This window comes from Lissotriton helveticus, chromosome 4_2 (genome assembly GCF_964261635.1).
Source record: "Lissotriton helveticus chromosome 4_2, aLisHel1.1, whole genome shotgun sequence".
Lineage (NCBI taxonomy): Eukaryota > Metazoa > Chordata > Amphibia > Caudata > Salamandridae > Lissotriton > Lissotriton helveticus.
The window spans coordinates 3,918,788-5,072,220 of record NC_136064.1 but is presented as its reverse complement, the minus strand read 5'-3'; the positions used below and the strand labels follow the sequence as shown (position 1 = coordinate 5,072,220).

The following is a 1,153,433-nucleotide window of genomic DNA, read 5'->3' as shown; positions in this document are numbered from 1 at the left end:
TTGTGTGGAGTTCCTTTTGTGGTGTGCCTAGGATATTGTTGCTGTTGTGTGCTGGCGCAAATGCTTTACACATTGCCTCCGAGTTTAGTCTTCCTTCTCGTGCCAAGCTACCAAGGGGGTGAGAAGGGGTTATCTTGGCGTGTGACTTCCTTGCCCTGACTAGAATGGTGGTTTCTGCCTGGCTTTGGCGTCAGCCTTAGCCTACCAGAAATAGCCAGTTCTAACAGTACCTTTAAAACCGATGATGTATTTGTGTGAAAATGTCACTTGAGATACAGGTAAACCATATTTCCTTCCATTTGGTTAATTTTCGTGGCATTTTAGGATATTTTACAAAAAAGTCAGAATTAACAATCTAAAAATCCTACTTATTGCATTTGTCAGAGTGTTAATGATCAAAAGCCCCTTCCTACTGTACTTGTCACATGGTCACACCACTCAGAGCCCTTTCCCAGCATATTTGAGTCATTGTGTGCATAGACAATGTACCAGTTATGAGCATGGCACTATTTTATAGGTGAGCAATCACAAGTGCTGCCCAATCAAATGCCTTAAAAGAAGAATATCAACAAAGGAGTGTAGTCACAGCCCTAGGAGAACGTTATTGTCCAAAACTGAGCAAGGGGCATTTGAAACATTACTAAAGTGACTGACCTTTCCATGTTAGCTTATACGTCCTGAGGCTGTCAAGTGTGTGCTCCTCGTATAGGCGATGTTTGCCTTATGTCTTCTCATGAAGGACATTATTTTCTATCCTTTCCTTTAAGAATAAATCCCCAGATTAGAGGGGAAATGAATCATAGGTCCTGGTTTGTGCTCCTACGAAGAGCCTGCTTTCTTGGGTTCCCTTGTTGACACTTAGGCTGTGGATTGAGGTGTCACATGTGTTTTGTTAATATATATGACCCAACCCTTTTTGCAATTTACCAAAAACCTTGGGCCTCATTTATGAGAAATGACGCATCGCTGCGTGAAAGCAGCGATGCGTCACTTCTCAGTGCGCACTCCTTTGCGACATACCTGATGCGTCATATTTAATGTATGACGCATCATGTCGCAAGGAGTTACAGATACGTCAGTATTTCTGACGTATCTGTAAGCACAAAAGTGACGCATTGGAGTGTGTCGCAAAAGTGACGCAACTCCAGCAATGCTTCCTTTCACATGGGGCAAGCCCCATGTGAAAGGGCTTGCGTCAGTCTTACGCCTGCTGTGAGGCAGGCGCAAGATTTTGACGCAGCAGTGTCCAAGAAGTGATGCAGTGAAATCTCATAGATTTCACTGCGTCACTTCTACGAAGCTTTTTGAGGGGAAACGCCCCCCCCTGCATACATTATACCTGGCGCAGGTATAATGTAGCGCAGGGTTTTACAAAGTGACGCATCTGCTTAGATGGGTCACTTTGTAAATAGAGCGCAACAGGAGGCATGTTTTACGCCGCCGAAAAAATTGACGCATCGGAAGCGCAAAACTGACGCAAGGCCTCATAAATGAGGCCCCTTGAGTTTAAGAGGGGAACAGTGGTGCTGTGAACATCGGGTATTGAAAACAAATGTTTCTGTTTTTCAGAGTTATTCAGAAAATGATCATATAGAGGCTATTCACAAAGATAAACTTACCCATGAGTAAATCTACTTGTGTAGGTTTACTCTTATATCTTGTAGTAAATGTACTACTTTTAGCTAATCACAGTAAATGTACTACAAAGGCCTGATTACAGGGCTAAATTCCAATGCCTGTGCAAACATGTTTGCAACAGAATTGGAATTACGAGTTGTGTGATACTTATCACACTTCCCAACTTCAACACCTGTGGTGCAGTGGATAGCATTTTACCCTACATTGGATTGTATAATATAGGATTGTCCGTATAGGATTTGTAACAGTCCACAATAGTTAGTCTTAGATCTAGCATACCTGTGATTTTGCCCGTGTGGGTAAATCATGCACCGATCGTAACTATATGGCCACTCCTTAGGCATACATTGAATATGAGGAGAGAACACTATGGGAGGACTACTTAGCAGCAAATCTGTGTTCTAAACACCGTCGCCCGGCTTCAGGTTTGCTTCCTGCAGCAGAGCTAAAGTTACATGGTATCTATCCAGATAGACCAGAACTTGACGCATTGAATGCAGGTTGTCAAGGGGTATGACGTTCCACCTAACAATTGTATTAAGGCTTGCATTATGCATATCTGTGTTACAGAACATCTTATACTCCGTAGAAGTTTGAGGGGACATAATGAGAATGTAATGCCTTCCAGGAGTTTCCAGGTCTACATAAACTATGTGTTGTATTGTATTGTATGTAGTGATTGAAAGTAAATCATAATGTTTGCATAGAGAGTAATGTCAGTAATATCAGTCATGTTTGTATGTGTTTGCAGTCCTGAAGAAGGTCATAACTGGGCGAAGTGTATTGGCTGAGCGGAACTGTTCTTTTCAGTCAGAAGACTTTGAATAAAGAATCACAAAAATCAAGGAAAAGACCTCTCGATTCATCCATTCTTGTCGATAATGTAGCAATTTTCTTTTACTGATGTATTCTCTGCTGTTGCCTCTCTACTATTTGTATAAGACTACATAAATATCCATGCTGTTTGAGACAAAGGTAAAACAAAAACTCTACCTGCCCTATCCCACCTGCACTGTTGGCCCAATCCCATCAGGACACACAACCCCTTGAAAAATCACCTTGACACAAAGTAATAAAAAACAGAGCAAAACGCTATTTGTGTTACTTTTATTCAACTTTCTAAAAGTAAGTCGTTTATCAAGACTTTGCACCACTTTGCCTCACTTCTTGTAACTTTGCACTGGTACAAAGCCATGATAAATCTACCCTTTGGTGTATTGTAAATAAATCTAAACTGACTCATTTCATTTGTACTTATTCCCACACATTTTTAAAAGTGTTTTCTCTTTTTCTTAATTCGGGCAGCTTTACAAAAAGATTCCGCTTCTGTCCAAAGAGTAATTGTGATTTCTTGGGTGAACGCGGTGTAATGGTCCATTTTTGATTCTGGTGAGGTAGCTTAGTGACGGGACTTAGGACGGTGACCGTCCTGACGCTTGCTGAAGGCGGCCGCTCCCCTCGCCCCCTGCTCCTGATTGGTATCGTTATCTGTGCCGCTGCTCAAGCCTGTATTGCCTCTGCTGCCTCCTTCACAGCATAGCGCTGTAGTGCGAGCATATCGCTGTATAGCGCTGTAGTGCGAGTGACTTATAAAACATCCAAATATTTGTATTTGATTCTGTTAGCGCTTTTGGGGTCATTGAATAGAGCGCTTGAGTCGCGCTTTTCATAACTGCAGCGCGATTTTACAGCTAGGCTGACTGTGCATTACATAGACCGCTGAAAAGTAAACTATAGCCATTGCTGATTGCCTGTGCCCCAGCCTACCTCCAGTTTCGTTTCATTTCACTGCCGCCATCTTCCTTGTTGTTGTGGTGCCTCAGAGACCGTCCCCCACAGCCCGGCCCGCCTCCCAGCTGACCCTCCCTCCCACGGATTACATAGCCCGCTCCCACACCCATATTCTCTGTGACCGTCCTGACGCTTGCTGAAGGCGGCCGCTCCCCTCGCCCCCTGCTCCTGATTGGTATCGTTATCTGTGCCGCTGCTCAAGCCTGTATTGCCTCTGCTGCCTCCTTCACAGCATAGCGCTGTAGTGCGAGCATAGCGCTGTATAGCGCTGTAGTGCGAGTGACTTATAAAACATCCAAATATTTGTATTTGATTCTGTTAGCGCTTTTGGGGTCATTGAATAGAGCGCTTGAGTCGCGCTTTTCATAACTGCAGCGCGATTTTACAGCTAGGCTGACTGTGCATTACATAGACCGCTGGAAAGTAAACTATAGCCATTGCTGATTGCCTGTGCCCCAGCCTACCTCCAGTTTCGTTTCATTTCACTGCCGCCATCTTCCTTGTTGTTGTGGTGCCTCAGAGACCGTCCCCCACAGCCCGGCCCGCCTCCCAGCTGACCCTCCCTCGCTCCTCCCCCTCCACTATCCACTTATGACCAATACCTCTGCGCGCAGCGTTCACGCGCAGCGATCGCGCCCCATGCGCGCCGAAGGTGCGCCAAAGGTAAGCCCGTCTACGCCCGTCCGCGCCTGGACTGCGCCCAGCGCCAGACCCCCTGGCCCCCGCACCACCATCACCACCCGCATCACTTACGACGCCTCCACCCTCTTAGCCCTTAACCCAGGCCGAATCCCCAACTGCGCCCAAGCCGCTCCTGGACACACCCATGGACCCTTCACATGCATCTCCTGCAAGCATGACGGCACCAAGACCAACTCCTCATCCACGTACACCAAACAGAGATCTGACCCCAACCACCTAAAATGCATCCTGCTCAACACCCGATCGGTCCACAGACACGCCATCGACCTTTGAAATCTATTAGACACCATCTCTCCGGACGTGGCCTTCCTAACAGAAACATGGATGAACGCATCCTCAGCCCCAGACATCACCATTGCCATCCCGGAAGGCTACAAGATCACCCGTAAAGACCGCATCAAACAAACAGGAGGAGGCATCGCAATCGTCCATAAGAATTCCATCCGCATTTCAACCAGTTCAGTCGCCAACCTCGCTAGCGCCGAACACCTTCACTTCCAGATCCACACCGACCCCAAGACCACACTCAGAGGCACCCTCCTCTACAGACCACCAGGACCCCGTGCACAATTCAGTGAAGACATCACTGACTTTATCACCCCACATGCCCTACCCTCCGAGGACTACATACTACTGGGAGACCTCAATTTTCACCTGGAAAAGAACAACGACAACAACACCACCACCCTTCTGGACAATCTGGCCAACCTCAGACTCAAACAACTTGTTAACACCCCCACTCACTACGCAGGCCACACACTCGACCCCATCTTCACCTCCAGCAAACACATCTCCTTCAGTCACACCACAGCTCTCCATTGGACAGACCACAGCTGTGTTCACTTTGTCTACAAAAAGACCACAACCCACAACGTTCCTCAACCCACTTTGCAAAGAAACTGGAACAAAATCACCATCGACCAGATCTCCTCATCGCTTCTTCAAAATCCCCCGACCCACTCTTCGAACGCCAACCAGGCAGCCACTAACCTCACTCAATGGCTAACGAATAGCGTCGACAACCTAGCACCCTTGAAAAAACGTCAAATCAAACGAGGCAGCAAAAACGCCCCCTGGTTCAACGATGATCTTAAGACATCCAAGAAACTCTGTCGCTCCCTTGTGAAGGCATGGAAACAAGACCCAAACTCCAACACCAAGGACGCCCTCAAAAACGCCACCCGCACACACCACCAACTGATCCGGACTGCCAAGAAAGCTGCACTTAAAAACCGTCTAGACAACAACGCCCACAACAGCAAGGAATTATTCAACATCGTCAAAGAATTTACCAACCCCTCAGCCAACTCCAACGACATCACTCCCTCTCAAACCCTCTGCGACTCCCTTGCCTCGTTCTTCCACAACAAAATCGGAGACATACACAACAGCTTCGACAACGAACACGGAGACCAACCCACCCAACCTTCTGCTGTACCCTCACCCCCCTTGAACATCCTTACTGATTGGAACACAATCTCTACTGAAGACACCATCCGCCTGATGAACTCCATCCACTCAGGATCCCCCACAGACCCATGCCCTCACCATATCTTCAACAAAGCCGACTCCATCATAGCACCACACCTCCGAGACGTCATCAACTGCTCCCTCAACTCTGCCACCTTCCCGGAAAGTTGGAAACACGCCGAACTCAGCGCCCTTCTGAAAAAACCCACAGCTGACCCCACCGAACTCAAAAACTACAGCCCCATCTCGCTCCTACCATTCCCGGCCAAAGTCATTGAGAAAGCCGTCAACAGCCAGCTCGCCGCCTTCCTCGAAACCAACAAATGCCTCGACTCCTCACAATCTGGCTTCCGAGCAAAACACAGCACTGAGACCGCACTCATCGCAGCAACAGACGACATCCGAACACTACTGGACAATGGAGACACAGTCGCCCTCATTCTCCTTAACCTCTCTGCAGCCTTCGACACAGTCTGTCATAGCACCCTGTTACAACGCCTCAGAAACATCGGTATCCAAGGAAAAGCACTGGATTGGATCACCTCGTTCCTTACCAGAAGAACTCAGAGAGTCCGCCTTCCACCATTCAAGTCAGAAGCCACTGAAGTAATTTGCGGTGTGCCTCAAGGATCTTCACTCAGCCCCACTCTCTTCAACGTATACATGAGCCCCCTCGCGGCCATCGCACGCCAACACAACCTCAACATCATCTCCTACGCTGATGACACCCAACTGATGCTCTCACTCACCAAAGACCCGAACACCGCCAAAACCAACCTACATGAAGGAATGAAAGAAGTAGCCGAGTGGATGAAACACAGCCGTCTGAAACTGAACTCAGACAAAACAGAAGTCCTCATCTTAGGCACCTCCCCTTCCGCCTGGGATGACTCTTTGTGGCCAAAGGCCCTTGGAAAAGCACCCACCCCGACGGACCACGCACGAAACCTGGGCATCATCCTGGACTCCGCACTCTCGATGAACAGACAAGTCAACGCCGTTTCATCATCGTGCTTCAACATTCTTCGCATGCTCAAAAAAACATTTCGCTGGATCCCCACCGAAACTAGAAAAACTGTCACCCACGCACTAGTCACGAGCCGCCTGGATTACGGCAACACCCTATACGCCGGTACCACCGCAAAACTTCAGAAAAAACTCCAACGCATCCAGAACGCTTCAGCCAGACTCATACTAAACATCCCGCGTAAAGACCACATTTCTAGTCACCTGAAAGACCTCCACTGGCTCCCCGTCAATAAGAGAATAACATTCCGACTCTTAACCCACGCACACAAAGCACTTTACGAACTCGGACCCGAATGCCTCAACACACGACTTTCCTTCTACACCCCCTCCCGCCAGCTATGCTCCTCCAACCAAGCCCTTGCTGCCGTACCCCGCATCAACAAAACCACCATGGGAGGCAGATCCTTCTCCTACCTGGCAGCTAAAACCTGGAACTCATTCCCCATTCACCTTCGCCTCACTCAGAACCACCTAGCATTCAGAAAGCAACTTAAAACTTGGATATTCGACAAGTAATTCCCCACCCTTCCTCAAGCGCCTTGAGACCCTCTGGGTATGTAGCGCGCTATATAAATTATTTGACTTGACTTGACTTGACTTAGGGCCATATGTATCAAGCTAATTAGCATTCGCAAAGGCCGAAATTCTGCGAATTTCGGCCTTTGCGAATGCTAATTAGATAAATGGTATGTATCAAACATGTTTGATGCAAAATAAGGAATTGCAAAATTTGCTATTCCTTATTTTGCGATTGCACTTAAGGAATCGCAAATTTTGCGATTCCTTAAATGCAATGTATCAAACAAAAAATATTCAAAAATTGCCATTAAGGATTCGCAAATTACCACCAACTTCTAGTTGGTGGTAAGTTGCGAATTCTTTTCAAAAAGCTTTTTTACAAAAAAACAAAGGTGCCATATGACGCCCATACATGCCCTTAGGGCATGTATGTGCGCCATATGCCCCCAAATGTCTTTTTCAGGGGTGCAGCAGGGTGTTCTTGAGACACCCCTGCACCCTTGAAAAAATTCCTAATTTGCGATTAGCAAATTGCTAATCGCAAATTGCACTTTCATTCCTATGGGCCTCCTGGCCCATGGAAATGAATGGGTAATTTGCGATTAGCAATTTGCTAATCGCAAATTAGGAATGCTAAGGAATCGCTATTGAAAAGTGATTTTGTACATACATACCGTTTTGCGAATTCCAAATAGCGATTCCTTAAAATTCGCTATTTGGAATTCGCTAAACGGAAGTATGATACATATGGCCCTTAGGGAGGTAAGCACGTGATGCTGACATGTACTTACTTATTCGAATTCTGGCAGGGCAGACTCACAATTTCATCATTCTGGGAATGATAAACTGAATAGCATAGAGCAAGACTGGAAGACATGGGAATGTGTCAAAATGCTAAGCCTTCCTAGGGGAGGCGCCATGAGGAGGAATGTTGTTATTTCTCCTTGTTGTTTCCTGTTTCTACGTGAGAGAGCACAAGTTTGAAAAAAATGTATAAGTACGCCATATTTACAAGCACGTAGTTAGTTTAAACATGTTTTGCACACGAGTGTTTTATATCTAGGAGTGAAAATATACAGAGTGTTTTATATTCAGTAGTGAAATGTATAGAATGTTAAGTGGAGTAACTATAATTATAACGGTGTGAGATTAATGTAGAAATGTTGGAATATATGTGAAAACCTCATGTTCTCATGTTAAAAGAATCATGTCCGAATTAAATGTAACTTTGAAAATCCAGTATTATGTGTAGGCCTTAGGGCAATTCACAGCAAACCTGAACGTGCTGCTAAATTAATGTGAGATAAGGTTGACATGGTTCTTCCAAATGTACTATTGAACTTAGGGTTAAAAGTATATGCTTTATAGATGTGTTATTTTAGAAACGTATGCTAGTTAAGAATGTTTGCTGTTTAAATCAAGTTAACGTTTTAAGAGTGCAGGGACCTGCTGCATGTAAATCAAGTAGGCCAGAGGAGATAATGTCATGTCGTTTAAATCGTCATGTGCTCGTTAGAGAAGAGGTCGCGAGGTGTCCAGCACAGAGCTTTGAGAGTGTTTTACGACTAAAGATATGGTGGAGTCTGGAATTTGAGGCCCACTGCAGGACGAGCTGTATGCAGGTGCGAGGGTCCTAATCAGCTCGAATGAAAGGGACTTTGTTCAGTGGCGCCTTGCGCAGGCCTGTAGGAGTTTCCAGGAATTTCAGGGGGTATCAGCGCACTGGAGAAGAAGCCTGGGAACCAAGGTCAACTATAACGAGGGTCTTCAAGAGTACCATCATGGAGTTTGCCGCGCAAAGATGTACCACGTGAGGGGCGTCCCAAGGGGCGTTTCTATTGAAAATGTGATTTGGTATTAGGGAAAGAGACCCGGGAGGAGAGCAGAGCAGATGATTTTGGGAGCCTGAGGAAGCGGATGGGTAGGCAGATAGGCTGATCAGGAGAGACCCATTATCAGAGAAGAGACAAAGAGAAGTGCGTGATCTTCTTAGGAAGTCACCACGGCTGACACCTAGAGGGTTAAGATCTTGCTAAGTAGGGATGTCACTTAGTGTAGTGTAGGGACAGACTAACCTTAATTTTCTTTTCTGTAATGACTTTGAGATTGCAACTTATATCTATTTTGACAACCCTTATGGTTTTTGAGCTTGTACTTATTATTTTGTTCTTCAGACTTAGATTATTCAAGAAGTTCATGTTTATAGTGATACCAATTTATCTTTTGAATCTCATTTTGAGAAGTTTGTATCTTCAGTTATCTTTGACTTTATATTAAATCTTTGAAACTTAAAATTTGGTCAGTGGTCATTTAGAGTGGTGTAAGTTCTTAAATTGATTGACTTATTGCGAGATTACCTTTTACTCAACGACAGGTACCAACGATTCAGTCGACATAGTTTGGGATTTGGTAAGATAATTAGTAACCAGTAATCCCGCGTTAGCAGTTGGTAGCAGAGTGAGGATGGTTATCTTCTTGAGGAAGGTAATCTAGAGAGGTTAGTTTACCCCAAGGCCCGAGACGTCGAGAGACGAGCAGCGGAAGAATCGTGTGCCGAAAGGTGCAGACGGTGCGAGAAAAGCAGCAGTATCGGAGAGTGAGTATAAAAAGGGTCATGCGTGAACAGATTGCGGTGTTTTGCGTTGTATTTGTATTGTAATGTCTTGCGGAGTTGAATGCCTGTAATGTGAATGAGAGAAGGTTGTGAGCGCGCGCAACCTGGTAAGCTGGTAACCTGGTAAACGGGTGAACTGGTGAAATCTTAAGTTCAGGCCAGAGCTTAAGTGGTTTTGGGTGTATCGAACATCCAGGGTAGTTGTCGACCATAGTACGGAGGTCACGAGGTACCATTGACCGCCGTGGATACAAGATAGGGGGAGTGTAAGAGTGAGTGTATGAGTAACGGACGCTGGTCGAAAGTTACTGTGTGTGAGTAACCTATCGGAGAAGGCGATTGTCTGGAAGTAAACGGAAAGACATTTCGCCAAGTTAAGGTGACAACTACAGAAAGACTGTGGGCGTACAGTCAAAGAAAGGTGATCGCTTGGACGGAAGTAATCATTTTTCGGAGTATGAATGGGACGCGTGCATGACCGAGGAGACGAGCTGAGAAAGGAGGGGAACTGCTGCGAAGGGGGACGGGTGACGTCGGCTAGAGCCGCGCTGTGATTGAGCGGTTGGTGTGACGTTAGCTAGAGCCGCGCTCTGGTTGGGCGACTAGAGTGACGTCGGAGGAAAGTCGCGTACGGATAGGCCAGTTAGTGAGAACGGCGCTGAGATTGGTGGAGTGTCATCAGGAAGTAAATAAACGCGGAGAAAAGAGAAATCATGAAGTGTTTTAAGTGTTTGAAAGGGATTTTTAAACGTAAACGAAGTGAACATTATTATGGGGAGGAGGCTCCGCCGGAGGGTACGCCAGCTCATTATATGGCAACGAATGTGGGGCTGCATACCATATTGTGGATTGGGGCTTGGAATAAGCTTACGGAAGGGAATGAGGAAATGCAGTTCCCGAGGTACGGGACGTTTAAATTAGAGGTGTAACATCGGCTAAAAGCAACCATGTCCTCATTGAAACCCTCGCCCAGACCAACACAGTTTGAGGCTCTTAATGCATGGATTAAGGCTGCACACGACCGAAATTTGAACAGGCGTCAACAAAGACTGACGCGATCGGTATGGGCAGTGCGAGATTCCAAATGGGATGAGGAGGAAAAGCGTTGGAGGGTACAGACTATTGAGGTGGAGAAAATGTATCCGATGAGGGAGGTGTCAGGAGGAGGAAACCTCATGGAAGAAGACGAGGAAAGCGAGTCGGAGGACAATCTGATAAACAGATTGTTAATGGATAGACCACCTCCGAGAGTTGAGGAAATTGAAGATAGAGGGCTTGCAAGGGATGATGGGAATGACATAGAGGGATATACATCACTCCCTATATCGGAATGGACACCTATCAAAAGTGGAGAAACACCTCCAAACAACACTGTACAGAGTGTAGTGGGAAGGTTTGTGGTGCAGAAAACGCCAACCACCGAAAGGGCTGAGTCTGTGGGATTACCAGACGCTCTTCAAGTGCCTGTGACCATAGGACCCATAGTTTCGATCTATAACCCTGAGAGAGATAGGGGGGAACAACAAAGGCAATTGGATAGAGAAAGGATCGAGATGGAAAGGAGGAATAATGTGACAAATGCATGGAAACAATTGCCAGGATCAGTAACATGGAACACCCCATTAGACACAACTGTCGGTCCCAATTCAGAACAGGGAGGTCCGAGAGGACCAATGGATCTAAGGGGACCACGGCCAAGATCCTATTCAGAGTTAAGAGCTGATTTGAGGGAATGGGACGGGTCCATAGTATCTCCAAGTAACAGGACAAGAACAGAACCAGAGTGGGAAAGCAGGGGTAACGGGACTGTATCTCATTGCGGGGCCAGCGAAAGCAGTCAGGGCCGGGAAGGCCAAAGTCAAGAGAATAGAGGGGATGCATGTCCTACAAATCAGAGAGAACAGCCGGAACAAAATACTAGGATTGTAGAATGTGAGGAAATGTCCCGTCTCTGGGGGAAAGGAGGAGATGAGGCGGTACAGGCTTTTCAGAATAGGTTTAGGTGCCTTCATCATACACTCGGGGAAGACGTTCAACATTGGAGAAAGGAGAACAGCGATAGGTCCCGCCACGCCTCGAATAATCAGGAATCACAGGGAAGTAGGGAGGAAAGAGGGAGTAATGGAACATCTTACCCTGCATCCCGTGAAATTAGCCAGGATGGGGAGAGAGGGGCTATGAGGCATGAAGGAGTGTTTCACCACCCACCCCGAGAAGATGGAAAGGCATGGGACCTAGAGAGATGGGAACAGGGGAGGACTCCCTATAATTCACCAATACCTAAACGTAGATCTCGGAGCTGGGATGGGAGAGATGCGGATGGAGGAGCTAAATTGAGTGTCTTAAAAGCTGAAATTAAGGCAAAAAGGCTTGATGTTACTAGTTTAAAATCAGATGTTGATGAGATAATAGATGGAACATTGCCTTTGGAAAGGATAGAATTGTATGAACAGGATGAGTTATTGTTCATGGCAAAGGATATTACTAGGAAAGCTAGAGCGTTTCATGAGAAACTGACTGATTTGGCAGATAGATATGCCGTGGATTTATCTAGGACAAGGGCATTACAGAGTAACCACAGATTACAGTACGCAGACCAGGATCTAGATGAGAAGAGAACTACTGGATTAAAAACACACATAAGAGAGCTGGTATCAGGGATAAGAGTGTGGAGGGAACTGGATAAATGGGAAGAAAGGTGGTCGAAAAAGGGCACGGTTAGACGAAGTACAAATGTGATGACCCCCGAGGGAAGGGTAATGCATATGGAGGCATTCCCTTTGCGAGAAATATCAAACGGAAATTATGTACATGTACCCTGGAGTAGAGGAGATTTAGCTGCATTTACCAACTCATTTCCGAAGTTGCGGGACAATCCAGTAGAGTGGTATAAGCAGGTAGAAAGGTTTGTTAAAATTTCGAAGGTATTGTGGATTGATTTGAACACGTTGTTTGACATCGTGGTCCCATCTGATCTGTGGACCCCTTGTAAGACTAGTGTTGAATGGCCAAATACTGAACCAGTGAGGGATCTTCGGACTAATGGACCGTCCGAGATTGTCATGCAAAAGTATGAAAGGGTAATAGCATGGCTGAAAGATAAGGTACCACCACAGGACATAGATTGGGTAAAAATAGACCGAACAAGGCAGGAACCCAAGGAGACAGTTCACGAGTTTTATGAAAGATTATTGAAAACATTCAAGCAATACAGTGGACTAGATGTAATGGATCCCAAAGATATAGGGCAGTTTGTGTCAAAGTTTGTCTTGGGGTTGAGACCTGATATTTGTTTGATGATACAGCAACATTTAATCTGTTGGCAGAACAAACCACTAGATGAGATTTTACGTTATGCGAGGTACTGCAGTGACGAGATAGATTCTAAAGCCAAGAATCTAAAGGAGAAATTGATGGTGGTGCAAATGCAGTCCGCTGGGAAGGGTGGCCAGCAGAAACAGGGGATGGGACGAAAGCCAAACGGTCAGAATAAGGACAATGAGGAAGGGCAGAGACCTAGGATAGACTTTGCCACTCTAAAGAAAACGACAAAGTGTCATCAGTGTCACCAGGTGGGGCATTGGCGACGCGAGTGTCCCTTTAACCCTGAAAATGGAGAGTTGGAAGTAGAAGAGCAGGTCCAAGAAGTCCCAGTGCAAAAGGTGACAGTCCCAAGTAGTAAGGTGGCCAAAGGGGGGACTTCGGCTCCACGGGCCCAATTCCCACAGCCACCGAAGATAGCAGCAGGGGGAAAGGTCTTTAAACAAATGCCTCTGTTTATCGAGGAAGAAAAGTGTTATTACATTGATCCATTGACAGGACAACGGGTGAGCAGTGAAGAGGATTGTACCCTCGGGGCAGTCCTAGAAGTGGATCAAAGAGGGCCATTTGTTGAGGCAGAAGTGGCAGGGTGTCCCACTACGTTCTTAGTGGACACTGGGGCTACTCGTTCGACTCTGAGATCAGCGGTGGTTCCAGACTTGCCAATGTCAGGGGAAACAATTCAGGTGGTAGGAGTCGCAAATAAAAGAATGACCAGTCCCTTGACCGAACCAGTGTCTGTGAAGATAGGAAACCATATGAACGAACATCAGTTTGTGGTTTGTGACTCAAGTCCGGTATGTCTGTTGGGAAGGGATTTGTTATGCAAATTGAATTGCACCATATACTGCACCCCGCAAGGAGTGGAGGTACAGACTACCGACGATGATGCTACCTTTAAGGTGGCCAATTCAAAATTCTGTGTAGAACTATATCCTACTCTGACTGTAGAAGATCTTCCCCAAGATTTAAGAGATGCAGTGGCGTCAGAGGTGTGGGATTTCACAGGAGAAGATATAGGATTGATTAAAGGGGTAGAACCGGTAAAAATTCTGGTAAAACCAAATGTTGAGTTTCCAAGAACGCCTCAATACAAATTGTCCCAGGAAACGATTGCGGGAATAAAACCTGTGATCGAGTCAATGATACAACAGGGAATACTGAAAGAAATCGTGGGCAGTCCTTGTAACTCCCCGATTATGGGTTTGCAGAAACCTAGCGGGAAATTCAGGATAGTGCAGGATTTACGAAAAATTAACAACATAGTCGTTTCATGTTGTCCCGTGGTACCGAATCCATCAGTGATACTGTTTCAAATACCATGTCAAGCAGAATGGTTCACAGTGATAGATCTTTGTCAGGCTTTCTTTTCAATCCCATTGGATGAAGAGAGCAGGTATCTTTTTGCTTTTAAAATGGAAGATCGCGTTTTAACATGGTGTCGAATCCCACAAGGATTCACAGATAGCCCATCCATCTTTAATCAGTTGCTGAAAAAGAATCTTGAGAATCTAGTACTGCCACAGAATTCGGTTCTGGTACAGTACATAGATGACCTACTTGTTGCGTCAGAAACAGAGGAAGCTTGTAAAGCAGATTCAATTGCCTTACTGAATCATTTAGCTGAAAATGGACATAAGGTATCTCCGAGCAAGTTGCAGTATTGTCTGACAGAAGTACAGTATTTAGGGCACCGGTTAGAGAAAGGAAAACGTAAGGTGTCACCAGAGAGGATTGAGGCGATAATGAAAATGAATGCACCTACAACACAGAGAGAAGTTAGAATGTTCCTAGGAATGGTGGGTTACTGCCGACAGTGGATAGTTAACTTTTCACTGAAAGCAAAGCCCTTACAGAAACTGACGCACAAGGAGGTGAGTGATCCGGTACCATGGGATGAAGAATGTCTAGTGGCGTTTTTACAGCTGAGAGACGATTTATGTCGTGCTCCGGCCCTGGGAATGCCCGATTACGAGAAATCCTTTTCACTCTATTGCTGTGAGAGAGAGGGATGTGCTTTGTCAGTCTTGGCACAGACCCACGGAAATGCCCGTAGACCAGTTGCATATTTTTCGGCTACATTAGATCCAGTAGCCGCAGCGTTGCCCGGATGTCTCAAATCCGTTGCTGCAACGGGTGTCAGCATTGAAAGGAGCGAGAGTATTGTGATGGGACATCCAGTGGTGGTGTATGTACCACATTCAGTTGAATTGCTAATGACCAGGACGAAGACGCAGCATCTGACCAATAGTAGACTCACGCGCTACGAGCAAGTTATACTTGCCGCAGAGAACGTGACTCTCAGGAGATGCTCTGTCTTGAATCCTGCTACTTTGATGCCATTACCTACTGTAATAGAAGGCGAAGGATGTGAAGACCACGATTGCCTTGATGTGACTGAACTATGCACGAAACCCAGACCAGATATTGTGGATGAGCCATTGTCTGACCCCGATGAAATTTATTTTGTTGATGGCTCATGTTTAAGAGACGATACTGGTCGGTTGAGAGCAGCTTATGCTGTTTGTACTATTACTGGAGTTGTGGAAGCCGCTTGCCTGGAAGGAGTACATTCCGCACAGGTAGCAGAAATTATTGCCCTAACTCGTGCCTGCATAGCAGGAAACGGAAAGAGAGTCACCATCTACACGGACAGCCAATATGGTTTCGGTGTGGTTCATGATTTCGGGCAGTTGTGGTCTCAGAGGGGTTACATGACCTCCTCTGGTTCGCCCATTCGAAATGGAGAATTTGTGCGGCTGTTGTTAGAAGCATTGCAAGGTCCAGTTGATATCGCAATAGTAAAATGTGTAGCTCATACTAAGAATACAGATTTTGTGTCACAAGGCAACAGATACGCTGATGAAGTCGCACGCTATTGTGCGGAACAAAATTATTCTTTCTCAAAGGTGGAAATAGAAGGTGCAGAAGAAAAGACTGAATTAAGTATGATGTTAGAAACTGTAGACACTTGGGAGGATTTAAGAATAATGCAGGAGAACGCACCTGAAACAGAGAAAAAGGCATGGGAAATAGCAGGTTGCGTGCGAAGTGAAATGGATTTTTGGGTTTCAGCAGATGGGAGAGCTGTGTTACCTGAAGAATTAGCTAATCCCATGGCGAGAGAAATACATGGTCCAGTACATCTAGGAAGGGATGCTATGATGAGAGTGTTTAGGCAAACTTGGTATTGCCCTAAATTTAGAATAGCAGCAGAATCAGTATGTAAACGATGTGTTACCTGCCAACAACTGAACGTAGGCAAACGAACACCAGTCACACTGAGTCACATTCGGAGGTCGGGGGGGCCTTTCAATAGAATGCAATTAGATTTCATCGAAATGCCAAGAGTCAATCGCCTTAGGTATGTGTTGGTGATTGTATGCGTATTTTCCAGATGGGTTGAAGCGTACCCTACACGTAGGTGCGATACACTCACAGTGGCAAAGTTGTTGCTCAGGGAGTTGATACCGCGCTTCGGGGTGCCTGCCTCTTTGGAATCTGACAGAGGAAAACATTTTAACAGCGAAATAGTGAAGATGTTGTGCTCCACACTGAATATCGATCAAAAGCTGCATTGTAGTTATCGACCAGAAGCTTCAGGAATTGTGGAACAAGTGAACGGCACGTTGAAGAATAGATTGGCTAAAGTAGTGGCATCCACATCTTTGAGTTGGCCAGATGCTCTTCCTTTAGTGCTCATGAGCATGCGCAGCACACCTGATAGGAGGACAGGTCTCTCTCCCCACGAGATCCTGATGGGGAGGGCCATGAGACTTCCTACAGTTCCAACTACTGCTCTATTGAATATTACAGATGATCTGATCTTGGATTATTGTAAAGGACTGTCTGACGCCATCCATTCTGTGTCCCTTCAGGTGCATGCGGCTGAAGTTCCAGCATCGAGGAACCTGTGTCATGATCTGAACCCAGGGGACTGGGTCTTAGTTAAAAAACACGTCCGGAAGAACTGCCTAGATGTTCGCTGGCGTGGGCCCTTTCAGGTAATCCTGATAACGAACACCGCGGTGAAGTGCGGGGGGCTGCCAAATTGGATCCATGCTTCCCATACTCGAAGAGTTCCAGCACCTCTAGAGGGAACAGCTCCCATCCCAGACGAAAGCCCGGAAGTGGAAGAAGAGTTGCAAGAAGGGATTGAGGCAGCTGAGGGGGTGTCAGAAGAAGTTGGGAACGCAACGGATTCAGAAGAAGAGCGAAGGCAGGACGGCAGTGAGACAGAAGACGCAACTGAAGGAGAGAGCAGAAGTGAATACGACTCAGACTCAGATCCGTATCAGAGCGACCAAGAACCAAGTGAGAGGACAAGGAATAGGAGAATAAGGCTTGGAGCTGCCACTTGGCCAACAAGGAGAAGAAGGCTAAGTTTGAGGTCGGCCCAGGAAGAAACGCTTACTCCTATATCCGAAGACTCAGATCCAGAAGAAGATATCCAGGATCAAGCCGAGGAGGGTCTTAGAAGATCAAGGAGGGTGCGAGTGCCTAGTAGAAGATACTCTACTCCCGACTGGACCTACCTTGTTGCAGATGTCTGGGAGACACAGAACAGGGAGGATCAGGGAAGTGGAACTGATCAGAACTGACCCGATCATCACAGTGCAAATAAGGTTTCTACTGCCAGGAGCGGAGACCGAAAGGTTGCTGACACTCAACATCGTTCATCCTGCTCTCCTGAGTGGAATAAGAAAATTGATTTTAGAGACAGTTGAGTTTCCAGTTTGCTGTTCACGATATCCAATATTGGAGGGAACTCTTCTTCGTTTGGAAATGCTTGAGCGAGTAGTAGAAATGCTAGGAGCGCTTATTGTTGTGGATTAATACCATATTGTGAATGTCTTCAAAGGGGCGCAGAACTGGAAAGGTGAAGAAAGTGATCTTGATTAGAACGGACCCCTTTGTAATTGTGGATGTAGAACTGATAGTACCAGGAGTAGAAATTGAAAAAACGCTAACTCTCAATTTCGTCCGTCCACTTGTCCTGAGCGAAATAAGGAGAATAATCCTAGAAAAAGTTGACTTTCCATGTTGTGGTACGAACTGCCCAGAACCTGAGGGAATGATACTTCGGATGGACATTTATGAAGACGTAGTGTCCCTCCTTGAGCCATACATAACTTTAGATGAAAATAAGACTCTTGAAAAGAAATTGTAAACTTGTTGCAAGATAACCTAGCGCCGAGTGGAAGAAGAAAAGTGATAGGGGTTTCCTTTTAGTGGATGGAGAAGGGCTAGGGTTGTCTAATTTCTACGGAACTTTGAACTGTTTTGCGGAAACAAATTGTCAAGCTTCCAAGTGTTCAAAAGAGAGACATTGCAAGAGAGAAAGACTTTGTTTGAAAACGGGGAAGAAGTTGATGCGAGAAGAACGTCCAAAGAGACACTGTTTGAGAACATGGAGGCTGGCAACCCGAACCGCAGGGCAAAATGTATAGCTGTTACACTTTTAGGAGTAGTGGTTTCTCTTATAATTTTAGTGGTAACTGTTTCATTCCTAGTGGGACACGAAGGGGATGAAACCGCAGTCAAGGAGGATAAGGGAGTATCAACACCGAAAACTACCATTATTAAGGAGAAGGGAAACATCAATGAGAAAGACAAAGCGTTGTTAGATGCAGAAATAAAAAGGCTTCACACAGATGAGTCACAGGGAAATTACAAGTCAAATGCTTATGCTAAATTGCTTTATGAATATGTTGATGCCATGGAAGTGAAGGATTGTTACGTTTGTATGCAATTACCAGCTTCAGTGGAGGAGGGTATCAGATACCATCATCTTCCGTTGACATATGGAATAACGTGCAGTTTATTGTTGAGCATGTTTTATGGACGAGAAGGATTCGAGTATTATTTCTCGAATTTCGACTCGACATTGCCAGAGGTTCCGAATTTCAAGCATTTGAACAAATGGGACTACTACAAAAGCGAAGACAGATTACACAAATGGTTTATTCCATGGAAAACGTTAGATACTTCACATGCTCGAAGGAACAATCTGACTTGTCAAATATCAGAAGTTGAGAAAAAGTTTATAGCACAGGTAGATACTAGATACAGGAGGCAGAAGATTTTGAAGGCATCAGGACAATGGGAAACAGATTGGACCAAGGAGGAAAGGGCACATCAAAGAAAAGGTAGTATTGGTCCAATTGCTTTGGATAAGGATAAACGGGGAAAACTGTGCATTCACAGGAGTTACTCCTATTATGAAAACTTTTATGTAGGTCAAGTCCATTGTGAACATGCCTTTCAATTGGAGTATTACTCTAAGAACTTTTTGAAAGGGATGCAAGCAATACCAAATGTATATTTTGTATGTGGAAGAAATGCCTATGTGAAGTTACCAGATAATTGGTACGGATCATGCTATCTGGCGGTTGTCTTCCCTAAAATATATCATGTTGAGAATTTAGACACGCCTAAGAAAGAAATATCAACTAGATGGAAGCGAGGGCTGGGTGCAGCAGAAGTAGTTGGAGATGTACTCGGTGCTGCATTCCCTTTCTTAGGATTGATAATGAATGACATCAAAATTAGGAGGTTAGCTACAGTCGTAGATAGGCTATCTGCCAGTACTGCAAGATCATTGATGCTGATAGAAGGTGAGATGCAATCGATTAGGGCAATGGTTCTTCAGAACCGACTTGCTTTAGATGTTCTGTTAGCAAAAGAGGGAGGAGTCTGTAAGGCTTTGAAGGTCCAGGAATGCTGTACTTACATTCCAGACAATTCAAAACCTTTAGAGAAGTATATACAAAACATCACTGCCATACACTACGAAATTGAGGACCTAGCAAAGGTAAATGTGTGGGAAAAAGTAGGTCATGGAATGGGTAAAGTTGGAAGTTGGTTTGCCAACTTAGGAAAGGGTATCGTTTGGTACATACTGAAACCCATCATCATAATTGTGATTTGTGTAATCACTTTGTGGGGATTGGTGCGTTTGTATCAATGTTATAGAGCAAATAGGTTACAGAGAGCTATGAAGAAACAGGAAGAAGAGTTGACAGCGATGCAGGACACTCAATATAAGAGTCTGAAAGCATTAGAGAGTATGAAAAGAGGTGGAACTGCCCTGTCTTCACTTTGAAGGGTTCTACATTTTTTTGGTGTCTTGGTGATGATGACCCCTGAAGGTCATCAAAGGGGGGACTGAGAGAGCACAAGTTTGAAAAAAATGTATAAGTACCCCATATTTACAAGCACGTAGTTAGTTTAAACATGTTTTGCACACAAGTGTTTTATATCTAGGAGTGAAAATATACAGAGTGTTTTATATTCAGTAGTGAAATGTATAGAATGTTAAGTGGAGTAACTATAATTATAACGGTGTGAGATTAATGTAGAAATGTTGGAATATATGTGAAAACCTCATGTTCTCATGTTAAAAGAATCATGTCCGAATTAAATGTAACTTTGAAAATCCAGTATTATGTGTAGGCCTTAGGGCAATTCACAGCAAACCTGAACGTGCTGCTAAATTAATGTGAGATAAGGTTGACATGGTTCTTCCAAATGTACTATTGAACTTAGGGTTAAAAGTATATGCTTTATAGATGTGTTATTTTAGAAACGTATGCTAGTTAAGAATGTTTGCTGTTTAAATCAAGTTAACGTTTTAAGAGTGCAGGGACCTGCTGCATGTAAATCAAGTAGGCCAGAGGAGATAATGTCATGTCGTTTAAATCGTCATGTGCTCGTTAGAGAAGAGGTCGCGAGGTGTCCAGCACAGAGCTTTGAGAGTGTTTTACGACTAAAGATATGGTGGAGTCTGGAATTTGAGGCCCACTGCAGGACGAGCTGTATGCAGGTGCGAGGGTCCTAATCAGCTCGAATGAAAGGGACTTTGTTCAGTGGCGCCTTGCGCAGGCCTGTAGGAGTTTCCAGGAATTTCAGGGGGTATCAGCGCACTGGAGAAGAAGCCTGGGAACCAAGGTCAACTATAACGAGGGTCTTCAAGAGTACCATCATGGAGTTTGCCGCGCAAAGATGTACCACGTGAGGGGCGTCCCAAGGGGCGTTTCTATTGAAAATGTGATTTGGTATTAGGGAAAGAGACCCGGGAGGAGAGCAGAGCAGATGATTTTGGGAGCCTGAGGAAGCGGATGGGTAGGCAGATAGGCTGATCAGGAGAGACCCATTATCAGAGAAGAGACAAAGAGAAGTGCGTGATCTTCTTAGGAAGTCACCACGGCTGACACCTAGAGGGTTAAGATCTTGCTAAGTAGGGATGTCACTTAGTGTAGTGTAGGGACAGACTAACCTTAATTTTCTTTTCTGTAATGACTTTGAGATTGCAACTTATATCTATTTTGACAACCCTTATGGTTTTTGAGCTTGTACTTATTATTTTGTTCTTCAGACTTAGATTATTCAAGAAGTTCATGTTTATAGTGATACCAATTTATCTTTTGAATCTCATTTTGAGAAGTTTGTATCTTCAGTTATCTTTGACTTTATATTAAATCTTTGAAACTTAAAATTTGGTCAGTGGTCATTTAGAGTGGTGTAAGTTCTTAAATTGATTGACTTATTGCGAGATTACCTTTTACTCAACGACAGGTACCAACGATTCAGTCGACATAGTTTGGGATTTGGTAAGATAATTAGTAACCAGTAATCCCGCGTTAGCATACGTGTCCCGCACCAAAGTGCAAGTATGTCTGCATTAGCCCTAGTTAGCAGATTGACCACCAGCGCAGCAGAGAGCAGGAATGCTGGTAAAGGTGGCACATTCCTACCCTCTCCCTTTCATGCAGTGGAATGACGCTAGTTGTCTTACGGCATTGCGCTGTGTGAAATAATGATGCCGGGGCTCTAATATCCTGTTTTGAATTTGCTTCTTTTTGTTTCAATGAGTCTTTCACACACTTCAATAATTAATTTTATCCATTTCGTATGACCTTTCTCAAAATCTTTCTCTTTACCATAAATTGTCATTTCCTTGCAAGTGCAGTTTTCTGACATTGCTCAGGTTCAATGCCAACAGGGCCAAATTTGCTACTAATTGGCTGAGTCTTTCCTATAATTGAAAAGGCTAACTCCTTAGGTCAAGACCGTGAGCTTAGAGGTCTTTCTCTGTGAGCATCTTCATATTTCAAACCTGGGAATGGACGTCACAGCCCCCCACCTGCTTCAGTTTGAGAGCCATAATGTTCTACCAGTTCAATCCAAGCTGGTTATTATCTCCAGCTGTCAGCCTCCTGGTCTCTAATGCTTACATATTATTCCAAATGTACAAACCATAGTGCACATCTTAACATTGTGCTTGGAATATAAACACAGCAGTGACACATTGAAATTCTCAAATCTGTTCATCCCCATGAGATGGCACAATAATCTAGTTTATTGTCCATACCCCAGGAAATCTTTGTATTTCCATTGTAATACTTCCACATTGCTTAAGCCATTTAGGACTAAATTCACAAATCTTTTTCTGTGACTTATTTTTTATTACTTCTGGCAAACTGTTGAAATTTAGTAGAAAGTTGGGAGTAATATGAAATAAATCTCACCTATTCATAACAACTCCATCTTTGTGAATCAGCTCAAAATTCTGCAATTTAGCCTCGATGGTGTTATTTCTGTATCACATGATTTTGAGTTTTCTGTAATAATACCCTCTAACTTTTCTGCCTATAACTCAGTCATTGAAAGATACCAGTTACTTATTTTGCTACTCTGCTAAACTGATCTAGGGAAGGCTGCCTTTTTACACAAGCTCATCCTGCAGCAAAGCCGTCTGAGGGACAGTTTGGGGTGATCTAAATTTTGAGGTGTCTTATTTATTGGGGTACAGTGTTCTGTTTCCACACTCCACTATCTAGCCTCCTTCATTGTCTCTTCTTTTTCCATACAAGCATCACACTGCTTAACCTACTACCAATTGTGTCCCGTTCATAACGGAAGCTGCACTATGGAAGTATGATAGCTAAATACATACAGGCATGCAAGATGCTAATAACTTGTACTTAATACCTAATAGGTCAAGTAGTTTAGCTAGACATATAGGGCCTCATTTATGAAAAGGGACGCATTGCTGCGTGAAAACAGCGATGCGTCCCTTTTCATTGCGCCCTCCTTGCGACATGCTGGATGCATCACATTTACAGTATGAAGCATCATGTAGCAAGGAGTTACAGATACGTCAGTATTTCTGACGCATCTGTAGGCGCAAAAATGACGCATTGCTGGAGTGTGTCATGAAAGTGACGCAACTCCATCAATGGTTCATTTCAAATGGGCAAGTCCCATTTCAAACGTGCCTTTCCAGTCTTCCTTCAGGTTCTTCAAACAGCAGGGCAGTCCTTCTGATTCCTCACAGGTGCATGAGTGTTCTGAGTAGATATCTGAGGGGACCACTTTTATGCATAGTGACGGCCTGTGGGTGGAGGGCAAGCCTTTGTTCCCATCCCAAACCAGTTCTAGTCAGTCCCTCTACTCCCACTGTATGTGGGGCCACCCAGACTAGAGAAGCAAAGGGGAGGCCTGCCTAGGTATGAGCTTCATCAGCCAGTGACAAGGTAGGCATCCTTTGAAGTTCAGGAAGGGGCTGGGTACAGCCCCACTGGCCACCCTGTCAAAAAAGGAGCCCCCTACCCATGTCCAAAGCCCTTTGACCACTGTCTGAGAGTAATACCCATCTCATCCCAGGTGAGCCCCCCTAGGTCAGCTGGACACTGGCAGGAAAGCCTAGTCGTTTTAGGCAGAAAAAGGACAACTTTCAAAAAGTATAATTTTCAAAATAGTAATATAAAATCAAACATGGGCATTAAGTTGGATTATAAATTATTATTAAAATGAATCCTTTAACCATTTTTCTAGCAATTGCCTAACTGACTTTAGTACTTAATAAAGGTAATGGGGTAAACCACTAAAGACAGTATTTCCACTGTGACTTTGGAGGTTGTTCACTGCTAGGACATGTAAAACATTAAACGTGCATGTCTTATACCATTGCCCTAAATATTTTGAGGTCTACCTTAGGAGTGACTTGTAAGTATTAACAAGCATTTGCAAGGCAATGGGTCTCGCATTAGGAAAGTTTGAGCTATTGGTATTGTAAATGGAAAAGTTTTTATTTATGTTTTTTTTTTAAATAGCTAAATTAATAGCTTTATCATTTACAATGCCAATAGTTATAACTTTTGCAAATGTGATACCTATAGCATTTGTAATGCAATATGTTTTGTATTTACATGACTTAGATGGCATCCCAGAAGCGCAACCACGCAACGCCGCCGGCCTGCGACCAGGAAGTCAGGCGGGACAACCGGAAACAGGAAGTAGGAGGGCGGGAGCCTACCCCGCCTCCCACGGAAGAGCCGCGATTGTTTGGAGCACCGGAGCAGGCAGGAGCCTACCCTGCGCCCCGGTGCCGAAGAAGGGAGGAAGAGTCCTGCTGCCGGTGAGTGGGGCTTCGCTTTGTTGCTGGCCTGCGAGGGCGGGGGTGGGGGGGGCATGTGTGTGCGTGCGCACGGCGGCGGGCTGTGTATGTGTGTGAGCGTGCGTGTGTGTATGTGTCTTGGCGTCTGTGTGTATGCGTGTGTGACTGTGGGGGAGGAGGAGGGGGTTGCCTGTCTGGGTGCCTGCGTGTCTGTGTAAGTGTAAGTGTGTGTGTCTGTGTGCATGCATGCGCGTTAGGCTGGGAGTATGGGAGGGCGGCGCAGGACGGAACGTGCGCGTTCGCGCACACGAATCCAGGAAGAAAAGCTCGTACACCCTCTTGTCCTCCTTCCCCCCAGACTGATCACTATACGTCTCCAGCTGGACAAATGCATCCTTGCGGATGCATTGCCAGCGAGACCCAAAAAGGAAGGTTTAGGCCTTGCAAAAAGGCATATTTTGATCGATCGAGTGGCAGTTTAAAACTGCACACCAAGGCTGCAGTGGCAGGCCTAGAGACATGTTTAACAGTGCTACAATAGTGGGTGGCCCAATGAGTGGTGTAGCTCACTAGCAGCATTGAATTTATTTACAGACCTTGGGTACATGTGGTACCACTTACTAGGGTCTTAATAGTAAAGTAAATGTGCCAAATGGTGATATGACAGTTCTAACATGTTTAAAAAGGAGAGCACAGGCATGTCACCACTGGGTAACAGGAGTAAAATTCACAGAGTGCTATGGCAACCAAAAATGGATTCAGCATGAGAAGCCAAAAACCAGGGGGAATATCACCCAAAAGATGGTCATTTCCAAGAAAGAATGTCAAAGGTTGTCCATCCTGCCTGAATAGAATATGGTAACTTGACTTTATGTGTATGTGCTTCCCCCACCTTACACTATTCTCCCACCAAAAACACCTCAATTGGTTTTCAGTTCTTCATAGGTAATTATGAGAGATCAGCTCGTACTCGCCGGACCCGGCCTCGTTGTGAACTTACTCGCAGTGGCTGACTGCGGCAGACAGTCAAGACATTGATAATGGAAAAGCCCGCTGCTTGCATGTTTACCGGATCCAACCACACCAGCACCACAGCTAGCGTGTGTGCAGCTCATGGTCATCAGTGCCGGGGCAGAATCATGATTGCAGCGGGTGATGGAGTTAGACTGGTCGGTGACGGTCCACAGCTTGGGTCCTGTGGCCACAGTGGGCCCGCCAAATGCTATGCGCCAGCTCGCCGCCTCCCTCGAAAGTCAAGTAAGCGTGCTTTGCTAAGATTGAGGCAATATGTAGTGCAGTTTCATTCTTACAGTTTCTCGTTGCTCAGATGGGTGTAATTCCTGGTATTATTTATATGTTTCCCTCGTCTTCATTGCTTGATTTATGGCTTGATTTATGCTCCAGAGAAAGTGTCACTCATAGTAGTTGCAATGTCACTAAAATTAAAATGAAATTATGAAAATGTCACACATTGGAATCTGTAACCTTGCCAGCTTTGAAAGCCATGGACGATCCGTGGACCTGGGCCTGTCCTGATCAGGTGTATCATGATACACATGGCACAAGTGCACCAGGTCAATGTCACTCAAAGACATACAGCAAACCAGGGCTCGAGTCGGGGTACCACGCGGGTGGACGGTGTCCCCCCACTTATTTTACTGGGTAGACGCCGTCCCCCCCCTGCCAAACAGCTGGACTTCACTCTTTGGCCTCTCTGAAGCCAGATCGGAGCCACCTTTCGTGACGCCACTTCCAGGGCCGGACTGGGAACCAAAACCGGCCCTGGCAAAGTGCTCGGCCGGCCGCGCCCCCCTCCCCCCCACCCCCACCCCCACCCCCACCCAATGCTGCAAAAACGGCCCTGCAACAAAAACGGCCCCCAGGGCCCAAAACCGGCCCCCACCCTTGCGGCCGACCGGGGGATTGCCCGGTGCCCACAACGGCCAGTCTGGGCCTGGCCACTTCCTGTCGTGACGTCACTTCCGGTGACAACGTCCCCCCACTTCTTTTTTTAGGACTCGTGCCCTGCAGCAAACATAGAAATGTTTTTTTATTTTTCAATTTGTCAATAAAAGCCCCTCTTTAGTTGTTGGTGATGACTGTGAGCTCTTGCATTCTTTCTTCTATTTCTTTCCCTGGTCTAAGTGTCACTAACGTTCTCTTCCTCTTCCTGATTCTCTCGACATTGCACGTGCTCCTTCTCATGAGGTGCTATGGATGGTGACTCGACAACAGATGGCCCAGCATGCGTTTTGACTTAATGATGTTGTGACTGAAAGCTTTAGTGACTCGCAGACCTGTATGATGGTGTGACATACACATTGCATGTAGTCGGTCTGTCAGCAGATTTCTGGCAGGCATCCACGTCAATGTTGTTATACATTGGAGTCTGTGAAAATGCATTTGCATATTTACCGTAGGTATATCCGTTCACAACTCAAATGTTATGCCGTTGTAACCCGTTGAAATTCAGTAGCAAATCAAGCTTTGGGAACTGGCTGCAGTGGAGTCTGGAACTGTTTTCCTGGCCCCGTCCAACTCTCAGCCTTGGTCCACAGGGAGCCTGTAATACTCACCTCCTCGCAAATATCTTTCCCCACTGGAAAAAGTTAGTAATTTACTCCTGACAAAGGCAGGAGTAAACGTTTTTCATGGCGGTAAAAAGGGGTTGAGTGTACTGAGAGTGAATTTGCAGGTGGACAGCAGATTTTCACGAGTAAATGTATGAGCGCACATATGCCCATGAGAAAATGAATGTCAAAAAGTTTGCGAGGATTACATTTTTCACGACTACTTCTATACATTCTTGTAAACTCATGAAAGTAGAGAATCTATTCTAATGCAATGATGTATGCTTGTGGGTCTAGTAGGTAGTATTTATTTCCAGAAATTGGCATTCAACAGTTTTTCTTCAGATAAATTAAAAGTTGCCCAGAACTTTAGCAAAACTTTTTTCAGTTAAACTTATTTTGTGTAAATTTGATTTTTTAAGCAATCACCAATCTTGCTTTCATGCTTCTGTATGCATTTGCATATACTCGTGGAGCAATTTGGCAGCATTATAAGTTTCCTAAAATTGATAAAGTTTGTAAACACGTGTTTCTATTTTTATACTCAAACCACTATCAGTGATGATGCAAGGTAAGAACACGGCTTGCTGAATTTCCTTTAAGTACTCGCCTTAATAGTGAAGGCTTTTGATATATACATCTTTGAATCACTTATACTTAAGGATACACATCTTGCCTGAATGCACACAGTCATCTTTTGCAGAATCATATGGTAGTGTAAACTGGTAGTCAAAGGGTTCATGCTACGGTGGATTGGGCCTACTTGTCCATTGTGCAACAGTGGCATAACGAAACTTGAGGGGACCCTCTACAAAGGACTTGGAGGCCCCCCTCAAACCCAGTCATTAGTGCTCAGGTCAGGGGCCAGCGGGCAGTGCACAGTGATGAAGTGAGGTCCCCACTGTCCCTGCTGGGGATTATGTTACGCCACTGTTGGACAATATAAACATGAAAACCTGCTGTCCTTGACCCCAAACAATATGTCCTGGGCATTGGCTGATACGAATTCCACACCTGTGCACTCTGCACCGAAGTCACATAGGCAAACTATTTTGGGCCCTATCATAAGTTGCACAGTACGCAGGTCATGATAAAATTGCATGCGATTTACTGTTACATTGCAGTAAATCTACAACAGTATAAAGACTTCTTTTGACTTGACTACAACAGTACCATGCAATTTAGGGTAAAACCCCAGGGAATTGGGAATTAATGTGCAGGACCCATTTGTCATGAAACCAAGCGAATTTCGGAATTTCATGGGATTTTTAACACATACATTTGCCAACTGCTTTAAGCAGGTGGTGGATGTATGTGGGGACTAATGAATGGTACGGTGAGTGATGAGAGGTTGGTGGGAGTAGGGAAGGGAAGGTTTTTCATTGCAGAGGGTCACTCCCTCTAAAACAAAAACACACGGAATGCATTTTGGATTCCTCTGCAGCCAGCGCTCATGGGATATTTCCAGCCGGAATTACCAGCTTGAAAAACAGGTATGGCTCTCCCATGCGTGGAAAAACCTACCTTTTATGAATCAGGCAAACAGAAATTCTGTAAGGTAATTTTGCTGGAGTAATCAGATAGAACAAATGGTGAAAAGGACTAAAAAGGTGTACAGAGAGAAAGTAAGGGTGTGACAGCAAAAGAAAGCAACCAAGAAGTAAAAAGAAAATAGACAACAAATGTGAGGTCAAAGTAAAAAAAAAAAGCGGGATGAAACATAGAAGGGATAGTACACAAAGGAAATAAGAAAAACAAAACACAAGAAGTTGGTAGAAAAGATGTAGAGGGGTGAATGGTTGGAGGAAAGAGGAGGTTGGAAAGAATGGTGCAGATAAAAACTGAAACACAACAGTAACAAAAAAGAGTGGAAGAATTATCAAAGGGATAAAGAAAGAAATAATGAAGAAATATAGGTTGAAGGTGAAAAAATACACAAAGAATAAAGAGAGAAATAAAGAAGCAACGAAAGGGGAGACAAATGTGTTAATAGAAAATTGGTGTAATAGGAAAATAAATCAAGGCAGGAAGATAGGGTGACAAGGGTTGACTGAGACTTGATTAGATGAGTGGACAGGTGTGACGAGGGAGCTAGATGAGAAGGAGACCATGCGAAAGAAAATAGGAAGAACAAGGAAATGTGGAAGATTGAAATTGCAGTGTAATGAGACACATAGAGAAAGGAAGGCAATTAGTGGGATAGCAAAATTCATTTGGAAGCAATACGAGGGAAACATATGTGGTGGCACATGCATAAGGAAACCTACCTTGACTTACTGGTGCCCATAGAAAATGGCAGCCATCATTAATCTGTTGTGAACATTCTTGACATTGTGGTAGTGGCACAATTGGAAACTTGGTATAAGGTGACTATCTTCATCATGTTATAATCACCCTTGACATTACTATGGACATTCCAGGCGTTGTGGTGTACCTGACTCTAAAAATGTGGGTGTCCATGACTTCTAAGCAAAATGTGGATCTTTGTGAAATTTGGTGGTTATCAGTGGCATTTCACTGGCATCTACCTGATGTGCCTGTGATGCATGGGCATGTGAGGCCCATCCGGTCTCTGTGGGCCAGAAAATACAGAGTAATTGATGAATATAGCAAGTTGGTATGTGAGGGTAGGCGGTCAAACTCATGGATTCACTAAAAATTGGGTTTGTCAAGACAAAAAGTTTGCATTGAAGAACAAGGCAAGACATTTCTATCAAGCTGATGACTGGAGATGAAAATATTGCATTTTTCTAATATACGTTGAACTAAACTTTGAGTGATAATTCATGCTCAGGTTTGTGTTGCTGTTACTGTTTCCTCGATGCCTGAGGGCACCTGCTGGATTGCTGGTATTTATAATTCACATAGAGGCACTTGAGCATCTGTATTGCTGAAGGTTTCTATAGAATCCTCATCTGTAATGCTGTGGGAGACCAGAATCCCAAACACAAGTACAACCTTGAGCATCCTGTTAGATCTCACAGCTTCGTTTGATACCCTGTCTCCCTTCGTCTTAACATCTCGACTGAGGGAGATAGGGGTGGAGGGGCCTGCTTTAAGCTTGTTGGCCTCCTTCTTGGACCAGAGGGAACAGAGAGTAAAGCTGGGGGAGTTTCTATCTCCATCCCTGCCGGTGAATTGTGGGGTCCCACAGGGGTCGGCGTTAAGCCCGACCCTGTTTAACATCTATGTGACCCCCCTGGCCAGGCTTATTAGATCTTTTGGGATGGAGGTAGTTTCCTACGCCGATGACACTCAGATCCTGCTGTCTCTCGCCCAGCCTATCAGCTCTTCTGCCTCCAAATTTAGACACTGTATGGAGGCAGTCGCGCAATGGATGATTGACAAATCATTGAGGCGAAATGGCGAAAAGACGGAGATCCTTGTGTTCGGCGAGAAGGAAGATATCTGGTCGCCGGAATGGTGGCCCGTATCCCTGGGGACCTGCCCGGTTCCAACCCTTGTAGCACAAAACCTGGGGGTCATGATCGATCCAGCCCTTGACATGGGTCATCAAGTTAATAGGACCATCTCCACTTGTTGGGCCATTATTAAGATCTTGCGGAAAATTAAGCACTATCTGTCCGTTCAAGCCAGGCAACGAACTGTGGTAGCACTGATAGGCTCTCGGCTTGATTATTGCAATGCCCTATACGCTGGAGTTAATAAATGCTTGTTGCAAAGACTTCAAACCGTGCAAAACGCCGTGGCGAAGTTTGTACTCGACCTACCCAGGAGGTCATCAGCAACTCTCGCCAGGAAATCCTTGCACTGGCTTCCAATTGATGCCAGGATTTCCTTTAAAGTCCTTTGTTTGGTCTATGGAGCTTTGAACAGAAAAGAGACTGGAGGAGTAAAAGATCTCTTGATTCCCTATGCCCCCTCTAGAAATCTTCGCTCGTCAAAGAAGCTTTTTCTATCAGTCCCCCGAGTTCGAAGGGCCAAGTGGGGAGGTAGAGCTTTTTCCAGCCTTGCTCCTAGATGGTGGAATATTGTTCCCCAAGAAATTAGGACTCTGCCCTCATTGCAAACTTTCAGAAAGGCCCTGAAGACATGGCTCTTTGTCAAAGCTTACCCCTAGATCTTTGGTTTTGCCTTTATGATTCCTTTTGTAGGCGCCTTGACGCCTTCGGGCAAAGTATGCGCGTTATAAGTTTTATTTCATTCATTCATTCATTCAACTGTCTAAACCTTTCCATTGAGCCATCACGCCTATAGAAAGTTTGCATAAATGAGTTCAATTAGCTCTCCCCTCACCATGAATCATTTCATCCCAGGGTGCCAACTGTTAGGAGGAGGCAATGTGCTGCAATGAAGATGTTTTCAAACCCAAAGAGATGGACTGGCGCCCTTTTTATTTGTTTGTCCCCACTATGATGCATCCCGGCGGTCCTTTTTAAAACCTCTTTTAAAAAAACAGAATTTTACCCAGGTCTGCCCTGCCATCTGCTATTTACAATGTTAAAACCTGAAAGCACTTTATTTGTGATTGGTTTCTTGAAATCAGCCAATAAATCCAGAAATTGTAGGGAGAACTAGCAGTCCCAAAAATTATTAACATTGTATTTGCAGTCTACTCTCAAATGCCTACTTGTATCCTACGGGTGATTGTTAATATATTGCACTTTCTTTTTTAAATGGAATTAATTTTTATAACGATTGGGATCATGGATATATTTCATGTTTTATATTAATTGTGGTATTGTTGCTTTTATGGTTTTTACTTCTGAAAAATCGAATAAAGTATCAGTTTATCATGTTGTTTTATTTTGAATCTGTGGCACAAACGGCAGCGGAAAGCTTGAGCTTCGAAAACGTGAACTACAATCTAAAGAATATAGGCAGTCAGGGCTGGCTCTAGAACGGTGCGACTGGTGCCAACACACCGGCTGCTGACTTTTGGGGGCGCTTTGTTTGGAAGTTTATTTAGGTTATAAAAAAAACTGCTGCCTCGTTCCTGGCCTCCAGAAATTTGCAGGCAACAATAAAAATGTTCAAGATAAAACTGGTGATTAATGTGCTTCCTGGAGAGAGATCAGAGTTTTGTCTAGTTGAAGTTTTGAGTGATCATAAAATAGAACAGAGGATTAATTTGCCTGCTGCAAATAGCTTGTACCATGCTGATCACAAAGTGCATATAATGTAAATAGCTCAGTGGGGCACTGCTTTTCTAAGTGACATCCTCTTTTACTTGCAGTTAATAAGTTAAAATCAAAATATAGAACAGTGAGTTATTAACTGTCATCAAAGAACTACATGCACACAGCAACATATAGATTACAGCATAGACAGATTCTTTTTGCAAAAAGGGTTCATTTGGGTAGATATTGATTCTTATTATTAACCGCATCGATGCGGTGCATTTTCCCGCTGTACGCAGCAATTTGAAAATTACCGCGTTACATGACGAGCTCAACTCGTCATGAGCGTACGGCAGGTTACGCTCATGACGAGCTGAGCTCGTCATCAGCCCGGAAGGGGTTAAAGAGACCCTCAAACTATGATACCCCGTTTTCAATTCAGATGTTTTGCTTCTCCAGACCAAGCACTCGAACTATACTGCCTACCAGTATGGATGACGTAAATCCTACACCTTGTAGTCCTTTGGCGTATGTAACCTTTTCCTTTACGCTGATTTACACATGTGTGATTGATTGTCTGTGTAATGTGATGAAATAATAATAATAATGATCAGTATTTGATCTCTGATCCACCTTTGTATTTTCTCCCTTTACCAATAGGAATCAATTTCTCCTTATTTTCTGTCCCGAGATCTGTTTTTTAACCCTTTTTTAGGTCTCGCCTGTCGATGCGCATGCGCATCGAGCTTGCGAGCCTATTGCGGCTTATACAAGCTTTAACTAAGAAGCAAGGAATCGTGGCGATTCCTTGCAGTGCCCGTGACTTTTAAGCTCAATGCGCATGTGCATTGAGCTTAAAAGCGCGTGCACAGCCGCCCGCATTCCTCCGACACCTTTGAAGTGAAGCTTAGCTTCACTTCAAAGGCCCGGCTTCTTCACACCCACATGCCGCTCTCGCTCTCCCCGCTCCGCCCCCTCCCCTGCCCGCCGTGTGTTCAGCCGTCCAGCCAACCCGCAGTGCACACCGGCAGAAAGTCTGAGTTAATTGTGTGTGCCGCCTCCCTCACCCTCCCAGCTGCGGATACTTTGTTGCAGCTTTTTCCTTTCCCCACTTCCCCTGAACCCAACCCCCCCCCCCCAATGGTTACAGAGTACATAGTTCTTTTTTTCAGTCTCCGTTGCCTCAAACTTTTTTTTATCGGAGGAGTCCGACAGGCTCAAGTACCCCTTTTACGTACAACCTGTTACCCCCCTCCCCCCAAACACACTTTTGAAGCTCGGGGTACTGCCATCTCCCGATCTGCTGAACCCCAATGCCCTGCAGAGCCACATTTACCCTCTCGCAGCATGCCTACCTGGCCCAGAGAAGCTGCCCCCCAACTCTACTATTCCAGAAAGAAACATGTTAGCTGCAAGAATCATGTTTTTTTCTTGCGAGTCTCTGTATCTGTACCCTGCCTTCCGCGTCACGCTGCCTACGGGACCAGTCTCCTACAAGCTTCCTTTTGCGTGTTAGCATTAACTAGGGCGCTCCTACCTTGCACGCTCCTTAGTGAATATTCGCACCTGCGAGCTCCCCTTCTCCTGCACTCTATATGCAAACACGTTGCTATTGCAAGCTTCCTTTTGCTGGCACTCGCTGGTTGAAAGCTTTCCTGTTGCAAGCGTCATATTCCTTACACTCTGGTTGGCTGTTGCAAGTTTCACTTTGCTTGCCATCGCTGATTAAAAGCCTGGCTGCTGCAAGGTTGCATGCACCCTCTGGTCGAAAGCTTATGTGGGGCAGGTTTGCTTGCACTCTCCGATTGAAAGCGTGTCTGGTGCAAGCACTCTTGTTGAAAGCTTAGCTACTGGAAACTTCATTACTCCTGCGCTCTACCACTCACGTCCCTAATCTCGCTGCACAGTGGTGCCAGACTACTGCAAGCTTCCATCCACACGCAGGCTCTCCTGCACACCACTGTCCACCCCAACCCCTTGGTCGCAACACCCGATACTCCACTCGGGAGGATGGTGCTTTAAACGGACTCGGGGCGGCGACGAGCGCCTGCTCTGCCAGAGCCCTAGGACGCAGGCTGGCTGATGCTGAAGGTGGTGGGGGAAGAGCGGCGGGGAGGTGCCCCAGCCCCCACTAGTTTGAATGTGCACTGATATCGCCCTGGTTACTGCAGGCATCCAGAGAAGGGGGGTGTCACTCACAGCTCAGATTGCATCTGAGCTCGGAGGGCTGGCAGCCAGCCAGGGCCAGTGTATTTAAGAAAGACAGCCCAGGCTCTGCAGCCAGCAGTCTCTGCAGGAACTTTTCCAGGGGGAAGAGCGCCTCCGAGCACCTCGCTCCGCACTAGACACGTCCTGCTCTTATTTTCACAACAGCGATTTTTGCAAAGACGAGTGAATTTTTTTTCAACGACAAATTTTCATTTTCGACTTATTTTTATTGGCCATTAACTCTGTGGTTTGCGCACTCTGTCAATTTCTTATATTCTCCAATTAGGCAAAGTAACATGTGCTGTGGGCTTACTTTTTTTTATCACTTGTGTTTTTTGTTTCTCTCTCTCTCTCTCTCTCTCTCTCTCCTTCCCTTCCCTTCCCTTCCCTTCATTTACTCTCTCTCTCTCTCTCTCTCTCTCTCTCTCCTTCCCTTCCCTTCCCTTCCCTTCCCTTCCCTTCATTTACTCTATCTCCCCTTATTTCTCTCTCTCTTTGACTCCCCTTCATTCACTCTCTATCACCTTTATTCTTTTTCCTCTTGCTCTCTTTTCTCTCACTCATTCCCACACTTGACAGGACCAACAGTGGGCGCTTCTTACATACAGGTACAACAGAGCGCGCATCTCACACAGACAGGAACAGAGGATGCTTCTCACACAGACAGGAGCAACAGAGGGAGCATCTCACAGACAGGAACAACAGGGGGCGCATCTCACACAGGCAGGAACAGGGGGCACACACGCAACGCCACTCTCACACGCCACTCATCCACGCAACGCCACTCATCCACGCAACGCCACTCATCCATTTGCAAAACGAAAAAAGTTAAACTCTTCTATTGCGAGACCTATTGCATTTTCAATGCTTGTTGATTAATTGTTAATGATTATGTTTTTTATTTATATGTATGTGTATAGATGCTTCTGTTAGGTCTGTTGATTAAAGCCTAAGTTGGTTTTAACTTGTCTTAATAAATTCTGTATCTTTCTTATACATTCATTTTTTCTGCATTTCCTCAGGTGTCGTTATATGTGATGTATTAAGTGTTGATGTTGATATTGGTGAGCTGAATGGTTGCCTAGGCTGAATACTGCCCAAGGTGGAATTATTTTCTGACATGGTTAGTTCTACCAACTTGGCATGGATCCCTAATATCAATGCAGAGTATCCTAGGTAGCATTATATCAAGCTACGGAATATCGTTGGTTAGTGTACCATTTAAACATGTAACATTAATATCAAATTTATAAATATCTAAAACGTTAATTAATATAGTTGTGTATCTTTTTGGGTGTTTTTTCATGTATTATTTAAATGTGTTTTTATAATTTGTTTTTATTTGTTTATTGAATGTTTACAACTATAGCTCTTACGTAGCAACCAGTTGAATAATGTTATCTGCACATCCAGCAGTTATATTCTTTGGTGCTATGTTGTGAGCAGAGGTTTTCCTTACTCTGACTCTGTAAAAGTGGCTTTATTGGACATGTTCATATTTGTTTCAATTTAAAATATAAAAGAGGCATTAAAGAGACTATGGGGTTCATTACAATGTCACCGTTGCGGATTGGAACCATCCGTCCATACACGCGATACACGATACACGCGCACTCCTGAGGCGGAAGACGGGAGTTTTTAAAACTGCTCATTTTGTTAAATTGTCACTTGTTTACTTGTTGCTTTTAAAAACTCACCACGCCCCCCTGTCGCAGTACTTAAGCGCTGATTACAAGCACCTAGGTCAGATACACGCGCACTCCTGAGGCGGAAGCCGGGAGTTTTTAAAACTGCTCATTTTGTTAAATTGTCACTTGTTTACTTGTTGCTTTTAAAAAATTCACCACGCGCTAGCAAAGCACCAGGGCACCCACATCTACCAACAGCACAGCGAGGAGCGGATCTAGCGCTCACTCGTGGACCAACAATTTCCTGCAAAAACGCCAACTCGGCGAGGACTGAGGCCACGCCGCCTGTAGGCCACGCCCCCCTGTCGCAGTACTTAAGCGCTGATTACAAGCGCCTAGGTCAGATACACGCGCACTCCTGAGGCGGAAGCCGGGAGTTTTTAAAACTGCTCATTTTGTTAAATTGTCACTTGTTTACTTGTTGCTTTTAAAAAACTCACCACGCGCTAGCAAAGCACCAGGGCACCCACCTCTACCAACAGCACAGCGAGGAGCGGATCTAGCGCTCACTCGTGGACCAACAATTTCCTGCAAAAACGGCAACTCGGCGAGGACTGAGGCCACGCCCCCTGTAGGCCACGCCCCCCTACCCCCTACATTATGTGCTGCCACCAGAGGCGCAGCGGACGAGCGCAGCAGAAGCGCCGTTTGCGCGCCAAAGGCGCGCCTAAGGCAAGCCCGTCTGCGCCCGTCCGCGCTCGGACGGGCTCAGGGCCAGAATCCCTGCCGGGCCCAGCTCCCACTAGGGTAATATACTCGCGTCGAGACCTTCTTAGTCTCAGACCCACCATTGACAGCACCTGCAACTATGCTCACGACTTAGACGGTCAATTTACTGGCTGCACAATCTGCCACCCAGCCCAGCTACAACTACCCATTCCACGCGTCTTTCACCCAAGTCTTAAACTTGCCTCACTGAACTGCAGGTCACTCCCCATGCACGCTCTGCTCATTAATCACCTTATAGAAGACCACGAACTAGACATTCTATTCCTTACGGAAACGTGGATCACCGACCACTCTGATTCGGATGTAGTCTTAGCCCTTCCCCCGGACTTTAATATCCAGTCCCAACCACGTCCATCTGGCAGAGGAGGTGGACTGGCCATCCTCTACCGGAATCATTTTTCCTGTAGAACCCTCGATGCTCACATCTTGGACTCGGAAAGCCTCCATTTCACCATCCAGCTAGCACCAACTAGCACACTGTCAGGCCTCCTAGTATACCGCTCCCCTGGCCATTATGGCCCGTTTTCCTGCGCCCTCCTAGAATCAATAGCATCTCTGGCCCATTCCACCTCCAATTTCACTATACTAGGAGACCTTAACATCCATTTCGATGACCCCCTTGACACTGGGGCAACAGATTTGATCGCCGACCTGGCGGCCTATGGCCTTTTACTTACCAACTCCGGAGCCACACACATTAAGGGCCATTTATTAGACCCTGTGTTCACCAACCTCCATACCCTACAAACCAAAGAGTCCCTCCCCCTCCCATGGACGGACCATTTTCTGGTCCCCTTCCGTCTACCAGGGGATTTCAGGAAACCTCATAAACCTGCCACCTTTACTACGGACAGAGCATGGTCCAGACTCTCGGCTGAGGATTGGGCCAAAGCCCTGGACCATACAACCCCTAGCCCCTCGGATGACCCAGACACCGCGGACAGAAAGTTCAGGGAGTGGATCTCCACCTCCCTCGACTCCATCCTCCCCACAAAAACCCGTGAGGACAAAAACGGGAAAACCAGATCAGCCCCATGGTATAGTCCGGAACTAAGAACTCTCCGCAAAGAGTGTAAAAAAGCGGAGCGACTATGGAGAAAGGTCTGGCTCCATACTAGCAAGGACGCATACCGTAGCTCGGTGAGATCTTATAAAGCCACCTTGAAGCTCACTAAAGCCGCATACTACGACACCAGAATAAGTAATTCCACCAACTCGGCGAGAGAATCCTACCTCATCGCTAAAGAACTTCTGAAAACACCTGCGCCTCCTTCTTCCAACCCATCTTCGCCAGATAGAAGCGATGAACTGGCAACCTACTTCGACTCCAAAATCATCCGTATCATAGTCTCCCTCCCGCCTCCCAGTCTGCCTAACCCCAAGGACTTTGAGGCACTTACCAACCAGACAGGAAACATTTTGCACCCACAATTGACCACCTTTAGGGCAGTCTCACTGGACGAAGTAGGATCAGCCCTGGCCAAACTGAAAAGCGGCTCTCCTCTTGACCCCGCACCTATCAGATTCCTGAAAGCAGTTGTCCCCACCATCCTGCCCACCATCACGGAACTGATTAACATCTCGCTATCCCAGGGCTCTGTCCCACCGAGCTGGAAGAGCGCTGTAGTTAAGGCTCTTCTCAAAAAGCCCCAACTGGACTCTTCCGACCTGTCCAACTATCGGCCAATTTCGCTCCTTCCTAGTATCAGCAAAATAGCCGAGAAACTGGTAAACGCTCAACTGTCCCAGTTTTTTGAGTCAAATAATCTTCTACGTCGGTCCCAAACTGGGTTCCGCCCGGGCCACGGTACAGACACCGCCCTCCTCGCTGTCATCGAGGAGGCTAGGTGCATTTTGGATTCAGGAGGATCAGTGGCAGTGATCCTCCTGGACCTCAGTGCAGCATTTGACACGGTGAATCACCGTGTCCTACTCCACCGGCTGGCCGTGGCGGGACTCGCGGACACGGCACTTGCGTGGATTGAATCTTTTCTATCAGGTCGCTCCTTCCAGGTTTGGGACGGTAATTCCCGATCAGCCCCTCTCCCCCTCACTAGTGGAGTCCCCCAGGGGTCGTCATTAAGCCCTACCTTGTTTAACGCCTACATGGCCCCACTCGAGGATGTCGTCTCCCCCTTAGGAATCAAGATAGTGAGCTATGCGGACGACACGCAACTGGTCGTCTCACTTTCTCATCTTGACAATCACCCGGACAATCTGTTGAACTGCCTCCAGGAAATCCACCACTGGATGTGCGAGTCATCTCTGAAGCTCAACGGATCGAAAACCGAAGTTATGCTCATGGGCAAGAAATAGACCACCATCCCCCCACCGGTCTGGCCAGACGTTTTCGGTGAGGTGCCCACCCCGAAACCAGAAATCAAGACTTTGGGAATCTGGCTTGAGCCAGAGCTGTCCATGAAGACCCAGGCAGCCAAAACAGCAGGCACCTGCTTCGGACTCATGCGTTCCATCCGCAAAATCCTCCCAATACTTCCGCCCCTATCTAGGAAACTCTTGATTCAAGGTTTGATCCTCGCTCGGCTAGACTATAGCAACGCTGTCTACCTGGGAGCCCCTGAATCCACCCTGGCCAAACTCCAGCGAACTCAAAACGCAGCAGCCCGGCTCCTTATGGGCCTTCCTTCAAGAACCTCGGCCAGACCAGCGCTCAAGGCCCTACACTGGCTTCCAGTGCGTCAGAGGGTAGAATTCAAAGTGATGTGTACTGCCCACAAACTCCTCAATGGGCTTGGCCCCTCTATCCTGAGAGACATGGTCACCCCTTACAAGGCCCCTAGACTTCTACGCTCGGACAACGAACGTTTGGCCATCGTTCCGAGATTTAGGAAGGCGCGCACCGGCGGTAGACGGTTCGCAGTAAAAGCTTCCGCAGGATGGAACTCACTCCCCCGCTGCCTGCGACTGGAACCCTGCCACCTCCTCTTCCGTAAAAAATTAAAAACTCTGCTTTTCCCCAAATAAGCTCCCTTTTCCCCTCTGGCCTTCACATGTATCATTAGCGCGGGGATGCCTCCGGGTCACCAGGCGCTTTATAAATCGCTAAATAAATAAACTAAATAAGTGTGTGATGCAAAGGGCTCTGACACACTACACTGGCATAAGTGGTGCTAAATAACTAATTAAATGCATCTGAAAGAGTGGCTATGGAGACTTGAGGGGCACTGTCAGAAGGTGGTGGTGAGGGGATCTGTGGTAGAGGTGGTCCCCACCTCCACCACTGATGGGGGGGCACCAACAAACATTTTTGCAACTTGATGCCACCAGCGCTAAAGCCGGCCCTGTAGGCAGTGTAAGAAGTTACAAGGTTATTAATAATATTATGCATTCTTGCATAAAATACATGTTGGTTGCATAATGCTGCAGAACATGTATCATGTAGTGCAGTCAATCAGAGCAGTGCTGATTCGTTAAAGGGAAATTACCATATCATATTCATTTTGGCTCAATGCCTCTCCAGCAAATATTCCTAGGAACTGAGATTGATATGAAACCATTGTGTAACTGGCATCAGTTGGCAAACAAAATTATAGCTGCTGACTGGATTCGTGCCAGGGCACTGTACTACTATCCACCCAAGAATATGACCCTGCCCTTTTTCCTAGGAGCTGTTAATGTTTCTGAAATATGTTGTTTCTTTTTTTATCACTTGGCTACCAAAGTGAATGGTTTACTAGTACATTCTGAACACTCTTTTCATGAGATGTGGTTGTGGATATGTGTTTTTCTTGGTTTAACTCTTGTCAATGTACTCTGACTTCACAGTTGCCTATTATGCTGCTTTGTAGAGATGAAATTAATATTAGTAAAACCGGATTAGTTATACAAATCTGCCTGGTACATTACATGAATGGGTGGGCGAGTTTGCAAAGCTTTTGCTCTTCAAAGGTTAATTGTGAGAAAAAAAATCTGTAAAAGGAGTCGTTTTTCCGAAAACATCTTAGCAGTTTTAAGCCCCTTTGCAAAAACCTGTTTGTGCATGAATTGTAATATTTATACACGGAGGGTAGACCACGTGGAAGTTATACTCCATTTATTAGTGCTAAACTCAAAGTGGTTGAATTTAAATTTCATCCACCCCCTCATTGAACTACATACCAATTAAAGATATAAAGGGCACAATTGTGTTGACCACTGTTGTAGGGTGACAAGATTTTGAAAATCAAAAACTGGGACATTTAGCAAACAAAGAAGAAGAACTAGACTCTTACAGAGGCTGAGGGGCACACAATGTCCTTAAATGACAACCCACATCAACATATAAACTTAGACAACAAGCTACTAACAATCTCATTTAAAATCAGCTTCTAAACTCAGTCTCATGGCTGACAATTAAATTGTGTTCTGATGATAGCTGCTAACTCGTCCTGACTTTGAGCCTCTCCCTGTTTTCAGTTGATCTTCTCTAAAAACCGAGTCATGAGCTAAATTTGTCAAAATCTGAAGGGACAGATGGTGAAAAAACAGGACTATCCTGGCATATCCAGTACAACTAGTCCCCCTACACTGTTTACATTAGTGAATTTTACCCAAGAGGTAGTGCTCCATTAGCCAAGTTGCCTGGAACCATGGGCAGCATGCTGGATAACTCGATGGATCTGATTCACATGTGTTATTCTACTCCTGCACCCAGGAGCAACTTACCACTTTTTTGCTGTTCACCACTTCTGAGTGTAAAGTAGGTTATAGATGCATTCTTAAGTTTCTCTATCCCCTGGCAGAGCCTCCCCGAGCAGGATTTACAAGTGTAATGTTACTACTTATAATTTTTCAAACATAAGCAGAGGTCTCTGCCATATGGACAGAGATTTTCTTATAGGAAAGTATAGGAAAAAGTATTAAACATAAATAAAATAATAAAAATATTCTATTATCTATTATTAATGTAAAATAATTATTTAGATTTACTTATAATCAATCAATCAGCAATGTGTATAGCGCGCTACTCACCCAGAAGGGTCTCAAGGCGCTGGGAGGGGGTGAGAGGGGGAGGGTTCGTTACTGCTCGAAAAGCCAGGTTTTGACTTGAGTTGTTTCCTGAAGGAGAGGTGGTCCTGGGTCAGCCGTAGGTGGATGGGGAGGGAGTTCCATGTCTTGGCCGCCAGGTAGGAGAAGGATCTTCCTCCAGTGGTGGCACTGCGAATGCGTGGTACGGCGGCGAGGGCGAGGCTGGCGGATCGGAGCTGGCGGGTGGGTGTGTAGAAAGTGAGGCGGTTGTTGAGGAACTTCGGGCCCATGTCATGGAGAGCCTTGTGTGTGTGGGTGAGGAGTCTGAACGTGACCCTCTTGTTGACGGGGAGCCAGTGCAGGTCTTTCAGGTGGGTCGAGATGTGGCTGCGGCGAGGGATGTCCAGGATGAGTCGTGCGGATGCGTTCTGTATGCGCTGGAGTTTTTTCTGTAATTTGGCAGTGGTTCCTGCGTAGAGGGTGTTCCCGTAGTCCAGTCGGCTGGTTAGGAGTGCCTGGGTGACTGTCTTCCTGGTTTCGGTGGGGATCCATCGGAAGATCTTACGGAGCATGCGCAGGGTGTTGAAGCACGATGACAAAACGGCGTTGACTTGTCTGGTCATCGAGAGGGAGGAGTCCAGGATGAAGTCCAGGTTTCGTGCGTGGTCCGTTGGCTTGGGGGTGGTGCCCAGGGCAGGGGGCCACCAGGAGTCGTCCCAGGCGGAGGGCGATGATCCCAGGATGAGGACTTCCATCTTTTCTGAGTTCAGTTTCAAGCGGCTGTTCTTCATCCAGTCGGAGACGTCTTTCATCCCGTCATGTAGGCGAGCTCTGGCGGTGGCGGGGTCGTTGGTGAGGGAGAGGATCAGCTGGGTGTCGTTGGTGAGGGAGAGGATCAGCTGGGTGTCGTCGGCGTAGGAGATGATGTTAAGGTTGTGTCGGCGTGCGATGGCTGCGAGGGGGCTCAGGTAGATGTTGAAGAGGGTGGGGCTGAGTGAGGATCCTTGTGGTACGCCGCAGATGACTTCGGTGGCCTCGGATCTGAACGGGGGGGGCGGACTCTCTGGGTTCTTCCGGTGAGAAACGAGATAATCCACTCCAGTGCATTCTCTTGGATTCCTATGTTGCTGAGACATTGTACTAGGGTGCAGTGGCAGACAGTGTCGAATGCTGCGGAGAGGTCCAGGAGGATGAGGGCCGCTGTTTCCCCGTTGTCGAGCAGGGATCTGATGTCGTCGGTGGCTGCGATGAGGGCGGTCTCGGTGCTGTGGTTGGCTCGAAAGCCGGACTGCGAAGGGTCGAGTGATCCGTTTGTCTCGAGGAAGGCGGTGAGCTGTGTGTTGATGGTCTTCTAGATGACTTTGGCAGGAAAAGGGAGGAGCGAGATGGGGCGGAAGTTCTTGAGGTCGGTGGGGTCCGCTGTTGGTTTCTTCAGGAGGGCACTGAGCTCGGCATGCTTCCAGCTCTCCGGGAAGGTGGCGGTGTTGAAGGAGATGTTGATGATGTCCCGGAGTTGGGGTGCGATGATGGAGTCGGCCTTGTTAAAGATGTGGTAGGGGAAGGGGTCGGTTGGTGATCCGGAGTGGATGGTGTTCATCGTGCTGGTGGTGTCTTTGGTGCTACCGGGGTCCAGTTGCAGAGGGTGGTGGTGGGGGGCGTTGGTTCAGTGGTTGGGTGCGTGGTCTGTGCGCCGAAGCTGTTGTGTATGTTGGCGATCTTGCGGTGGAAGAAGGTGGCGAGTGAGTCGCAGAGGTCTTGCGAGGGTGTGATGTTGTTGTTTCCAGCGTTGGGGTTGGAGAACTCCTTGACGATGCTGAAGAGTTCCTTGCTGTTGTGGGTGTTGTTGTCCAGTCGTTCCTTGAATGTTGTCCTTTTGGTGGTGCGGATCAGCTGGTGGTGTTTGCGGGTGGCGTTCTTGAGGGCAGTCATGTTTTCTGTGGTTTGGTCGTGGCGCCAGGCTTTTTCAAGGGTGCGGCAGTTTTTCTTGGATGTTTTGAGTTCATCGGTGAACCAGGAGGCTTTCTTGCTGCCGGGTCTGCTGGGAGGGTTCTTCAGTGGTGCGAGGTCATCGGCGCAGTTGGTGAGCCACTGTGTGAAGGTGCGGGCTGCTTCGTTGGGGTCCGTTGCGCTGGCTGGACGGTTCTGGCTGAGGGAGGTAGTGAGCTGGTCGACGGTGATCTTGCTCCAGCTCCTGCGAGGAACCTGTTGCGGGTGGTGGTGGGTCGTGGTTCTTCTGAAGCTGAAGTGGACGCATCTGTGATCCATCCAATGGAGTCCGGTGGAGTGGCTGAAGGACATGTGCTTGCTGGAGGAGAAGACGGGGTCAAGCGTGTGGCCGGCGTAGTGGTTGGGGGTGTCCACCAGTTGCTTGAGTCCGAGGTTGGCGAGGTTATCCAGCAGGGCGGTGGTGTTGCAGTCCTTGTTGTTCTCCAGGTGGAAGTTGAGGTCCCCTAGGAGGATGTAGTCAGCGGAGGGGAGGGCGTGCGGGCTGATGAAGTCTGCGATGTCTTCGCTGAATTGTGTGCGTGGTCCCCGCGGTCTGTAGATGAGGGTGCCTCAGAGGGTGGTTTTGGGGTCGGTGTGTATCTAGAAGTGGAGGTGCTCGGCGGCAGTGAAGGTGTCGTTGGAGTTGGTCGTGATGCGGATGGTGTTCCTGTGGACGATGGCGATGCCTCCTCCGGTCTGGTTGACGCGGTCCCTCCGGGTGATCTTATATCCGTCCGGGATGGCTATGGCGATGTCGGGCACTGAGGAGGCGTTCATCCAGGTTTCCGTGAGGAAGGCTACGTCTGGTGCTGTTGTGTCGAGCAGGTTCTAGAGTTTGACGGCGTGTCTGTGGACGGAGCGGGTGTTGAGCAGGATGCACTTGAGGTGGGTGTTGCTGGTGCCCGGTCTTTTGGGTGCGGTGCAGGTCTGGAGGCAGGTGAACTTGCAGGCTTGGCAGCTGAAGGGTTTGTGGGTGCGTTTCGAGGTGGCTCTGTAGCAGGTGGGGTTCCGGCCGGCATTGAGTGCGTTGAGGGTGGCAGCATCGTAGGTCCTTCGTGTGGTCTGGCATCGTCGGGGGCCAGGGGTCCTGCCGCTGGGCGCGATCCAGGCGTGGACGGGCGCAGACGGATTTGCCTTTGGCGCGCCTTCGGCGCACAATAGGCGCACTCGCTGCGCGCATCTGCTGTGCGGTCGCTCTGAGGTCATCATAAGTAAGGAGCCGGGAGGGAGGAGCAGCTGGGTGGCGGGAGCGGGGCGGCGAATGGGCTGGAGGGGGGCGGGGCCGCAGGGAGGCAGCGGCGGGAAGAGTCTGGAGGTGGGCGGCTCAGCGGCGGCTGGGTCGTCCGAGAAAAAAACGGCAGCAGGAAGCGGCAATCAGCAGGCAGGCTTGCTGGCAGGCAGCCTGAGGGCGACCTAGCCTGGTGACAGGCTCAGCGGTTCAGCGGTTACTTTAAATCGGGAATTAATCAAATAAAATGTCACACCACATTAATTTATATTTGTATTAACTAATTAAAAATTTAAATAAATATGTATTTTATTTTATTTTAAACCCTGAAGAATAATTTTTAAAAACCTATATTAAATGTTTATGTAATTTAATGTTATGTTATGTTATTTTACAGAATTTTTTAAGCACAGCGCTTACCCAAAGGTGTCCTGGCGCTAGTTACCTATCCTTTTTGCAGAGCAGCAGATGCAAAGTTACTTATCAAAAAGCCGTCTTTAAAACCCTCCTAAAGGCTAGGAGGTCAGTGGCATTTCTCAGGTAAAACAGGAGGTCATTCCAGGCTTTGGCTGCCCCAAAGACAAAACTTCAGCCTCCCCATGTCGCCCTTTTTATAACTGGGACTGTAACCAGCTTGGCTCTTAAGGAGCGAAGATTTCTTTTTGGTATGTACCAATTAAATTGTTTTAGTAGATAGTCGGGACCTATTCCTTGGAGTGCCTTAAAGACGGTACACAAAGATTTATATCGCACCCAATTCCTCACCGAGAGCCAGTGTACTTTTTTGATTCCTTTGAAGATTTAGTCAAACTTGGGTGTGCCCATGAGAAGCCTGGCTGCCACATTTTGCAACCTTTGGAGCTTGTTTGTCAGACGTTCCTGAAGATTCAAATATAGACCGTTACAGTAATCCAGTCTGGATAAGACTAGCGCAGTAACCACTGTTTGCTGCCTGTCAGATGGTATAAATGGTAATATTTTTTTCACAGTTTTGAGAACATACGCTGTAGAAGATGAGACTGCATTGACTTGATCGCCAAAGGTCAGTCTATCATCTACACTTACTCCCAGGTTTTTCACTTTTTTCATAGGAGTAGGAAGAGAGCCCATGGATGACGGCCACCCGTTTGGGTTCCAGAAAATGGCGTCATTTCCAAAAAGTATGACCAAATAAGCATTAACATGTATGATTAGTTAAGTTTAAAATTAATTATTACATTAATTAATTAATGTAATAATTTAACAAAAATTGTAAAGTTTATTGTAGTTTTAGTATTAAAATAATTTACATTACATTTTTAAATAACATAATAATTACAAATATACATATTACCTGCGTCCCCACATATACAAATTTGTTTTCCACTTAGTATCTCCAAAACTACTGAACGGATTTACACCCAATCACAAAAAGCGCGATGTGCGTACCAAGATCCTGCCAAATTTGATGTAATTCTGTTCAGCGGTTCGGGCGGTAGGCTTATTCAAACGTCCAATGGAAAATAGCTTTGGGAATTATCATGGGGGGAAGCTTTTTGGAACCCCCCCCTTTTTTCTCGGCCCCCGCTTGATGGATCACCCCAAAATTTTCCAGACTCCATCTGAAGTACAGGGCAAATTGTTTTGGAAAATGTCATGGAGATTCATCAAGCTATAGGCACCTGAAAATGACCTCTTCCTATGGAAACTAGGTTGTAACTATAACTACCTACTGGCGACAGCCATATATATATATATATATATATATATACATATATATATATATATATATATATATAGATATAGATATAGATATATATAGATATAGATATATATATATATATATCTATATATATAGATATATATATATATATATATATATATCTATATCTATATATATAGATATAGATATATATATATATATATTCCAACGAAAAGAGTTGCCCCCAAGAAGAGCCTCCAGGTAGATTAATGTTGCACTACTTTTATTGATGTAAATGCAGCAGCAGCAGTCAATAAAGAACTTGCTTCCTTTTCATACGCCATACGCGTTTCAGGTTCTCCCTTCCTCAGTGGCGTTTTAGCAATAGCAAAGTTGAGGCAGAACATGCAGTTGCTCATTTTTATCGACATGCCTCCGTGGGCGTAGCCCCCATGGCCTTCTGGTCGATGTAGTATATTTCGTGATTTACCTCCAGTGAGGCTGCCAAAAGTTTGCGATTTTTGCTTTGAATAAAACCCATGTGGGTGAAAACAACAGTTCCATCTGAAAAGCGTAGCTTTCTTATGCATAAACATTTGCAAAACTACCTCCACGAAGGCAGGTCGATATATATATATATATATATATATATATATATACATATACATATACATATATATATATATATATATATATATATGTATATATGTATATATATATATATATATATATATATATATATATATATATATATATATATATATATATATATATATATATATATATATATATATATATATATATATATATATATATATATTGTATATATTACCTACTGGTATACCAGTAGGTATATATAGTTAGGATTTTTTCTCTATGGGATTTTTGAAAATTCTATGTCTAATAACTTTGGCGTTTGTGGACGGAATTGGCTGAAATTTTCAGGAAAATGGAACATTTTGTTTCTGAGCAGCCACTGAAAATTTGGGGGGGTTTGTCAAGGGGGGGCTAAGAAAAAAGGGGGGTCCCAAAACGTGTTTTTAACATTGAGTTTTCCTTAGGGCGGTTGGCCTCACTTTTAGCCCGAACGGCTGGATGGATTTGCACGAAACTTGGCAAAATTGAAGGGACTGGTAGCCCGATGTGCCTTTGCTAGGTCTCAATATATGTGCTGCAGTGGATTTTGAGAAATTAACGTTCAAAAAAAGATATATATCTGTAACAGCGGACCGGGCAGCGCTCCAGTTCGCGTACTTTTCGCGTTACGGAGCTTTGTGAAGCGAAGCTGATTGGTTCTCCGGCGTCTGTAAACATTCCAAACAGTCCGTAGCGGCCGCCATCTTGTCTCTCGGTAGGATCGAGAGACAAGAGGAGGGCAAAGCGAAGGGGCAAATGACCATAAGGGGGCATAGTAGATCCTCCCTGACCCCCTAGGTTTGATGTGGAGGTTTTAAAAGGGCCCCGCGGGGCAAAAAAAAAAAATAATAATAATAATCGAACGGCTGAATGGATTTGCATGAAACTTGGCAAAATATTAGGGACTGTTAGCCCGATGTGCCTTTGATAGGTCTCAATATATGTGCTCCAGTGGATTTTGAGAAATTAACGTTCAAAAAAAGATATATATCTGTAACAGCGCTCCGCTTCGCGTACTTTTCGCGTTACGGAGCTTTGCGAAGCTGATTGGTTCTCCGGCGTCTGTAAACATTCCAAACAGTCCGTAGCGGCCGCCATCTTGTCTCTCGGTAGGATCGAGAGACAAGAGGAGGCCAAAGCGAAGGGGCAAATGACCATAAGGGGGCATAGTAGATCCTCCCTGACCTCTTAGGTTTGATGTACCATTTTGCCAAGTTTGGTGTAATTCCGTTCAGCCATTCAGGCTGTAGACGTATCTAAATGTCCTATGGAAAATTGCATGGGGAAAACACATTTGAAAGTGTTGAAATTTAGAACCAATTAAAATGTTACTTTGGTTTTGTATTTGTGTGTGATGAAAGTTAATTGGTTATGTATATATCTAAAATGAGAGGAAACCACAGCCATTTTGTGATACTACTGTCTGAGGTACATTTGTGAGGAATTTTTGGTGCTCAATTTCTGGTGTTTGATTTACACAGTACTAACACTTCTCCTACTTTTAAAAAGGTGAGTTGTTAATTTGTAAGGGGAACTATGTTGTACACTTTAAGATAATTTGAAAAATGTTTTCTGTTATTTATTTACAGTCCTTCTGTTATACTAAATACTTGATAAAGTTAGTTTTATATTATGTATTACTAAAAACGATAAATGAAAGTGATTATTTTTTTCTGCAATTTACAGCAAGCCATTTCAAAATAAAATGGCTCACAATGAAGAGACCGTGGCAATTTCTTTTGAATTATCCACTACATTTAATGAAATTGACAGCACCAATAATGAAATATTCTCACAAGGAGGAGATGACTTGAATGATTTTTTGATCAATCTCTTGATGGCGAATTTATCGAATGTTTGGAGACCATAGAGTTACAAGAATCATCATTGCAGACTTTTCATGAGGAGATTCCTGATGAGATGATTGAAGAGGAAATTCCTGATGAGGACATGTTACTAGTTCTTTCAAATTATGAAAATTCAGAAGATGTTGCCTGGGTGCCGCACTGATTTGGGTATCCGGCGTGGGGCGTCCCGGGGGGTGGGTTGTCAGTAGCGGTCTGTTGTGCGAATAGTTCCAAGGCAGCAGAACGCGCTGAAATCTGGATGGCACGAAGGTGATGTCTAGTAAGTTGCCGCCCAGCAAATAACGGCGTGGGGCGCCCCGGGGGGGGAGGCAGTCCAAAGTTCCGTTAAAAGGGCAAAGGAAAGGATCGGTGGTTTGAACCATCAGTCAAAAAGGGGAGGGGGTGCAACAATTTTTCCTACCGGGTCACACTGTGCTTTCACCGGAACTGAGGTCTGCAGGATTCTAGTCATTCAAACTGAGGCTGGCGCCAGCATGGGAGCGCCGACGTCCCGCGGCTACAGTTTTGTCACTCCACGGGCAATCATGGCAGTCATTCCCCATCGGGGGTGTCTGCGGGGGTCGGGGACTCCCGCGGCTCCTCTAGAATCTTCAAGGTCGTGGAGGACTACGGTGGTGGAGTCAACCAGTGACCGGGCCATTTCTTTATGCTGGGCCCGCTCTTGCCAGGTCGACCGCCATTTTGAGAGTTCGGTAGCTACTGGCGATCGCAGGCTCAAATGAGCGGACGGGCTCCACCCTGCCGGGCGAGACGTTGCAGCATCGCCACAGTGGAAGAACCCTTTTCCGGGTGCCTGGAGCGCTGAGGGTGCAGCTGGGAAGCCTCCACCTGGGGAGGCGGGAGAGGCTTGTTCGCACCGTCTCTCCCACCCAGTGCACCCCACGGCGTCTCGCTTGACATTTGTTATGGCCGGACCAGGCGATGAGGACGAGGGGGGGGGTCGGAGGCATGTGCAAGACATCCCCCCCCAGTGTTGTCGCAGCCATTATAAAAGAAAGAAGAAATGTCCCGTCCGTCTTTGGGCCGGACCTCCGGTGGATGGCGGCCGGACGCCGTTTGCTCTGGCCCCATGAACGGGTTCCTTGGCTCATCCGGTGGGGCAGGCCTTGGCGTGTGGTGCCTCTCCTGGGCCTTTCGTGCAGTGGCCTCTCCACTCCCAGGCCCTCCATGGATGCTGGCCCAGACTGGGAGAGAGAGGGTCTAACCTGCAATTCTCCAGGGTTACCGCCACCGCGGCCGGATCCCGTCGGCCTCGGCCTCTGGTTGATGGTGGCCGGACTGGGAGAGAGAGGGGAGGGTCGAGGACACGGACATTCCCCCCCCTGCAACTCTCCAGTGTTGTCAATCCCCCTGGTCGGGTCCCGCTGGCCTCGGCCTCTCCTCCGGCTACACCCTACGTGATGATCTCCTGGCCGACGGTTGGCAGCAGGACCCGCCTTATATGTGTTGCTTCCGGCTGGGCGTAGCCGCAAACCTGTTGCACTTTGGAAGTTTCCAGAATGGGGCGGATGTCTGCTGACTTGTATCTTTCCCAGTTTGCCGTTATTTGGGCGTGGCAGGCGGTGGGACAGACACGTTTTGGGGCAGTGAGGGGCGATGAAGCCTCGTTGCCTTGTGGCCGTTGCAATGTCACACTTGGTTTCTCTTACTGTTTTCAGGTTTCTTATTACGGGCTTACTTCTAACGTTTCTTGTTTCTAGGACAATAATAGGTTTTATCATTACGTATTGTTATCGTTTCTTTGTTTGTTATTTAATAAAAAGTTCATCAGTGGCCTACTGATTTTCGTTTTCCTATTCCTTTCTTTCCAGGTTGTTTCATGCTAAAGTTTCTGTTAACAGGATACAGTGATCACTTCGTTATTATTGCATATGTCCTTTTCACTAGGGGTGCTCTCTGGTCAGGCCAGATGACCTATCTCTAGTAAATGGTCCGGGTGAAACAGGTGCATCAATCAGTGGGGAGTAGATAGGCATGACAGATTACAACGGGGGACAAAGGTCCGCATTACCTACCCTTTCACTACTTGCAAAGATTTTCCTACGTTTATTTGCAAACAGGGAATACCTCCAAAAAGAACCAATTCCCAAACAGTCAATGTTCGGGCAAACAATCAATCAATGAGGAACGAAATAGGCACGACGTGTTAAAGGTTTGCGTTACCTACCCTTCACTATCTGCAAAGGGAGAGAGAATATTCCTATTCTTCCTCGTTTGCAGGCAGAGAAGATCCTTAAGAGAACCAACTTCGAACAATTCAATGCTCGATTCAATCAATCAACAAGGGGTACTGTGAACAGAAATGAACGCCGCTTATGTACATACACATTGCTATTTTCAACAGGTTGTTCCTAATGTTTCTATTTTAGCGAGGTCAAAAAGAGATCCCATTAGTGGCCTACTGATTTTGCTCGATTCCTTTTGTTTTTTTACACGATTTTTCGCTATCTGCAAAGACTAAACAGAGTATTGCGACTCTGTGCTTGTTTGTAAATAGAGAATGAACCAAAGAGAACAATCAATCACATGGAGAGAGAAGCAGGCACAACGGATTACAACGGGGGCAAAGGCCTGCGTTAACTACCCTTCACTATCTGCAAAGAGAGAGTACTCCTAATAGAAATGAGGGGGGCGGGACAGCATTCAAAGCAGATCAGTGTGCATAAACACGAAAATGTTTTTACTTACCACGTACTTGACATTCGACAGCTTATGATATTTGCTATTAAAAAAACATTGAAATTCACTGAAAAAACCATAGGTTATAGACCATATATAGTTAGGAATTAGCATTTACAAAACCTTGAAAATTCACTGAAAAAACCATAGGTTATAGACCATATATAGTTAGGAATTAGCATTTACAAAACCTTGAAAATTCACTGAAAAAAACATAGGTTATAGACCATATATCGTTAGGAATTAGCATTTAAAAAACCTTATTTTACTCACACAAAACCATTGAAATTCCATATATAGTTAGTTGCACTAACTATATATCGCGCACCCGCTATCCACTGCTGATGATGTCACATATTACATCATTCATGACATGGTCAGTGACATCACTGATGACATCACTGATAACATCTCAAATGACATCACTGATGACATCACTGATGACATCTCATTTGACATCAATGACCACATCACTGATGATATCATTCATGTGACAATACAATGCATCTCCTCACATTTTAATATAACCTCTGTTTCACCCAGTGTTAAATACAGAGTATAATTTTTGAAACCATTGACACACCAATACTAGTTACTACATACGCACTCACTGATTCCTACGTCTACACACACATTCACTCATTCACCCATACAATCATTCATACATACAATCACTCATCTTTACAACACTATCATATGCACTCATACACCTATACAGACACTCACACTCTGCCACTCATCCATGGAGTTACTCACACACCTAGTCAGTCCTTTAAAGAATCAATGACACTTCCATTTTCTTGTCTATACAGTTAAACATAGAGCACCTTACATTTTCAAACATATACTAACACATACTTACCTTCTTATACAATCATTGATACAAGTACACATTGATCTGCACAGAGTCACACACCTCCCAGCCAGCCACACACACACTCAGTCTCCCATACAAATACTTGGACAATCAATCAGTAACCCATATAGTTAATCATATAGCTACTGATCAACACATGCAGCAGTTTACAGAACAACAGACATAATGATGCACAAATTAAGACAGTTTAGTCACTAACCCATGCACTCAGTGAGACACATTTAATCACTCACTCATACATTCAGTCATGCACCTACTAAATCCTTTGTCCAGACACTTATACTTCCACTCATTCTTCAATATGTAAGACACATTTTAACTTTACAGAAACATACAGTCACTGGATGTTGTCATCAGTGATGTCATTTGAGATGTCATCAGTGATGTCATCAGTGATGTCACTGACCATGTCATGAATGATGTAATATGTGACATCATCAGCAGTGGATTGCGGGTGCGCGATATATAGTTAGTGCAACTAACTATATATGCAATTTCAATGGTTTTGTGTGAGTAAAATAAGGTTTTTTAAATGCTAATTCCTAACGATATATGGTCTATAACCTATGGTTTTTTCAGTGAATTTTCAAGGTTTTGTAAATGCTAATTCCTAACTATATATGGTCTATAACCTATGGTTTTTTCAGTGAATATATAGAGAGAGAGAGAGAAAGAGACAGAGACAGAGAGTTAGGACCCAGGTTCCATAAGAGAAGCGTTTTTTGATTTGCCAATAACTTTGGCGCCGTTTGACGAATCTTCACAAAATTTCCAAAATTAGTGGGGCTTTCCGGTCAGCTCCTGTCTTGAAAGTTTCAGGGTGATTCGTCAAGCGAGGGCCGAGAAAAAAGGGGAGTCCCAAAACGCATTCTCCTCATGTAATTTTCTATAGGAATCTTTAGACAAAGCTACATCCTGAACTGCTGAACGGAATTACACTAAATTTGTCAAAAAGGTAGCTCTTGGTTCAGAAAGAGACCTTTTTTTTTTAAATGATGCAAATCTGTTTAGTAGTTGCTGAGAAATTAGAATAAGAACAAGTTTCGATATCTAGGGCAGCGTGTGGTTCGCGAACCCTCCCTAGCACGAGCTTCATTCTAATTGGCTGCTAACACTCCAAACCAGGAAGTGTTAGCAGCCATCTTGTGACTCAAGAGAACCGAGTCACAAGAAAACAGAAAAATGAGATTATAAACAAGAAAAGGGAGCAGGGTATAAACACCCTGACCCCCTAGGCCTGCCCAGGGGGTCCCAGAAGGACCCCCAGGGCCCAAAAAGCTTTTTTTTTAAAATAATTTTGGCAAAAAATCGCATCCTTCCGAAATTATAAAAAAAGTGTAGGCTTTCGTTGTTTTTTTTGCAAAAAGTGCTCGAGTGGGCCACGTCCCGGGGGCACTGGCAATTAATTAGCGGGGTCCCTGGGGGCCCCCGCAGCCCCGGGGACCGCTACCTCTCCGGGGCTTATTTTATTGTATGCGGGGGTACTGCGGCCCCCCGCAGCCCCGGGGACCGCCACCTCCCCAGGGCTGAAAAACAAATACGTGGGGGGTCCCAATCACCCCCACGCTGCTACGGGGAACGCTTCCCCGGGCACTCTATGTTTAAATTCAGGGGTCATTAGTGGACCCTCAGCCCTGGAGACCACCACCTCCCAGGGTTATTTTGACAAAGGGAGGGGGGCCGCACGGGGCCAACTAGCCCATTAGCTACCTCCAGTAAGCTCCACAAGCGCTGCTTTGCATAGGGGTGATCTGGGGATATGCCCCTTTTTACACCTCTCTGCAACACAGCTCTGTAGCGCCCACTGGAGGTACCTGGTGAGCTAGTTGGTCCGAAGGGACCCTCAGGACTCAAGGGGAATTAATCCCCCAATTTACAACGTGCCAGGGGATGCGTTTGAACAGTGGTGCAGGGAGGGGGCTGACATAGCAAGTGTGCAAACGCGTCCCCTGGCACATTGTAAATTGGTGGATTAAGTCCTCTTCAATCTTGAGGGCCCCTGGGGGGCAACTAGCCCACCATGTACCTCCAGTAAGCGCCACAGAGCTGTGTTGCAGAGAGGTGGTCTGAGGCCATGCCCCTTTTTATACCTCACTGCAATGCAGCTCTGTGGCTCTTACTGGAGGTACTTGGTGGGCTAGATGGCCCCCAGGCACCTCAGGATTCAAGGGGACTTAATTCCCCAACTTACAACGTGCCAGGGGGTGCGTTTGAACAGTGCTGCAGGGAGGGTGGGGCCTAACATAACAAGTGTGCTAACGTGCCCCCTGGAACGTTGTAAATTGTGTGATTAAGTCCTCTTCAATCCTGAGGGTCCCTGGGGGCCAATAGGCCACCACGTACCTCCAGTGAGCACCACAGAGATGCGTTGCAGAGAGGTGGTCTGAGGCTACAACCCTTTTTACACCTCTCGGCAACACAGCTCTGCGAACTTAATGGAGGTACCTGGTGGCCTAGTTGGCCCCCAGGGACCGTCAGGATTCAAGGGGACTTAATCCCCCAACTTAGAACGCGCCAGGGGGTGTGTTTGCAGAGTGCTGCAGGGAGGGGGTGAGGTCTGATATAACAAGTTAGCAATCCTGCTGTGTGGGACTTACTGGAGGTAATAAAAGGGGTAGTTGGCCCACAAGATTGACGTTGGGGGCTAACTATCCCTCCTGTTGCTTCTGCTAAACCCCACACAGTGGGATTGTTAAAAGGTGTTTGAAGCCCACGCTCACCTTTCTCCACCACTCTGCAAAGGTGACTTCTATTGTATAGTGAGAAATTAGCATTTAAAAAACCTTTGAAATTCACTGAAAAAACCATAGGTTGCAGGGACATTATAGTTAGAAATTAGCATTTAAAAAACGATTGAAATTCACTGAAAAAACCATAGGTTTCAGGCACCTTATAGTTAATATGTAAATCTGTATTTGTAAAGTGTGAACTACTCACCCTTACGGGTCACAAGGTGCTAGGGGCCGTCGTGGAAATTAAGTGAGCTATTGGCCAGAGTCACATTGTACTGAGCTGAGCTGCCGCCGGAGCCGGGGATTAACCCGTGAACCCTGTCCTCCGAAGTCAGCTGCACTGGCCGTTGCACCACACCTCTCTACGAGTTCGAAATTAGCATTTAAAAAACCATAGAAATTCACTGAAAAAACAATAGGTTTTAGGAATGTTTTGGTTAGTTGGACATTTCACTCGTACAAAGCCAGAGAAATTCTGCTGGTATAATTAATTCAGCTAACTATAACTCGCGCCTCCGCAATGCACTGCTGATGACGTCACATATTACATCATTCATGACATGGTCAGTGACATCACTGATGACATCACTGATGACATCTCAAATGGCATCACTGATGACATCATCTACATGAAAATCTGATGCACCTCCTCACACTCTAATATAACCTTTGATATACCCACTGTAAAATACAGACTACCATTTTCGAAACCATAGACACACCAATACCACTTACTACATAAGCACTCACTGATTCCTAGGTCTACACACACAACCACTAATTCACCCATACAGTCACTCATCAATACAACACTATCATATGCACTCATACACCTATACAGATACTCACACACCACCACTCATCCAGAGTTACTCACACATAGTCAGTCATGCAAAGAATCAATCACACTTCCGTTTACTGACCTACACAGTTATACACACACATATCATTTATTCAAACAGAAACAAGCGCATAATTTTTCTCTTATACAATCACTGATACAAGTACACACTCATCCATACAGCCACTCTCACAATCACTACCTCTCACGTATAGTCATTTATATACTCTAACTCTCACCTACACTGCCTTTTACATATGTAGTTACTTGTTCATGTACCACTGACATACATCCATTCACTCACCAACACACCATACACACACTCACCAACCTATACAGCTGTTTCCACATGCACTCTTGAATTCATACACCCAGTGAAACCAACACTCAAATATCTTTCCACAGTCACACACCTCTCACCCACCCACACCTTCACTCAGGCACCCATACAAATACTCAGGCAACCAATCGATAACCCATATAGACACTCATGTTGCTACTGACCAACCCATGCAGCAGCTTATACAACAACAGACAGACTGATACAGACATTCACACAGTTTAGTAACTAACCCATGCATTCAGTGAGACACATATAATCACTCACTCATTCTTCAATACACCTTGGCATATATATAATACATATTTAAACTTTAAAGAAACTCGCAGTCACCGAATGATGTCATCAGTGATGTCATTTGAGATGTCATCAGTGATGTCAGTTACCATGTCATGAATGAAGTAATATGTGACGTCATCAGCAGTGCATTGTGGAGGCGCGAGTTATAGTTAGCGCAATTTCTCTGGTTTTGTATAAGTGAAATGTCCAACTAACTATAACGTCCCTGAAACCTATGCTTTTTTCAGTGAATTTCTAAGGTTTTCTAAATGCTATTTTCTAACTATACCATGCCTGAAACCTATGATTTTTTCAGTGAATTTTAATATATATATACATATATATATATATATATATATATATATATATATATATATATATATATATATATATTACCTACTGGCGGTCGCCAGTAGGTATATATAGTTAGGATTTTTTCTCTATGGGATTTTTGAAAATTCTATGTCTAATAACTTTGGCGTTTGTGGACGGAATTGGCTGAAATTTTCAGGAAAATGGAAAATTTTGTTTCTGAGCAGCTCCTGAAAATTTGGGGGGGGTTCGTCAAGGGGGGGCCGAGAAAAAAGGGGGGTCCCAAAACGCGTTTTTCCAATGTTAATTTCCATAGGGCGGTTGGCCTCACTTTTAGCCCGAACGGCTGAATGGATTTGCACGAAACTTGGCAACATTGTAGGGACTGGTAGCCCGATGTGCCTTTGCTAGGTCTCAATATATGTGCTCCAGTGGATTTTGAGAAATTAACGTTCAAAAAAAGATATATATCTGTAACAGCGCACCGGGCAGCGCTCCGCTTCGCGTACTTTTCGCGTTACGGAGCTTTGTGAAGCGAAGCTGATTGGTTCTCCGGCGTCTGTAAACATTCCAAACAGTCCGTAGCGGCCGCCATCTTGTCTCTCGGTAGGATCGAGAGACAAGAGGAGGGCAAAGCGAAGGGGCAAATGACCATAAGGGGGCATAGTAGATCCTCCCTGACCCCCTAGGTTTGATGTGGAGGTTTTAAAAGGGCCCCGCGGGGCAAAAAAAAATAAAATAATAATAATCGAACGGCTGAATGGATTTGTACGAAACTTGGCAAAATTGTAGGGACTGGTAGCCCGATGTGCCTTTGCTAGGTCTCAATATATGTGCTCCAGTGGATTTTGAGAAATTAACGTTCAAAAAAAGATATACATCTGTAACAGCGCTCCGGGCAGCGCTCCGCTTCGCGTACTTTTCGCGTTACGGAGCTTTGTGAAGCGAAGCTGATTGGTTCTCCGGCGTCTGTAAACATTCCAAACAGTCCGTAGCGGCCGCCATCTTGTCTCTCGGTAGGATCGAGAGACAAGAGGAGGCCAAAGCGAAGGGGCAAATGACCATAAGGGGGCATAGTAGATCCTCCCTGACCCCATAGGTTTGATGTGGAGGCTTTAAAAGGGCTCCGCGGGGCAAAAAAAAAAAAAAAAAATCGTTTTTTTGGTGGGGTGCGCCCGGTTAGCGTAACGGGAAGCGGACTGGGGAGCGTACTACAAGGAAAGAAGAATGATTGACTTTTAACTTATTGTATGTTTATAGAATTTTTTTTTTCTTTTTTTTCTGCTGAGTGACGTCTCGGCCTATCTCCACGGGATGCAGTCCCTACCATCTCGGCGTTTAAGCCCAGGGGGACCGGTAGTGTGGGAGAGATAACGTCTGTTAACGTTCGATTCGAAGGAAATCAGGTAGTGTTGAAAAACATTGTCTGCGCCATCTTGCCTTTTTTCAAATGCCACACTTTTGTCGTGCACGGCAGCCATTTTAGATGCCTTGACCAGACCTACTCTCTGCACGCTGTCGATCCTTAGCATGGCTCCCCACCCTCGCAAGCATCTCCCCCAGGCACTGGTCACCCCCGCTCTCTGTCTTATGCATGGGCAATAAACCTCCCCCCATCTGCGCTGCTCTTCCCTGAGAATCACACCCTGTGCCCGCCTGACACCTCCCTTTCGCCCTATTCACTACCGCACCCTCTGACACTCATCTTCCTCTGTGTCCGATTGTCCAGGCCGGTCCCAGGCTATCAGCTAGCCCTGCAGATGTAGTTTATGGCCCCAGCTGTAAAAAATCACCCCTCTTCAAAGGAGTTACAGTAGATCAAGGCCCACACCCGATGAGATCCGTCACACCACACGCGTTCCTACTATCTGAAAACCATCCTGTATTGTGATTGGGGAGGGGACCGAGCCTGAAGCGGAAGATTCCAGTGATGACTCTTTGTACATCAAAGTTTTTACAATTATGTGTCACATTAAAAATATATAGCACTCCAACAAAGTAGTAGGATTATAAAACTTTAATAACTTATAAATATATACAACAAAACAAAAACAGTAAAAACATTTAAACATTTTTAGGGAAAAAGAAGGAACAATGGTCAGTAGCGGTCGGTTGTGCGAATAGTCCCAAGGCAGCACAACATCCAGATTTCTGGACGGCACCCAGGTGATGTTGCCTGGGTGCCGCACTGATTTGGGTATCCGGCGTGGGGCGTCCCGGGGGGTGAGTCGTCAGTAGCGGTCTGTTGTGCGAATAGTTCCAAGGCAGCAGAACGCGCTGAAATGTGAATGGCACCAAGGTGATGTCCAGTATGTTGCCGCCCTCCGAATAACGGCGTGGGGTGCCCCGGGGGGTGGGGGGGAGGCTGCGTGAACGGGCCTCCCCAGGTGGAGTCTCGTCTGCTGTAGTGGGGTGCCCCTTTACCGTTTCAGTTGCCATTCCGTCCGCTTTTGGTCCACTGTGTCAAAATCCGCCATTCAGCTGAGTTGCGCCCACTGTTGCGGTGCAGCGATAGGCGGCTGCCACAGTACTCTCAAAATGGCGGCAGGCTCTTTCCTTTTTGGGCCTGGTCCACTGAAATGGCCCTGGGACACCTTGGAAATCGGACGCTTGTCTGCTAGGTCTTGGACCCCATTCTCGAAAGCGTCCCCTCAGCCTTGAGGATTCTACAAAAGTCTTGGGGCCCCCCGACTCCTGCAGGCTTCCGGTGGGGAGCGGCTGCCATGATTGCTCACGGAATGACCACGACGGAGCCACGAGATGGTGGTGCTTTCATGCTGACGCCAGCTTCAGTCTGAAACATCCAGAAACAAGGTGGGGCTTTCATCGTTTGGGGAAAATCCAATGAAAAGTGTTATTTTTAGGTCATATGATCAAGCCTTCCATCATTAGGAAACCAAAAGTAAAATGAACCAATGAAAAGTTTTATAAACAAGTCACATGACCTGTTATGCGGCATAGGGTATAAAAAGCGTAGAAAATCCGTTGGCACGTGAGGCGGCGTCAGTAGCGGACCGATGTGCGAATAGGCCGAAGGCAGCACAACGCGCCAAGATCCGGATGGCACCGAGGTGGTGTCTAGCAAGTTGCCGCACTGGTGTGGCCATCCTACAATGCTGAAAGTCGGCGTGGGGCGCCCCGTTGGCCTGTGAAATGGCGGCAGTAGCGGACCGATGTGCGAATGGGGCCAAAGGCAGCGCAACAATATTTTCTGAATAGAAGACACCACAAGGCGCTGAGATGCCAAGATCCGGACGGCACCGAGGTGGTGTCTAGCAAGTTGCCGCACTGGTGTGGCCATCCTACAATGCTGAAAGTCGGCGTGGGGCGCCCCGTTGGCCTGTGAGATGGCGTCAGTAGCGGACCGATGTGCGAATGGGGCCAAAGGCAGCGCAACAATATTTTCTGAATAGAAGACACCACAAGGCGCTGAGATGCCAAGATCCGGATGGCACCGAGGTGGTGTCTAGCAAGTTGCCGCACTGGTGTGGCCATCCTACAATGCTGAAAGTCGGTGTGGGGCGCCCCGTTGGCCTGTGAGGTGGCGTCAGTAGCGGACCGATGTGCGAATAGGGCCAAAGGCAGCGCAACAATATTTTCTGAATAGAAGACACCACAAGGCGCTGAGATTCGGTTGGCACCGAGGTGGTGTCTAGCAAGTTGCCGCACTGGTGTGGCCATCCTACAATCCTGCTCCGAATAACGGCGTGGGGTGCCCGAAGGGGGGGGGGGAGGCGGCGTGAACGGGCCTTCCCAGGTGGAGGCTCGTCTGCTGTAGTGGGGCACCCCTTTACCGTTTCAGTTGCCATTCAGCTGAGTTTCGGCCGCTCTTGATGCTACAGCGACAGGCGGCTGCAACAGGACTCTCAAAATGGCGTCCTGTTCTTTGGATTTGGGCCTGGTCCACTAAAATGGTCCTGGGACACCTTAGAACTCGGACGCTCGAATTTTTTTTCCTTTCCTCTACATGCAAAAAAAGGTAAATGCCCGGTACGTTACACGCTTCATCTGCCACGATGTACTCTCCAGAGGAACCGAAAAAAATATAGTTATGGTAACTATACCATGCATCGTCATATGGAGAGGTGGCACCGATTAATTATAGTGCTGCATAAAAGAGAGATTTGGAGGAGAACCCCCGACCTGCCAGTACATTCATCAAAGAAGTGGCACTTACAGCATCAGAGGCAAGGGAAACGGTCCCAAATATTTAGAAGAACTTTGGAAAGATTAAAATGACATGTTTAGATTGTGGCAAATTAATTTCATGTGGACAGATGAGTGTTACTCTAATAAATACAGCATATGAACATCATCATAGTCGATGGTTGGTAGAGACATTTTGACTATATCCTAGACCTGCCCGCCCTCGCCCAAAATGGTGCCGGAATAAATGGGACTCGTAACTCCTTGTTGTGTACTGGTTGCACAACCTTGATATCACGAGATACGTATGCAGTTTTGAAGCACATGGTGGGCGGGGACGAGAATAGATTGAATATTTCGACATCCCTATTGATATTAAGTTCTGATGTGTTATTGATTACTGTACTATTGAAAGTTCGAATTAACGTCACCCATGGTACTTGCCCGCAAATGTATATCTAGATAATTTTATTGTAACTGGCCCTGTCGTATTTTAATTATAAAATGTACGTCCACCGATTCCGCAACTGTTAGACACCTTAGTTCTTGCAACCTAATGGCCCGCCCGTTACGTTCCTCTACAGTGTAAATGTCTACTCATCATATACGATTACAGTTTGCTCCGTGGCCGGCCCACGTGGTTATAGGCCCGTATTTGTATACTGACATTTTCACAATAAAGGTTTTTAAAAGAAAACATGGTAGTAGTATTTACATTGGTAAAGTTTTTAATAATAGTCACTGTTTTAGAATCAGTAAAAGGCAAGTGAAATAAAGCAGACCAATTACATGAAGGGTAAAAGGTATAATACGCAGGAACGCAGTAAAGATAAATGGTCAAGGGCTGTTGTGTTTTCTACTCCTGCAACATAAAGTGATCGATAAGAATCTCATATTCAGGCGTATCGGCGACTAAGACAGCAGGCCGACCCTCTTTTGCTCAACGGCTCCGTCATGGGACGAAGAAACACCCTTTTTCTCAAAAAAGGAATATATTTTACTTGCAGGACAGTTGTAAATTTTCCGGGAAAGTACATTAGCCTGGAACATTATAACATATATTTAAGAAAAAATAATGTTCGAAAGTAATAAAAAGCGTAATTTTTAGGTCATATGACCAAGCCTTTCATCATTAGAATAAGAAAAGTAAAATGAACCAATGAAAAGTTTTATTAACAAGTCACATGACCTGTTATGCTTACGTTACGCGCTGCGCGCCGCGCCCCGGATCGCGCCCCGCATCACTTCCGGATGCGCTAACGCGGCGCGTCATATGACGCATTACACGACAACGCAGGTCCAGAATATAGTCAAAATGTCTCCACCAACCAGCGGTCGGAACACAACCCCTTTCAGCAGGCTAAATAGTTCTGTTAAATGACAACAGAAGGGACAGGCAACAAGAACCATCAGTCAAAGAGGGGAGGGCTAGTTCTTCTCTACCGGGTCACGTTGGGGCGCTACCGGAACTGATCGAATTGGTAGTCTACAGTGTTTCTGGATGTTTCAGACTGAAGCTGGCGTTAGCATGAGAGCACCACCATTTCGTAGCTCCGTCGTGGCCATTCCACGAGCAATCATGCTAGCCGCTCCCCACCAGAAGCCTGCGGGAGTCGGGGGCCCCCAAGACTTTTGTAGAATCTTCAAGGCTGAGGGGACGCTTTCGAGAATGGAGCCCAAGCTCTAGCAGACAAGCGTCTGAGTTCCAAGGTGTCGCAGGGCCATTTTAGTGGACCACGCCCAAATCTGAAGAGCCGGCCGCCATTTTGAGAGTCCTGTGGCAGCCGCCTATCGCTGCACCGCAAGAGCGGGAGCAACTCAACTACATGGTGAGTGAGACGCTGTAGTCGAAAGAGCGGGCGGTAAACAGCTGAATAGCGGAAGAGGCACAGTGTAGCAAAAGCGGGCGGAATGGCAACTGAAATGGTAAAGGGGCGCCCCACTACAGCGTGTCTTTAGGTGAAACGGATTGTGGGACAAGGTCAAGAATGGAAGAGTTACCAAAAGGCAAAAAGTTCCGCTTGATCCCGGGAGCCGGCCACCTATGTCGGGGGCGATCTCAGGCTACACCAGGAGAACACGACTTGGGGAGGGGGCCGGGGCCAAGCGCCCCCTCCGAGTCCGCGCCATCACACCGTCCCTCGGGGGCCTCCGTCAAGCGGTTCAGGGTGGCACCGCATCACATTGTTCACAAATGCAGTCACGTCCTCAAACAGCCCCCACTTACTTTGAGAATAGTGAAGCTGAAGCAAGTGCAAATAGGCTTCAGACAGTGTTACAAGCACTCCTCAAAACTTTGAACCATCAGAGTGCATGAGTTTCATGCTCGATCGATTGAGTTAGCCGGATCGGGCAACAAAAAGTATAAAATAGTTATGTAAATAGTTGTTTAATAAAATGTTTTACCCTGTTACTTTGCTGGTGTGTTGTATATATTTGTAATATTTGCATAGAGTTTATCGTTATTTTGGGCGGGGTGGGTGGCGGAGCCGAGCTGTATTGCAGCCATCATGGTGTGGAGTTCAGTTCATCTCACTAGTTTCGTATTTGTCATGAGGGGTTGTTCCTAATGTTTCTATTTTAGCGAGGTCAAAAAGAGATCCCATTAGTGGCCTACTGATTTTGCTCGATTCCTTTTGTTTTTTTACACGATTTTTCGCTATCTGCAAAGACTAAACAGAGTATTGCGACTCTGTGCTTGTTTGTAAATAGAGAATGAACCAAAGAGAACCAATTCTAAAACAGTAAATGCTTGGATAACAATCAATCAAATGGAGAGAGAAGCAGGCACGACGGATTACAACGGGGGCAAAGGCCTGCGTTAACTACCCTTCACTATCTGCAAAGAGAGAGTACTCCTAATAGAAATGAGGGGGGGGCAGCATTCAAAGCAGATCAGTGTGCATAAACAGGAAAATGTTTTTTCTTACCACGTACTTGACATTCGACAGCTTATGATATTTGCTATTAAAAAACCATTGAAATTCACTGAAAAAACCATAGGTTATAGACCATATATAGTTAGGAATTAGCATTTACAAAACCTTGAAAATTCACTGAAAAAAACATAGGTTATAGACCATATATAGTTAGGAATTAGCATTTACAAAACCTTGAAAATTCACTGAAAAAACCATAGGTTATAGACCATACATAGTTAGGAATTAGCATTTAAAAAACCTTTTTTTACTCACACAAAACCATTGAAATTCCATATATAGTTAGTAGTACTAACTATATATCGCGCACCCGCAATCCACTGCTGATCATGTCACATATTACATCATTCATGACATGGTCAGTGACATCACTGATGACATCACTGATGACATCTCAAATGACATCATGATGACATCACTGATGACATCTCAAATGACATCACTGATGACATCACTGATGACATCTCAAATGACATCACTGATGACATCTCATTTGACATTACTGATCACATCACTGATGACATCATTCATGTGATAATACGATGAACCTTTTCAGACTCTAATATAACCTTAGATACACTCAGTGTAAACAGACACTCACAGACTGTCACTCATCCATGAAGTTACTTACACACCTAGTCAGTCATACAAAGAATCAATTACACCTCCATTTCCTCAACTATACAGTTATACACACCTTACTTATTCAAACATATACTAACACATATTTACTCTCTTTTACAATCCCTGATACAAGTTCACAATCATCCATACAGTCACTCACACATTCACTGGCTCTTATGCACAGTTATTTATATATGCCAACTCTCACATGTACTATGTTTTACATATGTACTTACTTTGACATGTAGCACTGAGATATCCATTCACTCACCAATGCACTGATGCACACAGTCAACCACCCATACAGCTGTTTCCACATGCACTTTTGAACCCATACATCTAGTGAATCAACTGCTCACACATCTATGCACAGAGTCATACACCTCCCAGCCACCCACACACACACTCAGTCTCCCATACAAATACTTGAGCAACCAATCAATAACCCATATACTTACTCATATAGCTACTGATCAACACATGCAGCAGTTTACAGAACAACAAACATAATGATGCACAAATTAACACAGTTCAGTCACTAAAACATGCACTCAGTGAGACACATTTAACCACTCACTCATACAGTCAGTCATGCACCTACTAAATCCTTCATCCAGACACTTATACATCCACTCAAGACATATTTTAACTTTACAGAAAAATACAGTCACTGGATGTTGTCATCAGTGATGTCATCAGTGATGTCATTTGAGATGTCATCAGTGATGTCATCAGTGATGTCATTTGAGATGTCATCAGTGATGTCATCAGTGATGTCACTGACCATGTCATGAATTATGTAATATGTGACATGATCAGCAGTGGATTGCGGGTGCGCGATATATAGTTAGTACTACTAACTATATATGGAATTTCAATGGTTTTGTGTGAGTAAAAAAAGGTTTTTTAAATGCTAATTCCTAACTATATATGGTCTATAACCTATGGTTTTTTCAGTGAATATATATATATATATATGTATATATAATACACATATGTTATAAATGTATTTTAAAAGTAAAAAAATGTGTGTTGTATAATATTACCTCCTACGGGGTTTTAATTTAAGAACCTTTCTATATTAGTTTCTATGGGAGTGTGTTCAAGAACCTGTGAGTGGTTATATGTGGTGCTGGTTTACTCAAAGGCTGGGTTGGAGTACATTTATGACTGTTTTGGGACCTTTTTAGTTGCAGTAACTTTGGAACTACAGTTTGCCGGTAGCAATGAGTTTGTGTGGGTGGGTGTTTTATATTTGAATGCCCCTCCTTAAACCCCCTTTGCCCTCCCTAGATCCTTACCATATATCTTCCCCTTTTTCCAGCCACTCATATTATCCCTTCCACATTTACTACTAAAACATAGACCTACGTGCGCAGTGCTCTCTGCACTTGTGGTGGAGCTCTCTACATAGAAAGGGTAGAAAAGGTGCAGTTGGAGATCTACACACTAACAGCCTGATTCATCATTCTCCCGTTTTGCGAGCCCCTAATAGCGATTCATAACGAATCGCTATTAAGGACTTGCAAAACGGGATTCATGTAGGAATTGCAATAAATATTGCGATTCCTACATGTTCCTTATTTGCGAGTAGCAAATTGCTAATCGCAAATAAGGAATAACTCCCCATTCATTCCTATGGGCCAAAAGGCCCATAGGAATGAATGGGGAGTATTCCTTATTTGCGATTAGCAATTAGCTAATCGCAAATAAGATTGCGATTTAAAGGGTGCCAGGGGTGTCCAAAGGACACCCTGTAGCACCCCTTAAATGCAAATTGAAACAGGTGTTGCGCACACACATGTCCAAAGGACATGTGTGTGTGCAACATGCAACTTAGAAAAATGCTTTTAAAAGCATTTTTCTAAGTTTTCGCTATTTACCACGAGGTTTGACCTCGCGGTAAATAGCGGGCCGAAATTGCGAATTCGCAATTTTTAAATGGATGATGAATTGCATTTAAGGAATCTCAAATAGAGATTCCTTAAATGTAATTCCTCGCAAAATAGCAAAATCGCTATTACCGATTTTTGCATTTGGGATGATGAATCCCAAATGCAAAAATAGCTCTCGCAAAGGGCCAGATTCTCAGAATCTGGCCCTTTGCGAGCTGATTTCGGCTTGATGAATCAGGCTGATAGTTTTTTTAACTGCATACTACTATAGTACTGATTAAGACAAATGTTGGCAGCCATGGAATCTACCACTACACCACCTGAAGTAATCACCAATTTGTTATGACAAATTGCTCACCTCAAGATAGCCAGCTACCAATTGGCCACACTATAAATACTTTAGAACATCGAAGGAGAGACAACTATAGTCCAAAGTGTAACAAGCAACAATTAAAGCCCAGTACTACAGGAAACACGACAAGTCAATCACTGTTGGTGGTCTTTTCTCTTTTATGTCATTTCTTTTCAGATTGCACAGTCAACACATTGTGCCTAAGTATAGGCTTCCTCAGGGCGAAATTGTGCAAATTATGGCCTATTTTTATTAGCTGTACCACACCGTCACCCAGCAACATACATGCTACATAAATATCAAGAAATGTTTATCCTTGACTGCGCGTCCAGTTCAGATGTGCATATTCTTAATCTGTTTCTTGCGTTCATTATAATCCCAAACCCCATCCCTTACAAGCACATCGCCATCATATATTCATAGCATCTCATTAACTAGTAAAATAGCCAATAGGAAGAGCCCATGAAATATTTCCATCCTCTGCATGAACTAGAGATTAGGTTTACAGTGTTTGATAAAACAACTTACTGCCATCATTAAGAACTTTTACACGACAACCTGAATGATATTGCTATGACAAAAAAAGAACATTTTCACTTTGGTGGCAAAGTTTTACAAATACCATAGAGTCATAGTTTATATGATGCTTAGTAACATCTTGGTGTTTTTGCATATTAACTAAAATTAAGTAGGAAGGAATGCTGATTACTGTTTATCTAGGTATTCATGTGTTTGTAATAAATGTTTTATATGTTATGCAAAACGCTTTACATTTGATGTATGGTTTTAAGGAGAAAACCGCAATAAATCATTGAATGTTACTAGTAGGTTGATATATAACTGGACAAATAAACCATATATATTCCACACAACAAAAATCATTCCTATCCGTGGCTTTTAGCACATAAGCAATTGAGTTCAATTTAAGCATCTGCTAAAGATTTCCACTCATCAAAAAAAAGAAATCAACCTAAATAGCAGGTACAATTATTAAAGCTAACTTATCTATTTTCTGCATCCAAATTCATTAGTAAATTGGTGCCTGTAGTGATAATGCATTCATCTATACTAGTATGCTAGTAAAATAACTGCTTAGTTAAATATTTTGGCCTAAGTATCAGAATGTCATGATAACAAGTGTAGTATTTACCCAAAACAACTATACTCATTAACTTGGCTTTGATATAATGAGCTGCTGGGTGTTTCCAGCAGTAGCTGAACCCTTAACAAGCGGGTTAAAAACAGACCTCTGGAATCAAAGTACTGGTTCATTTAGATATCTTTGCAGTACTGCGAACTCCTCAAGACAATATTAGAAATGTGATGATGCAGCAGAAACAACATTAAGGGGCCTATTAGGATTGCGTTTTTTCCGCATCCTCCGGGCCGGCGGAAGCCACCGCCGGCCCAGAGGATGCGGAAAAACCGCAGCGGACCCACCAGAGACCCACCGCCACATTAGGATGACTGGTGGGTCCTGGTTTCAGTCCGCAGCTATTCCGCCGCGGTTGGCTTACAACCGCGGTGGAAAAGCTCTAATATGGTGGCGGTGTCTCTCAGACATCGTCCACCATATTAGGAAATGCTTGAAAATATGCTTTTCCGCGGCGGATTTTCCGCCGTGGAAAAGCATGCGGTACTTCACTGTGGGGGCCCGTTGCGGGCCCCCTAGGTGAAGGGGGGGCGGGGGGTGCACATGGGGGGTACCTATGGTACCCCCTGCATTTGTATGCAGAGATCGGCAGGCACCGCGCGGTGCCTGACGCTTTCTGCATACAAATGCAAAGTATGCTTTTTTAACATTGCGGCGGGTGCAGCTTGAAGCTGCACCCGCCGCAATGTTAAGGATAGAGGATGTGACCGCCACCCTGGCGGGCACATCCTAATCTTCACGAGGGGAACGCCGCTGCCCATGCGGACGTTCCCCCCTACTCTATGGTGGCGGACGGACTCAGGTCCGTCTGCCATCATAATCGGCCCCTAAATGTTTGCTGGTAACTCGTTAGAATGACCACTGGCATCTGCCAGACCTTCTGAATCCTGCTGTGACATATGCAAAAGGGCCAATCTTTTGTATCAATAATTGGGATAAGAAATCATTGAAAAAAGTCAGTGAGAGATTGGTCTTAGGCTTTAAATCATCTCATGCCAAATATTATTCAACGACCTATTCGAAAAAATGTTAGAGACCAAACCAGGGTATAAATAAAAAAATTATTTATTTGCAGGACGACCAAAATTTTCATGGAGTTGGAAATCAAAAAGTCATTTATTGAATCAATAATGCAATGATGAATGGAACAAATAAGTCTCTGTGGCGCCGATCAGTTACCAAATTACAAATGACATCTGTAAAAACAGGGAATGCATTTATATGCTAATTTAGTGATTAGAAACCAACATACTTATAAAGTGTGGAGTTTACTTTGGCCAATTCCAAAACTTCTGTTTTTTAAACTTGCCAACTTAAGGAGATTCGCGATACCCAGAAAGCTTTTTTTTTTTTAAAACGGTAAAAAAAAAAATCACACAAAAAAGTAAAATTTGGCAAGAAAAAACTATTGGAACCTTGTTTTTGGGGAGAAGAAAAGTTTTCCACAAAAAAAATCTTTGTTTTTTGGAATTGGTATCACTTGGTGAAGTTGACAAACTTTACAACTTCACAAAGAGGGAGTGAGACATTTTATTTACAAAGACCATATGGGCTTCCAATAAGAAGTTTTCTTCTTGACTGGACATTACACCGGATTTGGAGTGAAGGTTCCTGGTTGCAAACACTCAGCTAAACCTGGATCCACTTCAACCGAAGAACGCCCCAAGATCTTAGACTCATGACATCCTTTCCCATGTCTGCCTGGGACTGTCTCTGCCATTAGTGACAAGTCTGCTGCAGGATGTGATGTCATGGTGGGAGACTGCAATAGATTAGACCTTTAAAAGAGCACTACATTGCCCTGGCCTGTCTGACTCCAAAATTGTGCAACATTTTCCTCTTTTGAATCATTTAAAATCAATTCTGAGTCACACGTCCAATTTTCAAGTACCCTCCCTACAAAACCGTGTTTATTTTATCCTGTTTTAGATGTTTAGTACAGAGCACAATTCTATAAACAAACCCAGTAACTTCACTTCCTTCCCATCCCTCCCTATTGACTGTCCTATCCAAAAACATATTGGTGTCTTCCTGCTGTAGGTCTTCCTTAGTCTAAAAGTAGCAAAGATAGCTATTTATGTACCAACTTCCTGTTTCTGTCTCTACTGAACTTTACCCTTTAGTTCTGTGCCGAGTTGGAAGCAACCTATTTTACTCATTATTTAGAACTTTTAATGAACCAATGTAGGGTCAGATTTTTTGGAAGCGGGGTGGTGATAGTAAATATTCCAGTTGCTGGAGGATTTGCGTGACCTGGAGAACACACTGAGGGATTTTAACAAACCTGGTCATGGATTGGTAAAGAATATGTTGCCAATGATTTCTCCTCCCGATGACGGAAACTGGGTGAGTTTGCTTTATCGCTCCTCTGTAAATCAGCCGCTTAAGGCCCCATTCTGAATCCAAGGAAACTTTGCACCAAGACAGGGATTCCAGAATGTGTAATAATTAGTGCATCCCTTGTGGATTTCCCCACATGATTTTCACCTTATCTCCAATTATGCAGTACAGAAGTCCAATACCCAAAGGTATTGGTTCTTGCCAGGTGTGGCATTACTGCAGCAAATCGCAAGGTACTTGTATTGAATCCTTAGTCTCTAGTAAATTCGATTTGACACCAAATGTGGCCTACCCAAATGCTATGATTGACCCATTCCTTTAGGGTACAAGAATGGAGAGGTAGCTTGCACTGCCATGGAGGATTTGCCACCATTTCACTCAGCCATTACCTTTTTTGGTCACTCGTCCCCAGTGGCACAGAGGCCGTCCAGGTAAAAACATGTCGTTTGGTAGAAGCATGGCTCACTTTTGGTGCGGTGTCACCACGAGTGTGCAACATTCACATCATAAAACAGTGGTTCAAAACAACTAATTAACATACTTAATTTCATCCACCCTCCTTACTGCCTATCTGCTAGATGTCTTTGCAAATTCCCAATTAATCATGAAGGAGAATGGACACTTGTAACTACTTCACCATAGGTGAGATTGAATCACCCTCATAAACGCTATGTAAAATGTGCGGTGTATATCTATTTTCCGCCCCACATTAGCATTACGGCATTGTCATTGGGTGTCCAAATACGTGCTATATGCCTGCCTCATCCAGAGGCAACCTCTGGTTATGGTAGTTGTGTCCAGAGATAGGAGGGCACCCCCAAAAAAGGAAAAATAAGGGAAGGATAGTGAGTCTAAAAAACAACTTCACCGTCAGTGAACTTTAATGTAAAAAGTGAGGTTTTGTTGTTAAAAATTAGTAAGTATTAACTTGAGATCGAGTTATTGGATCTCTTTATACCACATTGTTAACAAGGTCAACATGTTTCTGCTCCATTCCGCCCAGCCGGTTCTACGGAGCATTCGTCAGGACAAACAAGACAATTAACAAATTAGTTACTTACACAATTTGTGAAGTAATTCAAAAAGTGTTGGTTTTAACACTTTGTTTCTAGCTTGTTCAGGATTCCTTATTATCGGAAGCCTTTCGCTTCAACAGGGGGCGTTGGGACTCTCTGGACCCGAGCAACACGTCGGAAGGTCTCCGCGTCTTGTGCTGACACTGCCCCTGGACCGCAAATTCCCATCATTCTAAGCATGACCAGATGTGAGCATCATTTATCTGATCAATTTCTTGTTCACTCACTCACTCATTCACTCACTCACTCACCCACTCAGGCACTCATTCTCACACTCTGAACCTCTCACTTGATCACTCACTCACTGAATCACTTAAACACTTAACCTGACTCACTACCTGACTCATCTGCACTCCCTCACTCAGCCATTCAATCCCTGGGGAACTCACCCAGTCATTCACGCGCTACCTCAACCATTCTCTTTCTCACTACAACCCTCGATCACTGTGTCAATCGGCCACTGTCTCATTGAGCTGCCCAGCCACATCCTCACTGACTAAGCCACACACTTACTATTTCTCATAGTTAATCACTCACCCACTGGCTCGGTGGCTCACTTTCCCACTTAATCACTCCTCACTCACAAGCCTAGTCTATCGCCCACTCACTGATTTAATGAATAAGTCACTCACACATTCACTCAATCAATCATTAATTCAATCACTCACTCAGTAATTCAATCACTCACTCTGTATTCATCCACTCACTTACTCTTTCAGTCATCCATACCACACCCTCAAAACTACATGCTTATCACACCCTGAACATAAGAAAGCTGTTTGTTAATTTTGCTCACTTTCTTGGTAGAACCGTTTTATCGTACCTGGTCGTGAGTTTTAACTTCCGGTGTCCTGTCATTATTCTCCTGACATATGAAGCAATCCTGTGCTGAGAGCCTGCCTTCTCAGAGACCGCTTTGCACCCTGAAGTCTCGGTTACTGACACGGAGCACTGTATGAACCGTGCTAAAAATGAATATCTTCTGGCCGAGGAAAAATTAGAATTTTCGGAGAATTAGAGCCCTGGAGAAAAGTGAGTGTTTGCTATTGATGACGCACCATCCTATTGGGTGAGTACTAGAAATAAGCGCTCTTATATCTCCCATTGTTCGGGCAGCCAGAACTCACTCAGATGATGGCTCAGTGTGCACGTAGATCACATCCTACGTCACACCTGACTGCTCCACGCTAGCACCGCGCACAATCACGCCATCTTCAGCGCCCTTCATCAGACGTGCCCCACTTTTTAAACTCATGAAGTTCTGACCTGACAGGGTTGTCATCTTTGCAGAACTTTACGCTCCACCCCCAAAAGTTATTTTTGCGGAGAAACTTTCATGGAGAAACATTTTTTTTTACCAGAGTAATGTCCAACTAACAGTTTGCTTTTGCATGCATTTTATCCTAAAAAAGCTACTTTTATGAGCTCTTTTTTCCCTCAATTGGTGTTTTTTCAAAATGTGAAAACTTCTCATGTCTAAATACACAGCTGATACTGATGGAAGTAATCCTGTCCTTTAACTCAGAGCAGAGAAAAGGAAAAACGCAAAATCGCACCATCCCCCCTCCGTAAAAAGCTTTGGAATACATAGATTTCCAAGTACAAATGCAGCTCCAAACAACGAGCTGCAATACTCTAAAAACGGGTTCATCCAAGAATTAAGGCAGGATATAATATGCGTAAAAGCAACTTGTTAGTTTCAGTGAGTCATAGAAATGCCCACTAGAAAAGTGCAAAGTGAAAAATGTAGGATGCACACTTTAGACTTTGACAATAATAGTCGATTTGGAATAGTGGAACAATGTTTAGTTAACTTTTCTACTATGTGGTGCCAAACTTCTGGAAATTCAATTTCCTCATATGTGACATGTATTGGTTTATATCAACTATTGTGGTTCACATGGCAACTGCAGTGGTTTATCTATGAAAAAAAACTGGATGCACACTGAATTGGTTTTCCACAAGGCATATTGCTTTTGCTGTTTTGTATAAAATAATATATTTTTTTGGGAAGGGGGAAACTATTGGTAGACATATGAAGCCCATTTGTTTATGTGAGAAAGCATATGGTGTAAGGTGTGTCGTTTCTAATCACATTAAATCGCTTTATGTTCCCAGAATGTGTGTATATCAGCAGACCAGTACTGTGTCCGTTAAGTGCGAAGGTGAGTATAAGGTAAATACTGGTGTGCGTGTGCCACATAAAGCTGTGCTAGCACAGATGAATTGTCTTGTAAGCATACTTGTTTGGTTTGTTTAATAAGGTGCTGCTTCACTGATTTGACAGCTCAATTTAAGGCATAGGAAATATGTTTAGGTATTACCAAACAAAACACAAAGCCACATCAGAACTTTCTCCCACCAGAGCCATACATGTCTAGGTGGAACCTACTACTCCGGGTAGTGGATCCCAGATTGTGTGGACCAAGCGGTGTGGTGTGGATTGCAGTTTATCTAATCTGTCCTCTCTGAGGGAAAGGCCAAGAGTTATTGGGGTTTGGAAGAAGTTGAGCCTTGTGCCATGTGCTAGACTCCCTGCATTTAATACCCCCTGCAGTCCGCTGGCCTATCCTTACCACTGGGGTGGTCGATCATTAGTAACCCCCTATAGTTGATGGGATGTCTTGGGGTAATTTTGCCATAAAGAGAGTCTCCTCCTATGACAGGGTGGTCATTCACCCCATTTATTTTGTCATTAAGCCCAGTTGTTTATCTCCACCCTTGTGAGGCTGATCAGGGTATCCACATCTGAGTGACGCAGTGTACCTGCACATTGCCTGAGGGAGAGCGGGGGACACAGCTAAGCATGGGCGGATTTTGCGGATCCACGATTCACGAATTTGCGTATTCACGGATCGTGGATCCGCAAAATCCGCGGATTTAGCGGATCGGCGGATTTGGGGGCGGGGCTTCCATGCCAGGACCATCGTGCCAGATTGAACCCTGCCCTTCGTATTTATTCAAGAAGACGCCACCGTTTTGTGCCATACCTCTACTCAACTGGAGTACTTTCTACTGGATAATCAGTAAGTGCTACCTCGTTGGGTAAATGTATAGTGCTTTTACTACACTACAGCTACCTAAAGTGCCAGAGAGTTGTCAACAGCGACCAGGTGTGTGTTACTATGCAATCGCGCCGAAGGGCGCAGGGGTCCCTTGAGTGACCTATCATAGTGGGTAAATGGCTGGAAGACGGTGCACACCTCGAGTGTGTGGGCGGGGCCAAACGGACGGGGCTTCCATGCGAGTGCACATGCCTCTTGTGTGCATTAAAGGTCAGAGACTGATCAGAGCAGCAGATGAAAATACAGAAGCTCCCGGCCACAGGAACGTCACGAGGATTGCGCTCGTGAAAGTCGAGGATGCAAAGGCCTATGTCCAGCATCACAGCTGATTTTCGATGGTATATCTGGGAAGAAGGCACATCTGCCCAGCCCTGACAACGCTCACGATTGTTTTTGGGGCCGATGAATGCGTCACTGAATTTAAGCTTCAACTAGGGCACATGCTTAACTGCTATCTGTAAGTGCTTGCGGATGAGGTTTAATTTTTGTGCCAGGACCGTCGTGCCAGAATGAACCCTGCCCTTCATGTTTATTCAAGAAGACACCAACGTTTTGTGCCTGTTGTAACTAATTTACGATGGCGCCGGCAAGCTGCCAGCACCATCCTAAAATAGTTACTAAATTAGCTTCAACAGGAAGCTCTAATTGGTAAAATAAAGCAGGCGCTCGAGCCCCTGCTTTATCTTATCTATCTTATCTATTAGAGCTTTCTGCTGAAGCTAATTAAGTAACCGCGATCGGAGCGGATTTTTCGCTCATGCTTAGACACAGCGCTCAGGACTCTCTGTCCCAGGAGGCTGTGGGAGAAGCAGCTGAACGCCAGCCCCTCCCCCTGACACCGGGGGCTTTAAAACGACCTCGCACCTCCTGCTTCGCGGGAGACGCAGCGTACCTGCACATTGCCTGAGGGAGAGCGGGGCACAGCGCTCAGGACTCTCTGTCCCAGGAGGCTGCGGGAGAAGCAGTGGAACGCCAGCCCCTCCCCCTGATACCGGGGGCTTTAAAATGACCTTGCGCCTCCCGCTTCGCGGGAGATGCAGCGTACCTGCACCTTGCCTGAGGGAGAGCGGGGGACACAGCTCTCAGAACTCTCTGTCCCAGGAGGCTGCAGGAGAAGCAGCGGAACGCCAGCCCCTCCCCTGACACCGGGGGCTTTAAAACGACCTCGCGCCTCCCGCTTCGCGGGTGATGCAGCGTACCTGCACATTGCCTAAGGGAGAGCGGGGGACACAGTGCTCAGGACTCTCTGTACCAGGAAGCTGCGGGAGAAGCAGCGGCACGCCAACCCCTCCCCATGATACCGGGGGCTTTAAAACGACCTTGCCCCTCCCGCGCCGCGGGAGACGCAGCGTACCTGCATATTGCCTGAGGGAGAGCGGGGGAAACATCACTCAGGACTCTCTGTCCCAGGAGGCTGCGGGAGAAGCAGCGGAACGCCAGCCCCTCCCCTTGCCTCCGGATATAGCCAGCAACTCTTTTCTGCCTCGCAGACGCGCGCGGGCGGCGCCGGGCTAAGCCCTGGCAAAGGGCGGGCCGTCTGTGGCTGTCAGGGTCCGAAGGAGGCGGGCTGGGCCACGGCATTAACATCTTTTTCCTGGACAATGTAAGTCTGTGCCCGTACTTCGCACAACTGGAACTGGAAAAACTTGGTACATTACTTGATATTATTGAGTGACATACATGCCCATATTATTATTGTAGGGCTTAAAATTGTCTGGTGCTAACTCACATTGGAAAAAAACTGTTGATTTGCGGGGCATATTGGGAATGGCAAAACAAAAGGATGGCAAGGGGAAGGGGGTAATTGGCACTTTAGATGACTATTTATTAAGAGCTGAAACTGCCATAATTCATAAAATAAAGCAAACAGAGCGTAGATTGTCTCTGGATTCGCAAATCCTCATATCACTGATGGCTCTGCTAATGGAGGTCCACAAATTAATGGGTGTATCTTATTATCGCCAAATTCACCAAGTAGTGAGTGAGTCAAAGTCTGAATGGATCATGTCTGTACTAAGATTTGGCTGAAGGGTGTTAGGAATGGGGTTTCAGCTACTCAAGAACCGTCATCAGCTTTTCCCTGCCAAGTTCAAGTTGTCACCAGAAATTCTGATTTGCCAGCCTGTTGGAGGGAATTGGTTGCGAAGTTCCGCTCCAAGATGTCCGAAGCTATTCCTAGGTCTTTGGAAAGTTTGATCGGGTAGCGCATTAGTGTTTCGTTCCTCGCGCTCCTTGGGTATTTGGAGCGCGAGTGAACGTTCTACTGAGCACTTCAACCGGCATTCCTGAGAGACGGTAGTTCCGTGCTCTCGCTCTCCCGTCAGAGAAGTTTCTTCCCTCATAGAAACCTTGAGTCAGATAATTTGCCCCCCTTTCCTTCCTCCTTCACCTTTGGTCTTCCGCAGTCCCAATGGAGTTAGGTCCATAGTTCTCGAGTCCTGAACTAGCCTCTGTATTTCAGCGGCAGCGGTAGCGGCTCTTTCCTCAGCAAGTCTGTGGCAGCGAGTGCAGTTCCTTTCTCAGCCTGTCATCTGCATTTCGGCGGAATTCACCCTTCAAGTCTGCGGCAGTTTGATAACAGGAGTTCCGTTATCAGAAGTTATCTAGTGGGCTCCTGTCTCCTCTTGCCCTCCCTTCCTGGTAAGAACATTCAAATTCAGTTATCACAGCAGCGAGTGTATTTCAGCATCATGTTGCCTCCAGTGTTTCTTGGAATTCTCTGTCAGCAAATTCTGAAGAGACTTAGTTCAAAACTTTGTGTTAAAGACAGTATTTAAAGACTATTCTTGGTGCAATTCTACCAGTCTCAGTTCCTTGGCGCCTACCTGGATTTGACAGCAAAATATTTCTTGACATTAGAAAGCCAGCCTTTTCCCAGTGAACTACAGCTTGCAGTTACAGATGTAGATAGAAATATATATATATATATTTTTGCTTACCAACTTTAGCCATCTGGATTAAAAAACTGTTCATATTTACAACAAACCCTTTTGAGAGCAAGACTCATATATACATGTCAATCCGGAATATCTAGAGAGAGGCTATTGCCCACACTAATACAGGTAATGGAAGGGGTTGGTAAAGGTATTTACTTGTAAAACTCGATGACCCAATTGTAAGAATGTACTAATGGTTTGCTAACTATTGTAGGTGATCCCTTCCTCTCTGAAGAAGAAGTGAAGACACCAGTGTGGCAGTCTCTCTGTTTTTTCTTCCACTTCCCCTTTCCCCCTCGCCTCTGACACCAGAGAAATCGGGTTCAGGGGAGTTGGGGAGTTGGGAGCTAGCTTCGAACCTTCAGTCAGACGTCCCCACGGATCTCTGGAATTTCAGGTACTGAGTCTTGACAGATTGAAGTGCCCGCAGTTGCCTTCCGTCTGGGCGTCATGGCTGAAGGTCTAGATTTAAAGGCTTTGGGTTCAGTCCTGGAAGGTCTACAGAAACAGTTGAGTGAGACTAGGGAGGAGGTTAGAAAATCCAATCAAGAAACTAGTTATTTGCGCCAACGCCTTAATGAACTTTCCATTAGTCTTAGTCCTAATTTTGGGGGTCAGAGATCCCAAACCTTTAGTCCTTCCCCGTCCTCCTCAGAACTTACCACTCAGGTAGTGCATGCCATGTCTCCTACCATTCCGTTGGCCCCCCCCCGAGAGGTTCCTGGGAGACCCGAATAAAGCTCAAGTATTTGTCACACAATGTTCCTTACACTTCTTGTGCAAGCCCATCATTTTTAAAGAGGACCAATCAAAAGTGGCGTTCATGCTGTCTTACTTGAGTGGGGATGCTGCGGCGTGGTCCATGCCTTTGGTGTCCACCAATGATCCAGTGTTATATAATTTAGAAAATTTCAAAGCTGAATTTTTGCGAATTTTTGACCGAAGAGCAATTTCTCAGTCAACAGACAACGAACTGTTGGATTTGAAGCAAGGAAACAGGGAGTTAGCGGCCTATCTAGCTCAGTATAATAAATGGATTGTGGAAACGAAGTGGCCAGAGGCCAAAAGAGCCGCCATATTCTATCGAGGTTTGAGGGACGAATTGAAGGATGGTTTGGCTCAGATTCCCAAGAGGCCAACTGAAGTATCAGAATTGATTGATTTAGTTCTTCAAATTGATCAGAGACTAACTGAAAGACGTTCTGAGCGTCGGCAGGAAACCCGACCAATCCCACCTAGGTTTGATCGAATGCGTTCAGATTTTGGAAAGAATAAGGAAGAGGTTTCAGTAGAAGAACCAATGCAGATTGGCACCGTTCGAGGACCACTCAGCAAAGAAGAAAGAGAAAAAAGACGTGTAGGGAAGTTGTGCATGTATTGTGGTGGATCCGCCCATTTTTTGAAAGAGTGTCCACCCCCACCCACCTCGCCGGACACACACTCGACGCAGTCTTCTCCTCCAGCACAGACATCGACTTCAGCCACGCCACAGAGCTGCAATGGACGGACCACAGCTGCGTCCACTTCACCTTCAAGAGAACGACGACCCACCACCACCAGCAACAGGCCGCCCGCAGAAGCTGGAACAAGATCACAGCAGACCAGCTCGCCACCTCCCTGAGCCAGCACCCTCCTGCCAGGCCGCCAACAACCTCACGAAGTGGATCAGCACCTGCGCGGACGAGCTCGCCCCGATGAGGACCCCGCCCAGCAGACCCGGCAGCAAGAAAGCCCCGTGGTTCACCGACGAACTCAAGAGCTCCAAGAAGAACTGCAGAGCCCTCGAGAAAGTCTGGAAAAGGGATCCTACACCAGACAACAGGACCACCTTCAAGCTGGCCACCCGGAAGCACCACCAGCTGATCCGCGCCGCCAAGAAAACTGCATTCAAGGACCGGCTGGACAACAACGCACACAACTGCAAGGAACTCTTCAACATCGTGAAAGAGCTATCCAACCCCAGCGCAGGAAACAACGACATCACCCCATCGCAAGACCTCTGCAACTCCCTCGCCTCATACTTCCACAACAAGATCAAGGACATACACAACAGCTTCAACACCCAAACAACGCACACCAAGACCGAACAACCACCCCCCACCACCACCCTGCACGCCTGGACCCCGATCAGCACCGAAGACACCGTCCGCACGATGAACTCCATCCACTCCGGATCACCGACCGACCCCTGCCCCCACCACGTCTTCAACAAGGCCGACGCCGTCATCGCACCCCACCTGCGAGACATCATCAACACATCCTTCGACACCGCCACCTTCCCCGAGAGCTGGAAGCACGCCGAACTCACCGCTCTACTCAAGAAACCCACAGCGGACCCCACCGAACTCAAGAATTACCGCCCCATTTCGCTCCTCCCGTTTCCCGCCAAAGTCATCGAGAAGACCGTCAACAAGCAGATGACCGCCTTCCTCGAGACGAATGGATCCCTCGACCCCTCACAGTCCGGCTTCCGAGCCAACCACAGCACCGAGACCGCCCTCCTCGCCGCCACCGATGACATCCGAGCCCTGATGGACAACGGAGAAACAGCGGCCCTCATCCTCCTAGACCTCTCCGCAGCATTCGACACTGTCTGCCACCGCACCCTAGTGCAACGCCTCAGGAACGTCGGAATCCAGGAGAAGGCACTGGAATGGATCATCTCCTTCCTCGCTGGAAGAACACAGAGAGTCCGCCTACCACCGTACAAGTCAGAGGCCTCCGAAGTCATCTGCGGCGTCCCCCAAGGATCCTCGCTGAGCCCCACCCTCTTCAACGTCTACATGAGCCCCCTCGCGGCCATCGCACGCCAACACAACCTCAGCATAATCTCCTACGCCGACGACACCCAGCTGATCCTCTCCCTGACCAACGACCCCGCCGCCGCCAGAGCCAACCTGCACGAAGGGATGAAAGAAGTAGCCGAGTGGATGACGACCAGCCGCCTGAAACTGAACTCTGACAAGACGGAGGTCCTCATCCTGGGCTCTTCACCCTCCGCCTGGGACGACTCCTGGTGGCCTCCCGCCCTGGGCACCGCACCCAAACCGACAGACCATGCACGCAACCTGGGCTTCATCCTGGACTCCTCCCTCTCCATGACCAGACAAGTCAACGCCGTCTCCTCGTCATGCTTCAACATCCTGCGCATGCTACGGAAGATCTTCTGGTGGATCCCCACCGAGACCAGGAAGACCGTCACCCAGGCCCTCGTCACCAGCCGACTGGACTACGGCAACGCCCTCTACGCCGGTACCACCGCCAAGCTCCAGAAGAGACTCCAGCGGATCCAGAACGCCTCAGCCAGACTCATCCTCGACATCCCACGAACCAGCCACATCTCCGGACACCTGAGAGACCTCCACTGGCTCCCCGTCAACAAAAGAACCACCTTCCGCCTCCTCACCCACGCACACAAAGCCCTACACGACCAAGGCCCGAGCTACCTCAACAACCGGATCAACTTCTACGCTCCCAAACGCCACCTCCGATCAGCCAACCACGCCCTCGCCGCCGTCCCCCGCATCCGAAGAGCGACCACAGGAGGAAGGTCCTTCTCCTACCTGGCCGCCAAGACCTGGAACTCCCTCCCGACCGACCTGCGCCTGACCCGAGACCACCTCTCCTTCAGGAAGAAGCTGAAGACCTGGCTGTTCGAGCAGTAGCGGCACCCCCCCTCCCCCAGCGCCTTGAGACCCTACGGGTATGTAGCGCGCTATATAAATGTCATTGATTGATTGATTGACGTCCAAAGACAGCGCCATGGGTAAAAGACAGGCTCCACCAGTAGACGGGGTTGCTCTGGTGGAAGCTGAATCGAAGACAACTCCCAACATGCAAAGTCTAGCCAATACCTTGCAGCCCTCTGCTCCTCATCTCATTATCTCGTGTCAAATTTCTTTTGGAGAAGCAAAACCTGCTACTGTGGCTATCATGATTGATTCTGGAGCCACGGGTAATTTTTGTGATCTTTTGTTTGCTAGAAGATTGGGTATCCAGTTCATTAACCCCTTCCACGCTGATGACGAGCTGGGCTCGTCATGAGGTAGCCTCCTGCTACGCTGATGACGAGCCCAGCTCGTCACGTAACATACGCTTTCGGAAAACTCCGCGTACGAGCGGAATTCCGCCCGCACGCATGCGGTTAAGAAGGCCAAACCGGAACCAGTACGGCCCTTTCTTCAGGCCCGATTTCTTTTGATACCGAGGAAATCACCGTTATGGGACCAGGAGAACATCGGAGTAGCATCAGTTTCAACCTAATCGATGGTCCGCAATTTCAGCTGATCTTGGGGCTGCCCTGGCTCACTGAGCACAATCCTAGGATTGATTGGGCTAAACGCACGGTGGAGTTAAGTTCAGATTATTGTCTTGAACATTGTTTTCATGCAGCCTCAAAGGAGAAAAGATCGTTGAATTCTTATTGTTTGGCAAATCAACCTCAGGTGGTTTGTACTGTGGAAATTCCTGAAATTCTGAATGAATATCAAGATTTGAAATCGGTTTTTGATGAAAAAGAAGCACAAAAACTTCCTCCTCATCGGGAGTATGATTGCAGGATTGAGTTAGAGCCAGGAGCGTCGTTGCCTTGTAGTCGGATCTATGCTCTATCTGAGTCAGAGAATTTACATTTGAAGGAATATTTAGATCAGAATTTGGCTAATGGATTCATCAGACCATCTCAGTCTCCAGTCTCCTCTCCTCTATTTTTTATTCCAAAGAAGGATAAGAGTCTGAGAACTTGTATAGACTATAGAGCTTTAAATCTGGTTACTAAGAAGAATCGTTACCCATTACCGCTCATTTCCGAGCTTCTGGATCAGGTGAAGGATGCCCATATCTACACCAAACTAGACTTAAGAGGGGCTTATCACTTGGTTCGGATGGCAGAAGGAGATGAGTGGAAAACAGCTTTTCGAACCAGATTTGGACTATTCGAGTACCAGGTGATGCCTTTTGGTCTGTGCAATGCTCCTGCTGCCTTCCAGCATTTTGTAAACGACATTCTTTGGGAGTTTTTGGATCGCTTCGCTGTTGTCTATATAGACGATATTTTGATTTTCTCCAAAGATGTTGAAGAACATGTTTCTCATGTACGATCCATCCTGAAATGTTTGATGGAGAATCAACTGTTTGTCAAGTTAGAGAAATGTGTATTTCACTCCTCCAGAGTAGAGTTTTTAGGGTTCATCCTTTCTCCTCAAGGAGTGTACATGGACGATTCAAAATTAAAGGCAATCAAGGATTGGCCCACACCAAAATCTGTGAAAGAAGTTCAAAGCTTTTTGGGGTTTGCTAACTTTTATCGGCGCTTCATCCAGAACTTTTCAGAAAAAGTGAGCCCAATCACACGTTTGCTCAGAAAGAATGAAAGTTTTGTCTGGGGGCCACTTACTGAGGAAGCATTTCAATTCCTAAAAAGATCCTTTGTCACCGCTCCTATTCTTCAGCATCCAGACCCTAAGGAACCCTTTTTTGTTGAAGCGGATGCATCAAATTGGGCCATTGGAGGTGTACTCTCACAGCGTCACAAGAGCACAGGACAGCTTCATCCAGTGGCTTATCACTCCCGGAAGTTATCTCGAGCCGAGGTCAATTATTCCATCGCAGATAGAGAATTGTTAGCAGTGAAAGAAGCGTTTCAAGAATGGCGACATTATTTACTGGGAGCAAGACACGTGGTCACGGTCTTTACTGATCATCGAAATTTGCAGTTTTTGAAGTCAGCCCGAACCTTGACCCCACGGCAACTTAGATGGTCACTTTTCTTTGCAGATTTTGACTTTGTTTTAACTTACAAGCCAGGAGTGGTGAATGGAAAGGCAGATGCACTTTCTCGTTTGAATTCGGAAGAAGATGTAGAAATAAAACCAGAGTCTAAGCCTGAGGAGTTTATTATTCCTAAAGAAAAGATTGTGGCAGTTTCAGTGGTTGGAGAGTTGGAAGGCAGGATCAAGGAAGAATTTCAGAAAGAGGACTACTTGAATTGGGAATCCGAGGGACCAGATCGAGTTGTGAAGGACGGAAAACCGTTTATTCTTGGGAAAATATTTGTCCCTGGAGCAAAGTTGCAAGAAGAGACAATCGGTTTGTTTCATAATCAGCCATTGGCTGGGCATAAGGGAATAACCAAGACCTTGGAGCTTTTGAAACGAAATTTTGACTGGCCGGGCGTGGACGCTCAGGTAAGACAGTATGTTGCCACTTGCGAACAATGTTTAAAAGGGAAAAGTCTTAGACAACCATTCCATGGTCTTCTCATGCCTCTGCCAGTACCCCCTTATCCCTGGCATACTGTGTCCATGGATTTTATTGTGGAGTTGCCATCCAGTCAAGGGAGTTCAGTCATTTGGGTGGTGGTCGATCACTTCACTAAGATGAGTCATTTTGTTCCCCTTAAGGGTCTACCTAATGCCACACAATTGGCCACCTTGTTCATCCAGCATGTGGTAAAATTACACGGAATTCCTAAGGTGGTCATCTCAGATCGAGGATCTCAATTTGTGTCACTTTTTTGGAGATCCTTCTTGAGGGGGTTAGGAATTGATTCTCGTCTGTCCACCAGTTATCACCCAGAAACTGATGGGCAGACTGAGAGAGTAAATCAAGACCTAGAGCAATATTGTACCTATTGGAACAAGCTGGAGAGTGGCCTTCTTTGCTTAGCACTGCTGAGTTTGCTTACAACAACTCTGTACACTCAGCTACTGGTTTCTCCCCCTTCTTTTTGAATTATGGCAGGCCTCCCAATATGTTGGTGGGTCAAATTGAGGTGGAGGTTCCAGCAGCAGGAGAAATAGTCCAGAAATTACAACAAGCGTATCAATTAGCTTCTGAGAATCTAGCAAAGACTAAGGCAGTGTACAAAAGTCAGGCTGACAAGAGTCGTAAGGTGGGACCAGTTTTTGAACCTGGGGATCAAGTTTGGGTCTCAACTCGTCATATGCGATTGAGAGGAAACCGAAAGTTTCAACCAAGATTTGTGGGTCCATTTCCAGTGGTTCGAATGATAAATCCAGTGTGTGTTAGATTAAGTTTGCCAAAAACCTTAAAGATCCACCCAACCTTTCATGTATCTTTGATTCGACGAAATCCACCAAATCTGCGTAAGGTCCTTCCTCCAGCCCCAATTCAGATTCAATCAGCTGAAGAATTTGAAGTTAAGAGAATACTAGACTCCAAGATTAAGAGAGGACAGGTGTTTTATTTGGTTGATTGGAAAGGTTATGGTCCTGAGGAAAGGTCTTGGGAACCCAGTTCAAACGTCCATGCCCCGAGATTGGTGAGGGAATTCCACAAAACTCACCCACAGAAACCTAAGGAGGGGGTTTTGGTGGGGGGTACTGTTAGGAATGGGGTTTCAGCTACTCAAGAACCGTCATCAGCTTTTCGCTGCCAAGTTCAAGTTGTCACCAGAAATTCTGATTTGCCAGCCTGTTGGAGGGAATTGGTTGCGAAGTTCCGCTCCAAGATGTCCGAAGCTATTCCTAGGTCTTTGGAAAGTTTGATCGGTGAGCGCATTAGTGTTTCGTTCCTCGCGCTCCTTGGGTATTTGGAGCGCGAGTGAACGTTCTACTGCCCACTTCAACCGGCATTCCTGAGAGACGGTAGTTCCGTGCTCTCGCTCTCCCGTCAGAGAAGTTTCTTCCCTCATAGAAACCTTGAGTCAGATAATTTGCCCCCCTTTCCTTCCTCCTTCACCTTTGGTCTTCCGCAGTCCCAATGGAGTTAGGTCCATAGTTCTCGAGTCCTGAACTAGCCTTTGTATTTCAGCGGCAGCGGTAGCGGCTCTTTCCTCAGCAAGTCTGTGGCAGCGAGTGCAGTTCCTTTCTCAGCCTGTCATCTGCATTTCGGCAGAATTCACCCTTCAAGTCTGCGGCAGTTTGATAACAGGAGTTCCGTTATCAGAAGTTATCTAGTGGGCTCCTGTCTCCTCTTGCACTCCCTTCCTGGTAAGAACATTCAAATTCAGTTATCACAGCAGCGAGTGTATTTCAGCATCCTGTTGCCTCCAGTGTTTCTTGGAATTCTCTGTCAGCAAATTCTGAAGAGACTTAGTTCAAAACTTTGTGTTAAAGACAGTATTTAAAGACTATTCTTGGCGCAATTCTACCAGTCTCAGTTCCTTGGCGCCTACCTGGATTTGACAGCAAAATATTTCTTGACATTAGAAAGCCAGCCTTTTCCCAGTGAACTACAGCTTGCAGTTACAGATGTAGATAGAAATATATATATATATTTTTGCTTACCAACTTTAGCCATCTGGATTAAAAAACTGTTCATATTTACAACAAACCCTTTTGAGAGCAAGACTCATATATACATGTCAATCCGGAATATCTAGAGAGAGGCTATTGCCCACACTAATACAGGTAATGGAAGGGGTTGGTAAAGGTATTTACTTGTAAAACTCGATGACCCAATTGTAAGAATGTACTAATGGTTTGCTAACTATTGTAGGTGATCCCTTCCTCTCTGAAGAAGAAGTGAAGACACCAGTGTGGCAGTCTCTCTGTTTTTTCTTCCACTTCCCATTTCCCCCTCGCTTCTGACACCAGAGAAATCGGGTTCAGGGGAGTGGGGGAGTTGGGAGCTAGCTTCGAACCTTCAGTCAGACGTCCCCACGGATCTCTGGAATTTCAGGTACTGAGTCTTGACAAAGGGGAGGAACATGGTGGCAGGTTGAAGCCGGCCGCGGAGGCTCCGCTCCAACTTGGACTCATCTCGCTGTAATGCTGTGTTAACATAGATATTTTCAACTATTTACAATGGTGAGGATACAGTGATTTTTTCTCTTTGGTTTGTGCACATTGTGCTCATTCGACTTCCTTTGTTTTTTCCTGACCACGTATGCTGGAGATCTTCCCAGTGCTCCGTTGAGCACTTGAACCCCGAGACCAGCGGATGAGTGCACGCCAGCTGACGCTTTCGACACCGCTAGAGCAGAATGCGAGAGAGGCACTCGGTAGCGTCGGAAGAAACGTCGGACCAAATAGCTGCAGGAGCCCGGCAGTACAGTGGAAAAGAATAAGGGCGGCATCTGCAAGGGTGTACCCCCGTTCTGTAAACTGCAAGTTACACTCTTTATATATTCAAGTAGGATTGGAGCCTCGGCATGTATGTTCAGTAAGGTGGAGGGGAGAGGGTTTCAATGCGCCGTGGGATAACAGTATCTTTGACACACCTGGAAGCTTTTGGTCTGGGAGTGGTTATGGTGTGAAGCCTAAATGTGGATTTGGGAAACTGGGTAATGCTCAAATAATCGCAGGACTGAACAGGTTTGACTCTGTGGTAAGAGTAGGGATGGACTCTGTAGCCTTCGAATTCCCCCTTACTACTTTGGAAGATTCCTCTAATAAGTCGAAGGCACAAAAGGGGGCTAAAACAGTCAATCAAGCTAATAAGGGTGGAACGGAGAGTGGTACTGATAAGGAGGGCCGGGGTAAGGCAGCGGGCATACGTCAGGTTGCTAGGAATAGGTATTTATTATGCTCACTGCCAGAAAAAGAGTTGTTTGCAGCAGACTTAGCGGTGAGTGTAGTCCCTAAGTCCCCGCGACAGAAGAAGAAGGAGTAGAGGGAGAGGAGCAAGAGCGGAGGGGTTAGAAAAGGTGGGCATAACACTCTAAAAACTACCCCCTCATTGAGGTCTTATTTTAAGATAATGGAGAAGGTGGCGGACCCAAAAAACCCTCTTTCTAATGGTACTCCCGCAAGCTCTGCTCCACATAAATTGCCTAAACAAGCAGAGGCACTTACCGACCCACAAGTCCACCCGGTTATACGCCCTAAGGAGCTGGTAAAATGTGTGAATAGGTATACCCCTTTATTATCAGAGCCAGAGACAGATTTGGGTACGGAGGTGTGTGAGTCATTATCAGGTTCAGAGGTTCAGCAAAACATGGAGGGGACCCTGATCTCTGCCCCACAGCAACTGTCAGAGTCTGGACTTCTGGCCTCGGTGCACCCTGGACCTGACATTGTCATTGATAATGAAAACAGAGGGGGAAGTTCCCTGGAGGAGCAACTGAGGGGGGTCGAGAAGAATCAGTTGGAGAGTCTTCTCTGCTCTCAACGTGAGGATCTATTTGCGAAATTGCTCCCCCGGTTTGAAATCTCAGAAGGGAATCAAAAGGAAATCGCTGAGAAATGCACTAGCCTGGAGAACAAGCTGGATAATATTTGTGCCAGGACGGAGGTGTTGGAAATCGAAGTTGCTAACCTTGCGAGGGTCTCTCAAGGTCACTCAAAAATAATTTCCGAGCTTAAAGCTCAGAACAGGACTCTTCAATTGGATATGGCGCGATTAGAGATCCATGCAAGGAGAAATAATTTGAAATTTTTGAAAATACCAGAAGGGGCAGAAAATGGAGATGTGAAGTCCCTGGTATGTAAACTGTTGAGAGAGGGGAGTTCTGAAAGACAGACTGGATATCGACCTTGAAAGCGAGATTCAGCGGGCACACAGAGATCCGTTTAGACAGCACCCAGACAGAAAGGCCCTGAGAAAGATCTTGGTGAATTTCCATACATTCACAATTAAGGAGTTAATTTTAGCTAGGGCCTTAGTGGATACATCACTACATATAGATTCTACTAAATATCTCATCCGCTCAGATGTAGGAAGAGTGACTGCACAAAGACAATAGGAGCTGGGGTCTCGGATGTCTGATTTAAGAAGTCTAGGTGCATAGGTAATGATGAAATTCCCCGCAGCTCTTAGAGTGATTTGGAGAAATAAAACATATAACTTTTCCTCCACTCAGGAGGTTGATACTTTTTTATCCCAGATGAAGGAGGCACAACACCAAGTACCACACTGAATTGATGATAAATTAGGAGAATAATGTATTAGTGTATAGCAGATCAAATGGGTGTACAGGTGGATGTATAATAACAACTCAAAAAAAAAAATGTGTGATTACAGGTGAAAAAAAATAAAATCCCTCTATATGTTAGGAATTCACGACTTTAATTGCTAAGTTAGTACTCACCATAGATAGTGGCACAGGGTACATAAAGTATTCACAATAGTTAGAGGTGGAGTCCAGGTAGGGGGTTAGGGCTTTCATAGGGCGATTAATATCGCCAAGGCTGATAAGGGGGGGTTCCTCAGGATGGGTGGAGGGGGGTGGTTGGGTGTGGGGCAGAAAAAGAAAAAAATTATTCCTCAAAGGGCCAAATGTGTAAACAAGACCATGATCATGAAGCAATTCTTTAGTGTCGACTGGGTCAAGACTCTCAATGTGCTTAGCATGCTCGGCTCATTCACATGACGACTATTTCAAATAAAATCAAAATAGTGAGCTGGAACGTTAATGGTTTAAGGGAAGGTAGGAAACTAAACAGAATATGCGAGGTTTTGAGGAAATCAGGGGCCCACATCTGTCTCTTAGAGGAGACTCATCTTGAGCCACAAGAATGCAAGACAGCCTTTAGAAAACTAAGTTGGGTTCAGGATCTTCTTTGCTCTAATCAAAGTGGAAGTACCAAAGGAGTGGCAATGATAATCCGGGCAAATAGCAGGATTAGAGTTGAGAAGTACGACACGGATACCTCAGGTAGATGGTTGATAGCCTCTTTAGTTGTGGACAGCTTCCGCTTGGCTTGTGTGCAGCATATTATGGCCCCAACCAAGATTGTCCAGAAAATTTGATTAACTTAAAAGCAAGTCTTTCCAACTTAAATGTTCCTGTCATTCTGGGGGGTGATTTCAATTTGGTTTTCGACCAAACCCTGGACCGGACTTCTAGGGCTACTACTACTTCCTCACACAAAATGAAATCTGAGCTTAAAAATCTTATGAAAGATTTCAACTTGTTAGATGTTTGGAGGGTCAGAAACGCCAAGAGTAGAGATTATTCTTTTTATAGCCACAGATATAGACACCACTCCCGGATTGATTTCTTTCTTATCAATCAAATGTTATTTCCGCATATATTCCAGCTTTGTTATCAGACCACTCCATGGTTGAGTTAACAATTAAAATCGCAAAGGGAGAGCAAACAAGAATTTGACCCTTGACAGGTCAATATTACAAAGTGACGAAGTAAAGGCTGGTTTAGCATCACAGATAGAAGAGTATTTCAGGTTCAGTAGTGGTTCCGCGTGTGATCAAATTGTTTGGGAAGCCTTCAAGTCTTTCGTGAGGGGGATACTAACCACTATCACGATCAAGAGAAATTATGATAGCAGGAAAGTTGAAGCAAATTTTCTCATCAAAATAAAGCATAAAGAGCAACAAATACAATTAGCTTCTTTAGAGCAGCACTCGAGTCTTGAGACTCTACGGTATGAGCTGAATTGTTTAAAGGCAGACTATCAGGCAATTCTGGATAAAACAATTAAAGATAGGTGGGATGCGAGCAGACTCCGAAATTTTGCATATGGAGAGAAATGTGGGCGTCTTCTGACATGGAAGGCTAGATCGGACAGAGCCAGAAATCAGATTACAAGCCTAACTATACAGGATACAGGGGCTTTGACATATGATAAGGATCAGATTGCGGAGGAAGACAAAACGTATATGTCAAAGCTGTATGCAGAGAGTGGTGACGTCTCCCCTGATAGAGCACAAAATTGGCTATAACAATTAGATTCACCAAACCTCATGGAAACAGATAGGGTTTTTTTTAAGCTCAGCCATTAAAGAGGGAGAAGTGTATAATCAATTAAAAAGAATGGCGAAGGGTAAAGCAGCGGGGCCGGACGGGCTCCCACTAGAACTATATCAAATCAGTTCAGAAACTATTGTTCCGGTCCTCACAACTTTATTTAATAAAATACATCTTGCAGGTGAGACTGCTCCACAAACCTGGTCGGAAGCCACAGTAGCATTAATACTAAAGCCCAATAAGGACCCTCTGGTAGTTGAGTCCTACAGGCCAATCACGCTGTTGAATACTGACTACAAAATCTTTGCGGGGGTGCTGGCAGCGAGATTGGCTAAAGTTATCAAATCAGAGGTGCACGAGGATCAGAGGGGCTTTATGCCGGGTAGGCAGCTGAATGAACTTACATTTCAGGCTATAGCTGCCATAGATGTTGTTATCAGTGAGAAATCTCCCCTGACTATAGTGGCCATCGACGCCGCGAAGGCTTTTGATCATGTTAACTGGCATTATTTATGGGAGGTATTAGCTGCATTTGGTATGCCAATGAATTTTATATCATCAATCCAATCACTATACTCTAGTCCCAAGGCTAAAATTCTTGTGAATGGACTTCTTACGGAGTGGGTCCAAATATCTCGTGGAACCAGGCAGGGGTGTCCTCTTTCCCCCCTTTTGTTTAATTTATATATCGAACCTTTTTTGATTCCGTTGAGATCAGATCCCTTGTTTAAACACTTTAAGATTGCAAAGTTTGCCCTTTATTCTGACAATCTTTTAATGTTCACTTCAAATCCGGAGGAGGCTATCCCCCGACTTTTCGACCAGGCAGAAGATTTTGGGGTGATCTCAGGATATAAAATAACTAAAGAAAAGACCGAGCTCATGCAGTGGAATCAGGAGGTGGGGTTTTCGGGGGCTAAGACGCGGATGAGATAACTGGGAATCCATCTAGTCCAGGATATTAAACAGCTATCGAAAATAAATCTAGATAGAGTATATAAGGAGGTCTGTGGCTTATTACAACGCTGGTCGGGTCTCCCACTGAACATATTTGGGAGAGTAAACCTAACAAAAATGGTTATCCTACCTAAAATCACCTTCCTGTTTAACTCAATTCCACTAACTTTTAGTTCGAAAGATATTGCTAAAATACAGGGGAAAATAGGTTCATTCATTTGGAACTCAAAGTCACCAAGAATATCTTGGAAGAAACTGAGGAGGAAACTAAAATCAGGAGGCTCAGCCTTGCCAGACATACTCATTTATTGCCATTCGTTCCAGCTAAAAAACGTTAGGCTATTGGCCGATAAGGCGGACACATCTACCCTGGGCCGTCTGTTTCAGGCACTATTACATGGCATACCCCAAAGGCATGAATATTTTCTGTTTAAGTTCGGGGACCCCAAGTTTTATAAAAAAAAGTGAGGCTAAAGATTTTAGGGGCGGCTCTAAAAAACTGGGTATTTTTCAGGAAAAAACTGGGAATTCCCTACTACGCCCCCCAGGCCCCGGTCTGGGATTCCCCGGGGACACCTGAGTGCCTTAGAGACCAATTAGCACGACCCTTGAGGTTAGCTGGCATAACGCATTGGAGAGATATACTACATGTTTCACAGCTCATGGATTGGGAATCACTTTCTAGACTGACAGGGAGAACACTCGCTAGGTTTAAGCATTATCAACTATCGGGCTGGTGGGCAACTAGGGCATGGGAGCCTAGTTCATTAAATTCAAAGTTTGATTTAGTAAATAGAAAGGGCCCATGGAAAAAAGAACTAGCTTTCTGGTGTTGGGCTATGATGGAGGCAGAGGGAGTGGCAGAATTTGAACTTAAAAAGATATGGTGTGACGATGTTGATTTAGAATACAACAATCTCCAAGATCTGTGGGTGGATTCCTTTACAATGTTGCATACAGTGGTTAAGTCAGCTCCACATAAAAGGAATCACCTGTTCACTCTATATAGGGTATACATCTCGCCCAAGAAATTAGTAAGAATTACCAACATAGAACATCGCTGCCCGCGGTGCAGACTCCCTGCTGCAGAGGATTTACACATGTTTGTAGATTGCCCAATGCTTATAAATTACTGGTCTAGAATAGGTGAGTTTATCACTGCAGTATTGAATACACAATTTGTGACTACTCCGAGGATAATTTTGTTTGGACTGATTAAGGAATACCATTGTGGTAAATGACCTTTGCATACTTGATACCCCGACTGATGTGTCAATGGTGCCCATTCCAACTTTTCAAGGGTTCAGAGGGTCTATGAGTATAATAGACTTTATGCTACTTTCTAGCAGATATGCCCACTTAGTTGATGATTTTAGGGTGGAACCGAATCCTGCCAGTGATCATAATCCCCTCACTTTATCACTGAATACAGTGATACCAAGGATAAGGCCCGTAGAACGACCAATAATATATAATCACAACCAAGGGATTAGAATGAAATGGGATAAGATTGATCCCAAAAAGATGGAGGAATGTATCCTTAAAGCTAACTCACTAGAAATAACGACTTGTTTAATGGCCACCTCTGATCCAGCGCTCATAGTGCAAAATTTTGAAGCCCTCAAACCGGCCGAAAAAGGTGTTACCAAGGATAAGAAATGGTTTAATGGGGAATGTTCCAAAGCGCAAACAGCGTTGAGGACGGCTCTCCGTGTGGTACCTCGGGATAAAGAAATGGTCAGGAACGCAAGACAAATGTACAGAAATGCAGTTGAGAAGAGAAAAATAGAACTGAAGAAGAAGGCCTGGGACGATTTGGAAAAAGCCAGTGACCTTCAAGATAGCAGGTTGTTCTGGGAGGTCATAAATCGTCCACTTTTTTCCAGTGAAGAGAGGTCCATGGTATCTCATATAACGGAGGAGGTTTGGGAGGCCCACTATTTAAAGATCTTCAACCCGAAGGGTATTTTATTATTAAATGATTGTGATTGTCAGAATCCTCCGTTGCTAATCCCCAGGATTGTATTGATGCTGTAAAGGGGCCCTCCTCTAGATCATCCCAAGTCTGGCTATGAATGTTCTCAGACTGTTAAGGAGATCAAGCGGGGGAAAAAATCCGGAGGGGAACGGCTGGGCTGCAGGAACTGGAGACCTGTAAATATACAAAGCACGAAATAAGGGGCACTGTCACCCTATTACTAACATACCACTCTACCCAAGAAAGCTAATTATCTCTCACCTGTCAGAGCTAAGCAGGAATGCTGAATAAATCGGGAAATAGAATGGGCATCTTCTCATCCCCCAGGTTTCCTACTGTAAAATAAGTAACAATCTCAATTTTACTTGACTTTCAAGAAACGAGCAGTGAGCTATTAGGTAGAGAGAGAAAATACACCTACCCTATTCGGAATGAGGAAGACCTGACTGCCCTCTTGACTGCTGATTCCTTCTTTCTATTACCCTTCTCCAATATTGAAAACGAACACAAACGCTCTGGTTCTTTTCACAGGATATTAACATTCATCCCCTCCAATGTTGTTCCATTATACATTACTTCATGTATAAGCAGTGAAAGTTGCATAAACTATTTCAGTCGCAATGACATATGCAAACACCACAGTCTCTCGTAAATAGTTACTGCAGTTCAGCGTGAACAAAACACAAAAGGCAGCCTAGCCCAACTGAAAGTTATAATCCGTCCCTGCTGCAGACAGCCCGTCTGCCACAGGAAAAAGTAAATGTATAAAGCCTACGAAAATGAACACCCCGTCTCCTGGTGCAAAAGCAACCCGAAGACCTATGCCAGCAAATGTTACTGTACTAGTTAGCCGGGGAATCGGCACAGAAGTACCCCAGCCTCTGTAACCAGAACGAACCCCCAGAACCAAAACCTGAAGTGAGGGTTCCAACGATGTGGGCGCTTCCTAAGCCCCAGCCAATAATCCACTGGAGGACCACACGGCAAGTTCACGGTCCCAACGATGCGGGCGCTTCCTAAGCCCCTGCCAATATTCCACAGGAGGACCACACGGCAAGCACAAGGTCCCAACGATGCGGGCGCTTCCTAAGCCCCTGCCGATAATCCACAGCATAGAAGTACCAAGAGCACAACACCTCACCCACAACGAGACAGTCGACACCAAAACAGAACGCCAAGCCACCAAGCAAGAATAATCGGCAGCGCGTCTTCCTGCTTGTTCCCAGATATGCGTTTTCCTGTCGCATAGCGTCATATCGACGCGCAAAGGATCATGGGATTTGTAGTTTGAATCCCGTAACTCGCTCATGCTGCAGGCAGTGATTTACCAGCGGCCGGGAATCCTGACAGTGATGATGGTGTTCCCTTGAATGTTGAGACCTCGCGGCAGCTTAGCCTAGCGCTTTCCTTGGAGGAAGTGGAGGAGGCTTTGAGAAAAGGCATCGCTTTGAAGGCCCCAGGGCCAGATGCCGTACCACTGGATCTGTTTAAAAACAACCCTCAATGTTGGGCACCCCTCCTGTTAAATGTTTTCAAGGCAATTATTGTGGGACGAACTCCATCATCTTGGAAATAGGCGGTAATCGTCCCCATTTTTAAAAAGGGAGATAAAAATGACCCCCGTTGCTATAGACCGATCTCCCTAATAGATGCTTCTTGTAAACTACTGGGGAGAGTACAATTGGTGTGTCTGGAGACATGGGCGGATACCTCTGGCATCATTGTGGACTCCCAATATGGTTTTAGGAGAGGCAGGGGGACCACAGAACAGTGTCTAAATTTGGTCATGATTATGGGTAAGAACATGAAGTCTAAGGGTGTTTCAATCCACTTGGCCTTCATGGACTTATCCAGTGCATTCGACACTGTATGCAGGGGAAAGCTCTGGTCGTCAATGGAGTCTATGGGATTTGAGGAGCCATTGGTTACCCTGTTGTGTAGATTGCATGCTGCAACTTCTGTCAATGTACGATATGGCCCAGGCGGCGAAAAAAACGAGAAAATTGCCTCATCTGAAGGCGTCCGCCAGGGCTGTATCTTGGCACCTTTTCTGTTTTTAATCTACACAGATGGTCTGGAACAGTTTTTTATTGCAAAAATCTTTAGACTTTCCTAAGATAAACGGCAATTATGTGCCGTTACTGTCATACGCGGATGATACCGTGCTGATGACCCTTACGGCAAATAGCATGCAGAAATGCCTTTATGCTTTTAATGAATTCATGTTGGGTCTAGATCTTAGGGTCAATTTTAATAGATCCTACGCTATGGCCTGTGGTCCAGGTAGACTTAAGACCTGTAAATACATTGTGGATAACATGGTCATTGAAAAAGTCACACATTTTAATTATTTAGGAAATCTCTTTAATAGAACATTGAACTGGGACCACCTGATAACGACTCGGATTCAAAAAACAACTAGATCTGTAGAGGCCCTTTTCCGCTTTGCTAGCAAATTGGGGCAAAAACCAATAGGGGATTTGATGACCTTGTATAAATCTAAGTGTCTGCCTGTGGCGACTTACGTGGCAGGGGTATGGGGATGTCATAAAAGTGAACAGATTCAAATAATGAGAATACATTTTTAAAGCAATTACTATCAATCCCCAGTAGTTCTCCAAATATTTTCTGCCACACAGAGGTGGGCTTGCAGCCCGTGAAGGACAGAATTTATATGTCCCCTTTGCTCCTTAAGGGAAAAATATGGACCTCTGAGGATCTGTCTTTCTCAAAATAAATTTTAAAGGATTGTATGAATCTTGACAAGGCCATGATGGTACCCTGGTTACGCTATGTGAAGGAAACTTTCCATAAAATAGGGCTAGAAAGTTTTTATGATAATCCAGCCTCTATTAATTTGAACATGAAGAAGGCCATTAAGGATGCCTACTATACTGTTGTAGATCGCATAGGCAAGAAGCAATATCAACATCTAATCATGTGGTTATATTACAACAACAGTTTTATTTGACCTTCACCATACATACACAATGGTGATTTTATCTGACCAGATTTCGGTAGAAAATATTGCACTTTTTGGCTGCTTTTGCTAAGCAAGGGGGTTGGTGTGAGAGGCTGCCCTCTCGTCCATGTAATAATGTAGCCCAACAATGCACAGTGCACTTTGTACTCTTCTGTTCACTTTACAAAGCCCCAAGAGATTGTTTTATTAAACCCCTGTTGAGGGATATTAGACCTTGCACATATATGGAAGGCTTTGAGTATCTGAGATCATTGTCAACCGCTGCTATATGCAGCTCTATGCTTAGTTTTATTAGATCTGCACTTTTGATTAGGAAACGTTATGAATTATGAACTTTTATTGATTTTATGTCTTTTTAACATGACTCTTTGTATACTGTGTCCAATGGCGCTTCTATTTGATTAGATTCCGGTTGAAAATATTGCACTTTTTGGCAGCTTTCCCTAAACAAGGGGGCTGGTGTGAGAGGCTGACCCCCTTGCCCATGTAATAATGTAGCCTAATTAATTTACAGTGCACTTTGTATTCTACTGTTCACTTTACAAAGCCCCAAGAGATCGTTTTATTAAATCCCTTTTGAGGGATATTAGATCTTGTACATATATGGAAGGCTTTGAGTGTTCAAGATTATAGTTAACTGCTGCTATATCTAGCTCTACGCCTTGTTTTATTAAATTTGCACTTTAGATCAGGAAATGTTATGAATTACGAACTTTTTAACTATTTTTTGTCTTTTTAACATGATCTTTGGTATACTGTGTACCTTTTCTATGATCTCCTTGTGTGAATATGAAATATTATCAGTGACCTGGCGATGAGAAACCTATTTTAATGCACTTCACTTTTTGGACTTTTTCAACGACCATGGGGGGTTAGTGTGAGAGATTAGAACCAGGACTATTTATCGATCTAGCCCATCAATGTATAGCGTTTTCTTGTTTATTGCCCGCCAATTTTGGATTTGTGAATGTGCTCTGTGAAAAACCATTTGTGATTTGAATGTACAATGTTTGTCATTTGACAATTTTATTAGTATGCTTTTATGATTCGTTTTTTTTTTTTTTCAAAACCGTAATTTATGATTCGTTTTTGAATCGAATAAAGTTATTTGAACTGAACTGAACTGATTGCCCCAATGAAGGAAAAGTCAGAAGGTAATTCTTTCTCTGCCAGAAGAGTTAGCCCACATGCCTGGTGCCCAGTGAGCTTTCCCCTCTTCTGAGCCACGTCCTGTGCACTGAGGTAACACCTTTAGCATCAGAAAAATTATTTTGGCAAATAATTCAAATTGCCACTGGGGGGGTGCCTTGCAGATAAACTTTAAAGGCTCCACGGGGAAGATCTAACTAGATCAGAACTGCCTCGGGAATCCCAAAAGGCTGTTGGGATAAAGTAGTGTTTGGTGTTAATAATACATCCACATATTTGTGGATGATATGATATATCTTGCTTTGAAAGTTTTTCAACTGGTGGAGATTCTGCAAGCTACAGCTCCATCAAACTTGTGATTCTCCTGCTCTATCCATAGTGATGGCGGTCTAACAGTTTTAAGGGGGTGAGTTGCTCCCTGTGGTATGATTTACTGATCCACCTCATAATACAAAATGACTCTCTTAAGTTCAGAGAGTCCTTAAATACTTACCTCTTATAGCTCATGTTCGAATATCAACTCTCCCCATGATTACTCGTGACCACCACCATCCCACCATGTTGTCCTTCTGATCAGATGCCTAACATCAGTTATTGTATCAACACCCCATGACCAAACGCCATTGCTGAAATATGTAAGGCTTAAACATCATATTCCGGCATATTGGATCACAGCTCCTAATGACTACAGACTTCAGACATTATGAGGTCCCTGGTAATTTCAGTGTGGCTGGTATAAATATCCGATGTGGCTTGTATACAATGTGACCAGCCATATCGAAATAACAAGGTTTGCGGTCACGCTGCTAACCTGTTGTTTTTCATCTAGTGATATGTTAAAAAATACCAGCAGAACCGGACCCAGAATTGCAGATCCCTCAGTAATTCCTCTTTTGTAAGGGGACCTTCTGGCTTCAATTTGTAATCGCCATTGGTGTGTCCCCCCCGAGGTACTGAGGGTGGAGTTACTGGGCCTTACAATAGGGACACGCATTATGAGTTGCTCTTTGCTGGTTAACTGATTGCCTTCTTCCACTTGAACATATTTTCTCCCTTCTTGCCTACCTTTCTAATCACCATGAGGATAGCAAATGCCGGCATGCGGTCCTTAATAATTCCAAAAAATATATTCCAATTTACAGAAAATTTTTAGATTTTTGCAATCTCAGATGGCATTTATCACTGAGGTATAGCTGTGACGGAACTACATTTCTGTATTTTGCACAATCACATCCTGGCTACTAACTTGCAACCTTCATGCACTCACTTTCCATGGTCAGATCTTGATTCCTATCTTGCAGCCTTCACACACTCGCTTTCCATGGTCAGATCTTGATTCCTATCTTACAGCCTTCACACACTCACTTTCCATGGTCACATCTTGATTCCTTTCTTGCAGCCTTCACAAACTCACTTTCAGTCTTCTCCCGCTCAGCATTCTTTGATGCCATCACACAGTGCCTCAGCTGTGATTGGCATTGTTACATTCTTAGTTGCAAAGTGTCCTATCACACATGCTTACAAACAGAAAGACACTTAGCAGCCTCATTACATGAACTCCCAATAGGGACACAATCAAATGATGACTTAGCAATGTACTAAGACTAAGTAACATCTGACAAGGTGCCCAATGGCAATGGACTAATCTTGCTTCTGATAAGCAAGTATCCTACCATGCACTTAGACCATAAACCTAATGTCTGTTACACACTGGATTTGTTTGGTTGTTGCCTGTGGCACATTGTGACAGTGTGTGGAAAACGTAGTACGATCTCAATATATAAGGGAGAGGAAGAGTAGATGAGGGTGTATTGTTCTGATTAAACCCTTTGCACTCCTACTATTCAAATGCTCTGAGGGTGGGTATTGACTCCTTATAGACACTACTCTGTTATGTAACATAATAGGTCATAAGGAACACACCACATGTGGCTAAACAATTTCTTTAAATTATTGTAATTGTCGACAAACTCCAGACTACAAATACCTTGTTTGACATGTTTTGTTAAATTACCCTGACAAGCGAATAACTCATATCACCCCATTCTCGCCCTCCTCCCAAGCCTGGACCCAGCATTATCCTCCTTTTATCATTACCCTCGTCTACCTTTTCTGCTATTTTCTGGGTTTTTTTCTTCTTCCTAATCCTAATCCTCCTTCACCACTACCTCCTCTGATTTCTTTTCAGGTCCTCCAACTGATTCCTTCAGCTTTCTTACAATAGTGTAGTGTTTCTCCCCTTTTCAAATGTTTTTTTTCTCCATCCCCTTCTTGACATTGCCCTACCTCAGTAATAACTTTTTTGTTTCTCCATAGCCTTAGGCATGTCACAGCAAATTGTGGATTTTCCTCTCTTATTCTACCTTACTTATCCACTGGTGGTGGTGCAAAAATTACCACCATGAAACAATTTTCTTCACTGTGTTTCCCATGCCCCTGTTTTGCTGCCAGTGTTTCTATTTGCTAACCATCCAAACGCTTCTTTTTAGGTTTTGCCTGCACCGCACTTGTGCTGACCTGGCGAAGTCTTTTGTATTTAAAAAAAAATAATCTTAAAATGGGCTTTAAGCCCACCCTTACTTTCCATCGGTTCGTTTGCTTGTCACTCTGTTTCCTTGTTTTCTGTTGGTTGCAGCATGCTATTTTCTGTTGTGTTCATCTTTCTCTTTGTGTATTTTCTTATCAGTGGAGCTTCAACCAAGTACTCCCTTTGAACTTCTCCACCTTCTTCATGGCACTACATTTTTCTTTGTGCTCAAGCATGTTTGGCGACTGCATGTTATTTATGTAGTGTGATCCCTATTGGAGCACTTTACACCAGTACCAGTTAAAAATTGGCCGTTTTAACCCTTATCCTCCATAAGGCTCCCTGGAGCCTGCGCTCAAGTGCTCGGCTAACTGCGGGCGGTTACTACTGCCAGCACTGCTGCTCCACTCCTGTCCGGTTACGTTAAGGGTCACATGACTATCGGCAGTGTGTCCCTATTGTGCCTTTATCCATTTTCTCTTTCCACTACCTTTGCTGCGCGAGCTGTCCCCAGCGCGTAATTGGTAAAGCCAGCTGGAATGTTGACAGCTGAGGTTGTTTTGACAGTTGTGACGATCAGTTGGTGCCTGGCTGCGATCCTCATGTATGCTGCGGTGTGTTGTCTTATGAAATAAATTACTACAACTTCCATAGGTTCCAGAGAGTTAATACTTAAAAATTTGATGACGAGGACAAAGACTTCACACCACGAACCCACTATAAGCAACTCCGGTAAGAAAGGAGTGTAAATAAGTAACGGAACGAAAAAGGGAAAAGATCCTTATTGTGACAGCATGCGAAATAATAATGGAAGGCAGCCAGACTAAATAATATAAAATATAAAATTAGCAGACTTGTGAAAGAATCTGAGAAAGAAAATCTAAGAGAAGATTTATTAACTGCAGTACGTGATGAGTCTAACTTAGAGTGAATCTGAAGCAGCGAGTGATAATTTAGCTGTGGAACCTTACTTGTGACAAGTAACTGAGGAGAAATTAACTCGAATGTAGAGCATCGGTTTAGGAACTGAATGGAAAAAAAACGGAACTGCTGCGTTGGCTCCGGCTGTGTTAGAGCAGTGTAGAACTATCCTCAGCGCTGTGGCGTGAACGACTGTGCAACGTCTAATGACGTAGTTGGCGCCATCTTGTGAGTGAATACCGGAGAAGCAAATGTGCACAGGACTTTCGCGCGCGAGTGAAATCGACTAGAAAAACAGGAAGCTTCACTTTTATTGCAAACTAAAGGGAAAATAAAAGTTTATAAGCAAAGTACCCCCCCTAGTGGAATTTAATCGCTGGACCATAGCAACTGTTGAGTGAATATAAAAAAAAAAAAGGAAAGCAGATTTTGGGAGAAATCTTTGGTACTAGGAAAAAATATGGCAAACAGCAGCAACTACAATTTGCAACCACCAGAACCTTTTTTTAAAGGAACAGGTGCACCTCCAGTAAAATGGCAAACATGGAAAGAGTACTTTTGCAATGACATATCCACATTTGAGAAAGAAGATGAACCAATGAAACCTGAAGAAAAGAAAAAAATACTGTTACATTGTTTAGGTGCAGGAGGTTTGGATGTTTACAAACATATAAATAAGAAAGCACGCGGTGGTGGTGACAGGAATGTGCATGATGAAGCCCTTGAAGATTTAGATGGTTACTACAAACCCATGATTTGCGTGGGAGTTCACAGGTATAAGTTTTACAGAAGAAAACAAGGGAAAGAAGAAAGTGTTGACGACATACAAGATGCGCTATGGGCTAAAGGATAGAAACCACTACAACAAGTCATTGAGATAGTAAAGAAAGCAGAATTGACAGGAAGATGTGCTAAGGAAGTAATAAACGAAAACAAAAGCAAAGAAGATATTTCCACTGTTGTAGCGAAAGTAATTGGAACAAGGAAAAAGAAAACAGACTACAGAAGTCAAAGCAAATAGAAACCCAAACAAAGCAGCTATGGGAAAAAATATGAGGAATTACGAAGCTATCATTGCGGTAGCAGTAAACACCTTGCAAACGATTGGAATTGTCCAGCAAAAAATAACAGGTGTGGAAAGTGTGGTCTCATTGGACATTTCCAAAAAGCATGTACAAGAAGAGAGAGAACAAAAGTCAAGTTTGTTCATGAGGAAGAAAGTGAAGATGCAAGCGAGTCATCTGAGGACTCGGAATACAATCTATGTGTACTTAATATCACGGATGTAACTGAAGAAAATTAAGATGATGATAACAAAATTAAGAAAAAACCTAAGTGCAAAATGACAATTGGTGGTGTAGAGATGGAGATAATAGCCGATTCTGGTTCTCCATGTACTATTGTGAACAAAGAGGTGTGGAAAAACAAATTTCAAGGAGTTCTAGGGAACAAAATGGAAAAACTAGATATAACATTGAAAACATTCACGAACCAACCTATAGAACTCGTGGGTTATAGGAAATTAAACTTTGTGTTCAAAGAAAGAACCATGGACAGCAAACTGTACGTGGCAGTGACTGGCCCCTCTATTTTAGGGTGGAGGGACCAAGGGAAACTTGGCATTACTCTCAACCCTAACAGTTCAGAACCTGTGTTGGTCATGCAACAGGTCGCGGCAATGAGTGTGGAAATTGTGGAAAGGTTTACTAAGGTGTTCAACAGAAAAATAGGGAAATTGAAGGGTTTCCAGCACAAAATCAAGTTAAAGGATAATGCTAACCCATGTGTACATAAAGTAAGGCATGTACCTTTAACACTGAGAGAATAAGTCAGAAAAGAAATTGATAAACTACTGGAAGCAGACATTATAGAGCCCACTGAATCGGCGAGTGGGTCACGCCCTTAGTGGTCGCGAGAAAATCTAACGGTAAATTGAGATTATGTATGGACCTGAGGGACCTCAATAAAAATATTCTCATCGACCAGTACCCTCTGCCAAGAATTGGAGAAATGCTGTCCCTCACCAAAGGCATGAAAGTATTCTCTACTATCAACCTGGTGGCGGCATACCACCAGGTACCACTGCACCCCGATAGCAAACACCTCACCACTTTCATCTCACCATTCGGGTGTTTCAGGTTCAAGAGAGTACCCTTTGGCGTAGCGTCTGCAGCTGCGTTATTCCAAAGACTAATGCAAGAAAACTTTAAGGGTGTGAAAAACATACTCATCTTTCAGGATGACATCCTGGTCATGGGTAAAGATCAAAGTGAACATGACAGCAGATTAATACAAGTAATGAAGAAATTGGAGAAATGTGGATTGACATCTGAATTCAAGAAATGCAAATTCAGTAAAGATCGAGTCAACTATCTTTGACATGAAATCTCAAGTGATGGAATAAGACCAAAAAAAGATCTCATCAGAGCAATTAAAGAGGCGCAGGTACCCACCAACAAAGACGCACTAAGGTCATTCTTAGCATTGGTGGAATACTATTTTAAATTCGTAAAAGACTTTTCAACAAAAACGTACAACATCTGGACACTTCTTAAAACAAGAGCAAATATGAGTGGACCAGTGCATGTGAAGAGAGCATCAAGCAACTGAAGAAGGAAATTTGTGAAGCACCGGCTCTGCAAAGATTTGATGGAAAACTGGAGTGCGTGATAACTACAGACGCAAGCGGAAAAGGGCTCGGTGCTGTACTCACACAGATTGAGAGCAATGGTAGTGAGGTAACTATCACATTTGCCTCGCGCTCACTAACAGCAACAGAGGAAAGGTACTCATTAATCGAAAGAGAAGCATTGGCGTGCGTTTGGGGAATGGAGCACTTCCGCCAGTATATCTGGGGAAAGAAGTTAATTTTGAGGTGTGTTCACAAACGTTTAACCAAGGTATTAACAGTGAAAGGGCTGTACAATGCTTCACCACGCTTGGCACAAATGTCCATCAGACAGTTGGATTATAATTATGATGTACAGTACCTACCTGGAGTGAAAAATGTAGTAGCAGATTTTTTGAGCAGGCTTCCTTTGAAAAACACGGGTACAGTAGCACAAGAAGAGGATCTTTGTCTTGCAAGCATCAGTGAAGAATTCCCTACCATAAAAAGGAGCGAATGGATAGAGGAATGTTCCAACGATAAAGGAATTCAAGTTGTCAAGGATCACATTGTAAAAGGATGGCCACAGAAAAAATGCTTGGAAAATGAACTACGGATATTTTGGGAACTGAGAAATGAGCTGTCGGTGGAAGACAATATCATCCTAAGACAAGGTAAAGTGGTACCTCCAAGAGGCCTCAGGGAAAGGATAATTAACATATGCCACGAAGGACATTTGGGTATGAACAAAACCAAACAAAGAATAAAATGTTGGTATTGGTGGCCAGGTTGTGACATGCAGGTGGAGAGAGCCATAAGAAAATGCATAGAATGTGAAAATTCAGACAAAACTAAGACGACCCTGCGACCCACGCTCCAGCCATTGCAATGCCCGTACGTACCATAGGAAAGAGTTGGCATAGACGTCATGGGACCCGTGAAATGGCAGGATGAAGGGGTGTATGTCCTAGTGCTAGTGGACCACCTTTCAAAGTGGCCAGAGGTGAAGGTTTGTGGAAAAGTAGAAACTAGTGACGTGCTTAAGTTCATGGAGGAAGTATCATCAGTGAAGGGATCCCAAAGACAATTGTCAGCGATAACGGAAGCCAATTCACTTCAGATGCTTTCAAGAAATTTGTAGAAAGGAATGGCATCAGCCATAAAACCACATCAGTATACCACCCTGTGGGAAATGGAGCGGTAGAAAGATTCAATAGAGTTATTAAAGGGACCATCCAACTTGCGAATAACAACGGTAAATGCTGGAGGAAAGAAGTGAACAAGATGGTTTGGGGATACAGAATCACCCCTGGTGAGAAAACGTTGGTGAGTCCTTTCGAAGTTATGAGGGGTAGGACCCCCATCTCCAAGGACAATATTGGATGGATCAAACCTGCGTTGAGAAAGGAATGGTCAGTAGATGCCATCAAAGAAAAGATCAAGAAAGCACAAAATGCTTATAAAGAAAAATATGACAAGAGCAGGAATTGCAAGGAGTTCAACATCAAAGTGGGAGACAGTGTCAGAGTGAGGAAAAGCGGACGCATTGCCAAAGGTGATAACAAATTCTCTGCGCCTCTGGAAGTCGTGAAGGTCTTCTGCAATTCCGCCTTGCTCAGTGATGGAAGAGTATGGCATGCCTCTGCAATGTCTGTCTGTCATAGACCTGAAATTAACCAACGGGATGGCAGAGAACAATGCCCCATGCAACAAGGTAACTGCTGCAGAGGATCACAATTTGAGGGAGAAGAGTCCGAACAAGAGGAGGATTGTGATGGTAAATCACCTGTAACACGTGGTAACCGGGTTAGACAAGACTGTGGGAACATCGAGTCTATTGGTGAACGTGAGGACTTCAGCACGGATGCCTCGGTAGTATCCCAGGACACGTGTGAGATCTACGCTTCTGGAAATAGACAAGAGGAGAATGAGTTTGAGAAAGCAGAGTGTAATCGTATGTACAAAGAGACTGGGGAATCCTTACTTAGCAAGGAGGGAACTTCTACAGCACCTGCCGGTGCACCTATGAGTGAAGCAGGCTGGCCTAAAGCCAGCACCAGCAGTTTTGGCAGGGTTCTGAGTAAACCCAGTAGATTTGATGGCTTTGTTTGCAAATAGCACCACGTTGTGAATTACTTTAACTTTGCAGCGCGTTCCAAATGCCTTCTCTTTAGGGAAGGAGATGTGTTGTGCCTTTATCCTTTTTCTCTTTCCACTTCCTTTGCTGCGCGAGCTGTCCCCAGCGCATAATTGGTTAAGCCAGCTGGAATGTTGACAGCTGAGGTTGTTTTGACAATTGTGATGATCAGTTGGTGCCTGGCTGCGATCCTCACGCATGCTGCGGTGTGTTGTCTTATGAAATAAATTACTACAACTTCCACAGGTTCCAGAGAGATAATACTTAACAATTTGGCGACGAGGACAAAGACTTCACACCACGAACCCACTAGAAGCAACTCCGGTAAGAAAGGAGTGTAAATAAGTAACGGAACGAAAAAGGGAAAAGATCCTTAATGTGACAGCATGCGGAATAATAATGGAAGGCAGCCAGACTAAATAATATAAAATATAAAATTAGCAGATTTGTGAAAGAATCTGAGAAAGAAAAGCTAAGAGAAGATTTATTAACTGCAGTACGTGATGAGTCTAACTTAGAGTGAATCTGAAGCAGTGAGTGATAATTTAGCTGTGGAACCTTACTTGTGACAAGTTACTGAGGAGAAATTAACTCGCATGTAGAGCAGCGGTTTAGGAACTGAATGGAAAAAAAATGGAACTGCTGAGTTGACTCCGGCTGTGTTAGAGCAGTGGGGAACTCTCCTCAGCGCTGTGGCGCGAACGGCTGCGCAACGTCTAATGGCGTAGTTGGCGCCATCTTGTGAGTGAATACCGAGAAGCCAATGCGCAAAGGACTTTCGCGCACGAGTGAAATCGACTAGAAAGACAGGAAGCTTCACTTTTATTGCAAACTAAAAGGAAAATAAAAGTTTATAAGGAAAGTACCCCCCTAGTGGAATTTAATCGCAGGACCATAGCAACTGTTGAGTGAATATAAAAAAAAAAGGGAAAGCAGATTTTGGGAGAAATCTTTGGTACTAGGAAAAAACATGGCAAACAGCAGCAACTACCAGAACCTTTTTTAAAAGGAACAGGTGCACCTCCAGTAAAATGGGAAACATGGAAAGAGAACTTTTGCAATTACATATCCACCTTTAAGAAAGAAGTTGAACCAATGAAACCTGAAGAAAATAAAAAAATACTGTTACATTGTTTAGGTGCAGGAGGTTTGGATGTTTACAAAAATATAAATAAGAAAGCACGCGGTGGTGGTGACAGGAATTTGTATGATGAAGCCCTTGAAGATTTAGATGGTTACTACAAACCCATGATTTGCGTGGCAGTTCTCAGGTATAAGTTCTACAGAAGAAAACAAGGGAAAGACGAAAGTGTTGACGACTATGTTGCTGCATTAAAAAACTTAGCATTGACTTGTAAATTTGAGACCATGCATGATGATTTAATAAGGGATCAAATAGTTATGTGTGCAGCAAATCCCAACATACAAGATGCGCTATGGGCTAAAGGATAGAAACCACTACAACAAGTTATTGAGATAGTAAAGAAAGCAGAATTGACAGGAAGATGTGCTAAGGAAGTAATAAACGAAAACAAAAGCAACGAAGATATTTCCACTGTTGTAGCGAAAGTAAGTGGAACAAGGAAAAAGAAAACAGACTACAGAAGACAAAGCAATGAGAAACCCAAACAAAGCAGCTACGGGAAAAAATATGAGGAATTAAGATGCTATTGTTGCGGTAGCAGTAAACACCTTGCAAACAATTGGAATTGTCCAGCAAATAATAACAGGTGTGGAAAGTGTGGTCTCATTGGACATTTCCAAAAAGCAAGAAGAGAGAGAACAAAAGTCAAGTTTGTTCATGAGGAAGAAAGTGAAGATGCAAGCGAGTCATCTGAGGACTCGGAATACAATCTATGTGTACTTAATATCACGGATGTAACTGAAGAAAATGAAGATGATGATAACAAAATTAAGAAAAAACCTAAGTGCAAAATGACAATTGGTGGTGTAGAGATGGAGATAATAGCCGATTCTGGTTCTCCGTGTACTATTGTGAACAAAGAGGTGTGCAAAAACAAATTTCAAGGAGTTCTAGGGAAAAAAATGGAAAAACCAGATATAACATTGAAAACATTCACGAACCAACCTATAGAACTCGTGGGTTATAGGAAATTAAATTTCGTTTTCAAAGAAAGAACCATGGACAGCAAACTGTACGTGGGAGTGACTGGCCCCTCTGTTTTAGGGTAGAGGGACCAGGGGAAACTTGGCATTACACTCAACCCTAACAGTTCAGAACCTGTGTTGGTCATGCAACAGGGCCCGGCAACGAGTGAGGAACTTGTGGAAAGGTTTCCTAAGGTGTTCAATGGAAAAATAGGGAAATTGAAGGGTTTCCATCACAAAATCAAGTTAAAGGATAACGCTAACCCATGTGTACATAAAGTAAGGCATGTACCTTTAACACTGAGAGAAGAGGTCAGAAAAGAAATTGATAAACTACTGGAAGCAGACATTATAGAGCCCACTGAATCGGCAGAGTGGGTCGCGCCCTTGGTAGTCGCGAGAAAATCTAACGGTAAATTGAGATTATGTATGGACCTGAAGGACCTCGATAAAAATATTTTCATCGACCAGTACCCTCTGCCAAGAATTGGAGAAATGCTGTCCCTCACCAAAGGCATGAAAGTATTCTCTACTATCGACCTGGCGGCGGCACACCACCAGGTACCACTACACCCCGATAGCAAACACCTCACCACTTTCTTCTCACCATTCGGGTGTTTCAGGTTCAAGAGAGTACCCTTTGGCATAGCGTCTGCAGCTGCGGTATTCCAAAGACTATTGCAAGATATCTTTAAGGGTGTGAAAAACATACTTGGTATGGTATGGTATGGTAAATGGTATTTATCAAGCGCACGTTCACCTACGGTATCTTGGCGCTGATGAAATCCTGGTCATGGGTAAAGATCAAATTGAACACGACAGCAGATTAATACAAATACTGATGAAATTGGAGTAATGTGGATTGACAGCTGAATTCAAGAAATGCAAATTCAGTAAAGATCGAGTCAACTATCTTGGACATGAAATCTCAAGTGATGGAATAAGTCCAAAAAAAGATCTCATCAGAGCAATTAAAGAGGCGCCGGTACCCACAAACAAAGACGAACTATGGGCATTCATAGGATTGGTGGAGTACTATTTTAAATTCGTAAAAGACTTTTCAACAAAAACGTACATCAGGACACTTCTTAAAAACAAGAGCAAATATGAGTGGAGCAGTGCATGTCAAGAGAGCTTCAAGCAACTGAAGAAGGAAATTTGTGAAGCACCGGCTCTGCAAGGATTTGATGGAAAACTGGAGTGCGTGATAACTACAGACGCAAGCGGAAAAGGGCTCGGTGCTGTACTCACACAGATTGAGAGCAATGGTAGTGAGGTAACTATCGCATTTGCCTCACGCTCACTAAGAGCAACAGAGGAAAGGTACTCTGTAATCGAAAGAGAAGCGTTGGCGTGCGTTTGGGGAATGGAGCACTTCCGCCAGTATATCTGGGGAAAGAAGATAATTTTGAGGTGTGATCACAAACCTTTAACCAAGGTATTAACAGTGAAAGGGCTGTACAATGCTTCACCACGCTTGGTACGAATGTCCATCAGACTGTTGGATTATAATTATGATGTACAGTACCTACCTGGAGCGAAAAATGTAGTAGCAGATTTTTTGAGCAGGCTTCCTTTGAAAAACACGGGTACAGTAGCACAAGAAGAGGATCTTTGTGTTGCAAGCATCAATGAAGAATTCCCTACCATAAAAAGGAGCGAATGGATAGAGGAATGTTCCAACGATAAGCAAATTCAAGTTATTAAGGATCACATTGTAAAAGGATGGCCACAGAAAAAATGCTTGGAAAATGAACTACGGATATTTTGGGAACTGAGAAATGAGCTGTCGGTGGTAGACAATCTCATCCTAAGACAAGGTAAAGTGGTACCTTCTAGATACCTCAGGGAAAGGATAATTAACATATGCCACGAAGGACATTTGGGTATGAACAAAACCAAACAAAGAATAAAATGTTGGTATTGGTGGCCAGGTTGTGACATGCAGGTGGAGTGAGCCATAAGAAAATGCATAGAATGCGAAAATTCAGACAAAACTAAGACGACCCTGTGACCCACAGCCATTGCAATGCCCGGACGTACCATAGGAAAGAGTTGGCATAGACGTCATGGGACCCATGAAATGGTAGGATGAAGGGGTGTATGTCCTAATGCTAGTGGACCACCTTTTAAAGTGGCCAGAGGTGAAGGTTTGTGGAAAAGTAGAAACTAGTGACGTGCTTAAGTTCATGGAGGAAGTATTCATCAGTAAAGGGATCCCAAAGACAATTGTCAGCGATAACGGAAGCCAATTCACTTCAGATGCTTTCAAGAAATTTATAGAAAGGAATGGCATCAGCCATAAAACCACATCAGTATACCACCCTGCGGGAAATGGAGCGGTGGAAAGATTCAATAGAGTGATAAAAAGGGACCATCCAACTTGCGTTTAACAACGGTAAATGCTGGAGGAAAGAAGTGAACAAGATGGTTTGTGGATACAGAATCACCCCAGGTGAGAAAACGTTTGTGAGTCCTTTCGAAGTTATGAGGGGTAGGACCCCCATCTCCAAGGACAATATTGGATGGATCAAACCTACGGTGAGAAAGGAATGGTTAGTAGATGCCATCAGAGAAAAGATCAAGAAAGCACAAAATGCTTATAAAGAAAAATACGACAAGAGCAGGAATTGCAAGGAGTTCAACATCAAAGTGGGAGACAGTGTCAGAGTGAAGAAAAGCGGACGCATTGCCAAAGGTGATAACAAATTCTCAGCGCCTCTGGAAGTCGTGAAGGTCTTCTGCAATTCCGCCTTGCTCAGTGATGGAAGAGTATGGCATGCCTCTGCAATGTTTGTCTGTCATAGACCTGAAATTAACCAACGGGATGGCAGAGAACAATGCCCCGTACAAGAAGATAACTGCTGCGGAGGATTACAATTTGAGGGAGAAGAGTCCGAACAAGAGGAGGATTGTGATGGTGAATCACCTGTAACACGTGGTAACCAGGTTAGACAAGACTGTGGGAACATCGAGTCTATTGGTGAACGCGAGGACTTCAGCACGGATGCCTCAGTAGTATCCCAGGACACGTGGGAGATCTACGCTTCTGGAAATAGACAAGAGGAGAATGAGTTTGAGAAAGCAGAGTGTAATCGTATGTACAAAGAGACTGGGGAATCCTTGCTTAGCAAGGAAGGAACTTCTACAGCACCTGCCGGTGCACCTATGAGTGAAGCAGACCGGCCTAAAGTCAGCACCAGCAGTTTTGGCAGGGTTCTGAGTAAACCCAGTAGATTCGATGACTTTGTTTGCGAATAGCACCACGTTGTGAATTACTTAAACTTTGCAGCGTGTTCCAAATGCCTTCTCTTTAGGGAAGGAGATGTGTTGTGCCTTTATCCTTTTTCTCTTTCCACTACCTTTGCTGTGCGAGCTGTCCCCAGCGCGTAATTGGTTAAGCCAGCTGGAATGTTGACAGCTGAGGTTGTTTTGACAGTTGTGATGATCAGTTGATGCCTGGCTGTGATCCTCACGCATGCTGCGGTGTGTTGTCTTATGACATAAATTACTACAACTTCCACAGGTTCCAGAGAGTTAATACTTAACAGGCCCCTTCTGCTCCTCTCCCGCTAGGATAGAGAGCAGTTTTTTTATTTATTTGCAATTTTAACGTCAACTCGACACAAAGGTATTGGAGCGCTTTGATCAAGTAAAGAGTATTGCAAGTGATAAAGGTTTGCTGTGGGATGCATTACCCAATGTCACATGTTCTCCAGGATCCTTCATTTCCTTTAAAGAAGGGTCACCTGTGCCATTGAAGTTGCTTAAGGAAGACTCTATTGGACATTTGCTTAGACTGGTCATGTGCGGAGGAAAAGAACGAGATGGCCGATGCTGCTTTAGAACGCATAATGGGAATGCATTTTAATTATGCGTTCCAAAGGAGTGCCAGCCATCTTGTTTTATTTTGTAGTGTCGCAGTCCCTTAGTGTGCATCGTTTTGCAGACTGTCTCAGTAGCAACCTAGATCTTGAAGCCATGCCCTCTGTTTCTGAGCTATCCTGTATTTACGCTGCTCTCATCCCTCATGATAACGACATGCCAGCCACAGTGAGCCTCCAGGAACCGCAGTGTACAACATGGCAGCACACACTTTGTGGATCTCTCAGGGGTAGTTTCAGCGCAAAATGATAAACCTAAAGCGAAAATTCCGTGTTCGGTGTGGTTTTCGCTTACACTGAGACTATGGTGAGTCGTGAAAGTGCAGTCTGGCTGGGCTACTGACTATATGTCAGTAATTCATTTAGCCACTTTGGAGCTGGGCACGCTAGTGTTGTGTTGTATTTCAGAAATGCTTCATGATAAGCCAACGCGAAAATCCCATTACTTCTTTACGAATTTGGTCCCTTAAAGTCCATGCGAGAGCTCTAGTCCAGTTTATTTGTTTTATGCCACTTCCTATGATTTTTCAACACGATTGTTGGACTTCAAGTCCCAGAATGCAAAGATAAATACGTGGCGGGGATGGTTTTCTCACATACACTTGCCGAGTTTTGGAAATCTATGCTTCAGGTTGAGCTCCAGGTTACTACAGGCTTCCATGTTGTGGATTCAAACTGTTATATATGATCTACAGTCTACACTTTTCAGCGGGTGGTTGTAATAAGCTGTGGGTGCTTTCCATTGTGGTTACTGGTGCTGTTGTGTGACAGAAGCACTGTGACAGTCAACCCTGCTTAAACACACGTGTTTGTGTGTGTAGAGGTGCTGTCAATTAAGCACCACATGATGGTGTTTCAAGTTGTGAGTCAATTTTAATGTGTCCGCAGTGTCATCACTGGCCCTCATGCATACAAATATAGGCAATACAATATTTAACTGTGTTTAAAATAGATATTTTTGTTTGTGCCTTATGTTATGTTTCTTTTAGTCTATTTTCCTATTAATAGAAATCGCTGTGACTAAAGCATGATTGCCTTTGAGTTGTAAGATTAGTAGGGACAGTGGCATAACAAAATCTTTTAGCTGGGGTAGGCCACCACACACCGGGGCTGTGGGACTATTTTGATGTCACTGATTAGAGGTGATATGTTCAGGGGCAGGGGTTTCTGTTGAAAGCTTGGTAGTAAAATAATGCAGTGGGCATCATTGAAACCTAAGTCTTAACAAGCCTCGGCTGGGGACCACAGCTGGTGGGCAGCAGAACTCTGACCAACTCCAACAGACCACGCACGTCAACCTTGACATCATCTTCGACTGCAAACTAACCATGAAACGATGAGTCAACGCAGCCGACTCCTCCTGCTTCCAAGCCCTTTACTTACTTTGCAGAATCTTCAAATGGATCCCAGTCAACACCAGAAAAAACATCCCCCAGGCCCTTGTCAGCAGCCACCTCGATTACGGCAATTTTCTCCACACAGGCATCTCCTCCGAGCTCCTCAAAAGACTCCAGACCATACAGAATGCAGCAGCCAGACTCATTCTGGACCTCCCCAAATGGACCCACATCACCCTCACCTCAGACACCTCCACTGGCTCCCCATCCAGAAGAGATGCCAGTTCAAGATCCTTCAGCACCCCTAAAAAGCTCTACACAAACAAGGACCGTCCTGCATCAACCATCAAATGAACTTCCACCTACCCGCAAGAGACCTATGCTCCTCCTCTCTTGCCCTCACACACCCCTCCAGCAACCATCGTGATCGCATCGGGGGCCACTAATTCTCCTATATCGCCACCAAGACCTGGAACACCCTTCCCCTTCACCTCCAAACAGTACTCTCCCTGTCTGACTTCAGAATGAAACTCAAGACCAGGCTTTTCGACAGAGACCTGGCACCCTCAGTGCCCAGATAGCCCTAAGGGGTGACAGGGCTGCGCTATACACATTCTGATTGATTGAGTTTCATTTATTGTTTAGCATTTACTACCCCTGGAGAGGCACTGAAGCGCTTTCCTTACCATGTGACTCTTTGGATTCTGGTAGTTTCTCTTTGACGTCTTCAGACCCTGGGACGAGGGAGTAGATGAGGAGATACTTACCAATAATCCCAATACTCGAATTCTATTTTCCGCATTCCAGTCCTTACATAGGGTAGCTTTATGGCTTTGATAACGATGAAACTCAACTCCTAACTTTGGCGATGGTTCTTGTTAAGCAGTATGAGAGTTAAGGAACACTTCAATTCACCAACCCCAGGAGGGGAAATTCCCAGGAACTCAGGTCCACAACCTGGTTGTTGTTAGTCAATTGTATTGTAAGTTTTGAAATAGGTTCAAATATATCAATCTTAGCATGATAGTGTAAATATACAACGAAAATAGGATGAAGCGAAAACCCCAAAACCGATTCACCCTATATAACAAAAAGAAACCGACTAACTTGGCTATTGCTACGTATGTAATTAAAAGACATAAATGCAAATTTGATTGCTCCTCTAAGAAACCCTTCAGTTTCCCTAACTATCCCTACACTACAGAAAGGGGACTACTAATCAAAGCAAGTTCAATGGAAAGCTTAAAGGTGTCCGCCGACAGAGTCATCCAAAGAAGTAACTCCAACTAGGGTCATGCAGCCTATGCCACAATCGCCAAGCGAGGTCTACCTCAAGGTGTCTCTAAAGGAAGTGTCAGCTGTCCTTAACCTTGTTCATACAAAAGCAATTGTCAAATACAAGCACCTCCTGCAAGTGTTGGGTAACTTTCCCAGGAGAACTTATCTTTCCTTCGTTATCGCATTCCTTCCCAGGCCTCTCTGCCGACTAAACAATAGACCCTTTTTCTTACTAAGGATGCCTTGTCCACCTGCAATGGGAACACAAAATGCATACAACACTTCACAGTACAAGCAAGGCAAGAATTTAAACTTATTCAGGCCTACAATCAGCTAACTTAGCAGCACACAGGTTGTAATTCAGTTTCTCTGTGACTAGTGAAACACGTTGTTAGAACTGTCTATTTCTGGTAGGCTAAGGCTGACGCCAAAGCCAGGCAGAAACCACCATTCTAGTCAGGGCAAGGAAGTCACACGCCAAGATAACCCCTGCTCACCCCCTTGGTAGCTTGGCACGAGCAGCAAGGCTAAACTCAGAGGCGATGTGTAAAGCATTTGCGCCAGGACACAACAGCAACCACATCCTAGGCACACCACAAAAGGAACTCCACACAAGGTTATATTAAAATAACTTTTGTATTGTCAAAACACATCAGATAAAAATCACACATGTACATTGTGCCAACTGGCACGGGCAACATTCATAAGGGATTATGTACAGGACAGGGCCACATGGGCCACTGTCAGAATCAACACTTTTAGAAATTAGAATTACTCTCAGAAATTTAGAATAAAAGGATATAAAATCACTGTAGCACAAAGTAACAGTTAGAAATCACAACCAGTATCTACTGGTAACAAGTAAGTACCACCTACGCAACCCTAAACCTTAGGAGAATGTCACGCTGGGGACCAGGACCTCACTAGGCCAACTGTCCTAAAAAGAACAACCACCTAAGTATCACACAGCATTTAGGGGTCTAGGAAAGAATACATTACCCATGATGCCTAAATATACATTCAGAGGAGTAGTAAAGGGAAACACATGATGCATAAACCTACACATTCAGCGGTGTTAAGAACAGAGCACATGATGCATCACAAACACATTCAGAGGTGCAGCGCTAGAAGACACATGACGCCTAAACATTCAGAGGTGCAGCGCAGGGAAAGAAAGACACATGATGCCGAAAAACATTCAGAGGTGCCAGGACAATACAATAGCGCAAAAACAAACAGTAGGCAATTACCATCCTAAACATAGCAGGTAACCACATTGCGCAAAACTAAACATAAGCCACCACCTGTGGCAGTCCCTAGGCCGACTGGCCTTGTTGGGGCTAGAACGCCCTGAGTCTCAATGTCAGGGGCCTAAACGGTGCAGGTGCCCACTACTTGCTGGGCACCTGGGAACATCTCAGACCTAAATGGTGCAGCTGCCCACTAATTGCTGGGCAGCTGGGGAACTTCAAAACTGCGCCAGGGCCCTCACTGACCCTTAGGCGCAAACTGCGCCCACTGCTGGAGCCACACAGGCTCTGTCACACTGCGCAGACCGTTGGAGCCACACAGGCTCTGGACATCGCACATGCCCCAAACGTTGGAGCCACACAGGCTCTGAAACTAGATATGGCAGTTGGAGCCCTCAGGCTCTGCACACAATGGCCCCTCAAGCCTCGCTGGGCTCGTAAATCAAATGTGCCCCCCTAGAGCCTCCTTGGCTCTAAACACAAAATGGCCCTTGAGCCTCGCTGGGCTCGTAAATCAAATGTAGGGGCGGGAGCCTCTCGGGGCTACAATGAACAAAGCATGCCCCCAGAGCCTCTCTCAGGCTCTCCTTCCACGTTGGGGCGACCCACTGCCAACCGGGGCCGCCCTTGAAGCCCTCGTGGCTTCCTACTGACAACAAGCGCGAGATCGCGCTACTGGGGGGGGCGGACACCGATAATGTGTCCCGGGGCCCCTCCCTTCTCTTCTGCATCACTCACCAGTGGCTCCTCGGTGCAGGCGGGCCGTCCGGCAGACATCTCTCTTCGGCGGGGCTCTCTCTCCTTATGGGAGCCTCGCCTTTATGAACGCCCGCTCCGCTCCACAACCGGTCCCCCATCTCGGGACCGGGCCTTCACTGGCTCGCGCTCTCCTCACTCGGGGCTCCCTCAGCACACGGGAGCCCCAGCCGCAGGCCACGCTTCTCCTCTCGGGGCTCCCTCTCAATCCTGGGAGCCCCGCAACGGCCGCCATCTTCTTCCCGCATCATCGGGCGCTGGCCAATCCCAGCGCGGCTAGTCGGTGTAGCCTCCAGCGCTGCACCAACCACAGCGTGGCCTTCAGGGCGAGCCTCCCGCGGCCTGCCAATCACAGCGTGGCATTTGCTGAGGGGGCTCGTCTGTTTCGACCAATCAGGGCTCCGCTCCTTCGGTTCTCGGCGATCTCCAGCCCCGGGCAGCGGCGGTGAAGGGGAATCAAATGCCGGGTGGGCTCCGGCTCTAAATAATTAAATAAAAACGGGGTGGCACCCGTAAATTAATTAAATAGACAAAAATAACAGCGCTACCCAGCGCTAGAGGTCCAACAAGGTCCCAGTGGAAATGAAAGCGCTCCCAGGCGCTTAGTGCAGGGATAAAGCGCTCCCAGCGCTAAAGGCAACAATAAAGCAAATAAGAAGTCCTTCAGCAGTCCAGGACCTCAGCAGTCCAGGAGTAAGGGAGGGAGCAGCATAGCCCCCAGCAGGAAAAGTCCATCAGGTGTCCAGGGGCTGGGCAGGGCTCAGGGATTCCCCTGAGCCCAAGCAGCAGCACGCCCCTGGCAGATTGTTATGTTATGTTATGTTATTTACATTTTTAATGCGCGCAGCTGCTCCAGCGAAGGAGCGTCCTGGCGCAGGGAAAGGTGGACATAACACAACACTAAAACCAGCAACAAAAAAGCAGGGACACTTAAAACAGGGAAGAATTAAAACAAGAAAGTTTTCAGGGCCCTACGAAAGGATATTAGATCATCCAAGAGGCGGATTTCCAAGGGAAGCGCATTCCAGAGAGTTGCAGCTTTCACTCGAAAGGAGCGTCCCCCCATCCGGCTGAGTCTAAAGCGGGGAACAACCACAAGGGATTGGCCGAGAGATCTAAGTGAACGAGTTGGAACGTAGGGAGAGATAAGTTTGTTAAGTATCTCAGGGGCCGACTCTTGCAGAATTTTAAAGACCAGGCTAAGAGCCTTAAAGTGTATTCGCTTTTTAATCGGTAGCCAGTGCAAGGACGGCAGAGTATTAGAGGTAGGACAGGTCCGTGGCAATCCGACCACCGCCCTAGCCGCTGCGTTCTGTACCCGTTGTAAACAAAGAATCTCGGCTTGGTTCACTCCTAAAAGGAGTGAGCTGGCGTAGTCCAACCGGGAAATAATCATTGCTTGGATGACCAGCTGTCACCTCTCTCAGTCCGTTTGGGAACCTGGGGGCATCCTGCTCGGCATCCCCGCTGATCGTAACCGCTAGCTGAGTGTCGTCGGCATAGGAGACCATGGTTAGGCCCCACTGCCTGGCGACCTCAGCCAGCGGCTGCACGTACAGATTAAAAAGCGTGGGACTCAGCGAGGAGCCCTGGGGCACCCCCAGGTCCAAAGGATGGTACTTGGACTGAAAAGGAGGGGTGGCAACGCAGAAGGAGCGATCACTAAGGAAGGAGCGGAACCATTGCAGAGCCGAACCACAGATGCCAATGTCCTGTAGGCGGTGTAGAAGGATGCGATGGGAGACAGTGTCAAAGGCAGCGCTCAGGTCTAATAAAATAAGCGCTGCCGTTTGACCTGCATCCAGCACAGTCCGCAAATACTCAACCATTGCCAGAAGGGCCGTCTCCGTGCTGTGGCCAGCACGGAACCCATTCTGCATGGGATCCAGGACATTAGCTCGGGTCATATGCTCCGCGAGGGCCAGATTTACATGGGCCTCCATAACTTTGGCCGGCCAAGGAAGCAGAGAGATAGGGCGGTAGTTTTCTGGTTTTAACGGATCCAAGGATGGTTTTTTTAGGATCGGGGAAACCACCGCTTGCTTCCACTTGGCAGGGACAAGGCCCGAGGTCAGGGAGAGGTTAATCAGTGAACACACTATTGTGCGTCCCTGGAAAGCAACATCCCTGAAAAGGGCAGATCTTAGCGGGTCTGCAGGCGAGCCAGATTTGACTCGCAGAGCCCATTTGGCAAACTCCTCATCAGAAAGAATGGGAAGAGAGTGCAGCGACGGGCAGCTACTGGAGCCCCTCCAGGGGATCACAGGTGACGTTGTGCTTGGAAACACCTGGTAAATGTTCTTAACTTTGTCCAAGAAAAAAGTAGCTAGGGCTTCGCAGTGGGAGATGGAACTATCCAACTGCGGGGCAGCTCTCTTTGCCATCAGATCTTTTATGGTTTTAAAAATGGTCTTAGTAGGATTGAGGCTGTTCCGAAATTCGGCTGCGTAAAACGCCGCCCGTGTCCTGCATATAGCTCGATGGTAGAGCTTAACAGAGGCCAGGTAAGCGGTTTTTCTAACGGCGTCATACGTCTTACGCCACTCCCTTTCTGCCCGTCTACAGGAGGACTTCAAGGCGCGCAGCGCACTGTCGTACCAGGGGCTAGCCTGCCGGGAACTGGACTTACTGGAGATGATAGGTACCAGGGCGTCAAGCGCCTTAGTAATCCAATTACAGAACAGGTCGTAGCCCGAAGTAACATTCAGCAGAGGACCTAAAGGCTCAACAGCCATGATGTAATGAAGGTCCTCTAGCCTAAGTTTGTTCCAGTGGCGCCGAGGAATCCGCCTAGAAGGTGGAATAGTAGGAATGGCAGGAAGGGGAAACCAGGCAGACACCAGAAAGTGGGCAGACCATGCCACAGGATCAACCGCCACAATTTGGACATCCGAAAGGTTCGTAAAGAACGGATCCAAAGTGTGGCCGGCCACGTGTGTAGGCTGAGAGACCAGCTGGGTCAGCTAAAGGGCCTCTAAGTCGGCCAGAAAACCACTGATGGCCAAAGTCTCTAGCCTGTCAAAATGGAGGTTGAGGTCACCTAGGATCGAAAAATTAGCGCAACCACTAGCCAGTGTGCTCACTGCCTCCGGAAAGGCACCTCTAAAAGCAACATCGCTGCCTGGGGGCGGTAAACGACCATCCCGGACAGCGAGAACTGGGGGCTGATGGTAACCTTAAACAGCGCGCTTTCACATCCAGCAATCTGCAAGACCGTCCAGGTACATGCGAAAGTGGATTTGATAAATAAGGCGATGCCTCCACCTCTAGACCGACGATTAGATGTAAAACATAAATAGCCCGGAGGGCAGGCGAGATTGACTATGGCATCATCGGTGTCCTGAAGCCAAGTTTCAGTTAAGATTCAAGTTAGAAACAAGAACATTTTGGAAGGGGACACAGCCCCTTCTTATACACAGAAAAGTCTTTGAAGTCTTTGTGCAGGCAGTGTGAGAAACAGCTAGAACTGGTTATAGGGAAGTCCTGTCAGTATCAGGGACAGAGGTGACAGTCGCCCAGCGGGGAGGTGGAGCCAGCATTGTGGCAGGCAGGCACAGCCTCATTCACTCCAAGGTGCTATCTCCTCCCACTTCCCTGGCAGCAGATGCTGCCTTTCATCCACGGGCTGACTCAGACAACCTCCTGGGGCTCCCCAGCCCCTGTCATCCTCAAACCAGACAGTCAATCCACAAGCAGGCCCAGGCACTCCTGGGCCAGGCTCACCAGCCAATCACACGCCAGCCACAGACTACACAAATATGCCAACTTCTAAAAGTGGCACTTCTAGACTAGACACAATCATGCTGCATACACCATTACGTAGCATTCAATCTCACGAGTTCGCACATATCAAACTCGACCCTGCACTCCCCACACATCAGGAACTACCATGGGCATACATATTCCCCATTCATTCCTATGGGAGGGCAGGTCACTCACCATACATACACAGAGAGCACACGCACTTTACACTGTACCACAGTGAAAAAGTGCGCAGAGGCCTAAAATCACTACCACCAGGGTCCAGAAACAGGCTAGGGAAAAGCAAAAAGTTTCGGGGTGAACCTGCCAAAAGGGCCAGGTCCAACACATGTTATTTAGAATTTTCAACATCACGAATAAACAATTTCTACTACTTTTTTATTACAGTGGTATGGTCAGACCATTTCACAAACACATTAACCCGTTCGCTGTGGGTGTCGGGCAAAGGCCGTCGTGAGCACTACCTCTGTAGTGCTGCACACGTCCGTTGGCCGATGCGGCCCTGCCCACCTAATAGAACGTTCCGCACTGGCGTGGAACGTTCGAAGCAGTTAAGGTGTTAAGGTACGGTATAGGTGGGTGCCAGAATGAGGCACAAGGTTGTCAGTTACATTTCTAATACACGTGGTATCTTAAACAATAACCCTTTTAGTCCTAAATTAGTCACTCAGAATAGACGTGAGTGCGGCCTACTCAGGATTATAATACACTCTTATAGAAACCTTTTAAGGGGAAGATGAAAGTAAAACATCATTTGTGAACTATGCTTCTCCAGTTTCATCTTAGTAAGCTTGGGTATGACACTCAGGAGTTGGGAAGGTATAACCCTCGTTTATAATGCCTCTGGGTGGTATCAAGGTAGATTATCCTTGTACGTGGACCTCAGGGTGCCTATCAAGGAGGTGTCTACAACTCTCTTCTATAAGCACTGAGATGAAGAAGATGGAATCAGTGTAACAGGATTTAAGAAATCAAGACAAAGCATCCTTGTATTGGGCAACCCCAATATTCAGTAGTGCGGAGACGGACTCCCACGACAAATTGCCCCCCTCAATGTTTGTTTTGTACAATCTGCACTGCGCTGTGCAAAGCTACTTTATAGGTGCTAAATCGAGTTGATTTGCAACATAAAGTATCACACACATTACAATTTCCATACGAAAGAAAAGCTTTGCAACCTTCAGGAATTTGAGACGTTTTCCATACACCTTGACAAAGGTTATTTAAAAAATGTGCATACCCCTGTAATAATGAATGGATTTTGTGGGATGGACTGCAGAGATAGGAGCTTGGAGACCAGCAGAACAAACAAAGCTTCCCCAATTGAGTACATTTTATGTAAATGTACAGGAATTTATATAGCGCAAATCACCAAGCGGTTTCTAAGCGCTTGCTTAGGGAACCCGTCCTGGTATTCCCCTGTGAGATAACCCCGGCAGGGTATCCGCAAGGTGAAAGCCAGGCATCCCGCCGCGAGGGGGCGTTGTGGAGATTAAGCAAGCTATTGCCCAGAGTCGCAGAGTGTGAACCCGTGAATCAAGTAGGCACCGGAGCGAGAATTGTCGAGTCCATGGACATTTTAGGACTCAAGACCCTGCAGAGCAGGGAATTGAACCCTGGTCCCAGGCTGACCTCTGCTTCCAGGTCTGCCTCCTCTAACCAGTGAGCCAAGTAGGCACCGGAGCGAGAATTGTCGAGTCCATGGACATTTTAGGACTCAAGACCCTGCCGAGCAGGGAATTGAACCCTGGTCCCGGGCTGACCTCTGCTTCCAGGTCTGCCTCCTCTAACCAGAGCCACACTTCTCCACTTATTTATGATCCCATGCAACTCACTTTATATCCCTGCACCTGACTTCACTTACCAAGATTTGTATATATAGATTTGTTTATCTTTGTATTTGTTTACTGCATACGCATGTAGGCACGCGCTATTTATATAACAAGGCTTAAGATGTCTACCTATTTTAATCAAAGTATGTGACAAGTTAGTAACTGTTCCCGAGAGGCCATTTTTGCGAAACATCTCTTTCTTAACTTCTTTTAGGCACGATACCATATTAAAGATAATAGTTTTAGTTCTAAAATAATAATGATTTCAGTTTCCTGCATGGTCGAGGCATCTTTTTCATGAATCAGAAATACTTCCCTTTTGAGCTAAATGTCCCTTTTATTAACTTTAATGTTTGTTTGCTTCTTCGACCACAGCATGCTGACATCAAAGGGCCCTTATCCTAGCATCTTGCACGCCTGGTTTACAGGATGCTGTCTTTCTGTGGTTGCCGCCATTGTTTAGTTGTTCTTGTTTTTCTATGGTCCGAGTGGAGTTATTTCATTTTGCACGAGTCACGAAGCTAAATTGGCGAGAATAATATTTTTTTTATGGGAGTTTTTTTAGAACGAACTGGATCCGAAGATATCAGAGCGCTTTACATGAGCACAACTTGCAGTTACAGGCAGACATATACATTTTATTAGGCACGGGGAGATTAAGTGATCTGCCCAGAATCACAGGATGTTGAGCATCTCTGCCAAGATTGGAACCCGGCTTTCTAGCTTAGAGGCACAGGGCTCTAGCCATTAGGCCACATCACCTCCTCGTCTATCTTTCTCCTCTACCTTCCTCATCCCAGTCTTCACATTATGAAGTGTCACTCTTCATACAGACAGGAGTTACCTACCTTATCCCTAAAAGAAATGTCAACAAATGCTTATACCTAGCCTGTAGGCTCCATCTCCACCAGGGCGCAGGGGCATATGGACACCCCCGCAGCTGCTTCCGTGCGGGGGGCCCCAGGCTTCTATCAATCAATCAATCAACAAATTTGTAGAGCGCGCTACTCACCCGCTAGGGTCTCGAGGCGCTTGCAGGGGAGGGGGGGGGGATTCGCTACTGCTCGAACAGCCAGGTCTTGAGTTGCTTTCTGAAGGAGAGATGGTCCTGGGTCATCCGAAGGTGGGTGGGGAGGGAGTTCCATGTCTTGGCCGCCAGGTAGGAGAAGGATCTTCCTCTGGCGGTGGATTTGCGGATTCGTGGGACGGAGGCAAGGACGAGGCTGGCAGAGCGGAGCTGGTGGGTGGGTGTGTAGAATGTGAGGCGGCTGTTGAGGTATTTCGGGCCCATGTCATGGAGAGGCTTGTGTGCGTGGGTGAGAAGTCTGAATGTGATCATCTTGGTCCTATGCATAACAACCCCCTTCTCCCCCCCACCTCGACTCATCAGATCGAGTGTATGGGTATTGCTAGAGGTCCTCTCACCATCCCTTGAAGGCAGCCCCCAAAGGTTTCCTTATGCACTGCCTGGGATTCATAAAGATGGGCTCAAGGTGCTGTACTTCTTGTTTGCTTATGTTTCGCAAAACAGGATTCTGACCTTCCTTCTACTTTTTAAAATTTTATTTTTATATTCTCACCGTTCATATTCAGGGTACCAGAGGCAATGGACCCCGAATCACTTGCGGAACCCTGTCCTCTGGTTTGGTAGTAAAGTGCAACCACAATTGCGGGCTGTGGGACCCTATATCCCTGGGTTCTGATGCCACTGCACCTGCTGCACTCTTTATATCTTTTACCCTGTTCTGCCCCATGGCGGTGCCCCTTAGGGTTACAGCATTTGAGTTTATTCAATTGAATGGGTCCTGCTCTAGGGTACTCTCTGCCTCCCCCATGCTCCTGCGCCTTCCCACCTCCTACAGCTCCTGCCCTGCTGTTTTTCATCTCATCTGCTGAGGCTCTGTGGCTGCTGGTGGCAAAGTGAGGGTGTGGGGAGTGCACTCTGGGCGAGCCCTGCCCATGAGTGGGGGAATCTACTGGGCTGGGGAATCTACTCCTCTCTCTTCCATGCGGTGAGTGTCCCACTCTCTACTGAGCTGTCTCCCTGGCTGTAGTATGGCCTTCAGTTCCTCAGTGCAGGAACAAAGTGGGGGGCACTGGGACATTCAACAAGGCCTCCCTTAACAGGTGAGCATTATACCATAATGGGGTAACCCAATATTTGTCCGCGGACCTGGGTATCAATTGGTACAGAAAACAGTTGGTCCTGGACTTTATTCCAGCAAGCAATAGAGCCTAAAAAATTTTAAGATTTATTTACAAACTTATGCCTGCATCCAGTAAGCAAAGAAGTATCAAATACAAAAAGATTTTAATCTCTTTGCATCCGGCATTGAAGGCATAGGCACCTATTGATTTAGTAAGAACTTTTCTGTTTATTTTTCATACACATAATTCAAAAACTGGTAGGAACACTACCATACTTGATAAGAGTTGGTAGGTTGCTCCACAGTCACTCAGGCACCCATACAGAAACTGAGACAACCAATCAAACCTTTGCTTCCGGTATTTTTGTTTTGCCTAGGGTATGCATGTATCCATATTGGTGGCTTACAGAGTTATAGTGTACATCATTAAAGATCATTCATGACAATCTGAAGAATGCAGAGTTTTGTTTGTTTGTGCGTGTGCTTCGGTTATCTCACCTGAAATGTACGCAACAATGTTCAGGTGATGTATGTGAGTCATGAAACTATGATCTTTGTGTCAGACTTCCACGACCAGATGTTTCCCCTTGGTGTCAGACCAGCATGCATTCATTTTACCTAGAATATCCTGCTCACTGTCCAATAATGAGTGATCTTCAAAAAACAGTCAATCTCATCCTCCACTGAGTCTCAAACCTGGTGTGCCTATGTTAACAAGAGTAGGTGGAAACATCAAGCCAGCAGGATAGTGCAAGTGATGCTTATCCAAGAATTTGTATTCTAGACTTCAGCCTTAGCAAAGTCTAGAGTTTACGAAGTCTAGAACCCTCCAATATTGAGTTACAGCTGGGACTGTGTCTGGGCGCAATGCCGGCATGCCGGGTCACATTGACATTACTGCTTTATGGCCATCTTTTCACCCGTAACCCCTTGCATACGGCGGACGTCCCCCGGCTGTCCGATGTCATAGTGGGCGTGTGCGGAGGACGGCCGGGGGCCCTCTGAACTCCACCCACTCTTTATTTTCCCAGCACCGCGGCGGAATTTGCGCCGCTGCCAAGGGGTTAATATTAATGAGGAAGCTTATATAAAACATTTTAGCTGGACCCCAGGACAGGTCTAAGAGGCCCGGGTCAAGATCTGGCATGGAAGAACAGCACTAGAGACAGGGAAAGTGAAATGATGAGATTTGGAGTGAGAGAGAAAGAAAAGCAAACAAAGAGAGCAAGGGAGAGATAGAAGAAAAGCGAACATATAAAGGTGAGATAAAGAAAACAGGAGGAAAGAGAATCCTAACTGCCTAAGTGAAGGTCAGCCTCAGCACATTGGAAATAAATGTTTTGGGTCAATTCCTGAGAGCTCCTTTAGAACCACCTGGAAGACATTTTGCTTTTTGGCAAAGTCTTTCAAAAATGGTGCTGTAAAATGTACTAATTGGCCCTTTTTAGAAGAAAGAAGCTTAGGGCCTGATTGCAACTATAGGTGCTATTTATTGCACCTGATACATAACTATATGGGTGTGATAAATAGCGCCTATTAAGAGTTTGTGGGGAACACCACACGGATTTTAGTGATTAACGCATCAAAATCCGTATGATGCAGTAAATACCATACGCTTTTCTCACGTCAAATTTCGCCAGGTTTGACCTCCTGAAATTTAATGAAGGTTGAGTTATTTCACACATAAAATAATTATTGGATGTGTTAAATACCTTCAAACTCATAATTGCGACCCATGCATAAACAGGGGGTTACGCACAGGTAGGAATTAACCGACTCACTTGTAATCAGGCACGAGAAGCAGAACACCCATTCACCACCAACACCCGTTCCTGAAAACTCATAGGGACGGGTAAACTCAATTGCTGCACTCACTCAGTGGGTGCCTTTGAGGTATGGTGGAGGTTGGGCTGTATTGATTTGGTCGAGGTAGTCAAAGCTGTATCACTGGACTATTTGGAGCATCTAACAAATGTTTTTACTGTTAAAAGAAGACTTGTTTACATTGTCCGACAGTACGTGCCTAATCTGCGTCTGCAATAATATTAAAAATTTAACAGGAAACACCACCACCCAAGGCAGCTTGGACAGAGCTTGCACAGAGGCCAGCCTCCGATCGCCCCGCCCACTTCCTCTTCGTGCAGTTAGAGCTTCCTGAACCCAGACAGAGGAAGTTATAAGCGAACCTAGTGCTACTGTGGGAACCAGGGAGGAAGGGGTCTTTTGAAAACGAGTGGAAACTGGCAGCAATGCTATGGCCATGCAGCATCACAGAGTCACAGGTCTCTGATCCTAGCTCCCGGGTCCTTTGTTTACTCTGTCTGCTATGGTCATGCACCATCACAGAGCCACAGGTCTCTGATCCTAGCTCCCGGGTCCCTTGTTTACTCTCTCTGCTATGGTCATGCAGCATCACAGAGCCACAGGTCACTGATCTTAGCTCCGGGGAACCTTTGTTTACTCTGTCTGCTATGGTCATGCACCATCACAGAGCCACAGGTCACTGATCCTAGCTCCTGGGTCCCATGTTTACTCTGTCTGCTATGGTCATGCACCATCACAGAGCCACAGGTCTCTGATCCTAGCTCCCGGGTTCCTTGTTTACTCTTTCTGCTATGGTCATGCAGCATCACAGAGCCACAAGCCACTGATTCTATCCCCCGGGTCCTTTGTTTACTCTGGCTGCTATGGTCATGCACCATCACAGAGCCACAGGCCACTGATCCTAGCTCCCGGGTCCCTTGTTTACTCTTTCTGCTAGGGTCATGCACCATCACAGAGCCACAGGTCACTGATCCTAGCTCCCAGGTCCCTTGTTTACTCTGTCTGCTATGGCCATGGAGCATCACAGAGCCACAGGTCACTGATCCTAGTTCCCGGGTCCCTTGTTTACTCTGTCTGCTATGGTCATGCACCATCACAAAGCCACAGGTCACGGATCTTAGCTCCGGGGTCCCTTGTTTACTCTGTCTGCTATGGTCATGCACCATCACAGAGCCACGGGTCACGGATCTTAGCTCCGGGGTCCCTTGTTTACTCTGTCTGCTATGGTCATGCACCATCACAGAATCACGGGTCAATTATCCTAGCTCCCGGGTCCCTTGTTTACTCTGTCTGCTATGGCCATGCAGCATCACAGAGCCACAGACGACTGATCCTGGCTCCCGGGTCCCTTGTTTACTCTGTCTGCTATGGTCATGCAGCATCACAGAGCCACAGGTCACTGATCCTAGCTCCCGGGTCCCTTGTTTACTCTGTCTGCTATGGTCATGCAGCATCACAGAGCCACAGGTCACTGATCCTAGCTCCCGGGTCCCTTGTTTACTCTGTCTGCTATGGTCATGCAGCATCACAGAACCACAGGCCACTGATCCTGGCTCCCGGGTCCCTTGTTTACCCTGTCTGCTATGGCCATGCACCATCACAGAGCCACAGGCCACTGATCCTAGCTCCCCGGGTCCCTTGTTTACTCTGTCTGGATAACACTGACGCACAGAAGCTGATGAGGTGAACATAGAGGACAGCTCGGCAGGTAGCGCCCAGATTTCCCAAGCCTTCAATCAATCAGGGGTTTGTAAAGCGTGGTTACTCACCCGTGAGGGTCTCTAGGTGCTGGGGGGGAGGGGAGGCTGCTGACCCGTCTTGGTGTGGAGGTTCAGTCGAAGAGCCAGGTCTTGAGGTCCTTCCTGAACTGGGTCAATGACGCGGATTGCCTTTGATACTTCTTAGGGGTGAGGACTAATTAGCATGTTAGATGATGTCACAGGAAATGCTGTCACAGAAAAACCACGAAGAGAAATATCGACACAAATGGCAAATTAATGCAATACTACACCTTCACTGTAGTAGACACATAGATTAAAGAAGCAGTTGAAGAACATTATGAAGTATCCAAAGCGCTTTTTCCCTTTAACTAAGGGGGTCTGCAGATGACCTCCCCTGTGGGGGTACAGCTCCTAGAAACCTCTTCTACCCCCAGGAACTGCACACAGCAGAGCTTCAAAGAGAGTCCCATTTGGAATGCAGGTTCCAGCTCTCCTCCCCGGGTGTGACGTTAGCCTTCTGGGGGTGAGATCTGAACTTAGATTACAAATGTGAGACCCCACCTGGCAGCAAGACAGGCTTGATGCTTCTGGGGGCATCTGTCCTGCTCCATGACCTCAATGCTGCTGTGTTCCCTCCTCCTGCCACCAGACGTCGCTCAAAGCAGGGACACGTGTCACAAATGATGCTGCCAGGATGCATTGGTGGGATAACACTTCTCTTGTAAGTAAAAAAAGTTTCCTGCTGGGGATGTATGTTGGAGTTCGGTTGACTTGGCAGATAACAAAGCTCTGGACTACCTTAAGCAGGGGTGCACTGTCAAGCTGGATCGGAGTACTAGGACTTTTCGGTTAGTTAAGGCATCTTAGTACCATGGGTTGTTTGTCAGGGTCCACTGGCAATGCAGGAGCTTTACAGAATCATTTTTAACACTCTAAGCAGAGAGGCCATGGGCAACATTTGAGACACTCACCTCGAGAAGGGTGGAGACACACTGATAGGCACTGGGGCGGAGGTGCGCCACCAGATGGTGAGGTGCATCTGTTGGGAAACAACCTTTACAACGCAACTTTTACAACGCACTACCATTACAATGAAATTTTTACAACGCAAAAACCAATACAACGCATGTATTTACAACGCATGTTTTTACAACGCAGGTACCTTTACAATGCATACCATTACAACGTAAGTATTGGTAAGTATATAATTATATTTAAAATGTTATATGTTTGGTTTTTTTTAGGGGTATTTTTATATTTATATTTAAAATGTTATATGTTTTTTTTTAATAAGGGTATTTTTAGGGTTCAGGGTCAGTTTTGAGTTTTTGAGTAAAGGGGTATTTTTAAGGGTTCAGGGTCAGTTTTCAGTTTTTGGGTAAAGGGGTATTTTTAGGGTTCAGGGTCAGTTTTCAGTTTTTGGGTAAAGGGGTATTTTTAGGGTTCAGGGTCAGTTTTCAGTTTTTGGGTAAAGGGGTATTTTTAGGGTTCAGGGTCAGTTTTCAGTTTTTGGGTAAAGGTATTTTTAAGGGTTCAGGGTCAGTTTTCAGTTTTTGAGTAAAGGGGTATTTTTAGGGTTCAGGGTCTGTTTTCAGTTTTTAGGTAAATGGGTATTTTTAGGGTTCAGGGTCAGTTTTGGGTTTTTGGGTAAAGGGGTATTTTTAGGGTTCAGGGCCAGTTTTGGGTTTTTGGGTAAAGGGGTATTTTTAGGGTTCAGGGTCAGTTTTCAGTTTTTGGGTATTTTTAGGGTTCAGGGTCAGTTTTGGGTTTTTGGGTAAAGGGGTACTTTTAGGGTTCAGGATCAGTTTTGGGTTTTTGGGGTACAGGGGTATTTTTAGAGATCAGGGTCAATTTTGGGTTTTTGGGGTACAGGGATACAGGGTAAAAATTAAATTAAATTAAATTAAATTTAAATTAAATAATTAAATAAATTAAATTTAAATTAAATAATTAAATACATTAAATTTAAATTAAATCAATTAAATGAAATGAAATTAAATATTATTAAATTTAATTAATTTAAATTAAAAAAAATTATATATACTAAATTAAATGAAATAATATATTTAATTAATATAAATAAATATAAATAATTCAAATTAAATGAAATTAAATTAAATTAAATTAAATTACATTAAATTAAATTAAATATTTTTAATTTTAATTAATTTATATTAAAAAAATTAATATATACTAAATTAAATTAAATAATATATGTAATTAATATAATTAAATATAAATAATTTAAATGAAATGAAATGAAATGAAATGAAATTAAATTACATTAAATTAAATTAAATAATATTAATTTTAATTAATTTAAATTAAAAAAATTATTATATACTTACCAATACTTACGTTGTAATGGTATGCGTTGTAAAGGTACCTGCGTTGTAAAAACATGCGTTGTAAATACATGCGTTGTAATGGTTTTTGCGTTGTAAAAATTTCGTTGTAACGGTATACGTTGTAAAAGTATGCGTTGTAACGTCATACATCCGCATCTGTTAGCCCAAAAGTCACGTTTTGCTGGAGTCGGTTCGCAAGCACGACGCAACTCCAGCAATGATTGGGGTGGCCTATACTCATTTTACTGTGCCACTCCCTATGCCTGTGTCAAGCAGGCCTAAGGTTTTGACGCAGTGGCATCCTAGAACTGGCACAGTGAAATCTGCGTGGGAACACCCACCCTGACGCAGGTATAATGTGACACACGGCTTTACAGCGTGATGCATCTCCCTAGAAGCATCACGTTGTAAATTGGCCGCATTGTAAATTGGCCACATTGTTTATGCCGCCACTGCGTCATAAAAGTGGTGCAACATCTGCGCAATGGTGTTGCAAGGGGCTTGTAAATCTCCCCCCCTAGGTTTGCGAAACTCCTTCAAGTTGCCCGAGATCAGCAGCCTCTGGAGGCTCCTTTATTCTTCGTTGCGGAGAGCAGAGCCCATGACCAGTGTCCATCGCTGGAGAGAGGACTTCCACTACACTACTATACTGCGATTGGATATAATAAGGACCAGATGCACAAACCGCATTGTAACCCTCTTCGTTTCTGGTCTGGGGAAAAGACCAAGGAGGCTATAATGTAGTGAATATATATGGGCATTCTGCAATGTATAAATCTTATGTTTTATTATTCTATGGCTTTATTGCAAAGCTTAATCAAGAAAAACAACTTGACCAAGGAGGCAACCTTGGAGGTTGTCAATGCCTGTTCTTTCTGTGATTAGTGTGATGTCGTTGAGAACATCTGCCCAGAAGGACCTCACGGAGGGCAGGCCCTAACTGTGTACAATGCCTGCCAGGGTGCCTCAGCATCTGGGAGAAGCGTCTGATATTGCGAGATCTATGGCGTGGAGCATATGAGGTGTACATTTTGGCCTATGTAGGATTTGAAACTGTATACATGTGACTTTGGCGTTCCAGATGACCCTGTTCGGGGAGCTCCAGGGTTCAACGCCAGTCTGTTGTGAAACAGGAGCTCAATCAATCAATCAATCATAGCATTTGTAAAGCGCACTACGTACCCGTTGGGTCTCAAGGCGCTAAGGGTGGGGTGGGAATGCTGCTACTGTTCGAAGAGCCAGGTCTTAAGAAGTCTTCTGAAGGTCAGAAGGTCTTGGGTCTGCCGTAGGCGGATGGGGAGGATGTTCCATATCTCTTTTAAAGCGGGGACGCTCATGCCAGTGTGATGACTTTGTAAAGCATGGTGAATTGTCTCCTATCATGTTGGATGGTGTATAAAGTTTGGAGTACTGTGTTCGTATCGGGTTCAGTGTGCTGTAGATCTCCCCGCAAAGTGCCAGCAAGGGGGAAGCCATATTACAGGTTTTTGAAAACATCAATGGAGTGCCTCAAGCTTTATCGCTCAGCCCCACCAAGTACGGCCCTTGTAGGTAAAAGCAGTGAGGTCTTTGGGCCGGGTTGGGAGGGATTCGACAGATGACCTCAAGGGAAAATTGAATAAATAAATAATTTTCCCTCATCGTCCCCTGTCACAATTGCCCCCCCCCCCCCACACAGCCCCACCGCCTCACAGATCTTACCGGCACGGGCCGCTGCTGAGCCCCACCCTCTTCACATGGTCCCTCTGGCCAAAGTTATCCATGCACACAACATCAACATATTCTCTTACGCTGATGGCATGCTACTTTGCCTCTCAGACAAGACCCAACACAAGAAACCCGTTCACTGCCTGAATGACTAAAGTTGCTCACTGGATGAGAGCCAACTATCTGAAGCGCAACAGGTAAAAGACAGAAGTAGTGGTATTGGCCATGAACACCTTGCCATGTTTTGGGATATGAGCTGGGGCAGTGCACGCTGATGGAATGATGGGGTTTGGACTGTTGAGGGAGTTCCCTGCATGGAATACGAGTGGGTTAGGTTCTTGTGGAAGTTGCTGCAGGGGCATTGGAGTTGACCTCTCCTGGGGGGATGCCTCTTTCTCTGACTCCTGAAGGTTCCTGCTCTCTGCCTTTGTGACAATTTTCCATGATTCTTTTCCTCTGAATTTCTGATTTGTTTGTTTTTCCTATTTTGCTCTCAGTAAATATCTGATGCGGAAAAATAAGCGCTGGTCCCCAAAAATAAGTGCTGGTGTCCCCCACCAGCAACCACCGGCTAAAATTAAGCACTGGATCTATAGCACATACAGTGGCAAAACCACTAAAATATCAAAGTTAAAACTCAGATTGGCAATGTGCTTTATAAATACATAACCTGTTCCCAATTTCTTCAGGATGCCTTCTTTTTTTGCAAAAAAAAAGAAGCAAAGGTGGTTACAAAGGAGCACCCATGTACCCCCATGGAGTGCCCCTTGACGTAAAGTAACGCAAGCAGTGCTTTCAGCTACATTTGTAAGGCAAAACAAGTGTCAATTAAAAAAAACAATTTGCATAAGGTTGTGTCACTTTTGTGATGCAAACTCAGCACAAAATGTTTGTAAATCTTTCCCTTAGTCTGAGGGGCTGGCACCACACGATTGTGACCCTGGTATCCAATGGCAATTCTGCTGATGCTGGTACTTGTTGCACGAGGCAAGTGCCACCAGCTTGTGAACGTTTGTTCTGTCTGTGAGTAATGCCAGTAAATGAGGTATTGATGGTGAGGCACAGGCACAAGGCTTCTTGCTAAGGGACACTGCTTTCTCCAGTTACACATGCAATTGTAAAGAAGGCTCACTGTAAGAGCACACATTCAGCTTGATTCCTCCTTCTCCTCCGGGGGGTGAAGACATTTGTGTGCAGATCCCATTATGCCCTGTTGCCACTCCTACCTAAGAACAATCTCTGCAAGTTTATTTGCAACTAACTTACAGTGGAAACAGTTTCTCCTGCACTGGTGAAAGTAATCTGCTTTTTGAACAGTGTGTACAAAGCAAAACCAAAGGGGATGGTGGAGTGAGTGTTGAACAATGCAAGCACTCACCCCAGTCAACTGATCTGGGTTTAATCCATCATCATTCTTTATTTAGCTCATTCCGCCAACCCAGTTCAGACATGGCCATATACAAATCAGTCTGACCCTGTGCCTCATGGGAACAGTCCAGCCGAACTGCCAAGCCATGTCTTCCCTGGACCAAAAAGAAGTATCCTGGGACCGGTGTCTGGCTAATCAGCTGTCATCAGCCAGGCTAACTTGAATCCAGTGTGAAAGTGAGCAAGGGACCCACGTCTGGGCATACCCTGCCTACTTAGGGTGAACAATGCAAAACCAAAGAGGATGATAGATGGAGTGTTGAACAATGCAAGCACTCACCCCCAGTCAACTGATCTGGGTTTAATCCATCATCATTCTTTAGCTCACTTCGCCACCCCAGTTCAGACATGGCCATATTCAAATCAGTCTGACCCTGTGCCTCTTGGGAACAGTCCAGCCCGCATGTGGCATTTAATTTCCTTATCAGAATGTTTAATTACCCATAAATACGTGGCCTAAATACGTGGCACCCCATCTCTTCAGAAAAGTAACAACAGGCTTTAAATATTTAAGTCAATACCTCCTCTCCATTACCTCCTTGTTTAAATTTATTTTTCCATTGACTAACAACATGGCGAACTTACCTACATTTGGATTTTCTGATGAACAATTTGCAGATATGGTGGGCAGCACAGTAACATTTGGTAATCAAGCTACGAATGCCACAGATAACAAGAATTTGCAATGCAATAGGCTCGCATTAGTAAAGTTTGAGGGATTATTATTGTAATTGACAAAGTTTTTTTTTTTATTTTAACTTGTGGAAAATTCTAACTTTGGCATTTACAATGCTAATAGTGTTAAATAGTGGAAATGTGACACCTTCTGTTTGGACTTGAGCACGTATTGCTTCCTATTAAAGATGGCAGTAAATGCACTGTTTTTTATTTAGCTATCTTTGAACAGTACACCGAAGGCTGCAAAAACTTGCACTTATGGTGGAGCGCTACATTTGTGCGTTTCCTGCCTTTTCATTTTTTTGAAGTGGTTTCTGTTCACTGAAACCATATCCTGTTTGCGAGTATACAGGGCAGCTTCCTTTCCCTAGTTTTTCGAATACCTTAAATTATGTTGAAGTACAGTACTTGAACGTATTGTGATATTGTTTTGTACTTTTTATCTTTAGGCTGACCACTGTGCATGTCGTTAACCTTTGATAGATAACAGGTCATTGTAATACAGCATGTACATTGTATGACTTTGATGTACACTTGTGTGCATTGTCGTCCGGTGGTGTGTATGCCTGGTGAAAGTGTGCACTGATGGCTGTTGATGTGTGTGTGTGCCTGTTGTGGGTGAGAGTTGCGCTGTATGAGTTGCATTGCGTGAGTGAGTGGCGTTTTGTGAATGAGTGGTGTTGCGTGGCTGAGTGGCGTTGCGTGGATGAGTGGGGTTGCAAATTTGCATGTGTGTGTGATTGTTAAAGAGTACACGGATATGCTGGGGTCCAGCTGGAGGGAGTACACAGACATGCTTGTGGTTAAGAGTGGCACTGCGTGGCTGAGTGGCGCTGCGTGGGTGAGTAGAGCTGCGTGGGTGAGATTGGCGTTGCGTGGCTGAGTGGACTTGCGTGGCTGAGTGGACTTGCGTGGGTGTGATTCGCGCTGCGTAGGTGAGAATTGTGCTGCGTGGGTGAGAGTTGCGCTGTATGAGTTAGGTTGTGTGAGTGACTGGCGTTTTGTGAATGAGTGGCGTTGCGTGGCTGAGTGGGGTTGCGTGGGTGAGAGTGAAGCTGCATGGGTGAGTAGCGCTTCATGGGTGAGTGTGGCGCTGCGTGGGTGAGTAGAGCTGCGTGGGTGAGATTGGCGTTGCATGGCTGAGTGGCGTTTGTTCATTATAGCCGTTTTTGAACAAGAAATACTTTATTTAGGTGCTTGAAGCAAATGGAGGACAAAGAACTAACTGTGACTCACGAGGTGCATTTCATTAGTGCGCACTGTGATTACAGCAGAGCCGGGAAGCGAGGCACGGCCTGAGGCCCTGAATAAGTGACGGGAGTCCAGTAGCATGTGGTTACAGCAGAGCCGGGAAGCGAGGCAGGGCCTGCGGCCCTGAATAAGTGACGGCGGAGGGCGGGGCAGCGGAAGTCTTTGATCGTAGCTTCAATTGTGGATGTACTTTATAAACAACAATGGTCCCAAAGAGTATGTAAATACAGAATAACAGATAAAACATAGTCCACAATGGGAGCTATATTGGCCACTGTCCAGCCGGACAGGGTATTTTTTATTTTTTCAATGAAATATATTAGTGGGATAAGGAAAAGGCACAGTCCTGTACCGTTTTGTGAACAAACAGAAAGGGTTTTAGGCAAGAAAGAGCATAGTTGGCCACTTGTAATTCAGTAGGGTTTGTAAGTAGTGCCAAACGAGTGCTAGACACAGCATAAATCAAACAAAATAGTTAGGCTGTGAAAACACTTCAAACAAGTCGACGTTTCGATCCCTTATGCTCAATAATACGGGATCATCATCAGGACTAACAATACATACATTTGCTTGCCTGGTATATACATTTTAACACACAACCGCCCATAGGGGTCGGAGGGGTTCAGGGAAAATTTTATTAGAGTGGACACTGAAAAAATAAAAAATACCCTGTCCGGCTGGACAGTGGCCAATATAGCTCCCATTGTGGACTATGTTTTATCTGTTATTCTGTATTTGCATACTCTTTGGGACCATTGTTGTTTATAAAGTACAGCTACCCACGGTCCCTGGATAACCGAATGGGTTCCCTTGTTATTTAAAACAGTCAATTGTGGATGTGGCAGCGAAGCCTTTGATGTGCCAAATGCTGCTGGCAGGGGGAAGGATCCTGCAAGCTCGTCCACGAGGAGCTTGTCAGGTGATTCTATTTCTCAAGAACTCTTGGGAATCCGGCTTGAAGAGAGCCAATCAGCTGCCTGAATAGAGCCTTTGGAAAAAGAAGAAGACCAGCGACATAAGGGCTCACCCCTGTTTTCTATTTCTGCGAAATAGAAAAGGGGCGAGCCCTAAAAATGAGGATGTTACAGCATTGTTAGCTTTGAAAAAGAAAATGAAATGAATAGAACTTCATGGGTTCTATATGTTAGAATATCTAAAGGGAGGGGTAATCCCTCAAGGTTTACGTGTAAGAAACATACCTGGCCTGTTTGTACAAATTAAAGAATTTCTAGAACGGTGGGAAATGATCTCTAACCGTTGCTCAAGAGACTACATTATGCTAATTGTCGAAACATCGAAAGAAATGCTTGAACAATTAGCAGCTGAAATCCTAGATTTAGAAAATAAAATTAAATCTTCTGGAATAGTAGAAGAGACCAAAAAAAGTTAGAGGATATTGAAAAAGATCTCAACTCCTATACTGACTATTTAACCAAACGAAAAGTGGAGAAACTAAAAAAGGATGTCAAATTTTTCAGCAAGGAAAACACTTACCCCTATTTGGCAGACCAATATTACAATCAAACAGAGGGAGGACAATTTGGTCAGCAATATAATTACGAAGGAAAGTGACTACCTTTTCTGATTCTTCAGATTCCAATAGTGAGACAAACCACACAGGTAACGGCTATTAGGGATTTAGATATAATGGTAGACAGCGGTATACACAGCCTTTTTTAGGGAGACGCCCAGTGAGACGAGGAAACTGGAGACCTCAATACCAGCCGAGATTTCAATCAAATCAACACCTGGCTTTCAATCAATTTCAGACAAATCCGCCTATGAATTTCAACCAATTCCAGGCCAATCCACCGATGGGTTACAATCAATATCTGGAAACCAGAAACAAACGGTATTGGAGGGAATAGATACTATACCTATTTTCAATCTTAGTAGTTCACAATTATCTATTACCACCATGGCTGTATTATCCAGGGGGCTCACATTTGCCCCTCATTCTGGGCTAAATAAGTTTGAACAATTTAGAGATTTGCAGGCATTCCTTAGAAAGATCCGACTTCGAGTTTTCTTTTCAAATCAGGAGAGTTCAGGTGAAACTTTGAATCTATCTGGTCTAGCACCGAAATCTATTTTCACCCCAACTATGGAACAGCTGCAAGTAGCTGTGTTTGAGGAAAAGGTTTATAAGAAATTTGTAAACATGACAAAATATGTCCAGCAGACACCGTTCAACTTAAGTAGAAATGAATATAAAGCTCTAGAAGATTTAAAACATAGTCCAGATAAAACGATCAAGGCATGTGACAAAGGGTGGGGGGGATTGTAGTGTACGACACCCCCTCATATGTGACAAAAATGGAGGACATGCTAGGCGACACACGGTTTTATGCGCCAATCGCAAAAGATCCTATGGCTAACACAGTAAAGCAGATCAAAAAGCTCACTAACCGAGCCTTGAGGAACGGAGAAATCTGCGAGAAGGAATGGGAGTTCCTAAATGGCAATAAACCCAGGATGGCCAGTATCTATGGAATACCGAAGGTACACAAAAGTGTAACAGATCCACCTTTAAGACCCATAGTTACCACAATAGGTTCTGCTACTGAACCACTGGCTAAATACATCGATGCTATTCTGTGCACCCAAGTGTCACATACATGGCATTCGTACAAGATATAAGAAAATATCTCGTTTTGCCCAGACACCCAAACTTTGGTAACCATGGATATAGAAGCTTTATATAGCAATATACCTATTGAAGGAGCTATAACAGTGGTCCATTGGTTTATTCAAACATACAATATTAATTGTCCATCCCTGTTTCTTTTGGAGTGTCTCAGAATAGTGCTATGTGACAATATCTTTGAAGTCAAAAAACAGTTGTATAAACAAAACCAGGGAGTAAGTATGGGTGCTTCGTGTGCACCAACTGTGGCAAATATATATATGTCACTCTTTGAACAGAAATATGTTTTCAACGAGATAGCACCCTTTCATGAATCTGTGACCAAATGGTCACGATTCATAGATGATGTGTTTTTCATCTGGAACGATACGGATGAAAACCTTCAGCAATTCTTAGACTGGATTAACCTCTGTGACATTAACATCCATTTCACTAACCATACAAGTCAAGAACAGGTTGAATATCTAGATGTTTTAATTAAACAGGATGCCGGTATCCTGGTAGTGGATTTATTTGTTAAGCCCACTGCCCTTTTACATTACGACAGTTTCCACCCTTCCATGCAAAAAAATAGCATTCCGTTCGGAGAGTTTCTTCGTCTCCGACGGAATTGCACCAACATTAAAGACTTTGATGATAAAGCTGAAATGATGAAAAAGAAATTTCAATATAGGAGATATCCTAAAAAGATCATAAGGGACTCATATAAACGAGCCCGTTTTTTTGATCGACAACATCTACTTAAGACTACAACTGAAAAGAAAACTCCTGCTTTAGTCTTTGTAACCAGACATTCCATGTTGAATGATAGAATAAGGCAGGCAGTTTTTTTAAGTTGGAATATATTAAATGTTGATGAATTGAAAGAGCAAATTCCGAAGCACATCTTTGCCTAAAGACGCAACAAATCTATCAAGGATCACGTAGTTCATTCTCGTATGAGACAAATGAATAACACCCAACAAATGAGTATCACAGGCAACAACACAGTGGTAGGTACATTCAAATGTACTACTTGCAAATCATGCTCTATGGCTATAGAAGCAAGTAAGTTGTCCTTCAATAAGGTTGAGATTATATCAAAAAATTTGAATAATTGCAAAATGACAAATGTAATCTACCTAATAATTTGCCCATGTACATTGTGCTATGTGGGTGAGACAGGCAAAACGTTGAATGTACGCCTCACAGAGCATAGATCTACAATCAGGACTAAAAAATTATCAGCACCTATGGTGAAACCTCACCTAGAGAACGACCATAGCCCTGAGGACATGAAATGGTATATTTTAGAAAAGATATGCCCCAAAGAAGGCATAAATATGGATAAAATAAGGAAGCTCAGAGAGGTTTACTGGATATTTATCCTGGGAACATCTACAAAAGGATTAAATCTAGAGATACCCTGGGATCAGGCTATTAGGTAAGATACCAGAGGCAGGATTAGTTCACATTATTTAGACCCTCTTTATGACAAGGTTTGCACCATTTAGGTCTGGTGGACAGTTATTCTTAACTATTTTTCAAGGGATGTCAATTTACACCCATATTTGACCTCATGGTCTAATATACTATATATATATTTTTTGTATTAATTTTCCACGTTTTTATTTATTTTTTGTATTTTTTGAGTAGCAATCATTGGAGCAAGATAAATACCCCATGTTTCCATGCAATATCGCGAATCACTCGCTAATAATTAGAACATGGGGATATAGAACGTCAATTCCACAATAAAGACATTTGACCTAGAGCAAATAAGGCATGGCAGATAAAGGGTAGGACATGCTTTACTATGCACAAAGTTTGGGCTAGGTTGCATATTCAAACAGGGCCACCAAATTTACACCTAATCTACCCTATAGAATATATATTAGTTGGATTTTGTTTCTACAGAGAATTCCAACTTCGTAGGTGTTATCCGCCCTCCGAGAGAAGTACAAATATAGATATAGATTTATATGAATTGGGAAAGATATAGGTACGAGTGAAACCGATAATATGTCAGCATTTTGCCCATTACATCATGGCCACTATCTCAACACATAGTCCGTCCTCCATGCCATGCGAAAAACGTGACGTCATCGGAGAGAGAGGAGGAGGTCGATAGGTGTATTTAATGGCTGTTGGCGCTACCAGACATCGTTTGCCGGTGAGCCTGAGTGATTTGAGGGACTGCGGGTCAGCAGCGTTAAGTAAGTGTTTACCGATAGCCTTGCTAAATTTATTATACTGGCGCATTATAGGTCGGTTCAGGGGATATCAATATTTCGATCGCATATATCGTTGTGAGCAGGATGCTCTGCATAGGTTAAGATTGCCTAAGTATCAGATGCAATTGGTCGACGGGGAAAGGGGCTGTGAGTGTAATGTCGTATCTAGGACAGTTTCCTATGTATTGGTCAGTAACCGAGGGTCAGATACATCAGACTCAATGTAGCGAGTATGATGCTGGTGATTTTTCTGTTTATTTATACCCGAATCAGGCCACAGTTTAGGAACAGTGGTGCTAATGAAGTGTACTTGCAATTCTCTTTAGTCTTGCATGATTTAAAGGTCAAGGGTGACAATATAATCTGGGTTTTGTCCATTTTGTCGTTCTAGAGGAAGAAATATAGACTTCATATCAAACTGAGCCCTTAATCATTCGAGGAAATCATTAACTGGTCACCATGAGCAGATCGGTTAGTTAAGTTAAGGTCAGAATCGAATCACCTCTCATAAAAGAACAAACATACAGAGAAAAAGCTACAAAGGAAGTAAGTGCACATTGTTATACTAGGGATCATGATAAGGACAGGCAATATGAAACTGTGCCACCCTTTAGATCAGGGGTATAGACAGGAGTCTCTACTTTATTCGTCATAACACATAGAGATAAAGCTATAAATGGAAGAAAGTGCTCATTGTTATGATTGGGATCTTGATAAGGACAGGTAACAAGAAACTGTGCCATCTTTAGATTAGGGGTACAGGCAGAAGTTGCTACTTTATTTCTCTTTTTAAATACTTTTAACTTTATGCACTGTACAGATATAAGAGTGAAAGGACCACACTACTTTACCACGGAGTGAATGTTGAGTATCACTATACTGTGTATGTCTCATGGTTCAAACCAGGTTTATCAAGATACTGTCAAATTATACCATAGTAATATGGCATATATATAGAATTGTGAATTGTTGTTCATGTTAAACTCTAGATTATAATTTTTTGATTGTATACGTTTGTTTATTTTAGTAAACCACTGGTAAAGAAATCCTGAGGAAGGCAACTTGCCGAAACGCGTTGGTGGTAGTCAACAAACATCATTACCAGTGATGACAGCAATGAATTTAAGATTTGTGTTACAGTCTTTATGCAATAGCCGCTGTAACTTGTGTATAGAACCTATACCAGATATGTTGGCATCAGTCAGGATAATCTCCATATGAAGTATAGTGGTGGTTTTTGAACAAGGCATGTCTATGATAAATAACAAATGTGTGTCTGAACTGGAGAAAATAGATTGTGTAAATAGATGTGAAATTATGTTTTTTATTAATATATTTAAAAAAATCTTTTTCTATAAAAAAATGATAAAGAGAATAATAAAATAACAATAACTATCTAAATTACTGTTTTCCTATGTGTGTGGCATAATCCTGTATCTAGAGTTTTTTCATGAACCTATCGTTTAGATAACAACACTGAGTCCGGTGTAACACACCCCTTTTTTCCAAGAGTTGTACTCCCTGATAGGGTTCATCAATTTTTCAGGGGCCGGGCGTTTACAAGATATATTACCTAGCAGCCTGTCTGTGAGGGGTTGACCATTTGTTTGTATCCAATTTGGTGATTTAATAGACACACAGATCAATGCCTGGTTGAATGACAGACAGAGACAGTAGTGAGTTTATTGGTTTGCATGTTGATGTGTTAGGTTAATTGCATGTCGAGCACAAGGTGGAGGTAAATAGGTGCTTTTTCTTTATTTAATAATTATTCTTCATTTATTCAAATTTTTGTCACTTCACCATATTATTTGTTTAAAATTATTTTTCCATTGACTAACAACATGGCAAACTTACCTACATTTGCATTTTCTGATGAACAATTTGCAGATATGGTGGGCAGCACAGTAACATTTGGTAATAAAGCTACGAATGCCACAGATAAAAATGAGGATGTTACAGCATTGTTAGCTTTGAAAAAGAAAATGAAATGAATAGAACTTCATGGGTTCTATATGTTACAATATCTAAAGGAAGGGGTAATCCCTCAAGGTTTACGTGTAAGAAACATACCTGGCCTGTTTGTACAAATTAAAGAATTTCTAGAACGGTGGGAAATGATCTCTAACCGTTGCACAAGAGACTACATGATGCTAATTGTCGAAACATCGAAAGAAATGCTTGAACAATTAGCAGCTGAAATCCAAGATTTAGAAAATAAAATTAAATCTTAGGGAATAGTAGAAGAGACCAAAAAAAAGTTAGAGGATATTGAAAAAGATCTCAACTCCTATACTGACTATTTAACCAAACGAAAAGTGGAGAAACTAAAAAAGGATGTCAAATTTTTCAGCAAGGAAAGCACTTACCCCTATTTGGCAGACCAATATTACAATCAAACAGAGGGAGGACAATTTGGTCAGCAATATAATTACGAAGGAAAGTGACTACCTTTTCTGATTCTTCAGATTCCGATAGCGAGACAAACCACACAGGTAACGGCTATCAGGGATTTAGATATAATGGTAGACAGCGGTATACACAGCCTTTTTTAGGGAGACGCCCTGTGAGATGAGGAAACTGGAGACCTCAATACCAGCCGAGATTTCAATCCAATCTACACCTGGCTTTCAATCAATTTCAGACAAATCCGCCTATGAATTTCAACCAATTCCAGGCCAATCCACCGATGGGTTACAATCTATATCTGGAAACCAGAATTAAACGGTATTGGAGGGAATAGATACTATACCTATTTTCAATCTTAGTAGTTCACAATTATCTATTACCACCATGCTGTATTATCCAGGGGGATCACATTTGCCCCTCATTCTGGGCTAAATAAGTTTGAACTATTTAGAGATTTGCAGGCATTCCTTAGTTAGATCCGACTTCGAGTTTTCTTTTCAAATCAGGAGCGTTCAGGTGAAACTTTGAATCTATCTGGTCTAGCCCCGAAATCTATTTTCACCCCAACTATGGAACAGCTGCCGCCACAAGTAGCTGTGTTTGAGCAAGTGGTTTATAAGAAATTTGTAAACATGACAAAATATGTCCAGCAGACACCGTTCAACTTAAGTAGAAATGAATATAAAGCTCTGGAAGATTTAAAACATAGTCCAGATAAACTGATCAAGGCATGTGACAAAGGGGGGGGATTGTAGTGTACGACACCCCCTCATATGTGACACAAAGGGAGGACATGCTAGGCGACACACGGTTTTATGCGTCAATCACAAAAGATCCTACGGCTAACACAGTAAACCAGATCAGAAAGCTCACTAACCAAGCCTTGAGGAACGGGGAAATCTGCAAGAAGGAATGGGAGTTCCTAAATGTCAATAAACCCAGGATGGCCAGTATCTATGGAATACCAAAGGTACACAAAAGTGTAACAGATCCACCTTTAAGACCCATAGTTACCACAATAGGTTCTGCTACTGAACCACTGGCTAAATACATCGATGCTATTCTGTGCACCCATGTGTCACATACATGGCATTCGTACAAGATACAAGAAAATATCTCGTTTTGCCCAGACACCCAAACTTTGGTAACCAAGGATATAGAAGCTTTATATAGCAATATACCTATTGAAGGAGCTATAACAGTGGTCCATTGGTTTATTCAAACATACAATATTAAGTGTCCACCCCTGTTTCTTTTGGAGTGTCTCAGAATAGTGCTATGTGACAATATCTTTGAAGTCAATAAACAGTTGTATAAACAAAACCAGGGAGTAAGTATGGGTGCTTCGTGTGCACCAACTGTGGCAAATATATATATGTCACTCTTTGAACAGAAATATGTTTTCAACGAGATAGCACCCTTCTATGAATCTGTGACCAAATGGTCACAATTCATATATGATGTGTTTTTCATCTGGAACGATACGGATGAAAACCTTCAGCAATTCTTAGACTGGATTAACCTCTGTGACATTAACATTCCTTTTACTAACCATACAAGTCAAGAACAGGTTGAATATCTAGATGTTTTAATTAAACATGATGCCAGTATCCTGGTAGTGGATTTATTTGTTAAGCCCACTGCCAGGAATACCCTTTTACATTACGACAGTTTCCACCCCTCCATGTAGAAAAATAGCATTCCGTTCGGAGAGTTTCTTCGTCTCCGACGGAATTGCACCAACATTAAAGACTTTGATGATAAAGGTGAAATGATGAAAAAGAAATTTCAATATAGGAGATATCCTAAAAAGATCAAAAGGGACTCATATAAACGAGCCCGTTTTTTTGATCGACAACATCTACTTAAGACTACAACTGAAAAGAAAACTCCTGCTTTAGTCTTTGTAACCAGACATTCCATGTTGAATGATAGAATAAGGCAGGCATTTTATTCAAGTTGGAATATATTAAATGTTGATGAAGTGAAAGAGCAAATTCCGAAGCACATCTTTGCCTAAAGACGCAACAAATCTATCAAGGATCACGTAGTTCATTCTCGTATGAGACAAATGAATAACACCCAACAAATGAGTATCACAGGCAACAACACAGTGGTAGGTACATTCAAATGTACTACTTGCAAATCATGCTCTATGGCTATAGAAGCAAGTAAGTTGTCCTTCAATAAGGTTGAGATTATATCAAAAAATTTGAATAATTGCAAAATGACAAATGTAGTCCACCTAATAATTTGCCCGTGTACATTGTGCTATGTGGGTGAGACAGGCAAAACGTTGAATGTACACCTCACAGAGCATAGATCTACAATCAGGACTAAAAAATTATCAGCACCTATGGTGAAACCTCACGTAGAGAACAACCATAGCCCTGAGGACATGAAATGGTATATTTTAGAAAAGATATGCCCCAAAGAAGGCATAAATATGGATAAAATAAGGAAGCTCAGAGAGGTTTACTGGATATTTATCCTGGGAATATCTACAAAAGGATTAAATCTAGAGATACCCTGGGATCAGGCTATTAGGTAAGATACCAGAGGCAGGATTAGTTCACATTATTTAGACCCTCTTTATGACAAGGTTTGCTCCATTTAGGTCTGGTGGACAGTTATTTTTAACTATTTTTCAAGGGATGTCAATTTACACCGATATTTGACCTCATGGTCTAATATACTATATATATATTTTTTGTATTCATTTTCCACGTTTTTATTTATTTTTTGTATTTTGAGTAGCAATCATTAGAGCAAGATAAATACCCCATGTTTCCATGCAATATCGCAAATCACTCGCTAATATTTAGAACATGGGGATATAGAACGTCAATTCCACAATAAAGACATTCGACCTAGAGCAAATAAGGCATGGCAGATAAAGGGTAGGACATGCTTTACTATGCACAAAGTTTGGGCTAGGTTGCATATTCAAACAGGGCCACCAAATTTACACCTAATCTACCCTATAGAATCTATATTAGTTGGATTTTGTTTCTACAGAGAATTCCAACTTCGTAGGTGTTATCCGCCCTCCGAGAGAAGTACAAATATAGATATAGATTTATATCAATTGGGAAAGATATAGGTACGAGTGAAACCGATACTATGTCAGCATTTTGCCCATTACATCATGGCCACTATCTCAACACATAGTCCGTCCTCCATGCCATGCAAAAAACGTGACGTCATCGGAGAGAAAGGAGGAGGTCAATAGGTGTATTTAATGGCTTTTGGCGCTACCAGACATCGTTTGCCGGTGAGCCTGAGTGATTTGAGGGACTGCGGGTCAGCAGCGTTAAGTAAGTATTTACCGATAGCCTTGCTAAATTTATTATACTGGCGCATTATAGGTCGGTTCAGGGGATATCAATATTTCTATCGCATATATCGTTGTGAGCAGGATGCTCTTCATAGGTTAAGATTGCCTTAGTATCAGATGCAATTGGTCGACGGGGAAAGGGGCTGCGAGTGTAATGTCGTATCTAGGACAGTTTCCTATGTATTGGTCAGTAACCGAGGGTCAGATACATCAGACTCAATGTAGCGAGTATGATGCTGGTGATTTTTCTGTTTATTTATACCCGAATCAGGCCACAGTTTAGGAACAGTGGTGCTAATGAAGTGTACTTACAATTCTCTTTAGTCTTGCATGATTTAAAGGTCAAGGGTGACAATATAATCTGGGTTTTGTCCATTTTGTCGTTCTAGTGGAAGAAATGTAGACTTCATATCAAACAGAGTCCTTAATCATTCGAGGAAATCATTAACTGGTCACCATGAGCAGATCGGTTAGTTAAGTTAAGGTCAGAATCGAATCACCTCTCATAAAAGAACAAACATACAGAGAAAAAGCTACAAAGGAAGTAAGTGCACATTGTTATACTAGGGATCATGATAAGGACAGGCAATATGAAACTGTGCCACCCTTTATATCAGGGGTATAGACAGGAGTCTCTACTTTATTCGTCATAACACATAGAGAGAAAGCTATAAATGGAAGAAAGTGCTCATTGTTATGATTGGGATCTTGATAAGGACAGGTAACAAGAAACTGTGCCATCTTTTAGATCAGGGGTACAGACAGAAGTTGCTACTTTATTTCTCTTTTTAAATACTTTTAACTTTATGCACTGTACAGATATAAGAGTGAAAGGACCACACTACTTTACCACGGAGTGAATGTTGAGTATCACTATACTGTGTATGTCTCATGGTTCAAACCAGGTTTATCAAGATACTGTCAAATTATACCATAGTAATATGGCATATATATAGAATTGTGAATTGTTGTTCATGTTAAACTCTAGATTATAATTTTTTGATTGTATACGTTTGTTTATTTTAGTAAACCACTGGTAAAGAAATCCTGAGGAAGGCAACTTGCCGAAACGCGTTGGTGGTAGTCAACAAACATCATTACCAGTGATGACAGCAATGAATTTAAGATTTGTGTTACAGTCTTTACGCAATAGCCGCTGTAACTAGTGTATAGAACCTATACCAGATATGTTGGCATCAGTCAGGATAATCTCCATATGAAGTATAGTGGTGGTTTTTGAACAAGGCATGTCATTGGTAAAAAACAAATGTGTATCTGAACTGGAGAAAATAGATTGTGTAGATAGATGTGAAATTATGTTTTTTATTAATATATTTAAAAAAATCTTTTTCTATAAAAAATGATAAAGAGAATAATAAAATAACAATATTTATCTAAATTACTGTTTTCCTCTGTGTGTGGTATAATCCTGTATCTAGAGTTTTTTCATGAACCTATCGTTTAGATAACAACACTGAGTCCGGTGTAACACACCCCTTTTTTCCAAGAGTTGTACTCCCTGATAGGGTTTATCCATTTTTCAGGGGCCCGGGCGTTTACAAGATATATTACCTAGCAGCCAGTCTGTGAGGGGTTGACCATTTCTTTGTATCCAATTTGGGGATTTAATAGACACACAGATCAATGCCTGGTTGAATGACAGACAGAGACAGTAGTGAGTTTATTGGTTTGTATGTTGATGTGTTAGGTTAATTGCATGTCGAGCACAAGGTGGGGATAAATAGGTGCTTTTTCTTTATTTAATAATTATTCTTCATTTATTCAAATTTTTGTCACTTCACCATATTATTCGTTTAAAATTATTTTTCCATTGACTAACAACATGGCAAACTTACCTACATTTGCATTTTCTGATGAACAATTTGCAGATATGGTGGGCAGCACAGTAACATTTGGTAATAAAGCTACGAATGCCACAGATAAAAATGAGGATGTTACAGCATTGTTAGCTTTGAAAAAGAAAATGAAATGAATAGAACTTCATGGGTTCTATATGTTACAATATCTAAAGGAAGGGGTAATCCCTCAAGGTTTACGTGTAAGAAACATACCTGGCCTGTTTGTACAAATTAAAGAATTTCTAGAACGGTGGGAAATGATCTCTAACAGTTGCTCAAGAGACTACATGATGCTAATTGTCGAAACATCGAAAGAAATGCTTGAACAATTAGCAGCTGAAATCCTAGATTTAGAAAATAAAATTAAATCTTAGGGAATAGTAGAAGAGACTAAAAAAATGTTAGAGGATATTGAAAAAGATCTCAACTCCTATACTGACTATTTAACCAAACGAAAAGTGGAGAAACTAAAAAAGGATGTCAAATTTTTCAGCAAGGAAAGCACTTACCCCTATTTGGCAGACCAATATTACAATCAAACAGAGGGAGGACAATTTGGTCAGAAATATAATTACGAAGGAAAGTGACTACCTTTTCTGATTCTTCAGATTCCGATAGTGAGACAAACCACACAGGTAACGGCTGTCAGGGGTTTAGATATAATGGTAGACAGTGGTATACACAGCCTTTTTTAGGGAGACGCCCTGTGAGACGAGGAAACTGGAGACCTCAATACCAGCCGAGATTTCAATCCAATCTACACCTGGCTTTCAATCAATTTCAGACAAATCCGCCTATGAATTTCAACGAATTCCAGGCCAATCCACCGATGGGTTACAATCTATATCTGGAAACCAGAATTAAACGGTATTGGAGGGAATAGATACAATACCTATTTTCAATCTTAGTAGTTCACAATTATCTATTACCACCATGCTGTATTATCCAGGGGGATCACATTTGCCCCTCATTCTGGGCTAAATAAGTTTGAACTATTTAGAGATTTGCAGGCATTCCTTAGACAGATCCGACTTCGAGTTTTCTTTTCAAATCAGGAGCGTTCAGGTGAAACTTTGAATCTATCTGGTCTAGCCCCGAAATCTATTTTACCCCAACTATGGAACAGCTGCCGCCACAAGTAGCTGTGTTTGAGCAAGTGGTTTATAAGAAATTTGTAAACATGACAAAATATGTCCAGCAGACACCGTTCAACTTAAGTAGAAATGAATATAAAGCTCTGGAAGATTTAAAACATAGTCCAGATAAACTGATCAAGGCATGTGACAAAGGAGGGGGGATTGTTGTGTATGACACCCCCTCATATGTGACAAAAATGGAGGACATGCTGGGCGACACACGGTTTTACGCGTCAATCACAAAAGATCCTACGGCTAACACAGTAAACCAGATCAGAAAGCTCACTAACCGAGCCTTGAGGAACGGGGAAATCTGCAAGAAGGAATGGGAGTTCCCAAATGTCAATAAACCCAGGATGGCCAGTATCTATGGAATACCGAAGGTACACAAAAGTGTAACAGATCCACCTTTAAGACCCATAGTTACCACAATAAGTTCTGCTACTGAACCACTGGCTAAATACATAGATGCTATTCTGTGCACCCATGTGTCACATACATGGCATTCGTACAAGATACAAGAAAATATCTCGTTTTGCCCAGACACCCAAACTTTGGTAACCAAGGATATAGAAGCTTTATATAGCAATATACCTATTGAAGGAGCTATAACAGTGGTCCATTGGTTTATTCAAACATACAATATTAAGTGTCCACCCCTGTTTCTTTTGGAGTGTCTCAGAATAGTGCTATGTGACAATATCTTTGAATTCAATAAACAGTTGTATAAACAAAACCAGGGAGTAAGTATGGGTGCTTCGTGTGCACCAACTGTGGCAAATATATATATATGTCACTCTTTGAACAGAAATATGTTTTCAACGAGATAGCACCCTTCTATGAATCTGTGACCAAATGGTCACAATTCATATATGATGTGTTTTTCATCTGGAACGATACGGATGAAAACCTTCAGCAATTCTTAGACTGGATTAACCTCTGTGACATTAACATCCCTTTCACTAACCATACAAGTCAAGAACAGGTTGAATATCTAGATGTTTTAATTAAACATGATGCCGGTATCCTGGTAGTGGATTTATTTGTTAAGCCCACTGCCAGGAATACCCTTTTACATTACGACAGTTTCCACCCCTCCATGTAGAAAAATAGCATTCCGTTCGGAGAGTTTCTTCGTCTCCGACGGAATTGCACCAACATTAAAGACTTTGATGATAAAGGTGGAATGATGAAAAAGAAATTTCAATATAGGAGATATCCTAAAAAGATCATAAGGGACTCATATAAACGAGCCCGTTTTTTTGATCGACAACATCTACTTAAGACTACAACTGAAAAGAAAACTCCTGCTTTAGTCTTTGTAACCAGACATTCCATGTTGAATGATAGAATAAGGCAGGCAGTTTATTCAAGTTGGAATATATTAAATGTTGATGAATTGAAAGAGCAAATTCCGAAGCACATCTTTGCCTAAAGACGCAATAAATCTATCAAGGATCACGTAGTTCATTCTCGTATGAGACAAATGAATACCACCCAACAAATGAGAGTCACAGCCAACAACACAGTGGTAGGTACATTCAAATGTACTACTTGCAAATCATGCTCTATGGCTATAGAAGCAAGTAAGTTGTCCTTCAATAAGGTTGAGATTATATAAAAAAAAATGGAATAATTGCAAAATGACAAATGTAATCTACCTAATAATTTGCCCGTGTACATTGTGCTATGTGGGTGAGACAGGCAAAACGTTGAATGTACACCTCACAGAGCATATATCTACAATCAGGACTAAAAAATTATCAGCACCTTTGGTGAAACCTCACGTAGAGAACGACCATAGCCCTGAGGACATGAAATGGTATATTTTAGAAAAGATATGCCCCAAAGAAGGCATAAATATGGATAAAATAAGGAAGCTCAGAGAGGTTTACTGGATATTTATCCTGGGAACATTTACAAAAGGATTAAATCTAGAGATATCCTGGGATCAGGCTATTAGGTAAGATACCAGAGGCAGGATTAGTTCACATTATTTAGACCCTCTTTATGACAAGGTTTGCACCATTTAGGTCTGGTGGACAGTTATTTTTAACTATTTTTCAAGGGATGTCAATTTACACCCATATTTGACCTCATGGTCTAATATACTATATATATATATTTTGTATTCATTTTTCACGTTTTTATTTATTTTTTGTATTTTGAGTAGCAATCATTAGAGCAAGATAAATACCCCATGTTTCCATGCAATATCGCAAATCACTCGCTAATAATTAGAACATGGGGATATAGAACGTCAATTCCACAATAAAGACATGCGACCTAGAGCAAATAAGGCATGGCAGATAAAGGGTAGGACATGCTTTACTATGCACAAAGTTTGGGCTAGGTTGCATATTCAAACAGGGCCACCAAATTTACACCTAATCTACCCTATAGAATATATATTAGTTGGATTTTGTTTCTACAGAGAATTCCAACTTCGTAGGTGTTATCCGCCCTCCGAGAGAAGTACAAATATAGATATAGATTTATATGAATTGGGAAAGATATAGGTACGAGTGAAACCGATAATATGTCAGCATTTTGCCCATTACATCATGGCCACTATCTCAACAAATAGTCCGTCCTCCATGCCATGCGAAAAACGTGACGTCATCGGAGAGAGAGGAGGAGGTCGATAGGTGTATTTAATGGCTGTTGGCGCTACCAGACATCGTTTGCCGGTGAGCCTGAGTGATTTGAGGGACTGCGGGTCAGCAGCGTTAAGTAAGTGTTTACCGATAGCCTTGCTAAATTTATTATACTGGCGCATTATAGGTCGGTTCAGGGGATATCAATATTTCGATCGCATATATCGTTGTGAGCAGGATGCTCTGCATAGGTTAAGATTGCCTTAGTATCAGATGCAATTGGTCGACGGGGAAAGGGGCTGCGAGTGTAATGTCGTATCTAGGACAGTTTCCTATGTATTGGTCAGTAACCGAGGGTCAGATACATCAGTCTCAATGTAGCGAGTATGATGCTGGTGATTTTTCTGTTTATTTATACCCGAATCAGGCCACAGTTTAGGAACAGTGGTGCTAATGAAGTGTACTTACAATTCTCTTTAGTCTTGCATGATTTAAAGGTCAAAGGTGACAATATAATCTGGGTTTTGTCCATTTTGTCGTTCTAGAGGAAGAAATATAGACTTCATATCAAACAGAGTCCTTAATCATTCGAGGAAATCATTAACTGGTCACCATGAGCAGATCGGTTAGTTAAGTTAAGGTCAGAATCGAATCACCTCTCATAAAAGAACAAACATACAGAGAAAAAGCTACAAAGGAAGTAAGTGCACATTGTTATACTAGGGATCATGATAAGGACAGGCAATATGAAACTGTGCCACCCTTTAGATCAGGGGTATAGACAGGAGTCTCTACTTTATTCGTCATAACACATAGAGATAAAGCTATAAATGGAAGAAAGTGCTCATTGTTATGATTGGGATCTTGATAAGGACAGGTAACAAGAAACTGTGCCATCTTTTAGATCAGGGGTACAGACAGAAGTTGCTACTTTATTTCTCTTTTTAAATACTTTTAACTTTATGCACTGTACAGATATAAGAGTGAAAGGACCACACTACTTTACCACAGAGTGAATGTTGAGTATCACTATACTGTGTATGTCTCATGGTTCAAACCAGGTTTATCAAGATACTGTCAAATTATACCAAAGTAATATGGCATATATATAGAATTGTCAATTGTTGTTCATGTTAAACTCTAGATTATAATTTTTTGATTGTATACGTTTGTTTATTTTAGTAAACCACTGGTAAAGAAATCCTGAGGAAGGCAACTTGCCGATACGCGTTGGTGGTAGTCAACAAACATCATTACCAGTGATGACAGCAATGAATTTAAGATTTGTGTTACAGTCTTTACGCAATAGCCCTGTAACTAGTGTATAGAACCTATACCAGATATGTTGGCATCAGTCAGGATAATCTCCATATGAAGTATAGTGGTGGTTTTTGAACAAGGCATGTCTATGATAAATAACAAATGTGTATCTGAACTGGAGAAAATAGATTGTGTAAATAGATGTGAAATTATGTTTTTTATTAATATATTTTAAAAAATCTTTTTCTATAAAAAAATGATAAAGAGAATAATAAAATAACAATATTTATCTAAATTACTGTTTTCCTATGTGTGTGGTATAATCCTGTATCTAGAGTTTTTTCATGAACCTATCGTTTAGATAACAACACTGAGTCCGGTGTAACACACCCCTTTTTTCCAAGAGTTGTACTCCCTGATAGGGTTTATCCATTTTTCAGGGGCCCGGGCGTTTACAAGATATATTACCTTGCGAGGGGTCTGTGAGGGGTTGACCATTTCTTTGTATCCAATTTGGTGATTTAATAGACACATAGATCAATGCCTGGTTGAATGACAGACAGAGACAGTAGTGAGTTTATTGGTTTGTATGGTGATGTGTTAGGTTAATTGCATGTCGAGCACAAGGTGGAGGTAAATAGGTGCTTTTTCTTTATTTAATAATTATTCTTCATTTATTCAAATTTTTGTCACTTCACCATATTATTTGTTTAAAATTATTTTTCCATTGACTAACAACATGGCAAACTTACCTACATTTGCATTTTCTGATGAACAATTTGCAGATATGGTGGGCAGCACAGTAACATTTGGTAATAAAGCTACGAATGCCACAGATAAAAATGAGGATGTTACAGCATTGTTAGCTTTGAAAAAGAAAATGAAATGAATAGAACTTCATGGGTTCTATATGTTACAATATCTAAAGGAAGGGGTAATCCCTCAAGGTTTACGTGTAAGAAACATACCTGGCCTGTTTGTACAAATTAAAGAATTTCTAGAACGGTGGGAAAAGATCTCTAACAGTTGCTCAAGAGACTACATGATGCTAATTGTCGAAACATCGAAAGAAATGCTTGAACAATTGCCAGCTGAAATCCTAGATTTAGAAAATAAAATTAAATCTTCGGGAATAGTAGAAGAGACCAAAAAAAAGTTAGAGGATATTGAAAAAGATCTCAACTCCTATACTGACTTTTTAACCAAACGAAAAGTGGAGAAATTAAATAAAGGATGTCAAATTTTTCAGCAAGGAAAGCACTTACCCCTATTTGGCAGACCAATATTACAATCAAACAGAGGGAGGACAATTTGGTCAGCAATATAATTACGAAGGAAAGTGACTACCTTTTCTGATTCTTCAGATTCCGATAGTGAGACAAACCACACAGGTAACGGCTATCAGGGATTTAGATATAATGGTAGACAGCGGTATACACAGCCTTTTTTAGGGAGACGCCCTGTCAGACGAGGAAACTGGAGACCTCAATACCAGCCGAGATTTCAATCCAATCTACACCTGGCTTTCAATCAATTTCAGACAAATCCGCCTATGAATTTCAACGAATTCCAGGCCAATCCACCGATGGGTTACAATCTATATCTGGAAACCAGAATTAAACGGTATTGGAGGGAATAGATACTATACCTATTTTCAATCTTAGTAGTTCACAATTATCTATTACCACCATGCTGTATTATCCAGGGGGATCACATTTGCCCCTCATTCTGGGCTAAATAAGTTTGAACTATTTAGAGATTTGCAGGCATTCCTTAGACAGATCCGACTTCGAGTTTTCTTTTCAAATCAGGAGCGTTCAGGTGAAACTTTGAATCTATCTGGTCTAGCCCCGAAATCTATTTTACCCCAACTATGGAACAGCTGCCGCCACAAGTAGCTGTGTTTGAGCAAGTGGTTTATAAGAAATTTGTAAACATGACAAAATATGTCCAGCAGACACCGTTCAACTTAAGTAGAAATGAATATAAAGCTCTGGAAGATTTAAAACATAGTCCAGATAAACTGATCAAGGCATGTGACAAAGGGGGGGGGGATTGTAGTGTACGACACCCCCTCATATGTGACAAAAATGGAGGACATGCTGGGCGACACACGGTTTTACGCGTCAATCACAAAAGATCCTACGGCTAACACAGTAAACCAGATCAGAAAGCTCACTAACCGAGCCTTGAGGAACGGGGAAATCTGCAAGAAGGAATGGGAGTTCCTAAATGTCAATAAACCCAGGATGGCCAGTATCTATGGAATACCGAAGGTACACAAAAGTGTAACAGATCCACCTTTAAGACCCATAGTTACCACAATAAGTTCTGCTACTGAACCACTGGCTAAATACATGGATGCTATTCTGTGCACCCATGTGTCACATACATGGCATTCGTACAAGATACAAGAAAATATCTCGTTTTGCCCAGACACCCAAACTTTGTTATCCAAGGATATAGAAGCTTTATATAGCAATATACCTCTTGAAGGAGCTATAACAGTGGTCCATTGGTTTATTCAAACATACAATATTAAGTGTCCACCCCTGTTTCTTTTGGAGTGTCTCAGAATAGTGCTATGTGACAATATCTTTGAATTCAATAAACAGTTGTATAAACAAAACCAGGGAGTAAGTATGGGTGCTTCGTGTGCACCAACTGTGGCAAATATATATATATATGTCACTCTTTTAACAGAAATATGTTTTCAACGAGATAGCACCCTTCTATGAATCTGTGACCAAATGGTCACAATTCATATATGATGTGTTTTTCATCTGGAACGATACGGATGAAAACCTTCAGCAATTCTTAGACTGGATTAACCTCTGTGACATTAACATCCCTTTCACTAACCATACAAGTCAAGAACAGGTTGAATATTTAGATGTTTTAATTAAACATGATGCCGGTATCCTGGTAGTGGATTTATTTGTTAAGCCCACTGCCAGGAATACCCTTTTACATTACGACAGTTTCCACCCCTCCATGTAGAAAAATAGCATTCCGTTCGGAGAGTTTCTTCGTCTCCGACGGAATTGCACCAACATTGAAGACTTTGATGATAAAGGTGGAATGATGAAAAAGAAATTTCAATATAGGAGATATCCTAAAAAGATCATAAGGGACTCATATAAACGAGCCCGTTTTTTTGATCGACAACATCTACTTAAGACTACAACTGAAAAGAAAACTCCTGCTTTAGTCTTTGTAACCAGACATTCCATGTTGAATGATAGAATAAGGCAGGCAGTTTATTCGAGTTGGAATATATTAAATGTTGATGAATTGAAAGAGCAAATTCCGAAGCACATCTTTGCCTAAAGACGCAACAAATCTATCAAGGATCACGTAGTTCATTCTCGTATGAGACAAATTAATACCACCCAACAAATGAGAGTCACAGCCAACAACACAGTGGTAGGTACATTCAAATGTACTACTTGCAAATCATGCTCTATGGCTATAGAAGCAAGTAAGTTGTCCTTCAATAAGGTTGAGATTATATATAAAAAAATTGAATAATTGCAAAATGACAAATGTAATCTACCTAATAATTTGCCCGTGTACATTGTGCTATGTGGGTGAGACAGGCAAAACGTTGAATGTACACCTCACAGAGCATAGATCTACAATCAGAACTAAAAAATTATCAGCACCTTTGGTGAAACCTCACGTAGAGAACGACCATAGCCCTGAGGACATGAAATGGTATATTTTAGAAAAGATATGCCCCAAAGAAGGCATAAATATGGATAAAATAAGGAAGCTCAGAGAGGTTTACTGGATATTTATCCTGGGAACATTTACAAAAGGATTAAATCTAGAGATACCCTGGGATCAGGCTATTAGGTAAGATACCAGAGGCAGGATTAGTTCACATTATTTAGACCCTCTTTATGACAAGGTTTGCACCATTTAGGTCTGGTGGACAGTTATTTTTAACTATTTTTCAAGGGATGTCAATTTACACCCATATTTGACCTCATGGTCTAATATACTATATATATATATATTTTGTATTCATTGTTCACGTTTTTATTTATTTTTTGTATTTTGAGTAGCAATCATTAGAGCAAGATAAATACCCCATGTTTCCATGCAATATCGCAAATCACTCGCTAATAATTAGAACATGGGGATATAGAACGTCAATTCCACAATAAAGACATGCGACCTAGAGCAAATAAGGCATGGCAGATAAAGGGTAGGACATGCTTTACTATGCACAAAGTTTGGGCTAGGTTGCATATTCAAACAGGGCCACCAAATTTACACCTAATCTACCCTATAGAATATATATTAGTTGGATTTTGTTTCTACAGAGAATTCCAACTTCGTAGGTGTTATCCGCCCTCCGAGAGAAGTACAAATATAGATATAGATTTATATGAATTGGGAAAGATATAGGTACGAGTGAAACCGATAATATGTCAGCATTTTGCCCATTACATCATGGCCACTATCTCAACAAATAGTCCGTCCTCCATGCCATGCGAAAAACATGACGTCATCGGAGAGAGAGGAGGAGGTCGATAGGTGTATTTAATGGCTGTTGGCGCTACCAGACATCGTTTGCCGGTGAGCCTGAGTGATTTGAGGGACTGCGGGTCAGCAGCGTTAAGTAAGTGTTTACCGATAGCCTTGCTAAATTTATTATACTGGCGCATTATAGGTCGGTTCAGGGGATATCAATATTTCGATCGCATATATCGTTGTGAGCAGGATGCTCTGCATAGGTTAAGATTGCCTTAGTATCAGATGCAATTGGTCGACGGGGAAAGGGGCTGCGAGTGTAATGTCGTATCTAGGACAGTTTCCTATGTATTGGTCAGTAACCGAGGGTCAGATACATCAGTCTCAATGTAGCGAGTATGATGCTGGTGATTTTTCTGTTTATTTATACCCGAATCAGGCCACAGTTTAGGAACAGTGGTGCTAATGAAGTGTACTTACAATTCTCTTTAGTCTTGCATGATTTAAAGGTCAAGGATGACAATATAATCTGGGTTTTGTCCATTTTGTCGTTCTAGAGGAAGAAATATAGACTTCATATCAAACAGAGTCCTTAATCATTCGAGGAAATCATTAACTGGTCACCATGAGCAGATCGGTTAGTTAAGTTAAGGTCAGAATCGAATCACCTCTCATAAAAGAACAAACATACAGAGAAAAAGCTACAAAGGAAGTAAGTGCACATTGTTATACTAGGGATCATGATAAGGACAGGCAATATGAAACTGTGCCACCCTTTAGATCAGGGGTATAGACAGAAGTCTCTACTTTATTCGTCATAACACATAGAGATAAAGCTATAAATGGAAGAAAGTGCTCATTGTTATGATTGGGATCTTGATAAGGACAGGTAACAAGAAACTGTGCCATCTTTTAGATCAGGGGTACAGACAGAAGTTGCTACTTTATTTCTCTTTTTAAATACTTTTAACTTTATGCACTGTACAGATATAAGAGTGAAAGGACCACACTACTTTACCACGGAGTGAATGTTGAGTATCACTATACTGTGTATGTCTCATGGTTCAAACCAGGTTTATCAAGATACTGTCAAATTATACCAAAGTAATATGTGGAGAAGTGTGGCTCACTGGTTAGAGGCAGCAGACCCGTAAGCAGAGAACGGCCCGGGACCAGGGTTCGATTCCCGACGCGACAGGGTCGTGGACCAGGGTCAGCGGACTCGATAATTCTCACCTCGGTGCCTACTCTAGTCAGAAACCACACTCGGCAACTCTGGGCATCAGCTTGCCTCATCTTCACAACGGCCCCCCCAGACTGCCAGGGATGCTTGGTCGCACCTTAGAGATACCCATCAGGGACCATCTCTCAGGGTGAGCCAGGACGGGTTCCCCAGCGGTCGAAGCGTGGAGATACTCCTCCGGGAGTCGATTCCTAGCGCTATATAAACCCGCAATTAATATGGCATATATATAGAATTGTCAATTGTTGTTCATGTTAAACTCTAGATTATAATTTTTTGATTGTATACGTTTGTTTATTTTAGTAAACCACTGGTAAAGAAATCCTGAGGAAGGCAACTTGCTGATACGCGTTGGTGGTAGTCAACAAACATCATTACCAGTGATGACAGCAATGAATTTAAGATTTGTGTTACAGTCTTTACGCAATAGCCCTGTAACTAGTGTATAGAACCTATACCAGATATGTTGGCATCAGTCAGGATAATCTCCATATGAAGTATAGTGGTGGTTTTTGAACAAGGCATGTCTATGATAAATAACAAATGTGTATCTGAACTGGAGAAAATAGATTGTGTAAATAGATGTGAAATTATGTTTTTTATTAATATATTTAAAAAAATCTTTTTCTATAAAAAAATGATAAAGAGAATAATAAAATAACAATATTTATCTAAATTACTGTTTTCCTATGTGTGTGGTATAATCCTGTATCTAGAGTTTTTTCATGAACCTATCGTTTAGATAACAACACTGAGTCCGGTGTAACACACCCCTTTTTTCCAAGAGTTGTACTCCCTGATAGGGTTTATCCATTTTTCAGGGGCCCGGGCGTTTACAAGATATATTACCTTGCGAGGGGTCTGTGAGGGGTTGACCATTTCTTTGTATCCAATTTGGTGATTTAATAGACACATAGATCAATGCCTGGTTGAATGACAGACAGAGACAGTAGTGAGTTTATTGGTTTGTATGTTGATGTGTTAGGTTAATTGCATGTCGAGCACAAGGTGGAGGTAAATAGGTGCTTTTTCTTTATTTAATAATTATTCTTCATTTATTCAAATTTTTGTCACTTCACCATATTATTTGTTTAAAATTATTTTTCCATTGACTAACAACATGGCAAACTTACCTACATTTGCATTTTCTGATGAACAATTTGCAGATATGGTGGGCAGCACAGTAACATTTGGTAATAAAGCTACGAATGCCACAGATAAAAATGAGGATGTTACAGCATTGTTAGCTTTGAAAAAGAAAATGAAATGAATAGAACTTCATGGGTTCTATATGTTACAATATCTAAAGGAAGGGGTAATCCCTCAAGGTTTACGTGTAAGAAACATACCTGGCCTGTTTGTACAAATTAAAGAATTTCTAGAACGGTGGGAAATGATCTCTAACAGTTGCTCAAGAGACTACATGATGCTAATTGTGGAAACATCGAAAGAAATGCTTGAACAATTGCCAGCTGAAATCCTAGATTTAGAAAATAAAATTAAATCTTCGGGAATAGTAGAAGAGACCAAAAAAAAGTTAGAGGATATTGAAAAAGATCTCAACTCCTATACTGACTTTTTAACCAAACGAAAAGTGGAGAAATTAAATAAAGGATGTCAAATTTCTCAGCAAGGAAAGCACTTACCCCTATTTGGCAGACCAATATTACAATCAAACAGAGGGAGGACAATTTGGTCAGCAATATAATTACGAAGGAAAGTGACTACCTTTTCTGATTCTTCAGATTCCGATAGTGAGACAAACCACACAGGTAACGGCTATCAGGGATTTAGATATAATGGTAGACAGCGGTATACACAGCCTTTTTTAGGGAGACGCCCTGTCAGACGAGGAAACTGGAGACCTCAATACCAGCCGAGATTTCAATCCAATCTACACCTGGCTTTCAATCAATTTCAGACAAATCCGCCTATGAATTTCAACGAATTCCAGGCCAATCCACCGATGGGTTACAATCTATATCTGGAAACCAGAAATAAACGGTATAGGAGGGAATAGATACTAACTATTTTCAATCTTAGTAGTTCACAATTATCTATTACCACCATGGCTGTATTATCCAGGGGGATCACATTTGCCACTCATTCTGGGCTAAATAAGTTTGAACTATTTAGAGATTTGCAGGCATTCCTTAGACAGATCCGACTTCGAGTTTTCTTTTCAAATCAGGAGCGTTCAGGTGAAACTTTGAATCTATCTGGTCTAGCCCCGAAATCTATTTTCACCCCAACTATGGAACAGCTGCCACCACAAGTAGCTGTGTTTGAGCAAGTGGTTTATAAGAAATTTGTAAACATGACAAAATATGTCCAGCAGACACCGTTCAACTTAAGTAGAAATTAATATAAAGCTCTGGAAGATTTAAAACATAGTCCAGATAAACCGATCAAGGCATGTGACAAAGGGGGGGGGGGATTGTAGTGTACGACACCCCCTCATATGTGACAAAAATGGAGGACATGCTAGGCGGCACACGGTTTTATGCGCCAATCACAAAAGATCCTACGGCTAACACAGTAAACCAGATCAGAAAGCTCACTAACCGAGCCTTGAGGAACGGGAAGATCTGCAAGAAGGAATGGGAGTTCCTAAATGTCAATAAACCCAGGATGGCCAGTATCTATGGAATACCGAAGGTACACAAAAGTGTAACAGATCCACCTTTAAGACCCATAGTTACCAAAATAGGTTCTGCTACTGAATCACTGGCTAAATACATCGATGCTATTCTGTGCACCCATGTGTCACATACAAGGCATTCGTACAAGACACAAGAAAATATCTCGTTTTGTCCAGACACCCAAACTTTGGTAACCAAGGATATAGAAGCTTTATATAGCAATATACCTATTGAAGGAGCTATAACAGTGGTCCATTGGTTTATTCAAACATACAATATTAAGTGTCCACCCCTGTTTCTTTTGGAGTGTCTCAGAATAGTGCTATGTGACAATATCTTTGAATTCAATAAACAGTTGTATAAACAAAACCAGGGTGTAAGTATGGGTGCTTCGTGTGCACCAACTGTGGCAAATATATATATGTCACTCTTTGAACAGAAATATGTTTTCAACGAGATAGCACCCTTCTATGAATCTGTGACCAAATGGTCACAATTCATATATGATGTGTTTTTCATCTGGAACGATACAGATGAAAACCTTCAGCAATTCTTAGACTGGATTAACCTCTGTGACATTAACATCCATTTCACTAACCATACAAGTCAAGAACAGGTTGAATATCTAGATGTTTTCATTAAACATGATGCCGGTATCCTGGTACTGGATTTATTTGTTAAGCCCACTGCCAGGAATACCCTTTTACATTACGACAGTTTCCACCCCTCCATGTAGAAAAATAGCATTCCGTTCGGAGAGTTTCTTCGTCTCCGACGGAATTGCACCAACATTAAAGACTTTGATGATAAAGGTGAAATGATGAAAAAGAAATTTCAATATAGGAGATATCCTAAAAAGATCATAAGGGACTCAAATAAACGAGCCCTTTTTTTTGATCGACAACATCTACTTAAGACTACAACTGAAAAGAAAACTCCTGCTTTAGTCTTTGTAACCAGACATTCCATGTTGAATGATAGAATAAGGCAGGCAGTTTATTCGAGTTGGAATATATTAAATGTTGATGAATTGAAAGAGCAAATTCCGAAGCACATCTTTGCCTAAAGACTCAACAAATCTATCAAGGATCACGTAGTTCATTCTCGTATGAGACAAATGAATAACACCCAACAAATGAGTATCACAGGCAACAACACAGTGGTAGGTACATTCAAATGTACTACTTGCAAATCATGCTCTATGGCTATAGAAGCAAGTAAGTTGTCCTTCAATAAGGTTGAGATTATATCAAAAAATTTGAATAATTGCAAAATGACAAATGTAATCTACCTAATAATTTGCCCGTGTACATTGTGCTATGTGGGTGAGACAGGCAAAACGTTGAATGTACACCTCACAGAGCATAGATCTACAATCAGGACTAAAAAATTATCAGCACCTATGGTGAAACCTCACGTAGAGAATGACCATAGCCCTGAGGACATGAAATGGTATATTTTAGAAAAGATATGCCCCAAAGAAGGCATAAATATGGATAAAATAAGGAAGCTCAGAGAGGTTTACTGGATATTTATCCTGGGAATATCGACAAAAGGATTAAATCTAGAGATACCCTGGGATCAGGCTATTAGGTAAGATACCAGAGGCAGGATTAGTTCACATTATTTAGACCCTCTTTATGACAAGGTTTGCACCATTTAGGTCTGGTGGACAGTTATTTTTAACTAATTTTCAAGGGATGTCAATTTACACCCATATTTGACCTCATGGTCTAATATACTATATATATATTTTTTGTATTCATTTTTCACGTTTTTATTTATTTTTTGTATTTTGAGTAGCAATCATTAGAGCAAGATAAATACCCCATGTTTCCATGCAATATCGCAAATCACTCGCTAATAATTAGAACATGGGGATATAGATTGTCAATTCCACAATAAAGACATGCGACCTAGAGCAAATAAGGCATGGCAGATAAAGGGTAGGACATGCTTTACTATGCACAAAGTTTGGGCTAGGTTGCATATTCAAACAGGGCCACCAAATTTACACCTAATCTACCCTATAGAATATATATTAGTTGGATTTTGTTTCTACAGAGAATTCCAACTTCGTAGGTGTTATCCGCCCTCCGAGAGAAGTACAAATATAGATATAGATTTATATCAATTGGGAAAGATATAGGTACGAGTGAAACCGATAATATGTCAGCATTTTGCCCATTACATCATGGCCACTATCTCAACACATAGTCCGTCCTCCATGCCATGCGAAAAACGTGACGTCATTGGAGAGAGAGGAGGAGGTCAATAGGTGTATTTAATGGCTGTTGGCGCTACCAGACATCGTTTGCCGGTGAGCATGAGTGATTTGAGGGACTGCGGGTCAGCAGCGTTAAGTAAGTGTTTACCGATAGCCTTGCTAAATTTATTATACTGGCGCATTATAGGTCGGTTCAGGGGATATCAATATTTCGATCGCAGATATCGTTGTGAGCAGGATGCTCTGCATAGGTTAAGATTGCCTTAGTATCAGATGCAATTGGTCGACGGGGAAAGGAGCTGCGAGTGTAATGTCGTATCTAGGACAGTTTCCTATGTATTGGTCAGTAACCGAGGGTCAGATACATCAGACTCAATGTAGCGAGTATGATGCTAGTGATTGTTCTGTTTATTTATACCCGAATCAGGCCACAGTTTAGGAACAGTGGTGCTAATGAAGTGTACTTACAATTCTCTTTAGTCTTGCATGATTTAAAGGTCAAGGGTGACAATATAATCTGGGTTTTGTCCATTTTGTCGTTCTAGAGGAAGAAATATAGACTTCATATCAAACAGAGTCCTTAATCATTCGAGGAAATCATTAACTGGTCACCATGAGCAGATCGGTTAGTTAAGTTAAGGTCTGAATCGAATCACCTCTCATAAAAGAACAAACATACAGAGAAAAAGCTACAAAGGAAGTAAGTGCACATTGTTATACTAGGGATCATGATAAGGACAGGCAATATGAAACTGTGCCACCCTTTATATAAGGGGTATAGACAGGAGTCTCTACTTTATTCGTCATAACACATAGAGATAAAGCTATAAATGGAAGAAAGTGCTCATTGTTATGATTGGGATCTTGATAAGGACAGGTAACAAGAAACTGTGCCATCTTTTAGATCAGGGGTACAGACAGAAGTTGCTACTTTATTTCTCTTTTTAAATACTTTTAACTTTATGCACTGTACAGATATAAGAGTGAAAGGACCACACTACTTTACCACGGAGTGAATGTTGAGTATCACTATACTGTGTATGTCTCATGGTTCAAACCAGGTTTATCAAGATACTGTCAAATTATACCATAGTAATATGGCATATATATAGAATTGTGAATTGTTGTTCATGTTAAACTCTAGATTATAATTTTTTGATTGTATACGTTTGTTTATTTTAGTAAACCACTGGTAAAGAAATCCTGAGGAAGGCAACTTGCCGAAACGCGTTGGTGGTAGTCAACAAACATCATTACCAGTGATGACAGCAATGAATTTAAGATTTTTGTTACAGTCTTTACGCAATAGCCGCTGTAACTAGTGTATAGAACCTATACCAGATATGGTGGCATCAGTCAGGATAATCTCCATATGAAGTATAGTGGTGGTTTTTGAACAAGGCATGTCTATGATAAATAACAAATGTGTATCTGAACTGGAGAAAATAGATTGTGTAAATAGATGTGAAATTATGTTTTTTATTAATATATTTAAAAAAATCTTTTTCTATAAAAAAATGATAAAGAGAATAATAAAATAACAATATTTATCTAAATTACTGTTTTCCTATGTGTGTGGTATAATCCTGTATCTAGAGTTTTTTCATGAACCTATCGTTTAGATAACAACACTGAGTCCGGTGTAACACACCCCTTTTTTCCAAGAGTTGTACTCCCTGATAGGGTTTATCCATTTTTCAGGGGCCCGGGCGTTTACAAGATATATTACCTTGCAGCCTTGCGAGGGGTCTGTGAGGGGTTGACCATTTCTTTGTATCCAATTTGGTGATTTAATAGACACACAGATCAATGCCTGGTTAAATGACAGACAGAGACAGTAGTGAGTTTATTGGTTTGTATGTTGATGTGTTAGGTTAATTGCATGTCGAGCACAAGGTGGAGGTAAATAGGTGTTTTTTCTTTATTTAATAATTATTCTTCATTTATTCAAATTTTTGTCACTTCACCATATTATTTGTTAAAAATGATTTTTCCATTGACTAACAACATGGCAAACTTACCTACATTTGCATTTTCTGATGAACAATTTGCAGATATGGTGGGCAGCACAGTAACATTTGGTAATAAAGCTACGAATGCCACAGATAAAAATGAGGATGTTACAGCATTGTTAGCTTTGAAAAAGAAAATAAAATGAATAGAACTTCATGGGTTCTATATGTTACAATATCTAAAAGAATGGGTAATCCCTCAAGGTTTACGTGTAAGAAACATACCTGGCCTGTTTGTACAAATTAAAGAATTTCTAGAACGGTGGGAAATGGTCTCTAACCGTTGCTCAAGAGACTACATGATGCTAATTGTCGAAACATCGAAAGAAATGCTTGAACAATTAGCAGCTGAAATCCTAGATTTAGAAAATAAAATTAAATCTTCGGGAATAGTAGAAGAGACCAAAAAAAAGTTAGAGGATATTGAAAAAGATCTCAACTCCTATACTGACTTTTTAACCAAACGAAAAGTGGAGAAACTAAAAAAGGGTGTCAAATTTTTCAGCAAGGAAAGCACTTACCCCTATTTGGCAGACCAATATTACAATCAAACTGAGGGAGGACAATTTGGTCAGCAATATAATTACGAAGGAAAGTGACTACCTTTTCTGATTCTTCAGATTCCGATAGTGAGACAAACCACACAGGTAACGGCTATTAGGGATTTAGATATAATGGTAGACAGCGGTATACACAGCCTTGTTTAGGGAGATGCCCTGTCAGACGAGGAAACTGGAGACCTCAATACCAGCCGAGATTTCAATCCAATCTACACCTGGCTTTCAATCAATTTCAGACAAATCCGCCTATGAATTTCAACCAATTCCAGGCCAATCCACCGATGGGTTTTAATCAATATCTGGAAACCAGAAACAAACGGTATTGGAGGGAATAGATACTATACCTATTTTCAATCTTAGTAGTTCACAATTATCTATTACCACCATGGCTGTATTATCCAAGGGGCTCACATTTGCCCCTCATTCTGGGCTAAATAAGTTTGAACTATTTAGAGATTTGCAGGCATTTCTTAGAAAGATCCGACATTGAGTTTTCTTTTCAAATCAGGAGCATTCAGGTGAAACTTTGAATCTATCTGGTCTAGCACCGAAATCTATTTGCACCCCAACTATGGAACAGCTGCCGCCACAAGTAGCTGTGTTTGAGCAAGTGGTTTATAAGAATGTCAGAGGGTCGGGAGCACGCCTGAGGGTAGCCCCGTAACAGACTTTCCCTCTTCCCTGCAGGACTGGGCTGGCCCCTTTAAGAACTGTTTAAGCTACGGTGAGGCCAGCTCCGCCCCTCTGACTCAGCGTCCAGTGCACCAATCCGGAGTGTCCTTCTCCGAGAGAAAGGCGGACGCGGAAGACGCCAGGTTGTTCGTATCCTGGGACTCGTGGAAGACGGACGGAGCAGCAGACCCGGAGGACGAAACACCGCGAAACGGGGTCCAAGACAACGTCATGGGAGCAGACGCGGCATGGCCGAGTGAAGACCCGGAGGTCGAGAGGAAGCACGCCGGGACGGACCAGGAGGAAGCAGCCGGCGAGGAAGCAGAACGGGAGCAGAAGGACGACCAGGAGAAGCCAGGAGGCCACCGGCATCGCTCTTCGCCCAGCCACGCGCAGGAGGACGTGTGGCTAAACCAGGTGCGTGATCGTTTCCGTGCCTTGCTAAGGTTTAAGAGGGGAGGGACCGGATAGAAGGGAGGGGAGGACCAGGTTACCCACTGAATCGCACTGCACTTTCGGGCTACAGTCTTTCAACGGTGGTGGTAGCTGTGTTCCACGAACGTACTCCTCACAACCCCCCTTCCCATATCATGTGCTACTAAGTGCTGTGCCCTAACAGCCACGTTTGTTTTCTTTTGTTTTACGGTGGCAAGCGGAAGCAGAACCCGGAACGACCAGGAAGGAGACGTCCTGGAAGAGGCACTTCCCAGAGCAGCCACTGTCTTGACTTTTGTTGAAACTGTCCTGTTTACAATAAACAACCCTAGTCCACAAAGTTCAGTCTTGGCTCTGTCCCTCCTTGTACCTAAAGGTGACAAGTGGCGAGCCAGATAGGAGTCATCCGTCTGAACAGATGGAGGCCATTCTCAACCAGATGTCTGAGGGGCACGCCAAGCTAGAATGGGCTATTGGACACTCAACAGAGCAGGCCGACCATGATAGGGCCGCTTTCACCGCCGCCATACAACAACAAGCTGACCACATCAGTAAGCTCTCGGAAGGACAGTCCCAACTCCTCACTGTTCTAGGACAGCAGAGATCTGCTGCACCCCCAGGAGCAGTGGTACCCCTGCAAAAGTACGTGGCTGGAGATGATCCCATTTCATTTTTTTTTAACTTTGAAAGAGCAGCCCGTGTTAGCGCCTGGCCAGGTGAAAGGTGGCCTTTCTATTTGGCGCCCCTTTTGACTGGTGAAGCTCAGGCGGCTTACCAACTTGCTAATAAGGACGGCACTGCTGCCTATGGACATGTAAAGCAAATAGTCCTAGACAGACTAGGGGTAGACGACGAAAGTCATAGAATAAGGTTTCGACAAGAGAGAGGAAAACCCAACGATACACCAAAGACGCTCTTTTATAAATTAAAAGAAGCCGCTGACCGGTGGTTGAAACCGCAAGACGGCAATTTAGATGAAGTTATGAACAAAATCTATCTTGAGCAGTTCATAGATGCGTTACCCTATGGGACACAGAGGTGGCTCAGGCAACACGCAGGTTTGACGCTTGAACATGCCATTGAAATGGCCAACTTATATGCCCGGGCTCAAATCCGTCCAACGTTCCGAGAAACAGAGAAACCTCTTCCTAACAAAGCCCTCACTAAATTCGACAAGAAAACCACCAAGAGCTCTACTGATCCTCCACCACCCTCAAAACTTAGACCGTTAAGACCTGAACCCCCTGTCTTCAGTGGACCTCAATGCTACGAATGCGGGGAATGGGGTCACATCGCAAGACATTGCCGAAAAAGGAAGAAGAGCCGATGGAGGTGGGATACGTTCCACGTGCCATCCTCTATGCCCAGGAAACAGGACCGACCTATTACGTAAGTGTCCTCCTTGATGACCGCCCAATCCGGGCTTTGTTAGATTCCGGGTGCCGTCACTCTGTTGTGAAAAGTAGTTCCCTGACTGACTCATCTGTGTTTTTGAATCGTACTGTTAGGATAAAATGTGTGCATTGAGACGTTCGCACCTATCCCCTAGCTAGGGTACGACTAGTTACAGAAAAAGGGACTCAGGTTCAGTGTGAGGTAGGAGTTCTTTCAAACCTGCCCGAACCCCTTATAATAGGGACAGACAACAAGTGTTTCCCCACTCTAATGGCCGAAGCTTTAAACCAGTGTAAATCACCTGTGATTGTTCCTGGCTTACTCACTACCGAACCGTGGGCTAATGATTGTAACTTTAGGGCGGCTCAGTTGAATGATGCGACTTTAGCTTCAGCCTGGCAAAGTGCACAGGACGCTCAAGGGCAGGGTCAGCGTACGTACCCCTGTTTCCAAAAGAGGGACGGTCTCTTGTATAGGGTGAGCCATGAGAAAGTCACTCCTCAGTTACTTGTACCAACGGAGTTCCGGGACCAGGTATTGTTCTACGCCCATGCCCACTTATTGGCCGGTCACTCCGGGGCTGAGAAAACAACCGAGGCTATTGTGCAACACTTTTATTGGCCTGGAGTGTATGCACAAATAAAGAAATACTGCCAGGAGTGCCAAATTTGTCAGAAACGCAATCCCTATATTCCGCCCAAAGTTCCCCTTGTCCCTCTTCCCATCATTGGGAAACCATTTGAAAGAATAGGAGTTGATATCATAGGGCCCCTACCTAAATCCCATAGGGGTTACCAGTACGTGATGGTAGTGGTAGATTATGCTACCCGCTATCCGGAAGCGTTTCCATTAAGGGCTGCCACCACTAACGCCATTGCGCAAAACTTGGTGGAGCTTTTTTCTAGAATGGGATTCCCCAAAGACCTTATCACCGATCAGGGCACGCCATTCGTCTCCAGGCTCATGAAACAGGTCTGCGCCCTTTTACGGTTAAAACACCTGCGCACGTCTGTTTACCACCCGCAAACCGACGGGCTGGTCGAACGCTACAATGGCCTGATTAAAACCACATTAAAAAAACTTCTATCAGGAGATGGGAAGCAGTGGGATCAACTACTTCCGCTGGCCCTTTTCGTGTTACGGAGTCAACACCAGAGCAGTCTAGGAGCCTCCCCTTTTGAGCTGTTGTTTGGAAGGAAGCCACGCACCTTGTTGGAAATAACAAAAGACAGTTGGGAAAAGGAAGGAGCACAGGACGCCCAAGAACTAATGGACTATGCCCAACAGTTGAAAAATAGACTACATAAACTAAGGACATTGGCCTATGACACCTTATAAAAAGCCCAGGCCAAACAGAAGTACTTTTATGACAAAGGAAAGAAGTGGAGAGAATTAGACATTGGAGATTGGGCTCTTGTCCTCCTTCTCACGTCTTCTCACAAATTACGTAAGGAGTGGCAGGGACCCTTCCCGATAGTAAGGAAAATAGGTAGAACCACCTATGCACTACAGATAACACCTTCCCGAACTCAAATTTATCACATCAATATTCTGAAGAAGTGGTTAGGTCCCCCTCCCCGAACCCCAGTGTCTGTATCCATCGCCATGGCCTCTCCACATACAATCGAACAAGCAGTGATAAATCCTGAATTGTCGGAGACACAAAGGAAAGAAGTTCTGGAAGGGTTGGACAAACATCCGTCCATATTCTCCGATCAACCAGGCAGAACCACACTGACAGAACATCACATACCTACACCACCGGGAATTACTGTCAAACAAAGACCCTATCGAGTTCCAGAGGCGCGACGGTTGTTGTTACAAACCGAAGTTAATAACATGCTCAAAGCTGGAATAATAGTGCCATCAAAAAGTAATTGGTCCTCCCCAGTGGTACTCGTACCAAAACCTGACGGTAGCACTCGCTTTTGCATTGACTTCCGTGGGGTCAATAAAGTGTCAAAACTGGACGGGTACCCGCTACCACGGGTCGACGAACTGATAGAGCGCCTTGGTGAGGCCCAGTATATAACAACTATTGACCTCACCAAGGGTTATTGGCAGGTGCCTCTGTCCCCTCAAGACCAGGAAAAAAACGCTTTCACCACACCAGACGGATTGTTCCACTTCACTGTGTTACCCTTTGGGTTGCACGGCGCTCCAACGACCTTCCAGCGCCTCATGGACACAGTTCTCGCTCCATATACTCAGTTTGCAGCTGCGTATTTGGACGACATAGTCATCCACAGTCCTGACTGGGAGACCCATCTAGGGGTGTAGCACGGTTACAACGAATTTTTTACAACGCACTACCATTACATCGCAACTTTTACCACGCAAACCATTACAACGCAATGCGCTGGGGGGCGCTCTAGGATAGGGAATGTATTTAATATACTATCCAACACCTTCCCTGCTATCCACGGGGACTGGAGTTGGAATAGTAAATTAAATAATTCACTATCCAGCGCCCCAAAGCACTATGCGTTGTAATGGACTGCGTGGTAAAAACCGCGTTGTAAAGGCATGCGTGGTAAAAGCATGCGTTGTAGTGACACCAATCCCCATCTAGGACATCTCGACCAGATCCTAGGTGCCTTGGAAAAAGCAGGACTACACATCAACTCGAAAAAGTCGAGGATAGCTTTCACTCGAGTCAAGCATCTAGGGTATGTCCTCGGAAGCGGTCAGCTGTACCCACAAGAGGAGAAGGTAAAGGCGATACAGTCACAAACCTTCCCAGAAAGCCGAAGAGACCTAAGGGCATTTCTTGGTTTGGTTGGGTACTATCGTCGCTTCATACCACACTTTGCCTCTGTATCAGCCCCCCTGACGGATATGCTCAAGAAAACAGCCACTTCTGTACTGTTCAAACAGCCCTCCCCTCAAGCCACAGCTGCTTTCAGGGACCTGAAAAACATACTCTCCTCAGCCACAGTGTTGGCGACCCCAGACTTCACCAAACCTTTTTATCTACAAACGGATGCCTCAGGGGTTGGTTTAGGTGCGGTCTTGTCTCAGCATGACAGAGAGGGGAGGGAAAGACCCATTTTGTACTTAAGCCGCAAGTTGTTCCCCCGAGAGGCTGTTTACCCAACCATAGAGAAAGAATGCTTGGCTGTGAAGTGGAGTATCGAGAAACTCCGATATTACTTGGAAGGCCGACACTTCACGTTGATCACTGACCATGCCCCCTTGACTTGGCTCTATCAGAACAAAGGCCGGAACGATCGCATTCTGCGATGGTTCCTTTCTCTGCAGCCATATCAATTCGAGGTGTGCCATCGAAAGGGTACGCGGCACACGAATGCAGACTTTTTTTCACGTTACCCTCTTTCCCCCGAACGGGAAAAGCCAGGGGGGGAGGTTTGTCAGAGGGTCGGGAGCACGCCTGAGGGTAGGCCCGTAACAGACTTTCCCTCTTCCCTGCAGGACTGGGCTGGCCCCTTTAAGAACTGTTTAAGCTACGGTGAGGTCAGCTCCGCCCCTCTGACTCAGCGTCCAGTGCACCAATCCGGAGTGTCCTTCTCCGAGAGAAAGGCGGACGCGGAAGACGCCAGGTTGTTCGTATCCTGGGACTCGGGGAAGACGGACGGAGCAGCAGACCCGGAGGACGAAACACCGCGAAACGGGGTCCAAGGCAACGTCACGGGAGCAGACGCGGCATGGCCGAGTGAAGACGCGGAGGTCGAGAGTAAGCACGCCGGGACGGACCAGGAGGAAGCAGCCGGCGAGGAAGCAGAATGGGAGCAGAAGGACGACCAGGAGAAGCCAGGAGGCCACCGGCATCGCTCTTCGCCCAGCCACGCGCAGGAGGACGCGTGGCTAAACCAGGTGCGTGATCGTTTCCGTGCCTTGCTAAGGTTTAAGAGGGGAGGGACCGGATAGAAGGGAGGGGAGGACCAGGTTACCGACTGAATCGCACTGCACTTTCGGGCTACAGTCTTTCAACGGTGGTGGTAGCTGTGTTCCACGAACGTACTCCTCACAACCCCCCTTCCCATATCATGTGCTACTAAGTGCTGTGCCCTAACAGCCATGTTTGTTTTCTTTTGTTTTACGGTGGCAAGCGGAAGCAGAACCCGGAACGACCAGGAAGGAGACGTCCTGGAAGAGGCACTTCCCAGAGCAGCCACTGTCTTGACTTTTGTTGAAACTGTCCTGTTTACAATAAACAACCCTAGTCCACAAAGTTCAGTCTTGGCGCTGTCCCTCCTTGTACCTAAAGGTGACAAAGAAATTTGTAAACATGACAAAATATGTCCAGCAGACACCGTTCAACTTAAGTAGAAATGAATATAAAGTTCTGGAAGATTTAAAACATAGTCCAGATAAACTGATCAAGGCATGTGACAAAGGGGGGGGTTGTAGTGTACGACACCCCCTCATATGTGACAAAAATGAAGGACATGCTAGGCGACACACGGTTTTATGCGCCAATCGCAAAAGATCTAACGGCTAACACAGTAAACCAGATCAGAAAGCTCACTAACCGAGCCTTGAGGAACGGGGAAATCTGCGAGAAGGAATGGGAGTTCCTAATTGTCAATAAACCCAGGATGGCCAGTATCTATGGAATACCGAAGGTACACAAAAGTGTAACAGATCCACCTTTAAGACCCATAGTTACCACAATAGGTTCTGCTACTGAACCACTGGCTAAATACATCGATGCTATTCTGTGCACCCATGTGTCACATACACGGCATTCGTACAAGATACAAGAAAATATCTCGTTTTGCCCAGACACCCAAACTTTGGTAACCATGGATATAGAAGCTTTATATAACAATATACCTATTGAAGGAGCTATAACAGTGGTCCATTGGTTTATTCAAACAAACAATATTAAGTGTCCATCCCTGTTTCTTTTGGAGTGTCTCAGAATAGTGCTATGTGACAATATCTTTGAATTCAATAAACAGTTGTACAAACAAAACCAGGGAGTAAGTATGGGTGCTTCGTGTGCACCAACTGTGGCAAATATATATATGTCACTCTTTGAACAGAAATATGTTTTCAATGAGATAGCACCCTTCTAGGAATCTGTTACCAAATGGTCACGATTCATAGATGATGTGTTTTTCATCTGGAACGATACGGATGAAAACCTTCAGCAATTCTTAGACTAGATTAACCTCTGTGACATTAACATCCATTTCACTAACCATACAAGTCAAGAACAGGTTGAATATCTAGATGTTTTAATTAAACATGATGCCGGTATCTTGGTAGTGGATTTATTTGTTAAGCCCACTGCCAGGAATACCCTTTTACATTACGACAGTTTCCACCCCTCTATGCAGAAAAATAGCATTCCGTTCGGAGAGTTTCTTCGTCTCCGACGGAATTGCACCAACATTAAAGACTTTGATGATAAAGCTGAAATGATGAAAAAGAAATTTCAATATAGGAGATATCCTAAAAAGATCATAAGGGACTCATGTAAACGAGCCCTTTTTTTGATCGACAACATCTACTTAAGACTACAACTGAAAAGAAAACTCCTGCTTTAGTCTTTGTAACCAGACATTCCATGTTGAATGATAGAATAAGGCAGGCAGTTTATTTAAGTTGGAATATATTAAAGGTTGATGAATTGAAAGAGCAAATTCCGAAGCACATCTTTGCCTAAAGACGCAACAAATCTATCAAGGATCACGTAGTTCATTCTCGTATGAGACAAATGAATAACACCCAACAAATGAGTATCACAGGCAACAACACAGTGGTAGGTACATTCAAATGTACTACTTGCAAATCATGCTCTATGGCTATAGAAGCAAGTAAGTTGTCCTTCAATAAGGTTGAGATTATATCAAAAAATTTGAATAATTGCAAAATGACAAATGTAATCTACCTAATAATTTGCCCATGTACATTGTGCTATGTGGGTGAGACAGGCAAAACGTTGAATGTACGCCTCACAGAGCATAGATCTACAATCAGGACTAAAAAATTATCAGCACCTATGGTGAAACATTACGTAGAGAACGACCATAGCCCTGAGGACATGAAATGGTATATTTTAGAAAAGATATGCCCCAAAGAAGGCATAAATATGGATAAAATAAGGAAGCTCAGAGAGGTTTACTGGATATTTATCCTGGGAACATCTACAAAAGGATTAAATCTAGAGATACCCTGGGATCAGGCTATTAGGTAAGATACCAGAGGCAGGATTAGTTCACATTATTTAGACCCTCTTTATGACAAGGTTTGCACCATTTAGTCTGGTGGACAGTTTTTTTGAACTATTTTTCAAGGGATGTCAATTTACACCCATATTGGACGTCATGGTCTAATATACTATATATATATTTTTTTAATTCATTTTTCAAGTTTTTATTTATTTTTTGTATTTTGAGTAGCAATCATTAGAGCAAGATAAACACCCCATGTTTCCATGCAATATCGCAAATTACTCGCTAATAATTAGAACATGGGGATATAGAACGTCAATTCCACAATAAAGACATGCGACCAAGAGCAAATAAGGCATGGCAGATAAAGGGTAGGACATGCTTTACTATGCACCAAGTTTGGGCTAGGTTGCATATTCAAACAGGGCCACCAAATTTACACCTAATCTACCCTATAGAATATATATTAGTTGGATTTTGTTTCTACAGAGAATTCCAACTATAGATATAGATTTATATCAATTGGGAAAGATATAGGTACGAGTGAAACCGATAATATGTCAGCATTTTGCCCATTACATCATGGCCACTATCTCAACACATAGTCCGTCCTCCATGCCATGCGAAAAACGTGACGTCATCGGAGAGAGATGAGGAGGTCGATAGGTGTATTTAATGGCTGTTGGCGCTACCAGAGATCGTTTGCCGGTGAGCCTGAGTGATTTGAGGGACTGCGGGTCAGCAGCGTTAAGTAAGTGTTTACCGATAGCCTTGCTAAATTTATTATACTGGCGCATTATAGGTCGGTTCAGAGGATATCATTATTTCGATCGCATATATCGTTGTGAGCAGGACGCTCTGCATAGGTTAAGATTGCCTTAGTATCAGATGCAATTGGTCGACGGGGAAAGGGGCTGCGAGTGCAATGTCATATCTAGGACAGTTTCCTATGTATTGGTCAGTAACCGAGGGTCAGATACATCAGACTCAATGTAGCGAGTATGATGCTGGTGATTTTTCTGTTTATTTATACCCGAATCAAGCCACAGTATAATAACAGTGGTGCTAATGAAGTGTACATACAATTCTCTTTAGTCTTGTATGATTTAAAGGTCAAGGGTGACAATATAATCTGGGTTTTGTCCATTTTGTCATTCTAGAGGAAGAAATATAGACTTGATATCATACAGAGTCCTTAATCATTCGAGGAAATCATTAACCGGTCACCATGAGCAGATCAGTTAGTTAAGTTAAGGTTAGTATTGAATCACCTCCATCTATCAGTAATGGCAATTAAAGTTATCCCTATTAGGACTTTTTTCATCAATGTTTTTTAATTTCGCCCTGCTTAGATTAAGAGAAACAGAGCCATCGGGTCAACTGGTCATCCTTAGATATATAGAACCAGTCAGTATATTATCCAGTCAAGAACAAGCACATCTAAAAGTAAGTGGTGTTGGGATAGGTTACTTAGATTGGTAGTTTGTACATAAATAAGCCTGCCATCCATGACCTAAACATTTAGAATCCTGCCATATTTTGTCTATAGAGAGAAGAAGAGCATCTTACCTACCAGACAGTAATAATCTCATAAATGCTCTCATAAAGGAACAAACATACAGAGACAAAGCTACAAAGGAAGTAAGTGCACATTGTTATAATGGGGATCATGATAAGGACAGGCAATATGAAACTGTGCCATCCTTTAGATCAGGAGTATAGACAGGAGTCTCTACTTTATTCGTCATAACACATAGAGATAAAGCTATAAATGGAAGAAAGGGATCATTGTTATGATTGGGATCTTGATAAGGACAGGTAACAAGAAACTGTGCCATCGTTTAGATCAGGGGTACAGACAGGAGTTGCTACTTTATTTCTCTTTTTTAAATACTTTTAACGTTATGCGCTGTACAGATATAAGAGTGAAAGGACCACACTACTTTACCACGGAGTGAATGTTGAGTATCACTATACTGTGTATGTCTCATGGTTCAAACCAGGTTTATCAAGATAGTATCAAATTATACCATAGTAATATGGACATATATATAACATTGTGAATTGTTGTTCATGTTAAACTCTAGATTATAATTTTTTGATTGTATATGTTTGTTTATTTTAGTAAAGCACTGGTAAAGAAAATCCTGTGGAAGGCAACTTGTCGAAACACATTGGTGGTAGTCAACAAACATCATTACCACCAGTGATGACAGCAATGAATTTAAGATTTGTATTACAGTCTTTACTCAATAGCCACTGTAACTAGTGCATAGAACCTATACCAGATATGTTGGCATCTGTCAGGATAATCTCCATATGAAGTATAGTGGTGGTTTTTGAACAATGCATGTCTATGATGAATAACAAATGTGTATCTGAACTGGAGAAAATAGATTGCGTATATAGATATGAAATTATGTTTTTTATTAATATATTTAAAAAAATCTTTTTCTATAGAAAAGAATGATAAAGAGAATAATAAAATAACAATATTTTTCTAAATTACTGTTTTCCTACGTGAGTGATATAATCCTGTATCTAGAGTTTTTTCATGAACCTATCGTTTAGATAACAACACTGAGCCCGGTGTAACCCATCCCTTTTTTCCAAGAATTACCTCCTCTCCAGTCTTCCTTACCACCTTCATTAGATGATGAGCTTTAGCTCTCCTCATAGTACCCTCCATGCAGATTCAACATTCTAGACACTCCCATCCCTCCCCAATATGGCTCACTCCATATTCCTTTGTCTCAGCAAATAAAAGGAATCCCCACCCACCCTGCTTCCTGTTTTTTTTTTGTTCTGTAATGAAGACTCTTCAAGCAAGTTACAGGTAAGAGGGTTGAGGTCGCACTGTAGCAGACCGAGACCCTGTGTGAGGTCCAGCTCTAGTGGGCTCATTATGAAGAGTAATGGGCTTTGATAGTAGAGGCCCTGCTGTAGCGGGCTCATGCTGGGCAGTCAGGCATGTCACTTGACTCTTCATTGGCCCAATCCTGCTCCTCGCTCATCTTAAAGGACCCATTATATAGGAGTGCCCTATAGTGGCGGACTCTCACGAGGCTCTTAGTAGGGAGGTGGGTAGGGTGCTCGACTCTTTTATTGCCTCAGGTCTGCTTTGGGGAGACCCTGTTGTGGCCCTTGCCGAGGATTATGGCATGTTGCTCAGGCCAACGTAGAGCTGTTGGTGGCAGGCACACGCTTCCTGAGTCCTTTTGAGGTTGCTGGGCAACAGAACCAACCGCTGGATTTTCGCTGGCCTTCTTGTTTAGCAACTATAAATAATTGCTCAACTTGACCTGCTGTTTGCCACCACTGCCTTGCCGCAAGCATTTTTTCCCGGTCCCCCGAGTCTCCGAGGAGGGAGCTCTCAACAGGGGGCACTTAAACTACCACTCCCAGCATTCCAAGCAGCACCTTCCCCGCCAACGCCACTCCAACGCACCAGGAGGCGCTTAAACTGCGGCCAGGGCTCCCGCAACGTGAGAGCTCAACTTGACCTGCTGTTTGCCACCACTGCCCTGTCGCCAGCATTGTTTCCCAGTCCCGCGAGTCTGCGAGGAGGGAGCACTCAACCGGGGGCACTTAAACTGCCACTCCCAGCATTCCAAGCGGTGCTTTCACCGCCAACGCCACTCCAATGTGCCAGGAGGTGCTTAAAATGCGGCCAGGCCTCCCACAAAGCGGGACGTGTGCGGGCGTGCCCGGGCAAAAGGCAGGCCCATCCGCGCCCGTCAGAGCCCGGAAGAGGCTGGGCTGGGCCACCCCTGTTCAAGTGTGATCTACCAAGTTTGATGAGGTGAGCCACATCTAATTAATATTTTAAGCCCTGAGACATATATAAAACTTGGGGAAATGTACTGGAGCATCAAGCTCAAGCTCCTGAACCACCGCAAGCATAAACAGTATGCTGGAAAGAGCAGTTAATTTTGTCGCTAACGAAATTGAGTTAATAGAGAGGCATCTGTCCCTGGGATTGGTGGCACCACAGTCTGGCCTTATGGCAGGGATAGACCTAGATGATCAAGTTGGCTCCCCGTGGCACCCAATATGCAGACAAGCATCCCCAGTATTCAGTCACCCTTAAGATCCAGCAACTGTAATAAAGAGGATAATGAGGGTGTACCCGTGGTACCCTGCAACGGCTCACTGGATAGAGTCGTACCTCAACAGGGGCCAAACGGAAAAGAAAGCGGGGGAAACCTACTGGCTCCAAGAGAAAAGAACCAGCATGTTAATCATCCTCGTACCACCATTTGATCATGGAAACAGGCTTCTGCAGCCCCCCTGAATGTTGTGACTGTCGACCCTACAGCTGAGCCCATATCAATTAAGGCAACAAATTGTTCTATTTATTCACAAACTGATGCCGCTGAAACTTCTACTACTTGCTGCAGACTATGCGAGACCTCCATTAATTTTATTGTGGACACTGTATGTGAGCGTATTAAAGAACTTGTGGACAAGAACTTTATCACCCTTTGGAAGCGCCTAGACCGTCTGGAGACACTGTCAAATAGGCTAACTTCACAAATCAATACCCCTAAGCCCGTTACATAACATGGGGCAAATTCTAATCTTATTAGTGCATCTAACCTGGGTTAGCAGTCACAGGCACTTGCACCAACATTTAATTTCTCCGTCAGGAGCTTGTGATACCTGCAATAAAGTTAAGGAATGTTTTTCATCTAAACCCACTGATGCCCAGGATAAGCCACCTAATTCTGGCCAAACACGCACTCTACCTACTACATCTTTATATATGTCATCAGCTTCATGTAGTGTCCTCACGAGCACCATAGATCAAGCAAACTCCGGGGGTAGTGTACAAAGTGAGGGCGGCTCAAATTCTACAAGTATGGTAACAACTGGGGGCAGTAGGGAAGTCCTTAGCCTTCCTCCCGCATCATGTCCCTATGTATTGGTTCTAGCAGGAGTACCTCCTCTCAACAAAGACCAGGCAGAGACTTGGTACCAGCTGTGAAATAAAGGTGCCGATTGGATTGTAAAACATAAAGGGTTTTGGGTGGCAAACATAAGTGACATTTTTATAGTATGCAGGGTGGGTTGGGTTGGCACTTCTTCGAAGAATATTAGGGGTGATTGTATAGTTATCAGTTTCCAACCACGGTTGGTAAAATTATTATTGATGTCAGAAGAGTCCAACACTGTGTACCCTACCCTTATTTCGTCACTACCCTTGGGCTATTATACAAGCCAGCCCCAGGGATGAAAACCCACAATGCTTTTTCTCTGACTATGCATAATAGGTTTTCCTCTTTGTCTGGCTTAGACGACACAAAAGCGACTATTTCTATACCACCCACACCTATGCCTCCTGGTCATGACACCTTAATCACCTTTGAAACTGATTTAAATATAAATATAAATATATTGAGCTGGAACGTCGCCGGCTTGGCATTTAAAATCAACTCTGAGGATTGGATAAAAACAGTCCAAATATATGACATACTCATGCTGCAAGAAATTTGGCCAACAGGGGAATTACATCTAGAAGGGTTTGAATGCTTTAATACTATCGTCCCTTCTCCCAAGATCGCCGTCCATATAGTGGACTCTCAATTTGAGTCAATATTTCAGCAGGTGAAAGTGCTAAGGCTCTAACCACAGATAATGATCATTTTCAGGCTCTGATTTATACACGGGGGGGCTTCCATCTTCTTTATTAACTTTTATAATAATGATTTCCACACTGCCGCAAATATGAATGTCATTAATTTGTTTAATTTTATCTCCAACTTACAAAGCCAAAAGATGTTTGACAAACTAGCTGGTATCTGTTTAGGTGGTGATTTTAATGCTAGGATTTCTAGTAATAACAAACTATCTATGGATCCGTTTGCCAACATGAGCTCTTGTTATAGGAGGGTAGAACTGCTGGACCAGCTGTCCAACTATAATTTAATAAATATAATGGAAATTGCGACCTTACCTCATCAAGATAATTATATCGTACCAACATATAGAGGGCGAGGTTGTGCCTCCATTATTGATTATGTATTTATATCTGCTGTACTTGAATATTGTCTGTTAAAGACTGAGGTTATACCAACTTTCCTGGGCGACCATAATCCCATCGTAACAACAATAAGATTTGCCTCTAAGCCGGAAATTGTTAAAGAGTGTTGTGCTAGTGACTTAGTGCCCTCTACTGACAATCTAAGCTTGGTTTGGCGAGGTGTTGACAATAACGACTTATTTTTTTTGAATGATAAAATCACATCTGACACTTTTCTATACTTCTTTGTCACCATGTGATTATAACCCTGAGGTAATTAATGCTTTTAACCAACTTTGTGGGGGCATCAAACAAATGATATCTAGGCCGATAGTGGAATTTAATCAGGGACCACGTTGGTTCAACACAGCTTGTTCCCGAGCAAACAGAGAGCTTCGTGAGGCACTTGTGATGAGTCCAAAGGTTCAGCCCTCGTAAAGTCTGTAAGGCACCGATATCAATGTATTACGAAGCAGCGGAAAGATGAGGTTTTAAAAAATTGATGGGATAATCTTGCTTGCGCCGCCTGACTTAACAACAGGAATGTTTTTTGGGTAGCAGTCAAGGACAAGAGATCTGTGGGTCTTACCCTAACTCCCATAAGCTGTAATATTACTAGTGAAGCATGGGAATCCCACTTTTCTAAGATCTACCAAGCTACATCATGTGATGAGGATTTATATAACTACCAAACAGCGTCAGGAATCGAGATATCCATGTCAGAAGTTGAGGATGCTATTCATCAAAGTTTCGGCAATAAAGCTCCTTGTGGGCTACCCATTGATTTTATTAAATACAAACCTGAATTTTGGGCGCCCCTATTACTCAATGTTTTTAATAATTTGACTGTTGCCTCGATTCCTAGCACATGGTCTACCAGCATTATTGTCCCCATTTTTAGAAAAGGTGATCGTTCCAACTCTAGCTGCTATAGACCCATCTCCCTGATTGATAATACACTGAAAATTCTCGGGAGGATCCTGTTTAACAAGACCAGGTCCTGGGACGAGGATGAACATATTTTTAAATTTGTGTCAGTTAGGTTTTAGAAGTAAAGTAGGCACAGTAGAACAGTGCCTAAACCTTAACTTGATTATTGGTATATATACTGTAGCACGGAAATCTCCTATTTATTTGGCTTTTATGGATCTTACTTCAGCTTTTGATTTTGTTACATTTATGGTTGATTCTTTTAAAATATGGGTTGGACGAGGTTTTAGTAAATTTTTTGGAGTATCTACATAGGGACCTGAAAGCCCGGGTGCGGATCAGTAAAGGCGGAGAGGTCTCACAGGACATTATTATTGATAGGGGGGTCAGGCAGGGGTGCGTACCGGCCCCCTCCTAGTTATTTTATATATTAATGATTTACATGACTCCTTGACCAAGCTTACTAATGATGTTCCTAGTATGAATGGTATTACTCTCCCCCGCCATACTATATGCAGATGATGCAGTCCTAATGGGCTGCTCACCAAACGCACTGCGCACTGTAGTCTGGGTCTTTGTTGATTTTATGGCCAGTCTAGATCTTTGCACAAATTTAAAAAAATCTTTTTTAATGGCCTGTTGCCCAAAAAAGCCTCCTATTAACACAATTTCTATAGGCAGTGAAAGCTTACATCTCACTTGCACTTTCCCCTACTTGGGACTGGTATTTGCATTCAACGGTTCTTGGGCTGACCATGTGCCACATAGCAGGGATGAGTTTGTAAAAGTAATCAACTCTATCCTGTCCCTTCCCCAACTGAAAAAGGCTGAGGTGGTATTATCTTTCATTAAAATTTTCAAATTACACTGTATCCCCGCCGTAAATTATGGTGCAGAAGTTTGGGGTTTTACAAAGTGCAGCAGTATGCAAGGTGAGGAAAACAGATTTTGCAGGAAACTATTAGGGTCCCTGATGTCTTAGTCACAGTATATGTGTCATAAGGAATTAAAACTGATATATATTGAAGATTACATAAGGGCTCGACCAGCCATATTTGGCTTAAAATTTGGCAAAACCCGCGGCGACCCTCACCAGAAATATAAATATTGATTGCCCTAAATGTGAAAAGGGCAGGGATATACCATGGCTTGCTGCTGTAAGGGAAAGCCTAAACAGCGTGAATCTTGAACACACTTTTTTAAATCCAAGTGACATGGGGGATTAAACAAAAAAATCCTTCAGGAGACGCTATACGATAAGTAAAATATGAAAAAGAGCGCTTGAAAATCCTCTGTAGCAAGGTATATGTCTCTAAAAGATGCACGCTGTTCATTATCTTACCTGCCATCTAGTTATCTCTTAAAGAATATTGGCCGCTGGAAAAGAGGTTTGTTTTTTCGCCTAAGGGCAAGCACCATGAAATTAGTGCTCTGTGTTCCCTTAGGATTCAATGTTAAGCTTGACCAAACGCTATGCCCGAGCGACAATCGTAGCAACCAATCGTTGTTACATTTTTTATTTTTCTGCAATTTTTATCAAATATGTACAAAAATGTTTTTGATTCCTTTTTTCAGGAAAACTGCCATTACTGATTATAAAGTAGCCTCTACAGAAATTCTTAAGTTGGAGGAGGATGCTCTGGTTTTCTGAGTGGGATCATTTTTGAAAGCGGCAGTTCGCTCACTCGCCTCACTGAGCATTCATTGAAGGCTGACTTTTACTGTGCTTTAATTTATAATCTTGATAAGTAGTAAAACGTCCGTATTTATCTATTCATCTACCTCCATACCTACTTTGGTAGTTGTTATGCACATTGTATATATTTATCCTGTGGAAATAAACCTTTTTAAGGGGTAAACTGGTGCAGGGTCACCCTTTTGTCCACAGGTTTAAAGACCAACAAAATTGAGATCAGCACTGGAGTTGGAAATAAATAACAAGTTTATTAATCACTTATGAGTAGAACCACATCCACACAGCACTCTCAAGTGCTGCCTGATGTAGTACACTGGCTTCACAAACCAGTGCCCTTTTATACAGGTGTTATGCAGTGTAAGCATGTGCACAGAAATAGGAAGAGCAAGTTTTGGAAATAGTTTTCAGCAAGCAAGGGCAGATGAATAACCACTTGGTCAGCAAAGTGGGAGGGGGAGCTGGAGAGCTTATGGCAGCAGTAAATGATTGACAGTTAACAGGTGTACTGGCAGCTACAAACTCTCAGCACGTACATTGCTTTTAGCTGAGTCTGGAAGTCAACAAAAATAGATAGCACAAGCAGAGTGAAAAGACGAAAGAATTACGAAGGAAACTTAAATGGACACCACAGCCAAAATGTCTGCAGGTTATGCCAAGTAAAATATTAAAAGTTTTCCACAATCCTTCTGGAATTATACAAAACTGATGTATTGTTATTTATTCGATTGCACTTTATAGTTAAATTGTACTACTATGCTGCTATTGACTTGTGTTCATAGGTCACTGATTGGACATTGTTTTATGATGCTGCTGTTTTTATATTTCTGTATTTTAACATTCTCATGTACTTTAATTCTGGCTTTTTGATCTGTGCTTTTATGGATACATGGGTATCTGAATAAAGATTAATTGAATTGAATTGAATTGAATAGGACAACTGAAGTGTTCCTGTCTTGAAAGGACCGTCCATTGTGCAAAAGAATTGGCACAATGGAGGATCCAGGCAAAGTGGTGTAAAAGACCCACAATATCGAGCCTGAGCCACATGCTCTTCTTAGATGCTATTCAGCAGAAGGTTCAAGCTGCTGTGGCTGCATTGTTTAAGGAGAGAGAAAGTCCATCCTCTCCTAAGATACAATGCATGGAGCCCTCTACCAGTGCTGCTCCAGAGGGGGAGGAGGAGGATGTACGCAGTTGATATTTGCAGGGTCAGGAGTTGAAGGATGTCCTGCAGAATTATAAAACATGGTATTTACTATACTCCTTTGGCAGAGGAATCTGAGGATTATTTTCTGCAGTATCAAAAGGAGCCTGAGTCACTACCTATGCACACACCCACTTAGATAGTAGTTGACAATGAGTGGCAAGACATTGATAAAACAATGTTTCCTAGAAATCTGGGAAAGAGATATCCTATGCAGGAATAACGTTCTGCTGTCAGTCAAGGTAGATTCTTAGATGGTGGAGTTGTCGTCTGAAGGTACCATTATTTCAAAGAATGCATCCCGGCAGATAATGTGGACAAAAGAGTGGCTACTGCAGTCAATCTGTCATATTCAGCTGCTAGTTTTTCGATTAGTGTGTCCGCATATTTGTCATATACCATTCAGTCTCTTCGTAAAGACTTTCATGGTCTGGTGAAATTGAGGGAACAGGGGGCAGATATTACTCTGACTTTATCAAGCATGGAACAACCGATCAAGATTTTGCCTGGCAAGAGGCGTGGGGGGCATCTACCCAGCAAAGGCTGGATGAGTGAAGGAGGGGTATGGACCTATACATGGCTGCAGAGAGAGCCACGTGCAAGGCAAGGGGGTGCCCTAAAAAGTTCAATAGAGTGTGGGGGAAATGACGCCTATAGCATGGCTTGGATGGAGGACTGTGAACCAAGGAGGGAGGGGTGCTCGGCGGCTTTGGTTGGGAGGCGGGTTTAATTGGTACTGTGTTTTTAGTATTCTGGGGCCCTTGGAGAAGCAATGTACAGCCCGACAGAGAGGAGGATGGAGGTATGCTTTTGTGGGAGGGGGAGGATGGAGGAGGGAGGAAGGGTGGTGGTTGATGGTCTTTTGTGACATGCCTGTTGTGTTTATGCACTGAAAAAAGCAAATAAAAATCTTTCCAAAAAAAAGATTTTGCCTGACAACATCCTATGATACTTTAAATGCAGCAGCGGCAGCAACAGATGCTGTTCAAGCCAGAAGGCAAGTCTGGTTAAGGAATTGGAAGGTAGACACCATACAGAAGGCCCTGTTTATGAAACGTCCCTTTTCAGACATGAAATGGTTTGGTTCGCCCTTAGAAGAGATGATTAAACAAATCAGTGGAGGATAGGAAGCTTCTAGCCCCAACAAGACCATCTAAAGAAGGTTTTTGGGTGGTAAAATAATTTTTTGTTCATGCAGTCCAAGCGAAGAGCAACCAGCCCTTTTGAGGTAAGGGATGAACGCAGCCAGTGTATTCCTTCCTAAGACAAATCCTAGTTCCAGCAGTCAGATGGATGTGCTCAGCAGCAGGATAAGTCTTGACTACCAGTGCAACAACAGTAGGAAGATTAAACTGGGGGACGCTTGTAATTGTTTATAAAGAATTGGAATGCTTCACTATCTGGCTAGTCGGTACTTAGGATCATAGTGGAAGGTTACACAGATACTTTGACTCTACACCCCCAGAGCATTTTTGGCACACTCATCTTCCATTGGTTTGAGTAAAACGAGCTGCTCTGCTGAATGGTATTCAAAACCTGCTTTCCAAAAAGGCAATAAGGGTTGTTCCTCATCATCAGAGAGGTCAAGGAGTGTACTCTCTTCACTTAATGGTCAGGAAGGCATCAGGTGACTTCAGACCAGCAGTTGCAGACAAGGTTTGGTGTTCGACAGTGGGATTTTTTGCATCCAGGGACAATGCTCTTCTTTCAGGCTTCTGCTTTATTATTCTATGCGGAGTGACACGGAGGACATATGCAATGTTGTTTAGATGACCAGAGGATCTGGTATATTCATTTTCTCCAATTCCTATGCCTGCCAGAGTTCTACTCAAGATCAGAGAGGACAAAGCTTGGGTGCTCTTAATAGTGCCATGTTGGGAGGGACACCCATACTGATGTATTTTCCAGTTCAACCACATTAGGACACTCCAGTGTACCCCTGTCCTCCGATAGGATCGCCTCTTTCATCAGGCAATGTTAAAGAGGTTGCACTTTTCGGCCTGGCTGTTGGGCGGGTATATCTCCTGGTTATGGGTTGTTCTGCCAGAGTAATGGAGTTAATTCAGAATTTCATTCACCGTGCAACCTTGAAATCGTATTCTAGGTATTGGAATTCTTGCCCACGCTGGTGAAGGGAAAGAGGTCTGAAGTCTGTTTTGAAACAGAGAGTGCGCTGGATTTTGTATCTGATGGTTTCACATTGGGTTTGGCTCCATATACTATAGGAGTGCAGTGGGCAGCTTTAAAGGCGTTCAGAAGCCCACACTTAGGCTACATGAATCCCTTTGTTTCCAGGCTTCTAAAAAGCTTGTTCCTGCAAAGGCCAAGAATGGTATGTCAGGCTCCAGCTTGGGTCCTTTCTCTAGTGGTACAAGCTCTTCCTTTTGAGCCTTTAGTTGAGGTGAAACTTACAATTCTAGCATTGAATGTGTTTTTTCTGGTGGGTATTGTGTCAGCACAAAGAATAGGAGAGCTGGGGTCTTTTCTTGAGACCGAGCTATTTCTGAGATGCCAGGTTCTGGGGGGTGCTGGGTGGCCCCCTGCCCCTCCTCCGTCAACAGTCCGGAGGCCTGCTGGAGCCAGCCGGACACGGGCCGCATCACTGCTCCAGCGAGCAGGAGGTGAGTGTGGCCTTGCGGCAGAGGCCGGCCTGCCCAGCGATTTGCAATATCCCCCCCCCCATGCTGTGTACCGGGGCTGGTGCCTCCCACTCACCCGTAACCCAGGGGCCCTCGGCTGAGACTGGCTGCTGTGCATCCTGAAGCTGACCCATTTTTGAATGCTGGATCCTGTGAGCCCTACTACATACGTTGGCTGCATTGCTTGTGATGGTGAAGGCGGTGAGCCCGGACAGTTGATTTTGCTCCAGATGCCTGCTTGATGCCTACTTGTGCCCCCAATCCTTGCCACCATGACCGAGCATGGCTGGGCCTATGATTTAGCTGCCGGTTTTGCTCTATGGGGCTGCATCCTCCCACCCCCTTCGAGACAGGGGATGCAGTCCTCTACCCCAAGCAACTTTCCAACTAGCCTTGGGCTCACCTCACGGGCTGGATGGACTCGAACCCTCAACACCGGGATTACCAGACAGGTGGGGTTGGAACCTGATGGGTGAAGAGATCTCATGAATATATACCTGTCCTGCTGACATCTGATCTGCCCACAATGTCTCTAATATACTGCACTCCTGCGGGGGCCTATGGCTCCGACTGCGTCCCCACCTCAAGCACTCACAGGCCCCTGGTGAGAGGATGGGTAAACACGACTTGAAGCAGTCCAAGCTCCCATTTGAGAGCAGGAAACACACGCTAGGCCGACATGGAGCCAATCCGAGAGCTGCGCTCTGCTCCTTCCATGGAAGATGTTAGTCAAGAAGATAATCCCCCAAAAAAACTTGGTTGATGTTAAATCTAGTCCAAGACCAATAGATGTTAAAGTTGACCTCATGGCTAGCCGCCTGGACAGGATGAAAGAACGAGAAGACAAACATGCTGTCCGCCTTGACCACATTGAGGCCCGAATCTCTTAAATTGACGACTCGCACGCCGCAACTGGGGAACATTTGTGCGCATGGACAAGGTCCTCGAACTGATCAAAGCTAAGAATGAGGACTTGTAGGCGCGCTCAAGACGCAATCATGTACGTGTTATTGGTGCCCCAGAATCCACTGCCATGGATAAAATGGAGGGCTATGTGGAAACTATGCTACAAGATCTGTTCAAAGTTGGCCTGCCCCCAGTCTTCATTGTGGAGCATGCTCATCAATCTCTTGCACCGTGGCCGCCTCCAGGTGCACCGGCTCGTCCTCTAGTAGTGCGCCTTCTAAATTACAAAGATCTGGATGTGATCTTATGCCTATCTGTAGTATTCTCTTTTCTCATTATGCTTTGCATGCTTAACAAAGTAGAATGCAAGACTTAGTAGAATGTCATTAGGTCATTAGATTGACATTAGGTCATAGTGTTATGAGTTGAACTAGGACAGTTGCTAGTATTGGCAGCATCCTGACCGGCGCCGGGAGCGGGCCGCACCAGCAACAAAGAGCAGAGGGGTGCAATTACCTTTTGGGAGCCTGTTTCTGAGGCTGCACGAAGGGGCTGGAGACCGCCCACGAGGAAGGAGATGTGGCCACGGGGCTCTGCAGGCGACCCGATACCAGTGCGACAGACTCCTGGCATTAGTGCGTGGAGCACGGACCGGGCTGCCTGAAGGGGACAGTCCCAACAATGTCAGTGCATGCATCTACTCTGGCCTCCTCCCCCGGGGTACTAAGAAGGCAACACTGTTTTGGGGCCTTGCCTGACCTTAAGATGGCGGCCGGCAGGCAAGAATGCTACAGAGCAGTCTGCTGCTGGGCACTGGGGACTCTCAGATGGCCTTAGGAGGCAACCAGGAAAGACGCCTACACAAACTTCTTTCTGCCTGAAGGGAGACGAGATAGCGCAGCAGGGGCATTCAGCTGACCCGCTGAGGACGCCTGACCTTAACATGGCCGACGCCTAAACTGCTCCAGGTTCGTCAACTGACGCCCGAGCAGACCCCCGCGGCAGAAGAAGACGCAAAGGACTGGATCACTGCTGCTTCACCCGAGTCCCTACATCTTTGGGGTGTTGGTCGCAGCGCATATGCCGCCCAAGAAAAAAATTAACAAAGTATCGCGCTACTTCCCGGCGGCTGATAAAGATCCCCCACTTCAGGATTCCTCCTAAAAGCAGAGCATGGCGCTTACGTGGGAAGAGTTGGTGGCTACACTGTGAGACTTTAAAGATGATCTCTGCACAGAGATCAAACAAGATCTGCGGACCTCTATAGATCAGCTCAAGGCAAACCTCTCCGAGAAGATGGTGTCTCTGCGCCAAGACGTTGAGGCGATGGGCACCAAAGTGCTTGAAGTGAAGGAGCGGACACAGGATCTGGAGACCAAAACCACCACACTACTTGACACCCAACGAGATCTAAGGACTCAACTCCAACAAGCCCTACTCGAAGTGGAGGACTTGGAGAATAGATCCCGGTGGGAGAATGTTCGCATCCATGACGTGAAGGAGGGCGCAGAAGGGTCGGATTTGGAAGCATTCATAACTGGCCTCTTTCGGGAGATCTTATCACCCCACCAGCTAAAGATTAAAATCGATCAAGCCCATTGAGTGGGGACTGCACTGCCGGGGGCTCAAAGACGAACACGAGACATCCTGGTCAAGCTGCACGCCTTCAAGATGAAAGAGGCCATCCTGAGTGCAGCGAGGAAGAAGGCGGACAACTCCTTCCAGAACTTCAAGTGCTCCATATTCCAAGTTTTGGCGCCTGCCACCCTCGCACGACGACAACTCCTGAGACCCATCACCGCCAAGCTGAGAGATGAAAAAATCTGCTTTTGCTGGTCGATCCCCTTCGGCTTGGCCTTTGAATACAAGAGTAAAATGACCAGAGAGGCAGCAATGGAGCTAAGGTGAACAAGGGGTGGCAGTGACCACTACCTAATCAACACACAATTTATTTATTTATTTATAGTGTTTTATATAGCGCGGACAAGACCCGTGGGTATCAGAGCGCTTAACATACAAAGATTATAGATTACAGATTGACATTATAGTAGCTATTATAACAACAAACATATATGAGGTAGTAGGCGATGTGCTATAAGGGGTGATTAGATAAATATATATATTCGTAACGCCTGTGTCATTAGCATTAGGAGGTGCATAGGCTTGATCAGCAAACAACATCAAACATATATGAGGTAGTAGGCGATGTGCTATCAGGGGTGATTAGATAAATATATATATTCCTGACGCCTGTGTCATTAGCATTAAGAGGTGCATAGGCCTGGCCACTGTCATAGTCATATTGTCAGGCTCGGTGAGGTAGGGTTGCATAGTAATATCCGTACAATTCCATGAGTAATTAGCGATAAGAGTTAACTAGGTTTAGCTGTGGCAAGGATTAAGTAGATAAACCCAGTAGGGTAGAGAATTATGTCATTCTGGGTGTGAGATACATTGTAGAGATCACATATAAATGAGGTAGCCTTAAAGTGTATAGCTGTGGTTAGATCAGGAATCAGTCATTTGTCTAATTGATCTACAAATTATTCATGATGAGTCCGATCTTCTTTGTCTTGAGTGTTCATACTAAAGGTCGGTAGGTATCTCTATGTAGGGTATTTACTCATCAAGTGGTTCTTCAGTTCCCGTTTGAATGTTACAGTGTTTTGAATCACCCTGATGTTAGGAGGGAGTGAATTCCAGACTCTGGGGGCGGCTCCAGAAAATGCTCGATCATAGGTCTTTTTCTTCCGGAAGAAGGCAGGTCGTAATAGCAACTCATTAGCGCTTCTAGTTGGTCTGTTGCCTCCCGATATCTTAATTTTCTTGGCTAGATATGTAGGCGTGTTGTAGTGAACCGCTTTGTGGGTAATGCAGGTCATCTTCATTTTAATTCTAGCTTCGTAGGGTAGCCAGTTTAGTGCCTTTAGGTGGGGAGATATGTGATCGAATTTCCTTGTTCCCGTGATGAGTCTTGCCGCAGCGTTGAGACAGGCTTTTAATGGTGCAGTGGATGTTTTCGGTAGGCCAGCTAACGTGGTGCAGCCATATTCCATTCTCGAGATCACTAGTGATTGGATAGCCAGTTTTAGATCTGCTTCTGAAATAAAGGGTTTCAGTTTTCTTAGATAGTTCAGGTGGAAACGGGCGCTCTTGGCCATTGTGTTGATGTGGTCTTTCATGTCGAGGTTCTTATCTAACGTAATTCCTAGTGATTTAGCTGAGTTAATTAGGGTCGGAGTACAGTTTAGCGCAGTCACCAGTTTAGTCCATTCTTTTACCTCTGGTTGACTCCTTGCTGGTGATATTAGTAGGAATTCTGTTTTATCGGCATTAAGTTTCAGATGATTAGCTGTTAGCCATTGTAACGCTTGCTTTAATGTTTCGTTCATTAGGTCAATGTCATCCCGACAGGTGATCTTCATATATATTTGCGTGTCGTCTGCGTACATGTGATAGGAGATCTGTGATTTTCGAAGAATCTCCGTGAGAGGTTCTACATACAAGTTGAATAGATCAGGGGATAACGTTGAGCCTTGCGGGACCCCTATTGCGTTAGGGCATGGGGAGGAGATTGCTTGGTTGACCAGGAATAGTTGTGTCCTGTTCTGTAGGAAGGAGTTAAACCATTTCAGTACGTTTCCAGATAAGCCCATCCTGTCTCGTAGCCTGGTCATCAATAATTCGTGATTTACAGTGTCAAATGCTGATGACAAGTCTAGTAGGATCAGTAGGCACGCATGATTTTGGTCTAAGGCTTGTAAGGCGTCATCCACAATATGCAGGATCGCCGTTTCAGTACTATGTCCAGTTCTGAAACCTGATTGGCAGTCATCTAGTAATGAGAACTTAGCGATGTGTTGACTCAGTTGGCCCTGCACGCATTTCTCAATAAGTTTGGCAAGTAAAGGGATGTTGGTCACTGGTCAATAGTTCTTCGGGTCTTTTACATCCGCTGTCGGTTTTTTGATGATGGGAACTACCTGCCCAGTTTTTAGGCAGTCAGGGAGGGTCCCTTGTGCAAGTGAAGCATTTATTATCTCAGTCCAGATCGGAACTAGGGTGTGGCTGATTTCTCTTATACACTTTGCCGGTAACGGGTCATGATAGTGGTTGTTCGGTCTGAGTTCTGCTAGCGTTTTGGCGATCTTTCCCTGGTCATACAGTTCAAATGTGTCCCAATTTGCCTTATTTTTTGTTTGAGGACGTTCAGTTGTCGCATTAGCTTTATTAATAGGTGAGGGAAGTGTCATGAGGTCAGCTGCTGCACTTGTGAGCTCAGCTTCTAGTAGTTTGTTTTTTTCGGTGAAAAATGAAGAGAATTCCTCGCAGCTTATGGGAGTTTTTGAATTCTCATGAGTCGTTTTGGCTAGTTTATTTGACTGTTGCTTTAAGATCTCGAAGAGTTTTTTTGGTCTGTTTGAGGCATTGTCGAGTTCAGCCCTTATAAATTCTTTTTTGGTGTTGATTATCTTTTTGTTATATTGTTTTCTGGTTTTTCTGAGGGCTGTCAGCTCAGGGGAGGAGGGATGTTGTCTCCATTTCCTTACAGCCATTCTCAGTTTCCGCCTGTCCTCGTTCAATGCCTCATTAAACCAGGGATTTTTTGGCTTTTCTGAGACATTTTTCAGTTTTTGAGGCAACGTGTCATTCACTATATTACCGATCGAGGTTATGTAGTGATCCGTCAGCTCGTTGACATTGACATTCTGCCTGTTACTAGGCTTCAGGTCTTTCTCACATCTTTCAACAAGTAGTTCAATATTAGCTTCTTTTGTATCTCGAATCAGTTTTTTGCATTTGCGTGGTTGCACTGTCCTGCCCTTTTTCATTGTGGGTATTGTGAATGTTATGGCGTGATGATCAGACCAATCACACGGGTCTATAGCAAGGATTGAAGTCTCTTTGTTTCTTGAAATAATCCAGTCTAGAGTCGCTCCTTGTGAGTGAGTGGGCTGGGTGCATGCTTGCGTAAGGTTTAGCTCATTGAGGAAGTCTTTAATTGAGTTAACCATTTTGTCATTACCGTCGTCCCAGTGGAGGTTAAAGTCGCCTAGGAATATGTTGTTGGCATCCGAGTTAGAGTTGGCAGTTATGATCTCTATTAGGTGCTCTGTGAACTTTGCGTTATCTCCCGGTGGGTGGTAGAACGCATGCAGGTTATAGCTTTGATTATTTAGTGATCTTATGTTAAGACCAAGGTATTCACAGGATTCTATGGGGTCAGATTGGAATTGGTTGACCTTAATCTCCGACCGGTGAATGAACGCTATACCTCCTCCCACTTTCCTTGGTCTGTCTAACCTGACAATGTTATATTGCGGTGGTACTAGGAGATCAATGGTAGGGGATGATGATTCACTGAGCCATGTTTCCGTGAGGATGGCCAAGTCGATTTCCTTGTTGATGATGAGGGCGGCTATATCTGACGCATGTTTAGTTGTCGAACGACAGTTAAGAAGTAGGCCTTTCAAGGCTTTCTGTGAGTTAACGGGGTTTTCATTTTCAGTTTCGGTTGTGGTTATCTGAATATGTTGTAGGTTGTGGTGGATTGCTTTCCTGTCATTCTTTCTGGACGTTCTATTAGAGTCAATAGGTACAATTTCGATATGCTCCTCCTTTCCCCGAGTCGGTTGTTCATAGGAACGAAGTAAGGCCAGGGCTTCTTCATTTGATAAGGGATTGGTCCTGTTTGGTCTGTTGGGTCGTAGTACAAGATTCTGGATGTGTGAGACCTTCATGTGCGTATTTATCGTCATTTCCCAGATTTTCTCAATTGTCTTTGCGACATTCATTGAGTCTTGTGCCAGGTTGCCTATTAGATTCTTGAGCTCCTTAACTACTTTCTGTGTTCGGGTAGATTTCTTGTGTGAGACGGACCTGGCTGTATGCGTTCTACAATTTGCTCTCCTCCATGAAAGTTCTGTTCTCATAGCCACCGATCTTACCGCTGTATCCTTAGTTTTGTTATGATTCTTGATTTTATTAGGGGTGTCTCCATTATTTCCTATGTTATTAGGTGTAGTGGGTGTTTTTGTGGATAAGGATCCATGTGACTCCAGACTCGCATTCGAGGTAGGTTGGGGAAGGTCGATACCCTCTACCTTGTTCTTTTTGTAGTTATCTTCATAGGCGGACTCGTTCGGAGCTGAGCCACCCTCTTCAGGTGTTGTGGCGTCGTGTGGTCTCGGCAATGGATCTTCCATTGGTGCCTGGTTCTTCACTTTGTTTCGAGGGTTAGGAGATACCGCTATTCTTTCACTCTCCTTCTCCGGTACGGCCATCGCCGTTTCAAGTAAATCTCCAGAGTTAGGGATAAGATCATTCTGGCAATCCGTTTGGTTGGCTTCTCTGGAGATAGAGATGTTTATGTCATTTGTGATATCTGGTGGGGTCATGTTTTGTTGATGGTTAGGTCTTTCTATGGATTCCTTTAACGTTTGGAAAGTTGTCTCAAATTTCTCGAGTTCTTTGTTCGTTGCTTGTATCAGCACAATTCCTGTTTTATACATAGTAATGCATACTTCTGTATTACCTCTTTTAGTTATTGCGGTTGTTATTTTTGTGCCATGTGGTATGTTTTTTACAGTTTTAGTGAACATCATTTTTGTAAGGGCATTGTGCCATTTAGCTGTTTTGTCTGTGTAGAATATCAAGTCATTCATCATGACACCCTTGACTCTATTGAAGTATGGGTCAGCGAACAGAGTGTCCGGGTTTTTTCTCAAAGTGTTATGTTTGAATTTTTTGGCAGCATTTTTGGATAGAGTGGGAGGGTATTCTATCCTCCTTGCATGTGACCCGGTCGACCCTCGGTATCTTTCCTCCATTTCCTCTTCACCTTCACGTTGTGGGTCTTCGGGAGCCTTTAACTATTAGTACTGTGTAGTTCCCTGTTGGTGCTTCGTACTGTGTAGTTCTCTGCTGGTATATCGGGGAGGATATAGGAATCTAGGTAACTGCAGTACTACTGTTTCATAGTGGTAGATGTACTTTCTTAGTAGTTAGGTTAGCCCTTATTATATATTTGTAGTTGTGGAAGATATAGAGGTTGGAGTGACTACTGCGGTATTGTTCCGTAGTTCTATGTAGTTAGTATCCTCTAGTTAGTCCTTTGTAATTATATTACCTTCTTGTAGTCAATCCTTTGAAATTATGGTGCCATCCACCGTAATTAATTACATCCTTTCCTGTCCTTATTTGTGAAGAGAATTGTCTTAGGAGTCTCTAGTTAATCCTTTGAAGTTATGTTGTTTTATTCTAATCACTCAATTGTAGTTTAAGGTGCTATCATCAGTAAATTAATTAATTATTACTTCCTGAGGGGAAAGGTCTTTCTCTCTTTCCCACTTGTAGTAGATTTAGTCCCTTATCACTTTTCATTGTCCCTTCTCTCTTTCTAGTCAATCTTGGTTTGTCCCTCGTCGCTGTTCCTTGTTGTTGCTTCCATTAGTCAGTCCTCTTTCTCTGTCTGTGCCCCTGTGTTGTTGTTCTGCAGGTACTCAGAGTCAGCCTCAGGTTCATCAGACGTCTCGCGCGGCCGCCATTTTAGGGTCAGGCGGGCCGTTTTTCATTGCTCTTCTCGCGTTTTCCCTTTTTTGCGAGTCTAGGGATATTGTGAGCGGTTGTTGGGGCTGCGCAGGGGAGAGGGTGACCATACCTTTTCCGAAGGTCAGCGCAGTCTCCCAACTCCGTCTTCCGTGATGGCCAGTCTGTGAGTCTACCGGCACCGGAGCTGCAGCTGATGGCTCCTCCGAGATCCCCCGCCAAGCGCAAACCAGGGAGGCATCGGGTGGTTCCCTTCTCATTAGAGGTCCGCTAAGGGTCTTCTCCGCTCGCTCCACATCAGACCTGGTGTGTTCCAGACGCCGTTCGTGTCACATGGGGTCCGACGTCCTAGGAGTCTGAGGAGAGGGGGCAGCCTTGACCATCGACCAGGTACTGCAATCTTCCTGCGTCTTGTTTCTCCTAGGTTCCTTTCGTTTCCTATTAGTTCCAAAACGTGCAGCAGTTGTTCCGCTTCGTCTTGGGCTGAGTTAGGGGTTGTTCTGGGGTTGTGCAGGGATTTAGTCCATATTTGGAGATCCCCTAGCCCCAGCGCTCCTCACTAGAGCTCCCCCTCAGCCGCCATCTTGGATCAAAACTCACAATGACAATCTCTGAGCATACTCCTGATCCCCATCCTGACAGCGGAGTCCGAGCACTATGTCTGATGCCCGGTGGAGCTGCTCTGTTCAGCTATTGAGGAGATCGGCCTTGGCTCATCCCCTGACAGTCACCTACCCAGCCGGACTTTGGGCACAGTTTTTCTCCCCATCTCCCTGCCTTGCCCACCCCCCATCGTGTTTCTGTGACTCTGCTTTTTACTTGTCTCCTATCTATCTGTTCCTATTCAGCATTCTTTCTGTCATTCTTTGTCTACTTCCTTGCTCCTATCCCCTCTCACCTGAATCTTTCCCCTTGCCCGCTTCACCGCCTAGTCCCCTGTCCTTTGTGCCCTTTGACTAAGCACTCCTACTCCCCTTTTTGGGGAAAGAGCCAAGATATATGGGCTGGAGTCTCAGCATCCCTGCTGAGAGAGTCTACAGCGCCAAGGGAGCCACTCACGATTGAGATATTGCATGGCACCCCTTGCCAAAGCACTCCCTCGCCCCTTTTTTGGGGAAGGAGCCAGTAAAGTAGGCCTTGGAGTCTCAGAGGCCCCTCTGAGAGAGTCCACTGCACTTAGGGAGCCTCTCGCAACAGAGATGGGAAAATGATACCACTCCCCCTGGGTTCACAGCTCACTGGACTTTGGGCGCAGCTTTGACTCGCCTACCGGTTTGTGTCCCTGTCACCCTCACCCTCCTCTTGCCTTGCCGTGTCTCTAATCCTCCCCTCCTCTTTCCCTCCTCCACTCTCTGTTTACTTCCCCTGCTCCTACCCACCACTCCCCGGAATATCTCCCCTTGCCTGCTTTCACCACCTAGACCCCTGTCCTTTTGTGCCCTTTGACTAAGCACTCCTTCTCCCCTTTTTGGGGAAAGATCCAAGTTATATACGCTTGAGTCTCAGCATACCCCCTGAGAGAGTCCACAGCGCCAAGGGAGCCACTCACAATTGAGGTATGGTATGGCACCCCTTGCCAAAGCACTCCCTCTCCCCTTTTTGGGGAAGGATCCAATATATAGGCCTTGGAGTCTCAGAGACCCCTCTGAGAGTGTCCACTGCGCTTAGGGAGCCTCTTGAAACAGAGATGGGGAAACGTTACCACTCCCCCTGGGATCACAGCTTCTGGACTTTGGGCGCAGCTTTGACTGGTTTACCGGTTTGTGTCCCTGTCACCCTCCCCCTCCTCTTGCCAAGCCGTGTCTCTAACCCTCTCCTCCTCTTTCCCTCCTCCACTCTCTGTCTACTTCCCCTGCTCTTACCCTCCACCCCCCGGATTATCCCCCCTTGCCATCTTTTTCCCCTACCTATATGTTCATCTTTGTTTGTCTCAACCTTACTTGTAACTAAAATTGCCATGCTCTAATAACTATGTAACCTTTGTAAAGCTGTAACCTGCAATTTATTGTCTGATACACATGTAAAGCGCTCTGATACCTACAGGTCTAGCCAGCGCTATATCAAACCTTTTTAAATAAAAAAATAAAAAGAAAAGAAAATCACGTTGCCTGAAGCCTGCATCTTAAATTCCACACTGGCGTAGTCGGCAGCCTTTATTTCTCCAAAAAGATCCTAACACCTTTTTTCTACTTAAGCTTTATTGGTGAGACTTTTCTGATTTATTATTATGGAGCCTGGATATATTCAAGCTTAAACTTTTAACTTTTAAATGAGCAATTCGCAAATATACACATTTAAACTTTAATGCTCAAATCTTGAGAACTGTTCCACTTTCCCAACCACCCGACTTGTGAGTGCTTTGGAATCGACACATATGCACTCGCTTTTAAAGTATCTAGAAATTAAAGCTGGGAGCTATTGATGTGTTTCACTCTCAGCATGGGTTGTTGAGATATTTGGGGAGAAGTTAACATTGTCTTGGTGGAGTCTCTGTGAGTTTGCATGCGCAAAGCAGTTATATTTGAAAGTAAACATTTAGCAGTTGGAGAATTCTTACTCACGCGTCTTCTGAAGGCGCTTTCTCCAAGGTTCCATGCTTCGTCCAGATTGATGTCATAAGGAGGCGTGCTCATGTAGGCCTCGTGTGACGTCTTCACGCTGCGGTGCATCGTATGACTTGTTTACGTGGAAGTCTTTTGCACGGAAGCGCGTGCGTTCCTCACCAAGCGGCTCCCAGCAGTCTTTGCGCGTTGTGTCTGACTCAAGTGTCTCCCAGCAGTCTTGGCGTGTTGTTTCCGATGCAGCGACATGCATGCCTTACCTTGAAGTCTATTCTTCAAAACGACAACTCTGTTGAGGTTCCACACACAATGGTCTTGTGTCTTCACCGGATTTCCTAAAAACCTTAATGACTAACATCAAATCTCCAATAATAACTTTTAACATTTTAACAGATTTTCTCTTATCAAAATGAAATTTTATTTGCAGAGCCTTATGATCTTCTTTTTTCTTGACATCATCATCATTACACACACATTCTTTACCCTTACTTAGACAATAATTGTTGACCCAACAAGGTTCAAGATGCCTGTTTGGTATTCTTTTTTTTCGAAAAAGAAAATTGACTATTTCCAGTGGTAGAATGAGGCGTTTTCCTATACTCCTCAATTGTTTTGAGAACTTCACATTTCCAATCTAAAGACAGGGATTTTGCAAGAATAATGGTTTCTTTTTAGAACCCTATTAAACCTCTCTACCATCCCATTGGCCTAGGGATGATAGAGAGAAATTTTTTTGTGTAAAATACCACATGAAGTTAAAAATTCTTTCATTTCCTTAGAGGTAAATTGTACGCCATTGTCGGATAAGATAGACTTCTGCATTCCTTTCCTGGAAAACAATGTCCTCAAACATCTGATGATATTTGCTGAATCAGTATTGAACAAGAAAAATACCTCAGGCCATCGAGAGTACATGTCAATAATGACTAACAGAAAAACACACCTTGGTTGGTTATGGATTAAGTGAGAAAGGTTTACTGTAATACACTTTTTACAGTATTGTACCCTTCATGTTTTGTGTGACTATTGCCATTAATATTGTCAATCTACATAACTGGTTTTTGCTAAGAAATAAGTAAATTCATGTTCAGCCTACAAATTGCACTATTCTGATTCTAAGTTTATTGCTCATGTTTGGTGCAATGCAGAATGTTACTGCCACCCCATTTTTCTTAGCTTCTCCGGGTGAGCCTCCAATAAAGTGGAAGAACAGGAAAAAGGTTTTTGAAAGGTATGTGAGGGTATGTGGTTCATCTTTGAGTGCAGAAAGGAAGACTTCTCTTTTACTTCACTGTTTGGGTTCAGAAGGACAGGATGTGTTCGATCATTTACCTGAACTAACTACGGTTGAACCAGAGGGTTTAAACGATTATGAAATTAGTATATGTAAATTAGATATGCACTATCTTCCGAAGATAAGTACAATCCTAGAAAGGTATCATTTCGGCAAAAGGATGCAATATGAGGAAGAAAGCGTTGAGGTTTATTTAACTTATTTAAGAAATTTAGCTTCATTGTGCAAATTTGAAAACTTAACATATGAGCACATATGCAATCAATTCATGTTGGGCTGCAATATGGACAAGGTTAGAGAAGAGTTGTGGCTAAGGGATGAACCCACACTTGATGAAGTTGAAGACAAACTTAATGATGTAAAGGTACAAAGTGTTAATGAAAGAAAACCAAGTGTTAATGAAAGAAAACCTGTTATTGTCAAATCCAAAGATAAAGAGAGAGTTACTATAAACAAAGGAAAGTTTGTGAATATCCCAGCGTCCTTGAAATGTTACAGGTGTGACAAAAGTGGGCATCTAGCTAATGATAGAAGATGTCCTGCCCTTAGTAATGTTTGTAGTAAGTGAAAGAAGAAGGGTCAATATCCATTTGTTTGTAAGTCTAAACTTCCTCCAAGGGTCAAGAAGGTCGATATCTATGATGATGAAGGAGGGAATTCTGACTCAGATGACTTTGAATGTGGTCAGATTGTTTCAGAGATTGAAAGTGGATCTGTTAGAAAGTAATGTCCTTTCGATGAAATTTTGGTTGATGGTGCCTGTACTCGTGTGTTATTTGATTCAGGTGCTATAATCACCATAGTGTTGGATGATTTATACATGAATAAGCTTAAACATAAAGTCAAATTGTTTAAGCCTGACATCACTCTCAAGATGGAATTTCCAAAGGTTTTTAGGGATGGACTTGGTAATTTGAAGGGCTACAAACATAAAATTAAACTTAAAAACAATTCTGTTCTGGTTACTTGTAAGGTCAGAAGTGTGCCATTGTCAATCAAAGATGAGATGGAAAAGGAGATAAATAAGCTGAAAAATAATGGGATAGTTGAAGAAGTGGAAGGAACTGAATGGCTATCTCCGGTGGTTGGTGCTCGCAAAGCCAATTGGGACTTGCGCCTATGCATTGATTTGCGCCAGTTGAATAAAAGCGTAGTCGTGGACAAGTACCCTCTTCCTAATATGAGTGAATTGTTGGTGTTATTGGGAGGCGCGGAGGTTTTTAGCACCACTGATTTGACAGCAGCGTATCACCAGATTGAGCTTGAAACTTTTTGCAAGGATCTTACCGCGTTTATCACTCCATTTGGCACTTTCCGTTTTATCAGGATGCCCTTTGGACTTGTTTCTGCATCGTCTGTTTTCCAAAGGGTAATGGAAGGTATGCTTAAGGGTGTTGATGGTATGTGCATCTATCAAGATGACATACTGGTCTATGGTGATGACATGGAGCAACATGATGCTCGCCTCAAGGCTGTGCTTGCGAGATTGTGTGATGGTAACCTAACGGTTAAAATTGAAAAATGTAAGTTCAGATCAGATTCATTAAACTATCTTGGTCATAATATATCTGGTAATGGTGTTAGGCCCAAAAAAGACTTGGTTAGCACCATTCGTAATTTGGCTTCACCTACGTCGAAAGAAGGGATTATGAGCTTTCTTTGGATGATAGAGTATTATTCGAAATTCATTAAAGGATTTGCATTGTTAAAAAAAAGAACCAAGCTACTTCTGGTTGTGATCTCTGGCGGTCATCTAGGATACTCAAACGCCCTTGTTATCTTAAAGAGTATGTTTAGCACGTATCTTTGTCATGATATTGCATTCTTATATGTTTTTATTGCTGTTTAGTTTTCTTCGCCATTCTCATCTTTTTTCTTTTTGAGGAAGGGAGATGTGTGGTATTCTCCTCTTTTCTCATTATGCTTTGCATGCTTAACAAAGTAGAATGCAAGACTTAGTAGAATGTCATTTGGTCATTAGAATGGCATTCGGTCGTAGTGTTATGAGTTGAACTAGGACAGTTGCTGTTTATCTGTGAAGCAGGTTGGATGGGATCTTCTGCTGAGAATAAAGATACTAAGAAAATCTCTTTGCCTGAAGCCTGCATCTTAAATTCCACACTATCCCAAGAACACAAGGCCATGCAATATCAGAGAAATGCGATATCGTTCTACCCCAACTTCACTATCCTTTTCAGGCGGCTTGCAGGGAATTCATGCCAGCCAATAAACTCTTCCAAAAAGCAGATATCAATTATGCCCTCATCTACCCAGCCAATCTGTCTGTCACTTACAGGGGAAGGCCTACCACTTTTCAGACGCAAAAGCATCTCTCAATTTTGCCAAAAGTATTTTAGAGAAATCCTCAGGGGGTCCCCATTATGACCGGGGAGAGGCACACCTGGACGAAAATGATTAATCTGACCAACGACTGCACCTGCTGGAGCGGGAACAGTTATCTCCTTAGTCAACCATTAGGATGCCCAAACTGACCCACGCATACAATTCCACTGTCGTACTAGTTGTTTATTTAAATACGGAACAGCACCTCTGGAAACTAACATGGGTGAATTCCACCATTTCAGTCACTGAGTCTACTCCGGACTGAAAAGTTTGCCTGGCTCTTCTTCACCTCCAGGGATGAGTCCCAGATATGTTGCACTCGTTTGGGGTAGGGTTCAGGGACATGGGAGGGTCTGGGGTACTCAACTGCATTCAGGTGTTGGTGTGGGTGGGGGCAGGTTGTTGATGTTTTGTTCTGTTATGCTTCTCTTTGCATGGTATGTCTTTCCTCCTATGGCAGATTCACAATCTAACACTCCAACTTATTTCATCTCTTCACACAGCCTACATATCAGACCTTGGTGTCCGCTTAGGTCACACAGGCTCCTGGCACAACAGGTGCTTTCACAGTGACACCTTGATGGTGACACTAGACACTATGATCTCACAAAACGTTAAGATGTTTGACCTGGAACATACGAGGATTAATTGACCCACGTAAGGCTTGACTTGTAATTGTAATTGTAATTGTAAGTGGATTTATAGAGCGCGATTGATGCCCGGGGGCGTCCAAGCGCTAAGGGACCAACAGATGATTAGGCAGAGGCGGGGATAGTACCAGGAATTACTGTGGGGAGTTGAAAAGAAGAGTCTTGAGCTGTTTCCGGAATGAGGTAAGATTGGAGTTAGCTCTCAGATGAAGGGGAAGGGCGTTCCACAGCTTGGAGGCGTTATGGGCGAAGGTCCTACCACCTGATCTGGCTCTTTTTATTCTGGGTGTGGTGGCACTGAAGGTCTGGGTTGACCGTAGGTTTCTACTTGGATGGTAGTGAGAGATTAGGTCGCGGGTGATAATGGGGTCTGTGTCCCAAAAGGCCTGGTGGGCGATACACAAGGCTTTGAAGTGGATTCTTTGGCGGACTGGCAACCAGTGTAGACTGGTCAGACCAGCTCTGATGGATTGTTGGCGTGGGAGCTGGAGCAGTGTCCGGGCTGCACAGTTCTGCACTGTTTGAAGTCTCCGCAGTGTGTAGTCTGGTGCCGCGAGATACAGGACGTTATTGAAGTCCAGGGGGGACTGGATCAGACCCTGGATGGCCACCTGTTTAGCCTCCATGGGTAAAAGATGAAGAATTTTTTTGAGCATTTTAAGCAGGCCAAAGCAGGTGGCCGAAAGTTTGGTAGCTTGTGTGTCGAATGACAGGGTTTTGTCGAGCCACACCCCAAGACTCCTGATGTTGTCCTTGGGTGTTGGAGGGGTACCCAAACAGGGTGGCCACAGGCAATTGAAGGAGCTTGGGTTCGCGGAACCTAGAAGCATCAGCTCCGTCTTGTCCCCGTTTAGCTTGAGTGATGAGGCAGACATCCAGCTCTTTACCTCCTCAAGGCACTTATAGAGTCCTCCGCTTATGGGAATGTTGGCCTCCTGCGCCAGTGAGACCACCAGCTGGGTGTCGTCCGCATAGGAGATGATCTTAACTCCATACGGACGAACAACCTCAGCCAGTGGCCTCATATAAATGTTGAATAGCGCCGGGCTTAAAGAGGAGCCTTGTGGGACCCCGCACCTTAAAGGTCTGCTGGTGGACACTGATTCCCCGTCGAATACCTGAAACGATCTGTCTTTCAGGAAGGACTCAAACCATAGCCAAGCCTTGTGCTTGACACCAACAATAGCTAGACGGTTCAGCAAGATGTCATGGCTGACCGTGTCAAAGGCTGCGCTAAGGTCAAGGAGGATCACTGCCACTGATCCTCCTTGGTCCAAGATTTTTCTCGATCCCTCGGTGACCATGAGGAGGGCGGTCTCGGTTCCGTGCTTGGGTCGGAAGCCTGTCTGGGTGGGATCTAGTAGTTGGTTGGTTTCTAGGAAGGTGACCAGATGGCTGTTGATGTATTTCTCCAAAACCTTGCTCAGCCAGGGAAGTAGGGAGATTGGCCGATAGTTGCTGAAGTCTAGTGGGTCCAAACTGGGTTTCTTCAGCAGCGCTTTAACCATGGCCCGTTTCCATCCAGGTGGGACCGTGCCGGAGGAGATGGAGGCATTCAAGAGGTCCATAATGATGGGCAGGGTGACCTGAGATGCCGACATTATAATGTCAGGTGGCGCTGGGTCATTGGGGGACCAGACAGCAGACAGCAAATTGATATTTGCACCTGCGTGCGGGAGCTCCATTTAACCCCCACCACTTCTGCCTGCCTTCGTGTGCGCTGGTGCACAGAAAAACACACATCACTCTACTCTAACTATGCACGAGGTACAGTCATACTCATACATAAAGGCCTCCTGTGGCACCACAAGCAAGTCAAGAGTGACAGTGCGGGTAGATATGTTCTCATAGTGGGTATCCTGTACCAACAGCCTATCATACTAGCACCCATTCCCCGACTTTATTTGCCGTAGCTATGGAGCACCTAGCTGCCAACCTGTGACAACATCATGCCCACAGGGAGCTAAACTTTACATCGAGAAAGATCTTAATTTCCATGTATGCCGACGACATTGCCTTTTACTTGCGCGACCCACAAGAAAACCTGGATCCTTTATTTAGAGAAGTTACTCATTCTGGTGGTTTGTCAGGGGCACCATTAACTGGACCAAATCTGTTGTCTTTTTTCTGACAGAAAATACATCACTAATTGACTAAAAAATCACAATGGAATGGGCAAAGGAATCAGTGTGCTATCTCGGCATTTGGCTGAGCCGTAAAAAGGATGAGCTGTGACGGGCCAACTAAGGTAAAGCAATGTATTGGCTAGAAGACAGGATTCCGATATGGAATCGACTCCTATTGTCATTGACGGGCCCACTGGCAATAGTCAAAATGGTGGTTCTACCAAAATGTCTATACCTTTTCGTCAACCTTCCACTTATTACCCAATTTTTTTGTTGTTTGAGATCAAACGTGATTCAACTGGCGTGGACAGGCAGGCGGCCTAGAATTGAATGGGAGATTCTTACACTCCCACTTGGCTAGGCTGGCGTCAATGCACCAGACATGGAGCTATACACACTATGCGTTCAGGCTCAATTCTTGCCCTATTGGCTATATCCAATTAAAATCCAACCACACATAACGGTGGATTTAACCTCCCCCTTACCGCAATGCACTCCGCTATACCAAACATACAAACCCACACGTTCTGGAACTGGCGTGGGACTTCTTGTGACAACAGGCCAAGCTGCAATGTATATACGCTTCTATTCCCATTACACGTAACCCAATCCTGTCTGTGTTGCAGGACAAAGGCGGAAGGACACAAGCACACAGGAGGAACATATTCACCTATGCTGATCTGTACCCTGATGGCCAGTTCCTCCCCCCGTTTGGGCTAAGTGACACTCCTAGCCCCAATGCACAAGAAATCCTACTGTACCATCAGATATGTGCCACATGCCGGGCGCAGCACATCACCTTTCCTGAGTCCCCGACCACATACCACACTCTTGAACACATCCTGATGAATGCCTCTTACCCACCCACCCATCTTAATAAAAAAATAAAAAATAATAATTCTGACTGAAGGCCATCCATTCTTACACAAAAATCCTTCAGGGTTTTTGTTGCATAGGCACTGGCTGACCAAATGGGTAAAGCATACGATCTGCATGGCATAAGTCTGCTTTCACAACTATCCACTTTAAGCACCTTTTGTACTGTTTAAAGAACACCAACAATGTTCTTCAAACTCCTGAAAATTACGTCCGGCATTATGGTTAGCATGTTCCTCGGATCTCAGTGCAGCACCTTTCTTCAGCCAGACCCATAAGGAGTTACTGTTCATATGTCCAAGATCAATTATGATCAAGGGGCTAGCGGGAAAATGAATCCAACAGATCACATAGATTGTAGAGCAAGGATTATTGTCAGAATCCCTCCTCTCCTGCTGTGGTTGGTTGAAATCAGCGAGCTTAATGCTTGATGTCTGTAAAAAGATATTCAAACGTTATTATTTAGCTGCTTATCTTCAACAGATGGATTTACTAGATAATTCCAGATGCCTTTAATACACACAAAATAATGTTTTACCAAGTGTCAAGCTCTTAAGAGTGATTGGGATTTTATTGTTATCAAATTAGGGAAAATAACTAATGCACCTGTTTGGATTTCTTTAAAAACATTTTCTTGGAATTGCACCCATCTGTATTTTTCAGTCCAAACCTATATTTGGGGGTTTGCCTTTTATGGGCTTATGATTGCTAAGCTGATCTTTGATCGAGTGTGGAAGGACCATAAACCAGTTTCAGAAGAAAGCTGGTTAAAGAATTATTACATTTTGTTTGCCTTACAAATGGAGGAATCAAAGGGCAACTGTGACTATGGGAAAATAAAGAAACAGGCGCTAGTGTTTCATTTTTCTTATTTTTCCTTCTGTACTTCTACATTCCTATGCATTCAGCAAGTACAAAAAAAAGACAAAGATAAAATTTGGAATTATAGATGGGTCACAAAGGGGTCTCTGAGTGACATCAAAGAGACAACGAGAGGAAAGCTCGAGTTGTCTGTGAAGTCACTCAGAAACCCAAGGTGAAAAACATCCCCGTAATTCACTTTTTAGCCATCTATAATTTTATGTTATGTATGGCCCTAACATCATCTGCCCCTGCTTTCAACTGCTACGCAGAGGCAGAGGAGTAATGGGGAGCCATACATAACATGGCCTCTCCTTCCTGTCCCAAATTGGGAAAAAAATGTATCTCCCATTCTTAATCAATCCTCACAACCTTCCCTGTCTTTCTCGAATGTATGACGTTACAACGCATACATTTACAATGCATGCCTTTACAACGCAGTTTTTACATCGCAGCATCCTTTATAACGCATTCTTTTACATTGCATGCCATTACATCACATTTTCAGAAACTACCTTTACAACGCATACAGGGGTAATAATTACTATTCTAACTCCAGTGAGTGCAACAGTAGGGTAAGTGTTGGATAGTGTAGGGGTATAAATTACTATTCTAACTCCAGTGAGTGCAACAGTAGGGTAAGTGTTGGATAGTGTAGGGGTATAAATTACTATTCTAACTCCAGTGAGTGCAACAGTAGGGTAAGTGTTGGATAGTATAGGGGTAAAAAATACTATTCTAACTCCAGTGAGTGCAACAGCAGGGTAAGTGTTGGATAGTATAGGGGTAAAAAATACTATTCTAACTCCAGTGAGTGCAACAGTAGGGTAAGTGTTGGATAGAGTAGGGGTAAAAATTACTATTCTAACTCCAGTGAGTGCAACAGCAGGGTAAGTGTTGGATAGTATAGGGGTAAAAAATACTATTCTAACTCCAGTGAGTGCAACAGTAGGGTAAGTGTTGGATAGAGTAGGGGTAAAAATTACTATTCTAACTCCAGTGAGTGCAACAGTAGGGAAAGTGTAGGATAGCGAAGGGGTTAAAATTACTATTCCAACTCCAGAGTGTGCAACAGTAGGGTAAGTGTTGGATAGTGTAAGGGTACTATGAGTTGTAATGGTATGCATTGTAATGACTTGCGATGTAATGCCTGCATTGTAGTGACATGCGTTGTAATGACATGCATTGTAGTGACATGCAATGTAATGGCTGCTTTGTAATGACATGCTATGTAAAGGATGTTGCGATGTAATGACTGCTTTGTAAAGGTAGTGCGATGTAATGACTGCGTTGTAAAGGTTGTTTCCCATCTTTCTCTGGCCTCCTGCAGCTGTGCTTCCTACATTCAGTCAAAGCAGACAAGCAGAGCTGCGCTGGCAGACTCTCAGAGAGCCTTGTCCAATCGGCCTGGAAGCTATGTGTGATGCAGCAACAGTGGGGAACGAGTTTTGTTATCAGCTGTAACTACGTCATAGCGGCTAGTTGCCAGATTTAGAATCTGCTGTAAATGATAGCGGCTTCAATGGAAGCCATGCATAACAATGATGCAATGGGGAGCATATCAGAGGCATTTCCGCTGCTCAAGATAAATGTAAGTACACTATACATTACATATTCTCTTGTTACATATTTACTGAAACAGTATGAGCGGTCAGCAGTCCCTAGCTCACTTTACCATTGAGGTCCAGCATGTGAATGTGTTTCCATTTCAGGGGAGATGGCCTAGCAATTTGGGTTTGACTGACCATTTCGAGAGCAGGAACAAAACTGACTCACGAGGTTGGCCTTCTTCTGCAAGAGTGTAGTCAAACTAAAAATAATGGAACAGAGTGATTGCCAGAGGAATTCAAATGAGTGGATATGCTTCATTCCTCTTCTTCTATTTTACATTTTAAATCCAACATAATTACATAGCTTTTTTTTAAACTCCTTTCTTATTAGATGATAGGATAAAATGTTCAAAAAACAATTTAATCAGCAAACGACATGGACACAGAGGAAGACTCCGGGAACAAGTCGATGAGTCGTACAACTGAAGCCCAAATTTTCCAGTGATTTGGAATCTGAGGGTTGAGGCATCCTCGGTGGGGTTCATATAGGACTTGCTGAGGTGCAGTACCAGAATATTATAGTCCTAATATGATATGACATAAATATCATATCTAAAATATTGTTTTCAAAATATTTACACTATTGGAGCTAGAAGAAAATCTACATCCAATGTAACAATCATTTTGTAGATGATAATTTGAACACAATATTTATGCCAGGAAATATTTTTGTATATGATATTCTGATATACATGCTTCTCTGTGAGCTTTAGCTGTAAGGTTTGGTGAAGTGCAAACCAGATGTGTGTGGTTGTTCAATTCGAGAAACGTCCTTTAGGACAAAACCGAAATCCGCTGTCCCTTCACAGCGCCGGCAACAGAACAAATGCATCTTTAGCACGCATACATTCTGCATGAAAGTTGTTACAACAACTTGCTTTAGGGGGGTGCATTGGTGGAATGGTGTTGGAATTAAAGTCCAACACCTTCCCTGCTGTTGCGTAGATTGGAGATAGTAAATTAAACTATTCCAAAATCCAGCACCTCCCTAAGGCAAGTCATAATAACGACTTGCGTGCAGAACGAATGCGTGCTTAAGACGCATTCATTCTAATGACGGCTTTCCAAAGGCATGTGTGATAAACACAAACGGAATATAAACATACATTTGTGCGATTCACTACTAATTTTGCTAGGCGGTCCCAAGGTTATGATAGGGATCATGAAATGTGCACTAGAACTTTCTGGCTGGTTTGAACCTTTCCTTGACTGCTTCAGGTCTTGCTAACAATGGTGAGCAAAGTAACCTTAACCACTTGGGAGCTAGTAAACAAACCTCCCCAGTGCTGCGCTGTCCATTATCCGGTGCTGAACTGGACGTCCAGCGGTCGCACGCAGCACTGGGGAGGTAGTGCCCGTGACGACCGTTGGCCGACGGCAGCACTTAAGGGGTTAAGAACAACCTATTTACATTTGTGGGCTGGACTGTGACATGTGGTCCAACAAGCCACTTTGTCTCATTGTCTGCAGGTGATGATTGTTTGTGCATCTAACAGGCACTAAACACTCTTTCCTCTAAATTCTTAAAGTTCTTTAACAAGTGCAAGGGTAGAGGTTATTTATATTTGATTGCTTATGATTTTAGATTTTTTACAGAAATTAAGATTGATTTTCCAGTTATCGGAATTATGACATCTGTGGGAACACAGCAGATCTCTTTAGCTGAAAGCTGCAATAATCTCAGGGTGGAATTTGGGGTGGAAGGGAAGAGGAATTACCACAGGAATCAGACCCAGAATCCTGTGGTGCAACACAAAAGCATGTCCCCCCCTGCAGGATGGGATAAGGGGCTACTGAGACTCCAATATCACACTTATTCATAGGCTTTGTGATGAATGTGGGCCCCCTGAAGGGCTCATGCACCCCTTGAAGGGTTTTGGCCCCCCTGCAGGGGCCTTTGTTATGCCCCTTCCAAAATGAATTACAAATTCCTCTGGAAATTCCTAATTTCTCATGGGAATTTCAGTGTTCCACTTGTAATCTCAGTTACCTTCACGCCCAGGTGTTCATGGTAGCACCAGTATTAGTATCTCCGGGGGTTGGATCGCATGGTTAACATGCCTAGATCCAGGGATCTTATAATGAGGCCCTCTCAGAAGAAGAGATATGGAAAAGATCTTTAGATGAGGAGAGGATTCTTGTGAACTTATAGAAAGGGGTGCTCTGTATTCAAATGGAGGGTGAGCAGGAAGTATAGTTTATCAGAAAGGATGATGCTTAGCATCTTCCATTCTCTGAAGCATCCTCAAGAGTCAGTGCTCCCTAAACTACTGGTTAAGCAGTACATGTTCTCCAATTACATGTATGCAATGTGACTGGTCAATTTAGTTAGGACTGTCCCATGTGGGGCATCCTTTTGTTGTCCTGTGTGATTTGTTTCCATGGGTCTTTTTACAATTTGACTTGTCTTTGTTGATCAGCTTGTCTTGTCTTTGTTGATCATTTTATCATGTAACCTTAAGAGTCTCGCTTACAATCCAAATATGGACCACCCTTAAATCTGCAATCAAACTGTGCAACTCTCAGAATGGTGTCCTAACAATTTAAGGTCTGCGCAGATATATATTTTGCAACACTTTGATCTAACTGAGTGACCAGTGCATTGTAGAATTAGCTATCTTCTTGAATACCCAAGACTCTTAGAATGGCTGTAACATTCACTGTTCATCCTACCTGTTGAAAGAAATATAAACATTTCACATCAATTGCTGGATTGGTGGCATTTTGATTACTTTAAGTTGTCTTTCTATGGTGTACTCATTCTGGTGAGAATACATGATATGCCTATTTTTAGTTTCAAGTATGTTTCACTTGAATGACAAATCTGGTGAATTTATCACTCGGTAGGATAAATCCTTCTCAGTTATACTTGTTCACCTGTAACATAACACAATTGTGTGATAGTCAATGTCTTTTTAATATAAAAAAGAAAATTACAGACCTATATTCCAGTTGTAGCCTTGGATTCTATTCGGTCAGGTTTTAATCTTTTTTAGTTGGCAGATCATGTTCATTACAATCTGAAATATAGTCAAATAATCAGCTAGTTAATGTTCCCTCTGAGGTCACTCTTTTTGTAGTGCACTCCAGAGCCAGCAGCAGAACCTCTACAAGCGGCCTCACCAACAGTGAACTGTCCTGGATAGTGTAGTACCAGGAGCATGAAGATGGAGCTGCAGCTCAAGCCAAGGTCTGAGCATATTACAACCCATTGAATGAGGGTACAGAGAGTGCATATTTCATCATTACATCAGAGGTGTAGCAGGAACATGTATGCTTCAGTTTTGCCATGAAGCTTATGAGGCTAAGGGCCAGATGTATGAAGCTCAAATGAGTTCGCAAACGCCGAAATTCGTTTGCGAACTCATTTGAGCAAAATGGTATGTATGTAGCAAATTTCAGTGCAAAATAAGGAATTGCAAATTTGCGATTCCTTATTTTGCGATTTCATTTAAGGAATCTCAAAATTTGCGATTCCTTAAATGCAATGTATGAAGGAATTTTTTTTTTGCTAATTGTCCCTAAGGAATCGCAAATTACCACCAACTTCAAGTTGGTGGTAATTGGCGAATTTCTTGAAAAATGCCCATTTTTGCATTTTTCAAAGTGCCATGTGATGCACATACATGTCCTTAGGGCATGTATGTGCACCACATGTGCACCCATGCTTATTTCAGGGGTGCAACAGGGTCTCCTTTAGACACCCCTGCACCCTTGAAATTATTCTCAATTTGCGATTAGCAAATTACGAATCGCAAATTGAGAATCATTTCACATTCATTCCTATGGGCCTCCTGGCCCACAGAAATGAATGGGAAATTATTCCTTAATTGCGATTGGCAATTTGCTAATCACAATTAAGGAATTTTAAGAAATCGCTAAAAAATAGGGAATTTCTACATACATACCATTTTGCAATTCTCAAATAGCGATTCCTTTAAAATCGCTATTTGAGAATCGCAAAAGTGATCTTGATACATCTGGCCCTAAGTGTTTTATGGATGTCGGATAGAAATAAAAGTGGGAGCTTGCCTTTGACAAGAATGTATCTGCTTTGCTTTTGAAATTGGACCTGTTGACCATTAGGTTGTTTGCATTGTTGACCCCAGGTAGAAGTGGGCTGGTAGTATATGATTTTGTCCTTAAGGTTCCTGGAAGCCGAGCCTCCAAGACATTTAAGGATGAGGCAGAGTTATGAATGTGATCTTCCTTGGACAGGTACCCACAGGCGTCTCCTGCTGTCTGGAATATGTGACTGTCACTGTTGAAGCCCGAAAACAGGGGAGAAGGATATCCTTGCAGCCTTTGCAGCCCACTTCCCCTCTTTTCTTCCTGAGTGCTGCATGGGAATCCTTTGAAGTCTAAGATACAGATGGTTCCACGGTATGTAGATGTGGAGTTAGGAGTAATAAATCTATACTTCCCTATATGCACTTACCTTTCAATATTTTGTCCCTCAGTAGTCTGTCCTTGATATTCTTGTACCACAATATTCTTGGTGTCACTATTAAGTAGTACAACCCTTTCGGCATACTCCCTGGAGAACTCAGTCTGACCTGTTACCACTCATTTAGGAAAACCTCCAGGCGATCTGAGAGTGGAAGCTTCATTCTAACTCTAAGGGGCCGATTACAAGTTTGGCAGTGTGGGAGCGGCCCGCCACGCCACTCGCCCACTCCCACCCTGCTAAACAGGGCCACCACCCGCCTGCCAGATTACGAGTATTACTGTGGTCTGGATGGTGGGCGGCTTGGCGGTCCAGCGGTGGTGCAGTCTAAAGGTACATGCAGGTACATGCTTTGGCCACCTACCCAGTCTGAAACCCATCCTAGGGTTCTTTGACGCTTCTACTCGACAGGTGATCATTCAATCGGTTGTTCTGTCATGTCTCGACTAATGTAACGGACTGCTACTGGGCGTCAATAAAACTGTCACGAAGAGACTCCAAAGGCCTCAGAATGTGGCTGCTCACATTCTTTTCGCCCTCCCTAAGCACTGTCACACCTCCCATTTCCTGTATCGCCTGCACTGGCTTCCTAGCGAACAGAGAATTCAGTTCAAGACTCTTGCTACCGCTCAAAAGATCATACATGGCCAGGGCCCTCAGATACTACAGGGGCTTTGCACTCCATATGCCCCAATGCGCGCACTGCACTCTGCAGATCTGCACCTTGCTTGCACTCCTGGGGTGCGCAGGAGCAGAGCGGGGGGGGGGGGGATTTAGATTCCTGGCCCCAGCCATTTGGAATTCTATTCCAATCATGGCGCGCAGCATACAAGATCATTGGGCATTCAGAAAACAGATCAAAACCTGGCTGTTTTCATCTCCATCTAGCTCATGCTGCACGGACTTGCTGCGCGCAGATCCCCTGAGTCTCTAGAAACAGATATTTCCTGGCTGTCTCTCTATCTGGCTAGTAATACTCACCTTGGCCACCCGTCTGCGAGCGCTGGGCTGCCCCGTTGCTGGGGTAGCGACGCGCTATATAAGCACCGCTAACATAACATAAAGGCTAATGTGAACGTTAAACTGCGCAGCAGCGGGACCACCAGTGCACATTCCTGCACAGCATTAACTGTGCAGTCCATGCCGTGCAGGAATGAGGTGCATGCACTCAGGGGGCGCAACATGTGCCCTCCCCCTCCCCCCCCGCATGCACCCCGTGCACTGGGCTGCGTGCCAGTGATTTTATAAAATGTTCCATCTAGTCAAGACACAGTAGATGCAGGAATTTTTCTTTGACATTATCTTACTGAGGTGGCGCATGACCCTTGCACCGTGGCCAGAAGAAGATAACCTTTATTTCAGTTAATTAAAACTATTAAAAGGGTTCAATAGTACAATAAGTAATTAAAAAAACAAAAACGAAAGAAAACAGAATAAAGTATGGATGTGCTAAAAAAACAAACAAGGACATTACACAGCTTAAAGGCCTCAGATAATGCATATCTATAACATGAGGTGTCCTTAAAACATCAGTGTGGCAGAATTCCTTCTGGAACAGAGCGTGCAGCAGACAGGGTCACAAATGTTCACATGCACAGCTGAGCAGCAAAATATTTGATTTAATGTTTTAATTCAATGTAGTGTCGCTAAAAAGCATTAGTTAACACCCCAGCCCCACTCCCTACCTTCCACCAGGTTCAAGCCTGGTATCTAAATGTACACGGATAGGCAGACACAGACTTGCAGGGAAGCAGGGAATGTGGGAGTCAGTTTGTCAGCTTCTCTGTGTATATTACAGAGGTGTCATTGCACTTCAGAATGTTATGGGTGTATTCCCAGACACATTGTGGTGTGTGTAAAGCAGTATTTATGCTGTACTCTTTAACATCCACCAACATGCATTTATGAATTGCCCCAAAACATTATAATGGGAATACTCAGGAAATGTGCATATACAATTGGAACACATAGAAAAACTGTGCCCTCGGTTTACTAAAAGAGAGTTGGATATTTTGGTGCAGATTGACAGAGCTATTTAAAAGTACTTAAAAGGGGAGGAGGAGCTACGCTAGCAACCAAGATGGCCGCATAAGCTCCCGGCTCCGTCGACCTCCGTCGCTGGTGGATATATCCTGAACTTAATCCTGACCTCCCGCCAGACTCCCGTGTGTCCGAATCGTCACTGAGTCCAGGAACGCAATCCCGGAGTCTTTATCACCTTTTTTGACGAAGTTACACCGTCTGTCATTTTCGGGCCTTCTCCAGACTGTAAGCCGGGGCCTCGAGTACTGACCCAGCCGGGTTTCAGTTGAACAACATCGGCCGCGGGTACCTGGCAGGGTCCGGTCTCATTGGAGTGACACAAATTCTCGATCCTGGTGGTTGTCTCGAGTCCCTGCGTATATTCGCTAGACAGCGACGAGACGTGGATGCCGTGGTGAGTGGGGGTCCGGTTCCTGGGACCCTGCTGCAGCCCTCGGGGTCCGCGGGGGGGACCCCCGCTCTCGGCAGCGGTGTAAAGAGCACACAGCCTGACGGTCGGCAGTCGACTTCGCCCACCCCACTCCAGTTGGTTTCCCCGGAGGAGCCGGCCTCCGGGGTTGATGACCTGCTTTGTCATCGATTAAGCGGAGATGGATCGGACGGCGTGTGGACCGACACTGGGGACCGTCATGGCCGCCATCGGGGCTCTTCACTGGCAAATGGAGGCTGCTCTCCACAACCTAACCGTACGCATTGAGACTGTTTGTTCGAGACCGGACCCTAGCCCAGAGTCAGACCCGCACTATATGGTGGCCCCCGCAAAATTTGATTTTATTCAGGAGGAGAACCCCGAGCATCGTTCTAATCTGACGCCTATTATATCTGCGCAACTACAGCGGCCCGCGACTGGAGCCCCTGACCAGCCAGCAAACTCGGCAAAGTCATCGCCCTCACAGGACTTATTTCTTTCTTCGTTTCTGGGGACCTCCATCGATATTCATTGGATTGACTTTCGTATCCCTGATAGACTTCGAGACTTGACTCTTCTGACCCTTTCATGCTATATTGATCCTCTCCCCTTTCTACAACGTTCTGACTCCTTTGCTATTGTGCTGGTCCTATTGGAGAGGGTTTGTGTGATGGATCGTAGAGGCCAGGGTTGAACTTGACTGTTTTAATTCTGAGCAGAGACTTCCTTTGACACTGCTGGGTGGTATCGGTGGGAGTGAGGGCCATATGGGATTCTGTTTTTTTGGCTTTGGTGTACTGACTGGGTTCGACAATGGGATTTGCTGCCTCTGTTATGTCTGGGGCTGGGCGGGATGGTATTTTCTCTCCTGGTGATTTCTCCATCAGTTTGCTTATAAGTCTGCTTTTCCTCTCTTAGTACCATGGTGGGGAACGTCTGTTCGCGGCGGGGGGGAGGGGAGTCCGGGAGCCCGCATTGGGTCGTAAGATATTCCTCCTCCGTCTTTTCCCTTCCTTGGGGAGTAGTTTAGTGGGCGACAGGCACACTGCTAGTGGGGTTAGGTCGTAGCCATCCGCAGGGGTGCAGGGTGGGGGGTTGTGGGGGGGGGGTTTATTTTTCCTTTCTTTTGTTCTATGGCCTATCTTTTCCCTTTTCCCCTCTCCACAAGAGATGTGGCGTATTCTCCTGAGCCTGTTGTTATGCATATTCGGGTGTCGAGTGTCTAATTTTATATCCTGTATCCTTGGTGGGCAGATTCTGATAATGTTTGCTTATGGTTATTTGTCTTGTATTGTTTTGACCCAGCTCCGGCTGGTATTGATACTTTCCAGAGGCCTACAATTGGATTGTATTTCTTCATTTCATCTGCCCGTTCGCCACTGTCATATGTTATACCAATGATACCCGAAATGTACATTTCTACTCTTGTGTTATATTTAATAAAAATATATATAAAAAAAAGAAAAAAAGTACTTAAAAGAGCCCTGAAAAGTGGTACTTCTTTCTATACTTATAAATGTTTTTGTATTTCAGCTCATTAATGTTGCCACATTGGTAGTGCACCGGCTGTGGTTCAGTGAAGAATGTCTCTCTTCACTATACCGTGACTGCTCACAATAACAGTGCATCCTTGAAGCAATAGCTCCAAAAGCCTTGAAGCCTTGAAGCGCTTAAAAAAACACCTACCTGCGAAATGACTCTCATAAACACTCACTGTCCAATTCATGGGTAGCAGCAGGTTAGAGAAGGCATGAAAGTTTGGAAGAGTGGTTGTGCACTCAACACTATTTGATTCACGAGTTTTGTAACCTGATGAAAATTGTGCAAGTATATAGGATACATTTCTGGTCTGGGCACCTAGGAATTGGGAAACCATGGACAGTATGCACGTTATCTGTCATTGCAAGATTCACGATGTGGAACAATTTGCACACAAGTTGAATTCCAAACCCTGCAGCATTGGTATTTAGTGGATGTGCAATTTCCCCCCACGATGCCACACAGTCTACAATGAGCTCTAGACATTTTAATTCTTAAAAGTGTTTTCAAATGTCTGAAGTTATTCGTACACCTGCAAGTGCCTGTTTCAATTTTCAGCTTCAATGTATTATGGAGACATGCTTCTCTGAAATTAAATACAAACATGACTGTAATGTGTACAACAAAAATGTGTGATAAAAATCAAGTATTCAACTGGGAAGACAAAACAGAAAGTTGCAAAACCATATGACGACTAGATTAAACGTGAGCGATGGAGGCAAGTTTTTTTGTGAGTATAGCCTATGTAGAATATATACGCAGAAATCTTGGTCCCAAATTACATTATTTTTAGAAATATCTCCTCAAGAATTGCCCCACACTATTGGTTTTAGGGAAGTTTCTCTCAAATGCCAAGCTAGTTGGTTCAGTAGTGCAGGTATTTCTCAAATTCTCATGATTTTAGTGAGATGACACCACAGGCCACCATCCCCACTTTAAGTATTTGGTCAAGCACCACGGCTTACCCCATGTAAAGGAAGGACATTTATTCTCGAAGAGCGTTGTTTCCAGGTACCATTGTTCTGTAGGTGGTTGATAAGGTGGCAATGATGCAAAGGGCATCAATGGGAGGTCACTTTATACTGCCCTTAAAATGTGACCGCAATGTGGTGCATGAATCCAACTAGTTCAATTGACTAAACCCACATGAAGGCTTCTGGGTTTGGGCTAATGTGTTAAATGAAGGTTCAGGACAAGTCAACTGATATCCCACTGCAGGGAGTCACCTGGTAATCCTGCAATTGGCACCCGTAATGCTGTGTGGTCAAGTATGAGATGCTACAAGTTGGGAAAAATTAATTATCTTTAATATAGCTCCTACGTAGGCCCACATGTCTCCTCTCCAATGAAGGTCCCGCATTAATAGCATATTATGCACATATTGTACTAAGTATAAGAAACCAGAGACAGGAGATTTTTGTGTGATATTGAACTGTCCACTCCAATATCGAGCTATTTAATCTCTTTTGGGAAAACATTGAAATGAACATGATATGTCTTAGAAATGGGTGTGAAACTATATTTTGAATTTTCATGACTAGTTTAAATGACTCAGGCATTAGGGCAAGGTTTGTCTGAATCGCTGGAGAATACTATCAAAGCAGGTTCTACGAAGATCGTGGATCTCCACGAAAACACGAACAGATATGGACAAGACGACAACAATGCAAACAAGTACTTGAGGGAAAGCAATTGAACCATGTCAATAATGTATATCCTATTTCGGGTACTTACCTTGGTTACGGTTAGTAAGTGCTTTGTGGTGGCTCTACTCCTGATGCCACCTCATGGTATCTTTTTGTGCTTATTCTGTCTACTGCTGAGCCACTCTCTCACACTCTAATATTGCAAATGTTGCCACTCATTTGCTGAATGAGCTTGCGCATTCCATTGCAGCTGTCTGTAATAAAATACATGTCTAACTAGAAGGTGCAATTTGAATTGAGGGGTAGTAGATTCCCACTTTCCCTGAGGTTAATGGATGCATTTCACCTGCTGCTACAGACAAACAATCCCAATCATTTTGTCTCACCATGAAAGATGCTGGTCGGTAGGATCCACAGCCGGTCTGCAGGGAGCTGACTGTGAGCTCTGTACCTGTTCTTCTACCCAGATACTCTGTCCTGCTGAGTCTCACTGACTGCACAATAATGGTATTATGTCATATACTATGTCCTTTTTTCCTCCTGTTCCATACTTAATTTCTGTAAGTGAATCGAAGGTGCCTCAAAGTATTGTATATTTGGTTGCTATATGAAGGAAATAGGGGGAAGGAGCTTATGTCCAGCGCTAGGTGTTCTCTAAATGATAGTTAACCTACTAGTATAACCCACAATTAATAGCATTATAAATTCCTCACTTCATCAAAGTTCAGTCCCGCAGGAATGGAAACTAGTAGCGGTAAAACCCTTACAGAAAAAACAGATACCAGACCCAACAACTTTGACAAATCTACGACCCATCTCCCTGCTCCCGACGCTTTGCAAATTAACTGAGAAAGCCGTGAATAAGCAGCTCACAGGTTTTTTGGAGGCTAACAACATCTGGCACCCCAACCAAGCAGGTTTTAGGGCTCAACACTCTACGGAGTCAGCCCTGATTTTCACCTCTGAAACCCTACGAGCTGCAATGGATCAGGGAAAAAAGCGGTCCTAGTACTCCTGGACCTGTCCGCGGCGTTCGATACGGTCTCACATTCCATCTTGGTGGACCGTCTAGCCGCGGCCGGGATAGCTGGTGATGTACTGTGCTGGATAAAAAGTTTTCTAGCAAATTAGCGACAAGTAGTCACCTTAGGCCATTTCAGGTCAGAAGAAAAGCGGCTCAGCTCAGGAGTACCGCAGGGCTCATGCCTGAGCCTGACACTTTTCAATATATATATGGCTCCCCTGATTGCTCTTATATCATCCTTTAATATCAACACCATCTCATATGCGGATGATACGCAGCTCATCCTGGTGATGGATGACGACACCAGTGAGGCGGAAATGAAGCTTAAAGACTGCCTCAAAGCCACTTTTCAATGGATGAGCATTAACCATCTTAAATGCAACTCAGGGAAAACCGAGATCTTGCCGTATGGAAAAGGTAACGCGTTTAGCCCCACCTTATGGTGGCCAGAGAACGCTACCGTCCCCCCAAACACTGTCACGTCAGTAAGAAACCTAGGGATCAGGTTTGATTCTTCCCTGGCCTTTAAACAACAGGCAGTGGCCGTAGCAGGAACCTGCTTCGGAATCCTAAGGGGGCTTAGAAAATTCTTTGACCGAATACCACTCCCAGCACGAAAAATGGTTGCAGTAGCACTTATTACATCACGCCTTGACTACTGCAACAGCCTCTATGCAGGGACAAATAGGACGGTCGGCCACAAGCTGCAAATGGTGCAACATGCAGCGGCAAGACTCGTGCTGAGATGGAACAGAAAGATGTCCGCCACAGCAGCAATGGACGCCCTACTCTCGCTGCCGATCCATAAACGGGTTCTATTTAAAATCCTCCTGATCACCTTTAGGGTCTTAAAGGGAAAGGGACCTAGCTATATCCAGAGTATGTTTAAACACTACACCCCCACACGAAACCTGAGATCTGTAAATGCGAATCTCCTCAACGTCCCCAATTTCAGATTAAAAACCAGAGGAGGAAAGGCTCTGGCAGTCCTGGGCTCAAAAGCCTGGAACAAACTCCCCCTGTCTCTACGCCAAATTACATCAGAAATAGTCTTCAAAAAAACTCTTAAAACATGGATATATGGACTATCTGATGCCTTCTGCAAAAACCTAATCTGAACATATATACCCAAACCTATCTTCAGCGAGGTCTTTGTTACCCCTGCCTAGCCTTTCTAAGTGCCAAGATGCTCCCTGGAGTGAAGGCTGCGCTATACAAGCAACCCCTTACATTACATTACATTACATTACAGTATTGTACATGAAACAATTATCAGAACATCTAGAATACAATTCGTATCCTCAAATTTCATGTGAGGAGTTAAGTACAACATATCAATCTATGTTTGTGTAATCATCAACATGAAATAAACATTTGAAGTACTCTTACCATTAATATTCGTCTACAATTGCCAAACCACTGTTTGTTTCATCATAAACATGTAGTAGATATTTGAATCATGTTTATCATTGTTGTTTGAGTACCATTACATGTATTAATTTGATTAAGGAACAATATTGTATATAAATCATGAAAAGAACAAACAAAAAACACAGCCAATACATGTTTCGCAACACCCGTCCCTTTTACAATGTTGTAAGGCTACAACGAAAAAGAAAATTAAGACATAATTGCAGCAAAACGTATCACCAAAATCAAATACTACACTCACAATAAAGTGGTCAGGCCCAACAAAACCACTACTATTTATAATAGTAATAGAAAATGCAAAAAGGACTGCTCAGAGTTTGTAAAAAGACTGTCCAGAGATTCTAAATGGAATGCCTTTGCTAAGTTACTTAGGATCTCTAGGCTTAGACATTTTATATAGTGAAATAAATATCACAACTTGAATATAAAGCAGTCTTACCAACTGGTCTGTAATACACTACCATTTAGTGACAAAATACTCAGTGTTCAAATTATTCATATCATTATGAAAAAGCAATGTAGTTCATATGCTTCAGAATACTAAGTTACAAGAAAATGTTAAAATGCAGTTAATACAATACAGTATTCGGCATAGTGCTGCCAGGCTTTATGCCATTAGAATGTTGATGTAGTCCATGATTTTAATAAAGAATGTTATCTGTCATGATGTAACCTTGCTCTCCTAATACAGCATACAGCACTCCCCATCTATTCTTCTTCCTCTGCCTCACTCTGCTGCTTGGAAGTGTATTTGCTGGGCTGTTGGCTATATAACATGCTGAATTTATGTTTGCATTAATTCCTGTTGTAATATTTGCACATGCAACTAATCCAGATTCCATGTTACCCCGCCCTTGCTGCTGCACGCCCTGATTGTACCTAACATTCAGTGTACATATATATTACTTTCAGGCAGGATTTCCAACTGCAGTGTTTTTCAGGGAACAACACACACACATACCTGTAAATAAAGGTGTCAATTAGAGAACTCGGCAAGTTGGAGAGGTTTTTATTTGCAAACTTTGTGTAAAAAATCTGCAAACATTCTCTAGTTTGTAATGGCTTCGTTAGAGTGAAAATGTTCTGGCTCATGGTGAAAATAATTTCGCAATGTGAAATAAAACGTTGCAAAGTCATAGTTAAATCAGCGACTTCACAATAGTTATGTAGCTGGAAAATCTGAAAATTCACCAAAAAACCTTTACACACCCCAGTTGTCAATGTTTTAAGGCTGGACAACAGCTCAAGTCCCCTTGGTAGTACAGTACAACCTTTAAAAGTGCTGCTCATTTCTAATCGGCCTTCTGTGCCCTGTAGGATGCTCCGGAAGGATATGACCTTGCCACTTTCCATGTCTGGATATCCTGTTCCCAAGGGATTTGCTGGTGACAAACATGCAAGAGCGTTCCTTCTCAGCAGATCCTAGCAAAACCAAAGCCGGGGCTTTGCCTTTTGTATTTCCTGGAGCAGAGACACAAATATTTATGATTCCTCCTTGTCTCTTTTCCAGCCAACATTGTGGCTTAAATGACCTTTGCAGCAATCACAACATAAGCTAAAATAGCTTTTGCAATTGTCTCAAAATAGAAATTAGAAGAGCTGGTGCACCCCTGGCACATGTTATGCTCATAATAGCTGTAAAAGGGCCTCTCTGCCTGACACAAACTTGTTCAAATTACTGTAATAATATCCCAGAAACATGATGTTAATGAAGGACACACTGGGCTTCTGAAATCTACTCCTGTAAATTGCTCAATTCATGGGGATTCACATTAACTTACTATTTTTTGTGTGCCTAAGAAGAACTAGGAGCACAGAAAAAACGACTACCTATGTGAGTTCCACATCAATGTTATGTTATGTTATGAGAATTTGTATAGCGCGCGGCTGCCCCAGCCAAGGGGCGTCCCGGCGCTGCAAGCTGACCAGAGTGCAGAATGAAGGTGCACAAAGAAAACGGGTTATTGGAAAAGATGGGTTTTGATGGCTTTTCTAAAGGCTAAAAGATCATGCATCCCCCGTATGGTTACAGGCAGGCTGTTCCATAACTTGGCAGCGAGGAGGCTGAAAGAGCGTCCCCCCACTCTAGCAAGTCTAGTGCGGGGGATGGTCACTAGATGTTGTCCCTCTGAGCGGAGGGATCTACTGGGAGTATACTCAGACAGGAGGGGACTCAGCAGTGGGGGAGAGGCGGTTTTGAGGATCTTGAAGGCTAGACATAGAGCCTTGAACTGGATCCTTCTTCCCACCGGGAGCCAATGCAGTTTTCTTAACGTTCCAGAGACAGAAGAGTGGCGAGGGAGGCCGACCAGAGCCCTGGCAGCCGCATTCTGGACTCTCTGCAGTCTGGTGGTTTCAGCCAAGTTTGCTCCCAAAAGGAGAGAGCTGGCATAGTCCAGTCTAGAAAGGATCGTCGCCTGGACGATAAGTTGGCGAGTGCGGCAGTCAAAGAACTTCAGGATGGGCCTGATGTTGCGTAGAATGCCGAAGCACGTGGCGGCCACTTTCTTGGTGTGGATGGTAAATTTTAGGGCCGAATCGACCCAGACACCTAGATTTTTTACACAGTCTTTTGGCTTGGGGGGTGGGCCCAGAATGTCAGGCCACCAATTATCTCCCCAGGAAGCTGTATTTTTTCCCAAGAGGAGAATCTCGGTTTTACCGGCGTTTAGTTGGAGAAAGTTCGCCGTCATCCAGTTGGTGATGTCGATGAGTGTCTGTTTAAAGTGAAGGGCTTCCAGACCACTGTTGTTATTCAGTGCCACCACCAACTGGGTATCATCAGCATATGATACCAAAGCCATACCATTCCTTCTAGCCACCTCCGCTAACGGGCGGACATAGACATTGAACAAGGTAGGGCTAAGGGACGAGCCCTGCGGCACTCCCTGCCCAATGCTATGCTCCTTTGAGATGTAAGGGGGGGTGGAGACTCTAAAAGACCTGTTAGAAAGGAAGTCTCTAAACCACCCCAGGGCTGCCCCTGTGACTCCAATTTCCTCCAGTCTCATCAAGAGGACCTCATGTGACACCGTATCGAAGGCAGCACTGAGGTCCAGTAGGACCAGTGCTGCAGTACCGCCGGCGTCAAGAATGGTACGGAGGTCCTCAGAAACACTGAGCAAGGCTGTCTCGGTGCTATGACCAGCTCTAAACCCGTGTTGGGAGTCGTCCAGGATGTTATTGGTAAGGAGGAAGTTGGACAAGATGTTATTGACGTGTGCCTCGGCCACTTTAGCAGGCCAAGGGAGCAAGGAGATCGGCCTAAAATTCTCCGGAAGTGAGGGATCCAAAGTGGGTTTTTTTAGAATGGGGGACACCCATGCCTGTTTCCATTTGATAGGGACACTGGCAGTGGAGAGTGACCGATTGATGATGTCACGAACGTGATCTGTGATGAGTATATGAGCGTCACAGAAAAGGTCGGGCTTTAAGGGATCTGCCGGAGACCCAGATTTGATCTTTCTACAAAGTTTAGAGAAAGTCTCACGGTCAAGTGTGGGAAGGGAAGTGAGGGAAGGCCTGGTAGAATCAAAGGTGACCGGTGACAGTGGGTCTTTGGGAAAGGTGTCGTATATCTTCCTGATTTTCTCAGTGAAGAAGTTGGCCATGTTGTTACAAAGGTCGGGCGAGGTAGTAATGACGTTGACAGTTTTTTTTGCCGTGAGGTCTTTCAGAATTTTAAAAACCGATTTTGAGGTATTAGAGCTGCTGTTGATTTCACTGGCATAGTATGCCGCTCTTATTCTGCAGACTTTACGGTGGTAGGATTTTTGGAGCAGGACATATTCTTGTTTAAGACCGGTATCATAACTTTTCCTCCAACGTCTCTCTGCCTTCTTACATTCCTTTTTCAAGGTGGCAAGTTCTGAGTTGTACCAAGGACTCGCCGTGTGAGTGCGGGTCTTGGTCCATCTAACAGGGATAAGGGTGTCGAGAGCCTGGGTAATCCAAAGGCAGAACTGATCGTATCCTGCATCCAGATCATCACTCGGAGGTAGGGGATGTAATGCCAGGATATCATGGAGTTCTTCAAGATGGAGTTTTCTCCATGGCCGTTTCTGAACTGAAGGGGTGGATGCTACAACCGAACTTGAGTTGCAGGGGATGGTTAACATCACTAAGTAGTGGTCAGTGGTCAGTCCAGGTCATGGGAATAGGTAATTCAGAGGACCCGCCAGTGATGTTGGTGAAAATGGGGTCAAGAAGGTGTCCTGCTCTATGGGTAGGGCCGTGGACAAGTTGCTCGAGTTCGAAAGCCGCAAGATCCGCTAAAAAAGTTGCCGCTTTAGACTCGGTATTCTTGTCAAGATGCAGATTAAGGTCGCCAATAATCGTGAAGTTGGCGGAATTAATGACATTGGTATTTAGATATTGTAGAAGGGAGTTAGTGAAGGGAACGTCAGCGCCAGGAGGTCTATAGACCAGAAGGCCAGTAGCGCAGAACTGGGGGTTGACTTTAATCGAGAAGCGAGCACTTTCACTGCCTTTGATGTCTACTTTGTCAAGTTGACACTGAAAATGGGATTTGAGTATAAGCGCTAGGCCGCCCCCTCTCGTGCCCCTGTTCACCGTATAAATAGAGTAGCCTGTAGGTGTTGCCAGGTTGCAGACCGAGTCCATCTCATCAAGGAGCCAAGTTTCAGTTATGAACAGGGCATCTAGAGAATGGTCAGTTAAAAGGTCATGTATTTCTGAATGATGTTTATACATGGATCTAACATTGAGGTGTCCTAGCCTGAAGGTGTGGACAGGGAGGGGTTTGGGTTTACCTAATGTAGTGTGAACCCACACATTTGTAAGTTAGTTGGCATTTACAAGCGTTTCACAGTTTGTTTCCTAGCCTGCAAAGACATGTCCAATTCCTCCTGTGAAAGGCAGGAGTAAAGTGGCTTTCTGGGGTAGTTATGTTCATGTTCCATAAAAATGTTGTCAAACTATCACCCAAGTAAATCTTTCAACTGCGGTTAAGTCACAGAAACACGCTCCTAACCCATCGATGGCTGTCCCTACTTAAACGTCTTCCTACATAACCGATGCAATTGTGTTGGACTATATTGGGGTTTTGGATACCCATACGGGCACCTCATTGATTTAGATGCTCCTTTGAGTGATATACTCCGCATTCCCATGCGGGCTGCCCAGCGACGGGAGCTATGACCTGGTCCACCGCTATTGGGCACCAGATATTGGTTGACTCTCACACTTCCCCCTGTCCTGAAGAAGACCCGCTAGCGGAGGATTTAAGTTACCCTCTACGCAATAAGCCGGGTAGAAAGGTCGAAACGGGCCTGTTCTACATTTGATCACCCCCTCCCATCACCAGATGATGCTTTTCTGTTCTTAATAAAAATATTTTAAAAAATGACAACCTAGAATTGCATTGTAGATAGACCTTACCACACTGGTGTACGTTTCATAAATAGCCAGTGTTTATTGTGAATTGTTGAAATTACCTTCTTTAAATTGTCTTTACTTTGAGGTCTTTCTTCCTCATTTACTCCACACATGAGCACTTTTTCTTTGCACCCTTTTCCCTTGAGCAACCACCCATTTTGATACACTGTTATATATGGTAATGTCCTTACCTTTTTTGTGAGTATGAGAATATATAAAACAAAGTTTTCTACTGAAAATATAGTAGTTGTTTCTTCTTTTTCCCTGGTGCGTACTTAAAATTATTTATATATATATTTTTTCTTATGTATTAATTACCTTGTGCTGAACATTTAAGCAACTAAGCATTTCTAATTAGGTAAGTAAAAAAAATGTATTTGGCTTGTCCGGGAAAAATGTTTGGGACCATTAGTTATTCCTATTATACTGTACCAAGGTCCTTGGACGTTGACTGGGTTACCCCATTAGTCTGTAATGGCAGTCCTACTAGTAGCATTTACTTCAGAGGCCCTGGGTACATGTCGCACCACTGCACTAGGTACTTATAAGTAAATTAAATATGCCAATTGGGGATGAACCCAGAGATGAGAAAGGACAAGCACTTTAGCACTGCTTATGCATGGCAAGTTTGCTGTGTGCATGATGGGTTGCCTCATATCCACCTTGGAATATTCAAAACTCTGAGTGCAGTCTCAACATGTCTCATGATTCATCTAACAGTTTAAGCCATACATCAAGCTAATGGCTGCCTGGAATCAAGATGGTACAAACATCAATGACCTACTGAAAGGCTGATCTAGCTCAGCCTCCTAAAGGAAAACAAAAAAAAACATTAAATGACTGAACAGAACCACTGGGCTCAAAACATTGCCAAAGCCAAAAATCACTTCTAGGGTCTCTACGGTGATAAACTGATCAAACAACCCAATTCAATTCTTCTTTCATCAATAAAATTAACATTTTAAGAATGGACCTGGAAGCAATTGCTAAGCTCCTGCTCCCCAGTCCAGTATATCTGTCACAAGCCTCTCTGGCTTTCCTTGGAACCTTAAAACACTAAGGAATGCCCTACATTCCCAGTCCTGCCCTGGCTACTCCAAGGCTACGTCTCCCTGTTTGCTTCCCTAATTTACGGTTTCATCATCTCCTTGAATCCGGGAGAGTTGTTCACTCTCTGTGGGACAATCGTCATGGAGCATCATCGTACCCTCCCTTTAGAAAAAAGGAGTCTTGACCCCAAAGTCAAAGGTAACTTTAAGCCAATCACCAACTTGCTTTTTATTGGTAGGATACTTTCAAAGATTGCTACTAGCGGCATGGCCAAGCCGAGCGGCAAGATGGCCGCTTTCTAAGCGATCTCTGCCGGCCATGCTGTATATCCGGCATTTATCCTGCCTAATCGGGGTGATCTCCCCACTTCCAACGTAAATCCTGACTGGGATTGGACCGAAGTGCCAGGCGATCCTACAAAGAATGATATTGGTGTGATACAGCCGTCGATACGGAGCTGCGACTGTGGGTGCTGGAGACCTGCTCTGGGGCGGAGGCCCTGCAGCGGCGTGATTCCCGGCACCTCGGGGCCCTGTGAACCTAGCAAGACTGCTCCTTTAGCCTGCTAAACCTAGATGCGCAACACCAGCTCTCTGGTTCGGATGCGAGGGCGTGGACGGAGAGACCCCTTCCAGACCGCAACGATCTCCAGAGACACATTGTGGTGATCAGCGCCCGGTGGAAGACTGGGCTCGCCATTCCATCCCAGGTGGCGCTGGGGCCTTGCTTGGGCGCGAGGACGGGAATCCTCTATGGTGCCTAGAAGGTAAGGAGCCATCATTGACTCAACTTAGCCGATCCTGTGTCAGCCAACTCTCAGGCGATCTGCTCAGGTGCTCCGTCATGCGGCCGCTCACTCACGGAGGCCTGCAGTGAATCGGGGAGCTGCGCAGCAGTAAGCGTGGATCTTCCCCTAAGAACCCTACGCCTTACTTATAGATGTCTTTGCAGCCCTGGTCTGTCTCGTGGTCCCTCTTGATCTGCTTGACTTGCCCCCAGTGTCCCCACTCAGACGCTGCTGCTACCTCTTCTGAGACGCTGCTGAGCAGCGATGGCCCAAGACCACTGGAGCTTGGAGCGAGTATTGATGCAAGGTGGGATTTCCTGACTCCGCCAGAGCTCATCCGCTCATCCCCAGTGGCCCCGCAATAGTGTTGTATCTCGAGAGCGGGAGGCACACCCGGGAGTAAGAAGGTGAGGGGGCTGCAGATCTTAAACCTGATTGTACCTGCGCCATTCAGCGCGAGAGCAGGGGATGCGGAGGTCCCATTGAGAAATCCCCTGGCCGGCTGGGGCCTGCAGTCGTTTGGCGAATTGAGCTCAGACTGGCACTGATTTTTCCCATAGCAGTGCGGCACCTCATACAAAGACTTGGGCACACTCTTCTTCTGTTCAACACTCGGCTCTAATCGCCTGCTGCGCACCCGTGGTCGATGCCGGGGCCCTCTACTGCATCATTATAAGTTACATTGTGAGTACATCTCTTAAACACACAGGGTTTCTACATGCTGACATAGGGATGGACCCCCTTGCTTAATCGAATAATTGCATCTTATGCCCCGTGCCTCCTAGCAATATTCAACAACATCAATTAGCCTCTCATCGCATTACTCACCTAGTGTCACCTGGTACTCTTATCCTCATATATACCGAGCTCCGCCTCACACCAGGCCTGTGCACCCCATTGACTTTGAGGGTCGCGGACATCTCAGGCACCTGCTACTTGAACAAGGCTTCTGATGAGGCTGTGCTCATTCATTTCATGGGCCATGGTTCTCCCTAGCCCAGTGCCATCCAGTACATTTTAACACGACTGTGACCATCAGGATCCCTACTCTGCCCAACCACAGTCTGTGATACTGCGCAGCATCCTCTTAGAGGTCAGGTCCAGCCTCAAAGCTATTGACAATAAACTTGACAGACTCTCTTCTCAACTGGATCAGGTTCATAATCAGGTTGATACCCATGAGGTCCGTCTTGATCAGCGTGAGGACAGGGCATCAGATGCACACGACTTTCAAGTTGAATCTTAAGAAAACCTCCTGCAAATGGAAAATGTGCTGGATGTCATTAGAGCGAAGAATGAAGATCTTGAAGCTCGCTCTAGGAGAAACAACATCCGTGTTCTTGGTGTTTCAGAGAGCACCGCGATTACCAAAATGGAAGTGTTCATGGAAGACCTCTTACGCGACCCCTTTGGACTTGACTTATCCCCTATGTTCATAATAGAAAGAGCTCACCGCATGCTGGCACCCAAACCTCCTGTCGGAGCTACGCCCAGACCCATCATAGCCCGCGTGTTGAACTATCAGGACATAGATATCATACTGCGAAAATCCAGGGGAAAAGGGACAATCACTCATCAAGGAAATAGACTTTCATTCTTCCCAGACTTCACTCCGACTGTCCAGGCTGCGCGGCGGTAATTTGGCACAGCCAAACGTCTTCTTCAAATGTCCGACACTACGCATGCTCTTTATTATCCAGCAAAATTGAAAGTGATGCACAAGGGTATGCCGCACTATTTCACTGATGCCAAATCAGTGCTGAAATTTGCAAAGCACATTGGCCAAACGCAACAGAAAAAACCTGCCTCGACCATGGACACTGCTTCTAATGCTACTCTCAGCGATAATAACTGATGACATCTATCGTTTTACTGTGCATTCTAACCACTCTTTCTACTTAAGGATATCAGACGAATAATTTCAGAGGCCGAACTATTTCATAGACTCAACTGCACAGGTCCTTTAACTCTACTTGGTACTTATTGGGAGTGAAGTCCCATTGGTAATTATTTGACTGCACGGCCACCCCTCCACGTGGCGGGGTTGTGTGCTGGCGACTCCATGACCCCCGGGAGATCTCCCTAAGTACACCAGCAATGCTTCTTGTTCTCTCAGCTGAGATGGGTATGGGGGGGACTATGCACAACCTAATTGGGGGGTTGTTGTGGGCGGGGGGCAAAGGGGAAGTAAAACTGTTATGTTTAGTTTCTGTAGAAGCACACACATCACAATCTTCAATGCGACTTCGAGATTTACACCACATTACATTTCACATGTGTTCACAACAACAATTGGTGCGCTATGTCTCTAATCAGTCACCTATAAACGTCTTCCAATTGCAATAGAGACCTCTACACTTTATACAAGACACCTATAACATGCCGCCCGCTTCTGCACCTGCTCAGCACAATTTTCTAACTTGGAATGTCCGAGGTCTCAACAACTATAGAAAATCTAGGCTTGTACAAGCCTATTTAGCTAGACAACAAATGAATGTTTGTTTCCTACAGGAGACTCACTTCCAATCAGCAGGCAAAAATAAATTGCTACATAAACGATGGGGAGAGTATTACCTTTCCACCTATTCTAACTACTCCAGAGGAGTAGCCAACTTTATACGCAACGGCCTAGACTGGACATTATCACATTCACATGTGGACACAGAAGGAAGATATATCATATTGAAAGGATCTCTAGGAGGCACGCAGTTGGTTTTAAGTGTCATATATGGACCGAACGTTGATGACCCAGAGTTTTTCTATGATATATGGGCAAAAATTGTGGCAATGGGCTGTGACAATGTTATCTGGGGAGAGGATTTCAATGTTAATTTATGTGATGAACTGGACAGACTAGGCTCACCCCGCACCTTATACCCCCCTTCTAGTCATGCCCTTAATTCAATGATTTCAAACTGTCATTTAGTTGACATATGGAGACATTTGAATCTGCACACATGATAGGGCACCTATATTTCCACACAATACAACTCCTGGTGCAGGCTAGACCATTGGTTTGTTTGCGGTGATGTCGCAACATGGACAACAGATGCACAATACCTTCCCAGGACATTATCAGATCCTTCCCCTTCTACCTGCACAGTAGCTTTCCCGACTTCCATTAAACGGGAATTCACATGGAGACTCCCACCTTACACCCTCCTTGACTCGGCATTCCACGCGGACATTAGAAGCCACATTGTCGAATACTTTTCATTCAATTTGGGTTCTGTCTCCTCTCCCTCTGTACTATGGGAAGCCTTTAGAGCTGTTATAAGGGGGAAATGTATAGCTTGTCAATCAGGTGTTTTGAGGCTATCCGAGGTACACTACACAAGCTAGAATCTGAAATCAGAGCCCTTGAACTCAAATACTTTGACAATAATGCCCTCTGACTCTTAGCTCCCATATGCGAGAAACTGTCTGAATTCAATGATGACGCCACTAGAGAGCTCAGATTTCTTGGGAAATATGCCACTGCTAGACGATATGGCGAAGGGGCTCATCCTGGAAAGATGCTTGCAAATGTCCTTAAACCCTCTCATTGCTCTCCCTACATTACGGAACTGTCAGGTAATGACGGCACGCCCATTAGAGGCCCTAAAGAAATACATGACTATCTAACCCAATTTTACTCCTCGCTACACACCACCGTGACACCGCAAATAGACTCTGAGCTCACCGCTTATCTAGACTCTCTGGAGCCTTTATGGCTTAGTAATGCTCACAGAGAATACTTGGATGAGCCTTTTGCAGAAGACAACATAATACAGGTCATAAAAAGTCTTCCATCTGTAATGCACCGGGCCTTGATGGTCTGATGACTGCTTTCTACAAAACTTACGCTTCACTGTTGGCGCCTCATCTTGCGGCAATGTTCTTTGAATTCTTACAAAATGGCGTCCTCCCCCCGACCACTAGGGAAACTGTCATTTCTACTTTACTTAAGCCAGGAAAAAACCCCAATAAATGCGATTTGTACAGACCCCTTTCCATCATAAACATAGGCAACAAAATTTACGCAAAACTCCTTGCTAATAGACTCCAACCCTTATTACCTTTAATAGCTAGGCCTGACCAATCTGGGTTTATACCTGGACGCTCCACATCACATAACCTAAGAACCTTCTTCTCCATGGTACATCAAATAGATCCACATATACCTGCCCTTGCAGCCTTTCTCGACGCCACAAAGGCCTTTGATTCACTTGAGTGGCCATATCTCTTCATCATCCTGGCCAGGCTAGGCCTAAACCCCTTATTCATTGAACAGATCCAGCTGCTATACTCTCGACCAGTTGCAAGGTTACGCGCGAATGGTTTGATATCTGCTCAATTTAATATCACACGTGGCACCAGGCAGGGATGCCCTTTGTCACCCCTACTGTTTGCCATTGCAATGGAACCCCTTGCGGCACGAATCAGGCAGCACCATAAAACATGTGGCTTGGATTTTCCTATAAGAGATGTTATCATATCGCTATATGCTGACGATATCACCTTGTACATACGAGACCCCTTGGATAATCCAAACCATGTTCTTAGAGAACTTACCAGATTTGGCGGCCTCTCTGGTGTGCATACCAACTGGGCAAAGTCCACAATGTTGTCACTTTCCCCTAACTTTACCACCTTTGAGCCCGACTATCCTATGTAATGAGCAGACGGCCCATTCGATATTTGGGCATATGGCTCAGTACTAACATCCAAGAACTCTGGGACAGGAACTTCGGTAGGCACGCACTAGTATGGCTAGAGTAGAAAATAATTGTCCAGTCTAAACTACACATATCCTTAGCTGGCCAATTTGCAATTGCCAAAATTATTGTGTTGCCCAAACTTCTTTATTTATTCACTACTATTCCGTTACAACTCACACAATCTTTCTTGAAAACTCCGCTCATCGATGATCTCCCTAGTCTGGGCCCGAAAGCAACTGCGCATTGCATCGGAAATACTCACTCTTCCTTTGTCACATGGCGGACTTGGTGCCCTAGATCTAGCGCTGTATGCATTCTGTGCACAGGCGCAATTCCTTCATTGTTGGATATTTCCCACTCCCTTCCAGCCTCATGTGGTGGTTGAGTCTGACATTGTCGCACTGCTTCCACTAACAGTGGCTTTATATCAGCCTCATAAACGCAAACAAGTCAATATAAATACCTCTGTCACACTACGGTGGGCTTGGGATAAACTCTGTATTCGAGCAGGGCACTCGGTATTGGATGCGCCCTCTGTTACACTTGCGCCTAACCCGCAACTACCAATATTAGCAGATAAAGGCGACTCTGCCTGCGCACAAAATTTAGGTTGGGACACATTTGCTGATCTCTACTCCAACTACACCTTTTTGCCTCCCCTGCATCCATGCCTGAAGGGTGGTCCCAATGTTCTACTCTATTATTGGATTATTCCATTAGAGGATCATGTCATAGTTTAAATGAAGAATTTACCTCTCCACCTCCTCCTCTTCCGGCCCTTGAATCAATGCTAACAAACTCATCTTCAGATAAGATCGTTACACAACTGTACCGTGGCATGCAACGATCCTCTCCAATCACGCACCTGAAAGCCATGGCTAGCTGGAATTATGAACTAGATGAGCCATTATCAGAGATCCGATGGCAATTCTGCTGTGAACAGCTGGAGATGCTCTCCCCTACTTACAAACTTCACCTCATACATTTCAAATATTTACATCTCATCTATAGAACTCCCTTGCAACTCAACCACATGGGTATCTGCCCTGAAGCGAACTCTTGGAGGTGTGCATCTCTAAATGCTTCATTTCTCCATATGGCTTGGAACTGTCCCGACATTGCGCAGTTCTGGAAGGAAGGTCTTGAATCTATCAATGAGATCCTGGTGACTCGCTACATCCCCACTCCCAAATTATGCTTCCTAGGGTATGTTAAAGAAGCCCCACCGGGCCATCGCAGGCTTCTTGCCATGTTACTACTCCTAGCCAAGCACCGCATCGTGATACACTTGGGCACACGCACGCCGCACGCCATTAAGACCTGGACACCACGTTCTGTTAGGAACAATTAAATGTGTATTGGGAATTACTACCCCCAGTAGTAGTATTTAGGGTCCCTTTTTAGGTCAAGACTATAAATGGACAAGAGTATAGTGGGCAAACCAAGGTCTTAAACCATTGTGGATTTCGGACAGTTCGTGTGGTGCACTCGTGCGGAAAGCGCGTCCACATCAAAGCCATCAGCCTCCCTCCCACAGGCATCTGTTGCTTCCCCAGCGTGCGCGCTCGGCCTCACTTCTCCTCCCCCCTAATTACATCCCGCTTTCACTTTCACGGCCGGGAGGCCGTGAGCTTCACTTCAAAGGGGCCGCCAATGCTTTCAGCACTCCTCTTCCCCGCAACCAGCATTCAACCCCCACCTTTTAGTAAAAAAAAACAATTGCAGCTTTGCCCAGCTCTCTACTATTTCCAATGTTCCAGGTTTTACAAGTTTTGCCTCTTTTCACTTGCCGCTTTTCTCTGGATCACACATTGGTTTACTGGTTTCCCTGGCCTCCTTAGTGCCGGTCCGCCAGCTCCCACGTCTGCCTCTACCTCATCCTGCGCCGCCCCGGAAGATTCTGCTTCACCTTCCACATCCCGAGCCTGCTCCGCCACTGTGTTCCGCTCCAACTCTCTGCTCTGCCCTGCCGTTTCACCATACTGCACTGCCGCACCGCTTCACCATCCCCCGGTAGGTTCGCTTCACTATACTTCGGTTTTATTCTTCTACTGCTTTGTGCAGCTTTTAGGAAAAAAAGCCTCTCTTTTGCTTTTGGAACTTCCTGCTGTCTGTGACTTAAATGTGCACCGTGCTCATTTTTCGACAGTGTGCGATGCTTTGCATAATAGTGTTGCATTTTATTTAGAGGCTATTTGCGGGGCACGGCGGTACAAGTTTTGAAAAAGAGGAAGAAAAGGATTTACTATTTAAACATTTACGCTAAAATCTGTGCTTAGCATAGTGTGCTGCAGACTGTTATTTTGCTGCTTATGTCTTTACATCCAGATATACAATACAATAACTAACATTACACCTATTTATTTTATTTTATTTAATGCGATTTTATATAGCACGAACATTACCCGAGAACGAACAAGGACTATTGGCTTTGTCAATGGTTGTTAGTTGTGCCGCACACCACTCTCGGGCTCACCTCCTGCTCCCCCTTTCACAATGCACGTGCATCCCAGTCCCATTTGTTCTCTATTCGCCTCCCGCACCCATGCGGTCTCTTGGGCTCTGCGGGCACAACGATGGTTTTTGTCAGTAATTGAAAAGAACACTTTTCGTAGCCACAGTAGGGATAGCCGTGGCACAGAGCAGCATACCGGGTCCCGGGATGAAGACATTGCAGGCATGAGAGCCACTGTTTTATGGTTTTTTTTAAAACATCACACATCTCCAATAGAAGTGCTTAAACAGCTGGGCACTTACCGCACCATCCAATGCTCATGACACCAATGGAGCATCTGTTAAACCCTGCAAGGTGAAACACCAATGCCCAGAAGTTAGATGGTTGTTTTAAACATTTACGCTAAAATCTGTGCTTAGCATAGTGTGCTGCGGACTGGTATATTGCTGCTTCTGTCTTTACATCCATATATACAATACAACAACTAATATTACACCTACAACGAACAAGGACTATTGGCTTTGTCAATGGTTGCTAGTTGCGCCGCGCACCACTCTCGGGCTCACCTCCTGCTCCCCCTTTCACAATGCGCGTGCACTCCCCCCACCCCTCCCTTTTGTTCTCTATTCGCCTCTCGCACCCGTGCGATCTCTTGGGCTCTGCGGGCACAGCCATGTTTTTCAGTAATTAAAAAGAACACTTTTTGTAGCCACAGTAGGTATAGCTGTGGCACAGAGCAGCATACTGTGTCCCGGGATTAAGACATTGAAGGCATAACTTAACGTTTGCTTTTGTAATTTCTTCACTTGTAATTTTCTCCTCATGTATCAGTTATGTTCCTATTGTGAAGCGCTCTGACAATTTCGGGTAAAGTCAACGCTATATAAAACGCATAAAATAAATAAATAAATAAAATAAGTAAAGAGCCACTGTTTTATGTTTCTTTTAAAAACATCACACATCTCCACTAGAAGTGCTTCAACAGTCAGGCACTTACTGCACCATCACTCAGCACCACCACAGCATCACTCAGCACCACCACAGCATCACTCAGCACCACCACAGCACCATTAGCACCACCACAGCACCACTCAGCAGCACCACAGCACCACTCAGCACCACCACAGCATCACTCAGCACCACCACAGCACCACTCAGCACCACCACAGCACCACTCAGCACCACCACAGCATCACTCAGCACCACCACAGCACCACTCAGCACCACCACAGCATCACTCAGCACCACCACAGCATCGCTCAGCACCACCACAGCATCACTCAGCACCACCACAGCACCACTCAGCACCACCACAGCATTACTCAGCACCACCACAGCACCACTCAGCACCACCACGGCATCACTCAGCACCACCACAGCATCACTCAGCACCACCACAGCATCACTCAGGACCACCACAGCATCACTCAGCACCACCACAGCACCACTCAGCACCACCACAGCATCCACAGCATCACTCAGCACCACCACAGCACCACTCAGCACCACCACAGCATCACTCAGCACCACCACAGCACCACTCAGCACCACCACAGCATCACTCAGCGCAACCCCAGCATCACTCAGCACCACCACAGCATCACTCAGCAGCACCACAGCACCACTCAGCACCACCACAGCATCACTCAGCACCACCACAGCACCACTCAGCACCACCACAGCACCACTCAGCACCACCACAGCATCACTCAGCACCACCACAGCACCACTCAGCACCACCACAGCATCACTCAGCACCACCACAGCATCGCTCAGCACCACCACAGCATCACTCAGCACCACCACAGCACCACTCAGCACCACCACAGCATTACTCAGCACCACCACAGCACCACTCAGCACCACCACGGCATCACTCAGCACCACCACAGCATCACTCAGCACCACCACAGCATCACTCAGCACCACCACAGCATCACTCAGCACCACCACAGCACCACTCAGCACCACCACAGCATCCACAGCATCACTCAGCACCACCACAGCACCACTCAGCACCACCACAGCATCACTCAGCACCACCACAGCACCACTCAGCACCACCACAGCATCACTCAGCGCAACCCCAGCATCACTCAGCACCACCACAGCATCACTCAGCGCCACCACAACATCACTCCGCGCAATCACAGCATCAATCTGTGCAACCATTCAACAACAACTGGTTTGTCATATAGCTACTGATAATCTGAATACTGTGGTAAGTTAGCTTAGGCTCATTGAATGTTTAAACGCCATTTTTTCCTTTTGCTGCTTCTGCACACGATACATAATTGTTGATTTAGCTTTCAACCTAGTAGTTTACATGAGAATAATATGTTATTGCTCTCAAATCAGCTTTGCTTAATAAACTATGTCTGTACAGTGAGTGCTGAAGCTAGAAGGATAACACGACACAGATTGTTGTGAGAACTGATCTCCGCACCTTCATAGACATAACATAAGGGCAGCTCCTGCCAAATTCTGGCTTTAGGCGCGTTTTATATGGCTTTGCTTAGAGCACACAAACACACTTGATGCGGTTCGCATGCAGAGAGCTGGTGGAAGCAGATGTGATCTCTTCATACTAGGATCTTGAGGTATGGGCCCGCCCTGCTAAAACCCAATGAGACCTTCTTAGATATTAATATAATATGCTAGTTAAGGAGAGTGAGAACTAGGTGTTGTTAACGCTTATTCATTACAGCATAATAGCATGCTGTCACCTTTTGCATTCTATGGACTAGTAACTATGCCGCTGGCCGCGCGACGCGAAGGGGAGCTAAGCGAAGACAGCATCTTAGTCCCACATTCCGCGCGCACGCCAGCACTGATCCGCCCCTTTCCATGCTCGGCCTATGGACGCAGGCCTCAGGTGTGGGGGGCGGCCCCGAAGGAGTTCAAAACCAGCGCGGCAGCGAGGCTCGGCCTTTCCTGCCGTCGCTCCGGGCTGCTCTGCGCTTCTGGTCTTCTTCACGTTACAAGAGATACTCGATGCAACAGCCAGTAAGGGGAAAGGACTAACGGCGGCGGAAGCAAAGCTGTAGCAGGTAATACTCGCACGGGCGTGCGTCGGGAGTGCAGTCAGCGTGGTGTTGGACTGGCAAAGAGGGTTTGTGCTTGAATAACGCAGTGTTGTATTACAGATCCCGGCCAGGACCGCGGGAGGGGACAGGCAGCGCTGCCTTGAGGGAGCATTGCATTGCCAGGATCACGAGCAAGGATTAGCACCGCTATCTGGGAGGGAGCAACAGGTAAAACATGGTGGTGGGGCCGTCGGAGAAAGTTGCGGCGGGTAACACGGTTCCTTGCAGGTGACGGCTCGGAATAAGTCCCGACGAGTGGGTTTTAAGACTCGTGTACTTTCTCATCCATAGGTATATCATAAGGCAGGAGCAGTCGCGATGAGTTCCCACGGTGCTGCGTTGCCACAGGAGGGGCTATGGGCAGAATTCTTGGCAATTGCGCAGGCTAAGGGGCCAGCTTGGGCTCAAGGCTTCATCGAAGGGCGCCGGCTCGAAGAGGCGGGTAGGCCTGTGACACCCGAAGACGCCCCTGGCACGTCAGGGGAGGCAACTCGACGGTCCACCCGCAAACGGAAGGGCACACGAAAGGAGCTCCCAGCCACCCCGACACACGGTAGTAAGACGAACAAATCCGCTCCAGCCAGGCCGGCCGGGCCGCCAGTGGAGATTGCCGCCGCACCCACCGTGGTACATGAAACAGTTGCAGGAATGACGGACTTAGCCCAAATGGGTAAGACAATGGATGATATGTTGGGGTTGATGAATTTATTTCAGAAGCGTTTAGACACCATGGTGGCTGCACAGGAAGGGTCGGTCCCACGGCTCGTGCCTGCAACAAGGGATCCGGTGAGTCAGGTATGGGCCCAGTCGGGGCCGTCATCGTTAATGGGGCCGCCACCACCGGTCGGACCGTCAGCAGTGGCAACCCCAAACAGTGTATATGTTTCCACCACACTGAGCGCTCCGCCAGCTGGGCAGCAGAGCACGGCAAATAATGTTTCCACAAATGTAGCCCCAATGCTCACGGTCACACCGCAGATTGTGAACACTTTTAATTCACAGAATGTATCAGCAGTCGCCCAGCTGACTGGGACTCCGGCAGTGCATCAGGGAATGGTCACCGGCCACTCAGCGGTTGCCCCGCAAATTGTCAACTCGCAGAATGCACAAGGCGTGTCAGCAGACGGCCACCAAAGCATAGCTCCCGTAAGTGTGGCTCACATAGTTCCCGTGAGCGCGCCGCCCATCAATCTCCTAGGTACTCCACAAGTCCCAAACCAGACCGCAGCTTCCAACACACAGGCAGCAGGGCTTGCACCGGCTGGGCAAGGGATAAGGAACGTTACAGGTGGTGCAGTGGCTGGGCCCACTCCAGTCCCAGCAGTGGTAGCACAGCCAGGGGCATCAGCGACGCAGGGCATCAAAACAGGAGGGGGATGCTCTTTGTCTAGGCAAGTTCCGCAAGCTGCAAAGGAAGGTATAGGGAGAAGGGAATACATAGACATCCTGACATTATTAATGCATGACAGTGCGGGGGCGGACACTAGGAGGATGGGAAAGAAGGAGGAAGACAAAGTGCGCTTCCAGCGCTGGCCGGAAAAGACAATAGAAAACTGGACGGAGGCATTCAATATACTGGCGGCTATTGTGGTGCAGAAGGACCCTGCTCAGAGCGAGCCCCTCATGGAATATTCGAACTCCATCCAACAAGGTGCAAGGGAGTCCGGGGGGATGGGTTGGTTCACATACGACCAAGAATTTAGAAAGTCCATGGCCAGTTGTCCCGAAATAGGGTGGGATCACACCAACATACAGCTATGGTTCAAGCACATGTGCAGAAATGGGAGCAACAGGAGGGAAACACCCCAGAGAACACAGAGTGAGGGTACAGAGGCCAAAAGGTGGGAACCAGATCAAAGGTGGGAACAGTATCCCAGGCGATCCTTTCAACAGCCCTTTCGGGGGGGGAGGGGAAGGGGTCACGGAGTAGGTACAAGACGATTTAATTCAGAGACATGCAGGCTGTTTAACAACGGGGCATGTTCATGGGGGAGGGCCTGCAAATTCGCCCACGAATGTAGCAAGTGCGGTGCTCAACATGCGGCAATATCCTGCACCAACAGCCAACTCCCAACCACCACTTCAGCACAAGGGTCAGAGGGCGCACGGCAATAGGCCACAGGGAGGTCTGAGCGGACGGGTTGAACAGGACAACGAGACTTTTTGCATCCCCCCCCGGCAGCATATGGAACACGAAGCAGCCACCTGTGGCCACGGGACTACCTTAGACCAGGGCAAGGGTCTTCCGTTCTGCCACAAGCAAACCATTCACTCCAAAGGTCCATCTCCCATAGTGCTGCAGAACATTCTACCGTTGCTCAGGATCTACCCACTCGTTAAAGAGCGGGAGACACTGGTCGACGGATTCGTTGACGGCTTTAGGATCCCATACAAGGGCCCCCTGGGCCCCAGGGATGCCCGGAACCTGAAGTCGGCAAGGGATCTGCACCAGGTAGTCAGTGTTAAGATCAGGAAGGAAGTTGACCTGGGGAGGGTGGCTGGACCGTTCCCTTCCCCCCCCCTCCAGAATTTCTTAGTTTCCCCACTAGGCGTGGTCCCGAAAAAGATCCAAGGGGCTTTCAGACTCATTCACCACCTATCATATCCAGAAGGCAACTCAGTTAACCACTGGTTGGAGGAAGGGGCATGTTCGGTCTCATATTGCTCACTGGACATGGCCATTGATCTAATCAGGAGGACAGGCAAAGGAGCTTGGCTGGCCAAGGCAGACATCGAGTCAGCGTTCCGCCTCCTGCCCGTTCACCCTGACAGTCAGCACCTGTTGGGTTTCAAGTGGGAGGGGGCATTCTTTTTCGATCGCTGCATGCCTATGGGTTGTGCGGTCTCATGTGCCTACTTCGAGGCATTCAGCTCCTTCTTGCAGTGGGCCCTCACGAACAGACATGGCATTTCACAGGTAACTCACTATCTAGACGATTTCCTGTTCTTCGGCAGGGATGGTTCCAACTAATGCTCCAATGCATTGCGGGCCTTCGAAGCCTTGTCAGAGCATCTGGGGGTCCCCTTGGCACCGGGGAAGACGGAAGGGCCCTCACAAGTCCTCACATTCTTGGGCATAGAACTTGATACGGTGAAAGGTGAGTCCAGGCTTCCAACAGAAAAGGTACGCGAATTGCGAGGGGACATCAGCGCAATCATTGGTAAGGGCAGTGCCACGCTGGAAGTTGTACAGAGCCTGTTGGGGAAATTGAACTTTGCTGCAAGGGTCATTCCAGCGGGCAAGGTTTTTTCTCGCAGGTTGGCAAAGGCCACGGCGGGGGTGAAGAAGAAGCATCATCTAGTTCGCCTAGGACCAGGCCTGAGATCAGACTTGTGCATGTGGGACGAATTCCTAAAGAACTTCAACGGTACAGTAATATGGAGGGCCCCATGGGAGAGCAGCCAGGGCTTATGCCTTTTTTCAGATGCTTCTGGTAAGGTAGGCTTCGGGGTCATCTTCAGGGAAAAGTGGTGTGCAATGAAGTGGCCAAACGCTTGGCGCAAGAAGGGTGTGACGGCAAATATCACGGTACTGGAGCTGTTCCCCATTGTGGTGGCACTACACATCTGGCCAGTCGGTTTAGGCAACAAAAAAGTGGTGTTCTGGTCCGACAACCTAGCCGTGGTCCAGGCAATCAATGGGTCGACTGCTAACTGCCCGCTAGTTTTAAGCCTGCTGAGGGAACTGGTCAGGGCTGGGCTGCGTAACAACATTGAGTTCAGGGCTAGACATGTAGAGGGTGTCAAGAATGTGGCAGCTGACGCTCTCTCTCGCTTTCAGCTGTCACGATTCCGGGAAGCTTGGCCGCAGGCTGTGGAGGAAATGACACCGTTCCCGGCGGCGTTATGGCGACTACTTCGGTGGGGGAGCGGCTGAAGAAAATGGGCCAACGCTCACTGGCTCAGTCAACCAGGAGAAGATACGAGGCCCAACTAACGACAGTCCGAACAGTAATACAGGCATTGGGAGCATCAGCGTTGAGTACAAAGGACCAAGTTGAGGGTTTTGTTGTTTGGGCTAGGGAGACGGGCAAGTCCCACTCCTGGGTATCCAGCCACCTGGCAGCGCTCAAGCACGATACACGTCTAAACGGCGAACAGGACACCACTGGGGAGTTCAGGATAAGGGCCGCACTCAAGGGGTGGGCCAGGGACGAGGGCAGGTCCCCTGACAAGAGAGCGGGGATCGAGTTCCCTGCATTACAACGCATGGTTGACGCACTGCCATCTGTAACAAGCTCAGCGTTCGAGACACAACTTTTTTTCAACAGCCTTCTGTTTAGCGTTTTTTGGTGCCTTCCGGGCCAGCGAGCTGGTGGCGAAATCCAAGGAGGATAGGTCGGGGAGGGCACTGGATATGATAGATGTTTGTGCCAGGGATTCGCTAGGTCTGTGGTTGCGCAAGTCCAAAACGGATCAAGCTGGCAAAGGTGTGGCGATAACACTGCATGCATTTGAGGACCCCAGATACTGCCCAGTCTCCTTGGTTAGGGAGTACTTGAAGATAAGGCCCTTGCTAGCGGGCGCCTTCTTAATCCACGCCGATGGCACGCCATTAACACAGTTCCAATTCCAGCGAGTTATGGCAAAGGTGTTGGTCAAAGCGGGCTTGGCGCAGACCGAGGGTGACAAAAAATTTTCTAGCCATTCATTCAGAATAGGGGCAGCCACGGCCGCTTTTAGGGCTGGGTTGGGTGAAGAAGGGGTCATGAGGGTGGGGAGGTGGTCCTCCTCTTGCTACCAGCGTTATGTGCGCCCTTGATGTGCGGGTCACTAGAGAACTGGGGCGTGGGTTAACAATGCCATACTAAGACTGGTCCAATGGGGCCAGTGCAAGTCAGTAAAAGGTCGTACAGTCTAGGCCAACGACAGACAGTCAATGAGTGTTTGTGTGCGGTTTGTGTTATTTTACGAAGGAAAGAAAAGGTCAAAGTAAAATAAGTGGCTTGTCGCTGTGGTATGTTGTAAATAAAAGGTAATGTTAATACGGGTCTGTTACTAGGACAGATTTAGGCCAACGACGGGCCAGTCATGTTAAGTTCTTGTGTGCAGTGTTATGTTAAGTTCAAGTTCTTTGTGTGCAGTGTTTTGATATGTTACAAATAAAGGAAGAAGATAAAGCAAGTTAAGTTGTTTGCTTGCTGTGGTATGGATAAATAAAAGGTAATACAAGTTGAGTTGCTGGTGTGCCGTGTGATGTGATTATAAAGGTTAATACCCACGGTGTCTTTCTTGCAGCCAAATGTCGCGTGTGGGTGATGGGCCATTCATATGTCAACAGGCTCGAACAGTGGGCGTCATACCGGAAATGGGGTGCGACCTTAGCAGGAACCCAGATTCTATGGTTGGGTTGCCCGGGCATGAGATGGGTACAGCTGAGGCGCAGGATCGATCAATGTGTGACATCGCAGGGGGGGCCTCCCAACATCCTCATCATCCATCTGGGCGGTAACGACCTTGTGACCATGGGAAGGAGAGCGCTGTTAGAGGCAATGCAGAGGGACACCATTGCGATAACGAACAAACTGGGGGCCACAGAAATAATATGGTCGGAGATCATTCCCCGCAGGGTTTGGATGGGAGCGCGGTCTGCAGTTGCCATTGAGCAGGGCAGGAAGAGGGTGAACAGGGCCATGCAGAAATTCATGGAGAGGAGGGGCCTGGGGTTCATCAGGCATGCTTTGATTCAGGATAAGACGGTGGGCTATTACGAAAAGGACGGGGTGCACTTGTCGGGGTTGGGCATGGATGTCTTCCTCTTGGACCTGGGGGAATGCCTAACAGCAGCAGGATGCCAGTGACCTGGCCGACAGGTACCAGGGCAGCAGCAGGGCACTATAAGTACAAGTGGAAAACAGTAAGAAGGAAAGGTGGTGGGGGGCTCTGTCATCGACGGGGGCCTCCTCCAGAGCTGTGGCGGAGTACAGGGCGATCTGGAGGCAGATGGACAGTAAGGGTACCTCTGCGGCAGAAGGACACAAGCAATACCTCTGCCTGGCACAGTAGGGGTGCCCGAGCCAAGAACCTGGAGCCGAGGGGGTTCCAGCGAACAGCGTCGGCGCCCCGTTAGTCCTTCGGGCGGTCGGGGGGCCTGAACCGACCGGGGGTGTGCCTCATCGCTCCGCCCTGACAGGGGGGGCGGGAGTGAACAAAAGAAAGTAAAAAGGGACTGCACCGTCAGAGCATCGACTCGCCGTGCAAGAATGGCTCATTAGGCATGCGGGACAGCGAGGGGCTGCCGTATTGGATCGCCCGTAAGATGACCCACCTTATTTCCACTTGTTGTGCAAAATAAAACCTGCACCACGGTTTTCCCACTAAATTGTTTCATGGTTTCCTTGGTATGTGAGTTGAAGGGGCGCAGAAGGGAGTGAGCGCTGGGAGTGTGGGCACTATGCCGCTGGCCGCGCGACGCGAAGGGGAGCTAAGCGAAGACAGCATCTTAGTCCCACATTCCGCGCGCACGCCAGCACTGATCCGCCCCTTTCCATGCTCGGCCTATGGACGCAGGCCTCAGGTGTGGGGGGCGGCCCCGAAGGAGTTCAAAACCAGCGCGGCAGCGAGGCTCGGCCTTTCCTGCCGTCGCTCCGGGCTGCTCTGCGCTTCTCCCGCCCTTACCCAAACCCAGCGGCAGAGCGGCAGGCAGGCGTGTTTGGAACTGTTAATGGTCTGATTTTGTGTTGCAGGCGGAGTCACAGGGCGATCTGGAGGCAGATGGACAGTAAGGGTACCTCTGCGGCAGAAGGACACAAGCAATACCTCTGCCTGGCACAGTAGGGGTGCCCGAGCCAAGAACCTGGAGCCGAGGGGGTTCCAGCGAACAGCGTCGGCGCCCCGTTAGTCCTTCGGGCGGTCGGGGGGCCTGAACCGACCGGGGGTGTGCCTCATCGCTCCGCCCTGACAGGGGGGGCGGGAGTGAACAAAAGAAAGTAAAAAGGGACTGCACCGTCAGAGCATCGACTCGCCGTGCAAGAATGGCTCATTAGGCATGCGGGACAGCGAGGGGCTGCCGTATTGGATCGCCCGTAAGATGACCCACCTTATTTCCACTTGTTGTGCAAAATAAAACCTGCACCACGGTTTTCCCACTAAATTGTTTCATGGTTTCCTTGGTATGTGAGTTGAAGGGGCGCAGAAGGGAGTGAGCGCTGGGAGTGTGGGCACTATGCTGATAACTTTGCTTCTGTTTCTTTGTATTATCTAAGATACTGCGCCTGAGGAAACGGCATTAGTAAATAAATATTTCAAAAGTGCACGTGTCCTCATTTACTCCATGTTCGGGTTTGAAATTATTGCATAACGAAAGAGTGTTCATGTGTTCCACGTGACCTGAGGTATCGTAAGTTCATGTTCTGGTTTGTCTAAATCATTGGAAGTCTGTGATGACCAATGAGACACTGTAGCTAGTCTGGTAAGGGGTTTTGGGTACTGAGGTGAGTTTTGGGTCACCCTAATTCGCCGAGGTTCCAAATCTCTATGCACAGTTCTGTGGGAGAACGGAAACCCTGCTACATGGCGCCCAACGTTGGTGGTCTTATATCATGACACTTGAGTAGTATATCATTCAATCCTTAACCCCTTCACTTTCGTTTCCGGAAAACGGAGTGTCGGAAAAAAACAAATCTCTATGCACAGTTCTGTGGGAGAACGGAAACCCTGCTACATGGCCCCCAACGTTGGTGGTCTTATATCATGACACTTGAGTAGTATATCATTCAATCCTTAACCCCTTCACTTTCGTTTCCGGAAAACGGAGTGTCGGAAAAAAACTACCTATTTTTGAAATAGGTCTTTTTCAAGCTTGAATCTTTCTAAAAACGGTTTCCTTGAATTACTACCCAGTTGTGCTACAAACTTTGCTTTGTTTTTCTAAATTCCTGTGTTATCATGGCCCAGCCTGTGGACATTCCGCAGCATAGTCGCATTGCGGTGCGCAACCATTTACAAACTTTCCAAGTCCCATTGGAAGGCTTGGCTGTGATTATGGTGGTGAGTGCGGATGCTGCGTACCCTTTCGAACTGTTTTATTCGTGGGTGACGTTTCCTGCAGTGGACGCTAATTCTGGTGTGTTCCACCACTACACCCCCTCACCTGTACCGAATGAATATGCTCCGTACAGGGCACTGGAAATACCTATTGATCATTGACAGCATCGCGTTTGGTTTGACGGCGCCCTACCCCATCCTTTGACCGCTCCGAGGTTAGGTCCATTGTCCATTCCAGGCGCTAATTGGCCTGCTTTGGCTGGATTTACCCCTCACCCGAATCACGGCGCTTGTACCCTGGCGGAGGTTCGTAGACTACATGTAGTTTCTATTGCCGTGATTCGTGCATTAGTGCAATACATAGGTCGTCATCTCCCGGGTGGCCCCCCGGGGGGTCCGGCTGTTCAAACGGAACATGGCGGTTTGAAACTCAATCCGGTAATGGTCAATGCAGTGTTTGGTAAGCGCCCCGATGATTTCCTTTCTGGCTTGCCGAGAAATTTGACCAACTGGAAGCTGTGTTTCCGAATTCTACTCCTGCTGATAAACATAGAATCTTGACGATTAGTTTACCGAAGGATTTAGCTCCCGAACTAGTTGACTGTGAAAGTTGGTGAAAAACTTTTGCGGCTGTTTATGCGAGGTGTTTCGGCACCCCATCTATGGCTGTACTGCCTACGATCGTTAAACGTGTTCAGGATGATCACGGACCGGAAGCAGCGGTTGAATTGGGCATGCACCTGTGTGGTTCTTTTGAGATTGTTTGCGATCTCATACTTTCTAATGTAAAGGGGGATGCAGTGAACTTTCAGGTGTCTAATGCTTTGGCAGCTATACCCGATGCCGAAAAACCCCACCAGTTGGCGAAGATTGTAGTGGCCGCTTATAAAACGATTGGTCGCACAAGTAAGGGTCTAAAGTATTTTTCGGTCAAGGAGAAAAAACAACCACAAGGGCAGTCTGCTGAGGCAGATGTCCAGCCCAAGTCCAAATAACAAAATTGGCCTAAAAACAGAAACAGGGGAAGCAACAACAGCAGACTCAGGATTCTTATCCTGCGACACAGGTTCCTGCGCCGATGGAGAGAGTTTATGACTTGTGCGATCGTGCGACGATTAAATCACCTGATTGATTTCAGGTTTCTGATCAACGCTCTCCTCGTTCCTTTCAGGACTCATCGGCCCGAAGATCGGTGGAGGAGGAGGCGGACGGGGACGAGGTGGTCAGCAAGGACGCGACCAGCCCCGCCAGACAGACGGCGCAGGGAAGCAGGAAGGCTCAACGCCAAAACGACCGCAGTTTGCCAAAAAGAAAGTCGTGGCTTTAACAGCGCATCGATATGCCACAGATAGTGAGAACGCGGCTTCGGAATCTGACGTGGGCTCTGACCTTGCTGGACAGCGCGGAGGAGATTACCATTGTGAGAGAGGCCCTGCGTCCACTACTGAAGGTGACAGCGACTGATATTTATGTTGTAATAGAAACAGCAGATACGAGAGTTGCTCCCCCAGATAGACTTTTTGAAATTGTCCTGTTAATCGAGGGAGACATACAACGTACTGTAAAAGGGGTATTTTGGGAAAATCTTTCGTCTACGTATGACATTTTGTTTTCGGAGGCTGACTGGCCCCCACCTTTTGTGCTTGCAGCGCCACGAGGGGAGGAGGTGATCCTCCCCAGTTTCGCGAACACTGTCTCGAAAGAGCATGCGCAGCATTTTGCAGAAGAGTGGGCTAAGGCTCTAGCACCGGCTCTGTACCGCAACCAGTGTGGTTGGGATAAATTGTCCCCAAGCCACAAGCTTCCTTTGCGGTCTCAGCCACAGCCTCAACCTCAATATCCCATTCGGCGAGAAGCCAAGGCTTCCGTCTCGTCTATCCTTGAACAATTAGAATATCAGGGAGTAATTGAAACGTGCGTGTCTCCGATGAATAATCCCCTTTTCACTGTGAATAAGCCGGACAGATCATATAGTTTGGTATTGGATTACAGGCATTTGAACTCGCATTGCCGTAACTGTGCAGTACAGAATACTCACGGCTCTGCCCTAGTGGATAGTCTTGTGCGTAAGCGTTTTAAAACTACGCTTGACATTTCCAACGGTTTTTATGCCCATAACTTGGATGGTCTTAGTTCCCAATGGACCAGCTTTACTTCAGCCGGGGTCCAAAAACACTTTCGGCGTCTCCCAATGGGCTATCAGAATAGTCCTGGGATTTTCACTGCCCGCATAGTCTCTCTCTTGGAGAGAATCGACCCGGATGCTTACTCGTATGTGGATGACATTTATCTCACAGACGACGATATTTGGGAGCATTTGTGTCGCGTCATCGGAATAATTTGTAACTTTGCAGACATGGGTTACAAATTTAATTTTGCGAAATCGCACATTGCAGAGTACACAGTGTTGTTTCTGGGCTATGAGCTCAACAATGAAGGTAGAGGTTTGGCTCCTCACTTCCTGGAGAAATGCGCACAACTGCGCGCTCCGACAACACTGAAAAAATTACAGTCTTTACTGGATTTTTTTAATTTCGGAAGGACATACATTCCGGAATATGCCCAGCGTATCAAGCCCTTGTATGCTTTGATACAACCAACTTTTTCCAAATCATGCTGGCTGCCTGAGCACTCAGCTGTCTTGCAATCCTTGCAGGCTGATCTGCTCGCTTCTAAATTTTTACTGACTCGTGATAACCACACTAACCTGGTGATAAGGATCATTCCTGGGACAGTGGGTTTCACGTACCTCACTTTTAATGAAGGTGACACGGTACCTATTGCTTACAAGTCACACTTTTACACTTCGGCTGAGATGCGGTTTTCCACTGTGGAGAAAGTTTTAACGGCTGTGCAGATGGCGATTCTTAAGGAACGTGCTCTGACACAGGGAAAACGCATGTTGATAGTAACCCCCTGTCCTCATTTGGAGGCAGTTACGAAAGCCAGTGTACCGAATTCTAAAGCTTTGCACCCTCGGTGGATACAATGGGCTGCTTCCTTGACGTCCACAGATGTTACGTTTATTTTTGACGCCTCATTACGGTCGCAGGAGTACTTGCAGTATGAATTCGTTCATTTTGCTCCTCTAGCAATGCAACCTTTGGAGGAATTCCATTGCATCATTTACACTGATGGTTCGGCGCAGGTTGCGCATGGCTCTAAACACGCCTACGTTTCCGCATGCGCCATTGTGGTCGGTGCCATGGTGAACGATGAGTTCAAGTCCAGAGTCATACACACGCAGACTCTAGGGGACTGCACCGCACAATTAGCAGAGCTTCGTGCTCTTTTACTCGCGTTGGAGTACGCTGATCCTAGTGTGACGACTCTTATTGTGAGCGATTCTTACTACTGTGTCCAGTCTTATAATGAAAACTTGTTCTTTTGGGTTCAGAATGAATTTCGTGATTCCAAGGGTAGCACTATAAAACACAAGATGATCTGGGTTCGAGTGGCTGAGCTTAAAGCTAATCTGCCACTTGTTTATGTGATTCATACTCTCGGCCATCAGCTCGTAGGAGTTCAAGCTGTCGGTAACTCGCTTGCTGATGAAGCGGCGAAATCAGTGGTGTCTAAGTATTTAGTTGCAGCAGTTACAAGGTCCAAAAGTAAGATTGATGATAACATCTTGGCGGCTGTTGCTGCCACTGAGAAGGGAGGTAAACATCCTACGGGGTTCCCTTCGAAGTACACATACCACTTAAGTCCCGAAAAGGTTCCTTTTTTGAAAATTCCTGATGTTGGTGAACATGTAATTCCCAACTCGGATCGCAGGGCTGACTTGATTACAGCGGCGCATGAAGGTGTGGCGTCTGCGCATGCGGGCGTCTCTGCCACTGTAACTCATTTACAACAGCGTTTCTGGTAGCGGGGACTGTACAAACAGACGCGAGATTATGTCCTTCAATGTGACATCTGTCAGCAGATTAAGCCTTCGACTGCTACGCGTCCGCCACAGACACAGTTGTTCATATCTAATAAACCACTAGGTTGTGTTTATTTAGATCACTGCGGTCCTTTTTCCTCTGATACTGCGTATAAGTATATCTTAGTAGCAGTTGATTCATGCACACGCTTTGTGTGGGTATGGCCTCATCGCAGCGCTGATTCACGGACTGTCATTAGAGATTTGCGTGTCTTTGTAGGGATTTTTGCCTCTGGTACCTTCCATTCGGATCAGGGTCCGGCTTTCGCCTCTAAGGCGTACAAGGATGCCATGACTTCGATGGGGGTCCAAGTCAAGTTTTCGTCTCCCTACAGACCTGAGGGTAATAGTGTAGTGGAGCGAATGAACCGTGACTTAAAGCAATCTTTGACAGCTCGAGTTATAGTCACTGGCAGAAACTGGCTGGCCCACCTCAATGGCGTGCAGCGTGCTCTTAATAATCTCCCTAGAAGGTCTCTGAGTGGGCGGACCCCATACGAAATGCTCTTTGGCATCAAGATGTACGTCCCTGACCTTGATGGTCTAGACTGTGTGGTTCGCGCCACGACCTTTGACGTAGATGAACATTGCAATGTTTTACAGGATCTACAAAAGACCAGAGACAGTCTTGCAAAGGAACATTTGCCCTCCACATCGGATGTTGCATTGCAGATTCCGGTAGTCGGCTGGCTGCCCCAAGTTGGTGAACTGGTTCGAGAGAAGATCGATAACAAGAAAGAATTTGGACCTTCCTATCGAGCTCCGGTCCCAGTCCTTGGAGTGAAGGGCACAAGAACAGTCATTTTACCCCCTCTTCCAGGTCGTAAGGAAAACAGGTTTATCTCCATTGACAATGTCAAGGTACACAGAGTGGCCGATTCTTCTTAGTATGACACCAGCGGTATCCTGTCCGTCCATTGTGAGAAATTCGGTTATGGCCACTACATCTAATACTGAACCTGAAGTAGCCATCGAGTTACCTGCACTTTCCAGTGCTTTATTAAGTGATTTGCCTTATACAGACCATGATGACATCGATTACACTTACCCCACTGACTTATCCATGCCTGACATACAAATCCGTTTGGCCACTGAATCAAGGTTTTCATTTGACACTGTTTCCATTGCCTCAGAGAAGCCTTCGCAGATTGCAGTTTATGCCACTTTATTTAAAAAACATTTTTTAATTCCCCCTTGGACATATATTTGGCTACTACTTTTATCGATTTACCTTTTTATGTCAATTGGTTTTGTGTTTTATTTTTTTCGACTCATCAATGGACACTATGTCGAGGAAAGAACATGCATTCGACATCTCAATGGAACTTTGGCCCCACTTTCCTCGTCACATTCTGCACACAGATTGAAAAGAGACTTGACATTTGTTAACATCACTGCCTGGCCAGTCCTTGATGGTATTGTGCGGGATGCGGTTACATTTCAAATTCATGGCCCTACTGAAGTGGTTAATGTCCCTAATGTCCTTAGAGTTAACATGGGGGATGTAGTGAAACAGAACATACGTTCTGATGATTGGGATATTCATGCAGTAGAAAGTTTGTTTTCTGATTTGAAATACTATGCTGCCTTTGATAATGAGGATTTATATTTAGAATCCGCTAATTATGGTGATTTGTTTTGCTTCCAACATTTTGGCAATCACTTCTTACATAAAACTTCTTCCCGAAGGAATGCTATTAATTTTACACATTGGGAGCATTGCCCAGCCCCGAGACAGGGCAGTTCCAGTACTTGTTTGAAAAAGTACACTTATTTCACCGACTTCAATCAGTCTCATCCCGAGTCCTTTTATTTTAAAATGACACAGAAGCCAATGTCCAAGGTTAGACTTACCGATACTAAATTATTGTATTCGAAGTCCTTTCTAGATCAGTTAGCAAGTGGCGGCTACGAATTGTGGAAGGAATCTATTGATCTTAAATCAGTTTGGGGTTCCAAACACTGGCAGGTGCAGGGCACTGAGGCTTTGCACCGTGCATGTCTCATCCCGAATCATATGTTGTTTTTGAATGCATCAATTTCGCAAACAACATGCTTTGAATTGGCTACTTCTAAAAAATTAAATACCCCAACCATTCCTGATTTGGAGGAATATACCGGCTGGAGTAATTTTACTCAGTTTTCCATTAGAGAATTACAGGCCCTTTTACTTAATTCTTCCTTTAACATATCCAGTATGGATCCCAAAGGTTGGTTGATGTGGCACCGTAGTGCTGATTCATGCCAGCATCGTTTTCTGGGTTTATCTGATGGCTTTAAACAGGTCAGACCTGATCCCCGTTTTGACCCTGACCATTCTGTCACAACCTATTCAGTTGGAAAGTTATGTCAGAATTGGCTGAAACATTCTACCTTAACTGCGGTTAAACTTCATCTTTCCAAGCTGACTGAAGATGTGGATTTAAATGATTTTATAAAAGGCCCGGCTAGTGGTAGATCAAAGAGATGGATATATGCTATTTACAATGAAATCTGGAAAACTTCACAAGTTGAGGCGGCGACACGCCTTAGGGCAACTGATCAGGCTAATCTTGAGAAAGTGCTTGCAGTAGTTGATAATAGCATTAACATGCTTTCTTCCCGCATTTACACGTTATATAATATTGTGTCGTCTGTTGTAGATATTGTACAGGATGAAGTATCTGTGTTATATCATGGTCAAAATCAGTTGCGTTCTATCATGCAATTTGCTTGGACCCTACAGACTTTGAAATCTGGACACTTACAGATGTTTGAAAGATGGGCAGGAGGTATATCTGAATGGGGAGGAGTGTACAGAGACACCTGATCATTCATTAATGTGTAGGCACATACAATTACACGGTTCTTGTAATCTGGACCAACCAAATTTAGCCTGTGTTTTAAAAGGGACGCCAGTTCCAGCAATCATCCCAACTTTTACATTGTTGGGAAACGGTAGTTATTTGTTTTTGAATAATGAGGATTGTTGTGGGTTAATTACAGGTGTTCCTTATGTGGTAACAGTAACTGAGCGTGTAATTTGCTGCAGAAATGTACTGTACCCACCCACGCAGGGAAACGGGGATGTTTCCATCTGGCCGCGCATCCCAACCTTGACAGCGGAGTTCAACGGCATGAGCAGAATAAGAGTTCTATTGTCCCAAAAAGAAGTGGCCTTGAGTTCGGCTCGTGAAACATTCGTGCTTCACATAGCTAACACCCGTACAGAGGTTCAGGCCCTTTTAAATACTGATTTACTGTTGCATTTCAGCGAAATGGTTCATTCTATCTTTAACGCGTCCTCCACAACTGGGCTGGCGCATTTTTTAAAAATAGTTAGCAGTGGCCTCGTGACTTCATTTGAGAAAATATTTGGAGTCATTTCTGCTTTCTTCCATTCTATTTTTTCGAGTCTGTTTGGTGGATTCCCGGTTTTACTGGCACTAGCGGCAGGCGTTCTGGTGATTTTTTGTTTCATTACATATGGATGCCCTTCATGTGCAAGAAGCCGCCCGCCCCTTCTGGCGTTGTTTCGCAACCGGATGCTTGAATACTATGGCACATTGCCGCTTGCGACTTTAAGCACGGCATATGGATTATCATTTCAATTTTCCTACTTCACCTGTGTCCAGCCTGTGTTTCATTGCCTAAGCTGTGATTTTGATTGGGCCATTGATTTGTGTCTCTGCCGACCAGTTTCTCCTGACGTCGATTTTAATCAGCTGATGGGTCCCGTCGTTACTCACGAGTTGGTTTGTACTGGCGAAAGGATTATGGCCTTAGCAGCGATGCATGGACTAATGGGTCCTTGGAACATACTCGCAGCAGCGCAGGATTTCTCGGCACTGAGTTTTCTTGAGAACTCACCGAGTTGTCCTCTGATGGTGATAGGGGCTCCGGTACTAGAGGAACACGTATGTTCTTTTCCGCTTTTAAATTGGATGGCTGAACTGTTTTCAGATGAAGACGGCGATTTCATTTTGGAGGCTGTTGCTGCATATTTTGCATATACGGTCATGTCCTAACAACTTTCCCATGTTTCAAATCCCGCCATCTGGCTTTCGGCTGACGTAACTTTGCAAAGTTTGCTTACATTTTTCATCTCCCAGAACTATTGGCATGAGCAGAAGTTAATTTTATATTGACTTTATGGATTTTTACATTGATTCCTGAAGCATTTTTTCCCATCAATTTCTAAAGTTATTATTATTGCTCATCGTTCTTGAACTCTGCTATCATGATGAGGTCCTTATCTTATCTTATCCGTGCTCGGATCATGGGGGGGTGTCATATAGCTACTGATAATCTGAATACTGTGTTAAGTTAGCTTAGGCTCATTGAATGTTTAAACGCCATTTTTTCCTTTTGCTGCTTCTGCACACGATACATAATTGTTGATTTAGCTTTCAACCTAGTAGTTTACATGAGAATAATATGTTATTGCTCTCAAATCAGCTTTGCTTAATAAACTATGTCTGTACAGTGAGTGCTGAAGCTAGAAGGATAACACGACACAGATTGTTGTGAGAACTGATCTCGGCACCTTCATAGACATAACATAAGTGCAGCTCCTGCCAAATTCTGGCTTTAGGCGCATTTTATATGGCTTTGCTTAGAGCACACAAACACACTTGATGCGGTTCGCTGCAGAGAGCTGGTGGAAGCAGATGTGATGTCTTCATACTAGGATCTTGAGGTATGGGCCCGCCCTGCTAAAACCCAATGAGACCTTCTTAGATATTAATATAATATGCTAGTTAAGGAGAGTGAGAACTAGGTGTTGTTAACGCTTATTCATTACAGCATAATAGCATGCTGTCACCTTTTGCATTCTATGGACTAGTAACTATGCTGATAACCTTGCTTCTGGTAATATGTTTCCTTGTATTATCTAAGATACTGCGCCTGAGGAAACGGCATTAGTAAATAAATATTTCAAAAGTGCACGTGTCCTCATTTACTCCACGTTCGGGTTTGAAATGATTGCATAACGAAAGAGTGTTCATGTGTTCCACGTGACCTGAGGTATCGTAAGTTCATGTTCTGGTTTGTCTAAATCATTGGAAGTCTGTGATGACCAATGAGACACTGTAGCTAGCCTGGTAAGGGGTTTTGGGTACTGAGGTGAGTTTTGGGTCACCCTAATTCGCCGAGGTTCCAAATCTCTATGCACAGTTCTGTGGGAGAATGGAAACCCTGCTACAGGTTCAAATATGTTCTCTCAATGTTTCAAGCTTTATTACAAATGTCACAAAAAGATGTTAATATTTCACTTCTGTTCTTGGATTTTCATCACAATAAAATACACTGAACATAATCTTCACAAAAGTTATTTACAAAAGTTTAAGCTATTGCCAATATAAATTACAATCACTTTTATTTAAGTATTAATTATTTAAAAAAATTAAAAGCCATTGGTATTTGTAATATCAATACATCTAAGTCACGTAAATACAAAACATGTTGCATTACAAATACTATAGGTGTCACATTTGCGAAAGTTATAGCTATTGGCATTGTAAATGACAAAGCTATTAATTTAGCTATTTTCAAAACCAACACATAAATTTAAAAAAAATTCATTTACAAGACCAATAGCTCAAACGTTCATAATGCGAGACCTATTGCATTGCAAATGCTTGTTGACTTGGTTATCAGCTCATAATCTGGGACTTGCACATGATCCAGAGGCTTCTGCCAATTCTCACCAAGAAGCGCCTCCTGAACATGTTTCAACCTCATGAGTCATTCCTTGCACAAACTTCATATTTCTCCCGTACATTTAGTCTCCCTTAACTTTAGACGTATAGTCCACCTACGACATATTGTGACCTAAATGTGAATGTATGAGCTTTTATCTCGCATATGTAATTAATCATTGTGATTCTTCTATTTTGGTTTCATTTTTCGTTTGTTCAGTTACAAAAATGATTTTATACTTGTATTTTCTGGCGTCACATGAGGCGCTACTGACTGTTTGTATATGCCAAAATGCCAATAAACAAAATAAAAAATGAAAAAAAGATTGTTAGTAGCAACCTTCATTGTTTCTGGATGTCTTTCTTGCTTGCTGCCCGGTGTTTGGCCATTATATTGCTCTGCAAGTGTTTTATTGGCTTTGGGATGATGCTGTTATATCTCAAGACGGTGCAGAGCAGGAATATCGACGGAGAAATATTGAGAGACATAAATATCGCCGCAAAAATATCATGGGGAAGAAATATCGTTGACAAGAATATCGACTGACAGATAAGTAATATCGATTTAAAAAATATAGACGTCTTAAATATTGTTTACAAAAATATATTTGGCAAAAATATCAAATTATTAATACAGTTATGTATTTTAGTGTTTTTAATGAGAATTATTTGTCATTCTATTATGTGTTTTAAAATGTTACTAGTTATTAACTTATTTTAGGTTTAATTTAGTGATTTTAGTTCTGTAGTGTGTTGTGGGTTTATAGGGGAATAGGGTGGGAAGTACTTTAGTTATATAGATTGAAATAATATTTATAGTAGTTCATATTTTTTTTTATTGAATTTTGCGTTTTTAGCTCAGGAGCGGGTTTTGGGTTTATAGGGGAATAGGGTAGGAAGTAATTTCATTATATTAAATGTATTGAATAATTAATGTGTTAGTTGATTAATTAATATTTGTTTGATAAGTAGTTGTTAATTAATTTCAATCAATCAATTAATAATTAATTATGTTAATTGTTTAATTAATTTTAGGTGTGTGTTGTGGTGTTTAGATTTGTAAATGGTGTGAAGGGTGCTAAACAATTATGTTTTATTGATTAATTATTAAATATTTTTACATTAAGTTCCATTAATTAATTAGTAATTATTATTTTAATTGTGTAATTAATTTTAGGTTGTGTTGTGGATATTATACTGGTAATTAATGTGTAATTAATTATTTTTTATTATCGTTGTTAATAATAATATACTTAAATGTATATATTAATTATGTTAATATTGGAAATTAAATTTAATAAAAATGTTGATGTTTTAGTTTTTTATTGTTGTGGAATCCAGCACGTTCCCTACTGTTGCACTCACTGGAGTGGGAATAGTAATTTTTACCCCTCCAAAATCCAGCGCTTTACCTACCGTTACACTCACTGGAGTGGGAATAGTTATTTTTACCCCTCCGCTATCCAGCGCTTTCCCTACTGTTACACTCACTGGAGTGGGAATAGTAATTTTTACCCCTCCGCTATCCGCATTTTTGTGTTGATATTATTGTACTTACCTATTTAAGTATAGGGAGCCGATATTTTTGTTCTCGATATTTTTACATCAATATTTTTGTCATCTATATTTGTAACATCAATATTTTATCATGGATCCCTCAAGACAAGGGGGCAGGCCGGCTGCTATGATGCTGGCACGCTCTATAGTTTTCAATACTGAGGATTGTGTCATCCTGTTGAATAAAACCACCTATGCAATGAACTTAGTTGGTTATCTCTTTCAAAACCTGGTTTCAAAAGTTCTGCTTGTCCTCCTTCTCCCATGAGATAACACCCTACAGTAAGATCCTGTTGGGATCCCCTCTATCACTAGTTCTTTTCAAAATCTTTCTTGTCCCACTCTTCAATACCTTTGACAAATCAGAGATTGGGGAACAGTGGTGTGCTGATGTCACACACATTTACATCATGTTCTCTGGATGAGGGAGAACCTGTTTCAACTCAACAACAGCAAAATGGAGCGCGTTCTGTTTAGACCAAAGACAGACGCAGCCAGCCTAGTGACTCTTCCCATTCTTAGCATATTTGGCAATACATAATGGAGCCTAAAAGGTAATACATTTGGGGCGGGGGGATCTTAGATGCAATTATGAGCATCAGAACCCAGATAAACAACTCAGTAAGCAGCTGTTTCACCAACCGGCTAAATTAATACCTCTACCATCCCCTACCCTAATGCCCTGGTTATGGGCATGGAAGTAAACTCAGGTCTTGAATACCACAACTGTCCCTATACTGGAAACCCAATAACTCCAATGAATTGTGAATGTATGAATACTTGAACAATGTTGCTCGAGATTATTTAGTGAGTTGCATCTTTCCCTTTAGCCTCCCTTCTCTTCAGTCCACCACTTAAACTTAAGCCTCAATGGGGTCTGGTCTTATCAGCCCAAGCGCCACTACTCTTATGCATAAATGCTTGAACAACCTGGTCATCAATTTAGTTAGCCAGATGTATTCCACTAAGCACCCTAATCCAATCCTAAATCAAATAGAAGATGTCTCTGCACGTCCGCCTTACACTTATCTCTGAAGAGGATATAGTCTTTTCTGCGATGGCACTCCCTGCCCCAACATCTCAGAACGTCCTTCAGCTACTCCAGTGTACAAAATGCAGCAACATCATATCTGTTCCAGGGGGAAATGTTCAAAGGGCTCTTCAAGGTCATGATAGATAGGTAGATAGATAGATAGATAGATAGATAGATAGATAGATAGATAGATAGATAGATAGATAGATAGATAGATAGATAGATAGATAGATAGATAGATAGATAGATAGATAGATAGATAGATAGATAGATAGATAGATAGATAGATAGCATTAAGACCAATTCACCAAAATGCCAGGGGTAGCCAAAATGACATCCTACTACAATTAACCTCTTGCTTCACTCACACGTGCATTCTTACACATACACACGCTTGCTCTCCCTTAAACACACTCTCACTCGCAAGCATGCACAAAGCATACATTTAAAAGCATTTTCTATTTACCTCAGCTTCCATGGAAGGTCATAGTCCAGCTAATTGTAATCCATTCTTTATCACACTAAAAGTGAATACTAAATGTTATTCATAATTAGTATAATAAAAAATGGCCAGAAAACAACGAAAGTGGAGCCCAAACCAATGACCATAAGGGCTCACTGCCCTGTGTTCCTGGCACAGATTTTGGTTCCTCTGAGGGTGGGGGGTCACAAAGATAGTGCCAGGAGGTCTCAAGGGGCAAGCCAGGGGTCACAGCTGAGGGAGCGAGAGAACAGACTGTTTGTTACTTTCTGGTACAAATGGGTAAACATTCACACAAACAAATTTTATGTGGAGAATTTTCCTGCATCATAATTATATTTTGATTATAACCAAAGAATACACACACATTCGTTGGTTGAACTGATACAGCGGGTGATGTACAGTAAGTGAGTGGCAAACACTTCTTTCAGAAATAATCAGCAAGAATGCACTGGTAACTTCAGGCCACTTGTGCCAACAGGAATGGAGGTGGCAGCTTCATTCCTGCCCTGGGTTAGGGGTTTGTCAGTGTATCCTGCTTTACTTGGTACCCAGGTTGGTTACTGGAAGTCAATGTCTCCTTGGCTTATACATTTGGTCCTTGGGTATAATATGACTGTAGTTGTAGACATGGTGAATCCAGTGCCCGCCGGCTGATGCGCACATTGTTTCCATACCAACTGGGGGACTAATGGAAGCTGTTTATGGAGTGTAACATTGCTGTAAGAGGCAGGGTTGACAATAACATTTGGTGGGAACAATATGATGAATTGTGCCAATGACCACTTGATGGCTTCCATGTCATTTGTAGATTTTGGGTTACTGGTATACCTATAGATATATTGTTGACAATCATTGAAACTCTTATGTGTGTAGGAGCACTGGAGATATATCGCAGATCGTCAGACCTTTATTTGGTGTTGTACAGACTTGAAAACTGAGTTGGAAACAACTTCAATCTGTCTTGCATTGGTGACCTTTCTCTCTTCTCTGGGCTCCATAGATCAGCCAGTGTCCATGTCCCTAAACCCCACTCCAGTGGTTTGTAGATGCAATGGTGCATAGAGTGGTCCCTACTTTTTCTTTACTCCAACCACTCACTGAGGCAGTCCCTCTACCCAAGGAACGATGATCCCTCCTTTCCTTGCTATGGAGGACTCCCTGTTAATACCTACCTTCTGGCTAAATTCTCCTAGCTTCCCTGCATGGCTACTTGTCATTATTAATCAGGCCATCAGTGCTAGTGATAGAGCGCGCGAGGTCACCCAGCCAATAATTTCGCCGTTTCCGGCTTCGGGCCCATATACTTTCAATTCACAATATACATTGACCGGGTGACTTCACAGGCTGCTACCAATTTGTGTGAATTCCCTACTGTTATTACTCAGCGTACCCGACTTACCATCCACCGACACGGGTACCTATGACCACAACGGATCAGGGAGCTAGCTGTAAAGGAAAGGCAGCAAAATACAAACTCAAAATGACATTCAATGCGGTTGAAAATGACCACGGACAACTGGAAGTTTTAAAATGTTTATCTAAAGTTCGTTTTCTTCTAACATAAGATTTACAAGAATAAGGCAATCAATAACCAAGATAACGAAAAGTACATAACTATAGAGGAACAAAGTCAGGGTAATCATTTAAATGCTAATATGAGATGCAAAGGGAAACGCTATGCATTTAGGGCAAAAGTTCTTTGGACAATTTAAGTAAGGCCGTTCTAGACCATATCAGAAAATGACAAACCGCAATGCAAAATATGATTTCTAAAAGGTAGGGTAACATGGGAACACGTTATGAAATTATGCAAATGACTTTACGTTTTCAATGATTTGCGGAAAGCATGAAAAGTTCAACATATGCAAAGGTGTGTCTTTATTGAAGCAAAAGTCAGAAAAATAGAAAGGTGCAAGTTTAAAGAGTTTAGAGCGAAATTTACCTAGACTGGTGTGGAAACCAAACCCTGGCCACGGGTCAGTTAAGGACAGGAAACCCTCAAGGAAGGATACCCCTCAAAGGACAGCAGGTGCAGAATGGACACCCAGGACAGGACAGGATACCCTCGGATTAGGAATCAGGACAGGACCCTGTGGACAGGACAGCAAACCCTCAGGACAGGACCGCTCAGGACAGGACCGCACCCGCAGTTTGGAAGCAACGCCTGCGCTCCACCCTCTCTGCAGCTATCGAACAAGACCCCGATTGGGTCAGCGAACTCCCAGCAAAGTGCTTCGCCAGCACTTTAAGGTTCAGTAGAACCTTAGTCTATGGTCAATTTCGGACAGAGTGCTCCGCAGCGCTCTGTATCTTCAGTCACCTATTGAGTATGATGGGTCAGTGACAGGTCAGCTAAACCAGACAAGTCGGACAATTCCCTAGGTGAACCCAGGGTAGATATACAGTTTGGGGACGGTGTACCACCCCCCAATGTTGCAAAGTGTCAGAATCCCTCAATTTGGATTGGTCCTAAGGTAGGATTTGGGTAACACACCAATCATAACACACTATTTGGATGCCTAATTTGCATCTCTGGGTACCGCCTAGCGAGATTGGGGTTCTCGTGAGAAAATTCAGGGAAATACAATGACAATTTACATTGTTACAGAATAGGGACACATGACTCCGTCTTTGCTGAGTTCGCAGGTCAGTTTCTCAGGAGCATCTTGCCCATCCCTGCCAGCTGGCTGAGTTCCACCAGCCAAGGTTGACATTTCCCCAGGCGGACAGTCATGCGCAGAAAGGACCTCCAAGATGGCATTCAGCTCAGTCAGACCCCCATTCCCCGCGGTACATGAAAAGTAAGCGAGAACAAATTAATACACAGAAATAACGGTATGAAAACACATCATTGGTTTTGTACTTTCTACTTATCACTATAAAATATACTTATGCAGTCTAAATGTTAGCTACATATACACGAGTACGAGAGCAGTGGCACGAGCAGTACCACGTTACTGGCAAAGCTATGCATTACGCATGCGCAACTATTTCCCTCCAAACCCGCGAACACATCAGGACACGTGAGTGTGACTGACGCATGCGCAGACACTTATTTCAAAGCAGCGGCCATTTTTACCGACTCGAATTAATGGTATTAGAAACACACATATGCAAGCTTCATGGACCTCGTTCAAACATAAAATAAACGTTAGTAAGACGTACAAATTATTACATTGTTACACATAAACGAGATTCATGACAAAAGCAAGTCGCAAATGCGAAGCTTTGCTTCATCAATCCCCTCTTTGATGATATTTACTATCATCACAAAAATAAATGGAACCAGATGCCAACCTATCACACTTTATACAACTCTATCTCTTCCAGCAAGCGCTCCAGCTTCTCTCTTTCAGTTTTGGTAGGGTGAGAATTCTTCACCCTTTTGTATATCTGATTATTCATTTCCTCCAACTCAAGCTCATCCACACTTCGTTTCACTCCTCTTGCATTCACTTGATGCTTTCTGGTGTGCTTACGACATTTGCAACAGACAAATATGAAGAATAGGATGAGACCTATAATTCCAATTGGCATCAGTACCTTGAACAATAAGCTTTTACCTACGCTAGCAAGCCAATGACCTACATTTGAGAGACCATCTACCAGTCTCTTCCAGGCACTGTCAACCTCGAGTGGTTTGAGTTCCTTTTCCAAATTAGTAATGTTTTTCACATATCTTTTAAGCTGCACACTTTTGTCCGGAATATAAGTGCAACAATGTTGCGCCTTCAACATCCGGCAGACTCCGCCCTCTTTCGCTAATAAGGTGTCAAGAGCAAGTCTGTTCTGCAAAACCATTGATCTAATCGCAACCATTTCGGTATTGACCAGCAGAAATCCATGAGCTGTGTCAGTAGACAACACATCTACTATGGTGGACAATTTGCAAATTCTGTGAGTGTTCAGAACCACTCCCACTCCAGGTATCAGTGCACTGAAAATACTACCCATTATTTCACCTACGCTTTCTCTTTTACTACGCACTAAGCCATTAGTATTTTCACTGCTTCCAGCAACTCCATTCACATGGTATATTTTCGGGAAGACAATGCCAAAATAGCAGCTTCCATACCAGTGATCCGGCAATTTGAAATAAGCCTTGTCCCCACAAATATAATAAATTCCAGGAAACACAGGCTCTGACCCATTTTTAAAACCCCAACCTCCAATTACCTTGTAATTATGTTCGCATTCACTGGAACCAATGAAAATGTTATTATAATAGCTAGTCTTCTCGCGGTGAAGACATAGCTTGCCTTTCTTTTCAAAATCCAGCAACAGAGCAGGACCCGCCCCACCAGTTGAGGTGCCTTCCATGTTCTCTGTCCATCTTGGTCTTTTCTGTTTCTCGTCATCTGCCTTTCTTTGTATTTTAATTCTCCTTTTCTCTGCCATGTTCAGGAACATCTTTTCCTGCTCACGCAAAGAACAAGTCAAGTTATCTCTGTGTGCGTCACCTATGTCGATATTACCTATAGTCAGAAAGTATTCGCCCATATAGCGAGTAACGTCACTTTTGGTATGTACAGGATTCAAGTTCCCACGTAGAGGAAGTTCAGAAAAGATCACATCATTGTTAGAGTAATAGTACTGTAATGGTCCTCTTTTGTAAAATAAACTAGCTAAAATGCTACAGGAGATTCCATATGTCAAGGGCAGGTGATGGTATGTCACGCCTTCAGCTACAGAGGTAGGTAGCTTCATGCAGACATAGCAATCTTCAATTTCCATAGTCTCTACATAGTGTATTAACAAGTTTGCGAAAACATTTAAGTGTGTCTTGTTCTTAACTCCGTGATAATGTAGTCCTCCTTCATCTGATGCTTCTAAGTCTTGTTTTGTTTGTCTCAGTGCTCTCTCATGTCTTGCTACACTCTGTGTTGTCAGCTCCTCACTGTCAGTATTTACAATTTCAGTAGGGACAATATTAGTATTTTTGCTCACAGCAAAGGGAATAAAAATTGTTAGTCCTATCCAAACTAATATCAGGACAACTATACTACATACACATACCTTGCAGCAAGTTTTACAACAGCTGCGACTAGGTCTACCACTCACGCTTGAATCAGACATTTTGGCTTCAGAAGAAGTTTCTCGACCCCTCTTTGTGACTTTACACGAGTATCTTACTTTGTGCAAATTCACGGTGGTTCGTCTTCTTCTTCAGCAGAGTACTCAGGGACGGGCTCTCCGTCGCTTTCGTCAGTGATATCAAGATCTTCAAAGTCCTCCAACACAAGTGTCCATTCAGGTGACTTGTACTTTTTGTTTTGTCTCTTTATTCGATCACTCCTTCGGTTGGAGATACCCTCTTGTTGTTTAGCTATGCGAGCACTTCTCCTTTCTTCTGCACGTTTTTCTTCTACCGTTTTTATCCTTAGCCTCAATTTCTTGACAAATCCAGGCTCAATGTGCTTTCTTTTCCTAAGTCTTTTAGTTGGCACTTGGACTTCGTTTTCTTCTCTTGCCCTCTTATTTTCATTAGTTTGTGGCAATTCTGCTTCAGTTTTTTCTTCTTCTATCTGACTAATTCCAGGGCTAGCATCTATTTCTTCTGCCTGGTCACTAATCTGGCCTTGTTCAGGACAGTTTTGTGTTTGTTTTTCAAATGTCTCTGTTTCTGTTTCCTGAACACGTTCTTCTAATCCTATCTGATCCTGTTCAAGCACTTCGATCTCTGGACTTTCTTCTGCTCGAACTATTACGCTATGTCTAGTCTGTCCCTTCCCGACATCAGGAGTCAGTGGAGGAGTATCAAACACTTGCTCTGTATCCTTCACTTGTTTTGTCCCTGTCTGATCTTCTCCTTCCTCAGTTTTGATGTGAATCTCAAGATCCTGAGGTTCTTCGCCTGTGCCTTTCTTTTCCTCTCTAGTCCACTCTCTACCTTCCCAAAGTCTCTCACTTGTTTGAATGGGGTCTTCAGTGAGATCAATCAATGGAATCCACTCCTCTGGCCATATGCTCGGCAGCTCGTCTTCAGCTACTTCTGGCTCAGCTTCTTGGACCCCTTCAGCAGGCTGGGCTCTTGGTAGTTCGTTATCAACTATTCTTGGGCCAACGTCTGCTGATTCTGCAGCTCGACTGGTACTGGGCTGTACGTCGTCAGCTACTTCCGGTCTGGCTCCTGCAGAGTCCTCTGCTGGACGCCCTTCTGCTTCAGGCTCCTCGTCTGGTAATACCTTCTGGGTGTGGCTGGCGTGTATCCAACGTGGAACCCCTGCACACTTTACTGCTGTGGTAGTTACCAGGATCACCTGACGTTTCTCTCCCCACCTTGGCTCCAGGCAGCTCTTCCGAGTATGCTTCTTTATCTTGACCCAGTCCCCCGGGACCAGTTTGTGGAGAGGAGTCGTTGGATTGAGGATGGCGTCTTCTCCGATCTGGCGAGAGATAGAACGCACTTGGTTGGGTATCTCTTGCAGTATTCAAGCACCAAATCATCAGTAATACTCAACAGTTTGCTTCCTGGCACCCATGCTTGTCTCATCACTCTTCCCATAATGATTTCATGGGGACTTAAGCCTGTCTTGCGGTCTGGAACACTTCTGAGTCCCATCAGGACCAGGGGCAGGGCCTTCACCCAGGTCATGCCAGATGCATCACACAGTTTTGCTAGTCTGTTTTTGATAGTTCCATTTATTTGTTCCACTATTCCAGAAGCTTCTGGACGGTATGCACAGTGAAGCTTTTGTGAAATTCCAAAGGCTTTACAGAGTTCGGCGATCACCTCATTCTGAAAATGTGAGCCTTGATCTGATTCAATAGTGACTGGAACCCCGAACCTAGGTATCAGTTCTTTCAGTAAACACTTAGCTACTGTTTTTGCGTCATTTTGGGGAGTAGGGAAAGCTTCCACCCACTTCGAAAATAGACAGACCATGACAAGGACATATCGCTTCCCTTCACAACGGGGCATGGTGATGAAATCAACCTGTATTCTCACAAAGGGACCTCCTGACCTCCCAATTTTTCCCAGTTCCACCACAGTTTTCTTGCCTTGGTTCATCTTTTGACATGACAGGCACCTCTGGCAGAGGGACTCTGCTACTTTCCTGAACTTTTTACTGTACCAAGTCTGTTGAAACACTAGAATCATGGCGTCCCTACCAATGTGTGATCCTTCATGTATCAATATCGCCATTGTGCTAAGTAAGTGTCTAGGTAACACAGGCATACCAGTTGGGCCCAAGATGACACCATCCACACGTCTTGGTCGACACCCATCTTCCTTCCACTTCTCTCTTTCTTGCCAAGGTGCCGCCTGCTGCCACTCTTTCACTTCATCCCATGTAGGCACTTCTTCAAACACTTGAAGTTGGCAGCTGGTTCCGGCCCCCCCTCGCTTTGGATTTATGATATACCGATCTCTGGCGCACCATTGGGCCACTCGATCAGCAAAATCATTTCCCAGTGATACAGTGTCAATGCCCTTCTTATGAGCAACACATTTTACCACTGCCAGTTCCTTTGGTAACTGGATTGCCTCTAAAAGGTCCTGAACAACTTTTCCATTTCGAATAGGGGTACCTGATGAAGTCAGGAACTCCCTCTGTAGCCATAATTGGCCAAAGTCATGCACAACCCCATAACAGTACTGACTGTCAGTATACACTGTTATGCGTATGTTTTTCCCAATTTGGCAAGCTTTTATCATAGCGATCAATTCGGCTACTTGTGCAGACTTTATGTTATATAGATAACCTGCTTCTTCATTTTTGTCTAAGGAGACTACCGCATAGGCAGCACTCAGGCCTCCTTGTTCATGCCTTAGACATGAACCATCCACAAATAATTCCTTGTCATGCACAGGCAATGGTGTTTCTTTAATGTCTGGGCGTGGCTTGGTGTTGAATTCTGTTAAGTCAATGCAATCATGCTCATCTTCCACCCCCCCTTCCATATCCATGGGGTCGGGGAGCAAAGTGGCGGGGTTCAGAATACTGCACCTAACAATGTTTACATTTGCAGCACCCACAAGAATCCTCTCGTATTTAGTCAGCCGACTAGGGGTGAGATACTGAGTTTTTGTTCTGGTCAATAAAATTACCACTCCATGTGGAACATACACAGTTACAGGATGTCCCATGACAATGGACTCACTCTGCTCTAAACTTGCGCAGGTAGCAGCTACTGCTTTCAGACAACCTGGTAATCCAGCAGCCACTGGATCCAGGGTGGCAGAGAAATATGCCACAGGTCTTCTGGTTGTGCCATGTTCTTGTGTCAGGACTGACAACGCGCAATTATCGCGAGTGTCACAGAATAGGGCAAATTCTTTGGAATAGTCTGGCATTCCTAATGCAGGGGCTGTACACAGACAATCTCGCAGTTTGGTGAAGGCTGTTAAGCTTTCATCATCCCATTCTACAATATCTGGTGTTCCTCTCTTGGTCATTTTTATCAAAGGCCTAGCCAGGACTGCAAATCCCAGAATCCACTGCCTGCAGTATCCTATCACTCCCAGAAACATTCTGATCTCTTTCTGAGTACGAGGTAACTGCATCTTTTGAATTATCCGCACCCTTTCTGATGTTACTTTCCTGACACCTTTCTCTATCTGGTGCCCCAGATATTTCACTGATTTTGCACAAAACTGTAGTTTGTCAGGGGCCACTTTATGTCCTTTCTCACTCAGGTGATTCAGTAGGGCAATGGTGTCAATCACGCAATCCCTATGACTTTTAGACGCCACCAAGAGGTCGTCTATGTATTGCACTAGGACAGAGTTCCCAGGTAAGACCAAAGTTTCCAAACATTTTTTCAAGATCTGATTAAAGATAGAGGGGCTCTCTGTGTACCCTTGAGGGACCCTGTTCCAGACATACACGAGACCATTGAAGGCAAATGAGAAAAGAAATTTGCTATCTGGATGCAAGGGAATGGAAAAGAATGCATGACATAGGTCTATCACAGTGAACCACTCAGCATCCCAGGGAATCTGATACAGAATCACTGCTGGGTTCGGGACAATAGGGCAGCAGGGGACTACTATCTTGTTGACTTTTCGTAGGTCCTGCACTACTCTGTACTTGCCACTAGGCTTCTTGATGCCCATAATCGGGGAGTTACATGGGCTGCTCATTACTTCCTGTATGATGTTTCCTTCTAGCAATTTCTGTATTTCCAGAGTGACACCTGCTCTTACTTCTGCATTCATCCTGTAGGGTTTAGTATTGGGGTATACTGCATTGTCCTTGATTGCTATCTGTATGGGGTCCACATTTTTCATTAACCCTACATCTTTCCCAGTAAAGTCCCATACCTCTGGCTTCACTGCTTCTTGGAGTTCTTTGGGCAAATCCTGCATGGTCATTCGTTTAATTTCTGAGTCAGGCCTAATTAACATTAATTTATAAATGCCGTCTTCATCTGGGGTCTGGATTTCAACACCCTTTGGTGTGCAAAAGATGGTACAGTTCATTTTGCACAGCAAATCACGTCCCAGTAAGTTCACTGGACTGGTGTCACAAACGACAAATCTATGCATTTCCTTAAAGTTTCCAATTGAGATCTCCATGGGCTTGGTAACAGGAGTACTAATCAATTGATTAGATACACCCACTACTTGGATGGCTTCTCCCGAGAGGGGTAGGTTTGGAACGTCCACTGTTCTTACAGTAGAACGAGTAGCGCCAGTGTCCAACAGAAAAGTGACATCATTTCCGTCAACCTTTCCTTCAATGTATGGTCCGGACTGGTCTACCGGCAAGGACTACGCACTCCTCGTCCTCCCCTCTCAGGCCCCGTCAGTACTGGTCATCACAAAGGAAGGTATCATTTAACAAATACTGCGAAGTTGCTGCATTTCTGTTCTCATTGCTTTCCCAGACTTCTATCTTATCACCCTCTGTCGCTTTTCCCCTATGTACTTGCTTTGGAGCTCGGGGCACCTGAACCGTTTTTACCTGTGGTTGAGTCTTTCTTGGTCTTTCTTTCTGCGTCTGTGGAGTTAAATCAGGTGTTTTGGGGTTATCGTCAGGCAAATAAGGACACTCGTTACGCCAGTGCCCAATTTCTCCGCACTGGTGACAGGGAAATTTCTTCATAGCCTCTTCCCTGCTCATTTTGGGCCGGGGCTTACCTCCTCCCCCACCCCCAGGACCTTGGTTCTGAGTGTTTTTGACCATATTACTCAACTGTTTTTCCTGCTGTTCTGCGAGCTTCACTTGAGCCCATATAACCTTCTCCTTGAGAGCCTTTTTCTTTTCTGCCATCTCGTCCTCGCAGTACTTTGCGTACCGCAGGACCTCGTCTATCTTTTTGGACTGCCAACAGATTTTGTTATCCTTTATCCACTGACAAATTTCAGGCCTTAAACCGTTTACAAACCTGTAAATGAAATGCGTCATATCCTTCATCTCGATGTTATCTATACCACTGTATGTTTTAAACACCTGCAACAGCCTTTCATAATAGGAGTGCACTGTCTCGTCTCTTTCCTGCGTTGTTCTATCTATCCTGGTCCAATCAGTTTCCTTTGCGGGCACCTTATTTTTCAAATGCTGAATCACTTGTTCATATTTTTTCATCACTTCAATTGACGGCTCCCCTGTGTTAGAGTCCCTCGGGTACTCCTCACTAGGCCAGGCTATGGAGATCTTACACTCGGTCCATAGATCGACCGGGACCACAATGTCGAAAAACCCATCCAGGTCTTTCCACAGGCATTTTTGCACCTTTACGAACCTTTCCACCTGCCGGTACCAGTCAACTGGTTTTTCACGTAATTTCGGGAAATCGTTAGTAAAGGACACAATATCCTGTCTGGACCATGGAACATGCACATACCTCCCACCTGGTACTTCACGCATGGGACATAACGTTTCGGGCTTGTCTACTTCTCTCAAAGGGAACTCAGGGGTCGCTTGCCTGGATCGAGCCTCATCTTTCTTTCTTGCCCACCTTGTTTTCCACCTTTCCACGTCTCCCCATTTTTGCAAAATTGCTAACAACTCTTTAATCTATTTCTATTTCTATTTCTAGGTTTGGTGAAGCGCAACAGCTACCCCAGCAATGGGGCGTCCCGGCGCTATGAGACAGGCACGCACCAGTATGACAGAAAAGGAAAAAAAAGGGGGAGAAGGGGAAGGGGGGCCTAGAGAGCAGGGAAAAGGTAGGTCTTGATAGCTTTACGGAAGGCTAAGAGGCAATCTAAGGAACGAATGCTGAGGGGAAGGTCGTTCCATAGTTTGGGACCAAGGACGCTAAAAGAGCGGCCGCCAGTTCGGCAGAGCCTAATCCTGGGGACGGTCAAAAGAAGTTGGTTGGAAGAACGGAGTGCACAACCTGGGACATAAGGTCGGGCCAGATTCCGCAACAGAGGGGGATTTCCTTGTTTGACGATCTTAAAGATCGTGGTAAGAGCCTTAAATTTAACTTGGTGTTCCACGGGCAGCCAGTGGAGCTTACGGATGGTAGCTCTGGCAGAGCATCTACGTGGGAGACCAACCAACGTTCTGGCCGCCACATTCTGGATACGTTGGAACCTAGCTATTTCCGCTTTGTTTGCTCCCAGAAGGAGGACGTTAGCGTAATCCAGGCGTGATAAGATGGTAGCCTGGATAATTAGTTGGCGAGCTTTAGAGTCGAAGAGCCCAAGTATAGGCCTGAGATTCCTTAGGAGGCCTATGCAGGTGGCTGCCACCTTTTTAGTGTGGGACTGGAAGCTAAGGTTGGCATCCATCCAGACTCCCAGATTTTTAACACAATTTTTAGGGAGTGGGGTGGCGCCCAGGGATGACGGCCACCAGTGCTCGTTCCATAGGCTGGTGTTTCGGCCAAGGAGGAGCACCTCGGTTTTTCCGGCGTTAAGTTGAAGGTAATTGTCCGTCATCCATTGTGCCACTGCTGCCATACCCTCTTTAAACTTGGATGCCGCGATGGACGGGCTTTCCGAGAGGGTGACAACCAGCTGGGTGTCGTCGGCGTATGAGACCAGCGTGAGCCCCCACTCTTTTGCCACGTCAGTAAGTGGCTGGACGTATAAATTAAAGAGGGATGGGCTCAACGCTGAACCCTGGGGGACACCTTGAGCTATGGGATGGGATTTAGAGAGGAAAGGAGGGGCCGACACCTTGAAGGATCTATCCTTGAGAAAGGATTGAAACCATGCAAGAGCGAGGCCAGTCACACCGGCCATCTCCAGACGCTTCAGAAGGATGTCATGGGATACCGTGTCAAAGGCTGCGCTGAGATCTAAGAGAATCAGCGCAGCACTTTGACCGGAGTCTAAAATCGTCCGGAGATGTTCTGTGGTGGCCAGTAGGGCAGACTCAGTGTTATGGCCTGCGCGAAAACCATTTTGGGAAGGGTCTAGTATTCCGTGATGATCCACATGTTTCGAGAGGATACCATTGACATGGGCCTCAGCTATCTTGGAAATCCAGGGGAGGAGGGATATTGGCCGGAAGTTTTCCGGTTTAGAAGGGTCGAGGTTAGGTTTTTTAATTATCGGTGATACCCACGCTTGCTTCCAAGCTGTGGGTACAGATCCAGAGGTGAAAGAAAGGTTGAGGATGTTCAACATGGGGGATAGAAAAAAATCAATCGAGTCCAGGAAATGAGAGGGGCTCATGGGGTCAGCTGGGGAGCCAGACTTCACTTTCTTACATAGTTTGGTCAGGTCAGCAGCAGTGATGGCAGAAATTTTGGAAAGAGGAGTGAGGTAAGAAACTGGGGTCTTAGGTACTCCAAGGGGAGGAGGGATCTGCAGAAAGGTCGCGTAGATTTTTTGGACCTTTTCAACGAAATATGTTGCAAGCTGCTCACATTGTTCGTTGGAAGAGATTTTAGGTGGGGGCGCCCTAGGGTTTTGGAGTTCTTTAACTAATTTGAAGATGGTTTTAGTTGGATTCGAGTTGGAGCTAATTTTGTTGGCATAAAAAGAGGCACGGGAAGATCTAATGGCTTTATGATAGATTTTAAGCCTGGATAGATAGTTTGCCTTATCCTGGTTATCATAGTTTTTTCTCCATTGGCGCTCGGCTTTTTTACACTCCTTACGCGTTGCTTTAAGGGTATCGTCATACCACGGATTGGAAGGTGTATTGCGTCCTTTGGTCAGTTTGGCCGGGATGAGAGTATCAAGGCCATTGCTAATCCATGTAGTGAACGAGGTGTAGGTCGCGTCTATCTCCTGGTTAGCTTCGAGTTGGAACTCTCCAAGGGTTTCATGAAGAGCAGGGGGGGAAAGTTTGTGCCAAGGTCTTTTTAAACGCTGGTTGGATTCAGTTTTATACTGCCGTTGTGGAGTCGGAACCATCAGTTTAACAAGGTGGTGGTCCGTCCATCCCATCGGAGTGGGGGTTTCTGTAACTGCCTCCTGAATGTTAGTAAAAATTGGATCTAGGGTATGGCCTGCTATGTGGGTAGAAGCATGCACTAGAGAGTTAAGTTGTAATGCCGCGAGGTCTGCAAGAAGGTTGGAGATTGTAAGGTCACCAGTCGCATCAAAGTGTAGGTTGAGATCACCTAGAATGGTGAAGTTGGCGACTTTGGTAGTAAGCGCTGTGGCCGTTTCGAGGAGGGCGTCAATAAACCTAGTGGCCTGGCCTGGTGGGCGATATATGTATAGGCCGGATAGCGTAAATTGAGAGGTCACGCTGATTTTAAATTGGGCGCATTCACAGTCTAGGAGAGGTTCTTTGGTAAAAGAGCAGGTCAGGTGCTTTTTATAAATAATTGCTATGCCGCCACCACGAGAATCACGGTTAATGGTGACCAGGTGGAACTCGTCTGGGAGCGTTAGGTTAGGAATGGTAGTTATGCCGTCTCGAAGCCAAGTTTCGCACAGAAATAAGACGTCAGGATTTTCCTCCTGAAGAAGCGAATTAACCTCAAGTTGGTGTTTAGGGAGGGATCTGCAGTTAAGTTGAAGTATCTTCAGCGGCGGAGTTGTTGTATTGAGACGGTCACCCCACACGCGAGTGGGCGTGTTGGTGGAGAAATGGCAATGATTGCAGTTGAGTTGCGTGAGACCTAAGATTCCAGTAGCTTCAGAACATCTTTGGGTAGGGTTCAAGTATAAAAGTTCCTTACCGTCATAGCGTATAAGTGGGTATGACCTGGAAAGACCAGGGGGACTGGCGAAAGGCGATGGTCTGGCGATGACGGGCGCAGACGGGCTTGCCTTAGGTGCGCCTTCGGCGCGCAAACGGCGCTCCCGCTGCGCTCGTCCGCTGCGCTTCCGGTGACAACACATGATGTAGGCGGTAAAGGGGGCGTGGCCTGCGAGGTGGGCGTGGCCCAAGAAGTCGCCGATTGGCGTCTGTCTGATCAAACGTTGCAGCCGGCGCTGTAGAGCGTTCCTCGGCTGTTTAAGGTGAGCTAGTATCAAGTACAACACAGATTAGATTACAAACAAGTCAATAAATTTTAAACTTTTTCCCTGACACATTCAAGTTCTCTATATCTTTGTCTGAGAATTCAGCTCGGTATGGTTTTTGCAAGGGCTTCGATCTGGAAATATCTATCCCCATACTAGCTGCAGTGTCTGTCAGCTTTCCGTGGAGCACTCTGGTACTTCTGGTAAGGCTTTTACACATAAACAGCAACTCTTCTTCAGAGTAGGTATTTAATCTGTCTAATCCCACATTTCCTGCCATTAATTCCTCTATTTCTACTCTCAGTTTGTAGAGGTCCAAAGGTTTCGTTTGCGGAGTCTGCTTTTCTAACTCACAACTCCAGGTTTCAATTTCTTCCGGAGTTACCAGAGAGACACTCCTAGTACCTGACGTCGATTCTAATTTAATTTCTTTCGCATTAAAAGGATTTTGCCGCTTCGGCACTCCCTTCCCGGTCTGTTTGTTTGGTAGGTCCAAGAACACAACTTCAGACTCGCACTCACTGGACTGATCGTCTATCAGTAGGGGCTCTTGCCTCGGCGGGGCCATTATTGGGTTCATAACTGGAGGGTTTAGACTTCCTTGATTATTCCCGTACAACGGAACTACTGGTCCGATTGTTACCGGAATAGTCAAAGCTTCAGGACTGGCATTTAACTGGGAGATCTTCTGAATTATTTCTGTCCTCTGTCTAGCTATGGCCTCTTGCTCCCTTTCATCTAGTGCTCTTCCTAAGGTTCGGTCAGGTATTATCTGTGGGGTCAGGTGAGGCGTAAAACTCGGGGCAGTAGGATGCATTTCACTTGGTCCTCCACCATAATTTGGTTTAGGGAACAAAGTTCCTGTGCCAAATGACCTGCGCTCTTCCCCATATGGAGGCTGTAAAAAAGGCATTCCTGAACTTGATGGTTTTTCTTCGTTTTCATAAAGGGGTCTGGGGAAAAACGTTCTTTCACGGGAATATTTTTCCTCCGGGCTCACGGGCATTCTAGGATATATATCTCGTACCTCCGCGGGTCCGGGATTCTCAAAATAGGGCAGTACCTGGCCACCTCCCCCCCTACTTAGGGATCTGTCCTCCTCCTTAATAGATGGACGCTGGGGATTCTCGCCTGTACTAGAAGGTCGGGCTCCCTCATTATAAGGGGGCGGACTTCTCGTAAAGATATCATCTAACAATTCATCGTCTGATTCCCCAAGGGACCCCCAATGTTTACACTTTTCTGTCTTCTTCTCTCCCGCTGAAGGGTTACATGCTGGCATCATGGGAAACAGACCCTCAACAATCATGCTCTGTCTCCACTGTTTCATCTTTTTATCCCTGGTTTCTTGTTTCAGCCTAGGGTCCCACTTGGTCAGACCTTTGTCCATCCGGGGTTTCTCTCTTTCAAAAGCCTCAATCTCCCATTCCTCTAATGCCTCATACTGCGTTAGTCTCGGTCTGGGATGCAATTCATTCATCCGGGTTCTCAAATTAAATAAAATCCTACCATTGAAAGTACCGTCTAACGGAAAAGCCAATATTCCGTCATCTTTTGTGTACTTTACCCAATTCTCCAACCACACACAGGTATTGTACCCTCGGTCAAACATCATGAACGAGGCGGGAGTATTCGGTGGCGGGACAATAACGCCCTCTCTAGATTTAATCGGTTTGTCTGTTTTGAAATAATTCTTTACCCTATTTACAAGGGACATCTTTCTCTTTGTTCCGTACATGATATCGTATCTATTAGCTTTCCACTGATCCCTTTCAAACCCCTGGTTTCTTGGATCGGGTCTAGTCTCTGGACAATACGAGTGCCACATACGATTTCTACGCTTAACTTTGTTTACAAAGTTACCTCCAATCAGAACGCGTCTTGTAATTCTGTGCGACCAATGTGGCGCACGCGTTCAAATAATTTCGGCCAATGGGTGTGCGGCCCCTTCGTGAGACCGTCCTCACGCTCCGGCTTCACCCCTCCTTTACAATTCCAGCCCCGCTACCCGCCCGCTGCTTCTACCAATCCCAGCGCGGCACGGAGTGACGTCAGAGACGCTTCGCGGCTGACTCCCTCCCTTCACAAGGTAACGGAAACTTTCTTTCTTTCTAAAGTGCTCAGTGCTTGGTTATTTTACAACAAATACACATTCGCCACAGTGCTCAAGTGTCTAGACAGAAAGATTTCTTTTACTGCAAGTAAACTACTTCCATTTACTTTTCACACGCTGCGGGTAGATCTCTTCCGCCTACCCTTCACTCTAGCATCGGTGAACCTGTTATTCTCCTAAACTCATCCACTTCTCCGGGATATATCCGAGTCTAAGGTTCCCCAGCGGACCCCTCTGCTTTCACCCTAGCTCCGAGAAACCTGCTACTCTTCCGATGTGACCCTTACTAGGTTACGCCACTATGGGAATTTTGCCAATGAACCTCGTTACTGACATTTATTCACACATGTATTCAGAAAAAAAACCCTAGTTAGTGCTTCCCGGTTATCCTAACCTGCACCTAACTTTTCCTTAAGCCTGCGACCTCAAGGCAATGGATTCTATTCACCACTTGCCTTTTCAATTCCCCGGGGAGTTCGGACAACATAAAACGAGACGGTTTACAAATGCATGGATTAGTACATATAATAATATAAGAACAAGAATAATAATGAAAAAACAATTCATGAATTTCAAAAAGCAACACCTTTCAAGAGAGTGATCAGTTCCCTCGGAATGGCCGCTCTTGTAGCAGCATTAATATACTAGCAGCTACCGACTTGACTAGTCTAACTAGTCCTACCTAACCTTTAGCTATTCCCTAACCATCCTCTGCGCTACCAGAAAAACTGATAGAGCGCGCGAGGTCACCCAGCCAATAATTTCGCCGTTTCCGGCTTCGGGCCCATATACTTTCAATTCACAATATACATTGACCGGGTGACTTCACAGGCTGCTACCAATTTGTGTGAATTCCCTACTGTTATTACTCAGCGTACCCGACTTACCATCCACCGACACGGGTACCTATGACCACAACGGATCAGGGAGCTAGCTGTAAAGGAAAGGCAGCAAAATACAAACTCAAAATGACATTCAATGCGGTTGAAAATGACCACGGACAACTGGAAGTTTTAAAATGTTTATCTAAAGTTCGTTTTCTTCTAACATAAGATTTACAAGAATAAGGCAATCAATAACCAAGATAACGAAAAGTACATAACTATAGAGGAACAAAGTCAGGGTAATCATTTAAATGCTAATATAAGATGCAAAGGGAAACGCTATGCATTTAGGGCAAAAGTTCTTTGGACAATTTAAGTAAGGCCGTTCTAGACCATATCAGAAAATGACAAACCGCAATGCAAAATATGATTTCTAAAAGGTAGGGTAACATGGGAACACGTTATGAAATTATGCAAATGACTTTACGTTTTCAATGATTTGCGGAAAGCATGGAAAGTTCAACATATGCAAAGGTGTGTCTTTATTGAAGCAAAAGTCAGAAAAATAGAAAGGTGCAAGTTTAAAGAGTTTAGAGCGATATTTACCTAGACTGGTGTGGAAACCAAACCCTGGCCACGGGTCAGTTAAGGACAGGAAACCCTCAAGGAAGGATACCGCTCAAAGGACAGCAGGTACAGAATGGACACCCAGGACAGGACAGGATACCCTCGGATTAGGAATCAGGACAGGACCCTCTGGACAGGACAGCAAACCCTCAGGACAGGACCGCTCAGGACAGGACCGCACCCGCAGTTTGGAAGCAACGCCTGCGCTCCACCCTCTCTGCAGCTATCGATCAAGACCCCGATTGGGTCAGCGAACTCCCAGCAAAGTGCTTCGCCAGCACTTTAAGGTTCAGTAGAACCTTAGTCTATGGTCAATTTCGGACAGAGTGCTCCGCAGCGCTCTGTATCTTCAGTCACCTATTGAGTATGATGGGTCAGTGACAGGTCAGCTAAACCAGACAAGTCGGACAATTCCCTAGGTGAACCCAGGGTAGATATACAGTTTGGGGACGGTGTACCACCCCCCAATGTTGCAAAGTGTCAGAATCCCTCAATTTGGATTGGTCCTAAGGTAGGATTTGGGTAACACATCAATCATAACACACTATTTGGATGCCTAATTTGCATCTCTGGGTACCGCCTAGCAAGATTGGGGTTCTCGTGAGAAAATTCAGGGAAATACAATGACAATTTACATTGTTACAGAATAGGGACACATGACTCCGTCTTTGCTGAGTTCGCAGGTCAGTTTCTCAGGAGCATCTTGCCCATCCCTGCCAGCTGGCTGAGTTCCACCAGCCAAGGTTGACATTTCCCCAGGCGGACAGTCATGCGCAGAAAGGACCTCCAAGATGGCATTCAGCTCAGTCAGACCCCCATTCCCCGCGGTACATGAAAAGTAAGCGAGAACAAATTAATACACAGAAATAACGGTATGAAAACACATCATTGGTTTTGTACTTTCTACTTATCACTATAAAATATACTTATGCAGTCTAAATGTTAGCTACATATACACGAGTACGAGAGCAGTGGCACGAGCAGTACCACGTTACTGGCAAAGCTATGCATTACGAATGCGCAACTATTTCCCTCCAAACCCGCGAACACATCAGGACACGTGAGTGTGACTGACGCATGCGCAGACACTTATTTCAAAGCAGCGGCCATTTTTACCGACTCAAATTAATGGTATTAGAAACACACATATGCAAGCTTCATGGACCTCGTTCAAACATAAAATAAACGTTAGTAAGACGTACAAATTATTACATTGTTACACATAAACGAGGTTCATGACAAAAGCAAGTCGCAAATGCGAAGCTTTGCTTCATCACTAGTTTCACCCTTTTGGGGCCACAATGGCATCTGCGTAAAATCTGAACATAAAGAATCCTTTTATCCTCTGAAGTACCTCAGCTAACCTTTATTTTGATGCTCTCTTTGGGGTTTAAAATCGAGGTCCGTTGCAGACTCTAATGATGCTGACACTTCGGAGTGTAAGTGTAGCTCTCTCTTTCTGTATCTTACTGAGCAAAAAACAGATATTTTGTCCAGGGCCAACACCTCTTCAGAGGAAGCATAGGAAGATGGTGTCTGACCATAGGCTGATACCCAGGGTCTGCTGCAGGGATGGGTGGACAAGACTTGCAACCCAATGGGTGCTCCACAGACCTCAGTCTCTAGCAGTCTCCTCAAGCTGTTGGGGATGAACTAGTTCAAAACAGTACTCTGTCAGAGCACATGGAAGACGGCAGCGATGGATCAGTGCCTCCCAGAATCTGGTCTGCATAATTTGGGTGTTGCTTGCGATCCAGCGGAAGTGGTGTAAATTTTATATTTATTCACAATATCCCTGGTCTTTCAATGAATAGGAACCTTTCTATAACTAAGAGTTTGGGCCCGTAGAAACTCAATTACCACTTACAATATCAGGTCAGCCGATAGATCTTTGGTGGAGCTAATAGGAACTCGATAATAAGAGACGGATGCTATTTCCTTCACGAGGACCTATGATAAAGGGAAAGCCTAACTAACAACCATAGTCATAATATGCACAATGTCAAATAACTCATCAATAAAGACAAACTCTGAATACTTATCAAGTTACTTTTATCTAAAAATTTCAAAAGTACATAAGAATGACCAGTTCTTCATTATTTTGCTATTACAGGTAAATTCACAATAAGTAAAACACAGTTTATGACAAAATACATCATAAATCAATAACAGGTGTGAGAGTAGAGTGACAAAAAGAATAATTAATATGCAATATCAGTATGCAAATCAGATTTCATACGAACCTAGATCAATGAAAAACTAATGCACAGCGTGCAATAGTCAGAGATAGCTAACCCTTGGAACAAAAAGGTATAGCTTAAGCAACATCACCAGTTGATGAAGTGCAAAATAAATCAGGATAGTCTCGCCCGGGAATTGCGAAGATAAATAGCCAGCCATAGTAGCATAGAGAGTATAGCCGCATAGGCTCTCTTCTCATAGAAACAGCTACTGCCAAATTCTTTTCTCACTGTAATAATTACATGCCCCTAATGTTTCAACTTTACAGTTCCACACATTTTTTTTGGTCAGGTTTATGATGTGATCATCATCTTAGCCAGTTCATCTGGATTTCTCAGTTACAGTTCTTTGTTAAAATGAATGTCATCATCGCTCTTTGTAAGCAGGAAAAATGAATTGTATTCTTCTCCATGTCCTCGTGCTCACTTCCACATCAGCTTGCAACATAGTCAACACAATTATTCATAAAAAGAAATACTCCAACCATAGGAAGGAAATTTTAGTGCTACCCTTAACTCATCCAAACAAATAAATCAGCATTTTAGAAATAATGAAGGACAAAGTAAATTTTTCCGAGGCCTACATAAGGAAAAGAAAATAACTTTAGTAAAGTTTGAGGCCTTCGTAGAGAAACCATAAACCGTTGTTTTTCTTTATTCCGTATCTGAGGAGTCACAGATATTTATGTGAACTGTCACGCTAGGTCGACGCGTTTCGGTGGGATAGGACCACCTTCCTCAGGACCCTTGACAGAACAGAGTTCTTCATAACAATTAGTGCCCTCTGTATGGATATCTGCAATTACAAATAAAATCCAATGTATCTACATCATATACATGCACAATAAACGTACTTCAATATCTAGGAGAAAACAAGTCGTCCAAAAATAATTCATGAAGGACCATACCTTCTATCTTTAAGTCACCTGCTAGAGGATAAAAACCATGCTCATTTATCATATACCGATAAGTATACTCAACTACGAGGTCTGGTCAGAGTGCTATTATGTCATAGAGAGACAACGATGAAGATAATGTATAAAAATGTATAAGATGTTAAGATTGATAGTCCTTCATGAATTATTTTTGGACGAGTTGTTTTCTCCTAGATATTGAAGTACGTTTATTGTGCATGTATATGATGTAGATACATTGGATTTTATTTGTAATTGCAGATATCCATACAGAGGGCACTAATTGTTGTGAAGAACTCTGTTCTGTCAAGGGTCCTGAGGAAGGTGGTCCTATCCCACCGAAACGCGTCGACCTAGCGTGACAGTTCACATAAATATCTGTGACTCCTCAGATACGGAATAAAGAATCTTTTTTGAGTGAATGTATTAGGATGTGTGTAAGTTGGATGAATGTTATGGTGTGCTCTTTGTAGGGTATCATGTATACAGAATTGATTTTCTCATTTTAATTGTTTCTATATGTTATGTAAATGTTTTTGATATATTGATTCCAAGAAACATTTTTTGAAATATGAATTTGAAATGAAATGAAAAAAGAAAAAAATGAATATTAAATAAAAATATAAATGCAATAAATAATTGTACTCGCCATGCTTTGAAGGGCTTTGTTTTAAAGTAGGAACTATAGGTCTAGAGTAAAGTAAATAAGGCCACGAGGGAATTTCTTTCTTGTTGTGATACTGTTGTTCCTCTCTATTCCCTGGCCCAAAGTATTTTAAGAGGGGGTCCCTTTGATATGTTGATACTGGTAAGGGTGCATGCTTCAAACTACACAAAATCTAGCTTTTCGTCCTGTAAGAAGACAGTTGCGATGATGGGAGTCCTTGGCAATAGTAAACTATATTGTTTTAACTGCTTATTTGATGGTGTACCAAAAGCTGCATCTAGTCCAGTATGCTGGGGCAAGTCTAATTCTGAAAGAACAATGCAAGGAACTCTGGGGCACATTACCAAGGAATAGCGATATTTATTGCAAAATGCGATTAGCGCATTTTTTTTAATCGCTGCCTATCGCTGGATATGTTAGCGGAGAAAACATGCTATTAGCAACGTTTTTCTCCATTGTGCTAAAATATACAGAGATAGCGGCGAAATGCGTGAATATCTCTGAGAATATAGCGATATTCACGCATTAGCGATGAAATGCTCTTAGCCATGTTATCCACCTCCCATTGGATAACATGGCTAAGAACTGGTCTGGGCAGGTGTTAGTATTTGGAGATATTCGCGCTTAGCGCGAATATTTCCATTGCTACGCCTGCCTTGCTAATAGGCGATAGCGGCGTTAGCGATTGCTTTCAGTCGCTAACGGGTTGGGCACGCCCACTTTGCATGTCATTAGCGATATACATCGCTGACATGCAAAGCGGGCCCCAAACCGCTCGCTATCGCCTAAAAGCTGTCGCTAACTGATATTAGCGACAGCTTGCAAATAGGGCAATAGAATTATCGCCGCTTAGCGGCCGAAAATGGCCGCTAAACCGGCGATAATTGCCTATCGCCCTGCTTGATAATATGCCCCTCTGTCAACCATTAGAACTCTGTGCCAAAGCATCAATGACCAGATCAAGGATTGTCTTAAAAATAGATGAACATATTCCATTCAACTCGTGCTCTAAGATCCTCAAATTTCAGACTTTAACAAAACAAAAAATCCATCTTTGATGAAAAGTCGGCTAAAACTGTTTTTGTTATCAGCCCAAAAGCAAGGAAGGCAGTATTTCCAGAGTTAACAAATACGCCCACTTTCCTCAGCTTTAGGAAAGATCTCTTTTCCTAACTAGTGATCTTTCAGTGTCATCTTTCTGTGGTCCATTTTATCTGCATTTTAAGCATTTTGGAATGGGCATGGTGTCAATTCACACCCCAATGAGTTCCTTACAAATATATGTATTGTAATACATTATAATAAATAAATGAATACATTCCATGGGTAAAAGAAACACAAATGCACAACACCACCTGGAACAACAGGGGCCTCAAGTACTGTAGGTAAACATACAATACAGGTTTTAAAATTATAAATCTGAACACAAGACGACACTGTAATACAATGTGTATAAAGTGGTAATAGACAGGTCGCCAGAGCCAGCAAGAGTAGACATATCACACACGAATTCAAGATATCTCTAGTGATTTGTGAAATACTTTGTACTAAAATCCTCCATTATCCCCAAGAAAAGACTAAAGATTGATCTAGGTTGGTCACACGTGTTTTGAAATTCAGCGTCTTATTTGAATACGCTTCATTGCACGCTTAGGGCCCAATATAAAAAAATGCCTGTATCTATAATTCCAAGACTTAGCTCTACAATTTCCGTTGATTAATGCTTTTTTAGCACTTCATAAAATGAAATAAGGGCAGGTAAGGGAGTTTATGCAAATCATAGATTCCAAAGCCTACTCCTTGTGAATGGTATTTCAATTGACAAACTACTGACAATGCATTTTTTCTTTTTCTCCTCACACACAGCATTGCACCCTCTGCCCAGAGTCATTCTGAATCAGATGTAAAGAAGAAGCACAATGGAGATAGACTCTAGTTTTCGTACCCAAAAGATTAAAGGTGGGAAGGTTTCCTTAACAATGTGACACTAAATAGCATTCAATCCCAGTACATTATTCAAAATCAAACACATAATTACATAGACGAAAGAAAAAGATACAATAAAAATGGTTTTATGTTGATAATATGAAATTACCTTTACAATATATTTCATTTTTTCCCATGATCCTGAAAGCATTTGCAGTAAGCTTTAATATTGTAAATGGACTCCAAAGCGCCTCTTATCCTGGGTTCAGTACTGTGACAATGCAAAATATTCTAAATTCAAGGGGGCATATTACCAATGTTAAGCGATATTTATCGCTAACGATGCTTAGCAACGAATTTTGTAACGCTAAGCATCGTCAGAAATTATCGCAGATAAACCTTGCTATTATCAAGGTTTATCGCAAATGCGATAAAAAACGGCCGCAATGCATGAATATCGCTGAAAAGTCAGCGATATTTATGCATTACCGAGCTAATGCTCTTAGCCATGCTATCCACATTGGATAAAATGGCTAAGAACTGCTCAGGGCAGGTGTTAGTTTTTGGAGATATTCGCGCTTAGCGCGAATATCTCCAAAAGTTGGTAATAGGAGATAGCGATGTTAGCGACTGTTTCCAGTCGCTAACATCTTGGCACGCCCACTTTGCATGTCATTAGTGATAAATATCACTGACATGCAAAGCGGGGCCCAAGATGGTCGCTATCTCCTACTAGCTGTCGCTAACTGGTGTTAGCGACAGCTAGGTAATAGGGAGATAATTGTATCTCCGCTTTCTTGGCTTTTAAAGCCAAAAAAGCGGAGATAAACCCCCTTGATAATATGCCCCAAGGTTTTTAGTATGTTTCAGCCAAAGCTGTTGTCTGAAGGTTTTTGCAGCTTGGCCTTGCTCTACTTAGGAAGAAACTAGAATGTAAAGAACCCAGCAAACTCAATAAAGAGTCACAGCACAGACAAAGGAAAAACCAAAACACATTTTACAAGCAAACATGTTGACAAAACAGACAAAATACTAGAGTTGAAAGAGTGCTTCACTTTCTTTGTTGATAAAGGCTTGAGGCTTTTAATGAATATTTTCTAGGAACAAGAATGCATGACATTGAATACTACACAGTGAACTTGTACCGGTGCACAATAAAAGACACTGTTAATAATAAAGAAGGTCAGAATAAAAAACGGTTGGTTTTAATGAGTGTACGTATTCACAATTCTGTTTACAGGTGCTTCAAGCTGAAATGCTGTTTATCACATTGAACCCTGCCCTATTGGCTTTGATGGTGCTTTGACAAAATAGCTATAAAGGATTGCCTTCAGTATACATTAGATACAGGAATTAAAAAAATTACAAACAGTGTGATAATTCAGTGTAATTTACAGATTTAAAAAAGTCTAACGTGGTAGTGTGATAATTCAGTGTAATTTACAGATTTAAAAAAGTCTAACGTGGTGACAAATGAATATCTTATAGGCAAAGCCAAGGCCAACTATATGTATATTTTAGGGATTTTGGTCGCAATATATTTTACAGACAGCTGCATTGTTAAGCCAAACACAAGTCACCTGATGACGAAGTCTCTAGCTGGAGCATTAAATAGAAAACAACTTTAAAAAAACGCCAGTTATAAAGGCATTGGACACTATCGTTTTTATAGGAATTGTCTAGATATAATTGAGATTTATAGAAGCTGGAAAGTAAGTTTGTTAAGTTTGCACAGGTTAGTTTAAACTGCATCAATATAAAACAGCAACATATTACTTGAATAAAAATAGCATGACAGCATCCAGATTTTGAAAAAAAGATCTTACATTTTTAAACCCTGATCGCTAATTCAGAAAATTACAAGTCACATTGGCACACCGAAAGCCTGTTAGGCTGGTGGTAGCTCTTTCAAAGATGGCTTCCCTTATTGACTCAAGAAATTTAGGGGCATATTATCAAGAACGGTGTTAAAATTATCGCCTGTTTAGCGATAATGGGCTTGATAATATGCCCTGGAGAATTCCAATAGAAGCCCATGTTCACACCAGAATATGGACTTCTTTTGGAATTCTCAAGGGCATAGTCTCAAGCCCAATATCGCCGCTCTAGCAGCAGTTTTCTGCCGCTAAACCAGCGATAATTTTTAACGCTGACCTTGATAATATGCCCCTTAGGGCCTTATATACTATTTCCTTTCTCACAACAGGGATGTACAAGCTGCAAACCAACTGATTTACGAATGGGAATGCAATTTGGGATGTCATCTGTATACTAATATGTCATTATGCAGGTTGTGCATTTGAAGGGGGTTGCAATATAACTTGCCTAATGAATATTAGTTCGACAGGTTGCAGTTTGTGACCCCCTATGATTAGCTGCAAATGCCGGGATTGAGGTCAGCAAGAGGCAACAGACCGCCATCCTTGCATTTGCATTTCCAAATTAGAAACATTTTTTTAAAACCAGTGTGCATCAATTAAAGGGACATGGGCACTTTTAGAAAAACAAAGTTTCCCATTTGGTAAGACGTCAATCAGGGAGAGCAGACAATGGTCTTCTGGGCTACTAAATGCTCCATCCGGGGCTGCTTTCATAATCCTCTGGGGAAGGTGCCCCAAAGAGACAACTTCGCAAACAATGCGACCCCCTTTGAGGTATTAGTATCTGGTCAATGGCTTGTGGCTGCATTAGCAGTCACAAACCATTGATACATTCCTCCTCAAATCATATATTGGGGGTGTTGTATCTGTGTGATATCTGGGGTCATTAGATGCCATTGACAAAAGATACCATGGTAGTGTGGCATTCTAGAATGTGAAGGGTATGACAGCTGGAAGAGAGCTGAGCTTAGGAGAAGACGAAGACTGTTTGGTCTCCTGAATAAGTCAGATGAACTTCACCTTGCCTTCTGTAGTTCATGGGATTATGCTACAGACTTGGCGACGGTTTACTCACCATGTAGAACTTATCCGGAAGATCTCAGGATTGTCCCTCCAGCTGAGATTGCACTATGGGAGACATTGGAAGACGGGCTACAGGCTTCCGGCCTGATACTGCTCAGCAATTTTCAGGGAAGTGTTTGGTGGCGGTGCAGCAACCAGGATTAAGGCACAGCAAGCAGCAAACAGGACTGCAGCTCTGTACAAGAGAGCAAGCAATGGAGGCAGTATTTTAGCCCAGTTCCTGGCACGAGCAATAGCGCTAGCTCCTGCCGCAAGATCTCAGTGCAAGTCATCACATGCAGACAAATAAGTATATGAGGCTCGTGGTTCATGACGTTGTTGTATAGCGTCACGGCCATATTGGTTCAGGACGCAAGTTGGGAGCTGTACTGATATGCACTCTTGGCTCGAGCGCGTTACATCATGCATAATGTCGCAGCCTCTATACCGGCAGTTATGGTGGTATACACACACCTGGAAGCCCATGTTACAGCAGTTAGCCTGCCAGCTATTCTTCTGCTATACCCTGTGGTGCGCACACCTATTAAGCCGCAATTTAGACAGTTAATAGTAAGCTGTGTGACATTCAATCAATTAGAGAATTTTAAGCGCACTACTCACCCGTGAGGGTCTAATGGCTCTGGGGTGGGAGCAGCTACGGTTGGTCGAAGAGCCAGGTCTTGACGGTCTTCCTGTAGATGTGCACGGTGGGGCCGGGTCTGATGTCGATCGGGAGCTCGTTCAAGGTTTTGGCTGCGATGTAGGAGAAAGGTTTTCCACCCGTTCTTGCTCTGTGGATGCGCGGGGTTCGGCGAGGTCGGCAGATGGGAGGCTTCTCTTGGGTACGTGGAGGGAGATTCTATCTTTGAGATATTGTGGTCCGTTGTTGTGGAGGCATTTGGAGGCGTGGGTGAGTATCTTGAAAGTTACCCTGGAGTTTGCAGAGCAGAGACTTGTTGATCCAGGCATAGAGGGCATTTCCGTAGTCCAGTGTGCTGGTTATGAGTGTGTGGGTGACGGTCTTCCTTGACTGGGGGGGTCCATTTGAAGGTCTTCCAGAGGATGCGGAGGGTGTTGAAGCAGGTGGAGGTGACGGCATTGACCTGTCGGGTCATGGAGAGGGAGGAGTCGAGTATGATGCCGAGGTTCCGGGCATGGTCTACGGGGGGCTGCTGAGGGCGATGGGCCACCAGGTGATGCCCCATGCAGAGGTGGAGAGTCCAAGGACGAGGACCTCTGTCTTCTCTGAGTTGAGCTTCACACAGCTGCTGCTCATCCAGGATGCAATGTACTTCATTTCTTCATGGAAGTTGAGTCTGGTGGTGATGTGGTCCCTGATGACGAGAGGATGTGCTGGGTGTCGTTGGTGTAGGATACTTTGCTGAGTTAGTGATGTCTCACCATGGCGGCTAAGTGGGCCATGTAGATGTTGAAGAGTGTGGGGCTAAGCGATGATCCTTGGGGTACTCCGTAGTTGATCTCTGTGGGTTTGGAGAGAAAGGCTGGAAGTCTGATTCTCTGGGTTCTGCCGGTGAGGAAGGAGCAAAGCCAGTCGAGGGTGGTTCACTGTATGCCAGCATCATGAAGTCTGGCAGCGAGTGTGTATTGGGAGACGGTGTCGAAGGCTGCAGAGAGGTCGAGTAGGATCACGGCTGCGGTGTGTCCTTGGTCGAGGAGGGTGCGGATGTCGTCTCAAGCGGCAAGTAGAGCGGTCTCAGTGCTGTAGTTTCTGTGGAATCTGGATTGGGAGTGGTTGAGGATGTAGTTCTTTGATGAATTTCGTTAATTGTACTTCGACTGTGGTCTCCGTGACTTTGACCGCGAAGGGGAGGAGAACATTTGTCGGTAGTTCTTGAGGTCCATAGGGTCTGCAGAGGGCTTCTTGAGTAGGGGCCTGAATTCTGCGCATTTCCAGTTGTCGGGGAATGTGCCGGGTTCGAAGGTGGCGTTGATGGTGCGTCGTAGTTCCGGTGCAATGGCGGCTCTGTGGAAGATGTGTGGGGGGCAGGGGTTCATGTGGGCTCCTGATTGAATGCCTTTCATGGTCGATGTGGTGTCTTCGGTGGTGATTAGAGTCCAGGAGGAGATGGTGGGCTGGCTAGCATTGCTGGAGGGGGAGAGGTTTAGGAGTCAGGTGTCTGGTCATTGAAGTCGTCGTAGAGGCACTTGATTTTCAGATGGAATAGGAGCCGAGCTTGTTGCAGAAATTCTGGGAGGGGGTGATGTTGGTGGTTTCTATGGGGGGTTTGGTGAATTCCGGGATGATGCTGAAGAGTTCCTTTGTGTTGCTGGAGTTGGGGAGGATCTTGTTCTGGATGAATGTCCTTTTGGTGGATCTGATGCATTGGTAGTATTCTGTCATGGCGTTCTTGTAGGTGGTGTGGTCTTCCGAGGAGTTACTGTTTCTCCAGTTCTTCTCGAGACATCTGCATGTGCGTTTGGATTCTTGGAGCTTGGCGGTGAACAGGTGGCTTTTCTGGGGTGCTGTCTGTCTGGGTTACGTAGCGGTGCGAGCTCATCTGAGCAGTTGGTGATCCATCTGTGAAGTTATTTGGCTGTAAGGTTGGTGTTGGTCGAGGTGGAGGGGGCATCGTGGTTGAGGGTGTGGTTGAGCTGTTCATCTGTTACCTTGCTCCAGTAGTTCCTTCACGGAAGGCGGGGTGCCAGTTTGGGGGCAGTGGGTTTGGAACTTGCAGTTGGCAGCTCCGCCCAACAGGTTATTATGTGACCGAAAACTGTTCGGTCGGAAGCCCATTGTTCCCTATGGAAGCCTGTGTTCCGCCCAACAACACAGGCTCCTATGGGGAAATGAGGTGTGTGTGGAAAACCCTGCACCCTGTTGCGGGCACCCCACGGTGCCTGCCACACAGTGCAAGGTTGGTGTTGGTCGAGGTGGAGGGGGCATCGTGGTTGAGGGTGTGGTTGAGCTGTTCATCTGTTACCTTGCTCCAGTTCCTTCACGTAAGGCGGGGTGCCAGTTTGGGGGCAGTGGATTTGGAGTTGCAGTTGGCAGCTCCGCCCAACAGGTTATTATGCGACCGAAAACTGTTCGGTCGGAAACCCATTGTTCCCTATGGAAGTCTGTGTTCAGCCCAACAACACAAGCTCCTATGGGGAAATGAGGTGTGTGTGGAAAACCCTGCAACCTGTTGTGGGCACCCCACGGTGCCTGCCACACAGTGCAGGGTTGTATAGGGGGTCCCGTAGGTACCCCATCAACCCCAACCCGGCCGCAGGATGAAGGGGCCCTGCTAGGGCCCCCTAAAGTCACTTTCCGACTTCTTTTTCATGTCAGACAGGCCGATTCCGAAAGGCTGTTGGAAATCGACATTGTAATCAGTCGTTCGGAAACACCGTTCAGAGAGGTGCACAATGCGGTTCTGACCAATACGAATTCTCCGAGAGACAGTCAGAACTGATTCGGAATGACCGCGCGGTTTACTTTCTGGCCGCAAACATCGTAATCGGTGGGGCGGATTGTAAATCGAGTCAGTCGGAAGGGTTCCAATATGGTCTGGGAAATTCTGACTGTCGGGCGGAAGCTTTCCGGCCAACAACATAATGAAGCCCTAAATTGTGTTGCTACTTGTTTAGCAGTGGGCATCCCTTTTAGGGCAACAAAGTGGGCCATCTTAGGGAAGGCATCCACCATCACCAGTATCGAATTATATCTCTGACTAGAAGGCAAATCTACAATTAAATCAGTAGTTATGGTGTGCCAAGGATAAGGAGAATTAGGCATAGGTTGTAGGAGTCCCTGAGGGGCTCATCTGTCTGACTTTCCCCGTTCACATGTCTCTCAAGCCTCCACATAACACTGGACATCTTTAACTAAATTGGTCCACCAAAATTGTCTCTTAACCAGTTCCTCAGTAAGATGGATCCCCAGATGTCCTGCCAATGGCTTGTTGTGACAATCGATTGAGGCCTTCTGTTCTTCAGTGGGTAAATACAGAGCCTCCTTATGAAATGGTAGCTGATGTTGAATCTCTCTCACTGGGTCTCCTAGAACCCATTCTTGTAATTCTTCTGGGGTCATAGCTTTCTTGATTTTCTCTTCTTGAGTTCCTTCCACAGTGGCTCCAATGATTTTTGTTACAGGAATGATTTTTGATTATCTATTTCCTTCCTTATTGTCAATCCAAGACAGGGCATCGGCCTTCCCTTTATGTTTGCCAGGTCAATAAGTTATGACAGAATCATAATCTGCAAAATATAAAGACCAACACAATTGTCTGGGGGTTACGGTTCTTGCTGGTTTCAGAAATTGCTTGCTGATTTCAAAAATTGCAAGTTCCTATGATCTGTAAACTCTGTTACTACAAGTTGTGCTCAAAGGAGATAATGCAGCCACTCTAGAAAGGCGTTCTTTATGGCAAGTTCTACAGAATGGGCTACTCCGGTGAATAACTGCCCGAACAATCATGGCTTTGAGAAGAAGATTGATGACCTCAAGCAAGATATCTCGGTAGTCAAAGAGTTGGTGCTAAGCATTCTGCAGCTCTCCTTGAAGACAGGGAGCATTGGGTTTTACCCCCCACGATGAGGAATGATATCCACAACCCACGGAAGATTTACTCTACCAAAGGCATTACCTCATTATGCTCCTATCTTAGCTCCGGCTGGAGTTCGAAGCCTCTACCCAACCACCACTCTCGACCCCACATACCCCCACCTCAGTTATATGATGAAGACATTCTCACCCTGCATGGGTCTTACTCTAACTTTAAAACGGTCCTTCAACCCAAATATACTCTCAACATAACCTCTATCGTTGCTGACCCTGATAGGGAACGAGCCTTAATCTCAGGAGATTGAACATAGAGAACCTACGTCATATAAACACGGCGACTCAAGAAGTGGTCACATCTAACCTGCACATCAACTCAATGCTTCTCAATTGTAGATCAGCCGTTAAACAGGCAGCTGATATATCTGATCTAATCATTGCACATAACTTGGACCTCCTGGTCATCACTGAAACATGGCTCAATGAAACTTCCTCACCAATTCTTGACATCTTAATACCTCCCGACTACTCTATACTCAGAAGTGATACTAGATAAAACAGGAGGGGGCATTGTCTGCATTCATCGCTCTAACCTCAAAGTAAAACAATCATCCAGTACGGTCTTATCCTCCTGTGAACAGCTAGTCTCTGAAATCTGGAACAAAGACAAGAAGGTTTGTGTGCTACACTCTATCTATCACCCTCCTGGTGACAATCTAGTCTTCACCGAGCAAATCATGGAGATCATTAGCTCGAGCTCAGATCAACCCTGTCATATATTCCTTGGAGACTTCAACCCTCATTGAAATGACTCAAATGATCCAGCTGTCTATTCCTTTAAGACTTTCCTCTCTGACCTCAATTTCTCACAGCACTGTAAAGGCCCTACTCACAATAAAGGTGCCACTCTAGACCTCATCATTGCCAACGACAACTTCATACAAGTAGGAGAAATTCTACCCTGTGACTGGTCTGACCATTTTCAAATTCCCTTCATCATCCTAGACAAGGGACTGGGTAAACAGGGACAACCTTTTAAAGCGAAGCAAATAACTCGCAATATGAGAAACCTCGACATTAGTTTGATAACCTCAATCACTAAAAATAGACTACAACCCCCCCCCCCGAATTTAACCAACCTTGATGATCTTTCGGAGCATTACATTAACGCTTTTTCTAACATTATTGAAAACAGTTGCTCCGAAACAGCTCAAAAGGATCCCAGTCAAATTCTCAAAACCATGGTTTAATGGTGTCCTAAATGATGAACGGCGCAATCTAAGACTCTTGGAGAGACTCTGGAGAAACTCACCTTCCACCTCAAATCTCTCTCAATTGAGGAAAATGAGAAGCATTTACAACAAACACATATGCTTGGCGAAAATTGATCATTTCAGATTTCAACTGAATGGAGTTAAAAACAGACCAAGAAAACTCTTCGAACTCATTAAGGAACAATCTAAGCAAACCTCTAACCAGAGCTCGACTCGGTTATCCCTGCTCCCTAGTGGTGATGATTTTACAGCTCACTTCGCTGAAAAACCAATGAAAATTGAGCTGCAGCTATTACACACTACCCCAAATTTGCTATCCAAGACACGGCTGGCTGGAGCAGGAGAGGTGGCAGAACCCACGACTATACACTTGCATTCGGACCTCAAGAACAGCGCGTCTTGGAGCAGTTTTCTCCTACCAGACGACAATGAGTTACTTCGCAACATGGCATCCATCAAACTCTCAAACCATTTTGGTGATCCTCTCCCCGCCAAGCTCTATAAAGATGTAATCTCGGCCGTTCTCCCTCTTTGGTCCAGGATCATTCATGAATCTCTCTTACAGGGAAAGATTCCAGACTGCCTGAAAACTGGACAAGTTACTCCCATCCCCAAGAAGCCCAATACGGACTTATCAGATCCAAACAACTTCCGACCTATCACTAGCAGCATGACTCTAACAAAATTCCTCGAAAAATGCGTTCACTCTCAGCTATGCAAACATATTGAGAAATATTACCTCCTGGATTCCCATCAGTCAGGATTCAGAGCGAGGCACAGCACCGAAACGGCATTAACTCACATTGTTGATGATGCCGTGAGAGCCCTCGCCCAAAATGTCGCTTATCTCTTGATCCTTCTAGACCTGTCCTCAGCCTTCGATACCATCAAACACAAAAACTTGATTGATCTCCTACAACATAGGATGGGATTGTCGGGCCCGGTCCTAAACTGGTTTTCCTCCTTCCTGTAAAACCGCACGCAAAGGATCAAAGTTAATCATGCCCTCGCTTCCAGTACCCCTGTCCTTATTGGAGTCCCTCAAGGTTCTACGCTCTCACCCACTCTTTTCAATTTATTATGGAACCTCTTGCGGTCATTTTGAACAGAGCCAACATCCAATACAACATGTATGCCGATGACACGCAACTGTACCTGAAGATCTCCTCGCAAGAGGACATAAAAATGTTAAACACTGCACTTGCTCGAACTCAACAATGGCTAGCTTAGAATCATCTCCTACTAAATACTCTCAAAATGGAATTTCTGTTGATCACCCAACCCAATCACTCAGCTCCTACCCTAGACTGGATTAAACACCTAACTGCTCTGAGCTGCAATCCTCATGTTGTAGACTCTGCCAAATCTTTAGGCATCACCTTGGATAAACACCTAAACATGCAGGCACACATCAGTGCGACTACTAGAGGAGCCAATTTCCAACTCAACACACTGAAGAAAATCAAACCATTCCTCCCCCCTGAAGATCTCAGACCGGCGGTTCAAGTCCTGATTATCCCAAGATTGGAATACGGGCTGGTGACCCTCGCAGGACTTCCCAAAGCTAGCTTGGCTCCTCTCCAAGCCACATTGAATGCATCAGCCAGACTTTTAACGGATTCTAGGAAATTTGATCACATTTCCCCCGACCTTTTGCAGCTAAACTGGCTATCCATTGAAGCAAGAATACGACTCAAGATAGCCTGTCTGACTCATAAAGCCATACATTACAATACACCATACCATCTAGCTAATAAACTTGAACTATCGGGCTCTAACAGGAACCTCAGAAGTACGTCCACCTTTCTCCTGAAACCTCCAAGATTCAAAAAGAAAAAATTGTACAACGTGCATTCTCCGGTCTTGCTCCAAGAATTTGGAACTCCTTACCAACAGAGATCAGATCCAGCAATGCTCTGGGGGGGCCCTATCTGTCCAATGCTGTGTCAAGCCTTACGCCTGCTTCAAGCAGGCGCAGGGCAGCATTGGCCTAAAAGTGCCTGCGTGAAATCTTGTAGATTTCACGTAGGCACATTTCCGAGGCGCACCTGCGCCGGAACGCCCGCATGTGGCGCAGGGCTTTACAACATGACGCATCTGCCTAGATGCGTCATGTTGTAAATGGGTCGCAGGGATGCGCCACATTTACGCCGCCGTTGCGTGACGCAACGGCGGCGTAAACGTGGCACAAGTCCAACATAAATCTGCCCCAAATTTCTCAGGCTTTACATACAGACTGTTCTCCTGTAATCATTGCAAAATTCCTTTTACTTGCGGTTGATGCTCATCTTTAGTCGAGGAGTAAATCAAAATATCATTGTATTGCTTCGCCCCCCCAAATAATAGAAAACACCGCCCTCCCACTAACTCTGGGCGGAGCTGGCGGAGTGGCACTACGCGGAGGTCCACGGAGTTAGGGGCCAACTCCGTGGTACTCCGCTCCGCTTAGCCCGCCTCCACCCCCTCAGTAAGACTGAAATAAATATACATTAAAGGTAAAATAATAAACACTTTCCTTGACTGCGGGGTCCCCAGGCTGCCATCCTCCTCTTCCTCTACATTTCACAGTGATCTGCGTATGAGCATGCAAATCTCTGCATACTCCACGGGTGGAGCGGAGTTCTCCGCCCACGGTTAACTCTTGGTTTCAATACATGAGAGTGCCTCTAGCACAACATTCCACCCCATGACCTTTGATTATCATAACACACATATCAAAAATCAACTTTTTAAGCACAAATATAAATTGAATCAAACATTAAAACAGTGACATTATAAAAGCATGTAACATAATAGTTTGTCTAAAATAACTCATGCATATCTGATAATAACTCACCTTCAGGAATAAATGTATGAATAATACACAAAATGAATACCCAAATAGAATCAAACCTGTTAATGCTCCTAGTGTTATACATGGCTAATTCTGGAACTTCTACTATTGAAGCAGTCAAATGTATATTTTGCCTAAAAATAAAATAATCTCAAAATATTCTTCTTTAAACTTGACAGCTTCTCCTGTAACACTTTAGATATGCAATGGTAAAATCCACCATTTCTCTGTGTGAAAGGTACACAGCCTTCTTGCTTTGAAATTGTATCTTTAAAAATTTTTCTTCATTTTCATTGTCATTAGAGCACATTCAAAAATCGTCTTTGCTAGATACGTTCATCTGGTTGATTCATCCAAGGATGTCAGCAACAATGTCAATCTGCACTGTCACATGGTCACTTCGTAGTTGGGGGGTCCCACACCCTCATGGCCCCACTCAGACATAGGCACCCACCCGCAGGACACGGATATCAGGTACACCAACACGTCACAGTATGATCTAGGAAAGAAACAAGCATCACTCTTCTTGCAACAAATATTTATCAGAAAATACATGCTCTCCTTTTTAGGTCGAGGGACCTATAAGCTGCGCAAAGCGCAGCTTCCGGTCCGGAGATCTTATGTTTTGGAGTAGGGCAGTTTAAACCCGTCTCTCTGCTCCGTTCGCTTCCATTTGCTGGCTTCCTAAACGGAGGCCAGCCATTGGAAGAGAAGGGAGTCACTCCAAACAAGCCCCGTCTCTTTCGGATTCGGGGGCGTAAGTTTTGCTGTTCTTTAGCTCGTGACGTCATCCGTCACTCAGGACAGCAAAATACGCCCCCGAATCCGAAAAATTTCGGAAGCTTGAGGCCGCCATTTTGCTGCTGGTAAGGTTGAGGTAGGCTGCTCTCGCTTTCCTCGTTCCCGCCGTCTCTCGCTTTCCCCGGTCCCGCCGTCTTTTTTCCCGCCCCCTCCCGCTGTCCGTGTCTTTTCTTGGACTTATATACAGGGGCCTTCTATTCTGGGATGAGAGGATGGGCATGTAAGCTCCTAAACCACACCACTTGTAAACATCTCGGTTTGGGCACACTGAATGGCTAAAGTTAATCAAAACCTAGAGATTGTACTTTAGGTGGGGGGTAGCCTGCTACACTCGTACATGCCTGTATTACGGCATTCATTAACATGGAAAAGTGCACACACGCAACCCCTCCCTGCTCGTGTCTTTCTCTCTTCCACGGAATTACAGAAAAAAAGATTGTATCCCATATGTTGCAACTGACACAAACCAGGCTGTCTTCCCATAGGCTTGATAGGAAGCGCATATCCGAATTTAAATAAAGAAGGGACACAAAGAAGGGACACTTTAGGTATTGACTCAGCATCCCGCCATTGTCTATAGCTCTGCGAGAAACACGGACCTTGAGCCGTAGGGGGTGGATATAAAAACTATGTAAAATAAAACGTAACTTTCTGCAAAAGTTACAATTCATCGAGTTATCACGGGTCCACTTTTTTACAGAGCCCCTCCTGGAGGGTGGGCGTCTGTTTATCAGTAGCCACTCTGCCCTCTCCTGTTCTTTGCATCTCCCTCCTGGAAGGCAGGATCAAGAGGCTGCCCAATGTTCATTAAAGCTGTCCGCTGTGTTACAGAGCTCCGCAATCAGGGTCTACAGAGTTCGTTGGAAAATATTGTTTCATTTGTCTACAAATCTATATGATTTCATCTCCGAAGTGTGAGAGGTTTCTGTGCCCCTCTCGTTCTTGATCGACGCTCCTTGCTGCTGGCCATACCCCCTCCCCCCTCTCTTACGTTTTGTAGGTCTTGTTTTTGTTGGATTGTTTGCTGCAGGAAATCGCTGCGATTTGACGCGATGCAGTCACTGTGCGTGGTGGAGCCAGGGGTCCTTGCCAAGCGTCGCTCTGCACAGCTACCTCCTGCCTTTCCGTTAGCAGGCACCCTCTGTGTTGTCTGTACTTGACTAAACACCAGAGAAGCTATGAATGAACACACGCTGTTCAATCGCAATGAGATAGTTTTACCTTTTCATTGAAAATTACTTAGCGGGTTTACCTGCACTAACCCAGGACACCTTACCCGTTGAAGGGTCATGTGCTCACAGATGCGTGTGCTCACCTTTCAGCGGGTTGGAGTACTCTTCAGTGCACACTCACCTTTGAATAGGCCGTCTCATTGTTTGAGAACCGAGATGGCAAGTTGTGGAAATGTAGGTGACTTTTTTTTTTACTTTTTTCAATTCAGTTCATTGCGTTTACAAATTGATATTGTAATCCTCAAGAGAGTGCCAGTGTTCGTATTTCTTCTTCTTTAAAATGTATTACATTTTACCCACACTGGGTGGAATGTTGTGATCTCCTTAGAGTCCTCGGGCTATAACAGTTGTGAAAGCCGGTTATCATGGTTACACACCCTTGTCGATGGTTCAGGCCTGTAACTCTATCTCGGGCCTATCATTCATTATTGCCCTCAGCAGCAATCTCTACTGCTTAATAACTCTTCTTTCTCTTTGGAAACTATTATACTGCCTAATAATGATTTGTCTATCTAAATATTTATTAACTTACAGTTGCGTAATGACCCATTTTTGCTTACTGAATATGTGTGCACATTTTGAAAAAATATACAGCCTGATTCATGAAGCGAAATAGCGCCCGCAATGGCTGCGAAAACGCAATTGCGGGTGCAAAACACGGAATCGGCATTCAAGTACGAAATAGCGAAATCGCTAAAAAATAATAGCGACCGGAATAGCGATTACGCTGTAAAAGTCGCAGACTCCGGGAAGCCGAGCATTAGCGATAATGAAATAGCGACCAACCACGGAATCTGCGAATTGAATAGCGAAACGCAATATTGTCTCAATCGGCATTCATGAAAGAAATACATTAGCGAAAAAGCGCTAAATCGCACATTTGCGCGGCGCAATTTAAGGACAACTCAAAGCAGGTGGTAACCATAAAAGCCATGATTAACCAAATTTTGAAAAACTGTTAGCCAATCACCAACAGGTCCAGGCCTGACCAATCACACATAAGGACATTCAGCAGCAGCAATAGGCGTTCCACAATGCCTGGGATGTACATGGTGGTGAGGCGGCGAAGGCTACAGCGAGCAGCACGGAGGAGACGCATGAGGCAGGCAAGGATTTACCGGCAGCGGGTCACCTTGCTGGGGCAAACCAGAGAACAGATTTATGCTAAATACAGGCTGAATGGGGAAATGATCACCTGGCTGATACAAGAACTCGACCCCATCATGCAGCACCCAACAAGGCGAAACCATTCTGTGCCCACACATGTTCAGGTATTGTGCAGCCTGCACCTCCTGGCATCCGGCAGTTTCCAGGGCATAGTAGCCGCTGCTGGGGGGATATCCCAGCCCACCATGTCACGCTGCCTCCACACTTTTGTTGACGCCATGCTCACCCAGCTCCACCGGCACATCACATTTCCCACGAGCCAACAGGATTTGGACCTCACAAAACTACAATTTTATAATGTTGCCCATTTTCCCCATGTCCTTGGCTGCATAGACTGTACCCACGTAGCCATCTGCCCACCAGCTGGCACGGAGTATATGTACCGCAACAGGAAGTCGTACCACTCCCTCAACATACAGATGGTCTGCAATGCCAAGACCATCATCACTGACATTGTGGCCCAGTACCCAGGGAGTACCCATGACTCCTTCATCTTCAGGCACAGCGGACTCCACACACGACTGATCAGGGGAGAGTTTGGGGAAGGACACCTACTCGGTAAGTACACTTTGTCGACAATGTCACATTGCTATGAAGTAACTGCGCTGCACAGGCAATCAACATCTGCTCCTCTCATACAGGTCACAGTGGCTACGCCCTACGGGAATACCTCCTGACCCCTTACCTCAACCCTGCCACACCTCAGCAACGCCGCTACAATGTTGCGCACATCCGGACAAGGAACTGTATTGAAAGGACATTTGGCCTGCTCAAGAGCAGGTTCCGTATACTGCACAAGACATGTGGGGCCATGTATTACAGTCCTGCAGCGTGCTGCCGCATTGTGGCTGTCTGTGCAATGCTTCATAACATTGCAACCAAGCGCCGGATACCAGTTGACATCTCAGGCAGTGAATCTGAGGGGGACGACCGGCCACCAGCACATGCGCACCATGCACGCGGGGAGAACCCAGCTGAAGGCCACAGACGTCGCAACCACATCACAGCTAACAATTTCTAGCCCACCCCCTTCCCCCACCCCACATATCACAATTGCATGCAAACTGTAATGATTACACAAGGCGTATGTGTGCACCAAAATAAATGTATTTGTTATTATCACAAAAAATAATGGGTCTTGGAAACAACTATTTACAAAATGCAGTATTCATGCATACTGCATGACACGGTCCATGGCAGGCTTAAGTTCAGCCTGCGCCTGTGTCCCTGACACAATGTCATTGGCGCCTCCGGCGCACAATTTGCATGCGCCTGGGAGGCTCCTCCTCCTCCTGGGCAGCTGGAGCAGGCGTAGCCGTTGTGCTGCGCCTAGGTGGGGGGGCCTGCGTGGCAGAGTGGCTGCTGACACTGGAGGCACCCTCACTAGCATCATCACCCCCCACAATTGCCGGTAGCACAGGTGCGTGCAGTGCGGTGACGGCGGTGGTCAAATGCTCCAGCACCCGGGTAATATCTTCGCAGCACTGGACCAGTTGGTGCTGCTGGGTCAGGGAGCGCCGCGCAAGCAGGGTGGTGGCATTTGCCGAGACATAATTGGAGCGGCTGTAGGTGGACAGCCGGCTCAGCAACTGGTGGTGGCGCCTGCTTGCAACACTGCGGTGCTTCACCAGCGCTGCAGTGTTGTCTTCCATAGCCGCCGTCATGCGGTCCATGGCTGCCGTCATGCGGTCCATCCTCTCCCCGACTCCAGCCACATTGCGGCCTATCTTATGGAGCTGGAGCTGGATTGCTCCCTGCTGCTGGGACTGCCGCTGGTGTATGCGGAGCATGCGCCGCTCCACGCTCAGGCAGGCATGGAGATGCCCATTGCCCCGCCTGCTGTTGGGCCGCTGTGTAGCGGATGTGGCTGGGCCAGATCTTATTGGCCGTGCTGCAGGTGTTGTTGCAGCTGGTGTTGCAGGTGCCGCAGCCACTGGAGGCACATTGGTGGGGTGCCTGGCTCTGGCAGACGGTGGGCCTGCAGGTGTTGAAGCAGCAGAGGCGGGGGGCCTGGCCTTGACAGCCGGTGGGCCTGTAGGTGTTGATGCAGCAGAGGTGGGGGGCCTGGCCTTGGCAGCCGGTGGGCCTGTAGGTGTTGATGCAGCAGAGGCGGGGGGCCTGGCCTTGGCAGCCGATGGGCCTGTAGGTGTTGATGCAGCAGAGGCGGGGGGCCTGGCCTTGGCAGCCGGTGGGCCTGTAGGTGTTGATGCAGCAGAGGCGGGGGGCCTGGCCTTGGCAGCCGGTGGGCCTGTAGATGTTGATGCAGCAGAGGCGGGGGGCCTGGCCTTGGCAGCCGGTGGGCCTGTAGGTGTTGCAGCAGCAGAGGCGGGGGGCCTGGCTGCTGGTGTTGGCGCTGCTGCAGGGGCTGGTGGCTGTGTCTCAGGTAGGGATTCCTCCTCCTGGGCCTCCTCATCGATCAGCAGCCTCTCACTGTCACTGCTGTCTCCCGCACCTGTGAGGGTAAGTGGATACTCATTAGGTGCATGTGACTGTCAGACGTGCAGATGTTACATGCATGCTGGGTGTCATTCCCTGGGTGGCTGTGTATTTGCGCACTTTGGAACCTTTCTGGCCGCATTGTGGTACTACTACATTGTGGACATACTACGTCTCCCACAATGCTTCAGGGCATTTCCTGATGCACAACATAGGCATGACTAAGGGCCAATGAGTGAGCCTATTTGGTCAGGGGCGGTCATAGGGGACAGGGTCGCAGTCGCATGCCACTTACCTTGGGTGTCTTGGGTGGGGCGGGAGGAGTCCAGAGGGGTCACGCCAACACACGCCTCCCTCTCCAACGTGTCCTCTACCTGGTCCTCCAGGGGGGTGTTGGGTGGGACAGTCGGTCCACCACCTCCGGTGCCTGATGCCTCACCAAGGCGCTCCGCAACCCTCTCCTTGGCACGGCCTCGGAGGTCGTACCACCGCTTTTTGAGTTCCTCCAGAGACCTGTCCGCAACGCCCACAGAGTTCACACTGGAGGCAATCCCAACCCAGATCCTCCTCTTCTCCTGCTCTGGGACCCTCCGGGAGTTGGCACCAAACAGCTGGTCGTGGTTGGCCACCACCCCTTCGATGAGGTTCTCCAGCTCCTGTTCGGAGAATTTCAGTTTGCGCTTGCGGGCAGCGCTGTTGCTGGGGCCTGGCTGGGGCTCCTCCGACATGGCGGTCGCTATTTCGGCGGGGTTGTGAGTCGCTAACGGCAGTTTAGCGGCAGCTTTCGGTCTTCAACACTCGACTGATAGCGTCACTGTGTTGTTTGGGGGTGGGATTTGGCTGCTTCCTGGTTGTGATGTCATCACGGTGCTCGTAATGCGTCTTCCCGTTTTCCAGATCCCGCGAGATAGCGACTTGCATTCCCGATCCCACGGGATTGCGAGTCGCTATCCCGTGCGATCGGGATTGCGAGTCGCTATCCCGATCGCAGGTAGCCGGAAATAGCGATTTTTCTGCGTTTTTTGTCGGTCGCTAACGGCTTTAGCGCCCGCGTGCGAGTCGCTATTTTTTCCCCGAAAAGTACATGAATGCCGTTTTGCGTTTCCTCAATAGCGAGTCGCTATTAATCGCTATTAGGGACACGCAAAACGGCCCGTACATGAATCAGGCTGATAGTGCTTTGCTGGATATCTAGCCTTGTGTTGCAGAACCTAGGCTCGTATTCGCAGGAAGGCGTGTAGTGTCATTGAAACAGTGCTGCCTTTGGACTACTTAACAATATATTTGACTTGCACTGTTTATATCACTCATAGTTCGATCTCAGTCTCTCTGGCCTCCCCTCAACTCCATTTTCACTGTCTCCCTTTCTATCTATGTCATCCACTATTCTCTATCCCTTTTGTTCCCCTCTCATATCTACCTCATTCTCAACTCAATCTTTGCATCTCTCCACCCTTTCCATAGCTCCATCTTCAGTCTGTCACCCCTCCCCCCCCCCCACCTCTAGCACGCACTGGCATCTATCTTTACCGTTGTATTTACCACCATCAGGCCTCTTCAGAACTTTCCGTCCAAGATTTTCAATACAACAGATCATGAAGCAAATTCGCATCTTGAATGGGCATATAAACATGTTTTTGTAGAAAACAGAGGGCATATAAACATATGTGTTTTGTAGACATAGAATAGTTAACAGCACAACACATGAACTATTTATATGCTTAGAGTGAAACCACAAAAAAGCTGGTCTGCATATAGAAATTCAACATGGAAAATGCCTTCTTATTTTAAGGCACTGTGAAGGAAGCACATTACTGTTATCTGAAGAAATGATTTTGGGCACATAAGTGATGTGTGTCAAGACTAGGTCTTAAGTTAACAGAGATTTCTTGGAGAAATGTTGCATGCATTTTGTATTCCCACTGCAGGTGGACAAGACTTTGCTAGTGAGAGAATCTTTGTTCTTAGTAGATGAGGAGGTATGTAAAGCTGCAACTGGTATGAAAAAATGCGATAAGATGTAAGGAGAATTATCATGGGACAAGGAGACGAGACAGAAGACGGCTGGAGTAACGATTTATGAGAACAGCAAGGCGGTGTATAGAAACCAGTGTGTTCTGATAGTATGGAAATTTACTGCTTACAGTTTGTGGAACGTCCTTTGGATATGACTGATGCTATGATGTAATGTGGTGAGGGATAGTTGAGATTCTGACTTAGGACACCTTGAGGTACAGATCTCTGCTTTGGTTAGTGTCGCTTTATGCCACTTGACCCATGTTGGAGTTTCTTCTACGGAGGACTCTCACAGCTGACACCGTTCTAAATTTGCCTTAATTTAAATCTGTCTGTTTGTGTGGCTCTGTCTGTTTGTGTGGCTCTGTCTGTCTGTGTGTGCAGCTTTTTTTGTAGGTGGCTCTATGTGTGGGTGGCTCTGTGTGTGTGTGTAGGTGGCTGTGTGTGTGGGTGGCTCTGTGTGTGTGTGTGGGTGGCTCTATGTGAATGACTGTGTGGGTGGCTCTGTATGTGTGTGTGCATGTGGTTCTGTCTGTGTGTGCGCGTGGCTCTGTCTGTGTGCACGTGGCTCTGTCTGTGTGTGCGCATGGCTCTGTCTGTGTGTGCGCGTGGCTCTGTCTGTGTGTGCGCGTGGCTCTCTGTGTGTGTGTGCGTGGCTCTCTGTGTGTGCGCATGGCTCTCTGTGTGTGCGCGTGGCTCTCTGTGTGCGCGTGGCTCTCTGTGTGTGCGCGTGGCTCTCTGTGTGTGCGCGTGGCTGGCTGTGTGTGCGCGTGGCTCTGGCTGTGTATGTGTGGCAGTGTGTGTGTGGCTCTGTGTGTGTGCGCGTGTGGCTCTGTGTGTGTGCGCGCGGCTCTGTGTGTGTGTGTGCGCGGCTCTGTTTGTGTGTGTGTGCGTGGCTCTGTTTGTGTGTGTGTGTGCGGCTCTGTGTGTGTGTGTGCGCGGCTCTGCCTGTGTGTGTGTGTGTGTGCACGGCTCTGTGTGTGTGTGTGTGTGTGTACGGCTCTGTCTGTATGTGTGGCTCTGTGTCCGCGAATACTCTCTACTACACTCTAATGCTCACCTATTGCCATTGTAAATGACAATACCATTTATTTATGTTTTTTGAAAAAAAAGAAAAAAAATGTCATGAGCAATCCCAATAGCTCTACCTTTAATAATGGCGAGACCATTGCATTGTAAATGCTTGTTCTGTTTTGGGTCTGATGGCTCAGTTTTATCTTTTCTGTCTGCACGGTTCTCTGCTGGTTCTGGGGAATTATCTGAATTCTTGGTAGTGGAGTCAAACTCTCCTTTTCCTTGCTCCGTAAGAAGGGCTGGGGCATTCCCCTTCCCTACTATCTCTCCATACACTGCTAAATAAGTACACCCTTGATCATTTTGCATGGGCCCAAGGTAATCCATCTGCCCTGTCTGTGCTGGTAATTTTACTTTCTTCAACTGACCCCATCACCATCTGTGGGACTGGTCTGTGCTGTGCATACTGACACATAGAAATCACAGTTCTAAGTAACTCTAGGGGAATATGCATCCCATCATTCTCTGTGCACCTGTTAGTAGTGTCTTTCTCTCCTCTTGCACTTATCCATCATCAGCGAATCAGAATTGCGTGTCACCACCTCTGTCTCCAAGATTGTAGCCTTTTCATCTGTAAGGGAATCAAAGTGCCTGTTTAATAAATGTATGGGACAATGAGCATCTGCATGATACACAGTAGCTGTGCTTTGTAGTAACATTTCCCAAATCTCTTGCCACAATTCCGTGTCCCACTTCACTGTTAAATCCTCTGTCTCAGGCACCTCAAACACCACCCCTGGATTTTCTACAGGGATCTGCACCAACTATTCATGCAAAACTGCAGTTTCTGCCTGTACCATATACCACTTCATCACATTTGCTTGGTGTGCATTACCTGCTCTGTATGCCTCAAGGGACAGTTCAAAATGCAACCTTGTTGTCTTCTGCTCAGTGTCTGTCAGCGTGCAAAAACACAAAAACAACTTATCTGCCCTGTGTCTATCAGAGCAAAACTCAAAAGCAACTGTGTCTGCCCTGTGTCTATTAGTGCAAAAAACACACACACAACTGTGTCTTCCCAGTGTACACCACTCTCCCAGATCTGACAATGTTTAAATCCAAAGCCCAAGAGCACCATCTTCTTTCTTTGTTTTTCCCACATACTCCAAGTGGCACACTGCCCTTGAACTGTCACATGTCACTCAATGTCTCCCTTCTGTATTGGCCACACGTCTGAAACACATTGCATAACCTCTTTCGCAGATTCAAAATCACATTGCTGCTTCTCTCCCCACTCAGAGTCCTGTTTAAAAATAGCATTTTTAATAATTTCTGTTTTTTAGAAAGCAAGGTTTATCAGTCATTGTCCAGTCTGATTTGCAACTGCAGCCAACACTCGCTAGTTCTAACAGGCTGATTTGTTGATCGTCTCTGTAATTTCTAAAATATTCCTGCAAGTCTCAGTCAAGGATGAGTGCATGAAACTGTGCTACATTTTCTCGATTCAACATTACTTCAGAAGCTTTTAATTCAAACAAAAGTATGGGAGATGTTATCAAATCCTTCTCCTCCAGTCTCTGCTGAAATCTGTCCTAAATACCATTAATTTCTGGCTGAGGAAAATCCTCCAAACAATTCATTAAAACCTCCTGTGAGTATTGCAAATTAACCTGCAGCTCTTCTTCAACTTCATTCTTCATGAGTGACTCACTCTGGCTATCTAAACAGTCTGGTAAAATAAACTGTGTTATATCCCATGTTTCTTGTGCTGCTTGGTATATGTGCAACTCTTTTTTCACTGATTTATTTTCAAACAGTAATAGGTCTGAATTCTGTTTAACTTCAATTAATCACTTCTGTATTTCATTACATTCTTTTTACAACTGCCCACATTTTTCATACATGCTGAGCAATAAATTCAAAATTACACCACATTTCCTTTCTGAAATTGCAAGTTGTTTTCACTTTTCACAAGAAAGATCCTGGAAACAAATAAGTATCTGTGTTTGCCCTTTATCTGTTAAACATGCATTAGAGGCAACTTCCCACCCCAATAACTCAGTTGGCATCTGAGAATCTGCAACTGAAAACATTGACATTTTAGAAAACATTTTCCTCTATTTTCAAATTTTATTTTCATATCCTGTTTGTGACACCAATATGTATTTCTTCACCCTCCCAAATAATAGAAAATACCACCCTCCCACATGGAGGCTCAAATACAACGAAGCAATAAAAACAATACAACACAAAATAAAACACCTCACTGATTGTTCACTCGTCATCCTCGTTACGGGTGCTGGTGAATGGAGTGATCTGTGCCCCCCCTATGTCCTGATGGTGTTGCGGCCCGCTGAGTGGAGTTCTACAGGTGGGGGCGGCGCCGGTGTGGCCTGTGAGCTGAGGTGGCCTTCTCGAGTGTGGTGGCAGCAAGTGGCCCTACTTCGCGGCGAAGGTAGTGTGTGTCCTGCAAAGAGTGAGGGGCCCTAAATCGGCGTGTACGTTGCCGGGCGGTGCCTCATTCCTCAGCTTTACACCCTGTACTGCTGGGAGCTACCTGTGCTTATGAGTGCACTTCACTGGGTCTGGGTGCTCACTGCAGGGCAGCGACTGGCCTGAGGTTGTCTGCACTGAGGGGGAGTCCTGAGATTGCAGAGCTGGTAGGCGCCCCCCCGGTGTGGATTTTGCTCGGGCCTTGCTGCTTAGTTGAGGCCTGGTGATCCTACGAACGCGAGGGGCCTCTCTTCGGCCCATATATCGGCGGGCGGGGTTCCTTGCCAGGACCTGACCTACATCTGGACTGTGAGGTGGAGTCTGTCAATTGGGCCTAACAGCGTCCGTGGCGTTGTGAGTGAGGTGCAGGAGGGAGCTGCTGGACTGCGCAGTATTTTGGAGCCCGCATCTCCCTGGCAGGGCGGTGAGCACAGTGGGGGGAGCCTCGGCCGCCTTTTCGGTCCGTATTTCGGCAGACGGTGACACGATGCTGCTCAGTGGTGGGGCACGGCTTGGTTACGAGAGACTCCGTTGTGGGTAGTACGGGGAGTCGCAGCCCCCCACTCTGAATATGTATCTGTTGCAGCCCCTGCTTCTGCCTGAGTCGTTGCTTTGGGCCTGGAGAGTCGTGGCACTTTAAGGGCCTGAGAGGGGGTCCAACCGCGATCTAATTCCCCTTCTCCCCAGCGGTTAAGAAACTTGCGTTGGGTGTTGGTGTGAGGTGCTGCTGCTGTCTGCGCTGGCGCTTATGCCCTGAAGTTGGTGAAGTGCAGCTGCCTTCCTGGAGAGCTGATCATCCCTTTGCCCCTGCCGCGTGGTGCTGCCCTTGGGCCTTTGCTAGTGGCACGATGTCGTCCTCCAGGAACAAGAGGGACAAGCCCCTGAAAGACCTGCTCCAGAAAGCAGCGGGCCAGGCGGCCGCTCAACAGGATGCTAAATCCTCGCAGTCTCAAGACAACGATCCTCCGGCGACCAAGGCTTCCATGATAGAGTTATTCTCAGCCATCAAGGAGGACATTCTGGAGCTCCGCTCCCAGCTTTCCTCGGATGTCCGCGAGATGGGACTGGATGAAGATACCATTAGGGAGGGGGTGGCGACTTTGGAACGCCACGACCTGGGCACCGCAGGTGAAATCCACCAGCTTCAGTAGGATGTCATTCGCCTCACGGAACAAAACTTAGATCTCCAGGCCCATACCGAGGACTTGGAGAATCGGTCCCGGCAGAATAATATCAGGATTCGGGCGGTCCCGTGGAAGGGGGAGGGAGACAACTTCCGCGAGTATGTTGGGGAGCTGTTCCGTCAGATCTTTGGCAAAGGGGAAGCTCAGGAAATACAGCTGGATCGTGTCCATCGTGATGGCTTGCCATGAGGTGTCAAAGCCCCACCGCCGGACATACTGGTATGTGTTCATGATTTCCAGACTAAGGAGAAGATCCTCCAGAAGGCCTGTGACCTCAATCCAGTGCAGTTTCGGGGCCATCAACCAGTGCTTTTTCAGGACTTGGCGGCATCTACCATTATCTAGCGCAGAGACTTTAAGCCCATCACTACCCATCTTCGTGAGCAGGGCATCCCCTACTCTTGGGGCCACCCGTTTCGGCTTATCTTTAAATACAAGGGCAAGCTCGTGCAGGTTCGCTCGCTGGACGCCGCCTTTGAGATCTTGGGATTAGAGAGGCGTCGACGCTCCTCTGAGTGGCAGCGTGTTGGGAGGTCCCTCCTCCGGCGAAACCGGACATGTCCGCAAGCCTATTGGAGAGAGAAGCTGCGGTTAACTCTGTGGCGCTGGTGACGGATAACTCTGGGATCCCTTGAAGCTCATTCCCTTGGCTCTGAGTGGGCTCTTAGCTGGCGCCGGAGGCGGGAAGTTCGTGGATGTGAATGCGTTTTTGTTGCTACTTCAGCCCTGGTGAGTTGGAGATGCCCTGTATCAGGTGCGTGAAGGGTTCCACGATGGCGCCATGTTCCCCTATCAGTAGTTCTGCACGACAGACTGTAGTTGCTATTTGCAACTTTTGAGTCTCTTTACTTTTTGTGTTGCCCAGCTTTGTGGTTTGGGGTTTTCTTTGGGGTTTGGGGTTGTTTTTGGGGCTCCGCAACAGCTTTCCAGAAGGTCAGGCGAGTATCCGGTGTGCAGGTTATGCAATGCTGCCCATTCTGCTTTGCTGGTAGTGGGTACCACGTTGGCTGTCCCCTTCCCTCTGGGGGTTATGGGTAGAGCTCTGAAGGTTGTGAGTCTGAATGTTAGGGGCCTAATTAACCCTGTTAAGTGCGCTAACATCCTTTCCCTACTGGAGAGTGTGGAGAGAGATGTGTGCTTATTGCAGGAGACCCACCTCATTTCTAGGGCTACTAAGCGAATGAAAGATAAACGCTTTCCCTTACAACTTTGGTCCTCAGGTCCTGCTAAGAAGCATGGGGTGGCGATCCTTTAAGTGCCCGCGAGCACTGCAAAATTCTTTCCCAAGTAGCTGACATTAAAGGGAGATTTTTAGCTGTCCGCGTCCAGTGGGGGAGATGCAGCTTACAGTAGGGTCACGATATGCCACAAACGAATGGCAGGAGACATTCCTGAGGACGGCCCTTTCCGAGGTTTTAGCGTCACCTGACGCCTCAATTCTGGTGGGTGGGGATCGGAATGTTGTGATGGACCCGGGGATGGATCGGTCCGAGCAGCGGTCCTATCAGGCAGGGGCGATGTCACAGGGGGGGAGGCAGTGGCTGCTTGAGGGTGGGTTGCATGATGTTTGGCGCGTCCAGCACCCCAAGAGCGAGACTACACCTACTACTCTGCAGCGCACAAAACTTGTGCGCGCTTGGATCACTTTTTAGCCACGTCCTCTCTCCTCCCTCAGTTGTCAGCAGCGGACTTTACACCACGCTCCTTTTCTGACCATGTCCTTATTTCGGTTCTGCTCACCTCCCATGGCAAGAGGCCACCGCTGCCCAGCTGGCGTCTTTGCGACTCTCTCCTTCATTCGGAATCAGTGGTTGCACGCATACGAGACACTATCACCCACTATTTCACAGACAATGATTATGAGGGTACACCGTTAACGTCGGTATGGGAGGCCTTGAAGTTAGTGGTATGGGGCTAGTTTATTGCGCTGGCGGCATCGTACACACGGCTGCGTAAGGAAAAGCGCGCAGAATTAGAGAAGGAGGTGGGCGCTTTGGAGGCGATTCATAAGAGGACGGGGTCCCGAGTTTGGAGAGAGTTAGAAACGAAGAGGCGCATGCTGAAGCACCTTGACCTAGACAGAGCAGAGCACGCCCTCCTGCGCTTGCGGCATCAATTCTTTCTTAGTGGGGATAAAGGAGGGAGGATGTCGGTGCAGAGGCTGCGAGCGTGGGCTCAGTTGACGGCCATCCAATCCATTAGAGACCCTCAGGAAGTCGAGCATACCACTGACGCCCTTATTGTGGAAACCTTTCGGCAGTTCTACCAGGTCCTCTATAGGGGGAGGTGGCGGACGTTGGGGGAATAGCGGCTTATTTGGAGTCCTGTGACATTACACCTCTTGTTTGGCCGTTGGCGGACACGTTAGATTCCCCGATCCGCATAGAGGAGGTCATATCTGCGATTGCCCGGCTGAAAGTTGCTAAATCCCCCGGGGCCGGATGGCTTCTCTGTTATATTTTATAAAACTTACTGTGCGGAGCTGGCTCCTTTTTTGACTCGTCTCTTCAACTCCTTTCTCGAAACGGGAGAGGTGACACCCTCCATGTCAGAGGTGGCAAACAAGGTCATACTTAAACCCGGCAAGGACCCAAGGGAATGTGGCTCGTATAGGCCGATCTCTCTTCTTAATATCGAAGCAAAACTTTTAGCGAGTATTTCAGCGGTGTGACTAAGTCCCTTGATGGGCAGCATCATAGATCCGGATCAGGCAGGCTTCATCCCGACGCAGTAGGGAGGGGATAACACCAAACAGCTTCTTCACCTCCTGGATCTGGTCCACCATTCTCGGGCTCAGGCTTTTTTTCTTTCCATTGATGCGGAGAAAGCCTTCGATCGGGTGGACTGGGAATATCTGTTCGCAGTTTTGAGGGCGTATGGGTTGGGTGAAAATTTTGTGCGCTGGGTTCGGTGCCTCTATGCGGCCCCTAAACCTGCGGTGCATGTGAAATGGTGCAAGTCAGCCCTCTTCCCCGTCACTAGAGGGACACAGCAGGGGTGTCCCTTATCCCCGTTGCTTTTCGCACTTTACATGGAGCCCTTTGCCCAGCGCATACGGTCCTATGGGGATATTGCAGGGATCAAAATTGGTGCTGATATTCACAAAATCAGTTTATCTGCTGATGATGTAATTCCATAGCTTACCCAGCCTCACTCCTGCCTGCGGTATCTGTCAGCAGAACTCCTTGACTTTGGAAAGGTCGCAGGATTCAAAGTCAATTTCTCTAAATCGCTAATCCTTAATGTTTCCATTCCTGATGCTGAGGCGCATGTTTTACAGCAGGACTTTGCTTTCAAGTGGGTACACTCTGATATTCCGTATTTGGGTATCCGACTGACCTCCTTTATTGCTAAAACGGCCTCTCTTAACTATAAGCTGCTGATTGATCAGACTACCAAAGCACTTTCGGACTGGTCACGCCTCAACTTAGCATGGTATGGGAGGTTGGCGGCGGTGAAAATGACGGTGCTCCCGCGTGTTCTTTACCTTTTCCAGATGCTGCCTCTGAGCCCCCGCCGGGCACTCTTCAGAAACTACTGGGGCTGCTTAACAAATTCCTGTGGGGCAACAAGCAGCCGAGACTTGCTTTGTCTCTTGTCACCACACCAAAAGCTGCAGTGGGGCTGGTTTTTTTCCCTTAGTGTCGGCCTACTACCAAGCGTCATGTCTCCGGTATGTCACGGTGTGGAATAGACCCTTATCTAGCAAGCATTGGAACTTTATGGATCAAACGGTAGCGGGTTGCAATATCTGGCATGAGCTGTGGCTGCCGCGTAAGCACAGAGTGTGGGTCTTTACTCTTCCCCGGTGACCTCCCCGACGCTGAAAGCCTGGGATCAATGGCGCTAAGTAGGGGTTGGACCACCTTCCCCTCCCCGATGACTCCCATTGTTGATTACCCTGATTTTCCGCCGGGATGTGCGTCCCCGGACTTCCACCGCTGGCGGAAGGAGGGATGTAAGAGAGTGGGCTCCCTCTTTGACCTTGAAGGCCTTATCCCTTTTCCCCAACTGTGTAGGGTCTACTTCCGTCTTCCGGAGTCTGACGCTTTTCATTACTCACAATTGGCTCACTGGGTGATTCAGCCCGCTAACTTTGCCTCCATGTCTCGTCCTTTGACTACTTTTGAAAAATGGTTAGTTTGCAAAAAAGATGACCGTAAGCTTATCTCTGAATTGTATGCGATGATTCTGGTGCGCCCTAAGAAGCAGCGTACGAAGGGGCAGGTTCGCTGGGAAACGGAGTTGGGGCATCCTTTGACTCGCAAGGAATGGGACCATATCTTTTATCGTGTCCATCGCACTGCTTCTAACAACGCGGGTACTGAGTCTGCCTATAAGGTGGCCGCTTATTGTGCCAGAGCCCGGCATTGAGGAGACGCCGTTTAGCGAGAAGACGCTATCCCGAACCCACAGGAGAAAATAAAGAAAAGCGTCAGGACGGCTACCGTACGATTAGCAGCGCACCTCTGAATAATTCACGAAAAGACTCCATCCCGCCAGTCAACCTAAAGACAGGTTACGACGCTGGGCCCAGTGATAAATCCCATTCAAAGACACGAACAAGACAAGAGGAACCTTCATTTTACCTCAAGGGTGTAGCATGATGTCCTACAGCAACAGCAGAGAACCCTGATGAAGACCTTTCCTAATTCATTTCCTGTCATCTTATAGAAGGTCGAAACGCGTAGGCTTATCATTTAGGCCAGGAGAAGTGTATGCCTTATGACCTAGTAAATCAACAGGACATACAGTGAGAGAAGTTTCTCACGCCACGGCAAAGACTTTTAAAAGAACTCTCCGACCTTATACAGGATCATATTTATTGTTTCTTTGTGGAAAAGTATTTATACCTCAAAGTTAGTTGATCTATTGATTTAAAGTAGGACCCTTCTCTCTTTAGCTAACTTGGAAGAGTAGCAAATTCGAAAGAGATGGTTTATTTAGGAGCAAAAACACTAGCAAAATAGGTTTCTTCACCGTTTTGTATTCATGTAGAGTATTGTCAAATGTTGTGTAGAGTACTGTTAAATGTTGTGTAGACAAATATTCATGTAAGGAATTTCGATATATGTTGAATGTTTTTTATCAAAGGAGATGATTATAAACAATGTGCTAACACCCAATTATGTACCATTGAACAATTTTGAAGAAAATGCACAAGTATAAATTGCAGACAATGTCAATAAATTAGGACATTGAACTAAATCATGTGTGAAATTTATGGTGTCAGAGGCAATTCCTATTTGATATACGCTTATTGGTATTACACACCGGCGCGCGTCAAGGCATGGAATGTAGCGCGGTCGGACCTCTGCTGGCTGCGGTGTGGCCTGTCAGGCTCTTTGGTACATCTGTTGTGGCATTGTCCAAAGCTGAGGCGATATTGGAAAGTGGTTCTTGACATAGATGGTGCCTTCCAGATTACGTTACCCCGGGCACCTGAACACACATTGCTGGGACTCCTTCACCCTAATTCTTTTCCCTTGCACTCGCTGAGGGGGTCGACAGATTGCATTAGCTCTGCTCGCAGCGCAGCAGGTTCTTTTGGCGCAATAGGGTTCCTCAGCCACACCTGACCCGCGGGATTGGATCCAAAAGCTCTGGCATATCCTGGCTATGGAGCGCCTCTCGATGGGTATGGATGGCAAGGGTTCTGAATATGTGTAGCTAAGGGGCCCTTTCCTACGACTCGTTTCTAAGGACCTGAGGGAGGTGACGTGTCCGAAGTAGCTACAAATACTTTGGCTTATTCCTTTGGAGCCTATGGGGGCCACTAGTGATGCTTGACTGGTGGAGAGTTAGTTAGAGGGTTCTTGGAGGATGAATGATAGATGGTGGAAGCTGATGCGGAGTTGGGGAGGGGGGTCGGAGGGTAGGGGGATAGAAGGGTTGGGTGCTTGTTTCTTTTTCTTTGTACCTTTCTGTTAAAAGTGGCTTCTGCGCAACTGCCCTGGCTGTTTGTTCTGTTCTGCAATCTCATTCGCGGGGTCGCCCTTCGGGTTGTAGACCCGTACGCTGTGTAGAGGTTATGTGATTGCACCCTGCTGGCTATTTAGATGTAGACAGATGGGCTGTGTTTTACGATATGTTGCCATGTAATAAAAACGATTAATTCTAAAACTACAGAGAGACACAAAAGAAATCTTCAAGAAAATAAGGCACAAGCAGTGTACATTCAGGCTAGGATAAAGTAATGCACCAAAAGTCAATTTTAATACTGGCAGTCAAAGGTCATCAAGTGGTTTCAATACATGAGAGTGCCTCCTGTACTACAATCATCAATGTACACAATTGCACAATGGTCAATGAATTCTTTCAATACATCATTAATGAAGAATTGAAATGCTGCTGGTGCATTACAGAGGCAACATGGTATTACTTGATACTCAAATAACCCATACTTCATTCTGAAATCTGTTTTTCACTCGTCACCGTCACAAACTCTTATAAGATGATAAACCCCTCACAAATCCAATTTTGTAAAACTCTTGGCTCCTTAAAGTTGATTGAGTAAAACTGAGAATAGTGGCAATGGGTAGCAATTCTTCATAGGGATCCTTTTCAAGGCTATATAATCAATGCGAATTTCCAACTCTCCTTCTTGTTTTGGAACAAAGAATAGTGGTGAGGAGACCGGTGACATGCGGGCGCCGAGATGGGGGGTAGGGTCCCTTGGGTGTTGCTGTCCTAGTTATTTGATTGCCCCTGGGATACGGGGAGTGCAGCACAATGGCCACGGTACGAATAACAAGGGAGACGGGTTTGGCTGGTTACATACGGCAACTCGAGGCATACAAGCGATTTGATGCGTGCAACGTGGGTGGTGTGTACCGCTCGTGGATAGCACGATTTCTATGAAAATGCGTGAGCAGCACCCATTTGAATACTTTCCTGATACGGCTGAATGGGGCTGGTTGTAGTATGTAGAAGGCTTAACATTGGGGCCATCCACTGAAGCGGTGTGTTTTACACAATGACAAGACTGTTGTTTTGGCAAATTTTGTACAAACATGAAATTTGTTTTCTAATAGAAAGCTTAAGGATAAGCAGAGGAGATAGCTCACGATTGGAGCACCCAGACATCTTTTCAAGCCCGGAGTGGCTGGTATGACTAACTTGGCTGTCTCTGGGTAATAGCAGTTGTATATCTCTCTCTGCTTCATTTCACATACAGATTGCTAACAGCAGGTTCACATGATTTTAAACATTTGTTTCTTCGCCTGTTCTCCTTTGACAGCATACATTGAACTAGTGTCCAAAAGTGGAGTGGTGGCACATGAGTGCAGCCCTGATGAAACTGCTTAACGAGCTATAGCAGTGAAACATGTCGGCACTGGTAATAGGTAATGGTAGACATGAATAGCTACCAGCCTTTTTAAACACCATAGCGTAAGCAATTCCCTATAAATAAAGTTGGTTAAGGGGACTTTATGCTTGGTTTTTAAGCACTTCTTTATGTTATGTGTTTGTCACCAGCAGATATTACTGCTATCCACTGTTTGTCACAATTTTTCTTGTTTGTTGTGGACACTCTTTTTCTTTCTTCTTTTTCTTTGAGAGGCAAGTGATGACCGATGATGAGACAGGGGCCTGTCTGGAAATTTCATACCAGTTACCCCGTTGGTGGTGTTTCCGTGAGGTGTCACTTGTCTCTCACACATTTTTTCTAAGGAGACTTTAGTCCAACACGACTGTGTGGACACGTGTGACTAACATATTTAGGTCACTATTGTTGTTGTTCGGTGGTGCTGTCAAGGTGAACAGGCGGGATTTTTTTAACGTGGGCGGGAGTGCAGTGCAATATCTCCTTATTTTGTATTTGTATTTGTATTTGTATTTGTTTTTATATCGCGCATAGTTCACCCGTTAGGTCTCGTAGCGCTGACAGATGGATAAAGACAAAACAGAACCAGTATGTATGGGAAGTGGATGACTAAGGTTTGAAGAGCAGAGTTTTTAGGTTCTTACGAAAAATGATCAGGTTAGGTTCTGCTCTCAGATCTAAGGGAAGTGAGTTCCAGAAAGAGGGACCGATTTTTGAGAAGCATCTGTCCCCGTTCCTCACTGTGCGGACTCTAGGCATCTTTAGCAGTAGTTGGTTGGAGGAGCGAAGATTTCTCATTGGGCTGTATCGGTGCAGTTTGTCTCTGATATATGCTGGACCATGTCCGTTTAAGGATTTGTGGACTAGGCAGCAGACCTTGAATTTTATGCGTCTGTTGACTGGTAGCCAGTGTAATTGATTCAGACAGGGGGCAGACGGGGTTCTTGGTGGGAGATCCAATGCTAGCCTGGCTGCACTGTTCTGGATGGTCTGTAGTTTGGCTATGTTAGAGGCATTTATGTCTGCAAACAATGCATTGCCATAATCCAGCCGGCTGGTTATTAAGCTTTGGATTAGTGGTCTTCTGCTGGTTAAAGGAAGCCATTTAAATATTTTTCTAAGGCTTTTCATAAGGCCTATACAGGTATGTACCACTTTGTTAACGTGTGGTTGCATTGTGAGTTGGTCATCCATTAAAATTCCTAAATTTCGGACTGTATTTTTGGGTGGGGGGCATTGACCAAGTTCAATGGGCCACCAGTCCTGTTCCTATATTTGATGTGCCTTTCCGAACAGCATTATTTCGGACTTTTCTGCATTAAGCATCAGAAAGTTCTCAGTCATCCATTTTTTGATGGCCACCATGCAGGATTGAAATCTAATTTTGGTGTCGCCTGGGTCAGGACCCATGGTGACCAGGATCTGTGTATCGTCAGCGTATGAGACTGTTTGGAAGCCATGATCTCTGATTATTTTGGCCAGGGGGGACATATAAACGTTAAACAACGTTGGGCTCAAAATTGAGCCCTGGGGGACGCCGATATTGTTATCTGTGGTATCAGACAGGAAGGGACCGGTTTTGACTCTGGATTTCCTGTCTGTCAGGTAGCTTTGCAGCCAGCCCAGCGCCTTGCCCCCGACACCAACCCCCACCAGTCTCTCTATTAGTACTGTGTGGGAGATGGTGTCGAACGCTGCAGAGAGATCCAACAGAATCAGGATTGCTGATTTCTTTGAATCAATGGCAAGGCGGATATTATCCACTATTTCGAGTAGAGCCGTTTCCGTACTGTGGTGGGCTCTAAAGCCTGATTGGGTGGCGTCTAGTATCTTGTTATCTTCTAGGTGTTTCATTAATTGGGAGTTTATAATAGCCTCCATCATTTTGCCAAACAAGGGGAGGAGGGCTATTGGGAGATAATTTGAAGGAGTTGTGTGGTCAGCATTGGTTTTTTTGATGATAGGCCTGATCGTTGCTTCCTTCCAGCTGCTTGGGAAAGTGCTTTGTGCAAGGGACGTATTAAAGATATTGGTAAGTTCAGTTGCTATAGCTGGTCCTATTTTGACTAGAATTTGTGAAGATGCTGAGTCGTTTGGGGATCCTGATTTAATCTTCCCTAGGTTCTTTATTACCATGTCTGTGGTAAAGGGACTGAATTCTAATAGTTGCATGGTGTGTGTCGTGTTCTCCATATTTGAAGGGTGCAAGGAATGTGGAACATCAGTGTTGGGGGGGGGATTAGGGAAGGTCGTATATATATTATTTATTTTATCCTTAAAATATACTGATAACTGGTTTGCCCATTCCTGGGATTCCAGTGCGTTTGCTTGGCAAGGTAAAGGATTCGTAAAGTCTTTCACTATTTTATATAGTGTTTTTTGGCAGCTCCCTGCTTGATCTATTTTATCGGCAAGATAGTTTTTTTTTGCTGTTGCAATATGCGCCATATATTCATGATGGGAAGTTTTGTATTTGGCTTTGTCGTCTGTGTCTTTGGTTTTTCTCCAACGCCTTTCCAGAGCTCTTGTGGCTACTTTTAATCTCTTCAGTTCTGGGGTGAACCAGGGACTGCTTTTTATGGGGCGTTTGGTAGGGCGTTTGGGGGCTATTATATCGAGGGTTTTTGCAATGGCTTTGTCTAAGTCCACTGCCATCTGAGTCGCCGATTGGGAGGCAGGGGGAGGAATAAAATGCCTCTGGAAAGTATCTGTCTGTATTTTTGACCATGATCTGGACAGACTCGATTGTTTAGGGGGTCTGGGGTTCTGTGAATTTAGCTTAATAGAAAATTTTATAAGTGAGTGATCGGTCCATAATACAGGGATGAGATCATTGATGGATAGTTGTTGCGAGTTGGAGCAGACAATATCGAGGCAGTGTCCCGCAATATGCGTCGGGCCTGTCTCTAGTATTCTCAGGTCTAGTGCATGTATACTGTTGCACAATTCAGCAGTATGGTGATCCGTTTGACATTCTAAGTGGTAGTTTATGTCTCCTAATAATAGGAAATTTTTACATGCAAGGACGTGGGGTGTGAGAATGTCTAACATTTGGGTAGCGAAATTCGCTTTCGTGGTGGGAGGTCTATAGACCAAGGCCCCCTTCCAGGACTCCACGTTATTAAGTAGCAAAGAAAAAAATAAAAATTCGCCCCAAGGCGCCAGATGAGTCTCTATAATAGTGATTTTTATGTGCTCTTTAAATATGATGGCAGTGCCACCTCCTCTTTTGGATTTCCTATCCAATCTAATGATCTTATAGCCCTCAGGTAAGGCTATAGCTATATCTGGGGTGGAGTGGTCTTGAATCCATGTCTCTGTCATGAAGAACAGATCGGGAGCCTCTTGATCGAGCACTGCCCAGATTTGTATGGCGTGCTTTGGGAGGGAGCGCACGTTACCATAAATGCATGTTAGGACAGGAGATGTGGTTGTTTGGGGGGATTTTGTGGGGCTGGTATTTAAGGCTAGTAACTGGTCCTTCGAATAGGTAATCATTCTGTAGTATTGGCAATGGTACCTGGGGAATGGACGAGCGTGGCGTCGTGCGTCGGTTCCCAGGCGGTGACAGGCGAGGACAGGCCTTAACTTTGACGCGACTTAGACGCGCCGCACGCGCGCCGCTGCGCGTGTCCGCTCTGCGCACTCACTTTTGAAGTGTGGTGGGCGGGACCTCCTTATAAAATGTATAAGAGAATGATAGGTAGCAGTATATATTAACTGCCCCATCTTGGAGTCACTGACATGTTTTGACGCCTGAGGACTGGGTCTTTTGTTGTATGACAGTTTCTGAGTGGAGGGCGACCCTTTCCTTTTCCCTCTGAGCTCCTATTGTGTATTAGAGTGAAATTTATGGTGTCAGAGGCAATTCCTATTTGATATACGCTTATTGGTATTACACACCGGCGCGCGTCAAGGCATGGAATGTAGCGCGGTCGGACCTCTGCTGGCTGGGGTGTGGCCTGTCGGGCTCTTTGGTACATCTGTTGTGGCATTGTCCAAAGCTGAAGCGATATTGGAAAGTGGTTCTTGACATAGATGGTGCCTTCCAGATTATGTTTCCCCGGGCACCTGAACACACATTGCTGGGACTCCTTGACCCTAATTCTTTTCCCTTGCACTCGCTGAGGGGGTCGGCAGGTTGCATTAGCTCTGCTCGCAGCGCAGCAGTTTTTTTTGCCGCAATAGGGTTCCTCAGCCACACCTGACCCGCGGGATTGGATCCAAAAGCTCTGGCATATCCTGGCTATGGAGCGCCTCTCGATGGGTATGGATGGCAAGGGTTCTGAATATGTGTAGCTAAGGGGCCCTTTCCTACGACTCGTTTCTAAGGACCTGAGGGAGGTCACGTGTCCGAAGTAGCTACAAATACTTTGGCTTATTCCTTTGGAGCCTATGGGGGCCACTAGTGATGCTTGACTGGTGGAGAGTTAGGTAGAGGGTTCTTGGAGGATGAATGATAGATGGTGGAAGCTGATGCGGAGTTGGGGAGGGGGGTCGGAGGGTAGGGGGATAGAGGGGTTGGGTGCTTGTTTCTTTTTCTTTGTACCTTTCTGTTAAAAGTGGCTTCTGCACAACTGCCCTGGCTGTTTGTTCTGTTCTGCAATCTCATTCGTGGGGTCGCCCTTCGGGTTGTAGACCCGTACGCTGTGTAGAGGTTATGTGATTGCACCCTGCTGGCTATTTAGATGTAGACAGATGGGCTGTGTTTTACGATATGTTGCCATGTAATAAAAACGATTGATTCTAAAACTACAGAGAGACACGAAAGAAATCTTCAAGAAAATAAGGCACAAGCAGTGTACATTCAGGCTAGGATAAAGTAATGCACCAAAAGTCAATTTTAATACTGGCAGTCAAAGGTCATCAAGTGGTTTCAATACATGAGAGTGCCTCCTGTACTACAATCATCAATGTACACAATTGCACAATGGTCAATGAATTCTTTCAATACATCATTAATGAAGAATTGAAATGCTGCTGGTGCATTACAGAGGCAACATGGTATTACTTGATACTCAAATTACCCATACTTCATTCTGAAATCTGTTTTTCACTCGTCACTGTCACAAACTCTTATAAGATGATAAACCCCTCACAAATCCAATTTTGTAAAACTCTTGGCTCCTTAAAGTTGATTGAGTAAAACTGAGAATAGTGGCAATGGGTAGCAATTCTTCATAGGGATCCTGTTCAAGGCTATATAATCAATGCAGATTTCCAACTCTCCTTCTTGTTTTGGAGCAAAGAATAGTGGTGAGGAGACCGTTGACTGCGAGAGCCAAACAAATCCATTATCTAAGTAATTCTTAATATAATCTTTCAAATGTTAATTTTCATCTTCGGTGAGTGCATATATCTGACTACAGAAGAGATTAGCGCCGAGCTCCAAGCCTATCTTGCAATCGTATCATCAGTGTGGGGAAAGTTTTTCAGCTTCTATCTTATTGAAAACATCGGCATATTCCTGATATTCTTCCAGAATTTCTACTGTAAGTACTACACATACTACCACCTCATTTTCACTTAACATTGTGGCAGGATTCTCTTGTTTGTTCCAAGGCTCTTCATGGTAACAGTGTTCTTTGTAATAACTGGAATCCAGGACTATGGTTCTCTCACTCCAGTTAATGGTGGAGTTATGCTCTGTTAACCATGGAAGTTCCAGGATGACTTGGAATTGTGAAGCGTCAATTAGGTTAAATTGCTGTATTTCGGATGTCCTTCAGTTGAGATGAGTTCAACCGGTTCTGTGTGACTTACTATGGGACCAGACTATTGATTATTTCTGCCCACAGCTTCACTTTTGGGCTTCCAAATTGCTTCTAGGCCCACCTTAGCAGTAAATTTAATATCACAGAAATTTCTGGTTGCTCCAGAATCCAGCATCACTGCATATTCTGGGTGTGTAATTTCACTAAACATAAGTGTCATAGATAAAATGAGATGTGGGGTGGACGTTTGTAAGGTGTTAGCCATTCGAGGATCTGTTGGAGTTGCTCCTTCAGTAGCATCCACCAGTCAACCTCATCTTACTGTTGGTGCAGCAAGTTTTCTTTTTTGAAAATGTTTGATTTCTGTGGACAAATATTAACATAATGCCCACCAGCTCCACAGTAGAGGCATAGATTATTTTGTCTGCTCTTCTCTTTCTCATCCTTAGAGCGAGGCGCACTTACCACTCCAATTTAAATAGGTTTAATTCCCAGATACTTTTCTGATGTCTTTGTGATGTCTGTTCCTAGTCGGTCAAACCTAGGAACACTAGGACGCAATTCCCTCCTTTCCATCCCTTTCTTTCTGTTTTTCGGTAATCTATTTCTAGGACTAAACCGATTAATGCAGATACTTCGTTAGGACGACAGGGAATTTGTGCCAACGCCTCAGTAAGACCATCTTTCAACCCATGATAAAACAAGGTGCCACTCTTGTTCTCTGGCTATTCTGTCTCGACCACCAACTTTTTGTGCAAGGTAGGCCACCAATTCTTGATTCCCTTGTCTTAATTCAAGCAGTTGGTTATCTGTAGCTTGAGCCACCTTTCTCCAATCAACTATATGTAGAAACTCCTTTTCACCCGCGTAGCTAGGGGGGGGTGAGGGGGGCGGTCCGCCCCAGGCGACACCATTTCTGAGGCGGCCGCGGCCGCGCGGCGCTGGAGGCCCGTTGCGGCCGCGGCGGCCGCCTCTATAATTTATTTGGGATTCTTGGGGGATAAGGCGCACAGGGCCCTGGGTCCCGCATAAATTATTAAGGCGGCCGCGGCCGCAGCGGGCCTCCAGTGCCGCGGCCGCCGCCCGCATTTACACTGTGCCTGCTGCAGTGTTAAAAAAACTTACAAGCAGGTCAGGGGTGTGCAGGCTGCAGCGCGGGCGCGGCCTAAGTCCCGCGTCGTCGCGTTAGTGACGTCCTCATCAGTCCTCCGGCTCCGACCGTTGTGGTTGTTGCCCCCCTCCCGCCCAGCCTCGCTCAGAGTCCTCCAGACCAGAGGGGCGTCAATCATTCAGTTCTCGACTGCAGCTTATACCGGACATCCAGTACAAGGTGAGGCTGAATTGTACGTCCAGAGCCCCCAGTGTACCTGTGTTTGGTACTCTTTTGTAACATGCTCACGTCACTTTTCTCTTGTAACACACTGTTTGCTACCTTTCACATTTTGTTGGCTTTTGATACTTGCACAAGTGCCACCATTGTCTACGTATAATACACCTATAAAATTAGAAATAAAGTTTAAAAAGAACAACCATGGGAGAAAGGGGGGGTAGTATGTGTAGACAAGTTAAACAAGTGTCTGGTAGCAACGTTAAACACATTGTTCTGTGGGTAGAAGAGATGCCGGGGTGGCTCAAAATCAGGCTGTTTCATTAGCGCATTTTATTAAGTACCACTGAATTATTGCTTTAGTGCAATATAATTAGGAGACATGAGTGCATTTTTCTAATGTTTATTACGTGGTAGCGTACTGCTGTTGTGCTTAAAGTAATAAATCATTCCACGTGCATCAAAGGGTTTATAAAATACACCAGGATTTCTGTTTGAAGAGATGGGGAGTGGATAGAACTATGTGAGGTGCAGGTTGCAGAAGAGGAGAAAATTGTGTCTAATGTGCAAGAGGCAATTTAAAGTAGAGAATAAGCGAGGTAGAGGGAGATCATGCGCCAGTGGATGGAGAGAATGTTCAAATAGGTATTCAGTGTTAGGCATTCAAGGTTTATCTGGAGAATTAATAATATTGGTAAGAACATAATTTTGAAAGCATTATGTAATACTAAGTAGTGGTATTGTAGGTAGGTTATCGGAGTGTGCAGCAAATGAGCAGGTTGTTAGCTTAGAACAGGCAGCACACTCAAAAATAAATAGCATGGTACATACTGTGGTTTGTCGAGACTTTGAATAGGAGCCCTCATATAGCATAATTGAAGTATCTGGTAAAGCACTCATAACATCCGAGGCACTATACCATTTTGGAATAAAACATATTATGTAGAATGACTAGCTCCCTTGTCCAGTCTCAACAGGAGTAAACAGGGAATGTGCCATTTTTCCTTCGGCCATCATTGGGCACCCTGTCAAAGACATATTGAGGAGGGCAGATTTGAATAAGTGATGGGGGAGCAAGGACTGTACATCCTGATACTGGTGGGCAAGAGATGTGGAGCGGGGCCTAGCCTTGAGAGGGCCTCCTGCTTTGGACAATGTCTGCCTAGCATTAAACAAGCTGTGAGTGGCAGGACAGTGGAATACAATGTGGGCAGTGAGGGAACTGGAGCTTGGTAGATTTTCTCAGTCCCTATTAGTGTCATTATACCTGCTTGAAAAGACTCATTTGTAGCATACACACGCCACTTTTCTCTTGTAATACACTGTTTGCTACCTCTCACATTTTGTTGGCTTTTGATACTTGCACAAGTGCCACCATTGCCTACGTAACGTTTGTTCTTGTGCCTGAGTGTCTGCCATATATTGCAGTATTATACCTCTAATTGTACTTTGTTTTCTCTTGTAACCTGCACACTTGTCACTTTTTCCTCCTGTAATGCACCGTTTTCTATCTTTTGTATTTTGTTTGCTCACAATTGTCACTTTTGCCTCATGTAACTTAACGTCTGCTTTTGTAATTTGTTCACTTGTAATTTTCTCCTCATGTATCATTACTGTTCTTATTGTGAAGCGCTCTGACGCCTTTGGGTAAAGTCCGCACGATATAAAAATCCATAAATAAATAAAAATAGGAGTAGTGCGGTGGGATTTATTTCAAGTGCCCACCGTCCTTTTTCGCCAGCACCCCTCCACCCCCCCCAAGGGGCGGCAATCTGAGGGATAGCCCCGGGCGCCACAAGCTCTAGCTACGCCCCTGCTCCTTTTTAAATTCTTCACAATTATATAAATCGAACCGTCCTGAGTAACCGAGGGCATTGACCACGAGGCAGAATCCTCATTGAGGTAGAACAGTATAAAGGCTATTCGAGGCTGTGCATCGAGAAAAATCGTAGGACGGCACATGAAATGTGGGCATCACTGTGTCAGGAAAATGTGGGCCTTCTGGGGATCTCCACCCAAACGTTCTGGTGGGGCTAAAGGAATAACTGGAGCCAACAAATGTACAACCTGTGTAGTAACCCCTGATGCAGGAATAGAAGTTGAGCCAGAGGCTCCACTGTCAGAAGATGATGGGGCAAATTTAATACCAGAAGCTCCTCCTTTTATTTTAACTACTAACTCCAAGGTTTCTTTTCTTGATGCTTCCATCTCTAACTTTAATGCTTCATTCTCCTCCCTCACTACCATCAATTCTTGTTGAATCACTTCTAGGATTTTTCCCAACCCTTTTAAGTCACAACATTCTTCCATTCTGCTCAAGTGAATAGTTCAATGTGGTCACAGACATCAAGTACACACTGATAACTTCAGAACTTCACAGGAGCAGAACAAAGTATTTATCTGAACCCCCAACTCAGAATTCAAATCAGCCCCCAATTATAATTGAGGTCTGAGTGAACTCCCAAGGGGAGAGGGGATGGGGATAGAGAAGAGACTGCCTTAACTAGATCTTGGTCCACCACGACTCCCTCAAACAGCTGTCTTTCTGTCTGGTTGGTGTCTTGAGATGGTCACTTGATGAACTGAAAACACAAAACAGGATATTAAAATTGTGAACACATTTCCAATTCTATATCTCCTCAATGGATTTCATATCTTTAATACTCTTACCCTGTAGATCAAGGTTATTAGCTTCTCTTCTATTAATATGTGGTGTTTACTCAGTATTGATGTTTCTTTTCCCTAACTGAGTCTGTCGTAATTCTTTTAAAAATCATTTTAGGAACATTCTATATTTCTTCACTACACTGTTCACTCTTTTTTGTTAAAAACAAGATATACTGGTATCAGCTAGTTTCCTATGACATTAATTCTTCTTTCTTTTCTTCGCAGGTATGTGTATTGCGTGTATTCAATTTGAATACTGGATTTCTTCTCTACGACTGGAACACTTTTCAGGTAACTCTTCATTAATTTCTTTCTGTCTTTCTATCCTTCTTGTGATAAATACCTTTTCAAGACTGTAAATTTGGGAAGCTTAGGAAGGCTTCGGCCTCTGACTTCTGAATTTAATCTTTCTGAAATTGTTGTCTGAAAAACCCCCTGAATGACTAGACCTGTGCGCTCGCAAGACACTACCCCAAGCTACATTTCTCTGCACGAACTCAGATATACTACTCTGACCTCTAAACTGACTAAAACACACAAGCGCGATTAAGACAACACTACCACTGTGGAGAAGGTGAAGTGTATGGTTTGGAATGCTACATGCGCACTTAACTGTTTCACCTGTTTTCGCGATGTTTCTTGTTCATGAGAAAGTAGACCTGCAACTACTGTTGCACATCTACGCTGCTTCCGGATACTCCCGTAAACTTTAGGGCACAAGGTAGGCCTTCTATACCACCTGCCCTTTTCCGAACACCGAGAACCTGATTGGTGCAGTACAGATTTTTGACCTGTCAGTTGGGGGAACCCTGACAGGAATATTCCCTTTAGTGTGAAGGATGAGATTGCCAAGGAATTGGAGAAATTGAAGCAGAAGGATCAGATTGAACAAATGGAGTGTGCTGAGACGTTGTATCCTTTGGTGGTAGCTAGGAAGGCAATATGTTTATGTATTGGCTTGCCTCATCTTAACAAGAATATAGTGGTAGAGAAAATTCCTCTACCTAAAATGAATGAGTTGTTACCTAAGACCAAGGGAGTTAAATGGTTTTAAACCATTGATCTGTCCTCCGCTCACCGTCAGATAGCTCTTCATCAGTCCAGTAAAAGTCTCACAGAATTTGACATGCCTTTTGAAAGTTATAGATTTATTTGTATGGCATTTGTCTTCACCTCTGCAGCAGTGGTCATCCAAAGGTTAATGCATAAGTTATTCAAAGGCTTAAAAGAAGTGGCGTATTTCCAAGATGATATTCTTGTGATGGGAAGTAGCAAAAAAAGAGCATGACAGTAAGTTGAGGAGGGTTTTAGGAATATTGATGAAAAATGGGGTGACAGCAGAGTTTCCAGAATGAAAATTGTGTATGAGACCTGTCACTAACCTTGGCCAAGAATTCAGTGATGTTGGAATTTTTCTAAACAAGATCATAGAATATAATCAGGAATACAGCAGCTCCAGAATGTAGGGATGATGTATGGTCCTTTTCAGGGCTATCAGAATTTTATTCTAAATTTGTAAATGATTTTGTTGAAAAAGCCTTTGAATTAAGATTTTTACTTAAGGAACTCTATGTATTTAAATTGAACGAGGAATTACAAAAGGAATTTCAAGGCATAATGAACAATATTTGTGCAGCACTGTGCTGCGCTTCTCGTTTATGATCAAATTGCCTGCACCATGTTTACCTCAGATGATAGTGGCAGGAGTTTGTGGGCGGTGTTACACAAGTTTAAAAAAATGGAGATGAGAGCACAGTATCCTTTGCTTTTGCTTCTCAGACCTTATCGCCAATGGAAGAGAAATACTCAGTGATCGAACAATAAATGTTAGCTTGCGTGGACGATGGAGAAGTTTAGACAGTACTTATGGGTTTAAAATTTTACTTTGCATATGGATCACAAGCCATAGGTAAAGGTGTTAACCACTGAGATTTCAGCTACGACTACTCCTTATGTAGCCAGGGTGTCTCTAAAATTGCTAGATTATGCTTATGTTATCGAATACATACCAGGATGGAAAAATAAAGTGTCTGATTAACTGAACAGATCTCCTTTGCAAAGGCAAGACCATGAATATAATGAAAGGGATGAGTACAAGGTTGCAATGGTTGGTTAGGAAATACAAGTCATTTAGAGAAATGACTGGTTGTAAGGATATATGGAAGATAAGGTGCTTGGTAAAATAAACAAGTTTGTTCTGAATGATTGTCCTATAGGAGCATGTTGGATGAGGAAGGTGAGACATTTTAAGAGCTCGAGGATAAAATGTCCATGTCTGATAAATGGTTTCTATTGAGAGGGAATAGGGTTGTAGCTCCCCATCTTTTTAGGGAAAGGATTCTACAAATTATGCCTGTATTGTTAAGTCAAAAGAAGAGTGAAGGCTTCATATTGGTGGCCTGGAGTGGATTTTTATTTTTAAATTTTCTCTTTATTAAACAGTTGTGATGGAACAGTGAAAGGCCGTGAGGCCACATAACAATGAAATGCAGCAATAAAAGGATGAATGGCCATCTCTTACAATTTAAACACGGTCCTGTACAACATTAAATGGGATTATGATCAGTGTCCACTTCAGTACTACGCAGTTCATCTGTTGGGGATACACATATTTCACCATGCAATACATTCCATTTAGCCCATTTGCAATCCCATTTCTTAGGACAACCCCTTGTTTGAAAACATCCTTTCTACGATCATCGCATTGTCCATGTCGTTTGCCCATCTCTGATATGTAGGCAAATCCCCAGTCCCCCATTTCTGAGCTATATTCCTCTTAGCAAGGACGAATCCCAGTGATGCCCATGTGTGCTCAGTTTGGGTCAGGTCGGTGGTCTCACATACATTTAGTAAACAAAGGCGTGGGGAGTGGGTGATGCTTTTCCCGCTTACCCTCGTAAGTTATGTTATATTATAAATGTTTTTATATCGCGCTCTGCTACTACAAAGTATCCTGGCGCGAAGAGTGAGGTTATCCAGAAAAAAATGCTCATAGGAAAGATGATTATATGGTAATGTTAAACAAATGTGTTTTGAGCCCCTTCTTGAACATAGAGATTGGCGGAGACGCTCTTAGATGCAGCGGGAGAGCGTTCCAGGCCCTGGCAGTCTGAACAGAAATGGATTGACCGCCCAGTCTTGAATACTTAAATTTGGGCATGGTCATTTGGTGCAAATTTGCAGAGCGAAGAGCGCGACGGGGAACATACATGACAAACCTTTTTTGCAGGTGGGGAGATGATTCTCTCCCAGTATGGCTGTATGTTTGGGCAGTCCCGAAGTGTGTGGAAAAATTTACCCACCGCTGTGCACCTCCTGAGGCACCCAGGATCCGGCCTACGCCCCTTTTTTACCAGTGTATGTGCAGATAGATAAGATCTATGTAGGATTTTGGGCTGGACTAATTGTAGCCTCATTGGAATCGCAACTTCTTTGGGGAGGAGAGGGCTTCCTGCAAGTCGTCGTCCTCTAAATTTCCGGGATCTGATTCCCACAGCAGCCAGAAGCGTATCAATGGGTCCTGTCTATTGTTTATTAATTTACGATATGTGAGTGATATTGCTTTATGTGACATGGGATCTGTTAACAGTCCATTCTCTAGTGGGGAGGCCTCAGGAGAGCCTCACCGCACACCACAATGGTAGTTATTGCATGGTGAATTTGTAAGTAGCGGAACGTCACAGACCCTGCCAAATGGTAATTCACTTGTAGGTCTCTGAATAGGACCATCTCATTTCGCTTCCACAGGTCACCGACTGAACAGATACCAATTAAGTCTCATTTATCGGAGCCGGGGCATCTGCTCAATGTGCCGAGTTGCTCGGACTCCCACAGGGGAATGATCAGTGTTATTTTTTGTGCCACCCCAGTGTTTCCGTCGCGCAGTGCGACTGTTTGGGCCGTGGGACCAGTGAGGCTTTGGCGTTTGGGGTTGGAATAAAGGGCACGCTGAGACCCCCCGGATTTATTATCCATTTGTCAGTGCGGTATGCCGGTTCGGACGGTAAGGCAAAGTCCCATTGGTTGATCACTGGGAGATGGAAGGCCCAGTAATATTGTTTATGGTCGGGCAACGCAATCCCTCCTTCATACCATCCCCTGGTCAGTTTATGTGTCACGATGCGTGGGCTTTTCTCATCCCATAAAAGAGTTCTGACCTCGCTTTCTACACTGATGAAGTAAGTGTCTGGCACTTTATAAGGGGTGTTTTGTAGCACGTATAGAAATCGAGGCAACGCCAGCATTTTAAACAGCGCAGCTCTGCCCAGAAGAGTGAGGGGCAGAGACCGCCAGTGGAGTACATCGTTGTGGAACCTAGTCAGCTGGGCCTTAAGGTTAAATTCATAGAATTGAGTAGGATGCTGGGTTACATATATACCAAGGTAACAAAATCCCTCAGTTGCAACTGTAATGGTGGTGTCCCTGGGCATCCATGGCAAAGGACCTTGAAGAAAATACAGTACTGATTTTGTCCAGTTAATAGTATACCGCGAATGGGTGCTAAAAATTGCGAAAATGTGTGACTGCAACATACAAAAGGACATCGTTAGCATCCAGTGAGACTCTGTCCTCGTGCTCGTCTGTCCATTTGAGACCCCTGATTATGGGGTCTCTCCTAACCCAGGTCGCCAAAGGCTCTAATATCAGGGCAAACATGAGGGGCTGCAGGGTGCATCCCTGTCTCGTTCCCCTCTCTAAACGGGATTGTCAGGAAGTATGTTGGTTGACAACTACTTGGAACGTTGGTTCTGTATACAGTAACAACACATTTTATAAAATTCAGGCTGAATCTCATACGTTCGAGGAGAGCAAATAGGTAAGGCCACTCGATAGTGTCGTATACCATGTTTGCATCTAGGTACAGCAATGCTGAGTCCTCTTAGATGGTGTGAATTCTCCCCATCACCCCATGTAATCTTCTAATATTGAGGCCTGGAGTGGATTTTGACATGGAGAAATTTGTAAAGAAGTGTGAAAGTTGTATGAAAGATACAGATCTCGATAACCCTGGCACAGGGGCGGCACCTTTTGAAATCAATGAAGGAACCACAAGACTTCGAGATGCGAACTCAAATGAAACTACTAAAGGTTCTGCCACTGTTGAAGTATAGGAGCAACCAGCAAGATCTGGCTGGATTTCTAAGGTTGAGGATGTAGTTCTAAAGAAGATTACTGATAAAAAAGAATTCCACACATTAGAAAGAACACCAGTGCCAGCCCTTGGTATTCAAGGTACCAGAACTGTGATTTTGCCACTGCTCACTGGTCATGAAACAAATGTTGTGTCTCTATTGGTATGATTAAGCTACACCATGTGGCTAGTCCTACATAGTAGACCACTAGGACTCTTGGATATTTACCTTTCTCCACTCACTACCATACAAGAAATACCTCTACAAGTATTAAATAATACCAACATTTCTTCTTCCTTGCTGGGGATGTCAGATGCTGAAGGTTTACTACTTTCTGTTGCTTCTGTTAACACAGAAACCACATCAAATATTACTTTGACTGCTACTCCTAACAACAAAGTTATTTATTACCAACCACCTTTGGAGGTGACCGCCAGTTCTACTTTATCATGTGAGGTCTCTATTTTTGCCGACATTGATGATTCTTCTTCAGATTCATCACATACTACACTGCATGGGATACCTTCATTTCTTTTCTGGCTGAAAAAGACTAATCTGATTCCACCATGGTCCTACATTTGGATTTCTATTTCACTGCTTTCCATATACATTTGGATTGGATTTGTTACAGATTTCTTTTTGCTCCTTAATGGACAACACCTCCCATATCGCTCTGCTGTTTAAGTGGTAGAAAAGGTACTGAAGCCTAATTCATCCTTACATAAAGTGCGAAGAGACGTGTCCCTTGTGAACATTTCTGATTTTGCCATCTCTCATGGAATTGTTTGAGATGAGGTCCCATTGATATTTTTGGTAGTGCAGAAACAGTACAGATTCCTTATGCATTTAAAGTCACTATGGACTATATAATTACTTCTGGCAGTTTGTCTGATGGCTGGTATGCGGAAACAATCAGGAACACACTTTCTGACGTAGAGTCTTATACAGTATCAAGACGGAAGAGTTGTATTTTAACTCTGCTAATATCATGAAATGTTTTGTTATCATAATTATCCCCACCATTATTTACACAGAGCTTTTACTCCATGTGCAGTTTTCAATTACACACAATGAGAATATTGTCCTGACACGACCAGTGTGTAGTTCAAAAACATACTTGAAAAAGTTTTCATATTTTACTGGCGACAAACCTTTAGACCGGGTTTGTTATTATCATAAGCTTACCCCTTCATCAATAAAGAAAAATATGCTGACCCAAACAAAATGTATTTATTTAGACTCATTTATTTCCCAGCTGATTGTACAAGACTTGAATTTTGGAAGTAAAACATAGAGTTCAAATCAATATGGAGAAGATGACACTGGCAAGTCCAGGGCAATGATACCTTTATTTATAGCTTGTCTGATCCCTAGACAGATGATCTTTCTGAACAAGACAGTGCAGCAAACTACCTGCCTGGGTTTGGTTTAAATTAAAGACATGAACGTACCTAGCATTCCCTCATTTGCACGTTTTGACAATTGGCAACATTTTACAAATTTGACTGAGAACAGCTCAATAATATGGTACAGAATGGTGCTTAAAATTCTTCAATTTCAGGTTCAGATGGGTGGTTAGTGTGGCCAGTCGACACTAATGGATGTCATGCACGATTTTTAAACACCTCAATGGGTTTTAAAGCAAGCAGACCGGAATCCTGGTATGTGCAGATATAGCATTCAGGGGTAGTTGCTACCTATAGCGTAGGAAAGTTATGCCACTAACGGTTGTAGCATTCCACTTTAGCTGCAGTTAAAGTACATTTATCTTTCCTTTCTGATGACATGTAATTACAGGATTTCTTGCGGGGTCCTAAATCACCACATTCTAAACATTTCTTATGTTCCATATACAAGGAAATTTGGAAGGTTTCTCAACAGCTGCTGGAACATTTAGAGAAATTGACAGGGCAAATTTGGAAAAAGCATTGGCTGTTTTGGATACTGACATGCCTACATTTTCAACTCACATTTATTCTTTGTATAACATTGTATTATCTGCATTCAATATAATACAGAATGAAATGTCTCTCCTCCAGAATGGGCAAAGTCAGCTGCGTTCAATCTTGCAATTGAGTTGGGCATTGCAGATTTTAAAATCAAATTGTGTGCCATGGAAATATCTGCCCGCAACAGAGTTGTTTTGTCTTACAATTTAACACACACTCAAAGGCTAGTGGAAAAGAAAGATGCAACTTACACAATGTTAAATATAGAGCATTTAGAAAAATTGCCCACTATAGTTGACAAGACACCATCCGTTGTATGGTTAATCCATCGCTTTATTTCATTACCAATTTCAATCTTTCATTTTACATCTTGTTTGAAACACTTTCAAGTAGGCAGACATGAAGCTCTAGGGGAGAGTTTTGTTTATGAGACTTGGGTTTTACCCTTCTATTACTGATGCCTTGGTGAGCTTTCTCTCTTCTCTGTGCTCTAAATAGCAGACAATGTTAATTCCCTAAACAACATCCAGCGCTTTGTTGATGTAATGGTGAATAGAGTGGGGTCTACATTTTCTTTATTCCCACCAATCCCTGAGGCAGTCTCTCCACCTAAGGAATGAAGCTCCCTCCTTTCCTTGCTATTCATGACTACCTGTTAATTGTACCTACCTTCTTGCTAAATTCTCCTAGCTTCCCCTGCATGGCTATTTGTCATTATCAATCAGGCCATCAGTGCTCGTTTCACACTTGTGGGGACACAAGAGCAGGTGCCCAAAATTTGAACATAAAGAAACCTTTTATCCTCTGAAGTGCCTGTGCTAACCTTTATTTTTATGCTCTCTTTGGGGTTTAAAATTGGGGTCTGTTGCAGGCTCTAATGATGTTGACACTTCAGATCATAACTGGAGCTCTCTCTTTCTGTATCTTACAGAGCAAAAATTATATATTCTGTCCCGGGCCAACACCCCCTCAGAGGAAGCATAGGAAGATGGTGTCTGACCCAAGGCTGATACCCAGGGTCTGCTGACAGGGATGGGTGGACAATACTTGTAACCCAGTTGGTGCTCCACAGACCTCAGGCTCTAGCAGTTTGTGGTAAATAAATAATTAATTACCGGTACTATTTTTGAATATATTAACAATAACAGATAGCTCAATAAATAAGAGGCAGGATCCGAGGAATTCAGAGTAGAACGGGATTTATTCAGGCAAAAGGGAAGGGACTGGAACGGGACAGCCTGAAATAAAATAGGAAGGAAGGCAGCTGCACCATTTCATCGACAGTGCAGCATATATATAGTAAGACATTTCAATTACATTACATACAGTAGGCGTAACTTATGACAAACGTAAGATAAGAACACATAGGTGGAAGAAGGAGGCGTGCACAGGGCGTGCACTTAGACATGTGATGTGAAACGTCATAGAAGTGTCATGAATGGGCGGAAACATGGAGGGGGCTACCTGAGCAGCTGGGACCTTTAACCTAGTGGTGCGCGCAAACGGGCAATGACGTGTTACCAGGGAGAACTGGGGGCTATGACTTCTGCACTAGAAGAGGAGACGAAAGTCTGCAGTGTCAGGACGACATGTACCTATAGCATATCTGGTATCTGGTGTTTGGAGTACATGTTGATAGAATCTAAAAGTTATCAGGGCAAAGGCTACTTGACACTAAGGCTGGTGCATGCATATATTCTACATGTATTGCGTGTGCTATGAATCTTTTATGAATATTAATACAGTATTTCTCTTGCATGGAGACAGAAAGATTAGACTATAGCTGAAACTGTTTATGCGGTTCAGTGGCTTAGGAATGCAGAGAAGGAAAGCTGGACTGATAACTGGAAGCATAACATATTCTTGGCAGACAGGCAGGCAGAGCCAGGCCGGGCACCGCGCTGCTTGGCAGGAAGTAAGTGAAGGGTCAGGGATGCAGGTGGGGGCTGCATCGTTCCTCGGAGTGGGTTCAGGAGACTGGAGCTTGAATCTGGTGTCCGGGCCCTTTTGAGGCTTAGAAACGGGGACAATTCAATGAACTAACGTGCACACTGTAAAACGTGACAACATAGGCCTAATACTCGTTGCTTTCACGAGAACGGGATACTGACATACTAGAGTTGGACACAACTATAATTGCGTCTTTAATCGATCATAGGGGGATCTATGCATATCGATCATGCACATATAACATAGGATGGGGAACACGTAGGCACATATGGCAAGGCAAAATTCACTTTTCGACATTCCCTCCTTGTGCCCTACGTTTCCATCAGGAAACATCAATATTCATGATACCATCTATCTGTTCATATAGCATCATTTGCTCGTCTCGAATTGTCTTGGAACGGGACTTAGGACTAGGAATACAAGAGGTAGCACACATGCCGCAAATCGCAGGGCCACATTGTAAACAGAGGCAGCAACTGAATATGATCATTACTGCTATACCTAGGAATGACAATACCTTCCATCCCCAGGCAGATATTATACTCCAGAGCCAACCGGACCATGTCCAGGTGCCTGGATTCTGGTGTAACTGACGGGCAATTTTATGAAGTCTGGTTATAGCTGAATAAACAGACGGCGCATTATTAGGAATGAAAATGCAGCAACTAGATCCGATGACTCTACATGCTCCTCCTCTATCGGCCAGTATGACGTCAAGAACGAGACGATTTTGGAGCACAACAAATCTCATAGAAGATTGCTCTTCGGTTAAGTTACCTAGAGCGGAAGTAGTCTCATTCACTACTGCTTCAAGGGTTCTGGTTAACCTACGTATTAACTTACTATTCTGGACAGGACCTATAAAGAAAAAGAAACCTTTATTGAAGTCTTGATATTGTTCTAAGGCAGTTTCAGTTTGATCGACAATTGGGGACTCGGTCTCCCTTCTATGTCTAACGTGTACTAGATGTGTGTTTCTGTGATAATCAGATGGGGCTAGAAAAACTGGTGGCAGTAGGAAGGCAATGTAACATGTTCCATCCCAATCGAGGGGCAGACGAACATATGCGGTCTGACCACACACAAAATAAGAATGACGTGAGGCTTTGAAAATAGATTTCCCACTGTCACTATACTCGACCACAGTAGTACAATCACTATGTCCTACATGTGCGGAACCATTCTTTCTGACACATAATTCGCCTTCGACTGGTAGTACTGAAATAGCAGGCAAATCTGGAGTAGTATCGGACTGAACATTCAGAACCATGAAATTCGAGGAATAATTACCTAGATCATATACTTCATTTTCTAGATCTAACCCTGTTCTATGGGAAAGACCTTCCTTGTCTGGGAAACATGTTCGATTCAGAAGGGACATATCAGTTGAGGATGACGTTAACGTGGACCATGCTCCACACGAACCATTATGTGAAAAAGGATAAGGAAAGAGTGGCAGGACTCCCTTCGGTGTCTGGAAAGGGGGGAGTCGACCACACACCCAACAATTAGTGGCATTGCTGGTCTGGTGTGAATAGTGCAGCATTCGGATAAAAGTATTATTACGCATAGCAAGACGATAGGATAACTCGTGAGGAAGCAGGTCACTAAATGTGTGCTCTACTCTAGTATTAGAAAACATATGTACATGTGAAATAGGAAAACATAAATGTAAAGCATAACTTATGCATGTAACCATAAGGCTCAAAAACAATAGAAAGAACAGAGTAACTATACATCTATCAGAGTTTTGACTAACTCTCTCACTGTGTGGGTCTGTCTTATACATGTCAGGAACCTGTCTAACCGTTTCACCCGAGAGGGACTTAGACAATTAAACTGGCTGACTTATTAGACCTCAACTTGGATTTATACTCCTGCAGCGGAGTTTTCTCTAACAGGGGAAGTTTAGATTCATTGTCTGGGCAGTCCTTGAGAACGGGGCAGTCCTTGAGAAAAGTTTTTGCTTTGAGTCCATGGAATTTCTTTACGTGGCTCGCGTGTAGCCACCCTTTTCGGTTTTCAATTTTAACTGCTGTCCGGGTGGTGAGAAGAACGAGACGGGGCTCCTTCCAACGGGGCTCCAGCGGACTTGAACGATCAAAATTCCTTATAAGCACAAAATCACCCGGGACGACTTCATGTGGCTTGAGTTCGGTGTTGTCTGGGAATGCAGCGGCAACCTGTGAACGACAAGATTGTAGTGCAGACATCAAGGAAGCAAGGTAATCTGTCAGCATATTACTGTCAACATCAGTTATGGTACGGGGTCTAGGTGTACCCCACATATTGGGGGGACGACCAAACACTATCTCATAGGGTGACAGACCTGAACGGGAGTGAGCGACCATTCTCATATAGAAAAGGGCGACTGGCAGTGCTACTATCCAATCTACACCTTTCTCTGCACACACTTTTGCAATTCGGATTTTCAGGGTCTGGTTATGTCTCTCTACGAGACCGGCTGCTTCAGGATGGCGTACACAATGGAACTTCCACTGGTACCCTAACAGAAGGGAAACTTGTTTCATGAGCTCGGATGAGAATGGCTGGCCGTTATCTGAATACACGACCCTAGGTAATCCATAGCGGGGAAAGAACTCACGAACCAACTGCCTGGCAGTGGTCGCAGCTGTGTAATCTGGAACTGGATATGCTTCTGTCCACCTGGAAAAAGCGCATACAACTACGAGGACATACTTGAAACCTCGACATCGCTCCATCTGAATATAATCCATCTGGAGGACTTCAAAAGGGTGGTCAGGAGGATGGAATCCACCTTGTTCCACCGGGACACCTTTACCTGGATTGAACTGACAACAGATCATGCAGGTACGGACTTTCTGTTTGGCTGCTGCTCGTAAATGCTTGTTGAACCAAATGTTCTGGATGCTGTCTAACATGGCTTTTTCTCCTAAGTGTGCTGGACTATGTGCGGTGTTAATAATGACTTGAACCATAGAGTCGGGGAGAAACCATGTGGCTTTTCCCTTCGTCAACCATCCTTGATCTGTCTGGACCCCTCCTTGTTCGGACCATTTCTTGATTTCATCGGGAGTAGCATGTGACTGTATATCTATTACATCTTGTGTAGGGTCCTTAACTGTCATACTAATAGTCTGATCTGGAGTGTCTGTCTGTGTCGTGTTAACTAGAATGTCTGGAGTCTGAGCTGTGAGCTTGGCTGTTCGATCTGCTAGATCGTTACCCTGGGAAATGATATCAGTGGCTTTCGTATGTGCCTTGCACTTCATGATAGCGATAGCTGTCGGTAAATGTATTGCATTTAACAGAGCTTGAATGAGGGGGCCATGCTGAATCTTGGTTCCATGAGAAGTCATAAAACCTCTTTCTTGCCAGAGCACTCCAAAGTCGTGTACGACTCCGAATGCATAACGTGAATCTGTGTATATGTTAACTTTCAGGTTCTTGGCACGTATGCAGGCTTGGGTCAGAGTGACAAGCTCTGCTGCTTGAGCAGACAGGGTGTCTATACGATGTGTTTCCATAACTTCGGTTTCAGTAGTCACTGCATACGCGGCTACTAGTTCCCCTGTACTTGTTCTCATACATGAACCATCCACATAAAGTGTCAGGTCGGGATCAGGTAATGCAATGTCTGTCAAGTCTTGTCTTGGCTTTGTCATGGTGTTAACAACTTCCACACAGTCATGTGTGGCAGGATTTGAAGTAACTGACGGTAATAGTGTAGCTGGATTTAAAATGTTGCAGCGTCTGATGTCTATGTGTGGCTGGAACAGTGTCAGTTCATAACCTGTTAAACGTGCAATTGTCAAGTGCTGAGTCTGGGTTCTGTTTAAAAGAACTTCCACGGAGTGTGGAACTTGTACTGTCAGGGAGTGTCCTAACACTATGGAATCACTTTGTCTGATAGCTAGAGCTGTGGCTGCAACTGACTTGAGGCACGCAGGCAGAGCCTGGGCCACCGGATCTAATGTGCTAGAAAAATACGCACAGGGCTTGTATTGTCCTGCTTGATCTTGTGTAAGAACAGATAATGCAGTACCATCCCGTTCTGTGACAAAAAGTGTAAAAGGCTTACTGTAGTTTGGTGTTGCTAGAACAGGTGCTTGGCATAAAGCTTTCTTTAACTCATTAAAAACAAGTGTATGTTCCTGGGTCCAAGGGAGGACAGTCGATACGGCTACCTCCTGTGTCGTTAACTGTATCAGTGGCTTGGCTAGAAATGCGTACTGGGGAATCCATTGTCTGCAGTAAGAAGTGAGGCCGATAAAAGCTCGTACCTCCTTCTGAGTCTTGGGCTGTGGAAGATGTGCTATTAACTGGATACGGTCAGGTGTCAACTGCCTACCCCTCTTGGACAGTAAGTGTCCTAAGTAGACCACTTGCTGGACACAGAATTGCAATTTGGAACGGGACACCTTGTGCCCCATCTCAAGGGAAACATTTCTAGAGCCTGAGAGCGGAGCCCCTGGAACCTCGTCATGACTGATGGTAGTCCTACTTGCCCCTGTATCAATCAGAAACTTTCTGTCTTTCCCTAATACTTGACTATGTACATAGGGACCCTCTTGATCTACAGGTATCTCGATGAGAGGCAAGCCTACCTCCCTCTCTAGGCTGTTTCATGAATACGGCTGATAATCTGGATACTCTGACTGTGCATACTGGTACATCTGCTGTGTAACATGCTGTGTTGCAGCTATAGGCTGCGGTGCTGTAACTGACTGTTGTGCATTCTGCGGCGGCTGGGAATTCTGTGAGACTTGTTCTTGTCTAGGCGGACGTGGTCTTTCTTTAGTTTTACCAGTAGCTATGTTGTGTTTCAGAACTGCACATTCATTTATAAAATGATCTGGCTGTTTACAGTAATTACATGTCCCTTTAACGGGAACTGCAGGATGACTGGCTTGATTCGGACCCCTCTTCTGACTGTCTTGCGGAACAGACTGTGCAACTAGTACTTTCATTTTTGTGTCTTTCATACGTCTCCTTTCGTGTTCCTGCTCTTCCCTGATTCTGTTCTGGTGATACTGGAGCATCTGGAGCATCTGTGACGGAGTATTAGCTTGCCAGGTACTTTCGACTTTCAGTACTCGATTTTTAACTTGTGGACTTGAATTCTCGACTAGTTTGGTAACAAAAAGATGGGGATACGATTCACTACTCGTTTTCAGACCACTATTAATAATGAAACATTTCTCAAATCTAGAATAAAAATCACTAATATCTTCGTCTTGTTTCTGTTTACAGGCTGAGATGGCATCCCAATCTTCCTTTTTCGTGGCTAGTAATCTTGGCAAAACTTGGATTAATAATTCGGGCAAAGCTTTAGCTTTATCCCCAAGACCGGTACCTGGTACTCGTGTATTATCTTCAGTTTCTAATGCTGTCCAATCTATATTTTTCTCTCCCACCTCCCATTCTTTTTCTTTGAGTTTTTCATATATGCCTGCGGGCAACAGGACTTTTAACATTTTAATGATATCAGGATACGTGTATTCTCCCATACGGAGCATGTCCTTTAATTCACGGTGAAACCCTGCTGGATCTTTATCATGACAGGGAATTAACTCTTTCATTTCCAAGAGTTCTATTTTCGTGATAGGTGTGTAAACAAATACTCGTTCTAGACCACCACCCTCTTTCTTGACTGGATGTACTTCTCGTAACGGATTCTGTCTGTCTATGTAGAATGATTTACTTTCTGGGGGTGAGACGTGAACAAAATGTGGATTCAGAAACGTTCGGTATTTGTGGCGCTGTTCTAGAATAACACTAATTAAATCGGTACCTAGACCTTTCCATCTGTATTGGAGTAACTCGTTCAATATATCATGTAGCGGACCTGGATCAGAATGTTGTTCTTCATACAGTGTAATGAGGCGCTGAATCATATACGTACCCACCAGATGTTGCTCGGCTGGGGGCAGTTTCAGAAAAGTTTGAGCCACTATTTCGTCTGGAAAAGTGGTAGAATCACTAGTCCATCGGACTGCTGATCGGGCTAGTTCTTGTTCATGCATGGTACTAAGCTCACTATACCCTATTCGTGATTTCAGAATGTGATCGGTAGCTTGGAATACTTGCTCAAGAGAACACTGTTCTGGTACTGGAGGAGGAAAGGTTTTCTTGTAATCTAGGCGTGAATGTCGGTCGGAAAGTCTAGTTCTACCTACATACGCTATTCTGTCGGGATTCTCGTTGTCTACCTCTTCAGTAGAAGAGTCATATTCTTTCTCGGTTGCTCTTTTTGCTTCTCGTTTCTCGTGTATACTTATTATTTCCTTACGAATTTTCTTGTACATACTCTCTATACAACCTTGTGTCTTGTGTTTTCCATCGGCTATATTGTCACTCCACCTAGTCAGGACTTTCAGTTCTTCATGATCTTTTTCTGGATAATCTTGCTCTCTTACTAAACAGTTAATCAGGAACTTTAAAATCATGAGCTGAGTCTCGACTTTCCTCTGAACCATGGCTTCGTGAATACTTCCTGGATTCTCTCCTGTACGGATAAAACGATATATTCTGTCTAGATGTTCTCCCATATCGGGCAGGGTGACCAGATAGCTGGCAACCCGTCTTAAACGTAATGAATATATGACCATGTGATCCTCGCCTGGAACTGGATCATAACGACAGTCAGTAAGACCTCGCATGATATCTACGTATGTAGACACTTTTGGCGTACGCTGTAACGCTAGGTAATGTAGCGTCAGATGTCTTGGTTGAGGCGGGGTACGAGGAGAACCTCCCCCCGCGGCTCCTAAACTAGAATCGTCGGTGAATACTGTACGGGCTGGTAGAGTGACTGGCATAACGGGTGCATGTACTGTGGGCTGGTCCGGGGGTGCTGGAACATGAACTTGGCCCCCGGGAACAGTAGTTGGCGGGACGGGAATTACATTATTAACGGGAACAGACGGAACAGGATTTGCATAGGCTGGGACTGTGTCGTCCAAATAGGACGAAAGAAAAATATCAGCTGCGGTCGGTTTATGACGTAGCTTAATCGGGACCAATGGCGGCGGTAAATTACAGGGTGCTTCCGGGGTTGCTTTTGGCAAGCCCTCGGCAAGAAGAGGATACATACCTTTAATAAGGGCATTTCTCTGTCTGTCTGACTGTTCTGTTCTAACTCGTTCACCTTCTTCGATTAAGTCCCTTTCTTGGGCTTTTTCTGCGGATTCCCTACTTAATTCTGTTCTTCGGAATTCTTTTTCGGTTCTTTTATGAGATTCTTTGCGCCATAACTCGATGGCATCTTTCTGGGACTGTCTGGCTTTCTTTTTCCATAATGCTTCTTCTACTCGCATGATGCACTCGGCATCCCATGTACCTGATACGGGCCATCTATATTTCTCTTCTAGTTCCTTAGTATAGTCCGCCCATAAGTCTAGATATATTATGGCATCTAAGCCATGCTTGTGATACATAAAATGTCCTGGACTGTCCCTAGGAGGGACAGGAACTGCTTCTTCGAGTAACCCTTTTCTGGTCTTTAACTGACGTAATTTCGAGAACAGAGGCATTTCGGTAATACACTTGGAACACAATACACAATAATCACAGTAATAAAATAGCGAACAAAGCACTCATACCACGACATAAAAATACATAAATAACAGTTCGAACAGAATACTACCTGATACACTGAAAACAGAACACATGAATTTCTCGAGAACGAAACTTACTAGAATTACTAGATGCACTGCTAAAACAGTACAGAACATACCGGTCCCATAAAGAGACACGTCGGACCGTATCCACCTAGGTGAATACTTCGGACTGGATCTGTGTACCCAAACCCAACGGACCAGGAACAAACTAAGGATCCTGTCTAGATACTTCCCCCGCGACGGTACTCACCGGGAAGCAGAAACTGGAAGGCCTCGGACTGGACTGGACTGCTACGACGTCGTCGGACTACGCACTTCGGAAACTTCGGTTACAGGTGGGCCTCCGGATACCTCGGACCTTGACTCTCGGCTTGGGCTCTGGTCGGGACGAACCGCATTCCACACCGCTTCGTCTGGATGTCGGACCGCAGTCTCCGTCTCCTCCGTGGGCCTGAGGGAGACTTGAAGCAGAAATATCTGCACGTGCACGGTATTGTTCCGTCACGGCTGCAGAGGGTCAGGGGACCAGCGTTGCATCGCCAGCGCGTGAGGAAGGGGCTCGTCCCTGTTCGGGCGCCATTCTGTGGTAAATAAATAATTAATTACCGGTACTATTTTTGAATATATTAACAATAACAGATAGCTCAATAAATAAGAGGCAGGATCCGAGGAATTCAGAGTCGAACGGGATTTATTCAGGCAAAAGGGAAGGGACTGGAACGGGACAGCCTGAAATAAAATAGGAAGGAAGGCAGCTGCACCATTTCATCGACAGTGCAGCATATATATAGTAAGACATTTCAATTACATTACATACAGTAGGCGTAACTTATGACAAACGTAAGATAAGAACACATAGGTGGAAGAAGGAGGCGTGCACAGGGCGTGCACTTAGACATGTGATGTGAAACGTCATAGAAGTGTCATGAATGGGCGGAAACATGGAGGGGGCTACCTGAGCAGCTGGGACCTTTAACCTAGTGGTGCGCGCAAACGGGCAATGACGTGTTACCAGGGAGAACTGGGGGCTATGACTTCTGCACTAGAAGAGGAGACTAAAGTCTGCAGTGTCAGGACGACATGTACCTATAGCATATCTGGTATCTGGTGTTTGGAGTACATGTTGATAGAATCTAAAAGTTATCAGGGCAAAGGCTACTTGACACTAAGGCTGGTGCATGCATATATTCTACATGTATTGCGTGTGCTATGAATCTTCTATGAATATTAATACAGTATTTCTCTTGCATGGAGACAGAAAGACTAGACTATAGCTGAAACTGTTTATGCGGTTCAGTGGCTTAGGAATGCAGAGAAGGAAAGCTGGACTGATAACTGGAAGCATAACATATTCTTGGCAGACAGGCAGGCAGAGCCAGGCCGGGCACCGCGCTGCTTGGCAGGAAGTAAGTGAAGGGTCAGGGATGCAGGTGGGGGCTGCATCGTTCCTCGGAGTGGGTTCAGGAGACTGGAGCTTGAATCTGGTGTCCGGGCCCTTTTGAGGCCTAGAAACGGGGACAATTCAATGAACTAACGTGCACACTGTAAAACGTGACAACATAGGCCTAATACTCGTTGCTTTCACGAGAACGGGATACTGACATACTAGAGTTGGACACAACTATAATTGCGTCTTTAATCGATCATAGGGGGATCTATGCATATCGATCATGCACATATAACATAGGATGGGGAACACGTAGGCACATATGGCAAGGCAAAATTCACTTTTCCACAAGTTTCCTCAAGTTATTGAGGGTGAACTAGTTCAAAACAGTACTCTGTCAGAGCACACGAAAGACGGCAACAATGGCTACTGCTTGCTTCGTTCTCTTGTAAACTTTAGCTAATCATACCTTATCTGGTTAGATTTTGACTCTTCTTTTTTTAGCTGGGCTAAGTCTGTAGTTAACCTACAACTGTAGATTTGTGTTAGTGCAGTAGTCCATAAATGTCTGATTAATGATAAAAACAATCACACAAAAATGTTGACAACATTTTTATTCCTGATAAATGTGAGTAATAATTTTTACCCAATAAGTACTGTCCTTGTTTGAATCAATCACATCTCTTCCACCCCCTCTCAATAATGAAACCATATCTTAGGGGCTCATTATGATGGAGGATTTTCCGCATCCTCCGGGCCGGCGGAATTCACCGCCGGCCCAGCGGATGCGGAAAATCCACTGCGGACCCACCAAAGACCCACCGCCACATTAGGATGGCTGGTGGGTCCTGGTTTAGGTCCGCTGCTTTTCCGCCGCGGTTGGCTTACAACCGCGGCGGAAAAGGCCTAATATGGTGGCGGTGTCTCTCAGACACCGCCAGCCATATTAGGATGTCTGGATTTCAATGCCTTTACACGGCGGCATGTCCGCCGTGCAAAGGCATACGGAGTTTTGTTTGGGGGCCCGTTGCGGGCCCCCAGGGGTGCAGGGGGGTATGGGGGGTGCACATGGGGAGTACCTATGGTACCCCCCTGCATTTGCGTGCACAGAGCGGCAGGCACCGCGCGGTGCCTGCCGCTTTGTGCATGCAAATGCACAACTTTCATTTTTAACATTGCGGCGGGTGCTGCTTCAAGCAGGACCCGCCTCAATGTTAAAAATAGAGGATGTGACCGCCAGGGTGGCGGTCACATCCTAATTACACAGGAGGGAACTCCGCATACCATGCGGAGGTTCCCTCCTACTCTATGGTGGCGGACGGACTCAGGTCCGTCCGCCATCATAATCGGCCCCTTAGTGTGTTTCTATGTGAATCCCCTAGCCTCATGTACTGGTTGCTGGAGGACAGGGCATGCATCTGGGCAGATTTCCATCTCTTTGTGGCCAGTACTGACAAGCTCCTTCATTTCTGAGCAATGTCCATTTTTGTGAAGACCATCCCAAGCCTAAGGAAGATTTTCTGAGTGCTTGTGTATTTTTCATCCTATAGGATGCTTAGTAGGGCCAATTTAAGGGTTAGTTGACGGGCGGTTGAAGATTTATAGTGGTTTAACGAGGGAATCCCACTAGGGGCATATTTTGCTACGTGTCCATATGGTGTCAATGAAATTACGTTTTGTGGTGATGCATCCTAGAAAAGCCAGGTCAGAACAGCGGCGAGCAGCAGCAATGGATTAAGTCGAGTGAGGTATCTAATACGTTAGTATTTGAATTGGATTAGGTCATTTCTAGAGGAAATCACGGACCCCCCAGGTGCCATGAGTGAACAAAGCCATTCTTTTTCATTGAATGGACCAATGTCAGATTCCCAGATCTCTTAAAACTTGGCAATGATGTCTAGTGAATTAATTATAATACTTGTCTATATTGATATTGTACCTCTTATCAGCATATGTTTGTCAACAGTATTTAAGGTACAATATTCCTGTCAGACGAAAATGTAATTATGCTACTCTGCTACCATACCAATGGAGTCATAAGGTTTTTTTGACAAAGGACATTCAGATTTCTCTACCACGAGAAATTCTTCCTTGTGGCTCATCTGCCAAAAGTATACAGTGGTGTTTCCCCCACCTGGGAGTGTTTGAGGACTGCCCTCTGAATAAACTCCCATTTCTGAATAAACTCCCATTTCAGTGTTTGTTTCAGAAATACAAAAGAACAATACAAACCATGACATGGTGGCATACCTAGCCTTACATTTGTGCCAAAATTGCTCAAACCTTGTCAGTCAGTGGCACTTTTGGCAAAACAATCCCTGCCAAGCCTACTGCTATCCCTTCATTAGCCAAGAGGTCATTGACCAAATAGGCAACAGTGGGGTCTCTTCACTGCCCCTAAGGATTCATGGACAGCATGTTGAACTCATAAAGAGTATCATACTGTTTGGGCAATACATTTACAAAACAACCATAATATATTTGACTCCTGACACTCTTCTTTAGAAATGTAATTACAACCAGTGTTATCAGTGGTGGCCCAAAGTTTTGACACCGGCAAGGGAGCATGTATCAAACTACACAAAATCTAGCATATCATCTTGTAAGAAGACAGTTGCGATGATAGGAGTCTGTTATAATGTAAATAAGTCCATTAGATGCCAAGGTGTAGAAAACAGGAGGATGATTTATTAATGGAGATACAGATGGTTATAATCAAGTAAGTCAATCAGTGAGCATCTCAGAACGAGCCCCACCAGGAGCAGCTCCCTTGCTGCTCAGCCCATACTTCCAACTGACACTCATCCCAAACATTCCATTACATCACACGCACCAGCATTCCACAACACATGCATTCTGGCTTAGCAGCAAGGCAGGGAAATGGGAAGGCTGTATGGCACAGAATACAAGATGTAAATACACAAATAAGTGATTGTAGGTCTGGGAAAAAGATAGACTGTTAAATTAGGCCTGACTGTCAAAGGAAAGACATTAATACACGAAAGAAAAATCAATCAAGTGCCTAAGGATATCTCTCCAATTGTAAAGATACCCATCAGTTTTCGATCGGTTCCGCCCTGTTCATCATATGGGACTCCTCACACCAAGGAGAGTAATCCTGCAACCACTTGATGTTGATAAGATCATTAATAGTAGACATTTGTTTTTCTACTATGTCTTTGCACACTTTTTAGCTTTGGAAAATTAGGGGATACTCAATAAAGTTTTTTACTCTCCTTTTTCTCCAACTTTATTTCCCTTCACTTTTTCACACTATTATTATCATTCACATGCACTGCTTTTTGCAGTCTCCACGGTTAATAGCCTCATACCTAACAACACACTAGGGCAACCACTATGTTCAACATCAAGTGGTTGCAGGATTACTCTCCTTGGTGTGAGGAGTCCCATATGATGAACAGGGCGGAACCGATCGAAAACTGATGGATATCTTTACAATTGGGGAGATATCCTTGGGCACTTGATTGATTTTTCTTTCGTGTATTAATGTATTTCCTTTGACAGTCAGGCCTAATTTTTAACAGTCTATTTTTTTCCCAGACCTACAATCACTTATTTGTGTATTTACAGTTCGTATGGGGAGTGTGATTGTATATGGTCTTTAAACTTTCCCTTGGACGCCCTCCTAAAAATGTTTGTAACAGAATACAAGATACCACAGAGTCCTTGGCAATAGTAAACTATATTGTTTTAACTGCTTATTTGATAGTGTACCAAAACCAGCAGTATGCTGGGGCAAGTCTAATTCTGAAAGAACAATGCAAGGAACGTTGTCAACCATTAGAACTCTACGCCAAAGCATCAATGACCAGATCAAGCATTGTCTTAAAAATAGATGAACATAGTCCATTCCACTAGTGCTCTAAGAACCTCATATTTCAGACTTTAACAAAACAAAAAATCCATCTTTGATGAGAAGTCGGCTAAAGATGTTTTTGTTATCAGCCTAAAGGCAAGGAAGGAACTATTACTAGATCTGAAAAAATAAGCCTAATTTATTCAGCTTTAGGAAAGATCTATTTTTCCTTACTAGTGAACTCTCAGTGTCATGTTTGTGTGATCCATTTTATCTGCATTTTTAATAATTATGGAATGGGCATGTTTGCAATTCACTCTGCAAGGAGTGACTTACAAATAAATGTATTGTAATAAATGATAATAAATCAATCAATCAATTCCATGGTTAAAAGAAGCACAAATGCATGAGACCGCCCTGAACAACAGTGTACTCAAACAATGTAGGTAAACATACAATGCAGGTTTCAAAATTAGAAATCTGAACATAACTGGGGCATATCTAAGACGACACTGTGATACAACATGTATACAGTGGTAATAGATAGATTTCCAGAGCCAGCGAAAGTAGACATATCATAGAAGAATTAAAGATATCTCGAGTGATTTGTAAAATATTTTGTGCTAAAGTCTTCCATTATGCCCAAGAAAAGATTAAAGATTGATCTTAGTTGGCAAAGGGTGTTTTGAAATTCAGACTCTTGTTTAATAAATTAATACCTCATTTAGGACCCATTATACAAAAATGCCTATACCGATAATTCCAAGACTTCGCTGTACAATTTTCAAATATTCATGCTCTTTTAGCACGTCATAAAATACAGTAAGGGCAGGTTAAGGACTTTATGCAAATCATAGATTTCAAAGCATACTCCTTATGAATGAAATTTCAATTGACAAACTACTGACAAAGCATTTTTACTTTTTCTCCTCACAGACAGCATTGCACCCTCTGTCCAGAGTCATCCTGAATCAGATGTGAAGAAGAGGCACAATGGAGATAGTCTCTTTTATTAAAAAGATTAAAGGTGGGAAGCTTTCCTTAACAATGTTACATTAAATCGCATTGAATCCCAGTACATTATTCAGAATCAAGCACGTAATTATATATGCGAATGAAAAAGATACAATAAAAATGGTTTTATGGATAACATGAAATTACCTATACAATAGCTTTCGTTTTCCTATGATTCTGAAAACATTTGCAGTTAGCTTTAATATTGTAAAAAGAATCCAAAGCGCCTATAATCCTGGGTTCGGTAATGTGTTGATGTAAAATATTCTAAATTCAAGGTTTTTAGTATGTTTCAGCCAAAGCTGTCGTCTGAAGGTTTCTGCTGCTTCTTGCTCTACTTAGGGAGAAACTAGAATGTAAAGAACCCAGCAAACTCAATGAAGAGTCACAGCACAGACAAAGGAAAAACCAAAACACATTTTACAAGCAAACATGTTGACAAAACAGACAAAATACTAGAGTTGAAAGAGTGCTTCAGTTTCTTTGTTGATTAAGGTTTGAGGCTTTTAATTAATATTTTCTATGAACTAGAATGCATGACAGTGAATACCACGCAGTGAACTTGTACCGGTGCACAATAAAAGACACTGTTAATGATAAATAAGGTCAGAATACAAAATTGGTGGTTTCATTGACAGTATGTACTCACAAATGCTGTTTACAGGTGCTACATGCTGTTTATCACAGTAAACCCTGTTCTATTGGCTTTGCTGGTGCTGGGTTAAAATATCTACAAAGGATTGCCTTCAGTATTAATTGGATTTAGAAGATGAAAAATGTTACATGGTAATTCAGTGTAATTTGCTGGTCTAAAATAGCCCCTCGTGGTGACAAAGTAATATTTCTCTAAGTAAGGCCAAAGCCAACTCTATGCATATATTAAGGAATTTCGTAACAGCGCGTCTACAGACAACTGTGCTGTCAAGCCGGACCAAAAAACAAAAGTCATCTTATGATGAAGTCTCTAGCTTGAGCATTAAAGAGCAACAAACTTCCAGCACTCTCCCAGACTAAGTTCTGGTTACTACATAAGGCCTACTGGACACCAGCCTGACTACACTCACACAAAATTCGTGAAGATCCCATCTGCTGGAATTGTAATGATAAAATAGGTAACCTGGAACACTTACTAATTCTGTGCGAATGCGTGGTACCCTTTTGGGATAAGGTCTTCGACTTCATATCTAAACTCTTCTCATACTCCCCTAGCAGAGATCTGGCGACATTGGTATTCGGTCACCTCAGAGCAGAGTAATTGAATGTAAAAGATAGGGCGCTTCTGGACCTACTTCTAACAGCAGCCGTTAAGATCATACTCAACAATTGGAAAGACACGCACAAAGCATCCTTTAAATGCTGGTTAAACTAGGTCACCAAGTTAAGGGGGCTGACAACATAGCTCACCAGAATTCACCGTGGAAATCCCCTATCAGGCACATGTGGGACACTCTTGATCTTTACTTTATCTCATACAGACCCCCATGAACCACAGAAGACCTGATAAAGTAATCCTCCCCACGGAATACTCTCACTAGTGTTCGCTTCACCAGGCTAATGGCACCACTCTATAGATCATTGATTCACACCGATACCTAAGTCGTTCTGCTCCCTGAGCTATGATACTTCTTGCTGATTATACAGTTACACTTCGCGATATTGTTAATCTCTTTAATGGCTTGGTGACACTAGCCAAGCAATACTTGTGTATGAAAATGTGATATACTGCCACACTCACCTGATTACTTAATGATTTTGCTGTTTTACTGTCTCTATTTTCCTTTGTTTATTTTTGCATGTCTATTCCTTATGTCCTTTCATTTGAAGTATTGTATGTATTGCTTTATTTGGAAACAACCAATAAAATACTTTTGAAATAAAAAAAGAGCAACATACTTGAAAAACACCAGTGGTGAAGAACTTGGACACTATTTGTTTATAGAAATTGTCTAAACATAATTCAGATTTACAGAAGTTCGAAAGTGAGTTTATTAAGGTCGCACAGGTCTGGGTGGGGTGTGTAATATATGGTATTGAGTGATTACCATGCTGCAGTAAAGATAGGAGGTTTATTTTGTAAATCTATTAAGCAGTCAAGTGGGATCTCCATAACATACCCCAAGTGGGGCCCCAATCCAACCCTACAGTCAAGATAGAATTGAGCCTTGGGTCGAGTGCTGGTTACCGCATCTGATTTGCGGTTGACGGTTTTGGTTTTTCCCAAGTTCGGTGACGTGGCCTATTCTCTGTGCCGCTTGCCCAAATGTTATGGTGGTACCCACTTGACTTATTAATAGATTTACACAATAAACCTCCTGTCGTTACTGCTGCATGGTAACCATATATTACACATTCGACCCAGATTTAGGGTAGGAATTATTTTCTGGTCCTGATGAAATGTTGCGGATTCCTCCTGGACCATCAAGGAGTGAAACATGTCGACCTACACATACCAAAAGATTGCCATTCTTTCTAATTAGAAGGACAATCTGCACATACAATTTTTATCCATACCAAGGGGACCCCTTATTAAAGGTATTTGAGGTATTGAGATATTTTTCACCACTATAAGCACCCATACCTTACACACTCGCACTCACCATCACAGCTATATCAAAAGATCTCCCCAAAGAGCCCTCTCCCAGGGCCTGCGGGGTATTGAAGCACCAACCCCACGCAGAGCAAATACCGATGATGAAGCATGACACTCTGACTGGTGTGTGAGGCACCTCTTCCTTTTAGGGAAGCCCCCGTCACCCTCCAACCTGTTACTTTATATTTTTTTTTCACAGGAACAGCTACCCTCCAATGTCTTGTTATTGAGGCTTATATTGGTACTCATGCTTCTCCCCAAGAGGTTACGCCTATGATATCTGTTGTTGACCCTTGGCTAGTCCTTGCCATTTACATCTTTTTATCTTCTGAATTTGTTTGTCCTCCTTGTACTTGTATATTTACTTGATATGGAGTTGATAAGTTGGGGGCAATGGTGTGATGTCCTGGTGGGATTGGGCTACCTACCAGTGTGTGTGGAAGAGGTTGATTTGTTATTATGTTGCGGATTGAATGCAGTGTTCATACAATGCAGGTCTATTAATGGGCTGGCAGGCTCCTATAGACAAACATTAGCTCTCAAATGGATAGCTGCAGCATATCTACCATAGAGGGTAATCGGACGCTGACCTGCATAACAGGGAATGTGCGAGGACTTAGTAACCTTCGGAACATCTGGCATATTCTAGCTCACTTGGACAGGCACTATGTAAATATAGTGTTACTACAGGTAACTCATTTTGCACCACACATGAACCGTTGCTTCAAGTCCAGGTGGGCCTCCCACTGTGTCACTTCTTTGTACTCTTCTTATTCTCGAGGGGTGGCTATCCTTATCAAAAAAGGCACACACTTCATGGTCACTGGCTCACTCACTGATGAACATGGCAGATTCATAATAATGTTGGACAGGCTGGGCACAACTAGGCTGACAATACACAATTGCTAAGGCCCAATGCTGACAACTTGGATTTTTTCTAACACTTGTGGGGCCACAATCGCTATAGTGGGGAGGAGACTTCAACTGTGTTCTTCAGCCCCATTTTACCAGATCTAGCTCTGCTGCCATGATTCGATATGTGGCAGATGACCAAGTAAATGCCATTATAACTGATCATAAGCTGGTGGCTATGTAGAGACATAAAGATCCGTCAGCGACAGAAGGCACATACTACTCAGCAGGGCATGGAATGTGGTAAAGACTTGACTATTGGTCAGTAACACAGGATAGTGCCCCCGGTTAGTAGGGTCTCACATTTGGCACGCACTCTGTCTGACCATTCTCCGGTACTGCTGACACTTGAGGTGGTCGGTGATCCGCCTGTTGGTTGTGGCTGGTGCCTTAATTTTGAGGCCCTGCTGGATACAATTTTTGTGGATGAACTACGCACCAAAATTATGGAGTACTTTCCATGTAATGTAGGCAAAGTCCGGTATATGGGAATGGTGTGGGAGCCCTCAAAGGCTACCATCAGTGGTCTAGGCTTAACAAAGAGAGAAGGTAGCCGTTAATCCCTTGGGGACCACTTGTTCAGATTAGAGCTTGAGATCAATGAGTTGGAGAGAACTCTCACAGATGTTGATGAGCAACATATTTTAAAACAACTAAGAACCAAGCTGTCTGAAATCTCAGAGGTGGCAGAGAGAGAAAGCAAATACAGAGGTAAATATGCGAAGGCTAGGGCATATGGGAAGAGGGAATACCCTGACAAGAAACTACCAAACATGATTAGGTGCCTGTGGGCGGCTAGTGATGTTTTAGAAAAAAAAAAGGACTCAAATGGTGATCCCCAGCACACTACCTCCCAGATCCTTAGAGCCTTCACGTCATATTAAGTAGACTTGTACACATCTAGGAGTTCTATCTCCCATGAACAGATTGTGAAATATTTGGAGTAAGTCGCACAAGGCTGGATCAGTGACACACACTGCCAATGTCTAGTTCAACTCTTCACGCTAGATGTACTACGGATAATTCCTGGGTGTCTAACCACAAATTCTATACCAAATATGCTAAGATTTTGGGCCCCCCATTTGCTAGCGTCTATGAGGAGGCAGAGAAGAGATGCATGCTACACCCGTTACTACAAGAAACAGTGCTGATTGTACAGCTGAAACAGGATAAGCCACCCACAAATTGAAAGGCTTATCTTCCACTTCTGAACTGTGACTCTAAAATCCTTGCTAATCTTATCTCCAATGGTCTGGCCCTTCATATGCGGGATCTTATATGGCCAGATCAGTCTGGCTTTGCGCCGGGTCAATCAATGGTGCGCAGCCTGCAAACATTTGTTTGCACTTCTGCAAGACCTTGACCCAGGCTTGGACGCAGAAGCCATAACATTTTCGATTCCCTGGAAGGGTACTTTTCACTAAATTGTCCAGGATGGGTATGTCACGCCCGTTCCCTCATTGGACCAGATTGTTGTAGATGGCCCCTCATATTTTCTCTGGCATTGGAGCCCTTGGCCACAAGCGGCAGATGACCTTTTAAGGAACATATCGTACGTACACCAACAGGCATATACTTATCTTACTATATGCTTACAATAAAAATCTGAGGAAATGTCTGGACAGTTTTATGAGACAATACATCCAATTTGGGTCTCTTTCAGGGGTGGCTATCAACTGGTCCAAGTCACAAATATTCTTCCTCCTCTACAGCACTATCTGATTTATGTCTGAGTTCTCTTTGGGGTGGTGTGAGAACTCCCCAAAATACCTGGGTATATGGATTAGCCAGGACAGAAATGCTGCTATATGTGAGAACTATGGGGTGGCGATAGCTAAGATCTCTGAGTAGTATCAAGATGGGTGTCCCTCCCACTGTCCTTGTCTGGCCACTTAGGGCCGATGAAGATGGTAATACTTTCTAAACTTCAATGTTTGTGAACATTCTGCTACCACTCTCAGCTGCATTTTTCTGACCACTTAGGACTCACTTAATTAGAATAGCATAGGTGAGTAAACAACCAAAGGTTAAATGGGAAAGACTCACTCTGCTGTTCCACTGAGGTGGGTTTGAAGTACCAGACTTAGAATTGTACGACCTATGCGCTCAAGCCCGCTTTGCAATATGTTGGTATCACCTGATACCCTACGTGCCGTGTATGGTGGCGAAGCAGGACAACGCATCTCTCCTTCCTCTGACATCACTCCTGGGCACCTCAATATCCAGATAAATGTAAGATGTGGCCACAGCTGAGTGCACGAGAAGGGCCTGGACAAGACTTGGGAGGAAGGTGGGCATGAATGTACTTTATTCACCACGTGTCCCATCAGACTATCAGTCCCTACTTCTGGTGACACATGAGGCTAGAGCGATATCTCTGGTAGCAACGCATGGCGTACATCAATGGGGGATCTCTACAGAAACAACACTTTTAATACTCTCTCCAATTTTAAGGAGATAAATTGCACACCCCACTCAACATTTTCCTATATTACAGTCCAAGGGGGCATGTGTGCATAGGTTATGCTAACATTCCCTGTGGCAACTGCTATATTCAAAACGCTTGATGGCCTGCTGACCGCCACAGAGCACTTGGTTTCAAACCTGTACAGTTCAATGCTGGAGAAGATGCTGCTCATTCACCAAAGGGCCAGGCAAGAGTGTGGGGAGCCGGGGGGAGCTGGTCTCAGAGATCTCAGACAACATCTGGAATTTCACCTGCACACAAACTGGAATGCTTACATCTAGTAGTAGGCTACTCATCGAGGCAGTGATTCCATTGGCTGCCGCTTCCTCCAACTTTCTAATTCTCGGGGATCTCAATTTACATTTCGATGACCCCGACGATATAGTAGCGAGAGACCTTCAAGCCACATTGGGTGCACTTGATTTACATCTTGCTAATGTTGGGGTCACCCACAATAGGGGTCATCAGCTTGATGTGGCTTTTGCCAATTCAAAGAACCTGCAAGCGTCCCAGCCGTTGGCTCTCCCCTGGACGGACCATTATCTAGTGCCGCTTAGATGGCAGCTGGAGAAGGAGAGAGACCCTATACCAAGACAGTACACAGTAGAACGACTTTGGTTGAAGCTGCCAGCGGACAGTTGGGCGGCAGAGTTAGCAAGAACCTGTCCTCCCCCTGTTGCTGATCCCATTATTGCTGATCAATATATGGGAATTTGGCTGACTAATGCTTTGGACTTGTTGATTCCAAAAAAACGGAGACCTGTCAGGGAAAGAAGAATTGGCTCAGCTCCTTGGTATACCCCCAAACTTAGGGGTCTCAGAACCTCATGCAAAAGATTAGAACATGCATGGAGGAGAGAGTTGACGAAAGAAAGGCGAGAAAATTATAAGAGAGAGATGAGGAAGTATAAAAACGCGTTGAAGGATGCCAAAAGGAACTTCTTCAGCGATAGGATCGAGAGGGCAAGTAACTTACCAGGGGAATCCTTTAAAATCTTTAAGGAACTTCTGAAGGCCCCAATCCCGCCAGTTGTATATGATAATCCTAAAGAAAAATGTGAAGAACTGGCTCTCTTCTTTCATTCTAAAATAGAGAAGATCCTGTCCTCTCTGCCTGCAATCCCTCAGACTCCGGACTTAGATGTTAGCCCAACAATTTGCCCTGATGAGCTCTCCTCCTTCGGCCCTTTTTCTGAGGAGGAGGTCATTAAAGCTTTGAAAGAGATGAAGAGTGGATCTCCTAGTGACCCTGTCCCCATGAAATATCTTAAACTAGTAGCTAACACTCTGTCCACTCCGCCTACTGACCTAATTAATCTTTCACTCTCTCAGGGCATAGTGCCCCAGAGATGGAAAAAGGCAGTGGTGAAAGCACTACTGAAAAAACCAGGATTGGATTCTTCTAATTTGGCCAACTTCAGGCCTATCTCACTTTTGCCCGGCTTCTCAAAAGTTACAGAGAAGTTGGTCAACCGCCAGCTCTCCTGTCATCTAGAGTCACATCACCTGTTGGGAGACTCCCAGACTGGCTTTCGTCCCGGCCAGGGGACGGACACTGCCCTTCTGGCAGTAGTGGAGGAAGCAAGGAGCATTCTTGATACAGGAGGGTCAGTGGCAGTGATCCTCCTGGACTTGAGTGCTGCCTTTGACACCGTAAGTCATCAGGTGCTCCTCCAACGCCTGTCAGAGGTGGGGGTGTCAGGGACGGCCCTAAAATGGTTGGAATCCTTCCTCTCCGACCGCTTTTACCAAATTTGGGAAGGAGCAGAGCAGTCGACCCTCTTCAATGTGGAGTCCCTCAGGGCTCATCTTTGAGCCCTACCTTATTTAATATATACATGACTCCTCTTGAAAGAGTGGTCGCCCCCTCAGGAGTAAAGATTATCAGCTATGCTGATGATACTCAGCTGGTGGTAGGCCTCACCCAGCTGGGGGAACAACCCGAGGTTCTGCATGACTGCCTTGTAAATGTCCATCGTTGGATGTCCCACTCTGCACTAAAGCTCAATGGAGAAAAAACTGAGCTGATGCTCCTAGGCAAATCTAGTCCCTCCACTATTGCTAGCTATTGGCCCCGGTCTCTGGGTGATCCACCATCTCCCAAGAAGGAGATCAAGACCTTGGGAGTTTGGTTGGATGAAGATCTGTCCTTTAGGACCCATGCCAGGAAGACCGCGGGGGTCTGTTTTGGGCTGCTGCGGTCAGCCCGCAAGGTGTTGCCTTTGCTCCCTGATCCTGCAAGGAAGCTGCTGATTCGCGGTTTAATCTTGTCAAGGCTCTACCTACTTTCCTGGGACCCTGAAGCGATCCATGGAGAGTGTTGGGAGCGACACCCCAGCCTGAGGCGCTACGAGTGTACTGTTCCCTTGCCAGAGCTGGCATGCTCATGCAGGGACTCGTGGGCGACAGTTTGAGGCCATGCCGTTTGATGATTGTATCACCCTCAACAGAGACCTCCACAATGTGAAACTTATTTTTCTGTGTGGTATCTAAATTCTACACTCCTAAACCCTGATGCTGCATGTGACAAGAGGTGTGAAGGAGCCTGCTAGCCAAATCCGTTATGAATGAGTTAACTGTATCACTTGCCCCTTTTGTTTGTCTTTCTTGTTTTTTTTTGCTATTTTCCTCAGTTATAGTTGCTGAAATATTGTTTGCAGTAAAACATTAACAATAATAGGAACATGTAAGTAGAATTAAGTATAGAAGACTTTTACTTAGTGTCTACATAATACTTTGGACCTCGATATTTAGGCTACGATATGTTGACAGGTAGGTGTTTCCCACAAAGTGTTATGACAGAGATGGCAGAGAGAGGGCAGAGCTGGCACTCCAGTCTGACTACTGATTGTATACTTACACAACAGATCCATTCCCAATCCTCATTCTGCATTGACTCACATGAACCAAGTGGGGGTAGAGACAGGGGCCTGCTGCGGTCAGGGGTGCCTCTGTCCCTGCACCCTTGTGGTTGCAGGAGCACCTTTTCCTCAGCAAGCAGAAATGCCTTTGAGTACATTTCTGCACCTAAGTTAAGGGCAGGACGGCAAGTACGTATAGCAACATGCACGCCAATCATGGCTGATACTGACAGAGGTTTAGCCAGTGCTTTAAATGGGCCGGTACTGCCCATTTATTTTAAGAGGGAGAGTATACCAGCACTTCTCAAGAGAGACGTAATCTGGGCCGGACTGGGAACAGAAACCAGCCCTGGAAAACTGCTCGGCCGGCCCTTGTGGGAGGGTGGAGGGGGTGCGGCCAAGCTGTTTGCTAGGGCCCGTTTCGGCCAATTTTGTTACAGGGGGGCGATATTGCTGACCCCCTGTAACACCCAGCCCCCAGGGGCTGAACTCTGGCCCTTATCCTGGCAGCCAACCAGGGAAATGCCCGGTGCCTGCTACGGCCAGTCCAGCCCTGGAAGTAATGATTTTAATTGGAGAGTACCGGCACTTCTCAGAAACAAGCAGGTACTCTGTTACAGAGTAAATGCACTTCTATTTTTCCATTTTAAGCACGGTGTTTAGCAAGACAGTAGGTGGTATTTGTTTGTTTGTATTGTAGCTTCCTGTGACAATCAGGTCTGGGCACTGTGGTAGAGTGGCCAGACGCAAGATCGGATGCATGTGCAGAAGATCTCCTTGTGTATCCTGTGATAAGAAGTGGGCCTGCTTCTTCACCCCCACAACGCTGGCTGTGACCCATTCAACACTTTCTGTGCAAATCGTCTCTGGATGTGCGCAACTAAATGTGTGCACCGGAAGTTGAATTTGGACGATTTCACTGCGTGAATTCGACAGTGTGCAAATGTAGCTTAGCGCATATCTGTCAAAACAGGCAGTGATTAAAAACAATTAAAAGGCAGTATTAGGCTCTGGCCTGCCTAGACATGTACTCCACCACAAAAATGGGGGCATCAAACATGAGGGCGATTTGGTTCAACCCCAAAATAAAAATAGATAAACAGTCAATATATTGGCGAGAGTGGTCACAAAGGGGTATTAACCTGATCAAAGATCTGTATCAAGATAGCATTACCATACCATTCTCTGTTATTAAACGGGAGAGAGGACTAAATGATATAGACTTTTATAAGTTCTTGAAACTTAAAGTACAGGTCTCTAAATTAGCTTTGAAGCTTATCCACCGCCCCTCGCTTCCTATCAAGCGGACACACCTGTCCAACGCCGGGCACATGGTATCAAAAATGTATAAGACTGTAGTACCCGAACCACGTAAAGCTTACATGGCTGCTGAAAAGAAATGGGAATCTGAACCAAATAGTAAGGCAATAAGATTTGACTGGTTGCAAATTCACCAAACACCTTTCAAAAATAAAATATCTCTCACCCTAGCCCAGACAAAGTACATGATCATAAATGGGAACTATTGGACTCCTGCCAGGCTATAGAAGCTTAATCTTATCCAATAGCCACTTTGCTGGAACTGTAAATCACTAGAAGGGAACCTGACACACATGCTTCTGCATGGCCCAATGTTGCAAACTTTTTGGGAAAGGATCTTTGGGTGTATCACCCAGACACTACATATTACCCCAACCAAGGAGTTTTCATATATTCTAATGGGATTTCATGATCCAGATTTAGAAAAGGATAGTGACCGTTTTCTGCTTGATTTAATGCTGACACTGGCATGTAAAACAATACTGTGCAACTGGAAACAGTTTGACAAAATATCCTTCAAGATATGACAAAAAGGCCTTCTGAAGGGTGCACATAATATGAACCTTCAATCCTTCCCATGGAAATCTAGAAATAGGAAAATTTGGGAATCGCGAGACTTCGCTTCACCAGCATTTAAGCCCCCCTTAAATACAGACACTTTCTCCCCACTCAGCTGGGTTTCTTAAGCCCTGCACTCAAATAGTTTTTTATGACTATCATGCTCCTCATTAACTCAACAGTCATACAACCATTATATTGATTTAGTTCACCCGTTGGTACAACTAGTACCCCCTTGACTTTTTGCGTTGTTTTCTTTCCTCTTCTTGTTATTCTTTTTTGTGCTTAATTTACTATTCTTTTTTTTAATTCTAAGAAGGTAGGAGTCATTTGCTATAACCAATTGTAACCTGCATAACAGAATTTGAGATATCAATACTTCTTGGTCTACCTGGACTACTACACATAACTATATCACATGTTGACAACAATCTTGAGAAAAGGAATGTTATGTTAAATCACTCTCGTCTATCAATTTAAATCTTGTGTAAGACCGGACAACTACGTATCATCCTTCTACCTGTACTGATGAACACACAAAGTTACTCTGCCTTTCTTTTCCTTCTGTATGTCTTGTTAAAATCCAATAAAACGATTTTAAATTAAAAAAGTCATTATTAGGCGCCAATTGAGACAATATTAGACATTCCATTTTGTCTAGTACATTTCTACTTGTATTTTTGATCTATACGAAAGCTTCCCTAACAGTTCAAAGCTGAGCAATTAACCAGGCAAATGTTGTTTTTTATTGATCTGGCAAGGTACTATAATTTAGAGGAGATGTTTCTATTTTTAAATATCCAGGGACATGCGGAATGATCTAGTATTTCGAGGAATTGGCTGGAGAAACTTTCCTTTTAAATGTACAATGGCTAGATTTCTCAGTGTGGCTATCAGAGCGGGATACGATTCTGGGCTGCATATCTTTGAGTGACATTAATATTTGTCTGGATGTGCGTTAATAAAATGCAGAGAAACTATTTTCATTTTTATAAAGTTGTTTCTAAAGTAAAGGTTGAGATAATTCAAGTAGTGAACTAGCTCCACAGCTTCCAGTTAAATTTGTAATAAAATCTTTTCCACTAACTGACAGGAAATGAAGAGCATTCCTTTCTTTCATAAAGAGTATTTATGAAATGTGCCAGAAACATAGGGAAGGTAACATGTAGATAAAACTATAGAGTGTGACATCTGGGCCCCAAAGCGTATCTGGTACCCCATTCAAAGTAACCTTTTCTATTTGCTGCCAGGAAAGCTTAAATGAAGCTTTTTTTTAAATACGTATATAAAATTGAGTCTAGGATACGGACTTTGTAGTTGTGGTTAGCATAGAGGTTCAGTGTAAGGGCATATAATGATTTCTTGATAATTCCGTTGCTGTTTAACCAATCTGCACAATACTTTCCAAAACAAGTTCATCCGATTTAAGTTCAGTATTGCAAGTTTTGTGCAGATCCATCAAAGGTGGGTTGGTGGCCGGTGGGTGCAAAAAATAGGGATGCAAAAAAATACTTTTCCCATTTTGAATCTCATAGGAATCTGTGGTAAATAAGTAATCACTCCAAGCTTACTTTGCAGGAAGTTAATTCAATGCGAAACCTTAAGAGAAAGTAAAGCAGCAGGGCAGCACATGTCTTCCTTCCTCCTCTCCCTTCAACCTTCTGCCTCCTACTTGCCTCATAAATCCCTTTACAATATGACTCATTAATACATAATTTCAATTCCACAGTGAACCATCAAGTCCGCAACACATCCCCTTCTTTATATCACAACAATAAATGTTACTAAGCCAAATTAATACGACAACCTAAATATATACATTACTTAAATCAACAAAAGTATACAAACCTAAAAATTTATGTGTATGTATATAAAGTAACCCGAATAAAACAAAAGCAAAACAATAACATTCATATGGACCAAGAATTCTCATATACATAATCGTCCAACCACTTGAGTCGTTTCCTTATTCTCTTGTTTCAGCTCCATTCACCATCGCCTACAAGTGTGTCATACTTCTCAGATTCCAATTGTTCCATTTCAACCTTAGCATCAACAGCAGCTTCAGATGACTCTGGGCCCGATTCACAGAACTAACTTAAGACAAAATCCTAAACTTACTATTTCGGTATTCACAGAAGTTAGGAGTCCTAACTTTAGGACTCCTAAATGCCTTCTGTGAATACCGAAAGTCTTAAAATTGGGATTTTTCTCAGTGTAGTAGTAGTAAAGTTAGGACTCCTAACTTAAGGACTCCTAAATGCCTCCTGTGAATACCAAAAGTCTTAAAATTTGGATTTTTCTCAGTTTAGTAGTAGTAAAGTTAGGACTCCTAACTTTAGGACTCCTAAATGCCTAGTACTACTACTAAACTGAGAACAATCCCAATTTTAAGACTTTCGCTATTCACAGAAGGCATTTAGTAGTCCTAAAGTTAGGAGTCCTAACTTTACTACTACTAAACTGAGAAAAATCCCAATTTTAAGACTTTCGGTATGCACAGAAGGCATTTAGGAGTCCTAAAGTTAGGACTTCTAACTTCTGTGAATACCGAAATGAGTAAGTGCCTTCTGTGAATACCAAAATGAGTAAGTGCCTTCTGTGAATACCAAAATGAGTAAGTGCCTTCTGTGAATACCAAAATGAGTAAGTGCCTTCTGTGAATACCAAAATGGTAGTAAGTTTAGGATTTTGTCTTAAGTTAGTTCTGTGAATCGGGCCCTCTGTATCTGACACCACAGCTGCCCTTCTTGAGACTGACGGAGCATGATTTTTGCGAAATAATCTTGCTTGATCAAATCTGCTCATATGTGTTGTTAATAAAACGAATGATTAATAGTGTGAAAATTATTTACTTTTGTATAACGTGGAAACTGTGCAAGAGAGATGCACATATTTAGTCATCAAAAGCTGCAGTTCTTTATGTGCAGAAAGCAAATGAAAACATGCGTTATTACTTGCGGCTGGCGCCTTCCTGCTCGGAATTCTTTTACACAGGTCAGCCCACCTATTCTGCATAAATGTTTACTACTGAATACTAGATCCCTACCCGGCCATGCTCTAGACATTTGGAATATGTTACAGGATTCTAAGATATCCTGTCTGTTCCTTACGGAAACCTGGCTGTCCGAATCTTCCTCTCCCGATTTGGCAAATGCCGTACCTTCCGCCTATAATATTTATAGGAAAGACAGGTCATCTGGTAGAGGTGGTGGAGTGGCTATTATAGTTAAAAAGAATATTGTATGCCATACGTTCTCAGTAGATAATATACAGGGCTGCGAAGCATTAGGCTTTACTCTCCAGCTCTCATCTTCCCAGGCCTGTACTGGTATCCTGGTCTATAGATCACCAGGTTCGGTGGGGCTGTTTTTGGAAGAACTACAGGCAGCCCTATCAATACCATGCCTTAGGTCCAATCATTGCTTTTTATTAGGTGATTTAAATATCCATATGGATAATAGCTCGGATCCGGACACTTTAAAACTGTTAGATATTACTTCCGTGTTTGGCCTATCTCCTTATGTGGCAGGACCGTCTCATAATAAAGGCCACACGCTCGACCAGATTTTTTCTACTTTTCCTATCTGTGTTGACCCTCCCATGCCAGTTTTGTGGTCAGATCATTTTCTCATCACTTTTTCCATCTCTGTCATGGTTCCATCACGGTCTAAACCAGTAGGGTCGCTAAAGCATCTCTCTAAATCTTTCCATCTTCTTACTACAGAGATGCTATCAAATGTTCTAACTAACTTTCCGTGTCCCACCTCTGACAATGTAGAGGAGTACATCGATCTCTTCCATAACTGGTTCACAGACCGTCTAGAGAGCTTGGTTCCGGCCAAGAAACAAAATTCGGCAGATAAGAGATCATCTGCCCCTTGGTTTACCCCTCATCTAAAAAAAGCACGACACGATCTTAAGAAAGCAGAAAGAGCATGGAGGCGATCCTATGATCATTCTGAGAGGCAAAAATTTAAGACGCTGACTCGAGCCTACCATAAATTAATTTGGGATGGTAAAAAATCCTATCTGGAATCTAGAATAAATGAAGCGGAGCATTCTTGCAAGGAAATTTTCAGGGTGGTTAAAGATTTCACCTCCCCCTCTGCTTTTACTCCGATCCATGTTCACTCCGAAATTTGGTTGAAGGAATTAGCTGTCTATTTTGTACAGAAAATTACCTCTATTCAATCATCTCTCCAGGCCACTTTCCAGCAGCATACGACAAGTCTGGGGTGTCCCTTGCCAGATCATGGCCCCTTTCTGTCCAATTTTCCCCCATTAGATCATGAGAGTTCTCTTGCTATTCTGACTAGTCTCAAATCCGGATCACCACAGGATCCTTGCCCTGCTAAGTGTCTAGCAAATATGGCACCTGTTCTTAATGATTTGATTAATCCCATTTTGAATCTGTCACTCTCTTCCGGGGTAGTTCCCAAAGCTTGGAAGAGTGCCATGATCTTGCCACTTATTAAAAAACCTGCGCTCGACCCTGCAGTTCATGCAAATTACAGACCCATCTCCTTACTCCCTGCTCTGGCGAAAGTGACTGAAAGGTTTGCTCACAGATCTATTTCCAATTTTATTGAGGAAAGGGGTCTGTTGCATAATACTCAATCTGGCTTCCGTGCAAATTTCAGCACGGAGACCGCGCTCCTTGAAGTCACAGATGCCATCAGGGAGGAGTTGGATGTTGGTAAAAAAGTGGTACTGATTATGCTAGGCCTGTCGGCGGCGTTCGACACCGTTCCCCACGCACTTCTTCTTTCCAGACTCTGGGACTTTGGTCTGCGGGGAACGGTGTGGAATTGGCTTAAATCCTTCTTAGCCGACCGCCGGCAGACAATCTGGGCGCCACCCTTCTCTGCTGAAATGTCACCACTTGAAGTGGGGGTCCCTCAAGGTTCCATCTTGAGCCCCCTCCTGTTCAACATCTTTATGGCCCCCCTGGCGGTGACAGCGGAGGCTTTTGGCGCCCGGATTGTCAGCTATGCTGACGACACCCAGCTCCTCTTTGTAAGTAACAGGGATGGTCAGTTTGATGGTGTCCAGGTCAATGGATGTTTGAATGCTGTTTTCGAGTGGTTTGGACGCCATGGGCTGAAGTGCAACGCCGACAAGTCGGAGCTGCTCTTCTTTGGCTGTACATCTGAACCCGATTGGAAAACCTGGTGGCCGAAAGATATGTCTCCTCCCACTAGCTCGTCTGTGAAAGCCAAAAATTTGGGAGTGGTGATTGACAACAAGCTATCTTTCGGACCACATATTTCATCTCTCACTGGGAAATGCTTCGGCATCCTGCGGATGCTTCGCAAATTTTCTCCCCCTAGTCTCTATCCAGCACAGAAAAATTATTGTCCAGGCACTGATCTGCTCCAGGCTGGACTATGCAAATATTCTGTTTCTGGGACTTCCCAAATATTTGGTCAGGCGTCTGCAAATCGCCCAGAATTCTGCAGCCCGAGCCATTTTTGGTCTTCCAAGGAAAGCCAGAGCCACGGATCTTCTTGCCACATTGCATTGGCTCCCAGTTGCAAAAAGGATTCTGTTTAAAACTTTGACCACGACTTTCAAGGCCTTGCATGGCATAGGCCCCAAATATATCTCCAAACGACTGTCTTGGTATACCCCTCCTAGATCTCTTAGATCCTCGTCCTTATCAAAGATGAGTGTTCCCACTATTAAACGGGCAAGAGCTGGAGGACGGTCTTTTCGTCACTTAGCCCCTCATGCCTGGAATGATCTTCCAATCTCTCTAAGACAGGCCTCTAGTCTTCTGTCTTTCCGCAAGGCCCTTAAGACTTGGCTCTTCCCGTAATCTTGATGCTGTTTCTGTGTTTGTATGCCCTTTTGGTGTTATGTTTTTCCCCATCTTCGGTTGGGAGTCTTCGTTAAAGCGCCGGGATACTCCAGTGGAGTGGCCGTGCGCTATAGAAGTGTACAAATAACATAACATAACATAACATTATGTAAACACACTAAAAATGAGAAAGAGACTTTTTAAATGTGTACTAGAATTTTCACAAGTAGAATGACGAAATAGAAAATAATGGAAGAGCTTGCAGAAAGAATGTTTTTGTGAATGTTTTCCTATTCTGAATAGAAAGAAATTAATTATTAATAGTGAACATTTAGAAATAAGTTTACATTTATGAGTTTAATTAGAACAATGAATCCCTAAAATACTGACTTCCTATGTATTTTCTTTGTGATCACTTAATGGAATTATATTTTATTTCTTTGGAGAAATGATGTTTTTACAGTTGCTTCAAGAATGCTTCAAAAGCTGTTAACGTTATTTTTTCTTTCTAACATAGGCCTTAGAAGAATGTACTTTGTCCTTCATGATTTCTAAAATGCTTATTTATTTGTTAGTTCTGCAAACCCTATCATTAGAATTTCCTCTTCCTACGCTAAAATATTTCTTTCTATGAATTATTGTGTTGACTATGTAGAAATCCGTTGTGGAAGTGAGCATGAGGATTGGAAAAGAATACAATGATGTCCTCCTTGTTCATAGGGAACAGAAGCAGAGCAGCCAGCCCCAACGCCTGGAAGGTTTTGAAGATATAACTCAACCAGGGAATAGAACACCATTTATCCAAACTGAGACAGTCTAAGATAACATTTTTACATAACTCTGCTTGGGGGTTTGTCTATACAATGACCCAAAGTAATAAGGGGGCCAATTGGACCCTGTCCTAAAAATAGTTCTGATTTAACTCTGCATGGATGATGTAAGTAGAGGCAGCCAGGGGAAACTGTAAGAGCCTTCAGCATATGTGGCTTTCCTCAAGCTAGGGAGGGGAGCTCTTGTGATAACCCCATATCCCTGCCCTGCACATAGCAGCTGGTTTACATTGAGCATTGTACACTTTTTAAAAGGGTGAGATAGTCCCTTTCCCCCACACTTAGGAGAGATTAAAATGGGTCCAGCTGACCTGCTAAGCTTAAGGCATGAGCTGGTCAGCTGAGGCTGCCAGGAGCCTGAGGAATTAAACCAAGGATAACCAAAGCCAGTATGCTGTGCAAAGACTGCCTCTTTATAACAAGTCTGCGAATTTTGATTCTACCTGGCCCAAAGGCCATGATTTGAGATTTATCGAAGTTAGTGACCAGGCCAAGACTACCCATTAACTGGTTGAAACGGTTCACTAGCATCCGCAGAGCATTAGGAGTCCAAGTCAGTAGGACTGCGTCATCCGATGAGAGAAATGCTGGCACCTGGGTTTCAGCCACTCTGGAAGAGTCAACCTGGATAGAGATCAGATGAGGGCAAAGACCATTAATATGTTAAAAAAAATGTATGGGGGGCCAAAATGCAGCCTTGACGCACACCATGCTTAAGACTGAATATCAGGGACATTTCTCCATATGGGCTTAAACTCTATCCCATAACTAGTAGCCTCAGCCATAACTTCGTTCTGTTAACAGAATCAAGTACTGTTGAAAGGTACATAAAGGCCTCTCCATTTTGAAAATGAATGGATGTTAGTGATAATTTTTAATCTTAAAGGGGACACAAAATACTTGATAATTTTCTATTAATATAGAATTGCTATTTCTGGCCCATTTGTATAATTCACATCCAAATGTAGCATTTGCACTACCCCCTTTTCCTATTTGCATCGATGATATTGAGTGGTAAGGTAAGGTAATACTTTATTGTACAGTTAATAAAAACCATTACAAACCAACAACAATAAAAACAGTTTTGGATGTCTGTAGCAGCATGGAAAATTATATTAATACTGTGATAGGTTGTACAAAAACTGTGATTAAAAAATACTAAAATTAAAACTATTAAAAGAAGCAGGTAGGAAGGAAAATTGGCCCACTACTGAGTCACTTCTATTTTCCTCTTGAGGAGTTTTTGTATAGTTAGGGTGATCTACTTTCCCCTTCAAAGTGCGTTTAGTTATTGCAGTCTGTAGTCCATATGGGAGGCAAGACATTCTCCTCCCCGTGAGCTCGTACTTTATGGTAATGTGTCCTGGTGTGCTCCTACGAGCCTGCTGTGCCTCAGTATAATCCGATTATTTTAGCTCTGAGGATGCAGATAGTGCACTGGGTACCATCAGCTTGGCTTTTTCTGTTTGTTCTTTCTTTTTGTTGAGTCGGGCTTCTGCAACTTCAATGTATTTTACCAGTCGACAAGTCATTTGAACTTCGTCACCCGAAAAATATGCCAGGACCGCTTGCCTGCAGGACCTGATCCCTTTTTTGTTGAACGATGGTCTCAGAAGATTCCGGCACTCTTAATGTAGCTCCTTGCAGATGGTAATGAGGTGTAAGATTTTTTCTTCGTCATTACCGCAAAGGCAGCACTTTGCTGGCTTTGGGGGACGCAGCCAAGGGGCCATGTGGTCTGCAGAGGGCAAAAGTCCTAGCCGGTATTTCAAAAAAGTCTCTTTTGTTTTTTGGGTGAAGCTGGTCTGAAGATATGTTTGTGGTCTAAGTTTGGTATAAGATTGTATAGTTAGCCAGCCGTGCGCTCGCTCCGTCAGTGAAGCTTTGTCCTGCTAGAGAGATTCTTTCCTGACAATGATATTGAGTGAGTGCTTTAAAAAAAATGAACAAAGTACCTTCCTTAAACCTTCCTTAAACTGTCTCAAACCTAAGGAGTTTCATATGTATTCAGGCTGAAGTAAGATCCGTGACTGAAGGTCTCAGAAGGTGAGAACACGATGTCCTGAACCCAGTTGATTGAGATAAATGATTACTAGATTAATGTGCATTTTCCATAAAATCACTTTTCTTTTCCTCTGGCTTGGACAAGCGAGTAATTTCACACTGTACTCAAAGAAATCAAATTATTACCAATATTGTTTTATTATTATTAGCTGTATGTATTACTGTTTACAAAGGAATATTCAACAAAGCAAACCTTTCAACACATTTTAGAGTCTTCTACCTCCCTCATGATAACAATATTGACCAGAAGGGCGGACTGGTGATAATACAGCAAATATTGAAATCCAAGTCTTTCTTTTAGCATACAGATATCTTTGTAGTGTTAAATGGAAATTGAGGGCCTAATTATGACTTTGCAGATCATGGGACCACTGGAGCATCGGCGTCCGATTCACTGCTGCTGACTAGGTAGTCCGTCGCCATATTACAATGTTGTCGGTTTGCTGAACTAAAGACTGCTGGAGCATTTCTTCCTCCGACAGCCATTCACAAGCCGCCTCGATGCTGGTCGGGAAAAAGCAGCTGTAATAGGGTAGTACAGAGAAGTTCACCACCATCCGAATTGCAAGTTGGCTTTCCGTCGAGCTGACCTTGGTGGGAAGTTCGCCTGCTTCGAGTCAGCGGAATCGAAGGAATTGGGGTGCATGCTCACCCATTTCCTTTTCTTACATTCAGTAGACCCCTTTGATCCCTTTCCCCAGGTTCCCTGTTCACAGCAGCATCTTGACCCCGAGAAAACGACCCTGTTGGTGCCGAAATCTAGATAAGTCCATTTTGTACCATTTACCCATTGGCTGAACTGGGCACATATGTCCCAGACACCTGCAATGTGATAGTACTCATAGCAGGTATTTTTTCACGTGTCATGCATATGTATATACTGCAGTCAAAATATACACACCAGCATCGACACACATGAACAAATACTCCCCATCATCTAAAACACCGCTGCTGGCGCAGCTGGAAAGTCCTAATACGGCAGGCGGGAGACTGCTGCTGCGGCGGTCTTCTTGTGACTGCCGCCACGGCAGTATGGCGGTAAGACTGCCAAATTCATAATCAGGCCATAAATTAATTTTTTTATCATGCTATCAACTTTAAAGTGCAATGAAGGTTTACAGGGAATACATTGTACAGAATTCTTTATGCAAATTCATTCCAATAGCACTATTATTGACCCTGACCAAAAGTTTGATTATTGTCATCTTTGCATTCTGGTGGTTCCTAACAGTAATTGACTCTACATAACCACATGTGCACATTCCCAAAACCACTTTTCTTAAGTGACCTATTAGAAAAGAGTAGCTGGATCTACTCTCAGGTGGTTTTGCTCTACATTGAAGACTATTGACATACCCTCTCCCTCCCCCTTCCCCATTTCATTTGATGAGCCTAGGCTTTTAGTGTAAGATTAATCAAGGCTCCTCCCTGACCCCTTTACTACAAACAAATACTTGCCGGCTCTCACTATGCTGATTGGATCCTTTGGATACGTTGCTGTGTCATACACTGCTGACACCCAGTTGATTGGCCCACTGGATCAACTGGCTGCTAGGTCAGGTCTCCGGGAATACCTCAGCAGAAAAGGCCCAGGAAACTTCATAGATTGAAAAAAAGAGGGCAGGGGACCCAACATCATTCCCTTCCTTTATTGTATTTCTCCTCTTCAGTTCTCTCAGCAAACATGCAGTTCCCGCTGTCCAAAAGCAATTCTGCTCCACTTCATTGAAGCAAGAGTATTTTTACTGCTCTCGCTTCCATGAACCCTAGCAGAGTTTGCTATGGCTTGGCAGCCTGCCAAGCCATAGCAAACTGCAATGTCCCGGGATGGGCACCCCAGGACATTTTTGAAGCCAGCCCAGAGGTCTGGCAGTCCCTAGGACTAGCTACGGCTCCACAAGGAGGGCCCCCTGCAACAATTATTAAGCCTTGGGTGGTGCTCCCCGTAGCTGCGTGGGGGGCTGAACCCCCTATGCATTATTTTTAAATATAGCTCCGGGCAGGTGGTGACCCTTGTGGCTGCGGGGAGCCAAGTGGACCCTACATTTCAGTCAATTTCCCCTGGGAGGTGGCGGTCACCGGGCCAGGGTGGGGGGACTGTAGTCACACACGCATTAATATTTAATATAGCCCTGGGGAGGTGGCAGTCCAGCCCCCCATGCACTTTAATTTGTTAAATCTGTGGCGGTCCCCAGGCTGTGTGTGGGATGCAGGGCACCCCCTTCCCCCACATTTCCTTCGTATACAGCCCCGGGAAGGTGGAGGTCCCCAGGGCTGTGGGGGCCCATGTGACCCCCTCGATCATTATTTTTAATTGCGCCGGGGACCTGGCTCACCCACGAATCTGGCCAATTTGGCGGGATTTGCAAATCCACTGCGATTTCTGCCCCAAAAAATGTTTTAATGATTTTTTGGGGCATGAGGAGGTCCCTGTGGCGTCAGGGTGTGTCTACCCTGCCCCTTCTCTTTTAGTTCGGGCTGTAGCCGTGTCTAAAGTTTCCTATGGAAATTACCATGGACAAAAAGCATTTTGGGATCCCCTTTTCCTCAGCCCCCGCTTGATGGATCACCCCAAAACAGCAGCTGAAGTGACTGCACCAATACGTTTAAAAATTTTGCAAAGATTCGTCAAACGGCGCCAAAGTTCTTAGCAAGTCAAAAAACGCTCTTCCTATGGAAACTGTATCATAACTATAACTAATAATTTAATTTCCTAAACAGCCTCTGACTCCCTGTGTGGATGTTTGTAATAACGGGGGTCCACGGACTACAGGTTAAAACCAGCGGTAGAAGTGGGCGGGGACGGAAGGGCACGGCGTGCCCCTACTTCTAAAAATAATTTCAGCCCGTTCCCCTACTTCTTTCTTTGAAAAAAGCATCCCGGGACGGAGAGAATAGTCCTACTAAAAACGATAACTTTTTTTTCAGCTTCCAGGGGCTGCTCGCACTTCTCTGTTGAACTCCAGAGCCTGCAGCAGCCCCTCCCTGAGCTCGCACAGACCGAGGGCAGGCACATTGTCATTCCGATTGAGGCCGATTATCCCCTTTGGAATGACAATGCGCCTGCCCACTGCCTGCCTTTAGCATATGCCAGTGAGATCTGCATGAGGTGTGATAACGAGAACGGGGTTTTCCTTTAAACTGCCAGACCCCTTTAACTGGAGGACAACGTGATCTTAAGCCCTCCTCTGCGATCCTGTGGCCTTTAAGGTGTGAGGCTCTGCTCAGGGGAGAAGCCAGAAAATCAAAATGCCCCGAACTTTGAACTACACTTATAATGGCAAGCAGCACGTGATGAGAGTGTGCTTTGCACTCCCTAAATGAGCGGCCTTCACTGCTCCATCCAACCAAGGGAGTAGTCAGAAAATTAGAATGCCCCCCATTTTGCAGTAAACCTCTGATGCACACCAAGCAAAATAAGTAAATGTGCCCATCCTCCACTCGAAGAAGTGACGGGACAGGAGAAGAAGAAGTGAAGTGAAGGGACAGGAGAAGGAGAAATAAGTGAAGGGACAGGAGAAGGAGAAGTGAAGGGACAGGAGAAGGAGAAGTGAAGGGACAGGAGAAGGAGAAGTGACGGGGACAGGAGAAGGAGAAGTGACGGGGGCAGGAGCAGTGAACGGGGCAGAAGTGAAGGGACAGGAGAAGTGAAGGGACAGTAAAAGTGAAGGGACAGTAAAAGTGAAGGGACAGGAAACGGAGAAGTGACGGGACAGGAGACGGAGAAGTGACAGGACAGGAGAAGTGACGGGAGAAGTGACAGGACAGGAGAAGTGACGGGACAGGAGAAGTGACGGGGCAGGAGAAGTGACAGGGACAGGAGAAGTGACGGGGACAGGAGAAGTGACGGGACAGGAGACGGAGAAGTGACGGGACAGGAGAAGTGACGGGACAGGAGAAGTGACGGGACACGAAAAGTGACGGGACAGGAAAAGTGACGGGGACAGGAGAAGTGAAGGGACAGGAGAAGTGAAGGGACAGGAGAAGGAGAAGTGACGGGACAGGAGAAGGAGAAGTGACGGGACAGGAGAAGGAGAAGTGACGGGGCAGGAGAAGGAGAAGTGACGGGGCAGGAGAAGTGAAGGGACAGGAGAAGTGAAGGGACAGGAGAAGTGAAGGGACAGGAGAAGTGAAGGGACAGTAAAAGTGAAGGGACAGGAGAAGGAGAAGTGATGGGACAGGAGAAGTGACGGGGGCAGGAGAAGTGACGGGGGCAGGAGAAGTGACGGGGGCAGGAGAAGTGACGGGGCAGGAGAAGTGACGGGGGCAGGAGAAGTGACGGGGCAGGAGAAGTGACGGGGACAGGAGAAGTGAAGGGACAGGAGAAGTGAAGGGACAGGAGAAGTGAAGGGACAGGAGAAGGAGAAGTGACGGGACAGGAGAAGGAGAAGTAACGGGACAGGAGAAGGAGAAGTGACGGGACAGGAGAAGGAGAAGTGAAGGGACCAGGAGAAGGAGAAGTGACGGGACAGGAGAAGTGACGGGACAGGAGAAGTGACGGGACAGGAGAAGTGACGGGACAGGAGAAGGAGAAGTGATGTCACAGGAGAAGTGACGGGACAGGAGAAGGAGAAGTGACGGGACAGGAGAAGGAGAAGTGACGGGGCAGGAGAAGTGACAGGGCAGGAGAAGTGACGGGGCAGGAGAAGTGAAGGGACAGGAGAAGTGAAGGGACAGGAGAAGTGAAGGGACAGGAGAAGTGAAGGGACAGGAGAAGGAGAAGTGAAGCGGACAGGAGAAGTGACGGGGACAGGAGAAGTGACGGGGACAGGATAAGTGAAGGGACAGGAGAAGTGAAGGGACAGGAGAAGTGACGGGGGCAGGAGAAGTGACAGGGGCAGGAGAAGTGACGGGGGCAGGAGAAGTGACGGGGGCAGGAGAAGTGACGGGGGCAGGAGCGGTGACGGGGGCAGGAGAAGGGAGGGGGCAGGAGAAGGGAGGGGGCAGTAGAAGGGAGGGGGCAGGACTGTTCCCATTGGGTGCAGAATCTAGATTGATTTGCATATGGCTGGGTCCAAACTGGAATGGCATGGTGAGCAAAGAAACAATGGATTTAGGCCCAGATCTCTGTACTGGGGTGAATGTATGATATTGTTCTGCATTCAGTTGTTCTTTTTGCTATATTATGATTGAGCAGCTAGCTGGCGACATGAATATGAAGGAGCCTTTGTGGGTTTCCGTGAGTCTAGATTCTCCTGAAGAGTTCCTTTCTCTTCTGAGCCCTGCTTAACACATGTGTACAGGAGGAGCCCTGTATTCATGACCTCAATGTTTGAGACAAAAAATAATCATGGATTTCTGAACATTGAGTAAAAGCATTAAGGTAACATGTTGTTCCTGGTTATATTTCACACGCTTTACATAAACCTGTGTTCCCTAGGAGTGTTTGCTTTTTCCTGAATTAAACCTCAAACATGTTTATCCATTGTTTTAATTAAATAACGTTATAAGCTGTAACTGGTCAGTGAAATGCTAAACGTACTAAAAATTGGTATGTTTTGCTATTTCTAGCCACGCCCCTGACTCCGCCCACTGATTCAATCTTCGGTTATTCCCGCCCCCTGATTCTCCACCCACAGTTCCCCTACTTTTTTTTCCCCACTTCGACCACTGAAAACCACTGCTGGGGGCTTGGCTTCGCCACGGAGAGTAATGGCGGCTTGATAGCTTAGCTCCGTACACACCAGATCCCCCCCCCACAAATCTGGCATGCTAATCCATCATCCTTAAGGTGAGTGGGCCATCGGAACTGCCGAAGAGGCTGCTGAGCCGAAAAAGAACCAACCCCGAGCACCCTGAAATGACTGAGATAGCGACATTACTTCAGGCGGCCTTCTAAACGCTGTGAGCTGACATGCTGCGTTGTGGGGCATGGCGATGCTGCAGTTCCGACCCATCCACAACGCGAGGCAGTGGATGGGGCCTTACACCGGCACCATACGAGAAGCAAAAATCCAGAGACGCCACGAGCCGCGGGCGACATCAGCGTGCTGCCGAGACCAATTTCACAGAGGAGAGTGTAATGTTTCTGCTCTTAATAATATGCAGGCTGCTGGTTGAGGGTACAATAATGATTTATTAACAAATTACAATTATGCTGAGGAGCGCCGGCCAGCGCTGCCGATCATTGCCTTCCTCGGCGCGCAATGTCCGATGCGCGCGCAGCGCACCAACATGGCCGCACGCACGTCACGTCTACTTGACGTGCATAAACTAGAATGCGCACACTACATATCTCCCCTTTTTACCAAGCTTTGCTGAGTCACTTACAGTTCAGTGTCCAATTCGAAATCTCGATATCTGGAGGGCCTTACCACCTGCCTTCCACTCCTTGTAACCCGGACAGGGTTCTCCATAGTCTCTTGGCTCTGCATTTCATGGCCTTCAGCTCCTTCACTCACAGCTCCATCTTCATTCATGCTTCTCTCCAACCTGTCCATTTCTGTTCCTTGACTTCCGCTCTCTTCTTCCTCTTCACTCTCCGTCCCGGCTCTTACTCCGCCTTGCTGCTCACTCGCATCTTGTCTCCTCTCCATGTTCGAACCTTCTGTGTCTTCCCATTCAGTTCCGTGTTGCTCCCAGCCCAAAACCTTGTTGCACCTGGCCATGCGGTCCTGGGACCACACGTTCCCGTCACTCAGCAGGGCCGCTCGATCATACACTTCCACAACTTGCATCGGCTTGCTGTATTTGCTGTCTCCTTTCTTCTGTAGAGTGGCCAACTTTACTCTTACCCACTCTCCTTTCTCCAGGCCTGTGCCTTTAACATTCCTACGTTTGTTGTAGTGATTGCTGTAAATTGTCTGTGCTCTCTCCAGGTTGGCCCAACCACCGCAGGGGACCATTCGCTGGTGACGACCTTTTCCTTCCAAATCCTGTTGTCATGCGTGAATGGTTCACGTCCTCTCAATATTTGGAATGGGCTATACCCCGTGCCAGTAGGGGTTATTCTGTAGGCCCATACCATGTTCTCTAGCGCCTTCTCCCAGTTCTGTTCACTTGATATGGCTGCTTGTATGGCTCCCATCACTACCCTGTTGAATCTCTCCACTAAGCCGTTACCGGCCGGATGGTATATTGCCGTGTGTTTGACAGTGATGCCATTTCTTTGCATGAACTTGTTCCACCTTTCTGACGTGAACTGGGGCCCATTGTCACTTAAGATCGATTTTGGTATTCCTTCCCTAGTGAAAGTCTCTGATAGAAACTTAATGATGTTCTCTGTGTCCATGGACTCATCTACTCTCAACTCCGGCCACTTTGAATATCGATCCATGAGTACACATGATGAAGCAAAGCTTCGCATATTTTGCGGCTTGCCGAAGTCAAGAACCTCGTTTATGTATAACAAGGTAATAAATGTACGTCTTACTAACATTTATATTAAGTTTGAGTAAAGTTTATGACGCTTGCCTATGTGTATTTCTAATGAATATTAATCCGTGTCCTCTAAAATGGCCGCCGCTTGTATTTTAGTTACTGCGCATGCGTCAGCCACACTCACGTGTCCTGACGCGTCTGCAGAAGTGGAGGGAAAGTTATGCGCATGCGTAATTCATAGCTGTGCTTATCATGTGGTACTGTTCGTGCCACTGCTCTTGTGTCCGTATCAATGTAGCTAACATTTAGATGCAATAAGTTTATTTCTTGATGATGAGTTAAAAGTACAAACCCTGTGATGTGTTTTCATAATGACATTATTATGTATTAATTTGTTTTCGCTTACTTTTCATGTACCGCGGGAAATGGGGGTCTGAGTGAAAGGAGAGCCATATTGGAGGTCCCTTCTGCGCCTGTGCGACATTCGGCAGCACGAGGGACCTTGGCTGATGGAACATAGCCAGTTGGCAGTGATGGGCGAGATGCTCCTGAGAAAGTCACCTCTGCCCTGCGAGAACAGCGAATGTTGCTCCTCATATGATACAATGTTAAATTGTCATTGTGTTTCTGCACAGTTTCTCCTGGGAACCCCAAACCTGCTAGGCGGTACCCAAATATGTTAATGAAGGCTTCAAATCGTGTATTGTGATTGGTGTGTTACCCAAATCCTACCTTAGGACCAATCCAAATTGAGGGATTTTGACACTTTGCAACATTGGGGGGTGGTACACTGTCCCCAAACTGTATATCTACCCTGGGTTCACCTAGTGAACCGTCCGACTTGTCTGGTTTAGCTGACCTGTCACTGACCCAACGCACTCAATAGGTGACTGAAGATACAGAGCGCTGCGAAGCACTCTGTCCGAATTTGACCATAGACTGAGGTTCTACTGAACCTTAAAGTGCTGGCAAGGCACTTAGCTGGGAGTTTCGCTGACCCAATCGGGGTCTTGATCGATAGCTGCAGAGCGGGTGGAGCGCAGGCGTTGCTTCCGAACTGTGGGTTCCGGTCCTGTCCTGAAGAGGGTCCTGTCCTGAGGGTTTGCTGTCCTGTCCTGAGGGTCCTGTCCTGATTCCTATTCCGAGGGTATCCTGTCCTGTCCTGGGTGTCCATTCTGCACCTGCCGTCCTTTGAGGGGTATCCTTCCTTGAGGGTTTCCTGTCCTTAACTGACCCGTGGCCAGGGTTTGGTTTCCACACCTTTCTAGGTAAATATTGCTCTGAACCTCTTGAAATTCTTGCACCTTCTGAATTTCTAACTTTGGCTTTAATAAAGTTCAACATTGCACATGTGATACTTTCCATGCCTTTCTGCAATTATTGAAAGTCATTTATATTTTTCCATAAGTTTATTCCTATGTCTTCTCATTTGTTAGAAATTATATTTTGCATAGCAGTGTGTCATTTCCTGATATGGTCTAGAACTTCGTTGCCTAGATTGTTCAAAGGCCCCTTCACCTTAAGTGAAGCGTGTTATTCATTATAAGCTCTCCTATAGTCACTCACACTTAGGCTATCCCTGTTTAGATAATACTGACTTGCATAGTATTTTTTCTCATTACATTTTATTAGTACTTTGATGATTACTCTGTCATTATTTCTTTATGCATATGTGATTTACGTTATCTTGGTTATTGATTGCCTTGTTTTATTGTACCTCATGCAAGAAAATAATGAACTTTAGATAAACATTTTAAAACTTCCAGTTGTCCGTGGTCATTTAAACAGTATTTGAATGTTATTGGTTGGGTTTGTATTTTGCTGCCTTTCCTTTACAGCTAGCTCCCTGATTCATTGTGGTCATTAGGCACCCGCATCGGTGGATGGTAAGTCGGGTGCACCGAAAATTGGTAGCAGGGAACACACACACACCAACTTGGTAGAGCTTGTGAAGTCACCCGATCGATGTATATGGTGATTTGAAAAGTATATGGGCCCTGAAGCCGGAAACGGCGAAAACTATTGGTCGGGTGGCCTCGCGCGCTCTATCACACACACATATTTCTGTGTGCCTTGATCATCTAGGACCGGTCCCAAAATGTCTACAGATAGTTCTTCCCACGGATTTGAAGGAGGGTCAAACTTCCCTATCGCTGGCCTCAAAGGTTTTAAGGTCTTGTCTGCCCGTTGACATTGTGGACATTCTCTGACATGCCTTTCAGCCCTTATGTCCATGCCTGGCCACCAGTAATTTTGTTTTGCTCTTGCCTTGAGTTTCCCTATGCCCAGGTGTCCCTCATGTAGCAGGTCCAAAAGTTTAGAGGTGAGGTTCCTTGGGGGGATCACCTTATCTCCCCTGTAAATGAATACCCCCTTGTCTCCTACCGACAGTTCTTCCCGCACTTCAAAGTACGGCCTGAGGCTCGCCCTCACGTTTCTTTTATCTGGCCATCCTTGTACGATGTGCCCCTTTACTTCCTTCATGTCAATGTCCTCTTCGTATGACTCTGTCCATTCCTGTCGGCTGATTAATTTCTCTTGGTCTTCTATAAGAGTTACCAACTCCCCACTGCCCGCAGGGTCTTCCTCTCCAGGCTCCATGGCGGCTGCCCTACTCAGGTAATCCGCTACACAGTTCCGGTTCCCGGGAATGTACTCCACGTCGTACCTGAACTCGAGTAGCTTTAGAGACATTTTGGATATCCTGGGAGTGGCACTGGCGTGTCCGCTCGATGTTAGCACCTTCACCAAAGGCTTGTGATCTGTTTTGAGTAGGAAGCGTGTTCCCCACAGAAATTGCCAGAATCTCGCCATGGCCCATACGACCGCCAGCATCTCCTTCTCAATCACGCTGTATTTGCTCTCCGTATCCGTCAATGCTCTGGAAGCAAAACTGATGGTCTCCATTTCCCCTCTTCCTCTGTCTTGCATGAGTACAGCGCCCAGGCCCTTATCGCTGGCATCGGTCGTCAGTACGGTGGTGCCTTGTGGGTCGTAACCTTTGAGAGGAACAGCTCCTGTGACATCCTTTTTGATCGTCTCGAACTCTGCTTGGGCTTCCGGTGTCCACTGGAACACAGTGCTTTCCCTGGTCAACAGCCTCAAGTTGTGGGTCTTGGAGGCGAAGTGTACCACAAACTTGCTGTAGTACTCCGCCATCCCCAGGAACGACCTGACCTCTTCCTTGTTCCTGGGTGGCGGTGCTTCAGCGATGGCTTTAACGTTTTCCGACTTGGGTGTAACACCCTGTTGTCCGATCTCGTGTCCTAGGTACGTTACCGACTGTAGGCCCAACCGACACTTTGTCCACTCTGCTGTAAGGCCTTTGTTCTCTAGTGTTTGTAACACGTTCCCCAGCTTCTGATCGTGATCCTGCTTGTCTCGCCCCATCACCAGGATGTCGTCCTGGAAATACTGGACGTCCTTGCAGTCTCTGAATAGTTGGTGCATCATCTTCTGGAAGACTGCAGCCGCCGAGGCCAGCCCAAACGGCATCCGACAGAACTGGTAACACCCAAATGGAGTGATGAAGGATGTGAGACTTTTGCTGTCCGGGTGAAGTGCTATTTGGTGATAGGCCGAGGTCAAGTCGATAGTGGAGTACCACTTTACCCCTCTGGTCTTGGCCAACATTTCTTCGATTCTGTGGAGGGGAAATTTCTCCACAACAATATTCTTATTCAGTTCTCTCAGGTCCACACAGAGCCGGACCTTCCCATTGGGCTTCATTACAACCACCAAGGGCGCCAACCATTCTGCACAGGTTATCGGTTCTATTATTCCCTTCTTTTCCAACTCCTGGAGTTCTCTCTGGACTGCTTCTCTTACCGCAATCGGTACATTCCTCACTTTGTGAGCTACCGGGATGGCCCCTTCCTTGAGCACGATCTTGTGTTGGAATTTTTCCATCCGTCCCACCGTGCCTCCAAACACTTTCGGGTAGTTCTCCTTCCATTTGTTCAGGTCCGGCCATTCCTCTTGCTCTGTGAGTAATATTTGCTCCTTTCCTCCTGGATCCAGCTTTATTCCTAGGTCGCCCTGGTCTAGCCATCCCAGGACGGAGGGTCCTTTTTCTGCGATGTACAGCTTGCACCATGCTGATCGGCCCCTAAATTCGAACAATAGGCGTCGGAACCCCACCATTGGAATACGGTCGCCATTGTAGGTGACCGGCCGAATGTCTAGTTTCTCCAACTCCGGGCCCAACTTGGGACTGAACGTTTCTTCCCACACTGCCCGTTGGATGATGGTAAATGGGGATCCGGTGTCTGCCACCACGGTGATGGTGATTCCGCCCATAGACATGTCCAGGATGGGTTTTGTGGATTTCCTCCCTTCTACGCTCATTACCTGGTCGTATATGCATAAGACGGTGACCACCTCTTCCTCTGCAACCTCCTCCAGATCTTCTTCGCCTTGATCGATGCATTTTACCGTTTCCTTGGGATGTTTCTTCCTACACACCTTCTCATAGTGGCCTAAGATGCCACAGTGTAGGCACTTGGCTCGGAACGCAGGACATCTTCTATCGCGTGCGTCGTGGGACCAACTGCCACATCTGTAGCATGATTTCTTGCCGTCATTGCCTGTTTGCTTTCCTTGCCATCTGCCGGTTCCTTTGGTTGCTGGGTCTTTGCCTCTCTGGTCTTTACGGTGGTCTCCCTCTTGTATCCTGTTCACCATCATTGGGGTGGCTACGTCTTTCTTGGTTGCGACAGCGCACCTCCTTGCGAGTTCCGCCCTCTTTACGATGACCATTACATCTTTGAGTGTGGTGTCGCCGCTTGCCCACAACTTGTCTTGGAAATTCGTGCTCGTAGTGTGCATCACGATCTGATCCTTTATAAATTCGTCTTCCCACAGTGCGTATTTACACGGGGCAGCCAGCTTCCTCAAGGCCGCTACGTATTCTTCTATGGTTTCTCCAACCCGTTGTTTCCTCTGCTGGAAGTTAAACCTATCCACTGACACGCATATGGTGGGGCGATACCGTTCGTCCAGGTCTTCCAATGCATGGGCATATACATCCTTATCAGTGTCTTCTCTCTTCTTGGGTACCAGACTCTTGTAAATCCTGAGACCCTCCGGTCCCAGGTTCAGTAACAGGATACGTTTCTTTCTTTGGGGGGTGAATGTTTCTTCATTTCGTCCTCCAGGACCCCTATGAAATTATCAATATATTCTTTCCAATCCTCCCACTTCATCAGGGGGTCCCCAGGTCTCGGTAGAAATTGCACTGGTGCAATTGCATAGCCTGCTGGTGTGCTCATTCTCACCTCCCTGATCGCTGTCGCTTTGACGTCCTTGCTGGTGGGACTCCCTGGGGTGCTGTCCTTCGCTTCTGTATTGGCGTCCTCCTGGGGACTCTTAGTGCTGGTCCCCGCCTCCTCCTCTTTGGTAGCCAGCGCTGTTCCTCCCTTCCGCGGTGTCGTGGGAAGGTCTGCGCGGTAGGCTTATCTTCTGCGGGGCGCTGTGCCGCCTGTCCGGCCCCTTCGCCGCCCTTCAGGTAGTTGTGGCACTGCCACGCTCCTCTGCTGTCGTGCCTTGGTGGGCTCAGTCGTGCCCCCTTATGCCCTCTGCAATCTGGTCGTGCAGGGCAGCTCTGCGCTATGTCCAGGTGGTCAGAGGGTCACCTACCCTGCTGCTGCCCACGTGGGGGGAGGGTTCGATTCTTTCCTGCTGAATTGGCCTACCTCGTCGCCACTGTAATGTTTCTGCTCTTAATAATATGCAGGCTGCTGGTTGAGGGTACAATAATGATTTATTAACAAAATACAATTATGCTGAGGAGCACCGGCCAGCGCTGCCGATCATTGCCTTCCTCGGCGCGCAATGTCCGATGCGCGCGCAGCGCGCCAACATGGCCGCACGCACGTCACGTCTACGTGACGTGCATAAACTAGAATGCGCACACTACAGAGAGCGGGGAGTTTTTCAATCCCTGCAGCTCCGAGGTCACTGTGATGAGCCTCGGACCGGGGCACCCAGCATCAATTAATTGGCTGTATCTGCCTTCTCGGCTCGCCATTGCTCCTCAAATGGACGACCGGTGGCAGATGCTAAAATTATAGTGCGAGGTCTGTGAGAGCATTGGAGACAGCAGGGTAGCTCCTCCGTGCCCCGAAAGCTTGTGCATCCTTGCCGGGCTACCTGCTGGCGCTGGGGGACCAGACCCAGACTGGAAATAGAAATCACCCGAGGCCGCGAAGGTTGCTTTGGGGCACCCACCTAACCTGACAACCGTGTGAGCACACACGAGTACCTCGGCCATGAGTTAAGCACAGACGAGGCTTGAGAGACAAATTTGCAGCATCTACCTACGTCACAGATGCCTCGAGTTACTCGCCGATCTCTTCTCCCCTATTCCGACACTGGGTGAGTGAAGGCTGGCCCCCACAGTCTTCGGGGCATACCTAAGCAGTTGGTGACATTGTGAGACGCTCACCATCTGGGGGTGGGATTTGACCTGTTAGGCGGGACCTGGTCCTGAGCACCTGAAGGGTGCATGTCGGAAGCAAAGAGCCCTAAAGGGACACAGCTGACGAAACTGGAAAATATGCTCTGCCAAGCCTATTGACGCCGAGCACCACACCAATGGGAAAATGGTAGTTGGCCCGGAGGGGGAACTCCCAGAACTCACACTGAAAGCCATCTCGGGGGTCCGATCATCATTAGAACAGAGAATGGACACGATCACATCAGAAGTGACGCTAATCAGGGCAGACCTGATGAAAATCGGAAAGAAGGTGAAGCAAATGGAAATCGTCACCACCAGTCTGATCAGAGATACCGTGCAGTTACAGCAAGAAATCAAAGACCTGCAGACCTTTCGCAAATTCGCAGAGGATAAGCTGGATTATTATGAAGGCTGCACTAGAAGGAACAATGTACTAATCACGGGTGTGCAGGAAAAAGCAGAGGGTCCTGCGGCGACCTATTCGTGGAGGACCTCATCCTCAACCACCTTCAACCTAAGGGGTTATCAAACTTCTTTGTAGTGGAAAGAGCGCATAGAGTCCCTGGAAGACAGCCAAAACCTGTGGTGCCTCCTCGTCCGTTGCTGGCAAGAATTTTAGATTTCAGGGACAGAGATGCCATACTGCAAAACGCCAGAGTGGCCCCTCCGCTCAAGTATGAGAACTCAGAGTTCTCTTTCTTCCCAGACTTCACCCTCAGCGTACAGAAGCAGCGACAATCATTCCTCGAGGCAAAGAAGAAACTCTGAGACAAGAGGATCAAGTAAGCTATGCTGTTCCTGGCCCGGCTCTGTGTTGAGGCAGAGGGCAAAGCTTGGTTCTTTGACCATCCTGAAGCGGCTGCGGACTGGCTGGAGGGTTGGAGAGGGGCGAGAGATCACAACGCTCGCTAAGTGGTTGTCCCGGGCAGGTTACCAGATAGAACTGTCCTTGAGGCGTCAGATATCATAGACTCATTTTGAACATTTACTAGTATGGTCTACAAGAACTTGCAGTGACTAAATGGTGAATAATGGTTTGGTTAAACATGCTGATTATCATACGTACTTAAATGTAATAGTTTGGCCCCCCACAGGGAGTCTTAAAAGTTCCACTGATCAGGGAAGGGGTGGGGGTTCAAAGTGTGGGCAACAGGCACTCTGCATAGTTTGAGTGTTGGGCAGTTTTAGGCCCAGAGTGCAGGGGAGCAGGGAGAGGGGTAGTTGGGTTGAGTTCAGGTTGATTCAATTTTTCTTAGAGAAGGTGATGTTGACTATTCGCAGACAGGAGAGGGAATGCATGGTTTACAGTCACACTAATGAGTACACATTGCGACTAAAGCTTTAGGATCCTAAGCTGGTATGTCAACGGGTTGGGGGACAAAGTGAAACGAAGCATCGTACTACAATATATCAAACGACATGCCCCGGAAGTCATACTTCTTCAGTAATCACACCTGGTAGGCAACTCTGCTGTTAAGGCTCTCCTACAAGCCTAACACAGCCATCACGGTGAGACAGCCTCAGCACCACCTGCCCCCCCTGGATTCAACTCTTAATCTGGCGGGCGGTTGAACCACAGGTGTGGTGGTCCTCTTGGCAATGCAGCGGGGGCGGTGCTACAGGAGAACCACCAAACTTGTAATCAGGTCATAAGTCTCTTTTATTAAAGTCAAAATTCTCCAGCGAGATGAAGCTGCAGGCTGTAAGTAACAAGGGCTTCACGAGGTTGGATACTCCTTCTGCGAGTAGCTACTGAACAGGAGTGGCTACTGCAAAATAGAATTTAGTGGCTGATACTATAAAGTCAGGCCAATGGGCGATGCATCTTGTGCAGATCGGCGAGCAGGTAGATTCATGTCTCCTCTCGGTTTTTAGAGCACTTTTTGGCAGAAAGTCCCAAGCTTTGGAATTTGGCTATCTGAACACCTTTAGCAACACTCCCATGGGTCCAGGACTAAAGGGGTACCACTTGGAGGGTCAGGACTCACTGAGGCTGGTTCTAAGTGTGGGTTGAAGATGGTTGGAGCCTTGCTGCCCCTGAGGCTCTGATCAGGAGACTAGCCAACTAGCCCTTGGAGTCACTGCGGAAGTTCTGGGTTTAAGCAGAAAAGCAGGTCGCAGGCACTATGACAGCCCTCTGAGGGCACAGAACAGGCTTAAGGCAACAGGGAAGTTCTCTTGGTTTAGCAGGGCAGTGTTCTGAAGTACACAGCAGACCACAGGCAGCCGGACAGTCTTCTGAGAGTGGGTATGAGGGTCCCATGTTTAGACCTGGTATCAGCTCTGATGTGGAAGAAATTCTGGAATTTTTCCCCTCACAGAAGTGTCTGGGATTACTTACCTCCCTGCCCTGCTCCCAGTCTGTCTGGGGGCACCATAGAATAAAGTAAAGTTCTTTGTGTGTGAACTGAGGCAGGGTCTTTGAAGAGCATGTAGGGCTGTGCACTGCTCCGTCCACCATCCTGCTTATGTCTCAACCTGCCAACACCTAGTCCTTCTATTGTGTGGCTGCCTGAGAGGAATACACAAAGGTTAGCTGCCAACTATACCTAGTCAGGTGACCCTCGAAAACAGGGTGTAGGAACCAAATGGTTAGGAAAAGAAAAATGAAACTTTCTAAAAGTGCAATTTTCAGAATTGTGACTTAAAATCCGACTTTAATATTGAAGAGGATTTTAAATTATAATTCAACATGACAATTCTATCTCATCCCAAACAAAAGTTGCCACTTAATTCAAGAGAACCCAATGTTATTCTATGGGAGTGATAGCCACAGTAGTAAAAAACGAATTTGAGAGTTTTTCACTACCAGTGCATGTAAACTTAAAATGTCCAATGCATGGTGCCCTATGGCTATGGGCCATTTAGGTGAATTATGTGTAAGACAAAGGGAGTTTTAGGCCTAGCAAGGGGTTTATTTTGCCAAGTCGAATTGGCAGTTTAGTATTGCCTACAGTCTGCAGTGGTAGGCCTGGGACATGTTTTCAGATGCTACTTAAGTTGGTGGAGAAATAAGTGCTTCAGGTCCACTATTAGCATTTAATTTACTAGCCCTGATACATGGTATACCATGGTATAAGGAACTTATAAGTAAAATAAATATGTCAATTAGGTGTAAGCCAATTCTACCACTTTTAAAGGATGAGCATGCATACTTTATCACTGGTTAGCAGTGGTAAAGTGCACAGAGACCTAAGGCCAACAAAAACAAATTCAGCAAAACAAATGGGGAGAAGCTCAAAGGTTTGGGGAAGACCACCCTAAGGCTAACAGGTCTAACATGTGTCCCCATCATCTGAAAGTGGGGGAGAACTACCCAACCTCCTGGGAGTTCTCATCACTAAGGCAGGAGAATCTGGCCAGACCACCAGCATTTGAGGTGTCTGACCCAGGGCGATGGTCTCGCATAAAGTCAATTTCCTGTAGGGAGATGGACCACCGCAACAGTTTGGGATTCTCACCCATCATTTGCCATCTGAGGAGCCTGTGGTCTGTCTTAACTCAGAAGTGGGACCCAAACAGGTATGTTCTCAGCTTCGTCAATGCCCAGACCACAGCAAAAGCCTCTCAATTGGACTTCACCTCTGTTCCCTGGGAAGTAACCTACCAATGAAGGCTATAGTTTGGTCTAGGCCCTCCTCGTTTATCCGTGATAATGCAGCCCTTATGCAATGATTTGAAGCATCAGTCTATAACATAAATTCCTTGGCGAAGTCAAGGACCTTGAGTACAGGTGTTGTACCCATGGACTCCTTGAGGGTGTCAAATGTTTTCTAGTAGGCGTCTGCCCTGAACGCCTTCTTAGGCTTCTTCTTAGCGGTCAGCCCAGGTAAGGGACAACAATGGAGCCATAGCCCTTACAAACCTTCTGTAATATCAAGTGGGGTATTGGAAGGCCCTCACTGCTGTCTCAGTTGTGGGATGCTCCCAGGCCAGGATGGCCTAAATTTCGGCCTTGAGGGGCTGCACCTTGCACCCACTAGGTGTCCCAGGTATACCACAGTTTCCTACCATTTCTGGCACTTGATGGCCTTGATAGTCAAGCCTGCCTGTTGCAGGGCATGACATACCTCCTGGAGGTGGTACAAGTCCTTTTTCCAGCTGGAGCTCTATACACCTTTGCCATCTAGACAGGTAACACAGTAGGAGTCCTTGCCAGCCAGAACCCTGTTCACCAACATCTGGAAAGTGGCAGGCACTTTCTTGATTCAAAAGGCATCACCCAAAATTGATAGTGACCTTCTGGGGATAAAAATGCTGACCTCTCTGTTGCCCCTTCAGTCAGGGCAAAATGCCAGTACCCTGAGGTGAGATCAAAGGTACTGAGGAACTTGACAGCACCCAGTCTGTCTATCAGCACATCAGCTCTGCGATGGGATGAGCATCAGTCTTTGTAACTAGGTTGAGTCCCCTGTGTTCCACACAGAACCTGAGTTCCGGGGTGGCACCCGGTAGGGCGGCTTTGGGTCCTAGCATTACCAAGCTAGAGCAGGCACTATTGGACTACTCAATGGGCCCTAATGCCAGCACTTTGGAGACTTCCTCCTCAATGCTTGCCCTCAACTTATCTGACAATCTGTACATTTTATTCTTCATAAAAAGACATGCTATGAGCACAGAGGTGAGAGAGACCAGAGAGGCAAACTGCCCCAACAACTGGTGGCAGTCGTGCTGAAATTCTGGGCTCAGAGTAGATGAGAGGTTGACACCCCCCACTGACCCATCACTCTCCTTAGGATAAGAGGTCAGTAAGAGATTCACTATTCTTTTCTGCCCCCTCATCTGTTACCAGGAGCAAGGTGACCTCAGACCTCTCATAGTGGGGTTTGAGGCGATTGCCATAGGGAACCCTAACGGGGTTGCTGGAGGCCTTGAGGTCCATCAAGAAGCTGACCTCCCCTTTCTACTCCTTCACCTAATAGGGCCCCGACCAACAGTCTTGAAGAGCCCTGGACTCCACCACCCACAGTTTCTGGCCAGGTTGTTCTCTGAAATCTTTTTCCAGAACTTCTGTGTCAGGTTTCTGAGGGGCAGCATGTAGCTGACTATATCCTGGTGAGTATCTTGGGAGCCTGCTCCTATTTCTTCTTCACCAGACCGCTATGTCCCCTTACAGGATGACCATAGAGGGGCTCAAAGGGGACGAACCCCACTCCTCTCTTTGGGAGCTCCCTGTACGCAAAGAGAATGCATAAGGATGTCCCCACTCACCTCATGGGCTCAGGCAGGCCTATAATAATGCCCTCGAGGATCTTGTTACACCTTTCAACAAGTCCATTTGTTTGAGGGTGATAGGGTGTGGTGAACTTGTAGGTTACTCCACACTCAACCCTCATGGACTTTATGTAGGCAAACCTAAAGCTGGTGCCCCTGTCAGACACCCCTTGGGTGAAAATCCCCATCAGGGCTCTAGCCACTGTGGGTGTAGTTACAGGTCTCAACACAGGAGGGGAGAAGGCAAAATGTTTGGAGGAAGACCACTCTAAGGCTGACAGGTCTAATAACTGGGGAATGTAATAAGGTTTATGTAAAAATATATATATATTTTATTTAAAATTTAAATGAAAAATAATTTTAGATAATCAATATTTAACTGGGAATATTAGAATAAACTGTTACACATTAGCTCTGTAGATTCATGTGCATTAAATAATACCATCATTTAAATGTTTTCATTTAATGCAAAAATATTATGTTTAAACAATATTTGAAAACAATTGCCCATCCAAGCAATCAATGTTATTTTTAATGACGTTTTTATTAAACCTGTTAAAAGTTGTGAACTTAACTTAATTCATTTAAATATTTGTGGATTTAATTTTTGAAAATAAGTTAAAAGATTCTTTTTTTATTAAAATCAGGGTACTATTAAATTGAAAAATAGAAATAAGATATATTAATAAATGTACTAACCCCCAGATGCATCAAGAACCCATTTTGCTATTCCTTAATAGCGAAAAATAATGATTCGCTATTAAGGAATAGCAAAATGCAATGCATGAAGAAATCACTAAAAAAATAGCGATTTCTTAAAATTTGTTAATTGCGACTCGCAAATTGCGACTCGCAATTAAGGAATACCTGCCCATTCATTCCTATGGGGGCTGAGTGGCTCCCCTCCAGTGGCCAATTCCGTGCCCCGGGGACCCATCCCCTGGGGCATGGCCACATTTTTAAATATTTTATTGGGGGGGTGCGTACCCCCCTCCTCAAGCCACTTAAGGCCCCGGGGACCCGGCCATTGATTAATTGTATTTTAATTTTTTTCTTAATGGGGGAGGGGGACCCCCTCCCGGGCCACTTATGGCCCCGGGGACCCAATCCCCTGGGGCCTGGCCTCTCGTTGGGGACCGTGGGGGGGGTCCCCAATCCCCCCATGGTCCCAGCCAGCTCCCCACCTCCTGCAGGAGCTGGCATTTCTTTTCCACATAGGGAGCAGCTAACATGCTGCTCCCCATATGGAAAAGCAATCTGCATTGCTTCATTGAAGCGAGAGCAGGTTTCTCTGCTCTTGCTTCAATGAAGCAAAGCAGTTTGTAATGGCAGGGTTGGAGCCACGAGGCCCCCCACCCAATTTTAATAATTCCCGGGGGTGGCGGTCCCCGGGGCTGGGGGTGCCTGAGAGCCGCCGTACACAATTTAAGAGAAGTGTGGCTCACTGGTTAGAGGCGGCAGACCCGTAAGCAGAGAACGGCCCGGGACCAGGGTTCGATTCCCGACGCGGCAGGGTCGTGGACCAGGGTCAGCGGACTCGATAATTCTCGCATCGGTGCCTACTCTAGTCAGAAACCACACTCGGCAACTCTGGGCATCAGCTTGCCTCATCTTCACAACGGCCCCCCCAGACCGCCGGGGATGCTTGGTTGCACCTTAGAGATACCCATCAGGGACCATCTCTCAGGGTGAGCCAGGACGGGTTCCCCAGCGGTCGAAGCGTGGAGATACTCCTCCGGGAGTCGATTCCTAGCGCTATATAAACCCGCAATTAAATTAAATTAATAAAGCCCCGGGGGGTGGAGGTCCCTGTTTCTGACGTTCGGCAACGCCGATTGTGTGTTCAGGGGGAAATATTGTGCAAACTTCACCACGCGGTTGCACATGGTTGCTGCCATCTTGTTTTTCTTGTCTGGTTATGGTTCTGGGGTATGTTTTTCAATCGTCCCTAAGCCTTTCCAATCCTGTGTCCCTAAAACTTTTTTCTGATCTTTTTTATTTAATATCTATCCCTCTCTCTTCCCAATTGTATATTTAATGTTTTTTTCCATTTTTTTATGTGTTTGTACTATTTTTCCATTACTTGATTTTTTTTGTTTTACTTCCCTTCTTTTTCTTCAGATTAAATTTTTTACTCCTACATTTTCTTTCCCGCCCCCCGCCCCCCAGAACCATGGCCAAGAATAAGAAGAATGCTACGACTTCCTCCAGTTCCTGGGAAAACAGGAGGAGCCGCCTTCCTTGCGGAAGGCGGTGCCCGTAAGAGATGCAACCTCGGGCCTTATTCTCGCATGTGGAGGTGTCTGCACTGTTTTTTTTTGTGCAGCGCCACATCACACTAACCCTGGCAGCAGGCCTCATTCCGGGTATGGGATCCAGGAGCATCACCACTGGTGGGGGAGGGTGCAGCGGGCAGTGTTTCACTGCTCTGAGGTCCGGCGCACCCATAACCATAACATTTTTATTTCTTTTTTTAAATCGCAGGGAGCGTGTAGGGTCCGCGCATTTCGCACTGAAAACTGAAAAATAAAAAAAAACTAGTGCGAGGTCTCGTGGTTTAAAGGTTATTAGTGCCCGGGGCGGGAAATTCCTGGGGCATTTTTAAAATAAATAGTGTGGGGGGTTCCCAATCCCAGACACTCTGCCCCGGGGACCACCATCCCTCGGGCTCTAAGTTAATCTATAGGGGGGGGCTGACTGCCCCTCCCTCGCAGACTCGGGGACCGCCACCTCCCTGGAGCTTCGCTGAATTCTAATTGGCTGTCAAGCGGTTGTAAACAGTCGAAAGCAGGAACTGTTGGCAGCCATTTTGTGCCTCGGTAGAAGCGAGGCTGAGGAAGTCAGTGGAATATGTGTGGAAACCGTGCCAAAGGGGCAGGGTAGACACACCCCAACCTCCTAGGCCTGCTCAGGGGGTCGTACAAGGACCTCTAGGGCCCAAAAATGTTTTTTCGTGGGGTGCGTGTAGGGTCCGCGCATTTTGCACTGAAAAATAAAAAAAATGAAGCGCGGGGTCTCGCCGTTTAAAGGTTATTTGTCCCAGGGGCGGCATCCTTCGGATTATATATACCGGGGGCTCACTGGCCCCCTCCCCGCCCTCCCTGCAGACTCAGTGACCGCCACCTCCCTGGGGCTTGTTGAAAAGGGTGTCAGGATTGTAGGACCCCCCACAGGCACGGGGACCCCTACTCCTGGGGCTTTTTTAATGTGTGGGAGGGGGGCATCAGATGGCCCTGGGGACCGCCACCCCCCTGTGCCGGCTTTTGTAGTGTACCGGGGTGTCCACCTCCAGGATACTGCTGTTTGCAATGGCAGGGCGGGAGCCTCGCGGCTCCCACCCTGTCATTGCAAACTGCTTTCTTATTTGGAAGAGAGAGCAGGAAATCTGTTTTGTCTACCAAATTGGAAGGCAGATTACTTTTCTTCAGGGAGAGCAGCATGTTAGCTGCTCTCCCTGAGGAAAAGTAATGATGCCTTCCGTAGGACGCGGGGAGCCGGCTGGGATCGTGGGGGCATTGGGGCTTCCTGCACGGTCTCCAATGTATTATATAATTCTCCAAATGTGTCCTTCATAAGCATTTTTGTTTTAATTTGACTAAGGGGGGCCAAATCCCGGGGGCATTATTAAAAGTGTTGAACAATAGTGTTACTCCAGCGTCTTTGTTGTCATGTATGACATGTTTTAAAACTTTTCTTTATTTCAACTGGATTTTTTTTACAGTATGTTTCTACGTCTTATCGCAACCTGTTCCACAGCGTCCGTTCCTTCCATTGTTCTTAGTCTTGTTCAGTTGTTGTTGTTTTGGTGACTTACCTGTTCGTGTACAAGATCTGTCTTCTTTGTTGTGCAGTTTTCGTTTGTGTAATTTCTTCATTTAATTCTGACTTTTGTTCTTCAGTTCTTGATCTAGTGTTCTGAACATACCATTACATTTGTAGATATGTTGTTTACTCTTTTCAATTTCCTACCTGTACCTTAATTGACAAAATAATGGGGGGGGACAAAGTAAAGGGATCTGGTTGTTACTTTGTCTTAAGTTTCCAACATAGTAGGTAAGACATAGATGTAGAAATCTAGTCTCCACCACCGATGGACTTTATTTCTCGTTGTTGCCACCTCTTTTGCTATGTCTTATCAATCAAATCTTTTTATCTGACCCGGTCCTCTTAAAGTATATTTTCCTGATAGTCCAAGTCCATGCAATTCATTCATTTATGTGCCCTTGCCCACTCTGTGAGTGGTGGTACGCCAGTAAATATTTCACAATATATACCACCTTAGGTGTACCCACTCTCAAAACGCTTCCACTGGCTATTGTACATGCAGACTTTTGTCCGTCTTTTTAATCCATTTTTGCACTTTGAGATATAAAGTCCTATTTATGTTCTTAATCTTCTACTTTGTCCTTTCAAACTCTCTTGGAAAGACTTTATCAACAGTTCAAGAGAAAAAGTAAAAAGGTTGGGAAAGCAGTTTATATGTGAGCTTTGCATGCTATCCTAATACCCAATCATGAAATTGCATGCTTGCTACCTTTCCGTAATGCAGTTCAGTTGCACTGTCCATTCTTGTCTGGCTGTGTGCGTCACGACAATTAAAGGGACCATTTTTTCAGCATATTTTTAATAAAGCACTTGATACAATGCACAGTGATACAGTATTTATTTATTGTAAATATTTATGGAATGTTTTCAAATTAATTTCTACAAGTACAAAATTTGTTCCTTCATTTACAAAATTAATATTAAATACATTTTATAGTAAGCACCTCAAACGCCGATATTACAGTACATAAGTTGTAAAAATATTTTCCAAGTATCTAAAAAAAAATTCTGATTACATCAAACACTGATATTACAGTAAAGATGTTTTTAAAATTGTTTCAATGTATCACTAAATATTTTGTGTGACTACCACAAATGTAGATATTACAGTAAAGAAGTTGTAAAAACAGTTTCAGTGTAACTCAAAATATGAAACGTCAGGACCACAAACACTGATAGAACAGTAAACAATCAGTGAAAATAGTTTCAATGTATTAGAATAATTCATTTTACTTCCCTGAGAACATATTTCTTTACTTCTGATATATTTTACATCTTACAGATGGAAAATGTCAGTTACTCAGTAAACATTTGTTCTTGGCATATATTGCTGTAGATTGAAATGGTTTCCATAGTACTGTCGTATTGTGTTCTGTTGGGATGTTTCCAAGTTGTTTTTGTTTGAAGAAGTCTGTCTCGTCACATGGTTAGGCTGTCTCCTTCTTTCGATGATATTGAGCATGGCAGTCGACTCTATTGTTAGTATATTTGGATGCAGATGATGAGAATGGAGTAATTAAGAGTATAATATAGTTGTACCTATATGTATATATATATATAGGTTAGTAAATTCTTCAGGGGAACTTGCTTACTATACAGTGCAGCTCTTGTGTATGGGTGAGTTGGGCTGACCAAGGGTCTCAATATTGCGAGGGGTGCAGTAGGAAGCTGCCTGACTGAATGTCATACAAACAGCATATTCTTAAAACAGAGTATGACGTATTTTTGGGAGGAAAACACGTCATAGTTTTGGGAGATCTACTGCAACTGACTCCTGTAAAAGGACAACCAGTATTTAAAACACTTGCGCATGAAGACACCAGAAAGTGTCTGGGCAGTGTTGGAAATGTGAACATTTGGTCATATTTTAAATATAAAGAACTCATTACAAATATGTGACAGGCAAATGATGTTGATTATGGAAGTATTCTTCAAGATATAAGAATTGGACTTCTGACACAGACTCGATTATTTTTCAATTTGTTTCTAGCAGCAGAGAGATAGAACATGTCTATATCAGCTTCTCCGTGACATAGGGGGTACACAGATACATAGGGGTCCACAGATGGACAGAACACCACTTGTCACAAGCAGATACAGGAGCAGCATTAGACAGACAGAACCTGTCTATATCATCTCCCCCGTGACATAGGGGGGTATACAGATACATAGGGATCCACAGATGGATAGAACAGGACCCTTGGGAGGTACAAGTATATATCTGCTTCCCAGTTCATTACACAGATGTCTACACTATGGAATGTACCAGATCTCACAAGCAGATACGGGAGCAGCTGCAGAATGAAAGAACCTGTCTATATGAGCTCCCTGTGATATAGGGGAGTACACAGATACAAAGGGATCCACAGATGGATAGAACAGGAGCCTTGGAGGGTGGCAAGTATACCTTTGCTTCCCACTTCATTATACAGATGTTTCAACTATGAAATGTACTAGTCGTCACAAGCAGATATGGAAGCAGCAGCAGACAGATAGAACCTGTCTATTTCAGCTCCCCCGTGACATAGGGGGGTATACAGATACATAGGGGTGCAAAGATGTATAGAATACCAGCCCTTTTTTAAGTGTGGTGGAAAGATCTTCTGACTGCTCTCCATATGGTATTAGCCGACCATATTTTTTACAGGTCATTCTGAATTTTCAAAATTGGTAACGAACGAATACAGACTCAACTACTTTCCAATTTGTTTCTAAATGAAGATATAGTTCCTGAGAAAATATACATGGAAATTGCAGATAATAATGCACAAAGGCAAGCATTAAGTTTGATACCATGCTTACCTCATGAATAATGAGAAGTTTCATTTTCTTCAAGACTCTTGAAACTTCACAACAAGCTTCTCCAGATAGCTTGTGGTATTCCAATTGGTTTTCATGCTCTACTGGTAGCATTAGTAAACGATATAAACTAATTCCTTTAATGTTGTGTGCTGCCAACCCAGTTGGAGCAGTGACAACACAAGACACATGCGACTCAGTTGTTTCTGTAGATAACTTGTAATTAATTTAATTAAAACACTTTTTCCTGTTCCAGCTTGTCCACTTACATACATTCGGATAGGTTGAAATGACGTGCATGAGCACGGTTTCTTTTCTTGAAGTAATCTATGGTCAATCTGTTGTCTCACTTGGTCATATATTTGTTTTTGCTCAACATTTAGTTGTTCCTCTACGTTTGTTAAGTTTGTTACATCTTCTTGAGCTTGATACATTGCTGTTTCCACCTCAACGAGTACCACTAGTTGGAATGAGTGTCACAAGCAGATATGGGGGCAGGATCAGACAGACAGAACCTGTCTATATCAGCTTCTCTGTGACATAGGGGGTGTACATAGATACTTGGGGTTCCACAGATGGATTGAACACCAGCCCTGGGGGGTGGCAAGTATATCTCTGCTTTCCAGTTCATTACACAGATGTGTCAACTATGGAATGTACTAGTCGTCACAAGCAGATACGGGAGCAGCAGCAGACAGACAGAATTTGTCTATATAAGCTTCTCCGTGACATAGGGGGTACACAGATACATGGAGTCCTTAGAGAGATACAACAGCAGCCCTGGAGGTGGCAAGTATATCTCTGCTAACCAGTTCATTACACAGATGTCTCAACTATGGAATGTACTAGTCGTCAGAAGTAGATATTGGAGCAGCAGCAGACAGACAGTACCTGTCTATATCAGCTTCTCCGTGACATAGAGGGTTACACAGGTACTTGGGGGTCCACAGATGGATAGAACACCAGCCCTTGGGGGTGGCAAGTATATCTCTATGTCCCAGTTCATTACACAGATGTCTCAACTATGGAATGTATTAGTCGTCACAAGCAGATATGGGAGCAGCAGCAGACAGACAGAATCTGCCTATATCAGCTCCCCTATAAAATAGGGGGGTGCACAGATACATAGTGGTACACAGATGGATAGAATAGCAGCTCTGGGGGGTGCCAAGTATATCTCTGCTTTCCAGTTCATTACACAGACGTCTCAACTATGGAATGTACTAGTTGTCACAATTAGATACAGGAGCAGCATTAGACAGACAGAAAATGTCTATATCAGCTTCCCAATGACATAGGGGGGTAAACAGATACATAGGGGTTCACATATGCATAGAACACTAGCACTGGGGAGTGGCAAGTATATATCTGCTTCCCAGTTCATTACACGGATGTGTCAACTATGGAATGTACTAGTTGTCACAAGTAGATATGGGAGCAGCAGCAGACAGATAGAATCTGTCTGTATCAGCTCCCCCGTAACATAGGGGGGTGAACAGATACATAGGGGTGCACAGATGGATGGGGTACACAGATACATCGGGGTCTACAGATAGATAGAACAGGAGCCTTGGATGGTGGCAACTATATCTCTGTTTCCCAGTTCATTACACGGATGTCTCAACTATGGGATGTACTAGTTATCACAAGCAAATACAGGAGCAACAGCAGACAGACAGAACCTGTCTATATCAGCTCCCCCGTGACATGGGGGTACACAGATACATAGGGGTCCACAGATGGATGGGGTACACAGACACATAAGGGTCCACAGATGGCTAGAACACCAGCCCTTTTTTTAAGTCTGGTGGAAAGATCTACTGACTGTTCTCCATATGCTATCAGTCGTCCATATTTTATACAGGTCATTCTAAGTTTTCCAAATTGGGAAAGAATATCACAAGCAGATACAGGAGCAGCAGCACAGAGACAGAGGATATCTATATCATCTTCTCCGTGACATAGGGAGGCACACAGATACATAGGGGTCCACAGATAGAACACCAGCTCTGGCAGGTGGCGAGTATATTTCTGCTTCCCAGTTCATTACACAGATGTCTCAACTATGGAATGTACTAGTCATCACAAGCAGATACGAGAGCAGCAGCAGACATACAGACAGAATCTTGGTCTGCAAGTGCTTCCGTATTCTAGCAGTTCTGCACAAGTACTTTTTATTGCGGTCTCGTCTTGAAAGCACAGTCTTGCATGTGTGGCAAGTAACTTTTGTAGGGATTCTGAAACATTTGTTTAGCTTTGTTATTTTTGTTACTAAAAAACATGGAGAGCGTGCTAAAATTCAGCATTGGCTAATCAAGCATTAGCTATTGACTAATGTAGGAATCTGCAAACAGGGTCTATACGTAGGGCATTATCAGTCTCAGCTTCTATTCTTAGAATGTTAAATATTGATTCACATGTGCCCTTCTACCTACTCACCAACACCTGTGGTTGTTTCATGTTATTATTTATTGTACATACGTATTGACTACTCTATATTACACTTACTCCATTATGAACCTCATGTGTGAATAGAATGTAACAATTGAGTCGATGCCCAAGGAGACTAATTAAAAAACGAGGAGTGACTTTACTCCCAACTTGAAGGACTTCTTCAAAGAAATACTACTTATCTTAATCTGGACAGAACACTAGATAGCAGTATGCAAAGTATGTAAATTTACAACTAGCATGTGAAGTAATTTTTACCATGAAAAGAAACTTATTAATACATACAATTCGTATATTTATAATCTGAATAAGGTTACTAGGATATTACATTTGTTTCCATGCATGAAATGTGCACCCATCAGTAGTATTCTTAACATAGTGCCTGTTGGAAAGAAAGAGAAAATTAATTGCTTATTGTGTACGGATTGAATATAAATCAATAGTTTTTTGTTTCGCTAACTTACATTTATTTACATACTAAACATAGTGCACTGTCTCCAGTCAGTGGCAAAGTGGAAATGACTCTATTACTAGGAAGGGTGTATAGCCAGTGAGCAAAGATGGCAGATATAACTCAGAAAAGATCCTTGTAAATCCATTACTTCTATTGAGATCCACCCTGTATCAGACCCATCCGCACAAGTGTGAATTGGAGATTATATGCAAAATAAAACCCTCAAGTACTTATATATGTTATTTTTTAACTTAATTGTTCAGTAATATTAAGAATATTTACCTTAACGTTATCCTTAAAAATGTGTTTCATCAGATTCTAAATGAAAAAAGAAGTACATTAACGGATTATAACAGCAATGGTAACAATTGTAAACTTAATTTGCATTATTTTGTGCATGTTTCCAGGCTTTTACCTATCTAGTACATAGGACAGTCACAACTGTTCAAAACAATTTCTTATGGCAGGATAACAAATATAATTTTAAATTCACAAACATAATTAAAATATCTTACTATACTATATTCAAAATGTAATGTGTGTTTTTATAAAAAAAGATTCAAAGACAAAACAAAGTACCAAGTAATCCGAAGTTTATGAGACCACTAGGGTATTATACATTTTCTATCATAAAATGTTTAAGTAAAACCTGATGATCGATTAGGTCCATTGCAATTTTGATTTAGCCTGTGGCAACCAATTTCTTCCATGGTTGAGACATCTGTATAATAAGGTAGAACAGGGGGATATCATTTCTTTAATCTCTGCAGTTGGCTACTGACCATTTTAGAAAAATATTAGTTTTGAAACTGACAATTCATTTACAGAGACCATCTGAGGGCATCCAGACCTAACTTCAACATGCTACTGACTGAAAAAAAAGGGAAAATGTATATGTTGTAAAGAAATGTCCAACTTTAATTTTAATGTACATAAAAACAATTGTTCTCAATACGATTGGGGTTGACAAACAATCATCTATAATGGAAGTATCATTACCAGAATGCAAAAAACATCACAGCTGTAGCTCTTCTGTTATCTTTGGTTAGATTATAACAATAACTGCCATTGGTCACATTAGGGACGCTTCAATATCTGTTGCAAAACCTTTTAGAGACATACGAATGGTTATGTTAAATATTTCATTTTGATTTAACATGTTGAGATTATAAGTTGTACGTAAAGGCATTTTGCTAGCATTATTGACTATTATTCAAGCTTTTCATGCATATTGGCAATATTATATGGTTCACTAAACTTATGCTCAAAAATGCCTTCTTTCCTTGTTGTCCGCTTGCAATTTGTGAGGTAACTCTTCTCTGAAGGTGTACGGCTTATATATTAGTATACTCATATAAATCGTTTGTCTGTGGATGGTAGATTGCACTTACAGAACATTCTATTTGTAAAAACTTAGATAACTCTCAACTAACCTAAAAAAATAGGTATAGTTATATTTGGCAAGCAAAATAGAGGAAATATATAGGAAATAGGATAAAGCATTGCATTATAGAAATGTTAGGCCAAGATTGGTCACTCACTTCATTCACAAACTCCTGGCCTTGATCTGATAGAACCCTTTTTGAACTTCCATGATCTAGAAATTCAGAAATAAACATCAAGGAAAATTGAAAGACACGTCTTCAAATAAAAAATTCAAAACAACATTTTCACTTCCTTTCTCAACAGCAGGCTGAAAACGTGTAATGAGCATTTAAATGAGAAACATATGGGTTTCAGAAACAAACGTCTATAAGACTATCACAATGGAGATTTATATGTCATAAAATATTTATAGAAGCAAGAAAAATTATAACTGATACATTGTTCAATTTCAAATAACATATTTGACCAATAAAATCGTGACTACATGCTTTTTTTTTGTTTTGTTCATATTAGAATGCCCACTAATTCCACAAAAACATAACAGTACAGTTATCTGTCTGGAAACATGAAATACACAAATGTTCATCTCATAATGCTTTTCTATTATGAAATGTTAAAGTCAAACCTGATAACTCCATTAGGTCCATTGCAATTTTCGGCTGATAGTATATGGAGAGCAGTCAGTGGACCTGATGTGTCGAGTTGTTGACGACCACTTGGGATAGTGCATGGGCAGGAATAAAGAGCTTCTGGCAACCAGTACGTCCCATGGTTGACATATCTATGTAATAAGGTAGAACAGGGGGCAAGTCAAGTTTAAGATTATTAAAGAACCTGCTAAAATACAATATTGGCCAATTGATTACATGTGCATTGCATGGGGACGAAGCAGCACGTGGCGCACTACTTACAAGACAAAAACTACATTGCATTAACTTGAACAGCACGTAGCACATTGCTGGGGGAACGGCCACGTGGCGCTTGGCAAATTAAAGAAATGCAACAGGATTAAGTGACTTGCACAAAATAAAGAATAATAAATCAAGTTTAACGTTATTAAAAAAACAAGGAGAGCGTGCTAAAATACAGTATTGACCAATCGATTACATGTGCAGTGTATGGGGAGGGAGCAGCACGTGACGCACTACTTTAATATTGAAAAGCGGCAAGATTAAGTCATTTGCTCAGAAACATCGCCTACCAAGGCAAGTTATTGTACATACACGAGCTGGAAACCGTGGTAAAATACACTATTGCCAAAAACATTTCTTTTAAAATTCATGGGGCATGTGACGCACGACTTACATGAGGAAAACTACATGGCATTAACTTGAACAGCACGTGGCACACTGCTACGAGAACGGCCACGTGGCGCTTGACAAATTAAAGAAACGTGAAGAGGATTAACTGATTTGCACAGAACAAAGAATAAGAAATCAAGTTTAACGTTATTAAAAAAACATGGAGAACATGCTAAAATACAACATTGACCAATCGATTACATGTGCAGTGTATGGGGAGGAAGCAGCACGTTACGCACTACGTTAATATTCAAAGGCGGCAAGATTAAGTGATTTGCCCAGAAACATCGCCTACCAAGGCAAGTTATTCTACATACAAGAGCTGGAAACCGTGCTAAAATACACTTTTGCCGAAAACATTACTTTTGCAATGCATGGTGCACGTGACGCACTACTTACACAAGATAAACTACATTGCATTAACTTGAACAACACATGGCACACTGCTGCAGGATCGGGTATGTGGCGCTTGGTAAACTAAACAAACGCAGCAGGATTAAGTGATTTGCACAGAACAAAGGATAGCAAATCAAGTTTAACGTTAATAAAAAACATGGAGACTGTGCTAACATACAACTTTGACCTATCGATTACATGTGCAGTGTATGGGGAGGAAACAGCATGTGGCGCACGACTTAAAAATGGACAGGCGGCAAGTTTAAGTGATTTGCCTACAAACTTCGTGTACCAAGGCAAGGTATTCTACATACAAGAGCTGGAAACCGTACTAAAATACAGTATTGCCGAAAACATTACTTTTGCAATGCATGGGGCACGTGACACACTACTTACACGAGAAAAGGTACATCACATTAACTTGAACACCACGTAGCACACTGCTGCGGGAACGACCACGTGCCGCTTGGCAAATTAAAGAAACGCAGCAGGATTAAGTGATTTGCACAGAACAAAGGATAAGAAATTAAGTTTTACGTTATTAAAAAAACATGGAGAGTGTGCTAAAATACAACATTGACCAATCGATTAAATGTGCAGTGCATGGGGAGGAAGCAGCAGGTGGCGCACTAAAATAAATATACGCGGCAGGATTAAGTGATTTGCCCAGAAACATCGCCTACCAAGGCAAGTTATTTGATATACAATAGGTGGAAACCGTGCTAAAATGCAAAATTGCCGAAAACAATACTTTTTTAATACATGGGGCACGTGACGCACTACTTACACGAGAAGAACTACATTGGATTAACTTGAGCAGCACGTACCACACTGCTGCGGGAACGGCCACATGGCGCTTGGCAAATGAAAGAAATGTGGCAGGATTAACTGATTTGCACAGAAACATCGTAACTAAGGCAAGTTATTCAATAAACAAGAGCTGGAAACCGTGCTAAAATACACTATTGCCGAAAACATTACTTTTGCAATGCATGGGGCACGTGACGCACTATTTACACAAGAAAAATTACATCATATTCACTTAAACAGCACGTAGCACACTGCTGCAGAAGCGGCCACGTGGTGCTTGGCAAATTAAAGAAACGCATCAGGATTAAATGATTTGCCCACAATCAAAAGTTACGAAGTAAACTTTAACGATATAAAAAATCAGGACAGCGTGCTTAAAAACAACATTGTCAAATCGAACATAAATATGCATTTATGCGGCATTTAAGGATTGTTCAGATTAATTAATTTAATTACTCTTTAAAAAAGTGCTCACCTACCAAGAAGTGGATACAAACACTCTCAATGGCTGTGACTGCGGAATAGGAAAAGTTCAAGAAGGTTGGCAGGTTATAAATGCTTTGCAGAAGGATGATTGGTTCAGCATGATGTCACTGGGTGTGAGAGCTGTGATTGGACATGTTGTAATTGAGCATGCGCAAATAAAATGAAATATGTTAGGGATACATAGCCAGAAGGTGGGACGTATTGTGCGCATGCGTAACATTAACACACATGCGCTACCACAAACATGCATGCGCAAAGGGAAGGCAATTCCTAGGGGGAACATACATAGATGTTGTTCGGATGTCCCCGTGGCCTTGAAGTGGCTTCAGGAGGGGGGCTTTGCAGTCCTCCTCCATAAAATAATAATATATAATTAGCCAGACCCCGGGGGCTAGGGACCCGGGTGCCCGGAATTAGCCGCGGAAGGGGGGCCACGCGGCCCACTTCCCATAAAAAAATTGAATACGGATACTCCGCTTATTGTCATCGTACCATAAGCACACCATTCCGATCACGCGCTGAAGGCTAATTGGCTGTCAAGTGGTTGTCAACATTCGAAAGTAGAAACTGTTGGCAGCCATTTTATGTCTTGGTACAAGGGAGGCTGAAGAAGTGTATAAAATGTGTGTTTAAAATGTGAAAAGGGGGAGGGTAGACACACCCTGATCCTCTAAGTCTTCTCAGGGGGTCCCACAAGGTCTCCCAGGGCCCCTATTTTTTTTTTGCCTAAAAATCGCGAGGTGCGCGTATTATCCACGCATTCTAGCGATATTTTTAAAAAAAAGACGTGGGCTTCTGCGCGTCTTTGGTAATTTGCATTCTCTTGTCTTAATATTTATATTAAATATATATAAATAAGTTTTTCAACATTGAAAAAATCACGGAAGTCGAGCACACACTGCGTCTGATATGCATATGATGTAACGCGCTATCGCGCGTCTGTCACGTCGCATTATACGTACATCTCATGGATGCGCAAGGATTCGCGCACAAGTGTCATAGCAATGGCGTTGGAAAAGTTGTACCCGTCGCACACCCTAAGCGGATCCTAGACACCGACCCTAAAATGGCGGACAGGTTTTGCGCAGTAAATGAGCAGGGTGTCCGTAGGGTGCGCAACTGCAAAAAAAAAGAAAAATAATAAAAATTATTTAAGTATATTATAAACAATATAAAATAATTAAAAAAAATATTTTTATGTAAAACAAATTTATAAAAATAAATGTGTGATGTATAAATAACATCTAAAAATAAAATGATTTAAAAAATATAGTTAGAAAATATAAAAAAACAAAAAAAATTTACAAATTAGCATTTAAAAAACCTTTGAAATTCAATGAAAAAACCATAGGTTTCAGACATGTTATAGTAAGGAATTATCATTTGAAAAACCTTTGAAATTCACTGAAAAAACCATGGTTTTAGATAAGTTATAGTTAGGAATTAGCATTTAAAAAACCTTAGAAATTCACTGAAAAAACCATAGGTTTCAGGAGTGTTATAGTTAGCTGGACATTTCACTCGTATAAAACCATTGAAATTCCCCCGGTATAGTTAGTTGTACTAACTATAACTCGGGCACCCGCAATCCACTGCTGATGATGTCACATATTACATCATTCATGACATGGTCAGTGACATCACTGATGACATCACTGATGACATCTCAAATGACTTCACTGATGACATCATCCATGTGACAAACTAATACCCCTCACCATACAGTAGCATAACCTTTCAACACTCATTATAAAATATAAAGTACCATGTTTGAAACCATTGACACACCAGTACAAGTTTCTAAAAACCCACTCAATCATTCCTACATCTACACACATCTAAACACTTACCTATAGATTCACTCATACATGCTAGCAAAGATAAATAGAACACTATTAAATATACTTATACACCTATATCAACATTACACACCAGCACTTATCCTATTCCTTTATGCAGACACCCTACTCACTTATGCAAAGAATTGATCATACTTATATTTACTAAGCTACTCACTTACACAAACATCACTTTATTTATTCACTAGTAGCCCGTCCCGACGTTGTCGGGTATGAAATAGAATGTGTGTAATGTGTGTATTTGGCAAGGGCAATTTATTTTAAAATCTCGCAGTAGACAAAAAAAATTGTTTCATTGGAATAGGGACGGAGAAGGCCCAGCTGCAGCCCTGGTTGATGTTAGCAGGCGCGTGTAATTGGTGTAGTGATCTGCCGCCTGAGCCCTGTTACAGCCCTGGTTGATGTTAGCAGGTGCGTGTAATGTCGTTGAATAAGAGAGTTTTCAGCCGCGGGTAAATCCGTTTAATGAGAGAGTTGAGTGACAGCGAGTAGGAGAGGATGCAGTAATTGTCCCCGCAGACACGCTCATTTGCGTGTTCCCCCGCTTGAGGCCCAGATGCAGGCCTGTTTGATGTTAGCAGGCGCGTGTTCCCCCGCTTGAGGCCCAGCTGCAGCCCTGGTTGATGTTATCAGGCGCATGTAATTAGTGTACTGATCCGCCGCCTGAACCCGGCTAGAGCCCTGGTTGATGGTAGCAGGCACATGTAATTTCGTTGAATGAGAGAGTTCAGTAACAGCGCGCAGGAGAGGCTGCAGTAACGTTACTTACCAGGCCTCCAGGTGAACGCGTTTGTCACGCCGCCAGCACACGGCCACACCAGACGATCTTCTGATTAATGTACGACCCACATGGCATGAAGGGCAGAACGTAGCACACGCTCCCAGCGTTTCTCACGCCCCAGCGTTCCCCTTGATGCGGCGCAATTGCGTTCACATGGCATGAAGGCCGGACACACGCCCCCAGCATTTCTCACACCCCCCCAGCGTTTCTCACACCCCCAGTGTGTCACGCCCCCAGCGTGCCCCTTGATGCTGCGCAGCAATGTAATTGGCGCTTGTATGTACGACTCACATGGCATGAAGGGCGGACACACACCCCCAGCGTTTGTCACACCCCCAGCGTTTGTCACGCCCCCAGCACACGCCCACAGCCCACAATGTGCTGGCCGTACCACAGGCCCCCAGCATTAGTCACGCCCCCAGCCCACACCCACAGCAAAACGCAGACACACCCACAAGGGACTACTTTGCTGGCACGGTTCTTTTACCTTTTAAATGTATAGAGGAGTTGGCCTAACGGATAAGGCGCTCGACCTCGGACCTGGGGATCTGGGTTCGAGTCTTGGTAACGACGCCAAACATCCTGTGATTCTGGGCAAATCACTTAATCTACCCGTGCCTAACAAAAATGAATGTGTGTCCTCATGTAACGTAACTGGTGATATGTATAGCGCTCTGATACCTGATTCAGTTCGGGTCAAGTTCGCGCTATATAAAACTGCCTATGGCCTTCTGCTGCAACTGCCCTTTCCAACGCTGTATTGGGTGTTGTGATTGGTGCTGTGGTTACTGAGATTACCCGCCTCAAAGGTTTGGGCTCTCTCTTTATAATATTAGTATATCGATAGTAACTCATACTTAGTGTGTTATAAAATCAGTATTACAAGTATACAGTTATCCATACATCAATCATACAATCACTGAGTATTATGTATACTTATTTATATACAATAACTGTCACATACACTGCCTTTTATATTTCTAGTTTGTTGAACATGTATCATTGAGAAATATATTTACTCATCATCACACCCATAAAGAGATTCACTCACCCAAACAACTGTTTCCGCATACAGTCTTAACCTCATATACCTACTAAATCAACTATTTACACATCTTTGGACAGTCACACACCTCCCACCCAACCACACACACATTCATTCCCTATCCCATAAAAAATACTCACTTAACTAATTAATAACTAATATACACTTTCACATAGCTAGTAACCAACTTTTGTAGTAGTTTACACAACAAGTGATAGAGTGATACAGGTATTCACACAGTTTAATCACTATTTCATATATTTAGTGAGACACTTTAAATTAGTCACTTAAATAGTCAATCACTCTGCTACTAAATCCTCCATTCACACACTTATACATCAACTTAGTCTTCAAGGCAGATTGCTATATATATATATATATATATATATATATATATATATATATATATATATATATATATATATATATATATATATAATACTTATTTAAATATCGAAGCAAACCACATTCACTGGATGATATCATCAGTGATGTCATTTGAGATGTCATCAGTGATGTCATCAGTGATGTCACTGACCATGTATTGAATGATGCAATATGTGACATCATCAGCAGTGGATTGCGAGCGCGCAAGTTATTGTTAGTACACCTAACTATAACGGGAGAATTTCAATGGTTTTATACAAGTGAAATGTCCAGCTAACTATAACATCCCTGAAACCTATGTTTTTTCAGTGAATATATATATATATATATATATATATATATATATATATATATATATATATATATATATATATATATATATACCAACACAATCCAGTAACGTCAGCATCCAAAAATAACTCACTGGTGCCGTGGCCTAATTTCAAACGGTGTTTATTGTCTAAGCAACGGGTGCCCAACGCGTTTCGCTGTTGACCTCACAGCTTGTTCACGGGTGACATTTTTACAAGTGAAGTGTATATTTAAAGGAACAGAGATCAGTTCCGCTTTGTCATCATAAACATAGTAAACATACTTCGTTGCAGTCACTTATTACATATTTGTTTAGTGAACTTGGAGGAGTGTGTGGTAAAAATTAACACATCTATTTCAACTCAATAAACCAATTCATTTTGCATTAAAGCATTAAGATAGGAAAATAACGCTGTAACATGATTTTCGCTCACTGGCTTTTATATCTATTACGCCCATGAGGGCAGATAGACCTCTTACGTGGCCATTGTTCAAAAAATACCTCTCGGAAATTTATGATCACAGTATTAAACACAGTATTTATCAGCTAATCTATTTATGCATTTCTGATATTTTCTTAGACAATACAACGCTGCATTTTGCCGTTATTCAGCCCCAGTGGGCAAGCCTACAGCCTTACTGTCCAACAATATAAACCTAGAATTCATCAGTCCTGATCAACTGAGCCCTTGTTCGATAAGTCCTTCAACGTTCCCAATCTTCAAATTTTATTCATCTCTGCAACAGAAAAGACACATATACTATCTATTACAAAATTGCTTAACTGTCTCTTCTTCAAAACATAAAAAAACCTTGTTAAAAACTCTTAAAAGATACACAGTAAGTGGAAGGCCGACTGTGGACCAGGTACTAACCAGGCCCGCTAATGTTCTTATCTTAGGTGTATCGACATCTCTTCGTCAAAGTTCAGACCGAAAGGTATCGCTGTATTAAACTTAATAATCATTTTGGATTCAAGTTTTCTTAGTTCAATTGTGCGGTTCCTCCTCTGTCTCGTAGAGGTACTGAATCCAGCACTATGAACTTTAGAAGATTTTGGTTCTGGCTGTGTTTCTCATTGAAATGGCGAGCAACAGGATATTGTCTGTCATTTTTCGCTATCGCTCGCAGGTGCTCAAGAAACCGCAATTTAGCCTTTTTGATGGTGCTCCCAATGTAGTATAAATTACAGGGGCATTTCAGCGCATAAACTGCAAACTCTGTGTCGCAAGAAAAATGCCTCGTAATCTTAAACGCTGGTTTATCTTTGCATAGTTTGACTGATTTACAATTCTGGCTGTATCTGCAAGCTTTACACTTAGTGCAAGTAAAGAAACCCTGTATGGGATTCGACCTACTGGCTTCCTTAATACTGCTTGTCATTAATGTGTCTTTTAATGACTTACTCCATCTAAATGTGATAGATGGGTGTGTCCCCACATGAGTACTTAAATCCTCATCTGTTCTCAGAACTTCCCAGAATTTTTCTAAGTTCTTACGCACCTCCCTAGCCTGGCTGTGGTACGTCATTATGAATCTTAGTTTATTGTTCAACTCTTCAGGTTTTTTGTTCTTATTGAACAGCTCTTCCCTTTTCAATTCACTCACTTTGTCAACTGCTGTATGTATAGTTTTATTGCTGTAGCCCCTATCTTTGAATCTAGTGATCATAGTTTGTTCTTCTTTATTATAGTCATCTTCTGAGCTACAGTTGCGTTTTGCCCGTAGCAGTTCCCCAAACGGGATACTATTGACTAGATTTCTGGGGTGACAACTTTGTGCTAGTAATAGACTATTGCCGGCCGTTTTCTTTCTGTGCAGTTTGCTGCTGATTTTTTCATTCACAATTTGCAATTCCAGATCTAAGAATACAATTTTTTCTCTGCTTGTCTCACTTGTAAACTGTAAATTGCAGTCATTCGTGTTCAGTTTTTGGACAAATTCATCTGCCTGTTTTTGGTCACCATTCCAGATGCAGAAAATGTCGTCTATCTACCGTGCCCAGAGGACGACATGGTCTTGGTACTGATTGATGTTCCGGACCACCTACATATATATATATATATATTCAACGCACAATGTCCTGTGCGAGAGGAGCACCTTTCCAGTTGGTGCCGAGGCGAGACCAGGACAGTGTCTCACTTGAAATTATCTCTGTAAGGACCTGGTGTGACCAGGTCTGACCGGGAGCTCAAACTGAGTCCATAGAAGGTTTCAAGGGTTATGTTAATCTAATTTATGAACACTTGTCCTATTCAACAACATTAGACATTCAAAAAGTTCTGATTCGAAATCAACGTAATTTTTACTGTATATGATACATCTTATTCATATGGTTTCAGTAGATACAAAAATTTGGATAGAGTGATACTCTTTTAACAATACACTGTTAAATCACATATGTATTTTACATTCTTTACACCTATTGAAAAATCAAACGAAAAACAATAAGAAAGTCAAAACATATCCCAATGCATTTCGGGTCATTATGCGACCCTTCTTCAGGGGTGATCCTTTGTTCAAAATGTTTAAATCCTTGATTTTCGGTGGATGTTCTGTGTGTAAGCACTTCAAAGAGGTATTTCCAACACTGTAACAATAGTAATCGCCAGCAATAACATGTCAGTATTTGCTTATAAAAATGTGTGTAATGTCTACAGTCATGCACGTAAAGTAAAAATGGGTAAATGAGTCTTGGAGTTGCTAACAGCGGAACTTAACAATATGAAGGAACTAGTCAGAACCAATAAGTTGCTTGTGCCCAGGTGCAACATTATTTAAAACACCCTACTGTCGTGTGTATGCCTATCACCAAACACCGCGTGAACAAAAATACGTGCAACATAATGCACCCAGATTAAGATATTCAACTTACGCGCCCAATACACACGATAGTAGACGGTTATAGGGACTCAAACGTGCAATATCCGGCTCTGTGAATTAAATGAGTCCTTCTGTCAATGCAACGGTTAATACAATTTGTACCAACAAAAAACGTCTCTCTAACTATATATGTAGCTCGCCAGCTTACCAAAAAAGAAGAGTCATGAAAGTCAATCTCGTGTTTCACACGCACTGCGGTGCAGCATCGACCAGATGGCCTAAAGCTCCCTGTAACGAAATGATACGAGTACATCAGTCTCGCGCCCGCGTTTTCCCCTGGAATATCATTTCAACAGCGCAGCAAGCGCTTCTATCATGCCTACCGTTCTTCGCCGTGGCGTCCTCTGACCCTTGACCTGATGATGACTTCCGGAAACAACATCCGGTGCACCATGACCTGCTTTAAATAATCGTACGCCCTAGCGTCAATCTAGCATCCAGTTCAGAATGCGTGTGCTCTTAAAGCGATAGGTGCTCCTGATAATGAATACCTGTTAGAGGATAATGAGGTTTTCAGTCACTTGAAATTATCCCACATTGAAATAACGCAGCACTCCTTATGGCTTCAGAAAAGTTTGTTTATTGCAGATGCAATCTCCTACGTGTTTCGAACTCTGAATATTCAAACTACTGTGATCAAGAACAGAGTTCGAAATGCGTAGGAGATTGCATCTGCAATAAACAAACTTTTTTGAAGCCATAAGGAGTGCTGCGTTATTTCTATGCGGGATAATATATCTATATATGTGCAATCATGCCTGTTCAGTCCATTAAAGTGCTTCCAAAAGGTCTCCCTGTGTGGCCTCTGCTTCTTCAAAATAGGGAGGAGGTCGTTGTGGTGTTATTTGCTTCAGCCAGAGACGCGATACAGAGGTCCCGTTCTGCAAGTTGGCCTGAGTATCACTGGTTCCTGCTTCTGCAGCTCTTTTCTACGTCCAAGGTATTGGACCTGGCTCAGGCTCACCTCACGGTTCCAGCTAAGCAAGGGTGGCTGCTGTACGGTTTGTGACTTCACGAAGGGTGAGGATATATTGCTATTCCTTCTCCTGCCCCTCGGATGTCTGTAATTGGAGTCTCGAATGTTAAGGGGACCCGAGAAAGCCCTGGGACGTTATTTCTATAGAGACTTTAACACTCGGCCACACCGCGTTTTGCCCTGCACTCTGCTAGCCTACATGGGTACAACAACGAAGAATCCTCACGTAACACTCACCTGGAATAGTGAACTCTGGGACTTGCTGTTCCTATGAGCAGCATGCAGTGTACGAACACATGATCTGGGGTGGAGCAGATTCCCACCAATGGGAAAGTGGCAGGGCACTTCAAAACGCGGGTGGGAAAGCATCCGGAACATCTAGGCATCAGACAAAAGCCAGTTTGGCCAAAATGCATCATGGCTGTTCAGTCCATTGAAGTGCTTCCAAAAGGTCTCCCTGTGTGTTCTCTGCTTCTTCAAAATTGGGAGGAGGTCATGTGGATGTTATTCTCGTCAGCCAGAGATGCGATACAGAGGCCTCGTTTTGCAAGTTGGATTGAGTATCACTGGTTCCTGCTTCTGCAGCTCTTTTCTACGTCCAAGGTATTGGACCTGGCTCAGGCTCACCTCACGGATCCAGCTAAGAAAGGGTGGCTGCTGTGCGGTTTGTGACTTCGCGAAGGGTGAGGATACATTGCTATTCCTGCTCCTGCCCCTCGGATGCCTGTAATTGGGGGCTAGAACATTAAGGGGACCCGAGGAAGCCCTGGGACATTATTTCTATCGAGACTTTAACACTCAGCCACACCGTGTTTTGCCTTGCACTCTGCTAGCCTACATGGGTACAACAACGAAGAATCCTCACATAACACTCACCTGGGATAGTGAACTCTGGGACTTGCTGTTCCTATGAGCAGCATGCAGTGTACGAACACATGATCTGGGGTGGAGCAGATTCCCACCAATGGGAAAGGAGCAGGGCACTTCAAAACACAGGTGGGAAAGCATCTGGAACACGTAGGCATCAGACGAAGGCCAGTTTGGCCAAAATGCATCATGCCTGTTCAGTCCATTAAAGTGATTCCAAAAGGTCTCCCCGTCTGTCTTCTGCTTCTTCAAAATTGGGATGAGGTCATGTGGATGTTATTCTCGTCAGCCAGAGATGCGATGCAGAGGCCCCGTTCTGCTAGTTGGCCTAGTCCCTCCTCATTGATCTGTGACAGATCAGCCCCTAGTCCATGAGTCCGCCAGAGTTCACTATACCAGGTGAGTGTTATGTGAGGATTCTTCGTTGTTGTACCCATTCTGAGGCATCTGTCTGGACAACAAATTCCTTTGAAAAGTCGGGTGTCAAAACCTTTCTGACAGGTGTCAGTCCAGTTTACCTTCTTTGGCTGCTTCTTAGACGTCAGCTCAGTCAAGGGTGCTATAATGTTGCCATATCCCTTGACAAACCTCCTGTAGTACCCCGTGAGTCCTAAGAAGGATCTCACCTGAGTCTGAGTCTTGGGGGTTCCCACGCCAGGATAGTTTCAATTTTGGGCTGAAGGAGCGCCACCTGGCCGCTCCCCACCTGGTGCCCCAAATACACTACAGAACCCTGCCCAATCTGGCACTTACTCGCTTTGATTGTGAGGCCTGCCTTCCGGAGTGCCATCAATAGCTCCCAGAGGTGGCGCAGGTGGTCCTCCCAAGAGGAGCTAAACATCGCAGTGTCATCCAGATAGGCGGCACTGAAGTCTTCCAGCCCAACCAACATCCTGTTGACCAACCTCTGAAAGGTGGCAGGGGCATTCTTCATTCCAAAGGGCATCACCCAGAACTGGTAGTGCCATCGGGGGTGGAGAATGCTGACCTCTCCTTTGCTCCCTCAGTCAATGCGATCTGCCAATACCCAGACGTCAAATCAAATATGCTGAGGTATTTTGCAGCCCCCAACCGATCTACAAGCTCATCAGCTTTGGGGATGGGGTGCGCGTCAGTCTTCGTGACTGAATTGAGACCCTGATAGTCCACGCAGAACAGAAATTCTGGGGTGGTACCAGGCGCTGCAGCTTTTGGTACCAGAACTACTGGGCTGGCCCAAGGGCTGCTAGAGGACTCAATCACCCCAAGGGCAAACATTTTGGTAACCTCATCCTTAAGGTAGGGCCTTACCCGGTCGGTCACTGGGTAAGCCTTGTGCTTAATGGGAGGACTGTCCCCACGTCAGGGACACTCCAATCAGTGACACTAGGCACCAGGGAGAACCTATCACTGAATTGCCCCAACAGTTGGCAACAATCACCCTGCTGCTCAGGAGTCAGTGTGGTGGAGAGGGCCACACCCTCTACTGACCCATCTTGCTGCCCTGCACACAGGAGGTCAGGAAGGGCCTCGCTCTCCTCCTCAATCCCAGCATCTGTGGCCAGAAGCATGCCCACTTCAGACCTCTCAAAGTGGGGCTTCAGGTGGTTAACATGCAGGACCTGCAAGGGGTTCCTGGGAGACTGCAAGTCCACCACGTAGGTAACAGGACTCTTGCGCTCCAATACCTCAAAGGGGCCAGTCCACCTATCCTGGAGTGCACAGGGCTCCACTGGGGCCATGACCCAAACCTTCTGACCAGGCTGAAACGAGATCAAAGTGGCATTCTGATCGTACCAGCATTTCATCTCTTCCTGGCTGGCTTCCAGGTTTGCCTCAGCAAGTGTCCTGAAACGCTGAGTCTGGTTCCTGAAGCCTAGCATGTAACTAAACACATCCTGGGGAGGTTTCCTGGGAGATTGCTCCCAGCCTTCCTTGACCAGACTCAGAGGTCCTCTTACCGGGTGATCATAGAGCAACCCAAAGGGACTGAACCTTAAGGACTTCTGTGGCACCTCACGGTAAGCAAACAACAGGCATGGCAAGAGGACATCCCGCTTATGCCTCATGGGCTCACCTAGGCCCATAATCATGCCCTTAAGGGTCCGGTTGAATCTCTCAACCAGCTCATTACCCTGGGGGTGGTAAGGAGTGGTGAAATTATACGTTACCCCACACTCCTCCCACGGAGACTTAATGTACTTGGAGATAAAGATGGTTCCCTTATCGGACACCACCTCTCTGGGGAATCACACACAGGAGAAAATCCCCATCAGTGCCCGTACCAACAAGGGGGCCGTCACTGTCCTGAGCGGGATGGCCTCAGGGTACCTGGTGGCATGGTCCACCAAGACCAGGATGAACCTGTTGCCCATGGCTGTCTTGGGATCCAGAGGCCCCACAATATCAATGTCCACTCTCTTGAATGGGGTACTCACAACAGGAAAGTGCTGTAGTGGGGCCTTAATCTTCCCCCCACTCTTCCCACTTTCCTAGTAAGTCTCACACGTCCTGCAGTGAGCCTTTGAGCTCCTGCGCATCTGGGGCCAAAAGAAGTGGGTGCCCTGCCTCTCAAAGGTCTTGGTCTGCCCCAGATTTCCGGCCAGTGGCACATCATGAGCCAACCCCAGTAGGATGGTCCTGAAGCGCTGGGGTACCACCAGCACACAGGCTGACCCAGGCTCAGCTCTGTAAAGGAGGTCATTCTTCCAATAGATCCAATGTGACCCTGTCTGATCACCTGCTGCCTGGGTGATGGCATGTCGCCGCACCCCCTCAAGAGAAGGGCAGATTCTCTGCTGCTTGCAAAATTTCTCCCTGGAGGGCCTCCCTTCCTGCTGCCAGTGGGTCAGCTCTGTTTGGTCCCCCAGTTCAGCCACTTGTTCCCCTGTAGGTACCAGGGCATCACCCTCAAGGTCTGCTCCCTCCGGGACCGAGGGAACCGCGGGCCGGTTTCCCAAGCCCCTACCTCTTCACTTTAAGGCAGGGGCCTGGGCAATACTTTCAGGCTCCAGATCCTCCTGAATACCGTTTTGAGCTGTCATGGACTGAGTGGTCGCACATGCCCACTCACGCAGACCCAACATTTCCAATTGAGACTTTCTCTCCACTGTAGCCCACGGGGAGTTCTCTAGATCATTGCCCAACAGTCTACAGGCATTGTGGGCCTCACAGCTACTTGAAGAGTTCCTGAGACCCCTCCCCCCCCCCACTCGAAGGGAACCTGAGCCATCTCACACTGGCTCTCTGAGTTGTCTGCTGACACTACGGGGCCAGAGGCACCACACAGGGGCCAAGCACTCCAGGAAGGACAGAACTCTCTCAGTAGAGCTCAGCGGAAGCTGGGGGTGACGTCCTTTTGTTCCTGGGACTTCAGAACAGGGAGCCAGCTCTTCTCAGGGCCTTGGAGATTCCTTCAAGCAAGGGGACACAGCACAAAGCAAAGTCCTTCCCCTCTCCTTGGCAGCAAAGCAACAGCAGGGCAATCCAGCAGAGCAAAAGCTGGACAATCTTCCTTCTTCAGTTTCAGCTTTCTCCTTGGCAGAGGTTCCTTCTTGATTCCAGGATGATCTAATTTTCTGTAGTCAGGGGTCCTGTACTAAAACCCCTAAAAGTCTTTGTTCCCTTTGTGCAAGAGGGCTCTGAGCCCGGTCTGAACCAGTTCTGGGTGTTCCTTGATCACTTTGTTTTCCTGGCCTCTCCCTTCTTTTCCGAGAGAGGGGCAGGGTCATCAGCCGCCCAGCAGGAGGTGGAGCTAGCATTGTGGATGGAAAGCACAGCCCTGGAGCACTTTGTTGACATGATTCCTTCTCTCCTTTCATAGTGCAGGGCAGAGACATCAGACGCACCACAGGGGGTGGAGCCAGCACTCTGGGGGGCGGGCACAGTCCTATTCAGGCCAAGGTGCTAACTCCTCCTACCACTCAAGTTGCAAATGTAGTCATTCAGCCTAGGGCTGACTCAGCGGTGAACAACCATTACAACGCAACTATTACAACGACATACCATTACCACGCAACTATTACAACGCAAGTCATTACAACGAATTGCGCTGGGGGGGCGCTCTAGGATAGGGAATAGTTCAATTTACTATCCAACACCTTCCCTACTATCCACGGGGACTGGAGTTGGAATAGTAAATTAAACTACTCACTATCCAGCACCCCCCAACGCAAGGCGTTGTAACGACTTGCATTGTAAAACTTGCATGGTAAAGGCATGCGTTGAGAAAGCATGCGTTGTAATGATATACATCCGACTCAGCCAGCCTCCTGGGGAATCCCCAGCCCCTCTCACTCTCAAACCAGACAGTCAATCCATAAACAGGCCAAGGCACACAAGAGAACAGCAACTTTCTAAAAGTGCTATTCCCAAACACAGGAGTTAAAAACCACCTTTCCTAACAGATGCGTTATTAAATTCTGAGTTCAGGGATACCAGACTTTTATGTCCTATCTTGTTCCTATGGGAAGAAATGCTGGTAGCCACTGTAGCCAGCATCCCCCATGATAGCCTATGGAGCAAGATAGCCTTGCAGCAGTGAACAACAAAAATGGCTGTAATTCATTACCAGAGCATGTCACCTGCACCAGTACATGCTCTACCTTTCACATACACTACACCCTGCCCAGGTGGGTACCTTGGGCCTTCCATAGGGGTGACCAATGTGCACACAAAGCGAAGGGTTAGGCTTGGTCAGTGGGGACACTGACCAGGAGGACATGGCAGTTCACAGACTGCACACAGGCACTGCGGTGGCAGGCCTGAGACACCATTTTAGGGCTACTCATGTGGGTGGCACAATCAGTGCTGTAGGCCCACTAGTAGCATTTGTCATCACCAGCCCTGGCACACTTCGTGCACTTTACTAGGGACTTTTTGGTAATACAAATATGCCAATCATGGATAACCAATTACAATACAATTTACACAGAGAGCATATGCACTTTAGCACTGATCAGCAGTGGTAAAGTGTGCAGAGTCCTATTGCCAACAGCCACGGGTCAGGAAAAATAAGGGAGGAAGAAGCAAAAAGTTTGAGGATGACCCTGCAAGAAGGGCCAGTTCCAACAGAATGTAATACTCAGCCTTCCCATTCTGGTCTATGAGACCGGATAGCCTCACAATAGTAAAGAGTGATATGGAGGGTAACTCTCTATTAGAACATACTACACAGACGTAGGCATGTTCTTCCTGTCACTGACAATGCACCCTGCCATAGGGGTGTCTTACATGGTCCGAAGGTAAGGAGTAGGGACTGGGAAGTGGGTGCACCTCACAGTTACAAAGGCAGTTCTGGCCTGCTGGTAGACTCTGTAATGGCAGGTCTGAAACATACCTTATAAGCTGCTTCTGTGGGTAGCGCAAATCAGTGCTGCAGGCCCACCATCTGTATTGGGTCTACCAGCCCGGGGCACACACAGTGCACTTATACTAGGGACTGACGGGTAAACAAAAAGAGCCAATTATGGTTATCCCAATTCATACAGTCCTCTTTACACAGGGAGCATTCACGCTGCGGCACTGATTAGCAGTGGCACAGCGCCCAGAGCATCTAAATCCAGCCAACATAAAAGATAGGAAGCGAAAAGAGGAAGGGAGACCCGTGCCAATGATGCCAGGTCTAACTGTGAGGATACATTGCTATTCCTGCTCCTGCCCGGTGAATGCCTGTTATTGGGGGCAAGAATGTTAAGGGGACCCGAAGAAGCCCTGGGATGTTATTTCAATCTGGAGTTTAACAGTCGGACACACCGCGTCTTGCCCTGCACTCTGCTAGCCTAAATGGGTACAACAACGAAGAATACCCACGTAGCACTCAGCTGGAATAGTGAACTCTGGGACTTGCTGTTCCTATGAGCAGCAAGCAGTGTACGAACACATGATCTGGGCTGGAGCAGATTCTCACCAATGAAAAAGCGTCAGGACACTTCAAAACGCGGGTGGGAAAGCATCCGGTACACATAGGCAACCGACGAAGGCCAGTTTGGCCGGAATGCATCATGCCTGTTCAGTTTATTAAAGTGATTCCAAACGGTCTCCCCGTGTGGCCTCTGCTACCTCAAAATTGGGAGGAGGTTGTTGTGGATATATATGGAAATATATACATATTACCTACTGGTGGTCGCCAGTAGTTAGTTATAGTTAGGACCAAGTTCCCATAGGAAGAATATTTTTTGTTTTGCTTATAACTTTGGCGTTGTTTGATGAATCTTCATGACATTTTCCAAAATAATTCTTTGTTCATATCAGCTCCTATGTTGGAAGTTTGGGGGTGATTCGTCAAGGGGAGGCTGATAAAAAAGGGGGCTCCCAAAACGTGTTTTCTCCATGCAATTTCCATAGGAAACTTTAGACAAGGCTACAGGTCGAACGGGAATTACCCCAAATTTGGCAGGGAGAAGGTTCTTGGTCTAGAAAGCACACTTTTGTTTGTTTGGTGTAAATACGTTCAGTAATTTTGGAGAAATATCGAAATTTACAGCTATCGATATTTGGGAATTCTGCCATCTGATTGGCTGAGGCGTTACGAGCACGAGCTTGCTGCTTATTGGCTGCGAGCTGTTGCAGCTACGAAGTGTTGGCAGCCATTTTGTGATTCAGTTGCAACGAGTAGGGGGAAATAAAGAGCGAAAAGGGAGGGTAGGAGCACTGTAACCTCTGCGGGGGAGTGCAAAGTGAAGTAGTCACTGCTACCGGTCTGAAAGTGCGGTGTTGCTCAGAGTGACATGGTGCTGAGATGAGATGCTGCTACACTCGGGTATGAAACCAAAAGCCTAATCCGTGAGCTCATTGCTGCAAAGTGATGTGCTCTGGTCTTTGTAGCATACGTGTGCAAGTAGTGTTAGTAGGTGTTTATACCATACAGGGAGTGGGAAGCGAACTACTGACCCCTACTGTGCGTTTATACTATAACCGAAAGTGGGAAGCAAAGTACTCACGCCTACCAGTGAGAAGACTCGGGGATGAAACCGAGCTGATTGCTGTAAAGTGATGGGCTCTGGGTGCTGTAGCATACTGGCCGCTGTAGTATAACTTTGTAAGTAGTGTTAGTATGCGTTTATACTATAGAGGGAGTGGGAAGCGAACTACTCACCCCTACTGGTCTGAAGACTCGGGGATTAAACCGTGAGCCTAAACCGTGAGCTCATTGTTGTAAAGTGAAGTGCCCTGGGCGCTGTAGCATACCTGTGGAAGTAGTGTTAGTTTGCGTTTATACAATACAGGGAGTGTGAAGCAAACTACTCACCCCTACTGGTCTCAAGACTTGTGGATGAAACCATGAGCTCATTGCTGTAAAGTCCTGTGCTCTGTGTAGTATTCTAATATAAGTCATAGTAAAATTATAGTATGTAATGCTAGTAGAATGTAAGTATGTAATGTTAGAATGTAGGGCTGTCATGAGGGGAATATTGGGGAGTTTGTACACGGTGCTGGAGAGGACGGTTGACTTGCTGTCTGCTCCTGTTGGTGGCTGTTTAAGCTGTCTTGTTTTCCTGCAATAAATCTACTTATCGGATCCACTGCTGTCTGCCTCTTCATTACATAAATTTGGCGACGAGCAGGAGAAGGTAAAAAGAAGGCAGCACTCACCAATATTTTGAGCTTCCTTGCGTTCTGCGGAAGACTCGTTTTCTGCGTGAAGCTGTTTCTACTCATCCCAGGGTCGTCGGCTCCTCGAACTGTCATCCGACCTCTGGTAGGATTTATATTTTTTGATTTTGGGCTTCCTCTGCCTCTTCACTACACTCTGAGCGATGTACTACACGTGTACAAGAAGTGTTAGTATGCGTTTATACTTATTCTATAGTTATGCAGTAACCAATGCATCATGGCCTTATGGAGCGCCACCTCCCAGGCAGCTCATACAATGTCCCGGGGTGTGCATCCGCGGGACCGCCCTGTGATTGCAAATCCGTGTTTGCCTCGTTGAACCGAGAGGAGGAAAACCTTGTATCGCTTAAATAAAGCGAATCCGGATGGTAAAAATGGAGAAAAAAAAATTAAGCGGGCCTCACTCGTTCATTTAAATGAGCCCCCTGCTGGGTAATATTCCGGGGTCAATCCTATTATTATATTGCGGGGTCTCTGCAGCACTCAGAAACTTAATCTCACATGTAAATTAGGCGCGAGAAGGCACAGAGACGTTTCACAGCTTAGGGGATCGCCACGTCCCCGGGTATTGTTTACTAATTGTTCAAGGGGCTTCGAGGCCAACTCAAGTCCGGGGATCGCCACCCTCTGGGGCTTTATTTAAATATGCAGGGTGGGCCTTGCCAGTCCCTGAAGCCTCGTTGGCCCTAGGCAGTGCCTTATTGGTTCTGTAATCACACGGGCAGTACTCATGGTGCTATAAAGTGATACACTCATAGAACCCTTGCAGTTGTAGAATTACCGAGGCTTCATTTATGTAATAGTCTGTTGGTTTATATTTGGTAGGTGCACCACAAAATTACAAATGTTTTCCCTCATAACCTCCTATCAACCGCCGATTTTCACAATAAACTACAGATAAGTGTTGTCAGAAAAAGAAGACCCATACACTCACTTATTTATTGGTAAAAACAAACCTTTATTAAAAGAACACAATTAAATGGAAACACAACTTTATTCGAACAAACAACAGTATAATATGAAATAAGTGGGTTGGACTTCTCCGGAAGCAGAAACAAAATCTGCAAGACAAAAAAGAAACATAAGTATGTGTGCAATGTCCAAGAAAAAAAGAAAGGTAGTCAGAATGAAAGGAAGAAAGTGAGAATGGGACAGAAAGCGAGTGGGTGGAAGGGCGAAGGGGAGGGAGAGTCAAAAGAACAGAGGGAGGAGGGGACAGAGTGTCGGCTTACTGCACCCAGCCCTCACTGTCCACCTCCCGTCACCCGTGTGTCTGGGACGCTAGGGTCTGCGAGAAAGAGTGCGGTCCAGCAAGTCCTTAAAATGAAACAGAGATATGAATGAGGCCAGAGATTACATTATTATCTTCGGCAACATCGCTTGCCAGCACCTGTGTACCCAGGCTGTTGCACACCTGGCCCCTTCCCCCGCACTGTGCTCGAATGCAGCTCCTGCGCACTGAGGCTTCACTGCTCACCTGCCACCACCGGTGTGTCCAATGATGTGCCGGTGTGAGCTCCGACTACAGGGTGCCTCTCTCAGGGTGGCACAGCATGTCTCCAGTCGGGGACAGTGTCTTGATACCACAATGGAAGGCGTCAGAATGCCCAGGGCATCATCATGGGCTGAGCACCCGCTCCGCCCATTTTGGCGCAACCAAGTCAGTGTCTGGAAAGGGAGAAATAATATAATGCTGGAAACGTCTTGAGGTAAATGAAGGTTTATTTCAAGCTTAATAGAGAACACAAGTTGAGTGCATCCTTCCTTCTTGAAGTACGATCTACCAACTGTTAGAGGTAATCATGGTTCAAAGAGGAGTTGGAGTGCACAACAATACACAAGGTTAAACAATAATATATTATGCCAACGTTCACATATAAAGGAACAGAGAGCAAGCTAGAAGCATAATGTGCACATGTAATGCAGTGGCGTAAGCCTGTGTACATGTACACTTAGTAATCAGCTCACTACAGTGCCCCAAAAGCCAGCGCCACGTGTCTGTAGGGCAGCGCTGCCCGCTGGCTCAGGCCTACAGTACGGTCCAGCAGGACCTTAAAATGAGACAGAGATGTGACTGAACGAGGCCATAGATCACATCATTACGCACGGCAACATCGCTTGTTCGCATCTGCGCACCCAGGCTAATGCAACCCACCCCTCCCACAGCTCCACGCTCAAGTGCAGCCCCTGTGCACTCAGGCCCCACTGCTCACCTGCTGTCATTGTTGTGTGTCCAAACACAACGGCCAGCAGGGTTCACAATTCAAATTGAGTTTTGATTGCCAGGATGGTGTACACCTCATGAATCCCTTTTTTTAATTGCGCATTGTGATATGCGAGGTGGATGCGGCCAAATCACCTGAGGCAGTGTGGGAGAACTGGGACATGTGGCGTTGTCATTACCCTATTTATACGTACGCAAAGTGGGCTGGGCTTGCGTACGCCAGGCCAGCGTAGGGGTGTGAATAATTATTCTGGGGAACGGTGCGCTGTTCAGTTCCTGCCTGGCCAGGAAGTGTACTTACGCGTGTGTCCCTGTTGCAGTTTTGACGTCGCAAAATCCTCAATTTACATTAATGTTGCATGTACCGGGACGGCAGCAACTATCGCTAATGAGATGCTGTCCGAAAATATTAAATGGCTATCATCACATGTCGTTGTCAAGCTTGTGGCTATGCAGGAGATGGTGTGCAGTATTATTGAAAGTGTTGCTATCGCGAAGAGCACACATATGAATGTGCTCATATGGAGGGAGGAGCAGCAGTGAGGCTACGTCATACACAGTGATAACGCTCATTACAGTCAAGCAATGCATGTCAAATGTGAATCTGAAAGTCTCACATATGACACACTACTATACTGGTAAAGCCTGACAACAGAGCATACTGCAGCACAAATCTACACATTACTCTTTACTGTTTGTCACATGTGATCTAAGATGTGCACTCTGCCCGTGGCTGATGATACCACTTCGAGCCACCAATACCCAGGCCTAGGAAGTTGGGAGGAAACCACAAATGTTATGTACTGTGCTTACTAGTGCTATTGTGCCACTATAATTGTATGTGTATAATTTTGTGTTACTGTTTTGCTAAGAGTTTAGGTTACAATTGTCTTTTTTCTTTCTTGATATAGCTACTCCTTCCCAACCACAACAACAACCCAACAGGCAGGAATTAGCAGCCAGGACCCGGCAACGGAAGTTGGAGGCCACCTGGGATGAATATCGGCGGCAGGTGGTTCTGCCGGAGGAGCATGAGGAGGCAGAAGCAGCTGCAGCCTCTTCCAATGCCCCGGGCCCTAGCCAGGCCCACCCAGTGCCTCTGGTGGTACGACGCCGTGGTCTGCCAGCCACCCGCCACACTTCAAACACTGCTGCCCACCCCTGCTGTTCATGCAAACAATTTCAGCACTGAATGCTCCTCCGGATGGTGCGCCTACAGGCCAAGATCAAGGAGCGATTAAACACCATGGAGCGGAAGATCCGGGGAGCTCGCCGCTAGACTCCATCATGACCCTTGACCCTTGCTCTTTTTTTATCTTTTTTTTGGTGAGTGGGAATTGGGCATTGGGGAAAACTTTCTTTTTTTATGGGCATTTTGAGTTTATGGTGGACAATTGGACTTACTGCTGGACATTGGTTGCGGTTAGGGAGAGTAGTGGTCAGGTGTTGATTTTTATTTTTCATTCTAGTTTATTTGTTAGGAGAATACATTATTTACTTTGCATATGCTATGATGTAAATCTTTTGTGGGGGGTTACTCTTTTACTTCACACTGTTTCCTTTTCTGCAGGGCCGCAGCGAGTTTTTGATTGAAATCTGCCAATAGTGTTAACACACCGACAGATAGATGCAGGACCATCACTTGCCCTACTATTACTGTCAGTCTCTCCTCCTAGTCTATGCAGTCAGCAACTAAAACCCCTATGGACTCGGAAGGGTGTGGGTGTGTGAATTAATGAATTTCCATAGTATATAAATTATGCATTCCCCACACTTCTTCTCTTACCTGTGATTGAAGTTTATACTTTATAGTAACCCTGGGCGTAGTGTGCGGAGTGGGGCTCCGCGGAGCTACGCGAAGTGGGCACCCAACTATGCCCACCCGCGCACTCCGCGTAGCCCCACTCCGCGCCGCCCGCCCGCCTCCCTCCCGCCCTCCCTAAATACATAAATAAAAGTATAAAAAGCTTTTAAAAACACTTACCTTGTCTGCCGCGTCCCCGGGGCTCCCTCTCGCCGTCCCGCGATTCGCGCCGCCACCGATTCGGATCCTAATGCGCATGCGCGGGCGGCCGCGCATGCGCATTCCTCATGAGAAATGCGCATGCGCGGCCGCCCTCGCATGCGCATTAGGATCCGAAATGGCGGCGCGAATCGCGGGACGGCGAGAGGGAGCCCCGGGGACGCGGCAGACAAGGTAAGTGTTTTTAAAAGCTTTTTATACTTTTATTTATGTATTTAGGGAGGGCGGGAGGGAGGCGGGTGGCGGCCGGCTACGCACCGTCTGCGGAGCGCGCGTAGTGCCGCCTGGCTACGTCCGCTACGCAAAATGCGTAGGAGACGGCACTCCGTGCACTCCGTGCACGGAGCGTAGCTGGCCGCCCACCCTTACTTTATAGGCGAAGCGATGGCTGCATGGTGATGGTTTGATTTCCCAAGGCGCTGTGCCATGGTGATGATAGTAGTACAAAGTAGTAGTAGATACTGACAGTGGGCCCGATTCACAGAACTAACTTTAGACAAAATCCTAACCGTACTACCATTTTGGTATTCACAGAAGGCACTTACTCATTTTAGTATTCACAGAAGGCCCTTACTCATTTTGGTATTCAAAGAAGTTAGGAGTCCTAACTTTAGGACTCCTAATTGCCTTCTGTGAATACCGAAAGTCCTAAAGTTAGGATTTTTCTCAGTTTATGAGTAGTAAAGTAAGGATTCCTAACTTTACTACTCCTAAACTGAGAAAAATCCTAACTTTAAGACTTTTGGTATTCACAGAAGGCATTTAGGAGTCCTAAAGTTAGGACTCCTAACGTTACTACTCCTAAACTGAGAAAAATCCTAACTTTAAAACTTTTGGTTTACACAGAAGGCATTTAGGAGTGCTAAAGTTAGGACAACTAACTTCTGTGAATACCGAAATGAGTAAGTGCCTTCTGTGAATACCAAAATGAGTAAGTGCCTTCTGTGAATACCAAAATGGTAGTAAGTTTAGGATTTTGTCTTAAGTTAGTTCTGTAAATGGGGCCCAGTAGCATTTGCAAAAAAAGAAAATGAGACAGTCACCTGAGGGAGACTAGGGAAGGAGTAGAAAAAGTACAGTACTCAAGAAGAAAACTGCCAAACAAGAAACCATGATGATAAGCAATGCTAAAGTAAAATAAACCAAAATGGAAGGGTAGCCTAGTACTGAAGGGCCCGAACCCGGTCACGACTGGAGGAGGAGGGGCACACAAGCACTTCTTTCACACCTTGCTGTGTGTTCAATTCCCTCCTGAGGCGGAAGCTGGGAGGTTGCTGTGTTACTGTGCTTAGATTTATTTCTATTTTGTTCACGTTTTAACCTGCTGCCCTATTCAGCTTTTAAACATTGCCGGTATCTTTGCTTGACTACGAAGCTTTGAAAAACTGTATTCTTATCTGATGTGATCCCCCGCTTGAATAAAAAGTGGACTTTATTTTCCCCTTGCCCCCTGCTTGACTTAATAGGCGCTACCTCCGATCCTATCGACTCTCCCCCGCACCTCTTCGCCACCCGGACCAGCATCAGCCGACTCTGGCGCTGAGATAGCTGTGTCCCGGGCGGGCTGAATCATTTTAGCGGCCATCTTAGTTTGGGGAAGCTTTCGCACGCACTAGATTGGCCAGTATAAAAAGGGAAGGGCATGCCTCCGCGCAGCGGACGCACCGGATCTGCGCCGGAGTCGTGCCAGAGTCCTGCCCGTCTGCGCCCGTCCGCGACCAGGACGTGGCCGTGGCTGTTAGTACTTCTACCTGTTGCAGCCCTCCATCCTTCATTGCCTATGACAGGGATATGCTTATGAATCTCAAACCCAATTTTTGCACTTCTATGCTAATCCCTCCCCGCGACCACACTTTCCATCTGCCATTCACATCATGCAGCTCGGGACAGGTCGAAGAGAACACTAGGAAAAAATGTCCCATATCACAGACTTCTGTCTGCATCCCCCCGCTAGTAAAAACATATCTATAAAAGCGGGCCTGATCAATTGTCGATCACTTGTGAAACACTCTCTGGATATTGTCCAAACCATAGAAGACAACAAGTAGGATCTCCTCTTTCTAACCGAGACCTGGTTAGTGGACGAAACCAACCCTGCCCTATGCCTGGCCATACCGCCAGGCTACAACATACTGTGTGCTAACAGACAGAGCCAACGCTCAGGAGGAGGAGTAGCCATTATATATAGATCACAGTGGACTATCTCCTCCTTCCCTTACACACAAATAGAACGCATTGAAGCACTTCCATTCTGCATCAAAATGGCTGCCAATCTCACATGTTCTGGCCTTCTGGTCTACCGCCCTCCCAAATCCAAAACATCCTACCTCCCGGCCCTCCTAGACTATGTTCTGCAGGCAACATCGCGTTACGCTAACTTTACCCTGCTTGGGGACTTTAACCTCCATGTTGATAACTCCTCTGACTCCACCATTCTTAATTTCCTTTCAACCTTATCGGAAGGCGGGTTAAACCAGCTAATCACCAGTCCAACACATAAGGCTGGACATACCCTGGACCTGATCTGCTCCAACCTGGATGATATCTCCATAAGTGAACCTCTCCCGGTGATCTGGTCCGATCACTTCTTTATTCCTTTTTTCATCTCCCTGCATTATCAAAACCGACCCAGACAAAACACTAGGTCGAAATTGGAGCAAGATTTCTCCTGACAGCTTAGCTGCACACCTCACCCCACTCACTCCCCCAGAAATAGCCTCTGATTTGGATACCAGATTGACCAACTTCAATGGCTGGATTTCTTCCGCCATTGACCATCTCGCACCGATTAGGCCTATTAAAACCTTCCGTGCTTCCCCTTCTGCCCCCTGGTACTCTGATGTGCTCCGTAAGTGCAAATCGGCATGCAAACTCCTGGAGAGATGCTGGAGACAGTCATACTCCCCAGACCGTAAGCTCGAGTATAAATCTGCTCTTAAAGATTATAGGAAAAGGATAATTGAGCATAAAAGAACCTATCTGGAGGAGAAAATAAATCGAGCAGAGGGATCGTCCAGGGAAATATTCAATACAGTCAGAACTTTCACAGACCCACTAGCCCTCAAACGACCACCTCTGGTGTCCCAGACACTCTGCAATCACCTCTCTGATTTTTTTGAGGACAAAATTGCCATCATATACGACTCCTTTCCCTGCAATACCAGCTTAGACAGTCTTGAAATTAGTACAGTCCCTACGGAATCTGACTATATCTTCTCTAATTTTGAAGAGATTACCGTAGACCATTCTTTGGCAGAACTATTAAAATGCAGATCTGGCTCACCTATGGATCCCTGGCCAGCCAAACAATACAAATCCCTCGCCCCTCTCCTCAATCCCATCTTAAACGGTATATGGAATGGCTCCCTGCGGACAGGTATCTTTCCTGACTCTTGGAAGCATGCCCGACTAGTCCCCATACTCAAGAAACCCACGGCCGACCCTAACGAACCTGCCAACTACTGGCCCATCACCTTACTACCTGCTCCTGCCAAAGTACTTGAAAAACTTGTACAGCAGCAACTAGCTGGCTTCTTTGAAGCACATGGTGCTTTTCATGACTCACAACACTGTTTTAGACCGGGATACAGTACTGAGTCAGCACTGATTGAGATGGCTGATGCCGTACGATGGAAGATGGACGAGGGATCAAGAGCGGTGTTGGTGCTGCTCGACTTGTCGGCAGCATTCGACACCGTCTCCCACCCCCTCCTTCTTGACCGCCTTCGGTCAAAAGGCATCCAAGGTAAGGCCCTGAAATGGATTGCATCCTTTCTGTCCAATCGGACGCAGGCAGTGTTCACCCCTCCCTACACCTCGGACAGTCGACCGCTTCGGTGGGGAGTCCCTCACTGAGCCCTCTTCTGTTTAATGTTTATTTCTCTCCCTTAGCTGAAATCATTGCCCAATCGGGAATAAAGGTATCATCCTATGCGGATGATATTCAACTCCTGTTCTCCTTTGACAGCCCCATCCAATCCACCTTCGACCCACTAAAAAATTGCCTCCGCACCATAGGCCAATGGATGGACAACAACTTTCTCCGGCTTAATGCCGGGAAAACTGAGGTACTATTTTTTCATCAACCCTCCCCACTGGACCCCAATCTCTGGTGGCCCCTTGATCTGAGTGCACCCTCCCAGCCAAAAGAATCAGTAAGAAATCTAGGGGTCAGATGGGATTCTAATCTTTCATTTCATCAACAAGTCCAGACGGTATCAGCTGCCTGTTTCTCGAAAATCAGGATGGTGAAAAAATTCATCAACTTCCTACCTTGTAACACCAGGAAGACCATTGTTCAGGCACTGATTACCTCCAACCTAGATTATGCCAACGGCCTGCATATTGGACTGACTTCTGGTCTCTACCACCGACTCCAGACAGTCCAGAATGCTGGAGTACGGTTGGTGGATGGCATCTTCCTTCGCGAGCACATTTCGCCACACCGCCGTAAATTACACTGGCTGCCTATACAAAAAAGGGCAGAATTTAAAGCGCTTATTCTGGCCCACCGCGCAGTTAGGGGAAAGGGCTCCGCATGTCTCTGCCCCTACAGTAATGCCAGGCTTCTCTGCTCTTCTTCAAAAATCCTCCTCACCACTCCCAGATTCAAAAAAGCACGCTCCGGCGGCAAAACCTTCCAAGTGTGCGCTTCTGCCCTCTGGAACAAGCTACCCATTTCCATCCGATGATTTAGGAAGAGCTCCCCTTTCGAAAAGCTTTAAAAACCTTCCTCTTTTGCTAAAGTTCCCTCTAAAATCTGGCCCAGCATATGTACACACAGGAGCGCCGGGACACCCCGTTGGGGTAGCTGCGCGCTATATAAAATACACTAAATAAATAAATAAATAAATAAATAAGCATGACCTGCAGTGTCCCATGAGACTGGACTTTTATCGTGACCCACACCTGCGGCTGCTTCTGAGGTACGGTTGCGGCCGGAGGGGGAGGGGCACAAGAGCCTGATTCGCAGTGTCCCATGATACCGGTCCTTGACTGGGGTCTCATCACGCGCCTATCTCTGTGATATGATTAACGGTGACTATGGAGGCGACGGCTGCAGGTACGGAAGTCTGATCTTGCTAGACTATTGACATCTTCCTAGCAGCCCCCGGCGGCAACAAGGGGACCCGGGAGCACATCGTCTTGTATAGCGAGTGGTGGAGGTGCACAGGGGAGAAAGCATCTTCGATGCAGCCACGAGTGCATTCCTGCACACACCACATGTGATGCCTGCAGTAAGCGGGTTGAGGCAAGCCCCTAAGTAAAGTGACGTTTGCAGAGGCTAATAAGAAAAGTAGAGCACCATTGCCACATTGCACATAAAGCACCCCCTTCTCTTAGAGAATGATTAAGTGGGGACTGGTGGTATGTAACACCATGGACATACCCTTTACATGACCTCAAGATGGCTGCCTCAGTGGTCCCTTCCGCCCTGTACCACTTCTCGGGGACTAAATCTGGACTTCGAACAGAACTCGAATCATAGCCCCCATCTGGCCTACCCATCTAGTCACAGAACCTGCGAGCGCCCTGGAGACCTTGCTTTTTGGCCGATGCCCGGTGGAGTTACATAATAGCTATAGAGGAGATGGGCTGTGGACTTCCCCTCTGCCCTCACCTACCCAGCCGGACTTTGGGCAGACTTTCCCTCATCTCTCCATCGTTCTCTCCCTCCTACCCCTTGACCCTACCCTTTCCCCTCTACTCTCCTTTTACCCCGTCCTCTTTGCTCTTTTAATGGTTTCCCACAGAGACTTAGCATTCTGGCGTTGCTCTGTGGAGCTACCTGATAGCTAAAGAGGAGATGGGTTTTGGACTTTGGACTTCCCTCCCTGCCGTCACCTACCCAGTTGGTCTTCGGGCAGATATTATTTCGTCTCCCTGTCCTATCTTCCCCTACCCCCTCTTCCCTGCCAACTTCCCCTTCTTCGCTTCCATGCTCTTAAACTGTTTTTCTAGCAACTGATGTTACCCGAATCTAAAGTACTGTGTAATTTTGTGAAACCTTATGTAAAGCGCTCTGATACCTACGGGTTTAGCCAGCGCTATATAAAACTCATTAAATAAAAAACAAATAAATAAAACAGGGCTGCTTTGTGTGACAGAGACAATGTCTCCCTCTTGTTCACCTTCCATCATGATCAGATCTTCTTCTTCATCCCTCTGTGGAAAAGTAAATTTTGCCATGTTCTGTGTCCCTACGTGTTCCCCATCTTATGTTATATGTGCATGATTAATATGCATATGTGTTCCCTTATGATCGATTAAAGACGCAATTACAGTTGTGTCCAACTCTAGTATGTCAGTTTCCAGTTTTCGTGAATACAACGAATATCAGGCCCATGTAAAGCTACGTTGCCACGTTTCACAGTGTGCACGTTATTTCATTGTAAAGTCCCCGTTTCTAGGCCTCAAAAGGGCCCGGACTCAGATTCAGCTCCTGTCTCCTGAACCCTCGCTGAGGAGCGATACAGCCCCCACCTGTATCCCTGACCCTTCACTTACTTCCTGCCTCACAGTGCCCGGCTTGGCCTGGCTCTGCCTCCAGTCTGCCAAGAGTATGTTATAATTCTAGTTATCAGTCCAGCCCTCCTTCTCTGCATTCCTAAGCTACTGAATCGCATCAATAGTTTCCGTCACAGTCTAGCTTTTATGTCTCCATGTAAGAGAAATACTGTATTAATGGTCATTTAATATTCCTCAACACACACTACATGTAGAATAATGCATGCACCAGTCTTAGAGTCTGTTAGCCTTTACCCCGATAACTTTTGGATTCTATCAACATGTTCTCTAAACATCAGATACTAGATAGTGTTTAGGTACATGTCGCTCTGACTTTCCAGACTTCAGTCTCTCCTTCTAGCGCAGAAGTCATAGCCCCCAGCTTCTCCTAGTAACACGTCATTGTCAGTTTGCGCGCACCACTAGGTTAGAGGTCCCGGCTCCTTAGGTAGCCCCCTCCATGTTTCCGCCCAGTTTATGACATATTCTGTTACGTTTACATCACATGTCTATGTATACGCCTCCTGTTACACCCACTTTCTGCCTTATCTTTCGCGACTGCTACAGGCCCTGCCCACTGCTCCGCCTATTGTATTGAACATCATGTATTTTGTTTTAGTATATATACTTGTGTACTGTTATTAAAGGATGAGCTAGCCATCCCAGATCTTGCCCGTGCAGGTTGTCTTGTTCCTGTCCTTTATGCTGTATTAAAACCTGCAAACTCCTACTACCTCGAATCTTGACTCTTATTTATTGAGCTATCTGTTATTGTTATATCCAGTCAAAAATAGAGGTATTATTTATTTATTTACCACACCTCCACCAACAACAATTGAAGTTTTTTGGCCGCTAAGGTGCGCCTTCCACTAGCTCAAATGCTGTTTTCTCAGATGGGTTGTTTGGACTCCAGTACCATTGTTTGTACCAAGCTTACCCCGACTAACGCCTACTCCACAAATGGAGCATATAGCAATGTTCACCTCCTTCCTTCATCCGACTTGCAATGTCGGATGAACTGTTAGGTGGGCATGACGTTTGACTCTCGGCAGTACCTACTTCTACTGAGCTGGTTGTTGTGGTGGGTGTAGGTCGCTGCTGGGGCTTAAATATGGAAGCTGTAGGTGGTGTTGGTGGTCTCCGTGTAGGTGGTATCCGTGCCACATCCCTTACAGCAATTTGGGATGGGGTAATGTCCCTCTCCACTGGCACGGGGCTAATGTCCATGATGACTGGCTTGTCATCATCATCCTCCTCTTCTACATCTACCTCCATAACTCTAAGGCTTTCTGGAACCTTCCTTTTCCCTATCCTCGCCTGGCGTGTCTCATTCTCAGAATGAGTTGGCTTCCAAGTTGCGTCTAGATCATCAGAAGTGGGGCTTGCAGAAGAAGTTGATGGACTAACCCTCCATTTCCTTTCTGGGGATCTGGAAGACAATGGATCTTTTGAAAGAGTGGCTTGCTCTTCTTCTTCCTCTACAGGAAGCTAGATCTCCTGAACTGCCCCCACTTTGGGAGGAACAACTACTATTGGGGGTGGTAGCAGCTGTTGTTGCCCACTTATCTGATTTTCCTGCAATGATTAGGTACTACTTTGCGATAACGATAAATCAATTTCAACATCACTGCTCGTCGGCGTTGGACTCGCGATTAGACTGGCTGCCTCTGCGACAGACATGGGCTTGGGCCTAGGTTGGTGGGGTGGGGCCACTATTACAGGGGGCTGCTCCCAGCTTGCTTCCCAGACACCCCTACTTCAGGCGCAATTTTTTGTTTCCTAAAAAAGGTCTTTGGTGACATACCGGTCTTGGTAAGTGGCAGTGCCTTCGTCTCACTGGCAACTTTCTTGGCACTGGACCTGGTACCTTTCTTTGGGGCCATCTTGAAGATGTCAGCAGCACGCAGTGGCACAAGTTAAAAAGATGTCTGTGGTCACACGTCATGTGATGTTGTGTGCAGCAGGACTTCTGTCTGGCAGTACAATGGGTGGTGTTGTCTCCTCCTCTTTCGTGCACCTAAAAGCGAAGAAGCAAGAAACGTGGCATTCATTGTTGTGGTTTAATTACTACTAATACAAACAAATATAATATATAACTTAGTGTGTGGTCCAGTTATTAAAAAAACAATTAACAATACAGTGTAGCCATTTGTGAGACTTTGACAACAACAAGGACTTCCATATTATACTGTACAGTACACTCAGGAAGGATAGGAAAGAAGAACAACAACAACAAAAATACAAATGTAACTGTTTGGCACTGTGCATCATATGGGATGCAGCATTCAGGAAGCTGCAGCTGAGAATGGATGGAAGAAATAAGCCAAGAGGAACAAAGGAAAGACATGCAGGCCTATGGCAAAAGCAGCAAAGCACACTAACTGCCACCACAAAATGGCCACACTGACACTCACATGTCACAACAAGAAGCAGGAGGCCTGGAAAACAATTAACTTAAACAGGCCTATATGGACACACACTTTACAAAATGGCCCCTGGCCACATGGGGAGGCTCAGCTAAGGCAAATGCTGACCCACTATTACAAACACACTCACACACTGGCCAGACAAAGGGGGCATGCTAAACAATAGAGCTTCAATGCAATAATGCCAAAAATGAAAATGCACAGGGCTAAAATAAGGTTTGCAAATTATAACAACCACGCACATCTAACAAAGGCACTTATTTAACACACATGAAAAAAAAGTGAAAGACTAAAATAAAACACATTTTGCATTTCAATCCAATGCCATTCATGCCCTAAATGATGTTTAAATTCAACAGACACCACAGAAACAGATGTTTTAGGCACCCATGAGTAGCTCTGGTCCTACTGGCTGAAAGGCCTATTGGCAGACTACTGTGCTACATAGTGAATTAATTAAATATTGCACATTTATTTCAAAAGTTGGAGAAAATGTAGTGAACTTTGCAACATGTTTCCTTTATAAAAGAAGGAAAATTGCTTACAAAGAAACAACTAGCCCCCTTCTGAAACCACAGGCCACCCACAATAATAAAGTTTTAAAGTGCATGGCTCCAATGAAACAAACAGCACCTGTTTTCCGTCTTACCTGTGAAATCTCAAATTCTAAAGTCCTCAAATCCAATGATATATAATGCAGCAGACACAAAGAGTGATCTTTCTTGCACCAAATCCAAATGTAAAGTGATGGACAAAGCACTGGAATGACCATGCTGGACCCTGCTGGACAGGAACAGGAAGTTGGAGACTCTGGGGCACTTCCTACTCTTCAAAACAAAAGGTTAAAAAAGAAAAAATATTCCTTGCATAAAAAAGTACAGCTAAATGTCAATCTGAGAAGTTTTTTAATCCAAATCGTCATTTTGAGAAGGGTTTATTGCTGCTTGGGAGAGAACCATCTCCAGATTGCAGATTCTGCGTGTTCGGGATCGGGTTCTTCTCAAAACTTTCACCGTACGCCCGATGGAGCATCCGAATGACAAGTTTGCGATCCCAAACTCTTGCGGGACCGTGCGGCCACCTGGCAAATCTCGTGGCGCTCGTGAACAGCTCAAGAAATCTCGTCAATGATTGCAGGCACCCGGTAAGTCACTCCAGTGCACCCAAAAATACATTTTGGGCACACAAACAAAGAAAATCTCTACTCCAATGGGGAGTGCAGAGTTTTTCAGCAACTCTGTGTTCTATGAGGACCGCGGAGTTTTCAAAAACTCCGTAAACTCCGCAAGCAGAGCGGAGTTTTACGCCCAATGTTAGTATATACATTGGTGGGAGAGGAGTGATCAAATTCACTATTCTATCTCCAGTCCAAAAAACACTGGAGCAGGTGCATTCATTGGTTGGGGGTCAGATTTCATATTCTGACTCCAAGAATACAGTGAGGAAAGTGCATACACTGGGTGGTATGATTTACTCCTCCAAGTTCTGATCAAGAAACTTTTGGGAAAATGCATACATTGGTGAAAGTGGCGGGACCGGTTATTATAGTAATGCCAGTCTAACAAACACTGTAGAGAAAACAAAACACTGGGAGGGGTAGAGGAGCAGATTTTGTTTTCTAACTCCAGTCCAACAAGCTTTGGAGAAAGTGCATAAATTAGAGAGAGTCAAATGCATACAGCGCCAAGATACTCCCTGGAGTGAACGTTGCGCTATATAAAAGCTCTTTCATTTATTCATTCATTCAAATGTAATGTACTAGCTAGGAGATTATGCTGAGTTTGTGGGATCTGACAACATCTGTAAGGGGAGTCATGTAGAAGTTGGATAGGGTGGGGTTGAGGGATGGTCCTTGTGGTTCACCAATTATGATGTCTTGGGGTGTGGAGGTAAACAAAGGAAGTAGAATGCTTTGTGTGAGTCCTGTAGGGAAGGGGGGAATCCACTTAAGGGAGGCTTGCTGTATGCCAGTGTTCTAGAGCTTGTTGATGAGGGTGTTGTGAGAGATCATGCCAAAAGCCACAGAGAGGTTGAGGAGGATAGGGGTTACAGTTTCTCCACGGTTGATGTCGTCTGTGGCAGCGATCAGTGCAATCTCATTGTTGTGGTTGGCATGGAATCCTGATAGTGAGGTGTCCAATAGATGGTTTTGTTCCAGGAACTCGGAGAGCTGCTGTTTGATGGCTTTCTTGAGTACTTTGGCTGGGCAGGGAGCAGGGAGAGCAGACGATCATTTTTGAGATCGCTAGGGTCAGCGGAGGCTTTCTTTAGAAGGGTCCGACATCTGCGTGTTTCTATCTGTCCAGGAAGTTTGCTGTGGACATCGAGGTGTTGAGGATGCTGGTGAGTTGCGTGGTGATTCGGTACTTTGCGAGGTTGTACAGGTGATGTGGATAGGGGTCAATGGATGCCCTGGAGTGGATGGAAGACATGATGGCTGAGGTGGTCAGGGCAGGGAGTGCAGAGTAGGTGGTAATAGTTTGGATGATGTTCTCTGGTTGGTTGAGGTCATTTGGGTTGAGGGTGGTGGGTTGTAGGTTGAAATTGTTGTAAATGTTGGTCACATGCTGTGGAAGTAGTCTGAGAGGGTGTTGCAGAGTTCTTGGGAGGGGTGGATGGTTTTATCTATAGCTGTGGGGTTGGAGAATTATTTTACTATTTTGAAGAGTTCCTTTGTGTGGTTAGCATCCGAGTCGATGTGGGTGGTGATGACTGCTTTCTTGGCTTCTTTGATGTGCCGGTGATGGTTGCTGAGGGCTGTTTTGTGAACTGCTTTGTCGGTGGAGTTATTGGTGGTGCATCATCATTCCTCCTGTTGTTAGCAATTTCTGTTGGTGGCCCTGAGTTCTGAGGTGTACCAACTGTCATGTTTGGTGGTCTTTTTGAATTTGGTAGGTTTCCGTGGGACAACTCTGTCGGTAATCCAGGCAGGAACGTTTTGGATGGCCTGGGCGAGGGCTGTTGAGGCCTCGGATTGGGAGGTGGTGAGAGCCTGTGACTACTGAGTTTCATTGACCTTGCTCCAACTGTGGTGGGAGGAGATCTGATACCTTGTGATGATGTGCTGGGTGTCGGGGATGGTGAAGTGTACGATAGTGTGGTCAGTCTAGGTGAGTTCTGTAGTTTGGATACATTTGATTCTGTCACTTGAGATGAAAATGGGGTCGAGTATGTCTTTGACTTTGTGCGTGGGTGCGGTGACTAGTTGGGTGAGGCCGATGTTGTTCAGGTTCTCTCGGAGGGCAAAAGAGTTGGTGTCATTGGGTTTGTTGATGTGGAAGTTGAGTAGGATGTAGTGGTGAGAATCATTTGCTAGGGGGGGCGATGAGGTCGGGATGGCGTCGCAGAATGTTGCTCAGGGTCTACTGGGGTCTGTATGCGAGGATGCCTCTTATCGCGGTCTTCACGTCAGTTTGTAGTAGGAAGCTGAGGTGTTCCATTAGAGGCGTGGGGTCGTCATTGGTGATGGTGCATCTGATGGTTTCCATGAAGATGATGATGATGCCTCCACTTTGTTTTCTGCCACGGTCTCGGTGTATCATCTTGTAGCCTTTCGGGAGTGGAGGGGGCAATGTTGGGGTTTGAGGAGGGGTTGAGCCATGTTTTTGTGATGAAGGCAATGTCTGAGATTTTGGTTGCATGTTTACAGAGTGAGCGGACGTTGAGCAGGATACAATGGAGCGGTGCGGGGTGCTCTTGGTCTTGTGTTCAGGAGAGGTGCATGATCTTTTGTTGGCTGTGTCCCAGGAGAAGTCATAGTGTTGGCAGGTAAAGGGTTTTTTGGTGAGTCGTGGGGGGGAGGAGACACAGCTGTTGTTTTGGCGTCCAGGTCCAGGAGTAATCCTTTGCAGTGTACCACCAGGTGGCAGGAGGGCCAGGGGTCCTGACGATGTATGTTGTCCAACCATCTTTGCATTGGCGGCATTCATACTGCGTGCGTCCGCTGTGTGGTGATGTAGTGGCCTACATTAGTGTTCCTTGTAGGTGTTCCAAGTGATTCTGGGTGCCGGCAAGGACCTGGAGCAGGCAGCGCAGGGACAGGGACAGCAGGAAGCATAGGGACAGGGACTTCAGGCAGCTCAGGGGCAGTGAAAGTGGGCAATGCAGGGACAGGGACTGCAGGCAATGCAGGGGCAACGTGTTCACACGTGATTCCAACAAACAGTTGGTCCCATCCCTTTGTGCACACCTTCTTGTTCTTGGGTATGATTCCAAGAGCTCCACAATAAATGTTTTCAAAACACTTTCAATTAATTTTCAAATAAGGTTTTATTATTTCTGTCTTTTCTTCATTTGTCAAAATAAACTTGTATCATTTTGTTGTTTTCACATAGTTGCAACGTTTCGAATGCATCTGGCTTCAACTCCTCCTATGCATTTCGGGCATAGAACCCTTCTTAAGGGAACATCACTGAAGGAAAATATATATGTATATGTATAACATATCAAGAATAAATCTATATTCTCTAACTTCACTCTATTAATGCATAACTTTGTGGTACATTCGTGATACTTATTCACAACAAACTCGCTTTGTGTATGGTATTAATCTAGTGCCCAGAATTGTGAATAGTGAGGTGTAAAGCATGCTTGTGCCAACACGAACTCAAAAAAATTAAAATATCACGGTGTTAACTTACATGCCAGACTCGTGGTTCTTAGGCATTCAAAGAGGTTATGGAACTGTGAACGAAAAGAATAATCAGCATGTTAAGATTAGTGGTTGTGACTACTACTAGCTACACAAAGTACTGGTATAGGTCTTTTCTTGTCAGATATAAGTACTTACATATGAGACACGCGAGTCTCTTAGTTCTTTAGCGTTCAGAATCTTAGTATCTCTCAAGTTTGCCGTGTCTACATCGATCGGTGTATGGCTTCCGTGTAATAGTGTAAGAACGGTCCTGATAGGACGTCTAACTCCGATCATGTGATACTGGAGCTAAAAAACGGACTAAAAACTAAACTGTGTATAGACCTAACGCAAGGTAGTACCGTCTAGTATGGCTGAGTAAGGAAAGTGACTACAGAGTTACAGAAAACGAGCTCAAGCAGGGAAAAGAAAAAGAGCTAAAATCGCCAAAATAGTCTTATGTGTGAAAAATGTATGTAAATGTATGGGAGCAAGTAGTAATGTAATGTGAATATCTACAATCTAGAGAACAGGTAGATTAACCTCATCTTTTACCGAACCAATGGTTTAAAACATAAAGCGTTCATAATTCAGTCAAATTTAAACATGTGTAAAAATACCAAATTACAGATAGCACGCAAATTCAATACGGTCGTTAAGACCATGAGGCTTCATAGAGTTCATTTTGAATATCCAAAAGTTCTCTCTTTGGAGCAGGTATTTGTTCATATCAGTACCCTCTCTGTTGGTCGCAGTTTCCAATATTGTGAATTTCAATTGTGAAACATTATGGTGTTCTTCTGCGAAATGTACTGCCACCTTAGATTTCTGATTGTGGGTCCGTATATTGGATTTATGTTCATTCCGTTGTATTTTGATTTTCCTCTCTGTTTTACCAATATATACTTTACCGCACGGGCATTTCAATAGATATATAACATGGGTAGAGTCACATGTAGCATTTACTCTCAGCTTAATGTTCTGACCTTTCATTGGGTGTGTTATCGTGGTGCCCTTTATGATATTGTTACAGTTTCCACAATGCATGCAAGGACGAGTGCCCTTGTATGTTATGGGTTCATCTGACTTCGCTTTCAATATTTCCGCAATTTTTTTCCTCTCGTATAGGCAAACAATGGTGGTCTATCAAATGATGTTCTGAAATCTGACTCAAGTTCCAAGATCCACCAATGTCTTCGTATAATCTTTTTGAACCGTACACTTGAGGTAGAGAATTAAGATACTAGAACCATCCTGGTGTCATCATTTTTCTTTGATTTGTTCAAGAGATCTGTTCTTTTTATCTGGTTTACTCGTTCTTTTGCCTTATTTGTTATAGATTGGGGATATTCTCTTTCAGCAAATCTTTTTGCCATTTCTTCTATTCTTAATATTGCTTTCTCAGGGTTTGAAGTAATTCTCTTTACTCGCATCATTTGAGATGTTGGCAGGTGTTGTTTGAGGGCTTGCTGATGAAAGCTGTTATAATGCAGTGTATTATTTTTGTCAGTGTTTTTCCTGTATATATCCGTCTCTAGACCCTTCTCTGTTCGTGTAATTTCCACGTCAAGGAAAGTGATCTTTTGATCGGAAGTCTCCCATGTGAGTTGGATATGTTCATCTATACTATTCAGATCCATTAATGCTTCTTCTATTTTTTCTTTGGTGTTACTCCAGATAATGAAAATATCGTCAATGTATCTCACTATCATTTTAGTATTTAGTTGCCAAATGGGTTTACTCAAAATGTTCTCCTCCTCGTATGCCTTCATAAAGATATTAGCATATATGGGTGCTGCCGAATTGCCCATGGAGGTCCCTACGAGCTGTTGGTACCAATCTTGTTTGTATTTGAAGTAACTTTGATACAATGTAAATATCATGAGTTCCATCAAGAATATTTGCATCGGACGATTCAAATTAGTCGCAAGTATAGCTTGTTCCATTGCTTCAATGCCAGAGGCATGAGGAATTGATGTGTATAACGACTTCACATCAGACGTGCACAGCACTAGGTGTTCATCTGGGTACACTGTAATGGTTTGAAGTTTATTGAGAAAGTCTGTTGTATCCTTGATGTAGGTGTACATTTCCTTCACCGTTGGTTGCATGTATTTATCTAAAAATTGGCCTATAGGTTCGTGTAGACTCCCTTTTGTCGAAACAATGGGTCTCAGCGGTGGATCTCTCAAGTTTTTATGGACTTTTGGTGTCATGTAGAAATTCGGACTTTTGGGATGATTTTTGATCCAAAATTGTTTTGTCTTATCTTTTATGACACCCTTCTCGTAGGCTGTCTGAACAATCTTGTCGAGAATTTTCATGTAATCATTGGTCGGATTTTTCTCAAGTTTGAGGTAGGTCGTAGAGTCAGATATATGTGCCTCCACCTTGGCTTCGTACATGCTTGATTTCATAATAACTAGTCCACCACCTTTGTCTGCTTTAACGTAGGTTATTTGATCATTGTTTCCCAATTTTTTTTAGAATTCCTCGGTCTTTCTCTGTGATATTTTTCTTGCATTTTTTGTTGCAATTCATTTTATGCAAATCCTGTTTCACCAGCTTTTCAAATAAGTCTAGTGTTTTGTGACTTATAGGAGCTTGGTACGTACTTTTAGGTCTTAATCCCATTAGTTCATCATCTTCTTGTATATCCTTACATTGTCAAAAAAATGCCTCAATCATAGTTTTCTCATAAATTTAAAAAAACTAATCTCCAATTCTAATGTGTTGGTGTGTGTGGTAGGGACAAAAGATGTCCCTTTTTGTAAAAGAGCCAGTTCTTGATTAGACAAATTGTAATCTGAGATATTGATAACTAGTTGAGTTGTGTTTTCTTTTTCAGTCTCCCCGCAATACTCCTTGTTATTGGGTCCTTCTTTTTCTTTTTCCCCTCCTGGGTCTACTATTGGTTGATCTCCTAATTCTAAAAAAGGCACATTGATTGAGGTTGTTTCAATGGAGGTTGATGGTTGATCTTTATCTAGTGTTGCTTGTGTTTTATGCTGTGGCTGGGTTTTTCCAGTTTGTTGTCTGCTTGAAAGATCACTACCTGATATGATGTATCAGTATGACTAGTGTAGCCACGATTCCTTCGTCGTTGGGCATAGATGTCAGCCCATGTGTAAACCTCTCCCAGCTTGTAGTCAAGAGTGTCTCTCTTGAACTTTCTAATCTTTCTTTCATTGATTTCTTGAGGGTGTTTTTGGATTTGTTCAATTAGTTCCCCCAATCTTTTTGACAATTCTTCCTCTGATATCATGGTGGACAATTCTTGGGAGATATCCTCTATTTCTTTGTTGAGTTCTCCTAGGATGTTTACTAGCTCTTCTATGATCAGTAAGATCAAATCTAATGAACATTTGTTCAAGATAGCATCCCATTTATCTTGAAATCTTTTGGAGCTTTTGCATAAAGAAGGTTTCAAATCAATTCGTAGTCCCCTGGGAATTCGTTGTGCTCTATGATATTTGATCAATGTCCTCGCATGGAGTTTTTGGTTAACTTGTCTTTTGGATAAATATAGCAATTGCTTTATGTTTTGTTCCTTGGTTCGGATAGTCGATGGTTGTGCCAATTCTTCTTGTATTAGAGAATATATTTTAGATGCCTCCTCTTCCCCAAATGCAAAAGTATCTGCTTTGGCTTCCGTGCTCCTTGTTATCTCTTACGTATTGCATGTTAGCGTGTGTTCTTTATAAGTTACGGTTTGGCGTGCTACTGAATTCTTGGACAGATATGAGTAGTACTTGTAGAAATGAATGATTCGTGCACAGCCTCGTTTTTATTTATGGTTTAGAACAGTATTATAAATTGGATAATATTTATGGGTGCTTCAAAGGTAACGCCTCGTGTCCAGTGCGTTCTTCATAAAATGTTCACACGTGATTCCAACAAACAGTTGGTCCCATCCCTTTGTGCACACCTTCTTGTTCTTGGGTATGATTCCAAGAGCTCCACAATAAATGTTTTCAAAACACTTTCAATGAATTTTCAAATAAGGTTTTATTATTTCTGTCTTTTCTTCATTTGTCAAAATAAATGTATATCATTTTGTTGTTTTCACATAGTTGCAAAGTTTCGAATGCATCTGGCTTCAACTCCTCCTATGCATTTCGGGCATAGAGCCCTTCTTCAGGGAGCATCACTAAAGGAAAATATATATGTATATGTATAACATATCAAGAATAAATCTATATTCTCTAACTTCACTCTATTAGTGCATAACGTTGTGGTACATTCGTGATACTTATTCACAACAAACTCGCTTTGTGTATGATATTAATCTAGTGCCCAAAATTGTGAATAGTGAGGTGTAAAGCATGGGCAACGACAGCAGGCAGTGTAGGGGCAGGGACAGCAGGCATTGCATGGACAGGATCTGCATGCAGTCCAGGGGCAGCAGGCAGCATAGGGACAGGAACTGCAGGCAGTGCAGAAATGTAGGCAGTACAGAGACAGCAGGCAGCACATGGACTGCAGGAAGTGCAGGGACCATACTTCAAGCAGCACTGAGACAGGGACTGCAGGCAGCGCAGGGACAGGGCCTTCAGGCAGTGCAGGGGAAGGGACTGGAAGCACACGGGTCGAGTGAATGCCGGCAGGTCTCCTACTATCGTTAAAAATACGAAGGGGACGACAGACAACTCACAGAAGGAGTTAGTCTTTATGTGTTTTTAGTAGCTCTCGGCCGGTATGAGAGACAGCTGCCATTAGAGGTTGTGAAGCCCCGGTGTCCAAAACAGTGGCTTAAAAACTGTATGCCCTGAAGAAATTGCCAGATGAATACTATGGCAATGAAACATGTCGGCAAGTGGAATATGGCTGTATAAGTAGTAGCCATATTCACTTTTTTATTTATGCAATCAGCACGAAAGAACAAGAATAAAGTTTGTGTGTCCGTGCTGTATGCATATGTTTTATGTTGTGTGACACTAATTCGTGTGTTTTGTTTGTTTTTTCCACCGCACTTACTTTTGTAAACATATATTTGTTTTCACTTGGACACTTTTCTTTGAGCTTGATGGCACCAATGATGATAACAGGGCTATCCTGGTGAGTACCTGCCAGGTTCCCCATTGGTGGTGCGCCCGTGAGGTGCCATCTCGCTTTCACACATTTTTTTCACAGTGGTATATGGTTTCACTTCTGTCTGTTTTAAAGGGACGGGCTTTTTTAAGTTGGGCACGAAATTGATATACCCCCTACCCCATAATCATTAAAAGAGGGGAGGTAGTTGTAATTGACTGCAACGTATGGGATATCATTTCTAAACAGTTTAAGAGAAGAGTGCCTGTGACCTAGGTCATAATTGGTTTTGTGACTGGAAGCAACACAGGGACAGGGAAGGGACTGCAGGCAACGCAGGGACAGGGACTGCAGGCAACGCAGGGACAGGGACTGCAGGCAGCACAGGGACAGGGACTGCAGGCAACGCAGGGACTGCAGCTAGCGCAGGCTCAGGCACTGCAGACCACGCAAGGGCAGGGACAAGGACCGCAGGGACAGAGTGTGCAGGCAGGGACTGCAGGCTGTGCAGGGACAGGGACAGGGAATGCAGGCAGCGCTAGGACAGGGATTGCAGGCAGCATAGGGACAGGGAATGCAGGCAGCGCAGGGGAAGTGACAGCTGGCAGTGCTGGTACAGGAACTGCAGGCAGTGCAGGGACAGTGACAGCTGGCAGTGCAGGGACAGTAGACAGCACAGGAGAGGTAATGCAGGCAGCACAAGAACAGGGACTGCAGGCAGTGGAGGGACAACAGATATATGTTAATAAATTGTCACTGGACGCTGACTCGGGTACTGAAAGTAAGAGTATGCGTCAAATACTCTAGATGTGAAAGTGTGCACAAATTACTCAGAAAGAGAAAAGAATTGTAAACTGCAACGGTATAGAAAAGGATGTGTTAAGTGTTTGGGGCAAGAGCAGTGCGTGGTAAGTACTTGGGAAAAGAAGAATACACGCAGAGTGCACTCTGGATGGGGATAATGTTTTCACAGTAAGCTCAGTGACAAAAGTGTCCTCAAAGTGCTTGTGGTGCAGTCAGAATCAGAAGTGTGAATGTGAAGTATTCCATCAGAAAAGAATACCTGCAGAGTGCTCAGAGTGTGAAAGGTGTGTGTAAACAACTCGGAGATAGAAGAAAAAGTGTGAACTATGATAGAAAAGAACAATATCTGCAAACCCCTCAGAAAGTAGGAGTACAAATCAAGAATCCTGAGTACCGGAGCCAGAAAGGTTTAGGTAAAATACTTGGAAATAGGCACGCATCTGCAGAGTACTCAACTCAGGGGAGAACGTCAGGCACTGTGGATGTAAACAAAGTACTCACAGTCAGAAAAGTATCTGTACTACTTGTGAATAGAAGAGGAGGAGCTGCAAACATGTGTCAACCGCTATCGATGCGAAGTGCTCATAATCAGAAAGTTTTCTGCGAACTCCTTGGGAATAGAATGTCATCTACAAAGAACTTGAAGTGGAAGCATGTGCCAAGTAGTCTGAATGTGAAGACTTTCAACAAAGTACTTATGATCAGAGAAGTAGGTAAAGTACTTGGGACAGAAGAGTATGCGTAAAACACTTGAAAAGTTGGGGCATATGTCAAGTCCATCCACAGAGTAGTAAGAATTATTATTATTATGCGTTCTTATATAAGCACTCGATTACCCGTAGGCATCTCGGCGTTTGCCTTGGGAACCCGTCCTGGCTTTTTTCCCTGTGAGATACCCGTACTGGGGTAAGCCAGGCATCCCGCCGCGGGGGGCCGTAGTGGAGATTAAGCAAGCTAATGCCCAGAGCTGCAGAGTGTGAACCCGTGATTTGAGTAGGCACCGAAACGAGAATTATCGAGTCCGTGGATATTTGGGCTCAAGACCCTGCCGCGTCAGGAATTGAATCCTGGCCCCCGGTCTGACCTCTGCTTCAGGGTCTGCCTGCTCTAACCAGTGAGCCACACTTCTCAGAAGTGTAAATCACTTGAAGAAGAGTATCTGCGGACTACTCACGGTGGGGGGCTGCGCCAAGTACTCTGTCCGTGAAGGACCTCAGCAAGGTACTCACAGTCAGGAAAGTGGCTTCAAACTGCTTAGGTGGAGTAAAGAACACTTTACAAGGAAGAGCAAATTCAAAGAACCTGGAGTGTGAGTGTTTTTAAAGTATTGGTATAATTAGTAATCTTGTCATACAGTGTTTACTATGAGAGTCGCTATCCATACTTGGGGTGTGTCTGCAAACTGGGGGTATCAGTAAGGGAAGGAACGAGTGAGTACCTGGGGGGGTTACCACAGGTTAACTGTGAGAGGTAACGTGAGCCCCCCCCAGGGAGGATGGGATCAGGGGGGGGGTGTGTAGGGGGGGATGTGACTCTCCCGGCTGGGGCCGCCGCACTTCAGCAGCGCTCCCCTGCTCCGCCTTTCATCCGCGCGCTGCCAGGCCGGGGCCCCGCCACTCTCCCGCCGCCGGCTCCGGCTCCACAGAGCCAGGAAGGGCTGCAGGAAGAGTCCTGAGGGGCAGGAGAGCTCCTTCTCTGACGCACCTCCTTCCTTCCTCCTTCCCTTCACTATAAAGACGCCGGGCCCCCACCATGAGCAGCAGCATCTCAGCCTTCAGGGGAGGGGGACATCCCTCTGTCGCCAGGACCCCGCGCTCGGAGCCACCCTCGCCACTCCTCGACGCCCGGAGCGGGTGAGCCCTCCTGGAACGAGGGCCCAGGATAGAGCGGACCCCGGAGAGTGGTGAGGGCAGGGGCCCCTCTGTGCCGCAGGACGCGCACCCCAGGGGCACCACCTGAGGAGGGCACCGGCCCCGCGCGCACACCCAGGGCACCGCGTGCGCAGGGCACCGGCCCCGCGCGCACCCCAGGGCACCGCCTGCGCAGGGCACCATCCGCGCGCGCACACCTGAGGGGAAGGGTCACTTTCCAATCAGCCAAGAACTTTTCTGAAACGTGGCCCCTTTAAGTTTTATGGCGTTATCAGGAGTCAGCGGATCACTGTGCTGTTAAAAAGTGGAACCAGAGGCGGTGATTTTTGGACCCATCCTAAAGGCATGTCAGTGTGGATTCGGTAAAGGGACCGCGTCTCTGCGCGTCGCTGCCCCGGACACTGTTTTGGGTATTTATCTGACCAGTCGCCTGTAGGATCGTGCACACTCCGGCACACTCACTGCCACAGTCCCACAACCCCCTGGATTCCAGCAGTGCCTGCCCCCTGCCGTGGAAGCTGCAGCGAGACATGTGGCGCGTGCACGCCCTCTCCCTGGCACTGTGTCTGCTGCCCGGGTGCTTCTGTGCGCAAGGTAAGACGGTGCTTGCAAATTCCACGCCAACTTTTTGTTATTGAAGTTCAGCATCATTGTCAGCGCCAATGGGATATGTTGCAAGAGTTTGCGAATATTCTGCACGCTGAAAGAGTTTTATTGGCCGGCTTTCTGGTTCTGGTTTGCGCGCACGCCTGATTGGCTGACAGCCAGCTCCAAGTCACCTTACTCGTGGGGAGGCTGCATCAGCAGGAGAGGCGGATTGTTGCAGGGCTAGGTGTGTAAAGGCATGTTGATGTGTCAATGTAATGTCGTTTATGGGAAAAGGGGCACTTCTGGAGCACAGAAGCGCCCCCACGTCAGGTGTGAGCCGCTCACCAAGCGCTTTGTTTCTGTGCTGCCTGGCACCTGTGGTAAATTAAGGGTGGCATGGGCGCTAATGAAAGCAAGGGAAATGCACCGCCCCCTGTTGGAACTAAAATGGGGGTTCACTTGCCCCTCTCCTCCCGGTAGCCATGATACTTCTGCACCTGCTGCATTGATAATGCACGTGTTTGCGCGGTAAAGAGAATTAACCTGGTCGGGTCAACTGATTATATTGTCACTGCCAGGTACTGTCGACGTGCATTTTAATCTCAGCTTCCCCACTTCAATAAATGGTTTGCTCCTGAGCAGATTGCTTTATCTTCCTTGCGCCTCAGCTGCCCTACTAGTGGGGACAGGTCTGGAGTATGTGTGACGTCCGCCCCGTAAATGGAGCGTGTACCCCGAGGCTCACTCTTCTGGTGAGCCTCCCACAGATATTTATTTATTGTCTTTTAAAAACCAGATGGAATTATGTCTGAGTTTTGTAAAGCGCCAAGCTTTTTGCAGTACGGGGCCTCTTCAGTGTTCAGTGAGGAGAAAGACTGAACGCGTTCCAAGATCAGCGCGCGTCCGGTCCCACGAAGCTAATGAGATGGGTGCAGGCCCCGCCCCTCAAAGAAAAGGGGGCGCTCTCGGCGCGGTAAGTTGAGTTGGGGACGCGGCCCCTGAACAGCGCAGGTTTGAGGTCCTCACTGAGGGATGTCACGCAACGGAAGCACTCGGCTTGTTCTGCCCTATTATGTCAAGTGCATGGGTGCATCGCTTTCCCGCCACTTCCATGCTCCCAGAGTGCTCTGCGGTTCTGGGGTTCTCGTTGACTGGAGTCAGAGTGGAGTGTTTTAGTGATCTTTGGATGTGGTTCATATTTTTAGATTGGAGTAGTAATGGCTAATGGTTGGAGTAGGCATCATCCACATCTTTTCAAACTCCCTAGTTGTCCCTTTCCTCCTCTATCACAAACTAGTCCTCATTTCAACCTTACATACTACTAGAAGTTTATAAATAGTTCACCCCTTTTTTCCCTTACAAATGAACTGTGCCCAGTGCTGCAAGACACTTTTTTTGTGTTTTGAGAGTGCAGCGCTGGGACAGGTGGGAGCCGCCCTGCCTCTCAACGCAAGAACAGACATCTGTTATCGGTATGTTCACATGTGCCCAAGCTCACAGTGTGTCCTGCAGCACCGTGTTCTACTCCACCCCACTCCCTCCCACATACTCCCATCAGATTCTGGCTGTTTATTGTTGTCTGGTTCCAAACAGTGATGTTCCATGTGTACCACCTTATGGGTTGCATTCTAGTGAAACACTCGTATAGTGCTTACCACCCCTCTGTGGGGTGCTGAGGCGCCCGCCTGCATGCTAGCATGCTACACGTGTAGGGTGTGTGGTTGGAAGTGCGTGCGTTGACAAGTGCGTGCGTTGACTTTACTGTGATCCTGTGTGGGGAAGTGTGACCATGTCATGCACCATGACCACCGAGAAATGGTTGCCATCTTACGGGGCACAGAGATTACCAATGTGATGGTTGAAGTAGTGTGAGAGACAGGCGCTCAGTTTATGGTTTTCAGTAAACTGGCATCTTTGAGCAGCTCCACAGGTGCCTTCATGGTATTTCCGGTGCTTTAAATGGGCCGGTACTGTCCGGTACCGAGTACCGGCACTTTTTTATTTTGAGAGGTAGAGTATCGGAACTTCTGAAGAGTGACGTCATACTTTTGATTGGAGAGTACCGGCACTTCTCAGAAACAAGCAGGTACCCTGTGGTACCGAGTACCTGCACTTCTATTTTTCCATTTCAAGCACTGGGTATGTCTTATGTTCGGTCCACTTAGGTCTGCACCGGGTTGTCATTCTGAGGTGTTTTGTTTAAAGTTTGTGGTCCTGAGCTGAGGCTCAGATTTAAGGAAGAACGTTGGAGAGACTTGCCGGGGTGGACTTTGTTAATATCCTCCCATCTCTGATAGTTCTGTGTGAAGCCCACCTGCTAGCACGTCTCTTGTTTAAGATGCTGAGTTTATTTTCACCAGATCTGAACATTTGTTTTAAGGAAAGGGGCAAAACACAGCAGAGTTCGCGAAAAACATAACGCGCGCTCGAGCAACTTTTGGGTAACATTTCACCTTGTTGTCAGCTTCTGTGTGGCCAGACAGCGCTCTCAAATTTCCCGATGTCACGGATAATTATCCAAGGCATGTTTATATGTTATAAAATAACTCAGGTGAACTGGCAGACCACAGACTGACTGTCACTGACCCCTGCCCTCCCCTCGCCTGACCCTCTTGCAGTATATTGCCTCCCAGAGTGAGACATTACTGGGTGAAACACTCGCAGTAACCTGGAATTACAGGCACTGTCAGGAAAGCAGTGTGCTATGTAAATCTGTTAGTTATTTTCGGCTGCCTGCTTCTGATTGTGTGCGGCCGACGGTGTGCCAGCATGGCAGTCTGGCGTGTTTTTCAGGCGGGGTCGTGTGCACAGGAGAGAGGCGGCTGGCAAAAAAATCTGTCGCTTTGTTGAATTATTTTGTGCCAAATGTGCTTAGTAAAAAGTTCCCCTGTGGGGTATTGAACCGCCTGGTTCCAGTGGCCTGCGATGCCTGGCCACGAGATGGCGCCTTCTGACGACAGTTCAGCAGAGGTCTCTGACCGGGCTGACGCTTGCTGAAGTCGTGAGAACTCTCTGGGACATAGTTACAATGAAAGCGACTCAGTCCGTGTAACGACATTTGGCTGAGCCCCATTGAGTCAATTTCAAAGCACAGGGATGCAACATATTTACAACAATATGTAGCATCCTTGTGCTTTCCTCCGCGCTGGCGCACAAACTGCTGCCATGCACCGGGGCAGGCACCCTTGCACCACGGTGCAATGATACCTGTGTCGTGGGAAGATTGTTTTTGTGAAGGAAGGGGCACCTTCCTGTACAAAAACAATCAATTGAAGGTATTTCCTCTTTCCATATGTGCTGTAGAATGCAGTACACTTTAAAAGAGGATAAAAATGAGCAGAAATGTAAACATTTCACCTCCCTACGCCACCCCTGGGCTGGCATAGCATTCTGACGCATTTCCAGATTTACGATTTATCGTAATTCTGGAAATGCATCAGAATACATGGGTGTTGCATGGGAACACCCACAGCAACAGCCACAGCCATGTCACGCCCCTTACGTGCAGTTTGCGCCACTGGCGCGTCATTCAACGTTACGTACCGGGGGTGCAAGGGGCTTGTCTATAAGCCCCCTTCCTGTGCAAGGAAGTGAAAATGCAGTGCGCCAGGGGAACTCGGAAAGATAGCTTCCGAGTGTCCCCGCTACATTCGACAGTTAATGACTCATGGCTTAAAAAGTCGTGCCTTTTTATACAGGAGCGTAAGGCATTCTGGGAATTGTAGGTTTGTTAGAATGAACATTCAGCATGTTAGACCTTATTAGCCACAAAAACACTACCGACTGAAGGTGTCTTGCATGGCAAGGGACCCCTAAGCAGCTGTGAGCACAGTGTGACCACTCCTACCACTGACTACCAGCCTCTTAACTGAGGGGCCCTCACCACTGACATTATTTTTATTTAAAATATGCTGGTATAATTTGACGGATCCTGTTACTGTAGAGCAGGGTTCTCCAAAGTCAGTCCTGGGGGGGCTCAGTGGTGTAGCAAGGGGATGCCGCGGGGCAGTCCGCTAAGGTGGCACGAGTTTTGTATGCAGAGAACCCCCCCTGTAGAGTACAGTGCTGCCTCCACTCACACTGTGCATTTGAGCAAATCAAACACTCACCCCCAGTCAATTGATCTGGGTTTAATCCATCACTGTTCTTTAGCTCACTCTGCCACCCCAGTTCAGACATGGCCATATGCAAATCAGTCTGACCCTGTGCCTCATGGGAACAGTCCAGCCCGAACTACCAAGCCATGTCTTCCCTGGACCAGAAACAAGTAGCCTGGGACCGGTTCGGATTCATAATCCTTATCAGCCAGGCTATCTTGAATCCAGTGGCAAAGTGAGCAAGGGACTCATGTCTGAGCATACCCTGCCAACTTAGGGTTAACAAAGCGATACAACAGGGGATGATGGACGGAGCGTTTGAGCAAATCAAACATTCACCCCCAGTCAACTGAACTGAGTTTAATCCATCACCATTCTTTAGCTCACTCTGCCACCCCAGTTCAGACATGGCCATATGCAAATCAGTCTGACCCTGTGCCTCATGGGAACAGTCCAGCCTGAACTGCCAAGCCATGTCTTCCCTGGACTGGAAACAAGCATCCTGGGACCGGTTTCGGATTCATAATCCTCATCAGCCAGGCTATCTTGAATCCAATGGCAAAGTGAGCAAGGGACTCACGTCTGAGCATACCCTGCCAACTTAGGGCGAACAAAGCAATACAAAAGCGGATGATGGACGGAGCGTTTGAGCAAATCAAACACTCACCCCCAGTCAACTGATCTGGGTTTAATCCATCACCATTCTTTAGCTCACTCTGCCACCCCAGTTCAGACATGGCCATATGCAAATCAGTCTGACTCTGTGCCTCATGGGAACAGTCCAGCCCGAAGTGCCAAGCCATGTCTTCCCTGGACCGGAAACAAGCATCCTGGGACCGGTTTTGGAGTCATAATCCTCATCAGCCAGGCTATCTTGAATCCAGTGGAAAAGTGAGCAAGGGACTCACGTCTGAGCATACCCTGCCAACTTAGGGCGAACAAAGTTGTCAGGGTATGTGCCAAAGTGAGACTTCAGCAGTTTGTAAGTTTAAGGCATATGCAAAAGTGATGTCTACGAAAATGTTTGGGAGTCCCAGGGGGCATTTCTCACGTCATGGGGCTACTAAGCAGCAAGCTAATTAAGAGCTACAATGAAAGGTTTAAATACTGGAGGACAGAAATGTGTTTACCTCACTTCACTTTTTATTCCTGCATTTAAAATGGGCAAAACAACACTCCAACTGTCAGAATGCAATGTGACATGACCTAAAAAGTTAACTGTAGGTACATACCAAATACCTCACATTACCACAGCTGCCACAAGTATCAGGTCCCTTTATGACTGCTAAATTCAGTACCTTTTTATCTGCAATCTTTTTTATTCCACTATAATTTCAAGAGTACAAGTCCTAAAATTCTAAGAAAAAAAAAACAGGGTTGGACTAAGTAGTCACGTATGGACCTTGGAAACTTGGCAGCTATGCAGTGCATACCTTGGCATATCTATTTGTTCTTTTTTTTTTCATCAGAGCCTTCAGGCATACCAGGTCCGTGCTCAAACAGCTCCTCCAGACCCGGCTTTTTCTTTGTATTTTGAACTGGATAAGTTACAAATGCAAGAAGTCAGCTAAACTTGAGAGCTAACACATAATTACTATAAAAAAATAAATATCATCCCTACTAGGTTACACTGTGCTCTGTTCTCAATGTTCAATTTGTAAAAAAGTAAGTGCCATGGTCCTTCTCTGCAGGCCTCTGCAGCCTGCACCACCCATTGCCACTGCCAATACCAGTACCAATCAAATTACTAACCACCGCACTCCTACCAGTGTGACAATTCAGCCTATTCTAGGGCATTCAAAGCTATAACAATGGCGTCAGTGGCAGGTAATATGTTCTTATTAAACCCTGTTGTTGTGCTCATCTAAAAATTAGGCAGACAGCGCCCCCATGTGGTGGACTGTTATTAGATCCGGTGCTGACAATTAAGTGGCGGTGTGGAGCACCGGAAATCACCGGCTTAAATTAAGCACTGTTTGTTCTGCACAGCGCCCTGGTGCAGGATATGGACTGGCAAACAGTACAGCAGCCCAAACACCTTCAGTACACCTAGAACTTGGCAGGAATCTTTAGTGTCTCAGTAAAAAAAAACTTGCGTTGCTTCTGTCTGCATAGCTGCCATATTGCCCAGGTCCCTGTGATGGTCTGCTCTGGTGTTGATTTTTTCCTTTGAATTCTAGGACTTGTAGTCCTGTCCTAATGGGATAAAAAAGACCGCCAATACCAGAAGTCAAAGATAAATCCTGGACTGGAGAGGCACCCCAAGCATGGACCTGGGAAACGTAGCAGGGCTGCGTCTGGCTGTAGGTTTATACTGTTTTAACAATGAATTCACCGTAATTTTCACTTTGTTGGCAGCCGTATATACAACAAAATTCCTCAAATGTGGGTATATATAAATGATTTAATTTATATAAAATATCTTAATGCCCAGAAATTTTCTTTTGTGTTTATTGTGTGTTCCCTGGAAAACGCTTCCACATTCAACAGGTGCATAAAATGACTTGTCCTCAAATTGAATTGTATCTTTAAGAAATATTTTGGTCATACCCGACAGAACCATTGTACTTTTTGCATTACTATACCCAGGTTCTGAGGGACACAGGGTCGCCCCATTATTTACTGAGTATAAGCGCTCTCACAGGGCAGGCGCTGCCTATGACACGTTTTACATTTTCCGCAAAGGTTACTAGTGTTACACCACCTGGCTGCAGTTCCAATCAATGGGGTGTGCCTGTGTCGCTCATCAGGCTCTGATTCTGTGCCTGCACCTCTCAAAAGACCGTGACTACACCTCTTATTACATAATGCTTACACCTCTTATAAAGGCAGTGAGTGCACCTCCTACCTTATACTGTCCCTGATCCTCTTACCATACTGTCCCTGCAACCCTTAAAATGCTATGCTGAACCTATTTCAAGGGCTGGTATACTTTTAAAAGGACCGCATCAGGACAGCGCAGTGAGCATGCTATATTTGTAATCTGAAATGACTAACAAATGGGGAAGGACCAGGAAGGCCTTTCCTCACTCAACTGTACAGTACTGAAATTTCTAAGCAATTGTTCTAGTTGTTTAACGTGACATCATCAACACTTCATGGCAGGGTTACTAGACCCTTAATGGGGGAGCACTGCCACCCTTCAGCAGGCTTGGGAACGCCCCTCACGCAGGGCTGTGATTCCATTAAAAGGACAGTACCAACACGTTTCGTCACATCAGTTGTAATCTCAACAGGGCAGCACCAGTACATTTCTGGACATCTGTTGTCCTTTTACTGGGGAAGTAAAGGCAGTATTTTTTTTATACTTTCAATAAAAACTGTACCTCTACCTCTCAATGGGTTGCTACACTTTGAGTAAACACAATTGACAACTTCAAATAAAGTGTGTATAATTGCATATGAGTTACCACATTGGGAGAGATGAAGGCACAATGTTTGCTTATATCTCCTTCCTAGATACACATAACACACACGTACAAGCAAGCTGAACTAACAATGTAGTCAATCTGTGTGCCTAATGGCTTAAGCCAATAATAAGGAGAAAGGGAAACTGATAGGTGTATCTTCCAACACTCGTCCTTTACAGATATCTGACTACAGGGTGTTTTTCTTCCACCTCTTAGGATGCTCGTTTCTCCTTAGTGCATCAGGGAAGTACCAATGTCAGATCAACTCATACAAACGAGTATATGAGTGTTTGCATTGTATGCCTCACCGCTCCCTGCAGTTTACTCCACAAATAGTTTTGTGTATTTATAGCATAGTTAGGGATCTCTTAATCCTGATGGAGACCAATGATCCTTAGCAGCTTGATGGTCTGCCTGAAACATGTTGATTTAAAGGTGATGAAGAAACTTACATTCCATAACATCCTTACATATGTTTTTAATCTTTTCAGGGCACCCTAAATAAAATATATGATTGGATGTTCCTATAGATCAGCAATTCTTACCCTGTGGTCCACAGACCCTGGCTGTCTTGCGACACCTACTCAGGGGGTCCATAACTGCTTAGAAAATTAAATAATATTAACAGATTATTAAGGTGTATATAACTAGAGAAGCAAAATGTAGCATTTAAAAACGTTCTGTAAATCTGAGGGAATTTGAAATTGGAGGCTAAAAATTGAATTGATATCGTCAGATCGATTCAAGGGATAAGTTAAACAGAATATAGTGTGGACGATGGATGACCTCAACTAAATTTAGAAAAACTCTAACCTTCCCGTTAACATTTTGATTTCTTACATTTGTTTGTGATGTAATTGAAATATTTAAATATTTGTGCATTTGTTGGATGAATACTTGTTTCCATATTTGTGTAATGCTGTATGGTTCAAATCATCAACATTACTCAGGCTCGAGTATTTTTTATTCCAGGAATGATTAAGTGGGAGTCTCTGGATTCCAATAATGACTCAGTGGGGCTCTCCGGATTCCAGTAATGATTCCTTGGGGGTTCCCAAATTCCAGTAATGATTCAGTGGGTGTCCACAGAAGTCAAAAAGTTAAGTTCCACTGCTTTAGATCATTTAAACTTTTTTCTTATGCTCCCTCTTATCAGCAATATAATATAGTAGAGCCACCCGAGGCTAAATAATATTGCCCTGGTTGTGGATCGAACTCTATTGTGAAGCAAGCCACAGTTTGTGGGTGAGGGTTCTGTGTTCATTAGATCGGATTATTGGCTGTGTCTATTGGGCACACTGACTGGTTGCATCTTTAATTCAGTTCCCTTTTACTTGGACTTTATATAATTTTACCTGCACTGTACTGCTACATCTCAGCAGGAGCTCCATATGTCTAATTGGACAAATCTGCACTGCCCAGCAGGACCCATATGTTTTTTACTCTGATGGTAACTATGGTTGACAGCTAGGTTAATAAATTTTTGACAAAATGTTTAAAAACCATACATTCATCCGTGGATATGTTACAGCTGCATAGCAGTTGTTTAATGCCACTCAAATCAATGATACTCACTTTGTTAACGTATGGATGAAAGTCCGAGTGAACCTGCTGTTATTTCAACTTGTGACCGTGGTATCAAACACAGATCCGTGCAATGGATGCATTAGTCCACTTAGCCAGAAGACCCCTTTTAATGTCACAGTGCCAGTACTTCTTCGCCCAGGTGAGTGGATGTGCTTTAAGTGGAATACTACTATGCTTTTAGCAGGACTGCTACGGCTACAACTGGACACCATCTCTTCTCCAATCGAGGCAGCTGCACTTTTAAAGGGACAGCACCTGACTTTTTCAGCTGGACTGCCTTTCTTGTAAGATGATGTTAGGCCTGGCCCTTTTGGCTGGGTTATCCCCATGCATTTTGCCTTCTTCCTCCTATTTCTTCTGACCTGTTTTTGTTGGCTTTAGGACTCTGGGCACTTTACCACTGCTAACCAGTGCTAAAGTGCAAGTGCTCCTTGTGTAAATTGTGATTATGGGTGGTGATCCATGATTGGCATATTTGATTTACTGGTAAGTCCTTAGTAAAGTGCACTGTGTGTGCCCAGGGCCTGTAATTCAAATGACATTAGTGGGCCTGCAGCACGGATGTTTCCACCCACGTTAGTAGCCCTGCAAACATCTCAGGTCTGCCACTGCAGTGTCTGTGAGTGCAGTTGTAAATTGCCTTGTCGACCTGGCAAGTGCACTCACTTGCCAGGCCCAAAGCTTCCCTTTTACTACATGTAGGGCACCCCTAAGGTAAGGCCAAGGTAGCACCATGGGCAGGGTGCGGTGTATGTGAAAGGTAGGACATTTGTTGGTGTGTTTTACATGTACTGATAGTGAAGTACTGCCAATTTCATTTTTCACTATTGCAAGGAGTGTCTCTCCCATGGGTCATCATTAGAGCTGCCTTATAACATCTTACAAGGGTAACTTTCAATTGGGAAGATATAGCGATTTGTAGTTTGGGCATACCTCAACTCAGAATTTAAAAATAAATCTTTTAGTGCAGTTGGCTTTTAAATTGTGTATTTGAAAATGCCCCTTTTAGAAAGTGAGCCCGTTCTTAATTTACCATTCTGTGTCTCTGCCTGCCTTTAGAATCAACGCCTGGTTTAGGTTGACAGTTGGGCTGTTTGTGCATTCACTTTAGACAGTCACAAAAAGGAACATGAGGTGTGCCCTGTATATCCGGATGGCCAATCACCAAGTTGATGGTCTTCCTGAGCTAGAGTAGTGGAAGGAGTTGTCACTGACACCTGAATAGGGATGTGCCTGTCCTCACACAAAGTGGCCTCTACCCCATGTAGTGTGTCCGGAGGTAGGTCAGGGCAAGGCAGGGACCGCCCTTTGAGGTTTTTCTACTTCAAATGCAGAAACTGCTATAAGTACTAGGGCTATAACCCCACAATTATAAAACACTTCTGGACTAAGAGGAGATTCTACCAAGAAGATGAGCTGGTGAAGCTGTAGGAGGGGAACAGCTTGTTGCTGTGTTGTGATGGCCTACTGTTTCTGCCTTGAAAAATGAAATAACTGGACTTTGTTTTCATCATCTGGTTTGCCAAGGTTCCTCAAGGGTTTCTGGGTGCTTGCCTCCTGTTAAGAAGTCTCAGGGCCATCAACGACTTCACCTGCAGCCCCTGAACTCCTCTGCTGGGAGTTCTGACCTGCAAGTGATGCCAATGCCAATTCTGGACATTGGAGGTGGCTTTTGCTTGAAGAAAAGAAGAAAATCCAGCGATTGGTCTTCAGCGACTGTTTTCCCACCACAAGCTTGCTGCGCGGTTGTAAAACCAATGCATTGCCACAGTGTGGCAGAAGAATCGATGCTTTGCCTGTCGTGTGGCTCCAAGTTCACGCAGCTCGAAATCAGATCACCATGCCCCTGACGTTTGAGACACCCTCTCCGATTCCTATGCAGGACCTTCTGTGAGGCTGAAGATTCGACGCATCACCTGTTCATGGTTGGGAGAATCAAAGCATCAGCTTTTTCGTCACTGCCGCATCGACCCAAGCGTGTCCGGATTTTTCATGCATCACATCTGTGCGTCGAGTCTTCATCGACGTAGCCCAGCAGTAAGGAGCCAAGACAGCGTGTCAGGATTTCGACGCATCACCTCCCCTCACAGTAAATGACTGATGCATCACCTTCCGTCACAGTAAGGAACATACTCATTACCTCCCCTGTGCTGCAGTAAGGAACCGATGTATCACCTCCCCTGGCAGTAAGAAACCAACACATCACCTCCCCTAGGAGTAAGGAACTGACGTATCGCTTTGTTTTTCCAGCATCTCACCTTCCCTGCACCTGTGTTCATCTTTGATTTTGACGCATCCCAAGTACTTTGTGATAAAAGTGACGCAAATATAGTTTCCTATGGACTGAACTATTTTGAACGTTTCAAAAGTGATATCCTTTCTTGTGTATGTTGGATTTTTGTTGTTTTGGTCTTATTTTGTTTAGATAAAGATTGGCTATTTTCTAAACTGGTGTGGTGTCCATTTGTAGTGTTTTCACTGTGTTACTGTGTTACTGTGTGAGTTTTGTACAAATGCCTCTGAGATAAGCCTGACTGCTCGTGCCAAGCTACCAAAGGGGTGAGCAAGGGTTATCTTGGGTGTGTATCTCCCTTACCCTGACTAGAAGGAAGGGTCCCTACTTGGACAGGGTGCAACCCCATGCCAACTAGAGACCCCCACTTCTAACAGATGATATTATCCCTACTTCTCAGCCTTGGGGTATACTTTTATGGTTCAGTACTAAGCCAGGGAAAAATCTGCATCATTTCCTTTATGCAAAATGTTAAAAAAACAACTTGAAGTTTCACAAAATACCAGTCTGGCACCCAATGTCATATTTTGTTAAATCTATGTACCTCTCAGTAGAACTGCTATACCTCTTAATGGGACTATCCTTGCAAATCTCAGATAATAGGACAGTAGCTACACTTCTCAAGAGGGTTGTTGTACTTTCAATGGGACTGTATCTGCCCTCCTCAGTGTAGCTACTGTGATTTTAATTGGGCTGTAAGTATACTAATCCACTACTAATCCTTTCCAGAATTCGGAGCAACTTTTGTTGGGTTCCGGAGTAGCGTGCTATTTGCCAAAAAGCACTTCAACTTTTCGTCAGGGGTAGTAAGCGCTATATAAATACAGTTAAAATATGCACCTTTAAGTGTACAGTATCTCTATTCCCCAACACAGCTGCTATGCTTTTAATTGGGCAGCATCCTTACCGCCCATAGGTACTCTTAAGGCTTTATTGGAACAGAGCTGCCCTTCTCAGTGGAGTTAGAGGGTACAGCAGTGTTCCCAGCCTGGCTCAGATTACCCTCTGTGCAGTGGTGGATGGACAGTGGGGCTTCCTGCTTGAATAAATAAACACTTCTCCAGGACACCCAGGGATGACAGATCCCATTATAGAGGGGGCTATAGTGGGATTAGGGTAATGTGTCGGCACCATCTGCAGCTCTGCAGAGCCGGTGCCAAGGGGAGGTGAGTCACATCCGGGCTCTCAAGTTCACACTTCTCCTGGCTGCTGAAATTACTGCTGCAGGCTTCTGCATGTGAACTTCAGCTGCTGAAGTTAGCCTTTGGAGGACTAGAAAGTAGTTCTGCCTCCAATGTCATTCATTTACTGTGCAGGGTGGATTTAAAATCCTCTGCCATCTGGGAGGCTGGGGCATAGCTCCCCCTGGTGCAACACGTGCAGTGGCACCACAGCCCAGGGCTGTGAGGGGATCACTGCAACAACATTCTGCCAGTCTTCCATACAAAAGAGCCCTACTATGGCTGGGACTCGTGGTTGTAAATAGAGACATATACAGACACTGGAAGGCCGCGGAAGCCCCATCTTTAGCCAAGTGGAAGGTGGGACTGGACAAATGCATGGGCCTAGAGCAGGGTTCTCTAAAGTCAGTCCTGGATGGCTGGATCCATGCCATATTTTTAAGATAACTACATTTATCCAAATGGGGATATGCAAAAAATCTGGCATGGATCCGGCCCTGTATGCCCCACTTTGGAGAATCCTAACCTAGAGCAACCGATCTACGTAGCTAGGTGCTGACACCCAAAAAAAAACACATGAAAATTTGAGGAGAGTGAGCTGACTATAGAAGGAAACCATTCCTCATTTTGTGACGGGTGGAGCATACGCCTGGGGCGACTTGAAGAGGAGGTCGAATACTCAAGCTGCCCGATGGCGATTTGGGGAGGGTGGGGGGTGAAATACAGCTTGGGCAGGGAAGGGATCCAGAGATGTGATCTTTGTTGAGATCTTACTTTATTTCCCCTGTACATACTGTAGTGTCTGTAAATGGAAAAGATTGGTATTGCAATGATTCCCACAGACAGTGTTTTATTCATGTATGAAAAAAATCAATTCAATATGTTATTAAAAAAATTCTGCCTCTTGTTACTTTCTAACCAATGGGTGGTAGGCTCGTTCAACTCACGCACACCAGGGCCCAGGCCACAGGAGATGCTAAGTGTCCTAGCCAAATAATTCCCAGTTACTGGTAATCATTTTACAGTTCTGTAGCTTTGAGAAGTGTGAAGCGGGTGAGCTTTAAAAAACACAATTCGATGAAACATGATGACCCGCTATAGGGAATGGAGACCTAAACTTCACCCAAAGTATAGATGGGAGAAGTGAGAGCCCCTCCTCCCCCACCTTTCACAAAAGGCAAAGTCCCCCAAGTTAGTAAGACTATAGAGGCAGAGGGGCAGATTTACAAGCCCCTTGCGCCACTTTTGCATAATTTTTAAAATGGGAAAAGTAACGTAAAAGTGGCGCAAGGGGTTTGTAAATCTGCCCGAAGTGTCCTTTAAAGAAGTGAAGATGCCCACACATTGAGTACTGTACTGTCCACTCCCTGGTGCATTGTATGTGAGCAGTCACCCGAAATGATGGACCCTCCTGAAAAATTTAATAAGGGGACCTGTGTCTCCCCTATTGCACAGATGTTCATTAACTCTAAGTGGCGGATGGGTGAGTGCAGGCAGGCAAGGCTAGTGGCAAATAATAAAAAATAGAATCATTTAGAATCATTTACCTTGCCTGCTGCACGTCCAACATCCTCCTCAGTCCCCCCTCTGTTGGCTCCTTGGTCTCCAGCCTCCAGGAAATTCCACAAACCAATCTTGGCGCTACTCTCACCAGCATGAGGGCAGTACCAGGATTGGATGGAGTGACCAGCTGTTTAGTCTCCACCCAACCGTCTAAGGCTGCTGAGTGGAGAGCTGCAAAGTGCGCATATCACTTTAGCACCGTCCAAACAGACATGCGTACCTTGAAGACTCCATCTTGCTCCTCCAGTCCTCTATGTTGCCAGTCAGCAGCAGAGTAGGACACACCCCCATCTATCGCGGCTGGAAGCTGCTGCGCGCTAAACGGGAAAAATAAAATGGCAACAAAATCATTTCATTGCCATTTTATTTTTCAAGTTTAGCGTCGCTGCAGCAGCTGGGTGGGCAACGATATGCACACATTAAACAATACAAATGTCAACTGTGAGCACTGGGTCACCCTGCAGCTTGGTTTTCCTGGTTGAGCTGCAGTATTCCATCTTCCATTACCCATCATTGACCCAAGAAAATGAGTGCAGCAAGATAACACAGGTCCAGTTACAATCACGGCTTCCATCAGACATGCCAACATCACCTGTGATCCACTGTGTTCAAGCCCTCAGGTCATGCAGATGGTGTTGACAATATCCAGAGCAGCCATCTCAGTCCTGGACCAAACCCTTTCTTTCTCTAACTTTCTGATATCCTACTTATAATCCTACTTATAACAGGTACACCTGCTCTGGCTGCTTAATTTAGTGATTCCTGTGAGTCTATTGACATATTTACAAAGTAAGATAAATGGTTATTTAATTTCTTTGTAAGAAAATGTAACACAATAACGCACATTGTGGTGTTTTGGGTTACTTTGCATCAGGTTCCATGGGTGGTGCACAGGCATTCCCACGCTTCCATGAATTTTGACGCAACCCATATCTACAAAGACCTGTAGACATGGGTTTGTGCCAAAATGGGGCACCTACCTGAATCTGCTGTAATGAGGAAACATTGCATCATTTCTCCTCGTTAATTTCTTTTCAAATGTATGCTGAGTTCTGGAGCACACATGCTTAGGGGGAAAAAACCTCTAAGAATTGATTTTGTGTAGGAAGATACACCTGACCTAATGCAGAGGCCCTTGCACTATGCTCTCCAAAATATGGGCCCCCCTTATCTGGCGGAGAAGTTTATTACTTATGTTCCAGCATGTGCTCTCCGTTCCAGTAATACATTTCTTCTCCAAGTTCCCTCCATTAGGAGGGCAAGACTGGGAGGTAAAGCTCTTTCATACCTTGGCCCTTGTCTCTGGAACGAGCTTCCCGTTACCCTTACATCATGTACAGAACATCTCACTTTTAGGAAATTGTTAAAAACCTTTTTGTTTCAAACTCAGTGAATTGTTAGTACCATCTCCTTTCCTCCTCCATCCGCTTTTGAGCGCAGAGATACTCCTTCGGAAGTCGATTCTAGCGCTATACAAGCCCTTAAATAAATAAATAAATAAATAAATAAATGGTGCATGGGCACCTGCATCAGCTCTAGGAGGCCACAAGTGCACGAGAGAGCAGAACCGCACCATTCCGTTGAAGATATGGTGCAGTTCAGCTCTCATCCGTTCACTCAACGCAGCTCAACAACTTCACTTGTTCTGCTGCCTCGGTTGATCTCTTAGAAATAGTATTGATTTCTGTAATAGGGCAGTGAGATGGTTTTCATACAAGTAAGCAGGAGAGTGCTCTCCTGAAAGGGGGGATCGGATAGGGCTCTGATACTAGACAGTGACAGCTAGTGCAGGTAAGAGCGGTGGGCGGGGTCGTGGGCGAGTTGACAGATGACGAGGAAAAATTAAAAAAAAAAAAGAAAAACCACATACCTTGCGCTCATCGCATCGCTGACTCAGTAATACGGCGAGAGCAAGGTAAGTGGTTTTCTTTTAAAAAAAAGTATTTTACCTCGTTGGCATCTGTCAACTCTCCCCACCGCTCTTACCTGCACCGGCCGTCACTGAAACTGGACCCAAATAAATCAGTGGTAGCTGGTCTTATGACCCAACCAGGTAAACCAAGTGTTCTTTGTCTGTGGGTCCTATTTTGCTTATTATGTTTAATATGAATATACGAATGGATAGCTGCATCCCAATCTCAGAATCTTGCCCAATGCAGCACACAAGCACTTTGACACAAAGACTTCTACCTCACCCTCCTCCCGAATAGTTCCTTTGCCCCTCCCCCTCCCTAATCGGATCTCGTCACGAGTCATTGTGTTTATTACTGCTATATTGTGTGATTCTTTGCTATTAACATTGTACAGCGCTATGCTACTTTTGTCTTGTCATGAGTCAATGTGTATACTACTGTCTTATTGTGTGATTTCTTCGCTACTATTGTTGTAAAGCGCTCCGATACCCTCGGGTCTGGCCAGCGCTATATAAAACTCTCAAATAAATAATAAATCAATAATAAATAAATATGTGTTCAAGAAGAATTTCCTGAACTAATAATTAATAGTATAATAGTTTAGATTTGTTTTTATTAGTTGTTGCTCAGCGTTGTGTATTGGCATATAACATGGCTTTATTCTAGGTTGCGATCTCCTTGTATTTGGCCTTTTCTTCAGCATTGGACTTATTGGCCATTGGGAAGCTTGTGTTTTTTACTTCCTTTGTAATCCAGGGGACTCTTCACATTTGAACCTATTATAATTAACATAAGTTATATCAGATTATGTTTATTATTAACGAGAAGCAACTTTACAGCACACAAAGATTATTTTCAGAGTCACAGTGCAATTTCATTCAACACTAATCCATTCATTTAGTCGTTTATTCAGAATACGAGCATTGATAACTGTTGATCTAGAGTTAGGGACTGAATGTTGAACACTTGGGTTACCTGCAGTGATATGCAAATTATGCTAGCCACAGCATAGAAATCAGCAGAGAAACAAAAAAAACAATCACTTCTTGGGGAAAAATAGCGTGAATCCCTGAAGCTGAATTTCCTAATGTTGATAGAATCTGCTGAAACGGTAAACAGCCATAACAACGCGGGCATTACCCCGCGCTGCTATTAAAACGCTGCTTTTACAACGCAAGTCGTTACAACGACTTGCGCTGAAGGGCGCTGTTGGATAGGGAATAGTTTAATTTTCTATTCCAACACCTTCCTTACTGTAACGTGGGCTGGAGTTGGAATAGAAAATTAAACTATTCCACTATCCAGCGCTTACAGCGCAAGTTGGTAAAAACAGCGTTGTAATGGCACGCGGGGTAAAAGCCTGCTTAGTAATGCCATACAACCGCTGAAACATACAGGGAAAGTGGTTTACACAATGAAGATTTTTTTCCATCATTGTACAGTTCCTATATTCCTTCTCCTTTAACCGAGAACATAATTTATTGGATTCTAATGGCAGTTTTGGAAGTGTTCGGATGTAAAATGTCCCCTGCTTAGACCTTCCTCAAGTTTCCCCTAGCACTGAGTTCGTTTCAGACTTTTGCCTCGGGACACAGGGCAATGATGCATGGGTGCTGAGGGTTCCCTGGGACAGGTCCTGTGACCCAGGGCTGAGCTCGTTAGTCCAGAAGGCACACCATGTGTGCCCTCCTTCACCATGCATGACCACAGTCAACTCACTGCGCTGTCGCGGACTGTCAGTGGTGTGAAAGTCCTTTTCACCTGTCGCCGGCCAGGGACGGTTCCCTACTGCTCTGTTCTGTTTTTATGTAATTGGTCTGCCTAGCCCCTGCAACTAAGTCCTTTGTTCCATCGGTTTGGGGTATCCATGACATTCTTGTGTATAACTTGCATGTATGTATTAGGATGTGCAGTGTGTTTGTGCTACACATAGCTGTGGTCACCTAGAAATCCATTTTGTTTTTCTGCACTGGAGTGCCACATCATTTTGAGATCTGGTCTCTTTATAGTGTAGAGAAAACCCCTTATACCTTCATGCTCCATTGTTCCCCTAAGAGTTACTCTTCAAGGAAACGCTACCTAAAAAAAAGGAGGCTTACGGAGAGCTGAGGCAGGAAGTGTAGAACATATCCCACTTCAACCCAGGAAAGGGTCTTCATTCATAGGCTTTGTGGTGAGGCCCGCAGAACCTTGTGGCCTGCCCAGGAATGAAGCACCTGTGATGTCTTGGGACTACCTTGGGTTGCAATCACATTACACAGCTTCCCGAGGAACATACAAAGCTCCTGCGTAAAGCATGATGAACTAGGACTGCACTTTGGCTACCATATCAACCACAGCCAAAGGGCAAGAGAAGGTTGGTGCTCTATCAGAGGTTTTACAGACCTCCACTGCATCACCGTCGCAAGCCGGGTAGGATAGTCACTCTGAGTGGTAGATTTGTGTTTAGGATGAGGAAGAACTAACCACGAAGATGCATCTGACATAGACCTTGGTGTGAAATTCTCCTCCGCTCGCGTAGTTTGCAGAGTTTTTCCCACACTGCGATCTGCGTAGCGGTCGGAGTTAAAAAAATAATTCTGCAGAGCGAAGTTTTTTCCTCACTCGCCAACGTTAAGTTACTAATCTTACTCCACTCTTACATCTTACTCCAGACCACCTCCCGGTGAGATTTTTGAACCCCGGTGGTCGCGGATGGTCACTACCGCTCCCATTGAGAAACCTTCCGTTCGCGTTGAGAAAGCTGCCACTCGAGTAGAACATCTACTCAAGTGGCAGAAGGAAGCAGCATCCTCTTGTCCTGCGCGCGGTGCCGTTTGCGCAGACTTTACAGTCCGGGACAAACACCCAGCGCTAGAAATCAGTGCGAACGGCGCAACATAATGCGCTCCAACGCTTGCGGAACTCCACACAGCATGGCAGAGTACTCTGCCCAGGCTTAAATATGACACATAGCAGCATCAGTGAAGCACGAGTATGCTGCAGTGCGCATGAAGAATGTGAGGATGTGCGGCATTTAAGGCAAAATAATACTTTCTCTTTTGGCGCGTGCCACATACTCCCCAGAAAAATCTGGCTTTTCAGCTTTTGGCCGATATTACTAGATGGTATCCTAAACCTTAAGAAACTGCAACCCCTGGTGTGGGAAGGAGGAGAGTGCAGGGGAAGGATAGCTTTTTATTTTGTATTAGAACATTGTAACGTTGGGAGCTCCATTGAAAACAATGGGGTGCTCCGGGCTTATAATGGCTGGTATAAGCCTGGAGCTCCAACATTCCAATGATTCTTTGTTCACAGCTCTGGCTGTGAACAAAGGCTACAGGGACCCTGGGGGGATTCCAATCCCCTCACGCTCCCATAAGGCTTTCTTTTTGTGGTAGAACACTCTGCCCTCTAGTGGCAGAATGTTCTAATAGCCTTATAGCCCTTCGTAGCTGGGCTATACCGGCTATTAAAGTCCCTCTCCCTTGTTAAAGGCCCTCGCCTTCGGCTCGGGGCCTTTAACGCTGGAGAGTGCCTTTAATATAGCCGGTATAGCCCTCTACGGCGGGCTATAATAATTGATGCCTTCTGTACTCTGTGGTGAGACCACATAATTTGGCACGGCTGGTTATAAAGACCACACGTGGCATTAAGTCCAACCTCTCACCATTGTGGGGTTTCCCACAAGCTCACTGGGCCTCAACAGTGTTTGCAAACAGTACTCACAGCCACTCACAGCCACTCACAGCCACACCAGCACCCAAGGATGCTCTCCACCCGTGCACCAGTCACTGTGACTCACTCACATCTGGGGATGATCAGTAGCTCCCTGGCCACAGCAGAACTGGGATCAGGAAAACAGAATGTCCTCGAAACTATTTTACTATTGTTTTTGAAAAAATGCACCTCTCAGCTCAAAGCCAGCTCTCTCCAGTCTTAATATTACATGGAATGACACCGCGCGCATTGATCACCGAGGCATGGTTTTTCCATTCCGAAGGCGCTGCCAGGTTTCGAAGCACGTCTTTGAACATCTGGAGATCCGCGTGGAGATGCGGGGTCACATGTGGGTTTCATTTCGAGCGCTCATTATAAACCTGTCTGGAATGTTGGCGCTGCACAGGCAGGCAGCGATCCGATTGGCCAGCAAGGGAGGCCTCGTCTGACGTGCACAGACTGCATGCGTAAACAGAGGGCCACTTCGAGGCCTCTCTAGGATGGCCTGCCTGGAGGTGCAGAGACCATGAAATCGGTGGGCGAAATTGGAATTTTTTTTTCCTGAAATTGTGCTAAATTTCGTGAAATTGCTTGCATCTCGCTTGAAATTTGAAAGAAAGGCCATCCATACTTCCAAGTGTCACCCAAGATACCAACAGCATTCTGGTTCACGGAGAAAATGCAAACTGGACGATGTCTTGAGATATTTTCGGCTCAAATTAGTCTCCTAGAAGCTATATGTAATTACTAGTGATTTTTTCAAATGAGAAATCTCTCGAAATTTCGTGAAGGTACATTTTGTGAATTTCATGGGATTTCGCGACCGTAAAAAAAATCATCCGGGTCAACCGTTAACTCACAAGTTCACAAAGTTCTTCAAACCTAATGAGCTTTGAAAAGTATTGAGCTCGTGAAGTTTAAAGTTTAAAAAACAACCGAGGGTCAGTTTCAGGGACACTTTGTGGCGGTTGTAGGACGTTACAACGCATACTTTTACAACGCATACCTTTACAACGCATTTTTTACAACGCAACATCCATTACAATGCATTCCATTAGAACGAATTTTTAAAAACTACCTTTACAACGCATTCCATTACAACGCATACTACCTTTACAACGCATACCATTACAACGCATAACATTACATTGCATGTATGGTAAGTATTGGATAGTGTAGGGGTAAAAATTACTATTCTAACTCCAAGGGGTGCAACAGTAGGGTAAGTGTTGGATAGTGTAGGGGTAAAAATTACTATTCTAACTCCAGGGGGAACAACAGTAGGGTAAGTGTTGGATGGTAATGGTATGCATTGTAATGGTATGCATTGTAATGGTATGCATTGTAGAGTCATGCGTTGCAATGGTTGCGTTGTAATGGCATGCGATGTAATGGATGTTGCGTTGTAAAAGTTTTGTTGTAACGGTAGTGCGTTGTAAAAGTTGCGGTGTAAAGGTGAGTTCCCCTTTGTGGCAGCAGAAAAATGCTCTCACTGCCACAAGACAGCACAGATAGACTGTTCCACTTGAAGGCCGAACCCCGTTTGAAGCTGGGCACATCTGCTGTTCACCCATGCTATTGTCACAGTCTCCCAGGTAACAGAGCTTTGACCCCTCTCTCAAAATGTCCTTGAGGACCACTCTCCTGCTTTCTTCCAAGATAATTCTCAGAACACAATGGGAAAGTGGCGGCTCTTCTGCTAAGGCAGAGGAGCATCGCCCCACTTGAAAAATAAAATGATAATAATACCATGCTATTATCATTTTAATTTTCCAAACTGGGTCTGTTTAGGTGTGGGCGGGATGGGACTGGGCTGCCCATAGAGCAGGGGGAAGAGTAGTGGGTACTTTCTGAGTGTCCATGATAGTTTAGCCGGCTAAACAGTCATGCGCACTCAGCATGTTCTCCACCCAGCTGTATTGCACAGCCTGGGTGGGGAACATCCACAGGCTCCTACTGTGCCACACCACGGTGCTCAGACCAATCACACAGCTGCTGCCATGCTACTGACAGCCGCATCTTGATTGGCTAGGGCAGTCTAGGAGCCTGCATGCGGCGGCAGCTGGTATGTAATTGGATTTTTCTTTTTTTTTTCTTTTAACCCCCTACCGCACCACCATTACAGCCCCATAGCAGCTGCTACTGGGCAAGACCCATCCCGTGGTCACCGCAAGGGAGCCCACCTTACTCCAGGTCATTATGGACACTGTCTCCTCTCGAGTGTTTCACCAAAAAATCATTGACCTCAGATGTGTAAGTCTAACTAGTTCCATGAAAGCAAAACCACTATGGTATAACCAGGGCCACTGGAGTTATGCTTTGGGAGAGGACCAAATTATGTGGCAGAGTTGAATCAATTATGCATAAAGAAAAATCAAATTATGTGGCAAAATGCAGCATTTTTGGGTTCGTATTACTTAAATATTTTGCACATGGACAAAGATTTCACCTTAGTAGTATCAGTGTATCTCCCAAATACAGCAATAAGCAATTGAAAGATCTGTCAAGCTTTGTGAAGGACTTTCCACAGGACACGCGTCATCATGTTTTTGGGAACTTTTGAACCGTTTGAGCAAGAAATGATGGGGCAGATTTATGAAGGCCTTGCGCCGCCGGTGCGTCATTTTTAACATGGGAAAAAGTGACGCACCGGCGGCGCAAGGCCTTCATAAATCTGCCCCGAAATATTGCCGAAATCTTCAAAATATGTATTTATTTTTATTTTTTCTTGCAAACGACAGAATATGTGTCAAATGGGGCAATCTACAATTATGCGGAAGACACCACATATACAGAAGCGCCCTGGCTGTACAGAGCCAAAAAAGACTAGCTAAGCTCAGACGAGAAGCTGTGGAGCAGGTTTAGTGAATGAGGTAACTGGCATTGCTACTTTTAAGGTGTACAGTTTAAAGGTGGCAGTTTTCTCGAGAACTACTACTTCTGATAGCGAAGTCTCTTCTAAGAGGTTATGTTCTTCCAAATAAGGGATGGGTTGGAGGCACCGCACACGCCTGCCCTATCTGGCTCCTTAGTCTCCGGCCTGGCTCCCTCCCTCCGCAACCTGATTCTGGTCCTGTGCAGCATTATGAAACAACCTAACACAAGCATCATCATGACAATCCACTAGTGGCCCTAATCACAAACATGTTGCCGTGAGTAGGTGTGATTTACACATGTACTTCTGACTTACTACTAAATTCCAGGGGTAAGCCTGGAGTACAGAAGAACCCCTGGCTAAGTCTGAAAAGTCAGTAGTAGGTGAAGAATACTGCAAGAGCAGGTCACACTAAAGACTTTGTGAATCAGGCCCTCCCCATGCATACATCTACCCAATGCCGCCAACAGAATACACTCGATGAACCAACACCCCAATCTCATGCAACCGTCTCACCACATAAAACACACGGTTCAGTGATCAAACATACGTAGTTTAGTTTGAAGGTCTCCAGATCTGACCGGCTATCCTATCTGAAGTTATTTGACAACCATGAGATGACAGCTAAGTGCCTCACATTTAAAGGTTGGTCCCTGATCTATGCGCAACTCTAAGAACCTTGTGAACACAGTGCTATGCAAAAAGCATGCCACAATACAATAATCTGTTTTGCAAATGTTCTACGGTGGTAAATCGACAGCTAGGAGCATGAACATATAATTGCATGTCTTTATTCAACTTCTTTTAGTGGTTTTATATGACGTGTACAAGCTATACATAGTGAGCAAGAATGTCATGTACTCGCCAAGAGCATTAGTACTCAAAGTGGAATAAATATAAAAAATAATGCATTTAGTTGGCAGCAGAAATGATACATTCCTATCAAATTGTCATATGTGCCTCTGCTATAAATCCATTTGGTTCAATGCTTCTCTAGTGGTTCATTGTTATGTGCGATTGAGGTATCTATATTCAGTTACGTAACATTAGCCCCCGCAGTGGGAGGGGGGAGGGGGGCCCCTGAGCACAGTACACTGGGTCTGGGACCAAAGTGGTTGGTGGTGGGCCGGGGTGAGGCCCCCTCCATGTACTTTGCAGGGGGGCCCCCTCAAGTTTCGTTACTCCACTATCTATAATGCACCCTAATATCTCTGCAGTGCAGGAAAAATATTTAGGTCCTTTAAATAAGTAAATGCGTGGTCATAAATTAGTTAAACTTGCTTAAGTCACAAAACTTTGGAAAGCGTAATATGAACATTCCGCAGTTGCCTGTTGAAAATGATTGGAATTAACAAAAAAGGAAGGCAGCCAATTTCTACAAGAAACAAAGAGCCAGTAAATGTTATGATTACCAGTTATTCCCATGGCTCCTGGGTTTATGGTATGTAGTTTTCATGACTTGGTAAAGACAGCTTTAGTTGTCTGTGTCAAGACTTATTGTTTCCAATATACATAGAGTCAGCCGCGGCACTGTATCACTGTATCACCAAATGCGATTTAGTGAGTGCAACGAAATTCTTTTTATTTATTTAAATGTTTAGTTACCTGTAAAACTCCGTAATCCATACATTACTACCCCCCACCCTGTCCCTCCCCCTCCCCATATCACCGCCCTGCAGGTACTCCCACTGCCGGCCGCGGCTGCATAGAGTGGGTTTTGGGTCCGGCCCTTGTTCATGATTGGATAGCTTTGTTGTCTGTCTCAGTTGTCTCCTCTTAATTTTATGGCCTTCTTCCCTATTCTTCTGTTTGTACCTCACAGGAGAATTTAGGTCTTGCTATGTTCTGATTGGTTGGCCTGTGTCCTTCCACTGCTGACATTGCTTGCATTAAGACAACTATTTTTTGCTTTTCCTTTAAACACTCCCTGCGAGAGACTGTATTCTTGTACTCTCTCCCTCATGTGCTCCTTCACTTCGACTCCACCCATCACTCTCCGTGTTGTTTCCTCCAAGCACTCCCTCAGCTGATTCTCCTTCTTCATGTTCTCCCCAAGCTCAACAGTTGCTTCACCTTACCTATCACTCTCATTTTCGGTAAATATTTCCACCACCTAACCCCAACTCAATATTCCCCCTTCCACTCAGATCCACTGTCCTCCCCCACTCCTCTACAACTTTCTTTTACATTTCTTAAATGGTTTTGCCTGCTAGGCTATTGGCCGGCATCCATCTTAAAATGAGTTTTAAACATTTGAAGATGGCCGTCCTTGAGTGCACATGAACTGCAGGCAAAAATAAACAGGTAAGCATAATTCAAATAAGCCCATTCAAAGATGGCTGCTGTAGATGTGTGTCCACCCATTAATGATTTTGGTCAAGTTTTGCACACACATTCAAGTATAGACATGGTAGATGTGCATGCATCGTCTAAGGCCATCTTTGTTCAAAATTTACAAATGAAATCAAAGATGCCACAATAGATGCTCACATGCCCAAGGTGGCCATATTTGAATGCATTTCAAATCTTCGAACAAACCCGTTTAAAGACGGCCACTGCAGTCAGTGAGAAAATAAAGTTATAATTTGTATATTTTCACTCGTATTTAACTATGTACGCAAACATTGTAACACTAGCACACACGCTCAGCTATTTTAGCTTCATTGCTAAATCTTTTCCATTTTTAAACTCTGTAATGTGTTGTACAGCTAACGACGTGGCCTTCACGATTAACAGCACAAATTGACACTCTAAAGTAAATCTAATTTCGGTATTTTCCAGTTTTTAAAAATGAATGCATTCCGGGAATGTATTCATATTTGAATATCAGTCAAAATGGATAAATGGCAGCCCTGGTGCTAGTAAGCCCAAAGCTTCTTTAAAAGACGGTTACAATTGAAATATGCACACACAAAAAAAACATTCACACATAAACCAGAAGAAACATCTCAACACATATCCCTTGTTACATTTCGAGCGCCCCAGAATTGGGATCCTCTGTTCTGTTGACTGTATATTTGAGTGAGAGAAGGGAAAACAAGACAATTTCTTAAAATTTGTCACAAATGCACAAGTGTACTACAATCTGGTTAGGTTCATGGCGACTAGAAAATAACTTTTGGCAACAGAGAACACTTGTCCCGCGGCCAGATCCTTCTGAACAGCATGTTACAGAATGAAAGCTGGAAAGGAGTCTTGGCAGAGAGAAACAACTGAAGGGATTTTCAGCACATCACACTTCATTTTTGTCAATGTTTATTGCAAAATAAAAAAAAAATAGACAAACAACCCTTAAAACAACTGTACTGTTATGAAATGTTTGACTCGCGCATTATAGCATTCAGACCATCAATTTAGATGAGTTATTGTTTAAAAATGTATTTATGTTGTTGTTCCATGAATCAGAGACCACTTATTTTCCTATTACTTTTCTTGTGGAAAGTCTTGGACAAAACTCGTCCAAAAAATAAAATAAATAAATACATCAAACAAAGAAGCAGAACCTTTGAAACCAATGAGTTTCGTAATAGGCTGTTTATTTATACATGCATTTTTAAGTATCCATGCTGTAATTGTGTAATTGGCATCTGGGGCGACCTTGTATAAGGTAGTTTCTTCACACTTATGGTCTAACTTAAAAATCGGAGGAGCTGTTGATGGCCCCCAGACTCCAATTCTCAATCCTTTTCCCCCACTATCGAGATGATACAGATTGGGTTCATCCGTATTGCAGCTCAGATGGCTCCTCGCTAGACCGTAGGCAAATGTGCCCAACTCAAAATCTCCTGAATTTTTTTAAACCGAGCTGCCTTAAGTGCAATCCTTTAGAGTTTTTAAAAAGCGAGGCATGTGCTGTTGTTCTTTCCGGCAGCGCAGTTTTCATGAGTGGCAGAAAAAACATTTACCGCTGGTGCAAAGGGCTGTTTTTGCAGCAGCCTTAAGCCTTCCCACAATGGTGAGAAGTTGCTCACAGCAGCGGGGACATTTCCGGTTGCCACGCCCACAGCATCAGGAACATTTCTCACTGTTGCAAATCAGTGGCGTAACAAAACTTAAGAGCCCCACCCCCCCGGAGAAAACATGGAAGACCCCCTCCCCGATTCAGTCAGGAACTCTTAGGCCAGAGGCCCTTTGCACATTGCCGGAGGGGTTCCTCTAGAGTATGGGGCCCCCACACACTGTGGGGGATGCGGGGGCTAATGTTATGCCACTGTTGCAAATGGCCTCAGAAGCTGCCAATTTTTTAGGTCGAGCCTAGCTATCGCGTAAGCGATCGCTTTGCGAGAGATATAGTAAGGGGCACCAAAAAATGCTCCCAAAGACCTTTGGAATGCAGTTTATGGCCAGTGCATGTGAGGCATTCAAGCGCGAAGCTGGCATCTGGCATCGGACTTGAAAGCAGCAGACTGCTTTTGCCAGCTCGCGCTCGGCCTCACTTCCTGCTCCTCCTCTTACAACAATTAACTTTTGTTATCGCTCACACCCCATATGCTCGTTACCCCCCACCCTTCCTTTGATGTCCGCTTTTCTTGTTTTTTTTGCATCCATTTCGCTGGGGAAGCCGTGTTTTGTTCAGCGTTCTCTGCGCCTTTCTCGTTTGTTTTTCTGGACGAAAGTGAAAGCCTACCATGCTTGTTTATAGTAGCCTTGCTCCTAAAATGCTGTTGCTGTGTTGCCATCTCTCTAGGGACACTCAGCTTGAAAACACTTGACTTTCTAGCTGCAATGCTACATCCGCTATGCTTTGCCTCCAGACACGTTGATCCCTCACAGTCTGTGCTGACTCTGCCCCTCCTGATTCTGAAACTGACCAACGCAGTCACCACGCAGTCTCTTCTCTCTGTCTTATGACGTCTGCCCTGCCACCATTTACTTCGGATACTCACACCTCCTCACCCTCACATACCCTCACACCCTCTCACCCTCACACACCCTCACTCACCCTCACACCCTCACCCACCATCACACACCCTCACTCACCAACACACACCCTCACCCTCACACCCTCACCCTCACACCCCCTCACCCTCACACTCCCTCACCCTCACACACCCCCTCACACACTCTCACACCCTCTCACTCTCACACACCCTCACACCCTCTCACCCTCACACACCCTCACCCACCCTCACTCACCCTCACACCCCCTCACCCTCACACTCCCTCACCCTCACACACCCCCTCACACACCCTCACACCCTCTCACCCTCACACACCCTCACCCCCTCACACCCCCACACACCCTCACCCTCACACCCCCTCACCTTCACCCCTCACACACCCTCAACCTCACTCCCCCTCACTCCCCCTCACACACCCTCACCCCCCTCACCCTCACACCCCCACAACCCCACACCTATGCACCCCTCACACACCCCCATACACCCTCACTCCCCCTCACCCTCACACCCCCTCACCCTCACACCCCTCAAACACCCCCACACACCCTCACTATCACACAACCTCACCCTCACTCCCCCTCACCCTCACACCCCCTCACCCTCACACACCCGTACCCTCACGCCCCCTCACCCTCACACCCCCTCACCCTCACACACCCTCACACCCCCTCACCCTCACACACCCTCACCCTCACACACCCTCACCCTCACACACCCTCACTCACCCTCACACACCCTCACTCACCCTCATACCCCCTCACCCTCACACCCCCTCATCCTCTAATCCCCTCACCCTCACACACCCTCACCCCCTCACCCTCACTCACCCTCACCCTCACACACCCTCACACCCCCACACCCTCACACCCCCTCACTGAAACACCCCCTCACTGAAACACCCTCACCCGCACACCCCCTCACCCTCTCACCCTCACACCCCCTCACCCTCACACACACTCACACACCCTCACCAGCATAGCATAACAAAACATAGCATAGCATAACAAAACACAACATAGCATAACAAAAAAAGCATAGGATAGAAAAACATAGCATAGCATACCAAACAAAGCATAGGATAGCAAACCAAAACATTGCATAACAAAACAAAACATTGCATAACAAAACAAAACCTAGAATAGCAAAACACAACAAAGCATAGCATAACAAAACACAACAAAACATAGCATAGCATAACAAAACATAGCATAACAAAACAAAGCATAGCATAACATAACAAAGCATAGTAAAACAAAACATAGCATAGCAAAACATAGCATAACAAAACACAACAAAACATAGCAGAACAAAACATAGCATAACATAACAAAACATAGCATAACATAACATAAAACAAAGCAGAGCATAACAAAACATAGCATAGCAAAACTAAACACAACAAAACATAGCATACATAACAAAACATAGCATTGCAAAGCATAGCAAAGCATAGCATAGCATAACAAAACACAACAAAACATAGCATAGCATAACAAACCACAACATAGCATAGCATAACAAAACAAAGCTTAGCATAGCATAACAAAACATAGTATAGCAAAACAAAGCATAGCATAATAAAACACAACAAAACATAGCATAGCATAACAAAACACAATAAAACATAGCATAGCATAACAAAACAAAGCATAGGATAGCACAACTAAACATAGCATAGCATAACAAAACAAAGCATAGGATAGCAAAACAAAACATAGCATAGCATAACAAAACATAGCATAACATAACAAAACATAGCATAACATAGCATAACAAAACAAAGCTTAGCATAGCATAACAAAACATAGCATAGCAAAACAAAGCATAGCATAATAAAACACAACAAAACATAGCATAGCATAACAAAACACAATAAAACATAGCATAGCATAACAAAACAAAGCATAGGATAGCAAAACTAAACATAGCATAGCATAACAAAACAAAGCATAGGATAGCAAAACAAAACATAGCATAGCATAACAAAACATAGCATAACATAACAAAACATAGCATAACCAAACACAACAACACATAGCATAACAAAACAAAACATATAATAGCATAGCAAAACATAGCATACCAAACACAACAAAACATAGCATTGCATAGTATAACAAAACATAGCATAGCAAAACAAAGTATAGCATAATAAAACACAACAAAACATAGCATAGCATAACAAAACATAGCATAGCATAACATAACAAAGCATAGCATAGCAAAACATAGCATAGCATAACAAAACATAGCATAACAAAACACAGCATAGCATAGCATAACAAATCAAAGCATAGGATAGCAAAACATAGCATAGCATAGCAAAACAAAACATAGAATAGCAAAACAAAACATAGCATAGCATACAGCATCACTCCGCACCACCACAGCATCACTCAGGGGCACCACAACATCACTATGCGCTACCACAGCATCACTGAATGCCACAGCATCACTCGTTCGCCATCACAACATCACTCAGCGCCACCACAGCATCAATCTGTGCAACCATTTAACAACACCTGGTTCAAATATGTTCTCTCAATGTTTCAAGCTTTATTACAAATGTAACAAAAAGATGTTAATATTTCATTTCTGTTCTTGGATTTTCGTCACAATACTACACACTGAACATAATCTTCACAAACGTTATTTACAAAGGTTTTAACTATTGCCATTATAAATTACAATAACTTTTATTTAAGTATTAATTATTGGAAAAAAATTAAAAGCCATTGTTATTTGTAATATCAATACATGTAAGTCATGTAAATACAACACATATTGCATTACAAATGCTATAGGTGTCACATTTGCGAAAGTTATAACTATTGGCATTGTAAATGACAAAGCTATTCATTTAGCTATTTTCAAAAACAAAACATAAATAAAAAATATGTCATTTACAATACCAATAGCTCAAACTTTCCTAATGCGAGACCTATTGCATTGCAAATGCTTGTTTAATTTTTAGTGGTCCAATTGCTCCTTTTAACACTGCTTCATATGTCCATATCCATAAATGCATACATACAATTTCCTTCCTCTAATTCCTCCTCTGAGGTCACCTTTTCCTTCTTGGCATTTTCTCAACAGTATAAGAAGCTTTCCCCTACAACCCATCAGACTCTACTCCAGGATCTTCTGTAGAGCCGAAGGACTCCCTCAAGTGTCTCCCTCTGGTGCCCGTTGGGCTCCTCAGATGCTGCTTTCACTACAGCGCAGGAGGGTCTCACTTAAGTGCTTCATCTGCGGCACAAGAGGGTCTACTCCAGACTCTTTCAACACCAATGTCCCCTCAGTTCACTCCCTCTCCAGCCCAGTTCATCATGTCTAGGTCTTGTGTTGCACAACACAAGGCTCCTTTCAGAGACTCTCTTCCAGGCACTTTTTTTTAAAGACCATTACACTCTCCTCTCCAAAGCTCCTCGTCTGCAGCCCGGGAGGCTCTTTTCTAGGCTCAGAAGGATGTATTCTTAGCTCTTCCTTCACGGCACGTGGCGGCCCTCACTTGCTACCTCTTCGACAGTTCAAGGCTCTCCTTTCTCCACACTTTCCCTACATCCCCTTGGAGCTCTGATCTGGGCATTTTCACTAAAACCTTTGAGTATCTCTCTTCCATGCACTCTTCTGAGGACTGAGGAACCTTTTCTAAAGGCACTTTCTTTACAGCCCTGAGGCCTCACTTCCAGGACCTCTCTACTGTAAGAGTCCTCATTCTAGGCACTTTCTCTAAGGCACTTTCTTAACATTTCAGCAGATCGTCATACAGGCGCTTTCTTTACAGCCCTGAGGGCTCACTTCAAGGAACTGACTTTCTACAGTAAGATGCCTTTTCCTAAGGCACTTTCTTTACATTCAGCAGGTTGTCATACAGGCACTTTCTTTACATTTCAGCAAGTCGTCATATAGACACTTTCTTTACAGCCCTTGGGTCTCTTCTCTAGGCACGTCCCTTGCATCTCACGGGTCTCTTCTAAAGGCACTTTCTCACCAGCTCCTGCAGCTCACTTCCAGGCACTAACTATACAGTTCCAGAGGTGTCGGTTAGGACACTCTCTCGAGGCCCATATGCCTTGCTCGAGATAGTGGATAATATTCGGCTGAGCATCGACGCAAGACAATCGACCATTCTGATCCTACTCGATTTATCGGCAGCCTTCGACACCATCTCACACAGCATTCTTTTAGAGCGCCTAGTAGAGATTGGTGTTGAGGGCTCAGCCCTACTTTGGATCAAGAGCTACCAGACCAGAAGGCGGTCTAGGGTCCAACTTGGGTCTTTTTCCTCAACAAACGTGGAAAACGATAAGGGAGTGCCCCTAGGGATCAATATTGAGCCCCACACTTTTCAACTTATACCTATCCCCACTGGCCAAGGTAATCAAAGCTCATGGCTTTGAAACTGTGTCTTACGCTGACGACACACAGCTGTTAATCACCCCAGGTCCCAACCCTACAGACACTAAATCCAGGTTTCAACACTGCATGACCTCTATAAAGGAATGGATGACCAAGAACATTCTGATGCTCAAGGCCGGAAAGACCGAGATAATGCTGTTTGGAAACGCGCAGAAATACTGGTCAGATGAATGGTGGCCACCAACACTAGGCCCCTGCCCTACCCCGAAGATTTCGTTCGGAATTTGGGAGTCACTATCGATCATAAACTGTCCATGTCGGCCCATGTAAACAAAGTAGTACACACCAGCTTTGGACTGATGCGCAGCCTCAGGAAGATCTTTAAGTGGATCCCCATATCATCCCGCATGCCACTAATACAGGGCTTAATTGTAAGTCGCCTGGACTATGGCAATGCACTGCTTACCGCCATCAATGAAAGTCTTTTGACAAAACTTCAGACCCTGCAAAATACAGCGGCCAGGCTGGTTCTCGATCTCCCCCCCGCACCTCATGGGCACCCATGCCTCAGGAAACTACACTGGCTCCCTATAAAAAAAACGCATCAAATTTAAAATATGCTGCCTAGTCCATAAAACTATCAATGGCCAAGGACCTAAATATTTGGAAAGAAAACTCTCAGATTACTGCCCGACTAGAACCCTCCGCTCTTCAGACAAGCACCTCCCAACGGTCCCGAAAGTCCGCACGGTCAGAAATGGGGACAGATGTTTTTCTAAAATAGCCCCAGAACGTGGAACACCCTACCCCTTCAGATTAGAATAGACCCTAATCATACCATATTCCGCAGAAACTTGAAAACCTGGCTCTTTTAGGTCCTCTAGGTCTGCCCTATGAGACCTACGGGTGATATACGTGCTATATAAATTCAATTTCAAATTCAAATTCATATGGTGGCATTCAGGCACTTTCTCAACATCTCATGGATCTCTTCTAAAAGCACTTCTTCACGGTCCTTAAGTCCCACTTCCAGCCACCTAAACTATATAGCCCAGCAGACCTGCTTTCAGTACCATGAGGATCACTTTACATGTCCTGCTGTGCACAGCCCATGGGTCAGTCCTCGAGGCACTTTTTGTTCACCTCACCACGGAGCCCTTCTATAGGTGCTTCTTCAGTACCAAGGTAACACACTGAAGGGTATCTGAAGACCAGAAGATTTCACACGAGTCATTTCAAGAAGACATTTCCTTTAAGGGTCTGGATATTTACCTTGTATGCTGCACTACTGATGTCAGTGCGTGTATGAAGGTTCTGCCAATGTAGCTTAAGAAAGAATGTTTGATGGCCTCAGAGCACTTTGGGTAGGAGTTCTCAGTGTGATAACTAAAGTTCAAATACTTTATTTCGGCCATAAGCTACATTTTCATAAATATGAAACATTAAAATTGTGCTAATGCACACCATGAATACACAAAACAACATCATGCAATCTATATTGTCAAAGCATTTTATAAGCTCAATAAATAAAATCACCAGGATGTGCAAATGCAATCCTAGTCCATCTATACTCAAAGTGCCAGTGAGTATAGAAACAGTCACGGACTCAAAACAAACCCTGAACATTTCCTGTGTGTGCAAATATGGCCAGATCATGACTGCTCACAACTGTTTTTTGGCAGGTATAATCTTAAACCACAAAGTTACAGGTATCTGATGGGAGCGGGGGAGCAAGAACATTATACGTCGCCGATGCTATCGATGTGTTTAAGGATCGTGCACCTGATCCTCTCCTTCACCAGAAGATAACGAGAAACAGCGGAGGCAATACATTGTTTTGGGTCATATCTTAAAATGCAAAGGGCCTCTACATGCTGTCTCACCCCTAATCTTCGGCATACTGGAAGGATCCATTTTTTCCGCCACTTGGCAGAAGTAAGACAAAAAAATAAAAGATGCTCAACACATTCTTACCATCTCGCTCATGTGGGCGGGCCCAGCCGGAGGTGAAGGAGAACAGAGGGAGGGTGCCATAATGAAACTTGAGATACAGTTTCCTGGCTCCCGCAGGTTCAATCTCATCAAGGAAGCCTTCCATCTTGAACTCACATTTAACTGCAAAAAAGGCATCGGACAAGGGCCAAAAGAGGCTTTGGACTGCATTAAATCCAATTTGCATGGACTATAATTTGCTTTAAGGGTGTTCCTACTTATAGACCCAGCTGTCAACGGATCTTCCCATAGGATCCCAACCTATACCCAACTTTCCTAATGTATCTCGAATGTACCTGATATATGGGATGTAGATAGATCCAGGAGGCCTCAAAATCTCCTCTTGCCCCTAGCGATATGTTATGAGCTCAGGGGTACACAGAGTCTCCTCCAATAGAGAATGGCCTCAATCCTGTCCCTTCTGATATTGGCCAGATGCCCATATCTAACCAAAGGGGGAGTAAAGGGCCGCTGGCTGGAAGGCCAGTCAACTGGCGCAAGAATCTATGTTTGACTAAAGTGAGGGCCATTGCATCCTCGTAACCCCAGAGCTCCACCCCATAGAGGGAGGCGCCCATAGCCTGTCTTTTATACATTTGCAGTGCCAGTGATAACCTATCAACAACAATATATTGAAACAAGTAATATCAAAAATATGGCAGCCTTATGACAAAATGGCAAAGCCTTAGAGAAGAGAAGGAAGTCTTAAAATTGCAAGTTTGTGGTATTTGAATAGCATGAATGTGGCCAAAAGACTGCAACGCTCTGTAAAGTGCCAAAGGTATTGATAGAGTCCAAGTGTGATTGGAGAGATGGCTGATGTATTGTTATTGCAATTTAGTGTTCTTTGAAGACTTAACCCCAGGAATACGGACTAGATACTGTGCATGGACAACTGGAAGCCCGCGAGACTGTGTTTGCCATGCGAACTGTCGGGTTTACGATTATGTACTAAGTCTGGTGCGTTCATGCTCTTAATGAATGCCGACACTGGTTGTACACCTGTTACATGTGTTTGCTTAAACCATAAAAGAAAGTTAATTTAAAAAAAGAATTGACCCCAGGAGAAGGATATTAGCTGTGCTTAGGCGCCAAACTAGCAGGTCTGGCTCCAGACGTGCGACAGAAGTGACAACCACATTATACACACCACACTCACAGAGCTCTGCAATGCAGTCATCACCCAACAGGCAAAGATGGTTTGAAACGAAACCCAAAGCCAAGGAATAAACCACCCTACACCCCAGTAGAGCAACACTGATGGCTATGCCCTTGGCTACACAAGTCCATGCATGTAATGCTCCATATGGATCCATATCAGGATCTAGCTGGCCACTAATGAATATTAATTTATTTAGCTAGACCCGAAGGCATCAGGGTGCTTCACAACAGTAAATGTACACATGAAAGATAACAAGTCTATACAGAGCATCTGAGTCAGAGCACTTAACAACAGTAAATGTTCACAACATAGATAACTAGTAGACAATTATGCTACACAAATTAAATTAAATGCATAATCCATAAATTGATCAATGCACTAAATCTAACCTCGATGGCCTCTACCCATGACTCACCTCTAAACAAAGCCAAAGGCAACCAAATACAATTGTGACATATCACTGCAACTCCAGTCAACATGTACTCCAGCATCACAAAGGCTACCCAATTCCAAAAGCACTGCAGGCTCATGTAAGAGATAACAAGCAATATACAAATGCATATAGCATATCATAAGGAATGACATTGCACATAGGTTCTCACCAGCAGATTTGAAGCCATTTCAAGCTGATATGGAGACAAGGGGTTGAGTTAAATAGGTGTGATAAAAAGATACCTTGCACAAATCATGCATTACTATTATGGATGTTTCTTGTAAGTCACTTTTGTCAGACTGATGCAGTGGCATAACAAGGGGTAATGAGGGGGGCACGAGTTTTGGGGGCAGCAGCCTCCTCCCGCTCTTACCTGCCGTCTCGGGGTGGCAATTGCCAGCACCCCACTGCCCTCTACAATGCAGGGAGGCTATGGGCAGAATCTCTCCAGCTCCTGACCACCCCCTTGCCGCTCCTTCATGCGGCCACCGCGGGAAAGCAAACGCAGGGACCGCCGCGGGTGGCCAAGGGTTGAGCTACGGCAATGGACTCATGTAGATGTAAGTGTGCACTGCACAAAGTGTAACTGTAACTTTGTATTCAGTTCTCCATTCACACCTTCTCTACATACACACACACACTGAAAGGATGGTGGAGGGATTGTTTCATTTTCCCTTCTTGTGTGCAGTGTAAACCTGCTCCATTTGATTGTGAGTTTGGCATGTTGGCAAGTGCACTAAATCAGGGGTCCTTATCATTTTGACTTCTGCGGACCCCCAATGAATCATTACTGGAGTCTGGGGACCGTAAACTAAACAATATCTACGATTTGAACTTCAAAGCACATAAATAATTATATATCAATGATGACACAAACTATGAAATATTTTTTTTCATTCCCAAACAAAAGTACATTTTTTAATGAGATAGAGCTTTTTCAAATGTGGTTTTGTTTCTAAAAGACAATATGCTAGACTTTAGTGTATCACTGTGTCTTTTCTGCTGCTAAGCCATGATATTTTTTGAGCAGTTCATATTAGTGCTTCAATTGAGGCCACCGATTGGCCATAATAGAGTGTCCTCACTGTACAAGCGCTGCTCCCACAAATCAAGCTACGAATACTAACTTAATTTTCAGCCTACGATTACAAGTTCCTTCTTATTTACAGAGTGTTTAAAATGTTACATTCTGGTTTTTTTTAAATGTACATATACCTTATTATTCGGCTATAGTATATCATTTTCTAAACAATACCAGACCCCCTTAATAGATGTCATAGACCCCTAGAGCACAGTGGACCCCAAGTTGAGAACCACTGCACTGAGTGCATTCAAAGATGTTTATGAATACCAAAACACTTACTGCTTTGAGGCGATGGCACCGCATCTCCCACCTGTTAGGAATTCACACGTGCCTAATGCACTAATGTTATGAAACAAATTGAATTAAAAACTGATACCTGGAAAGACTCTTCCATGTCATATTAGTCGTTTTCACATTTCGTGCATTCCCATTGGACATCACCTTGGTCACTTACAAGGCCCTAAATGTTTTGCTCCTGTCCAATAGCAGAAGAATTGGGCAGAAAGCAGTGCCATTTCAGGAGGTGTGGGCAGAGGAGCTGGTTGGAATATGCCTTCTTCACACTAGGGCCTGTTCATCCTCCCTAATTATGTTTCTAGTCATGAGTCAAACTTACTACTCAAAAACTTTCTGATTAAGAAATCCATTTGTGCATGGCAATTTGAACTTACATCTGCAAAGGCTCGACTTATATGTACATTTTCTTTTGAAATTCACAACACCTGAATTTGCACTTATGCTGGAATGTACTTACAGTTAATATTGCCAGGTATGGTGTAGTGTTATGCAGGAACAAATCCAATCCAAGGAGTGGGTAGTGGAAGTTCCCAGGAAAGTTTGTTGACCACGTCAAAGGTATTCATAAACACATGCTTAACTCGTTTCTGTCTTGAAAACAGAGATGTACTTTCCAAGGATAGGAGTACATCTACTCCCAGGGAGGTAAGGGGAAATCCCCCAAACTGGTTGGCTTGTTAGAGAAGGTGTTCTGGGATAGGTTCACCAAAGCATTTTTAACAAATTGCAATTGCACTGAAGCAAAGTAATTTGTTCATGTGCATTGCAACACTGTGTATAATTACACTGGCTGACCCCATTCAGGTGGACCTTTTTGCTAATTCGCAAAAAAAGTTGCACTTACAAAAATATTTTTCTGTGTAGAGAACACTCATTCCAATTATGGGGTGTTGATGTCTTGCCATTCCTTCGCTGGAAATTGTTCTACTCTTATCTGTGACAGGAGTAACCTCTTACAGTTTGAAGGTTGGAAATGGATCATGTTGAAGCTTGCGAATACAGACAAACTGTAGCGATGAACAAACTTTCAACACACAACGGCAGAGAAATTACTCATGCATAATATCACTACTTAGGTGTAAGTGGTATTTTGCATAATGGGATTAGTGAAACTCAAGTACATTGAGAGAAAAGCGGCCCTCCCCAATATCCCAGGTTGGTGCCTGACACTAGGATGGCAGCGCGCGCCCCCCGTGGTGACGTAAGACGTGACGGAAACGTACGGACTGCGCGCCAGTTTTCACAGGGCTCGCGCCAGTCTGTGTTTGCAGATAGAGCTCCCTCTGGCTTCCGGTGTTTTTCTTAAGCGTGGGAACAATGGCGTCAAGGAAGCCAGCGGGTGTGTGCTCTCAACTCACACGCATTGTTCTTTATTAGGGGCCAAGGGAGTCTGACCTCCTCCATCCCCTGCCTCAAGGCGCCTCACCCATCCTAGGTATTGCCTACTTAAGTAATGCGTCTTATGTGACACCTCCTGCGGTTTATTTCTACAAGAACACTGGAAAACTAAGAGGTGAAATGGTAAGAGGCATCTATGCTAGAGATCTTGTAAAGCACGGTGTTACAGGATCCTTTTAAGGGTTCTCACTGCAGCATGGCCCACAGCATGTTAGACCATGAGCGCCTAGACACCTCTGGGTAGTATTTATTTATTTATTTAATGCGATTTTCTATAGCGCGAACTTTACCCGAAGGTGTCAGAGCGCTTTACATAAGAACCAGTTGCAAAACATAAGGACTTAGAATTACATGCGTTACATAAAAGATACAAACAGAAAAAATTGCAAATGAACAAGATGTAAAGTCACACAAGGAGGAGATAAAAACAAAAAGGAGAATTGCAAATGTACAAGTAGTAAAGTCACTCAAGGTAGAGATATGAATGGATATACTCTAAGAGTCACATAAGAATGGTAGATAGTACAAAGGTCTACTGCATATACTAGTGATTAGAGTTATCTCTATATACATAAGGAAGGGATACAAATGGATATACCCGAAGAGTCACATAGAAATGGTAGAGAGTACAAAGGTCTACTGCATATACTAGTGATTAGAGTTATCTCTATATACATATATACATTGTTAGAACATAAAATAACAATATGTCAGGCATTAGGGAAATCCTTAGGTAGTCAACTGAGTTAGAAATTAGTTATTGGGCATCCTGTAGGATTTTGTTTTATTTACATGCGAGAACAGCAGTAAGTTGAAATCTGGTTTTTAAGCACAGGATCAACGTAACCTTAAAGCCCTTCTGAAGAGCTCCCAGGAGTGGAATCGGCAGGGGATACTGCTCTGGGCAATGCTGAGTGCCTTGCACAACTCTGGCCCCACATACCTCAACAACCGCATAAACGTTCACAGATCTACAACACACCTCCGCTCAGCCAGACTCCCACTCATACCCCCCTCTCCCCGCATACTCAGAACCAGGTCCAGCAGCTGTGCCTTTTCTTTGTTCCTAAAGCCTGGAACCTGCCCCATCTCATCAGAGAGGCCTCCTCGGCTGTTGAATTCTGCAAGAAACTGAAGTTCTGGCTCTTCATTTAGCTCTGACCCTGGCTTGGCTCGTACAACTCCTGCTACAGCGCCAGGATATCTCCCCGGGTGAGTTGTGCTCTACCCAAATACACGAAACATAACATTGAGGGCAAACCACTTCTGGTTCCCTCAGCTCTGACATTAAAAGGCTTAACTAAAGCACCGGGGAGAGGATGTGGCATAACAGCCTGAGCGGTAGACTTCGAAGCTAGGGAACCGGGTTTGAATCTCATCTGGTATGCTCTACATCCTGTGATTTGGGTCAAGTCACTTAATTTCTCTGTGCCTAAAAAAATGTGTTCATCTGTAATGCAACTAGTGCTCATGTAAAGCGCTCTGATACTTTGGGTTGTGTTCGCGCTCTATAAAACTCCCCTCAAAAAAGTACAAAACAAAATCAACAGCACAGCATGAACTACTCACATGTGCCATTGGGTTATTGCCTACGTTGAAATTATGTATTGTTGCCACTAATAATGTACAACGTATTGTTGCCATTAATAATGTACATGCTGTGCATGTGTGTGAGACAAAGAAGCTTGCACATATGTCCGCACTGCACCAGTTTTGTGCTGTCAAGCAAACTTGCTCTGTTGCTGCCAGTACAATAACTCTTTTGTGTGTAAGAAAAGGTGTCACTTTTGCTACTTTGTGTACACTGAACCATGAACTTATGAAGTTCAGACTTCAGTTATAGGGTGTGCTAATGAGTTTTCTGCCCAGGGTACTTTTGGTCCAAACACTGGCACTGGGTCCAGTATTAGGCAGAGGTTAAGGCCGGCTCCCACCTCACTGTCACGTTGAACAGAGGGGCCAGCGTGCAGTACTCTCCCAAGCAGCCGAGTAGCCTGATTATCCCCCCGCCACCCTACCCACCCAGCACCAACTGCACAGCAGCTTGCTTGGCCCGCCACCACTGCTTTTCAATCAGTGGCGTAACAAAACTTGAGGCCACCCCCCCTGAAAAGTACACATAGTACCCACCCTCCCCAGCCCACCACCTACCACTTTTTATGAGGTGGCTCTCTTGAGTCGGCCCCTCCCTGCTCCGCGGGGGCTTTTGTTACGCCACTATTTTCAGTATCCCCTCTTGGACCCTCTACCGCATTCCATTCCATGCAACTTCTGCACAACAAGCCAACTATTACTTGTAGGAATGCACCTACCCCTCTGCCCTGTTTTGTTACAGCAAAACAAATTCTTCCTTTCAACGTAATTGAGAGATAAATAGAGAAACAATGTTTATATTTTGCGAACTTGCCAAAGGGAATTAATTCTTCCTGGCAGTATTAAGACTTTACTAAATATTTAATTACAAATAAAGAATGATTAAAGCTGTATTTTTATTTTAGTTATTTTATCTGAAGAGTTTTATAAAGCGTGAACATGACCCAAAAGTTTAGGAACTCTGTACAAACAACAACCCACCCCTTTACAGAAAAGATAAAAACTTTGGCAAATGATATATACAAATATAGTCTGTCGCAAAGTTTGTAGTCAAGTGATATTACATGAAACTGTTTCGCGAGAGTTGCACTTATACTTTATGTTAGAACATTGGAATGTGGTGCACTCCATTGAATACAATGGAGTGCTCCGAGCTTCTACAGCCCGGTAAAAGCCCGCAAAGCAACATTCTAATGTTGTTTTACAAAGGCCTCTCGGAGCCCGAGGGGATTTAAACGCCCTCGGGCTCCGAGAGGCCTTTTTTTTATTTGTTAGAACATTCTGCCCTCTAGTAGCAGAATGTTCCAATAGCCTTATAGCCCTTTGTAGCTGGGCTATACCAGCTACGTAGCTCACCTTAGGCTCGGTTCTTTAACACTGGAGCGGGCCTTTAATAGCGGGTATAGCCTGCTACGGTGGGCTATAAGGCTATTGTGCAAAAGAGCCAATTGGGCCTAAGGTCATCCTCTGTCGTGTACTGTATGGGAGGAATTTTTTGAGTAGCAGTGTTTAACTTCTTTCTTGAAGGCTTTGGTGGAAGGGTTCATATTAATCTTAGGTGGAAATGAGTTTCATATTTTCGGGCGGAACGTAGAAAGAATGAGAGTAGGACTTTAATTTTCATAATCTCGGGGATTCAAGTCACAGGGACTCAGCACTCCTCAGGGATTGGCTTACTCATGACATTGTGTACTTTTGTTTGAGGCATAGGAGAGTATCGTAGTATAGGATATTGTGTGTGTAGCATGCACAATTTTAACTGGATCCTGGCTTCGAAGGGAGCAAGAGGAGAGTTTGGAGAGGACTGATATGGTCGAAGCGTCATGTCCCTTTTATCAATCTTGCCACAGCATTATGGGTTGCCATGAGGGGAGCTGATCTTGATTATGGTAAGCCTGTCAGGGTCACACTCCCATAGTCCAGTCTGTATACAGCTAACAACTGTACCAAGTTCTTGAAGTCTAAAGGTGGATGAACGATTCACCTTTTTAAGTAGGTAGAGTTGGTGGACTGCATTGCGAGTGGAAAAATTAATGTGCCCTTTTATGTTTTTCTGAGGGACTCAACAGTTTCAATGATAGCTGGTTTAAAATTGAGGGCGTCAAGTCCGTTGATCCATTCAACTATGGGTGTGGCGGTGTTGGGTGGTGAGATTAGAAGGAATTTAGTGTTCATGGAGTTTAATTTGAGGTGATTTTTAACTTGCCAGTTTTGGGTTTTAATTAGGGTGTTGTTGAGTCGAATGAGGAAATCAGGGACATTTTTACGTATCTCTTTCAGTGGTTCCATATAAATGTTGAAGAGTGTGAGAGAGAAGGTGGAACCTTGAGGGACTCCACACTTCTGAGGGGGGATTCCTTAGATAGAGAGCTCCCCATTTTAACTCATGTGCGATAATGGAGAAAAGAAGTGAACCATTTTAGCACAATGCTAGAGCCATTCTGAGTTCCAGTAGCACCAGGAGAGTGTCATGATTGATCGTGTTGAATGCTGACAAGCATATGAGTAGACAGGAGTCATTCTGGTCTAGGGTTTAGAGAGCATTGTCTCTGATGTGTAGGATAACTATTTGTTTTGCTGTGTCCAGGTCTGAACTTGTCAAGCAGGTTGAACTGGTCAATGGGTTGACAGAGTTGACAGTGTATGCAAGGTAGTAGTTTTGCAAGGGAGGGGATGTTTGATACTGTATGAAAATGTTTTAAGTCAGTTGGAACAACATCTGACTTTTTCAAGATCAGATTTATTTCCTCAATCTTCAAGCAGTCAAGGATTGCTCCTTGGGTTAGTGAGGCGTTAATAATCTGCTTCTGCAGAGGAGACAAAACAGTTGTCTGACGTCCTTAATAATCATAAAGGGTCTTCCTCGCAGCATTGGCATTTGGGGTCTGAAAATATTGGGCCAGGTTTACAAACCTTTTGCCCTGGGTTTGTGTCACAAAAGTGACACAAATCTGAAGAATTTCTTTTTTTGCTGGATATTTTTTCCAGCACAAAACTGTTTCAGGTTGCCCGAAAGTCACTCAAAACAGAGCAAAGCACTGTTCGGCCTTTCTGTGCTTCAAGGGGGCATTCCGTGAGTAGTGCGTGGCTGTTCCTAGGCAACCACCCATGGTTTTTGCCCCAAAACCATATCTACTAACAACAGTAGACATGGTCTTGTACCAAAAAAGAATGTCAATTTGAAACAGGCGTTACAAAGGAGAAATGCTTTTATTTCTCCTTACTTGTCCTACTTTACATGTGTTCTGCACTAAAGTGGGAAAAGTTTTAGAGTTAGTGTAAGCATAGTATTTTGTACTGGACGGGTACCCTTGCATTACTAAACCTATGCTAGACTCATGCTGACACCTTTGCACTATAGCACAAAGGGGTGTGCGTGGTGCTCAGCAGCCCAATTGTGCGCCTGCGCTAGGGAGAGAGCAGGATAGTACCACATCTCTGTAAATATGAACTTTTCTTCCTCTCTCTCTCTATCCCGCAGGGCAGCTAATTTGATTGCTGCACCGCGTTGTGTGACAAATTGTTAAATCAGGGCCTGAGTGTATTGAAAGCACACATCGACCTGATATCAAAGTCCTCTGTAGGATCCCAATTCTTCAGACACTGGGACTGACAGTCAAAAGCCCTTGTTAAACAGCAGAAGGATCCCCTGGCTGCTGGTTGGCATTAGGGAGAGAACTAATTCTAAGCCAGGGTAAGATTAGGCTACTGTCTAAGGGTCTACCACCAGGGGGTGCCAAATTACCACCACAATTAGTAAACCATCCCCTCTTCCACCATGATATGTCACTTTGCCTAGGATGTAAAATACTGACATAGGGAGCCTTTATGATTGGACAACTGGATTCTGGAAGTATGAACCATTTTTGGCGTTCACAGGTTGGCAAGGGGTGGCTGCTTTCAGCTTTTTTGGATGGTGTGACATAACTTAAGCATGAACAACTAGCCTTGTGTCACTTTGAAAAAATGCAGAATGTGGAGCTTGTTGGCCAGCTTTAAACTAACAATCTCTATTCACACCCGTTTCCAAAGATTGCAAAACAAAACAGGAATGTTTAGAATGTATCCCTGCCTCTGGGAACCTAAAAATAGCAGCACGCTGAACCTACTGTCATGGCAGGTCACTGAATGGCCAAGCAACATGTGTCGAAGTCTTGAGTTAGCGGATCTAAATAATTCTGCAAAAAGCGCCCCAACAAGCCCTGGCAGGTAGGTTTTCATATGGACCCCCCAAAGGCACAAAGCCTGCACCCGGGCCGCCACACAGCTCATTTGCAATACATCTAAGAATGCAGCCATTAGACTTCTGCTTGTGAGGTTTTCTTTGTTTGCAGTTTTATAAAGCACAAACTTGACTCAAAGATATTGTAGCGCTTTAAATGAGCACCAGTTACGTTACACAAAGACACATTCATTTTTGTTAGGCACAGGGAGATTGAGTGATTTGCCCAGAATCATAGGAAGTTGAGCCGAAACCAAGACTCCAACCTGGTTCCCCAGTTCCACAGTCGGCAGCTCTGGCCATAGTGCCACATCCTCTGCCTAGTTTTCCAGGGGCTGTCAGCCACTGGGAGCCCTGGGAGCCTTCCTCTTATCAGCTTATGTTGGGGTGACCAATGTTGGTTTATAAGGCATTGATCAATGCTGAATTGTCGGGGTATCCATAAGGATGCGATGAAAATGGGAATTATGTACCCAGAGGTTTTCAGAAATTCTAGCATGGATCTTCCCTTTGAGGATCAGAGTTAGACACCCTTGACTTATGGAATAGACATATCGAAACGTGGCCCCAGGAAACCTTCTGGTAGTCCTAGAAGATCTAATCCAGTCAGGGTTTCCAGATATCGATAATTAATATACATGAGATCCATTTGCATAAATGATGTTTACATATTTATTTGAAAATCTAACTTGGTGCATGCTTCAGGGACTGTTACTCCCGCTCTAGTACCGCCAGCGAATGAGATCGACCTCTCTTGATGAGGTATCTTCAGCCGATCCAACTTCTTTATCTTAGTACTGAACACGCTCACTATTTGACGTTAAACTTCTAGGGACACAAGGTGATCCAAACACATACTTAGAACTTTTGTACTAACCAATGGCATGGTATAGAAACACTTAGATGAAGCAAGTTTAAAGAGTGTTAAAAAATGTCAAATCACAAACTACACACAAGAAAGAGGAAGATGCAAAAGTGCACCACAGATGGTGGTACATTAGGGTGCACAGGACACACAGAAAAAAAGGAGCTGATTCACAAAAGCATTTATGAGTATGGGAAGTGGTACTACAGGAGTACTCTTTTGCATCCTCTTACATGCCTCTGTGAATCATCCTCAAAATGTCCAAATCCCTGTTGGAAAAAGTGCAACAAAGGCACAGGTCTTTGTTTTTGTTCCAGCAGTATTTCAATATCCCATGACTATTCCCATTATGTACCCAGCAGTACTACTTTAAACACTTCAAAATGCCTTTGTAAACAGATGCCATGGAACTGAATGGCAGATAAGAAAGAGCGGGGGCATGTTGCTAGTCCTTTCCCAGCCCATATAAAGGTCAAAGGCCTGAGGCCTTCGTATAATCTGGGCTTCTCCGTTATAATCTAGGCTTTTCCAGTATCTCATGAGCTACCGGTAGCACTGCAGCTTAAGTAACTTTCCTGCATGAAGCCCAGCCTACTAAATTAGAAGCTTTTGCTTAGTTGAAGTATCATATGTTTACTAAAATTGAAAAGCACACATTTAAGACAAAGCTATATGTAGTTTCAGAACTAATGAGCTAATGTTTGGAGGAAAATGGTATTGTCCAAAATATATTTAAAGCTGATATTTGAGTGATAAATCATGCAGCATTTGGAAGACCTATTACTAATGTTATTACCTTGCCCCCAGGGTGTTGTATTTGAGGCTGTTTGGGCCTATACATGTTTAGAAATCTTAGGATAGTTTCTTTATATTCCTGCTGGCAACTAAACCTAACACACTGAGGTGATGACTGCTAGTAATCTTGCATATGGCGGCCACTAAAGTAAAATTGCTTGATGTGGTCATTGTTACAAAACTAGTAATATTAGTAGCACGGGATGGTTTTCATTGAACATAAGTAGCTCTTATGACAGAAAATGCTAGACACTCCTGTTATAATCTCTTTCAATATTACAATGTCCCAGGATAAATTGTCATTGACTAGCCCATCATGATAGATTGTTTTATAACGATTGCTATTAATTAACGAATTCTGTTGATGACGCATGTACTTCCCTTTTTAGGGCTCGGGCCTACGTCTCCACGAAGTGGGGGCGGAGCTTCCGAGCTCTTATGTATTTGAAAAAAAAAGAATTCTGAAAGGGGTCCGGGCTGGCACATTCCTTAGTGCGCGCCGCGTTTTTTATGGCATCTGCCTAGTGATTCGTCTTCGCTGTGCTGTCTATTTAGTAGCCTTGACGTGATAGGCTATATTTACTTTTCGTCAGTCATTTATTTCAGTTTCATGGCATATTGTCTGTGGTTACGTGCACGGCAGACTTATTAATCTTAATTAGGAGCTGACAGGGTGGCCGTGTAATGCATTCCAGATGGTGTGCGCGCGTTCACCATAGAGCAGTGCGTTTGTCGGGCGCGCGTCCTCCTCACGTGCACACAGGCATAGCGAATCAGTGTCATAGCGAAAAGACAACATTTTGTCACGTCTGTTATGAATTTATGACTTGTAATTTCAGGTAGGTTACATCAGCTCGATTAATGTTTCAACCACGGCCTGTTTCGAATACAAGTTCAGTTGTTATATAGTCCCGAATTCAAAATGGTCTCTCGCAGTAAAGTTTTCTACGAGTTGAATTTAATTCTGACAGGGTCCGTTTTGCATGCATGTGTTTAAATCACAAAGGCGACATGCAAGGGAAGTGTACAATTGATGTTTTTTTTTTCGGTTTGTGTTTATTAAATGAGTGCAGTTGGAGGCATGAAAGGGCTCTTGGCAACAGGCGGTGAAAGCTGGGAGGCGTGATGTGGCCTCTTTGTTTCCGTAGTGCTGGTCGGTGACGGCGCGCTATTCTTCTGCTGCGGTTGATGGATGACCTGCTCAGAGGAGGGCAGATCTGAGGGAATGGCCTGCCGACAACAAAACGTCATCTGTGTGACTGGAGTGTTTTTAAATACTAAAGTTGTGGCCACCAACGAGACTTGCCTCTTCTTCGTAGTTCAAGAACTTGTGTTAAACAAAAACGTCACCGCTTAATAAATCATTATCTCGCTTAAGACCGCTAGCACGCTTTTTAGAAGCAGTTTGCACCCCACACAAGTTTGAGGAAAGTTCTTAACACGCTCCACCCCTTGAAGGTGACCGTGACTTCTTATGCTTCGTTTTTCGGTCATCTTTTTTATTTCGGTTAATGGGGAAATATGATCTAGGAACCTACCAATTGGGTAAAGGCGATTGTCAGAAGGCGGCACCATGAGCAGAAGACTTCAGGACAGCCAGGCTACGTATTGCAGTAATATCTTCAGCTGTAAAAAAAAAAAAAAAAAATCTGACAAAATGTAAAGTTGCCCGGGGCTTACGGTAATGGTTACAGACTACATTAAATGTTCTTTGGGGATAAACCAGCTGCTGCAAACAACTGTCTGACCTGCAAGTCTTGTGGTATAATAGTGGTAAGATGCAACCTGTGGTCATTGGGCTCGAGAGATCTGTGTGTAACCTCTGGCCGTAGGTTTGAATGTTAAAATAGTTCAAATGATTAATATGCCTATTTCAGAATATAGCGTATATTTGTAGATCACATATTTATGTGTAACATAGACTAGTGGGATAGCGAGTTTGTTGCTTAGAGCCTTGTACAACCCGCATGTTTTAGACTACAGGTGAAATAGCTCAGGGAATTATGTCCTAGCTACAAACTGCAGCATAAAAACAAGAATAACAGGGGAGATAAATAAATACACCTTCTCTTTTTTTCAAATGGATATCCGCTTCAAAGTCAGGACATTATGTATGTTGATGACCTGGGTCTTCGTCAACCACTTCTTTAATAATATGGTGAATTTACCTTGCTAGACGTGCACCTTCCAGCGAACCATGAAACCCGGGCTTTTCACACCTTGCTTTTGCCAGCTGCAGGCACTCACTAGTAGAGAACACAGTCTCCATGCTCGTGCAGAGTGCAGAGTGGTAGTGCAGAGTGGTAGTGCAGAGTGGTAGTGCAGAGTGCAGAGTGCAGATTGAGAGTGCGAGTGGTAGTGCAGAGTGCAGATTGAGAGTGCAGAGTGCAGATTGAGAGTGCAGAGTGCAGATTGAGAGTGCAGAGTGCAGATTGGTAGTGCAGAGTGCAGTTTGGTAGTGCAGAGTGGTAGTGCAGAGTGCAGAGTGGTAGTGCAGAGTGGTAGTGCAGAGTGCAGAATGGTAGTCCAGAGTGCAGAGTGGTAGTGCAGAGCGGTAGTGCAGAGTGCAGATTGAGAGTGCAGAGTGCAGATTGGTAGTGCAGAGTGCAGATTGGTAGTGCAGAGTGCAGATTGGTAGTGCAGAGTGCAGATTGGTAGTGCAGAGTGCAGAGTGGTAGTGCAGAGTGCAGAGTGGTAGTGCAGAGCGCAGAGTGGTAGTGCAGAGCGCAGAGTGGTAGTGCAGAGCGCAGAGTGGTAGTGCAGAGCGAGAGTGCAGAGTGCAGATTGAGAGTGCGAGTGGTAGTGCAGAGTGCAGATTGAGAGTGCAGAGTGCAGATTGGTAGTGCAGAGTGCAGATTGGTAGTGCAGAGTGCAGTTTGGTAGTGCAGAGTGGTAGTGCAGAGTGCAGAGTGGTAGTGCAGAGTGGTAGTGCAGAGTGCAGATTGAGAGTGCACAGTGCAGATTGGTAGTGCAGAGTGCAGATTGGTAGTGCAGAGTGCAGAGTGGTAGTGCAGAGTGCAGAGTGGTAGTGCAGAGTGCAGAGTGGTAGTGCAGAGTGGTAGTGCAGAGTGCAGAGTGGTAGTGCAGAGTGCAGATTGAGAGTGCGAGGGGTAGTGCAGAGTGCAGTTTGAGAGTGCAGAGTGCAGATTGGTAGTGCAGAGTGCAGATTGGTAGTGCAGAGTGGTAGTGCAGAGTGCAGAGTGGTAGTGCAGAGTGGTAGTGCAGAGTGGTAGTGCAGAGTGCAGAGTGGTAGTGCAGAGTGGTAATGCAGAGTGCAGAGTGGTAGTGCAGAGTGCAGAGTGGTAGTGCAGAGTGCAGAGTGGTAGTGCAGAGTGGTAGTGCAGAGTGCAGAGTGGTAGTGCAGAGCGGTAGTGCAGAGTGCAGATTGAGAGTGCAGAGTGCAGATTGGTAGTGCAGAGTGCAGTTTGGTAGTGCAGAGTGCAGATTGGTAGTGCAGAGTGGTAGTGCAGAGTGCAGAGTGGTAGTGCAGAGTGCAGAGTGGTAGTGCAGAGTGGTAGTGCAGAGTGCAGAGTGGTAGTGCAGAGCGCAGAGTGGTAGTGCAGAGCGCAGAGTGGTAGTGCAGAGCGCAGAGTGGTAGTGCAGAGCGCAGAGTGGTAGTGCAGAGCGCAGAGTGCAGATTGAGAGTGCGAGTGGTAGTGCAGAGTGCAGTTTGAGAGTGCAGAGTGCAGATTGAGAGTGCAGAGTGCAGAGTGGTAGTGCAGAGTGGTAGTGCAGAGTGCAGAGTGGTAGTGCAGAGTGGTAGTGCAGAGTGCAGAGTGGTAGTGCAGAGTGGTAGTGCAGAGTGCAGAGTGGTAGTGCAGAGTGCAGAGTGGTAGTGCAGAGTGCCGATTGGTAGTGCAGAGTGCAGTTTGAGAGTGCAGAGTGCAGATTGAGAGTGCAGAGTGCAGATTGGTAGTGGAGAGTGCAGTGTGGTAGTGCAGACTGCCTAAAACACATTGCCATTTACAATGCCATTATCTCTAACTTAAAACAAACCCGAGCCCTAATGCATTCCTAATGCTTGTTGGTTTTACTGGGGGAAACCCCTATACCCTGCCTTGCACAGAACCCTGCAATGGTGCCCCAACTTATTCCTTTCTTCAGTTTCTTTGTACTTAGATCAGACTTCGGAACACTGCATAGTCATTCTCTGTTAGGGGTTGGGACACTACTCCGCCAGTTCCTTTTGGATGTACTTGTTTAATATAAAAAATGGGACTTGTGATGTGGCATCCATTCTGTATTTGATATTATGAGCAATTGGAGGATGGTTAAGGTCACCGCAGGTTCCCTTTCTGTGTCTATATCCTGCATTTGAAAAGGGCCCAGGGCCGGACAGCAATGAAAAATAGGCCTAGGCACCAAAATAAAAGTGGCCCCATTAGTGAATTTGATAGTTAAAAAGGCAGCCCATGTATGCAAATCAGAGCAGTTTTGAACTTGTAAAGAAACAGTGTATAAGTGTTCTGCATCTTACGGAAAACTACATGCATTTGAGCTTGCTGAAGGCAATGTTTGTTTTAACATCAGGGAATTCAACAGCAAAAACTGGCCCAGCATACCATAAAACAGGCCCAAAAACAGACAAAAAACTGGCGCATAGACTACCCTGCCATTCCAGCCCATTGAGCACTGACTTATTGCCCTGTATGCCAGACCGACCCTGAAGGGTCTTGTATTGTGCTGACTTGCTCCATCATCACACGGTATCTATAAACTCCTATGATCAGAACCCTTCCTTCACACTAATTCAGTTGTTTAATATTTTCGTTAACTAAATGCCGTGCTATTTTGTAGACAATAATTCATATCTTTTTTACTATGCATGATAGACAATACATTTTTGATCACTGACAATTCTTGTGGGAGGCTGGCCTGGTTATAATGTCCACTTATGTAAGTGGGCACCTTGCACCAGTCCAGGAAAGCCTTATGGTGATTTAAGTGGTCTTAGACAACCTTAGAAAGCTCTCTAAGTGGTAGCTGTGGACAGCATCCTTCAGGCTTAGTCCACAAGGAATGTAAAGCAGCTTATTTTACCAGAAGGCAATCTTATTGTATAGATTATGTGAAAAGAACCACACCAACTATTTATAAAAATATGTATTTATTATATAATACTCTCTAGAATGTTAAAGTATCTCCCACATGGAGCTCAACACACTGCACATAGTACTTTAGCAAAGAAACAGAAAAGAACACGAAATACACAGTAGCCCCAGGGAGGGACCAAACCATATACTAAGAAAGTGGTATAAGAACCACGACTCAGGTCAAGGCAGTGTTGAGAGGACATAGAATTGCCGAGGACCCACAGAACCACCCAAGGTTAGTAGATAAGGACCCCACAGAGAGTGTGTGCAGTATGGGAATACAACTGCATGCTCCGTACAAGTCTATGTGCAAGTTGCGGTTGGATTTTTGAAGATTAAGGACCCTTCCCAGTGGACCCTGAAGAAACCCCGTGGGAGACAGAAGATTGGAGAGCCACCCCACCCATGGATACCCTAGTACCCACGTTATCTACATCAGCGAACCCGGGTGCATAGCTGTGAAGTGGTGTCATAAACCGCTGTTGAGCCAAATGTAGGACTTCAGGCAAGTGCTGTTGCTAGAAGAGGAGAAAGTGTCAGTGGGAATCCAAACGTGGATTCTTGAAGAGGACTATGTCATTCAGGAGTGATCAGGAGACTTGGAATACGATGTCGGGTGCTTCAGGAAAGATGACAATGACCTTGACGCTGCAGCTGTGAGGACCAGTTGACTCTGAGGAAGTCAGGACCTGGATACGAGCTGTCCCACACAGGATGTCGAGTTCTGAGGGGTTGGTGTCTGGCAGGAGCCCCAACATGCTTTGGCAAATGCAGCCCACGCAGGAAGTCAAGAAGGGAGGCATGGTTGGGACGAGCAAGGTCCAGGCGACTCACCACAAGCAGGGGATTCAGGGCAGGTTCCAAGCACTCATGGGAGTCCAAGAGAAACAAAGGTGACCCTCAAATGCACCCACAGGCTAGAGGTACAGGAGTCACAAGAGGACCTCGAGCAGCTCACCAAAGGAGCAGGTCACTGTGCCCACGAAGTGGTGTGGGTGAATCTTGGTGGAAGAAGTTGCTGGAGGTTGGGGCTACTTGGAGCCCAATGCACTTGTTGCAAAGTTGCCAACAAGCCTTTGCACTTGCAAAAGAACGTAGTGCACAGCGGGTTCGGTTATTGCAGCCCCCACGAGGGATACTGGCCTCAAACTCAGTGAGAGGACAGCCCGCCCGGGCCTTGGGAGACGTAGGAAACCATCGCCTGTGTTGTTGAACTCTTCGGAGTCTGCTGGAGCTTGGGATAAGCAGACCGGTCAGCAGTGTTGAGGTGCCAGCGAATGCAGGGAAGTGACTCCTTCACTTCAAGGGAGATTCCTTCAAGTTCCGTTGATGCTCCACAGGTCCTGCACAGATCCTGCATGGTGCACAGGCACAGACAATGCAGCAGACTGGAAGGGAGACGAAGTCAGGGCCAAACGAATTCCAGAGTGCCCAGACGGTAGAAGTGCAGTGGTGTCAGTTCTGAATCTTATCCCATGATGAATCTAGGGACCTACACCCAGGTAAGCCCTTAAGTACCTTAGGGAAAGGGTTGGGAAGATTCAGGTTCTGGACAGGGGGGAGGTTACTCCCATGTCCTTTGTCCAGTTTCGCACCAGAGCGGAGCCAACGGCTCCCAGAGCTGGTTTGAACTGAACTATGCATTGGGACTCCAAATGTGCCTCATGCTGACTTCCAGGGTTGGCAAGCGCACCCACCCTGTCCCCATACACTAAATCCTGTCTGGGAGGTGGTCACACCTCCCTGTGACAGGATGCGTATTGATCCACCTTCGTCTGATCCAGTTTTGCTCAGCAGCAGGAGGGCAGAAATGTGTCTCTAGTCGGCAGCAACCATTTTGTGCTGTCAGGGACTAGAAGGTTGGCATCTAGAACACTGAGAGCCTAATGGAAGGCTCTTCCAGTGCTTGGAATCATACCTCCCACACCATTTACGGTGTAGGGGTATGATTCCAACATGTTTGATACCAAACATGATAGGATTCATTGCAGCCATTTTCGAGATTGTCATCGCGTGATTATGCGGTGCCCCTCTATATAGTACATGGCTGCTTCACTTATAACCCGGGACAATAAACTCCGTGAGCTGCAGGGGTGTCCTGCTCATGCAGGGGCACCCTCTGACTTGGAACCCGGCACCCTGCCTTCGGGATTGCAAAGGCCTACTATAGGGGTGACATAGGTTTTCAGTTCAGTGACCCTTGGATATAGTAAAACTATATCTTTAGTAAGTGGTGCAAGCACCAACTTACACATGCTGCAATGGCTTGCCTGTAGTCCTATTTTAAATGGGCTCTCATGGGTGGCACAATACATGATGTAGCCCATGGGAGACCTCTGGGGTACCTATGCCCTGGGTACATGTGTACCATATACTAGAGGCTGACAAGGGTACCTCAGTATCCAATCTGGATGTACCTAAGTACTGAACACACACTTTAGGGAGAAAGCAGATAGAATGAAGTCCTGATTAGCAAGATCCCAGTCAGACTAGTCAAAAACAGAATTAAATCAAGTAAAAAGTGGGGGTAACCATAAGAAGCAGATACTTTTCTTCAGTTTGTCATTACATTTTGATCTTAAATTGAAATTAATTTTATCTGCACCCTTCTACCGAACATACAGACCTGAGTCAGATAGTATGGCTCTCATTTAGCTTTATCCTACCTAAAAATGCCCCTTCTTCAATGAAAATCAATAGGAAAATAAGACCCCCGATTCTTTTTTCAAAATCTCCCTCTTTCCAGTTTCCAAATGTTCCTATGCATGGGTATGGGTGACAGATATTTTTTACAATTAGCCTATTTTACCCAACAGGAAACATTATATTAGCTTCCATTTTAACATTAAAAATGTTGTACAAAACATAATTTCACATTTTGTACATAGCAAAAGTCCAGGCCCACTGGAAAGAAGTAACTCTCTAGCCGGGTAATTATTTGTCTGCGTATTAGTGGATTTGCCATGTTTTCCACAAATACCACTGTCTGCTACATAATTTCCACATTTCACCACATTTCTAGCTCTAGTGATAATATTAACAATACCTGTACCGCATGCTTTACTTTTCTTGCCACATAATCATTAAATCATTAAATCGTTAAATCGATCATTAAATTGTTCGGGGTTGACTTGGTCAACAAGCGGGCGATACGCAGCTGGCTTTCTCCTTGGAAGGAAAACAGGCAGTTTCCATGGACCGCTTCCAAGAGTTCATGCGTCAGACCGCAGATTGGCTGCGGAGGAACTCTTTGCAGTTCAATCGAGGGAAGACGGAGGTGCTATATTGCGCACCGGTGAGGCTGTCCTCGTATACTCCGACGGAGTTTAGGCTTACCCCCAAGGAGGATCCACTGACTCCGGCCAGCACGGTACGGAATCTCGGGGTCCTAATAGATAAGAACCTCCAGATGGAGTCACAGGCAATTAAGACAGTTAGCGTGTGTTTCGGCCTGTTACGTCTGCTTCGCCGGATACATCCGATCCTACCAAAGGATCTGCGCTCCTTGGTAGTAAGCAGCACAGTGATGAGCAGACTGGACTATTGCAACTCCATGTATTTAGGCGCTCCTCAGTACATCTTCCAGGGGTTGCAAAGAGTCCAGTCTGCCGCAGCAAAACTGGTGCTGAATCTGCGGCATAACGCGTCCTCTACTCATGCCCTGAGAGAGCTCCATTGGTTACCAATCAAGGAAAGGGTTCTCTTTAAATCACTCTGTCAGGTGTATAGAGCATCACACGAGATGGGCCCAATCCCATTACAGAAAGGTTTTCCTGGTACCTTCCGCAGAGACAGCTCCGGTCCTCTGGTGCTAGCTTACTAGCAACCACGAGATTTAAACGCTCACGGATGGGGGGAGGGCCTTCAGTGTGGTTGGATCTCAGCTGTGGAATGAGCTGCCACAAAGGATCAGACAGATTGGCTCTTTAATTGAATTCAGAAAGAGCCTGAAAACTTGGCTCTTTCCGAAAGTCTGATCCATACGTTCTATCTCTCTGCTCGTCATCATGCTGATCAGGTGTTATTATATCTGAGCGCCAGGATACCCGTAGGGTGGCAGTTGCGTTATATAAGCACAGATACAATACAATATAATACAATCATTCTCAATCCTCAGGCATAATTGAGGAACCCTGCCTATAACATACTAGCTTGAAGCTGAGGTAGGTACGGACAACTGCAAAGCTCTGCATTTCAAGCTTAAATTATATGCCACTAGCTAATTTGTGGGTCTATTGGTCTATAGACCCTTGGGGCCAAGATATCTCATTCCAAATGTGATAATTTATCTCATTGAACCATTTACAATGAAAAATGGGTTGACCATTCTAGGTGATTTTAACTTTTATCTCGAAGAGAATACCAACAAAGATTCTATAGCGATCTCCGAGACCCTATCTGGCATGGGACTGTCCCAACGGGTCTCTGCTCCCACACATGCTGCAGGCCACAACCTTGATGGCATTTTTACTAATGACCGTAGGGCGTCTTTCCAAGCTGTTCTTCTCAGCTGGTCAGACCATGGTGCAGTCGTGTTTTCATTTACATCTTCCTCATCGGACAGAAGCCATCATCCACCTAGTAATAAGGTCCGCATGAGAAATTGGAAGGGGGTATCTGCTAAAGCCTTCCCTAAGACTTTGAACAGTAAGCCCATCGAGTTCCAGAACGATGTGGATAAGGGCGCAGAAAATTTTGCAGCCTGATTGGATATGGCCACTAATATGGTGGCCCCTTTTCAGGATGTTAAGTTAAACAGAAAAGGCTTTTCCCCTCGGCCTCTTGGTTCAATGAAAGGTTAAGAACTCTTAGGCAAGCTTGCTGCCGTCAAGAGCAAATCTGGAGAAAAAACTTAAAGAGCCAGAAAAACCTATAGGAGCAGAATAAGGGAGTATAAGCTAGCCCTTAATGAAGACCTCATACTACATCTATAAAATGTAATCTGCTGCATACAACAAAGAACATTTTAAGGTGGTGCAGCAGCTCTTTACCCCTCCATCAGCTGGATAATCAGATGGATCACAATTTTTTTGTGACCAGCTATCTGATTTCTTCCAACGTAAAATCATTGATATTTATGACAGACTTGAAGTATCAAAACTCAAGAAAAATGATCTGCTACAAATCCAAATCAGAAAGCGGCAGTTGGAACCCAGGAGCCTCTGGGGTCCAAAGACCAAGAATCTAATTTTCCCTTAGTTTTTTCTCCTCTTACCTCTGAAATGGTAGAACAGCCTCTCAAACTAGGGGGCCCATTATGATTGCGGATAATCCGCATCCTCTGGGCTGGTGGAAGCCACCGCCGGGCCGGAGGATGCGGATTATCCGCTGCGGATTGAAGAAATACCCCCCCTCAGATTAAGATGGCAGGGGGGATATTTTTTCAGTCCGCAGCTTTTCCGCGGCGGTCGCCTTCCAACTGCGGCGGAAAAGCTCTAACATGTCTGGTGGTGTCTATCAGACACCGCCAGGCATATTAGGATGTCTGCGGTACTATGACTTTCCGCGGCGGCATTTCCGCCGTGAAAAGGCATACGGTCTTTTGTTTGGGGGCCCGTTGCGGGCCGCCAGGGGTGAAGGGGGTGGTGGGGGTTGCACATGGGGGGTACCTATGGTATCCCCCTGCCTTTGCGTGCATGAAGCGGCAGGCACCACGCGGTGCCTGCCGCTTCGTGCATGCACAGGTCAACATGCATTTTTTAACCTTGCGGCGGGTGCTGCTTGAAGCAGCATCCGCCGCAATGTTAAAGGTAGGGGATGTGACCGCTCCCTCTTCCTCGGGGGTGGCGGACGGACGCAAGTCCGTCCGCCATCATAATAGGGCCCTTGATCAGGTTCACCCCTAGATCCATGCGGACCTGCAGTTCTACATATGGCAGCAGGCTGTGTGGCACGTCCTCTTACGGTCTGTTATCCGCACCGATGGAAGGAGGCAGAAAGCAGGCCTCTTCTAAAAAAACAATCTTGACAGCACAGATCTTAAAACCTAAGGCCAATCACCCTACTTAAATTGCCCGCTAAGATTCTTAATAAGCATTGGAATGGCCACCTGATGGAATATGGGGAAGAGCAGCGATAGCTGGACAAATCTCAGTTCGGGTTCCGAAAACATAATGGAAACCAAACGACTTTGGTCTCGGCCACGGACTGGGTTAGGCGACTAGTGGACATGGGGCAAGGCGCGGCTTTTGTCCTTTTTGACCTGTCAGCAGCCTTTGATACCGTCTCCCGCTCATTGCTGATTGAACGCCTCCAAGATTTGGGTATTACAGAGAAGGCATTGGCCCTACTGTTTTCATTCCTCAATGTTCGCTCTCAGGTAGTATTGCTCAATGAATTTAATTTGCATGTCTTCTCCTTGCCCTGTGGGGTGCTGCAGGGCTCATGTTTGAGCCCTATTCTTTTTAAATGGTATGTGTCGACACTTGCTGCCATCATTGGTGCCTATGGGATGTACGCAATATCGTATGCTAATAACACCCAGATCAGATCATTGTGTCAATCCCTGGGAACTCCGCTGCTAGCGCAGATAATGTTTCCTAATGCATGTCGGCAGTCGCAGATTGGCCTGAAAGGAATTAAACTGAATGGGGAGAAAACTGAGGTGTTGCTTTTTTGGGATGCAAACCTCATTTTGGAAGGGTAACTTGTAGCCGGACTCCCTAGGCACCCTCCTGATTCCAGCTGAGAAGGCAAAAAATCTTGGGGTAATCTTAGACACTAAACTTTCTCAGAATGGAGAGGCCAAACACACAGTCGCTACCTGCTTCTGGATTATAAGGAAGTAAAAAAAAAATCCTTTCATCCCCTTTCTGTATGAAATCAGGTTGCGCTAGCCTTGGTCATTTCCAGGTTAGATTGTTGTAATTCCCTTTACCTGGATGCGAACATCAGGACCCAAGCAAAACTTCAGGTAGCACAGAATGCGCTCGCCAGAGCCATTCTCTGCATTCCTAAGCACCAATCAGCGTCTGCGGGACTGGGTGAGCTACATTGGCTCCCCATCAGGAAGCGCATTTTGTTTAAATCCATCTGTATTTTTCACAAGGCCCGTCACCTTCTGAGGATGAAAGATATATTTCATTGGTACATTCCAAGTAGAAACATTTGCTCTGTCAACCGCAATCTGGTCATCATACCCAGGGTCTGGAGGAAGAGATGGGGGGATAGAGCCTTCTCAGTCACGGCTGCCAGATTTCAGAACTTGCTTCCTTAGCCTCGAGTAATATTATCGAACATCGGCCTTCTAGAAAGGCCCTTACGACCTGGATCTACACTATTTAGGCAACTTTTCACAGAATTAATTTGTTTTGATTGACAGTTCAGTGTCGGCTGGTTGTGACTACAGCGCCTTAATACCCATAGGTAAATATTGAGATTTATCAAAGTTAAAAGCAAATCAAATCAAATGCCTGTTATAGGGAAAACACATCCTCCTGTAGGTGGGTGCAGTGAGTGACTGCACCCGCTTCCAGGACCATGCCTGAAGGATCCATAGGATCCCATTTCTCCGCTTCCAAGGATCACTATCGTGGGTCACACTGACTGCGCACCACTTTGTTGTGGTGCAGAGCCAGAGCGCCTCCTGACAGCTCTTTTGCCTCTGCACCCGCATCTATAATATGGTGTGTGAGCAGAGGCAAAGTGTTTCCTCATTTGCACAGGGCCAAGCCAGCTTGCAAATGAGTGAATGCCCCTTGAGATTGCATTGGCTCTACACATGTGCTATAACAATCTGTATTACAATAGGGGCCCGGCGCCAGTTGTGGCCTCTTCTGTAATACCTAATTACCCCAGGGTGCAAAAAAGTAGGTGCATATCCCTGTTTAGCTACAGGACCACTTTTGATTACACACCCAAGATAGTTTCAGGCTCACCCTGGATCCTGTAAAGTACATTAAAAAAATGCCTACTTTTGGGGAACAAAGTCAATAATAAAAATTGGCTTCTGTTTAGAAAGAACTTGTGAGATAAAGGATTGATTGTGAAAAGAAATGTGATGATTGAGTGTACTACTCATATGTAAACTAGTCCTGTTGAGTGTTATTTATTTTATCTAACTCCACACACCTTTAATTTAGTATTTTGGGGCAATCACTCTTGTGCGTTGGTAACTATCTACATCCACTAGTTTATGTGCAACAGCGAAGTCTTAGAAACTCTTTGTTCGTAATTGGTCTGGAAAACAAATACTGATAACACTTTCTGTCCCTTAGGTAGGTAAGTCAAATTTTCTGTGAACCGGAGCCCTGATTTCTCACATGCACCAGCAAGGTATCTCGCTCCCACCCATAGTCCCTCTACTTGCTGCTTCAGAACTCATACCACATGCCCTATACAACAAGCATTTACAATGCAATGGTCTTGTCTTTGTAAAAGTTAGAGCTATTGGAATTGCAAATGTTATTGTTCATTTATTTTCATTTTTTTAACCAATAAATATATGGTATTGTCATTTACAATGGCAATAGGTAAGCATTAGAGAGTAGTAGAGAGTATTAGCAGTTATTAATAGTTAGTAGAGATTGACTAGTTGATTAATAGAGAGTGTACTTGTATAGAGTAGAGTAGGAGTGAGTTGTAGGCAATAGTAGTTTGTGAGTAGTGTAAATTAGTGAAGAGTAGTATAGAGTGAGTAGTAGCTAGTGTGTAGAGAGCGTGTAGGATTTAGTGAGTAGTAGAGACAGAGTAGTAGTGAGTAATGAAAAGTACTAGATAGATATAGATGTAGTGTAGTGAGTTATAGATAGTATATGGAGTAGTATATGTATTTAGCAGAGTGAGTAGCGAATGACTTTTAAAATAGAGTATATATTAGAGAGCAGTAGTTAGTTAGTACTGTTTAGTATTAGAGTGTAGTAGAGAGTAGTAGAGTAGTAGAGAGTGAGTATAAAATTGCGAATAGTTTAATTTAGTGAGTTGTGAGGAGTGTGACTTGTATGTAGTAGTAGTTAGAGGGTGTATTAGAGTGTGATTAGTTGAGTTAGTAGTAGAGTGTGAATTGAGAGTATTAGAGAGTAGTAGAGATTGAGTAATGTGTGAGTAGCTTACAGTAGTAGTAGTAGATTGAGTAGTTAGTAAAGTGTAGTAGAGTATTAGATAGTTATAATACAGAGTGTTATAGTGAGTAGTAATGAGTGAGTAGTATTTTGTAGATATAGTTTTTAGAATAGTTTGAGTAGGGTATTATAAACTGAGCCACACACACACACACACACACACACAGAGCCACACACACACACAGAGCCACACACACAGAGCCACACACACAGAGCCACACACACACACAGCGCCACACACTCACACACAGAGCCACACACACAGAACCACACACACATAGAGACACACACACACACACTGAGCCACACACACACACAGCCACACACACACAGAGTCACACACACACACAGAGTCACACACACACACAGAGCCACACACACACACACACACACACACACACACACAGCCACACACACACACACAGCCACACACACACAGAGCCACACACACACAGACTCTCACACACACACACACACACACACACACAGCCACACACACAGACACAGAGCCACACACACACACACAGCCACACACACATACACAGCCACAAACTGCCATCCTTTCCTCCTTAAATATTTAAGATACAGCGTCACCAGACAGGCTCCAGTATCCTTCTTCAAAGAAGATTCACGGATCCCCCATCCTCAGGGGTATGTGGGGACTTGCTATTTATCCTCAAAGTGGGACCCTTTCCCCTCAGGTAAAGGTCAGGCTCGCCATATTTTCATAGAGTACCCCCCTTCTTTGCCTTATCCTCAGAGCTAGAGAGAGACCTGGTTATTTATGGTGACAGATCCTGACACATTTTCAAAGTCGATCCATTTCAAAACAGAGCCCTCTTCCCCATCACTCAAATGGAGGAGGTCCGTGCCTCAAAGCAGGGTTAGAGAGTGTCCCATCATCTTTTAAAGAAGTCCGCTTGGCCTATGCGTCATATTTTCTTAGGAACTATCGCCAACCCATTCCCATTGGCAGAAGTGCCAGTCGAAGAGAAAGAGCAGCACCATCAGAACACGACACCTCCTAAGCGAAAGTGATCATGGAATAGGACATAGCAGCCACCACACTCTTAAAAGCAGCCTGCCCCTTACCATGTGAGCTCTCTCTTTCTGAGAGGACAACCCTTGGTTCAAAAGGAAGAAGCCTGGGACTGTGGGAGCCCAATCTTCATCCTGTCATTGACAGTCCATCTCTAACCCGTCACTGTAAGACTCTTCTTCAACACGTAACTATTTTCCAATCTTCCCTTCTTCTCTAAAACTCACCCGCCTGTAAACACCATTCCCCTTACCTGGAACTGCAAAAGCCGCTGGGTCTGTTCCTCGGTCAGATCCAGCTCCTCCGGCGCAGCCATCTTCCTTCGGCTAAGCCGTCACTCAGACATCGGAAGTTGCTTTGACTAGGAAGACAGCATGTCTTCTGCTTCGGGGTGAATATAGATTAACAGCTACTGCCTCCCGGACACATCCTTTGCGTTAAGCTGTCTTGGACAGTAGAACACACATATACACGCACATATCGATAATCTTTTAATGTTTCTACCGGTCCTAATTGTGATCGATCATAGACGGGGCGAAGCCAGGGTCCCGATATAAAATTTGTATTAGACGTAAAAAAAGCTTACTGACATCATTTTAGTAGGGCGGGCCACCTTCATGGTATAAATCTTTCCCAATAAAAGACAGGGGTCCCTAATCAAGATGGCTGCTACGTTTTAGTATTACGATGACAAAGGTAAATGTATTTATTTATTTATTTATTTTATGCGTTTTTATATAGCGCGGACTTTACCTGAACTGATGTCAGAGCGCTTCACGATAGGAACAGTAATGTTACATGAGGGGAAAATTGCAAGTGGGCATGGGTTACAGCGAGGTAGCAGGCACAGATGGAAGTTTCTCTATGCCCTATCCTTTTCAGACTGGGGGGCGTGTTTTTCTTTCTCCCCTCTTCTCCATTGGCTGGAATGTAAACAACAGGCGTGTTTTCGACTTGTTGTTTACCATTCCAGCCAATGGAGAAGAGGGTAGAACAAACCTAAAAAAACGCCCCCCAATCTGAAAAGGACGGGCTTAGATGGAAAGAATTACATCACTGAGACCTCTTCTCCAATGGCTGGCCGCCGTTTAGGAGGCCAGCCAATGGAGAAGAGGGGCGGGGTTTACCCTCGCTACTCAGAGTCATTAAGTTTCGCTGGCGAGATTGCGCATGTGCGCAGCCTACGCTAGCCGAGACCTAAAAAGCCATGTTGACATCATTGTGATGCAAGAAAGAATTAATGTTCAGAGGTACCTGCTGGGTGGATTACAGTAATACCTAGATTATTCATCTCCCCTGAAGAAGCCGTGAAGCAGAAACGTCAGGTCTATGGTCCTTCAGTTCTGAGCGGGGTAGTATCCCAGATCTGAGAAAAAACGGTGGGAGGTTTAATATGTAAAATAAAACAAATGTCTCCCACTAGGTCTTTTCTAAGATACAACTGTACAATGTTTTTTTTTCCTTTGGACTTATTTCTGTCATCAGAAGTGCGAGTGATGCCAAACCGCTGGCCTTGCAAACACAAGGTGCCAGCTTAGGACGCTGGCAGCGGCCATCCTCCCTTGTGTCTGTTTACATTTTTCAGCAATGAGAACACCATGTACCTTATTCAAATCTCCATCACGTTCCAGGAGACTGAGCTGAGCTGAGTTGTCTTGCCTGGCTGGTCATCTTTGAGCAGAGGTGCTCATTTACTAATTATGAAGCTGGCACTGAGTACCGCGCGCCCACCGCCATTTTGAATCCTGGCTGCGCTCCAGTGTGCAGGAATGGCTGAGACCTTGACATGGAGGGACCTTTGCTCACATCTCCTTAGCAATCCCCGTCATCCAACACTTCCCTGAACTTCTCAGCTCTGGAGGCGCTCACCCAGAAAGGAGCAGAAACTGAAAGGCCAGCATTGAACGCAGCTCAGGCCCGGTTCTTGGCTGACAGAAATGCCTTTGGAAAGCATGTTCTCTGAGTTACAGTATTAAATCAAGTAGAAAATGCCATAAAAACCAGCCCTAAATTATCTGCTGTCGTCATCGGCTGTTAGTCTGTTTGCCAGAACGGTGATTTGTTGAAATGCTGGCGCTCAGTTAAATATTGCTTTGCGCTCCCTTGATTCATTTGCCGCCTTGTTGTTTTTGGCATGGCTCTTATTTCTTCTGCCAGAGACCACACGAATGAAAATATCCTTTCTGCGTTCACTTTTCAGCGCAGGTACTCTTCTGTAGTCCACCTTCTGGCTCCAGGCAGTTGTTTCAGGGCATCCTCGCTTTATTTAATCAGCTTGCTGCAGAGCTTTACCTCAGTATATTGCACACAGGGTGACAGCATTGTGAGGTCAATGACATTTATTGGTGGTTCTAAGGATGTTAATTTACTATTACAGATCGTCTGTTTAAAGTACCAAAGTGGAAGATGTTAGATGGATATTTACAATATTTATTTATTTGTACATTCTTCAAACCCACACACCGAGGGCTGTACATATACCAACTAGTGAGAGGTACTGCATACTCCCATGTGATTTAGTTGCTATCGACCCATGGTCGTGATTCATTGGTGAAACGAGTGCATCGCTGTATGGCAGCTCACTGTTTATTATTTTCCATTCTGTGAGTTAACAAAGGCTTACAATGATATGGTATTCACTTCATTCATTCAACACAACAGCGCATGATGGCTAGGCTGGTGTATTTCAGTGTTTTTGGTTTAGTTAAATTTGGTTCTTGTCTCATTTCAACTCATTAGTATAGAGTGCTTTAACCTTTGTTTTTTCCAGTGAATATATAATTCTGCATTGTATACATGCTGACGTGCAGAGAGTGTTATGCTATTTATTACTATTGTTGAGTGTGGAGAGGGCTGTGACTCACAAGAGGTAAACCCTGGAGTGAGTCAAGATGCACCTCCCCTTCCTCAAAAATGGCAATAAACAGTGTATTATATAAAAGATGCTAATATTTTATCATCATTGAGGAGTTTGCAAAAAAATGTGCACCTGTTTCTTTATCAAAAAAGTTAATACATTCTGGTCTTTTTAGGAATACCAAAGGAGAACCAGTGCGCCTATAGTCAAAATTCCAATAATGAAGGTAGAAATGTCTTCTTCTGCATAGAGTTGCAGTTTATGAGCCGTTGGAGATTAAGCTATCTACGCTCAGTGACAAAAACACGAAGTAAACTTTTTTCTCTGAAGTGCAGGCAGGGGAGGGTGCCACTCATGGAAGAGGAATAGGAAGTTTACATGCTAATGTTTTAGGCGGTTTAAGGGCAAGAGTTTTAAAGACACGAACAAAAATTTCCTTTAGATAAAATTGAAAAAACAGGTTACCTGTGCAAATGCGTGTTTCTGTATCAGTAAACGTTTCCCAATGTTAGTAGTGTTGACAATCTATAACTGTAATTAGTTTCCAGACGTACACCTGGGATTCTGCAAAAGTCATACGGGAGCAACTCCTTGTTTTTAAGCTATGGTTTGTGAATTAAGGTGTTACCTTTTTTCCTGAATGAACTTATATTACCAGCTATTTTTTATCTTATTCGGTAAATTGTCAGCAATAGTCTATGCATTTTGTTTTTGGGCAAAGGTGAAAATGTGATGTTCACAATGGATTACGTGCATTTCTTATATATGGATATTGCTAACATGTTGAGGCCACTGGTGTGGTGCAAATGAGTGAAGAGGCCCGACACAGTATGGGAAGAGGCTGATAAAGGTGTCAGTATCCCAACTGTGATGGACTCAGAAAGACAGTGTCTGTATTTTCTCTTGAGTAAAATAAAAATACCACTATGAACAACAAATTCACATTTTACCACTGTGGTGGACAGAGTTTTTTATTTATCAATAACGTTTTATTTGTTTAGCAATTTTCTCCAATTCATTTTTATGTAGAGTTATCACCTCACCACCCGCTCCAAACAGATTTCAGGAAATAGCGCAAATCGATAGCTGAAAGAGAGGCTTCTAACTCCTTGCCTCTCAGATCAGCACCCTCGAAAATGCACTTATCGCACGCTGATTAAATAGGGGTGCTGGGTCAGCCTCATGTTAAAATCACCTACTTGGCGAAAATGAGCCTGAAGCCCTTTGTACATAACATTATCTAAAAGTGAGTCAATGTAATCAAACAAGACGGGAAACCTCATATTGGGAGTGTTACCAAACCATTGTTAAAGAAATTGATCAAATATAGGCTCAAAACCCCAACCTGAAAGATCCTATGTATGGGTTTTCAAGGCTGAAGAGTGGAAAATGTATCCAAACAGATAGACCCTTGATTCACGGCCAACTCGAGACGGTAAAGCCAGCACATTCAAACACTGGAACCCATTGAATACCATGGGCTGGGGGTCCCAGGTTTCCTGAAATATCAGAATATCATTACTTCTTACAAAAAGTTTCCAATCAGGAAGGTGTACCTTGGAATGGAGACCTGCCACATTCACGCTTAGTATTTTTAAAGGTGAATTAGAAATGGGTAGGTGCACTGGGTTGAGATGAATCCAGGGTTTGATTGAACTCTGTCTCTGTCCCGCCAGTCAATCAAAATCAGTGAGGCCAGACACTTAGAGGTGGCTGAGGATAGCTAGACATAAGAGGGGCACTAAACTCACATTTGGCTTATATCAATATCCCAAAGATAATGTGACAATCCTAGGGCCAACATGATAGACCTTCTCATTTCATACATTTCTCACACAGGCCGGTTGGCTAAAGTTTACCATGATGCAGTCACCCTCTATGTTTTGGCTTGAGGGCCCAACACAACCAACTCTACATATCATTATAATCACTTTGAGTTCCATTGCATCGAAGTTTTTATATCTGCAGAGCCGGTGAGTGGTCCTGTTGCACAACTGTTCCCATGATTTGATTTAAATGCGCCTTAAAGGGGGAACACCTGCTAACAGCAACACATATGGACGTGCTACTGGAGGTCAATCTAATGTCACGTTATTGGGGGTGTACTCAGTTCCTTCATTGTCTGTATTCGTTGAGAGAACACAACAAGATGATAGACATGATGGACGGAGTGCTGAAACGATTCAACTATTCACCCCCAGTCAGACATCTGGGATTAATCCATCATTCTTTAACTCACCATGCCAACTCTTTTTAGACCCAGCCACATGCAAAACAGTCTTGTCTCCGTTCCTCATGACTATAGTCCAGCCCGAACTGCCAAGCCTGGTCCTCCCCTGGACTAGAAACAAGCATCCTCGGACCAGTTTTGGGGTAACACCCCTCATCAGCCAGGCTAGCTTGAATCCAGTGGCAAAGTGAGCAAGGGACCCACGTAGGGCATTCCCTTGTCCTCTGCCTAGGTCATGTTCCCCCTTACATTTTTGCGAATTGAATCACCATTAGCACCAGGGCAAAGGATACCTCTAGCTGCCTCAGAAGATGGATACATGCAGACACTGTCAAGGATAACTGTGGTCTGCTCAGTTGTTTCTGGAGAATGGTTATCCTCTACACAACATCAAATATGAGCATTAATATTACACCCGGAGCAGTTCCTGCTGGCCGTGTGTGTTTGCTGACTAGGCAAACCGGCAAGTTGATTGTCTATAGGATCAAAACGATCAACGATGGGTCTCGTTGTTCCTGTAGAATATCAGATAACTTATCACGCAGTCCTCAAAACACAGCAGGCCCCGATTAAATTTGGGGTCAGGCTTAACTGGATGTGGCTGACTCCAAGACAACATCTAGTTCTTTAGTGGCTGTTTTTTCCCACTTAATGGCTGCTTCTTGGGGTTATTGGCTGTTTGAAGGACTTAATACCACCACAGGATTGCCGAGATTATCTTTTAAGGCTATTCCATTCATTACGAAAGCTGAGAGGTTGCGATACTCCCCCCCCGCTCTTGTTGCAGCTGATTCGCTGTTATCCAGGCAAACACTGCCACTTGCTACTATGTATACTGGCTGTTGTTCAAGGGAGAGTCTGCGCTGAGTTAGTGCAATTTCATTTGAGATTACCCCCACAGGCCTCTCAGGCATGCTGTCAATAGTGGTTATTGTCTGTGGTGTAGTAGTAGACCCAGAAGCCTTACGTTTGCCCAAGGTTTGTATGGTTTTTAAAGACAATTACCAGCAGGTTCAATAAGGCCTCCGCCATAAAGACCACAAGCGAGAATAGGTCCAGCCTAGACTCATGCAGCCGCGGATGGAAGCAGACGGGCCCTCTCTTGGCCCGGTCTTGGCCCAGGGACTTACCTCGCGAGTCCTGCACCACGGGGGTCCTGCGAGTGATTTATGTGCCTGCTGGGCACGTTGGGTGGCCTCCTCCTGTCGCACTGGCTGCTGATAAATTAAGTCTTCCAAAAGACCCCACCACCCGCTGGGAGCACACAGCTGTTGGCAACATTTTCTCCACCTTGTGGGAGTCTGGTGAGTGATTTGTGCACCTGCCGGGCATGTTGGATGGCCTCCTCTTGTTGCACGTGCTGCTGGTGAGAGGATGTGGCCTGATGGTCAGAGCTGCCGACCAGGGGCAGGCGACATGGCTCGCAGCCAGAGAAGTGCTTGCTTCGGCTCACTGGAGGCTTTATATTAAAAAAACGTCTTTTTCCATTGCTGCCCGGTCCTGCGTCTTCTCTCCTGTTACTGTGTCTGACTCTAGGAACAGGAAGCAGGTAGTCAGGCTCCCACCCCGAGGCCAATCCCAATGCTCCAATGGAGCATTGTGATTGGTCTGAGCGCCGTGACATGCCACTCAGCCAGGGGCTGTAGGGTTGAGCATGTTCTCAATGCAGGCTGTAATGCAGCCTACAGGCTGTAATGCAGCCTGAATGGAGAACAGTGGAATGCGCATGACTGTTTTGGGCGTCCCGAGAGGGCCGACCAAACATTCATTGCGCACAGAAGTGTCTCACACTCCTCCCCTAGAGCTCCGCTTCGCCACCTCATGCACTGCCACCGCAGGAGGACAAATTAAAATGATAATAATATTCTGTTATTATCATTTTATTGTTCCCTTTCTTTGCTGCTCCTGGCAGTGGGGTGACACTCCTCTGCCTTAGCAGAGGAGCCGCCACTGCTGCCGACTTTGGACCATGGGGACCAGGTTCGAGTGTCGGCACTGGTTCAACACTGTCATTCTGGGAAAGTCACTCACTCTCCTCGTGCCTACCAGAAATGAATTTGTCCTTGTGTAATGTAACTGGTGCTCATGTAAAGCGCTCCAATGCTTTCTGTCGAGTCGGCACTATATAAAACTGCTACACTTTCCCATGTTCATTTATCTGGTAGGGGATCACAGAGGGTACTCACCATTAAATATTTCCCAACAATATGTCCAAAGATGACCAAGCCTTAAAACAACATAGTCCTAGGTGCCAACAATGAAGAAGGAATGCTGGTCCTAAGTGTCTGATAGTAACTTGTTTGTGTCTCGTGCCACACTTCTGCCACTTAGAAGACCTGAAATAATGCCTTTATTCGGCCCTCACTCTATGGTGCAAATTCACAAAGTCCAGCATGAAAAAGTCAGGAATCTTCTCTAGTTTTCCCCTTTTGTTTGGAGCAGATTTCCATCTTTTTGGGCAGTCAGAATGCATCCTGCGGGTAGTCACATAAATCTATGCCAGTCCTAGATTTCCAGCATGCTGCCACTTTCCAAAAGTTACTCATGAATATTTGTGCATGTAAAATCGGCATGAGTAAAGCACATAGAAAATAAATGCGCATTTGCACTTTTAACTTTTTTCTCCACCAGAAGCCCATTCTTTTTTCTTTAACACCTTGGAAAGGTAGGTCCATTGCTTTAGTTGGAGGAGATTCACGTCTATTTCTAGGAGTGGGCAGAATTTGCGTAGTCGCGCTGCGCAAAGTTCTGCAAAACGGCAAAAAAACTCAGCGGGCATGCGGAATTCCGTGAGCTCGCGGAATTGCTGTGCCGCCACAAGAATTGTTGTCTCCAGCAGTGACCATGTGTGTCTGTAACTGTGCCACCTCGCTGAAAGACGCCGGGGTCCCCTGAGTGAGCTCTCCATCATAGTGGGTAAAGGGTGGGAAGACGTTGCATACCGCTAGTGTGTGTGGGGAGCGGGGCTTCAATGCAAGTTCACATGCCTCTTATTTATAAATGTTCAGGGACCGATCAGAGCAGCAGATGAGGAGAAAGAACCTCCTGGTGACAGGAACTACACAGGGATTGCGCTCAAGAAAGTCATGGATGCAAAGACCTCTTTCAAGGATCACAACTAATTTTTGACAGTAGTATGTATATAGGTGGAGAAAGCACACCTGCCCAGCCTCGACCGTGCTCACGAATATTTTGGGCTGATTAATGCGTTACTAAATTTGAGCCTCGGGCACCTGCTTTATCTGTAAGTGCTTCCTGTTGAGGTTTAATTTTTGTGACTGGAGCGACGTGCCAGAATAAATCCTGCCCAGCATATTGATCCAAAAAAGATGCCACAGTTTTGTGCAATACCTCTACTCAAATCAATATACTCACCATCCATGCCCACAAATTCTGTTCCGCCGTGGAACGCAGAATTTTCACCAATTCTATTGCCGAAATTTCGCAAACTCCGCGAGCGGAACGGAATTTGCTGCCCACCGCTATCCATTTCCAGGCTAGACAATGTGTGTGAATCGACCAAAATGTATGCAGATATAGATGCTAACTGAATTTTGCAAGCAGACCCCCTGGAGTATGCAGTTTGCAGCCCCAAAACCAGACTTAAAAAATACCTCTCTCTCCTGATGGATTTGTTAAATCCATATGGGCTCCCTGGAGTCAAAACCTAGGGGCATATTACCAAGCAATAGCGATAATTATCGCTATTGCTTGGTTAGAGACAAAATTTTACCGCCGAGCTGCGGCAATTTTTATCGCAGATAAACCTTGGTATTACCAAGGTTTATCGCAAATGCGATAAAAAACGCCCGCAATGCATGAATATCGCTGAAAAGTCAGCGATATTCATGCATTACCGAGCTAATGCTCTTAGCCATGTTATCCACCTCCCATTGGATAACATGGCTAAGAACTGCTCAGGGCAGGTGTTAGCTTTTGGAGATATTCGCGCTTAGTGCGAATATCTCCAAAAGTTGGTAATAGGAGATAGCGATGTTAGCGACTGTTTCCAGTCGCTAACATCTTGGCACGCCCACTTTGCATATCATTAGTGATAAATATCACTGACATGCAAAGTGGGGCCCAAGATGGTCGCTATCTCCTACTAGCTGTCGCTAACTGGTGTTAGCGACAGCTAGGTAATAGGGAGATAATTTTATCTCCGCTTTCTTGGCTTTTAAAGCCAAAAAAGCGGAGATAAACCCCCTTGATAATATGCCCCCTAGACCAATAATTTCGAATTTTCGAAATACTTTTCAGCCCACCAAAAGTAGACCTGGGTGCACAAAATCCATTCCCTCAGAGCGGAGAGGATGTGGAGTAGCGGCCAGAGCTGGCCACTTTGGACCTGGGGAACCAGGTTCGAGTCTCAGCCTCCGCTCTACATCCTGTGATTCAGGGCAAATCACTTAATCTCCCCCGTGCCTAACAAAAGGAATGCGGGTGTCCTTGTGTAATGTAACTGGTGCTCTTGCAAGGCGCTCCAATTCCTTCAGGTCGAATTCGCGCTTTATAAAACTGCAAAAAAAAAATCAAGTCCCCAGTGTGCATGTTGAAAGGCGGAGCTGCTCTACGGCTTACATCCTGGCGATTCAGTTCCCGTGAAAACAATTGGCAGCCCTCTTTAGCCCAGTGTCTTAATCAGAACTTAAATAAAGAGTGAGGGCCGAGTGCCGGTGCTCACCGGTGAGACAGGAAGGCCCTGCCAGGGCCAGATGCCCTGATAAGGGAAGTCCATGCACAATCCAGTTTGTTCCTTGGGGTCGTGACATGGGATTTCCTCTCTGAGTGGGAAGAAGGGCCTCAAGTTGTTATGCAAGAATAAGCTGTGTTTGTCACCAAGGGGGAGCGGTGGGGGTGAGGAAACAGAATGTAAGAAAAGGAAATGTCTTGAAAAAAGAATCCTGGAAAAGCCACCGTTCTGTATCATACGGCCAGATTAATCAATGTCCCGTTTTGCGAGTCCTTAATAGCGATTATTAAGGAATCGCTATTAAAGACTCGCAAAACGGGATTCATGTCGAAATCGCAAAAATAATTGCGATTTCTACAGCTTCCTTATTTGCGATTAGCAAATTGCTAATCGCAAATAAGGAATGACTCCCCATGCAAAAGGCCCATAGGAATGCATGGGGAGTCATTCCTTATTTGCGATTAGCAATTTGCTAATTGCCAATAAGGATGCGATTTCAAGGGTGCCAGGGGTGTCCAAAGGACACCCTGTAGCACCCCTGAAATGGTGATTGACACTGGTGTTGCGCACACACATGTCCAAAGGACATGTGTGTGTGTAACATACAACTTAGAAAAATGCACTAAAGTGCATTTTTCTAAGTTTTCGCTATTTACCACGAAGTCAGACTTCGCAGTAAACAGCGGCCAGAAATAGGGAATTCGCAATTCTGAAATGGTTCATGAATTGCATTTAAGGAATCCCAAATAGAGATTCCTTAAATGCAATTCCTCGCAATTTAGCGATATCGCAATTTGCGATTTTTGCATTTGGGATGATGAATCCCAAATGCAAAAATTGCGCTCGCAAAGGGCCAGATTCTCAGAATCTGGCCCTTTGTGAGCCGGATTTCCTTTGATGAATCTGGCTGTAAGTCCAGTATTGTCCGTTCTAGGAGCTCAGTGTGAGATCAGCTCACGCAGGGGCATATTCACAAAGAAGTGACCGAGCGTGGCGTTAGCCTTCTTGGCTTAACTTCGACCTCCCGCACTTCTGAAAACAGGACATAGGGTGACCAAGTGGCATGATTGCAAATTTAGGACAGGGAGTGTAAAAATTCAGGACAAAGGGTCAATCAATATTCAGGACAGAAAGTCAAAATTCAGGACATAAATTCAGGAGAAAGGGTACGTTTTACAGACGCATCAGAGGATGTTGCACAATGCTTTATAAGTAAGTAAATAGACAACCAACAAAAGGTTGAGGGACAGGCAGAAAGAAGCTACATGAAAGCTCGACTCGTTATGGGTTTGAGGTTCCAAAAGAACCTCGAGCAGAGCCATAGCCAGGGTTCAGGCTAGAGCCTGGCTAGAGCTTTCAGTGACTGAGCCACCTCAACCAATGCCCAAATAATATCTCTGCGGATCAAAACTGGAAGCTGATGGCCCTGGTCCCAAAATGCATGCACAACCCCACACATGTAAGGGGCATATTTGGGGCTTCAGTGAGAGAGACAGGGCCTTCCACAACCCTACATCATTTCCATATTCAGCATTAATAATGGTGCTTAGTAGACCACAAATGTGTATAAATACACATCTTGTTTCAATAAAAAAAAGTGTCTCCTTTTTATTTTGCTGATTCCTGCCATGTAAACGTTGGCACTGTATGTATACTGTGGGCTGTTCTGATCAACTGGTTCTACTAGAAAGAAAAGTCTCATCTTGGTTGCATATATATAAAAGTTACATATTGACAACAGTGTACAGAAAAAAACATTCAACAGCAAAAAGGGAGCCTGGAAAAAGGAACTTTGATTATGAAAAAGTGCATAAACATATCTTAACATAAAACCACATGTACAAGCATCTGACATCTTATTCCAGACTCACATATTCTGGGTGTGGCAGTATTACCAGGTGCATATGAATTCTACTCACTGCACTTTATGCCAGGGACTGACCTGCGAGTCACAGATCAAAAGTTAAAAAGGTCTATGAAACAATTTTATCTGACCCCGTGACATCCCCACTTAGCACGTGCTTCAATATGCCCATGGCCCATTGTCATTCTTTATGTGATAATCAGTACAGTCAGAATGACGTTGGGCCAGTCCACAGTCCGTGCAAGGTCTGGCAGGGTTGCTGCAGCCTATATAGTTTAAAGAGAAGTGCAAGCTGGCTGCGATTGACACAGGGAAACAGCACAGCCTGCTGAAATCCCCAAATTACGGACAAAAGACGTCCGTAAAAGGAATGATGACGGACAACAGACATGAAAGAAAAAATAATGGGCGGTCCATGAAATCTTTGGACGGTTGGTCACACTAGCAGGGCAGCACCGTATTTACAACAATATGGTGCAGCCCTGCGTTTCCGCCTGTGCCGGGGCTAATTGCAGTAGCCAACGCAGATACTCTTGCACCACTGTGGAAGGGTGTCCATGTTGCAGGGAAACAGTGGGGCATATTACCAACAACTAGCGATAATTATCGCTGTGTTGGCTTAGCGGCAATAATTTTATCGCCGTGTTGCGGTGATTTTTATCGCTTAGGAGCCTTGCTATTATCAAGGTTTATCTCCTAAGCGATAAAAATCGGCCGAAATGCATGAATATCGCTGTAAAGTCAGCGATATTAATGCATTACCGAGCTAATGCTCTTAGCCATGTTATCCACCTCCCGTTGGATAACATGGCTAAGAACTGCTCAGGGCAGGTGTTAGCTTTTGGAGATATTCGCACTTAGCGCGAATATCTCCAAAAGTTGGTAATAGGAGATAGCGATGTTAGCGACTGTTTCCAGTCGCTAACATCTTGACACACGCCCACTTTGCATGTCATTAGTGATAAATATCTCTGACATGCAAAGCGGGGCCCAAGATGGTCGCTATCTCCTACTAGCTGTCGCTAACTGGTGTTAGCGACAGCTAGGTAATAGGGAGATCATTTTATCTCCGCTTTCTTGGCTTTTAAAGCCAAAAAAGCGGAGATAAATCCCTTGATATTATGCCCCATTGTTTATTGCAGGAAGGTATCCCTTTCTGCACATAAACAATCAGCAATAGCATTTTGTAACTTCTATGTGTGCTGTACAATGCAGCAGACATAGGAACAGCAAAAACTAGGAGAAATAAAGTATTTCTACTCGTTTCACCAGTGTATGACCAGGATTTTTGGTCTTAATTTTGGCGCTGCCCCATATTTACACCACCCTTGTAAATATGGGGCAGCATCAAAATCAATGGGTGTTGTGATGGAACGCCCACTACAACACCCATTGTCCTCCCCTTTCACTCTAATTTTAGCATGAAGGGGGCCTTATTTTCAAGGCACCTTAAGTCACGTGTAGTGGCTTAAAGCTGCATTGTAAATAAGGCAAAGTCCGTATCGCCACCACAACGTCAGTAAAAGTGATGTTGTGGTGGCGATAGGGGTGTAAATAAGCCCCTCAGTATTTTTCCATCAATATTTTTTGACTGGTGGTGAGTTTTTCCTGGTTCGATGTTGCTTCGCGAAAGCCTGTCTAAAGTTGGGGGGCTTTTCAAGTTTCGGTTCGAGAAGCAGATTTCTGGGCCAAGTGGCATGCATTTCAGCAATGCTGCATCAGTGCTACACACTGAGATGTGCTGTGCTATTTCATTTCTGTGTTTATTTTTGTAGTTTTATATAGTGTGAACTAGACCCAAGGGCATTGAATGCTTTACATGAGCATTAGTTACATTACACAAGGTCAGATTAGTTTTGTGGTTTTTTTAAGACAGAGGAGATTAAGTGATTTGCCCAGATTAACAGTATGTTGAGTTTACACTGGGACTCAAACCTGAGGTCTTATTTACAAAGTGTTTTAAAAGCCTGAAAACCGTCAGATTCGGTAAATCTGAGAATTTGCAACCACTAATACACTTTTTTAAATGTACTAAATTCATTTAACTCTTTGGAAAACATTTTCCGAACCTGTAAATGGGTTTAGGAAACGTTAAGGAATTGCTATTCGGAAGGGCCAGTTTAAGGATGTTCCTTCCAATTACCTATTACTTATGGAATGTATCAATGGTTTTCGACTGAAATCTAGTTGCAAAACTTTAATATTTTACCACCAACTCAAATGAGGTGGTAACCCAATCACAAACGGGAAGTGGTCCACACTTTGTAAATGGTGAAAAAACATTTGGACCGCTGCCTAATCTTAAAAAACGTTTATGATCATATTAATTTTCTATTTTTTAAACACATACCATTTTCCTTCCCAGCATTAAAATAAAGATTGCTTTATTTAAAAGCAGTCACAGACCCTAGCAGGCAACTGTACCTTTGATTGTATCCAATCGTGGTGGGTCTCAATTTGCGATCTACATCATTAATATGTATGTGATAGGACAAATCGCGAACTACTAGCATTCTGCATTTTGTGAACCGATTAATGCATAGATAGGTTTGCAAAACAAGAATGCATTCCTTAAATGTCCACGCACAAATTGCAACCCCTTTTACCTAATGCATTCTTTATAAATGAGGCTTGTAGTTTGCCAGTTCCAAAGTTAGTAGCTCTGGCCGGAAAAGGGGATTCCATGTGTCTTTACGACCTGACAAATCGGTCCCATGTGTTAATTCACCATTCCATGTGATCTTGCATAGTATTAGGGTGAACTTACCTGGTGGCAATGCTGCAATTTTACCACAGCCCCAGTCCCATGCAACCCGGAATCAGGGCACTAGTGGTGTTTCCATGTTAGTTGCTTGAAGAAGGAAGCGGTCAGGCCTGCTAATCTAGTTTTTAAAAAATGCTGCAACAACAGAGTGGGGCCCTAAAAATGTATAGGGCCCGGGGCATAGAGCCCCAGATGCCCTCCGCTTGTGACAGCTGTGGCTGCTGCTAACTTGCTTAGGCTTCAGGAGTGATGTCGATGGTGGACGTTCATTGTTCCCACAGCCAGCCTTACTTGGAAACCGACCCTAAAATCCAATGTTCATTCAAACAGGCTATAGTAACGGGTGGAGTTATCACCGAGTTTAGCACATTTTACACACATTTTCTTTAGCTTGGTCAACATCAGTCCTTTGCTGCGAGCAAGCAGCCATGGGATTTTTTTAATCTAAAACACATTTGCCCCATTTGTAATTTTTTTGCAATGGTGTGTTAAGCCAATTAATATTTTATCCCTTACTATAGTGATGTGTGTAAGCACCAGAGTGGGGTTTGTATCCACCCTCCTATCTAAATAGAACTTTAGCATTAATAGGGCTGATTTGCAAAGGCATGTAAGAGTCCACAAAACAATACTCCTGTGGTCCTTGTTTACATACTCGTGAATACTTTGTGAATTGGCCTCAAATGGGTACAAAATGGGAATATTCTGTTAAAAATTAACATACAATTAGCACAAATAGAAAGGACAAAAGAACTGCACCCTCTTTGCACTTTCACTAATAGGGAGTTCGACATTTCGAAGCCGATTCACAAAAGTTTGTCGGAGTACGTAAAATAGTACTCCTGTAGTGCTACTTCCCATACTCACAGTTGGCCCCATGTTTGCAAAGTTCCTAGGCTGTTCGGATTTGAATACTTCAGCATTCAGCATTGCAGACACCTCAAGTCATTTCATGCCAGCTATTAAAGGGGCTAAGCCACTGGCTGGATTGTCACATTGGAGAAGATTTGGTTTGCACCCAGGCACCCAGGTCCAGCCTAAGTCATGTAGTAAAGGGAGGTGAGGATTGCAGTAACCCCGGTGACAAATGCATTCACTCCATTTCTTAAAGTCAGCTTTCGGCTCATTCTTTCTGTAGCCCATTGTTTGCTGTGTCACAGTTTCCTTCGGTGTCTCGCCCACTGAGACAGCTTTTAGAAACAATGGTTGTCACTCTGTGCTCAAGTTGTACTTTGACTAAGAGTCATCTTCTTGTCCAACTGCATTAATGGGAAACACAGGTCCACAGTACCCCCGCTAGGATTTTCTAAGGTCATGATGGGCGGCAGATCAACTAGCATAGGGCACGCGGGGGCTCCATGGCAATGGTCAGATATCATGGTGAAAGGACAGGCTATAGTCTGGGGGCCCCCACCCTTCCGGTACACCCTCTAAATTGAGTGGATGGGGACGACCCCCAAACTCAAAATAACCCCATTTGTTCTTTTGATGAGTGCTTTTGTAGATATTAGGTTGCATTGAGGTTGATGACAGACTTTAAATGAACCTGAAAAAAAAAGAAAATAAAGGTAACTATCAGCCAGATTCATCATTCTCCCGTTTTGCGAGCCCCTAATAGCGATTCATAAGGAATCGCTATTAAGGACTTGCAAAACGGGATTCATGTAGGAATTGCAAAAAAATATAGCGATTCCTACATGTTCCTTATTTGCGATTAGCAAATTGCTAATCTCAAATAAGGAATAACTCCTCATTCATTCCTATGGGCCTACAGGCCCATAGGAATGAATGGGGAGTTATTCCTTATTTGCGATTAGCAATTAGCTAATCGTAAATAAGGATGCGATTTCAAGGGTGCAGGGGTGTCCAAAGGACACCCTGTAGCACCCCTGAAATGTAATCTACATTGGTGTTGCGCACACACATGTCCAAAGGACATGTGTGTGTGTAACATGCAACTTAGAAAAATGCATTTAAATGCATTTTTCTACGTTTTTGCTATTTACCACGAGGTCTGACCTCTCGGTAAATAGCGCCCCAAAATTGCAATTTCGCAATTTTAAAATGATTCATGAATTGCATTTAAGGAATCTCAAATAGAGATTCCTTAAATGCAAATCTTCGCAAATGTGTGAATTCTTTAATAGCGAATTTTGCATTCGGGATGATGAATCCCAAATGCAAAAATTGCACTCGCAAAAGGCAAGATTCTGAGAATCTTGCCTTTTGCAAGTGCAATTTAGCTTGATGAATCAGGCTGTTAGTTTCCTATCAGTGAACTGAAGACCCACATTACGAGTGCCTTGTATATTCTGATGAACAATAACACTACCGAGAAATTCCTGCAACCTGCAGTATTTGAATTTCCAAGGTGCAATGTTTTTCATAACACTCACAATGAGGGTCCACATCTTTGATCATTGAACCATGGTATATGCTCATCATGGAGATTGTGAACGCAATTTTAAAACGCACCTGTAAGGCTCTTAGGGCTGATACTTGTTTTTTTGATCACTTGCAATAAAATAAGATTGGAAGAAGTCCCAGATGAGTGCATCAGTAGAAATGCGTTGAGGATCTTCAATCAGTGTAGTACATGTTTGTGCTGCAAAAATAATGTGGTCTTGGTAAGACAATCTTTTAGGGGCTCGACCTGTTGTATAAGTTCCAGAGTTCGTCAGAATCTGGATTTAAGAAGCAATTAAAAACCTGGCTCTTTACGCAGAAAATCTTAGCCTCTTTTGCTACTTGCTCTGCTAAGCTGCTCACATAGCGCCGGGACACCTCCAGGTGAGGTAGCTGTTCGCGCTCTATAAGTATCAGTATTATTATTATTATTATTATTATTGCCTTAGAGATCAGACTGTCCTGGAGAATTTCTGGAGAGTTGAATACTGAAAGTGGGGACTTCACTGGAAGCATGTGGCTCAGCACATTTGATGCGACTATGGCATGTGACTGATTCAGTCCCAGCCCTACAATCTTTTAGAGGCCTGGTCAACAGTTTTCATTAGAGATTAGACTGTTAGTGAGATTTGCTGGAGATCTGAAGATCAAAAGAGCGGATTTCATCAGTATTATGCTGCCCAGCACACGTGATTAGTCCTCTGGCTGCTAACAGGAAGCAGATTTTCTCCCTGTCAGCATCAGTATCCTTTCAGGGCCTGACATTCAGAACTTCATGAAGCTGCACAGGAGCTGGAGGAAACATCCTGGGCACTTTATGGGTGGGGAGTAGGATGGCGGGTACGTAAGGTGAAGCGAATGAGAACCTGGTTGGAGGAGAGCGCTTGATCTCAATAGCCCAAGTACTCTCTCTCTCCTCTTGTTCCATCTCTGACTTGTCTTCCTACGTATGGAAACTTTAGTACTGTCTGCTTCAGTCTTGTTCTCTCCTTTCTCAATTCAAACCTCCCCCCTTATTTCCTTCAGATTTACTTTTCACCTCTCGTTAATTTTCTGCCTCATTCACAATTCAGTTTTCTTCCTTCACTCTTGTCCCTTCCATTGTTTCCTTCTCACTTGTTTGCTTTTCCATAATTTCCATTTTCTGTTTCTATGCTCCCCAAGCTCTCTTTCTTGTCTCTGCTATTTTTTGTCTCACCGTCCATTTTAGTCTTCTCTTTCCCCTTCCACCCACCTTTTTCTGTTCTTTGTCTTTCTTGGTTCTTATAACTTCTCACTTTTCGTCTCTCCTGTTATCAACAATTTTCCTGCACAGCGGGAGTCCTGTGGGTGATGTATACGCCTGCCTGGCGCACTGGGTGGCCGCCTCTTGTTGCACAAGCTGCTGGTGAATGAGGTCCTCAAAAAGCAGCCCCCGACGAGCACATAGCTGTCAGCAACCAGGGGCGGCTCCTCCTGGGGAGCGGAGGAACGTCGCCCCGCCTCCTGTGAACGCAGCAGGCAAACACAAATAAATAAAATGGCGTTTCAATCCCATTTTATTTATTTGCCACAGCAGCAGCTTATGCTGTCTACAGTGCAAGGGTGGGGGCGGGGCTAAATCCTGCAAATGCTGAATGTCAGCACTGGTCTACAGTGCGCATGTCAGATTGGTTCTTATAACTTCTCACTTTTCGGTCTCTCCTGCCATGTGCCCGCTTTCTTCTAACTGACCATCTCTCTGTCAATTTAATTATTTTTTCCCTGCTGTCAGCCTACATTTACACTTTGTTCTCTTTGATTAGCTCCTTTTGCTTTTTATTTCTCTTTCTCTTTCCCAACACCTTGTAGCTGCCTGGTAGACAAAAGCCTCCTGTGAACCACATAAAAACGTACTGAGGTTAGAGCCCACCAATTTCTTACCTTTGGTTGACTTTATTCGTCTTTCCTTCTTTTCACTTCTGGAATGCTGTACTTGTGGTAGAATGCTGTACTTGTGGTAGAATGTGGTAAGCCTTTGTAGGTGGATGTTCAAAGACTGGAAGTTTAAGCTGGGATGATTCAGAAAGAGGCTATTAGTGGTGGTAAATCATGATTTAATAAGCCTAATTGAATATTCCTCCAGTGTCTGGATCATATTTAACACCTACCAGACAGTACATGCTGCTTGGTTGCAAAAAACCTATGTGCCTATGTGGACTTACCAGGAACTTACCATTGATTGGCTACTTTATTGTCAATTTCATTTGCTTTCTTCTTATTCAAGGGCTGCCCTTGTGCCAGGTTGTCCATCTTGTTTGTCCCTCCCCTGGAGCACAGCCTCCTTGCCATCTCTCTCACTGACTGGCTTCTGTCCTTCCACTGATCCCTTTTATATTCTTATTGGTTAAGCATTCCAATTAGATTGCATGTGTTTTCCAACTCCTCTCCTTATATCCTTTGTGTGCTCCCCCAAACTGCCCACCCTCCATACTCCATGTTTCTCTCTTGAGTACTTACTTGTCTGTTCCATGTCGTGCTGTGTGTTATTCCCCCACTACCTGTGTTGCTGCCGCTTTTGTGTGCTTCTCGCTCTCTCATGGGCTGCTCCCTCTCAAAGCTGTGCTCCGTTTTCTTCTCTCCCTTGCCTTCACGGTCTGTGTTTTTGTCTGTGTTCTTCTCCCCCACCTCAGCATTGCTATCGCTCTTGAGATGCTTTTTCCCACCCCGACTTGACACCCTCTGACTCATTCTTCTGCCACCCTGTGGTACTTTTTTTCCCTTCAATATACACTGTTGTGCAAAAAAATATTTACCAATCCAAGTGGTGTCTGCCATCTTGGATCAGTAAATAAAAAATTAAACAAATTGCACTTCATCATTCTGCTGTCATTTACATGGGTTCTGACAGCAGAAGCGGTCATGCCGTTGTGCCTTTTTGAAATAATTTTTTTTAAGCAATGCTTTGAGGTGGTCAGAATAACTCAGATGTTATAGAGCATTGCCAAAAGACACGGGCAAAGCCAAATGTCCCCAATGGTGAGCACTATTTTCAGTGCTTAATTTGAGCCTGTGGTTTCCGGTGCTTGGCACCGGCACTTAATTGCTGGAACCTGCCCTTATGACAGCTGCCACATGATGGCACTGTTTGTGTAATTTAAAGATGATCAGAAAAACAGTTGTTTGTTACTTCCATATACATTAAAATAACTATTACCTGCCACCCAAGCCACTCTTAAAGCTTTGGGGCCTCAGTCTGAATTATCACACTTGTAGCAGTGTGATGCTTAGTAGTTGTGTAAGTACAGAGGCAATGTGTGGTGCAAACTGCGCTGGCCTCCTGACGAGGGCCCTGGCACTTATTTTTTTATACAAATTAAGCACTGCCTATTTTCTTTGCCAGCGTTTGTTGTATGTCTTGTTTTTCATCTTTCCTGCTCTTTCTCCCGTGCTCCTCTCTCTCCACTGTGTCCCTGGCACTTCCACATTTTCTCAACCCCTCTTCACTCCTGTTTTCATCTTCTCTCTTCTAAATATCATCCTGTTCTTTTTATTTTACCTTTTTCTTATGCGTTTATCCTTTTTTTATGACGATCTAATGCTTCTTGTCTTCTGCCTCTCTCATATGTATTTCCATATCACTTTCTCCATTTCGAAGTTTCTGTTTTTATTGAGTTCTCTAACCATTATTTACTGTTTTCACATCTTCTCTCGCTGTTTTTCATTTCTCTCACACTCCTAATCTATCCAAGTTCCCTGAAACTAAATCCCCATTTCTTCTCACTCCTCTATTTTCTACTACATTCGCCGGTGCTCCATACATTTTTCTCTCATTCTATTATTTTCAATTCCTCTCATCTCATGTGGAGACGTGTGGCTCAATGGTTAGAGCGGCAGACCCTGATGCAGAGGTCTGGCCCAGGACCAGGGTTCAATTCCCCGCCTCGGCAGGTCTTGGGCTCAAAAATTCCACTGACCTGATAATTCTCACCTCGGTGCCTATTCCAATCATCTGCAACTCTGGGCAATAGCTTGCTTAATCCCCACAATGCTAAGGATGCCTGGCCTCCACCTTAGGGGTCCCCAGGAGTGGACACCTCACGGGGAAAGCCAGGGGGGTTCCACAGCAGTATTCATACAAGCACCTTGAGACCCTTGCGGGTGAGTAGTGTGCTATACAAGTATCAATTTTATTTACAATCTTCCTGTTTCTCTCTTTCTTCCTCTCTCTTTCTTTTTATTTTCTGTTTCTCTTTCTTTTTCCCTTCCTCAAACTGTCTTTCCATGTCTCTCCCTTCGCTCCTCCTTGTTTTTCTCTTTTTTCCTTTAACTGCCTCTCATTTCTTCATATTTTTCTCACTCTCTTACACACACACACATTTCCTTCTCTCTGTCTCTAATTTCTTTATTTTTCTCCCACTCTTTCTCTCTTTTTCATACACAAAGATGTCCAAACACACGTTTCACTCTCTCTCATTCCAGATGAATCTTGTTGTTCACAGAAATGTTTTCAGATGGTCTGCAGCTGGGCCCAGTTATCCCCCCTCCCCCCTTCGCCCCTTTCCCTCTTGATACAAAGCTGCTCAGTCAGAACCATGACCCTGAGGAGCAGATCCACAGCCAGCCCAACCACAACCTTTACCTCAGGCAGCCCAGAGCAGAGAGAGAGAGAGCTCTGCATCTGAGGATGCCTTAGCATAATATCCTCTCCCGAAAGAGCCAAACGTCGTCCAGAAGATGACAACAACGACTAAGAGAAGAGATCTGAAGAGTACCAGGCCAGCCCTGCCGGACCTTCAAGATGCACACGAGAACACCTTGTACTCAGAGCACTGGCATTAGGCATTGGCTGAGATCTGCAGGGCCAGATCTATTGACTCAGCTCCATAAATGCATTTTCTAGTTTACACTGTATTCCTAAAAAGCACAGCCAGTGTGGGCTGCTACCCTGTAACGACGAAGCGTTGATGGTTATATGTATAAAAATCAATAAAAATATGTTGAAATAAAAAACAAACAAAAAAACAAATACAAAGAACACATTTTCTCACACACATACTTGAAGTCTGAGCTTGTTTACTAAGCAAACCAAAGGTACGAAGGTGTGATATCATGAAATAGAGCGACAAAGAATTCCCCGCTGTGGTGAGCATCGCATGCCAGTCCCAGTGCATGGAGGTTTTGAAGATTTCTATACATAGGCACCAATGGAAGACATATGACAGAGACAATGAGCTTGTTGCATGAGTACAATGTTCTCCTAAGAAAGACACAACAGAACCTGGAAATAGACAGAGGAAAAGTAAACAATTAGGCACGAGCTGGCTAAATGGGAATTCTCATTTAGTCCAACAAAGCATGAGAGAGAGACTAAATAGGTCACAAGAGGCAAGGTTTGCACAGCTATGGTTAACATTAGCAAATAAGATGGCGTCGGCTATCGCAGGAATGGCAATGCAAATGTGTGCAGTTGCTCAACAGTACTGCTTTCTGTAGCAAATCACTGCAAGTATAGCAGCAGAACCTGAACACAACTGGTTTTGCTATGTGCCTGGTCTGGTGCAAGGGTCTCTCCACCTGGGTGCGCGGGTCACTCGGTTACTCCATTATCTCACCATAAACTGACCAGTTGCACAGCTCGTAAGGATTCTCAATGTTTCCATCTGTAAGCTTCAATCATGAATAGGACATTGGAATGTTGAGCTCTCCATTGAAGACAATGGAGTGCTCCTGGCTTCTAATGGCTGAGGGAAGCCTAGAGGATCAACATTCCAATGTTTGTACACAGCTCTTGCTCTGAACAAAGGCCTCGCGGAGCCAGAAGGGATTTCAGCCGCCTCAGGCTCCCTGAGGCCTATGGTTTACAATTTAGAACAATCTGCCCTCAAGGGGAAGAATGTTCTAATAGCCTTGGAGACCTCCGTAGTGAGCTTTACCGGACATTAAATGCCTGCTCCCTTGTTAAAACCCTTCGTGAACGCTTGAGCGGGCCTTTGATGGCCAGTAGAGTCTGCTACGTTGGGCTCTAAGGCTATATCATTCTGCAGTTTCTTGGTGGCCTATATGTAGGCCAGGCGATGAAAGGCAAACTCGAGGTTGGCCATGGCACTGCACGTTGCTAGAAGTAAACTTCAGACCACATACTCCAGAGCTCTCACTAGGCATGACAATCTCCCACACTGTGACACACTGTTTGGCCCACTCCAGTACTGATCTCCACATTGTGACACATAGACTTGCAGCTGCATGTCATGTGTGGCTGAACACTGTCCCACATTACTACTGCTTGACACTGATTTGCACACAGAGCCACCTTAAGAACCGTGACATATTTTAGAGCCTCATTTTTGCAACATTTAGGTGTAACTAGCAGTAGAAATAAGGGTGTTTATTTACTATGGGTTGTGTGGGTCCTTGTGTGGTGCAACACAATTCTGTGCTGTACCTGTGCTGTACCCAGAGGGCTTTACAACAGTATGTAAATCAATGCAATGCTTTCTGTAAGACTGAGCCATGGGAGTGCCCTCTCAACATTTTAGAAAATAATCCCCCAACATATCTCCATGACATCGCACCCATCTACACTTCATCCTAGCCATGTATGTTTGCTTTATTAAACCCCCTACAATTTAACTCTATGACTTTATACAAGCTACTTCCGCCTCTAAGTTTTCTAGACCATCACTTTTCACCCAACCTGCAGATCTAATCCCAGCAAAACATCCATCAAGAAAATCACAGACCTCCTCACACCTCAACCATCATCTAATCAAAAATATCTTTTGTGGACTACAAACTCCCAAACAGTTCCTTCAATAAGACTTTAAAATAAGAAATATTCAATGAACATTAAACACTCCATCGAGCCAAACAGACCAAAGTCAATGTTGCCAACCTAGTCCTCACAACCAAGCTTTCTCCCAGATGACCCTGGATTGGTCAGAGCATGACACGATTCTGATCATCATCCCTCCTGCCCCAACCACCTGCCACTGCCAATCAAAACCCATCAGACCACAGAGCTGCTCCTTGAGGGACTTCTGCCTAAAAACTCTTAAGCAAGAACTCATCACCCTGGTAACCACATATGAACCCAAAGACAATATCAGCTCCCTGCTGCACTTGGTCAGCCTCCTTCTGAAGCACATATTCAACACACACACACACCCCTGTGAAGACATACACTAATAAACACTCCACACAACTGCAAATTGAAAGCCATGTCAAATGTTCACCAACACCTGATAAAAGTGAGAAAGAAAACAAAGTGAGATGGAGTGAGTGTAACAGTAAGAAAGAAATGAAAGTGCAGGTTGACTGATAAAAAGAGAGGACGAAATAGATGAAAGAATGAAATTAATTAAATGGATGAAAATAATTTATGATGAAAGAAATGAAAGAAAGAATAAAAAGATTTGACATAAACATGAAAAACGTAAACAATAACAAAAGATAAGAGGTGTACAGAGAAGTAAAGAGAAACAATGAACGAAAAGAACAAAGCATGAATAAAACAAAACATATAAATGAAAGACAAGAAGAAAGGAGGAACTGGTTAAAGAAATGATAAATGGAAGGAAGAAAGAAGGTGTAAGAGGAAGAAAAGAAGAAAGAGCGAAAGAAGTTACAAAAAGGGTTAAGACAGTGAAGATGTAAAAAGTGAAGAAGTCATAGGGGTTGATAGGCATAGTCTGTTGTTGTGAGCAATTTGAACGTGGAAATACTTGGCTAAAATGACAAGATGGTATTTTGGGGACGAAGCTTGACGATTTACTGAAAATGAAATGCTGGTGTTCAGGCGATAAAAATATATTTTTAGAAGTAGATGTGCTTTTCTTGTGAAAAGTTGAATGGATTCAGTCAAAATAAAAACAAAAACATGGATTTGGCAAAAGATTTTTTTTTCTCCAGAAAATGCCAATTTGTTATTTGAGTTCAAAATTGTTGTGTTTCCAAAACATATTTAGAACTGATGTTAAAGATATAATTCATGCTTCATTTGAAATTCAAATGTCGGTGCTATTCCTTCGGCGACAGAAGGCGCTTGATGCTATGGCTGTTATTTCATGACTCATGTGGAGTCACTTTATCATCTAAACTTCTAGTGATGCCATAATATTAGGTCTAGTGTCTGATCTTGTAACCTCTTTGTAACCTGAGCGGTAGCTCTAGGTTCTTAGCCTCTTTGATCCAACCTGAGGACTAGCCTTGGTGTATTCTGATTCAGCATATTAATTTTTATCCTGTCAGCTACAAGTAAATTCTCTTCTGATAGTACACGTCTGCAAAAATTGCTAGTAAGTGGAAGGATGGGAAAATGAAAAGAGTTGTAAGATAGACATAAGGAAAAAGAGAACTGATATCAGTCGAACTGGCAAATGATGAGAGACCATGACAAACTGATTCATTTATTATTGGACCTCCCTATAAAACCTATGGCACTTCAGACAGTTTTAGGGAAATAGGGCTGAGGAATGGTCCATTTTGCTGCCATCTGTTACAGTGTTTTCTTAAGGTAGGGGGGCACCCCTAAGACCTCTCAGGAGGAAAAGACTTGCCTGGTACCCGACAAACATATTGAAGTATTTGATGAGGTCCCCTTCAGAAAGACTTGTAAATCCTCAGTATTTTGCCAAATAATTTGAAAAATGTACTGTAAAATGCACACTATGGCCCCATATTACACACACTTCTTGGAAGGAGTGCCTCCCCCACATTTAGATTCAGAAGGTATTTTTGAGGTTTTAGATCATTTCATGACTGTTCACACAAAACATCCCGGAAGATCATTCTTTGCAAATTGAGTTGTGAAATGCCAGGAAGTGATTCAAAGTGGAGACATTTAATTTTTCTGGCTTATCCCTTGAAGAGTGCACAGCTCTGGAACCTCCTGCCACACAGAGGAGAATGTAAGCAGTGTAAGCACACGGACTTCTCATAAGATTGTGTTTGTGCTTCGAAGTCTTCTTGCTGGAAAAAATAGCTGAAAGCAGCAACATGTGAAGAATTAAAACTACAGTAACACGTAAAGAAATGATAACTACAGGAACATGTAAAGAAATGATAACTACAGGAATACATAAGGAAATGATAACTACAGGAACACGTAAACAAATGATAACTACAGGAACACATAAGGAAAGGATAACTACAGGAACACATAATGAAATGATAACTACAGGAACACGTAAACAAATGATAACTACAGGAACATGTTAGAAATGATAACTACAGGAACACATAAGGAAATGATAACTACAGGAACATGTAAACAAATGATAACTACAGGAACACGTAAAGAAATGATAACTACAGGAACATGTAAAGAAATAATAACTACAGGAACACGTAAAGAAATGATAACTACAGGAACACGGAACACGTAAAGAAATGATAACTACAGGAACAAGTAAGGAAAGGATAACAACAGGAACACGTAAACAAATGATAACTACAGGAACACTTAAAGAAATGATAACTACAGGAACATGTAAAGAAATAATAACTACAGGAACACGTAAAGAAATGATAACTACAGGAACATGTAAAGAAATTATAACTACAGAAACACGTAAAGAAATGATAACTACAGGAACATGTAAACAAATGATAACTACAGGAACACGTAAAGAAATGATAACTAATGGGACGTGTAAAGAAATAGTAACTTGCTTCTATACTGTGCTTCATAGCTCCCTTGCTGTTTCCAATAGTTGACACTATTACCTTATTCTATTGTAGTTAGTCAGAGTATATGTTCTAATAACATTGTATTGCCTATCACTGCACATGGTTTTGTGAATAGTGCACTGGGTTAATATAAGAATAACCTTCTCGGCTACCATTTGGTACTCAGCACACATTCCCATTCTCCCTAGAGAAGCACATTCTGAGCTTTTTACTGGGGGGTAGTCCTAAAAGAGAGCACCCCTCTTTCTCCTGACTGTACTTATCTATCCAGGTCGCCACACTAACCCTCGTTTATACTGTTGTGCGCCCCCTATTTCAGACTCCATTACTGGGCCCTAAATATCTCACATTATCCCTATTAGAGATACGTTACACATCCAGGGCTCCACTGTACACAGCATTATCACAGCTGCATGCACCAAGCTGTGTGATAGATTCTCATAGTAATGGGTGGGTTTATGCATCTTGTTATCCAAATAAATCAATAAGTTGAATTGAAGTTAGTTGAAATGCGTTGATGCAAAGGCAGGACACTGATAGGGGCATATTCACAAGGAGCTATCGCTGAATTAACAACACTTTATCGCAGCTAAAGTTGTGATACATTTACCCCACCATTCACAAGCTGGTGCTAACAGCCCACAGCACCAGGTTTCCCACGATAGCAGCTGCAAAAAACATCGCCACAGAGGACCCCCGCAACTATCGCTAATGAGATGCAAAGTTGGCGTTCCCGTGCAAAAAGCCGCGACAACACCACATCTCAACATTCACAACAACCAGACATATCTGCGATAAGAACACAAAACACGTGATAAGGTGTGTTAGCAGCAGGAAATGAACACCTGCTCTGACCTGGTGTAAAGCCGGATCATAGTCTGCACCACAAAAGGGAGCACAGCCCACAGCCACACCTGAAGACAAACAGATGCCATGGAGCAACTGAGCAGGCAGCACGGACAACCAACCCCCCCCCCCCCCCACACCCAGGACCACCCCTCCCTGGCACCCCCCGACCAAAGACATGCCACATCAGCTACACCAAAACATGTACGAAATAATCCGCCTGATGTCGCACAATCACAACTGGTGACATGTATGTGTTGTCACAGAAATGAGCATCGTACAATCACTTTCAAAGCAAACAATGAAACTTTATTGAAATTAACACAGAAATTAAATGAAGACACCTTGAGGATCCCCTCGACACAACCTCGACACTATCCGTCAGTCACAGCCTGCAAGACAAAAAACATGATGAGAAGGTGTGTCCTGCGCACATCAAAGGACAGAGAGAGAGAGCGAAGGAGAGAGAGAGTAGAAGAGAGGGGAGAGAGAGAGAGAGAAGAAGAGAGGGGGAGAGAGAGAGAAGAGGAGAGGGGGAGAGTGAGAGAAGAAGAGGGGGAGAGAGAGAGAAGAAGAGAGGGGGAGAGAGAGAGAAGAAGAGAGGGGGAGAGAAAGAGAAGAAGAGAGGGGGAGAGAGAGAGAAGAGGAGAGGGGAGAGAGAGAGCCGACCCTGCGCACCCAGGCCACACTGCTCACCTGCTGCCACCGGTGTGTCTCCAACCACTTGCCGGTGCATATAGCAGTACACTAGGTCACACTTCTGAGACAGAGCCGTCATCTGAAACAGAGTCCAGAGACATGACTGGCACAGTACACACCCTTGCACAAGACAACATCGCCCGCCCGCCCATGCACACCCAGACAGAGGCATCTCAGCCCCTCCCGCCGCCCATCGGAGCATGCCTGCCCATGCACACCCGGACCTCCCTTTTCACCTTCGGACTGCAGGTCCCAACACGTACCGCTGCAAGCCTGGGGCCCGCAGGCTTGGCACCCTCCAGATCATGCATCCACGCTGCTCTGGCCACCAGGTATCATATCAGGTGCTGGGACTTGATCACACCATGGCGTAGGACAAACCAGGGCACCCAGCAACATTGCAGCCTGCACAGCCGCTCAGCCCAATGGGTGCCACTAACTCTGTGATCCCCGAAGCGAGGCCATGTGGCGGTAGGCCCGCGCAGTCCACTGGCATGGCCTACACTGCGGTCTAGCAAAGCACACAAATCCTGAGCAGTCCGGACCACTGGGACGGGGCTTCATCGCAGGCTGCACACCCGTGCTGGCCTCACGGCCTCGGGTTTGTCATCCAGTCACCAGCGGCAAAGGGGTATGTGACATCGTTGGCCCCTTATATTTGTGGGGTCACATGGGCTGTGACCCCACAAACCTGTGCCGGGTGGGTGTGGTGGGCGTGCAAACCTGCCCTCAGGGAGTGGCTGTGACATGCTGACAACTAGACCACGGACCTGCACACCACCAGCGAGTATGCCTGCGACGGGTAGCAATGAGGCCCCTCCCTGGGAGCGTGAGCAGAGTGGTCTAGCCTGCCATACGCCGGAACAGCGCAGGGCTTGCAAAAATGACTCGTGGGCACTGTGCGTGGTTCAGTCCATGTCCCGGCAAGAAAGTGGCTGATGCGTGTGTCCCTGTTGTGGTGACACAAATTGCTATGTAGCACCCTCTGACTAGCATCCCACAGGATGAGCATCATTGACGCAAGGGAAATCACTTCCCTACATTCATCCACACATGCATACATGAACGATGAAAGACATGACACAGCAGTGCGTCACTGGATGTTTATTGCACATCCAGTGCAGTTCCGCAGCTGCAGCGGGACAGAGCACTGCCGATTACACTACACTATATGGGTCCGTGGAGGGCCAGCCAGAGTCCATCCATGGAAGACAAGTACTGCGGAAGAGGAGATGTGCAGTCCGCAGTCTGGTCGCTGTGTCATTGGTCATCAAACAGGCGGTGCCTCCCTATGTCGTTGTCCAAGGTGAGTGCATCTGAGTAAATCGGGGGTCAGTGGAAGGTCATGAGGCCATGTGCGGGACCAAACCAGGAAGAGGCCAAGTGGCGGAAATGAATGCTACAGAGTTCTTCTGATCACATGCCCATCCACGTCCTCATCCCCGGATGTGTGCCCTGCCCCACCTGTGGGGGTTGCTGTACCAGCTGTGGCACTCTGTGCCACTGACACCTCAGGTGCCGGAGGTGGATTGTCAGCTGCACTGTGTGCCATTGACACTGACAGGTGCCGGAGTGGTTAGGCCTGCAGCACAGGGAGGCATAGACCCCCCCAGTGAGCGGAGATATGGATGGTGTGGGGGCAGCAGCATTCAACATCGCCACGCCTTGTGGCAGCAATGCCATGATGAAGATCTGCAGGGCATGGTAGATCTCAGCTACATTCCCCTGATGTGCAGCGGTGGCTGCCATCCTTTCCACCTCCATCCGCACCCTGTCCTTCATGAGCCTCCGAATGTGTGCCAGCTCACGGCTGGTATTGCTGGAGCCAATCTGAGCGGACAGGTGTTTTTCTCTCCACGTCATAACTCCAGTGATGTCAGTCAGGGCTCGTTGGAGACCATGGAGCGGGGCTACACACCCAAGAATGGCATCAAGTTTGGTTGCCATGTTGCCGAAGCCCGGCTCTGCGGTCTCCCTCTGGCGCTCCATCACACGGCGTTAGAAGGCCATGTGTTGTTCCTGGGGATCTTGAGGGGGTGCCGGGGCTGTGGATGCCTCCTGCTTGGTGCTTTGGGTAGTAGGTGGGGTCTCCTCGATGTAGCTGGCCTGCCCTGATCCTGGAGATGAGTGGCAGATGAGGTCAATGATGTCTTGGATGGTTTGGGTGCCCATGATAGTGTCGTCATCAGTGAAGAGTGGCTGGGACAGCTCTGCAAGTAGTGTTGACCGTGCCCCTGCAATGTGAAGGCGAGATGGTGTATTACAATGTGTCCACATGTATGTAGCCACATGGTACATGTTGACATTCAGACAGCATGGCATTGTACATTGTGACAGTCTGTAGATCTGGGCAAGGACCCAAAGTCATTGTGGGTGTGCACTGTGCTCCTCTTGATTGTGCATGTGTGCCATTGTGCCCATCTCCACCTGTCCCCTCAGTACCTGATGGTCACTCACCCTGTTGCAGTTGTGTTGTGTCCTGTTGAGCAGTGTCTGATCCCCCGAGTCCAGCCACGGTCTCCACACTGATGACTGTCGACACCAGCTCCTCCATGTCATCCAGCACGAGTTGTGGCACGGGGCCTCCACCTCCAGTCTGCATTGCTGCCTTCTGGTTGGCGGAGAGTTTTTCCTTGGCCCGCCGCTTGATGTCATTCCATTGCCTCTTGACCTCGTCCATTGCCCTCTTGTGCTCCCCGACGGAATTCACCTTTTCCATGATGTCCCGCCATATTCCATTTTTTGTGCCCAATGACACGTTGGAGTTGACGAACAGTTGTTTTATGGTGTTCCATCACCTCCGTGACTATGATTCTGTTCGCCTGCGGACTGAACTTCCTCCTCCTCTTCTTCTTGTCCTTTCCCTTCCCTGTCCCCGAGGTCCCATGCTGGTCGTCCGGGGGGCTTGTGGGGTTGCGCTCGTCCTCGGCGCCTGCTCCGGCTGCCTCTATGGTGCTTGGGTGTTGGTCAGTTTGTGTCTGGGTGTTTTTTCTACTTTTATGGTGATTTTTCCCACCTGCCTGGTGTGTGTTGCAGCCCTGGTGCTGCTTATCTCTGGTTTTCTCATCGCGCTGTGGCCCATCGCTGTTTTTTTTGTGTTGTGGTTTGTGTTTTTATCTCCATTGAGGTGGTTATATTGCAGACATTGTCGTCGGTTTTGGCAGACTATCGCATGCTACCGCCGTGTTGTGAATTCCACATTGCCGCGGGGTTATTTTCCCGGTATAAGCTGCGATGTTGAAAGTTGTGTTACGCTACTCTTGGTGTAAATATCACACGTTCTTGTGAATATACCCCATAGTTTATGAAACAAAAGTCATTAATGAAAGCAGCAAAGTTTTCTGTGATCCAGTACTTTTAAAAGTAAGGGAAGATCCTAGCTGACATGTTCAATCTTATAAAGAGTTCGGGCTTTAAACGTTTGACTGGAGTCCCTTAAAATGCTGCTTAGACATATATAATTAATTATTACATTGCAATCTAGGCTTTTTATGTATGATATTCTCTTTGAGCACAACTTATCAGTAGAGTGATTCAACATTTTGCGCAAATTAACTTATGTTCTATACCATGTTCAAAGTAAGTAACTTATAACATTTCTTCCAATGAATTTAAAAGAATTGCAAGTGAATATTAATAAAACAGTGGCTTCTCTAGACTATAGTTTCTATTCCACGTATATTAATTAAAAATTGTGTTTTTCCTAAACACAGGAAAATATCTGTTTAAAGATAACGTTTTGGTAGGAATATACTCCTTTCGAATTTTTAATAAATACTGCATAATTCCCATTTCCTCTGCTTTAAAGAGTTTTTCCTTACTCAGTATATATAATTGAAACACATTCGTAGAAATGCTCCAATACTGTCGCTTAACTGATTTTATAAGTGAAAAAGAAAAGGTATGCTACACTTTAGTAAATTACAAGCAAAACATTGTGTATTTTGAAAAAATCATTAAATACAAATTAGTGAGGGCAGTACCGGGGATCATATAGATGTGACATTTCATAATCAGAGTCAATTCGTGTGCATTTGTGTTTGAGATTCGATAATTCAAATAGCGCCTAAGAAAGGTGATATTGAAGTATATGAGCTAGATCTGGGGTGTCGGAACCTGTTGAAAAGATCTTTTTTTGCAGCCTAAAAGACTGCATGTAAAATCCAGGCCAGGCTGACTCAGTGTTTCATCCTTCTGATGTTATTATGCAGTACCTTTGAGTTTGCTAATAATAATATCTATCATGCTGTTCTCATACAGCACTGCACTGGGTGGCACCATGGGAGGCTTGATTCACAAAACGTGTTCTGTATTTGTCTCTCACTCCTGGTTTAGGTGTGAATTATTCTGAATTTCCGTGCATGTCGTGCAAAGCATTTCTGTGGCTGCTTCTGCCTTACTCCAGATCTAGAAATTATATTCATTACATATCTAGGATTAAGATTGCTGACTCCTTGAAAAACGCTTAGTGACACAGATCTGTAAGTGTTATGCTTCTTAAATTCAGGAGTAAGCCACGCCTAAGTCTGGAATAAAATGCAACTGCTCTTTGTGATTCGAGTCTTCTGTGACTACTAAAATATAGCTAATGTGCACACACACACACTCTCCCTCTCTCTCTTACGGTGTGAATTATAGGCACATTTAAATTAGTCCATTTATAAGCCTTGGCAGTATTTCTAGCAGCAGAATGTGGAAGTGTGACTTCCCCAAAATAGCCTACCCTGTCAAGGAGCGATGCCCAATATTTAAAGTACAATTCTGCTGATTAAAAAATGATTTTAAACATGTCCGCGGGCCTCGCTCCCCTGTTCACCGGTATATTTGCTGCATGCATTCAAAGTAAGCATGAAGCGAAGGCACGTCCTAGAAATAAAAAGTTGCACAGCACTGCCACCTATATGTACTCTTAATTAATTTATCAGATATTATTCTTACGATATGCAATGAATACTGATGTGTGCAAAAGGACTTTATATCGGATGCAAGTTGGAGTGCATTGTGACAGCAACCAGCGTGACTATCAAAAGGTAATGACAACACAGAATTTTGTTCTTGTAGGATTACTCCTACGTTTGGTGCACATTTCACACGTTTAAGGGATTCACAAAGGATCCTTTAAGTACTCATGGAAAACTGACAGGCACTATTTTCCAAAAGCACTCCGGTGTGTAAAAATGTACACAAGCAGGGTTTTCAATAGTTAAAAAATTAACATACAGAAAATTTGACATGAATGCCTCTTTGCCTATTTAACTATTTGTTTACTCTGCCTGGCAACTGTTTCCTCTTCGAGAAGGCCTAGGCAAGAGTCCACCACCAAATTCAGAACAACCGCCATGTGCCAGAGTAAAAGTCCACCAATCCAGAGGATTCTGTGAAATACATTTAGAAGGTTGCCCTGTGTGACATAGTAATAGGCTTCACAAGGAATCTTTATGTAGAATCAGATTGCACATTCTATGTAGAACGTTTGGTTAAGAATTGATGTCATTCATTCTTTTTGTGTCAGTTGAGATTTGTTGTTGAGGGCTGAGGTGATTGTGGTAATATTTTTTTTCTTTTCATTGTAGTTTTAGTTTCTTTGTTTTATGTTTTGTAGTTCTGTTACCTCATATGGAATGCTCACTATGTAATGTAGAATGTGTTCTGCTTGAGAACCAAAGTTCTGGACCAGAGAAGCGGTTGGAGTTGATCTGGCCAGACACCAAGACTTGAGCACCAGTGGGTCTTTTAATACTTAATAATAAATAAGTATTTAAGTTTATTTTGCCTCCTCCGCTCTTTACATTGGCGACGAGGGCTATTTAATTAACTTCATGACCCACTGTGTTGTCTGGGCGAACCTCAAACTGGAACATTTGAAAACTTTTGTCAAGAACTTACTGCGTGATTGGCTGCTGCATATTCATTTTCGTCGTTTGAGGAATTAATTGAAGGTGTATGTGGCCGGAATATAAGGTACTGTGATATTAAATTACTTATATGAAATGGGGCTTGTCGCGTCCCTAGTGACAGTTGGAAGCTGCTCGTGCCCTTATCTTCGCGTGCTGATTGATGTGCTGAGTGATGACATCACGTGGTTACTACATGATGGACGGAGTAAGGAGTGAAAAGGCATCATCTACATTGGTTAGGCTAATTGCTAGGCTGCAAGAGTTTAATTTTGAAATTCAGCATATACCTGGAGCTAAAAATGTTACTGCAGACTGTTTGTCTAGGTTACCCCCAGTCAATGATACTTGTGATGAAGTCCTGGATCAACATGAGTGTGTGGTGGCTTCAATAGATGCTGTGGAATCTTGTAAATTTGGTATTGATGAGAAGGAATGGAATGAAAATGCAACTAAAGACTGTGTGTTGGACAAGGTTAAATCTTATGTTGTCAATGGATGGCCTTCGGTGAAAAATTTGGAATTGCCTCTGAGAAGTTATGCTCAGGTTGCTGAAGAATTGACTATTGAAAATGGAATTCTAATGAGGCAAGATTTGTTTATCCCACCAGCTGGTCTTAGAGATAAGATAGTTCACTTAGCACACTCTGGACATCCAGGTGTCTCAAGTACAAAGAAGTTAATCAAATGCCATTATTGGTGGCCTGGTTTGGATGCATCTGTGGAAAGGCTTATTGATAATTGTTCGGTGTGCATCAATTCTGATAAACACTGGAAGGTTACTACTGAACCGCTGTCTATTGGTGATAGTAAAAAGGGTCCTTGGGAAAGGCTCTCTATTGATTTTTCAGGTCCTTTTGAGTGTCTAGGCAGAGAGAAAAGATTTTTAATTGTTTTGATTGACGTTTTTTCAAAATGGTTGTACTATTCTTTTGTGGAGCATCCTACTACGGATGAAGTTTTATGTTTTTTAGATAACATTTTCAGGATTGAAGGGGCACCTGTTTCCATTATGTCGGACAATGGTGTTCAGTTTATTTCCAATAAGATGCAGATGTTTTTGAGGAAATTTGGTGTGTCTGCGATAAGAGCTACTCTTTATAGTCCTCGCTATTATGGTCAAGTTGAGAGAGCTAACAGATTTTTTAAAGAGGGTATTCAAGCTGCTTTGGAAAGCAATCTGGATGTGTTTGAATTTCTTAAAGAGAACATTGGGTGTTATCATTTGACTCCTAACTCTTGTACAGGAGTTCCTCCTTATCTTTTGATGAGAGGAAGACAGGCAAGATCGTTGTTTATGCCTCTCATGGTTAAGGAAAAGAGTTTGGAGAATCGTTTTGAAAACTCTCTTGGTAAAGCCAGGAACAACATAGCTATTGCTCGTGCCTCTGGGAAATATTATCATGATGTGTCTCATAATTGTAAGGATAAGAACATTGCTGTTGGTGATTGGGTGTGAATTCTTAAACCTTCTTTTACGCCTAAAGGTTTGTCTAAGTTTACTGCACCTTTTCAAGTGGAGGGGGTTACTAAGTCTACTGTATTACTTAAAGGCAAGGAGTGGTGGAGCAAAAGCTCATTGATTGCTATAAAACCTGGTCAGGAGCGTTTTTTTGGAAAAAAGGAAGATGGTGATTGTGCTTTGTTCAATGATTTTTCTGGTGATTCTTTATCATCTGGGACATCTTCTCTGTCTTGTGACAATTCTAGGGATCGTTTTCATTCTGGTAATATATGTATGAGTTCCTCTGTTTATGATTCTACTGTTCATGCGGATGATATTTCTATGAGTTCTTCTGTAAAAGATTTTCCTGTACTGCATAAGAGGAATGTGAAATTGCCTAAAAAACTGGATCATTATGTTTTAGACTAAATTTGTTTTATTTTGTTTATTTTATTTTGTCACGCACGGCGGCCATTTTTTGGGCACTTAAGGAAGTTTAGGAATCTAATTTGGGGTACCAAAATAAAAGTGTTGTTTGCCCATAAACCTCTTAAAGAGGTATGTTCAAAGAAAGGTCTGGATTCGATTTCATCGAGAATTAAGAAGTGAGTTATCTCTCTCCAAGAATTTGATTTTGATGTTGAATACATTCCTGGTGCTATTAATAAATCTGCTTTCTCGGTTGGTTGACACTAAAGACATTGACACGGATGAGGAAAGTTTTGAAGATGATGTGATGAATGTTTGTGAAATCACCTCTGGTGCGGTTAGTGAATCAGACCGGAAGGATGAAATAGAGAAAGATCAAGAAATTAAAAAGGTCATGGATATGCTGATGAAGAATAAACGTCTAGAGAATCCTTGGGCTTTGATTGGTGATGAGTTATCTGTCGTTGATGGTGTTCTTGCTCGAGGCACAAAACTAGTTCCTCCGACAGACATAAAGAACAAGCTTATGAGTCTTGCTCACATTGGCCATCTTGGGATTGCAAAGACCAAAAAGTTTTTGAGATTACAGTTTTGGTGGCCTGGCATAGATTTAGAGGTTGAAAGGTTGGTCCGTGAGTGTGTGGAATGTTGTGTGAGTGACAAAAGTTTGAAAACCAAACAAATTCCCATGGTTTGCAGGAAATTACCTAATCACCCTTGGGATGAGATTGCAATTGACATCATTGGTCCGTTGCATGGGGTGGGTGACACTCCTTATTTGATTGTGGTGTTGGATTTGTATTCCAGGTGGATTGAGGTGGGTGCTGTTAGAGATATTTCTACAGGATCTGTCATTAGGTTTTTGGAAGAAATTTTTAAGAGGGAAAGGTTCCCTAACAGCATTCTCTCTGATAATGGGCCTCAGTTCTGTTCAAATGAGTTCCAATGTTTTTTTTAAAACGATGGCATTGTTCAAAAGAGAAGTGCAATTTACCACCCTGAAACCAATGGAGCTGTGGAAAGAGTGAATACAATTCCTAAAGAGAGAATACAGTTAGCCAGGGTAAATGGTTAGCATTGGAAATATGTTCTTTAGGACAGGATTACAGCTTACCGCATGTCACCACATTTGACTACGGGGAGATCTCCCTTTGAGCTTTTCAAAGGTAGGGCTTCCAACTCAAAATTGTGTCCAGGATGGTTGAGGTTAAACAAAGGTCTGGTTAACAATCAAATAGGTGATCGTAGGAGCAGAGAACTTGATAAACAGGTTAATAGGAACATTTATTTTGATGAAAAGAAATGTGCTCAAACCAATGTGGTGAAAGTCGGTGATCTTGTAAAGATATAAACTCCTTTTGGATGTCAACCTAGGTCTAAGTATTCAAAAATTAGGCATGTAATTTCGTTATTTAAAAATGCAATCAAGACTGATGATGGAAGGATATGGAATAAGAGCCGCGTGGTTGTACTTAATTCTGACTTTCCTTCAGCTGAGAGTCATGGAGGTTGCAACAGCTCGTATTCCTCATCGACAGGTGTTATTTCCTCTCCTACAGGTTCTTCTGGATTGCAAAGTGATGTTAGAGAAAAGAGTCAGAGGGTGTGCAGACTTCCTGTATACATGAAGGATTATGTATGACATGTTTATATATTTTTTTCTGTTTCTTTGTTGTTTTTGTGTGTTATTTTTTAATGTGAAGGAGAGAGATGTGTGACATAGTACTAAGCTTCGCATGGAATCTTTATGTAGCATCAGATTGCACATTCTATGTAGAACGTTTGGTTAAGAATTGATGTAATTCATTCTATTTGTGTCAGTTGAGATTTGTTGTTGATGGCTGAGGTGAATAAACCTTACCTGACTCTTACCTCTTTGGTTCCTGCTTTATTATTTCTTGTGGAAGACACCACACCCTCACAAATATTTGTATTGTTATACCTAAAGTGAAATTAGGTGTCAAATGTCTATGTGACTTGGACAAAACTCTAGAACCTTTCAACCACCTCCAAGGGTTTCATTATTTTACCGATTTGAAACACTGTAGTGACAATAGAAATACATGTCAGAAGAGGGTTTTAAACCTCGCCTGTCCGGTGTGTATCACTAACAGTGGCATAAGGAAAATTTAGCCATCCCCTTCCCCATCACAAAGTACAATCCGCCGATTGTGCTGAAAGAAATGTCTAGAGTTAGTGCCACACAACAGTTTAAAACGAGGGCCCCAGGCAGGTCTGTATTCTATTTAGGGGCCAAAGGAAGCACGGGTCCAAGGGAATCTGCAATTAGGGTAACAAGGAATTACTCAATTGGGGGGCAAATTAATCTTACCATCAACTGCCTTTTACCTACAAGAAGGCCTCAGTGCCTCCCTGGTGATCAGAACTTTGGATTGGAGCACATCTTTTTCAGCTGAGCATAAAACCCCAGCTGGCACGTGCCAGTCCACTCCTGCCCCCAGTCGACGCTAGTAAAGGAGGCACCAATGTGCCTCTCCCTTCCTGCAGTAAGACGCTAGACCTGGGTGAATGAATGAGCTTGTTCAAAATCAAAAGGCACACAGATCACACATGGCGCAATGGGTCATTGGTCTAGCCTCTGTCAGCTGTATAGATTGTAGGGGTACCTGCAGTACGGAGGTCCCACCATGATTGTGGGGCCTCCGCCGCGAGACCCTTTGTGAATCGGTCTTGAGTGTCTTTGCATGCTAATTGGTTTGCAATCTCACCTTTGTTTTGTTTTGAGACCGATGTAATATTCGGAAACATTAAAAACAAACAAAAGAAAAGTTGACCTTCAATGGGGAACAGGGTCAAGACTGATTTGCATATAGCTGTGTCTGAACTGAGGTGGCGAAGTGAGCTAAAGAACGATGATGGATTCAACCCAGATCTGTGCCTGGGGGGGATTTTCTGAAAAGTTTCAGCGCTCCACCCATCATCTCCTTGTGTTTGCTTCGAGCTTCAATCCACGGCACTGAGAAGAGCGCGCAGTTAGAGGTCCCCTGGATAATGGCCGGCTCACCAATGCCAACATCCACCATTCACAGGTGTCACATTGCCCCTCAGGTACAGTTTCCACGTTTCCAATGTGTTGCCCCCCTCTCTACTGTTCTCATAACAGATTAATCGTTTGCAAACGCAATTGTGGTCCCAAATCACCGACACATTGTGTAGCAAATCGCAAAGAAGAGAGGGTGAGCATTAGCCTCTCTTTCTCCTTTGCAATTCAACGTGTCTTTTGCAGATCAGAAAGACTCTTTCAACTTATTAAGTACAATTTATAGAACAAGACTCATTATTTTGAGGTTGTAAAGTCTTTGACTTTGCAAATTGCATGATTTGTCACCACACAAATAATTTTCATTGCAGTTTTGTGCAGTGCAAACTCGACCCGAAGGTAGTGGAGCGCTTTACATGGTAGGCTCCGGGAAATAAGATGATTTGTCCAGAATCACAGGATGCTGAGTCAACGCTGAGACTGGAACCTGGTTTTCCAGCTGCAAAAAGTCTGCAGCTCTGGCGGTTATGCCACATCCTCTCATTTTGTACTTTTGTGCATTTAGTCTAAAAATTCCAGTGGAAGAGCGCCAACCACAACGAACTATGGGCCATATTATCAAGAAAGGGCGATACATTATCGCCGCTTTTATCGGCAGGAAACTGCCGCTAAAGCGGCGATAAGGGGTTTGATAATATGCCCTTGTAAATTCCCACAGAAGCCCAAGTTAACACCAGAACCCGGGCTTCTATCGGAATTTACAAGGGCATATTACCAAGCCCATTATCGCCGCTTAAAGCGGTGATAATGTATCGCCCTTTCTTGATAATGTGGCCCTATATGTAGTTAATGCCTTACTACTCTGGCTTGACTTCTTCACTATACACGGATCTGTAGTTAATGACCCTCATCCCCTGGAGGCACTAGGGGTCTGTCAGTAAACCCCTCCCCTCGTACAGATTTGCCCCCGCTCTCCCTCGTCCCGCCTCCGCCAGGAGGTTCCATTCCTCAGGGATGCTGAGCCGTCCCCATCACTTGCAGCTTTCCAGCTGATTACAGATGGTTCATGCCGCTGTCTGCCTTTGTTTGTTTTTATAATCGGGGCTCCAGAGACATATATCTTCAGAGACGTCACACACGTCAGAGAGTGACCCCTCACCCCATTACTCAGGGTGAGGTTAACATGACACTGCCATGTGATTGTGAAACAGCCGAGATGAGCTGCCATATTCCAAAGAAACTCGGCCATTGCAGAAGAATTCAGGTTCAGAAAGTGCCTCCATCTTTTTTTTAATCTGACAAATTTCCCAGGTCACCGGAAAGCGCTAAATGCATTAACCTTAAAATATAATCTGAATAAAGCATCACCCGTGTGTTCCCTGCCTATGCCTTGCCACGCCCCTCCCCCCACCAGCCTGTGCCCCATTGCTCTTCTAAATTCCCCAGTGTGCCTTGTTGCCTTGAATTATTATGAATTTGATTAGCATATTCTTATGGTTCTCACATCCCACTATTTTAAGAAATATGAGCCTGGGGAATGGTGATGACGCATTGGCCATGAGTGACGCATTCTCCATGCCCACACCTCATTCATCTTCAGTCAGAACTATCTTTATCTGCAGTCACTAATATTCTGGTACTTCAGTTTTGAGACTCCTTTTACATGTATGGCACTAAAAACGTCAAGGCCACTGTACAATGCAAAGACCCATCCATTGTAATAAGCACTAGAGATTAAGGGGGTCATTAGGATGACGGGCGGACTTTGTCCGCCCGCCATCCTGTCGGAATTTGGGACCGCCCGCCATAAGGGCGGGTGTATTAGGATGTGCCCGCCACAGTGGCGGGCACATCTTGCATTTTTAGCATTGTGGCGGGCGGTGCTTTCTGCACCGCCCGCCACAATGCTAAAAATGCATATCAGCATTTGCATAAACAAAGCAGCAGTCACTGCACGGTGCCTGCCGCTATGTTAATGCAAATGAGTGCACCGCCCACCTATACTTCACTCTGGGAGCCCACACGGGGCCCCCAGAGTGAAGACCGCATGCCTTTCCGTGGCAGCAACGCCGCCGCGGAAAGGCACCTAAGAACACCCATCCTAATATGGCTGGCGGTATCTGATAGACACCGCCACCATAACATTCCTTTTCCACCCCGGCCGCAAGGCGACCGGGAGGAAAAGCGGCAGACGGTCTTTCAATCCGCCGAGGTCCCCCCCGCCATACTAATATGGCGGGGGGAAAACGAGTGTGGATGTCGGGCGGATTGCCCCCGCCAGGCTGGCGGTGGCTACCGCCAGCCTGGCAGGGGCAATCCGCCCGACATCATAATGGGCCCCTTAATATCGATCAGATTTCGGTTATCCACGCAAAAAGTTTGTAGGAAAACCAGTACAGCATTAAAAGCATCCTTGTAAAACTTAGCGTCGGCCACCTTCCTATGGGGTGTCAATAAACAGCATTATCTGACTCCCTTCCTCCTCTTTTGCTGCTGTTAATTGATTCCATTTCAACAAAAAAGAGCAGTTTGAGCTGCCCTTACTGCCCCTTTGATGGGACTAGCCTTAGGGCTTCATCTGCCTGATGCTTGCCTCCTCTCATCGCCCAGACCTGCATCAATAATATATTATAATGCGCACGCAAATCCGAATATGTTCAAAAATGAAATAGTTTGCCTGTTACACAAAGCACAGTGCGACCCTTGTACAGGTGGATTTTCTCACTAACCTCACTGTTCCTCATGTCCACTCAGAGCTGAGGGAATCACAATTTTCTGCAGCCAGAGCCTCGGATGACTCTCTGCCAGGGAAAACCGTGTCCAGGAGAGAGCGAAATAGTGATTTTTTTTTATATATAATTGTATGCGATAGTCCATGAAACTTTCTCGAAACTACACCAAATTATGCTTTTAGGGAAATGAGAGGTTCACTGTTACCTCATGCAACTTTTTTACACCGGTGTGTTCTTCACATAAAAAAATCAAGCGATAAACCTGAAGGAAACTGGTTCGAGCGCGGCGAGACATTTTCTGTGCCAATCTGTTTCTTAATAATAATAATTGCATTTGTAGAGCGCCTGGTTACACTGGGACCAGTGTGTCCCCGCGCTAAGGTATCAGCTAAAAAAACACAGCGACAACAGGGGCCTAGCACAAGATCAAGTTATACCGAAAACAGGGGCCTAGCACAAGATCAAGTTATACCGCAGGAAACAAATGGGTCTTCAAACCTTTGCAAAAAATAGATTTAGAGCACTCCAGCCGGAGACTCTGAGGTATCGAAAAGAGCGGCCACCCATCCTGGCTCTCTTACTGTTGGGAACGAACACCTTTCCTTTCCCCCTGGATCTTAGCAGTCTAGTCGGTACATAGGGGGTTAAAAAGTCATGCAAGTACGAGGGCCCCTTCCTTTGTAAAATCCGGTGACTAACACACAGAGCCTTAAACTTTACTCTCTCCCTAATAGGAAGCCAGTCTATGGAGGCCAAAGCCCTTCTAGCTGAGGCTCTCTTAGGAAGCATAAAACCAGTCTCGATGCTGCATTCTGAATGCCCTGCAATCTCTACATGCATTTTGCAGTTTCACCCAGACACAGGAGGTTGCCATAATCCAGGTGAGATGTCCCCAAAGCGTGCACCGTGATCTTCCTTGATGCAGTGGGAAGAGCGTCCAGGGTTTTACGTAAACCCCGTAAGATACCATAACAAGCGCCTGTCACCCGCCTGGTATGGTAATCAAAAGACAGCTTGTTGTCCACCCATACCCTAAGGTTCTTGGCTTGTTCGCAAGGTGTAGGAGTAGGGCCTAAGGTCTGGGGCCACCATGCCGATGACCACACTGATGGAGCCTTCCCTATCACCAGCACCCCGGTCTTGTTACCATTCAACTTCAGGCAATTATTTGCCATCCACACAGCCAGTTCTTGAAGGCAGGACACAAAGTTGGAGGCAGCACCTGCCCGAGCTTGGGTGAGGGAGACCACCAGCTGGGTGTCATCAGCGTAGGACAGGGCATTGATCACAAATGTATCCGAGATTTTAGCCAGGTGGGCGACATAAAGATTGAACAATGTCGGGCTCAGGGTAGAGCTGAAAAATTCTCAAAAATTTCACATTACGCCTAAAAATGTTTTAAAAAAGATATATGAAATGTCCACCAACAGCAAGTCACAGTGGTGGCTCCCACCCTATTTGTATTAAAAAAATTGAATTATGCTGTTCCTCTAGTGTCAGGGTTGCAAAGTAAGAAAAGACTGGAACCAACCGTACCCCGGTAGGGGTTAGGGTTGGGAATCCTTGTGTTGGATTGTAATACCCTGATAAACCCTTTCAGGTGTCATGCTTCATCATATGGGCTGCTCCTCGTTGGGTCGGCGGTGCAATACCCAACGAGCTCCCTTTGGTAGGGTCACTTTATCGGAGATCTTTTATCCAGGGGGTCTCCTACCCTATGTAAAAACAAAAAACATGTCCGTCTAGGTACTCTCAACCCTATTTTAAAGCACCTTACTACATCTACACAGTTCTGGCCCCACAACCGCACTTCACCAAACGGCTGTTGGATAAAAGATCTGGTTCCAGTCTTTTCGAACTCTGCAACCCTGACACTAGAGGAACAGCATAATCCATTTTTTTTTAATACTTACACTGGGGTCCCTTTACACTGGACCTCCCACTCCTTTGAGAGTGGAAAAAGCCCTCCCCTATTTCCCCCTTTTTTGTATACCGCTCCCACCCTATTTTGGGACATGGCAGGTAAAAGAAACAATGGGCATGACGTGATGTGCAGTGAGAAAACCCTATATACATTAGGACTTTTTAGTCTTCTCTACTCAAATTCCTGCTTAGCACCAGGTTGCAGACGGGGATCTCTAAATTAAGGAGAGCGGGGACCAGGTGGGCGGCCCAACAGCAAATGCCACATTTTGTCTCTTCATTCCCACAACGGTGTTTGATAATAATAGGAAATCGAGTATCACCCTCATCGCACTTCCACCCTTACCTCTTTGTCTCACTTTTTTTGCCTGGCAACCCCATGTAATCTCACCGCTCCTTCCCACACTCTGTGTACGAGAAGGTCTAAGTAATATTACGTCTTTTAGTCCCACTTGAATTCGACGGCTCACTCATGGTCCCTTTTATCACTCCAGCTAGTTCCATACTCATTCAGCCTGAAGCTCTACCTCTCACTGCCTCCTCATCCTCAATTCTCTCTACCTTCCACCCTCTCCCGTTGCCTCCTTCCCTAGTCACATTTCATGTCCTTAAATCTTTGACTCTCCTCTTAATTATTCTCTCCATTCCATTCCCAGCCCCTCCTTCTGCATGCACCCCTCAATATAATTGTTTTTAATGAATGTATGTGTCATTGGATCCTTTGTTACAGGACTATTTTACACAAGTAAGATGACAGGCCATCAGGTCATTTACATGGTCTTTTAATAGGTAATTGATGAAGGTGATTAGTGATTAGTGGAACTGTACTTACAATATAACTTTGGCCATCTCTTTGATTTTGTTTAACTTGTTTATTGGTAATCAATCAATCAATCAGTACATTTGTAAGGCACGCTACCCACCCGTGAGGGTCTCAAGGCGCTGGGGGGGGGGATGGGGGAGAGGGGCGCTACTGATCGAAGAGCCAGGTCTTGAGGAGTCTTCTGAAGGCCAGCAGGTCCTGGGTCTGTCGTAGGTTGGTAGGGAGGGTGTTCCGGGTCTTGGCGGCGAGGTGGGAGAAGGATCTGCTGCCGGCAGTGGTTTTCCGGATGCGAGGAAATGTGGCGAGGGCGAGGTTGGCCGAGCGGAGGCTGCGGGTGGGTGTATAGAAGCTGAGTCGGTCGTTGAGGTACGCTGGTCCGGCATTTTGTAGGGCTTTGTGTGCGTGGATGAGGAGTTTCAAGGTGATTCACTTGTTGACGGGGAGCCAGTGTAGGCGTCTCAGGTGGTGGCTGATGTGGCTCTGTCGGGGGATGTCAAGGATCAGTCGTGCCGAGGCGTTCTGGATGCGTTGCAGCCGTCTCAGGAGCTTGGTTGATGTTCCTGCGTAGAGGAATGTGTTTGACCCCAGTGTACTGGGAAGGTTGGAGGAGGAGATGGCAGAGGTCCTATGAGAGGACGATAGGCAAGTAAGAGTAGAAACAGTCAGTTCACTTTCACTCCTAATGAATAATTCGGGGATTCATGCCCTAAGATTGTCTGCAGTTTCTACCCACGAGCGGGCCACGAGGAGGGTCTGTCATTTCCTTCACCGTCTTGTCTTGTAAGAGGCAGCGCAGGGGATTTTATTTTGTGAAAGACCTGGTGGAGCAAGCCACTTGTCAGTTCCCTTCCAATATGTGTAATGATTGTGCTACATTCTTAGTGCTGGCTTCAGAATGTTATGTTAAGTTTTATGTTAGGTTATGTCGTGTTGTGTTATGTGGATTTGTATAGCCTGCTAATCACCTGCCAGGGTATACAGGCGCTTGAGCAGGTGTGTAGGTGTGAGGCCCCATATAGTTAGTCAAAGAGCCAGGTCTACAGATTCTTGCAGAATTCAAGAAGCGAGGATGAGGCTCTGATGTGTTTTGGGAGGTTGCTCTAGGTTTTGGTTGTGATGTAAGAAAATTAGTGACCTGTGGTTCTCCGTTTGTGAATGTAGGGGGTGTGGATACGTGAGAGTGATGCTTATCATAGGTGCCTGGCAGGCTGCTGAAAGTGTATTTGGCTGTTCAGGGATGCTTGTCTATGTTGTGCAGTGCTTTGTATATGTGCGTGAGGAGTCTGAATTGGCTGAGTGTGTGAATAGGGAGCAAGTGGAGCTCTCTGCGGTGTGGTGAAATGTGGGTGTGTTGTCGGAGGCTGAGGATGAGTCTTGGTGGTGGTGTTCTGGTTGGCCTGGAGTCTCTGTAGGAGCTGTTTGGAGATCCCAACGAAGAGTGTGTTGCCGTAGTCGATTCCAAACTTCAAGCCATTCTGATCCCATCGTTTCTGCCAGCACCCTACTTGTAGAAAGGAACTGTGGGGGTCCTACCGCCCGTTGGTTGGCTTGAAGTGAAGGGTTCGCATGATCATGAATTTCAGGGTCAAGCCCAGTAAACTCTGTGGGTTATGCAGAGCACCTTGAAAGTCACATGTTGTTCCACAATCAGCAGTGTAAGGCATGGATAGCAGGACTGATTTGCTCTGTACATCTCAGGCTAAAAAGCTGGCATGCTACTCATCTTTGTACCATCAGAAGTTGTTTTAACAGCATCTGTACAAGGCCTATGTGCATACGGGTTACCTTTCTTGCATATATACCTTAATGCAAAGGAAGACACAGGAATTGCCCAGCATCAAAATTATTGTTCCAAGGGTTTGGAATTCAATTATCCTTGTTTTAAAGGATAGCAAATTAGCCACTAGACAACATCTCCTTGATGTCTCACATACATTGCAGTTAAACATCTGCTTCCCTAAATTTCTCTTCCTCCCACTGTCACTTCACACACCAAGCCTGAAAGGAAAGGTGACACTTTCCAAGCATCTGGTTTTCCACCTCTAGGCACTTGTCTACTTGGGTCCCATGTACCAAAATCCAGACCATCACTGCAATAGGTCCAATTATTCCTCGATGATTGTAGCCAAAAACTGGATGCTCAGTGACAAAAAAATGCTCTTTAGGAGTCATCTATTTTGTGCCTCCTTTTCATCATCTAAGTATGTAGCTTGGTATACCACTTTGAGTAGCACCAGGTTATCTTTGAAGTGTACCCCACTGGCCCACAAATCAACTTCCACTTGGAAAAGAGTCCAGGGACTTAATTCAGTGTCACCCTTACTTGGACCATGTTTTCCACTGAATCAGTTAGACCTTCCTGTGAATAAACAAAAATACAGAGATACTAGTGATAAAAGGTCCTGGCCCTGGCACACTACCATTTGCCTGTATTACAAACCTCAGAATGTCTCATTGTGGGAGTTTGTTTTAACTACAAGCTAGTGCTGTGGCACAGGATGTGACCTTCTAGCACTCCCATCTCAGGACAAGACTCTCACATCTTTACACTGAACGCAGAATCTTGCTGGTCGAAGCCCTCATTCTGAGGCACCATGAGTATTGCAGCATAATTTTCTCCACTCTCCCCAACTAACTCATGACAATGCTCTAAATAACACAGGACAAGGCAGCCAGAATGTGTCTTAACCTCTGTATTCCAGACCATATCAAACCCACCCCTAGATTCATGTCCAGGTCTTATGCATCATTCCTAAAGCATGATGCATTGTTTATTTCTGTAGAAGTCCAGCATTTCTACAGAAATGCTGGACTTCTGCTCATGGTCTCCTGACCAGATCAACACTGATGCTTCAAGAGCATGAAACAGGGAGGCCACTCCTAGGTGTGCAAGGGCTGAGACTCTGAAATTTTCTTACCCCACACTCTGAGCTGGAACTGACCACTGAAGTTCTGCAGAGTCCTAAACACTTCATACGTGAGAGCGACATAACAAATGTGTTGTGTTGAAGATTTATTGGACAAGGTTGGTCATCCCACCCATCTAGACACTAGACATCCCTAACTTTCCCCCCACCCCCAAGAATCAAGAGCTATCTCCTTGCTTGCCACAACTCTGAAGTTACCGAATTTAACGCAATGCCATATGACTGATAAAGCAAGTTTTAGTCAGTGGGTCAACAGTTAATTCAATATAAGGATCTATTAAATAAATGTTGGCCACATTTTTAATAAAACACTTGCTTCTTCCAGTTTTGAATTGCTGTTTTTTTTTTTAAAGGTTTTATACAGCGCAAACAAAACCCTTGCAATGGTATTCATTATAGTGGTGGTACTACTCGTACTGACATTGAGAGGATGAAAGGCTAAGATGGCCCAACCAGAAACCGAGTTTGGGGGCATATTATCAAGGGGGGCGATAGGCAATTTTCGCCGCTTTAGCAGCCATTTTCGGCCGCTAAGCGGAGAAAATTCTATCGCCCTATTAGCAAGCTGTCGCTAACAGCATTTAGCGACAGCTTGTAGGTGATAGTGAGCGGTTTGGGGCCCGCTTTGCATGTTAGCAATAATTATCGCTAATGACATGCAAAGTGGGTGTTCCCAACCCGTTAGCGACTGAAAGCAGTCGCTAACGTCACTAACGCTTATTAGCAAGGCAGGCTTAGCGATGGCAATATTCGCGCTAAGCGCGAATATCGCCAAAAACTAACACCTACCCAGACCAGTTCTTAGCCATGTTATCCAATGGGAGGTGGATAACATGGCTAAGAACATTTTGTCGCTAATGTGTGAATATCGCTGTATTCTCAGCGATATTCACGCTATCGCCGGAAAAATTATCGCTTTGGAGATAAACGTAGCTAATAGCACGTTATCTCAGCGATAATTTCCGGCGATGCTTAGCGATAAAAAAATCATTGCTAAGCCTAGTTAGCGATAAATATCGCTAATATTTGGTAATATGCCCCTTGATCCTCAGGTTACACGCACCGATGCCAGCAGCAAGTGACTGAACATGATAAAAGTCTTGTACACTACAACTCTTCATTGCCCACAAGCAGCCAAATGTACAGTACAGGCCCACATAGCACAGAATACGTGATTAGACAACTACAGTCAAGGACACGCTACACTGGGAAACGCAAAGACCAGATGAATATTGAAAGTGAATGATGTCATTGGATAATGAATTTGACATAAGTTGACATCCCACTTGAAACTTTCCTTATTGCAGGAGGTTCTCGTGGGTTCTCTGTGCAGATGAGACTCCAGCACAACGCGCAAGACCTGGGATCTGTGAGTTACCTCCCAGCACACTCTGGGTTGTTCCTTTTTTGAGCCTTTTCCTGACCTAAAATGAATCTTGCCTTTATATGATTGGACTGGTAACCCAAAACAGCCGTGGTGATCTTAATTCCAGCCCCAATTGGACCAAGTGAGCTGGCGAGCCAAGTGATTCCTCAGTAGAGGCCTGGGGAGGGTTAGATAAAGTTACTGCAAACTTTGTTTTTAAAATAGTTCTTAAAACAAACTATAAAAACTGTGCATTTTACAGCACACATTTGAAATACATTGGCTAAAAAAGCATGGCCTTCATAGGAAGTGCTCAAAGGCCACTCGTAAATGTTCCCATATTGTCATGTCTGACTCACCAGTCTGATGCTCTGTAAAATGGAAGCACTGGGGGCACCCACGAGAAAACAATTCTGAATTTTCCATTCAATTGTCCTAAAAATTGGCTTATAGGCTATAGGGGTTAGAGGCGCTTGAAATACTGTGGATCTGAATCTATCACATTTCAAGATGTTCCTTCGAAGAAGAATTTCACAATAATACTGTGCCTGAGAATCAGTGGTTGGAAAACCTCAATTTACACATATAGATCTCAATTTGAGTCACTACGCGCAGAGCCATTTGCTCTGTTATGCAGATCTCATGGAGTCTAGAAACTAGAGCTGCCACTCAAGTGACAGAGATCTGACTGGTGCTCACACCAAGCTTAGCCTTCAAGGTCAAGCCAATGTAACTGGCTCAGGAATCAGACAGCAGTAGTAATGACAGGGTCAGCGGCGATATCAATATAGACGATGAGAAGTCAACGTGGGCCACAGCAGCAATTGTCCTGTGGCATCAAGAAAATATTCAGCAATATGTTTTGCTTAGCTCAGCAAAATAGAATTAAATATATTAGGTACAATTAATCATTTGGGTTAACGCATCGCTTTTTTATTTTCTGAATATACCCCCATTTTTGCTCCCAAACGCCATTGAAAATGTACCCATTTTTGTTCCCAACCTCCAGCTTCTCATTTTGATTGTAAATACTCACCTTTGCTACTCAACCAGAAAAGCAATACTGGGACGTCCAGTAAATGCTAGTGGAAATCACCAAATATCTGGGAGCCTCGGCATATCTAAGGATGCCTTTCTAATGGCCTTCCTGCCTGTACGTACCAGGAACGGTAGAATTGCCAGGAAGAGGAAGCACAGGACATGGCAAGAATTGCCACACTGATGCGTAAAACTGCCCACAATAAGAGAAAGAATGTTAACTTAGTCCAAGGAAACTACAACGCCTAGAACAGGCTTCTCCAACAAGTAGCTCGTGAGCTACCCGTAGATCTCCAGCTACCTGTGAGTAACTCTACTGTGTGCAGCCAGACGGTTAAATTAAAAGCTTTTGCTTGGTTGAATTAATATAAATATACCAACATTGAAATTATGTATTCAAGATGAAAATTTGTTTATTTTCAGAATGCACAAACCTATATTTTTTTTAAAAATGTCTGACTTTGCAAAATGTATGCAAAGCTTTTATTTGAGTGATAAATCATGTGGCACTGGGGAGACATTTTACAAATGATATTACCTTGGTACCAGATGCATTGCAGTTATGGCTGTTATGTATTACCCATTTAGAGGCATTCCATATGTACAAAGCCTTTATTACATTACTATTGAGAGCCATGCCTGAAACACTGAAATGATTGCAGGTAGTAACTTTGCTTAAGTTGGTCACTAATGTCCTGTTGTCTGATGTGGACACTATTACAACACTGACTATATTAGTAGCTCTCAATGAGTTTAATTGAACATAATTAGCACTCAATATAGAAAAAGTTGGAGATCCTGGCCTAGAATGTCCACAATATGCCAGTGGAGGCCACCGTAGACCAAATCAGCCATTATGTCCAAAATATTGTAAGAGCCATCTTAAGCTAGGGTCAACATTATCCTTATAAGGCCCACAGCATGCGGTGAAAAAAGGCACTTTGTGCCAGAGACACTTCTTGGCCAAGAATGCCAACAATACATCAAGCAGTGAACCTTTTTGCAGAAGCCATCAGAATACGTAGAATGCTCCTAACGTCGCAAGGATGGAGATATTGATCCAATGCTCGCAGTGCACCAATAAAACACCAGGACAACCACATTGCACAGAATTTCACTATTTACCATGATGGAGGACTTTAAGGCAAGGCTGTAATAATGGCTACAACATCCACTCTATATCTAGAAGGCAGGTCTGAATACTGGTGGTACTACCTCAGCCCTTCATACACCAGGAGAAGGTGCACTGAGTGCCAATGAATTATGTATAACACCTTTTGTGAAAGCCATAACGAAAACCTCTCTGTTGGATGTACCCTACACCTACTTGTTGATAACAAGAACCATGTGGCTCTTCTGAATGGACGGGGCTTCCTTAGGGACTAATATTAGTATTAAATTGAAGAGTTCCGGGGCGTGGCTTGGATGGCAAGGAGGAAGCAGACCTAAGTCCGGAGCTCCCGACCCCCAAGTCAAAGAACGGCGAGCAGGAGAGACGAAACGCGGAGAAACGCGACAACAGTCGAAAGAGGAGGTGCATGAACACAAGGGGCATCAGCAGAGCTGATTCAAGTCGAGCTGCGTCCATCAAGAAGCGGAAAAAAAGAGGAAAGAAGCGAGCTGTGAAGGAGGAAAGAGGAGGCGCAAGATGGCGGAGGGACCCGAGAGGGGATAAACGAAAACGCGACCACCGAGCCACCAAGTAAGAGCACCCGAACTTAGGCGCAGACCCCCCCAGAGGCCCATAGAAGGGGATAGAAGCATCCCCCTCTCGAACCCGCATGTGAAACGGCGAGCAACCCCCCCCCCCCACCTACCGACGACGAGGCAGACAAGGCGGCCACCTTGGGAGAGGAAAGAGGCGAGGGGCGGCCATCTTAGTAACACCATAAGGTGGGCTCGTACACCCGAGCGGGACACAGACGCCAGGGCGCAAAGGGGAACTACAAGGCGAGAGCGCGATCGGCAGAGACAGTACAAAACAAGACAGAGGGGCGCAAGAGGTCCGAGAGGAAGCGGCAGCCGGGAAGCACAGAGCTCACCACCAAGTCGCCTGCAAGTAAGAGCGCTCCAGGCTGAAACGGCATGCCAGCGAAAGGCAGGTGCCGACGCGCAGCAGGAGGGGGAAAATAAATAAAATAAATAAAGGAAGAGGAAAAACAAAAAACGCTCACTCGAAGTACGAGGCGTCTACCTGGGAGAGGCACAGAAGGGGGCGGCCATCTTAGGAGAGGTACTGAGGTGAGCAAGCGGCCATTTTGGAGAAGGAGAAGCGGAGAGTAAACAAACCTGAGCGAGCAGTGGCAGCGTGTACACCCAAGTGTGCAAGCAGTGACGGCAACACCCACCCTGGGAAGCACAGAAGGGAGGGGCGGCCATCTCAGGGAAGGCACTAGACTAGCGCGCTGCCATCTTGAGGAAGCAGCGGCGCGGGGGCACCAACTTAGCGCAGAGCTACCCAGAGAGTGGCCAACCCCAAAACGGCAGGGGGAGCGTGCAGGCAGCAGTCGCAAGGCAGCAGGCACGGAAACAAGGTGCGAAAGGGGGCAGCCAAACAAGACGCACGCCGAAATAAGCAATGAATTAAACGAATAGCAATAAATGACCACATGCCGTAAGCACAAAGAGCAGCAGGCCAGACCCGGGCAGGGTGGAAAGAACTTAGGTGTCTCAGAGAAGCAGAACTGCCACAAGTCGCGAAAACATCAAGCCAGAGCAAAGGCCCACATCCCCGGCCAACCAGTCGACACCCCCAGCAGAAGCAGCAGAAGGGGCAGAGCGACAAGTAACAGAGCCTGAAAGAGGAAAAAAATAAAGGGGCAAGACACAGGGGGGGCACCGCAAGAGGCTGGCGGAGTACAGGACAAAAACTAGAGTGGTCAAGTGGCCACCCAGGTTCAGGGACAGCCCCCTAACGGCAATAAACACCCTGAGAAACAAAGAAGAAAAGGGGCAAAAAAAGGCCGCCACGAAACAACAGCTAATAGAAGGGAAACCCCAGACGCACCAGGTCAGAAGAGGTTCCGACGCCATGGCAGGGAGGGATGGCAAACAAGGCACAAACGACCTGAAAAAAAGCAAGAATGACTCCCCTGCCTCACCGGCCAAGGAGCGCAGCAGCCAAGGGGACGGGACTATCACACTCGACACTCTCCTGAGGAAAATAACGGAAGGAAACGAGCTAGCTAAAGCCACGAAAAAAACAGTGGACAGCATCCAGATGGAACTAATAGCGATTAGAGCAGAGCAAATCAAAGCCAATGGCAGAATTGACGAGGCAGAGAAAAGGATAGGCCAGCTGGAGGACAATGCCAATATAACACACAAAGACCTGGGGTTGGTGATAAAGAGAACCACAGCACTACAAAAAGCCATGGCGGAGCAGGAGGACAGAAGCCGCAAAGGCAATATAAGACTCTTGGGAGTGCCAGAGGAGGAAGAAGACACACATGGGGCATGCGCCCTAATGCTGGAAACTCTAATACCCAAACTTACTGGACTCAGCTTCGACAAACCGCTCGAAATCACCAAAGCATATCGCATACCTGCCAGAAAGCAAGCGAATAGTAACGCCCCTAGACCTATAATATGCAAACCGTTAAGAGACAATCACACCGACGCGATCTTCTCCGTAGCCAGGAAGGGCCGCCCGATGCTGATAAACGGGAGCAAGGTAACAATCACCCAAGACTTCTCCAGGCTAACAGTCGAGGTGAGGAAAGGCTTCCTAGCCCAGAGAGAACATCTGCGCAAAAAGAACATTGCCTTCACCTTTGCGGGTCCTTCCAAAATGAGAGTGACAGACAGGCACGGAAGCAGAATCTTCGACGACCCCAACGACCTACACAGATACCTAAAAGGCCCGGCCCCAGAAGAAATGGAGCTACCAAGCCCGGGGGCAAAGCGAAGAGCATCCTCGGATGAAACGAACGAAGGGGAGGAATAAGAAGGTGAATCGCTAACGTACACGTACAAAACTCGAACTAAACGAACTAATCTACCTCAGACAAACACACACAAGAGCAACCGCAGCTACCTCAGCAGTGCCACCACAACTACGGGAAGAAGAGGGAGAACTACAACAGCCATATCCTTTTATTTTAACGTCTTATTCCCTGGCCTCTCCCATCTCTACGGATGGACCTTTATGGCATGTGCCCAACTCAACAGTAGAGACTATGCAAGGACTTGGGGGGGGAGTGTGAGGACCCTTGCTGTCGCACACCCGGTTTTCTACTGGCGGGGGGAGGGGGGAAGGGGGGGAGGGGGGCGGACAGAGGGGGAAAGCGGGGCAGGAGGACAGGACGGTAGATGATACAGCTATCATTTGTGTAACAAAAAAATTCCCTTTCTTTTTTCATTTCTCTTTTCACATCCCCCACCTTTTTCAATTCTCACTTCTCATCCCACACCGTGCATTCCAAACCCCTGGGGGGGGCCACAAGACGCACCACGGAGAACGGACATACAGGCCAGCGCCAAAACGTACGGGAAACAGAAGCATCAGCGATAACACTGCCCCACCGTGACAGACCCAACTAAAGCTGGCCTGACCACTGACCTGAAGGTGGTATCCATGAACGTTATGGGACTGAACCATCCGGTCAAACGTAGGAAAATATTAGAGCACCTGGCCAAACTAAAGGGGGACGTATACACGCTGCAAGAGACCAAACTCTCAGAGGAAGAAGCAAAGCAACTCAAAGCAAGATGGATAGGGGAAGTACTCTGCTCACCGGCAAAAGGGAAGAAAAGAGGAGTAATAACGATCCTGAGCAAGAGGGCCAACCTAATAACACAAAAAACAGACGCAGACGAGGATGGACGCATGCTAATAACAAGCGTCCAGAGAGGGAGCGACAGAATACATGTGGTCAACATATACGGCCCAAACTCTGAAAATAAACAATTCTGGCAGGAAGTGGACAGCAAACTATCCGGCTTACCCCAAGAAGACCTCCTGGTCATAGCAGGGGACATGAACAGGACGATGGACCAGGCAACAGACAGACACCCAAACAGACCAAGCCATGACTCCAACAACAACAATACCCTGAAAGACCTGTGCATCAAACAGCATCTAGCAGACCCATGGAGGCTACAGCACCCAACGGCGCGTGAGTACACGTTCTACTCACACCCACACAACTCCTACAGCAGGATTGACTACATACTGATATCCAACACCCACACGCACCTTATAGAAGAAACGGAGATAGCTCCAATAACTATCTCGGACCACGCTCACATAACACTCACCCTAAGCGGCAAACACAACGAAAACCTAACGAGAAGATGGAGACTTAACGACGACATCCTCCAGAACAGAGGAAACGTGAAAGAAATTGAAGACGCAATTAAAGACTACCTCAAGCACAATGACAATGGCGAAGTAGGGAGGGGCATCATATGGGACGCCGTCAAAGCGACACTAAGGGGGAAACTAATCAACATCAAATCCAGGATGAACAGAGGCAGAAACAAGAAAATCTCCGAAATAGAGGAGGAGATAATAGCACTGGAGAGAGGTCACTGCGCAAACATAACAGATAAGAACACACTCACCCTGCTCACGAAAAAGAAATACGAACTGAATACGATTGTAAGCGAGAGAGCAGGGTCCTGGTTAACAAAATTAAAATCAGTCAACTTGTGCGCAGCAAACAAAGCAGGGAAACAGCTAGCATCCTACCTAAAGGCAAAACAAAGGCAGCACACGATCGCAGCGATAACAGACCAATCGAACAAGTCCCAAACAACGAACAAAGGAATACTAGAAGTCTTCAGACAGTTCTACCAAGAACTATACGCCGAGGATAAGAACCTGAGCAAAGACGCAGGACTAACTCTGCTCAATGACACCAATGTGCCAAAACTCAAAGAGGAGGAGAAGGCGTCGCTCGAAGCCGATATAACAGAAAAAGAGATTGAAACAGCAATAAGCCAGCTAAAACAGAACAAAGCGCCAGGGCCAGATGGATACTCCACCACGTTCTACAAAACTTTCGGCCACCACATAAAAACGCTACTGGCACAAACATACTCGACATGCATACAGAACGGTAGGATGACGGAGTCCATGAGCGAAGCCAACATCACCATAATCCCCAAGGAGGGGAAAGACCCACAATATCCCCAGAACTACAGACCCATCTCGTTAATAAATGTTGACTGCAAAGTCTACGCAAAGATTCTGGCCAATAGACTAAACAGAGTTCTCCCAGACATCATCCACACCTCACAAGTGGGATACATCAAAAGCAGGCTATCGCAGGACAACACAAGGCTACTGTGCCACCTTATCAATCACACAACACGGAGCAGTGAACAAGCAGTCATGATAGCGCTGGACGCGGAAAAAGCTTTTGACAGAGTCTCGTGGCCCTTCCTAAGAAACTGCATGGGAAGATTCGGACTGGGGGAAAAATACATAGCAATGGTTATGGCCCTCTACAACAAACCAAAAGCAAAAATAGTGGTGAACGGAAGTGCATCCGAAACGCTCACGCTGGGAAGAGGCACCAGACAAGGATGTCCCCTCTCCCCCGGCCTCTTCCTGCTGGCTCTGGAACCCCTTCTAGCCAGAATTAGAGACAACACAGGTATAACAGGCGTCAAGAACAAAGAGAAGACAGTCAAACTAGCGGCGTATGCGGATGACATCCTAATCACAACAACAAACCCATCTCCGTCAATAAAAGCGCTCATGGTCACAATAGGAGAGTACGCGGGAGCCTCAGGCTACAAACTCAACAAAGATAAATCGGAGTGCAAGCCAATGAATGTCCACACCACAAGAGACGTCCTAGGAGATTCCGGACTGGCATGGCAGACGAAACCACTAAAATACTTAGGACTGCATTTTAGAAGGGACCTCACATCAACGCTCCAGCACAATGAGGACCTCACGCTGAAAAAAATAAAAGAAAGGCTAGAACTATGGTCGCCAAAATACATAAGCTGGTGGGGGAGGATAGAGACCATTAAAAATGATGATAACGCCGGCGATAAACTACACGCTAACAATGCTACCACTCCCGATGACAGAAGCCTTCCACAAGAAACTAGACAAACTTATCAACGTCTTCCTATGGAAAAACAAAAAACCCAGAATAAGCCTACATAAACTGAGACTAACAAAGGACCTTGGAGGCCTCAATCTGGCAAACTTCAAAACATACCAAACGGCCTGCCTGGCGAGACAGGGTATAGCCTGGATAGACGACACACAAACATACAAACCAGTCTGGCTAAAGGTAGAGAAGGACATCCTGGGAGGGCTCAAGCCAGTAGCTCTTCTAACAGCAAACAAACACCCCCAAAGGACCAACCCCATACTGAAACACACGAGGGAAGCACTGATGAAAATAGACAGACGCATGACGCAGAAGTTGAAATGTACAGCATGGGAATCTATCTGGTTCAATACAAAAGTAACTTATCACGGAGCGACATTGCACAACGACACATGGATCGAGAAAGGAATTAGCCTCCCCAAACAGATGGAAACCAAGCAGGGACCGCTGACGTTCCAAAATCTACAGCAGCTACACGACCTCCCGAACCAAGAACTCTACAACTTCCTCAAGATCAAGATAGCTATAACGAAAGCGAACTTGCATAAAGAGGAACCAAGCATCATCAAATACATGCAGATCCTCAACTCAGCAGGCCACCAAACTGCAAAAATCTACAAGCTCCTGAGCCCCTCCACACTGGCGCAGAACAAGAAAATAACCAACACATGGGAAACGCTCCTGGGCAGGCAACTAAATGAAAAAGAACGGGCAAAAATGTGGAGCTCAGCGACAACAAACAAAGTTACCCCACAACTAGCGCAAACAAAGTTTTGGCTCCTCCACAGGGCCTACTGGACACCGTCCAAGCTCCACAAGGTCGGCATCGCAGAGTCGGGCAACTGCTGGAACTGCCAGAAAGAAGAAGGCACCCTCGAGCACCTCATTTTCAACTGCGTGAAAGTCAAGAGGTTCTGGGCACAGATCAACACCTTCATAAACGACATGCTCAAAGTTGACCTAACCATCAGCTTCATAAGCCTAGCAACAGAACACCTGACCGCGAATTTAAAAAGTAGAGAAGAGAGAGAACTACTAGACCTGCTCCTCACAGCGGCCCTAAAAATAATCCTGACAAACTGGAAGAACACAGCCAAAGCAAACTTTAAAACATGGATTAATTGGGTAACCTTCCTGAGAGGAGCAGACAACATCACAGGCAACTTCTCGAAAGAACACAACGCCAAAGTACACATGTGGGGCCCACTCGACGAGCACCTGAGGAAGACCCAGTAAAGGACAACAACAAGTGTGAGACCCCCCCCCTTCTTCTTTCTTTCTCTCCTTTCTTCTTTCCCTCCTCTTAACTGGGGGAAAACAAACGAAAAGAGCGTGCATCCACAAATGGACTGTAGATATAAAAAAACGCCAATGTATACTCCACCTATATATATATTTTTGTATGTTTCTTTTATTCTTGCTGATGCCAATAAAAGCCTTTTCAAATAAAAAAAAAAAATTGAAGAGTTCCTTCGATCCCAGTGCTGGAAAATATTGCCCACATTTTTTTCCTGAATTAGTTTCGGAGAAGGTTTACTCGAGGCTTGGGACGTCTTGAGCCTCAAAAATAATTGGTACAAACAGTTCATTGAGTAAGTACTCCTCCATATTTATTCAAAAGGGGCAAGAAAGAGGAAGAAAATTCTGATAATTTTTTGAGACAGTTTATTGTGTTTGTTTTCTATGCATCTTCTTTGGAGAATCCAAGTGATTCAAAAACTCTCATAGAAACAAAGGATGTCAGCCGACATGTGTTTTGCCCGTTGGGTCAATTCGACCTGGGGTTTTTCAAGGCTCCCGTCTCACGTCAGAGGGTCTCCACAATCCGATCACATTGCGATCGATTGCTTCCTTAGGGACTGTCGATGTGTGTCAGCGGTGAGAGCCTGGAGCTTACTGACGTGCACAGGATCACACAATTGAGCAAAGTGAGTAAGCTGATCTTAGCTGGTGCTAAAGCAGCTGACTCAACCACTAGGCCATGCCTCTTTGAACTCCTGCATTGATTAAGAATGGAGTAAGTGGCCAGTGTTGCCCTTGTTGCCTCTTGCCCCACTAACACTCCCACTCACACCGCCTCCTTAGCACCTACTGCAAACGTGATTTATTTTCGTTCGTATAGCGGCTGTCGGGTCTCACAACAAAGCCCACTCGAATTCATGGGAGGTCCATCGAAGGGCAGTAAAAGAGGCTTTAGGGGGTGACGTTAAGGTATATGAGGGGTGCTGGATACTGTAGTCATGCACAGGAGCTCCCACTCATACTGCACACAGGCAATTATGAGTAGCCTTGTCTTTCGTGAGAGGGCGTCTTTAACCAATGCTCATGCAGTTCCGGGCCTCTCCACAGAGACTGACCTTTGGGGATCTTTTGTGTAACAGTTTTATTGGTGGGTAGGGAGTTTGGGGACAGGTTTGGAAAAGATGTAAAAAAGAAGTCACTGTCAATGACCAAAGTTCCTTAATGATATGTAGCAAAAATTAAGAAACCTCTTTAATAGTCACTTATCACTTTAACTTTTTTTCTCCTTCTCTGGTGTTTTACCATAAAACTAGGTTGAAAGCGGGAGAGGCGCAAAGGTGATGTTTGTATTTGACTGGGAGGCATTGCCCGTTGCCCCTGTACCAGGGCATTGGTGCACCGGCTTTACCTTCCTGTGGCACACTCTAGTTCCACTACAGTGGAAAGTATGTGTTATACTGTGCAATGGTGTTGGAAGAGTGAAGTGGTGGTCCGACAACTGGTTTTACCCTTGTGAGGCCTCTGGCCACCATTATTCGATTATTCAACCTTAGTCTATACACTTACGTCAATGACACCCAACTTTTATTTTGACTAAGCAATTGCTGAACGGACGTCCTTTTTTGGCAGGGCTACCTTTCGGTTGAGCATAACTGCATGGGCCTTCAGTGGCTTAAATCTAACACCAAAACATTGAAATTCTGGTCACTGGCTACCATTAGGAGCTCTGGCATTCTTCACTCTGGCCAGTAGACTATGGTCTCTGTCCTCTGCCATTTAAGTCAGTGGAATATCTGGGTATCTGTGGGTTTCTACCTAATATAGAATCATAGTTCAATCCAATCACTCTGCCGCCAAAACATTGATGGAGGATCCTGGCAAGTGTTCACAAATTGGTGATGGCTCTCCTGGAACCAATGGCTCTCTCAGCAATCCGACTCTTTATTGGTGCAAAAGAGTCTGCTTATATTGGTAGTACTGCTTGTTTCCCTGCACTGGCTACTCCTAGATGCACATATCTCGGTCAAGGTCTCCTCAATTACTTGCACAACTATCTCAAGGAAAACTCAGATCTGCAGGAGCCATTAGAGCTGCCAGAAGTCTGCCTGGAATCTGTTAAATAGTAGAAAACAAAAATTGGAAATCAAGCCCATTCCTTCCTAACTCATCACACATGGACCCGCTACCGTTGGACATTGGACTGGCTCCAGTTCTTCTCTCTTCCCACCTCTTAAAGATCCACATCCTCTGCCAAGTTAATTGAACCAGCATATGATGACTGTATTTGTGTCTGTTCAGGGATGTGATGAGAAACAGAGCTACGTTGGAATGAAGAATAATTTCATAAAGAAATACCATAATGAAGGCGTGAATACTCATAACGAAGTCGGAATATCGAGGGTAACTGAATATCGAGGACAAAATTAATTTTAAAAAAATTGACAGGTAAGTCTAGATTTTCTATACCTAACTCTACCAATATGTATCTACATGGTACATACATCTTCAAAGTATACAGATGTGGAGTCAGGAATAGTAAATCCATACTTACCGATATGCTTTTATTTTTCAATATTTTGTCCCTCGGTATTCCGTTCTCGATGTTTTTGCATGTGGACATTCTTCATGTCGATATTTATGTCAAATGTAAATGTAAATGTGAAGGTACTTATAGAGCGCACTGTCACCAGACAGTCACCTTGCGGTGTCACCCATTCGGCTTCCCGGCGCTGATACTCATACCGCTGTGGAACCCCTCCTGGCTTTCCCTGTGAAGTCTCCACTCCTGGGCACCCCCAGGGTGAAGCCAGGTATCCTTAGCGCTGTTGGGGCCAGTGTGGAGGCTAAGCAAGCTATTGCCCAGAGTTGCAGCTTGGGGCCCGTGATTAGAATAGGCACCGAGGCGAGAATTAACAGGTCCGAGGAAATTGAGCCCGAGACTCCGCCAAGGCGGGAATCGAACCCTGGTCCCTGGCCAGAACTCTGCATCAGGGTCTGCCGCTCTAACCATTGAGCCACACTCCTCCTAGTAGTCCAATCCATCATGAAGAAACAGACATGATAAAAAAAAATGGAAATTAGAATTACCATTACTTGAACAGTAACAAAACTTCTATTAAAAACAACTCCTTTATGAAGATAATTCATTTCATCCACCCTTGTCTGTACTGACCGCATTCCAATCTTAATCCTATCACTTACATTTACTCTGATACTAAACTTCAATGTAATCAATAACGCAATCCTAACTCTATTCATGACTTCTACCCCACACCAAGTCTATTCATTTTTACTTGTTAGAATCCTAAATGTGGCAACTCCACCCACAACCTATAAGCCTTTACCGTATTATAATACCTCCGACAGTTACCCCTATCGTCACAATATTCTCATATTCGATATATAGAATGTCATGCTCTCTACTGTCTAACAATGTTATCAGATCAACAGTTGCACCACTGTTTAATTCTAAAAACTCAATAAAAAAGGTTAAAATGCGATTCTTTTTTGCTAAACATTGCATATGTAAAAGCCTGTTCCTAATTTCCCTTTTACAGCACTTGTGACATTTCTGTAATAACTTGTAGCTTCTCAACTGTAATAAGTTATTACAGATGAGTTGTGCAGTCATCAGCGGTGGCTGCCAAAACAAAGGGTGTTGGGACGGGTGGCGTCGTGCGGGGAATACAATCTTTTTTTTAAACGTACCTTTTGCCACCGGCCGCTCCAGTATCGGGTCTCTTTGCTCCACCTCTCCTCTTCCTGCCTGCTGGTCCCAGCAGCCCCTGGGACAGAGCAGGCAGAAAAGATGCCTTGCTCAGACCAGGGAGACTGTGGGGTTTCTCCAGCTGGGCTGCCTAATTTAGCAGGGCTGGAGGAAACCTAAGTGAGCATGTGTGTTTTGGTTGACCTGAGAAGGCCGACCAAAACACATTGGTGCATTTAGGGAGCGGAGTTCATGTCGCACTCTTCCTCTACCCTCCCATGCCTAAGCCCGACCCTCCCAACGCCACTGGCTCATAGCCGGCAAATGTAAAATAAAATGATGTAAGGGCATTGTTTTGTTTTACATTTGCTGGCTCTGAGGCAGGCAGTGGGGCGACACTTCTCCGCCATTGCGAAGGAGCCGCCGCTGGAAGTGATATTGCCTGCTACCACAAAGCATAGCTTTAGCTGCATTTTAAACAAAGAAAAATAGGACCAGGTTTTTCATTCTTCTGTTCTGTTTTTCTACAAAAAAACAGTGATCAGCAGAAAGGAGACATTTATGGCAACATGTTTATTTTTCCACACTATGTGTCATCACAGGCAACACAGAATCTCTTTATGTTGGAGTTCCATGATCTTGTAAAGTAACTCGCCCTTTGGCCTTGTTCCTCTGTACGGTCATGGAACTTCTCAGTGACTTGCAATTTCCTTATAATGTACAGCAGGTGGTACTTTGCCTCAAAAATGTCAAACTAAAACTAAAAGGTATTATAACTACTGTTAGAAATTGGGTTGCTGGTTAATGGGGGTGTGAGCCCTGTTCAAGCAGCAGCCACATTCCTAGTCAGGGTAAGGCACCAGCAAACTCCAAATTATCCTGCGCTCACCCCTTGGTAGCTTGACACAGAGCAGTTAGGCTTAACTTAGAGGCAATATGTAAAGTATTTGTGCAACTCTTCAAACAGTAAAATAGCAAATACACCACACAAGAACATCCACACCAGGGTAGGCAAATAGAGCATAACTTAATAAATGAAACAAGACCAAAACGACAAAAATCCAATCAGTAGAACCAAAATTATGAGTTGTTAAAGAATAAAGTACATATAGCAGCTTAAAGCATAATTCGCCAACCACAGCTATCTGGTTGCTCCGGACCGGGTCAAATCCAAAAGTTCAGGCTGATGGGATGGAGCGCGGGCCAGATACAGTCCCAGATTAGCCCCGCTGAAGTTTACCCTCTCAAGTTCGCATTGGAAAGGGTCGCCGGGAGCAAAAAGAACGCTGCAGATGGTGGTCGGTGTGGTGCGAAAAACAGGCTAGGTGTAGTGATGGGTGGGCTGAAGTTTCGAGTTGGCTGTCCCTCACGGGCTGTTGATGCTGTTATGAGAAGAGATGGGCTAGCAGAAACTTGAGCTGAATTTCTGAGCGAGCGACACAGTTCTGGCACAAACAGGCTTGTTCGTGGTCACAAAGAGCCCAAAAGCTTGATTTTGAGTACCATATCAAGGGTCCAGGACCTGGGAGGCACCACTTGGGGGTCAGGAACTTGATAAAGATGAGTCCAGGAACTGTTGGGGAGTCTTTTATGTCCCTAAAGACTCAGATCAGGAGGCCAGCAGACTAGCCCTTTGAATCACTCTGGGGTCATGGATTCAAGATTGAGTTGCCGGTTAAGTTCTTCTTCCCCACGCAAGGGGGCAGCAGGCAGCAGGTCAGTACAGCAAAGCAGCAGTTCCTTTTAGAGCAGCAGCCCAGCAGAGTGGCAGTCTTTGTAGTAACACAGTCCTTCTTCCAGGCAGATTAGCCACAGATCCAGAAGAGTACTGAAGTGGTGGTGTCTGAGGTCCTTCTTACGAAAACAGTTATGCCTTCGAAGTGGGGAGATGCTTCTGAAGGCATGCCTTTGAAGTGCTCAGATGCCCTGTGTTCCATGCCCTGGCTCCAGACTAACTACAAGGGATATGCAGCGCTTTGTGTGGAGACAGGACATAGCCTATTCAGGAGTAAGTGAGACTTGGCACAGCTGCGCCCTACCATCCTGCCAGTGATGACCCATCCAGTCACACCCAAGGTCCCATTGTGTGTAGCTGTCTAGGAGGAATACTACCAACTACACCCAGTCATATGACCATAGACAGGTTGCAGGTACAAAATGGCTAAGGCTAGAAAATGCCAACTTTCCAAATATTGCATTTACCGAATAGTAATTTAAAATTCAACTTCACCATAAGTTAGGATTTGAAAGTAGGATTCCAGAGACACCAAACATGAACCAGTTATTACTTTCCATTTGGAAATTACACTTATAAAATGTTATAAGGCAACTCCAATGTAATACTATGTGAGAGATAGGCCTTGCAGTAGTGAAACACAAATGAAAGAGTTTTTCACTGTCAGGACATGCCACACTGCATTGAAAGTACATGTTCTACTTTTTAAATACATTGCACCCTGCCTTCGGAGCTGTCCACAGCCTACCCTAGGGCTGACATATGTTTTGGAAAAGAAGGGTTGGGGTTGGGCTCGGACAAAAGTTTATTTTGCGAGGTCGATATGGCAGGTTAAACCTGCACACACAGACTGCAATGGTAGGACTGGGACATGTTCAAAAGGGGTACTTAAGTGGGTGGCACAATTAGTGCTCCATGCCCTCCTGGTAGATTTAATATACAGGCTCAGGACACATATAGTGCATTTTTTAGGGACTCATAAGTAAATTGAAGGTGCCAATTAGGTATAAGCCAATGTACCATATTTTGAGCAGACAGCACAAGCACTTTAGCACTGGTTAGCAGTGGTAGAGTGCACAGAGTCCTAAGGGCAGCAAAAACAAAGTCCGCAAAAAATAAGTCTTTGAATGGCAAAAAGTTAAGGGGAAACCACGCCAAGGGTGCCAGGTCTGAGTGCTAATTTTCTTCATAATGGTTCTATCATAATTATATTTAGTCATAAAAGCGTCTTCATGGTGACATAATCCCTCGTGAAACTATTTTATCAAGCACGAAAAAGCAAGGCATAGTCCATGTAAGCTATGTCAGAATCATAAAATAGTAAGATTACTAAAATGAATACAGTGGCTAAAGAAACCCATGAGAATTAAAAAAAAAAGAGGCTGCAATATGCATGCAATTTCACAGCACAGACTACGCTTGGGTGTTCTTGATAGCCGCCCAGCACACAAAGTCCCTGTTCAGCCCTCTGTAAGGGGCAGGCTTAGTCTCTAGTGCATGTGTGAGACTAAACAGTCATAATTAAACTCTAAAACACCGTGGCTCCCTGATTCTTCTGGCTTGCTTCCTAACACAGCCTCTATGATGCCTCTTTTAGGTATGCCCCTGAGTATCAAAGCTAGAATATCAATGTAAACAAATATCGAACACAAAATATTGAATCCAAAATATTGAAAGGTAAGTAAGAGTAGATTTTCTATACAAACACCACAGAAATATATACCGTGATGATGTTTTCAAAGTACTGAGTTGTGGAGTTAGGAATAGTAAAAATATATTTCCTCTATATGTATTTGCATTTTGATAATTTGTCCACGACATTCGTGTATATGGATATTCTTACCTCGATATCCGGTAGCACAATGCCTCTTTAACTACAAGTGTTTGTGCTGTCTTAAATAGGTTAAAAAACAAAACGAAATTATCGAAAAACATTATCCCAGAAGCCAAAGGAGCACGAAACTGAGCTCCCAAACAGATCGTGCTGAAAATAGATGACCAAAATCTATTTGACAACATTAAGTAGCAAATCCACGTGTCCAAGTATAAAGTCTTTTGAATTGTTTAAAAGATAACTTAAATCGATAAGGAATTACCTCCATCCCACTATGTAGACAATGTAGGTCTTTTTTTATCCAAAATATCATATCCCATGACATTGTTGTTTTATTTGTTTTCTCTTTTCTCTTTTTCATAGGGTTAACTAAGTTTCCTTTCCATGTTACTCTCTGGAAAGGGTTGTAGACTATTAGCCTACATTTCGGAATACGCAACTTATCCTGTTGAAACTGTGTCATGTATTTCAATTCTCATTCGCGTGAACTTGAGGGAAAACTATAGTTTTTACGACCAATCTGTTCGATAATTATCGCTGGGCGTGCTCAGCAATAAATTTCTTATCGCAAGCTATCTCCGAAATGTAACGCCCTGGTAGCGCGGTATTAACAACGCGTTTCTCCAGGGCGATAAAAATTCCAGAGATAGTGAAGTTATCGCCATTTTGTAGGGAACATCGCTGGTTTTCCACCGATGTTCCCTGCAAAACGGCGATAACCTTGCTGATACGATCCATAGGGTCGTATCAGCATAATCCACCCCAATGTTAGGGATAGGTAAGTCTGCATTTTAGCAGACATTAGTTTTGGGAGAAAACAGCGGTTTTCTCCAATAACTAACGTCTGCTAAAATGCTGGGGCAGCCTTGTAAATATCACGATGTGAACATCAACGACATTTTACAAGGTTGTCCATCTGGGGTACGCCCAGTGACTCCCACTTTGCATCTCATTAGAGATGCAAAGGGAGGCGTCGGGGAAAGGGTGCTAACATGAGATTATGCATGTTAGCACCCTCTTGTAAATAGGGCAATAGTTTTATCTCCGCTTTTTTGGCTTTTTAAGCCAAAAAAACGGAGATAAAGCCTTTGTTAATATACCCCTTATTGCGGGGCGACTGGAGCCTTATTTTTAATATGCACCAAGGCGCGGAGCAGGCATTAGCGCCGAAATGAAAATTCCCAACTGTTCCAACACTTTATACCTGGGCGGGTAAGGTGTGGGCAAAGAAGGCTTTGAAGGAACTAACTTGGGGGCTTCATGATATAGACTATAGGTCTGACAGTCAGCGACAGGTGCTAGTGAATTGCCTGGTGGATCCAAAACCCGGTTTGAGTTGTCCTAGGACATTAGGGTAACTTAGATTGACAACTTAATGGGGAGGTCAGTTGTATTTTTTATGCTTATTGTCTAGTAGTGAAACATGATGTACCATTATTATGCCGATGTCTGTATATTGGACGTTGACTTTGGTTGTGCAACCTTTAAGTGTGGGGCAGGAAGGGGGAAGGTTTAAGGGTAGGAAGGCGGGGAGTTGTTTGTTTCTTCGTCACTGTTTATTTGTGGACACAATGCATTTGCTTGTGATGTTTGCTGCATACAGACAAATCCTTCATGATAGCTCTGTTTTGTGACATTTCAAAAAAACATATTTGGAAAAAAAGCATTAAAAATGTTTGTAACCTAGCTTCTAAAAGGTCACTGACAGAATCACAATGTATTAAGGACCGCTAGTTGGGGGAAACAGCCATTACATCGCAGACTGAGCCACGTGTGCCGTTTCCCAGCAAGTGGAACCACGCTTGCCTTAACCATGCACATGCATGGTTAAGGCAGCGCACGGTCTAGATGCTGAGATGGGCGGGAACAGGAAGAGGAGGATAGGGAGAGGGTACGGTCTGGTAAGTGGGGTTTTGGGGGCATGTTTTTTTAAGGGTTGGGGTAGTTACTAGGGCTCAGGGGTGGTTTGGGTAGTTTTTAAGGCTCGGGGGTCAGGTTAGTTTTTAAGGGTTCGGGGGGTCAGGGTAGTTTTTAGGGTTAGGGGGGTATCAGGGTAGTGTTTATGGCTATAGGAGGGGTCCGGTAGTCTGTCACAAGACCTTATATGATCCAAAAAAGAGTTTTCAGGAGTACAACCGAGAAGGACAATGGCTCAGTTCGGGAAACAACCTTTACAACGAAACTTTTACAACGAACTACCATTACAACGCAATTTTTACAACGCAAACTATTACAACGCATTGCTCTGGGGGGCGCTCTAGGATAGGGAATAGGTTAATTTACTATCCAATAACCTTCCCTACTATCCACGGGGACTGGAGTTGGAATAGTAAATTTAAGTATTCACTATCCAGCGCCTAAAAGCATTATGCGTTGTAATGGTATGCGTTGTAAAAGTTGCGATGTAAAGGTAGGCGTTGTAAAAGTATGCGTTGTAACGTCATACATCCCTCAGTTCACATGTTGCTTCAGCACAGTTCAGCTTTGGATTTGTCAAAAGCTGTGTGCTTCCACACAAGAGTGCTCAACCTGCAGGCAGCTGTGATCTTTTGATTATCCAGCTGCTAATGCCAGGCTTTTTCTCAGGCAAAGCTAATATGTTTGAACTTTCTGGTCACCTACTTACTGTGAGGGACAGAGCTTGCCCTTTAAGGTCACATAAATGCCACTGTGATGCTAATAAACAACTTTACTAGGTAATTAGATCATTACAGTGTTTGTTCTTCAGTGGTTGCATGTGTGTATGTTTATGCTCAAGTTCCAATAAAGTCAATGGACCTGACATGCTGAGAACAGAATACGACAGTATGCATTTTATTACTCTAATAAAATCTGCAGAGATGTATTTTGTTACATGGAATCTCCCAGTTTACCATAGTAGCCAAGGGTTTCAGTGTTGGTTACTCCATCTGGCAAGCTGTGGGGATAAAATGTTTGTACTGTGATAATACTTGTTAGGCCCTCTTAGGAGACCTAATTTCTTTTTTGCATTGCTAGCTGTAATTTTTCTAATTGTTTAACTGCATGCATGATAGTTGTCTTGTTGGAAAGCTTATGCTCAATTTAGTTGGACTGAGCTGGTTATGGTGAGAAGCGATGTTGAAGTGTGCAGGCTGATTGTTACACTGATAAAAGTAGTACCCCAAGCCATAGGTCTGATCTCTTTATTATAAAACGCAACAACAAAAGCAGTGAAAACAATTTGTTAAAGCCAATCTATACTAATATAATAAAGAGAGAGCCCAAACCTTTGAGGCGGGTAATCTCAGGAACCACAGCACCAATCACAACACCCAATACAGCGTTGGAAAGGGAAGTTGCAGCAGAAGGACATAGGCTATGCAGATGCCCACCATATACATTTAAAAGGTAAAAGAACCGTGCCAGCAAAGTAGTCCCTTGTGGGCGTGTCTGCGTTGTGCTGTGGGCGTGTGCTGGGGGCGTGACAAACGCTGGGGGCGTGTGGTACGTTCCGCCCTTCATGCCATGTCACATATAGTGTGCTACTCCCACCCTGCTCCCTTTAAATACCCCTGCACCCCATAATCATAACCCACCCTTACTCCTTAAAATACCCCAACACCCTTAAACACTAACCCATCTTAACCCTATAAATATACCCTGTACCCCAAAACCCAAACCTATCCCTAAACCCTAAAAATACCCCTGTACCCCAAAACCCAAACCTAGCCCTGAACACTATAAATACCCTTGTACCTCAAAACCCAAACCTACCCCTGAACCCTAAAAATACCCCTGTACCCCAAAACCCAAACCTAGCCCTGAACCCTAAAAATACCACTGTACCCCAAAACCACCCCTGAACCCTAAAATACCCCTGTACCCCAAAACCCAAACCTAGCCCTGAACCCTTAAAATACCACTGTACCCCAAAACCCAAACCTATCCCTGAACCCTAAAAATACCCCTGTATCCCAAAACCCAAACCTAGCCCTGCACCCTAAAAATAACCCTGTACCCCAAAACCCAAACCTAGCCCTGAACCCTTAAAATACCCCTGTACCCCAAAACCCAAACCTAGCCCTGAACCCTTAAAATACCCCTGTACCCCAAAACCCGAACCTACCCTTGAACCCTAAAAATACCCCTATACCCCAAAACCCAAACCTAGACTTGAACCCTAAAAATACCCATGTACCCCAAAACACATACCTATCCCTAAACCCTAAAACTACCCCTGTACCCCATAACCCAAAACTATATCTGAACCCTTAAAATACCCAAACACCCCAAAACATATACCTCAGTACCCCAAAACATATACCCCTATACCCATACTTACCTTATCCAAACATTAAAAAAAACATGCTTTTACCATTCATGCATTTACAACTAATTTCGTTGTAAATGTATGCGTGGTAAAAGCATATAAAATGTAATGCCATGCGTTATAATGGCATTACGGAGTCATGGTACTTTCGTAATGAAAGTATGCGGAGTGATGATATGCGGAAAGAAAGTTGCGGAATAATGGGTGTTTACCCTCCCCCGGTAAGTACAGCGGCCCACATCTCCAGCAACATACTCATATTTTTTCAACAACCATTTGAAAAATGCACAGGTCTCTCTGATTGATGGCCAGCACCGACATACACTTTTAGACACACCTCCCGCCACAAGTTCTAGAATTGCGAACTTTAGAGCTGGGTGCTACGTTCGAATCTCAGCATCAGCTCAACATCCTGTGATTCCAGGCAAATCGCTTTGTCTCCCCATGCCTACCACAAATGAATGTGTTCTTCTGTAATGTAAATTGTGCTCATGCCATGTTGTCGAGTTCATGCTATATAATATGGCAAGGAAAAATAAAGTAGGGAAACTCGAGTTCACACACTACTGAACGCGCACTCTTAAGTGCATCAGCAGTGCACTGTGAATCGGAGCGTTTCACAGGCCTGTCACAGATAAGAAATGCTATCAAAACGAAATCCTACAAAACAATATACTACTGGCCGGCAGCAATTCATACCCGGACAACGTCGGGACGGGCTGCTAGTAAGTCTATAAAGGTGGATTCTAATAACGCTTGTTAACTCCTATGGTGCTCATGACGGCTCCGGCCATCATGAGTCACAGTAGGCGTGTGCTCAAGATGGCCGGGAGCCGTCAGAACGTTGCCGCTCCGCCCACTCGCTATCAGTGGGCGGAGTTCTGACGGCTCCCGGTCGTCATGAGAACACGCCCAACCTTAATTTATAATGGCCGGGAGCCGTCATGAGTACCGGAGCGCCACGCCCAGCCATGGCCCCCCTCGCACCGCAGTGAAATTCGAGCCGCGCCGATGGGGCTAAAGGCTGTAGTCGGGTATTTTGTTACATGAAATCTGACAGATTACCATAATAGGCAAGTGTTTTGGTGTTAGTTGTCCCCTGTGACAAACCCTGGAGGTAGAACAATTAATTGTGATTATTCTTGTCCTGCTATTTTTGAGAGGGACTGTATATTGTTTTGCCACCTGTAATTTTGAACATATTCGTAATTTTATAACTGTATGCATGACGGTTGCTAGCATATGTGGATTTCAGTAATAATCCTGTGTTGGTTTCGGTGTCAAACCAGATTTAAAGTCTATATGACTTTTTTACTCACTAGGAAACATTTTGTCAGATTTGATAGGTTTGACCTGTATGTTGTGAAAAGTTACGAGAAAGCCGTCAGGCCAGAATAATGTATTGTTAAAAGAATGTGTTAAGGGCAATACGCTTTCAACGGTGGATTGTTATTACACTGTAGTCAGAGTCTGTAGGCAGGTATTTTGATTAATGGAAATTTACAGATAACCTCATTAGATTAAGGTTTTGCTGCTGGTGTCCTACTCAAACAAACTGTGGGGATAGAAGATTTGCAATGTGTATAACCTTATTAGGCCCTCTTAGGAGGGATTCTGTATGGTTTTGCTGACTGTCGTTTTGAACTCTTTTTAGAGTTTGACTTTGGAGTGCGTAGAAGGGCTTCTGTGTGGGTATTATGTGTAAAATAAGATTCCTTCTGGGATAACAATATGGAAACAGATAGTCACTGTGGGATCATGTTTGTTGCACATTTGAACTAACACACTACAAAAGTGATTGACACTCGCGGTACCCTGGTGGTGCTGGTGCTCAGTCCGCTTCCCTCTTCACTAAGATACATGTCAAAAGGATGGAGAAAAGGGAAGTGGGAAGGACTTAGGGGTATAACTGTTTTACATCAATATTTCACTCACTCAATAAGGTCACTTGATTCCACCAGACCATATCTGATTTGAACAGTATGTTTTCCACAGCAGACACGTCATCCACATAAAACAACGCGTGAGCCAGGAGAGCTCAGGGTGGAAACGAGACAGGCACTGAAGGTTCACTTCCTCCATTCCATTATTGCATTTTTGTCAAATCGCACAGAGGTGGGCATGCGGTGGGATCAGCTGCAGTTTGTGGGGCGAGCGCAGGTCTGACTCACAGAACTTTTTGTGCACCTAATTGGCATCTAGTTACACTAATATCCGTGGAAACCCCCCTCCAGACTCGTTCATTTGCTGGAAATTACACACGCAGCCAAACTTGACAACCTATGCAACTTCATAAAATGCAGAATTAGTCCATTTTGCATAGGTTTGCCAGTATTCCATTTCGACACACCCTTAATCCGAGGATACCTACAGGTGTTGATGCCACGTACACCTGTGGGAAATGAAACAGGCGCCTGTCACTAGTTTAGAGAAGGGACGAGGAAACATAAGTTCCCAGGTAAGGGTCGGGAAGTGACAACTGGGAAAGTTAGGAGCATCAAAACTGTTGAAACTTTCAGGTTATACTTAAATCTTCCTAATGTCTTTTCCAACTTTATTTGTAAAAATGATGGCATATGTTTGTAACTGGGGTGTAAAATGCTATAAACACATCATACCTCTGTTTTGTGACTTTCTCGAGCTGTGGGAAGTGGGTTTCTCAACCAGAAATAATGTGTCCATGCAGGGGAGGGGAGCATAGGGTAAAGTAGTGTCATTGTAGAGGCTCAATGCTAATACTGCATTCTCGTGGTCAGGGACTTGCCCGTGTTGAGGCTCTTTGGAAAGTGTTTTACTGAAGGGGAATTTCCGGTCTTGTTGGGGGAAGGCATCCCTGTGCGAGCCTGGACTGAAAAGATTCTGGAGAGGGTCTACTGATTTTAGATGTCAGGGTTGCAAGCATGAGATTCAAGAAAGTTTAATTATGTTCTTAACTTCTGTGTGATATCCACATCTTTCATCTATACATGTAACGTGATTTTTGATTGGATGTCATTAGGAGAACTTCTGTTTTTAATGTGTTCAATGTGAGGGGTATTTGTTTCATCCATGGCTGAATGTAGTCAAATTCACATTTTATGTGTTTTGATCACATTCAGGTGAGTTGCACTATACACCCAGTTGAGGATCACCTGTGCACTGGGGTAATGAGCTCTCAAGCTCAGATCTCCCACCTTCAAGGTTTTGGTGGAAGCGGTGGGAGACAAGGTGGATCCAGAAGCTAATGCCCGTTCAAAATAGTCTGCAAAACATACAAAACTCTGCACTTTTACAGGGATGGTGCATGAACAGTGCTTCATTTGAAAACAAAAGGAAGTGCAAGGGCCAAAAGTATTTCATACTGGACCCATGCAGCTGGAACAACCCACATGTCATTTTAAGTCCTAGTTTTACCATGTTTTGAAATATATCAAATAGTTAAAGCCCCCTAACGAAGTCTGCTAAAAGATATACACACAGTGCAGTGGATTCATATAAACGAATGCTGACGTATACAAATAAAATTACAAATATTTACTGGTGCTGAGTATTGGCAAACGCTGGCGCAAATTAAGCACTGAAACAGCTTTTGGTTTTTGAAAGCTGAGACTGATCATTGAGACAGACCTCAATCTATTTTTCAATAGCACCATTAATGCAATTCTGCCTTAAAGATTGGAGGAACGAGTGACCATCATTAAAATGTCTCAGTATGTCATCAACAATTATTAGGGTAACAGACTCAGTGCTGTGACCAAACATGAAACCCAACTGGTGGTTGATTGACAGAGGCATGCATGGATAAACCACATGTGCCTCTACAATGCTACCCAAACAATGAATGCATCTCAACAACGCATGCCTTTACCACATAATCTCGTGGTAAAGGCATGACTGGTAAAGGGATCTGTGTGGTAAAGATTCATCCGCAGCTCTCCTGCCCTGAGCCCTAAAAACTACATTCAGTAAATCCAGTAAATCTGGTTCTTGCTTGTGTTCACCAGAAACCCAAAATGGCTGGTAGTTGGCCTGGAGATACCCCCCTGAAATCAGAATATCCTGCCCGATTACCTCTACTTCGAATTATGGCCTGACTCATTATAATAGGGTCAACAGGCTTTACGGTTTTGTGCAATTCCCCCTACTAAAAAACACTCACAAGTGCAAGCTATTGGTATGGATTTATAAATTAAAGATTGATATAACTTTTTTTAATAGGGTAAAGGATGCTCATGAATCAGGGAGATAGATGTCTTTTTACTGTACCTGTTTGTCTAAGTATGTGCTCCTGCGAGTGAAACCTGAGTATTGGTTCATAGTCCGGATGTCAGAACCCCATCAAGAAAGAGAGGCCTGGTGATTATGTATCACAATTTGATGGATAAATTAGTGAAGTCAGCAATAGAAACAGTAAAGGGGTTCATTGGCCAATGAAAGTTGTATTTCTCTAAGCCAAAAGTGCTGCTTGTCCCTGTGCCGATGTAACAACCGCTTATGCCTTCGATGGAGTATCTTAACTTTCAAGACTAGAAAAAGCCATCAGCTGTCGATCATTCTGAGCGCTACTTCCTTCGATTTCTGAAAGCAGCTGATAGAAGGAAGTAATCAGAGTCCAAGGAAATTTCTTAGGAGTTTCTTGAATTTTAAGTATAGCGAAATGTACTTTAGAAGTCTTTATTTATTCCTAACTTTTGAAAACACTACATTGGCTCGTTGCGTATGCTTTCCAGGATGGTTGTAGTCTGAAAACTTTGTTTTTGGCTTGAAGGAGAGAGAAGTTCCTGCTGCATAGAAAGTTGTACTTGAACAGCTTTCATTACATGACATGGAGCTAGAGTTTGTGGAACTTTATGACTGGCTTAGAAGAAAGCACACAATTTGCCCAAAAAACATTCCTGGAACACCCTGAATGCTTGGAAAAAAGCCTCACCACATGCAAGATTTGAATAAAGTCTACCTACAATGGGAAAATGGTTATGTGCCATTTACAGAGCTGTCATATGAAATGGCATGAAAACCTTTATCTATAAAAGTCACAAGAAACATAATCAATACATAATTTATTTATTTTATTTATTTTCATTTATAAAGTTTTATATAGCGCAAACTTGATCCCGGAGGATATCAGAGCGCTTTACAATTTGAGGCAAAGGTAAGATAGAGTGAGGGCGCACATCTCAAACAATTCAAACACTACAAAACTTAGGGTTCACAATCAACTACATCAAGTCGCATCTTCAGCCCTCTCATGTACATCAATACCTAAGGGCTACAATAAACACATCTACAGGTCTAGTGTATCCCAGTCCAGCCAGGATAGAGAGCATTCAAACCTTAGTCACAAGGTTTCAAAACCAACACTCTCTCCCAGCCAGAGTGTTCATGCAACTAAAAGGCATGATGGCATCTTGCATTTTTATTGTACCATATGCAAGACTGCAAATGCGCCCATTGCAAGAATGCCTAGCGCAACAGTGGAACCAAGCTCAAGGACAACTTACTGACCTGGTGTTGGTAGATAGCCGCAACATCGCTCTCTGCAGTGGTGGAACACAAAAAACTTGAAAAAACAGAGGGCGGTAGTTCCTCGAGCCTGTTCCACAACTAGTACTTACAACAGACGCATCACTAACAGGATGGGGAGCACATCTCCTACACCAATGTTGGCATTAAGAGACCTTAAATCAACACATAGTCGCAGGCTTCCGTTGTTTTATTTTTCGCCAGGACTACTGGGGAAATCCATTCAGAGAACCAAGAACCAAGGATATTTTCTCTATTGTGGAGGAGCTGTCAAACCGAGATAGGGTTACTATTAAACCTCTCCCTTCCTGTGCACTGTGTGACTCCTTAAATCTTTTCTTTGTGGAGAAAATCGCCAATATTAAAAACAGCATTCTGTCCTCGGCCCCGCTTCACCCGCGTAGGCCCGATTCTTCCTTGCTCTCTCCCAACTCTATGCAGCTGACTCAGATTCCTCCAATTTCAGAGAGGGAGCTTTTCGCTCTCTTAAAGAAGGTTACCTCTGGATCCCCTATAGACTGTTGCCCTCCTTTGATTCTCCGTGAGGCTTTTACCGTCTGCCCCTCCCCCCCTCTGGCACTGTTGAACAACTCTCTCTGCTCTGGCCTAGTCCCCGGGTCATTTAAAAGGGCAGAGGTTGTGCCCATCCTAAAGAAACCTATGGCAGACCCTACAGTCATGAGCAACTTCCGCCCCATCTCCCTTCTCCCCTACCTCAGCAAAGTCCTTGAGTCTCATGTTACTAACACCCTGAGCACCTTTATTGAAGACTTCCACTTCTTTGATTCCCAACAGGCAGGATTTCGACCCAATCATTCCACGGAATCCGTTATACTTTCAGTTATGGAGGAGTTGCGGAGAGGGGGCGATTCTAATACCAGTCAGGTCCTGGTGCTCCTGGATCTGTCAGCCGCCTTTGACACGGTCGACCTTGATATCCTGGTCGGCCGTGTCGAGGAGGCTGGCATCCGGGGCACCGCCCTTGACTGGGTTCGCTCCTTCTTGAGCAACCGCCATCAGGCAGTTCGGCTCTTTCAGTTCTCTGCTGATGAGGTCGGGCTAACCTGAGGTGTCCCGCAGGGCTCCTCTTTATCCCCTCTTCTTTTTAATTTATATCTGACTCCCCTTATTCGGTCCTTACGAGGCAGCTGTGTCACCGCGTTCAATTAAGCGGATGACATTCAGCTGGTCTTCGATATTAATTCCTCGGACCAGTCCATTGACAACTTTCAATCCACTCTTTGTCATATCAGTGACTGGATGGGGGTGAATCACCTGAAACTCAACCCCGACAAGACAGAGTTGGTGCTTGTCGGGGGGGCCGCCAACTGTTGTGTATGAATCACTCATAAAATTGGATTAAAGATGAGTTTATTTGTAGAAAAGGAAGCACCACCAGCTACACATCCTGCGGTACCGGTCAGCACACAACAACTGACTCAACCGTATGTCCACAGCTGAACGGCACGATAACAGGTCGTGCCGTGGCATGAGACTTACACATTTGAATGAATACAACAGTAGATTGCACGAGAAATAGCACGTGAGAAAGGCGCGTGTGAACATAACACACCTTCCTCCTTTATAAAACAAAACAAATAAAAGAGAATAAATTAAAAAAAAACACAAAAAAAACTTCAAATACAATTTCATATTAAGTTTCCAATTTTCCTTTGACATAAACAATAAAATCAGACATCCACTTAGGCTTTCTTGTTGTTCTTTTCTGCAGGATGACATCATTGTTAATAGCAGGTTGAATATTTACATTTTGACAAGAATCACCCTCCACACCTGGACTACAGACTATTGTGTCATCTTCATTTCGATTTGCATTACCATCCAAATCATCATCTAAATAAGAATAATCTGAATGGTTCAAGTTAAAAGTCTTGTTATAAACCGTTTTATCAGCTTTAAGAATAGCAATCCTGCTGAGATTCCATACTTTATTTTCCGACAACCTTACTGAATTTTTCAAAACTTCCATGACCTCAAAAGGACCCATAAACAAACTTTCTCCCTTTTTAACCTTCCATGTTTTTTTTTACTTTAACCATCATGCCAACTTCTACTTTCGGATCAACTTTAGAGCCAAATTTCCTATCAAAGTATTTCTTATTAATACTATGAGTATGAGCAAGATTTTCTTTAACTTTCTCCAAATCTACACTTGAAGAGGTAGATTTAACTAACCATGACGGATTCACCTTGGTCCTAGGAAGTCTTCCCCTCATGATTTCAAATGGAGAACATCCAGTCATGGAAATCACTGTGGTTCTATACATCCATACTTTCTTAAGAACTTCCAGTTCCCATTTCTTGCCTTCATTTCCAACTGATTGTATTGCACATTTGAGAACTCTATTAAATCTCTCTATAATCCCATTTCCACTGGGATTATATAGAGAAGTAGTGGAATGTATTATACCCAATCTTGCAAAGTAATCTTTAGCCTTGTTAGAATTGAATTGTTCCCCATTGTCAGTTATGAGTCTAACAGGTAAACCCTCTTCAGTAAAAACTCTATCTAAGAAACACAATACAGAGTCAGTATCTATTTTCTCAACAACCTTGATGACAGGCCATTTCGAAAAAATATCAATAGCTGCAATTATATACTTTGAGTCACAATCAATGGGACCCATAATGTCCATAGCAATGGTCTCCCACGGATTGTCAGGAATAATGTGTTCACCCATATTGGGTTTAAGCGTAGTCAAAGACTTGTCAGAATTTGCACAAATAACCCAATCCCTGACTATACGTTCAATAAACAAGTCTATGCCCGGCCACCAAAATAAATTCTTAACTTGCTGTTTAGTCCTGACAATACCACTATGGCCCTCATGACCTTGTAAAACTATGGTCTTTCTCACACCATCTGGTGGAACAATATGTTCACCTCTCTTCACGATATTGTCATCACATGAAAGCTCAGATCTCACTTCCCAGAAACTCTGAAGTTCTGAACTGATATGCTTTCTATCAGGCCAAACGCCAGTAATGCAATCTGCAACTTTTCTCAAAATCTCATCTTCCTCAAATGTATTTCGCCATAGAGTTTGATCAATTGATATAGGGCCTTCATCATGAACCATGGCAACCTGAAAATCATCCCACTCATTATACAGATCTTCCTGAATGGGTAAAGGCATCCTAGACAAGAAATCTGCAGAAACATTGTCTTTCCCTGGTACATATTGTATATCATAAATAAAATCCTGTAAACGCATAGACATACGAGCAATGCGTGCAGAAGCTCTTAACATGCCCTCCGTAGTAAGTAAGCGTACCAAAGGTTTATGGTCACTTCTCAATAGACACTCCTTACCCCATACGAACACCCTAAAGTGCTCCAGTGCCCACACACATGCTAAGGTTTCCCTCTCAATCGTGGAATACCTCTCCTCAGAAGGAGTGAGAGCTCCTGAAGCATGTGCAATAATGAGTTCTTTACCACTTTTGGTTCTTTGTGCAAGTACCGCACCTAGCCCTTTTGAGCTTGCATCCATGGTGATGATATTTTGTAAAGAAGGATCAAAACAAGAAAGAGCAGTAGCAGAACATATTGCATCTTTCACATCATTAAATTCTTTTTCACACTCCTCTGACCACAAAAAAATAACCCTGTTCTTGATCAGCTGTCTAATGTTAAATGTTCTACAAGAAAGATTTGGCACATATTTAGCGTAGAACTCAACTAACCCTAAAAATGACCTCACATCATCTTTGGACTGGGGATGTGGTGCAGATTTAATGGCTTCCAAAAGATCAGATTTAGGTTTAATTCCCTCCACACAATTCATGGCCTAAATAATTTACCGAATGAACACCAAACTTACATTTTTCATGCTTGATGGTAAGACCATGTAGATTAAGTGCATTTAAGACATTCTCTAAAGCAGAAATATGTTTTTCTCTGTTGTCACTGAATATTAAAATATCGTCCTGAAAACAAACAGCTTCTTTGCAATTCTTTAAAATGTCTTGCATTACCCTTTGAAAAATGGCAGCTGCCAACGCCAACCCAAAAGGCATCCTGTTAAATCTGAAGCACCCAAATGGGGTGATAAATGCAGTGAGATCTTTACTCTTTTCATGTAGTTCTATCTGGTGAAAGGCAGCTGACAAGTCTATGGTTGAAAAGAACTTTGATATATGCGAAAAAATCCTAGGACGTCTAGGTATATAGGTGTACAGATAAGACAGGCCAGTTATCAAGAAGGAACAGTAGGGGAGGATTAAAAAAGTTGTATAAAACGTATATTTTTATTTGTATATTTAAAAATCATATTAGAAATGACTGGGGGTCAAACCAATATGACGGGTATTAAAATAGCTTTGCCAAAATTACATACAATAATCATAACGAATTAACATAAAATTCATAGTACAAAAAATAAAGAAATATATTAACAAAAGCATACAAATAATCACATCAATAATAAAACAAGCATAGGAACTCGACGCGCGTTTCGGCAGGGGACCGCCTTCTTCAGGAGACACAATTTTAATTCCTGAAACACAATTTAAAAGAAAATCTATGTTATCTAAACATCCATAGGATTTATAGTGACCACATATACAGGTATCATTACAAATAAATTTAAAAGCCTCCATTCCTGACTTGAGGACTGACCTTGGCTATTGTTATGTACACTTAAGGCCTTTGATGGGCAATATATTTTGACAATTGTACAGTATCTGACTCATTCAAGGCTCCCGAAAAGAACTTTGACCCACCAACAGTATATAGCAATTCTGAAATACGAGGAAGAGGAAATTGATCTATAACAATATTATTATTTAGATGGCGAAGGTCAATGCAAAGTCTGACCTTGCCGTTGGCCCGTCTAGCAACCACAGCGGGAGAAACCCATTCTGATGACTCAATTCTTTCCATTATACCCTCCTTAACTAAAGCATCCAACTCATTTTTTACTTCCCCTCGAACAGCAAAAGGAATATTCCGTGCTTTGTGTACTTTAGAACCAACAAAAAACATTGGCAAGGTAGGTTAATTCTAACCACAAAATGTAGTGCTACTTACCCAATTGATCTAAGCAGTCACACTTATCATTTAGTATTATTTTACTCTTTTTTTCATTTTTCAAAACGTTTCATTTGTATATGTCAAAAGAATGATACAAAATCAATAAAGAGAAATTCACAAAAAATTCACATTTCCATACATACATTGGACGACAACTGTAAATGAAACATATTTACACTTGCACACTATATACATAAAACACAGGCGAAAGTGCCTATTATCAATCAATGTTAATGACACCAGTCCTGATATACAACCTAAAGCAAACAAGAGGCATTAATTATTTCTGCTAGCCTGCTTGTTTGTACTGGAACGATAGCAAGTAAATGGGTCATGAAACAGGTAAAAATAATGTCTACAATCAATAAATCCTGCCAATGCCCTTCCTGAATCTGGTTCCAGTAGTGTGTCAACGCGTTTCGAGCCCACGTATTAATGAGGGGCTCTCCTCAGGACCTGGACTGGAGACTGTCCTATACTGTAAAGTGTGAAAGAAAAATGAATAATGTAAGGGCAGCTGATTCTCACTCAACCTCTAATCACCTCCTACAGAACTAAGTGTACCTGAAAGGTCGTTTTCAGTGGGCAACAAGGTTCTTTTACTGGACACCCTTGGACTGTGTATCTGAAAATATACAAAATGATGTGTCAGGACTGCCTGTGTGGAGTGCAGTTTTTTAAGAAGCAATAGTCCATACTCGTTATCATCCCTACCTCAGACGAGGGTTCTTTCTCCGTACTTCCTTGCTTGCTTGAAAGTCGGGGGCCAGCACTGTTTGCTCCTAAGCGAGCAGTGGAGAGAAGTTCCTCGCACTTGACAGGAAATGAATTTCTTTGGGGGCTGTTGATAAAACAATATACCATGCGTTACTACTCGCTCGGTCCGCACCGGCTCGGCTCCTTGAATCGCACTCGTGTGTTCTTTCACTTACATCCGCTCCGATTCCAGCTCTCACATCGCTTCTGTTTTTCGGCGTCTGACGTCAGCGCTGGAGGCCAGGCTCAGCTGATTTTAAAGCGCGAGTGAGTCTTGCAGCACTCGTTGCTCTGTGGCCGGGGCACTTGGTTACTGTAATTCTTGTTATCGCCACATCAAATTTGAAGATTTTTGTACAGCCAGAAAGGAGGTTTAAAAAACGGGTAAACCCTGCAGCATTTACCAACACTGTGACTAATTTATATTACTCAGCTCCGATAGTTCGTTCAGGCCGGCATTGGTTGTATCAAATTTCAGAATGAGGAACGCCTCCCTGCGTGATAATTGAAGGTCTGGGTCTCCTCCTAATCCATGAGCAATTTTGATAGAGGACAACACCGTCCAATTGAAATCATTGGGGCCATGCTTTCTTTCCAAGAAATGCGGTACCAAGGGGGCGGATGCAACCTTGTTCTTTATCCTGGATCTATGTTGGATGATCCTTTGTCGCACTTCCTGTGTGGTCTTGCCTATGTATATAAGCTGGCACGGACATCTGATGGCATATACAACATATTTGGATTTGCAGTTTGTGAACACATTGTGTCGCCAAAATGTTTTGCCATTGCTGAACAGTGTTCCCTCTTCAGTGATGTCACAAACCGAACAGGTGCCACACTTATGATGTCCCTTTACTGGTTCTGCCCCCGGGATTATGCTCTGGACTGTCTTTTTTGCGAAAGGACGAGTTGATACTATTTGTTGTCCGATGCTGCGATTTTTCTTCAGAGCGAACAGCGGTTTTCCAACTCGAGGCATGGCATCCTCCACCAGGTGCCAATGATTTCGAATGATTCTCTGGACAGATTGTGTGTGCGGTCCAAATGTGGAGACACAGACCATGCGTTCTGTGGGCGGTTTGTTTCTCTTTTGGAGTAGATGATCCCTAGGTGTCCAACAGGCCCTCTTCATCGAGTGTTTGACCAACTTCCGCGGATATCCTCTCTCTTGGAGTTTCTGGCACAATGCTTCACCATGTAATTCGAATTCTTCCACCCTGGAACAATTGCGTCTCACCCTAAGGAATTGTCCATAGGGGAGGTTGTTTTTTAGGTTTCTTGGATGGTAGCTGCGGAAATGCAGAGCGTTATTCTTATCTGTTTTTTTCAGGTAGAGGGAAGACAAGAGTCCATCAGGGGTGTACTTAATCTCGACATCCAGAAATGGCAAGGATTTGCAGTCATACGTAAGGCTGAATTTAATGTCGGGGCTTCGATCATTGAGCCACTGATGGAAATTTATCAACACGTGGTGTGCCCTCCCAGATACACCACACGTCGTCGATGTATCGCAGCCATTGTTTTATGTGCTGCTGATAAGGGTTATTATTGTACACAAACTTGTCCTCGTATTGTCCCATATATAGGATCGCCATCTCCGGAGCGAAGGGGCACCCCATAGCAGATCCTTTGATCTGCAGGTGCATGTCATCTTCAAAAAGGAAGAAATTCTTTTTCAGTGCCAGCGTAGCCAGACGTAGAATCAAATCCGTGGGCACTCGGTGTGGGCGAGGTCTCCTCTCAAGGTACACCTCCATGGCATTTAGTCCATCTTGTTGTGGGATCTGTGTATACAGAAAGGAGACATCCATGGTTACCAGGATTTGCGTTGTTGGATCGAATGGAAATCCTTCCACTAGGTTAAAAAATTCCATGGTATCTCGTAGATGTGCTGGGACATCCACTATACAAGGTTTTAAAAAAACATCAACAAATTTAGAGACTGGTTCGAGAACCGAATCGCAGCCAGAAACGATAGGTCGGCCAGGTGGTGTTGACGCATCTTTATGGACCTTGTGTAGCAAATACAAATGGGGACGCTTTGCTGAATTTGAAATCATCCGTCTGGGACTGACCTGCATTTTATTTTACTTCTCGCGGAACCCGCTCCGCGGGTCCCGCATCGTTTGGGATACTTTGTTGCAGCCGCTTGAAGGATTGTGAAGGGAACGCCGAGGACAGTGTCTTCACGGGGCTGCGAGCGAGTGCGTGTGCTCAACTGGGACTGCATTTCCCAGGAGCGCCCGCCAGCCCTGATCAGTAACACCTGGGCCGCTCTCCCCGACCCCTCCTACCCTTCCACCGAGCACTTAAAATCATTACCCTTTGTGACGGCGAGTGGGACGCTTTGCTGAATTTGAAATCATCCGTCTGGGACTGACCTGCATTTTATTTTACTTCTCGCGGAACCCGCTCCGCGGGTCCCGCATCGTTTGGGATACTTTGTTGCAGCCGCTTGAAGGATTGTGAAGGGAACGCCGAGGACAGTGTCTTCACGGGGCTGCGAGCGAGTGTGTGTGCTCAACTGGGACTGCATTTCCCAGGAGCGCCCGCCAGCCCTGATCAGTAACACCTGGGCCGCTCTCCCCGACCCCTCCTACCCTTCCACCGAGCACTTAAAATCATTACCCTTTGTGACGGCGAGTGGGACGCTTTGCTGAATTTGAAATCATCCGTCTGGGACTGACCTGCATTTTATTTTACTTCTCGCGGAACCCGCTCCGCGGGTCCCGCATCGTTTGGGATACTTTGTTGCAGCCGCTTGAAGGATTGTGAAGGGAACGCCGAGGACAGTGTCTTCACGGGGCTGCGAGCGAGTGCGTGTGCTCAACTGGGACTGCATTTCCCAGGAGCGCCCGCCAGCCCTGATCAGTAACACCTGGGCCGCTCTCCCCGACCCCTCCTACCCTTCCACCGAGCACTTAAAATCATTACCCTTTGTGACGGCGAGTGGGACGCTTTGCTGAATTTGAAATCATCCGTCTGGGACTGACCTGCATTTTATTTTACTTCTCGCGGAACCCGCTCCGCGGGTCCCGCATCGTTTGGGATACTTTGTTGCAGCCGCTTGAAGGATTGTGAAGGGAACGCCGAGGACAGTGTCTTCACGGGGCTGCGAGCGAGTGCGTGTGCTCAACTGGGACTGCATTTCCCAGGAGCGCCCGCCAGCCCTGATCAGTAACACCTGGGCCGCTCTCCCCGACCCCTCCTACCCCTCCCACCTCTTGTGTGCATAAGCTTTATTGGTCACTAGCACTCCCGCAGCGCGGGAGAGCGCGCGGGAAGCCCGGGAGAAGCCCGGGACAAGGGCGGGGCCGTCTGCGGCCGTCCGAGGCCGATTGAGGCCGGGCAGGGGCTATTCCCTTTACATTTTTATTTTTATTTATTTTGTTTTCCATAGCTGGTCTTTGAGGACGTTAGTTGATTTGTTAAGTATTACATAGTGTTCGTGGTACTATTGCGATATTTTAATTATTTATGGTATTTTTTGTATCTGTATATTAATCTATTTTCCCCTACGATCTTATTATGTCTCTTCGTTCTGGCAAAGTCAGGCAAGTGCAGATGTCTACCTCTAATGGGGTCTTCACCGGAACTATAGATCAATTTTTCCAGCGCACTACACGTGTTCTGGAAAATGAAATCGCCCTGGTTGAAAAGCGCCTATCACTGGATTTGGTGACTGGTAGGCGCTCTTCACTAGGACCGATCCGTAATGCTCGTTCCCCGGTCCCATTGACTGAGCATATAGATTCTGTTGTGATCGATAGAGATGCTATTTCGATTCCAGTTAATTAGGATGTGGTATTGGTGGAAGATAATGGTGACTCAGACTCTGATTCTGACAATATGTTGGAAGGTAGCTCCATTATACATTCTCCTGTGAATAGGGATAGCGACTCTGTAAAGCTGCCCCCTAGTAATATACTTGGTCCTGCTAATAATTTCCTCCCCATGTCCTTGGAGAACCCGTCCGTTTGTAAAACGAGCAAAAGGAAAAGAGAGGATTCAACTCATAGTGAGGGTAATCAGCAAACGGCAAGTCCAATCTCTGCCGTTACCTCTCAGCCTATTTTGTCATCTAGGTTCTTAGAACCTTCAGGGAGTACTAATGCTCCAGATGGAGGAATAGATGTCACTTTATTGGGTAAAACTGAGCTCTTGGTCAAATCGCTTTTATTACCTATCTTTGAAAGAACAAGGCTCTTGAACGATAAAATGGACTTAATGGAAACATTAATTAAAGAAAATATGTCCATATCTCACAATCTTTTACAACGCTCAGTCCTGGTGGCGCAACAAGTAATCCCTCCAGAGCAAATGAGGGACACAAGCGATGGGGTTATAAGAAAACCGGCTGGGCCGTTAAACGCTCCATGTGCTTCCGATCAAGCAACTACCTCTGGACGTACTCAGGTCCCAGTAGCAAATAGAAATAGTAAAACCGCCACTGCTAATAATATTCATCCCATCCCTAACATTATACCCAAAACCCCCAAGCCTTTACCCAAAACTATCCCAGCTAAAAAAAAACCTCCCCCGGTTAACATAAAACGTAATGTGAACCTCCCACCGGAATCACTACCCTATACTGTCATTTTAACTGGTGTGGTCCCCTTGGAAGTGGGTAAACAGGAATCTTATAATGAATTACGTAATAAAGTTAACTATTGGCTAAATAAGAACCGACCCCTCCCACCGCCCTCGAAGGCAGTTATACTCAATGTCAGAAGAGTAGAGTGGGTAGGATATAGTAAAAAAGATTTAGAGGGTGACTGTATAGTCATTAGCTTCAGAGAACCCTGGGTTGCTGAACATATTTGTAGAGAGCCCAGATTTGGTAGAACTGGTGATGTACAGACCCTATCACTACAATATTTCTACCCAAAAATTAATACCCTCCCGAGCTACAATCATTTCTCAAGTGGTAATGGTCCAAGAGAACGATCCTTCCCTGATGTGTCCATCCATCCTTTGTTTCGGCCTCACCTCTCTAATCGATTTGCTCCACTTAGTTGGTTGGATGGAGTAGATTGACATGATAGTGGCATAATGGTCAATGGTCAGGGAAACCTAGGTGTGACCAATGTTGCCTTACCCCTACATCTTAACTGTATTCGGGAACCAGTGGATGAAGTTATCTCTCCAGGAACTGATGTAGCAGTAATATTGGAAGACCTCTTGAGTAATAATCCTCTTGCTGATGTAGTGGTGGTAGATCACACAGAGAGCATGTAAATGTATGTATAGGCATTTATATAGCGCACTACTTACCCGTAGGGTCCCAAGGCGCTTCAACCGCTGCGAAACCCTTCCTGGCTTCCCTGAGAGATGGTCCCTTAATGGGTATCTCCAGGGTGAGACCAGGCATCCCCGGCGGTCTGGTGGGGCCGTTAGTGAAGATGAGGCAAGCTAATGCCCAGAGTTGCCGAGTGTGATCACTGATCAGAGTGGGCACCGAGGCGAGAGAATTATCGAGTCCGCTGACCCTGGTCCAGAAACCTGCCGCGCCGGGAATCGAACCCCGGTCCCGGGCCGTCCTCTGCTCTCGGGTCTGCCGCCTCTAACCAGTGAGCCACACTACTTCACTTTGTTCTATTAATTTGTTCTATTATAGCATGTGTTCTACTCTGGGCTGCGAAGGTGCAGTCGAACTAATAGACCCACCTAACCTATTATTGTCTGAACCCCTATGTGAGCCTGTAAATTGTTTAAAGGTATTATCATGGAATATTGCAGGGCTTAGGGGTAAAATGGCTGAGATTGATTGGGGGGTCTTTGTTGAGCAATATGATGTTATTGTCCTGCAAGAATCTTGGTCAACGGATGCACTTTTTAGGTTGGGCTACTTGAATTTTTACAAACCAGCTCACAAAGGCCCAAGGGGACGGCCGTCTGGGGGGCTTGTAATTTGGGTTCGCCAATCGCTAAATGTTAGGGTATATGAGTTACCAACATTGAATGATGATCTCATGGGTTTGAAATTGACTAGGGCTCAAACTCTGGATTTATTCATGATCAATGTATATGCAAGGGGAAGACCTGGGGGAAAATGTACTGAAGTGATGAAAGATCTCGAACTCTTGTTAAATGACATTGGTATTGACAATTGTGTAATGCTAATGGGCGATTTGAATTGTACATTTGAGCCCATATTGACTATGGATGATGGTTGCTATGAGGAAGCAGACCAGCTTTGGAATATTCCCAGTCTAACTATACCACCAATTATTAAAGCAACAGAGGCAGTACTACAATGGCTTGGGCTATGTCTGGAGTGGAACCTGAGGGCAGCCAATGGGAGGTCCAAGTCTGATCTTGCAGGAAATCCCACTTTTGATAATGGCTATAGCAACAGCCGTATTGATTACTGTTTATTTAAAATGGAGTACTGGAAGCTCTTGGTAGACATGGAAGTAATTACACGACCCGAAAGTGACCATAACCCTCTGTCAACTACGCTAAAAATGGAAATGGGTATAGATAAAAAACAAAATGTTGATACCTATACATCAGCGAGAGTAGTTCTTACTAACGACTGTCGCAGGGTTCGCTGGGATAGGGTTATGGAAGACCCTAGCGTCTTGGCCAATATTTCCCAAGATGTCTCATTGGCTACAGAAAAGCTGAAGCTAATATTGGCAAATAAGGGCACTCTTGACCAGGTAGGTTTAATACATGAATCTTTATTTACCTCACTGAAAACCCACTTTACGCATAAAGGTGGCCAGAATCCAAATAACAAAGGTAATTTGGGTGCAAAATGGTATGATGCAAGCTGCAGGAAGGCACATAGTCGTCTTATATCTGTTATTAAAACTAGGGATATTCAGGCAATCAAAGTTGTGAGGGCAAAGTATAGAAAAACCCTGAAACAAGCCAAAATTGTATGGGATGACAATCGTTGGCAGGACCTCTATGAGGCTAGCTTATTAGGCAACCAACTGAAGTTCTGGCAGGTAGTGAAATGGGGAGGATGCAGTGATCTGCAAACCCCGACCAACCATGTCTCGGCAGAAACGTGGGTTGAGTTTTTTTCAGCTCAGTTTTGTGGCAAGCAAACAAGTGGTAATTCTAGCGAGGAGGGTATGCTGATTCTTCCAGAGTTGGCGAATTGCCGGACTGTGGTTTTTAGTGAACGTGAGACGGAGATTGCGTTGCAATTAGTTAAAAATGGCAAAGCACCCGGTATGGACCGTGTTCCAGCAGACCTTTTCAAATATGATATGGAAAACTGGGTTCCGTACATCACCGCCCTGGCTAATGCCATTGCTAAGGGCGCTGAAATTCCGGACTCTTGGAGAGGGGCGGAGATCCTTCCAGTGCATAAAAAAGGAGATAAGTCTAGTGCGGCGAATTATCGCCCCATTAGCCTCATCGACGCACTTCAAAAAGTAATGGCCAGATTGTTGTTAGGCAGAATACAGACATGGGTGAGGGAAGAAAACATCTTGTCCCCACTACAGGCAGGCTTTAGAGCCAATACAAGCACTATCGACCAGGTAGTTAGATTCACCATGATCTACTGGAAGATAGTCCATCTAGGTGGAGGATCATTATACGCTGCGTTCGTAGATTTAAAATCTGCGTTCGACCTGGTCCCCAGAGACAAGATGTGGTTGGCACTAAGTAAAATGGGAATGCCTCCTGATTTATTAGACTTAACAATTAGGTTACATAATCACAATTTTGCGAGAGTAAGATGGGGTTCTCAAAGCCAGGTAACCGACGCATTCCCTGTTACGCGGGGAGTTAGACAAGGGTGTGTCTTGGCACCATCCCTTTTTCTTCTTTTTATTAATCAGGTAGTGCAGTTCCTTTCGTCTGTTCCAACTGATGCCCCTGTATTGGGAGGGACTAAATTCCCACTTTTAATATTTGCCGACGACACCCTGATTCTGGCTAAAACCCAGGTGGGGCTGCAAACGGCCATTAATAAATTCACGGAGTTTTGTAAACTAAATGACCTGGAGATTAACGTCTCGAAAACCAAGTTTATGGTTTTCTCAAAATGCAAACCACATAGGGGTCATGTTACCATGAATGAAGTGGCATTGGAGCAAGTATGGGTAATGACCTACCTAGGCGTGTCTATTGACTATAGACTGCGGTGGAGAGAACAGATCGAGGCCATGTGCCTCAAATTAGCTAGGTTATCAGGGTGTCTCGTAAAGGAACAGCGTTGCTCCCTCACGAAACGAGTACTCCCTGCCATGAAAATCTATAAGGCTAAAATTAGTTCAGCCATTCTTTATGGTTCTGATCTGTGGGGACATGTGGAACTCGCACCACTGGATAAAATCCAGAACAAATTCTTCCGTAGCCTGGTAGGTTTACCGCCCTCAACCCCCGCAATCCCTCTAATGTTCGATATGGGCTGCCAATCACTTAAAAATCAAGCTCTATTTAGAATGGTTGCTTTATGGAGAAGAATTTGGTCTACCCCAGAACTGATAATGTTTGCTAATGAGCTTCGGGAGGTTCAATTGTCTTTTGGCTCAGGGTATATACCCTGGTTCAAAACTATTAAAGCTACCCTCTTTAAAATGGGTCTACCTTTACACTGGTCAGATCCAGGCAACCAAACCTTTCCCTCCAAGAATGATTTTAAACAGTTGTTTTGGACGGTTGTTAAAGATGATATGGTTTTACTTTCAGCTGGTTCTTCACTTACTAGTTCCTTTTTGCTTTATAAAGTTACTTCCCAACTTGAAACATATTGGGATAACATCACCAAAGGCCTAGATAGAAAACTCTATCATCAATTTAGAGTAGGCACCTTACCAATAAGGGAATTTACTAACAAATGGCAGAATAGTTTGAAAATGCATTGTCCCTTTTGTTTAGGACTTAACGAAACTGAGAGCCATTTCCTATTCGAATGTCCTGCTTATCATGCACCCCGCCAGAAGTGGCTTAAACCAGTCTGTCGACGAACTAATGTACGGGTGTGTAAAGAAGCAATACACATCCTAAAAACAAATACAGCTGAGTGGGTGTCTATTGGTTTGGCGAAATATCTTGGATGGGCCTGGGTCATTCGAGCAAGGTACATCAAAGAAGCTAACAAGTAGCGTCCATCATTAATTTAATGAGATTATCTTGAAATTGATTGAATACGAACTGGGTCATAATGACTGTTATATCTGATGGTCTAGTCATTGTGTAATATGTAAATTATTCTTGATATTGCTAGTATATTCTTTGCTGATAACTGTTTATAAAATGTACTTTGTGGTTATTAGCATCTATTAAGGATTATCTTTTTTTACGTTTCAAGTAAATCTTGAATAATATTTTTCTTTTATCGTTGTTGAAATGCTTTTCTTTTATCGTTGTTGAAATGCTTTTGTGTATGTGATGTCTTTTATGAAGGAAATCTTCGAAATAAAGACTATAAAAACTGAAAACTGAAATACAAATGAGGGGTGCGAGGGTGTTTTTTCACAAGATATTCAGCTTCCTTCTTCCCAAGAATCCCTTTGTCTTTTGCATCGTTGACGATGAGTGTGATGTCTTGTAATATCTGCATCGTGGGGTCAGTGGAGATTGGGCGATACCATTCCAAGTTCCCTACATGTTTGGCTCCCTCCAATTTGTACAGGTCTTTCGACCACAGGACGACTGCCCCTCCTTTGTCCGCGGGTCGGATCACCACTTCCCCCTGGTTTTTAAGTTTGTCAATGGCCTCCCTCTGTTTCCGTGTGATATTCGCTGGGACATAGGCACGCTTTCTCTCAGATGCATTCAAGGCTGATAGTACAGTGTGTTCAAACGTTAGTATTTCTTTAGGCATATTATGGTTAGGAGGGCAAAACAGCGATTTATTTCGTAGTCCTGAAGCTTCAGCACTAGTTGTCTCCACAGAGTCTTTAAAAAACCATTTGAGCCTGATCTTGCGGAAGAATTCGATGACTTCCATTTTGACATTTGTAAAGTCCATCATAGTACCTGGTACAAATGATAGACCGAGTTCAAGGACTTCCATTTCTGTTTTAGACAACACCATGTCCGATATATTAATAATTGGGGATTTATTCACGACTTGTAGTGTTGTTTGCGTGTTGTCATCTCCCATTGTGGTTTGAACCGGGTGCGTGGCTGTTGTTTGCCCCGGCCTAAAAAAGGCCTCTTTTGTTGCTGGTTCCTATTTGACGACCCTTCTCCTGGGTCAGAATCATTTGTAGTATCGGACGAAGAGGTGTCAGAAAATGTAAGAAACTTCTTCTTTGATCTCCCTTGGTATGTGTTGAGGTACCTTGTAGAGTCAGATCTTGTGTAAAACTCATCTTTTAGGTAAGGGTACACTGTTTCAAGACTGAAGGTTCTTTTGTCCTTTTCAAACTTAGTGGTTTTGAAGTTAATAGTCTGGTCTGGTCTAGCTCTGCATTTCCGTAGCTACCATCCAAGAAACCTAAAAAACAACCTCCCCTATGGACAATTCCTTAGGGTGAGACGCAATTGTTCCAGGGTGGAAGAATTCGAATTACATGGTGAAGCATTGTGCCAGAACTCCAAGAGAGAGGATATCCGCGGAAGTTGGTCAAACACTCGATGAAGAGGGCCCGTTGGACACCTAGGGATCATCTACTCCAAAAGAGAAACAAACCGCCCACAGAACGCATAGTCTGTGTCTCCACGTTTGTACCGCACACACAATCTGTCCAGAGAATCATTCGAAATCATTGGCACCTGGTGGAGGATGCCATGCCTCGAGTTGGAAAACCGCTGTTCGCTCTGAAGAAAAATCGCAGCATCGGACAACAAATAGTATCAACTCGTCCTTTGGCAAAAAAGATAGTCCAGAGCTTAATCCCGGGGGCAGAACCAGTAAAGGGACATCATAAGTGTGGCACCTGTTCGGTTTGTGACATCACTGAAGAGGAAACACTGTTCAGCAATGGCAAAACATTTTGGCGACACAATGTGTTCACAAACTGCAAATCCAAATATGTTGTATATGCCATCAGATGTCCGTGCCAGCTTATATACATAGGCAAGACCACACAGGAAGTGCGACAAAGGATCATCCAACATAGATCCAGGATAAAGAACAAGGTTGCATCCGCCCCCTTGGTACCGCATTTCTTGGAAAGAAAGCATGGCCCCAATGATTTCAATTGGACGGTGTTGTCCTCTATCAAAATTGCTCATGGATTAGGAGGAGACCCAGACCTTCAATTATCACGCAGGGAGGCGTTCCTCATTCTGAAATTTGATACAACCAATGCCGGCCTGAACGAACTATCGGAGCTGAGTAATATAAATTAGTCACAGTGTTGGTAAATACTGCAGGGTTTACCCGTTTTTTAAACCTCCTTTCTGGCTCTACAAAAATCTTCAAATTTGATGTGGCAATAACAAGAATTACAGTAACCAGGTGCCCCGGCCACAGAGCAACGAGTGCTGCAAGACTCACTCGCGCTTTAAAATCAGCTGAGCCCGGCCTCCAGCGCTGACGTCAGACGCCGAAAAACAGAAGCGATGTGAGAGCCGGAATCGGAGCGGATGTAAGTGAAAGAACACACGAGTGTGATTCAAGGAGCCGAGCCGGTGCAGACCGAGCGAGTAGTAACGCATGGTATATTGTTTTATCAACAGCCCCCAAAGAAATTCATTTCCTGTCAAGTGCGAGGAACTTCTCTCCACTGCTCGCTTAGGAGCAAACAGTGCTGGCCCCCGACTTTCAAGCAAGCAAGGAAGTACGGAGAAAGAACCCTCGTCTGAGGTAGGGATGATAACGAGTATGGACTATTGCTTCTTAAAAAACTGCACTCCACACAGGCAGTCCTGACACATCATGTTGTATATTTTCAGATACACAGTCCAAGGGTGTCCAGTAAAAGAACCTTGTTGCCCACTGAAAACGACCTTTCTGTAGTTCTGTAGGCGGTGATTAGAGGTTGAGTGAGAATCAGCTGCCCTTACATTATTCATTTTTCTTTCACACTTTACAGTGTAGGACAGTCTCCAGTCCAGGTCCTGAGGAGAGCCCCTCATTAATACGTGGGCTCGAAACGCGTTGACACACTACTGGAACCAGATTCAGGAAGGGCATTGGCAGGATTTATTGATTGTGGACATTATTTTTACCTGTTTCATGACCCATTTACTTGCTATCGTTCCAGTACAAACAAGCAGGCTAGCAGAAATAATTAATGCCTCTTGTTTGCTTTAGGTTGTATATCAGGACTGGTGTCATTAACATTGATTGATAATAGGCACTTTCGCCTGTGTTTTATGTATATAGTGTGCAAGTGTAAATATGTTTCATTTACAGTTGTCGTCCAATGTATGTATGGAAATGTGAATTTTTTGTGAATTTCTCTTTATTGATTTTGTATCATTCTTTTGACATATACAAATGAAACGTTTTGAAAAATGAAAAAAGAGTAAAATAATACTAAATGATAAGTGTGACTGCTTAGATCAATTGGGTAAGTAGCACTACATTTTGTGGTTAGAATTAACCTACCTTGCCAATGTTTTTTGTTGGTTCTATTTAAGCGGTCCAGGCCAGGTAGTGTAGACCCAAGCCTTCTTTGTTTCTTCTTCTTGTGTACTTTAGGGCACGCATTTTCTTTCAAACGAATTTCATGTTTAAAACTAGTTAACTTCCCAATGTTTTTTTTTAAAACATTCGGAAATTTGTCTAACATCATTGCGGAAATACCATTTTGTTCATCTACCAACATTACAGGATTAGGACTGTTAGGGTTTAAGATAACATCAAGTTTTCCCTGATCAAACCAACTAAGAACTGAAGGACCTTTTTTTGAAATATAAAGCTTTGCAATACCTTTTCTATTCTTGAACCTGAAAATTAACGTTCTGAATCCTAAGATCTCTATTCTCCCACCTGAATATCCTTCAGGATTAATATCAGCCTTTTCTAAATGGCTACCTAATCTGTTCACAAACGATTGTTTCCATACAGACTCACTAATAATGGAATATGGTGAACCTGAGTCAGCATACATGTTAATTTTGACACCCCCAATGACCATATCACACACTGGTTTTTTCTTAATGGTAGCACTATCAATATTTAAAACCAATGTTTTAGATTCTTTAACATTCAAAACAAACGAACAATTATTTGAGTCATTTGAATAAGCATCATCCTCACTGTTATCACTTTGCTCAATACATTTCACTTTTTGGTTGGTTTTACTCCTTTTGCATGCAGAGGTAAAATGCCCTACTAAACCACAATTAGAACATTTTTGTTTCAAACCAGGACAACTTTTGTTATTAGCTAAATGAGATTTGCTATTACATCTATAACACTTCAGATTACTTTTAACTTCTTCAGTATTACTTTTTGAGTTAAAGACTTGTTTTTTTTAAAGAAATCCTTAATCTTATTGTCTGATTTTGAGTTAATCTTGGATACAATTTATTTACTAACAGAAACATCTTTACCCTTGACTTGTTGTGCACTTCTACAAGAAAGTTCTGCCTTTCTCACAATAGCTATTACAACATCTAAATTATCATCTCCATTTATCCAAAGCCTCTCCTGGATGGTTTCATTACATGAATGCATAACTACCTGATCTCTAATTAGATATTCTTGTAAATTACCAAATTTACAATCTAAAGCCAAAGTCTTAAGAGCAGACACAAAATTGTCTACTGATTCTTCACTCAGTTGTTTTCTTTGGAAAAATGTATACCTTGAAATACTTATGCATACTTTCGGAGAACAATATTTATCAAAGTCATGCAATGCTTTGTCAAACACATTTAAATCACCACTGGCTTGTGACACAGGCAACTGATTGAAAGCTTTCAAACCCTCAGGTCCCAAACAATGTAAAAAATTCCTTTTTTTTCTGGAGGTTTCATTTTGCCATTTGCATCCAATGTCTCAATGTAATTTAAAAAATAAGCTTTCCACTCTATCCATGGCATGCAAGGAGAACTGCCTGCAGCCCAATAGCTTTGAGGTGGAGAAAGCGTGTAACCGTGTGCACACATAATGGTAAATAAAAAAAAAAGTATAACCTTATGAAAATAAAATGTATACACACCTTGTTCAGAATGAAATTCTTTAGCCTAGTGTACACTTAAATTACTTAACTATAACTTAGTACTTGTAAAATATTTAAAATACTCTAAATTTACTGTAAATAAATATTGAATATGCTCAAAATATAGTTGCCAGTCGTTGTGTCACAAAATCCTAACTATATCTTGTCGATGAACAGATGAACTCTGGGTAATCTACTGACAAATGAAAATTGTTGAAACAAAAGCTCTTCAGTGTATGGCCAATCGGCGTCAATGGTTTTAGTCATTTCATCGGTTTCTATGTCAACAAAAATGAAGTCTCAATGAATTGCCAATCAGCATAGGCAAGTTTAGTCACTTCGTCAGTTTCAATGATGAGTGCAGGGGAGTAGCGTCCATTCACGAAGACAATCTACAATCCTCACACACAAGCAAAGGCTCGAAGTGCACCAAGACGTCATAGGAAAAGAAACGCTGGTGAGCTTTAGAATTTCCACAACCTCAAGTGTTGTTTTTCAAATAAAATGATTAATCCAAGAGGTAATCTTTACGTAGAAATTCTTGAAGAGTTTAATAAGTGGGCTTTGAAGTATATCTTGCCTTGAGTTAACTCAGCGGAATCCCGTGTAAAATTTCCAAGTTCGTAGGTCCGCGAAATAAATTTTTCCGCGCTCTTCAAAAATCGAGTTTTTTTATAGCCAGCAAAGTGCTTCCTTTATATGATCCGTCCCTCGTCGCCAACTTGTTGTGTATGAATCACTCATAAAATTGGATTAAAGATGAGTTTATTTGTAGAAAAGGAAGCACCACCAGCTACACATCCTGCGGTACCGGTCAGCACACAACAACTGACTCAACCGTATGTCCACAGCTGAACGGCACGATAACAGATCGTGCCGTGGCATGAGACATACACATTTGAATGAATACAACAGTAGATTGCACGAGAAATAGCACGTGAGAAAGGCGCGTGTGAACATAACACCAACCCTTGGAAATCCATCTTTTGGCCCTCGAGACTGGGCCTTCCCCCCATTCCTGTCAACTCAGTAAAAAGCCTCGGGATTATCATAAGTAATGACCTCACGATGAAGCCCCAGATCAACGCGGTAGTCTCTACTAGTTTTTTCCAGTTAAGGAAAATCCGAAAGATTGCCCGCTTCTTTACCACCGAGGCTCTCACCCTGGTTCTGTTGGCTTTAGTCATCTCTAGGATAGACTATGCCAATTCCCTTTAGGTTGGTATACCGGCATACCAACTGAAGAGGCTACAACTTATACAAAACCAGGCTGCACGGCTCATCTACTCTCAGCCCAGACATCAACATGTCCGCCCTTTGTTAAAATCCCTCCACTGGCTCCCCGTCTCTGAGCGCTGCAAGTTCAAATTGGTTTGCATTATCTTCAAGTCCCTTGCAGGTATAGGTCCCTCTTTTATTTCTTCCTTATTGCACCCATATGTTCCTTTTCGCAACCTCCGTTCCTCCCATCTGGCCTTACTTCGGGTCCCGACCTTTAAACGTAAAAAATTGGGAGGACTAAGGTTCTCATTCCTTGCCCCGTTATTCTGGAATGCTCTCCCGCTGGGTCTAAGACTAGCCTCTCCCTACACCCATTTTAGGGCCCTTCTTAAAACCCACTTGTTTTGTAATGCCTATAATTAATGCTTCCTGCCCACGGACTGTCTGTTTCCTTTTGCTTTAGCGCCAAGAAACCGTTGGGTGTTAGTTGCGCTCTATAATTTTTTTTTACATTACATTACAGAGGATTCAGTCTCTTCAATAATGTCATCTTTGCTTAGAGACTTAAAGAGATCTTACAGTTTCTATCACACAGTTTCTATCACACACATTAAAGCACTCCTCTAAGTTTTCACAGGAACAATGGTGAGAAGAATGGGATCAAATTCTAATTCTGGTGTTGGCAGAATCAGAATTGGCAGATTTTTACTCTCGTAAATTGTACTTGCAACTGCAGACTTTGTCTTAATATGGGGGAATAGCCCCAATTGAAAAATATGTGTTGAAACATGTTTGTGGCTCTTGCTGGGAGGATGAACCTACAAAAACAAGTGAAAGCACCAAGATATACAATCTCATACATCGATCGGTGAGGGAGAATTCCATATTCTTCTACGTACTTATAATGAAGAAAAATTCACCCATTTCAATGGAGTTGCTTGAAATTCCCTCTGATTTGGGCATTGACGGAAAGTCTTTTGGCCGTGTTTTTATCTTGGTCGATCTCCCTTTCCATACAGGTAGATATGGCTGAGAAGATGTTCCAGTTGTACATGTTTGCCATAGAGATATTTTGACATCAAATGTGTTGAACGATATGAGGATTTCTACCCTTTATTGATTTCCACGAAGAGAACCAGACCACAAATATGTTAGAATATTGTCTTTTCATTGTTTGTGGGCAAAGTTTTACATTAGCTATATTTTGTTTTCATTCCATTTGGCTGTGAGTCTGTTAACTTTCTGATATAGGGGATGCACTGCAGAATGTAACCAGCTATGGAGACTACCACAGACCTCATTAACTTCCCCAACTTTAGCAGCCTGAGCGCGGGTGGGTGCCACAGGGCTATTCAGTGTAACGTAATTCATGGAAACTATTGTTTATGTTCCTCTTGACTTTGCTCACAAACTCTGGCCTCAAAAAAGAAATTAAAAAATACCACAGGAATAGGATATTATGATGGGCCCCTGGGATGGGAGAACACATGAATCAAGAGAGTATGGAAAGGAGGGATAGATAAAAGATGGACTGTAGGTCGGATGTAGAGGATGAGGGATATACAGAAAAATGAACTAACTTCCTGTATGGCACTAGTATAAATGATTTTAAAGTGTCGGCTATCAGGTCCTACTCTCTATCGTTCAAGGTGTCCCTTAGAATTCCCATGCAACTTTGAAAGCCTGACATATATTAATCCTATGGTATATATTTCCTTCTGCTTCGTTTGTGATTTCTTAAACTTGGCTTTAGAAGTCACAAAAATCCACTAGAAATACTCTAAGGAATGACTAAAGACTTATGCTTAAAGAGTTAGACTCTTTTCTTTTAGAATGAAGGCAAGGAATGCCTCCAATCTTGTTACCTTGAGAATATTTACAAAGCTTTCCAATATATGTTTTTCCTTGACACTTACACACATCAATTTACTCAAAAAGGTTGAAGTAAGTATGCAAATTTGTGTGAAACAAACACCCCATATTTCAAAAAGGTGTAGTAGAAAGGATTTCTCCACCATTGGGAAAGGATTTCTTCACCAGGAAAAGCAAATTCTTTCTGATGACAAAAAGAAGATAGGAGAAGGAAAATTGGTAAACAGGATAGTGCGCATTTCCAGTGAATTGCAGATTAATTTTTTTGAAACACCAAAAAGTCTGCAATCTCCTAAAAAAGTATCAGTTCAGCTATGATGCTTAGACTTCTCTAATTTTAAATAAGATTTGCTTATTAGCCCTGTTAAGAGAAGAACTTACACAACAGAATACATTTTGAAGAAGCAACTTGTTTCTCCAAAGTCACTTTCAGAAAATACTGAATCTTGAAACAATTCTTTCCCCATTATTTCCTCAATATAATACCTTTTAGAGATATTTTAGGATGCTTTAGGGAACTACCCAGATATTTGCCACTGTACTTATGTAGATATGTCTCAATTGTATTTTGAATGAAGAATTGTGATAGTCACCTCTCAGGTGCTGCAAAGCTGATCTTTTGCAGTTTTTTTTTAATTTGCAATGGTTTTAATATAGACTGTGCACCTAGCCCCACAAGGTGGCATAGGGCTTTATGTAGGGGCAAGAATCATGCATTCTGTGATGCCTCTTTACAGACTGCACATGTGATTGTTTGCATGCCCCACCTATGGATAGGCCTTAAGTCTTATAAGTTGGGCGGTGGTTGGAGAAGATTGATCCTTTAGGTAAGGGAATATTTGGAGAATGCTCGCCTTCTGTTCATTTTCTTTCGTGCTTTTTTGGATCTCAAGTCCAGTTATTGGAGGTACGCAGTCAGAATGATTAGAACCACTGCCCCCAAAGTGGCCTGGCTTCTTGGTATTGGTGGCATTGAATATGATGCAGGTTATGTTGAACCATAACCAGTGAAGTTCTCAAAGGCAGTTATTATGTAACCATGCTTTCTACGGTCCGCGACAAGTCGAGCACATAGCCACAATTCTGTCGGAGAACCCAGTAAACAAGCATTCTTTACTCCACATGCCATGGGACATGGTCTATGAAATGGGGGTTATATTTGGCAGTCTGGGCTTAATGTTTCTAATGAGGTTCATATGGAAACGTTCTACCTGAAAACTTTGCAAATTTATTCCTTGAAGAGCTGGCTGCCGTCCAGGTCCACGGCCTGCGTTAGACTTTATCTTGCTGTTTGAAGAGGAAATATAATTGGTTATGGTAAATACCATATTGCCTTAGCAAACAGGTTAAGGAAAAACCTTCTGGAAGCAAAGATCTCTTAAGCGTATCATGATCTGAAGTGGTTGAATACCTCTTGTCAGTGATTCAGGGCACAGGGATGCCCCACCACAAACAACAAAATAGTTAAAGAATGTACTGATCAAACCAATAGAATGAAAATAAAGGTAAATGTATTGTCTAATAACCACAACAAAATTCAAGGAGTAATTGTAAGCAGAAATCAATCAATCAATCAATCATAACACTTGTATAGCGCGCTACTCACCCGGAAGGGTCTCATGGCGCTTGGGGGAAAGGGTCTGCTATTGCTCGAACAGCCAGGTCTTAAGTTGTCTCCTGAAGGTGAGATGGTCCTGGGTCAGTCAAAGATGGATGGGGAGGGAGTTCCATGTCTTGGCCGCCAGGTAGGAGAAGGATCTGCCACCAGCGGTGGCTCTTCGGATGCGTGGAATGGCGGCGAAGGTGAGGCTTGTCGAACGTAGCTGGCGGGTGGGCGTGTAGAAGGTCAGGCGGTCGTTGAGGTACTTGGGTCCCAGGTTGTGAAATGATTTAATATGCGAAAGTAACTGATATTTAGAGCGCACAGCAGGTAAAGGGTATCTCTGTTGAAATTAGTCAAAGTTGGTGCTCGAAATGAACTAAGTCGGTTACCTCGACCTAATATTAGAGTTATAACAATTATAGCTCAAAATCATACAACTATTTTCACTGAGCACTCAAAAGTCCACAAATACTTTTTCAAGCGATAAAGTTCTGTTTTATTCTTTTTCCAAAATTCAATTGTCTCCTTCATTGAATTTACATCTTCTTAAATTCCCATCAAATCAAATAGTACAGCCAAAGTGCAGCCAACACGTGTTTCGTTTGGTCCAATCTGACCTTTAACTTCCTCAGGGCTGCAACCCAAAACAAAATACAATAACCATTATTGTACTATCCACAATATCAAGGTTAGATAAATTATGTATTTAATGTACCTATGGGGAAAAGAAGGAAAGATTCCCCAAGCCAAGTCCGTGTTTATAGTCGAAATAAAAGTTATAGTTTTCAACTCACCACCAAGAAGTAGCATAGAGTCACCCGTTTTCAATATTAATAAAGATAGTGAAGGTTTCTCACATCTCTAAGTCACTAAGTCTCTAAGTGTTAACATTTATTATTATGTGAAGGTTAGGATCAGTCAGAAGTCGTGACCGCGTTTCAAGCTTCATACCTATATGTCTCGGCAATGCGCCCGCAGATATAAATGAAATCCAATTTCTTGTAGTTTTTGATCAATCTGTATATAACATTAGGAAATGTAAGTTAGTTAACACATGTCTCTGGGTTCAAAGGAACATAATCTTACCAACCATTGGACTAACGTCCATTGTCTTACCTATTTCAGTAGGAATTCTCATGTATCAAACATAGTATTGACAGGTGGGGGTATCCATCACCTGAAATAATATTAAACTTCTATCAGTTAAGGATCCGTTCCTATTACTAGCCTAACAGTTAGATTTTATCAAATATTATTATCTATAGTTCTCACCTTCTCATAAGATGTGCGTCGCGTAGGATCGCGTATCTCCGTGTCAGCGTCCTATAGCGGCGCCATCTTGCTATTCCCGTCTTTTATACAATGAAGGCGTGAAGCGCCATTTTGGTATAACTATACCTAGTTATCAGTATTCATTTCGTATCTACATATAACAACTATTAATCATTGCGCGAGTATTATTAGTAAAAATTGATCGATACGTATTAATTTGCATTGAAGCCTCAATTTTAATTATTATTTTTAATTTTATTTTTATTTTTTCTTTATGCTCAGTATATCACACAACACCTTTGTTGTTAGTATATACGAATTTTATTATCTCTATTCGTTCATATAATTGACTTTCAGTCAAATTAGCCATTTTACTCGCAACTGCATATTCGAGTCCGCCATCTTAAGACGGTCAACTTTATAGAGTCTATACTATTATTACTATCGATTTGATTAGTAAAGTAAACATGTGTTGATTACAAGAGTATTGTTCCATAAAATGCATTCCTTAAAAGGTAATCTATTATTTCTCGCGCAAGGATACTTAATCATAAATCGATCAAGTATTATGAACGAAGTTTATTTCTCACTTCTGTCTTGCTAGTATCGGAACTATGTACTTTTTAATTTCGTTAGTCAATCCGCCCCATGTATCAATATACTCTTAGTTAGATCATTTGATGTTAATTAAAATATATTTGCTAGCGCAGTGCCTGGCATACTTGCATTCCGCCTCGCACAGTCACTTACATCTGAATAGTATATAAAAGAGAAATAGGAGAAACTAGTTTGGAAAGGGAAACCCTTCTCACAAGTATTCCAGATATAAATCTAAACTTTACAATTTTCTGCATCAACAGTACAGTTACATCTCAAGTGTGTTTGATACACATACAATTTTCATTAGTCATTTACATGTATAGATTTCCATGTGGATCTATGTTGTACAGAGTAATAGTTATACAGAACAATTTGATACAATACTGTATATTATATCACTGAAGATTATGCTGGTACAAGTCATCTACATTACTATAAAAAAAACTATTACTCATTCCAAGAATTCATATTGATTATCCACATTAATCCCTTTTCTACAGCCTTCAACTTAATTTACCTTGTCACACTATCTCAAGTGTTTTTGATACACATACATTTTTCATTAATCGTTCACATATATGGATTAATGTTGTGCAGAGTGATAGTTACAGAACAATTTAATACAATACAGTATATTATATCACTGAAGATTGTGGTGATACAAGTCATCTGCATTATTATAAAAACTATTACTCATTCCCTAGAAAGAATTCATATTCATTATCCACATTTAATCCCTTTTCTACAGCCTTCAGCTTAATCAACCATGTCACTTCTTTTCTCCTGAGTGTCAGTATCCTATTACCCCCTCTGGGATCTGGATCAATGCGATCTATACCATGGTAGTTGAATATATGTTTAGTTCTTTCATGTGAATTCTTTATCAAGTGTGAAACGGTAGGATAACGTGTATCCCCTTGCTTAATTGCTCGAAAATGTTCATACATCCTGTCTTTCAGTCTCCTCTTAGTACTCCCTACATATATTTTTCCACAACTGCAAGCAATAATATAAACAACATAAGTTGTGTCACAATTGATAAACTTATCAATCACATATTCTCCTGTATCATTATAGTTGAAAGTGGCTACCTTGTTCTTGGCCCATCTGCATGAAGAGCACCTACCACATTTGTCACTGAAGGGTAGTCACTAATAAAGGGTACAATATCTTTATCTAACAATAAGAGATGCCAGTATCTTTTTAGGATGGAGTACAGTTTAGTACTATCTCTACTGTAATGTGTTATGAATCTTACTCTAACTTCTGAATCCTTCTTTCTACTATCAGATTTGCTTTTGAGGGTATCTTTACGTTTAAGTTTAAGAGCTCTTTTCACAGCTGTATTAATCACTTCTTTCTTGTACCCTCTCCTTAAAAAACGTCCTGAAATGTCTTTCATATTTGCTTCAAAGTCACAGTCCAAAGAACAATTACGCCTAGCTCTTACTAATTCACCATATGGTATTGTTTTCAGTTGGTTATTGGGATGACAGCTTTTGGCGTGAAGCACTGCATTACAACTAGTCGGTTTTCTATACATACGGCTTCTCAGATGACCTTCTGCCACAAACAATTCAATGTCTAAAAATGTAATCCTCTCAAAGTCATACTGTGTAGTAAACTTTAAGTTTACAGTGTTGTCATTTAAGTAGTCAAAAAATCCTTTAAGCTGTTCTACCGTTCCTGTCCAGATTAAAAGGCAGTCGTCAATGAATCGACCCCAGTAGTGGATATACTGGATCCATTCTTTGTTAGCGATACCCCAGACCCGCTCCGCCTCGTACCAACCCATAAATAGGTTGGCAAAAGACGGAGCGAATCTGGCTCCCATCGCTGTCCCAAGTTCCTACCGGTACCATTTTCCATCAAATAGGAAGACATTATTTTTCAAAACCAGTTCTGTCATTTTTAATATCATTTGTGAATGATCATAAAATTCTGCTGCTCTTTTACTCAAAAAGAAATCAAGTACTTTGATGCCCAATTCATGGTCAATGTTAGAATAAAGGGACACTACATCTAATGTAGCCAATATCATCCCATCATCCCATGGCATATCATCAAGTAAGTTTAGAACATGTTTAGTGTCCTCTATAAAAGATGGTAAGTTATATACATGATCTCTCAAAAAAGTATCTATATATTCAGATAGGTGTTCAGTGGGTCCACCTATGCCAGAGACAATCGGCCTTCCTGGCGGTTTGTCTCGGCATTTTGTTTTGGGTAGCAGCCCTGAGGAAGTTAAAGGTCAGATTGGACCAAACGAAACACGTGTTGGCTGCACTTTGGCTGTACTATTTGATTTGATGGGAATTTAAGAAGATGTAAATTCAATGAAGGAGACAATTGAATTTTGGAAAAAGAATAAAACAGAACTTTATCGCTTGAAAAAGTATTTGTGGACTTTTGAGTGCTCAGTGAAAATAGTTGTGAAATGATTTGGTCAAACCACTTCCAATGAATGTCAAAGCGAGGAAGTTTTAACCTGGGCTCCAATAAAAATCAGTAGGATGTAAAATTGGTGAAAATATTGCTAGGTGTATCCATTGATCTTTTCAAAAGAGATCAATGGAGAGACTCAGCAATTTTCCCATCAATTTACTTGGTATTTTTCACAAATTTACTTGGTGTAACGTAAACTGATGTGTCAAGTAAGGATGATGAGTTAGACCAATGGAAGAATTATCCCTTGAGTTTTAGCCACTTTCCTGAAGGACAATCTTCACCAGAGGGATAGTGTAAATGATTAATCCGAAAAGGCCTGCATAAGGTCGTATACACATTTCTGATCACTGTAGTAAGGATGATACAGCACCTGGATACCTTCAGTAGTAACAAAAAGCGCTCTACAAACTGATTGACTTATTGATTGATTGATTGATTAATTGATTGATTGATTGATTGATACTAAACTGGAAAAGGTCAAGATGGTGGTAGGTACACCTTGTTGGGTAATTGTTGCCCCAAGTTTGTTTAGTGCACAGAAAGGCGTCTCTCAGTCTTTTCTCTGGTTATGCCTTTACTGAACTCTCTCCAGCTGATCGGCAGTCTCAACCCGAGCAGCACTCAGTGGCCTTCTATACAGCAGAGTTGAGGCCACTGTAGAGTTCTGAAAGAGTTGAAAAAACTCAAGGTGGAACGAGGTGCCAGAGTAGTCAATTCATGTCTCTCTCAAATTAGTCCTTCGCCTCATTCTAGCAGCTCTTTACTTAATCATTAAGTTCTGCACAGGAGGCCTCCAGTTCCATTACTGGGCCTTCATTTAATTGTCATTATCCCTTGCTCATGTCTCTTAGGGCCCAATTACGAGTTTGGTGGACGGGGTACTCCATCACAAAAATGACGGATATCACGTCCGCCATATTACGAGGTCCATTATATTCTATTGTATATTATTGGAACTCCTAATACGGCAGATGGGATATGCGTCCCATTTGTGTTGGAGAAACCTGTCCGCCAAACTCGTAATTCTGCCCTAAGTGTGTCTTCTGTGGAACACAAATGCAAGAAAAGTAAAATGGGCTTCCTAAGCCAGCAGTTCAGTGGTTGGCGGGTAAAAGAAAGCCATAATGGAAGTGGGATGGGCTCTTCGCACCCCCGTAGCCCATCACGACTGATCCTGCAACACCACCGATAGTCCAAATAGAGGGGAGAATTCACCGTAGGAAGATGGGCCAGGGTACCCTGTTTAAGGAGATCGTCTACTAACAAAATAATTCCTCCCTGCAACACCTGACCTATTTAGAACCAAGAGTATCTCTCAATGTTCCGTGAAGAAGTAAAAGCCTTTAAAGTCTAGTCGTCCTCCCCGATGTGCGCTACGATGATGTGGGTTACCTATTGATGTCCATCAGGTATGCAGAACAGAAAGGTCTGAAGGAGCATGGCCTCCTCAGCGATCCTACAGTGCTTTAACTTTCCCTCTTAAGAATTTTGCGTGACCTGAGCTTCAATGAACATTTTAAAGATTTAACATTATTGCATTGTTCAAAAGGGGGTGGGGTGGAGGAGGGCTTATGTTCAGAAGTAGAACTCTGGTGAGCACAATGGAACAGGTATCTAGAAATAGCAATAACAAGACAGAAAACAACCCTGTTTCATGCAGAAATGTGCAGTATATTTAGATACCTTAGCTGTGGGACCTATTTTAATTTTCACTTATGAGCCCCAAGGCACACAGTACTTGTAAGATGCCTCATTGCTACTCATACAAAATGCATCCCATTCCTTGAGTTTAGACACATTTTAGATTCATAATTAAGTGTAACAAACACAAAATTCATCTTAGCACATTCTAAATAGGTGATTTACATCTCGCTAGTTTATGTCATTTATGTATTTATTTATGCCAGCCCGTGATTTCCAGAGTATGCTTATTTCATCTTTATGAATGCACATGTTATCATCATATAAATACGACGGAACAATAAGCCACGGAAACAAACCTGTATCCGGTAATTTCCCTACACGTGATTCATCTTTAAAACAGATGCATCGGAAGCAGAGAAAATTTGAAATTAAATGTTCACACGTGATTCCAACAAGCAGTTGGTCCCATCCCTTTGTGCACACCTTCTTGTTCTTGGGTATGATTCCAAGAGCTCCACAATTAATGTTTTCGAAACACTTTCAATAAATTTTCAAATACGGTTTTATTATTTCTGTCTTTTCTTCATTTGTCAAAATAAACTTATATCATTTTGTTATTTTCACATAGTTGCAACGTTTTGAATGAAACCATTAAGAAAAACGAGGCTGTGCACAAATCATTCATCTATACAAAATTTGAAATGAGACATATTGAGCTGTCAGCATCGGGCTTTGCAATGTAAGGCTCTCGGATTCAGCCACTGGCTTCGACGGAGGTTCACAAATCCAAAATAAAAAACATCTTCATGAAAAAGAATATGTTTATTTACGTTTCTTTCTTTTTCTTTTCTTTTTTGGTTCTCTTTTTTAAAGAAAGGTGTGGTAGGATTTATTGACCTTCACTGATTTTATATCTTTTATTAAGATTTAAATTGTATAGACAGCATTTCCTGAAGAACGTTCTATATTATAATCTTTTTCGAAACGAACTTTATCTCTTAAACTTTAAGGAACCCAGAATAAATGAATGCACAAAGAATTAAATACAAAGATAGACATGAGTTGTTAGGCCACCTTCTATTAGAATGACCGAGTAGGGAAGTTGTCCACAACCAGTAGCTCTGCAGCTATCTGTAAGTAGCTCTCCGTTGTGCCTCCCGCCTACTACTATAGAAGCTTTTGCTCGGTTGAATTAATATATGTGTACCAAAATTAAAAAGTGTGTATTCAAGACGAAAATGTGTGTATTTTCTGAACTCTTAAGATGATTGGAGAAAAATGGTTGAATTTCCAAAATGTCATTAAAGCTATTTCTTGATTGATAAATCATGTGACTATGGAGAGACCTTTTGTTCATATTATTAACTTGGTGTCAGGGGCATTGCACTTAAGGCTGCCAGTAGCGGCCCGTGGTGGGAGTGCTGCTGAGCGCTGATGTGGGGCGGGGAGGGGCAGGGTGGGGGCCAGTAAATTACGGATTACGGCCGATTAGAGGTAAGTAAACATATAAATAAATTAAACGAATTTTGTTGCGCGCGCTGCATCGCATTTGGCTGAAACGAAATTCATTTCAGCGACCAGCAGCACTCCCACCACGGGCCGCTACTGAAGGCTGCTGCATATTACCCATTTAGAGGCATTCCAAATTAATAATGCTTTTTTTACTCTACTGCTGGCAATCCTACCTGAAGTGCTGATGTAATTACTGCTGACAATCTTGAATGGGGAGGCGGGGGTGACTATCGCATCACTAACATTAGGAGCTCGGTAATGATTTTCATTGACCATAAGTAGCTCTTACAACTGTTTGGAGAACCCTGAAGTAGAGAGTAAACTAAAACTCTCCTAGTGTGGAGCTGTGTCCCATACCTCGCTACTAAAACTAGAAAGTGAGATACATCATCCTTTCACACTACTAAACTCTAAACCTGATGTGCAGTGTCCAAAGTTTTAAAAATAAAAACGATGGGTATAATTAATAAAATTAATTAAGGATGACGCAGGTGTGACAAATTAAGTGGAGGAAGCATAACCACTAACCCAATGATGATGCTGTCACGTCCCTAAGGGGTAAGGTGGAGAATAAAGATATACCGCCACCACCGACCTCCCTACGTGAATGAGGGGTTTTTATCGGTACAGAGCAAGAAAATTGCAAAAAAAACTAGTTAGGCAGGACAAGTGATCCACCTCCCAGTTGATATTTAAATTAAGTGACCATACATAAGCTGAGTTAGAAAGCAAAGCAAGTAGAGGTTTAAATCCTGCCTCAGTGCAAATCTTGCTCCTGTGCACAATTTCAAGACTTGCAAATGCCCATTTTCATTTTCTTGTGCATCTCCATATATTGTTGCACTCACATTCAAACACTCACCAGCAGGCGCCCACCAAAGCTAGTCACCTCACTGACTCACATTCAATCACTGATTGAGATAATTAAATACATTCTAACAAATTGTATTACTTTTTTATAAACACATGGTTAAATTAGTATAATTGCATTTTTTTAAAATTATGTACGTAGAACTAATACATTTCTAGCGCATAATTCCATTTGTAAACAACCTTCATTTTCATGGCTACACTGGATTTGATTTCTACTATACTACTACTATACCTCCAATGTTAGGTATATGTTTAATAAAAATACTATTAGCTTTCTAGGTTAGGCAAATGTTTACTAAAAGTCAATGTATTTGGGAGATTACATTTAACTGTCTGCTAGAGGTTCATTGTTGCATAAGGGAGAACCTGAAGCCAAGTGCAGTAGTGTATGGAGATGGTGATGATGTGACCATGTATTACACAAAATAAAAGACACCCTTCCATATAATATAAGGATACTACACATCATCTTGGATTGCAGTCTTCGCTTCCACCAACCCACCAGACTGCTATGCTCAGCCTTACTCTCCCTTGCACACACACACCCCGGATCCACAAAAGCAGAACGGATGGCCTTGCATTCTCCTACATTGCAGCCAAAAAAATGGGACAACCTACCTCCGCACACTTCTTAAATTCTGCAAGAGGCTGAAGACCTGGCTCTTCAACTAATCCCCAGCAGACGACCTGCACACCTGCTCCAGCGCCTGGATACCCTTTGGGTGTTAAGTCTCGCTCTACAAATACATATAACATAATACAACTTAACATAACATTGTGTTAAAAGGCTTTGTTTGATTGGGTCAAGGTGGGCAAGTTGACATAACTTGAGTCGTCATGTTATGACATGTTACATATTTTTAAATTGCACTAGGAGATGCATGCTAACTTCAGAGTAATCTGACAAAGTATTTGGGGATCAGTTGTGATTCCTTGCATCCCTGTACACCCCAATCTTCTGACATCCTTCATGTCTTGCCATTGTTATTGTTATTGTTATTGTTAACTGAGGTTTGTATAGCGCCAAATCACCGTCAGGTCTCTAGGCGCTTCTGACAGATACAGTAACAATGATTGAATCAGTGAGCAGGAAGTACAGATATAACAAACCTTGATCAAATTAAACAGAAAGCTTCCCTAAATAAGAGCGTTTTCAATGACTTCCTGAAGTGAAGAAGATTAGTTTCTTTACGGAGGGGCTCAGGTAATTTGTTCCACATCTGTGGGACTTGGACAGAAAAAGATCTCCCACCCTTGGTGGCCATTTTAAAACGCGGACAAACCAGCAATTGGGAGTCAGAGGACCTCAACGCTCGGTTAGGTTTGTAAACCTCAAGTAGTTCCTTTATGTAGGCCGGCGCATGCCCATAGATTGCCTTATGGGCAATGCATAACCTTTTGAATTCCACCCTTTGCTTTATGGGAAGCCAATGTAGCCTGTGCAGTAGTGGGGAGGCATGGGTCTGTCTGGGTAATCTAAAAATCAGTTGCGCTGCATCGTTCAAAAGAACCTGCAGGCGATTAATCAAAATTTTCAGCAAACCTAAGTAAAGTACGTTCCCATAATGAATCCTTGAAATTATGGTAGCCGAAACAATAGTTCGAATTAATTAACAACAAGGGGTGGTGATGGACAGAGTCTCTGAATTAAGCAGAAAACTCTCACCCAGTCAAGAGATCAGGGCTAGATCCAACACCGTTTTTTAGCTCACTGCATCATCCCAGTTTCAGAACCTGGCTGTATGCAAATTAGTCTGTTCCTGTCCCAGTGCATGATGGGAACAGGGCAAACCAAACTACAAAGCCAATTCTTACACTGGAAAGGAAACAAGCTACCGGGGACCGGTTTCTGGCATTTCAGCCTCTTCGGCCCGGCTTGCTTGAATCCTGATGGTGCAGTGAGCAAGGGACTCATGTCTGAGCATACCCTTCCACGCTTAGGGTGGACAAAATAATTAACAACAAGGGGTGGTGATGGACAGAGTCTCTGAATTAAGCAGAAAACTCTCACCCAGTCAAGAGATCAGGGCTAGATCCAACACCGTTTTTTAGCTCACTGCATCATCCCAGTTTCAGAACCTGGCTGTATGCAAATTAGTCTGTTCCTGTCCCAGTGCATGATGGGAACAGGGCAAACCAAACTACAAAGCCAATTCTTACACTGGAAAGGAAACAAGCTACCGGGGACCGGTTTCTGGCATTTCAGCCTCTTCGGCCCGGCTTGCTTGAATCCTGATGGTGCAGTGAGCAAGGGACTCATGTCTGAGCATACCCTTCCATGCTTAGGGTGGACAAAATAATTAACAACAAGGGGTGGTGATGGACAGAGTCTCTGAATTAAGCAGAAAACTCTCACCCAGTCAAGAGATCAGGGCTAGATCCAATACCGTTTTTTAGCTCACTGCATCATCCCAGTTTTAGAACCTGGCTGTATGCAAATTAGTCTGTTCCTGTCCCAGTGCATGATGGGAACAGGGCAAACCAAACTACAAAGCCAATTCTTACACTGGAAAGGAAACAAGCTACCGGGGACCCTAAGCGTGGAAGGGTATACTCAGATGTGAGTCCCTTGCTCATTGCACCATCAGGATTCAAGCAAGCCGGGCCGAAGACGCCTGAAATGGCAGAAACCGGTCCCCGGAAGCTTGTTTCCTTCCCAGTGTAAGAATTGGCTTTTGTAGTCTGGTCTGCCCTGTTCCCATGATGCACTGGGCCAGGGACAGACTAATTTGCATGCAGCCAGGTTCTGAAACTGGGATGGTGCAATGAGCTAAAAAACGGTGTTGGATCTAGCCCTGATCTCTTGACTGGGTGAGAGTACTCTGCTTAATTCAGAGACTCTGTCCATCACCACCCCTTGTTGTAAATAATTTTGTCCACCCTAAGCGTGGAAGGGTATACTCAGATGTGAGTCCCTTGCTCATTGCACCATCAGGATTCAAGCAAGCCGGGCCGAAGACGCCTGAAATGGCAGAAACCGGTCCCCGGAAGCTTGTTTCCTTCCCAGTGTAAGAATTGGCTTTTGTAGTCTGGTCTGCCCTGTTCCCATGATGCACTGGGCCAGGGACAGACTAATTTGCATACAGCCAGGTTCTGAAACTGGGATGGTGCAATGAGCTAAAAAACGGTGTTGGATCTAGCCCTGATCTCTTGACTGGGTGAGAGTACTCTGCTTAATTCAGAGACTCTGTCCATCACCACCCCTTGTTGTAAATAATTTTGTCCACCCTAAGCGTGGAAGGGTATACTCAGATGTGAGTCCCTTGCTCATTGCACCATCAGGATTCAAGCAAGCCGGGCAGAAGACGCCTGAAATGGCAGAAACCGGTCCCCGGAAGCTTGTTTCCTTCCCAGTGTAAGAATTGGCTTTTGTAGTCTGGTCTGCCCTGTTCCCATGATGCACTGGGCCAGGGACAGACTAATTTGCATACAGCCAGGTTCTGAAACTGGGATGGTGCAATGAGCTAAAAAACGGTGTTGGATCTAGCCCTGATCTCTTGACTGGGTGAGAGTACTCTGCTTAATTCAGAGACTCTGTCCATCACCACCCCTTGTTGTAAATACTTTTGTCCACCCTAAGCGTGGAAGGGTATACTCAGATGTGAGTCCCTTGCTCATTGCACCATCAGGATTCAAGCAAGCCGGGCCGAAGACGCCTGAAATGGCAGAAACCGGTCCCCGGAAGCTTGTTTCCTTCCCAGTGTAAGAATTGGCTTTTGTAGTCTGGTCTGCCCTGTTCCCATGATGCACTGGGCCAGGGACAGACTAATTTGCATACAGCCAGGTTCTGAAACTGGGATGGTGCAATGAGCTAAAAAACGGTGTTGGATCTAGCCCTGATCTCTTGACTGGGTGAGAGTACTCTGCTTAATTCAGAGACTCTGTCCATCACCACCCCTTGTTGTAAATAATTTTGTCCACCCTAAGCGTGGAAGGGTATACTCAGATGTGAGTCCCTTGCTCATTGCACCATCAGGTTCAAGCAAGCCGGGCCGAAGACGCCTGAAATGGCAGAAACCGGTCCCCGGAAGCTTGTTTCCTTCCCAGTGTAAGAATTGGCTTTTGTAGTCTGGTCTGCCCTGTTCCCATGATGCACTGGGCCAGGGACAGACTAATTTGCATACAGCCAGGTTCTGAAACTGGGATGGTGCAATGAGCTAAAAAACGGTGTTGGATTTAGCCCTGATCTCTTGACTGGGTGAGAGTACTCTGCTTAATTCAGAGACTCTGTCCATCACCACCCCTTGTTGGAAACAATAGTTCGAAGCATATTTAGGGAGAGTAGGGGAGCTAGCTTGCGCAACTGCCTAATTAAGTTGGTGCAAGTTCCGACAACAGAAGATACTTGGCTAACCATGGTCAGCTCATGGTCGATCTTAATACCAAGGCTTTTAACATTAGTACATGGTTTCGGGGTGGGGCCAAGCTCTTGAGGCCAGAACGAATCATCCCAAGGCGAGACATCAGTTGAGACTACTAGGACCTCCGTTTTTTCGGGATTTATTTTCAACAAATTTGCCGTCATCCAGCTCACCGTAAACCTGAGTATATTCTGGGCCTGAGTCTGGGCGGATGCAGTGTTGTCAATACTCAGCAACAGCTGAGTATCATCTGCATAGTTAAAAATCCTGCAGCCCATGCTTGCCAGGGACTCTATCAGTGGTTGTAAATAAAGATTAAACAGGAGTGGTGACAATGCAGAGCCCTGCGGGACTCCACATTCAAGAAAACCCACCTCAGATATACAATCCGCTAACTGAATCCTCTGGGTCCTCCCTGAGAGAAAGGATTTTAGCCATTGAAATGCCAGGTCCTTTATCCCAAATGCGGCTAGTCTGTCCAAGAGCAGGGCATGGCTGACAGTATCAAATGCCGCTGAAAGATCTAAAAGTATCAGGGCACTTGGTTTTTTACTGTCAGCCATGCCTCTGAGCTCATCTAGCACCGAGAGCATTACTAACTCGGTGCTATGATGTGCACGGAATCCCGCTTAACGCTCCTGGAGTAGATGGTGTGACTCCATGAAGGAAGACAGGGATTTTAGCACATGCTGTTCTAGTATCTTGGACAGAAAAGGCAGCTGGGATATTGGCCTGTAGTTTTTCAAAATAGCCGGGTCCGCCCCCGGCTTTTTTATCAGGGGCTTGACGCGTGCCTCTTTAAAGCTAGCTGGTAAAAGACCAGTGTCTAGTGAGTTATTTAAGAGGCAGATGATATGGTCCTCTAAAACAGGGAGTGCCAAACGAAAGATTTCGGGGGGCAGGGGCCTGCAGGGGAACCTGACTTGGTTGTGTTCTTCCACTCTATGAAGCCTGTCCTATCCTTTACTCGTAAACTGCTTTATATATTATACAAACTTGTTATTTAGGCTGAAGTTCACTGAGGCCTGAAACATCCCTTTCCAAACTTGTATAATGTCATTAGTTGAATTGTAAAATCCCTTTTAATCTGTAATATCAAATTGGCACCACAGCTCACCAGTAATAAGAAACTGGAATGGCGGCAGGACTGTATTATGTGCGATAAGAAAAGGACATCATTGTATTGTAACAATGTATTACAGAGCTGATGTTCAGTACAGGCGAACAGAATTGCATCTATGAATAATCAAGCAATGTATACACAACTGACTGATAAACCAACTTACATTAAACTGCTGAAACTGTTTTTACCCTTTTTGCAACATTTTAAAAGTTGCATAGTGATGTGATTGTTTCTAAAGAACAGGTTTCACATGTATTCTTAAAATCTGCAAATGAAGGATCTGTGCATGAAGAAGAACATGACACCAGGTGCAGTATTGAACGGAGATGTTGATGATGTGACCATGTATTACACAAAGTAAAAAACACCTTTCCATATGATATAAGGGTATTGCAAATGACCTTGGATTGCCGTGAACCTTAAGGAATATTGCCTTCTTATATGCGACCAAGGAATTCTAAGGTGACTTGCAGTTTTCTTCTACCATATGGTGGGGCGTACTTTATCCGAAATATAGCAGGTTATTTTTTTTTCTGGCCTACTGGTTCTTAGATTATATGTACTCATTCTGCATATCAATTTTTTTTCCTTGGTGTGGCTCAATCCACTTTCCTTAATGATTTCGTCTCTGGGGATCCCATCCTCCGTGGTTTGTCCCTTTTTTTTATTAAGGAGAGGGGGGCAAAAGGGCCTCCTCCCGGGCCAATTTCGGTCCAGATGACCCCATCCTCTGAGGCCCAACATCTCAGTTGGGGAACCCTGGGGGAGTCTGAATGCTCCCACGGTCCCGGAGGCGGGGAGCCGGCATTGCTTTGACACACAGGGAACTGCTAAACATGCAGCTAGCTCTCTCTGTGAAATGAAATTAAATGTAATGAAGTGAAAAGAAAAGCGGGTTATTGTGGAGTGCGTGTTTGCCGTGGTGTCTTAGCGCTTGCTGCCATAGGGTGTAGTCGGAGAATCAACCCACCGGTTAGGTACAAGTAAATAACCAGGTTTTAAGATCCTTCCTGAACTGAACTAGGTTGTTTTTGGTTCTAAGATGCAGGGGCATGGAGTTCCATAGCCTTGGAGCTAAGTGTCGGAAGCTTCTGCCACCCCATTTCAGCGTCTTTACCTTTGGAACTACCAATGCAATGGCTCCGTTTCCAGCAAGCAAGAGCAAAGCGTTTGCTGTGGCTTGGAAAACCCCTACCAAGCCACAGCAAATAGCTATGTCCCGGGGATGGGCACTCTGGGACATAGCAGGAGCCGGCCCTGAGGGTGACAGTCCCCAGCGCCATGTATGGCTCCAGGAGAGGGGTCTCTATTTTTTGCCGTAAGGCCTGCCCCATAGAGGTGGTGGTACCCAGGGCATTTATGGCCCAGTAAGGGGGGCTGTGCAGCCCCCCTCCCTCTTTATAAAGTTATGCACCAGGGAAGTGGTGGTCCCTGGGGCATGGGGGTCCACGAGGCCCCCATGCCTTTTAATTTAGCCCCGGGTAGGTGGCAGTCCTTGGGGCACGGGGGCTCTGAGATGCCCCCATTTCTGTATATGTTGCCATGGGGGGGGTGGCCGTCCCCAGGACCGGTGGGGCCCTCGTGCCCCCCATCTGTTTGTATATAGTTCCGGGGAGGTGGCAGCCCCCGAGGCTGTGGGCATCCATGTGGATATCTAAAAAACAACTGAAGAAACTTACACCAAATCACAAAAAGCACGCTTTCTGAACCAACATCTAACTTTCTGCCAAATTTGGTGTAAATCCGTACAGCGATTCGTACTGTAGTTGTATACAGAATCACTATGAGAAAATGCATGGGAAACATGCATTTTGGAACCCCCCCCCCCCTTTTTTCTCTGGCCTGCTTGACAAATCAAACTGAAACTTTCAACACAGCAGCTGAACTGACTAAAGTATAGGTTATGAAAAATTTGTGAAGATTTGTCAAGCGGCGCCAAAGTTATTAGCAAAACAAAAAATGCTCTTCCTATGGAAATACGGTCCTAACAATAACGACTTACAGATGACTGCCAGTAGGTAATTTATATATAAAAATTCTGCAAACAAGGCAAAGATAACCATTGGCAAACTCTTTTATGTCTACTGTTGCACTACTCACGTGATTCTAATGATCAAACACTTGTCACTTTAAATTTGGATGCAAAATGCCAGTACAATGTCATGTGATCAAGGCTTGGACGAGCCAAAACGTTATGGCGACATTGCAAGAATAAAATACTAAACAAGCACTAATCCTATGGTCCGTGTTGGAGGAGGAATTCTGCTAAAAAACGAGGCATGATGCGATATATATATATAAATATATATGTCTCAAATCACTCTCAGAATTTAAATAATACATTAATGGATTTCTGATTTTATTAAATATTTCACTAATTGCAAAGCAAAACTCACAAAGCATGGATTCCCATTTGGTAAACAGAAAAATGTGAATAAAAGACTGCATTTATGGACCTACTAAATTTTTTATCTGTTTTCACTGTTGCTTACATAGAAAATATTTCTTGAATCGTGTTGCAGGTTAAATGCAACTCCTGAGCATCTATGGGTGGTCATTACATTGAATTGTGACACAAAAAAATATTAATTACTGCAAAGTCTGCCTGCTCAGGTTCTTTTGTTGCTTTGATTATACGCAAAGATTGTTTATTGGTGGAAACAGGTGCATGACCTGAAACAAGTGCTCATTATTTGTTTTTCATCCTCTTTTGTTCAGGATTGGGTGAAGGGAAAGAGCTGATTCCTCCAGAACTCAACCGCTTAGGAGAACACATTGTTATCAATGCAGGCGAGAAGCTCACACTAACATGCAGGTATGTGTGCCCAGAGCAGCTAAGTGTGGCATTGTCTAACCTTGCTATTACTGCAAAATAACACGGAAAAACAGGAAATGTTACTCTATTGACTTCAAATATGACCTGTTCTTTCACAATTGCATGGTTGATGCAGATTATCAGGGCAAATCAATAACCACATGGACGTTAGCAGTGTAGCTCGAATAATCCTGTGTAGCATAATTACATGGCATTTCCTAGGAATATCGAGAAATTAAACTTGAATTGAGAAGATTAATTCTGCATTTAGCACTATTTCTTAGCACAAAATGCCTGGCACTTCCAAAATGGACAACAAAACACAAATAATGAGTGTATTTGGGATAGGATTTTCCCCAAAATGACCACCGCCATTTAGCAATATTTCCTTAGTGCAAAATGCATCTGTGTCTTTAAAATGGTAGGATTCCCCCTCCACAAACTATTCTTAACAAGCAGGACTGAGCACGTAAATATCGGAAATTCTGCATCAAAGAGTAACCCGGAATTTGACACAGTTTGCCACCGCACCCTACTCACCCACCTCCATGATGCAGGAATCCGAGGCAAAGCACTGGACTGGACCACCTCCTTCCTCTCCGGCAGAACACAGAGCATCCCCCTCCCTTCCTTCCAATCCGAAGCCGCCAAGATCACCTGCGGCATACCCCAAGGATCCTCCCTCAGCCCGACGCTGTTCAACATGTACATGGCCCCACTTACCCACGTCGCCAGACTTCACAACCTCAACATCATCTCCTATGCCGACGACATGCAGCTGATCCTCTCACTCACCAAGGACCTTATCACTGCCAAAACCAACCTCCACCAAGGTATTAAAGCCTTCGCCAAATAGATGAAGAACAGCCGTCTGAAGCTGAACTCGGACAAGACGGAGTTCCTCATCCTCGGCTCCACACCTTCAGCCTGGGATGACTCCTGGTGGCCGACCGCCCTGGGAGCGGCCCCAACGCCCACCGACCACGCACGCAACCTGGGGTTCGTCCTCGACTCAACGCTCTCCATGACCAAGCAAGTCAACGCTATCTCATCCTCCTGTTTCAACACCCTCCGCATGCTCCGAAAAATCTACAAGTGGATCCCCACCGACACTAGAAGAACGGTCACCCAGGCCCTCGTCAGCAGCAGACTGGACTAGGGAAATGCCCTCTACGAGGGAGCCCCGGCCAAACTGCTGAAACAACTGCAACTCATACTGAACGCCTCTGCCCACCTGATCCTCAACATCCCTCGTCAAAGCCACTTCACACCCCACCTGAGAGACCCACACTGGCTTCCCATCAACAAGAGGATCACCTTCAAACTCCTCACCCACTCGCACAAAGCTCTCCACAACACCGACCCAGCATACCTCAACAAACGGCTCACCTTCTACACCCCGAACCACCAGCTCCGCTCCGCCGCCCTCGCCGCTGTCCCCCACATCAGGAGAACAACCACCAGCGGCAGATTATTCTCCTACCTCGCCGCCATGTCCTGGAACACCCTCCCATCCTCCTACGGCAGACCGAAGACCTACTAACCTTCAGGAGGCTACTCAAGATCTGGCTGTTCGAGCAGTAGCATCACCCCCCCCCCCTTACCCCTCCCCAGCGCCTTTAGACCCTCACGGGTGAGTAGCTCGCTTTACAAATGTCTTGATTGATCGATTGATTGCTTGATTGATATTACTGCTGCATAAAAGTAATTCTGCCCAGGCCTAATGGTTGTACGAGTACCTAATGTGATCTGATGCAGCAGTATCAGTTTTAATGAAATAAATAAATGTTTTATCATTTCATTTGTAATTAAAAACTAAATAAAAAATGAATTATTTATAAACAAATGATCTCTGCACAAACCTCATGCAGCTTGTTTAAACAGATTGCACGGGTATCGCCGGCCTCGCTGGAAGAAATCCCACCAGTCCCTGAATCAATGACTTAAATATGATTTACTCTCATTAGTATTAAAGCAATCACTTTTTTTAGCAAGGGCAAGAAACCCCTCCAGACACTATGCAATGAAGCATTACACTGAGAAGAGGGCTCCCAGGCTGTAGTGAGCAAAGACTACTGGGCAGTGTTGAACCTTTATAACCAGTTGAACCCCAGTTGCCTGCTAATGCAGGGCCTTCTTTAACAGCCTGCATAAGGAGATTATGTACCCTTTGTGCTGGATGCAGCTGGATACCGGGTGTCCAGTCTTTCATCTAGATGCACAGTATCCAGCTGCATAAAAGTAATTTCAGACATTAGCCCTTTTTCAACAAACATCTTCCCGTTAAGGCTACCAGCAACATCACTTATCCAGTCTTACCAACATGTTTTGTTATACAAATTAAGGGCCAGATGTGCTAAGCCATTTAGTGGTTGCAAACCCTGCAACTTGCTATATCACAGGGTTTGCAACCTTTAAATGTTTATGTTTTTTATATGTTTTCTATAAAGTGCAACAAATGCCAGAAGGCGCCTTGGCGCTAACATAAGAACAGGTAGAGAGCAACAAGGAAATTCGGATTTAGAAGCCAAAAAGAGTCAAGTTTTAAGTTCTTACCTGAAATTAAGTAGCTAAAGGGCTTTTTATTAGATATAACCAACATTTTGCAAAACAGTCCATGGTTAGCGAATCGCAAAATAGGTTTAGAAATACATAACAAATGGCAATTTGAAAGGTACGTGCTTAGGGAATCCCTAAGTGGTTTGCAAACACAAACTAGGTTGCTAACCTTTTAAAGGTTACTGAATCCTCAAGAGAGTCCCTTGGGGACACCTTTCTCTTTATAAACATTAAGAAAGTTTGCTGGGAGAAGGCAGTGGCCCAGGGAACCACTCAAATGCATCCCCGTTTTCTTTAAGGAAGATGGGCATCATAAAAAAAAACTTACATTTATTGAAATGGAATCACAAGCATGGTGGTCTACGGACCCTTGCAGCCCACCAACCTAGTGGTGACAGCAAATTGCACTAAGTTGTAATAAGGGACTTACCTCATTAATAGATATCAGGTAGGTCGAATTGCTACCAACCCCTACATGATGATTTTGCAAACTAAGCCAATAGTACATACATCAATTCACAAATTCTTCTAGAGTCCTAAAACGTTGGTCTACAATTTACACCACTTTTTGCTAATCCAAAGTTAGTACATCTGGCTTCTGAATACTGTCACTTTATAGTGGCGAGCATGCCGGCAGAGCATACCTGCTGTCAACACCTCCACAAGGTTCAGATAATGGGTTTCGGCTGCCCAGCAGTGGACTTTGCTGCATCCTGAGAGCGCGCCTCCTGAACTTTATGGAGATATATATATTACCTACTGGCGGTCGCCAGTAGGTATATATAGTTAGGATTTTTTCTCTATGGGTTTTTTGAAAATTCTATGTCTAATAACTTTGGCGTTTGTGGACGGAATTGGCTGAAATTTTCAGGAAAATGGCACATTTTGTTTCTGAGCAGCCCTTGAAAATTTGGGGGGGGTTCGTCAAGGGGGGGCCGAGAAAAAAGGGGGGTCCCAAAACGTGTTTTTAACATTGAGTTTTCCATAGGGCGGTTGGCCTCACTTTTAGCCCGAACGGCTGAATGGATTTGCACGAAACTTGGCAAAATTGTAGGGACTGGTAGCCCGATGTGCCTTTTGTAGGTCTCAATATATGTGCTCCAGTGGATTTTGAGAAATTAACGTTTAAAAAAATATATATATCTGTAACAGCGGACCGGGCAGCGCTCTGGTTCGCGGACTTTTCGCGCAACGGAGCTTTGTGAAGCGAAGCTGATTGGTTCTCCGGCGTCTGTCAACATTCCAAACAGTCCGTAGCGGCCGCCATCTTGTCTCTCGGTAGGATCGAGAGACAAGAGGAGGTCAAAACAAAGGGCGAAATAACTATAAGGGGGCATAGTAGATCCTCGCTGACCCCCTAGGTTTGATGTGGAGGTTTTAAAAGGGCCCCGCGGGGCAAAAAAAATAATAATAATAATAATCGAACGGCTGAATGGATTTGCACGAAACTTGGCAAAATATTAGGGACTGGTAGCCCGATGTGCCTTTGCTAGGTCTCAATATATGTGCTCCAGTGGATTTTGAGAAATTAACGTTCAAAAAAAGATATATATCTGTAACAGCGCTCCGCTTCGCGTAACGGAGGTTTGCGAAGCTGATTGGTCATTCTGTCACTGGGCTATAGTTGGGCTACATCTGGCTGATATTTGGGCTACATTTGTTTTTTTGTGTGTCTGGTGGCCATCTTTGGGCTACATTGGGCTACATTGGGCTTCATTGGGCTACATTCGGCTAATTAGCAAATAGCTCATCGCAAACTAGGAATGGTAAAGAATCGCTATTTATTCCTATTTAGGAAATGCAAAAAACTTTGATGATACATATGGCGGTTCATCTCTAACAAGATAAGAAGCATAGGGATACATTTATGATGACTGGCGCATCACCAGGGATGTGTTAGTCATTCTGTGCCGCTGTTCCGTCACCTATGGTGTGCTGCATTTACAATGCGGCGCATCATGGGGCAAAAACAGCACAGATGCGTGATGTATCTGTGCCGTAAAGGTGGCGCATTGCTGGAGTTGTATCGCAAGTGTGATGAAGCTCCAGCAAGGGTCGGGGGTGCCCCTGTCGCAGGGTTTCTGTTCTCACACAGAACTGTGGACAGAGGATTGGAACCTCGGCGAATTAGGGTGTCCCAAAACTCACGTTAGTAATCAAAAACTCCTTAGCAAGCTAGGTACAGTGTCACATTGGATATAACAAACTCTCAATGTTTAGACAATCCAGAATATGAACTTATAGTACCTCAGGATACGTGGAACTCATGAACAGTCGGTCGTTATAGATTTCTTAGAAACCAGAACATGGAGTTAAGAAGAACAGATGTGTATTTGAAATGTTTATTTACTAATGCCGTCTTCTCAGGCGTAGTACCTTAGATAATAAAAGTACACATATTATCAGTAGCAAAATTACCAGCATAGTTACTAGTACATAAAAAGCGAATGGTGACAGTATGTTAACATGCTGTAAATGAATAAGAGTTAGCAACACTTATAAGCAGCCGCGGGCCGTGGAGGGAGTTACGGTGGGGCAGGGAGGCGGGGAGGGGGAGGGGCAAGGTAGAGAGGGCTCCACCCTGCTTCTCCCCCTCCCCGCCTCCCTGCCCCATCGTAACTCCCTCCACGGCCCGCGGCTGCTTATATCTCACCCTCCCTAATACACATATTATATTATTTGCTAAGAAGGTCTCTTTGTGTTGGTTTAGGGCGTGCCCATACTTTAGTGTCTTAGATTTGAAGGAATCACATCAGCATACACCAGCTCTCTCTTCATGTGAACCGCATCAACTGTTGTGTATGTGTGTTCGGCAAAGCAATATAAAACCCGCCTCATGCCCAGAATTGGCAGAAGTTGCACTTATGTTATGAGTATGAAGTCGTGGAGATCAGACCTCATAACAATTCTGTATCGTGTTGTTCTTGAAACTTTAGCACTCGCTGTACAGATATAGTTTAACAAGTAAAGCAGATAGTAGACCAATAACATATTATTCTCATGTAAACCACGATGAACTACTAGGTGGAAAGCTAAAGCAACAACTAAGTGTCGTGTGCAGAAGTTGCAAAAAAGGAAAAATGGCGTTTAAACCGGTAATGAGCCCATGCTAACTTAACACGGTGTAAAGATATCCAGGACCTAGATGACACCTCCTCATGATCCGGAAACGAACTGAATAAGATAATAGAAGTGCCATCTCATGAGAGCAGATTGCAAGTTTATATGTGGACGGTCCGCAAGGTAAAGCATTAAAAACTAGGAAAATTTAATGCTAAAGAAAAATAAAACAGCCAAGTACTTTATCGAGTCTTAAGCCAATAGGCAAGGTAAATAATAAAAACTTGACAAATAAGTCAATGAATTGTCAATGAAATGCTAGTACTCAGCATATCAAACATGAAAAAGGTCTATGACATAACTGTGTATGCAAAATAAGCTGCAACAGCCTCCAATAGGAAGTCACCGTCTTCATCCGAAAACAGTTCAGCCATCCAATTTAAAAGCGGAAAAGAACATACGTGCTCTCCCAGCACCGGATCCTCTATCACCATCAGAGGACAGCTCGGTGGGTTTTCAAGAAAGCTCTGTTCCAAGAAAGACTGTGCTGCCGCCAGTAAATTCCAGGGACCAAGTAGTCCATGCATCAATGCCACAGCCATAATCCTTTCGCCAGGACAAACCAACTCGTGAGTAATGATAGGAGTCATCAGCTGATTAAAGTCGACGTCAGGAGAAACCGGTCCGCAGAGACACAAATCAATGGCCCAATCGAAATCACAGGTCAGGCAGTGAAATACAGGCTGGACACAGGTGAAGTAGGAGAACCGAAAAGATAATCCATATGCCGTGCTTAATATCGCCAACGGCATTGTGCCATAATATTCTAGCATGCGATTGCGGAACAGTGTCAGCAGCTGCAGGGTCGGAGGTTGCATAGGAGGGACATCCATATTTAAAAATGTAAAAAAGCACAAGAGCGTCCGCTGGTAATGCAAGTAAAAATGCCAATCCACGAACCAGAGTGCAGAAAATACAATGAAAGGAAGCAGGGATGACTCCAAAGATTTTCTCAAATGAAGTCACGAGACCACTGGTAACAACTTTAAAAAAGTGTGCCAGGGACTTTGTGGAGGATGCGTTAAAGATAGTCGGAAACATGTTGCTGAAATTGAAAGGCAAATCTTAATTGAAAAGGGTGTGCACCTCTGTACGGGTGTTCGCTATGTGAAGTACGAAAGTTTCACGGGCCGAACTCAAGGCCACCTCTCTCTGAGACAAAAGAGCTCTTATTCTTGCCATGCCGTTGAAACGTGTCCCAAGGTTGGTATTTGTGGCCAGATTGAAAACTCCCTATGTTCATGTGTGGGAGGAAATAGAACATTTCTGCAGCAAATAACCCGTTCACTTACTGTTACGATAAAAGGAATACTTTTAATTAACTCAGAACAATCTTCATTATTGAGCATCAAATAACTACCATTTTCCAACAACTTGAACGTGGGGATGATAGCAGGAACTGGCGTGCCTTGCAAAACGCAAGCCATATTTGGTCGGTGTTTGTTGCATGAACTGTGTAACTGTATGTGCCTACACATTAGTGAATGATCTGGCGTCTCAGTGCATTCCTCTCCATTCAGATAAACTTCTTGATCATCTTTGAAACATCTGTATGTGTATGGAAGCGACCAGACCTCATGAAGAAAAGCACTACCTAAAGGTTCATAACGACCTATTGGTATATATTTCATACAATTTGAAAACTTATATAAAGCAAAAGGCAGCGTTATTAAACCGTGGATAAGGCATGTTGCCAAAAAACCCGCAATCCTCTGCTGATGATGTCACTGAGCATGTCATGAATGATGTAATATGTGACATCATCAGCAGTGGATTACGGGTAATGGTATCTCTAGTTTACTCCCTTATAGCTGTGTTTCTTTTAACATAAGTGTCTGTTTCCTTCCCTTATACTTACTGTTTTTGGTTCGCTTCCGGTTCGCGTACCAGCGAGCGAACTAGGAAGCGAACTAAGAGAAATAGAGGTTGGCACAGTTCCAAATATTGTACCAATTTTTTAATAACGGGGAGGTAGTTCTGAAAAGAACTTTTTTTTTTATTTTTCTGAACATTTTTTTACTGTTTTTGAATTTTTCGGAACAGTTTTATATTTTTTGGGGTTTTTATTGGAGGGGGCAATGAAAACGATTCATTGTAAAGGGCTCAACAGGAGCAACAAAACAAAAAAAAGAAGTATTTATTATTTTGGGCGTTTCGGACAAACTTGCATATGATAGTCAATAGCTCTGTTGATCAGAGTGATGCTTTTTTCTCCGTAGGAAATGAATCCATCGCAAAATGCGCAGATGTGTTTTACATCACCAAATCTCATTTGTATATTTGGCACCATCTCCCTGCCCTCTGGTCCCGTTACTTCCGGTACAACAGATCTTCTGGCCATAATAGGGAGATTATCTAGGTCGTTCCGAAACTGTGCAGCACTGTAGTTGTTAGGATGCCACCTAGTCATATGGCGATGCATTGTGTAGTTTCCGAAGCTGTATTTTTTGTCGGTTCCTCTGGACAGTCTATCTTGACATATAAGGCAAAATACGTATCTTGCATTTACCTTTTTCTGACCTTTGGGAATTTTAAAGAATTGCCAAATGAAGTTTTCTTTCCGGCGAGACGTCCTGGGCTGCTCAGGCAAAAACTGCCTCTCTTCGTGCTCTTCCTCCTGGTCTTGTTCTTCTTCTTCTTGCTGAATTATAACTTCAGCAGGTGGTCCTCTCTTCCTTGGAGGTGGTGGAGGTGGTGGGGAAGCACCAGCTGAAGCTACTAAAGAAGCCATTGCTCAGTTATCACAAAGGGTCTTTCTCTCACAATGATGAAAGTCAGAGTGAGGAAAGAAGGAGGGATTTTCATCATTTGGGAAAAACAAGAGTTCTTAACCAATGAAAAGTGTTCATTTTATATTATATGACCTAGTCTTACATCATTAGGAAACCAAAAGTGAAATGAACCAATGAAAAGTGTTATTACCAAGTCACATGACCTGCTGTGTTTACATTAAGCGCTTTGCAGGGCCTCCCGGTTTGCTTCCAGAAACCTGCGCTTTGCGACTCGCTTCGCGTACCAGTTCGCTAACGTAGCACGTCATATGACGTATCACGCGACAACGTGAAACGTCATGCGGACGGGAGGCGTCACGATGTTGTTTTCTAACGCGGCAGTTGCGGTAAAGAAACGTTTGCCGGCTCGCGGTCTATTTCGCGGCATCAAGGTCAGCTAACGGGAAGCTTCCCGATTCGCGAAGCGGGAACGAAGAAAAAAAATATTTAAAAAAAAAAATTATTCATAAACATATAAAATATATTTTGGGATTTAAAGAAGAATACATTTTAGAGCTACAGATATTAGCTGTTAAAAAACCAATGAAATTCACTGAAAAAACCATAGGTTATAGACCATATATAGTTAGGAATTAGCATTTACAAAACCTTGAAAATTCACTGAAAAAACCATAGGTTATAGACCATATATAGTTAGGAATTAGCATTTACAAAACCTTATTTTACTCACACAAAACCATTGAAATTCCATATATAGTTAGTTGCACTAACTATATATCGCGCACCCGCAATCCACTGCTGATCATGTCACATATTACATCATTCATGACATGGTCAGTGACATCACTGATGACATCACTGATGACATCTCAAATGACATCACTGATGACATCACTGATGACATCTCATTTGACATCATTCTTGTGCTAATACGATAAACCTCTTCAGACTCTAATATAACCTTAGATACACTCAGTGTATACAGACACTCACACACTGCCACTCATCCATGGAGTTACTCACACACCCAGTCAGTCATGCAAAGAAACAATCTCACCTCCATTTCTTCAACTATACAGTTAAACACACCTTACTTATTGAAACATATACTAACACATATTTACTCTCTTATACAATCCCTGATACAAGTTCACAATGATCGATACAACCACTCACTCATTCAGTGGCTCTCATGCACAGTTATTTATATATGCCAACTCTCACATGTACTGTGTTTTACATATGTACTTACTATGACATGTAGCATTGAGATATCCATTCACTCATCAATACACTCATGCACACAGTCAACTGCCCATGTAGCTGTTTCCACATGCACTCTTGAACTCATACACCTAGTGAATAAACTGCTCACACATCTATGCATAGAGTCACACACCTTCCAGCCACCCCCACACAAACTCAATCTCCCATAGAAATACTTGGGCAACCAATTAATAACACATATAGCCTCTCGTATAGCTAATGATCAACACATGCAGCAGTTTACAGAACAACAGACATAATGATGCACAAATTAAGACAGTTTAGTCACTAACCCATGCATTCAGTGAGACACATTTAATCACTCACTCATACAGTCAGTGATGCACCTACTAAATCCTTCATCCAGACACTTATACATCCACTCAAGACATATTTTAACTTTACAGAAAAATACAGTGACTGGATGTTGTCATCAGTGATGTCATCAGTGATGTCATTTGAGATGTCATCAGTGATGTCATCAGTGATGTCACTGACCATGTCATGAATGATGTAATATGTGACATGATCAGCAGTGGATTGCGGGTGCGCGATATATAGTTAGTGCAACTAACTATATATGGAATTTCAATGGTTTTGTGTGAGTAAAATAAGGTTTTGTAAATGCTAATTCCTAACTATATATGGTCTATAACCTATGGTTTTTTCAGTGAATATATATATATATATATATATATATATATATATATATATATATATATATATGTCCCAAATGAAAACGCGCTCCTCGAGCAACGTAATATGGGCCACACCAACAGTGCTTGAAAAGGTGCTTTATTCCGCATTTCGAGTCCACAGAAAACGCCCAGATTTGAGGCCGCACTCCGCACTCAGGTGTGTATCAAACATTTTATTATTAAACATGCAGCTTTCCATCTCGTTCGGAAAGATCCCTTGGCCTGATGGGTTTCAAATCCTTTTTGATTCTCTTCAGAGGCCGACTTCAGAAAACAGTTCTTTGCTACCACACTCCCTTTATGCACTTAATTAATCAAATGGCTTCCGGTGTGCCCTTACAATCGAGTTCATGTTCACAGTGCATTATGGGGCGTGTGGTTAATTTATGCATTTTTAAACACTCCAGTGTGTTTGTTTTCTTCGGTCCAATTTCGGGATGAAATTAACAGCCCTCCGGTGGGCCCCAGATAGAACTCTGCATGTTTGCAATTCTTTCACCTTCAGCGCCCATACATATATATATACAGGCTCGTGGGGTGACCAAGAATTGAGAAGCACTCGGACACGGGCCGCTTTTCGCCGTAAAAACCTTTATTGGTTGAACAGCTTCATTTCCCTGTCCTTTAAAAATCATGAGTCCGCAGCCTGATGCGTTTCGTGAACATCACTTCTTCAGAGGCTTGCGCGGTCAAAAGGAGCATTACGTGCCACACCTTCCTTTATTTCCATATCGTACGCCGATAGATCAGCTGTTCTGGATGAACAGTGCATAATGGTTTGTGGGAGATGTAGTACTTATTTCTTTGCCTCAGATGGATGCTCCTTTAAATAAATGCAAAATTTACAGCTCCACATGAGCCCCAGGAAATGAAAGTCATTCTTGATCCAAGGTCCGCATTCCCCGAAAGAGCTCCACATGATTGGAACTCACAGCCTCCTTTAGTGGGGTGGTGCTTCTCGAAAGCAGGACAGCCGCCTAAACATACAGGCTCGTGGGGTGACCAAGAATTGAGAAGCACTCGGACATGGGCCGCTTTTCCCCGCAAAAGCCTTTATTGGTTGAACAGCTTCATTTCCCAGTCCTTTAAAAAGCATGAGTCCGCAGCCTGACACATTTCGTGAACATCACTTCTTCAGAGGCTTGCGCGGTCAAAAGGAGCATGACGTGCCACACCTCCCTTTATTTCCATATCGTACGCCGATAGATCAGCTGTTCTGGATGAACTGTACGTAAGGGTTTGTGGGAGATGTAGTACTTATTTATTTGCCGCAGATGGATGCTCCTTTAAATAAATGCAAAATGTACAGCTCCACATGAGCCCCAGGAAATGAAAGTCATTCTTGAACCAAGGTCCGCATTCCCCGAAAGAGCTCCACATGATTGGAACTCACGGCCTCCTTTAGTGGGGTGGTGCTTCTCGACGGCAGGACAGCCACCTAAACATACAGGCTTGTGGGCTGACCAAGAATTGAGAAGCACTCGGACACAGGCCGGTTTCCCCGTAAAAGCCTTTATTGGTTGAACAGCTTCATTTCCCAGTCCTTTAAAAAGCATGAGTCCGCAGCCTGACGCGTTTCGTGAACATCACTTCTTCAGAGGCTTGCGTGGTCAAAAGGAGCATTACGTGCCACACATCCCTTTATTTCCATATCGTACGCCGATATATCAGCTGTTCTGGATGAACAGTATGTAAGGGTTTGTGGGAGATGTAGTACTTATTTCTTTGCTGCAAATGGATGCTCCTTTAAATAAATGCAAAATGTACAGCTCCACATGAGCCCCAGGAAATGAAAGTCATTCTGGATCCAAGGTCCGCATTCCCCGAAAGAGCTCCACATGATTGGAACTCATGGCCTCCTTTAGTGGGGTGGTGCTTCTCGACGGCAGGACAGCCGCCTAAACATACAGGCTCGTGGGGTGACAAAGAATTGAGAAGCACTCGGACACGGGCCGCTTTTCCCCGTAAAAGAGGTTATCTCGAAAGGCGTCAGGGTCACAGTCGACTGCTTTGAAATAGTTAGCAAGTGCTGCTGCTCGTACCAGTGAATAAAGGCTGTTTTTGGGGAATGGCTTTCCTTTGTTCGAGTGAGGCTCAATTCTTGGACCCCCAGTAAGCACGATGTTTTTGGCGGCTGTCCTGCCGTCGAGCCTGCACCACTCCCGAAGGTGGGGGCCACGGAGCTCCTTATCGAGGGGCACATGAGGTGGAGCAAAGGAAGTGGATAAGAATAGCAACGCTTTCCAGGGCTCATTGGCGAGCCTTATCTCAGCAATAACGAAATCAGAGCGCTTCCATTTGTGGGATAATACGGGACTTGCGCACTGAGACTGTCTTGTCCCTTTGAAAAAGAGGTTATATATATATATATATGTGTGTGTGTGTGTGTGTGTATATATATATATATATCTTTCAGCAAAAATCGTTTCAATCAAGAAACACGCCGCACACTACTCCATAGGTTCAATTCTTAAGTTTATTTTCTGTAGGATCCCCACCTACGCGTTTCGGACAACAATCTGTCCCTGGTCACGGTACAAACATTAGTCCATCATCACTTTCCACACTTTATACCTGTAGTCACCACCTGGCAATTAAGGTGCATTGTGGGCACAGTAGTTTTATGGATTAGTTTCATTCCAAATCATGCACCATCAAGGCCGGATCCCAACATTTTCACGACACAAATAATGCTCAATTCATTGAATTCAATGATGAAACATCATGACGCTACATGCAGTCCAAACGGACTATTAATGATGTAGCTAAGTATGCTTACATCTTAAAGCGCCAATTTCATCTCTGTTTAATATTGTTCGTAGTGGACTAAGTGTCCTAATTATCAGTGATGGCTGAGTGCCTATGAGCATACATTGAGTCGCTCCATGCTGTGGATCAACAGTAATCATGATGCTTGAATAATTAAAATCGATTTACAGCTTATCACAAATTGAATGTAAATTACTAGGTTTGTTAAATACAGAAACTTATTTGTTACTACAGCATTTCATTTCTACAGATGCTACGAGAATTATGGACTATAACACTTATTTGGTCAAACAGAGTATTAATGATGGTATCAAGCTTATAAATGTACATGGAGTTCCTCATCGGCATTGAGACCCCAAGGGCTTCTTGTTTTGAATCTGATTATTAGCTTGGACTCAAGCCTTCTCAAGTTAGTTAATCTATCACCACCTCTCTCGTTCTCGCCAACCATCGCTATTCCTGAATATTTCATGTCTTTCCAGGTTTTCCCTGGATGTGAGTTCAGGTGTTTAGCTGTTGCGTAGGTTTGGTCATTGTTCTGAATTGCTCTAGTATGTTCAAGAATTCTCTTCTTCAAAGGGCAAATTGTCGAGCCAATGTACTGCTTACCACAGAAGCATTGAATTAAATATACTACAAATTGTGAGTCACAAGTGATTTTGTTCCGGATGTCGAAAGTCCTGCCCCTGGGATCAGTGAGTGATTTCAAATTTAGTCCAATCTTACAGGCTTTGCATTTCATGCATTTACTAAAACCCAATTGTCTCTTTTCCAACCAACTTTGATTTCTTATTTGTTTGAAGTGGCTGTTAACTAGAGTATCACGAATTGATGGAGCTTTGCGATATGTTACAAGTGGTTTGTCGCCGATTAGGCTGCCTATATCATTGTCTTTTTTTAATACATCCCAGTATTTTTGCAGTGCTCGCTTGATGTTGTAACTTTCCTTGGAGTATGTTAATACTAATCGCGGTTGGTCATTTTCTTCACTCTGTTCAATTGGACTCTGTTTTGTTATTAGAGTTTCTGCTCTGGTCTTGGCTCTTGCTTTTTGTTCTCCTTTGATTATGTCAGTGTGTTTATATCCACGCTTGGAGAATCGATCTTTTGTCTCTTTGAATTTGTTCTCCATTTCCGTTTCTTCCGAGCAATTCCTTTTCATTCTAATGAATTCCCCATAAGGGATGCTCTTTTTTAGTGAGGTTGGATGGAAGCTGCTTCCATGTAACACACTGTTTGTTGAGGTTGCTTTTCTGAATACAGTTGTTTCCAGTCTATTATTTCTAACATAGACTTTGGTATCGAGAAATTCTATTTCTTCTTTCTGTATGTTTGACGTAAATTGTAGTCCAACTTCATTCTCATTGAGAATAGCAATGTATTCCACCAGTTTCTGTTTGGTCCCTTTCCAGAGGAGGAACAAATCATCTATAAATCTTAGCCATATAACCACGTCCGTGGTATATGGCTCATTTCCTTCTCCCCAAGCTATGTGTTTTTCCCACCAACCCATCGTGAGGTTCGCATAGCTAGGAGAGAAGGAAACACCCATGGCACATCCGCAGGTTTGTCTGTAAACTTTTTTGTCAAAAATGAAAACGTTATTATCTAGGCAAAAGGTCATCATATCGATTACCATGTTGGTGTGTCGTAATTCTGATATTGGTTTTTGCCCCAGAAAGTACTTGATTGCTGTCAGTCCGATGTCCCGCTGGATAGAAGTATATAACGAAACAACGTCTATTGTTGCTAGCCAGTAATCAGGTTGCCAGTTCACTCCCATGATAATTCTCAGGAAGTCCCCAGTGTCTTTAATATAGGAACTCAGAGTTGGGACAAGGGGTGCCAGAAAGTAGTCCACATATGAAGATACATTTTCGCACAACGATCCACAGCTCGATATTATTGGTCGGGCAGGTGGTTTGACCAGAGTCTTATGTATTTTCGGGAGAAAATATATGGTGGGCATTATTGGATGTGTAGTTGTTAGAAACTTTTTTTCTTCCATGCTTAAGAGGCCATTTTCTTGCCAAGTTTGTATGCATGAATGCAGTTTATACATCATAATTGCCATTGGATTCTCCTGTAAGACTTCATAATTATTTTCATTGTTTAATTGGCGATTAGCTTCTTCCACGTAGTCTCTTTTGTTCTGTATAACAATATTCCCTCCCTTGTCCGCTGGTTTGATTTCTATCAGGACATTCGACTGGAGATTTTTCAGAGCTATGCGTTCCTTTTTTGTAACGTTTTCCTTTTTAGTGTTGGTTAGGTTATTCATAGTTTCAAGTTCTGCCACCACTAAATCATGAAAGACATCTATGCGATTGCCTGGATGCAAAACAGGACAAAATTTCGATTTACTCTTCAGAGTGGTTTTAGGACGTGTTCCAATTTCATGACCCATTTGGGAGAGTACTTGAGTGTTAGTCAAATCAGTTGGATCCATTTGGTGCGCTAGCTCATAGGCTAAACTGCATTCATGCATACAAACTTGGCAAGAAAATGGCCTCTTAAGCATGGAAGAAAAAAAGTTTCTAACAACTACACATCCAATAATGCCCACCATATATTTTCTCCCGAAAATACATAAGACTCTGGTCAAACCACCTGCCCGACCAATAATATCGAGCTGTGGATCGTTGTGCGAAAATGTATCTTCATATGTGGACTACTTTCTGGCACCCCTTGTCCCAACTCTGAGTTCCTATATTAAAGACACTGGGGACTTCCTGAGAATTATCATGGGAGTGAACTGGCAACCTGATTACTGGCTAGCAACAATAGACGTTGTTTCGTTATATACTTCTATCCAGCGGGACATCGGACTGACAGCAATCAAGTACTTTCTGGGGCAAAAACCAATATCAGAATTACGACACACCAACATGGTAATCGATATGATGACCTTTTGCCTAGATAATAACGTTTTCATTTTTGACAAAAAAGTTTACAGACAAACCTGCGGATGTGCCATGGGTGTTTCCTTCTCTCCTAGCTATGCGAACCTCACGATGGGTTGGTGGGAAAAACACATAGCTTGGGGAGAAGGAAATGAGCCATATACCACGGACGTGGTTATATGGCTAAGATTTATAGATGATTTGTTCCTCCTCTGGAAAGGGACCAAACAGAAACTGGTGGAATACATTGCTATTCTCAATGAGAATGAAGTTGGACTACAATTTACGTCAAACATACAGAAAGAAGAAATAGAATTTCTCGATACCAAAGTCTATGTTAGAAATAATAGACTGGAAACAACTGTATTCAGAAAAGCAACCTCAACAAACAGTGTGTTACATGGAAGCAGCTTCCATCCAACCTCACTAAAAAAGAGCATCCCTTATGGGGAATTCATTAGAATGAAAAGGAATTGCTCGGAAGAAACGGAAATGGAGAACAAATTCAAAGAGACAAAAGATCGATTCTCCAAGCGTGGATATAAACACACTGACATAATCAAAGGAGAACAAAAAGCAAGAGCCAAGACCAGAGCAGAAACTCTAATAACAAAACAGAGTCCAATTGAACAGAGTGAAGAAAATGACCAACCGCGATTAGTATTAACATACTCCAAGGAAAGTTACAACATCAAGCGAGCACTGCAAAAATACTGGGATGTATTAAAAAAAGACAATGATATAGGCAGCCTAATCGGCGACAAACCACTTGTAACATATCGCAAAGCTCCATCAATTCGTGATACTCTAGTTAACAGCCACTTCAAACAAATAAGAAATCAAAGTTGGTTGGAAAAGAGACAATTGGGTTTTAGTAAATGCATGAAATGCAAAGCCTGTAAGATTGGACTAAATTTGAAATCACTCACTGATCCCAGGGGCAGGACTTTCGACATCCGGAACAAAATCACTTGTGACTCACAATTTGTAGTATATTTAATTCAATGCTTCTGTGGTAAGCAGTACATTGGCTCGACAATTTGCCCTTTGAAGAAGAGAATTCTTGAACATACTAGAGCAATTCAGAACAATGACCAAACCTACGCAACAGCTAAACACCTGAACTCACATCCAGGGAAAACCTGGAAAGACATGAAATATTCAGGAATAGCGATGGTTGGCGAGAACGAGAGAGGTGGTGATAGATTAACTAACTTGAGAAGGCTTGAGTCCAAGCTAATAATCAGATTCAAAACAAGAAGCCCTTGGGGTCTCAATGCCGATGAGGAACTCCATGTACATTTATAAGCTTGATACCATCATTAATACTCTGTTTGACCAAATAAGTGTTATAGTCCATAATTCTCGTAGCATCTGTAGAAATGAAATGCTGTAGTAACAAATAAGTTTCTGTATTTAACAAACCTAGTAATTTACATTCAATTTGTGATAAGCTGTAAATCGATTTTAATTATTCAAGCATCATGATTACTGTTGATCCACAGCATGGAGCGACTCAATGTATGCTCATAGGCACTCAGCCATCACTGATAATTAGGACACTTAGTCCACTACGAACAATATTAAACAGAGATGAAATTGGCGCTTTAAGATGTAAGCATACTTAGCTACATCATTAATAGTCCGTTTGGACTGCATGTAGCGTCATGATGTTTCATCATTGAATTCAATGAATTGAGCATTATTTGTGTCGTGAAAATGTTGGGATCCGGCCTTGATGGTGCATGATTTGGAATGAAACTAATCCATAAAACTACTGTGCCCACAATGCACCTTAATTGCCAGGTGGTGACTACAGGTATAAAGTGTGGAAAGTGATGATGGACTAATGTTTGTACCGTGACCAGGGACAGATTGTTGTCCGAAACGCGTAGGTGGGGATCCTACAGAAAATAAACTTAAGAATTGAACCTATGGAGTAGTGTGCGGCGTGTTTCTTGATTGAAACGATTTTTGCTGAAAGGTATCCTGCGAGGGTGTCCTGAACCTCGCCGCCGGCACCAGCTACAGAGCTCCTCTCACTATTGGGACATTTGCTCATACATATATATATATATATGTATGTATATATATATATATATATACATACATATATATATATATATATATATATATATATATATATACATACATATATATATACATACATATATATATATATATATATTCCATACCAAATCTTCTAAAAGAAGGACGTGCACTCGGAGTAGAATCCAAAGTGTTTATTCACTGACGAAACGCGTGACGAATAAACACTTTGGATTCAACTCCGAGAGCAAGTCCTTCTTTTAGAAGGTTTGGGGCCAGATGTAGGTAATTCCGATTTACCTACTCTTAAATACCGAATCATACCAATTCAATATTTAAGAGTAGGTAAATTGGAAGTAGGCAGATGTAGGTAATTTTTATTTTACAATTACCGATTCTGTAAGATTCGGTATTTACCGATTCGGTAAATACCGAATCGGTATTTCCCATTGATTCATATGGGCCTTGAAGCCCATAGGATTCAATGTGAAATAACAATTCGGTAAATACCGAATCCTGGCAGGGGGAACGGGGTGTCACTTTGACACCCTGTAGCACCCCAATTGCAGGCTTGTGTGCCATGTGGCACACATACATGCCCTAAGGGCATGTCTGTGTGTCACGTGTCACATGGCATGTACACTGGAATTCGGTATTTTACCACCCAATAGGATTGGGTGGTAAAATAAGAAATCCTAAGGGCCTGTGGCACTGCAAACTGTGCCACCTATATATGGATTAACAGAATCTGTATATTTACCAATTCGGAAAAATACCGAAGTGGTAAATTTACCGAATCTGTAAATATACCGATTCTGTAAATTCCGAGCCACCTACATGTCAAAAGCCAAATACCGGTCGGTAACGGCCGAAATCGGCCGTTACCGACCGGTATTTGGCTACCTACATCTGGCCCTTGGTGTGGATTATCCTTACCGGGAGACCTGCCCGGCTTGACTTGCCACTTGCCAACGGGACATAGACTTCGGGAAACATGGCTCCCCTAGAGTTGGATTTAAGCAAGCATAATACTATAATATTGTACAGGGAGAATTTATGAGTGAATGCTCAGCTTTCATTAATTCCTTGTAGTTTAAATCCGTGCTATTTGCATGCGTAAATTCGACAGCTAAGCGAACATAACTTTGTCAATCGAGTCCAGAGTATCCTGATAAAGATGAAGACCAGAGGCAGCCCTACAATGATGGAACAATTTTGGCAATATGTTAAAAAAAAATCGAAAATGCATGAATACATCATCTGGGAGATGCGTCTTCACTTCCTGTTTGCAGTGAAGTCTGACGCAAGATTGCGTTTGGGTTAAACCCAGGGACCACGGGTCCTCTGTATATTTCACAGCTGAAATCAAGCACGCTGTCATCAGATTTTATACAGCAAGAGATGCCAAATTAGAACGACTCGTACTTCCTAAATCACCGACCGCCTCGCTTCATAAAATCAACTCTGCTGGTCGTAAATCACGAGGGCTGCTCGAGGGCTCAGCCGTGAACAGGCCAATGCGTGTGAGGGATGCGCGTGCAGGCGGGATGCTGCTGAAGGATTCCATGATCCCAGAACCAGAGGCGAGGATTTACAACAAAGCACGGCGGAAGTAAACACTTACTGGCTGGAAAGCGGCCCTTGGCGCCCTGCCATTGGGCTATAATGACTGCTGGGACGCGCGTGAACAGATGCAGGGGCACGGAGAGAGACGTTCTAAGACTGGAAGTGTAATGAGGAGAAATCCCTCTCGGCCTCTCCTCGTCACCAACACCTGTTCTACCTGGCCCTCGGAAGACGGGACATGGCGGCCTCTGATTCTGACGCGAAAGCATCGCTAAATATACCCGATAGTCTCTGCAGAGTTTGGGGAGCGCACGGGCTAATTAGCCACTCGGCCTCCGGAGGCGCGCGGAGAGGCATTCCACCGTGCTGTATTGTGCAGGCAAGGTGGTCAACACAGACCAGGACAAAAAAAATACAGCCTGATTCATGAAGCTAAATAGCGATCGCAATAGCTGCGAAAAAGCAATTGCGATTGCAATACCACAAAAAGGTATTCAAGAAAAATATTAGCGAAATCGCTAACACAAAATAGCGAATCCGCAATAGAATTCGCAGAATCCTGGTAGTAGCCCAATAGCGAGTCGGGAAATGCGAGAAACCACGGATTCTGCGAATAAGTATGCGAATTAGCTATACAATCGCAATCGGTATTCAACAAAATTCGCAATTTGCGAAAAACCCAAAAAACGCTGTTTGCGAGGCGCAATTTAAGGACAACCCAAAGCAGGTGGTAACCATCAAAGTTAAAAAAAAAAAATTTGAAAAACCGTTACCCAATCAGCAACAGGTGCTGGACTGACCAAACACACTTAAGGAGATGCAGCAGCAGCATTAGGAGTCTCACAATGCCAGGACTGTACATGGTGGTCAGGCGGCGAAGGCTACAGCGAGCTGCACGGAACAGACGCAGGATCCAGGAGAGGATATTCCGCCAGCGGGTCACCCTGCTGGGCCAAACCAGAGAGCAAATATACGCTAAGTACCGCCTGAATGGGCCAATGATCATCAAGCTAATCCAGGCCCTGGACCCCTGATGCAGCACCCAACAAGGCGGACCAATGCCGTGCCCACACATGTCCAGGTATTGTGCAGCCTGCACCTTCTGGCCTCTGGAAGCTTCCAGGGGATAGTTGCCGCTGCTGGGGGGATATCCCAGCCCACCATGTCCCGCTGCCTAAGGAGTTTCCTAGATGCAATGCTGACCCAGCTACACCAGCACATAAAATTCCCCACCAGCCAACAGGACTTGGATGAAACCAAGCATCAATTCTACAATGTTGCGCTATTTCCACATGTGATAGGATGCATTGACTGTACCCACATCCACATCTGCCCACCTGCACAAACGGAATACATGTACCGCAACCGCAAGTCCTACCACTCCCTCAATATCCAGATGGTGTGTAACGCAAAGAATTACATCACGGACATAGTGGCACAGTACCCGGGGAGCACACATGACTCATTCATATTCCGGCACTGCGGCCTCCACACATGACTGGCCAGGGGAGACTTTGGTGAAGGACACCTACTTGGTAAGTACACTTGCCCCACAATGTTACACTGTGATGAACTAGCTGCACTGCACAGGCACTCACCCTCTGCTCCTCTCATTCAGGTGACTACGCTCTCCGTGAATACCTCCTCACCCCATACCTCAACCCTGCTACACCACAGCAACGGCGTTACAATGTAGCACACATACGCACAAGGAATTGCATTGAGAGGAAAAGCAGATTCCGCATACTTCACAAGACTGGTGGGGCCATGTACTACAGTCCTGATGTCTGCTGCCGCATTGTGGCTGTGTGTGCAATACTACACAACATTGCTACCAAGTGCCGGATTCCTGTAGAGATATCTGGCAGTGAGTCGGAAGGGGACGACCGGCCACCTGCACATGCGCGTCATGCACGCGGGGAACATCCAGCTGAAGGACACAGACGGCACAACCACATCACTATGAACTGGTTCTAGTGCACCCACTCCCCTCACCCAACACTTCACAAATGCATGACAATGGAAATAATGACAGGAGTCCGATGTTCAATGCTTGAATAAATATTATTGTTGAAAGCACAATAATATGGAACAATTGTTATGATTTACATGTGAGGAGTATTGCGCCATACTGCTCAATGTTATAGACACGACATGCTTATGTCAGCAGCATGTCCCTGCCCATGGATTGAAAAGTCATGTGCAACTCTGGCGTGCAGCACCCAGTCGCCTCTCAGGCTCCTCCTCCCGCAGGGCACGTGATCCCACACTGGGCCTGCTGCTGCGGCGTAGGACACCGACCTGTGTTGCAGACAGGCTGCTGACGCTCGATGTCCCCTCGCTTGTGTCATCCCCATCAGCATTGGCTGTGCCAGTTGGTTGTAGGGCCAGTACAGCAGTGGTCAAATGTTCAAGTACACGTGCAACGTCCTCGCTGCATTGCACCATCTTCAGCTGCATTGCCAGACACCGCCGGGACAGCTGGGATGTGGCATTTCCTATCACGTAGTTGGAACGTGTGTAGGCCGTGAGGCGCGTGAGTAGCTGGCGGTGTCGGCGGCGGGCGATGTTGCGCTGGCTGATGAGGGCCGCAGTGTTTGCCTCCATGGCAGTTGTCATCAGGTCAATTCGATCAGACACATTGGCAACATTTCTGCCTATGTTGTGGAGCTGCAGTTGCATGGCACCTTGGCGTCGTGCCTGCAATTGGTGCACGCGCAGCATGCGGCGCTCAATACTGAGCCCTGGCACACGCACAGCCATCGCCCTCCTGCCGGTGCGTGCTGTACTCTGCTGCGGCTCCCTGACATGCCTGCTGTGCTGGCTGCCCACAGTGGGTGTGCGCTGTGTCGCAGGTCTAGCAGCACCTGATGTTGATGGTGCCACTGGGATGGGTCTTGCAGCTGGCACCGGTGCTGTGCCTGATGTAGCTGGCGTTGCTGGTGGGGTTCTGCATGGTGGCACTGGTGCTGTGCCTGATGTAGCTGGCGTTGCTGGTGGGGTTCTGCATGGTGGCACTGGTGCTGTGCCTGATGTAGCTGGCGTTGCTGCTGGTGCTGGTGGTCTGCATGGTGGCACTTGTGCTTGGGCAGATGGAGCTGGTTGTGTGGAGGTTTGCTCCTCCTCACCCTCAGGCTTCTCTGGTGCCTCATCTATCTGCAGCCTCTCGCTGTCACTGCTGGTGTTTTCTGCGCCACCTGTGATGGGAAGTGGACGTAGATTAATTGCATGTATCTTTGACATGTGCAGTTGGTACACGCATGCTGGCTACTATTCCCTGGCTGGCTGTTGCATTGCGGACATTGGGACATGTCTGGCTGCATTGGAGTGTTTGTAAGTTGTGGGCAGACTACATGTCCCACAATGCAATAGGGCATGTTCTTATGTGCATGGGCTGCATGACTGGGGTTGATCATGGGAGGCTATAGGGTCATGGCCATTGTCAGGGGACAGGGTCGCAGTCGCATGCCACTTAACCTTGGCTGTCTTGGGTGGGTCGGGATGAGTCCAGAGGGATGACCCCAACACATGCCTCATGCTGCAGTGTGTCCTCCACACGATCCTCCAAGGGGGTGTTGGGAGGGACTGTTGGATCTCCCCCTCCAGTGACAAGGCTCTCACCCAGCCTCTCAGCCACCCTTTCCTGGCACGACCTCGGAGGTCGTACCACCTCTGTTTGAGGTCGTCTATGGACCTCTGTGTTACTCCCACTGCGTTGACTCTGGCGCGGATGCCCAGACACAGTCGCCGTTTCTCGACCTCAGCCACCCTCCTGGAGTCCTTGCCAAAAAGTTTGTTGTGGTCATGGCAGACTCCATCGGTTAGATGCTCCAGCTCCTGCTCCGAAAATGTAATCTTGCGCTTGCGCCCGGTGTCACTGGGCCCTGCTGCTGCATCCTCTGGCATAGCTGCAGTCTGCAATATCCCAAATATCCAAGTCTGGAGGTGTTTTGAGAGGAGCTCTGTGTGGTGCTGCTTCAATCTCTGCCTCAGTGTTCTCAATGGGGGAGGGAACTGCCTGCTTCCTGGTTGTGATGTCATCACTGTGCTCGATATGCGACTTCCCGTTTTTGCGATCTCGCTATTAGCGAGATCGCAATTCCTCGCTAATTGCGAGTTCGCTATTCCTACACGGAAATGGACGGATATATCGATTTTTCTGCGAATTTATAAACTCGCTATCGCCTTTAGCGGGCGGTTGCAAATCGCTTTATTTACTCGCAGTTTTTGATGAATCCCAATATGCGATTTCTGAATAGTGATTCGGTATTAATTGCTATTTAGAAATCGCAGATTTGGGTTCTCATGAATCAGGCTGATAATCTACGTTCTGCGCCCGTATTGCGCAAAGTATGCGCTGGACTGGGGAAAAAATACAGGTCAAGTAATTTTGCAGTTCGTATAATAGGAATAGGAAATAACATGTTTCCGCGTACCTAAAGTTTTTCACAAGCGAAAAATGTACTCCAAACCCATTTCACACTATTTTTAAGTGTTAACGTAATAGTTGAGGAAGATACCACAATTCGTTCTCATTTTAAATGCGGGAATGAGATTATGTTTGATGCAAAATAAGAGCTGTTGCATTTTATCAAATGAATAGCAAAAGTAGTGCAAAATCTGTTTTTTATAACTTTTTCAATGTATTCGTGGACAGCGATGTCTTTGTTACCTTTGTGAAGTGTTTTTTCGGGGGATATATATGTGTTAAATATGTTTATCTGCTATACCGCAAATTGTTGATTTATTTTGCCTGGTGCAAACTCTTACTAAAACGTGAAGCAAAATATGTTTCACCATTTTCTATTGCTCACGCAACATAATAGCTTATTGGTGTTTGCCTGTTTTTTTTCCCATCAGTGCAAAGTTCCTTCAAAATGGACTGAGTTTACTAAATTTCATGGGGACAGTTTTTATAAAGTGATACATACTCTTAATAGTATCTGCTGGGAGCAAAAGCTGTGCCACTGAAAACAACATTTGTGTGGAAGGGAGCACAATCTAAACTAGACCTGCAGTGGAAACACAGGTATACACAGTTTGTGCTCTGTGGCCACTTTATCACAGCTCACGTTTCCATGAAGGGATTTTTGTCTGGTCCTCAGTGACTGTAAATTTGTCTCCCTTGGCATTTGCTGAGAGGACTAAGAGTTTCTTCGACTGGACTCTTAGAACTTCTATCAAAACTTGGGGATTGAAGAAAGTAGGCAAGTCAAGTTACCTAGATCTAAGCATGTGTAGATCACCTAGACCAGGTTTTTTGCTATGAATTCTGGTACTTGTAGTCCAGTTGTATAAAGGAATATAAGTCCCAGAATGCAGAGACAAAACCTTGAGTTGAAGTGTTACAGGCACATGTACTAGAAGAACTTGAGAGTGCTACTATGTATACAAATTGTGTGATGCAAGTCTTCCATCTCCTGATTCGTAGTGAGACACAAGACAGAGAAGTGGGGTCTCCTTCAATTTCATGGGGAATATCATCTAAATTACAGACTATTAACGGGGGTAGGAGTCATTAGTGGGGTCATCCTGCCTTCCCTAACACTCGATTGAACTTTCACCAACCTACAAGGAACCTCCGCTCCGAATCCCTCTTCCTAGAAGCCACGCGTCCTATCCGCCGGATGAACAGTAGAGGCCGCTCCTTCCCCCACCTGGCGGCTAGGACCTAGAGCAATCTCCCCCACACCTCAGAGCCTCACCTTCGCTCCAGCAGTTCAGGAAGGACCTCAAGACCTGGATGTTCAACCAACAGGGGAACCGAAAGATAGTTCTCCCAGCGCCTCGAGACCCTTACAGGTGACGCAGTTCACTTTCTGAAATCCGATTGATTGATCATTTGAAAGGTTTCACAATAGGTCTCTAAACCACAAAAGAGACATCAACAAACACAAGAACATTCTAGAATGACTATTCAGGCCTACCAACTCAAACAGTGTCAGTGTGCGACACACAGTTTCACGCCTCATCTCAAGGTCATATGGTGAAGAGGTACAATGCAACAGTGTGCTGAAATCCGTGCACAATAATAACGTAATATTTAAGTCGCGTATTTCTTTTGTGTCCTAAGATGCAGCAAAATGTGGTTCCTCCACCCTCTTACTTGCCCTTTCCAGGTTTAGCAGATGTGGACAGGGAACAGTGGAAGGAGGGGTTTGAGCTATATTAAGATGCTATAGAAGAGGAAGCCTTTACTCAGAAAAGAGAATTTTCCCTTTTAAGGCATTGTTTCGGACCTTATGGCAGGAAAGTTACAAAGCATCTTCCCCATAAAACTATAATGGGTGAAGGTGAACTTGTTGAGTGGTGTGGCTCACTGGTTAGAGGCGGCAGACCTGGAGGCAGAGGTCGGCCCGGGACCAGGGTTCGATTCCCGACGCGGCAGGGTCTTGGGCCATGGTCAGCGGACTCGATAATTCTCGCCTCGGTGCCTACTCCAACCATGGGTCCCACTCAGCAACTCTGGGCAATAGCTTGCTTAATCTCTACTAACGGCCCCAACAGCGCTGGGGATGCTTGTCTTCACCTTGGAGATGCCCAAGAGGGACCATCTCACAGGGAAAGCCAGGATGGGTTCCCCAGCGGTATACAGCGCTGGGACGCCCCTTTGCTGGGGCAGCTGTGTGCTTTACAAGTATACGACATTTAACATTTGATGAGTGTGCCTCAGCCATGAAGATGTTGGATATGTGGGTTAAACCATGCAAGAATGGGATTCTGCAAAGACACACATTTTATAAGAGATACCAACGTCCAGGTGAACAGATTGGAAGTTCTGTTGAAGCATTAGGACTTTTGACTTCAATGTGTGAGTATAAGACCATTATAGGAGGCATTATTAGGGATCAAGTGGCAAATAAAACTAATATCAGTAACATTCAGGAAACCTTGTTGACTACTTCCAATTTCACTTTGAGTAAATCTTCTTGAAGTTTCTTAAGGAATAGAAAGCAGTATATCTTATATGGCTGAAATGTCTCTTGCACAAAAACAAACCTCAGAAGTTCAATTAGTAGACAAGAATACATAAGTAGACAAGAGAACGTTGGTTGATAAAAGTGACCAAGAGAGAGATCGCAGAAGAAGAAGTAATGCTTACTTACTCAATCCAACAATTTATTGTGTTATCATTGTCGGGTTAATGCTTATTTTGGAAATGAATGTTGATGTCCGTCATAGAATCGACTATGTAATAAGTGTCATTTTTCAAATGTTTGCATGTCTGCAAACAGTTTTGGTCTTAAGTAATGTGACTGTTCTCACTGATGCAGATAAGTTGTCCAATGCATCTAATTCCAGCAATGAGAGTATTGCATTATATGTGGATGCATTTCCTGTTGCAAAATCTTATGGTGATAGATGTACAGCTATGAAAGTGCGTCCTGTTGCAGTAAGACCATATTGCCTAATAGGTGTTGGTGGCTTTGATGTGAACATAATGGCAGACTCAGGATCTCTGGGATAAACATTGTGATGCTGAACTCAGTCCGGTCAATAAAGATGCTGCAGAAGCTTTTGCTACTGAAAGCATTTCATACTTGTGACTCCATCATTACAGTGACTGGCAAAGTTGGTATGGGCTAGGGACCATTCTGATACAACCTAGGAAAGGCAAGGAGGAGGTGAGTGCATTTGTCAGTCGGATTCTAAAGGGGTCAGATCATTCGTACTCTGTAGTGGAGTGATACACTTTGGTGTGTCGGTGGGGTGTTAACCATTTCAGTCAGTATCTTTGGGGTTCAGATTTTAAGATTTGAGTTGATCATAAGTCACTGTTACATCTGTTTACCACTCAGAGGGCCGGATGATCTTAATGGCAGTTCAGATTGCAAGAATTCAAGTACCAAATTAAATATATACCTGGTTGTAAAGAACTTAACGGGCAATTGACTTTCAAGAAGGTCTATATAATGTGATTCTGATGATATAAGTTTTATGAATGATGAGGAGGTGGTGGTAAGCACTTTGACAAATAGTGCCAGTGATGTAGTTCCTAACACCGATTGGTTGAGTTGTGAGTAAGGATAATACTTTCAGAGAGGTGATGCAGCTGGTAAATTTGGAATGATTCAGAAAAGGGGGTGGTGATGAACAGAGTGCCTGAATTAAGCAGACCACTCTTACCCAGTCCAAAGATCAGGGCTTGATCCATCACCGTTTTTTAGCTCACTGCACCATCCCAGCTCAGAACTTGGCTATATGCAAATTAGTCTGTTCCTGTCCCAGTGCATGATGGGAACAGGGCAAACCAAACTACCAAGCCAATTCTTGTACTGGGAAGGAAACAAGCTTCCGGGGACCGGTTTCTGCCATTTCAGGCGTCTTCGGCCCGGCTTGCTTGAATCCTGATGGTGCAATGAGCAAGGGACTCACATCTGAGTATACCCTTCCACGCTTATGGTGGACAAAATGATTCAGAAAAGGGGGTGGTGATGAACAGAGTGCCTGAATTAAGCAGACCACTCTTACCCAGTCCAAAGATCAGGGCTTGATCCATCACCGTTTTTTAGCTCACTGCACCATCCCAGCTCAGAACTTGGCTATATGCAAATTAGTCTGTTCCTGTCCCAGTGCATGATGGGAACAGGGCAAACCAAAGTACCAAGCCAATTCTTGTACTGGGAAGGAAACAAGCTTCCGGGGACCGGTTTCTGCCATTTCAGGCGTCTTCGGCCCGGCTTGCTTGAATCCTGATGGTGCAATGAGCAAGGGACTCACATCTGAGTATACCCTTCCACGCTTATGGTGGACAAAATGATTCAGAAAAGGGGGTGGTGATGAACAGAGTGCCTGAATTAAGCAGACCACTCTTACCCAGTCCAAAGATCAGGGCTTGATCCATCACCGTTTTTTAGCTCACTGCACCATCCCAGCTCAGAACTTGGCTATATGCAAATTAGTCTGTTCCTGTCCCAGTGCATGATGGGAACAGGGCAAACCAAACTACCAAGCCAATTCTTGTACTGGGAAGGAAACAAGCTTCCGGGGACCGGTTTCTGCCATTTCAGGCGTCTTCGGCCCGGCTTGCTTGAATCCTGATGGTGCAATGAGCAAGGGACTCACATCTGAGTATACCCTTCCACGCTTATGGTGGACAAAATGATTCAGAAAAGGGGGTGGTGATGAACAGAGTGCCTGAATTAAGCAGACCACTCTTACCCAGTCCAAAGATCAGGGCTTGATCCATCACCGTTTTTTAGCTCACTGCACCATCCCAGCTCAGAACTTGGCTATATGCAAATTAGTCTGTTCCTGTCCCAGTGCATGATGGGAACAGGGCAAACCAAACTACCAAGCCAATTCTTGTACTGGGAAGGAAACAAGCTTCCGGGGACCGGTTTCTGCCATTTCAGGCGTCTTCGGCCCGGCTTGCTTGAATCCTGATGGTGCAATGAGCAAGGGACTCACATCTGAGTATACCCTTCCACGCTTATGGTGGACAAAATGATTCTGTCATTTGGTCTGCCCTGTTCCCATGATGCACTGGGCCAGGGACAGACTAATTTGCATATAGCCAGGTTCTGAGCTGGGATGGGGCAGTGAGATAAATAACGGTGATGGATCAAGCCCTGATCTTTGGACTGGGTAAGAGTGGTCTGCTTAATTCAGACACTCTGTTCATCACCACCCCCTTTTCTGAATCGTTTTTGGCCACTATAGGTGTGGCAGGGTATACTCAGACATGAGTCCCTTTCTCACTGCTCCATCAGGATTCAAGCAAGCCGGGCCGAAGAGGCTGAAATGCCAGAAACCGGTCCCCGGTAGCTTGTCTCCTTTCTGGTGAAGAATTGGCTTGGTAGTTTGGTCTGCCCTGTTCCCATGATGCACTGGGCCAGGGACAGACTAATTTGCATATAGCCAGGTTCTGAGCTGGGATGGGGCAGTGAGATAAATAACGGTGATGGATCAAGCCCTGATCTTTGGACTGGGTAAGAGTGGTCTGCTTAATTCAGACACTCTGTTCATCACCACCCCCTTTTCTGAATCGTTTTTGGCCACTATAGGTGTGGCAGGGTATACTCAGACATGAGTCCCTTTCTCACTGCTCCATCAGGATTCAAGCAAGCCGGGCCGAAGAGGCTGAAATGCCAGAAACCGGTCCCCGGTAGCTTGTCTCCTTTCTGGTGAAGAATTGGCTTGGTAGTTTGGTCTGCCCTGTTCCCATGATGCACTGGGCCAGGGACAGACTAATTTGCATATAGCCAGGTTCTGAGCTGGGATGGGGCAGTGAGATAAATAACGGTGATGGATCAAGCCCTGATCTTTGGACTGGGTAAGAGTGGTCTGCTTAATTCAGACACTCTGTTCATCACCACCCCCTTTTCTGAATCGTTTTTGGCCACTATAGGTGTGGCAGGGTATACTCAGACATGAGTCCCTTTCTCACTGCTCCATCAGGATTCAAGCAAGCCGGGCCGAAGAGGCTGAAATGCCAGAAACCGGTCCCCGGTAGCTTGTCTCCTTTCTGGTGAAGAATTGGCTTGGTAGTTTGGTCTGCCCTGTTCCCATGATGCACTGGGCCAGGGACAGACTAATTTGCATATAGCCAGGTTCTGAGCTGGGATGGGGCAGTGAGATAAATAACGGTGATGGATCAAGCCCTGATCTTTGGACTGGGTAAGAGTGGTCTGCTTAATTCAGACACTCTGTTCATCACCACCCCCTTTTCTGAATCGTTTTTGGCCACTATAGGTGTGGCAGGGTATACTCAGACATGAGTCCCTTTCTCACTGCTCCATCAGGATTCAAGCAAGCCGGACCGAAGAGGCTGAAATGCCAGAAACCGGTCCCCGGTAGCTTGTCTCCTTTCTGGTGAAGAATTGGCTTGGTAGTTTGGTCTGCCCTGTTCCCATGATGCACTGGGCCAGGGACAAACTAATTTGCATATAGCCAGGTTCTGAGCTGGGATGGGGCAGTGAGATAAATAACGGTGATGGATCAAGCCCTGATCTTTGGACTGGGTAAGAGTGGTCTGCTTAATTCAGACACTCTGTTCATCACCACCCCCTTTTCTGAATCGTTTTTGGCCACTATAGGTGTGGCAGGGTATACTCAGACATGAGTCCCTATCTCACTGCTCCATCAGGATTCAAGCAAGCTGGGCCGAAGAGGCTGAAATGCCAGAAACCGGTCCCCGGTAGCTTGTCTCCTTTCTGGTGAAGAATTGGGTTGGTAGTTTGGTCTGCCCTGTTCCCATGATGCACTGGGCCAGGGACAGACTAATTTGCATATAGCCAGGTTCTGAGCTGGTATGGGGCAGTGAGATAAATAACGGTGATGGATCAAGCCCTGATCTTTGGACTGGGTAAGAGTGGTCTGCTTAATTTAGACACTCTGTTCATCACCACCCCCTTTTCTGAATCGTTTTTGGCCACTATAGGTGTGGCAGGGTATACTCAGACATGAGTCCCTTTCTCACTGCTCCATCAGGATTCAAGCAAGCCGGGCCGAAGAGGCTGAAATGCCAGAAACCCGTCCCCGGTAGCTTGTCTCCTTTCTGGTGAAGAATTGGCTTGGTAGTTTGGTCTGCCCTGTTCCCATGATGCACTGGGCCAGGGACAGACTAATTTGCATATAGCCAGGTTCTGAGCTGGGATGGGGCAGTGAGATAAATAACGGTGATGGATCAAGCCCTGATCTTTGGACTGGGTAAGAGTGGTCTGCTTAATTCAGACACTCTGTTCATCACCACCCCCTTTTCTGAATCGTTTTTGGCCACTATAGGTGTGGCAGGGTATACTCAGACATGAGTCCCTTTCTCACTGCTCCATCAGGATTCAAGCAAGCCGGGCCGAAGAGGCTGAAATGCCAGAAACCGGTCCCCGGTAGCTTGTCTCCTTTCTGGTGAAGAATTGGCTTGGTAGTTTGGTCTGCCCTGTTCCCATGATGCACTGGGCCAGGGACAGACTAATTTGCATATAGCCAGGTTCTGAGCTGGGATGGGGCAGTGAGATAAATAACGGTGATGGATCAAGCCCTGATCTTTGGACTGGGTAAGAGTGGTCTGCTTAATTCAGACACTCTGTTCATCACCACCCCCTTTTCTGAATCGTTTTTGGCCACTATAGGTGTGGCAGGGTATACTCAGACATGAGTCCCTTTCTCACTGCTCCATCAGGATTCAAGCAAGCCGGGCCGAAGAGGCTGAAATGCCAGAAACCGGTCCCCGGTAGCTTGTCTCCTTTCTGGTGAAGAATTGGCTTGGTAGTTTGGTCTGCCCTGTTCCCATGATGCACTGGGCCAGGGACAGACTAATTTGCATATAGCCAGGTTCTGAGCTGGGATGGGGCAGTGAGATAAATAACGGTGATGGATCAAGCCCTGATCTTTGGACTGGGTAAGAGTGGTCTGCTTAATTCAGACACTCTGTTCATCACCACCCCCTTTTCTGAATCGTTTTTGGCCACTATAGGTGTGGCAGGGTATACTCAGACATGAGTCCCTTTCTCACTGCTCCATCAGGATTCAAGCAAGCCGGGCCGAAGAGGCTGAAATGCCAGAAACCGGTCCCCGGTAGCTTGTCTCCTTTCTGGTGAAGAATTGGCTTGGTAGTTTGGTCTGCCCTGTTCCCATGATGCACTGGGCCAGACTAATTTGCATATAGCCAGGTTCTGAGCTGGGATGGGGCAGTGAGATAAATAACGGTGATGGATCAAGCCCTGATCTTTGGACTGGGTAAGAGTGGTCTGCTTAATTCAGACACTCTGTTCATCACCACCCCCTTTTCTGAATCGTTTTTGGCCACTATAGGTGTGGCAGGGTATACTCAGACATGAGTCCCTTTCTCACTGCTCCATCAGGATTCAAGCAAGCCGGGCCGAAGAGGCTGAAATGCCAGAAACCGGTCCCCGGTAGCTTGTCTCCTTTCTGGTGAAGAATTGGCTTGGTAGTTTGGTCTGCCCTGTTCCCATGATGCACTGGGCCAGGGACAGACTAATTTGCATATAGCCAGGTTCTGAGCTGGGATGGGGCAGTGAGATAAATAACGGTGATGGATCAAGCCCTGATCTTTGGACTGGGTAAGAGTGGTCTGCTTAATTCAGACACTCTGTTCATCACCACCCCCTTTTCTGAATCGTTTTTGGCCACTATAGGTGTGGCAGGGTATACTCAGACATGAGTCCCTTTCTCACTGCTCCATCAGGATTCAAGCAAGCGGGCCGAAGAGGCTGAAATGCCAGAAACCGGTCCCCGGTAGCTTGTCTCCTTTCTGGTGAAGAATTGGCTTGGCAGTTTGGTCTGCCCTGTTCCCATGATGCACTGGGCCAGGGACAGACTAATTTGCATATAGCCAGGTTCTGAGCTGGGATGGGGCAGTGAGATAAATAACGGTGATGGATCAAGCCCTGGTCTTTGGACTGGGTAAGAGTGGTCTGCTTAATTCAGACACTCTGTTCATCACCACCCCCTTTTCTGAATCGTTTTTGGCCACTATAGGTGTGGCAGGGTATACTCAGACATGAGTCCCTTTCTCACTGCTCCATCAGGATTCAAGCAAGCCGGGCCGAAGAGGCTGAAATGCCAGAAACCGGTCCCCGGTAGCTTGTCTCCTTTCTGGTGAAGAATTGGCTTGGTAGTTTGGTCTGCCCTGTTCCCATGATGCACTGGGCCAGGGACAGACTAATTTGCATATAGCCAGGTTCTGAGCTGGGATGGGGCAGTGAGATAAATAACGGTGATGGATCAAGCCCTGATCTTTGGACTGGGTAAGAGTGGTCTGCTTAATTCAGACACTCTGTTCATCACCACCCCCTTTTCTGAATCGTTTTTGGCCACTATAGGTGTGGCAGGGTATACTCAGACATGAGTCCCTTTCTCACTGCTCCATCAGGATTCAAGCAAGCCGGGCCGAAGAGGCTGAAATGCCAGAAACCGGTCCCCGGTAGCTTGTCTCCTTTCTGGTGAAGAATTGGCTTGGTATTTTGGTCTGCCCTGTTCCCATGATGCACTGGGCCAGGGACAGACTAATTTGCATATAGCCAGGTTCTGAGCTGGGATGGGGCAGTGAGATAAATAACGGTGATGGATCAAGCCCTGATCTTTGGACTGGGTAAGAGTGGTCTGCTTAATTCAGACACTCTGTTCATCACCACCCCCTTTTCTGAATCGTTTTTGGCCACTATAGGTGTGGCAGGGTATACTCAGACATGAGTCCCTTTCTCACTGCTCCATCAGGATTCAAGCAAGCTGGGCCGAAGAGGCTGAAATGCCAGAAACCGGTCCCCGGTAGCTTGTCTCCTTTCTGGTGAAGAATTGGCTTGGTAGTTTGGTCTGCCCTGTTCCCATGATGCACTGGGCCAGGGACAGACTAATTTGCATATAGCCAGGTTCTGAGCTGGGATGGGGCAGTGAGATAAATAACGGTGATGGATCAAGCCCTGATCTTTGGACTGGGTAAGAGTGGTCTGCTTAATTCAGACACTCTGTTCATCACCACCCCCTTTTCTGAATCGGTAAATTTGGAATGGCCTCTTCTAAAGTTTTGGGTTCCAGTGTGGAGACCTATCAGCATACTGTGTGGTTGACGGTTTTCACAGAAAGTTGAACACATTGATATTGCCCTTGCCATTATAATCAAAGGTAGTGGAGTAAGCACATGAACGCCATATTGGTATGTGTGCCATGAAAAAGAGGATGAGGGAATTCAGAGTATTGTTTTGATGTCCAGGTTAGGATAATCAATCAGTTTGCTAGGCAGTTTGTCTGTTGTGCAATTCGTGATAAGTCACAAGCCACTGTACCCATTCCTGTGAAGTCTGATCCTGTTGGATATCATTTGGCCTTTGCATTTTTTTAAGATTATGTCCAAATATTGTGTGATAAATTATTGTTCATGTTAGCAAGAAGTCAGTTTTGTCAATGAGCTAATTGTGTCCAAAGTTAAAGAATTCTTGCAAGGGTGTGCCCGGTGAAGTGGAGACTAACAATGTACTTCAGTTTTACTTCATGTAAATCTGATAGTTTCCTCAATTATTTGGGTGTCAAGCATACTGCCACTTTTTATATATTATCCAAAGAGTATCAGACTTGTGGAGCGGTGTTACACAGTTATCGAAGTTAGCATTCAGTTCTCTGTGGTGAGTGATTTCGACTTGATGAAAGAGTTAAATAATTTTATTCTGTTCCCTTCCCACCACACCTAACATTATACCAATGTTATGCCCTTCATGTTGTTGTGGGGAAGACTTGCCAGTTGTAAGATGAATAGGTTATGGGTGGAAAGGGTGGAGTTGTTTACACTGCATGTGCATGATGCGGACCGTAAGTGGAGATTGACTCATCGTAAATATGAGTCCTACATGTGGCAGGTTACAAGTGAAGATAGGAGACTTAGTAGGTTTTAAACTTCCTGGTTTCTAGAGGTAGGGAAATTCCCATTTCTTATCATCAATGAAAGTTGTATGTATGAAGGACTGTATTCTGGTATTGTAAGACTAGAGGATGAAAAATGAGAGACTGACTGTTGTTTCGCTATATTCCAGAGAAGTGAAGAGTGCTGGGTTAGTTGAGTGCGAGATTCCAGTGTTAAAAAAACATCATCCATGATTTACTCTGCCAGAGCTGTACAAAATACTGCATGGAGGTTATCAAGACATTCTCCATTTTGCGAAGTAACTACTTATGTATTTGTGAAAATTCTGTAGTTCTATTCTTCTTATTACATTATTATTGTGTGGGGTGTGTTAAGTGTATTGTGAGTTCTAAAAAGCTTTGGATATAAATATGTGTACCCAGAATTTTTTTGGGCTTTTGGGAATGTTCCTCTGTGGAATGTGGAACTTAAAATGTGGTCTTTTGAAGTCCAGCCAATTGAATTTCAAAGCAAGTCAAGTCTCCAATATAATCGCAGTCTTCATATTTGCACAAGAAAGGTTTAAGATTTTGAATTGACATCTGATGTGGTCAAATATTGTTTAGTTACAAAGAAGATATTTATCTGTTTTAGTCCTGAAGAAGATGAATTTTATCAAATCCACTCTACCGAAACGCGTTGATGAAAAACTGTTAGCACTATCCATAGGCAATGGGCATTTTCTCCAAAGGAGTTGAGCTTTATGAATGACCAGTGACAATAAAGTAGAAGTGTACACGTTAAAAGATACATTGATTAATCTTATCCAACTCTTCCTTTTTGTGTTATGTATCTTTTGTAATAATTTGGGTATGTGCTTCAAATGTTAGCCCCCTACAATATGTATTAGCTCTTTTATCAGATTAAAAATACATTTTTCTAGCACTTTGGTATTTATATTCATTAAATTCTGGATGAAAGTTTTTTATTGTATTGGGTGGTGGAGATCGTGTATAGGGACATTTTAGTTTTAGGTATGATTGTACCCTGAGGGGCACTGACTGGTGTTTGGATATGTCAGGATACAACTAGTGCATGCCAAGGGTGTGAGTTATTGTTACTTTAAAGCATGGCCCTCTCTTTTTATTGTAAAGAAGCGCCATGGATCAGCGGATCCACTGCGATTCCTCAGAGGGCTGCACTGAGCCTCGAGGTGGATTTGTGGTTAGGTGTAATCCCCGCCCAAATTAAGTTTTTTAACTTGGCCCCAGGGGCAGCCTCTAGGACCCTCCCTCCACAAATGCCCAGGGGTCAAGGTACCCCTACCCTGCCACCTTATGTCTTACTTTATTAGATATTGTAGGACAGATTCCCTGAGTCCTAGGATGGTGGCAGCTATTTTCCCCTCAGGGTGTGACCAACAAATCACAATCTATCCTCGAGCTCTTGGACTTGCTGATTCACTGCAGTGGATCTGCGGTGGTACTGGAGTGCGAAATATACATACATTTGAACATCAATTTCTCTAAACTACTGCACGCGAGTTTTCAAGGTTACGGATGGATTCCTTAACTTAAACTAAGGATACACAAGACGAAGTTCTCTATATTACAGAGGTATCGGAATTTGGCGAAAGTATATGGTGATAAGGAGGAAGGAGTGATCCCGTATATTTTGGGACAACATAAGAGGAGGATTGACTATCATAATACTAAAACTTACTTTTCGGTTAAACTGGCTGAATATATAATTAAGATATATTCAGAGGTTCTTGTTCTCGTGTGCAGACAAAGGAGATTACGCATTCTGATTGGAAAGCACTTGATATATTTTACTAGTGAGACAGAGACCAAGCTAATTATTGTGGAATATTTCATTGAATCTTATAGATTGTGACCAAAGTTATAGCCCTGAGGAAGTCATTGGCACACACCAGTGCCTGACGAAACATATCTTGGCTGCATTGGCTACATTGGACTGTAGGAAATCCTTTTCAAGAAAATACATTTTTTTTTCAAGAAAATAAATAAAGAAGATTCATCTTGGAACTAATTGCTTCCTGAGAATTTGACTACTGGAGAACTCATTTGTGGACTGATTTTTCTTTGATTTGATTTGAGAAATGGATTGTGATAATGTGTGATCAATATAAATATCCATATGATCACAATTATATTCGATTTATTGCTAAATACTGTCTGATTTGACTGTATATACCTTATACTTGTTACTGCCTATACAGAACAGACCATTACTTATATAGATATGTTTGATATTGTGGTGCTCAGGGAGGATCCCATTTTTTTCTCTAAACTACTGAACTGATTTAATAAAAAAAAGCACATTCTCTCAATCAAGATCTAGCTTTTTGCCAAATTTGATTCAATTCCTATGTAAAATTGCATGGGAAAAACACATTTTGGGACCCCTCTTCTTCTCGGCCCCTTTTCTTGATGGATTGCCCCAAAACTTTCTAGGAAGAAGCTGAGGTGGGTTAGACCTGTTTGAGAATGTTATATCAAGAGTCTTCAAATGGTGACAAAGTTATTAAGACTTTAGTTGTAACTGCCTAACCACCGCCTCTCAAGCTATCATCCCCTCTTGCACTGCAATAATCAATGAATCCTTCCTACAGGGAATGATACCTGACTCTCTTAAAGCAGGCCAAGTCGTCCCTATCTTTAAAAAACCTACGCTGAATCCTGCTTCCGTGACAAGTATAGACCTCTATCCAACATCCCATCTTAGCAAAAGTTCTTGAGAAATGCGTACAGCAGCAGCAGAGCCAAGACATCACCAACTTCCACCTACTAGATGACTTCCAATCCGGTTTCAGACCTGGTCACAGCACTGAAGCCACCATTCTACACATCGTGGATGAAGCCTTACAAGCCCTTGACCAAGGCAAAACATGTCTCCTAATCCTGCTTGACCTATCCTCGGCTTTCGATACGGTTAACCAAGAAACACTCCTCGAACGCCTCAAACTCAGGATGGGACTGGATGGCTCTGTTCTAGAATGGTTCAGGTCCTTCCTCCAGAATCGTTCACAGAGAATCCTAATCAACGGTACCTTATCCGCTCCCACTCCGATCACGGTTGGAGTTCCCCAAGGATTAACCCTGTCCCCAACCCTCTTCAACCTTTACCGTGAACCGCTCACAGAGGTGCTTCGTTCCGCCAATATCGCCTACCACAGGTATGCCAATGACACACAGATCTACATTAAAATCTCTTCTCCTTAGGACATTTTCTCCCTGAATGAGGCCTTGAAGCTGACTGTGCACTGGCTCACCTCTAACCAGCTCAAACTTAACACAAATAAAATGGAATTTCTCCTCATCTTACCAAACAAAAACAACCCCAACATTCAAGAATGGTCCAAGGCTATTACAGAGTTAAACTGCACCCCTATCATTGTAGACTCTACCAAATCCCTTGGAATAACCCTTGACAGCAGCTTGAATATGCGTGGCCATATCAATTCAATGGTCACAACCGCCAGATTTCACCTGAGCTACCTAAGAAACTTGAAACCCTTCCTCGACACTCCCGACCTAAAAATGGCAAACCAGGTACTAGTCATTTCCAGACTAGAATAGGGATGCTCAACCCTCACAGGTCTACCCAAGAGCTCATAGGCCCCACTGAAAGCTTGCCTCAACGCTGCCACCAGACTCCTAACTGGTTCAAAGAAATTCAACCACATCTCTCCCCACCTGAAAGCTCTAAAATGGCTTCCTCTCGAGGCCAGGATCCAACTTAAGCTGGCCTGCATCACCCACAAGGCTCTATACTTCAATTCCCCGGCATATCTGGCCCAGAAACTAGTGAAACCCGGAGGAGCCAGAAATTCCCGATATGCAGAGACCTTTTGCTCCAACCGGCACGCTTGCGGAAAAAAAAAAGTACAATCAAGCCTTCTCCGGGGCCTCACCTAGAATCTGGAACTCACTCCCGCCCGCCATCAGAAGACTTCCCTCTCTGGCTCGCTTAAAAAAAAAGCTCCAAAACTTTACTAATGGGCAAATTCTTCCCCTAACACTGGCATTACATGCACCTCAGTACCTCAGTATCCCTGTTCCACCCACTATCTCGGCATTATCCATGGTCTTCCTGGATGATACTCACCCACAATGAGACTGTTGTTTTTTTTCTCCCACAGGTATCCTGGGATTGAAACTCCCTGCCTCTTTGTACAATGCATCTCCCTGTTTTTATCCTAACTGTATCCTACCCCACCCCCAAAGTCCTTTGTTTACCTCCTGTCTATCCTGTAAAGCGCTCTGATACCCTCACGGGTCTGGTTCACGCTCTATAAAACTCTAAATAAATAAAAATAAATAAGCAAACTAAAAAATCAATTCAAGTTAACTTATACTACTCAGCGGCAACCAACAAAATATTTGTCTAAATACCTTGCTAAATTGTATAGAAGATATAGAACACATTCATGTCTAGTACAAAGATGTGTTTTACAAAAAATAGGATGAGAAATTTAACAAAAGAGCCTTTAGAAATCCTTTTAAAATGTAACAAAATGTTTGTAAAACATTTTCAGAATTTGTGTGGTTCAAAGAGTAATCACTTGCCAGCAGTGGAGCTACGTGGCACAGCGGGCCAACGATGCCCTTGATCAGCATGAAACGGTGTCTACATCTGATAGGCATGGTGCCAGTATGACTGATGAGTAAGGGCCACCCTCACTCTATAACTGGAAGTGACCCGTCTCAAGATTCCTTGTCCTGCAAGGACAAGAAATCATCATCAGGAAGGCGACAGGATGGAGATGGGCAGGCGAGCCAGGAGAAGGCTTCCCGTGGAAGACTTTTGGACGTTCCTGTTGGCTCACGCCTGTACAGTTCCTGTCCTGGTGACTACTCTAAATTCCCAACCTGTAATTTGTAGCTGTAGTGTGTTCGAAGAAGCTGAGGAGCATTATTACAAGAAACCCTAATGTGACATCTTGTATCCCTATAGAATCAATACAGGAACGCATTACAGTAGCCTTTGCTTGTATGTTGCCCTTGCTGTTACAGTCTTCGGCTATTATTCATTGTACATATTAAGTAGTTGAGCTTATATAGCGCACAGCTACCCGCAGTGGGTGTCCCGGCGCTTGCTTAGGGAACCCGTCCTGGTATTCCCCTGTGAGATAGCAGGGTATCCACAAGGTGAAAGTCAGGCATCCCGCCGCGAGGGGCCGTTGTGGAGATTAAGCAAGCTATTGCCCAGAGTCGCAGAGTGTGAACCCGTGAGTCGAGGAGGCACCGGGGCGAGAATTATCGAGTCCGTGGAATTTTTAGCCCAAGACCCGCCGAGGCGGGGAATTGAACCCTGGTCCAGGACCGATCTCAGCTTTCGGGTCTGCTGCCTCTAACCCCTCTAACCCCTGAGCCACACTTCTCTATTAACATTAACAACGTATTCGTGTACAATTCATCAACCCCAGAAGGATGAAAGCCTGAGTAAGCTTGAATTGAAGTTGAGGCTCTAAACTGTAGGTTTAAAACACAACTCCATATTGGGTCCTCTTGACTGTATGAACAGTTCTTACAGTACTTTAAAACCCGCGCCTCTATGTAGTTTGAGGCGCTAGATAGAAGTCTCCGTCACCCACTGACAGGGTGAAACTTAAGGAAGAAATCCTACAAGAAGCATGGTGCGTCCCACTGAGGTGTGGGATTTTCGTAAGGAAGTTACAATAAAAGACAAAGGTTTCTAATGATGCCTAAACAGCTAAAGTTGTGCGCAAGGTAGATACGAAAATTGCTTGTTTTCATAGAGTGTATCGATTTATCATCTATTGATATTCACACAAGGGCAAATATAGAAGTTTTATCTTCATTTTTTCACAAAACCTAAAATAAATACGAACAGATAAAATTGGCTAAAATTGAGTGTTGGTAAATACAGACAGAAATGTAAAAAGTACCATAAAGTTCCATAAAACTGGGCGCCCTAATTTTAATGTTTGAGCGAATGGTTCAGCAGACCATCTCGGTGGCCTGTGAACCCCTTTAGGGGCAGTGGTTTACAGGCCGGTGACTGGTTCACAGTCAGAGGTGGCCCCTGCGTGACATAGGCGGTGTTTTGCTGGGAGATGCTAGTATGATTTCTGAAAACAAGCACCAAAAGTCTCCCTGCCCCAAAGCTGATAGATTTTCCCCAGCACACGGAGGCCATTTTGAGTTGTCTGAGGGGCCTTCCTACATAGGCACATACATGCCAACATTTCAGAAGAGCAAAGTGGGAGATTTAAAAAATAAATAAATCGGGAGTATAGGGTCTTTAACCCCTCCCATGCGCCCGCGATTTTGCGGAAGTGCGGCACTTCCACAAAACGGGCGGGGCTGCGTCGGCCATTGGCCGATGGCAGCACCAGCGAGGTAGCGTTGCCGTCGGCCAATGGCCGACGGCAGCATGGAAGGGGTTAATCGGGTTACTGTCATGTATGGGCTTTGGAAGAGTGCTGCTGCACAATCGGACATTTGAAACGCAAATGCATGTTTTTTTCTTACCTTTCAGAAGTATGGAGCGCAATGGCAGGCAGAGAGAGGGTGATGCAAGTGTTGTGCACTGGCCTGGCAGGTTGCTGGCAGTGCATATACCACCCCACCTCCCCCCTGTGAGGCACACACAGAGCCGCCCAGAGTACTTCACAGGTCTTCAAAAGACCATTCGCTTGTTAATGAGGCTTTGTTGGTTTTTCACCCTTTCTAGTGCCCTGCATCGCCACTCTGAGTATTGCTGGAAGGATTAGCACGTTACACAATACCAGCCCTGTCAGCTGAAACCCCTGAGGAATCGGATTTTTGCTTGCAGGAATCGGGAGACGGGAGAATAGCCTTGAAATCAGTAGTCTCCCGCTTGAATCAGGAGGGTTGGCATGTCTGTAGGCAGCCCCTGTGATATGATTCCTGCCCACTGCCTATTAGCCGCAAGGGTTTCCTGATGGAAGAGACAGTACTCGCTCATCTGATGGAAACACTGCCTTCCCCTCTACTCCAAGTAAGGGAAGCATGTCATGAGGCGCGGGGACAGGGCATCTTCAAATGTTTGGTCCTGTATTTGCTTGTCATGGCGTAGGAGCGCGTTCCCTGTGCCAGCAGATGGAAAGCTTGAAAAATTTAATGATAACAAAACAGGTTTATTATCGTGTTATTTTTCTGCGCAGGGCCAAGTCTTGGGGGCGGGGCCACCGTGATGACTTGTGGAGAAGGAGTGGTGGGCACATGCTACAAGTGTGCATTTTGGTTTGGCCGGCCGTCTTAAGACAGTCAGACCGATATGCACACAGAGATGTTTCCAACCCAAGCTGCATTGCCAGGTTCAAGACTGCACGCACAGGCTCCTCCTAATCTCTCTGAAAGCTCAAATCCAAGGCACACAGGCCAATCCCGGTGCTTCTGTCATGCTGCCAGCAGCATGAGAGCGCTACAAAAACACGGGTTAACCCAAGAAGTCACTGGGACCTGGGCGGAAGGTTGATACAAACAAAATGGTCCCAGCTAAGCACACAATTAATTCAACTGTAACATCAATAAAATACATACAAAAGTAATTATAACAACATTGTTTTTAATCACAACGTGTATCGTAAAAGATTCATTCATAAAAATAGATACAAAAGATATAATGCCCCTAAAGAGTGGAGTAGGGAAGGGTAGTGCTGGGATAGTGAAGGTATAGAAAGTAGAGTATGGGTCACTGAGACCTAAATACACCAAAAATAATGATAATTTAACACAATGGAACAAATAACTCGTCAATTAGTTTAGCAATCATGCCTCAAATAAAAATCACAAATGATAAATCAGGGAAGAGGCTGAACACAAGAGGGAGTGAGAGCAGCGTCTGGATTGGTCGTATGGGAGTCTGGGAGTCTCAGCCTGTGCTACAGTGGAGCAAGAGTAGCAGAAGAGTGGCTTTGCGGTGGGCAGCAGGTAAGTTCTATTTTGTTTGTTTTATTTTGTGTGGTTATGGTTGACAAAAGTTTCCCCCAACCCCTTACCCCTGTGTTGACTCACCATTTGTCCCCTGACACCAGCCGCTACTGGGTCGAACAGATACTAAACAAGCATTGCCAGTCTCATCAAGCTGTTCTTTGATATATTCTCTTCAGTCCTCCAGGCTCGCATCCAAATGTGCCATTTCTAGCACTGATGGAAGAACACAACCCCAAGGTCATACATGGGAATTCATCTGATGTGAACTTTACTCATGTTTCCATTTTTTCTCATATGCAATAAAATCCCTTCACCTATTATTTGGCTCTGAACTTTTGTGGTCGCCCTAAGTCACAGACTGAGAGGCAGTAACTGCCCATATGCCTAACTGAAAGAGGAAATTCATACCGATACGGACTATAAAAGGGGACCCATGTGCTTTCCTCTTTTTCTTCCCTTTTCAATTGGCAGGGGCTGCAGCCCTTGTCATACAGTAGCCCCCCCTGTTTGTCTTTGTTAGACCTGGCACCATTGGCATGGGTCTCCCTTCCATTTTTCGTTTTTGTCTCCTCTGTGTTTGCTGTGTTAGATGCTCTGGGCGCTGTGCCACTGCCATTCAGTGCCACAGAGGGAATGCTCCCTATTGTAAATTGACTGATGAGTTGGTATAATCCTAATTCACCCAAGGAACATGATAGGAAAGTCGAATTTAGTGTGCCTGAGCTTCAAACGTTAAAGTGCATCTTTTTTTATATTCTGTATTTAAAACTACCACTTTTGGGACGTAGGTATTTTCTGGCCTAAGCCTTCCTGTGTGCTCTGCTGTTATTTGTATTGGCTGTCTGGTTTTGGAGGGTCAGGGCAGGCTGAGACCGACCTGGATTAAATGGTGAGATCTGAAGTTGGAGTATGGGGAGGTGTGACCCTTTGATCTGAGCAGGGCTGTGCCTGGCAAGGTGAATGATGGCTCCACCTTCCACTGTGCATCTGAGGGCTGACCCTCTCTCCCTGAAAGGCAGGATGCAGCATTGTAAATAAAGTGCACCAGGACGATACCAAACTGGTTCTGGCTGGGTTCAGTGATTTGTGACTTTTCCGAGAACAAAGTAGGTAAGGCCTCTTGAGAATTCCAGAGCCTCTAGTTCTACTGCGGGAATCGCGGGCTAAAAATCATCGACATCGCTATTGTGGGCCACTGCAGCTGAGGAGCTGTTGCCGCTGAGAGCCCGCATTTGCTTGTGTTACCAAAGTCATCGTGATCGCTATTGTGGGCCTCGGCAGCTGAGGAGTTGTGCCGCTGAGTGCCCGCATCTGCCGCCCTACGAGAATCATCGCAATCGCTATTGTGGGCCGCTGCAGTTGAGGAGCTGTGCAGCTGAGTGCCCACACTAGTCTCTACTTCGAGGATCTTGTTATCACCTGTGTGCACCTGTCATCACTGTAGCTTCCTTCTGAGGCTGCTGGCCGTTCCCCATTAAATCTCAGGTACATTGTGCATCACCGGGTCGCGTGGACCCCGGCCACAAACTAAGTTCGTTCCACGCGCTTTTTGAGTCTCTATTGCTTTTGAAGTGAATCTGTAATTATGTGCATTGTGGTTTCTTCATCGCTTTTGAGCCTCATGTTTAGCCTATATAAAGATACTTATTTTTCTATAGCTACTTGTGTGGTGTCCCTTTGTAGTGTCTTCATTGCGTTATTGTGTATGGTCATAAATGCTTCACACACTGCCTCTGAGATAGGCTTGTCTGCTCGTGCTACGTTACCATAGGGTTGAGCAGGGGTTATCAAAGGGTGTAGCCTCTTACTCTGACTTAGGAAGAAGGATTCCTATTTGGACCTCGGCGGCAGCCGCTGCCAACTAGAGATCCCCATTTCTAACCGTCATCACCGAGGCCACTGGGTTGAAAGAGGAAGCCCAGTTCATCCCTCTTCTCATCACACACTCTTGTCATGAACTTTGGGGCTTCAGCTTTTCCAGGTCGCTCCACCTCCTGGAGATGAAATCCTCCACTCTTTGGAGAGTGGGTGGTTTTAGGCTGCATGATCAATGAAACTGACTAAACAGCTGCCCAGAGGAGCTAGATGCAGGTTTTTCTTTATCAACAAAAACATGTCCTCCCTGCTCCTGTGCTTTCCTGAGAATTTTTAGAACTAACTGGTCATCAGGACGCTATGACACCAGCACTAACAAACATGCATCTCCAAGATGGCAAAAGGCACTGTCACTGCCAATATTTACACGGGAATGTTTCAGTGTGCACTCACTCGCCGTCATTTCTGGAACAACGGCTCCCTAACTGGAGAGGGCCCTAAGGCCTGTCACAGTGGCCTCCACGGCTAGCCACTGTAGATTCAGGTGGCCACCAGAGTTTCTAATTTGCTTTCTTCCGGCACACCAACAGAAGGAGGTGCATTCCCCCAAGATGGTGTCAGACACAGCATCACACAGCCTGCATGGTGCTACCGACTTCATTGCACAGCAGTCTTGTCTCTTAAATCCAAGAGAGTTGCGCAACTGTTGTCAACCGCCCAACCTAAAATCTACTACTGATGAAAAATGTGCTTGAGCTGCACCTCCCCCCAGTGGTTTCAGGAACCCGTTGCTACCTGTCTAGTTTAAGGGGTGCTTAAGGCGGGACTGTGAGCTAGCTGGCCAATAGGACAACCTATCCTGAGGGGGTGCATATAATCGGTCTGGCACCATCCCAATGGTTATGCTGTCCACAAACGTGCAGTTCCTACTGTAGGGTGGAAACTACACAACAGCACTTCACAGAGCTGTCAGAGCAGTGAGTTCCGCTCCTTTGCTATATTCCAGCCCCTAAACCCAGCAGAGGACTAAGGATGACTTCTTGAGGGTTTTCTCTCTTCTGACCCTCACATCTACTGGAGGAGCACAATCCCAGATGGAGGGCAACCATCAAACACCTCTTCCTCTTGCCAGGAACTAAACAAGTTAATGAAACAGAAAACAATACAGATTACTCCTATAAAGTTTGGGCATCAATTTTGGAAATAATGTACCTGTCTTGGAAGAGCAAGACGAAAAAACAGGTGGGATGTCGGGAGGGACCCATCTCAGAAGGGGACGAGGAGGCTATTAAGAAAGTAAATGATTTTCTTAATTGTTAAGGATAGGAATGCCTCTCTGGCAGGGTCAGGTTACCTCATTTAGTAAAGGATAGGGTGGTATAATAGCCCAAGGAGACAAAGTAACACTGTAGTCATGGATAACACAAAACAGCTTCAATAATTTACTATGATGCGGTTACCTAAGCAGTGACTGTGATTTTATAGCAGACATAAAATAATATTAGTTGCTTTAATGGTCCATTTGTAAAGCAGTGAATAGAATTCCCTTTAACTGTACAGTTATTATTATTATTATTATTATTCAACGAGAAGCCCCTTTCATTGTAATGCACAGCAGAAAAGATCTGTAATATGAAAATCTATAGAATGTCACAATTTATAGGCAGCGCCTCCTTAAATCTGATGTTGTGTGGCACAAATCTCTCAAAGATGTTCAACAATAACAAATGTATTTCACCAGGGTAAAGGTACAGCTAACGCACACAGTTTTGCAATGATGGATGATTAAAGGGGTGTATGAAGCAATAAAAAATCCATGTAAAGTGAGTGCGTGGTACTCACTTTTAAGGTACTCCTTCTTCTAAAGTAAGAGTGGCATTGGGAACGTTCTAGTTCTCTAAACATGACTTAGTGACGTTGCATCGGCTGGTTCATAAACTATTGATAAGAATGTGTTGAGAACTATTGATTTTTTTTTTATTAGGAATCAGGAACAAGACTTTGGATCTCATTACACAATTATAGAAATTTTCTAAGAAGCAAAAGCTCCGAATTTAGATATAGATGGTATTAAAAAAAAGGAATGAAAGATTTGGAGTTCTTGGGTCTCCTGTGAAAAGGACAGAGCGACATATATGTACAATAGCTATGTGGGCGACATCCCAGTCAGAGATCTGCAAGTTTTAGGTTTGACTCATGACTGTACTTTCTCAGCCTTTTATCAATTTAAGGCTACTAACATGAGTGTCATTGCAATGGATTATATTTCCTATTATTCCACTGCCTAAAGACAATGTAATTATTTTATGCTCTGTATATTAATAATCAGTAATTTCCCATGTAAGACATTCATCTAAGGGGATTTGATTGTTGATTAAATTTGTCAAATGGTGCCAATGTTATTAGCTAACAAAATAATCCATTTCCTATGGGATCCTGGTCTTAACTATAACTACACAGTGGCGTCTGCCAAATGGAAGCTCAAAATGAATGCAGACACTGGTATACTGAAACGTCTTTCAGAGTGTGATGCTGAAAAAGCAATATAAATAAAACATGTAACCCATCAGCAGGGCAAATTAAACATGCTTGACATGATTTATATTTGCTTTCTTAAAAAAATATTCTTATTGAAAGTGGTATTTAAGAATGACTGATAATAACTACTAATATGTTCTTTAACGGTGGACCTTAAATGGTGAAAAGGGATTTTTTTCGGAACAAGTTATGACTTTTAAAGAGTCATCTCTGTGCGATGTAATTAACTATTATCCATTTTAATGGTTCACTGTCCTGAAAAGTATGAGTTTGTCTTGCCATGATTTGAAACCACAGTCTCCATTTCAAAGCACATACTACCAGCAAACATTCAACACCAAGAGGCATCTAGCAGAATGGATGATGGCCAAGTGTTCTTTAAAACCTGAAGAGGAATCGGCCAATAAAAAGAAATGGGAAGACATTTCCATTAGCGGATCATCTGAACTTGGCCGTTCCATGCAGATTTAATACACCAGATAAAGACGAGTCATATGATTTCAATACAAGATTAGACATTGAGAAAAGGACAGTCAATGCCACTTAAACATTGATTGATGTGGTTACATTTCTTAGTTCCATAAATCAATCAGCACTGGCATAGTGTGCTTCTGCAGCCGTTTGATCGAATATCCTGTAACTACCAATCAATGCCATTTTTCGCATGCAGGTATTTACAAGTGAAGATTCAAATCTGGTCTTAACAAATGATTCCACTGAAGAGAGATGAATCTTGGAAGGCAAAAAAAAAGTAGATTAATAAAGCACTCCGCACCCACAAGACGATTTGCAACATACTTAAGAAATTGCATCTTGGCATCCATGAATACTTGGCACATAAACTTACCTTCTCTGGAAGAAAGAGAGCGATAAGAAGCCATTCATCATTATCATAAGTTGGCATAATGTGCTCTTTCTCAGGCAACTCCATTTTAACATGGAAACCCCTTCCAACAATATACGCCTGGTTGTCTCAACAAATGGTCCCGGCACTGAAGAGAACTACTTTGTGTGCAGATGACCCCCTTGTGAAAAAGCAGAATTCAGTCACTTGGAGTGAAATTAACCAATGGCTGAAGTGGGTTGACCCACTGCCCCCTACTGTCTGTTGTAGTGGGTGAAAGAAATGTGTGAACAACATACCATGAATAAGAGGGCGGGCAAAATAAGTTCTATTTAAATATAATTTTATTACAATCAAAAGTTCTGGCTATCACCAGACCTGAAAAGCACTTACCAATTCGGAATCCATTTAAAATGCATTACCTGACTCTCTGCATTTGACTGACAAAACCGAATTGTATTATTTTTTCACCGTATAATACTCGCTGAACCCCACTCTGTATAAGTTATTGTTGATAGATTCTTCCTAATTTTGATGTTCCACTCTAGAAAGAGCTCTGTCACCCCAATGACGCACTACACGAAAACAAAATAAAATAGAAGAAGAAACAAACTTGTTGTAACAGGTTTGTTGCCACAATATAGAAATGATGATCAGTTTTAGTGTAGAACCCTTTTAATGGGGTTTGAAACACACTACACACAAAATAGACAGCATAGTAAATAAAAACACAGCAAATTCACTTTCATACACTTAATAATGGAATTTATTTAGGCAGACCAGATTCTGACCAGGGGTCAAAGCAACTCCTTTGTTGGTATCTCATTTTATTGCACTTAATTGCAGATGATATATTTCCCATTAGAATGCGCCAAAAGTTTACTACTAGATAGACAGTTTGATGACAGCATCTGCAGGCCAAACTGAGCTGAATCTCGGCTACTTTTCAACTCTTAAGTGAGTGGGAGAAGAGTGGATTCTTAGTTCGCTGTCGAGAAAGGTATTTTCTGCTAGGAGATTGATATAGTTTGCATTTGGGAGCTAATTTTGGACCAAAAATAACTAATCTAAGACCTTGAAAAGTGGGCAGGAGACCAAAGAGAAGACAGAGTATTAAGGAGATTTATCAACCCCAGGATTAGCCAAACTCCATTTTTGTTTGTGGATGAATGTATACCATGGGGCAGATTTATGTTGGTAATGCGCCACGTTTGCGTCACGCAACTGCGGCGTAAACGTGGCGCATCCCTACGACCCATTTACAACGTGATGCATCTAGGCAGATGCGTCACGTTGTAAAGCCCTGCGCCACTTGTGGGCGTTCCGGCGCAGGGTGGGCGTTCCGGGGCAGGTGCGCCTCGCAAAAGTGGCTGAGTGAAATCTATAAGATTTCACTCAGTCACTTTCAGGCCAATGCTGCGTCAAAACCCTGCGCCTGCTTGAAGCAGGCGTAGGTCTTGACGCAGCATTGGTCAGATAGGGCACCCCGAGCCTTGCTGGAGCTGCGGCGCGCTTGCGACGCAACTCCAACAATGAGCCGCTTATTCGGCACAGTGCGTCACGCATCTGTGCCGTTTTTGCCCCATGGTGCAAATGGGGCGCACCATGGGTGGCGGAGCAGTGGCGAAAAATAACTGGCGCATCCCTGGGGATGCGCCAGTCATCATAAATCTGCCCCCATAAATCTACATATTTTTTTCTTGTATCTAGTAAAGGTCTCTGCAGAAGATGAGAGAAAGGTCGTATAAGGCAGATGTGTCTGGTTCTGCGTAGTGTTCTAGGTACTATTGCTGAAAATGTTATGCTTGTGCTAGGGTGAGTCAGTCACGGCAGGTGCAGGTAAGAGCAGTGGGGCGATGCAGGTGTGGGGCGGGAGGGAAGTTAGATGATGACGAGAGAAAATAAAATAAAAAGAAAACAACTATCCTTGCGCTTGCCGCATTTCTGAATCGGAAATGCAGTGAGCGCAAGTAGAGGTTTTCTTTTTTTAAATTTTTTATTTTGCCTCGTCGTCGTCTGTCGAATCTCCCCTGCCCCGCCCTGCACCACCCTCCCGCTCCTAACTGCACCGGCCGCGACTGGAATGAGTAAACTAGAATAACACACATCGTGAACAAAATGACCTGTATACACATCATCCCTGGCCATGAAACAGAACTGGTGGGGTATATTTACAGGGGAACATCCTTTACAATGCGGATGTTACCCCACACTACAGTTACGACGCGTCTTTTACAACGCAAGTCGTAACCACGACTTGCGCTGGAAGGCGCTAAAGGACAAGGAATAGTAGATTTACTATTCCAACACCTTCCCTACTGTACGTAGGCTGGTGTTGGAATAGTAAATTAAACTATTCTAAGTCCAGCACCCCTACAGCGCAAGTCGTGGTAACGACTTGCTTTGTAAAAAACGCGTTGTAACGGTACGCGTGGTAATACCACGCGTTGTACCGTCGTACATCCATATTTACAAATGTCGCAGTGTGGCTCTGTGGCAATTTTTGCAGCGCCGTGCTGCGTCATTTTAAAAACGTGGGGATACGCCTTATTTACAAGAATTCGGCGCACCCCTGTGTTTTCCCTAGCGCTGGTGCTAAAAATAGCTGCTTGGCACCAACACAGACACCCGCATGCCATGGTGCAAGGGTGTCTGTGTTGCAGGGAATTATTGTTTATGTGCAGGAAGGTAAACCTTCTTGCACATAACAATTGTTAGAGGTGATTTGCTCTTTCTATGTGTGCTGTAGAATGCAGCATACATAGAACGAGCAAAAATCAGGAGAAATAAAGGTATTTCTCCTTGTTGTGCCAACCTAACACTTGCTTTAGCATGGCATTAGTTTTTTTTGCTGCCTTAGATTTACATATCCCTGTAAATCTGGGGCGGCGTTACAAAGCAATAGGTGTTGCGCTGGAAAACTGCTTGAAAGGGTACCATATTTACAAAGCACTGTTAAGCCAAACAAAGTGGCTTAACTTCCCTTTGTAAATATGGTTCATGACATTGCGACATCGGAATGTTGAAAAAAGTGACTTTCAGTGGCGCAATACTCTTGTAAATATGACGTATAGCTTTGAAGAGCAGTTTTTAAGTTTCTCCACGAAGAGCAACTGACGAGAATCCAGCACTAAGTGTTATTCAAAAAGGGGCGTGGCATGGACTCCGCCGAGCATGGTCGCCTGAGCCCCGAGCTCCGGGCTGATCTCGGTCCTGACCGAGACCCTCCCCGGCGGCGCCACCGACCAGGCGTGGTTCCCGAACGGCATGGGGCGCCTCGGCGGCGGCTGGGCATAAGGAGGGACCCGCAGCTGCCTTGAAATCGGCAACTGAAACGGAGTCCGGACTGCGGCGGTCGGCCATCTTGCCGAGGGCCTACTGCGGCCCTTTGATCCCCGGCCTCAATTACGGAGTGCCGCCTGGAGACACGGTCCCCCGTGGAAGAGCGGAGGTCGGAGCGGCCCGGGAGACAGCCTTTGGTGGGGATGGGCGCGGGCACCCAGCGCTAGTGCCAGCGTACTTGCGGTCCCGACAGGCCAGCGGCCGCGAACGGAGGACCCAGCGGAAAGGGGCTGTGGCGTCATCACACCTGAGCGGCGGAGTAGAGTGGTCCCGGAAGGGGACATCGAATACGGCGGACCCGGCGGGGCTGCTGCTGAGAGGTGCCGCTCTGCTTTGCGGCCAGCTGTTTGGTGCACCGGAGCCACGGATCCCGACTGGGGAGCGGAGCCACCTTGGAGCTGGGAGTGGGAAGCGGCGCCTGGCCTGCTGGGGAAACAGTAGTTGCGCTGGAAGACTGGAGGCCAGTGAGCTTGTGGATTGCCCAAGATCGAATTGAGGGGGGCCCTGCCCTTGGCCCGGTGCAGACACGGGTAGTGGCGCTTTGGTATCTTCGCCACGGGTCTAGGGACTTGGGAGAACTTCTGGACTTCCTGCCGCAGCCCCCATTGTGCACGGGAGAGGGCCTGGGGCCACATTGGAGCTCTCCCAGGCGCGGGATCTGCCATCTGGGTAGCCCTGCACTCATCAAGGGGCCGGGGCGGATTAGCGTCACTGGTGGACCTCGCCTACGGACGTGGGGCCTGGCGAGTGGGACCCCCATTGGAGCACCGGGCACCTGTGGCCCTGCAGCACCACCCGGAGATATCTTGTGGACACAGTCCTGGTTCCTTGCTCGGCCAGACCTGTGGGGTGGCGGTTCCCATCGCAGCCCGGCACACACCACATGACGGACCCCTGGTGATTGGCATAATTGCGAGATCCGGTGGCGCGCCATGGGCAAGCCACGGAAGGGAGCGGGCGCGGCGCCACCGGACCAGGCTGAGGACTCCCTTGAGGCCCATGAACAACGGCTGACGGATGGCCAGGCTACAGGGCTGCAACAGCAACAGATGGACCAGATCCTCAAAGCCATAGGGGACACAAGAGAAGCGCTGCACCAGGACATCGCTCAGGTTTCCACGGGCCTTGGCCTCTTGAAGGCGGACCACGACAAGCTCGCTGACCGAGTCAAGTCAGCGGAGCTGGCGCTAGAGACGCTGGAACCGGCCCAGAAAGCATCAGACGCCACATTGGAGGACTTAGCGCAGGGTACAACAACTGGAAAGGAGAGCGGCTGATGCAGAAGGGCGCAACAGGCGCAATAACATCAGAGTGGTGGGTCTGCCCGAAAATGTCGAAGGGGGCGACATGGTCTCATACCTGGAGAACTGGTTGCGAGATGTGGTGGTCCCGGAGGGCCTGATGCACTTCTACACATTGGAGAGGGCTCACAGGGTCCCAGCACGCCCTCCAGCCCCGGGCCGTCCCCCCCGGCCAGTGATAGCCCGGCTGCTACATTTCAGAGACCGGGACATTATCCTGCGGCACGCTAGATCGACTGGCCCATACAAGGTGGACAACACTTCTGTGTCTCTTTTTCCCGACTATTCCCAGGAGGTCCAGCGCTGCCGCTTCTCCTTCGTCGCTGTCAAGAGGGCCCTCCGCGACGAAGGGGTGCAGTACTCCCTACTGTTCCCGGCGCGCCTGAAGGTGCTGGTGGATGGAGTGGCGACGTTCTGCGACACACCGGACGACGCTTGGCAGTGGCTGGAACGGTACCGAGCGGGCAAGGATGGCACGGGTACCTGGGCGGCGGCTGCAGAGGACCGACCGAAGCCGCGTAGGAGCAGGCGCAACCGGAGGTGAGAGCAGAACAGGCGGTCCCCATCGGCATCGCAGACGGAATTGGAGAGGCAGGCTGCCCTGCAGGCGGTGTCGATCATCTCTGGAGTGGCGACGGAGGCCCCGGTGGTGGACTCGGGCTCCCGGTTGGACTCTGATGAGGCGGAACTAGGAGGTTCAGAGGGGGGCTCGGAGAAGGACCCTGGGGAGCTGCCTCAGGTCACCCCACAGACTGCCGATGGACTAATGGACGAATGATATCTAGGAAGCTGAGCGAAGGACAGTAAGGGGGTGTGATCAGCCTGTGGGGATGACATTACCGGGGATGTTGGGGTCCTGCTATCTGGGACGCTGGGAATGACGCTTTCCCCTGTTATGCCGGGGTATTGCTGGTGCGCGCGGGAGCCCTAGCGATCTCGCTTGAGCGGGGGTGCTGCTGGGGGGGGGGGAGGTCTACTCTTAGTCGGGATCGGCCTATCACGGTGTGGTGGGTTTCTGGCTGTCCGGACGGCTGGTGTGGAGTCACCCCCTCTATCTCACATAACTTGTGAGTCTCTGGTAGTTCCCAGAGTTTCCCTCGTTTACGGGGGTACGGTTTGGATGGGTAACAACTGTTTGGCGCCTGTTCTGGGGGTGGGTGGGTTGGTTGGGGTTGTTACATGTTGCAGGGGATTGTCAGTGTGCCACTGGGGTTGTCAGGGACTGGACTCCGCTATAGGCCTATTGATGGCGGCTAAATTGGAACTGAAATGTGTTACTTGGAATGTGCGGGGGCTCAACTCCATGAGGAAGAGATACAAGGTGCATGCATACCTGGTGCGCAGGGTGGTTCAGGTAGCTTTTCTGCAGGAAACGCATTTAACTCTGGCAGAGGGGCAAGCGCTGCAGCGGCGATGGAGGGGGCAACTCTTCTATACTACCTATTCCGCTCATGCTAGAGGGGTGTTGATTTGGGTGCGAGCGGGTGTCCCCTTCCAGCCCTTGACGGCGAGGGTGGATTCAGATGGGAGGTTTGTGGCGGTACTAGGGCGACTGGATGGCTGAGATGTCACACTTTGCAGTGTTTATGTCCCAAACTTTGATCAGGCCGCGTTCTTCTCGGCGCTGTCGATGAGGTTGGCGTCTATGTTGGTGGGCACGGTGTTTATGGGGGGGGGACTTTAATTCGGTGGTAGATGTGAAGATAGATCGTTCCCATCCTCCGCTGGCTCAATCGGTGGTGCGCAGGGTGGCCAAGGCTCGAAGGAATTGGCAAGAGCAGTGGGGTCTCTCAGACGCCTGGCGGACGCATCACCCCGTCGACAGCGACTACTCGTTCTATTCCGCGCCACATGATCTCCACGTGCGCCTTGACACTGTTCTTTGTATGACTGGGGCCCAGGAACTCACGCGCAGCAGCGAATACCTAGCGAGGACCATCTCGGATCACAACCCTTGCTTACTTACGGTCCTCTGGTCCAGACAGCGGCAGCCGATCCCCACGTGGCGGCTGAACCCACTGGCACTGGAAGACCCGATATTTCACAAAGAAGTGCAGGAGTGCATTGAGCGTTACTTTCAGGAGAACACGGGTACCGCGACCTCTAGGGCGATCGAGTGGGACGCCTTTAAGGTGATGGTATGAGGCGCGTGCCTCTCGTCTTCGGCGGGGGTACGTAGGACACTGCTGGCTGATGTAGAGCGGGAGGAGGCCTCACTGCGGCAGGTGAAGAGGGCTGGCCACGTGGAGGGGGCAATAGGGAGGAAGTGTTGGTGGCTCAGGAGCGGGTAGCCACCCAAGTGGAGAGGCTCCGCTGCCATGATTACCGGGAGTACATGGTCCGGGCCCACGCCGAGAGGGACCGGGTCGGTTCGCTGTTGGCGTGGTTGGCCAACCCCCAATCTAGGGGTACGCCGATACTTTCATTGACCACGCCTGCCGGGGACTTGGTTCGTTCACAACGGGAGATTAGTGACCAGTTCCTGGCTTATTACTCGGAGCTCTATCGGAGCAGACTGTCGGCACTACCGGCCGGATTGGATACCTTCCTGGATGAGGCTCGGTTGCCGCGGCTAGACTCAGAGCAGGGAACTGCGCTGGGTGCGGCTATCACCCTGGGGGAGATTAGAACAGCGGTTAAACACATGGCCAGAAAGAAAACGCCAGGGGGTGACGGACTGCCGGTGGAGTTCTACGTCGCATACATTGACCTCCTAGCGCCTCAATTACATCAGGTGTATGGGGAAGCGTGGGAGCGGGGCAAGTTGCCAGTGTCGACGAGGGAGGCGATTATAGTGGCGTTATTGAAGAAAGGCGGGCTTCCTACGGCAAGAACGGTGTACCGCCCGCTCTCGATGCTCACTGTGGACTATAAGGTGCTGAGCAGGATCTTGGCCACGCGGTTGTCTGTACATATGTGCTCTCTGGTACACCCGGACCAGTCGGGCTTCATCCCTACGCGGAACACCTCGACGTGTATACGGCGCCTGATACGGGTCATGGAAGTTGAGGGGGTGGACCCCTCGGGCGCGGCTGTGCTCTTGGTGGGTATCAAAAAGGCGTTCGATAGTGTGGAGTGGCCATACCTGTTCTGCGTGCTTCGTTGATTAGGGCTAGGTGATGGTTTCGTCCATTGGACGCGGCTGTTGTATGACTCCGCTACTGCTAGGGTCCGCACGGGCCGTTCCATTTCCGCGGCTTGCGCAGTGGAAAGAGGCACCCGACAGGGTTGCTCTCTGTCCCCGCTCCTCTTCGCTTTGGCGATTGAACCTCTGGCGGCACGGGCTCGGCAGGGACGGTATTATGAGGGGGTGTTACTGCGCGGCGTTCCGCATTATATTTCCTTATATGCCGACGATCTCCTGATGTACTTGGCAGAAGTGGAAACTTCGGTGCAGGGTGCGCGGGTCTTGCTCCGAGAGTTTGGTGATTTGTCAGGGCTGCGTGTCAACTGGTCCAAGACCTGTTTGTTCCCCTTGACCACCCGTTGTACCCAGCCTGCGGAGCTCGAGGGATTACGCTGGGACCCACTTGCTCCTGTATGAGGGGAATGTGGGCAGAGCGCTGAGGGGCATTAGAGGCAGTATGGGGTTTTGGCGCACTCTTCCATTGTCTGTGGCCGGACGAATAGCGCTACTGAAGATGGTGGCCCTCCCGCGCTTGCTTTATTTTTTTCGCACGCTGCCGGTGTGGATCCCGCTCTCTTTTTTCCGGATGCTGCAGTCGATGGTGATAGGGTTTATTTGGGGCTCTGGCAGGAGGCATGTTTCTTTGAACACCCTGCTTAGGTCACGGGAGGAAGGCGGCCTGGTGGTGCCGGATTTTGAATGGTATTATCTGGCGGCGCAGCTACAGTGGCTCACGCAGGCTGTGGCGCGAGAGTTTTGGGGCCCGGACGGCCCACAGGGCCGGATTATACAGCGACATGTCCTGTCCTTCATCGTGCTCCAACAGGGGCTTCGGTTGGATCAGCTGACTTTGGAGGAGCGCACCCTTCGCCACTGCTGGCTTCGTAGCCAGAACCAGGCGGGAGTTCATATTCCTTATGTACCGGAGATCCCCTTGGGCATGTGTACTGCCCTCCCACATGGCGGGGATTGGTCGGCACTGGCTACCTGGGAGGACCGCGGGGTCCACGTGATAGGGGACTTATATAGGGATGGTGCTTTGCTGTCGTTTCACGACCTACAAGAGGCCTTCGATCTGCCGAGGGGTGACTTTTTGCTCCATGCGGCTCTAGTGTCTGGGATTCAGAAACGCTGGAGGATGGGACTGGCTGAACCCCCCACGTCGCTGGGCTGCCAGTACGGTGTGATGGCGGCTGGCGCTTATAAGGCTATCACCTGCCTGTACAGGAGACTGGCGCTGGATGGACCGCCCCCCCTAGATAGGTTGCGGGAGCGCTGGGAGGGAGACCTCAGCCGGCAGATACCCGAAACAACCTGGCCCCAGCTGGTATGTAGGGCCTGGAAGGGCACGCGTAATGTTAGGTTCCAACTGGTCCAATACTTCACTCTACATAGGGCGTATTGGACGCCGGCCAAAATCCAACGGGTCTTTGGAGGGGCGCATTCGGTATGTCCTCGCTGTAATACGGAGGGTGCTGACTTCGGGCACATGTACTGGTCATGCGCAGGGCTTGGCACATACTGGGCTGATGTTATGTTCTGCTTGAATCAGGTTACAGGTCGCCAGGTTGACACGGACATGGGGGCTTGCCTCTTACTCTGGTTTCCGCACACCCCAGCTACGAAGATTACCAGTAAATTTTTCGACTTGGGGTTGATCCTGCCCAAGAGGGAGCTCACACTGCATTGGAAATCTAGGGGGGGCCCCAGCTTCCTGAGGTGGCGGGGGCGCTTCCAGCAATGGGCGACTAGTGAAGGGACTCTTCGATTACAATTGGCTAGACTCGCCGCTAATGATAAAGCGCTAGATGCGGCCAGGGCATGGAGCGCGCTAGTGGCGGACCTACAATCACTGTCAGAAGCTGCTGGAGGTGGTGAGGTGGAAGCGCCGGCGAGCCAGGAGGGGACGACAGGGGTGGAGAGTATGGGGGCAATGGCCGGGGATGTTGTATACTAGGCCTGTGTGACCGCCTGCAGGCGAGGGTTTGAATACTTATGCCGAGTACAGTGGAGGATGGAATGGGTTACGTGCACTGTTCTGGGCAGCTTCTGGACCTCCACCCAGCTGGGGAGCCGAGACCGGGAAGGCCGAGGTGGAGTCGCCCACTATTCCATGCAGGTTTATGGTACGCTGCAGGAGTGGCAGTAGAGGGCACACTGACAAGGGGGTGTGGGGGTAGTGGGGGTGGGGGGAGGGGATGGATAGGGTATCACTAGTTGGGGTGTTATAGCAGCTGCATTAATGTGCACCATGGCGCTCGAGATTCATGTGGTGCGTAGTTGTAAGATGTTTGCGCAAAATCAATAAAAATTTGTTTAAAAAAAAAAAAGTGTGATTAAAAAATGAAGCCCCTCCCATGCAAAGTCTGTTTCAACCTTTAAGCTACCGAATTTGAGGCCATATTTGCTCTGCTTTTTAGTGGTTGGAAACACTGTGATGCAACCACGAAAATGTTATTTTGAATGTACCAAATCCATTACAGGTGTCACTAAAGCTTCACCAACTCGTACAATGGGGTTGTAAATAAATATGAAATTGTAATTGATAAGAGGTGTGTTATGGGCATCCTCTCCACGTTGCTTTTCAGTTCCCCATGTATCAATGGTTAGCGATTGGAATTACGGTCTCAAACCATTACTAAGTTACAGACTCCCAAGTTGGGGTGATAATCAAAAAAGGGAAGGGGTACCCTTTGGAGGCCTTCCCATTTGTGAATTTGGGTGGCTGCTTTGGAGGGAGTAGGCCCTCTCTGTCACTGAAGTTTTTAAAAAATGAAAAGTTTTTTTTAAAGCAGCCCCATTTCCTTTAAGATAATCTGGCTGTATGAAAAGATAGGAGTATGTTAGAGGGCATAAGTAAATGAAGCAGAGACGAAACCTAGCAGTGCATCTCACCCTGTCAAGGAAGAGCCGTCTTCAGTGGCCATTACGACAACCTATGAGCCAGTGAACCTATAGTGATAGTCATGCAGGTGTGTGGATATGGCCAGATGCTCACGTCTTTGCTGTTTTTTCAATAGGGGATCTTCCCATCTGGTATGGGCTTGGGGAGATGGGCGCAGTCCAGTCGGACCTCGATTCCACGTGGTTGAGCTCAGATGTCCAGGGCCGGCTCACCAGCACCTCATCTGCAGTCGTCTGACTTTAAACACAACCGTGGTCCAGGACACCGGCTACCTCAGCTGCCTTTACAACAATGTGACGGCCGAGAAGGGTCTCGTGGCCAAGGTCTACGTGTTTGTGAAAGGTAAGGGCTTCCTTGGCTGGAATAGTTTTTTTAAAAACTATTTTAGACTCTCGCTTTAATTTTGTACACGTTTGCCCAACCACACTGCTGACTTGAATGAATGATATTTATTGTTTGGTTACTGAAAACCATTACATAAAACCAAAATACAAGATAACAACATTACAAAAGTTAAAATCAAGAAAATCTAAAAAGTTCAGATTATCTAGTTCATGGGCCGGTAGGAGACTCCATACTCCGACCAGTAGAAGTCATCAACATTGCCCGTGCTTGAAAGATGAACTTTCCAAAGGCCGCCATATGCTTTACCGTGGACAGGGTGTAAAGATGGATAATCCCCTCCTTTGCGGTACGTAAGCCCGATTGTCTTAGTAATGGCCTGAGATAAAGACTGCGGGCCAGACCACACTGCTGACTTCAGATTCTCAAAATACTCATTGGCAGATTAAAGTAACATTCTCACTGTGATCCTGCTCTGTGTCCTGCCAGTTTTAATGAGCTCACCTGGAGGTGCACCTAGAATTATATTCCCTCACAGCAGAGCAAGGGCATATGGCCAAACAATGTTGGTGCAGATGTGTTGCAAAATAGCCCAATACAGTGCAGCACTCAAAGTTCCTGCTCTGCACTGCATACTGGACCTGAGGGTGGAGGGGCAGTGCAGAGCCTCGTTTACTAAATATGGCCTGTTGCTGCTCGCTTCTCCTGTGCTGGGGCCCAAACAGGCTGCCTAGCGCCATGCACGCAACATAGCGCCAACGGTGCGTGTGTGATGCCTAGCATAGGTTTTCTAAGAGAATCCTCCCAGAACAAACTTTTCTCCGACTTTTCATCTGCTTCAAGGAGAAGTTATTTTTTTATACAAAGCCAGGTCTGACAATTTGCGTTTAAAACCACGGATAGCCTTAGGCCGCCAAGTATCACCCATGAAACAAGCTCTTGACGCAAACAGCTATTTGCGCTTTTTTAAGGGCAACTTTCCAACTCAAAAATTGTTTTTAACTTGAAAGTGAATACTTTATCAACATTTTGAGACACTTTGCACCACATTGTTTGACTCTGCGGGGGCAAAGTCATGATAGATTTGCCCCTTGTTTCTTTGTGGACAAAGAAAATACATGGCATTCAGTGACAGGTACTGGGACCCTTTCTCACGGAGAGAGGGGACACGAGACAAGGTTTCCAGCGAGTGCAGTAAATCAAACGAATCTATCATTCAGAAACAGAATAGAATACTTGAATGAGCTAATTACTTAAAAGTGACTCACAGATAGGCGAGCCAATTAGTTAAGACAGTGGTTCCTAAACTTTTTTGACCTGTGGCTCCCTTGACCTAATCGGCAGTTGGCCGTGGCTCCCACCATTTTTTTTACCGGTGGGTGGGTGGTATGTACCTCCTGTTATCTTCCTTAAAGTAATTGGGACGCATTCTTTCACTCATCCAACAATCCGTTCACTCATCCAGCCATCCATTCTCTCATCCATCCACCCTTTCACTTCACTCATCTATCCATCCTTTTGTCCATCTACCCCCTTTCACTAACTCATCAATCCTTACATTCACCCTTTCACTCATCCATCCCTTCACCATTTCACTTATCAATTCATCCATCCACCCATTCACTTGCCCATCATCTACCCTTTCATTCATCCATCCATCCATCCTTTCACACACCATCCACCAATTCACTCACCCATCAGCTGCCCTTTCACTCATCCATCCATCCTTTCACACACCCATCCACACTTTTACCCATCCATCTACCTTTCCACCCATACATCCATCTATTTACCTTTTCTCTCATCCATACTTCCACTCATTCACTCATCCACCCATCCTTTCTTTCATTATCTATCCATTCCCCCTTTCATTCATGCATTCATCCTTTCAGTAATCCATTCAGACATTCCTTCACTTATTGACTCACCCACCTTTCCACATTATGAGCTGAGCCTTTGTCTGCAGAGTTGCAGGCAGAAGAGGCCTATCAAGAACGAACTACAGCAAGGGGTGGGGTGCGGTGGGGGAGAGTTCAATATGCCCCTGCACATAGGCAGACTGAAAACGTAGAAGTCATGAGTCACACAGAAGGCTTTTGGACCTTGACAGATCTATTTTAATTTTGAAGAAAGCTGAAGACTTGGCTACCAGACCAATACAAAAGACTTATAAATTTAGCATCAACAGACCCTTTGGGTGTGCAATGCTCTATGAGCCTTACCAAATAAAATGACCTAAGGGAGGCAACCCGGGCTCCTGACATGAAGCACCCAGAGCTCACAAAATGAATATTATTCTCTTTCTGATTCCATCAGCCCCTGTTTTTATGAACCACAGGGTAGGCAGAGCCTGCTGGCCCACAGCTATGGTGGGTGTGGTCATTTGCCTCTGGTGTTCATTGGTCAGTCTTACTATGGCTGTCCAATGGCTTCTCATGTAGGTAGTGTGGGAGTCAGAGACTAAGAATTCAAACAGTCAAACAACAGGCGCAGTACTTCACTGTCCAGCGCAGTGCATGGCGTAAAAAAGGAGAAGTGCTTTAACGTCGCAGTAAAATGAAATATTCCACACACAAATGGGCATTCAGCTACATGGTTCTCCAGTCCTTTTTTTATCGTTCTAGACAATCTATTGTGTTCTAATTCAGCTCCAATGGTAATCCCAAAATCTACGGTGTCTTAACAGAGATAAACAAGCATTTACAATGCAATGGTTTTGCCTTTGTTAAAGTTTGAGCTATTGGCAAAGCTTGTGACCATTTTCTTTTTAAACATAAATAAATGGCATTGTTATTTGCAATGCCACTAGCTTTATCTTTCACAAATGTCCCCCAACACATACCCACACAGAGCCCCCCCACACACTGCGAGCCCCACCACACACTGCGAGCCCCACCACACACACTGCGAGCCTCCCCTATACACTGCGAGCCACCCCCTACACAGAGAGCCCGCACACACCGAGAGCCTCTTCCACACACTGAAAGCCCCCCTACACACTGAAAGTCCCCCCCCACACACAGAGCCCCCCGCCCACACACAGAGAGCCCTCCCCTTGTTTGACAATGTACACTAAGCTATAGAGTTTTATAAAGCTTTGGAGAGAGTTATTTGCAACTGTTCATTATAAAGAATATATTCCTTTCTAACTATACAATGGTGGACAATATATCTTATTGAAGCCACTCTCAGATGGACGCAGGCAGCTGCTTAGAAACTTTTTTAAACAACATACACAATGAGGTCAAGGTCTTAGAATGTAAGTGCATGTACTGTTGTAAAACACTAATAAGGCACATGTGGATGACACACAGAACCATGCATAGGCACAATATTGCACAGTGACTTTACTAGTTTAAATAACCCCATAACTTATGAAGAATATGAAGATTGATGTATAAAATGTTGCATGGATGAATGGATGTGTGAAAATGTGGGTGGATGATTGATGGGTGGATGGATAGAAATGTGGATGTCCAAAGGATGGATGTATGGATGGAAGGATGAAAGGGTGGATGGATGCAGGATGGATTGTTCAAAGTGTGGATGAATGGATGAAAGGATGCGTGGAAGGATAAAAGGGTGGATGGAAGAAGGACGGATGGAAGAAAAGGTGGATGTATGGATGGATAAGGCTTCCTGTGTAATTACTGAAAGGCAGGGGTAGACATTAATTATTGAAATACACGTTTCACTGCAGCCTGTCATGCTTTGCTTGACAATGGAGGGTTTTTTGCATCACAAGCGAGCCAAGTATGCGCAAAGTTCTCTTAAACCAAATAATCGGTTTAACAGATACCAGCTTCTGGTGTAGCCAGATTAATATGCCATGTAATTTTCCTAGACCACTTTATATAGACGTTTGCAATTAAAACAAATTCGTTTTGTATTTTCTAAAAGGTAACATTGTAATAGGGCACATATGGATTTTATATGCTTACATGTACTTTTCGAAATTCATCAATATAGTATATAATCTTTACACATCAACACCATAAAAATGCACTTTCTAGAGTTCTGCAAATAATAAAACGTTAGAATGAAGTGTCACATCTGTTGTTGGTGGATCCGACACTGCGATAAGTCCTACCATTAATTAAAAGGACACGTTGTATTACTTTCTTAAATATGGTATAATTGGTCTAAGTACAGATGATTTAGTAAAAAGGGATGGACTCAAATTCTTGAATCAATATTGAATCAGTCGATTCCGCAGGTTTCCATTCCATTGTTTTGATTTTGCCTGCGACGGTATAAGACGGTAGCAACCTGTCATTCGAGACAGAAAATATCGTGTGCACTTTTAAATTGAGCAAACTCGAATACTGCGAAAGCCTATTTGTGTGTCTTCCTCAGCATTAACTGTGCCTCTCCACCCTCAACCCGGCCACGCCTAGGCAAGATTATGAGTTTTATCTTGTCCAGCACCCTTAGACACTCTCCTATCTCATGCCAGACACCGACACGGTCGTTTATACCTGCGTGGTAATCACGGACACAAAATCACCTGGTGGTCTATACTATATGCATAGGTTAGGGAGGACAGGAGTAGTGGCATAACTATTAACAAAGGGGTTAAATGGTGAATGAGGCGGGAAAAGGGCAATTCTGACAATTTGGTGTGTATTACAAAAATAAAACAAACTTTTCTTTATGACCAGTTATCAACAGAAAACAGGAGCAGTAATTTGACTCAAGGATTAGTAGGCCATGTGGTACAGCGGAAGACTAAAGTGTTTGAGCTACTTTTCGCTGTACCACATGGGCCAATTGACTTCGCAAGTATAAACATTGTCTGCTACGCACTAGTAAGCAAGTAGAAACGTTTTCTGCTACACACTAGTAACACACAAACTCTTCAGGACGGTGAATTAAAAAATAAAATTATATATATCACACCGGGATGTCTACCATCGCAAGCGAGAAATATCAATACGCCCCCGTGTTCACTGGGTAGTGCTCACCAAACACACTCGAGAGGTTTTCCTTTAACCTACTAGCAACGCTGTTCGGGAATACTCCACCTATTTCAATTTTAGTTGTGGGATTTAAGTGCACCCACAGATGTCAGCTACTACATCATGAAAAAAATGATGTTCCTCCACACCACTCCTTATCCACGGATATTTGAACTCGTGTTTAAATTTGGACGTGTATAGAAGGCCACACAAGTTGTATTGTTTGCCCCGCCGAAGGCTACACCTCTCACAATCCTCTATCAAGGCCACGATATATATCCTTAGTACCCCACTGTAAATTTAATTGGCTTTAATTAAAGACACTCCGCTCTAATTAACTCTGAAACCCGAGCCTGCTCGGGGACGCCGCTGTCTGCTTTGATATTGTCAGTCCAGATGTCCTAATAAAACCCCCTCCTCCGCCCAAATCCCAGGCGCCGAACTAGAAACAAAATGCAAATGAAATGTAAAAGCTAAAGTAGCGCCGGCGGTGCCATCAAGAAAGGTACCTCTAAACTTCCCTCTTTTATGGCACTGCGAGAAGACCTCTCCGGGATAAGGGAATGCAAGCTGAGGAGCACAGATCTTTCACACTGTAACCCAACCTCCCTCCACCCACCAACATGTCCAGGACTAGGTAGGCCACGAGCAACCAATATTACCTCCCATAAGCAAAAGGCTCGCCTTTCAACCGTTTGTGACTTCACAAAGTCTATAGCGCCCCGACGAGTTAAGGATGTTATTAGTAATAATGGCCCTAAAATTCCTCAAACAGAAGGCGGAAATAAATCTCCCGGTGCCACAACACTCCACCGCCCTAGCACCCCAGCCTCAAACCACTAAAAGGCAGAGATTGCTTATTTAAAGGGTGATTTCACCACGCTTTGTCTAATAATGGTTCCAACAAGCAGCACGCTACAGAAAGTGTACACACATTAACGCATTGGCGCTATGTCCCTTCCACTACTCGTACAGGGGGGTCTCAAAACACGGCCGGCTACTATTGTTGTACTGCGCTTCCTTTGCATCGCTGACTCTTCTAGCGCCTAATAAATAATTAAAGCCTTAAAAGCAGGTCTAGGCTCCACAGCTCGTTTTCCCGGCGCGTGGAAGCGCAGCGGCAGAGCCGAGACGGTGAAAAGCGGCCCTAGGCGCTGCGCCCACCCAGCCCCCCTGCCTGCGCCCACCCAGCCCCCCTGCCTGCCCGGGAACCTTGTGCGAGCTGCGAAGGGCACACGAGGCTTCCTTCCGCGAAAGCTATTCCCACACTAAGCATTAGGGTGTTTTCCATGCTAATTGAGTCACTTAAAGCGCTTTCTAATTTAACTTTACAAAAAATAAAAAAAAGCCACACTGCGGCGATTTACATTTTTTTTTAGGATATTGAAATGAAGACGAAAAACTGCCGGGTGGTGAGGCCGCCCTGAGGGGGGCGGGAACGGCGCACGGATAGCGGGGGGGGGGTTAATTAACCCTTTGTGGGTTCTCCGTGCAGCGCTCATTGTAGCAAATAAGTTTCGGTGACACAACCTGGCTAACAACCCTGTTTCAATATGCACGAGGTAAACGGAGGGGGGGGCGGAAAGGCACGGAGAGCGGGAGGGGGGTCGGGAACGGCCACACACTGACAGCGGGAGGGGGAGAGGGGCGGGAACAGACACGGACAAAGCAATAAACAAAAAACAAAGCACTCACCTGGACATCTTCCGGCAGATCTCTTGCTTCCTGCTCTCCACTCCTCCTCCCGATGACGTGGTGGAGGCTCGGCCGGCTGGGCCAATCCCAGCGCGGCCCTGGCTGGAGGCGGACGGCTGCTTCTTTCGGCTGGCCGGCCTGAGGAGAGGGAGGGAAACGGGCTGCCACGGAGCGGGAGGGAGGGGCTATCGAGCGACTTTTGTGCAATCGTCCCGAGCAGGAAGGCAGAGGCAGGTGCCGGCAATGCCGGACCAGATTCGGGGGCGTTCCCGGCTTTCGGCTGACGTCGCGTGACGTAGCCAAAAGGGAAAAATTCTCGGGAACGCCCCCGAATCTGGTCTGGGATTGACAGACAGAGCCCTCTACCAATGGCTAGCCTCCATTTATGGAGCTAGCCAATGGGAGGAGGGGGCGGATACCCGACCCCACATAGAGATATCATTAGATTTTGCTAGCGCATGCGTACTTCGTACGCATTGCGTAGGCAAAACCTAACAAGCATTTACAATGCAACGGTTTCGCCTTTGGAAAAGTTTGAGCTATTGGCATTGTAAATGACAAAATTTTTATTTATGTGTTGGTTTTGAAAACAGATAAATAAATGGCATTGTCATTTACATTGCCAATAGCTCTAACTTTTCCAAAGGCGAAACCGTTGCATTGTAAATGCTTGTTCATTCATGATGTCCATACACTTCCTTATCGTTGTATTAATTCCCTTTGGTCTCTGCCCTTTATCAGTTTCCCCCTTCCCTCTTCCCTGTCCTACCCCCGCTTTTTAAGAGGGTTTGGATCAGCTCAGAATGTTAGTCATCCACCTTAACCACACACTGTGCGAAGCCGATCTCATGTGCAGACAGCAGTAAAAACTATTCTACCTTTATAATACAGACTGTAGCTGGCAAAGTGTCTAATGACAGCAAATCCAACACTGACTGGTGGACTCATCAACAGGGTACACGTTCACTTATCATCAATGAACGGCAGGTCAAAGCTTACAATATTAAACAAAAAAGGTGCCTTCGAGCGATGACAACCACGTCACTACCCACGGGACACCTAATCTTCTCCACCACTTCCCCGCAGTGACAGCTCACCTGTGTCTTCAAGCCCAAAAGCTACAAAGGCAACTGGTGTCCGAAGCACACGCTTCCGGTGAAGGCGTGCTGTGTGGGAATGGACAGGCTCACTTGTGCGCTAACCCTACAGTTGGTATTGTGGGCGCCATCTTTAGTTGGGCAGAAGTGGCCTCGGAATGAACGATTGTTGTTCTCGCACAGTGTTTGAATGGGAAAACACTATTTGTTTTTGTTCTGCAAGCAACGAATAAACCTCTATTGCTAGGTTGACCAGATTTTCAAAGCCATAAACCGGAACATTCTACCGACACAGGAGGAACATAATCATATCCTTCTTCGACCTGGTCTACAATAACACACATGATAGATACATTGTTATGCGCATGTTACTGTTATATTAACAGCGACACCCATTGGAAAAGCATTAGATAGGCATTTTTGTGGTAAGCACAAGTGGAATTAAATACAACGGTTCTGATCCATATTAATTTACATACATGGGTATAACATCATGAAACGACTGACTAAACAAATACAGGATTAGGATTGTAAAAATGGAAATGTACTACTCCAGTGGCACCGCTGACATGATTTGTCCGGTCTCTTTCTAATCCTTGTTTTTATTGTCACTCAAGTTTTGCAGCCAGGTTTCAAAATAACGTTTTTGCAATTGTTTTAAAACAAGTGTGGAAAAAAGAAGGAACGACTGCAAAGTCTAATGTATCACACACTAAAGGAGTTCACGAGTCGACAAGAAAACTTTACCGACACTTACCAACTGCCTTTGCAAGCCGCAAGAAGTTACTGCCGAGGAGGGGGCGGGAGAGGACACGAACGGCGGGAGGGGGGCGGGAGAGGACACGGAGGGCGGGAGGGGGCGGGAGAGGACACGAACGGCGGGAGGGGGGCGGGAGAGGACACGGAGGGCGGGAGGGGGCGGGAGAGAACACGGACGGCGGGAGGGGGCGGGAGAGGACACGGACGGCGGGAAAGGGGAGGGAACGGGAAAAACGTAACTCCGCCCAGGGAAAAAATCTCGGGAACGCCCCCGAATCTGGTCCGGCCTTGACGGACAGATCCGGCACCCAATGGCTAGCCTCCATTTATGGAGCTAGCCAATGGGACAGGGGGGCGTATTCCATTTTCCTTACTGGAAATCAAGAGATTTCTCTGGAGGCGGAGCTAAGAGCTCCGCCCTCCAGCGAAACCTAAAAAGGTGCATGCAACAATAAAGCACAGGTGTAAGCTGAGCTCACTATCAGGTCATGCAACCAGCTACCATGTTCCCTGGGATGCGGCTTGCTGCACAGATCAATGGTACACTTTTCACAGGCCCACTGCCCGTGTTGTCATCAGCGGCGTAGGATCACAGGAAGGTGCCCCACGTCTCCCTCGGGTCACTGGGAATGAACAGCGTGGCAGACCTGATCAGCGAGTATTTTTTTTTCAGCAGTTGCGGCCTCCTGGCCATGGGGAAGGGTCTCAGCAGCATCATTGATTCTTGCAGGGGGCACTGCACCTGCAGCCCTTGGGTCATGCTGCAGGAATCCTGGTCGACACTCTGTTGTCAGGTTTTTAGATACTTCCTGTAGGTTGCCACAGGAACCATTCGAGGAGACCTGGTGATTCCTCACAGTTTCAGAGGGCACTGGTTTCACTCCCAGTGCAAGGGAGGTCATTTGGGTGCTCCACTCCCTAGGAACATGGTTGGGCTTGTCCTCCTGGACAGTAGCATCTCCTGCAGGGCTCCTGGGAAGACATTTCCCCTGCAGGGTCAAACCCTCTCCTCTCTGAGCAGGCTGGCAGGCTGCTAGGCACAACCACACCCTTCAAGTGCTGCCTCCTCACCTTTGGGAGACTGGCTGTCATCCAGACACCAGTCCTGGTTCAGAAACAACATTGTGAGCACTCTGTGGAACAATTCCTTCGTAGGTCACGAACTTTGAACTGGAACAAACTTAGATGATTTTGATTCCACTATTATACTGCTGCCCAATGTTCTAGAACCAGTTTAGGCTGGTTCTCTTTCAGATTTCATATTCTGGCTGCAGTGCAGGTGCAGCCTTTGTGCAGGTTGATGGCTCTCACATCAAGTAGTGGTGATGCTGGCACCAAGCAGGAGTGTGCCAAATCATGGGCACAAAGAAGATTAAGAATGCACCTGGTATTCCTCAAGTAGCAATCAAAGAAAGACCAAAGGGTAGAGGTAGGCCCTACCTAGAAACCTCCCAGCTCTTAACAGCAGAATCTGCTGCCTCACTCTTCCTCTCAACCATCCAAAAAACACCTGCACTCAGGACGGACTATTAGTAGTCTCTTGCCTTGTCAAGGTCTCCTTCCTTCCGCTCTAAGAATGCAGGCAATACACTTCCACTGTCCGGGGACACTCTAGCCCATCCTCCATCACACCACGGGCCGTCCAAAACTAATCTCACTGGTCACAGCAGTGAGTCTCTTATCCCAACATGGGATCTTGCTACCATGCACACTTTACATACATTCACTCAACCCACACAGAGGTCATCGGTGCAAGCCTGTGGGTGACACATCGAAGTGGAACTTTACACAAGAAGGGCTGGTAGGTCACACTCCTCCTGTAACACAGAAAAGATCTGTTAAGTAGCAATAATTTACAAAAATAGGTATCCTGGGACCACCATTTCTTATGAACAATCATGAACATGAACTGCAACCCTTTGTCAGCAAAAAGGGCACATGTGGTGCTTCCCTCTAGTTTACAGAACAAGTTCTGGACCTTGGGCTCACTGTGGACAAGCCCAGGTCTAAGCTTGCATGGTAGATAAGCCTGCTAGCTCGGCCAACTAAAACCAGATACCACTTCCATATGTTGTCAGGTCCCTTAAGGCAGGGGTGCATGTTTACCATGCATGGGACATTCCCATCTCAATAAATTCTATATTAGAAAACTCAGTTTCTTAAAATGATCAATGGGTGCAGTTTTGGATAGGGCAATGGTCTTTTTTTCCTGAGCTGTCCCACAGTCGGTGCGTTCTGCCGATGGGCTAGCCGAGTACTTCAACCTTACACAGAGGCGGCCAAGATAAGAGCCTGTCTGTGAGCACTTATGCACACCATCAGAGCACTTCTCATAAGGATCACAACAGATACACCAACCACTCACTCTCCAACACTCTCGCATGCTACCCGTCAGAAAATGCTCTATGGCTTCATATAGAGGTATGAAACGCTCTATAACCACTTCAGTACATCACATGACCTGATCTAAGTGGAGGTAGCCCAACAGGGCATCTGCTTTTGAGTGATCTCTTCAGATCCTTTGTGGTCTGCAAACCAGGAGAACTTAATGTTATACCCAGTTAAAATCATCAGATCAGCGTAACCTATACCAGCCAAATATTCACTAAGGGGCAGATGTATCAAGATACCATTTTGCGATTCTCAAATAGCGATTTTTAAGGAATCGCTATTTGAAAAGTGCAAAATGGTATGTATGTAGAAATTCGCTATTTATTAGCGATTTCTTAAAATTCCTTAATTGCGATTAGCAAATTGCTAATCGCAATTAAGGAATAATTTCCCACTCATTTCTATGGGCCAGGAGGCCCATAGGAATGAATGTGAAATTATTCTCAATTTGCGATTAGCAATTTGCTAATCGCAAATTGAGAATAATTTCAAGGGTGCAAGGGTGTCTTAAGGACACCCTGCTGCACCCCTGAATTTGACATGTGTGCGCATATGGCGCACATACATGCCCTAAGGGCATGTATGAGCGTCATATGGCACCTTTAGAATTTAAAAAAAGTGCATTTTGAAAAGAATTCGCCAATTACCACCAACTACAAGTTGGTGGTAATTTGCGAATTCTTAGTCAAAAATCGCAACACTGAAATGCTTAATACATTTCAAATAAGAAATCGCAATTTGCCATTTCTTAAAAGCCGCGCAATATTAAGGAATTGCAAAATTTGCGATTCCTTAATATTGCGAGGCTTTTTGCATGATACATTCCAAATCCCCTTTTTTTGTCGCAAACGCTGCTATTTTGCGAATCGCAGCGTTTGCGACAAAAAAAACGGATGATACATCTGCCCCTAAGCCTCAGGATTTGGTAGAAGGAATACTTTAAAAATTAGAACAAGGGGGTGGCAGTCATGCAGTTAGAGCACTTCACATTGCCGTGCTCCAAACTGCAATATTAAAGGTTATATATTAAACATGCACATGAAGATGAAGAGAATGTACTATGCAATAATGATCTTATTACTCTACTCTTATATTGTGTCACATCAGATGTCCCCAGCCAAATGCAAAACGTGGTTCAGCTAAGAGAAAGAAGATTTAACAGTTCTTTAGGGAATGTGTGGGTTTGCTTTAACCATCGGTTCTACTGCAGCGGAAGCTGGAAATCAACAAAATGCGGCACTTTTTAACACAGGAAGCGAAAGGGTCAGACTAGACAAGCCAGGCAGTACTTATCCACTGACAGGTCCTGCTACCGTGTAACTCAGCCAGAAGAGGAAAGAGAGCCCTAGGTCAGCCGTGAAACGTCTGCTTCCCATGAAGCCGTTCAACCCGGAAGTGAAGGGCAGGCAAAGAACGTTACCTCAGGCTGGTGAACTTCGACTCCCCAGGCTTGTTACCTGCGGCATACATGCCAACATTATAGAAGGGGAAAGTGAGAGATTTTTATTTAAATAATTGGGAGAATGTATTTTTCCCATTGACTTCTATTGAGGCCTGAATCTGGTCTATTGTCATGTACTGGGACTAAATAAAAAGATTGGTTGTTTTCATCTTACTGTCAGGAGTACGGAGGAAGTGCTATGGCAGGCATAGAAAGCGTGACAAAAAATGTGTGCACTGGCCTGCAGGAGCAGGTTACAAGCACTGTATTCTCTGAGTCACACAAGACCAGTTCCTGTTGGGAAACATCACTTACAACGCAACTTTTACCACGCAATGCTTTTACATCGCAACTTTTACAACGCAAACCGTTACAACGCATTGCGCTGGGGGGCGCTCTAGGATAGGGAATAGATTTAATTTACTATCCAACACCTTCCCAACTATCCACGGGGACTGGAGTTGGAATAGTAAATTAAACTATTCACTATACAGCACCCCAAAGCGCTATGCGTTGTAAAGGCATGCGTTGTAAAACGTGCGATGTAAAAGCATGCGTGGTAAAAGCATGCGTTGTAATGTCGTACATCCGTTCCTGTCTGCAAAAGCCTGCAGAGGATCAGGTTTTGAATAGGAATCAGGAGGCGTGAGACTAGCCTTGAAATCAGTAGTCTCCCACCTGAATCGGGAGGGTTGCATGGATGCTTGTGGTATTGTACTGGTAATTATATAGCGCTTTCTACACCATTGCATGGCCTAGAGCACTTTATCGAGAGATGTGTAAGAGGCTATTCTGCATGTAGTATTTATGTTAAGTTACATACCCCCGGCATGTCAGCAGGAGCACTCGCAGTTTGCATGGCATCAAATGGTTGAACGTGTGTTGGTCACCTTTGTTCCATGCGAGACAACATTGGGTGCCTGGGGCAAGCTTGTAATCAGGCTGTAGCATAGGGTTATACGATTGCATAAGTGGTTGTGTTGCAGAAGGGTGTTAGATATATATGCAGCCACTTACCATAGATACATTGATATTGTGACATACGGGGTGTCGTAGTGGTGCTGTTGTGTTCCACAGATCATTTTATTGGTATGCATAAATCTTGCCCTTGAGCAGACCAACCCCACCCTTTTTCAAGTTTTATATAGCACAAACTTGATCCAAAGGCATCAGCAAAGTTTACACAAGCACCAAATTACACTACCCAAGGTCACATTTATGTTATCTTAGGCACAAGCAGAACATATGACTTGCTCAGAATCACAAGATGTTGACGAGACGCTGGTTTCAGCCGGTACTTCAGCCGGGTTCCCCAGTGCCGAAGTTAGCTGCTCTGGCTATTAGGCCACACCTCCCAGGGCCAGCTTTTTGCATTGGTCAGCAGGGCTCAGGTCCCATGAGCAGATCTTCAGAGGGGTGCAGGAAGCCATCTCCACAAGGTCAAGCACACAGCAACGCCCCCCTGACTTTCCTTCAGTGTTCAGTTTAAAGTGGTCTTAATAATTTATTTACATGCCACAGGCGCTGTTTTAACACTCCAGTAGCCCCTTTCACTGCCCTCTCATCTCCCGCTCACCTACTGCTGCCAGTCACCAACAACCGCTCCTAACAAACAAACAACTTGGCTCCAGCAGGGTGAAGCTGAGCTGTGGTTAATTAAAGAGAGTGAGTTGGGGGAGGTGCGGAGATGACTATGTTGAGAGGCTCAGCCAGGGACCAGTGCTTAATTTGAGCCAGTGGTTTACGGTGCCCAGCACCGGCACTTAATTGTGAATACCAGCACAAATGACAGCTGCCACATGGTGGCGCTGTCGATAAAATTTAGAGATAAGCGGAACAATAGTTGTTTATTAAATCAATATACATTCATTACCACTAAAACCTGCTGCCCAACTTATTCTTAAAGATTTGGGCAGGGCTGAAACAGTCTGCATTGTCACACTTGTAGTAGTGTAATAGTTAGTTGCTGTGCAGGTACTGTCATTCGCAGCCCTGGCAGTGGCAATGGGTGGCGCAAGCTACACAGTGGTTCCCTGATGACGGCCCTGGAACTTATTGTTTTACAAATAAACCACAGCCAGGGACTGAACTGTGAATACTATATAGGCTCCTTGCTGCCTCATATTATTCAGCTGCAGCGAGGGTGCCACAGTTTTGTCTGGCCAGGACACTATTCTGGCGAAGCCCGACTCTGACACTTCCTCCCCCTTCAGGCCACGCTATTACCTGCTGCGATCCTTTGAAGGCTCTCAAGGCGGGCTCATGTGCAGTAGCACCTCGGAGGTACGGGAGGGAGATGTACCCAGAGTTGCCCTACACCTACTCCTGGATGGGGAACCGTCATTAAGAAGGCAGCACAGGAATGTGTGAGATCCATTCCTCCTGAGCCCCTTAAAGCTCCACCTGGATGCATGCAGGTTAAGTTAAGTTTGTAGATTTATATAGTGCTTCTTATCACCTGTGAGGCTATCCAGGCACTGTCCATGAGCACAGGGAGATTAAGTGATTTGCCCAGAATCACAGACTGTTGTGCTGAAGGCAAGCTCGAATCCAGATCTCAATCTCCTGAGCCTTCAGCTCTGGTCTCTGCACCACATCCTCTTCTCCAAACTGTTACTGCTTAGTAAAGACAGTGTGATACAACACAACTGCAGGTCACTGAAAGGAGGAGGGCCTTTCCTGGCAGCTAAACAAGGTCCCACCCTGTGCCGTAAATGTCATCCATTAAAGTTAGTAACTTTTAAGCCGAAGACCCACACCAAAGCCCACTTAGTGCCTCACATGGAAACATCAGGATCTTGGATATTATGACGCCTCCTTGAGTTCTCTGCTTTGAAGAACTGGGGTTTCAAGACCCAGAGGTGCCAGGGACACGCCCGAAGTCTTCGGGTTCCCTTGCCTTGGTATACAGAGACACGGAATACTTCTAGGTGGCGTCAGAGATCACATTTATTAGCTGCAGTTAGTAGAAGTAATCCCAGCAATACAACACGGTGTACAACTCAAGAAACTGCTCAATTTTCATAGAGCAAGACATCACCTTTTATACACAATATTCTCATTATAAATGCACACACACTGCGACAAATTCTGACGAATAGAAACAGATTTCCCACACATTATCACATTCCAAAAAGCTCACTTTACATCGTACCAAACCATAAGTTAATTATTAGGATTGTCCCAAATTCAATCTTTGCAAGCCGGACAAATTTATAATTGAAAAGCACAACCCATGAAATGAAAAGTCGTAAGGAAAGAAACAATTCAGATGCTGATCAGGATAAGATATGTGCAAGGAAACTAAAAGTTAACGATTTCCTGAACATTGGTTAGCAATTTCAGACAACAATCAGCTAGAGAAACTTGCCTCGCAAAAGGTCAGTTTCAGGTGAAGAGGTCAGTTTCTCTGTAGTTCTTTCAGAGTCAAAAAGGGCCTGTTAATGCATACATGAACAATGAGGCCCATGCAACTTTGTTCGTTCGTTCACCTCTACGGCCTACGTGAGGGCAACACTAAAATGGACAATTCAGACAAAATGGAGTCAGGCTCAAGAATCATAGAACCTCAGCTTCATATTTGAAGGAACGGGCCGGGCGGTCCAAACCTTGGCACCCCAAGTGAGTGGTATGTTCTCCAGGTGAGGGCCCAGTGCTGTCATGATCTTCCTGAAGAGAGCTCATCCTCTCTTCTACCCCCAAACAGAACAATTCAAAAAAGGCTGCCGCCATAGAGCAAACACTCACTTAACCGCTCTCTCTTTAAAAAAACAGCACAGTCGGCAACATAAGGTTGTACAACATTTGCCAGCTCACCCTGAAGTAAGAATCACCCCAAAATTATGAATTTACAGGCTCCAGGCAAAGATGCTCATCTGACCTATTGCTATGGTTAAAGATCCCAAATCCTCTTCTGAGCCTATTCTCCTTATTTATATGTCAATATGAGAGAAAAACAGTGTTTTTTTGCAACTTAAGAGCTACTGCTTCGGGGGGCGTGGCTTGGCGCGCGGCAAGATGGCAGCACTGTAAGGCTGCTCCGCCGTCCACCGCATAATATCCTGAAATATCCTGCTTCTCGGGGCACTGCTGATGCTCCATTGAAAGGGGGCGAGCTGCGACCACCGCCCGACGACCTCTGAAAGGTCTCCCACGGCCGACAGTAGCCGCACGACAACATCACTGCCCCCGCGGCCGGAGGCCTGTGCCGACAAGAGGCGCGGAGACGGGTGGTGCAGTACAGAAGGCTGGAACTGCTGCAGGCGTCTGTGGGTGTGAGATTGCCGCAGTGCCTGCGCCGCCCTTCCAGCGGCTGAGTGCGGGGTAAGGAGGCTCGCTGTGCTCCCCCTGGAGGCCCGCAACGGGAGATTGGGTGGCTGGCACCCGGGGAAAGCGGATTGCCCGGGGCCGCGATTCTTCGCGGACCGCGGGGTTGACTATGTGCTCCTCCCCGTACTTGAGACATTGCTGCATGTCTACGGACACAAAATACGTTACAGCGGGGGCAGATCTGTGCGCCACCGGATCGCGCTTACATGCTCCGTGGGCTCCAGCGAAGGAAGATCACAGGAGACTGGTGAGCGCCCCTCGAGTTTCGCGCTACCTGGTGGGACTGCTGAATGCTGGGAGCAGATACAGGAAAGTGCCCGGCTGCGGGGAGCGAGACAGGCCGCGGCTAGGCCGCAAATCCCAGACAGGGGGACCCGCGTATGTCGGCTGCAGACAGAGTGAGCCCTAATAACGGAATTCATTTGGACGACTGTGCCCCCCAAGGCTGGAGAGAGTGCCGGTCTTAAGTGAGAGTGAGACCCTGGGCCAGACTTTGCGCCCCCTGAGACGGCCTCTGGGGTGAGAACTGTGGGCAGAACAACGGCGCGCTGCAGAACCGCGCTTTCATGATAAGTTGGCGCCAGCGGAGGAAGAGCACAGGGGACTAGCGAGCGCCCCTCGAGTTTCGCGCTGCCCGACGGGGGTGCTGGGAGCGGATACAGGAAAGTGCCCGGCTGCGGAGAGCGAGACAGGCCGTGGCTAGGCCACAAATCCCAGATAGAGTACCCGTGTATGTTGGCTGGCGTTGGAGTGAGCCCTAATAACGGAAGTAAACTGGCGCACTGAACCCCCCGAGACTGGAGTGTGTGCCGGTCCAAAGAGAAATTGAGACCCTGAGCCAGACTTTGCAGCCCCTGTGACAGCTTCTGCTCGGGCCTGGGCTAGTGGTTAAGTGTGAACCCAAGTGGTGGTGGTGAAGGGGTTGATCGAGCGCAGGGGAAGAGACGACACTGGTGTCCACCTGGGGTGACGGCGGGGGAGCGTGTGGCTGCCGAGGAGCATCGGAACCATTCCATCTTGCCACACTGTGGTGACACCTGCTGAATGGTGGATTAGTGACATCTGCTATTCCCCCCTCCTACCACATCGGCTGGAGAAGCTACGCGCTTGCAGCAAGGGGACGAATACAACTGGGGGCCTGGGCTGTGGCAGTGACCCACCAAGAAACCAAGCATGGGCAAGCCCGACAGGGCCCAACCGAAGCTGACTTTTGAACTTCGGAAAAATGGTAAACCGCCACAATCTGACGAGACTGAACGGGACACAGTGGCTTTAAACGGCCGCATGGACCAGTTCTCGGCAAACTTGTACAAACAGGCTGCACGCCTCGACGAGGCGGAACAAAGGATTATGGACGCTGAGGACCGCCTCCAACAAGTAGCGGTGAAGTCCTCTGATATGTCGAAGCTGCTTGCGATCATCCAAGCAAAGAATGAGGACATTGAAGCACGCTCACGCCGCAACAATATCCGAATCCTTGGATTGCCAGAATCGACAAATGTGGGCCGGCTGGAAGACTACATAGAAACTATGCTGAGAGAGGTATGCGGCCCGGACAAACTGTCCCCGATGTTCGCGGTAGAAAGGGGCCACCGCTCGCTGGCGGCGAGGCCACCCCTGGGCACACCCCCGAGGCCTATCATTGTCCGCCTACTCAACTACCGCGACCGGGACACTGTATTGCGCATTACCAGACAAAAGGGCAAGGTGATATATCAGAACACGCCGCTGGCATTTTATCCGGACTTCACGGCACAAGTTCAGGCAGCACGGAAAGAATTTCAGAACGTAAAAAAGCTGCTCATGCAAGAAAAGATCCCATACGCCATGCTGTACCCTGCCAGGCTGAGAACCGGAGAGTTCGACGGCGGGAAAATCTTCTCTACCCCGAAACAGGCCATGGCGTACGCGAAATCCCTCAAGTCCTCACGCAAGACTACTGACCCTACGTCGGATGTGTATGACTGAGAACTCGATAGACCAAATGTAGGTTTGTGATCAAGGATTGATGGGCTGATATACTCCTGCTGTTAATTTAACATGGTGAGGTGCGGGGAAGACATGCTTGTGTGGGGAGGGCAATATTGGAACATGTGGCTAATGTTCTGTGGGGACATAGTGCAGCATTGGGGTGACGCCTGGCTGTGGTGGGTGTCCTGAAAGATGTAGAGCCTTGTGGTGAGGCTTGAGACACTAGGGTGGTGTCTGGTTCAGCTTGCACCTGGGATAATACTTAGACTGCTTTGGACATGACCTCTGATATGTAGGAATCATGGTTTGCATGCGGTGGCCCACTTCCGCCCTGTGCCGGAAGTGATTGGTGCCGCCATGTCCCTCCATGGGCATACCCCACAAACTAGTATGGTTGTTGTTATGTTTGATGGGACGGGGGGGGGGGTAGAGTGTGTTTTGGCGGGTTGGGGGAGCCTAAGTGGGCGGTGGGGGGGTTCCGAGTCTTTTAAGTATTCACATGCTGTAACGTTCTTAAACGCACAAGATGAGGTCTACATTTGTACATGGTGGCAGGATGCTGGCTCGAGACCGCGTGCAGGGGGGACACATGATGGGTGAACAATATGGCTGTATAACCTGGAACGTACGTGGTCTAAACACGCCCAGGAAGACCAGGCAAGTGCTTGCCTATCTAGATAGGAAAGGCGTTCAAATTGCTCTAGTGCAGGAAACCCATCTGACTAAACACACAGAGGGAGCCATCGCACAGCGCTGGGACTCGTTTAGGCTGGCGTCATCATATTCCAATTATGCCCGGGGAGTTTTAATCCTAGTAAATAAGGGTACTACGTTTCAACCAATGGACACTAAAATAGACGGCGCTGGACGGTGGGCGGTGATGCGGGGGAAATTGGAGAGGGTGATGGTCACCATTGCTAACATATATGGTCCGGTGGTCGATGAGCCAGCATACTTCCTAACATTGTTTCAGGTACTGCGTACATGGCCGGACTCAGTTCTGTTTTTTGGGGGTGATTTAAACACATGTCTAGATCCCGCTGTAGATAAATCCCCACTGGCCAGTCATCGTATGCTTAAAGTTGCTAGGTGGACTTTATGGAGGAGAGAGGACTGTCTGACATATGGCGGCTGCGACACCTGGGAGTTAGGGAGGGCACGCACATTACTCCGGTTTATAATACGTGGTCCCGACTGGATTACTGGTTGCTGGGGGGCGACGTACAGGAATGGGTCACCAACGCCAGCGCCCTTCCGAGGACCCTCTCGGATCACAATCCGGTGATGTTGACGCTTCAGGTACCGCACAATCTTCACCGTCCATTCACATGGCGCTTTAGAGCGGACTCCCTTTTGGACCCGATATACGGAGATACCGTCAGCAAAGCCATTACGCAATACTTCGACAGTAGTAGACAGTAGACTGTGCGGCTACCCTGTGGGAGGTGTTCAAAGTCACGATCAGGGGTGTTTGTATAGGTACATCAGCGGGCATTCTGCGAGACATAAGGGGACAACTGAGGCACACTGAAAGTAAATTGCGAGAACTAGAAACTACATACGACTCTATGCCCCCGCCTGAGACACTGACACTGATACGGGAATACATTGAGGAATATAATGAGCTGGCGACCTCAGAGATTAAATACATGTCCGTACGCTTTGTAGGTAGGGCTTATGGAGAGGGAGGACGGCCTGGATGAGTTTTGGCTCAACGACTGCGCGAACGGGCGGGGGCTCCTCTGGTAGATCATATTGTGGACGATGCGGGCGAAGAACACCATGTCCCGGACAGCATTCTCAACCAATTCCATGACTTCTACGAAACACTATATAAATCTAGGGGCACCTTAGTAGAATCGGACCTGACAGATTATTTATCAGACACGGCATGCGCTTGGCTGTCTGATGTACACAGAAAATTCCTCAGCTTACCTATAGATGAGCAAGACGTTAGGGATGCTATACAATCGCTTCCCAATAAGAAAGCGCCGGGGCCTGATGGGCTTACGGCGGAATTTTACAAGCACTTCGTGTACCTGTTGGTGCCTCATATTCTCGCAATGTATGCGGAGGCACATGAGGTTGGTTATCTCCCACCATCAGTTCGACAGGCGCTTATTATCACCCTACTCAAGAAAGACAAAGACCCAGCTCGGTGCGAATCGTATCGCCCCTTATCACTCATCAACATTGACGCTAAGGTCCTCATCAAGATTCTAGCTTCTAAATTACATCCTCTGATGCCCCTTCTGGTGCTACCGGACCAGTCGGGTTTCATTCCGGACCGGTCCATGTCCTGGAATCTGAGAATGATATTTGCAATGCTCCATGTGTTGGAACCCGAGTTACCCGCGGCGGCTGTGCAACTTGACGCGGCCAAAGCATTTGATTCTATCGAATGGCAATATATGTTCTCCATTCTGTATCGTATGGGGTTCCCTCCTGTCTTTGTCCGCTGGGTTCAAATCTTATATGCAGATGTATCGGCGAGGGTGAGAGTAGGTGGTCTAACATCGGAGCCACTCACCATCCAACGAGGCACTCGACAGGGATGCCCGCTGTCTCCTTTTCTCTTTGCCATAGTGCTAGAGCCTCTTGCCTGTCGCATTCGCCAAACACATAGAGCGGCGGCCCTGAACTTCAATAATAGGCCGGTGGGAATCTCTGCATATGCGGATGACATGGTCTTGTCCATCCGGGAGCCTCAAACATATCTCACACAAGTTATCCGTGAATATATTCGTTATGGATTATACTCGGGCCTCACTAACAATTGGAAGAAATCGGTCATCATCCCCCTCACGCCGGCCACTACGTCGCCTCAGTTGGAATACCCTCTGCAATGGTCAGAGGATCCGGTGAAATATCTGGGTGTAGGGGTTCATTGCGATCCGACGCAGGTAATTCGCGAAAATTACAGAAGAGCGTACACTACCCTGGTCGATCAGGTTGACAAATGGGTGAGATTGCCTCTGTCGCTAGCTGATCGAATAGTGGTTATAAAGATGGTGATATTGCCCAAGTTTTTGTATTTGTTTTCCAATATCCCGATTCGTTTGAACAAACAATTTTTTTAAATGACACAATTGCTCCGACTGGTTTGGGGTGCGAAGCCGCCTAGAATCAGCTGGGCCACACTTACGCTACCATTTGACAAGGGTGGGTTCAGCGCTCCTGACTTCTATATCTACTACCTCTGCGGATTGGCTCAGTATGCATACTTCTGGTACAAACCGCACGCCTTCGTCCCGCATGTGGCAGTCGAGGAGGCCGACGCCGGGGACATCCCACTACATGGTATTATCACACATATACATAGAGCAACGCCCAGATCAGAAATTAATACTATTGATGCCACGGTCTCGGCATGGAACAATATAGGCCGCAGGACTCGGAAACGTCTGTTATACGCTCCCAATATGCCGATAGAAGGGCATAGTGCATTATCCGTGGCAAGGGAGCGAGGAGCGCTGCCCACCCTTAAGGAGGCGGGTATAACATTGTTGGGAGATCTATATCGGGATGGGAAATATATTACTAGCGAGGACACATGCTACATCTCCAATCCCACACTATTATTTACCTACACGTGTTATCGATTGCGCAGGGCAATAAGGGACCACTACACTACATTCCCGGATGAACCGTCGGTATCGAAATCACTACAGTTGGTGGTAGCAGCGCCCAACAGGAAAAATCTACTTACTAAACTCTATCAAACAGTGCAAGAGGAATCGGTATACCCGATAGACAGGAGCCTGGACAGGTGGAACGAGGCATTGGACGCGCAGATCACGGGAGATATGTGGTGCTGGATTTGCGGATTGACAAGCAAACTCTCAGCTGATAGTAACCTGCGCATTATACATCTAAAGTTCTTGCACCATTCGTATCATACCCCAGTGAAGTTACACAAAATTGGGCTTCGAGACACCAGCCGCTGCAGGCGCTGCGGGAGGGCACAGACTTTGTCCACCTAGCATGGGGCTGCCAGAGGGTACAGGCATATTGGACAGGTGTGTTGGACATGTTGTATGAGATGACGGGACATAGGTTGGAGTGCACGCCACTGATTTGCTTGCTAGGGTACATACCTGAGATACGTGGGGCAATGGGTCGCTTTGTTCAGATAGCAGTGCTGTTGGCCAAGAGGAGAGTACTGTTTACGTGGGATGGGAAACGGGATCCGAGTACTGCTAAGTGGTTAACATATATGACGTATTGTAATGAGCAGCTGGCATTGTACGAAGAGGAACTTTTGAGAAAATCGTGTCCTAGGGACATTTGGGCCCCTCTGAGAGACTTTTTGCTGGCCCTGAGCGAGCAGATGGAAGACTCTGGACGCGATCAGATGGTCGGAAGAGAACTGCAGGACCACTGCTGGGGGGTAGGCCTATTGGCAACTGGTCTACCTGTTTGCTATGAAATTGTTCAAGGTATCCGTGTCCACCATCGGGGGTAGGTTGCATTGTATTGTAGTGCCACGTCAAATGTGAACTGAGACTCGGGTGGGAGGGGAGGGCTAGGGATGTTTACTAAGGTTTGTAATGATGTATTGCTTACAGATTCCTTCATGCTGAATGTGCTAGTACGAAATGTATTTGAAATGTTTGTATATCTCACCTTGGAAAATCAATTAAAAAAAAAGAGCTATTGCTTCTGAAGTTCGTAAGAGGGACAAATTTGATGCAGAGGGATCCACTCTACTTTCTCTATCTGTTCAGCATTTAAACATGAGTAGAGGGTTTGCATTCTGTCTCCAGGTTGTTGCATTTGGTTTGGTCGTTTTTTCTTACGTGGACTACATTGTTCTGTTTTATCTGTAGACATGGCTCAGCCTTTTGTGAATCCCGTTGAAACTGTAGCATCGGCCTACATGTACACCGAGGAGGAACTTGTGGTACCATGCCGCGTGTCTTCTCCAGAATTTAAGGTCTCCTTGTCACTGGTAAGTTAAACCTTGGGGATGATCCTTACCCTTTGGCTTTCATGCATGTTATGTGAGAAAAACACATTACTCTGTACAGTTTCTTTCTAATAGTTGAAGTTTAGTTATCTGGCCAAGGGAACTTCCTGGATTTTCAATGGAACTTCCTGCTACAGGGCCTCTGAGAGCTTCCGCCACCTCTGGACGTATGCCCAGGACAGGAGTGCTAATGAAGCCATCATGTCTCCTCTCCTCAATGAGACTTCCCTTGTCCATCAGACTCTTGCCAACTACCGCCCATCACTGCCCACGCTTGGAAATCAAAAATCCTTGAGAAATATCTTTGCTTCCAGCTTCTGCGACTCTTATCACTTCCTTCCCCAACCCGGTTTCTGCCTGAAATGGTTAGACATCGAAATATCAAGGTAGAAATCTCTATGGCCTCAAATATCGTGGACACATTATCAAAGGACAAAATATCAAAAGGTAATTATAGATTATACCAAACTCCACATATGGGTACCTTGATGGTATATATTCTTATATATATATATATATATATATATATATATATATATATATATATATATATATATATATATATATATATATATATATATATATATATATATATATATATATATATATATATATAACTCTTTAAGGTGATGTGGAGAAAAGAATAGTAAATCTATACTTCCTCTTTATGCACTTATATTTCGATACTCTGTAAACGATATTAGTATAGCCTGATATTTCTAGCCTCGATATTCCTTAGTACAATCACTCAAATATCTTAGTCTAGGAGGACATCTTTGCTTTCTTTAGAGCGATTGCCTAGTCTTTCCTTATATTCTTTGACCTCTCACCAAATTCAATATCGTTTTGTATAATAACTTTATGGGACCCTTTGAAGGTCCAGTGGTTGAGGACTTTCCTCTCTGGGAGATTACAATGCACAAAACTTTCCCCTTTACCCTAAAAACCCTCTTCCATTACATGTTCCTTGGCCCCTTCTATAAGACTGATTTGACCCATCTCAATACAATTCTTCATGGACTGTTTTTCAACTTCTATGTGAAAGACACACACATTTGCCTCTGTCTCTCAGCCCCCAGGAAGAATCCTGCCCTTTGCCGCCGGTCTGTATCTCCTACACTGCCCATAGGGACTTCGTGCCAAGACCCTAGAAGTACTTACGTCAGCAACCTGGAATGAAAGCAACAGCGCCTGGTTATTCCTAAGGGCAGTTGTAAGCCTGAGCTTGCCTAGTTCTACTCCGCCTCTAGGCGTGAGTTCTTTTCCTGGGCAATGGGGTCCAGAGGTCGGATAAACCCCTAAAAATGTGACCACCATCTCTGCCCATTCTTAAAGCTGCCCACACTGCCCATGTCTATAGGATCAATCACAATTTCTGCCCATTTCTCATCTTTTCTGCTCATTTGGAAGGTTTCCTTCCCACTGCCCATGCGTAAGGAATCCATGACCCCTTTGCTCATTACTAAGGATACCCCCACCCTGTCTATGTCTATAAGATCAATGCATTCTCTGCTAATTTCTTGACCCTTTGCATCCATTCCTAAGGTCTGCGTATGGGATCAATGATCCTATCTGCCCATTACTAAGGATACCCCCACACTGGTTATGTCTATGGGCTAAGTGCCTTCTCTGCCTATTCCTTCGCCCTGTCTGTCCATTCGTAACGTCCATCCACACACTCCATGTCTATTGGATCAGTGACTTTCTCTTCCCATTCCTTGACCCCCTATGCGCCATTCTTAGGGTCTGCCCAAGTCTGCAGAATCACTGACTCTTTCTGCCCACAAGGTGATGCTGCATGACAGCTCTAGAATCGCCTTGGTGCTCGGCGACCTTCCCATGTGCACAGATCTTTACATCACACCTCTCGTCTAAAGTCACAGATGGTTAGACTGGTGGCCATCAAAGCTTTGGCTCTGGCTTTGAGATCAGCCTACAGGGCCTTCTTGGTGTTTTTGCTTCTGGAGGAGACAACCAAGGAAGAGGGGTTTCTGCCCGACTGCTTCTTCCATGAAATATTCAAATCCTCACTAGCAGATGGGAGTCTCTGCGGTCTGTCACCAGACACGACTAATGTTCAGCTTCAAACTGTTCCAATAAGGGTGTGGGTGCGACCCTCGACCCCACCTTAGGGCCGGTCGCTCCACGCACTGCGCGGCTCCCCGTGATTGTGCTCAGGCTCCTCCGCTGCTACCGCGACTTCGCCGCTGCTCCTGCAGCTAAGTATTCTGGTTTTGTGATTGTGCTGTAATCTGTATTTTCTTGTATTTTGACCTGCTGCCCGTGATTGTACGGTGATTGGCTTTTTTGTATTCTGCCCCCTCGCCTACTTTGTTTTTCCCACCGGTACTCCCCCCGCCGCTACTCCCCTGCGGCCCCGCCCCTCTTTCCTTCTGTACCCGATCCCCCCTTCCCTTCGCCGCCTCGCTCCCGCCTCCCAGCTGCTCCTCCCTCAAACTTCGCCACTTATGACGAAGTCCATGCGTACGCCCAGCGGGCGCCCCGATTGCGCGCCGAAGGCGTTTCAAAGGCAACCCCTGGACCTCGCCGGACCCAGACCAACCGACTGAGATACGACCCCGCAACCCTCAACGCACTCAACACCGGACGAACGCCCGCCTGCTATCGAGCCACCCCCAAGCGCACCCACGGACCCTTCACCTGTCATGCCTGCAGATTCACCTGTCTCCAAAACCGCTCCACGCCCACCAAACAAAGCAACAACAACCACCTCAAGTGCATCCTCCTCAACACCTGCTCTGTACACAAGCACGCCATCAAACTCTGGGACCTTCTCGACTCAACAGCACCAGACGTCGCCGTCCTCACGGAAACCTGGATGAACACCTCCTCGACCCCCCACATCGCCATAGCCATCCCGGAGGGCTACAAAATCACCCGAAGGGACCGCATCAACAAAGTAGGAGAAGGGATCGCCATCATCTACAGGAACACCGTCAGCATCATGACCAACTCCGAAGACACCATCCCCACCGCCGAACACCTACACTTCCAGATCCACACTGACCCCCAGACCACCCTCAGAGTAACACTCATCTACAGACCCCCGGGCCCACGCGCACACTTCAGCAAAGCCATCGCCGACCTCATCAGCCCGCACGCCCTAGCCTCACCAGACTACATCCTCCTAGGAGACCTGAACTTTCACCTAGAAAACAACGACAGCGTCACCACCACACTGCTCGACAACCTCGCCAGCTTCGGACTCAAGCAACTAGTGGACACCCCCACTCACCGTGCCGGCCACACCCTCGACGCCGTCTTCTCAGCCAGCGACCACATCGCCTTCAACCACGCCACAGGAGGACCACATCTCACCACCACACGCATCGGATCCCTGATGCTGGATGCTGGAGCAAAATCACCACGGACCAGCTTACCACATCACTGAGCCAGAACCCCCCTGCCGACACCAACATTCCCGACACCGATATCGCAGCGCTCAACCTCGCACACTGGATCACCAACTGCGCCGACGACCTCGCCCCACTCAAGAACACCCACAGCAAGACCACCACCAGAAAACCCTCATGGTTCACGGACACTCTCAAAGCCACAAAGAAAGCCTGCCGAACTCTCGAAAATAATTGGCGCAAAGAAAAGACAACGGAGAACATGACAGCCCTCAAATCCCCAACCCGCGAATACCATCGGCAGATCCGGAACACCAAGAGGACATCGCTCAAGGAACAACTAGACAACACGCCCACAACAGCAAAGAACTCTTCAGCATCGTCAAAGAGTTCTCGGACCCGAACGCCAGCAACAACGACATCACCCCTTCGCAAGACCTCTGCAACTCCCTTGCCACATTCTTCCACCGCAAGATTGCAGACATACACGACAGCTTCGGACCCCAACCCCCACCACCGTACTCCTGCCCTACGACCCCCACCAACACCGTCAACGCCTGGACCCCGATCAGCAGTGAAGACACCATCCACGTCATGAACACCATCCACTCCGGCTCCCCCTCCGACCCGTGCCCCCACCACATCTTCAACAAGGCCGACACCATCATCGCACCCCACCTGCGGAACATTATAAACAGCTCCTTCACGTCAGCCACCTACCCGGAGAGCTGGAAGCACTCAGAGATCAACGCCCTCCTGAAAAAAAACCTCCGCAGACCCAAGGGACCTCAAGAACTTCCGGCCCATCTCTCTTCTCCCCTTCCTGGCTAATGTCAAGGAGAAGACCGTCAACAAACAGCTGGCCGCATTCCTCGAGGACAACGAATCGCTCGACCCCTCCCAATCCGGATTTCGAGCAAACCACAGCACCGAGACCGCCCTCATCCAGCCACAGACGACATCAGAACCATGATGGACGACGGAGAAACAGCAGCCCTCATCCTCCTGGACCTCTCAGCAGCTTTTGACACCGTATGCCACTGCACCCTAATACACCACCTCCACAACGCAGGAATCCAGGGGAAGGCCCTGGAATGGATCAACTCATTTCTCACCGGCAGAACCCAGAGAGTCTCCCCCCTTCCTGCTCCTCAGCGACCGAAATCATCTGCGGCGTACCCCAAGGATCCTCACTCAGCCCAACACTCTTCAATATCTACATGAGCCCCCTCGCCTCCATCGCACGCAAGGACAACATCAACATCAACTCCTACGCCAACAATACCCAGCTGATACTCTCCCTCATCAAGGACCCAGCCACCGCCAACTTCCAGGAAGGAATGAAAGAGGTAGCGGACTGGATGAAGCTCAGCCGCCTCAAACTCAACTCGGACAAGACTGAAGTCCTCATCCTCGGACAAACCCCCTCGGCATGGGACAACTCCTGGTGGCCCCCGGCGTTGGGCGCCGCACCGACACCCACGGACCACGCACGCAACCTGGATTTCATCCTGGACTCCTCGCTCACCATGACCAAACAAGTCAACGCCGTATCATCCTCATGCTTCAACACCCTGCGCATGCTCCGGAATATCTTCCGCTGGATCCCCACCGAAACCAGAAAAACGGTCACACAAGCCGTCGTCACCAGCCGACTGGACTACGGGAACACCCTCTACGCCGGAACAACGCCAAACTCCAGAACCGTATCCAGCGCATACAAAACGCCTCCACACGACTCATCCTCAACATCCCTCGCCACAGCCACATCTCAACCCACCTGAAGAATCTTCACTGGCTCCCCGTCAGCAAAAGGATCACCTTCAGAATGCTCACCCACGCACACAAAGCACTCCACAACAGAGGCCCGGAATACCTCAACATCCGACTCACGTTCTACACCCCCACCCGCCAGCTCCGCTCCACCAACCTCGCCCTCGCCACCATCCCACGGATCCGCAGAGCCACCACCGGAGGAAGGTCATTCTCCTACCTGGCAGCTAAGACCTGGAACGCCCTCCCCACACACCTACGACTGAACCAGAACCACCTCAGCTTCAGGAAACATCTCAAGACCTGGCTCTTCGAGCAGTAGCAGCACCCCCCACCCCACCCCCAGCGCCTTGAGACCCTAACGGGTGAGTAGCGCGCTCTACAAATTTATTGATTGATTGATTGATTGATTGCTCCCATTATATTTGCCTGTGGGCTTCTTAGTCACATATAGATGGCACCGGGCTATTAACAGCTTCACGGTCTGCTACCAGGACTCTTTTTGGAGTGCCCTCTAGAATTAAGCTGCAGTGCTGTTAAATGCTGCGCTTCCCAAACACCAGCTAACGTACCATGTCATAAAGTCATCGATCTCTTTACTGCACATCAGGAGTGCCATCCTCTTCCTAGTGTCAGCACAATTTCCATAGGCTGTATATTGACCTGTGAATATGTGAGCCCATGAGTTTCCACAAAACTCTTCTTTCGTTCCACCTGTTAGTAGATTTCACTAAATAGTGTTTCTTTGTAAAGTCTACATTGCAATTCTGACCAAGAAAACATATGAGGATATATATGTTTTTTTACAAAGATAAGACGTGAAAGAGGGGATAATACTAGAATCACATTGGTACCTCTGTTATGTTAACGTAATTATATTGGTCAGGGTGTCTTTATTGTCGCTGCCAAACGCATTCAGTTGGCTATGGTTATTCCCAACTTACTTTGCAATACTTAAACGGGTCTGTAAGATATACACTGGAATAATGGTCTATCAGTGCTTCGTTTGTGACAGCAAAAGTGCCAGGGCCCAGAGCTTTATTTAGACGTCTGCAGCTGTCACTATCTAAGTAGGCCAGGATGCTGAATGCCAAAGCTATGTGGTCTTGACTCCACCTAACGCCTCTTACATCTGCCACCAGACACTCGCTGCCTCTTTATCTCACTCTTGCTGGTCCTTTCTAATCCCTCCTTTCCCCTTTTGTCACTGTTTTTCTCTCTTTCTTTTCCTTCTTCTTTCTCCCTTTTGTGTATTTCTCTTCGGATCCAGATCAAAGTTTGCAGATGAAAAATAAATGACGTCCCCAAAATCGAGTGCCAGTGGGCCCCACATTCAACCACTGGCTCAAAATATGGGCTGTGGTCTATGATCTCCATAGGCATACAATAATACTAATAATAATAATAATAATAATGATAATAAGCACGTTTATAAAGCGCCTGGTTACTCTCACTAGTGTGTCCCGTGCTGCGGCTAAGCGGTCTTAAATCACAGGAAGTCCCTTTTCCTCCACCTTTCTTGGTTATCCTGCATGATAAAGTTTATGCATGCAGTAAATAAGCAAGTGATTGCAGTGGGCATTGCCCTTGGGGGATGCACTGTGTTCATTCACACCAGTAAGTATTGTGTTTTTACTCAAGACCTTCACATTCCTCCATTGCCTAATATAGACGTCTTGAGACTTCCGCAGGAAGTTTGTGCCTGAGCGCCGCGACTCAGTGTCTGTTTCCTGTTTAAAACGGAAGCTCGAGGAGGCGAGAGGAGGGGTCAAATGAACAGTGAGAGACGCTTTTAGAATGACCTTCTCAGAAATAATAAAGCCCCACTCGCAAACAGATGACTAGAAGGCACTCTGGGGAAATATACTCCGTCTTGGTACACAATTGGTCTTGTTTTGCAAATGTGTTATATGTGCAATGCTAGAAATGTCTAAAGTTTCTTTCTCATTTGTTTCCAATAAAAATAATAGTTAAAAAATACTAATTTCTTTGGTCAGATAAACAATCTATTCAACAGTGTAGGCCAGTCTAAAAGTAATGAATTCTGTACGTGCACTTAGCGGTCATTTAGAAACTTGAAAATTGTTTAAATGCGCAAACCCATTTTTTGCTCTTTTTACCTCTAACCCTCATTTTAAGCTTGTAACATTACAGGAGAAGACAGAATTTCACATGCCATACCACCAGAAACAGGATGGTGATAATTATGTGGGGTATCATGCACATTATAGCTCTTACCTGACGTTATACTCCATTTTACTTGATACAATTCCAAATTAGATGCTGAAGCAATACACTAACTGAAATACTGCTGCAATATTTTACCTCCCAATTCAAGTGGTAGGCTAAAAGACCCAGTATGTAAAATCAGTAGGCCACACTTTAAGATGGCTGATCCGTAACTAAGGTAAGTTAAGTCATTATTAAAGCGCTCCGAACTGTCCTGGTTATATATGATATAATATTGTTACAGTTGATACATCTGCAATGTATATTTTTGCTGTCCTGGAGCAGAGATGACATTATGCCTGTGTCATCGTAGACGAGAGCGAGAAAGACTAGAGCAATTGATCGGGAATGTCATGCCCATTGGTGTTTCTCACAAAGAGACCTACTCTTCTGCCTCTAAAGGACCTCTGGTACATCTTCATAGGACGAACAAGATGACTTGTTGTTTCATGCGTATGCTGATTGCACCTGTTTCTGCATGGGGTTCCCACAAGGGTGAAGTGAAGAAGAAAAGTTCATCTTTGGAAAATGCCTACAAAATATCTGGTTACCAAAGTAGAGAGGGAGGCAGAGATAGAGGCAAGGTTTATCCTCCTTGCAGTTACATGGTTAGACAAAAATTTAGTATATCAAAGAAAATCTGCCCTTGGGGAATTAGATAGGATACAGCAAGAATTTGTTGTAATCCCTTGTCTAGAAAAAATACTTTTTTTCTAGTGACCCCTCACCCCCCAGGGTTGCCCTTAGGTGTCCTGCTTCATCATTGGGGTACCTCTCAATCCACTAGGGATTGAGTCATGCTGCGACTTGCGAATTACGTAGGAGCACTTTTTATTTTAGACTATGTGTAGTGCAGTGATGTGGAGTGTAAAGGGAAAGAAAGTTAAAAAATACCTAACTAGTTGTCCACTCTTTTATTCCCGCCCTTAGTTGGTATGGTTAAAAATCAGGGGTCGTTTACTGAGAAGAAACCTGACCTTAATGAGTCAGGTTCTCTCAGTAATGTGTTTTTGTCAACATGTTTCGAGCTGTTTGTCTAATAGCTCTTCATCAGGACTACACGGGGTCCAGCCCCGTGTGTCCCACGCCTAGTGAATCCTGTAATAGGGACACAAACCATGCACACCTAATGCGCACTATATACATACGGTTCTAGTGATTAATCCGTGTTTCTGTAGATGCTATATTATTGCATCATGGTCAAAGCCAGGGATAGAGAGGCATGTATTCACACTTTCGTCAAGTAAAAAATTTGGGGGACCCCCTCTAAGTTAATTACTTTCAGGTCAGGGAGAAGAGGGGAAAACAAGAGCAAACAATTAGCAAAAAAACTCCCTCGCGACCTATTGACTTTTCAGGGTATCTACTCCAATTATACAGGCATAACAATATAAATACAACACATTTGTTTTACTTTGTCATTATTTTTATTTTTATTTTTTTATAAAAATTATTTCTTCATTTCATATTTTGTATTTTTCCATGATTTTTCCCCAAATTTTTTTTAGCACAAATTGCATCATAATTATCAAAAGGTTATTCAGAATACATAATTCATTATTCCTACACCACTATACATATATCACCAGGTAGAGAACCAAAACACACACACCACTCTCTCTCAATCTTACACATTCATAACTTCAAATATCTGTTTTTATAAAACACGTCTGTTAGTTGTTATATCTGTTGCCCAATATATAGCCACTCTGATTGGTGGGATTTTAAAAGGACTTGGTCAACGCGTTTCGGTGGAGTTGAACAATGATGGAAACCACCTTCCTCAGAACCCGCCAGATAAGATATGTGTTCTCTACGACCGGGGAAATCTATTGTTACCTCGAGTATTCCTTGTTTTGGAACTTGGGAGAAGACTTCAATCCTGTTTGAAAGGTAGCGCTTTGGCTATATATATAAGTTTTTTCTTGAATATCACCGCAAGATGGTAGCTATTGGAATTCAATAATTTACGGAGATCGGCAAGGGGTACTTGCTTCAAAGTTGTATGGTCATCAAGAGAACACCTTAAAACTAATTTCCTTTTTCTCTCAATTGCCGTTCCCTTCCTTTCTTTTGCCAGCGGTGTATGACCGTCCAAGTCAACAGTTCCTGTGCAATACGTCACGTCTCGCTTAAATCTTGTATTTCCTATCGTCAGCGTCAGTCTCCCTACATGCTGCTACCACGAGCCTCGTGGTAGCAGCATGTAGGGAGACTGACGCTGACGTCTTTGAAGCAAGTACCCCTTGCTGATCTCCCTAAATTATTGAATTCCAATAATTTCATATTTATGCACCCATAGAGAGCTAATGTCTGGATATTGGTCACAGACAAGGTCTAATCCTACAAATTGTAGGACAGCCCTAAAGGCAAAGAGAAAATGTATTTCCACATGTATCATTTTAAAAAAAAATCAACATGTTTTTCATTTAATTAATATGATTGACAAATTAAAAACTCCCCACATGTACAAATGAGCAATACTGCCTCAATAAGGTTACTACACGCAGGTACTCTTTCTACCATTTGAAACCTACTCATAATCCTACCCTCTTTTAGTATAGTCAGCGTTTGACTTTTCACTTGTTAACACCATGTTTTCTTGTGCAAAAGATCTATGTCGCAAGTTTCCTGGAAAGTGTTCTACAATGGCTTTATATGTTGTTCATAAACAGAGTACTTGACTCTGTTGGGTGAAAGGAGTACACCCCCAAAGTGGTACTCTTTTTAACATGTATATCTACTGCCCCCATGGCCAGGCTATGGTAATACTAGTACTTGGTTGCTGCTGATGGTAGTAGCAGAGTATCCAGATTTTTATCTGAATCCCAGTGGCAAAACCCTGCAGTGCACCTTGACTGGCACCAGTAATCCACCTGATTGCATTTTGTGTGCATGCATGTCCCTGGGTACATGAGAGATGAGTTACCCACGAAGGGTTCCATTTTGGATCAGAGGCATAGCTTCAATTGGTGCAGCAGGTGCAATGGCACCAGGTCCCAAAGACCTGAGGGGCTCATTGAAACCTGGTTATTGCTGTATTGTATCATTCAAACAGCAGCCAGGGGCCCCAGTTCCTTTCTTGCACTAGGGCCCATGGCACACAGATGATGCTACTATCTTGGAAGTATAAAGCCCCTAAGGTTGTAGGTGCTTCATAAGATTTAATGGTAGTCAGTGCTCTGCATGTCCCCATCCACTACCCCTCCAGTTCCCTAACTCTGCAGAATCTTTGTATTGGCAAGTGAAACTGTGTGGCTGGAGTCATCATGCACGAGAAAGGAGCAGCAAGACTGTTTTTGCTCACAGGCCCTGGTCTAGGCCAAATCCTTCCACCTCACAGGAGCAACACTTGACCAATGCAAGGCCAAGACTGCATACCTTGCACAAAGGGGAAGGGCTACCAGGCTATTCCTTTTATCCTGTGTTCTGTCCTCCTGGACGGAGAAGCCTCCCGCAACAGCACCGGATTGACCACAGCGGTGCCTGGAGCCCTGTGACTAGTTGTCATGGTGCCTCAACACCTGCAAAGAAAATGACCTTCACTAGGGTTAGATTTCCCCTACAGTTTGGTTATAACTTGGAGTCAGAGTGGGTAGTCAGATTGGGGTCAACGGGCCCAAGACTCACTATAAGCGAACTCTTTGTGCTTATCCAGTGTTCACCTTGCAGAAGCTCTGGACACCTGTGTACAGTAAAGCGTGGACCGCAGGCAGAATCTGTCGCTGTCTCCTTTCAGAAGTAAGGACCGTACACCGAGGACAGAAAACATGATCTATGCTGCTGAGCTCCAGTCATGCCGTGAACTGCTACTAACCTGGACCATGACCAGACCTCTAACATGGACCACGACCAGAATCCCTGCATCATTTCAAAGATGATTCTCTTGACTGCCATGCTTGAGAACCAAAAACACTTGCAGGCATGAGGGCAGCACGTGTGACCCCATCATGACAATTGGTGTCTGCGTTTGTCACGTGTTGTGGCTCCCTGCACACCAAGTGAGGCGCTCACCCTAACAAGAATTCCCACATGTGTGTAGCGAACATGTGCAGCCTTGTTCCAGTACCTTGTTTGGAGGCTCTTCACCAGTTGTGAGCCACTCCAGCACAAGTGAGGGGTTTGCCCCAAAAAGAGGCATTCCAAGTGTGAGGCTGGCATGTGTGACCTTGTGTTTGGACCATGACGTCTTGATGCACCATCCACTGTGAGCTTCTACAGCTATCCAAGTCCCTGGCATCATCCGGCGTAGTTTGGCACCCGAACGGTGAACTGTGTCCAGACGGTCAGCAACTATTCAGGAGCAGTGCAAAAGGAGAAGAGAAGTGTTAACACAACTCTTAAAGGCCACCTGACACTGCAAGAGACCTGCATTACTGCTCTCCAAAGCCAAAGGACTGACCTGAAAATAGGTGAAGTCCAGGGCTGGACTGAGAACCAAAACTGGCCCTGGCAAAGTGCTCGCCCGGCCCCCTGGAGGTGCGACGGAGTTCTTTGTCAGGGCCGGTTTTCGGCCGATTTTGTTACAGGGCCGATTTTGCAGCTATGCTGCAAAAACGGCAGTGTAACAAAAACGGCCCCCAGGGCCCAAAACCAGCCCCCACCCTTCCGGCGCACCGGGGGATTGCCCGGTGCCCGCAACGGCCAGTCCAGGCCTGGTGAAGTCAGACTACAAGGATACCCTCAGTCTTCCATGAAGAAAGCGAACATTGCTAGTAAGATATCTGTGCGCCCACTCAATTCTCACAGAGAGCAATAGTTTCATAAATAATTGTAAGTGTGTCTTTCGCCATAAAAGTTGCATTGTAAGTCAGAGTTTATGGAAACTTATTTTGAGGTAACTTTTTGTAGGTTACCAAGTACAATGACAATGAAAATAAAAATCGTATTTCTTTTTCTTAAAAGATAAACACTGCTTGGACATTATGAGCCTCATTTATGAGAAGTGACGCATCGCTGCGTGAAAGCAGTGATGTGTCACTTCTCAGTCTGCCCTCCTTGTGACATGATTGATGCATCATATTTATTGTATGGCGCATCATGTCGCAAGGAGTCACAGATACTTCAGTATTTCTGACGTATCTGTATGGACCAAAAGTGACGCATTGCTGGAGTGTGTCACAAAAGTGACGCAACTCCAGCAATGTGTCCTTTCACGTGGGGCAAGCCCCAAGTGAAAGGGCCTTCGTCAGTCTTACACCTGCTGTGAGGCAGGAGTAAGATATTGACCATTTCTGTCCTAGAAGTGGCGCAGTTAAATCTTATAGATTTCACTGCGTCACTTCTATGACCCTTCTTGCATCAGAACGCCCCCTACATACATTATACCTGGCGTAGGTATAATGTGGCGCAGGAGTTTACAAAGTGACGCATTCTAACTAGATGCATCACTTTGCAAATATGGTGCAACAAGGCACATTTTTTACGCCGCTGGTGCGTCACAAAAAGTGATGCACTGGCGGCGTAAAAGTGACGCACAGCCTCATAAATAATGCTCTATATTTATTCCAAGTGATAGATGAACTGCCTGAATATCATATATCACCCCACACCACCATCCAAGAGCAAGCTTTGATTGTTTGCCTCTCTAGCACCAGAAAGTCAAAGCCCAAAGAGGACGACTCAGCTTTTCAGTGAGCTCTCAGTAGTACCCTATGTTTCCAACAAGGGCAATACTTTTCACAAACATTACCTAACTGTCCGTAAGTCACACATGTGCCATACAACTGGCATGGCACTGCTTGTGATAAACACAGTGTTGTGGCCTTTTGCTATCTTATGCATTCTCCCCACCGTCTTCATGTTCCCTGATGCTCAGCCAGCGAGTGAGGTCATAGGATGGTTGGAATGTTGAGAGTGCTTGTGCTTGGGTGAGTGGACAGTTAGAGTGAGAGGGGCTGAGCAGCAGGATGCTGCTGCTGGTGGGACTTTATCTGTAACAGTGCTTAAATTGACCCAGTGGTTTCCGGTGCTCAGCAGCGGCACTTAATCATTAACACCGGGACTTTTCATGAGCACCCTTTAAGGACACATTCATTTACAAGTAGATTAAGTGATTTGCCCAGGAACACAGGATGTGGAGCTGACACTGAGTCTCGAACCTGGTTCCCCAACCCTGAAGTCTGCAGGTCTGGCCATTAAGCCACATCCATGGTTAGTAGTCGATTCTGTTGTAGGCGGTGCTAACAGGAGAAATGGGCTGGTGCAAGCTGCCTCCTGATGAGAACCCCGGCATTTATTTTCTAGTAATTAACCACTGATCTGTAACCTACAACCAAGCTAATAAACCTACATCTAAATAACCTACAAGGATCCATCATCATTGTATCTTCTCTGTAACACACATCATCACTATCTCTTAGTGGATGCTTCCAAATAGAAAATGTTATTAACAAATCATGACATTTTCTATCCCTTGTATGCAAACTATTTTCTTTAGTGTTTTGTAGAGAGCCGGGATGTTACAAAGCAGCCACTTGGCAGCGCTAAATCAATTTACTGTATATTGACCAAGTTGAAATATTCGAGGAGAGCATATAATCCCTCAGTGGGAGAGGGTCAGATCCCTCAAGGGGACCAGATTGGTCCAGATACATTGCCCATGCAGTTCTTCTTCACCAGGAGAAAGAGGTTGGTCCAATGGGGTTAGTTCAAGCAGAGAAAGCTCTGGAAAAGGGCAGTGCTATCGGACTGCTATCCTTACGGAGATGATAAACCTTCTTCCTGGTTACAGCAACTGGTTCATGTGATCGTGTGCACTGTTTGGACCCTTTAAGGTAATCCCTTTAATAGATCATTTCTGGGACTTCATTCTCAACAAAGATTTGCATATAGCTGTTTCGAAGTAAAGGAGTACTTGCAAGGAAGGACAGGATGTTGAAAAAATTGACGCTTTGTACTTTTTCCTCTTATCAGACATCAGATTGTGACTTTGTGCTTCATGTTCTGCTCTCTTGACAGCTCCCACCTCCACCTCATGGTCTAACTGGGGTACAATGGAATCCTAAAAAGGGGTTTGTGATACCCCACCCTCCTGTCACCTTCCAAAGGTTGCTGACATGCAGGACACAAGCCAGCGGAAAGGACTACTCAGCCTCTTATGTCCCTCATAGAGTGGGTAAGTACCAAGTAAAGAGAAGGATAGGTGTAATTCTTACACATTTTTATGGCTAGCACCTTACACCACACCCCATCCAGTGGGCCAGAAATTCTTGGGTTCAAGACCTTCCATTTCAACACATGAAATTGTCGTACATTTTGATCACGTAATTGCTTGAGGCCTTACTGTGTCTGCTGTGAAAAAAATCTGGAGTGAAAACAGTAAAGAGCAGCTATTATAATGAAGATAGATATGAATTGTAGGCCCATTGTACTCATGGAAACAATTCACTAAATGGAAGGGTATAGCGGAAGTGACGTCAGACACCCTTCCACTCTTGTAAACATCATAGTACTGATCCTTTGTACAACCTTTAGACACTTAACAGCCTTCTATTCCCAGCTGAAAGGCTAATGGAGTGGCAGAAGAAAGGAAACACAGATTGTATGGCTTTGTTTCCTTTTTAGGTCGAGGCTACCGTCGCACTGCGTAAGCAGTGGGCGGAGCCGAAGATTTTATGTTGTGTAGTATGGGGGCTTGAACCCGCTCCTCTTCTCCATTGGCTGGCCTCGTAAATGCTGGCCAGCCATTGGTGGAGAGGAGCGTCACTCGGTTCTAGCCCCGGCTTGAGCAGATTCGGGGGCGTTTTCTCTCTGTTTTTTAAGCCCCGTCCCTTTTCTAGTGGTAGGGGGTACACCCTCCCTCTCGCCGAGGTCCCAGTCTGACCTAAACACGCCCCTCAATCCAAAAACTTATGGGCGTTTCTCCGAGCCATTTGTGAATGACCTCGGAGAAACATGGTGGTGTGGAGCGCTCCTCTCTTGCCTTCCGAGATCGTAAGGCAAGAGAGGAGCGCTCCAGGAGCTATTTTTGTATGTCAGCGTTTTAAAGTTAATAACAGAAAAGCGTTTTAGGTGGCATACTTTTTCTCTTATGTTACGTTACACAACTTAAACTGCCCTCTTAAGCAATATGTTTTGCATTCACACACTTTTCAATGAAACAGTCAGCATTTTTTCTGTAACACGAACCAGTATGAAAGTAAAAGTTGGATCTGCTTTTCAGAGTCTGGGCTTCTACTTATAGGGGGGTACTTCCTTGTCTCCCCCTCCCAACGCATAGAGTTCAATTTGAATAAATCCAGCTCGTAGTTAAACAAGTTGCGAAGAATGCTTGCTGACAAGGACATGGTGGATAAACACGATCACACTATCGGAATGAAACCGTGCTTTCGTGACCTATTGCAGGCACTCTGGGCAGGCAAGGCTGAAGCAAGCACTTGCAAATGTCCCGGCCATTCCTTATAAACCTCCCGTCTATAGCCAGTCTGTCGCCCCACAAGTAGGTGCACATGTTTGCGTAGCACCCGGAGTCCACATACACGCACGGCCCCCATGACTGCGCTCTGCTCCGCCCCAGGACAGCTCTCTTTCCGATTGCTTCGAGTCTTCCTGCGAGAGCGGTCCCCACTTGGCAGACTGCGGACAGTGTCAGTCTCTCCGTGCGCACCGGAGAGACCCTTATAAAGCCCCGCGCAGACACCCGTGCCCTGTGCCAGGCGCGTCCTGTGCCAAGCACCTCCGCCCTTCCACACTTGTCACTTTTGCCTCATGTAACTTAACGTTTGCTTTTGTAATTTGTTCACTCTGCCAGGCGCGCCACCAGCAGCGCCGGTGCCCGGCTCTCTGCTGTTCGAGACAAGGTGCTTGCTGAGCCCGAGTTCCTAACCGATCTGCTCTCAGCACTCTGCCCAGGGTCAGCTGCCTGCTGTGTTGCCCTGGAAACAGGAATGCGGCGCCGCCCGGCACGGCTCGGGGCTTACTCAGACTCATCACACAAACACACTGTAAGGGGGGGAGGAGGGCTGCCCTCTCAGCAGTCGATACTGCTTTCAATAACCGTGGCACCATGGGGGCCAGTTTTAGAATCCGGATGTGCCGGCAGTAGAGAGTGCCGTCACATCCGGAGGAAGTAGGCAGAAGTGGCGGGTAATCTGAGTGCAGCAGGCAGGAGACTCAGACTCGAGTCTCTATGCATCATCATGAGGTTCTGAGAAGAGATGTGGTTCCTGCGTGCTTTTCACCGTTATGTGGAGGTAGTTTTTATGTTTTTATTTTTTCCATGCACTGTTATAGAGTGCATGTATCTGGAGTCCCTCTCCTTTACTCAGCCCTCCTCCCGCTCTCTGTGCTTCCTTTATCATTCCGCTGCCTGTGCTTGCTTCCACAGCCATCTTCCCGCTGCCTGTGCTTACTTCCTCCGCCATCTTCCCGCTGCCTGTGCTTGCTTCCGCTGCCATCTTCCTGCTGCCTGTGCTAGCTTCCCCCGCCCTCCTCCCGCTGCCTTTGCTTGCTTCCCACGCCCTCCTCCCGCTGCCTGTGCTCGCTTCCCCTGCCCTCCTCCCACTGTCTGTACTTGATTTCTCACACTCCTGTCCTCCTCCTGCTGTTCGGGTTTACTTTCCTACCCCAAGCTTCTCCCACCGTCTGTGCTTGTAGCTCCCTTCTTCCTCCCTGCATTTCCCCTGTGTTGCTTGTTCATCACGCTGTCTTTACACACATTGCCTGATAACCCATTACTTAAGAGAAAAAAATTGTGCTATGACGTGGTCAATGCTAGTTGTCACTTTACATTTTTTTTTTAACATTAAGCCATTTTGCACAGCAGCACGGGTTTTTAAAAAAAACATTGATAAAGCCAATAGATCTCACGTAGGTAAAAAAATGTTGGCAGGGGTGTGTGTGTGTGGCTCTGGGTGTGTGTGTGTGTGTGGCTCTGGGTGTGTGTGTGTGGCTCTGAGTGGGTGTGTGTGGCTCTGGGTGTGTGCGTGGCTCTGGGTGTGTGTGTGGCTCTAGGTGTGTGTGTGGCTCTGGGTGTGTGTGTGGCTCTGGGTGTGTGTGTGTGTGTGGCTCTGGGTGTGTGTGTGTGTGGCTCTGGGTGTGTGTGTGTGGGGCTCTGTGTGTGTGGGGGGGGGGCTCTGTGTGTGTGTGTGTGGCGCTGTGTGTGTGTGTGTGGGTGGCTCTGTGTGTGTGTGTGTGTGTGTGTGTGGCTCTGTGTGTGTATGTGGGGCTCTGTGTGTGTGTGTGGCTCTGTGTGTGTGGGGCTCTGTGTGTGTGGGGCTCTGTGTGTGTGTGGGGGGGCTCTGTGTGTGGGGGGCTCTGTGTGTGTGTGTGTGTGGGGCTCTGTGTGTATGTGGGGGGGTCTCTGTGTGTGTGTGGGTGGCTTTGTGTGTGTGGCTCTGTGTGGGTGTAAATGCAATAGGTCATGCATTTGCGAGCGATTAACCTATTGGCAATGTAAATGACAATGCCATTTATTTAAGATTAAAAAAAAAATGTCATGAGCAATGCCAATCGCACTACCTTTAATAATGCCGAGACCATTGCATTGTAAATGCTTGTTAGTTCTGGCCTAGAGGCAGTTTAAGCCGTCTGTCTAGCTTCATGTTTTACAAAACGTTCATATTCAAAATACATACCTAAATGCATGCATTCATACATAAATACATGGAGTGGCCTTCATATTTTCTTTTTGCCCAACACAGCATCTAGCATGGGGCAGTGGCCCAGCCCACTTCAGCCGTATATTCTTTTCACTGTGAGTGATGGCACTGTGTGTGCGCATTCATCTAAAAAGTCCACTTGAATGCCAGGACACTGCTTACATTTCATGTCTTTCATTTCATGTTTTTATTAGCTTTTTATGAGACGTGGTTAACTTAATTTTTTGCAAACCTATGCACACTACCTATACAAAGCAGCATGTATGCTTGTGTTTGTAAAACAAGAAAAATGCTTTAAAAAAAATCACATGCTTGCTAAGTCCTGAACTATTTACACTTCGGTGCTTGCAGTCGCGGCCCATTCTGGCAAGCACGGTAGGGCGGGGTGGGGATGGGGGTGTGGAAGTTGACATACGACAGGATAGTGAAAATAAAATAAATATATAAACAAAACCACGTACCTTGCACTCTCCGCATCGCCGACTTGGATGTAAGGCCCTCCCCTACTAGAGCCCGTGGTGGCTGGCCTACACCATTTCCTTGTGGCACCTTGGCGGCCCATGGGTGGGCCTGGGGCGGCCGCGATTGGACCTAGTTGGCCTCCTTCTTAGCCTACCCCTTTTTCTTGCACGGCCAGGAGAGGAGTCAGAGTGCCCCCCATACCATGGCTTGCCTATTGGACCTCCTGATTCACGCCAGTGAGTCCCCCTGATACACCCTGGGGTCTGCTTCACGCTGCTGGTGGACGGGCATCTCGGCCATTTCCTGCTCCTGATGGGCCACTCCAATAAAATCAAGGATGGAGGTTGTGACCTATGGTTCTGGGCGGCATGATGGCACATTAATGGTGTAGAGTCACCCACTGATCCCTACAAGCATATTAGCACAGAGAAACACTCGGGGACTGTCACCTATTGTGATCACTGCTTGCTGTTATCTATAATTGTACACATTGTTAGAGAGTGGGGTGCCTGGCACTCCCTTGAGCTTGGACTCGGGATGACATATTCTACTACAATCCTTTCAGTAACATTCTGATCGTAAGGGTGACTATTTCCCCTTCTCCCACACCGAATCCAAAATAGGACTGGGAGATCAAAACAACAGAAGCTCATGTTTGAGCATAACAAAAATAGATGATGACAGCACTCCCTGTCAGATAGTCAAGATGGCCCAGTAGAGGAGACCGGAAGTGGAGCAACGGATGGCACCGCTGCCATAATGGCAGAGCTGCGAGCTGGCTTCAGATCATTTGATGCACGCTTCAGCACCCTCACGCGTAGGCTGTATTGCATGAATGACTGGATAGACCAACAAAACACTAGGCTAGAGGGTGCAGAGAAGCATATCTTGAATCTGGAAGATAATAGCTCATTAGTCACTAAGCATCTGGAAAAAGTTGAAAACCTGCTGAAGACAGCTGTGACCAAGAATGAAGTTCTCGAAAACTGGTCTTGCCGCAGTAACCTTCGGATACTAGGGGTGACAGAATCCGCAGATATGGGCCGCTCGACTTGCTCGTGAAACTTCTCCTTTCAGAACTCTTTGGCAAGCAAAGCTTCATGGACACATTTGTGGTGAAGAAGGCCCACAGGTTTCTTGAACTACTGCCACCCCCTGGCACTCCCCCACACCTGCTTATGGCCCGCTTGCTCAACTTTAGGGACAGTGACGCGGCTCTTAACCTGGCCAAGAACGGAGCCCCCTGTCATTCCAGGGCTCAACGATCACCATCCTCCCTGACTTCACGATGGCCGTTTAAGAGGCAAGGTGTAAGTTTATAGATGTGAGGAAACTCTCTGCAAACTGGGGTGTGAATTGTAAAACATAGAAGTGTCCCATTTGCCCACAAGGTCACCTTTGTCGATAATGCTGGGAGGTATGTGATACTGTCTAGTATTTTAGCAAACAAATGTGTAATGCTGGCCAACATATATGCTCCTAATGTTGAGTCCCCTGACTTTCACCACAAGATTTCTGCACTAATGGGCCGGGTGGAAGCAGATCTGGTACTCTGGTGTGGCCTGAATATGGTACTAAATCCTTTAGTTGACAACTAGTTCTACGGTGGGCAGCAAACCACGTGTAATGTGCGTCTTTCGAGATATAGTCTATTCATTCGAAATCTCAGCAACCTCAGCATACACCTTCTATTCTGTCCCTCATGGCATATGGACCTCATTGTTTACTTAGTCTTCTCCACTAGTGCTACCCTCTGGGTGTTGGAGGTGGTACCCCTCCCCCACACCCTGTCACATCATGCCCTAGTACAAATGGTGCTACAGGTGCCTTATAAGCGAGGTTTGGCCCAACCATGATGCCTACCCAGCAACGTTCTGCATGGCTCAGCCTTTTGCGTGGAGCTGCACAACTCCACTGTAGAATGCTTCGCACTCAGTGCTGGCTCTGTTGATACACCAGCCACCCTATGGAAGGCCTTTATGGAATACATTTGGAGGGTTAGTGTCACCAAGCATGCGAGCGTCTTGCGTAATTCGCACTGGTCTTGGTCCACAATCATCAGGCAAATGCACTAAATGGACAGTAGGATCAGCGACACCGCCGCTCCGCCCTGATGGACGTGTTTCAGGATTTTGCCGACAAGGAGGTGGCACCATCCTTCCAAGAACCACTCACGATCTAAGCCACCTTTGTGTTGCATCTTTATTTTTAGCTCATTATTGTAGGAAAATAATCTCCATGACCATTTGACATGTTCTCCTGGACTGTATGAAGAAATTATGATTTGATACAATGATTTAGATTACCCATAGGTTAGGACATGGTTAATAGATTGATCATCATTGTCAAGACTTTCTAATTTCTATTTATATTTTTGATAAATGTATTGGTCGATTTTATTCGTTTTGCTTGGCTGTTTTCTGTAATAATATCTATAAGTATACTTGAATTAAAACATTAGGCTGCCTAAGGTCTTTATATACAATATATTTTCCCTGCATTGGGAACTCTTATGAATAGCAGGGGGTCCTTGTTGTTTTTAATTATTTTATACTTGGGAAAACATGCACAAGCGCAATGATACGGGGAGGGGGAACGGCCCAGCCTAATATTTTGTAGATTAATAGATTCATGTCTAAGGATTTGAGTGACAAGTCATGCGGCTATTGCCCGAAAGACTGCGGTACCAAACTATCATTGTCAGAATATAGCCTAACATAAAAATTGAGTCCTAAATCGCCTCTGCAAAAATATAGAATTAATAATAGAAAATTTAGACCCAAAAGGAGTACGATATATTTGTTCACGATATTTAGGACACGATACGTATATAATATGACATTTCTGTATAAGCTATTCTGCTTCCACCACCTGAATGTTCTCCGGGTGATGTACACCATATAACAGGTATCAAATTCCTGACTTTTATATAATGATTGAATACTGGAAAAACCAGAAAAGTCATGAACACTCTTCTCTGATGATTGCCAAAAATCATTGACAGTTCAAAAATGTATGTCCAGCATTTACTGAGAAGTATTCAACTGCAACTTCTAGATTTGACAATGACTTGTAGACTTGACAATCTGCTAGGTTTGACAGTGACTGTGAGACACCATACTACCCTAGTTTAACAGTAGCCGACTGAGAACTGTGAACCCTACAAGCACAAGTATGCTTTGGGCCATCAGCATCAATGCCAAGTGGAGAACACATGTCAACATGGTGCAGGAACTTACAATAATTGCATTGTTGCCTATAACAATCCTTAATGTTCATAATTTAGCAAAATAGCAAACATCTGCATGATGTCTTGAAAAGACAGAGATTCTGATGTTGGTGGTTAGTTAGACTGAAATAGATGGGATAATACATAGTCTATGAAAACAAAAATCAAAAACCAAGCTAAACTTACAAAATATATTTCTGACCTTTAGCTATAATGTGAAATGTTTTAATCCATGTAAATAATACTCCTGCTCGAATACAATGTGAGAAGGCGAGTTAGGGGTTGAAGAGGAAGGACGAAGAGCAAAAAATAATTATATAATAAAGAGTTTTAAGAGATCCTATGGGAAAGAGCTTTTGATGCTAAAAAAGCATATTGACAGGAAGTGTGGTGCGTGGGACGTCATGCACTGCCCAGAAATAAATAGAATTGTGAAGGAAGTAAAAAAACATAACATTTTGTCACTCATAACATTTTTAAAATAATGTGGCTTGGGTGACAGAGCATTGAATACTTAGGGAGAGTGCAAAAATTTTAATAATTCCATGAATAATTCTGTGGTCATCTCTTTGGCGTTGGCAGCAGTCAGTGGTGAGAATGTGGTTTAGAATGTTACTGACCATGGCAGCCCATCTGCATACTGGGGTAACATGTGTCAAGTGAGCACAAGCCATTCGCTAGTGCGATACAGTTAGAGGAACACGTGATGAAGCCACACAGAGACTTGCTCCTTCCAGATGAATGCCGTCCCCGCTAATGGACAGTGGTCAAGCAAATGCCTCATGACATTATAAAGAAATATAATTAAAATGTAAACCTCGCATTTGAGTTTGTGAGTAATGGTAATACCATGCATGTCTCTTTACTTTGAACACTATGGGGCTGATTACGTGTCTGGCAGTAACTGTTTTTGGCATTCTCATTGCGGTGGCCATTTTTAGAGGCACTGCCGTGGGAACTACAAAAAAAGCCAGCCAAACAAGAGGAAACTCTTAATCTGACAGGCGATCTCACCACGGGTTTGGAGGTGTTGGGGCGGGGCGGACTCGGCGACGCAGTGCCAAAGTCGTAATCGGGCCCTAACAGAGTTTGTCTGTGCTTGGAAAGAAGGCCTCCCACAGGAAGCACGCTAATGATTAGTGGGTGATCAGTGTGTGTGGTGTCATGGCTGCCCCCTGTATCTGGCTGTGCCTGTCCCAAAATGGCAGCCACCACATTAGAACACCAATTCAAGGAACTGGTTAGTTGAAATCACGGACTTTAGATACTGCTCCTCCTACCTTAAAGAGTCTTCCTGTGCAGCACAGCTTGATTTGAGTGAGCTGTGGAAGTTGGAGGGTAGAGTTGTGTCAAGTCTTAGATAGAAAAAATTAAAATGGATTAGTACAGTACAATGGTTGAGCATGAGTATTCTTTGAGGGCATTAGAGGGGCAGCTGAGAGGAAGAAGGTCAGTGGGTGAGCCAGTTTTCACCATTCATCAAAAACACATGATTGACATTAGACGAAATTGTTTTAGAAATGCATTTTTCAGGTGCATCTTTTTTTTTCTCGGTGTGTGTACTCTTCTGTTTTAACTGTCTTTTTATGATGTTCTTTTAATTCAAGCTATTTGCCTAGCTTAACTCAAATTCATTGTTTATTTTTTTCTTGTCATTCAGTGACAGATATCTATAACATGACTGTCCACGCAGAGGAGGAAAAGCTGCTGGTTGGAGACACTCTTTCTCTTGTATGTTCTGTATGGACACCCCTAAATGGACAAGCGCGAGTGGACTGGACCTTCAATGGCGTTGTGGTGAGCAGAAACACTCTGGGGCATATTACCAACGTTAAGCGATATTTATCGCTAACGATGCTTAGCAACTAATTTTTTAACGCTAAGCATCGTCAGAAATTATCGCAGATAAACCTTGCTATTATCAAGGTTTATCGCAAATGCGATAAAAAACGGCCGCAATGCATGAATATCGCTGAAAAGTCAGCGATATTCATGCATTACCAAGCTAATGCTCTTAGCCATGTTATCCACCTCCCATTGGATAACATGGCTAAGAACTGCTCAGGGCAGGTGTTAGTTTTTGGAGATATTCGGGCCTAGCGCGAATATCTCCAAAAGTTGGTAATAGGAGATAGCGATGTTAGCGACTGTTTCCAGTCGCTAACATCTTGGCACGCCCACTTTGCATGTCATTAGTGATAAATATCACTGACATGCAAAGTGGGGCCCAAGATGGTTGCTATCTCCTACTAGCTGTCGCTAACTGGTGTTAGCGACAGCTAGGTAATAGGGAGATAATTTTATCTCTGCTTTCTTGGCTTTTAAAGCCAAAAAAGCAGAGATAAACCCCCTTGATAGTATGCCCCTCAGTTAAAAAGAAATACTGAAAGCGCGGCCGGCTCATACTGGGTTGTAGGTGATATGCTGTGTATTACTGTGACTACACTGCGACTGCACAGGTTGATATGTTTGGCTCTGTTCGTCTGTTAGCAACTACATTTCTCGGCCTGCCCGCTGTGGCTTGTAGGCGGCTTGCTGTGTATGTGATATCTCTTCTGGTATGCCAATAAAAAGATTTGATCCTTAAAAGAAATATTGGAAAAAAACTTGTTGCCAAAGAACTCGACCAATCGAAAAAAGAGTGATAAGTCCCGGAATGGCTCTGTACTTCAAAAAACGTAAATGAATGTTGAATTTTTTATAAGAAAAAAATGAAAAAGTAAAAAGAAATTAAAATATTCTCATTGTAACTCCATGAGTGCTTGTCTATACCCCACTTATGGCCTGATTGAGAGTTTGTTTATTATATGTGCCGTGAGATCCCTCACATTTATGGCAGAGTAACCCATCCACCAAACTCAAAATCAAATCAGGCCCTTTGATTGCTGCACGTCTGTTTTTTTGAATGGCCATAATTCCTGGCCATCAGTTCACATAATCTTTCTGTCCCATCCCATTTCACTCCCACTTACACTGCGCTTCCTTTCTTTGTCCCCTATACTTTACTGCCCCATTGCCTAACTGTTGGAGGAAAATATTGTTAAAATTAATCCTTGCACACATCAATACTGGGATATGAAATATGGCAATGCTGCCTCTTAACAAGACAGACCAGCAGCGATGCCTCTACTAAGGCGGAGGAGTGTTGCCCCAATGCTCTCTGAGCTGTGCATAAGGGAAAAAAAAGTATAATAACACAAGGTTATTATCATTTTATTCTTACTACAGAGGCAGGTAAGGGAGGGGCGGGGCTCGGTTGTCGTCAGAGGGAGGAGGAGTGGTTGGTGCACCAGAAGTGCGCAGGATGGTTTAGCCTGCTGTCGTGGGCTTTCTCCATCTGTGATTCACAGCCGGGTAGAGAACAGTCCTAGGTTCCCAGGCCCTGTCTGAGCAGCAGACCAGGCTGCTCAGACTAATCGCAATGCTGCTGTCATGCTTGTGACAGCAGCGTTGTGATTGGCTTCGGGGAGTCTGGTAGCTTGTGTGCTGCCAGTCTTATGTTACCCTGTTATGGGCTCAGCTAATAACCAACCTTTCACCTATATTTCCCCTGCCATTACACTGCATAACAGTTCTTGGTACTGACCTTTTACCTAGTTACGGTACTGCTTAAATGACGTGGGGTTTTCTCTGAAAACTAGCCTCATTCATTATGCATGAGGATTCTTGGAATCTTAGCAGGACTACCATCTACTGCATAATAATTATGTATAAGGGTCATTCCTTCCGTCATCCTAGTCTGACATGACACAGCAAGGTAGATCCCCAGAGGCACCCTCATCTACAGACCCCCGGGAACCCGCACACAATTCAGCGAAGACATCACCGACTACATCAGCCCGCACGCCCTCCCCTCCGCTGACTACATCCTCCTCGGGGACCTCAACTTCCACCTGGAGAACAACAACGACCGCAACACCAGCACCCTGCTGGACAACCTCGCCAACCTCGGTTTCAAGCAGCTGGTGACCACCCCCACCCACTACGCCGGACACACACTCGACCCCGTCTTCTCATCCAGCAAGGACATCGTCTTCAGCCACGCCACCGGACTCCACTGGACGGACCACAGCTGCATCCACTTCAGCTTCAAAAAAACAACGGTCCACCACCACCAGCATCAGGGTGCATGCAGAAGCTGGAACAAGATCACAGCCGACCAGCTCGCCGCATCCCTGAGCCAGCACCCCCCACCAGCTCAGCGAACCCCAGCCAGGCCGCTGACAACCTCACGAAGTGGATCAGCAGCTGCGCAGACGACCTCGCCCCACTGAGGACCCCACCTAGCAGACCCGGCAGCAAGAAAGCACCCTGGTTCACAGACGAACTCAAGAACTCCAAGAAGCACTGCCGAGCCCTCGAGAGAACCTGGTGCAGAGACCCTACACCAGACAACATGACCACCCTCAAGCTCGCCACCCGAAAACACCACCAACTGATCCACGCCACCAAGAAAACTGCATTCAAGGAACGACTGGACAACAACGCACACAACAGCAAGGAACTCTTCAACATCGTGAAAGAGCTCTCCAACCCCAACGCCGGAAACAACGACATCACCCCATCTCAAGCCCTCTGCAACTCCTTTGCCTCCTACTTCCACAACAAGATCGCTGACATTCACAACAGCTTCAGCCCTCAACCAACGCTCCCCATGACCGCACCTACGCTCTCCACCACCACCCTACGCGCCTGGACACCGATCAGCACCGAAGACACCATCCGCACGATGAACACCATCCACTCTGGATCTCCAACCGACCCCTGCCCCCACCACGTCTTCAACAAGGCCGACGCTGTCATCGCACCCCACCTGCGGGACATCATCAACACCTCCTTTGACACCGCTACCTTCCCTGAGAGCTGGAAGCACGCCAAACTCAGCGCTCTACTTAAGAAACCATCAGCGGACCCCACCGAACTCAAAAACTACCGCCCCATCTCGCTCCTCCCGTTTCCGGCCAAAGTCATCGAGAAGAACGTCAACAAGCAGCTGGCCGCCTTCCTCAAGACGAATGGATCCCTCGACCTCTCGCAGTCTGGCTTCCGGGCCAACCACAGCACCGAGACCGCCCTCATCGCTGCCACCGATGACATCCGAGCCCTGCTCGACGGTGAACAGACATAATATCGAGTTGTTAATTTCGACTAGACATAATATCGAGTTTTTAATATCGACTAGACATAATATCGACTAGACATAATATAGACTACAAAAATATCGACTAGAGTAGCCAAAATATCGAAGTCAAAAATATAGAATGACATAATATCGACTAGATAGAATATAGACAACAAAAATATCGAAAATGAGGTAAGTTAATATTTTTTAATTTTTGTGTAATATAATTCTGTAGCGGGTTGTGGGTTTATAGGGGAATAGGGTGGGAAGTAATTTAATTATAATTAATTTACTATGTTATTTAATTTGTTGGTATTTATTTTTAATTAATTGTTAATTAAAAATTAATTGGTAAATAATTAAAATATAATTGGCAATTCATTTTAATTGATTAATTGATAAATATGTTATTTTAGTAATTTATTTTCTGTAGCGGGTTGTGGGTTTATAGGGGAATAGGGTGGGAAGTAAGTTAAATATAATTAATTTAATATGTTATTTAATTTATTGGTATTTATTTTTAATTAATTGTTAATTAAATATTACTTGGTAATTAATTAAATTATAATTGGTAATTCATTTTAATTGATTAATTGATACATATGTTATTTTGAGTAATTTATTTTCTGTAGCGGGTTGTGGGTTTATAGGGGAATAGGGTGGGAAGTAATTTAATTATAATTAATTTAATACGTTATTTCATTTATTGGTAATTATTTTTAATTAATTGTTAATTAAATATTAATTGGTAATTAATTAAATTATAATTGGTAATTAATTTTAATTGATTATTTGATAAAAAAATTATTTTTATTAATTTATTTTCTCTAGCGGGTTGTGGCTTTATAGGGGAATAGGGTGGGAAGTAATTTAATTATAATTAATTTAATATGTTATTTAATTTATTGGTATTTATTTTTAATTAATTGTTAATTAAATATTAATTGGTAATTAATTTAAATATAATTGGTAATTAATTGTAATTGGTATTAATATTTCTCTTAATTATATTTATATATGAAGTATTTACTTTCCCTACTGTTGCACTCACTGGAGTGGGAATAGTAATTTATACCCCTACGCTATCCAGCGCTTTCCATACTGTTGCATTCTCTGAAGTTGGAATAGTAATTTTAACCCCCACGCTATCCAACACTTTCCCTACTGTTGCACCCACTGGAGTGGGTATGCAACGTTTACAATGCAACTTTTACTATGCACTACCATTACAACAAAACTTTTACAATGCAAAAACTTTTACAACGCATACATTTATAAAGCATGTTTTTACAACGCAGATACCTTTACAACGCATACCATTACAACGTAAGTATTGGTAAGTATATAATTATTTTTAAAATGTTATATGTTTGGGTTTTTGGGTAAAGGGGTATTTTTAGGGTTCAGGGTCAGTTTTCAGTTTTTGGGTAAAGGGGTCTTTTTAGGGTTCAGGGTCAGTTTTCAGTTTCTGGGGTAAAGCGGTATTTTTAGGGTTCAGGGTCAGTTTTCAGTTTTTGTGTAAAGGGGTATTTTTAGGGTTCAGGGTCAGTTTTCAGTTTTTGGGTAAAGGGGTATTTTTAGGGTTCAGGGTCAGTTTTCAGTTTTTGGGTTAAAGGGGTATTTTTAGGGTTCAGGGTCAGTTTTCAGTTTTTGAGGTAAAGGGGTATTTTTAGGGTTCAGGGTCAGTTTTCAGTTTTTGGGTAAAGGGGTATTTTTAGGGTTCAGGGTCAGTTTTCAGTTTTTGGGTAAAGGGGTATTTTTAGGGTTCAGGGTCAGTTTTCATTTTTTTGGGGTAAAGGGGTATTTTTAGGGTTCTGGGTCAGTTTTCAGTTTTTGGTTAAAGGGGTATTTTTAGGGTTCAGGGTCAGTTTTCAGTTTTTGGGTAAAGGGGTATTTTTAGGGTTCAGGGTCAGTTTTGGGTTTTTGGGGTACAGGGGTACTTTGTAAAAATAAAGTAAAATTACATTTAAATTAAATTAATTAAATAAAATTAAATAACATTAAATTATATTATACTGTTTTTAATTAATTTATATTCAAAAAATTATTATATACTTACCAATACTTACGTTGTAATGGTATGCGTTGTAAAGGTATATGCGTTGTAAAATCTTGCGTTGTAAATGTATGCGTTGTAAAAGTTTTTGCGTTGTAAAAGTTTTGTTGTAATGGTAGGTGTTGTAAAAGTATGCGTTGTAACGTCATACATCCCTGGAGTGGGAATAGTAATTTTAACCCCTACGCTATCCAGCGCTTTCTCTACTGTTGCACCCACTGGAGTGGGAATAGTAAATTTTACCTCTACGCTATCCAACACTTTTGCTAATGTTGAACTCACTATAGTTGTAACAATAATTTTTAACCATTTTCTATGCTACGCTAAAAATGTTATATATGTTTATTTAATAATATGTTTTTATATATATATATTTATATATATATATATATATATATATATATATATATATATATATATATATATGTATTATTTTTGGTGATATAATTTTTTTAATTATATACATTATTTATTAAAATTAAAAAAAATTAATAATTATTTCTAAGTTTATATTAAATATATTTATTACTATATTAGTTGTAACTTAATTTTAAGAGATTTAAAAAAATCGATATTTTGACAGTCTATATTTTTGTAAGTCGATATTTTGGTACTTACCTGTTTGAAGATAGGCAGTCGATATTTTGTCTCTCGATATTTTTGACTCGATATTTCTGTATCTCGATATTTGTGACGTCGATATTATGTCAGTGATCCCTGCTCGACAACGGAGAAACAGCGGCCCTCATCCTCCTGGACTTCTCCGGGGCATTCGACACCGTCTGCCACCGCACCCTAGTGCAGCGCCTCAGCAACGTCGGAATCCAGGAGAAGGCACTGGAGTGGATCATCTCCTTCCTCGCCGGAAGGACACAGAGAGTCTGCCTTCCCCCGTTCAGATCAGAAGCCACCGAAGTCATCTACGGCGTCCCTCAGGGCTCCTCACTCAGCCCCACCCTCTTCAATGTCTACATGAGCCCCCTTGCGGCCATCGCACACCAACACAACCTCAACATCATCTCATACGCCGACGACACTCAGCTGATCCTCTCCCTCACCAACGACCCCGCCACCGCCAGAGCCAACCTACACGAAGGGATTAAAGACGTAGCCGAGTGGATGACGACCAGCCGCCTGAAACTGAACACAGACAAGACGGAAGTTCTCATCCTGGGCTCCTCTCCCTCCGCCTGGGACGACTCCTGGTGGCACCCCGCCCTGGGCAGCGCACCCAAACCGACAGACCACGCACGCAACCTGGGCTTCATCTTGGACTCCTCCCTCTCCATGACCAGACAAGTCAACGCCGTCTCCTCGTCTTGCTTCAATATCCTGCGCATGCTACGCAAGATCTTCCGGTGGATCCCCACCGAGACCAGGAAGACGGTCACCCAGGCCCTCGTCACCAGCCGTCTGGACTACGGCAACGCCCTCTACGCCGGAACCACCGCCAAGCTCCAGAAGAGACTCCAGCGGATCCAGAACGCCTCAGCAAGACTCATCCTCGACATCCCCCGGCACAGCCACATCTCCGGACACCTGAGAGACCTGCACTGGCTCCCGGTCAACAAGAGAATCACCTTCCGTCTCCTCACCCACGCTCACAAAGCCCTACACAACCAAGGACCAAGATACCTCAACAGCCGCCTCAACTTCTACACTCCCACCCGCCAGCTTCGATCGACCAGCCACGCCCTCGCCGCCGCCCCCCGCATCCGAAGAGCCACAACAGGAGGAAGGTCCTTCTCCTACCTGGCCGCCAAGTGGAACTCCCTCCCGACTCACCTCCGCCTGACCCAAGACCACCTCGCCTTCAGGAAGCAGCTCAAGACCTGGCTGTTCGAGCAGTAGCGGACCCCTCCTCCCCAGCGCCTTGGGACCCTCCGTGTGAGTAGTGCGCTATATAAATGCTTTGATTGATTGATTGATTGAGGCTACCACTTTGGGTATATAAACACCACATCTTTGTTGAGGCAGGGAGAGGAGAAAAAGGACTTCCATGGTGACACACTGACGCGAGATGCTGAGGTTTCTGCACGCGGACACTCCAGCTCGCAGTGGTCTGACATAGCTCGCGGGGTGTCCCTCTCAAGACCAAGATGGGGTCCCACAGTCTCTCACTTCAGGTAATAGAGTCGGCTTTATCCTAGGGGAAATCTTGGCTCTACACCTACATTCATGCTAGGTACACACAGATGCATCTAGTTAGGAGTTCATCGTTGGTGTACACATTTATTACTGTCATGTGTTTTTATACTTGCCTATATCCATTGTTTTAGCACTATGGTAGGAATCTACCATCCTTTTACTTTATTGGTGGTTACAATCATTTATTTCTGTTTCTGTCTTATGTTTGTTTCAGCACACCTATTTTACATTAGAATGACGCTGGTTCAATAAATGCTTATTGAAAAAGTCTGCACTGTTTATTCTGTGTATTCCTCTGAGACGAAGTGAGCACGAGTGACTGAGCGAAAAGTACTGTACTGTTTCCACAATTCTGAGGTGTCATGTTCTAGGGTTGTCATGTTCTAGTTGCCAGAAATTATTCACTCCTTGGTAAGAGGGGTGCATAGGGGCACTGTGAGCTAGGAGGACTCCAGACTAACCTACCCGGTGGGGGTATCTGGAATCAGTCTGGATACCAATCCCATAGTTACGTTGTCTAAACGTGCAGATCCTATATAGATTTATAGGAACTACACAACACCGGAACAGAGAGAGGACAGAGGAGAAGCGGCGGCCAGCACATAAGTCAGTTTTTCTTTTTTTCTTCTTGTCTAACCCCCCCTTTCACTCCGCCCACCACTACTGTTCCCTAGCACCACCCACTGAGACAGATTCTTGTCTAATAAAAAAAGACTATGGGCTACAGCTTAAGTTTGGTAGTGGGGCGAAACCTCCTTTGAGTTAATAGAGAGTTACTATGGTCCTTGGTTAGAGCCTTGGCCATGGATAATGGACTTCTGGGAGTTGAACTCTTTATCCAGACAGGTCCCTGGCTAAGGGGCCCCCAAAGCGGGTCATGCATAGACAGGAGGATCGGGATCTGCAGTGGTCTAAAGCAAGATTGTCCCTCAGCCTGGTGCTGTTTACACTAACTGTGGCTGGTATTGCCGCCCACTTAAATGCGGGTGGTACTTTCCATGCAAAACTAGTAAACATATGTGTCAATATTTTGAAATACACAGATGCTCTTGGATGGAAGACAGAAAGGCCTCCAACCTTAGGCCTTATCCAAGTGTGGATCAGAAATGCTGGACTTTACTTCTTGCTTAGCCAAAAGTGTGCGTTTCCCCTTTGTTCCTCACCACTTTCACCGCCTCCCGCCAGGATGGGTATGCCATCATAGAATCTTTCTGACTCAAAAGCTGGTGAACAGAGTGCCTGTCTGGATAAAAAGGTAGGGGGTCATCCTGAATTCCAGAACCATGTGTAGCAGGTAGGCCCAAGGGAGACACCCTTAAATTTTCCAAAGGCACCTTTTAAAGCAGAAGTCCTTCCCAAACTGAATTCTTTAACAATATTTTTGCTGAGCACCCCTGGTCTTTCTCAGAAGGGTTGGAGGTGTTCTGCAATGAACGTTTGGTTGTGTCCCTAATAGGGAAGTCTAAAACCTTCCCTCGTCCCAATCACCAAGAATGCTGCCACTTCTGCCTCTTTGAACCCAGGCAAAGGATTGTGCAGTTCACTGGTAGGTACAGGAGTGGGGAGTCGTCCTGCCATCCACCTGCTTTTTGCCCCCAACGTCTACCTACTTTTTCTTACTTTCTTACCTTGCATATATCTCTCTTTGTTTTCCACTGTTATCAGTCTATCCTAGGCCCTGATACATCCATTCCTGGGATCTGTGTTTGACCTCGTGGTTACAGAATTAAATCCCCGCAGGTCCACTCAGCCTTTCATAAAATGAGTAGCACTAAGTTGGGTAACAGTACACATCAGTTACCTGTCAATAGTTCCTTGAGGCTTTCCAAGAGTGAATGTTCACTCTGCACATGGCCCTGTTCCGCCTCAGGGTCACTCAATGCACTAACATATGAGGGGTGCAAATCTAGTTTAACTAATTGTTCAAAATGAAAGAATAAAAATATTCCTCCTTGAATATTCATTAGTAATTGGTTTGGTAGAATCAACTGGAAAATGGAATTAAGCATTGAGAGATTCAGCCATGTAGAAATATATACGATTGTTAAGTTATGGAAACAGGGGAAATATCCTTTACAACGCAACTTTTACAACGCACTACCATTACGACGCAACTTTTACAACGCAAGTTATTACAACAAATTGCGCTGGAGGGCGCTCTAGGATAGGGAATAGTTTAATTACTATCCAACACCTTCCCTACTATCCACGGGGACTGGAGTTGGAATAGTAAATTAAACTATTCACTATCCAGCGCCCCCCAACGCAAGTCGTTGTAACGACTTGCGTTGTAAAACCTGCGTCGTAATGGCAGGTGTTGTAAAAGCATGCGTTGTAGTGATATACATCCTGGAAACAGTGGCTCCTGGATTCACAAACTGGACTGAACCAATATTTCTGTGCATTTTAAGCATTTTAGTCCAGCCAGGGTTATTCTGAAGTGGCTCTAAATTTGACAAAATAGTTTCAGGATTACGAGACATCTTTTTCGTGAATAAGAGTAAGAATCTCTTGTGCAGAAATGGATACAACCCTTGCGACCTCAAGAAGAAACCTCAAATCTGCAGATACTTGTAGTAGAAATATTGAGGAAGTGAGAATGTATTTTAGAGACATTGAAAGGTCTTAAAACCAGTAGTGTTGTATAGATGACCAAGTCTCTCCACCCTGTATATAGCCCAGCTTTTTGCCAACTTATCCTTGAAGATCTCAGGCCAGAATGGATTGACCCAAAGAGGGAACCTATCATGAAAAGTTGGAAGGGAGTAGCCGAGAACAATATCCCGCCAAATGGTAACTGTATCTCTAATGGTCTTGAAGCGAACACGTTTAGAGTAATTCAGATCTAAAGTGTGATAAAAAAAGAGACAAGCAAGCCTTTGATGAAAAAACAAAAAGCCCCAAATGTGGAACCACCGCGGCCGACATAGTGCAGATGTTTGCTATATGCTCGCCGATCTGGGCGTTCTGGGTGGATATTAGGCACGTTTGTAGAGACAGACTGGGTCTAGAATTAAGATTCACTATACAGAAGATAATGATGGGTTTTAAGATCGATCCTAGTCCTGCACGTCACACATTTTTTGCCATCTTTTTAGTTACTGCAAGGCTTGCCATCACCAGGGCTAGGATTTCTTCCAAACCTAGTAGCTCGGTAGAATGGTGGATCATGTTGGTTGAGATCTGTGAAAGGGAAAAAGCTGTGGCAAAAACCAGAGGTATACGTGCTATCTGGAAATTTCAAACTATTTGGTATAATGTACTTAAGGATTGATAATCTAAATATGATTTTCCAATTTTAAATGTTCTTGGTGTACATTTTGGTTTATGAACATTATGCAATTTGGCTGCCACCCTGTTTGTTTTGGGCTTTTCCTTTTATTTGTATATATTGGGATGAAGTCCCTTTGCATCAATATTAAAAAATCATTAAAAAACAAAAACGTATTACCAGACCTTCTACTGGTCAGTATAAAGAAATGTTTCTAATGCCAGCCTGAGTTTTGTGAAATGTTTTAAATGCCAGCATATATTTTATTATGTTTTTAAAATGTCAGCCTGCATTTTCTTATTTTATTTTAAAATTTCGGCATGTCTTTTCCTAATCTTTTAACATGCTAGCCTGCATTTTCTTATCTTTTAAAAATGCCAGCCTGTATTTCTTTTAATCATTTTAATAGGCCAGCCTCTATTTTCTTAACTTTTTTAAATGCCAGCCTGTGTATTCTTTTTTTAAATGTTAGCCTGTATTTTCTCTTTCTTTTATAGCTCAAGGATTCTGGAGTCCGACGGTCGTCTTACCAAGTTGGTTTTCAAAAATTTTACTATGGCAATCTGACCAAGGTGAACGTTTCTAGGGAAGATCGGGGTGTCTACACTTGCAGCGTGGATGCGGAAAGTAGCCTAAAAAATAACATTACAGTTAAAGTGTACCGTAAGTGTCCTGTAAATTTACAAAATATGATCAAATGGTTAAGGGGGCATGTAACCTCTTCAATCCTGCTTGAATTTAATTTAAGATGTCCACTGTTTGTGAGAAATTCTAGTAGCTCTTCATTCAGTGCTCACCTTCTGTCTAAAATGTTATAAATAAATACAAAAGTATTGGAACTCTCACTACTGATGTGTGAAAATAAAGATCCCACCACAAAGCATACCGCCATGACGACTGAAACTAAGAAATGTGAATATGCAGATTTGATTTTAGATAATAAAGAAAAAATACATAGCAGTGAAATAATTTATATTGTCAATGTGTTTATAGGCAGGAATATGGTTAGGGTTAAGGGTGAAGTTAGGGTAGTGCTTAGGTTTAGTGCAAGAAGAGTTAGGTTAAAGTTTATGTTAGGGTTTGGAAAAGCCTCAGGTTTAGATTAGCGATAGTGACAGGGTTGGGTTTAGAGTGGTTGTAAAAGTTAGTGTTAGATTTAGCTTAAAGTTTATGTTCTCGTTTAGATCAGGCTCAAGGTTAGATTAGGGCTTGTGTTGGCGTTAGGTTTCTGGCGATGGCCAAGCAAGGTGAGTATATATGAGTGTTTAGCTAAGACTCAGAGTTAAGTTAGGGATAATGGTGAGGTTAGTTTTAGAGTTAGGTTAAAGTTTACGCTATGGTTTAGACAAGGCTCAGGGTTAGATTAAGGATAGTGGTGGAGTTAGGTTTATGGTGACGGCAATGCAATGATGAGTGTTAGAGTTTGTTTAAAGTTCATGTTAGGGTTTAGATAAGGCTTAGGGTTACATTGGGGAGTAGTAAGGGTTAGTGTTAGACTTAGGTTAAACAACACGTGTGGGTTAATATAAGGGTCAAGTTTAGGGTTAGGTTATTGTTGGAAATGGCACTTTCTGAAGAGTCACCCCCAAACATTTTGCCTTCCTCCTCCCTTTTTTGCTGAGTTCATTTTTGTTGACTTTAGGACTCTGGGCACTTTACAACTGCTTACCAGAGATCTATAGTGCATGTACTCTCTCCCAAAAATGTGTTAACATTGGCTTATCCACAATTGGCATATTTAATTTACTTATAAGTCCCTAGTAAAGTGCACTGTATGTGCAGAGGGCCTGTAAATTAAATGCTACTAGTGGGCCTGCAGCACTGATTGTGCCGTTCAATTAAGTAGCCCTGTTTCGGCCCTGCCACTGCCACGCCTGTGCATGCTGTTTACACTGCCATGTCAACTTGGTATTTAAAACCCCTTACCAAGCCTTAAACTCCCCTTTTATTACATACTAGCAGCCCGTCCTGACGTTGTCCGGGTATGAATTGCTGCCGGCCAGTAGTATATTGTTTTGTAGGATTTCGTTTTGATAGCATTTCGTATGCACTGCTGATGCACTTAAGAGTGCGCGTTCAGTAGTGTGTGAACTCGATTTTCCCTACTTTATTTTTCCTTGCAGTATTATATAGCTCGAACTCGACAACATGGCATGAGCACAATTTACATTACAGAAGAACACATTCATTTGTGGTAGGCACGGGGAGACAAAGCGATTTGCCTGGAATCACAGGATGTTGAGCTGATGCCGAGATTCGAAAGTAGCTCCCCAGCTCTAAAGTTCGCAATTCTAGAACTTGTGGTGGGAGGTGTGTCTAAAAGTGTATGTCGGTGCTGGACATCAATGACAGAGACCTGTGCCTTTTTCAAATCGGTGGTGAAAAAATATGAGTATGTTGCTGGAGATGTGGGTCTCCGTGCCACCAATCTACTTACCGGGGAGGGTAAACGCCCATTATTCCGCAACTTTCTTTCCGCTTACCTCACTCCGCATACTTTCATTACGAAAGTACCATGACTCCGCAATGCCATTATAATGCATGGCATTACATTTTATATGCTTTTACCACGCATACTTTTACAACGAAATTCGTTGTAAATGCATGAATGGTAAAAGCATGTTTTTTTTTAATGTTTAGATAAGGTAAGTATGGGTATAGGGGTATATGTTTTGGGGTACTGAGGTATATGTTTTGGGTTGTTTGGGTATTTTAAGGGTTCAGATATAGTTTTGGGTTAGGGGGGACAGGGGTAGTTTTAGGGTTTAGGGATAGGTATGGATTTTGGGGTACAGGGGTATTTTTAGGGTTCAGGGGTAGGTTTGGGTTTTGTGGTACAGGGGTATTTTTAGGGTTCAGGGCTAGGTTTGGGTTTGGGGTACAGGGTTATTTTTAGGGTTCAGGGCAAGGTTTGGGTTTTGGGGTACAGGGGTATTTTTAGGGTTCAGGGGTAGTTATGGGTTTTGGGGTACAGGGGTATTTTAAGGGTTCAGGGCTAGGTTTGGGTTTTGGGGTACAGTGGTATTTTAGGGTTCAGGGGTAGGTTTGGGTTTTGGGGTACAGGGGTATATTTAGGGTGCAGGGCTAGGTTTGGGTTTTGGGGTACAGGGGTATTTTTAGGGTTCAGGGGTAGGTTTGGGTTTTTTGGTACAGGGGTATTTATAGGATTCAGGGCTAGGTTTGGGGTACAGGGGTATTTTTAGGGTTTAGAGATAGGTTTGGGTTTTGGGGTACAGGGTATATTTATAGGGTTAAGATGGGTTAGTGTTTAAGGGTGTTGGGGTATTTTAAGGATTAAGGGTGGGTTATGATTATGGGGTGCAGAGGTATTTAAAGGGAGCAGGGTGGACACCCGGAGCTGGAATGTACAGAACCTGGGAAGAAAAAACAATGAAATATTGGGCACAATGCTCGTTTGTTTTTTTACCGTAATCCCGCGCCCCGCAAACGCCCACGCACCCTCTCCCAGCACACGCCCACAGCACACGATATGAGACATGGCATGAAGGGCGGAACGTACCACACGCCCCCAGAGTTTGTCACGCCCCAAGCACAGGCCCACAGCACAACGCAGACACGCCCACAAGGGACTACTTTGCTGCACGGTTCTTTTACCTTTTAAATGTATACAGTGGGCGTCTGCATAGCCTATGTCCTTCTGCTGCAACTGCCCTTTCCAACGCTGTATTGGGTGTTGTGATTGGTGCTGTGGTTCCTGAGATTACCCGCCTCAAAGTTTTGGGCTCTCTCTTTATTATATTAGTATAGATAATTCACCCCTAACATAGGCCCTAGGTAGCCCACAGGGCAGGCTCCCGTGTAATTAAAATGTAGGACATGTACTATTAAGTGTTACATGTCCTGCTAGGGAAAAATATCCAAATTTATTTTTCACTACTGCGAGGGCTACTCCTCCTATAGGTTAACTTTGGAGATTCCTTGTTACATCTAATAAGATGTAATTCCCAATTTGAATGAGATGGAGCTGTCATATTTAGTACCTTTGGAATAGTAATACTAAATCCTCTTTAAAGGTAAAGTTGAATTCATCATTGCAATTTTAAAAATGCCACTTTTAGAACGATGGGAATTTTACTGCTCTAAGTCCTGTGTACCTGCAGCCTGTCTCCAATATATGCCTGGGGCGGCAGACAGCTGGGCTTTGTTCATTCCCTCTTAACAGCCACACATAAAGGGAGATTAGGTGTGACTTGATAGGTCATTCACATCATGATGGGACATCCTGGGCAGGATGGGAGGTAGGAGCTGGGCACAACCTCACACTTACTAATGAATAGCCTGTGTCCTGCCCCCCACACAATGGACTCTTTAACCCCCTGCAGTGAGTCTGAAACAGGGCAGGAAGGGAGGACCTCTGTGCACATCAAAGCACTTCTTTGAAGGCTCCCCCACTTTCCAAGACACCACTGGGTAGAAGAATTGGACCTCATGCCCTAACACCTTAGTACACATCTGGTCTCATGAAGACTCCCGAAAGGACTGTTGTGTTGCTGAAGCAGTGCCACTCTGCTGGACTGCTTTTCTGGAAGAACTTCTTTATTGCTGTGCTGACCTGCTGCCTGCTGCCCTTTGACATGACTGCGATGGACTGCACCTACATCACTTAATTTCAAAGTGACTCCAATGACTTTCTAGCTTGCCACCTGATTGCACTCTCAGGGACATAAAATACTTCCAACTTATTGCATCTGCACATGGACTCTGCCATCTGTGAGTCTGCCCTGCCAAATAGTGCCAACCCCCAGTCCTGAACCATGGAAGTGAGGCCGAAAGTGCTTCTTCAGCCAACTCATGCATTTGCATCGGAACCAGCCCATCTTCACCTTTGTGTGGAACAGACCCAGCGCATCACTTTCGCATGCAGCGCATCACCCTCTGGGTCGACACGTCCTCTGCCACAGAGGCAGAACCAATGCATTGTAGTTGGAACCAGCGCATTCAGAACTGATTTATAACGAGAAAACCAATGCATCTCCCCCTATTGCAGGATCATAACCGATGCATTGCCTCGGCTGCACCCTGCATCTTCCTCGACTTCGACGCATCCAGTATCAAGTTACTTTTGTGCAGCAGACTCAAGTGAGTCCCTCTCTCCGGCCCGCACTCCATCGCGGTCAGCCTGAACCTTTGACCATGTCCTGGTCCAGCGCGACCAAATGCCCGAAAAAGTTGCTTATTGCTTCTAAGCCTTATTTTACAGTTTATTCTTTAAACATTCATATCTCAAGTTCTTCTTATTGGATCTTTTTCATTTTGGCCTTGCTTTATTTATTAAATTAAGCTCTGTGTAACCTGGTGTGGGATCTTTTTGTGTGGTGTTTTCACTGGTTTACTGTTTGAAGTGTTGCTCAAATACTTTACACCTTGCCTCTTAAGTTAAGCCTGACTGTCCCTTGCCAAGCTACCAGAGGGTCAACACACATTAATTTTGGATGTGTTTGTGATTTACCCTGACCAGGATTGTCGTTCCTGCTTGGACACTGTGAAAACCTTAGCCAACCAGAACTCCACTTTCTAATAGTTATGGATAGAAGGGAATTAGGGTAAGAGTTAGGTTATGTTTAAAATAAGGCTTAGTATTTGGCTATGAGTACACATGGGTTTCGACTATAATAGGGGCAAGGGTTAATTTTATGGTTAGCATTAGTGTTAGAACGAATTTCCACCAGAATATAGTTTCCGAACTATTGTCCTGCTAAAATATTGAGGGCCAACATTTTCCCAAGGTAGGTACATATAGGTAAGTATAGGTTTACTTTACTTAACTGCACATAGATGTACATTGATAATGTACATATCATTAAGGTATATAGGTATGGAGATGAAAATTGTAATTTTATATATTCCTATAATGCACTTACCTTTTTGAGATTTTGATCTTCTGTATTTTTGCCATAATATTTTGGAAAGACAATACTTAGAACACAACATTTTACCATACAACTGTTAGGGCAACAGTTATTGATAGGGTTAGAGGAAGGGTTAGGTTAAGGTTGAGATGAGGAATAGTTTTAGGGTTAGTGTTAGCCATGGGGCTAGGGTAAAGATTAGGGTTACCATTAGAATTACTTCAAACATTGGGATAAGCATAAGGTTTAGGATGGAACTGAGGGTACTCAGTCAGGGTAAGGGTATGGAATAGGCTTGAGTTGCTGGTAGCATGGGGTAAGAGGAAGGATACTTATTCAGCTATGGTTGAGGGTAAGGGTTATAGTTACGTTTATTGCTGAGGCCATCGTTTTGAGTCAACATTTTCACAGTGCATCCATGTTCCTACTTGCCCTATGGTATTTGCATAATCACTGGCATGGGCAGAGCTCCCTTCCCTACTAGGCGCACTAATAATAAAAAATGTAAACAAAGAGGATCTTAGTTACATTGACCTGACTATGGGTACTGTAAAGTTTGTGTTCCATTTCTGCCTCTACCTAATAGTCCCTCATGACCCCCTGTAGCTTTACCCATGTAGTCCCTTGGAGTATTGATAAACAAGGAACCCTACATAAAAAAAACATGATTCAATGTTTAGCGTGCCAGGGCTGTATGTTTAGCATAAAATATATTGACCATATCAAGTCAGAGGATACTTGTCAGGGCATCCAAACCCAGTTGGACCCTCTTAATTAAGCCCCCAGGACCACACTGGGATAACTCTTTCAGTCACTTAGTTGTTTCATGCTAACAGTTCTGTGGTCTCTTCCTCCTTTCTGGATTAAATCACAGCTTCCAAAGGAGTTATTCAGCATTAAACCTCATTTAATGGAAGGGGCTTATGGATCAGTCATTGAGAGAGATAATGATGTGGCCTCCCTTCTCAAGCCTCTATCCAGTGGCGACTGTATGGGCTTCAATAACCATATAAGTCACCTAGACACAAGAAATTGAACTGTCTATCCCTGCAGGATTAGCTCCAGTTTGGCATATCTGCTGGAGGCTAGCCCAGTTTCCTGTGAAACCGGTGTGGTAGTAATTCTTGTCTTGGTCCAGCATGTTCCCAGATATGGCTCCCCCTCTCATCCTTCTGCTCTACTGCAGCAGTCATTGACCCAGGCCACAAGTAGTTCATCTGAGGTGTGTGGGCAGCGACTAAACTACAGTGGGTCAGGGAAGCCTGTTGCTACCATCTACACATCTTTGGTACTCTTGCATCTGTCTCAGGAATGGGAAGAGAATTCCCAAGGCTGGGATCCACCCTCTGGTATGTAGTGTGATGTCTTCAAGATTCAAATACTGATTAACTTCCTTCTATTTGGCAACCTTTCAACACCCATCACATGCAGCGCCCAAATCAAAACACCCATGATGCCCATTACATAGGTAATCTCCTACTCTTCAAACCTGTTTCGAAGGGGTACCTATGCGCTATCCAACTCTGGACAGTGTAGACTACAGCTTCCACCCTCTTGACCAACAGGGCCTTTGAGTTCAGCATGAAAGCAGCATCCATCATCATATTTTGTTGCACAGTGTGGTACAAGAATATCATAGTCAAAATATCATCCTATATAAATATAGAGTCCTAAATATCCTTTACAAAAATATCACCCAATTGGAGTTAATGACAAAAAACCTATACCCAATAGGATGACACTTATGAACAGTATTGAGGACATAATATTATGTCATATAATATTTCTGACTAGGCTATTGTGCATAAAACCCATTTTACAATATTAATCTGTAAGGAGACGCTGGAGAATGATATGGATGCAGACACGCCAGGCAAGGTTGCCGGTCCCTCTTTCTGGGGCTCTGGTTCTCATTCAACTCTTCAACCATTCATCCACATGCTGATTCCCACTGGGATGTAGAAGATGAAGCATCATTTTCTTATGACAGCCTCTTGAGCACAATAGAAGGGTTCAAGAAGAGGGGTGTCTGGATGTTGAAGGCAAAGTCTCACAATGCTGGTTGTGCTTTGAGCGAAAATGTGGTGGCAAAAAGAGGGTTTTGCGAATGAGATGCAGTGAAAAACAAACATGGCTTCTGGAAGCACCTTCTGAGGAATTCTATGTTGCAGCCCTTCCAGTGCCTGAGTGCAGTCCTACATTTAGAGCATCCTGATATTATTCCATTGACCATAGCTCTGTGTTTAATTTCAGAAAAGGCCTTCATCAAGGTTTCCCAGAAAAAATCTCTGGTTCATACTGTCATCGAAGGTCGCAAACTGGTGAAACTGGATGTAAAAGTCGACGCCTTCCCACACCCCAATGTGACCTGGTGAGTAGGAGAATGTGGACCTTCTCTCAAGCTTTGGTCAATGATAACCGGTAAGATATCTCAGTGGGTAGAGCAGCTGCTGAAAAGAGCTTTAAGTATCATGTAGGTTAGAAGTTTGGAAGAATGGAAGGCTAACTCGGCACTCATCTTTCCTAGCTTAATAAAAAAGAGCAGCATTCACCACTGGTGCTACCATAGGGTGAGGTATGTATGTTTGTATGTATATGGTACTTCTATAGCACAAACCAAGCCAAAAGACAACCGAGTGCTGTACCTGGACTGCATCTAGTGATGATGTCAAATATCATCAAACTACCTGAGTGTGGGGACCACTATACCTAAAATGTTGACAATTTTGCACTGTTCCTTTGAGCTGGATAATAATAAACCTAGTATTAATGTCTGGAAGATGATTTATTTTAATAAATGGCCACATCAAATGAAAGTCTTAACTTTTCATAGCGCAAAATGCTTTCTCATATCTATGTGCATAAGTGCCCAATCATAAAGTCACCCAACTACGGTGGAGGTATTGATACCTTATATAGACTAGTTGTATATAGTCTGACCCTCATGCAGCAAGGCAATTATTCCTTAGGTGTTTGCAGAGGAACCAGGCTAGCTGCGTGTAAAGGCGTCCAGCACGCGGTAATACCCCATCTGTATTATCATGCGGTGGGCGCCTTTGTGCCGCGCTAGCTGCATCGTAAAGGCACCCTCTGTATTACCCTCTGGACGCCTATACGCCACAGTTAGCACAGTTCCTCTGGACACACATAAGAGGCAATTGTCTTACTCTGTGAGAGTCGGACTATTTACAACTAGTCTATATAAGGTATCAATAACACCAGGGTAGTTGAGTGACTTTATTATTGGGCCCTTATGCATGTTTAACTATCAACCCAATCAGTTGTAGATTAGGTTCATACGGTCCTAAAGAATTGCCTAGATCCTTTATGACTGTCCAATGGTAAGAAACATGTTGACCCTTTGTTTTAACCACGTCATTTGATCTGAGAAAGACCATTATCTCCTACACCGCCACACATTGTTTTTAGTCATGACAAGAGATACCAGTTCAATAAACACTTAATAGGTAACTCTTAGTCATTTTAAATTTAACATTTTCACCAATCTACACTCTTAGCTCTCACACACATGACCCATCACTGCTGACACCATCTTTAAAAGATCTGCGGCAAAGAGCCCCCTTTAGGGGCGCGTTGGCCATTGCAGCAGAGGCCCAACGAGGAGCTGCCCGATGATAAAGCATGACACCCAATTGGGTGTGGAATGACTCTTGCTTCTGATTTATCAGACTCTTGTGATCTATTTTTACAATAGGATCCTCCCTTTTTTAAAACACCATAGAAACTGCATACTCATCGCCTATACATGGCAGGAACAGAAAGTAAGCAGGGTTATTATTATTATTATTATTTTTAACTTTCTATGGTTTCTTGACTTGATCATTCTTACATCACCAGGCAGCAAACAGGAGTCTGTTGAGGGGTAAGGTAGTAAAGATGTTAGAGGGGATCATCCTGTCTTGTTATAGGGGGTCAAAAATGTGTGTGATGTAACTCCTGCCAACTCTGGCATCTTAATGAGTCGAGGTCCCTAGGTGAAATCACCCAAAAATGTAATGATTCTTAAATCAAAGTCATTGACTGTAGTCTGTAAATGGATTTAAAGACAGAAGATGTTCCAAATTCAGCCGTAAAGGAGAGACTACCTGTTAGATTCATAGAGTCCAATAATTGATCTTTAAAGCCCGCTGTGAGGACTGTATTGGTTGTAAGGACCGTGAAATTGAATTATTAGCGTGAGCTGCTGGCGAGGGCCTATACTGAGTGAGAGGGCCTGTAGCAATCAGAAGAATAGCCCATGGCAGAAGGGCAATAACGCTGTTAGAACATTCCACCCAATAAGGCTAGAATGGGTAAATTAGAAAAGGAAAAACACAGCAAAAAAGTGGAATATTGCTGCAGAAAACCTATACCAGTCGTAATTAGCCCTGAGACAATCCTTTTTTTTTACAGAGTTTTTTATAGCACAAACTTGCCCTAAATCAGGTATCAGAGAGTTTACATAGCACCAGTTGCGTTACATGAGGATACATTCATTTTTTTAGGCACGGGGAGATTAAGGGGCCAGATGTAGGTAATTCCAGATTACGATTCTTAAATACCGAATCATAATACCGATTCGGTATTTAAGAACTGGCAATCGGGATGTAGGTAATTTTACCGATTTAATTACCGAATCGGTATGATTCGGTAATTACCGAATCGGTATTTACCGATTCGGTAATTGCCATTCATTCCTATGGGCCTGGAGGCCCATAGGAATGAATGTCAATTACCGTATTGGTAAATACCGATTCGGTAATTGGGGGAAACATTGAAGGGTGGCAGGGTGTCACTTTGACACCCTGTTGCACCCCTCAATTGTGCATGGGTGCACATGTTGCAGACATACATGCCCTTAGGGTATGTATGTCTGCAACATGGCACTGTTTAAAAAGCAAAAGAAATGCTTTTTAAAGGGTTTTCATTATTTACCACCAACTTCTAGTTGGTGGTAAATAACGAATTCTTAAACCCCTGTAGCACTGATTACAGTGCTACCTACATGTCAAAATACAGATTTTACCGAATCTGTATTTTGACATGCCCCTACATCCCAAACTCCAAATACAGGTCAGTAACGGATGAAATTTGACTTCCTACATCTGGCCCTAAGTGATTTGCCTAGAATCACAGGATGTTCAGTGTCATTGCCGAGACTCGAACCCACTTCCCCAGATTCAAGGTCGGCCGCCCTACGCATTAGGCCAACTCCTCTCTCCTCTGTCCATTGCCTTCAACAGAGCTACCAACATAATACCAAGCCAGCAAAGCTGTCAGGCGTCGGCGCCGGCCGAATGCGCCTGAGCCACACACTGATTGCATGTGCTGTGTTATGCAGATAGTCCCCAGGCAGGAACATATTTGCAAAGAAAAAAATAATGCAAAGATTGTAATTGAAGTTACTACAATAAAATAATAGACTAGACCGACAAACTCAAATACGCCCAGTGCAACACAGACATAAAACTAATTTCACTCTAGCCCTCTGAGTATTCCACACAGAAACAGTGAAACACCTTAAATCTTTTAATTACGTTGCACTGAATAACTGTTAGACAGAAGATTCAGCATACATCTTACACAGCTACAATATGCCATAAACTCGGTTAACACATTGCTACTTACTTCAGTAGCCCCTATGAGCTGCTACAACAATCCCAACACAATGCTTTAAATAGACAGAACACCATACATACATCCATTCACTAGACATGCCAACAGCACTAACTAGTGGGGAGACATCTACATCAGAAACACAAAGACCTCATTTGACAAAACATCTCAAATGCACATTCAACACACCTCAGTGAGACAACTCAGCCACCCCACCATGCTCAGATCATCATTAATCGCTAGGTATTGGCCATGTTACTGACCCAAGGAATGTGTAAGCAAATGGTAAAGTCCTCAGACACCCTATTACACCATCAAAGTTGTAAACCCGCGTATGATCAATGATGAAAATTAGATAATAGTCAACCATCCAACACGAACACATATCATTTTATGCTGAGATAAATAATGGCCAACCTGACACCATTCTAAATACAATAGTCAAAGTATGTAATCAAGTGATGGCACATACTTTGGTCTGCAATGGAAACCTCACAGCCTTTCTGGCCAGCTGTTAGATCCACAAAGCCGTAGTAAGAGCATACCAGGTACTGGTCAAATGGTAGTAACATAACAAAATGTAAAATAGCATAACATGTATTCGTAAAGCGCATGGTCACCCATAGGTCTCTTGGTGCTGAACAACAGGTGTTTATTGTTACTCAACTCAATGGTACTCATTAAGGCCCACCCAGATTTTAACCTGTGACCATGAGGTGCATTAGTCCACTGAGCCACTAGATCCGGCCTGTAGCAAACTAAATTAAATACATAACTTATTCATTCTTCCTTCAACTTAATTGGGAATTAATTTAGTAAAATATGTGCAATAAAAAGGAACAATAACTTCACTGATATCTATTAATTAATTCACTTTTGCCTACTGCTGTATTCCAGGTACAAAGATGGACAAGTGATTGGGAGGAACCATTCCTGCTATGAACCAGACCCCTCCAAATACAGGCTAACCATCAAGCACGTGAGAGAAAAGGATGCTGGCAAATACACGATGGTTCTGAACAATACGCGGCATGGCCTGTCCGCGAATGTGACATTCACGCTCATCGTCCACAGTAAGTGCTAGGTCACGACTTAAACACCAAAGCCACTTTATATCAATTGTGTGTATAGCTGCCTGAAATTATTACACCCGGCAAGTATAGTATAGCATCACATTGCATGTTTTGGTGCTTTTATTGCACAAAAAGCAGTGGTATAAAAACCCATATTTCACATCAGAGAATTGTAAAATATGAGAAACATTTCACAGTTTCCTATAAAACATGGGTTTCATCATAATAATGGCAGCTTCAAAACCACTCTGTAGCGTTTAACCTTTTTGGGATTACTAAAGTTATGCTGTCTGGAGGAACAAATTATGCAGCAAAGTTATCTAAATTATGTGGCAAGAATTCAAATGTATGTAGCACATTATCTGTCACTGTTATTAGTATCCATTTGAGATAGAAACAACCTTTTAGTGAAAACTACACATTTTGCAATTCTGTGGCAAATTCTGCGGCGTGTTATGTGGTAAATGCAATACATTCATATTTATGAGGCAAACACAATACCCAGAGAATCGCTTGAATCTTCTGACCCTCACCATTGCCCATTGTTTTCTTAACAATTTATTAAAGAAAGATAAACAAAGTCTAAACATTCTAATTTCAATCCGTGCACATTCTTAACATTGCTAGCTTTGTCAAGCTAATTGTATTAAAATAAACATGAATACAAAAATGGATAAGGAATATCTTATATAATTGTGGCATGTGTTGCCATTTCGGAGTTAATTATGTCAACACAACCTCTCAAAGGCAATATTGGACCATACTACACAGTAACAGATATGTATGTATTATATATATTAAATACAAATGGTGCTGTCAAGTAAAGACAGGAGACAACAGTGCAATTGATCCCTTCTTTTGAAAAAATCCAGTGGCGGCTGATTCCTTTAGACAGGGGTAAGACACATTAATTTCTTATAAAACAATTAAAATTAAAAATAAACTTACCTCTCAGCAAGCTGCAGCACATGCTCGCGCATGCCTCACACTGCTTGCTCGATAAAAGGATCGAGCCAATCCAAGAACTGCTCCCTTGCTGCTTGCAATGCTGAACAGCATAGGAGCAGTGCTAGGATTGGCTGGAGCAGGCAATCACAACGCTCCACCAAAGGCCTACGGGGCTGTGCTTCTGCTTCTACAGCTGCCTTTCAGCTGTAGCAGGAGAAGCTTGAACTGCGTATGTGAGGCTGGCCAGAGCGAATACACCGGCCAATCTGACATGCGCAGTTCAGTTGGCACAGCCTGAACTTCTGCCGTCACTGCGGGAGAGAGATCCGTCAGGGCCACGGTCCCTAAGAAGGTCAGTGGAAAGCGGTGAGATGGGGACAAGTGTAGTGTGTATGTGTGCGCGCACTTGCGCGCTCCTATGCACGAACTGCCCCTGGAAAAAATGCGGAAAGAAGACACGGAGTTACAATAATGCTATCCATCATTATTTGAGACTTGAAATAGCCTTTTCATAAAATAAACTTGGTCTACCTTCTAAATGGCCTGCCAGTCATTTTTCATTATATACAGTGCAATTTTGATGCACCTGAAGGTCAGCGTTCTATTTGTTTATTTTGAGAGACACATCATGGAAATTCTACTCTTCTCTAAAGCTGTGGCTGACCAGACTGCAATCAGAGCAAACTGTGGTTTGTCGATAAACTTCATAACATGGAATTTACTATTGAGTCCCCATTCATCCCACCCCAGCCCTCAGCTGTGCTCTATTTGTTCTCACATTCCACACACAGCTCAATAACGCCCAGCATTGGAGTGAAGTCATGCCACATTTTATTTGGCATTCTTTGAAAAACAGCTGTGTTTGTTTTAATGTACACATGGAGGAATAAAGCACCAGTCGTGGGTGAGGCATGCTTTCTTTTGTTAGGTTTGTATGAGACACAGGGCCTCATTTACGAGAAATGACGCATCGCTGCGTAAAAGCAGCGATGCGTCACTTCTCAGTGCGCACTCCTTACGACATTCCTGATGCATCATATTTATTGTATGACGCATCATGTCGCAAGGAGTTACAGATACGTCAGTATTTCTGACGTATCTGTAAGCGCAAAAGTGACGCATTGCTGGAGTGTGTTACAAAAGTGACGCAACTCCAGCAATGCGCCCTTTCACATGGGGCAAGCCCCATGTGAAAGGGCCTGCATCAGTCTTACACCTGCTGTGAGGCAGGTGCAAGATTTTGACGCAACGGCGTCCTAAAAGTGACGCAGGGAAATCTCATAGATACACCAATACGCTCCCCCTTGCATACATTATACCTGGCGCAGGTATAATGTGGCGCAGGGGTTTACAAAGTGACGCATCTACCTAGATGCGTCACTTTGTAAATATGGCGCAACAAGGCGCATTTTTTACACCACTGGTGCGTCACAAAAAGTGACGCACCTGCGGCGTAAAAGTGACGCACAGCCTCATAAATGAGGCCCACAGGGTGCAATCGGTGGGATTGCTGGCTTTGAGATGAATAAGGCAAACACATTCGCGCCATACATCAGACATTGAGGTTTCCTTGCACACTGTGCTAATATATCATATTGTAATTGTAATTGCATTTATATAGCGCTTACTACTCCTGTCGAGGAGTCTAATTGCTTTTTCGAGGAGTAGCACGCTACTCCAGAACCCAGAGAGGATGAGTGGTGACTTGGGGGGAGGAGTTGACCTAATGGCTAGGGCGTCAACCTCGAATCTGGGGAACTGGGTTCGAGTCTCGGCAATGACGCTGAACTTCCTGTGATTCTGGCCAAATCACTTAATCTCCCCGTGCCTAACAAAAATGAATGTTCCCTCATGTAACATAACTGTGCTATGTAAAGCGCTCTGATACCCGATTCGGGTCAAATTTGCACTGTATAAAACTCTTCAAAAAAAAAAATGTTGTAGAAAGTGTTGTGATTTAAAAAAAAAAATACAGAACTTCTCTGGAAGACATTTGTTGTATTTAATTGCCTGTGCATGCTTTTATATTAGTGCACTTTATTGCCTAACAGTAACAAGAAGCCTTCATTGCCTCCGTCGCGCCTTCTTTGCAATGCAACCATATAGAAAAGATGCCTGACCACCGGAAATCTACACGCTAATATAGACGCAGGCCCCATCACCCTCATCCTTCCCCCAGACTCCATTAGCCGGCCTTGTCAATCAGCCGAGCATCCGTCTTGCCTCAGCAGCTCACCACATTTTTGCTGTAACACTTGTGCTGTAATCCTGGCGGGCTCTCACCTGGAAACCATCCATCTGCCTCAATGCAACCAAAAATGTGCCCTCTGACCCTCTTACGTGCGGTTATGATGTGTCCCTGCTGCTCTGTGTCTTGGGCTAGCCAAGGACTGATGGCCAAACATCAAACTGGAGCCAAGTGTAGGTCGCACCTTGTATATCAAGCAGACAGCAGGAAAACACAAGCCTGTCTCCTTTCAACTCTCTTCTTTGGCACTGACAAAAAATATAGGCCTGTACTCCAAGTTTTACACAAGGCTTCCAGGAGTAGTGCTGGGACTCTGTGGCAGTAGGAGCTGCCCATAGCACTAGCATGTGTAAGCAAATAAACATGTAAATTGAAGTAGTGCGCATTACAAGGTGTAAGTGCTAAGGGAAAGTGCACTGATAACTTTTCTGTATCTCAATGTGGAGAAGATTTACCCCTTAGAGAAATTTCTTCTTTTACTCCCTCGACTATTTTGAGGGTTATTCCTCCCCATTCCTGGTTGAAGGTTTATCCCGCCTTTGGCAAGAGCAAACCGCCAACTGTATCCAGTGTGGTAATGGATGTGAAGAAGGTTGTGAATACCTACAAACCTAATGTGTTATAGTACAGCAACAGACATTCTTCCCATTTCATGCTTTAGAATCTTAGGGTCATGTTTATCATTGTGTTGCATTGCCCTTGCAGCACCCAAGAAGGCGTTAGGGCCACGCAACAACCAAGTCAGATTAATCAAGCCTTCCATGGCCCTGCGTGGCTTATTAAATCCAGAGTAATTTAATGCTGCGCACATCGCTGCTTTGGGTTATTCTGCGTTCCATGGGGAAACATCCACAACAACGCGGGCATTACCCCGCACTGCTATTACAACGCTACTATTACGACGCAAGTCGTTACAACGACTTGCGCTGGAGGGCGCTGTAGGATAGGGAATAGTTTCATTTTCTATCCAACACCTTCCCTACTATCAACGTGGGCTGGAGTTGGAATAGAAAATTAAACTATTCCACTATGCAGCGCCCCCCAGCGCAAGTCGTTGTAACGACTTGCGTTGTAAAAACAGCGTTGTAATGGCATGCGGGGTAAAAGCCCGCGTTGTAATGCCGTACAACCATTCCATGGGTGGAGCGTGGGTGTTCCCACGCATCCATCCACGGATTTTGGCGCATTCACAGATTTTCCGTTAGTGGTAGACCTGGAAATGTGACAAAATGCCACGCCCTGCCAGGTGAGGTGTAACAAGAAGAAATACCTTTATTTCTCCTTGTTTTGTCCTCTTTTTAAGTGTGCTGCTGTCTCAGCAGATTGTTTTGGTGCAGGAAGATACCCCTTCCTGCCCCAAAACAATCCTGCCTGCAACGCAGGCCCCCTTGCACCTGCGTTGGCGCTAGGCAGCCAACAGTGCGCAAGTGCAGGGAAAGGACAGGAATGTGCCATATGATGTTAAATACATTGCATTCCTGCCCTTTCTCTTTCAGGCAATGCAGCTAGGTAGCTTTCTGCACTGCTTGAAAACTGATACATGTGCCCGTAGGGTCTAGTGTTTGCAAGTTCCCTCGTAATTGTGAGGGCTGTGTTTATCACACGAGGTAATGACAAATTACAGCAAAGCAAACCTCCCAGAATTTAACAGGGGAAAAGTCCTGGTTTTAACCAAGACTTTGGGGCTGTAAGCACCAAATCCCCATGTTTTTGTTATTGCAGGGAAAAAATACCTGGAATAAGGGTGATTTATCACACCCGATAAATTCGGAACGCTGAGAGTCGGATATTATCAAGTGCAACAAACACCACCTATCCCCTCAGGGCACTTGTAATCAGGTGCTCAGTGTCTGCATTGTCCAGAACCAGAATGTATTTTAATGTCATTAAAGTTTATGCACTAAACAAAAATAAGTTTTAAAAAAATGTAACTGGTGAAAGGTGGCCAGTTATCTTTTGCAAACTTTGTGTCATTTGATCAATTTTCGTTAAAAACTAGTTTTGTGTTGAAATTTGCAGATTCAGCGGTGCAGGGTGCGTTTTGTGGCGTTTTGACAAGTCTATCATTTTGGAAACACTACAGTAGTATATTTGTATAATTTCAGTGCCTTTCCAAAGCTTTTTATGGAGAAAGGGCATAATCTGACTCAGGATCCCCTTCACCTTTTTCAGATTTTATATAAAAATCCATTTTTGAAGTACATAAAAAGTTAGATAGGCCAAGTCACTAAATGTGTCTGCCCACCTGTGTTGTGAATATTTGCACGAAAAACCAATGTTAAGGACCAGTATTTACAAATGGTGCCTGTATACTGTGAGCATGGTAGGCCACTGCAAAGCAAACTCTTCAGGCAGCTGCGCTCGGTAGGGGAGTACCTACCGGGGCGGTGTTGTGGGGAGGGGAGGGGCAGGGTTGGGGTTAGTAATGTATGGATAATGGAGGTTTGCAGGTAAGTAAACATTTAAATAAATCAAACGAATTTCGTTGCGCGCACTGCATCCCCCAATGCAATGCAGTGCGCGCAACGAAATTCGTTTGATTTATTTAAATGTTTACTTACCTGCAAACCTCCATTAACCATACATTACTAACCCCCACCCTGCCCCTCCTCCTCCCCACGTCACCGCCCCGGCAGGTACTCCCCTACCAACCGCGGCTGTCTTCATGCTATGGTTCAATAATGAATCTGCCTGCATTGGTTTTACACCTTAATATCGACTACACAGTATCGTGCTAACGGAATACCATGAACAAAATATTGAAAAGATAAGTATATATAGGTAAGTACAGGTTTACTTTACTTAATTCTACACATATGTACCTTGACTATACATATGTGTAAATAAATAAATATTACCCAGTGGCGATCACCACTGTATAGTTATAGTTAGGTCAGAGTTTCCATAGAAGGAACACTTTTTGGTTTGCTAATAACTTAGATACCATTCGACAAATATTTGCTAGACTTTCTAAAACAATGTTCATCCACCTCAGCTCCTTCCTGGAAAGTTTTGGGGTGATGTGTCAAGCGGGAGCATGTTTCCCCATTCCATGTTTCATGGGAATTTTAGGAAGCATTTTAGAAAAAAACTGCTTTACAGAATGACACCAAATTTGGAGTGGGAGGGAGGCCTGAGCCCAAGTTAAAAAATGAATTTGTGCTGAAGGTACCACCCTAACACAGGGGACACAGCGAGGGCCCCAGGAGGTGTGGCAGGACTCTTGTGGGCCCCACTGCAGCCCTCCCATGTGGTTCCATGGTACTATAAAAAAAATTAGAACTATGTTTCATTGGGAGCTGCACAACCCTCTGGGGATTGGGCACAGAGACAGGCCCTGCGGCCAGCCCCAAGCTGTGCATGGCCAGATTACATGCATGGCCGAGGTTTGGCTACCCGTTGGAGTTGAGGACAGGGATAGGCCCTCTGGCTAACTTCATGCTGTGCACGGCCAAAAGTCTCAAGTCTGGCCCTGTGGCCAAAACGGCAATGTGCATTGACAAAGGCCATGCCCTTCAGCTAGCTCCACTCCGTGCATGGCCTAAGGCCAACCATGGTGGAGGTTGCCCAAAGGAGTTGGGTGCAGGACCTGGCTGCAGGCTAAAGGCCATGCTCAGCGGAGGGCTTGGCACTTGCGGGGTTTTTGGGCATGAGCAATATAATATCTGAGGATATAAGAGCAGTACAGGGTAGGGGTGTAAGTTAGAGTTAGCTCAGTAACTTGCAAATGTCATTGTTTCTCATTTGTCTTAAAACAATAGCTTTGATATTGTGACAAGGCCTAACTATAACATCTGTTTAACCTTTGTTAAACACATATATAAATATGAATCTTCAGGTCACGTAGATGTAGAGTTAAGAACAGTAAACCTATACTTACCTACATGCACTTACCTTCTCAATATTTTTTTAGAGGTGTGTGAAATTGGTGTAATTTGCTTTCATGCTAAATTTCAGTAAAATTACACAAAATTGCATGTACTTACATTCAATGCAATCCATCATTTTGTGCTATATTTTCGCACGAAATGCATCCTAGTGTCAAGTTTTGATACAAGGATGCATTGCTTACTGAAAAAATTTGCCAAATACCCAACATGATGGGGAACAACACCCGCGCACATTCTATTGCTGCTGTGTGTTTATAGTTAATGTTTACTACAAATAGTGTGTTTACACCAAATGGCACATAACTACATGAAGTAGTGTAATGGTTTGATTTGAGGAATTTCTCCCAGGCCTAATTTTAGTCCTCGAAATTTTGCCTCAATATTTTAGCAGTACAATTTTTCTGTCGTTGATATTTCAACAATCAGCCTGAGGCATTGGGCGGATGCACTACTCTGCCTAGAGCAGGAATGGAGACTCGTTGGCATCACTACCTTGGCTCCTATCCCCAAGGATCCAAACATCCAATCAGGAGCACTGACTGATGGAAGGTTTAATTATTTATACCTGAAAGGGATAAAAATAAATAAAGTAAATCCAACCCTGGAAATATGTGAATGCTGCTTCAAAAAATGGATATCAAGCAACGAAAGAGTCAATATATATATATGGGTTTTTTCCAGTGCTTAATTTGAGCCGGTGGTTTGCAGGGCTCGGCACCGGCACTTAACCGTCAACACCGGGGCTTATACCGCAAACTCACCCCAAAGGTATTGGAGTGCCTTTCATGAGCACCAGCTAAGGACACATTCATTTATGTAGACACGGGGAGATTACGTGATTTGCCCAGAATCACAGGATGTTGAGCCGACCTCAAGACTCGAAACTGGTTCCCCAGCTCCAAAGTCAGAAGCTCTGGCTTTAAGGCCTCATCCTCTCCCCATTTGTAGGAGTCTTGGTTATTAGTTAGTTCTGTTATAGGCGTCCCTAATAGGAGCAATGAGCTGGTGCAAGCTGCCTCCTGACGAGAGCTCCAGCACTTATCTTTTCACAAATTAACCACAGTTTTTTTCTCCTACACACAAGCCTAAGAGTGCACCGAAGGGATGCACTGGCAATAAAGCACACTGACGCCAGGGCTATGCCTCCATATGCGCAAATATCAGTATTTAGGCATTTGTAAATGCGCATCTGGACATCTATACCTGTAAATGCCATTATGACTCTCTTTCCATGCCAAGAGGCGGACACCAGAATAGGAGGGTAACTACATCATCATCTGCGACAAACCCAGTGGCACGTGCCCCAAACCTCCACGCAGCTGCGAACAGCTCCAGCGCCTCATGACCCGTAGGGCTGCATGTGGGCTGCATGTGGGGCTGTGTGTGGGGCTGCATGTGGAGTTGCATGTGGAGCTGCGTATAGGACTGCGTGTGGGGCTGCTTGTGGAGCTGCATGTGGGACTGTGTGGAGCTGTGGGTGGGGCTGTGTGTGGGACTGCATATAGGGCTGCATGTGGGCTGCATGTCGGGCTGTGTGTGGGGCTGCATGTGGGGCTGTGTGTGGAGCTGCGTGTGGGGCTGTGTGTGGGGCTGCGTGTGGAGCTGCGTGAGGGACTGCGTGTGGGGCTGCATGTGGAGTAGCATGTGGAGCTGCGTATAGGACTGCGTGTGGGGCTGCTTGTGGAGCTGCATGTGGGACTGTGTGGGGCTGTGTGTGGGGCTGTGTGTAGGGCTGCATGTGGGCTGCATGTGGGGCTGTTTGTGGGGCTGCATGTGGGGCTTTGTGTGGAGCTGCGTGTGGAGCTGTGTGTGGGGCTGCGTGTGGAGCTGCTTGAGGGACTGCGTCTGGAGTTGCATGTGGAGTTGCATGTGGAGCTGCGTATAGGACTACGTGTGGGGCTGCTTGTGGAGCTGCATGTGGGACTGTGTGGAGCTGTGTGTGGGGCTGTGTGTGGGGCTGCATGAGGGACTGCAAGTGGGGCTGTGTGTGGGGCTGCATGTGGGACTGCAAGTGGGGCTGCTTGTGCGGTTTGTGTGTGATGCTGAGTGTGGGACTGTGTGGAGCTGTGTGTGGGGCTGTCTGTGGGGCTGCAAGTGGGGCTGTGTGGGGCTGTGTGTGAGGCTGCATGTGGGACTGCAAGTGGAGCTGCGTGTGCGGCTGTGTGTGGTGCTGCGTGTGGGACTGTGTGGAGCTGTGTGTGTGGCTGTGTGTAGGGCTGCATGTGGGACTGCAAGTGGGGCTGTGTGTGGGGCTGTGTGTGGGGCTGCGTGTGGGGCTGCGTGTGGGGCTGCATGTGGGGCTGCATGTGGAGTTGCATGTGGAGCTGCGTATAGGACTGCGTGTGGGGCTGCTTGTGGAGCTGCATGCGGGACTGTGTGGAGCTGTGTGTGGGGCTGTGTGTTGGACTGCATGTAGGGCTGCATGTGAGCTGCATGTGGGGCTGTGTGTGGGGCTGCATGTGGGGCTTTGTGTGGAGCTGCGTGTGGGGCTTTGTGCGGGGCTGCGTGTGGGGCTGCATGTGGGGCTGCATGTGGAGTTGCATGTGGAGCTGTGTATAGGACCCCGTGGGGCTGCTTGTGGAGCTGCATGTGGGACTGTGTGGAGCTGTGTGTGGGGCTGTGTGTGGTACTGCATGTAGGGCTGCATGTGGGCTGCATATGGGGCTGTGTGTGGGGCTGCGTGTGGGGCTTTGTGTGGATCTGCGTGTGGGGCTGTGTGTGGGGCTGCGTGTGGAGCTGCGTGAGGGACTGCGTGTGGGGCTGCATGTGGAGTTGCATGTGGAGCTGCGTATAGGACTGCGTGTGGGGCTGCTTGTGGAGCTGCATGTGGGACTGTGTGGAGCTGTGTGTGGGGCTGTGTGTGGGACTGCATGTAGGGCTGCATGTGGGCTGCTTGTGGGGCTGTGTGTGGGGCTGCCCGTGGGGATTTGTGCGGAGCTGCGTGTGGGGCTGTGTGTGGGGCTGTGTGTGCAGCTGTGTGAGGGACTGCGTGGGGGGCTTCATGTGGAGTTGCATGTGGAGGTGCATGTGGAGGTGCATGTGGAGCTGCGTATAGGACTGCGTGTGGGGCAGCTTGTGGAGCTGCATGTGGGACTGTGTTGAGCTGTGTGTGGGGCTGTGTGTGGGGCTGCATGTGGGACTGCAAGTGGGGCTGTGTGTGGGGCTGCATGTGGGACAGCAAGTGGGGCTGCTTGTGCGTTTTGTGTGTGATGCTGAGTGTGGGACTGTCTGTGGGGCTGCAAGTGGGGCTGTGTGTGGGGTTGTGTGTGAGGCTTCATGTGGGACTGGAAATGGAGCTTCGTGTGCGGCTGTGTGTGGTGCTGCGTGTGGGACTGTGTGGAGCTGTGTGTGTGGCTGTGTGTGGGGCTGCATGTGGGACTGCAAGTGGGGTTGTGTGTGGGGCTGCATGTGGGACTGCAAGTGGAGCTGCGTGTGCGGCTGTGTGTGGTGCTGCGTGTGGGACTGTGTGGAGCTGTGTGTGTGGCTGTGTGTGGGGCTGCATGTGGGACTGCAAGTGGGGCTGTGTATGGGGTTGCGTGTGAGGCTTCATGTGGGACTGCAAGTGGAGCTGCGTGTGCGGCTGTGTGTGGTGCTGTGTGTGGGACTGTGTGGAGCTGTGTGTGGGGCTGTCTGTGGGGCTGCAAGTGGGGCTGTGTGTGGGGTTGTGTATGAGGCTTCATGTGGGACTGCAAGTGGAGCTGCGTGTGCGGCTGGGTGTGGTGCTGCGTGTGGGACTATGTGGAGCTGTGTGTGTGGCTGTGTGTGGGGCTGCATGTGGGACTGCAAGTGGGGCTGTGTGTGGGGCTGCATGTGGGACTGCAAGTGGAGCTGTGTATGGGGTTGTGTGTGAGGCTTCATGTGGGACTTCAAGTGGGGCTGTGTATGGGGTTGTGTGTGAGGCTTCATGTGGGACTGCAAGTGGAGCTGCGTGTGCGGCTGTGTGTGGTGCTGTGTGTGGGACTGTGTGGAGCTGTGTCTGTGGCTGTGTGTGGGGCTGTGTGTGGGGCTGCATGAGGGGCTGTGTGTGGGGCTGCATGTGGGACTGCATGTGGAGCTGTGTATGGGGTTGCGTGTGAGGCTTCATGTGGGACTGCAAGTGGAGCTGCGTGTGCGGCTGTGTGTGGGATGCTGAGTGTGGGACTGTGTGGAGCTGTGTGTGGGGCTGTCTGTGGGGCTGCAAGTGGGGCTGTGTGTGGGGTTGTGTATGAGGCTTCATGTGGGACTGCAAGTGGAGCTGCGTGTGCGGCTGGGTGTGGTGCTGCGTGTGGGACTGTGTGGAGCTGTGTGTGTGGCTGTGTGTGGGGCTGCATGTGGGACTGCAAGTGGGGCTGTGTGTGGGGCTGCATGTGGGACTGCAAGTGGAGCTGTGTATGGGGTTGTGTGTGAGGCTTCATGTGGGACTTCAAGTGGGGCTGTGTATGGGGTTGTGTGTGAGGCTTCATGTGGGACTGCAAGTGGAGCTGTGTGTGCGGCTGTGTGTGGTGCTGTGTGTGGGACTGTGTGGAGCTGTGTCTGTGGCTGTGTGTGGGGCTGTGTGTGGGGCTGCATGAGGGGCTGTGTGTGGGGCTGCATGTGGGACTGCAAGTGGAGCTGTGTATGGGGTTGCGTGTGAGGCTTCATGTGGGACTGCAAGTGGAGCTGCGTGTGCGGCTGTGTGTGGTGCTGTGTGTGGGACTGTGTGGAGCTGTGTGTGGGGCTGTCTGTGGGGCTGCAAGTGGGGCTGTGTGTGGGGTTGTGTATGAGGCTTCATGTGGGACTGCAAGTGGAGCTGCGTGTGCGGCTGGGTGTGGTGCTGCGTGTGGGACTGTGTGGAGCTGTGTGTGTGGCTGTGTGTGGGGCTGCATGTGGGACTGCAAGTGGGGCTGTGTGTGGGGCTGCATGTGGGACTGCAAGTGGAGCTGTGTATGGGGTTGTGTGTGAGGCTTCATGTGGGACTTCAAGTGGGGCTGTGTATGGGGTTGTGTGTGAGGCTTCATGTGGGACTGCAAGTGGAGCTGCGTGTGCGGCTGTGTGTGGTGCTGTGTGTGGGACTGTGTGGAGCTGTGTCTGTGGCTGTGTGTGGGGCTGTGTGTGGGGCTGCATGAAGGGCTGTGTGTGGGGCTGCATGTGGGACTGCATGTGGAGCTGTGTATGGGGTTGCGTGTGAGGCTTCATGTGGGACTGCAAGTGGAGCTGCGTGTGCGGCTGTGTGTGGTGCTGTGTGTGGGACTGTGTGGAGCTGTGTCTGTGGCTGTGTGTGAGGCTTCATGTGGGACTGCAAGTGGAGCTGCGTGTGCGGCTGTGTGTGGTGCTGTGTGTGGGACTGTGTGGAGCTGTGTGTGTGGCTGTGTGTGGGGCTGCATGTGGGACTGCAAGTGGGGCTGTGTGTGGGGCTGCATGTGGGACTGCAAGTGGAGCTGTGTATGGGGTTGTGTGTGAGGCTTCATGTGGGACTTCAAGTGGGGCTGTGTATGGGGTTGTGTGTGAGGCTTCATGTGGGACTGCAAGTGGAGCTGCGTGTGCGGCTGGGTGTGGTGCTGCGTGTGGGACTGTGTGGAGCTGTGTCTGTGGCTGTGTGTGGGCTGTGTGTGGGGCTGCATGAGGGGCTGCGTGTGGGGCTGCATGAGGGGCTGCATGAGGGGCTGCATGAGGGGCTGCGTGTGGTGCTGCAAGCGGAGTTGCACACAGAGATGGACTAACTGGAGGGGTGAAGGAAGAGCTCAGTTCTGGAGCCCAGCCTTTTAATCAAATCCTTCCTTTGCACGGATATCCTAATGATGCTCAGGGGAGGTGCAGAATGCTCTGAGATTGGGCGCTGATGATAACAGAGTAAATTTAGATGTTTGTTGGAAAGGCATAAAAACATCAGCCCTGCACGTTTCATCCGGCTCCTGGGACCCCGTTGGACTTGCAGCTGAAGACTTGTTTTTCCACATCACAGAATGACACATCTGGAGGTGAGGAGCAGCGGGCTGCCTTGGCTCCGGGATGAGGCCTATCAGTGCTCCCCCTGCGTCAGAGAGAGAAGGGTGGTGCTGCTCATGACTTATCGAGTGCTGCGATGACTCCACTTGGCGCCAGGATGCAGGGATCAGTCTTGTCTTTCCCCTGTCACTCAGCACCAGATCCATATCTGCTCTCCTTCGTGCGTAATAGTCCAAAATCATATTTTCTCAGAGAGGTGTCCAGGCAGGCTGTGTAAAAAGTAAAATATTTAAAGGGCTCTTTCAGTTGAATATTGTGTTGTGTTTTTGGCATTTGTGTAGGTCACGTTCTAAAACTGGTGAGTCCTCAGCTGTGCGAACTTGTGTGGCCAGCCAATTGGTGACTTATCTGTTTTTTCCAGCTTAGCTTTCCTAAGATTGATGCTTGCCACGACTTTAAAGAAGAAAAACAATTGCAAGATAATAAAGGAATACAGGTGTCCTGAGTGGCAGTAGAATGTTTTCCGCTGTCATACAGGGACTACAGGGGCAGGAAGAGCCTTCGTTTGATTGTCCCATGCTTCCTCCGTGTTCCTCGATCCCAGAAGTCACCCTGGGGGACTTCTGGACTTCGGAAGTCCCCCTAGGGGACATCTGAGATTGGGCATGTGCCCCAGGGGAAATTGGAAATCACTGCAAACAGGGATCACAGCGGTTAGCTCAGTAGAATCAAATCCCTACCAAGCGACGGCCCCTCCTTTAGGGCAGAGCAGCGTCGCCCCCCTGCTGCCAGCACCACACAGGTGTAAAAAAGATAAATGGTAATCAATTGGATTGATTACCATTTTATTATTCCCTTTGCGCAGCCCAAGAAGGTGTTTAGGAGCGGGCCACTGCTGCTGACTGGCAACAGGGGAGTGGTGCTCACGCCAACAGTTTACACTGTGCATGTCACTTTGGCCGGCTGTCTTGCGATGGATGGCTACCCTGACATGCACAGTGTAAACCTCTCCATAGAGCAGGCACACGCACACAGTGCCTGTAGGAGCGTTGTGGTGACCCGCTCCGGCCAATCCTGGCGCTGCTTTCATGCTGCTGAACATTGTCAGCAGCATGAGAGCAGCGTCTGAAATGAAGCAGAGTATTCAACTGCTTCAAGCTTCTAGCACCGGTGGACTGAAGCAGAGGACCAGAGGAGGCGAGCCAGCTCGTTCTGCCTGTTATTTTGCCTCTTGCTGCTCATTTCTGACCTTTATTTTGCTTCTTTCTGACCTTTATTTTGCCTCTTTCTACTTGTTTCTACCTGTTATTCGTCCTTTTTTTCTGCTCGTTTCTGACTTTCATTATTCCTCTTTCGACTCGTTTCTGATCTGCATTTTTCTTCTTTTTGCTAGTTTCAGACCTTTATTTTGTGCCTTTCTGCTCATATGTGTCCTGGCTCCTCAATGGAGATGTTGCATCCACAACATGTCCTGGCTCCTCAACGGAGATGTCGCAACCACAACGCCCAGATACCCCTGGGATGACAGTGCTGCACTATACGAATGCAAATTGATTGATTGACCACGTGTGGTTACACCCACCCACTACTCATTTGCCTTCCTCACCACTCTCTGGTGTTGCCAGCCGCCGCTGTCCCTACCACCTGATGCCCATCTTGTTGTCTAGGAAATCAGGCTCCAGGAAACTGACAATTTTGTAATTGTGTTGAACATTGGACAAACCCGAGTAACTTCATACTTTCGTGAAGTGTGAAAGGTTCCATATTTTACCACCTAATTGGACTTTATTATAAATTTTCCCAAGCCAACATTATAGTACTTTTAGCAGTCTGAAATTGACTTTCCAAATGCTTTTGCATACTTCCCAGTCTGAGCTGCTCTTCCAATGTGCAATAATGGGTTACATGTTTTGCATTCTAGTCCATCTCTCTTTGGCAATATCTTATTTATTGAGTTGCTGATGTATGTTTTTGGTGGCTATTATCATGCAAGTTTTACCAGTGGTTTATGCATCTCCTAGGTTGAGGAGTGGTTATCTGTGCAAGTGGTTGATAAAGTTCTGGAAGAGGTAAAAAAACTCTTAAAGAAAAAAGGTGTCTGAGTGAAAAGTGCAATTGTAGAGTCAAGGCCTTTTAAGATTTTGGGCGAGCTGACAATTGAAGTTCATATTGCCTTGATTCAAGGAGACTGTTTTGCACCTCCTTCCATGTTAAGGAAAAGAGTGTGATCTTGCACGTGTAGGCTATTTCAGTCAATCCTTAACATTTAAGAGCTACAAGGAGAACTTTTGGTGGCATAATATGTCTGAAGAGGCCATTCAATGGGTGCATAACTGAAATCTGTGCAAAAAAGGAGAAAAAACATTGAAGTTTGGTAGAGGTGTGTTGCAACTAATACAGGATACTGGTGTGTCTTGGTTTAGAGTGTGTCTAGGTTTTTTGGACTTTTAAATTATTAACCTCATTGTTTATAATTAGTTGTTGTCCTGGTGGGCGTTCATACTAGGCGGAATGAGGTTGATTATGTGAATGAAATACCTACCAAACCTATTTAAATTCTCACGAAAATGTTTGTGATGGTGGGGGTGCTATAACCTCCAATAAAAGGAAATGGAAATACTTTTTAGGCCATTCTGGAGTAATATATTGCAGAACATCTGTGTATAATCCCCACGCAAATTGTATTGTTGAAAGAACAAATTGATTAATTAAAGGTGTGACAGCGATGGCATTGAAGAGCAAATTGAATGATGAGAGAGCTATGTTGGACATGGCCTGGGCTCATTATATAGGTGTTTACAGTGATCACACTCCATTATCAATGATAAGGGAGAGAAAGGGAAACACCAAATGGGTGTTCTAGTTGGATGAAAAATGTGTATATCAATTTGACTGGAGCTATAATGGAGGCAGAGCAATGCAAAGGCAGAGGATGGGTGGAGGTAGTTATGCATGGTTAGGTCTGGTTTAGGATTTCAAAATTAAGAAGACATTTCAAGGAGCAACTATGTCAAAATAACAAATGGTCAGCGGTGAAAGAGACAAAAAATGGCTCTTTATGAAAGGGGAGGGAAAAGTACAGTATGTACTGAAGTGGATAAGGAATATAGTTACAGTGGGTCAAAGTTGATTCTGTGTGTGCGAGAAGCGTGAGTGGAGTGGTCGGGAGTGGAGAGTCTAAAAGTGCAGGTGATGGCTGTGGTGCTCTGTAAGTAGTTCATGTGGAAGGCAGTGATAGTGTGGAAAGCTCAGATCAACAAATAGTCAGATGAGAACCTGTCAGGCATAGTGATTAAGAGTTGTAGTCTTATCTTGAATCCCTCACTACTCCCTCTTGGACTCATTATTAAATACAAAACTGTGGCCCCTTATTTAATTTTTATTCTGCACATCATGTTACCATTCCATAACATACTTTGCATCCTTATAGTTAATATTTTATAATATTGTTTAATTGGTTTCTTTTTTATCATTTCAAGTCTATGAAAGAAGGAAACTGATGTGTTGAAATATACATCTTTAGTGGAAGGTGATGACATCTGCATTCCCCATCTGGTCAATTAGGCAGCTGGCTGAATTGCCAGCCATAATCTTTTGTAGTCAAAAGGTAAATCAATAATGCCACTCATGAGTTACACCTGATCTGTCATACTACACCCCATGAGAGTGTGGTTGGAAGTGTTTGCATGTAGCCTCAATGGGAAGCATTTCATTGTCATGGTGAAGAACGCCAAGGTTTTGTTACTATGTTATGGGATGTGAATCTTGACAATGTGATGGGTGAGGCAGTGCGAGGGAGAGAGACGCACATTTTATAGTTTGGATATGCTTACAGCACGGTAGACCCCTTTATTTTGTTGGTAGTTTTTTTTGTTTTATCAGTCCCATTTCCTAATCTGGCTGTGACAGGAGGACTTTCACTCTGAGATGTCATGGATCTTGGGGAGATAACAGGTGGGGAGAAGGAGTGAGGGACAATCATACATCTGCCTGGATAGACTACATCTGCCTGGATAGACTGCATTCTTTATATAATTGCCATTATGAGAAGTCAATTAAGGAGATTTGGCGAGATGCAGTGTTAGAAACATCCTGTTATCATAACAAGATGTTGGTGCTCAGACCATGTGACTATTTAAGACCTGCAGAGTGACTATGCTTGGGCGCTGTAATGACCAGCAAAGTGTGGCAAATCCCTCTGGCCTTCACAGACCTGTCTTGTTAGTATTGAGTGGTTAGTTAGTTGTGATGTCATAGCCTGTATCCGTGCCCTCAAGTTGGCAGCAAATTCCACAGAAACTTTCATACATCATATTCATGCCCCGTTGAAGTTGAGGGACCAGGTAGTAAATTGGTTGTGATAATAGAGGTTAGAGGAAAGAGGTAGGGCAGACATTGTTAACTATCTGTCGGAACACAGTAAAAGCAATTCTCGCCCTGAGGTTGCTGATGGAGACTGGTACCCAGGTGTGCTAACCCACAAATTACCAATATATTTTATTCCCCTGTATTGGTGAGTGGATGCTTACCTGCTGGTCTCGAGGCGTAGAGGCATGGTTTCTGGTCCTAGGCCATATCCAAACCCTAACCGGCCCACAGAGGCAGCACCCTTAAGCTGTTACCCTTTACTAGGAACCTCCTGCTGGATACCTTAAGAGTCCTGGTTAAACAATAGGGAAACTCTAGTTGTCAGCTGACCTGGGTCCAAAGGGAACCCTAACAATTAGCTGACCAGTATCCGCGGACAGCTATATCCCAAACAATCAATGAACCTGGGTCCAACAATAGCCAGAGGAGTCACAACCTGAGGGGGCTAATGCTAGGGAAATTTGACCCCCACCCCTGTACACAAATGGTTGCCAGGTGGTGCCTTCTGCTAAGAATCACTACTTGGCTTAGAAAAGGCAGGGAGACAAAGGGTTGACGCTGATTCAAATCCGTCCCAAGCCATAACAAAATGTACCACAATGCAATTACTACAAACTTATTGTCAAATTAAAATGTAAATTGTTTAACACAGAAGCCCTATGTGGTGCATACAGCTTGTTCTGCTATATCTGCTGTCTCAGGATCCAGCAGGCAAAGGTAATAGATTAGTCCTTTGCAGTACAGCACCACTTAAAGATTTAGGGCTCACACTTTCAGGGTGCCTGTGGCTATGAGTGGATGGCAAGGGCAATTTCCCCATGGCCTTGTCCTTTGAAGAAGCTTCTTTATACTTTTACTGAAGTCTCAAGTTAAGAAAATGGAGCAGCATAAGGAATGAATGATCCTCTGTCGTAGGTGGAATTTATAGTCATGACATTTCACAAATTCTGGCTCTGATACACAGATGTCCTGTGATAGTGGAACTTGAGGGTCAGAAAATGTTTTGTAAGTGGACCCTTAAAATATCTGTACATCTCCATCTGTTTGGTCCTGGCACTCTGATGTGTATGCGGTCTGAATACATGCTTTACTTCTGAAGCAGATGTTTTTCTTCCTTTGGGAGGGAGGTGCAGCATAGTGAGAAAGATGAAAAATAGAACTGAAGTTATTTTAGTTTATTAGAAATAGCAGGAGAGCCTGGGGAGGGCGCTGAAGAATTCAAAGCATGTGTATCACTTCATGGTATGTGTTCATCACAGCGTATTTCAGACTTCTGTGATTCACAGCAGGGACAATCCAAGAATCTGAAAAAAGTGCACCAGATAATGCTGTGTTGCAGCGCCCCCTACATTTTGAAGATAACATGTAAAACGTTTCTGGGTCTCGAGAGAGAGTCAAAAAAGTGTCATTGAATGGACATCAATTCACCAAAATGCCAGGGGTAGCGGAAGGGGCATCACATGCCCTTTGACCTTTGATTTTACTCACACACACACATATTCACACATACACACACTCTGCTTACCTATACACACATTCACTAATACGTGAACTCCCATAAGCATGCACACAACATCCATTTAAAAGCATTTTTTAACTTGCCTCCTCTGTCAAGAAAAGTCATTTTCCAGTTATTTGTACTCCTTTTTGATAACCCTAATAGTGAATAATGTAACTTTATTCACTATTAGTATAAAAAGATTGACAGAAAATAAGGAGAGCTGGGCCCAATTGATGTCCATAGGCACAAACTGCCCCAGTGTTCCTGGCACTGATGTCACCACCTCTGAAGCTAGGGGTTGCAAAGGCAGTGCTAGGGGTCAGAAGGACAAGCCAGGGGTCGCAGGAGCGACCGCGGGTGACTACTAAATGATGTCCATGGCTCATTGGTCAGAATGACTGACAAGCACATTCATAAGACGTAAATGTTGCCTAGTGCCTGAGTTATGTTATGTTATGCGAATTTATAAAGCGCATGGAAGCCAGCAATGGGGCGCTCCAGCGCTAACCAGACAAGTGGTTATCAGGAAGGAGTTAACTAGAGGTTAGAAAAAAGCCAGGTTTTAATCAATTTCCTAAATGCCGAGTGGCCTTGTGTGTCCCGAACAGCAAGACAATTAAAGGGCTATAACACCTAGATTTTCACTTGCAGTTTCCAGAGTCAGAGAAATTGAAATATTATGATCCTGGGCAAATAACTTTGGGGGCCATTTTGAGGTTATAGGAACTCGTGTTCTCTGTCTAATTTAAATATGGCAAAACCACCAGGTTTCCCAAAAGAGAGCAAGAAGCCCTTGATTGTAAATATAAATGTAATTTGCACTTGTATAGTGCCTATCACCCAGGGGTCTCTAAGCGCTGTACGAATACCGCTGTGGAACCCTTCCTGGCCTGTTCCTGTGAGGTGTCCACTCCTGGGCACCCCCAAGGTGAAGCCAGGCATCCTAGTGTTGTTAGGGCTGGTGTGGAGATTAAGCAAGCTATTGCCCAGAGTTGCAGAGTGGAACCCGTGATTAGAGTAGGCACCGAGATGAGAATTATCAGGTCCGAGGACATTGAGCCCAAGACCCTGCCACGACAGGGATTGAACCCTGGTCCCGGGCCAGACCTCTGCCTCAGGGTCTGCCGCTCTAATCGGTGAGCCACACTTCTCCACAATTGGCCGTCATCTGCCACAGGGACCCTGGCTCTAAGCACCAGAAGGGCCTTCCAATGCATATTATTCCTGTCCGGAATACCCTGGGGTTATGGCGGACATGGGCTGGAAAAATAGTAGCCGCACATACATACAGGCGCATCAGGGGCGACGCCCCTGATACTAATTTGCTGTCAGGTTCCTATTCTGATTGACTTAAAGCATGGCCAATCAGACTGCTGTTCATTTACCCACCCTAAGATGGCATGCTGGGTCTTGTGTACAGGCGAGCAATCCACTCCTGTAATAAGCCACCTGCTGTCTATGTTTTTATGACAGCTAAAGAAACTATTGTCCTCTGCTCTGCTGCATTATCTGTCTGGTTTGCAGGGTCTCCGGCTCCTTGACAGTGCACGCTTCTAGTATGAAAGTACCCTTTGCGGGTTGTCTTCTGATGGGACATGGGAGTAAGAACATAAGTTATCTAAAGTGCTTGAGGTAGCCGGAATAGCATAACGTACCCTTTGACCCCTCCTGCCCCCTACACCCCCATCTCCATAACATTGTAGGGACCACCACAGGTCCCACGCTAAGCCCCTCAACAGCCTAGTATTAATGCTGCCTGGCCGGGGCAGGTCAGGATGTGGAAACCCCTTAGTCCAGGGGTGCCAAAGGGCAAAACAGTGGCAGTACCTGCTGCTCCTTGCTATAGTGAGTTTCGATATGAATCTTTTATAAATATATTATATTATATTATCTCACATTACATTATATTATTTCATTTCATATCATATTACATTTCATTACATTACATCATTTAATATTATATTATATTATATTATATTATATTATATTATATTATATTATATTATATTATATTATATTATATTATATTATATTATATTATATTATATTAATTCTATTCTATGCTATATACATTTGCATTTATATTTTATATAAATACATTTTAGAAAGGTTCATCTAGTGGCTCAACCTGCCACCACCTCGACTCTGCTTCGGCAACTTGACAACATCCTGTGATGTCCGTCTTGCTGCAGCCTAGGTGTGTTCCCTGTTAAAAAGGCGCGTGCTCAGACTGGGATTGACCATGACAGCGGTGCAAGCTCTGGGACCAATTAAAGAGGCGCTACCTCCTCCAGCATGACGGCATCTGCCATTGGAATTCTTTTGGAGTGGGAGAGGAGACTGATTGCCCCTTCGGAGAGATTGAGGAGGGCGGTGGGAGTCGGGGAACGAGGCTGATTGGAAACTCAAGGAGGGCCGTGCAGTTACAAAGAGCGAACAAAACAAAGTGTGGTTGTCTTGTGCACTGAAAATGTAAACTGCATACCACTGACTTTGCTCGCCCACAACACACAGTAATAAACTGCTTGTTGTGCCTTTACCCAGATATGCACTGTCGGAAAGTAGGATCTCCTTTCATGGTTACCCCAACTTTTTGCCTAGTATTAAGCTGCTTCTGACTAGTCTGACTGGGATCCAGCTAATCAGGACCCTATTCAATGTGCTTTCTCCCTTAAATTGGATATGGCGAGTACTTAGGTACATCTCAAATTGGCTACTACTGTATTCTTATAAGTACCTAGTATATATATGGTACTGAGGTACCCAGGGCAAAGGTATACCAGGGGTCCCCCATGAATGTATGATGTAATCCTGCAGCCTTTTTCTCTGCGGGAAATCACAACGCGGTCGTTATCACGACCGCGTTGTGATTCCGCATACCTTTACTCCGCAAGTCGTAACAACTGCTTGTGGAGGGGGGGGGGGCGCTGGAAGTTGGAATAGTATAATTTACTATTCCAACTCCAGTCTATGCAGACACTAGGGAAGGTGTTGGATTTTAAATCCAACACCTTCCCCCCTCCTCCGCAAGTCGTTGTTCCGACTTGCGGAGTAAAGGTGTGCGGAGTCAAAACGCGGTCGTGATAACGACCGCGTTGTGATTCCCCACAGAGACAACGTTTCGTTATAAACGTTGTTTACCGCCCCCATGGGTTGAAGCATTTATTATGCCACCCTTGGGAGACCACTCAAAGTATGACCACAGACCTGCCATTGCAACCTGTGTAAGCTGGTGATAACACCACTTACTATAGATATAGGTTTCTCTATATCTGAGGTCCCTGCACTTAAAACCTATAAGTCACCCCTAAAGCGGGCCTTTCAATCCTGAAGGCAGGGTGCTCGGTTCTAAGTGTGAGAGTGCCCCTGCATGAGCAGGACAGCCCTACAACCTGCAGAGTCCATTCTCCCGGGTTGTAACTGCTTCAGCCATTATGATATTTAGAGTGGGCATGCGTGGTTACGCGATGGCTAACTCTAAACTGGCTGTGACGAACCCGGTCATGTTTGGTATAAAACATGTTGGAATCATCCCCCAACACCGTAAACGCTGTGGGAGGTATGATTCCATGCACTGTAAAGCTCCTCCTGGCGGCCCTCAGTGCTCTCGGTACCAATCTTCCAGAACCGGACAGGAAGCTAGGGCTGCTGCCGACCAGAGACATGTTTCTGCCCTCCTGCTGCTGAGCCAAGGTCGAGCAGGGGAAGGCAGAACAATTGATATCCTATCACAGGGACGTGTGACCACCTCGCAGACAGGATTTATTGTATTGGAGCAGGTGCCACTGGGACTGCTTGCAGGGCACTTTTGGTGCCCTCCTTGCATAGTCCAGTTCAAACCAGTTCAGGGAGCCATTGGCTCCCGCTCTGGCGCAATACTAGATGAAGGACATGGGAGTATCCTCCCCACAATCCAGCGCCTCGCCTGGGAGGAAATGTTGAATTGCCCAAGCCTTTCCTTAGGGTACTTAAGAACTTAACTGTGGGTGAGTCCCTGGATTCATCGGGGGACAAGATTCATATCAAGAGACCACTTCCTCTTTGACCGTTTGGGCACTCTGGACTTCGCTGGACCTTGCTCTGGGCTCCAAGACTGCAACTGGGAAGACTGCTGCTGCTGCTCCTTGTCTTGTCGTCCTGCAATTCTGTTGTAACGTCTGTGCCCATGCTCCATACAGGAACCCTCCAAGACCTGTGGACACCCAAAACAGCTGAAGGAATTTCCCTTGAAGTGAAGGAGTCACTTCCCTGCATCTGGAGGCACCACAACGAAGCTGACCGGTCTGCTGATCTTGGGCTCCCACAGACTCCGAAAGGCTCAGTGACACAGGTGGTGGTTCTTCACATTCCTCGGGGCCTGCCCTGTCCTCTCACCAAGTTTGAGGCAAGTAACCCTCGTTGGAGCTCCAAGTAGCCCCAACCTCCAGTATCTCCTGTAACCAAGATCTTCATCCTCACCACATCGCTTATACCGTGTGCCTGTGTCTTTGGTGAGCTGTTCGAGGTCCTCTTGCAACTCCAGTTCCTCCATCCTGTAGGTCCTCTTGAGGATCTTCCTTGATTTCAGCAGGCTCTCCTGATTCCTAGGGGCCTGCTCTGACTCCCCTGCTTGTGGTGAGTCACCTGGACCTTTCTCTAAGGACTTCGCTGGATACTGTAGGATGGAGATGGGTTTGTGGTTGGGAAACGTGCCCGGGTCAGCGGATGCTTTACTGGGCAGCAGTATGATTTGTGCAAGTTTTACCAGGTGTCCGGCAAAGTGGCTGAGTTGATTGAGTTAACTGAGGCAATGAGGATGGGTGTTATTTTGTTGCTGATCGCTAGGAGCCCTTTGGTGAAGGCGTGAAGAGGGATAAGGGTCAAATGGAGTTCCAGAGTGAATGGTCTTCATGGTGCAGCGATTTCTAAAGTAGTGATGGCAGGCCAAGAAGTCAGGGTTCATTCATTGGCCGATGACAAGAGTTCCACCCAGGGAAAAGTTGGCTTTGATGCATATCTGGAACATGATGTGTTTTATATATCTATTGTGGGTGTCCTTGTAGGTGGTGCAGCTGATGGTATCTTTGAATATGATGGCAACTTCACCTCGGGATTGTACTGACGGTTGTGCCTAACAATCTTGTAGTTGGTGGGGAGGGCTGTAGCGATGCCCGGTGCCTACTTTTGGTTTAGCCATTTTTCCATGAGAAAGAGCTTGCCTGGAGCGTAGTCATGTAGAACGTCCCATATCTCCAAAGCATGTTAGGTGAGCGAGCAGATGTTTTGTTTGGATGGTATTTGGGCTGAGAGTTCCTGGTGCTGTGCGTGGTCCAGGTGCGGAAGGGGGCAAATGAGCTAGCCTTCAGCGGTGCACCCGCTGTATGCATTTCCTAGATGATTATGAAATGGCGGCTTTCTTTTCTATACCACTTGGGGGGCAGGAAGTTTAGCTGGATGTCAATTATTTTGTATGAAAAAAGAGACTCCTGGCTTTTGTTTGAACATCGGCCATTTCTGCTTCTATTTGCAGTGTGTATAGTCTGGTACACATTTACAGATAAAAGGTAATGCTTGGCTAGTGGGGTGGATGCTTGGACTTTGGAGAATGAAGTTTATAGGTTGAATATTTACTGGGTATAGGATTGTGGCCAATCATGGCTTGTTGCAGGTGGACTTGCAGGAAAATGTGTTTACTAGTATTCAGCAGAAAGCAATCTTGGGTGTGTAGAGTGAGGCCACTGTGTCGATGCTGTTTGTTATCACTAAGGGGGGGGGGGAATCAAATGTATTTAGTGGGGTCCATTGGCTTGGAATCTCTCTGGTGTTGGTCTGTGAGGGAAGATCTCTGCTTGGTGGATGGAGCACTGGTGAGGAGTTAAAAAATGGTGGCAATTTCAGTCTTGAGAGAAATTATTGTGCACTTAACTGAGGATGGACACTCATCACTATCAGACATATATGCCAAACCTACCAGCATGATATACGTACCTCCTAGCGATGAGGTCTCAGGATAACTAGATGCCATGAAAACTTGGGGAGGAAAGAACAGGTTAGAATTTGTATCCCTCAAAGGGAGGCAACTAGGAACAGAGCAGGCACCACAGTAGATGCGAAGTTGGGCGCTGGGAATTTGGACAGATAGATGTGTTTGATGCTTTTAAGGAAAACTATGTGAGAGATGAACTGCGGGAAACAAATAAGCTTTACAACGCAACCATTACATCGCACTACACTTACAACGCAGTAATTTTTACCCCTAAACTATTCAATACTTACCTTAAATGCAATGGTATGCGTTGTAAAGGTACTATGCGATCTAATGAAATGTGTTGTAAAGGTAGTTTTTTAAAATGCCATGTAGTGTCATGTGATGTAATGGAATGCACTGCGTTGCAAGTGCATGCGTTGTAAATGTATGCGTTGTAATGTCATACATTCTAAACTGCTGTATGACAAGACCCAAGATGTCACAGATATAAAAGTGGGAAGTAGTTAATTTGGCGTGCATGCATTAATTTATATTCAGAAGCTTGGCAAATTTTGTTTATTTTGTTTACTGTATATGTACAACTAGGGAGATGAGAAGAGAAGGAATGTGATTGTTCTGAAGGATGGTGTTGCATGGCTTATAGTAGGTTTGACTGCTGAGAAGTAGGGATAAGACAGGGTGCACTCACACACTATGGTTGTCCAATATCCTGGAGCTAAAGAACAAAATACCAAAGGTATGCAAAGTGGAAGAACACCACCAGTGCAGCTTTTCAAAGGTTAGCAAGAAATCAACAGGCAAGCATACTACGTTTTATCACCAGCCCTCCAATATGTGCACCACAAGTTCCCACTTTCAGTAAGAAAATGCTCATGGATTCAGGCTTTTATCACTCATGAATATTCTATGGAAATGCACTTGGACTTAGGCTTAACCACCCATGAATATACTAAGGAAATTCACGCAAGGTAAGGCTCTAACCACCCATGAATGTTCAAGAGGAATGAGCATGTAGTCAGGCTTTAACCACCCATGAATGTTCTATGGAAAGAGCATGGAGTCATGCTCTAAACTCCCATGAATGTTCTATGGAAAGAGCATGGAGTCATGCTCTAAACTCCCATGAATGTTCTATGGAAAGAGCATGGAGTCATGCTCTAAACTCCCATGAATGTTCTATGGAAAGAGCATGGAGTCAGGCTTTAACTGCCCATAAATATACTTAGGACATTTATAGGAAGTCAGACTCAAACCACCCACTAGTATTCTATGGAAATGCTTACAGAGTCAGGCTTTAATCTCTCAATAATTCTGCAAATGAAATGCACATAGAGTCAGGCTTTAGCCACCCTTGAATATTGTTTGGAAAAAGCATAGAGTCAGGCTTGAACCACCCAAGAATATTCCATGGAAAGAGCATAGAGTCAGGCTTGAACCACCCAAGAATATTCCATGGAAAGAGCATAGAGTCAGGCTTTAACCACCCATGAATATTATATGGAAAGAGCATAGAGTCAGGCTTTAACCACCCAAGAATATTCTATGGGAATGCGCAATGAGTCAGGCTGTAACCACACATGAATATTATATAGAAAGAGCATAGATTCCGGCTTTAACCACCCATGAATATTCTATGGAAAGAGAAAAGAGTCAGGCTTTAACCACCCAAGAATATTCCATGGAAAGAGCATAGAGTCAGGCTTTAACCACCCAAGAATATTCTATGGAAAGAGAATAGAGTCAGGCTTTAACCACCCAAGAATATTCCATGGAAAGAGCATAGAGTCAGGCTTTAACCACCCAAGAATATTCCATGGAAAGAGCATAGAGTCAGGCTTTAACCACCCATGAATATTCTATGGAAAGAGAATAGAGTCAGGCTTTAACCACCCAAGAATATTCCATGGAAAGAGCATAGAGTCAGGCTTTAACCACCCAAGAATATTCCATGGAAAGAGCATAGAGTCAGGCTTTAACCACCCAAGAATATTCCATGGAAAGAGCATAGAGTCAGGCTTTAACCACCCAAGAATATTCCATGGAAAGAGCATAGAGCCAGGCTTTAACCACCCAAGAATATTCCATGGAAAGAGCATACAGTCAGGTTTTAACCACTCAAACATATTCTATGGAAATAGTGTGGAATCAGAGTTTTAACCACCCAAAAATATTCTATGGAAAGAGTGTGGAATCAGAGCTTTAACCACCCAAGAATATTCTATGGAAAGAGTGTGGAATCAGAGCTTTAACCACCCAAGAATATTCTATGAAAAGAGTATGGAGTCAAGCTTTAACCACACATGAATATACCAAGGACATTTTTTGAAAGTCGGGCTCTAACCACCCACTATTATTCTATGGAAATGCACATGGAGTGAGAATGTTATAACCCTACGGAAAGGCACATGAAGTCAGGCTTTAACCACCCATGGATGTCCTAGAGAAAGATACTTTGAGGGAGTCATGCTTTAATCAGCCAGGGCCATTTCTTACGAAAGACCCTAAGAATCCGACTTCCGCTGCTTACTCGCACTCCTAAGGGTAGAAGCTAGATTCAGATGTCAGTTGAACAAGCAAATTTCAAATATAGCGACTAGAAACCAGGCTTCTATAAGCTAGGCACAGTCGTAATGAAAGGCACCAGCAGTTAGGGTTTCATCAACCATACGTATCCCTAAGAAAATATAGAGGCGCTCCTGCTTCAGTCACCCGTTCACATCCCTAAGGAAGGTAGCAGGAGTCAGGCTTAGTGGTTCATCCATCACAATTTTATTTTAGTTGGAAGAGGTGTGGTAAAATGATTTCAACTCAAAGGCTCAACTTTCAAAGGTAAAATGAAGCCAATGTCTAACTTTATGACTTTCGGTATTCACAAAGGGGATTTAGGAGTTGTAAATGCCCTTTGTGAATACCAACAGTCGTAAAGTTATGGTTTCATCTCAGTTTACCTTTGTGAATCGGGCCTAAAGTGTGTTCCTTCGCCCCATCTATACAATGTGTGATTTCGGGCAACCATCTGTCATTTCTAAACTCCCTATGACTGTGTTTACCTATGTTATTTAGCAGAACTTAACTCAAGAAGTATTCAGTGCAATTCACTGCCTCCCTCGGGTTATTGACTCTCAGCTGTAATTTGAAGGCGCTTGGAAGCCCGGCCACCAGCACTATAGAAAAGATGAATTCGGTGCACATTTTACAGGGATGCCAGGCTGGTGATTCTAATATGAACCCTTCGCCGCCTGCTGTTTAGAATAACTGGGGAGCAAACTGCATCTCTGCTGACTGCTTCCCAGACCTCGGGGTGACCCCAGTGGTAGGGGCCCAGCCCTGCCGGATTAGCGCACATTGCTGTGACATTGCGTCAGCTTTTATTTTTGTTCTGCGAAGTGTTCTACAACATGACTTCGAATAGCTGTGAACTATAAAAGGATGGAATGACAAAACTTGAGTCTCTGGTAACAGCCAAGCCCCCCGAGCCGGAGTTGGCCACTGGAATTTTTCCACGGACCTTGTTTGTTTGTTCTGCATTTTTGACATTTTTGAACATTTTTGCTTCCAAACAATTCCCAAATCCCCACGACTTTACAGGACACGATGTGGCCTTTTTATTCTTATAAATGACTAACAGCCTGAGCGTGGAATGCTGCTTTGGACGGCACACAACATGTTTCCTGATCATCGGAGATTTAATGTTCACAGAAGAAGACCCAACTGTGTGGCCCATACATTTGTTGTGAACAATGAGAACATTCAGTTGTATTTTAGTGTCTTAATGCAGACTTGCTCGCCTTATCTGAGGACTAAACTTTAGCATTATTGCTTGCTGCTGAGGGCATTAACAGTGATTAACATCCTTTGCTGAGGGCGTTGACTGCTATTTGTTTTCCACACACATATGGGCCCACTGAACGCAAGGATGCGTAATAAAGGGAAAATGGTTAAGCAATTTTAGAATACTGGAATGTTGAGCGCTCCATTGAAGACAATGGATTGCTATAGGCTTCTAATTGCTGATAGAAGCCCGGAGCAACAACATTCCAATGTTGGTTCACAGCTGGTGCGGTGAACAAAGGCCTCACACATTTCAACACCCTCGGGCTCCGTGAGGCCTTTGTTTTACAAATTAGAACATTCTGTCCTCTGGTGGTGGAATGTTCTAGTAGCCTTAGAGCCCTCTGTAGTTTGCTCTACCGGCCATAAAAGGCCCGCTCCCTTGTTAAAGGCCCTTGTTGCTTTAATGCTGGAGAGAGCCTTTAATGGACTGTAGAGCCCGCTACGTTGGGCTCTCTAAGGCTATATTAACGCCAAACGTAATTTGGGCCATTATGCTATAGGCATGCATCTCTCTAACCTCACTCACCACAACACAAACCACGCAGCCGAGGAAACATCGGGAACATGGCAGGGAGCTTCGAACTGTGTAAGATGACTGCAGTCGCATTTAATGAACCTGAAGCAATAGCAGCTTTCGTAAAAATCTTTTTTAAATGCTTATTAATTGAGCATATGAAATCAATGGAAGCTTCTGTTGGTTCTCCCATAAATATATGAAATCCAATATATAGCAGTTGTGGTTGGTGCCTTAACCGGGTCACTCACACACACTCTCTGACATCACACTATCACCGAACCTAGAATACAGGCACCCAACAGTAGTTCACGGCAGCACTCTAACTGCTTAAGACAATCTAAGCATTCCAGCCTTGCTCAGGATGGTAATAGTGGTTGACACTCTCTGCAAAGCAGCGTAGTCACAGTCTGCACCACAAATATGGACAGGAACCAAAACTGAGGTTGCATTATGAAGAGGTCAATTAACAGGTATTAACACCTTGTAGCATGTCGGCAATAAGGCTGTTACCACACATTCCCCTAATTTCACTCAGCAAATACAAAAAACCCACCCCATGCCCTCTATTTGCTTCATCTTTCTCCCACTTAACTTAGAATACAGACGACAAACAACCACTCAGGCTTCTAAAGGCCAAACAATGCCAGGATCTTGTTTTTGCTAGCCTCAAAGGTGAGGATCTCCTATTTTATGTCTTGCCTACCAAATACTGCAAGCTGTCCAGCTTTGAGAGACTTAGGGCCAGATGTACAACCCTTTTTTGCGACCGCAAACGGGAGATCCTCCCGTTTGCGACTGCAAAAAAGGGTAATGGCATGTACAAATGCTATTTTCCGAGTCATGACTCACAAAATAGCATTTGCGACTCCCGCTATTAGAAAGGGGCGTCTCTTCCTAATAGCGAGTCACCATACCATGTAAAATTGTTTTGCGACAGCATTTGGGCCGCAAAACTCTTGCAGTTTACCACCTACTGCAAGTAGGTGGTAAACCACTCGCATACAGGAAGGGGTTCACATGGGACCCTTTCACCTTTGTGAATATTTGAGAAAATATTTTTTAAAGCAGGCAGTGGTCCCAGGGACCACTGCCCTTAAAAAAATGAAACAAAAAAGTTTCAATTTTCTTTTGTAAATGCATTCCGTTTTCCTTTAAGGAACACAGGATGCATTCAAAAAAACAAAATACTTCTATAATTAAAAGCAGTCCCAGACATGGTGGTCTGCTGACCCCAGCAGGCCAACATCCCTTGGAGTGATAGCCATTCCTAATGGGGTCGCAAATTGCGACAGCCTCAATAATAATCATGAGTCATGCGTTTTGCGACACCTATTAGGAATCGCTAACAGTGTCTGAGACGCTGTAATACATCCCAATTTGCAAGTCGCAAATTGCGAGTCGCAAATGCGACACAATTTGAGAGTCGTAAATGCAGCGCAATTTGAGAGTCGCAAATTGATGAGTCGGACATCTGGCCCTTAATGTGGGATTGCCAAGAACTTGTGCTGGGCTTATAGCCCCCTCATTTCTTACCATTGGCTGGCTATATTGTCATTTTTCATCTATTTCTTATTCAATGGCTTTCCCCTCCTCTTCTTGTATTTTCCCCTCCCCTGGAGTACTTTTTGATTGACCAACTTGTATCCTTCCACTGCTCACTTTTTTTCTCTTAAAGGTTAAACACTCTCTCAGCTCTGCAACTCATGCATGCCATTTACTCTCTCTCTTGTATGCTTCTACCCCTCCAAACTGCCATGACTCCCTCCCCCTAATGAATCATGTGCTTTCTTCCTTGTGTGCTTCCCCTCTGCCCATGTATTGCTCTTACCCATCTATGGTTCTTGTCCCCCTCCTCTCCATCTGGCTTTGATATTATTTTATTCTACCCCACACACATGTTTATCTCCCCCTTTCAGGCATCCCTGCCCTCCTCCATTGCCTTTCCATCCCTGTGCTCTCTTTTTGTTTAATATGTTTTCTTTTTTTGGCATGGCCAGGCACCAAATTGCTACTATAATATTCTATCCAGTAAATGTTTTAATTTGCTGCATTTTGAGGCAGTGGATGAGCACTGGAATGCCAGAACAGAACACGTATAGAAGGCGTTATATCCAGGGCCCCTGGATTTATGAGGCAACAGAGAACCAGATTATGCAGCAGGGTTGAGCAAAATATGTGGAAAGAAAAAGCAAATTGTGCTGCACAATATAGCACATTCTGTGACAGTATTATTTTACTGTTTTGTCACCCTAATGCAAAATAATATATTATGGGGACGTATTTCCCATCAGCCATATCAGTTTATCATCCGAGTGCGAAATTACAATCACAAATTGGCAATGGACTAGTTAGTATTTGTAAATCACCTGCCATTTTCCCAGATACCCCATGTGCGCTTTTTTAGGTAACTTTTTATTTGGTACTTTTATTTTTTCCCAAAAGAGTCTTGCATACATCATGATCTGAGTGTGTAGTAGCCAAGTAGTATATGTAGGCAGCACATGAACTAAGTTTTTCATTATCAAAATGACTCATAACAATTGGTTGTGGGCAGGTGTGTTGCATGAGGTGTGGATGAAGGCCCCCTAGGTCTGGTCCTGGTTGGGGACAGGCTTCCTGCGCGCAGTGTACATATTATGTTTCGATTGTGAGTGGGTCATAGTTCGTGTTTGTTCGTCTGAGGAGTCAGTCTCAGTGGTTGAGGACATTCCGTCCCTTGACCATTCCCAAACATTGGAGGGTGGGCGGTCTGCTTGTTGGGCCTCCCCTATACCTCCTTTTAGTCTTCATATGAGTATGAAATGGAGCCCATACTTTTTTAAATTGTATGGCGTATCATGTAATAATGCAATAATGCCTTGAGTTTTTTATTTGCGTCGACTAACCACCAGGCATGGAGTGGGGGGTTCATGAGGCTCGTATCCAGAATTTCGCTACAGTTAAACAAGACGCCATTAGCGGGTGTGGTATGAGCTTGCCAGACGTGTTAGTGGATATATGGCGGTCCCCCTGGGGCACCCAGCAAGAGGATAAGGGCATGCATTGTAGTTCCAGCCTCGTGATCGCCTCTACTTCTTGAGTACCCACTGGGTATGGCCATTGAGCATGTCCACCATATATGTATCAGATCCCTTCTTGTCCCGCATCCTCTCCAGCAGAGGTGAGATCCACCGGTGATTCCTTGCAGTCTAACGGGTGTAAGATACCATCTGGTTAGGAGTTAACATGTGTTTTCTTCGTGTTGCACAAAAAGAGATGATTTTGCCGCCCTGGTCCATACCTGTCCCCCAACTCCCCTTGCTACGCCACTGGGAGGACAGGGCGCAGGTGTGGTTTCTCGCCACCCAGTAGTCGAGGAGGCATTTTTGGTAACTTTTCATCCATTTGAACTAAAAACTACTTTTTGGTTGAAATCTGCAATTGATGCAGAAGATGGTGGATTATGCAGCAAGTGCATTAAAACCACAACTATGCTGCAAATTGCACAAATGCAAGTGTCCCTGATCCTAACACACTCTGCCATGTTATTGTTTTAAAGGCGCCCTCAGTGCTCCAATATTCTGACAGTGATTTGACTTTGCTTACATCAGATACCAATGGTTCCCTGCCCAGCAGGGTCGATGCCATGAGTGCATACAAAATATTTTCTGTCTTTAAAATAGAAACCAGCTGTGCACTAATCCAGCCAAAAAACAGACTAACTCAAAAGCAAGGCATCGGATCTGCGTGTTGAACACCAGAACAATGTGATCGATAATATATTTTACCAACCAAATTAAACGAACTGTGGGGCATATTACCAACAACTAGCGATAATTTTTGTCTCTAACTTGTTTAGAGACAAAAATTATCGCCGCACATCGGCGATTTTTAACGCAGATAAACCTTGCTATTAGCAAGGTTTATCGCAAATGCGATAAAAAACGGCCGCAATGCATGAATATCGCTGAAAAGTCAGCGATATTCATGCATTATCGAGCAAATGCTCTTAGCCATGTTATCCACCTCCCATTGGATAACATGGTGAAGAACTGCTCAGGGCAGGTGTTAGCTTTTGGAGATATTCGCGCTTAGCGCGAATATCTCCAAAAGTTGTTAATAGGAGATAGCGATGTTAGCGACTGTTTCCAGTCGCTAACATCTTGGCACGCCCCCTTTGCATGTCATTAGTGATAAATATCACTGACATGCAAAGCGGGGCCCAAGATGGTCGCTATCTCCTATTAGCTGTCGCTAACTGGTGTTAGCGACAGCTTGGTAATAGGGAGATAATTTTATCTCCGCTTTCTTGGCTTTTAAAGCCAAAAAAGCGGAGATAAACCCCTTGATAATATACCCCTGTGTCCATAATTATGTGCAAGAATTGAGAAAGTCAATGATGCAATGAGATCAATAAATTAGCAAAAATATCTTTCCATTCTGAGATCTGGACGAGAGATCGAATTGATCTGTTAGAGAAGAAAGAGAGGGTGATTCTTACTCCCTCAAAAATGAAACTATCTCTAGAAAGCAGCGCTAATCCAACAGCAAACCACCCCTGGCTCTAACTCAGTATTGCCAAAGTCAAAATAGAAAAACTCTAAAGTGTACCTTCTTTCCCTAGTCTGGACGATCCTGGAATCGTTTGCTTAACAAACATGAACTGGCAAAGACAATTGTTTTGGTTTTAATGTGCTGACACACAGTAGTAATTGTGCTTACTTTTGTTACATAGACAAATGCTGTTTATCATATTAAAGACTGCCCTGTTGGCCTGCGGGGAAAAGTAGCAAAAAATATCGCTTTATTTCTAGAATGTGTAAAGGTGATAAAGAATTCAATTTAAATTCAGCGAGATGATTGAGTGTACTTTTGAAAATGTAAAGTAGTCCCTCGTGCATGGAAATTGAATTACTTCTTAGAAGGTAAAGATACACTAAATAGCCAATAACACGAGGTGACACATCTATACTCCTGTTGGTGGAGCCAAAGCTCACTCTGTGTATTCTTCATAGAAGTGATAACCATATGTCATCCAAACAGCTGCTCTGTCAAGCTAGACCTAAAGAAGTGTTGGAAAATCAACAGATCTTGCCTATAGGCGAGCTATTGACTTTGGCAATCAGGTGCGTGTGGGTAACAGGTGGTGGCAGAGGCGCAACTAGAGCCAAATTTCGGGTGGGCTAAGAAAAAATATCAGGGGGGTGCTGAAACTTTAAGCAATAGGCAGAGTGGAGCTGCAGGGGTTCTTAGAAGGGGTGAAACATCAACGAAGCCGCATTAACATGCAAATGGTCTTTTTTAGACCTGTGAAGTGCTCGGGTGCAGCTGTGTGTGTGCCCGGGAAGCTGTCTCATCCCGGGCTGCTACACAAGACGGGGATGGTGGGGAGGGGGTGGCTGAAGCCCTTTGAGTCCAATGGGTGTTGTGCGCCTGGGTGTTGGGGTGGGGATGAGTATCGGAGGTGGTGGGTGGAGGTGGATAATTGGATGATTTAAAATCAGCGCTATGTAGCCTCCAGTGCTGGTTGCTTCATAGCGCTTATTTTCCTTCTGTCAGGGGAATAAACAGACGGGTGAGTGGGAGGGTGAGAAGAAACAGGGACGAGAGGGCGGGAGAGAGAAGAAACAGGCTAGGGAGGGCGGGGGAGAGAAGACACAGGGATGGGAGGGCGGGGGAGAGAAGAAACAGGAATGGGAGGGCGGGGGAGAGAAGAAACAGGGATGGGAGGGTGGGGCAGAAAAGAAGCAGGAACGGGATGGCAGAGGGGAGGGAAGAAGAAACATGGAAGGGGTAGGGAGAAGTACTCATATTGATAAACCAGGGACTTGAGGGCTTGAAAGACAATTAGCGTGTTTGAAGCAGCGGTAGACGGGCTGACTGCTCATTCTGCCCTGCCGACATTTTCCCAGTGGATGCAAGCTCAGGAGTTGCTTTCAAAGGAGGTCAAAGGAGGAGCCGAGACGGACGGGACGTGGACCGTCTCGGCTCCCGGTCCACACGCTGCTCCGGCCTGGATCCCAGCGTCTGAAGGAAGCCCTCCGCGATGCTCACGCTCCCTACCTGAAGCGGAAGGTGTGGGGCACCTGCGGGGCTGCTCCGATCGCTGCTGGTGCCACTGGAGCAGCGTAGATTTGTGGTGCGGAAAGACGACAGCGGCGGCCAAAATGGCGACCGAAGCCCTGCCGAGAGCGCCGATGGCTGCATCCCTCTGCAGGAGGTATGTCTAAAGTGCGCATTTCGAGGGACACAGCAACTGCCACTAGTGGAACACTACCTCGGGGGCCTCGGTAACAGCTTTACACCAGAGACGGCCCCGCCGCAATCGGTTCTCCCGCACCGGCCTGACTTTAAAATGGCACCCGGAGGTGACCCGTAAATGCCGATCGGCGCCTCTAATTGATGACCTGGGCCCAGCGCTTACTGCCTCTCCCACAACATATACTGCATCTGTTACCACGAGCTGCTGCCCCTCTGCCTATGCTGCAGCTGAGCTGAAGAAACCACCGGCCTGTCCTGGGGTTAACCCCGCCCCTCCGACATTTTACCACGGCAGTGAATTTCTGCCGACTTTTGCCTTTGAAAAAGAGTTCGGGATGTGTGGAAATCTCCAGAATGGGAACTGCCGGGACGACGAGGTGACCAGCTGGGGACGTGGACACTGCAGCACATCCCGCCTCCCGCAGCAGCGCGGGCACAGAAACGGGCAAAACATGCAGGACAATGTTTTATACTAACTGAGCCTGAACTCTGAAATCGGCGCCGCCTGACTCTAAAATGGCGCCTGCGGAGGACATAAGGACTCGTGATAACTCCGGACCATCTCAACAGCCAGTTCCTCGCCAGGGAATCCTGTCCTATGCTGCGTCCCCCCTCTGAATCCAGGGGCACTCCAATAAGATGCATCGGAGAGTCGGATGACCATAATTGTTTCCCCCTTGATGTTCCTCAAATGTTTCTTCCCTTTTCTGCATTGCCTTCTCTCCTTACCCTTGATTCCCTCCCACCCTCCCTTGGTGTTGTGACCCCGTCCCCCCTACGACCCCACTTAAGGGAACTCTGTTTGAGGATATCTACTATGTGTGTATATATTTGTATATAGGGATAACTCTAATCACTAGTATATGCAGTAGACCTTTGTACCATCTACCGTTCCTATGTGATTCTTAGAGTATATCCATTCGTTTCCCTTCCCTGTGTATATAGAGATAACTCTAATCACTAGTATATGCAGCAGACCTTTATACTATCTACCATTCCTATGTGACTCTTAGAGTATATCCATTCGTATCCCTTCCCTATGTATATAGAGATAACTCTAATCACTAGTTTATGCAGTAGACCTTTGTACCATCTACCGTTCCTATGTGACTCTTAGAGTATATCAAGTCATATCCCTTCCCTATGTATATAGAGATAACTCTAATCACTAGTATATGCAGTAGACCTTTATACTATCTACCATTCCTATTTGACTCTTAGAGTATATCCACGTGTATCTCCTCCTTGTGTGACTAAACATCTTGTACATTTGCAATTTTTTTCCGTGTGTATCCTTTTTGTAACACATGTAATCCTAAATCCTTATGTTTTTCAACTGGTGCTCATGTAAAGCGCTCTGACACCTTCGGGTAAAGTTCGCGCTATAGAAAATCGCATAAATAAATAAATAAAGGGCTGAGCGGACTGCCACCGACTAACCGTGCGCCTTGGCACCATTCTAGCCGCGGCCTGCTGCTGTGGGGCTGGTTTGAACATTGTTGCCAGGGCTGATTTTGGTTTGACTGGAGGTCACAGGAAGTGTGCTCTGCTGCCACTGACGTCAGTTCCCGGTGCTCTGTGTTATCTTGAGTTATGTTGTTTGCACAGATACCCAGTGCTGAGCACTGACAGAGAGGGCAGCGGGAGGTAGGAAAGTGCAGAGAAAAACTTTGTGATCATAGCTCTGTAGAAGGAACACAACAAAGGAGACTTTAACCATCTGAAGTTCAAATGGTTGCGTTGCCGGGTTGGAGGGAGCAGACGGAAGATGTAGATGGAAGAGCGAGGGTAGTATAGTTATCTTTCCCGAATATATGATGTTACAATGCATGCAATTACAACATATGCTTTAACAACGCAGTCTTTACATCGCAACTATCATTACATTGCATGATTTTACAAGGCATGCCATTACAACACATTTTTTAAAACTACCATTACAACGCATTCCATTACATTGCATACCATTACAACACATAATACTTTTAGGGAAACAGTAAGGTAAGTGTTGGATAATGTAGGGGTAAAAATTACTATTCCCACTCCAGTGAGTGCAACAGTAGGGTAAGTGTTGGACAATGTAGGGGTAAAAATTACTACGTGTTTGAAAGTGTAGGGGTAAAAATTACTATTTCCACTCTATTCCCACTACAGTGAGTGCAACAGTAGGGAAAGTGTTGGATAGTGTAGGGGTAAATATTACTGTTCCCATGTACCCCAAAACCCATACCCACCTTAATACTAATACATTACTTACCTTATAATGCGTTGTAATGGCATGCGTTTTAATGTTATGCGTTCTAATGACGTGCGTAGTAGTGATATGTGTTGTAATGGCCTGCATTGTAATGGCATGCGATGTAAGGCAATTGCATTGTAACAGTTGTGTTGTAAAGGCAGGTCGTTGTTATGCCTGCGTTGTAATCGATGTTTCCCATGTTTCCCCCAATCATTGGCTCCTCCACAGTGGACTGATGCATTCCCAGCACAGTTCTGCATTTGGCCCCATTGCCATAGCCTACTCAGAATTTCTTTCTCTAGATAACAGGCCTACCATCGAGGGGACATATGTAATTTATGCAATGCTCTGGTGCTCCTCAGCTCCGACGGTGACCCTTCTTCAGTCAACGGACAGCTGCTTGGACAGTGATATTGTGCTGACGTAGTTGAGCACAGATTTAGAGTTAGATATGTCAAAATTGTCAAACAGAGTCTTGACACTGATGTTCACAACATCAAAAGTCACAGAGATGTCTCCAACCTGGCCTTTTAATCAAAAGTTTCAGACAGGCAGAATATCCTATGCATACTGTAGTTTGTGAAATTGTCTGAAAGCCCAACACAACTACCATTATAGTAGCCGAGATAGGACATGAGAACAGCATGAGTCACCGTGATCTTTATGCAGATCAGCAGGGAAGGGGCTGATTTGCAGCTTAGCAGACAGGTGACTCTATTACAAATGTGGTGGATATCCTGTGCCGTTGGATAGAATAGACTTATAATACGGTGGATGGGATATCCATCACGTTTGTTACAGAGTAACCCGTACACCACCTGTAAATCAGGCCCTCCATTTATTTTGAGTAACCACCCTCATGTGCTCTCACTTCATCCTTTCCCCTATAAACAGTGGGAAATATTGTATTTCCCCTTTTGTTTAATGCCTTTGGTCAGTCCCTTGTACTTGTTATGGCGGATCTAAGTGCTTAGCTTATGCAGATGATCCCAACACAGTCTATCCCTGGATCAGTGATCCAAATGCAACTCACCTTGTCTTAGGAACGGCCTACTCAACCATTGATTATCAGCATCCGTAAACTGTAAATACAGATGATCTAGAAGTTCTGTCAGTGAGGAGCAGTGAGGCACACTGACATTCATCTACTCAGCATCTGTCAGCGAAAAATCCTCAGTCCCTCTTGGAATTGGTGAAAAATGTGGGCGAGTACCTGGATCAAGGTCTTTCTGTCTCCACTCAAATCAATTCTGTTGCGACTTCTTGTTCTTACTGTCTGCTTCTTTGAAAGAAAATGTTCCATTTTATTTCTCCAGAGCAACATCTGGTCAAGGCTTTCATTTCTATGAGATGAGATGACGGCAATGATTTTTATTGATGAATTCTGGCCACCTCCCTAGACAAGCTTCAAAGAATACACAATTTATGATGAGGTTGGTATGTGGCCTCCAAACTTCCAACACATTTGAGAGCCATTCAGGAAACTACATGGTTTCCAGTTACTCGGCATATTCATTAAAAGCACTTTTCATTGCTCACCATTGTTTTTCTCACACAATACCTCGCTTTTTGTTATATTAATTCATTCTTTATTATTGTTCTAACTCGTAAAGAGTATCCCCAAATGTTAACTTTCTCCCATGGGAGAGTGCTTTTTCCATGTTCAATGACTCTTCACCTTCTTGCCATCATTTGAGGCCCTCAAACCTGTTTATCTTGCTGAACAATTTCCTTCTTTATTATGTCTTTGTTGCCATTATGTCACCACAACAAGATTTTGGGAATATTAGGGCAGTAACGTTTGCTAATCTAGTCAATGCCATGGCAGGAGCCTTATAGTGAATTCAGTCCCATGCAGGGTCCTTGAAGGGTAATCCACCCAAAGCAAGAGACTTATATTGAACTCAGTCTCATGCAGGGCCCTGAAGGGAAATTAGTCCCTTGTAGGACCTTCTTAGGGAAATAAATCCAAAGCAGGAGCCTTATAGTGAACTCAATCCCATGTAGAACCCTTGTAGGGGAATCAATCGCATGCCAGACCCCTGCAGGGAAATCCATCCAAAGCAGGAGCCCTGTAGTGACACCAATCCCATGCTGGACCTTTGAAGGGAAATCAGTCCCAAGCAGGACCCATATAGGGAAATCAATCCCATGCAGCACCTGTGTAGGGGAATCAATCCCATGCTGGACCCTTGAATGGAAATCCATCCAAAGCAGGAGCCTTATAGTGACGTCAATCCCATGCAGGATACCTATACTGACATCAATCATAAGTAAGAGCCTTATAGTAAAATCAATCCCTTGCAGAATTCTTGTAGGGAAATCAACTCCACGGATGAGATTTATAGTGACATCAATCCCACACAGAACCCTTGAAGGGAAATTAATTCCTTTTTTGAGACTTATAGTGACATCAAGCCCATGCTGGACCTTTGAAGGGAAATCAATCCAAAACAGGTGATTGTTGGTGAAATCAGTCCCATGAAAGTGACACCAATCCCCTGCAGGACCGATGTAGGGAAATCAGTACCATGCAGACAATTTATAGTGACACCAATCCCCTGTAGGACCCTTGTAGGAAAACCAATACCATGCAGGAGGCTAATAGTGACACTAATCCCATGCAGGTCCCTTGTAGGGAAACCAATACATTTAGTGACATCAATCGTAAGTAAGAGCATTATTGTGGAATCAGTCTCATGCATGACCCTTTGACCCTTCTAGAGAAAGCAAAACCACGCAGCAGACTTATAGTGAAATCCATCATATGCAAGAGTGTTGGAGTGATGTAAATCCCATGCAGGACCATTCTCGGGACATCAACACAGTGCAGGGATCCTATAATGAAAAATGATCATATGCAAGAACCTTATTAGGTAGAAAATCCATGGCAAATGCAGAAATACAGCACAGAAAGAACCCAACGTCATTAAAGAGCAGCATGCAGACATCTGAGAAGTTGTGGACCTCTTGAGTTGGTGTGAAGCGTAAGCACATTGGGTCAAATGATGTCCTGTTATTCTGTGTTGTGTCATGTTGTACTAAGATACTTTAAAGTGTTGAGTTTTTGTGGTGTGTTGTTGGGGCCACTGTAGCTCTCAAGATATTGAGTCCTGTATGTAACAAAATGGTAAGATAGGCATCTAGTAGTTTTACCGTGGTCACCTTGGTCATGTTACTTGTGCGCCGAAACGCGTTGGGTTTACCTGTAACTCCGTGTCTGTAATGCTGTGGTGTTCCTTTAATTTAAGGTACTTTGGAGTGTGCTTTTTTTCCCCATAGCGGGATGTAGGGACTTGGATGTTCTTCAAAGTACAAAAAAATACTTATATATGATAAAATACAATTAGACATAATATAGGGTGGCTCTAAACCCTTCTCATGCATAATCTATCCATACCTTAGTTCACCTATTGACCTGCTGGTGATTCCTTTCCCACAGAAAAAACATACAACAAATCCACGCTCACTCACACTTAAACCGATAAAGGAAAGATGTCCAACATAATTATATGTTTGGTACGTAAAACTTCTGTGAAACAGAAGTAAACGCCTTGGACGTTGTGGAGGTCATCAGAACAGGCCAACATAATTTTTCAGCTTACACTCCTTAAAAACACACCAGAAAGCACCCTTCATTCGTCCAGGGCATTAGTGATTTATAGACAATATTACTCATTTTTAAATTTGTCATGGTTCAAGCAAAATCAGGGATCAGCATCGGTCAGTTGCTCAAGAATTGCATCTGGATTCAATATACTGGAATCAGCATGAAAGAGCTAATCCAATAATGACCGGGTGTTGACGGGTCCGCTGGCTCTCGATGACAGGGCTTCTGTAGCCTTAACTTACCGCTGAAGAGGCTGTGTAGCTCTTGGCTTGCTCAAATGGGAGAACTGTCACTGCAATGGTGGGTGCAGTGAAAGAGGTTCTGCAAACTGTATGCTTTTGTGCAAATTTCAGGACTTGTTTGTCCTGTGCCATTTCTATTGCTTAATTTAAAGTTTCTCTGTTCAAAAATTAGCCCCCTATCAAAACTGTCTTTCAAAAGAACTCATTTTCGGATATCCTGTGAAATATAAATGTCTAAAAACTGCTTGTGAGCATCAGAAAAACTCAAGGTTCCAAAGATTTCAGCAAAATCAAAATGTTTTAGTTTAGCAGTTGGACTTGACAAACATTTGTATTAAGAAATTATTTATGAGACTTTTTGATCATTACTTTGAACATTTAGGATGTTATGGAACTTAGAGTTGAGGATTTTCTACAAGAAATATGTAGGGTTGAGTACTGGAGTGACTATATTCATAGTTCCCTTGGTCTCTTTTCCTTTTCTCTTCCAGCCAAGCCTGTGATCTATGAAAAAGAGATTGACGTTGAGAAGATTGAGCCGGTCCTGCTGGGTACGGTGAAGAGCCTTCAGTGCACGGCCTACGGCATTCCGCCCGCCTCCATCCGCTGGGAGTGGCAGCCATGTTTTGGAACACCTGCCAATACACTGTAAGTCAAAGACGAGGGCTGTTCTGCCCCAAGCGATACCAGAACCAGGATCTTTAAAGTCAATTGCATATTGGGTTTAAATTTGGTATGTTATTCCCCCTAAAACACTGGTAAAGGCAGCCATCTTCATATATCTCTCTACGTTATCCAGTATTCTGTTTAGAAATAAACAGAGGTTAGTATAGTTGGGCTTAGATCTGAGATCATATCTGAGAATCAAAAGGGGTAGGATATGAAAGGTGTGTTGCAGTACATAGTAAATGTTGTTACATATTGGGGAGGGGCCAGTTAAAAGTCCTTAAACTCAATCTTAAAAAATCAATCAAAAAACATTTATAAGGTGCGCAGATGGCTACAGGTGTCCCGGCTCTACAACCAAAATAAAGAATTACTTCATTAAATAAGCATTCTGTTAGTTTTAGGATCCATGTTAGTTTTTAGGCTTTTGTTTACCTCCACTAGGGGCTACCGCTATAGTAAAGGGGCTTGGCGGGGGGAAGTGGGGGCTTTGGGTTGGGTTTTAAAAATAAAATAAAAAGACGTACCTGCCGCCACGCTCCCGTTGCCGGCCACCTCGTTGCTCCTCTCGTCCAGGAAGTGGATTGGCTTCACTGCACAGGCTCCCCAGCCAATCCAGACACTGCTCTCATGCTATACCTTGCATGAGAGCAGCGCCTGGATTGTCCTGAGTGATCTGGTTTAACACTCACTCACACACATAGAGCCTGCAGCTTTTCTCCAACCCGGCTGTACAACACAGCTGGGTTGAAGAAACCTAAGTGTGCATGTCTGTTTAGCATAAGACTGCCGGTCAAACTGACCTGTATACGTGCCTACCACTCCTCCCTACTGCAGACGTTATGATTGTCAGCATGGCCCAACCCCCGCCCTAACCTCAGCTCGGATGGCAATATGGCAAGAAAAATAAAATGAAAATAAAATGTTTTTATTATCATTTTATTTTTCAGTGGGGCAATGGTTCTCCGCCATCGTGGAGGAGTCGCCACTGGTTACCTGTTATCAGTAAAAAGATATTTTCACATTTTGTTAAACTGAATATGTTTGCTAGCTAAGCCACAGAGAGGGGGTGATATCATTAAGAGAAAGGGTTTACTGTTTAAAAGAATACACATGATACCCCATCAGCCACATTTTATTTTACACCTTGGCCATCCTGATAATCTTATACAAATCAGGTAATGATTAAGGTTGTTATGGAAGAATAGCGTACGCATACAGTCAGAAATAAGTGGCCACATCAAATGATTGCTCCCACTCTTTTCAGCCTGGCATAATCTCCACCCATTATTAACCATAGATGCCACTGGAATACCAGTAGTTGTAAACCATCTCTTGGGCATCCCTCGAGGAACAATTTATAAAGTGCTACGAATAGCGTTTTGCCGTCCCTTAGGAACTCAGCGTTGCCAGTGTAGCTTGTAGTTTGGAACCTTGTGGTGATGCAGCACGGCTAGGAGGAAGGGGTACGCTATCATGCATGGGGTATGCATGTGTATGGAGTGTGTGAGGCAAGAGTGACACATATGTTCTTTCAATGGCTGGTTCTTAAGCCTGGTCTTTGCATAAGAGATGCTAAAAGGAGTGGTGTTAATTGTGGTTTGCATGGTGTGATTGGTGTTGTAGGTGTCTAATCTCTGTCTCTGGTAGCAAATTTCAAAGTAGAGTAATGTGGCATGATGCAGAGACTTGTTCTGAAGATGAGAGAGCCCAGCATTCATAGTTTGAGTACGCAACATAGACATCACCATCTCAGGGGGTCTGAAACTTGCGTGCACCGCTGACCTGTGCCACCGCTGACCTGTGCCACCACTTCATGATATATCCACAGAATCTGTGGTGGTACCCTTTAACCCCTTCGCCACGGGGGTAATTCCCCCACGGTGCGGGGGAGGGCGAGCCGAGGGGCTCGTGACGAGCCCAGTTCGTCATGAGTCACAGTAGAGCTGTGTTCATAACGAGCTGGGCTCGTCACAGCCCCGCCCACTGATTAATTCTCCCGCACAGGCGGGGAATCAATCGCGCGCAGTTATGACGAGCCCAGTTTGTCACGAGCACAGCTCCACTGTGCCTCATGACGAGCTGGGCTCGTCATGAGCATGGAAGGGGTTAAGGATCTATTGACTACAATGAAGTTGGCTCTGTGGTAAAACTTTTTATTGTTGTGGTAACGTGAGGTGCGTGAATGGTTGCCAGCGACAAGCCAAAGGCTCTCCAGATGAATATATGGTGTTACAACGCAAACAATTACAATGCATTCTTTTACAGTGCGTTTTTGACATCACAGCTACCATTACATCTCATGATTTTACAACGCATGCCATTACAACGCATTTTTAAAAACGACCATTACAACGCATTCCAACACAACGCATAATACTTTTATGGCAACAGTAGGGTAAGTGTTGGATAGTATAGGGGTAAAAATTACTGTTCCCTCTCCAGTGAATGCAACAGTAGGGAAAGTGTTGGATAGTGTAGGGGTAAAAAGTACTATTCCCATCTACCTCAAATTCCATACCCACCCTAAAACAATAAAAAACTCCATTACGTACCTTATAATGCGTTGTAATGGCATGCGTTGTAATGGTATGCCATGTAATGGTATGCGTTGTAATGGCATGCGTTGTAATGGCATGCGATATAAAGGCAGTTGCGTTGTAACAGTTGTGTTGTAAAAGCAGTGCGATGTAATGACTGTGTTGTAATGGATGTTTCCCCTACAGACTAATAATGCCCCCTCGTCCAACCACATCAGGGAGTTAAAGCACAGACTAAATGGATAAGTCAAACAGACACATCCTTACTTCAATCGCACAACTTTGTAAAGTTTTGGCTGGCAGCTGAGATCCCTTTGAGTTTGAATGTTAGGAGGAAAGCGGTCCACAGCCATCGTGGAATCCTCCAAAGTGTGGTGCATCAGCGGTCAACTAGAGGAGCTACGTATTCTTCAGGAGCAGATCCTCCGGCCACCATGATTGTGTGTCCAGAACTGGATGTAGGAAGGAGGGTACAAAGACTGTATAAAATGTCATAGCCAAAGCACCGTCAGGTAGGAGTTCCCATCTCACAGAGAGCCACAACTGAGTGTAAACAAGGGTTGATCGAATGGATCTCTCATGGATCTCTCAGCGGTAGATACTACATTACGTACATATGGCCATCAGAGAGACTTACACCGTACTCACAACTCATGATTCTGAGAAGAATAGATCAAAGCATTCAGTTTGTCCGGGTGGTCTGTCAATCACTGTATTATATAGTAATGGAGTTATGGAGCGCTTACTACCCCTGACGAGGCGTTGAATCACTTTATGCTGAGTTGCACGCTACTCCAGAACCCAAGATAAGTGTGATTTATTTTTTTATATAATCCTGCAAACCATCTTGCTCATAGACAATAATGAGTGATGAAAGGTAGAAATGGGTGATAAAATCTTTTTGTTAGAGAAAGACTGCTCTTTTAATCTGAGGGCCCGTTGTTTTTGTGAATGAGGGAGGTATTTTCCGGATGCTACTGAAAGGGCGAGATTTCGATCGATACCTTATATCTATTGATCCAAACCTCGATCTGGTCGACTGAACCTTTGTTGCCTGTCTTGGAGGATGCAAGTGCCCCTGTACCAAACCAGCTCACCCAAAGAAAAGGACTCTGCTCCCAAAGATCACAAACAACTTCTAGCTTTCAAAAGTTTATTGTAAAGATATGATAAGCTGCAAATACAGGCATCTCAGAATGAGATTCACGAGATACACAGGTCCAATTACATACATGTGCTCTCGAAAAGCCCTCAGACGAGCAACAGAAATCACTAACACAAGTTCTAAGAATAATAAAGCTATCAGCATAGATGCATATCTCTCCTTCATTTAGGTTGGAGTAAAACGCAAAGGTTAGGCTGTCCCTACCCTGCTCTAGATGGTATCCCTACTTAACCAAAACCCCACCTAACAAAGGTGTCAGCAGTGAATGACCCCCAAGGGAAGTCACTCACTCTAAGTCTCTTGGTGAAAACCTATAGTTCTCCAGTCATGACCCCTCTCTGCCTACCCATCCGCTCTCTAAAGGGTCCTCAGGTATCTGCTCTAACTCCACCCAGGGGTGCTGTCCCTAATACAAAACAGTCAACAACATTTGAGACGCCCCTTGCGAGACGCCTCTCACGTGGTGTAGCTTCTGGCTTTTTCCATGATGCTTTGTATTGGGCCTCATACGTTAGAGTTGACCTTGCTTCTCAGACTCTTCTCCGGCCCGCTGATACCCCTCAAACATTCCGGAACCCTCCTCCATGTCTAGGCCGTCTACTGAACAGACCTCTATTCATTCATTTATAATTGGATCCCCCCTCTTCCTTTGCAGACAGATATCTGTAGCCAAGAACCCAACTCTCATAGACTTCTAAAAAGAAAAAGCTTGCAACATTTCTCAGCCCAGACATGTACGTGTAAAGCAATGTTAAAACATTTCAGGCCTACAATATTTTCCATAATGATTATAGCATTCAACTTCTTCGTTAATTAAAGCATGTTAATATTCTTATTCTATTTTTCAATAAACAGTAAGCATCTCTATAAATCATGGCCTATTTAATGCAATGACCAAAACAATAATACAATCTATGTCGTGAAAAGAACCACCTTCCCTTTCCCTCCAGCTCTGGCCCTGAGGCCTACCACATTCTGCGTTTAACCACATACCATCTTATGTTTTAACAGCTACATGACATGGATTCAGAAATAATCACATCTAATAAAGTCATATAATGTCACACATTTCTGTATTAGTTCCACTTCTACTTAAATCCCTACATTAGCTATACATTTAGAATATAATTGCAGATACTATTAGCACTCATGGCATTTCTCCTCATGATTTGTGCTTACTACTGGTAAGTGTGATGTACTCATACATTTAAGTCAATTTGCGCTCTCTCAGTTCCCCCCTTTGATGACCTCTCGGGGTCATCACTAACATTTAAACTGCAGTTATTGCTGGCATTCTCTGCGCTTCCAGAGCCCTCAGACTCCTGTACTGATTGTCTTGTATGGCAGCCAATCTCTGCAGCTGTTCTCTTTGGGCCCTTTCTGACCTTCTTGCTCTGTACCATTTGAATACCCTCACCAATCCCCACAATATAATCCCACAGATCAATATTATGATGATAGGCTTTAGGATATACCAAACAAAGCTTTTGCCTAAGGTGGAAAACCACCCTCCAACTGTACTCATTCCGTGGCCCACCTTTTCCCAGACATTTTCTCTACTCAAATCTTCGATCTCTTTGTGAATATTAGTTATGTTCCTAATAACTTTTTCAAGGGGCTTCGAATTGTCTGGAATGTAAGTGCAACATTCCTGGACCTTCAAAGCCTTACAGACTCCGCCCTCTTTTGCTAGTAGGACATCTAATGCAAGACGGTTTTGAAGAACCATAGCCCTTATCGATTGCATCTCTCCTTCTACCAGCATTAGGGACTGAGCTGTGCTGGCAGACAACCTGTCGACAACTGTTGCCAGTCGTCTAATTTTAACATCATTAAGGATTACTCCCAAAAGAGGGAACATAGCTCCAAAGACATCTCCAACCATTTCTGCATCGCCTACATCCCTCCTTCCCCTCGATGATGTCTTGCCCTCAATGATCACTAAGTCTTGTGCATGATATATTTTGGGGAAGACAATTGCCAAATAACATGATCCATACCAGTTGTCAGGTAGTCTCACGTAGGCATTTCTTCCACATACAAAATACACATTTGGAATCACTTGCATTCCCTTCAGGAAATCCTTGGTATAGTACTCTAAATTGAAAGCATGTTCACAGTCAACTTCACCCACGTATACATTTTCATAATACGTTTTGGCTCGGTGAAGACATAGCTTTCCTCTCTGCGTCTTATCTAAAGCTATTGGACCACTACTACCCTTTCTCTTGTGTGCCTTCTCTTCCTCGGTCCAATCTGTTTTCCATTGTCCTGATTTTTTCAAAATCTTTTGTCTCCTGTAACGATCATCCACCTGCCCTATGAACTTCTTCTCGACTTCTGACACCTTGCATGTCAGGTTATTTCTACGGGCATGTGAAGTATCTAAAGTAATCCAAGGAATGAAGAACTTGGCCAATCTGTCTTCACTCTTCCAGTAGTCCCATTTGTTCATCTGCTTATAATTTGGGACTTCTGGCAACACTGAATCATAATTGGAGAAATAGTATTCAAAACTATCTCTCTCATAAAATATACTAAGCAATAAGCTACATGTAATGCCATATGTCAGCGGGAGGTGATGGTATCTAATACCCTCGTCTACAGACGCCGGCAACTGCATGCAGACGTAGCAATCCTTAACCTCCATGGCATCCACGTATTCATATAAGAGTTTAGCATAAGCATTTGACCTAAAGTCTCCTTGGGACTCATCTACGTGTAATCTGCGGGCTTCTGCAGCTAATAACGCTTTCTCTTGAGTGTTTTCCCTTTTCTCACCAGCAACAGTAGGTGTAAGCGTTTCTACAGATTTCACATCAGTTACCTTTACCTCCTCCTCATGTCCCTTTACATAAGAAATTGTTACCACTAAAGCTATTAATATTATCACTCCTACTATTAGTGTACCTATTATACATTTAGCTCTGCGGTTCGGGGTGCCGGCCTCCATTTCGTCAGACAATATGGCTCTCTCTTATCTTTAGCAAAAAGTTCTTTTCCTCTCGTTCCTTTACAGTCTCTTTTTAATCCTTTTGTCTTTCGAATCCACACAACTGGAGGCTGACAACCTTCTTCGCAAAAGTTCTTTAACAGTTCAATAAAGACAACCCTAGCCCTTCTCCATCAACTCAAGGGAAGTTCCCTAAAATTCTCTGCTTCCTGGGCGCTAGGTAATCTTCTTTTTCTGCTTGCTCTATTTACAAAGTCCTTTAACAGTCTACTATCAGGTTTGTGGTTGCAGCTTCAATAGCATAGTTCAATATTTCCAAACGAAGATTGTGCTCTTCATGTGCTGTTATCGTTGTACCAAAGTCGGGGAATTGCAATTCTGTAAGGAACATGTGTTTTAACTTGCTGAGGCGGGGAGGTCTGGGGAGCATGAATGTTAGTGACCCTTCTTGTTCGACACCGGGTACCAACAGTCGTATTTCCACGGTGATAATGGGCTCAGAACTGGACACCACCACCGCTCGGATCCTCCCTGTCTCCGGTTTCACAGACATTTGTCGCCAGATATGTCCACTCAGGTGTGGAGTATCTTCTGTTAGGCACACGCACTCTTCTTGACCTTCTTCGGTCCGGTGCTTCAGCGCCCTGAGCACCTTCTTCTGGGTCTGAGTCTTCTGATATCGGAGGAAGGGTTAACTCTGGAGTTGACCTCAGGCTAGAGCTCCTTCTTTGCGGCCAATTAGCTCGCTGTTAAAATGTGTTCCCCTATCTGATTCCAAAAAGGCCGGCACCCCGAAGCGCGGAATGAGTTCCCTGAGCAGTAACTTGGCCACTGTGAGGGTGTCGCACCTACGTGTAGGGTATGCCTCAACCCATCTGGAGAACACACAAACAACCACCAGGACATAGCGGAGGCGGTTGCACCTTGGCATTTCAATGAAATCTATCTGCATTCTATTGAATGGACCTCCAGACCTTCCTATGTGACTCAGTGCAACTGGTGTTCTTTTTCCTACATTCAGCTGCTGACAGGTCACACAACGCTGGCACACTGCTTCTGCTGCTATTCTAAACTTAGGATTGTACCAAGTCTGTCTAAACACTCTCAGCATAGCATCTCTCCCTAAGTGTACGGGACCATGTATGAGTCTAGCCATTGGACTCACCATCTCATTGGGCAACACTGCTCTGCCGTCTGCTGAGACCCAAAAATGGGACTCACCCATTACACATCCTGCCTTTTCCCATGTTTCTTTTTCAGAATCAGGAGCATTTTCTTGCATGTTTGACAGTTCATCCCAAGTATCAACAGTTTCCAGTATCATGGCTAATTCAGTCCTTACATTTATTCCACCCACTTCCACCTCTGTGAAAGAGTACCCTTGTTCCGCGCAATACCGCGCAACTTCATCAGCATATCTATTGCCTTTTGAAACGAAGTCCTCATTTCTGGTATGTGCGGTGCACTTTACAACTGCGATACCTGCTGGGCATTGCAACGCCTCTAACAACAGGCGCACAAACTCTCCATTGCGAATGGGAGAGCCTGAAGAGGTCATGAAGCCTCTTTGAGACCATAACTGCCCGTAATCATGAACTACCCCATAACCATATTGGCTGTCGGTGTATATGGTGACTCGAATTTGATTGCTTGCCAAACAAGCACGTGTCAAGGCAATAATTTCGGCTACCTGAGCGGAGTGTACTCCTTCCAGGCACCCAGCTTCCACAACTCCAGTAATTGTACAAACAGCATAAGCTGCTCTCAACTGCCCAACTTCGTCTCTTACACATGAGCCATCGACAAAGAAAATTTCGTCTGGGTCAGTCAGTGGCTCATCTACGATGTCGGGTCTGGGTTTGGTGCATAGTTCAGTCACATCAAGGCAGTCATGGTCTGTCCATTCATCATCATCCTCAATATCATTTGGAAGTGGCATCAAGGTAGCAGGGTTCAAAACAGAGCATCTCTTGAGGGTCACATTCTCTGCAGCAAGAATAACTTGCTCATATCGCGTGAGCCTGCTGTTGGTCAGATGCTGTGTTTTGGTCCTGGTCATCAACAGTTCAACAGAATGGGGCACGCACACCTCTAACGGGTGCCCCATGACGATATTTTCACATCTCTCAATGCTGACACCCGTTGCAGCAACGGATTTGAGACATCCGGGCAACGCTGCGGCTACTGGGTCTAAAGTAGCCGAGAAATAAGCAACTGGTCTACGGGCATTCCCATGGATTTGGACCAACACAGACAACGCGCAACCTTCTCTCTCACAACAGTAAAGAAAAAATTGTTTATTGTAATCAGGCATTCCCAATGCCGGAGCACGACACAGGTCCTCTCGTAGCTGTAGGAATGCCATCAAACAGTCTTTGTCCCATGGTACCGGATCGCTCACCTCCTTGTGTGTCAGTTTTTGCAAGGGCTTTGCTTTCAGTGAAAAGTTCACGATCCACTGTCGGCAATAACCCACCATCCCTAGGAACATCCTGACCTCTCTCTGTGTCTTAGGCGCATTCATTTTCATGATCGCCTCTATCCTGTCTGGTGACACCTTTCGTTTGCCTTTCTCTATTCTGTGTCCCAAGTACTGCACTTCTGTCAGGCAGTACTGCAATTTCCCTGGGGACACCTTGTGCCCATTGGCAGCTAGGTGATTTAACAAAGCAATGGAGTCCTCCCTGCAAGCTTCTTCTGTTTCTGACGCTACGAGGAGGTCGTCTATGTACTGGACCAGAACTGACTTCTGGGGCAGCACTAGACTTTCAAGATTTTTCTTCAAAAGCTGGTTAAAGATCGATGGGCTCTCTGTATACCCCTGAGGGATACGACACCATGTTAGGACGCGATTTTCCAGCTTAAATGCGAAAAGAAAATGGCTCTCTTCGTCCAGAGGGATCGAAAAGAAAGCCTGACAAAGATCGATCACAGTGAACCACTCAGCTTGGAATGGAATCTGAAACAGTATCACTGATGGATTCGGTACCACTGGACAACACGAAACGACTATGTTATTAATCTTTCGAAGGTCCTGTACTATCCGAAATTTCCCATTTGGTTTCTGCAGACCCATAATCGGGGAGTTGCATGGACTACCCACGATTTCTTTCAGTATTCCCTGTCTAATCATGGACTCAATCACGGGTTTTATGCCTGCAATCGTTTCTGGAGTCAATTTATATTGGGGTGTTCTTGGGAACTCAGCATGCGGTTTCACTACAATTTTCACTGGGTCCACCCCTTTGACCAATCCAATCTCCTCCCCAGTGAAATCCCATACTTCTGATGCCACTGTCTCTCTCAAGTCCCAGGGGAGCTCGTCTACTGTCAAAGTAGGGTACAGCTCCACGCATATTCTTGAGTTTGCAACCTTGAAATCTGCGTCATCATCATTGGTCAATACCTCCACTCCCTGAGGTGTACAGTATATAGTACAATTCAATTTACACAACAGGTCTCTTCCTAACAGACACACAGGACTTGAATCGCAAACCACAAACTGGTGCTCATCGCTGTACTTCCCTATTTTCACCTGTACTGGTTCTGTCAATTGGCTGGTTATTCTCCTGTTTGCGACCCCCACCACCTGTATGGTCTCTCCAGACATGGGCAGGTCTGGAACTGCAGCTGATCTGATCGTGGATCTAGTGGCTCCTGTGTCCACCAGAAATGTCGTAGGGCACCCTGCTACTTCTGCTTCCACATAGGGTCCCCTCTGGTCCACCTCCAAGGCTGCCCCGAGGGTGCAGTCTTCTCTTTCCACTCTCTGTCCGGTTAATGGGTCCACATAATAGCACTCTTCCCCTTCTACAAACAGGGGCATTTGTCTATAGGTCTTACCCATAGTCCCTACTCGAGGAGGTTGCGGGAACTGGGCTCGGGGAGGAGCCCCCCCCCCTTTGAGCACCTTTCCTTGGTATGGCGTCACCCCTCTTGTAGGCGCGCTCTGGACCTCTTCCTCCTCTATCTCTTGTTCTCCTATCTCTACATTGTAGGGGCACTCGCGTTTCCAATGCCCCACCTCGTTACACTGGTGGCACCTAGTCGTTTTCTTCAAGGCAGCTATATCTATTCTGGGTCTAAAGGTGGAACTCTCCTCATTGCCCTTGTTCTGACTGTACTGCTTCTTTCCTCCTGTACCTGTTCCTTGCTGCTGTTGCTGTTGTCCCCCCTTCCCTGCTGCCTGCATCTGTACCACCATCAACTTTTCTTTTAGTTTCTTAGCCTTGGAGTCTATCTCATCACAGCAATACCTGGCATATCTCAGTATTTCGTCTAGGGGTTTACTTTGCCAACAAATCGAGTGTTGCTGAATCATTAAACTAATATCCGGTCTCAGTCCCAGGACGAATTTGGACACAAATTGCCCTATGTCTTTTGGATCCATTACATCCAAGCCGCTATACTGTTTAAACGCCTTCAGCAACCTCTCGTAATATTCGTGGACGGTCTCTTTGGGTTCCTGTCTTGTTCGGTCTATTCTGACCCAATCTATGTCTTGCATTGGCACTTTCTCTTTCAGCCAAGTCATCACTCTCTCGAATTTTGCCATCACAGTCTCGGACGGCCCATTAGTCTTAGCATCTCTCTCTGGCTCCGTTGTGGGCCACTCAGCGCTAACCTTGCATGCTGTCCACAGATCTCCTGGTACTACAATGTCAAACAGCGTGTTCAGATCTATCCATAGGACCTTAGAGATTTTTACAAATCTCTCCACTTGCTTGTACCACTCCACTGGATTTTCCCGTAATTTGGGGAAGGAGGTGGTAAAAGCAGCTAAATCTCCCCTACTCCAAGGGACATGTACATAGTTCCCATTTGCGACTTCACGCAAAGGGTAAGCTTCTATTCCCTGCTGTCCTCCTGGTGTCATACCAAGCGTGCTTCTCCTGCCGGTCCCTTTCTTGGACCACCTCTCTTCCCACTTATCTAGTGCCCTCCATGTCCTTATTCCAGCGATCAGTTCCCTTATGTGCGTTTTCAGCCCAATCGTTCTCCTCTCATCTAGGTCTCGATCTGTATAATGTAGCCTGTGGTTACCCTGTAATGCTTTGGTTCTTGACAAGTCCACCATATATTTGCCTGCTAGTTCGACTAACTTCTCATGGACTGCTCTCGCTTTTCGAGTAATGTCCTTTGCCATATACAGTATTTCATCCTGTTCATACATTTCCATTCTTTCTAAAGGTAGGGTACCATCTATCATGTCATCCAGATCTGACCTTAAACTGGCGACATCGAGTCTCTTGGCTTTTATCTCAGCTCGCAATATGTCTTTCGAAGGGGGCTCACTGGTCTCCCTACCATCCCAACTTCGAGCTCTACGTTTGGGCTCGGGAGAGTTAATGGGTGCCCTCCCTTGCTCCCATCTCTCCAGGTCCCATGCTCGGCCATCCGATCTTGGAAGGTGATGGAACACGGGTCTGTTACCCCTACTCTTGCTCTGCCCATTCTCTTCTTCTTCTCTCCTCTCACCGCACACCTCTCTGTTATTTTCCCTCTGGTCGCTACTCTCCCTTTGCCTAGTATCGCTCAGTATCCGATACGATCCTTCCTGGTTCCCCATATTCCCTGGGCTGCGCTCATTTCCGTCATCACAGGGACTATGGTGCGACCTCTCACAACTCCCATTCAGTTCTCTGGTGCCGGGCACACAGTGTGGACACTTAAAGCTGTTTCTGTACTCTTGCGCTCTCCTCTCCCCTTCACTGAGTATTGGGCGCGCCACCCCTCCATTCCCGGGGCCCCCGTTTTCCAGGTCTGTTCTATCTCCCCTCCGGGCCCAATGGGTGACTCCCCTACTATCTCTCTCTCTACAGTCCCACTCCGGGCTGCTTTCCCCAGCCCCGCAGTGAGTCCGAGCTCGGCTGTCCTGACTTTCCCTTTCAGCTTCCTCAGCTATGATGCTCTTTTGAGCCTTCACTGCCTCATCCCACTGCTTCATGTACTCATTTAGCTCTTGAAAGGATTTTCGTCCAGATCCCCTCAGATCCATTGGCCATCTAGGGCCCCCAGGATCTCCTCCTGGGTCCCCTGCTGTGTGCATCGGGGTGCTCCACTCTCTCGGTATCGGCATCTGACTTGGGGAATTGATCGTATCGTTCCTTCTTGCCTTCTCTGCTCTTTCTCTGTCCTTCCGTACCCGTTCTTCCCCTCTTGCTCTCTCTTGGTCATATATCGATATTATAGGACCTATGGTAACAGGTACCTGTAGTGCATCTGGTAATGCGTAGGATGTGGCGCTTTCCGTTTCCGGCGCTCTTTGTACCACAAACCTCCCGACTACCTGTTGCACCTGACTAGGCTGGGACAGCTCTTTCTTTGCCTCAGGATCCCACTCTGAACTGGGAAGCGGTCTATGCTCTCCTGCATTGCCCCCCTTTTCTCCTTCTGTATGCTCAACCTCTCCCCCTGCTCTATTATACGGGGGTGGCCTGTCTGTCAGTAATCTGTTTATCAGGCTGTCCTCTGTTTCGCTCTCATCATCTTCTTCTATGGGGCTTTTATTTACGGGCACCTCTAACACTGGGTACAGTTTATTTACTTCCAGGTTATGCACTCTCCATCTTTTAGCATCCGCATCCCACCTGGCATCTTGCACTGCCCTTACCGATCGTTTCACCCTTTCTTGTCGTCTGTTCATATTCTTTTCATGCGCTGCCCTAATCCATGCTTCAAGAGCTTCAAACTGGGTCGGTCTAGGCAAGGGTCTCATTGAGGTCATGACTGATTTTAATCGATGTAACACCTCTAATCTGAACGTCCCGTACTTCGGGAACGTCAGTTCCTCATTTCCTTCAGTAATCTTACTCCACTCTGATATCCAAAGGATCGTATGCAACCCAACATTCACTGCCATGTAACGAGCTGGCGTACCCTCCGGCGGGGCTTCTTCCCCTTCATACGATCCCCGCTTCTCTTTTTTAAACACCTTTCTCAGCCATTTAAAACACTTCATAATTATGCGCACAATATCCAGCCTCGCTACCCTGTTTACTTCCTGATGACAATCCACCAATCCTGTCGCGGCTTTGCTAGCTTGGCCTATCACAGCGCGGTCTTTCTCCGGTCGGCCAATCACGTCGCGACCCTGTCTGACGTCTTTGCTAGCTGGCCTATCACAGCGCGGTCTTTCTCCGGTCGGCCAATCACGTCGCGACCCTGTCTGACGTCACTTTTCTCCGCTTCGCAGCAGCACCCCTCCTTTCTCAACTCGTCTCCCGGTTATGCATGCGTCCCATTCATACACTGAAAAATGACTACTTCCGACCAAGCGGTCACTTCTCTCGACTGTACGTCCACAGTCTATATGTAATTGTCAACACAACTGACGAAATGTCTATCGTCTCTCTGATAGGTTACTTACACACACAGTAACTTCCGACCAGCGTCCGTTACTCACGCACTCACTCTTACGTTCCCCCTATCTCGGTCTTTCGGGTGATCAATGGTACCTCATGACCCCCTTCACACTAGTTGACAATTACTCTGGGTGTCCGATACACCCGAACCACTTAAGCTCTCCTTGAACTTAAGATTTCCACCGGTTGCGCGCGCTCACAACCTGTTCCACAGTCACTCTACAGACATTCAACTCCGCCAGACATTACAACATAGATACAATACAAAAACACCGCAATCTAACACGCATAACCCTTTATACTCACTCTCGACCGATACTGCTGCTTTTTCTGTCTCACGTCATCCGGATCTTCTTCGGCGGGCGGTTCTTCCGATCATCGATCTCTAGGGGCCTTGGGGTAAGCTAACCTGGCCTAGGTCACCGTCCTCAAGAAGGCAACCATCCTCTATAGCTACCAACTGAAAGGGCGAGATTTCGATCGATACCTTATATCTATTGATCCAAACCTCGATCTGGTCGACTGAACCTTTGTTGCCTGTCTTGGAGGATGAAAGTGCCCCTGCACCAAACCAGCTCACCCAATAAAGGACTCTGCTCCCAAAGATCACAAACAACTTCTAGCTTTCAAAAGTTTATTGTAAAGATATAATAAGCTGCAAATACAGGCATCTCAGAATGAGATTCACGAGATACACAGGTCCAATTACATACATGTGCTCTCGGAAAGCCCTCAGACGAGCAACGGAAATCACTAACACAAGTTCTAAGAATAATAAAGCTATCAGCATAGACGCATATCTCTCCTTCATTTAAGTTGGAGGAAAAACGCACAGGTTAGGCTGTCCCTACCCTGCTCTAGATGGTATCCCTACTTAACCAAAACCCCAACCTAACAAAGGTGTCAGCAGTGAATGACCCCCAAGGGAAGTCACTCACTCTAAGTCTCTTGGTGAAAACCTATAGTTCTCCAGTCATGACCCCTCTCTGCCTACCCATCAGCTCTCTAAAGGGTCCTCAGGCATCCGCTCTAACTCCACCCAGGGGTGCTGTCCCTAATACAAAACAGTCAACAACATTTGAGACGCCCCTCGCAAGACGCCTCTCACGTGGTGTAGCTTCTGGCTTTTTCCATGATGCTTTGTATTGGGCCTCATACGTTAGAGTTGACCTTGCTTCTCAGACTCTTCTCCGGCCCGCTGATACCCCTTAAACATTCCGGAACCCTCCTCCATGTCTGGGCCGGCTACTGAACAGACCTCTATTCATTCATTTATAATTGGATCCCCCCCTTTTCCTTTGCAGACAGATATCTACAGCCAAGAACCCAACTCTCATAGACTTCCAAAAAGGCCTGCAACATTTCTTAGCCCAGACATGTACGTGTAAAGCAATGTTAAAACATTTCAGGCCTACAATATTTCTCATCATGATTATAGCATTTCAACTTCTTCATTAATTAAAACATGTTAATACTCTTATTCTATTATTTAGTAAACATTTCTATAAATCATGGCCCATTTAATGCAATGACCAAAACATTAATACAATCTATGTCGTGAAAAGAAACACCTTCCCTTTTAGCTCTGGCCCTGAGGCCTACCACATTCTGCGTTTAACCACATACCATCTTACATTTTAACAGCTACACGACATGGATTCAGAAATAATCACATCTACTAAAATCATATAGTGTCACACATTTCTGTATTAGTTCCACTTCTACTTAAATCTCTACATTAGCTATACATTCAGAATATAATTACAGATACTATTAGCACTCATGGCATTTCTCCTCATGATTTGTGCTTACTACAGGTAAGTGTGATGCACTCATACATTTAGGTCAGTTTGCGCTCTCTCAATAGCCAAAGGAATGGAATTCAAAAGTTGTCCGCTTTGAGGCAAATAGACAGCCCTCCACTTCTGGCTCTTCTGATGATAGGGAGAGTGGCCAGATGGGAGTTGGTGGATCTACGTAGCCTTCTAGAGGTATAGGAGGTTTCAAACTGGTGAAGGATGGGAGGACCCCACACATGTAAGACTCTATGTTCAATGCATATCTATGAATTAAATTTTTTGGGCAACTGGAAGCCAATGGGGCTCCACTAAACCTTGTCTGCTGACTCGGACCTAGGGATACCTAACAGCATGTATGCAGCAACATTCTGCATGACTTGTAATTTTTGAGTGAGCCAGTAGAGAAAGAATCAATGCCTGGACTACCAGCCTCCTTACGGACTGGGGGAGCAGAGGCAGTATCTTGCTCAACATATGCAAGATTCTGAAGCAGCTGGCTGATAGTTTGGAGGCTGGGGGTTCCATAGAAGTGGATTTCTCTAGTCCAACCCCCACATTTTTTATTGCGATTTTGGGGGCTGAGGAGAGGGCTGAGACATACCTCCCAGCCCAATGCCAAATGAGGAGAAGGATTATTCCTGAGAATCATAAGCTCTGTCTTTGCTCCATTCAGCTTAAGACAGGATTTATTCATCCAGCTGGCTACTAGCCCCAAACATGATCCAAGGGCGGGAACTGAGGGATCTAGGTTAGGGGTGAACGAGGAAACGAGCTGGGTGTCATCCGTGTAGGAGACTATAGAAATCCTGAAGGGAGTAGCAATAACAGCCAGTGGTTGTAGATAACCATTAAACAATGTGGGACGAAGAGATAACCCTGCGGAATCATCTCTATATGCTTCGCAAAATGGTTCCTTTGCTTGCGGTCTGGCACAAGAAAGACACATGCAGGGGCTGGTCCTAGCCCTCCTGGGCTACCGTAATGGCATGTTTATAAGCCCACTCAAAAAAGTCAGTGAACTATCTGCAATGAGTCACAGCGACACCGGCTGCCACTTAAATGAAAACAGCAGAGCCCTCTGGACAAATGTGGCTATACAGCTAACATGGAAGGAGATGACCACACCTTTAGATCATACCAGTGGGACTGTATATAGAGTGTTTGCTACTTGCAAACTAATGGTGATAACCAAGCCTGTATCTGGTGATGGCTTCTTCATGAAGAACAGGTTTTGATGGGAAAATTCTAGATGATGCATAGGGGCTCTGACCCATCAACTCTACTCAGCCTTGCAGAGGACCATCCCTGACTTCTGCAAAGATAGAGGTGGAGGAAATGATCATTTTGCTTGAAGAGTTTTGCCACGGTCATAAAATTCGCAATTTCACGCAGCTAAAAGCTTGATATTTTCACAAGACTTCAACTACGGGTGAAATTAGTGACTGATATCCTTTTCCAGTCACTCTCCAAGAGTGTTACTGGTTTCACACCCTGAATTCATGATCCGTCCATTCCCTCAGGAGAGGCCATTAATCACCAGCCATGAGGATTATATCTGTACGTGTCAAGATTAAGGACTAAATGAACTGCACCTGGACGGGCGGGCTTGCACGCTTGACTTTGCTGCTCATCAGGCAAGCTTGCCCTGACTTTCAGGTATCCTAGTTTCCCACTGCTATAATCAGGGCACAAGTCCAAAAAAAAGCAGTGGGGGGATGCTGACGTCACGACAGGAAGTGACGTCACACAAGGTAGCTTGCACTCAGTTGCAGTTTATAGTTATCGAGCTCCCGGTAAAATAAGTGTGGGGACGCCGTCCACCCGCGTGGTACCCTGACTCGAGCCCTGGCTATAATCCATGGAATGCACCAGCTTTTTTACTCTTTTAAAAACCGTGCAATTCTATGGGCCCAATTCCCTGATTAACCAAGCTATTACCTTGTTCTTTACTAATTTTCCAGTCTCAAAGCAGAAAAGGCAGTTCTTACACAGAGACAAATGGTAGCAGCCTTATTTAGAAAACCTTCCCTAAGTCAGGAGTTTCCACGTAGATGTAGGAGGGACAGACAGACTGACTCTAGAAGTCCATTTAGATCAACTCTACATGGATCGACCTTGTGTGTTTATCCTGAGAGTCTGGTGCTGCTCCGGGACGTACCCGGGCCTCTCCTTGTTTCGATCAATAGTGATCCTATTCAGATGGTGTAGTGATGAGTGAAAAAGGTGCTTATCCCCAATGTCTTAATGTTTAATAAACTGCAGAAGAAACTGTGCATGCCCTCTTTGCCTCAATGGCTACCAATGAAATGTCTGAACATTTTTAAGGTTTTATCGATAACACAAGTGATCTTCAAGAAATTGCCTGACTCGCTTCAACAACACCATTCCTCCATGTGTTCATACCTGCTAGGGCATTGTATTCCCAAGAAATAATTTTTCTGGTGATTCCAAAAATCTTTATATTCAGAGATGTACATTCTCTAGCCGTCTTGCACCTTCATGGAATCAACAACCTCTGATAGGTGTACTGGAATTCAACATCACCCCTCTACAAAGCATCCTCCAGGTAGCAGCACACCCAATCATAGGTCTATGTACATTAGACAGGGTCATACCAACTCTCAGTGAAGTTCATTGGCTTCCACTATCAGACACATTCCCTTCACGATGTGCTGCATCATTTACAAAGCACTGCAGAATGAGGTCACACTTTCTATACTTGGTCTCCAGCATCAGGATCTCTGGTGGCATGCGCGTGTAGCAGAGCAGCAACCACAGTAGACTGAAACCCAAGACACCCAGAAGAGGAAACCAGACTGCAAACCTCCTCCCAGTTTATCCTGAGAATCTCCAACAAGATTCAAGTCCAAATCTGAAAAGCGCCCTCCCTCCTCTTCATCCTCAAGCAAAGGAAAGCATTTTCTTTGACTGACATCTCACAGCTTCTTAAGGTGTTCCAACTGACCTCTCCAATCATGTATCCACTAGAGTTCTCCTCTTGTTATATGTGTGCATTTATTTATTTTGCGTATTTGTAAAACCCGCTATTACACTGCGTATAGGACGCCAAGGCTTCTAGGGCTGTGAGGGTGTCACCGAAGAGCATAAACTACAGACTAGTGAGTGAGTAGATCGAAGACATATGTTTTGGGATGTTTTCTGAAGTTCAGCACCCCTGAGTTAGGAGTAAGTAGTTCCAGGCTTTAGTTGTGAGCACCGGGAGGGATCTACTTTCTAGGCAATCTCGTCAGTAGCATGCAGCAATGACCAGATTGGCCATAGAAGAATTCATGGATGTGTTGAGTTTAAAGCACAGAATACTATTGCATGCATAGCATGGAGAAGACCCACTAAGTGCATTATGACAAAGGTGTTAAAGCTTTGAATAAGCATCTTTTAAGGAAGAGTAGTCAGCGAGGAGAGATCAAGGGAGAAGATCTAGGAGTTCCTTTGTTATACATGAGAATAAGATGAGCAGCGGCATTTTATATTTGCTGAAGACTGTTCGTAAGACCAATTGGTAGACAGGGAAGAGGGAACTGCAGTAGCCCGAATGCAAGAAGACAAGTGTTTGGACAACTGGTTTCTTGTGATTAGTATCTAGAAGGAGGGCAATTTTCGGGAGTACGCAAAGCTTGAAGAAACCAGTATTGGAAAGGTTGTCAACTCGTGGTGTAAACATGACGTGAGAACCAAAAGGGGATAGGTCCATAAACACGTAGTGGGGGCTAGAGGTTATATTTAAATTGCAAAAACACACAGTGCCCACACCACAATTACTCATTCAATATTCAAGAAGGGTAAGAAACCAGTTTATTGTAACCACCCTTAGACAGCATTACTCAGTGTCTATCATTTTATGCTTTTTTTAAAATTTTCAAAAAATCATAACAAAATAAAGGACTACGTATTGGAATATTTACAAGACTAAATACACTTTGTACATACATCAAAAGACAAACATTATTTACACACTAAAAAACGTTTCTGCATCAAACATTACAACAAATTTCATCACAACCAACAAATATTACAATAAAAAACATGAAGAAAAATGATTTCCAAGGGGGTATAAGCAGCTTAATAGCTTGTAAACGCTTAAATACTGGACCAGCCGGTCCTAGTGTCGTGAAGTTGACAATTTATTCCACCCAAGAAAGACTGCCGACGCGTTTCAAGAACCAGGCACAAAGTCACTGGTCTATAATCAGGGCTGTTTATTCTTTGTATCAAAATTGTTTTAAAGAGGGGCGTGATGGTTAATCTTCTTGTGGTCCAACTCGCTAGTTATTGTGGTGGCCAGACAGAGATGTCTTATTTTTTGTGAACTGCCGTAGCACGGTGAATTTTGCTTGTACGACGTCACCATCAAGGTGTAATTCTTACTGAAGTATCTTGTTCTTAAAGATTTAAAGGGAGAAACCGCAGTCACCATCCTGCTTCTCTGCCACAGCATGCCCGCGCTCGAGTCTGCTTTCTTTCAATAAAAATGAATGAAAGCAGACTCGAGCGCGGGCGTGCTGTGGCAGAGGAGCAGGACGGTGACTGCGGTTTCTCCCTTTAAATCTTTAAGAACAAGATACTTCAGTAAGAATTAGACCTTGATGGTGACGTCGTACAAGCAAAATTCGCCGTGCTACGGCAGTTCACAAAAAATAAGACATCTCTATCTGGCCACCACAATAACTAGTGAGTCGGACCACAAGAAGATTAACCATCACGCCCCTCTTTAAAACAATTTTGATACAAAGAATAAACAGCCCTGATTATAGACCAGTGACTTTGTGCCTGGTTCTTTAAACGCGTCGGCAGTCTTTCTTGGGTGGAATAAATTGTCAACTTCACGACACTAGGACCGGCTGGTCCAGTATTTAAGCGTTTACAAGCTATTAAGTTGCTTATACCCCCTTGGAAATCATTTTTCTTCATGTTTTTTATTGTAATATTTGTTGGTTGTGATGACATTTTTTGTAATGTTTGATGCAGAAACGTGTTTTAGTGTGTAAATAATGTTTGTCTTTTGATGTATGTACAAAGTGTATTTAGTCTTGTAAATATTCCAATACGTAGTCCTTTATTCTGTTATGATTTTTTGAAAATTTGAAAAAAAGCATAAAATGATAGACACTGAGTAATGCTGTCTAAGGGTGGTTACAATAAACTGGTTTCTTACCCTTCTTGAATATTGAATGAGTAATTGTGGTGTGGGCACTGTGTGTTTTTGCAATGTAAACATGACGTGGGCATCGTATATGATGCCCGGGGTATGTGCAGACTTCTCAGAAGTTCTAGCTCTGAGGGTCAGCAGCTGTGAGTCCTGATAGATTGCTTCTCAGAGGCCACTAGTTTGGTCTTCTCCATATTCAGTTTCAAAGGTGTTCATCCAACATGGCTGTGTCACACACATGCATTCCTGAAACTGGATTAGACATGGTCTGTGGTCCCATCCACCTTGGGCTTGGTTGCTTGCTGCCTGCATGTAAAGAAGAAATATATGATTGAATCAAAGAAACAGTGGGCCCGATTCACAAAAGTAATCTGAGACAAAATCCTTACTTTACGACTTTCGGTATTCACAAAGGGCATTTAGGAGTAGTAAAGTTAGGAATCCTAACTTAACTAATCCTAAATGCCTTTTGTGAATTCCGAAAGTCGTAAAGTTAGGATTTTGTCTCAGATTACTTTTGTGAATCGGGCCCACTATGTTTCCCTGGTAGGAATACTTTTTTTCAGGTGTGTAAGCAAAATGGAAGCAAAGCAAGACTAACACTTCCTGAACGAAAATGTAAAATGAAAGCCCTGTATTGGAAACTTCTTACTCTGGCAACATGAAGTTCGGTGGCAGCTTTAAATGGAATATAGCTCTTCCTTTAATCCTTGAGGTAAACGGGTGGAATAATGTTCAGATATTAATAGTTCTCCCTCATGCCTTCAACACCATCTGGCTGCTAATTTGGACACAAAACCAAGATTTCAGCAGTGGGGAAACTGGATTCATATTTCTTCTCTGCAAGCATTAGCCATGCAGCTACATTTTCATCCTCCTCCAGGCACTGCTTTCTTTGCAAAGGTTTACACTTCTTCAGGTAACACCTGGGATTATGCTGTAAACAGGGATGATTATAGCATATACTGAGACCTAAAAGAAGGACTACCTTTTGGTCACATTTAGTTGAAGGACTCTGATACCTCTCATACACATTAGGCCTACTGCAAAACACTCCTGCGCCACACACACTCAGGGCCAGACGGACAATGCTTTTTTAGTGCGCTAACTGCCCGATTTGCATATTTGTGCAATTTGCAACCAGAAGAAACAATTTCCTATATACCCAACCTTTATTTTGCGATTCGGTAACCTATAACAGAATCGCAAATTGGATTTGCGATTCGGTATTAGGAGGTGACATGTTTAGGGCATCCCTTCCTAATACAAAACATTCGTATTTTACCAGACTATTTAAAGTAGATGGTGACCCATTCGCAAACGGGAAAGGCTCCCCAAAGGACCCTTTCCCCTTTGTGAATGGTTGTAAAAGTGTTTTTTAAGAGCAGTCAGTGGTTCCACAAACCACTGCCTACTCCTAAAAAATGAAAAGACAACTTTTCAATATACATTTTAGAATGCATCCTGTTTTATACGGGCTGCCGTTAAAAAACCATTGCTTTGTTTAAAAGCAATCACAGACATGGTGGTCTGATGATCCCAGCCGTTCACCATCCCTGTGATTTTAGAGATTCCCAAGGGGGCGCAAATCGGGACCTACCTCATGAATATTAATGAGGTAGGTCTATTTGCGACCCTTTGGGAGTTGCAAACTGTGTAAAACACACTGTAGTACATAGCTGTTTACGATTACCTAATAGCGAATCACAAAAATGAGCAAAGAGAAACCTATGCACATCTGGCCCTCAGTTGTGCGGTTCATCTGCTCAAGAGTTTGAACACAGTCCGTGGCTCCCGAACAGTGCTATGAGTAGCCCCACATTACTATTAACCACATCGCTGCTTAAGAGTTTCCCCTGCTGTGCTGGACACAACGAAAACGGGTGTGGTCATGACGAGCTCAGCTCATCATGGGCACCTGAGAGATATAAGCCATGACGAGCTGAGCTCGTCATGAGCATGGAAGGGGTTAAACAAATGAGGGCTTCATTGTAATATTTATGTGCGTCTAAATAAGTAGCAATGGTAGATCTTGTTTCTTGTTTCATTCCCCTCCTACAGGTGCCGCGTTGAGGATAAAAGCCAGAGAATTGAAGTGATTGCCAACAGCTCGCACACGGACCAGCCTCCAACGAACATGATCACCAGTATTGAGCAAGCCACCGTAGCTCATGATGGGAGGAACAAGGTCAGTCTCTTGGTAGCTACAAACCCCCATAGCCAGAGATGCTCCCTTCTGTGTATAGAGAATACAGCTGTTGACTTCAGTTATCAAGCGCTCTGAACCCGCTCTTAGCCAGATCCGTTGTCATGAATTGTAGGATCTTAAACCCATTGTCACCCTTTCTCTCCAGTGGTGGCTGCCGCCAATCTAAAGTGTGGGATGGCGTTAGGTGTATGAAAATGAATAAAAAGACTTACTTGTCGCTGCTGCTGCCACTGCCACTGCTGGCTGCCTGGGTACTCCTCTCGGCAGACCATGGGCCACAGAGCACATGCTCTCCACCCAATCCAGACGCTGCTCTCCTGCTATACTTATCATGAGAGAAGCACTGGGATTAGCCTGAGTGGGCTGGTCTGACGCTCGCTCAGGCACTGTGCCTTTTCTCCACCCAGCTGTGCAACTCAGCTGGGTTGGAGAAATATAATTGTGAATATCAGTTTGGCTGTGCTAAGTTGGCCGGCCAAACTGACATGCGCACTTACAGTGCCCACCGCTCCTCTTCTCTGCCATGGCCCAGCCCCCAAACCCCCTCCCTCCCCCAGAGTCCATCGGCCTCGGCTCAGTCTGTGATAAATAAAATGTTAATACATTGTTTTATTATCATTTTATTTCCCATCTGCTGGGAAATTACGGAGGAGCCACGCCAGTCTATCTCTCGTCATCCCCTTTTCCCTCCCTTTCTCAGGTTGGTCCTTTCACTATTTCTCTCACTTCTTTTACAACACAATTCCCACTCATTTGCCAACTCCCTCTTCTACTTAACCCGTCTCTCTCTCGCTCGTGCATTCAATGTTTCTACGTCTCTCCCACTCTCCCTTCATCTCCACCACCTAAGCCTCTCTCACTCCCTCTCGTCCATTCCTCTGCCTGATTTCTCCCACACCCACAACACATCTTGTTCTCTCTACTCATACCTCCTCATGTGATATTAATTTAAACCCACCGCTGACCTCTGCTATTTCCTGTCTAGCAAAACACTGAGATGATTCCATGCAGAATGTAAAAATGGTTGTAAGGTACACTGCATTTAAAGGTAATAGTGTGTGCTTTATACATCTAGTGTTAGCCAACACCTTTTGATATTACTAAACTTATAGACAGACACACAGACAGACAGATAGACAGAAGGATGGATAGATGGATGGATGGATGGATGGATGGATGGATGGACGGACGGACGGGCTTACTGATATGCATATATATAAAATACACATACTTGTATGGACTTTTAGACAGCCTCTTCAATCACTGGTCTGTTGTTCTGTCACTCACATTTTTCTTCTGCCCACTAAGGCATGCAGCCTACTTCATCCATTGGATAACTTTACCTTGTTTAAAGGCATTCTGCTCTTTCACACTAAGACACAATAAAGTTGCAAGAAAACCACGACAGAACACATAGGCATTGGCAAATCCAAAAAGCATGCAAATGCTTGTTTGTATCTGTGAAAAAATGAGTATAGTCACTTGGAGGAGCCAGCGGGAGCCAGGAGTCTGAGTGGATGAGTGCCAGGACCTTGTTGCATTAGATGAGTGGTGTTGTTCATGGTTCTTAGATGCTGGCAGATCTAGCTGATATCTTAGCAATATTCTGCTCCTTCTGTTTCTCTCTCTCTCTTAAATGAATGAATTAATTAATCCGTTTGCATAGCGTTTAGTACAATTAATGATCTGCTCTTTGCTGCTGGTGTTTCTATAGCTACAGCTCCAACAGAGCCATTACTGTCTCTTGATTAAGCTTGCACGACCCTGGCATTCAGTGTGCCAAGGAGAAGAGGATAAAATTAATACCAATCAGGGAGGTGCCTAGTCAGCGGAACAAAGTGTGGGGTTGTGGAGATAATACAAGGATCGGAAATCCCACTGGGCTGAAGTATTCCCATCAGCCCACCAAACGTGGCGGAGACATCGTCATGTGGGAAGTAGATAGTATATTCCGAATCTCACTCACCCTGTCAACAGGTGGTGTAGAGGTCGGACAACTGTAATGACCTTCAAGCCACAGTGGATTTCAACAATGGTGCTGATGGGTGTGCAGTGCTCAAAATTAAAGTGGATTAATGAAAATGTTAAAAACAACTACAAAAGCAGAAAGTATGTTTATTAGATACTGCTCAAGTGTCGTGGTTAAAAACAAGCGTTATTGTAGTTTGAAATTATAACTACTGTAAAACGCTCAGCAGCGTGGTCAACATGTTTCAGCTGTTACCCAGCTTTCGTCAGGACCAAAGGTAGAAAAGATGCAACTGCAATAAAGAACGACAATACTCAATGGAAAAAAAGTAGTCCTACCAGTATTTTGGAGCCCCAATAATAACTGAAGGAAACTCAGAGTGAATTGTCTGCATCCCTAAGGAAAAATGAAGTAAACAACACAATACCCTTAGAGACCCAGAATTAACAGCCACAACACAAAACACAATACAATAGGGCCAATTTGCCTTATTAGAACAGAGAGTCATGAGTACTCCTGTATAATGCCAACATTAATGACTTGTTAAGTTGAGTTTTTTGACTTCCCCAGCATTGTGTGGGAAGACACCTCACCTCACCCGGCACCCGCTCGGGAGAATGAGGCCCCGCTCTGTCAAGATAGAAATTATAGCCATGAAGTCGATCCTCTACAATGTGAGCAGTTTGTACATGTAGAAGATGGCTAATGTAATGCAATCTCTATCAAATACTAGTTACTAGGAAAAAACTCAGTTGTCTCAGGACGAAGAAACGCCATACTAAAAGGACACGGGATAGACTAATACTAGGGTAATATTTACAATAGCAATATGAGCCAGTGAAGGGGGCCCAAGCCTGATATAGAGAGTAGAAGAAACGAGGGGAGCGCACACCTACCTGTCCGTCGGTACCTCGAGCCTGGATCCGAGTGGGAGTGGAGGTAGAGGACAGGCGGGGCGCTTGTCTTTTATCCCCATCCTGATTAGCCCAATTAAGGTTAACGAGCGCGTCACCAGGTCATTAGGACGGGCCCATCGCCGATACTTAGATCATGCGCATGCTCGAGATCAAGACACTACCTTTCGAGCATGCGCGGACTTGCAGCGCCGAAAACAGGGTTTGTTTACACCTGCGTGGCTAGATCGCCGGCGGTGTCTGAGTCTAGAGTAGGCGCAGTCCAAAGGAACACCAGGGAGTGTTCACTCAATGGAGCATGCGCGGGGACCTCAGCGGCAAAGAACGGCTAAGAAACCTAACAGCGTGTAAGCCGTCTGCAGGACCCGCGCGATGTGCGCTGCACACCAGCATGTGGCGTCACAGAGGCCGAACACAATGAAACTGATAACTAATAGTTTACAAGTTTAAAAAGTGCACAGAAACTGCGTTTGCAAGTGTGGATTCAAACGCATGATTATGGCAAACCCCGATGTCGGGGCTAATGGGGACCATTACGGAAGATAGAAAGTACGGCCGCAGTGGGCTGACCAGTAATGGAAAGGAAATGCAGTAGTACAGTACCAGGGGGGGCATTATACAAATACCTCAATTTGCCGGTTAATACCGCTAGTGGCATAAAGATGCCAAAAGGTGTATTATTTAAGTTGGTAGGCAAGTGCCAGGCTACAATGTGCTCGTGGATCATAGTCCCGTCATAGGTGCAGCGGAAAATGATATCATGGATACAGTATATTATTGAGAAGACAAGTAAATCTCATATCAATACAGTGGATGGAGTAGTAACTAAATCCATGGGCATGAGAATATAGGCATGTAGTGGGGGCTTACAATGCCGTCCAGGCGATGTCATCGTTCAGACCCTTTTTGTCACTGTTAAGTGAAAAAATCCATTTTTGTTCTTTCACAAAAAGGAATCTGCTTATGTCAGTAATATGGGGTGGAATGAAGGGTTGTTCTAAGACAACCCACCTGAGGTCTTCTGCGGAATGTCTCAGAGTGAGAAAGTGGTCAGTGAGCCTGGTAGCTTGTTTATGGCATCGGATGGTGCTCTTATGTTCCCCAATTCTCAATTTTATTTTCCTGGTTGTAAAACCTATGTAACGCAATGTACAGGGACAAGTGATCATGTATATGACCCTGTCAGTGTTGCAATTCGTGTGTTTCTTCAAGAACCATGTTTTTCCAGATCCCAGGTCAATTTGTTCAGTTCTGCATGTTTGGGGGCAGGCACTGCACGAGCCGCATGGAAAGTGGCCCTGTACAGGGGGTAGATCCCAAAGTGTATTGGATCGGGCTGGTTCTAGAGACCGTGGTCTCGTGTGGACTAGGCTGTCACGAAGGGAGGGTGCCCTTTTAAAGGAAAACAGAGGTGGAGGAATCTTTTCATTTGGAATATTGAGAATATTCCAATGTTTCCTTATTGTCTTCTGAATGCTATTTGAAAGCACACTAAAGGTACTGACAAACGTTAGACACTCCAACGTGGGCTTTTCGTGACGTTTGTCAAGTAAGGAGTCTCGATGATTATTTGAGGCACGTTTCCAAGCTCTTTTTACTAGGTCTTTAGGATAGTGCCTGGCTTGTAGTTGCTGTGATAGGTGGTGAGCATGCTTATTAAACAGACCCAGGGTGGAACAATTCCTTCTCAGCCGGAGAAACTGTCCGACGGGCAAATTTGTACGTAAAGAGCGTGGATGGTGGCTATTAAAAAGTAAGAGGGAGTTCCTCGCCATGGGTTTGGTGTAGAGCTCACTACCTAATTTGCCATCCACTGGAAAAATGGAGAGGTCAAGGAACGAGAGTCTCTCATGGCTAACCTCCATTGTAAATTTCAGGTAGGGATTACAGTTGTTCAACCATTGGTGGAACATGTGAACTTCATCTAATGAGCCTCGCCAAACCACCAAGACGTCATCTATGTACCTCTTCCATAGCAACAAGTGGTGGAAAAAAGGGTTGCTATGGTTGAGGACATGATCTTGCTCGAATTGGTGGACATAGAGATTGGCGAGGCTCGGGGCAAAAATGCTCCCCATTGAAGTCCCTGAAATTTGAAGAAAGAACTCGTCTTCGAACTTGAAAAAGTTCTCAATCATGGCCAACTTGGCACAATCCATAATAAAATGGATAGGGGTGATGGTGTCAAAAGTGCTCTGAGACAACAACTGTCTAATAGTCTCAAGGGTCTCCGCTGCACCTATGACGGGACTATGATCCACGAGCACATTGTAGCCTGGCACTTGCCTACCAACTTAAATAATACACCTTTTGGCATCTTTATGCCACTAGCGGTATTAACCGGCAAATTGAGGTATTTGTATAATGCCCCCCCTGGTACTGTACTACTGCATTTCCTTTCCATTACTGGTCAGCCCACTGCGGCCGTACTTTCTATCTTCCGTAATGGTCCCCATTAGCCCCGACATCGGGGTTTGCCATAATCATGCGTTTGAATCCACACTTGCAAACGCAGTTTCTGTGCACTTTTTAAACTTGTAAACTATTAGTTATCAGTTTCATTGTGTTCGGCCTCTGTGACGCCACATGCTGGTGTGCAGCGCACATCGCGCGGGTCCTGCAGACGGCTTACACGCTGTTAGGTTTCTTAGCCGTTCTTTGCCGCTGAGGTCCCCGCGCATGCTCCATTGAGTGAACACTCCCTGGTGTTCCTATGGACTGCGCCTACTCTAGACTCAGACACCGCCGGCGATCTAGCCGCGCAGGTGTAAACAAACCCTGTTTTCGGCGCTGCAAGTCCGCGCATGCTCGAAAGGTAGTGTCTTGATCTCGAGCATGCGCATGATCTAAGTATCGGCGATGGGCCCGTCCTAATGACCTGGTGACGCGCTCGTTAACCTTAATTGGGCTAATCAGGATGGGGATAAAAGACAAGCGCCCCGCCTGTCCTCTACCTCCACTCCCACTCGGATCCAGGCTCGAGGTACCGACGGACAGGTAGGTGTGCGCTCCCCTCGTTTCTTCTACTCTCTATATCAGGCTTGGGCCCCCTTCACTGGCTCATATTGCTATTGTAAATATTACCCTAGTATTAGTCTATCCCGTGTCCTTTTAGTATGGCGTTTCTTCGTCCTGAGACAACTGAGTTTTTTCCTAGTAACTAGTATTTGATAGAGATTGCATTACATTAGCCATCTTCTACATGTACAAACTGCTCACATTGCAGAGGATCGACTTCATGGCTATAATTTCTATCTTGACAGAGCGGGGCCTCATTCTCCCGAGCGGGTGCCGGGTGAGGTGAGGTGTCTTCCCACACAATGCTGGGGAAGTCAAAAAACTCAACTTAACAAGTCATTAATGTTGGCATTATACAGGAGTACTCATGACTCTCTGTTCTAATAAGGCAAATTGGCCCTATTGTATTGTGTTTTGTGTTGTGGCTGTTAATTCTGGGTCTCTAAGGGTATTGTGTTGTTTACTTCATTTTTCCTTAGGGATGCAGACAATTCACTCTGAGTTTCCTTCAGTTATTATTGGGGCTCCAAAATACTGGCAGGACTACTTTTTTTCCATTGAGTATTGTCGTTCTTTATTGCAGTTGCATCTTTTCTACCTTTGGTCCTGACGAAAGCTGGGTAACAGCTGAAACATGTTGACCACGCTGCTGAGCGTTTTACAGTAGTTATAATTTCAAACTACAATAACGCTTGTTTTTAACCACGACACTTGAGCAGTATCTAATAAACATACTTTCTGCTTTTGTAGTTGTTTTTAACATTTTCATTAATCCACTTTAATTTTGAGCACTGCACACCCATCAGCACCATTGTTGAAATCCACTGTGGCTTGAAGGTCATTACAGTTGTCCGACCTCTACACCACCTGTTGACAGGGTGAGTGAGATTCGGAATATACTATCTACTTCCCACATGACGATGTCTCCGCCACGTTTGGTGGGCTGATGGGAATACTTCAGCCCAGTGGGATTTCCGATCCTTGTATTATCTCCACAACCCCACACTTTGTTCCGCTGACTAGGCACCTCCCTGATTGGTATTAATGGTTTCTAGGGTTGTGAGGTGCTATGGTCATTAAACCAACCCATATTGACCCCCTTTCAAGCAATTATATTTCGGGAAGAGGATAAAATATCTAGTCATTTATTTTTGCTCATTTCTAAAGCAGGAGTCAAGCCCCATAAGGTTTCAGATAGCCATAGGGTGCCAGCAGAGCATCTATAAGAATAAACACATACTATACAAGCAGTGCCGCTCAAACACAAGTAACATGTGTAGGAAGGAGTCATCAGTCATGCTAAATTCCATGTAGACCAGTGACCTGAAGAGTTCCCATGACATCTTGCTGGAACCAGGAAAGTGTGGATGTCACCAAAATGTCCTGGGTAGTGGCAATGGCATTCTGCATCAATTGACCCTCCCATTGATGACGTCACGAGGTTGATCTCTGTCCCTCCACATTAACCTTCAGCAGTATCCTAATCCTAATGGTTGGAATAAAGAAAAGTCTGGACAACTAGAAAAAGTTCTAACATGGCTTTTGATTTCTGGTTACTGCCGCTTCCAACGTGGCACCTGTGGCTAGGGATCGTATGGAGAGTTCCGGGAGTCCCACAGGACAAGCCAGGTGTATCAGCTGCAACCCTTTCTTCCGCTGAGGTGACAGTTCGGATTACCAAATAGGCCAAGTAGGCACCGGCCTATGGACCCACTCCTTTTGTGGGGCCAGCGACAATGGATCAAAATAATATTGATTTTATCTTGAAAAAAAATTACAATCAAGCTTTTTTAAATATTGTTTCCAAAAGAAACAAAAACTTTACATTAACTTCTATATAGAGGAAATACTGTATTAATGTAATGAACCCATTAACAACTTAAAGTACTTAAACCTGAGACTGGTTTATATATAAATGTATATATATTAAAATACCTTTCTGGGCTCCTGGGTGAGTAAAACAGGCCTGTGAAGGAGAGAAGACTGTCAGCCACACCTCCATGTCCCCTCCCTGAGTTCTCTGCTCCCCTGCCCTCCTGCTTCCTATCACTCAGCTCTCCTTCCTAACTTCCTCTGTTGGGACTTCCTCTGTTGTTACTTTCTCTGTTGCCACTTCCTCTGTTGCACTTCCTCTGTTGCCACTTCCTCTGTTGCCACTTCCTCTGTTGTCACTTACTCTGTTGCACTTCCTCTGTTGACACTTCCTCTGTTGGCACTTCCTCTGCTGCACTTCCTCTGTTGCACTTCCTCTGTTGGCACTTCCTCTGTTGTCACTTCCTCTGTTGACACTTCCTCTGTTGCCACTTCCTCTGTTGTCACTTACTCTGTTGTACTTCCTCTGTTGACACTTCCTCTGTTGGCACTTCCTCTGTTGTCACTTCCTCTGTTGCCACTTCCTCTGTTGCCACTTCCTCTGTTGTCACTTCCTCTGTTGCACTTCCTTTGTTGACACTTCCTCTGTTTGCACTTCCTCTGTTTGCACTTCCTCTCTTGCCACTTCCTCTGTTGGCACTTCCTCTGTTGCACTTCCTCTGTTGTCACTTCCTCTGTTGCCACTTCCTCTGTTGCCACTTCCTCTGTTGCACTTCCTTTGTTGACACTTCCTCTGTTTGCACTTCCTCTCTTGCCACTTCCTCTGTTGTCACTTCCTCTACCTATTTCCTAAGTTTTCGGAGATTTCTCTTTGAACTCTTGTATTCTTCTGCAGGGTCACAAGACATGCACGTGCAGTGAGATGTCCACACCCTGTCTGTTTTTCACCCAGGAACTTAGGTTTTGAAAGTTTGTGACCATTTGGCACCCTGAAAATTACATCAATGTGCAGGGAGATTTATTTTTAACTAGCCCACTTTTCCCCTTCCCATTTTCTCCCCTTGCATCTTCGCTACATTCACAAGCAATCTCTATTCCTGGCCGTTTTTCTGTCCCTCACTGGTTCGCCAATTTCCTCCCCTTTTCACACCTAGCCCTCAGTCTCTCCAGCACATCTAGGACATATGAGAAAAATACTTTATAGTGAAACTATTAAACCCACCACAGTCTTAATGAATATATATAATAGCATATGCATTAAACTGCAACATCGAAAGCGACAATTGCTCGTATTTCTATCACGAGAACTAACAAAGTATTTTTTTTTACTCCTCGAACAGTGCGGTGCAAGAATCAGCTACATTTAAAGGATGTATGGCACTACAACGCATGCTTTTACAACGCATGCCATTACGACGCAGGTTTTACAACGCAAGTCGTTACAACGACTTGCGTTGGCGGGCGCTGGATAGTGAATAGTTTAATTTACTATTCCAACTCCAGTCCCCGTGGATAGTAGGGAAGGTGTTGGTTAGTAATTAAACTATTCCCTATCCTAGAGCGCCCTCCAGCGCAATTTGTTGTAATGACTTGCGTTGTAAAAGTTGCGTCGTAATGGTAGTGCGTTGTAAAAGTTGCGTTGTAAAGGATGTTTCCCCATTTAAATATCTCTGCTTAGAACACCTTCACTCCCAGATATGCAAACATCTACTGCAAGGAAATTAGAAAGAAATATCTGAAGGGGGCCTGAGGCGCCCGACTACTATCTGCTGTTTATGACAGGGAGGGCTGGCTGGCTACTCGGCCATGCGTTCGGTGCCTGCGCATTTAATTAATGCTAAGGCCCTTGCAAATTCCTCATGTATTTTCCATTGAAATCAATGGAAACTCCATGACGAGCTGAGCTCGTCATGAGCGTGGAAGGGGTTAACACCTCGCTCCAGTCTCACACCTGAGCTATAATTGTCTCCACCTTGACCCCACCAAGAGGCCAGCTCTCCTGAGCTGCTGGGAGGAGGTGAAGCTGACGTGTGGGAGCAGAAGGAATCCAGACTGCCCATCGCACCCTTCCTTATCCAGTTTTTGAGCCCTCCTCATATGCATATGTGCATTATTTGTGGATGCTGTTCTTTAGGATTTTGGGGCCCTCGGGCAAGATACATCTGGGGGCCCTTGTGCAGAACAAATTTGAATTTTATCACCCATTTCCTACTAGTTCAAGCCCTCATGATGCCAAATAATACTGAATTATATGTTAAACTTTAACAAGTCACATAACACAGTGCAAATATTTTGTGCCCGGGATATCAAAAATCCTTAAATTGACAGAGGGCATGTAGACAAAGTCAGGGGTAGAGGTAGGCAGAGAGGGGGTGGTGTTTAGATAAATAGAATAGACAAAGGTCAAATACAGAGAAAATTAATTTACACAGCCTCCCCTCTGTGGGGAGGGGGGTGGAAGGGGAACTGGGCAATTGCCTACTTCGCCCATGCCTTAAAAGGTCTCTGGAAGCAGTCTCTGCTCTCTCTTGTTGCATGACTCCGTCAAATATATGGGCAATATGTAACGATTTTCTTTCTGTTTCAGTGCTTTTATAGTGTACTTCAGATTGATTATTCTCATTGAATAACATATATTGTTATTCAGAAGGTTACATGTTCAATTCATCATACATAGAATGTCCTGTGATGATTATTAATGTCCATCCGCGTTCCCCAAATGTATCACCTCAATACGTTTCGGTTATCTTTGTGCACTTCTTCAGGAGCGCCCAATACACAGATCACCTTAAGCAATACAGTTTATATAAGCAACCTACATGAACTTTAATAGACAACCTTCGTATTTATACATTGTTTCGTTTTTTTATGAAAACTTAATTTTCAAACACATTTTGATTACTTAGCTGAACATCCTAGATATCTCTTGTAGGTAGATGTGTGACTCCTATTTACATTAATTACATACATAATTGCATAATGTGGGTGCCCTGAAAGTGTGGCATGGACCCGGTCCTCCCGGGCCCAAGTTTGACAATCCTTGTCCCAAGAGATTAAGGTGGCACACACCGCAGTCAGGGATAGATTTGCAGTAGCTGACCCCTCCCACAAGCACATATCTTTAACATAGTACCTGGTGTTTGTTACTGCAGCCCTGTGATGCTCTCTCTGTGGGTACCACTTTCTCCATCCCATCATACTAATTTAGCTTCTTGGTCTGGATTTACAAACTACCCGAATGCCATAGACTGTACTGATGTGCTACTAAGCACTGTATTAAATATTGTAAGATCGCAGCGTTTCAATCAGCTAGTTGTTTTTTTTTTATATCAACCCATGTTGTTTTACTGGAGCTAATTTAATCGTTCATTTCATCCAGTCTAAATATGGATATTCATTTTTGCTGCAGTAAACCATCACTGATCTTCAGAAAAGTAGATAAAGAAACATAGCACCAAGGCACCTTCTGACCGCACAGTACCCATTGTAGAGTGTTCTGATTTGCTCCACTTCTTTTATTTCAGTGGCGAGGCCTGTTTTGTGCCTGTAAAAATCAATGCAAGGGTAGCCTGAAAGTGGTGTATATATAGTAGGGCTGTGCTTTGAGTAATGTAGTATTACACCCAGGCGAGAGGATGATAACAAAGGGTATGATTCACCAACAATTCTATCACATACGTTTAATCCATAGGACCCGGATCCCCCAGAATGTCCCCGCCCCTGACCCACAACCCCATAACCCACATACCTATCAATGACAGAGATTTGCGTGGGTTTAAAACGGCCATGTTTAATCAACATACCACATAAACATGACAAGAAGTTACATTGCATAACTAGCAAAACTTAAAAACACTTTAATAATCGACATTCCAAATTATCACCAACCCCCAGCACTAAGGGGGGGGAGTCAACCTGCGCAAGGTGCACCCCATCTGCACCCTAGGGGTGGTGGACCCTACCTCCGATCCTTGTCCGCCATTCCGGGGCCCACCCCCCGACCACCAGGCTGCCCAGGAACCCAGGAGGCTCGAAACCTGTCGCCCTAGCCTCCCCAGCCGGTGGTCACCTTTCTCCCAGCGGAGAGCTTACCGTCTCCCCCCTCAATGCTGGCCTAGGGAGTACGCAGGGCGGACTCCCATCCATCGTGTGAGTAAATGTCAATGTTCGCAGGTCTCTTTACCGCAACTCACTGCTCACTGCTTAAAATTGAATGCAGGGAAGTCGGAGATCCTTCTATTCGGCGGTGCCAAGCGAGTGTGGGACATCTCATGGTGGCCGCCCTCGTTGGGTTTAGCCCCTATCCCTAAACAACACGCTAGGAACTTGGGGATTATCATGGACGATGATCTATCCATGAAAGATCATGTGCGATCCCTCTGTGGCAAGGGCTTTACCACTTTGAAGATGTTAGCTAGGCTCTTTCCTTGGATACCCCTGGACTGTAGGCGTTCAGTAACACAGGCCCTATTGGTCAGCCGCCTGGATTATGGCAATGCGCTATTTGTGGGGATGAATGAACACCTATTCTCTCGACTACAGGTATTGCAGAACTCGGCGGCAAGACTGATTTGTGACAAGGGCAGGCGAGATTCGGCATCGGAATGTCTGAATACCCTTCATTGGCTTCCAATGCGCCAGAGGGCTGCCTTTAAACTACTCTGCCATGCCCACAGGGTCCTGCACAAGACGGGCCCCACCATCCTCTCAGGGAAGATTGAATTCTACGTCCCCACTAGGAACCTACGATCAGCCCAATCAGCATTAGCCAGGATGAAACGCATCTACAAAGTCAGAACAGGTGGCCGCTGCTTTTCCTATCTGGCAGCCAGGAGGTGGAATGAGCTTCCGGATGACCTTAGAAACACCACAAACTATCTTTTGTTTCGTAAAACGCTGAAGACCCACCTTTTTCCCATTTACCGTTAGGGCCCATTACCTCAATTGTCAGTGGAGCTCATTTGGGCCCATTGCCTCAGTTTTTCCAGTAGTGCTTTCCTGGTATTAGCGCCGTGATATTCTATGGGATGAGTGTCGCGCTCTACAAAACCCATAAATAAATAAATAAACTCCACCCTCAAACCACTAATCACAGGGACGGGTGGGTGGGAGTTTAAAATTACGCTAGGGCTAGGGTGGAGGAGGCGCAGGTCACGGGCGAGCCAGCACTCCGGTGGGGAGATGGGGGACAAAAAAAAGACTGAGGCCACTGACCCCAGCCCCTAAATAGGGCTTGGTCTCCGCCCCCTCTATTCCCACCGGAAGTGCGCCACGCCGCGACCCGGAAGGACTTGGGCAGCCGGAGGCCTCGTGGCGATCCGCCCGCCCAATGACTGCTGAGGGGAGGGGAGGGAACCGGGGGGCCGGGCCCTAAGAGCACGCTTCTTTACAGTCGCGCTGGGCATAGGACCCGGATCCCTCAGAATGTCCCCGCCCCTGACCCACAACCCCATAACCCACATACCTATCAATGACAGAGATTTGCGTGGGTTTAAAACGGCCATGTTTAATCAACATACCACATAAACATGACAAGAAGTTACATTGCATAATTAGCAAAACTTAAAAACACTTTAATAATCGACATTCCAAATTATCACCTACTCCCAGCACTAAGGGGGGAGAGTCAACCTGCGCAAGGTGCACCCCACCTGCGCCCGAGGGGTGGTTGACCCCACCTTCGATCCTTGTCCGCCATTCCAGGGCCCACCCCCGACCACCAGGCTGCCCAGGGACCCAGGAGGCTCAAAACCTGTCGCCCTAGCCTCCCCAGCCGGTGGTCACCTTTCTCCCAGCGGAGAGCTTACCGTCTCCCCCCCTCAATGCTGGCCTAGGGAGTACGCAGGGCGGACTCCCATCCATCGTGTGAGTAAATGTCAATGTTCGCAGGTCTCTTTACCGCCACAAGGGTGACCCAGGGCCCTAGGTCTGTCACCCTCCCCACCTTAGTTCAGTACAAAAGACCACAGTCCTGTAATCCAGGCATCAGTGCCCAAGTCCGACAAATGCACTCCATCTGGGTGGTACATTGCGCCTCCTGAAATAATCCTGTGTGGAATCAGACACAAGCGGCCCTTCACTGAGCACAACTTGGCTAACTCTGCGTTGAGCCTCCTAACTGAAACGTTCAGAGATCTGGTACTCCGGGGCCCCATGTCCTGCATGGAATCATGCAAGACCAGGCAATTCTGGCCAAAGGAAAGATCCGCCCTAACCATGCAAACTCCGTCAGCAATGCTTCCTTGACCGCCAGGCGTCCCCGGTCAACCATGTCATTGCCTCCCAGGTGGATGATTACCAAAGCCGGGGTCTTCTGCCCCTCCTGCTCCCTTAATTCCTCGATGAGCCGACGTAGGTGCCGTATCCGCAAGCCCCCAACGCCCCGCCACAGGAATTCCATCCCAGCTAAGCCCGCCGGCTTCACGACTCGCCTCTGCTGCAACCGCACCGTGGCCCGCCGCACGAACGAGTGCCCGAGTACCCACACCACCTTCGCGGGCATCTTACTGGAGAGGATAAAAAGGGGAAAGTTAAAAACCAGTTTCATCAAACTGTATACCATTAGTCACAACAGGTCCGGTCTAATGTATCGCTTAAAACAATTGGAGGACCAACGCCCCACCCTTTTCACTGTGCCCGTTGGCAAGCCTGCCCCTGCGGCTAAAGTCGCTGCCCCAATCCTGAATGAGTGTGAGGAGTACCCTGCTCCCTCTAACCCTAACTCCCCTAAGGCCAGACCCAGAACTGCCTTAAATTGATACTGAGACTGACAATGGCCCTGTTCATGTATGAACAAGGCTGGTCCCCCCCGTAAAGGGCGCAGCGCTAGATATGTCTGCAACTGAACCACTGGACAAGCCACAACACCAGGAGCCGGGTTCAACTTGATGATAGCCCCCTTCCCACCCTGGTCAGTCTTGGACCTTCTGAGAATTACCTCTAGGCCCCCCGGGGAAAAAGAAGTATGCAGGAACTGCAAGCCCCTCCCTTGGTCAGACGTAGAGGACCCCACCAATTCACATAATCTGAAGGCCCCATAAAAGGCCAAGGAGAAGGCAGCCCCAAATAGCGCGCATTCAAAATAGGAACCACAGACCTTAGGCAGGGCTACTATGATGTTGGAAAGGGTAGCTACATCCAGAGGCCTGCGGCAATCCCGTCTGGGCCCTTCCAACCTGGCCCAACCTGTCAAGGCCCTCCTCACAACAAAGGAGGCCCTAGGGTCACCTCTTCCCGCCAATCTAGCGAAGAAACCTATCGCTGCCACATGTGCCCTTGCATAAGAAACCGCCCTGCCCTGATCCCTTAAGAGCTGAAGGAAGCCATATATCGCCTCCTGAGAAAACAATTCCGGGATTCCTGCTCTCAGCACAAACGACCTGTAAGAATTGAAATGTTGTTGATAAGCTCTCCTAGTGCTGTCGCTCAGTGAGGCACCTACCAGCCCCACTTGCGCGGGGCTCCAATCGACCACAGTGATGAAGGGAACACTGTCATTCGCTCTTCTGCTTGCGGGTGGAATCTCCGGAAGTCCTGTAACTTGGAACGAGACAGAGCGTCAGCAGCATGATTATCAACCCCAGTCTCAAACATGCCAACACTAGGTGTTTTAACAATCTCAAAACATGCCTGCACGAAGCACCCTGTCTGTTGATGGCTTCAACCATCGCCATATTGTCTGACCAAAAAACCACAGACTTGTTCCTGAATCGATCCGCCCATATGGCCACCGCTACCACAAATGGAAAGAGTTCTAGGAAGGCTATGTTCTTAGTCAACCCCACCTTGTGCCACTCCGAGGGCCACTGTGCACTGCACCAAGAAGGCCCTAAAATGGCCACAAAGCCACAGCTGCCTGCAGAATCAGTAAACAAGCCCAGTTCCTTGCTAGACACCTGTGGCGCAGGCCACACCACCTTTCCTTTGAAGTCCTTCAGAAAACTCCATCACATCCTGAGATCCTCTCTCACATCCGCCCTCAGGCGCACACGGTGATGTTTGTGAGAAAGCCCGCCCATGGCCCTGGCAATAGGCCTGGAGAAAGGACGCCCCATGGCAATAATTCTCAGCGCAAAATTGAGCTGACCCACCAGCATCTGCAATTGATGTAAAGTCACCTTCGGGCCTCCTAAAGCCGCCTCAATGGCCAAGGAAAAGGCCTGAACCTTGTCAAGGGGGAGTCTACACTCTCCTGCCACTGTATCAATCTCAATACCCAAGAAGGTCATACATGTCTCAGGGCCCACTGTCTTTCTTGGTGCCAAGGGGACTCCAAACTCTTGAAACAAAGCCACTAGTTTCCCCAGGGCCCAGGCACAAGCCTCAGAAGCGGGAGGGCCCATGACCATGAAGTCATCCAGGTAGTGTACCACGTCCCCATACCCAGTCCTGAGCGTGAAAACCCACTGCAGCATGGAGCTGAAGGTCTCAAAGTACTTGCAAGAAACTGCACACCCCATTGGCATACACTTATCATAGTAAAACTGGTGATCCAGTTGAAAACCCAATAGATGATAATCGCATGGGTGCACGGGCAACAGGCGGAAAGCTGATTCGATATCTGTCTTGGCAATGATGGCCCCAGGCCCTAAGTCCCTCAACTTCTGCAAAGCTGCATCAAAGGAAGAGTATGTCACCGAGCACAGGGAGGGATCAATGGCGTAATTCACAGACGCCCCCCGAGGGGCTGAGAGGTTGTGGATCATCCTAAACTGTCCCTGCTCCTTTTTTGGTACCACTCCCAGTAGGGAACAAACAAACCCTTCCAAAGGGGGGGATGGAAAGGGACCAGCCACCCGCCCCAAGGTGCGCTCCTTCTCCACTTTCTGGGCAACTACTGTAGGGTGCCAGCGCGCTGAAAGCAAGTTGTTGCATTGCCTGACCGGAGCCACACCCTGGGCAGGGATGCGAAAGCCTTCAGAAAAACCTAGAGAACTTTGGCTGCTGTCCTGTCTGGATACTGATTCAGCCACAGAACCAGTCTCCCAATGTCCACCGGTGTGGGCAGCTTAGGGCTGCAGGGGTTTGATATCCCTGCTACCAGCTCCTCCCCGCTCCTTTGATTTCTTAATACATTTGAACTCTGGATGTGAGGGATGGCCACAGAAAGAACAGGCATGTCTAAATTTACACTGCCCCGGGGGACAGGTGCACATCTTCTTGTTGAACGCCCAGCACGTTCCCTTCTTCTCCCCCGGGCCTCCCTGTGAAGTCCGAAAAGGCTGCTTGGTGTGCTGTTCCCTGTTGTGGACACTTTCCAACCATACGTTGACCTCCACCTGATCCCACCCTATACTTGGGTTGGCCGCCTTAGCCCACCTAAAGTCCCTGTCATAATCTAACCAGGCTGACCCACCCAGGGATGCGTATGCCGTCAGGATCTTGTTTGTATAGAAAACCAATGAAATCGCCAACTCTGGCTTCCTTTCCAACATAACTGTTGTAAATACCTGAAAGCCACACAGCCAATTAATAAAGGACTCCTCTATCTTGGGCTTCCTGTCCCTGAAGGACCCATTCTTCCCTTCCCTCTCCTTAGATTCCATCTCCCACCTTTTTGGGCAGATAAGCGCGAAAATGTCCACATACTCGCCCTTCCATATTTTTTCTTTCATTTCGCTAGGTACATGGGGAGCTAATGCTCCAGGCTGAGACAACACATTGCCCTGCCCTGCCCCAACCCCCCCAACAACGCCCTCAAGAGGTTTGATTGAATCGCCACCCGTCTTACCTCCCATGGGTGCTGACGGGCCTGCTGCAGCTGGGGGGTTAAGTTCTGCCACTGTGGTCTTGTTACGGGATTCAACTAAGAGGGCTAACGGCTTTTGAATAGTGCCTAGCGCGTCCTGTTCCACCGATCTTGGGGGAACCCAGGGAGCTACTGCCGCGTCCCCCATTGTAGGATGGGCCTTGGCCGTTACTAATTGACTAACTAGGGTGGACACTGTAGCAAGGATCTCTTCTGTGGGATCTGGTGTCGCCCCCTGCTGGCTGTTGGAGTAAAGGAGGACTCGGTGTCGCCGTTTTTGGTGGCCCAACCGGCATCTGCCCTAGCGCTAATATCTTCAATGCCTCCCTAATCTCTGTTAAGGCTGACTCTAAAGGGTCCACCAGGGGGCCCGAATCCTTACCCCCTGGGTCTGCGCCTGGTGCCGGTGAAGGAGAGGGGTCTATATTTACAGTGATTGGAAGGGCGGGACCTACTGGACTCTCGCCCCCGCTCGCTGGCCTGTTTACAGCGCGAGCTCTGTCCCTTTTCCGGTTGTTCCCCTTCCCTGCTTTGCCCTGAACCCTCGGTTTTTTGATTAAAGGAGGAAAGGCAGCCCTGGGTGGTACTCCCTCCCTACGCGGGCGCTCTATGCCTCCTGCTGCTGGTTGCTCGGGCTCTGGTTCCTCCTCGTCGCTACTTTCATTGGTATTATTGCCTAGCTTTGCCAATATCAATTTTAGCATCTGTGCGATCTCCGGTTCCTTATCTTTTCGTTTGTGACTCACTCTCTTGGGCTGCATCTTCACCTAATTCCCCAACTGACTACTCGAGGCGAAACCAATTGCCTGTAACAAACTGATCCCGGCCTGGGGATACGATCACTGCCTTGCCGGGCCCCCCGTACAGAGCGCTGCTCCTGCGAGACACTGCCTTATGTTTTGGCCCTTAGTCAGCCCCTAGTCCTTATGCTCGCTACGGAGTCCCTGCTTGCGCCTCAACACACGCCCCACCGGTGCGCTGAACACGCGCACCGCCCGCTGTCCTCCCCCCAGCGCCCCACACAGCCAGCAGGTGATCCGAGCGACTAGAGGCCCCCGCCGGCAGCCACAAGAGATCGGGGCATCCGGAATAAAATGCTTGTGGCGCCCTACTGCTCCCGCTCTCTGCCGCCGCGAGCGGGTTCCCCAGTCACACGCACTCCCTTACCTGACCTGCAGGGTCACTGACGGAAGGACATCCCAGCCTTTGTCGCCACGCTCCTCGGGAATCGCCGGCTCGCTTCCACCGCCGACCACACCTCCCCACGCGACCAGGCACCGACGAAACAACGGGGCCAACAGCTTCAAGTTTAAAATTACGCTAGGACTAGGGTGGAGGAGGTCAGGTCACGGGCGAGCCAGCAGTCCGGTGGGCAGAAGGGGGACAAAGAGACCAAGGTCACTGACCCCCAACCCCTAAATAGGCCTTGGTCTCCGCCCCCCTCCATTCCCACCGGAAGTGCGCCACGCCGCGACCCGGAAGGACTTGGGCGGCCGGAGACCTCGCGGCAATCCGCCCGCCCAATGACTGCTGAGGGGAGTGGCGGGAACCGGGGGGCCGGGCCCTAAGAGCGCGCTTCTTTACTGTCACGCTGGGCATTCTCAATGCCAAATTCCCAAACTTAGTCCACAGACTCAGGATAAATGGAATTCCCAAAGCACAAAGTGTGGCAAGAAAGACTCATCTGAAGGAGCCTTGACATACAAAATGCATTCAACACCAACACATATTTTGCAGGTACTCTCCACCATTGAAATGTACCTAAAACTACCTCTGTGGAACACTGGAATGAGTGTTTTTCTAGGGTGACAAAGGGAAGGAACAGACCTCATTTTTTGTGGGGGTGCATTAGTAACAAAATATGCAAATGCGCAATTCTGTATTATTCTGATTTTAATCTGTATGCATACATTTCGGCATGTTGCAGTGCACCGAGAGTAGGTGGAAACCAATGAGAGTAGATTTTCGATGTTTACTCTTAGGCCGGGTGAATAAAGCTCATAGGTATAAGCTTCATCCTCTGTGCAAGCAAGCACCAACTCTGCAGGACTGATGCCAGTTTATACGGGTAAATGATAAAACCCAGCAGATAACAGGAATGAATCAACATGGCCTAGCAAATGGCTGGCAATGCCATGGCACAACACGCTTTCCAGTGGCTTGTCCTCTCACAAATATGCACAGACCCGTGGCGGCTCCCGTCCATCGTATGTCCGAGTTCACTACCCTCATCCTTCCCTTCCCCCTCCCCGCCCCACTGCCCCGCAGCACTCCCTCGACGAGCCGCCACTGGCACAGACTAAGGGTCCTATCGTGACTGCTTTCTGGGCCTGCCCAGGTGTACAGAAAGAAGTAATTAACCCATTTTTAGGGCTCGGGCCTACGCCACCACGAAGTGGGGGGCGGAGCTTCCGCGCTCTTATGTATTAAAAAAAAAAAAGAATTCTGAAAGGGGTCCGGCTGGCACATTCCTTAGTGCGCGCCGCGTTTTTTATTGCATCTGCCTAGTGATTCGTCTTTGCTGTGCTGTCTATTTAGTAGCCTTGACGTGATAGGCTAAATTTACTTTTCGGCCGTCATTTATTTCAGTTTCATGGCATAAAGTGTGCGGTTACATGCACGGCAGACTTATTAATCTTAATTATGAGCTGTCAGAGTGCCCGTGTAATGCAATGCAGATGGTGGGAGCGCGTTCACCATTGCAGGAGCTGTCAGAGTGCCGCGTTCACGGCGGAGATAATTGAAAGAAGTTTCCTGTAGCTTCAAGGGCAGTCACAGTACTTTTTAAGAAACACGCGCAGAAGAATACATAAATCCTCAATTACCAGCTGTCCGAGGTGCCGGTAATTGAAGGCAGATGGTGCTGGGAGCGTGTGCACTGCTGTGAATTTTTCCCTTCAGCTCTGTGCGCGCATGAACAGCCGGCCAGCAATGTAGAGAATCACATGCATCAGATCTAGTTTTCACACCATCACACACGCACACGCACACACGTACACACACACACACACACACACCTTTGCACAATGGTGCCTGCTTGTGCATCATGGAGCAGTGCAGTGGGAGAATGTTGGAACAGGCCTTTTTTAGTAAATACAGCTCGCCAATATTTCTCTCTCAATTGAACCACGCACACAGAAACATTGATTGCTGGGATCAGTTGCACTAACATTTAGTAAATTTGCCCTTTCCTTTCCACTTTTTTTCAAGTTTCTTACCTAAAATATTCATCACCCCTCGTCCATTTTTTAGATCACCAGAACTCTCCATCTTTATCCTTTACCCCTTCTCCCCCACCCCCAGTGGTCATCCATATTGTTACTTCTTCTAAGCTTACTTAGTATGTAATAAGCAGTTTATAAGCAGACAATCACATCACATGGGGCTCTAAGGCTGGTACACTGACATAGAAGGGAGGCTCACACTAACATCAGAAAACTGACACAGGAGTAGAGTAGTGAGTAAAGTAGTGAGTGCAGAGCAGTGAGTAGTGAGTAGAGTAGTGAGTAGAAAGTAGTGAGTAGAGTAGTGAGTGGAGAGTAGTGTGTAGAGTAGTGAGTAGTGAGTAAAGTAGTGAGTAGTGAGTAGAGTGGTGAGTAGTGAGTAGAGTAGTGAGTAAAGTAGTGAGTGCAGAGTAGTGAGTAGTGAGTAGTGAGCAGAGTAGTGAGTGGAGAGTAGTGAGTAGAGTAGTGAGTAGTGAGCAGAGTAGTGAGTAGTGAGTGCAGAGTAGTGAGTAGTGAGCAGAGTAGTGAGTAGTGAGTGCAGAGTAGTGAGTAGTGAGTAGAGTAGTGAGTAATGAGTAGAGTAGTGAGTAGAGTAGTGAGTAGAGTAGTGAGTAGAGTAGTGAGTAGTGAGTAGAGTAGTGAGTAGAGTAGTGAGTAGAGTAGTGAGTAGTGAGTAGAGTAGTGAGTAGAGTAGTGAGTAGAGTAGTGAGTAGTGAGTAGAGTAGTGAGTAGAGTAGTGAGTAGAGTAGTGAGTAGAGTAGTGAGGTGAGTAGTGAGTGCAGAGTAGAGTAGTGAGTAGTGAGTAGAGTAGTGAGTAGAGTAGTGAGGTGAGTAGAGTAGTGAGTAAAGTAGTGAGTGCAGAGTAGTGAGTAGTGAGTAGAGAAGTGAGTAGAAAGTAGTGAGTAGAGTAGTGAGTAGTGAGTAGAGTAGTGAGTGGAGAGTAGTGAGTAGAGTAGTGAGTAGTGAGCAGAGTAGTGAGTAGTGAGTGCAGAGTAGTGAGTAGTGAGTAGAGTAGTGAGTAGTGAGTAGAGTAGTGAGTAGTGAGTAGAGTAGTGAGTAGTGAGTAGAGTAGTGAGTAGTGAGTGCAGAGTAGTGAGTAGTGAGTAGAGTAGTGAGTAGAGTAGTGAGTAGTGAGTGCAGAGTAGTGAGTAGTGAGTAGAGTAGTGAGTAGAGTAGTGAGTAGAGTAGTTAGTAAAGTAGTGAGTAGTGAGTGCAGAGTAGTGAGTAGTGAGTAGAGTAGTGAGTAGAGTAGTGAGTAGTGAGTAGAGTAGTGAGTAGTGAGTAGTGAGTGCAGAGTAGTGAGTAGTGAATAGATTAGTGAGTAGAGTAGTGAGTAGTGAGTAGGGTAGTGAGTAGTGAGTGCAGAGTAGTGAGTAGTGAGTAGAGTAGTGAGTAGTGAGTAGAGTAGTGAGTAGTGAGTAGAGTAGTGAGTAGAGTAGTGAGTAGAGTAGTGAGTAGAGTAGTGAGTAGTGAGTGCAGAGTAGTGAGTAGTGAGTAGAGTAGTGAGTAGTGAGTAGAGTAGTGAGGTGAGTAGTGAGTGCAGAGTAGTGAGTAGTGAGTAGAGTAGTGAGTAGAGTAGTGAGTAGTGAGTAGAGTAGTGAGTAGTGAGTAGAGTAGGTAGTAGTGAGTAGAGTAGTGAGTAGACTAGGTAGTAGTGAGTAGAGTAGTGAGTAGAGTAGTGAGTAGAGTAGTGAGTAGAGTAGTGAGTAGTGAGTGCAGAGTAGTGAGTAGAGTAGTGAGTAGTGAGTAGAGTAGTGAGTAGAGTAGTGAGTAGAGTAGTGAGTAGTGAGTGCAGTGAGTAGAGTAGTGAGTAGAGTAGTGAGTAGTGAGTGCTGAGTAGTGAGTAGAGTAGTGAGTAGAGTAGTGAGTAGTGAGTGCAGAGTAGTGAGTAGTGAGTAGAGTAGTGAGTAGAGTAGTGAGTAGAGTAGTGAGTAGTGAGTGCAGTAGTGAGTAGAAAGTAGAGTAGTGAGTAGTGAGTAGAGTAGTGAGTAGTGAGTAGTGAGTAGTGAGTAGAGTAGTGAGTAGAAAGTAGAGTAGTGAGTAGTGAGTAGAGTAGTGAGTGGAGAGTAGTGAGTAGAGTAGTGAGTGCAGAGTAGTGAGTAGTGAGTGCAGAGTAGTGAGTAGTGTAGTGAGTAGAGTAGTGAGTAGAGTAGTGAGTAGAGTATTAGAGTAGTGAGTAGAGTAGTGAGTAGAGTAGTGAGTAGTGAGTAGTGAGTAGAGTAGTGAGTAGTGAGTGCAGAGTAGTGAGTAGTGAGTAGTGAGTGCAGAGTAGTGAGTGCAGAGTAGTGAGTAGAGTAGTGAGTAGAGTAGTGAGTAGTGAGTGCAGAGTAGTGAGTAGAGTAGTGAGTAGAGTAGAGTAGTGAGTAGGACATCACAGGCAGCAGCTGTGCAAGCTTCTTACACTCACAAGGAGACCACAGGCAGCTGAGGTGCAATCTTCTCCCACTCACAAGAACGACATCACAGGCAGCAGCAGTGCAAGCTTCTTACACTCACAAGGAGACCACAGGCAGCAGAGGTGCAAGCTTCTCACACTCACAAGAAGGACATCACAGGCAGTAACGGTGCAATATTCTCACACTCACAAGGAGATCACTGGCAGTACACACCACATGAACACACTCCATAACACAGAGCAACAATACATTGGCATTTACAATGCCATTAGCTCAAACTCAAATAAATCCGAGCCCGATTGCATTTCTAATGCTTGTTAAAACAAGCATTGGCAAAAACAATAAGTTTTTACTAACCAATGAAAGAGCAATTGTGCATGCTTGCAATTGCATGTTATAGCTCATTAAAACCACAACTATTGACTTTTCCAATGCTTGCCATCCAACACAACCAATTACTAGATGTCCCTCTTGAGTCAGGCTTAAGACCTTGAAAACTCTTTTAACTAATGTGAGGAAATAAGGGAATTGAACACAGAGTCCCAAAAGCAGAATTAGACTTTCACACAACTAAAGGTTTATGGAAAAAAAGTAATGCCCATGTGGACGCTTTCCACATTTTACAAACCATTTAGAAGCTCTTAAGTTGAGCAGACTAGAAATGTGTCTGGGAGTCTTTCACGAGACTGCCTTTTTAAGAAAATATGTCATGTTTGGGTTATAAGGCCACAGTCAATATCACAGCTCTGAGTGCGCTTCTGGAATATGCTAGTGAAGTAGGCAAATAAACAGCGATATTCACAGGAATTTACAGTCACTAATACTTATAAAGTGTCTTTATTCTGTACACAGAAGAGTTTTTTATCTGTTTGTCTTGAGGTTTGTAGTTAGTTATGGTGAGCCCAACTTAGAAGTGGACATTCCCCTCTGAATTCATCTTGCAGCATCGGGCATCCTCTAAAATTGATATTTCATCATGACCTTGATGCCACCATCCCCTTTGCATCATGACCTTGACCTGATCATCCCCTTTGCTTCATGACCTTGATGCCACCATCCCGTTTGCATCATGACCTTGATCTGACCATCCCCTTTGCATCATTACCTTGACATGACCATGCACTTTGAATCATGACCTTGACCCGCCCATGCACGTTGCAACATGACCTTGACGTGACCATCCACTTTGCATCACGACCTTGACATGACCATCCCCTTTGCCTGTCTGGTCCATTGGGTCCTGCCGGAGAGACAGGAACGGATCCAGTCAAAGACAGTTCCCCCATATACCGGCGTTGTGTAGTCTGGCTGCAAGGGTGCGATGGAAGTTGGTGTTGAAGGCTGCGGAGAGGTCAAGTAGGATGAGGGCCGCAGTGTGGCCCTGGTTGAGTAGTTTGCGGATGATGTCGGTGGCGGCAAGGAGGGTGGTCTTGGTGCTGTGGTTGCTCCGAAATCCAGACTGGGAGGGGTTGGGGATGGCGTTCTCTTCAATGAAGGTGGTCAGTTGGGTGTTGATGAATCTCTCCGTGACTTTGGCTGGGAAGGGAAGGAGAGAGATGGGCCGGTCCTTTTTCAGGTCCGTCGGGTCGGCCGAGGGTTTCTTGAGGAGGGGCTTGACCTCTGCCCGCTTCCAGTCATCAGGAAAGATGCCGGACTCGAGGGAGGTATTGATGGTCTGGCCTAGTTCGGGTGCTATGGCGGTACGGCTCTGTGGTAGATGTGCAGTGGGCAGGGGTCAGTTGGGGCTCCAGAGTGGGTGTTGTTCATGGTTGTGGTTGTGTCTTCAGTGGTGGTCGGTTTCCAGGTGGTGCTGGTTGGCTGGTTGTCGGTGGTGGAGAGGGGCGTGGTGTCCGGAGTCTGTTCACTGAAGTTGTCGTAGAGGGCCAAGATTTTCAGGTGGAAGTAGGAGCTGAGCTTGTTGCAGAGGTCCTGAGAGGGTGAACTGCTGTATGACTTTGAAGAGTTCTTTTGCGATGCTTGCGTTGGTGTGAATTTTGTTCTTGATAAAGGGTTGTTTGGTGGCTCTTATGCGCTGGTGGTATTCAGTCATGGTGTTCCTGTTCTGCCAGAGTTTCTCGAGGTGTCTGCAGGAGAGCCTGGCCTCTTGGAGGTCGATGATGTGTAGTTCCTTAGTTGGCGTTGTTCATGGCAGAGGGGGGGGGTCATGGAGGAGGGTGGTGTTGAGGGGTTCCTCTGTGATCTTGCTCCAGTTCCTTTGTGGCTTGTGCGGGGCGGGTTTAGTCGCAGTGGTGGTGTTGAAGGCGAAATGAACGCAGTGGTGGACTGTCCAGAGGGGCTGGGTGGTGTGGCTGAAGTGGGGTCTAGGGTGTGTCCAGCTTTGTGGGTGAGGGTGGTGACCAGCTGTTTCAGGCAGAGGTTGGCAAGGTTGTCAAGGAGTGAGGTGGAGTCGGGGTAGCTGTGGTTGTCGAGGTGGAAATTCAGGTCCCCGATAAGGATGTAGTCCTTGGAGGCGATGGCATGGGGTGCGACTAGGTCGGCAATGGTGGTGGCGGAAGAGGCACGAGGACCGGGGGAACTGTAGTCGAGGGTCCCGCGCAGCATGGTTCTGGGACTGGTTTGGATCTGGAAGTGGAGGTGCCCTGTGTTGGAGAGCGGGTCGCTCGTGCTGGAGGTGGAGAGCCGGAGGGAGCTCTTGTGTGCAATGGCGAGTCCTCCTACTGGGCGATGGGGCAGTCCTTTCTTTGGATCTTGTATCCGTGTGGGATGGCTGTGGCGATGTGAGAGGCAGAGGTGGTGTTGGTCCATGTTTCCAAGAAGAAGGCGATGTCTGGCGCAAAGGTGTCGAGCAGGTCCCAGATCTCCGTGGCGTGTCTGTGGAGGGAGCGCAGGTTGAGGAGGATGCATGTGAGGGCTTCGGGGGTGTGGGCGTTCATCGTGGGTTCAGCGGTCATGTGGAGGCTGTTGATGGTGAAGGATAGTCGGCAGTGTAGGCAGGAGAACTGGCAGTGGGTGGTGTTCGGCGTCGATCTCTGGCAGTCGTTGTTTTTCCTGGGGTTGAGTGCAAAGAGGGCGGCGGCGGTGTAGCAGTGGGTGGTCGTAGATCCAGCGTCCCTGGCGCTGGCCACGGTCAGGTCACAGATGTGTGCAGACGAGCTTGCCTTAGGCACGCCCGCTGCATGCGTCCGCTGCGCGACTGCGCAGAGGTGCCATTGAGTAGGGGAGGGGCGGGACTAGAGGTAGGGAGGCGGGAGCGGGGCTGTGTGGGAGGGGCTGCAGGGTCAGCAGGGGCAGGAAATCAGCGGGGTGCTGAGGGAGAATAAAACTCAACTAAATAAGTAAATAATAGAATAAATCAGGAGGAGTAGGGCTAAATAAGTAAATAAAGAAGAGTATACAGAGTAAATAGCACAGGGCGAATGGGATCACCAGGCAGGCTGGGACCGGAGCACCTCTGAGGCGAGAATCGGGCTGCCGGCGCGAGCATTTCTCAGGGGAGACTCTGCACTGCGGTGATACGGTGGTGATGCGGAGCTACTGGGGAGATTGCTGGCCTAGACCGGAGGTCAAGGTCTCACACTTTGCAACATAACCTTTATGTGACCATCCACTCTGCATCACGACCTTGACGTGACCAGGCACTTTGCAACATGAACTTGACATGACCATCCACTTTGCATCATGACCTTGATGTGACCATCCACTTTGCATCATGACCTTGACATGACCTTCCCCTTTGCATCATGACCTTGACATGACGAGGCACTTTGCATCATGACATTGACTCAACCATCCACTTTGCATCATGACCTTGATGCGACCAGACACTTCACATCATGACCTTAACACGACCAGACACTTTGCATCATGACCTTGACATGACCATTCCCTTTGCATCATGACCTTGACCCGACCATGCACTTTACAACATGAACTTGACGTGACCATCCACTTTGCATCATGACCTTGACTCAACCATCCACTTTGCATCATGACCTTGATGCGACCAGACACTTTGCATCATGACCTAGACATCACCATCCCCTTTGCATTATGACCTTGACATGACCATGCACTTGCAACATAACCTTGACCCGTCCATGCACTTTGCAACATGACGTTGACGTGACCATCCAATCTGCATCATGACCTTGATGTGACCATCCACTTTGCATCATGACCTTCCCCTTTGCATCATGACCTTGACATGACAAGGCACTTTTGGCCATATGTATCATACTACCGTTTTGCGAATTCCAAATAGCGAATTTTAAGGAATCGCTATTTGGAATTCGCAAAACGGTATTTATGTACAAAAGCGCTATTAAATAGCAATTCTTTACCATTCCTAATTTGCGATTAGCAAATTGCTAATCGCAAATTACCCATTCATTTCTATGGGCCAGGAGGCCCATAGGAATGAAGGTGCAATTTGCGATTAGCAATTAGCTAATCGCAAATTAGGAATTTCTTCAAGGGTGCAGGGGTGTCTCAAGAACACCCTGCTGCACCCCTGAAAAAGACATTTGGGGGCATATGGCGCACATACATGCCCTAAGGGCATGTATGGGCGTCATATGGCACCTTTTGTTTTTTGGAAAAAAGCTTTTTGAAAAGAATTTGCAAATTACCACCAACTAGAAGTTGGTGGTAATTTGCGAATCCTTAATGGCATTTTTTGAATATTTTTTTTTTGATACATTGCATTTAAGGAATCGCAAAATTTGCGATTCCTTAAGTGCAATCGCAAAATAAGGAATTGCAAATTTTGCTATTCCTTATTTTGCATCAAACATGTTTGATACATACCATTTGTCAAATTAGCATTCGCAAAGGCCGAAATTCGCAGAATTTCGGCCTTTGCGAATGCTAATTAGCTTGATACATATGGCCCTTTGCATCATGACATTGACTCGACCATCCACTTTGCATCATAACCTTGACGCGACCAGACACTTTGCATCATGACCTTGACCCCACCATTCCCTTTGCCTCCTGACCTTGACACGACAAGGCACTTTGCATGATGACATTGACACGGCCCTGCGCTCCTTTCTCTGTATGTCGTATTTGTGTTAATTTATGTTAAGTGCATGAGCTCTAGAAACAGGTGAGCCTGTCTTTAGCCAGACCTAAAACTGCACTGCCCAGAGGATATCGATAACTCATCAATTTCATACACGTGCTACAAACAGCGTAACTCAGAAACAACATGGACCTGGGGTTTCCTGGCCATATTTCTGAGCTAGCGTGGCCGGAAGTTCTGCATTAACTGACGGAATGACCGCCATTGGGTTTGTACATCTAAGTCTTTGGGAGTCAGGCGCACGGCTCTTTGCTGCTCCAGTGCGCATGCGCAGAATGGGATCGCGTCTGGCTCCCAAAGGCCCAGACCCCGAGCGGCGTTCAGCGGGTCCGCACAGGTGATCCCGTCCAGATGTGGCAGGGCAGCTGCCAAGCGCTTTGTTTTTCGCTCCCACCCCTTCAGCCAGGAAAGCAGCGCCAAGAAGGAAGCTCCGGATCCAGTCAGTTTACCAGATGTCAGCGGCCCACTTGAAAACGGCGGCCTCCAGAGGTTTGGCCCTTGTGGGGTTACTTGGAACATAAAACACGTCAAGAGCAAACAAACGCTCCGTTTCGCGACCTGCATAAAGCCGCTTTTATTGGGCACACATTCCCCCAACTTTTCATTTCCTCGTGATAAGCCTCCAAAGAAGAGCCTACGTGTGTCTTTGGAAGCCTGCACGCACAAGCATGTAGCGCCAGGTGTTTTCAGTGGGCGCTAGGACACCGAGCGCGCGGGGCTGCAGACAGACTGACCTCTGCTCTGCGGAGCACTTATTTTTATGTGTCACTTCAGTTAGAAAGTTTGTGTACGATATTCTAGCCCTTCCTAAATGGCGCACAGCGGGCTCCAGGGCAGTCTGACCACAGCTCTTGTGGCAACCATAACGAAGGCGCCTACACAGTGCTTAATTTGGAAATATTCACAAGGGACGTCGTAGCAAGGTCACTACAGCTTGCACCGCCCATTGCCTCTACCAGCACTGGCAGTACTAATACAACTGCTAACCATCATACACCAACAAGTACAAGTGTACAATTTTAGGGTAATCCAGGCCCCCAAAGCTATAAGAATGGCTTGGGCGACAGGAATTAGTCATTTTAATGTATATTGTAGTAATAAACTACTGTTGTTGTGCTTATCTCTAAATTAGACAAACACCGCCACCATGTGGCAGACTGTCATTTGTGCAGGTGTTCACAATTAGGCACCGAGCGCCGGAAACCACTGGCTCAAAATAAGCACTGCTACCACATCTACTGTAATATCTGCATCCTGACGTTCATGTTCACTGCTACAATTCTGTCAAAAACAAATGGAGTCCACTGGAGGGTGGGTGTGGTCCCTACAATGGTGGGGAGCACTGAGTGTTTTTAAAATACCCCTCACACACCAAAAGGACCTTGGTGTCATGCTTCATCATCGGGTCTTCACACCCCTCTACGGGATGCGGCGTGCTGCTACCTACGACTACGCAGGAGCACTTATACACAGACTATGTGTGTTGTGTGTGTAGGGTTGTGATGATCAGTGAGTGGTGGGGTTTGGAGTGTTATTAGTGATGGTTAAAAAGTACCTGGCTCGTGGGGTAGCTCCCAACATTTTTTAATGGGCCCCCGAGTTGGTACTGCTAAAAAGTGTGTTGCGAGGTTTTATGTATTGCAATGTACATCACCTCATGTATGCTACAATTCAGCATTTCCTCGCAATGTGTGATCTCCAGAAGATTTCATTCTGTCCTGTACTTTGGAACATGTTCAGGGGCATTCATAAAGCTGTGAATCCATGCCACCAGTTAGAGTGAGGGGATAATGGGAGATTCATCAAAAACGGACGTCTGTCCCTTCTGCTCAAACCCTGGCTCTTCCATCTCAGACAAGCTCTGTCTTTCTGACCGCCGAGCCACACTGGCATTGCCATGTGAAACCCTATCTCTGCATGAATGCCTCTGGCTGGCATGGCATTGAGTAGCCTGCCCTTTTAGGACAGGCCTTAGGACGCCAAGCAAGCTCTTTTCTTTCCTTTCCATTGGCTATCAAGTCAAGTCAAAAATACTTTTATTGATTCGTTAAAAATCATAAAAGGATGGCAAACCACCATAAAACGCTGTACTTTAAATGAGCATATTTTAAAAAACATAAGAGAGAAAAAAGGCCTGAGGGTCGTGATCACAATTAAAAAACTAACAGGTATTACAATACATTTAAGAAATGTCTGCCAGCAGGTTATTTGTTAGCTGCTTGGATTGAATCAATTTTTTTCCAGTTCCTTTGCTACTATTTTCCAGAATCTTATGGTACTACAGGAGGGGGGAATCAAAAGCCCTCCAAGACACCTGATGACTGCGGCTCTACATGTTCTTATCTGTTCATTCCTTAAAATCTCCCGAAGAATGGATTTGCGAGTTTTCAGTAAAAAATGGCATGTACATAGTAGATGTAGTAGTGACTCCTTTCCTTGACCACAGAGGCGGCATTCCTTAGATGGCCATGAATGTTTCCATTTTGGGGTCATATCCTTTGAGGGGAATGATCCCCTTTGTAGCAACATCAAGTAGTGCTTTTTATGGTAGGAGAAGTGTTCAATCAGATACTGCTGTGGCTAAGAGGTTTGCCGAAGCACTCTGGTAAGTAATTACGGTTGTACAATGACAATATAACAACACATTCAAGAACACCAAATTGACAGAAGTAACCAAAGTTCCACAAGATGAGTAAATCTTGGATTCTTTAATGAAGATTACAGCCAGCCGACACGTGTTTCATCGCCTTCGCGATTCCTCAGGGCTGAAATAAACAAATAAGTAGCATCTAGCATATTCTTTGAACAGTTAGATTTTTCATGCCAGACCATGCTGTCTGACCAAAGTAAATATACAGTAGATGCTGCCTCCAGCTGTGGATATACAGTGAATTGTTCAACTCATTTCACTAGTGCCACCACAACACATCCGTGTCGAATAGGGTGTCTATGATCGATATTATATATAGACGTGAGTATACGTGATAGTGATTGTGATGGGTTTATGTGAGTGGAACAGGTAACTCAATCAAAGTGCTCGGCGATCTCCCATGACACAATATTGACAAGACCCTGTAGCGCAGTGGAAGTGTCCTGACCGTGTGCGGCTCTTACATACTGCATGCCAAACTTGTGATATGGTGCAAACATGTGTCAAAGAGAAGGCATACCTAGATGGCCGTATCGACATCAGAAGGTCTGTAAAATTATAGAGAGGGAGGAAAAATCGGAAAATTCTCATCACTAACCGCACTAAAGTAACTTAGGGCAAGACGTCACCACAATGAGACTGTCTCTTAGAAAACTAATTCTGTCTGCTCACCGCTTAGCTGGTGATAATTCCGACCCAGCCGGGCCTTCCAGTATGGGCACTGAATCAAGTGCGTCCAACAGCGGCGGAAGTCTTTATGTCTGTGACACAGTAAGGGTAAATTGTGTCACTACGATCAGTATCAAAGAATATACATATGGAGAAACTAGGTGAGACTATGTCTGTGCGAAAATTATATATCAAAGGGCTAACCTGCTGGAGTCCTTTAATTAAAAAAAGGAAGACATGCGATTGAATTCCCTAACTATTCTTCTTGCCGTGACACCCTTGTTGGTTTCAAATTCGGTTATTTGCAAAGATAGTCATGCATTACCAAAGGAAAGGTAACCCAATTTTACTTACAAATATTTATTTGTCAAACGAGTATAGAGTAGGCTCGGAAATCACTCGATATGTATAAACCAGAAATTCGGTCATGCCGTTATTAACATCAAATGCTGTTAAAAGAGAAAATTGCTCTCGTCAATAACTCGATATAGTCAGTTATGCATACGTGGGATTGCATATATGTAGCTATTGACTGATCTTACCGATTGTTTTTAGTAAAAACGGAAACCCAGTGCGTTTCCAATTAGTCTGTAAGTAAATGCTAAACAAAAAAAAGAGGGAATAAAAGCTGGATTTAGACATTCGCTCGTATCTTGCGAAATAACAGTTATAAATTACACTCCTACGTTGGTTCCAATGTCCGTTCGGCATCTAGCTTACCCGTGTGCGGCTTCTTCTAACGTTACAGGCGAGTGCACCTCTTCCGAGCCCGGTTCCGTGTTAGCACACGTGACTGAATACAGGCCTGCGTATATGCGCGTCTCAACGTGAGGCGTTCCCTTCACTTGAGCGCATTCGGAAAGTAACTGTAGCGGCCATATTGGAGAGGATAATGTATCTAGTGTCTAATCCCTCACATTGTATATAAGTAACTATGCTGATCAGATGCACATTCACAATTTGATCAGTCTAAAAAGAAGAAATATTGCTGCAAAATATGATATATATCTTGCTCCATGCAATTGTTTAGATGTCGATATGCGAACACGAAAATACCACATAATTGTTTATGGAGCTCAAATATGCTATGTATATCAATATTCATAGGGAATTCCGGTTTGTTTTATGCCCCCGGGTGCAGTGTGACATTCAATTTTACTATTGCGTGCCATAATCCAGTGTGCACCGTGATTGAGAGGCATAACCTATATGAGTGGATGACCCATTCATACTGTGACTACCTATTATAATACAACAAGTACATCGTCAAAATCAATGTTTATATAATTCCTAAGTATACTTGTCTGTATGGGAGACATAAGCCAGCATTGGGAAAGATATTGTTATTACAAAGATTTCCACATAAACAGTTCTGCAGTCTTACTGATTTTTATACATAAAATGTCACGTTCTATTGTCTATGTTTAATCACCCAAAAAGTATTGCATTTCTTGGTCGTAATTCAATCCCAACTCTACAGATTTCAAACGCATAATCCAGGTCGCTTCAATGCGTCTTAGTCTTAATTCGCGATTACCACCTCTTAGTGCCAGAGGAACAGTTTCTATACCAAAAAATTGCACATTTTTACTTGTATGGCCTTGTTGGCAGGAGGCTACATGCAAGGCCACAGGGTATTTGGGGTCACAGTTTACAATTGCTCTTATATGTTCCATCATTCTTTCTTTCAATGTTCTAATTGTGCTCCCCACATATTGTTTACCACATTCACATTCAATAATATAAATGACAAATTTGGTTGTGCAGTTGATATTATTTTTGATTTTGTGACATGTGCCATCCGGGCCCATGAAGTTTGTTGTCCCGTGTTTGGCCCATTTACACATACTACAGAACCCGCATTTGTGGAAACCTAGACCACGTTGTGTCAACCAATCAACATTCCTCATATCACGGGGAACAGTGGGACTCAACTTATTCCGTAATGTGTTTCCTTTTCTGAAGGAAATCTGTGGTCGTTCTGTGATGCAGTTGGTCAGAGCTTTCTCGGATTTTAATATATGCCAGTGTTTGGTTAAACTTTTTCGTAGATCAGAATGGAGTGAATTGAAATCCGTCACCATTCTGATATGTTCTCTATCATCAGAATTTCGTTGTTGTCTAGTGATTAGAGTGTCTGTTCTCTTCACTTTCTTGATTCTTTGCTCAGCTTTTGAAATAGGATTTTTTGCATAGCCCCTGGTTTGAAATCTTTCTTTCATGTTGGTGATACATCTCCCGAATTCACCATCCTCACTACAGTTTCTTCTTGCCCTAATAAATTCACCAAATGGTATGGCGTTAATCTGGTGTAGGGGGTGAGAGCTAGAGGCATGCAGAATTGCATTGCATGCCGTTGACTTCCTGAACAGTCTACTGTGCAAGCAATTAGATGAGATATAGAACTCAATATCTAGGAATTCTATATTCGTCTTGCTCCACTTCATTGTGAAGCTAATTTTCCACAAGTTGTCGTTTAAATATTGAAAGAAACTCTGTAGTTGCTCCTCTGAGCCTGACCAAATAAGGATGCAATCATCAATATATCGACCCCAAAATATTATGGAGTCGATATACTGGCTGCCCTTATCGCCCCAGATGAGATCTGCCTCTAGTGCACCCATGAACAGGTTTGCAAACGAGGGTGATATTTTTGAGCCCATGGCCACACCTTGTTTTTGCCGGTACCAGTGTCTTTCACACATGAAATAGTTATTTTTGAGAATTAGTTCTATCATTGTTGCTAGCATTTCAGTGTGTTTCCATAGAGTGGCAGGTCTATTGCCAAGAAATTTATTAATAGCCTTGATGCCTAAGTCTATGTCAATACTGGTATAAAGGGATACCACATCCATTGTTACTAGAAAAAAGTCTTCTTGCCATTCCATGTCTGCTAGAGTGCTAAGAATATGCTTAGAGTCCTGAATATAGGAGGGTAAATTTTTGACTATTGGGCCAAGAAAAAGGTCCGCATATTCTGCTATTCTTTCTGTGGGGCCACCTATGCCAGAGACAATTGGCCTCCCCGGTGGAAAAGGTAGGTTCTTGTGGATCTTAGGCAAGGTGTATAACCATGGGTATGTTGGTCTGAATATTTTTAAGTACAAGTATTCTTCCTCGTTCAATAACCCTGATTGTTTCCAATTTAACAAATGGGAGTTAATTTCTATTGTTAGTGGACCAATGGGGTTGTATGTGAGGCGTTCATAGCACAGTTCATCTTGTAATTGTTGACTCATTTCTAATTGATAGTCTATGCGATCCATTACCACTACATTCCCTCCCTTATCCGCCTCTCGTATAGTGATGGTATTGTCATTCATGAGTATATTGAGTGCTGCTCTTTCCCCACTGGTGAGATTATCCTTATATTTGAACATTCTGCTCTTGCGTAGACGGTTCAAGTTGTCAAGATCCTCTGATACACGTCTATAGAAGTTGTCTATAGCATTGCCTCCAGGTAGTGTGGGAATCCATTTTGATTTGGACTTGAGCCCACTGACAATACTATAATCAGATTCTATATTTAATTCTGCTAGAAGTGTATCCATGTCAAGAGGAGAATCTTCCATATCGGTCAATGATAACAGAAGGTGAGTTGCATGCACATCATTTATTGATAAGGATTCAGTGGTACTCGTAACAGGTGTATTAATAGTAATCCCTCTATCCCTTTTCTCCAAACCAAAGAAATGCTTTTTCAGTTTTAGGTTCCTCACAAATTTAAACAAATCAATTTTTAATTTACATACATCACCAATTGCATATGGGTTGAAGCTTAGACCTTTACTAAGGAGGGAAACCATGTCTGGAGTGAGATGTAGTTTGGAAAGATTAATCACCTGTACTTCTCTAGTTTCGGCACCATCTAATTCCTGTTGGCCCCTGATCTTAACTTCCTTCTGTAGTTCTCTGTGTTGTCGTCCCCTGCCCCTCCTGGTTTTGGATCTGACTGGTTTCTTGCTGTAGGGAATTTGTTGCCCTTCCTGATCCGTAAAACCTCTTGAAAAAAAGGTGGCATTCCTTGTCTATCCTGATTATCTGATTCTCCCCCTACAGTGTTAACAGAGTTGAGAGAAGTGTTGCTGGATGACAGGGAGGCAGGTTCTGAACCTTGTGTTCTCTTGCTAGCATTCTTAGAACTATTAGGGATCAGGGAATCATATTTTTTATCAAAAGTAAAGATTCGACCGTGGGTATAGTCCAACTCGTCCCTTCTTAACTGCCTGGCTTTTCTATTTTTGATATCGGATTGATGTTTTAATAGAATTTCATCCAGGATAGTGTAATTTTTTACAGTGGATTCAGGTCTGTTGAGATCCTTAATTTCTTGTTCTATAGTGGCTATCTCTGCCTGTAATTTCGTAGCCTTACGTTCCGCGCTCACAATAAGTATTTCCATTAGAGTAATAGAGTTGTTAGAGAGAGATTCTTCCCATTTGACCATGAGGTCGGCATCTAGGTCATCATAGGTGGGAAAAATTTGGCCTCTCAGACCTCTGGGGACACGTTTGAGCCTCAAATATTGTTTTAGTGTGGCCCCATCCCACCATTTGGAATTCTCTAGCTTTTTTAAGCGTTCTAGTTTCATGAATTTGTCTCGGAGGCCCTCAATGTGAGGGGGATTGGTGCTGGTGGAAGCAGATTGGGTGGACATGCCTTTTGCTAGGTTTTCAAACAACTCTTCTGCCATTTTGGTACGATCCATATTGGAAGTGTCTACTGTGTCTAGCAATGGTATACTAGAGGTTTATTAATAGGTAAAAGGATGCGTGGCGGCTACCCTAGACTGCAGATAAACTGACAGGGAGAAGGTTTTTGGTACAGTAAATGGGTGCACTGCCTGTTCATGCGCATACAGTACAAAGTGGTACAGATTTTCAGGTGCTATTCGGCGAGTGGACAAACCTAAACCACTCATGTGAGTAAAGAACTACTACTAACAAGTAAGAGGTTTGCCGAAGCACTCTGGTAAGTAATTACGGTTGTACAATGACAATATAACAACACATTCAAGAACACCAAATTGACAGAAGTAACCAAAGTTCCACAAGATGAGTAAATCTTGGATTCTTTAATGAAGATTACAGCCAGCCGACACGTGTTTCATCGCCTTCGCGATTCCTCAGGGCTGAAATAAACAAATAAGTAGCATCTAGCATATTCTTTGAACAGTTAGATTTTTCATGCCAGACCATGCTGTCTGACCAAAGTAAATATACAGTAGATGCTGCCTCCAGCTGTGGATATACAGTGAATTGTTCAACTCATTTCACTAGTGCCACCACAACACATCCGTGTCGAATAGGGTGTCTATGATCGATATTATATATAGACGTGAGTATACGTGATAGTGATTGTGATGGGTTTATGTGAGTGGAACAGGTAACTCAATCAAAGTGCTCGGCGATCTCCCATGACACAATATTGACAAGACCCTGTAGCGCAGTGGAAGTGTCCTGACCGTGTGCGGCTCTTACATACTGCATGCCAAACTTGTGATATGGTGCAAACATGTGTCAAAGAGAAGGCATACCTAGATGGCCGTATCGACATCAGAAGGTCTGTAAAATTATAGAGAGGGAGGAAAAATCGGAAAATTCTCATCACTAACCGCACTAAAGTAACTTAGGGCAAGACGTCACCACAATGAGACTGTCTCTTAGAAAACTAATTCTGTCTGCTCACCGCTTAGCTGGTGATAATTCCGACCCAGCCGGGCCTTCCAGTATGGGCACTGAATCAAGTGCGTCCAACAGCGGCGGAAGTCTTTATGTCTGTGACACAGTAAGGGTAAATTGTGTCACTACGATCAGTATCAAAGAATATACATATGGAGAAACTAGGTGAGACTATGTCTGTGCGAAAATTATATATCAAAGGGCTAACCTGCTGGAGTCCTTTAATTAAAAAAAGGAAGACATGCGATTGAATTCCCTAACTATTCTTCTTGCCGTGACACCCTTGTTGGTTTCAAATTCGGTTATTTGCAAAGATAGTCATGCATTACCAAAGGAAAGGTAACCCAATTTTACTTACAAATATTTATTTGTCAAACGAGTATAGAGTAGGCTCGGAAATCACTCGATATGTATAAACCAGAAATTCGGTCATGCCGTTATTAACATCAAATGCTGTTAAAAGAGAAAATTGCTCTCGTCAATAACTCGATATAGTCAGTTATGCATACGTGGGATTGCATATATGTAGCTATTGACTGATCTTACCGATTGTTTTTAGTAAAAACGGAAACCCAGTGCGGTTCCAATTAGTCTGTAAGTAAATGCTAAACAAAAAAAAGAGGGAATAAAAGCTGAATTTAGACATTCGCTCGTATCTTGCGAAATAACAGTTATAAATTACACTCCTACGTTGGTTCCAATGTCCGTTCGGCATCTAGCTTACCCGTGTGCGGCTTCTTCTAACGTTACAGGCGAGTGCACCTCTTCCGAGCCCGGTTCCGTGTTAGCACACGTGACTGAATACAGGCCTGCGTATATGCGCGTCTCAACGTGAGGCGTTCCCTTCACTTGAGCGCATTCGGAAAGTAACTGTAGCGGCCATATTGGAGAGGATAATGTATCTAGTGTCTAATCCCTCACATTGTATATAAGTAACTATGCTGATCAGATGCACATTCACAATTTGATCAGTCTAAAAAGAAGAAATATTGCTGCAAAATATGATATATATCTTGCTCCATGCAATTGTTTAGATGTCGATATGCGAACACGAAAATACCACATAATTGTTTATGGAGCTCAAATATGCTATGTATATCAATATTCATAGGGAATTCCGGTTTGTTTTATGCCCCCGGGTGCAGTGTGACATTCAATTTTACTATTGCGTGCCATAATCCAGTGTGCACCGTGATTGAGAGGCATAACCTATATGAGTGGATGACCCATTCATACTGTGACTACCTATTATAATACAACAAGTACATCGTCAAAATCAATGTTTATATAATTCCTAAGTATACTTGTCTGTATGGGAGACATAAGCCAGCATTGGGAAAGATATTGTTATTACAAAGATTTCCACATAAACAGTTCTGCAGTCTTACTGATTTTTATACATAAAATGTGACGTTCTATTGTCTATGTTTAATCACCCAAAAAGTATTGCATTTCTTGGTCGTAATTCAATCCCAACTCTACAGATTTCAAACGCATAATCCAGGTCGCTTCAATGCGTCTTAGTCTTAATTCGCGATTACCACCTCTTAGTGCCAGAGGAACAGTTTCTATACCAAAAAATTGCACATTTTTACTTGTATGGCCTTGTTGGCAGGAGGCTACATGCAAGGCCACAGGGTATTTGGGGTCACAGTTTACAATTGCTCTTATATGTTCCATCATTCTTTCTTTCAATGTTCTAATTGTGCTCCCCACATATTGTTTACCACATTCACATTCAATAATATAAATGACAAATTTGGTTGTGCAGTTGATATTATTTTTGATTTTGTGACATGTGCCATCCGGGCCCATGAAGTTTGTTGTCCCGTGTTTGGCCCATTTACACATACTACAGAACCCGCATTTGTGGAAACCTAGACCACGTTGTGTCAACCAATCAACATTCCTCATATCACGGGGAACAGTGGGACTCAACTTATTCCGTAATGTGTTTCCTCTTCTGAAGGAAATCTGTGGTCGTTCTGTGATGCAGTTGGTCAGAGCTTTCTCGGATTTTAATATATGCCAGTGTTTGGTTAAACTTTTTCGTAGATCAGAATGGAGTGAATTGAAATCCGTCACCATTCTGATATGTTCTCTATCATCAGAATTTCGTTGTTGTCTAGTGATTAGAGTGTCTGTTCTCTTCACTTTCTTGATTCTTTGCTCAGCTTTTGAAATAGGATTTTTTGCATAGCCCCTGGTTTGAAATCTTTCTTTCATGTTGGTGATACATCTCCCGAATTCACCATCCTCACTACAGTTTCTTCTTGCCCTAATAAATTCACCAAATGGTATGGCGTTAATCTGGTGTAGGGGGTGAGAGCTAGAGGCTAGAGCTAGAGAAAGCTCTGACCAACTGCATCACAGAACGACCACAGATTTCCTTCAGAAGAGGAAACACATTACGGAATAAGTTGAGTCCCACTGTTCCCCGTGATATGAGGAATGTTGATTGGTTGACACAACGTGGTCTAGGTTTCCACAAATGCGGGTTCTGTAGTATGTGTAAATGGGCCAAACACGGGACAACAAACTTCATGGGCCCGGATGGCACATGTCACAAAATCAAAAATAATATCAACTGCACAACCAAATTTGTCATTTATATTATTGAATGTGAATGTGGTAAACAATATGTGGGGAGCACAATTAGAACATTGAAAGAAAGAATGATGGAACATATAAGAGCAATTGTAAACTGTGACCCCAAATACCCTGTGGCCTTGCATGTAGCCTCCTGCCAACAAGGCCATACAAGTAAAAATGTGCAATTTTTTGGTATAGAAACTGTTCCTCTGGCACTAAGAGGTGGTAATCGCGAATTAAGACTAAGACGCATTGAAGCGACCTGGATTATGCGTTTGAAATCTGTAGAGTTGGGATTGAATTACGACCAAGAAATGCAATACTTTTTGGGTGATTAAACATAGACAATAGAACGTGACATTTTATGTATAAAAATCAGTAAGACTGCAGAACTGTTTATGTGGAAATCTTTGTAATAACAATATCTTTCCCAATGCTGGCTTATGTCTCCCATACAGACAAGTATACTTAGGAATTATATAAACATTGATTTTGACGATGTACTTGTTGTATTATAATAGGTAGTCACAGTATGAATGGGTCATCCACTCATATAGGTTATGCCTCTCAATCACGGTGCACACTGGATTATGGCACGCAATAGTAAAATTGAATGTCACACTGCACCCGGGGGCATAAAACAAACCGGAATTCCCTATGAATATTGATATACATAGCATATTTGAGCTCCATAAACAATTATGTGGTATTTTCGTGTTCGCATATCGACATCTAAACAATTGCATGGAGCAAGATATATATCATATTTTGCAGCAATATTTCTTCTTTTTAGACTGATCAAATTGTGAATGTGCATCTGATCAGCATAGTTACTTATATACAATGTGAGGGATCAGACACTAGATACATTATCCTCTCCAATATGGCCGCTACAGTTACTTTCCGAATGCGCTCAAGTGAAGGGAACGCCTCACGTTGAGACGCGCATATACGCAGGCCTGTATTCAGTCACGTGTGCTAACACGGAACCGGGCTCGGAAGAGGTGCACTCGCCTGTAACGTTAGAAGAAGCCGCACACGGGTAAGCTAGATGCCGAACGGACATTGGAACCAACGTAGGAGTGTAATTTATAACTGTTATTTCGCAAGATACGAGCGAATGTCTAAATCCAGCTTTTATTCCCTCTTTTTTTTGTTTAGCATTTACTTACAGACTAATTGGAACCGCACTGGGTTTCCGTTTTTACTAAAAACAATCGGTAAGATCAGTCAATAGCTACATATATGCAATCCCACGTATGCATAACTGACTATATCGAGTTATTGACGAGAGCAATTTTCTCTTTTAACAGCATTTGATGTTAATAACGGCATGACCGAATTTCTGGTTTATACATATCGAGTGATTTCCGAGCCTACTCTATACTCGTTTGACAAATAAATATTTGTAAGTAAAATTGGGTTACCTTTCCTTTGGTAATGCATGACTATCTTTGCAAATAACCGAATTTGAAACCAACAAGGGTGTCACGGCAAGAAGAATAGTTAGGGAATTCAATCGCATGTCTTCCTTTTTTTAATTAAAGGACTCCAGCAGGTTAGCCCTTTGATATATAATTTTCGCACAGACATAGTCTCACCTAGTTTCTCCATATGTATATTCTTTGATACTGATCGTAGTGACACAATTTACCCTTACTGTGTCACAGACATAAAGACTTCCGCCGCTGTTGGACGCACTTGATTCAGTGCCCATACTGGAAGGCCCGGCTGGGTCGGAATTATCACCAGCTAAGCGGTGAGCAGACAGAATTAGTTTTCTAAGAGACAGTCTCATTGTGGTGACGTCTTGCCCTAAGTTACTTTAGTGCGGTTAGTGATGAGAATTTTCCGATTTTTCCTCCCTCTCTATAATTTTACAGACCTTCTGATGTCGATACGGCCATCTAGGTATGCCTTCTCTTTGACACATGTTTGCACCATATCACAAGTTTGGCATGCAGTATGTAAGAGCCGCACACGGTCAGGACACTTCCACTGCGCTACAGGGTCTTGTCAATATTGTGTCATGGGAGATCGCCGAGCACTTTGATTGAGTTACCTGTTCCACTCACATAAACCCATCACAATCACTATCACGTATACTCACGTCTATATATAATATCGATCATAGACACCCTATTCGACACGGATGTGTTGTGGTGGCACTAGTGAAATGAGTTGAACAATTCACTGTATATCCACAGCTGGAGGCAGCATCTACTGTATATTTACTTTGGTCAGACAGCATGGTCTGGCATGAAAAATCTAACTGTTCAAAGAATATGCTAGATGCTACTTATTTGTTTATTTCAGCCCTGAGGAATCGCGAAGGCGATGAAACACGTGTCGGCTGGCTGTAATCTTCATTAAAGAATCCAAGATTTACTCATCTTGTGGAACTTTGGTTACTTCTGTCAATTTGGTGTTCTTGAATGTGTTGTTATATTGTCATTGTACAACCGTAATTACTTACCAGAGTGCTTCGGCAAACCTCTTACTTGTTAGTAGTAGTTCTTTACTCACATGAGTGGTTTAGGTTTGTCCACTCGCCGAATAGCACCTGAAAATCTGTACCACTTTGTACTGTATGCGCATGAACAGGCAGTGCACCCATTTACTGTACCAAAAACCTTCTCCCTGTCAGTTTATCTGCAGTCTAGGGTAGCCGCCACGCATCCTTTTACCTATTAATAAACCTCTAGTATACCATTGCTAGACACAGTAGACACTTCCAATATGGATCGTACCAAAATGGCAGAAGAGTTGTTTGAAAACCTAGCAAAAGGCATGTCCACCCAATCTGCTTCCACCAGCACCAATCCCCCTCACATTGAGGGCCTCCGAGACAAATTCATGAAACTAGAACGCTTAAAAAAGCTAGAGAATTCCAAATGGTGGGATGGGGCCACACTAAAACAATATTTGAGGCTCAAACGTGTCCCCAGAGGTCTGAGAGGCCAAATGTTTCCCACCTATGATGACCTAGATGCCGACCTCATGGTCAAATGGGAAGAATCTCTCTCTAACAACTCTATTACTCTAATGGAAATACTTATTGTGAGCGCGGAACGTAAGGCTACGAAATTACAGGCAGAGATAGCCACTATAGAACAAGAAATTAAGGATCTCAACAGACCTGAATCCACTGTAAAAAATTACACTATCCTGGATGAAATTCTATTAAAACATCAATCCGATATCAAAAATAGAAAAGCCAGGCAGTTAAGAAGGGACGAGTTGGACTATACCCACGGTCGAATCTTTACTTTTGATAAAAAATATGATTCCCTGATCCCTAATAGTTCTAAGAATGCTAGCAAGAGAACACAAGGTTCAGAACCTGCCTCCCTGTCATCCAGCAACACTTCTCTCAACTCTGTTAACACTGTAGGGGGAGAATCAGATAATCAGGATAGACAAGGAATGCCACCTTTTTTTCAAGAGGTTTTACGGATCAGGAAGGGCAACAAATTCCCTACAGCAAGAAACCAGTCAGATCCAAAACCAGGAGGGGCAGGGGACGACAACACAGAGAACTACAGAAGGAAGTTAAGATCAGGGGCCAACAGGAATTAGATGGTGCCGAAACTAGAGAAGTACAGGTGATTAATCTTTCCAAACTACATCTCACTCCAGACATGGTTTCCCTCCTTAGTAAAGGTCTAAGCTTCAACCCATATGCAATTGGTGATGTATGTAAATTAAAAATTGATTTGTTTAAATTTGTGAGGAACCTAAAACTGAAAAAGCATTTCTTTGGTTTGGAGAAAAGGGATAGAGGGATTACTATTAATACACCTGTTACGAGTACCACTGAATCCTTATCAATAAATGATGTGCATGCAACTCACCTTCTGTTATCATTGACCGATATGGAAGATTCTCCTCTTGACATGGATACACTTCTAGCAGAATTAAATATAGAATCTGATTATAGTATTGTCAGTGGGCTCAAGTCCAAATCAAAATGGATTCCCACACTACCTGGAGGCAATGCTATAGACAACTTCTATAGACGTGTATCAGAGGATCTTGACAACTTGAACCGTCTACGCAAGAGCAGAATGTTCAAATATAAGGATAATCTCACCAGTGGGGAAAGAGCAGCACTCAATATACTCATGAATGACAATACCATCACTATACGAGAGGCGGATAAGGGAGGGAATGTAGTGGTAATGGATCGCATAGACTATCAATTAGAAATGAGTCAACAATTACAAGATGAACTGTGCTATGAACGCCTCACATACAACCCCATTGGTCCACTAACAATAGAAATTAACTCCCATTTGTTAAATTGGAAACAATCAGGGTTATTGAACGAGGAAGAATACTTGTACTTAAAAATATTCAGACCAACATACCCATGGTTATACACCTTGCCTAAGATCCACAAGAACCTACCTTTTCCACCGGGGAGGCCAATTGTCTCTGGCATAGGTGGCCCCACAGAAAGAATAGCAGAATATGCGGACCTTTTTCTTGGCCCAATAGTCAAAAATTTACCCTCCTATATTCAGGACTCTAAGCATATTCTTAGCACTCTAGCAGACATGGAATGGCAAGAAGACTTTTTTCTAGTAACAATGGATGTGGTATCCCTTTATACCAGTATTGACATAGACTTAGGCATCAAGGCTATTAATAAATTTCTTGGCAATAGACCTGCCACTCTATGGAAACACACTGAAATGCTAGCAACAATGATAGAACTAATTCTCAAAAATAACTATTTCATGTGTGAAAGACACTGGTACCGGCAAAAACAAGGTGTGGCCATGGGCTCAAAAATATCACCCTCGTTTGCAAACCTGTTCATGGGTGCACTAGAGGCAGATCTCATCTGGGGCGATAAGGGCAGCCAGTATATCGACTCCATAATATTTTGGGGTCGATATATTGATGATTGCATCCTTATTTGGTCAGGCTCAGAGGAGCAACTACAGAGTTTCTTTTAATATTTAAACGACAACTTGTGGAAAATTAGCTTCACAATGAAGTGGAGCAAGACGAATATAGAATTCCTAGATATTGAGTTCTATATCTCATCTAATTGCTTGCACAGTAGACTGTTCAGGAAGTCAACGGCATGCAATGCAATTCTGCATGCCTCTAGCTCTCACCCCCTACACCAGATTAACGCCATACCATTTGGTGAATTTATTAGGGCAAGAAGAAACTGTAGTGAGGATGGTGAATTCGGGAGATGTATCACCAACATGAAAGAAAGATTTCAAACCAGGGGCTATGCAAAAAATCCTATTTCAAAAGCTGAGCAAAGAATCAAGAAAGTGAAGAGAACAGACACTCTAATCACTAGACAACAACGAAATTCTGATGATAGAGAACATATCAGAATGGTGACGGATTTCAATTCACTCCATTCTGATCTACGAAAAAGTTTAACCAAACACTGGCATATATTAAAATCCGAGAAAGCTCTGACCAACTGCATCACAGAACGACCACAGATTTCCTTCAGAAGAGGAAACACATTACGGAATAAGTTGAGTCCCACTGTTCCCCGTGATATGAGGAATGTTGATTGGTTGACACAACGTGGTCTAGGTTTCCACAAATGCGGGTTCTGTAGTATGTGTAAATGGGCCAAACACGGGACAACAAACTTCATGGGCCCGGATGGCACATGTCACAAAATCAAAAATAATATCAACTGCACAACCAAATTTGTCTTTTATATTATTGAATGTGAATGTGGTAAACAATATGTGGGGAGCACAATTAGAACATTGAAAGAAAGAATGATGGAACATATAAGAGCAATTGTAAACTGTGACCCCAAATACCCTGTGGCCTTGCATGTAGCCTCCTGCCAACAAGGCCATACAAGTAAAAATGTGCAATTTTTTGGTATAGAAACTGTTCCTCTGGCACTAAGAGGTGGTAATCGCGAATTAAGACTAAGACGCATTGAAGCGACCTGGATTATGCGTTTGAAATCTGTAGAGTTGGGATTGAATTACGACCAAGAAATGCAATACTTTTTGGGTGATTAAACATAGACAATAGAACGTGACATTTTATGTATAAAAATCAGTAAGACTGCAGAACTGTTTATGTGGAAATCTTTGTAATAACAATATCTTTCCCAATGCTGGCTTATGTCTCCCATACAGACAAGTATACTTAGGAATTATATAAACATTGATTTTGACGATGTACTTGTTGTATTATAATAGGTAGTCACAGTATGAATGGGTCATCCACTCATATAGGTTATGCCTCTCAATCACGGTGCACACTGGATTATGGCACGCAATAGTAAAATTGAATGTCACACTGCACCCGGGGGCATAAAACAAACCGGAATTCCCTATGAATATTGATATACATAGCATATTTGAGCTCCATAAACAATTATGTGGTATTTTCGTGTTCGCATATCGACATCTAAACAATTGCATGGAGCAAGATATATATCATATTTTGCAGCAATATTTCTTCTTTTTAGACTGATCAAATTGTGAATGTGCATCTGATCAGCATAGTTACTTATATACAATGTGAGGGATTAGACACTAGATACATTATCCTCTCCAATATGGCCGCTACAGTTACTTTCCGAATGCGCTCAAGTGAAGGGAACGCCTCACGTTGAGACGCGCATATACGCAGGCCTGTATTCAGTCACGTGTGCTAACACGGAACCGGGCTCGGAAGAGGTGCACTCGCCTGTAACGTTAGAAGAAGCCGCACACGGGTAAGCTAGATGCCGAACGGACATTGGAACCAACGTAGGAGTGTAATTTATAACTGTTATTTCGCAAGATACGAGCGAATGTCTAAATCCAGCTTTTATTCCCTCTTTTTTTTGTTTAGCATTTACTTACAGACTAATTGGAACCGCACTGGGTTTCCGTTTTTACTAAAAACAATCGGTAAGATCAGTCAATAGCTACATATATGCAATCCCACGTATGCATAACTGACTATATCGAGTTATTGACGAGAGCAATTTTCTCTTTTAACAGCATTTGATGTTAATAACGGCATGACCGAATTTCTGGTTTATACATATCGAGTGATTTCCGAGCCTACTCTATACTCGTTTGACAAATAAATATTTGTAAGTAAAATTGGGTTACCTTTCCTTTGGTAATGCATGACTATCTTTGCAAATAACCGAATTTGAAACCAACAAGGGTGTCACGGCAAGAAGAATAGTTAGGGAATTCAATCGCATGTCTTCCTTTTTTTAATTAAAGGACTCCAGCAGGTTAGCCCTTTGATATATAATTTTCGCACAGACATAGTCTCACCTAGTTTCTCCATATGTATATTCTTTGATACTGATCGTAGTGACACAATTTACCCTTACTGTGTCACAGACATAAAGACTTCCGCCGCTGTTGGACGCACTTGATTCAGTGCCCATACTGGAAGGCCCGGCTGGGTCGGAATTATCACCAGCTAAGCGGTGAGCAGACAGAATTAGTTTTCTAAGAGACAGTCTCATTGTGGTGACGTCTTGCCCTAAGTTACTTTAGTGCGGTTAGTGATGAGAATTTTCCGATTTTTCCTCCCTCTCTATAATTTTACAGACCTTCTGATGTCGATACGGCCATCTAGGTATGCCTTCTCTTTGACACATGTTTGCACCATATCACAAGTTTGGCATGCAGTATGTAAGAGCCGCACACGGTCAGGACACTTCCACTGCGCTACAGGGTCTTGTCAATATTGTGTCATGGGAGATCGCCGAGCACTTTGATTGAGTTACCTGTTCCACTCACATAAACCCATCACAATCACTATCACGTATACTCACGTCTATATATAATATCGATCATAGACACCCTATTCGACACGGATGTGTTGTGGTGGCACTAGTGAAATGAGTTGAACAATTCACTGTATATCCACAGCTGGAGGCAGCATCTACTGTATATTTACTTTGGTCAGACAGCATGGTCTGGCATGAAAAATCTAACTGTTCAAAGAATATGCTAGATGCTACTTATTTGTTTATTTCAGCCCTGAGGAATCGCGAAGGCGATGAAACACGTGTCGGCTGGCTGTAATCTTCATTAAAGAATCCAAGATTTACTCATCTTGTGGAACTTTGGTTACTTCTGTCAATTTGGTGTTCTTGAATGTGTTGTTATATTGTCATTGTACAACCGTAATTACTTACCAGAGTGCTTCGGCAAACCTCTTACTTGTTAGTAGTAGTTCTTTACTCACATGAGTGGTTTAGGTTTGTCCACTCGCCGAATAGCACCTGAAAATCTGTACCACTTTGTACTGTATGCGCATGAACAGGCAGTGCACCCATTTACTGTACCAAAAACCTTCTCCCTGTCAGATACTGCTGTGGCTTCAGCCTCTGGTAGGCCTTTATCACAGCCCAGGCGTGATGTTTTTTTGCGAAGATCATTTTATCAGTTAATGAAGAGATCCGCTTGATTGCAGTATTCACCACGCTTTTGAATCAAAAATAAGTTACTGGTGTTAACCAGGCATCCTCTAGCTTTAATGCCGACAAAGATTCCTTCAGGATTGTCGTGGTTCAATTAGCTAGTCTTGATTGATTTTCAATCTCAACCCAACAGCGGTGGGCTAGAATGTTATCTCCTGCCTCCCTCATCCTCCAATAATACTTTACTAAGGCTCCTTGTCTGGCCATGATCTGATTTTTTAGTCCGGATTCTAAACAAATTTGTTCCTGTGAAGTGTGTTACGGTATTGAAAACAGTCTTTTGAAAAGTGTAGACTGTGCTGTATTTAATATTGTAGCATCCGTAGTATTCAGGATTTCTGAGCCATAAGAGATGGAAGGTAGAAATATTGTGGCGATCACTTTTAGCAGATGACTGGTAGAGCAATCTATGAACTTTTTCCTCAGGATTTTGAAGGCAGATAACAATTGTTTTGCTTTCCTGCATCCTTGTTACACGTGTTGCTTAAAGTTGAGCTTGCAATCTAGCAAGAAGCTTAGATATTTATAGGAAGCAATCCGGGCCAGTGATTGCTCGCCCAATTTCCAGGAAAAGGTGTGCCTGTTAAATATTGTATTATATTTATATAAAAAAACGCATTACTTTTGTCTTTTGATGATTAATCGTAAGTTGGTTAAAGGTGGTATAGGCTCCTAGTCCTGTGATCAATTTCTGCAGGCCAACTGGAGTTTGTGCTAGCAACACAATGTCATCTACATATTGGAGGCACGGTGTTGGTATTTTGCCCAATTTTGGGGGTCCAACTCGTGATTGTTTGCTGGCTCAATAAATCATATGCTCACAGTTGATCACTTCTAAAGTTAAATGAGGAATAAGGTTATTTACCTCTAGTATGATTAAATCATAGGATATTCATTCCATTGAAAAAGCAACCACCTATCACAACTCATTTATTTACAAAAAGGAGTTTTAATAGAGTACTCCAAACACAGCGGAACATTTATTTATATACATTTGTACAATATTCACAGCGAACGGTAAAGGAAAGAGCAACGTGCTTCTATAAGGGTGCCGGAAATAGAAGAAAGTAGTGGTTTAAGGAGAAAAGGGGTGTAAGCCTCAACAGAAAAGTGACATAAGATTTTGTTAACTTAAAGCAAAAGCTGGAAAATATCCAACGTGTTGTGCAAACAGGCCACTATTGATATTATTCCAATTTATAACAATCATACAGTCTTGACTGGCATGTATAATGTTCCAAAAAATAGTGGTCCTGGTTATGGGAAAGGGGGGGGCGTCGACGTTTCGACCCGTCTTGGGGTACTAGGGTAACTGGGAACCTCGACCTGCGGGTCTTCCTCAGGACGTGTAAGGCAAAGCCTTCGTACCGTAGCTAAAACGCTGTCTGCCTAAAACAAATTAAGGTCAAAATTTAACCCTCCCGCACACCAAATGCCTCCTAAAGTACTGGCTTTTGAACAACTAGTTCTGAGGGATGTAGAGAACACTTTGCTAGAGAGACAGTATGTCCAATACAATATCACTAAGTCGGAACGGTCAGCTCTCACGACATTAAAGGAGAATGCCGGTATTGTCATCAAACCGGCTGACAAGGGCGGTGCCATTGTCGTGCAAGACTATGATCAATATACGAACGAGATACTTGCCCAGTTAGGAGTGGAAGGCAATTATGAAAAACTAAAAGGTGACCCGACAAAAGACATACAAAAGAGAATTCAATCTATAACCACACAAGGGTTAGGTTTAGGTTTCATCAATAAACACGAATATGATTACCTAAATAACAAGCACCCCAGAATACCAACCATTTATACTCTGCCCAAAATTCATAAAGGAATGCAGAACCCCCCAGGCAGACCGATCATTTCAGGCTGTGGTTCCCTCCTTGAGCCTTTGTGTAAATTCATCGACACATTTCTGAAGCCCCTAGCCGAAGATACTGCAACGTACCTGAAGGATACGATGCAAACCATATTACTCATTGATGGACGGCCACACGACCCCACAAAGAGTCTTCTTGCCACAATGGACATTCAATCTTTATATACAAATATCCCCCAGAGACAAGCACTGACAGTCATTGAGCTAGTTTTAAATTCACGCCCAGCACCTCACCGCGTTCCAACAGAATTCATTATTGAGCTCTTAACGCTGGCTATGACTAAGAACTTTTTCATGTTTTTGGGTAAGTTTTACGTTCAAACAAAAGGAGTAGCGATGGGGGCAAGCTTTGCCCCCAATCTAGCTATAATCTTTATGGACGCATTTGAGCAGGCGAATGTCCTTAATGAAATCAATCCCTACCTAAACCACATAGGGTTATGGCGTCGCTATATTGATGACGTTTTAATCATATGGAATGGTAACAGAGATGAATTAATTTCCTTTCATGAATGGTTAAACACACGTTCCCCTGACATCCAATTTACTGTAGAATTTGATAGATCCAAAATCAACTTCTTGGATATCACAATCAATGCTGACTTAGGTGCACTATATACTGGACTATATCGTAAAAGTAGCGAACGTAATACGTTACTCCGATATAGCAGCCATCATCCCCGCAACCTCAGGGACAATCTCCCATTTGGGCAATTCCTGAGATTGCGGAGGAACTGCACCAGAAAGGAAGATTTTTTCGACGAATCAGCAGGTCTTTTAGCTCGGTTGGTAGACAGAGGATATCCCCTTAGGCTTCTAAAACAGGCACGAAAACGGGCCTGGTATAACCACAGAGAACACCTCCTGGAAGGAAGAGATACCCAAATACCAAAAGAAGAGAGAATAGTATGTGTCACCACCTATTCCACAAAAAGCAACAAGGTAAAAAAGATTATTAACCAACACTGGCACATGATTGCCGACGAGCTTGGTGATGCCCCGTTACCACTACATGCCTTCAAGAAGGCTAAAAATATAAGAGATCATGTTGTGAAAGCCCTACTGCCAAGCAGTACCGCACCCAGTCAAACTGTTCTGTGGGGTATTCCACCGGTGACCGGCCATGTGAAATGTGGAAACTGCAAAGCATGTCCACTAACTCAAGAGATAAAAACTTTCAAACATAACAACCAGACACATGTACTGAAGGAACACAGTAACTGCAATTCGAGTGGAGTAATCTATGCGATCACCTGCCCATGTGGATTTGTATATATTGGACAAACTATACAAAAGGTTAAGTGTCGCATTTTACAGCATGTGAGCCGCATTAAATGTAAAACTCAGGGGGCTCCGCTTGTGGAGCATTTTGTGAAATTTGAACATAAACCGGACAGTCTACAATGGTGTGTCCTGGAAAAGGTGACACCACACCCTAGAGGAGGAGACTTCAGTCATATACTAAGCCTCCGGGAATGCCGCTTTATATATCTCTTCGATACAATAAAACGAGGTTTAAATGAGTACGAGGAGATTAGCAAACAAGTGGCAGTATTGAACAACAGATAAGGCCCGTTATGAATTTTTATGCCTTGACCCAATCTATTACATTACTCTAGACCGCTCGGCTGAGCGAGTCTTTTTTCTGTGTTTAGCCACTCCTGAGCGCTTTATACGTCAGTGTGACGTCGTTGCGCTACGTGCAGTTCGAGGCTGGCCAGTCAGTGTCAACAAACCAACTACTCGGTAAGCCACCGCTTCCTCGGCAGCCCCCACCGCCGTCCACCCAGAGACTCCATCCTCCTAACTTTAAACATAACTATAACAATTTCCATTATGTTTTAATTTAGTGCGCATACCTGGCAACCGACATCTCGGACAACGCCCTCATATGTGAACGACGCCACGTGCGTTCCGAGTCTGGCGAGCCGACACCAAAAAAACCACTCGGTAAGCTACCACTTCCCCGTTAGCCTCAACCGCCGTACATCGAGAACCCCCCAAGCTTCAATAACTATATAGATTCTCCTTTATGTTTTAATTTAGTGCGCACATTTGGCAATTGACATTTGGGACAACGCCCACTCTTGTGAATGACTCCCATTGAGGGTGATACTGGAGAAGCATAAAGGTATTTGATTTGACATTCGCTGTACATGTAGTGCGTTTCTCTGAATAGAGTGATAAATACATGGCTCAGGTAACTCTGCTTCCCTGTATGCCCCTGTAGCATCGTCAGATACCAGGACGAAGATATATTCTTCTTTACTCCACGGCGATATCCATACACGAACACTTGAAGGTATGATTACTGCCCTAATTCACCGTGTAACCTTGATCACTATCTAAGTATAGACTGACATGATGGTAAATATTCCCATTATGTGCTTCTTTTCAGTCACAGACGAGTCCGTGCATGAGAACAGTATTAATACCCTTGCAATCTGCACCTGAATTTTTGTGTTGACGGTCTACGACCAATAAATTGGTAAGCATTCGCACTACCCTGGTTCTAGTGAACTAATCTTAACTTGACCATGTATTTGGGAATCAATAACCAGAATACCCCTTATGAATTATAGGAGTGGGACTGTGGCCATTTCCCTTCACGTCCTTCGAGATACATGAGGATTGTGAACTTCCCATAAAAGCAAATTGGGTAAGAAAACACTAGAGGTCTGTGTACCTCTTTTGTAATTTTAAATTGATTCCATGCACCCACCTAAAAATGACCTTAATTTGTTTTAGGCAGACAGCGTTTTAGCTACGGTACGAAGGCTTTGCCTTACACGTCCTGAGGAAGACCCGCAGGTCGAGGTTCCCAGTTACCCTAGTACCCCAAGACGGGTCGAAACGTCGACGCCCCCCCCTTTCCCATAACCAGGACCACTATTTTTTGGAACATTATACATGCCAGTCAAGACTGTATGATTGTTATAAATTGGAATAATATCAATAGTGGCCTGTTTGCACAACACGTTGGATATTTTCCAGCTTTTGCTTTAAGTTAACAAAATCTTATGTCACTTTTCTGTTGAGGCTTACACCCCTTTTCTCCTTAAACCACTACTTTCTTCTATTTCCGGCACCCTTATAGAAGCACGTTGCTCTTTCCTTTACCGTTCGCTGTGAATATTGTACAAATGTATATAAATAAATGTTCCGCTGTGTTTGGAGTACTCTATTAAAACTCCTTTTTGTAAATAAATGAGTTGTGATAGGTGGTTGCTTTTTCAATGGAATGAATATCCTATGATTTAATCATACTAGAGGTAAATAACCTTATTCCTCATTTAACTTTAGAAGTGATCAACTGTGAGCATATGATTTATTGAGCCAGCAAACAATCACGAGTTGGGCCATTGTTTTTGATAATACTGACTACCCAGGTCCAACAACCGTTTTGGGTTACCCCATTTCTTATAATGGCAATTTTGGGGGTCAGCTGGAATTGACTGAAGGCACTTGTCGAGATCGGAGGTGTAAATGTTAAACAGACAAGGCGCTAAAACGCAACCTCGTTTTAGCCCTTTTAATGTTGGAATCTTACCGGTAATGCTGGACCCGTCTCCTTTCTTGATTTGGACCCACGTATGAGAGTACAGATTGGTAATGGCATCCAGGAGTCTGGGCGGGACCCCCCAGGCTTGCATTTTTGTCCATAGAGAAGCTCTTGGAACTTTATCGAAAGCCGCTTTACTTTATCGAAAGCCGCTTTGAGGTCTACAAAGCAGGCATACAGGGGCCTTGATTTTGCAAAGGCTTGGTTGGCTGGAAGGGTGACCACAGAGATGTTCGTAAGGGTACGCACCCAGCCCGGAATCCAGTTTGCGTGGGTGGTATTAGGTTTGTTTGACTGAGCCTCTGACTCTACCCAGAGATTGGATGTGTACATTTTCGCCTCCACGTCTATCAGCGCAATCAACCTGTAGTTGGAGGGATCCGAACGGGAACCCGACTTATAGATTAGATTAAGGATGCTTCCTCTACAGGACTCAGGGATCAGACTTTCGGCTATAGCTTTGGAAAAAAGAGGAGTCAGGACTTGAGACCAGAATGGAGGGTCATGCCGAAACAGGGCATTTGGTATTCCGTTTGGACCTGGGGCTCCCTCAGATTTTAATTTTTTTATAATTTTTAGAACTTGAATTTCTGAAAACAACACAAAATCCTCAGGGGATTTATGGTTCGTGATGTCATTGACTTTACCTCGACCTCCAGCTTCCTTTCCTGTTAATAATCTGCTATTTGGGGTGATTGTGGTGGTATTTCATTATATAGGAGTTCGATGTGAGCTCTACATGTGGCCTCCAATATATCCGAATTATGATGTTGATTCCAGCCATTGCTTAGTTGGTTGATTTGTTCCCAAAAGAGCTTGGAGTCCCCTAATTTAAAAACATAAAGAAGTTTCGCCCAAATGTGTTCTTGGTACTCATTTTTGGTAAATGTTATGTCCCTATTAACTTTTTTGTTGTTTTTGAAATTAAGAGTAGGAGTTCCTGGTGACATTCTGGTACCCGAGATCGTAGTTGTCTGAGGTACTTCTTTAGTTGTTGTTTTTGTTTCCTCAGGCTATTGGTGAACCAGGCTGCCCCTTTTACGTTACCTCCTTTGTGGGCGAGGGCGTTCTTAGAGAATTTCCTGTTAATTTCATAAATGGAAGACTCCCAAGCTTTTATGGTCAGTGTTTCAGAGTTGCATCTTTTCAAAAGACTGGTGTAGGTACTTGTGATGTCCTCCATGTTATCCTTATTCCAGCGGAGGCTTTTTAAGTTATAACATTGTGTAAAGATGATAGCGCCTTTGCTTTCTCTGAGGTTGCGAAGGATTTTAATAAAGTAAAAGATTGCGGTTGATGGTCACTTTCTGCCCTGTCTTTTCTTTGGAAGTTTGCGATGTACGGGAGAAGGTCGTAATCCGTAAAAGTGTAATCAATGGTTGAACGTGTTTTTTTTTTTTTTTTTTTTTTAAAACCTTTATTTGTAAGAAATAAAACACAGATATATGCCTACAACCCGCTGGGCCGGCTAGTGCAGTATTGCAAAACAAAGTAAAGTTACACAGCTCATCAGCCGACAACCAGGGGTCCGGCAGCCATGGTGCATGATATCGGTCAATTCCAGAACGACAGGATAATGAAAGGTTTCCTTTTATAACAACCAAACAAAGAAAAAAAAAAACAAAGAAGAGAAAAAACAAGGCTATGCCCTAGTTATTAGGTCTGTTCCACATGATGCGGGGAGAGACAGTCCAAAGACAATATGAAAGGAGAACCTTCAGGAGAACAAAAAAGGGGGGGGTAGAAGGGGGACCCAGAGCCAGTGACCTATCGATAACACAGAACAGGAAGGAGCCGAGACGTACAGTCAAGGGGAACAAGGAGTGTCAGGGGGATCAATGAAAGGGGGGTCGCATACATCCCCACGGAATGAGTTCCATTGGTCCCATACCCTACCCCATTTTTTGGGCCTGCCGCGGGAGATATAAACGATCTTCTCCCTGAACATGCACCAGTCCATATTGTCTTCCCACCTGGAGACCAATGGAGCCCTCTGAGATCCCCACAATTGTGCAATGTCCCTCTTCGCAACCATGTTCCCCAGAGTCACCCATTGAGTCTGAGCAACATTGCAATCATTCGGTTCCCATACATTCAGTAGACAGCGCCTGGCTTCAGGTAGCAGCTTAACATTCGTAACTTCACTCATCACCGCATGTACACCGTTCCAAAAAATCACAACCTCCGGACACTCCCATACAATGTGGAGGAAAATAGCAAGCATACCACAGCCCCGCCGACACAGTCCATCCTCAGAGAAACCCATATGCATCAATCGGGGACCCGTGACATAGACCCAGTGCAGAATTTTCAGCTGAACAAGTCGCAGACGCGCCGGAATCGCAACCTCTTTAGGAGAGGATATCGCGGCCTGCCAATCTTCATCATCCAGTTCCAGCCCATCGTTAGTCCAGGTACCACGGAGGTGAACAAGCAAGTCTGATCGAGTATTAATAAGTTCCTTATAAATAAGGGAGATAGTGCTGTCCGGAACATGTCCGTCCAGCACCCTGTCTTCCAGGGGAGAGCTCTCCGGGATGTCAGAACCGGCCGGAAAAACCGACCCAATGGCATGACGAACCTGAAGGTATCGAAAAAATTCCGAATCATTCAAACCATATTCCTGCTACAGTTCTGCAAAGGTCTTAACTCTATCCTTAACCCAGAAGTCACCCAACTTACTAATCCCGATGAGGTCCCATCTATCAAACCCTTTTGAAGTCCATACTTCACCCAGCCTCTCCGCGGCAAACAGAGGGGTAGCTCTGGTCAGCCTATCAGTCCATCCTGTAGCCGCGGTCGCGCTGCCCCACACCCGCACCGCCACTCCAGTGGGTCCCGTCAAATTCTTCCTAGCTCCTCGAGAATAGAATGCCCTGTAGTAGTCTCCCCCGGGTAAGAGTAACCGGTCCATTTCGAAAGCAGGATTCGGAACCGGACCGTACATAGCATGGTTTACAGCACTCAGTTGAGATGCCCAATAATATCGTCGTATATCAGGTAATGCTACGCCCCCATCGTACCAGGGTAACGTGAGTTTAGCTAACGCAATACGGGGTCGGCCAGCCCACACTAGCTTCCTCTGGAGGCACTCAATTTCGCGAAAGTAGCTAGCCGGCACAAGATCAAGTGTCCAATCAAGTGTCCAATATCTTGGACCCCACCCAGAACGGCTTCCGTGCTGGTCACAGCACGGAGACCGCCCTTCTCTCCATGGCTGAACACCTTCGCACAGTGATGGATGCGGGGCAGACAGCGGCGCTCGTTTTATTAGACCTGAGCGCCGCATTCGATACTGTATCCCATCCCATCCTGTTGCATCGCCTGGAGGAGATCGGGCTGGGTGGTTCTGCCCTCCAGTGGTTTCGCTCCTTCCTGAACGATCGTTTCTTTAGCGTTGCCCTGCCACCGTTCCAGTCCCAATTCCATCCTCTGAGACAGGGGGTCCCGCAAGGCTCCTCGCTGAGTCCCACGTTGTTCAATCTTTACGTGAGACCGCTGGCTGAGATCGTCAAGCAATGGGACATGACCATGGTCTCGTATGCTGACGACACTCAGCTAGCGGTTACGATCAGCGGGGATGCGGACCAGGACGCCCCTAGGTTTCAGAGTGGTCTCAGGGCGGTGGCAAGCTGGATGAAGAACAACTGTCTCCAGCTCAACGCTAAGAAAACAGAGATCATGATCGTCGGTAGGAGGGCGGAACTGTGGGGGGACAAGTGGTGGCCCATTGAACTGGGGCCGGTCCCTCGCCCGGTCACTGAACTAAAGAACCTGGGAGTTTGGATGGACCCTGCTCTTAGTTTTGTGGTCCACTCGAAGAAAATCGCGGCATGCTGTTTTGGTATCTTGCGGTCGCTGCGTCCCATCTTGAAGTTCTTTGACCGTGGCACCAGGCAGCTGATAGTCCAGGCTACTGTGTTATCTCGCCTGGACTATGCAAGCTCTCTCCTGGTAGGGACCAATGTGGCTGAGACCACCCACCTCCAACGCGTGCAGAACGCTGCAGCGAAAGCCATTGTTGGTCTTCCCCGAACGAGCTCTGTCTCTGGTGTCCTGAGATCACTGCATTGGCTCCCCATCAAATCACGCATCCAGTTTAAGGTGTTGTGTTTGGCGTTTAAGATCTTGAGGGGAGTAGGCCCGCCAATTCTTGCAGATCTTCTGTCGTGGTATGTTCCTTCCCGCTCTTTGAGATCCGGAGGTCAAGCCCTCGCTGTGATCCCTCGATACAGGCTGTGTCGGGTCGGTGGCCGTTCTTTCCGGGTCAGGGCGGCTGAGCTTTGGAACTCCCTCCCAGCGGACCTGCGGCTTTTAGATGATCTTTTGGCTTTCCGCAAAGCTTTGAAAACTTTCCTTTTTTAATTCCCTCTGTTTCTTTGTTGTGTTTCCGGTAACTGTTGCACATTCCCTGCCATGCGCCAGGACGCCCCTTAGCTGGGGCAGCTGTGCGCAATACAAATGTGCATAACATAACATAACATAACATAACATTTTGCACGGCATACAAGAACCGGGGAAGGGACATCATTTTAAACAGGGCTGCCCGTCCCAAAGGGGATAAGGGCAAATTACACCAAGCCGCAACGTCCGACCGAAGCCGGGCGAGCGGAGGCATCAAGTTCTGGTCAAAGCGCAACACAGGGTCAAGCGAAATATAAATCCCCAAATACTTAAAACCATCAGTACGAACCGGGATCGGGCATACTCTGTGCAAAGAAAGAGGGTCACCGGTGAGCGGGAAGATACAGGATTTGGACCAATTGATAACCAGCCCGGAGTTACGTCCAAAGGAGCGCAGAACATCAAAGAGAACTCCCAGTGACTTACGGGGGGACGTCAAATACAACAAGATGTCATCGGCATATAATGATACACGGTCTTCGAAATCAGGGGACCACCGAATACCTTTTAGGGAAGGTTCCCATCGGAGCCCGGCGGCTAGCGGCTCGAGCGCAAGCGCGAACAACAGCGGCGACAAAGGACATCCCTGCCTCGTGCCTCGCCCGAGAGCGAAGGGCTCCGAGGCTCTACCATTGACCACTACCTGCGCCGACGGCTGCTCATACAGTAGTTTAACCCATGCAATAAATTTTGGACCAAAACCGAACTTGGCGAGAGTGGCCCACAAATATGGCCACTCGACCGTATCAAAGGCCATCGAAGCATCAAGAGAAACCAAGATGGCCGGCTCACTAAGAGATCCCGCCCTCGCGATGACGCCATGCAGACGACGAAGATTGAGTGCAGTATTGCGCTGGGGGATAAAACCGGACTGATCAGGGTGAACCAGTCCGCTAATCACCGTGGCCAGTCGGTTTGCCAATAGTTTCGCCAATATCTTGGGTTCAGCATTTAAAAGTGAAATCGGGCGATACGATGAGCAGCGCTCGCGGGGTTTGCCATCTTTATGAATGACTACAATAGAGGCCAGCCTCTGGTCCCTGGGAAGATATCCAATGTCTCGCGACGCCGCAAACATACGTAGCAAATACGGCGCCATTTTGTCTGGGCATAGCTTGTACAGCTCAACCGGTATACCGTTAGGGCCCGAAGCCTTCCCTGAACGAAGAGAGCGAATAGCGAGCGCAACCTCATCGATGGAGAAATCAGCCTCCATTAACACCCCGTCTGACTCCGAAAGACTGGGCAACCCAAGATCACGAAGTAGCAAACGCGAGTCCTCCTCCGGCAAGCCCGAAACCGGCGCGTACACAACCCGAAAGTGCTGGGCAAACACCTCAACTATCTCAACCGGGTCCACGACTTGCGTTCCATCAACTCTCTCAACCACAGGCACCACACGATTCAATCTGTCTCGCCGATCCAACCAAGCAATCAACTTCCCCGCTTTATCACCCACATCATAGAGGCGCCCCTGCTGCATACGATGCAGTGCCTCAGCCGAGGCAGTCACCAAAGCTCTGTAATCAGATTGCTTAAGAGCCAAAACATGCAGTGTCTCAGGCGTAACCCCAGCCTCCAACCGTTCCTCCAACCCAGTAATCTCAGACTCCAAGCGTACCACCTCTTCTTGTTTACGCCGCTTCTCATCAGCAACCAGGGACAAAGTCTGACCACGGATCACAGTTTTATAGGCCTCCCATAGGGAGGCTGGGGAAGACACCGATCCCTCATTTTCGGCAAAATAAAAATTTACACATTTGACCACCTCAGATCTGATTTTGGGGATCTGAAAGTGCCATGGATTGATTGGGGCAATTCGGCCCCCAGTCCCCAAACAGATATCTAAGTGGAGCCACACCGGGGAGTGGTCTGAGATCCCTCTGGCCAGGTGTTTAATTTCACGTACGGAGACCAACTGCACCATCGGCACGAGGATATAGTCAAGTCTCGAGAGACTTCCATGGGCTCCCGAGTGGAAAGTGTACTGAAACCGGCCAGGGTGCAGTTGTCTCCAACAGTCGGCCAACCCAAAGGCATCCAAGAATTTCCCCAACCATAACTGCGATGTAGGGAGGAGCCTGGGGGGGCTACGATCGCTCTCTCCATTCACCACAGAGTTAAAGTCCCCACCCAACACCAGCAAGCCTTCAGGCAAACCCAAAATGACCTCACCCAAGTCGGCGAATGTGGTAGATTGCAGCCCAGGCGGAACATAAATAGACAGTATGGAAATCAATTTCCCCTCCCATCTCCCCGTAATGCCAGCATAGCGGCCTCTGTCATCCAGCACTGTGTTATCCAACTCCAGGGGAAGGAAATTCCTGACCAGGATACCAGCCCCTCTCGATCCCGAGGTAAAGCCGGAGTGTGCCACCAAACGATAACCTCTTCTGTTCAATGCATGACATGTATTGCCCACCAAGTGGGTCTCCTGGAGCAAGACCACATCCGGGGAACATCTCTTCAAATATTGTAGCACAATACCACGTTTTATCCTGTCCCCAAGACCGTTAACATTCCAGCTCAACACCCTAAGTCCCCTACCCCCCACCCCGGAAGGAGACTGACCGCCCTCCCCATCTCGAAACAGTCACATGAAAGCAAATGTAAAGCAAAGCACAGCCTCGGAACAAACAAAAAGAAAAGAACCCCCCCACCACCCCCAGTGAACCCATCAAATGCAAACCCCCCTCCCTGCACCCCTGCGGTAGACCTAAGAGCCACCCCAACTTGCAGTGTGCCTGTCGCCCCATTGAACTAACCTACAGAAAGAGAGAAATGTCCCCAGAGGAGGAAGATCCCCTGAACCCCCCCCACCCCCGGGCATTCACACCATGCTTGAAACATAGTCTCTAAGCCACTGCAACGGATCCTGGCTCGCCGATGTAGACTCACTGCTCCTGGCCCTCCACGCCTCCCTCAGCGCCTCTCGAGTCCTCCGGGCCTTCATGACGCATCGGCAAAGTGTCCAACCAGTCACTAACCACCTCAGGGCGGTCAAAGAAGAACACACGAGCAGCATGCTCGATTCTCAGGCGGGCCGGGAAAAGCATAGCATATTTCAGTCCCAGGTCTCTGAGGCGCCTTCTCACACCCGCAAAACCCATCCTTTGTTTCTGTACTGCCTGAGTGAAGTCCGGGTAAAAACTAATTGAAACGTTCTCAAATTTAGTGGGCCCATTAGTTCGCGAAGCTTGCAGGATAGCGTCTCTATCACGAAAATTGAAGAGTCTAGCAATTATGGGCCGCGGAGCGGCCCCCGACTTTGGCTTGCCACCCAGGACACGGTGAGCCCGTTCTACAGCGAAGAATTTACTTAGGCCTTTCGGTACCAAATGCTTCAGCACGAGGTCCTCCACCAGGATATCAACAGGCATGTCGGCAGAATTCTCCGGGACACCAACAATGCGGACGTTATTGCGTCTGGCCCGGCCCTCAAAATCTTCCAACCGATTGGCAAACAGGTCACAAGTAGTCCGAAGATGGCGGACCGTGGTCTGGAGTTCCGAGACATCCGTGGTCAGACTAGCACTCCCAAGGTCCGCTCTGATGAGGGTGACATCAATCGCCACCGTGTCAATCTTAGCCGCCAGAGTTTCATATTGCTGGCCCATGGCCGATTGAACACTCGCAATAGCGCCCATAACGTCTTTCAATGTTGGCTCCTCGTCATCAGGAGCACCGTCCCCAGCTTCCTCCAGGGCACCACTCGATCCGCCCGGGGAGCCCCTTGGTCGAGTAAATCGATCAATGGTCTGAGATTGGGTGACCCCCCCTCGGGACTAACCTCTAGCGCCGCGTCTCTCAACGACTGTTCTGCCCGTCATGACGTGGAAGGAGCTCCAACGGGAATAGTAGAATCCAGGCAAAGCGAACTTCGTCGTGGCAGGCTCGGAACTGCAAGTGGATAGGGACACAGCGCTAGCAACAGGCTGGCAGCGAGAGCAGAATCGGAACTCCGATCTGGAATTGGGCGTTTACACCAAGGAACAGAAACAAAACCGAAAGTACACCAGGGGCAGAGGGCGTGGCCTGTCAGCCGTTGTTGTTCGATTGCCACCTGGGTACCTCGGGGACTCAAGCCCCCGGCTGGCATACGATGTAGGCCTCAAAGTTCAGGGTGCAGTAAGTCCAGTATCCGACGGCCAAATCGAGTATTGAAAGGAACGCTGGCATCAGCAGGGCATCAATAAAAAGTACCCGTCGTCATAATCAGGATCATTCACAGGATAGTCGCGGGAGGCGGAAGGGGTCTCGGGAGCCCTTTGCTCACGCGTCCATCTTGGAATCGCCTTGAACGTGTTTTTTGAGTAATCCTGGTCTATGCTGCGGGCCGATCGGTCGAGCCTTGACCGTTGAGTGCACACATTGAAAGATCTCTCAAGCGGGCTACACATTTCTTGCCAGATGTGTCCTGTCGGTTAAGGGCTGGTGTGGCCTCTGTTTTACCCTTACTCCTGGCATATTGTAGATTCATGTTGAAATCGCCCAACAGGATGGTTTTAGCATCTGGATAGGCGAGTTTTAATGTTGTTAATGAGGTAATTAATTGTTCAGTTCTTGACCTCTTTTGTTTAGATGCGGGGTGAATATAGATGTTAAGTATGAGCAGGGTATAGGACTCCGAGACGTCTGTTTTGACACACAACATCCAAGAACATTCTAAATCAATGAAAGAAGCGTGCTATGGAATATGTTGAATTAAAGGTAGAGAAACCCCCTTTTGCTCTTTCGTATTTTGTGGCTCTCTTAGCCGGGTTTAAGAATTCTTTGAAACCAGTTATTGGGGATGGAGTTATCTGCCAGGATTCTAGAAAAAGGAGAATGTTGTATTGTGTAATAAAGCCCATGAAATCGGGGTCTTCTAATTTTGAGTGGAAGCCATGCACGTTCCAGGAACAGATGCTACAACCTTGATGTGCATGTGGAGCTATTGGTGAGTGTGTTCATGCCATTCCCAAGGGTGTGCCTTCTGTGTTCGAGTCGTGAAGACTCGAAAACTTACTGGCTTGGGGATGATCAAAGGTGATAGTAATTTTCCTGGCCGGTTACTCTTTATCCCTTATTTGGCTATGGTAGTCCAAGCCTTTTGCCCCTTTTAAAAGACTCGCAATATAAGAAAATGGTTGTAATGGACTAGGGTAACGAGGGGGGATTATCTTTTTTAACTTGATTCCCCATTTGGCAAATAAGTCCTTCTGCTGCCAAATCTGTTCAATGTGCATATTGTTGATAAATGTAGCTGTTGTAACTTCTTGACTGATGAGACTCGGGTTTTGATTAAACTTGATACTTTCAATGTCATTGGTATTTATGTGGCTTAGAGGTGGAAGAGCTTGAAATTATTTAAGCAAGACACTTCTATTTAGAATGTCATGCGTTCCCCTTGAAAACATATTGTGGATTGAAAACCAATTTGTTGTTAACTGGGGGATCGTACTCCGATTCATTGACTGAGGTCCTTTCCATTTCTTTTTTTACCACCATGGACTCTCGGAAGGTCTGGGGTAAATATCGAGGTTCCAGAGTGTTTTTTTGTGGGTGGATTTTGCCTCCCCTATTTATTTCCGGAACTCGGTTTACGTCTGTGCCAATTTCCTCAGCCGAGGTAGGCACACCCTTGTTTGTTTTCCTTATTGCAGACTTGGAGCATCTCTCTGGTAATTGTGTAGCCTGAGTTTTTGAAATATGTTTTTCCTTCCCAGCTAAGGGTTTGAATAAGCTGTATATTTTGTCTAGTGGGGGTGGCTCCCTTGTATTATGGTTTGAAGTATTGGGCGTGACGGGCGGATTAGGGAATAAGGTCATATACAGACGATATTCAACTCCTGTTTGCCTATGATGATATCCCTATTGCAACCACCTTTGACCCATTAAAAAACTGTCTTCGTAAGATTGCTCAGTGGATGGATGATAATTTCCTCCAACTTAATGCGGGAAAAACGGAGGTCTTATTCTTTCATCAGCCATCACCATTGGATTCTAACCTCTGGTGGCCACTCGACCTAAGCTCTGCCCCCCTCCCGAAGGAATCAGTTAGAAACTTGGGGGTTAGATGGGACACCACCCTTTCCTTTAAAAATCAAGTTCAATCAGTGTCCTTCTCCTGCTTTTTGAAGATTAGGATGATTAAGAAATGTATTAATTTTCTCCCCTCCAACACCAGGAAAACGATTGTTCAGGCCCTTTTCACCTCGCATTTGGACTATGCGAATGGTCTTTACTTGGGGCTGGCTTCTGGCCTCTTAGATAGGCTTCAGATAGTCCAAAACGCAGCAGTTCGGTTAGTTTGTGGTAACTCCCTGCGAGAGCACATTTCTCCCCACCGACGGGCACTTCATTGGCTACCGATCCAAAGAAGAGCCGAATTTAAGGCTCTTACCCTAGCCCATCGGTCACTCAGGGGTAAAGGATTCGTCTATCTGTCCTCCTGTCTCCAGCCCTATAGCAATGCTAGGAGTCTCCGTTCTAGCTCTCAACACTTGCTGTCTACTCCTAGATACAAGAGAGCTCGTTCAGGGGGCAAAACTTTTCAGGTCAACACTTCTGCCCTATGGAACAAACTGCCTGTCTCTGTTCGTATAATAAAAGATGAAATACCCTTCCGTAGAGCACTAAAAACTCTCCTCTTCTGTTAACGTTCCCCTCAATCGAGTAAGATCCTGCACAGCTGCTGAAGCGCCGGGACACCCCGTTGGGGTAGCTGCGCGCTATAGAAAACACACTAAATAAATAAATAAGGTGGTTGCTCCTTAATGATTACTGCTTTCATGCTGTTTTGGGTTACGTTGTCTTCTTTATGGATTCCTTTTAGAACTGATGTTGCCAGGGATGAGTCTTGTACCTGGCTTGTTTGTTTGCACTTTCTGGACTTTCTCAATAGGTTTCCCTCGCGCTTTGATAAAAGCATAGGTACTTTTAGATGTCTTTCAAAAGACTGGTTGCATTGATCTTGGGATGAAGGATCCAGGACGCCTAAGTTATTTAGAACACTTGATGGGTTGAGTGTGGATGTTATTGACTTCGTAAGTTTAATTGATGCGGGGGTTGACTCTGTTTCGCTACTTTTGTGCCCCACTGAGGGATTAGGACATTCCAAATCGATGTCCTTTGAGGCTGCATTTTCTTTCTCTATTGTTGTTGCTTTTTCTTTCTCTTTTTCTGTTGCAGGCTTGGTTAAAACTTCCCTTGTTGTACCCAATAGTTCTGTAAGTATGGTTGGAACAGAGGCTAGTTTATCGATTATTCGGGTGCAGTGACAGTGGCACATTTGAAAAGCTGTTTCCCGATCTCGCTGCATCTTCAGGATCCTCTCATTAAAGCTGTGGAGCTTTTGTTCGACCCCCTGAACATGAATTGCAAGAATATTTAAGAGGTCTACTTGAGTGTCCAGTTTGTCTGCATGGAGGATCATTGCTTTGCCGATTGTGCCTATTGTGCTTTGCAGGTGGGGCCAAACTGGAGACGTTGATGAAAGTGAGCTGACACTTGAGATGTGTGGACTTGTCAGGGTAGCCATAGTCACTTACATCCAAGCATAAGCCATGTCAGCCTGAGTCTGCAAACGAACCAGCATCAAATGAAATTTTGTGACAGCAAAAACCAACGTACCTATCTTTCATCACTATTGCATTACCTTACCAAACACATTATATATGTGGCGCGTGAGATAGTTTTTGTTGAAAGTGTACCCATTTTAGTTGTCTTTTTCTTGCCCACATTTGTGTTGCGATGGACATCGCGAACATATTCCAATTTATACTAAATAAATAGCTGTATATCTATTTAGTGTAACTCAGCAAAAAACAGTAATGCCCAGATTAATCCAATGGTCACCCAACGCCATTGCATGACAAGGAGAGAGCAGGAGAGAGCCATATCTGCAGCGATACAGCACACTCCTCGTCTCTCCCTAGTGCCAGCGCATGATCTGTTGCCGTACACAATGCACATACCCTGTCATCATAGTGAAAAGGTGTCTGTGTGAGTCTTGCATTGGTATTATGCTGGAAGGGTGTCCTTCCGGTACAAAATACTAGGCTTAAATTAAATTTAGAACATTTCCCACTTTGCACTACAGTGCAGTTTACATGTGACGTTGGAAAAGTTAGGAGAAATAAAAGCACTTCTCCTTTTTAACGTCTGCTTCAAAGTGCCATTATATTATATTTTGCTGAAAAAAGAGCGCTAAACAAGTTTTGCACTGGAAAATAAATGGAAAAAAAACTTTTGCATGAGTTTGCTTTGCTTTTATGACACAAACCCAGAACAAAATGTTAATTTGGGCCCAAGTGTTTCTGGTGCACGAGCCACTGTGTATAGAAATGTTTTGCAAAGGTGAACTTGCAGACACACACCTGCATACACTTTCCAGCTCTATTGGGTTGGATTAGAGTGAAAAAGACCTAGATTTATGGAAAGTAAATCAGGGACATCCCCAAAGATCACGAAGGGTGAAAGTGAGAGCCCACTGATCTCTGGCGGCAGAAACACATATTTTCACACTCCAGCTTTCAGACGCCCTCAGCTCTGACTTGGGACGCTAGAATTATTCACAGCAAACACCATCCATGTGTCCTTCTCCCTTCCCTGCCAGCCATGCAGTTTTACTATTATGTGCAAGTGTTTTGGGCCTATTAGGCCTGCCCCTCAACCCAATGGACAGAGCCTTAATACCTCACCTCTGACCTTTCTTCCATCCCTCCTGGTATGGACAACAGTCCCTGGTGCACTGCACTGAGACCAGCCCTGGATGTGACTAATGCAGAAGTTTGAAAAGAATGCACCTTTGAGCTTTGACCTTACACCTTTAAACCCTGTTCTGCGGTTGAGGGTCAGATCCGTGTTGATTTCATGCACTCTCCAGGGCAGTCCAGAGGAGCTCCCTAAAGGCTTAGATTGGAGCTAAAAACACCGATTAACTCTTGTTTTTGTGGAGAAAAAGGCTGCCAGCGTGCAGACATCAACCCTCCAACCCAAGGACATGAAGCTGTGGTCCTGCAGTTGTAGCAACAACAAGGCCAGCATTATAAAGGTGACTGTACTGATTCCAGTAAATGTTCTGGGACAAATATGCCTGTTGATAATTTGCTTTTGTGATCTCGTTAATAGCTTATGTTTCCTGGTCCTCTACCAACACCAGGTATAACATGGGGCATACTTTGGGGTGGAGGGTGTAGCCCAATTTCATTCTGCACTGGAAGGGCCTCACTAGTATAATATGGTTCATGGTACTAAGTATGGACTGTGACAGCACAGGCCTCGTATATACTCTCATATTGGGCTTTAGGTCCACCCCTTTCAACCAATGGCCGGAAGACTTTGTCCATCACTTACTCCCAAGAGGAGTGTTGCTGTCTCACCTGATGCTACTGGCTGTTAGTATGTATCTTTCAGCCTCCACTGGAGCTCTTTGACCTGAACGAGGGACTCCTTTAACAAAACGTCGGCCTCTCTGTTGGCTCCTTGATGCTCATTCCTGCCCCTACTATTTTTCTCTTTGCTACCAATGGAACCTCCAGACCACCTTCTTTCCTGTGTGTGTCACTCTTCTGTTTCTCCCTCCTGCCACCCCATCTAGCTCCTTCCTCTCTTTCTACTGTGTGTTTCTTGTCCCCCCTCCTGCCTGGCCCTTTCATTCATCCCTCTTTTCCTTCCTCTGGTACCCCTTTTACCACACATTAACCAAGACCTGTCGTTCCTACTTACCATATGAGTCCTACTTGCTCCACCCCCCACCAGCCCCTCTCATTCCTCCCTCCCGTCCCACCTCTGTCCCCGTGTGTCCTCCTTGCTCTCTACCCTAGCCTCCCTTCCTTCCTGGCATCTTTTCATCAGCTCCACCAGGACCAGCCATTGTTTTTTTTTTATTTGCCTAGGAAAGAAAAGTAAGAAAAAATAAAGGCTGCCTTCCACCACACCTTTGCCATAGCAACAAAGCGAGGACTGTATACAAAGCTCGCGTGCTTTCATTGAACATCATTCTTTTTCTTACATTTTTCTGACTTTAATGCACTTACTCTGTACGCAACACCACATTAAACCTAGACCTATGGCTTTGCCAATGCATGTTTATTGTATGCATTTTACAGCAGAACACTTTAATGGGGATGTTTGTAATGTAGCAGGACCATCTCAGCAAGAGAGCGAGGAATCACGATATACATCTATTACAAATGAAATATATTTAAAAACAATGATGAGCTTTCCAAGTTGGTACATTAATTACATTTTTTTTTAAATTGAGAATCTTGTGGCAAACTTAAAAATGCCAAAGAAAATCGGCAAACATGTTTCAGGTGTTTTAAAAACTCTGGCAGTGCCAAGATCTCCCGCAGTCAAGGCATTGGCGCCCTTGAATTCCAAGGCTGTGTGTGTGAGCTGAGAGCCATGACGCCCTGAAGCAGGGTCCACCATGACTCCGAGCTCAAGTTGTAGCAAAGCAGATGATTTACAGATAACCTGCAAATGATCCGGAAAAGACGAGACGACAAAGAAAGTTACTTGAATCGCTGGTGATTGGTTGAACCAGTTTCTTATAGACTGAGTCTCTGTTGGAGAATTGACAATCAGGGTGCTTTTGGGGAGACACAGTTGTTGTGCAACAGCTGGTGGCCATGGATGCACAATACTGATGGAGGCTTTCTAGAGCTTTTCAAGTGTCACAGCTTGAGCACTGATGCAGCCACTATTCCAGCTGTTACTGGGGACGCGGTGAAGGATGCTGATGCAGCACCCTTGGACCATGATACCACTGCTGTAACCACCATCACTAGCCTGGGAGGCGCTAAACTGGTGTACCGACCTCCACCGGGGAAGAAGCCCTTCTGCTAGAGGGATTCGAGGGTCTGTCCCACCGGACGCCCATTTGTGCTCCTCTGGCTTCGATCCTCCTAATCTTGCATCTCACCTTCTGCTTCTATCCCCTGCCCTTTAGTTCCTACGCAATAGATACCATTAAACCATTCATTTATGAGTCCTATTTCAATTTTCTGTGTATCACCTTCAAGTGTTTCCACGAGCTTCCACCCAATATCTTTCTTTCCACTGCTACTCTCTGTGTCCCCCCTACACACTTTATTCTGCATCTCATGAGAGCCTGGAACCCCGGGGGATCCAGAAAACCTTAGTCACGTCCAACAGGAGCTAGATAACAAAAATAATCCTTTTTTTTCAATATCATTAATTTTCACATTTATTGTGCCTGTAATGATTGTTGTATACTGTAGCTGACTCAGCCTGCACAAATTCTACCATCAGCTAGACCTTCATTGCTCGATCAAGCTACCCTCAGAGAGTCAAGGCGGTTTTGGAGGTCCACCTTCCAGTCTCAGCCAATGACCTGGCATTCTGGTAAGTAGGGAACCCACCGTCTCATCTGTGATGCTGCTAGGCGATCCCTACAACATCCGCATCTAGGAAAAAGCTGACACGAGCTATATCATGTTTGTACTCTTCCTGTGCCTTTGCCCAAATCAATGTCATAGACGCTAACTTAACCATCCTCAGCGAAGACAAAGCATCGAGCAGTGCCCGGGACCCATCTTGTGGATGTCAACTGGCCAAGGTTGGCCATATGGCTGTGTACATTCCTACTTGATGAGTGCCTGCTTGGGCCATGTTCTGCACGTCAAGAGTGCACATTGGCCGCCATTGAGACCAGAGTCCATTCCTCACCGAGCGCCATGCTGCTTGTAGTTCAGGCCAGCCAGATTAACACCTCTATATGAGTTTTCCATGATACATATGCACTTAGTGTGAATATCCAAATATTCAAGTTCAACCAGAGATGTGGATACAAATTCTGCTCATATGGTGGTCACTGTAAGACTTTACCAGGCAGTTTCTAAAAGAGGTTGGTTGTGGGCAGATTGCAGGATCTCTAGGTGGTCAGCAATGGTTTGTGCTCCACAGACTGAGAACATAAACCTGCAAACGGAGGCGTGTGCTGTCTTGCACTATCAGTGCACGGTGCATGGTTTGGCCAACAATTTCTAATTCTTGAATTGGGGTTGAGGTTAATTAAAAAAACATTGCTTTACTCTTTGGCGGAAAGTGTTAGATTTGCCCCAGTCACCAGGGGTTCTATGTTGTTAACATTTAAGATTTTCGAATGTGACTCCATCCACTCACTTACCATGAGAAGGTGCCTGGATACCCTCTCGGGTGATTAGTGTGCTATGCAAATCACTTTAACATGACAGAAAGCAGTGGCTAAACCTGTTGGGCTACAGTGGGACGTTTATGAATCTGCTTTTTGTTGGTGCGTGTGTAAAACCCATATACATATTGTGTATGAACATGCCCTAAAGGATTTCAATACACATCTGACAGCATTGGTCATACAGCTGACCCTTGATGGACGCCACGTGTAGTTGTAGTGTGTGGGAGGATACTGCTGCCATGACTAACCCAAAGTGTCTTGGAATGGAAAGACTGTGGTGGCATTCCCCAAAAACATGAATTCCTGTTGCTGTTTGCAAAGTAGTTTCGAAAATGTAAGAACTTTCTCAATGTCACAAACAGTTCTTCTGACAGCAAGTGAATGTTTATGTTTTCTCCTTCCTCCTCACTCTATCCTAAATCACCCAATCATGAGGCCAAGCATGTCCTTGCCAACCAAGAAGTTAAGTATTGTTACTTACTTTGGGCCTTATTTATGAGAAGTGACTTATTGCTGCGTGAAAACAGCGATGCGTCACTTCTCAGTGCACCCTCCTTGCGACGTGATGGATGCGTCATATTTACTGTATGATGCATCATGTCACAAGGAATGGCAGCTACATCAGTATTACTGACGTATCTGACGGCTCAAAACTGACGCATTCCTGGAGTTGTGTCGGAAGCATGGCGCAACTCCAGCAATGCAGGGATGAGGGCTATGATTATAGCACTGCGTCAGTCTTACGCCTGCTATGAGGCAGGTGTAAGATATTGACACAATGGCGTCCTAGAAGTGGCGCACTGAAATCTCACAGATTTCCATGCGCCACTTCAACACGGCTTTTTACAGGGGACGCCCACCCTGCATACATTATACCTGACGAAGGTTTAATGTGGCGCAGGGCATTACAAAGTGACGCATCTGCATAGATGCTTCACTTTGTAAATAGGGCGCAACATGGCGCATATTTTACGCCGCCAGTCCGTCACAAAAAGTGAGGTAGCGGCGGTGCAAAAATAAAGCACGCTCATAAATAAGACCCTTAATATATTACAATGAAATGGTCACAGAGAGCTGTACATGTAGATGGAAAGAGAGAAGTGCAGGACACGTCTCTACTCCTGATGTCAGAAACCTTCTACGTCTGTAATCACTTGTTGATTGTACCCTTCCAGTGCTTAATTTGTAAAAACATAAGCGCCAGGGCACTAGTTAGGAGGCCTCTTTAGCTTGCTCCACCCATTGCCACTGCTGTCGCTGCCAATGACAGAGCCTACACAACTACTAATCAGCACACTGCTACCGGTGTGACAATCCAGACTATTCCAGGCCCACAAAGCTATAAAAATAGCTTGAGCGGCAGTTATTAGTTGTTTTTAATGAATACGGAATTAGTAAACAATTGCTACTCTGCTCATCTCTAAATCGTACAAACAGCTCCACGGATTTTACGAATACCAAATCTGTAATGCATGGTGTGGAATTGACATTTGCAGTGTGCTTTTGTTCACACTTAAACTACACTTGCATGCAGACAATGCCACTTGAATACAGTGCAAAATGTTTACTCCCGTCTTTTCTAAAGTTGCATATTTAAATGCACACTTTCTGCACGTTAAAACCCTTCTTGGGAGGCAGAAGAAAAGCAATTTAAATTGTACGTTCCTCGTGTTTGTAAAACGTGTGGGTGAACACACGTGACTATTAATACAGCTGGCTGTCCACAGAACTCTCAGGATAAATATTTCTTTCCATGACTGCGCGGATTTAAATTTACAATAAGTCACATTCATTGTGTCAGTATATATGAGCAATTAATATGCACATTTGACAAACGCCTAATTAAATCTATCTCAAACAACTAGGCACAATGTGGCTACATTTATCAGCATTGGCACTGGTATTAAAACCAGAAAGTTCAATTTTGTGCTATCAGCCTCAAAAAGCCCAGTTTTAATGGCAATGCATTATTTGAACAGTACCCTGGGGGCACCGGCGACTTTGAAATGCATAAAACGTAGAAATGTGACGAGCAGTATATCTTTTATTCTAGAAGAGAGTATATATAAAGGTGGGGGTGGGGTGGAGAGTGGGTGGTAATAGATATTGGGTGGAGAAAGATGAAGCATCACGGCATGGAGCTGCAACACTGATGCAAAGTCTGGTGCACGGACCCCGGTTTGTATTTGTTGAGATACGAATAGAAAAGTTCATGGGGCCTCCTTTATGAGGCCGTGCTTCACTTTTACGACGCCGGTGCGTCACTTTTTGTGATGCACCAGCAGCGTAAAAAATGTGCCTTGTTGCACCATATTTACAAAGTGACGCATCAAGGTAGATGCGTCACTTTGTAAACCCCCTGTGCCACATCATACCTATGCCAGGTGTTGTGACGCAAGAAAGGGTCATAGAAGTGACGCAGTGAAATCTATAAGATTTCACTGCGCCAATTCTAGGACACAAATGCGTCAATTTGAAGGTTCTCATTATCAAGCGCGCCAGAGCTGGAGGACGGTCCTTCCGTTTTTTAGCTCCTCGTGCTTGGAATGACCTCCCGATTTCTTTAAGACAGGCTTCTAGCCTGCTGTCCTTCCGAAAGGCCCTTAAACCATGGCTTTTCCCGTAGACTGGTGCTGTTTTTTGTGTGTGTTACATGTCCCTTCAGTGTTATGTTCTCCCTCACTTGGTGGGTACCTTCGAAAAAGCGCCGGGATGCTCCATGGAGTGGCCGTGCGCTATAGAAGCATAAAAATAACATAACATAACATAACATAACAATTTCTTACGCCTGCCTCACAGCAGGCGTAAAACTGAAGCAGGCCCTTTCACATGGGGTTTGCCCCATGTGAAAGGACACATTGCTGGAGTTGCGTCACTTTTGTGACACAGTCCAGCAATGCGTCACTTTTGCGCCATACAGATACGTCGGAAATACTGACGTATCTGTAACTCCTTGCGCAATGATGCGTCATACTGTAAATATGACGCATCATTGGTGTCGCAAGGAGGGCACCGTGAAAAGTGACGCATCGCTGTTTTCATGCAGCGATGCGTCACTTTTCATAAATGAGGCCCATGGTTTTTTGAAAGAGAGAAAGGGTCGCTGGGTGCAGATTACTGGTGAGAAGAAGCTCCATTTTACACCAGGTAGTATGAGGAAAGGATAAAAGCCGGCTTAAATTTAGGAAGTGGGTGTTTGCAATCTTAGGATGTTATGACTAGGGTGGCAAGATGGCTTCTTTGGTATACGAGAACCCTATCGTCTATCCTAGACTTTAATTGACTAAATCAGTGAATTCTGGGGAATGTGGTTCTGGTTTAGTTTATTTGAACTCATTGGACCCGAAAACAATAATGTGTACAAGAAAATCCAGGATTGTGCGGCTTCTGCCATGGAGACGTGGACTCATATCCTGGTATTCCAATTTATGGCTTCTCCAGTATCTGACTCCATTGGAGAGGATCAGCTTTTCTGTAACGCAAGTAGGAGCGCTTAATGTTGATTCGAAAACCATTAAAGACAGGCGGGCAATTATAAACTTTTATTCTTGCTAACGAAATTTGATTTAACACTGGAGTCCCGATCCCAAGAAAACAGGAGCAACATTAAAAAAAAAATTTAAAAAAAAAGGATCTGTCTGGTCTGCTAATTGGTTTTATCAAATCTTCCATGAAAACCACCCGACCCAAGCTTCCTCGTTGAAACCCCTGGTCCCTAATCACTTCTTCCATCCCTGTGACGTCTACCACAAGGGACTTAACCCGGTTACAGTCTCTTAACCCTGTTTAGAATCCTTCATTATGATCAACACATTTACATATTATCCCAATCTTCTCGGCCATCACGGCGCTTCTTCTGTTGATTGTCAGTTCCTCAGTTGATAAATGGCTCCTTGTCCAGTGGTCACCATTGGCCCACACTGGCATCTTAGTCAAGGCACTCTGGGTGGTGGTACTTGTGGGTGTTGACATTCCCCTGCGCACAAAGTGCTTCTGTGTAAAAAAGTGATTTCGCACATGACATGAGCTATCCTGCCGGACATGCTGTTTGCATGTAGCTTCTGACACCAAGGGGGTCATTAGGATGGCGGGCTGATTGCCCCCGCCATCCTCAGCTAAATGACACTCTGCCATATTAGTATGGCGGGGGGGACCGCGGCGGACGGAAAGACCGTCCGCCGCTTTTCCGCCCCGGTCGCCTTGCGGCCGGGGCGGAAAAGGTTTAATATGGTGGCGGTGTCTATTTGACACCGCCAGCCATATTACCATGGTTTAAGTTGGATGCCTTTCCGTGGCGGCGATGGCGGCGGCGTGGAGGCGATGGCGAAGGCATGCAGACTTCACTCTGGGGGCCCCCTGCGGGCCCCCAGACTGAAGGAGAGGTGGGGGGTGCACACGGGGGGGGAGGTGCCTGTGGTACCCCCCTGCATTTACATAAACAAAGCGGCAGGCACCGCGCTGTGCCTGCCGCTTTGTTTATGTAAATGCATACATGCATTTTTAGCATTGTGGCGGGCGGTGCTGAGAGCACCGCCCGCCACAATGCTAAACATGCAGGATGCGCCCGCCACAGTGGCGGGCGCATCCTAATACACCCCACGGGACTCCCACCCTTATGGCGGGCGGTCCCAATCACCGATAGGATGGCGGGCCCGCCATCTTAATGACCCCCCCAAATCTGCAAAAAAATTTACAACAGTTTTGATCATACCAAATACATCTAAATTTGAATCCAAATTACATGTGAGATTTGGTTGCATAAGAGGGGACATAAGAGTAATGACATCACCGATGAGTAATTCGGGCACTTTCTGTCAGGTCAGAAAAGTCCCATCCTTCAAATTGGGGTTCATTGTAGGTTGTCAGTTAGATTCTGAGGCTCACCTTTAAGCAAAGAGGTTTTTTTGAGGTGATATGTGTAAATTGTCCCCAGCAGGAAGGAGGGCCCGAGTCCAAGCAGGTGACGATGGGCCACAGTGACAGCTGCATGTCATGGACCCTAGTGCAAGGAAGGGACCGGGCCACTAGGATGTGGCACGTGCTTGGAAGGGAAGCCCTTTATCTGCCATTGCTTCTATAACTGATAATCTTTGCACTAATTTCGAGGATTGGCAGCCGCTATAATTCTTTTTTTCATGAGTGAACGCCTTCTCGAAGGCGTACATTTATGAGCGCTGCTGAAATGTGTTCACTTTATTCTGATATTGTGACAGTCTTATAAATTAAATCCACAGAGCTAATGAACTGGCGAATTAATACATTAAAAAATATGCTTATAATTATAGTGTGCCAGGGAAATAATTAAGTGATGAAAGAAAAAACGTCTATATTATGAATTCATGACGGCAGTGTTATAATTAGCTTTTGCACGGAGCAATTTTTGAATTATTAGCTCGGTTTCCAGCCGCCTTTAATGAACGTGCCTTCAGAATTACAGGACACAACAGGGCCGGCTTTAGGGCAGTGTGACCAGTGCTGCCATCCCTGGCGCTGACTGGCGCTGACTTTGGTGGAGAATCCTGTGTTTAAAATAACACGGGTTTAAAAGCAGGTGAACTTCCTTGTACATCCAGGAGTTTACAGTCACCAATAAAAATGTCAAGATAACTCCGGTGATTAATGTTCTGCTGGTGAAAGATTGGAATCTTGTCTTATGGCAGCTTTGACTCATCATAAAGTAGCGCAGAGGGTTAATGTGCCTGCTGCAAATAATGTGTACCATGCAGATCACAGAACCGAGTGCAAGTGAACTATGAGTAGCGCTATAGAAAAACTGAAATGTATGTCAGAGAGAGGCAACGAAGGGATGAGGGGCACTGTTGGAGAATGATAGTGATGGAATTAGTGGAGGAGGTAGTCATCGGTGCCAAAAAAAAGACTATTGCACTGGGCGCTACCGGCGCTAAAGGCGGCCCCGGACACAATAGGGCAGATTTACAAGCCCCTTGCGCCACTTTTGCGTAATTTTTAACATGGGAAAAATGACGCAAAAGTGGCCCAAGGGGCTTGTAAATCTGTCCCAATATATTTTTCTGTCCTGTTCTTTCTACAGTCGTTGCAATAAAAAGGCTTGAGGTTGCCACTCTTTTTGTCTATTCATGTAGAGGTTTTATAAAGTGCTGCTTGGTCTTTCAATTACTTCTGAGAGGTGTCGACTTTTCAGAGCGTGAACTTTGGCGGTCGATTGATGACTATTGGTCCTAGTGCTGCTACAGTCTTCATCTCTGAACCCTTGGCCTGTGTGTAGGAATAGTTCAGATTTCAGGGCTTTCCTGAAAAGCACGTGGTCAGGATTTGCCGTAAACCTTCAGGTTCAAACTACGAACTGTCTAAGATGCAGGTGTTCCAAAGTCCTTCCTCTATGTTTGATCCTGTCTAAAGCTCCGTGGGTGATCAAAGGTGACATCACTGAACGCAGAATCCTGTTGGGCTTGCAATGAGGGTATCAGGTTCTTTTCCATTTAACACTGGATGCACGGATTGGGGAGAGGATGTAGCCTTACGGCTAGAGCGGTCAACGTTGAAGCTAGGGAACCAGGCTCGAGTCTCAACAATGACGCTCAACATCCAGTGATTTTGGGCAAATCACTTAATCTCCCTGTGCCTAACAAAAAATAATGTTTCCTCATGTAACGCAACTAGTACCATGTAAAGCGCTCTGATACCTGATATCTTCGGGTCTAGTTTGCGCTATATAAAACTCTAAAAATAATAAAATAAAAATGGGTCTTAAGACGTACGTCCACTGCTACCAATGTACTATTTAGTTTTGTGATTTTATGTAGCGCAAACTTAGCCCAGGGACATCAGAGTGCTCTACAAAAGAACTTATACCAAACAATCACATCAAAAATGCATTAGAGATGCAACCGAGGAGGAATGAAAAGCAAGGAAAAAGGAGTACGTTGAAGATAATATGTACCTCAGTAAAGTTCCCTATAGTTATTGCAAGGGTAACTTTTAGATACAACATCAGGCAGATTAAATGATGCATTGGAGAATGTGTGTAGGCAGCAGGAACCTAACCCAGTGTAGCACATTCAAGGCTGGTTTTGTGTGGTCCCCCTTCATCGGGTGAACCACAATCTAGCCTTGTGGATTTAAATCTGTTACCCCAGGATAAGGTCTCCTGACCCTAAGAACTGCACCAGTAAAACAAAGTTAATTGAGGGAAAGATGAGTCTTCCAGACTTTGTGGACTACTAGCAGGGGAGGGTAGGGTAAAGTTGAGGGGAAATGCATTTCAAGCTGTAACAATGGTGCAAATAAACGCCACCCATAAGTGACATAATCATTTTGGGTATAGAAAACAGCAGATGCAGAGTGTAGTAATCATGTAGGGTGGTAACGAATGAACCATTTCTGAAGATAGGGCGGGCTGGTGTGGTTAAGTGTCCTGCGTCAGGGTCATAGCCGTTTCCATATAGTCAACCAATGGAAGGCCCTAAAGTGATACCAAAGCCCACTCAATCAATCTTTTAAAGAATTGTTAACACTACATGTACTAGATAGCTGCGCTGACAAGACACCCCTAAAATAGCAATGGGATTCGATAAGGGGAGCAGCAAAAGGGTGGCTAGTGGATGGGGTTGAGAAAAGATAGAGAACAAAATAATTAACGTCCAAAAAAAGGAGGGGGCAACAGAGGATGCACACAAATGTGCTGTGCTAGTATTAGAACTAAGATTAAGTTGTGTCGGAGGGTGCAAGGCTAGAGGTTTGAAGATTTAAGACATTGAGAACTTGACTTAGATCCACTGAAACAGGAGCTTCTGGTTGGTAGTGATGGCTTGTTGCGATAATCGCAGTATGTAAAAATGTAACTCTGTATTTGTAAAGCGCAAACTACTCAACGTTACGGGTCTCAAGGCACTAGGGTTGGTCGTGGAAATTAAGTGAGCTATTGCCCAGAGTCACATGGTGCTGAGCTGCCGCAGCCGGGAATCCAGTGAACCCTGTGCTCCGAAATCAGCTGTCCTGGCCACTGCACCACACCTCTTCACTCATATCAACAGTAGAGTCCAGTCCTGACTCAGGAGGGCTTCTGCTTTAAAAATCATAAAAAAGTGTCAGATTGCCCTGCCCCAGGTTAACACAGTGTTTACATCACAGAACGTGCCTTTTAGCTGTTAGGAGTATTTCAGGATCCATTCAGCTTCTGTAGGAGGAGTTTGGCTTACTCGCTGCTTTTCAGTAACCTGGTTCCATCTGGTTGGTGAGGTTTGGATCCAGTGTGAGGTTTAAAGGTGATCTTTAATATTAAATGCAGTCACCGAGGTCACAACGCCCACAGTCTCTCCTCTTCCAGTTAACTTTCATTCTGGGGGATCTGAAGTTACTGATGTTATCCCTTTCCACCGCTAAACAGAGGCTCCTCCTCTGTTCTACAAGTGTTTAAATGGAAGGTTAGGTGGAAGCGGGTTCCTCCATCTTGGGTGTTTCAGTAAAGAATCGTTCAAAATATTTTAGGGACACAATTAATTATTCCCTGTTTTATGAATCTGGTTAATTTGAGTTAGTTTGTGTTAGATGTTGGTCTAAGCACCCCTGCCAAGTTCTGGCATTGGGATTGGCAATCAAATGCCTGCTCATTGATCAGGCACATGCCGTGGCCTGTCATAGCAAGGCACCCTTCATTCCTAGCAGTAGTGGTGGTCCAGGAGTGGTGCAAGATCTCACGTGGAATAGGCTGCCTCTGATCCGCGGCACTACTGTGGCACTACCGTGATGTCATTTAGCTGGTTGTCTAGTTGGGGGTGCTGACAGCATGGGCGCCAAACTGCCTTCACAAATGTCACTGACGGCTACTCAGAGGAGACAATGTATTCCACTAGGGGTTCTCGTGCATCATTATTGCTCATCTACTAAGTGCAATAGGAAAAATTGATCCTGAGGCAATGGTTTTGCCCCTTCTCTATAACTTGTGAAGAATCAACAGATGGATGTGGCGTATTTTCCATCTGTTGGACAGGTGATGAAATATCAAGTGTTTGGATTAAAACACCACATGGGCTCAAGGTGAGCGCGCCGCGTGCTTACAAGAGACACCATTAATACAACAATCTCAACCATTATTGGCCGTGGGAGAGGTCGTGGCCAAGACTTACCAGAGCTGCTTTATGCGGTTTGGGTTATTTATGGGAAAAGAAGTGGGGTTTATCCAGCGATACTGCATGAGGCGTGATAGCACCAGGATCTGGGAGTTGCAGGAGCCCGCTGCACCCAATTATGACTGTTTTTTACCACTGAAACCAGTGGTAGGACCCATTCCACCCTTTGCAAAGAAGCGCATCTAACGCATCTGACCTTGTTCCATAACTTCTGACTTACTTCATTTTGCAATCTCGACAAACTTTGGCCCAGATTTATGAAAATGTCACACAATCCAGCAAATAAAACTGTTGCCCTGCATTGCAGGAAAGGGAGTGAGCAGAACAGCACCACCTCTATAAAGGTCTGGCACTGTTTTCCTCTCCCAGCTTGTGCACTTGAGGCTGCCATACACCAACGCACACACCCTTGCACCATAGTGTGTGTGTTCTGAACAGAATAATTCTTGTACTGGACCTTGATCCTTCCAGTACAAAACTACACTTTTTCTGCTGTGTAGATGTGTTGTACGATGCATCACGCATGCTAAGTGGAAAAAGAAGGAGAAATGGAAACGTTCTCCTCGTTATACCTGCCTTGAGGAGGCATAAGATTTTGGTGCAAATCTGTGTCTACGAATTTTTGTAGATAGGGATATACATCAAAACCCATCGGTGGTTGCATGGGAACACCCATGTACCACCCATGGTAGATCCATATGATGCAAAGTACGCAAAGCAGCACCTAGCGTAACTTTGCGATACGTTGGGAAACCATCCAACGCAAATCCATACTTACGTTGGATAGTAGATCCCAGCATGGGAACAAATCTAACGCATATCCATACTTACATCGGATAGTAGATCCCAGCATGGAAAACCATCTAACGCATATCCATACTTACGTTGGAAAGTAGATCCCAGCATGGGAAACCATCTAACGCATATCCATACTTAAGTTAAATAGTAGATCCCAGCATGGGAAACCATCTAACGCATATCCATTCTTACGTCGGATAGTAGATCCCAGCATGGGAAACCATCTAACGCATATCCATACTTACGTCGGATAGTAGATCCCAGCATGGAAAACCATCTAACGCATATCCATACTTACGTTGGATAGTAGATCCCAGCATGGGAAACCATCTAACGCATATCCATACTTACTTTGGATAGTAGATCCCAGCATGGGAAACCATCTAACGCATATCCATACTTACGTTGGATAGGAGATACCAGCATGGGAAACCATCTAACGCATATCTATACTTACGTTGGATAGTAGATCCCAGCATGGGAAACCATCTAACGCATATCCATACTTACGTTGGATAGTAGATCCCAGCATGGGAAACCATCTAACGCATATCCATACTTACGTTGGATAGTAGATCCCAGCATGGGAAACCATCTAACGCATATCCATACTTACGTCGGATAGTAGATACCAGCATGGGAAACCATCTAACACATATCCATACTTACGTCGGATAGTAGATACCAGCATGGGAAACCACCTTACGCATATCCATACTTACGTCGGATAGTAGATCCCAGCATGGGAAACCATCTAACGTATATCCATACATACGTTGGATAGTAGATCTCAGCATGGGAAACCATCTAACGCATATCCATACTTACGTTGGATAGTAGATCCCAGCATGGGAAACCATCTAACGCATATCCATACTTACGTTGGATAGTAGATTTCAGCATGGGAAACCATCTAACGCATATCCATACTTATGTTGGATAGTAGATCCCAGCATGGGAAACCATCTAACGCATATCCATACTTACGTTGGATAGTAGAGCCCAGCATGGAAAACCATTTAACGCATAGCCATACTTATGTTGGATAGTAGATTCCAGCATGGGAAGCCATCTAACGCATCTCCATACTTATGTCGGATAGTAGATCCCAGCATGGAAAACCATCTAACGTATATCCATACATACGTTGGATAGTAGATCTCAGCATGGAAACCATCTAATGCATATCCATACTTACGTTGGATAGTAGATCCCAGCATGGGAAACCATCTAACGCATATCCATACTTACGTTGGATAGTAGATCCCAGCATGGGAAACCATCTAACGCATATCCATACTTATGTTGGATAGTAGATCCCAGCATGGGAAACCATCTAACGCATATCCATACTTACGTTGGATAGTAGAGCCCAGCATGGAAAACCATCTAACGCATATCCATACTTACGTTGGATAGTAGATTCCAGCATGGGAAACCATCTAACGCATATCCATACTTACGTCGGATAGTAGATCCCAGCATGGGAAACCATCTAACGCATATCTATACTTACGTTGGATAGTAGATCCCAGCATGGAAAACCATCTAACGCATATCCATACTTACGTTGGATAGTAGATCCCAGCATGGGAAACCATCTAACGCATATCCATACTTATGTTGGATAGTAGATCCCAGCATGGGAAACCATCTAACGCATATCCATACTTACGTTGGATAGTAGAGCCCAGCATGGAAAACCATTTAACGCATAGCCATACTTATGTTGGATAGTAGATTCCAGCATGGGAAACCATCTAACGCATCTCCATACTTATGTCGGATAGTAGATCCCAGCATGGAAAACCATCTAACGTATATCCATACATACGTTGGATAGTAGATCTCAGCATGGAAACCATCTAATGCATATCCATACTTACATTGGATAGTAGATCCCAGCATGGGAAACCATCTAACGCATATCCATACTTACGTTGGATAGTAGATCCCAGCATGGGAAACCATCTAACGCATGTCCATACTTATGTTGGATAGTAGATCCCAGCATGGGAAACCATCTAACGCATATCCATACTTACGTTGGATAGTAGAGCCCAGCATGGAAAACCATCTAACGCATATCCATACTTACGTTGGATAGTAGATTCCAGCATGGGAAACCATCTAACGCATATCCATACTTACGTCGGATAGTAGATCCCAGCATGGGAAACCATCTAACGCATATCTATACTTACGTTGGATAGTAGATCCCAGCATGGAAAACCATCTAACGCATATCCATACTTACGTTGGATAGTAGATCCCAGCATTAAACTTTGAGTCAGTCAGAGCAAATCATTAGTAACTCTGGACCTCCATGTCTGTATCAAAGCCAAGAAGCTCGTTATTTCCTTCCCATAAAAGCAAAGGGGAGTTAGGATGAAACGTTGAGTACAATTTGCAAAGTCCTCCAGGAGTTGACTCTGAAGTAATACAATAAAAATAAGGTCCACTGAGGGTCTTCTATGTGTAATACATGTACGTTTTCAAGGACCGCGCGCCATGTGCCAAAGAACACAGCCTTGACGCAGCAGGCCAGGAGCATGTGGTCTGATTCAACCTGTTTTGCACTCTCCAGAAAAACAGCCGGGGCGCATCTGTAGAAACATCTGGGTGATTTATGCATCTCTTTAAATTTTATAATCTGAGAAAGTACTTCTTGTCGTGTCTGCCTGGATAATATTTTTGGAGTACACTTAAAAAATATAATACAGTTTTGTTCATGGTTTGTCCTCCATGGCAACATATGGAAGTCAGGAAAGAAATTTGAGATTTGGCTCATTTTGACCTACAAAGTAAGTGTTCTTTTGAGTTACTCTTATCCAGTAAAATTGGGTGCAAACATATTAGTAAAGATCACGTCGGCGCCTCTATGGCGAATCAGTGTAAAATATTAGGGAATACCATATACAAACTATATTTCCACCCACTTTGATCTTGTTGTCACTGGTAGCACAGTGGCTTGCCTGTGCAAATACCAATAGAATGTGAAAACAGACTACAAAAATATATTTAACATTTACTGCCAAAATCTCAACCCTACATTAATACTGGGGGGCATATTTATCACAGATTTGTGTCACCCTTGCAAGGTAACGCAAGGGCGACGCAACACCTAGATGAAATTTACCAAAGCATGCAAGGCCACGTGTCAACATGATCCCATCAAGCGCTTGCCCTTAACCCCTCCGCTGCGCTGAACGTTCCGCTCTGGTGCGGAACGTTCCATTGCGGGGCCGGAACGCTCAACGGACGTTCGCAGCACTACCGAGGTAGTGCACGCGGCGTCCCCTGAACGTGGCCTGCACTGAAGGGGTTAAATACGCACATGTTTGGATAGGGTAACCAAATACTGGTCAAAAATATATTAGGGTGATATTTCACCAAGCCCATTTTAATGGCAGTCTATATTTTGCAATCTATGGTTTTGAAAGCAATGTTTTTGTAAGAGACATTCTTGGTGTCTATGTCTCTGCCAGGAACCTCAAGTACCACCAGAATTACACAAATTGCCCCAGGGGCACAACGGGCGCTTGCGCCCGCTTCGCCCACCCCCGGGGCACTTTGGTATTAGAAAGGGCCACAAACGCATGTGCAGGCCCTTCTGTAATACTGGTAGCACTGGCACACTTAAAGCGCCAGCTCTTTCTTCAGGGGGCATTCCCTCATTTACATAGGGGCGTGTCCCATGCAAATGAGAGAATCTCTTTGTGTCTGCCCCAGCGCTGTATGACAGTCACGGGCGAAGAGGCAAAGAAGGTCTCAGGAGACGCACTGTCAGTGTGCCCCCTGAGAACAGCCCTTTGGTGGGGGAGAAAGTGGGTTCTATGCCCCCAAGACATTTCCTTGCAGGAGGGTGCAGTCAGTGACTGCACCCGCCTGCAAGGGGATCTGTAATCCCCTAAAAGAGCAGGCGGGTGCTGCCTGCACTGTGAAAACACAGAGAGGCTTCAGAGCAGCCGCTCCGTTTTCATATGAATGCTCTGCCCCCAGGGCAGCGCGAGTTCGTGGCTGAACTGAGGGCAGCGCATTCATCATAATATGACCTGTTATTCTTCATTGCGCTGGGTACACCTTTTAAAAGTTGCACCCAATGCAACAAAGGAGGGTGTGCCGCATATATAATGAGGCCCCAGGTAGGAGCTGGTGGCCTTTGCCGAGGTAAATACGAGAGGGGTGCCAATCTGCACTCCCCTTCTCATACAAACTAGTGTAAAAACAGGTGCAAATTGGATTTGCACCCGCTTTTACCATAGCAGCAGTTTCTAAACGCCACTTAGTTACTCTCCAGAGGGGTATATGTACAGGTCAATAGCTCTGAATGTTAATGCATGTTGCAATCATGAGCTCTGCGCTCACCGAAGCACGTCTAATTCATAATAGACTATCTTTTGGCCCAAAGGTTTCATTTGTAATGTTTGCCCCCATAGCCATTTTACCCACATATGTACAATATGATTGTGTGAACACTGCTGATGGTGGCTTGCTTAACTTCATTAAGAAGGGTCCCAAGTCAAGGATCCCTGAGGATGCTTTATAGGGTTATCGAAAAGGTCTGTGAAGCCTGGGCTCAGACACCAAATAAGAGTGGCCCACATTTTGAAATCGGGATAGTTTTGAACTTGTCAGACCCTGTATAGATGTTTCGCACAGTGTGGGAGTCTGGGAGCATTTGTGCTTGCTGAAGGGAATGTTTGTGATAATATCAGGGAACTCAAATCTATAAATGTGCCCAGCTGACCATAAAACAGGAACATAAACAGCCAAAAAAACACAGCTCACACACTGAGCTGTCGGGTAAGACATTCTGACCCTGCCAGCTTGCCCTATAGACCACCCCTATCCTGTGCCAAGCCTTGGTACATAGACCTTGGGACATGTAATTCTCAACCCTAAAACCACACATGGGGTAATTATTTGGGCCTAGCTTCACAATTTCAATTGGTGCCTAGGTGCTCATGTTTCGACCTGTTGCTAGATGGAAGGCGCATTCCTACTGCAGTAACAGCCCCTCTGTGGAACACAAAAGGAGGAGAACACAAAACAAGGAGTGGCAAGTCTTGCTGCTCTGATGCAATCTTATTCATCCACAAGAGCCTTACGCTCAGCAGACTTGAATCTGGCCTCATCCCAGGCACAGGAGAGCCAAAATGGGCGGACGTCCTTTTTGTGTCCTAACCTCCACCCTATGGAACCCTTTGTCATCTTCACTAAGAAAGACTCAAAATCACCTAAGCTTCCAGAAGCAACTGAAGACCTGGTTGTTCTCCCTCGAAGCCCTGCCTGCTTTCTTCTGTACTGCGGCCGTCATACCTGTGACTAGGGCCGAGAAGCCCTCTTGGCGGCATCCATGCGCTCTAGAAATCTTTTTAGAAAAACATAACTTTTTTTTAAACAGAGTTTTATATAGCGCAAACTTGACCTGAAGATATCGGGTATCAGAACACTTTACATAGCACCAGTTGCATTACATGAGGACACATTTGTTTATTTTTTGGTTTTTTAGGCATGGGGAGATTAAGTGATTTGCCTAGAATCACAGGATGTTCAGCTTCATTGCCGAGACTCGAACCCCGGTCCGAAGACTCAAAGTCCACCGCCCTAGCCGTTAGGCCAACTCCTCTCCCCTACATAACATAACAAAAGTCATTTTTCACTATAGCAAAACCCTCTAACAAGTGAAAGTGACTTACATTTGTCTATATGTAGGCCAAGCCTTTCCACGGTCACTGGTGTTTTCTTTACGAACTCATCACTTTGATTCAGTTTGGAAAAAAATGCTTGATTCTGGATATATATATTTCCCTAGAACTATTTTTCAATCTATCAATCAATAATCTTTATTTCGATTATAAAAAACCATAAAAGATTACATACATTATAAAACAGTCATAAAACAAATATATTGATCCCGTGGCCATTCAATCCAACATAGTTAAAAGTACTAATCATAGTCCCATTAAAGGTTTTTCCTGAAAGTTAAAACAATAAATACAATTTAAGAACATTGAATCTACATCAACATTATCATTTAAACAAAATTACGATATTACCAATCCATTTAAACGCAATTTCATTTTCCTGATGTTAATTCATTTTTAAGATATATTTAAAACTATCGGCATTACTTACATAAGAGTTACTATACTTTACTTTGCACAAGATTATTCGCAGTGATAGCTAAAATTTGAAACCCCTTCTCCTTCTAATTAAATCTACACTGAAAAGATATCTGCTTATGCTGAAGACAATGGATTGCATAGTATCCGTATGCAGTATTCTTTCCGCCTCACTGCAACGTCTAAAACCCAAAAGACGACAAATTGGTTTAATCCATTTTCTCCTTGCATAGATGTAAGCAGAACAGAACTATTTTTACCAATAATACACTAAAACCCAATCATTATAATTTCTAACTAGTTTACACAATTTGGTTTTCTAGTTTGATTTCCATCAACCAGTGACGTCACTCAGTCATATAAACTTTCACTGCAGAGATTGGTATGTTACCTGTAGGTTTGAATCCTGGAAGGGCTTATTCAACATTTCATTCCTCAGAGGTCGATTCTATGAGTACGATTGAGGTGAATACTGGTAACACCTGCTATAGCATTACAAATGTTATGTTATTTTATGTTAATGTCACCACTGTTGAAGCAATTACTATATAAAAAAAACAAGTTATTGTTTGTTATTAAATAGATTAAATTGATTAATCCTTGGCTTTTGATTCATGTACTAAAAAAGATCAGACTATAACACCTCTATTCCCATCCTGTAAGGACCACCTTGCAGTATCAAAGGCAGTTCTGTAGGGGATGCCTTCTGACCAAGGGCTTCCAAGACAGAATGACACTTAAGCATCCTTGATGTTCTGAGGGTATTTAGGTCGAACAATCAAGGCCTTGTCCCAAAGGATGCTTTGCACTTTATATCAGCTATTTATTGGTACCTAACTGCAACTTAGGAGGATGGAAGGCTGAGGTGTCCAATCAGGACTCGAACCTGTGATCATGTGGTCCCACTGAGCACTGCAGTGGATTTATTAGTTCACTGAACCAACAGACCCAGACAATACTTTAGTAAACACCTTCATGCTATGGAACAGAAAAAGTCAAGATGGATAGTGAAGATGGATGGGGGTAGTTTGCATGATCCAACAATTCTCAAGACACTGAGCTAATCTTTAGATGAGGCTCGTGTCCTGTAGTTAGTGGTGTTGTTTCATCGCCCAAACCAGGTTTGGACTGGACTGTAGAGCAAACAAGCAGAGCCCACTGGGCTTGTCTTTTTGGTCAGTGTGTTGGGTGTTTTCTTTTTTATGTTTGTGTGCCTGTTTTATTGTCAGCTCGGCTGGGTTTTCTCTTGAACTCTGATTTTACCACAAACATTACCTAAGGCAACCACAAATGCATGCAGTCTTCCATGCCTTGCAAAACACTTGTCCAGCTTGTCTTTACAAGTTCAAACTGACCCAGTTTGCACACATGGAACACTTTTTTTAGGTATTTGATTCACTAATGGGGGCCACTTTTATTGGGGTGCCCGGGCCTATTTTTCAGTCCCAGCTGCACCCGAGTTCAAACAATTGGCTAATGATATTATGAACTATACAATAGGTTATCTAGAAAATATTCATTTTATCCAGCAATATATATTAAAGCCTTGGCAAGGCAATAATGAATGAGCTGTTTTTGTCTTGCAGACGGTGAGCACCTTGACAACTTCTGCAACTAGCAGCATCTCTGGCATCTACTTCTGCGTCGCCACAAATGACGTGGGAAGAGAGGAGAGAAGCATCAGGTTCTTTGTCTCAGGTAAATATTGAACACATCTTTGTGAAGACTTTCGAAGCGGAAATGATGTCTTTTTTAGCAGCACTTTGGGAACATCTGTTTAAAAAAAAAAAAGTCAAATTATCCACAACTAAAAACATTTTTGATAACGAAATTACCTCTAAATGTGTAGCCAATATGACAACAAAAATGAGGGAGAAAAAAAGCGAAGAGGAAAAAAGAAATAAGAGGAAAGGAGAGGAGAGGGAGAAAGAGGGTGAAGAGAACAGAAGATGTATGTAGAAAAGAAGAAAAGTTTACATAAAGAGAAAAAAAGAAGAACGACAGTGAAAAATCTATTTTCTAGCACTTGTTTTGGAATGTTTTTCCGTATCTCCACACAAAACCTGATATAATACATTATAAAAGAATGACAGCATTTTAATCAAAGGCCTACTGGCAATGAAATCAGGTTATTGTTTTAATTTTCAACTTTAATCAGTAGCATACATTGATTTAGCGTGAATCTCTCACCACTTAAGTAAGTAAAAGCAAAACAACTCTGTTTTGTTTTATAAAAAGAACTAGCCTAATGATTTTGAATCACACTGACAAACCATGAAATCTACTGCGAAGCTTTTAAAATTAATCAGACGAAATACCTTCTCCAACCAATTTGAAATTCTTTTCAACTGCATACACTACAAATGTCTTCCAACTTCAAAACACCATTTCATATTCAAAACAAGTTTCAAATTAAATGCTTCATACCGTTTCCTAGTCTGACAATAAGCTACATATTCCTTAAAATACAGATAGGCTCCTGGTAAGAGTTTCAGAAAGGAACCTCTGAATGATCTACATGAAAAAACTTTGAAAATCGTATTCTGTTCAGCTGGGAAAATGTTATTACATCACAAGCATAACAGTCTAGAAAGCAGGCCGTTATCACCAGTTAAAGCCCTCAATTTGACCATTCTAATGAGAAATTCAGTGGCCTGCATATAGCCCTGGGCGTGGAATTCTGATTTGCTTGTGGAGTTTGCAGAGGTTTTCCCACTCCGCTCTCCACTTAACATGGAAAAAATCTGCGGAGCAGTGTTTTTTCCTCGCTCGTCGCGGATGTCCGCTAAGGCTCGCGTTGAGGAACCTTCCATCTGCTTTGAGGAAGCAGCCACTCGAGTAGAAAATCTGCTCGAACTGCAGAAAGAAGCAGCACCTTCTTGCGCTTCTCTTGGTGCCGCTCGCGCTGATTTTCCAGCATGGGACAAACACTCAGCATTAAAAATCTGCGCGAACGTCTTGATCCAATGCACTCTGCCGATTTCTGAACCCCCGATAGCGTGGCTGAGTATTTTGGTCACTTTGCGGCGTTCCCCATAACAGAACTCCGAGAACTCCGTCCAGGCCTATCAGCATGATCTCACTTGTGTTCTTGTCTGTGGTCGGTGGGCATTTTCGCTGTCTTCTGGGGCTGTGAGTACTTGCTGGGCACTAACCATGGTGGCCACTGGGAAGCCAGAGCATTCGGCTCTACTCAATTCTTTTGCACACTTGACTCTCCAAAGGAGGCCGGCAGTCAAGGCTTGCGCAGGAAGCAGAGGAGGTTTTAGAACTCAGATATTACCTCACTACAGTGATTACACAGTTCAAACTCAATATTGAACACAAAAAAGGTGACAAAGGATTCTTGCAATTTGCCTAACCAATGACAATCATGCCAACTACTGTGTTTATTGCTCACCGTGCCATCTCAGATTAGACACAGCCATATGCAAATATATCTTGACGTTGCTGGGATAGGAACAGTCCAGGCCTAATCGCCAAGCCAGGTCCTGTCCTGTCTGAACCAGAACACAAGCAACCCAAGACGGGTTTCTGATTGGGGCTCATCAGTCGTGTGCAGTTTGCCTCCAGTGGCACAGTGAGCACAGGACCCTCCTCTGCCCATACCAATGGCCATTTAAGACATTACATAAAACCACAAAAGGCGATGGGAGGAGTGATGGCCATAACTGATGCATTGTCATTCTAGGTAAAGCGAACGTTTACTGCCACCCGCTCTTGCAAAGATTACGCCCCGCACTGACACACACCCCTGCTTCACACCACTGGGCCAGATTGTTTTCACTGGTTCACAATTGGAGCAAATGCTTTCACATAATTTATGCTGCTTCTAAGTAATAACATCTTGTTTTCCAGATACACACAGATACACACAAATAAAATATATACTGCTTACTACCACCATTTTGCAATTTCAAGGCGCTATAAATAGCGATTACTCAATTTATATAGGGTGGGACGGTAAACAGCGTTTACAACGCAATTTTTACCACGCACTACCTTTACCACACAACTTTTACAACGCAAATCGTAACAACGACTTGCGCTGGGGGGCGCTCTAGGATAGGTAATAGTTTAATTTACTATCCAAAACCTTCCCTACTATCCACGGGGACTGGAGTTGGAATAGTAAATTAAACTATTCACTATCCAGCGCCCCCCAACGCAAGTCGTTGTAACGACTTGAGTTGTAAAAGTTGCGTGTTAAAGGCATGCGTTGTAAAAGTATGCGTGGTAACGACATACATCCGGGTGGGACAGAGATTTAATTGTATTCATGGGTTTTGAAGGAAGTAAGATCGAGGTCACAAACGATATACTTATTTGGGAATACCACCAGACTCCAATCTGACAGGGAGCCTTTACGAAGCTACCAAGGAAAAATCTCTGAAGGCCTCAGAAATTCTTTGCCTAGCTTTGATGAAGCAAGTATTAGCAATGTCAATAGGACTGGTCTTGGCAAGCTTGTGCAGTGTCTATGTCTGCTAATTGCCCTGATTATTAAATAAGTACAAAAGGGTAACATGGTTCCTTCTAAACGTGGCAGCCATATGCCTGCAATAAAAAATGTTCATTTGAAAAATAAATGGACTGTCACATATAATTTTAATAGAACGCTAGAGGTGCTTCCTAACAGGCAGTCGTTCTTAGAACAAGGATTGCAGCATTTTTTTGTTTTTAGTTTTAAAGCACATTACAGAAAAATAAGATTCTTACTGCTGCAAGGAATGCACTATTGGATTGGAATTAATGGAACCTAAGTACATAGTCTAAACACACAAAAATGACAAACAAAACGATAAAGAATGGACAGAAAAACTGCATTAACAAAGTGCAGTGTTGGCCACCAGCCATTGCTGGGAAGCGTACTTCTTTTTGGACTAATATAATTCCACGTGTAGTCAGGCAAAATGCTGTCAATCGCGGTGCAAGAGAACCAATGGCTGAAACGGGTTGGCCCATTCCATAGTGCTGAAGACTGGTTGGCTGAGGCAAAATGTGAGCGACAGTTCAACAGACCAATGGATGAAGAGGGCAGACCCTCATGACTATCTCAGATGGATTACATATTTATTGACTTGGAGAATGTGTTACCTTATAAAGAGGCTGCACTACTCTGAGCCTATTACTAGATGCTGGGCCATAAGGTGGTGAGATGCTGGGGCTGCAGTTAACAATTCCATCCCAAATCTCTACCTGGTTTCCAGGTGTCAAGAGTCACCAGAATCAGAGTCTGGGAAATGATGTGAAGACTAGGAATTAACAAGTCCATTTCCACATACGGTCCAAATCCCAGGTCCATTTCCACACACATGATTGCTGTAGGAAGAACATGTGCATGTAAACACATCGGACCTGATTCACAGAGGTAAATGTAAACTTTTGCGTACATTTACGGTTGTTTACCATTCACAAAGGAACTGACGAGCAGTATCTTTACAAGTGCGGAGTCTCCACACATAAAAAGACCCAGGGGCATATGTACAAGCCCCTATTACCACGGGAACGTCACTTTTTGTGAGCTTCCTGTTGCAATAGTGGCCTTGCCTTATGTACAAGGCAGCGTTAAGCCACTTAACGTGGCTTAACGCTGCCTTGTACATAAGGCACCCTTTCACGCTATGTTTAGCTTAAAAGGGGCATGCAGTGGGTGTTGTGCTGAGCGTTCCAACGCAATACCTGTTGAATTTGATGCTGCCCCCTATGTACAAGGGTGGCGTACATAGGAGGCAGAGCCAAATTTAAGACCAGGAAAACCCTGGTCTTAAGGTGACGAAACGAGGAAAAATGCATTATTTCCCCTCGTTTTTGCTTTTTCCATAGGTGCTGCACACATGGAAAAAGCAAAATCCCATGGTTTGTTTATGTACAGGAAGGTGTCCCTTCCTGTACATAAACAAACCTTTTAAAAAATGCCATTTTGTAATTTTCGTGTGTGCTGCATGAAGCAGCTCACATGAAAGTGACAAAATGGCATTTTAGGATTGGTTTTATGCAGGAAGGGACACCTTCCAACACTTAACCAATCTTCCCCTGCACACAGACACCTTTGCACTCTGGTGCAAGAGTGCCTGCATTGGCGCTTAGTTGTGAAACTTAGCGCCATCGCAGGGGAAAACGAAAGGCTGCGCCACATCCTTGTAAATATGGTGCAACCTGGCGTTTCCGAAGTGGCGGAGCATGTCGTTAAACCCAGGAGGCTAACGACACGCTGTGCCACTTCGTCGTACATATGGCCCCCATGTCTTTATATGTGCGGATAGACCTATAATCTGGATGGGTTTTGGTCGCCCTTTCAAGACACGGCTTAGCAACATTTTAATGGGGTCCTCAGAGCCCTCTGTAAGGGAGTTGCATCAGAGGAGTGACCCCCAGCACATGAAGTGATGCTGGTAAGAAGCACATAGGGTGGGATTTAAACCAATCGTTCTTACCAGAGCAGGGTCACCTACACTACTGTAGTGTGGCAAAGAAACCAATGTGGATTATACTTTGCCACTTAGTGAGAGGCGCAGCAGACAGAGCTGCCGACTCCGGAGCTTGGAATCCGGGTTCGAGTCTCGGCGTCCGCTCAACAACCTGTGATTTTGGGCAAATCACTTGATCTCCCCGTGCCCATGGACAGCGCCTGGGTATCATCACCGGTGATAAACCATGCTATATAAATCTACAAATTTGATTTAATGAACTTACCTTTGTGCACTGTGATCAGATCATGAAACAATGTTACACTTGAAAATAGTTTGTGTCGACTGATGTAGAATCAATCAAGCACATTTTGTCGGACTGTTCTCAAATTTGTTCTGAGATACGAAACAAATAAAACTTTGGTTTTTGTGAAGAATATTAACATAAAATGTGTTACAATTGTGTTGGGGTAATTTTATTATTTCCCTTGATATCGTAACATCCAATTCATAATTATTTGTTTAGTTTATTTAGTTTAGTTTAGTTTATAGTATAGTTGTTTTCAGCCAGAACAAATGATATTTTATAAATAAATTATTCGAGAGCGCTGAAGTCCCCCATTAGGTCCACCAAGCACTAATTACCAAAGAGAAAAAAGCAGACCTAGAATGGTATGGTTTTCATTTTCTTCCTTAAGTCTATCTCATTTCTAGACTTCTCATCTCTAACCAGCATCAACGTTGCATCTCTGTGATTCATTCCAAAATTGTGCTCTGGTATTTCTATTAGGGTCAGGCATCAAAATTAGGAGTAAAAATCAGTCAATACAGTTTTTTGCAGGGTCTTTGTATTTCTGTGACGTGGATTGACGCTAACAGGACGTACCTCTGCTCATTAGTACATAGCTAAGCTCTCGCAACTACATTTGTGTTCATCCAAACAAGGTACAATGACCAAAGTCAAAAAGGAAGCGCAGAAGCAGGTTCTTTGATGTAAGTCTTCTTGTCACAGGAAGATGTTTAATTTTCTCCAGACTTGAGAATAATAGAGACGCCGACACGTGTTTCGTCGTGTGCGGTTGAGTCACACGACTCTTCAGGGCTTCCACTCCAATTCCAATATGTGGATGGAGTAAGTCTGGACCTCTGAAAGCTCTGTATCGAGCAATGGGTTTTCAGTGAGTTTATGCAACAGCCGATGCTGTGTAACACAATATTCAGTTGCAGTATAAGGATGATAATTGTCTTATCCCACTGGTAATTTTCATATGTAGGAATAGCACTGCTAGTTGCTATGGTGTGAGGCGGAAAGCCGGGAGGGGATTCTTTATGGCGCCAAAAAGAGGAAACGGGTACGTGTCCTCCGCAGTGGTGTGCCGCTGCAGGCAATCCCTCCTCTGTTAGTTCCCGGCGGTCGTCTCTCGTGTACGTACCTCTGCTCATACTAGGAGATGTTTAAACGCCAGGGTAAAAATTTGAGAAAACTGAATGTACTCTGTTTTCTTTACATAATAGTGTACAGTTTGTTACAAAATCAGTCGTCTTCGTTTCATATTGTGCATGCCATTGAAGAGTGCTAGAGCATCCCTTTGCTTCATCTTGCTCAACAATGTTTGTTCATGGATCTTTTTTTCTTCCAAGACAACATTAATACATGCATTAAATGATATTTAAGTAAAAAATGTCGTTTTTTGCATAGTTCGCCGCCTGTTTCTCTATTTTTACCTGGTGCACAAATGCGTGTATGATACAGAGAGAAGCAAATTCGGTTTGTCCTGTCTCTTTATTACGCAAGCAGAAAAAAGTTGCAAATGAGCACTATCTCTGCGTTTGCACCGGTGCAATGATTTTTTTTTTAAATCTGTTATGGAGCTGTCTCATGCATTAGTGTCCATTTTAGTGGCTTTTATGCAGGTATTCACAGCAGCTTTTGCACCTTTCTATGTAATATCAAAACGTCTGAGGCACTATGGGGCATATTACCAAGGGGGGCGATAGACAATTATCGCCGATTTAGCGGCCGTTTTCGGCCGCTAAGCAGTGATAATTCTATCGCCCTATTAGCAAGCTGTCGCTAACTGATGTTAGCGACAGCTTTTAGGCGATAGCGAGCGGTTTGGGGCCCGCTTTGCATGTCAGCGATGTTTATCGCTAATGACATGCAAAGTGGGCATACCCAACCCGTTAGTGACTGAAAGCAGTCGATAACGTCGCTATCGCCTATTAAAAAGGCAGGCGTAGCGTTGGAAATATTCGCGCTAAGCGCGAAAATCTCCAAAAACTAACACCTGCTCAGACCAGTTCTTAGCCATGTTATCCAATGGGAGGTGGATAACATGGCTTAGAGCATTTTGTCGCTAATGCGTGAATATCGCTGTATTATCAGCGATATTCACGCTATCGCTGGTAAATTTATCGCTTTGGAGATAAACGTTGCTAATAGCACGTTATCTCAGCAATAATTTCCGGCGATGCTTAGCGATAAAAAATTCGTTGCTAAGCCTAGTTAGCGATAAATATCGCTAATCGTTGGTAATATGCCCCTATGCATTTTTCCACGCGTGCCTCAGATCTGTATTGTGCGTGTGGGTAAGATATTTTTAAGCACTATTGCTAATCTTGACTGCTGCCACAATACCTATATTGGTACAATTTAGAACCAGCGTTAATACATTATGCACACGTGCAAATACATGTTGCGTTATTGGAAAATATAAATGCACATGAAGAAATTACACAGTGGGAAAATGGGTTTTCTTACATATGTTTACGGTGGAAACAGTGTCGCTAAAATACTAGCAAACATATTTTGCAAATGTTCACCTTTCTGTAGCTGAAAGCAGTCCGTTTTCCTTTACACCGGTTTTCCTTTACATCGGTTCCATCCGCAGAAACAGTGTAATGATTTTCAGCGCTCCGGGTAAAATAGCTTTGTGCCATTGCTGCGCTCCCTGTCACCTATAAATAGACCGTTTCCCGTTTTTTCTTGAATGTTACCGCCATCTACTGGCAATGCCTCGAAACTGCTGCCCCTTACCTTGCCCTTTGGCAGCGCGTTCCCTGTCTGTCAAAACATCTTTCACAACTCCGAGCCCGGATTTGTCAACCGCGGGGGGAGGCAGCGACCAGCTTTGAAATTAATCCGACCCGCTCTATTTCATATCCATTCACGGAGAATTAAGTTGTTTTAATTTCCGGCGCTAATGCCAATAGTCTCCATAAATTAACATGCCTGCCATTTTTAAAGCCACACTTACAGTCTTGTCACGGGGACCGCCCCCCCTCCTGGCCCACTGACAAGCGGAATGGGGCGGGCCTGACATTTTGAAGCAAGACAGACATTGTAAACGTGTCAGGAAGAAGACAAATGGATGACGGCGGACGTTTGTGGGACTCCCAGCTCCATTAAAACGTAATGCCATAATGCGCGCTATTACCGTCTGTCATGTCACCCCCTAAAAACAGTTATCACGAGCAGCTTTACTTGGCCTGTGCTGGCTGAGATCATTCTTACTTCAGGTTAAGTGGTCTGCTGTCGTGGCCTACAGCCTGCATTTTTCTGGACGCAGACACGAACCTCCTGTTGTGCACATAGCGCTTAAGCCTGCAGTTTGTTCCTAAGCACTATCCATGTAGCCGATAAGGGAATCAAGTACTGGAAGCTAAAGTGGTTTGCCCAAGATCACAGTGGTTGTCCAAGTTTGTTTTCAATGTTACTGGCGAATTTTAGAAAATGTAAACATGGTCTTGCTTAGAACGAAAGAGTAATTCACTATTCGCATACCTAGCGGAATAGATATTTCTAAATTGTTACTTCCCTCCATGTATTATACAATCATTTAACATTTTATAGGACATGGAAGTTCGCCAACCTACACTCGCAGACTAACAACTTTCTTATAGAATCGGGCTCATAGTATAGCTGTGTGTTTGTGTCACATCTGCATGCTGTGTACAGCGATCGCTACCCCACTGTACCAATAATACCAAAATGTTACTATTCTTTCGCCTTCAATCGATGTCAAGACTGAGCCGGACCTCAGTTGCATTCAGCTCAGTCACCTGCAGACAGTGCATTAACCAACTCAGCTATTTTATCAGTACAAATCAAGGGCAGTCTGATTGATAATATATCATTTTTATAACCCAATGGCAGCATCTTACAAATATTTCTGATATCATTATTTTGTTCACAAATCAAGTTTTTTTGGGCGGAAGCACCATGAACAAAATGTGAACGTCCATAGCTTCAAATTTCACTACATTCTTTAAATGTGTTCTGTATCTTGTTTTTAAGATTAATTTGGTTTCCCAGAATGACAACATTAAAAAAACCAGAATCTTAGTTTAGCCAAAACGTGTTTCGCGCTGTGTCCAGCGTCCTCGGGACTTGCTAATCGGTGCTTAATTTGTACAAAACGAAGTGCCAGGGCCCAAAATGTTTCTTGGGAGTTCACAACAGCTGGCGCCCAAGCTCCTGCCACGGCTGCCAAATGCGAGTGACAGCAGTAACTATCTAGTAGTTTTAAAAAAATATACTAAACTGCCAATGAGGATTTGTGCTAAAAAATCAACTAGCCACCTTACAACGTGGCACATCTTTTGTACACACCTACCGACCTAATGAACTGGAAACAGAGGTTAGCGTCTTCAAGTTTATGAGGAACTTAAGGTTGAGGCATTTTTTTACCAACGTCATTACTGTACCAGCACAAAAATCAGAGGATACCCTACTAGGTCTAAGAAGTAAGAGTACATTCTTAGCACCCGTTAGTCATAAGATTTTGGATTCTTATGAAACCATTACCATGAATGAAAATAGAGAGTTATTAAAAAAATCCACCACCAGGAGATCCAACTTTTCTGTAAGAGAATCAATGGCTAACAATCAAATTACCAACAATCCAAAGATCACTTGTTGCAAGACGGACAAAGGTGGGGCACTTGTAATTATGGACTCAGACTTCTATCAACAAAGTGTAAAAAATCATGTGTATGACGACAAGACCTACATGATATTACCCCAGGACCCTACAGAGGTGTTCGCCAGAACACTGAACATTATTGTGGATAAAGCAGTAGAGATGGGAACCATCACTGTGAAAGATAGGAAGTTTTTACTTCAGGAACATCCCAGGAGCCCAAGTCTACACATGTAACCTGAAATCCATAAGGACCTGATGAAACCTCCATTTCGGCCAATAGTGTCCACCAGAGGATCAATTCACGAGCCTACAGGTAAATACCTGGACAGACACTTACAACCCCTTGTGAAACATATGTCTACCTATTTGCGTGATACAACCGATTTTTTAACCAAGCTGAATGAAATTTCACTTGATGAAATCACGAACATCACCCTCTGCACCATTGACGTGTGTTCACTATATACTTCAATCCCACATCAGAGGGGCATTGAAGCTATTGAATCCATCCTCATTGATCACGATATGAAAGAGGACTTGAAAGTATTCCTGTTGGAACTTCTTCACTATACACTGTACCACAGCTACTTCATATGGAACGATCAATTCTTTCAACAACTGGCTGGAACGTCGATGGGAAATTGTGCAGCCCCTAGCTACGCCAACCTGTTTATGCACCGCTTGGAACTGGATCACATTTTGACAAATCCCAGATGGCAGGACAAAATTCATAAACTCTGGAGATACATTGATGACATATTCCTTATTTGGAAAGGACCCCCGGAAGAACTTGAGGAGTTTATGTGTTTCATTAATGGCATTGATGATCATATACAATTCACCCACACAGTCAGCATTGGATCAATCCCATACCTGGATGTTTTGGTATCCCTTGTGAACAACAAATTCCATACGGATGTCTATACCAAGAGTACTGACAGGAACAATTCCTTATTGTTTGACAGCTGTCATCCAATGTCTCTTAAACGGCATTTGCCATACTCGCAACTCCTAAGGATTAAACGGATATCATCTGATATGGATACTTATTTCAAGAATGAAACCAAAATGTTGAACAAATTCAAGGAGAGAAAATATCCTGATGTGGTTTTAAACAATTCAATGGAGAGAGCACGAGCCACCGACAGAATTGAACTACTAAAGCCACATACCACAGACATCAAACTGAACAGGCCAACATTTGTGTCTAAGTTTTCGACCAGGAGCCAACAGATCAAAAAGATCATCTTGAGAAATTGGTTTATGATAGAGAATGAACCTGATTTTAAAGGTATCTTCACCAAACCATTATTCGCCTACCAAAGGTCAAGGAACATAAAAGACATATTGGAATCTAAGCCCAGGGATGACAATGTAAGATTTACAGGTATCATCCCATGTTTGAACTGTGGGCACTGCAACAATATCATACGTGGTAACACTCTCAACCATCTGACCACAGGTACATTGATTAAACTACGCACGAATGCCACGTGCGATACAAAGAACTTGATCTATTTACTCAAATGTCCCTGCAGTCTCCCGTACGTGGGAAAAACGGAAAGGAAAATAAAGACTTGTATGACCGAGCACAAAAGTACGATCAGAAATAAGCTAGCCAAAGCTCCTGTTGCCGCACATTTCACCGCCCATAATCACAACATCTGCCAAATAAGATTCATGGTTTTGGAGGTTGTCTCTGCAAAACAAGGCGTTGATATCAGAAAGAGACTATTACAACACGAAATGTACTGGATCAAAAAACTGGACACATTCAACCCGAAAGGGTTAAATGATCGAATGGAATATAGTTGCTTCTTATAATTTCAACAATTTTATAATTCCCAGAATTTATTGAACTGAAATGTACTTTTTTGCATTTAATTTGTACATTCCACATAATCTGTACACGTGTTTTTTCACCCACAACACACCATCCATGCTGTTTTTAAACGCTTTTTGCACTTGTTTCTTGACATTTCAATATGGCCGCCATATTTACACGTTACCCCCGGGTGTCTTTTCCTTTACCTTGTCTGACCCTTGAGATTGTTTATATCATCATTGGTACACTCGTATATGTACTATTAATACACCCGATGTCACGTAGATAGTACCCTGTGTTTATCCACCCGTTAACATTCACACCTCTTAGGGTTAGTCCGTCTTAGACACTGGTATTATTTATAATCCCACGCGCATGCATCACGTTTCACCATCGAGCCAACACGGACGTGTTTGAGGGTTTCTATCCGATAACCAACTAACAACACTAATCGGTAAGATGTATTCACAGTTCACCGTAAACTCGCAGATAGGTCCTCCTTTGAGTTCGGATCACCGCATGATATACTCTATAGATACCAGTTTGTTTGACCGTTTACGTGTTGTTTCACGAATCGGCGTTCTGCTTGCACAGTCCATCTGAACACGTTCAGTGCACCATTTCGGATTACCGTATAACATACTCTCTTGATACCAGCTTGTTTAACCCTTGATATGTGGTCATTTACGGACCGGCGGTCTGCTTTCACAGTCGCTTTAACCCGTCTAGTGCACCATTTAACCATTTAACCGTCCACCACACAATCGTTTTAGTTTCCTGGATCATCATACATCACGATTAACTGATTTAAGCACGTTTTTGTTTCCATTATGATCACTGTAAGAACACCTGTGCATACTCCCTTCACCTGTGTTACGCATGCATTCATGTAACCACAGTACAGCGTCAGTCTACTTCCGTATCGTTGATACACTTCCATTTGTGTTTTTATTACAGATTGAATACATTTCCCCTGATGAAGTGTGTCAGCACGAAATGCATAGGGATTGGATTTGAATTTTGAATTTCTCATATATGAATTGACATTGAAGAAATGTCGTTCTTGGTTGCATATTAACCTACATCAATTCATACTGTCAGACATCAGACTGTGATGGAACAGTCGAACCAGTTGAATGAACTGCTATGTAAATTAAATACCTAATAGACTCTCTGGATGCAATTTGATTTATTTCAAAACTACACAGCGAAGGCAAGTTTTGTCTCACGAAGGAGTGCGGTTGGGCTCATTGTCATATCTGCCAATGTACTCTTTTGTATAACTTCATACGTAACTCCCTTAGGTCAGAGGGAGCAACCCGCCAGCACCCAAACAACACATACCACTTAAAATATACCTGGAGTAAAGCAATTACAAACCGAGTGCCACACACACCCATTGGACTCGCTATAAAAAATAAAAATAAGGCACATAGCATCACCATGTGGTGGATAAATTGGTGCTGGTGTTTTGAAAAAAGGAGCTGGTGCCAAACACTGGCGAACACCAGCGCAAATTAACCACTTGGCTGCTAAGGGGTGTGCATGTAGGTCCATTGACTTTCCATTGAAATCAATGGGCCCTACATGACGAGTTACCCTTGTCATTAGCACTGAAGGGGTTAAGCATATTGCTAATGTAAATCAAGAGTTCATGTGAGATGTAATTTACAGTGAACTTTTAGTAGCCAATCTTTAGTTTTCCAAAATCTATGCAAGAAGCGGCCCATGTCGGTGGCTACTTCTATCAAGCAGCCAGCTGCCATGCCATGGGTATTTGTAAAGTGCACATTAACCCTTGGGCCTCTTGGAACTGCTGTAACTGAGATGTGATTTTTATCCAACTCAATGGTACTTTTATCAACCTCAGAAGGATGAAAGGCTGAGTGGGAGCAACCTGTCAGCATGAGGTCAAACACAGGCTCCTGGAGAAGAGAAGATGCATTTGTCCAGTGAGCCACCAGACCCAAATACATTTGTGCATAGATTCTGCATCCTTCTAGCGTTCCCAAGAGACAGGGAACTAAGTTTTGAGAGCACTTCAGTGGCGGGCCTAAATTCTCCATTTTCCGTAAAAAAAATAGTGGTGTTTAATTCAGCTCCACGTTAACTTTGTTTTCATAAAGCACCATGGACTAGATGTACGACATATTTTGACAGCCACAAATGGACCATCGGCCTGCCTGAGACCGGTAAAATGTATTTTTAAATGTACCGACCCTATTTTACAAGTAGGTAATCTATTACTGACTTACAAATTAGGGGCTGTGTGTGGTTATTAGGAAGGGGAGGGCCAAGGGCTTCCTTTTGTAATAGTGAGTCACACTGGTATGTAGGAATGTTTTGCGATCATAATGCAGTCCCAAAACATTCTCAGTTTACCACCAATTTCAAATTGATGGTAAGCCATTCACAAACGGGAAGGGGTGCCCCTAAAGGACCCCTTCCCCATTTTTAATGGGGGCACCAACATTTTTGCAGAGCAGGCAGTCGTCCCATGGACCACTGCCCCCTCTGAAAAAATGAAAAGAAAACATTTCATTTCTCTTTTTTAAAAGCATCTCGTTTTTCTTTACGGAAAATGGGTTGTATTTTTTCCCAAAACGTCTTTATTTAAAAAGCAGTCACTGCCATGGTGGTCTGCCGACCCCAGCAGGCCACCATCCCTGAGAGTGTGGCCATGCCCAATTGTTCGCAAATTGCGACCTGCCTCATGAATATTAATGAGGCAGGTCCCTTGCGACCCATTTGGAAATCTCAAACAGTGTCTCCGACACTGTGGTACATCTGGTTTTGCTACTCGCAACAGTGGCCTCAGAGTGCTACAAAAGCACTACATTACATAAGTTCTTTTGGTTACCATTGATACAAGGCATTGCAGTTCAGAAGGAGGGGTGGATGCCCCTTTAATTCCCTCTTAACCTTCCAATCACAATGAGTCACACAGCAAAGACTTGCCCGATTGGCAGTGGGCCTCCGGCACATACCAACTGGTGGTTTCGTAGTCGCAGAGCATGTGACTACGAAACCTCTTTCTCCATGTCGTCTTTAGTTCTGCAAGGAATTTACAAGGGTAGTAGAAACAGTATGGATAGGAAAGGGCACTGACAGTAGGTGCAGTGGCACCTGGACCCAGTGGCGTGGTGGACCCGCTACACCCCATGTATGACTGTCTTTTATCCCCGTCCCATGCAGGGCCCATTTCCCATGCTAGTATTAGGACCAAGGGCATCCTCCCTACCCTGCTCGGGGGACAGTTAGATAAGGGGACAGTGCAAGGCTAGGGACTATGCAAATCCCACAAAATCATCCATTTGTGTTTATTCACAAACATCAACTACTCCTGGGTCAGAGTTCTTTCATGGTGGGAAAGGAAAGGGACACTGACCATGTATCAGGGAAAGGGGCGTGAAGCATGGGAGAAAAACCCCATGTTTGAGGAGCGAGTGTCCCTCCTTGGCTCAGGAGAGCTGCCCTCCTCTGTGTCCTCCTCCTGCAGGGCCTCTGTTGTTTTTCCCTCACTCTGCTCATCAATCATGGAAGTCACTGAGGGTTCTTCCATATTTCTGTCAGGCTTTGAGGTCAGTGGGGCACCCTAAGAGCTCCCCTCTTTAGGAGAGTGATGACTGCCTTCTGCACCCCATGAGTACCAGAGACTGACTGACGGAGGAAAATTTCACCCAAGGGTAAATGCTTTACCAAAACAAGCATTTATATAACAAAGAAGTATCATCACATCATCCTGGGACCATCGCCCTCCGCCTGGGATGACTCCTGGTGGCCCCCCGCCCTGGGCACCACTCCCAAGCCAACAGACCACGCACGCAACCTGGGCTTCATCCTGGACTCCGCACTCTCGATGACCAGACAAGTCAACGCCGTCTCCTCATCATGCTTTCACACCCTACGCATGCTTCGCAAGATCTTCCGATGGATCCCGACCGAAACCAGGAAGACGGTCACCCAGGCACTCGTCACCAGCCGACTGGACTACGGAAACACCCTCTACGCCGGAACCACAGCCAAGCTACAGAAAAGACTCCAACGCATCCAGAACGCCTCTGCCCGACTCATCCTGGACGTCCCCCGCCGCAGCCACATCTCCGGCCACCTCAGAGACCTGCACTGGCTCCCCGTCAACAAGAGGATCACGTTCAGGCTCCTCACCCACGCACACAAGTCTCTCCACGACCTGGGCCCCAAGTACCTCAACGACCGCCTGACCTTCTACACGCCCACCCGCCAGCTACGATCGACCAGCCTCGCCCTCGCCGCCGCACCACGCATCCGAAGAGCCACCGCCGGAGGCTGATCCTTCTCCTACCTGGCGGCCAAGACATGGAACTCCCTTCCCATCCACCTTCGGCTGACCCAGGACCATCTCTCCTTCAGGAGACAACTCAAGACCTGGCTGTTCGAGCAGTAGCGGACCCTTTCCCCCAAGCGCCTTGAGACCCTTCCGGGTGAGTAGTGCGCTATACAAGTGTTATGATTGATTGATTGATTGATAGTCTTTTATGTGCACATGCATGCTTTGTGCGTTGGCCTTGAAATGACCACCCTTAGTAAACGTGGGAAGGGCATAGAGTCCCTTTCAGGGTAATTGGCTGCACTTAATTAGAAACATTAACATAATAACATGGGGTACAAGCTTTTCTAGTTGTACGTAGTCACTGAATCCATTTCATCCCCATTTTAGATGGTTTGGGGCCAAGTCACACACTATACGCCGGAATCACTGCAAAACTACAGAAAAAACGACAACGCATCCAAAACGCGTCAGCGAGACTCCTATTAGACATTCCTCGCCAAGACCACATCACCGGACACCTAAAAGACCTCCACTGGCTTCCCGTCAACAAAAGAATTACATTCGGCCTTCTCACCCACGCACACAAGGCCCTTTACAATCTAGGACCCGAATGCCTCAACACTCGACTGTCCTTCTACAAACCCACCCGACAACTAAGGTCATCCAATCAAGCCCTCGCCGCTGTCCCGCGCATCCGTAAATCCACCATGGGTGGTAGATCCTTCTCCTTCCTTGCTGCCAAGACCTGGAACTCACTCCCCACTCACCTCCGACTTACTCAAAACCACATCTCCTTCAGAAAAGAACTTAAAACCTGGCTATTCGACAAACAATGAACCCCTTCCCCAAGCGCCTTGAGACCCTCTGGGTGAGCAGTGCACTATACAAATACCGAACTTAAACTTGAACTTGAAGTCACAAAGGCCTGTAAGACCACATTAGACGTACTACGGAAAAACTACTTTATTTACTCCAAAGTGCCCTTTGTGAATAGGCCCCTCTGCATGCAGCGTTCCACCAGGCATTCCCTGCCCTGGAGCAGTGTTCATATTCTGCCTCCATCCCAGCATCCCTCCTCTTCTGAGCCACAGCCATGCACAGAGCACACCAAGAGTTAATTATTGAGGAATGTGACTTCCATCCAGGCCTTGCCTCATGCTTCTCTAATTGTGTGGAGTGGACACCTTGTACTCGTGCACACTTCCAGCAGCCCGCTTGCTTCCACCACCGGTGAGCCCTTGGATGTCTGTCAGCACCCTCTGGGGCGCCTCTCAGCACCAGCGAACTCAAGTTTCATATTCACTGTGAGAATAGGGCAAGAGCTGCACGGCAGGTCAGCGAGTTAAACTCTCACTGCTGGCATCTGCTGTGACCTGTGAGTCACAATTTTGAATCAGAGAAAAGATAACTCAGGCTCACATCCTCTGAGATCCGTAAATTGAATACTATTACATTAGTATTAATGACACCTACTATTTGCAAATAGCAAAAGCTGTGGTACTAAGCACTGCAGAAAAAAGTACATTTCACTGTGCCTGGGAATGTGCAACTAACTACTGCAATTCGTTCTACTTCAGGGCTAGAACAAAAGTGTCATTTTGAGGTCTCGTAATATATGTTTATACATAAATATACTCTGCTCCTCCCCTAATGTTATGAGTGGAGCACTGCGTACAGCCGGCTGCAGCACAGAGGTCAGACAATGACAAGCATTGGAAATGCAATAGGCCTAGCATCAGTTCGGGTTAGAGATATTGGCGTGGAGCGCATGTGCCAAACCGACGAGCAATTCAGCCATCACTCTCCTGTATTTCTCAGCAGCAAAATATAAGTAGACTAGAAATCCCAGAATGCAATAGAAATAATTACAGTCCATGCAGCTATGAGAGTGGCCGAGTTATTGATTTCTGATAGCCAATAATAGCATACAGGGCTATAAATGAAAGCGAGGTGTCCTGATCACCCTGTGTGAAGACACTGCTGTTCTTCGTTTGAGACACTTCAATCCAGGATCAATAAAACAGATAACTGTGAACACTGAGGCGAGCTTTCCTCTCTCACCTGCTCGGAAAGGTGAGACGCCGGTGAGGGATGAAGTGAGGTCCGAAGGGGGCTCTGTGGTGGGAAGGGTCAGAGGGTTTTGGGAAACATCTAGATATAATTCATAAGTAAGATGGGGAAATCCTTGCATTCTGAATGTTTGTTAATATTTATGCCCCATTTGGTCCTTTCTTCTTACAAAACCCGGGAGATGTGCTACAAAAGCGGATGTTTAAAGATTAAAAGTTGGGGAGGGGGGGAGCAATTTAATCTAAAAATGCCCCAAGAAATGAAGGATGACCCTGGACCACTAAGGATGCTAGTGAAGCTGCAGAAACTCAGCAGACAATGACTGCTTGTAGGTAGGTTTAGCGTCAAGGGGCAGCGGCCTTCCATTGTACAGAATTTTGTGTCATTTTAAGTTAGCTTTATGTGTGGCTTTCACAGTGCATGGAGTTCAAGTCACAAAACATTGAAAACAAGCATTTGCAATGCAATAGGTCTCGCATTAGTAAAAGTTTTGAGTTTTTGGCGTTGCAAATAATAATGCAAGACCAATATCTCTAATTTTTAGTAATACGAGGCCTATTGCCAACAGACAGCTACACAAAAATAACGATCAACACAAAAAATGTATTACATTTAATGCATGAAAGACACGAAACACAAAGCGGGCAGGTTGTCTGTGAAGTAGGGTGACCAGACGTCCCCGTTTTCCCAGGACGGTCCCCGTTTTTGGAGAAATGTCCCCGTGTCCCGACACTTTTCTCCAAGTGACTCTAATGTCCCCGTTTTCAATCAGTGTCCCTGTTAAACACAGAAATGTCCCTGTTTTTCATTGTTCCGGTTGAGTATGCGCCCGCATGCTCACTTTGGACTGGCGTTTGCTAGCCTGTGATGTTTTATTGCTTTTTGGCAAATATATGCTATAGTCCTTAAAAGTGTAAATGTAATAAGAAGTACTAATGCTGCTGTGTAAAGGAGAGGGGTGCCAATAAAAGGCCTCTGATTTGTTTTCTGTAATGCTTCATCTCGGTCTGTGGAGGGAGCGGTCATTGTAGTCCTTTTTCTATGTCTATGACAGCTGTCATATAATCCTACTTTTATGTCGATGGTTACTGCAAACCGTAGTCCTACTTCTATGTCTATGACCTGTCCCCGTTTTTTGTTTTGAGAATCTGGTCACCCTAGTATGAAGCGTCCTTTCCAGGGCCCTGCTGGTACCAGGGCCGCTCCTCGCTAAGACGATCGCCTTGGCAGCGCAGAGCTATGCAGGGCGGCGCAGTTAATCTTTTAGTGCCTCTTTGTGTCTCTGAGACACACAACACTGAGGCCATTGTGTGCCGAGAATGGGTGGAGGGAGGGTGGGATTAAGGAGACCCCTTTAGTTAAAGTGCCTGGATACAGGGTGAGAATTGTAGAGGCGGGACGTGTCTACTGACAGGGGTGTCCAAAATCAGGGCTGCTGCTGTGGAGTCATTGAAGGCGCTTCTTACTGGGTAAGGACAAGGCTGCGAAAGCAACATATACCCTCCCTAGGATTTTAGGGAAGGAACTGCCCGCACCAAGGATGCGCCCACTCAGTGTTTAATTTGTGCCGGTCCTTGCACTTAGTGGGGAGCGGCACTAATTTTTGGGGATCGGAGATCGAAATGTAAAAAAGGGACAAAGACGGTAGAAGAGAAAGCTAGGAAAACAGCGACAAGGAGAGCAAACACCCACTTCGCCCGACCCCTTCCCAGTGTTAAGCTCCCCGCGCAGAGAGAGCGAGTGTGTGTGGATTGATCCTTAGCGCCACAAATTGTGCCTTCATCTGTATAGGTTGCAATGCGGCACCGGTGCATCGTGAGGAGAGGCCCCCGTCGCCAAAAAACGACGAAGTAGAAAATGCGTAGACTGCAACCCACGACATTCACCTACTACAGGCCGAGGCCGGCGATCATCCCTCTAGCGGCGCTTGCTGCGCCTTCCACCTTACAGGCAGCTGGCACAGTGCTCGGGCACAGGTACTGGGTACAGTGTGAATGCTAGGTACCAAGTACTGTCGGATATGAATCCTAGAGCGTTGCACTACCCGTCGCTGAGCAGTGTGGTGTGTGCTCTGATAGAGAGTACAATGCCGGCCCTTCGACTGGCAAACAGTGGTCTGCACATGTGCATTCATTCACAGGGCACGAGAGCAGGCAGCCACGAGCGCAGTGCTGGCAACCAACTGTGGTGCACACAAAGTGTCCTGGGTGTAGTGCGCACCATTCCAGCAGGAGCAGTAGTGCACAGTTCCCACAGGCAGCGACGGTGCAGAGGAGCCCCAGGTACAGTGGAGAGGAGAACCAGCAGAAGGCTGCAGTGCACAGCAGCAGCCAAGGGGCCGTGCCTAGTACCAGGAGCCTACCACAGTGCACACTAACGGCCCCAGTGCACACAGTACCAGCAGGAAGCGTAGTGCACGTTAGCAGCCCCTGGGACAGTACACACAGCCAGCAGGTAGTGGCACAGCACATTGGTTTTCGGTACAGTGCCCGGCACCAGCAGCTAGCTGCAGTGCGAAGAAGCGGCTCAGATTCGCGTGCAGTGCCTTCTACCAGCAACCAATCTAATCCTTCCTGCTACGTCTTGTGTACAGTGCCAGCCTTGGATTTCAATAGGCAGTGCTAGCCAGTGGTCACAAAGTGCCCTACCATATTCACATTCACAAAGCGGTGCCAGTCAGGTGTTCGCTGCGCACTGTCAGCCACAGGGCATAATCATACCCGCTGCTCTGTGAAGTGTACTGTACCAGCTGTCGGGCACTGTGCCTTGTGGCGGCCGCAGGCAACAAGTTTGGTTGCCTCCCTTTGCTTCCACCCCCAAATTACTCTCTACTGGTGTCCCTCAGGGATCTATGTTAAGCCCCCTGCTTTTTAACATTTATCTTACCCCCTTGATTTACCTTGCTGAACAGCTAGGAGCAAAAATTATGGCATACGCCGACGATACTCAACTTTTGTTTACCTGGCCCAAAGATAATTTAGATACGTCGGTGGCTCAACTTTGCCTATCCTCTGTTTTTCAATGGTTAGCCAAAGCCCAACTAAAATGTAACGAAAGCAAATCCGAGATCCTGCTCTATGGCTCTTTTCCTGAAGATTTTAGTGTGTGTCTTTGGCCTACCGACCTACCTCCTCCAAAAGCCGCATCGGGTCCGGTGAAAAATCTGGGGGTGTGGTTCGGTAAGAACCTTAAGTTTGAGGACCACATAAATAAAGTCACCGGGGTCTGCTTTGCTACCTTAAAAACTTTGCGCAGGTTCTTTCCCGTGTTACCAAAAGAAGCCAAAGAGACTGTTATTCGGGCTTTAATACTGTCTAGGTTGGACTACGCGAACGGACTGTTTTCTGGTTTGCCGGCCTACCTGATCTACCGTCTTCAGGTTATTCAGAATGCCGCTGCCAGACTTCTGTTTAATGTCCCACGGCGTTCCAGTGCTCGTCCCCTTCTCCATGCTCTTCACTGGCTTCCAGTTGCCCACAGGATTCTGTTTAAAATTTTAGTACTGGCATATCGAGCTATCCACCAAACTGGCCCCGTCTACCTTAGAAAAAGGTTCTATCGGTATGTCCCTAACCGCCCTCTGCGCTCGGCCAATCTGTGTCAAATGTCTGTTCCCAAATTCAAATACTGCAGACTTGGCGGCCAATCAATCTCAGTGAGAGCAGCAAAATCCTGGAATACTCTTCCTCTTTCCTTAAAAACTGCCTCGACTCTTAGTGCTTTCAAGAAAGGCCTTAAAACTTACCTCTTTAACATCACTGTCTAAAACTCCCCTTTTTTAGTAAATCCAGTCATTTGTTCTCTCCCACACTGCTCGGCCTTCAACGCGCCAGGATACTATTTTTTTAGTAATAGAGCGCGATATAAAAGCCTTAATAATAATAATAATAATAATACTTGGCATGAGACCTGGAGCTGGGAGCACTCTTTACGGCTGGATGCAGTGAGCGGTACCGGGCCCACGGTACAAAGGTCAGAGGCAGATGCTTGCGTTGTCTGTCGACCTGTACCTGCTCAGTGCAGTCACATTACCATCTCACAAGTGCAGCGCACGGTGCCAGGTACCATAGTACTAACTACCAGATACAGTATGTTGACTTCTTTTCTGGATCCAGTGTACAGTGCTAGCCGCCGGGTTAAGTCTGCTTTCCACAAGGGGCTGTTTTCGCTGAAGTGTGTGGCACCTGACACCAAATAACAGAGCACATTTCAGTCTACCAAAACAAGCAAACAAACACCCCCGGCCCTCACTTACCAGATGCCGTCTACCTCCGGCCACAGAAACGCTGGAGCACGCACACCGCAAGTCGGCGTCGAGCGCGCCTCGGAAGAGACGCGTGACGCCGTGAACGTGCACGTTGCGTTCCCGCGCGTTCACGGGCCTGAGTCGGCTCGTGCCCAGGTTTGGAGCTGCTCGTTCACAGCTCTGACTCCCTTGGCAGGGAGGAAGGTGACTATAAGTCTCGTTGGTGCAGCGCTTCGCGCTGCAACGCCAGCGAGACCTAAAACCGACACATTGTATAATTCAACGTACCATTTCCTTATCTGGGGTTTTCAAAATTCCAGTTTTGAGGAGGGATACACGCATTTGATATTATGTTTGCGTTGTTGGGGAAAAAAATGGAAAACGATGGCCTACAGGAGGTAGACAGAGGTGCTGAAGTTTGGCAGCTATGCGAGGCTTAGTTAATAATCATTGCTGCGCCTCCCCAGGACTTTTTCCTTTTTCAAAGTATTCCACCCTGGGAAATTGAGGCTTGGCAGTCTGTATACTGCTGTCATCAGGGCCGGACAGGCCTTTGATTCTACCGGGCATTTCCCCCATGGGTAGGAGCCCTTGGAGGCCGGTTTGAAAGCCCAGGGCCGCTCCTGTTGCCTACGTCAGTTACCACAGGTCCCCGAGGTTAATTGCAGAAAGTACAGGAGCCTTCAAGAAGGAGAGAGAGAGAGGAAGGGAGGGAGACAGAAAGTAGAAAGAAAGAAACCAGAGGGGAGAAGCGAGTGAGGACAGAAGGGGAAAGAGGAAATGGATCGATGGAAATAGAGAGATAACACGAAGAGACAGAGGGAGCAGGGAGGTTTGCAGTGCCGGCCCCCACCAAACTCCAGTGGGGGGCGTGGAGGGGATAACGGATATATTATTTAGGAAAAGACCGTACCTGTTCAGCTGCCGAAGCGTCTGTGCTCCTCTATACTCTTGATGGTGTCCCAGCAGTCCCTGGGACACAAGCACAGGCTCCCCACCAATCCAGATGCTGCTCACATAGCATGAGAGCAGTGCCAAGATTGGGGTGAGGTGCCGCGTTTGCTGCTCAGACAGTGGCTTAGTGCCTGTGGCGTTTCTCCAGTCCAGCTGTGCAACACCATCGGGTTGAAGAAACCTAAGTGCACATGTCTGTTTGGCCGGCCATCATGCGCACTTGAGCTTTTTTGCCAGGGCTTCTTTTGGTTATGCTGTCTGGCCCTGCCATGATCACCAGTGGGTGCCAGGTGGGCAGGCTGTTACCACCTTGGTTTTCAGCTCTGCTGTCTACAGCCCGGGCACCAAAGTGGAGATTTTTAGAATTTATATATGCACTGAAGACAGGTAAAATATGCATACAGACATCATCTGCACCTGTGCAGCGTAAAGAATGGGATCATGATATGGATCGTGATATGTACAATGCACACCTCACATTCTACATTATTGTGACATTGTATAAGAAATCTTAATGGATTTACGGTATGAAACTGCAAAGACTTTAGTAGGACACCGGCACAAGAGCATGAAAGAAAGAGCATCTTGTAACACAGCAGAAAACAATACAGAATGAAGTCAGTGCTGAATTTGTAAAAAAACACATAAGTGCCAGGCACTTCAACAGGACACCACAACAGCTTGCGTCACCTTTTGCCGCTGCCATTGACAGTACCTATGCAACTACTAACCATCACTCTGATACAAGTGTGACATTTCAGACTATTCAAGGCGCACAAAGCTATAAGAATGGCTTAAGCGGTTGGTGTTAGTTGGTTTTAATGTACATTGACTTAATAAACAACTGTTGTTCTGCTAATCTTTTAATTGCAAAAACAGTGCCACCATGTGGCATCTGTCATAAGTGCCAGTGTTGACAATTAAGGGCTGGTGCCGAGTACTTGAAACCACCAGCTCAAATTAAGCACTGAGTAAAGTGCAGAATAAATTTAAAGGTAAAGCAAAGTGTTCTACTCTTGCATTAAGAGCAGTGCCCCCTGCTGACCATTGAGGAAAAGACCAGCATCTTCATGGAGACAATAAAACAAGTCTTCAAACCATGAGTTCAGATGTCTCATTGAGTTTCTCTCAGGCTATAAGCATCCAGCAAAGTTATATAGGAAAGACAAACCATTCAAATACAGCTGCAGCTGCACATCAGGGGGCAGAACTCTGGTTTTTATAACACTTGCAATATGGAGGCAATAGAGGAGGCACGAGCCGGAGGGCTCGGCTCGGAATCTGGTTTGTTAGTCTGTCGGGAGAAATGCTGAGCTCAAGCCAGGAGTCCATTGCTGCTCCTTCCTTACAGCACTCAGGCTTTGTCTTCAGCGGGCCTTACGCATTCGACGGTAAGGAAAGACCCACAGCTCTGGTGTAGGTAGAGTGAACAGCTATGGGCTCATCATGACTACGGGGCAGATGTACGACCTTTTTTAGCAGTTGAAACGGGAAATCAGCCCATTTGAGACCTCTAAAAAGGGTTGTAGCATGTACCAAACCTATTTTGCAAGGCGATAACCTGTTACCGACTCGCAAAATAGGTTTTGTGAGTTGGTATTAGGAAGGGGTGTGCTAAGGGTTTCTCTTCCTAATAGCGGGTCGCAGGGGAATGTAAGATTGTTTTCCACCGCAAATGCGATCACAAAACAATCATATTTACAACCATTTTCAAATTGGTGGTAAGACAATCGCCAACGGGTCCCCATGGGACCCCTTTCTTTTTGTGATTGGCAGCGAAAATGTGTTTTAAGAGGAGGCAGTGGCCCACGGACCACTGCCTGCTCTGAAAAAGTGAAACTGAAACGTTTCATTTTTATTTTTTAAATGCATCCTGTTGGACCCGGGCCTTTTTGGCTGGTTCACCCCTGAACTTTTTGCTTTTGATGGCGACCTGGCATTCGTGATTTCTGTCCTGGTGCACTTTTTCCCTGTGTCCCAGGGTGAAGTGCGTGCGTGTAGTGAGGTTGGCCTGCCCTCCCATAGGAATGCATGGGGAATGTATGTGACCGTGTTAGTTCCTGATGCATGGGGAGTGCGGGTTTGAGTTTGGTATGTGCGAACTCATGAGATTGAATGCTGCACAATGATGTGTGCGGCGTGAATGTGTCCAGTGTGGAAGTGCCACTTCTAGACATGGGTGTGCGTGTGCAGTAAGTGTGCTGGCGTGTGATTGGCTGGAGCTGGCTGGTGAGCCTGGCTCTAGGAGTCTGGATGGGTCTGCCCCGGTGGTGAGTGGAGAGATTAGCATGCTGATGTTAGGGAGGGTTGCACCTGGGACCTGAATAGGGCTGGGCTTTCCCCACACAATGCTGGCTCCGCCCCCTGTGGTGCGACTGATGACCCTAGCCTAACTAATGAATAGGAAGGGTGGCTGAGCACATCAAGAGTGCTCCAAAACCAGCTGCGACTGGTTTCTCTCCCACCCTACACCCAGAAAAAGGTTTTCCCTGTATAAAAATGGGCTGTGTCCCCTTACATGTTGTTCTCTTCCTGGATCCTTTTTCCTAGGGGGGGCTGCTGCTGGGCGCCAGGAGGACCGCCACTGCCTAGGAGGACCCTGTGAGCTGGCACTGGGCCCAGCCTTGCCCCCCCCACATCCTGAAGGACTTCTTGCTGTAACTTGCCCTGGACTTCTGGGCATCAAGCGCCTGGGAGCGCTTTATTTCCCTTGCAGCGCCGGGGGCTCTCTGCAGCATTGCGCTGCTGGGGAAGAGCGAGAGGATTCCCCCTCTGGCTGCTGATTTACGGCGCGGGTGTCCACCCCGCTTATCTGCCGTTCGTGTGCCCCTACCGCTTGAGAAGCGCTTTATTTGGCCCGCATTTTGATTATAACCTAAGCAGGTGCCCACCTTGCCGGTTACGGGAGCCCACCCCGTATTGAGGAGAGAATTCACCGCCGCGGCCCGGGACTCACTAAATCCGCCGCCCGGCTAAACCCGGAAGTCAGGCAGCCTCTGGTGATGTGGGCGGGGCCGCCAGAGCAAACCGGAAGCAGACGGGAGCCCACCCCGCGCTCCGGTGCAAGCAGGAAGGAGTGCCCAGACGCCAGCGCCGGCTCGAGCAGGGCTCCCCTGAGAAGGGGGAGAGCCCCGCCTGGCGCCTGGTGTGCAGTGCGGAGATAGCTGAAGTCTGCCCGCAAGGAGCAGAGACACCGCCGCCGACCCCTCCGGAGCCCCTGTGCCGCAAACCGGTGAGTGGAGCTGCCCGGGAGGAGGGGGTGCGAGGCCGAAGCCCTGTGGTGTTAGTTTTGGGGAAGAGGGGGAGGCGTCGGGGCACATTGCCGGTGCCCGCCCCCCCGTGTTACTTGCTGCAGTCGGGGGCATTTCTCCAGAGCCTGAGAGGCTCCGACGGGGCAAGTTGTTTACCGAGTCCAAGAGGCTCCTGGGCACCACGGTAGTTTCGAGCCCCCCGAGCGGGGCTCCTACGTTGCGGGGGCAATTTGTTTAGAGCCCAAGAGGCTCTTGGGGGCAATTACTGACTTTGAGTCCCCCGAGCGGGACTCCAACGGAGGCGGCATTTGTGAGGAGCCCAGAGAGGCTCAGGGGGCATTTTGCTCGAGTCCAGAGAGGCTCCCAGGGGCACAATTGGAATTCAGAGCCCACGAGAGGCTCTTGGGCATTTCCTTGGTTTTCGAGTCCCTAGAGGGGGAACTCCAACGAAGGGGTCATTCTCTCTTCCAAGCCCACGAGGCTCCAGGGGCGCAGTGTGATTCGAGCCCACGAGGCTCCAGGGGGCGCAGTGTGATGCGAGCCCACGAGGGTTCAGGGGGGCATTTGTTTATGTTGAGTCGCCCGAGAGGGACTCCCCTGAAGGCGCCATTTTGTTTCTGGAGTCCCGGCAGCTCCTAAGGCCCCAGTGTTTGTTCAAGCCCACGAGGCTCTCACTTGTGTTTTGCCCAGAGGAGTTCTACAGCAGCCCAGCACTTAGTGGGCAGCTGCCACGTTTAGGTTCTGCGCAATCTTCCCTTGGCTGCCTGCGCAGCCGCCCTGACATTTGGGACACAGGGCATTTCAGCCCCAGAGAGGCCAGTTGGCCTGGGGGACAGTTCTTGTATTGTGCCCTTTCTTGGGGTACATGTTGGCCCTATGTGTTTTGCGCAGATGTGATTTCCTGCCTAATGTGATGTTGCAATGTTTTTGCCCATGCCACTAAATATGTGTTTTTATGCCTAGGAGGTTGTTTGCCCTAGAAGAGTGATATTAGTGAGGTCATGGTGCCCTGCGTAATATTTACCTAAGGTGTTTTAGGATTGCGTAGGTGGTGTTTACCTGTTACCAGTGAGTACTGGTTGTGTGCTACATGTACTAATTTTGGTACTACAGTTATTATATGTTCTACGTGCTAGTTCTAAAAGTGTTTATTCCTGACAGTGGTCCATGTGGCCCTGTCCTGTCCATATCCCCTGTAAATTCTGCCTGTGCCTGTTGGCACATTGTGAAGTACATGTTTATTATCTAATGTTTGTGGTATAATACAAAGACTATTTTTTATATATACCCTTGTGTGGAGTTTCCTTTGTGGTGGGCCTTGGGTGTTGTTGCTGGGTGCGCGTGCAAACGCTTTACACATCGCCACTGAGATAAGCCTGACTGCTCGTGCCAAGCTACCAAGGGGGTGAGCAGAGGTTATCTTGGTGGGTAACTTCCTTGCCCTGACTAGAGTGGTGGTTTTTGCCTGGCTTTGGCGCAAGCCTAAGCCAACCAGAAATTCCCATTTCTAACACATCCCATTTCCTTTTAAGGAAAATGGGCTGCATATCCAACAGAACTGCTTTATTGATAAAGTAGTCACAGACATGGTCCCCACTGACCACAGCAGGCCACCACCCATGTAAGTGCTGGCCATTCCCAATGAGTCGCAAAATGGGACCTGCTTCATGAATATCAATGAGGTAGCTCCTTTGCGACCCATTTGGGAGTCACAAACATTGTCTCAGATGCTGTATTAGATCAGTGTTTGCGACTCACAATCTGAAAATCGCAAAAAAATGCAAATTGCAAGTCGCAAACACTGAGAGTCGTAGATCTGAACTCAAGTTCCGTAATACAGCTCCAACGGAGTCAGAGATTTTTTAATTTTGCAAAAGGGTTAATCTGATAGAGACTACAAGCTGCAGATTCCTTAACGTAGAATTATCCCCAGGCGTAAGACTGGATCTGGAAACTTTTTGGCCAGCATCCCTGCGCGCCGGGGGGATGGCATCACGCGGCTCCGCCCAGGGGTTGCCCGCTTACGTGACGTCAGCTATGTCACATAAGTCCCTGACCCAGCGCGCCTACGTCAGTTTTTTCCTTTTCCGCGTGCAATGTGGATCCGGTCTCTGTTCGGGCCTGTTTGGGCCCCCTTTTTCTTCCTCATTGTGATATATTTTGGTGAAACAGTGTGCGAATGCCTTCGGGCTTCAAGGCTTGCACATTTTGTGGGTGTCTTATGTCGGCGACGGACCCTCATCTCATCGGCATGTGGTGTTTGGGGAAGGATCACGGCACCACTGATTGTGAGGTGTGCCAACAGTTGAAACCGAAGTTGCGGCGGGAGCGCCGGATGAACTACTCTCGGCACGTCTCTCAAGGTCGGCTTCATCCCCTCGATCAGCGTCGGCAAACGGTTTCAGAATTGGTAGTCGTCGGCACCCTCACTCCTCTCCGAAGTCGCGAGAGGATCGCCCCCAGGCGGATAAGTGTCGCAGCTTGTCCCCGGGGGCTGGTGTTCGGCCTACCGGGGTCATGGGCTCTCCGCGGGTGATGTGGCCCTGCGTGTCGTCCTCCTATCCACTGTTTCCCAGTGAGGGGGCGTCGAGAGTCCAGATGGAGACATATGCTTTGCAGGCCTCGCTGGCGTCTCCTCCTCCATCCCCTCCTGGGACGTCAGCAGTTCCCTTGCATTGCGTGGGGCCCTCCTCAGCGGCGCCGGTGGCTCCAGCCCAGGCACCAACTGGCTTGGCTGCAGGCTTGGAGGATGTGGTGCTGTTGGGGTGCGGCCCTTTGGAGGTCCCTCCTTCGGACCACGGCGCCTCTGCCTCACTGCAAACTCCTGCAGGAGTCCCTGTGGTGTCGCGGGAGGTTGCCGGGGCTCGGGTCGCATCCCTGAGCCCCACTCGGCCCTCTGGACAGGCGGCGGCCTTGTCCACGGCTGAGCTGATGCCGCCACAGCACTGGCGCCTGCTGGCCCAGGCAGCGCCACAGGGGTCAGTGGACTCCCCTTGCCCAGCTGTGGGTCGAGGCTGGACGGGGACCCCTCGCCCCCCTCCAGGCCCTTCTCAACCCTCCACGCAGGCGGCTACCTTGCCAGAAGGTGAGTCAGAGGTTGAATCGGCCCTAGTGGAACCGCATGGGTCGGCAGGCCACATCCATTACATTCTGGGCCATGGCTGGCAAAGGGTTTCGTGTCACTTCCCTGGTCCATCTCATCCCTCCACGCAGGCGGCTGCCTCGTTGGAGGTCGAGTCGGTGTCGTTCCGGCACCGCCCCATGGCCTCTTCAGCTCTGGCTCCGCTCCGGTCCCTGGCGCTGTGTGACTTGGGTGAGCCATATCCGGCGTCTCCTTCGGCGCCGGATGGTGATGACGTCCTGCCTCAGGCGGCAGACTCTACGGCGGCAGACAGGCGTCGAGCCGCGGATTTGTCTTCGGACGCTCCCTCTTCTCCGGAGGTCAGGTGCCTACTGGGGTCCTCCTCCCCGGAAACAGGCCAAAGCGTGGTGAGCAGTGTCCACGGCTGTGAGTATTCTGCGCCTGGGTAATCCGGTTGCTCATTTTCCAGCACACCATCTTATGGAGGTTCTCCGTAACCCTGGGCGAAGCTACGCTCGCGGAGTTTGCGAAGTTTGCGCAACTTCGCACTACGCGAGCTGCACGTAGCACAGTGCGAACATGCGTAGTGCAGCGTAGCGTAGTACAGCGGTCATTGTTCGCGGTCCTGAACGTCATGTTCGCGACCGCGAGCAAGCAAAATGACTTCCCTGCTAGATTCTCAACGCGGGGAGGTCAGGTTTCTCATTGTGAGTGGTTGCGCATGCTCGCGACCGCTCTCAATGAGAAACTACTTGTTCGCGTTGAGAAAGCTGCCGCTCGAGTAATAATCTACTCGAGCAGCAGAAAACTACAGCTCGCACTGTGCAAGATGCCGTTTTTAATGCTTGCACAGTGCCGGATGCTTGTCCGCACTGTGCAATCATTGAAAACGCATCTTGCACAGTGCGAACATGCTACTACGCAGCTCGCATAGTGCTACGTGAAGTTCGCGTAGTGCGAAGTGCACTTCGCGTAGCTTTGCGTAGCGCTACTTCGCGAACTACGCCCACCCCTAGTTCTCCACCAGGGCACTGGTGGGAGGGAACTATTGCTCCCCTTTGAGGGTTTGCTCCTTTCTTCCCTGATGGGAGCTTGGAGGCGCCCCGCCTCAGGGGATCCGGTGCCTCGACACCTCCTGCACCAGCACCTTCCAGCGTCACGTGACCCGGCGTGTCTTTCCCTCCACCCCTCTGCTTCCAGTCCACTTTTGCGGACTGCTTTTCCCTCCCTACCGCCACTGTTGTCTCCACCATCCCAGAGGCCCGCTGGCTGGACTCTTGGGGGCGCAACATGTTTGCCTCGACTAGCGCGGGCCCGTAACACCTTATGTGTGTTGGCTAGGGCCACCTCTTGTTTGTGGGACTCGGCCTCCCCGCCGCATCACAAGAATCTGTTCAGGTAGACTTACGGCATCATGCGTTGGATGGCCGGGAGCTAGCGGCGTTTATTCTCCGCTCCACTCTGGACATCTCAGAGGTGCTAGGCCAGGCCATGGCTTCCTCAGTCACCCTCCGTCGCCATGCTTGGCTTCGGGACGGCGTGTTCCCTGAGAATGTTCGGGAGCGACTGATTGATCTCCATTCGATGGCACCCTATTATTCCATGCCCCGGCAGACTCCGCCATTCAGAGGTTCTTGGCAGGGCTCTGTCCTCCTCCTCCTCCTCCTCCTCCTCCTCCCCCTCCTCCTCCGCCTCCTTCTCCTCCTCCCCCTCCTCAGTGACTGCTGAGTTGATATGGTTCTGGACCTTCTTTTGGGCTGGTTGCCTTTGCTGTGAGGTGTATTTTATGGTCACTTGAGTCCTCCTTGCTGGGACTATGGCTTTGTTGGCTGCTGGACGGCCCTTTGTTGACTCTGTGTTTCTGCTTGAGTTGTTTGCACAGAATTGCCCCTGAGATTAGGCCTTCTGTTTTTCTCTTGAGCTGCTTGACAAGCCTTCCGCGGGGGGGTTTCCCCGTAGCTCTTTAGTTTTTTTCTTCTGCTGCAGAAGTTCCTTCCAAAGAGGGTTCTCGTGTCTTGGGACTCAACATACCCTATGTGGGGTAGTGGTAGCTGTTATATAGCTTGCGCTCTGCTAGGGAGTTCTGGTCGCCTCCGGGCCTCTGCTCTCGATGGCGTTTATGTATGTTGCTGATGCTTCTTAAGGTCGTGTGCATGGACCCCTTGTGGTAGTGTGTCCGGGAATTTCGCCTTCATGCTCCTGTCCTGGAGGCTGGGACGGTTCTGTGTTTCTCCCTTTGTCGGGCGTGGCCTGCCTGGTCTTCCTGAGGCCCCGGGCTGTTCTTCCTGGTTCCGGTGGCTTCTTGCTGTGGGCGCCGCTCTGTTTGGTCGGTTGCCTTCCGTCTACGCTGGGCTCGTCTTCTTTTCCCTCGTTTCCTTGGGCCCTCTAGGCTTTTCTTCTTCCTCTTCCTTGTCCTGGAATTGGATGGGAGTTCTGTTGCCTTGTAGGGGCGTGGGGTGCTTCGGCCTCCCTGGCCTTGCCCTTGGTTCCACTGCTGAGGATGAACGGGCTTCTTCTGAATTCTTCTAAATTCTCTCTTCTTCCCACATCCCTCTTGGGGTCGGAGGTGTTCTGCTTGTGGGGGTTCCCCCTCCTTGCCTGGGAGGATGGGACTCTTCGCCCTAACATTGGAATAGTCCTCTGTAGGCCTTTCTGTTGTGTCCAGGCTGGCGGGGTCCTTCGCAGACCCTCCTTCCCCGTCGGTATGGCTAGGCTATTTATTCCACGTTAAGGAATCTGCGGCTAGTAGTCTCTATCAGATTTACGAGTTACTTACCTTCGGTAATGATGTATCTGGTAGAGACGATTAAAGTCGCAGATTCCTTCACGGCCCGCCCTTCCTCCCCGTTCTGTGAGGACCTTTCGTTTGGTCTTCTGCACTCGCCTCCTGGGGGGTGGCTATGTCTCTGGTGGGTGTATTACTTGTTCTTTTGACAGGCCTGTTTCTTGTTCCTTCTTCCTCTATTGGCGCTTTTGAGGATGGATCTAGGGGTACTCCTGTGCCCCTCTGTTCTTCCAGGTTGGAGGCTTGCCTTTCATCTCGTTCCCTCCCTCCCTCTCTCTCTCTTTGTTACTAAGGGTCCAGGGGCCTCTGCTAACCTCTGAATTGGGGTCCCCTGGTTGTGCCTTGCCATTTGCCGCTTGGGGGTTTGTGCCGGGGTTGCCTTGCAGGTTGTAGTTCCCGGTTTGTCTTGTAACTGGTGCCCAATCGTTATTCTTGATTGGGGTCATGGCCCTACTACATGTTAATGTTACATTTTTGCTTGTGTCCCTTGTCTCAAGTGGGGGGGGGGCTGTCTACATGCTGGCAGGGTGGCTGCTCAGGGCTGCGCTCTTTTCTTTCTCTTCCCTGCTTTTGGGTACTGCAGTGTTGACACTGCTTCTTTTGGTGTTGTTTGTCATCATTCCTTTTTTCCATTTTTCTGCTCTTTCGCACACTGTACCCATACTCCCACAGTTTTGTCTGATGGCTCCACGTTGTGGCGCGGAAAAGTTCTCAGAAGAAACCTGACGTATGCGCACCGGGGTGGGAATTACATGACCTCGCTGACGTCACGTACGGACGTGGGCGGAGCCACGTGATGCCGTCAACCCGGCACGCAGATATACTGAGCAAAAAGTTTCCGGATCCAGTCTCACGCCTGGGGATAATTCTACGTTAAGGAATCTGCGGCTAGAATCGTCTCTACCAGATTCATCATTACCGAAGGTAAGTAACTCGTACATCTTTGTACTATTTTGCTTCTTTGGATGGTAAGCTGATGTCCAATTAATCTATTCATTCTTCCCAGTTGTCGATTGAAATACATCTTTATAGATCTTTGTAAGATCTTTTTGACACAGAGTAATGATGTTTTACTCACCTAGACTTGATGACTTCTCTAGACTGAGCTAGTGCTCAATTTGTAAATGAAATCCATACCAAGGCCCTCATCAGGAGGCCACCATAGCTTGCACCACCCATTGCCACTGCCAGCACTGCCACTGACAGTACTAGCACAAGCACTAACCATCACACTCTTAACAAGTGTGACAGTTCAGAGTATTCCATACCCCCAAAGCTAGAAGAATGGCTTGGGCGGGAGGAATTAGTTGTTTTTAATGAATATTGAATTAATAAACAACTGTTGTTCTGCTTGTCTCTAAATTACACAAGTAGTGCCACCATGTGGCAGCTCTCATAAGTGCTGGTGTTGGCAATTAAGTGCTGGTTCCAGGTGACAGAAACCACAGGCTCAAATTAAGCAGTGCTGAAGCCATGTTGCTGATTCTAATATACTCACTGTGTTTCCTTTCTAGATGTTGACACCGGCTTGAGCACCAGTCCGGAAACCCATACCTTACAAGGCAATGACGTGAATCTCACCTGCAGGGCAGACCCCCATCTCTACACAGAACTTACCTGGTTCGACCCCTCTGCAGAGGAGCTTCCATCTGTACCTCTGGTCATTCAGAACCACTGGAAGTCCATCACCTTCACCCAGACCCTCACAAATGTGTCACTGGATCACGCTGGAAGGTATCGCTGCACTGCCAGGAATCGGTACACCAACCAGGTGGTGGAACGATTTACCACCCTCCTCGTCCAAGGTGGGTCTCTTTGAACTAACTGTAGTTCTGTAAGTGGCATATCATTTTCTGCATCAGTTGCCTGTGCACGCATCTTTACTTCCAAAGGCCTGATATTCAATGTTAAAGATATAAGGGTTTATTTACAAGCCCAATACCCGCCGGTGCGTCACTTTTAATATGGGAAAAGGTGACGCACCTGCGCCTCAAGTTTTTTTTTTAAATACGCCCTATAGATTCAAATTCACAGAAAATGTGTAACTGTGCACAACATTAACTTATGCCTACAAATTGTATTGTTTTATGTTTTTTTTAGAGATTCACAGAATCCCAACAAACAGGCCGTAGAAATGTATGCAAAATATAGACTGGATGCATAATGCACAAGCACATATTTCCCTTACTTTTTTGTTCTCATCATGAACACAATTTACCCTAGTAAGAAAACCCTTTTCTTGCACCCCCATACCATACAGGGGTGTGCCCTGTCCTTTTCCACCCTTGTGAGGGGCTTACTGCTGGTCTTTGCAGGTGTAACATCCCATGCATGTCAAGGGCATGGAAAACTTTTGGGGATTCTCACCAGGGTACAAGTTTGCTAGACTGCCAGGAACGCACCAGTCCTACCCTGGTTGGAGATTCACCCAAACAGACCATCTACTAAACTGTTGAGATGACCGCAGGGGTAAATCCAATCTGCTGGTGGAAATGTCAGGTAACCCTGATGGTGAATCTGGATCGGGCTATTTCCACTCACAGACACGTTTTTGCACAGGTGAGTTCCACATAAGTGTGCAAAAGATTGAATTGGAGGCTCAGTGGTGTCTGAGTTTTGAATAAAGGCAGCCCTGCCTGGGAGAAGCCAGAACACTATTGTGTGAAGCACAACACGTCTCTGACAGCTCCAAGTCCAACTGCATAAAGACTAGGTCAGGAGCACAAACCTTCCTAGCTCAGCCTTTCCCAGCACCCCTTGTCCCTCCACATTGCCTTACTCACCACATCCCAGCCTTCATCCCCGCATCCCCAGCGTGTGCCAGGAACACACAGGGCATGCGACAAGAGGAGTCAACAATCTCCTTCTACAAATTTTACTACAGCTTTCGTAAACCAGGGGATCAACTGAGAATATTGTTGTAAATTAGTTCTTCATGTAACATGGCTGACAGTGGTCGTTAGCCCTTCCTTTGTGTTCTTAACCGTCCTTAGCCTCACAGAATACCTATGTGTGTTCTAATTTGTACCGGAGTGTTCCACTCTTGTCAGTTGATGATCTGGTCAGCTGGTGAGGTGTGCGCTCAGCTGTGTCTACAATAAACCTACATGTAACTAATTAGAAGTGTCCTGAGATTCATCTACAACAAGTACTCACAGCAAAGTGTGCAAATGGATCCCCTGTCTAAGGGCAGGCTCCCCGGCACAATGGAGTTAAGCGCTTTCTACTGACATCTACGGTCAGCTGTTCGTAACGAGCAGCTGACCGCAGATCCTGACTCGGCTTTCCATCCTTCTGTGATGAGTAGATTCAGTATTTTTAAAGTGGCAATAGTAGCTTGTCTTACAGTGTTCGCAGAATAAAAACATGTACCAGAGACACAGCCTAGCCCTTGCCTTGAGGAGACTTTGTCTCTTGCTAGCTTTGGCCAGGTTAAAATGACCAACGACTCAAGTGATCTCCCTTAGAGGAGAGGGCCTCCCTGTAGATCAAGGAATGCAAGCACCTATGTTAAATTTCCATATGTATCACAAAGATTCCAGACTGTACAGAAGGTGTGTTGGAAAGGTATGAATATGAGAATTTGGTTTGCATGGTTGTGCTCTGCAAAACTGTCTATACAGATTGCATTGTTCAAGACACTACCAGGTCAGGATTTATCTGTAACTCATCAAAGTTTAACCTGGTCTTTGCTCTTAGATTCATAGTTGTCCTCACCTACTTGTGTCCTGCGTTGTAAAATGATGTTTCCGCTCGCTTCCCTCTGACTACAGAAAAGGAGGCCCCGCAAGTGATGCAGGAGCTGGCCGCACTGGTGGTGAACAGCAGCGGCACCCTCCACCTGGAGTGCCGGGTCAACGGGACGCCAACGCCCACCATCACCTGGCTGAAGGATGGATACCAAATGAAGCCCGCCTCAGGTATGTTCGCCAGTGACCCTTCACGAATGGCTCATGAGGGGGACTCGAGCCAAGGTTGTGACTGCAGAGGCTTGGAGAGTAGAGTTTAACTGTTACAGAAAACCAACATAAACCTGGATCAGCTGGTCTAAAATTGATAGAGGATGTAGTTGCTGGTTAGAGCCCCTTTTAACGCTTCCAGCATTGCACCGCAAGGCACATCACTCCAAGACACAGTAGACACCGGCAGTCGTGCATGTCGATCTCCAAGCAGAGACTCTGTTATAGATAGATTGCAGGTCATCGAGAAGTCTGCCGGCTCAGCCACCCCTAATTATGATGATTACCTTGGATTTTTAACATGAGGAATGGGCCTCTAAGAGTATGACCAACCATTACCCTCTCTACTCCTTTTCCAGGCAACATCGTGTCAAGAGCTGGCCAGCGAAGGCCAGCACAACCCTTGCCTGTTGACCAGCCCCCATCACTGAACGATAGAAAGCTGGACTGGTCAAGACTTGGCTCAGTTATTGCAATTAATCCCTTAAACAATTTCCAACTTTCCGCCACAACCCAACAAAGGCCAAATGTGATAATTTGACTAATATTTGAATATTAACTATATCAATCAGGGCCACTGGAATTATACGGCAGAGGGGACCAAATTATGCTTAGGATTGTCTCTAACAGGAGGTTGATTACCAATTTTTTTTATTCCAAACTTATGTAAGGCTGAACTCCGAGATTTTCTGTTTAAAATCATGTACTTTGTTAAAAATTATAAAATCCAATTAAACAGAAAAGATCAAACTCCAAAAGAGCCAATACGTGTTTCCTTAGGAATTCCAATTACCGCCCATTGTCTCACCATTAACATATGCAGAGTTACTTTTCGCCGAAATGCACTTTTTAATGCAGCGGTCAGGAAAATCCTTTAAGTGGCTCCCCGTAGTCGGTATCAGGAGATCTTCCCTCCACTCTTAGGCTATGTCTCTGATGCTCCGCGTTCTACAAGTGGAAACATGGGAGGTGTCATTGGAATACATGCATGGTTTTGGTGGAGCATTGCATGTACTGCCCAGTGGTCAGGTAAGACCCTGTGTCCCTGGCTTCCAGGAGCACCCTCATCCCCTTGCAGTTCTCAGGGTTGGCGTTACCCAAATGTCTCCACTATGTCCACCAGCAATGGTTATTACATGTTTCCAGCTTGTCTTATTTATTGGAATTCCATTCTTAGGCATATCCCTGCTGGTCAATAACAGTCTGATAATTGACCGTGTGAAGAAAGAAGATCAAGGCATGTATGAGTGTCTAGCCAGCAACGAGATGGGTCGCGTCAATACATCAGCGTATGTTACGATTGAAGGTAAGGCTGCCATTATTTGATGTGTTTCGGCTCATGCGAGTCCCTGGTTCCGCCTGTAGTATTTATGCCACGCCCCTTCTTATAGCCTTAAAGGGACCATCCTGTGTAGAGAAAAATGCTTCCCTTTATCCAGTCCTGCATCTCTAGCAATCACCTACAGTAAGTATTCTATAATGGTTGCTTTGCTTGATGATGTCAGCTGGGACTAAGAGATGCTTTGTGACATCATTCTTGGCATGGAGTCTTTTAGGCATAGAGCAATACTCACCCCTACAGTTATAGGGCACCAACAACTTGTTGCTCAAGCCAGTGCACGCATGGTCCACCCAGTAAAGGGCACAAAAAGTAGGCTCGCCACCTCACTCCAGGTCATTACGGACACTCTCCCCTAACGAAGAAGGCAGACCTGACCGCGAGACTGCAGATCAGAGTGTTAGCATGTGGCCAAGGTGTTCCCTGGGATTCAAAGTCCAGTTTGATTGTCAGAAATGAGGATTGGTTCCTAAAGTAAGCTTGGGTCATATAAGACTACTTTCATAAGATGACCATTGAGGTGAATTCTGATAGCATTAGGCATCATGAGGTGTAGCCTAGTAGTTATAAAGCTCTGGGCACAGACACACTCCAGATATATATGTGCACATATGCTTGAACTCCATAACATCAACACCTGGGCGCAAGAGATGATATGCTGCATGCCACTGCTTATGCCCACGCCAATGACATTTCTTACAGCACGAGCCACTTGTTCGGTGGGCAACAGGAATAATCCAGAGAGCTGTCTGTTCTCTTGCTCAGCAGTGAGGTCTCTTTCAGGATTGCATGCTTGGTGAATAAGATCCTCCATTAAGGGCATTTGGCCACAACCAACTGCAAGTACAGATATCTTCTGATATTCTGGATGGACCAGGATGGCTTGAGTCCAAGAGGTTTTGTGAACAACAAAGCATGTCCCAGTACATATTAAATGAGCCGCAACTCTCTTCAGCCCCAATGCAATGAGAAGATATAGAATTATAGACAATGCTATTATCCACCACCATAAGTGACATCTATTTGAGAGCCACTTTGTATTTGGGAATCAGTTGCGAAGCTGGTTGTGTGAACAGTAAATAATAGATATGGCTCATGTGTCTGCCACACTAATGCATCATAAGTCAGGCGCAAATTGTATACTATGCCTCCTTATCAACATGGACATCAATAATGTTTCAAGTCCAATTTCTTCTACCTAGCCGAAGCAAGGGGCATCTGTTTGATTTATGTCTTAGTCCCAAAGTCAAAGCAAAGTACAAAACCTAGCGCCAGATGTACAAAAGGAGCTTGCATTTGCAAACCCTGCGATTCAAAATTCAAATTTGCCATGCAAATTCATAGGGTCTGTGACTGCAATATGCATACAGCCCGTTTTACAAGGCGGAAAGTTTCTCTGACTTGTAAAACTGGCTCTTCGACCCGTACTAAATTGCAATTAGGAAGGGGCATAAAAGAGGTGCTCCTTTTAATCTGCAATTCTGTATTGAATGTATCAGTAGTTTGCAAATACTATTCTGGTCGAAAACCATTAACCAGTTACCGACTCCACAAAGGAGGTGGTAACTGATTTACAAATCGCAGACAATTGCAAACTATTACTGCAAATTGCAGACAGTAATAGAGCATTGCAAATTGGGACCTACCTAGTGAATATTACATAACCCCTTATGATTTGTTATTTTGGGGCATATTATCAACAACTAGCGATATTTATCGCTAAATAAGCTTAGCGACTAATACATAGGTCGATTCCAGTCGCAAAAAGTCAGTGTGCAATACGTGATGACTTTTTGCGCCTGGAATAACAGTTCATCTAGCACCAAGATTCTCCATTTGAAATCAGTTGAATGCATGTTGAGTTCGTGAGCATCATTTCAATAACATGTTCTGTGAGCCGACCAGTGATTTTCTGTGCATCATGTTTCCAAACTTTAAGAAGATCTTTAATCACTTTGCCTCTCCTGCCCTCTTCCAGTCCCCTAACACTCCTCCTCTCAGGGGGTACTCCATTCCTTCAGGGCCTACATGCTGGGATATTTCGGTTTTATTACTTTTTCTCCCTTTCCCCAGAAGTGAACTGCTATCCAATCGTGCTGTATGGCTGAAAGGGATCCTTGGCAAACCCTACGCAGCTTTTCAACATCAATTACATTTCCTTCGTGCTCCGAGCTGATACATACCCTCAACTTGCAAAACTTCTGCAGAATTGATCAGTTGTTTGGCTTATTTGTAGACAGCAGGAGCTGTGAGTTTGCCATGACATGGTCATTGTACCAGCAACTGTAGAAGGGAATTTCATCTAAATGCACATAGATAGACATTAATATGCATGTTAAAATGTAAAAAATATAGATGTATGAGCATTCAGCTTTAGAAACATAAACGATTTAAGGGATGCTTTCGAGTCAGACGGTGATGTTAAAAGTTGTCATGTCTCTTCTTGCCATTAACATGCAGGCGCAGAGGAAAAATCCAACCTTGAAGTCATCATCCTGGTCTGCACCGGCCTCGCAGCTACTCTTTTCTGGCTCCTTCTTACCCTGTTCATCCGGAAGCTGAAAAAAGTAAGGCTCACGTATTACCATGGGAGGGTCAGCAAGGCAGAGAAGACTGTAATATAGAGGCTGAGGCACCTTTGTTTTTGTGTAATTGGAACGGAGGGAGTCATATGCACATGGTGGCAGCCATCTTGGGAATGTTGTCTATGGAGGGAGTCACGTGCACATGGTGGCAGCCATCTTGTGAATTTTGTCTGTGGAGGGAGTCACATGCACGTGCTGTCAGCCATCTTGTGAATGCTGTCTGTGGAGCGAGTCACATGCACGTGCTGTCAGCCATCTTGTGAATGCTGTCTGTAGAGCGAATCACATGCACGTGCTGTCAGCCATCTTGTGAATGCTGTCTGTGGAGCGAGTCACATGCACGTGCTGTCAGCCATCTTGTGAATGCTGTCTGTAGAGCGAGTCACATGCACGTGCTGTCAGCCATCTTGTGAATGCTGTCTTGTTGTCTGTATTGTGGCATGCATCCCCCTTGTAATGTAATGTAAAATAATGTAATGTAAAAAGGATTTGTAGAGTGTGGACTAATCCCCCGTTAGGGGCTCTAGGCGCTGAGTTGGTGCAGAAGGTCTGGCCCATCAGTCAAAGAGCCAGGTCTTGAGTTTCTTGTGGAATGTTGTGAGTGAGGTGGCTGTTCTGATGTCCAGGGGGAGGGCGTTCCAGCAGGAGAGGAACATCCTACTGTGCGTCTGCAAATGCAGGGAATGTTTGCGAGTGACAGTTAGGCAGGATCGGAGGTTGCAGGTTGGCTGGTGGAAGTGGAGATGCCGGTTGAGGTAGGCAGGGCCATTCTGATAGGGTGCTTTGCAGGCGAGGGCGAGTATCTCAAAGTGGCAGCGTTTCTGGATGGGGAGCCACTGGAGTTTGCAGAGGTGAGGAGTGATGTGAGTGCAGCGGAGTAAGTTGAGAACCAGTCTCTCTGGCGATTTGAATGGATTGGAGCTTGTGTGTGAGGTGGGTGGGTATTTCACAGTAGAGTGCATTTCCGTAGTCTAGCCTGCTCATGATCAAAGCCTGGGTGATGGTGTTTTTGGTGTCCTTGGGAAGCCATTTAAAGATATTTCTGAGCATGCAGAGGATGTTGAAGCAGGCTGATGTGACAGCTTTGATTTTGTGTCTCATGGAGAGTTTGGTGTATAGGAGGATGCCCAGGTTTCGAGCCCTGTGGGGGTGGAAGTGAGTCCCAATTCAATAGGCCACCAGGTGGTGTCCCAGTGGGAGTTGTTGGGTACGAAAATCAGGACTTCCGTTTTCTCAGCATTGAGTTTCCGGCAGTGGGTGCACATGTTGATGCGGTCATACGCCATTTGAAGTTGTTTTTGGTGTTGATGGGGTCTTCTGAGAGGGACAGGATGAGCCGCTTATGAGATGATGGTGAGTCTGTGGGAGCCGGCGATCTTTGCATGGGGTGCAAGGTAAATGTTGAAGAGTTGTGGGGCTAAGGGATGACCCCTTTGGGAATCCGCAGACGATGTCTTTGGGTTGGGATGTGAAAGGCGGAAACAATTAGGCGATTTTGCCCTCTGCTGATGATGTTAACAAATGGTTGTACCTAAGCCAAATGAGCATGAATGTGGATACAGGGCAATACAAATATGTTAATGCCAGGTATCAGGTGGGCATGGGTGCTATTTTAACTAGTTCCCCCATCCTCAGCCACACAGATGCACGTACACATATACACACTCTCACACCAGTTTATGTCCATGTGCCACAATCCGACTAGCATTAGGATGTAGAAAAACATTCTTTTAACCTATTGCCCGCATCTACTGCTTGGCTTGGTTTTGCAAAAATCCGCACTCTGCGACATTGGGAGAATAATGGAATCTTTTTATTCTTTGACACACAGGAAATAAGCTAGCCATTCTTCGGCTCTATTGTCCATCCCGGAATCTTTCCCAAGCATAGTCCATTGGTTCAAAAGTCATAGGGATATCTAGTAAGAGGGATTAGTGCATGCTTATGCAACAACCCTTACTTTGTGGCATGTGACTCTTCCTTGTAGCCCATACCAGCAGACATCAAGACTGGCTACCTGTCAATCATAATGGATCCAGACGAAGTACCCCTGGATGAACAATGTGATCGACTCCTATATGACAGCAATAAGTGGGAGTTCCCGCGTGACCGCCTGCGGCTAGGTAAGTGATGCATGGAAACCCATTGTTGAGCTTGATGCCACAGAACCAAAAGGCTGATTCTTAAAGTAAGATATGTCAGGCTGCTTTTACAGTGTGTGGAGGAGGAGCAGCCACCTGTTACCATTGTGTATAAAGGGAGAGGATGTGGTCTCACGGCTAGACTGCCAACTTTGGAGCTGGGAAACCAAGGTTCGATCCTTGGGGTCGACTCCGCATCCTGTGATTCTGGGCAAATCACTTAATCTCCCCGTGATTACCAAAAAAATGAATGTGTCCTTGTGTAACATAACTGGTGCTCATGTAAAGCACTCCAATACCTTCAAGACAAGCTTGTGCTATATAAATCTGCAACAACAAAAAAAGTCTGACAAGCAATTATGTTTGTGTCAAACACAAGAACATTACTGTTTCACCCTAGGATTCAGTCATACTGGTGGAGTGGTGTTTGTGTGTGTGCGTTGTAGTGGTTTGTGTGTATGTGTGTGTGTACACATTATGTTTTAAATGATTTTTCATGCTGTAGCTTTAAGACTCATCTGTTAAAAATGCATGTAGTTTCATAGGAAATTAAACACTTTTGTGGTTTGGTTTGCTTCATCTTTCTAATTACTACATGTTTAAGGAAACTGGATACTGACTGTTAGAAATGGGATTTTTGGCAGGCTAGGGCATGTGCCAAAGACTGTCAGAAACAGCCACTCTAGTCAGGATAAGGGAGTTACACTCCTAAAATAACCCCTGCTCACCCACTTGGTAGCTTAGCACGAGCAGTCAGGTTTATCTTAGAGGCAGTGTGTAAAGCATTTGCACATAACCAACAGTAATACAGGGTAAGAACTACAAAAGGACACCACACCAGTTTAGAAAAATATCCAATATTTTTATACACTTAAGACAAGACCAAAAATGATAAAAATCCACAATAGAGTACTTCAAAATCTTCACTTATCAAAATATGCTTTAAAAATAGTCCTTGTTGTCGCTAGCTCTGTTGGGGACTATCACGACGTCGTGAGCAAACAAATCCAAACAGTTCTGGCTGACCGCAGCGTCGCGGGCAAGCTATGGTGTCGGGAAGACCCACAAACAGTACCTTTTAGAAATGCAGGTCGTCTGTGACTTCTTGTTGAGCTTCCGAAAACACGGCGTCCACAGGCGTCAGTTCCAGAGGTCGGAGCAGAAGTCATCGGGAGCCCCGAAGTCACACATGTTCCAGGTTGATCTCCTCTCTGATGGAGTCAGGAGCGCTGGCGTCAGCAGGCGTTGTGTGCTGGGGTGCGAAGTGCAGCGGTGCGGCATGCGGTGCCCTCAGGTCGCAGTGCGAGCAGCAGCTCAGTGGCGACGTCAGATGGCATCGTCGGTGAGACCAGGGTCACGATGCGAGAGGAAGACGGTGCTAGTCAACGTACTAGCAGGTCACGGTGCAAGCAGCGGTGTCGTCATTGCGGAAGCGCTGTCGTTGGCTGACGAACTGGAGTCGATGGTGCCGGCGTCGGTAGGCCAAGCCTGTGGTGCGGGATGAGGGCGGTGCGTCATGTAACTTTACGAACGGTGGCCTCGAACCTCGGTGCAAGCATGGCTTGGAGCTTCATCATCAGGGAGGCCAAGGCATCGTCTTGAAGCGGGGCAGTGCAGTGCCCACTGGTTGCGGTGCAAAAAATGGCTCAGTGGCGGCATCAGCAGGCATCATCAGAGAGACCAGGGTCGCGGTGCGGCATTGCAGCGGTGCTCTCTGCGGTGCCCAGGCTTCGGCATGAAGCGAGGTATTGCGGAGTGCGGTGTCCACAGGTCACGGTGCGAGCATCGGCTCGGTGGTGGCGTCAGCAGGCGTCGTCGGTGAGACCAGGGTCACGTTGTGGCAGTGCCCTTTGGGATACCGTCAGGACACAGAGTCGGCAGTGGCGTCGTAGTAGTTTTCCTCAGTTGCAGCACAAAACACACAGTCCCCAGTGCTGCGGGCAGAAGAGCTTGAAGTCTTTGTTGTTCCTGAGACGTCTTGAACAGGGGGCAAGCTCTACCTCAAGCCCTTGAAGAAACTCACAAAGTAGATTGCAGAAAGTTCAGTCCAGTCCTTTCACTGCCCCGGACAGAAGCAGCCACTACAGGCCAACAAAGCAAAGCCCACAGTAAAGTGGTAGTCCCTCCTCACAGCTTCTCCAGCTCTTCTTCGTGGCAGTCTTCTTGATCCAAAAGAGTTCTAAAGTTCAGGGGTCTTAGCCCCAGTATTTGTATCCAAAAATCCTTTGATCCTCTAGGCTGAGGGTGTATGTGCCCAGCCAGAACCAGTTCTGCCTTCTCTGGTGTAACTTCCCGGCAGGGGGTGGAGACAGCATTGTCAGAGGCAGACCAGGCCCTTTGAGGTGCAAGGAAATCTCCTCCCTCTTCCCCAATCGCAGCCCAGGTCTATTCAGCCTTTTCCTGACCTTCCTATACTATTGGGAGCCACCCTTGCTTCCTAGCCAGCAGTCGTCCAAAACGCAAACAGGCAATCCACATTCCAGTAGAGGCACACAGGATGACTGAGCAAGAAAATACCTACTTCCTAAAAGTGGTATATTCAAACACAGAATGTAAAAATCACCTTTACTAAAAGATGCATCACTAGATTCTGAGTTCAGGCATACTACATTTTATTTTCCTACCTACCTAGTTGCCAGGGCCAGTTATGTTTATAAGCTGTTATAAACAAACTTCCCATTCTGTCCTATGGGGAACAGGTAGCATTGCAATAGTGAAAAACGAAATAGGCTGTAATTCACTATCAGGACATGCCACATACACCAGGGCATGTCCTACCTTTCACATACACTGCACCCTGCCCACAGGAGTTCCTTGGCCCTACCTTCGGGGTGACTAACATGTAGAAAAGGGAAGGTTTAGGGACTGGCAAGTGTGTTTACTGGTCAAGTCGACATGGCAGTTACAAACTGCGTGCAATGGCAGGTCTGAGTTACCTTTTTAGGGCTACTCATGTGGGTGGCACAATCAGTGCTGCCTGCCCACTAGTAGCATTTGATTCACAGGCCCTGGCACACTCAGTGCACTTTACTAGGGACTAACAAGTAAATCAAATACCCAATCATGGAAACACTAATCCATAACACAATTTACACAGGGAGCATATGCACTTTAGCACTGATTAGCAGTGGTAAAGTGCCCAGAGTCCGAAAACCAACACAAACAAGTCAGGAAAAAATCGGAGGAAGAAGACAAAAGTTTGGGGATAACCCTGCAAAAAGGGCCATGTCCAACACTGACTTACAGAAATCAGAGGCTGAATATGTATATCCTTAGGGGTTACAAATCCCTATGAGTATTGTTGATTAATTGTGAGTGTTGTTTTGGTGGATACACATGGCACCATGAAAAGCCTTCCTCATTAATAAATATTCCAGGTGTACATGGATATGGACAGGAAATGGGTTTGTGGAGGCAGTAATTCTCTGAAGTTGTACAGTACTCTTGATTTACACAATGTTTAACTTTGCCTTTTGGTCTTGGTATTTTGACTGATACTCTTTGGTGTTTTCTCCTTAGGAAAGACACTTGGTCATGGTGCTTTCGGGAAGGTGGTGGAAGCCTCTGCTTTTGGGATCGATAAATGTTCAACCTGCAAAACTGTTGCTGTGAAGATGCTAAAAGGTATATTCATGTTTGACTTTGTGTGTTTATGCTTCTTATTGATAGCATCATAGCGATAAGTTATACTTCTAATTTCGCAATAGTCTTCTCCTATTGTACCACAGAAGACCTACCAGGATCATGGCCCATATTTATTCAGAGGTAGTTTATACACTTTGCCCTGGTCATGTCTTAATACTATCTAGGGCCAACCTCTGCTCAGGGTAGGAAGTTCTCAACTAGACGACTACCAAAGTCTTACTATCATTCCTTTTCAACTAAGATCCATACATAATCCCCTTTTAAGAATCTTAATACTTGTTGTTTTATTTCCTTTTTAACACTTGTCACAGTACCTATTCAGCTTTTTCTCTCAATCAAGTTAGTGGCTTGACACCCAGAACCTTCGTAACGCACACTTTACAACTTGAATAACAAAAACGCCAGAAGGTTAGTCATATCTCTTTCCCTTTTATGATCATGGTGGGACAGCTTTCCCCGCTTTGATTTCCAAATTCTCCTATATACTTTGACAACTCCTTTGCCGAAGTTCTGAGCTGCTTGGTCATAGGTTTCCTACTGCCATAGACAGCTGAGGCACCAATGGGAGAAACCTAAATGTTTTCCGACCTCTGAGTGAATCCGGGGGACTGCAAGTTTGGTAAGGAGGGAACAACCCCAACTTAGGGTGGTAGATCCGCCCAGCCAAAGTCTAAATGGCCCACTAAGTTGCTGAATTTTGATCTTGGATACTTGGATCTCAGTTTAGCTTTGGCAATTGACAAAACAATTGACAAATAATGATGTGATTGTGAACAAAACATTGTGTTTCACTTTGACTCAGATTGCAAATTTGTGTGAAGTAAACCATTGCTCATTCCTGTAATTTGTACTGTCCAAACTTATGCACCCAGTCTTCTTCCATTGCATCCTGATTTCTGTAATTATGACCCCACACACCATACTGTTCTGTGTACTGCAGAAATGGGTTGAGATGGTCGAGCCGCCCTAGATATGTGTTCTGCCTTGTGCACCGGTGGTCCTCTGAAATTTGTTGCTATTGTTTCAAATCCCTTAAAATGTACTGCTACTTTTATTTTGATCATAAATATAAAGATATTATTGCTACGTGACCTAAATTTAGAACTCTTGATCCTACATAAAGAACATGAACTGTGCAGAGCATCAATGTTTCATAGATACCCGTGCGTATATCTTTCTGCCTACTTAAGCCTGAATACACTGAGTATATACCAATCATTGTGTAATAAAAAACACTGTGTGAGTGAGCTGAATATTTTATATCTTGAAAAACTTTATACTGTGCTCCCTAGGGACACATTTTTTCTTTGCCACTTCCTGATTTTCTTTTTTCAAGGTTGAATAATCAAGGTTATTCAGTTTCAGGGCTAGCTTTCTTTCTGTATGAAATGTCCCCAAAGGAACATATCTTACAAAACGTTGATACTATAGATTCCTTGATGGATTGTATGAAATATGTTTTGTGCAGCTGATATGTTACCATAGGTCTCTTATTGAATCATTACATTGTGACCTCTGTAAGATAATGTGAGTGAGAATATGTGTGTATATACTTATGAATATATGTGTGTGCATAAATATAACTACCCAGCGTCCATCGCCACTGAATAATTATAGTTATCATTTTCCTAGGGAATGCTTTTTATGTTTTGCTAATAACTTTAGCACCGCTTGACTAATCTCGGCAACACTATCCAAAAAGTTTCTCTTTCTTACTCAATTTTGAAAAATAGGGGGCTTTTTTAACCTAGGACAAACTTGCTCCCCCAGGAGCAAAGCTCCAGCAGGAGCAATGGTCTGATTGGCTGCCAGCAACATGAAGAAAAATGTTGCCACCAGCCAATACAGGACTCAGGGACGTAGTCACCTGCCCTGCAATTAAAAAAATAATAATAGAAGGAGGCAGGGTAGGGATACTCTGCCCCCTAGGTCCTGTGGGGGTCCCAGAGGCACCCCACCAGCCCCCACCCCCAAAAGAAAGCATCAATTTGTGCCGCAATCCCTGGGAACAGTCCCAGGATTGCAGCAAAAAAAGAAAATGGCCACCCGTCATTACTTATAAATTAATTGGGGAGAGGGAGTGTGAGAGATCACCCTCCTCAAGCCCATTCTGAGCCCCGGTTCCCCCATCAACCTGGGACTGGACACTTTAATTAAAGGGAGGGAGGCGCACAGCCTCCCTCCACAAACCGATGGCTGCCCGGGGACCTCATCCCCCGAAGCCCACTACATTAATTAATGGCAGGGGGCACACTGTCCCCTCCCTAAACCTTATTAGGCTACAACTGCTAGATCCAGAAGTTAAAGGGTGATGGGGCACATGCATCATTGTACGATTTTGCGATTCTTAATTTGCGAAAATTACCGAATCGCAAATTAAGAATTGCAAAATGGTATGCATCATTTTTTTGGCTATTTATTTGCGATTCGGCAAAAATCGCTATTTTTACCGAATTCCAAATAAATAGCGAATTCCTAACGGCATTTTCGCATTTCCCATTGATTCCTATGGGCCAAAAGGCCCATAGGAGTCAATGGGAAGGCATTTCCAAATTCGCAATTTGTTCATGCATTCCCCGGGTGCAGGGGGGGTCCAAAGGACCCCCCCCTGCACCCCTGAAATGTATTTTTAAGTGGATGTTTCACACACACATGTCCTAAGGACATGTGTGTCTGTAACATGCATGTTTAAAAAATGCATTTTTTTGCTTTTTTAAACATTTTCGCAAATTAACACGAGGGTCAACCTCGTGTTAATTTGCACTTCCAATTTCCACATTCGCAATTTTTTGAAAAATGATGCATTGCATTTAAGGAATCGCACAAATGCGATTCCTTAACTGCATTCGCATTTTTTAGAAATGCTAAAAAATGCGAATTGTGCACATAAGTTTGATGCATCCCAAAAATGGTTTTTGCATTCGCAAACGGCCGATTTTTCCGATTCGCACCGTTTGCGAATGCAAAAACCAATGATGCATGTGCCCCGATATCTTGGAGAGATCTAGGGGGACTACACACTAACGCACCTTTCCAACACTTTTGAGGTGAAAATTCGATTTTAAAGATACAGATCTCTAAATTGTCCTCAAAACTGGACTCAATAATAGACACTTTTATTGACTCTTGATATAATTTTTGCATTACTTATATAGGGCACAAGTTATAGGGCCATATGTATCAACAAACTATTTTGCATTTCCTAAATAGCGAATTTTAAGGAATCGCTATTTAGGAATTGCAAAATGGTATGTATGAAAAAAATCTCTATTTTTTAGCGATTCCTTAATATTCCTTATTTGCAAATTTGCATTTTGCAAATTCGCAATTAAGGAATAATTTCCAATGCATTGGAATGATTGCGAAATAATTCTCAAATTGCGAATTCGCAATTTGCTAATCGCAATTTTGAGAATTATTTCAAGGGTTCAGGGGTGTCTCAAAGACACCCTGCTGCACCCCTGAAATGTACATGTGTGTGCATATGGCGCACATACATGCCCTATGGGCATGTGTGTGCATCACACGCCACCTTAAAAAATGCCAAAATATGCATTTTTAGAAGAATTCGCAAGTTACCATCAACTAAAAGTTGGTGGTAATTTGCGAATTCTTAACCATATTTCGCTAGCCAAAAATGCTACATACATAGCATTTAGGGAATCGCAAAATTGTGATTCCCTAAATGCTATGGCAAAATAAGGAATCGCACAACTTTGCAATTCCTTATTTTGGGAATGTTTCATACATCCCAAAACATGCAAAACGGCCGTTTGCGAGTCCCAAAGGCCGAAAGTCTGCGAATTTCGGCCTTTGCGATTCAAAAACGGCTTGATACATATGGCCCATAGTTACTTAAAAATAACTATACCTATAACTGGTGAATGTCAGTAGAATTATTTTTGAAATCAGGATGTTAAGTTGTCACTGAAAGTTTCACCTAACTATAACTTTACATTAAGATTTGTTTTTTTCAGTTAATGTACATTTATAGGCATATATATATTCACTGAAAAAAACAAAGGTTACAGGGACGTTATAGTTAGGCTAAGATTTTACACACACAAAACCATAGAAATTCAGCAGTTATAGTTAACTGAGCTAACTATAACTTACGCTCCCGCAATGCACTGCTTATAACCTCACATATTACATCACTTATGACATTTTCTATGGAAACATACTGCCAGTAAGTCATGTGATCAAGGCCTCGTTAGGCTGAAACGCGTTATGGCGGTTTTGGTGTTGGGCTCTCAATAAAATAGAAACGCACCAGTTTTGAGTTCGCCTCGTCTTTTTTCAGAAGTTGTTGAATACGTCCTTTTATCCACACATATATATATATATATATATATATATATATATATTTATTATATATATATATATATATATATATATATATATATATATATATATATATATATATTACCTACTGGCGCTCGCCAGTAGGTATATATAGTTAGGATTTTTTCTCTATGGGTTTTTTGAAAATTCTATGTCTAATAACTTTGGCGTTTGTGGACGGAATTGGCTGAAATTTTCAGGAAAATGGCACCTTTTGTTTCTGAGCAGCCCCTGAAAATTGGGGGGGGGGGGGTTCGTCCAGGGGGGGTCGAGAAAAAAGGGGGGTCCCAAAACGTGTTTTTAACATTGAGTTTTCCATAGGGCGGTTGGCCTCACTTTTAGCCCGAACGGCTGAATGGATTTGCACGAAACTTGGCAAAATTGTAGGGACTGGTAGCCCGATGTGCCTTTTGTAGGTCTCAATATATGTGCTCCAGTGGATTTTGAGAAATTAACGTTTAAAAAAAGATATATATCTGTAACAGCGGACCGGGCAGCGCTCCGGTTCGCGTACTTTTCGCGCAACGGAGCTTTGTGAAGCGAAGCTGATTGGTTCTCCGGCGTCTGTCAACATTCCAAACAGTCCGTAGCGGCCGCCATCTTGTCTCTCGGTAGGATCGAGAGACAAGAGGAGGCGAAAGGGAAGGGGCAAATGACGATAAGGGGGCATAGTAGATCCTCCCTGACCTCTTAGGTTTGATGTACCATTTTGCCAAGTTTGGTGTAATTCCGTTCAGCCATTCAGGCTGTAGACGTATCTAAATGTCAATAATCGAACGGCTGAATGGATTTGCACGAAACTTGGCAAAATATTAGGGACTGGTAGCCCGATGTGTCTTTGCTAGATCTCAATATATGTGCTCCAGTGGATTTTGAGAAATTAACGTTCAAAAAAAGATATATATCTGTAACAGCGCTCCGCTTCGCGTACTTTTCGCGTTACGGAGCTTTGCGAAGCTGATGGGTTCTCCGGCGTCTGTCAACATTCCAAACAGTCCGTAGCGGCCGCCATCTTGTCTCTCGGTAGGATCGAGAGACAAGAGGAGGCCAAAGCGAAGGGGGAAATGACCATAAGGGGGCATAGTAGATCCTTCCTGACCTCTTAGGTTTGATGTACCATTTTGCCAAGTTTGGTGTAATTCCGTTCAGCCATTCAGGCTGTAGACGTATGTAAATGTCCTATGGAAAATTGCATGGGGAAAACACATTTGAAAGTGTTGAAATTTAGAACCAATTAAAATGTTACTTTGGTTTTGTATTTGTGTGTGATGAAAGTTAATTGGTTATGTATATATGTCAAATGAGAGGAAACCACAGCCATTTTGTGATACTACTGTCTGAGGTACATTTGTGAGGAATTTTTGGTGGTGAATTTCTGGTGTTTGATTTACACAGTACTAACACTTCTCCTACTTTTAAAAAGGTGAGTTGTTAATTTCTAAGGGGAACTATGTTGTACACTTGAAGATAATTTGAAAAATGTTTTCTGTTATTTATTTGCAGTCCTTCTGTTATACTAAATACTTGATAAAGTTAGTTTTATATTATGTATTACTAAAAACGATAAATGAAAGTGATTATTTTTTTCTGCAATTTACAGCAAGCAATTTCAAAATAAAATGGCTCACAATGAAGAGACCGTGGCAATTTCTTTGTAAGGGGAACTATGTTGTACACTTGAAGATAATTTGAAAAAAAATGTCTGTTATTTATTTGCAGTCCTTCTGTTATACTAAATACTTGATAAAGTTAGTTTTATATTATGTATTACTAAAAACGATAAATGAAAGTGATTATTTTTTTCTGCAATTTACAGCAAGCAATTTCAAAATAAAATGGCTCACAATGAAGAGACCGTGGCAATTTCTTTTGAATTGTCCACTACATTGATTGAAATTGAGAGCACCAATAATGAAATATTGTCACAAGGAGGAGATGACTTGTATGATTCCATTAGATTGATTGAAATGGACAGCACCAATAATGAAATATTGTCACAAGGAGGAGATGACTTGAATGATTCCACTACATTGATTGACATTGAGAGCACCAATAATGAAATATTGTCACAAGGAGGAGATGACTTGTATGATTCCATTAGATTGATTGAAATGGACAGCACCAATAATGAAATATTGTCACAAGGAGGAGATGACTTGAATGATTCCACTACATTGATTGAAATTGAGAGCACCAATAATGAAATATTGTCACGAGGAGATGACTTGAATGATTCCACTACATTGATTGAAATTGACAGCACCAATAATGAAATATTGTCACAAGGAGGAGATGACTTGAATGATTCCACTACATTGATTGAAATTGACAGCACCAATAATGAAATATTGTCACAAGGAGGAGATGACTTGAATGATTTTTTTGATCAATCTGTTGATGGCGAATTTATCGAATGTTTGGAGACCATAGAGTTACAAGAATCATCATTGCAGACTTTTCATGAGGAAATTGCTGATGAGGACATGTTACTAGTTCTTTCAAATTTAGAAAATTCTGAAGAATAAATTTATATTTAGAAATCAAAAATTGTTTGAGACATTATTCATTTTTATTTTTAATTTATGAGGTTGTAGCGAAGTGATTGTAGTATAAAATGAGACTTATAGTATAGAGTGCAACATTTTTATGTTACATGGTAAGTTTACTCATATTTACTTCCCTTCTGCCACTATATTATCTCCAATGTGTATTTGACATCTCTTCTTCATCTCCGGCCTCCTTTCTCTCACTGTGTGTCTCCGATGCATCTTATCGCTGCTATTTTGTGTAATTACAGAAGAGAGTAAAATAAAATAGTTCGGAACGTGAAAAGGGGGCAAAGTAGAGTACCCCTCACCCCCTAGGCCTTTTCAGGCGGTCCCAAAAGGATCAGTTTCTGCTTTCCTGAGAGATTATGGTATGAGTTCCATATACCACAATAATTTGCATTACAACATGCAAGATATCTATCTCCTATTACCAACTTTTGGAGATATTCGCGCTAAGCGCGAATATCTCCAAAAAGTAACACCTGCCCTGAGCAGTTCTTAGCCATGTTATCCAATGGGAGGTGGATAACATGGCTAAGAGCATTAGCTCGGTAATGCATGAATATCGCTGACTTTTTAGCGATATTCATGCATTGCGGCCGTTTATTATCGCATTTGCGATAAACCTTGATAATAGCAAGGTTTATCTTCGATAATTTCTGACGATGCTTAGCGGTAAGAAATTCGTTGGTAAGCATCGTTAGCGATAAATATCGCTTAACTTTGGTAATATGCACCAACGTCTGTTAACGTTTGATTCGAAGGAAATGAGGAAGTGTTGAAAAACATTGTCTGCGCCATCTTGCCTTTTTTGAAATGCCACACTTTTGTCGTGCACGGCAGCCATTTTAGATGCCTTGACCAGACCCACTCTCTGCACGCTGTCGATTCGTAGCATGGCTCCCCACCCTCGCAAGCATCTTCCCCAGGCACTGGTCACCCCCGCTCTCTGTCTTATGCATCGGCAATAAACCTCCCCCCATCTGCGCTGCTCTTCCCTGAGAATCACACTCTGTGCCCGCCCGACACCTCCTTTCGCCCTATTCACTACCGCACCCTCTGACACTCCTCTTCCTCTGTGTCCGATTGTCCAGGCTATCAGCTAGCCCTGCAGATGTAGTTTATGGCTCCAGCTGTAAAGAATCACCCCTCTTCAAAGGAGTTATAGTAGATCAAGGCCCACACCCGATGAGATCCGTCACACCACACGTGTTCCTACTATCTGAAAACCATCCTGTATTGTGATTGGGGAGGGGACCGAGCCTGAAGCGGAAGATTCCAGGAATGACTCTTTGTACATCAAAGTTTTTACAATTATGTGTCACATTAAAAATATATAGCACTCCAACAAAGTAGTAGGAATATAAAACTTTAATAACATATAAATATATACAACAAAACAAAAACAGTAAAAACATTTAAACAACGAAGAGACCGTGGCAATTTCTTTTGAATTCCTGATGAGGACATGTTACTAGTTCTTTCAAATTATGAAAATTCAGAAGATGTTGCCTGGGGGTGGGTCGTCAGTAGCAGTCTGTTGTGCGAATAGTTCCAAGGCAGCAGAACGCGCTGAAATCTAGATGGCACGAAAGTGATGTCTAGTAAGTTGCCGCCCAGCAAATAACGGCGTGGGGCGCCGCGGGGGTGAGTGAGTCCAGTAGGCACCACAGCTATTCTTACCGGCATTGCAGAATTACTGCTGGGGACAATGCCTGTGCTGTAGCAGGGTCACAGCAGAAACAAAAAGGATTCTGTTGAAGATGTTGTTGGTTTTCAATTTGAAAACAGTTCTGGTGTCAACTGCTATGCTAATGTAGTGGTTAATGTTTTGTTTTCTCTAGAAAATGTAAAAGAGGGGGAGGCAGTCCAAAGTTCCGTTAAAAGGGCAAAGGAAAGGATCGGTGGTTTGAACTATCAGTCAAAAAGGGGAGGGGGTGCAACAATTTTTCCTACCGGGTCACACTGTGCTTTCACCGGAACTGAGGTCTGCAGGATTCTAGTAATTCAAAGTGAGGCTGGCGCCAGCATGGGAGCGCCGACGTCCCGCGGATACAGTTTCGTCACTCCACGGGCGATCATGGCAGTCATTCCCCATCGGGGGTCGGAGACTCCCGCGGCTCCTCTAGAATCTTCAAGGTCGTGGAGGACTACGGTGGTGGAGTCAACCAGTGACCGGGCCATTTCTTTATGCTGGGCCCGCTCTTGCCAGGTCGACCGCCATTTTGAGAGTTCGGTAGCTACTGGCGATCGCGGGGTCAAATGAGCGGACGGGCTCCACCGTGCCGGGCGAGACGTTGCAGCATGGCCACAGTGGAAGAACCCTTTTCCGGGCGCCTGGAGCGCTGAGGGTGCAGCTGGGAAGCCTCCACCTGGGGAGGCGGGAGAGGCCTGTTCGCACCGTCTCTCCCTCCCAGTGCACCCCACGGTGTCTCGCTTGAGATTTGTTATGGCCGGACCAGGCGATGAGGACGAGGGGGGGGGGGGGTCGGAGGCATGTGCAAGACATCCCCCCCCAGTGTTGTCGCAGCCATTATTCAAGAAAGAAGAAGTGTCCCGTCCGTCTTCGGGCCGGGCTTCCGGTGGATGTCGGCCGGACGCCCCTGGCTCTGGCCCCATGAACGGGTTCCTTGGTTTATCGGCTGCAGCCGGATCCCGTCGGCCTCGGCCCCCCGACCGTTGGTGGCCGGACCGGAAGAGCATGTGGCGGGACTACCTGAAACTGTCAAGGGCCACCGCGGCCGGACTGGGAGAGAGAGGGGAGGGTCGAGGAGATATTCCCCCCCCTGCAACTCTTCAGCGTTGTAAAGGCAATCCCCTGGCCGGGTCCCGCTGGCCTCGGCCTCTCCTCCGGCTACACCCTACGTTAGGATCTCCTGGCCGAGGCGTGGCAGCAGGACCCGCCTTATATGGGCTGCTCCCGGCTGGGCGTAGCCGCAACCCTGCCCCACCTTGGAAGTTTCCAGAGTGGGGGCGGATGTTCTACTGACTTGCATTTTCCCTAGTCTATCGATTTTTTTGGCGTGGCAGGCGGTGGGACAGCGAGCGGTGATTTGGTTTCTCTTACTGTTTTTCTGGTCTCTCACCACTGGCATATTTTAACGTTTTCTTGTTTCTAGGACATTAATAGGTTTTATCATTACGTTATGTTATCGTTTCTTTGTTCGTTGTTTAATAAAAGTTCATGTTCATCAGTGGCCTACTGATTTTCGTTTTCCTATTCTTTTCTTTCCAGGTTGTTTCATGCTAAAGTTTCTGTTAACAGGATACAGTGATCACTTCGTTATTATTGCATATGTCCTTTTCAGTAGGGGTGCTCTCTGGTCGGGCCAGATGACGTATCTCTAGTAAATGGTCCGGGTGAAACAGGTGCATCAATCAGTGGGGAGTAGATAGGCATGACAGATTACAACGGGGGAGAAAGGTCCGCATTACGTACCCTTTCACTATTTGCAAAGATTTTCCTACGTATATTTGCAAACAGGGAATACCTCCAAAAAGAACCAATTCCCAAACAGTCAATGTTTGGGGAAACAATCAATCAATGAGGAACGAAATAGGCACGACGTGTTAAAGGTTTGCGTTACCTACCCTTCACTATCTGCAAAGGGAGAGAGAATATTCCTATTCTTCCTCGTTTGCAGACAGAGAAGATTCTTAAGAGAACCAACTTCGAACAATTCAATGCTCGATTCAAACAATCAACAAGGGGTACTGTGAACACAAATGAACGCCGCTTATGTACATACACATTGGTATTATCAACAGGTTGTTCCTAATGTTTCTATTTTAGGGAGGTCAAAAAGAGATCCCATTAGTGGCCTACTGATTTTGCTCGATTCCTTTTGTTTTTTTACACGATTTTTCGCTATCTGCAAAGACTAAACAGAGTAATGCGACTCTGTGCTTGTTTGTAAATAGAGAATGAACCAAAGAGAACAATCAATCAAATGGAGAGAGAAGCAGGCACGACGGATTACAACGGGGGCAAAGGCCTGCGTTAACTACCCTTCACTATCTGCAAAGAGAGAGTACTCCTAATAGAAATGAGGGGTGGGGGGCAGCATTCAAAGCAGATCAGTGTGCATAAACACGAAAATGTTTTTACTTACCACGTACTTGACATTTGACAGCTTATGATATTTGCTATTAAAAAACCATTGAAATTCACTGAAAAAACCATAGGTTATAGACCATATATAGTTAGGAATTAGCATTTAAAAAACCTTATTTTACTCACACAAAACCATTGAAATTCCATATATAGTTAGTTGCACTAACTATATATCGCGCACCCGCAATCCACTGCTGATCATGTCACATATTACATCATTCATGACATGGTCAGTGACATCACTGATGACATCACTGATGACATCTCAAATGACATCACTGATGACATCACTGATGACATCTCATTTGACATCATTCTTGTGCTAATACGATAAACCTCTTCAGACTCTAATATAACCTTAGATACACTCAGTGTATACAGACACTCACACACTGCCACTCATCCATGGAGTTACTCACACACCCAGTCAGTCATGCAAAGAAACAATCTCACCTCCATTTCTTCAACTATACAGTTAAACACACCTTACTTATTGAAACATATACTAACACATATTTACTCTCTTATACAATCCCTGATACAAGTTCACAATGATCGATACAACCACTCACTCATTCAGTGGCTCTCATGCACAGTTATTTATATATGCCAACTCTCACATGTACTGTGTTTTACATATGTACTTACTATGACATGTAGCATTGAGATATCCATTCACTGATCAATACACTCATGCACACAGTCAACTGCCCATGTAGCTGTTTCCACATGCACTCTTGAACTCATACACCTAGTGAATAAACTGCTCACACATCTATGCATAGAGTCACACACCTTCCAGCCACCCCCACACAAACTCAATCTCCCATAGAAATACTTGGGCAACCAATTAATAACACATATAGCCTCTCGTATAGCTAATGATCAACAGATGCAGCAGTTTACATCACAACAGACATAATGATGCACAAATTAAGACAGTTTAGTCACTAACCCATGCATTCAGTGAGACACATTTAATCACTCACTCATACAGTCAGTCACGCACCTACTAAATCCTTCATCCAGACACTTATACATCCACTCATTCTTCAATATGTAAGACATATTTTAACTTTACAGAAACATACAGTCACTGGATGTTGTCATCAGTGATGTCATCAGTGATGTCATTTGAGATGTCATCAGTGATGTCATCAGTGATGTCACTGACCATGTCATGAATGATGTAATATGTGACATGATCAGCAGTGGATTGCGGGTGCGCGATATATAGTTAGTGCAACTAACTATATATGGAATTTCAATGGTTTTGTGTGAGTAAAATAAGGTTTTTTAAATGCTAATTCCTAACTATATATGGTCTATAACCTATGGTTTTTTCAGTGAATATATATATGTATATGTTTGCAGTAGAGCATGCATAGCAATAGGAGACTGTTCCTCGTTATGTGGGTTTTCAAATGTTTTAATCCAAAAATAGTTTGTTTGACCCTCTGCACAGCTTATCTCCACATCATGGTGGACGTGAAGCACAATTGTAAATCAACGCTTCATGAAAGTCAGTGCTTTTCCAGTGTGCAGAGAGTGTGTGCGTGCATACCTGCATGTGTGAGCATGCAATAATCTTATTCCCATTGCAGCTTTTTTCCTCTGAATCTCGCATTTCTTTATTAAAAGGACTCTCCAAGGTACTCTTTGAGGTAAGTTCAAAGTGACTGCAGCTATCAAAACACACTGTACATACAGAAATCCAGTAACAGAAATGTGACATATGCCTGAGACGTTGTTAGATTGTTAGATTGAGTATATTGTCTTAAAACCTGTGAAGTATTTGTCAGTACACAAATGCCTGACAGATTTTAATTCTAATATGTTAAATTGACAAAGCCGATAACAGTCACTATTGTTAGATTTTTTTTTGCCTCGTCCTGCACCTTCTAACAAGGTTTGCAGGTCTTCTATCTCTATAGCAAGTGATCGCTCCTCTTTCTTTTAAGTAGAATGTGCCACTGCCAATGAGTGCAAAGCTCTGATGTCTGAGCTGAAGATTCTCATCCACATTGGGCACCATCTGAACGTGGTCAACCTGCTGGGAGCCTGCACCAAACCTGGAGGTAAGAGATGGCTGTTCTACGGTCTGCACGTATGAACAGAATGGAACATCAAGATACGCAATCCCCCGCTAGTGAAGGAAGCACTTTGAGATCCTGTTCTGCCATAGAACACAACTAATGTTGGTACTCTGTATTGAGGATTATGTGTGAGGTTAAATTAGACCTATGAAGACAATAGATTACAGTTGGTCTAAAATATTCAACAGTTGTGCACAGTTGGAACAGAGTATGGCACGCACATGATGCCCGGAAATCACTTCTGATCTGAAACTCTGGCTTAGGTCTCCGCCATACTTGGGGTATGACAAAAACTGGGAATGGAGAATTATATCAGGCACAAGAATGAGTGGGATATGGAACCATTGAGTGAGAATGATGTGGTGTTGAAGGTGGAGATTAAAAGTAAATGCGGACTGAAGAGCAGTGAGAATGAAAACGAAAAGAATCCGAAGGTGGAGAGTCTAACTTGTGTCTGAGTTAGTAATATGAGGAGGGGGAAGAAATGCTGATATTAAGAAAAGTTTGATAGCAGATAATAAATTAGAATTTAGTCCAGGAGGGACCAAATCAGGTAGATTTGTATGATAGCTATGTTCTATGTAAATGAGCTTTATTTATAACTTAAGTATTTAAATACGAACGATGTACACATCCTTAAAGCTGGCTTGGATCTGACCATCTACATCCTACGATGGAGGAACCTGGTAGACAGTGTACAGGCAGTATCGAAGTAGCATTCTTAGCAGTGCTTAATTTGTAAACTAAAAATGTCATGAGGTTGAAAGTGTTTGTTTAGAGCCGGCCGCTGGCCCTGCTGAATGTCAGGGTTGTGGTATACCAAAGCCGCAGAGTCTTGATTTCACTACATACCTCTATATCACACCAGACTAGTAGCCCTATGTTTGCAGCTCACTCTTGCAGAATCATTTTCCTCCCTGAATTCTCCTTTTATCACTATATCCTATCTTTCTCAATTTCTGCCTTTCTCTCTCTTGTCCTGAGCAAAAATAATGAGAAATAAGTTAAAGTCCTCACAAATGGGTGCAGGTGCCAACCACCTGCAAGCACCAGCAAAAAATAAGCACTCACTGTCATCATGACTGATAGTGCATATTAGTGGAGATGTGTATTTGTGGTGTTAAGCTGTATTATATTGTTCTGTATTGTGTGTATTAGGTCCGTATTAAAACTACAAGTGTCAGCTGATGTGGACATTTATGTGTACATTAGGTTGAAGATCAGTGGATTAGGTTGATTTCACATAATAGCGCTAATAAATGCTTTGACGGAGAAATGTACAAAATACTATAAAAATAACCAGATATCAGAATTTTCTTTTGGTGTCTGAACAGACAACTTCTTGCAAAACGACATCCCTGTATACTATTCCAGTCATGCATGTTCCACTAGTCTTCGCCTGTAAGACTAGGATGTGTAGATTATTGAAATCATTTGATAGGTTCTCTGTGGTTATATTGGGGGACATATTAAACTAAATAATATGCAATGTGAACAATTTACTGTTGAACTTCAGAAGGGTTCAAAAAGAAATCTATATTATCCTGATCAAATGTTGGGTTATGAGGTCATTTTTAGATCTGCTAAAAACTGTAATGTAACAGGAGTTTGGGAGGAGAGGTTTAAAAATGTTTTTTTTACATAATGGATAGTGTCATTAAAGGGAATTAAGTACAGGATTGTACTGAGAAAGTGACACATTCTAAAATACATGAGGTCAGACATGTGCCTTTAGAGAATGAGAGCATATTTACAAAAATGAAATTAACAGGTTTGATTAGGAAGGGGTAATTGAGAGTCCTTAACTCACCCTTATCGTTTTGGCCTCCAAGGCCAACAGTAAATTAAGGCTTTTCTCTTGATGGCATAGATCAGGGTGGTGTAGGTGTCACAAAGGTTCATATTTAGAACACAAAACCTTCTGTGTGTTGGTTTGCATAATGTAGAAGTCTTAGGTGAAAGCCAGCTTACATCTCTCGATGGATGCGGCATAGAAGAGGAGATTGTCTTTTTGTTGCCTGTTTTCCTGCTGTCTACATACTAATTGATCAGTATTGAAGGATATTTAATTGGAAAGTATTTTTGGTTTTTCTCATTCCATTATTAGTTGGGAGACAGTTGCTAGGTAGATGTTATGCACTAGACAGGGGTTTTGGGTAAAAAGGACCATGGATGGTATGGGTGGAATTACAAAACAAATCTGAATGTAAATGGTGTGAGACAGATAAGCTGTGAAATGAATGATTTGAAGAATACCAAAAACAAGCAAACATCGAATTGCAGTACACAACCGACCATTAAAATGGGTAGATACCTCCTAACTTGAAGCTTATTTACATAATTGACATAGTTACATAGATGTGAAGCCTTCATCAGGGAATTGCGCTGACAGCACAGCAAAGTGTAATTTCATATGTTTCGGACATCACCAGCTCCCCTTCTAGTGGGTCTGTTCAGAATTGCCTCCAAATACATTGACTCCAAATTGTGTTTCAATTAATCTTATTTTGTGGTGTGCTCCAAACCTGCAGAGTCCACTTCTGATCATGGATTTACTGTACTTGCAGTCAAAAGGGCTATTATGAAGAGAGTTTGGTGAAAATGATTAATGCTACAGTGAGGAAGTACAACAATGAGGAGCACTAAATGATGAATTCATAAGGATAGTTTTCGTATTTTATATTAGATTGAAAATATTGAATAACACAGCCTAAAGATGCCATACAGATGAAAATATGGCCTCAACTCAAACCCTTACATTTGACCTAACGCTAACCGAAACGTTAAACCTACATCAATCACAACATCTGTACATACCTCTAATCCTACCTTAATACCTGCCTGTACCTCTACATCCATCTCTACAATTATCTTTACTCCTGCTTAGACCATTGCACCAGAGCTCTAAGGCTTCTCATGTCCATGCACAAGTTACTCATCGATTCCTCTTGTTTGCTTTCCATTCTTAGTCATGGGGGTCCTAAGTAGCCTATTTGAGGACTACAAGCATCATAATGCAAAATAAAATCTGCATTATATTACTTAATGACATGTGGACCGTTAACATTTGAAAAATGTTCTAAACCTTCCTCTGCACATCGTTTTGTCTTCTCAGCTAACTTTATTTAACAATTACTTCTTTTCATTTTTAAAATTATTATTTTGCTATTTCTTTATTATGGTTTCTATATTCAACTAATACCACAATTCAATAAATGGTCCAGGATGAACCGAATTTGTCCAATGAACTGGCACTGATTGAGCAACTTAAGTTTGACAATATGATTTATATAATCCCCTCTCTCTCCCTTATACAGGCCCTTTAATGGTTATAGTTGAATACTGTAAATATGGCAATCTCTCCAACTATCTGAGAAGCAAGCGAGGAGATTTTATTACATACAAGGTAAGATTATTGCATGCCACTACCCTGTTTGTATGTCCTTGGGGCAATCCTAGTTTTTCAAATGCTCCCATTTGGAGGTTGTCATTTCTATATGGTCAATCATGAATGACTGTAGTTATTCTGTCGTATTGACGGTTAAAGACAAACACCACAGTTCCAGTGAAGTGTTCGGCTACAAATAAGTAATCAAATCAAGGTATTTCCACCGTTATGGCATCAGTATATGAATCAATGAGCCTGAAACAAGCCAAAGACCTACATAGCGAATGCATTCAAATTCAATCCGCGCATATCATAGTATAAAGTATGTCCCACTGGTGTGGGTGTGGTAACTTAGGGCACCTATGTGATAAGTGAGATCAATACAAAGAATAAATGTATTAAACTGCAAGATATTGTGGTCAAAGGGACAGTGCAACAAAGTCTAGTTTGTTACATGGAGAAGCCTGGTCTTAGGACCAGACGTACGACCAAAGCATTTTGCGGAGCCCAAATTGCGATGAAATGCGAGTCACAATTTGCGAGTTGCAAAATGCTATGTACAACAGCGTCTGAGACGCTGTTTGCAATTCCCAATGGGGTCGCAAATTGCATGCGTCATGAATTTTAATGAGGCTGTCACAATTTGTGACTCCATTGGGAATGGCTGGCACTCCCAGGGATGATGGCCATGTCTGGGACTGCTTTTAAGTAAAGCAGTTTAAAAAAAAAAATGTGTCCCGTTTTCCTTAAAGGAAAACGGGATGCATTTAAAAAAGAAAAATGAAACATTTTATTTTTTAAGGGCAGGTAGGGGTCCCTGGGGCCAGCCCTTTAAAAAATATTTGTACCTGGGGGCGTGGCTTGCGCGCCGCTGCGTGATGGCGGATGGCGCTTGAGCTCCCGGGCAACAGTGGCTATCAGGATCATTTTGGCTCCCCATAGAAGGCGTATTTTGTCCAGAACCGGCATTTTCGACTTCGGATTATGCCGTGCTCATTTTGACAGGCTTACTTTTCTTACACAACGGGAGGAACCTGTCTTTTCGCTGGTTTGAAGCCTTGCTCACCTGATTTCGCGAGCAGCCGCTATTTTGGTTTTTGGTGGCGTCGTTCGCGTTTCTCCTCAACAAATTGGGACAACTCACTGGAACCTGCTCTCCATGCTGGGAATAAGGTGATATCTGCCACATCTTTTTCTTTATATGCTTCAAAGATGCCTTATCCTGTTCATAGGCAATATTGTGGGACCTTTTAGGTTCTTTGGTTTCATGGCTGATGTCTTTGCCTCATCTCGATGTTTCTTCAGAGGAACTTGCCCAAGATTGTGTAATGAGCTGCCTAGCCTGCTATATCTGCCATTGTGGGCTTGATCAGTTATTTTTTCAACGCTTCTTCAGCCTTTAATATGGTATTCTTTTCTCTCTTTGCAAGCGACCGCCATTTTGTGTCCTAATGCTGCAACCTATTGACATTGTTCCCCTTTTACTGATTATCTGAGGAAATTGCTGAGACTTTATGTACTATTATTTATTTTTGTAATTTTTTTGGCCCTCTTTGTACTAATTGCTCTCGCACAGGTTTTCTTGCGTGATTATTGTGTTTTTCTTGTTTTTGTACCTTATGGCCGACACCATGGGTCTTTCGCCCAATACTAAAGACTCAAAAGGTATTTTGAAGAGGTCCAAACAAAACTCCCCTACCCCGGAGTCAACTCAAAAAGATACTAGTTCCACATTGGATACCATTCTGTCATGCTTGAATGCTGTACATGATATTGCGCAATCTACTAAGACTAATACTGACTTATTACAGGTTGAGGTGGCAGCTATCAGGAATGATTTCAAAGCACTATCTCTTCGTGTTTCGACTGCGGAGACACGTATCAGTGGTGTGGAGGACTCTGCGCAACAGCACTCTAAATCTCTACAACAGATGGAGCGCTCAATGGCGGCATTATGGAGAGACCTCACAGAGCAGGAAGATCGCAATCGTAAAAGCAATCTGCGCATTTTTGGTCTACCCGAAGATGCGGAAAAATCAGCTTCCTCGATGATTGACTTTCTATACCAATGGCTTCCATCTACTCTACAGATTTCGTTTCAGAAAGATTTTGAAATTGAACGGGCTCATCGTGTTCCTACTTTTAGACCCGAGTCCTCGCCTTATCCTAGGGCGATAATTTTTAAACCGTTACGTCATCAACATTCTGAGCAAATTTTGGCTCACATGAGGAAGATTAAGGCAGTAAATTGGGAAGGTAATCGGATTGCTATATCGCAAGACTTTGCCAGAGACACTGTCATTAGAAGGAAAGATTTTCATAACTTCCGGAAACGTCTCCTGGACATGAACATCCCCTTTTCCTTTGCTGGTCCTTCAAAATTCCGGATCACCTTTAAGGGCCGTTCACGAATCTTCGAAGAACCTTCTGATTTTAATCAGATTGAGTTTCAGATGGACTCTTCTCCTGCTCCTGGTCCTTCTGGATCTTGATCTATTTTTGTTTTCTGTGGAGTTTTACTTCATCCTGTTTAGATGAGCAATATGTTTCAGAAATGCTTGCTAGGATTTTTACTTTACTAGTTATAGAGATTTCCGTTCGTTTTATAGTTGACATGCTGTAGGCTGTCGTTTAGGTGACTGTTTTTCTTTTCATTTTATATCGCTTCTTTTTATTTTCTTCCTTTTCTATTCTATTTTACCTGTTTAAATTGTTGTCTCTTTTTAAAAAAAATATTTTTATTGAAAACATTTTGCACATATAGCACAGCACAACATTTAATCCAGAAACAAAATTACACATGTTATTTACTTTTCCATTCAAAGTACATTGTTCCCAGTTATAAAAGAAAAGATGAGTTACCATAGGCCTTTCGTACATACACCTATTCCAATAGGACTGAGCGGGATCTACCCGTATATCGTTCCTAACACCACTCCGCTATTCCTCCACTATGTCCCCTATCCACAACATCAATGGTTTCCAGATCTTCTTACCTAACGCCCTACCCCTTTTTCCTTTCCTTTCGTATATCCCATTTTCAAGATTGTAAACAGCCAAATGACTAGCAAGCCAATGCTGCAAAACTGGGGGAGTCTTATTCAGCCATGTCCTGGCAAGCATTAATCTTAAAACAGCCATAGTTAAAAATAGGAATTCGTCGTGGATATTGTTATATTCTGTTGCTACACCTAACAACATTAACTCTGGGGTAAGGACGGTGTTGACCCCTATGAGATGTGTTAAGAATTGCTCAATATCTTTAATCAGCGTATCCAATTGCGGGCATGTAGAAAAGATATGTATAATGTCAGCTAATGGTGCAGCACAGCGAAAGCACGTCGTCCCTGAAGTGCCGCCCCACTGGGCTATTCTAGCCGGAGTATGGTAAAGCGAGAAGAGCGTTTTGTAATGCTGACATTGCAGCGGGGCTGAGCACAACACTGTACAGCCAAGCTCCAGGGAATCTTGAAATCTAGCCATCTCAATCCCTATTCACCCTTTTACCACCATGCTTCTCCATATCGTCTGGCTTAGTAATAACCAGATTTGCATATACACTGCGGATCGACACCCCCCCTCCCGTTCCTATCGCGTCCAGTATGTAATTATTATTAAATCCTGGCACTCCCCCCCGTATATTACACAGGAAGCTGCGTACCTCCAGGTATTTAAAAAAGCTGTTCCTACTTATATTAAACTTATCCTGCAGTTCCACAAATTGCATAATCCCTTGAGTGCCTATCAAATCACCCAGTTTTCTAAGTCCTTTCCCTGCCCATTCTGCCATGACTGAATCGGAGAAAATTTCTAAGGGGAGGGATCTGTTTTTATAAAGCCGAGTATACCTGTTGTATCTTCCTATTCCCACTCTCTTCAAAAAGGCCTCCCAAATTTTGTATGCGGCCTGCACTGTCTTGAATCGTGTCCTTTTAAAATATGACGAGTCTAGACAATTAAGGAATGCATTCTCCGCTTCTATCCCGAGGACAGTGGCATAAACCTTAGTGGAGTTGTCTGTAATCCTTAAACCAAGCCCACCCTCCTATCAATCCCTGCATGCATTGTATTGTAGCTGCCCAATAATACAATCTGAAATCTGGGGCCCCGCATCCTCCTCTATCTCTAGGGTGTGAAATAAATCTATATGCCCTCCTTGTATTTCCGTGCGCCCATATAAATTTGTTCAGAATCGCCTCTAGCTTACAAAACCAACTGGAATCAAAAAACAATGGGATTGCCCTAAAAAAATATTAAAACTTTGGCAAAATAATCATTTTGATCACATTCGTACACCCTACTAAAGTTAGATGTAAATTGTTCATTCGTACCAGATCTAGAGATACTTTAGCTATTAAAGGTGTCATATTGCGTTTGACAATTTCGTCTAAATCTGCGGTGATCTCCACCCCCAGGTATACAGCAGATTTCACTACCCGACTATCACTACACATGGCATATGAGTTTTTGACTATCTGGGTCTTATCCCTATTTATTCTATATTTTATTTTATTTATTTATTTTTAGAGTTTTATATAGCGCGAACTTGAACCGATTAGGTTATCAGAGCGCTTTACATAGCACCAGTTCCAGTTACATGTTATCATAGTATTTTACATAGCATCAGTTACAAATACATAAAGAGCACATTACTTTTTGTTCTAATGAATAGGGTATCTCTTCACACGAGGGAAGGTATACACCTGGCTTTGCTCCGACAGTCACACAGGCAACTAGTCGTTAAAGCTATATCTCTAAACACAGGGAAGGGATACACTAGGGTAGTTCTAGTGAATAGGGTATCTCTTCACACGAGGGAAGGTATACACCTGGCTGTACTCCAACAGTCACACAGGCAACTAGTCAAAGTATTTTACATAGAATCAGTTACAAATACATAAAGAACACATTACTTTTTGTTCTAATGAATAGGGTATCTCTTCACACGAGGGAAGGTATACACCTGGCTATACTCCGACAGTCACACAGGCAACTAGTCGTTAAAGCTATATCTCTAAACACAGGGAGGGGATACACTTGGATACAATCTACAGATCACATAGGATCCTAGTCATTAGAGTTATCTTCAATCTACACAGGAGGGATATGACTGGGAATATTCTAAGGGTCACATAGGAGTGGTAGAGAATATAAAGGTCCACGGCACACACTAGTGATAAGCGTCAACTAGATACACAAAGGAAGGGATATGACTGGTTAAACTCTAATAGACGCATAGGGGTGGTGTATGGTGCAGGGACTTCAGCGAATACCAAAGCTTAGCATTGTTACAATAGGTCAAAGATGCAATCACAGCATAGAGGAATGGTGGGTGGGATGCTAGAGTCCAGCGAGAACTGTCCGAAGAGCAGCAGCAAAGTGTCATTCAGGGTAGCACGCAGGTCGAGCAGTTCCGGAGGGAAGGTGGGAACCCAGGGGGGAGATGAAGAAGGAAGTCCAGGAGAGAAGGTGGAAGCCCAGGTGGGGGACGAAGTTGGAAGCTAGCCGCAGGTGCGTCGCTATCCTGGAGAGCATGTGGTCATCCCGCTCGGTGGGCGCGAGAGTGCGCAGGGTGGTGGAGGTGTTGGTGCGGTCACGTGTTGGCCATGGGGCACTGCCCAGGCATGTTAAGAGCTGTGGTGGCCATCCTCGCTCTGCGGTCACTGGCGGCCGCCATCCAAGGACCAGGCGAGTTGCAAGGAGGGTGGTGCGAGGGGGAGCCGTTGCAGCACTATGTTAGCGGGAGGCTCCGCTAGGAATCAGCGAGCAGCCAGTGATCCTACCTCCCGGGTTGTTGTCGTCGGGTGGCAGAGCAAGCGTCCGGCAGATCGCAGATGCAGGCGAGGGTCACCGCCCGGGATCCCTGAAGAGGGCTCACCCCCACAGGCAGGAGATACAGAGAGAGCCTGCGGGGTCGCCCCTGGGAGAGGCAGCAAGCGCTGGGGCCAGGTGGTCAAGCAAAGGCGCCGATCGTTAGCTGGGAGTCACATCGGGCCGCCATTTGAAGGTCAGGCAGGCGGGGGAAGGCAGATTCTAGCCGGGGCCACCCCCGGTGTCTTGCCGCTACAGAGGCCCCCGGAGACTATCCTCAAATAGAGGCAGCCCCTGCGTTCCTCCTATTTCGCCCATCAGCGTACCTCCCATAGAGAGTTGAGGTCATCGGCGCTCTCATCAGGGCTCCGGCCGCCATTTTGCCCGCGGCCGTCCTCTCCTCGCGTCTCCTCCCAGATCCAGCTACAGCGGCGCCAGGGGCGATCGGAGCAGCCCCGCGGGTGCCCTGCACCTTCCGCTTCCTATGGGTGCCGAGAATAGCCCCCGGGCCACTGGGGAACCGCCAAAACCCAGCTCCCGAGCAGCGCCGGAGCCGGGAGCCGAGAAGGAACCCGACCGCCCGACTCGGCTCCGCCCACACATATATCCTGAAGCTCCTCCAAACCGGTGGGCTTCCGCTTCTATCTCTTGGATAGCTAATGTGGGATTGGAGGAGACAATGGCTACGTCATCCGCGTAGGCAAATGTTTTAAAAAATTTTCTCAGGTTTAATGTTGTTTCCTCTCTTCGTGTTTTCCTTCTTGTATCTTGTTGTTTCTTCTTGCTTTATTTTTGATTTTAAGGATATATGTCGTTGAGTCTCATTGCCTCTTTTGGGAGCTTCTCGTCTTGTTCGATATTTTTATGATATGTTGTTTTTTAGACTCTCTGTTTTTACTGCTATTACTACATGATGTTCCATTTACATTTTGATGTGGTTGTATGCCATTCTTGTTTCTTGGTGGCTGTTTTTTTGTTGGTTTTTTTAGGTGTACAATGCCTGTTCTTTTTCTCTTTTTGCGTCGCGGTGTCTGTTATGTTTTTACTTTTCCTGACACTCTTTTGTGTTTAGCTGTTGTGTTTTATATTCTTTAGTCTGTTCTTGTTGATTGTTGGTGGCTGGTGTTATTGGCTACAATTTTTTTATATATTCATGTCTTACCATAGATGTTTATTCCCTTGGTTTTATTTTATTAAGTATCGTTATGAATATATTATTTAATTTCAATGTACGCCTTGCTTATTCTTTATTGATTTCATGCTTATTGCTTTTTGTTGTTCATTGGTCTGTTCTTTTTTCCTGGGTATTTGAATGGATTGTATGTTGAAAGTTATTTAAGATTGATGTATTTGGTCTTCATATCTATATATTTATTCTGCTCGTTTAATTGATTCTTTATATATATTATGATTGTTAGGTATAAGTTCATAGTTATCTATTACATATCTCGTTTCTATTTTATTCTTTGTGATGAAATTGTATTTACTGCTATTTCTTGTTCTTAGTGATTCATGATGTTTTTTATTCTACTATATATTGAGATTTAATCTTTTTCTCTCTAGCTAATATTTATATAGATATTCTTTGCTCTGATATAAGCCTTGTTTGGTTAGCTTGTGCTTATTTGTTCTAGTTTTTTCTCATCTATGTACTTATAATGTATATTTGGGCCTTTCTTATGTCACCCCTTATACATTTTTCTTTATATCATCTTCTAATATGGGGTTTTGGGATTTGTTACTCTGTCTTTCCTGGTGGTCTCCTTGTTTGCCTCTCAATGTCCCCCTGGTATAAATTTGGTCCTTTACAGACCATCTCTTTTTCTTTTTGTTTCTCTATTCCCCTTTTTGTTTTTCTCTTTCCTCTTTCTTCTTTCTTCATTCTTTCTTCTTTCGCTTTCTCCCTTTCCCTGGATCTCCTGTTGGTGCTTCCATTTTGTGATATTTACGGTGGGTCTTTGGATGGCTGGCGTTGTTTTTGTTTTGCTTCCTTTATTATTAATGTCTTGCGGATTTCATATTTTTGTGGGATTATGTCTGGTTTGAATGTTGTGTCCCTTAATGTCCGGGGGTTAAATCATCCGGTGAAAAGATCAAAAATTCTGGATTACTGTAAATCTTTATCTTCGGACTTGGTACTAATGCAGGAAACAAAAGTATCTTACAAAGAGGCTTTGTTGCTGAGGAAAGAGTGGGTCCTTGATGTTGTGTGTTCTGATGCCTGTGGTAAAAAGAATGGTGTGATAACACTAATCTCTAAGAAGTCTGGTTTATCGGTGATCTCTGCTGAACATGATTCAGATGGCCGTTGGTTGTTGTCCAGACTTTCTGATGGTGTTGTTGACCTTTATGTTCTGAATATTTATGCTCCAAATAGTGAGGATCCTTCGTTTTGGCGGGCGATCACTAAAAAATTAGCTGACACACCGCATAAAGGCAATCTAATAGTTGGTGGTGATTTTAATTTACCAATGGACCCCTTGTTGGATAGGAACTCTGCTTTTAACTTCCGTCCTCCTAGAGCTCACAAACAAATGACTAATATGTGTTCCTCTGCTAATCTTCAGGATATATGGCGTCTTCATAATCCTACAGGTAGTGATTTTTCTTTCTTTTCCTCTCATCATTCTAGCTTTTCTCGTATTGATTATCTCTTGGTTCACTCGGTCTCTTGTGCAATCTTCATCTTCCCCGTACATCCATCCTATTCTCGTCTCTGATCACACGGCTGTTTTCTTTTCTCTTTTAAAACTTGCTCCTAAAAAGGAACCTCGCTCTTGGAGGTTAAATGCATAAACTCCACATGATAATTCTCAGGTTTTGGCTCTGACTGAAGAAATTGAAAATGTATTTTCTGATAATGAAGGCTCAGTTAGCTCTCCAATAGTGTTATGGAATGCTTTTAAAGGCACTCTTAGAGGTCAAATTATTAAATGTATGACGAAAAGAAATGCTGTTATCAAGAAGGAACTTACGGATTTAGCAGATGGTATTAAACAACAAGAGCTTCTTTATCGATGTTCTAAAGATAAACAATTATTACAAACCATTAAGAACTTAAAGTATTCCTATAATACTATTGTTACTAAGAGAGCTCACATTGGGGTTCAGGCCCAGAAATCCAAACGTTTACTTTTGAAGAATCATGCAGGTAAGATTTTAGCGGCGACGTTGAAATTTCAGGAATCTAATTTTAAGTCCTCTCAGATATCTTCTAATAATGATAGCTCTGGTGTTAAAAAATTTCAAACCAAAGAGATTCTTGAAGTTTTTCGTGAATTCTATAGTAAACTCTATACTCCCACTAATCAATTCTCTTTTGAGCAGTGCCAGGAATTATTAAAGACAATCCCTATCCAATCTGTGGCGGTGGAAGATGGTGAGAAATTGGGCAGCTCGATTACGTCTGAGGAAATTATAAATGCAATTAAAGCCACACGCTCTGGAAAAGCTCCTGGTCCTGATGGATTTCCCATTATGTTTTATAAAACCTATCTTCCTTCTGTTGTTCCTCGCCTTAAGTCTGTTTTTGATGCTTTTATTCAAGGAGGTTCGGTCTCGGGTTCAGCGGCAGACGCTACTATCGTGGTGATCCCAAAAGAAGGTAAAGATCACTCAGATCCTAAAACTTTTCACCCTATTTCCCTTCTTAATACGGAAGCAAAGATTTTTGCCAAGATACTAGCTAAACATTTAGAATTCTATATTCCTAATCTTGTTCACCCATCTCAGACGGGCTTTGTCAAGGGTAGACTTGCTAGGGACAATATTCGTACCTTTTGCCATATTCTGGGTTCAGCTAAGCGGTCTAACCTTCCAGCAGCTGCTCTGGCCCCTGACGCCGAGAAAACGTTTGACAAGGTCTCTTGGCCCTTTTTACATGCTGTTCTACGTACACATAACATAATCTTGGAGACTCTTTTGTTAATATGGTTATGTCCTTATATGCCCAGCCTAAAGCAAATATTTGAGTCAATGGGGCCATGTCTTCGTTTTTTAATCTTTGCCAAGGCACTAGACAAGGCTGTCCCTTGTCCCCGCTTTTGTTTTTATTATCTATTGATCCGCTCCTTAGACTAATTGACCTCCATCCAGATATTTAGGGGTTTACTTTCTGTTCACATTGCATAAAGACGGCTGCTTATGCGGATGATGTTCTCATTATCTCTGATGACATTGTGTTGACCATTCCAGCTATTTCAGATACTATCACTCTTTTTTCTAGTGTTTCTGGTTATAGCCTTAACAGAGATAAGACGGCGATGTTTCCCCTGAATGCTTATTGTTTTCCAGCACATATGGATACCGCAGGATTTAAATGGCAATCTAAACAGCTTAAATATTTGGGGATTTGGTTCTGTAGTACTCTCTATGATACGGTGGCTTACAATGAAGCTCAGACTCTACTTAAAGTGCGTCATCTTTTGGACACCTGGTCCCCTAAGCATATTTCTTGGTGGGGTCGTCTCCAAACTTTGAAAATTATGATAACATCAATCATTAACTTCGTGTCCTCTATGCTCCCTGTGAAGTTATCCTCTTCCTTTTTTCATGAGATTGATTCCCTTACCTCTAAATTTCTCTGGAATGATAAGAGAGCTAGAATTGCATATACATTTTTAAGAAAGCCTTATGATATGGGTGGTTGTAATTTTCCAGATTGGGAGAAATATCAGGTTGCTTTCTTAGCTTCTTAAGGGGCTCTTTGGTTTTCCTCTGTTCCTGGTCACACACCTTCGATTCATAAATCGAGATGGTCTTCATTGTGGCGTAATCCTAGAAATAAACTTATTATTGATCCCACATTGATGACTTATTGGGCTACTAAGGGGATTACGCTAGTTCGCCATCTTTATGACTCGAATAATGATCCGTTACCCTTTTCCTCCCAAGCTCAACAATTCTCTCTCACTAATTTGGACTTTTACACCTTTTTAAAAATAAAAGTTGCTCTTGCTAAATTGCGTCTGGATCCAAATTCTCCTACTATTACGTTATTCCAGCTGTGGCTTAGATCTGGACATGTGGCTTCAAAAATTTTAAAATTTCTGTCTTCCACTTCCTCTGCCTTGCTTACTGTTACCCAACAGAAATAGTTACATCATTTTGATCAGGAACTCATTGAACATATATCTTCAGATTCTTGGCAGTTGATTGGGTAGCTTTCTCTTCGCAGTAAAATTGCCCCTTCTTTAATTCAATCTAAATTCTTCTCTATTAATCTTCTTCATTGGACTCCAGTACGCTTACACTCTCTGCATCTGAAGGATGATGATCTTTGTTGGAGTTGTGGTCTGACTGTAGGGGATTATCCACATATGTTTTTTGAGTGTTCACTTCTACAACCCTTTTGGGATTTAATACATAAACATCTTACGTTAATTTTTAAAATTCAATTCCAGCTCTCCTTTCCCATTTTTATGTTTGGCCCATTGGCATCCCGGGTTCCTCTGCCCTTGGACTCCTTAGAGTTACAATTATTAGATCTTTTATTGACTGTAGCTGTTAAAGTGATTCTTATGGAATGGAAGTCTTTTTCTTCCATATCCTACCATACTTGGTGGGCATGGGTCTCTTTTTTAAGAAGTGCACACACTTCGGTAGAAGGGTCTCATCTTTCCCCCTCTATCTCTAGTGGTGTTTGGAGAGCTTTGGATACATACATGGATTTGGCATCGAAAGGACTGGTTGATCAATATCCCTATGTATCGTCTAGTTGATTGTTGTAATTGTTGTGTATCTGTAGTACCGCAGAAGATCCTTCCTTTCTTCCTTCCCCTCTTTTTCCCCTTCCCCCTTGTATTCTTTTCTATCCTCTCTTTTTCTTTCTCTTCTGTCTTGTTTTTCGCGCTCTTTCATTTTTCTTGTCTCATTGTTTTCCTTATATCATGGTAATACTTTTGATGTTCATTATAGTTCCTTTGCATAACCCTTACTTCTTTTATATTATACTTATGAATTATGTAGGAGGAACTACTCCTACTCTTCTTGACTTCTCATCACTTGTATCACTTTTTTATTGTATGTAACTATTTATATGCTCCTTAAAACCTAATAAACTTATTGAACAAAAAAAAAATATTTGTGTATGCATTCACAAAGGGGAGTGGGTCCCATCGGGACCCCTTCCCGTTTGCGAGTGCTTTACCACCCTTCTGAAAGGGTGGTAAACTGCGAGTGTTTTGCGACTGTAATTGCGGTCGCAAAACATTCATACATTGGTTTTGTAGTCACTATTAGGAAGGGATGCCCATGGAACCCCCCTTCCTAACAGCTAGTCGCTAACCCTATTTTGCGACTCGCAAATTGTTTGTGATTCGCAAAATAGGGTTGGTACATGGGCCACACGTTTTTTGCGGTCGCCTACGGGCCCAAAACCCCTTTGCGAATGCAAAAAATGGCCATATATCTGGCCCCTAGATCCGAATGTCCAGTTGTGCTCCTTGGGGAAATATTTGGATGGTGCTTCCGACCAAGGCGAATCAATGTCACATTTGAAGTCTTGGCAGCAAAGAACTTGGGGCCGAAATTACCGAATTTCGGCCGTTACCGACCAGTATTAGGCATTTGAGATGTAGGGGCCTAATTTAAGGATTCGATAATTTACCGAATCAGTAATTTAAGGAATCGGTAAATTACCGATTCTTAAATACCGATTCGGTAAATTACCGAATCCTTAATGTAGGAAGCACTCAAGTGAGTGCATTTCACTTTTAAGGATTCGTTATTTACCACCAACTAAAAGTTGGTGGTAAATAACGAAAACCGTTAAATATGCAATTTTGTGCTTTTTTTACAGTGCCATGTGGCAGATATACATGATCAAAGGGCACGTATGTGTGCCACATGTGCACCCATGCACTATTCATGGGTGCAACAGGGTGTCAATGTGACACCCTTGAATGTGTTCCGCATTTTACCGAACCGGTATTTACCAATTCGGTAATTCCTATTTATTCCTATGGGCCTGGGGGCCCATAGGGATGAATGGGAACTACCGAATAGGTAAATACCGATTCGGTAAAAATGCCGAATGTATACCTACATCCCATTTACCGATTCTAAAATACCGAATCGGTAAAATTCGGTATTTTAGAATCTGTAAATCTGGATTACCTACATCTGGCCCTTGGGGGCTTATTTACAAGCCCCTTGCGCCACTTTTGGGTAATTTTTAACATGGGAAAAGTGTTGTACGGGTGGTGCAAGGGGCTTGTAAATAAGCCCCTTTTTTTTCACTCATGCTGTGATTGGATGTGACTTCCCTCAACTTTTTCAGGGTTTCATTCATGTCCATGTTCCCCAGCACGCTGCAGAAACTAGAGAGAATCTAAACCAAAAAGTGCGAGAACAAGAACAGGCTAGTAAGTTATTTACTAACTATTGCTCTGAACTGAAAATAATCTTATCGCACCCGTGGGAGTGTAAATGAACACATGGCATCTGGCGGAAACTCAATTTTCCAGCGAGTGTTGGAGAAATCTAACAGGAATAGACTGAGGTGAAGGAGGGCAGCTAATGAGTAAGAATGTATTCCTGCTCTGACATCCACCAGTGAATATGTTATATATTTAGCCACTAGATCTGCGAGGACCATGTTGCAGCCGAACAGAGGACTGGACCTATTCACACCGCTGATGGTTTGCAGGGTGTGCCTGGGGGGTTGTCTCAGGAGAAGTGCAGCTGTCGGTTTTCTTTAGGTTGCCCCTTCTTTCACCTTCCTGGTACCTTACACAGTTGCATACATGTATACATGGAATTTAGTGAGCATGAACATGGCTACAAAGCAATGAGCACTGTGCAAAATGTTGGGGATAGAAAATATATAACCATGGGTGGCACACAGGATACACAGAAGGAGGGGTGATTCTGTGGGGTTTGTGGAGGGACAGTGGTGACATTAGGGTGTGGCGAGATGCTCTAAGAAGTGTCTTCATTTCTTTGTGGTAGAGGAGGGAGGATAGGTGCACTGCTTTATTTGAGCTGGTGGTCGCAGGTGGGGGCCACCACTTATTTTTCCCCATCAGACTTTCGTATGGTGCGAGATAGAGAAAAACACAAAAGGATGAAAGAAGGAGGAAGAGGGAGACAAAATAACAATGACCAAGGAAGGAAGCAGGGATGAAAAAAGAACCTGAAAGAGTGAGATAAAGGAGCAGGTGAAGGTCTGGTGGTGGACTCGAGAGGCATGAGGTGGAATAAAGACCAGACAGCTTTGGTATTCAGCACCCAACATTCGTCAGCACCGGTCACGGGCTTCACACAAAAGCTTTGGGCCGGCACTTATTGTTTAACAAATTAAGCACTCTGGTGGTTGTTGGGGAATTTGCTCTGTGTTCTTGGAGCATGGCAGGAGATGGCTTGCTATCTGGTTTTCTCCTTCTTACATCTTTTGGTGTCCAATCATTTGCTGTTGTTCAACCAGAAATTATGTCACCGAATGTCCTAAAGCTGGAGCCTACTTAAGCAGAGGCCTTCATGTGGAGCCTTTTATAAATGGTGTGGCTCATCTTAAGGTAGTGTGAGATGATAAGGGAGCCTGTGGAGTTCTTCAAGGGTAGATGGGAGCCTATCACGTTCCTAGAAACCTGTGATCAGGTGGGGTCCTACATGCACAACATTTTCAAAGGAGTCTCCTGGGATTCTTGGGCTACTTTCAGCTTTCAGTTCACTCTGCCAAGATTCAAGAGGACTAAAGCTTCAAGGCAATATTGAAGTCTCCCTTTTTGTTTACCTTTATTTTTGTTGTACCCTGACACTGATGCTGCCGCCCACCGGCGTCTTCTTCTCTTAATTTCTAGGATTCAGTTTCAGCATCCCTCTGGGACAAAATACATCTGCCATTATATCTGGGGGCATACATCATGCACATCTGTTTATGTTGAACCAAATGATGCGTTAGCTCTTCCCTCTTACATTTCATATTGAGAGTCCTGCCTTAAAAAACAACTAAACCCTGTATTCTTCTTATTTTTCTGGATTACAAATCAGTTTTCTGGCAAAAAGGTGAGGTGTGGCTGCAGTAGTGGTTCCATTGCTGCTATCCTTAAGATGGTAGCCTGTCTCGCACTGCACCCCCAGACTGCCCTGCCCTGAAGAACCCCTGCTAGACCTGGCATCCCTGGCCTGGTTTTCCCCTGTCTTTTTACTTCTGCATCCTGTATTTTCACTGTGTGCTGGTTTGCTGGTCTAGATGCTTTGGGCACTTTGCCACTGCTAATTAGTGCCAAAGTGCAAGTATGCATATGTAAATTATGTTAGGGATTGGGGTTTCCGTGATTGCCATGTTTGATTTACTGGTAAGTCCCTCGTAAAGTGCATGAGAGTGCGTAAATCAAATGCTACTAAGTTGGTCTGCAGCACTGATTGTGCCACCCACAAAAGTAGCCCTTTAAAGGTATCTCAGGCCTGCCACTGCAGTGTCTGTATACGGTGTTTACTACTATGTCGACTTGGCAAGTACACTCACTTTCCAAGCCCTAACCTTCCCGTTTATTACTTGTGAGTAACGCCTAAGATAGGCCCAAGGCACCCCTGTGGGCAGGGTACAGTGTATATGAAAGGTAAGACATGTATGTGTGTGTGTGTGATACATTTCCTGATAGTGAAATACAGTGTATTTAGTTTTTCACTGTAGAAAGGCTATCTGTCCCATAGGATAGAATGGGAGTTTATTTATAACATCTTATAAGTATAACTTCCCATTGGGACACGATCGAAAGATTGGCTTTACTATACCTTAACACAGAATATACAAATGCAACTTTTGGTAAAGATGATTTTTATATTGTTTGTTTGAAAATGCCACTTTTAGAAAGTGGGTATTTTCTTGATTAGCCATCCTGGTTTGTGGATTGACTGTCTGGCTTTGGAGTGACAGGGGCTGGGGATGTACATTCTCTTAGGCCAGCCACTGACGGGGGTTGAGGTGTGTCCTGCCTTTCCTGGATGAGTAAGGCATGAGCTGAATAGACTTGGGCTGCATTTAGAGTAGTATGAGGAGATTTCCTTGCACCTCAATAGGCCTGGTCTGCCTTGGACAATGCTGTCTCTACCTTCTGCCAGTAAGCTTGGCCAGAGAGGACAGAACTGGTTTGGACTGAGTACAGGCACTCTCTGCCACAAGAGAAGAAAGGGAAATGTGATATAAATATTGGGGCCCAGACCCCAGGACTTTAGAACTCACTCGGATCAAGGAACCTGCCAAGAAGAAGAGCTGGGGAAGCTGTGAGTAGAGACTACCACTTTGCTGTGTGCTTTGCTGTGTTGGCCTGCAGTAGCTGCTTCTGTCTTGGACAAAGAAAGGACTGGACTGAACTTTCTGCAACTTCTTTGTCTGAGTTTATCCAAGGGCTTGAGGTAGAGCTTGCCCCCTGTTCACGAAGTCTCAGGAACAGCACATTCTTCACCTTCCCCTGGGTACCACCTCTGGGACCGCGTATTTCGTTTCCCCAGTGAGAAACCACAACCAGACGTCACCACCAAGACTGACGCGGTTCCATGACCGGAAGGCACCACAGAGGGCACAGCCACACTTCGCACCGCAACCCTGGTCTCACTGACAATGACGAACGCCACCACCACGGAGCCTCTGCTTGCACTGCATCCTGTGGGAACTGCACTCGCTTCACTCCACCGCCCTGGTCTCAGCGATGACGCCGTTGCCAGCTTATGTCACAGCTGTGGTCTGCACGGTGGTTTGGGGGCACCGCTCGTAAGCTACACGAAGCACCGCCCCGTCCCACACTGCAGCCGTGACCCACTGATGCCAGCTCACATCGAACGGCACCGCTGCACGCACCGTGACCTGTTAGCACCGCAGCGAGCACCGTCCCACTTCGCACCGCTGCCCCGGTCTCACCGATGCTTCTGGGCAACCGTCACCAAACTGCTGCATGCACCGCAACCTGAGGGTACCACACACCTCACTGTTCCACTTCCCACCGTAACCGTGACGGTTGCCGCAACCGGCCCGCACCGCAACAGTTGGCCAGAACCAAAGGTACTGTTTACAAGGCTTCTGACACCGACTCTGGTCCGCACCGACGTGGTCAACTGAAACTGTTGGATTTTGCTGTTTTCAGCACTACGGTAACACCGCACGGAGACACCAAATTCAAGGAACTTCATTCTTAAGGTTATTTCTTGCAAAGTGCATAATTTGATCATTGTATGTTGGATTTTTGTCGTTTTACTCTTGTTTGGTTTAGATAAAGATTACCTGTTTATCTATACTGGTGTGGTGTCCATTTGCAGTGTTTTCACTGTATTATTGTATGTGAGCACACATGCTTTACACACTGCCTCTTAGACAAGCCTGCCAAGCTACCAAGGAGGCGAGCAGGGGTTGTCTAAGGGCAAAACTCCCTTACCATGACTAGAAGCAAGGGTCCCTCCTTGGACAAAGGTACAAACCATTGCCAACTAGAGACCCACATTTCTAACAACCGAGCTGTAGTGCACCAGATCTCTCTACCAGAGCCTCTTCCACTATACACAAGGCAAGATGCATTTTACTGCCCATGCTGATTCAAGTGCGATTAATCCCCAGTTACAAATAAGGTCTTGGACTGTCGCACCACCAGTACTATTATGCCAAAGGTTTCAAATAAAGGCGTTAACTAAACATCTAAAAGCAACTAGCCACACTAGAGTCTTCGTCTGAGTCCTAGCTCACTTTATGCCGGCACTTTCTCATGAGCCAGCCATTCTTTTTCAACTATCCCCCTTACAAGCAAGAGGCACTAGGCCCTTGTGCAGGAGCAATCCCTGTACAGGCTCGAAAGTCTTGGATCCTCCAATCTATCTAGACACTGCCTTTGCCTACACCAACTCTTATAGGATGCTGATAAATGGAATATTGTGGTAAGATGCATTGCGAGAGGATGGGAAGAAACTGGAGACACAGTAGGCAGAACTTCCATGGTTGGGATATGCAAAGAAGAACTCTACTGAGGGTGACCAGATGTTTGGAAGTCAGGGCTAGTGCAAGGATTACTCCTGTCCAAGGCATGATGCTCTTCTTTCTGCACCCCCTCCACACACTGCACAGACCAGCCCTTGTTGACTTATAGAAGCAATCAGGTGTCCCTCTACAAGCTCTCCCTATTGTTCGCTTACCTTGCCTTGCAGCAACTTTTCATGTAAACCTAACTTCACGCCGCATGTTTCTCAGGCCAGGACAGATCCTTGTTGGAAGACAACCTTCCCCTCTAAACACACACTTTTTATTTTGTTTCCTCTAAACTGGTTGCTCTATTTGGACCACTGTCATGCCTTTGCACGGCCTTCCTTTAGTATGCCCAATTACTCATCTTTTAGCACACAATTTGCTGATTGTAAAAACCTTTTTTTTTTTTATTTGTCTCTCTATTATGTACATTTCAGAAATCTGACCAAGGAGAAAAAGGTCTGGACGACTCCAACAGTGACTTGTCGGAGCTGATCAAGCGGAGGTTGGAGAGCGTGGCCAGCACCGGGAGCTCAGCCAGCTCAGGGTTCATCGAAGACAAGAGTTACAGTGACTCGGAGGAGGAGGAGGAAGGTGAGGGCGCGAGTCATCCCTACCGACCACCGGCCTAGTTTATGAATCAGCAGTAACACAACCATCCCCCCTTCCATCCGCACTCACAATGAGAAGGAATACAACTCATCTTCCACCCTGTCACACTCTGAAGCAACATAACCCCCTCTTCTATTTTCTCTCACACCCTGAAGCAACACAAACTCCTCTTCCACCCTCTCTCACACCCAGAAGCAACACGGCCCCCTCTTCAAACCTCACTCACACCGAGAAGCAACACAACCCACTCTTCCACCCTGCCACATCTTGAAGCAAAACAAACTCCTCTTCGCACCTGTTACACCCAGAAACAACACAACCCCCTCATCCACCCTCTGTCACATCCAGAAGCAACACAACCCCCTCTTCCACCCTCTGTCACACCCAGAAGCAACACAACACCCTCTGTCACACCCAGAAGCTAAACAACCCCTCTTCCACCCTCTGTCACACTCAGATACAGCACAACCCCCTCTGCCGCACTGTGAGATCCAGAAGCAACACAGTCACATCTTCCATCCTCTCTCACACCCAGAAGCAGCACTACCCCCTCTTCCACCCTCTCCCACAATGAGAAGCGTCACAACCCCCTCTTCCACCCTGAAGCTTCCCATCAACCAGGCACCCATTGTTTGTGATGATGTCATATCTGTGGCTGGAGGTTTTGTCTGGAGTCAGGGTGGCCACACCCAGAAGCAACACAACCCCCTCTTCCCACCCTCTGAAACATCCTGAAGCAACATAACCCCCTGTTCCACCCTCTCTGACAACCAGAAGCAGAACAACCTCCTCTGACACCCTCTCTCATACCCAAAAACAAAACAACATCGTCTTCCAACCTCTGACACACCCGAAGCAACATAACACCCTGTTACACCCTCTCTAACACCCAGAAGCAAAACAATCCCCTCTTCAATCCTCACTCACACAGAGAAGCAACACAACCCCCTCTTCCACACTGTCACACCCAGAAGCAACACAACCTCCTTTTTCGCACTCTCTCACACCCAGAAGCAACACAGTCACCTCTTCCCCCCTGTGTCACACCCAGAAGCAACACAACCCACACTTCCACATTGTGTCACACTGAGAAGCAACACACCCCCTCTTCCACCTTCTGTCACATCTTGTAGCAATATAACTCCCTCCTACCCACTCTCTCACACCCAGAAGTAACACAAGCACCTCTTCCACTTTCTGTCACACCCCGAAGCAACACAACCACCTCTTCCACCCTCTATCACACCTGGAAGCAAAACAACCACCTCTTCCCCCCTCTTACACACCCTGTAGCAACATAACTCCCTCTTCCACACTCTCTCACACCCAGAAGCAACACAGTCACCTCTTCCCCCCTGTGTCACACCCAGAAGCAACACAACCCACACTTCCACATTGTGTCACACTGAGAAGCAACACACCCCCTCTTCCACCTTCTGTCACACCTTGTAGCAATATAACTCCCTCTTCCCCACTCTCTCACACCCAGAAGTAACACAAGCACCTCTTCCACTTTCTGTCACACCTGGAAGCAAAACAACCACCTCTTCCCCCTCTTACACACCCTGTAGCAACATAACTCCCTCTTCCACACTCTCTCACACCCAGAAGCAACACAGTCACCTCTTCCCCCTGTGTCACACCCAGAAGCAACACAACCCACACTTCCACATTGTGTCACACCCAGAAGCAACACAACACCCTCTGTCACACCCAGAAGCTAAACAACCCCTCTTCCACCCTCTGTCACACTCAGATACAGCACAACCCCCTCTGCCGCACTGTGAGATCCAGAAGCAACACAGTCACATCTTCCATCCTCTCTCACACCCAGAAGCAGCACTACCCCCTCTTCCACCCTCTCCCACAATGAGAAGCGTCACAACCCCCTCTTCCACCCTGAAGCTTCCCATCAACCAGGCACCCATTGTTTGTGATGATGTCATATCTGTGGCTGGAGGTTTTGTCTGGAGTCAGGGTGGCCACACCCAGAAGCAACACAACCCCCTCTTCCCACCCTCTGAAACATCCTGAAGCAACATAACCCCCTGTTCCACCCTCTCTGACAACCAGAAGCAGAACAACCTCCTCTGACACCCTCTCTCATACCCAAAAACAAAACAACATCGTCTTCCAACCTCTGACACACCCGAAGCAACATAACACCCTGTTACACCCTCTCTAACACCCAGAAGCAAAACAATCCCCTCTTCAATCCTCACTCACACAGAGAAGCAACACAACCCCCTCTTCCACACTGTCACACCCAGAAGCAACACAACCTCCTTTTTCGCACTCTCTCACACCCAGAAGCAACACAGTCACCTCTTCCCCCCTGTGTCACACCCAGAAGCAACACAACCCACACTTCCACATTGTGTCACACTGAGAAGCAACACACCCCCTCTTCCACCTTCTGTCACATCTTGTAGCAATATAACTCCCTCCTACCCACTCTCTCACACCCAGAAGTAACACAAGCACCTCTTCCACTTTCTGTCACACCCCGAAGCAACACAACCACCTCTTCCACCCTCTATCACACCTGGAAGCAAAACAACCACCTCTTCCCCCCTCTTACACACCCTGTAGCAACATAACTCCCTCTTCCACACTCTCTCACACCCAGAAGCAACACAGTCACCTCTTCCCCCCTGTGTCACACCCAGAAGCAACACAACCCACACTTCCACATTGTGTCACACTGAGAAGCAACACACCCCCTCTTCCACCTTCTGTCACACCTTGTAGCAATATAACTCCCTCTTCCCCACTCTCTCACACCCAGAAGTAACACAAGCACCTCTTCCACTTTCTGTCACACCTGGAAGCAAAACAACCACCTCTTCCCCCTCTTACACACCCTGTAGCAACATAACTCCCTCTTCCACACTCTCTCACACCCAGAAGCAACACAGTCACCTCTTCCCCCTGTGTCACACCCAGAAGCAACACAACCCACACTTCCACATTGTGTCACACTGAGAAGCAACACACCCCCTCTTCCACCTTCTGTCACACCTTGTAGCAATATAACTCCCTCTTCCCCACTCTCTCACACCCAGAAGTAACACAAGCACCTCTTCCACTTTCTGTCACACCCCGAAGCAACACATCCACCTCTTCCACCCTCTCTCACACCTGGAAGCAAAACTACCACCTTTTCCCCCCTCGTACACACCCTGTAGCAACATAACTCCCTCTTCCACACTCTCTCACACCTGGAAGCAACACAACCACCGCTTCCGCCTTCTCTAATATCGGCAAACAACACAAGTCCAATTCTGCCCCTCTGTCTGCAAAACACTACAAATGGCAACTACATATGGCAACAGCATCTGCTGAACGGCTGAGAACGCGAAAACTATTTATTGGGAGAGCAGCTGCTTATGTTGGCAGGTCACTGTGTGCTGTGGCAGGAGTTTAGAGAGACACCTTTGGACTAGCTGAGCACTCCACCCTCGTAAACACCTCAGCACAGTGGAATCAACACCACTGCTCAGGCATTCTGTGTGCTTCCATGGGAAGGCCTAGAGCTCCACTGATGATAAGTGAGTCTGTGATCTCTTTGGAAGTATAGCAATGGCAATTTAGAGGATTATTTGTATTTTTTAATAGAACGCGTGTACCCATAGCATTAAATAAAAACATCAAAGAATAAAATATTAGTACAATTAGATCTTTAAGAAACCCAGGTAATAAACATTTATATAAGACAGTTTGAAAGAGGTCAAACAGGGGTATTCATACCCAAACTGTATTGTATTGGTGTTTATATAGGACTGTTCATGTTCCTTGTGAGGCCCAAAGGTCTGATAATGCAGTAACCTTCACAGCACACTTCTGGGAATGTCTGTGAATGAGGAAAGCATAAATCTTCCCCTTGCACATAAGTACTTTTACAGTTGCAAAGGTACGATTCACTCTGTGAGTCAGACAGGAACCTATCAATGGTGGCCGTGCCATCAAGAAAGTAGTTCATGGTACAAAGAGTGGCATCATCTGCTCAAGAATCTACGGTGGCTGCAATGGGTCATCTGTTGCCACCAGGACTCAGAAAGGGAAGAATTGATTCTTACTCAAGAAAACTATACATTTCAACTAAAAGTTCATCTAGTAAAATATTGAGCTAAAATACACATTCTGCAGTAATATAGACTTAAAAATGGTCACTGCAGAAATAGCTCCAATATAACAATATCTACCTATGTTCCATGGGAGCCTACACTCCCTGAATAGAGGCAGGACTCTAATGTACTTATTTGCATCAAATTGTGACATCTCTAATCACCTGTAAAAAGAAAATGATGGAGCAGTTCAGCTGTAATGATAGAATTATATTTATTTCTCCATGCAATAGGTCAATACAGGAAATATATAATCTCTCTTCTCGTTTCTTCACATTCCAAGTTACAGCATGTTTTTATCTGATTCACATTAAATCGATTGTAATCTCTGCATTTCTTTCAACACTGTGTCTGATAAAGACTGAATTACATTTTCTGGCCAGTATAGAGTGTTCTCAGCAGATCATTGTATCTTAATCAAGCAGTGTTCTGAACCTCAGAGTCACATGTGCACACACACACCCATGAGCAAGTTAGCTGCACAACACCTGTGCAGTGACCTCCTGCCGCAGCATAGGGCCTGTGTGTGAATGGAAGACATGGCCATTAGGCAACTGAGCCACAGGAAAACAGGCCAATGCACTGAGGGAACCCAATGACTTTTTGGCATGAATTTGGCAAACTTTCTTTCTCTTTCAACTCAGGATTTGCCTCCAGTCCATATTTCATACCTGAATTATATAAAACATTGCTACACAAGTGAAACGCCCAGCCCGCCCACCACACAATGGTTTCTAGAGTTGTAAATGTTCAAACTTGAACCTCACATGGTCTGCCTTTCTCAGGCTCTTCAGGCTCTTCAGGCTCCGATGACCTCAACAAGCGGCCGCTCACCATGGAGGACTTGATCTGCTACAGCTTCCAGGTGGCGAAAGGCATGGAGTTCCTGGCTTCCAGGAAGGTATGGTTCATTCCCTAAACTAATTCTTTGGCACATTATGACTGCACTTTGATTCCTTTTGGTGCTTTAGATAGCACTTGCACATCACTTTTCTGGGACTTGAGATCCACTTTGAGTACAAATTACAATGGGAACTTTATTCACAACAGTAAAGGCAGGATTGGTGCTTCTTTGAAGTCAATGCACACACTCCACTTACAGAACCACCACAGCCTGGCCACAAGAGCGCCCAGACTACAACAAATGGAATTACAATAGCTGTGATTGTCAGGAAAGAGCAAACCAGAACAGAAATATTTAATTTTGCCAGGGGCTGATCCTAAAAAATCGCTTTATCAGCTGCAGCAGCTTAGCCCAGTTTGCCTCTATATCACAAGTATGATATTTCCTAATCATCTGCCCACTTGCTTCTAAAGCTAGAATAATACATTATGCTGTCCAAAAATAAGTGGAAAATTAGTTTGGCTGGTTTTTGGAACTAAAAACAGTTTTAAAGTTTTGGAGGGAAATAGTTATGTGTAAGGTAGCTATTTTGGCAGTCTATTAGACTTTATGCTTTTGCAGAACATGGTTTTGAGGTCTGTGTTTTCACGTGGAACCATCACGTGACCGTATATAGCACTGGAATCTTTACGTTTTCGGGTGACTCTGTAAAGCTCTTAAGGCAATTAGTGGTTGTTGTTGAATTATTGCCTAACTGCTGACACATGCAATAGATGTTATTACATGGCTACACTGTGGCAGATATCATTTGGTTATATACTTACCAAGAGCTCAGAGCCCCTCAGTGGTGGGACATCAACATTGACAAGAGATAGATTCATAAATATTGCGGTGACTTGCAGACTCTGACATTCTTAGTCAGGATGAAAAATAATCTAGCCTAAATTCTAGAGCCTTATGGACATCAGTCACAGAAAGGGTTGTTTCAATTAATGTCTCAAGTCAGGAAGCTGAGGCACATGTTTCAAGTCATCAATCAATCAATCAGGGAATTTTAAAGCATGCTACTCATCCAAGAGGGTCTCAAGGCGCTGCGGGGGTGGGGGAGTGCAGCTCCGAGTCAGCCGAAGACTCAGGTCTTGAGGTGCTTCCTGAAGGTGTGCAGAGTGGGGGAGCATCTGATGTTGATTGTGAGCAAGTCATGACTTGAATAAGGCGATAGGCAAGGCCTGCTTCTCCATAGGGCAAACTAAAAAGGCACCTTAGGTCATCATCAAGTTGTAACACCAAATTACTGGAAAAAGTATAGAAAATATTTTTTCAGTATTTGAGGAAAACTTAAACTAGAAAAATTCTACAATACATGGAACGCTGACAATCCTGACCTCTTTCCTGGTGATAGAGTATTTTTATTTGGAGATGATGTTCGCGGCTCCAGAATCTACTGCGAAAGCTGATGAAGTGAGATTGAAATGGATTTATAACTAATATTCCGATTGGTATTCCTTTACAGTGTATTCACCGGGATCTCGCTGCTAGGAACATCCTGCTGTCTGAAAACAATGTGGTAAAGATCTGCGATTTTGGGCTTGCACGGGACATTTACAAAGACCCGGACTACGTGCGCAAAGGAGACGTAAGAACAATTTGATTGTGACATGCCTCTTGATTATCTCACACTTTATCATGGCACGGAACAATGGTGACCTCATATTTTTATGCCCTGTACTTTCCAGGCAAGGCTCCCTCTGAAATGGATGGCTCCAGAGGCAATCTTTGACAAAACGTACTCAACCCAGAGTGATGTGTGGTCCTTTGGAGTTCTACTGTGGGAAATATTTTCTCTAGGTAAGATGCATTTGATAATGCACAATAAATGATTTAGGGTTTAGGGCATGTACTTTTGTAATATGTTGACACCATCACGTGAAAGTGTCAATATCCCTAGCTTCAGAGTGCATGCATAGAGGGCCAGTAGCACGTGGGCCTTCGTCTTTAGTATTTTTTGGTGGGCTGATTTACACTGAAATCTTAGTTAACAACATTTAACTTCGAGTTAGAAAATAAGTATGTGATTAAACACAGCATTTCATTTAAACACAGCTACCCATTTTTAACAAAAATTTGGGGTAGTTTTATGAACAGTGATGAATTTGGAGCCATATTATCAAGAAAGGGCGATACATTATCGCCGCTTTTTATCGGCAGGAAACTGCCGCTAAAGCGGCGATAATGGGCTTGATAATATGCCCTTGTGAATTCCCATAGAAGCCCAGGTTCTGGTGTTAACCTGGGCTTCTATGGGAATTCACAAGGGCATATTATCAAGCCTATTATCGCTGCTTTAGCAGAAGTTTTCTGCCGATAAAAGCGGCGATAATGTATCGCCCTTTCTTGATAATATGGCCCTTGGTTTGTATGATATAAGATGTCGCTGTACTATCCATGAAGTAAAAGCTTTAATAAATCCCTGCCATTGGGTACTTCATTTGGCCACAATCTATTCCATTGTATTTGTGTTCACTGTGCCTCTGCAGATAAGGACCAATCACATGCTAGAACTGATCCTAAATTAACAGCATCTACAAAATTGCTAGGTCAGGACCCTTCTCTTTTTTCCAGGGTGTTCTGGAAGGAAGAACATATGTAATCAGGTGATTGGCACAATTTCTTTTTTTTTGTTGTTGCTTCCAGCTACCATTAAAATACGTTGACCATGGTATTCACAAGGACGGTGAACAACATAAGTCCATATGCAAGATAAAAAACCTAAAAACCCGGAGATTATCAGCACAAGGTGGTCTCTTAAAACATCCGTCAAACTCATGCATGCACGTATGGATAACAAATAAACCCATTAGTGACCAGTAAACTGTGAGCTGCAAAGAAATGACTTTATAGTCCATTATTAAAGAAGAATATGTGACATTACAATGCCACATATTACATCGCTGTAGGTAACAAAGCGGACATTACATTGTCAGCGTTGTTACCATGCATGGCATTACAACGCAAGTCATTTCTACGACTTGCACTAGATGGCCCGCTGGATTTAGGAATAGTATAAATTACTATTCCGACTCCAGTTAGTGCAACAGCAGGGAATGTGTTGGACTTAAAATCCAACACATTCCATAGTGTTGAACGCCATCTAGCGCAAGTCGTTGAAACGATGTAATGTGATGCGTGATTACAGCGCGGACGATGTAACATCCGCGTTGTTACCAATGCACGTGGTACTGACAGCGTTGTAAACGCTGTCTCCCATTAAAGAATGTAGGTATTCTCACATCACAGCAAAGACAACCTGATGTGAAATTTAAGCTAACAAAAAATAAATTCACTTAGGGAAAATGATAAGCATCAGTGTTTCAACCAACTATGGTATGGGTAACGGATGTATGACATTACAACGCATGCTTTTACCACGCATGCCTTTATAACGCGGTATTTACAACGCATGCCTTTACACCGCATAGCGCTTTGGGGTGCTGGATAGTGAATAGTTTAATTTACTATTCCAACTCCAGTCCCCGTGGAAAGTAGGGAAGGTGTTGGATAGTAAATTAAATCTATTCCCTATCCTAGAGTGCCCCTCAGCGCAATGCGTTGTAATGGTTTGCGTTGTAAAAGTTGCATCGTAAAGGCACTGCATGGTAAAGGATGTTTCCCATAGGTAACTGAGAGAAATTCTGTAGATCTCAGACCATGACTGACAGAGAGAAATTAGGGTCCAAATTTATATATTGGTGGTATAGATCCTCCATCACAACTGCAACAGAGTATCTATAGTGCCTAGATAAAGGTCAGCCTGCCCGTTTTAGATGCGGACGGTCCGTGGTGTTAATGACAACAGAGACTACTCGGTCTCCGCTGAGATTAAACTTCTCCGATGGCCCGTGGAGTAAGGGCCCAGAACTGTTACTCTGTTCACCTGATTTAGCTGGGTGGAATTAAAGGTCAGTTTCACTGTGCATCTCCACCAGGAAAACCACGGAGGTAAGGGGCACTAAAAACTGCTAAATGCATCACTTGCCATGGGAGAGGACTCCCATGGTGATGGGAGAATTTTATTTTTATTTTCATACAGAAAATCCCATTTCAGGATTTTCTTTTTAATAATAAAAAAAATAAAATCAGTTTGGTGCAGGGCTCTATCATGTTGCAAGAGCCCTGCACCAAACTGCAAAAGGCATTGACAGGAACCGCCATTATAAGGTTCCTGTCAGTGCTTTATAAATGACCACCAGCTTGGCGGTCATTTATAAATACAGCGGGCGGCATCCCAGGCAAGCGTGAGTAATGACTAAGGAGTAATTTTCTCCATCGCCCTGTCAGAGAAAAGGGCTGCCTGCCGAAATCTAAATCAGGTCCTAAAAGCATCTGAATGTGACTAATTGATGACTAAAATATATAGCAAATTGAGACATGCATAATAAAGAGAAACTAACGTTATTGGTAATTTATAGAGAACATTCATCACCGATACATGTGACTGTGGTACAAGCCTAGCTGCAAAGCAACGCTGTAGACGATGGTGGTTTTACAATCAGTCTACGAAAAGAGGGGCAGCAGCTACAGAACGTAAAAAACAGAGGGACATATTATCAAGAAACCTGGGCTTCTATGGGAATTCACAAGGGCATATTATCAAGCCCATTATCGCTACTTTAGCGGCAGTTTCCTGCCGATAAAAGCGGCGTTAATGTATCGCCCTTTCTTGATAATATGGCCCAGAGATTTTCAGTGAAGAGTGCTGCGGTTTACAACACTGGGATATGTCTTTCATGGACGGTTAGACCAGGAACATTAGTGGAAGAGTGAGGACTGTGAGGGAAGAGGCTAGAGTGGGGAACTCTTCAGGTGTGTTCCACCACCCAGTAGTTGCCCTGAGATGATGTGCAGCTTGAAGATCTGGAGTTTTTTCTTCTTGGGAAGTGAAGAAGGGCTGGAGATTAGTAAATTTGGACTCCAATAGCATCTCAGAGTCTAGGAGCACAGCAGAATGCCTTGTATCACCTCTTCTCCTTTGTGTATTTTCTGACTTCAGTTTGTCGATGCTGCTTCAGCGCCTTATGTATTGTCTTTCGGATATCTTGATCATGGATTGCTTGTATCTTAGAGTACCGGATATACTAGCTGACAGTGTAACCTAGGACACAATAAAATTACAACTGATAGGGAAACTATGAATAGACCGGGTTCAACTAAAAGAGAATAGACAATGTGCAATAGGCAAATTATTGACATAGAACATATGACAGCTACCTATATGGGTATTGATGATCAAAAAAACATACATCAAGTGAAAAGACTATAGAAAGTCTAGTTACTGACTAAAAAAACCAACCTAGAAAAGACATTTAATCATTTTATTTATATGTAACCGTTTGCTTACATTAGAACAGCACTTTGTGTTTGTAATCAGGTTTTTGAGATGAGATAGTCACCCATCCCATCCTCCAGAGGTATGCTATAATGTGCTCCATCCTTGTAGTGTGTGTGACAAAAAGGGCATGGTGTACATAAAGATAATGGAAGTGACAACGGATGCTCTTAGAACCCTCAAAGTGACATCACAGGAAGTGAGGTCATATGGCCTTTGATTTCAAGGTGGATCACTTATGTTTGTTAAAGACACATGTTTAATCAATCAAGCACGATTCGTTAAGCCCTGTTAGTCACCCTCAAGGGTATTCAGGCACAGTGAGTCATGCTGCTCGGGCAGGATCAGTTGAAGAGCCATGTCTTGAGTTCCTTTCTAAATGGGGAACAGCCTTTACGACGCGTCTGTTACACCGCGTGCCGTTACAACGCGGTTTTTCCAACGCAAGTCGTTACCACGACTTGCGCTGGAGGGCGCTGCAGGACAAGGAATTTTTTAATTTACTATCCAACACCTTCCCTACTGTACGTAGGCTGGTGTTAGAATAGTAAATTAAAAAATTCCGAAGTCCGCACCCCTCCAACGCAAGTCGTGGTAACGACTTGCGTTGAAAAAAATGCGTTGTAACGGCACGCGGTGTAAAAGCACGCGTTGTAAAGCCGTACAACCTTTCTAAATTCTTGGAGGGAGGGTGAGGTTAGGAGGAGGGAGCTGTTCCAGGACTTCGGGGCGAGGTAGGAGAAGAAGCATTCTCCAATGTTGCTTCGGTGGATGCAAGGGGTGAGAGTGAGGGAGAGGGAGGCAGAGCACAGGTGTCTGGAGGGCTGGTGGAAGTTTAGGCAGTGGTTGATGTATGCGGGTCGTTGATTGTGCAGGGCTTTGCAGGCATGGGTCAGCATTTTAAATTGACATGTCTTATGGATAGGGAGCCAGTGGAGTTTCTTGAGATGAGGTGTGATGTGGTTCATCTGGTGATTTTCAGGATGAGCCTTGTGGCTGAGTCCTGTATGGCAGTCCTGTATGGTCTGCAGTCTCTTCAGGAGGAATGCTGTAATTCCTACGTAGAGTATGTTGGCATAGTCCAGGCGGCTGGTAAAGAGTCCTAAAAACCTAAGATTGCAGGCTTTCTAATAATTAGCAAATTATAATAGTAAAATATAGCTAACTATGTCATTACTTTTATAAGATCTAGGGAGTCACTATTTGAAGGGTGGTTTTCTCATCTGGGAGATGGCGCAAGGATGGCATTTGTAATCCCTCACCTACATATATTGACCTTTTCTTTGGTGTCATGAGTTGCCAGTGGGCTTTGATTCAGTGTTTTATCCTGAAACTATCAAATTGTCAACTGTGTGTCTCTTCATGATCTCAACGTAAATTTGAGTGTTCCTCAATAGTTCTCCGGGTACATGTGGATGTCTTTCAGTAATCCTTTGTGTAAACTTCAGTGTCTCTTAATGGACTTCTTTGTAAATTTGGGTTCCCTAAAATTATCTTCAGTGTAGATCTCAGTGTCATTCAGTGATTCTCAATACTAATTGGAATGTCTCTCAATGACCCTCAGTGTAAATTTACAGAAGCCTAGATTATGTTTGAGTCTTCATTTTGGAGCAATAATAATTGATTAGCAGCCGCAAATATGCCAACTTTGGTAAAAAAAAAATGCCTTTACCTAGCACCCTTAAAAATTGTAAATGTTCAACTTTTATTTAGGGCTAACACTAACACAAAGCCATTTCAAAGTACTCTTTAGATAAGAACGTTTTAGAAGTCAGGAACAAGAGAATCACATTCCATTTAATGTTTTAGATTGCATTTATTTCTAAACAAAAACTAAGAAATGTACAATCAAGTTATGAATCACGGAAAACGTAATGAAAGACATCAGAGCACCCCATCAGGAAGCAAGGAGATTAGGAGGGACCATAAAGAAGTAAGAGTAAGAGCAGAGCATATATCAAGAGAAAGAACATTCAAGTGTTTTGGAGAAGAAGCACTGAAGTGGGATGGGGCAGAAGGGGGGCAAGGAGCAACAAGGAGAAATTGAGAGGCAAAATGAAATTGTCTTTACGGATATCGAGAACAGTATCAGAACATAGGTGGGATGGACAAAGAATGGAAAAAGTAAGAAGTAATTCTCAAGAAACAAAATAGTAAACAAGAGTGAAATGGAAACCATCAAAGCAGAGGCATAGAAACAGTGGAGACAAATAGCAGGATTGTAGACCGTATGGGCATGAGCAAAGAACAAGCATTTTCAATGCAATAGGTCTCGCAGTTGTGAGAGTTTGAGCTATTGGCATTGTGCATGTGTGAGTGGCGTTGCGTGTGTGAGTGGCGTTGCGTGTGTGAGTGGCGTTGCGTGTGTGAGTGGCGTTGCGTGTGTGAGTGGTGTTGCGTGTGTGAGTGGCGTTGCGTGTGTGAGTGGCGTTGCATGTGTGAGTGGCGTTGCATGTGTGAGTGGCGTTGCGTGTGTGAGTGGCGTTGCCTGTGTGAGTGGCGCTGCGTGTGTGAGTGGCGTTGCGTGAGTGGCGTTGCGTGTGTGAGTGGCGTTGCGTGTGAGTGGCGTTGCGTGGATGAGTGGCGTTGCGTCGATGAGTGGGGTTGCGTGGATGAGTGGGGTTGCGTGGATGCGTTGCGTTGCGTGTGTGAGTGGTGTTGCATGTGTGAGTGGCGTTGCGTGTGTGAGTGGCGTTGCATGTGTGAGTGGCGTTGCATGTGTGAGTGGCGTTGCATGTGTGAGTGGCGTTGCATGTGTGAGTGGCTTTGCATGTGTGAGTGGCGTTGCGTGTGTGAGTGGCGTTGCGTGTGTGAGTGGCGTTGCGTGTGTGAGTGGCATTGTGTGTGTGAGTGGCATTGCGTGTGTGAGTGGCGTTGCGTCGATGAGTGGCGTTGCATCGATGAGTGGGGTTGCATGGATGAGTGGGGTTGCGTGGATGAGTGGGGTTGCGTGGATGAGTGGGGTTGCGTGGATGAGTTGCGTTGCGTGTGTGAGTGGCGTTGCATGTGTGAGTGGCGTTGCATGTGTGAGTGGCGTTGCATGTGTGAGTGGCGTTGCATGTGTGAGTGGCGTTGCATGTGTGAGTGGCGTTGCGTGTGTGAGTGGCGTTGCATGTGTGAGTGGCGTTGCGTGTGTGAGTGGCGTTGCGTGTGTGAGTGGCGTTGTGTGTGTGAGTGGCGTTGCGTGTGTGAGTGGCGTTGCGTCGATGAGTGGCGTTGCGTCGATGAGTGGGGTTGCGTCGATGAGTGGGGTTGCGTGGATGAGTTGCGTTGCGTGTGTGAGTGGTGTTGTTTGGGTGAGTGGCGTTGCGTGGGTGAGTGTGGTGTTGCGTGGATGATAGCGGCTTGCGTGGGTGTGAGTGGCGTTGCGTGTCTGTAAGTGTTCCTGTGTGGGTGAAAGTGGCACAGAGCCTTTGATGTGGCCACTTACTGATTAGCATTATTAAAATCTGCATGAAAATGTATTTTATTATTACTATTTATTCTTTGCCAAGCACTCATCACTGATCTGGGCAGCAGTCAAAGTGCATAAATAAAAGTAAGTGAACTCTGATCCTGGGGGATTTTGGTAGATGTTTACGTACAGACATACACAATACAACGCACATACCTTAAATGGAAAATATAAATGCAACTTACCTTTATCTGTCGGGAAAAAAAATTGGGTAGGAAAACTAGTTTGGTTAATGCAATCACTTTAGGCCCCTGCATGCTACAAGCGGGGACGCATTTTTAGTTTGAAGAATGTGATAAGCTGAAGGAGGAGGGGGTGCGAGGGATGAGGGAACACGGCCTGGGGGAAGCTGGCTGGGGAGGGGGAGGAGAAATGCAAGGAAGTTAGGGGAGGAGAAGCCGAGAAGCCGCAGAGCGCACGCTGGGCGAAGCCCTTTGATGTGCTGTGCGGCAAATGGAGGGAGGCTGATGCGCGTTCATGTTTGAACACGTGGTTCACATGAACTGCATGAAAACGCCAGCAAAAAGCTGGTGGTTTCATGAGCATTTTGAGCACTTGAATTCTCGTTCCTCAGTGCGCTTGCGCGCATTTAAGGTCACGAGACCTAAAAAAGCAGGTAGCCCAGTATGGGGGAGAGCTGTAGTCAAGGCAGGACAGAATAAGGGTAAGGATCACACTTCTATTGGCTTTCACAGTGAATAACAAACTGATTTTGCAGAGATTATGCAAATGGAGCCAACAAGAAGAATGGCACAGGTAATTTGCTTTGAGAAGGAAACATGAGGTCAAACATAATACCAAAGTTAGGAGCAGAGAATTATAACAAGACATAAGTCAGTGGTAAATATTCAGAAGATAGTGAAGAACAGGCAAAGGAAAGAAGATCATCTCTGGTTTGGATAGGGTTGAGGGTTAGGGAGTGAATGGGTATCCAGTGGTGCATAGTTGACATGCACCACAAGGCCAAAGATCAAGTAGTCTGTAAATATCACCAGAACCCCGAGATTGCAATAAAGGAACATTTTACACAAGCCACCCATTATGTATTTTTTTGTAGCATGTGTTTATTTTGGTGCAATTAGCATCACAGAAACACTTTCATTAATAGACTAATAGTGGCTCAAATGATAGGTTTTTAATATTATCGCCAGAAGTGGATCAAAGAGCCAAAAATGGGTCATGAGTGCATGTAAAGTGTTCAGGGTTTGCTTGGCTTTTGCAAAAAGACTGCTAATTAAACAATGAGCTAAGTTCAGAGACATTTCAAGCTTCGTGTGCAATGTTCAGCTAACAACGTGCCCAGTTTAAATGTTCCTTTTTGATGACATTTCTGTGACATATGAAAATATTTCATAGGTCCCTCTGCATTTTTTTAATACTACTGCATTTTGTGTAATGAAAGCATGAAATAAAAGCATGCACTAAAATTAATACAACTGCCCTTTCAGGTTTAGAGTCTTGCATTAATTAGCAGGGAACCCTGAGTAGTTCCCAACTTTCAAGTTTCAGACGAAAAGCAGCTTCTTTACATGGTACACTCTACCGACACTCCAAATCTGCTCACCCCAAACTTCTGTTTTTCTAGTAGAGTTTTTAGGCTCAGGATTAGCACAGAGCCATACAAGCTGAACTATAAAGTGACCAAGCGTTTCACCAATTTTACAGCAAAGTCTTTAAGTACAGGATTAGCAAGTGCCAACCACGCCAAGCTGAAAAATAACAAAAGCCTTTTACCATTTAGGCACTATATAACCGTTTTGGATTGCTAAAATACTACCCAAACCACCCTGAATGGTTAAAAGCCAAACCTACCAGCGCTCAGAGATTACCAGGACACTCTTCGGATGGTTGAAATATGTATGAGCAAAAAACGCCTCTACACCAACGCGTTCCGTCTCTGGTATACCAACACTAGTGTTCCATCACCGGTGGAACAAAACTAGTGTTCCATCAATTGTGTTCCAGCAACAGAGTTCATGGTTCCAGGACCGGTGTCCCAGGACTGGTGTTCCTTCATTGGTGTTCCTGCAATTATATTAAAACACTGGTGTTCAATTACTGGTGTTTGATTATTAGTGTTACAACACTGGTGTTACAGCAGTGGTGTTCCATCACTGTATGTGCCACTAATGGTGTTATACCAATCGTGTCCTGTAACTGGTGACCCAGCACTTGTTTGCCAGTCCTAATTTTCCATTACTAATATCACTGCTGTTCCAGCACTAGTGTTCTATTACTAATGTTCTGTCACTAGTATTTCATTGCTTGTGTTCCAACCCTAGTGTCCTAACACTGGTTCCAGAAGTAGTGTTCCATTACTGGGCTTACAGCAATAGTGTACTAACACTGATGTTATAACACTGGTGTTCCATCACTGATGTTCACTGATGTTCCATTACTGGCATTCCTTCACTGGTGTTCCATCACTAGTGTTCCTTCACTGGTGTTCCATCACTAGTGTTCCTTCACTGGTGTTCCATCACTAGTGTTCTTTCACTGGTGTTTCATCACTGGTGGTACATCATTGGTGGTCCATCACTAATATTCCTTCACTGGTGTTCCATCACAGGTGATACATCATTGGTGTTCCATCACTAGTGTTCCTTCACTGGTGTTCCATTACTAGTTTCCATCACTAGTGTTCCATCACTGGTGGTACATCATTGGTGTTCCATCACTAGTATTCCTTCACTGGTGCTCCCTCACTGGTGGTACATCATTGGTGTTCCAACACTAGTGTTCCTTCACTGGTGTTTCATCACTAGTGTTCATTCACTGGTGTTCCATCACTAGTGTTCCTTCACTGGTGTTTCATCACTAGTGTTCCTTCACTGGTGACCCATCACTAGTGTTCTTTCACTGGTGTTTCATCACTGGTGGTACATCATTGGTGTTCCATCACTAATATTCCTTCACTGGTGTTCCATCACAGGTGATACATCATTGGTGTTCCATCACTAGTGTTCCTTCACTGGTGTTCCATTACTAGTATTCCATCACTAGTGTTCCATCACTAGTGGTACATCATTGGTGTTCCATCACTAGCATTCCTCCACTGGTGCTCCCTCACTGGTGGTACATCATTGGTGTTCCATCACTAGTGTTCCTTCACTGGTGTTTCATCACTAGTGTTCCTTCACTGGTGTTCCATCACTAGTGGTCCTTCACTGGTGTTTCATCACTAGTGTTCCTTCACTGGTGTTCCATCACTAGTGTTCCTTCACTGGTGTTCCATCACATGTGTTCCTTCACTAGTGTTCCTTCACTGGTGTTCCATCACTAGTGTTCCTTCACTGGTGTTCCATCACTAGTGTTCCTTCACTGGTGTTCCTTCATTGGTGTTCCAACACTAGTGTTTCTTCACAGGTGTTCCATCACTAGTGTTTCTTCACTGGTGTTCGGTCACTAGTGTTTATTCACTAGTGTTCCTTCACTGGTGTTCCGTCACTAGTGTTCCTTCACTGGTGTTCCATCACTAGTGTTCCTTCACTGGTGGTACATCATTGGTGTTCCATCACTAGTATTACTTCACTGGTGCTCCATCACTGGTGGTACATCATTGGTGTTCCATCACTAGTGTTTCTTCTTTGGTGTTCCTTCACTGGTGTTCCATCACTAGTGTTCCTATACTAGTGTTCCTTCACTAGTGTTCCTTCACTGGTGTTCCATCACTAGTGTTCCTTCCCTAGTGTTCCTTCACTGGTGTTCCGTCACTAGTGTTCCTTCACTGGTGTTTCATCACTGGTGGTACATCATTGGTGTTCCAGCACTAGTATTCCTTCACTGGTGCTCCATCACTGGTGGTACATCATTGGTGTTCCATCACTAGTGTTCCTTCACTGGTGTTCCTTCACTGGTGTTCCTTCACTGGTGTTCCATCACTAGTGTTCCTTCACTGGTGTTCCTTCACTGGTGTTCCATCACTAGTGTTCCTTCACTGGTGTTCCATCACTAGTGTTCCTTCACTGGTGTTCCATCACTAGTGTTCCTTCATGGTGTTTCATCACTAGTGTTCCTTCAATGGTGTTCCATCACTAGTGTTCCTTCACTGGTGTTCCGTCCCTAGTGTTCCTTCACTGGTGTTCCATCACTAGTGTTCCTTCACTGGTGTTCCATCACTAGTGTTCCTTCACTGGTGTTCCATCACTAGTGTTCCTTCACTGGTGTTTCATCACTAGTGTTCCTTCACTAGTGTTCCTTCACTGGTGTTCTGTCACTAGTGGTCCTTCACTGGCGTTCCATCACTAGTGTTCCTTCACTTGTGGAGAAGTGTGGCTCACTGGTTAGAGGAGGCAGACCCGGACGCTGAGATCAGACCCGGGACCAGGGTTCAATTCCCGACGCGGCAGGGTCTTGAGCCCAAAAATGTCCACGGACTCGGTAATTCTCGCTTCGGTGCCTACTCGATTCACGGGTTCACACTCTGCGACTCTGGGCAATAGCTTGCTTAATCTCCACTACGGCCCCCCGCGGCGGGATGCCTGGCTTTCACCTTGGGGATACCCAGTAGGGGCTATCTCACAGGGAAAAACCAGGACGGGTTCCCAATGCAAAGCGCTTTGAGACCTGGCGGTGATATTGCGCTATATAAAAACCCATCCATCCATCCATCCATCCACTGGTGTTCCATCACTAGTAATCCTTCACTGGTGTTCCATCACTAGTGTTCCTTCACTGGTGTTCCAGCACTAGTGTTCCTTCACTGGTGTTCCAGCTCTTGTGGTACATCATTGGTGTTCCGTCACTAGTGTTTCTTCACTGGCGTTACATCACTAGTGTTCCTTCACTGGTGTTCCAGCACTTGAGGTACATCATTAGTGTTCCATCACTTGTGTTCCTTCACTGGTGTTACATCACTAGTGTTCCTTCATTGGTGTCCCATCACTTGTTGTGTTCCTTCACTGGTGTTCCAGCACTTGTGGTACATCATTGTTGTTCCGTCACTAGTGTTTCATTACTGGTGTTACAACACTGATGTTCAAATATGGGCTTTGCTCCACTGGTCTCCCAACAATGGTTTTTCACCATTAGTGTTACAGCTCTCGAGTTCCGTCACTGTTGTTCCATCACTGGTGTTCCTCAGTGATGTTCTATTACTTGTGTTCCATTGCTGTTGTTCCAGCACCGATGCTCCTTCACTAGCGTGAAAACAGGTGTTCCATCTTTTGGTTCCATCACTGGCGTTTCTCCATTAGTGGTTGAGTGCTTGTCTTCTAGCACTTGATGCTCCATTACTGGTGTTTTAACCCTGGTCTTCTGTTTCCAGTATTGAATTACTAGCATTCTCAGGAATTTCCAGTACTGGCACTCCTTCATTGGTGTTCCTTCACTGGTGTTCCATCACAGGTGTTCCATCACAGGTGTTCCATCACAGGTATTCCATTACTGGTGTTCCCACCCTGTTGCACCATCACTGCATTTCACACTGGTGTTTCATCACAGGTGTTCCAATAGTTTTATCTCCTTACTAGTGTTACAACACAGGTATTTCATCACTGATGTTCCACACTGGTGTCCATTTCTGATGTCGCTACACTGGTGACTCATTATTGATTTTCCAGCACTGGTGTTCCTTCACTACGGTTACAACACTGGTGCTGCATTATTGGCGTTCCAGCACTGGTGTTGCAACACAGTGTTCCATCATTGAAGTTCCGGTCCTGGTGGTACAACGCTGGTGTTCCAACACTGGTGTTTCATCAACCACGCAAACCATGCTTTGGGGCAACACGCTGGTAGGACAAGCAGTGTGCGATCAATTGGACTTTCTTTTATATTCAAGCTCCCTTGAGCTGGTGGGGCTGACGAGCCCGGGTTACGCACCTGCGTGCCAAGAGCGGTACCGGACCAGAGAATATTTTTTGGCAGCCTATGCAGCACCCCTACATATATGCCTATTCCCTGCTGACGAGAGGTAACAACCTCGAAACACGTGTCCAGGGATGGCCAACGCGACAGTGATTTTTGCTCAAGACCCTGGCAGAGGCGCACCCGCTGATGCTTACTTCATGGACCACAATGCTTTGGGGCAACACGCTGGTAGGACAAGCAGTGTGCGACCAATTGGACTTTCTTTTATATTCAAGCTCCCTTGAGCTGGTGGGGCTGACGAGCGCCCGTGTGACGCACCTGCGTGCCACGAGCGGTACCGGACCTGAGAATATTTTTTGGCAGCCTACACAGCACCCCTACATATATGCCTATTCCCTGCTGACGAGAGGTAACAACCTCGAAACAAGTGTCCAGGGATGGCCAACACGACAGTGATTTTTGCTCAAGAGCCTGGCAGAGGCGTACCCGCTGATGCTTACTTCATGGACCACAATGCTTTGGGGCAACACGCTGGTAGGACAAGCAGTGTGCGACCAATTGGACTTTCTTTTATATTCAAGCTCCCTTGAGCTGGTGGGGCTGACGAGCCCGGGTTACGCACCTGCGTGCAACGAGCGGTACCGGACCTGAGAATATTTTTTGGCAGCCTATGCAGCACCCCTACATATATGCCTATTCCCTGCTGACGAGAGCTAACAACCTCGAAACACGTGTCCAGGGATGGCCAACGCGACAGTGATTTTTGCTCAAGACCCTGGCAGAGGCGCACCCGCTGATGCTTACTTCATGGACCCCAATGCTTTAGGGCAACACGCTGGTAGGACAAGCAGTGTGCGACCAATTGGACTAACCACGCAAAAGTTGATGGGAGGAGTGCTTGCAATAAGTCTTACTTCTGCTAATCATTCAGGGTAGCTCTCCAAACCATTGCGCCCAATTCACAGAACTACTAATTTTGGTAATCACAGAAGGCACTTACTCATTTCGGTATTCACAGAATTTAGGAGTCCTAACTTTAGGACTCCTAAATGCCTTCCGTGAATACCGAAAGTCTTAAAGTTAGGATTTTTCTCAGTTTTGGAGTTAGGACTCCTAACTTTACGACTCCTAAATGCCTTCTGTGAATACCGAAAGTCTTAAAGTTAGGATTGTTCTCAGTTTAGGAGTAGTAAAGTTAGGACTCCTAACTTTACTACTCCTAAATGCCTTACCCCTCCCCAAAACAAAGCAGTAGGGCCGTGAAAAAACCAGATGCAGGCACCAGCCCTGCAGCCACATGCGAATGAAAGAAACTTCGGCAGCCAGCAAGACATGGCTCATTCTATGGCGTCCCATTCTCTAGACTGTTGCCCTGGAGCTTGTGTCGGTCTTCCTTCGACCTGGGAGAATGGATTGGACACTGTTGCCACTGCTGCCCAGGTCCTGTGCTCACGGATGGCACGGCTGTGCTTCGGAGACCGCCTGCCCCCCCTCGACCTTTTGACTGTCTGGCTCCTTTCCCCTTCTGGTTCTTCCTCTGTTGGTTTGGCTCCATGGTTTTCGTTGGACTTTGCCCTTGTAACTTTTGGACTGGAACTCGTGTTCGCCCTGCCGATTTGGGACCCTTGCCTGTTGTCGCTCTTGTCCTTGGTCCGCCATCTTACGAAACAGCAGACATTCTACTGCCCTCCCTTGGTGCTGTGACTGCGTCCCCCCTCTGATCCCACTTAATGGAACTCTGCTCTCCTGGTTTTTTTTGGGGGGTCTTGACCTGGGTGCATCTTGCCATGGTGAGATGGTTTCCATCGATGCCCACGACCCAGGTCTTTTTATTTATATTTTTTAGTTTTACTTCTCTTTTCACTCTGTAAATATGTGATATATACTTGTCCAAGCCTAATCACTGGTGAAATGGAATCCTGAGAAAATCTATTTGTATATATATGTATATAGAGATAACTCTAACCACTAGTATATGTAGTAGACCTTTTACTCACTACCATTCCTATGTGAATCTTAGAGTTTATCCAATTGTATCTCTTCCTTGAGTGACTTTACAACTTGTGCATTTGCAATTTTTTCTGTTTGTATCTCTTCCTTGTGTGACTTTACAACTTGTACATTTTGCAATTTTTTCTGTTTGTATCTTTTATGTAACGCATGTAATCCTAAATCCTTATGTATCGCAGCTGGTTCTTTTGTAAAGCGCTCTGACACCTTTGGGTAATGTTCGCGCTATATAAATTTGCGTTAAATAAAATAACTAAATAAATAAAACCTCAATTTGGACCAAACCATATGCAAATCAGTCTTGACCCTACTCCCATAGGAAGAGTCCAGCCAGAAGTGCCAGGACAGATCCTCCCTGACCTGGAACACAAGCAACCCGATAACAGTTTCACTCTGATTGGGGCTCGTTAGTCTGGTGTAGCTTGGACAGGATCAGGGCCAATTTGCATATGGCTGGTTCCAAACTGAGGTTATCATCATCATCATCATCATCATCATAACGATTCATGGAGCAAACCTTAGGGCTTAGTTACAAATCTGGAAGATGTCCCTGGCAGGCCTGCCAATTCACACAGTATTGGCACTTTCCGTTGGCCAACTTTCATGAGGAATAGGATTCATGTTTGTGCAAATAAAATAAATGTATTACCATTTGATCTTTCACTGCTCCTAGCCTTAGCCTTGTCTAGGTGCGGTGCCGCTGCTGCTTACTGGTGTCATACAGCTCCTACCAATCAAGTAAGACTGTGAGTTTGGACAACATATGCTTAAAAATGTTGTCCCAATTCCTGGACAGCTCACAGAGTGCCATCTAGACATCTAAACCGGATGGTGTCTGCGACCTAAGAGCATGTGACCACTCTGACTCCCCCAAGGAAATCGTGGAAACTAATCTACCATTTCATGGTTACCGAAGGCGTGCCCAAAGGAAGACACAAAAACTACGTAAAATGGCATTTCAAACTTTTATTGAAGCAATTGGATTCTCGAGTAAAATACATGAGCTGCAATTATCAGTAGAAGGAAACAAAGCAATAGAAGAATGGTGAAGAAGATGAATAATTCACTATTATAACATGGCAGTAATTATATGAATATATAAATATATATCATAAGGATAATCCTAACTATCACTAACTACTATAGAGAGCATAGTAAGAAGTGCCTTTTACCAGATCTCTTGGAGAAACTTAACTACCCATTTACCTGTATGTGTGATATATCAGGAAACCAGCCTGGTGTAGAACAGGCCAATGTCCTTTTCAGGATAGTGATGAAAGTAAACAGAGCTGGTAATCAATCACAGGCAAACATCCAGGATAATCCATGGAAGTGCTCCTCTGATGAGCCAAAGCTCAGAAGCAGTTTATATAATCAAAAGCGGTTCCAATCACACTGTGTCTGAGGTCCTTTGTCAATGTTATTATTTGTCTTACCAATTAAGAGCTGTCTCCAAACGGACAACAAAATCCAAGGGCAGCATGCTCAGTGTACTTTATCCTTGAACAGGATGTATAGTGTTGTGATAAACAGCCTGATTCATCAAAGGGCCGTTTTGCGAGCCCCTAATAGCGAATCATAGCGATTCGCTATTGAGGACTCGCAAAACGGTATTCATGTAGGAATTGCTAAATAAATAGCGATTCCTACATGTTCTCTATTTGCGAGTAGCAATTTGCTACTCGCAAAAAAAGGAATACCTCCCCATTCATTCCTATGGTCCAAAAGGCCCATAGGAATGAATGGGGAGTATCCCTTATTTGCGAGTAGCAATTTGCTACTCGCAAATCAGATAGCGATTTTAAGGGTGCCAGGGGTGTCCAAAGGACACCCTGTAGCACCCCTAAAATGCACATTTGAACAGGTGTTGCGCACACACATGTCCCAAGGACATGTGTGTGTGTAACATGCAAAAGAACAAAATGCACTAAAGTGCTTTTTACACTATTTACGCAATTTACCACCAAGTCAGACCTGGTGGTAAATTGAGACCAAATATTGCGATTTCGCTATTTCTATTTGGTTGATGAATTGCATTTAAGGAATCTCTATTAGAGATTCCTCAAATCCAATTCTTCGCAAATATGCGATTTCGGTAATAGAGATTTTTGCATTTGGGATGATGAATCCCAAATGCAAAAATCGCACTCGCAAAGGGCCAGATTCTCAGAATCTGGCCCTTTGCGAGCGCAAATCAGCTTGATGAATCAGGCTGTACATGCTTACACAGAAATGTGTGTTCCAAGCAGAACACTTTCTGATTACGTTATCATGTACATTTAAAGTATGTTAAAAGTTACTGTCCAAAAGGATATCATAACTAAATGTGAATTTGTAAAATGACAGCTTTTGTGCTCTAGCCCTGTTGAAATGCACAACACTGGCAGCAGGGGAATTGTGCTCACTCATGTTTAGAGTGGTCATATCATTTTGGCCAGCTGTATTGCTACGGCCAGCCTGACATGTGCACTTTAAACCTCTCCACCCAGCTATCTTAGACAGCTGGTTGGAGAGCAGGCACAGGCCCCCAGTGCCTCAGGGAGCGGCGAGGCAGCCAGCTCCAACCAATCCTGGTGCTGCTCTCATCCTTCTTAACATTATCAGCAGCATGAGAGCAGCCTCTAAATTGGCTTGGAGAATTGCTTGAGACTAGTGCAAACAGACTGGAAGCACGAGGACCATAAGAGGGGAATGAATACATGCAGTGGGTAAGTACATTTTTATTTTTATATTTATGACCCACTGACAAGTACTTTAAGAAACGCACAGTGTCTTCAGCCTCATCGCCAGAGCTCTCAGTCATGGTTCATTATAAACATTGTATATAACGAGCCATGACTGACAACTTTGGCGTTGACCTTAAAAGATTTGCTGTTCGGTGGGTCAAATAACTGGTGTGCTTGCCTCACCAGTTATTCAGGGTGCATGCTGCCACTGGAGGGATGCGTAAATTCCCAAAGAAAGTGGCTCCATATGACTCATTCTGGTATTAGGGAGGGTTGGTGTGGCTGCTCTGGCAAAATCAGACAGTACTCCAAAGACCCGCCCCATTACCATGGCCACCCTTCAAGTAAACCACTTGTCCTCTTTCCTCAGATTGGTCAACTGTTGTAAATATTCCAAGATTGGCTGGGCTACCTTAGCCGCTCCAGTGCACTCTTACCAGTGTAGTGCATTACGGTAAATCTGAGATAACCTAAGGGATTGATAGGCAGTATACATAGATAGTAGACTAACTCCTGGCGTGTCTGCCCACTTCCCTCTGAGCACCAGCACGTGCGCATCACAGAACACTTAGAGGCAGAATACTAAGATTTTACTCCATGTTTACATCACAAAAGTGATGCAAAGCAGCATAAAGTCTTTTTGAGGAGTTTACTTACCAACATTAAACTTGTTTAGCACTGGAAATATCTTGAAAGTAACATGAAGCAGCGAATAGCTTTGCATTACTTAGTGCCAAGGGGCCGTACCGTGGGTGATGCATGGGTGTTCCCAAGCAACCAATTAAGGTTTCTAACGCTAAACCCAATTTACTAAACAAAGTAGACAGAGTTTGGCTTCAGAAAACAGTGCCCTTTTAAAGAAAGCGCAGGGAAGGAGAAATGCTTTAATTTCTCCTTCCTTTTCAGACTTTTTACGTGTGCTGCACTATACAGCACACATACAAAGACGGAAAAGGGTTGAAGTCAGTCTATGCATGGTATTTTGTACAGGAAGGCTGTCCTTCCACTACAAAACCTATGCTAGGCTCCTGGAGACACCCTTGCACCATGGCGCAAAGGTGTATCCATGTTGCACAGCAGCTTATTTCAGTGCCGGTGCTAGTGAGAGGGATGGAGAGTTTCATATTTCAATAAATTTAGCGCTATCCTGCTCTCTCCTTCTTACGCAGTGCAGCATTTACGGCTGCTGCACTGCACTGTGTGGGAACTAAGTAAATCTGGCCCAAAGCGCGTCATACGCTCAAGGCTGGAGCACTGGACCAGCCGGCTCACAGATATACATTGGCGTACACTAGACAGGAAATAACGCAGGATAAAACAGGTTGACTTCTGCAAATAAGCTTACTCTCCATCCCAAGTTTTCATCATGAGAGGCACCAGTATACAAGTAGGACAAAAAACTTCACATTTGCTAATGTTTTTTATTTTTTTGATTGGCTATCATTAGACGCTTTTTTCTAATAGCTGGTGAGGAATATTGCGAAAGCTCTGTTACCCACTCAGTGGCGCATAATTCATTTAAAAATATATTATAACATGCCAATATTTCCCCAATGCGAGGGTCTGCCAGGGTTGCCGGCGATTATGGCCCTTATGTTTTGAGCAATTACAAAGACTGATCTCCTTAGAGGGCAAGATGTTGCTTGTATCCCTTAGATAGGCTAATTAGCATATTTTTAATGACTGCTTTTTCAATTAGGAGCAAATGGCAGTAATCCATCTCTCTGCAATCTTTTATCAGTTTTATGTTGCGGGCGCGTTAACTGGCAAGGGTAATTAAATAACCGCAATCTCCTCGGGAGATTGTCTAACATGATGCAATTTTAATATGAAGGTAAACTATTTAAAGGAATCACCTTTAATAGAAAACTGCTGATAAACAGAATAACTTCACTTTTGTCGCAAAGTCTTTGGAAAAAAGTCCAGATAACTTGGTATGAGCCCCTTCTCCCAACCTTACTCTACATTGTGCAAGCTGACTTCCTCTCGCACACTGATGGAAGCAACATCCAGATCTCAGGCCTCAATAAGTCCAGTCTTGTGTTGTATTGTATTGCAGTATTTATATAGCACTTACTACCCCTATCTAGGGCACTGAAGTGTTTGCCTACAGACATGTTACACCATGTAGGGTGTGTGGTTCCTATGTGGGAAGGGTTTCCAGGCCGTGCATGATGGTCACCGTGGTTGTTGTGTTTTGGGACACAGCGTGTAGCAGTGTGATGGATGATGAAGTGCCAGAGATAGATGCACAGTTTTATAGCTTTCAGTATGCTTGAAGCTTTGAACCGTTCTGCAGGTCTCTTTATGGTATTTCTTATGTTATAGCCAGCGTAGCTGTTTACTGCACTGGGTTGTCTAATCTGAGATGATGTGTACAGTTGTGGTCCTGAGCTGGCATGATTGGAAGGAATGAGAAGTGGAAAGATCTGCTGGTCTTGGCATCCCATATCTGAGTGTCATTGTGAGATGTAAAGAAGTGATAAGAGTGTACATATGTTTGGGACCCGCAGCGGTGGACTATATTAAAGTCCTCCGAATTGTCCAGCAGTGTGTGAGAGATCTCTTCAGTTATTCTTTGCTTGTTGTTTGGTAATGTCTGTGGTTTTTGGCAGTACAGTACTGGTGATGGACAACTCTAGTAGTAGATATGTCTTATGTGAATGTAAGAGGTATAAGTAGCAATTTGCTGCTGATCACTGTGTATTATGGTCTTTACATTTTTTGGGGGCCATAACTGTTATATATGCAGGTACATAAGTATACAATGCCACAGCAAACCATGGGTCAGCCCTTCTTAGCTTACCTGCATAGCGAAAGTAGTTTGCTTGTTGGGTTGTTTTCAATGTGAAGGTTGTAAGCTGAAGATTACGCTTAAAGGTGAGACTGTGTTCCTGGGATATGGTGCAGTTCTCCAGGAAATAGCAATGCTTTCAACCGTCTTCAAAAGTGCCTATGCTCCTGGATGCTTCTAATGCTGGCTGGTAGTGAGTTCCAGAGTTTGGCAACTTGTACTGAGAAAGCAGTGCCTCCCACATATCGCTTATGGAAAGGTGGTATGATGATAAGTGGTGCAAGCCTGGAGCAGAGTGTTCTGTTTTCTTTTCTCATTCTCTTGCTTCCACACGCTCTACCAGGGTCTAAAGATTTTTAAGTGGATTCTCAGCGCGTCCTGAAGAACGGTCAGCCAGGCATTCATCATCAGCAAACTCGACTACAGCAACGCACTCTATGCCGGCACCACCCAGAAGCGAAATTGCAAAGAATCCAGAACGCCGCCGCAAGACTTATCCTGGACATCCCCTGCCGCAGCCATGTCGCCAATCACCTGAGAAACCTCCACAGGCTCCCAATCAACAAAAGAATCACCTTCAAGCTCCTCATGCACGTCTACAAGGCCCTCCACAACATCAGACTTGCATACCTCAACCACTGCCTCTCCTTCTACATGCCCACCCAACACCTCCGCTCCACCAACCTGGCTCTGGCCGCTATCCCATGGATCCGCAAGAGCGCAGTGCGAGGAGGATCCTTCTCCTACCTTGCTGCAAAGACCGATAACTCACTTCCTCTACATCTCAAGCAATCTCCCTCACTGCTTCATTTCAGGAAGGACCTCCAGACCTCGCTCTTTGACTGATCTGTCTCTTTTATTGAACTGCAGAACCCACCCCTTAGTGCCTTGAGACCCTAACGGCTAATTAGCTGTGCTCTATAAGAACCCTGCTTGATTGGTTTGTTTTGCTTGAATTTAACATACAGGTATTGCATTCTTTTTCTTTTATAGGCTCTGAGAAGAAGGCAGAGTGCCTTGAACATTGCCCTTCTAGTTATAGGTAACCAGTGGAGCGATTGCAGGACCCTAGTTCTACAAAGCAACATTCAAGAAGGGGATTGTTAGAGATGCAAGGCTGGGTCAATAAAGCGTCTTTTTCTCTACATTGGTTGGGCTCTATAATGATATTGAATATCACTGAATGGATTTAATCTGTTGTGCTCATATTTTCCAAATGTTCCTCCATAAGTTCAGATATGGAGAGAAGATTGCATATGATCCATGTCTTAAATGAATAAATTAATATTAGACTAAAGCGCAAACTTAGCCCAGAGGAGTCAAGGCACTTCAGGAGGGACTGTCATACAGAAGTAAGAGAAAAGGTCAAACCAACATCTCTGTAAAGAGCCAAGTCTTGAGAGCCTTGTGGAAAAGAGAGTGAGACACTTGCTAGAAAGATCGCCAGGGAGGAAATTCCGTAGCCTGGCAGTGGCAATGGAGAACGCCCTGCCTCCCCATCTAGTCTTTTTGAACTTTGAAACTACCAGCAGATTTTTACTGGCTGATCTAAGCTGCTTGGTGGGGACATAGCGCCGGAACTGCCCTATGATGGAATCCGGGCCTAGGCCATAAAAAGCCTTGTGGGTAAGACATATGTCTTTAAAGAAAATTCTTCGATTTAAAGGAAGCCAATGCAGCTTGCTGAGGGAGGCCGAGACTGAGTGGTATTTCGGAAGATCCATCACCAGCCTGGCTGCTGCATTCTGCACCAGCTGCAGACTACAAACAAGGCCCTTGTTAATGCCCAGATAAAGTGCATTATAATAGTCCAAATCTGGACATCACTAAGGCGATCACCACCTGCTTTTGGGAGGCAAAAGAAAGGAAATGGGAAATTTTCCTAAGAATCCTAATGATCCCAAAGGATGCGGAAACTGTTCTGTTAATCTGCAGACTCAGAGAGAGAGTTGTCCACTATGCCCTCATAAGTTTTACAATGGGATACAGGACAAGGAGAGCAACCAAGCGTATCTGGCCACCAGTCGCAAGACCAGATGTTCTGTTGGCTTCCAAAGATCAGGACCTCTGTTTTTCCCCCGTTGAGTTTAAGGTAGTTCGCAACCATCCAAGAGGAGACTGCCTGCATGCAGTTAGTAGCAAATTCTCTAATGCTGTGAGTAATAGACACCATGATTTGCGTGTTGTCGGCATAGGACAGTACCTCCAATCCAAATGATCTTACAACCCTTGTCAGTGGGGCGACATAGATATTAAAAAGGGTCGGCCTCAGGGAGGAGCCCTGCTGGACTCCGCATGACAGATGATTAGAAGCCGAGTAGAAATGGCCCATTTTCACAATCTGAGCACGATCACAAATGGAGGGGGTCAGTAGCTTGAGGGCCATGCCCCAATCCCTATCTCCTTGAGCCGTTCCACCAGTCTCAAAGGTGATAGGGTATCAAAAGCTGAGGTCAGATCGAGGAGAACCAACAGCGTGAAGTGTCCTGCATCAACCCGAACATGAATATTATCGAATACCGAGGTAAGCGCTGTCTCCGTACTATGTTCACCTCTACAACCATGCTGCGAACCATCAAGCAGCTGGTACTCCCTTATATAGGTGCTGAGGTGAGAATTCAAATACTTCTCAAAAATGTTGTCAGGAACTGGTAGCAGGGAGATAGGGTGATAATGCTTTAATGCCGCTGAGTCCAGAGAAGGTATTTTTAAAAGAGGTTTAACCACTGCAGTCTTCCAAGGAATGGGGTACTGCCCGCTGAAATAGCTGCATTAAATTCTGAGGTAAGGTGGGGGACAATAGCTTCCCTTCCTATTTTGCGGAACTTTAAAGGGCATGACTCCATCGGGGACCCGGATGTAATTCCCCCTAGCAGGTGATCCGTGAGTTCTGGAGACAGGGGGAGAGGTGAGAAGCTTAGGTAACTCCTTCGTAGTTGCGGAGTCGTTAGAATAAAGGTGAGAGGGATTCGTGAGGACTGATGGGGCCCTCTCAACGTTGGCAGTTTCCAACGAGGAGTATATATCCATGATTTCAGTGCGGAAAAAACAGCCATTTTACCACAAAGCTCCTGGGATCTGTCCATCAAATCAGAGACACGGGGAGAAACAAGTAAATTAATACCATTAAAAAGCTCTCTAGGAGATTCAATGCCTTCACACAAAATGCTCAAAACTCGTAAGTTTGTGCAGTGAAGAATCAACATTCGGTCACATAATGGGATTGTCCTGTGCTGTAAATTTTCATTTTACCTTTTTATTTATAAAGAACTTTTTTTAAAGTGTTGTGCAGATTCTGGAAAATAAGTTATAGAATAGTTAGTGGTACCAGAATACACGCACCACAAAATATCGCCCAATAGTTAATAAAGAAAAGCTACACCTACTGGGACAATATTTAGGACATGATATCAGTGTCAGACATTTTTTTGTCAACAATAATCTGACATACAGCTCTTAGGAGGAGTTTGCATAAATAAGTCACAAATAGCAGAAAACTTGGCTAGAAAGAAATTATGATTTGAGTTGGGTTCGGAAGTGTAATTGAACAGGTTAAGAATCACATGAAGAGGAAGAGCGTTGCAAAGATTAGGAACCTGCTACATACAACATTTGCACAGACAAAAAAGCACGCGAAAAAACATTTGCACAATGTTGGCACTTTTGTAATCAGGTTTTGTGCAAACAGATTTTGCTACAGCCCGTACCATGGATGATTTTCTAAATAAATCATAATGTATGAATAATATATATAGCAACGTGATTTTGTTCTATTTTGCACCTTAGGGAATAAAAAGGGAAATAAACTGATTTTGCTTCACAAGTAGATCCATATTCCACATTTGAAAACTGGAGGAAATTTATCCTATTCTTATTATAGTTGTGTGCACTTCCAATTATGTAAACAAGAAATCTGTTTTCTCCATGTATTGACCTAATGCAACTAACAATCCTTCAAGTCCATGTTACAAAAGCGGCAAAAATGGTGCAAATGTTTGTTTTTTAGGTTTTTTTTGCAAACGTGCTGATCCACCTACATTTGTTCCTTCTTGCCATAGGTGCTTCGCCATATCCAGGAGTGCACATCGATGAAGACTTCTGCCGCCGACTCAAAGAAGGAACGCGTATGAGGCCTCCTGAATACACCACACCCGAGATGTGAGTGGGTCATACATGATGGCATGGACTGGGAGGACTATCATATCTCATCCCTATGCCCACTTCTCAAGATACCTGCTGAGCATTAAAGTTGTTCCCCCGCTGTTTCTTCCCAGGTACCAGACCATGCTCGACTGCTGGCAGGGCATCCCGACCGAGAGACCCACCTTCACAGATTTGGTCGAGCGACTCGGAGACCTTCTCCAGCAAAATGTGCAACAGGTCTGATAGTAACAAAGGTTTAAAAAATATATACTTTTTATATTATGTTTGTGACCTGGAACACAGGGTCTGATTCACAGAGGAGAATATGCACGTGTATATTTACTAATATACATGTAAATATACTACAGACCCAGCAGCTCTCCTTGTTTCTGCTAGTCACCATTTCTGAGTGGAGATTTGCACCTTGGTGCAGACTTAAGAGTCACCACTAACTTAAATCAGGGGAGAGGGAACCACGTATAACATAATTTATGAGTGTACTGTTACCACCATTAACTTTTCCCCAGTTGGTGAAGCTATCCGCCATCAAGAAGGAGCACTTCCTATGGAAACAGTATAGGAAAAATTCTAAAGGTTTATTGTTTTTTTAAAATATTTAACATATTTTAATGTCTACCGTAAAAGTAACTAGTAAAATAAAAAGTTGCAGCATATTAACTCATGACATTACATGTTTGTTAAATAATACACCTGTTTAAACATATTATTTCATTTTGATTTATATATAATAGTTTTTAAACAATAATTTAATAAATATAAATGTAATCAAGTAGCGAGCCTCACTAGCATTTTTATGCTCCTGTAATATTTAACACATTTTGTTAATAGTCATGTATTTGATTAATTTAAACACATTTTTTTTTTAATTTAACAAAACGTTCTAGAGTTTACCATTTAATCAAGTCTACTATTTTTATTATTAAAACATCTATATCTATATATATATATATATATATATATATATGTTTGTATATATATATATATATATATATACATATGTATTTAAAACAAAATTAAACAAGGATGGTGTATGTGCAGAGGAACATGACACTATCAGTATGATATGGTCTCAAATGCTAAGAAAATGGTTAAACTTGAACTTTCATATTATTGCCAGATGTTCAAAATTGTACATGTAAATGTTTTTAAAAAACGTGATTTAAACAAGAACAGTTATTAAACATTATGCATTTAAAAAAATTTTTGGAACTGATTAACAATGTGCAAAGTTGTTTCAAACTAAACCTGTAGCATTGTCTACATTATAAGTTGCGCAAAAGTGTTTAATTGCTTAAATTATACGCCTGTATATTTGAAATGTTTTCATTTACACAATATTAGTGGGTAAAAAATTCTGATACGGAATATCTGGCTGCATTCTTCCATTACTTACTATCCCTCACATGTACCCTACGCAATGGCACAGTACAATTATTGCTTCTAAAATTGTTTTGATATTCTCCGCTATTAATCTTTTTCCTGGTTCACTCAAAATGGTCAGAATATATCTATTTATTTGTAATATCTCACATTAGATTCGTAAAAAGAAAATCAAATTCTCCTCCTATAACCAGTATTTACAGATGTAGTGTGAGGCCTTTTTGGGATGTCCCTATCAGTTATAACAAGTACTGTCAGGGATGACAGATTTGATCATTCATCTTAGCTTCAAAGATTCCACATCGGAAGGCATTTAGGGTTCCATGATTATAATTTAAATTGACAAAAAAAGGAGGAAAACTGTTTTGACAAACCTTTTTTGTTTAACTAGTTTTCATAAATATTTCACCTTGAATGGCATTCACCAGGTTGATGAAGCCAACCTTGTCATTGTCCTTCTTTGTGAAAATTCCAAAAAGTAGTTTGCATGGCCCACATTTTTTTCTTCCCTCATGACCCATCCTCTGTCTTTTATCAGGAAGTATAAGGGAAGGAGCCTCCATATAGTCCTATCATTAACCCCACACATCAAAAAAGCAAAAAATCTGGGTGTACGAAATGGGCCAAACATATCCCACTCTGCCCACTTTCTCTTCCCCCTGCCGATTTGCTCTCTGGGTCAATCCTAGTTAGTCCACCCCTAAGCATCTCTCTTACTCCCCCTTTCGTTTCCTCATCTAACATTTCATACTCCATCTCCCCACCTTCCCACTCAGACCTACCCCTAGTGATCTCTGTGTGGTGATGTCTGTGTGGTCTTACCTCCCCTCTTCCCCGCTTTTTTTCAAATTTACTTCACACCCCTAACACTCCTACTTTTTAGTACATAATCCTGCTTCTTTTTCGCCTTTGTCTTCTACTGCTGCATTCTTCTGTTTCTCCTTTTCCTTCAAACCTACAGACCTACAAAAAGACTTCTGTGACCCAAATTTTCTTTTTCCATTGACCTCTCTAACCTTTTTAAAAAATGTTTATTGTTATAAACCTCAATATTTCCGGAATTGAAAGACATTTTTAAGTTTTTTCTATATGCAGGGCCTGAGATTCCAACTCGGGTCTCATATATTGTTTCACTGAAGTTATGGGATTTCTATGGAAAAAGTATTTCGTCATCATGGCAATTCGTCATTCAACCCAGCTTCCACAGATATCACAGTTGTCTGAAAGTGTCTGTACAGAATGACTCACTATTGCTTTGTACCGCACAGGATGGAAAAGACTATATCCCACTGAACACTGCCCTATGTCTGGAGGGAGAGCGTAGATCGAAGCTTTCCACGGTGGAAGAGAATGTGAGGCTTTCCATCGGCCGCTGGAGCATTATGGACACTAGGTAAGGGAACCCAATTCAGCCATAGTATCTGCTGGATTAGGAAGAGTTGCGATTTCATCTTGTGAACAACCATTATCAAAGTCTGCTATGTTTTTTTTTTTTACTGCTTCTTTCACGTAAAAGTTGTGAGAATTGAATATGCAGACAATTGCTCATGGCATTCCTCACTTTGAGAACAAAAACATGATCTAGGCATTGGTTTTAAGGAGGTAGTCACCTCTTGCCATCAGAAAACAAATGGGTTTTTTCAAACCCCAAGTAGGTTTTAGGCAGGATGTCCAGAAGGGGCTGGAAGGGGAATACAGTTTTGCATATGCAAATACCCTAACAACTTATTAATGTTAACGACCCCCAGCAGCACTGAAACTACTCTGTAAGTCTGCTACAATAGTGTGACAAGGAAAACATGGCTTTGGGCCTGCAATTGTAGCCTGACTGCTGCAACGTATAACCTGCAGTGTGACCTGTCAAAATAATCCATTTTAACAGGTAAATACCTCAATTTTAAATATTAGCAACTCACACCTATGTAAGCCTCGTAGCCCACAAGGTAGGGTGCATGGTATTTAAAAGTAGGACATGTAGAAAATTAATGGTTGAATGTTTCCTACAGTGACAAGGCCCTAAAAGCAGTTTTCGCTGTGGAAGGCTTAGGTGTCCTATATAGAAAAGCAGAGTACAAATTAAAATACTAATACTGTATCTCATGAATGATACCAGCTGTTGTGGGTACAGAGCCTGCTTCAAACTGGATTTTGGTGTTAGGTGAACACTGGCGATTACCATAATTCACTCCCCTACACACTTCCAGCCTTCGGTTGTTTGTGACCAAAGACCTTCATTATCTTGGATTTTCCCTTGCACTTTGCATTTTGGGCTTGTTTGCAGTGAAGCAAACAGGAGCTACTGAAAAGGTAGATTGGCCAGGGCCCAAGTACAATTACTTCATTGCTTCAGAGAGGGACTAGGAGTGCTTCAGTGTGTCCCCCATCCACAGGCTAACCCTATGAAGCTGGACCTTTGCCCAGTAATGGTGTTGTATTAAATTGCTTTTCTATTAAATCACACATCCATATTCTACAGAAGATTGAAAAGTAGACCCCCTGGGATTTGATTATGTATGTAATGTAAGTTAAGGAGGCATTTAGCTCACTGAATGTACTTACTTGAAACTGTCAATTGTCTTCTCAAGACACAGGAAGAGTAATTTGGTCAGCTAAATCCTTATTGCTGAAACACGACAAGGCCTGCTCAGCTTTCCCTCTTTCTAAAGTGTGTAAATGAAACACCATTAAGTTATGTAATAGTAATACATGTAATGGACGGTGTTTAGAAAGTGAAGAAGCAGTATAAAGCGCTATATAAAAACAAGTTATCATTATTATTAGGATGCTTAATAGCGACACTACTTACAAAACCAAGTCAACAAATGGGAGGTTGTGAGGCAACGGGTATCTCTCCTAAATCCACGTTTCAGGCGTCAGTGCAAATTTTAAGAGTCATGCATCACAATCTAATGAGAACCTGTGTGGATCCGCATTATTCCGCCACTTTCTGGAATATTATGCTTTGTGCAGGCAAATAACAAACCACATGGGTGCTGAGGCTCCAAAAGCAGCAAGGTAACTGTGGGGTGGTGGACAACAGCTGACGAAGGGAAAGAGTGCCAGAGTGTCACATCACCCCTGGTCCTGACGTCTCCATTTTCTTATTTTCAGTGATATCGCCAAGAAGCGGCCGCTGAGTGTGAAGACTTTTGATGAGGTGCCAGTGGTGAAAGGGAAGGCTGTGCACGAGGTAAGCTTCACCACCCCGACTGCCACTGTAATCCTTTACTGGCAGTATTCACATAGGAATCTAACCTGGAAAGGCTGGACATGAACACATCCTCAGTATGAGCCTGCCTGTTGCCGTGCACGTGTGTCCTGCCTGTGTCCTTGCACTCAAGCACCCGCCTCCACCCTTACATGTCTCCTAGTAGCTCTACCCATGCCTATATTGTAGTCCCTCTTCCCTTTCCATTACTCCTGCCAGTGTTTCTCCTTGTCTGTGTTCTTACGTTTCTCCCTTTTTACTACTATGATTCTGATAAACGTTCTCAAATTGTTCAAGGTCAAGCAATTATAGTAATTTGGAAATTCAGCACATTAGATTTTCACCAGCCTTGGGTGATTGTACTGATGTTTTCAATTTTGTTTTCCCGGTGAATTGAGAAACCCTACTTCTGGAGTACCCTTCACAGACCTAACTGCCCCTTAGCAAGAATCATTGTTCGATATGTGTATTGTTTGTGCGCATCAGTGTATTCTTATATATGTGCACTGCTGAGTATATATGGAGCAAGTGACCAGCAGAATGCATGCTCAGACTGGGGATGTGTTCAGGGTTGGATTACAATCAAAAATCGGCCCGGGCATACCAAAAAAGTGGCCCACATTTGCGGGTTGCCTTTCCGCAAAACCATGCTTCAGCGAAGTTTCATGAAAAGAAAGGGGGTGGGGGGAATGTTTTATTAACTTCACTTAGATACAAAAAAATGCACAGATTAGATCACACTGCTGAGCCACACATGAATGCAAGTGAGGCCACTTCTGCTTAGGCCCCGTACCCCAGCTCAATCAGCATACATTAATGGGCCGGCCCACCAGGAGGGGAAACAGCCATTACAACGCAACTTTCACAACGCACTACCTTTACAACGGAACTTTTACAATGCAGGATCCATTACAACGCATGCCATTACAACGCATGCCATTACAACGCAGATGCTATTACAACGCATGCCATTACAATGTAAGTATGGGTAAGTATTTAATTTAATTTTAACCCCTTCACTATCAAACACTTACCCTACTATTACACCCCCTGGAGTTAGAATAGTAATTTTAACCCCTACACTATCCAACACTTACCCTACTATTACACCCCCTGGAGTTAGAATAGTAATTTTAACCCCTACACTATCCAACATTTACACTACTATTAAATTCCCATTAATTAAAATTTAAAAACAAATACTTACCCATACTTACGTTGTAATGGCATGCGTTGTAATAGCACCTGCGTTGTAATGGCATGCGTTGTAATGGATCCTGAATTGTAAAAGTTTAGTTGTAATGGTATGCATTGTGAATGTATGCGTTGTAACGTCATACATCCCACCGGGAGAAAGGGAGTGATACTGTAGTAAACACATGCTCCTCCCAACATGGCCATCTGCGGTCATTTGTCTTTTCTAGCATAAAGGAGGAGGATGTGTAGTAAACTAGTTCTCCTTCCAAAATGGCCACCTGCTGTCACACTTTCCTCTATGCTTCTACCTACTAGCCTCCCAGAATGCCTGTCTACATTCTATGTTGTACTTGGATATTCCACAGTTGACAGTTGAAGATCTGGTCAGCTGGCGAGTTGTGTTGCTCTGCTGTAACTCAATAAATCCTATCCTGAAACTATTAAGAAGTCTCCTGCTTCCTACATCAACTTATTTACAACAGATACCTTCGCCCATCTGCCTCTAGAAAGGCCACTTGTAGTGATGTTAAAAGAAGATCAGGTCACGTAGGTTCTTGTAGAAGGATGTATTTATTAATATGTTGACATGAGGTGGTAGTTCATATATGACATAAGATAGTAGGAGTAATTCCAAGGTAAATCCCCACCAGGAGCTGTCACCAGTCAGCTCAATCCTCAGCTCCCAACTGACTCTAGCATCAGAACATAACATTCCAATCAGTCATCCTGTGTGGTAACATTCCATTTGATAACATGGGTAAAACAACTAGAAAGCCAACAGTACACATCTTCCCCTTTTATACATTTTGCAATTGCAACCAAAAGTTAAGATGTGAACAAAGCAATTACAAATAATACCCAGATATAAGGAAGATAAATAGAAACGGACGTAGAAATGGGTTATATAAAAAGTGAACGTAAGGTAAGAAGAAACGGGAGTAGAAATGGATACATACACAGTGAAGAAAGCAAACACAATCATAAGAACAGTTGACATAAGAAGAAATAAATGGAGAAAGTTTAAACAGATAAGAATCAAGAGAAGTTATGACTAGAGATGACTAAAAGAAAGAATTAAGAAACGAGAGTAAACTCAAAAGAATGAATACAAGAAAAAGAAAACACAAAAAATGAAAATAAGAAAAAGAATGAAAATACGAAAAAGAACACAAGACACATCTCCTCCCTAAAGGAATAAAGAGGAAAGATCCTACGAGAGCGAAAAAGGACACAAGACACATCTCCTCCCTAAAGGAATAAAGAGGAAAGATCATACGAGAGTGGAAACCAACACAAACGTTAAAAGGAGCACAAAATTCAACAACTGGCCATATTGGAGAAATTGTGAACCATAAATGAATGAGTGAAAGGTAGAACCACATCAAGAATGAATAAAAAGAGAAAAAAAAAATATATATATATATATGCTCCACAGGAGAAACAATCAGAAACTCCAGCAAAATTAAAAAGAACGTGAAAATCAGGAGCACGAACAAAGAACAATATTGCCAGTATGAACAATCATGAATTAAACCTTAAAGGTGAAGAAAATCTGGCATAAACAATCAATCAAAAGCAATACATGTAAAGCAATAAAACTTATGTATCACTAATAGAATGACAACTGAATTCCATGTGACGTACGTCTACGCACAGGAAATGTTCAAGAATAATAAAACCTTTGCGCAAAAGGAAGAGAATAACATCAATAGAGCTCTAGAATAACTATCAGAAAACAGTACTGATTTTACAGAATGACATCAGAAAAATATCATTTGAAACCGGTAAACGTAGACAAATAATGTCCACTCATAAAGCATGCATAAATTTGAATTACTTAAGTAAACACTATCAATCATAACTGCATCATGCATCGTCAAATGAAAATTGCACTAAGAATGTGTCATTAAAATTTAGCTAGCATAACATTTGAACTGGTACCATTTATCCCTAGAACACATAGTACTCCTGTGGATAATCCTAAAAGGAAATAATTAGCCCTGTATTATAAATGAAATTGTACTCAGATATTAAACCATATTAATAATAATACCTGCTGCAATCTAAAATCAAATTGCATTAAAATTGTAAAAGGCATACATGTAATGTACATCATCAACAATTATTATTATTTTAAGCAATAATAAAACAACTAACTAAAATAAGTAAAGTAGTCACCGCTGTCAAATGTAGGAAAATAAAGAACTAAAATAAATAAAGTTGTCACCGTTGTCATTGCAATTAAAAGGCAGAAACTGCAGGCTAACAATAATCCATGACTTGCAGCAGGAATAACACGTTGTTACTTTAAATACTGAAATGAATAGTGAGCAAAGTACCCGAAAGCAGGGAGACATGCTTGGCGTTGAAGTTCAGGTACAGTTGAAACATGAAGTGCAAAAATATGAAGACAGTAGCTGCACCGAAATCGGAAGATCATAAGAGACATTTCTTGAACTTTTTTTTTTTTTTGTACCTCGTGAAGAAAATCTGTGAAGAAGAAGCGCTGCATTGAAATACGAAGATCATATCAGGCACCCTCTGATTTTTATTTATTCTTGAAGAAAAAATTGTAACTCCGAAGATTGAAGCAGAGGCAGCATCCAGAAGAGGTGGAAAATCGTGCAGATTAGATAAAAACACTTTAAAGAAATGTGCCCAACAAAGATGGCAGCACGTTTTATTACGTTGTGCCGGGTGGTTGAAGGCACGCAAATGCACCCCAAAGCTACTGCGCATTGAATTGGCATCATTGCCCACGAAGACAAGAGAGAATATCCGGCTACTGTGAGGCTGCACGTGCTTTATGAATGCGCTGGCTGCACGCTCGAGCCGCATTTGAGTGGAATCATGACGGTTAAACTGCCGAGTCAGAAAGGTAAGTATGGGAAATATAAATATCGTGTAAAAGTCATTAAACTTCCGTTTCCTGACTAAACTCATTTTAAAACCCAAATGCTTGAATGATGTCGAATAGAGTAAAACGGGGTCAGTATTTTCCATAAGGGTTAAAAGTCTCTTGTGTAACATTGCATAAAGGAAGCAGGGAATCATGAAACACGGGTAAAATGTTAGTTTCTTCATGGAAGAGAAGCAGACATTACTTGACTAGTAGAATGAATCACTGCAAAATTATGAATCAAGTGCAGTCTTCACTGGACATAGGAATATGGAAACAACGTTGCAGGCTTGATAATCAATAGGGTGCAAGCTTTCAAATCAATAGGTTTATTAATCAACCACAGCAGGCTTTTAATCAGTAGGCTTCTTTAACAGGTGTAGCTGTAGTTAATTTTAAATCAAAGCCTTAGAAAGCAGGGACTGGCAGGTAAAGTAGGCTTACAAATAAGCAGGCTCATATATCAGGTGCCACAGCTATTAAATCAGGTGCAGTTACTTTTCAATCAGGTGAACCAGTTTTTTAAATCAGGTGCAGCAGTAGATAACTTAACATTTTAGTAAGCAGGGACTGGCAGATTAGTTGGAGGACGAACAAAAGAGTGGAATGGTCACTGGTGGGGATTAATAACGTGCCAGTTTGCTAAGAAGTTGCTTGAAGAAAGTGAAATTTAATAGGTTACCTTGTTTGAAGAAAGTTCATGTTTCAGTTGCTTGTAAATATGAAGAAAAAAATCCCATTCTCCTCGACAATTGTACTGATGTTAAAAGAAGATCAGGTCACGTAGGTTCTTGTAGAAGGATGTATTTATTAATATGTTGACATGAGGTGGTAGTTCATATATGACATAAGATAGTAGGAGCAATTCCAAGGTAAATCCCCACCAGGAGCTGTCACCAGTCAGCTCAATCCTCAGCTCCCAACTGACTCTAGCATCAGAACATAACATTCCAATCAGTCATCCTGTGTGGTAACATTCCATTTGATGACATAGGTAAAACAACTAGAAAGCCAACACTACACCACTCAGGCACCCATTCGGCCGCTGACGGCATCCTAACAGCACAGACAGCCCTCAGGCTGCCCAAAAAAGCAGCCCACAGCTAGAAATCGGCAATACGGCCCTTTGGCCATTTCCCTAGTGCCCGTGTTACCAATCCGACGTGGATGTGTCCATCTGCCGCACTGCACCCACATGCACAGGCTAGATATAAACGAGGGGAACAAGGCAGAAGAGGCAGGCGGCTCTGCATGTCCATGCCATCAGCACTGGAAAGGTGTCCTAGTCCTCTGATGCTTCCCTTCCTCGGCTGAACTTGATGTCTTGTATATGGCTTTTGTAAAGACACAGCAGTTTGTTATGTCGAGGCTGCTTCCCCATGCCTCCCTATCTCACACACTCCCTTGCAGCCCCCAAACTGTTGTGTCGCCTATTCTGGGCACTGTGCTAGCTCTGTGTCTCCTGAGCCCCCAGGCAGGCCCAGCGCCATATTGCTATGTCTTCTGTCTGCCAGCCCACTAGCAGCGAGCTGAAGGCCAGCAGACGCTACTGTCTAATCAGAGGAGGGCGAAGGAATAAAACTAAAACTCTGTATGTATGTATATGCATGTGTATCTGTGCATTCATCATCATGTGTGTGTGAGTGCACGTGAGTCTGGGTTTAGAAACTGTGTGTGTGTGTGTTTGTGTGTGTGGGCATGTATAAACCAGCTCGGTCCTCATAGCATGGGTTAACCTTGTCAGAACCGAACAAACACTATATTTGTGAGGAGCGGTGCGTTATGAGGACCTGTTCCCATAGTGTGTTCAGGTACCTTCGAGCAAGTGTTTTAAAAAACCTAAAAGCGCAGTTAGACGTGCCTCGGTCCGCTTTATAACCTACCCTACCATCAAAGCACTTGTGGAGTTAAAATAGTAAGCACACACTTCATTATGGTGTGTTTGTGTGTGTGTGTGTGTGTGTATGTGTATATATATATATATATATATATAGATATATATCTATATATATATATATACATATAAATACATTTAGAACGTTGCAGAGCAAAACTATTTGAAACTGCATACCCTCACCGGAAACCAGCCTCAGTACTCTAGCTGCAAGGAGTGAGAATGTATAGAAACACGTGCCAGAACCATGATTTTATTGAAACGCGGCGCACTACCCTAGTGCTGCTCAGTTCCATCTCTGTGGAGCTCAGGTGAATCTTCCAAGATAAGCAGTGCTAGTGACCTCATCACTTCTACCCACACGCATCAGACATTTCCTGAAAAAGATTTGTCTGGCTTAATTTATAACGTCAATAGAAAATTTGTAAGTTGGGCGACAATACAAAATCTTCCAAATCTCGTTCATATATGCATTATGCAGAGATGCACACACCGGCCGAATTTCTTCCATCATTGTTTCCTTATACCACTGGTGAATGCTGTCATGTTAAAAATCTTTATAAAGTACTTGTACATCCAAGCCAGTTTTCTGGCGCTAAGAGTTAAGCGCGCGTCACTCACTACAAGCCAAGGAGCTAGGACAATAACTGGAATAGCTTTGCAGAAATGAGGATTTTTAAAGAGTGGGCAGCAGAGTTCCACAGGTTGCGACCAAGATGGAAAAAGAGCATGTGTAGAATGGGTCCCAGCCTCCAAGGGGTTCAAAGTTTACTTCAGAACTGTCGAATTTACCATTACCACCTTCTATAAATCTTGCCCTGAGTCTCGGGCCTATAAAAGCAGAATCTGATAACTGCAGGACATCATGACGGATACTAACTGGAATGTAAACAAGGGAGTTTGCGTCATTCCCCTGCTTACTACAGTGTTTTGGTTCTGCTGTCTATGATTAATAGCAGCAGACCCTAGAAATCTGTTTTTAGTTTGCCTGAATCCAGTGCCATCTGCCCCAGTCCTTGGAAGGCATGCCTTTTCTCAGAACATGTAATCAACTCCTGGCTGCAGCAGGCTCCATTAGTGCCAAGCTACTGTCTAAACACAGCACTCTTGAATACATCCCACCCCTCATCAGTCCTTTTAATCACAGACTTTTAAAGGCTCGTCGGGGCCCAAACCTTTCAAGACTATAACTTTTAAAACACTGGGGTGCTATTTAGAGTTTTAGTCACAGACCCTCTGCCCTATCTGGTTTGAGCAGCAATTGGCTGAAAAGATGTTTTTGTTTGTTGGAGTTTTTTCTTGATTAGTTTCAATTCTCTTATCCTTGTCATACATCTCTATCAATCACCAGCAATAAGCATTGTGGCACGTTGCTTTAGGTGAGGATTTTAGCTGGAGGTTTGAGACCTATTCTGACATCATTCACTTGATGGCCCCTTCAACACAAAGGTTCATTAGGGCCTATTATAGCTTGCAAGTGCCATGTGCACAAAGTACAAGGGGCTGATATATAAGAGATAAATTACCCCCTGCTGTGCATTATAAGGATATTGCAAGTCACTGAGGAGTTCCATAACGATATAGAAGAACAGGCCGAAGGTTGGGTTCCTTTATGGTTATGGAACTCCAAGGTGACTTGTAATATTCCTTTCATGTATGCCAGGGGGTACTTTATTCTGTATAATACATGGTCACGCCATCACCTTTCCTACAAAGCACTTAAAACTTTACTGCATGGCTCTTTCATATGAAAGAGCAAGCATGGTTGCAAACATAAAGAATAAAATTAAAACATCTAGTGCAAAATTAAACAAATCAAACAACTGTTAGATATTTGTTGCAAACAGATTTTAGAAACAGTTTAATACAAGTATGTTATATTTTAAAGCAAGAAAGCTGCAGTAGCTCGGAATGTGTAGAAACATGCAGAAAGATTCTAGCAATTCTCTAACTAAGTTGTGCAAAAAATGAACATGTTCTCTCTGGTTGTCATTGTGAGCTAGAAAAATAGAATAGAAGAAGGAAAAGCAATGTTCAGTTTGTGTTGCTTTAAACCTGCTGCTTCAATTATGCTGTATGAGTAACTTGCCTTTAACCTTGTCTACTGGCTCTGGCAGCAGGAATTGTGACATTAGAACTCGACTGTACTAACTTATAATAATCGTGTTTTGAAATAAAATAAAAAAATGATGACTGGGTACATCACAAGTTGATGATTATGTAAGGTATAAAGTAACCCCTGCTGTACATTTTAAGGATATTATAAGTCACCGAGGAGATCCATAACCATATGGAGGAATGAGTTCCTTTATAAGGTTATGGACCTCCGAGATGATTTCCAATATCGTTACCATGCATGGCAGAGGTTGATTTATCCCATATAATACAGAGCATATTTCCAAAAATGAAGAATAAAAATAGAACCAATAGTGCAATATTAAACACATCAAAAACTTGTAAGATATTTTTTGCAAAAAGGTATTAGAAGCAGTTCAATACAAGTCAGTTTTTTTATTTTAATTAGCAGTAGTTCAAAATGTAGAGAACCATGCTGAAAGATTCTAACTTTTCTATAATTATCTAAGGAATGCAAAAAATAATCATGTTCTTACTGCTAGTCACTTTAAGCTAGAAAAATAGAGTAGAAGAAAGAAAAGCAACATTTAATTTCCATTGCTTCAAACAGCTGCTCTGTGACCTGCCTTTCACATCGGCCTCTGGCTCTGGTAGCTGCATTGTGACACCAGAACTCAACTGCACAACTCGACTGCAATGACTAATTACAGTTGAGTTCTGGTGTCTTTTCTTTATAATCGGCAACTAAGTGCGACACACGTTGCCAATTATAAAGATATTAGAGACAGGCGTATATACAGGAATTGCATAATCCGAGGTATTATAAGGAAATTAATCGCAGAATCCCATGTATTATAAAGAAATTAGAGACTGGTGTTTATACAGGAACTACAGAAGTCCATGTGTTATATGAGAGATCCCAGTGGAGTGTCCAAAGAAGTCAATTAGGGGTAGCAGCAGCTCCTTTTGACTTTCGCTTTGGTACCCCTTGCAATGTATTGATAGCCCTAGTTCAGGGCCATGAAGCCATATGCTGAAACAGAATGAAAATAGCTGTAAAAGCCAGGGTTACTTTGTGTAGCTTCAATTCCTTGTCATTCCCTTAGTCCCTCAGTGGCAAATAGGAGGCTCTCCAGAGGTCATGTGGAAAAGGGGTTAACTTTGTAATGTCATTGGGATGAAAGAATGCATTATTTCCTTCCAGCTACATCTGGCATTTTGGTGAAGTGACATTCATGGACGTGATATGGAACTATTCATTGCAAATGTGGTGAACAGCTACATTTACCCTTGTGATTGCCTTTATAATACATCCTCAACCCTTTACTGCATATGTGCATTTAGTAGTAAATATTATAGATGTACTTAGTGGAGTTATTAGTGTTTTTATTTATATGTTATTTAAATTAGGATTAGATTTTATGCAGTATGATGTTGCCCAGGAACGCAGGGTCCTGCCACTAAAACTCAAGAGCAAACTCAGAAGACAGGACTTGAGCAATCGAAGAAGAAAATAAGAATATAAAATGATTTTCAAAAGATCTAAGAGAGGCAGGAAGATTATTCCAGGATTGTGCTGTGAAAGTAGTTAAGGCATGCGGCCAAATGTATGTCATGCAGAAACACGGGACAGCAGCGAGATTGGCAGAGTTCTTTTAGAAGAGTGGCATCTTAACTGATTATGAAGGACCATGAGTTTGGTGTTATAAAAAGAGCAGAGACCAAAACAATGGTCCTTTAAAGTAAGGTGCCTGGCAATAAGGAGCCAATGGAGTGATGCAACATGAGAAGAGATCTTTTACTGATGCCAACATTGAGCCTTGGAGCAGCGTTCTGAATAACTTGAACTCTATGAGCAAGTTAAAAAGGAAGCCCCAGGAACAAAGACCTTAAACAGTCCAGTCTTCATAGTATGATAGATTGCATGAAAGTGTTCCTAAAGGATAATGGAATCATATTAAATACCATCAAAAGATGGAAACAATAGTGAGTGTGTATATGTGTTCTCTGTAACTAAAGTTGCAATCGAAACAACACCTAAATTAGGAGCACAGTCCCTATACCGGGGCGAGATCCACGCTTCGTTGGCCACCAGCATCTGATCCAAGAGGAGGCCTCTGCCTCAAAGACTCAGATCTCTGGTTTTCTTGAATTCAAAGCAAATTGGCATCCATGCAGGTCACTGAGCAGACGCAGCCTTCAGAAACGTGTGAGAATACTTTTTGGTGCCTTGGAATTATTTGTCTCAGATGGTTTTGAATGATACTTTTGAGGGAGATCCAGGCACTTGACTCAGGCGATTATCGACCAATTTTTCCTTACTGACTTCTTGAGAGGAGGAATGGTAGTACAAACTGCAAGATCAATCCAGAAAAACGAAAGAGGGGTGTAGAGGAAAGGGAAGGAGAAAGAAACACACGGCACCGTCGAGGGCATGTTACTGGAGATTCCCCCTGCATCCCAGAAAGGGATAACATTGTAATACACAATCCCACAGTTGGGCTAGAGGTCCTGAAAAAAACAAAAGGCACAATGACAATTAATATATATATACAGAAATCATAGATTAGAGGATGCAGTGGAGGTGGTGGTACTCACAGGTGCTGCAGAGAAGTCAACAGTATGATTGCCGTATGGAATATTGAGGAGCGAATATTGAGATCGCACAATATTTTGACCAGAATATCGAGGCCCAAAATATCAGAAAGGTAAGTGCACAGAGGTAGCTGTAGATTTCCTAATCTTAACTCCACAACTACATATATTGGGGATATTTATCATCAAGGTATTTAGATGTGGAGTTAGGTATAGAAAATATTTGCATTGTTACCGGTCAATATTTTGGTCATGCTTATTCTGGTCATTATATTGTGTAACCACGATATCCCTTCTCGATATTCCAAAACCACACAAGCAGAATTGAGGCCAGAAGGTACCAAGAACCATCGAAAGGCCAGGAATACCCAGTAGATGATCAGGCAAAGCAGCGATAGACCAAAACAACATAGGAATTCAGCCGGGCAACAGGTAAGACAGCTTAGGGAAAAGGGAAAAACACACCGTAGAAGGTAACACCAAAACAAAGTGGAGGAAATGCATTACGTTAATATACTAAGTGAGAGGGGAGTGATGAAGTAAGCTGACAGGCACCATCTTGCTAGTTCTTAGCCTTTATGTAGTGAGCAGGTGGGACTGTGTTCCCTCTTCTGGCCCTGACTTGGAACTGTCTGTTCTTGAACATTGGGATGTGAACCAACTGCCAAGAGATGGTAGTCCACAGCCTCTAATCCTTCTCGGCCTTTTGTGGAACACTTTGACAGAAACAAACAGACTTGCACTTACATCTCTTTCCCAGTGTCCCCTTAAATATGATTCTGATATTTGCCTTTGTGATGATGATGACCCTATGAGTTTCTCATTGGAGTCAAAATGTCAACTCTCAATAAGTAGCTTTGATAATACTTTGGACTTACGTTCACCGATGAATCAAGTCCCTTGACATCTCACATGAAAATAACTGACACAGCGGAGTCAACATGGCGGGCTGACGCCGTTCGGTGAAGGAGTTTGCATGGAGCCTCTCCACACCGCGGTTTGCTAATACAAGGAAAGCCGAGCTGGAAAAGCAAACGCTAAACAACTAAGCAACTAGTTACTGTCTGCTGCTCTGGAGGAAAATGTTGATGTAAAAACATTTCCTTTTTAAAAATACATGTAATCAAACCTGCATGCTGCGTCTTATATGCCGACTGACCGGAGCGGCTCGACCGGCTTGGAGAATCTGGAACACCGGCTTCTCTCGCTCACCTGGCCCGGCATTCTACTGGGCGGGTCTTGGTCTACCCTCGGTGCAGCTGCGGAGAATCAGAGGAGCCAGCGAAGACAAGGCGGCATACCTGACATTGGAGCCGGGCTTCTCCATCGCTCCAACACCGATGACAACGCGACAATCTACCCGGTCTACTAGAGCTGGCAGGACTGGGAAGGCAGCAAGAATCGACGAGCCAGGTATGTCCACCAATGATGTAAAAACTCTAATGGGAGCACCGACTGTCAAAACAAAAAATGCCGTGGGTCCTATGACGGGAACCCCGCACCAGACTGTAGTCATCGATAGAAGTGCTAAAGGCATAGCGGGTGCCGGCAGAGAAAAGCAGACTCCCAGTGATGTCATACTCGGTGTGGGCTCCAAACACGATATCGCGGCAGTGTCTCTTTGCGAGGGGGACCCTGGTCTCCAGAAACCTTCTATCACAATTGACTTGGTTAAAAAAAATATTAGTTCTAAGCTACACACTAATATAGATACAAGCCGTGTGCATACCAAAGACAAAGATAAATGCAACACAGACAGAACTAATAAATCGAGTATCCTTATGAAAGATGATAATGCCACTTCTGAGCCTGAGCTTGCACTCATAGAAGAGGGGGGTGGGGCCAATACTAATATTACCACTTTCTCTGGTGGTGATGGTGATGCTGTCCGCGCTACCAACAATGGCTCCTCTAATAATATCAATACAGCCATTAACTATCTGGAAAGTACATCCGCTACTTTGGAAGTCACTTTGGATAAAGAGACAGAAGCTAGCAGACTAACCAGCAATACACTGTCTGCACCGGACGCTGACCAGTCGACGCATGGAAACCAAGGGAACAACGAGCAGTCTGGTAAGACGGATCACGTATTAAATGACGACACTGTAAGAACAGAGGAAAACTCTAATCAAGAATACGAGGAGATATCTGAGGAGAGTGAGCGAGAGGTGGAAGCAACTGCCACTAGGAACAATACTGGTCGAGCTATGGACTCAAGGAAAACTAAACTGAAAGCCATGGCTAGACAAAAATATAATACTCGTAAATTACCGAATAAAGACCCTATTTCAAACAAAAAAGGGCGCAAGGTTCTAATCGACGACAGCCCGCTGAGGAAGTGGATTGAAACAAAGGGAGGGGTCAAGGGTATGGCACTACGATTATCTGGTGCGAGCTTCGATGACGATTTTCACTTGCAAGACAGGAACATGCACCCTGGAACAGAGAGCATTGAGAATGCAGAATGTCGGAAACGCTCAAAACTACCTGATAACTCGACTAATATAACTAATATAACAACAGTCCCTCCAACTCTATTAACCACAAATGGATTGAGTGATGTGGATACTGTTGGATCACCGCTTAGTGTTCCAATCAGCCCTCTAGCCGCAAATGCGACCAACAGTTTGGAGATAAATGAGCCTTCTAACTTATTTATTGCGCCAACAAATCCTAACATAAATCCTAACACCAGGTCAATATTGACCGAAACAGACTTTGAAACCCACCCACTGGAAGTTTCGAATGACTCAATGGAAATAGGGTTTTCAAATTCTAGTCAGACTCTTTTGGATACTAATCACTTGACTACAACGTCAGCACTTACTCCAACAATAAATCAAATACAAACTACTATGCCTAGACCTGATGAAGAAACACAACATCAACATGATAATATCTCAATGGGTCTAATCAAGTCAAGTCAAGTCAAGTCAGAATTTATATAGCGCACTACATACCCCGAGGGTCTCAAGGCGCTTGAGGAAGTGGGGGAGGTTTACTTATCGAATATCCAGGTTTTAAGCTGTTTTCTGAAGGCTAGGTGGTTTTGAGTGAGGCGTAGGTGGGTGGGAAGGGAATTCCAGGTTTTGGCCGCTAAGTAGGAGAAGGATCTTCCCCCCATGGTGGCTTTGTGGATGCGCGGCACAGCGGCGAGGGCTTGGTTGGACGAACGCAGCTGGCGGGTGGGGGTGTAAAAGGAAAGGCGCGTGTTGAGACAATCAGGTCCAAGTTCGTATAGGGCTTTGTGTGCGTGGGTGAGGAGACGGAACGTTATCCTGTGGTTGACGGGGAGCCAGTGAAGGTCTTTCAGGTGAACGGAAATGTGGTCTGTGCGGGGGATGTCTAGTATGAGTCTGGCAGAAGCATTTTGGATGCGTTGGAGTTTTTTCTGCAGTTTTGCGGTGGTACCGGCGTAAAGGGTGTTTCCGTAGTCCAGACGGCTTGTAACCAGTGCGTGGGTGACCGTTTTTCTTGTTTCGGTGGGGATCCAGCGAAATGTTTTTTTGAGCATGTGTAGGATGTTGAAGCATGATGATGAGACGGCGTTGACTTGTCTGGTCAACGAGAGTGAGGAGTCCAGGATGATGCCCAGGTTCCGTGCGTGGTCCGTCGGTATGGGGGCTTTTCCTAGGGCCATTGGCCACCAAGAGTCGTCCCAGGCGGAAGGGGGTGCGCCTAAGATAAGGACTTCCATTTGTCCGAGTTCAGTTTTAGACGGCTGTGCTTCATCCACTGGGCTACTTCTTTCATCCCTTCATGTAGGTTGGTTTTGGCGGAGATTGGGTCTTTGGTGAGTGAGAGGATCACCACTAGCCCCATCTAGGTTCACCTGACCTTACTCGTTGACTCCTAGTGAGCTAGCACCCTGTTTTTATTTGCAGCCAGGGGACCCCCAGAATAAAGTTCATTCCGGTACCCTTAGCTTCATTTTAATAGCCCTATTCACTATCACATATCACCCTGCCCACACACCCACACCTCACCATAAGGCTGTTGGAAAAAGATCTCCGCCAAAGAGCCCCTCTTTGAGGTGAGCCCGTCGGGGATTGCACCGCCTCCCCGACGAGGAGCAACCGCCGATGATGAAGCATGACACCCTTCTGGGTGTGTGAGGCAAATCCATCCAACAAAATGGATGCCCTAGGGTGTTACACTTACACCTTTGGTCACGCCAGTTAATTCTTCCCTTAGTCACGCATAGGAACAGTCCAGCAACCCTTCCTTGTTGTAATCATTGAAACGGGCACGCGCTACGACTGGACCTTCCATTCACCTGAGTGGTAAACTGTGTCCGTTGATCTAGTGATCACTTCTTCTTCCTCCCTCTTTTTGGAAAAAAAAAAGGATCAGCTGAGTGTCATCAGCGTAGGAGATGATGTTGAGGTTGTGTTGACGTGCGATGGTTGTGAGGGGGCTCATGTAGACGTTGAAGAGGGTGGGGCTGAGTGATGATCCTTGCGGGACGCCGCAGATGACTTTGGTGGCCTCTGACTTAAAAGGGGGGAGGCGGACTCTCTGAGGTCTTCCAGCGAGGAACGAGATGATCCAGTCTAATGCTTTTCCTTGAATTCCGATGTTTCTGAGGCGTTGTATGAGGGTGCTATGGCAGACTGTGTCGAAGGCTGCAGAGAGGTCAAGGAGGATGAGGGCGACTGTGTCTCCGTTGTCCAGTAGAGTTCGAATGTCGTCTGTTGCTGCGATGAGGGCGGTCTCGGTACTGTGTTTGGCTCGGAAGCCAGACTGTGAGGAGTCGAGTGATTTGTTGGTTTCGAGGAAGGCAGCGAGCTGATTGTTGACGGCTTTCTCAATGACTTTGGCAGGGAATGGGAGGAGCGAGATGGGGCGGTAATTTTTGAGTTCGGTGGGGTCAGCTGTGGGCTTCTTCAGAAGGGCGCTGAGTTCGGCATGTTTCCAGCTTTCTGGGAATGTGGCGGAGTTGAGGGAGCAGTTGATGACGTCTCGGAATGGGGTGCGATAATGGAGTTTGCTTTGTTGAAGATGTGATGGGGGCATGGGTCTGTAGGGGATCCTGAGTGGATGGAGTTCATTAGGCGAATGGTGTCTTCTGTGGTGATTGGGTTCCAGTCGAAAAGGTTATTCGGAGGAGTTACAGGTTCGGAGGTAAGTGAGGTTGACTGGTTTGCGGGTTGGTTGTCAAAGCTGTTATGAATGTCGGCGATTTTGTCATGGAAGAATGAGGCGAGGGAGTCGCAGAGGACTTGAGAGGGGGTGATGTCGTTTGAGCTGGCGGTGGGGTTGGTGAATTCTTTGATGATGTTGAAAAGTTCCTTGCTGTTGCGGGTGTTGTTGTCTAGTCGGTCTTTGAGTGCTGATTTCTTGGCTGTCCGGATTAGTTGGTGGTGTTTGCGGGTGGCGTTTTTGAAGGCGGCTTGGGTGATAGTGTTTGGGTCTTTTTTCCAAGTTTTCTCAAGGGAGCGACAGAGCTTCTTGGATTTCTTAAGGTCATCGTTGAACCAGGGGGCGTTCTTGCTTCCTTGCTTGATTTGATGTTTTTTCAATGGTGCTAGTTTGTCGGCGGTTTGGGTTAACCATTGTGTGAGGTTGATGGCGGCTTGGTTAGGGTTCGTTGAGTAGGCCGGGGGTTTTTGAAGAAGCGATGTGGAAATCTGGTCGATGGTGATTTTGTTCCAATTTCTTCGCAGAGTTGGTTGAGGGTGGTTGTGGATCGTGGTCTTATTGTAAATGAAGTGGATGCAACTGTGGTCCGTCCAGTGGAGGGGTGTGGTGTGCGTGAAGGAGATATGCTTGCTGGAAGTGAAGATAGGGTCGAGTGTGTGTCCTGCATAGTGTGTGGGGGTGTTAACAAGTTGTTTGAGTCCGAGATTGGCGAGGTTGTCCAGGAGGGTGGTAGTGTTACTGTCGTTGCTCTTTTCCAGGTGGAAATTGAGGTCTCCCAGTAGAATGTATTCTTCTGAGGGGAGGGCGTGTGGGGTGATGAAGTCAGTGATGTCTTCGCTGAATCTAGTGCGGGGTCCTGGTGGCCTGTAGAGGAGGGTGCCTCTAAGTGTGGTCTTGGGGTCGGTGTGGATCTGGAAGTGAAGGTGTTCGGCGATAGCGAGGTTGTCTTCTGAGCTGGTTGAGACGCGGATGGTGTTCTTGTGGACGATGGCGATGCCTCCTCCTGTTTGGATGGTGCGGTCCTTACGGATGATCTTGTAGCCGTCCGGGATGGCTATGGCGATGTCTGGAGCTGAAGAGGCATTCATCCAGGTTTCTGTTAGGAAGGCGATGTCCGGAGAAATGGTGTCGAGTAGATTCCAAAGGTCGATGGCGTGTTTGTGAAACGAGCGGGTGTTGAGAAGGATGCATTTAAGGTGGTTGGTATTGGATCTTTGTTTGATGTTTGAGGGTTTGGTGTGGGTCTTGCAGCAGGTGAATTTGCAGGAGCGGCAGGTGAAGAGTCCATGGGTGTGTCCTGGTGCTGCTTGGGCGTAGTTAGGGAGTTGGCCGGGGTTAAGAGCTAAGAGGGTGGAGGCGTCGTATGTAATGTGGGAGGGGTGGGTGATGCGGGGACCAGGCGGTCTGGCGCTAGGTGCGGGCCAGGCGCGGACGGGCGTAGACGGGCTTACCTTTGGCGCACCTTCGGCGCGTCCGCAGCGCGTAGGTCCATCTGTCTTAAATTGATAGTGGAGGGGGCGGAGCGTGGGAGGGGCAGCTGGGAGGCGGGGATCGGGGAGGAGACACGGTCCACGAGTGACCAAACAACAAAATGGACGGGAGGTAAATGAAACGAAACACCACCACAATGAAGATAGAAATAAACAAAGCAATGCAGCACAAAATGCAATCAGTGAAAATACAAACAAACGATACCAGGCGCTATTTAAGCTTCGAGGCGCTTCTGAAATGCAGGCGATGTTGGAGCGCGATATCAGAGGCAGGTAATGGGAGTCAGAAGCAATCACTGGGGCAGGCAGTGGGCAATGCGAGCACGTTCAGCAGGAGGAGTGGAGCAGTCAGCCAGGGGGTCGAGGTGGGGAGCGTGGAGGAGCGACCGCTATGGAACTAGTCCAGCTGGTCACAGAGGCGTGTAGGGAGGATCGAGCAACTCTACCAGTGGGTGGGAGGGGCAGCTGGGAGGCGGGGAGCGGGGAGGAGACACGGTCCATGAGTGACCAAACAGCAAAATGGACGGGAGGTAAATGAAACGAAACACCACCACAATGAAGATAGAAATAAACAAAGCAATGCAGCACAAAATGCAATCAGTGAAAATACAAACAAACGATACCAGGCGCTATTTAAGCTTCGAGGCGCTTCTGAAATGCAGGTGATGTTGGAGCGCGATATCAGAGGCAGGTAATGGGAGTCAGGAGCAATCACTGGGGCAGGCAGTGGGCAATGCGAGCACGTTCAGCAGGAGGAGTGGAGCAGTCAGCCAGGGGGTCGAGGTGGGGAGCGTGGAGGAGCGACCGCTATGGAACTAGTCCAGCTGGTCACAGAGGCGTGTAGGGAGGATCGAGCAACTCTATCAGTGGGTGGGAGGGGCAGCTGGGAGGCGGGGAGCGGGGAGGAGACACGGTCCACGAGTGACCAAACAACAAAATGGACGGGAGGTAAATGAAACGAAACACCACCACAATGAAGATAGAAATAAACAAAGCAATGCAGCACAAAATGCAATCAGTGAAAATACAAACAAACTATACCAGGCGCTATTTAAGCTTCGAGGCGCTTCTGAAATGCAGGCGATGTTGGAGCGCGATATCAGAGGCAGGTAATGGGAGTCAGGAGCAATCACTGGGGCAGGCAGTGGGCAACCGCTATGGAACTAGTCCAGCTGGTCACCCTCATGCAAACTCTTTTGGCACAGAGACAGGAAAGCCATCAACAACACCTTTAACTGAGAGAGGACAACACAAAACTACAGGCCTCCATGAGTGAAATGTGTCAGAAACTCGGTGGGGTCACACAAGAGATAGAAGATTTGAAGCAGCGAGTCGTGGGGATCGAAGAAGGGGCCTCACGCTCAGAGTCAACCATGAGAATCCATTTGTCTCGTATCTCTCAGCTGGAGGCCAAAGTCGAGGATATGGAGAACAGGGCACGCCGACACAATTTAAGGCTATTTGGCATACCCGAGGGTGCCGGAGGGGCAGACCCTCGTACCTTCTTCGTTAAACTCTTTCAAAAAGCCTTCAGCGACCTCTCGGACTGGGATTGGGACTCCCAACTGCAGAGGGTACATAGACTGCCCTCTTTCCAAAGGAGCCAGAACAACAAATTCCCTAGGCCTATCATGATCTATTTTGGGAACTTCCTATTGAGGCAAGCTGTCGCCTTTAAAGCTAAGGTCAACAGCCCTGTCACCATAGGCAACTTCACCTTCTTCGTACGCTCCGACTTGTGTAAGGTCACAATGGACCGACGTTGGGAGCTCCGTAAATTAATGGATTCTTTCAAGTCTATTGGCTGCATGGCTTACTTGCAAGAGCCTGCACGCCTTAAAATTATCAGGAGCGGACAATCACTATTCTTTACTGAACCAGAAGAAGCAATTAAAAACTTAGAGAAGTGGACAAGGGAAAAGGACTAAAAAGATCTAAACCTTATAAAAGGAGGAAATAAGTCTTATTTCTGATTACTTGAGCAAATTATTTTTAAAAAATAATAATAATTGACTATAATTAAATGCAATCTATAATGGAGGACTCACTACGATCAGAACATAACTATTTCGAGTATTTCTTTTCCTTCTCCCCCACCTTTCTTTCTTCTTCTCTTTTCCTTCTCTCTCTTTTCTTTCTCTTTTCTTTTTGATTCTATATATAGCTTTCCTCTTTTGCTGTTGAATATCTACACTATGTGTCACTCTAGCGGTGCGGAGTTGGTTTCATGCTCATAACTTCACTGTGCTGCCCTACCAGCGGCAGCCGGGATAGAGGGGTGCCCCCTGGGGGGCTTGAGGATGAAGGGGTGGGTGGGGGAAATTCCGCCTTCTGGGTGGGTTGGGGAAAATAAGGGGAAAAAACTCTATTGCAAGAATAAGAAATGTATAAAAAGTAGTAGTAAGACTAATGTAAGCACTTTGAGGGAGAGTCCGAGAAACAACAATCTAAGTTATGTCTTCTCTTAAATGTTTAGTTTGGAACGTTGCCGGTCTCAACAATAAAGACAAAAGGAAACTAGTACAAGAAGAAATGAATATGTACAAACCACATATGTTTTTTCTCTCAGAGACTCATATTAGATACCAAGATCATAAACTTCTATCACAAATGGGCTACGATCTCGTTGTTTGCTCCACCTTAGGGGCACCAATTCGGGGTGTTGCTATCCTAAAACAAAAATGGCTGAGAGCAAATGCTATCAAGACTGCTGCTGATGCTAAAGGCAGGTGGGCAATAGTACAATTACAGTTTAATCAAAAGCTCTACGTATTTTGCATAGTCTACGGGCCAAACTTGGACATACCCAAGCTGTACGAACAATTGACTATCGAGCTATTGGATTGGGAGGGGGAACTGTTGATAATGGGGGATTTTAACTGTGTTATGAACTATGCTATAGACTCTACTAGCAAAGGAACTAGAAATAGGATGGGCAAAGGGAGGTCAGCCATCTTGGAACTAGCCAGGATACACAATTTAAAAGATGTTTGGCGTACTAAACATCCTACCATTGCTGGCTTTACATACTACTCTTCTCCACATCAAACCTTTTCTAGAATTGATATGATTTGGGCAACAGATTGCTTCTTAGAAAACTGTGTAATAGAAATCTGTCCTAAAATCACCTCAGATCATAACCCGATGTAATTCGAATTCAAAAATCTAGACACTCAACCCACAGCCCGGCAGTTCACATTTCCTAGATATTTACTAACCGACCATAAATATATCTCTGGTATTAAAAAACACATACAGGAATATATATTATTCAATATCAACTCTACTGCTATCAGCTATGTTTGGGACTCATGCAAAAGCAGCATCAGAGGCTATACTCAGCAATATATCTTTATGGATAATGCTGAAAAACGAGGGTTAGAAAAGTCTACTATACTAAATATTTCTTTAGCTGAGCAACAACTTTCTGACGCTATAATACAAGGCAAAACCAACATCAAAGAGTTAAGCCTAGGACTTATCTCATTAAGGGCATCACTTAAGAAAACCCTTAGGGAAAAATTTAGCACTAAAATTCATAAATATAAACTTGCACAATATGAAGGCGGAGACAGAATTGGGAAAGTTCTGGCGTATAAGGTAGCGGATAAAAAGGCTAAAACTACTATTAAAAATATAAAAGGACTTGATTCTAAAGTCTATAGCAAACCAGAACAGATCCTGGAACAATTTGCTAAATACTATTGCCACCTTTATACCCCAGAAAAAACACCTACTCTAGAAAAAATAGATTCATACCTGGAGAAACATACATCTGAAAGACTGGATTTAGAAATAACTAGATCACTTACTACTAACATCTCTATTGAAGAACTAGGCATAGCCGTGAAGGCACTTCCCTCCAACAAGGCTGCAGGCGAAGACTGTTTACCTGTGGAAATCTATAAGGTCTGTGAGCAGGAACTTCTCCCTCTACTTAAACTAGTAATAGACTCTGCTGGAGAAACAGGAGTTGCCCCCGCTTCATAGCGTATAGCCAAAATAGTATTCTTTTTAAAACAAAATAAACCATCGGAAGAACAGGGATCATACAGGCCAATTTCATTAATCAATACCGATGCTAACATTTTTGCTAAAGCACTTGCCAACCGCCGAGCACCTATAATGCCAGCTTTAGTTAAGTGTCAGCAACACAGATTTGTGGTAGGAAGAGACACTACCACACATGTTAATACTTCAATAACCGCTTTTGATGTTGCGGCAACTACTCTCACCCCACTCGGAATGGTCATGTTAGATGCAGAAAAGGCATTTGACCGAGTGGGGTGGGAGTATCTTTGGGCAACACTAAAGGCTTATGGCATACAGGGGCAATATCTAAGATGGATTCAATCCTTGTATGAGACACCTACAGCAATAGCTAGCTATCTGGGGAATAGCTCGGATAATTTTTCAATAAAACGGGGCACGAGACAGGGGTGTCCTCTTTCACCCCTGTTATTCGCTATAGCTTTAGAACCATTTCTAAATGCATTAACTGCTCAAGAACACATAACCCCAATAGAACATGAAGACATGTGCTTAAAAATTACAGCTTTCGCTGACGATATAGCTATATATACCACCGACTTAGTTCAGGCTATACCTAAAATAATCCAGGAAGCAAGAGAATTTGGTGATATATCGGGTTATAGATTAAATGTTAATAAAACACAAGTGATAGCAAACTATAAACCCACACAGTCAATAACCGGGCTTTGTCAAAACGCATCTTATTTAGGAGTGAAACTCACCTCCAACATCGAGAAAATTATCCCATTAAATTATGATTTTCTACTTAAAAATACTGCTTCTTTGCTCAAAAATTGGAATAAAATACCTCTCAGTCTGATTGGACGTATTAATATAATAAAGATGAAGATAGTCCCAAAAATATTATATTTGTTTAGATCTACCCCTCTACAACTAAACAAACTATACATTAAGATAATAGAAAGTATTTGTAGCTGTTACATCTGGGGATATAAAAAAGCTCGCCGGTCAATGACGGCATTGAAACTATCTATTGAAAAAGGGGGACTAAATTTCCCAGATTTAAAAATGTATTTCTTTGCTACTTTTATACAACGCATACATAGCCTTTTGTCTAAAGATGCCCCTATATTTTACCATCAATTTATGCTAGGATCGCAAAGCAATCAGTTTCTATTCAGGGTACATGACCCAAACTACTACAAAAGAGTCAATTTCAAGACTGCTAGAGCTATTAAAAGAATTTGGGACCAAATAATGGACTCTGATAACATTTCCTTATTTAATGCTGAACTCCCAATATGGGGGAACCCAGGGCTGCCAAACATTTTCGCCGATGGCGCTTGCACTCAATGGAAAGATCAGAACATTAAGAAGCTAGGGGATCTTTATGGCCCAGATGGCCTCTTGAGCTTTAACACATTAAAAATACTCTATAAAATCTAAGAGATAACACACTTCAAATACATACAGATACAAGACTTTTTAATCAATAATAAGAAAATCGAGAGCGTAGAACAATCAGATATTCTACAGCTCATCTACTCTAATCAGACTAAAGCCATTATCAGCAAGAGCTATATCCTTCTTAACAAAGGCCAAGCTGGCGATTGTGGGAAAATGGCTGACAAATGGACTAACAGGCTAGGAATTAACATCAATCCCAGCCAGATTGCGGGCTCACTAAAACAAATAAATCGAGTTGTCCAGTCTTCAAATTTAAGGCTACAATTCTATAGGACAGCCACTCAAATATACTATACGCCTCAAAGAATATCTGGCTGGACCTCTGGTAACATTTCTAATGAACGTACTAAATGCCCAAAATGCAATATGGAAGCAGCCGGCATAGAACATATGCTTTATGAATGCACAAAACTCACAACCTTCTGGTTGGGAATAATCGATGTTCTTAACAAGAAGCATATAATAATGCCCACACTCTCTGCTCACTTAGTCCTGTTAGATATACAAGATACTAATAGTATACACAAAGATTTGTTATCTATTATTTTTGCTTGTGCTAGATTGGCCATCGCACGAACTTGGATCTCAAAAGAACCTCCTAGCGTCATGGAATGGTGGTTTCTCATTCATGAAATACATACAATGGAACTTTCATTGGCTAAATTAAGAGGCCCTAAAGCCCTAAAAGGAAGGGAAAAAATATGGGGCACATTCACTAGCTAAATGGATCAATATTTTGTGAGACCGACATGTTATATTTAATTTTTCTGTAAATGTATGTTGTAATCATTTGTTCTTCGCTCTTTTTTTCTTTTTTTCTTTTTAGGTCTCGTGACCTACAATGCGCAAGCGCATTGAGGGATCGAGAATTCAAGTGCTCAAAATCCTCATGAAACCACCAGCTTTTTGCTGGCGTTTTCATGAAGTTCACGTGGCCACAGGCACGCGCTTTTGGGCCATAAACTTGCATAGCCAGCTTCCCCCAGGCCGTAGCAGCACTCCTCCCACACCAGCACCTCCCCTTGCAAACACAGCCTTTACTTCTCCTCCCCTAACTTTGCCGTCAGAACTCTGCTCTCCCCTCAGGCGCCGTGACATACTTCAAAGGCTTATCACTTCACACAGCTGCAGGCCGTGCAACCAGAGCACTTCAGTTGGTGCGCAGCCCCCCTCCCAGCACTGCCTTGTTTTCCCTTTCTCTTCTTTTTCTTTACATTTCCTTTTAACCGTTTTACTTGGTCGTTAGTCGTTTATTAGCAGATTCTTAAACTATCAACAACAATTACAATACAGCAGCTGAAACAACAGCACTTTGAAATCGAGCGTTTTGTGTTTTTTACAATATATTTAGTATTGTTAAGTTGTACTGTTTTCTTCTCCTTCCTGCTACCCAGGCTCCGCATTTCACCCATTGAAATAACTTTAGAGCAGCATAAAAGGGTATACAAACAAAGTAATGTAACTAAACAGAACATATATTCTTAACTAAATGTGGCATATACATGGATAATAGATGGAACGTATGTAAGCATAACATACCATATGTAGAGTGCAGAGTGCAGATTCAGAGTGCAGTGTGCAGAGTGCAGATTGTGAGTGCAGATTGTGGGTGCAGATTGTGGGTGCAGATTCAGAGTGCAGATTCAGAGTGCAGATTCAGAGTGCAGATTCAGAGTGCAGATTGTGGGTGCAGATTGTGGGTGCAGATTGTTGGTGCAGATTGTGGGTGCAGATTGTGGGTGCAGATTGTGGGTGCAGATTGTGGGTGCAGATTGTGGGTGCAGATTCAGGGTGCAGATTCAGGGTGCAGATTGTGGGTGCAGATTGTGGGTGCAGATTGTGGGTGCAGATTCAGGGTGCAGATTGTGGGTGCAGATTGTGGGTGCAGATTGTGGGTGCAGATTCAGAGTGCAGATTGTGGGTGCAGATTGTGGGTGCAGATTCAGAGTGCAGATTGTGAGTGCAGATTGTGAGTGCAGATTGTGAGTGCAGATTGTGGGTGCAGATTGTGGGTGCAGATTGTGGGTGCAGATTGTGGTGCAGATTGTGGGTGCAGATTGTGGGTGCAGATTCAGAGTGCAGATTGTGGGTGCAGATTGTGGGTGCAGATTGTGGGTGCAGATTGTGGGTGCAGATTGTGGGTGCAGATTCAGGGTGCAGATTCAGGGTGCAGATTGTGGGTGCAGATTGTGGGTGCAGATTGTGGGTGCAGATTGTGGGTGCAGATTCAGAGTGCAGATTCAGAGTGCAGATTGTGGGTGCAGATTGTGGGTGCAGATGGTGGGTGCAGATTCAGGGTGCAGATTCAGAGTGCAGATTCAGAGTGCAGATTCAGAGTGCAGATTGTGAGTGCAGATTGTGGGTGCAGATTGTGGGTGCAGATTGTGAGTGCAGATTGTGGGTGCAGATTCAGAGTGCAGATTCAGAGTGCAGATTGTGGGTGCAGATTGTGGGTGCAGATTCAGAGTGCAGATTCAGAGTGCAGATTGTGGGTGCAGATTGTGGGTGCAGATTGTGGGTGCAGATTCAGGGTGCAGATTCAGAGTGCAGATTCAGAGTGCAGATTCAGAGTGCAGATTGTGGGTGCAGATTGTGGGTGCAGATTGTGGGTGCAGATTGTGGGTGCAGATTCAGAGTGCAGATTGTGGGTGCAGATTGTGGGTGCAGATTGTGGGTGCAGATTGTGGGTGCAGATTCAGAGTGCAGATTCAGAGTGCAGATTGTGGGTGCAGATTGTGGGTGCAGATTGTGGGTGCAGATTCAGAGTGCAGATTCAGAGTGCAGATTCAGAGTGCAGATTCAGAGTGCAGATTCAGAGTGCAGATTCAGAGTGCAGATTCAGAGTGCAGATTGTGGGTGCAGATTGTGGGTGCAGATTGTGGGTGCAGATTGTGAGTGCAGATTGTGAGTGCAGATTGTGGGTGCAGATTGTGGGTGCAGATTGTGGGTGCAGATTGTGGGTGCAGATTGTGGGTGCAGATTCAGAGTGCAGATTCAGAGTGCAGATTCAGAGTGCAGATTGTGGGTGCAGATTGTGGGTGCAGATTGTGGGTGCAGATTGTGGGTGCAGATTCAGAGTGCAGATTCAGAGTGCAGATTCAGAGAAAACTCAGCAGCACCACCACCACAGCATCAATCTGTGCAACCATTCAAAAACAACTGGTTCAATTATGTTCTCTCAATGTTTCAAGCTTTATTACAAATGTCACAAAAAGATGTTATTTCACTTCTGTTCTTGGATTTTCATTACAATAAAATACACTGAACATAATCTTCACAAACGTTATTTACAAAAGTTTAAGCTATTGCCAATATAAATTACAATCACTTTTATTTAAGTATTAATTATTTAAAAAAATTAAAAGCTGTTGCTATTTGTAATATCAATACATCTAAGTCACGTAAATACAAAACATGTTGCATTACAAATGCTATAGTCGTCACATGTGCGAAAGTTATAACTATTGGCATTGAAAATGACAAAGCTATTAATTTAGCTATTTTCAAAATCAACACATAAATAAAAAAATTGTCATTTACAAGACCAATAGCTCAAACTTTCATAATGCGAGACCTATTGCATTGCAAATGCTTGTTCTCTTTTCTTTTTCTTCTCTCTCCATAACGATAATAATATGTACAGAGAATTATGCATATATGTATAACTTAGATGATTTTATCTTTGTATTTTTTTTTTGCTCTTTCTTGCAATAAATAAAAAAGTTTAAAAAAAAAATTAAAAAAAAGAATCAAGTCCCTTGCCTAAATGATTGTTGCTACTTACTTTGTTTTCCTATATTTGAAGCCAAGATATTTTAACTACTTGATTGTGGAGAGCAATGTTCCCTCTAATTTTTTTACTCTGTGTGCGGCAGCGTGAGGTCTCTGTGCGCTTCAGCCACAGCAATGTGCGCCAAGAACCCAACCGCATGTGTGGGTGCAGCGACACACATTACCCAGATTAAAATACATTAAAGGAGAATGCTATTTGCAATAATCTGTTTAAGTATTATTCAAGGTCATCAGGGCAAGACTCTGCAGAACAGAGCTGGCTCTACCAAGGCGGGGGTTACTCCACTCTTTAAAACTGATAATCATGAGTTCACTTATCCGCTCTGAAGATGGTTTCTTGGATACGCAGGGGGGGAATGTACATAGATGTCCACCATGTTTGCATTCAGAGTCACTAATATATGTTAGTGATTCTGAAAGCACGCGTGGTGCTTTTAGGCTTGCTCAGGGCTTTAAGTGGGATGAAAAAACTGGGGGGTCTCTCAAAGGGGCGTGCTTGATGTAATTGAGGGCATGGCATAAAAACACGTAAGCTAAAAATCTCTGCTTAGTATAGTGAGCCGTTATTGTGCTGCCTCTGTCATTGCATCCAGATATATAACACAATAAGTAACATTATACCTACAAAAACCCAGGACTATTGACTTTGTCAATGGTTGTTAGTTGCAAAGGATAAATAAGCAACAACTACAGCTTTGTTGAATATATTGAAAATGCCTCAGTTCTGAAAGATCTTTAAAAAGTCCTCTGAAGTTACACCAAAGGCTTTCAGCAGTTGAGATTTTTTTTTTACCCTAAGGTGAGGGCAAAAATAAAGAGCCTGATTGGGACCTGTCTTAAAAAAGAAGCATCAGCAGGACCCAGTCCACTTAAAGCCCTGGGCTTGCTGCATGCTTTTTGTTAATAGAGCATGGCTGCGAGACGATTGTGTGCATTTTTGAAAGTTTTCATGTTAATTGCAGCAATTAACATGAAAACTTTCAAAAATGTACTCAATCTTCCCGCAGCCACGCTCTATTAACAAAAAACCTGCAGCAAGTCTAGACGCAGGATGTGTGCTTCCAGAATCACTAACATTTATTAGTGATTGTAAAAGCACACGTTATGTTTTTAGGCTTGCTGCATGCCTTTAGTTAATAGAGGGCGGTAGAGCACATGCCTTTTGGAAAGTGTTCATGTTAATTGCAGAGCCCGACACACTTATACACGGGGCTGCATTTAACATCAAAACTTTCAAAAAGTCACACAATCTGCCGCGCTCTATAACTCGCACCAAGGATACAGAAAAGAATACCCAGCGTGAGACAACTCATGAAAGTTCGTTCTGACAAAAACAAGAAAGCTGCTAGATTTAACATAGAAATGCATGTTTAATCCATCAACCCCCGTATCTAAGAGAACCCTTCCAGCAAGCCTTTTTTTAAAATTGAAAATGGTCAGGTCGGGGTTCAAACGCCCCCAGGCTCCCTTTTTTTATTGTATTTCACATTTTCATCTATTTAAATAGCACAATTGTTAGCCACACAAAGCGCCTATGTACGCTCTGCATAAGAACACCCGAAGTATATAAAGCAGTGCCAGTCGTAAATAAGAGGTGGGGGTGCAAATGGAGTATGGGGGGGTGGGAAGAATAATGTAAATAATGGCATGCACCATCGTTCCAGCGTGAACGTGGCCCTGTTGCTATCTTTGCTCTCAATGATTTCGGATGTATCGGGAAAGGTTGCAGGTTAAACGGTATGTTAGTGCTGACACCAGAACTTCCGAAGTCCTGGAGGCGATGTGAACGAGAAGCAACGGCTGTCTCAGCGCAGTGAGCAAGTGGACATGCCATTAAGTATGATAAACCTACACCTGCTTTTCCGCCTACTTGCTGCATGCTTTCTGCAGGGTCATGCAAGGACAGCGCATAGTTTGCATAACTCTGTCATTTTTCCATGATTGCCCGTTGTTACTATTGTGCAGCTCATCTGTTCCCAGTCCGGCCCTGGCTCTATTAACAAAAGGTGTGCAGCATGCCTAAAAGCACAATGTGTGCTTTACACGTCTTTCTTTTGTGCTGGTTGCATGTCTTAATAGACCACGGCTACATTAAGAGAAGACATGCAGAAAGCCCAAAAGAACGACGTGTAAAGCACACGTCGAGCTTTTGGACTTTCTGCATATCTTCTCTTAAAGGAGCGTGGTTGCGGGCTGATTGTGGGCCATTGTGAAAATATTTAAGTTAATTGCAGCGCACTACGGTGCTACAATTAACAGGAATATTTTCACAATGGTCAACAGACAGCCCCCAGCTGCGCTCCATTAAGAAGGAAAGCCCGCAGCAAGCACAGGAGCCACCACCAGCCGGAAATGAAAAAGATTTGCGCAGCTCCTGTTCTGAAAGCAGCGGCGCAAATGTTCTCCTAAAATGTGCTGTGGATGCGCGCTCCACACGCACCACTGCGCGCTCGGGGGATTAGACGTGGGCGCGCACGTTAGTGGGAACACTGGTGGAGAGTAGCCCCTGTGTAGAAAACCCTACAACACCTGCAGCCCTCTGAATTTGCTCACCCCAAATGTCTGCTTTTCTATCAAAGTTTGTAAGCATAGGATAAGCACATTGCCATCCATGCCAAGATAGAAAGGGACAAAGTCCCTTGCCATTTCTTCAGCAAAGTTTTTAAGTTTAGTATTAGCTCTGTTCCATAAACACCGAGCTGTAAAATGACAAAAACCTTTCACCACTCCAGGCACAGTATCACAGCTTGGATCGGTAAAATACTATCCAATCCAACCTGGAATGAATAAAAGCAACCCCTGACCGTATTCCACTATCATTATAGCTCTTCAGAAAGGTTTAGCTTTCTCCAGACACAAGGGAGCACCCAGTGTCTGGAGTGGGGAAAGGCTTTTTGTCATTTTAAAGTCATAACTTTGTGGATATTCACAAAGATTTGCAATGACCTTCCCACTTTACAAAACATACAACTAATTAAGTTAAATGTTGAGAGTGTAGGCGAAGGGTTTAAGGTAAAAGGCTTTCCATGTGAAAAGTATAAGGGAAAAAGACAGTTTTACACTGGATAGTTTCCCTAACCATGTGACCTTGAATTTCATGGTATGTGAACAATTTGCAGGGTAGGTGAAGGGGAAACAGGCCTACACAGTGGAATCTACAGAGATTAGAAGGAACTGAGCCACTTAAATATTAGGAAGTGATATTTCCAATCCTCGCTGTATTCTCCTTCATGATTCAACGACTCATAAGCAGTTAAGTAAAAAGTGGTAAACATAATAGTACATTCAAAATAAAGTTATATATGAGGGCCATAATTCTGCATAAAGCATAGGGCCATAGTTACAACAAAAGTGACTCAGTGCGTGCCGCAAATCAATAGGCTGCACCGCACTGAGTCACTTTCAAAGAACAGGAATGCAATATATTTACAACAATATGGCGCATCTCTGAGCTTCACCCTGTGCTGGCACACAATCACCTGCCATGCGCCGGCGCAGACACCCTTGCACCATGGTGCAAGGATGCCTGCGTCCAGGGGAGATTGTTTTTGTGCAGGAACTTGTCCCTTCCTGCACCACAACAATCAATTGAGGTGATTTCCTCTTTCCATGCGTGCTGGAGAATGCAGCACCCATTGAAAGAGAAAAAAAAAAATTTCTCCTCGTTGCGCCTCGCCTGGGGTGCATTCTGACGCATTTCCAGGTTTACAAATTCTTGTAAATCTGGAAATGCATCAGAATGCATGGGTGTAGCGAGGGAACATCCACGCAACACCCATGCCACGCCCCTTACATGCAAAGTGTTGCGTGAGAAGGGGCAATATTGACAAGCACACTTAAAGCCACGCAGGGCGTCTTTACATGTGCTTGTAAATATTGGGCATCAGGTTCCGACGCTAGTGTGTCACACAACGTGATGTACCAGCGGCGCAAGGGGCTTGTTAATAAGCCCCATAGTGAGAGGAGAAGCGCTATCTCGTGCCTTTTGACCTCAAAGACATTATTATGGCATAAAACTTTCTTTGTCCTAATTAATCAAAAGGGGTTTGGTCTATTTGTTTATAAGGTTTATAAGGTTTTTTATATTACTTGAGGATGCAGCATAATAATAACTATTGAGACACGACTGGAACAAACGACTAGCCCCAAAAAGCGATACTGAACTGTTAACACTTTCGGCGCTCATGACGAGCTGAGCTCGTCATGAAGCACAGTGGAGCTGTGCTAACCGCCGCAGAACGCCCACGCGGGGATAATTCCCCTCCTGTGCGGGGCGTTCCATTGAGTGGTCGGAGTCGTGACGAGCTCAGCTCGTCATGAGCACAGCTCCGCTGTGCAGCGTGTCGAGCTCAGCCACGCGCAGCCTCACTCCCCCCGCAACGCGGGGAATTAGCCCTGCGGAGAAGGGGTTAAAATATAGGAAGTCGAAGTATGTAATTTATATCACATTTGTGTAATAGCTATTATTGACGACATAAAATGTTTTCGCTCATTTTTCTGAAAAAAGATGCAATTTTTCTCCCATTGGCTTACACCAAAGTCTCGAATGCATTTAAGATTTTTGGAAAATTCACAGAGGATTTTTAGAATAGACCTGGGAAGTTGCAGGGCCACAATTTTCCAGTAGTTGTTTTTGAAATATTTTTTGAATTGCTAGGTAAAATAAAATGTGAAAAATTATATGTATGCATTAATGTAACAGAAGTACATTTCAGCATTCATAAATGTGCCAGTCCAGTGTGATTACATTTTACATTTTCTAACTTTTTTTTCTCCACAGGGAAAATACCTTTTTCCCCATGGAGAAAGTTATTGCCTTCCACCCCCGCTGATTATGGTGGAATCCCCTCATATTTTCTCTCTGAATACAAATATATGATTTGAATCTCTCAAGATTTGAAATGTGCCTTAGAGCGGGTTTTTAATAGCAACTAACTCAAAGGTTTGTGGGTAATTACTTTTTTTGCAAGCCCTGTGAGCACCTTTGCCTGACCAGAATATTGCACTAAAAAGATCTAATATTATTTTAGTAAATCGCTTTGCGGGTATACATTCATATTTTGTGAGCCGAAAGTTATGCGCACCTTAAGCCAATTCACCGGATCCCGAATGTGCATAGCAGGTGCTTTTTCATTTTTGATTGATTTTCTGATTTTCCATTTAACCAGTGTTTTATTTAGAAATGCGTGGATTTAAGCAAAACATATTTGTTATTAAAGTGCTCTGGATTTCATGATTTGAAGTTATTTTTCAAATAAAAGATACAAACCCAGACTTCTTCATCTTTCAATAATGGGGTTTTAGTTTCTATTTCCAGCCCGCCTCTGTACTATTGATTACAAATGGTAAATTTATGAAGAACTTAGAATGTCCCATGGCAATAGCAGTAAGGACTCTACTCTGGAATTGGAAGGACTAGGCATTAATAATTGTATGTGTCAGTGATGGTTTTCTCACTTCTTCCTTGTCATAGGAAAGTGAGTCCGACAGCGGAATGGGACTGTCTTCTGAAGAGATGAAGAGCCTGAAACGCATGGAGACCCGCTCCTGGCCCTTTGGGATCATGGCACTTGCGTGAGTATTCTGAAGGCCCAAAGGTCCTCTTTCATCAGTTGACATAGCCGGAAGGATGCTTAGAATTGAATTGTTAATGAGATTGAGGAAGACTCACCAAGGTAGACACCTACATCTCATCTAAGTAGTTAAGTTATTAGATAAACACATCACGCCTATTGATTGCACAGACTGAGTGGTTAAAAGTTTCCGCCATGTAGAAATTGAATAAAATGTGAATAGTTTGAGGGAGAATGCAAAGTGCGGGTTGGTCTATCTTCTTGTCTGTTAGTATGAGGGTGGTAGGGAACTATCCTTTCTCTCTCTTTGATATCATTAGAGGCCAATCACCATACAGCGCTTGCCAGGGGTGTCTTTTGACTCTGTAGCAACACTTTAGAGTGGAATTCGTATGCAGACAGCTTTAAGCACCAGTCTGTAATGATGTTACACGCAAGGAACTGATGGTCAGGCATTTTGTAGCACAGTTAATGGTCGTACCCCCCACAGCTGGAACGTCACTTTGACATTCTATGCTGCTTCTTGTGATTTTACTTGGGTTCTGGATGTTACTGAAGTTATTTTGTAACATATTTCCTGTGATTTCTTCAGCAGTCCAGTGATGGCACTGGCATCAAAGTTCATGCTGCATCACTTCCTGTGATATCACTGGATGCCTAAAGGCATGTGATGTCACTTCTACTACTGCCATCTTATGTTCAATTAAAGCCGGTTGGAGTCAGGTTCCCTTTAAAGATGTGGCACTTGTCTTTTAAACCCCTCAAGTAAATCAATGCACAGCCCTTCCAGCCATCCTGGAAGGAAATACCCCTGTCTGGGATAGAAACAGCGTTACAAGCTCACGTTCGCAAACCAGTTCTCTCCACCCTAAAGTAGTATGCCTACCCGTGCTAGCTCTGGCATGTTTTCATTGGGTTGCCACTGCCAGAGTCCACACTATGATCAAATGATTAACAACACCTGCTAGTGTGGAGGCGGGGGAGAGGGGGGTGCTGGGCTGGGAAGGAATTCACTGCAACAATTAATTTTTTTTTATTAGCGGACACCTTTTCCCAACAATGACATCTTAGATGTTCTATCTGATTTAAAGCTACGTATGAACACTGGGCAGCAATATAAATTTTGAAAACGAATGGAATTGGCAAAAACAAGAATTTTTTTGCAGTTTACATATTTTTATATTTCCTAAAATATGAGAACATATTCATTGTAGTGCTTCCCATCAAAGCGTGAGAGCATCCCCTGGTGCACAGCTCACAAATACTTCTGGTTATCCCAGAATTCATCCAACGTTCACTCAACAAAATAAAGTTAGACTTATTTCGAATTTATTTCATTCATAAGTTTTTGAAAAGTTCATATACCCATAACTAAAGAGCTGGATGTTAAGTGTGTCATTTGCTCTTATCTTACTTTATCAGCCGAGACATTATTGTAGAAACGTTTGAATAGAAGCAAATGTGAGTGCCGAGTTGGCAGCATTACGTTTACTTTGGTGATATTTATGTCACGGAACACTTATGCACTGGGGATATCACGCATGAACACGACTTTGCACAACATGTTGGCTTATAAGGTCCTTGATAACTATATAATGATTATATTTTATGTTTATTGAGACATGTTTTTTGAGATATGACTGATGATTGATATGTGTATTATTATACCTTGTTTCAGCTGATTGTCCCTGATGAAGGTCAAGTAATGACCGAAATGCATTGGACTAATGGATTTGAAATGATTATAATCCTTAAGAAAACAACCATATATGAAATATGAACTTTTCAAAAACTTATGAATGAAATAAATTCGAAATAAGTCTAACTTTATTTTGTTGAGTGAACGTTGGATGAATTCTGGGATAACCAGAAGTATTTGTGAGCTGTGCACCAGGGGATGCTCTCACGCTTTGATGGGAAGCACTACATTGTGATTTATAGCTAAGAAGCCTACGACGAGAGGCGCCACTCTGTCTAGCACGCTCTGAATTTGACGAATGTGGAATTGAAAATATAAACTTTTAAAGGAACGCAGTGTGCCCATACCTCATACTTTTACACGAACATATTCATTGTACCACACTTCAACGGCACTCTGTCTTGAGCAGCAACCGCAAAAGCATCATCTGCTCTGGAAGAGGAAATATAGGCATTTTATGCTACTTTACCCATTGCGTCAGTTTATTTGTGCGTTTTCGACTGTGAGGCCCTTCTTGATGGCCTTCTCTCAATGTCATGTAATATTAACTTTGCGTTACATTAATTTTGACCCTTATCGCACAGACACCAAGCAAGGCTAGACCACTGACCCAGACTAAGCAGAGACTCCTGGAGACTCTGGGGGTCATTAGGATGGCGGGCGGACATAGTCCGCCCGCCATCCTATTGGACTTTGGGACCGCCCGCCATATGGGGGGGGCATTAGGATGCGCCCGCCACTGTGGCAGGCGCATCCTGCATATTTAGCATTGTGGCGGGCGGAGCTCTCAGCACCGCCCGCCACAATACTGAACATGCATGAATGCATCAAAGCGGCAGGCACCGCGCGGTGCCTGCCGCTTTGTTAATGCAAATGCAGGGGGGTACCACAGGTACCCCCCCTGTGCACCCCAACCTCTCCTTCACTCCGGGGCATGCAGGGGGCCCCCGAATTGAAGACCGCATGCCTTTCCGTGGCGGTGGCATCTATCCTGAGCCATCGTAATATGGCTGGCGGTGTCAAATAGACACCACCACCATGTTAGACCTTTTCCGCCCCTGTCGCAAGGCGACCGGGCCGGAAAAGCGGCGGACGGTCTTTCCGTCCTCCGTGGTCACCCCCGCCATACTAATATGGTGGGGGGGCATTTAGCTGAGGATGGCAGGCGGATTGCCCCCGCCAGGCCGGCGGTGGCAATCTGCCCGCCATCCTAATGACTCCCTCTGTCTTTTCATTTCGACATTGCCATGGATGCAACTGTGTGGGTGTCCAATGTGCTAATTGCATCATAATCTAGCCTCATTCTTACCAGCTGACATAGAATACTGCTGCTAGTGAGGGTCAATGCCAAAGCCCAGGAAGGCAATGCTGAAATATGTCAGGAGCTGATGTTTGAAAGATGGATTAGGCTCTAGACCTGAGGCCTCAGCAATTTAGTTTTGGATATGGTGGCAAAATATTAACAGCCGGGAATCAGTGCTTCTGAAGTTGAGGTAGGGTTCCGCCTAGTGGTGGCATCAAGTTACTGCAAAAGGCACAAAAATGTTTCCTTCTTAAAGTGAATCCAGGTGTGAAAATTAAACCTTGTCTGTAGCATTGAAAATCTTTGCACCGTTTGCTAGAATTCATTTGGTTTCACATCTGTGCTCACACATTAAAATCGTGATTACGGCCTATTTCTGACCTGTGGGTGTGCAGAGATTTGTAGTGGATGAAGTAAAATATAATCAAAGGATTCTGACCACACATCCAGCTCTGTGGTCAGGAAGTCCCATTGTAGGACTGCCGGCTTCTTGCAGCCAAGACCTGTGAAACAAAGTCGACAGCCATTATGCCACTAAGATGGCTCATTGATTTAAACACTGGGGACATCTGCTTTGACCTGTGATTCAAATCCCGGTAAGCCTAAGCAGGACATAAATAGTAAACCAGTGAGTGCAGGGCAAACATTTTCTTGCCAACCCACAGCGGACAGTGCCAAATGCCAAGGCTTTCCTATACCAAGGCTGCCTAGTTTTAATTCCACTCATGCCTCTTGCTCATTTCACTGTTTTCATATCTTTCTCTCACTCCTTCTGTCTCCCTTTTCTGCTTCCCTCACGCTGGAAAAAAGTCTGATGATGAAAAAGTAACCAAGGTCCTCACAAATGTCAAAGATGAGGCCCAGTGTGCACCACCTACAACCACCAGCACTTATTGTGTACCGAGGCTTCCACAGTCATGTATACGTCTGCTTTCATTTCCTTTACCATTAATTACCATGTTATCACCCTGCCCCTAGCAAAGTAGCTGAGAAAAAGGTACTTGTTTATAGGTTGGTGAACAGGATGTTGCCTGATATTGTATCTGATCCATTGAAAATGTCATTGACTTTAATGCACTTGTAATATGGTGGATGGGATAGCCATCATCTTTGAGATGGAGTATACAAGGTACTTAATTCACTAACAGTATGCATATCAACTCGAAGAAGGGGACCTTCCGGACCCTCAGCAGCTGGGCTCCAATACAGGCAGAGGAACAGAAACGGCTTCAACTCTCTGAGTTTCAGGAATCTCTGGGTGGTGGAAAACCTATTTACCTCCTTTTTTACAGCATATGCAACATCTTATGTTGACCCCTTCCCCAGTGTCAACATTTGTAATGAGTGTGCTGGATCCTACAGAGTTGTTTCTACTACTGAATATCGAGGCTAAGAATATCAATGCGATACAACAATATCATGGAGAAAATATTTAACATCAAAATATCGAAAGGTAGCGGCATATGGAAGGAGTATAAGTTTACTATTCCTAACTCAGTATCTATGCATCTTGAAGCTATATGTATCGTCAGAGTACATATAAGTGGAGTTAGGTATAGAAAATCTATAGTTGCTTACCTTTTGATATTGTGGATCTGATATTTTAACTTGCATATTTTTATACCTCGAAATTCTAGCTGCAATATTCAGGTGGCATACCTGCAGAGTTCACCGTGTCTGCCATGCTCTTCAAGAAGTGTTAGATCTCAAGCACATCTCATTTGTTTCTTCAGTTATAAAGCAAAAATCTATGCCTACGACCCTCAGTTCCTTGTCCAGTTGGACGATTAGATTTCTTCATCTCAATCTTCTTGGCCCATCTGCTTGCTTGGAGTTCAGGAAGGGGTGAGTTTGAATGTTCTGAAATACAACCCCAACAAAGCATAGATTATGATCTTTGTATTGGTAATCATTCTGATAAGGACAGCAGTGTTGCATACTTCACCACAAAAGTCACTATTAAATCTCTCAGTGTACACTTGAGAAAGATCTTTTATTTTCAAGTTCAGATTACCTTCATATCATCTGCCTGCTGTTTTGCCCTCATTGTCTTAGCCAAGTCTTACCCTATCTTTCACAATTTTTCAATCCCAGCTGGTCTCAGTACATGTCTTGTGTTGGATCTGCACACTGGAGGAGTAGCGGTGCCCACTGCTGCAATTCCGACTGCGAACAGACGTCTGGGCCTAAAGATATCCGCATCGGCGCTTGAGGCCTTCTGAGCGGAAAAGCCGGGGCCTTGCGTAGGAGCGCCTGCCGTCACGGGCGCAGAGTGAGCTGGCGGGCACCCTCTCCCCCATCCCCGGGGGGGCTGGAAGAACTCGGACGTGAGGCACATCAACACCCAATAGCACCCCGAGCACTGTGATGCCGTAATCCCATTTTCCGGCCCGCTGTCTGAAGTCTACTGGCCGGACCTGCCGCGATGAGGCCGGGTCCCGACGACCGGACCGGGAGCCTTGGGCTCCCATCTAAAGGGGAGTGATCCTATGCGCAGGAGCTACAGCAGTGCCAAACCTTACGAGCCAACACCCGCGACCTCGCTTGGGGCCGGGACTGTGTGAAGCATTGCCTGGGACCTTCTGGTGGTGTGGACGGAGACCCGGTGCAGCTGTGCCCACCACAGCAAGACCTTAGAGTGCCGGTGGGCCTCCCCTTAAACCATCCCGGGGGGTCGCCAATCTTAAGCAAAAACATCAGCCTGCGACTGGCGCGGCCCGGACCCTGGAACATTGACAGTTCGCGCCTCTCCATTTGAGGATGACTTTAATGCTGGTTCTATCTTGGAGGGCTATCTCTGCAAACAGTGAAGAGACTCAGAAGGGCCTACATTTGTGAGAGCGGAGCAGACGTTTATTAACTTTCATACTCCGATGGTGCCAGCTGCCGGGGGCCCCTAGTACATTCCCTCCATTCATTGACACTCTCTCCTCGGAAGTGACACTGATCAGGGCCGATCTTACAAAATATAGAGAAACGGTCAAGCAGCTGGAGCTTACCACCGCCAGCCTTGTGGAAGACACTTTGCAGTTGCAAACAGACGTCAGGGAGCTCCAAGTGTTCTGTAAGTTCACAGAGGACAAGCTGGACGATTATGAGAGACGCTTAAGACGCAACAACATCCGCGCTCTTAGGGTGCTGGAGAAATCGGAGGGTCCCGCCACAGACCTGTTAATTGAAAACCTGATCACGACGAAGCTGCAACCGAAGGGCCTGTCCAAGCTGTTTGTGATCGAGAGAGCACACAGGGTGCCCGGGGGTCGCCCAAAGCCAGGAGCCCCCCCGCCCCGTCCGATACTGGCCCGGCTGATAAACTATAGATCTAGAGATACAATTCTACAAGCCGCAAGGGTCGCTCCTCTGATCCACCTGGACAACTCAGAAATCGCCTTCTTTCCCGACTTCACCCGGACAGTGCAAATGCGTCGACGCTCATTCCTGAATGTCAAGCAAAGATTCCGGGAAAAAGGTCTGCTATAAAAATACGCCATGCTCTTCCCTGTGCGCCTGCGAGTTGAGGTCGATGGGAAAACCCGCTTCTTCGACCTACCAAAGGTAGCATCTGACTGGCTGGACAGCTGGAGAACCTCACCGGAAAGAAGCTCCAACGACCATTGAGAGAGATAATGTATCTTTATTGAACGGCTTTTGATCGCTTTGATCCACCTGTTCCCTCCATAACTTGAGCTCCGCTCACATACCTGACACTCAAAGACGTCGAACCATACACCAGTGTATTAAAGTACTTAATAGACTGTGGTCCAAGTATCAACCTTGTAACGCACCTGTAATCTGTAACGGTACGAAATGGGGGTTGACGGGATGCTAAGGCCTCCCCCCACGTTCTTCTTTTAGCAGTATTGTTGGGCGACAGGCACTCTGCATTTAAGAATCATGGGCAGTTCTGAGCCCAGAGTGCAGGGGAGCAGGGTGGAGGGTTGTTGGGAGGGATTGTTTTTTCTTGTTCATTTTTTTTGCGTTATCTTGTTGGTACAGTGCATAATTGGGACGCCAGTAGTTGCGACCTACGTACATGTCAATAGGAGTGCAGTGTAACAAAGAAGTTAAAATCTTAAATTGGAATGTTAACGGGCTGGGGGACAAGATTAGGAGAAGTGTTGTATTGCAATATATTAAGAGACTATCACCGGACATTGTACTACTTCAGGAAACTCACCTCAACACGTGCAAAGCTATGCATAGATGGAGATATTCAATGGTGGGGCACGGCGGCTATGCGTCTAATTCCAGGGGAGTGGGCATCATGCAAAAAAAATCATTCCCCCTATCACTCACGTCCACCTGTGTAAATGACCGCTGCAGATATATGGGGGTCACGGGCACTTGGGAGGGCCGAACCATCACTTTCATGTCGATATACGCGCCTCCAGGGCTGCAGGCTGTAACATTCACTGACCTCAGTGCTGTGCTGCTAATTCTGCCTGATGGACACCTGGTGCTCGGCGGCGACTTTAACTCAATATTATCGGGCTCACTAGACAGACACCCCCTCGCACAACCCTCCAAGCTGTACACTCTTTTTCCAATTTTTTGGAGGCGATGGGGTTGATAAATGGATGGAGAACATACGATCCGGACAAGATTCAACACACTTTTCACTCCGGGGCGCACAATAGTCTCTCCCGCCTTGATTACATAATTGTCCCGGCTCCACAAGTCGCGGATTTCCATGAGATCCAACATCTGACCAGAGGTATTTCCGACCATTCCCCTCTATGCGTCCACATAGTCCTAGACCACACACAAGTTGGACGCGTTGCCTCAATAAATCCCTGGTACCTCAAAAACCCAAAAATATGGAAATACCTAAGTAAATCCATTGACGAATATTTCTTGGAGAACGAACACACCGTTGAGTCCCCGCAAATATTATGGGAAGCTTTTAAAACAGTGGTCCGGGGCCAAGCCCTTTCCTTAATAGCAGGATCAAAAAAGGACAGGATCAAAGACATCTCTGACGTAGAACAAGAGATTTACTGTCTTAAACAAGATGGGAACTCTGATGCCACTCCTGAGGCCCTTCACTCACTCAGTTTACACCAGGACGAATACCAAAATAAAGGGACAAGATAGGGTGGGCCGGATATATGACTCGAGAGACAAGGCTGGAAAACTAACTGACTGGCTGGATAAAAAGGAGCATGCCAGTAGGCTCGTTCCAGAACTTACAGACGCTGACATGTTCCCCATCACAGACCGCCAAGACATAGCCAGGCAATTTGCAGCCCACTTTCACACAGTCTACAGCTTGGTGGCGCCATACCCTGAGACAGATTCCTCGGACCTTATGAAAGATAGTATGGATAGTGCCCTCACCACGGATGAAATAGCGATCGCGATACGAGCGCTGCACTCTCGTAAAGCCCTGGGCCCAAACGGTATCCCAATCGAACTTTATAAGCTCCATCAAGATAAACTAGCTCCATATTTGAAGTCCATGTTTGAAGACAGCCTTAAGCAGGGATCACTGCCACTAGATCAGAGAATTGCAACCATTGTTACAATCTACAAGGAAGGGAAACCCAAAACTGACTGCGCCTCCTACCGCCCCATATCATTGCTAAACGCAGAACCTAAAATCCTACCTAAAGTACTTGCCAATAGGCTGATCAATGTAATAGGGGACTTAGTACACCCGGATCAATCAGGGTTTATGCCAAGGAGGAATACTGCTCTAAATCTGCATAGATTGCACGGGGTCCTGGGCAGGGTACCGACCATATGTGAAGATGCAATCATAGTCTCCCTAGATGCCACTATGGCATTTGATACACTGGAATGGCCTTACCTTTTTGCCGTACTTGCAAAACTGGGATTTGGGCTGACTTTCAGCCGCTGGGTGCGATTATTGTATAGCGCGCCGATGGCTCAAATAGTTGTGAACAACAAAAAATCATAGACCTTCACACTTAGCTGGGGGATCCGCCAGGGATGCCCCCTCTCTCCTTTATTGTTTGCTTTGGCCCTTGAACCTCCTGTGGCATGGATCAGTAAGGATGTAATGATCCATGGCATGCGATGGTCGGCAGACTGGGAAGACCGTATCTCCTTATATGCGGATGATATCCTTCTGTATCTCATGACCCCCCAAGAGATCCCTGATTGCCGTATTCGACATCCTGGAAATTTTTGGCAGATATTCTGGGTTTCGTGTCAACTGGCAAAAATCTCTTCTATATGTCCTCTTGGGGGGCCCTCCTCCGTTACCCTGGAATTGCCCTATACCGATAGTCTCAGAAGGCTTCAAATACCTAGGCATATTCATTTCATTGACCCCTCTGTCAGATACGCCCATAACCTGGTTCCCCCACTGCAAAGACTCAAATGTGACATTGCAAACTGGAAGTTACTTCCGCTCTCTCTAGTGTGCAAAGCGGCCCTATTTAAAATGATGTCCCTACCCCGTTTCCTATATGCCCTACAGAACTCAGCTGACCCTGTCCCAAACTCGTATTTTAAAGAAATTGAAGGGCTCCAGCGAGACCTTCTCTGGGGAGGTAGACCGCGTATTGCTTTACAAAAACTCCCACTCAGCTGGTACGAAGGCGGAATCGGATTACCTGACATAAAAAAATATTACTAGGCAGCACATCTTACAGCAATAAATCATGGCACATAGGGTTGCCCTGACAACCTGGGGTTCCTTATGGATCGTTGGCTTCTTCCGAATGGGGCCTACTCCTGTGCACTATACTCTAAACCAAACAGATACCCACTCACTTGGCCCCACCAACCACACAAATAAAATCTGGCATTCCGCAACCAAGTCGCTCGGCTTGAACAATAAGTTGACTCCCACCACACCTTTATGGGACTCACAAAAACAAGGAGACTTGGGAAATTCCAAAGGCTTTGACAAATGGGATCTAATTGGCATCTCCCACATTAGGGACCGTTGGAACGCAGGGGGCGTGAAACCCTTCGACACTCTCCAAAGTCAATATGCACTGGCAGATTCTGAGCTTTTTCGATACATGCAAGTCCGACACGCTTTGCAAACAGTGTTGCCCCGTAACTCCACTCCATCAGATAGCTCCCCATTAGAGGACAGACTACTAGACGGCCACCCACCCGAAAAGGACATTTCCCTAACCTATCGAAAACTCATTAATAATATGGAAGACCCCCTACTGACACTATGAGAAAAATGGACTGGAGAAGGCATCGAATTAGACGATGAAAGCTGGCAAGCAGCGGTCTCCTCCCCCAAAACTGTTGCAATCCCGGCACGACTCCGACTGGTGCAACTTAAGATCCTGCACAGAATTTACATAACAGGTCCCCAAATGGTTCACATGGTGGGCTGACAGATGGGTCTTGTAGGCGAGGATGCACACAAATGGGCACGTTCATGCACATATTATGGCACTGTGAGCCGATCCAGGAGTATTGGTGTAAAATAACCGCAGTCATTAGTGAAACGTTGGAGGTAGAAGTTAAGCCAGAAGCGCTTAGATGCCTCCTTAACATCTGGGAACCTACCGACCTCAACACTTACACCACGCAATGGTTCACACTCGGCTGCATGATCGCCGAGAGAAATATTGCGCAGCTCTGGGGAGCCTCACATACACCCACAATTACAAATTGGAAGAAAGACCTTGATTGGTGTATGCTAAGAGAAAAAACAGTTTTCATGGCCCGTGGCTGTGCCCGAAAATGGTCTAAGATATGGGCCCCCTGGAATGAATACTGCGGCAACGTATGTACTCCTCCCCGTGATATTGACAGTGATGATCCCCCCTCCACCTGATTTCCAACGAACTATACTATTGTATTTGTATGCTTATTTGATTTCACTGTAAACCCCTTTATTGACTATTGTGAAACTGTACCTCTATGTCGAGTCTGTTTAATAAAAAGATACAAAACAAATAGAGCCGCTACCAAATTTCCACTTCACTTTGCAATCTAACATTTATTATTTGTAGAAGTGGTCTGAACTCCTTCTTCAAGACCCTTACAAACTTGGGTACTGAAGACTATTTTCTCTCACAAAAAAAGAAGATAAATTTGGGGGTTCAGGGCAAAAAAGACCAAGAAGAGAGAAAACATGAAAGGAGCTCGGGCATTCTACTCCTGGGAAAGCCTTCAAGGCCTGAGGAGATCCCATGATACCACACACATGTGGCACTTTATCAACAGCAAAGGGTAGGCGTACTGCCACAACAAATGGAGTGCTCCCCCACGTTTCACAGAGATGCAATAGTCAATGACGACAGATCTATTGGATGAGCTCATGGCAAGCATTTTCAAGAGGCACTTGTGTTAGGGGGGAAGTTTATGAACCGGATGGAGAGGGGATCCTTGAATCTCAATCTCTTAATATAATTGTCAGAAAGGAACCTCCACTGGTCTATGGACCTTAGATTGGCGACATGAAGTGTAAGAAAAGAGCTAGCACCACCAATACATAGTAATGAGAGTGAAACCAAAGTGGCTCCACAGAAACGACAGAATGGATGATGTCAAAACCATGAAGGTTTTATTAGCAATTTAGTCAAAGTTGCAGTGCAATCTTTTATCAGCAGATAAGTAAATTTATAGAATAAGCATTAATATCCAAATGCTCATGTTATCTAAATGTGTGTATTATGAGGAGAAATGCAAATAATAACTACATACAGTGCACAGAATATCAGGTAGATGGGTTCCATAAAGGAGTTTCCCTATTCTAAATAAAGCATCAAACGTATCTGGGGGATTTCTAAGAGAAAGGAGTCAGCATCAGATTCAGGAGATGGGCAAAAGTGCTCAGGCATCAAGCTCAACACCCGGGTAGGGGAAAATCAGCAGAGTTAAGAATAGGTCTTCTCTTAACAAAGTCAAGACAGGGTCTATGGAACACGCAATTAATGCGTGAAAGTAAGTTCTGGAAGTCTCTTCTTATCTGTGCCAATCAAACAGTCCCTAGTTTCCCAGTGTTGGATAAAGATCCATAGATCTGCATGACCTAAGATGTACCATCGGTACGGTGTGCCTGGTACAGAAGGATCTCTGCCACCACCACAGTCTCCATATCCATTGCCAAATTCCATTGAGTTTCTAACAAACGATTCCTTCAGTACAATAACAATAAGCCTATTCTAGCTAACCAAAAGCTTGGCAAAACACCTACAGAGTGAAAAAGAACATGGAACATGCAAGGCATTTTCTAAATATGACCTTTGTGTTACTTCGGCCTGGTTACAAGTTAGGCCAACTTTAATTCAACATGGCTTCTGAGCGAGTGCAGCTAGCATGAGTAAATGCATGGATTACATGGATTACATGGAGTGTGGTTCTACTGAAATGTGAATACATTGGTTACAATTCAGCTAAATATATGGATGGCTCTCACTAAGGTAAAAACAACCACCTACTATATTTGGTTAATACAATGCAAACAAATTAATATGTTAAATACACATTAAGGGCCTGATTCCGATGTGGTTAGGAAAGCATTCCCATCTGGGGCCTGATTCTGATGCGGTTAGGAAGGCCTCCTAATGGCATTTGCTCCTTCCAAATGGGATTGGGAAAGTGTCTTCCCGACCCGGGGCCCAATTATGATGCGGTTAAGAACATATGCTCCCATTGAAGTCAATGGGAGTCCAACCAAATCGTATCTGGAAGCATCCGGATGCATCGTACTCCGTCGGTCGGACTCTCCCGATCCGAGTGGGTCGGAAACCATTTCCAAACCGATTCGGTCTGGAAGCTTTCCAACCCACATCAGGATCAGACCCTAAGTATACATTGCACATAAATGTGTGGAGCCCGAATTTACACTGTTCCAAACCCAGCTACTTATTTAAGTAAATATATAAACACAATACGTAAAGTGTATTGTGTATTGTAATGTATTTCATATTTCATCTGGTTTACAGCATTTCCACATGTTTTTCCTCATTCAAAGGTGCCACTTTTTTGTAGTGCAGCGGGCCCGGATTTTCCACACATTGAAATGACATTTCAGAATGTTTGGAGCAGTATTACTATTTCACTCTAAATAGAAAATGTGTGTTACATGCACAGAAATCTGCTTACAATACGCTATGGCATTTTTTGCATTCATCGTCCTCTAAATCAACCGTACAAGAAAACCGGTAAAAACACATGAAAAATAATCTTATGATGAATGAATGTCATACAGTCCTCCGTGTGCGAAAAAATACAGTGCATACAAACTGTGATATAGTAATGCCAAAGATTTTCAGTACAACATCCAAAACTTCAAAGAGTCACAAATTAGAGAAAGAGTAAATTATGAGGGGCGAGATAGGTGTTTGGGTTAAAGTGTACACATTATGTTGTGTTCTGTGTGCATTGGCCTGTAGTCCACACTGATCTCGGTGCGAGTTTCCCAACCGGCTCTCTTCTTGGCCATACAATACAAACAAGCTTGTCTCAGGCAGAACCACAATGGATGCAAATGTATTTAAAAATATTCCGCTTATCGTGCTTTTACCATGTGTTTTTGTTGTTTCTTTCCTAATTTTTGTTGGCACAATTTTTGTTTCGGAGAGCAAGGTAGTTTTTGCTTTATTTTGTTTCCATTGGCTGCCTTCTTGTCCCAGTAGTTCTTGGAAATTGTTCTTCTCTCCCTCTCGCCTGGTTTGTTGTTCACGACAGACCCTAGTTATGCAACTTTTTATCAGAGTACCCTTCTGGATGACCGCGTTTTACCACCTTTATCACGAGGGTATCCTCCTGATTTGAGAACCTTTGCATTTTGCAATTGATTAGGAGGAACCATACATTCCTAGACTTTTAAAAATGCCCCAAAAAAGTGTAGAAAATGCAGTTTTTGATGGGGAATACACCGCACAAACGCTTAGTCCTATGGCACTCCTAGGTGGGGTTACAGTTGAGGACTTCCTCGCTTTGGGGCGATTACGATACGGCCCGGAAAGGCGGTGACCTTCTTTTGGAGCTTTTAGGGCCTCATCGTAATGGGCCCAGGGCACAAGTCCTAAAAAAAAAAAAGTGGGGGTACTAACCTAGTTAATCAGTATGCAAGTGGCATCGCAGCACGTGCCATTGCAGCGTGTGACATCACGGTGCGTGACATCACAGCAGGTGACATCACAGGAACTGGCATCACAAGAAGTTATATCAGATCTTAAGCCCTCACATACATGTTTAGCAGGTGTATCATGAGTACATTTCAGCACATTTCGAGTATACTTGCAAGAGCACCTGATTTAGGCAGTAGATTCACACTTTTGTACGCTACATTAAAACAATGTTACCTTTTCTCAGCATTAAGCTTTCTATAGCCATAGTGCTGTAAGAGAAATAGTGATATTTAAATTATTAAAACGCCTCCCCTCCTCAAGGGTAATAAGCATATATAAATGCAATTTATTTTGTGCAAATACTGGGAAAGATCAACACATCTGACATCTAATTAGCAGCACCATTTAGTGTAGATATTCAACACCAACCCCTTTTACACTTATTATACATATGTAGGTCCTGAAGAATTGCCACGGTACTAACTGACCAACAGGGCAAGAAACATGTCGACCCAGAGAGAAGAGCACAATATTGAATGAATATCCCTCGTTAGGGCCGGTGCCACTCTATTTTATATATTTCTTTTTAGTAAGGTGGATTACCAACCAGAATAAAACGCATCTTCTTGGAATATCCAACCTTTTTTAAATTACACCCACAGCACCACTCATTATCTACACGCCCACGGGCCACGCACCCCCACTTCATCATACGGCAAAGGAATAAAAGATCTCCGACAAAGAGCCCCTTCGCGGGTGCCCGTTGAGCATTGCAGCGCCGGCTCAACGAGGAGCAGGTCCATATGATGAAGCATGACACCTAGCTTGCTGGGTGTGTGAGGACCCTAGTTCCACAAAAGCGGGATCCCCCGATCCCACTACCTCCTTTCCCCCTTTTCCAACTCACCACCACTAATTAGTTGGTAGGTGATATCCAGTTCAAAGGAACAGCTTCAATTTTCCTACTGTAGTTGATGCCACTGTCCTAGAAAATGTCAAATTTCTAGAGTGTTTTAGTCCAGTTCATACTGATATCCCTCTTAACACTGTCATTTGGAACATCTAATAAATGTTTCAAGCCCTAAACATTTATTCCCACGCAGTTGGTCAATAATCCTATCTAGCAGTGACTCCTGGGCAGCAACCACCTGCACTCAAGTGGAGGTAAAGAAGGTGCCAATGTGGACCTACACTATAGGAATGAACAGATCCTGGGATGTCTCACCACTGTCTCCTTAGGGAAATGTTTTCTCTCTGGCCAAGCCTTTTTCAAAGGAACAGAAAACACTTACATGTCTTGCGAAGTGGCCGAAAACCTCCAACTCCCTCTTAGTAAAAGTGGAATTTATAAGCAGGGCCAACACTTTTCTGCACCCACTCAGACCCGAAGCTCACAACAGTGAAATAGCTTTGATCAGCCCACTACAACTTTAAGGGTCATGGAGAGGTAGTGGTTTAGCAGCAGAGGTAATGCAACACTTCGTAATGGAGTATGTGGGTATACATATTGAAATATTTACTCTGGACCCATTTCAGACAGCCTTACTGCATGTCATTACAGATGTGGAGAGATTATTGCAGTCGTTTTTAAAACAGGGGTAGTTGTGTTTATTATCTCCCTGCCAAATCCCACTGCTAGCTTTATTTTCTTTGCAATGATTATTCATCAGCCAAAGCGGGGAACCTGGAGGCCAAAGAATGCCTATGTCAAGAGTTTATTAAAAATAATATGATAGCCTGGGAATCAGAAGCAAATACAGTATACTGAGCATTATTGGTGAATGTGGTTATAGTGTTTTGCCACGCAAGCGATTAGTTCACAAAGGCATTTTGGAGTACGTAAATTAGTAATTCAATAGTGCTCTTTAAGTCCCTCACAACCCTTTGTGAATTGGTCCCAAAACATCTAAATGGTAACATTCACATATATTACAGCACAATTAGAATACATAGAGAGGACTTTGCTCACTTTGCACTTTTACTAATAGGGAGGCGGAGGTTTTAGGCTAATCACAAAGAAGGAATACTACGTAAAAAAGTACTGCTGTAGGCCCATGCTCCTGTTCTTCCATGCCCTCTACATATTGGACAATTTTCACTCCCCAAATTTGATTCTTTCAATGGTTATTTAAGAAAGTAATTGGAGATGTAAATGTTGATTTTGTTTTTTTTCATATATTTATAGCATATGCTTCATGTTAATGTCGATAGCTGACATATGTTTCAGCTTATAGTAAGCTGTGTGTCTCAGCTGTCTTCCTTCTGTTTCTTAGTCGTGCCACCTGGGTGGACTCGCCCGACTCAATGTGGCAACAGAGGTAAAACCTAGGAGCTCTTGGGATGAGGGTGTGGTCTAGGCATGAGTAAACAACCCATATTATAAAGGTTTTGCAGCTTGAATCCATACAGCCAATTGTGAAGATATATCTCTGTGATGAGAAATATATATTTTAATATACTTTCAATCAATCCATCAGGATTTATAAAGCACAGCTAATCACCCAATAGGGTATCCAGGCGCTTTGCACATAGATAACCGATAAGCATCTCAGGCTGCACTCAGAGGCATGGTTAAGTGAGGAACTGCGAGTCTCTGGAAACAGGAGTGGCAGAATGAATCTCCTTATTGGAATCTGATAAATCCACAGGCGTAATGGTGGTGGTTCCTTTGGAGTGATGAAAGTTTCAGTGCTGTCAAGGAGGGCCTGATTACAGAAGTTGTCATAAGGGGATACGCCGGGTGCATATGTGCCCCAATGGGACACTTAAACATCTAAAGAGTCACACATGCTGGTTTTGCGAGGCATACTGCACTTCTGAGTTGGCACCAGGCACGGCCCATTTGGCGATGTTGCCCACGCTGCATCGCCAAATGTGATGCAGCATGGGCAACGAAATTCGTTTTATTTATTTTTATCGGTACTTACCTCTAATGGTCCATATCCCGCATTTTACAACCCACCACTCTGACCCTCCCCTGCCTTACGTCACCGGCCCAGTATAACGCCCGGCACGAGCCGTGCCTGGTTGGCACGCCTCTATTTCAGCTGGTTAAAAGACTAGCAAGCTAGAGTGGTGGAACCCACACACTATGTTTAGAATTGGTGGCCATCTTGAAGTGGATTTCCACAGCAGCGTTCACAATAATGCAAGGCTGCTCCTAACATGGCGACCATGTGCATTATCTGCTGATTGTCATGCGATATTGTGATGTTGACACCTGAGACATCTTCTCTAGGATGAGGAGCTGTATGCTCACAGTATATTACACTAGACCGTTAACATTACATTTCTACATGTCAGACTTTTAAATACCATGGACCCTACCTTGTGGGCTACAAGGCCTACATGTGGTGAATTATTAATATTCAAATGGGAGGTTTTGAGCTGATTGGTTTATTTTGACAGGTTTCATTGCTACATTCAGACTACAATGGTAGATCAGTGGCCATATTTGCACTTCCATTGTAGTGGATGGCAGAACAGGTGCTGCCAGCCACTAGTGGCATTCAACATCCCGGCCCTGGTACTTCCACGCTTTAGGAGCGATATAAGAGAAAGCCTGTCCTCCACATGCATGTGATGTGTGAATATAGTACCCTGTGGAGGTATCTGGGTGGTTAGTGGAAGGCGACACAATTCTTTAGGTAGGTGTGGCCTCTGTTATATAGTCCCTTGATTGTGTGTGTGAGAAGTTACAAATTAGTGTGTTTGTGTTTCAGGAGCCAATGGAGCTCCTTGAGGTGTGGTGTGATGTGAGTTCTGTGTGAGAATTCGAGGAAGAGTCTGGCTGCCGGGTTCTAGATGGTTTGTAGTTTTCGGGTGAGTTGCTTGGTGATCCCTCCACATTTTTTTTATTTGAGTTCCGGTAAAAGGGCTTGGTGATAAATTCATGTTAAATTGGACCAATATCCTCACCAAGACAGATTTCCATCATGAAGCAAAGGTCAAGATCATTGTGAAGGACTAGAATATGTAAATGTTTCGAGAAGAGATATGAAATGTGATAGATGTTAATGAGGGTGCACTTAGGCTTTGGCCTTGGAAGGATCAGAGGTGTGAAGCAGGAGTGGGTGTTGTTCGCTTAGGTGTGAAGTCATGCTCAGGAGGGTATGGGTAGCCAAAGATAAATCTGGTAAGCAGGGAGGTATGCCACAAGGAAGAGAAAGGGGAAAGAGAAGGATGGGTTGAGGTGTAATGTAGAAGACTGTCAGGCCTAGTAGAGAAATAAGGGGAGAGAGGATGTTCCAGAAGGGACAAAACACGGTTGGATAAGGTGAGGCGAGGAGCAGAAATTAGACTTAAGTTTGATTAAGTGAATCTTTTAGGGTGTATTTGTAGAGGGAATAAAGTGGGAGTGTGTAGAGTCATTTGAGTGAAGAGCTTGATGGGCAGAAACAAATGATAAAGATTAAGTAGTGATTAGAGAAGGAAGCGTGACAGGACAGCGGAGAATCGTGGGTTTTAGCACTGAGGTGATACAACAGGAGGAGGAGATTTTAGGTATCAGTGAGACAGCAGAGAGAGCATGGTTGCGGTAGAAGCCACTGCAGTAGGAAGAAGATTCAGGTGTGATGATACATATGGAAGCAGTAGTGACAAGTGAGAATGCAAGCGGAGTATAGTTGTTGAGAATAGTGAATAAAGCAAGCAGTATTTCTGGGTGTTATGATGTTAAAACAGGAAGATTGTGGTTGTATAAGGAAAGATTTTGATCTGCAAATTAGAGCAGCCCGATGTTGCTAGATAGTGAGAGGTGTATTCACAGCAGGGACATAGGAGCTGGAAGAGAGATGTGAAATTTAGAATAGTAGGGCGAGACTTCAGGACTAGGTCCACTAGTAGCGAAAGGGGTGGTGTAAGAAAAGGAAGCCAGGAGGTGGTAGCACGGCAATGTGTGCTGTTGTATTAGTAGGAGGCCTCCTTAGCAAGTGGAACAAGCAAGAGTTGGGATCAGAAGGAGCCAAGATAGTGGGACGAATGTAGATGTATGCACCTGGTAGAAGAGAGAAGAGTAGGAGTAATGCTCAGTTACTGGAGTAAATTCCCTGGGTGGTGAGTTAGCACAGCACTGGGAAGGTACTGAAAGCTTGTCATCAGTGGGTTCACAGATGGTGATTGGGTGCTGGTGTCGCCTAGGGATATCCCTGGTTATTAGGTATGCGTACTCTGGAATTGAGAAAGGTTCAGGATATTATTTGGTGGCTCAATGTCTACGGCCTACTCTGGTCAAGAAAGGGCGAGAAAGCAAAAGACACACATTGATGGACGGAATGCAGAACAAATCAAAACATTCACTCCCATTCAAGATATCTGGGTTAAATCCATCATTCTTTTGCTCACCATGCCACCCCAGTTTAGACCTGGCCATATACAAATCAGTCTTGACCCTGTGCCTCATGGGAAAAGTCCAGCCCGAACTGCCAAGCCAGGTCCTCCCTGGACCAGAAACAAGCATCCTAGGACCGGTTTCGGGGTTTCACCCATCTTCAGCCAGGATAGCTTTATTCCAGTGGCACAGTGAGCCCAGGACCCACGTCTGGGCCTACCTGGTGCACTTAGGGTGAGAAAGCAAAAGACACACATTGATGGACGGAATGCAGAACAAACCAAAACAGTCACCCTCAGTCAAGAAATCTGGGTTAAATCCATCATTCTTTTGCTCACCATGCCACCCCAGTTTAGACCTGGCCATATGCAAATCAGCCTTGACCCTGTGCCTCATGGGAACAGTCCAGCCCGAACTGCCAAGCCAGGTCCTCCCTGGACCGTAAACAAGCATCCTAGGACCGGTTTCGGGGTTTCGCCCCTCTTTAGCCAGGATAACTTGATTCCAGTGACCTGGCCATATGCAAATCAGTCTTGACCCTGTGCCTCCTGGGAACAGTCAGGCCCGGACTAGCCATAGCGGGCAGCGGGCAATCCCCCGGTGCGCCGCAAGCGTGATGGTAGTTTTTGAGCTCCTGGGGGCCGATTTTGTTAGAGGGTTGTTTTTGCAGCATAGCTGCAAAATCGGGCCTGCAACAAAATCGGCCAAAAACCGGCCCTAGCAAAGCGCTCGGCGGCACCTCCAACCCCCCGAGTGGGGAGGGGGGGCCGACCGAGCACTTTGCCAGGGCCGGTTTCGGTTCCCAGTCCGGCCCTGGGAACAGTCCAGCCCGAACTGCCAATGTGCAACATTCCGTCCATCATCTTGTGTGTTTTGCTGTTCACCCTATGTGGGAAGGGTATGCCCAGACGTGGGTCCCGTGCTCACTACGCCACTGGAGTCAAGCTATCCTGGTTGATGACCGCAGATAGCCAGAAACCGGTCCTAGGATGCTTGATTCCGGTCCAGGGAAGACATGGTTTGGCAGTTCGGGCTGGACTGTGTTCCCATGAGGCACAGGGTCAAGACTGATTTGCATATGGCCATGTCTGAACTGGGGTGGCGTGGTGAGCAAAATAACGATGGATTAAACCCAGATCTGTGACTGGGGGTGAATATTTTGCCAATGTGCAACATTCCATCCATCATCTTGTGTGTTTTGTTGGTCAAGAAAGGGAGCAGGACTATCAGAGGGCCAGTCGTAGGCGCTTGCATCGAGATAACAATTTCATTAAATGGGATTCAGAAGCACAGCGTAAGCAATGCAGTCCCACCAAGTAAGACGTGATTCCTGTGGGAGGCTGAGAATGTAAAAGGACTGAGATCAGAGAACATCAGAGAACTAATGCTGTGATGTTATGACAGGATCACATGTGGATTGAGCACACTCCTGGGATACAATTCAAATGGTTGCATTTCATAGAATCCTAATTCAGGGTATTTCACAGCGCATCCTGTTTCAGTTTAGTTCAGGGAAGAATGATTCAAGGAATAAAAACAATATAGTGCTGGTGTCAGCCATAACAACAGCGGCATCAGGACCAGTGCTCAATTTGAAAAAAAATACAGGAGTTCAAAGTTTTTTTAGGACCCCACCACATGCACTGCCAAATGCCAGGGATGCCGAATACCAAGGCTGCCTAGTCTTGCCAGCACCTGATGCATATTTTTTACCACCTAGCCTTCCTATCGTTTTAACTCACTGTGAAGTTTCTTTTTCATCTCCGCTTTTTCCCTTTCACTATTTTCCTATTGTTTTCTTCTTCCTCCCTAACCTTCATTTCTCTCTCGTGGTCTGTATCTTATATTAAAAAATAAGTCCTGGTTCCCAAAAATGAGTGCTGCGGCCCACCACCTGTGCAAAATAAGCACTGGTAAGGACTCAAATCAGAGGAGCGCATCCAGAGAAACACAATTCAGAGAAAGGAAACTAGGATGCGAGGAACACCCATATCAAGAGTATAATGCAGAGGCAAAAATTTAGAGAATCTGAAATGTAGAGGAATATTTGTTTTTATTATGTTTTGTAACACACTGGCTTGAGACAGGTAACCACCTTGTAGCGCTACTGACAGCATTTATTTTAGTTATTGATGTGGAACTTTTATAAATTACCACTCGTCATCCGGGTCGCTTCACCCTATGTGGGAAGGGTATGCCCAGACGTGGGTCCCGTGCTCACTACGCCACTGGAGTCAAGCTATCCTGGTTGATGACCGCAGATAGCCAGAAACCGGTCCTAGGATGCTCGATTCCGGTCCAGGGAAGACATGGTTTGGCAGTTCGGGCTGGACTGTTCCCATGAGGCACAGTGTCAGACTGATTTGCATATAGCCATGTCTGAAATGGGGTGGCTGAGTGGGCTAAAGAATGGTGATGGATTAAACCCAGATCATTTGACTGGGGGTGAGTGTTTGATTTGCTCAAACACTCCGTCCATCATCCCCTTTTGTTTCTGAAAGTAATAGAGTTCCATTCGGGATTCAGGGTTAATGTTGTTGAAAAGTGTTGGACCCTGGATCACTCAAGGATGTTCCACTATACTTTAGTCCAAATTTTATGACTTTTGGTATTCACAAAAGGTATTTAGGAGTAGTAAAGTTAGGATTCCTAACTTTACTACTCCTAAACAGAGACTAAATCCTAACTTTACGACTTTTGGTATTCACAAAAGGCATTTAGGAGTAGTAAAGGTAGGTTAACTTCAAACAATACCAGAGTATGAATATTTTAGATGGGCCAGATTCACAAAAGTAATCTGAGACAAAATCCTAACTTTACGAATTTTGGTATTCACAAAAGGCATTGAGGAGTAGTAAAGTTAGGATTCCTAACTTTACTACTCCTAAACTGAGACAAAATCCTAACTTTACCACTCCTAAATGCTCTTTGTGAATACCAATAGTCGTAAAGTTAGGATTTTGTCTCAGATTACTTTTGTGAACGGGCCCATCTAAAACAATCATACTCTGATATTGTTTGAAGTTGGGTATTATGGGAGATTTCCATGCTCATCTTTTGAGAGAGTTAACTGCAAATGGTGGGACTTTTTTGCATTTTTTGAGTGGTGGTATAGGGTTATTTACTGTGCCCTGATTAAACTGTAGAGCTGCAATTTTAGGTGAAGTACTTTAAGGGGTGGTTGGTTGGGTTGCATTAGAACTATTGTAGCAGAATCTAATTTGTGTCCTAGAATGGTTGGCCACAGAGAGCTGGAGGGTCTCATTGCAGGCAGGACACGCTTATGTGCCCCCTCTATATTGTGGGTTCAAGGAATAAAGGCTATATGTACAGAATTTAGGGATTGTGAATTCTTAATTCCAATTCTTTGTGAATCACAATTAGGAAATTGTAATTCCTAATGTACAAACATGTACAAGTTAGTAATATAGATTCCTAATAGGGTTCGCAATACACCTACCTCATGAAGATTAATGAGAATAGTCGCAATTTGTGACCCATTTGTAATTGCAGCCATCTGGGGTCAGCAGACCCATGTCGTGATTGCTTTTTAATAAAACATTTTTTTTAAATGCAGCCCGTTTTCTTTAAAGGAACATGCATTTAAAAAGAAAATATTTAATGTTTAAATGTAATTTTTTAAGCACAGACAGTAGTCGGCAATTTGGCTTTTGTACGTTTTAAAAACCTTTTCTGCAAATCTGGCCATTAGCAACCTCAAAAAAAGTTTTGTACATAAGCCCCCCAAATATTCTTGTCTTTGGTGAAATGTTAGTCAACTCTTATCTTCTTGGCTGAACGATATATGCTAGAGGTAGGCCTGATGTTGGGCAAGAGCTTTTCAAATTGGCTTGGGTTGAATTTATTTCTTGAAATGGAGAAATATGGAAAAATGGTTACAGCCAACTATATATAAACACACAAAGGATGCTAAGGGTCTAAAAATTGTGTACACTAGTAGTGTAAGTAGGTAATTGGTGTTAGAAAGGAGAGACAGCTACGTGTAGAAAGATACCCATCAGCCCACCTATCGGCGGAATCTCATCCTCTGGGTTTTTGTTGAAAACTGGTATCAGCTAGGTACCTCTCTGATGTGTAGAGGAATACTAGCCTCGGATCCACCAGTGAGAGAAAGCCAACAGGATACGTTTGGAGGGTTGAAGGGAAAAGAAAGTTGCAGTGCAAAAGAAGAGGTGTAAAGTTGTGAAAGTGATAAATTAAAATTGCCTAGTATGATGTCAAAGACATTACTTTATTGATAGGAGATCATCATAGTGGCAAATTGCCAGCGTTTATCAGCGCTTGCAGTTCACTGAGCCAATCCTAGCATTTACAGAAGGTGCTAATTAGTATTAAAGTGCTCTATTATTTTTGTAAAAGTTCACCATGTGTGTCTATCAGTGACAGTTGCCCACGTATTCAGTTCCCTGCTCTGCCCTCCACCAACCCAGAAGGAGCAATTAGTAAAATTCCGTATGTAGTCATCTCTTCTGCCACATACACCCAGCTACTCTGGCTAAGCCACACATTCATTCTTAGCACAGATTGTGTCTGTGCTGCATGAAACAGAACTACAATATGATTCATAATGGCAAATCTTGCCGAGTCTGGCCATGTGATCACAGATCCTATCAAACAAAGAGAGGGACCGAGGGGCAAGTTTACCGAGGTCCAGTGTACATGCCCCAACAAGGCTAGTATACAAAAGGGGTACGAAGTTCCTCTGTGATGAAGGCTGGAGAAGGGGGGAACTGGAGTGTAGTGAGTCACTGGAGACCACTACATGTATGCAAGAAAGGGGGGTTTCCCTTGTCGGAACTAGGGCTCTCACACACCCAGCAGGCTAGGAGTCATGCTTCATCATATGAGCCTGCCCCTCGTCAGGTCAGCGCTGCAATACCTGACGGGCACCCAAAATGTGGCTCTTTATCTGGGATCTTTTGTTCCTGCCAGTGGGTGCAGTGGGGGTGAGGGGCCTAGTATGTGTAGATGTGAAGTAACGTGAGTCTAAAATAGGTCAGTTAGTCCTAGCAAAATACTTTATTAAGAAGGTAAACTGCCTAGTTTAAAAGAGAGAGAGGGGCATAGGACTAGTAGCAATGTGTCTAGTTGTGTATGCCCTGCTCTCAAGTGATCGACATGTTTCATGCCGTAAGTGTCATATAGATCAGGGCACTTCCTCAGGATCAAGTGAAACGCTATCTACACTAAAGAGGTAAGTAAATTCTACATACCCAATTCTGAGGTTGTTGACCTATAGGTAAAGAAAAATGATATGGGGGGGTAGTAACATGTTAAAAATACATGATGTGTGCAGGCATACTGTGTCCCAACAATCCATACCTTAATGTTTAAGGACCAAACCTGCTAGTGGGCAACCAATGAACACGCGATGTAGTCACTGAATCACACGGTGTAAGACAGTGAACTAGTTAATAGTTGCCAATATTGTGTGCTTAATGTGATCAGAATATCATGAAACTATACAAATGAAGTCAAGGACAGTAGCGCATAGGAAATAATCTTAGTCAGGACAATGCTGTGACTCACCTCAACTGCAAATAAGTTATGCTTGCAACAGTGAGCCGGCGGTAAAAAGAACACTGATTGGGTCTTATTAGAGGAAGAAATGTAGTAAAAGAGGTTCAGGCCAACCGGTTGGTAACGGACCACTAATTTGAGAACGTCTCAGCCAGAAGCCTGGTAGGCAGCTAGAGCACTGAAGCGGTGGTCGGTCAACAGTCCCTGACGATCGCCGGTGACCTGACCCACATGGGGGACCCCACCAGGAGTGCAAAGCGGAGCAAGAGGCAGCCCACCCGTGCCGCGTGGGTCCTAATGGACCAGCAGAGAACCTGATGAGCCAAGGGAGAACCACGGGACTTTGGGAGGGCAACCGCAACGCCCAAAGCCACGCACAGATGTAAAGAGCCCCTGCAAGAGGGTGAGGGGCATGGCTCGATCGCAGAAGAACGCACTCACCTGCGAAAGCGTTAGAGACAGCCATGGGGTCGGGAGAGTATGGGCTCACTCACCGGCGTATGAACGCTCCTTGCGTTAGACCTACCCAGCCACCGACACCAGGATGGGTGCAGGTAACGGGCAGGTCGTGTAGATGTAATGCAGGTCCCAGTGATGTTGATGCTGTCACGTGGGTTCCAGTGACGTCAATACAGTCATGTGGGACATCAGTGGCGCGTGATAGCCGCCGCAACAGAAAGCGTGCTGGCAAACGAGTAGTGGGCTTGGCGGCCATATTGGAGTGTACTAAAATATTAGCAACTATGTAGGAAATGCCGCTTGTCGGCAGTTAGGTAATGAGAGCGCTGTAGGGAACAGGAGTTAAACTCATCCGATGATGGCGTGTAAGCCAAAGTAAGGATCATGGTTGGCTGTGCGTGTTTGTGAACGACCTCTAGCTGTAATGTGGTGCTACATGGCAGCTAACGCACTCATGAACAACGTATACACAATTCCGTGACAATCATGGGAACGAAAAAATAATAATCATAACGGCCATGGGTGGCTGTGTATGATCATAGTGAGTATCCACCCATCATAAAATGTGGTCTTAGACGATTGCAGTGCTAATGAGCCACGTCATTCAAAGGTGGTCAGGTAATGACAGGAAGGCCTTGTGTAAGGCTACTCCATCTGATTACAGTAACACAACTCGCGATTATGAACAAGTGATCACCCAGACGGTTGCAGTGCTCATGAGCCCCGACATTCAAGGATGTGCTGGTATGGCAGAAGGGCTAGTATATCACTACTACGTCTGATTACAGTAACACAACTTGTGATTATGACCAAGTGTCCACCCACACAACCAATCCTCATAGTGGTACTCAGTGGAATTGCTGATATCACGCATAACTGCATAAAGCGAACAAGATAGGTAGGGCCTCAAGTGGTGATGCTTCAAGTCAGTGAGCCTCACGTTATGTCGTCATTGAGTCCAGTAGTATGTGTGGAGAGTCTGTGAACCCATCTTTGTTCAGCTTTGAATAATGCGGTCTTGGTGATCTGTGGGTAGGTTTCTAACACTATCCAGCGCAGCGTATCAGGGGAGTGTTGTGCATCCTTAAAGTGTGTATACAGGGGCGTGGCCAAGATGGCGGAGTGAGCGGTCGCACTATCCGTGAGCTCCCGTGAACCCAGACCCCTGAACCGCCAACCTTTGCAGATCTCCCCCCCAAAGTGGCTGGAGATCTGTGTCGGACGTTGGGGAGCAGCCAGCGACACTGTCCGGAGTGCCGACGGATCCCGTGACCGCAGCGTAGGAGCCCCGGGAGTGAGGCCGGAGGCAGAGGCTGCCCGGTGCGACGGCCAGGATCCGAGGCCCGCGAGGGTTGCGGCGACAGATAATCGAGTCGGAGGCGTCCTGAAGAGGGGCAGCCCGCCCAGCAGTGGAGAGTGAACCCCTCCCGGGGCTCCAGAGGGGCCCTGCAGTGCGGGAACGCCCTGTGCACGAAAGCGGAAGAATCGGAGCGAGGGGCCCGGCGTGGGCCACTACGCAAGGCCAGGGACGCAGCCTACCAGTGGGCCCCCGGCTACACACACATCCCCCCTTCCTGCCGCTGCTTGACGTCAGGGGGGCGGGAGCGCTGGACGGATTACCCGCCGCACCTGGGGACCCCTGACCCACAGTGGCGGTGCCCCGAGGGGGCAGCTGAGAGTAATGGCGGCGCTGCGGTGAGGCCGAGGCTTGGCCGGAAGCGGTACATCGCGGCCTGGGGCGAAGCGGAAAGCCCTGCAACGAGAACATGACACTGCCGCTGCACACGGTAGCTTCTGGGGCGAGCGGCCAGCGGAGGGCGAGGAACGGCCGAACACAGCACAGGCCCCAGCGTTGACTCCACGCGCAAAGCCGAAGACCGGACCTGCCAGCAGTGCGGCCCCGGCCCCAGAGCGCGGCCGGAGGGCGGCGACCCTCGCAGGGAGTGTCGGTGGCGGCACACAGCCCGGACGGGGAGGCCTACAGAGAGAGGACGGGCCTCGGGCACAACACCAATACACCTCCAGGCAGACGCAGCGGGCCCGGATTGACTGTACTGGGCGAACCCAGCCCCTCATTAATCGGCCTAGAGACGGCAGATCGCCGAGGCAGAGAACTCGGGGAACTGAGCCCCAAATTGCCAGCGGAAGACACCTGGTAGGCGGTGAGCGTGGGGGTGCCTACCCGGCCAAGCCTGAAGCCTGGGTGTCGAACACAGCGGACGTCGGAGGTGGTGGCGCGCCGTTCCCACTGGGCCGGGGGTCCTAGGGATCTGCTGATGAGGGGAGCGGCCCGGGACCAACTGCAGCTGGGAAGGGGAGCACCCAAGAACCGGAGACGGGTCTTCCCGCCCGTAATAGGCGCTTGACGCACCAGGTACCAGAAGTAACGGCGAAACCGGCACATATTGAGAAGACGACGGTGTACTCAGGGGGGGACTCCTACTGCGGCAGCCCTGGGGATTGGCGCCATCCGCCTCCCTACGTCTGGGAACCAGGAACACACAGGGGGTCGGAGGCGAAGGTGAGCGGACCACTGGGACACTTGGGAATCTTACGCCGGACCCGGGCTCCGCGAGAGGTCGGCTCGCCGGACAGGTGGTGGCCCCGGTACTGTATCGCTCAGCGTGGTTGACCAACTGCGCAGTAGGCCTCTTGGTGTGCAACCCCAGCTTCTAGAATGGCTGGCAACAGGGGGGGCAAGAAAGGAGAGCGGACATTACCTGAAATGATGAGTAGAGGCCCTACGAAACAAGATAAGGGACAGCACTCACCGGGCCCATCGAGCAGCTCCCAGGGGGCGACCGGGGGGAGCCTCCAGTAACCAGATCTTTCTTGGAGTCTCTTTTCAGTTCACTTAGGGAAGATTTCCAAACGCTGAAGCACGAGGTAGCCGGAGAGATTAAGGAGGTGCGGAGAGAGGTCGATAGCCTGGGCGAGAGAGTGGCTACTGTCGAGGAAGCTGGGCACACTCGGGACGAGGAGATTGCACAGCTGCAACAGGAGGTGCTACGATTAAGGGATCAACAACTGGACCTTCAAGCGCACAATGAAGACCTTGAGAACCTATCCCGACGTAACAACATCCGGGTCCGGGGTATTCCATCTAGAGAAGAAGGTGAGGACGTTGCTGGGTATCTAAGAGACCTGTTCAGGGAGATACTGGGTGAGCCGGATGATTTCCCTATCAGAATTGACAGAGCGCATAGGGTGGGCCTGACACGGCGGTCCTCGGCGCCACCCCCGATATCCTGGCCTTCCTGCCAGACTTCCCCTTGAAGGAACGGATCCTCCGTGAAACAGCAGTCCCTACGTTTCAGGGGGCACCAGGTCGCTCTCTTTCAGGATCTATCGGCGATCACACTCCAGAAGGTAAAGCCTTCAAAATAGCAACAGACTTCCTGAGAGAACATGACATGCAGTACTCTTGGGGCCACCCTTTCCGCCTCATCTTCAGGTGGAACGGGACTCTGCATCAGCTTCGCTCCCTCCAGCATACCTGCGGAGTGCTAGGAATCACCGCGACGGATGAAGATGCGCCCACTCCTCGCCGAAGACGCATTACCAGAGACGGCTGGCAGACGGTCCCTGCACAGCGATCCTCTACATCTTCTGCATGACCAGACTCACCCACTATCCGAGCAGAGATGGACAGTGCGGTCTGGGAGGTGGCCAGAGACACGGCATCTAGTGATATTGCCCTGACGGCCTGAGAGAACTCCGGGGGGAGACCAACACAGCTTTCACAACAATGCAGGTTCGGGGGTCCTGGGGGAGGGGGGTTGGTGGATGGGTGTGTAGTGGCTGAACGTCCACTTAAGTAACTTACCACAGACTTGTCCGTTGAGGACCGGACTTGGACAATGGGGTTTGGGGACCAGTTGGGGAGACGGGATGGAGGGGTGGAGGGTAGTTGGGGGGATTTTGAGTTGGGGTTGCGGGGGGGCGGGGTTGAAAGGGGAGGTTGGGGGAGTTCTGGTTGGGGGGAGGGGAACCGGGAGGAGAGGGTGGGTCATCCAGTGTGCTATGCCGGGTACAAGCTTTGGGAGGGGAGGGTGGGTCATTCAGTGCACCGTGAAGGCTTTACTAATTTCAGCGGCGTTTCTGCTCCTCGCCCCACTCGGGGGGAGATTCTGCGCCTTCACTTCCACTATGTATCATGCCTCCCACAACTCTTAAGATGGTAACTCTCAATGTCAGGGGCCTAAACAACCCGGTCAAGAGACGAGCGGTGCTGTCTCTCTTCGAGAGCACCCACGCAGATATCTGTCTTCTTCAGGAGACCCACTTGCTGGCACGCGACCCTCATAGGCTGCGCTCCCATAAATTCCCGACACAATTGTTTTCCTCTAGCACTACTAAGACAGCGGGGGTAGCAATCCTGGTGGCCCGACATTTTAGGGGAGAAGTTCTTCACAAACATGCAGAACACAAAGGCAGGCTTTTGGTCTATCGGTTTAGGATCGGGGGGGTTACTTTTACGATTGGGTCCCTGTACAGCCCTAATGACCAGCAAGACCGCTTCTTATGATCGGCTATGGTAGATGTTACCGCTTCACCAGATAGGCACATTATTGTGGGGGGAGACTTCAACATGGTCTTCAACTCGGCCCTAGATAGATCCGCCCAATGCTCCCCGCAGGTCGGGGAGTTCTCAGCCGGAAGTAAGGCACTGTTGTCAGAAGTGGACCTCCACGATCTCTGGCGCTCCATGCATCCCGCTGATCCGGGGTATTCTTACTACTCCCACGCACATAAAACATACGCGCGGCTCGATCATCTTCTGGTCACGATCCCGGTACGTGCTCTGGTCTCCTCATCTGAGCTGGGAGTGATATCCTTATCGGACCATGCCCCGGTCACAGCCACGCTCTGTCTGTCGCCGGTGTCCCGCCCTCCCAGAGTCTGGCGCCTTAGGGATACCCTGCTGCATAAGAAGGTGGTGGTTAAGCGTATAGAAGATGCGATCCGGGATTACATGTCACACAATGATAACCCCGATACCTCCCTGGCAACACGGTGGGCGGCCCTGAAGGAGGTCCTCAGGGGAGAGTTTCTAGCCATCTCCTCAGCCGAGAATAAAGAACGACAGGACAAGAGGGAGGAACTTACCCAAAGGGTCCGCGAGCTCGAACAGATACACCGCCGGACGGGGGGGCCCCCGGATTTGGAAGCAGCTTAAAGAGGCGAGGAAACTCCTAACGGCCCTGGACATGGATCGGCCGAAGTATGCTGTGCTGCGTTTGCGCCATGCCTACTACACTGGGGCCCCCCGACCGCTGTGGCCGACTACTGGCCAACAGGCTCCGTGTGGCGCACCAGTGTCAGATGGTGAAGGAGATCTCTGACCCCACAGGGTCAATGATCACGGAAGACACCCATATTGCTGAAACTTTTCGCGGATTTTATGCGGATCTCTACACCGGGGATCCACCGGATGAGTCCGCGACATCGTCATATCTGGCCTCGGTCACCCTCCCGTCCCTTACCCCTCCACAGGCCGATCACATGGAAAGAGACATTCAGATTGAGGAGGTGATCTCTGCCATCGCCAAACTTAAGCATGGCAAGACTCCGGGACCGGACGGGTATACATCTCTCTTTTATAAAACATTCTGCGCGTCGCTGGCTCCACTCCTCACCCGCCTATTTAACTCGTTCGCCACCCCCGGGAGCCATCTCGCCTGACCTTCTGAGGGCCTCTATCACGGTCATTCCCAAACCGGGGAAGGACCGATCACTCTGCGGCTCCTACAGACCGATATCTCTCTTAAATGTCGATCTCAAGCTGTACACCGGGATCCTCGCAGCCCGACTAGGCCCCCACCTACCGGGACTTATAGACCCGGACCAGGCGGGATTTGTCCCTGGACACCAGACGGTGGATAACACCAAGAGGATTGTCCACCTCATAGAGAAAGCCTCCCGAATCCCTGGCGAAAGAATGATGCTAGCGGTTGACGCTGAAAAGGCGTTCGACCGAGTCCACTGGCCCTATCTTGAACAAGTATTAATGAAGGTGGGTATAGGGGAGAAATATCGATCCATGATCCTCAATTGCTATAAGTTTCCGACCGCAGTGGTACGGGTGAATGGGTACAATTCACGGAGCTTCGACATTGAGAGGGGTACTAGACAGGGATGTCCGCTTTCGCCCCTACTCTTCGCCCTCTATATGGAGCCCCTCGCCCAACGGATACGTACCAACCAGGCGGTGACGGGGGTTCGGCTCGGAGGTTTTACTCACACCATAAGCCTCTACGCGGACGATGTTATATTATCATTGGATGACCCCCGGTCTGCTCTCCCGGCGTGCATTGAGGAGCTGGACTCCTTTGCTGCGGTTGCAGGCTTTCCAATGAACATGGGGAAATCGGTGGCCCTGGACGTCTCCCTTGCCCCGGCCACTAGATCCTACCTGCAAGGCATGTTCCCAATGCTCTGGTCATCGGATTTGGTACCCTCTTTGGGGATCCAACTGGCTCCCACCTTACCAGCCATGGTGACAGCCAACTACACTGCGCTGGGCAAAAAGATCCGGGAGGAGCTGGGGAGGTGGAATCGTAGCACCCTTTCCTGGCTGGGCAGAATAGTGGCGGTGAAAATGACGATCCTGCCCCAGGTTCTGTACCTGTTCAGTGCTCTACCGCTTCAACCACCCACTTCCGACAGGCATACTCATTCCCAGAGTCTGAAAGACTCCGCTACATGCAGGTTCGCCATTGGGCGCTGCTCCCGCAGGTGCGGGACGCGGCCGATAGGCAGCTACTCCCGTATGAAAGGTGGCTCATGACGCGCAAGACAGATACGAAATTGATTACGGACCTCTACAAACTATAGCAACCGCCTTCCTCGCATTTTTTCAACCCTGGGAGGGAGCGCTGGGAACGGGAACTGGGCAGGACATTGAGCCATAAAGAATGGGATCAGATTGATTACAGAGCAAGGCATTCGGCTTATCATATGGGACTCACCGAAACACCAACGAAGGTCTCTACCTACTGGTACTATACGCCAGAACGGGTACATGAAATGGACCGGAGTAAGGACAGCGATTGCTGGAGGGGATGCAAGCAAGTAGGCACACTGACACACATTCTCTGGGATTGTCCTCTGTTAGAATCTTATTGGAAGGAAGTGCTAGATGAGGTAGATTCCCATTTCGACACTGAACTGCCGCGCTTCCCAGCATACATCCTATTGGGACTCCCGAACAGGTTGATGTATCCACTTAAATCCCGCAGAGGCAGACAGATAGCCATAGCATTAGGCTCGGCAGTTCAAAACATCTTGCAATTCTGGCGCACTACCACACTACCCTCTATCACAGGCTGGCTCCATAGGCTTTGGCACATCTTGGGCATGGAAAAACTATCGCTCACAGTGGTGGGGGATATAGAGCAGTTTGACGATCTCTGGCAGCCGTTTCAGTCCTTGTTGGTCACTGAGTTCAAGGAACTCACCTGTCCCAAATACCTCCGCCTCCTGTGGCTCACGGCCCCTGCAGAACCAGCCACTTGAATAGACACAAGATCAATCTCCCTGGCCGACAGTGTCCTGGGTGGACAACAAGGGACGGACCTGTGCACTGGACGAAGGAGGGGAGGTGGGAGGTGGGGAAGGGGATCCGGGAGTTGGGGTTGGGGGGGGGGGGAGTTCAAGAAGGAAAACCTGTTCCATTATAGCAACGTCAAATGCTCTTAGATGTCGCTGCAGACTGGTATGTGGCCGGAGTGTCCTTTTGTAGATGTAACGTCAAGAGCGTGGCCCTAGCCGCGGTGACCTAATACCTTACAAGCTTTGTATGTGTGTTCATTTGTGTTGCACCAATAAAATTCTTTAAACCTAAAGTGTGTATACAATTTTGTAGTGACCCTTTGGCACCGAATGTTGCTTTTATGTTCGGTCAGTTATTGCAGTGCTGACCTGACGAGGGGCAGGCTCATATGACGAAGCATGACACCTAGCTTGCTGGGTGTGTGAGAGCCCTAGTTACGACAAGGGAAACCCCCCTTTCTTGCATACAGGCAGGGGTCTCCAGTGACTCACTACACCCCAGTTCCCCTCTTCTCCAGCCTTCATCACAGAGGAACTTCGTACCCCTTTTGTATACTACATATGATCACAGAGGCATAATGCTGGCCCATGAGGTGCATGAGGCCATAACACTAAGGCCTCCTCATTCAATCTTATACACATATGTCAAATGCCAGAAAGGTAGGGTCCCTCGCCATATTTCAAGTGGCACTGGAATTATGCGTCAGGAGATTACCAAATTATGCGGCAGAGTTACTAAATTATGCAGCAAGAAAAGGCTTAATGGGCATCCTGCTTTGTTCCGATGGGCTTGGGATGTCGCAGTCCAGGTGCAGTGTGACAAACGAAGTATCAGGTGCAGATTTCTAGAACAAACCCTTTTCCTCTCCCCGGAACTGTGTCAATAACTGATAATTTCTCCTTTTGCATGAGTAGGCCCACAATGTGGCACATTTTGTGATAGTATTGATGCATTATTTTGTCAGCTTTACAGTTGATAACATTATCTTGGCAAATATTTCACCTCATCAGTACCAGTCACCCAAATACAGCACAAAGCAACTGAAAGAACACCAATCAACCTCTGTGAAAGGCCTACCACTGCATATCGATATGGACTGACTGAGGAGGAGAAAACATTTTATACCATAAAACCAATTACAAACACAAATTAACAGACAAAGAATAAATCAAGGTACCATGTTTTATTCACAGGGTACTCGAAAACTTCTTATTAGTTGTCAAGTATACATCAAAAAGATTTTTTGTTTCAGAAGCAATTGTGCCCACATACGTGAAAAAGGTGGTGGGGGAGTGTGCAGTAGAGGGATTTGGTGAAAATGAGGAAACAAATCTTCATTGGGTGACAAAACAAATTTGTACAATGTCGAAGTGGTTCCCCAAGTAGGGGCCACACATTATGGGTAAACAAAAACCAACATTTTTTGAAAAACAGACTTCTATGGACAGCTGTATAAATCTTGCTAGAGTTAGAAGCTGGTGTTGTGGGGGTAGGTTGTCTATGTTTTGACCCTATTCCTGGTAGGGGCAGTTTCCCTTACAGAGCGGGTCTTCTTCAGGACATAGAAGATGAAGTGGGCAAACTTCCTGCTTTCGTTAGATAGGCAGTAGGTGGGCGTTGTCAGGCGTCCTACATCCACACAATTAGTTAAAAAATCTGGTTAATTCAGGGGATCTACAAATTTTTACATCTCAAGGCACGCGTCGTCACGTTACCCTAGGGCCATGTTCCTTCCTTGAACGCCTACCCCGATGTCTTTTCACGGCAGATAGCAGTGAGTCCACCACAATTTTGCCTAGATTGAACCAGAGAGGACCTCGATCTCATTCCTCTCATAAGCAACGTGACGACGCGTGCCTTGAGATGTAACAATTTGTTGATCCCCTGAATTAACCAGATTTATGAACTAATTGTGTGGATGTAGGACGCCTGACAACGCCCACCTACTGCCTACCTAACGAAAGCAGGAAGTTTGCCCACTTCATCTTCTATGTCCTGAAGAAGACCCGCTCTGTAAGGGAAACTGCCCCTACCAGGAATAGGGTCGAAATGTAGACAACCTACCCCCACGACACCAGCTTCTAACTCTAGCAAGATTTATACAGCTGTCCATAGAAGTCTGTTTTTCAAGAATTGTTGATTTTTGTTTACCCCTAATGTGTGGCCCCTACTTGGGGAACCACTTCGACATTGTACAAATTTGTTTTGTCACCCAATGAAGATTTGTTTCCTCATTTTCACCAAATCCCTCCACTGCACACCCCCCACCACCTTTTTCACGTATGTGGGCACAATTGCTTCTGAAACAAAAAATCTTTTTGATGTATACTTGACAACTAATAAGAAGTTTCCGAGTACCCTGTGAATAAAACATGGTACCTTGATTTATTCTTTGTTTGTTAATTCGTGTTTGTAATTGGTTTTATGGTATAAAATCTTTTCTCCTCCTCAGTCTGGGACCCCTCTGTCCATATCATTATCTACCCAGGTCCCTGAGACTTTGTTGGGTTCAACCCTGTTTGATATAACGTACCACTGCATATCAACACATGTTGCATAGTTTTTAGTAAGGTTTGATCTGTTTGAGGTAGAAAGACATTTTTTCTTTGTTAAAATCTGCATATTACAAAGCAGATAAATGATTGTGTGGCAACTGCGACAAATCCATAATGTTGCAGAAAATGCTGCTGACACAAAATAGCATAGTTTCAGTTGTCCTGTATAGTTCAGAGGGGGTACTACCATTTTCTAGTACATGCGTGACCAGAGTCACCTACCAGAATACTTCCTACAGCCCTGCCAAATACCATGCATCAGGGTTTAGACTAACGCATTTTAGTGCTGGTGGCCGCATCACCGCACTAAAATGCATTAATCACACATTCACATAGCGTGTGGAGTGGTGTGGTGCAGCGGCCAGGGCTACTGACTTCGGAGCACAGGGTTCATGGTTTGATCCCCAGCTCCGGTTGGCAGATCACCTCAGCACCATGTGACTATGGGCAATAGCTCACTTCATTTCCGCGCCGGCCCCCATCGCCTTGAAACCAGTAAGGGTGAGTAGTTTGTGCTTTACAAATACAGATTTATTTATTTATAGCTCATTGAGACAGTGCAGGTTCAGCAGGTTCATGAGAGGTGCTTCCAGGCTGCATAAAAGCAGTCTATTGATGTACAATTTACAACTTAATATACCGCAGCCTGAGGGATTCACTCGTTACTATGGTGACCCCTGCGAAGTCTATGGGGCAGATTTCTCTATCCCATATTTACAAGGACAGGAACAGCCTCTCTGCGTGTTCCCACGCAACACCCATGGAACCTGACACATTTCCAAATTTACGAGGAATCGTAATCCTGGAAATGCGTCAGTATGCTACGCCACCCTATGGGTGGAGTAGCGAGGCGCAATGAGGAGAAATGTTTTCATTTCTCTATGTTTTTTTCCTCTTTCAATGCGTGTTGCATTCTACAGCACGCATTGAAAGAGGGAAATGCCTGTAGTGATTGCTTTCGGTGCAGGAAGGTGCCCCTTCCTGCACAAAAACCATCTCCCCATGACGCAGGCATCCTTGCACCACGGTGCAAGGGTGCCTGCGCTGGCATATGGCAGCTGTTTGTGTGCCAGCGCAGGGGAGAGCACAGGAATGCGACATATCATTGTAAATATGTTGCATTCCTGTGCTCTGAAAGTGTCGCAGCGTGGCGCAGCCAAAGGGCTTGCGGTGCCGCGCTGCCTAACTTTCTTGTATCTTCTTGTGTCTCCGCTAACTGAATCAGGTCTGGTGCCTTCTGCCATCCTGCACTAATGATTTAGTGCAGGATTTGCCCATGATAACCTGTTATTATGGGCAAAGAGTCAGGGTAAGACACATGAGCTCACTCAAAGTAATGGAGCCATTCACCACGTGGGTCGGTGTGATTGAGAAGGGAATATGCTTGGCCCTTGGCAACTTTTTCTAACCTAGATTTCACGCAGTGCAGTACTCCTTCGTGATGCATTAACAGGAAATCCAAAACTTTATAAAAAACTTCACTTTATCTTATGTTTCCTAAAAGCAGTTGAATTTTCCAGACGATATTGTTTCTGAGTATTTATAAGTGTCTGGGTGAGTTAAAGGGTATAGGTCAGAGTTTCTCAAAGTGCCTATCAGTGGGTAAAATAAAGGTGTTCAGACTATCCAACCCTTGGTGCTTCTGCATGATGTTTACATATGTGCCAATCGAAATTCCTATTTTATATGAAAAGGTTTGAAGGAGTAATGCATAGGAGTTGAAATATTGATAGCATGAAAAGAAATTTAAATATTTACAAGTGAGGAGAGAAAGAGGGTGGGTGGTTGAGTGGTGACGGGGCCATACAAGTAGTGAGTGCATGCAGGAAGCTGTGAAAAACCAGTCATGAAAAAGAAAGAGATGACTCTAAAATAAGAAGATTGAGAAGTTCAGATGCGGAGAAAAAACAGGGTGTAAGTGGCTCACAGTGAAAGACTGCAGATGAGAGCAGTGCAAAGAGAGAACAGGAGTGACCAGATTGAGAAACTTCGTAGAACAGTAGACGACCTATCACAGGTCGCACAAATGCTTAATTCACAATCACAATTTTTCAGACTTGAAACGTTTTCAAATATAATTATTCACAACACAATTATTTTTGCTCATTTAGCTGCCACTGTTAGGATTAGCAATGGCACAGGTCTGGCTTGTTTTTATTGTTCCTTTTTTGGTATGTTTTGGTACAATGATAAATAACTCACAGAGAGCACTCAAGTACTTCTTAGTGATTTGATTTACTTGCAAGAAAGTGTCACTCAAAGTGTCACTCATTTTGCCGTAGAATGTCACTCATGCACACACTGAAAACACCAAAGTGTCACATCACAGTCTGAGAACCTGCCAGCTGTGTTCCTTCACCGCGCACTCAGGAATCCTTGGCCTGGGCCGACGGAACTCACTGGACTCGTATCTCCTCCCGGGGGCCACACCTGGGGATTGAGCAGTGTTTGTGCAGCCGGCGGAGCGCTGACAGAGTTCAGCCGAAAAGTGAACTCACGAGGGTCTGATGTCAATCAGCGACATGCGAGCCCTGAGCAGGGGAAATATGCGGCGGGAACTGTACTCGGAAAGGCGCGCTTTTCATGAGGCTTTCTCGCAAACAGACTGGCCTGCCTGCCAAAATAATTGCCCTTCTGGTCGGCCATATCTGGTGAGTGGGATCTGAGTGACTGAGGTGCTGTCAGCAGCCGCCCCTCGCGCTCCCGTCAGGTGCCCCCTGAAGGTGTATGGATTTCGCGCCCTGGGGCCCTCGCGCTACCCGGCCCGGACCAGCCTGGCAGTGTTTTGATTGGACGCAAAGTCTGCTTGGAGTTACCGGAGCGCCATGGCACGTGCTTATTGACTCGCGCACACAGTGGGGCGCTATTTGTGTGCCAATGCATGTCCACTGGAAAATATTCTTGTTATGTGCCAGCCCAGAGCATCATACCTGTTCAGAACATGGGGCAGCGTACCCCAAACACCAAGCGTGCCACAGCATACCTGCTGTTCAGGAAGTTCATCACGAGGCCTCTCTTCGAGAGCACTTTCTGAATGTAGTGTGTGCTGCTGGCTGTGTGAGACGGCGTCTTAGAACAGATAAATGAGGGTCATTGTTACTCCTCACTTTGTCATATCTGGCCACTGATGACATCTTTATACAGATAAATGAGGTCCTTTGTTACTCCTCATTCTGTCACATCTGGCAAATGATGACACCTTAGCACAGATAAGTGAGGATCATTGTTACTCCTCATTTTGTCACATCTGGCCACAGATTACATCTTTACACAGATACATTTATTTATTTATTTTATTTATTTTAGAAGTTTTCTATAGCGCTGTCAAGACCCAGAGGTATCAGAGCGCTTTACAGTAACAGAATCGCATATAATCAACAGAAGCATGACATATGAAAGGTTTTGACAATCAACGAATGTCACAGTAAGAGCTGCATAATAAATGAGGGCGATTGTTACTCCTCATTCTGTCCCACCTGGCAAATTATGACAAATTATGATATCTTAGCACAGATAAATGAGAGTCATTGTTATTCCTCTTTTAGTCCATCTGGCCCGATGACATTTTAGCAAAGATAAATGAGGGTCATTGTTACTCCTCATTTTGTCACATCTGTCCCCTGATGACTTCTTTATACAGATAAGTGAGGGCAATTGTTACCTCGCAGTTTTTCCCATCTAGCCATGGCCTTGACGTGGTAGACCACCAACTTTGTCCTATAAGACGATGCAGCAGCTGTTTTAGCATGGGTCCCAGAGTGAGCAGAGGAAGGGAAGGCATGCTGGTTGCACTTGACTTCGAGATGGTGGAGATGGGCTTCAAGTGTATGTGTATGTGAGGGACACAGATGGGATCTAATTGCGGCACAGAGAGCAAGACTTGACAGCAGAGAAGGTTGTGCTATAACAGAGATAGCGCGCCGTTGGCCGCGCCCTAGGATGGCATTAAAGCTGGGTGCATGGTTCGAGGTAGCGAGCTTTACTCATATAGAGGCAAACATAGTGCAGTGGACTTTTATCTTGACAGCTGGATCACAAGACAAGGCCTTCAATTGAGGTCATAATTTACAACAAGGGGTGGTGATGGACAGAGTCTCTGAATTAAGCAGAGTACTCTCACCCAGTCAAGAGATCAGGGCTAGATCCAACACCGTTTTTTAGCTCATTGCACCATCCCAGTTTCAGAACCTGGCTGTATGCAAATTAGTCTGTCCCTGGCCCAGTGCATCATGGGAACAGGGCAGACCAGACTACAAAAGCCAATTCTTACACTGGGAAGGAAACAAGCTTCCGGGGACCGGTTTCTGCCATTTCAGGCGTCTTCGGCCCGGCTTGCTTGAATCCTGATGGTGCAATGAGCAAGGGACTCACATCTGAGTATACCCTTCCACGCTTAGGGTGGACAAAATAATTTACAACAAGGGGTGGTGATGGACAGAGTCTCTGAATTAAGCAGAGTACTCTCACCCAGTCAAGAGATCAGGGCTAGATCCAACACCGTTTTTTAGCTCATTGCACCATCCCAGTTTCAGAACCTGGCTGTATGCAAATTAGTCTGTCCCTGGCCCAGTGCATCATGGGAACAGGGCAGACCAGACTACAAAAGCCAATTCTTACACTGGGAAGGAAACAAGCTTCCGGGGACCGGTTTCTGCCATTTCAGGCGTCTTCGGCCCGGCTTGCTTGAATCCTGATGGTGCAATGAGCAAGGGACTCACATCTGAGTATACCCTTCCACGCTTAGGGTGGACAAAATAATTTACAACAAGGGGTGGTGATGGACAGAGTCTCTGAATTAAGCAGAGTACTCTCACCCAGTCAAGAGATCAGGGCTAGATCCAACACCGTTTTTTAGCTCATTGCACCATCCCAGTTTCAGAACCTGGCTGTATGCAAATTAGTCTGTCCCTGGCCCAGTGCATCATGGGAACAGGGCAGACCAGACTACAAAAGCCAATTCTTACACTGGGAAGGAAACAAGCTTCCGGGGACCGGTTTCTGCCATTTCAGGCGTCTTCGGCCCGGCTTGCTTGAATCCTGATGGTGCAATGAGCAAGGGACTCACATCTGAGTATACCCTTCCACGCTTAGGGTGGACAAAATAATTTACAACAAGGGGTGGTGATGGACAGAGTCTCTGAATTAAGCAGAGTACTCTCACCCAGTCAAGAGATCAGGGCTAGATCCAACACTTGTTGTAAATAATTTTGTCCACCCTAAGCGTGGAAGGGTATACTCAGACATGAGTCCCTTGCTCATTGCACCATCAGGATTCAAGCAAGCCGGGCCGAAGACGGCTGTAATGCCAGAAACCGGTCCCCGGAAGCTTGTTTCCTTCCCAGTGTAAGAATTGGCTTTTGTAGTTTGGTTTGCCCTGTTCCCATCATGCACTGGGACAGGAACAGACTAATTTGCATACAGCCAGGTTCTGAAACTGGGATGGTGCAATGAGTTAAAAAACGGTGTTGGATCTAGCCCTGATCTCTTGACTGGGTGAGAGTATTCTGCTTAATTCAGAGACTCTGTCCCTCACCACCCCTTGTTGTAAATAATTTTGTCCACCCTAAGCGTGGAAGGGTATACTCAGACATGAGTCCCTTGCTCATTGCACCATCAGGATTCAAGCAAGCCGGGCCGAAGACGGCTGTAATGCCAGAAACCGGTCCCCGGAAGCTTGTTTCCTTCCCAGTGTAAGAATTGGCTTTTGTAGTTTGGTTTGCCCTGTTCCCATCATGCACTGGGACAGGAACAGACTAATTTGCATACAGCCAGGTTCTGAAACTGGGATGGTGCAATGAGTTAAAAAACGGTGTTGGATCTAGCCCTGATCTCTTGACTGGGTGAGAGTATTCTGCTTAATTCAGAGACTCTGTCCCTCACCACCCCTTGTTGTAAATAATTTTGTCCACCCTAAGCGTGGAAGGGTATACTCAGACATGAGTCCCTTGCTCATTGCACCATCAGGATTCAAGCAAGCCGGGCCGAAGACGGCTGTAATGCCAGAAACCGGTCCCCGGAAGCTTGTTTCCTTCCCAGTGTAAGAATTGGCTTTTGTAGTTTGGTTTGCCCTGTTCCCATCATGCACTGGGACAGGAACAGACTAATTTGCATACAGCCAGGTTCTGAAACTGGGATGGTGCAATGAGTTAAAAAACGGTGTTGGATCTAGCCCTGATCTCTTGACTGGGTGAGAGTATTCTGCTTAATTCAGAGACTCTGTCCCTCACCACCCCTTGTTGTAAATAATTTTGTCCACCCTAAGCGTGGAAGGGTATACTCAGACATGAGTCCCTTGCTCATTGCACCATCAGGATTCAAGCAAGCCGGGCCGAAGACGGCTGTAATGCCAGAAACCGGTCCCCGGAAGCTTGTTTCCTTCCCAGTGTAAGAATTGGCTTTTGTAGTTTGGTTTGCCCTGTTCCCATCATGCACTGGGACAGGAACAGACTAATTTGCATACAGCCAGGTTCTGAAACTGGGATGGTGCAATGAGTTAAAAAACGGTGTTGGATCTAGCCCTGATCTCTTGACTGGGTGAGAGTATTCTGCTTAATTCAGAGACTCTGTCCCTCACCACCCCTTGTTGTTCAATTGAGGTCAAGCGTCAAAGTTCAGGGCCTATTCAACGGCTACTAGAGGCAAATATGGATGTAATATGCTTCTGACTTACATCAGCTAGTAAATAGAAATATACTCAATTTTGGGTCTGCTTGACAACACACCTGTCTTCTGTCCTATAGTCAGCAGTTCATTAAAAAATACGGAGTAGCCTTTGACTCCGCCCAAGAGAGATAAAGTTCTCCCACTTCATGCTATTGGCAGCTTGCTGTATCACGCCGCCTCCTATGGCATGCTTGCACTGCAATAGATGTGGCAATATTTTACATATAAAAAAAAATAAACTCAACTGTCACACATTCACATCTTTATCTCATACCTGTATTTTATACAGAAAGCTTTGTGTTTGTTTTTCATGGCAGTATGTATTTCTAAATGTGTTTGTCAGGACTCAAAAGCAGTCTATCAGCACAATCACCTTTACTACCCCCCTCACTAACACTGTGTTTACCACCACCTCTAGAAACACCAGCATTTTCACTGCCACGACCACCATTACCATCACACTATTTCTACAACACCACTATCATTACCAATCCAATTCCATTGCAGCCTCCCATACCGCCAATACCAGCTACGTAGCATTTATCCATACCTGTTTTTGCATGCTTTACCACAGGTAAGTCCGACTTATTGGTTTGGCCAAGGCTTGTTTTAAGTACTCCAGGATTAAACTGCAGAACAATTCTTCGATATAAACCATAAATGTAGTTCATTGATTCCTACATTTGGCTTAATGTGTGTAATGTTTAAGGTAAAGGGGATCATCATATTATCTTCATTCTTTTTCCTGCAAAATGTCGATTAGCATGTGATGTATAAATGTGCCATATTTCTTGGTCACACCCAGAAAGACCTGTTTAAGTAGATGACGCTATAATAATGACCCTCTCTGTCTCTCCCTCTAATAGAATGAAGGCGGTCAGCAAGAGTAAGGAATCCATCTTAGGAGACAGCCAGCGGGACCCCGTTAAGTACCAGCCGGCCTCACAGATTGAAGAAGACCCCCTGGACTTCACACTGGAAGACCTGGTGCTCCTACCCCTGGACCTCAACCTGGAATGCCACAGCCCACCTCCAGATTACAACTCGGTGATCCACTACTCCACGCCGCCGGTGTAACGCCATCTGCCTTCGACCTCCCCACTTGTCACCGGCCGGCTTACCTTCAGCAGTCGAGATCCTCCCGCATCATCATGAGTCATGAAAGGACATTGTCTCATGGGACGAGACGATGGACTACCTGGACAATGTCATGACTTGCCCCGTTCAACTCTTCGGTGCATCCGCAGTGTGATACAACACTTGTGCCCGCAGCCCCTGTACAACCCCGGAGGCGCATTCAGCCTATTTTGTTTGCAAAAGATAGGAAGTAAAATGAAAGCTATCAATTACTGAACAGAGGACGACAGCCAGATTGCACACCAAGCTTCATCTGAAACAATTCCAGATGGGCTTTTTATCCTACTCATTTCATGGTGCTGGAGCTTCGGATTTACCGCTGTACAAATTGATGGAGAAAGCGAGCGTTCTTCTCTTGACGTCTACATTACATAGAGGGAATGTTTCCCATTATGCATTATGTGCATCATGGGATGCATCAGGGCTCGGATCCATCCATCATCCATCTCTGCTGTCCGTCACACCGCCTCCGTCCCTCAAGCACTATTTATTCTAGGAATTGCTCAAGGATTTGGATGGGTTTATCAGTAGATTGTCACTACTAACCCTTTATCTTTTGCCGGAGGTTCCCCGTCTCCGCGTCAATTGTTTTTGTCCCTCGTGAAGCCAGTCCTTCAGTTTGATAAGACTCTGCAATTACATCTGAAGGGCTGCAAAGGTTGCGGGGAGCAGGTAGACACTAGGTGAACAAAGGCAAGTGCAAAACTCAGTTGACCGCAGTTTTCCTCTATCCTTGACCTCATTTGAGAGATTAAGACCTGGTCTGCCGGATCAATGGTCTAATGCAACCACTATGGGCATCTGTGCCTGACCCTATGGTCATAAGTTCAAGTCTTGCTTGGTCAGCTTAGCCTTTCTTTCGTTCACAGTGCATAAAATGGATGCTTATTGGGCAGCCACAGCAGCCATTATCTGGCAATTGCATCAATAACCCCCATCAGGGTGAACATCTGCTCTAAAGCTAGGGCTTACACCCTGCTAGGACTGTGTCAGTCATTAAAAACACTGTTCTGTACACAGGAAACTTCACTGCTATCCTGCTGGGTAAAATTAACTTTACATTTTTAGTATATTCAGCTTCGTTTTCACTACACTGGAGGCAGGTATTCGAACATAAATGAAGACAGGTGTTGGTTTCTTCTATTTTCCAACAGAACATGGGGTTATCATGGTTCATTTTTAACCATGACCTTCAAAGTAATACAATGTTGGCCGTTTCACAAGTATTTCAATGTCACACTGCTGCGCTAACTCTTAGTCCAAGAAGTTTTTCATTGTTCCTTTAAAGATGGAGGACAGCGTTACTTTTCTCAAGAGGTTGTGGGACCAACTCCCTTTTAATCTCGAGTGGTATATCCTCTTGAAATGTCACCCTAATGCATCAGTATGTTTGTCCCATTGCACGCAGTCTACCGTATTGTTCTTCAACGCTGTGCCATTACTTTAGAACCTGTGATCCTCTTCATTCCATAGTTCCTGCTTTTGACCAAGCACTGCCAGGTTTTCAGGATAGCCACAAGATAAACAGACATGCAATACATACAAAGAGATGCCTAGTGTAAGTCCAGGAGGACAGGATCATGCCAGACTTCCAGGATATCCACAAGGTAAATTTACATGCAAATAATCTAAATCAATCTCATTTGCATAGTGGTGGTACTGAAAATGTGGCATGAGTCCTGACCTTTGGACCAACGTTGGACCTCCCTGTTTGAGTGAAAACGTTACCAAAGCATCAAGAGACTTGGTAGGTCGCCCTCCACACCCCTCGTTTCCTGAATAAGTACCATCACAAAGATTTTAGCAGCTCTTTATGCTGATACATGTGCTCCTACACCAACGAGGCAGAAGATGGCAGATGGGCATCCCCACCCTGGACTGGACCAATAGCATCACTCCAAGATGCAAAACGAGACTTTGTATGAGTGCTGAGGGATTCCAAGATATCCTGTCATGGGTCAACACTTTGTATGCTGAGAGCATTTTATGTCAGTTATCAAACGGAAGTATTGCCTTAACAGTATTAGGAAATGTATGAGTTGTAATGTACTAATATTTTCTACGGCTATTTCCCTAATTTAAATGCCATTCCTTGCCTTGATGTATATACTTTACTTGTCAATATGAAATTTAACAATTTATATGAGATTTATATTTGGGATTCTGTCAGAATGTTTGTTGAAAGTATGAAAAAAAAAGTACGGCTTGCAGAATATTTTAATTTTTTCGATTTTCCACAGACCACCTCCCGTAATGTGTGCTGTAGTGCCAGGACAACACATCACGTTAAACAAGAAGAGGAAGGGGGGATGCAACTTCCCTCAGAGGGCGAGGGATATTTTGTCAGTATTCTGTATGTAAAAAACTATCTGCACCACAAAATGAAAATTCGGCTGTATTTGTTCATTTAACTTCTCAGGGATGCTTTGTTTGGTAAAGGCTATCTGCCGTTCTATCCTATTATGGTTCAATATGTGATGTCTGCTTGTAGAGAAACCAATCTTATGTAAAAAAAAAAAAAAAGAAATACAATTTTAGAAAGGCTTTTTTCTTTTTGTAGCAGCAAAATCCAGAACACACTGGACCCCTGGAGTACTGTTTTTTAACACTATGAAACAGTGCTGCCTATTGCACCTCACCTAAGCGGAAGAAGAATCCAGAAGGCCCCGCATCAAGCTTTGGTCCCTCCCATCCCTCACACTAACATCTGACAAGCCTTGGCCCCTTCCCATTACTCAAGCACTTTTCGCTTTAGGATTAGTTAGAACATCTTGGAAGTTACCTCTGGGGTCTTAAAGTAAGCTAGTTTTCAAACAAAAGTGTAACATTTCTTAAAATTATCAGGTCCATATTCCAAGGTGGGCCATTTTACCAACCATTATGTACAACTCCTGTAAGAAACTCTGCATGGATGCATCACCAAGGTGCCACCACACCTGCTGTGTCTTTTCAACCTTTCACTGATAGACCTCAACCCCTGCTTCTTTCGTTTGGTCATCATGCAACAGACCTGCCCTAGCTGCTGAAGATGCACATCTGTGCATTACAAAAGGGAGGCATCATCCCTTTCCATTAAGGTTTTTCCAGAAAGGCTACACATTGTGGCTATTTGTTTTGAAATTGACAAGATTAGTTAAAAAAATAATCTGCAGCATTTATTCTATTATTGGAAGTGAGAAGTTATACTCCTTGGAAACTGACATTCAGTTGTCAAAAGGAAGTATTTTTCCCACTCTCGGTGAATTTCAAAATGTTAATCTCCACTGATTCCTTTATTTAATAAGAATGACCGCTGTGGCCAGTTAGTGGTGTAATGCACACACTATGGGGGTCATTAGGATGGCAGGCGGACTTTGTCCGCCATTGGTACGGGGGTCCTGTTGCAGACATTAGGAGGCGGCCGCCACACTGGCGAGCGCATCCTGCATTCCTGACATTGCGACGGGCGGTGCTCTCAGCAACACCCACCGCAATGCCAGAAAGGCATGTCGTGCACTTCCATGCACAACTCTGGCAGGCACCGCGTGGTGCCTGCCGCGTTGTGCATGGAACTGCAGGGTGGTACCATAGGTACCCCCCATGTGCCCCCCAGGCCCACAATGGTATAAACTGCATGCCTTTCCATAGCGGCGTTGCCGCCATGGAAAGGCTCAAACCTGCATTTATGCTAATATGGATGGCGGTGTCTCCCAGACACCGCCACCATGTTAGCTGCTTTTCCGCTACCGCCATATGGGCGGAGGCGATCCGCCCACTAACCTAATGGACCCCTATGTTCCTTGCCTCCTGAGACAGACACTAAACTTGTCCCCTCCCTAGAGCCGTTGGGGTTTCTAAAGATGCCAGATGAATATATAATGAAGGATTTGATACATTTTAAAATCCATGGGGTGTGTTAGGTATTAGAAGATGAAATTGAATGTCCATGCTGTAGTGGCCAATCAGCTTACTTAACAAAGACTGCAGTGACTGGTAATAAATGGCTGTTTTCCAAAGCTTTCAACTTTTTTTTGCTGCCGTTCCTCTCTTCACAAGACCGCGATATGGACACCAAAAAAAGAACCTGAACTGTTTCTGGCACTAATATAACAATGTGGCTTTCTCTATTTTTCACCACTTTCTATTCTGTGGTGGTCCTCACACTTGTGTAATGTTCATTGGTTTGGATGCTGATAACATGCCCCCCAACCCTCGGTGGAAATTACAGCCGTCAATTTGCGAACTGGTGTCTAATGGATACCTTGGGTATTGACATACAGTAAACCTTTAGTTGCATTTAAAACTGGTTATTATGACTTAATGGTTTCTACTGATTTTAGGTGCAGTTTCTTTAAGAACTGGTGGAACATCCTTAAGTTCTGACGCAAAAACCAAAAAACACATATACCACAAATATACCAGCAAAAAATATTTTAAACGTGGCTAACTGGGTTTTGCCTCATGCACAAACTCATAATGCAGTTGAAGGTTTCAAGTTCTGAGCTGCTCTAAGAAAATTTCTTATTTAAGATTTCATAGGAAGTTTTTTTGCCCTTATGTATATGTTGTGCAGGCGATCATTTTCTTTACTATTCAGATGCTATAAATATATGAACTTATGGGTTCACAAACGGCCCTTCTTCAGTGTATTTGTGTCTGAGATTAATTCAAACCGTGAGCCCCAGCGTCCGGTGGGGAAACATCCTTTATAACGAAACTTTCACAACGCGGTACCATTACCACGCAGGTTTTACAATGCAAGTCGTTACAACGACTTGCGCTGGAGGGCGCTGTAGGATAGGGAATAGTTTAATTTACTGTCCAACACCTTCCCTACTATCCACGGGGACTGGAGTTGGAATAGTAAATTAAACTATTCACTATCCAGCGCCCCCCAACGAAGTCGTTGTAACGACTTGCGTTGTAAAACCTGCGTGGTAACGGTACGCATTGTGAAAGCACGCGTTGTACCGCCATACATCCGTCCGGTGTCCGTCGCCCTGGCCGCAGCACCACACCTCTTGTGCTCTGGAAATCCATCAAGGTGCAGTCTTACACTTTCCTGGCAGGTCTCTGTCACCATGCCTGCATCCCATTGGCCTTGACTTCTGCCTTTTTTCACGTGCCTTCATGCTACTTTAAGGTCATGAGATTTTGACTATCCCAGGAACTTTAGCTCCTGTCACTTACTTATCAACTGTGTAGTCAAAAACAAGGTGAATCCATTGGCTTCCAAAAGTGGCCATGCATTTGTCATGTTAGTCCGCTACCAAAACACACCCTGTTACTGCCTTGTGCCCTCAGCTGTATTACTGGACCCAAAAGGAACCCTCCAGGAGCAGAGTTGTGCACCCCTGTAAAATAGTAAGGCAAAGCACAGAGAAATAGGTGCTAAAGGTATAAAACCAGTGCCCCTGCTTTGATCCACGTAGAACTAGTTGAGAATTCCCAGGCGTGGAAAGTACTGTCTCGTGTTTTAAAATGTCATCGATGGAGGCCTTGCCATTTACACGCATGCATGACATGGTGCAGGAGGAAAGTAAAAAAAATTCCAGCAAAGTTCAATAGCTCTCTGGAGACTTTCAACCTAAATATCTGATCACTGAAAGAATGCACTGAACATGCATCTGGCACTGTTTCAGAAGGTCATGAGGTTTACATCTCTTCCCTGTCTACGGCCTTCGTTTTATTTATTTCGATTTGTTGCTTTCTGGTGTTTTCTTTACATTGTTCTACACATTTCTCCCTCCCGCTCCTATTCCACATACGCTCTTGCACACTTCCACCAATAATTTCAGCCAGGTAGCCAAGAATATCATAGACATGGAAATAAAGAGGCAGTAGGCAGGTTGGTGGCAGCCCCTTTCAGATGATGCTTGCCTGTGGCTATTCAAACCGGTGCATGTTGCACACTGGTGTTTCTTTGGTGTCTGCAGCCTAAACCAGATTTACACGGTCGGTGCCACTGGCTGGGGTCCAAGTGTCTGCTGAATACTGAATGTGACCACCCACTAGGGAAGCCATTTGGACAGTCTGGTTCTTCGCTGTGTTTTATGTACCCCATGTGCTCCAATATTTTATGAGTGAATACAGGCGTCATGTTAGGTATGCAAGTGAAAGCCTGCCATCATTCTATGCAATATTAATTGACCTGGGAGTTCTCATAGGATGCAGTGTAGCTTCGATAGCAGCACTCTGCCGTGGGGGTTACAGCTGTAATACAGACAAAGGGAATGAAATGTGTTAAGTGATTTACTGTGGAATGTGTGTTCTGTGCCTTTGAAGAATGTATGCACTGAATCCCACCCCATCTTTTTATTTAGTCCAGAAGTATGTATTTTATCTATTAACCAAAAAATAAAAATAAAGATTCTATATTTATACAACCTAGACCTGCTATCTGTCTTCTTTAATTTCTAAAGTAAAAAGTACTTAAAAAAAGTAAAAGTATAATTTATGAACCACCTTCAAATTACTATAAGTCGCGCTCTCCGAACACAGTCTTGTCACCTCACTCACCACACTACATTAACCTAAACTCGAACCATTTCAATGCACTGGTTATACCCTTCCACTCTACATTACTTATAGCATGTGAAATAATAGCATTCATACCAGCACTTATAACATCTACTATGACATCATTAGTCACAACACAGCGCATGATAGAGTAGCAAGTTCTATTTAGTACTGTCTGGTAGCAAGCTAAAAAGAGTATTTATTGAGGTGCACTACTTATATAATAATTGAAAGTTATAACTATATGTTTAACATTTCTAAAGTTTGTGTAGATTGTTTGGTTTGTATGGGGATTTTTTTTCTCCTAACTATAACTGAGCTTTAACCTTTGGGTTTTTCATTGAATTTCTAAGTTTAAAAAAAGATTTTAATTAAAAATGTTTCAAATCGTAGTGTCCAGAGTCGTCAAGTGGAGTGTTGTTATGTGTAATGTCGCACAGTACAGTGGAGGAGAGTGTTGTAAAGTCTATTGTTGTAGAGTGGAGTATTGTAGACGGGAATATAGTGGAATAGAGTGGAGTGTTGTAGCATAGAGTGTAGTAAAGTGTTATATAGTTAGTGGCATGGTGTCTCAAATAATGGAGTCACGTATCGCAGAGTAAAGAGGCGAGTTGTACAGTGGGCTGCCATGTAGTGCAATAGGGTAGGGTGTCGTAGACTGTCAAAGAGTGAAGTAGAGTGTTTTACAGTGGAGTAGGGTGAAGCCAAGTAATCTTGAGTGGAGTGGTATAGAGTACAGTGGAGGAGAGTGTCATGGAGGAGAGTGAAATAGAGTGCCGTATAATGGAGTATTGTGGAGTATTGTTGAGTAGAGTATCATAGAGTAGAGTGGAGGAGGCTGTCGTAGAGTGGAGTGCCGTGTCATATAGTGGTGTGGTAGAGAAGAGTGGAGTGGCGTATCATCCAGTGTCATACAGTGCAGTACAGTCGCGTAGAGTGGATTAATATTGAGAGGAGTAGAGCGCCATAGAGTGGCATAGAAACTAGTACAGTGTTGTAGAGTGGAGTTGCATACAGTAGAGTAGAGTGTTGGACAGTGGAGCGGCATAGAGCGGAGTATGGTCCAGTGGCATAGAGAGGGATAAAGTGTAGTAGAGTGGAGTGGTGTACATTTGACTGGGATAGCGTAGAGTGGAGTAAAGTGTCACACAGTGGAGTGGGTTGTCATAGATTACAGTGGCATGGAGGGCAGTAGAGTAGAGTGGCATAGCATACAGTCAAGTACAGCGTCATAAAAAGGAGTCCGGTATTGAACAGTAGAGCAGAGTGGTATACAGTCTTTTTGTGTTTTGTAGAGTATAGTTGTGTACATCACAGTACAGTATTGTAGAGTGGGGTAGAGTGGATTGGCATACAGTGTTCTAGAGTACAATGGCATAAAGTGGCGTAAAGTGGAGTGGCGTAGATTGAAGTAGTGGAATAGAGAGCAGTACTGTGTTATAGAGTAGAGTAGAGTGGAGTAAAGTGGGGCACCGTGGCGTACAAAGAGGTGCATATAGTGTTGTATAGGGGACTAAAGTGCCCCTTCGTACACAACAACAATCCTGCCACTAACACTGTCACCCTTTCACCATGGTGCAAGGGTGCAAATGGTGCCAGTGAAGGGAGCAAGGGCAGGGATGCACCATATTGCATTGGTTCACTGATAGAATATCAATGTAACAAACTTCAATATTGTAACATTTGAAAAAAAAAACGACTGCAAAAATATTGACTACAACAACTTAACAGGTAATTACAAAAATATGGAATAAAAAATATTGAGGTAAAAAATATAGATGTAAAAAGTATTGATTACAAAATATGTACAATAAAATAATATATTGTAAATATATTAAATATTAATATTACTTTTAACCAAATTGATTACATTTAATAAACAATTTACCTAAATATAACAAATAAACTTAATTAAAAAATAAAAACACAAAAACATAAATATATGTACATATACATGCATTTACTTAAAAATAATTTCTTAACTATTATCTTTATTTAATTTTAAACTTTAAAATTATAAAAAAATAACATATATCAATAATTTAAAATACAAACAATTCTATAATAAATTAAAAAAATTAAACTATAAAATTGTTTTAACTTACATTTCCCAATACAATAAGTGCAACTGTAGGGGAAAGTGTTGGATAGCAGATGGGTACAAATTACTATTCCCACTCCAGTGATAGCAACAGTAGGGAAAGTGTTGGATAGCAGAGGGGGAGAATTACTATTCCCACTCCAAAGAGTGCAACAGTAGGGAAAGTGTTGGATAGCGGAGGGGTATAAATTACTATTCAAACTCCAAAGAGTGCAACAGTATGGTAAGTGTTTTATAGCGGAGGAATTAAATGTACTATTCCAACTCCTGTGAGAGGAAAAGTAGGGGAAATGTTGTATAGCGGGGGGTAAAAATGACTATTCCCACTTCAATGAGTGCAACAGTAGGGAAATTGTTGGTTAGCGGAGGGGCAAAAATTACTATTCCCACTCCGAAGAGTACAACAGTAGGGAAAGTGTTTGATAGAGGAGGGGTAAACATTACTATTCCCACTACAGAGAGTGCAATAGTAGGGAAAGTGCTGGATAGCGGAGGGGTAAAAATTACTATTTCCACTCCATTGAATGCAACAGTAGGGAGAGTGTTGAATAGCAGAGAGGTAAAAATTACTATTCCCACTACAGTGATTACAACATTAGGGAAAGTGTTGGATAGCAGAGATTGTTTTTTACTAATAACACTTAAACAATTGGAAAAAACCCAAAAATATTATACAATTTAAAAAATCATAAAAATAAATAAACAGTATTTAAAATATATAAAATTAAATATATTAACCTTATAAAAAGAACACATAATATAATATTAATTACATATAACAAAAACCTACAACTAATACATAAAATAAATTATTTCAAAGTAGCAAATATTAACGAACAAAAAATGCATTAAAACATAAATGTATTTCTTTTATTTTCTACCCTATAACACCACACCAATAACAAAACACTTCAACATTTTTCATCAAATAAAAAATCTTAATAATAAAAAACAAATAAACATTCATTGAGAACACATGCTTTAACACTATAATATCGACAACACACACCTAAATTAAACTATAAAATAATAAAACACAATTACATATTTTTAAAAGAAAAACTATTACTAATAAGTAATAGTTAAATATTTTTTTAAATGTATTTAATACCCACCTTTTACCCCATTAAAAGTAAAAACGACACACAAGAAAATAAACGATTACACAAAATAAATATCAAATAATTAACATTAATGAACAACTATCTAATAATTAATTAAACACAAAATACTCACCACCCTTTTCGTCTATAAACACCACAACACACACCTAAAATCAATTACACAATTACCATAATTCATTGCTAATTAAATAATTAAAATTATTTAACAACTAATTACTAACTCGTTGATTAAAAATAAATTACTTCCCACCCTTTACACCTATAAACACCAGAACACACACCTAAAATTAAGTGCACAATTACCATAATTAATTACAAAGTAACTAAAATTAATTAACAAAAAATTATTAATTATTCAATAATACATTACTTTACCCATTTAACACTATAACATCTCAATTAAACAAATAATAATAAATAAAAAATATTTAATACATTTATTATAATGAAATTACTTCCCACCTTATTCTCCTATAAACCCACAACCCGCTACAAACTAAAAATGCAGAAATCAGATAAAAAATAATTAATAACTACTAAAAATGTAACACATATAATAAAAATACAAACAAATCTTACACAACAAATATACATCACATACATATAAAATATATACTAAAATACATAAGCAATAAAAAATCGATATTTTTAACAACTATATTGTTGCAAACGATATTTTACGCTTCAACATTTTTAACTTCGATATTACTTACCTAAAGTCTATATTCTTGACCACGAGAATTTGTCTGTCGATATTTCTGACCCACGATATTTTTAACTCAATATGTGTGTAAATTGATATTTTTGATTCAATATTCTGTCTCTGAACCATTGCATTCATGCCCCTTTCACTTTTGAGTAGGGCATCGCCATAAGATGACTTGTGGTTCTGCCCTACGCCAAATCCCTGTAAATAAGGGCCTATGTGTCCAAGATGGCCCTTCACTCCTCGCCCCACATTGTGTAACTGTTCTAGCAGTAGTGTAGTCAATATATAGAGGAGCGTTAGAAACTCTGAGGGTGTGGGCGCCCTAGGAGTTGCACCTGTTCCACCATTAGAACGAGAATTGGCAGTTTGCCTGCATGCCATAGTGGGCTATGGAAGAAAAGAAGAAAGGCTAAACTTGGTTGAAAAGCAGTTCAAACTAAGACAAAGTTCAAAAGATGTACAGACTCCCATTTGATGCATGGCGATCCTACCGTGTCCCATGGTGAACCATGCACTGATTGGGAGTTTGCTAAACACCGCCTCTGTGCTCCAACAACAGTTATGTTGTTGTTCCACCCAGCTTGTACTTGCATGCAAGATCACATGGTGTGGCCGCATGTGCATTCAACAGATTCAGAGTCATTTGGGATGCAGCAGGGTCACACTTCTTAGAAGTGGAATTAGGGAAGGGGCCGTAGAGTGCTGGATCGTTGTAGCATGTCCAGGATTGTAAAGCTATTAAAAGGTTCATCAGACTAGATGCATGATCCCTCAGCCTTTACTGGCCCAGCTTGCCAGCCCAGTGCTAGAATGAACATCCGCCATCGCTGCCAAAATCCTGATTCAAATTAAAGTCTACTTCCAAGTTATTTAAAGAACTCTAATAGGAACTATATGTAAACTCGTGGTCTGGACTACTAAATGATGTCTGCTCGTTGACTAACCATGGCATTAAGGGTATTCCCACTCAAAAAACCAATAAACTACGGGACAGATTTACGAACACTCTGTAAACATCAATGGAATTTGACGCAAAGACATATCTACTAAAAAAGGTAGACAGGAATTAGTACCACAAATTAGCCCCCCTCTTTAAGGCAAGTGTAAAGATTGAGAAAATCTTTCTTTTCTTAAAACCAACTTTGCCTGGGTGCTGAACTGCACAACACCCGTGCAAAGTTTGAAAAGTGTTAGTATAGTATTTTGTACTAAAAGGCTAGCCTTCCAGTACAAAATCAATGCTTGACGACATGTTGGCGCATGGCAGCCGAAAGTGGGCCAGAGCATAAAGAGAGGAAAGCAGCAACATATCTTACTAGATATGACACTGTTCTGCTCTCTTCCTTTCACACAGTGCAGCGTACCAACTTTGGTTGCTGTGCTGCATTGTATGAAAAGTTAGTAAATCTGTCTACCAATGCGCTGGTGCCACTGGAACAAAGGCAGCACAAATCCACTACCAATGAACCAGGTTTGAACGGATGCTGTGGGCACTTGATCATGGCACTGGTTGTAAGCCATTTTGGTGTTGGCAATTTAGTGCTGCAGAGAACAGTAGAAAATTGCTTGTGTATATTAATAAACATAAGAAACTGTGTGGGAAATGTACTAAATGTGTTGCAATACAGTGCAACAACCAACTTTGCTGTGCTGGGCTTTGTTGCATCAATAGGGGAGAGAAAAACAGCAGCATATCTACTAAAATATGGTGCTGTTCCCCACCCCGCACTCTACTGGTGCACTTTTGGCTGCCTTGTACCAATGACAACACCCTTGCACCATAGTCCAAGGGTGTGTGCATCAAACGTATATTGTGTTCTAGAAGAGCATCCATCCATTACAAAATACCATGCACCCTTGAAGCAAAGTAGCACCAAGTAGCACATAGCACTACTTTAGGCTACTTTACAACACAAATCATGAAAGTAAATCCCAGCACAACAGTTTGCACTGTGTTTGTGTCATTTTTGTGACGCAAACCCTGGTGCAAAGTGTTAGTAAATTTTCTCCTAATATACCAATTGCACTGAAGAACAAGTAACTTATCTTCGATAACGCTTTATCTTGTAGAGACTATCTATCTATCTAGCTGCAGATTCCTTACATTAGAATTACCCTAGGTGTCAGAATAGCTCCACAAATGTTCAAGTAGTACCTTTGTGCACCTGTCTCAACATTGGTGTTGTCCATGCCGTCGGTGACGTACATGTTACCTACATAGGTGCCACCTCATTGCGCTGACTTCTGTTCATTTTCATGACATTTGCACCAGATGCAAGGAGCCACAATGAAGACAGACAACTGGTGTGATTTTCTAGGTACCTTTATAAGGAGAAGCTCTCATCCTTTAATTAGGTAACAGAGCAGGGAAGCTGGAACCGCCAGTAAGGAAGCTGATGCTAGATAAAGTCTCTACCAGATAAAGCATTACTGTCAGTAAGTAACTTGTGCATATGATAGAGACTTCTAGCAGCAGATTCCTTACCTTAGAATATATACCCAATATCTGCCTGATGGTGGGTCTGCAAACCCAACTGAGGCCAGAAAGTCTTGCAAGACCAAACAGGCAAAATGCCCATCCTGACTGACCTAACTGTCCAGGCAGTAGTGCTTAGTGAACGTATGCCATGACGCTCATGTTGCAGCCTGACAGATATCCAGGACTGGAACTCTATGAACTAACGCAGTTGTAGCAGTTTTGGTTCTGGGGGAATGAGCACGCAGGCCCTCAGGTGGTTGCTTTTTTGGCAATGTGTAGCAGATCTTTATGCAGAACACTATCCAGATGGCTTGTTTCTGCACAGCCTTCTCTTTCTTGGCCCGATGTACCCTACAAAGACATCATCATCCACCAGGAATTCTTTTGTGCGGTCAAGGTAGAACAACAGTGATCTTTTTGGATCCAGATGGTGGAGTCTCTTCTTTTCTTTAGAAGGATGAGGTGGAACAAAAGTGGTAGGTAGGTGATGGTTTGGCCAACGTGAAAAGCAATGAATACCTTTGGAAGGAAGGAGCCACGAGTCCCGAGAACCAGTTTGTCAGGGTAGAAAGTAGTATATGGTGGGCGCACTGAGAGAGCCTGCAACTGAATGACCCTCCTGGCCAATGTATAGCCACCAGAAAATGGGGTTTGATGATCAATAAACAGAGAGGGCAATTATGCAATGGCTCAAAGGGCACGCACTTCAGGAAAGTGAGGACTAGGTTCAAATCCCACTGGGGCATGATAAATTGCCTGGGGGGAATCATGTGTTGCAAGCCTTTTTTTTAATTTAAAAAAAAATTTATTTAAAGAGTTTTATATAGCGCTGGCTAGACCCGAAGGAATCATGTGCGCCTTACATGACAATCAACAATGTAACAGAAAAAGATCAACAATTACACAATACATAAAAATAAAAAAATAGGCAATACAGTTAGGAGAGGAGATAAAGGAGAGAGAAAAGTAGTGGAGGGGGCAGGGGAGATGCTAAAGGGAGGATAAGGCAAGAGACAACAAGGAGAGACGAAAGGAAGTCTGTCTAAAGACCGACTGGGTAGGTGACGACCAAGGAGGGAATCCACGGCCCATCTCCCCTATAGCTAAACCAGGTAGCTCCATCGGGCATCGGACAAAATAGTTCAGTCTCAATACATTGAGAGAGGAGAGAAGGAGAGACATAAATAGAGGGAGGATGCGGGAAGAGACGACAGGAGAGACGAAAGGAAGTCTGTCTAAAGACCGACTGGGTAGGTGACATTCAAGGAGGGAATCCCCGGCCTGTCTCCCCTATACCTAAATCAGGTAGCTCCATCGGGCATCAGACAAAATAGCTAGGTCTCAATTGACAAGGGAAAATTCACAGATAAACAGGGTGGGGACTAAGGGCCAGGACAGGTGAGGGCAAAAGTCAGTAGCCGGACAGTGGAGAAGCGTAGAGCGGAGAGAAAAGTTGTATATAGCGCTGGCAGACCAGGAGGTGGCTTAGATCAGGTAGGTTTTTCTGGTAACCACAAGAATGCAGACATGTCTAAATGATAGCCCTTAACTGTGTCTAGAGCAGATACATTTCTCCCAATGGCAGGCGTATACCGTTTTGGTAGAGGGATGCTTGGCTACCAGAATAACATGTCAGACTTTGGGAGGAAGGTCGAAGGCTGACAACTGTCACAGCTCAATCTTCACACATGAAGGTGGAGGGGGTGCAGGTTCGGGTGCAGACCCCTCCCTGTTGCCGCAACATAAGATCCTCTCGATGGGGCATGTTGACTGTAGGACCGAAGCACATGCTAAACAGTTCGGGATACCAGACTCTCTGTGCCCAGTCTGGAGCCACAAGAATAACTACTCCTGATCTTCTTGATAACTGTGGGCAGGAGTGGCAATGACGGAAAGGCATACAGGAGGGTGGAGCTCCACTCAAGATGAAAAGCATCTCTTAGCAAGAGCTGTCTTGGAAACTCCAGCGCACAGACCTGCTGACAATGTGCATATCCAGCAGTGGCGAATAGATGTAGCAACGGTTCTACCAAGTCTTGGAAGAGGGCTTGCACCTCTGCCAGATGGAGATGTTATTTGATATCTGCTTGGCATCGATGACTGAGTTAGTCTGCCCTGGGGTCAGAGAGACTGCCAGGTGTTGAACAATCAGAGAGATGCCCTAGTGTTTCAGCCATTTCCAGAGGTGCATAGTCCCTGACAAATGATCCACGACACCATCCTGCCTTCTTTGTTGCAGAACCACATGGCGGTGGTGTCAGTGAACACCTGCACTAGCCTTCCCTTGATGGAGGGTAGAAAGGCCTTCAATGCGAAGCAATTTGCCTGATGCTCCAGCACTTTTATGTGGAGTCCGGATTCTACCGGAGCCCAGAGTCCTCTGATCTCCATCGCCCCCAGATGACCCCCTCAGCCCAGGAGTGATGCATCTGTCACTAGAGTCAATTCTGGCTAGGGAAAGGGGAGGGTTCTGCCACTGAGCCAGTTGTGGTTCGTTAGCCACCACTGCAGGTCTTTTAAAGTTCCCTCTGGGATCTGAACCATGCCATAGAACTTGCCCTGATGCTGCATCCATTCAAACTTCAAGTCCTACTGCAGAGCCCGCATATGCCGGATGGCATGAGTCACCAACAGGATCCAGGAGTATATGGGGCCCAGCAGCCCCAGAGTCTGTCTCACCAAACCCCGGATAGAGGCTGAAGCATCAGTATCATAGCCTGAATATCCTGGACTCGTCGTTCGAGAGGATAAGCCTGAAACTGCACTGTGTCCAGAACAGCTCAGATGAAAGGGAGCATCTGAGAGGGAATCAGGTGTGACTTTGGCGCATTGATAGTGAACCCCAGTAAAATGCAGGAGGTTCACTGTAGTCTGGAGGTGGGAGATGACTGCCCCAGCGAGCCCGCCTTCAACAGCCAATCATCGAGGTAGGGGCTGACTGAACCCCAGACCTCCCCAGATGTGCTACAACCACCACCATTACCTTTGTGAACACCCGAGGGGAGCTGGTAAGGCTGAAGGGGAGCACAGCAGGCAAACTGTAAGTGCTTGTGGCCCACTGTGAACTGCAGGTAATGTCTGTGAGGAGGCAGGATGGGGATGTGAAAATATGCATCCTTTCTCCAGGATTCAGGGCAGACAGAACTTGAGAGAGTGTGATAATTTTGAATTTCTCCTGTTTGAGAAAGAGATTGAGATGGTGCAGGTCCAGTATAGGATGAAGGGCTCCATCCTTCTTGAGCACCAGTAATTAGCAGAAATTTCAACCCAACCTATTCTGTAGCTCTTGGCCAAGAGAGATGACAGTTCCTGGTGGAGTAAGGAAAGATGGTCTTCCGTCAACCTGTCGTAAATGGGTGGCAATGGGTTGAGGGGCAGCCACCAAGGGCAAGGAGTAGCCCCCAGGCACGGCCCGTGCAGGGCGTTATACCGGGGCGGTGACGTCAGGCAGGGAGGGTCAGGGTGGGGGGTTGTAAAATGCGGGATATGGACCATTACAGGTAAGTACCGGGGGGAAAAAAAACAACGAATTTCATTACCTGCGCTGCATCGCCAAGTTTGATGCAGCGCGGGCAACAAAATTTTTTTATTTATTTTTTTCTGTACTTACCTGTAATGGTCCATATCCCGCATTTTACAAACCTCCACCCTGACCCTCCCCCGCCTGACGTCACCGCCACGGTATAACGCCGTGCACGGGCCGTGCCTGGTAGCCCCTTTGTACGATTTGCATTACCCAATGGTCTGATGTTATTGACCTCCAGTGGAGAGGGTGATGGCATATCCTGCCCCCCACATGATGCCATGATGGTCGGAGGGCAAACTAAAGTGGCTTGGAGGCTGTGGCTGCCGGGCGAGTGGTGGACTGAACCAACTGCTGGCTACCTCCTCCCTGTGGTCTGTGGGAACCGCATCCTCTGCCACAAAAAGGTGTGGAAGCTTAATGGCAATGGTGACTGGGTGGGTATTGACATAGTTGGAGACCCCTTCCGTGGCCACAAATGGGCGAAAGGCAAACTGGGGATGTCAAGGGGCTTTGAGAGACCCATGGGCCTGGCCGTAGCCCTGGAATCCTTAAAGCGTTCTAGTGATGAGTCCACCCTCTCTCCGAAGAGACGGGAGCCATCAAAGCGCATACCCATAAGTGATGCTTGGACATCCCAAAAAAGGACAGTAGTCCTCAGCCAGGTATGGCACCGAAGGGTCACTGAAGAAGAAATCTCTCTGCCCAGCCAGTTGGTCATGTCCAGACCACAACAAATCGTGAACTTTGTTGTATCCCTCCCATCAGCAAAAGCTTGAGATAGTATGACTCGGGCCTCTTCCGAGACTATGAGAAGCACTTGCGCAACTGAGTTCCAGATTGTGTGGGAGTAATGTCGCAAGAGGCAGGCAGTGTTCACCAACTGCAGTGCTAGGCTGACGGAAGAGAACTTTCTCTTTCCAAAGGTATCTATCCTCTTGGATTCCCTATCTGGTAGAGTGGAAGGGAACACACCATGGTTCATTCTGGAAGTGGAGGACCACCAAGCTCTCCTGGGCGGGGTGGTAGGTGAGGAAACTAGGGTCCTCTGTAGTTTGGTGGTGGCAGCGGGCAATCATCAGCAGAGATGGTCTTGGCCTCTTTGGCAGTGCTGCTCTGGATCCAGCACCGGATCCAAGAGGCCCAACTGACACCAAGGGCATACCCGCCGGTGGGAATACAGTAGGGGTCCCTCCTATACCCATGGGGCCTTAGGAAGTGCTAGAAGGGTCTACCTACCCAAATTGAGATGCATGGCCTTATTGAACTCTCATAGTAGGGCAGGAGCCGCTCCAGATCCAAAAAAATCAGGGAAGTGCAGAGCTGACCCTGATTGAGGCTCCGTGAAGAGTGGGGCATGAAGTACCAACACTTCCTCATCTAGTCCGAGGATTTGGCTGGACGCAGAGAAGTCAAAGATGTGTTTGACTTTTTAGATTTATTTTTCTTATGCAACTTACCTGACAATGACTTCAGCCAGGACGGCGACTGTTGGGTGCGGCTATTCGAGCGGTCCCAGGACCTTCCTTGCGATCTGAATCTTGATCGCTGAGGATTTGTCCAATGTCAGGCTACAAGGAGCTTGAGGGAGCGCTACCTCAGCTGCTTCGGGTACATGGCGCGACAGTCCTCACAGGCCATCGAATCATGGTCTTTCTCGAGGCACCATAGACAGACAAAGTGAAGGTTTGTCACAGGCATTTGTCTTCACCAGGTGCCACACGGTTTGAAACCAGCTGGTTTAATGGGGGACACCGTATCACACCAAAAGAAAAAAACTTTGACAAAAAGTCAAAAAAAGCAAGTCAAAATGTGACTGAGGAGTACTTCTTCACGGATTTGCGTTATCTGGCACGGAAAGGAAAGAACTGACATCAGCATTCCGAGGTGGCGCCTATCTAGGTACAGCATATGTCACTTCAGGCACTGCCAATGTGGTGACGAATGACGCCACCTAGGGATACTGCTCAAAAATGCCTGAATTCAATTTGATGCCTGGGGATAATTCTAAGGTAAGAAACCTGCAGCTCAAAGGGGCATATTATCAAGGGGGGCGATAGGCACTTTTCGCCGGTTTAGCGGCCGTTTTCAGCCGCTAAGCGGCGAAAATTCTATCGCCCCATTATCAAGCTGTCGCTAACAGCAGTTAGCGACAGCTTGAAGGCGATAGCGAGCGGTTTGGGGCCCACTTTGCATGTCAGCGGTATTTATCGCTAATGACATGCAAAGTGGGCGTACCCAAACCGTTAGCGACTGAAAGCAGTCTGAAACGTCGCTATCGCCTATTCACAAGGCTGGCGTAGCGATGGAAATATTCCCGCTATCGGTAAAAACTAACGCCTGCGCTGACCAGTTCTTAGCCATGTTATCCAATGGGAGGTGGATAACATGGCTAAGAGCATTTTGTCGCTAATGTGAGAATATCGCTATATTCTCAGCGATATTCTCGCATTACGCCGCTATCGCTGGATATTTTAGCACAATGGAGAAAAACGTTGCTAATAGCATGTTTTCTCCGCTAAAATATCCAGCGATAGGCAGCGATAAATAAAAAGTCTCTAAGCGCATTTAGCGATAATTTTCACTAGTTGTTGGTAATATGCCCCAAAGTCTTTATCAGATAAAAAGAGCATCAATTTTTGAGGACAAGACTCCTACTGGTGCTAACATCTACTTTAGATCCAGCATGCTTGCTGAAAAATCATTCAGATAAAGCTGATTTTGCATTGGGAGAACAGCAACATCTATTTTTTTTCATTTTACTTTACTTCTGTCATTTCAAAGCAGAAATTTCTGCTGTTGTCAAGTTTAACAACTGATCTCAGAAAGAAGGAAGTCTTATCAAGAATGGATAATATGGACTGCAGATCACAGCGACAGGCATTTAATTCACTGAGCCACCCTGCAATAAATTACAGCTTTCTGTTTTAAACATATTATTACACATACTTATCACACATATATCATTGCTCCTTTACATTTTTGAATAATAATATCTAAATATTAAACAATAAAATAATTTTTTTATCAGTACATGAGCTTTCGTTTGACCCTTTCAATTTACCAAAAATAACTCAAATTCATAATTGAAAGAACACAGAGAAAGGAAGAAGAAAAGTGGAGATGTGAACATATATGTCCTAGAGCCTTACAAAAAGCACACCAAACTGGGCTCTCCAGTTGAAATGCAAGTCACAGTGGTTGCATCATATGACATGTGTCAACCGCTGCAATCACAAAAATCTAAATTATTTCTGTTGGAATTCAAGAAACCTCCCAGGAGGATTCTGCCTGAGAGCAGCACCCAGCATGCATGTCTTTGAATTTCTCATAAAAGGCAGGGACTTGAGGGAAATGATACGTTTATAATGTCCATCCTTAAAAGGACAGTCTGCGCTATCCCATTCCCACCACCCGCTCCACAGCTGTTCTAAGATTAAAACAGATCAACATTCCATAAAATATCAGACGGTCTGACGACTGGTTATCACAGTTAATTTTTGTTTACTTATTTATTTAAAGTTTTTGTAGGTTGTTACTCAAATTATCTTTTGGCTATCACCAGTGGCAGTCCTGAAGTGTGGGTGGGGACGGGATGGGGGAGTAATAATTAAATTAAGAAAACTTCCCTGAGTACGCGGCGGCTGCCTCGGTCTTCTTCTCTGGCTCTCCTCAAGCCCCAGCATGCACTGGGGCACAGGTTAGCCGTTCAGACAGTGCCTAGGCACCTGTAACGTTTCTCCAACATGGCTGTGTAACACTGCTGGGTTCGAGAAACCTAAGTGCGCATGTCTGTATGGCCGGCCTAAGACGGCCGGCCAAACATACATGTGCACTTACACTGCTCCTACCATTCCACCCTGCTGTGCCAGGCTCCGCCCCACCCTACACTGCTTGCATCAGCTCAGTCAGTCAGCAGTCATTTGCCAGACCTCTGACTGACTGACCAGTGAGGCAACGCTCCCACGCCATTACGGAGGCGCCGCGCCTGGCTATCACACTGCACGGCCGGTTCATGGTTCTATTCTGTCTCCTTACGCGATTTCCAATTGATGGCTGTGGATCGTGCTGGTCTGTGCTCTCCCTCTGTACTCAACCGATGAATTGTTGTTTTCGAGGCCTGGGGGAGGATTTACAGTTGAGTAACAATGGAAAATCCATTGTCTTATGAATAAAGTACTAAACTCAGGGGAAAATACATCAGCAGAATTTCCTCCACATATTTAGCAATTCACATACTTATCTGGAGTGACAAAAATTATGCTACTACCTGCATTCTTGAGATGGGAATTACGAGTAGTGTGATAATTATTGCGCCCTTCAGTTTTCTTCTGACTGATTTCACCAGCACAAACTTGGCAACATTTATCCGTGGGAAATGCTCATGAATAGGGCAAATCATACTGAATTCACTGTGCTAAATGCTGGTATCCCATTCCTATGTAAAAACTCAGAACTGACGACATTTATAACATCTGGTAAACATTCTGCATTGGTGTACCAGTATTTACCGGTTATCGGTTTAGTGCGGAGATATACCTCCGTATACACGTTGTTGCGCTATATCAGGTGGAAATAACATAACATAACAGTGAATGCCACCCCTTTATTGTCATCGCACTATGTGAAGTGGAAATAACATAACACAACATAACAGTGAATGACACCCCTTTATTGTCGTCACACTGTATTAAGTGGAAATAACATAACACAACATAACAGTGAATGCCACCCCTTTATTGTCATCGCACTATATGAAGTGGAAATAACATAACGTAATAGTGAATGCCACCCCTTTATTGTCGTTGCACTATGTGAAGTGGAAATAACATAACACAACATAACAGTGAATGACACCCCTTTATTGTCGTCGCACTATATGAAGTGGAAATAACATAACACAACATAACAGTGAATGCCACCCCTTTATTGTCGTCGTACTATATTAAGTAGAAATAACATAACACAACATAACAGTGAATGCCACCATATTATTGTTGTCGCACTATATGAAGTGGTAATAACATAACATAACGGTGAATGCCACCCCTTTATTGTCGTCGCACTTTATGAAGTGGAAATAACATAACACAACATACCAGTGAATGCCACCCCATTATTGTTGTCGCACTATGTGAAGTGGAAATAACATAACGGTGAATGCCACCCCTTTATTGTCATCACACTATATGAAGTGGAAATAACATAACATAACATAACGGTGAATGCTACCCCTTTTATTGTTGTCGCACTATATGAAGTGAAATAACATAACATAACAGTGAATGCCACCCCTTTATTGTCATCGCACTATATGAAGTGGAAATAACATAACGTAATAGTGAATGCCACCCCTTTATTGTCGTTGCACTATGTGAAGTGGAAATAACATAACACAACATAACAGTGAATGACACCCCTTTATTGTCGTCGCACTATATGAAGTGGAAATAACATAACACAACATAACAGTGAATGCCACCCCTTTATTGTCGTCGTACTATATTAAGTAGAAATAACATAACACAACATAACAGTGAATGCCACCATATTATTGTTGTCGCACTATATGAAGTGGTAATAACATAACATAACGGTGAATGCCACCCCTTTATTGTCGTCGCACTTTATGAAGTGGAAATAACATAACACAACATACCAGTGAATGCCACCCCATTATTGTTGTCGCACTATGTGAAGTGGAAATAACATAACGGTGAATGCCACCCCTTTATTGTCATCACACTATATGAAGTGGAAATAACATAACATAACATAACGGTGAATGCTACCCCTTTTATTGTTGTCGCACTATATGAAGTGAAATAACATAACATAATGGTGAATGCCACCCCTTTATTGTCATCGCACTATGTGAAGTGGAAATAACATAACACAACATAACAGTTAATGCTACCCCTTTTTTGTCGTCGTACTATATTAAGTGGAAATAAAAAAACATAACATAACTGTTAATGCCACCCTTTTATTGTCGTTGCACTATATGAAGTGGAAATAACATAACACTGCATAACAGTGAATACCACCCCTTTATTGTCTTCGTACCATATTAAGTGGAAATAACATAACATAAACATAATAATAAATGCCACCCCATTATTGTCGTCGCACTATATGAAGTGGGAATAACATAACATAACGGTGAATGCCACTCCTTTATTGTCATTGCACTATATGAAGTGGAAATAACATAACACAACATAACAGTGAATGACACTCCTTATTGTCACCGCACTTTATGAAGTGGAAATAACATAACATAACGGTGAATGCCACCCCTTATTGTCGTCGCACTATATGAAGAGGAAATAACATAACACAACATAACAGTGAATGCCACCCCATTATTGTCGTCGCACTATATGAAGTGGAAATAACATAACACAACATAACAGTGAATGCCACCCCTTTATTGTCATCGCACTATGTGAAGTGGAAATAACATAACACAACATAACAGTGAATGACACCCCTTTATTGTCGTCACACTGTATTAAGTGGAAATAACATAACAGAACATAACAGTGAATGCCACCCCTTTATTGTCGTCGTACTATATTAAGTGGAAATAACAAAACATAACATAACTGTGAATGCCACCCCTTTATTGTCGTCGTACTATATGAAGTGGAATTAACATAACATAAACATAACAGTGAATGCCACCCCATTATTGTCATCGCACTATATGAAGTGGAAATAACATAAAACAACATAACAGTGAATGCCACCCCTTTATTGTCGTCGCACTATATGAAGTGGAAATAACATCACACAACATAACAGTGAATGCCACCCCTTTATTGTCGTCGCACTATATGAAGTGGAAATAACATCACACAACATAACAGTGAATGCCACCCCTTTATTGACGTCGCACTATATGAAGTGGAAATAACATAACATAACAGTGAATGTCACCCCTTTATTGTCATCGCACTATATTAAGTGGAAATAACATACCATAAACATAACAGTGAATGCCACCCCATTATTGTCGTTGCACTAAATGAAGTGGAAATAACATAACATAACGGTGAATGTCACCCCTTTATTGTCATCGCACTATATGAAGTGGAAATAACATAACACAACATAACAGTGAATGCCACCCCATTATTGTCGTCGCACTATATGAAGTGGAAATAACATAACACAACATAACAGTGAATGCCACCCCTTTATTGTCATCGCACTATGTGAAGTGGAAATAACATAACACAACATAACAGTGAATGACACCCCTTTATTGTCGTCACACTGTATTAAGTGGAAATAACATAACAGAACATAACAGTGAATGCCACCCCTTTATTGTCGTCGTACTATATTAAGTGGAAATAACAAAACATAACATAACTGTGAATGCCACCCCTTTATTGTCGTCGTACTATATGAAGTGGAATTAACATAACATAAACATAACAGTGAATGCCACCCCATTATTGTCATCGCACTATATGAAGTGGAAATAACATAAAACAACATAACAGTGAATGCCACCCCTTTATTGTCGTCGCACTATATGAAGTGGAAATAACATCACACAACATAACAGTGAATGCCACCCCTTTATTGACGTCGCACTATATGAAGTGGAAATAACATAACATAACAGTGAATGTCACCCCTTTATTGTCATCGCACTATATTAAGTGGAAATAACATACCATAAACATAACAGTGAATGCCACCCCATTATTGTCGTTGCACTAAATGAAGTGGAAATAACATAACATAACGGTGAATGTCACCCCTTTATTGTCATCGCACTATATGAAGTGGAAATAACATAACCCGATATAACAGTGAATGCCACCCCTTTACTGCTCTATTTCTCTTAGGATCCTCAGCAGTAACCAAGCCATGAGCAGGGGACCCACGAGGCTTGGTTAACCCTCTGCACATAAGTAGTTTAAGTTCCCCTCCTGTATGGTTCTCATGGTGCTGCAAGGATCCCTGCAGTACTGCCTACAATCAAACCTATTCTGGAAAATCAGTGTTGAAAATGACCTCATCAGTTTTAATCAGAGCAGGCATGATTAAGCCGGTTAATCTTATAGAGTGTTATCGCTAGACGCAGATTGCCTTCGCCAACATTCAATTTACAGCCTAATCAGAGAACAAACACTGAAAGAGGAATTTGCTTTTCTAATAAGCTAAACACAGATTAAATGGCTGTAATATTTTAGGATTTAGACCAGCATATATAATTAGTAGCTTGGTTCAGGCAGTTTGTTTAAGCATGTGGCCCAAAAGCAAGCTATTCAATTTTAAGAGTGGATTAAAAAATGGAGTTTATCACTGTGCACTAAAGTGTCTCATTAACTCTCGGTCTATTTTTCAGATACTAGTTGATAATTAGTTGCATTGGGTTCTTCAAAGTCACTGTCTTTAAAACCTGCCGTGCCCCCCAACCAGGAGAAGTCAAGTTGGGTGTCCAGGTGATGCTCACTCTATGTGCACAGGCAATGAATGCCTCTAAATCACTCACTCATGGCATTTTATGTTTCATTGGTTGTATTTGTAAAGGGTAATTTCAATGCCAGTGCCTTGGCTCTGTGCAAAGCCAGTTTGGGTGAGACACTGAATCAGGCAGCACCTGGCACCAGCCGCATCCCGTGCAGGTAAGCGCAGTAGGGCGGTAGGGCCGGGTGCGGGGGGGGGGACAAAACGACCACAGGGGAAAATTCAATCATTCATTTTCCCTTGTGGTCGTCTGTCGAAATCCCCCCCACCCAGCTCTATCACCCCACCGCTCTTACCCGCACGGGCCACGGCTGGCTGGCACTGTGATTGATAGACAGAAATCCATATTCAATAACAGCAGTGCTTTATTTGAGCCGGTGGTTGCAGGTGGGGCTCCCCAGCATTCATGTTTGGGAACCGTCACATATTTTGCCTCAATAAGGTTTGAGCCTGATCTAGAAATAGAAACACACAAAATGAGGAGGAGAAACACAAATAACAGAGATAAGGGGAGCAAGCAGAGGTGACAAAAGAACCCGCAAGAGTTAGATAAAGAGGCAGGGAATGTCTGTGGTGGATTGGTAGCGCTGGCCATGGGCTTCTAAGCAATACTTTGGGCCCGGCACTTATTCTTTTACAAATTAAACACTGAATTACAGTATCAAACAAGTCCTCTGCGATACTCTGTCTCCTGATATCACATATGACAACATTTGAATTTAGCTGAAAAGGAGAAATTACATTTTTTTAAAAACTTTTTTACTGATTACATTTAAATTCAAAGATGGTTCAGTGGGCTGGTGCCCCACCCGAGGGTCTTCAGGTGAAGGTGTCAAGCATGTTAGTGCCATATCAGCCTGCCATCTGTCCAAGGTTGGTAAACGAGTATCTTCCTGTTGGGTAACGATGCCCCCTGTTTGATGAGGGTCCGCAGGCAGTGAAGTTTGTAAAATGTGCTAGAGCTATAGTCAATATTATAATTATTATTAATAATAAAATGATCAGCCAAAACGTTCATAAATGAAGTAAAACAAAATGAGGATTTGATGCCATTAAACCTAATATAAATTATTTTCATTTCACATTTCTCAGTAATTTTTTCTGTCTGCATTTATTTTTAAAGGTGGATACATACATAAAGTTGTGCTTATTTTAGGTGACTCTCCATGCTGTCTTTCATGAATTATAGGCAAGCAGCTGAGCAGATGGACAGCATGGGAAATAAAAAAAACTAGATGAAATTTATTTAAATAACAGCATATGTCAACATACATTTATGGCATAATGCTAGTATTTTCCAGTGGATGTATTGTTATGTAATATTTGGCATCTTAAATAGCTAAAACACGACAGGCATCAAAGTATGAGTGCACGTCCATCAGTTAAATAGATATGGAAATGTACAGTTTTACAACTTCATTTATATGGAAAACACATAATAATTATGGATAAATACAGATAAATTGACCAAAAAATAAATATGGATAAATACAGACGGAAATGGCCCAAAAATAAATACCATAAAACCAGGAGCCCTAATTATAATACAGTTTAAGCTCTTTCGTGCCAGGTAACTCAGTTTAGTGTCCGCCCTAGCCTGGGTACACATCAATGAATATGCCAAACATGTAGATTAATATTACACATCTGTATTCCCCTGCATGTAACTGTGAACTCAACATTCTAAACCAAGCTTTCATTGCATTCCGCTCTAACACCTATGTTACAGCTCTACGGAATCTGGTAGGAACCAAAAGTCATAAAACTCGTACAACACTACAGACTCTTTCATGCTGTCCTTGGCCAGGTCACTGACAGTGCACAGGCACACTCATCCAAATTCTAAATATGTTTACATCTCATATTCAGGGATTGTTACTACTGCAAATAATCTCTGTCACACCCTCCCATTTCTGATATGTAAGGTCCTGTTTTGATCTAAAAGAGCGTTTTTATTGATGTTGCATGAATAATAAACAAAACATTTCTCTGCAAAATGTCTGTGATAGACTCTTACACATCACCCACATTAAAATAAATTAAAGGAAAACAGTATTTGGAACAATTTGCTTAAGAATTATTCAAGGTCATCAGAGCAAGACTCTGCAGAACAGAGCTGGCTCTATCAGGGGGCCCCCTGAAATGCTGGGATGGAACCCTGGGCCTGAGCCCATTTTGCTCATGCCTGGATTTTGTCCTGTGGTGCGCACTTGCTTTTTGGGGCGGATGCTGTCGGTTTTGTCTGCCTATCATGCTTATAAATGCATCTTTTCAGGACTAGAAGCGAGCCCCATTCCTTTCAGCGATGATGAGTCTAATCCGCGTCACCAGCGCCCCCACCTGGCCTGACGAGTTTCATGCAGCCAAGTCCTAGAGGGTACTAGCACATATACTGGGAGCCTGCAAGCCCTGCTGCACTGTGTCGCTGCATCCTGCGCCGGGAGGCTTTCGTAACCCAGAAATCTATAGTCCTACGCACTGCAGAAGTATCATCCCTGATACTGCAGAGCCAAATGACGCAATCACTGGTGCTGCACATGTGGCTCCGGGCGCCAGGCATCCCGAGCGATGACGCGGATGCCAGGCACGGTTTGGAATACCTAGCACGGCTCTGACGCACGCTGCACGTGCCCCTCACTGCAACACGCGCCCATAACGTGAACACACTCTCGCCACCTCAAGACATGCTGAGGTATGTATGGCTGACAGAACAGGCGCCTAGTCTGCTTTAAGATGAGGGACGTTCCATTTGATGAATATTAGTCAGTTTAGTCTGCAAAGAACATTTTTGCTGGAAGGGTGAAGAATATTTCTTCAACAGCATAATCAGGGGAATAACAGAAGCCTGCTTGTGACTTGTGATAAGGTGAGGGAGTGGAGCTGTAGAAACATTAAATAAAGTAGGGCTCAATGCCCAACCCTGTGTAGTGCCATAAGGTTCAGGCAGTGCTTTAAATGTGTGTGTGTGGGGGTACAGGTACTCACTAAATTGAGCTATGACCGAAGGGCGCGGGCAAGGAGGCGGGATTACGGCTGGGGCCAGGGGCGGGGCTACTGCCCAAAATTGACAGGAATCGGTGCTGTATGTAACTGTTGGTGTATAGTGTGGTAGTGCACTGTCATTCAGAGACAACACATTTTCCATTGTCATTACCACTAAATGTACACAGACATAGTTTTACTGACAAAAACTATGCAGTGCACTGTTGTGTTCAGGTTTATTGCACGCTCCTGACGCTCTCGGCGTCCGACGTTAGGTCATGTGACCTCCTATAATAAACAGGAGCACGCACGCACGCACGTTCATTCGGGTGCGGAGCGGAGACCCAGCAACAGCCCATTACAGTGTCCGCCTCTGTTATTTCTAGGCCACGTGTAAGGCCTGTAGCTCATCTAGGTGCCCCCGAGTGTAGGGCCCCCAGCATCCACCCCTAGGGTCACCCTATCAGCCCCCACACGACACAACATGCACCAAGGATAATGTCTGGGATTGGGTACCAGCCAATGTACCATGGGCCTGAGTGCAAGGAAGGAAATGGATCACTAACCCCTGTTTTATCCATGGAATACAGCAATAATCTGCTTTCAATGGACCCCAGGCCTCTGTGCCTCTGCACCTATGGAAGCTACATCCCTGGCTCCAGAGAATATTTAGCTTTCGAGCATCATCCAGTAAAGTATCCTATTAAATTCTTCCATGACACTTCAGAATAACAAAACAGTTGCTTCGTTTGTCCTTTCTATTTCCAAGATTGAAATATTTGTACAGTTCATTCACAGGTATTTATGTTTGCAAACTTTCAAAAATGCTCTCACCCTGCGGTCGGGGAAAGAAAAGTAAACATCAGTCTTCATGTTAAAAAAATAAGCAGCAATTTGTCCTATGGTATCGCCTGACATTCAACCTCTGTGGCAAGACAAAACACCAAATTTAAAGGCATCTAATTGCTCTTTCATCTTAACTCGAGTGCGGTTATTTTAACAGCTAGAAACAAATGTAAAAAAAAAACGAATCTGCCTGATAGTAACAGATTGTGCTCACTGAGCATCAGGATTGGCATTGATGAGAGTAGTGAGTCTTACTTACCTTTTTCTTTCCCCCTTAGTAGCAGGCAGAGTCAATTGGGATCAGAATGCCCCACGGCCGGAGAACTCTCAGTAGAAAAGAGACTGAGCACTGCCGGATCCCGAGCATTTGCAGTCTCCACCAGGGTAGAGGCTTCCTCCAATCTCGCCTGGACTAGAGGGAGGGCGCTCATGCCATCTCCCGACCCCCTCCTCGCCCATTATGGGCTCATTGTCGCAGCTGAGCAGGGGGGAAGCGAATCAGGTGAAAGACACTAGTGGCAGGCAGGCTAAGGGGTTAAAATGGCCCACCTGGTGTCCTGCGTCCTCCGCGACGCTGTATGGATGGGGGGGCCATACTGCAGGAATCTTATTGCTGTTTCTGGGTCCCAGATGGTGCTGGGTGCAGGAATACACTCTTGGGCCCCCTGCCTGGCCCTTGAGGGAAATCTGAAACTCAGGCGCTGCACCTGATGGGCTCCTTGTCAGTGATCCTCACTGCTGTATGGCAAAGAAGGAAGGGAAAGCCATTGAAAACTGCATATTTAAAGGGCTTCCATTCCTACGGGGTGGTGACTTCACACTGTTGCTGATGGCAAGATGATTGCCATTGCCAGTGTGAAATGCTAATCCTGTGAGCATACACTGCAGAGTAGAAATGCTGTGCATGCTCTCATGATGACCATTTCTTTGGGATCATTGGGAAATCTCAGCATGCTTTACTCTCCCTGGGCACGGAAAAGTTCTGGTACTCAGAGGGGGGAAAAAAAGAAGTGCCAGAACTCAGTACCAGTGAGCACCGTCCCATTTAAAGCACTGGGTGCAGGGTGACAGGAGGCACGCTAGGGCGAAGAGTGTTTACGGCAGTGTTAATGCTGCTGACCACGAGGACTGTAAAGTGCAGCAGACATTGCAGGTTCCCTTCCACAGCTAGGCCTGGAGCCAGCGTGTGCCTCATCTAAGAGTCTGTTATTTTCAAGGAAGAAAGAAAGCTTCTCATTGGCTGTTGATTCACTTATTTTAAAGAGGTATGGAGTAAAGAGATTGGTTGAAAATGAAATAAAATCTGTGTATCAGCATTATTTTTTTTAATAATGAGCAACAATGGCTTGTTTCCATGCAGACGGAACTGAGCTGGTACTGAGAAGTGATGAATTACAAATGTTCAATATAGCCAGAAATAGAATATCCGTAAACATTTGGAAAATCTTCAGAGGTCATGGATCAAGCCGGTATACAACCCTTACCACGCAACTTTTACAACGACCTACCTTTACCACGCAATTTTTACAACGCAGGATCCATTACAACGATCTACCATTACAACGCATTTTTTTACATCGCAGATGCCTTTACAACGCATACCATTACAACGTAAGTATTGGTAAGTATATAATTGTATTAAAAATGTTATAGGTTTGGGTTTTAGGGTAAAGGGGTATTTTTAGGGTTCAGGGCTAGGTTTGGGTTTTTGGGTAAAGGGGTATTTTTAGGGTTCAGGGCTAGGTTTGGGTTTTAGGGTAAAGGGGTATTTTTAGGGTTCAGGGCTAGGTTTGGGTTTTTGGGTAAAGGGGTATTTTTAGGGTTTAGGGCTAGGTTTGGGTTTTTGGGTAAAGGGGTATTTTTAGGGTTCAGGGCTAGGTTTGGGTTTTTGGGTAAAGGGGTATTTTTAGGGTTCAGGGCTAGGTTTGGGTTTTTGGGTAAAGGGGTATTTTTAGGGTTCAGGGCTAGGTTTGGGTTTTTGGGTAAAGGGGTATTTTTAGGGTTCAGGGCTAGGTTTAGGTTTTAGGGTAAAGGGGTATTTTTAGGGTTCAGGGCTAGGTTTGGGTTTTTGGGTAAAGGGGTATTTTTAGGGTTCAGGGCTAGGTTTGGGGTTTTGGGTAAAGGGGTATTTTTAGGGTTCAGGGCTAGGTTTGGGTTTTGGGGTACAGGGTAAAAATAAATTAAAATTTAAATTAAATTAAATTAAATTATATTAATTTTAATTAATTTAAATTTATAAAAATATTATATACTTACCAATACTTACGTTGTAATGGTATGCGTTGTAAAGGCATCTGCGATGTAAAAAAATGTGTTGTAATGGTATTTCGTTGTAATGGATCCTGCGTTGTAAAAATTGCGTGGTAAAGGTATGCGTTGTAAATGTATGCGTTGTAACGACATACATCCATCAAGCCTGATGTAATGGCAGTAAATCTGAGCTAATATTGAGCATCAATCCCATCGATAGAAACGGGTCCAATCTATGGACAGAACTGCTGGTGGGCTCCCTAGAGACTCGCTTGTACAAATACCCTGCTCGATTGCTGTTACATATTTACATTTTAAAGTTGGCATCTTCCTTAAACATTGACATTTTACACACATCTATTTGAATGCCTGTGTGGATAATATTCTCTGGAACTACTTTTGCTTACTTTTGTGTTTCTTCATAGCTATATAATCAGAGCCTTGAACATTCTGTACAGAAGGTAAAGTTCACTGCGCAAAATGTTGATATTTGTTACTGTTCACTCGGTGACAGCTTTGTCCGGAAAGATCAATAAAGACGGCCTAACTGAGACTTCGGCATGGCAACATGAGTGAAGTTTATTATATAAATGACATAACTTCTTTGTTTATTTAGAGGAGTATTTCGCTGACACTGTTGAGGCACCCCATGCCGAAATTCCAGCCCAGCTGAATCCTGTTTCCCTCCTGAGAAGGATTGTGCGCAGCTCTACACCAAGACGGGCACCAGATTAAACATACCCACAGGCACCTGGGGAGTTAGATCACCCTACAAGAATTCTGACATATTCACCCACACTGGGCACACTAGGATAAGGAGCGCTTGGTAGGACCACAACTATAATTGTACTTATAAGCATGCATACATTCTATGTAACAGCACAATGGTTGAATTGTTCTTTTTCATTACCATCCTTGTGATGCTAATTATTCAATTTTGTTTCCTTCTATTGATATTTGCCGTACTCGTATTTTACACAAGAAACGTATTGCTTCAATAAGAATTTGAAATGCCAATTAGAGAATTTCTTGTGTTTTCCTCTGGGCATGCATGAGTAACCAAAGGAAAGAGCTTTGGATCTGTTTCCACGATTTCCTTTGGGAGTCAGTGTTGGTATGTTTTGAGGTTGCAACAGGAGCCCTGGAGGAAAGAAAAAGAACTCATAACAGGAAGAAAACCAAAAGGGTGATAAGTGGGAAGGTCCCAGCTAGTCTTACTGGATTGCCATCAACTTAACCATGTGATCAATCTTATCTTTTGGTCATCCAGTTAGTAATATGGTGTGCCTCTTGATCATAGAGACATATTACCCTTATAGTGATAACAAGCCGGATCTTACCCACAGTCACACATCCGACTGCAAATAAGTAGTTAAACAGTTGGTTGCAACAGGAGCAACAGTGCAGTGCAAAAAACGAAAAATATGTGGTGAATGTTAAAATAGAGTGATGTAACCCAAAATAATATGCATTTTATTGAACCATAGGCACATCCCCTAGTTAAAAACAGAACAGTGAAACAGGCAGTATAAACAAATGACTGCCGAAAAGGGCCAACATGTTTCAGCCATACGGGTAATTAATCCCTTTGGCTTTCGTCAGGGCCTCTGCTCTCAATAATTGCTACAGGAGCAACAATGGTCCTTGACAAAAGGAGGTACAATTATTGAATAATTATAGGCCACAATCTGCACTATAATGAACATGAAGTCCAGCCGGACCTCAAAATTTAATCGATAATATAATAAGAAAAATATCAAGGCAACATATTTACAGTGGGACACAATCCTGTATCCAGCAAGGCTAGACAAACCATATACAATATACAGGGGGTAGGGAGTTTCTCAGGCCATTTACAATAAGTGAGCAGCTAGAATTTAGTTAGAATCAGTTAGCTTGACTCATGTAGAAAAAACGCAATACTGGCACATAATGGTGAACTAGTGTTTAGACTACATCAACTGTCGACGGCGTTTCGATCCAGTTAAATTCAGTTAGGACAACCAATGTATTGCCTGAATGTGCAAGCCTTGGGTGACAGTCGAGGAAGGCAATTGAAGTGCCTGTAGGTAGTGACCCCGATAGACTGCGAGCCGCAATGTGAGGCGGATGAGCGTGGGGGTTCCGGGCTAAGGAGCCTCAGTGGCGCGGGACATGTCTCCAGCGGAACCGATGCGGTTAATGGAAGAGACAGTACAGGAAGGGATCGCCAGATATCAGAAAGATCCAAGGTAGCGGTGGATAATTAAAAGGATATTGCCGCATAGCAGAGTGACCCTACAATGAGGCACCTTGAGTTCAAATTGGAACCTGAGCAATAGTCTGGAGGGCCGGATCGCACCAGTCAATTGCTTGAGTTCCACTTCAATTGCCTTCCTCGACTGTCACACAAGGCTTGCACATTCAGGCAATACATTGGTTGTCCTGATGATGATCCTTGAATTTAACTGGATCGAAACGCCATCGACAGTTGATGTAGTCTAAACACTAGTTCACCATTATGTGCCAGTATTGCGTTTTTCTACATGAGTCAAGCTAACTGATTCTAACTAAATTCTAGCTGCTCACTTATTGTAAATTGCCTGAGAAACTCCCTACCCCCTGTATATTGTATATTGTTTGTCTAGCCTTGTTGGATACAGGATTGTGTCCCACTGTAAATATGTTGCCTTGATATTCTTCTTATTATATTATCGATTAAATTTTGAGGTCCGGCTGGACTTCATGTTCATTATAGCGCAGATTGTGGCCTATAATTATTCAATAATTGTACCTCCTTTTGTCAAGGACCGTTGTTGCTCCTGTATATGATTACCCTTGGTCCTTGCTTACCGAGTGGGTTCCCTTGTTCTTCTAAATAATACTCAATAATTGCTACTGCACATAATCGTGAGTGAATATACAACAAATTAAATCCTCAGAAGGTTGGAATAGATACAACCTGTAATTTACTACTCCTCCGCATCAATGCATGCAGATGGCATCTGTAACAAATCAAATCGAATGATTATAGAATATCAAAAGTGTTCTCTTCCTGAACTCGTTCATACAATAAAGTTTGGAAAAACTTTTTATTACTCAAAGTGCCCACCCAAAATGATCGGGGACTGGACCTCACCTCACCTGGACCGTGCTCAGGAATTAGGAGTATCTACTTTCCAGTGAAAATCCTGATATGTAAGCAGCATTTCAGATAGGAAGAGGAATTGAAAAATCAAACTTGTGTCGGATAGAGAAGTCTGTTTCAGAGTAGAGTGCAAGGCGATGTCAGAAGCATGTCTAAGTCTAACCAAGAATCTCAGAGCCGTCTACAGGGCAAAGGGATATCCAGGGAGAAATGAACCAGAGGGGTTTTGTCTGAGATGTGGTAGTAAGACACATATGAGTAATACCAAAATATCTCCTATGTGGTCACAGGTCTGCTTCAGATGTGACAGCCAGGGCAACTGTTCAGGATTTTGCAGATTAACACAAGACTATAAAATCGGAATGAACACTATTTTTGTATGAGAGGAGGCTGATTAATATGAAGGGGTAGACTGTGGGCTGTTAGTACAAGGTGAAGATCTTAGGTCTGGTGGGGAGCAGGATTAGGAAAGCACCTTATTACCTGGTCGAGATGAATGAATGAACATTTTGGATTATGGTAGACTTAGATTCACCATAGGCTTTGACAGGAGAGGAAGAGTTATAAAAAATATTTGGAGTCTAGTTAAGAGATCTTCAAATTAGATATTTGCCAATATTGGCAAACCAGGTCGAAGTTTACAGGATTTCGAGGCTGAGTTGCCAATTGAAGATAGAACAGCTAAAAGGCTGGTATATGTAATGTAATACAATATCCACATTCAGAGAGCTCTAATACCAAAAAGGTGACTTACGGCTGTCTAGATAAGCGATAAAAAAGTAACTCGGTTGGGAAACAGCCTGGTGTTCATGGGCCCGATTCACAGAGCCAACTTAAGACAAAATTCTAAACTTACTACTTTTTATATTCACAGAAGGCATTTAGTAGTAGTAAAGTTAGGATTTTGTCTTAATTTTGACTTAAGACAAACTTAAGACAAACTTAAGACAGACTTAAGACAGACTTAAGACAGACTTAAGAAAGACTTAAGACAGACTTAAGACAGACTTAAGTTACGATTTTGTCTTAAGTCTGTCTTAAGTCTGTCTTAAGTTTGTCTTAAGTCTGTCTTATGTCTGTCTTAAGTCTGTCTTAATGTTGTCTTAATGTTGTCTTAAGTTTGTCTTAAGTCAAACTTAAGACAAAATCCTAACTTTACTACTACTAAATGCCTTCTGTGAATACCAAAAGTAGTAAGTTTAGGATTTTGTCTTAAGTTAGTTCTGTGAATCGGCCCTTAAGCCTTTGCAAAAAAAGCAGCAGGGAGCCATACATCCTAAGATAAGAGGACAGTGAGTTACATAACGTAGCCACACCGAGGTACAACACATGTCCTCACAAACAATTCCAACAAACCTTAGCAACCACCAAAAGATGCGTTTCGGCAGATCTCAAGCATCAGCTTGGAAGATAATGAAGGAACTTGTCCTGCAGATACTGAGTACCCATCCGATTGAATGCCTTGAACACGATGCACAAGTCTTCAAACATAAACATAATTTACCTGGATACTGGAATGAAGGATCTTTAACGCTTGAGAAGCAGACAATCATTACCGTATATTCAGAGCCAGATCAGCTGCAGCATTTTGGATCCGCAGCAACTTCACAAATATGAACCAAAGTGGCACATATATCTTTAAGGTATGTAGATGTGGAGTAAAGATACTTCCCTATATGCACGTATCTTTTGATTTCTGTCCCTCAATATTCTGACCTCGATATTTTTGTACCTCAATATTGTTGGTGTTGATATTTAGGAGTGCACCCATCAGTAGAGGCCAGGAACAAAGAATAACAGTAGCTGAGACTATGTAGTGAAAGATAGAAATTATTTGTTAGGTTGGGAGGAACAAGGAGAAATTATCATGATGCTGGACAGCAATCACCTGGATAAAGTGCTGTCTAGGTTACGCCTATTATCTGTTGGTAGGAGAGCAAGGGATCAGAGGTGTGAAGAGTATCCAGAAGTATTCACTGAAGCCGGAGGAAAGTTTAAGGGGTTTACCCATAACATGGTCTTAAAGGAAAAGCTCCAAACCGGTGGTACACTAGGGTCTTAAGGTGCCCTTTAACAAGTGGAGCTGCACCACCAATCTAAGCATCTCACTTAATTGATTACCAATGAGGATACTTACCGCCACCAGCAAATGCCATTTGGCGCCAGTGTCTATGGTATTCCAGTGGGTCGTGGGAATTCTCGTCAAGGGTGTGGAGTTCTTTATGGACAACATTTGGGATGGGGTCTGCTATGCACCCGCGTGGTTTAAGGCTGCAAAAACAGTGTTAGAGATCTTAAAGGAAAGTGGTATGAAACAGAAAAAGGAGAAATGTAGGTTTACGAAAGATAGTGTAGACTATGTGAAAGCGGCCTGAGGTCAGAGTCACAGAGTGTGTGATTACAAAATGTATAATAGCGTTTATGGAGGATGTATTCAACAAGGAAGGATATCTAGAGGAGTTGGTGACAGACAATGACACCCGGTTAGTGTCAGCAGAGAAGAAAGTTTGCTCCAGACTTGTAGGCATCAAACACATGTGTTTTAATCCAAAGAGAGAGGCTCGTTATTACCCAAAGGGAAATCGAGCACCGGTATACTATCAAGTAAAGAAAAGTGTTTTCCCAATGGGAGATCAAGTTATCTCAGATTCAAAAGAATTCAGAGACCTATCTCACTCAGTCTGCATCACTCATTCATATATTAACATGTTATTCGGGGAACACTCACCAAAAGGAAAAAACAATATTTATGTAAAAATATAAATGTTATTTCAATAAAAAACATATGAATCCATTTGTAGTTATAATTAAAAACACATAATGTACAGTAAAAACCACCTAATGTGGAAATGGAGAAAAATGGGAAAAGACAATAGTATTTGTCTTAATCTTGTTAATTCGGACCCTTTGTTTGACAACACTGGGAAGGATTGTCCTTCCTTATACCCAATATATTTGCTGGCAACTCCGAATGTAACCCTTTGTAAATGCATTGAAGCGTTTCGGAAGCATTGAATGTTTATGGCCTCCTTCCTCAGGACAATGTCTATGATTTTCTCCACAATCAGTGTATCACCTAATGCACAAATAAAACACAGCTTTTTGCCTACAGTCTAACAGTTGTAACTTAACATGTCATTTGCACCATTAGGACACCCTTTGGCCTACATTCTGATATTAGGACCTTTACATCAAACATAGCATCTAGTCTATAGTCTAACAGTCGTGACTTTGCATGTTATTGGCACCATTAGAACACCCTTTGGCCTACATTCTAACAATAGGACCTTTACATGTTATTAGCATTGTTCCAATAACATGCAAAGTCACGACTGTTAGACTATAGACTAGATGCTATGTTTGATGTAAAGGTCCTAATATCAGAATGTAGGTCAAAGGGTGTCCTAATGGTGCAAATGACATGTTAAGTTACAACTGTTAGACTGTAGGCAAAAAGCTGTGTTTTATTTGTGCATTAGGTGATACACTGATTGTGGAGAAAATCATAGATATTGTCCTGAGGAAGCAGGCCATAAACATTCAAAGCTTCCGAAACACGTCGACGCATTTACAAAGGGTTAAATTCGGAGTTGCCAGCCAATATATTGGGTATAAGGAAGGACAATCCTTCCCAGTGCTGTCAAACAAAGGGTCCGAATTAACAAGATTAAGACAAATACTATTGTCTTTTCCCATTTTTCTCCATTTCCACATTATGTGGTTTTTACTGTACATTATGTGTTTTTAATTATAACTACAAATGGATTCATATGTATTTTATTGAAATAAAATGTATATTTTTACATAAATATTGTTTTTTCCTTTTGGTGAGTGTTCCCCGAATAACATGTTGATATATGAATGAGTGATGCAGACCGAGTGAGATAGGTCTCTGAATTCTTTTGAATTTGAGATAACTTGATCTCCCATTGGGAAAACACTTTTCTTTACTTGATATCAAACACATGTGTACAACCCCAGGAGCAATAGACCGAGGGAATACGTCAAGAGAGTCACCAAAGACCAAATACAATTGTCCTTGGTTAATGGTTTTATATGGCAGGAGAGGGTGAAAGACTTGTTGTAAGCTATCAAGACTACAACACATATCAGGACAGGTGAGTAACCATTTCTCCTATTAAGTGGTAGGAAGACCAGCACCTTCACGAATAAGAGATGGATGGGATGGAAGCAATTGGAAAAGGAGAAGTTAGCCTACGTGGTAGATATACAAAGTGCAGTGCACTAAGGATATAAAGGAGTTGGGAGCAAACAACCTGTAGTAACAGTGAGTGTTGGTAGCATGATAAAACACAAGAAGTCATAGCGAGTTCCATTACTATGTCTATAACAAAGTGATGGAGGTAAGAGAGAAAGTAATACGTTTTAATGATGGAAGGGTAGAGAACAAAGACAAGACTTGCCGGGTACTGAAAAACAAGACCAAATCATGTGTGAGAAAATGGGTTTTAGAATGGGAAGTGGTAATTACTAGCAAGAGCAATCCAGGGCATGGTCAAAATGATGCTAGAGAAGAATGCACACTGTAGAGGAGACACAATGAGAAATGTGAAGCATTTTCTCTTAGGGAGAGGAAGAACCTGGAATGATTGAATGACTATATCTGCAGGTAGAATATATGTGTTCTTATGCTTTTTTCTCGTTCTGTTTTCTCCTAGAGCTGCCAGTCTTCATAATATACAATCATTTGCTTATGCGTAGCTAATTGCATGATTTCCATATGTCTTCTGTATTTGGATAAATTATGTATTTTCAGTGCACTCTATTCTCAAGTAAGCAGTGTTGTTTCCAAAGGAAGCACATGTGTTGAGATGATAGTGTACATTCTTCTCAGTTTTCATACATCACCAGGGCTCATCCTGTTGTGATGCAATGGCATTCCTTGGCACTTGGATTGTGGTTCATTGTTTGGCAGTTGCTGTTTCAGGGTTAGTGCTGGTGGTGGATTCTGCTGCCATGCTTACTAATGGCACCATTAAAGAAGAAAAGAGATCCCAATTCTTTTTCAGGGAGTTTGTGAAGTTTGTGAAAACCTTCAAGGCGCTGTAGTTATTGAAGTGTTATGTCCATTTATATTGTTGTGCATCATTAATAATGTGCAGAATGTGGTCTTAAGCTCTATTATGCATGTACACACTGACATTGTGGTATTTCTCAAAGCAAATTTCCTATGCTATACAGAAGTGTGTTTTCCTGGCTCTTCGTAACTTGGCCTCAATTAGGGCCTTCTTTTAAAAATTCAGTTTGCTATTTCTGCAGCACACAGTGAAGCATAGTCTTCTTTGGTTACTTCTAATAATGTTGTTAATTTCTGCTGTCTTCGATGAAAACTTGTAGAATGGTCACAATAATGTAACATTATCCAAAGTCACTAGCTCTCTGTACCCTATTCATTCATAGCTGTTCGTTGTTTATGTAACTATTTTATTCTGACATCTCTGGATGACATTAGCATTGAGTGGACAGAAGCAATATTCATGCAGTGGGTCAGAGCTTAGGTGCTAAGGCTATACGATGTTCAAGAAGCTATGCTCCGAGAGTGTAACAATTTTGATCATACCAACACAATTTAGTAATTTAACACGATCTCCGATTCATCAAAGAGTGGGAGTTTTGCAAAGATAATATTTTGTGGTGCAAGAACTTTAGGGGACCCCAAAGGCCCAAATTGTGACAGCAAAAGATGACAGTTAATTAAGAGCACCTCATTTCTGCTTTAGAAATTTCCTTCTGGTCAGTCCATAGTTGTATTGGATTTTCCAAGGAATTCCTGATGGATTTTGCTGAGTTCCTGACTTGCAGAGCCATTCCGAAGCAAAGAGGTCTGGAGTATGAACACGGCGGAATGATTCTGGTGACTGGTGTGTTACTGAAGTGTATTGATTTGTATTGTAGGATGGATTGTTATGCTGCACGTGAGGTCTTTGGTTATGGATATTGTTTCTGGGTTTACTAATTGTTTTCGGCACTTTGATTGTGATGTACTTTTCTTATTTGTGATTTAGGTTGAAAAAGTTTTGGGTTTTTTATATTAGTTGATTTGGTTTTCGGATTTGTGGAAATCCAAGATCTCAAGATATAACTGTTTAACTTATCTTCATAAAAGCAGTGTGTTGGATATTGAGTTTTTCTGCACTAATGAGTCTTCGTTTCCAGGAGTGTGTGTGCCTCATCTAGATTGGTGTCCTATGTTAGGTGCACAGGAGTAAATATATCAGCCAGAGGTGGATTTCTACTGGACTAGAGTCTGCATTAGTGGGAATTGAGATTGGTGAGTGCTGTGGAGATACTAGTCTTCCTTTTGTTGGTGATAGTTGTTTTATTATAATTTGCTGATTTTATCCTATTTAGGTTGAGACGGCAATATTTATTTTGGTTTTGGTTATTTTGGTTTATTTAGTGCATTCAGTGAGAAAGGCTGTGCAGATTGTTTTCCATCCACAAAAAAGTTGTGCTGTGATTGGTTAGTCAGCCAAGGAGCCACGCTGGGATTGATGCGATGACATCACAGAGTCTCGCTGTCATTGATTCGTTGCTGTCAAAGCGGTGTTGTCATTGGTTAACCTATAGCATAGCAAACAAAACAAAATGATGGACAGAGTGATGAAACTTTACAACTACTCACCCACAATCAAGAGATCTGGGTTTAAACCATTGTTCTTTTCCTCACCATCCCACCCCAGTTTCGACCCAGCCATATGCCAATTAGTCTTGACACTGCACCTCATGGAAACAGACCATCTCGAACTGCCAGGCCAGGTCCACTCTGCACCGCAAACAAGCATCCTGGGACCTGTTTCGGGGTATCACCCCTCATCAGCCAGGCTAGCTTGAATCCAGGGGCACAGCGAGCAAGTGACCCATGTCTAAGCATGCCCTTGTCCACTTAGGGTGAAAATAGCAAACAAAACTAGATGATGCATGGAGTGCTGAAATCTTTGAACCACTCAAACCCGGTCAAGAGATCTGGGTTTAATCCATCATTCTTTTGCTCACTATGCCAACCTAGTTTGGACCCAGCCATATGCAAATCAGTCTTGACCGTGCTCCTCCTGGGAACAGTGCAGCCGGAACTGCCAGGCCAGGTCCTCCTGGGACCGATTTTGGGGTATCACCCCTCATCATCCAGGCTAGTTTGAGTCCAGTGGCACAGCGAGCAATGGACCCACCTCTGGTTTGCATATGGCTGGGTCCAAACTGTGGTGGCATATTGAGCAAAACAACAATGGATTTAACCCAGATCTGTGACTGAGGTTGAATGTTTGACAATGTTCCGCATTTCATCCATCATCTTATTGTGTTACAATAACCTACGGCATAGCATGAATAAAAGCAGATTATATAAAACAATAGCATTGGCGTACTCCTACGATGCGTAGCCTACCTAAATGAACCTAGCCTAGATATGTAGGTGAAGCATGTGTATGTAAGTGCTAGGATATATCCTAATGGAGCCCAGAATCCCCGGGGAAGTGCTAACCCCTCACCTGTTAGTTCTGAATGAAGGACCCCGTGTCTGCATCGAGGATGGCACCCCCAAGAGATGTCAGATCTCTGCCTGTCGAAGGATCAGTCTGCAGAGCCTCGGTCCAGCTCTCTGTAAGGGGGGAGTGAGGATCTTTTATACTAAAGAGGTCACTCCAGGGTTTCTTCTAGAATCAATATGTTTTGAAAACATTCACTAATCCTTTGCGAATCCTTTTCTAAACAAACATACTCATGCACAGCTGGTCATGGATGAAAAAAGGTGGTGACCCTTATACAGAATAAATCTGCTGTGCCTGGGGACATGTTTATGTATGTCAGGTACAGGGATTAAGAGAGGGTACCGAGAGCCTGGAAGAGACAGAAGTAAGCTACTAGATTAAAGGTCACCTGTGCAGGATAGTATGTCGTGTGGATGGGATAAAATGTATGTAATCGTTATGTACATGATGGGACTATCCTAAAGGACGACAATGCGTGTGACATAGCCTTGTTTTGTCTTCATGTCCCCATGTGCAATGATATGTCACATATAATCATGTTCCCTCCCTGAAACAGTACCATACATACAAGTTACAGCAGAAACAGCAAGAGTTAACTATCACCAGGAAGCAAAAGTCCAGATTTCCGGCTGTTGTTAATAATAATAATAATCCACATTTGTATAGCGCACAATCACCCGTTAGGGTCTCTAGGCGCTGGGGGCCGTCGGGAAGATTAAGCAAGCTATTGCCCAGAGTCACATGGTGCTGAGCTAACCTGCCGCCAGGGCCGGGGATCGAACCGTGATCCCCAGATTCCAGCGTCAGTCGCCCTGGCCGCGGCGCCACATCGCCACATCTCCTTCCTGTTGAACCAACAGCCATGATAGCAAAGAGAATTTCTATAAAAATGCAGTGCCAAAAGGTTATACACAAGCAGGTTATGCATTCCGTGCTGGATCTGGGGATTGTTTCTGAAGACAGGTGTGTAGAGGGAGCCAGATATCCCTGGGTCTCGAAGGGATAGGCAAGAATTCAGCATATGACGTTAATTGTTCCTTTAAAATATATTAAATCTGTAATCCAGTCCTTGAATTTACTTGCCACTCCCTGTTGACAGCAAAAGGCAACACGCCCCTCGGCGAGCAGTAAGGCCAATGCAACATACATGTGTTCTGCTTCCGTTAGGAATAGATCATGACGATACATGTCACCTCAGAGAGTTAGTCCTCTTTTTTGAGTTTGGGTCTACCCAGGGATTACATGAGACCGGCAACAGGGGATGATATTCCAGAGGAAGGAAAGGAGAGTAATTAATGTGCTTTCCCACTTTATGTCATGGTCTTTGCTATTCTATAGTAGTGCAAGCAACGGTGGATGAAATGGCTGAGGGGCTACCTGAAGGTGTTCCTATGAATAAAGCAGGAGTGATTGGTATCATATAACCTTCTTCAATAGCCAAATGGCAGAGAAAAGGAGAGGACGGAACGAATGAATATCATGGTGAGCTTGGGCACATAGATAAACAAGCTCCATGTCCGCTGCTTCAAATCCTCCCTCCTGGAAAGGTAGTGCAAGTGTATCCCATTGAATACCGGGCTGTTTCCCCGCCCAGGCAAGCCTTATCATCTGAGACTTCAATGTTCAGAAAAATTAGTGGAATAGTGGGATGGGGATGTTCAAAAATAGGTACAGCAATTTGTGGAGAACCACCATCTTCATTAATGCGAAGAGCCCTGCAAGTGACAAAAGGAGAGAGATCCATCATGTGATGTGATCAGTTATTGTATTGAGAGCAGCTTCATAATTAGAGAGGATCACCTCCTCCCTGTCTCAGGATATTTTTATACCCAGGTATCTAGGTTCTGTAGCGCACCACTACAATGGGAAGTCTGGGATAAAGGGTGTCTTGACCTGCATAAGAGAAAAGAGCTGTGTTTCCCCCCAATTAATATGAATTCCTGATATTCCTCCAAATTTGAAAAACTCTTGCAGAATACCATTCAGGCTCAAGGGAGGGTCCTGAAGATACAGTGTAATATCAGCGTCATGTAGGGAAATCAGTAGATGCTGACTGGGGTATTGTAACGCGAAGTCGCGATAGTGCTGCCTCAACTTGCCGGTCAAAGGCTCGACCCCAAGGGCAAAAAGTAGGGGCGAGAGTGGCCAACCCTGCCTTGTACCCCTCATTATAGTGAAACGGGGGGAAGAACGCTCCATTAATGCACACCCTGGCCAAAGGGTTGGGGTAGAGGAGTGTGATGCAGGACATAAATGTGCCGGGGAATCCCATCCTGCAGACAATAGTCCCATTCATGGGAGTCAAGGGCTTAGGTGGCATCTAAAAAGACATCAGCAGCACTAGGCTCTGGGTCAATGTACTGCAGGACTGCAAATAGTGTTCGCACGTTGTATGAAGTGGAGCGCCCGGGATTGAATCCAGACTGAATGCGGCATACCAGGTAAGTCATAAGGAGGGTTAGCGTGTTGAAAGTAATTTAGCCAATATTTTGATGTCACAGTTGATTAAAGAGAGCAGTTGATAGGACGTGGACTGGTCGGGAGGCTTTCCAGGCTTTAACAGCGTTAAAATTAATGCCTCATGCATAGACACAGGAAGCTGTCCCACCTGCCTCTCTTCTTTGAAGACGGCAAGTAAAACTGGGGCCAGAATGTCAGTGTAAGTTTTATAGAATCCTGCGGGGATTGCATGGTGCCCAGGAGCTTTGCTGGCCTGTAGTTATTGTATCACCTCATGGATCTCGTCTTTGGTGACATCTTGTTCTAGAAGAGTACGCTCAACCAGCCCAGAACAACATCCTCCAGATAGTAGCCCACCTCCACATGCTCCCTCTGTTGGGAGGCATAGAGGGGGAAGTAGTAGGCCGTGTAGGTCTGCATTATGCTAGTAGTGCCAATATGGATCGGATCCTGCTACCCTTGAGAGGTAGCACATCAATAGTGGCCCATGAGCATCTTATCATAGTGTTTTCCCTGACCGTTCACCCTCTCCATAAGCTCGTGCAACTACAGATTTGCTGTGTTTTGGTATTCCGTCAACATGGATTTTATCTGCTGTGCCATCAGAGGGTCATCAGCAATGAATTGCTGTGCTTCTAAGTGTTTGAGGTCCCCTTCCAATATATCTAGATAAGTGATCCTGAAAGGAGCGTAACCCTCCCCCACTCTTGGCAAGCCAAAGTCCCCTAATAGTAAACTTGAAGGCCTCCCAGACTGTGCTGACCACTGCATGGTCCCGTCTCTTCTTCAGAAATAATCAGAGATGTTCTGTCTAAGCTCTTCAGTAAACTGATGGTCTAGTAATACAAGTAGGGAGAGGCACCAGTTGAAACCCAGTGGGGATTGTGTGGGGATAGTCAGTGTAAGCAGAACGGGGAAGCGGTCTGAAAAGGTTTGTGCAAGAAGTTTGACCTCCCGCACCCAGGTTCCCAAACCCCTGAAGACTATCCAGTAGTCCAGCTAGCACCAACTCCCAAGCACCCCTTAACCCGTTCCGTGCTACCGTCGGCCATTGGCCGACGGCAGCACTACCTCCTCAGTGCTGCCGTCGGCCAATGGCCGACACGGCCCGGCAATTTTGCAGAATTGCCGCACTTCCGCAAAATCACGCCGCTGTTAAGTCGTTAATAAAAGGTACCTTCTCCGAGAGGATGGCAAAAAAGCCATATGTCCAGAACGTCGTGATCCCTTATAATGTCGCAAAAGTAACGTGGTGCTGTGCCTTGGTTACTGGGCTGGACATGTGAGTGGTCAAGACTCCCATTGAGGTCACAATTAAAGTTTCCATCCCAGAGCAGTAGGTATGGTCCCATAGAGGCAATCTGGACCCACAATCAAAGAAATCTGGATTAACAGTTGACCATGCTGATTGTGTGTGAAAGGAGTTCCCCCCACGCGATAACACACCTAGGCTGATTATCAAGCAGGGGCCCGTGAGGTGTATATGGTACCCCACTCCTTATAAGGAGTGCTTCACTCCAGGCGTATGTGGAGTAGGAGGAGAATAGCCTGTACTAAGCCCATTTCGCATTTAGCGGTGAGGAGTTGTGTGTAGCCAAGTGTGTTTCCTATATAAGTGCTATGCTGATCCCTTTCCTTTCCAGGTAGGATAGTATGTGCTTGTAAGGGTCAATAAGAACCCTAGTATTTCAGGTGATACATTTGTATGGTGTGTGTGGAGTATCAGGGGAGGTGATTGATTTACTGGTCAGGTCGGGGCAGAAAGGGAGTTGTGTGTAGAATATTTGATGGGAGAGGAGTAGTAGTTCTCTGAGCTTGAAGGCTTGGACAGTACACAGGGGACAGATGGTGTGTCACAACAACAAACGCTGATACCAAAAATAGCTCCGCACACTGACGGCCCAATCCTGTCAGGAATTTAAACCCTCCCACCCATCGCAACCCAAAATAATCAGAAGTAGAGCCTTACATTTGGTCTACCATAAAGATAGTTAGTCGAAACTGAGAGGTAACCTGTGGGGTACAACTAGAGAGATGGCAGGTGTCCTCCTCGATGAGTCGAGGGTATCAGGGGGAAGATAATCAGTTCCCCACTTTGCGTGGTGTTGGACAAGGCAATGTCAGTAAAGCAGGCTAATAATGCATGAATGCATTACAAAGGCATGGGGCCGATGCACAGAGGGGCCACATGAATGGCAGGACTTACTACCATCTAGGCAAGCCCAGCTCTATCCACTCCAGCCAAGAAAGAGACAGGCCGGGACGTAACAGCCAAATGTGCCCCTCCTGGCTCCCGGTGATGAAGCTTGAGCAAGAATACCAATGTCTGCTGGGGAGTAGGGAAAAGATGTTTCTTGCCTTGTACGGTATTACGAAGTCAGGTCGGATAGAGCCCAGCTTAAGGGATAGAAGCCTGTTGAAGCCTGTGTTTGAATGGTATGAACCTATGACACGCCTCTTGGACTGCTACCGTGAAGTCAGGGAATAGTGAAATGTCATTGCCATTGAAGTTCAGGGTCCATTTCTCAAGATGCATTCGCAGGGCAGTGTCGTAATCACGAAAATTTAGGAGATGGGCAACAATTGGGCAGGCTGGTGCCCCTAGCGGGAAACATCCTTAACAACGAAGTTTTAATTACGACTTACCTGAACAACGAAACCCGAACAACGACAATCCTTAACAACGACTTTCCCAAACCACGACTTTTCTAAACCAAGCATGATCTATGACTGCCAAGGCTTACCATTTGTGACAGGAAAGGCTTCCACCTTTGTGATTAAGCAATTTACAAATATGTGTCTGCCTGAAAAGTTTGAGGTTGCGAGGACCCACACTATTTAGTTATGCCCGCTCCTTTGAGTGCTAAAAGAGAAGCTTCAGTTGTGACTCCTGTTTTTGAGTAATGACAAAATGATAAATGCACACGCATGACAGGGCAGGTGTGCATTTCAGTCATGAGCAAGAAGAGATAAAGCTATTTAAGTTGCTCTTCCTCTTCCCCGTTCCCAAGCCTCCTTGCTGCAGAGAAACACTCTGCATGGTATGTCATTCCCCTCCGTCCCCTTGACCTGACACGCTCATCGAACCCTGGCATGATTCACTCGGCACTGCAGCCACCAGGCAGGTGGGCTCTGAGAAGCGCGGGGATGCAGTCAGCTTTCATCCTGACAGCTTTGTAGCAACGTCGGGGGCACGGCGTTACTGGAAATGCTCTGGCACCAGCCAATAAGGGAAAATGGGAGGTGTGGGGGGTCTCCCCCCACAAATACATTGTTTAAATTCATCTATTATTAGATTTCTTTTCATAAGAAATGTTAAACATGCGGATTTAAAAGAAATAAGTGATGTAAATATGTAATGAACAATTAAAATATTTTTTCATGGTTTAGGAACTTGTTCTAAAAAAAGTAGTGGTTTGGGATTGTTAGTTGTTTAGTCATCGTGGTTAAGGAATTCGTGGTTTAGGCAGTAGTTGTATAATCATACATCCACCCCTAGCAGGGGTCGAGCAGCCAGCATTTGAAGTGCACGTTCCACAATGAGTAGGCGAGAAAAGGAGTCTGCTCCAAAGAGGAACACCACTAATTTCTCAACATAGTCCTCTAACTTGCCCTTGTTAGTGGATTGAGGCACTCCTAAAATACAGGTATTATTGCAGCGAGAACGTGCCTCTAAATCCTCTTCTTGGCCGATATCACCTTGAGGACTTTCTCCATGCTGATGAGGGTGTCTTCCCGGGAAGAAACTGTGGACCATATGTACAAGCCCCTGTCGCCACCACTACGTCACTTTTTCTGATGTTGTGGTGGCGATAGGGGCTTAGCTTTATTCACAAGGCAGCGTTAAGCCACTTAACGTGGCTTAACCCTGCCTTGTAAATAAGGCCACCTTTCACGCTATGGTTAGCGTGAAAGGGGTGGGCAGTGGGTGTTGCAGTGGGTGTTCCACCGCAACACCCATTGATTTTGACGCTGCCCCCTATGTACAAAGGTGGCGTAAATAGGAGGCAGCACCAAAATTAAGACTAGGTCTTAACTTGACGAAACGAGGAGAAATGCATTATTTCACCTCGTTTTTGCTTTTTCCAGCACACATGGAACAAGCAAACTACCATGGAATGTTTATGTACAGGATGGTCCCCCTACATCAACTTTTTGACAAGAAGAGAGAGTTTTGCAAAAAATAAGAGGTCAAGTGGGCAATGGGAATATGATCTTGAGGATACTGTTAAAGATGAGAAGGAACAAGGTAGAGGTGTGCTGTTAGAGATGTCTGTGGGAACAATTGTGTCCCTGGAGAGTTGTTTGTGGTTGTGAACAGTGTGGGTGGAGGTGAAATGTTGACTTCAGAGAGTTAGGGGACTCGCAATATGTTGATGGTGAGGTGAGATGCTTACTGAAATAGGTGGCAAAGGGCTAGGTACAAAGTGTTATAGTGCAAAGCAATAGTAGCAGCAGCAAGCATTGACCAGGTGGGGGAATACTTTAAAAGGACGTGGAAATGAAATTAGGATAGTTATAGAAATATGTGGATTGTAGAAGGGCCAACAGATTTTCTTAAGCTCCCACTGCTGGTTCTGCCAAAACCCTATATTGTGGAATAGTAAGGCTGACTAGTTTTCTTTCCATCTCATTCCTCTCTCCTTCAACACCTTACAACACATGTCTCTTTATTTCACACTTGCAGGTTCCTTTTCTTCTCTGCTATCTTCTTTTGTCACTATATTCTCATCTTCCTCTTCCTTCTTCTTTCTCCCTTTTCTGCTATTTTCTCTCTTGCTCCGGGTCAAAGTTTGATGATGAAAAATATGTCTTGGTCACCAAAAATGTTTGGAATACACACAATATTTGATTAGGGTCAGAGGCCTAAAGTTTATAGACTGAGCGGGATAAGCAGCCCCACAACTAACAACAATACCACACTATATAACCCGTAGTCTCAAAGAAAGGCAACACATGAAAAAAACAAACCAAGACTTCTCTCAAAAAAATACAACAAATGTGTATGGATTCCCATCACTCACCGTTCCAGGTGACATGTTTCATCATATGGGTCTCCTTTTTCAGGGCTAACACTCCACCCTAATGATGGAGGAGCCCAAGGATGTTTTAAGGTTTTTTACTACAGATGTGCGCAAATATTGTTCATGTAATGTATGGAAACAAAAAGTGCAGTGCAAAAATTATATATATAGTGAACAATAAAATTGAAGCGTTATCAGAAACCATATTTATTCTTGTCTGCAGCGTACAATCATTAAAAACAGATGGATGGTTTTAAGAAATAGCCATCCCTAGATATATACACGTCAACATGTTTCAGCACTAAATGGTGAAGAGGACACCAGTGCTTTCGCCAGGACCTAAGTAATAATTAAGCTGCTACTTCAATTCGTGAAAAAATAAATAAATGAATACTGTGAAAGGATACTCCGTGGAATAGACTTTTCACTGTAACAGTTCCTTCAGCCTCTTGAACGATCTATAAAGAAAGTATGAGGTGTACAGAACAGAGAGTCTTGGAAGGAAAAACATAAGTATCTTATTTTTGAGGTAGTCAATATTGACCATCCAAACTGCGACCTCAATAGGTTTGAAACAATACCCCCTTACCTCAAGAGTACGGAGGAAGGGCCCACCCCACCTGGCAACAAGCTCAGGACAAGGTAGGCACCGCTCTAGGAAGGAAATAACACCAAACAGACTTTTAGTAGGTGAGTTATTCTTCCTAAACATTAAAATCACAACATAACATGTCAGTGTGGTCCAGCAGAACCCAAACCTCTCTATACTCTATACTCTATATAATTCCCTATAGTTATAATCAGAGAATTAATAGGAACATATATTCTCATTGTCTATGTTAATTCATTCGTTTTGTTAAAAAGAAGAATTGTTCTCAGTTGTTCAATTGCTCGCTACTGACCAAGCTCCCATTTCAATAGAGATGTTATGAGTAGGTATCACTTGGCAAATTCATATAGCTCAAGTTTTTTCTGTAGCATGCCTAATATCAGAGATGTATTTACTCGACCCACAAGAACGGAACAAAAATAATTGTCCGCACAAGTTGCGACCGTTTTCTAAAACTAGGCATTAGTCTGTAACCGTTAAACCCACATTCAAAACATCTAGTCCGTTCTACTAGAGGAATATTATGAAAAACTGGGCATATGTTTGTAAATAGAATTGATCACATTCCCACTACTTAAAAGAATCGAGAATCAGGTAGAAAGTTTGCATTCTCGCACATTCACAATCACTCATAATTCGCTCATATTAGGCATTGGCTTCCATACCTTTCCGTCGGTACCTCAGGCTATCCTCTAAGCCGTTGGGGAGGTACCGACCACCGTAAAAGTTATCGTTTATAGAGATGTTTCGATTGCAATGCGTAGTCTCGCGAGAATTCGATCAAGTCTCACGTAGTCCTGCACCAAACTACCAAAACTCCCAAGGAATGATGGGAAATTTAGGTAAAACGGGCTTAGTTAATGGTTGTTAACTATATGGAGAATGCAAAAATAGGTTTACAGCTGGATTATATTCTATCTCAATAACTAGTTATATTTGACATTAACAAAACACGATGCACTTGTATAGTGTTAGTTAGATTGCAATGTGTTATCTCGCGAGGATTCAATCTATTCCCGCGTAACCACGCACCAAACTACCAAAATTCCCAAGGAATAATGGGAAATGTAGTACAAATGGACTTTGTTGATGTTCGTTAACTATATGGATAATAAAGATAATGTTACAACTGAAATATATTATATCTCAATGTCGTATAACGTTATCAGAGCACAATACCCTTGCATAGTGTTAGTTGAATATTTCAAGTCATGTAATGGACGGCATCAGGATTTGCACAATAGAGTTTTCTCAATAAAGTTAGAAATCTTGAATAGTGCCACACAAATTCACATCGCAGTTAGAACGGAATCTCAGGATATTAGAGATTCAGCCAGGCACTATCAGATCTAGTGTATTCGTAGGCAGTATTTCATAGTGTTAACAGACACATAGTGGCATATATTGTTGTCTCTCGAATTCACATTTCTATATATCATTTTCTTTCAGTGAAGATTATAGAAACATCTGAGACTATACAGAGAGATACTAACAGATGTAACACATCTCTCATAGGGTGGACCAAGGAATTGAATCTTTCAGCCCAAATGTGTCGCTCTTAAGTCTAAAAACCCACTTTTGTTCTTTCAGTAAGAGGAACTTAGAAATGTCTGTGACATGTTGTGGAATAAATGGTTGTTCTAGTATGGTCCATTCCATATCCTCTGGACGATGTTTTTTTTCAAGGTAGTGAGTAGTTAATTGTGTCGCCTGTTTTTGACACCTTATGGTACTCATATGTTCCATAATCCGCAGTTTAACTTTACGCGAAGTCATGCCCACATACTTCATATTACAAGGACAGACAATCAGATAGACAACCTTTTCACTATTGCAATTTGTAAAACTTTTTTGGATCCAAGGTCTGTCTGTACCTATGTCCACTGTTTTAGACTTCTTTGTCAAGGGACAGACTTTACATAGTCCACAAGAAAAATGTCCCTGTACAGGTGGTAAATCCCACATGGTATTCTGAGTTTGTGGAAGGGGGCTACGTGGTCTGGTATGGACAGAAAGGTATGGAAGCTGATGCCTAATATGAGCGATTTATGAGTGATTGTGAATGCGCGAGAATTCAAACATTCTACCTGATTCTCGATTCTTTTAAGTAGTGGGAATGTGATCAATTCTATTTACAAAAATATGCCCAGTTTTTCATAATATTCCTCTAGTAGAACGGACTAGATGTTTTGAATGTGGGTTTAACGGTTACAGACTAATGCCTAGTTTTAGAAAACGGTCGCAACTTGTGCGGACAATTATTTTTGTTCCGTTCTTGTGGGTCGAGTAAATACATCTCTGATATTAGGCGTGCTACAGAAAAAACATGATCTATATGAATTTGACAAGCGATACCCACTCATAACATCTCTATTGAAATGGGAGCTTGGTCAGTAGCGAGCAATTGAACAACTGAGAACAATTCTTCTTTTTAAAAAAAACAAATGAATTAACATAGACAATGAGAATATATGTTCCTATTAATTCTCTGATTATAACTATAGGGAATTATATAGAGTATAGAGTATAGAGAGGTTTGGGTTCTGCTGGACCACACTGACATGTTATGTTGTGATTTTAATGTTTAGGAAGAATAACTCACCTACTAAAAATCTGTTTGGTGTTGTTTCCTTCCTAGAGCGGTGCCTCCTTTGTCCTGAGCTTGTTGCCAGGTGGGCTGAGGCCCTTCCTCCGTACTCTTGAGGTAAGGGGGTATTGTTTCAAACCTATTGAGGTCGCAGTTTGGATGGTCAATATTGACTACCTCAAAAATAAGGTACTTATGTTTTTCCTTCCAAGACTCTCTGTTCTGTACACCTCTTACTTTCTTTATAGATCGGTCAAGAGGCTGAAGGAACTGTTACAGTGTAAAATCTATTCCACGGAGTATCCTTTCACAGTATTCAATCATTTATTTTTTCACGAATTGCAGTAGCAGCTTAATTATTACTTAGGTCCTGACGAAAGCACTGGTGTCCTCTTCACCATTTAGTGCTGACACATGTTGACCAGTATATATCTAGGGATGGCTATTTATTAAAACTATCCATCTGCACTGTTTTTAATGTTTGTACATTGCAGACAAGAATAAATGTGGTGTCCGATAACACTTCAATTTTATTGTTCACTTTATATATAATTTTGCACTGCACTTTTTGTTCCCATACATTACATGAACAATATTTGCGCACATCTGTAGTAAAAAACCTTAAAACATCCTTTGGCTCCTCCATCATTAGGGTGGAGTGTTAGCCCTGAAAAAGGAGACCCAGATGATGAAGCATGTCACCTGGAACGGTGAGTGATGGGAATCCATACAAAATTGTTGTATTTTTTTTAGAGAAGTCTTGGTTTGGTTTTTTCATGTGTTGCCACCAAAAATGTTTGACAATACCCACCAGCTGCAACCACCAGAAAAAATGTAGCACACACTATTGAAATTACCTGTCATGCCTACTCTCTGTTCTTCCAACTACTCTCAACTGCATAATTTCTTGGGTCCTCACTTTCTCAAACATCACCAACTTCCTCTCACTCGTAGCTCTTAGAGTACAACCTTATACCTTGTACGTCAGTTCACCTGAGCAATTGTATTAACAAACCACACTCACTGTCCAACTCCATTGCTAGAAGTAATTAAACAATCACTTATATTATGCTTCCCTTCTCCACGTCTACCATCCCTAGGAAATAATAAATCCATTTATATAACTACTATTGGGGCTTAATAGCCATACATGCATGTCTCAGTAACTGAAGCCCCATCAAATGGGGCCAAGAAGAAAGACCATGTAATGTCTCTCTTGTCCTCTATCCATTCCTTCCCATGCAAGCTTCACTGCTGGAACCTCACTGTCTATTCTATTATTTCTTTCATGCTGGTCAAACCAGTTTTACGGTTGCCTTTTTGGTTGCAAATCTAACTTTAATTGTATTGTCTTAAACCCTATCCATACATTTATTTTCCACCTCTATAGCTGCTTTTGGTGGGGCTCACTTTGTTTTGATTTCTCAGCCCCATCACTGTTCTTTTGTTCACATACATGGAAAATATGAAAAGGTATGAGTGCCTTGTGCCCAGAGGTGCCCACCGGTCATCCCATGGAGGAGGGACGGAAGAAAACAGGAAACAGGGTTCCCTCAGTTCAATTTCTAACTGATCTCGTGGTGGGGAGAAGGAAAGGTATTTTACACTCAAATAACCCCTTATTTTTGGCAGACTATTGGTTGTGTTCCTCTGGGGCTAGGAAACGGAGCCAAGGTGGCTGAATCAGAGGGCCTCTTTCTCTTACACATTCATCCTTAAAGGGTTTGTGCTTCAGGTCTGTGCACTCCTGATTATGTTCCCCATTTCTGCAGTCCACCTAGAGTTGACTCACTGTAATCCATGGGTTTACATACACACACATGCCCACATGCATCAACAGGAATTGCATTCGTAAACGGTGCGAATCGCAAAAATCGGCCGTTTGCGAATGCAATTTCATTTTTTGGAATGCATCAAGTTTTTTTTTCTCGCAATTTAAGGAATCGCAATTATGTTGCGCTTTCTTAAATTGCAAGTGCATTTAAGAAATCGCAATTTTTTGATTTCTTACATGCGATGCATTAATGATTTTTTTTATGCGAATTCACAAATTGGAAGGGGTAAATTACCATGAAGTCTACCTTCATGGTAATTTGCGAAAACTTTAAAAAATGCACAAAAGTGCATTTTTGAAAGTTTCATTTTGAACACACACACATGCCCTTTTGGCATGTGTGTGTGAAAAATGTACTTAAAGTGTAATTTCAGGGGTGCAGGGGGGGTCCTTTGGACCCCCCCTGCACCCTTGAAATTGCATTCTCATTTTGCGATTCCTTAATTGCGAATCGCAAAATGAGAATGCTTTCCCATTGATTCCTATCTAGGCCCATAGGAATCAATGTTAAGGGATTCCTTATTTGCGATTCGCAAAATTGGGAATCGCAAATAACAAAAAATAAGAAATCGCAAAAAAATATGCGAATTTTTAATGTATAGGTGTTTGCAATTTCTAAATTGCGATTCCTTAATTTTCTCAATTTAGGAATCTCAAATACCAACAATGATGCATGTGGGCAACAGTCTTTGTTTCAGGACTCCTTCTATGTAATGCACTTATACCACTTTCCAAACAATGCCAATAAATGCAAAGCAAGCAAACACAAAATAGTAAACATAATTAAACTTCATTTACATTTGGTACAACATGCATACATGGTCTGGCCAAAACACCAGGTCAAGCACTGGGCGATGATCAACCCCAATTCGTCTGGAGAAATCTCTCTTACCTCTCTTATGCCTGAGGCTGATAGATGGAGTCCAGTCCAGCACTCACCTCTATTCTCGTAGGGAAGACTTTTTCCAGCACACAATGCACCACGTCCTGCAACACAAAAAACAGACAGCCTAACTTGTGTTAATGCAAAAACAACCAGCAAGTATTCAAAATAACAAGGCAATTACCTAATCAATGGACAAGAGCAACACCTCCGATCAGTTGGAGCATGTAATGCTAAAATCTACACATTATGATGCTTTGTTTATACACGTTTTCTCAATGCAAGTGAATGAAAGCTGGTACAAATGATGAAACAGAAACCTACAGGTAGACATTAATGAACAGAGATGCCAGGCTTTTCCGTGGGAAGTATGCAAGAAGTCCTCGAAGGGAAGATACATGTATCACCAGTTATCTAGCCCAGAAAATTTGGAGCTGAACAAAGAAATAACAAAAGTGCTACGGCTAGTGGAGGGGAAGAAATTGAACTTTAAATGGTCAATCAACAACTCAGTCCTAGAAGAACAGGACTCATATAAGTATTTGGGGATGACCCTTGAGCAAGGGAATTCAAAAAAGAAGCACTTTCTGGTATTAAAAGGGAAGGCCCAACCATTAATCTACGCGTATAGGCAATTGCAACAAAAAATGGCCTGCCCGAATTATACTGACCTACTAAAAGTAATGGCTTCACAAATCAGACCTACTTTGTCATATGGGTTAACCACGTGGCTAGGAGGGGAGGCAAAACTGTTAAACAACCTACAAAACAAAATCTACAAAGTAGTGTTTAATCTGCCACACTCAGCCGACCCCTTCCAAGTCCGCCTCGAATTTGGCCTACAGAACCAAAAATTCTGGTCAATGTCCACGTTGGCAAAGCTGTGTCATAAAATTTGTTCTGCCCCAAGCGAGTCAATGGACAACATCTGCTGGAAGGAAATAAATTATCAGGAAAACCAGCCTAACACCACCTTATGGGGAAGCTACTTTAGCACCTGTTTGAACACATTGGATCTACAAGAAGTATGGAAAAAAAAATAGACCAAGTGCACTTCTGTAAAGTAGCCAACGGGTCAGCAAAAAGGAATTCCTTGTTAGAAGATAAAATATCTTTAACGAAACGGCGCCACGCATGGACAGTAGTCAACTCTTACACCCATCAAAAACCACAGGGCTATTTAGCCTCACATTATAGCCAACATTTAAAAAAAGCTTTTGTAGCTTACCGAATGGGCATGCACTACTCAAAGGACTAAGGCCCTCTTGGAAACATCAAGTAGAAAGTTCCAACTGTAGACTGTGTGGACACCAGAAGGAAACTTTGACGCATCTGCTATGTGCATGTCCAGCTCTACTAGATCTAAGAAGATTGTACCTACAGGCCATCTTTATTACGTTAAAGATCCGCACCTGCCAGCAAGCAGTGACAAGCTGGCTAGGAGGCACATCATCCATCTTGGCATGTCGGGGAGTTACATTTATGACCAAGGTAACAAAACTGATACAAGAAGTTGAACTGATAATGGCACCCAAGGCCTAGCGCAAATAGTGGTTCAAGGAAGGAAGTTTGTGGTGGCAGAAAGGACAATACTGAAAACTTTGCTAATGAACTTAACAATGTATTATAATGGATGAAATACGATCAGTGTTGTCCCTCCCTGGGATAGAATATGTATTCTTTTATCGTTTTAAAATTTGTAATCTTTAACTTGTCCGAATATTGTAACGATTTTTATTAATCAAACAATAAAATGAAATTGAAATTGTATCACCAGCTAGACCTCACTCTACCACTTTCTTAAATCTCTGCTCAGGTGTGCCAATGTCAGAACGAGACCACGCTTACTCGAAGGGTTTGGCTAAAATGTGCAGTGTACAACACAGCATAACAAAATGAGCTTGTTTAAATGTGTGGAAGTGTGCAATAATGCTAAGGCTTTTGTGAGCTTCAAGTAGGTGCAAAAACAAAATTGCAATTGATTAATAAGGCATGTAAGTGGATTTGCATTTTCATAGCACATAACCAATCATTAAAGCATATAAATAAGTGAATTGACGTGAGAATGTTGGGAATAATATAATGGATTGTCTATTGTCTTCTTATAAATGATACAGCAAACCAAATTAGGTGATTAGGAGATAGCATCACCTAATAGGTGGTGGTTTAGAGGGACAAAAGGCAAGACACAGGACTGGACACAGGTTAGAACCCTTTTCGTGTGACACATGCAAGGTAAGATATAATCATGAGCCTCACTCAACACCTCATACTGGCAGTCCATACAATCACACGCAGGTGTAGATGACCCAGACACTCACATAGAATTCACACAGCACATAGACCAAACCTTGTACACATCCCACTAACTACCACACACCCTCAAACTACAGATCACATTCAAAATCATGCTCATTAGCGATCACTCTGCAGTAGTTCTTGCACCAGACATCGCAGACCTTATCACCTACCACATGTTGTATAACTTCTTCAGCACAGAAACATGGTTCACTACCACACCTTCACACAGTCGAGACATCCTCCTTCCCACAGCCAACGGTATCAGTCGTGTGGACTGTACACATAAAAAGGAATAAGGCCTGCTGGCATCCATAAGTTCTCCTGTTCCTGGACCCATGACAAGCAAGAAGCCTCAAGTTCATGGAGCTGCTCACATGTCATTCCCTTCACTCTGCAACTCAGACCACCACATTCCATCTCATTTACAGGCCACCAAAGCAGAACTAGGATTTCATTGATGAAGTCTCAGTTTGCCTCATCCATACAACATACCCACACCACCCTCTTGAGTGACTTCCACCTCCCAGACAACACAAGATCATAAAACATCTCAATACACTCAACATAGTACAGCATATCATAAAACTAACAAACTCCAAAGTCCACATGCTCAACTTTTTCTTCTCAACCTCACCAAATATTTAATAACAACCATTCATACTCCTGGCCTCAACTGACCATTTTGGCAACCCAAACTCCCTGCTCAACGTACTACCAAAAACTAAGGCAAATACAAAAGAGAAGACCAAACCTTTTGATGGTGTCACCATAGACAATCTAATGCTTCAAACTCATCTCTCAACTCCAAATCCTGTGCCAAAGCCCTTCTAAACTACTTCAACAATTGTTTGGATAGCAATCTGAACATTAACGCCTAAACTAAAAAATGCAAGTGCAAGCCAAACCCTTCAGCACCCAGGTAGTTTAAATATCTTGTTGACAATAAACCATTATCTTCAGACAGGAATGGAAATAGAAGAATAACAGAACTCCAGAGAAACTCTTGATACTGTCCCTCCTCCCAACATGCGGACAGCTCACCAGCTGAAGCAAAGTACTATTCTATCACCATGAACCAAGGCACCAACAGAAGCAGAACATTATTCATGACAATCAAGCACTGCAGCAGCCCCTTGCAGGACCGCCAATTCCTCACTTCACAAAAAAGTGCAATGCTATTTACCTCTTCTTCAGTGAAAGAAATACAGAGGATCCAACAGCACAAGGATGAAATCAAGCATGCCTATGAAGATGATGTCTTACCTTAATTAAAACTCTTTCTGGGGCTTCTCTCTTACTCCTACCATTGTAAATTCCTCCATCACTCCTCCTAAATAAACCTACACTCGACCCCAAGGACTTTTCCAACTACTGGCTCATCACTCTCCACTCATTGGCAAAATCAATCTCATGCCTCCTTATACTGGTGGACCTTTCAGGTTCCATCAAGACAGTTTAATTTATTTATTTATTTATTTGTTTGTTTATGTCATTTGTAAAGCACCTGAATCACCCCACATGGGGTACCTCCGCGCTGAGGACGCAAACTGGTGAAGCAGTGGGAGTTTAGAAGAGTGAAGTTTTTAATTTTTTCCGAAAGCTTAGATATTTGGTGCAAAGGCGTATATCCAGTGGAAGCTGGTTCCAGAGTTGAGGTGCTAGATAGGAGAATGATTTGCCTTCCAATCTGGTTTGCTTGATGCGAGGGATGACAAGAAGACCTTTCCCATTGGAGCGGAGGGAGCGCGGTGATGTGTGTCTGGCCAATTTGTTGGTCAGATATATGGGACCCAGCTGGTTGAGGCCCTTGAACACCAAGCAGCAGATTTTAAATTGAATTATTTTGCGGATGGGTAACCAGTGGAGTTTGTGAAGCAAGGGCAGTAACGTGGTACGATATGGTGCACTGGTTACCAGGCGGGCTGCTGTGTTCTGCACCACCTGTAAGCTATTCAGGGCAGATTCTTTGGCAGAGATCAGCAGGGCATTGCTGAAATCCAGGCGACTGAGTACTAAGGCATGAACCAGAGTTTTGCAGGTGGAAGTGGGAAGAAAATGAAAAACTTTGCGAAGAAGACTGAGTGCGTGAAAGCAGGCTCGTTTGGTGGTAGCTATGTGCTCATCAAGGTTGAGTTTGCTGTCAATTAGGACTACCAGGTTTTTGACTACTGGCTTAGGAGATGGTGCCGGGCCCATTTCTTTCGGCCACCAGCTGGGAGACCAGCTGGTAACTGCTTCTTTGAAGAGCATTATTTCAGTTTTACCTGCATTTAGCTGCAGGAAAATTCTGCTCATCCAAGATGTTATGGCCCTCATGCCTTCTGAATTTTTTGGTTGATGTTGGGGGTGTCTATATCAAAGGTGAGGAGGAGGTGTGTGTCATCTGCGTGGGAAATGGGGGTAAACCCGCTCTCCCTGAGGAGTGCTGCAAGTGGGGCAACATAAATATTGAATAGCGAAGGGCTGAGACAGGAGCCCTGCGGTACTCCTTTGGTCACTGGGGTGGTTTTTGAGCTGAAGGGTCCAAGATGCACTGTTTGGGTTCTTCCTTTGAGAAAGTCCCCCATCCAGTCTAATGCAGTGTCCTGGATCCCTATAGATTCTAGTCTTTCTAGCAGGATCTGATGTGAGATGGTGTCGAATGCGGTGGAGAGGTCAAGCAGTATGAGAATTACTGCTCGGCCGGCGTCCGCCTGCATACGAATGTCGTCAATCACATTGACCAGAGCTGATTCTGTACTGTATTTGGGGCGAAATCCTGACTGTGAAGGATCGAGACGGTTGGAGGATTCAATAAAAGTGGATAGATGTGTATTGATATGTTTTTCCAACAATTTGCTATACAAGGGGAGGAGTAAGATTGCCCGATAGTTTGTTATTATATCGGGAGACAATTTGTTGTTTTTTCTGATGGGCATTATCTGGGCGGTTTTCCATTCTTCGGGGAGCTTGCCTTCATTGATTGAGCTATTCAAAATTGCACACAGAGGCGCGGGCAATTTTCGGCTGCAAGTTTTTTGGCCACTTTGGCTGGTTGAAGGTCTTTGGGAGAACCCGATTTGGCTGAGTTTAGCAGGGTTTCGTTGTCGTGGATCGTGAGAAGGGGGAATTTTTTAAGGGTGATAAGGCTGGGCAAGGCTTGGGCGGGTTCAATTACCGTATTGGGACACGAGGTAGCATTGGAGACAGAGATTTTATGGTAGATGTCATCCAACCCTTGTACGCACACTTGAGTCACCGGCAATTGCTTTCACTGGTTCTCCTACTTTTCCAGCAAATACCAAGTCGTGTACATGGGCACCTTGAGGGACCAAAAGATCTCTATCATGTGTTAAGTCCTCTAGAGTTCCCTACTGTCTCCTGTCATTATCAAGTTTTACATCGAGCCTCTTGGTGCTCTACTCACAGATAACATATCATAAACAACTACAGGGGCAACCCACCAACCTAAACCAGGGGCAGTATATATATAATCCTAACAACAGTTCAGGAGACAATTAACACATAACAATTGTAATCTATTCGCAAATAGGTTATTGCAA

General features: G+C 44.7%; 1 protein-coding gene across 2 annotated transcripts; it reads left to right on the top strand.

The window, feature by feature from the left end:
• The first annotated feature begins 439,837 nt into the window (after positions 1–439,837).
• LOC144752173 (vascular endothelial growth factor receptor kdr-like) lies at positions 439,838–1,094,966 on the top strand. 2 transcript variants are annotated; one of them, XM_078640102.1, is made up of 30 exons: positions 439,838–440,667; positions 617,640–617,736; positions 676,630–676,856; positions 700,327–700,448; positions 714,803–714,959; positions 723,795–723,931; positions 735,229–735,394; positions 742,855–742,972; positions 747,115–747,290; positions 789,291–789,447; positions 812,515–812,641; positions 900,462–900,573; positions 934,250–934,540; positions 936,509–936,655; positions 937,872–938,000; positions 940,494–940,600; positions 942,606–942,741; positions 946,279–946,383; positions 959,373–959,489; positions 962,825–962,913; positions 981,094–981,250; positions 986,181–986,296; positions 987,753–987,875; positions 987,976–988,087; positions 1,012,479–1,012,578; positions 1,012,695–1,012,800; positions 1,015,233–1,015,357; positions 1,017,076–1,017,154; positions 1,049,194–1,049,294; positions 1,092,285–1,094,966. In XM_078640102.1, exons 1-30 carry the CDS (start codon positions 440,604–440,606, stop codon positions 1,092,493–1,092,495), a joined length of 4,011 nt encoding a protein of 1,336 aa, XP_078496228.1. In that variant the 5' UTR covers positions 439,838–440,603; the 3' UTR covers positions 1,092,496–1,094,966. The 2 variants fall into 2 exon arrangements, with proteins under 2 accessions (XP_078496228.1, XP_078496229.1); XM_078640103.1 differs by having other exon boundaries at positions 439,839–440,667; positions 959,376–959,489.
• Positions 1,094,967–1,153,433: the final 58,467 nt, after the last annotated feature.

Bases quoted from the DNA above. Each gene is read 5' to 3' on its own strand.
- LOC144752173 (XM_078640102.1), top strand. From the start codon at position 440,604: ATGTGGCGCGTGCACGCCCTCTCCCTGGCACTGTGTCTGCTGCCCGGG. The intron at 938,001-940,493 runs GTAAGGCTGCCA...ATTAACATGCAG, and splicing joins AGCGTATGTTACGATTGAAG to GCGCAGAGGAAAAATCCAAC. The intron at 959,490-962,824 runs GTAAGAGATGGC...TCCCTTATACAG, and splicing joins AGCCTGCACCAAACCTGGAG to GCCCTTTAATGGTTATAGTT.